This window comes from Pinus tabuliformis, chromosome Q (genome assembly GCF_031772625.1).
Source record: "Pinus tabuliformis cultivar Carrire ecotype Pingquan chromosome Q, CPIR1, whole genome shotgun sequence".
In the NCBI taxonomy this organism is placed as follows: Eukaryota; Viridiplantae; Streptophyta; class Pinopsida; order Pinales; family Pinaceae; genus Pinus; species Pinus tabuliformis.
In genome coordinates this window covers 1211518448-1212671880 of record NC_142296.1, presented here as the reverse complement: position 1 = coordinate 1212671880, position 1153433 = coordinate 1211518448, and the positions used below count along the sequence as shown (strand labels likewise).

At 39.1% G+C, this 1153433-nt stretch overlaps 1 protein-coding gene and 1 pseudogene across 3 annotated transcripts; both read left to right on the top strand.

The window, feature by feature from the left end:
• The first annotated feature begins 120881 nt into the window (after positions 1 to 120881).
• Positions 120882 to 121536, top strand: LOC149224137 (histone deacetylase HDT2-like; annotated as a pseudogene).
• A 428499-nt stretch (positions 121537 to 550035) lies between these two features.
• On the top strand, positions 550036 to 1033065 carry LOC149224136 (alpha-glucan water dikinase, chloroplastic-like). 3 transcript variants are annotated; one of them, XM_089386016.1, is made up of 31 exons: positions 550036 to 550190; positions 550330 to 550433; positions 550510 to 550594; positions 550698 to 550789; positions 550876 to 551029; positions 611343 to 611675; positions 611774 to 611884; positions 612076 to 612174; positions 612445 to 612579; positions 612923 to 613008; positions 665971 to 666105; positions 769319 to 769481; positions 769568 to 769657; positions 769769 to 769954; positions 867789 to 867851; positions 867958 to 868020; positions 868208 to 868267; positions 868420 to 868572; positions 868733 to 868816; positions 899514 to 899690; positions 899859 to 899965; positions 900202 to 900415; positions 900606 to 900709; positions 900795 to 900933; positions 901225 to 901350; positions 924855 to 924965; positions 980581 to 980679; positions 1031502 to 1031675; positions 1031756 to 1031848; positions 1032145 to 1032260; positions 1032563 to 1033065. In XM_089386016.1, exons 1-31 carry the CDS (start codon positions 550134 to 550136, stop codon positions 1032765 to 1032767), a joined length of 3918 nt encoding a protein of 1305 aa, XP_089242142.1. In that variant the 5' UTR covers positions 550036 to 550133; the 3' UTR covers positions 1032768 to 1033065. The 3 variants fall into 3 exon arrangements, with proteins under 3 accessions (XP_089242142.1, XP_089242144.1, XP_089242143.1); XM_089386018.1 differs by lacking the exon at positions 769769 to 769954; XM_089386017.1 differs by lacking the exon at positions 980581 to 980679.
• Positions 1033066 to 1153433: the final 120368 nt, after the last annotated feature.

Here is a 1153433-nt window from a genome sequence, read left to right as displayed (position 1 = left end):
ATTTGGCTAGATGCGCATGCAGATCATCCTGCCCATTGTACTTGTCTGTCAATCACATCTTAGGCTTCCCAAATCGTGCTCTCATCATCCCTCCTATATTCACGCCAATCATCAAAGCTTCCCCTGTGCGTACCCCACCATCTTGCAAGCGTAGCGCATAGTACCCAGTCCAAGGCCTGGAAGCGTTGCTTTTCTGGTACCTCCCTTTCAAATACATCCAAAAATGTATCTATCTCAGTTAGACCATCATAAGTAGGCAGATTCCTTTCCTTTGACAACACACAACACAGCGACTGGGTCACCATATTGCAATTCAACATAGTTACTTCATGTAACTGATTCTGCCAGCATTCTATTTCTTCGTCAGAATCTAGAGTGCAGGAACTCTTGCGCTCCCATGTAATCTGTCCATCTGCGGTGGGATTCACCCAGTCTTGGTCTCTTCACCTAGCATGGTCCCAACACATCTATTGATAAGTTCCTATAACCCTTTCACAGCCTTACTGTTGCGCAGTAACGTCATATAGGTTTCCAGGAAAGTAGTGAGCATAGAGAGGTCGATCTCTAGCTCTGATTTATCCTTGATTCCGGAAGCGGAGGCCTCGTCGAAGCTCTTCTTAACTTCCATGAATGCTTCGCAGGCATGCTCCAAATCGAACTCGGCCTCTTTCGCCAGGGCTTGGCGAACCCATGTGTTGTCTTCCCACTATTTTCCCTTGTCATCTCCCGTCATGATTCCACTTCGGAGCAATATATTTACGTTTGGATCTTCCTCGCGTGGCTAAGACCTCATCATCTGCAGGTTCTGAGTCGAGGGAGTCAATAGCTCCTTTTTCATGTATCCTGGCTATCAGCGTAGGACAATCTTTTGTTTCATGATCAAACAGCTTGCAATACTTGCATGACGGGCGCATTGGATTAGTACAATCGTGGGCATAGTTTCCTGGCCCTCCGAAATTGTAGAAAATCAACTATCCGCGACCTCTACCAAGTCCTCCTCCGCCTCGACCTCGTCCGCGCCCCTGAAATCTTATCTGCGCCATCCCTACATTCTGGTCAAGGGGTCGCGTTTCGGCCTGACTCTGTAGGCGAGCGTTCTATCCATCATCAATTCATAGCTCCTGCAAGTACGCTCATCATGTCCCACCGATCTACAAAAGTTGCAGAACAACTATTGCGGAGTTTGTGTATACTTCTGTAACAAGTGACAGTTGTCCATGGCATGTTTTTCGACTATTTGACAGATAGCGCACCACAAAGCAGGTGTCGCGCTAGGTCCTGCTTGAGCTTCTGGCCTTAAAGGCATCAATCCTCCTCTTGCAAGGTAATTTTTAAAGATCGGGTAGTGGTCTTTGTCATGACCTTGACTCTTGCATTTCACGCACCATACCTCTTCACATACCTCACCATACCTCTTCACATACCTCTGGCCAAACCGTCCTATCCTGTTTCAAGCTTTGCATCTCAAGGCACAGATTCTTCAGCTGTGTGTGGATCTACTGAACTCCTAGATTAGGATCTTGCATCAGGGTCTCATGTAGTCTCATGGCAATCTCCAAGGCCTCTGCCTAAGTTGTTATCTTCTGTTTCGATAGCGCACTTCTTAAGTGTGGTAGTAGTGAAGCCATAAACCACTCGCGATGTTGTCCATCAATCAAATTCATGTTGGCTTCGCCGATCATACATTTCAGCCTCTGATATAGTTCCCAACGCGTCTCGCCTAGTAGCATCTTGATCTCTTTGAATCCCAAAATCGACTGCGCTTCAGATTTAGGCCTATTAAATTCCCTATTCCGTGCTGCTTGGATGTCTGCTACTCTAACATTTGGGTTATAACTGGAGTACTTAATATACTAGGTTAGCATGCGATCTTGCAGAGCACTAACCAGTGTTGCCTTCTTTATTTGATCATCTATTAGACCTTGGGCTTCCCATACAACCCTCACAACGAACCAGAATTGGTCCAGGTCCTCATTTCCCAAGCCTTTGAACAAAGACAACTTCACTGTGTTTGCCATACTGAATCGCGGTGGAGGTGGACGTGGTACGGGTGAAGTTGGAGGCGATGGTGGTGAAGATGGAGGTGGTGTGGGTGGAGGTGGTATTCACGGAAATCCTTGTCTTATCAACTGAATAGCACTTCACAGAGAGACCTTCACTATCCCTTCTTCATCCCTTTGTGGTGGTGAAATCAAGGGGCTATACTCTGGACCCTTATTTCCTTCGTTTCTATAAATTTTTCCACTTCGCATAGTTCCAAACATCAAGGTAGCTACATAACTCGTTTTTCGCACAACAACATTTTAATCCAAGTATTCAAAGATTTTACGTACTTACCTCGCGGTCCTTTGAAAAAGCGTCACTCTGCCTCGCTATAGCTGACTGAGGTGTCGACCATGAACTCAATAACAAATCCTCCTACAATTCGATTGAGCCAATGATCGACAGCGTGCGCGATCTTATCCTTTGATGCTTCCAACCTTCGCACTAGCTTTGAGGTCCACACAATAGGGCTATCAAGTTTCCACCTTCCTTGGCTATCTGCTAACTTCTGATCCACTCGTATAGCTCATTAGGGAAGGACGTGAAAAAGATTTCGTGGATCTCCGTATACATGTATCAGTCCAACCACTGTTCTTTTGACAGTCGCAGGTTTCTGTTTTCTTGTGCCGCAAACTTGTGAATCCTTCTTTCCAACCAGCCTTCGATTTCTTTCTTAGTTGGATTCCAGTGATACAACATCACACGTCTCTATGTAGATTCCAGTCCCGACAACGAGACCATTTGTTAGCTTGTGGGGGCCTGACCCAAGTTTAGTGTTAGTTAACCAAACAAATCCCTACACTACTGGCCCTTTCGGCATCAGCCCGCGGAGCGCGGACTGAAGTCTCACCCGAAGCAGTATGGGCGGATGCTGAAACCAAGTTTCCGCACCCTTGAGATGGTCATGATATCAGTTTATTTCAGCTATACTTTCTCGCACACAGGTTTCTTAGCCCTCTATTCCACCCTTCAGTACCTTCACGAAAGGATACAATCAGCTTTCGTGTAGCCCTAACCAGGGGCTGATATACTTTCATGCTGCTAGGGCAGCGAACTGTGATATTTCCCAAACTAGGCTAAGTGTCTTACTTATCTTATTAACAAATCTTAGTTAGCTTTGCGTAAACGAATGTTCTTACTTGCGTTCACTTAACCAATATATTTACATACATTCGCGCATCATATAAGCATTATAAGTAAAATTCATACCCAATATAACAGATGCATAAACATGAAATAAAGACACAGAAATTGTAGAATACTTCTCTTTATTGATAATTCTGAACAATTACAGACTCGACCCGGCCTGCGCACTCAGTTGCATGGGTCTGCGCACTCAGCTGCAGACTTCTAGGCCTCTGCACACTCAGTTGTAGAGCCTCTACCTACGCTATGACCCAAAACTTAGACTTCCACTTCAAACCTATCTCTAATACATGTTTGGTCTTAATTACTTTTTCCTCTAACTACTTACAGCTTAGCTCTATTTATACAATCCATGGTACGTGGACCATGGGTAGATTTTCTACAGTCGACATTACATTTCCAAAATAAGGGTGGACAACCCTATGAATCTTTAACAACTACGCACTCTGCGACCACAAAATGCAGAGTCTTTACATTTGGATTACAAAATTGAACCAAAATATGGGCTTTGAGCCCCAAAACTGCCCTTGGGGGATCCCACGCCCAACAGTCCCTACATAATGAGGAACTATGGATATTAGGTGGAGACTTTAACCTTATTAAATATATCAAAGAGAAGAAGGGGGCATCATAAGATTAGAACCAGGACCTATACTTTAATGACCTCCTACATCAACTTCATGTGGCAGACGTGACCACTATAATTGGGATTTATAATTGGAATAATCATAGAGAAGGTAAACATCAAGTGGCCAGTAGATTGAACCAATTTATAGTGTCAGAATATTTGTTAGAAAGTGATATCTTTGTTGAAGAAACCATTCTCCAATCATCCACTCAAACCATTGGCCAATCCATTTGGAAGTAGACCTTAAAGTGGCTCCTCATAATCGACATTTTAGATTTGAAAGCTTCTAGCTTCAGGAGCATGATTTTCTTCCAAAATCCGAAGGCTATTGGGAGGAAATACAAGTCCAAGGTAGAAATAGCATGCATACCTTCCAAATTAAGCTTAAATAATTTAAATCTAATCTCAAATAATGGAATAGGAATGAATTTGGACATATTCTTAAAGAGAAATGGGTCTTGGAATCCCATATGCAACAGGGTCAACATTAGATTATCCTAGGAGGACATATGGATTCCCTGGTAATGGAAGAGGGATAGTTAATTAATCAAATAGAGTAGAGAAGAAAGAAAAAGAATCTTTGAAAGAAGAACTCCCAAGTGTGGTGGCTGAAAGAAGGAAAACTCAAAATTATTCCTTAAAGAAATTGTGAAACAAAGACATAACAATAGAATATTTTTTTTTGGTAGGTAAGCACCCACGGGAGATTTGAACCAATGACCTATTGCAAGGAGTGCCTTAACATTGCACCCATTCACCATCAATCCAAAGCCCCATGGGCATAACAACAGAATATTTCCCTCTCCTCTGAGGATGGGAAACATTTGGTGCAACATGTAGAGTTGCCACAAGAAATTGTCTCCTACTAATGTTCCCTATTAATGGAACCCACTCCAAATAGAATCGTAGACATCCAAAGAATTAGATATTAGATTCCAAAATTAATCCATCTAACCCAGAATGAAGGTGAGAAGTCGTATTTCCAAATGTGGAGGATGCAGTGATGGCGATGCCAAAGAATAAAGCCCTAGGACCATACAACTTCACAATGGACTTCTTCCAAGTTTGTTTGTATTTTCTAGGCTAGGAGATTCATGCTCCGGTTAAAGAATGTCGTAACTCACAAAAGGTATGGATAGGGCTCAATGCTACTCTTATTATATTTATTCTCCAAATCTGATAGAGTTGACTATGCCATTGGTTTCAAACCAATATCCCTTTGTAATATTGTCTATAAGATTATATCGACTGTCATTGTTAATAGTCTTAAACCTCTGCTTAGTACTAGCATATCACCAAAGTAGATAGGTTTTGTAGAAGGATGCCAAATCTTGGATGGGATAGTGGTAGCTCATGAGGTCATCCACTTCCTAAATAAATCCAACGAGTAGGAATGTTGATAAAACTATATCCCTTAAAATCCTCTGACTAGTTTCCTTTGTGGCAAACTATGTAACTATGACTAGAGGTTACTCAAACAATGATATCTGATTTCGTATAAAGTCTTTTTAAAACAATATAATTTCAAAATAGCAAAAAATAAATCCATAAAAATCATAAATTTCATATATAAATCCATAAAAATATATTACATTTTTAATAAATTTTATTATATATATATATATATATATATATATATATATATATATATTATAAAATTGCAAAAAAAAAAAAAAAAAAATCATTAAAATGAGATATAGATCTATAAAAACGTACCCTTTGAATAAATTTTAGCTGATTCAATATTTATATATTACCTATATTAGTTAATATTTATATATTACATATATTAGTTATATGAAGTTATAATGTTGATATGATTATTTGGACTATGATTTGTTTTTTTTTAAAGTAAATAACTGGATACAATTTTTTTGTGATAGTGCATTGTGTTTACTTCAACCTCATAACAATGTTCTAAGCTCACAATGTTACAAAACATTTCTCTGATTAAGGGGATTGAAATTTCAAATCTATTTTACCCTGACGTTTATAGCCAAACTGTTAAATATTTTAATTTTTTCAAACTTTTGTTTTTGGTTTTGGTTTTGGGTATGGGTATGGGTATGGGTATGGGTATGGTATGGTATGGTATGGTATGGTATGGTATGGTATGGTAGGGTATGGGTATGGGTATGGGTATGGGTATGGGTATGGGTATGGGTAGGGTAGGGTAGGTTGGAGTGTTGGTTTTGTATGGGGATTAAAATTTTAAATTAGAGTTTTTGAAATTTCATATTATGAAAAAATTAGTGGGGCTTTTAGATTGTGGAGAGTTGGTAACTTAAATTTATGATTCTAACAAATTTCTACTAAATTTTGAGTAAATTAAACGGAAAAAAACTTATAAAACTTTCAAAACTTCTGAGAAACAGAATACCACCTATTAAATTGCTTTGTGATTAACAATTTACACATTAACAAAATATTCAATACAACACGGGTAGGTGCATAATGCTGCACTGACCTATAACCATCGTCTTCCTAAACTTATATTTATTATAGATTCCAAAAATATCTTCCTAAACTTAATATTATTATAGATTCCAAAAATATTCCAGAATCTAACTGTCAAGAAAAGGATCAAGAAACTCTTCTACCTCTCTTTAGGGTTAGATTCTGAAATATTTTTAGAACATTAATTTACACTTCTCATGACAACCAGATTCTGAAATATTCTCCAAATCTGCAATCACATAAGCATGACCACCCAATTCTGAAATATTCTCCGAATCTGTAATCATCATAAGCACGACATACTGATACCCCATTTTCCAGGCAACCTTCGTTTTAAAGGTCGGAACGGTTACGAATAGAACGTAAATGACGATTATTGGCAGACACAGTCTGCTTCTAATTAGACGAAGCTACATTCTTGTGGTTTTTAACATATTGACACCTGAATGAATTCGATAGGCAGTAGCATGGCAGGCATGTATTTTCAGAATTACCTGTTAGCAGGAAAACGAAAACAACGATTAGCAAGGGATACCTAACATCTCAAAAACTAGTTTTCCTTCTTCGTAGCTGCTCCCAACTTCTCTCTTCACTATAATATCTTCCGCCAAACGGCCGAAATGCTCGCCCACCTCAATTTCCGCAGTTCCACTCCCCACCTACACACTTCTCTTCCACTGATGTATAATATATTTTGCATTTTCGATCATGTACAATACTGGTCCCCGCACTCCCATAATTTTCATCAAATTAGACTGAGAAAAACAACCTAAACAATCATCCAAAACTTCTACATCCCCCTTGAAATCTAATAAATTTAAGCTAATAGATCCCGGTTGATAGCTACAAAAATTTGTTTTTTTTTAGCTTATGGCTGAAATTTTTAGATCCCGGTTGATAGCTACAAAAATTTGTTTTTTAGCTTATGGCTGAAATTTTTAGATAACGGTTGGTATCTGCAAAAATTTGTTTTTTAGCTTAGGGTTGAAATTTGCTTTGGCTTAATTTATCCGTTTTAAGTTTGGGAGGCTTTTCAGGCATATTTTCTTTTTTTTGAGGAAATTTGGTTTATGGAAGCCGTATATAAAACTTTTTTCAAGATTTTTCAACATAGTTATGTTATTGTACTAGAACCAGATAGCGAATTATCATTAAACCTTCCCAACCACCCAGATATAATCATTGACTTTTTCAGACATATTTTATTACTTGTCTATTTGCCCTTAATCTGATTAGAATTTATTAAAACGTCAATTAACTAGTTGGAATGTGAATTTTGCATAATTCAAATGTTTCAATATATTTTTTTTAAACTGAATCATTTATATCTTAAAAAACCAATTTTAAATTAAAAAAACCAAGTCTTATGTAACCAAAAAAATGTTTGCCCAAATTCTAAATTTTATCATTTTTTCCACCACTTAGATTTTTTGACATATCTAATTTCGCTAGTTAATATTCCCACTTCATAAATCTATAGTTGCATAGAGAACTATGGTTGTAATTGCAATGAGAATACCTTGAGGTTCTCTTGGTGAAAGGCAGGAACTATGACTCGCCGTTGATTTGCGAAGCTTTGCCCACCATCCATCAACCGACCATTTCCAATGAAACCCCTTCACACCTTTTTGTTGCAACTGAGATCCTCCCTATGAAATATGGCAGTGCGAGCTTTGCATAGAGAAGTTCTTTTATTAGCTCAGGCTCTGTAAGCTTTGCATAGAGAAGTTCTTTTATTAGCTCAGGCTCTGTAAGCCGGTGTTCAACGCCGTCAGCCAGTCAGCCAGTGTTCAACGCCGCCAGCCAGTGTTCAACGCTGCCACCAGAATACGAAGCGCCCGTCTGTTAAAACACATCCATTGAAACATGGATTCAATAAAAATATATACATGTCACTCCTAGGTATCAAACTTTCTAGAGTGCCAACTTTAATGTTTTTAATTCAAATGGTAAATGGTCACAGACAATACACATTCTCTAGCACAAATTCCATGGAGATGAAAACAGGCCGATCAGAATGATTGCGCGAGGCACAAATTTCAAAGTGATAAGAGCGAATCTTATCACAATGATTTACCTATTATTTCTTTAATGATTTCATTTAAGTAAGCACAAATGCCAAAGTGATAATGAATAAACATTTACCGACCTTATCTTAGGGAATGTTTTAGGGTGTATTTTTCTTATAATTAATTAATATATAAAATATAAAATATATTTTAAATAACAAAAAATCATATAATTTTACCAAAAAATTGTTTAGTTAAGTTATTATTTAAAAAAATATAAAATTTATAATAAAATTCATAAATTTATGAGTATTATATAGTTGAAAAAAAATTGTTTACGTAATATTGTATAAGTTACACTAGCAAACTAAAGTCTGATTTAGTATTGGAATGTATTTCTAACATTCATAACATTTATCAATTGGATATGTTTTTAATTTTTTTTAAGGAATTGGTAGCTTTATATTTATCAAATTGGAATTAGCCTAAGTCTTTTATATTGAGAGATTGCTCCATTTCGAGTATTTTCCAAAACTGTTCAAAATAGGTCCTATAGCTACCTTGTATGTTCATTGTTATTCTCTTTACTGTATTTAATCAAGTTCACCAAAGTACACCACAAATTTTAACAAAACAATATGTTAAAAAACCATCTCACAAAAAGATAGAAAAGATAGATCAACGACTTCGGAATCAGCCTCTTCGAGGGGGCAACCTCCTTTATATTGCACAAATGAACAATTCTTGGGATGATACAAATGACAAAACCTCCTTTCTATATATAGGAGTCTAAGGGGTCACAATATAATCAAAGCCGACATAACAATAATAATGTAAGGGCACAACAATAACAATAGTGGGCTTCTATGGGGCATATTAATAACAATATGGGGACAATAGGGACACAACAATAACAATAAGGGCTACAACGACAATAGTAATGAGGGAATCACTAGTATTATAGGGACCTAACAAGCTACCTTGTATGTCCATTTTTATTCTCCTTACTGTATTTAATCTATAAGTTCACCAAAGTACACCACATATTTTAATAAAACAATAAAACATTACATATGAATATATATAAAAACTTCTACCCGCCATCTCCTCGAAAAGACTAGCTTCCTGAGCCACTAATTTGTTGATCCTCATAGTGGGGATCACCGCTTCCTTACTGTGCTTTTCATCTACTTACTTGGCAGACTGAACATCGAATGAAGACACATTTTCGAGCCCAAAGACTTCCTTCAGGATGCCTACCATTGTTGATTTCACCTTAACTTCCAAACTATCCACTTTGAGGTTCAAGTTGATTAGTTTAGTGGCCAGAAGATCCACATACTTTCGAAGATGTTCGAAATCCTCTTGAATCCCAGTGAATTAATTGGATATCACTGAGAATTGGGAGCGACCTCCCTAAATGATTTTCTCCCTTGTTTTTTTCAATCAACGTTGCAATTTCCTCCTTGAACAAAGCCATTTGTTCCTTCAAGAGAGCACTAATACCATTGTTTTGGATGAAGCCATTTTGAAGGCTATCCCCTAAATTTGTATCACTTTCATGTTTAAATGTTGTATAAGACTCCTTATATTCCCAATCTATTCCTTGCAACTTGTTGTAGGCATCCTTTTGCATTGACTGCAAACATCTCTTCTCTTACCACAATCAATGTGAACCTCCATTCCTATTGTCGTCATTCCACCCACAAATTTGCTTAAGATTAATTTTCACTGCTTGATTAAGGTATAGTCTATCCATTTGTTGGAGAGATTATTAAATGTTGTTCCAAATCTCATCCACTTATCCCTTATCATGGACTTAATCCCATACTGCTTCCATCTGGTGTAATGACATTCCCATATATTATCTCACCACCCTAGAAAATCCTGTCATGTTTTGAATTGAATAAGGTGTATTGGTGGGTTGTGAGAGATTACTTCTAGTTCATTCGACTCCTTAGGAGTATTCAAACTTTGTTTTCAGATTTCATGGTATATAACATATGGCCGATTATGCTTGATCCAACAACATTATCTCTTATTCTAGGGTGACTCCTCTGTTAGCCTATTTGTCAGTTGACTTGTTATTTTCCCTTTTGACATGATAGAAATCATAGGAAGCAGATTTATTTAGAAGCATCCTTATTCGATGGAATATATGGGGAATATTTGCTTCCTTTTGTTTTCTTAATTTGACACATCTTTGAATGATGATCATTGAGTCTCGAATCAAACTTATTTGATGCAATCCCTTTACAGAAGCAACCTTTAGCCCTTGCGAGAGGGCTAAGGCTTCGGTTTGATTGTTCGAGGTTATTCCCACTCCCGATGTGATCTTTGTCTCTCTTTCTCCATCAGGGTTATACAACACTCTCTATCCCCTGCGTCCCTTAGGTTTCCTTTCAAATCCCCATCAAAGAAAAGTTGATGATTGCCTAAGTACCAATGCCAATTTTTGAACCTTTCCCCTATCATCATTATATAATAGGAGGGGATTGGGTTGTAGGACATGAAGCTACTAGAATGATCTAATGGTTTTTTTAGGTTGAGCCACTCTTTTTCTTCGATCGTGATATTATCTAGATGAGATACATCATACCCCCTAGAGGTTATAGCTTCAAAGAAATTACAATCCTTCATAGTTATTGACACTGAGGATGATCTGATGCCTTTGAAGATAGTCTGATTTCAGGAGAGCGATATAAACCAACATAGATATTTGGGAATGGCTATATAACATCTAATTATAATTTAATCATTATTGCAGATGTGAAGGAAATGAGATCTCCAATTTACAAACATTTCATAACAATCAGGGGGGTGTTTTGAACTTGAGCAAGCGGTTGTAATGCAATTTTCCAGAATTCCAAAATGAAAAAGCATTGACAAAAGACATGATTGATATCTTCCTCAACCTTTCCACATAGAACATAATGAGAAGGACCTTTTATCTTCCATTTTTTAAGGTTTTATACCATTAGGATTTTCCCATGAACCATCTCCCAACATAAAGTATTAATCTTTGGTAAACCATCCTTGTTCCAAATCTTTCCCATACTCGAGAGTGAGGAGGGGAAGGGAGACTTTTAAGAAGATGATTATATCCTTCATTAAAAATGTAATGGGGTTGCTTACCACTTGTCCAAATATGCCTATAAAATTGATGCGAGGCTACTAGATCGAATCCCTTGATCGATTTTATCACTTATTTCCAATGCTGATGGAGATTGGGGGGCAGGGAGGGAGGGGGGCGGGGTGAAGCATGGAAACACCATCTTCTCCACGTCCCATTTTCATCCCATATAGAAATACTGCTAGTCGATTCATGCATTGCTCTTCTGTTCATCTTTCTAACTCTCGACCACCTTGATACACGGAGGTCAGAGAGGCAAGAGGGGTTCTATATTTCCTTAGATTAATATGTTTTCGATTTCTTGGCTACCATCCTAATTTCTCTAACAAAAAGGGGGGCAACATTTTTGCATAACTTCCAAATTTTGGTCCCATGTCCTTCCCAAGACTCATTCTCTAGTCTAAGTAGTCTATTCTAATGAGAATATTTTTGGATGAAGGCCTTCTTCCACCAATCAATTGAATTTGATAATAATCTCTAGATCAACTTTACCCCTAATACTAGATTCATATATTTAAGGTATTTTATGGCTATTCCTACCAGTATTTTTGGCAATCTTACAATATTCCACTTCACTAAATGAAACCATTTCTCATCATTTTTACCTCCATGCCATAAGAATTTTCTGATCATGTAGCCAATGCTATGAATTACATTCTTCGTTGTTAAAAGCACAAACTTGATGTACACAGGTAAAGATGACAATATTGACTTGAGAATTGTTCTCCCTGCTACATTTAGCCATTGAGCTCCTCATGATTGGACTTTTTTTTTTCTTTCTAAAGGATTACTTCCCAATCATCCCCATTTCATTTACTTAAAGAGATTGGGATACCTAGGTATGTAAATGATTTCCAATCCTTATTTACTAGGAAACCCAAGCTTTGTAAGAATTTCTTGCAAAGTGGTTTCAGAGAAGTTCCAACTTATCAACTCACTCTTCATTCTATTGACCAATCCTTTGGACAATTGCAAGTAGGAATCTAGAATTATTTTAAAGCGAGAAGCTATGATCCTAGAGGCTCCTCCCAGTAAAAGAGTGTCATCCTCAAACTAGGAATGATTTACCTCTTTGACATCCCTTACTATACTTAATCCAGGGAGACTCCCATCTTGTCTTTTTACTTCCATATTTCGGCTAAGAGTTTCTGCCATAACAATGTAAAGTAAAGGGGATAGAGGGAAGCCTTGTCAAATTCCTCATGAGCCCGAGAAGAAGGCTGTCGGTATATCATTTACTAGAGGGGAGATCCATGGATATCCAATGCAAGCCTTCACCCAATGAATAAATTCATGACAGAAACCCAACTTTTCTAATACGAGGAAAAGGAAGGAATGATTTACCTGATCAAATGCATTGGCCATGTCCAATTTTATGAACATACCATCTTCTCCCGCTTCCTTTCTTGGGTGGATCGCTTCGTGAACCAGAATGATATATTCCAGAATGTTCCGTTGCTACATGAAACCACCTTGATTTGCAGAGATAAAGGAGGGAAGAAAGGGTTTTAGATGATTGGCTATGATTTTTGTCAAGATTTTATAGGAAGCGATGAAAAGAGAAATAGGTCAGAATATGGAGAAGTTAACAAGATTCACCTCCTTTGGGATGAGAGTTAAGAAGGAGCAATTCGTTCCATCTCCCGACTTCTTTTTAATTCTTGTATGATTCAACATACCAAGGAGATCATTTGTAATCATTAGCCAAAACAAGTAGAAGAAGCTTATAGAGAAGCCATCACGACGAGGGGCCTTTTCCAGATCTAACAACCAATTTTCCTCCTTTGCTTCATCCTCTTTAATATCAGCAATCAGTTTTTGATTTGATGAATGTGTGATCACATTAAGAATAACTCAAAGAAATTCATTTACCTGTTCAAAAGGAATCTGGTCTGCATTGTACAGAGTTTTGTAGTAAGTATATGCCTTCGTCTTGATGTCTTCAAAAGAGCTAACCCTCGGTCTGCCTTCTGGAGCAATTCATTTGACTCTATTTCAGGATTCCCTAGCCTTTGCGTACATGTGGAAGAAGGAAGTGTTCAAACCTCTGCCCTTCAACCATAGACTCTGCGGCTTTAATCACCAGAGATTTTCTTCTTGCCTACTTACAGAAAAAAGTTGGTGAGTGAGTTCCTTTTCTTTTTGCATGTGTCTTTCTTCAACCTTGACCTCCTCAATCGATCTGTAATGCTCCTCCAGCTATTTACTTTTCTGGCTTGGAGGCTGACATGTGTCTTTTAACCATTTTCTAAGAGTTTGTTTTACATTTTTAAGGTTTGACTCCCATGTGAACATTGGGGATCCTTGAATTGGAAGGTGCCAAGCTTGCTTGACCAATTCCGCCACCCCCTTAGCTTGCACCCAATAAGCATTGAATCGAAAAGGGAACGGGCCGAGATTTTTTGTCTTTTCCAAATGTAGCACAATTAGGTGATGATCGGATTCTCCTTGAGCCCTCATTGTTGAGAAACATTCAAGCCCTTTAATGAGCCAATTACTATGAATAAAAAAAATCCATCCTAGCCGCTATATATTGTCCCCTCAGACTCCGATTCGACCAGTTGTACTTTCCTTCCTTTGGGACTATATGAGCAAGATCCCAATCAACTATTAAATCTTCCATTCTATCCCTAAAAGGATATCACATGACACTTCCTCCTTTTTTCCATTGGACTCAAGATGGTGTTGAAGTCACCACATATAACACTATTCAGATGCATCCCTTTGCTTTTGAGATCCTCGATTAAATCCCGAAACTTTGTCTTTTCGCTATATATTATTGGGCCATAAATGTATTTACCAATTAGATATGTTACACAAGCATAAGAAAATATATTTTAGCTTTGGAATGTATTTTGAATATCCAATTAGAAACTATTTTAAGTATTCACTCATTAGAAAGTATTTTCAGGATTCCCATTTAGATTTTTAGTGTTTTATTTTTAATAAAAATTTAAATTATAAATATAACTTTTTATATTTAAATAATAAAATTTAAATATTTTAAATTATATAGTAATTAGGTTTTTTATTTTTCTTTTAATCTATTTAGCTAATGAAATTCAATACTATTAAATATTTATTATATTATATTAGTATTTTAAGAGCTTTGATGGATAAACTTTTAAAAAGATTCAAAAGAAAATTAACTATATGAACAATTGGTATGATCTAGCCTAACAGCAACAACAATAACAATTACTTTGAAATAAAATATCTGAACCCTGGAATGTGGTGTCAGTGTCTTGGGAAAAAAATTATAGTGACCGCGCTGTCGTGCTTGCTTGTAAATTGTAGAGGCATTTGTGCTGGACTACATGGGCCTGGATAGAGTTATTAGGACCGTAATTGAAGTGGACGTCGATGGGAGAGCTACTGTGTTTGTTGGCCAATTCAGAGTTCTTGTGGGGTTAACGAGATGCTTGTTGGATAGTCATTAGGACTGTAATTGAAGTGGACGTCGATGGGAGAGCTACTGGGTTTGTTGGCAAATTCAGAGTTCTTGTGAAGTTAACCAGAAAGTTTGCTGAAAATTTCATGGTGTAAGTGAGTGGGAAAATATAAGTTTATTCAGTAATTTTGTTTTTTTGAGTTTTTATTAGTATAATTTTTTAGATTTTCTGATGCCGTGGAAAATATTGAAGTGAAATTTTGATTTGTGTTATTTAAATTAGTTTTTTGACTATATATATATATAAATAACACCCTGAAAAACCTTAGAGAACTTCTATTACACAAGATTAAGTGATTTTAATAAATTTGTGCAATATTTTAAAAAAATTAAACCAAAAAACCCACTGTAAATATTTGCAAAAAAATCACAGTAACTAACGCAATCTTTCCATCATGATTTGATCGACCAGGAAAACATACATTCAGCAAAATATAGTTTCGGGAAAAAAAAATAAAAAATTTTGAAATCGTCAAACTCAATCCCATTTATCTGTCCTTAAAATGGTATCGAAGTACTAGGATAACGGAACGTTACAGTTATTTTAATATTTGTTGATATGATTTAGCTATTCCATTTCGTGGGTTCAAAATGATTTTGAAATCCAATGAAAACGGAGAGTCAGTGTTTTACACTTTGAAAAAAATACTTTAAACAAAATATCTAGTATATTTTAATTAGGTAGATTTTTAGTGGTTAAAAAATATTTATTTAATTTTTGAGTTCAGATATGCTGTTATAAGGTTATACGAGAATGAAATTGCCAAGCTAAAAATCAATGATGGGTAGTTGAAAGATATTAAATGTAATATTGGAGTTAAACAAGGTTGCCCCCTCTCCTCTACCCTATTTGGCATTTACATCGACAAGTTTGAAGGTTATTTAGAGGAAGCAGGATGCACTGGCATGATCTTAGCTGGGATAGTCATCATCCGTCTTCTCTATGCTCACGATATTGTTCTTCTCGCAAGGTGCCCATCTGATCTTGATAAGCAACTTAGGCTTCTTAAGGATTTCTGCTCTACCATGGGTATGATTGTTAACACTGATAAAAAAAAAGTTATGATTATCAAATCCAAGAAAGACACTTACGCTAATTTTATGTATGACAATACTAACTTGGAGGAAGTGTATTCTTACAAGTATCTAGGAATTGATATTCATCACAAGCTCAACTGGAACTATAGCATTGAGAAAAAGATTAATGGGGGTGGAAAGCTTATTTTGGTCTTCAAAATATTTGTAAAACGGCAAACCTCGTAATGTGGGATAAAAAGTTCCTCTTTGAAACTTTAGTCATTCTTGTTATCTTATATGGACGTGAGGTCTGGGGTTGCAACATCTCTAGAGAATTCTAGAGAAAGATTGAGCAAATCCAGAAGCATTTTATAACATATAAGCTAAAAATTAAAATCAATACACCCTATCCTATTCTCCTTATAGAAGTAGGTCTTTCCCCTATCGAGAGCCTAGCTATGACTAGGCTTCTGTTGTACAAGCACAAACTCAATAACATAGGAGATCATAGACTTCCTAAGCTAGCTTTAAATTCCAGCCAAAACCACCTAAAGCTCAAGCGGGGGTGGCATAAAGACACAGGGCCTGGTTAAACCGTTGGGAGATCAACGAGAATGATGCATTGCAAAACATTAATAACATTAAAAATATTGTTACTTCTAAGTTCAAAGAGAAAATGTGGCGTGAGAAATATTTAGCAGCCAAAAGAAAACTAAGTTATTATAAGAAGGTCATCAACCCCACCCTAGAAGATCAAAAGTATCTCTCTGTTTTAACTAACTCAAAGAAGAAAATTAATATAGTGAAGATTAGAACGACTCTTATGAGCTCCATAGTGAAACAGGTTGTTGGGCAGTGCCTAAAACACCATGGATGGAAAGGATCTGCCATCTCTGCGAGAATAGGAACATCGAGGATGAAAACCACTTCCTCTTAGAGTGCCCCGCGTACAACCACATTAGATCTTAGTTTCATAATCTCTATCGCAATACTGACCTTCTTAGCCTTTTACAATGTCAAAATTATAGTGAGCTCGGGAGGCTTCTCTCCAAGTTTTTTGAGCATAAGAATAAAATCTTCAATCAAATTAAATTATTTGTTTCTTTAGATCCCATAGATCAAAGTTTGATCTAACCACCACCACCACCATTATCATCATCATCATCAAATTTTTCGCTGTTAAAAAAAATCCACTCTATTTAGAATATTTAGATAGCACCATTACATTACTAAATATTGTTGGTATAAGTCTAATAACTATTATGAGTATAAAAGTGGAAAATAATATTAATTATATATGGTAATTTCTATGATTATGTTAGTTGACAATTTATTTCGATAAAAATTATAATGGATTATTATTAACTATAATAAATTTTGTTTAAATAATAGTTAACAAAAATTGTATTGTAATTAATTATAATAAATTAAAATTTATTACAATTAATCAAACATTTTAATTTAAATTTTAAATATAGTTATTTAAAAATATCTTCATTGAAATTAGATTAATTATGCACATTTTTAATATTTTGTCTTGGGTTTTAAATAGAGATTTAACTCTTAATTCATTCAATTTACACAGATTTCAAGTTACTTCTTTCACCAATTAAGCTATCACAAAATATGTGTTTTTATATCTAAAATGTAATAACAATAAAATTGACTGGTTAATATTTTCGCTAGTTTAAAAATTCGAAAATTAGTTGCTTTCACAGTGGGTAGGGTTTACTCGAATCTAGCGCAGGAGAACGCCATGGCGTTGCTCAAGGCGGCCGAGAAGCATTACCAAGAAGCCAAGGAGACCACCAACGAGAAATTACAGCAGGTCAGAGATGCCGCCGCGGATCGATCCGTCGTCGCTAGGGAGTACATCGATAAACTCGAAGGCTATTTAGAGGAAGCAGGATGTGATGGCACGATCTTAGCTGGGATAGTCGTCATCCTTCTTCTTTATGCTGACGATATTGTTCTTTTGGCAAGGTGCCCATCTGATCTTAATAAGCAACTCAGGCTTCTTAAGGATTTATGCTCTACCAAGGGTATGACTGTTAACACTGACAAAACAAAAGTTATGATTATCAAATCCAAGAAGGACACTTACGCTAATTTTATGTATGACAATAATAACTTGGAGGAAGTGTATTCTTACAAGTACCTAGGAATTGATATTCATCACAAGCTCAACTGGAACCATAGCATTGAGAAAAGGATTAATGGGGGGTGGAAAGCTTACTTTGGTCTTGAAAATAATTGTAAAATAGCAAACCTTGTAATGTGGGATAAAAAGAAGTTCCTCTTTGAAACTTTAGTCACTCCTGTTATCTTATATGGCTGTGAGGTTTGGGGTTGCAGCATCTCCAGAGAATCATGGAGAAAGATTGAGCAAATCCAGAAGCGTTTTATAACTTATAACCTGAAAATTAAAAGTAATACACCCTATCCTATTCTCCTTATAGAAGCAGGTCTTTCCCCTATTGAGAGCCTAGCTATGCTTAGGTTTTTGTTGTACAAGCACAAAATCAGTAACATAGATGATCATAGACTTCCTAAGCTAGCTTTAAATTCTAGCCAAAACCACCTAAGGCTCAATCGAGGGTGGCATAAAGACACAAGGGCCTGGTTAAACTATTGGGAGATCAATGAAAATGATGCATTGCAAAACATAAATAACATTAAAGATATTGTTACTTCTAAGTTCAAAGAAAAAATGTGGTGTGAGAAAGACTTAGCGGCTAAAAGAAAATTAAGTTATTATAAGAAGGTCATCAACCCCACCCTAGAAGATCAAAAGTATCTCTCTATTTTAACTAGCTCAAAGAAGAAAATTAATATAGCAAAGATTAGAACGAATTCTCATGAGCTCCATAGTGAAACAGGTCGTTGGGCAGTTCCTAAAATGCCATGGACGGAAAGGATCTGCCATATATGTGAGAATAGGAACATCGAGGATGAAAACCACTTCCTCTTAGAGTGCCCCGCGTATAACCACATTAGATCTTAGTTTCACAATCTTTGTTACAATACTGACCTTCCTAGCCTTTTACAATGTCAAAATTATAGTGAACTCGGGAGGCTTCTCTCCAAGCTTTTTGAGCATAGGAATAAAATCTTAAATCAAAATAGATAATTTGTTTCTTTAGGTCCGATAGACCATTATTTGGTCTCAGCGGACATTAACCATCATCGTCATCATCACATATCCGAGAAAGCCCCTACCGCCAAGGACCACGCCGCCGAAAGGATGAAGCAGGCGAAGGATGCGGCGGCGGAGCTCACCAGTGCCGCCAAGGATTATACTGCTAAGAAGACCCGGGTTGCTAAAGATTGCACGATTTCGGGACTGCAACAAGGGAAGGACGTTGTTGTAGACCGCGGGCATGGGGTTTTGAGTTATACTGTGGAGAAGAGCAAGGAGGCCAAGGATACGTGGTCAAACAGTTACAAAAGGGTACTTCGTTGAGTACACCAGGAAAAAGAGTAGGGATGCCTATGATGTTGTTGCAGAAAAATTGTTACCAGGCAAAGAAGCTGCTGCCAATACTAAAAATGTTAAAAATATTATCCCACCTATTACGATGCAACAATATGCAACCACCGAATGATACAAAGGCAATAAAGTCAATTCATATACTTCTTGAATATATACTAATTTAACATTTGCATAATTTTCATTGTCTATATTTCATTCACCAATAATTTGCATAACATCAAGGGCCTTAGTGTGAATACCAGAGTCTTTAATAGACAACAGCATGACATGTTATGTGAACAATTATTTGCACAACATAGATGTTATTACCTCGCAAATGATTCAATCTACAAATAGATGACATAATATGTCATTCTCCCAAAATTATATTGCAGTCTTCAGCAAGGGTCAATTGCAAATTAATTCACATGCAAAAGGAAGGGGAGCTCTTTCCACTGCTTACATGCATATAGAGTCATGCTATGTTTCTAAATTTAGTAGCCGAACAAAGAGTGATTTTTTCCGGATCTTTCATTGCGTGCATGGTTAAATCATATTTTTTAAAATAAATCAAAATTCTTTAAAACAAAATATTATAAATAAAATTTCAGCATTCATTACAACTTCTCTAAGCTTATCTGGATTGTTAATTCGCCCATAATTGACTCAGCCATCTCCGTCTAATTACCAAATATTCAACAAATTAACAATCTAGCCCGATGAACATTAACTACAACTTCCAAAAACTATTTTTATTCCCACACTATGTAATACAAATTTTATTTACTACCCGTACTAAAAAAACTATTTGACCTTTTATAAATCGATACATACTCTAGCCGTAGGGAAAAAATTGTAATTTACTTTTTATAAATCCATGCAATAAATTATATAGTGGGGAAAACTGAAGGTTAAATTCGATGATAAATCAATGGTTTCTTGGCCTCGTGACGAAGGTAATCTTGACCATGTATTACATTGTTCAGATGCTCAACTTCACCTTCCATATTGCAGAAACGAAATCGTTCAGAAATAGGGAGTGAATACACAACCTTTCACACACTTTCTCCTTAGAACTACAGTGACCTTCAGTAAATCCCAAGTTTGTAAACCGCAAGAAAACAGAAATTCTTCCTTTAATATCATATAGCAGTTGTATTAATAGTAATCACGATACTAAGAATTATTCTAACAATTATTAGAGTTAGTGAAAAAATCCTTCTCGACCTTGAATTCTCCGCAAGATGTACATTAGTTTCTCTTTTTTAAAATTTATAATCATGGCAGGGTGTACTAATGATAAAGACGAAATAACTTAATAATCCAAAAACGATGGCCCGAATTTGGTGCGAGTTTGAACCATAACGTCGAATTAAGGCAAAGTTGACATGTTCAGTTCTAGATGCCCACCTAATCACTTTGACATTGTGCGTAAAAATGTTGTGCGCAGGAACTTCCGCACAAAGACCTATGCACAAAGAACTTCCCCATGGTTTTTTTAATATGAAGTTCTGCTTCACAACTCAAAAGTCTTACTACCACACATTAATAACTTCAATTAACTTAAGGGACTTGTGCCATTAATTTATGCCTCTACTGCAACTAAATCAACCCGACCAACATAATTCAAGTGAGCATCCTTTTTCATGTTTTTTTAAGAGGGAACTTGCTTGAATTGTAGCCAATAATGGTAAACAAATCCCACGCCGGGGACTTCATATCAGGGTGCCTATCCTCCCCAATTCCAAGTGGCAGAAAGCAATGTGAGAGCTATGAGATTGCACGTCTTGTTCCTCAACATCATGACGTTGTCCTTGCTCAGGGAAGACGTGCACCTATTGATATCCAACAATGATTTGATAGTCAAGAAATTGAAAAATCCCCAGCGCTACATAGATTATAGCCACTGGTGTCTGCCTAGGCTTCCTGATATCTGGAACGAGCTCCTTTATTTGGCTCTTTTCTACCTCTGATCTCCAGCTCCTTTCTTTAGCTCTCTTTTGCACCTGATCTCATAATTTTATTATTGTAAGCTCCTTTATTCGATTCTCTTCTGCCCTTGATCTTATCATTTGTGGTACACTTGGAGTTGTGAATACATTTCCTAAGCTTAAAGCTTAAAACAAAATTAAACACAAGTTGGGACCAACTCTCACACCATATGACGCTTTCATGGTAGCCAAGCCAATGATATGGTGTTTGGCTAGCTACCGAGGTAGCAAATGACCACATCCACACATCACTCAAGTATCAAATTTAATTAAAAGCATTGACATATAAAAATTCTCGCCCTTAACTCATATCATCGACTTGGTAGCCCATCCAACGTTACAATGCTTCGTTAGCTAGCAAGCTAAGAAATAAATGTAATATCATTTGACTTATATCTAAATATTTCGCATCAAAAAAATCCTTAATCGCGTGACAGGACCTGCTAGCTAAGCCATTAACGTAACGCTACAGTGTCAGGCTAATAGCCAAACCTGTAGCATGCCACCAAGTCAGGAGGAGGCTAAACAACCATTGAAGCTTGTAAAACCAACCACTAAATAAATAACCTGTTGGTTAGGCTATTAATAACAGATGAATGTAGGATAATAGTTTCCTTGTGAAGCTATTAACGTTGGAATATTAATTTTTTCTTGGGTACCTGTTGCCCCACTCTTTTCAAACGGCTTTCCTCCTTGCAATTCTCGTTCTCATTCTAATGTTCACCCAACTACCCTAATTTTAATGCATTATCCTCCTTGTCACAACGAACGACCTAATTCTACTCCACCCCAACATTGTCATTGCCATTGCCACACTTGAATCCATTACTGCTATTCATCTACATCTTCAACCTCCATCACTACCTCGGAACCCTCAGTGGTTACGGCCTAGTATCCGCCACAGGTTGAGAAATATTTCATCCACAATTTTCCTATTTTTTGGATTAATAAACAGTCTTTTAACAATTGAATTAGTACCTGTATAAACTTGATTTAGTTTATTGAAACAATAGATAACGAGTGCTTATAAGTTACATGATTATGATAGTTATTTTGTTTTTTTTAATGTGAGATGTTTTAAATTGATGTCCATCGTGTGTTAGCGTTGGTCTCGCCCCGGAATTGGTTTGAGTCGAAGGTTGAAATAATAGCTAGAAAAGACACTTAATTCCTTCCCTTGGTGCTATTATATATGTAATCTAAAGGCCACATGATTTCGTAGGATTTGTTCAATCTGAAATAACTATAGAGATGTGAGCAAATTCCGATCCTTGTATCGGATCCTGACCAACCTTATTCTTTTTACAAAATATTCTCTATGGATTTCACTTACGCCAAAACATCTGTGGGTTCGACTCATCACCAAACTTGTAATTACCCAGCCTTACGTGGTGGGAAATCGATGTCTAGCGAAAGCTTTTAGGAATATGTGTGCGGCAGGGTAGGCCAGTCTAGACTCTACCTTACCGTCTAAGTCCGTGTGGGATTGCTTGTAAGACCATTCATGCTCTAGAAAATGTGAAATATCAAAGCCAATGTTCCATGTGTCAAGCAATCAAATCAATGACAAACAATCCCGCACATAGATTAGCGGTCCTTCCTACTATTCGTTAACATGGGTATCCAGAACAAATGGTCGTACACATAATAACGGTATATATTTCTTTCATATATCATTCGTACCTCAAATTTTATGTTAGTTGTTCTTGTACAAATAATCCTACGCATAGATTAGCATTTTGAGGTATGCCAACAGAGTTATGTTAACTCGGAATAGAGTTATGTTAACTCGGAAACTCATTCATTCGTATCGATGTTGCAAAATAATAATCCGAACCACCCTAATAAACATAATCTCATAATCCCAACCACCTTAATAAACACTATGACAGTAGCCATACTTGTCAGAAGTGTTTTCGCAGGTTGAGTCTCTATTTAAAGATGAAAGGAAGGACTAAATCGAGGCGGTAACCATTCCAGGTTGTGTCTCTATTTGAAGATGGAAGTACCAGGCGCGAACCATTCCGAAACACAACAATGAATTTAAAGCATTTAAGGTATTTGTTGAATAGATATGGACAAGACTTAATTCATCTATTATTTCCCACACTCTACCAACATGTATGAACCATTCCAAAACAAAACAAGGAATTTAAAGCATTTAACATATTTTGCTAAATAGATATGGATAAGCATTCATTCAGTGACTATTTCTCACACTCCACAAATACTTGCACGATTTTGATCACACTCAACAACAACATCATATTAATTGATCATATTAATTATTTTGTTCGGTCATGAATTAAATGTAAATTTGTATGTTGAATTCATATTAATTGATCATATTAATTATTTTCCTCTGTCATGAATTAAATGTAAATTTGTATGTTGAATTAAATATGAATGTAAAAGTCATAAATATAAATGTAAAAGTCATTTTGTAGAAAAGATAGTACGAGTTATAGATTCCAAAAATATTCCAAAAATAAAAATATTCCAAAAATATTACAGAATCTAACTGTCAAGAAAAAGATCGAGCAACTTTTCTACCTTTACCATTAGATTCTGAAATATTCTCAAAATCTACAATCACATAAGCATGACCACCAAATTCTGAAATATTTTTAGAATCTACAATCACATAAATACGACATACTGATACCCCATTTTCCAGACAACCTTCGTTTTAAAGGTCAGAAAGGTTACGAATAGAACGTAAATGACGATTATTGGCAGACACAGTCTGCTTCTAATTAGACGAGGCTACATTCTTGTAGTTTTAACATATTGACACCTGAATGAATTCGATAGGCAGTAGCATGGCAGGCATGTATTTTCAGAATTACCTGTTAGCAGGAAAACGAAAACAACGATTAGCAAGGGATACCAGTTCTTGCAAGAGACCTAACATTTCAAAAACTAGTCTTCCTTCTTCGTAGCTGCACCCAACATCTCTCTTCACTATAATATCTTCCGCCAAACGGCCGAAATGCTCGCCCACCTCAATTTCCGCAGTTCCACTCCCCACCTCCACACTTCTCTTCCACTGATGTATAATATATTTTGCATTTTCGATCATGTACAATACTGGTCCCCTCACTCCCATAATTTTCGTCAAATTGGACTGAGAAAAACAACCTAAACAATCATCCAAAATTTCTACATCCCCCTTAAAATCTAATAAATTTAAGCTAATAGATCCCGGTTAATCTAAAAAATTTGTTTTTTTAGCTTATGGCTGAAATTTTTAGATCCCGGTTGATAGCTACAAACATTTGTTTTTTAGCTTATGGCTGAAATTTTTAGCTAACGGTTGGTATCTGCAAAAAATTGTTTTTTTAAGCTTAGGGTTGAAATTTGCTTTGGCTTAGTTTATCCGTTTTAAGTTTGGCAGGCTTTTCAGGCATTTTTTTTTCAGTAAGAGGAAACTTGGTCTATGAAATTTTTAGCTAACGGTTGGTATCTGCAAAAATTTGTTTTTTAGCTTAGGGTTGAAATTTGCTTTGGCTTAGTTTATCAGTTTTAAGTTTGGGAGGCTTTACAGGAATTTTTTTTCAGTAAGAGGAAACTTGGTCTATGGAAGGCGTACATAAATTTTTTTTCAAAGATTTTTCAACATAGTTATGTTATGCTACTAGAATTAGATAGGGAATTATCATTAAACCTTCCCAACCACCAAGATATAATCATTGATTTTTTCAAACATATTTTATTACTTATCATTAAACCTTCCCAACCACCAAGATATAATCATTGACTTTTTCAGACATATTTTATTACTTGTCTATTTGCCAGTAATCTAATTAGAATTTATTGAAATGTAAATTCTTAGTTTATCCGTTTTAAGTTTGGGAGGCTTTTCAGGCATATTTTTTCAGTAATGAGGAAACTTGGTTTATGGAAGGCGTACATAAATTTTTTTTCAAGAATTTTCAACATATTTATGTTATGCTACTAGAATCAGATAGGGAATTATCATTAAACCTTCCCATCACCAAGATATAATCATTGATTTTTTCAGACATATTTTATTACTTATCATTAAACTTTCCCAACCACCAAAATATAATCATTGACTTTTTCAAACATATTTTATTACTTGTCTATTTGTCAGTAATCTAATTAGAATTTATTGAAATGTAAATTCTACAAATTTATTTTTTATTTCTCTATTTACCCTTAATCTGATTAGAATTTATTAAAACGTTAATTTTACAAAAACTAGTTAGAATGTGAATTTTGCATGATTCAAGTGTTTCAATATTTTTTTTAAAACTGAATCATTTATATCTTAAAAAACCAATTTTAAATTAAAAAAACCAAGTCTTATGTAACCAAAAAAATGTTTGCCCAAATTCTCAATTTTATCATTTTTTCCACCGCTTAGATTTTTTGACATATCTAATTTTGCTAGTTAATATTCCCACTTCATAAATCTATAGTTGCATAGAGAACTATGGTTGTAATTGCAATGAGAGTACCTTGAGGTTCTCTTGGTGAAAGGCAGGAGCTATGACTCGCCGTTGATTTGCGAAGCTTTGCCCACCATCCATCAACCGACCATTTGCAATGAAGCCCCTTCACACCTTTTTGTTGCAACTCAGATCTTCCCTATGAAATATGGCAGTGCGTGCTTTGCATAGAGAAGTTCTTTTATTAGCTCAGGCTCTGTAAGCCGGTGTTCAACGCCGCCAGCCAGTCTACAACGCTGCCACCAGAGTACGAAGCGCCCGTCTGTTAAAAAATAACGGCTCAACAAAATACAAGATTATATTCCATTGAAACATGGATTCAATAAAAATATGTACATGTCACTCCTAGGTATCAAACTTTTTAGAGTGCCAACTTTAATGTTTTTAATTCAAATGGTAAATGGTCACATACAATACACATTCTCTAGCACAAATCCCATGGAGATGAAAACAGGCGGATCAGAATAATTGCACGAGGCACAAATTTCAAAGTGATAAGAACGAGTCCTATCACAATGATTTACCTACCATTTCTTTAATGATTTCATTTAAGTAATCACAAATTCCAAAGTGATAATGAATAAACATTTACCTACCTTATCTCATGGAATGTTTTAGGGTGTATTTTTCTTATAATTAATTAGTATATATATACTTTAAATAACAAAAAATCATATAAGTTTACCAAAAAATTGTTTAGTTAAATTATTATTTAAAAAAAATATAAAATTTATAATAAAATTAATAAATTTATGAGTATTATATAGTTTAAAAAAAGTTGTTTACATAATATTAAATGTATAGGTTACACTAGCAAACTAAAGTCTGATTTAGTATTGGAATGCATTTCTAACATTCATAACATTTATCAATTGGATATGTTTTTAAATTTTTTTTAAGGAATAGGTAGCTTTATATTTATCAAATTGGAATTAGCCTAAGTCTTTTATATTGAGAGATTGCTCCATTTCGAGTATTTTCTAAAACTGTTCAAAATAGGTCCTATAGCTACCTTGTATGTTCATTGTTATTCTCTTTATTGTATTTAATCTATAAGTTCACCAAAGTACACCACAAATTTTAACAAAAAATATGTTAAGAAACCATCTCACAAAAAGATAGAAAAGATAGATCAACGACTTCGGAATCAGCCTCTTCGAGGGGGCAAACTCCTTTATATTGCACAAATGAACAATTGTTGGGATGATACAAATGACAAAACCTCCTTTCTATATATAAGAGTCTAAGGGGTCACAATATAATCAAAGCCGGCATAACAATAATAATATAAGGGCACAACAATAACAATAGTGGGCTTCTATGGGACACAATAATAACAATATGGGGACAATAGGGGCACAACAATAACAATAAGGGCTACAATGACAATAGTAATGGGGGAATCACTAGTATTATGGGGACCTAACAAGCTACCTTGTATGTCCATTGTTATTCTCCTTACTGTATTTAACCTATAAGTTCACCAAAGTACACCACATATTTTAATAAAACAATAAAACATTATGTATGAATATATATAAAAACTGCTACCCGCCATCTCCTCGAAAAAACTAGCTTCCTAAGCCGCTGATTTGTTGATCCTCATAGTGGGGATCACCGCTTCCTTACTGTGCTTTTCATCTACTTACTTGGCAGACTGAACATCGAATGAAGACACATCTTCGAGCCCAAAGACTTCCTTCAGGATGCCTACCATTGTTGATTTCACCTTAACTTCCACACTATCCACTTTGAGGTTCAAGTTGATCAATTTAGTGGCCAAAAGATCCACATACTTTTGACGATGTTCGAAATCCTCTTGAATCCTAGTGAGTTAATTGGATATCACTGAGAATTGGGAGCGACCTCCCTAAATGATTTTCTCCCTTGTTTTTTTCAATCAACGTTGCAATTTCCTCCTTGAACAAAGCCATTTGTTCCTTCGAGAGAGCACTAATACCATTGTTTTGGATGAGGCTTTTTTGAAGGCTGTCCCCTAAATTTGTATCACTTTCATGTTTAAATGTTGTATAAGACTCCTTATATTCCCAATCTATTCCTTGCAATTTGTTGTAGGCATCCTTTTGCATTGAATGCGAACATCTCTTCTCTTACCACAATCGATGTGAACCTCCATTCCTATTGTCGTCATTCCACCCACAAATTTGCTTAAGATTAATTGTCACTGCTTGATTAAGGTATAGTCTATCCATTTGTTGGAGAGATTATTAAATGTTGTTCCAAATATCATCCACTTATCCCTTATCATGGACATAATCCCATACTGCTTCCATTTGGTGTAATGACATTCCCACATATTATCTCACCACCCTAGAAAATCCTGTCATGTTTTGAATTGAATAAGGTGTATTGGTGGGTTGTGAGAGATTACTTCTAGTTCATTCGACTCCTTAGGAGTATTCAAACTTTGTTTTCATATTTCATGGTATATAACATATGGCCGATTATGCTTGATCCAACAACATTATCTCTTATTCTAGGGTGGCTCCTCTGTTAGCCTATTCATCAGCTGACTTGTTATTTTCCCTTTTGACATGATAGAAATAATAGGAAATAGATTTATTTAGAAGCATCCTTATTCGATGGAATATATGGGGAATATCTGCTTCCTTTTGTTTTCTTAATTTGATACATCTTTGAATGATGATCATTGAGTCTCGAATCAAACTTATTTGACGCAATCCCTTTACAGAAGCAACCTTTAGCCCTTGCGAGAGGTCTAAGGCTTCGGTTTGATTGTTCGAGGTTATTCCCACTCCCGATGTGATCTTCGTCTCTCTTTCTCCATCAGGGTTATACAACACCCTCCAGCTCCTACCTCCCTTGGGTTTCCTTTCGAATCCCCATCAAAGAAAAGTTGATGATTGCCTAATACCAATGCCAATTTTTGAACCTTTCCCCTATCATTGTTATATAATAGGAGGGGATTGGGTTGTAGGACATGAAGCTACTAGAATGATCTAATGGTTTTTCTAGGTTGAGCCACTCTTTTTCTTCGATCGTGATATTATCTAGATTAGATACATCATACCCCCTAGAGGTTATAGCTTCAAAGAAATTACAATCCTTCATAGTTATTGACACTGAGGATGATCTGATGCCTTTGAAGATAGTCTGATTTCAGGAGAGCGATATGAACCAACATAGATATTTGGGAATGGCTATATAACATCTAATTATAATTTAATCATTGTTGCAGATGTGAGGGAAATGAGATCTCCAATTTACAAACATTTCATAACAATCAGGTGGCGTTTTGAACTTGAGCAAGTGGTTGTAATGCAATTTTCCAGAATTCCAAATGAAAAATCATTGACAAAAGACATGATTGATATCTTCCTCAACCTTTCCACATAGAACACAATGAGAAGGACCTTGTATCTTCCATTTTTTTAGGTTTTCTACCATTAGGATTTTCCCATGAACCATCTCCCAACATAAAGTACTAATCTTTGGTAAACCATCCTTGTTCCAAATCTTTCCCATAGTCGAGAGTGAGGAGGGGAAGGGAGACTTTTAAGAATATGATTATATCCTTCATCAACAGTGTAATGGGGTTGCTTACCACTTGTCCAAATATGCCTATAGAATCGATGCGAGGCTACTAGATCGAATCCCTTGATTGATTTTATCACTTATTTCCAATACTGATGGAGATTGTAGAAATTTTGAATAATTTAACACATATTCAACAGAGATTATCCTGATCATGTACTATTGCGGAATACATACACAATACATAAGCTCCTCTACGTTGATCATCAATATAGCAGCATCAATAACAATAAAACATCAAGAGCATTCACACATTAACACAGTATGTAACCCGGGGAAAGCATCTCGCTAAAAACCCCAACTATTTGTATATTAATGATTGAGACCATGTAACATTACAAAGTACAATGCTTATCACAAGCAATCCAGTACCAGCTCCACCTGTTACACACAATACAGCTAAGATCTGATCTCCAAATCTATTCCACTGCTTTCCTGCCTCCACTGCTCAATACCTGCTCAAGAAATGAATGAGAATGGTTTACCAAACTCGTATTTCACCTCCAAAGAATCACTCACACTGTGTTAGACGTGAGCAGAGGCTATAATACTGGACAAATACATGAGCAAACTCATTGGCATACTCAATCCCATGATTGTGCAAATCCTCATGCACAACTATAGTCACAACTGATAGCAATCTGATTCTCTAACACCTGTCCCTATTGAACTGAACATGCACTGACATGCAACTGAGTTAACTGATGTATTATATAGTTGCATTATGAGTTAATAATTAGTTTAACAACTCATCATTAGTCTATTTTCAATTAGACTAACTACAACTAGTTGTTAAAAAATATTTATTTAAATTTTTCGAGTTGAGATATGTCGTTATAAGATTATATGAGAATGAAATTGCCAAGCTAAAAATCAAGGAGGGGTGGTTGAAAGATATTAAATGTAATTGGAGTCAAACAAGGTTGCCTCCTATCCTCTACTTTATTTTGCATTTACATCGACAAGCTTGAAGGTTATTTAGAGGAAGCAGGATGCACTGGCACAATCTTAGCTTGGATAGTCTTCTTGTCTATGCTCACGATATTGTTCTTCTCGCAAGGTGTCATCTGATCTTGATAAGCAACTTAGGCTTCTTAAGGATTTCTGCTCTACCATGGGTATGATTGTTAACACTGAGAAAACCAAAGTTATGATTATCAAATCCAAGGACACTTACGCTAATTTTATGTATGACAATAATAACTTGGAGGAAGTGTATTCTTACAAGTATCTAGGAATTGATATTCATCACAAGCTCAACTGGAACTATAGCATTGAGAAAAGGATTAATGGGGGCTGGAAAGCTTATTTTGGTCTTCAAAATAATTGTAAAACGACAAACCTCGTAATGTGGGATAAAAAGAAGTTCCTCTTTGAAACTTTAGTCATTCATGTTATCTTATATGGACGTGAGGTCTGGGGTTGCAGCATCTCTAGAGAATCCTGGAGAAAGATTGAGCAAATCCATAAGCGTTTTATAACATATAACCTGAAAATTAAAAGCAATACACCCTATCTTATTCTCCTTATAGAAGTAGGTCTTTCCCCTATCGAGAGCCTAGCTATGACTAGGCTTATGTTGTACAAGCATAAACTCAATAACATCAAAGATCATAGACTTCCTAAGCTAGCTTTAAATTCCAACCAAAACCACCTAAAGCTCAAGTGAGGATGGTATAAAAACATGAGGGCCTAGTTAAACCATTGGGAGATCAACGAGAATGATGCATTGCAAAACATTAATAACATTAAAAATATTGTTACTTCTAAGTTCAAAGAGAAAATGTGGTGTGAGAAATATTTAGCAGCCAAAAGAAAACTAAGTTATTATAAGAAGGTCATCAACCCCACCCTAGAAGATCAAAAGTATCTCTCTATTTTAACTAACTCAAAGAAGAAAATTAATATAGCTAAGATTAGAACGACTCTTATGAGCTCCATAGTGAAACATGTCGTTGGACAGTTCTTAAAACACCATGGATGGAAAGGATCTGCCATCTTTGCGAAAATAGGAACATCGAGGATGAAAACCAATTCCTCATAGAGTGCCCCCCGTACAACCACATTAGATCTTAGTTTCATAACCTCTGTAGCAATACTGACCTTCCTAGCCTTTTACGATGTCAAAATTATAGTGAGCTCGGGAGGCTTCTCTCCAAGTTTTTTGAGCATAGGAATAAAATCTTCAATCAAACTAAATAATTTGTTTCTTTAGGTTTGATAGATCAAAGTTTGATCTCAGTGGACGTTAACCACCGCCACCACCATTATCATCATCATCATCAAATTTTAGGTTGTTAAAAAAATCCACTCTATTTAGAATATTTAGATAGCACCATTACCTTACTAAATATTGTTGGTATAAGTCTAATAACTATTATGAGTATAAAAGTGGAAAATAATATTAATTGTATAGGGTAATTTCTATGACTATGTTAGTTGACAATTTATTTCGATAAAAATTATAATGGATCATTATTAACTATAATAAATTTTGTTTAAATAATAGTTTAAAAAATTGTATTGTAATTAATAATAATAAATTAAAATTTGCTATAGTTAATCAAACATTTTAATTCAAATTTTAAATATAGAGTTATTTAAAAATATCTTCATTGAAATTAGATTAATTATGCACATTTTTAATATTTTGTCTTTGGGTTTTGAATACGGAGCTATCACAAAATATGTGTTTTTATATATAAAATTTAATAACAATAAAATTGAATGGTTAGTATTTTCGCCAGTTTAAAAATTCGAAAATTAGTTGCTTTCACTGTGGGTAGGGTTTACTCGAATCTAGCGCAGGAGAACGCCATGGCGTTGCTCAAGGCGGCCGAGAAGCATTACCAAGAAGCCAAGGAGACCGCCAGCGAGAAATTACAGCAGGTCAGAGATGCCGCCGCGGATCGATCCGTCGTCGCTAGGGAGTACATATCCGAGAAAGCGCCTACCGCCAAGGACCACGCCGCCGAAAGGATGAAGCAGGCGAAGGATGCGGCGGCGGAGCTCACCAGCGCCGCCAAGGATTATACTACTAAGAAGACCCGGGTTGCTAAAGATTACACGATTTCGGTACTGCAACAAGGGAAGGACGTTGTTGTGGACCGCGGGCATGGGGTTCTGAGTTATACTGCGGAGAAGAGCAAGGAGGCCAAGGATACGTGGTCAAACAGGTACAAAAGGGCACTTCGTTGAGTACACCAGGAAAAAGAGCAGGGATGCCTATGATGTTGTTGCAGAAAAATTGTTACCAGGGAAAGAAGCTGCTGCCAATACTAAAAATGTTAAAAATATTATCCCACCTATTACGATGCAACAATATGCAACCACCGAATCATACAAAGGCAATAAAGTCAATTCATGTACTTCTTGAATATATACTAATTTAACATCTGGATAGTTTTCATTGTCTATATTTCATTCACCAATAATTTGCATAACATCAAGGGCCTTAGTGTGAATACCAGAGTCTTCAGTAGACAACAGCATGACATGTTATGTGAACAATTATTTGCACAACATAGATGTTATTACCTCGCAAATGATTCAATCTACAAATAGATGACATAATATGTCATTCTTCCAAAATTATATTGCAGTCTTCAGCAAGGGTCAATTGCAAATTAATTCACATGCAAAAGGAAGGGGAGCTCTTTCAACTCCTTACATGGATATAGAGTCATGCTATGTTTCTAAACAAAGAGTGATTTTTTCCAGATATTTCATTGCTTGCATGGTTAAATCATATTTTTTAAAATAAATTAAAATTCTTTAAAACAAAATATTATAGAATTTCAGTATTAATTACAACTTCTATAAGTTTATTTAGATAGCTAATTTGTTTCTAATTGACTGCACCCCGTTTAATCACCAAATATTTAACAAATTAACAATCTAGCCCGATGAATATTAACTACAAATTCCAAAAACTATTTTTATTTCCACACTATGTAATACAAATTTTATTTACTACCCGTACTAAAAAAACTATTTGACCTTTTATAAATCGATACATACTCTAGCCGTAGGGAAAAAATTGTAATTTACTTTTTATAAATCCATGCAATAAATTATATAGTGGGGAAAACTGAAGGTTAAATTCGATGATAAATCAATGGTTTCTTGGCGTCGTGACGAAGGTAATCTTGACCATGTATTACATTGTTCAGATGCTCAACTTCAACTTCCATGTTGCAGAAACGAAATCGTTCAGAAATAGGGAGTGAATACACAACGTTTCACACACTTTCTCCTTAGAACTACAGTGGCCTTCAGTAAATCCCAAGTTCGTAAACCGCAAGAAAACAGAAATTCTTCCTTTAATATCATATAGCAGTTGTATTAATAGTAATCACGATACTAAGAATTATTGTAACAATTATTAGATTTAGTGAAAAAATCCTTCTCGACCTTGAATTCTCCGCAAGATGTACATTAGTTTCTCTTTTTTAAAAGTTATAATCATGGCAGGGTGTACTAATGATAAAGACGAAATAACTTAATAATCCAAAAACGATGGCCCGAATTTGGTGCGAGTTTGAACCATAACGTCGAATTAAGGCAAAGTTGACGTGTTCAGTTCTAGATGCCCACATAATCACTTTGACATTGTGTGTAAAAATGTTGTGCGGAGGAACTTCCGCACAAAGACCTATGCACAAAGAACTTCCCCATGGTTTTTTTAATATGAAGTTCTGCTTCACAACTCAAAAGTCTTACTACCACAAATTAATAACTTCAATTAACTTAAGGGACTTGTGCCATTAATTTATGCCTCTACTGCAACTAAATCAACCCGACCAACATAATTCAAGTGAGCATCCTTTTTCATGTTTTTTTAAGAGGGAACTTGCTTGAATTGTAGCCAATAATGGTAGAACAAATCCCACGCCGGGGACTTCATATCAGGGTGCCTATCCTCCCCAATTCCAAGTGGCAGAAAGCAATGTGAGAGCTATGAGATTGCACGTCTTGTTCCTCAACATCATGACGTTGTCCTTGCTCAGGCAAGACGTGCACCTATTGATATACAACAATGATTTGATAGTCAAGAAATGGAAAAATCCCTAGCCCTACATAGATTATAGCCACTGGTGTCTGCCTAGGCTTCCTGATATGTGGAACAAGCTCCTTTAGTTGGCTCTTTTCTACCTCTGATCTCCAGCTCCTTTCTTTAGCTCTCTTTTGCACCTGATTTCATAATTTTATTGTTGTAAGCTCCTTTATTCGATTCTCTTCTGCCCTTGATCTTATCATTTGTGGTACACTTGGAGTTGTGAATACATTTCCTAAGCTTAAAGCTTAAAACAAAATTAAACACAAGTTGGGACCAACACTCACACCATATGACGCTTTCATGGTAGCCAAGCCAATGATATGGTGCTTGGCTAGCTACCGAGGTAGCAAATGACCACATCCACACATCACTCAAGTATCAAATTTAATTAAAAGCATTGACATATAAAAATTCTCGCCCTTAACTCATATCATCGACTTGGTAGCCAATCCAACGTTACAATGCTTCGTTAGCTAGCAAGCTAAGAAATAGATGTAATATCTTTTGACTTATATCTAAATATTTCACATCAAAAAAATCCTTAATCGCGTGACAGGACCTGCTAGCTAAGCCATTAACGTAACGCTACAGTGTCAGGCTAATAGCCAAACCTGTAGCATGCCACCAAGTCAGGAGGAGGCTAAACAACCATTGAAGCTTGTAACCAACCACTAAATAAATAACCTGTTGGTTAGGCTATTAATAATAGATGAATGTAGGATAAGAGTTTCCTTGTCAAGCTATTAACGTTGGAATATTAATTTTTTCTTGGGTACCTGTTGCCCCACTCTTTTCAAACCGCTTTCCTCCTTGCAATTCTCGTTCTCATTCTAATGTTCACCCAACTACCCTAATTTTAATGCATTATCCTCCTTGTCACAACGAACGACCTAATTCTACTCCACCCCAACATTGTCATTGCCATTGCCACACTTGAATCCATTACTGCTATTCATCTACGTCTTCAACCTCCATCACTACCTCGGAACCCTCAATGGGTACGGCCTAGTATCCGCCACAGGTTGAGAAATATTTCATCCACAATTTTCTTGATTTTTTGGATTAATAATCATAGTCTTTTAACAATTGGATTATTACCTGTATAAACCTGATTTAGTTTATTGAATACAATAGATAACGAGTGCTTATAAGCTACATGATTATGATAGTTATTTTGTTGTTTTAATGTGAGATATTTTAAATTGATGTCCATAGTGTGTTAGCGTTGGTCTCGCCCCGGAATTGGTTTCAGTCGAAGGTTGAAAGAATAGCTAGAAAAGACACTTAATTCCTTCCCTTGGTGCTATTATATATGTAATCTAAAGGCCACATGATTTCGTAGGATTTGTTCAATCTGAAATAACTATAGAGATGTGAGCAAATTCCGATCCTTGTATCGGATCCTGACCAACCTTATTCTTTTTACAAAATATTCTCTATGGATTTCACTTACGCCAAAACATCTGACATTTGGGTTCGACTCATCACCAAACTTGTAATTACCCAGGCCCTACGTGGTGGGAAATCGATGTCTAGCGGAAGCTTCTAGGAATATGAGTGCGGCAGGGTAGGCCAGTCTAGACTCTACCTCACCGTCTAAGTCCGTGTGGGATTGCTTGTAAGACCATTCATGCTCTACAGAATGTGAGCCAATGTTCCATGTGTCAAGCAATCAAATCAATGACAAACAATCCCGCGCATAGATTAGCGGTCCTTCCTACAATTCGTTAACATGGGTATCCAAGCAAATGGTCGTACACATAGTATCAAATTCTTTCATATATCATTCATACCCCAAATTTTATGTTAATTGTTCCGGTACAAATAATCCTACACATAGATTAGCATTTTGAGGTATGCTAACAGAGTTATGTTAACTCGGAAACTCATTCATGGTATCGATGTTGGAAATAATAATCCCAACCACCGCAATAAACATAATCTCATGATCTCAACCACCGTAATAAACACTCTCACAGCCGCGATACTTGTTAGCCATACTTGTCAGAGGTATTTTTACAGGTTGTGTCTCTATTCTCTATTTGAAGATGAAAGGAAGAACTGAATCGAGGCAGTAACCATTCCAAGTTGCGTCTCTATTTGAAGATGAAAGGAAGGACTGAATCGAGGAGGGAATCATTGGAGGTTGCGTTTCTATTGGAAGATGGAAGCACTGAAGCCATGCGCGAACCATTCGAAATGCAACAAGGAATTTAAAGCATTTAAGTTATTTTGTTAAACGTGCCAACCATTCCGAAAAGCAACAAGGAATTTAAAGCAACATTTAAGTTATTTTGTTAAATAGATATTGACAAACATTCATTCGCCTACTATTTCCCACACTCCACAAACACGTGCCAACCATTCCGAAACGCAACAAGGAATTTAAAGCATTTAACGTATTTTGCTAAATAGATATGGACAAGCTTTAAAGTATTTAACGTATTTTGCTAAATAGATAAGGACAAGCTTTAAAGAATTTAACGTATTTTACTAAATAGATATGGACAAGCATTCATTCAGCGACTGTTTCCCACACTCCACAAACACATGCGTGATTCTGAGCACACTCAACAACAACATCTTTCCCACACTTTGATCACACTCAACAACAACATCTTTCTCACATTCCACAAACACAGATATGGACAAGCATTCATTCACCGACTATTTCCCACACTCTGATCACACTCAACAACAACATCTTTCCCACACTCCACAAACACTTGCGCGTGATCACACTCAACAACAACATCATATTAATTATTTTGTTCTGTCATGAATTAAATGTAAATTTGAATGTTGAGTTAAATATGAATGTAAAATTCATTTATGTTGAGTTAAATATGAATGTAAAATTCATTTTGTAGAAGAGAGGGTAAGAGAGTTAAAGAGAAAAAAAGAGCGAGAGTCTCTAAGGAGAAAATGGTGGAACAAATTTTGGTGGGCGCGTGAAAACAATAGTGTTTTACTATGTGATCTTGCGTAAGTGTAAATCACTGTAAAACCTTTGTTTTACTTGGTGCATGACCCGCAGTCTCATGTAAATGTATTTTCATGTTTTAGAATTCAATACTAAGTTTTTAGTGTGTTGTTCCAAACCTACTTTGTTCTATTTTTGGCGTGAGTGAATATTTTTCTTAACTCTTTGTATAGCTTTGCAAAGAGTCATATTTTTCTTAACTCTTTGTATAGCTTCGCAGAGTCATAGAGCTGCGCAAAATTACCTCCGTGAAATTATCTCCGCGGTGCACGAAAGAAGCTTTGCAAAAGTCATAGCCCTATGCCTCTCGAAGTAATTCTCTGCTGGTAAATTCTATCAATTTTTCTAACATGGTATCAAAGCATGTTAAATATTGTTGGTGTAAAAACAAGTGTTTTTACTAGCAGTAATAATTGTTTTGAGGGCAGATTGTTTTTAGCATATTTACCAGTAGGTAGAAAGTTTTTTTTTTTTTTTTTTCACCCAGAAATGGCAACATCAACCACAAGCTCAAGACATTTGGGATTTGGTGGAGAATGGTTTTCAAGAACCAACAGATGCAACAACATACAATGCCTTATCTCAACAGGAAAGAGATTTGTTAAGAGACAACAGGAATAAGGATTCAAAATCCCTGTTTTATATTCATGAAAGTATTTCTCCAAGAGTTTTAGTAGCAACGAAGTCCAAGCAAGCATGGGACACCCTCTAGATAGCCTACCAAGGCCTGGAAATAGTCAAGACAACAAAACTGCAAATGTTGAGGGGAGATTTTGAAACACTTTGTATGAAAGAGTCTGAGAATGTAGACTCATTTTTTACACACGTAAGTGGGTTGGTTACTCAAATCATGTCTCATGGTGAGACACTTGAGGAAAGAATAATAGTTGAGAAAGTTTTGAGAATTTTGCCAACAAGGTTTGATGCCATTGTTTTGGCCATAAAAGAGACAAAGGATTTCTCACAGTTCTCAGTGGATGAGCTTAATGCATCATTGATTTCTCATGAACATAGATTGAATAGAGCAACAAGCTCCTCATTGGAGCATGCCTTCAAGAAACAAGTATCATTTGGTCAAGGTCGAGGCAGAGGAAGATCATATACTAGAGGAAGAGGAAGAATCCCACACAGAGATGGAAGAAGCAGCCCTTCAAGCTCAAATGGAAGAGGCAGCATTCAAAATCCAAGTTAAGGCCCAAGCCAAAATCAAGCACAAGGTCAAAGGTATGATAAATATCAAGTTCAATGTCATTACTATAAGAAGTATGGTCATTATGCAAATGAATGTAGAAAGAAGCAATATGACATTAGTAACAAACCAAGTGTAAATTTCACAAAAGAAAATCAGAACCATGATATGATGTTTTTAGCTTGTAATGTAGCACAGGAAAAACAGAGTGATATATGGTATCTAGATTCAGGGTGTAGCAACCACATGTTAGGAAACATAGAAATATTTTCAAATCTAGATGAAAGTGTGAAATCTGAAGTGACATTAGGGATTGATAGAAAAGTCTTTGTCATGGGAAAGGAAGAGTTAATATCCTAACAAAGAGGGGGGAGAAGAAGTACATCTCATATGTTTACTTTTTCCCTGGTTTGAAACATAACCTCATAACCATTGGATAGCTCATACAAAAGGGCTACAATGTCTTTTTCAAGAATGATGTATGCACAATTTGGATAGGCCTCCAAGCAGAAAGTTGAGTGCAAAGGTTCAAATGACAAACAATAGAATGTTTCCATTAAAATTAAAATCAGATTTGTAGAAAGAAGATGCACACGCACAAGTATCTATGAACTCACAAGAAGTTGCGCGAAAAGAGGCAGTTGTCATACAAGTAAACTTTCAAGTAGAGGTAAAAGATGAAAACTAGTTATGGCATTTGAGATTTGGACATCTCAACTTTGGAGGTTTGAATTTACTGCATAGGAAAGGCATGGTGAAGGGTTTACCACTCATAGGAAAACCAGACACCCTATGTGAAGGATGTATCTTGGGAAAGCAACATAGAGAGACATTTCCAATAGGAAAGTCAGTAAGGGCAAAGGCACCTTTGGAGATTGTCCACTCAGATTTATGTGGACCAATGTAGATACCATCAATTGGTGGTAGCCACTATGTATTGACCTTCATAGATGACTACACAAGGAAGACATGGGTCTTTCTCCTAAAACAGAAAAGTGAAGTGTTTGAGCGCTTTCGCCAATACAAGGCTCTTGTTGAGATGCAAAATGAACACTACATCAAATTCCTCAAGACTGACAGAGGTGGCGAATATATCTCAAATGATTTCCTTCGATTTTGCAGGGAGCATGGAATTCACAAGAAATTTACAACAAGGTATACACCTCAGCAAAATGGTGTGGCAAAAAGGAAGAATAGGACCATTATGGAAATGGCAAGGAGTATGTTGAAGGCAAAGCATTTTCCAAATGATTATTGGGTTGAATTTGTTGCTTGTGTAGCATATATCTTGAATAGATGTCCAACCAAAAGCGTCTAGAACATAGTTCCTGAAGAGGCATGGAGTGGAAGAAAGCATAGTGTCACTCACATGAGAGTTTTTGGATGTGTGGCATATGCACATGTCCCAGATGAGTTGAGGAAGAAGTTGGACAGTAAGGGGGAGAAATGTATATTTGTTGGATATAGTGATGAATCCAAAGCATGCAAACTCTACAATCCATCAACCAAGAAAGTCATAATCAGAAGAGGTGTACAGTTCATAGAAGAGGAAGCATGGGATGGAAGTTTAGAAAAGACAGTCAATGTCAAAGCGTGCATACCACATGAGGACAAAGAGGAATTAACAATAGCAATTAATTCCTCAACAATGACTCCCTCTACTCATATTCAAGCGCAACAAAGCAGGCAACAAGCAACACCATCAACAAATAATAGGACAGTTTCGCGCAACCAAGAAAGTGCTTCTCCAAGCACACCGCGAAGCACGACACCAAGTGACATGTCAAGCCCATCTTCAGCAAGCACAAGAATACCAAAATTCAGAAATTTAAAATAAATTTATGAGCAGGATGAAGTTGATAGTAGCGTTGGTCTGAATTCTTTATTTGCCTTGTTTTGTCATGTAGATGACCCAATCCATTTTGAAGATGCAGTCAAAGAAGAAAAGTGGGTTGCGGCAATGGAGGAAGAAATAGAAGCAATATAAAGGAATGACACATGGGAGTTAATGAGCCTTCCGAAAGGAAAACATGTCATTGGAGTGAAGTGGGTCTATAAGACCAAAAGCAACATTGAGGGAAAGATTGAAAGGCACAAAGCAAGACTAGTTGTCAAAGGATACAAGCAGTAACATGGAAGAGATTACACAGAGACGTTCACGCCAGTCGCGCGGATGGAGATAGTGCGCACAGTTGTGGCGATTTTCGTGCAACATAAATGGAAAGTGTATCAGATGGACGTAAAATCAACGTTCTTGAATGGAGTGCTGAAAGAGGAAGTGTATGTTGTGAAACTGCCTGGTTATGAGGTTGAAGGCCAAGAAGACAAAGTGTATCGGTTGAGGAAAACTCTCTATGGGTTAAAGCAAGCACTGTGCGCATGGTACAACAGGATAGATGCCTACATGTTGGACAATGGTTTCGACAAATGTGACGGTGAACCCACTCTCTACATAAAAAAGAGAGAAGGTAAGATTCTCATTGTCGTCTTATATGTAGATGATTTAATTTTTACAGATAATGATGATTTCCTCATCGCTGATTTCAAACAAGTCATGAAGAGTGAATTTGAAATGACTGATTTGGGATTGCTAAGATATTTTTTGGGCATAGAAGTGAAGCAAACAGAAAATGGCATTTTTTTCTCTTAAGCGAAGTATGTGGTAGAAGTTTTGGAGAGGTTTAAAATGCAGAACAACAAGTCCGCACAACTCCAACTGTCACAGGGTTGAAGTTGAGCAAAGAAGATTGCAGCAGCAATGTCAATCTGACATTATACAAAAGCATGATAGGCAGATTGATGTATTTGACCGCTACTAGGCCAGATATAATGTATGCAGTAAGTTTGGTGTCAAGGTTCATGGATACACCCAAGGAGACACATTGGCAAGAAGGGAAAAGGATTTTAAGGTATGTCAATGGGACAAAACAGTATGGCGTTTTGTACACAACAAAAAGTGATTTCAAGATAGTTGGTTACATTGACAGTGATTGGGCAGGCAATGTCGATTACAGAAAGAGCACGTCAGGATATGTTTTTCATTTGGGTTCCGGAGCCATTTCATGGGCCTCCAAGAAGCAGCCAATAGTGTCACTGTCAATAGAAGAAGCTAAATATGTCGCAACAACAATAGCAATGTGTCAGGCAGTTTGGATGAGAAGGATGTTGAGGGATCTTCGTCATGAGCACCTCAGCAATTTCATTATCAAAGAATTATGTCTTCCACAAGAGGACCAAGCATATTGATGTTAAATATCATTTTGTTATAGAGTTGATTAACAATGATGAAATTGTGTTGCAGCACTGCAGGTCACAGGAATAATTTGTTGATATCTTCACAAAGCCATTGGCATGTGAAAGTTTTGTTTATCTCAGAAACTGTTTGGGAATTGTCAATGGTGGGAATTGTGATTAAGGGGGAGTGTTGGAAATAATAATCCCAACCACCACAATAAACACTCTGACAGCAGCCATACTTGTCAAAAGTATTTTTGCAGGTTGCATCTTTGTTTGAAGATGGAAGGATTGGAGCCAGGCGCGAACCATTCTGAAACACAACAAGGAATTTAAAGAATTTAATGTATTTTGCTAAATAGATATGGGCAAGCATTCATTCAGCGACTATTGCCCACACTCCACAAACACGTGTGTGATTTTGATCACACTCAACAATAAAATCATATTAAATATTTTTCTCTCTCATGAATTAAATGTAAAATCGTATGTTGAGTTAAATATGAAACGGTGGAGAAAATTTTGGTGGCCATGTGAAAACAACAGTTACTGTGTTTTACTGTGTGTTATTTTGTGTAAGTGTAAATCACTGTAAAACCTTTGTTTTACTTGGTGAATGAGACGTAGTCTCATGTAAATGTATTTTCATGTTTTAGAATTCAATACTAAGTTTTTAGTGTGTTGCTCCAAACCTACTTTGTTCTATTTTTGCAGTGAGTGAATATTTTTCTTAAGTCTCTGTATAGCTTCGTGAAGAGTCATAGAGCTGCGCAAAATTACCTCTGCAGTGCACGAAGGTGATTTGCGCGAAAGAAGCTTCGTGAAAGTCATAGCCCTATGCCTCTCTGCGTAAATTCTCTGCACGTAAATTCTGTCAATTTTTCTAACAATCGAGCCTTGATTCCACATGTCAAGTGTGATTTTCATTGTGACCAATCCATTGTGCAAAGCTTTCCGCACAGTGAAAGCAATGCACGAGGCAAAACGAGACATTTTTCGCGATCGATATTTCACAAGGTAAAATGAGACATTTTTGTCATGTTCTGAGGGAGTGCCAATCCAGTGTTTGAACTTACAGTATATAGCCTAAGATTAAAGCTCAAAACAAATTTAAACACAAGCCTATACCAACACTCACACCATATGACAGTTTCTTGGTAGCCAAGCCAGTGATATGGTGCTTGGCTAGTTGTCGAGGTAGCAACTAACCACAACCATACATCACTCAAGTGTCAAGTTTAATTGAAACCATTAATACATAAAAATCCTTGACCTTAAGTCATATCATTAACTCTGTATCCAAGCCAACTTTATAATGCCTAGCAAGCTCACAATTCAATGTAATATCATTTGACTTATATCTAAATAATTCACATAAAAAATTTCCTTAATCATGACAGGACATGCAAGCTAAGCCATTAGTCTAACACTATTGTGCCAAGCTAATAGCCAAACTTATAACAACTAAACAAGCATTGAAGCTTGTAACCAACCATTGAATAAATAACTTGTTGGTTAGGCTATTAGCCTAGCACTACACTACATGGTCACGGTATCATCAACTGTCAATAGTGTTTTGTTTTCTTACCTGTAAAAGTGGAGTTGGTTGTTGTCTTATGTTGTCTTGAGTTGACGAAAATACCAGTTCATATATGCATTTTCGATGTCGAATGTAAATGTAATTATATGAGTAAATTCAAAGTAATAACAAAAAATTAAATATCATGTCAATAGACAAACCCAATGCAAACGCCACATAGAAAGCAATGCCAAAAATTTCATACAAATTGCACGTTAGAAAATGCCATGCTCAGTGCTCCTGCTAGATGGTACAGTTTAGAAATTTCAATATGAGTTGCATGCTAGAAAATGTCATGCTTAATGCTCCTACTTGATTATAGTGTTTCTAACATTTTGTCACGATAGCTGGTATGGACGGTGCCTTGGTATTTTGTGTTCAATTTATCGATAAGTTATCGAATCAAAATCATTTTTTGGTCAATCCTTACATAAAATTTTGTACACATATAAAACCAATGAATTAGGGCTAATTCTAAGGTCTCACACATTATAATTCTTTAGTTCACATTAAATTGTGAAAAGATGTCTTTTAGAGGATGTGCGGAGGAAATGAGTGTAGAGGTGGTTGTGCAAAGGAAGCATGTGCCGAGGAAGGTGTGCAAAGGAAACTTGCACAAAGGAAGTTGTGTGGAGGTAATGTGTGTGGGTGAATTTGTATGGAACAAGCGTGTGAGAAGGAAATGTGTGTGAAGGTGATTGTGGAGAGGAAGCGATGTAGAGGTGGTTTTGCATGTAACAAACCTCGTGAAAATTCCATGTAATAAAAGTAATAAAGGAAAAAATAATAACCACGATTGACGAGACACTTATTCCAAGCTAGATGTTGGGCAAGACATCCTAGTGTGGGTGTTCATTGGTTTATTACGGCGAAGGAAATTGGAAAAGGCAATGGCTAAGGGTAGTTTTGGCACATTTATTTATGAAAATAATGGATATTAGTAGAAAAGGAAGGTGAAAGGTCACAAGTTTCATGTGAGGATAAAAATGAAGGAAAATAATGGAAAATGAAAAAAATATAGGCTTAACTGATAAAAAGGCTTCTGAGGATCAGTTGGTACCTTTTGTCAGTTCAGTTTTCGAGCTCTCTCATTATTCTCTCTCTCTCTCTCACTCTTGGACATTTAGAGTTTTCTTGGAGCACTTTGTCATTGGATCAAGAAAGGAAAAGAAGGAAAGAGGAAGGACAGAGCAAGCAAGGAAGAGAAGGATCAAGCAGCTACAACAATATTCTTTGCAGGTATCAATTTGCATGTGTATTTTCCTTTCTAGATTTGGCATGAATGGTATTGCATGTGGTTCTTTGTTGTTATGACATGGGTTTTTGTAGGTGTGATTATTTTTAACTTAGCCTTTCCATTTTCGGATAGCCATGGTGTGATATGGCTCTCATGTTTTGGTTGAGATGGATTGTCGGATGGATTTGAAGCTGAGAGAGGTGGATATCTGAATAATAGAATGCATGGCCTAGTAACCCCTGAACTATACTGTGGGTTGCGCTAAAGCCGGATTTTTTGTTGCCTCGGTGGGCCTAGGAATCCTCCACCGGTGAATGGCAGGATATACAATAAAGCCTAGAGGTGGTTGCCCTTGATTAGGCCTAGGAATCCTTGTTAGTGAATGGCGGGATATACGATAAAGCCTAGAGGGTGGAATTTTGGTGTAGGGCCTAGTGATCCCTCGATCAGAATGTGGATTACGGTAAAGCCTAAGAGACTAGGAGATAGTGGCATCCATGCTTGTTTTGGCCTAATGATCTCGTGGAAATCATGGTAAATCCTGTTATTACATGTTTATTGTTTGGGCCTAGTGATCCAGTGTGGATTGTGGTAAAGCTTGGCTTCTATTGATGAGGGTGAAGTGGTTTAGCCTTGGGATGCCCTAGTTGGTTCTTTTGGTTTGAGTCCCACATTCATGCTTAGAATATGGCATGGGGGTGAATGGTTGAAGAGAGAATTGGCTCAGCCATTCAATGGTCGGGTGGAACATGGTAGTCCCATCCCAGGTTGGCTTTTGCATTCATCATAAGAGGTTATTTCCTTGAAATATTATGTGTAAATGTATTTGTGTATATGTGGATTCTATGGTTGATGTATCCTTGATATTTTTGTTGTTATTATGTTAGTTATAAGCATGTTTTATGACAGTGATGATGTATGGCTCTCCTCATGTTTTGATTCACAAATGAATGAATAATGTATTTATGACCTAATAGATGATAATGCAGCTAATGGTATAAGGGAACAATGCTTCTTAGTGATTCTCAGATAAATATGAGACCCCTATGCTCAGATCTATTGTTTACACCTGTAGATTACATATTTGTGACATGTTTGATGAAATGCCTGCCATGGGCACTAGGGTTCCAATCTAGACCTTGTCCTTGTTTTTACAAATGCATCATTGTTATGTTGTGTAAATTCATATCTGAAAGTGCCATTGAGTTCTGGGCTTTGGGCCTAAAAAGTAGCTCAAATCTTAGAGACGTAGGCATATCACTGGGCAGAAAAGTCCCTGGACTCATGCATACCCATGTTGTGGGAGCGTCCGGAGCCTCCTGGACGCATGTTTTCCCATATCAAGGGATCGTCTAGGGGTTTAGTGGTCTAAAACCTCAGTTGGTCTGAGGGGTTGGGTACCTGAGTGGTTGGGTTGGCTCTTGGGAGTCTTGTTGCTGATGTGGAGGGTTGTTGTGGTATGTTTCCATCGATTCCACTTCCTTAAGGTCACCTAGGAGGTTGAATCTCATTATAATGGCCTCTCGTCGCATATTTACTCCAATTGATCGATTACTTGGGTAGATGTGGGATGAGGATGCTACAAAGTGGTATCAGAGCATGGTTCACACCTTGGACTGGATGGGCGATGTGTGATGGTCATGCATGCATGTCAGTTGTGTGTGTGTTAATCATCCTGGTGGTCTATATGTTTGTTGCATATGCATGGTGTCGGTAATGGTTGTAGTGATTTCATCATGTGAAAGAGGATGTTGTTGTCGTGAAGCATGTCATCATGAGTGTATGATTGGTTACATTTTGTTTATGCTTGTGTATTGTCAGTATACATTAGTATGGTTGTTGTTTTCATGCATGAGGTCATGGTATGTGTAGTTGATATGGTCATGCATTGGTGACTAATCTCTAGCTAGAATGATGGTTACATGGTTATATGCTTATGTATTAAATGTATAGATGTTCTCATGATTATTTTATACATGTACAACATTGATTGGTTGGTATTTCAGACGAGATATCATCCCGAAATTTTGCTAAGGTACGTTGGTTTATTGTGATTTGGTTTAGCTAGCATAGTACGCCTTGCAGGAAAGAGATAAAAAATGACCAGAAAGATGGTAGACTACAAAGATTCTCCCTATTAATCAAATGAGCAACGTGGTGTTGGGAACCCTTCTGATTTAACAAACACATTGAGAAGATTGAAGGAAGAAATAAGGAGTTGAAAGGTGGACAATGACAAAATAATGCAGGCCCAAGAGAAACAAGCAGGGGTTAATGCAATACTCCTTCAGATTTTTTAAGAATTGCAGTGACAAGGGCCACTTCGGATCAGCCATGGGCAAGAGGACAAAACTAATGGAGAATATGGTAGTAGGTCTCATGGTGAGTACATGTCGGGTAGAGATGACATATTATTCGATACACTGGATAGGAGAGGTGATGGATATAGGTATTATTTTAGTTTTGGTTTTGAAAGGCATCATGATCGTCATCGCTATCATCCTTACAGGAGGAGTGATAGGGGATACTTTCCAGATGAATTTAAGAAAGAAAAGTTGCCTACTTTTGATGGAGACTTGAAGAAACTAGAAGATGCAAAGGCTTGGATACTTGGGATGAACAATTTCTTTGAGTTTCATGAGTACACAGAAAACATGAAGGCTAGAATTGTTATCTTCAGCCTAAAGGGTAAAGAAAATATATGGTGGGAAGATGTGAAGCGGGCCAGAGACATCAGGACAGAGGACTTGACTTGGCATGAATTCAAGAGGTTTTCCAGGAAGAAGTACTTGTGACAAAGGTACTACAGCAGTAAGGCCAAAGAATTCTATGAGCTAAATATCAGATCAATAACAGATGAAGAGTACATGACTAAGTTCCTGGATCTATTGAAGTATGTACCATATCTTAAATATGATAATGCTAAAGTTCAACGATTTGTCAGTGGGTTTCCATTAGAATTTAGAGATCGGATTGAGTATGATGAGCCTTGGTCACTTGAGAAAGTTATTGGGAAATTGAAGCATTGCTATGAACATTCAAAGCGTAAGAATGAATCTCTTCAAGGATGGAAAGGGAAGGATAAGGATAAAGGTAAGTGTAAACGGAAGCTAAAAAGAACAAGGCCTCTGAATGTAGAAGAGAAAGAAAATGTGGCACCACAAAAGAATTTCAATGCAGTTAGACAGGGACATGGGTCACAACAGCAGCATAGAGGTGATGGTAGTGGATGGTTGGAGTGTTGGACATGCGGTAAGGAACACCTTAAGAGATATTTTCCACAAAATCAGGGTGGTAAGCCTCATATCTATAATGCATAGGAAGCGTAGAATGTTGGGGATGTTAGTCAGAGAATTCATCACATCTATGCAGCACAGGACAACAAACAGGGAGACCATTAGGAATCTATAATTGAGATGGAAGGTAAGTTTTGTGATCAAGTTGTTTCTATTTTAATTGACCTTGGATATAATTATAGTTATGTTGGTCCTGACTTGGTGGATAAGTGTGGTTTTAATAAAGAATTACATGCAAAATCTTGGTTAGTGCAGTTGGCTACACGTACAAAGAAAGGAGTTCATCATTGGGTAAGAGCTTGTGCATTTGATTTTAATGGTATGCCTGCTGCAGCACATTTGAATGTATTACCATTGGGATCATATAGTATGTTATTGGGTATGGACTGGATATACCTTCACAGGACCAAGGTGGAATTTTATGACAAATCCAATTAGCGTTTGGATGACAAATCCATTACTAAGAGTCTTAGAGGGAAAGCCACATCGGTTAGGACAGTGACAACTATGCAGGAAAAGCGCAGTTGTAGAAAAGGGCATGTGTTATTAGCAGAGAATATTTCTAGAGACAAAGGTAAGTAAGTTGAGGATGTAGATGTTTTGAGTAGGTACTTAGTTCTACAACAATTTCAGGATGTGTTTCCTATAGAGATTTCAGAGTTGCTACCTCACAGGGAAGTATACTTTTATATTGAGTTAGTGACAGGGGCAACTCCAGTGTCAAAATCACCTTACAGAATGAGCACACCTAAGTTGGTAGAGGTAAAGTTGCAGCTGAAAGAGATGCTTGACAAGGGATACATTAGGCCAAGTGTATCACCTTAGGGCACACCGATATTGTTTGTGAAGAAGAAGGATAGTACTCTCAGACTATGCATTGACTATAAGTAGTTGAACAAAGTGACCATCAAGAACATGTATCCATTGCTGAGGATTTATGACTTGTTTGATCATTTAAAGGGAGCAACAGTGTTCTCGAAGATTGAACTGTGATATGGATATCATCAGGTACGCATTAAAGAGGAGGACATTTACAAGACATCTTTATGAACTAGGTATGGGAATTATGAGTTTGTTGTAGTTCCATTCGGTTTGACTAATGCTCCAACTACCTTTATGTGTTTGATGAATAGTGTGTTGCATCCTTATTTGGACAAGTTTTTTATTGTGTTCATTGATGACATATTGGTATATTCTAAAAATGAGGAAGAGCATGTTGAGAATTTGGCAGCAGTGTTGAGGTTGTTGAGAGAGCATCAGTTGTATGCTAAGCTTAGCAAGTGTAGTTTCTTTCATAATAATGTACATTACTTGGGACATGTTGTCTCTAAGTAGGGCATAACAATGGATCCAAAAAAGGCAAGAGCTATCATGGAGTGGGAAGCACCTAAAAATGTAGATGAGGTGAGATCCTTCATGGGATTGGGAGGTTATTACAAGAGGTTCATTGGGAAATTCTCACAGATTGCTTATCCTATTACATTGTTGTGGAGGAAAGGTAAGAAGTTTGAATGGACAGAGGAGTGTGAGGCCAGTTTTGAGCAGCTCAAGTGGTTTTTGACACATGCACCAATATTAAATATCACAGATCCAGACAAAGAATTTGTAGTATGTACATATGCTCACAAGAGAGGACTTGGTGGAGTCCTTATGCAAGAAGGACAAGTAGTGTGATATGAGTCACATAAACTAAATGAACATGAGAAGAACTATCTGACGCATGATCTTGAGCTAGCAATGATGATACATGCATTGAATATGTGGAGGAACTATCTAGTTGGCAAGAGGTTTGTATTGATGACTGATCACAATGGGCTGAGATACTTTTTAACTAGCCGAATCTGAATGTCAGGTAAGCTAGATGGCTGGCCACAATCTGTGAGTTTGATTTTGAGATCAGATACATCAAAGAAAAGGAGAATAAGGTCACAGATGCTCTTAGAGGGCAGATATAGGTAAATCACAAAGCAGTTATGAGTTTTAATGGGATAGATCTACAGGATAGGATCTTATAGGCATGCCATTAGGATGTCAAGTATATGGAGATTATGCACAAGTTGCAACAGAGTACAAGCAGTGGTATAGGTACAGGTACATGTAGTAGTACTGGTACAGGTACATGTAGTGGTACAAGTATAGGTACAGGTGCAGGTGCATAGGATGTGGACTATTGTCTTACAACGAATGATTGGTCAGGTTTAGAGACAGGATATATGTGCTAGATAGTAGTGAGCTCAAGAAGGTGATATTGATAAAGGTTCATGTGAAACCATATTCAAGTCACCTAGGCTATTAGAATATGATAAAAATAGTGAATAAATTATATTATTGGCCGAATCTGAAGAAAGATGTAGTAAAGTTTGTTGCTGGATGTTGGGATTTTTTAGCAAGGAAAGGCAGAGTGTAGGCATCCAAGTGAAATTGTTATAACCAATTGTGATTCCAGAGTGGAAATTGGAGGTCATTTCCATGGAATTTATCATAGGTTTGTCGAGGAAAGTGAGACAACACAATTCTATCATGGTTGTTATGGACAGGTTGATAAAGGTTGTGCACTTCATTCTAGTGAAGTCTACATTCTTAGCGAGCAATGTAGCTTAGGGATTCATTAGAGATGTGGTTAGATTGCATGGTGTTCCAAAGAATATTGTCTCAGAAAGGGATGCAAAGTTCACTGTTAAGTTTTGGAAGGAGTTATTTGCAGGTTTGGGCACATAGTTGGCCTTCAGCACAACTTATCATCCACAGATAGATGGATAGATAGAGAGGGTCAACATGATCACTCCAACTGATAGGAGTATTTCATGGGGTTCCCATGTTTTGGTTGAGATGGATCTTCAGATGGATTCAAATTTAAGTGAGGTGGATCTATGAATAATAGAACACATGGCCTAATAACCCCTGAACCAGACTGTGGGTTGCGATAAAGCTAGATTTTGTGTTGCCTCGGTGTTCCTAGGAATCCTGGACTGGTGAATGACGGGATATATGGTAAAGCCTAGAGGTGGTTGCCTTTGATTATACCTAGGAATCCTTGTCGGTGAATGGTGGGATATATGGTAAATACTAGAGGGTGGAGTCTCAGTTTAGGGCCTAGTGATCCCTGGATCAGATTGTGGATTATGATAAAGCTTGAGAGACTTGGAGACAAGAAAATTCCTCATGGTGTAGGTGGAGAAATCCGGTGGCATCCATGCTTTTTTTGGCCTAGTGATTTGGTGGAGATCATGGTAAAGCATGTTATTACATTTTTATTGTTTGGCACGGCTTAGTGATCTGATGTGGATTGCGGTAAAGCCCGTATTCTATTGATGAGGGTGGGGTGGTTTAGCCTCAGGATGCCCTAGTTGGTTCTTTCGGTTTGAGTCCCACATCCATGCTTGGAATATGGCACAAGAGTAAATGGATGAAGGGAGAATTGGCTCAGCCATTCTATAGTCGGGTGGAACGTGGTAGTCCCATCCTGGGTTGGCTTTTGCATTCATTAATAAGAGTTTCTTTCCTTAACATCTTATGTATAAATCTACTGGTGTATATGTGGATTCTATGACTAATGTATCCTTGATATTTTTGTTGTTATTATTATGGTTATAAGCATGTTTTATGACAATGATGATGTATGGCTCTTCTTATGTTTTGATTCGCAAATGAATGAATAATATATCTCTGGCCTAATATATGATAATGCAACTAATGGTACAAGGGAACAATGCTTCTTAGCGATTCTTAGATAAGTATGATACCTCTATGTTCAGATCCATTGTTTACACTTGTAGATTACATATTTGTGACATGTTTGACGAAATGTCTGTCGTGGCTAGTAGGGGTCCAGTCTAGATCTTGTCCTTGTTTTTGTAAATGCATCATTTTTATGTTGTGTAAATTCATTTCCGAAAGTGTCATTGAGTTCTGGGCAGTGACCTAGGCTTTGGACCTGAAAAGTGACACAAATCCCAGAGACACGGGCACACCATTGGCTAGAAAAGTCCCTAGACACATGCATACCCATGTTGTGGGAGTCTTTGGAGCCTCCTAGACGCATGCTTTCCCATATCAAGGGAGCGTACGGAGGTTTAGTGGTCTAAAACCTTCGTTGGTCTCAGGAGCTGTGTACCTCAGTGGTTGGGTTGGCTCCTAGTGGTCTCGTTGTTGATGTGGAGGATCTATGTGGTATGTTTCCGTCGATTCCACTTCCTTCAGGTTACCTAGGAGGTTGAATCTCATTATAGTAGCCTCTTGTCGCATATTTACCCCGGTTGGCCGGTTACTTGGGTAGATGTGGGATGAGTGTGTTACAGTGTAAAGGAAGTGTGTGTGGAGGAAACGTGTGAAGAGGTGGTTGTGCGGAGGAAATGTGTTCAGAGGAAGTCGTGCGGAGGTGGCTTAATCAATTAATTAGCAATAACGGTAGAATCAAGGACTATATTGCATTGCAGCTATTACCCTTATTGGCACTGACAATGGTTTATATGAGAACCACTTTGATGACTCCCCTTATAAATTATTTCTTCGCTTATAAAAAATAGTTACAATAAGTGAAGACATGAACTAAATAGCTTTGATTCATAAGGGGATCCAACAATATTGTCATCAAGAATTGTAAGCAAGCATCTAATCACAATATAAAGATTGGTTAGATTATAATATTATAATTAAGATATATCTATGGGTGGGGAAAATTGAAATAACATATTTGTATCTTTAACCAAAGTGGTTATATATAGTGATTATTGTAATTAGTTATTTAAGTGTCTTGAGTTATGGCAGGGTAGAGTCGTGGTAGTTTTCCACTACTAAGATGCTTCATTAAATAATATGCCACCCACTCATAATGCAAATGAATCAATATTGCTTACACTTGGTCATAAAAAAGAAAAAATAAATATAATTGTACTTTGACTATTTAAGATAAGATATATTTTCTTTTTTTATAAGTCATATGCAACCAAAAATATAATTTTATTTTGAGTATATATATATATATCTATATAACCAATTTTTTTGCTTAGTTTTTATTCATCCATAAAAGCTTCAAATTGATCAACAATATATTAAGGAGGTTACAAACTCCATGCTCCTCAAGTCCACCTTTAGTGAAGAATCACTATCTACTATAAAATGGGCTTATTTAAGATAAGGCTATATTCAAGCTACGTATGGAAGAGACTAAAATTTATCTGTATCACTTAAAAATTACTCACAAGTAGTACAAATGATCACCAGAGATGTCATTGAATCATTGAAGCAAAGGTTCCTTAAGGACATTAGAGAGTAGTAAAAAAACAGCTCACAAAATTTTACGAAGTGGATTTTTTTCTCATCTATGCAAAAGTGCAGTTTAGGTTTTGCATCGATCTGCGTGACTAATCCTTTGATAGTTGTGTGTATCCATAGAAACAACATTCCCACATCAAAAAATTTATTAAATCGCTAAGATGCATGTATAGATTGTGGATTGAGCAGTCATGTTCCCAGGAGAGTTTATGATACCTTGAAATACTTGATAACAATAGCCTCCACTCAACACGGTCAGCCACCAAAAATCCATATAAAAGCAGGCCTTGGGGTAGCAGGTCAACAAAGATCAAATAGGCTAAGGTTACGCTGCAAAAATCACTGTGGATTCCGCATAGAAATCTAAGAGCTTGAATTACTTGCCTTCAGTGAGCATCTTGCGTCAGAGTGCGTTTAATGTTTCTCACATGGAGAGAGATCATGCAAAGGGAGAAAAAGGGGACCTTTCATTGGGAGATTGCAGAAAGTTCTTTGCGCGTCACATCCTCCTTTATGTCTCTTTCATCATCGACACATGTGTCTCATTTCATCTACAATAAAGGATTCTTGCTTTCTATTTGTTTCTTATGTTCATTGACGATTGTTTGTTATCTCTTAATTAATTTAGTTGTGTTATGCTTTCTTGAAATTTTACATTATGTTTCTCTAACCATGTCTGTGTACTGATGTAGGTTGCAACAATTTACTATCTACTTGGGTTTTGCTCACTAATCTAACAAAAACCAACACAAAATTACAAGAAAAACAAATATTACCACTATTTTAAATTTAATAGATTAAAGAGAAAATAAAAGCTTTCGTTGTTTTTTTCCTTAAAACTAAGAAATAACGATTGCATTGACCCAATTGTGAACATCTAGTGTCTTTAAACAGTGACCTTCAAGAAAACCGAGAAAACATTTCCGAATAAGTGGTTGCAGAACAAAACTAAGAAGTAACGATTGCATTGACCCAATTGTGAACGGCTAGTGTCTTTTAACAGTGTCCTTCAAGAAAACCGAGAAAACATTTCCGAATAAGTGGTTGCAGAACAAGAACAAGTGTTAGAAAAAATTTACGGGGTAGATGAGAGGAGTCTCACTCAGAATTCGGTTGTGGCAATGTAATTCTTATGAGAAGAAGAGAGGAGTTTCACTCAGAATTCCGTTGCGGCAAGGTAATTCTTATGAGAATTCCGTTGCGGCAAGGTAATTTTTATGAGAATTCACTTGCGTCGAGGTAAGTCTTATGTTGTGGTATGGACATCACAATTACATAAAGGTTTAATAAAACGCCAGAAAAAATTCACGGCAAAATAGAGTAAAAGCAAAAAGGGTTGTGGTAAATTTACTCATGAATGTTTAAGACCACATCATAACATGACATACTTTTTATTATATTTTAAACATATGAAAATACATTCGGTGATAAATGGAGGTTGTAGCTCCAAGTGAAAATACAAAAGACTTAGTGCGATTTAGGCATCACTAGGGTTGCGGAGTAAATGTCTGTAAAACTCAGTAAAGTGGTTTTCACGCACCCACCAATATTTCCTCCACGATTTTCTACTCACTACCTCATAGACTCTCGCTCTATAACTTGCCCAACATATAAAATGACTTTTACAACCATATCTATCACAACATACAAATTTGACATTAATACATGACAGAGAAAATAATTAATACGCAACATGGGCGATTTTATATAGTAATTGGTTTTCTGATCTTGCAGGTGTTGTGGAGTGTGGGCAACACTCGCAAAGTAAATGTTTTCCCATATCTATTTACCAAAATTTATTAAATGCCTTAAACTCTCTGCTGTGTTGCGGAATGGTCAGGTTGTACTTCTGCTCTAACTTTAATCCTTTCACCTACAAACAAAATCGCAACTGTGAAGTAGTTGACTGGGGAAACATGGTGTTTGTCAGTGTGTTTAAGACAACACTTGAGATTAATATTTCCAACACTCCTCCTTAATCACAATTGTCGCCATTGACAATTCCCAAACAATCTCTGAGATAAACAAAGCTTTCACATGCCAATGGCTTTGTGAAAATATTAGCAAATTGTTCCTCTGACCTGCAGTACTGCAACACAATTTCATCATTGTTAATCAAATCTATGATAAAATGATATTTAGCATAAATATGCTTGGTGCTCTTGTGAAAAATAGAATTCTTTGATAATGCAATTGCTGAGGTGTTGTCGCAAAAATAGTTTTCGTTCCGTCTTGGTCGTGGCGAAGATCCCTTAACATCCTTCTCATCCAAACTGCCTGACACGTCGTTGTTGTTGCAACAACATATTCAACTTCTGTTGTTGACAGTGATACTAGTGGCTGCTTCTTAGAGGCCCATGAAATGGCTCTGGAACCCAAATGAAAAACATATCCTGACGTATTCTTTTTGTCATCGACACTTCCTGCTCAATCACTATCAGTGTAACCAACCAGCCTGAAATCACTTGTTGCAGTGTACAAAATGCCATACTGTTTTGTTCCATTAACATACCTTAGAATCCTTTTCATTGCTTGCCAATGTGTTTCCTTGGGTGTATCCATGAACCTCGACACCAAGCTCATTGCATACATTACATCCGGCCTAGTGGCGGTCAAATACATCAAGCTGCCTATCATACTTTTGTATAATGTCGGATTGACATTACTGCTGCAATCTTCTTTGCTCAACTTCAAACCCATGATAGTTGGAGTTGGCGCGGGCTTGATGTTCTGCATTTTAAACCTCTCCAAAATGTTTGCTACATACTTTTCTTTAGAGATAAAAATGCCATTCTCTGTTTGCTTTACTTCTATGCCCAAAAAATATCTTAACAACCCTAAGTCAGTCATTTCAAATTCATTCTTCATGACTTGTTTGAAATCAAAAATTAGGAAATCATCACTGCCTGTAAAAATCAAATCATCTACATATAAGACGACAATAAGAATCTCACCATCACTCTCTTTGATGTAAAGGGTAGGCTCTTCATCACATTTGTCGAAACCATTTTCCAACAAGTAAGCATCTATCCTACTATACCATGCACGCGGTGCTTGCTTCATCCCATAAAGAGCTTTCCTCAATCGATACACTTTGTCTTCTTGGCCTTCTACCTCATAACTAGGTGGTTGCGTAACATACACTTCATCTTTTAGCACTCCATTCAAGAGCGCTGATTTTATTTCCATTTGATACACTTTCCATTTATGTTGCACGACAACACCACAACTGTGCGCACTATTTCCATCATCGCGACTGGCACAAACGTCTCCGCATAATCTCTTCCAAGTCGTTGCTTGTATCCTTTGACAACTAGCTTTTAATATTTCTGTCGATATTTCTCTTGGTCTTATAGACCCACTCACTCCAATGACTTGTTTTTCTTGCGGAAAGTCCATAACTCCCATGTGCCATTGTTTTCTATTGCGTCTATTTCTTCCTCCATTGTCGCAACACATTTTTCATCTTTCACTGCATCTTCAAAATGGATTGGGTCATCGACATGAAAAAATAATGCAAATAAGGAATTCAAACCAGTGCTACTATTAACTTCATCTTTCTCATAAATTTCATTTAAATTTATGAAGTATAGTCTTCTTATGCTTGCTGAAGATGGGCTTGACATGTCACTTGGTGTTGCGCTTTGCGGTGTGTTTGGAGAAGCACTTGCTTGACTGCACGATGTTGTCCTATTATTTGTTGATGGTGTTATTTGCTGCCTACTTTGTTGCACTTGAATAGGAGTAGAGGAAGTCACTGTTGAGGAATTACTTGCTCCTGTCAATTCCCCTTTGTTCTCATGCAGTATACAAGCTTTGACATTGATTGTCTTCTCTAAACTTCCATCCCATGCTTCCTCTTCTATGAACTGCACATCTCTGCTGATTATGACCTTCTTGGTTGATGGATTGTAGAGCTTGTATGCCTTGGATTCATCACTGTATCCAAGAAATATACATTTCTCCCCCTTGCTATCCAACTTCTTCCTCAACTCATCCGGGACATGTGCATATGCCACACATCCAAAGACTCTCATGTGAGTGACACTATGCTTTCTTCCACTCCACGCTGTAGAAATTTCTCTATAGATCAGCTAGCTCTGATACCATGTAGAAATTCTCACTGTAGATTAATCTGATTATGCAATGTACTAAAGTAAAATACTTAATCTACTTCTACTATCAAACTTGCAGAAGCTTAATCGATTTGAGCAAGATCAAACAGAACACATATAACAGAGAAGAAGAATCAATACACATGAAACATAGAAGAATACTATGGGGAAAGCCTCAACTAGAAACCCCACTATCTATATTATCATACAAGTGGAAATATCTCAGGATTACAAAAAGCTTTAGCTCACAAGCTATCTAGCTCTCAGTACAATCCCTCACTGCTGCTCATAGACAGAATAGACAACACATATGCCTTCCTTCAGTCCTCTAAGCCTCATATTTCCTTGTGCGGTTTCTCTTGGGTCCTCCAGTTGCCACCTGTGTGATTCTCACCTCACACAATGCTCTGACCTATGTAGTAACTATGCAATCCTAAAGGAATTAATTCCTTCTGCATGGATGAGTTTCCTTTATAGGAAAATTCCTCCAACTGATAGTACAATGTCTCTGTTTTTAATCTCAATTGGGTCTCTATCTGAATTGACATGCATGAGTTATTTATGAGAGAATATTCAATTATCTGAAGTACACTAGTTGCATGCATGCATGCATTAACTGACTGAACTCACAGTTAGTTCCTCCAACTGTTTGGAACTAATATAACTGGACTAAACTTAGTTAACTGAGCTAACTAATTACAACTCAAATACAACTCATCCTTATCTCCTTAATTAAGGGATAACTTCCTCAATCAGAGGGATAATTGTTGCATGTCTTCACAAAGACTTCATGTTTGAATTTTTCCAACTAATTAACTCAAAATGAATTAATTAATTATTTTTCAAACAACTAGTGAGACAAAATTCAAATTTTAATTCTCAATTTTGATTCAAGGACAAATAAAAATTGGAATATATCTCGAAATGCTATTTATAGCAATGCTATTTTTAGCATTTCTATTTTTTCTATTTCCAATAGAGTTGGAGTATATCTTGAAATGCTATTTATAGCAATGCTATTTTTAACATTTCTTGTTGCTATTTTAAACATTCTCTCTCAACAAGAAAAACATTCAAGTTGAACCCAATCCTGAACCTTTGGAATGTTCTGCATGCAACACTTCCCTCAAGTGTTTTTGCTCCAGCAACTCCAGAAACAAAAAATATCCAACCTAAATCAGAATGATGCCTCTGTTATCAAAGTCTCTAACTGCTATTGCCTCTGTCGACTGAAAAGCTATGTGCCTCTGTGCTCTTTAGTATCTGACTGCTCTAGCCTCTATCACTTTGATCTTTGACTGCATCAATCACACTGATTCCTCCCACTGCATCTGTGTTGCTGCTGGTTCTATCTCCCAGCACTGCATCCGCACTGCACCTCCTCTCATCATGTTGCATCGTGTTGCCCACTGCTACACAACAACTCAGTTACTAAGAAGTAAGTAACTAATCTACCAACTGACCTCCCTGTTGGGCTAGAAACACCCTCTGATGCTGAAGCTCCCTCTGCCACTCCATCTGCTTCTGTCTCTACCCACTTAGCTAGTCTTGCTACTCCTCGTTGGGGCTCCCGTAGCAAGATTTAATCAAAGAGACTGGGTACCTCAAGGATCCTGCCCCTATTTCAGCCTTCTTGGGACTATCTCTTCACATTGCCCCACCTCACACCTGGAGGTATGACTGCATGTGATCCCTCTACCCACTTGGCTTGAAATTTTCCCCTATTGGAGGTCTCTACATGAGTGGATGCCTCCACTTGATCTCCTCTCAGCTTCTCTAGTTGTGGCTGCTCCACAACCTCCTGAAACTGCTTCACCAATTGTGGCTCCTCCACAATTGTCTGAGATTGCTTCTGGCACTTCATGTTAAGAGGTAGTGTACTCTCCCTCTCAACCACCAAGTCTCTAACAGTTTCCTTGCTCCTCAAGGCCTTGCATGCATCTTGAACCTCAAGTGCATACAGGTTCTGCATCCGTGAACTGATCTATTTCACCTGACCTGTGGTGATGTGTCTGAGGAAAACCTTTCCCTTACTGAAGGCAACATCATAGCCTTTGTCCTCCAACTTCGCGAATCGATACCAAGTTCTTCTTTAGTCTTGGCACATACTTCACATCAGTCAAGGTGATAGGAGCTCCATGCTCCCTCTGAAACACAACCATACCTTCACCTGAAACATGGTACTTTCCATCATCGCCCATATCTATGCGCATCTGGAGGTCCTTCTCCTCCAAGGTACTGAATAAACTCTTATAGCCGGTCATGTGGAATGAGGCTCCACAATCAAGAAACCAACCACAACCCATCATCGATGAAACCATGCATGCGATGAGGGTGAAGTCCATCTCGAACTGAGAGGCCAATGCCTCACCTTCAGATCCTTCCGAAGATCCCTTCTTGGACTTCTTCGACAGGAAATTAGTCGCATAATGACCCATCTCATGACAATTAAAGCATATCACTTTAAATTTGTCACCCTTCTTCCCTCCATGAGAAGAACTCAATTTGGGATGAGAATCCTTCTTCTTCCCTTTCCTTGCCTTATAAGCTAAGGCTAGATTTTCTTCATCCTCTTTGGATGAAGAACCATCTTTAGTGCTCCTCTTGATCTCCTCCTGCATCAGATCCGACCACAGTCGTTCCCAATCTGGCAGTTTCTCTCTTCCATTCACTAAGTCCTGGTAGCTATGCCAACTCTTAGGAAGACTGAGGAGAGAAATACTCATCATGTCATCATCGGTTGTCGTGATTCCTACACTTCCATGCTCATCTCTGCAGGTGGTGAGCTTATTCAGATATGTAGAGATTGTGTCTCCCTTTCACACTTGATTTTTCGAATCTTATCCTTTAGCGCCAGCTTCCTCTGGTTGCTGATGTTCTGATATAGATCCTTCAATGTCTTCCACATTGAAAATAAATTCTCCTTCCCATGGAGACTCGAGACAATATGGTCTCGAACTCCCTCTAGAAGAATTCTCCTCGTTCTTGCCACACATTTCTTCCATTCCACCAATTCTTGGGCATTAGCTACTGCTAGCTTGGGGAATTCTTGATTAATGAAGTCCTTCAAACCGTTGTCCTCTAATATCGCTTCCATGCAATCCTTCCAGGCTATGTAATTCAAGCTGCTATCCAGGGCATACTCGAGTCTCAAGCCGTTGAACGCCATTGGTGAATTTTGAGATGTGATAAGAGATCGATTCTATACCTACAATCAAGAACTTTGAACTTTGAACTTCTCCCTTCTTTGTATATTGTTCTCCGCTTTGATAACCTTTGCTCCGATACCATGTAGAAACTTCTCTATAGATAAGTTATCTCTGATACCATGTAGAAATTCTCACTGTAGATTAATTTGATTATGCAATGTACTAAAGCAAAATACTTAATCTACTTCTACTATCAAACTTGCAGAAGCTTAATCAATTTGAGCAAGATCAAACAGAACACATATAACAAAGAAGAAGAATCAATACACATGAAACACAGAATAATACTCTGGGGAAAGCCTTAGTTAAAAACCCTGCTATCTATATTATCATACAAGTGGAAATATCTCAAGATTACACAAAGCTTTAGCTCACAAGCTATCCAGCTCTCAGTACAATCCCCCACTGCTGCTCATAGACAAAATAGACAACACATATGTCTTCCTTCAGTCCTCCAAGCCTCCTATTTCCTTGCACAGTTTCTCTTGGGTCCTCCAGCTGCCACCTGTGTGCTTCTCACCTCACGCACTTCTCTGACCTCTGTAGTAACTGTGCAATCCAAAAGGAATTAATTCCTTCTGCATGGATGAGTTTCATTTATAGGAAAATTCCTCCAACTGATAGTACAGTGTCCCTGTCTTTAATCTCAACTGGGTCTTTTTTTGAACTGACATGCATGAGTTATTTAAGAGAGAATATTCAGTTATCTGAAGTACACTAGTTGCATGCATGCTTGCATTAACTGATTGAACTCACAATTAGTTCCTCCAACTATTTGGAACTAATTTAACTGGACTTAACTCAGTTAACTGAGCTAACTAATTACATCTCAAATACAACTCATCCTTATCTCCTTAATTAAGGGATAACTTCCTAAATCAAAGGGATAATTGTTGCATGTCTTTACAAAGACTTCATGTTTGAATTTCTCCAACTAATTAACTCAAGATGAATTAATTAATTATTTTTCAAGCAACTAGTGAGACTAAATTCGAATTTTAATTCTCAATTTTGATTCAAGGAAAAATCAAAATTGGAATATATCCCGAAATGCTATTTATGGCAATGTTATTTTTAGCATTTCTATTTTTTGCTATTTCCAACAGAGTTGGAGTATATCCTGAAATGCTATTTATAGTAATGCTATTTTTATAATTTCTATTGTTATCATTTCTTGTTGCTATTTTCAACACATGCCTCTTCAGGAACTATTTTCTGGACGCTTTTGGTTGGACATCTATTCAAGATATATGCTGCACATGCGACAACTTCAGCCCAATAATCACTTGGCAACTATTTTTCCTTCAACATACTCCTTGCCATTTCCATAATGGTCCTATTCTTCCTTTCTGCCACACCATTTTGTTGAGGTGTATATCTTGTTGTAAATTTCTTGTGAATTCCATGCTCCCTCCAAAATTGAAGAAAATCATTTGAGATGTATTCGCCACCTCTGTTAGTCTTGAGGACTTTGATGTAGTGTCCACTTTGCCTCTCAACAAGAGCTTTGTATTGGCTAAAGCACTCAAACACTTCACTTTTATGTTTTAGGAGATAGACCCATGCCTTCCTTGTGTAGTCATCTATGAAGGTCAATAGATAGTGGCTACCACCAATTGATGGTGTCTGCATTGGTCCACATAAATCTGAGTGGACAATCTCCAAGGATGATTTTGCCCTTACTGACTTTCCTGCTGGAAATGTCTCTCTATGTTGCTTACCCAGGATACATCCTCCACATAGGCTGTCCGGTTTTTCTATGAGTTGAAATTCCTTCACCATGCCTTTCTTATGCAGCAAATTCAAACCTCCAAAGTTGACATGTTCAAATCTCAAATGCCATAACCAATTTTCATCTTTAACTTCTGCTTGAAAGTTTACTTGTGTGACCGCTGCATCTTTTCTTTCATCCTCTTGTGATTTCATTGATAGTTATGCTTGTGCACATTCTTCTTTCAAATCTGATCTTATCTTTAGGGGAAACATTCTATTATTTGTCATTTGAACCTTTGCAATCATCTGTCTTCTTAGAGGCCTATCCAAAATTGTGCACACATCATTTTTGAAGAAGACAGTGTAGCCCTTTTGCATGAATTGTCCAATGCTTCTGAGGTTATGCCTCAGACCGGGGACAAAGTAAACATCTAAGATGTACTTCTTCTCCCCGTCTTTGTTAGGATATTAACTATTCCTTTTCCCATGACAGAGACTTTGCTATCAGTCCCTAATGTCACTTCAGATTTCACACTTTCATCTAGATTGGAAAACATTTCTATGTTCCCTGACATGTGGTTACTACACCCTGAATCTAGATACCATATATCACTTTGTTTTTCTTGTGCTACATTACAAGCTAAAAACATGCTATCATGGTTCTGATTTTCTTTTGTGAAATTTACACTTGGTTTGTTACTAATGTCATATTGCTTCTTTCTACATTCATTTGCATAATGACCATACTTCTTATAGTAATGACATTGGACTTGAGATTTATCATACCTTTGACCTTGTGCTTGATTTTGGCTTGGGCCTTGACTTGGAATTTGATTTTTGCCCCTTCCACTTGAGCTTGAAGGGTTTCTTCTTCCACCTCTATGTGGGCTTCTTCCTCTTCCTCTAGCATATGATCTTCCTTTGCCTCAACCTTAACCAAATGAAACTTGTGTCTTGAAGGCATGCTCCAATGAGGGGCTTGTTGCTCTATTCAGTCTATGTTCATGAGAAATCAGTGATGCATGAAGTTCATCCACTGAGAACTGTGAGAGATCCTTTGTCTCTTCTATGGCCACAAAAATGGCATCAAACCTTGCTAGCAAATTTCTCAAAACTTTCTCAACTATTCTCCTTTCTTCAAGTGCATCACCATGAGACCTTATTTGAGTAACCAACCCAATTACATGTGTAAAAAAATAGTCTACATTCACAGAATCTTTCATACGAAGTGTTTCAAAATCTCTTCTCATCATTTGTAGTTTTGTTGTCTTGACTTTTGCCATGCTTTGGTAGGATGTTTGGAGGGTGTCCCATGCTTGCTTGGACTTTGTTGTTGCTGCAACCCTTGGGAAAATACTTTCATGAACTGCTTGAAAAGTGTATAAGAGGGCTTTTGAATCCTTCTTGTTGTTGTCTCTCAATAGATCCCTTTCTACTTGAGACAAGGCATCGTGTTTTGCTGCATCTGTTGGTTCTTGGAAACCATCCTCCACCAAATCCCAAATGTCTTGAGAAGAAAACATGTTCTTCATTGTAATAGCTCAATAATCATAATTTTTTCCATTAAACTGAGGTATTTGAGGATTATTGAAGCTTTTGCTTGATGTTGCCATTTCTGAGTGTAAAGAAAAACTTTCTACCTGTTGGTAAATATACTAAAAAATAATCTGCCCTCAAAGAAATTTTAACTGCTAGTAAAAACACTTATTTTTACACTAACAGAGTTTAACCCACTTTGATACCATGTTAGAAAAAATTTACGGGGGCAGAGGAGAGGAGTCTCACTCAGAATTCATTCGTGGCAAGGTAAGTCTTATGAGAATTCACTTGCGTCGAGGTAAGTCTTATGTTGCGGAATGGAAATCGCAACTACAGAGGCTTAATAAAATGCAGGAAATAACTCACAGAAAAATAGAGTAAAATAAAAAAAGGGTTGCGGTAAATTTACTCATGAATGTTTAAGACCACATCGCAACATAACATACTTTGTATTATATTTCAAACATAGGAAAACAAATTCACGTGATAAATGGAGGTTGCAGCTCCAAGTGAAAATACAAAAGACTTACTACGATTTATGCATCACTGCAATTGTGGAGTAAATGCCTGTAAAACTCCGTAAAATTGGTTTTCACGCGCCCACCAATATTTCCCCCATGATTTTCTCCTCACTACCTCACAAAATCTCGCTCTCTAACTTGCCCAACATACAAAATGACTTTTACATCCATATTTATCTCAACATATAAATTTGACACTAATACATGACAAATCAAATAATTAATACACAACATGGGCGATTTTATGTAGTAATTGGTTTTATGATATTGCAGGTGTTGAGTGTGGGAAGCAGTCACAGAGTAAATGTTTGCCCATATCTATTTACCAAAATTTATTAAATTCCTTAAACTCTTTGTTGTGTTGTGGAATGGTCAGCGTTGTACTTCTACTCTGACTTCAGTCCTTTTGCCTGCAAACAAAATCGCAACGGTGCAGTAGTTGACTCGGAAATCATGGTGTTTGTCAGTGTGTTTAAGGCAACAATCGAGATTAATATTTCCAACAACAAGTAGCAGGAAAGTAGACATACCATAACCATTGTTCCATTGCACATAGTGGGGCAAGAGTCCCTCCATAATGTCGTGACTGATATGGTCCATACCTTTACCGGTCTTGATCTCTCTTAACTTTGTCATGTTTGTTAAATTTCCAATCATGGGCCTCTAATACCTTGCCTTTCCACAATCTTCCTAATAGTGTGAGTCTTCAACTAGTATGTGTAGACAAAACTGTGAAGTTTCCTCCAAAAGATAATATGGAAGCTTAACAGCGGTAGTATAACTTTTATCAAAACTATTTTGACGATACTTTTTTCAAAGCAGCAACTCCTCCTTCATTTGATTGATACATATTGTCTAGATGATTAAGAAACTCTATCTGTCTGTCTTGGTAGAGGAGACATAGTTTATAGATATAGAAACTATCTTTCTCAAAACCTCTGTGTATGTAGACCTCATCTTTATAGCCTGAATATCGCCAGTGGAACCCTCTCGCATTTTACATCCAAAATGTGCTTTTAACTACAACCACTGCTATGCTGCAGAATGTCCTGGGATAAGCCTATCATATTTGAGGCATTTTATATGCACCATAGATGTTTCTGACTATATATTGATTGCTTTTAAATATTAAGATGTATTATTGATTTCTTTTAACTATTAAGATAAAGACATCTTAATAGTACCAGGTTTATTTAAGGCTTTTTTTGATGGAGTTGGTCCGAAGGTATGTTTGTAGTGGGGATATAGTCATTTTATTTTCCCAAAATTTGATGTTTAAATGTAAACTAGGTATTGCCCAAGGCACAAATTTTACTACTGGATTTTTTGTTATATGATGTGTCACGAGGATTTCCCTTTCAAAGCAAGTAAAAGTACTCAGAATGTTGAGCTTACTTAAGAGTTCTTCATTTACAACCATGGAAAAAGAAATACGATGATGTGCAAGTTCTTCATACATACAGAAAAATAATGTCATGGCATATATGTTATCGAAAGAAACTCTACTATTAGATGTCAAATTAGTTTCTAATAGCACAACAACAACATGTATTCAAACCTCCTATTGCAACAAAAACCCTATGATTAAAAGAAGGGAGTTCCCTCAGTCTTCTCACTCCATGTTTTTTCTATGAGAAAACTCATTCGCTTCTCTAACCTTAACCTACAAAACCAAACTTATGATATTTCATTTCTCATTTCACTGCACAAGGGATTTCCTTCAGACTTTTTTTCTTCCTTATTTGAGCATCAAATCAATGTTTAAAGGGGTGGCCCATGCACAACTCCAAAATTTACACGCTCTCCGAGATGGTATGGGTTTATTATCTCCTAGTTCACCAAATAGGCCGCTCCTGACTATGGTCGGGCCCGACTGGGGTAGGAGTTTGTATTTCCTTATTCTGCTAAGTCTATGTCGATGAATCCTCCCAATTGACGAACTAAGTGACATATTACACCCGGTCCATGTTGCGTTGGAATGAGTTGGCACTTGTGAAGAATTTGGAGGTTTGACCTTCGAATAATGGTCTACCACTGTAACCCTTTTATAAATAAAACAAGAAGCTCCTTTTTCAAGGCATTAGGGGCCTTTGTCAGGGATGTGCTTTATCCCCCTTACTATTTGTTTTGGTTATGGATGGGTTAATTTGGAAGATCACAAAAGCAAGGAACAAGGGTTTGAGAAAAGGGATTAATATTACGGGGAACATTCAAATCTCCCATATGATCTTTGTAGATGATTTGCTTATGGGCGGTGTGAGTAACATTGAGGAATGGAATCATATGCAATCAATCCTATCAGCATTTGGGAATTCTATAGGCCTATTCATGAACAAAGGAAAATCAACTCTTATTGTAGATTCCGGGGATGATTTGGTATGTCTGGACATTTGTCACATGTTTGAGATTCTATTGATTCGTATTGACATTGGATTTAGTTACTTGGTTATACTCTGAAATCGAACAAGTATGGGAATTGGGACTAGGAGTAGTTGCTATATAAATTTGAGAGGAAATTGGCATTTTGGCAATACAGGTGGATTTCTCTTAGAGGTAGACTGATACTTATCAAATCATTCCTACAAAATATGGTTGTATATTGGATGTATTTTTACATGCTTCCCAAGGAAATTACTCATAAAATTGATAATATTATGGCTTGATGGCTTGGTTGTCTTGTGACAGAATGAAAGGAGTAAGGCTTATTGGTTAAATCAATGTGGTGCTTTTCTTTCTGATACAAAGGATAAAATGAGTTGGGTGGGCCTATATGAAAAGGAACACATAGCACTCACAGACATATACTCCAAATTTTCCATGGAATCGACCACTGACAGATTCCCGTGGTATCAAAAGGGATTTTCCAATGAAACTAAAATGTTTCTTTTGGTTGGTTCTCAACAACAAAGTACTCAGTTGGGATAATTTAATCCATAGGGGATTTTATGGTTCAAGCATCTGCATATTATGTATGACATCACCTTTTTTGCTATGAACATTTGCAATTGTAGTGTGGGAAGGGGTATTTAATCTGGCCAACGTTAATGGAAATTGAAAGCAAGGCTCGATTGATGAATGTCTTTCATTATGGTTTATCTTACAAAAGATGCATGCAACCTTACCCTTTTACATATTTTTGGGTATCTGGAGGTGTAGGAATCGAAAGATCTTTGAGCAAAAAGTTCCAGATATTAGGGAAATTGACTTTAAGATTGTTGCTTATTTTGGGGAGATTGGACCAAAAAATATGAAATATCGCAGCATGAAAATTCAACTAAAATACATCTAGAAGGATTTCCTTGTTGAATTTTTCGATGGGCCGTGTGATCAAAGAATGTGTGGGTGTGGGCCTTATATTTTCATACAACCCAACAAATTTTATCACTTTTGGTGGGAAGGAAGGAGGGGCACAAATAGTCGGGTTGAACTAATTTCCTTGTGCGAGACCTTATTATGTGCTAAATGGTTGAGCATCAAGGCTATAAAGGTTTTTGGGGACTCAAAATAAATCATAGAATGGGAAAAGGGGGCTACAGTATTCAATCCATTCATTATGTCTATGTGGATGAGATGCATTTGCATTCTTGAGTGGATTTTTCTTCGAATCTCCTATATGCATTTGTACCAGGAACATAAATGGGTTGCAGACTCCCTCTCAAAAACAAGAGTAACAATGGAGGCAGGTAAGATTTACTTTGTTGCATTTGAACAAGGTACTTTAATCAATGAAGGGCATATAGATATCATGTAGTATTGAACAATACTTTATAATAAGTTAATGGTTTATCTATTTTTGGTATGACGACTCTTACTGTGGAGATGGAATAGGTCCTTTTTTATCAGATGGGTTGTCACAACAGATTTTCACCTATAAGAAGTCTTTGGTATTTCTGGATGCAATATCTGTAATAGGTTTTTAATATTTGGTGGTCCATTGTATTTGGCCACTGCTTAGTTTTGATGTGGAAGTATAACTTAAACAAGTTGCTGTAATCACTTTTTATCTATTGAAAATTAATGTTTTTTTTCAACTGAAAAAAATAAAATAAAAGAATAAAAGAATAAATCTATCTAATATTAAATGAAACTGTCCTTTATTAATAATCATAACCAGCATGGAAATTGAGTTAATAATAGCTAGCATACAACATTTTCCAAAAAAAGCTCTAAATTATATCTCTGTGTAAGTTCAATTTCATTCCATATCTATTATGAGACACCCTCAAACTTATGTGATCTATTGATAAGACCCATCTAAGAGTGAGAAGCTTTCTCTTACCTAACTTGAATAGGATCCACCCTGTAGGAAGTTAAGGAAAAAATTCGTTCACTACCATCAGAGTTATTGTAGGAGATTCTAGATATATTCATATTTGAACCTAAGAGATTCTAGTAGCAGTGGACGAATAGTTGGTTTGGATGTCTTGTTGAGAAAAATAAACTATAAATTTGATTTTTTCAAAGCAAATTAATTTCAACCTCATTAAGAAGAAATCTCTTGGAAAATTTCCCTCGAAACCTTAATATCTTTTTCCTTATCCAAACCATGGCTATCCTCATTAACCATATCTAAAATAAATTAAAATTTTAATGAAATACCTTTGATCGAGAAGAGGATCCAACTCCATTTTCTTGAGGGGATGTAAGAGAGTATCTAACACCATTTTCTTGAGGGGATGTAAGAGAGTGTCTAACAATAATATAGAGGGGGTTAGATTATAATGAGGAAAAATTAATGAAAAAAATGCAAAAATAAAGAAACATATTCATATCTTTAAAAGAAATGATTATGTAATAGTCACTATTGTAATTAGATATTTAAGTTATCTAGGTCTATCAAGATGTATTACAAATCAATGGGCCACCCACTCACAATATATAAAAATCAATATATCTTACATTCAAAAAAATAAATAAATATAATTATATTTTGATTATGTATTTACACTCATCACCAAAAATAAAAATATATATAATTCTATTTTGATTATTTAAAATGTAATACAATATTTTCTTCTTCTTATGCAACCAAATCTGTTAATTATAATCTTGCTTCCTTCAAAATTTCTTTGGATTCATGTGCACTTGAGGAGTTTTCAAGCTTCTTGTTTCTCATCTCCACCTCTAGTGAGGAAACATTATCTTTAATATAATGAGCTTAAGTGAGTTTAGTTTCAATTTATGCCATCCATTAGAGAGATTACGAGTCACAACACTATTTGATTAAACACTTGGGAGAGGATGAGAATATGATGAGTATTCCTCATCTATCTTCGGTTGCTAAATATATTTGTAATAGCAAGTATTATACAATATGGAAATTTAATGACAATATATGTGTACATCTTCATTCTTCTATCTCTACTCAATGTATATATGAGCATAAACTACCATTAATATTAATTTGCTACCGAGTGCTTATTTCTTAACTATAGAAAAAACCACAAGCTTATGTAAAGCCTTCACCAAGTTCCCACTTTACTAATTCTTTCATAATTTATTAACAAGTAAATATATTTACTTAATTAAAAACCTTCCTCTCACACCATTTTTTCTAATCTTCCTCACACCTGCCTTAGCTGGAACACCAATATGATGGAAGCATTAACATTAATAACCATGAAATCTAAACAATTTTCTCTTGTTAGCATTAAATTAACTACGACCTTTATTCAAATGATACTCAACTCTATTTATCCTCTAAGTTGAGGATCACCCTTGTTCAAATGATATTTCCAGTCTTTAAGAGATCTAACATGCGAAATGATTTTCACTTTACCAAAACAAAGATTGTTCTTGTAAATTGTACTTAATTTGGAGATTTAGTTAATAGTAGTTAACTTGCCACACTCATCCAAAACAAAGTTGCATTCATTGAGAATAATGATTTTGCATGAGTTGTTTCTCACGCTTTTATTAAGGTCATGGATTTTTCATTTATAAAATTTCTAATTTCAACTTTAATCAATAATAATATCTACTTAGTTATTAGTTTAACTATAGCAATTGATTGTGACCTTGATCTAAACCATCATTAAAATTAACAATAGTTGATATAGGAATTTATTAGCTGTCATTTTTATTAAGAGTATATCATTTAGAAATTTAATATTAACTTTAACTTCAACTTCAACTTCAACTTCAACTTCAACTTCAACTAACAATAGCAATAGTGAACCTCATAACAATTACTAATGTAAAAATTGACTAACACCCTCTTCCAAAAAAATACTCATCCCTACTAATCCTCATCAAAATTACTTTTAAAATTACTTGTCATCTTTATCCATTAATAATACATAACTTTTAAATTTACAATGACCCTTATATTACAATAATGACAAGAATGATAGCTACCACACAACATAGTGGTTGCCTTTATGACTAATTAATTGATTAAGGCTATGCATCTTTGTGTGAGGTTCACATTTTGTTGTTATTCGAGAATGCCTGAATTTCTGCAATCCGTCATTATTTACACATCGAAACCTCTGTATTCCACACAATGAAATCCACTTTCGCATAGCTTTCCTCTCCACCTTCGTACTTTGCATTATGAAAGCCATATTTGCATAGCTCCGTCCTCACTTCTGCACTCCATAGAATATTGTAGTGTGCACAATGAAAGCTTTATCTGCATCTCTGCATTCTGCAAAATGTGTTATTAAGGTTATGCCTCTTTGTACGGGGCCCGCATTTTTTGGTTATTTGAGAATGCATGCATTTTCGTAATTTGTAGTTATTTCATCCTCCGTACCTCTGTATCCTGCACAATGAAATCTACCTACGCATAGATTTTCTCCACGCCTCCATACTCCACACAATGAAAGTCATCTTCAAATAGCTTCATCCACACTTCTGCAATCTGTATAATTTCCACAGTTTTCACAATGAAAGCTTTATCCGCATCTCCACATTTTGCACAGTGTGTCGTTATTTGAGAACATTGTGTTTCTATATTTTTCATTGTGCACCATCCACATTTTGCATAATGAAATTAATTCAATTAAAAATAAAATTAATTAACTCAATTAAAATTCATATTAGGAGCAAGTTCATACATAGAAATTTAAGTCCCATAAAATTAATATATCAACTTCATTTCAAGGATTTAACATTATGTGAAGTGCAGAGGGTCAACGAACGTTTTCAATGTACGAAGTGCAGAGGTGGAGAGGAATCTTTCATTGTGCACAATACGAAGTGTGGAGGGCACTTTTATTGTGCTAAATGTTGAGAAAGCACTATGTATAGTTAATAGTTATGGGTTAATCTAGAATGTATCCGAAGATGCAGAAAATTATAAATTAAATTTTTTGTTACTTGCTTCGCAAGCATAGTACCTTCCTGATTAAGGCTATTCCTCTTTGTGTGAGGTGCTTGTTTTGTGGTTATTTTAGAATGCCTAAATTTTCACAATCCGTTGTTATTTAAAATTAGGAGAAATTAATTCAATTAAAATTCATATTAGGAGAAAATTCATATGCACAAATTTAAGTCCCACAAAATTAATATATCAATTTAATTTTGAGGATTTAACATTTTACAAGGACAACCACAAAGAAATATTGCGTGGAAATGTGCGCAGTTATCTCTATTACGAAGTGAGTTAATAGTTGGGTTGGTACCCAGTACTATGTCGATGTCGGTTGGATCTATTTGATAGAAACAATTTTTTCTTTGTGGCAACATTTCCCAGTTTTGTTTTGATTGTTGTATGTGAAATGTGGAGGGTTTTCCTTGTGCATAGTTTTCTCTGCACCTCTGCATTCTGCACAATGAGAAATATGTTGCACAAAATAACGACATAACATGTATAGGGTAATATTGATTATCAAAATTACATAAGCTATGAAAAAACATAAATTTGACTATTAGTTGTTTTTCAAATTCACGATTTCTTAAAAAATAAAAACATATAGCTTCTTTCGTTCTTTATCAAGTAAACATAGAATGGGCACAAAGAAAACACTTAGAAATATTATATATCAAGCAATTTCATATCTGGAATGTTAAAATTAATACATCAATTTCACTTTGAGATACAAAAGAAGCTTTCATTGTATAGAGTGCAAATGTGTGAAAGTGAAAAAGTACGCAAGATGTGCAATGAAATCTTACTCCGCACCTCATAATTCTAAGAAAAGATATTTTGTATTGCTTATGAAATATATTTTGTAGAATACTAACCAAAGTTGTAATACAAATATGTATAAATATCAACATGGAATATAAACTATGGTGTTTTTCAATAGACCTCTAGGGCTTCATTTATGGAATTGCTTTGTAAGTGATCTTTTAATCGTGAAGATCTCAGAAGAAAATGTATTAGTATACTATGAAATATACTCTAGTTGTCTCACTACCATTGTTACTATATCAAGTGATTGATCTATCGTTTATTCCATAACATCATTTACTAGATTTATTAGTCACTAAACTAGAGAACTACCAATAATTCTCAGAGGTGAAAAGTCATTATATCTATTTTAGTAGATGTATATTGCTTATTGGAAACCAAAAATTTTAAAACGAGATCATGGATTGTGTTTTTCCATGGCACAAGTATTGCTTATTGGAAACCAAAAATTTTAAAACGAGATCATGGATTGTGTTCGTCCATGGCACAAGTATTTTATAGAAAGGAAATGTTTTATTTGTTGTGAAGTTGAGGAAATGATTTTCTTAGAGAATACATTCGTAATGTTTCTAAAACCCAAAAAGAGATTAGGATATTGATTGGTAGGAAATACTTGCAAAGAGACAGATATGCCTAGGATTTAAATAATAATATATGCGACAAAACTCACCTATATTTTTAAAATCAAAATCTGGATTTTGAATATATGAATTTCAATTTTGACCAAAGTACAAATTAACTTGACAATATAAATGTTGATGCAAAATATTTCAAATAAGCATCATGTACAGTGGTGGAAACTTTGATTGTGCGTAGTGTGGGAGTATGAAGGAAGCATAATGAAATCTTCCTCCACGCTTCAATACTCCACAAAATGAAATTGATTCAATAATAAATCGATAACATGTTTCAAGCTTCAAGACATTAAAATACATAACATATTTATTGTGTTAGCATTGTATTCTTGAGAGATGTGTTGGAAAATCGAAAAGGCAGAAATATTTTCTTTATGTTGATAATTACTTGTGATATTCTTATTAATTTTCGTATTTCTTCTTTTATCTTAGTTCATAAAGAAATTACCAACATCATAACACGAAGATCAAAGACACCATATGTAGGCGGACAACTAGGGAAAAACCCCTATCCAAGGGAAAACCCAGTCAACAACTCTTCCTTTAATAGTTTCACGAGATGATCAAAGGCTCCTTGACCTAGACACATACTTCCCGATCATCAAGCCAGCCCTTCCTTTCTTCTACAAATGATAACCTTCCAGCAACAACTTCAACCTAGCACTTTGATCTTGTAGCAGCAGACTTTCGACTTCCCCAAAAATAGAACTTCGACCCAAAGGCAAAACTTTGAACTATAGTAGAATCCAGGACTTTGACCCCAACAATAGCCCAGTAAATTTACATGTGTGAGAGAGATGACCCAAAAACTTCGATATTCCTTCTCCAACAAATCTCCTTCTATTTCTTCTGCAATTTTGTTTTCTTCTTCTTCTCTCTCTTGAATATCGAACGTGTGATTGACTCACCATATGAATTGAACTACTCTTCTATATATACCCTTTTATATGGGTCAAATTACCCTCATGTAGGCTAACCTTATCAAGTAATGGATGACTTGGTGTGGAGGTAACAAATGACTTATTTTACTCAATAATAATTATTTTTACATGATTCAAAATCCCAACAAGGGTCTCATTAAAAGGACAATGAATCTAATGACTTAATATAAAACCTATAAGTCCCCAATGGGGACTTTGACCTAAAACATGATGACCCAAGCATGAAACCCATGCTTTAATAATTCATAATAAAAATAAAAATAAAATAATAATAATAATAATAAATTCATTTTCTTTCATTTGAAAAGTACATTTCATTATGACTCAAATACAATTATGAAGACCGAACCTAGTTACATTCTTCAACACTCCCTCTTAACTAGGGAGGTGTTCATATATATACAAGTGCATGGAAGATCTCAAAACACATGAACCATGAAGATTTTAGGCACATACAATGCCACAAACTAGATTCCTGACCAGGGAAATATATTTGGGTGGGACTAAGATGGACTAAAGCTTTTAGCCTCTCTAGGTACCATTAGGCTTACTTACTAACCATCAACCCAGGGAACTAGGTGTGTGATGCAAGGTCATAGCTCTATGACCAACGTTGCCCTCCTTACTTTGGGAACTACACATCAACACATAGGTCGGCTAGATGTCCTCCCAGGGAATGTGTATTAAACACAAAGCCTCAACACATCAAGTCTCTCCCGATCAAACAAATCGGTAACATCAAGAATACTTCCAAAACATCGATATATTTACCTAAAAAATCACAACCCCAATGAGTAACAACCTTTCAAATAGAACCTGCGGGGTCTTTAAACATCCTAATGTTGCTTCACAATTTATCATAGCAGGAATTGAATCTTGACAGAGGTTTCCTCAACCATATAGCTTCCTTTCCTACTTTACATGAAGCAACATATTCTACGATCATATCCTTATTTCCTTCTTTCGGCAGTATCCTAATATACATTCTCCAATTTCTTCTTCAAAGTATCCATCATGACTATAATATGCCCTCCCTTTCAACTTGGGAGATATACTCTTTTTTATTATCTATGATACCTGTTAACTTAGGCCAATTAACTTCTTTTCCATAGCATCGGAGAATCTTTCATGGCTTTAATCCTTCTTATCAAATTCATCTTGGTCATCATCATTTGTTAAATTCCTTTATCATGCTTATAAATCAAATCAAATTTACTTATAAATGTCTTCAACATCTTGAAGATTATGCACCTACACAACTTAAACAACAAGTACAACCAAATTACACATATAGAAGCATGAATTTAACTATATCAAAATCATGGAAGCAATAGACTTTAGACAACAAATATCTAAACTTAGTTAGGTTCATAATCAACAAGAGACACATACTTCTATACTTCAACTGCTTGCTCAGGTTTCTTTACAAACCCTAGATCACATCAGTAACTTAATCAAGATATCAATCTCATTATTTCTAGGGCCTCAATATTTCTTCCAGAGCTATGACATATTCTACTATAATATATTGAAAACCCTAGAAGAAATTCAAATAAATATAGTTCTACAATTCATCCAACAACTTTAGAATTCATATGTTATACTTCTACTAGGATTTAATGCAAACCCTAGATTACATATTTGAGACACAGCCTTAGATGTGTTGTAAAATGTAACTAGGTTTGGTCTTCATTAATGTATTTGAGTCATTATAAAATGTACTTGTTAAAAGAATATATAAAATAACTTGTATTATTGTATCAATGACTTATTAAAGCATGGGTTTCATGCTCGGGTCATCATTATATTAGTCAAACTACCCATTGTCGACTCCTAGGATTACTATTGAGTTTATGGAGTCATTTTACATTCAAAGAGACCCTTCTTGGACTTTTGAATCATGTAAAAAGGTTTACTATTAAGTCAAATAAAATTTATGTAACCTCCACACCAAGTCGGCCTAAGGACTTCAATTCGACCTCACTTGGAGCCTATAAATAGAATGAAGTTGAATTCATTTGGAGCATCTCATCTCAAGCTAGTTAGATATCCCTAAGGAAGCTAGAGAAGTTTGAAGTGGATCTAAGGAAGAAAAAGTAAGTGTGAGTTGGGTCAAGTCTAAGGAGAAAAAGAAAATCAAAATTTTGGAGCCTCTCTCTCTTTATTTCGTACCCTAGTTTGAGAGATCAAAATCTTCCAAGTTTTGTTGTTGCCTGATGTCAGAAGTTGCTACATAGTCGAAGTTGCTAAGAAAGGAAGTGTTGCTGGAAATAGGTCAAAGATATGGGAGGTTGACTTGGCGTGGAGGGAAGGTTTGGTCTTTGTCTAGGGTGAAGAGTCTAAAAGAATACTATTGAAAGGAAGAGAATTTTTTACTGGGTTTTCCCCTCGAGGGGGTTTTTCCCTGGGATAGTGCCTACATTTTGTGTCTCTTGTTTTATGATCTTCATACACACATAATATGGTAATTTATTGATGAAATGTAAGATAATAAATAAGTAAAATAATCCAACATAAATCACAAGTAATTATCAAGAAAGGAGAATCAAACCCTAATCTATTTTCATTGATTTTCCAATATGGTATCAGAGCTAAGGTAAGGAAAATTTGAAGATCACTTTGTTGGCATGGATTCTCCCTCTTTGATGAAATACATAAGAATGTGTATCAACACTACTGGAAGTTGGAACAAGAAGGTCATCCATTACTTATTCAACAAGGTCAAAAGTTGAGGATTCTTGGCTACTCTTATAGGTTCTCTTAATGATGACAATGCATGGATCATTGATAGTGGAGCGTTAAGACACATGACAGGAGAAATTAAACAAATTCATATATAATCAAAGGAGCCATCTTCTCATGCAGTGGAATTGGGTGAAAACAAAAGCTATGATGTTAGAGGCCTAAGATAAACATCGTTGACACTAGAAAATGGATCGAAGTTGCACCTCAACAACATTCTATATGTTCCAGGTTTGAAAAAGAATTTTCTTTCTATTTATTGTTTACAATATAAATGAGAAATATTTTATTTTGTTGATGAAAAAGTATTGGTTTGGGGAAAATCCTCTAGAATTGATAAAGCTAGGGTTATTGGAGTTCATGAAGGAAGCTTTTATAGAGTCATCACACCACTCCCTCAAGCTTTGGTTCATATGGAAATCAATCCCATTGAGATATGGCATGGGAGGTATGGTCATATACATTGTAATTTCATCCCTACTCTTAGTCAATCGGTTCATGGTATCCCCAATATGAAGTTAGATCATGAAGGTGTGTGCAAGGGATTCTCTTTGGTAAAAAATACAAGAAATCCATTTTTGAATAGTGAAACTAGATCTAAAGAGATATTAGACATCATCCACTCTGATGTGTGTGGGCATGTGTCTGACAAATCACTTGGAGGTCATCTCTACTATGTGAAATTCATTAATGACCATTCTAGATAGACATGGCTCTACCTTCTCAAAATAAAAGATGAAGTATTTGATAAATTCAAGGAGCTTAGGTCTGAAGTGGAAACCCTAATTGAAAGAAAGATAAAAAAATCTAAGGTTCGACAATGGTGTGGAGTACACTTCTAAGGAATTGATTTCATATTGTAAGGAAGCAGGTATTAAGAAGGAGATAATTGTTCCCTATTATCTTGGAAAAAATGGATTGGCCAAAAGGAAGAATAGATCAATTGAAGAAGGAATTCAAACTATGATCCTTGATCAACACCTACCAAAATTCCTATGGGGAGAAGCAACAATGACAATTGTGTACATTCAAAATAGAAGTCCTCATAAAAGTCTTAATAATATAACACTCGAATAAATATTCACAAGAAAGAAGTCAGGTGTGGATCACCTTCAAATCTTTGGAAGTCTAGCATACATCCATATTCCAAAGGACAAGCGAAAGAATTTGGACTCTACAAGTATCAAAGGAATATCCATTAGATATTGTCTCTCCTCAAAAGCATATAAAATCTACATTAAGGAAGGAAGACATATCGAAGCAAGTAGGAATGTCATATTTGATGAAAATAAAGCATACAAGAAATCAAAGGATATTCCTATTGATTCTGATGACGAAGAAGTTCCCATATTTGAAGAAGAAGAAGTTCATCATGAAAACCCTACTACAAATCAAGAAGAAGAAGAAGGACCAAGGAGCCCATTCAATTGGTGGTCATCCCAACCACAAGGAAAAGGCCAAATTAGTTAAAAGTTACATTAGAAGATGTTGAAGGACATGAAGCTGCAAAAGGAACCTTCAGGGAAAGCAAGAAACTGAAAATATATTATGGTTATGTTGCATACATGACAGATTTAATTGAATATGAACCATCTACAGTCAACGAAGTTGCTCATAAAGAGGTTTGGAAGAAAGCAATGCAGGAATAATATCAATCCATCATGAAGAATGGGGTTTGGGAAATTGTTCTTAGACCTAGTGACAAATCAATTGTCACCTCCAAATGGATCTATAAGGTCAAACATGTTGTTTATGGAAGTATAGACAAGTACAAAATAAGATTCATTGCAAGGGGTTTTTTTCAAAAGGAATGCATTGATTATGAAGAAACCTTTGCTTCCACAACAAGGTACACTACCATTGGACCTTTGGTTTCATTGGTTGCTACAATGGGTTGGAATATCCATCAAATGGATGTGAAGATCACATTTCTGAATGGAACCATTGATGAGGAAGTGTATATCAAACAACCCAAAGGCTTTGAAGTTAATAGCAGGGACACTCATGTTTGCAGACTTAAGAAGGCCCTATATGGTTTGAAGCAAGCACCTAGGGAATGGTATGCAAGGGTGGGTGAATATCTACTTAGAATTGGGTTCGAGAAGAGCTTTTCTTATCTAAATCTCTACATCAAGGTTGTGAATAATGAGCCTGTCATTATTCTACTATATGTGGATGATCTATTCATCACAGGTGTGGAGTGAAGAATTCAATAATGCAAGAAAACGTTGGCACATGAATTTGAAATTAAAGATCTAGGATTGATGCAATATTACCTGGGTCTAAAAGTATGGCAGAGACCTAGGGAGATATATTTGGGGCAAGGAAAGTACATCATCAAGTTGTTGCAGAAATTTGAGATGATGGATTCCAAGCCGATGACTACTCCTATGATCACCAATATCAATAAATTGAGGGAATTTGACTCTAGTTTCATGGATCCTACCTCCTATCAACAGTTGGTGGGTTCCCTAATGTATCTGGTAAATATTAGGTCAGATATATGTTTTGCAGTAAACATTCTTAGTCAGTTTTAGTTGGAGCCTCGTCATGATCATTGGATAGCTGCCAAACATTAATTGAGGTGTCTTCGTGGCACTATACATCACTGCCTAAAGTATGATAGTAAGGAAGTCAAACTAATTGGCTTCATAGGTTTCGATTGGGGTAGCAGAGAGACCGAGTGAAGTAGCACTACCAGAGTATGTTTAAGTCTCGAAGTTGCTATGATCTCATGGATGAGTAGGAATCAAGATCTCATTTCTTTAAGTAGTTTTAAGGCAGAATATGTGGCTACATGTGAAGTAGGAAAGGAGGTTGTTTGGTTAAGGAAGCTTTTGACATATTTGTTCGAAAAGTATCTGGGTCCTACTGTGATTAATTGTGACAATCAAAATTGTATCAAGATGTATGGAGATCCTATGTTTCATGCTAGAAATACGCATATCAAAAATAAGTTCTACTTTATTACGAACTTAATGCAAGACGGGATTGTGAAGATGGAGTATGTCTCGACAGATGAATAGGTAGAAGTCATACTAACAAAGGCTCTTCCTAATAGGAAGTTTGAATATCTAAGGAACATGCTTGGTTTAGTATATATTGTTGATTGTATTGATGATAAGAAATCGGAAGATATTTGTTGAGGCTTTGTGAGTGAAGCATTTACTGGGAAGACATCTGGCTAGCACTTTATGTTGATGTCTAGGTCCCAAAGTAGGGAAGGTGGCGCGGGTCATAGAGATTTGACCATAAATACACACCTAGGTCCCTGGTTTGGTGGTTAGCAAGTAAGCTTGATGGTACCTAGAGAGGTTGAAAGCTTGAGTCCACCTTATTCCCACTTGGATAGATTTCCCTAGTTAGGAATCTAGTTTGTGGCATTGCGGTACGTAATTGATGAGAGACCAATGGATAGATTTCCTTGTTTAGGAATCTAGTCCATGGCATTGTAGTGCCTAAAGTTCTTCATTGTTCATATAGTTTGGGATCTTCTATTGTACTTGTATATTATGAATACCTCCCTAGTTAAGAGGGAGTGTTGGAAAATGTAACTAGGTTCAGTCTTCATTAAAGTATTTGAGTCATTATAAAATGTACTTGCCAAAAGAATAAATAATTTTTATTATTATTGTATCAATGACTTATTAAATCATGGGTTTCATGCTTGGTTCATCATTATATTATTCAAAGTCCCCATTGTGGACTCCTAGAATTAATATTGAGTTTATAGAGTCATTGTACATTCAAAGAGACCCTTCTTGGGCTTTTGAATCATGTAAAAATGTTTACTATTGAGTCAAATATAATTTATGTAACCTCCACACCAAGTTGACCTAGAAGAGATCAAGTCAGCCTAAGGACATCAATTCGACCTCTCTTGAATCCTATAAAGAGAAGGAATTTGAATTCATTTGGAGCATCTCATATCAAGCTAGTTCAATATCCCTAAGGAAGTTGGAGAAGTGTGAAGTGGGTATAAGGAAGCAAAAGGAAGTGCGAGTTGAGTCAAGTTTAAGGAGAAGAAGAAAATCAAAATTTTGGAGCCTCTCTCTCTCTGTTTCATGCCCTAGTTTGGGAGATCAAAGTCTTCCAAGTTTTTTTGTTCCCTGATACCGGAAGTTGTTGCCTAGTCGAAGTTGTTGGGAAGGAAGTGTTGCTAGAAAGAGGTTGAAGGTCTGGGAGGTTGATTTGGTGTGGATGGAAGGTTTTGCCTTTGTCTAGGGTGAAGAGTCTCAAAGAATACTATAGAAAGGAAAATAATTTTTAGCGAGTTTTCCCCTTGAGGGGTTTTTTCCATGGAATAGTGCCTACATCTTGTGTCTCTTGTTTTGTGATCTTCATACACATATAATATGGTAATTTCTTGATGAAATATAAGATAATAAAGAAGTAAAATAAGACAACATAACTCACAAGTAATTATCAAAAAGGAGAATCAAACCCTAATCTATATGTGTTGATTTTGCAACAAGATGTCAAAAATTGAACCAATCACAACATAGTCTAATATGATAAAATTCTACTAGGGTTTGTATTGAACCCTATATTTATCATAATGGAATCAATATCACCATATCCTAGAATAGAAAACTTCTACTAGGGCTTAGTTACAAACACTAGAATTTACACACTATGAGAATTAACAATTAGGTTAGCACATATACACATCTAGGATTTCATAATCATGCACAAGCATATCAATATCCATTAGGTAAGCCCAAGACACAAATAAAATTCAGACATAGAACGATCTTGATTCTGATAGGGTTTTGATCATACTCCTAGGTTTTCATTCCTATGAGCTTACTCTAAATATTATAAGTTTTTTACTCATAATCCCTAATTTACCAAATCCTCAAGGTCTAGGAATACATTACCATCCAGCCCTAAAGTACTAGGGTTTCCACAAAAATACTAAAGCTGCAAACATGACATTACCATCAAAACCCCAAAAATCAAAAGAATATTATTTTCTATATTTCATCAGTAACCCTAACTAGGTTAGGGTTTTTCACATTAACATTGACATACCCTTAGGTTAGGTTTTTATAGAGAACCTTTTAGGGTTCCACAAACATCATCATTTTAATGAGATTAGATTCAATCTAATGATTAATCACCTAAACAAGAATCTTTATTATTAAGAGGTATTAGACATAAAATTTGTTAGTAATGTAAAGCAGATTTATTAGAATGAATGAATGTAGCTTTATCACAAAGAGAAAAAGGCTTATGGTCTAAAACATACCTTTGAGTTGTTTAGACAAACCTTACAGGACATCAATTCCAATAAAACTTATATCATGCTTTGTCTTGTGAGATCTTCTCCATAGCCCTTAAGCATATCAGTGAGCTTTTCCTAAACAAGGAAAATATGAAAAGAAAAGTTATTAGCATCTAATACAAACATATCTAGATAAGAAAAGGAAAACCAAATATAAAAGATAATACAAGGAGTAAGATACTTATCTTTCGTAAAAAGGTGAGGACTCCCTCTTAATCCAATCTCGAGGGATACCTATAACTTCAACAAAACAATTCAAAAAAGTTTTTCCAAAGCATGGTAAGCCTATAAGTACTAAAAATCAAAGTACAAAGGAAAAAATTCAAAAGCTTAGAGTAGAGAGACTTAGTAGTATAATTTCTTTATTTCTGATTCTTCGATCTTGTTCTTCTTTAGAGATCCTTCTTTGGCAACATTTGCTTGACCCCTTTTTCTGTTTTTATTCCTCGGATTGTCAGGACAATCATTTCTATAGTGACCTATCTTGTGGCAATTGTAGAATTCTATCTTGGATAGGTCTACCTTCCTTCTAGACCCTTTAGACTTCTTGAAGGTTCATTTTTTCTTGTGATGGGTGGAATAGGCATTTGAAATTTTCTCCTCTTCATTATGTTTGTTGCTTACGAATGAAATTCTGACTTCTTTTTTACTACATGCATTCCATAATTGTTCGAATGTAGGAGTTTCCTTCCAACTATTAATACTTGATGAAAAGGCAGTCCAAGATGTTGGTAATCCTACAAGAGTAGTGATTACAAGCTCTTTTTCAGGTACTATCTCATCTATTGCATGGAGTTCATCTCTGATTCTAGTTATCCTTACAAAGAAGGATGTCACAGTGTCCTCCTTTGTCATATTCATAGTTCTTATTTCATTCTTAAGACTTGCAATTTGACCAAGATTCTTGATTGTGAATAATTTGGATAAGGCCTCATACATATCTTGAGCAAAATCTATGTTGGATATATATGCGATGAGGTTATCCTTTACTCCATCCTCCATTAGGGTCATGGCCAATATATCTATTTCTCTGAAAATTTCCTTTTCTACATCACTTGATTCATTTGTAGGCTTCTTTACTTTTCCTTTGACTAGATCCAATACTTTATTCTTCTCAAGGATGAGATCTATCCTCTTTTTCCATGCCCTGTAATTGGATGCTCATTCTAATTTTTTTTCTCCCTTCATTAAGTTAGACATTGTTCTTGAAGATGGTAGGCTTGATTTTTTATATGATCCTTTTCATTGATGACCCTTATTCAAACTTCTTACAACTCCTTATTCTCCTTTCAATAGATCTTCAGGTTGCCTTTTTCCTTCTTCATCACCTTAGCTCTGATACCATGTTGGAAAATCAGAAATACATAAACATTTTTTTATGTTGATAATTACATGTGATATTCTTATGTTCTTATTTTATCTTAGTTCATCAAGAAACTACCAAAATCATAACACAAAGATCAAGGGCACCAGATGTTTCACAACCAAAAACTATTCCTTTAATAGTTTCACGAGATGATCCAAGACTCCTTGACCTAGACATAAACTTCCTCCAATCACTAAGTCATCCCTTCCTTTCTTCTATAGATAATAACCTTTCAGAAACAACTTCGACCTAGAACTTTGATCTTGCAGCAGCAGACTTTCGACTTCCACATCTATAGAACTTCGATCCAACAGAACTTCAACCCAACAATAGAAATTCGACCTTTAGTAGAATCCAGAACTTTGACCCCAGCAGTAGCCTAGTATATTCACATGTGTGAGAGATATGACACAAAAACTTTGATCTTCCTTCTTCAGTAAGTCTCCTTCTATTTCTTATGCAATTTTGTTTTCTTCTGCTTCTCTCTCTTGAATATTGAACTTGTGAGTGATTCACCAAATGAATCCAAATACACTTCTATATATACCATTTTTTGTGGTTCTAATTACCCTCATGTAGGATGACTTGATCATGTAATGGCCGACTTATTTTACTCAATAATAATTCTTCTTACATGATTCATAAGCCCAAGAAGGGTCTCATTAAATGGACAATGACTCTAATGACTTAATATAAAACCAAGAAGTCCTAAATGGGGACTTTGACCTAAAACATGATGACACAAGCATGAAACCCATGCTTTAATAATAATAATAATAGTAATTTATTTTTATTTATTTTAATAAGTACATTTCATTATGACTCGAATAAAATTATGTAGACCAGACCTAGTTAAATTTTTCAACAAGATGTATGTCTGAGATACAAAACTATTGTTAAATGTTCATATTTGCTTCAATCAATAACACGATATTAGATATAATACAAAGTATCAAAGCCTATGTTTGAAAATCTATACAAAACATTATAACATAATTGGAACAGGCTTAGAATTAAAACACAATTTTAGTCTTTGTGCTTGAGAAGTATTGAAAATAAGCAATACAATTACAGTAACAAGAATTATAAGTAGATTGAAATGGAAATTACCATAACTATAATTGAAATATATACAAAATCATATTCAAAACATTATGTCAGGATTGTCACAAAATTGGTGAATAAAGTCAAAAATAGAACAATCAGAATTGAAAATCTTGATATTTAAGTGCATTTGTTCCAATGGCGACTGGATTAGGCTCCCGTGAATTGCGATATGAAAAGGGCATCTATAAAGAAAAATAATAATTTGTAAACAAGAATTATCTTAGGTCACGGTAACACAACCAACAAAGCTAAATAATTTAATACTAGTAAAGATAAAAATGAATGTTGAAGGATTTGAGAACACTCACACTATGTAAAAGTGTAAATCGTGATTGCTTATTTGTTATTTATTTATCAGGTTCATGATTTATTCAATAAATTTTTCCACCATATTTTTAATGAAATCTTTGATAGGAGCGACTATAATCTCTATTTTGACATTTTCATTGAATATCTATTTCTCAGTTTTCTAGTCTCTTCTTGCAATTGTGCAGCCAAGATAAATTTATGTTCATTGATACTAACAAAAGTAATTATCCATTTTCTAATTTCTTCTATAGTAAAATCAATTATGTCATCAAAATATGTTTCCTTTCACTATTTTAGCTTGTCCAATTCAACTATTAGCATGTCCCTTGAAATTAATTCAGAATTGTGTATGATGTGTGGATAATTTAGGTCTTGAATAATCTTTATTGCCTTGATAAAGGCATCACCTCTTCTAACATTTATTTTTTCACATTCAGAAATGATTTTCTCTAGTGTCCTAATTCTCTCAGACCATCCAACTTCCACTTGCTCCATTCGATTAGCATTTGTGAGTCCTTTGTTTTCTTTCTCTAAATCAAAGAGTAATTCAATCCTATGACTAAATATAAGTAACTCATTGTCAACAAATTTCCTATCTAGATTAACATTGCTCTTAACCAAATTGAAAAATGACTTAATTTCCTATGTTAAATGTAGTAAATTGAAAGTTTCTTGTCGTGCATGATCAATAGTTTCCAATCTTTGGCATATATTATTGATGATATACGATTTCACTGAATTAAGGAGTTTAATGGTTTTATTAGATCTATGTGTTGTAGTAGGGGTATAAATTGGCAATGGTGGTGCCCATATTTCTAGTGGAGTCATTATCAAAGGAACTGGATTCAGAGTGTCTTCTAGCACTTTTATTCTTCCTTTTTTTAGTCTTAGGTTCTTTACTTCCTAGTCGCCAATAAATTGTGCACGTGCCTCACTAGTAGATTGATGAAATATCATGAACCTCGTGGCTCCAATTCCAGACACATCAATATCCATTTATTCTTTATCAATAACCCTTTTATTATGAACTTTTACTTTTTCAATTCTCAATTTTTTACTACCCTTGTCATAATTTGCATTTTGCAATGTGATAGGGTGATCATCGAAAATAGTGACTTATTCTACAATTTGTTACATTATTCTCTATTTTTCTGCTAAAAATGAACTAAACCAATCAGGTGGTGCAATGTTATCAACTTCCACATTTATAGCTTGTTCAATGCTCTCCCTTTTGGAGGGATTTTTGGATTTAGTTGTTTTAACCATATGCACTGTCTATGGAGTGAACCTATGAGGAGGCTCTTCTTCATCTATGCCATTTGATAACTCACCATGAACCAGTTTTCCAATCGCAATATCCTTTTGCTTCCTTTGACTAGAGGATGAAGTCACACCAGTACTGGGTGTGGAAGTTGCAAATTCTTGTGTAGGATTTACGCCTCTTAGCTTGTATTTTGCTTCCCTATTAACATTGATTTCTTAGACAATTTTTCTAATATCCTTTACTGGTTCTTTATTTTTGGTTTGAGCACTCTGAGTCTCGTCACTTTCCTCTATAAATCTTGTAAACAAGTTTCCATATTTAACAATATATAGGTGTATCATAAATAATTTTGTTGGATCAAAGCCTCAATCGGCTTCAACTTCTCTTAAGTTAAAAGTATCCAAAGAATTTGTAAGATATGCAACATAAACTGGATTCTTCACAATGACTTGTCGAGAAGTAAATGGCAAATGAATACATTATTTTGATTTTTTGCATTTAAATATAACCAACGAATTACGATATTGCTTACAAACTTCAGCAAGAAAATGCCTATCTATAACAAGTTTTGACTGCCTCAGTGGATTACCTTTAAATATGTAATTTGGAATGATCATATTATTTTATTTTTCTTCGTGCATTACTTTGCCCCATAGGAAAACATGGCCTCGCACAAATATTTGATGTTCCTTTTGTCGTGTTATCTTGTAAATGATCTACTTTACAAAGACATCTTGGAATAATCAAAGATTTAAATAATTTTCTTCTTTAACATTATGGAATACAAGAATTACATTGGTTCCTCGTTAGGATTCAATTTAGGTTAATTGGGTAAGTCATAAAAGGCATGGCATCATAAAGAATATATTGTTGTTGGACAAATTGACTAACTAAAAAGATAATTCAATCGAAACTAGATTAGCTCAATCAAATATAAAATTTGTTCTATATCAGTTATAAAAAAAATAGAGAATGGATTTTGGAACATTTGTTGTAGTTCTTGAGCCCATCAAGTGAGCAAATAGCCAATAGAAATCCCTATATGACTATGTAAAATAATAAATATATAGGAGAGAAATATGGGAAGGAACCTGAGAAGTTGGGGAAATGAATTATCGAATGATGTGAACCATGTCTGCTTCTGACCATAGGAAATTATTTTCTTTGGAAAATTTTAAGCACTTGTTCTTTACTAGCATAATTGTTATTGTGCTTGAATTAAAATTGTTAAATGATTTGTTTGAAATCAAAGATTTCTAGAACACATGTCGCATTCGTCAATTCACTACTCCAAGTCGTATTTCTATTCTTCTCCTCTATTGACGGGTTCACATATTTCCTATACACGGTTGAAAAGTCGAATTTCCCATGGATAAGAGCAAGTGAGTTAATCGTATCAGTGCAAATAGCTTATTTCGTTCCTCTTCTATCCATTTAATGTTCTCAATGTCATTTAACTATAGATTTTGGGATATGTTATATAATCACCAATGGTTGCTATTTGGTATGTGAAATATGTTACATAGGAAATTATCAATAAATAGTACTTGAAAATACCAAATCTGAAGTTTACGAGAAGTAGTGGAAATAAATCTCAAAATTACAAAACCATCTTGTTCATTTACATAACACTTTGTTATTTCTTTAATATCATCAATATGTGTGTATTAAGTAGCATAAATTTACGAACTGAAATAAATATAAACTATTTGTCACCATGACACTTAGCATACACGATGTCAATACAACCACAAAGAAATATTCTGTGGAGGTGCGGTCAGCTAGTTCTACCACAAAATGACTTGATGGTCGAGCTGGTATCCACCACTATGTCGATATCAGCATGTTCCATTTGATAAAATCAATTGTTTGTATGTGGCATCATCTCCCGTTCTTACAATCTACTTTGACAGATACTCGACATGGAGCACACAGTGGACTGATTACATGTTCAATGGCCGAAAAAATGTCAAAATATTTTACATTTAATTTTTTAATACTAGGTGTAGAGTCCTCTGCATGTTCTTGCATTATTTACGAGCACTAATCATTACAAAATGCATCAAAATAAATGTTATTAAGCACTTGAACGATGTCTTGATTATGTGTTGATTAAGTACTACTTGCACTATCACATCTCTTGTATTATCTCTATATACATTTAAGAAGTATATTTACATTTATGGACCATGTAGCTTTTGGTATTCATATAATTAAGCTTTTACTAGACATTAATGCATGCCTCCCAAGATTTGTTAAGTTTATGTGACATTTCACGTGTGTCAAAAAATCGTGAAAATTAATGCCTTGGGGACATGCACAGAAAAAGAGAGAAGAGGCATATCACTCTAATATCATTGATCCAAGTTTATTAAAAGAATGAAATGAAATACAGATTACTAACCCAAGACAGAGGAATATGAAATGGAATTATGTAAAAGAAATGTTGTGTGACATTGATTTGTGTGGGCAGGAAACCATGCGGAGATGCGAAAAATGCATCGTAAAGGTTCTCCCACACATAACCCTCTTTTGCACATTCATTATTCCACACACTAAAAACATCTTAATTTTCACATTTGATAAGAAAACACATATTTTGTACCATTAAAATGAAAATAACAAAAAATATTTTCATTCTCCTAAATATATTACAATATCAAAAATTAAAATGGTAGTTTGTTTCATGTGAACAAATGTCCATTGAATTACCATTTTGTAGTATAACTATATAACACATTACTTTAGCTTACATTGGATTTCGATGTATATAGAAATAATTAGTGTTACTTTTTCATTGTGCGGAGTGTGAATGTGCTGAAGAAGTTTTCATTCTGTGGAGTACAAGAAGCACAATGAAAGCTTCGTCCACATTTCCGCACTCAACACAATGAAATTAACTCAATTAGAAATAAAGGATTTAAATATATAACATTTGTCAAATTTTTAAAAATTAAAACATATAACTACAAGGTTTCAATAATAAAAATAATAAAACTTTTCCTACATAATATGTTTTCATTGGATTTTTATTGAATAGTGTGGGAATTTGCAGTGTATATAATGAGTGTGGTGCAGAGGGCTCTGCACCCAGTATTAAAAAACTAATTATGGTTTACCCACATCTTTGCATAGGTTAGAATCATTTTCAAATCCACTTGGGTGAGGGGTAATTGGAGGTTAACTTCTCTCTATACTATTCTAACTACTTGTATAGAAACATGGCATATAGACCTATTCAAAAAGTGTTTGGAGGCGAAAATGTCTATGGATAATTGTATTTATATTTCCAATTCCATTTACATATATTAACAAAAATGAACAATGATAGTTTTTCTCATTTTCTAATGTCTTACTAATGCAAGACATAGGCACATGCATTAGAAATGTGTAGAAGAAATGTTGTACAACATCAATTTTTGTGGAGGGGAAATGTTTGTGCAGACGTGAAAAGCACAGTGTAAAGGTTCTCCCACACATAACCCTTTTACACACATTCATTATTATGTACTGTTATAGCTCCAAATCTCACTCTTGATGTTTGTGATGCTACACTCATGGCCTAGGGCAACCCCTCCTTCTAGACTTGGTCCAAATACTTAAAAAACAGTGTTTTACTCCCTATACGTGACATTGCCCTAAGCTAAACGCCTGTGTACGCGGGTATGTGTATACCCAACCCGCTTATATGTCTTAAAACAGTTAAAAAAAGTAAATCTCCTTAATTTCGGGCGAAGATCACAGGTTTTACCTGTTGATTACCTATTAGTGCCCATGGCACAACTATTCCCAACGAATTCCCAACTAAAAAACTACTTTGGGAGAAGTATAAAAAGGCTTCAATGGGAAGGCCTAAAGGAGGAGAGAAGAGAGAGAAAGATCACTCTGCTGAGATTATCCCTGACCAGGTCTGAAGATCCTTGTGCTTCCAGCACTTCCCCCATTTACAGGAAACCCTTGTTTCCTTGTGTTATGATGTCTTTCTAATACTTGAGATATCATGGAGTAAGTCATGGAAGGAGTTTGTTGAAGGCTCGAGACTGGACAAATTCGGAGGACGGTTCCACTTGGAGCTTGCGAAAGGACGACTCAGGTGAAATCATTCTTTTCTGTACTTTAGTTATCTATAATAAAAGAAACACTTGTCTTGTTCCTGATATAATTCTTCTTCATGTTTATGATATCAATGTTATGATTCACATATGAATGGTTGTTTTAATTGTATAACTAACTACCTTTCAATATGCCATGAAGATGATTTCTTTATGATGCTTGGTCCATATACTGTTGTGCTTTCTTGAATTGATTGTTTTGCAGGTTGAAGGAGCAAAAGGAACTCCAAGAGGGTTTGGACCCTGGCTAGATCTTCCCAAATGAAGGACCCCCAAGTGCATCTCTCTTCATTTAGTTTGTTTATATTAGCATCATGGCTGTGTGGAATGTGTGTTTCTCTGTGTAGATAACCTCCGATCTACTAGGGTATCAACCCAAGACCCTAAGGGAATTTATCCCATAACAGAATTGGCGACTCCATTGGGGACAACAGTATTGTTGTTCCTAGTTTGGGTTTATTCAAGCCAATCAGGGCTCAGCTATCTATTTTCTTACTATTACTATGTAGTTTGTTCCTGTAGGAACTTGAATTATAAGTTTGATCAGTTTCTTCAAACTGTTCTTTTGATTTTTCTTATAATCTTTTATATACGTTGTTTTCCCAGTTTACAGAAGCGTATATATGCATGTTTCCTTAAGTAAACCTACGTATACGCATGTTTCCTTAGGCTAAATTGCGTATACACGCAGCTGTGCACTAACACAGTCGCGTATACCCTAAAATTTTCAAGATTTTTCAAATATTTTTGTTTCTGAAGACCTGACTGCTGGTCTGAATCAGTCCTGAATAGTTACTTTTTTTTGTCAGTCTTTATTTCTACAGCAAGTTCATGATCTCAAACTCTCTCAGGTTGTGGAAAGCGTTGGTCTTGTTTTGTTTTGTTGCAAGCATCATCTTTTTTTTTTAAGCACACATTGATCTCAATCTTTGTGTTAAATCTTGTTTTGGTGACTTTTTTGTTTGCATGTCAAAACTACACCTTTATGACCATTTGCTTTTCTTACTTTCCGAAAGTTGTTGATTCACACTTTCTTGAAAGTTGTCTTTTCAATCTTTTGGTCTTTATTGCCAACCTCTTGTTGCTGATTTTTGATTGATAAGAGCATCTTGAAACACATTTTTGTTGAGTTTTCACTTTCTTTGTGTTGTCAACTTGGAAAGTGTTTTGTTGCCTATTCTTCGATCATAAAGTTTCAGTCTTGTTTAGAGCACTTTTGAAAAGTCATTTTTGTTTTGCTTTTGAAGAAAACTTCTTGAAAACTTGGTTTTGCTTTCTTGAACTTTGTTTTGATTTAGTTTCTTTTTGCGAGTGAAAGTGCATTTTTGTTTGTCTTGAAACTTGCTTTTAGTGTTTGGACGAAAATGAGCATTAGCAACTTATATTCTATCTAAACATTTTAAGTGGCAAATTAGAATTGATAAACAAGTTACTTTCATTTCTTGATTTAGAGTAGTCTTAAGTTTTGCATCAGCATGTACTCATTGCATTAGGATAAATTTGTGCATCCTTTAGGGCATCCATAGTTTTGTTAATTTTTGTGAGTGTGAAGCTTGAGTAAAAGAAAAGAAAAGAAAAATTTGTTGCTTTCTTTGAAGTTCCTCTGAACCTAGTAGAAATTTCTTTCATCGAAGAACAAAATGAGTGCATTTGCATATAGTTTGGTTTTTATTAATTTCTTTTGCGTCAAAACACTACAAGTTTCATTTCTGCTTATCCCTTGACTTAAGAACAGCCCATTTAAAAACAAGCGCTAATTAAAATATACTAGAACTTTTCATAATTGTCAAGTTAGACACACCAACAAGTTTTAGGATATTTTAGGGCCGTGGATTAGACGAGTGGAGAGAAAACTCTCTAAGGCCATTTAAACTGTCAAACATGGGAGTCTGAATAGTGAGTGCAAATCCAATAGCGTTAGGGAGACCAGGAAAGCTCTAGATCTGGGAGTTAAGCACGAGGATTTTTTAAGATAAGGAAGAGAGATACCCACTCTCCTACTTGTCGGATCTTACCTCAAGACTGTTCTGCCTGGCTTCTGACACGAGTTGGTAACCTTAGTTGCTACTCCTAGGGATCTACATAGGTGGCTGCAGAGGGGAATCCCGTGGCACCTGAGGTCGACATTGTATCACTCTCAACAGTACTACTGGAGGGAACCCTTGCGAATCTTGGGGGCTTGCACCAGCGTAGGTTGTTGTTAGGAGGTCAGTGTAACTTCCTCTGTTACCTTCGTTGGTAGGATTGGGTCGTCATTATCCCAGACTATCTTCGGAAGGCCCCTTACCTCACTTTCTTGTATTTTGGTGTCTGGTCCTCATCACCCGGAGCGGAAATACTTGAAAGTTGTTTGACTGGCTGATATCTTTTAGGGACTTTTTAGTGTGTGCTTTGTGCTCTTAGTTGGCCTAGCTTTCTTTTTGTCTTGAGTCTTTAATTAGATCTTAATAAAAAATTCAAAGTGGCTGACCGATCACCTAGAGGGTCTCGAAGACTTCGTGGTCTTTCACCACCAAGTTTAGAGCCTTCTCGTAGAAGGCGCAGAGGTAATACTACCGGTGGGTTTCATCCTGTGGCAGCTGACACATCGGGGATTGATCCTCTTCTCAGGGGCATTAGTGTTCAGCATAGGTTTGGTACTTCCACAGAATTAGAGAGGAACACTCTAGTTCTTTCTCGAGTTCTCTTTCAATCGGAAGATAACATTGAGGTAGAAGAATTCTCAGAGTCATTAGCGGCTCCAAATTCTCCACTACCATCTAGCTATCTAGAATTATTACAATACGTTGGGACTCCAACGCATAGACCGTCAAGTCCAGGTCATATTACGCACTTACCATCGATGACCACTACTGGAAGCATGGCTTCTACTACAAGTGCTACAACTATGCAGACTCCAACATCAGTACAAGGGGGAGGAACCATTTCCATCCCCTTTGCATCTTTATTCTGGTCTTTTGCTAGCACATCCTTAGTTGGGTCTACCTCAATGCCTTCTACAAGTGGAAATTCCCAAGCCAATGCTTTTAGTTCTGGATTCTTCCCATTCGGCACCCATTCACAGGGTATTCCGTCAGTTCCATTTAGTGCCTCCACATCCATGATGGGTGGATCGACTTCATTTTAGGGTTTTCCTTTTGGAAGCGGTCATATACCACATTCCAACCCAACAATAGGATCTATGCCTTTTTCTTCTACAAGACAAAGCAACAATCCTTTTCAAGGTTGGACTAAACCTGCGGTTAATGGCATGGGAACTGGGAATCCGTTTTTCGGCCAACAAGGGAATAGGCTATACTCCACAGTTAGTTCGTTTCAAAGTATTCCTCCCTTAGCTTTTTCTTGGAATCCTTATCAAGGGTTATCGACTCCATATAAACCTTTAGGAGGGAGCTTCACCGGTTATGTATGTTTTTCAGCCGAAGTTGGTCAAATTTCGAGTTTTTCCGGATCACAATGTTCATCTTTTAGTTCAGTTGGTTTGGTTGGTTACTTCAAGCAGCCTGGTGCCTTCCAAAATCCAGGCTAGTCGTTTCAGAACTTTGGGAGCTCCGCCCAGTCTGGATGGAATTCCCAAGGTCCTCCTAGGCTTCCTTTTCTGGCAACATTGAACTTGCCAGATCTCACGAAATTAACAAATGATCCAACAAAATACAATCCCGCCTGGCCTCCAGTCCCAACCAAACTCCCTTCGGACATTCCGAAATTCGAGGGGAAGGGCGGTGAAGACCCGGGTGACCATGTAACCACATTCCATTTGTGGTGCTCATCAAACTCCCTTATTGATGACTCGATTAGGTTGAGACTTTTTCAACGCACCTTGACTGGTAATGTTGCCAAGTGGTATATAGAGTTGTCAGGGGGCAGCTTTACATCTTTCACCGACTTAGCTAATATTTTCTTAAATCATTTCCAGTTTCCTGTCCATTATGATGTTGGAATTGAACTTCTGACCACTTTTCGTCAGGACACACCAACTCACATTTCTGATCATATTCAGGAATGGAGACGGAGAGGGGTTCATTAAATCCAAAATTCCTCCGGAATACCATCTCGAATGGTTTTTGAAATCTTTACAACCTGAAATCTCTAAGGATGTCTCCTTGTCTGGAGTTTATTCTGAGGAGCAAGCTATTCTTAGGGCCCAACAATTAGAATTGATTTATTCTCAGTCTGGGATTCTACAAAAAATCTTGCCTGATGCTCTCGGGACTAAGGTTGAAATAGACAAGTCAAAGCTAGGTCCCCATGTGGATGGTATCGTTGGATCGGTAGACACAAATGCTGTGAACCTGTTGAGCCAATTGCAGCAGTTGTCTTTTCAAATTGCTCCTAACAACTAGGTCACATCGTCTAACCCTTCGTCTTCCCAACCCTCTTCGATTAATGCCGTCCAATCTGACAACCCCAAAGGAAATCAAAATTCCAATGGGAAAAAGAAAGGACGAGGTAAGAAAAAGAGTCAAGATGGGAAGGCTGACACAAATAAATTCGGCAATAACGCTGGTGGTGGTAGAAATGAGTCTAGAAAGAAAGTCAAGTTTCCGTGCAAGTTATGCAGTGGAGACCATTTAACTCATCTCTGCCCAAAGATTCAAGATGCTTAGCGCTTGTTAGGGCAGCAAGGGACTTCTAGCTCTCAAGTTGTGTTAACCAACCCTTTTCCCCAAGGGCAGCAAATGCTTGCTGGCGCGAGTTCAAATCTTGGTACCTCTGCAGGGGGCAACCAAGAAGGGGAGAAATCATCAAATGTTTTCATGATGGGTTCTAATGTCCATGTGGCCACTCGGTTGCATGATTACGGTGAAGCTGAAACTTCCAAGGACAAAAATGCTCCCGGAAATGCCGACCTTCATATTGAGCGACCCCCTGTCGAGACTATACCACGGATACCGAAAGGTTCGTCTAAACGCACAACTATTAATCCTAATGCTAGGGTCACCCAAAATTACTCCATTGTTGAGGATCTAGCTCAGAGTCCATGCACCATGTCCACTTTAGAGGTTCTCTAGTCGTGTCCAGCTCAATGAAGTGCTTTACTTTCAGCGATTGGGGCAGTTGATCCAACTAACTCTTTAGTGATCACTTTCGACATGTTAAATGTCAAAAAGAAACTCCCTCATCATATGGCTTTTCAAATAAAGTCTACATATTGGAAAATTAACATTTTTCATACCGTTATTGATGAAGGAGCTTCCACGTGTGTCATGTTGATGTCATTTGGAAGGCCATTGGATCGCCTTCGGCTCTTCCTTCACCTACCCTGCTGACTGCATTTGATGGGCATTCTCATAATCTGCAGGGGATTATCCCGACCTTTCCCATATGTGTTGGGGGGAAGGTCGTCAATATTGAAGTAGAAGTCATTGATGCTAACCTAGACTACAATCTCCTCTTAGGAAGGAACTGGGTATACGAAATGGACGCCATTGTTTTGACTCTGTTTCATGTCATTTGCTTTCCTCATGAAGGGAAAATCATTAAGGTTGATCAATTGGATTATTGTTCACTCGATCCTCAAGCAACTTCCAACTCTACTGTTCCTTTAGTAGATAACCCTCGTCCGCCTACTGAGAATCTAGGAGTTGGGATGTATTCTTCATTGATGGGTACCATTGATTTTCCCTCTCCTATCGCTAGAATCAATGTTGTTTCATCAACCAAGGAATCTTCATGAGAAAGGTTCTTTCGAACTCATTATTTTTCAGATCCTTGGACCTTGCCTTCACCTACGACCACATTAGTTGAAGGACAAGTCGGTGGAATGACATTCCCTATGTCTGCAACAGAGCTTAGATATCAGTCTATAGTCAACTCTACAGACAACCATGCTACTCCTTTCTCTGAGGAGAAGCTAGATGGTCATGTGGCCCCGACCTGGACCCTCGATTCTACCTCCGCCATGGACTGCTTAGATACGGTTATACTTCTGAAGAAGCAATCCTAAAAGTGATGATGGGTGTAGATCGACCTTGGGAAGATTTACACCATCGTTCATATTTTCTTCCTCTGTTGCAGGAAGTATAATCTAGGTTCTTCAAGTTCTTTACTAGTGATGTTTGTAGGGTATCAAATCCTTTGGCTCCAGCACACTTTCGTACCGAAGGTAATATGTCGATGATTTCAAAAACAATATCTATAAACATCTCTAGGAACCCTAACGTGATCGAGAATCTCTTCATCGAAGTCGAATGTTCCCCTGAAGAAATTCAAGTTTACACAGAACTTTTCAAGGAATTTTGAGATGTATTCGCTTGGTCTTATGAATAAATTCCTGGATCCTTCTATAGTTCAACATGAGATCAAGACATATGAAAACGCCAAACCGGTTCGTCAAAGGCTTTGACCGGTTAATCCTAGGAAAGAAACAACCATTAAAGCTGAAGTAGAGAAGTTGCTCAAAGCGGGTTTTATATACCCTGCTCCTCTTACCGATTGGGTTTCTAATCTAGTCCCTGTGGATAAAAAGCAAGGAACAATCCGAGTATGCATTGACTTTAGAGACCTAAACAAGGCTTGCCCCAAAGATAATTACCCCACGCCATTTATTGATCAGATTGTTAATGAGTGTGTAGGTAATGAGATTTTCTCCTTCATGGACGATTTTTCCGGTTATAATCAGATCTCTATCCATCCTGAAGATCAGCATAAGACAACTTTTATATGTCCCTGGGGTACCTTTGCATACAGAAAGATGCCTTTTGGTCTTAAAAATGTTGGAGCTACTTTCCAGCGGGCCATGTCATATGCTTTCCATGACATTAAACATATCATCGAAGCATACTTGGATGATCTAGCTGCTCGTTTTCGAAGGAGAACTGATCACCCTAGTCACCTTTGATTGGTTTTTGAGCGATGTCGTTTTTACAAGATCCAGTTGAATCCCAATAAGTGCATTTTCGTGGTTACATCTGGTCGGTTATTAGGTTTCATTGTGTCAAATGAAGGGATTAGGGTTGATCCCTTCAAGGTAGAGGCAATAATTCAGTTGCCTCCCCCGTCCTCAATTCGACAACTTCAAAGTCTTCAAGGGAAGGCTAATTTCTTAAGACAGTTCATAGCAAATTATGCTGAGAACACTAAAGGGTTTGTGTGTTTGCTACGGAAACAAGTTCCATTTGTATGGGACGACTTTGCACAGCGGTCATTCGATGCCTTGAAAAAGGCATTAGTCTCTACCCCGCTTTGAGTCCACCGGATTATGGTAGGGACTTCCTTTTATATCTCGCTGCAGCAGAATCAACCATAGGTATGGTTCTCATTCAGGAGGATGATGCTCTCACAGAGCATGTGATTTATTATTTGAGTTGAGGCTTGATAGGTCTTGAACTTCGGTATACTCTAGTTGAGAAGTTGGCCTTGGCAGCTGTCCACGCTGTCGAGCGGCTCCGCCATTATATCTTGCTACGCAAAACTTTTGTCTTCGCAGCGGTCAATCCATTTCAATTTGTCCTCAATAGGCGAGTGATTGGGGGCAAATATAATCAATGGATAGTCATTTTACAAGAATTTGATCTCGAGTTCTTGTCCGTCAAGTCTAAGAAATCTATGGTTTTTCAGAGTTAATTTCCGAGCTGCCTTGTGGAGAGGATACTATTTATGAGGAAAGTTTTCGCGACAAACATTTATTCCTCATCTCTTCACTTGACCCTTGGTATGGAGATATCATTGTCTATCTCCAAACTTCGAAGTTTCCCTCTACTTTCTCTAAGGATGAATGCCAAAAATTACGTCACCTGGCTAAAAATTATGTTATCATTGGTGATACATTATATCGTCAAGGGGTTGATTCAATTCTTCGGTGCTGTTCAACCCTAGAGGAAGTAGAGTCAATGCTCAATTACTGCCACAATGGAGCTTGTGGTGGTCATCTTTCAGGGCTTGCTACAGCTCAGCGTCTCTTGCGTGCCGGCTATTTTTGGCCTTTGCTCTTCAAAGATTATGTTGAAGTGGTCAAACAATGTCACCCCTGTCAAATATATACTCGGAAGATGCGCGCACATCCAGCTCCTCTTTTTCATGTTGTCACTGTCGGTCCTTTTACTAAGTGGGGTATTGATTTTACAACTTGTAATCCGCCTTCGGTAGCAAATCACAAGTACATTATCATGGCCGTAGACTACTTCACCAAGTGGGCTGAGGCCATGCCCACTTATAAAAATGATAGTGAAATCGTGACATTGTTCCTTTTTAATCAGATCATCTCAAGGTTTGGTATCCCAAGAGAGATTGTCACTGACCATGGCAGTCATTTCCAGAATCAACTAATGTCTGAATTGGCTCTCAAATTGGGTTTCCGGTAGGAACATTCATCTCCTTATTATCCTCAGGCCAATGGATAGGTTGAGGCAGTGAGCAAAACCCTTAAGACGATCCTGCAAATGACGATTGACAAAAATCGGTCTAATTGGCATCTTATGTTGTATCCAGCTCTTTGGGCATACTAAACCTCCGTAAACACTACTACAGGTTTTACACCTTTTCAGTTAGTTTATGGGATGGAATCTGTCTTTCCTATTGAATGTGAAATTCCATCTCTTAAGTTAGCTATTGAGCTCCTTCCAGAGACTTCTAGTCTCGAAGGGCACCTCCTTCATTCGGAACATCTCGATGAGAAGCATCAAGATGCCGCCACAATTAATGAGGCTCATAAGAAAAGGGTTAAAACTCAATACGATAAAGCTGTCCGTCCTTGAGTCTTTCTGAAGGCAGCCTTTTCTTGGTCTATGACCAGGATAAGGATGCCTTGGGGGCAGGCAAGTTCAAGCCTATGTGGTACGGTCCCTTCATAATTAAACGAGTTTTAGAAAAAGGGTCATATGAGTTAATCGATTTTGAAGGAAACAAGTTGGCGGAGCCCCGAAACGGGCTCTACCTCAAGAAGTACTTTGCTTAAGTAGCAGCTAGGCAATGGCTTCTTTGTACATTTTGTATATTTGTACATATCTCATCAAGAGTTTTTTGATATCAACACTTTTTGGTCTGCTGTGGCAGGTGTTGATGGATGACTTGGTCTATTTTGGATTCGCCGATGGTGCTAGTCGGCACACTTGGAACCTCGCTTCTGCAGCTTGGGTACTCTACTATCCAACTGGTCAGTTGATAGTGTCAAGGGGAGTATGCATTGGTCCCGCTTCAAATAATATGGCTGAGTATACTACCGTCATTAATTTACTATGTGAAGCAATTTCTTATGAAATCAATTCATTGGTAGTTTATCTTGATTCACAATTGATAGTGTCACAATTGAATAACATTTATCGGGTAAGGGATCCATGTTTATATCGCTACTATTTAAGGGTGAGGTTGTTGCAAAGATCATTTACTTATATTAATTATTTTCACATTCCAAGATCCCATAATTGGTTAGCTGATTCTATCACTAATCAAGCATTAGACTAGCACATCAATCATTCATCACAATAAATCAAAAAGTTGAACTTTATATATATATCATAAAACATCCCGAATGTACATAAGTGTGTCCAAAATAATATACAAAATTGGGACTCAAATGCCCATAATCATGTCCAATACATCTAATGCCCCAGCTCAGGATGAGTGGCTAAGTACGCAACTACTGCATTGGCCACATGCCTAAGAGTGCAAACCCAGTCTCGTGGCATGCCAACCACATGATGCTACATCTCTATAGGGAGACCCTCTATGGCTTCCAGCGGTACTCGATGAGTTAGTCTCACCAAGTGCCATTGAACTGTGTGTAGAAGTTGCTCTGTGTCTGCATCCACCTCTTCGGCCCCTCAGCCGCGACGTCTATGCTGTGGGAACCCACCTCGTCGTACCGGCCCAATATCTGGAACATGATCATCATATTATTCATTTGAATCCTATCAAAAATATTTTTCAAAATTCATTATTATATTTGAAAAAAAAATCATAAAATCAAAAACACTTACCTATGTCACCCCATGCTGTGGTCAGTGGTAATACTAGATCGGGATCTCCTCGGAAGTCCAACCCAGCATAAGGGTAGTCATCTATGACAATGATCTAATGCTCCCACCAGGAGAAGAAGTCATCGTCGAATGTAGTCCGTGGGATTTCCCCACCTTCTAGGCATTTCATCAGGTCATCCCACCTGCCCATGCATGGATCTCGCGGGGTGTTGATTGAAACCGGTACTCTAGGATGAAGTGCAGGGACCCTCTCAAAGAAGAAAGAGCACAAAATGGTTCCATAGCCGAATTTTTTGGTCTGCCCTTTCTTGATAGAGGTAAGTTGGCTTTTCAGGTTGGCCAGAAGAGGAGTACACCCGTCAAATACGGTGGTCAAACAGTCTACCGCCAAGCTCATGGCTAGCTGTGATGCCTGGTGCAAAGAAATTGATCTGTTCATTCTAGCTATGGTGAACAAGATTATCCTTAGCAATAAACTCTCCACGTGTTTGATTGGAATTTGACTTCCAATCTTTTCTGGATGTCCCGGGCAGTATATATGTACGTAGTCCTCAATCAAGAGACTGCCTCGTGATCTGCCCGTCGAATGTACCACCTCTCCCCTCCGGGAAAGGCTTATGATGAAATAAATGTCTTCAACCTCTATCTTGAGTGGCATCTAGTCAATCATAAACGCGTCATCCTCGATGCTCCAATAGTGAATGAGCATTTCCATCAGGCGAGTGTTTTCTTTCATATTTGGCATTTTAAAGAACTTTAGCAAACCACATCCCCGTAAGGCATCGAAAGCATCAGGATCGTTCATAACCTCATCATCCACTACGGCATGCTCTCTTTCTCTTCAAGTGACTAGCATCCTGAAGAAAAAATGAATTTATACCATTAGTTTTTTTTGTTTAAAAATTTCGTGGCGTATACGCAGGTTTGTTTTACACACAGTCATGTGTAGGGCCTGCTTATACGTGGGTTTCATATATCCAACCCGCGTATACGCCGCGAGGAAATTTTTTACAAAAATTCAATGGTAAAACTTAAATTAAAAATTCTAAAACTAGTCACAATTGGATACAAGACAAGTCTAAGGGTTACCTGGTGAATTTGGAAGAATCTGAACGGTTGAATTCGGTGTATGGAAAATTTTGCTCCTTTTGCTCCACTCCTTTGCTCTCAAACTCAAATGGTGAAAATGGTGAGTCCAAAAACTATTTTATAGGCTTTGAAAATGCAATTTTTTTTCAAAACTTGATTTTGTTTTGTCTCATGTAACTTTTAACTTAGGAGCTTGGAATGTCGAGAATGGTTTGATTTTCAGGACCTTTTGGACATTTTTTCCACAGTTTCGAGACGGTTTCATGACTGCTGACCCGTCATGGCAGGTATCGTTTTCTCACTAGCATATAGGTTAGGGTAGCCATTTTTCTGTTGCATTATGCATACTAGCCTCCATTTGTCGATACACTTGCTATAGGGTCGATCCCATCATGTTATGGTTCGTAAACCACCTTCACTCATCGATTTTTAATCATGACACGATGGTAGAGCCATCCTTTTCATGGGCATCGTAGTTAGCACCTCACTGACATTTGTTGCCTATGCTGCTTTCATCTGCGTAGGCTCAGAAGTCCTCTATAATTCCGCCATGACTTATGCGATGGAGACTCATTCCTCTTTGCTTCTTCGCTTCGTTCTGGCCTTATATCCTAGAGGCTCCTTTGTGTTGAGTTGTACTACTGCATTGCATTTTGACCATTTCCACCTTTTGGCCTTGAGCTGGCTTCACTTGGACTCGTGTTTAAGCAAACTTTTGACCATGACGACTGCAAAATTAAACTTGCATGCCCTTGAATTTTGCAACTTGACACACGTTGACCTGTGGAAGGAACATACCTTTGAGTGTCTTTGACTAGTTTTCACCTCCCTGCATTGAGCATAGGAATGTTCCAATCCTAGGAACTAGATCATCTGTTTCACCGACACTCATTCTTTCCACTGTATTATAACATTCTTTTATTCTTTTTCCAGCTTAAAGAAAAAGACAAAAAAATTATATATTCCAAAAAGAGTGGGAACGAGACAATATTTCCACTTATTGTCGGCAGCTAGAGTCAGTTGTGTCCCCCTTGAACAAAGAACTCAAAACAAAGTCTCCTCCATTTGGGTGGGATTTAGTTTGACTTAGGTACGCCTTAACCTTGTTATTGAGTCAGTTATCCCCCAATTGGTTATCTCTTCCAATCATATGGAGGGTTTGTTCGTGCCTTCTGCACGACGAACTTATACAGAGTCATCATATGCTGCCACATAGTCACATTGAGTCGTGCTTTTGTTCAAGGGAAGTTAGCCTGAGTCGGCCTCTCTACGGTGTCTCTTGACTCATTTTTCAGTCGGACATCCCTAGTTTTCAATGTCTTGTCTATCATCACATCAACTATATTGGTCCTTTACTCAAGCTGGTTTGACAAGGTCCCCATTGACTTCTTGTTGACAGGTCTTGTCCTTATCGACGACGACATCTTTCTCTGAGGACAGACCTAGAGCTACACCTTGGCCCTATTTTCATTATTGATAGGTCACCTTGTGCTCAACATTGATCAGTATCATCTGTCTTTGACTGAGTGGTTTCCCTTGTGTTCAACATCATCTTACATTATCACACATTGGGATTTATGAAGTACCTTGGTTTCCATTTGACCCTATTGGTGGATACCTCACCTTTGTGTCAGCTTTCATTATTGGTTGGTTCAGAGGGTTTCTGTTGTGCACTAGCCACATCTTGTGTACAGCGGAAACGTGCTTTGGTCAGGTTACTACATCTTTTTCGTCTGATTCCTTCCATATTATTGGCCTACGGGTTACACTCGCGCTAGATTGATGAAGGATGCCTTAGTGCTTTCCTTCTAATGGGTCTTTCCCTATCGACCACGACTCATTGCTCTGGAGCAAAGATATAGAGTCCATTTGGCAGTACCTTGGGGTTTGCAGTCCTTAGTGGCAGATCCTTCGCTATCGACAGTGGGAAACCATCATTGTCTCCTGATTGATAGATTCTTACAGGTGTTCAACTTCAACTCATCTATTCACACTTGTTAGATTGTACTGGGTACCTTGACGCTCATTATCATCATCAGTGAGTAGTCTTGCGTTTGTTAACGGTATACATCAATGACCGGTAATCAAACGATTTCTCACATGGTCGCCTTCAGATCATTTATTCCCATGGTGTAGAAATGTACCACAGTGGTCAATGAAGACCTCAGGTTGTATTGGCATTCATTGGTTCACTTGACACTTGCTCCAGTTGCTGCTAGTTGATACCATTCCACCTTATATGTTGCAGTCATTCATGGCGACATTCTATATGCTGGCACCTGAGTTTGCAGTGTAGTACCATTTTACTCCTTCATGTTCATTTGGTACTTTTTGGGATCAGTCATTGATATCAGTGATCCGGTTCATCCTTCAGCATCATTGACATCCTTATATGTGATATTCAGACATGTACTTGTTCGATCATGATCAGATGATCCATTATGTATTTTCCAGTCTTTTATACTTGTATACTTAGTGGATCCGCTTGTACTTAATATGCAGACATGCTTTACTTTCTCTGAGCATGGGTATGCCTGCCTCAGACAGTGTTTCTTTCTGATCTCCTTTTGTGGCTTGGCAGGCTAAACTCCGGTGAAGTCCTTCTTAGTTTTTGACAGATTTCCTTTCCATGTACTTACATAATATATTTCGGCCATCATGTACCCCTTCTGACCTCATATATTAGGGGGCATCTGTTATAGCTCCAAATCTCACTATTGATGTTTGTGATGCTGCAGTCATGGCCTAGGGCAACCCCTCTGTCACACGGAATAAGTCGATCTTGCGGACAAGATAGACCTTCCTAGAATCTAAAGAAGACCTAATGACAAGCAAACCAACCAGACACTATATTTCTCTAAATATTCTTTTATAAACAATGGCAAACAAGTGTTTTTAGGGCCTACCTTAGGTCCAACGCAAGCTTGTGGATGCCCTCGCTCCTTCGATCCAAATGAGATCCTTTTCGCGAATATGCAAACACAAACAAGGCAAACAAATTAAATAGCACCTGAAAAACCAATTGCATAAAACATATTTAACATGAAAGTCAAGGATTCCATGAAAAAAATAACATGAGATACTTGTTGAGAAAAATGAGTTTGATTGTATTAATTCAAAAGAAGAAGAACTTTACAACCTTTGCCTTGACACTGTACAAGCTCCTCCCAGGGTCCAGCAAGAAGTCTCCTCTACTTTGACAAGTTTCACTCACTCCCCAATGAAGCCAAAAAGGTATGTGATCTCTCCTCTTAAGCTCAACTAGGAAGTCTTGATTTCACCAGCATTTACCCTAAAAAATGTTCAGCTTCTAACCTCCCTAGCAACCAGCCCAATGCCTGTATTTATAGTGCAATGGAGGGAGGTTACTAGGTCCTCCTTCAAAGGGATAAAGCCCTCCTTCAAAGGGATAGCTCCTCTCATTAAGGGATTAGCTCCTTCTCTTTTGGGATGCATGAACCACCTCAGAGCGAACAATCCACGTCAAAATTCCTTCTAGAAACCTCTAGAATTAACCTAAAGTGAGTTTTTCAAGATAAAACTTGCGCCTTTTGACTTTCATAGGGGTCCGCACCTACACCGTTAGGGACAGAGCGGTCAGGTTCGCAATTTTTGTACACAGAAGGTGCGGGACCACAGGTGACAGTGAGAGAAAGTGCAGAATCAGAGTTACATTGATTTTTAATGTCTTTCTCCCATTTCCAAAGCTTTATTTGAAGAGTTGAGGTCTGAGACTTGCTTAGGAGGACAGTACAAGTGATGATAAACCCATACTGACTGCAAATAATCATGGTGACGATATTTTTGTGTAACAGATTGCCCCCTAAAGTGCGAAGTCTGTAGTAGATGAGGATTTCTTATCATTTAGGAAGAGTGAAGTACTTTATCATTTCGAGGATCATCTTGTGGAGAGCCTGGTTGGAACCTGTAAAAACATTCAATGCAAGATATATATATGAGATCATATCATCGCTGAGGGAGGCATTCCCATACTCAGATCAAAACTGACTAGAAAAACTAACTACTGCTCTGATATAGGAATGATATTGTAAAACATCACAAGTAAAGACTCATGTGGACACAGTATGGACGCAACCATCTGTTTATGAATAGTCCATTATATAATGAATACAAAATTCCTCGCAGCCTGGATTGTGGAAACTAGATCCAGGGTCTTCATTTCTACTTCCCGAAACAGTACGATTCTATCCATGCGAATGAATGTGTTGATGTCGAACATGGTAGAAACCACTTGATTACCAGTCAATGATGTAAACTGTTAACAAGTGTGAGAGAAACCACCAATGATGTCAATGGCTCTCAAAGTACCCAGTACAATCCATGAGATGCGAATAAATGTGTTGATGTCGAACATGTCACGGAATCCTTTGATCGAAAGTCAATGATGTAAACTGTCGTCAAAGGCGAAAAACCTACCATTGAGGCATGCAGATCCCAAGGTACTGACGATTCCTAGATCATCTTTCTAGATAATGAGTTGATGTCAATAGAAAGCGATCCGTCGTAGGCAAGCCCACAACACGAAATCATAGATCAAGTTGAAGAAATTTAGATGCAAGGACTGACTCAAGGATGGTCAAGATGGATGACAGATATTTTGCAGATGAATGGCTTATTGGAAGTGATCTCTTGAACACATAACGACACGACATATGGCTTGGTGACAATTGACCCAAAGTTAATAGCCAGAAACCGACTGAAGACTTTCAATGTGGTTTGATCAACTGTTAGGCAAAGGATTTCCCAACCTAGGTGAATAAAAGTGTCATGTTCAAGAGTGGTTACAAAGTATGACAAACAGGCTCATTTTTCTTTCTTTTCCCCCACCATTTCTGGCAAGTACCTCTTTATTTTTGACAAGCTTGAGGAGGATAACATTTTCTTGATTATAAGCTCATCCTTCGGATGAGTCCAACTTAGTTTAAATTCAAACCCTAAGAAGGAGTGGTTCATTCCTGTTTGTAGTTGAACAGGTCCTTTACTGTGAAATTTTAACGAGTTCAGTATAGGAGAAACTCGGCGTTTTTCAATTTTAGAGAGTTTGAAAAACTTAAGAAGACTCCAGGGTTGACCTTTTTCGTAAATTTGTGTCTCCCAAGCCCGAAAAAGTATAAAATAATACTTGAGAGAACCGCTTGATCTTTTACGACCAAGGAGTACTTTTCGTCATTAGTTCCTTTGACCCGAAAAAGTAAAAAAGCGATCAACGACACGTCGTTTTATGACTGATATCCAATTTGAAACGACAAAAATTCGGCAATCTTTTCATGTTTTTTACGGTCAGAAAAGAGCTGTAAGTGGATTGTCTTTTAATTATGTTTTAACGAGTTTAAAAGAAACACTCGGCAATCTTTTCATGTTTTAGGAGTCAGAAAAGAGCTTAAAGATGACTCTACATGTTTTTTCGTCGAAAATGATAGATTTCGCCTGAATAATCCTTTATTCTGCACAAAAACACAAACATTACTCATACCTGTTTGAAATAGATAAAAATGTTGCAAAAATACCTTTTCAAAGTGAAACATAAACAAATTTGCAATTTATTTACTCAAAAAACTTATAAAAAGGGTCTTTGTCAATTAATTTTTACCGTTTGAGTTTGGGTGAGAAAATAGTGCTTTTGCTTAGAAAACTTCCTGTGAAGATTGCAGAAAATCCAATCGTCGGAATCGAACGTCGTCTTCTCCAGGTAATCCACATCATCCCACTCTTCATTTTTAACCGTTTAATTTCTTGTTTTAGTCATTTATTTCATTTTTGGGAGGGTTTTTAGGCACAAAACCCACGCGCGGGGGCCCGCAGGTTTACCATTGCGGGCCTGCGGACCCTGACTTTTTATCCATTGGGAAAAAGCTCCGGGTCCGCACCTTCCATGTAGACAAAGTGCAGTCCCACGCACTGTGTCTAACCCGGAGGGTGCAGTCCCCGTCGCAAGGGTTTTTAACCCAAAAATTCTCAAAAATGGACCACACAAAATAATTTCTAGCATTTTAATTTGTCTTTATACTTGATGCAGAGAGTACATCATGCTAGATTGGCGTGAACGAGAGCATGAGGACATGGATACTGCCGCATGGAATCATCAGCCTTCACTTGATGCTTTGAGGGCATGCGGATTGTACAAATACTGGGCCATTCCTGGCATGAGGGCTCACGTGAATTTCTTACAGTGGTTGGTTGACAGATGGAGCATACAGGACCAGTGTTTCTTCATTGGTGGCCACCAGCTCAAAATCGAGCCGACGGACATATATTTATTGACTGGTTTGCCTAAGAGAGGCGAAGACTTGACTCTATTTGGGGCTAGGCCAGGTGGCCAGTCTGTCGATAGCCTCAGGCTAGAGTACTGCAACAGCTAGGCTAGAGACAAAGGGATAGACATAAAGACCATATCCCGTCCTGAGCTCATGGTGATTGCGTTCACTGTCACCAGACTTTGCGGAGCTGCCACATTACATATTGCGACTAGATCCCAGATGCGTATGGCAGTTGATTGCTTTCGAGGCACCATCTTCAACTGGTGCGATGCCGTGTTGGCCAATATGAAAGGCCAACTGACCAGGGCCAAAAATGGACAACTAAAGACCTTTGGTTATGGGGCTTTGGTTGTGATTTTTGGCCCGGAGAGGGTTCCTATGCTGATCCCACAATACCTTACTGTTGGAGCTGGGCTTCCTCGAGAGCCCAAACTGATGCGATGGGTCGCAGTTATGGCCCGTCACCCGGACGAGAGGACAGAGGTTGCTCGATTCAAACTTGAGTATTTCCAATGGCTGGAAAACCAGGTCTTTTCCATTCAGGACTTCCCTTATGCTGGGATAGATTTTCGTGGTGACCCAGACATGTTTCTTCCACCAGGAGAGCAGTGGGACGAGCAAGGTAAAAGCCTTTCCAACATTTTTTATATTTTAATTTTTTATTATTTTTTCATCATCTCAAAACTGATAGTAAAAATTTCAAATGAAGATGTGGGTCCACAGCGACCAGCCGCTCTCTGGCCTTACGAGAGGAAGCAACCAGTTGCACCCGTGCCAGCTCCACAGGACGAATCAACAGAGGTTTTGGCCGCGTTGGAGGGTCATCTCAAGCGCTTGACAGGAGATATTCCTGAGACCACTATAGACGACATTCCTCGTCGACTTCAGCACTATGTGATTGGGGTTCCGGGACCTTTTAGGAGGTTCCTTTGCAAGGTGGCCCATGCAGTGGTTTCTTATAGAGATCATCACCAGTGATGGGATGATCGCCTATTGTGGGCACATGTGACATTTTTGTTTTTTGTACTTATCATTTTTGCTGATCATAAGGTGTTTTTCAACCTATGATCGAGGACGATGTATTTTTTGACACACTCCTATATATATATATCACTATTACTGGCTTATCTTGTAAATCATGTTATGGAATGGTTTTAAATTTACATGTATGATTATTGCAAATGTCTATTTAACATTCAAGAAGCAATTGCATCTGCTAATGTATTTAAAGATCTTGGAATATGCTGATATTCAATATAATCAAATTCACATTCCAAGAGACGCACTCTCAAAAATAATCCCAATAACACTGGATTTCTAATGGCATACACTCTATTAAGCTATAATACAATGAGTTCAGAATCTAACCTCACTATCAAATTCCAAATCCCAAATGAAATAAATTCAGATAATAACTCAATCACTGCACTATACTCGACAATGTTGTTCGTTGTTTGACCGAGGCTTACCCCATGCATAGATACTAACTCATCAGAGGGCGAATAGATAACCCAAGCTGCGGAAGAGATGTTCCGTGTATTACGACAAGCACCATCAGCGAAACTAATGTATGTTTGGAGAGGCATCGACATCTGCAATATCAAGAGTAAAACCAAGATAAGCAGGAATAATGATGAAAAACACTCTCTAAGCTAAGCACATTGTTTTAAACTAAAACACACCAGCTAGAAAGAAAAAACTATCCTAACTAAAAATCTCCATACCCATTCTTTTAAGCATAATACCTCTTCAAGTAAAGGCCATTTCTGGGTTTACCCAAAGAGTCCCCGTCAAAGTCTACCAATTCATAGGCCCCTTTGGCTAGCTTTCGCTTGACAACGTAGCGACCATGCCATATAAGAACGAATTTTCCAGCACCTAATTTATCTTTAGCTTGATCATAAACTAAGACTAGATCTCCTTCCGAAAAATTTCGAGGGGTCACATTCCGATCATATTGAGCTTTCATTCGTTTTGCGTGAGTCTCGATTGCCAATGCAGCATCACGTCGATTCTCATATAATTGAGCCAAGTATAACAAACGATTTTCCTCTTCGGAAGTGGCTGGAAGTAACTCGATGGCCATTTGCAGTGATGGGATTTCGCATTCAACGGGTAACACCGCTTCCAAACCGTAGACTAGTTGGAAAGGAGTGAACCCTGTTGATGTTTTTACTAAAGTTCGGTATGCCCAAAGCGCTGAAAATAGCATGTTGTGCCAATTCGATTGATGAATCCTAATGATTCGTCGGATCATGATGGCTAAAACTTTTTTGATGGATTCAACTAGACCATTCGCTTGTGGATAATAAGGGGTTGAACTATCGTGACGTAAACCAAGCTGGCCTGTAAGTTCAGTCATCAAAACGTTTCGAAAATGGCGCCCATGATCAGTGATTATCGGTTGTGGGACACCAAACCTAGCAATTACATGATTGAACACGAAAATTGCAGCTGTCTTTCCGTCTACCTCAAATGTAGGCATCGCCTCGGCCCACTTAGTAAAATAATCTACCGCAAGGATGATATACGCATGCCCCCCGGCCGAGTGAGGGTTACATGTAATAAAATCGATACCCCATTTGGCAAAAGGACCAACGGCAATTAGAGGGTGGAGAGGAGCAGGTGGAGCGCGCATCTTACGATAAAAAATCTGGCAGTTGTGGCATTTTCGGACTACCGTAATACAATCTTTAAATAAAGATGGCCAGAAGTAGCCAGCGCGCAATATCTTTTGGGCTGTGGCAAACCCAGACATATGACCGCCACACGCTCCAGAGTGACAATCATTTAGAACCGTTTGAGCTTCCTCGTAAGTTAAGCAACGTCGAAAAACAGAATCCGCCCCACGGCGATAAAGAGTATCTCCAATAATCTTGAATTGTTGGGACTGGAAATGAATCTTTCAACGTTCTGACCATGAAATTTCTGGCTAAAAGGATTGGGTCTGGAGATAAACGATGATATCCCCATACCACGGATCTAAAGTGCTGATTAGAAACAAGGATTCGTCCGCAATGGGCTCCTCTGCCACAATTTCCGTGTCAGCACGCGGGAAGTCACACATTAACTCTGCAAAAACTAAAGATATCTTAGACTTAGATTTCTCAAATTCCAAGTCGAACTCCTGCAGGATAACGATCCATTTAGAGTACTTGCCCCCTAGCAATTGCTTGGTCAAAATGTAGATCATAGGGTTGCAATCCGAAATTACCGTAGTTTTACGTAGTAGAATGTAGTGACGAAAACGTTGGATAGCTTGAATAGCTGCCAATTCCAATTTCTCCACATGTGAGTATTTTAGCTCAGTTGGATTTAAAGTTCGACTAAGGTAATATATCACATGTTCAGTTTCGAATTCATCTTCCTGAACTAAAACCATTCCAATGGTGGAATGAGAGGCGGCGAGATACAAGAAGTAATCCTAGTTGTAGTTGGGAGGATGCAACAACGGTGCATGGGTCAACACGTGCTTGAGTGCATCAAAAGATTTCTGAGCTATCTCATCCCAATAGAATGGAGTATTTTGATTCAACAATCGAGTAAAACCCTTTGTGACCTCAGTGTAGTTAGGAATGAATCGTCATAAAAAGTTTTCTTTCCTGTTATAGACAATTTTGTGCCTTACAGCAACAAGCATGAATTGTCAATAATCCAAGGGATCCAAAGTTCCCTAAACATGATGTTCCTACCCCTAGAGGAACAAGGTCAGCAAACCAACAGCTCTCAGATCAGTTCTCCACCTGAAAACACTCAAAAACAAGCAATCCTAAAATCAAAGCAGGTGCTCCACTAGGCTTCTGCGCTGAAACACAACTGCTCCATGGTGTACCTGCGTTGCAAAGCAGGCAGAACAAAGCCCACCTGCGTTGGGCGAGTTTGGACATGTGGCACAGTGAGTCATTGCTTTGGAATCTTCCAAAAATGACACTTGGATCAGGTATTTCGCCTTGTGATGAGTCAGAGGCTCTGTTTCTCCAAGTGGAAGCAAGGTTCACCAAGTGGACTCAAGAACTGAAGATCAACTAAAGATTAACTGAAGAGGGAGAGGACACAAGGCAGCTACACATCAGTTGCAAGCTGACTCATCCTTTCTCAATTCATCTATATATTGAGCTCTCTCCTATGAGCTCATGAGGCTGGAATTTTGTGCAAAGTAATGATATGTTGTTGGTTTCATTCTTGAGTTATTGGGTGATTGTTTGAGAGAGGTGAAGAAGAGCAATTCTTTCTGTTGGGAGGTGTTGCTGGGTTGGAGCCTGCAATGGTTGTAATCCTCTCAGAACCTTTATTTCTTCATTAATAAAAGATATTGAGGTTCTTCTATGTGCTCTTGTTTCAATTATGTATTGTGATGATTGCATGTTTGGTTTACACTAATCCATGAACCAGTTATGATTGCATGCCTCTTGTAGTTTCCTTCTTTGTTATTGTGCAGGATCTCATTGTAGCTGGGTGAGCAGAACAACAAAGAGCTAGGAGCAAGCGGCCAAAGAGGGGAGTTTGGATTCGACATTAAGCGCAAGGCAACGGTTAGTGCTTTCTCCATCCTCTTTTGCTTTCATAAAGAAGTAAACCTTCAGTAGTTTGTTTTACAGTTGTTGCTAAGGAACTGTCACCCTTAGAGTGGGTTAGGGTCATCCGAGTCGGATACTTTTCCCTACAACATTTCCCCTGCAAACTTTGGAGTTGGCGAAGACTCGAAGGAGGAGGCAATTTGATGATAGCTTCGACCTTCGAGGGATCAACGCGAATGCTGGCTTTCGAAACTACAAACCCCAGCAATCGACCCGTTTCTATACAGAAGACACATTTGTGTGGGTTCAACCGAATACGATAATGCCTACACCTCATAAAGGTTGCTCGTAAATGGACGAGGTGATCATCTCGATGTAATGAATGAGCAGGCAAGTCATCGAGATAGGGTTGCACAATGTGCTTGATGTCATGAAACGCATAAGACATCGCCCTTTGAAAAGTTGCTCCGGCATTCTTAAGCCCAAAAGATAACTTGCAATAAGCAAATGTCCCCCATGGACAAATGAAAACAGTTTTTGGTTGATCGGCAAGTAGAATATTGATTTGATTGTATCTGGAAAAACCATCCATGAAGGAGAATATTTCTCTGCCGGCACAATCATCAATGATTTGATCAATATAGGGAGTTGGGTAATTTCCCTTTGGACAGGCTCGATTAATATCCCTATAGTCGATGCATATTCTTATTGTTCCCTGCTTTTTGTTAACCAGAACAATATTTGATACCCAATCCATTAACGGGATCGGATAAATGAAACCTGCTTTTAATAATTTTTCAACTTCTGCTTTAATTGCAGTAGCTTTTCGTGGGTGAATCTGACGCAAATGTTGCCAGACGGGTTTAGCGTTTGGGTAAGTCTTGATCTCATGAACAACAATCGCGGGATCAATTCCTGGCATTTCCTCATAGGACCAGGCAAACACGTCACGGAATTCTTGAAATAGGGCCTTATATAATTGAATTTCGTCATCTGTACACGAGGCAACTATATGAATGTTCTCAACAATTCCGGGCTTAACCGAAATGTCAATAGGAATAGTTCGAGAGATGTTTCCCAAATTTAACTCTGAATCAGGATGTTTCATTGGATTCTGAGGTTCCTTGACATATTCAGTTGTAAAAATTGATGAGAAATCATTTTCAAAACGATCATCGTCAGGTAAATACGAAGATCTGTGATGGAGATCTTCCCATGGTAAATCATCTACACATAGGATTTCACGAATTTGCTCATCAGAGTGAACAAGTTTAGAAAACATAGTTAAATCCAAGGTTGATGTGAAAGGTGATTCCTCACGGACCACATTCATTAAGTCATTTTCGGTTGAACATGGGTCTGCAAACGACTGCACCGCTTCATAGGCAATTTCATATGGACTCAAAGGCATGGCATTACCAAATGAGTCTATCTCAGATTCAGAAGGGACAATCCAAGGATCATCATAAATAATGGTGTCTGATGTAATCATATGAATGGTTGCAAATGAAGATGATGCGTTGATTGGAGGAAAAAGAAAAGTTCCCAGTAAACCGACATCTTTAACTAATCCTACTCCAACATCCTTATATGGGATAGTCGTTTTACCGACATGCTAAATACTCTCCGAAGAGGCTGGGTCGGATGAAAAGTAAGCCAACTGGTCTATTGTTACGATCTTTCCATTATGTGGAAACTTTATTACTCGAAAGACCGATGAAACGACTGCTATCATAGCGTAAGACCAACTTCGACCCAAGAGAAGGTTGTAATCTAGAGGGGCATCAACCACCTCCACATCTAGACTAACGGATTTTCCTTCAACCCCTATAGGCAAATCCTATAGAATTCCAAAAGGATGAAACCCACGGCCATCAAAGGCCTTTAGAATCGTCGGGGATTGATTTAGCGAAGGAGAACCAAGCGATCTCCAACATTGTATCGACATAATACAGGTTGAGGCTCCCTCATCAATTACGGTCCAATGAATAGGCCTGTTTTTGACTATCACTGGTATCTGGAAAGCCATTTGATGAGGCAAACACGGTTTACTATTTTCTAGATCGAAAATTATCAGGTTCGGGTCTTGAACGTCAACAGCTCCTATAGCCGACAAAAGTAATTTACGTTGTGCTGGACATGATTGCAGCACTTCCAAAGCCGACATTGCTGAGGGTTAAACAGCTAAATCCTCAACAATTCTATAATTCTGAGCTGCTCTCGCATGTGGATTGAAAGCTGACTTTTGAAGTATACCCTTGGCGGGTGGTTTGATTACCAAGTCTGGATTAGGTTTCTCGATCTGTAGTGGATCGGAAATGGGAGCTGAGGTTGATGGATTAGAATGAGAAGATTCTGCTTCTTTACCATCAACAGTACTTTTACTACCATAATCTTGCGATCGAGTCGCAATCCTAACATGGGACATCATCAGTATGGGTTCTTCATTGGCATTCAAGGATGAACCTATCATCTTACTGTCTTGAGCCGGAAAAGGATCCTTCAAAACAACAGGAGTTTGGGAACCCTTGACAATCTTCGCAACCTCTGCATGATGAGGGCAGTCTCTTGTAAAATGTTCATCATCACAAATGAGACAAGGATAACGAGGTTTGCGCTTTTAATCATTGGATTCCGCCTTTTCAGGTTTCTCCTTTGAACTTTTGTCCATTTTATTCTTCTTCTTTCCTTTCTTCTTCCCACTGGATTTTGATTTGGCTGTAGATGACTCTACAACGTGAATATCGGCGAAGATCTCTGCAGAAGAATCTCCTGTTGGGGAATCAGGCAAGGTTATGATAGGGGAAGAATTCTTGGAAGACTTCTTCTTACTTTTAGTGTTAACCGTGCCAATCATACCATCGGCGGCATGAGATCCCGAAGGAGCTGCAATGATTTGATTTTGCTTGGGAAGATCAGATATTTTTTCATGTAACGTACCTGACTGAGTATAGACCAGGTCAAGGTACTATGCTTGAGAAATTACTTGCTCCTCAGTAACAACTCTGGCTTTAGCAACATCTTCAGTGATCTTTGGCAACAAAGATTTTACAAACCACTCAGCCAAGATTTGATCCGGAATAAATACCTTCACTAAACGTCATCGACGTCTCCACTCATGAATATGATCTGAAATGTAAGTGGATGTCGATTGTTTTAGCGAAGTTAACAATTCCGTGCCATTGTCATATCGGACTGGCAACTGAAAATGAGTTAAAAACGAGGTAGCTAACTGACTAAAATTATAAAAAGTGCCTCGCGGTAACTCAATGTACCACTTGGCCGCGAGACCAATTAGAATGCGCTGGAAAAGTCTAAGATGGATTGAATAATCTGTAATGGAGTTAGATGCACACCAGAGGTGGTAAGTCATCACATGGTTCGATGGGTCCTCTCCTGATTTACCTTCGAACTTGGGAATGTCACTGGGCAACTTATTCGACATTGGCGGTCAAAACGGAAGATAATTAATGGGATCGTTTGTTAGGCACGACAAGTTAGGTAAGTCCAAAGTTGCGATAAACGGTACCTGCCGATTAGGATCCCTAAAACTCTGGGTCATGAGACCAGCCCCAGGAGGAGGATATCCAGGATAACTAGGAATAGGAATCGCGTTCGGGATATTGTATCCTCCCGGAAAACCAGGATTAACCGGACCGTACTGGGGTTGTTGAGGTTGTTGATAAGTGTACCCACGATACGATTGATACTGATAGACTGGCTGCTGCACAGCAGGACCGAATTGGTACTATCGCTGGTACGGTTGATAGGTGAATTGTGGTTGACTTGTGACAACCGTACTTAAACCAGATTGTCCTACAGGCATCTGAACCGAAGTTTGAATCGTAGATCCAGACGGTGGTAAAGATGTCTGAGGAGTAGATACAGGAACAGTAGAAACCGGAGTTGTCGATACTCCAGAAGTAGGTGGGGTAGATTGAACAGATGTTGCAGCAGTTGTAGCAGTCGTTTGAGGCGGAGTACGAGGTGTACTAGGCCCAGGCTGAGAAACTACTGAAGGCACAGAAGTTTGAATGTTAGACTGGACTGGTTGCTGGGGTGAACCAGAAACTAAGGGTTGTCTAGTTTGAGATGACAGCTATACACTTGGCTGCAATACCTGTTGAGCTTGCGATGGATCCCACACTATATTCATTCCGGGGTACTGACCCATAACTGGTTGAGAATATTGAGGACCATAACCAGATTGAGGGTAGGATTGTTAATTGAAAGGTACATTTCCCGTTCCTTGAACATACGTTTGACCGGAGGGTGGTTGGAAACCTTGGTTCGAGTATTGACCTTGGGGTTGGTACCCTTGAGGCACATACTGATACTGGGGTTGACCTTGAGGTATAAATTGATATTGGGGTTGACCTTGGGGTACATATTGAGTCTGGAGTTGACCTTGAGGAATGTACTGTCCCATAGGTATGTATTGTCCTTGAGGTTGCCCCCCAGATGCAAATTGTTTACCTTGAGGTTGCCCCCCAGGTGTTAATTGAGGCTGCCCCCCAGGCGGTAACTGACCACCTTGAGGTTGAGGATTGGGAATAGAACCTGACATCTTGAGAATGTCTTCTACACTCAACGGCTTAGTACCATTGTTTCCAGTTAATAACCCTTTCTCAATGGGTTGAGGAGATGCTCCCGAAAAAGTACCAGAAAGTGACTGATACCCGGAGGGAACAGAAGGACCACCGTACAAAAAAGATTCGGGCGATTGAGTAAACATGGATGACTGTCCTGCCATATTGACGGGAGTATAAAAACATCTAGGTGTTGGGTGATAAGGAGCACGAGGTGGTGAAAAATTTAACCCTGAGTTTTCTAGAAGATTAGTCAAAGAAAGATACCAAGAACTACTCCTAGGTGGATTGTAAAAAATTGATTCACGCTCCCTTAGTTCAATAACAGGTTGATTTTCAGGGATAGGGATGCCTACTTCTTCTTCCAGAGCAAGTTCTTCAATAGCAATAAGTCCAGAAGGAAGATCTTGGGTGATTACTCTTTCTACCCTAGGTGAACCAGGACCACTAGAAGTTGGAGAAACAAACCCCGATGTCGGAGTAGCAGCAAATTCACTTTCAGGCTCGGATATTTCAGGTTCTTCACCTATATCACTAGTAGATGAAAAGCTACCAACAATTTCGGAAACAACCACTGACTGTGGATTATAATCTGCTACTAATAGTTGAAAATCAGGATGTACTATCAAAGAAGATTCTCCTTCCTCATGTGACCCAACTCTACTATCTCTAGGAGTTACGAGGACTTTCAAGCCTTCAAGCTGGCTCAGTACTTCCTCAGGAGGTTGGCCCCGAAGTCTACGGGACTTCCTCAGTAACTCAGCCACGTTTACAAACTCATGAGACTGGCCCCGAAGTCTACGGGACTGTCTTGGTAATTCAGCCACAGTTGAAAACTTTTAACTACTTCACACGCAAACAAAGTAAAATCTCAATGAAAAGCACCTAAAGTCTCTAAAGAACCAAACAAATTTGAATCAAATGCCTAAAGAATCTAGGAGATCAAACACACACAAATAGTAACTTTCCGGACTGAAAACACTAGTTAGTGATGAAATCCAACGTCGCAGAGTTCAATACAGAAATGGCGGTTGGAACAGTTACCCCGGCAACCTGCTTAATGAATAGACTGGCGCAAGTTCCTCCACTTAACCGTCTCGAGTGAAGTGAACCCCCTAGAAAATCCAAGTGAGTCTAGCCGACGTCTGCTCCAGGTACAGTGGGATCTTCCCACCACTGTCACCTCAGGAAGAGTCCTAAAGAATATGACCACTAAGGTTACCAACTGAGACAAATATACCTGGGGGAATAGTCTACGATCCGATACACACGCAAGGGCAAAGTAGTAAGCTCAATCCCCTTGAAGGCTCCTTGACATAATCCAAGGTTTACCAACAAGTGACCCCAGGCTCCTCGACAATGGTCAATCCGACGTTTACTGTTTTTAATACGTGAATATCTGGCGTCGTTCCTAATGAGGAAGGATTGATTCCCACACTGGTTCCGACACGATCTCATGCTTCTCCTTTAAGAGGAGCTTTCCCAGAGCATAAATGCAACAATTGGATTTCTTCCCTACCACAAGATATAACTACTTGTTTGTTTTTACTGTCTTGGAGAGTTAATTACTCTCCTACTCCAAGGCACTAGCCTAAGCTAAGTTGGTGTATCAGAGCCCTAGAAATAAAAATGTTACTAGGTGAATTTTACTTTAAGCGTTAATTTTAGTGGTTTTTGTTTAAGTCCAAAGGTGTGGAGATGAAACTCGTGGTATGAAGACTCGACTCAAAATCACTAAAAATGCACCTAAGATGATCTAAACAATATTTTTCTCTTCGATGAACTTCTAACTAAGAAAGAGTTTGAGAATGTAAATACTTTGTAAACACAAATCTTTCTCAATTCAACAAATTAAAATAAGAGTTTTTTCCTTTCCAAAGCACTCAAAACGAGACTAGTTATTTCACAAAAATTTCCCTTTTTCGTTTCAAAGCATTCAATCACTACAAAACAAACTTTTTCCAAAAGAGATTTTTATATTTTTTAAATAAAACACTCAAAACTATGAAAATGACTAACTTTAAGATCTACAAATTATAAAAACCTATTTGAAGTCAAAGCCTACTAAAAGTCTTTTTTAAGGATGTTTTACTTAGCTAGATGTAAGCTAAGGACCAATTTATGCAGAATCACAAATAAGTCAAGAACAACCAATTTTGTTTTCTTTTTTAAAATGAAAATCCAAACTCTCAAACACAAGCTTTTCAAATTTTTGTAAAGTGAAAACTCAAAGCAGATTCCTCAAACAAGGGGAGATTTCATAAATGGTCAGACTCATAAGAAGGTTGGTAGACATTAAGATGATCTGGAGTCCCTACAGCTTCTAAGCTCAGAGCCACTACACAACCAAAATGAAAAACAAACCCAACAAGCAAAACTCCTAGGAATTTCACTTAAAACCCTAACACTAATGAAATCAATCTAAGGAAAGCTTCTGACAAGTTATATGCAGGTCTGGGCAGTGGATAACAATTTCTAAACAAACACTAAGCTGAGTAACAGAGGAAATCTTAGGGTTTTTCAAAATTTTGACAGGGTCCGCAGGCCCACAGTTGACACAGGTGCGGTCCCGCTCTGTGCTAAAAGCCAAGCTGCAGGTAGGTACACACTGTGTCAAACAGCTAGGGTGTGGTCCTCTCCCAAAGCTATGAAAAACAAAAAATAACCCTGGATCTACAAACTCTACCAAATTTTACACACAACAAGCCAAAAACAAAAACAAAAACACAGTTTCTCAGGTCAAAGTAAAAACAAGGAAAACAATCAAGTCCCCAGCGGAGTCGCCATTTTGTCACATGGAATAAGTCGATCTTGTGGACAAGATAGACCTTCCTAGAATCTAAAGAAGACCTAATGACAAGCAAACCAACCAGACACTATCTTTCTCTAAATATGCTTTTATAAACAATGGCAAACAAGTGTTTTTAGGGCCTACCTTAGGTCCAACGCAAGCATGTGGATGCCCTCGCTCCTTCGATCCAAATGAGCTCCTTTTTGTGAATCTGCAAACAAAAATAAGGCAAAAAAATTAAATAGCACTTGAAAAACCAATTGCATAAAACATATTTAACATGAAAGTCAAGGAGTCCATGAAACAAATAACATGAGATACTTGTTGAGAAAAATGAGTTTGATTGTATTAATTCAAAAGAAGAAGAACTTTACAACCTTTGCCTTGACGCTGTACAAGCTCCTCCTAGGGTCCAGCAAGAAGTCTCCTCTACTTTGACAAGTTTCACTCACTCCCCAATGAAGCCAAAAAGGTATGTGATCTCTCCTCTTAAGCTCAACTAGGAAGTCTTGATTTCACCAACATTTACCCTAAAAAATGTTCAGCTTCTAACCTCCCTAGCAACCAGCCCAATGCCTGTATTTATAGCGCAATGGAGGGAGGTTACTAGGTCCTCCTGCAAAGGAATAAAGCCCTCCTTCAAAGGGATAGCTCCTCTCATCAAGGGATTAGCTCCTTCTCTTTTGGGATGTATGAACCACCTCAGAGCGAACAATCCACGTCAAAATTCCTTCTAGAAACCTCTAGAATTAACCCAAAGTGAGTTTTTCAAGATAAAACTTGCGCCTTTTGACTTTCACAGGGGTCCGCACCTACACCGTTAGGGACAGAGCGGGCAGGTCCGCTGTTTTTGTACACAAATGGTGCGGGACCGTAGGTGACAGTGAGAGAAAGTGCGAAACCAAAGTTACATTGATTTTTAATGTCTTTCTCCCATTTCCAAAGCTTGATTTGAAGAGCTGAGGTCTGAGACTTGCTTAGGAGGAAAGTACAAGTGATGATAGACCCATACTAACTGCAAATAATCATGGTGATGATATTTTTGTGTAACACCCTCCTTCCAGACTTGGTCCAAATACTTAAAAAACAGTGTTTTACTCCCTATACGCGACATTGCCCTGAGCTAAACACGTGCGTATGTGGGTTTGTGTATACCCAACCCACGGATATGTCTTAAAACACTTAAAAAAATTAAATCTCCTTAATTTCAGGCGAAGATCATGAGTTTTCCTGTTGATTACCTATTAGTGCTTGTGGCCCAACTGTTCCCAACGAATTCCCAACTAAAAAACTGTGGGACATGGATTTTCATTGATGTCAATATGGCAATATTCAAGGAGTAGACAGAGCCACCAGATGAGCAGATGGAGACGAGAGAAGCAGACAGAGTTATAATAGAGTTCCTCGTTTGTTAGGAGTTGAACCGAAACAATCGAGCGGAGGGTTTCAGATCAAATGGAGTTTTGGGGTGTGGAGGTAAAACCTGGGGAGGTTCAGAGCTGTGATCCTGGAGATGGTAAATATCTCCACTTATCGCAGGCAGCCCTGGGTGAGATTCAAAATGCAAAGGAAAGTGAGAGAGCTCTCCTCAATGTTCATGTTGATAACAAGAAAGTTGTGCTTGGTGCGCTTACATATGGGAAATGTGACTAGTTTTCGTTGGATATTATGTTTTCTAAACCTTTCAAGCTTTCACACAGTTGCACCATAGGAAGCATCTTCTTCATTGGTTATACCACAGTTGTAGAAGAAATAGATGGTGGAATGGGAGGATATGATGACTCAGACTCTGATTCTAATGATGATTGACAAGCTCAGGCTCTGATGCATCGTGTTAAGTGAAATGGCCAAAGAGAAGCAAGACTTGCCAAGCCTGAGTTAATGAAAGATGGTGCGAAACAAGTGAAGCCTGAACCTGTGATAATTGATAAAGCAGCTGCAAAGGCTAAGCTGGGGGAAAGAATATCACTTCCTGGCAAGAAACTAGTGGAAAAATAAGAATACACTGATGATGAATGTGAGCCGTTGAATCAAAGAGCAGCAGATCCAACGGTCATCGCACGCAAAAGATGTGCGGACAATAATGCGCGGGAGACGTATAGGTAGGCGGTAAGCGGTATTCCCTGCACCGCCCACCGGGGTTCGGTGGTATCCGTATATGGCCGCGCGATCCAGTCACAATATGACGGGTGGCGGATGAAAACTGTTGCCCCCGTAGGTTAACACGTATGCAGTTTGTGAGATCGGGGCTTGCGACTGCTGTCCGATCGTGCGACAAACGATCAGATGGCGAGGAATATGCACGATGTTTAACGTGCGGGAAAAAGGACTGTGACCGTTGGATCACGATGATCAATAGTTGTGATTGTGAATGCAGCAGAGGCTAATATGGGTGCGATTACATGGGTTTTTGGAATAAAACAAGAACGAGCAAAGAGAGAGTTGTCTTCAAGTGTGGAGGCCATTGTTGAAGTACCCTGTCTTCATGAAACCCAAGACCTTCATTCGAAAATAAGAAGAGCAAAGTTTGAGCAGATGAACATTGATCTGTTTGAAAAATGCATAGAAATCGTAAAGAAATGCATCAACGACGCTGGAATGACGAAAGCCCAAATTGACAAAGTTGTGTTGGTAGGAGGTTCTACGCGAATACACAAAGTGCAGGAGATGCTTCAAGATTTCTTCGTTGGCCCAAACAGTATTTTACTTCCTCTGTAATTTATATTTGTCAGCTATCATTTTATTTTGATTAACACTAAAATCAAGCAATTCAGAGGAAATGACAATGACTGAGGAGGAAGCCTAAGAGACGGTGTAAGCGGAAACGAATGGAAAAAGGCGGTGGAAAGTGGAAATGATCAGTCAGAGGTGCTTGAAACACATAAAAACAGAAACACAAGGTGAAGTAATGTGAAGGCATGCATAATCTTTAAGAGAGGAAGCCGAAGAATAGGCTAGAGGCAGGAGAGACCAAAGAATCAGGAGAACTAGAGAAAGGCAAAAGCTCAGCAAGGTTGGGTGCAGAAAACTGCAGCAAAGTAGTTGATACTAGGATTGGGTTGGAGCCTCAAAACTGAACAGGACTATAGTCATTAGAGGTAGGTGCTCCTAAGTGCAAAACCACTGCGAAACAGAGTTGGTGCTCTGGAGGTTGGAGCCTCACTGAAGTCCAAGTTTGAGCTTGGAAACTATTCACAGTCAGATATATACTTATATTGTATTTATTTCATTTTACTGTCTTGAGTTTTAATAAAAACATTTATTCCAGTTGTTGGTTTCTGTGTTCTGTGTATACATATACATATCTATATATGCTTTGGCAATCCATAGAATAAAAAAATAATAAGAAATACTGATTCACCCCCCTCTCAGTATTTCCAACAAAAACTACTTTGGGAGAAGTATAAAAAGGCTTCAATGGGAAGGCCTAAAGGAGGAGAGAAGAGAGAGAAAGATCACTCTGCTGAGATTATCCCTGACCAGGTCTGAAGATCCTTGTTCTTCCTGGTGGGCTCCAGTATTGTAGCAATAATGCTACAACTCCTGGAGCTTCCTATCTCTAATTTTATCAACCTGGTAGTTCGTACAAACTTGGAAGCGACGGTGCTGTATGCACAAGTACTAGCTCTTGTCGCAGCTGTCACTTGGTCAGCTGGCACAAGTCCGCTAGGGCTCAAGCCAACTTCTATATGCTCTCAGAAGAAGCTTTCTAAATGATGGACGAAGGCTATCTCGAAGGAAATTAATCTATTTTGCAAAAATGAACTGAAAGCCAAAAAGAAACACAAACCCTAGGAAACCCTAGCAAACCCTAATTCTACCAGCTAGTCCTACTGATGCAAAGGAAAGAATGCAAACAACGAAAAGAGATGCCATTACTTCTAGGAAGGTAAAATGCATGTGTCTACGTTATCACTATCTGAAGAAAACATCTTTTTGTATTTTTGATTAAGTTGTTGAAATTATCATGCATGTGCTTCTAACTAGTTTTCCACTGTGCAGGGATGGATCAAGGGATGAAATGCTTTGGGAAAGGTTGGGATGGTACAGAGAGAGTCTAAGGGATCTCCAGTATCCTTTCTGAGAGTTTCACAAAGTCTGGATGACATGCAACCGTGTTCATGAACTTCTACAGGAAGTCTGCAGGGGCTTCTACAGGAAGTTTCTACAGGATGTTTACGAATTGGATTTTTGAGGATGGATGGTTGAGGGGAGATGCATGGATGGTTATGGAGGTAGGATGGGGGTCTGAAGTGACCCAGGAACTGATGGATGGAGTGGTGAGATGATGTGGAAAGCTGACTTGGCTTGAAGGTAGTTGAGACAACAATGGGGAAGAAGGTAAGGTTACTTGGCAAAAGAGAAGATGGGAGATGAGGGAACAGACTTGGTGATGGAGGAGCTGATCTGAACGAGGCTCAAATGAACGAGGAGGTGATGAAGATGCCCTGCATAGTGGTTGCTTGATCAAACCAACTACATCTTGCATGCAATCGAAATATCATGTGATCTATCTAACAAGTTAGTGAAATCGGTGGACAACAACCTTATTCATGAAAAGAATCACGTACAACCTGTGAACAAAACATTATCAAAGAGATATAAACGCATGAATAACTCCTACCAATCTATCTTAAACATAAGAACTACTTTAACCATCGAAAGCAACCTAAGTAACACAGCATGAATTAAATCTAAAGAGCAGATTTTTTCTCAAGAACGCAGCAAACACACATAAAGAGAAACAAGGGAGGTACTGGGCGCTTGAGATGGGCCCAACCCCAAGAGCTACAACCTCCCATGAAAGATTTAGAGCTGGTGCAAAGCTGGATCCATCTTTATTAATCAAGAAATGAAAAGTACATCAAAACTGTCCACAAGGAGAACTTGAACATGAGCTGAAAGCAAAGCTAATCTATTGCATAAAAATCGAACTACAAACTAGCTAACTAATGGCTAAAACAAAATGACTAACTAGCTACAAAATGACTAACCACTAGCTAACCCAAATGAGGCCCCAAGCCTTCTTATTTATACAATTTTGAGGACCCAACAGTCCTCCTAAAAGTTAGGGACTTGGCTGCCCAAGACTTGGAGTTAACAGCAATCCAACTTGACTTGCTTGGCTGCCCTTGAGCTGATTGATTCGGTGGCCCTTGAACTCCGAGCTGATGGTGGAGAATTCGAGGTAAGGGCCCATAAATGAGGGGGACACCTTCCTACAAATCCTCTAGCTTGTTCTCCCACGAATTTGGCTGCCAAGTGCTCATTAAGACCTTCAAATTTGTCTCCAAGTTGACCAAAAAGGCTACACAAAGCACCCATTAGACTTGTTGGCATAATGACTAACCAAATTCACTCTATTAACATAAAAATAATCAAAAACATGCAATAAACAAATGAGAATGGTGGACTAAGCCAAATTAGGAGGTTGAATGAGCCCAAATAATTGTACATTTTTGGGGCTCATCATCACCCCCCTACTGAAAGTGTTGCTCATCCTCTGAGCAACCAAATCTCTCCCCTTGTCTTTGATGGCCCTGGTGACTTCCTTGGCTAGCATCTCGGCCAATTTCTCCTTTGGCTTCCCGCTTTTCAAACTTTCCTGTAGAAACTCTTCGCTGGCTTCCTGTAGAAACAGTCTGCTAGCTTCCTGTAGAACGAATTTTCTCTGATTTTGCCTGCGGTATTGTCTCAACTTGTTCTGTTTTAGTGGCTTGTTGAAGGCTTACATTCACAGGTACACTGATAGTTTCACCAGATGGATTGGACTCGGACACTGCATCATTCAAATTTGAAACTTCTTTTTCCTCTTCTCTGAAAATCTACTTGCTCTGCAATGCTGTTTGTTAATACATCCTTTGTCTCAGAAGCTTCAAAATTTTCAGTCTCCTTTAGATATGCAGAATCATTTGCCAAGACATCCTCCATTTCTGCTGCTTTTCTTAGTGCCCTCAGCCTTGGTATGAATGTGCAAGTATATTCTTGTAGAAGGCTGAACCATGATCAGATTATGTCCAAATCTTGAAATTTAAACGGCCCCTCTGAAAAATGGTAGCTGCATGCAGAGCCTCAGTCAATCTTCACTGATAAGTACATTGTCCGCACAAACCAAAGGCATGCATAGAAATCTATTATACCGGTCAGAACAACAAATGAGTATGACATGATGGGCATGTAGCCAAAATATGAAATTCTAGAAACAAGTTTTGTCATCTCCAGCTTGGTGAATAAATAGAATGTGGCATAGAGAAACAAGTAGAATGCGGAGGAGCCTGCAGTCAAATAAGATCTCCACCACCGGTTGTAATCTTCACTGCACATTTCAACGTAGCACAAGATAACAGTGATTTCTGCACATGTAACCATGAGGATCACAAAGATAATGAACAGGAACCCAAATATACAGTAAGACTGATGCAGCCATATTGAAGTTAATCTGAAGAACAATCCAATGGATACAATTCCAAACCATAAAAGGACTGAGGCAAACATAGTCTCGAAAGGAACTATACCAACTGATTTTTTTCCATAGCAGTGCATTGAGAATAAAGAAAATGCAAAAGGAAATGCATGGAAACAAGAATGTGGCCTTCAGCATATTCCTCCTTTCTCCTCGTTTGGAGCTTGAACTTTTCTAAAAATCCCGTGGTCAGCCAACAGAAGCATCAACCCACAGAAGCTCCTCATGTTTTCTTTCTGCAGGGTTGTTTTCTGCCTTTCCTGTAGACGACATCCTGTAGAAACGCCTGTAGAGCATGATTAGGCCTTTGAGTGAGCCCGCTGCACTAGAGAAATTTGAAAATAGGTAGGAAACTCAGCGGAGGACGATAGATTAAGCCGATTGTGGAAGCAGAGGATGTATACTCTGAGTTAAACATGAGGCAAGTGCAAGTTGGCAACCATCTGTGAGTTTCAGCTGAGCGTTGATTAATGTTTGCGTGATTTGTGGTGAAGGAGTGCAGTGGCCAAGCGTGCGTGGCTTTCTAGAACTGCAGTAATGTCATGAATTGCTGTTGTTATTTATTTGTTCTCTGCTTGTATTCAATTCCATTAGTTGCACTTAGAGTTTAGAATATCCCCAACTGATTGTGTTTTGTTTTTGAACTTCACGTGAATGGCTGATCCATGCATGCGTGATTTTTGCCTTGCTGAGTGCAATTGAACGTGGCTCCCTTCTTGGCTGAACCCACTCATCTTATTCATTCATGCATTTCTTTAGATTAGATTCATGCAAACAGAGGAACAAGTTTAGTCACGTACCTGCAAGTTAAACGGCTGATTGTGAAGCGTGTTGCTGCATGCATGTGTTGATCTTCATTTGCTGCATGTATGGTGGCTTGACTGATGATTTATGGCTATTTTTTCTTGTGCAGGTGCCCTCTGGACGGATCTAAGCTGCACGCGTTCATTTCCACGTTCAACTCTGCCCGCTCAAGCTGCTGCTGCTGCATGGTCACAACCAGAACTTCTTTTTGCCATTTCTCCCAAACGGTAGATCGGTTTGATCTGAAACTCGGTGAGCATGTTCCTACCATCATTATGCATCTCCCATAGCAAATTCGTGATCAATGGATGCACGGATTTCGAGAAAAATGGAAAATGGCTGAAGATTTCAGAGCTCGATTTCTCGGAAACCGTGCATCGGAATCGGCTGAAACTGCTTGGGTAGGCTACTATCACCCACGTGCATCTCCCCATGAAACAAGTTTTAAAACGGATGCACGGATATGGAGAAAATGCAAAAATGGCTGATGGTGATGGAGGCTGATTTCTTGGAAACCGTGCACCGGAATTGCATGAAAACTGCTCAGGCATGTTGTCATCGACCTTGTACAATCCCCCATAAGATGGTTTGTCAAATGGATGCATGGTTCTCAAGTTATGGCAAAAACAAATTCTGCTCTATGGATTTTTGCTTCAAGGCACTTTGCATGTGTTTGCATGGTATGACAAAATGAATTTTGGCTGTGATGCAGGTATGGAGATGATGGAGGAGGAGTTGGAAGATTGCATGAGGGCTTCTGAACCCTTGAGGGAGCTACCATGCTTGCCAAACCACTTTTTGAAATGCATGCCTAGTTTCCCACAATTTCTACAGGAAGTTCCTGTAGAAGCACAATGAGAAGCACAATGAGGGGGACGAATGATGGAGAAAGGAAAGGGATGGACACACAAGTGATTTTAGGCCTAATCAACAGATTCCCACCATTAGATTCACTTCTGAAATTGTATTTGGCTCGTCCAAAGGTTCTACAGGATGTTTCCTGTAGAAATACAGAGCTTCCTGTAGAAGACACAGTTTTGAGGAAAGTAGCATAATGACATGAAAAAAATGATGGAAAAGGGGTGAGGAATGGAAACATGGATGTGGGTAGGCCTCATGGACATATTCCAAGCCTTCAGGTCCTCCTCGGAGATCAAGTTGGCTTTTTTGTAAGCTTCCTGTAGAAGATACGAAACTTCCTGTAGAAGGCACGAAAACTCCTTTGTCTTTGTTTTGAGTGATCCACCTGACCTACAATGTCCTTCTTGCAACCTGCAATGTCATTGCTGCAACATGAAATTATTCAATGGTGATTAGCTTTTTCTTTTTCTTTTTCTTTTTTCGCTTTTTTTTTTTAAAAACAACTAGGGCGCCTCATGGAGGTTTTCACCCTAATTGCCTGCCTTGGGCGCCTCCAAGGGAGGTTTTCACCCAAAGATCTTATTCTCTTTTTCTCTTTTTTTTTCCAACCCATTGACCGCCTCATGGAGTTTTTCAATCAATGAGCCAATCTAAGGCGCCTCCGAGGAGGTTTTCACCTTAGATTTCTATTTTCCTTTTTTCTCTTTTTTTTTCTTTTTTTCTTTTTTTTTCTTCTACCCTACCCTACTTGAAAAACAAAATCATTTTCAAGTATAAGAATACTTCCAATGGAGCCATGTGCACATCGAGATTAGAGAAAAAATGATGTGAAGGCTCGAAATGCATGCTCTGATAGGTAACCAGATCTCAGAGACCAAATGATCTGATCTTGAAGGGATCAAACATAGCTGAGGAAGAGAGTACTGCTGCAACTTAGTGACTATCTGGAACCATGTCTCAATATGGCTTTGATATTCTTGGTCCTTTTGCTGATCTGGATCATTCTTCATGTCACCTTCTATCATGATTTCCTCATCTTCCTCTTTTTGCTGATCTTTCTCTTGAGTACATGGAGGATTTGATGGTAACCATGAAGGAACTCTCTCGATCTCTGATTCTGATCTCTGCTCTTCATCAAGTGCAATCAATGGTTCTTTGATCTCCTCTTTTGAATCTTCTTTTGCTGGATGTGATCCTTCAATGCTTTCAAGATGATCTCTTTTTTGCAATGCTTTTCCTGAGCTATGGTGAAGATCATTGAGCTCAAAAGGAGTCATTTGCACATGTTGTGCTTCAGCTTTGCAATTGGGTTGAGCTGCTCCATTGCAGGGTTTTGGAAATGGAGGTGCGGGTGGTTGAGTGGAGGTGTGAAATTGAGATGGAGATGGATGGCATTGTGGTTGGGTAGGCATTTGAGGTTGCCTTGGTGGAGGAGGAGGCGATGGTTGTGGATGAGCAGGTGGTGGAGAAAAATGAGCAGGATGAGAGTTGTACTGGGGCCTCCACTCCTGATAAGGTACATTCCACTGAGGCTGTGGCTGAGCATAAGAGTGAAATGAATGAGAAACTGGTTGGGTATAATATGGATCTGTGAAGGAACAAGGAGGATATGACCAAGGAGGAGGTGTAGACCAGGAAGGATGAGCAGGGGGACCCCAAGAAGGCATGAAGGTGGCTTGGTAAGGGTCATAATAGGTCTCGGGTGTCCCTTGTAGTTCCTGCTGGTAGGGTATGGGTCCATGTGGCCTCCTTTGGTTCGTATAACGGAGTGATTCAGTGGCTCCCTTGGCTCTTTGATATGTAGCTTTGATTCTGGGCAAGGAAGGGCACTGATCTGTAGGATGGTATTCTTCACAGATGAAACACACTTCTAGAGAGTGCATTGGACATTCGTTCCTAGGATGCTTTCTAGTGCACCTAGGACAAAAAATGGCCAAAGCCCTCTTGGCTTCCTCTTGCTTCTTTTGGATCCGCAAGGTATCCAGTTGCATGGCAAGGAACTGCCTCATATCACTCTTGAAACCTTCGATCTGGTTTTCAAATTCATCTTTGGACAAGGGACTGCTCCAATCATTTCTGCTTGTAGCCATTTGCTTCAGAGGAGTGTTTCTTTCTTCTTCTCCCCTAGAGGTTCTTCAGATATGTCTTGATGTCCACCCAGGGGTTCTTTCATCACAGCCATCGAAGAAGAACGTTGGCTGTGTGAAGCAGTGGGGGGGTTGTGCAATCATTTTTCTAACTTATCTCTACTCCTACAAAGCATGAAATGAAATTTTTTTGGTTGTTTTTTCTTTTTTCTACTTCTACTTGCAAAACTGAAATAGATTGAACTGCAACTAACTATCTTGCTGAAATGAAAATGCGGAATTGAAATGAAAGCAAGAAAGGACTAATCTATTTTTCTCAAATGAAATTGCAGGAATGAAATGCTAGGCTACGCTTGCGAAATTGAAATGCTAATCTACGCTTGCAGAAATGAAATTGTGGAATTGAAATGCTAATCTACGCTTGCAGAAACGAAATTGCGGAATTGAAATTCTAATCTATGAAAGCAGGAAATGTCTATGCTACTTTTGCAGAATGGAAATGAAGTAAACTACTTAGCAGAAGGTTGTAGTAGAAAATAGAAGAATAGCAACAATCACCAATACTCTGCCGCTTCCCCGGCAACGACGCCAAAAAGATGGTGGGCTCCAGTATTGTAGCAATAATGCTACAACTCCTGGAGCTTCCTATCTCTAATTTTATCAACCCGGTAGTTCTTACAAACTTGGAAGCGACGGTGCTGTATGCACAAGTACTAGCTCTTGTCGCAGCTGTCACTTGGTCAGCTGGCACAAGTCCGCTAGGGCTCAAGCCAACTTCTATATGCTCTCAGAAGAAGCTTTCTAAATGATGGACGAAGGCTATCTCGAAGGAAATTAATCTATTTTGCAAAAATGAACTGAAAGCCAAAAAGAAACACAAACCCTAGGAAACCCTAGCAAACCCTAATTCTACCAGCTAGTCCTACTGATGCAAAGGAAAGAATACAAACAACGAAAAGAGATGCCATTACTTCTAGGAAGGTAAAATGCATGTGTCTACGTTATCACTATCTGAAGAAAACATCTTTTTGTATTTTTGATTAAGTTGTTGAAATTATCATGCATGTGCTTCTAACTAGTTTTCCACTGTGCAGGGATGGATCAAGGGATGAAATGATTTGGGAAAGGTTGGGATGGTACAAAGAGAGTCTAAGGGATCCCCAGTATCCTTTCTGAGAGTTTCACAAAGTCTGGATGACATGCAACCGTGTTCATGAACTTCTATAGGAATTCTGCAGGGGCTTCTACAGGAAGTTTCTACAGGATATTCTGTAATTCTTCTACAGGATGTTTACGAATTGGATTTTTAAGGATGGATGGTTGAGGGGAGATGCATGGATGGTTATGGAGGTAGGATGGGGGTCTGAAGTGACCCAGGAACTGATGGATGGAGTGGTGAGATGATGTGGAAAGCTGACTTGGCTTGAAGGTAGTTGACACAACAATGGGGAAGAAGGTAAGGTTACTTGGCAAAAGAGAAGATGGGAGATGAGGGAACAGACTTGGTGATGGAGGAGCTGATCTGAACGAGGCTCAAATGAATGAGGAGGTGATGAAGATGCCCTGCATAGTGGTTGCTTGATCAAACCAACTACATCTTGCATGCAATCGAAATATCATGTGATCTATCTAACAAGTTAGTGAAATCGGTGGACAGCAACCTTATTCATGAAAAGAATCACGTACAACCTGTGAACAAAACATTATCAAAGAGATATAAATGCATGAATAACTCCTACCAATCTATCTTAAACATAAGAAACTACTTTAACCATCGAAAGCAACCTAAGTAACACAGCATGAATTAAATCTAAAGAGCAGATTTTTTCTCAAGAACGCATCAAACACACATAAAGAGAAACAAGGGAGGTACTGGGTGCTTGAGATGGGCCCGACCCCAAGAGCTACAGCCTCCCATGAAAGATTTAGAGCTGGTGCAAAGCTGGATCCATCTTTATTAATCAAGAAATGAAAAGTACATCAAAACTGTCCACAAGGAGAACTTGAACATGAGCTGAAAGCAAAGCTAATCTATTGCATAAAAATCGAACTACAAACTAGCTAACTAATGGCTAAAACAAAATGACTAACTAGCTACAAAATGACTAACCACTAGCTAACCCAAATGAGGCCCCAAGCCTTCTTATTTATACAATTTTGAGGACCCAACAGTCCTCCTAAAAGTTAGGGACTTGGCTGCCCAAGACTTGGAGTTAACAGCAGTCCAACTTGACTTGCTTGGCTGCCCTTGAGCTGATTGATTCGGTGGCCCTTGAACTCCGAGCTGATGGTGGAGAATTCGAGGTAAGGGCCCATAAATGAGGGGGACACCTTCCTACAAATCCTCTAGCTTGTTCTCCCACGAATTTGGCTGCCAAGTGCTCATTAAGACCTTCAAATTTGTCTCCAAGTTGACCAAAAAGGCTACACAAAGCACCCATTAGACTTGTTGGCATAATGACTAACCAAATTCACTCTATTAACATAAAAATAATCAAAAACATGCAATAAACAAATGAGAATGGTGGACTAAGCCAAATTAGGAGGTTGAATGAGCCCAAATAATTGTACATTTTTGGGGCTCATCACTTCCAGCACTTCCCCCATTTATAGGAAACCCTTGTTTCCTTGTGTTATGGTGTCTTTCTACTACTTGAGATATCATGGAGTAAGTCATGGGAGGAGTTTGTTGAAGGCTTGAGACTGGACGAATCCGGAGGACGGTTCCACTTGGAGCCTGCAAAAGGACGACTCGGGTGAAATCATTCCTTTCTATAATTTAGTTATCTATAATAAAAGAAACACTTGTCTTATTCTTGATATAAATCTTCTTCATGTTTATGATATCAATGTTATGATTCACATATGAATGGTTGTTTTAATTGTATAACTAACTACCTTTCAATATGTCATGAAGATGATTTCTTTATGATGTTTGGTCCATATACTGTTGTGCTTTCTTGAATGGATTGTTTTGCAGGTTGAAGGAGCAAAAGGAACTCCAAGAGGGTTTGGGCCCTGGCTAGATCTTCCCAAACGAAGGACCCACGGGTGCATCTCTCTTCGTTTAGTTTGTTTATATTAGCATCATGGCTGTGTGGAATGCGTGTTTCTTTGTGTAGATAACCTCTGATCTGCTAGGGTATCAACCCAAGACCCTAGGAGAATTTATCCCTTAACATGTACCCTAAAAACATCTGACCTTTCATACTTTATAATAAAACACATATTTTGCACCATTAAAATGCAAATAATAAAAATTGTTTACATTTTCCTAAATTTATTACAATATCAAAAATTAAAACGGTAATTCGCTTGGTGTGAATGAGTGTCCATTGAATTAATATTTTTTAGTGTAACTATATAACACAGTACTTAGCAATGGATTTCGATGTACAACGCAATAATTAGCGTTACACTTTCATTGCACATGTTGCAAAGGTGCGGAAAAAGCTTTTGGTGTGCAGAGTACAAAATAAGCACAATGAAAGCTTCATACACATTTATCACTCTGCGCAACAAAATTAGATCAATTAAAAACAAAGGATTTAAATATACAACATTTATCAATTTTAAAAATTTACAACATATAATTACAAGGTTTCGATAATCAAAATAATAAAACTTTCCCTACATTATATGTTTTCATTTGATTTTTTTATTGACTAGTGTTGGAACCTAAGTGACGAATATAGATTGTGGTACAGAGGGCTCTGCACCAAGTACTCAAAAATTCATTATAGCTTACCACGCATACTCCATATATTAGAATAATTTTGAAATCCACTTCTGCAGAAGGTAATTGGAGGTTAAATTCTCTCTGTACTATTCTAACTACTGATATAGAAACATGGAAAAATAAACACAACATATAGATATATGCAACAAGTGTGTGGAGGTTAAAATGTTTACAGATAATTGTATTTAGATTTACAATTCCATTTACATATAAATAAAATGAAAAATGATAGTATTACTCATTTTCTAATGTCTATGGACCTATGTTGCAAGTGCCTCCGCTCAAAAAAAATCTTGCTAGCACTAAAATTGGAAAAAGTAAGGGATCTTCACAAAAAGACATGTGTAAAGCTAATTCATCTATGAGTTAAAGTTTATGCAGATGGGAAAATGTGAATCGATGTTTTTTGGAATTCAAGTAAATATTTTACAGAAATGCAGTTGATTATTGACCCAACTACCTAGAGTCTCTTGTTGGTTACAATATGGAAATATTATTACACTTGTTTCTCAACTAAGAGAGGTGTGAAATAAGACATGTGTGAAGCTAAATCATATATGAATTAAAGTTTGTCAAGCCAGGAAGTGTTCAGAGCTAAACAAGATATGTAAACAATGCATATTACATCTGCGAAGCGAAAATTGTAAGTTTAATATCTTTGCAGAAGCTAGAATTAATATGGAAATGATCAATTTATTATCGAGTTCTATAAATGTGTTGTATGGGATCAGAATGTGTGAAACAAATTTGTGAATGAAATAATGTGTACTGAAGTACAAAAATTGTGTGAATTTGTAATAACTGCTTTACAGAAAATAGGTGTATGGGGATGAAAAAGTGTGTGAACATGCAAAACTATATATGTGTAATGAAGGGAAAAAGTTGAGGCGCATAAGAATGTGTTGAGCCAATTACTATGTCGAAGCAATTCATGTCAGAGACTAAAGTATGAGAGAAAGAAAACAATGTATATAGGTAAAAGCACAAAGCATATCCTCGCAAACGTATGCAAAAACATCATCTCAGAAAACTTCACAAAATTGGTAAATAGATTCAGAATTAGAATAGAGTAATTAGTGTTTTTTCTTGAAAAGTCTTCAATAGTAACCAAAATAGTTATAGTAACAAGAATTGTACCTAGATTCAAATGTTAATTACCATAACTATGATTAAAATAAACACCAAATATGTAATAGATATTTTATAGCCATCATTGTTGGTTGGGGCCCAATAGTCACACTATGTCGTGCTATAGTGCAGATCTTGGGACCATCTAAATTTGATCTAATTTGTTGTTGTTGATTTGTTTTCATATTAAAATTATGCGTGTGAAATAATCCATGTCTATTCAATCTTGTTGAAGATGTCTCTATTTTCATTAGGTTTGAATGTTTGTGTATTTATTCTTAGTTTCAAGCTTCAACAAGAAAAAAAGAAATGATGAAAAATTGTAGCAAATTGAATCAGAGGTTAATGTTTGTTTGGTGTGAATTTTTTTCTATTAAGTGACTGTGGATTCAATCTTAAATTCTATTGATATTCTTTGTGTTTGTTTTAGCCTTAAGTTTCATGCACTTTACTTTCCCCATAAAATTTGTCACAAGAAAATAAAGGAACATGATGAACCATTTTCATCCATTTAATTCAAATTCTTGATCTTTTTTAATATGTCTCTATATATGTAGGAATGTCATGAATTACTCATAATCAGCAAACATTTGTTGCACATTTAAATTCTAATATTCATCGTAGGTTTTCTTAAAAAAGGTAAAAAAATATAATGAGTGAATTTTATTCAAGAAAAATTTCTATTTCTATTTTAAATTTTAGATTTCTTCTAAGAATCTGGGTAAAGGAAAGCTATCAACCGCTAAAAATAATTATGTTGGGAAGGATTTCCACTCATTTTTATTTGGAACATTTTATGAGCTTTGGGTTTGACATAAAGCACTAAAATGGTTTGAAGAAGGGGAAGAATGGAGAATAGGCCTTAACAAATTCAAAAGACTAATTAAGAATTCCTTTAAACTTTTTAAAATCGAATGGGTAGTTGAGAAATTAAGAATCCAGCAACAATAAAACATAATGTTTTGAGTTTTGCAATTTCATTGAAAACCCATGTAAGAATCATCAAAGTAGCTAAGATATTCTTCAACAACCTTGATAAATTTTGTAGAAATTAAAGAAAACAATCATACTGATTACAAAATTTACGTTCATTAACAACCCAATTTCATCTTCATAACAAAATAGGTTTACAACATAAGTTTCCATGAAAAATCCTTGAAATTGTATTTATTTTATACAAAAAATCAAAATACAAGGTGGTTTTTTAGAATCACACGCATGACAAGCACTGACAGCCCAAAAATCACTTCATAATTCCTCCCTAGAAAGCTTAAAAACTCCCAGTGGATATTGAAAAAAATAATTGACAGAGTTTCCCCTACACCAAAAAGTTTCTTCCTTAATTACATCAAAATGAGGCCTATATATAGGAACTCAAGACTCAATACCCTAGCCATAAAGCACTAGTGGTATCAATAAAACCACTAGGAATCATTTACAAGTGACAGTTGTCTTAGAACAAAATTCTTATAGAAGTTCCTTGAAAACAATTTCAGCTATAGGGTGGGTCCCTCTTGATTTTCCTATGGTGGCTTGTCTCTCTCTCTCCCTAGCCTCTACACTGGGTTTCCTCTCTCCCTAGCCTGGGCATTGGCTGGGTTGTGTGCTACCTTGGTTGGGTTTTCAATGGTGTCTATTGCGTCGATGCTAGTGCCAAATATTGAGATCATGCCTATTATTGTGCTGGAGGTGTTGAACTGGAACATGTCTTTGTTGATGCCACTTGTGACAGTGGTGCATACCCACTCTGAATGGCCAACTTATACAAATCCAACATACCTTTCCATTCCTTTCCCAAAGGGATGTCACACAATTATGCATCCAAAAATATCCCTTACAAGGTTATGATTGGTTCATAGTCTACTTTACCTTGTTCCTTGAAATACTCTTCAACATGAACACAATTTCAAAATAGTATTTATATAAGTTTACAATGTCCTTCTCCTATAATGGCTAATCCTCCTCCCCAAATCCTTTCAGCCCTTCCTTGATATCATTTAGGATTTTCATAATGGATTCCTTTAGATCATGCTTGTGATTCACTCAATCCTTATATTTTCTAAATTCATAGATGATATTTTGTGGATCATACCTATAGGCTCCAACTTGTGGGAAATTTAAGCCTTCCAACACCTTCTCCACAAGATCCAAATCATTCCTTGAATTCACTGTCAAAATCGTCCCACGTTATGAGGAAGGTGGAAAGTGATTGTTTCTTTCCTTGAGGTGAAATGTACATTATCACATCTGAATCTTTTTCAAATGTACTCCAATGAAAAAATGTGTGGAGTTAAGAATGTCGATAGCTAGTATGGTTGGCCTTCAAACCCATAAATTTTGATGATTGTGTAGTCCTTGAAATGGTACCAATAATCAACTCTAGTATCTAAAGTGAATTGTATGAGGGATGAATTGCAGCTTTTTCTTAAGGAAAGGAGTAAGCGTTGGTTGACCGTGCAAAATATTGTACACAACTGAAATGAAAGAAGAAATATACTCAAAGAAACCATGGTTGTTTTTAGATTCTGAACCATTGGTAACCACTCATAAACTGTTAATATGGAATTGTGTGTTAAAATTATGAAACTTTAGTCAAAATCCACTTTGGATAGCTCACATGATGGAGATAATGATTGAACTAAATTCCTCTTTTCGAGAGGACCAAAAGAGACCTAAAGGTCACCTCATTTGGACAAGCAGAAGTTGGCTTTTGAATTTATGTTCCCACTCATGTATATTGGATCAGGTCGGCCCTATGCATACGTACAATTGGGTAGGTCGGTCTCAACATCAAGTGTAACCTCATGGAAGCCTATAAATAGAATATACCTCAAGCTCATTTGGACACATTGATTAATCCATCATCTCTTCTCTTCTATTTTCTTGGTTCACACAGGTCTGACAGAGAATGTTCACACAAGGGTCTAAAACTACAGGGTTGAAGCTTGCACGGATCTAGGGTTTCTGTGTCTTGGACACTTGCATGTAACTGAGTATTTTTGACTCCAGATGCATGCACATAGTGGTAAAGGGTGTGCCTGGGAAGTCTCAGACACTCACAAAAAATCCTAAAGGGAGTGTTTAGGGTTCTCAAGAAGATCGAGCAGTTTGGTCCCCATGCACACACACAGAGTGGTCAAGGGTGCATCTAGGTAGCCTCAATCACTCGTGCAATAGCCTGAAGGGTGCGTCTAGGGGTTTGAGGCAGATCTGAGTGTATTTTTTCCCTAAACACACACATACAGTTTACCAGGGAGCATCCAGGATTGTCATAGTCGCTCGCACACCTTCTCCTCCATGCGTCCGGGACTAAAAGATGAAATTTCAATATTTCGAAGACTCTGCTCAGTGAAAAGAATGTTTAGTAGTTGATTACAGACTGTTGCAGTACATTACAGTCCTCAGAATCAATGTTTTGAGAATAAGCATGATTAGGTTCATTTCATGGATGTCATAGTTGTTTTACTGGTTACTTGCATAGCCGAAGACATGGATCATTGTACTCTTTTTTCTGAATCATTTGATGATGATAAGAAAAAGAATTTGCAAGGGTTTCCCCATAGTGGGTTTTTCCCTGGTCTCCAACCTATCCTGGTGTCTCTATTTGTGCATGCTTTTCTTGTATTGTTCCTTTATGTTCCACTGCATTGATGATGATGGTATTTTTCTTTCTACATAGTTTCATATGTTAATTAATAATGATGTAAATATGAATAATGTCGTGATGTTAAGGGGTGAACTTAATGGTTTAATGAAGAAATGCAATTATCAAAGCAAAGAATAATATATCCCTGAGAAAATTTAACATGGTGTCGGAGTTGGGCTAAAGAAACATCATGAAGATCGCCCCAATGATGACACCTTTGATGAAAGAAAGAAGAGGATGGTGGAGACCTAAAATAATTCTAGTGTTTGAAGAAAACCCTAGGAAACTTGGTTATTAGGGTTAGGGTTTGAGATAAACCTTGGTTTATGGAAAAAATATGAGATATGAAACCTAGTATGGTTAATGTGAAGATGCTGAGGCACTTGTGAAAGATTTGATGAAGCCCTAGATGGGATAGTCCCTACTAGGCATGGTTGCTTATTTTAAGGCAACATTGATATATGGACAATGGACGTTTATGGCTCTTAAAGATTGGTTCAAGAGGGAGATGATCACCTCTCATTGAAGATAAGCATCTCTTGACTTATGATGCCTCTTACTTTTGTTTTATACTTATGGATCTGATTATTATTTTTATTGTTTATACTTCCTACATATGTATTTGAGTATATGGATGTTTCTAACCTCCTCGATGAGATGTGATGAGTGGATCCTTCTTGAGGATCATTTGAGATGTAGGAGGGATGGATAGAGCTAGAAAAGGTAAAGAGGAACTATATGAAAAGGTGAACAGGTATTTGAACACTACAAGGTATTGTTTCAATGTTTTGTTTCATCTATTAAGCCCCTAAGGTATGTCTCCTTCTCAAATGGGCCATGCATATGAAAGTCACTTGGATTTATGTTTTCTATGATGAAATGGTGCACTTGGTGTTGAACATATTTTATCTTCTTGAATTCTATGAGGCTACCTAATTTTGATACATTGATATACTTGATGTTTGGCTAACATATATATGTTGGATATCTTGATCCCATAAAGAAGGCTAGCACCTTGACTCTAGTGGATGATACTCTTGATACTTCTGATGCATAAGTCATGATGGATTTCACATAGAAGGATAACTAATTGAATCTTATACATGACACTATTGATAATGCTTTTGATAAGCATGATGAAATCATATGGAAAGAGATATTGACATCTTTTTGTTTTGGTAAAGTTTTATTAAATGAACTTACTTGATCATATTGATAATGATAAGCATGGTAACCTTGATGATAGAGGTATAACTATGAGGTTCATATTCTAGATCTCTTTACTAACTAAGTTCATGTCTAAATGTGATGAGTATCCATGGAATATGGTAAAAATAATTGTCCTAACTTAATGTATTGACTTGATATTGTTACATATGTCTGATACCCTAATCACTCGACTCTAGTCACTTGATGAAATATTGATGTCATGATGTCATGATGTAGTAGACAACGTGAGCATGTTATGAACATGATGGATATATGTTTGATTTTATGATCTAACAAATCTATTATTGCATGGCTCTAGTATAGACAAGTTGATGACATGAAAGAAGATGAATGAAGTGAATTCCCATTTAGAGGGAGAATATATCCTCAATATTATTACTCATATTACTATTTGCATTATATGTATATTTTTTACTATTTAAGTATGATTTATGGGTATCTGATATTATTGATCTAAAACAGAGGTATGAAGTAAGGTAAGATGGTTTTATCCCACTCAAATCCTCAGTCGCACAGAAGAAAGGATACAGGTGCAACTATAGCCTCCCAATCGGATGAATGTAAGCTCAAGGGTGTGACTAAGTCACTGAAGATAAGTTCTGGGTTGGTCTGACCATAGTCTCTTTCATATCATCTTGAAGAGTGTGAATGTAGGTCCTAGTCACACAGAGGAATGAATATGGGTGTGACTATGCCTGCAGATCACAGAAAAATGAAGTTATGTGCATGAAATTAGATGTTCACTTGGAGGATGCCAGTTCTACAGATGTGTAGCAGATAATAGAAAGATATGAGAGCATGGAAGTTTGAATGTTTACCTTAATATGAATATGTAGATTGAACTTGTGTTTGTAGGTGGCCAGGATACAAATACGTCATTATGTTTGAAGTTTTTATTACAAGAGTTTGACATGATTTGGATGATTGATATAAATGAGCAGTGTTGGGAGTTATGACATGACTTATATTGGTATTTGATAATGGTTTTGTACTGGCCTTCTCATTCTTAGCACGTTGGTTGAAGTATTGACATTTGTATTCTTTGAACATGCATGATCTATCCTTGGTATATGCTTTTGCATCTAGTAACAGAAATTACTTGTACTATGATCATGAGAATGACTTAATGAAGTTTGATATTGCGTCATAATAGATGAAGTCAAGACTTAATATGAGATCTACCTGTCACATGGTCTAAATAACTTGATAATATGATATTCAGATGATTTTGATATTAATTATGATCTACATTGAGTTATGAAAAGCTGAGCAAGTTGGTTTGGTAAAGTGTTATGTTTGTAGAGAGAATTGCATGAAGCAAGCTTCCCAATCCAAATATGTTTGCATTGACTGTTATCTGGTGAAGCCAGGATGATGTGTTGATCCAAACCTCTACTTCAGAAATGTTCCAAGGTATGACTTTGGTTTTGGTTTTATATACTGATGGTATAGACTTGATAGGTGATGAGCCTATGATGATCTAAATAAGAGGGAGATGGCTTATGAAGCTCTAAATAATAAAGCATGGCATGATGAATCGATTTCTGAAATTGGGAAAAGATCATCTATATTGTGAAGCTATTGAAGAAGTATTGGAAAGAGGAAATTAAAATCCTTGGACACTCCAATTAAATTGAAAAGCAATAGTTGATTAAAGAATATTAAACATCCATTTGTGTATATACATGATATGCATAGAACTTTATTTGATTCGTTATTGAAATGTTTCATACTCATTGAGTTGTCGCCAAGAATCCTTCGATATGTTTGCATGAGATGATTTATTCTTGGTTTGAGATATTCTTCCTATGATATATGACTGTATGGATATGATGATTGTTATTGGGATCATTATTGTTGATATTTGCACATATGAATGTTTCCTTAGTATGAGATCTACCATGATGAGAGGTCTGTAGCATGACCAAGGTTGAGTATGATGTTGCTAGCATGGCTAGCTTTGAAGCAGGATGAAGAAGTGTTTGAATAGATGTTTGAGAAAGTTCTGAATATGACATGGATACATTGCGATGACATAGAGCAGCAGAGAATCCCATATATATATTTGGGATTGAGATACTTTCATATGCTAAGACGGTGCAGTTGTACGAGATAAGCCTTGGTTTGTGTTTGACACCTCCATGAGAGGGAGGATGATTATGGTATCCTTTTTGTGTTTTATATGATTAATTTTGTTTTAACATGATATTTGATTTGATGTCCTATATGAACAGGAGATACATACTACTGATACATGATGATTACCTAATACAAGTATGGTGAAATGAGTATGAGGAGAGAAGCGTTGATTGAGGACATTGAGCCAAGCTCTTCCTCCCCTGTTTGAGCTCCCAGGGTATGGAATTGAGATAGAGGGCTCCTAGGGTTGAGGGAACTCTAGACAATAGGGTCTGTTACCCATAGGGTTGGATTAGTAGCTCACCCTATCTTGGTCTTTACAGAGTATACCCCAGTTGGCATCATACCCACAAGATGGGCTTGTTGGGATTATCCCTCCCCATTTGGCCAACAGTTGAGGAGGCTTGGGGGCATGAGATACTTACATTTGGTAAGTTTGGTATCTATCCTAAGATAGTATTATGATGCAAATGTTCTACCACATGACTAGTGAGGGTCATTGTTGGGAATATTGGTAGGCAATAGGATGGGTTGAGTAGTAGCTCCCCTATATCACCTATTGCACGATATCGGGTCGTAGTAGCAACTCCCCCATGATATTTCAGGTTGAGTAGTAGCTCCCTGATGTGGTTCCAGGTTCAGATATGTTCCCTAATGATATGCTCTTCAATGATGATATGGGTAATATCTCGTCGATAAATATTCTGAGTAGTAGCTAGCTGATAGATATTCTGAGTAGTAGCTCGCTGACTGATATTCCGAGTAGTAGCCTGCTGGCTAATATTTCGAGTAGTAGCTCGTTGACATATATTTCGGGTAGTAGCCCATTGATATATATTACGGGTAGTATCTCATTGATAGATATTTTAGGTAGTAGCCCGCTAACATATATTTCAGGTATTATCTCGTTGAAAGATATTATGGGTTGTAACCTAATGAATAGAGGGTGGTAACAAATTCTTCATATTTTAGATTCGAGAATATTCAGCATATGAGCTAGAAAAATCAAGAGACAAGAAGGAATAAGAATGATATGTACATTGATTATTCGATATGATGAGATACTTGAGATGGGACATATGATGACAGGAAGTCATGTTGATCGATGGTTAGATATTTGCAGGTGGAATTCTCCCTAGTTGAGAGGGAGAGTTAAAATTATGAAATTGTTGTAAACTTCCACTTTATACAGCTCACATGATGGAGATAATGATTGAATTTGATTCCTCTTTTCGAGAGGACCAAAATTGATCTAAATATCACCTCATTTGGACAAGCAGAAGCTGGTTTTTGAATTTATGTTCCCACTCATGTATATTGGATGAAGTCGGCCCTATGCATATGTACAATTGGACAGGTCGGCCTCAACATCAAGTGGACCCTCATGGAAGCCTATAAATAGAAGATACCTCAAGCTCATTTGGACACATTTATTAAGCCATCATATCTTCTCTTCTGTTGTCTTGGTTTGCATAGGTCTGACGGAGAATGTTTGCACAAGGGTCCGAAACTACAGAGATGAAGCTCGCATGGATCTAGGGTTTCTATTTCTTAGATGCTCACATGTAACTGATTATTTTTTACCCTGGAAGCATGCGTAGAGTGATGAAGGGTGCATTCATGATGTCTCAAACTCTCGCACATAAGCCTGAAGGGAGCATCTAGGGTTTCTGAAGCAGATTAGGTAGTTTTTTCCTGGGACACACGCACAGAGTGGTCAAGGATGTGTCTAGGAAGCCTCAGTCACTCGCAAAGTAACTTGAAGGGTGAGTCTAGGATTTTGAGGTAGATCTGAGTGTATTTTTCCCCAAACGCATGCATAGATTTCACCAAGGAACATCTAGGACTGCCATAGTCACTTACACAACTCCTCCATGCGTTTAGGGCTAAAAGATGAAATTTCAGTATTCTAAAGACTTTGCTCAGAGACAACATTTTTATCAGTTGACTACAGACTGTGACAATACATTACAATCCTCATAATCAGGTTTTTAAGTATAAGCATGATTAGGTTCATTTCATGGATGTAATAGTTGTTTTACTCGTTAGTTGCATAGACAAAGACATGGATCATCGTACTCTCTTTTGCTGAATCATTTGATGATGATATAAGAAAAAAAAAAATTGCAAGGGTTTTTGCCACAGTGAGTTTTTCCCTTGTCTCAACCCAATCTTGGTGTCTCTATGTGTGCATGCTTTTCTTCTATTGTTCCTTTATGTTCCACTGCATTGATGATGATGATATTTTTTTTCTACATAGTTGCATATGCTAATGAATAATGATGTAAATATGAATAATGTCATGATGTTAAGGGGTGAACTTAATGTGTTAATGAAGAAATTAAATTATCAAAGCAAAGAACAATATAACCCTAAGAAAATTTAATATTGTGTTCATTTACCATTTTAGGCTTCAAATGCTCTAGATAAGGATATTACTGATGAATGAACATATGGACTAGAAAGGCTTGGTAGAAAAAGTATTTTCCCTCTCCAAACTCTATCATTTGAGAGTGAATTTCATTAGACAAGAATTGTGGAAAATCGAATTGGGTGCAAGCCTTGGTGGTTGGATGACACAAGGATGCCAAGAGACCTAGAATTGTCTTTGTTATGTAGATATCAATATCAAGACTTGGAACCTAGGTGACCATGGAGAAAGACAATTTTTTCATGGAATCAAAATATGTGATGTGGTATGGGGGATGACCAGAAGGAGGGACTACTCCTTCCTTGAAAAAACTGGAAACCATTTGTTGATGGACCTATGGTGTAAGACTGATCCACTTTTCCTCAATTTCCTATTTATTCAACCTTTGTAGTCTTGTCTCGTTAGGAAATGACAACATGTCTACTATTTCATCAGGTGTTATTTCTATTATTCCCTTGCCTTTCGAAGTTGAGAAAAATACCCTTTTCTTTGGAAAATGCCTTCTTGCACATCACATCACCATTTTCAGAAAGTGGAACATTTGTGGGAGAATGACAGAGACAAAATTTGATGCATGAATTTTGCTATGGTTCCCTATTAATTCATTGGTACTCAACATGATCTAAACGGTTGTCTTCATATTGTATGTGGTTAACATTGGGTCCCAAAAATATTCCTCTTCATCATAAAAATAAGGTTCTTTGGCTTTCCCTTTCATCTGGAAATATGTGGAACTTTTAGCAAATGAGGAGGCCATTGAAGAAAGAAAACTTGTTGAGAATATTTGGCTGACTAAAGAGGAATAATAGGAAAAAAGGAATATTCTCAAGGATTATGATGCCCAATAAGGATGTGCCACATTGAAAAAGGAGAATGGACAAAGTTGGAGGGAGAATCATTTGAATTTTAAAATATTTACATAGTAACACTAGACAATGTGCATGAGGTCATTGAACTTGGGGTTTCCTAAGAAAATGAGCTCAATTTTAGCAAATTTTAGTGATAATTTAGCTCGTGATTGTATATAGATGATTAATTTGGCTTGAAATGAGTGTGAGGGTTTGACCTCGAATTTCAAATTTCCACAACTTTTCACAAGAGGGAGGGCTTTAACAGCAGGAATTCTTAAGAAGGAAGTGTGCCACTAGTTTAAATTGTAAAGGTTATGCTTAAAATTCATTGAATTTGGTAATTTAGCCCCACAGGTGCACGCAAGTTGAGTTTTAGGCTGACATGTGAAAAATGAAAAATGAATGGGTCTATTGGAATTTTTATAAAATAAATTGGATGACATCATGATGAAATCAGCATGACATGGGGCGTTCCACATGGGAAGGTAACATGGTAGGTTAACTGGGCATGGTTACGTTGGTGGCGAGATAGAAATGAAGAGGCATACGTGGGTAGTGTCTAGTGATGATGTACTATGGTGTGTAGGAATCCTATGTGGATGGCCACACAACTTCCTTTCACACAACCTATGAGTCATGATTTGAAAAGTTTAGAGCAGTGTGGATGACACGAGAGGGTTCCATGTGGCCACCTCTACACCACTTTACATGGTTAACGGTCGAGCCGATTTGTGGTGTAGAGTGCCCAAGGTCATTAGATGGCCTGTGGCTCCTGTCGTTAGATTATGGTGGAGTGTGACTCCATGCCCGTGATCCTCTGGAGGTCATGACGCTATGTGCCTACTCATCATGTTGAAACCATTTCCCACTAGTTCCTACCTAACAAGGCCTTTTTCCTTTCAATATATTTTTTTTCTTTGCCTTTGAACTGTGAATCATGGACCTTCCTTTTTGCATCTCGAACTTAGGAGTCCCCTTCTTAGGTCCTGAAAGGTATTAGAGGAAAATTTTCAAGGGTGGTGGATTATAACACCAACATTATTATTGAATATTCATTTTCATTGTGATCAATAAAAAACATTAGATATAGTATAAAATCTCAAAGCATATCTTGGAAAACTTATGCAAAACATTTTATCAAAATTGTCCACAAAATTGGTGAACAATCTTAGAATTGGCGCAGAGTAATCAACCTTTATCACTAAGAAGTCTTGAAGAGTAATGAACATAATTGCAGTAACAAGAAATGTATCCATATTCAAATGTCAATCATCATATTTATGATTAAAATAAACTCCAAATATGCAATAGATTTCTAACAGCCAAAACAATTGTTGAACATTCATTTTCATTCTTATCAATAAAAGAACATTAGGTATAATATAAAAGCGCAAATCATATGCTCTAAAACTTGTGTTCAATCAATGTTTTTGAAAAAAGATAGAGAATTCAGACCTAGACAATATGTTTTGCAAACATTACCTCAAAATTCATCTCCGTTCCATTCAATTACAAATCAATTGGATATAGTATAAAATCTCAAAGCAATTCCTCCAAAACTTATGTTCAATTAATGTTTTTGGACAATGCCACAAAATTCAGACCTATAAAATATCTAATTAAAAATATTTCTTGAGGACTTTCACAAATTTGGTAAACAGAATCAGAATTGGAATAGAGTAATCAAAATTGCAACTAGAATTGATTACATTCTTTGTAGGTCCTAATTTATCATGATCAATACTTTTTTATCATGGAGGTGTCATATATTGATAATGAGACTTTTATGATACCTGAGCTCAATAACTTATTAACTATCGTGATCTCGCATTTTCTCTCTTTAACTTTCCACCCTTGCATTTTGAAAAATAGCAACAATTGTTCTATAATAAATTAAATCCACGTAATAAATGATAATTTAAATCTAAAACAAAGTTATCTGGAAAATGGAAGGAATGGAAAAATGGAATGCGTTATGTATTTGGGCTTAAATTTAGATATTAAACCACTTCAAAAGTTTTTGGTGCATATAATAATGTTTTTTTTATAAGCTTGGTAGGAATACATCTTCATCATGTCCAACTTCTCACCCCAATCAGGGGGGGAAGCACAAGATTTGGACCCAAGACTTCTGGTTCGGTGAGACTTCATTTCCACAACCATTGCCAATTGAGCTACCCTGAGAAGACGTGCAAAGAATAATGTTTGATTCCTAAAGCACTTATCAAAATATTTATACTTAATCATAAAACTAAATTTATTTCTCTCAATGGGGACTAGGATTAAGCTCCCATGAACGATAATAAGAAAACGGTACCTGCAAGGAAAAGCAAGAAGTTGCATTCAAAAATTAGCTTAGTTCATTATAACATATCCAACAAAACTAAACAATTAACCATTAGTAAATAGGAAAATGAACTTTCCAAGATTTAAGAACATGCATAATATGTAAAATCATAAATCGTGATTGTTTGATTATCAAATGTTTTTTGGATTCATGATTTTTCAAGCAATTTCTTGAGCTTGGCATGGATGTAATCTTTCATTGGGGTGATTGTAATCTCCTATTTGACACGTTGGTTGAATTTCTCCTTCTCAATTGTGGCTACCTTCTTCTTGGAATTGCACAGCCAAAGAAAAGTTATATTCGTTAACATTAACAAAAGCAATTAGCCATTTACTAATTTCCTATGTGGTAAAATCAGTTATACTGTCAAAATATGCTACCTTTTACTATTTTAGCTTATTCAATGTATCCATCATCTTGTGTCTCAAAATTAGTCTAGTCACATGTGATGCATGGACCATTTAGATCCTATACAAGCTATATGACCTTGACATAGGCATCGAATCTTCTACTATCTATGTTTTCACATTCAAAAATAATTGTCTCGAGTCTTTTCATTCTATAAGACCATGCAACTTTGATTTGCTTCATTTGGTTAGCATTCAAGAGTCATTACTTTTTATCTCTAGATAAAAAAGTTAATCAAGCTTCTTGATAAAATTATATAAGTCATTATTTACAAAATATTTGTCTTCGTTAAGATCACATTCGATGCACATGATAAATGAGTTAGTTATTTATACTAAATGTTACAAATCGAAAGGTGATTGCCATGCATGTTCAAATAATTTGAAATCTTTTGGATATATTACTAATAATATATGTTTTCATCGTATTAAGGAGATTGGCGGGTTTATCAAATCTATGTGGTGTCTTGGGGGTAGAAATTTCCAATGGCAATGCCCATATTTCTAGTGGAGTCATCAATAAAGGACCCATATTTAAAGCATTTTCTAGCTCTTTTATTCTTAATTTTAATCTTATCTTTTCTACTTTGAAGCAGGAGCATTCAGCCCAACAATATCATTGTATTTTAGTAGACATAGGGGGTCTTGTGTTTCAAGGAAGTTGGTTTCCTAAGTATTGAATTAATGTAAATATTTAGGCCTTGAGTGATTTTAATGAGAATAGGAATTAATCAGATATTGTGAGACATATTTGTAAATGTTCTCAAATGTAGGAGAACATGAGAGGATTAAGATTAGTTGGGAATTAGTTTGAAGAAACTGTTGAACAATTGAAAAGTAACTGAGGAACAGTTCCTCAACTGTAAATAAATTGCTAATGATGTATTGAAAAGAAAAAAAGAGAAAGGTAGGAGGAGTTTGCCAAGCAAATCCAGGCTAGCCAGAGTGAGAGTGTGACTGTAAGCCTACGGACAAGAGAGGAACAAAGGGCCACCGATATTAGAAGATCAGGTTGAGAGACAAAGTCTCAATATGTAGTCATTTTTTTATATATTTATATGCAGAGAATTCAATCCTAAGTGTAAGTGTGTGAGTCGAGTATTGATTGGTGTATTTAGAGATCTGCCAGAGGTTCATAATGGATCTTTGAATCCATTGAAGGATCAAGAAATGATCTGTGATGATATCGATCAAAGGAGCATGAGAGGTTAAGCCAAGAGGAGTCGCGCAGTGGAAGTAGCGAAGAATGGGAACCCTTGAAGAAAAACTTGGAAACCATGGAAACCTAAAGAAATGCATAAAATCCAAGTAAAGAAGGAGAGTGGAGAAATGAAGTATCGGCGATCCGTAGCCATTGGATGTTTGTGATCAATGGGTAGGATTAAATTGCGCAACGCAAAATCAAAGTAGTGAACGGCAGAGATCAAAAAGCAACGTAGCTGTTGATGGTATGACATCTACGGTCATCGGGCGTAAACTGACCAAACATTAATCAAAAGGCGTGGACCCAAACGTTATTAGGTTGGGAGTTTATAACTCCCATCGGGTTCGCAAAGTTGTTAAGTGTCGCGTAACTTGTATACTTGAAACAAATGTGAACTGTCGGATCTACTAAGAGTAGATCAACAATGGAGGTTTAATATGCAAGTTGGTTGATCAGGGATTGGTGAAGGGAAGCGAATTCCGATAACGTGAAGGGCCGATGGGCGCAGACCCGACAGGGTTATATGGGCATATTTGTTATGTTTGAAGTCTGAAAGGAATACTAATCACATATTGGATGCGATAAAACCAATGTTAAAGAAACCCCGTGGAGGAGCGATGCCTGACTACGATAAGTCGAAAATGTAAACTTCAAGAATCGTGCCAAGACCGTACCAAGGCAGAAAAGTTATGTTTTGCAAGGTTTTCCTTTGTAAATGGTTTACAAAGGAGTAAAGTGCCGATAGAAGGGTTTTACGGTTAAGTCCAGTTATAACCCAAAGTTTAAAAGGGGGTTTTGTATATATATGCAGTTAAAGGGTCTTATAAAGGTTTTGAAGGGTTTTAAAAGTCTCGATAAGAGATATTTGAGGAAGGCTTTAATAAAAGGGTTAATGAAGGCTTGAGGGTTGATTTAATTCCTGATATGTGGATTTTGCCTAAGAGTTAGGCTATGTTGGGTTTTAGCAAATCATTCAACATTAAAACTGATAAAGGGGCCTTAACCACTGATGGTTGAAGATTTGACTCCTTAGAGAGTTAAATTCCTGGGGAAAATGTGATTATGCATTTGTATATGCATATTGTGGGTAAAGCAGGGGTAACCCTGCATTATGCTTCCTCTTAGATAATAGGCTTTGCAAGTACGTCATTGGTAGCTTGATGCAATTTCATGAGTCTCGTGGTTCCAACCAGAGACAAATCAACATGCATTTCTTCTTAATCAATAACTTATTTGTTACAAAACTTTATTTTCAATTTTTTACCGCCCCTATCATAGTTTGCATTTTTCAATGTGACAATATTCTCATCTAAAGTAGTGACTTCTTCAACAATTTGCTCCATTATTTTTTGATTTTCTGTTAAACAAGCATTAACCCAATTAGGTGGCACAACATTGTCAACTTCCATGTCCATATCTTGTTCAATGCTTCATGTTTTGAGGTAACTTATGGATTTTGTTGATTCAACCATATGTGTTTTTTTTGGAGTGAATCTTCAAAGAATCTCTTCAACATTTCCACTACCTGATATCCCATTATGAACTAGTTTTTCACTTAAAATAGATTTTCTCTTTCTTTTGGCTTGAAGATGAACTCGGACCAGTATCAGCTACAAAAGGTATAGATTGTTTTGCATAATTTGTGCCTCTTTTCTTGTTTTTACCTTCTGTACCTGATGCTTTATCCTTCAACAATTTCTTCCGTATCTATTACTAGTCCTTGATTTTTTGTTGATGCATTTTTGTTCTCCTTTCTTTTCACTCTAACTCATGGAAACAAATCTTATACCTAATATTTTCCAACAAAATATACCTAAATAGACCTTCTTTATCAAAGGATTTAATGGCTTCAAATTCACTTAAGTTAAAAGAATATAAAGTCTTTATGAGCCCTACAATGTGAGCCACATTCTTCACTATGATTTCTCCAATAGTAAATGGAAAAGAAATAAATTTCCTTTTCTATTTATTTTCAAATATAACTAGTTAGTCACAGTATTTCTTGCAGACATTAGCAACAAAATACCTATCTATAAAAAAATTGGCAGTAGGAATGGCATACCTTCAAACCTATAAATTCGAATAAGGGTATTACTTTCTCTTTCTTCATGCATACCTTTGACCAATAGGAAAACCTAGGCTTGCATAGATATTCAACGAGGCTCTTGTCCAATTATCATGTAATTGAATTTCTTTACAAAGACATATTGAATTAGAAAAAAAATAAAGAAGAATTATGCTTCCACAGTATGGGATATCATAACCGCATTGGCTCTTTGTCGACATTGAATTTAAGATTATAAGGTAAGTCACGAAAGACTTGGTTGGAAATGAGGAGTGTTATTAGATGTGCCATTATGAAGAATCTATTGCTCCTAGACAAATTGACTAACTAAAACACTAATTCACTGGAAATGATATCAACCCAGTTGAATATATAATATTTTTTATTTGATTAATAAAGCATATAGTGAATGCATTTTGGAACATTTGTTGTAGTTTCTCGACCCATCACATGAGATTAGAGAAAGCATAAGTCCCTAAATGGTGGTTTAAGTAAATTATATAGGACATAAAAATCGAAAGGAACCTGGGAAGTTGGGTAAATGAATTGTCCTATAATGTTGGCCTCGCCTTCCTGTGACTTCAAGAAACTAGTTGTTTATAACAATTTTAAGCAATTATTAGGTTCCATTAGCTTGAATATCCATCTAAATTCCTTAAGATTCATAGGAATCTTTTTTGTTGGTGGCATAATTTTTCTTGTTCTTGAATCAAAATTGTTTGCACACAAATGAACAATTTCTCTAAACTCAAATAATTATGGAACTCATGCAGCATTCACCAATTTTCTAGTCCAAATCTTAGTATTGTTCTTCTCTTATGTTGGCATATTCACATATCAATGATATGCAGTTGAGTTGTGAAAGTTCTCATTGATACGAGCGAGTTAATAATATCAATGAAAATCTCTTATCTCCTTCCTATACTAGATTTCTTTTTTGTACATGAAATACTCTTTCAACCAATAATGTTCTCAATGTAGACTAACTACAAAAAAAATCAGTTCCTTATATAATCATCGATTGTTACTATTACAAGTGCGAAATGTGTTTTATAAGAAATTTTCGATAAATATAAATTGAAGATACCAAAGCTAAAATTTATAGAAAATAGTAGAAATATATCTCGAAATTCCAAAACCATCTCGTCCATTTACTACGCATCTTGATCCTACTTTAATGTTGTTGATATTATTGTCCTATGTGACAGAAGTTTATGATGTAAAATAAATATGAATTATCTGTGATGATAACAATTAGCTTACAAGTTGTCAATAATAACTCTCAATCCAAAACCATATAAGGACAATTGCAAATAAAAATTGTGTGGAGATGTGGTTAGTTACCTCTACTACTAAGCAACTTAATCGATTGGTTGGTCCCAACTACTATGTCATTACATACACACTCTTACATACACACTGTGCACAGAAATGACAACAGAATTAACTATTCTCAAGTAGTGCAAAGGACATCGCTAAACCATACAAAATTTGAAGAAAACAATGGAAGAATTATTGAGCAGCTGGGTTTGAATTGGCTTGAGGCTTTTGTCCAACCATTGAGCAGCGTAGTGAGTAGTGCGCGCAGTGTGGTCAGCAGTATGAGCAGAGCAGAGCGGTGTGGGCAGTAGTGAGAGCAGTGATCAATGAACAGTGAGCAGTGAGCAGTGTGAGAGTAGGGAGTTTTTATGTAGCAGAAGTATCGAGCAATGAGCAAGTAGCAACAAATGCATTCAAACATGACAAAGGAACTAGAAATTTCAGAACATGTGGAGACAAATGATTTAGGACAAGTGAAAATTGCCTCATCCGCCAAAGCTGGGAAGTGGGTTTGGGTCAATGCCAAACAATATTGGGGTATTTTAAAATGAAGAATAGCCCATCTAAAATGGGAGCAAGCAAGGAAGAAATGGTCTCAAAAGAAAAGTAATCGAGCCCTTCTCAAAAAGCACTCAAATAAGTCTCCTCCATAAGCACATGGCAACAAGAAGTCCAAAGGAAAATTCATTGATGATTTTTCCTTATATAGTCCCACATCAACACCTCTCACCTGGTCATCTGATCTTTATGTGAAAGAATTGTTAAATGCAAAACAAAGGTTGGAGGTTTTAGAAGCTAAAGGGTAGGAAAGAGATCATAAAATTCATATATTAATGGCTAAGAACAATGCGTTAGCAGAAAGCAATAAAATTTTAAAAGAACAAGTGGCATTGCTACAGGAAGCTCTCTTGATAGGGAAGACAGAATGACAACGCATGAAGGTGGATGTGAAAAACATAAAGAAATCTATAGTGGAAAGTACAGAGGTGGTGAATGTGAAATCATCCCAGGATAAAGGGAAAATGATTGCCCAAATAGACAACCATGAAGAGAATGCAAGAGAAGAAACAAAAGGAGATTCCACGAAAGTTTCCAAAACTTGGGCTCAAGATATTAGCAATTTTGCTAATAAGGAAGGAGAAACAAATATTAAGGTTGACAACATGCAAGATAGTGAAGGCAAGGAAAGACAAAATAGGGAAGCAAACATAATTATTAAAGGGGTGAAAGACTATGGGAAAAATGAACGTACTCTTGACCTTGCAAGAGACTTCTTGAAAGACAAGTTGCTATGGTAAGGACAAATATGTCAAGCATGGAGGGTGGGTAAGTTTAACGGGGAGAGAGCTAGACCCGTAAAAGTCATTATGCCTAGCTTGCGTGATAAATATATTATTCTAAGCAAGAAACATCTCTTGAGGAGTTCTCATTTTTTCCTAGAAGAAGATTTAACTGTAAAACAACAGGAGGAAAGAAGGGAGTAAATTTTAAAGGTTAGGGCAGCAAGAGATAAAGGAAAGAGAGCATGGATTTATAAAGGCAAAGCTGCGATAGTGCAATTTGGACCTCCTTCCAGAACAGAGCAGCAAGATGGTAATAAAGAAGAGGCAAAAAACTCTTAAACAGGAAATTAGAAAGCAACGTCAGTATGGGAAAACAGGGACAAAGACTCAAATGTGAGTCTTGCATGTCAAAATAAATAGCAATCAAGTGATACCCAGGTTTCCTTAATATTAATTTGTTGGAACTGCAGAGGTTACACATGGAGATGAGGACCTGGGTTAGGGCCTATTACAGAAAATAGAGACATAGTTTGCCTCATAAAAACACATGAGAAGTGTGGAAAAAGGCAGCAGGGAATGGCAAAGGGCAGGGGTGTATCAGGGTTTTAGTAAGAGAGAAAGAAGGTTGTCTTATTCAGTTAGAAAAAGAAGACTCAAATAAACAATTCATTTGGTTTAAAATATCAGAAAATGGAAACCACATCAGAATTGCAGCATGCTATTTTGCGCCACAAGTTTCAAAAATCTACAAAGGTAGAGGGCTTGGCCACAAAGATCCATTTGCAGCTTTAAAAGTAGATATTGCAACATATTCGCAGCTAGGTGAAGTCCTTATAGTGGGTGATTTCAATTCTAGGACTACAAGTGAGCAAGCTAGCATTCTTTGTTGTAAAGATGATTGTGACCCTATTTGGCTTACAGAAGAAAGTAATCATCAGTGGGAAAGAATTTTAGAGGACAAGGGATGCAATCTCTTTTGTGAACAATTGCTTACTCTATGTGGGGCCTTTGATTTAGTCATTTGTAATGGCTTGACTAGATGGGCAATGTCTGGTAATTTCACTTGCAATACTTTCAATGGAGCAATTGTGGTAGATTATGTAATTTGCTCGCATGGTTTGTGTGAGAAAATGGAAGAAGTTTTGGTTGGAGATCAGCTGTGGGATTTGAAATAAGATCACAAGCCAATTTTTTTATGTTTCTCTTGGATTGGAAAAAAACAATTAGAGTTAAAAATTCAGCATGTCCAATAAAATCTCCCATAGGGTAGAATTATTTTGACGCCAGAAAATTGTAATACCTTCAAAATGACACTAGAGAGGCTCTTTAAGAATGAGAAAATTACAATTAACAACCTTCATAGTCATGAATTAACACATTTAATTCAATGCGCACTTGCAAAGTGAAAAAGAACAAAAATTAAGAAGTCTGAAACAAATTGCTTTCTGATTAATGCTTGGTTTGATGAGGAGTGCAAAAAGGCAAGGAGAATGTGGAAAGAGTCAAACAAGGATAACATAAAGCTCAAATCTTACAAGCAGTTATTAAGTAAGAAAAAGGCCGATTTCATGGTTTCAAGGAGGGAAGAACTAATCTTCCTTGGGAAAAATAATCCCAAATTATTTTGGAAGGAGCTCCAACCAAAAAAGATACAAATTGGAAATAATATTATAGCTTCTAAATGGTTTGATTATGCAAGACAACTCTATGAGCAGGTTCCCAAGGTTGACCCTCCCCCCTTGGTCAACATTGATACTGAACTCTTCATGGTACAAGATGTAGAGACGGGTATCAAGAAGTTGGGCGTTGGAAAAGCAAAAGACTTAGCTGAACTCCAAGCAGAATATCTAAAGTGGGGCTCAAAGATTCTTGCACCTCACATTACAAAAATCTTCAACAACGTCATACAATAAGGGCTCCCCATAGATTGGTCAATTAGTCCAGCAATACCTCTTTTCAAGAGCGGCGATGTCAATAATCCCTCCAATTATAGGACCATCATGATAAACCCTTTGTTTGCAAAGCTATTTAGAAGCATGCTAGAAAACAAAATTAGCAAGTGGGTAGAAGAAAGAGATAAGCGTGCTAAAGGACAAGCAGGTTTTAGACCTAAACATTCCATAGTTGATCATTGAATAACTTTAAGGCACATCATTGAAAAATTTTGGGAGAAAAAGGAAGAAGCCTTTTGTTGCTTTGTTGATTTCAGAAAAGTGTTTGACTCAGTTCCTAAAGATAAACTTTGGCAGAGAATGGAGGAACTTGGGGTTCCTAAACGTTTGAGAGCAGTTGTGCATAGGTTGTATGAAGATGTGAAAGTCAAAATTAGAACTTCAGCAGGCATTTTCGAAAGTTTTAGAAGTGATATCGGGGTAAAGAAAGGTTTCCCACTATCTCCTACCCTTTTTGGTTTATATATCAACAAGCTTGAGGAGTGGTTAAATTCACAAGGGGGTGATGGTATCTAGTGCAAGTTTGTTGTAAGGCTTCTTTTGTATGCAGATGACCTTATTCTAATTGCTAAATTAGCTCTTGGTTTGCAAGAGCACTTACTATCCCTTGAGCATTTTTGTAGAAGTGTGGGGATGTAAGTCAATATCAGCAAAACGAAAGTAGTGGTCTTCTATAAGAAAAGAAAACATAACCAACATTAGTTCTACTTTGGAGGAAACATTCTGGAAGAAGTTTCGGATTACAAATACCTCGAGATTGACTTCAACAAAAATCTAAGCTAGAATGGTTGTAGAAAGAAAAGAACTTTGGGGGGTTGGAAAGAATTTTATGCTTTTCAAAATAGGTGTAGAGAGGTAGAGTTATGGGACTGGAAGACCACTCAAACTCTTTTTGGGCTTCTAGTGATTCTAGTGATTCTCTATCGTTGTGAATTGTGGGCTAGCAGTACCTCCGACATGTAATGGAGACAAATTGAGAAAATTTAGAAGCGTTTGATTACAAACAAATTTAAGATGGAAAGTACAGTTCCTTATGATATCTTGTTAAGTGAAACAGAGACTACTCCTATTGAAGCAATTGCTATGGTGCGAGTCATAAGGTATTTAAAAAAAATTGAGCAAATGGAAGATGGTAGATGGCCTAAGGTTGTCTTTAATGATAGATTGTACAAGAGAAAAAAAACTTGGATGCAACAAAATAACAAATGGTTTAGTAAATGGGGTATTTGCTTGAACACGTGTCCCATAAACAACAAAGAGATAAAAGCTTTTGTTATGGAAAATTTCCACAAACATACTTGGGATAAGGAGCTAGGAAGAAAGAAAAATTACTATATTGAAGTGTTTAATCCCACTAATAATCATCAACCAAAAGCATACATAGAGGTCAATATCTCTTGGAGAGCCAAAATTCTTATTGCTCAGTCAAGGACTAATTATCATCAACTCTGTTGTGAAACAGGGCGTTGGAAAAGGCCAAAGGAAGAGTGGGAGGAAATGGTATGCATTTTTTGTTCTTCCGGAAAAGTGGAAACAGAAAAACATTTCATTTTAGAATGTGAGGCCTTCAAAGACAACAGGGAAAGTTATGCAGATATGCTGGCAACGAGCTCTTGGGATAATCTATTTAGTGAGGGGTTTGTCAAGAACCTGGGAGCATTTATTGTGAAGCTTCACATAAAAAGGCCGAATACATCAAGCAGATGAAGAAGCAATTTGTCTCATAGGCTATCTTTAGCCTCGTGGATGTTAAAATAATTTCTTTCTTCTTTCTTTCAATTTTGATTTAAGAATAACTTGACACACGGTTTTCAAAAACTCTAGATATTCATACATCTTTCACCAATCATTGAAAATGATTTTCTCTCATACTTTTCAACCACAATTCGTCTATGTTTGGAAATACATAATCTACTATGAAGTTTCTCAAGACTAGTTACTCCTAAATAAAGTTTAGTTGAAATATTAATCCCATTAAAAAAGAGTTCATGAATGTATGAAATAAGTGTCGCATCATATGGAAATGTGTTAAAGAAATGTGTGAAGTGTTGAATATGTATGGAGGAAGGAAGATGTAGAAAAGACACCTGCAATTCTTCATATTCCACACAACACTTGTGCATGTTTCACATCTACCATTGAGTGCTCTGCACTCGATAGATTGTAACTAGAAATAATCCTAAATCATGGTATCACAATAAAAAAACCTGCATTATAAAATGTTAAATATGAGAGGAAAAAAATCTTCAATGTTTAAGTAGCCTCACAGCAAACAAAAGAAAGAACCTTCTTGGAAAGTGCATCCTCGATTTGAAAATGAGCCTAAGTTACATCTCCAACAAGTCTTAGATATTGGTAATAAGGAACATCATATGCAACGAACCAAAGACCCAAATTTTTTAACATAGACAATAACTACCACTGATCAAAATACAAAATAATAAACAAAAAATTATTGTGAAACGATCAAACATTCATTGAGTACATTTGCTATTGAAAATCTTGAACCTTAGTTTGTATCTATCTCTTAGCACTTGCATAATGGTTTTCCATCAAAAATAAAATAACAACTTATGCCAATAGCTTCATGTTTATTGAGAAGTGCAGCAAGAAAGTCTCATTTTGACTTTGCCTTAGTCAAATTGAGAAAATTTGAATTTCCACATTAGCAAAAAACTTGGATGCAGTTAACATGTGTCACATCAGCCTTGTCACTCAATTATCTCAGTAAATTAGAGTTAGAGGGCTTGGAGTTCAGTTAAGCATGTGTGATTACTAAATTTTAGTAATTGAGTTCAGTTATATCCAATTGAGTTCAGTTATATCCAATTGAGTTCAATAAAATTAGTTCTAACAGTTGGAGGAACTAGTGGAAGGTCAGTTGTGCAATGGGACATCAGTCTAACTCAGTGATCATCTAGTTAACTGATCAATCAGCCTAAAATAACTAGTTCACGCAGAGAATTTGAGTTCCCAATTGTGGTGGAGATTTCAAGGCAATGTAACAAGAAATTGTAAACTAGTTTGAGTGTACTGGTGTTGCATGCAGTCAGATGATCAAAAATTGGGAATTGTGCAATCAATTGGAGGAAAATTCCTAAGAAATAAGGGTTGCTTCTCTAGGATTTGTGCAAGGAAATAGGGGCTCCTGCAAAGGTAGAAACTAACTAAGTATGGGTCAAAGCTTCTCATTGGGTAGAGAGATAGGTTATTCACTTGTAGGTTGTGCTCAGAGTAGGAAATCAATTGTAATACATCTATATTCATATGATTAATGCAAAGAGGCTTGAGGAGTTTTTCCTAGTTGGGTTTCCCTAAAAAAAATATTATGCATGTGTGCTATTTCTTATTGCATGTAGGAGATTTTTGTTCTAAATTGTGCGTTGAATTCTGTAAATCACTAGAGTAGAATTGTGTCTCTTGATTTAGATTAAAATTTCTTGAGCAGTTGCAATTCTATCACCATATTTATAAATGGTATCAGAGCATGATTCACATTAGAGAAGGAGTTTTTAAGTTGTTTCTTACGAAATTCTAATTTGTAGTTTCAGTGTAGCAGGATCTCTTCAGAGTTGGGAGAATGACCTTCAACGAACTAAGATTAGATTATGCCTTGGAAGGCAGCTCAAATTTCATTGCATGGAAGGATCACTTGGAGGCAGTGCTTGATGACAAATTTTTTTTGGAATATGTCAAGAAATAAATTATAAAAGCAACGGAATATGATGCCCATAACCTAACTCATTGGAAGAAATATGTAGCCAAGGTAAGGAGAATAATCTTGGAGGGAGTGCCAGACCACATTGTCTTAAATCTCCATGGGAGAGAAACTCTTTTCACAATGTGGAAGGCACTGATAAAGCTATTCAAGAATAACATTGATCATAGAAAATTGTCCCTCAAAGACAAACTTTGAAACATTAAGATGTAGAAGAATGACACTATTCTGTAGTATCTCAGCAGATTTACACAAGTTCGTGACGAGATTGGAGGGGTTGGTGTGAATGTGACAAAAGATAACCTGTTGAGCCTAGCTCTTCTAGGCCTTCCCAAAAGTTGGCATATCTACTAGGACTCGGTGAATGTGATGGATAAATTATCGAATTGGAAACACTTGTGGTCTAATTTGGTACAAGAAGAGATCAGGCATAATACTAGAAATGAAAACTTATCCAAGGGAGAGGATGAAGAAAAAGTTACATTAGTTAGAAAGGGAAAGAAGGGTAAAGGGGAGAAATCTCAAACTAAACCAGAATCTAGCCAAGGGGGCAAGAAGAAAGACATGTCCAAAATAAAATGCTTCAATTATCGTGAATTTGAGCACTATGCTACAAAGTGTCCACACAAAAATTCTGGCAACAATAACTCAGGAGGAGCATTAAGTGAGGCATTGGTTTCATAGTTTGAGGTAGACTTCATCCTTATTGCATGCATGGTCAGCATTGTGATGGGGAGTGTGTGGTACTTGGACTCAGATGCCTCGTTCCACATGACAGGGTGTAGAGATTTTTTCAATGTCCTGGAGGAGAAAGATCTCCATATGCATATTGAGCTTGGGGACGACGAAGGTAAAAAGTGCTACTAGGATTGGTATAGTAACCTTTTAGAGCGAGTCGGGACCCCCTCTTCACCTCAAATATGTCATTTTTTTCTATGCCGAAAGAAGAATCTCGTCTCTATAGCAGTTTTCAAAGATCGTGGTTATGATATGATCTTCAATAAAGGGAAAGCATTCCTAACACACATAGCCACTAGACAAGTGAAGAAGATAGGGGTTTGGGTGAAGAAATTGTACAAGTTGGATGTGGAAGATTGTGTTGCATTAAGTATTAAGGCAGAGAAATTTTAGAGTTGCGATGTCGATGAAATTTGGCATATGAGATTGGGCCATTTGCATCATGGCACCCTAAAAATTATGCAGCAAATAACCACGAGCCTCCCCAAAGGATAACTTGAGCAACATGATGTCTGCAAAGATTGTATCTTGGGGAAGTATGTAAAATTCACATTCCATGACTGAGACAACAAAGCACATGCAGTCTTAGAAAGAGTCCACTCTGATTTTTGCGGATATTTCTCGACAGCCTCCACTTCCATACATAAATATTTCATTATTTTTATTGATGATTTCTCAAGGAAGCGCCGGATCTTCTTCATGCGGAAAAACGATGAGGCATTCTCAAAGTTTGTAGAATTCAAGGCATTAGTTGAGAAAGAGATCGAAAAGAAGGTGAAGTCCCACAGGAGCGATAATGAAGGTGAGTATGTTTCGAATGACTTCAAGGAGTTTTGTGTGAAAAAAAACATTCGAAGAGAGTTGACATCACTCCACAACCCACATTAGAATGGGGTAGATGAGAGAAAGAACCAGAGCATTGTTGGAGCTACGAGAGCTATGTTACATGACCATGGCCTACCACTGCATTTTTGGGAAGATTCATGTAACACAATAGTCTACTTGCAGAACTAGAGTCCTCATTGCATTCTTGGTATGATTACACCGGAGGAGGATTTCTCTTGAAGAAATTTGGATGTGTCTCACTTTAGGATTTTTGGAGCCTCTGTTTACTGCAATGACTCCAAATATTCGAGGAAGAAGTTGAGTTGAAAGAAGAGTTGGGATTTTTTGTGGGCTACATCAAAACTCCACACAATTACCATGTGTACTTACCTTCACTCAGAATGATAGTTGTGTGAAGGGATGTAACGTTGAGGAGAAAGTGATGTGGTTCTCTCTTAAGAGGGAGCCTCGGAAACCACCAAAAGAGGAGATTTTAGCTCCAAAGGATGAGCCTCATGAAGTTATGTACTAACCATAAATAGAGGAGAAGAGAGCGGAGACATGCACTCAAGTAAAACCATCCAAAGAAGGGAGAAAAAGAACTAGGTAAGCTGATATATTAGTGCAGGATGTGAGGGAAAATGTGAGAGCTCCTTAAAATTTGTGTAGGCAAAGGAGGTCACTTGAGAGGTACATTGGCTAAATTTCTCTAATGATTGAGAGAGTAGAGATTGAGCCATCCTATTTCGAGGAAGAAGTTGAGAAACCAATTTTGGTTGATGCAATGATGGAAGATTATGAATCTGTTATGAAGAACATTGTTTGGGAAGTGGTCTCAAGACCTGCAAATAAATCATTTATGGATTTGAGATGGATCTTCAAGGTTAAGAATGTAGAAGATGAAAGCATGGAAAAGTATAAGGCCATATTTATGGCCAAAGGATTCTCTCAAGTTGATGGAATTGACTATCAGGAAACATTTTCTCCTGTAGCAAGGTTTTCATCCATTAGATCAATTCTTGCACTCGTTAAACATATGGGGTGGAATATCCACTAGATGGGTGTAAAACAACATTTCTCAATGGTGTTATTGAGGAGGAGGTGTAAATTGATCAACCAGAATGTTTTGAGACATTTGAATGGGAGTCTCATATGTGCAAACTCAAGCGAGCATTGTACGGTTTCAAACAGGCACCTCGTGCTTGTTACACTAGGATTGATAGTTATCTCACTAGTTTGGGCTTCACCAAAAGTCAAGAAGATGTGAACCTATATCATATTTTGGTAGAAAGTAAATTTCTTATCAATTTTTTATATGTTGATTATTTAATATTGACTAGTTATGAACAACTGATTAGCTCTTGCAAGGAGGACCTTGCAAGGGAATTTGAAATGAAGTACATGGGTCTCATGCACTACTTCATCGGGATGGAAGTATAGGAAAGTGATGGAGAATTGTTTGTGTCTCAAGGAAATTATGCCAACAAGAAACTACATAGATTCCATATGGAGAGTTGTAAACCCATGGAGACACCTCTAGCAACCAACTAGAGGAAGGAGAATGCCACTTTAGGTAAAGAGGTGGATGCTACAATTTATTGATAAATAGTTGGTTCACTAATGTATATTTTAAACACACGACTAGATATGTGCCATGCATTCAACCAGCCGAGCCAAGTTATGGTTAGGTCAACCAAATTGTATTGGAGGGCAGATAAACATGTCTTATGGTACCTCAAAGGCACTACCCAGTATGGATTATGGTACAAAGGCATAGAGGGATGAATTTGTGTGGCTTCACAGATGCAGATTAGACATGGATTCCATCATAATGAAAGAGTACATCAAGTGGAATTTTTAGTGTTGGGTCGACGATGATTTCATGTACATCAAGGAGAAAAGATCTATGGTGCTTAGCTCAACAAAAGAAGAATACATGGTTGCAAGTCAAGCAACATGTGAGGCGATCTGGATGAGAAAGATACTTGTGGGAATATTTTTCCATATGATAGATCCAACTGTGATCTATTGTGATAATCAAAGTTGAATTAAGATCTCTGAGAATTTGGTATTTCACGATCGATCCAATCATATAGATACCTAGTATCATCATTTACAGAACTATGTGCAAAGGCATATAATGTTGCTACAATACATTCCAACAAAGGAATAAGATGTTGACATCTTGGCAAAGGCTTTGTCAAGAGGTAATTTTGAGTTCCACAGGTGCAGGACAAGGGGTGGTTGATAATATCTTTCTTATTGAGAGGGAGTGTTAAGAAGTGTAGCAAGAAAGTCTCAATTTGAATTTGCCTTAGTCAATTTAAGAAAATTAGAATTTCCACATCAACAGACAACTTGGATGCAATTAACTTGTGTGACCCAGCTCTTGTCACTTAGTTAGCTTAGCAAATTCAATTTAGAGGGCTTGGAGTTCATTTAAGTATGTGTGATTGTTATATTTTAGTAATTCAGTTTAGTTATATCTATTTGAGTTCAGTTAAACTAGTTCTAACAGTTGGAGGAACTAGTGGAAGGTTAGTTGTGTAGTGAGACAACAATCTAACTAGGTGATCATCCAGTTAACTGATCAATCAGCCTAAAATAACTAGTGCATACAGAGAATTCAAGTTTCCATTTGTGGTGGAGATTCCAAGGCAGTGTAACAAGCAGTTGTAAACTAGTTTGAGTGTATTGGTGTTGCATGCAGTCACATGATAAAACTTTGGGAATTGCACAATCAATTGGAGGAAAATTCCTAAAAAATAGGGGCTAATTCTCTAGGTTTTTTGCAAGGAAATAAGGGCTCATGGAGAGGAATAAATTGACTAAGTCTAGGTTAGATATTTTCATTGAGAAGAGAGATAGAATATTCACTTGTAGGTTGTGCTCAGGGAAGGCAAGCAATTGCAATACATCTCTATTCATATGATTAATGCAAAGAGGCTTGAGGGGTTCTTCCTAGTTGGGTTCCCCTAGAAACAATGTTGTGCATGTGTGTTATTTCTTATTGCATGTCTGATATTTTTTTCTAAATTGTGAATTGAATTCCGTAGATTAGTAAAGTAGAATTGTGTCTCTTGATTTAGATGAAAATTTCTTGAGAAATTTCAATTCTATCACCATATCTCTACAATGTTAAACATTTTGTACTCCGTAATAGAAATGCTAAAATTGTACATACTGGAAAGTTTAGAAATTCCATTGTAAATAGAAATATCATAGACACATATATCATTCATCAATTATTGCAAATTTCTTCCTTCTCTTGTCTCTGAAGAGAAATGGAAGTCATCAGAATACAAAATGTTGAACAAAAATTTATCATCATATGTTGAAGAATTCCCTGATTACATTTATTATTGACTCTAATTTATCTTTACCTCCCTGCATCTACATAATGATTTGTCATCAACAACGAATAAATATTTTATCCCGATAGCTTCATGTTCATCATTTTATATGCTGATAAGTGCTAGTTCACCTATATTTTCATAAATTCACAGAGTCTTTGAAAATATTCAAGAGGTTAGAGCATGAGTACATAGAGAACAAAATAATAGAATTATGAATCTCATTTACAGCTACAATTCTTATTGATAATTTCAAAAACTGGTCATCATTTGATAATGTTTCACAATAAATGCAATTTAACACTCGATATATATGAACAATCTTCATAATCATGACCTAATCTTGCATCAATTCGTTGAATTAAATTTTGAGAATACTTTTATTTCCTCTCAAAAGTGTTTCTTTTTATTGTATGACTGTACTTTAATTCATACTTACTATATATTAATACATTATTTAACTTTAATCATACCCTAAGTGGAAGAAATTTACAAAGTAAAATAAACCTAAAATCTTTGTGATCATGACACTTCACTAATAGACTACTAATAATAACTCTATCTCGAAAATTTTGTAAGAAAAACTAGAAAGAAAATCTTTATTGGATATGCTATACACCAAATAAAATATTTCTAGAAATATGGGAATTTAGTTGGGAAAATGAAGAGTTTGGATGGAACCTTGAACAAGCGAAATGGGTTCCAAATTTTGCTAACAGAAATCCTAAGATTTTATACAGTTCATAATTCAGAAATTTCTTTGCTCTCTTATTTGTCAACCATATTCCACTCTTGCTTATAAATACATAATTTACTACTGACCTGTTCAACATTACTTACTCCTATATAAAGTTTGCTAGGAAAAATTGATCACACTAAAAAAAGATTAGTGAATGTGTGGAATAAGTGTTATAAGAGATGGAAGTGTATGATAGGAATGTTTGAAGCAATGAGTATGTGCGGATGGAGCAAGATGCAAAAGAGACACATGTATTTGTGTATCTTTCACACGACACTTCCACATTTTCTACATCTTTTGGCAATGTCACAAGGAAGGTGCCCTGCACTCGTTAGACTACAACAAAGAAGTAGCTTAAGTTATGATAATAACACAACTAACAAATATAAATCATCAAACATTGAAAAAAAACACCAAATTCCTATATATTTAATAATATTCATACCTAAAAAATATACATGATTCCTACAATCTACGGTCCTTATCGCATTTTAACAATTAAATTAATTACTTATCCATTCTAGACTCTAGATCAAAACAAACAAAAAAATGTATCATTCCATCCTATACGAAACATATATTTTTTACAAAAAATTCTTGTATTACATTAATAATTACCAATGAAGCTCATCGATTCAAAATAAAATGCATAGCTTATGCAATATCAGAATCACATAAAGTGTATCAAAGCATGAATTTCATCATGATCACTCCAGTATTATTGTTAAATATGAACATGACATTGTTGAACAGGAAAATTTGTGCAAATGTGATCAATAATTATTTTATTCTTGAAAATAAAATTTGTTTTTACTTCTTGTAATCATTCTAAGTGCATGTACCCTAATAATTGTATACTTCGTTTTCTATTTGAGTTGATGTCAGTATTGAAATCTCCAATAATTATAAAAATGTAATAACTATGCATGAATTGCTCCTTTGTTGTTGCAATTGCCTCAATAATTGTTGAAACAAACACAAGCGGTGAAACATATACATTTATTATGCATATTTGGCATTGAAAATAGATTTTTGACCAAACAAGTTTGATTATGTTATTTCAGATGTTCTTGGTTGATATGAACTCTATGTTTTCTTCAATGCAAGTAATTACTCCATGAATACAATTTGATATGTTGAAATTGAATTTGTAAAATCCATTATTTGATAGTGGAAAGTTTCGATATGTTTCTTGGGTACAAAGCATTATATAACTCATCAGACATTCATCACATACATTGTCATTGACATGAGCATCTAGACTTTGTGTATTTAAAGTTGCAACATTAATTTATTAGCATTTTCTATTGACTTGTGTATGTATTATGGTTTCCATGATGCTTGAGTTCTTAAGCATTTTGTTTCTTCTATTATTTTCTTATTCACACAAAAATTCTTTTGTGTTAGTTTCTAAACAAGATACAATGCTTCCATGGTTCTCACATATGGAAATGTTGTGTGCATGAGTCTGTGAGTCGAAATACCACTTGGATCAAATGCAAGTCCATCCAATCTTAAACCTTATGATCGATGAATTGTTCTAACGCATGCTAACTGTATCAGAAATTGTTTCCACACTATAGTTTTAAATTTCCTTTTATAACATGGTAATGGTTTTGAAACACATAATACTGGATTCCAATTTGATGAAATTTTTTCGTCATATAGTTCATGATACTTTTTCTTTGCAGTTTACCAATCTGTGGATTTACAAAATCTATCCATATTACATCAACATTTTTTGTTTTTTGTTTTGTATATTTTTTGCACATTCCATAGACACCATAACAAGGCCATCATATGAATTATAATTTCCTACATATAGCTCAACGATAACAATGCATTTGATAAGGATTCTTGATGGTAATATCATTGTTTTCTCATATGGTACATAACCTATTTCCTTACTGTCATATTCATAAATCGCATCGAGAAGTATTAGTTCTTCCTTTACATGTAACAACATTTTCTCGTTATGTTTTTATACATCCTTATTCTTATAAAATAGATATGGAAATAATGGATCTAATGGAGTAGGTCCATATCACTTATTGTTTATATATTCTATGTCTTCATAAAATTGTTGATTCACTCACATTTTGTTGAGTATTTCAATGAATTTTTTGTCTTTTTGACACATTGTGGTATGTAATTCATAGCATTTTACTTTTTCCTTCCAAAAACTGTATGTTATTTTTTCCTTTGCTAAAATTGGTTGCTCAAAAGTTAGAGATTATTTGATCGGTTGTGCTGTGAAAACGTAACTTGAAAATATCATATCAATATTTCCAAAATAAGCTAATGACTGTGTTTTATTTCTCGTAAATGTTTTTCAAATTGGTATAATAATGTTGCACCTATCAAAGATTCTTCATAAATAAGCATCACATGAAGTTGTTTGCATTGTTTTTTCATATTTTCTAACTTTTCACCTATAAACGAAAGATATTCTTATTTGTTAAATGGAAAATGAAATGTAGAATGCAATTTTATACCACCTGGATTGAAAGCTTCCTTCCCTATATATGTTGTTACAATTCCTTTTAGTCGAGTTGGTTCATATTCCAATATGTTGTTGTACATGTGAATTAGATATTGGAATAATGATAGTAGAGTAAAGTTTTCCAATGCTTACACCAGCTTTTACAAATATGTACAATGGTCAATTTGGATTTTTTTTGCCAAAATTTATTTCACTATTTTTCCTTGCTTTGTATTGAGCATTCTCATGATTTTATAGGATTATGTTTCTTGTAGTATATGTGGTTGTTTTACAACTTGATAAGGTCTCTCAACTATTGATTTTTCATTTCTGACCTTTTGCAAATATTCGAAATCCGGTTCGATATCGTATTCTCAATAACATTTTCTTGATATGTAGGTATATATTTTTTAAACAATTCGCTCTCTTTGTTTTCAATCTCAATTCATATGTTGTCAATATTAGTCCATATTGTTATAGTTTCATTCGTGAACTTTCATTCATTGCATTTTATGATTTCTTTAAGTAATAGATATGCATTTTTCCAAGTCAAATATTGTTCTTTAATATTGTTCTCGAAAATACGATATGGGACATGTAATATAAATCACTCTCTGTAATAGTTATCAAGATCAATATGTTTATTATACCTTGCTTTTGTTATAATGTATGGCCTCTCAGTGCCTCCTCTTTTCTTTCCTTGTAGTGTATATTAAGATGCAAATTCCGCTAAGCATACTGTTGTGCATGGAATCCCCCAAAGGCATGTTTTGGGGCTTAAGGCCCAAGTTTTGACTAAGTCCATTGTAAAGACTCCGCGAATTATGGGCGCAAAGCGTGAAGTCATAATAGAGTCATAGGGTTTCTGCCCCTGTTTTGGTAATGTAATGTCGGTTTGAAAGATCTACCCATGGTCTGCGGACCATGGGATTATATAAATAGAGCAAGGCTCTAAGTGTAGAGAGAAGCTAATAAGAGAAGCATTGAGTCGAAGTGTAAGTCATGTCTTTGGGTCGTAGAGTAGGAGAAGGCTCTATCGCTGAGTGCGCAGAGGCCTAGTAGTTTGAAGCTGAGTGAGCAGACCCCTGCAGCTGAGTGCATAGGGCAGGTTGAGTCTGTAACCGTTGGAAGAATTAACAAAATAGAAACTATGTGTATCTTTTCCTGTCTTATGCATTATTGGGTATGAATTGCAAGTTTACTATTTATTTACTGCACGACTTATATAAATGTGTCGAGTAAGGGAATATAATACAAGGTATCTGTTTATGCGAAGATAACTAACTGTTATAAGAAGATAATCAAGATCTTAGGTGTGACTTAGTGAAATAGTGTAGATCGCTACTCCAGCAGCGCGAAAGCCCCATAGCCCCTGGTGAGGGCTATGCGAAGGTGAACATATTAGGGCGTGAAGGCCAGAGAAGTGCGCGAAGTAACCTGCACGAAGGGATTCACAGTTGGACCAAATCAACCTCTGAGACATCTCAAGGGTACGGAAACCTGGTTCCAGCACACCCCCCCCCCATACTACTTCGGGTGAGACCTCAGTCCACACTCCGCAGACTGTTTCCGAAAGGGCTAGTAGTACAGGTATTTGTTTGGCTAATTAACTCTGAATCTAGTTCAGGCCCTAACAAGCCAACAAATGGTTCTGTTGCCGAGACCGGGATCTACATACAGATGCCTGATGTCGTATTATTGGAATCCAACTAAGAAAGAAATTGAAGATTGGTTGGATAGGAGAATTCATGAGTTTGCGACGCAGGAGAACAGGAACCCACAGCTATCAAGAGAAGAGTGGTTAGACTGTTACCTATACACATAGATCCACAAAAATTTCTTTGCATCTTTCCCTATTGAGTTGTACGAGTGGATCACGAAGCTAGCAAATAGCCAAGGAAGTTGCAAGCTCGACAGTCCTATTATGTGGACCCCAAAGTTGGTGCACAGATTGGAAGCATCAGAGGATAAGATCGTGCGTGCTGTTGATCACTTGCTCGACCAAATTATAGGAGGATTCATTAATGAGTTCGCGGTCGATACTTCAGTTAGTTATAGCGAGGCAAAGTGACGCTTCCTCAAAGGACTGCAAGGTAAGTACATTAATTCTCTGAACACTTGGATTAAAATGCTACTATGTGAATACATTGATGTTTGGGGCTATGCGAAGTGGGAGGATTTACAAAAACGAAGGTAGTGTAGAACTAGAAACTAGCCCCTTGATTTCACCTCCGCAAGGGAACGAGGAAGAGCTTGCGAAGGTCTCACCAAGAAGCGCAATCAATTTGATAAGGTAGAGGATTCTGTGCATACCACCCCCGCCCACACCCCCGCAAGTTTCACCGTCTTCACCCCCATCTTCTCCCATTCCACCTCTGCCACCTCCACAAGTCAATATGGCAAGCGCGATCAAGTTGACAGTGTTCAACGAAGTAGGAAATGAAGATCCGGACCAGTTTTTGTTTGTGATAAAAGTTGTATGGGAAGTATAGGGAGTTATGGATGACAATATAAATAATAAATGTTGGTCAGCGCTTTGCAGGATCAAGCACTGACCTGGTACATTAAGCATTCTAATGACAATCCGAATGCAGGGATCGCAGACATCTAAACTGCACTAAATAGAGAATTTAGCAAGCCGAAGTCAAAGGTGTAGTCGATCATTGGGTTCAAGGAGATCGTGATGCCACCAAGCGAGACCCCCTATGAATTAGATCAAAGACTGAAGTGCACAATTCATGAAGCTAATATGACTTTGATGGATGGACAACACCGCGAATGGTTTGTAGCATCGCTAACACCGCATTTAAGGAACGCACTGTCACAACAGAAGCTAACAACTCAGGCAGAGGCCTTAGAGATCATGATGAGGCTACATGAAATCCTGATACAGGATCCTAACCTGGGAGTTCAATAGATCCATGCCTAGTTGAAAAACATGTGCCTTGAGATGCAGAGTCTGAAACAAGAGAGGACAGGTCGCCCGGAAGTGTGTGACGAGGTATGGTGTGTTAAATGTAAGAGTTAGGTTCATGACAAGGACCACTGCCCAGTGTTCACGAATTACCTTACGGGAGGAGGACCGACGTCGCTAAGACTAGAGGCACAACTAGGACCTAACGTGGTGCTTGCTTGTGGTGCGCGATTTGTCAAATAGGAGGAAGGCATGCTACAAACAACTGCCATTTATTGTAGAGGTATATGCAGAATTCACAATAGTTGTTCTGTAATTTCTGTAGATCAATGGGACATGATAAGTGCACCTGTAGAAGTTATGAACTGATGATGGATAGGACTCCCACCTAAAGAGTTCAGGCCAAAATGCGACCCCTTGACCAGAATGTAGGAGTGGTGTGAACCAGATATTAGGGGCGCAAACGAGGCTGAGGTGGAGGAGGAGGACCTAGAAGAGGTCGTGGATAGCTGATATGTTATAATTGTGGAGGTTCAGGACATTATGCCCATGATTGTACGAATCCAGCACGTCCATCATGTCTGTATTGTACCTTGTTTGATCATGATATGGAGGATTGTCCCACATTGATAGCTAGGCTGCGCGACAAAGGAGCGCTCCAACCTCCCTCGACTCAGAACCTGCAAATGATGAGGTCTGAGCCATGCTAGGAAGACCTTAACGTGTACATTGTGCTCCGAAGTGGAATTACGATAGGGGATGATAAAGGCAAGCAGCCTGAAGATAGTACTTGGGTTCGCAAGGCTCCGACAAAAGAATCAGAGTTTGGTTTGGAGTGCGCTAAGGAAACCTTCATGGAAGCTAGGAAGAGCTTCGCCGATGCCTCCACTTCAGGAAGCAAAGATAGATCAGAGCCTTAAATGGGCCTATCGATGCTCACGACATTCCTGGAAACATGCATGAAACTGATGCATGACAGCAATGCTGTAAAGGGACTGCAGGAACTCATAAATCGATGTGTTGGGACCACGCCAGGAGAACTGCATGTAGTCTAGAAGATTGGAAAGCATGCGACGAGGATGGGAAGAGAAATGAGGTTGATCATGCAAATTGGAGAATATGAGATGGACCAAGTGATTCTAGACCTAGGATTGGATGTGAACGTTCTGCCGAAGCAGACATGGGAGCACATGAGGAGGCCTATGCTGCAATGGTCTCCTATCCAACTGCGAATGGTGAACCCGCAAAAGATAATACCTATGGGGAGATTGTAGGGAATCACTGTAGATATCGAAGGGGCAAGTGCGCTAGCAGAATTTGAAGTGATAGAGATTGTTGATGACAACAATCCCTACCCGGCGCTATTAGGAATCGATTGGGCCACTGACATGAATGGGGTGATAAAACTTGTTATGAAACCAGCTCAAAAAAGGATATAAAAGATAGATCAACGCCTTAGAAATAAGCCTCTTCGAGGGGGCAAGCTCCTTTACATTACACAAATGAACAATTCTTGGATGATTCAAATGACAAAAGCTCCATTCTATATATAGGAGTCTAAGGGGTCACAATATAACCAAGCCGACCTAACAATAATAATATAAAGGAACAAAAATAACAATAGAGGGATTATATGGGGCACAATAATAACAATATGGGGACAATAGGGGCACAACAATAATAATAAGGGATACAAAGATAATAGTAATGGGGGAATCACTAGTATTATATGGACCTAACATGCCCCTCTCCTTCAAAAAAGTGTTGTCCTCAATGCTTGAGTAGTTTTGGATGCTTCTGTATAAAATTCTCATCCTCCAATGTGGAATCTTCGGTAAGTTCTTCCACTTGATGAGATACTCTAAAATTGATTGATTTCGTAGCTGTCGAGTTCTTGTTTCTTTGACTTCTTCGGGTTCCAATATGATTTTTCTTTCCTCATCAAGTTCTGGAAATATTGTTTGAACTGGAAGCTTGTCACCTATAACCTTCTTTAAGCATGAAACATGGAAAACTAGGTGCACTCGGGAAGATGCAGGAAGCTCCAATTTGTACACCATAGTACCTATCTTTTGCAACACCTTGTACGGACCATAATACTTTGGTGATAATTTATTATCCTTCTTAGCTTGCTTGAGGGACATTTGTTTATATGGTTGTAGTCGTAGGAATACCCAATCACCTACATCAAAACTTCTTTCACTGCGATGTTGATATTCCTGTTGTTTCATTCTATTATGCGCTAAGGTGAGCTTATCTTTTAAGTTTTAGAGAACTTGTTGTTGATTCTCGATGTGATCTTCCACTGCTTGAACCCTAGAATTTAATCTTAAATATGATGTGATGGATGGTGGATGATATCCATAAAGTGCCATAAATGGGATCATTTTTGTTGCAGTATGGAAGGAAGTGTTATACCACCATTCATCCAGAGGCATCCATTTGATCCATTGTCTCTGTTTATCAGATAAAAAGGAATGAATATATCCTTCCAAACATTTGTTTACTATCTCAGTTTGCCCATCAGATTGAGGATGATAAGATGAGCTATGAGTTAACTGAGTACCAAGACAAGAAAATAATTTTGTCCAAAAATTTCCAGTGAAAATGGGATCTATGTCACTTACAATAATCTTTGGGTTTCCATGTAGCTTTTGAATTGTTTCCATAAATGCAGTAGAAATTGTACTCGCTTTAAATGGATGAGATAATGAACAAAAGTGTGCATACTTAGTAAGTCTGTCAACTACCACCATGATAACACTCTTTCCTTCGGACTTGGGTAAACCTGTGATAAAATCCATTGAAACCTCCTCCCAACGTTGGCTTGGAATGGATAAAGGTTGTAATAGTCCTGGGGTCTTAATTGTTTCAACTTTATTTTGTTGGCAAACCAAACATTCCGCCACAAACTTTTGAATATCTGATTTAAGGCCATCCCAAAAAAAATCCTTCTTAACCCTGTGGTAGGTTTTTAGAAATCCTGAGTACCCTCCTAAGGGAGAGGTGTGCAATTCCCTAAGAATCTTTTGTTTGAGTTGGGAATTCTTACATAGGTATAACTGATCCTTGTACCATAACGAATCATTTTTCCAGCTAAATGTATCAAATGTACTGGGATCTTATTGTATCTTTTGAATGAGTGCCCACACTTCCTTCTCATTCTTCCATTCATCCCTTATTTCGTTTATCCAATCTGGTTGGATAATAGAAATGGCACAAATAAATGCTTCCACATCCTCATCCTTTCTTGAGAGTGCATCTGCCACAACATTTTGATTCCCTTTTTTGTAGACGATTTCAAAGTCATAACCCAACATATTTGTGACCCATTTTTGTTGCTCTTCTGAAGATAATCTTTGTTCTAAGAAGTATTTAAGACTATCATGATCTGTTTTTACCTTGAAGTTTCTTCCCATTAGGTAGGTTCGCCATTTCTTAAGTGCATGTAGTATTGCCAACATTTCCTTCTCATAAATAGCTTTGTGTAAATACTTTCCTTTGATTGGACGACTTTCGAAAGCAATGGGTCTTTCTTCTTGCATTAAAACAGCATCAATTCCATTTCCTGAGGCATCACATTCCACAATAAAGGTTTTTGTGAAGTCCGGTGTAGCTAAGACTGGTGCTTGGCGCTTTGCCTCTTTAAGATGTTCAAAGGCCTTCGTTTCTTCTAGAGTCCATGAAAATGCATCTTTCTTCAATAACGTTGTTATAGGCAATACTATTCTCCCATAATTCTTAACAAACTTGCGACAATACCCTGTCAACCCGAGAAATCCTCGTAGATGTTTTATGGATGTGGGGATTTTCCTTTCCTTAATGGTTTTAATTTTGCTAGGGTCTACCTTAACACCTTCATGAGATACAAGATGACCCAGATATTCCACCTCTTGTACTCCAAAGAAACATTTGGAGATTTTTTCATATAATTGTTTCTCCTCCAATAGTTTGAGCGCCATTTCAACATGTTGGACATGATCCTTCCAAGACTTGCTGTTGATTAGTATATCATCAAAAAATACTAACACAAATTTTCTAAGGAAGGGTTTGAAAATGGAATTCATCAAACCTTGAAATGTAGAAGGTGCATTAGTAAGGCCAAAAGGCATGACCAAAAATTCATAATGACCCTCATGAGTTTTAAATGTTGTTTTTGGAATGTCTTCAGTATTCATTCTGATTTTATGATATCCTGAATGAAGATCCAACTTGGTGAAGTAAATTGATCCATGCAATTCATCCAATAATTCATCAATGACAGGAATGGGAAATTTATCTTTAATAGTGAGCTTGTTGAGCTCCCTATAATCTGGACACATGTGCCATGATCCATCCTTCTTGTGAACCAATACTACTAGGGCAGAGAAAGAACTTTGACTAGGTTGAATTATACCAGCCTCTAGCATTTCTACAACCATACGTTCAATTTCACTCTTTTGGACATAGGGTTATATATAAGGCCTGATGTTTGGAGGAACACTTCCTGGAATCAAATTAATAGCATGATCATGATCACGAATAGGTGGGAGGCCTTTGGGAGTCTCAAATAACTTGGAATGATTGTCAAAGAATTTTTGGAGATCTAGAGAAATGGATGATTTTGATGTGGGAACCTCTAGTGAACATAATTGTGCAATTATGCATCATTTTTATTTCTTTAGAAGCTTTTTCATTCCATTAGAGATGATTATCTTTCTTGGTTTCCCTATGATACCCCTTAATTCAACTTCCTTTCCTTCTGAAGAGAATTTCATGAAAAGTTCTTGAAAATTAAAAGTTATTTTACCCAAGGATTGTAGCCATTAGACTCCTAGTACAACATCAGCACCACCCATTTGAATGGAAACCATTGGGCTATTCAATACATATTCTCCCATGGATAGCTTGATATTATGGAACTTTCCTGAGCAACTTATGGTTCCTCCACTTGCAACCATCACTTGACACTCTGGTGCTGGATATAGGAAACAATTCAATTCCTTGGCTATCTTACAATGAATATAATTATGGGTACTTCCCGAATCAATCAACACTATTACCTTTTTCTTCTTGATATCCCCTTCTATCTTGATATTTTTAGGAGTGGTAATTCTAGCCAATGCATTACAAGATATGGTAAAATTCATTTCTTCTTTTTCAAAGGTTTTTTCTTGGTGTATATCCTCTTCTTTTGACGTTTCTTGTTCCTTTTCTTCCTCCTCTTCACAATCTATGTAAAATAATTTCTTCTCGGCACACTTATGACCTTTAGTGTATTTTCTATCACAACTGTAACAAAGCCCTTTTGATCTTTTTTCTTCCAATTGTTGTGGTGTCAACCTTGTAGGTTGTGGATGGCTAGGGGCAGTAACACTTCCATCTTTATGATTGTGAGTGGTAGGCTTCCTTGTTGCCATAATTTTGCTTTCCATTTTTCTTGTCAACCGGAATGCCTTCTCCAATGAATCTAGTTCCCAAAGGCGAACCTCATGTTGGATGTTATCTTTTAAAGTCCCTATGAACACATCAATCATGTGCTCCTCTAAAATATATTTTACCCTTATATTCAATTTTTGGAAGTCCTCAATGTGCTCCATCATTGAACCCTTTTGTTTGAGATTTATCAATTGGCTAAAAAAAGTGCTTTTTGTATCCTCATAATGTGCTATCATTTCATCCATAAAAATAGCTCAAGTGACAATTTGTTTACGAGCAAATCCATCGATACCATACAAACTGATTTGGTTCCAAATATAAAGTTGCAATGCGTACCTTTTGTGTGTTTTGCACATTATGGAGATCGAAAAATTGCTCCATTTGTAGTATCCATGTTCCAGGATCCTTACCATCAAACTTCCTCATATCGATCTTTGGAAAATGGTGGTTCTTCAATCCAAAGTTAGAGTCTTCAAATCATGTTTAACATTTATTTTGTTCTCATCATGAGTTTCCTTTACTACCCTTTCGACATTAGTAAGCATTTCTTGTAGAAACTTTGTCAAATTTGTCTTCAAATCTTCCATGCCTGTCTTCAAATCTGTCTTCAAATTTTCCATCTTAGCTTCCACGCCTTCCATCTTAGCTTCCACGTCATTCATCTTAGCTTCTACGCCTTTCTTTAAATCATCCATCTTAGCTTCCATGCCTTTCTTTAAACCATCCATCTTAGCTTCTATGTCTTTCTTTAAACCATCCATCTTAGATTTTGTTACTTTTTGTGCGAGTGACATTTGTTGCACTTGGTCTTGTAATTTTGATATATCATGTTGCATTTCTTCCTCTTCTTCATGAGTCATGCTAGAGCTTTCAGGTTGCTTACTAGGTGTTTCCATTTTCTTCGGGGCATCAATTACCGATAATAATGCTTCACTATTCCCTTTGAATTCCTTCAAACTAAATTTTCAAACCAAGCTTATGCAAAAAAAAAAAAAAACTACACACTTTTTTTTTCACTTTGTAGGAGCTTGATATTGAATCTGATGTATTTCTGTAATTTTAGATCTCCAAGGTATAAAATTTCTTCATGCAGTAATCCTCTGAGTAATATTTCTAACTCTGCAAGTCTTATCAAGATTGGATTCTCCAATGAAGAGTTATTCCAAATCTCCCACAATGACTTGAGTATAGACTTGTTCAGTAGAGCAAACTTGTATGACGTGCTGTGGGTCACTGTTTCAACCTTAGGATCTGAACATGGTACCAAAAACACTACAATTTGTCCTCTTTCTATAACTTCTTACGAAAATTCAATATGATGCTCAAATAGAAGGTTATGACGATTTTCCCAAGGTGATCTATTTGGAATGTAATTCGAGGGTCTCCAAAAACCCTAACTTCCTCAGATTATATCTCCAAAACTGTAGCGAGACAAGATCTGAAATTTGGAGCCACGGTTTAGACCAATTTCTTCTCAAATGGGTTTTTGTTTTAGATTCTGAAACTTTGTTGCAAAAGAGTTACAACACAAATTCTACGATGACATTTTTTAGATGAAATTCTGGAGCTTGGAAAAGCCCTAACTTCCTCAAATCATATCTCTGAAAATATAGCGATATAAGATATGAAATTTGAACCTGAGGTTCAGCGAGATTTCTTCTCAAATGGGTTTTTCTTTTAGCTTCTGAAACATCATAGAAAAAAATTTATAGCGAAAATTCCACGATGACCTGTTTGGAACAACGAAACCCTAGAATCCAAACTCTAATACCAAATGGTATGAAACTAGCTCACAAAAAGATAGAAAATATAGATCAACTCCTTAGAAATAAGCCTCTTCAACGGGGTAACCTCCTTTACATTACACAAATGAACAATTCTTGAATGATTCAAATGACAAAACCTCCCTTCTATATATAAGAGTCTAAGGGGTCACAATATAACCAAGTCAACCTAACAATAATAATATAAAGGCACAAAAGTAACAATAGAGGGATTCTATGGGGCACAATAATAACAATATGGGGACAATAGGGGCACAATAATAACAATAAGGGACACAACGACAATAGTAATGGGGGAATCACTAGTATTATAGGGACCTAACAAACCTAAAGAAGCGCAAGATGATTTTTGATAAAATGTCCCTGCGCATAGTAGTACCTTTGTACCCTGCAGAAGGATCGCACTACATGGAGCCAATGTGCGACTATGAAAGTGACGACGACTTAGACTGCATCTACAAGATAATCACGCGAGAGAAAGACTGGGTAAATCCCACCGTGGATGGACAGATCTCATGGGAGCGCGAAAGCTCTTGTACATCAGATTCTGACAAGGAGATAGAGCGATGGCAGAATCGGTTACACGAGGTAACCACGCTAAAATATAACATGATGACGAGATTATTGCGTTGCGTATCGATAGAGGTAAGGGATCTACCTACTTATGATGGGTTAAGTGAGGTAGATGCTTTCTCGAATAGATTTGGAAGGGAGGTGCCAGAACAACAACGTTTCGAGGCTTTGAAATGGGTACTGCGCCCTACGCCCATGAGGTGGTGGGGTGCACACCAAGGAAGCTTTGAGGACTGGCGAAAATGAAGGAGAATGATGCGCATGCATTTTTGGAAGCCTCAGATTTGATTAACAGACAAGATTTCTAGACAGAATGATCCACATGCGCAGCTGTCCAAATGGATACAGGAATATGTTAAAAAACTTGTGTGGATGCACACAGACTTCACGTTAGGAGACACAATCAGTAAGCATGTGCGGGTGAGTAAATTACGTGAACAACCCCTCTGGTTAGAACAATGAAGTATGGAAAGAATGAGCGTACAGAAGGTTATCCACACAACAGCCTTTAACAAAGTGTGCGAAATGTTGAACAATATGCGCAACGGACTGATTGGGACCTGCGCATACCAGCGGTTTTGTGGGATTATAGGAAAAAGTACAAGAAACTAACGAAGCAAACGCCTCCGAGGCTAGAGTATGGAGCAAATGTTGTAATCCCCATAGAGTATAAAATGCCTAGTCTGCGCATAGCAACGCCGGTATATATGACAGCTCGCGGAGTCTTGGAAGAATGGATCATGCAGCTAAACGAAGCAGAACGCTTGGGACCTGAGGAAGAAATCCGATAGGGTGATCTTAGGCTCCAAGAACTTATGAAAGAAAGGGTATGACTAAGGGAGAATAGCGCTCTGGTGGAAGCGAAATTCAAGAAGTAGGAGGACAAAATAAAGAAGGATTTTCTCAATAAGAAAACCAGGGTGATAAAACAGGGTGTGCACGATTATGCTGACAAATTTTGGGACAACCACCAAGAGTTGATCAGCCTGATGCCTTGGATTGGACCCCATATTACTAAAGGGATCATCCATGGGGGCACGCTGCAGATGATAAAGTGTGCGACGCAACCAATAAAAATCGAAGGTGGATGTTTTATAGCAAAAGTGATGGATGACCAGTTGAAACCCTATAAAGTTGGTGTGGCCACCTGACTAGCCATGGGAAGTACAGTATTAGTGCTCTAGGAAGTTTAAAGGAAGCGCGAGACTATAAACTACTTTTCCCAGGAGCTGAGCAATGTCGAGGTTGCGTGCAAGAGCAAAGTGTCACAAGGTCTATGACTGTTATGAAACTAGCTCAAGAAAAGATAGAAAAGATAGATCAACGCCTTAGAATTCAGCCTCTTCGAGGGGGAAACCTCCTTTACATTACATAAATGAACAATTCTTAGATGATAAAAATGAAAAGACCTCCTTTCTATATATAGGAGTCTAAGGGGTCATAACATAATCAGAGCCGACATAACAATAATAATGTAAGGGCACAATAATAACAATAGTGGACTTCTATGGGGCACAATAGTAACAATATGGGCACTACATGGGTACATCAATATAATAAGTGGGTTGTACTAATAACAATAAGGGATTACACTAGTAGTATAGGGGCCTAACATGCCCCTCTCCTTCAAAAAGTGTTGTCCTCAATGCTTGAGTAGTTCTTGATGCTTCTAAATAAATTCTTGTCCTCCCATGTGGAATCTTCAGTGGGTGAGTTCTTCCACTTGATGAGATACTCTGAAATTGATCGATTTCGTAGCTGTTGGGTTCTTGTTTCTATGACTGCTCCACGTTCCAATATAATTTTTCCTTCCTCTTTAATTTCTGGCAATATTGTTTGAATTGGGATCTTTTGCAACTTTTGAATAAGTGGCCATACTTCTTCATCCTTCTTCCATTCATCCCTTGCTTCGTTTATCCATTCTGGTTGGATAATAGAAATAGAACAAAACAATGCTTCCACATCCTCATCCTTGAAGAGTCTTCCCATTCGGTAAGGTTGCAATTTTTTAAGTGCATGTAGTATTGCCAACATTTCCTTCTCATAAATAACTTGCTTGAGATGTAGCAGTAAAAATACCCAATCACATACATCAAAACACTTTTCACTACGATGTTGATCTACCTGTTGTTTCGTTTGATTTTGCACCGAAGTGGCGTTATCCTTTAAAATTTGGAGAACTTGTCGTTGATGCTCGATGTGATCTTTCACTGCTTGAACCTTTTTCTTCTTGATATGTTCTTCTATCTCTAGAGTTTGAGGAGTGGTAATTTCTTCCAATCCTTTACAAGATATGGTCGGATTCATTTCTTGATGCTCGATGTGATATTTCACTTCTTGAACATTTTTCTTCTTGATATGTCCTTCTATCTTGATAGTTTGAGGAGTGGTAATTTCGACTAATGAATTACAAGATATGGTTGGATTCATTTCTTCTTTCTCGATGTGATATTTAACTTCTTGCACCTTTTTATTCTTGATATGTCCTTCTATCTTGAGAGTTTTAGGAGTGGTAATTCTTGTCAATGCTTTACAAGATATGGTCTGATTCATTTCTTCTTTCTCTAGGGTGGGGTCCTGGTGTATATCGTCTTATTTTCATGTTTCTTGATTCTTTTCTTCCTCCTCTTCATATTCTATGTAAAATAATTTCTTCTCAGCACACTTATGACCTTTAGTGCATTTTCTATCACAATTGTAACAAAGCCCTTTTTCTCTTTTTTCTTCCAATTGTTGTGGTGTAACCCTTGTAGGTTGTGGAAGGCTAGGAGAAAAAACACTTCCATCTTTATAATTGTGAGGGGTATGCTTCCTGGTTTCCATAATTTTTCTTTCCACTTTGTCACAAAGCCCTTTTACTCTTTCTAATTGTTGTGGTGTTGCTCTAAAGAAGGTGTTGCTCTTTGTATCCTCATAATGTGCTATCATTTCCTCCATGAAAATTGACCATGTAACAAGTTGTTTACGAGAACAAAGCCCTTCATACCATAAAAATTGATCTGTTTCTAAATATGAAGATGCAATACATACCTTTTGTAACAGTGCTACACCATGTAGATCAAAATATTTCTCCATTTGAAGTATCCAATTTACCGGATCCTTGCCATCAAACTTCCTCATCTTGCTTTTTCTTGATTTTAGGAGCTCGATCTTGAAACGACTGTAACTCTGTACTTTCAGATCTTTAAGTTCTAAAATTGCGATCTGTGGTAGCCCTCTGTGTTCTCTTTCCAATGCCACTAGTCTGATCCAAATTGGATTCTCCAAGAAAGAGTTATGCACAATCTCCCAAGATGACCTGATTATAGACCTTTCCAGAAGAGCGAACTTGTATGAAGTGCCACGTGTCATTGTTTTGACCTTTGGCTCTAAAACATATCTACAAGAAACTACAGTCCGTCCTCTCTGTGTACCTTCTTACGAAATTTCAACCGATTCTCAGAGAGAAAGTTATGACGATTTTCTCCAGGTCACCTATTTGGAATGTAATTCAGGAGTCTCCAAAAATACCAAATTCCTCAGATCATATCTCCGCAAATATAGTGCGAAAAGCTCTGAAATTCGGACCCGAGCTTCAATACGATCTCGTCTCAAATGGATTTTTTTTTAAGCTTCTGAAACGTCGCAGAAAAAAAAGTTATAGTGAAAATGCCACGATGACCTGTTTGGAGCAGCGAAACCCTAGAATCCAAAGCTCTGATACCAAATGTTATGAAACCAGCTCAAGAAAAGATAGAAAAGATAGATCAACGCCTTAGAATTCAGCCTCTTCGAGGGGGCAACCTCCTTTACATTACATAAATGAAAAATTCTTGGATGATATAAATGAAAAGACCTCCTTTCTATATATAGGAGTCTAAGGGGTCATAACATAATCAGAGCCGACATAACAATAGTGGGCTTCTATGGGGCACAATAGTAACAATATGGGCACTACATGGGTACACCAATATAATAAGTTGGTTGTACTAATAACAATAAGGGGTTACACTAGTAGTATAGGGGCCTAACAATGACTGCGTGAAGGAGGATGCGCTACCACGCGGGTTGGCTAGAAAGTGACTGTTGTAGTCACTATTCACAATGAGATGCTTGACTTGAGACCAAATGGAGTGGGTGGTAGGCATTTAAGATGCACTTTATGGGCAAGATTTGGGAAAATCTGTTGCCAAGGGAGCATTAATGGACCGGATTTGGGGGGAACAACCGAATTCAAATTCAAAAAGCGCTATAAATTACAAAGGGCTACCCAAAAAATTGAACACTTGGTCATTTACGAATTGAGTTGTCATAGGCCTCGCATATTCTGAGCCGAGACCTGGTTACCCTGTGCAGAGCGTTAATTGAGCCCCTGATTGAGCGATTGAAAGATTTCTAGATGACCAAGGTGGCAGTGTCTGAAGAAGCTAGGGAAATTGCAGAGATCACCGCCAAAGAGGTTGTGTATGCCCTGACCGTAGAAGATGCCCCTGAAGGCATCGGGATTGTTGTAGAAATCCCTAAATCACTGCGCACATCGAGACCAAAGAAAGACAAACAGCCAATGATTCTGGTGCGTGTGTCCCCTCAAAACCCACTGTGCACTAGATTAACGATGGAGGAAAAAGGGAAAGCAGTTAACCTGGAAACCAACGAGGAGGAAGAAGACCTGGAGGACCTCATAATTGAAGAAGATGAGGATGAGGGCATGGAGGAAGAAACCGAGCCTATGCACCCTCCAACAAAGCTACCCGCATATATCCCTCGTGGAAGGGGAAGGCAAAAGTGCCCAAGGACCTTGACGAGAGCAAGGGCTCTCTCCAGACTCCACTCATCCCGAAAGACATCATCTTTGAGGGCACGCACCTGGGATGCATGCTGAACTTGAAGTTTGAAGATTGGGATCTCGCTGACCACGAGAAATTCCCTCACCTAGAGACCGCGTGGCTCATGAAGCCCAAGCAGAACACCGTGAAAGGAGTTATAGAATTGGAGCCACGAAAGTGGTTATGCGGATTTGAAAAGGCAAGGTTGCTAAAACTGCTCTGTGTGACGCATTACCATAGCACCCTAGTAATCATCTTTGTCATCAGGCATCTACTCTACCTGGTGCATGGTGGGTATTTGTGGTTGGAGGAGCCCATCCCCATCACGGACCACTTAATCCATCGCATTACCCAACTCCCATGTAAAGGAGAGGACCCCGCAGACATTTTGGAAGGAAAGAGCAGCGATTTGGCCATCGCAAAGGCCATGAAAAAGAAATACAAACTGGAGAAGAAGAAAAGGGGCTACGCCATATCCAGCATCAACAAAAAATTAGTCAAAGTTGCAACCCAAATACTGGTAGGTAAGCTCATGTGGAAGTGTTGTGTAGATGAGGTACCCGCGCCAGTGGTGGAACTTGTTGAACAGTGCGTAGAAGTGGTCCAGTTTAACTGGTCCAAATTCTTGTGCAAAGAGTTCCTAGAGAATTGCCGCGAGGCACAGGAACAAGGAAAAAAGTTCCACTATGCATGGCTTCTGCTGTCCATAGTGTTGGTGGTGGTGGAATTACCGAAGGATAGCCAGTTCTCCACGATTGCAAGGGATCTGCCGGCTGCCGCAAAGTACGCTTTGTTATGGGCCACTAAGGACGTGAACTGGATTCGCGATAGTAAGATATTTTTGGTGTTCATGGAGATGAACATTAGAATGGGGATTAAACACAAGCCACGGTTATCACCCACTGTCTACAACAACCTACAAAGTTTTGCAGAATTTAAAGCAGAATTTCATCACATCTACCTCAGGGCGTGCAAGGACCCTGCCAAGAGGTGGAGTGAGTTACCCTTGATAGCCACCGATGATGTGATTTTTGATGTACTAGAGACGTGGCCACCAGAATGACGCGCCCCAAACATCGCCGCGATGGAAACACCTGTAGCATAGAAGAAGAAGGAGGAGGCCAGACTACTCATGGCACAGTTGGCAAAGAAGAAAAGGTAAGAAGCAGTGGTAGCAAAAGCGCAGGAAGCACGGGATGCTGTGCAGGTAGCAACAAAACAAAAAAAGGTCGCAGTAGCAGCAGAACAGAAGGTAGTAGAGAAGGTGCATGAGGGCCAAAAGTCGCCTCCACCTGAGGAGGAGAAAGAGATGGAAATAGAGGAAGAAGAGGGCGGCGCAGACCCACAAACAATGTCAACATAATTGAAGCCCCAGCGCTCGAGTGAGCGGACAGGGCCGCGCAAAAAGGTAAAATGTCTAAGCTATCTATCGACCCGATCACCCTTACTAAGGGGGGTCTGCATGACATAGGTGAAACGGTGCACAACGTCACCACATAGGCCCTCCAGAGCTTCGCGAAGGAGAATTATCTTATGTTGGGGGCCCTCCAAGCACAGATTCAGGAGTTACAGGTGCGCACTCCTCAGATTGGTACTCTTTCGACCAGCCTCGTAGTAGGGACAGCTACAGCCGAGGAAATGCTACGCGCTCGGACAACCAACAGAATAGTGCTGCCAGAAGGGGCACTGGTTACAACAGATGAGGCTGGCTAGCCTACGGTTATTGCACTAAAATGGATAGGGATCAACATGGCTGCACTCTCGTGGGAGACACTCTATGTTCTGCAGGATGGGATTACTGCAGAACTGTGGGCTAGGGAGAGCCGCACATTGCAGGTGTTGAGCGAGCAGAAGATCAACATGGAGCAGTTGAGCTTGTAGCGCGATGAGGTCGTGTCGCGGAATAGGCAGATGGTACAGGTACTGGAAGAATCCTACCAGATGGCCTATGAGCTAGCCATCCTAGCAAAAGCACCAACAGAGGCACACATCCAAAGATTAGCAGCAAGGGTGCACAAGGCACGAGAAGAAATGGCCAAAGTTCAGCTGGAGCTAAACCTCTATATAGTAGAGCTGCAGTTGAAGGCGTAACCATCCACTCCTCTAGAAGTAAGGGAACAGTGCGCCAGCGCTATTACATCAGGGATGGAGGAGATCAGGAGTGTAGTAAGGGACTACACCAGAATGTTGGAAGAGTCATTCGAGGTCCTCACCAATCTATAGTAGGACCCTAACATCCAGTGCTTAGAGACAGAGGTGCATGATCTCTAGTAGCAGTATGATAGCGTCAAAGGGACCATGTAGATGGTGGCTCTCACTTAGAGACTCACACGAATGCAATAGGCCAAAGCGCTTAAAGAGCAAGTAGACGCAGCGTGACACGGAGAAGTAGTTTTGAAGGCGTGCGTTTAGCCTTGGATCGATGAGGCCTTCATCATCATAGTAACAATTGAAGGCAAGCTCAGACAGATGCAAGGGACGTAGGAACAAATCCAGGGACGCAGTTTCGACACCGTGGCCTCAAAACAATGAGTACATGAGATTCAGCAGGTAGCCGCTCAGTGCACTACCGACCTTGCAGACATCCGAGCAAAGTTGGAGGGTCTCCATGCAAAGATCTCTACACCGAAAAAGTGACTCGAGGGAGAGTCACGATGTTTACGTTGGGGCCCTGTTGGGCATGGAATCCCCCCAAGGCATGTTTTGGGGCTTAAAGCCCAAGTTTTGACTAAGTCCATTGTAAAGACTCCGCAAATTATGGGCGTGGAGCGTGAAGTCATAATAGAGTCATAGGGTTATCCACCCTTGTTTTGGTAATGTAATGTCAGTTTGAAATATCTACCCATGGTCCGAGGACCATGGGATTGTATAAATAAAGTGGGGTTCTAAGTGTAGAGAGAAACTAATAAGAGAAGCATTGAGTCGAAGTGTAAGTCGTGTCTTTGGGTCGTAGAGTAGGAGAAGGCTCTATAGCTGAGTGCACAGAGGCCTAGTAGTTCGCAGCAGAGTGCACAGACCCTTGTAGTTGAGTGCGCAGGGTAGGTCGAGTCTATAACCATTGGAAGAATTAATAAAGGAGAAATTTTGTGTATCTTTTCCTGTCTTATGAATTATTGTGTATGAATTGCAAGTTTACTATTTATTCACTGTGCGACTTATATAAATGTGCTAAGTAAGGGAATATAATACAAGGTATCTTTTTATTCGAAGATAACTAACTGTTATAAGAAGATAAGCAAGATATAAGGTGTGACTTAGGGAAATAGTGCAGATCGCTGCTCCAACGCGAAAGCCCTACAGCCCCTGGTGAGGGCTGCGCGAAGGTGAACATATTAGGGCACGAAGTCCATAGAAGTGCACGAAGTAACCTGCGCAAAGGGATTCACAGTTGGACCAAATCAATCCCTCAGACATCTCAAGGGTTCGGAAACCTGGTTCCAGCACCCCCCCCGGCATACTACTTCGAGTGAGACCTCAGTCTGCGCTCCACGGATTGTTGCCGAAAGGGCCAGTAGTACAGGGATTTGTTTGGATAATTAACTTTGAACCTAGGTTAGGCCCCAACAAGCCAACACATACATGATTCAATGTTTTTTTTCGTTGTACATAGTAGTCAATAAATGATATGCATGCTATGTTTTCTTGAATCAGCTACTTCATGCTCTAGCTCTTTTGTTTTTCTTAGTAAAAATGTTTAATCATATATTGTTAAATATCAATAAATATACATTTTCTTGAACTAGTATTTAGTGGCAATGACAAAACTATATATACAGCTTGTTGTGCATACATCTCTTGCAACTTCAATAAATATTTTCCAAATCTTGTAATGTTTTCTATGATATCACCATCATTTTTTTGGCATTAATTTCATATACGTTTAAACGTCGACATCATTGTTTTATCTAGCTTGTCATATATGAACTACAACAAGTAGTTGTAGCATGTAAGTTACGTACAAATTGAGCATTAGTATTTGCACCCCAGATGAATGGAATATGTTGAGAAAAACTATTAGTCCATGTGTTTATTGGCTCTCTTTTCAATATAATTTTTCTTCATTTCAGGGTACATTGAATTGCATGGATGTAGTCACATTCGTTTATAACTAATTTTTCAAGAAAACTAACATATGTATATGTCTCATCATGTTCCATATTTTCTAGTGCATCAAATATAATCCTAGCATTCACTTTTTTTCTTTCATTTTCGAATTCCATAGGCTCAAGTATTTGTGTCTTCCACATTGGTGGAATTGGAAAATTGAACCTACAATGCATATGTTTTACTTTCCTACAATTTTTTGTATGATAATGGTGTTGAATATTTTTTAGAATTGTAGGTAGTTTACTTGAATCAAAACACAAGAACTTGCCAATAAAACTTTCAATTTCAATGTTTGTACTTGTTCCATATATAGGATCATTTTTTATGCATAGCAATCCATGTTCATGTTGGCTTCCCCAATTTTGGAATTTTGTTATAAATAAATAGTCAACAATGTCACCAAAGTACTTGGAATCATGTAAAATTAACTAGCGTAGACCATTCATTCTACTTCTATAATATTGCATGCAAGCAACAAGGCATTTCTAATCAAGGTATCAATATCACCTTCCTCTACTTGGTTTTCAGTCGATAGTTTTTTTCTATCGATTTATTTGACGCAAAGCCTTTACTAAAGGCTCTATATATGTTTAGAAGTGATAAAAAAACAAAGAAATCTAGTGGACTAAATTTTCAGATCATTGCATTTAATTTCTAGAGCAAATGCAAAAAATAGTCTCGCAATGTCTGTATTCGTCTAAGATCCATATACACAATGTTCGATGCTAGAATGTGTTTGAAGCTTGCTTTTGTTCTAGCATATTTTGCTGTTACTTTTTTCATTTTAAATATCATTTTATTATTTGAATCCAAATACAGCTGAATACTTGACTGAGGGTAATTCACACTATTTTGTAAAAACAAATTGGTTATATGATAAGCAAAATCATGATCTTGATGCAAACTTCCCATCGAGCAACATCATGATATGTAAACAAATTTGTAACACTGCCTAGTCACTTTTTCCCGGAAAACAATATTGGAAAGCTCATCTCTTCCAAATATCTATCTCTAAATATGCCCAAAGGCCTATATCCTTCACTAGGAACAATTTTTATTTGATTGTTACAAAGATCATAAATACCATATGAATCGCTAAATCCACATAATAGTGTTTTTGTGACTGGATCTTCATCATAGTCATCATTATCATCATTTTTTTTGTGTCTATCTCACTTGCATATGCATCCTTGTTCTGATCAAAGACTTGTTTCTATTCTTTTCTTATTCTAACATTCTATAGTTTATAAAGTGGAGTTTTACACAATCATTTCAATGCCGTCATGACTTTATGAACATATATTTTCCCAACAACAAATATGTTTTTAAACACTAAATGTATTTTAATTTCCACAACCACTATACTAGATTCAATTATGTCATGTGATGTGTCGACAGGTACATTGATTGATCCACTAGTCAATGACAATTGTGGTTTTCTAAAACGCTACCCAAGTTCCCGTATTTGCAAAAAATGGAAATCTTAGTGATATTTGTCTTTATTCCAATTCATAGAGTTATTTCATTGTGATATTTGTTTATTCTGCCTAATCTGCTCTGGAAAGACAAATTTGATAGTTTTCTCATTGTCGAATGTTTTTTTTGCATATTTTCACAACCCTTATTTTTGGACACAATGGTCAACTGTTTTTTTATGACATATTTTGTAAACGAACAGTTTGATTGCATATTGCACAATCATAAACAAGAACATCTTGTTTTTTTAAATATTATTGTTCGGCTAGTATTTTGAACGTATAATCGAATATATGTAAGGATTCCTTATGCTTATTTGAAAATATCATATTTTGTCTTGATTTTGCTTGTTTGGAAGGTTTTCTAATTAGACTTACTTCGAAAACATCATTTTTTCTTATATGTTTTTTAAGTTGATACAATGGCAAACATGATATCTAGTTTCCATTGATAGGCTATGTATTAATTTCCATGATATCTTCATACATGTTGATGATTTTAAAGGTATTCGCATTATGCCCATTATGATTTTTATAGGGTTCTTATACACATTGATTTTCTTAAGTTGTTTCAATATCACATAAAAAAACAAATTCCTCTTTTTGTTTCTTTCAAAGATTTAGAATGCAAATGATTAATATTCATATGAAAATTTGATCACTTCTCTAGCTTTCTAACTAGACATGTTTCAACATCTTTGCTTCTTATATGTTTTTTGAGTTGATGAAATGATAATCATGATCTCTTATTTGCATTGATAATCTTTGTATTAAGTTCTATGTTATATTCATCTATGTTCATGTTTTTAAAGTCATTCACGTTATCCCCATTATTTTTTTATAACATTATTCTATATATTGTTCTTCATTAACTATTTCAATACCATGTAAAATGTTTCTCTTATACTATTTCTTTCATAGGTTCACAATGAAAATGACTTATATTCATTTGAAATTGCATAATATGAAATACCATTGCATCTTCCTTGAATGAGTAAAATTTAGCCATAGCAGTCAACATATAAGCAGACCATATGTATATAGTTATATTCAAGATATAGCATATCCAATCATAAACAGAAAGGCCACCATCTATCTTCCATTTTTCATATGGCACTGCCAATTGTATAATGTATCCTTGCCAATCTACTATTCTAGGAAATTGCATAATTGCATTTTTGTTCATGTATTTTTGTATGCATTTTAATGCAAACGAATCATTATGCATAATTACATTGCAAAAATTATGTGCAATTATGTGTCATAAATAGGAAACATCATATTAATTTAGTGTCAATTGACATATTATTTCAAAAAATATTTCATTGTAAATACTCTTGAACCCAAACAATCTCTCAAACCTATGTCTCCTCATGATTTCCTCTATTTGCATCCATTTATGTTATGTTTCTTTGTACTCTGTTACATTCATCATGTGTTCATGATCAGTTATTTTTAAATATTTTTTCTTGTACATAAGTGGTTCAAAATGTCTAGCAATTGGATTTTGTTCATGGAACAATGTGTTGTAACTTTATTCGCATAAAGTTGTGTTAAATGAAAACAACTTTTCATTCTATTCTTTGACCAAAGTCTTATCATAATTTTTAGCCAAATTGACAACCAATGTATACAAAATATGCCCCCCATAGTCCTCATTCTTCCACAATCATAGAAGTTGAAGTTGATTTTGTCATCCTTTCCAAATAAACAATTGGGCTATTTATACCACACATCTCTATCAATGCATCTATGTTTAATTCATCTTGATAAGGTAATATTGCTTCAGTGTCCCATATTTCCTTCTCGTAATTCTATTGATGTGTATCTAAAATGTAATAGAATCTGCATAGAATAAAAATGCAATCTCCTACAACACATGAAAAATTGTTTAAACGAAATAGATTATGCTAGTTTAGAATTTCATCCATACACTCTATTTTTATAGCAAACAAATGTGTATCCATTGATTAGAAATCACACTTCAAACATGTTCTAAATTTACTATGAGTTATTGCTCCACAATAAGCACAACATAAATAACATTCAAGGAAATGAACAACATGATGTAGATATACATGATAAAGCCATAAGATAACAAAGAATATACACATTAATATCATATGCATATATCCACATTGACGATGCAAATTTACTTGGAAAATGGTGGTAAAACTCTTCTATAACAACTAGATTTGGAAGTTAATTGTAATAAAGTTGTGGATATGGTCAACCCCACTTACTCTTACATATACTGTGGAAATTCTCTAAAGACTGGCATTCAGAACAAAGGAGCCACAATGTACCTAATAAAGATATAGTAAAATTTTTCCATGTTTTCAAAAATATCTTCTTTGCGTATTTCTTTTGCTAACAACCAAGGTGCACAGCACAACAAACCATTGCTTACTGGTCATTCTGAAAAGTAGCAAAACAACAATCTAGTAGAGAATGTAGCAAAGAACTTTGGAGAAAACTATCTGTAACAAACCCCCTCAAGAACTAATCGAGTATGTGTTGCTAACATGCATGCAAAAAAAATGCATGATGAACACCTGGACAATGAAACTACAAACACGTTACTTTTTAAAATTTCATTAGGTTATCTACACTATTTTGGATTTATGTTCATCCATAATAAATATAGTTGTTTTTTAATGCTATAGCAATCATGCATATAATTATTGATACATAAAACTTATGTTTCTTTGAGAATTTGTGAATTGAAAACTTATTGTCCAATATTAAATGAAATGTGTTTTCAATCCCTGTGAGAAAGAAATGTTCTATGGTAGAACAAAAGTGTGAAATAACAAACAAAATCTTTCTCCCGCAATGTTCCATACTTCCGAATGCATTCTCCCTCAGCGTAGTTCTTCCATACATATTTTAAATTATCAAAGCATAATTTCACATTAGATCATTGACACAACAAGACTTCCACAACTCCTTTGCATCTTGATATCAAATAAAATGAGCCCACCCTTATTTTTCACCCGATATATCCCTGAGTGAATGCAGGGGTACAAGTCCATAAAATGGTGTATGTATTAACCTTTTAAAGTTATGTAAAGTGCGGAGATACAAAACAAGATTTCAATGTTCTTCATCTACACCTCTTTAAATAGAGCCATTGAACATAGTTTTGATAATTGGACATGATACCACCCACAAATAAATTTCGCCAAAACTCTTTTACATCCCGATATCAAATAAAATGAGCCCACGTCGACATAGTAGTGCACACATTTACTATAAATTTTGAAAGATGTTATATGTTATAATCATTTAAAGTTATGTGGAGTGGAGAGGTGCGAATTTTTTTTTTCATTATGCTTCTTTTGGACCTGCGCACAAGTGCACCTCCACAATCAGAGTAATTTCTAAGCACAATTTATTGCCCACCTTTATTTTGAAAGAACTATGAATGGGGGGGGGGGGGGAATTTATGTGAAGGTATGAACATTGTGGATAAATATTTTATTGTTTCTTTTCACATATCTATTCTCCCACACAATACTTATTCCTCACATGCATCCACCCACCCTTATTTCGCACCTGACATACAAGTATCCCAAACTTTTCATTGATCTGAACTTAAACAGGAACGCAAAAAATCATAGATATAACCATAAATACAGAGATGCAGTAGAAATAACACTTCATTTCATTAATATCAAATACTAAAATATGCTTACAAACATAATGGAAATAAACTAGCTCGGGTGATGGTAGCTTATCTCTGAGAAGAGATGTGGCGGCCACATCCCTCTAAAATAGTTTGAAATGAGTCTCAAAGGCCTCTTTATTATTGAGAAATAATGGAAAACCCTAAACATCCAAAAACCTAACCCTAGGAGATGAAGCGTCAAAACTATGGGCCCCGTTTGGGTAAATTGGTACATTAACTTCTCGGGGTCGTAACTTTTGCATATGATCTCTCTTTGACGTGCACAATACCCCGTTAGAAAGATATATCCGAGGACTACAAATTTCAAGAAGAAAAAATGACTTATGAACCCTATTTTTCCCAAAAAGTGTCGCTTAGGGCCTCAAAACAAATGTGGAAGTTTGGGACCTAAAAAAATTCCAAAAATAGTAAATTGTGCTACAATTAAGGAAACTGAAAAATTGAAAGAGACAGTGTTGGGGGACCAAGTGGAATAGGTGGGTGGCCACCAATATCCACTTGGATTAGGATTCCCCCCCTTAGGAATAAATGGTCCCCATTGCATTGAGTGCCCCCATGAGATGGGGAAACCTCTGCTGAACTTGGTCCCTGGTGAGCCACTTGCCTTGGTGCAGGAGTTGGCCAGCTTTGACAACTCGATATAGTTGGATCTTTGGTTGGTGAGTGTTCTTGATCTGTGTTTCCATGATCCAATCATTTGTGGCATGTTCCATGTAGTCTGGGTTTAGGCCTATTGGTGTGATTTGTTCTGCAATGTCGGATGTGTCCAACAATGGTGGAAATTATTGTCGAAGGCGGTCTACATTGAACACTGGGTGCAGACCAAGGAATAGTGGAATGTTGAGCTTCAAGGCATTGTCTCCTACAGCCTTGGTGATCATGTATATCCCATATCAGAGTGGGCAAAACTTGTGGTGGGGTCCAGCGAAGCGCTCCTTCTGTAAATGTAGCCAAACTTTGTCACCCACCTGGAACTTGTGCAGCACCTGATGTTGATCATGGAATTGATTCTACTTAGCATTGGCTCTGTCCAATATATCATGGAAATGTTGGCGAATGTGTTGAATTCCCTCAGTGAAGTTGTTAGCCCTATCGGATTCGGACTGGACATGAGCCGAATCAGCCTAAGTAGCTACAAATGGTATGGCCACATCAATGAGACATAATGGCTGAAATCCCAACCCTACTTGAAAGGGGTTGTGGCCCATTGAGTTGTGGAGAGGTTTCTTGTAGCTATCCTAGACATAAGGGAGGCATTCATCCCATGTTTGTGGGTGCTTCGAGTTATACATACAAAAATGTGCATGATCATCTTGTTGACGACCTCTTTTTGGACATCATTTTGGGGATGGAAAGTCATGGACTTAGTGATTTTGGTTTCCAACATCGACCATAGACTTGACCAAAATGCACTTAGGAATCTTCTATCCTGATCTGAGACAATGTAATGTGGGATCCCAAGTTGTACCCACACTCACTCAAAGAAGATATTAGCAGTGGCCTCTGCTATGATACTCTTCTTGGAGGCTGCCATAATGGCCATTTTAGAGAATTTGTTGACGACCATGAAAATGAAGTCAAACATGTAATCCATGGAGATGGATTCCCAAGGTTGACTAGGAGTAGGTAGAGGAGTATATAAGCCTTACTTCTTAATGGTTTCTTTGGAAATAGTGTAGGCAGTGCAGGATTTAATGTACCTCCCAACATCTTGATGAAGGTTCGACCAATAAAAATGCTTATGCAGTACCGACACTATTTTCTCTAATATAAAATTTCGAGCAACCCAAATGTAGTGCACCTCCCAAATCATCTTGGTTGCGCTTGAAGGAACACATATATGTCCTAGGTGGCACATAGTGCATCTTAGAGGTAAAAATTTGGAAATTTTTTACCTTCTAGGAGTGTGTAGTATGTGCTGTAGAACTCTGGATCTCTCTCATAAAGATGCGGCCACCCCAAAGTCTCGTGCCCACAGGAGTTGAGCACAGTGACCAGCGCCATGACTGGTGGTCCGGTGAGGAAATATATAACATTATTGGTGAGTCCCTTCTTATACTTAATGTTCAAATGGAATTTTGTAGGTATGTGGACGTTTCTGATGGCGTTTGTTCTACAACTTCCCTTGTGTCTGTATGAACTGCATGGGTTGGTGGTCTATGTGGATGACCGTTTCCTTCCCAAGAATGTAATGCTTCTATTGACAGTAGGCATACACAATGGAATACATTTCTTTTTCATAGGTGAGATACTTTCGGACTGTGTTTGAAAGTGTCTCCTTGTGGTAAGCCACTAGATGCCCCTGTTAAGTAAGAACTACACCAATAGCATAGTCAAAGGCATATGTCTCAATCTCAAATGGTTGTTGCAAGTCTGGTAATGTGAGAACTGGTGCAGAGCAGAGGTGTTTCTTCAGCATGGAAAATGCCTTCTCTTCGGTTTCATACCAAAAGAACCTTGTCACTCCACCCTTGGTGACTTGACTTAAAGGGAAAGTGATATGAGAGAACCCTAACACAAGCCTGCGGTAGAAATTGGCAAGGCCTAGAAAGCTACAGAGCTCTGTTAGAGTGGTTGGGGTTGGCCAATCCTGAATGAGATGTATCTTGGTTGGGTCCACATGCAATGCTTCTCATCAATGATGTACCCCAGATATTGAACCTGGATCATGCCAAAAGTGCATTTGTCCAGATTGGCACACAAATTGTGTTGTTGTAGGGTTTGGAGGACCTATCGAATATGGTGGAGGTGCTCTTCCCAACTCTGGCTAAAGATCAAGATGTCATTTAAATACACCACTGTGATGTCTTCCATCAATCTAATGAAGGTTGTGGGGGCATTCGTCAACCCAAAAGTCATGACAAACCATTTGAAAAGGCCCTCCTTGGATTTGAAGGCAGTATTCCACACATCGGAAGTTTCGATAGGCACCTGGTGATAACAGAGCTTCAAGTCAATCTTGCTAAAATATTTGGCCCCCTTGATCTAGTCCAGAAGTTCATCAATCTGTGGGATTGGGTACCTATTCGGGATAGTGATCTTGTTCAATTCCCGATAGTCAATACATAGTCTCCAGGTCCTGTCCTTCTTCTGTACCAATACAATTGGCCTCCCACAGGGTGACGAGCTTGGCCTAATGTTCCCTTTCTGCAACATCCCCTGAATCTACCTGTTGATCTCATCATTCTCCAGAACATAGCATCGATAGATCAATCCTTTAGATAGCGGCATGCCTAGGGTCAAATTGATGGAGTACTTGACCTGACAATGCAGAGGTACCCTCGTAGCTGAGGCGAAAATGTCGTTGTATTCCTCCACGAGCATATCTATCTTTTGTTGTTGTGTAGAGGAACCTTGTTTGGAAATTATGGCCACAATCTTCTTCTTTCCCTGAGGGAAAATCATAAGGAAAACAAATTTCTTGTTCTGTGAAATGATCTTACTAGATTTCTTTACAAAGATCAAAGAGATGGCGATAGGTGGGGCTACCTCTAGTATCCTATAAAAATTATTACCCAAAGTAATAATTACAGAGTGAGGTTAAGACTCATATACAACATGTTGCTTCCATAAGTATGGTTTTCCTACAATACATCACAAACTTCAAGAGGAGAAACATCACACAGTACCTTATCTTGGAAGGGCTTGATGTTGTAGGGAAGACAGCACCACTGGCTGACGCAGAGATCTAGTCCTTGGTGAAGCCACCCAATGGTGTATGACTACGGATGTGATGTAGTCGATAGACCTAGCGTTTCGCGACCTCTGCTGAAATGAGGTTTTTTTGGATCCTTTTGTCGATAATGAACTATAGTAGAGAACCCTTCACCCACATCTGTGAGTGGAACAGGTGTTCCCCCTCCTCTGGATCTTCAGGCTCATTCTTTTGGATCTTATTGGTGGCCACAGTGGCACTGGGCTCCGTGTCAATGATCTTCTTCCCTTTATCATTCCCCTTGTCAGTTTTTGACTCAAAGTTGGAACATGCGTCTGATTCGGAAGCCTTTAGTTCAGCCACCAGTGACTGCTTGGCCCAACACTCACTTGTGTTGTGAGTGGACCTCTTATGGAACTCACACCATTTTCTCATTTATTTCCTTTCCTTCGAGGTGTTTTTCTTTGTTTGCAACTTCGAAAGGCTGTCCTGGGTCACCCTGCCTTAGATTTTTCCTTTACTTTGTGATTTTGGGGAACCTTTCCCTTGCTTTAGATTCACGGATCCAAATTCTTCCTTCTTCTGTTTAAACTTCTGCTATCTTGACAGTGTATCGTTACGTCATGCAGAGCAAGGAGATGTCCAGGAACTCCATCTTGTTTTGGATATATTAGTGTAGAAATTCATGGTACTTGAGTACCAAATGATGCTCAAAATCCTTGATACCCAACTTTGTGCGAATGGTATGAAAAAAATTGGTAAATTGTGGCACATCTTGGTCCCTTCCCTATGGCAGTATGGTCCACTTTATGTATTTATCCTCATAGCTCTCGACATGGTAGTACTGCTCCTTGATGGCATCCTAGAATGAATTCCAAGTGGGTGTGGTGAAAAATAATGAGGGTTTACTTTCATCCTTCTTCTTACAGTAGGTTTCCCACTAGTCCTTGATGTGGGGGGTGGCTTTGAGAAGTGCAAAAGTAATATTTTCCCGACTGGAAAAATCATGAACAAAAAAATATCCTTCTAGCAGATTTAACCATTTATCTACAGTGTCCACATCTATCTGACCTTCAAATATGGGGATGTGAAAGTTAACTTGTACCTTAAAGGGTGTGGTGCTTCCAGAGTGGCCGCTGGAATAATATGTGTCGCCTTTGGGTAGCGCTAAAGGATCTGGGCAAAGTTGTCCATCATCACATTCCTCTCTCACTCGAGGGATTCTTAGAGAAATATTTTGAAAGGATCTCTTGCCCCTTTGTGTTTCTTCTCTTTCGCCATGGGAGGATGTCGAGATTTACGAGGCTTCTCTTGCAAAGTTTCAACCAATTCAAGCCCTAACTCCTTATATCCTAACCTCATTTGGGACATGTAAAGAAAAATAGAGAAAGAGAAGATTGCTCTGATACCATTGATTTGAACTTAAACAAGAACACAAAAAATCACATATATAACCTTAAATACAAAGATGCAGTAGAAATAACACTTCATTTCATTAATATCAAATACTAAAATATGCTTACAAATAGAATGGAAATAAACTAGCTCGAGCAATGGTAGTTTATCTCTGAGAAAATATGTGGTGGCTACATTCCTCTGAACTATGTTACAATGAGGCTCAAAGGCCTATTTATTATTGATAAATAATGGAAAACCCTAAACATCCAAAAACCTAACCCTAGGAGATGAAGCACCAAAACTATGGGCCCTGTTTGGGTAAATTGTTACATTAACTTCTCGTGGTCGTAACTTTGGAATACGATCTTTGTTTGATGTGCACAATACCCCGTTAGAAATATATATCCAAGGACTACAACTTCTAAGTGGAAAACATGATTAAAATACTCATTTTTTCCTCATTTTTCTCAAAATTCGTCGTTTAGGGCCTCAAAACGACTCCAAAGTTCAGGACCCGAAAAACTGCCAAAAATAGTAAATTGTGCTACAATTAAGGAAACTGAAAAACTGAAAGAGACAGTGTTGGGGGTCCAAGTGGAATAGGCAGGTGGCCACCAATATCCACTTATATCATTCATGCCCCAAAATTTTGTAGTTCTTTTTACTATTAAGTTCAAAATATGTTATATGTTTTAATTGTTTAAATTTATGTGCAGTATGGAGATGTGGAAAAAGCTCTCAATGTGCTTCTTTTGCACCTTTTCACTCAGAGCCACCTAACATAGTTTTGAGAACTAGACATAGAACCAAACCAAAAATTACATGCCCCAAACATCAATAAGCTTTGGAACCCCTGAGCATAGTGAAATGATAGTAGAGCCAACTTATAGTATTTAAAGTATTAAAGCTTTGAAGTTCTTTTTACTAGTGTTCGTTCATCGATGAGTGCTCTAATACTGACACTAGCACTACTATGCTATTTCTCTACCAATGATGCCAGAATTGTTGTGGTTTTAGGCCCCTTATGTAAGTGAAGGGGGGGCGATGGGAATACAAGTAACTTAGATCTCCATAAAGTTGATACACTATGCAGAGTGTGGAGGTGCGGACGAAGAAAGGAGGGAGTGGGAGGCCGCATATTCAATGCTTCCTATTGGTAGAAATAATTATTTTCAATCATGAAATCAATATGAAGCTAACCATAATTGTTCAAAATTGATGATCAGATACGCTTGATTGTCTGAATGAAAACGAAAAAATATTGCAATTAAGACTTCCTGACGTCATTCATGTCTTTTACAACTTAAAACCCTCTTTTCTATAGTTGACGTAGGGTAAATTTCATCGAAATAAAATGGTATGTGAATTCCTAACAAATGAATGTGTATGCCTAAATTATATTCATATTCATATTAAGATTTATATGCATGTTGATGTTGATGACTATATAACGCGAAACTAGAGTTTGGAAAAGAATTAATATGTGAAGTTCAAAAAGCATGATTATATCTTCTGGAATTCATGCAATTCCACCAATTGCACCAAATGGTAATATTGTTGAGACATTGAGATGATGAAGATTTGTGAAGACACCATAGCAATAGATGGGAGTCTAGCATTGCAATTTTAAAAATCTGGCAATAGATCGGCAGCAAGCGTAACAATTTTCTAACCTAGAAATGAAATCAGAAGGAAAAAACTTACCCATTAGTACTGATCAAGGGAATGAGCATCACCAAATCAATAACGAAAACTAAAGATATACATGTAACCCAAAATTTTCATGCCCCAAACATTTGTAGTTCTTTTGCTATAAAATTTGAAAGATGTTATATGTTTTAATCATTTAAAGTTATGTGGAGTACGGAGGTGTGGAAGAAGCTTTCATTGTGCCTTTACACTCAGAGCCACTTGCAAAATAATTTCGCCAAAGCTCATTTGCATCCCAATATCTAATAAAATTCACCCATGCCGACATACTAGTGCACACAGTTGATCGCTCACCCTTATTTCAGAGGTACGAACTTAATTCACAAATGTGAAATCTTAGTTAGTATTTGAGAAGATAAAATAAAACGAGTGATAGTTAATTGTCTAGCCTTAAACTTTACGTGTCTCAATCTTCAATAAGAAAAAAATTGCTAATTATTAATTGATTAATATGTAATGTTGTATATAAGGATGTAGGTGGAAATGTATGCAGAGATACGAAACATTGAAAAACAATGTTTATGTTCCCTTTTCCACACAACCTCTCTTCCACACAAAAAAAGACACATCGCTTAATATTGCATAATAAGTATTTAATTCATAAATATATGTAGAGATGCATAAAATTGTGAATGAAAAAACCACCATTCCTCCCTTGCCAAACATTGATTTCATGTTCATGTAGGGGCTTAGCTTCCATCCTTTAGGGACTAAATATAGCCTTGTGAAACTCTTGTTCATACACAAGCTGCAATATAAACCTCTCCTGAACAATTATCCACGAGTACCTCATCCTTTGAAAGTCTTGCCACTCCATACTTACCCTGTCTCCTTTGAACCTGTTATATCCACTTGGTATGTATATATAAAACAAAATAGGGAAGTGATTAAAGTAAATAAATTACAAATTCTCACATATTCTCATATAATCCCTGTGTAGGTGTGGACATGCTTCTCTACACTTCCTTACCTCAACACATAACCCCTCTCTTGCACATATTTCATTCCACACAGATTCATGGCTCCATGCACCTATTCTCCCACATAACTAAATCTGTAAAAGCTTAAGATGAAAAAAAAATGAAATAAGAGGAAAATGCACTAGCAATACTTGCGATATTGCCAATTGTTGGCATTATGATATAGGGTTTGTCCTTGATGGAAACTCACATAGATGACAGTTCATAGTGCAAGAGGTTAACAACAAAGGATTACAGATCAAACTCGAGATATTGAAGAAAGAGAGGTATATGTTGGTTCACTTTTTCAAAGTAGCGTATACACACGGGCACATAGAACAAAAAGAGCATATACGTATAGACACACTCCCACAGGAGGAAAAGAGTGTACACATTGAAAAACCAAGGTTTTGGTCTGAGGTATTTGGTCCAAAGTATTGACCCTAGGTATTTGGTCCAAGGTATTGGTCCTAAGTGGTTTTGGTCAGAGGTATTGACAAAGGGCCTAAATATATATATAAGGAGGAGAAGATCATTAGGCCAAGGTGTGCAAGTATTGAATATCTTATGAAGTGTTAGATCAAATATGCAGGTTATGGGTTTCTAATGCTTTACTTGATCTAAACTAAGGATTCACCTATGTGGTTGAGGATGGATAATGGATTAGGCTTATAAGACCTAAAATGAATTATCATTATGTCGTTTGATCATGGATAGTCTATATCTGAATATTGACACGTGTTTTATTCTGTAAATGTTATGATCTAGGTATGACTAAAGTCTCAAATAGCTGTGAAGTTTTTAGGTTAGTATTTGTAGATCTATACATTGGTTCGCTTTGATAAAAGCGTGTATACACACTAGTTTAGCACATCAAAGTAGCATATACAATATGAAATTGGTTTTGGTTGTTGATGCAGAGTTCTAGGTTCTGCTTTGTGTTCTGGTGACTGTGTTCTAGTGGCAGTGTTATGAATGTTCAGATTGATTGATTGTGATTTGCTTCAATGATGATGGGTTTTTAAGTGATTGATTGATTTAGTTGTGGTTGATTCAAAGATTGATGATTGAGTTTCAGTGATTGGTTGATGCATATGTATTTGATGGTTGTATTGTAGTGGTGATTGATTTAGAGCTTCAATGTCATTGATGGGTCCAGTGTGAAAATTGGATGAAATGTGGCCTTTAGATTGTGGTGTTGTGTTCCAGGAGTATCTAGTTTGAAAAATTATAAAACGTGGTCCCTAGAGGAAGATATAAGGTCGTAGCCTTTTGTATGCCAGCGCCTACGTACTGGTAAACATATCAGCCAGTACAAGGGCTAGGTGGTTGGAGCTTCCTTCCAATAGAAACAGGAAAATGAGTGAAGGTTAGAGCCTTCTATAGGCTGGCACCTACGTACTAGTAAATGGATCGGCTAGTACAAGAGCCAGGGGGTTGGAGCTCCCTTCAAGTGGCAGCTGGAAAATGAGTGAAGGTTGGAGCCTTCTGTAGGCTGGTGCCTACATACTAGTAAACGGATTGGATAGTACAAGAGCTAGGGGGTTGTAGCTCCCTTCTAGTAGAAGCCAGAGAACGAGAGAATTTTGTAGCCTTCTGCAGGTGGGTGCCTGCGTACTAGTATGAGTCTGCACCAGTACAAGATTGTAAACAGGTTTTTCTTATATTAAAATAAGATAGAAGTGGGTGGTTTTTGTCCCGCATTTGGTTTCCACCTTAAATCTTGGTGTTCATGTGTGTTTCTTATGTGTGATGGTTTGTTCTGTTATTACTGCACATGGTTAATGTTTATATGGTTAATGAAGTACTGATGCACTGATTAAAGATCAACATATGATGAATTAACTGAATCATAAGTTTGTTGGATATACTTTGGTTGCCTTAAATATAGTTGCATGTACACGTGAGTTACCTTCATTAAAGTATCGTATATAAATCAGAGTATGAAAAGAAAAAATTTATTGATTTGACTAATACTGATTCACCCCCCCCCCCCCTCTTAGTATTATTTCCAACAATTGGTATTGGAGCAAGTCCTTTGGCATAAGCTTGATCACTTGAAGGAGATCCATAGAAACAATGGGAAAGAAGCTAAAGAAGAAAGTGCTTCAGAAAAAGAAGACATCCCAAAGGAACAATGACAGTAGGAGAGACAATTGGCCGTTAGGTGGAAGCAACTATTCAGATTCATAATCACCTCAGATTGAAGATGAACAAGCAAATGAAGTATCAAGTACAAATTTTTGGTCTTTTGGTGATACTTTTCTTTGTTCATGCAATATTGAAGATATTGGAAGTGATCATGAAATAAACATAGAGGAAAAAGTTAAAAGATTCACAAATAAAATCAGAGATCAACAAGATCTATTTAACAAAAGGGAGTGTGCTTTCAAAGAAGAAGTTACCATATGAAAAGCTCAACTAGAGGAAGGAGACAAAGTAAGGAAGCAGTACAAGGAAAAGGAAGATCAATGTCAAAAGCTGCAGGATCAAGTGACATCATTAAGAAATGAAGTAAATGAAGAGAGTACAACAATAAAGAGACTTAAAGATAGATCCAGTTACTATGAAAGTCTTGAAGCTAAGATCCTCTCTCTAAAAGAAGATCTTGAAAATAAGCAGAATGAAGAACTACCTCAAGTAGATGAAGAACAAGAAAATGAGATTCTCAAATTAAGGCAACAAGTGTAAGAAGGAAGTAAGGTTGAAGAAATCTTGAAGAATCAATATCTAGAAAAGGAACAGCAATATCAGGTTGAGGTAAATATCTTAAAAGGTAAATTAGAAGAAAAGGATAAACTATTATGATTTCAAGACAGTAGTAAGATTTTGGATAATATTCTTAGTAGTCAAAGGTCTCCTATCATCAAAACTGGTCTTGGTTTTCATGAATCTGTTGAAGGTGAATCCGGCTCACAAGATGAGGCAAGGAACTCTAATGCAAAATCTAAAATGTGCAACAAGGAGATGAGAGGTCAACCCCATCAACAACCAAGGAAAGAAAGTCTTCAAAGAAAATCTTTTACTCCTAACTATGGAAGTGATAGCCAGTTATTTCCTCTGATGAATAATGTTGAATGTTTTATATGTCATAATTTTGGACATGTTGCAGCGAGATGCAAAAGTAGAATGGTTCAAGATCGTCACAAAGGAAGATCATCAGCGTCCAGGTACTTTAAGGGATATTTTTTTTCTTGCAATATGTTTGGTCATAGAGCCATTGAATGCTATAACAGGAATATGAAACATGTAAGATGTTATTCATGTAACAAGTTTGGACATATAGCAAAGGAATGCAGGAGAAAATTTTGGGCACCACACAAAAAGGAGAAAACATCATCAAACTTGAAGATATGGAAGAAGAAGGAAGTACAGTCAGAAAGATGTGGCATAACACAGTGTATAGACATAATAGACTCAGGGGAAGATGAAAGTGTGAAACTTCAGTGTTCTAAATCTCATACACAATTTTCATGAAGACAAGTTGCATAAATACATGAGTTCCAAGCTGCACAGTCGCGTATTTGTTGGTTTGAGGAAAAAGCAGTGGGACAGACTCAAGGAAAGGGGTCTGATATGGTTTTGTCAATTATCTGCTCCATTTGATGATGGTTACAATCTGCTAATGATATGTGGAAATTTGTTGGTCCTCATAAGCTGTTAAAAAGTTTATGTATATATGATTGATGATGATGCCTTGATGATTCTTATTGATATTTGCAATGATTAGATTTGACAATGAACAGTTGACACAGGTTCATGGGGAGCATATGCTTCTAATAATGCATTATTGGCATTATGTTAGAAGATCTTGGTACATGAGGATGCTTATATTGCTTGATCCACATAGTTGTTTTGATTCAGGTGACTCTTTTGATTATGGACATATACAGGCTATTGATATTGATGTTGTTGGAAGATGCTGATAGTGCAGATCATATATGGTGTATGATAGTTGTTGATGACTATCATGGTCTTGTTTAGATTGTTGGTCCTTGTTATAAATGACATGTCTATAATTTGATGTAAAGATCATGAAAAGACCTAATTTGTAACCCCACTATGCATGGGAAGGATGATGTAATAATTTCTATTTCAAGCATGTATAAACATTTGGTATATCCCCACTTGGTTGGGAGATTGACGTATGTATGATTCATTGGTGATAGGAAGGTCATACTCACTTAGTTGAGTTATAGAGTCATGTTATTCTTTTGAAAATTATTCTTGCAGATTCTGCATGTGCTCAGGGGGAGCATGGACAGTTTAGTGTATCTTAGCATGTACAAAGGGGGAGCTTAATCAGAGAATTCAGCATGTACTCAGGGGGAGCATGGACAACATAATGTATATCAAAGGGAGAGAATATCTTGGTCCGCCCTTTGCCCTTAATGTCAAAGGGGGAGAGTGTCTTGGTGTTGTTGTTGCCATCAAGTTCAAAGGGGGAGATTGTTGGCTTTATGATACAGGTGTTGTTCTTGATGGCAACTCACACAGATGACAGTTCATAGTGCAAGAGGTTAACAACAAAGGATTACAGATCAGACTCCAGAGATTGGAGAAACAGAGGTATATGCTAGTTCACTTTGTCAAAGTATCTTATACACGTGGGAACACAGAACAAAAAGAGCGTATATGTATACACACACTCCCACAAGAGGAAAAGAGCATACATGTTGGAAAACCAAGGTTTTAGTCCGAGGTATTTGATCCAAGGTATTTTGGGTCCGAGGTATTGCTCCAAGGTATTTGATCCGAAGTATTGACCCTAGTTATTTGGTCCTAAGTGGTTTTGGTCCAAGTTATTGACAAAGGGACTAAAGCTATATAAGGAGGAGGAGGTCATTAGGCCAAGGTGTGCAAGTATTAAATATCTTATGAAGTGTTAGATCAAATATGCAGGTTATGGGTTTTTGATGCTTTGTTTGATCTGAACTAAGGATGCACCTATGTGGTTGAAGATGGATGATGGATTGGGATCATAAGACCTAAAATGAATTATCATTATGTGGTTTGATCATGGATAGTCTAGATCTGAATATTGATGCATGTTTTATTTTGTAAATGTTATGATTTGGTTATGACTAAAGTCTGGAATAGCTGTGAAGTTTTTTAAGTTAGTATTTGCATATATGTACACTGGTTCGCTTTGATAAAAGCGTGTATACACACTGGTTTGGCACATTGAAGTAGCATATACAGTATGAAATATGATGTTTGAAGTTGTAGTTGGTTCTGGTTATTAATGCAGAGTTTTGAGTTCTGCTTTGTGTTGTGGTGATAGTGTTCTGAATGTTCAGATTGATTGATTGTGATTTTCTTCAGTGATGATGGGTTTTTCAGTGATTGATTGATATGGTTATGGTTGATTCAGAGATTGATGTTGAGTTTCAATGATTGGTTGATGCATATGTATTTGATGGTTGTATTGTAGTGGTGATTGATTTAGAGCTTCAATGTCACTGATGGGTCCAGTGTGAAAATTGGATGAAACATGGCCTTCAGATTGTGGTGTTGTGTTCCAGGAGTATCTAATCTGAAAATTTATGAAACGTGGTCCCTATAGGAAAAAAGAAGGTCGTAGCCTTCTATAGGCCAGTGCCTACATACTGGTAAACATATCATCTAGTACAAGAGCCAGGGGGTTGGATTTTCCTTCCAGTAGTAGCTGGAAAACGAGTGAAGGTTGGATCCTTCTGTAGGTTGGAGCCTACATACTAGTAAATGGATCGTCTAGTACAAGAGCCAGGGGGTTGGAGCTCCCTTCCAGTGGCAGCTGGAAAACGAGTAAAGGTTGGAGCCTTCTGTAGACTAGCGCCTACATACTAGTAAATGGATTGGCTAGTACAAGAGCTAGGGGGTTGTAGCTCCCTTCCAGTAGAATATGGAGAACGAGAGAAGGTTGTAGCCTTCTGCAGGTGGGTGCCTACGTACTGGTATGATTTTGCACCAGTACAAGATTGTAAACAGGTTTTTCTTATATTAAAAGAAGATATTAGTAGGTGGTTTTTGTCCCGCATTGGGTTTCCACCTTAATTCTTGGCGTTCATGTGTGTTTCTTATGTGTGATGGTTTGTTCTGTTATTACTACACATGGTTACTGTTTATATGGTTAATGAAGTACTGATGCACTGATTAAAGATCAACATATGATGAATTAACTGAATCATAAGTTTGTTGGATATACGTTGGTTGCCTTAAATACAGTTGTGTGTACACGCAAGTTACCTTCATTGAAGTAGCATATATAAATCAAAGTATGAAAATAAAAAAGTTATTGATTTGACTAATACTGATTCACCCCCCCTCTTAGTATTATTTCCAACACCAATATCAATGTCAATGTCAGATCCCTCACCAATGAACCCCCCCCCCCCCCCCCCCCCCCCCCCAAGTAAAGGACCTATTAAGAGAACAATGTAAATGTTAGTGTCAAAGCATTCACCGATGGAATGGAAACTCACAAAATTAGCCTTTTTTATTTTAAAATGATTTGTCAGATATTGACAAATACCGAAAATAAAATGCCCTCCACCAAGGGAATTATGTCACATCAAGGCTCGCTTAGCCAATGGAAAAATAGAAATAAGATTTCCAAAAATTAGAAAATTATTTTTCAATTTACGAGAAAATAGAAATATTCAACATTTTCCTAAAATTTGTGTTAGAATTACAAAAACTCAGCAAAATAATGGAGAGTCAATGCACTTTGAGTGCAAAGAAAGTGCTATACTCCTTGGCGAAGCAGGGACTAAAAATAGATGATTCTTTAATAATATCTTTGGAATTGATTATTATCCTTCTCAATTAATTCTCACCACCTTCCAAATTGATTATCAATTTTATCTATTAATAGTAAATAACTTTTAAATTCATGATAATGTTCATGTACAGTTGTGACAAGGAATCATCATACCTTAAAAATTAACCATCAACTTTATTCATTAATGATAAATAATCTGCAAATTGATAACAACCCTTACCATATTATAATAAAAAGTGTGATACGCAGTGTTGCTACTTAGTACCTATCTCTTATGCAAAAAATAATTAATATATCATTTCAAATTATATATATATATACAATTTAATATAATTTTAAAATAATATAATACTAAAAAATAATATAAAAATTTAACATAATAAGAGCTAAAGAAAAACTCTTCTGAATAAATCACATCAAATTTTAGGATCGATGTGTTTCGAGACCTGCTAAAGTTCATCATCAGGAAAAATATGGATGGTGAGATCAACATATCACATAATTATAGTAGGGCTGCAACGGTAAACTCCAAACAGTTATGAAGTTAAATAATATTATAATATATAATAAATGCCAAGAATTGAAAAAGCGTTGCGCTTCTCCTACCTTGGCTATTTCAAACTCTGAGCGCGCCTCCTTCCCTCAGCTCCCGAGGCCCCCTGCTCTCGGGGCTTTTTGCCTTCGACTAGACTGGGCTCATATGGAGCCTCCTCCTGTGGGTGCATTGATTCCTGCCTTAACTCATGAAACTACAGTGCAGTTGGGAGAAAATGCGGAATCTTTTTCCTATCTGATCTCCTCCCTTGGACCATCACGACCTAGGCCATCAATATCAAAGTTTGTTAAGAAGATCGATGAAATACCTGAAATAATCCTCCCTCCCTACCTCCCTCCCTCCCTCATAACTCAACTCTGTCTCTCTCTGAATGAGGATTTGTTGGACAATTTACTGTACTTTGGCCCTCCCCCCAAGAAACTGGGCCTCCTTTATCGTGGGGAAAATCTCCATCAGGTTTTGTGGAAGAGGCTATTTCACCTTCCACTTTGAAACGAAATAAGATAGAGACTTAATCTTTAAAAACATACCATATTTCATGGACTCAATAGGGCTCTATCTCAATAGATGGACTCCGGACTTCGATCCTGAGTTGGATGTGCCAAATGTAGTGCCAGTGTGGGTGAGGCTTCCTCGTCTTCCTCTACACTTCTGGGGAGATGAATCTATTAAAGCAATAGGAAACGCAGTGGGGAAATATATCGATAGAAGTGAGCCAAAGAAAAACATGCATGTCTGCGCAAGAATATGTGTGGAAGTATACCTGGGGAAAGGACTATCGGAAGCAGTCAAGATCAAATTTGATAGCTGGGTTCACATTCAATAGCTATATTATGAAAAAATTCCATTCAAATGCAAGGTATGTCATGAATATGGTCATTTTGCTAATAGATGTGCTAAAAAACAGGAACCAAAAGAAATAGAAAACCAGGAACCAAAATGGGAGCAAGTCAAGAAGAAAAAGTCTGCATCCAAATCCTCTTTCCATCCTTCTTCTGTCTCCATTCTCCCCTCTTCGACCCTTCCTCACCTCTCCCCTTCCTCCTCGGCTCCTTTTCCTATTCCTTCCAAAGATCCCCCCTCTCCTTCCTCGTCTTTACCTCCTTCTACTATCGCCCCCCCCCCCCCCCCCCCCCTCCCTCTTCGGATCTTTTGGCTTCTAACCCCTTTGGCTCTCTTGGGGACCCTGATCTTCCTTCCTCCCCTCCTCTCCTTCCCTTCCCCTCTAATCCCTCCCCTTCCTCTCCCATTCTCTCCCATAGCCCTCCTCACTCCACTTTCGACCGAATAATCACTCGAACCCTCTCCAAAGATCTACTCTCCTCCCTCGACCACCCTAAACAGGCAAGCAGAAAATCCAATCAAGAAATCAGAGATGAAGCTGTGGAAAAGGAAATGGCTCTGGGCACCCAACAACCACTGGACACTTTTCTAGAAAAAAGCAAGGAGAAAAACACTCATCCCATCAGAGGGAAAGGTCCCTCTACCCATAATTCTAAGTGATAATGAATATAGTCTCCTGGAACTGCAGAGGAATGGGAAGTATGCCAAAAATCAAGGCAATGAAAGACTTAATAACATTAGAGAAGCCTGATACTTTTATGATTTATGAGACAAAGATAAATGAAAAGGAAATGGAAACAATGACCCAAAAAATAAAAAACTACTAAGGAACATCAATTTCAGCGAACGGAGCTTCAGGAGGTATTTTTACATAATGGAAAATAGAGAATTGGGAGTTGATTAAGCAAAAAAAAGAGTTGCATTGGATAAAAATAGATCTGAAAAACAAAAATTCAAAAGAGATATATTGCATTGTTAATATTTATTCCCCAAATCACTATAGGGATAAGGAAGTCTGTTGGACCACCTTAAAAAATCACCTTTTGTAGTCCAAAACAGAGGCATAATATTAGAAGGGGATCTCAACTTGGTATTGAATGTAGAGGAGAATTTTGGTGGGAAATATAGTGTTGATCCATTAAGGGAAATGGTAGAATCTATTATGGAAACTTTAAAATTAATGGACATGCCTCCTAGCAATGGGAAGTATACATGGAGCAACAAAAGAGTTGGTAAAAATAATATAAAGGAAAGGCTAGACAAATTTCTAATCCAAGACAAAATAGCCACCTCCTTCAGTGAAATAAAATCCAAAATCATTCACAACATAGCATCGGATCACGAACCAGTGGCACTTTCACTTGGGTTGTTAGAGAACTTTGGCCTTGTTCCTTTTGTTAGCACTTAGAATGAACCTTAAGGCTGAGAAAAGGCAATTCCGAGGTATCCACAGACCAAGCTTCGATCTGGCATCTAGCCCTGCCAGACCAGAGAGGGATCTCTCTTTTCCAACACAACGTGGCTGCAATAAATGAAATCTTAGGCTAGCTATGGAGTATGGGAATTTGTTTGAAAAGTTTTGGGTCGAAACAGCAAGAGAAAGGACGATTGGGCTACGGAGTTGATGCCAGTTTCTGCCAGAAAACATGGGGCAAAGTAAGTGCCATGTTTAGCCAGATAAACATTGTGAATGTGAGAAGAATATGGTAGAAATCCCGTTGCCCTGCAGGCATCAAACAAGGGATGGATCTACAGCAGCAAATTTAGACAAAAGAGCATCTAGCAAAGGATGAATTCTGCAAAGACAACCATTACATCTAACAGCAAAATCATCATGAAAGGAGCATCATAGGGGATGAATTCCTAACACATCTCTTAGATGATGCTGTAAAAAGGTAGAAAAAACAAAATTTGTAAGTGAGTTACATGAAAAACATACTGAACAATAACATCGTGATGGATCCCAGGTCCAAAGGGCAGAAAACTGCTTTATTAAAATGATATTCAGGAAAAATTTACACAATGCCAAGTAGCCTCTATTTTTCCGAAATCGAACCATTACACTCTGAAATTCATAAAATAGATACATTTTCTCATCCTTGTACTAAGGGAATTGAACTCAACCATCTTATTCAAAATAGAATCAGTGACATTAAATTTGGACCGAATTTATGAAATTAGGTGTCAAAGATGAACTCGTATATCCTAAACCATAGCACCTGTTACAAAAATGAAAGAGGTTTCTGTATATAAGGTAATTTTTGAGAAAAACCTCTCTCAAAGTTTGGAAATTCATTTCCAGTTGCTTGGAATCTGTGCCACAAAATCATCTCTAAAACAGAAAATCGTTAAAAATTTAAATGTGTAAAAATGAGCTGTAAAGATCTAGTCAAGTATTCCAATTCACAACACCTGTGAATAAACTGAAAGAGGTTTTTGTTATATGGCTCATGGTTAAAAAAAACCTCTTTGGGTTTCTCAAAATTACTTTCCATATGTTGTAAAATGGCACCGTACTAAAATGACTAAAACAGTAAAATAACTGCAAAATTTGTTTTGTTTTAATGTAGGCTTCAAATATCATTTCATATCCCCCACATAGTAACACTTGTGCATAAACTGAAGGAGGTTTTTGTTATTTAGTATGTGATGGACAAAATCCTCTTTCACTTTGGTAAAATTACTGTCCCAACTGATTTTGTAGTAAACTTGTCCCTATGTGCAGCAACTGACCTCAAAACATGCATAAATCAATCATTAATTTCGATCATATCTTCTGATCCGAGAGCCAGTTACAAGAGTGTGATATACCATTGGAAATATTTTTCCGACCTCCTTTTGATGAACATACTTAGGATATGATTTGCACTGAAATTCATGTGCAAAACATCTCTGAAAACTAGACATAGTAAGAGCCCATTTTGATCTCTGGTGACAGGTTGCGAAGACTGGAACTAACATTGCCCTTATTGGGGATGGCAGCTCCTTGGAGGTGTCAAGAACACTATAGATCAAGTGCCTCATCCATTTGTAAATACGGTCAAACAGCTACAAACCCAAAACAAGTTATACCAATCCATAAAACATACACATACTGCAACCTGTACATAAACAAATACCAGAAATTGAAATGCTACCTTGGGCAGCTTATTTATTGACAAATCTACCCTACTTTGTAGCAAAATCAATAGATCAAGTGATATTGTAATGCCAGATCAACCAATCAAGTAACTGTGACAAGGATGCTGCTTGGAAGTGATTCAACTAGGACACAACTGGAAAGGTTGATAGCCATACATGCACATAATGAGTTTGGTTGTGTGAAAGGCAATCTGATCTATCATTCAAACTGAAAAAATTTCCATGTACGATGCAATAGGATCGAAGAAACCAGACTCTGTTTTCTTCTCTAACTCCTCAACGTAGACCTCCAACTCCAAACTGTCAATGCAAACATCCACGTGCAGCACTATTGTTTCTTGTTTTGAAGTAGGGAGAGTTTTCAAGAACTTTTTGGATCTCAGAATTCATATGATTGGATCTGATCATTTAAATATTGAATCTCCTTCTCAAATTTTTCAACAACTAACTCAAAGAAACCAGTTTTAGCTTTAGGAGGAAACTTCGGAGATCTCGAACATTGAAGATCGGTAATGAAAAATACTTCATCAATTTCAATATCCACTAATAGATATCTAACTTCTTTTAAAACTTCACAAAATACAGGGTTTGCCACATACCCTACCATCTTATTTTAGTGCATGAACAGATTAGTGAACACTAGAATCTCTAGATTGAGTTGGAGTCACCAGGTGAATGTTTCAACCTTCATATGTGTCTAACTGTTGTCCACCATCAGCAACCAGATCTGCAACTTGAATGATCTTTCTCGGAGAAGATCTGTCACCTCGTCCCCAGTATGGTCGCCACTATGTTAGAGCCTAGATTGACCTCAGGCTGAAGGAAGGCAATCCTAGGATAACCACAAAACAAGCTTAACCTGGTAGCTAGCCCTTCCAAGTCGGGAGAGGGCTCTCTCCTTGTGAATCTCAGTCAAGATGACTCGATCAGATATGGGTTTTAGGCTAGGTATAGTAGCTCTAGGGTTTTTGATTGATTTTGTTGGGTTTTTTGCTGGATCAAATGGAACCAGGCAGTTTTGGGTCTGGGAAATTAAGTCAAGGTGCAGGGTGTTCTATGGGGCGAGGTAGGTAGGTGGTTCAGCACTTGAAATTGAGTGAGATGATAGGTCTAAGACTAGTGAGGAGCTAAGGAGGGCATGCAAAGATCATGTATCCTTCTCAAACAGTAGAAAACATAGAAAACTTAATGGCTTCCCAAGGCAGAGCACTGTAAACAATGAATTCTACCTATCTATCTTGCTAACATTCATCTAGAAGTAATGAATGACATACATAAAGCATGTGAAAAACTAATAACAGAAGAAGAAACTATGAAAAAACACCATACCACAAGTATCCCATAAAAATAGCTGCAAATCCTGGTTTATTTCCTTGCCAAATTGTTGATAAAGGTGTACAATGTAGCTCATAGTATCCAAGAGAGTCCAACCTTTGCTAATGATAGAAATAATACATAATATAGACATCAAGCAACCTATGCTAGCCATCAGGGGTCGAAACCAAGAGAAAAGGAGTTGTTACAACCATTTTCAAACAGGGAGCAGGAATATAGGCAGTGGAACAACTTGCCTCTATAAGCATGGAAACTGATTCATTGACCCCAAAACCACCTCAAACTGATGAATCTACCCTCTAAGATCATTTCACGATTATATTTACATGCCAATTCATTAATTACAATCATACAGTCATCCATGAATAGAGAGAAATTGAAAATTTTGAGGTGAATTGGCAATTTGGGAACAATTTGGACTTGGTTGTGCAAAAACGTAGCGCCTCACACAAGTGCGTAGCGCCACTCTGAAAGCGCAGCGCCCTCCTCAAAAGCGCAACGCCCTCCTCAAAAGCGCAGCACCGCTCAATTTTTTCCAAAAACACAGCGACTAACTTGCATTTGCCCAATTTTTCTTGAAATCGATCCTTAGCTCTCCTTTTGGCACTTTGAACCTCAACACTAGCATAATGAAATGAAAAATAGAAGGATGGCTTTATATAGCTTTCACTTTTTTATTTTTTGTTGGTGAAAACCCACTTTTATAATGTCTATCTGTTTTTTCCAATACTCTGTTTTTTTATGCTTGGTTTCTTTGCTTTGATAGGTGGACTGATGCTCAAATTCTTTGACTTTTTGCAGTGGCAGTACTTTGGCAACATCAAAAAATGTCCAGGAGTAGCATGGAACCATTATTACATATGAGAACATTAAAATTACATCAAAATTAAAAATAAAATACAAATGCTCTGTTTTCACCTCAAAACTAGTTTTGAGGTGAGAACTTCATTAAGCTTACAAATTAAAAAATTATGACTTTCTGATCATGATTGACCTCCTCATGTCTTTTCTAACCATTATTAGCAATAATCACTGAATTTTGACCATGGTGGAAACCCTAAGACCTAATGAGACCGAAACCCTATGTAATTGATGAAATGAACTGAAAATGAGCATGAATCATGACTGAAAGGTATGAAAGGAGGTTAGCAAGTACATATCATGAGGGAAAAACTGAAGTAAACCCTACCATCAGTAGATCCATGACCTAATGGAATGCAACCTCATCAGAATGAGACTCCTAGTATGAAATGCAAAAGAGTAAATTTTGATCACTGATGGCAGTGTGAAAACACTGACACTAACATTGGCTCCAATGGGGATGGTAGCTCCTTAGAGGTGCCAAGAACCATAGATCTCCGGGAACATGTAGACTAGTGCCTCATCCATTGGGCAATGGGGTCAAGACGCTTCAAAGACTGAAACTGACACTATGAAAACTGACTCAAGACTCAAACTGTGACTAGAAACTAAAGTAAACACACCAACGGACACAAATCACTCAACTTTATATCCTTCACCTTGGGCCCCAAGCTGAAATGACTATGTATCTTTGAAATCTTACAATGAAAAGGAAAATGGTATATACAATGATCACATCATGATTTCAGAAATCACCTTAGAAGAAGTAGCGCTTCAAGAACCTATCATTGACTGGCCCTCCTGAACAATCTTGTCCATCCATTTCCTTTAGCAGGAATGAATTTTTTCCTCTGTATGTAGCAATCTTATAGGGTCCTTTCCATAAGTTTTCAAACTTACCATGCTTGCCCTTATCTTCATTCCTAGCATCCCACTGCAACACTACATCCTCAAGCTGGAATTTTTCTGCTCTTTTTTTTTCTCTGGTCATAGATCATTTTGATTTTTTCCTACAATCTGAAGGTGTTTTGGAAAACTTCCTCCCTTGTTTGCTGTAAATGGATCATCTGATTTATTCTTCTCTGAAAATCATCTTCCTCACTCCCATCCTCCTGTAAAATTTTTACAACTGGAACCACAAGAGATGTTGGAAAAACTGTGTCAATGCCATGAACTAATTCAAATGGAGACATACCTATGGACTTCTTCTAGCTTACTCTGTCAGCCCACAAGGCATTAACTAACTTTTTGTGCCAACCTTTCTTATTTGTTTCCAGCATCTTCTTGATGATGTTCACCAATGACTTATTGGATGATTCAGCCAGACCATTTCCCTACGGGTAATATGTTGTAGAATGACCCAAAGTAATCTTATACTTGCTGCAAAAATTGATCATCTTCTTGGATTTGAATGCAGCTGCATTATCTGTGATGATTTTACTAGGACAACTGAAACGAGATAAAATATTTGATTCCAAGAATTGAATGATTACTGTATCTATGGCTTGTCTGGTTGGAATTGCTTCAATCCACTTGGTAAAATAGTCGGTTGTTGTTAGGATCCATTTGTGTTGTGCCGACGATGTTGGATGGATTTCCCCGATAAAATCGAGTCCCCACTGCTGAAATGGTGCATTGACTTCAACCGGTTTCAGAGGAAGAGGCAACAATTTTCTTTTACCTTGAAACACCTAACATTCATGACAGCTCATGACTGTTTTGTACACATCTAAAAATAAGGTTGGCCAGTAATAGCCTGCTCTCAATATTTTGTTTGTTGTTGTCTTCCAGAACAAGTGACCACCACAATCACCCTTGTGAAAGTCACTCATCACCTGCTGAGCTTCATCTTCAATTAAAATTCAGCAAAACCCCTCATGGATCCTTCCAATAAATGGAATTATTCAAAATGAAGAATTTGGCAGCTTTAAGTTTAAGAGATCTACCTTTTTTCTTTGTCATCCCCGGAGGTGGTGAGAGGTGCTGAAGTACATACACTATATCTGAATACCATGGTGACTGAAGGAACATTTTAGACACTTGAATCAGGGAGCTTTCTTCTTAATCTTCCGACATGGTTGTGATAATATTTATATCTAAAGCATGCAGATTTGATTCCGCCATTAACCTTTCCATGCCTTGTCCTTTGATCAGCGTTGTAGGCTTGATCTCCAAATCGTATTCTAAAATTGCTGCAATCCATTTTCCCCGCCTTCCTTCTGGATCGATTTGTATCAGCACATCCTTTAACGTTGTGTTAGGAACATATGCTATGATGTGTGAGTGCAAAATATGCACTCTAAAGTCCTTCAAAGCTTTGAGAAGATCAAGCGCCTATTTTTCAATTATGTTGTACCGCAAAGCAACATCTCTAATGGTCCTGTTGAAAAATGCAATGGGATTTTCTAGCTGATCTCTCCTTTGCATTAATATTGTTGTCATGGTATGCTCAGATGCAAATGAGAATAAAATGAAATCTTGTGTATAATCGGGACTAATCAAAATCGGGGCTGTAGATAAAGCATACTTTACCAGATTAAAGGACTTCATAGCATCCTCCATCCATTTTACCACGCTTTCCTTCTTTAACATATTTGTAATTTCTCTCAAATGCTCAGCTAGATTTGGTACAAATCTATGTAAGAAATTCATCTTACCATTAATGCGAATTCCTTCCTTTCAGATAATATGACCAAGCAGCTTCCCTTCATCCATGGCAAAGAGACTTTTCTTTGTATTGAATGATATCCCAAATTTATTACATCGTTGAAACACAATCCTTAAATGGTGAAGATGCTCATCATCTTAACATGAAAACACTGTCAAATCATCTAAATATACAACCAAAAATACATCCTTTTCATTGGAAAAAGTGATGTCCATTGCACGCTAAAATGTGGCTCCAACATTTTTCAAACCAAATGGCATTTTAGCATAATAAAAAGTTCCCAAGGGGTGGTAAATGATGTCTTATCTCGGTCATCTTCATGCACTAGAATTTGATTATACCCTGAATATCCATCAAGCAGTGACATACACGATGCTCCAACCACTCTCTGGAGGATATGATCCATCTTCGGCAGTGGGTAATTGTCCTTCAATGATACTTTATTTAGATTCTAGAAATCGATACACAATCTGATTTCCACAGTCTTCCTGCGTACATAATCTGTTCACTTCTTTTTCAATGGAAGGCAGCAACTTGGGATTGATTCTTCTCAGCTTCTGTCTAAACAGCTTTTGATTTGGCTTGATGGGAATGGTGTGCTGAATTATGTCTTTGTTATAAACCTTTAGATCTGAATAATCCCAAGCAAACACATCAGAAAATTCAGATAACAATCTAACATATTTAGACTTTATCTCAGGAGACAATTTTTTGGACAATTTCACAAACTTGAGCTTATCTACTGTTCCAAGATTAACATCCTCAACACCTTTGTCCGTAGGCACCAAGCTTGGCTTTCTAGCCACATCATCTTGATCTAAAAGTTCTTCTAGAGTTATGAGACCTTTAGGAATAATATTGTCTTTCAGCTACAATATTTCCATTTGATTCACCTCAATTTCTAGTTCATTGGTATCATAGTCAACATCTATGGAAGCACCCTTGTAGTTTCCTTCATTCTGTAAAAAGGTATTGATCTCCTTATCATCCCAAAACACTTTCTAATACCTTAAATTGTTTGGAACAGCAGGGCGGTGTCTGACATGGATCTCAAACTCGTTGTTGGAATTCATCGAAATCTTCAAATTACTTGCAACCGTGGCAAGTGAATCTGCAATAACATTTTGAGCATGAGGTAATGTTGTCAAAGTATATTCTTGAAACATACGTAAGATATCTAAAACTACATTTCGGTAGGCTCTCATCCACGAGTGTTTAGCTTGATATTCTCCATTGACTTGCTTGATTATCAGCTCCGAATCTCCATAGATTGATATGCACCTCTCGTTCTGCCTCAGAATCTGGATGATATGCCCACTGATTACCAAAGTAAGATACCTCTTTTTGATGCCACTCAAAGTATTATAGCGCAGCAACATGTTGATAGGATGAATGACTTCTTTGACCTTCATGAGGTAGATGCAGAAAATGTGTCCATGAGATTATTTGTATAGAGTTTTGGAGGCGAGGTTCGAAAGTGTTCCTGAGCATTACCAGCGGCCTCTATCAATACTTTACCAATTTTGCATAGACAATTCTTGGATCTGTGAGAGGTAAAGAAAAACCCACTTCAAATTCTACCTGAGTATGAAAATATCAAAAGGAATGTGGGTGAAAGTGTGCAAGATTACAGTGTCAGGTTCAATGCAGTTTATAATGCTATTCCGACTGACATTAAACCACCGATGGGGTTAGAATTGATCAAATTTCCAGATGGTTTTGATGCTGATATGGCATATCAGTTGCGGGAAAGAGATCCTACTACACTTGAGGATATGCAGAAGAACGCTGTGAATGTAGAGGCAAATCTACTGGCCAAAAGAGCAAGGATGAAAACTAAAAAGAAAGTGACTATAAAGGAAGAAACATCTTCCTCAGATGTTATGGCAGATAATATTCTCCGGAAAATTGAGAAAATGTTTGGCTGGTTGATAGTTGCAGACAAGCCTAAAACCACAATCAGAAACCCAAACTTCAGAGGATAGCAACAACCCCAATTCAGGATTAAACAAAGGGAGCAAAAGGCACAAGATCAGTCATCACAACAGCAGCAGGTCAAAAATCCTTTGCAGCAAAACTATGTGCACGGAATAGAGGATGAAGATGATGATGATATGGTGGTAGAGGCGAATCATTTCTTTACTGCTAATGATTTTCCCATCTTTCTCACGGAAGATGAAGAATATTCGAAGGTCCCAGATGTCCAAAGGGATGAAGACTACATACTAGAAAATGAGGCAGTTTTGGAGGATTAGTCGGATGATTATCAGCGAGGATATATGAATGCATTGACAACACAACAGAAACAATATTCATTGAGAAGCAGAGATGTACTAGTTAGTCTAATTCAAAAGAGAAAGGAAGAACAACCCAAAAATGACTCTTCAAACATTCAGAAGAAAGGGAAAAATCCTGTTGATTCAACTTCCAGCAAAGGACCATCTACAAATAGAATTGCAAACGAGAAGAATAATCAACAAAGTGCAGCAAAAGGAAAAGTCGAAAAGAAGAACCTTCCAGTCAAAGAGGTAGATAAAGTTACAGCGTTTAGTTTAGAAAATGAGATTTCTTAATTAAAAGTTTCAATTCCTTTGACTGAATTAATTAAGAACAACAACTATAAACACCAGGTGTTTTGCACATGGATCCTTTATTTGATATGGTCAATGTAGAAGATGATCACCTTGAGCTCATTTTTTGCCCTGCCTTAGAAGGTCAGTCTGAGGATAGTGAAGTTCCTCCATTCTATATAAGCCTTAGACTACACGAGTATGTCCTCCACAATGCCATGTTTGATTCCGGAGCTTCCCATAATCTGATGCCAAAAGCCATTATGGAGAAATTGGGCCTTGACATTACTCAAAAATATCATGACCTGTATTCTTTTGATTCTGGTAGAGTCTGTTGTATTGGTCTTATCAAAGACTTGGTGGTATCTTTAGACCAAATCCCGGCCAAGAATGTTCTGATGGATGTGGTTGTCACGGACATTCCACCACTGTTTGGTACGCTTTTTTCTAGATCGTGGGGTGCAAATCTTAAAGGGACTTTACAACTAGTTTTCTCCTATGCTACCATTCACGTGTTTGGCCAATTTAGAAAACTATACAGGGAGAAGAAAATGAAATACATGATTACAAGCAAGGAGAAACCGCTTAATCATCCAATTAATGTTGTACATAAATATTTAGAGTCATTTGTACTATATTTAGATAGTGGTTTGAATGATGTTAATAGTCAGTTAGTTGAAGTAGAAGATGTTCCAGATATTTCAGAAAATTTTAGAGCAACCCTTGATCAAGAAAGACATAAAATTGCAAGTACTTCTGAGTAGTCTACATACTGGCAACATCAAAAAGACAATGAACAGCAGAAAATGAAGAGATCAATCAAAGTAAGAAAGAGAATGAAACAAATTTCAGCATTTAGAAGAAGAAGCAGGCCTATGGAGCATGGATTTTGATGGAGTCGTGGGTAAGGATGGTGCCGACATAGGGATTTGGATTCGTAGCCCCACTTTCTAGCCAAATAAAGTTCCTAGTAATGTTCGTATATGATCATATAAATTGGCCTTTGACTGTTCTAACAATGCAGCTGAGTATGAAGCATTGATTGCAGGTTTGAAAATTCTAAAAAAGCTCAATGCAAAAAAGATATCAGTCTATGGAGATTTGGAGCTGATAATCAAGCAAGTCAAGGGAGAATATCAAGCTAAACACCCACGAATGAGAGCCTACCAAAATGCAGTTTTGGATATCTTACGTATGTTTCTGGAGTATACTTTGACATCAGTACCTCGTGCTCAAAATATTATTGCAGATTCACTTGTCACAGCTGCAAGTAATTTGAAGATTCTGATGAATTCCAACAACAAGTTTGAGATCCATGTCAAACACCGCCCTGCTGTTCCAGACAATTTAAGGTATTGGCAAGTGCTTTGGGATGATAAGGAGATCAATACCTTTTTGCAGAAAGAAGGAAACTACAAGGATGCTTCCATAGATGTTGACTATGCTACTGATGAACCAGAAATTGAGGTGAATCAAATGGAAATATTGCAACTGAAAGACAATATTTAAAGGCAACTGAGAAGACAGATGATTATGTTGAGGATGTTAATCTTGGAACAACAAATAAGCCCAAGTTTGTGAAATTGTCCAAAACATTGTCTCCAGAGGTAAAGTCTAAATATGTTAGATTGTTATCTGAATTTGTTGATGTGTTTGCTTGGGATTATTCAGATCTAAAGGTGTACGACAAAGACATAATTCAGCACACTATTCCCATCAAACCAAATCAGAAGCTGTTCAGACAGAAATTGAGAAGAATCAATCCCAAGTTGTTGCCTTCCATTGAAAAAGAGGTGAACAGATTATATAAGGCCGGTATAATTGTCCCAATCAGATTTTCTGATTGCATTTCGAATCTTGTTCCAGTAAGAAAGAAGACCGGGGAAATCAGATTCTGTATCGATTTCTAGAATCTAAATAAAGTATCATTGAAGGACAATTACCCACTGGCGAAGATGGATCATATCCTCCAGAGAGTGGTTGGAGCATTGCGTATGTCACTGCTTGATGGATATTCAGGGTATAATCAAATTCTTATGCATGAAGATGACCGAGATAAGGCTGCATTTACCACCCCTTGGGGAACTTTTCATTATGCTAAAATTCCACTTGGTTTGAAAAATGTTGGAGCCACATTTCAGCGTGCAATGGACATTGCTTTTGCCAATGAAAAGGATGTATTTCTGGTTGTATATTTAGATGATTTGACAGTGTTTTCAGGTTCACATGATGAGCATCTTCACCATTTAAGGATTGTGTTTTAGCCATGTAGGAAATTTGGGATATCACTCAATCCAAAGAAAAGTCTTTTTACCATGGATGAAGGGAAGTTGCTTGGTCATATTATCTCAAAGGAAGGAATTCGCATTGATCCTTCAAGGGTAGAAGCAATTCAGCAGATAGATTTTCCTAGGAACAAAAAGGAGATACAAGCTTTTAATGGTAAGATGAATTTCTTATGTAGATTTGTACCCAATCTAGCTGAGCATTTGAGAGAAATTACTAATATGTTAAAGAAGGACAGCATGGTAAAATGGACGGAGGATGCTATGAAGTCATTTAATCTGGTAAATTATGCTTTATCTACAGCCTCTGTTTTGATTAGTCCCAATTATACACAAGATTTCATTTTATTCTCATTTGCATTTGAGCATACCATGGCAACAGTTTTAATGCAAAAGAGAGATCAGCTGGAAAAGCCCATTGAATTTTTTAGTAGAACCATTAGATATGTTGCCTTGCATTACAACATAATTGAAAAACAAGCTCTTGCTCTTGTCAAAGCTCTGAAGGACTTCAGAGTATATATTTTGCACTCACACATCATAGCATACGTTCCTAATGCAGTGGTTAAAGATGTTCTGATAAAAACGAATCCAGAAGGAAGGCGGGGAAAATGGATTGCAACAATGTTAGAATATGATCTAGAGATCAAGCCTACAAAGCTGATCAAAGGACAAGGCCTGGAAAGGTTAATGACGAAATCAAATCTGCATGCTTTAGATATAAATCTTATCACAACCATGTTGGAAGATGAAGAAGAAAGCTCCCAGATTCAAGTGTCTGAAATGTTCCTTCAGTCACCATGGCATTCAGATATAATGTATGTACTTCATCACCTCTCACCATATCCAGGGATGACAAAGAACAAAGGTAGATCTCTCAAACTTAAAGCTGCCAAATTTTGCATTTTGAATAATGCCCTTTATTGGAAGGATCTAGGAGGGGTTTTGCTGACTTGTTTAATTGAAGATGAAGCCCAACAGGTTATGAGTGACTTTCATAAGGGTGATTATGGTGGTCACTTGTTCTAGAAGACAACAACAAACAAAATATTGAGAGCAGGCTATTACTGGCCAACCTTATTTTCAGATGTGTACAAAACAGTCTTGAGCTGTCATGAATGTCAGGTGTTTCAAGGTGAAAGAAAATTGTTGCCTCTTCCTATGAAACCGGTTGAAGTCAATGCACCATTTCAGCAATGGGGGCTCGAGGAAATCCATCCAACATCATCGGCACAACACAAATGGATCCTAACAACAACTGACTATTTTACCAAGTGGATTGAAGCAATTCCAACCAGACAAGCCACATATATGGTAATCATTCAATTTTTGGAATCAAATATTTTATCTCGTTTCGGTTGTCCTAGTAAAATCATCACAGATAATGCAGCTGCATTCAAATCCAAGAAGATGATCGATTTTTGCAGCAAGTATAAGATTACTTTGGGTCATTCTACAACATATTACCCGCAGGGAAATGGTCTGGCTGAATCATCCAATAAGTCATTAGTGAACATCATCAAGAAGATGTTGGAAACAAATAAGAAAGGTTGGCACAAAAAGTTAGTTAATGCCTTGTGGGCTGACAGAGTAAGCCAAAAGAAGTCTATAGGTATGTCTCCATTTGAATTAGTTTATGACATTGACACAGTTTTTCCAACATCTCTTGCGGTTCCGGTTGTAAAACTTTTATAGGAGGCTGGCAGTGAGGAAGATGATTTTCAGAGAAGAATAAATCAGATGATCCATTTACAACAAACAAGGGAGGAAGTTTTCCAAAACACCTTCAAATTGCAGGAAAAAATCAAAAAGATCTATGACCAGAAAACAAAAGCAGAAAAATTCCAGCTTGAGGATGTAGTGTTGCGGTGGGATGCTAGGAATGAAGATAAGGGCAAGCATGGTAAGTTTGAAAACTTATGGAAAGGACCCTATAAGATTGCTGCATACAGAGGAAAAAATGCATTCCTGCTAAAGGAAATGGATGGACAAGATTGTTCAGGAGGGCCAGTCAATGGTAGGCTCTTGAAGCACTACTTCTTCTAAGGTGATTTCTGAAATCATGATGTGATCATTGTATATACCATTTTCCTTTTCATTGCAAGATTTCAAAGGTACACAATCATTTCAGCTTGGGGCCCAAGGTGAAGGCTATAAAGTTGAGTGATGTGTGTCTGTTGGTGTGTTTAATTCAGTTTCTAGTCACAGTTTGAGTCTTGATCCAGTTTTCATAGTGTCAATTTCAGTGTTTGAAGTGTCTTGATCCCATTGCCTAATGGATGAGGCACTAGTCTACATGTTCCCAGATATCTATGGTTCTTTGGACCTCCAATGAGCTACCATCCCCATTGGAGCCAATGTTAGTGTCAGTGTTTTCACACTGCCATCAGTGATCAAAATTTACTCTTTTGCATTTCATACTAGGAGTCCCATTTTGATGAGGTTTCATTCCATTAGGTCATGGATCTACTGATGGTAGGGTTTACTTCAGTTTTTGCCTCATGATATGTACTTGATGACCTCCTTTCATACCTTTTAGTCATGATTCATGCTCATTTTCAGTTCATTGCATCAATTACATAGGGTTTCAATCTCATTAGGTCTTAGGGTTTCCACCATAGTCAAAATTCAGTGATTATTGCTAATAATGGTCAGCAAAGACGTGAGGAGGTCAATAATGATCAAAAAGTCATAATTTGTTAATTTGTAAGCTTAATGAAGATCATTTGTATTTTATTGTTAAATTTGATGTAATTTTAATGTTCTCATATGTAATAATGGTTCCATGGTGCTCTTGGACATCTGGTGATGTTGCCAAAGTACTACCACTGCAAAAATTCAAAAGAATTTGAGCATCAATCCACCTATCAAAACAAAGAAACCAAGCATCAAAAACAAAGTATTGGAAAAAGCAGATAGACATTATAAAAGTGGGTTTCACCAACAAAGAATCAAAAAGTGAAATCTATATAAATCCATCCTTCTATTTGTCATTTCATTATGCTAGTGTTGAGGTTCAAAGTGCTAAAAGGAGAGCTAAGGATCGATTTCAAGCAAAATTGGGCAAATGCAAGTTAGTCGCTGCGTTTTTGGAAAAAATTGAGCGGCGTTGTGCTTTTGAGGAGGGCGCTGTGTTTTTGAGTTGGCGTTGTGCACCTGGCAACGTTTTCCTGTGTAATTTTACACAGGCGCTGCGCTTTCAGAGTGGCACTGTGCACCTGTGTGAGGTGCTGCGTTTTTGTACAGCCAAGCCCAAATCGTTCCCAAATTGCCAATTCACCTCAAAATTTTCAATTTCTCCCTCTTCATGGATGATTTTATGATTGTAATTAATGACTTGGCATGTAAATGTAATAGTGAAATGATCTTAGAGGGTAGATTCATCAATTTGAGGTGGTTTTGGGATCAATGAATCAGTTTCCATGCTTATAGAGGCAAGTTGTTCCACTGCCTATATTCCTGCTCCCTGTTTGAAAATGGTTGTAACAACTCCTTTTCTCTTGGTTTCGACCCCTGATGGATAGCATAGGTTGCTTGATGTCTATATTATGTATTATTTCTATCATTAGCAAAGGTTGGACTCTCTTGGATACTATGAGCTACATTGTACACCTTTATCAACAGTTTGGTAAGGAAATAAACCAGGATTTGCAGCTATTTTTATGGGATACTTGTGGTATGGTGTTTTTGCATAGTTTCTTCTTTTGTTATTAGTTTTTCACATGTTTTATGTATGCCACAATCTAATTCATTGCTTCTAGCTGAATGATATCAAGATAGATAGGTAGAATTCATTGTTTACAATGCTCTGCCTTGGGAAGCCATTCAGTTTTCTATGTTTTCTATTGTTTGAGAAGGATACATGATCTTTGCATGCCCTCCTCAGCTCCTCACCAGTCTTAGACCTATCATCTCACTCAATTTCAAGTGCCAAAGCACCTACCTACCTCGCCCCATAGAACACCCTGCATCCTGACTTAATTTCCCAGACCCAAAACTGCCTGGCTCCATTTGATCCAGCAAAAAACCCAACAAAATCAATCAAAACCCTAGAGCTACTATACCTAGCCTAAAATCCATATCTGATCTAGTCATCTTGAGTGAGATTCACAAGGAGAGAGCCCTCTCCCGACCTGGTAGGGCTAGCTACCTGGTTAAGCTTGGTTTGTGGTTATCCTAGGATTGCCTTCCTTTAGCTCAAGGTCAATCTAGGCTCTAACACCTTTGAGATTCAGTTCCATCTCAAATGATAGTGAAGAAGTTAAAAAAATTATAGCATAATTATGGGCAAATAAAATTATAGGCTCTCCTAGTTACGTATGGTAATCTAAACTTAAAGCATTGAGGAAAGAGCTAAAACATTGGGCAAGGAGCAAACAATTATAAACACAAAAAAGAAAGCTAGAAATAACAGAAAAAAATAGAGAGAATTCAAGCGGAAAAATAGCATCAAGAGGAAACACAGGAGAGTCTATGGCAGGAAAATAAATTGTATTGGGAATTGTATAGGCAAAACAGAATGGAAGAAGAAGAGTGGAGACTAAAGTCTCGAAGCCTATGGCTCAATGAAGGAGACATGAATACAACTTTTTTCCATAATAGTGCTAGGATAAGGAGAATACAAAATCAAATAGACAGTATTAAGGATACTGAAGGCAAAGAAGTGAGAGGACAAGAGGAATAAAAGAAGGAGGCTTTTAGATATTACAAAAATCTGTTATCATCCTCAGCAACAAATAATGAGTATGAAGAATTTTTACAGCATACCCAAAAAAAAATCAACGATGGAGAAAAAAACGAATTTACAAAAGAAGTTGAAGAAAAGGAAGTGGCTACTACCATTTGGGATTCACATCTGGATAAGGCCCCAGGTTGGATGGGTTCCCTATCTCCTTCTATAAAAATAAATGGAGTATCATCAAAAAATATTTGATAAGAATGATCATAAATGTTTTTGGGAAATTCAAGATAGGAGGATTCACAAATTCCTACTTCCTCGCTCTAGTTCCAAAAGAATTGAATGCAAATACTTTTAGCAGGTTCAAGACGATCTCTCTATGTAACTCCTCCTACAAAATTATTACCAATATTCTGGAAAATAGAATAAAAGCAGTGCTCCCATAAATTATCTTAAAAAATCAAGGAGGATTTGTTCCAAAAATTGACAATATACTAATAGTTCAAGAATCATTGCACTCTAGCCTTCTGAAAAAGGAAAAAGGAATGATAATCAAGCTTGACATGGAAAACTCTTTTGACATGGTCAATCTAGGCTTCCTGGTGGTTGTCCTTCAGAGGTTTGGTTTCTCAAAAAAGGCAATAGACATAATTAAGGCATGTATAGTGGGTCCTTGGATTGCATCATTGATCAATGGAAGATCAAGTGAATTTTTCCAAAGTTCAAGAGGGCTTCGACAGGGTTTCCCCTATCTCCCTTCCTATATATTATAATGGCGGAATCTCTGAGCTGAAATCTCGAGAAATTTAGACAATATCGGTCTATCACTAGTCTCTCAATCTCTCTGGAAGTAAAAATCATAAACCACTCTTTATTCACAGACGATACCTTGGTTATGGGAGGGGCCTCTTGTATAATGGCAAGAAGAATAAAAAAGGTGTTGAACAATTTTATGGAAGTCTCTGAAGGGCTTCTAAATAATAAAAAATGTAGAATTTTTGGATGGAACACTCCTCTTTGCTCTCTCCAAAAAATCTCAGAAATTATGGAAATCCCTTTACAAGAAAAATGGAGCCACTTTCATTACCTTGGTCTCCCTATATCCAAAGAAAATCTGAAGACCGAGATATGGAATAAGTACATTGAAAAAATGAAAAACAAATGGTGCAAAATTGGGGAATGAACTGGCTAAACATGGTAGGAAGGGTGGTACTAATCAAGGCATTACTAATAGCACTCCCAATTTATCAGTACGCAACAATTCTAGCTCTGGAAAGCATACACAAACAAATCGAGCTAGTAATCAAGGGGTTCCTATGGCAAGGAGTTAAAGTAGAGATAAAGAAGCTCACCCTGGTGAAATGGGATGAAGTAACACAGCCTTATGAGAAAGGTGGTATGGCTATAAGACAACCTGGGATAATTAATTTGACATTGGGGGTAAAAATAACATGGAGATTTATAACTAGAGAGAGCAGCTGGTGGAAGCAAATCTAGGAAGAAAAATATATAAATCATAAAAGAATTCTTCTATTAGGTAAATGTTTCCCAATAAGTCCATGCACCTAGGTCTAGAGTCTGATTAAAAATGCACTTTCCCTAATCAAAGAAAACTCCTCCATGATCCCTGGGAATGGTAAACTCATCAAAATCTGGAAGGACAGAATAATGGGAAATCAACCTATAGCTTTCCAAGAAAATCTACAAGATCTGAGAAGGTGGATGAAAACCAAAGGAATCAGTACTCTGGAAGACATCTCTCTTTGGAGAGATGGAGATTGGGAGGACTGGAGGATCCTCAATCTACCCCAAGGCCTTGTCCCTCAATGGAAGACACTAATATCTCATCTTAAAGGGGTTGCACCATTTAGTATGGACACAAAGGATACTCTCCGTTGGGACCTTGACGGAGGGGATTTTTCAGTCAAATCTGGATATGCCACCTTACATCATCAAGGAAATAGTGATTGGGAACACCAGAGGGAGGCATGGAAAATAGCATCCTTGCCAAAAATCAAAGTGTTCACGTGGGCACTACTCAAAGGCAAGATTATTACTGCTGATAATCTTAAAAAAAAAGGTTATGAAGGCCCTTCACGCTACGAAATGTGTCAAAAGAGTGAAGAAAACATCTGACATCTCTTCGTTGGATGTCCTTTTTCTCATGTCTATTGGCAAGAGCTAGTAAGACCACTGGGGGAAAGTATACTGCATTCACTACCTCTGCATACGCTCCTAACAACTTGGAAACAAAAGTATCCATATACTTTTAAAAATTAAGAAATAGTTAAAATAATTTGGTTGAGTTTGTCCTCATTTATGTGTTGGCAAATCTAGTTAGCAAGAAACCAAAGGATCTTCAAAGACTGCACTCCAAGAAACATAATAGTTATGGCTAAAACTTGGAGCATGAAAACCAAATTCATCAACTCCAAAGGAGCCAAAGCAATAGATGTCAAATATATGCAGCACGAGGAAAGAACCTGGTTAGAATTTGCGATGAGCAAGCAACAAAAAAACAAACATCAGTAATACAACTATCAGTAGATTTGTTATTAGCACTTAGAACTAGAAAATCAAAATTAAAAAAGAGGATTTCAAAGCATGGTCAGAAAATTTAAATAGGCCTTGTTTATTGTTTGATGGAGCTTCTAAGTCTAATCCAAGCAAGGTTGGAGCTGGAGGTCTCATTTTCGATCCAGGAGGAATCAATCCCATCACTTATGAATGGGGATTAGGAGAATTATCCAACAATAGGGCAGAAGCATACGGACTCCTCTTGGGAACGGAAATATTAAGGTAGCACGGTATCAAGAATCTAGTCATATTGGGGGACTCTACAATAATTATTCAATCAACGGTTGAAAGAAGAAGCCTCAAGAACCATATGTTGAGTAAAATAACCAAGAGTGTGGAAAAAATAATTCAGTATCTTGGAGAAGTCACCTTTAATCATATCCTAAGAGAAAATAATTATACTGTTGATATGCAAGCCAATTTGGCTGTCAATCGTCCTATGGGAGAATCCAGACTTGACAATGATATTTCTCAAAAATCAATCCCATAGGACCTTAATCCTTCAACTGCAGAGATTCGCATCCAATCCAAGGCATCAAGGTGGGCAATAGTCGCTTCAGCATGAAAAACTAGAATTCAGAAGCTCACAAAAATCAGGAAAATCACAATGTATAGACAGCATTGTCAGACTTTGTCTATCAAGCGAATAATAGCTACCCAGGCTCCCCATGAAATGATCAAGTTCTATATCCTGAAGTGGCCCTCCGCGCAGCTATATAACCTTCCTCTCCCAGCAATTGTTCTCAACTCTTTGCTGCTCATTCTCTTTGGTTTTTTCTTGTCCCCGGGCTTAGTTCCCTGCGCTCTCCTTTATTTTCCACCTAGTCACTGAAGTAGCCCTCAATCTTCCTGTAACTGTCACTGCGCTCCTTTGGTGACTGAGCTAACCCACTCTACTTTAGTCTGGCCCCTCCCCTTCGTGCAGCTCTGGTGGCATTTGTTTCTCCCCTTCACACTGCTCTGGTGGTATTTTCTTCTCTTTGTTGCATAGCTCTGGTGGTTTGTGCCTCTCCCCTTTGCGCAGCTCTGGTGGTTCGTGTTTCTCCCCTTCGCACAGCTCTATTGTCTTATCTTCAGCTTCGACACTTGGCTTATTTGATTATTTCCAAAGACAGTCTCTTTAGCCTGTGAATCTTTGTTCTCCTCTCAATGGAAGCTATTGGTCACCATTGCCATGTCTTGTGGAAAATTTAGCATCTACTCTTGACTTCTTATCGCCTCTTCTTCTCCCTGTAGGAAAGGATGCATGAATCCCTCAGGAAAAATGGAGTGGAATATTCTGGAAAATGTCCTAAAGTGTTAGATTTGCGCTGTGTGTAGATCCAACAAATTCATGATCAATCAAATTAGGGAAATAGTCAAGGACTATAAATTTGAAGCAAAGTCTAAGAACTCCTTCCTTAAGAGACAGTTGGAAGAGCAGAGGAAGGAAAATGCAGCTCTAAAGCACAAATGTAAGCACATGGATGAAACGATCAACTATTTTAAGAGTTTACTAATCAATCAAATGGGAGAGAACTCTAACTATCAAAGCAGCAAGAACCGACCTCCGTCTCATCATGAACCTTCAGTCAACAAAAATTAGATTCTACATTTCTTCTCTTCTCCCCTCTTCAAAGTTCTTCCTCTAGTATTTTATTATGTTATGTAAATGAAAATTATCATTGAAACAGTTCGTATGTATTTATAAGGATAGTGCAATTGGTATTTTCAGAACCAAATAGAAAAGAACATGGAAGATAGCGATTGTTTGCCCTATGTTTTTCTTCCTGGATGCCTCTCTCCATTTTTCACCGACTCTATTAAAATAATAATAATAATAATATAATAAATAGAATGTAAAAATATAAATATTATAAAAAGAAGAAACATTTAGAAAGAGTTTCTAATATGATTAATAGTTTTAGCTAAATAATGAATAAACTAATATTATTTTAATATAATAAGAAATTATAATATTATTATTTATTTTAATAAATTTTATTAGACAATTAAGAAATTAAAAGATGATGTTTCAAAAATTATTAATTTAATAATAACATAATATATAAAAAGGAAAATTAGAGGATGAATAAATCATAAAAAGCTAAATAATAAAAAGAAAGTTAAAGGGTGATATATATATATATATATATATATATATATATTTTAAAATGAGTTATGGTTTTTGGGCAAGTGCTATTAATAAGCCATGGTATTGTAACAAAGCCTACTTGCAAGTTAATAATATTAATGGTAAAATGGGGTAAATATCCATGGTTAAGAATCTTTACACATTAAGTTATGGTTTTATAAAATATTTTACTGAGGTTATAAAATAATTTGATTTTGAAATGAGTTATGGTTTTTTGGACATGTGGTATTGATAGATCATGATATTGACTAATGGTATTGTAACAAAGCCTAAATTATTATGACACTTTGGCGAATAGAAACTGTTTTTAGATTTTTTTAATATAATTTTTATATGTGATAATTCAACTTAAAACCACATAAAAATAATCATCAACCAATTAGAAAAATCAATTTACATTTTAAAAAATTAAAAATTAATTGTTGAATTGAGGCTTCTGTGATCCATATCAATTTTATGAGAGATTTTTCGGCATAAATCACATGAAATTTCATTTGTCGACGCGTTTTGAACCCACCAGTGTGGTTCATCGTTAGGACAAGTTGAAGAATCAGATCCATCATGCATGTTAAGCAGAATATCCAAAGGCTATAATCTAATGGCTATATTGACTAACGACTAAATTTGACTGGGAAACAACTAGTTACACAGGACCTGGGGTATAACTATATTAAATTAAAAAATAAGTCAATTAAAGGGACGTATGAATTTACATAAAAGTTTTAGTAATTTTATAATTAATTTAATTTTTATTATAAATATATATACAAATATATAAATATTAAATTAAATGATTATTAAATTAACATTTATTTATACATAAGAGGTATTAACTATTTTATATTTATTTTAATTTTTATTCCTATAAATATTAAAATAAAATAATTTAAGTATTATATAGAATAAAACTATAATATATTAAATTCATAGATTTATTGACTAACGACTATATTGACTAACCGCTAACTTTGAAACGGCTAGTTAGACAAGACCCGGGGTATAACTATATTAAATTAAAAATTAAAATAGGGACGTATGGATTTACATAAAAGTTTTAATAATTTTATAATTAATTTAATACAAATATATAAATATTAAATTAAATCAAATGATTATTAAATTAATAGTTAGTTATACATAAGAGGTATTAATTATTTTATATTTATTTTATATATAAGTATTATATAGAATAAAACTATAATATATTAAATTCATAGATTTATTTAGTTGTTTAATTAATAGATAAATTGCTAAATTATTTTAATTATAAATTAATAAAAATATTATCTTAGATTGATTTCAAAAGTAATAAATTTTGTTTTTATTAATTAAGTTAAAATTATTAGAATATAACTAATACAATATCTCATATTATATAACCAACTCATCAAAGACTAAAGGCCAATGAGAGAAGGATACGAGATAACTAGGGGAAACTAACTTATACTAAACCAAGAACAAGCTAAAAAAGAGGGAGGGGAGGAAGGGAAGAAAATGACTAGGAAGAGAGGGCTGGGATCCAACAACTACTAATCTTCCATCTATCCTCTTTATTGAGATTACTCGGTCTTTTTTCAATCTCAAGTGCTTCCCTAAATTTGCGGTGATGGAACTGCGAAACTTTAGCAATAACACTGGCCTCCTCAATACAAACATGATGTTTGGTATTCTCTGCATGCTCTACTAAAGCGGAAGACTTGGTTCTCCTATGCTTGAGGTTAGCTACATGCTCACTAATCCTTTGATTAATGGAGCGTCCAGTCTCACCAATATAGGGGGTCCCACAAGAACAAGGAATAATATATACCCCTTTCATGTCCTTAGGGTCGATAGGATCCTTCACATATCTGAGTGACTTACGAATGGTGTTCAGGGGTCTAAAGGTCGAGGGGACATTATGCTTCTTAAGAATCCTTGCAATCTTATCAGTAGTCCCCTACACAAATGGAAGATGGACACCTGGGACCTGCTCTTTCGGTTCACTTTTAGTTAATGAATTTTTGGCAGCTTTGAGGAAAGCTTTCTGACCCAGGTATCTATTATAACCATTCTCAACAAAGACATTAAGGAGATTGGATTTCTCTTTCTCGAAGCTCTTTTCATCAGAGATCCTTAGGAAATCAGTAGCAAGGGTGTTGAGAACACCCAACTTCTAAGCCAGGAAATGGTGGGAACTGGCACGAAGATATTGCTCCGTATAAGTTTTCTTTTAAAACACCTGGTGGTAGAGGGAACCGTCACTATTCTTAGAAATAAGAATATCAAGGAATGGGAGGCAACCCTCGACTTCTTGTTCCTTGGTGAACTTAATGGCCAAGGATTGATTGTTGAGATGCTCGAAGAAGAGATCTAACTCCTCTTGGCCATGAGACCAGATGACATCAGTGTCATCTACATATCTTTTCCAAAGCTTACGTAGGATGCGGGCCGAGTTTAGAGCCTTGGATTCAAAATATTCCATAAAAAGATTCGCTACGATAGGGGATAGAGGGGAGCCCATAGAAACACCATAGGTTTTCTCAAAGAACTCCCCTTCAAAACTGAAAAAGGTGGAAGTGAGGCAAATCTCAACTAATTGAGCAGTATCAGGATCTATTAGGTGGTTGATCACTTCCATGGCCTCATTTATAGGGATGCAAGTGTACAAGGAAACTACATCAAAACCAACAAGAATGTCCTCAGGGTCAAGCTTAATGTCCTTGAGCTCCTTAATAAAGGAAGCAGAGTCTTTGACGAAGGACTCAATATGGCCAACTAAGGGCTTAAGCTTTAAGGCAAGGAACTTAGTAAGAAGATAGGTAGGACCCCCAATGGTGTTGACAATGGGCCTTAGGGGAGCTCCTTCCTTGTGAATATTAGGGAGCCCATAGATCCTAGGAGCGATGGGATTGCTCTCAAAGAGTTTATGATGCAAGGAACTCACTGATTTACAGGATTTAATGGCAAGGGCCACACTCCTAGAAATCTTCTTTAAAGGGTTTTTGGGAAGCTTCTTATAGCTTCCACTATTATGAAGATGATCCAACATCTTATTGTGGTAATCAAACTTGTTGAGAATGACAGCAGCCCCACCTTTGTCGGCTTTCAGAACAACGATATCATTATTCTCGTTTAATGATCTAAGGGCTACAAATTCTTCCATGCTAAGGTTTCTCTTAGAGGGCTTTTCCTTCCTCGGGACCACGGCACAATCCTGCTTAATAGTGTTTTTAATACTATCAGGTAAACCTCTAATCCCAAACTCTATGTCACAAATAATGTCGTCCACAGGGATCTTCTTAGGGGCTAAGGCAAAATTTAACCCTTTACTTAAAACATTAAAAACCGAAGGGGGTAAGGAGAAACTAAATAAATTGATAGCCTTATTATTAATATGAGATGGAGGGGGAAGATTATTATTAATACTATGATTCTTCCTAAGCCTAAAATTATCGTTTATGTGCATGTTAAGAACTTTTAACTTTTTATTATTATTAATATTCCTATTATCATTAATAAAATTAATAATGTTATTATTCATAGAATTATAATTGTTTGTAAATGATGCATCATCATCCTGCTTATTGTTATTATTATTGTTGTTGTTGTTGTTGTTGTTGTTGTTGTTATTATTATTATTATTATTATTATTATTATTATTACTACATACATTATTTAAATTATTATTATGAAAATCATGTTGGGGGAGGTTTGAGCTCTTCCCATCACTGCATTGCAGGCCAATTATATCATTAATTGGAACCAAGCCATATTTCTGCACCGATTCCGTCGATATTTGGTCAAACACTAGATACAATATACCAACCGGATTAGAACCGCAGAGGGAAGAACCCTGCATTGGACAACCTGTAGTGGATATCGTCAAAACATCTCCACGCCCTGAAGAAGAGCTGCACACTGCGTTGTCCTCCAATTCATCGATCGGAGCTTGCAAACCCATATTGAGAATATCTTCACACAGTCCGCAGATGGAATAACCCTGTGTTGGACAACTAGTAGTGGATACTGGCAAATCACATCCACGCCCTGAAGAAAAGCAGCACACTGCGTTGTCTTGCAGTTCAACGTTTGGAACCTGCAGACCCATATTGAGATTATCTTCACGTAGTGGTACATCTGAGATAAGAGAAGAACAAACCCTAACACTGGGCTTGAAGGAAACCAGGTCACTTGCTAGGTAGAGATCAAACTGTTTACCATTCTCAGCCAAGCCGGAATGACAGAGATCTGAAGAAAGGAGCGGATTAAGGGGACCAAAGGAACTGGCTCTCAATGTTAGCGATTGCAGAGCTTTCTTTAACCTTGAGCCAAGGAAACAAATTAGAAACCCCTCAAAATAACCAATCCTTGAGCGCAGACTTTTGTTCAGTCGAGACAAGGCTATGGGAAACTCCTCCCGTGGAGTTAACTGACCCCGAAGATTTTAGGGCTAATTTTTGAAGCTTAGAAGCCTGCTCTTACTTCCAAATCTCTTCTAATCATAGAGATTTTAAGGCCAAACAAGCATCTATCCTGGCCCAAAGGGAGGCGGAAATTAAGTTTGCAAGATCTAGATGTAATCTCACAAGATTATAAGAGAGCAGATCCAGGGATCTTCTAACCTTGCTGATTTCAGCCCTTAATAAAGCTAAACTAGCCTTAAGGAAAACTCGATGGTTCTACGGAGTGTGAAGGCGATGATTAATTTGAGTGAAGACTGGGATGACGGAGGAGTCTCTGCATCTTTTAAGAAATGCCAGATCTGACTTAAAATTTGAAACCTGCAAGCATGCCCATTCAAATTGATGAACCTTGGTTGCAATGGATTTTCCATGCAGGGATTCAATTGTTGAATTGAGGCTTCTGTGATCCATATTTTTTTTAATATTTTTTTTTAATTGTAATAAACTTCATAGAATTTGTTTAATATTTCAAAACTTAAACAAGCCCAGTGTATGAGTAAAGGGAATCTGAAGGAAAGAATATGACATTCGGTTGGGTTGGTTGGGTCCATTGGGGTGAATGGATAGTGGCAAGATAGCCATGAGAAAGGTAAAGTAAATGGATTTGAGGCATCAGATGTCTTAGCTGAGTTGGGAACCATTGTTCTCACTATGGTGCATGTTGTGCACAAATAAAGGAAGTTCTCTTAACCTTGACATTATGAACACTGGTAATTATGTTGTGATCGTGATTATGTTTATTTTTATATGTATATATGTATGTATGAATGTCATTGTCTAACAAGGTCATCAATGATCATTCTTGTGGAAGAATGATTATCTATGGAAGGGAATGGCATGAAAAGGTTCCTAGCTTATGAGGAATCGAGTGGGTAGAGCAACCTTGAAAGGTCTATGAGGTTAGTATCATGTGGATATGATTTTTATTTTATGTGCTTATACTATGCCTATGTTTTATGTTATGTAGATACAATGTTGAAGGATACATCAGTTGAATTAAAGTAGTGTTATATGCGACATGTTGGGACAAGCATGGATAGTAGAAAGAGCCATAGAGTCAGGACTTGGGTTATGGATGCATGCAGTAAGGCATGGGAAATACACTAGAGGAAATGTTTCCTCGTAGAGACAGTGTGATCTCTAGATGTGCAGTATTGTTGTTGTGTACTTGTTGTACATGTTGTGTGGTTCACCTGTGGTATTGTGTTATGTGTATTGTGTATTCGTTGTATCATGACATGTGTATTCATTGTGTTGTACCATGTGTACGTATATGTATTGTGTTGTACACTAGGTGTAGGTGTATGTGTTGTGTTGTACATTGAGTCTAGGCATATGTGTGGTGTTTTACACCATGTGTGGGTGTATGTGTTTTGATGTACACTATGTGTATGTGTACGTGTTGGGAATTGGTTCTCTGGATCCCTGGAAGTTGTGGGCTAGAGCCCTTAAACAACTTGGGTGCCTTGGTGGCTGAGGGTTGAGTTACTAGTCCTTGGAGCATGTGGGTTGGGACAAATTCTTTGGAGCCCTATAATAGCTTGGGTGCCCTAAAGGATGTGGGTGAGATACTAGTCCCTAGACCCTGAGGGTTGGGATTTATCTAGTTCCATGGATATCTTGGGATGAGACCAACCTTGAGTTGCTAATATTGAGGGAAGAGGCGGTATAGTCTCTAGATTCCCTTCTTGCTTTGAAGAGAAGAGAAGGCATTGGGTGCTTGCCGGTATTGGAAACCAAACTAATGTGTGTACGTGATTAAATAGAAGAGAAGGCTTTTGGTGCTTTCTGGGTTGGAAACCGATCCAATGTGTGTACATGGTCAAAGAGAAAAGAAGGAACTGGATTCTTGCAGGGATTGGAAACCAAACCAGTTTGTGTACATGATTGAAGAGAATAGAAGGCATTGGGTGCTTGCTAGGTTTGCAACCGATCTAGTGTGTGAAAGTGGTCAAAGAGAAGAGAAGGCACTGGGTGCTTACTAGGTTTGGAAATCGATTCAGTGTGTGTGTAGAATGGACAAAGAACAAAGGCAGAAGCAAAGAATCATTGAAAGATAAGTATCGGTATTTTATTTTAGTTTTTAACTATGCACATATCCTATGATTTTGATTCATGATGGTTTAGTTTTGAGCTAATCGGATGTTATATGTTTATACATGATGATTTTATCAAAGAGCTAGTTTGACTTACTATGACATGAAGTAAACATGATTGCAAGTGTACCTTATTGACGGGCCACCAATGAGGTATGATATGAACTTATTCAAATTCCTTTTGAGTCTAATGGAAATTATGTGCTTGGTACAGGAAAGCATGGAAATTCCCAGTTTGGGTGGTTGGAATTGGCTTCTAGAGTGTTAGTAGCAGCAACAAAGGAAATTGGAACAGGAAGTAGTATGTTGGTAAAGCATTTAGGAGCAAGGCCATTGTGGGACACTGGTACCCAATAGTGTCCATTGATTTCCATGAGCATGCTATGACTGGTGTGATGGCTTTGAGGTAGGGATATGCCTTGATTTTTAGACCTTCTGATGTGAGATTTCCAAGGGATGGACCACCAAAGATGGGGATGTCGGTGGAACTTGGAAGGTGTGTGACTGCAAGGAAGGGGGTGACTAGATTTTGCCAAGGGACTATGTAGTAGAGAACGGAAGGTTGAGTAATACATATTTTTTGGGGCATTAGCATTTCTGGATAGAATTGGAAGCACATTGGTAGTGTGCCCTTGAATAATGAGTCAATAATTATTCACTTAGAGGACAAGTAGTACAAGGATTGTAGAACTCGGCATGGGATGTGAATTTGATTTTGGCAGTGGATTCTAGACTTCCTAGGAAGGAGGTTAATCTTGGTACTACTTTTTTGGGTGAAGGTGTGAGACCCTAGACTCCCTTGTTGCGTATGCAGACATCGTATCCTTTTATTGACTGGTTAGAAAATGTGCATATGAGTATATGTGTATATTATTGTAAATGATGTATCAAGCTGGATTTATAAATATCCATAGACAGTATGTGTATTTCTTGGTTGAAGCAAATGTGTATGAGTATATATGTGGTTGTTATTGTAAATACTACATCGAGTTGGGTTTATAAAGCTCCATAAGCAGTTGCTCATTGTAAAAATTTCATCGAGATGTGTTATAAAGCTCCATAAGAAGTATGTTTTGTTGGTTATAAGCGTCATTGAATGTCGAGGACAGTGTTCCCCCAAGGGGGATGGGTTTCTAACAACACTTGGTTGATTTTCCATGTAAATAAAATAAGACCAAGGTCATGGGACACGTATTCCAAGTTGAATGGTGCACAGACATCATAGTGGGAATCACTTGTGATTAATAATGGTTATGGGAATTCACAAAAGCATTGGCAAAGGAAAAGAGGCAATAATTGGCATTTAATTATAAAAATAAAGGAAAAAAGGAGAAAAGGAAGGTGAAGAGACACAAATTTTTATGCAAGGGAAATTAGAGGAAAAATGAAGGAAAATGAAGAAAATGAAGGCATCAATGATAAAAAGGATTCAAAGAAATAGTTGCTAGCCTTTTGTCAGTTTTATCTTTTTGACAACTTTGGGATGGAGCTCTAGTTCATTCTCCCACACTCTTACTTTCTCATACTCTTGCACACTTAGAGCATGCTTGGAGAACTCTAGTATTCACTTGGATTAGATAAAGAAAGCAAGGGAGTGCAAGGGAACAATTGGATGAGCATCTACATTAGGGATACTTTATAGGCAACAGATTGCATGTGTGATTTCCTTATTGATTTGTGCATGCATGGTATATGCATGTGATTCTTTGGTTATGTGTTGTTATTGGCATGGATATTTGGTTGGATTAACAGTCGTTTCAACCTTGCCTTTCCATTTCTTGGATAGCCATGTTGTTGTGGGTGTTCCACTTATTTCTCTGATTGGTGCTCAGGTTCCCTATGGTTGTGGGTTGGAACGAATTCTCTCGAAGCCCTAGAACAATTTGGGTTGAGTTACTAGTTCTTGGAGTCATAGGTTGGGACAAATGCTTTGGAGCCCTTGGTGTGTTGAGTTACTAGTCCTTGGAACCACTATTGGAAAAAATACTCTAGAGCCCTAAAATGTTGTGGGTTGAGTTACTAGTTCCTGGAGCCCTAGACAACTTGGGTAGAGACTGATATGGTTGATGTTAGTGATTTCTGGACTGTAGAGGTAGAATCACTGTGGTTGAGGATTGAGTTGGTTTGGCCTCTCGAAGCCCTAGTTAGTTTTTTCTTGGTTTATTCCATGATATCCCACATTCATGCTTGAAATATGGTGTGGGGGTGACTGGCTGAAAGGGAGATTTGGTTCAACCCAATCTATGGTCGGGTGGTACATGGAAGTCCCTAACTTGGTTGGATTTTTCATATGTTAATAAGAGTTATTTTCCTATTGTGATTTATGAGAACTTGTACTGATTATCATGTTGAAATTATGGATGATTTGCCATGGTTTCTATTTTGGTTATTTGTTGGTCATATGTTGATTATATGATGTATGTATCTATGGCTCTCGTCATGTTTTGGTAAGTTAATGAATGGTTGATTAACACAATGGATAAAGCGCGTATATGTTGGAGAACTTACCTTTGGTCCATGGTAGTTAGTCCTTGGTATTTGAACCTATGGTTTTGGACCATGGTACGCACTTTCATGCAAGGAAAAGCACGCATATGTTGGAGAACTTACCTTTGGTCCATGGTAGTTAGTCCTTGGTATTTGAACCTATGGTTTTGGACCATGGTACCTTGTCAAAAGTGTTGATCTCGCGCAATTCATGGTTGGTTCATGGTATTAGTCCGACAGTTTTTTGATCTTATGGTTTTGGCCCGTGGTATTGTGAAAGGCCTAAGACTATAAAAGAGGAAGGAGATCATTTGGCAAAGCATCTTCTGAATTATCGAATATCTGATAAAGTGCTAGATCTGGAATCTTTTGATTGGGTTTTGGTGCAGATCTGGATCTGAATGAAGAAGGAACCTGAGCGTAAGGAGAAGGATAAGTTCTATTGATGGGTCAAAATCTTAAGGCTGGAATAGTGGTATCTCTATATGATTTTGATCTGTGATATGTGGCATATGCTTGATCTATAAATCTAATAATCTGGGTCTGAATTATTGATGCATGTTTTATTTTACACATGTTATGATCTGGGTATGTCTGATGTAACAACTGCAAAGTTATAAGGAAATATTTGCAGATCTGTATGCGGGTTGGCTTTGGTGAAATCAGAGATTGATGATGCAAGTGTAGTTGATGGGTTTTTGATGTTCTTGGATCCAGTTTGAAAATTTATGAAAAGTGGTCCTTGAAAGAAAAGAAGTAGGGGGTTGTAGCTCCCTTCCAGGAGAGACTGGAAAATGAGAGAGAGTTGTAGCTCTCTGCAGGTTGCAGCCTACGTACTGGTAAAGGACTGCACCAGTACAAAACCATTGTAAAAGGAGTTTCTAATTTGAAAGAAGATAGAGACATATTGCAGCAGGTGGTTTTCACCCGCATTGGGTTTCCACCTTACATCTTGTGTTCTTTGGTGTGACTATCTGTTTTCTTTGTTCGTGCTCATTATTTTATGGTACTGACATGCAAAAATAATTCAAAGAATAAATAAGGAATATTTATTAAAAGAACTTGATAATACTGATTCACCCCCCCTCTCAGTATTATTTACAACAATTGGTATCAGAGCAGGTCCTTCAGAGAAGCTTGATCACTTGAAGGAAGATCATTCATCATGAGCAACTACGAGAGGGAAGCATCAATCAGGCCACCAATTTTTGATGGGACAAACTTTAATTATTGGAAGGTAAGAGTTATTGCCTATCTTCAATCTCTTGGTACAGAAGTTTGGGATATCATAGATACAGGCTACACTTTTCCTTCAGCTACTCCTACAGATACGGCCGAAAAGAAGAAATATGAAACAAATGCTAAAGCAGTCAATACTCTGCTGGGATGCTTATCTCAAACAGAATTCGTGAAGGTTATGCAATATAAATCCGCAAAATAAATATGGGACAAGATTGTCTTGAGCTACGAAGAAGATGAACAGGTAAAGCGTGCTAAACTTCAAACCCTCAGGATTCAGTATGAGAATCTCAGAATGTATAATGATGAAAGTGTGGCTAACTATTTCCTTCGGGTAGATGAGATTGTTAATTGCATGAAAAACTTGGGTGAAGAAATAAAAGAGGCTATTGTGGTTGAAAAAGTTCTAAGATCATTGTCCCCCAAGTTTGAATCTAAAGTGTTTGCAATAGAAGAAAAGGAAAATCTACGAATTCTTACTATGTCTCAGCTACATGGAATTCTAACTGCTTATGAAATGAGAAAGGGAGGTCCATCAAACAGAAGAGAAGTTGCTTTCAAGGCTTCAGGCAAAGGATACTATTATGAAGCAAGTCACGTGCCAGAAGAAGAAGAAGAAGAATCAAATTTTGTCAGAAATGTTCAAAGGGGAACTGGAAGGTTCAGAGGTAAGTTACCTTTTAAATGCTTTGCTTGTGGAAGAGTAGGTCATTATGCTGCAAAATGTCCTCATAAGGATAAAGGAAAGGAACCTGCTAGATGGAACAAGAAACAAATTGCAAATAAGAAAAGCTACTACACTCATGAAGATGGTGATGGTCTATCAAATAGTGACGAAGATGAACGAGGTAATGACTATAAACTCTTAATGGCATTTGAAGATGATGATTACATGGATGCTATAGATGTGGATAGCTTTTGTGAAGAAATTTCTAGACTCAAGACATGTATAGAAGAAAAGAATAGGATCATTGATACTCTACAACTTCAAATTGATGAAAAAGAAAAATATCTTGAAAAGTTAGAAGGCGAAATTGTTGGTCTTAGAAAAGAGATTGAGAAAACAAAGGCTATTAATATTAAGTTTGTCAAAGGATCTGAAACTCTGGATGAGATCATCAATGTACAGCGCTCTCCTCTAAACAAGACAGGTCTGGGCTATAATGGAGAAACTTCTCAAGCATCCACCTCAAAGAGTTATCTTGATGCAGCAAGAAGGAATGAGCAAAAGCACAATGGAGATCACCAAGTAAAGCAGGGACCAATTACAAACAAAGACTATCAGGCAAATCAGGGGCAATCTGTCTTAAGGATGAACAAAAGCTACAACCAGCCACAGGTAAAATCCTCTCAATTTGCTTCAAGAATGAATGACAATAGAAATTACAATCGTTTGGCCGGAAGATTTGATAACCGCAGAAATTTCTTCAATGGACAATGCTTTTCTTTCCATAACTTTGGTCACGAAGCAGCTCAATGTGTTGCATATAAAACGATCATGACTAGAGAAGCTCAAAAACAAAGAAGTATGACCGGGATTACAAAAAGGACCTATAACAACTTTTCGGTTCTTGAAAATGAAGTTGAATGTTCTATTTGCAATAACTTTGGTCATGAAGATTCTGAATGCAGGAGCAGGTTTCAGTAGACAAAGGAACAAGCCTCAAGCACCAAAACATGGAGAATAAAGGAACCACAAACAGAAAGATGTGGGATAGCATTTTATGCAGAGGGACAGGAAAATCTATGGTACATTGACAGTGGATGTTCGAAGCATATGACAGGTGATAAAGAAAAACTTGAATCATATTCTGCTCTAGAAAAAGGAAAGAAAGTTTCTTATGGAAATGATACTCCTGCAACTATAAAAGGAAAAGGCACTGCTCAGTTAAAAGAAAAGGTCAAAGCTAGAAATGTTTTGTATGTTGATGGATTGAAACATAATCTTCTAAGTGTCAGCCAGATGTGTGATCAAAGAACCGAGGTGATATTCAGATCAAATGGATGTCTTGTTCGTGATCTTTATACAGGTAAAACAGTGATCAAAGGTAAAAGAACTCCAAATAATCTATACATATTTGAAGAAGGACAACAACAATGCTATCTGAGCAAGGATGATGAGCACTGGTTATGGCACTGGAGGTTGGGGCATCTAAGCTTTTCACAAATAAGGAAAGCATGCAAATATCAGGTAGTTCGTGGTCTTCCAGATATCAAAGTTCCAGACAACACCATATGCAAATCATGTCAGTTTGGAAAGCAAACCAGAACTACCTTTCCGGAAAGGGAAGGATCAGCTAGCATGCCTCTTGAGCTAGTACATACAGATACATGTGGTCCATTCAGGAAAAGGACACCTCGAGGAGAAGAATACTTGATATTATTCATTGACGATTTCTCCAGGTTTGTCTGGTTAGGACTTATGAAGCACAAAGATGAAGCATTCGAAAAATTCAAATCCTTTAAAGCCTTGGTTGAAAATGAATCAGGATACAAAATTAAGTGTCTTAGATCCGAAAGAGGTGGGGAGTTTACCTCAAATGAATTTTTCGATTTCTGTGAAGAACATGGGATAAGAAGAGAATTCTCTACAGCTAGAACTCCTGAGCAAAATGGAGTGGTGGAAAGAATGAACAGAACTGTCCAACAAATGGCTCGTGCTATGCTTGATGAATCTGGAACTCCCGTAACTTTCTGGGGTGAAGCAGCACATGCTGCGGTTATTATTCTCAACAAAACAAATGTCCGAGTGAACAGCACTCAAACCCCTCATGAGATCTGGTATGGTGAGACTCCTTCGGTAAAGCACTTCAAAATCTTTGGGAGCAAATGCTATATTAAAAATACTGATGAGCAACTTGGAAAACTTGAACCTAGAGCAGATGAAGGCATCCTTCTTGGTTATTCTCCACACAGCAAAGCATACAAGTGCTATAATAAAAGACTTGGAAGAATTGTTGACAGCATTGATGTAGTGGTTGATGAGAAGGGATACATTCCTAGGCAAGTAAATCATGAAGATATCGAAGAAGATGAAGGCCATCCTCAAAGACAAAATGATGAAGAAGAAGAACCTCAAGAAGAACCAGAGGAGCAGATAAGGATAGAAGAGAAGACTCCATCCAGATATGTTTAGAAGAATCATCCAGAATCTCAGATTTTGGGACAGAAAGAAGCAGGTGTATAAACAAGAATAACAATTGCAGAAGCTTCAAGCTATTTGGCATTACTCTCTTCCACTGAACCACAAAATGTGAAAGAGGCATGCAAAGATGAATGTTGGGTCAAAGCAATGGATGAAGAACTTGAGCAGATCGAAAAGAACAACACTTGGGAGTTGGTTCCTAGACCAAAGGATAAGAATGTTATAGGAACAAAATGGGTCTTCAAAAATAAATTGAATGAAAATGGAGAAGTAATTAGAAACAAGGCCATACTTGTTTGTAAAGGGTATGCGCAGCAAGAAGGAATAGATTTTGAAGAAACTTTTGCTCCTGTTGCAAGACTTGAGGCCATCCAAATGTTCCTTGCTCTCTCAAGCTTTCAAAACTTCAAAGTATCTCAAATGGATGTGAAATCAGCCTTTCTGAATGGAGACTTGGAAGAAGAAGTATACATTGAGTAGCCAGATGGTTTCATTCTTGGAAATGATCCAAATCTTGTATGCAGATTGAAAAAGGCTCTCTATGGCCTCAAACAAGCTCCAAGGGCTTGGTACTATCATTTGGACAAATATCTTCATCAACAAGGTTTTTCAAAAGGATCAGCAGACAGCAATCTTTATATAAAAGTTGAAAATGACAAATTGCTGATACTTGTTGTGTATGTAGATGACATTATCTTTGGCAGCAATGAAGAAGCTATGAGTCAAAGCTTTGCCTTGGTGATGCAGAAAGAATTCGAAATGTCCTTGCTGGGAGAACTGACATATTTTCTTGGTTTGCAAATCCAACAAAATGAAGGAGGGATCTTCTTGTCTCAAACCAAGTATCTCAAGCAGATTTTGAAGAAATATGGTATGGAAGAAGCAAAACCAGTATGTACACCCATGGTCACAGGATGTAACCTCAGTGCAAATGATGAATCAGCAGCAGTGCATCAACCAACTTACAGATCTATGATTGGAAGTCTACTTTATTTGACAGGTACCCAACCAGACATCATGCATGCAGTGGGAATAGTTGGAAGATTTCAAGCAAATCCAAAGGAAACTCATCTTCAGGCAGTAAAGAGAATCTTCAAATATCTTCAAGGGACTCAAAACTATGGCTTATGGTATACTATAGATACAGATCTCACATTTCATGCTTATACAGATGCAGATTGGGCCGGAAGCGTGGATGACAAGAAAAGCACAAGTGGTGGTGCATTCTTTATGGGTTCCAGATTAGTATCTTGGTTCAGCAAGAAATAGAGTTCGATTGCCTTGTCTACAGCTGAAGCAGAATATGTTGCTGCTGCATCTTGCTGCACTCAACTCCTTTGGATGATGCAGACCTTGCAAGATTTTCAAATCACTTGTACACCACCCATCTCCATCTTATGTGATAATACAAGTGCAATCAGCATTTCAAAGAACCCAGTCATGCATTCAAAAACCAAGCACATACCAATCAAGTATCACTTTCTCCGGGAACAAGTGCTTGAACAAAAGGTCAAGTTGGAGTATGTTCCTTCTAAGGAACAGGTTGCTGATATACTCACCAAACCATTGCCTAGGGAGACCTTTGAATACCTCAGGCAAAAGCTGGGGGTTGTTGATGCATCATCTTGTTGTTGAATCTCTTCTGATTTTTGGTTGTACGCAAGGTTCATATGAAGTATATGCGTACATGTGCTGGGTTGCAGATTGGTCAAAGATCGAATGGCACAGGTTTAGGGGGAGCATATCATGCATTGTTGGCATTATGGAGGAAGTACAGAAGGAGATCATGGATGTTGGTCTGAATATTGCTGCAATACGTCTCTATCTCTTTCATGGTCATGGATTATGGTTCTTCTTTGCAGATCTGGTTTATAGTCAGGGGGAGCATGTTCTTAGGAGGAGCATAACCCTTTGCCCTTGATGTCAAAGGGGGAGAGTGATTGGTTGTTGTTGCCATCAAGTCCAAAGGGGGAGATTGTTGGCATTATGATACATATGTTGTACTTGATGGCAACCCACTCATCTCAGATAATAAATTATAGTTCACGCACTTATATGCAGAGAAAAGTTTATTTCATGTAGAGAAAAGTTCACGCACTTTTATGCAGAGAAAAGTTTATTTCATGTAAAGAAAAAGTTCACGCACTTTCATGCAAGGAAAAGCGTGTATATGTTGGAGAACTTACCTTTGGTCCATGGTAGTTAGTCCTTGGTATTTGAACCTATGAGGAAAAGCGTGTATATGTTGGAGAACTTACCTTTGGTCCATGGTAGTTAGTCCTTGGTATTTGAACCTATGGTTTTGGACCATGGTACGCACTTTCATGCAAGGAAAAGCGCGTATATGTTGGAGAACTTACCTTTGGTCCATGGTAGTTAGTCCTTGGTATTTGAACCTATGGTTTTGGACCATGGTACCTCGTCAAAAGTGTTGATCTCACGCAATTTCATGGTTGGTTCATGGTATTAGTCCGACAGTTTTTTGATCCTATGGTTTTGGCCCGTGGTATTGTGAAAGGCCTAAGACTATAAAAGAGGAAGGAGATCATTTGGCAAAGCATCTTCTGAATTATCGAATATCTGATAAAGTGATAGATCTGGAATATTGTGATTGGGTTTTGGTGCAGATCTGGATCTGAATGAAGAAGGAACCTGAGCGTAAGGAGAAGGATAAGTTCTATTGATGGGTCAAAATCTTAAGGCTGGAATAGTGGTATCTCTATATGATTTTGATCTGTGATATGTGGCATACGCTTGATCTATAAATCTAATAATCTGGGTCTGAATTATTGATGCATGCTTTATTTTACACATGTTATGATCTGGGTATGTCTGATGTAACAACTGCAAAGTTATAAGGAAATATTTGCAGATCTGTATGCGGGTTGGCTTTGGTGAAATCAGAGATTGATGATGCAAGTGTAGTTGATGGGTTTTTGATGTTCTTGGATCCAGTTTGAAAATTTATGAAAAGTGGTCCTTGAAAGAAAAGAAGTAGGGGGTTGTAGCTCCCTTCCAGGAGAGACTGGAAAACGAGAGAGAGTTGTAGCTCTCTGCAGGTTGCAGCCTACGTACTGGTAAAGGACTGCACCAGTACAAAACCATTGTAAAAGGAGTTTCTAATTTGAAAGAAGATAGAGACATATTGCAGCAGGTGGTTTTCACCCACATTGGGTTTCCACCTTACATCTTGTGTTCTTTGGTGTGACTATATGTTTTCTTTGTTCATGCTCATTATTTTATGGTACTGACATGCAAAAATAATTCAAAGAATAAATAAGGAAGATTTATTAAAAGAACTTGATAATACTGATTCACCCCCCCTCTCAGTATTATTTCCAACAAATAAATCTCCATTATTCAATGGAAAAAACTATGCCTTCTTGAATATAAGGATGTGGACATATATAATTTCTCTTGGCTTTGATTTTTTGCAATCTGTATTGGATGGCCATATAGCTCCACCAACTCCTCCATCTAATCAAGATAGTAAGAAGGCTTGTGTGAATAATGTAAAAGCCATGAATTGCATATTTTGTGGTTTAACAAAACCATTATTTTTCAAAGTAATTCATTGTGAGTTTGTAAAATACATTTGAGACAAACTTCACAATTGTTATGAAGGAGATGATAAACTGAAGAAGGAAAAGGTTCAAACTCATAGAAGATAGTTTGAGAGCTTGAAGATGAAAGATGAAGAAAGTATTGTAGCCTACTTTCTTCATGTGGAAGAAATTATCAATGCCATTAGAGGACTTGTTGAGGAGGTTAATGGACCAATGGTTGTGCAAAAGGTGTTGATATCACTCCCCTTAAGAATTGATGCAAACGTATCATCTATTGAAGAAATGAAGGATCTAGAAAATTTGAAGATGGATGAGTTGCATGGCATCCTCATTGTATATGAAATGAGGACATAAAAAGAAAATATATTGAATAAATAAGCCTTCGAAGCATTAAATAAGATAAAAGGAAACAAAGGATGTGATTATTCCATGTATGAATTAGATGCAAAAGAATCACAATTTGCGAGAAATCTAAAAAGCGTTTGGTAAATACAAAGGTAAGATACCATTTAAATATTTTAATTGTGGTATAATTGGACATTTTTCTACTAAATTTACATACAAAAAATGGAAAAAAGTGATTATGAATAAGAATATAAAAATAAAATTAGATCTTATAGCGGAAAAGAGGAAAATACCCCAAGAACAAAGGTTTTTACTCCAAAGAAGATAGTAGCTCTTTAGAATAAAGTGACATATATTCTTCTAAAGTTGAAAATCAAGCATTTCTCTTCATATCCATGTAACAAATACTATTGATAAAGAAAATTAAGAAAACCAAAAAGAGAAAATAGATTCAAAGGAAGAATACATTAATGGTAAAGTAAATCTTAAAGTGGAACTTGTTAGTTCCTTAGAAGAAATAGATAGACTCAAAGGTAATATTAAAAAGTAGAGGGAGATATTAAATAAATATGAGAAGAAGGATCATGATCTTGATGAAACATTAGTTACCATCCTAAAGACACAATTAGAAGAGGAAAATAGGATATAAGAAGTGGTGAGAATATAGATGAATGAAAAGGAATAAAATTGTGACAAGTTAGAAGCAAAAGTTATTTCTTTGAGAAAGGAACTAGAGAAGAAAACTTTTCAGTTGAATCAAATCCAGAAGTTTAGAAAGAGTATTGAAATTTTAGATGATATTATAAGTTTCCAAAGGTCATATTTTGTCAAGACAAGTCTTGGATACAAACAAAATCATAAGGTCTCTGCGGGAGAAGTAAGCACAAAGTCATCAAAAAAAGTAAATGACAAAAATTGTAAAATATATGCTAATGCTCTCAAGGGATTGTAGAAAATTCTTGAAACCTTGTAACTGATAATGAGATAAATTTGATCACAAAATAAACAAGATTTCTCTACAAAAATTTGTGGAAAGAAAACAATGAATAGAAACACAATCACAAATAGAACACAAGATATATGTAGGGAACCCAACTAGGAAAAACCACCCTTGCGTGTATTAAATAAACTAAGCAATTTATTTGTAATATCCCTTCGTTTATTTCCTATGTAAATAAAAATAAAGATAAAATAATTCCAAGGTCATGGGACACGTATTCCAAGTTGAATGTTGGGAAAAAACATAGTGACGGATTAATGGCTATGGAAATTGGCAAAGGAAAAGAGGAATTAATTGGAATTTTGTTTATGAAATAGAGGAAAATAGGAGAAAAGGAAGGTGAAAGGTCAAATATTTTCAAGAGAGGGAAATTGAAGGAAAAAGAAGAAAATAGAGGCCTCAATGATCAAAAAGATTTTGAGGGTTAGTTCACGGCTTTTGTCAATTAATTCTTTGGCTCTCTCATTCATTCTCTCATACTCTTGCACACTTAGAGAAATCTTGGAGCATTCTTGGAGCATGCTTAGAGCACTCTAGTTTCACTTGGGTTGGAGAAAAAGGCAAGGGAAATTAGGAAAGCAAAAGGGGACAATGGGATCAACGGCTTTAGCTGGATTACTTTGCAGGTAATAGGTTGCATGTATGATATCCTTGTTGATTTATGGATGCATGGTATATGCATGTGATTATCTGGTTATGTTATGTCATTGGAATAGAGGATTTTAGGGATTGACAATGGTTTTAGACTTTCCTTGTCATTTCCTAGATAGTCATAGTGTTGTGGGTTTTTCCATTTGATTGTTTTTTTATTGGTGCTCATAATTCCTTATGGTTGTGGGTTGGAACAAATGCTCTGGAGCCCTGGAATATCTTGGGTTGAGTTACTAGTCCTGGAGCCTAGGTTGGACAAAAAATTTGGAGCCTTTGGTGGGTTGAGTTACTCGTCCTGTAACCGAATTGGAAAAACGCTCTGGAACCTTGGAAGTTTGTGGGTTGAGTTACTAGTTCCTGGAGCCCTCGATATCTTGGGTGGAGATTGATCTAGTTTGTGTTAGTGATGTACGACCATGAGGTGGAATCACTAGTTGAGGGTTGAAGTGGTTTGTCCTCTAGAAGCCTTGGTTTGGTTTTGTTGGTTTGTTCCATGAGATCCTGTAACATGGCTCCTCTCATATCTACCCACTTTCACTGGCCTTTCTGAGGTAAATATGAGATGAGGGGCTACTATGATAAGTCTCAACCTCCTATATGATCTTGAGGAAATGGAGTCAACGCAACTAGACCTTACTGACCTCTTCGTGATGCCATAGGGCCCCCAAGGGCTGACACGCCCTTCCTGGACCTCTGTCCTTGAGACAACTCACCTTTTTGTTGAACTTGAGCCCTAGTCGCTCCCATGAGCCAACATAAGTGCGACTATATCCTTTTTCTGCTAGTGTTATGACAACGACTACGAGATTAAAGGCTATTTTCCAGGGTTGGGGCTTAACCTCTGCCTAGAACTCTATGAAACTTTCATAACTCATAAAAGATATGAAGACAATTTTTTTATAACAAACTTAATCAAAGACTTGACCATCCTTGGTCCAATCATGACTAATATTCCATCAAACACTTAGTAAATATGCAACCTACAGGTCATGAATGCAATTCTGAACAAAGGGACTGGAAACTTATCTGAGGTTTAACAAGAAAGGTCACTACCTTGTCACATTAGTTGTTATAACACAAATTAGATCTTGCATTCATTATTCATTCAGTTTCAAATAAAAACATGAAAAGAATCATGACTGAAAATTGTCATATAACCATGTTTATAACCAGATAAACAATAATGAGAGAATGAGAATTAAAGCCACATAATAACAAGTACATTTACTCATCAAAGGAAATAGAAACTTATCTCTTATTAAACTTAGGAAAAATCCAACCAGGTTCGGGACTTCCACATACCACACGACCATAGATTGTCTGAACCAAATCTTTCTTTCATCCATTCATCCCTGTGCCATATTCCAAGCATGAATGTGGGATCTCATGGGATAAACCAATCCATAAACAACCAAGGGAATCGAGAGGTTAAACCACCTCCACCCTCACCATACCATGACCTCACCTAAACTGGTGTCGAGATCACAAAACCAAACCGAGTTTGGATGCCTCAGAATTATTCTCTAATACCTTGAGGAATTTTCTCATCTCCACCCTCAGTGTTTACCATGTATCCCGCCATTACTGTTACGCAGTATTTTGTCACCGACCCCACATTCCTTGATCCCAGACACTACTGGTCCGTGTTATTGACTTCTGCTTTGTGTCACGTTTCAAAATATGTGTTAGTGTCTTCCTTGTCATCTCACGAAGAATACCTAAATTCATTATTCCTGGAGTAGACCCTTTTTTACCTATGTTTTTGGGTCGTCATGGGTCATTAGTTATCCTACTCGTGAAGATGGCCAAGACTGAACTAAGCCTAGCGACGTCGTCGCTCTGTCTTCACGTTTCACTTGCAACAATCTACTTTTGGCAAGTTTGTTTTAACAAATATCAATGAGCAGTCTTGGGGTTGGTTGTTGGATCAGATGAGCTTGACTCCATCCTTTGGGATGGTTGTTCCATGCTTTGTGCAACCTCCCAAAGGGATAAGCTCTTTCTCCCATCTCTTATGGAGGCCCCTCCTCTTATAAATATTTCCTTCATGGCTGAGTTCAAGCTAGTAGTGAAGAATTAGTGTCAAGTGGAATTTGAAGTTGGTAGCTTTTAGAGTTTGGAAGTAGCCTCTTATGTAACTTAGCCTAGGATGGTTTTGAGTGGAGTTGGCTTGATTGTATGAGTGTCCTAGCATCATAATTTTTCCTTTTTGGTAGAAGATAGAGTTATTCATCCTCTTGGGAGACACTTCATAAGTGAATGCTTGCGGAAACATGTTGACAAGACCCTTCAAGGAGACCTACAACGTCAAGGCTGTTGAAAAGTGTGCAACAAGAAATGCTTGTTGAGAGTGCAACAAGATGATGGAGCTTAGTGAAAAGAGTCGCCTTCACTAAGTGAGCCCGCAGGCTATTTTTGGCGCAAGTCTATTTTTTAGACTATGTCTATTTTTAGACATATGGATCATGTCTATGGATGATTGATCAAGTTGGGAAAAATAGATGGACTTCTATTTTTGATGAAAGTGTGAGTGATCACAGTGTGAGTGATTATAGTGTGAGTGATCACAGTGTGAGTGATCAAAGTCAAAAATAGAAAAGTCAAATATTATTATCTCACAATAATATTTGGACTATAAACTTAATCTTATTCTCTTGGAGCACTTCAGTTTGAGCTACGGAAGTGGCACATGCAGCTGTCAGAAGGAAATTCGTTTTTCTTATGAGTCAGTTGAGTTGTTGCATGCATGACTTCAGTTAGAACTCAAGTGAGTTGAGTTTAGTGGACTGGAGGTACAGTTGATGGAGTTGTGTTCAGTTTAGCTTTGTTAAACTGGTTGTATTTAGTCTAACTGATCAATAGACTAAAGATGAGTTGGGTGAATTAGTTATTAATTAATTCACAAGTTATTAACTCATAATGCAACTATAGAATACATCAGTTAACTCAGTTGCATGTCAGTGCATGTTCAGTTCAGCAGGGACAGGTGTTAGAGGATCAGATTGCTATCAGTTGTGACTATAGCTGTTCATGATGATTTGCACAATCAAAGGATTGAGTATGCCAATGAGTTTGCTCACGTATCTTCATGATATTATAGCTGTTGCTCACGTCCAACATAGTGTGGGTGACTATTTTGCAGTGTAAAATCGAGTTTGGGAAGCTATTCTCATTAGTTCTCGAGCAGGTTTGAGCAGTGGAGGCAGGCAAGCAGCGGGAGAGATTTGGAGATCAAATCTGAGCTGTATTGTGTGTAACAGGTGGAGATACTTGTGAGAAGTATTATGCTTTGTATTGTTACATGATTCAATCAATATAATATACAGATAGTGTGGGGTTTTTAGCGAGATGCTTTCCCCGGGATACATACTGTGTTTATGAGTTTGATTGATGCTTCTATGTGTGCCTGTGAATGTTTCTGCTTCTGTAAATTGATGATCAACGTAGAGGAGATTATGTATTATACATGTTCCGCTTAAATTGTATGATCGGGATAATCTCTGTTGAATATGTGTCATATTATTCAAAATTTCTACATGGTATCGGAGCTGCTTGATTTGTAGAAGAGATTTTTACAGGATATCAAGCGAGGATTGATCATCAAATCTACTATTCAGAAAGTGTTTACAATTTATTTCTTCAGGCAGAGTCTGTAATCGGGCCAGGTAGCCTCTGGATTCATCCTTCTTTTGGAAGGTGAGATATCCGGTGAATGCCCATACAGTCGATCTCTGTACAAGAAATACTTTGTTCTCACGAATTCTAGATCGGAAGCAGTTGAGTTTTTGTGCTGGTGGAATTCGAATTTAATTCCAAAGCAAGAGATAAAACTCAGAAACATTCAGTTCGAGAATGGAGATAGTATGCCCCAGTATCTCACGAGGTTCACTCAGTGTCGAGATGAGCTGGGAAGTGTGGGGGTTACTGTTGATGATGAGGATGGTGAGTCTAGGACTCCTTGACCTTCCTAAGAGTTGGCATAGCTACCAGGACTCGGTGAATGGAAGGGAGAAACTGCCAAATTGGGAACGACCATGGTCAGATTTGATGCAGGAGGAGATTAGACGGAGCACCAGAGATGGTTCTTCATCCATGCAGGATGAGGAGAACCGTGCCTTAGCGAGTAAGGCGAAGAAGGGGAAGGAGAAGGTTTCTCTTTTCGAATCTTGTTCTTCCAGTGATGGGAAGAATGTTGACAAGTTGAAGGTGAGATGCTTTCGTTGTCATGAGATTGGTTCACGGGTCAGGAACCTGTATGCTCTTGAGGTTCAAGATGCATGCAAAGCCTTGAGCAGCAAGGCAACTGATGGAGACTTGGTGGTTGAGAGGGAGCGTATATTACCTCTCAACATGCAGAGCCAGAATAAGTCTCAGACGATTGTGGAGGAGCCACGATTGGTGCAGCAGCTTCAGGAGGTTGTGGAGCAGCCACAACAAGGGAAGCTGAGAGGAGATCGAGTAGAGACATCTACTCATCCAGAGACCTCCAGTAGGGGGAAACTTCAAGCCAGGTGGGCTGAGGGATCGCATGCATCCATACCTCCAGGTAGGAGGTGGGGTGATGTGGATTGATTGTCCCAAGGAGGAGGGGCAAGATCCTTGAGGTACCCAACCTCTTGGATGAGACCTTGCTATGGGAGCCCCGATGTGTAGTAGCAGGAACTGACTGATTGGGTAGAGACAGATGCGGATGGAGCGGCAGAGAGAGCGACAGTGCAGGGAATCCCAGGACAGCGCATAGCTAGCAGGCTGTAGCAATGCGAGAGGCACAAGTGTTTTGCACAGTGTTAGGTGGCACAGAGAGGTGTGCAATGGTGCGAGATGCATGGAGATGTTGCAGTAGCGCAGATGTCAGAGAGGGAGCACTTGTCAGCAGCAGGTAGAGCTTCAGCATCAGAGGATGTTTCTATCCCAACAGGGAGGTCAGTTGGGAGGTGCAGTGCGGATGCAATGCTGGGAGATAGAACCAGCAGCAGCACGGATGCAGTCAGAGATCCAAGTGACAGAGGCTAGAGCAGTCAGATACTGAAGAGCACAGAGATGCAGAGTTTCAGTTGACAGAGGCAATAGCAGTCAGAGACTTTGATGACAGAGCAAGTGGACCGGCCAAATGTGTTGCATGGAGAACATTCCAGAGTTACAGGATCGGGTTTGAGAGGAAGCCTTTCTTGTTGAGAGGGAGTGTTGAAAAGTGTGCAACAAGAAATGCTTGTTGAGAGTGCAACAAGATGATGGAGCTTAGTGAAAAGAGTCGCCTTCACTAAGTGAGCCCGCAGGCTATTTTTGGCGCAAGTCTATTTTTAGACTATGTCTATTTTTAGACATATGGATCATGTCTATGGATGATTGATCAAGTTGGGAAAAATAGATGGACTTCTATTTTTGATGAAAGTGTGAGTGATCACAGTGTGAGTGATTACAGTGTGAGTGATCACAGTGTGAGTGATCAAAGTCAAAAATAGAAAAGTCAAATATTATTATCTCACAATAATATTTGAACTATAAACTTAATCTTATTCTCTTGGAGCACTTCAGTTTGAGCTACGGAAGTGGCACATGCAGCTGTCAGAAGGAAATTCGTTTTTCTTATGAGTCAGTTGAGTTGTTGCATGCATGACTTCAGTTAGAACTCAAGTGAGTTGAGTTTAGTGGACTGGAGGTACAGTTGATGGAGTTGTGTTCAGTTTAGCTTTGTTAAACTGGTTGTATTTAGCCTAACTGATCAATAGACTAAAGATGAGTTGGGTGAATTAGTTATTAATTAATTCACAAGTTATTAACTCATAATGCAACTATAGAATACATCAGTTAACTCAGTTGCATGTCAGTGCATGTTCAGTTCAGCAGGGACAGGTGTTAGAGGATCAGATTGCTATCAGTTGTGACTATAGCTGTGCATGATGATTTGCACAATCAAAGGATTGAGTATGCCAATGAGTTTGCTCACGTATCTTCATGATATTATAGCTGTTGCTCACGTCCAACATAGTGTGGGTGACTATTTTGCAGTGTAAAATCGAGTTTGGGAAGCTATTCTCATTAGTTCTCGAGCAGGTTTGAGCAGTGGAGGCAGGCAAGCAGCGGGAGAGATTTGGAGATCAAATCTGAGCTGTATTGTGTGTAACAGGTGGAGATACTTGTGAGAAGTATTATGCTTTGTATTGTTACATGATTCAATCAATATAATATACAGATAGTGTGGGGTTTTTAGCGAGATGCTTTCCCCGGGATACATACTGTGTTTATGAGTTTGATTGATGCTTCTATGTGTGCCTGTGAATGTTTCTGCTTCTGTAAATTGATGATCAACGTAGAGGAGATTATGTATTATACATGTTCCGCTTAAATTGTATGATCGGGATAATCTCTGTTGAATATGTGTCATATTATTCAAAATTTCTACAAAGGCATGGTTGTAAGTTTTACTTCAGTTCATATTAATACAAATCAATGGTTTATTTCCTATATCTTATGTCAAATTTCATATTGATAGCTTGAAGTTCCTTGACCCTTTAAGTAGATCATTTTTGTCGTATTCTATTATGTTTGTTGTTGTTCTCTGTATGTTGTTTTCAGGTACAGAAGTGATTAGAAGAATGAGAGCTGGAGCAACACAACGAGAAATTCATCAAACGAGGATTTGAAGGTAGGCCTTCATGACATCAACTATCTAAGGAAATTTGCTTTGGTATTGTCTTTGCTATGACTAGACCCACTCTAGGGCTAGAGGGGTTGCCTCTGTCCGTAGAGGGAACTTTCCTGCATCACAAGTTGGCGACCATACTGGGGACCTTTGTCTTTTGTCTCTTGATTTGATTTTTCTTTGCTTGTTTATTGTCTCCTTTACTTTCTGGGTAGAACTCTCCATATTGTGGGTGGTTTGACTACTCCTGGTAGTCTTCCCTATATCATAAGTGATAGTTCTGGCCTTTTCTCAACTGAATTTTTTATTTTTTCCTTTGATTTGGGGTCTTCGCCTTTTATTTTATGACAGTCTCGAAGATAGTCGCATCTGCACTATCTAATTAGTTGTGCCTGACACTATTTGGCGTGATTAAATCGCCTCACAGTCGCGAAGGGCTCTGAAATAGGCTTGGCACTATTGTCTGATGTACTCTTGCGACGACATCGCAAAGTAGCTAGTTAGGGGGGTGCGACTTTTCATTGTCGACGCATCTTGTCAGTTTGACGCTCACGAAGATTCTTGTAGGTTTTTATTTTGAAGTTCTATTTGCTGATTGGCCATTGTGTCCTATCCTTCTGAGCTTGTCTTTTGCATATTTGTTGTCTGTCAAATTGTTGTTTGCTAGAATACTTAACTCTTGGTTTCAATCCCTTTAGATTTCTTCTTTTGAACTATGTGACATGTTCACCTTAGGGTTTCTTGAAGCATTAGCTGTCTCTTGGGTTACTTATTCGTTTGTACCTTTGAGTTGTGTTTGAAATGATCCCTTGCTTTGTTTGAGGCTTCTCCTTATTAATTGTTCTTTCATCTTTCTGACTGGTATGTGACATTTGGTTATCAAAATTTTCAAGTCTTATGAGAAAATTTTCGGCGTAAATCACATGATATTTCATTTGTCGATCGTTTCAAACCAACCAGTGTGGTTCATCGTCAGGACAAGTTGAAGAAACAAAACTAGCTTAGCATATTAAATAGTTAGAGCAGAGCATCCAACAACTATATTTCTTGACCAGGTAACAGCTATATTGTCTAACGACTAAATTTGACCGGAAAATGGTTAGATGGACTAGATTAGGGGTAAAACCTATATATAAATAAATAAGTTAATTCAATTAGTTATATATATATATATATATATATATATTAATTTTTTTTTAATTTTTTTTTTATAATAAAAATAAGGGGACCATTTTATAAACTTATAGTTATAAATATATATTAAAATAAATTAATAGTTAATTATAAAAGTTATTACCTATATAAATATTAGAGTAATTAATAGTTAGTTACAAAAGTTGTGAAATATAACTATATTAGAGTAATATAGTTAGTTATATTCTTATTAAGATACGAGTTAAAGGGACTTTTTAAATAAATAAAATAAAATAAAATAAATAAATAACTATTTATAAAAGTTATTAAATATGTAAGTATTAGAGTAACTTAAGGGTCAGAAAAAATATTTTAATATTTAAAATTAATTAATATTTTATTTAAGGGTTAAAAATAGCATCTTATCATAGATTAATTTCAAGATTATTTTTATTGTTAATTAAAATTAATAGAATAAACCTAATAGCATAAATTAAGGGTTACTAAAATACCTCAAATCTTAAAGAATAAAGGCCACAGGATACGGGAAATAAGGGGAATTTACTTAAAAGACAACAAGATCAAGCTAAACCTGGGGAGGGGAAGAAAGGAAGAAAACGACTAGGAGGAGAGGGTTGGGACCCAACAACTACTGATCTTCCAGCCATCCTCTCTATTGAGATTGATCAGCCTTTTTTCAATCTCAAGGGCTTCCCTAAATTTCTAGTGATGGAAATGCGAAACTTTAGCAATAACACTAGCCTCCTCGATACACGCATGATGATTGGTTTTCTCCACGTGCTCCACTAAAGCAGAAGACTTGGTTCTCCTATTCTTAAGGTCAGCTATGTGCTCACTAATCCTTTGATTAATGGAGTGACCCATCTCACCAATATAGGGGGTCCCACAGGAACAAGGAATAATATAAGCCCCTTTCATGTCCTTCGGGTTGATAGGATCATTCACAAACTTGAGGGACTTATGAATGGTGTTAAGGGGTCTAAAGGACTAGGGGATATTATGTTTCCTAAGAATCCTTGCAATTCTATCAGTGGTTCCCTGAACAAACGGAAGATGGACACTTGGAATCCGTTCCTTCAATTCTTTTTTAGTTAACGAAATCTTGGCCGCTTTGAGGAAAGCCTTCTGTCCCAGGTATCTACTATAACTATTTTCAACAAAGAAATGAAGGAGATGGGATTTCTCCTCCTCGAAGCTCTTTTCATCAAAGATCCTTAAGGCACGAGTAGCAAGGGTGTAGAGAACCCCCAATTTCTGAGCCAAGAAATGGTGGGAACTAGGATGAAGATATTGCCCCGTATGAGTTTTCTTACGAAACACTCGGTGGGAGAGGGAACCATCACTATTTTTCAAAATAAGAATATCAAGGAAAGGGAGGCAACCGTCGAATTCTTGTTCCTTGGTGAACTTAATTACCAAGGATTGACTATTGAGATGATCGAAGAAGAGATCTAAATCCTCTTGGCTATGAGACCAGATGACATTAGTGTCATCTACATATCTCTTCCAAAGCTTAGCCAAGAGGCAGGCTGAGTTAAGAGCCTTGGATTCAAAATCCTCAATAAAAAGATTTGCAACAACAGGGGATAGGGGAGAGCCCATGGCAACTCCACAAGTTTGCTCAAAGAACTCACCTTCAAAACTAAAAAAGGTTGAAGTGAGGTAGATCTCCACTAACCGAGCGGTATCAGGATTCGTTAAGCAATTGATCACTTCCATGGCCTCATTAATAGGGATGCAAGTATATAGGGAAACAACATCAAAACTGATAAGAATGTCTCCAGAGTTCAGCTTAAAGTCCTTGAGTTCTTTAATAAAGGAAGTAGAGTCTTTAACGAAGGACTCTGTACGACCAACTAAGGGTTTAAGCTTTAAGGCAAGAAACTTAGCAAGAAGATAGGTAGGACCTCCAATGCTGTTGACTATGGGCCTAAGGGGAGCTCCTTCCTTATGAATTTTAGGGAGCCCATAGATTCTAGGCGTGATAGGGTTGCTCTCAATGAGTTTATGTTGCAGGGGATTCACTGAGTTACAGGATCTAATGGCAAGGGCCACATTCCTGGAAATCTTCTTTAGCGGGTTTTTGGGAAGCTTCTTATAGCTTCCACTATTATGAAGGTGATCCAACATCTTACTGTGGTAGTCTTCCTTGTTAAGAATGACAGCAGCCCCCCCTTTGTCAGCTTTTAGAACAACAATATCGTTGTTTGTTTGGTTTCCTTCCATCACTTTGGCATAGATCATATTGCTTCCCAGTCAGTTAGCGAGCTTTCAAGTTTTTGCAAAAAGAAACATATTTTTTGTTTTGAGTCTTTGATTAGTTTCTGAGTGGAATGTTTCTCTTTACTTATTGAATGATTTAGTTTGGAAATGACTTAAATCTAGCATTGTTTTGAGTTTTGCATTTGGTTTCTTGTCATCTATTTGAAAAATCAATATATCGCATGAATTTTGCATTAGGAAATGAGAACAATCTTTTGCATTAAGTAAATTCTTGACATTTAGACGTTGAAAAGCAAAAGATGTATTTTTCATTTTCTTAATTAGATTGCTTGCAAGTTAGTGAAAGATAGAAGAATTTCTCTTTCCTCTTGATTGGTTTGCTTGTGAAATAATGAAAAGTACCATTCTTGCATTTGCTTGCTTGTTGCTTTGGTTGCTTTGAAATGAACCTCTCACTTTTCTTTAGTTAGTTGTTCATTGAAAAGAAATGGTTTCTTTACTCATTTAGTTGCATTCTAGGAGCTTTTGAAGATACATTCGGTAGGGCCTTGGAACTAAATTTTAATTCAAGATAAAATGCAAAAATTTATCAAATTAATCTAAAAATGAATTGGAACTTAATGCTCATATATCTAGAGGTCTAGGCTAGAGATGTGTTCCGGCATCTTTAAACCTAGTGGTTGTTGTTTTCACTAAGGTTGGGTGATTCCTCATTTTGTGATTCGATAAGTACTAGTACGAACTTGTGTTACCTGTACCATCACGTATATGATGGGAGACCCCACTAGGTTGCAATCCTGTTATCCATAGGAAGCCGAATCCGCCGCCTTACGAATCGTAACACACCAAAAACAACATTTGGGAAGATTAGTTGTCGTACAGGAAGTCCTTGGTCATTTCTCTTTCATTTTACTACCAAGGTGTATATGCAGTTTTACGATTTTTCTGGTAAACCTTTTTCCTAGAGTTCTAGAGCAATCACTTTTGTTCCTTTTTGACTCCTTAAAAGTAAAAGGACCTTCTGAGCACTTGTCCTTTCAGGCTCATTAAACTTTGAAGGAGACTAGAGTTGTCTTTTTCCCTTTTTCTTGACTCTCTAAACATGAAAAGGCAAAGTTTCGTTCCAGCGTCATAAAATTTATTTGCCCATGATAAAATCCTACCTATTAATTTTGGCCACATCATAAGTAATATCCTTGAAAAGAATTTATAGCCCTCTTAATTAATCTTCTCTCCTGGCCTTTTGAGTTTAGGCCATCCTGGCGGACTCATCTGTTCCGACTTTACCAAGTGGCGAAGAGACTTCTTCCCCTGTCTCTTCTGAAGTATCATCTGTCAGTGGCGCTCTTTCTATTGTTCCAAGTGTTCAGCCTCTTGCCTCTCGAGCTCTGAGTGAGGAACCTTTTGATATCAATTGGACTCCTCCCAATGTTTGGGGATTTTTAGACGAGGATCCTCCTTCTACTCCCCGTGGTGCTTCGATTCATATGGCCTCTTCTGATATGGATGAGTTGAGTCCTATTAGCAGTCAAGAGAGCCCTGTGTCGACTAGTGAATATTAGTTTCCTCCAGAAGGTTTTCCTTTCCACACCTCTCAAGATGTTTCATTACCGCTTGGCTATCGCACTCTGGCTGAAATGCTTGGTGCTACATCTCTACACCAGAGCTCTGTATGGTCTCGTACAACAGTTTCGACTTCAAGGCCATTCATGTCTACTCAGTCATCCATGACTTCCATTCCTCGGATGCAGGTTACATATGTTCCATCAATGCCCACCATTTGTGTGGCATATTCGGCTCCTCTTGTTAGTGTGGTTACCGCATCCTCGGTGGTCACTACTTTTACTGGGATATCTTCTGGACCCGTTGGCAGTGTTCCTTCACCTCTGGCATCTGGAGTTAGTCAACCTATGGGTAATGCACCTATCTCCTCAAATCCCATTCCGGGGGGATTGTCATATGATAAATATCTATTTTCTTTTCAAAATACGACTTATAACCCTCTAGGTTCTCAGCAGATGTTCGTTCCGCATAACCCTCCACACTATTACGATCATCGTGGAGCTCATATTTATTATGTTGGACCTCTTCCTCAGATGGCTCCCATCGATAGTCAAGTTCCACCTTCGGTTTCCTGGAATCAAAATTCTTACCATGGCTCGCAAGGGCAAACCTTTTAGGGACAACCTTTAGCCCAAACAGGTTCATCCTTTGTTTATTCAGGACAACCTCCTTTATCTCAAGGACAACCTTCTAGTCAGTTAGGTCAGCCTTAGTTCCAACAAGGCCAACCTGCTGCTCAGCAACGACAACCTTCTGGTCCATTAGGTCAGCCTCAGTTCCAACAGGGCCAACCTGCTGCTCAGTAAGGACAAACTTAAGGTCAGTTAGGCCAGCCCCAGTTCCAACAAGGCCAACCTACTACTCAACAAGGAAAACCTTTTGGTCAGGTCAATCCAGCTATTAGTTAACCTGGTGTTCAAATGCAACCTGAACCTCAAGCTCAAGCTGGTCCCCAAACTCAACCCAGTCCCTAGGCTCAGTTTGGATTCCAAGCTCAACCTGTTTATCAGGTACAACCTGGGCCCCTAGCGTAGTTTGGGTCTCAGTTTCAGTTCGGTCCTTAGGTACCTCAACAACCCCAAGGGAAACCTCAGGGTAATCCATATCAGAACTATCAACAACCTCAAGTAATCCTTATCAGAATTTATAGCAGCCATATGCTGCCCCTGTTGGTCAAGCTGGTAATCAATGGTTTACTGGAGGTCAAAATCCAGGTCAATAAACAGGGTATGGTTTAAATCCATCAAACTATAACCCATATGGAAAAAATCCTTCGGGACAAGATCCATGGGGGAAACAAGGCCCTGGTTGGAACCCTAATGCTGGTCCTTATCAAAGACCCATGATGTCTTTCAATCCTCAGTTACCTTTTCTTGCGACTTTGGAATTGCCTGATGTGTTGAAGTTGACAAATGATCCTATACTTCATAATCCATATTGGCCACCTGTTCCAACCAAGATCCATAGTGACTATCCTAAGTTTGAAGGCAAGCCTGGAGAAGACCCCCAGGCACATGTCATGACTTATCACCTTTGATGTTCATCCAATTCCTGGCTTGACAATTCTATTCGTCTCTGTCTTTTCCAAAGGACTCTTACTGGTTCCACTGCAAAGTGGTACATTGAACTCGCTCATGGGACTTTCCAAGATTTTAACTCTCTTGCGATGGCATTCCTTATGCATTTTTAGTTACCGATTTGCTACAAAACGGGAACACATCTTCTTACCTCTCTTAAACACGACATGGCTACCCACATCTCTGATCATATTCATGAATGGAGAAGGCATCATCGTCTGATCAAGTTCTGGATTCTTGATCAGCTATTGACAGATTGGTTCACTACCTATTTTTTCGATCCAATAGCCAGAGATATTGCTATAGGGGCATGCGTTACTGAAGAGCAAGCCATCACATGTGCTCAATATCTTGATTTGGTATATTCCCAATCTGGCACGCTTAATGATGTCTTGCCCGATGCTCCACAACCTGGAACTTCTAAATCTCCGCTGACATCTTCTGTCGATGGTGTTATTGGTTCCATTGCTCAGTCTTCTTGAAAGTCTTCCACGACTCCTGCAAAGCAGAAATCCACTGCTCCTACTGAAACTGCTTCTCAGTCTCCATCCAATCCTAGGAAAACCTCAGAAGTTAATGTCGTCCAGTCCACCATAGTAGAGAAAAATTCAAAGGGTAAGAGGAAAGGGAAATGTAAAAATAAGTCTTACACGCCAAAGAAAAAACCTCCTAAGACTCCTACCGATGATGGTTCTAAATGCAAACCTAAGTATCCTTTTCTTATCTATGATGATGATCACTTCACTAAGGACTGTCCTCGATGGTCTGAGGTAAGTCATTTGCTTAAGGGGACTTCAGGGATTCCTGTTGTGCTTAAAGAACCTTTTCCTTCTTAGCAAACTCAAATGGTGGACTAGCCTCAATCCTCTTCCTCATCTGGTTCGCAGGTCTTTATGGTTGGGACTATTCCTATTCACGTGTCTACTCGATCGAAAGATTATGCTCCATCATCTAGGAAAGAACCTGAAGTCCCTTCTAGTGTTCCCCCGTCCAGCTCTGGGCCTCTTCATATTGAAAGGCCTAGTAATGAGGCCATCATTAGATCACCTACTAAAGGAATTATCCAGAAATCCTCCTATGATCCCAATGCTCGTACTGCACAGTACTATAGTATTGTCGAAGATCTAGCCCAAGCTCCTTCGACAATGTCTACATTGGAGGTTCTCCAGAGTTGTCCTCCCCAATGGAAGTCATTATTATCCGCCGTCGGTGGAATTGATCTAGCTGACTCTGAGTTGATTACTTTCAATCTTGAAAATCATGTGCCACCATTTGCCTCACCAGATTGCTTTTCTCATTCAGGTTGTTATTAACTCAAAGATTATTCATCGTATTGTTATCGATGAAGGAGCCTCGACTTGCATCATGTTTGTTTCTTCTTGGAAAGCCATTGGTTCTCCCTCTTTGAGTCAATCTTTTAATACCCTGGAGGCATTTGATGGAAGAGATTCTCATCCGTTTGGTATTCTCCCGCGCTTGCCTATCACCTTGGAAGGCAAGACGATCAACGTCGAAGTAGAGGTTGTCCAAGCCAATCTAACTTACAACCTTCTACTAGGTCGAAGTTGGACATACGTTATGCATGTTGTTGCTTCTTCACTGTTCCGCGTACTCCATTTTCCTCATCATGGGAAAATTGTTACAGTCGATCAGTTTTCCTTCTTTTCTTCCTCTTCCTCGGAAGGAAATGTTCCATATGTGGAGGATACCAGTATTCCTTATGATATTGTGGGTGTCGAGCTCTTTAAACCTCCTGCCCTCATGGGCGTTTTTCTGCTCCCACCTCCTAATGTCGCCTCCATCAATATGATCTTTGTTAACCCTAATCCTTGGGTGATTCCTCCCCTCGATCAGGTAGATTCTTGGGGTGATGTTATGCCATTAAGCCCTGCTGAACTTAACTATGTTGAAATCATCTCGACTTCGACTTCTTCTTCTGACTCTACTCCTTCGAGTAGATCTCTTGACACGTATGTGCAATCCCCTTGGCTTGGAGATATTGCTTCTCCTAATCCTTTGCAAGAGATGTTTCCTTCTGATGAGGCTATTCTTGAAACTTTGTCTTTTGAGGATCCTCCTTGGGTCGATAGTCATCATCATTCCTCATTTCTTCCTGGCTTTGGGGCAATGACTGCGTGTCTCGATAATTTTTCTTACCATGTTCTTTCTCAACTACTTCAGATGCCCATCTTAACTCATGAGGTCTTTTTTGAAGGGAATATGGGAAATATCACGCAAACCATGCCTATCAACATCTATGTTAAACCAGGGGTTGTTGAAAATATTCATATTGGAGTAACTTGTTCTCCCAAGGAGATCAAGATTTACACTAGTCTCTTCCGAGATTTTCGCAACGTGTTCTCCTGGTCGTATGAAGAAATGCCTAGTATAGATCTAAGTATTGTGTTGCATGAGATACCTACGTATCCTGATACGAAACTAGTTCATCAACGTTTACATCCCGTGCACCCAAGAAAGGCAGCTGCCATTAAGGGAGAGGTTGAAAAACTTCTCAAGGCTAGGTTCATTTATCCTATTCCATTAACAGACTAGGTCTTTAACATTGTCCCCGTGACTAAAAAGCAGGGTACTATTAGAGTTTGTGTTGATTATCGTGATATCAGTCGCGCATGTCCAAAAGATAACTACCCCACTCCCTTTATTGACAAGCTTATTGATGACTATGCTGGGAGTGAAATATTCTCTTTTATGGACGGCTTCTTTGGCTATAACCACATCAATATTTTACCTACTGATAAGCACAAGACTACCTTTATCTGTCTATGGGGTACTTTTGCTTATAAAAATCTCCCTTTTGGTCTGAAGAATGCTGATGCAACTTTCCAAAGAGCAATGTCCTATGCTTTTCATGATATTAGACACATTGTTTAGCCTTATCTGGATGATCTTCCTGCTCATTCAGCTAAACGCACAGACCATCCGGACCACCTCCGTTAGATTTTTCTTCGTTGTAGACATTATAATATTCATCTTAATCTATACAAATGTGTCTTCTGCGTTGAGTTTGGAAGACTCCTTGGGTTTGTTGTTTCTAAGGAGGGTATTCATCTCGATCCACTCAAGGTTGAAGCTATTTTGACTCTCCTGCCTCCTGTTACTTTGCACCAGTTGCAAAGTTTGCAAGGGAAGGCTAATTTCTTGCGTCGTTTCATCCCTAACTACGCCGAGGTCGCTAAAGGTTATACGCGTCTACTTAAGCATGAAATTCCATTCATTTGGGATGAAATTGCCCAAAAGTCATTTGAGCAACTCAAGACCCTTCTTGTTTCTGCTCCCTTGTTGAATCCACCTAACTATCACCGTGATTAATTGCTTTATCTAGCTACCATTGATAGTACCATTGGCAAGGTTCTGGTACAGGAGGACGATGATGGTTCTGAGCATGTCATATATTATCTTAGCTGCAACCTTCTTGACACTGAGACTTGATGTGCTTATGTCGAAAAGTTGGCCTTGGCAGCCGTTCAGGCTATTCAACATTTTTGTCATTACATTTTGTTGCGTACCACAACCATGATTTCAGATTGCAACCCAATGACATATATTTTGTCACGTCAATTGTTGGGGGGAAAATACTCCAAGTGGATCTTTATCCTCCAGGAGTTTGATTTTGAGTTCACTAGTGCCAAATCTAAGAAGTCACTGGTTTTCACTGAGTTGATTTGCTCCTTACCATATGCTTTCGCTCCCTCTCAGATATAGGACCACATTCCAGACAATATTCTCTTCTTGATTAGCACCCTCGATCCCTGGTACGGTGACATCATTATTTACCTCCAACATCTTCATTTCACTCTAACTTATCTAAGGATACTCGGCGACACATTCGCCATCATTCTCAGCCATATCGTATTATTGGAGACACGTTATATTGTGTCGGAGTTGATTCTATTCTCCACCGTTGTTTAACCCTCGAGGAAGCTGAGAAAGTATTAAATGAATGTCACTCTAGCGCCTATGGAGGTCATATGTGTGGTTATGTTACTGCTCAAAAAATTCTTCGTGCTAGTTATTTTTGGCTATCCATTTCCAAGGATTTCATTCTTGACGTCCGTTCATGTCACGCATGTCAAATTTACTAGCGCAAGATGTGTGTGTTGCCTTCTCTCTTACATCCTATCATTACTATTGGCTCTTTTGCAAAGTGGGGAATTGATTTTATGACCTGTAACCTTCGCTTGGTTGGGGGGCATGGGTATGTCATCATTATCATTGATTACTTTACAAAATGGGCTGAAGAGATGCCTACATTGACTAACGATGGTAAGACAACTGCTCAATTTCTATTCAATCATGTGATTGTCAGGTTTAGAGTCCCTCAAGCCATCGTCATAGATCATGGTTCTCATTTTTGTAATTACATGATGGCTAAGTTTACAACTCAGTTGGGCTTGCGTCACAATAGTTCGATGCCATATTACCCCTAGTCCAGTGGTCAAGTTGAAGCAGTGAACAAAGTGTTGGTCACCATGCTTCAGCGTAGCATTGGAATGCATAAGTCCAATTGGTATTTGATGTTGTCTTTAGCTCTATGGGCCTACTGAACCTCGGTTACGGATGTTATTGGATTTACACCATTTCATCTTGTTTATGGTCTCGAAGCTACCCTTCCGATTGAATATGAAATTCATTCTCTTAAATTAGCTATCGAATTACTTCCAAATATCACTCCGATGGAGGAGCGTCTTCTTTATTTAGAATGGCTTGATGAGACTCCTTGACTTGCTTCATTGGTCATTGAGGCACAGAAGAAGCGAGTGAAAGCTCACTTCGATCAGACGGTCAACCCACGTTCCTTCATTGAAGGGGATTTACTCCTATTGTATGATCAAGCTCATGATAAGCTAGGGGCAGGAAAATTCGAACCTTTGTGGCATGGGCCCTATATTGTAAAACGTGTTTTACAAAAAGGTGCCTATGAGTTGATTTATTATGAAGTCAATCCTTTAGATAAGCCCCGAAACAACCTTTATCTCAAGAAGTATTATGCATGAGTCTTTCATGCATTTCTGTGTACATAAGTGTGTTTCATTATTCTACATGTCTGACTTGGTGTGTAAGCGTTGTTTCTTATTGTGTCCTTTTGCTTCTTATGCAGATTTTTGTCACACCTTATGTCAGTTTCGCTGATGGTGCATGTCGCAGTACTCGGAATCTTTCCTTTGCAGCATGGGTTATCTATGATCCTCACGATGAGTTGGTAGATATTCAAGGTGTTTGTATAGGATGTAATACGAACAATGTCATTGAATATAGTGCAGTTATTGAGTTATTGACTGAGGTTGTTGCCCTCAATATTCCCGCCTTGATCATAAATCTAGATTCACAACTTGTTGTTCTTCAGCTCAATGGGCATTATTCTATCAGAAACCCTCAGATTTTAAGGTTGTATTTACGTGTTCATTTACTCGAAAGGAATTTTGATTACATTACATATCAACATATTCCTAGAAGACTAAATACATTAATAGACACATTGGCAAATCATGTGTTAGATAGACATTCGCGGAATTTGTAAAAGTAAACATTGAGACATAATAAGTTGATACAACAAAACATAGGTATGTATATATATCATGAGTCGCATATCATAGTGCCCAAAAAATATGTGTTTAGATTACATCATGAGACACAGGTCTCTCAAAATTGCAAAAAATAAACCTAGGGGTCTAATCTGCATGATGCTCTCTATAGCACACCACTTCTCGGACAACACGTCTCAGCAGTCGATGGATCCTGTTCGACACCCCTGTTGTGTGTCGTTGGTACTGTCGAGGGACATCCTCGAATCTTGCACAATCCAGAATCCCCTCTATCAAGCCCTCCAGGTCACGGGCGATCTCATCCTCCACGTCTCCGCTAGGAGGGGGAATCTCGAACTCCCTCTTGACTCTCTGAGCGATGGGAGATAGGCCTGCAGGTCTTTCAAGACCAACTTCTACAATATTGAAAAGTAATGATCATAACATATATAAAAAACAAAAAATTACAACACTCTTTAAAAATCAAAAAATAATTTTGTTACCTCTATCATCCCAGTGTTCCCTAGGAGGGAGTATTAGGTCTGGATCACCTTCGAAGTTAGTCACGGCATATGGCCAGTCCTCTACCACAATGAGATGGCAATTTAGCCACTTGAAGAACTCTGGTCTCCACGACATGTGTTGACCGTCGCCTCCTCGAGGCATCAGCATAGCCTAGCAAGTGATCTGTGGCTCCCGTGGTGGTGGCCTAGCCATGGCCACTTCTTGCCTCTGAAAGATAGGGAGTTGTTCTAGGATGAATGGTATGAGGATCGAACCATACCCAAATTGTTGGGTATCACCTCGTTGGAATTTTGTCAATTTCCTTTTGAGGTTGTCTGATACCACCTTTTCCCAGTTGAATACAGTGGGGTTTAAGCAGTCTACTGCCATCCGGAGTTGGGTCTTTGTGGCTTCATATGGGGCTTGCGAACCAGCTACCCTGGTGATGGTGGATAGGAGGACTCGTAGTGACAGGCCAGCTACTATTATGATCTTCAGCTTGCCTCCTTTGTCTAATTTCCGAGCCTCAGGACACATTCTTCTGATGAGCATGTACATCGTCTCTCCTGTGATGTGGGTCCCTGTCATTCGGGGTATTTCTCCCCTTCATGATAGCCTTTTCAAGAAGTAGATATCAGTGGCATTCATCTCTAGTTCCTGTCTCCAGATGTCAAATCTCCCTTCATTTGGATCCCACGCTCCAACGAGGTATTGGAGTAGATCCAGTTGTGCTCTTAGGCATGACACCATGAAGAACTTTAGGAGCCTGCAATTCTTGAGCACATCCAAATAGTTTGGATCCCCCAGGGCTAACTCATCATCATTTCTATGTTCTCGCCCTTTCCATTAGATCACCATGATTTTCTCCCTGCAAACACATAAAAATTTAATTATAAATTTCATGATTGTGTTTAAAACCCCTTGAAATTCCTTAAACTATGGAGAATTTTTGTTCTCGGCGCTCATCGCACCTGTTTCTAAAACAGGTGTGATGAGACAGAATCTGCGTTCGAAAATTTTGGGCTCTTCGTGACCGTTTGGTGTACAGTCGCGACGAGCTTATTTTCCCATCGTTGGAAATTCCAGCTCTTCGCAATCCCAAGCTGAGAACCTGCGACGACCATTGTAGACATTTCCGTACAAAAAATCCTCCTAAATTACGGCTAAAAAAAAAAAAACAAGATATATTGTCTCTAAAATGCAGGATAAAAGGTGTGGTGCCTACCTAGAACAAATGGATTTGCAACTGAGCTCCTGAATCTCTTCCAATCGCTCTCCAAAAATCGCAAGTGCACAAGGGTAAAATTTCTTCACTCCAAGGTAAAAGTAAAAAGTGAATTGTTTTTTACCAATTGGCCCTTTTATAAAGTCTTTTTGGAAAATTAGGGTTTTAGGTTAGGGTTTTAGGTCTATTTTTTGAATATTTTATGCATATTTATGTCAAAAATAGATCTTACGCTTGTTTTTTTGCAGCAATAGGCTCCAAATGCTCCGGTGATGATGATTTACGAGTTGTATTTTATACTTTTTTGGACTCGGTAAAAACACGAAAAAGTCATTGTTGGAGTCATATTTAAGCTCTTTTCTAACTCTCGAAACATGAAAAGATTGCCAAGCTCTTGTCACTTTGAACTCGTTAAAGGCTGGGAAGCATCATCTACCCAGTATAAGTTTACCCCTTTTACAGACTGGGATAGATTATTTATGAAAAAGGTATACATTGAACTATCATGGTCAATAGGTTCCCTTGGGTATTGTTTTCTGCCTTTTCAGATTAGAGGGAAAATTTTGCGAAAAGGGACCTTTGGAGTTTTATTTTCCATGTCTTTTCCAAACTCTCTAAATATGAAAAAGGCTCCGAGTTTTACCTATGTTAGACTCATTAAACCCTGACGACATTGGACTTGTCGTCATGATGAGACCGAGCTTCTCCTTCCTAAGGCTCGTTAAAATTTACTAGGTTGGATTTGTCTGAAGGAAAACTTATATTTCAAGCATATGTTATCCCCTTCAAGCTTGTGTTTCAAAAATAATTAGGGTACTCGCTAGAAATGGTGGGGGAAAAGTTGGAAGTATTATGTTGGTTGTATTAATTATTACGGCAGCTTGTCACTCTTGAACATCGACACTCTTTCTACTTCGTGTCGAGTTTGGATATCCTCACTTAATCGTTGGCCTTCTGGGTTTTGGGTTATCCATTTTTCCTCATTCCACCTGCTCCTTGCTGCATCATCCTGACCTTTGATCCCTTGGTACCAAAATGCTGCCAAAATCTGGAGTCGTGTCGCCGATATGTTCAAGAGCTTAATCCTTCTACAGTTGTATCCTTACACACCTTCCTCAGATTCTCTATCTCATCCACATTCATATTGTTCCTTTGTCTTGTGTCTATGATGTGGTAAACATTATGGCCCTCCTTTTACCGATCACTTCCTGTCGACTTCAGCTCATTATCCAGGAAGTTGATCTAAAGACTCCTTTCTGGTAACTTGGAGCTTGCATGCCTTAATGGCAAGTTCTTCGCATTCGATGACAGGCTTTGCCTTCGATTGGGTGATTTCACGAGTGTTCGGCTTCAACTCATTCTTCACACTTTGTGGATTGTACTAGCAGTACCTTCAGAACCATTGACATTATTGGTGGTCTCTCTCGCGCTTGTTAACGGTTTACATCATTAACTAGTAATCAATTGATTTTATCGTATGCTCGACTTCAACACATTTATTCGCATATTAGAATTTGTACCTTGATCGGGTTGGGATTCAAGACATTGGGCTTAGATTACACAAGTCCAGGTTGTGTGGATTGGTTCATGATTGTATACATGACTCTTTTGATTGGATGGATGTGACCATACCTGAGTCTTTTATATGGTCCATTTGATTGGATGGCTGTGTCCATACCACAAATCATTTATGTTTATCTTCCAGATGGCTGCGCCCATGCCTTATGCACATGTATTTCCTTTCACTATGTACTCATGTATCAGAGATATCAGTTGTACTTGAATTTGCAGGTTCTTTACAATGGTGTTCTATTTCAGTTATGGATTCGTAAAGCATTTCACCCCTCTCACTCTCTCGGCCTTCATGCTTTAGGGGGCATTTGTTACATAGTATTTTGTCACTAACCCTACATTCCCTACTCCCAGACACTGTTGGTCCATGTTATTGACATCTGCATTGTGCCATGTTTCAAAATATGTGTCGGTGTCTTCCTTGTCATCTCACGAAGAATACCTCAGTTCATTACTCTTGGAGCAGACCCTTTTTTAACTATGTTTTTGGGTCGTCGCGGGTCATCAGTTATCCTACCCGCGAAGATGGCCAAGATTGAACTAAGCCTAGCGACGTTGTTGCTCTGTCTCCGTATTTCACTCGTGACGATCTACTTTTGGCATGTTTATTTTAATAAATTATTAATGAGCGATCCTGGGGTTGGTTGTTGGATCAGTTGAGCTCGGCTCCCTCCTTTGGGATGGTTGTTCCGCCCTTTGTGCAACCTCCCAAAGGGATAAGATCTTTCTCCCATCTCTTATGGAGGCCCCTCCTCTTATAAATATCTCCTTCATGGCTGAGTTCAAGCTAGTAGCGAATAATTAGTGGCAAGTGGAATTTGAAGTTGGTAGCTTTTAGAGTTTGGAAGTAGCCCCTTGTGTAACTTAGCCTGGGATGGTTTTGAGTGGATTTGGCTTGATTGTATGAGTGTCCTAGAATCATAATTTTTCCTTTTGGGTAGGAGAGAGAGTTATTCATCCTCTTGGGAGACACTTTATAAGTGAATGCTTGCGGAGACATGCTGATAGCTTGAAGTTCCTTGACCCTTTAAGTAGATCATTTTTGTCGTATTCTATTATGTTCGTTCATGTTCTCTATATGTTGTTTTCAGGTACAAAAGTGATTAGAAGAATGAGATCTAGAGCAATACAACAAGAACTTCATCAAACAAGGATTTGAAGGTAGGACTTCATGACATCAACTATCTAAGGAAATTTGTTTTGGTATTGTCTTTGTTGTGACTAGACCCACTCTAGGGCTAGAGGGGTTTCCTCTGTCAGTAGAGGGAACTTGCATGCATCACAATTACCAGTCGGGGAATTCTTAGGCCTTTGTGTTATAGACATTTTTGTGCCTTACAGCTCTAAGCATGAAATGTCCATAAACCAAGGGATCCTAAGTCCCTAAAAGTGTTGTTCCGACCCCTAAAGGAACAAGGTCAACAAATTACAACTTCTCCCAGAAGTTCTCCACCAGAAACTGCTCAGAATCAGTCAAATCAGGATCATTTCAGCTGCTCCACTGGCTAGCTGCATTGCATAGCACCCAAATACACTAGCTAGGTGCGTTGAAATGCACCTAAATGCACTACCATGGTGCGTTGAGAGGGAAATGACAAATGGCAGTGCCATTCCGCGAGGTGGAAAGACAATGGAAGCTTCCAGAATCTTCTCCAATGACACTTGCCTCACAGAGTTCGACCAAGGATGAGTAAGAAGCTCTCAGTCTCCAAGTGGAAGCAAGAACTGACAGAGAGAAACCACTAGTCAAATCATAAGCTGACTCATCCTCCTTGCATACATCTATATATGGATCCCTCATCCCAGAGATCCGGAGGCTGGAATTTTGTACATTGCAGAGAATTGTTGTTGGTTTTGAGATAGATATCAGAGTATTGGGTGATTTATGCTTTGTTGGAGGTGAAGAGGGGCTTCTTTGCTAGGAGGTTGATGCTGGATCAGGAATCATCAGTTGTAACTCCTCCTGGATCTTCTTGTTATATCAATAAAACTATTTGAGTTTCTCCTACATGCTTGTGTATCATTGATGTTTGTTACATTTGTATGTTTAGCTTAAATCTGATCCTAAGCTTTTTATGAATATAAACCCATGTCTTTGTGTAGTTTTCTTCTTCTGTGATCTTACAGGAACTTGGTGAAGCTGGGCAAGTAAGGAAGCAGGTAGCTGGAAGCTGTCAAAGAAGAGAGAGATTGGATCAAAGGACTAGCACAAGACACAGGTTGGTTCATCCTACTCCTCTTTGTTTGTAGTTCATAAAGAAGAATACAAAAGTAGTTTTCTCTGTTTGTTTCTAAGGTCACTGTCACACCTTAGTGGGATAGGGTTGTTCTGAATAGACACTTTTCCCGCTAACAAAATGGCGACTCCGCTAGGGATCGTGTCTAGTTAGTTTGTTTGGGTTTCTCTTGTTGTTTATTTCATAAACTTAGAAGTAGCAATCGAACTGCATTTTCCATTAACAAATGCAAAGTAAACATCTGCTACTTCAATCCATTCACTAGATCTGTTTATGATTTGAATAGCTGATTCACAAATGATCTGATTGCCCTTTGTGATAACTCTTAGACCTTCTTTAAATCTACCCTCTGATTGTGCATTACTGATTGCTTTTACTCGGCCAAAAACCATAGATTAAACTGCAAATCGTGACCCAAAACCCGGATAGAATTCTCATTTCTGCCCCAGCGCAGGCTCTGTGAAGAGGTTTTGCATTTCAATGCACTTCCTGAGAGGGCTACCTGCGCTGAAATGCAGTTTCTCTATGTAACAGGTGCGCTGATCAGCCTAGCCTTGTGCAGCTAAGGTTCTTTGCTTCATTTTTTCAGTTTTGTCTTTGATTTTTGCAGCCTGTGATCAGTGTATGTGTCTGTTGAAAAACCCCTTTTCTTTGCCGTAATTCCGCCTCCTTTGTACAAAAAGACTGTAGATGTTTTTGTGTGTGTGTGGCGTCATTTACAGTTTTCCATTGCAAGAAGTAGAATAGTCATACTGTCGTCCTTTGATTTAGATCTGTCGCAAGTGTCGATTTTGATCATAGGAGAAAGTTTATTTGCTGTTGACAGTCGATTATGCTTTTACTTTTGCCTTTGGTTTGAATTTGTGACTTTCTAGTGTCGAAACGAGTATTTATTTCAAAATCATAAAGTGTCGTAATCATCTCTACCTTTTTGATTTCGAAAAGAAGCTTGTTTGTGTTGGTCACTTGAAAGAAAATTTAGATTTGTACATCAACTTTCTTTTTAGGCATAAATATTAAGAAAGTGAGAAACAAATACATGCACATGTGCATTTGCATATTGACAGTCTGTTTGGCTTGATTTAGGAAAGTGCATTTACAGTGTGCTCTTTGCTCTTTGTGAAAAGATTGTGTCTTTCTTTTCCCCTTGTAGCTAGGATTTTCGTTGCTGAAAAGAGATAAAAGTTTGCTTATCATCTTTAGATTGCATTTTAGGAATTACATATACATCTCGTGGTGAACCCAAAAGGCAAACTTCATAAGAAAGATCAACTTAAAATAAATCCAATGAACTTAACAACGCTCTGGAACTTAACGCACAACATTTGGAGGTCTAGGCTAGAGACGTATTTCGGTGTCGTAAAGCCTGGTAACTGTTGTCCTCACTGATGGTTGGGTGATTCCTCCACTTTGAGACGATAAGTGCCAGTACGGACTTGTGCTCCCACGTACCGTCGAGTATATATTGGGAGACCCCTATAGGCTTAAAACCTTTTATCCATATGTTATAGACATTTTTGTGCCTTACAGCTTTGAGCATGAAATGTCCATAATCCAAGGGATCCAAAGTCCCTAAAAGTGTTGTTCCTGCCCCTAAAGGAACAAGGTCAACCAATGACAGCTTCTCCCAGAAGTTCTCCACCAAAAACTACTCAGAACTAGTCAAATCAGGATCAATTCAGATGCTCTACTAGCTGCCTGCGTTGCAAAGCACCCTAGTACACTAGCTAGGTGTGTTGTAACGCACCTAAATGCACTACCAGGGTGCGCTGAGCGAGAAATTCCAAATGGCAGTGTCATTCCGCGAGGTGTACAGACAATGGAAGCTTCCAGAATCTTCCTCAATGACACTTGCCTCACTGAGTTCGACCAAGGATGAGTAAGAGGCTCTCAGCCTCCAAGTGGAAGCAAGAACTGACAGAGAGAAGCCACAAGTCAAAACATAAGCTGACTCATCCTCTCTGCTTACATCTATATATGGATCCCTCATCCCAGAGATCCAGGGGCTGGAATTTTGTACTTTGCAGAGAATTGTTGTTGGTTTGAGATTGAGATTAGTGCATTGGGTGATTTATGCTTTGTTGGAGTTGAGGAAGGGATTCCTTTGCTGGGAGGTAGATGCTGGATCGGGACTTACTTGGTTGTATCTCCTCTTGGACTTTCTTATCATATCAATAAAACTATTTGAGTTTCTCCTACATGCTGTGTATCAATGATGTTTTGTTATATTTGCATGTTTAGCTTAAATCTGATCCTAAGCTAGTTATGAATGTAAATCTATGTTTTTTGTGTAGTTTTCCTCTTCTGTGATCTTGCAGGAACTTGGTGAAGCTGGACCAGTAAGGGAGCAGGCAGCGAGAAGAAAGCAAAAGAGGAGATCGATTGGATCGAAAAACTAGCGAAAGACACAGGTTAGTTACATCCTTCCTCTCCGTTTACATTTCATAAAGAAGAATACGAAAACAGTTTTCCTTGTTTGTTGCTAAGGCACTATCACACCTTAGAGTGGGATAGGGGCGTTCTGAATAGATACTTTTCCCAACAACAAAATGGCGACTCCGCTGGGGATCGTATCTTTTAGTTTATTTGTGTTTCTATTGTTGTTCTTCTCATAAACTTAGGAGTGGCGAATCGAACTGCATTTGCCATTTACAAATGCAAAGTAGAGATCTGCTACTCTAGTCCATTCACTGGGCCCGTTTATGATCTGAACATCTGATCCACAAATGCTCTAATTGCCCTTTGTGATAGCTCTTAGTCCTCCTTTAAATCATCCCTCTAATTGTACCTTATTGATATCTTTTATCCGGCCAAAAACCATAGATTAAACTGCAAACCGTGACCCAAAACCCGGAGACAATTCTCATTTCTGCTTCAGCGCAGGCTCTTTGAAGAGACTCTGCATTTCAACGCAGGTCCCGAGAGGGCTATCTGCACTGCAATTCAGTTTCTCTGTGCAACAGGTGCGCTGATCAGCCTTTGCCCTGTGCAGCTGTGGTTCTTTGCTTCTTTTTGTTCAGTTTTATCTCTGATTTTTGTAGCCTGTTATCAGTGTGTGTACCTATCTGAAAGCCCCTTTTCTTTGCCTTAATTCCGCCTCAGTTGTATAAAAGAAGCTGTATTTGTTACATCATTTGCAGTTTCCCATTACAAAAGTAAACTAGTCATACTGTCGCCTTTAGATCTAGACCTGTCGTAAGTGTCGTTTTGATCTTAGGAGTAAGTTTGTTTGCTGTTGACAGTTGATTATGCTTTTAATTTTGTCTTTTGGTTTGAATTTATGAATTTCTAGTGTCGAAACAAGTGTTTATTTCAAAATCATAAAGTGTTGTAATCGTATCTACTTTGTTGATTTCGAAAAAGAAGCTTGTTTGTGTTTTCACTTGAAATCGAATTCAAATTTGTACAAATTTCTTTTTAGGCATCAATATTAAGAAAGTGAAAACAAATACATGCACAAGTGCATTTGCATTTTGAAAGTTTGTATGATTTGATTTAGGAAAAGTGCATTTACAGTGTGCTCTATGCTCTTTGAGAAAAGATTGTGTCTTTCTTTTCCCCTTGTAGCTAGGATTTTCATTGTTGAAAAGAGATAAAAGCTTGCTTATCATCTTTAGACTGCATTTAGGAATTGTATCTACATCTCGTGGTGATCCAAAAAGGAAAACTTCTAAGAAAGATCAACCTAAAATAAATTGAATGAACTTAACAACGCTTTGTAACTTAACGCACAACATAGAGGTCTAGGCTAGAGACGTGTTCCGGCGTCGTAAAACCTGGTAACTGTTGGCCTCACTGATGGTTGGGTGATTCCTCCTGAGAGACGATAAGTGCCAGTACGGATTGTGCTCCCACGTACCGTCGAGTATATATTGGGAGACCCCTATAGGCTCAAAACCTTTATCCATAGGAAGCCGTGTCGGCCGCCCTACTGATCGCAATGCACTGAACACAGCATTCGGGAAGATTGACCGCCCATACCCTAAAAAGTATTCTGCGGTTTTGCGATTGGTTTGGCACACCCTCTACCTAGAACTCCAGATCAGTCCCTTTCATTCCTTTTCAGACTCCTTAACAGAAAAGGTCCATCTGAGCACTTGTCACTTCAGGCTCATTAAAAATCGAAGGAGACTAGAGTCATCTTTTGCTTTTTCTCGACTCTTTAAAATTGAAAAAGCAAGTTGTGTCTAAAGCGTCTAAAATTCATTTAATTCGGAAACATATTTCCCCTTTTTGTATTTTAGTTGATCGAGTAATCCGCAATCGTGGAAGAAATTCAATTGAAACCCCGTCGTTCGCGGAGGCTTACGAGTCAACCGTCTTTGTCTCCGGAATCGAAAACAGTACGGACAAAGCGAACTCGTTTAACCGGTTTGAAATCTCCTATTAAAGTTAGAACAAGTGTTCCAACAACATCCGAGATTCTGGTTACTCCAAACATTTCTGGAAACCCTGCCTCTACAGAAGAAGTTCGACAGCCACAGAGGGACAGTGATACTGATCCTAGTCTGAGAGTAAACACTTGTGTGACTGAACCAGTTCCATCAGCAACCGGTTCGGAGAGTCTTGCTCCTCAAACATCTGTCGCTGTCGATTCAACCCCTTCTTCGGCACCAGAAATATTTTACGGACCTGACGGTCTTCCCCTTCCACCTGGATTGATTGCGATAGAGGAAATTGTAGAAGATCCGCAAGCAAGTACTCCAACACATTTTGGAGTTGGGGTCACTCTATTTCCTTCGGCATCAGAAGTTGGTCCACCACCAGCGGAGGTTCCTGTAGAATTGCTAGGTAATCTTTTTGATAGACTCAAAATGTCTGAACAACCGTCAACATCTAGGATTGTGTCGACTGAGACAGCGATAGCAGAACTCCCTGTCGTCACTCCGACAATGTTTGCCGGCGTACCATCTGTCCCGACTAGCTCGCAACCGCTAGAAGGAGTCCATCCAGGGGCTATTTCGACAGTATGGTCCGTTCCTATTTGTTCCTCCAGAATAATATCCGGCAACTCTTATGTTGAGACTCGACAAATTGATCCATTTGGAGGTCAATTTGGGCAATCCAGTCCCCAAGGGCAGACAATCCCCTTGAGTTCCGGGTTACCACCGTATGGGGGGCAGTATGCCCTTTCATTACCCTCTCCAGGAGGATATCCATACAGGAGTTCACAATAGTATTCAGGTTATACTGGAGTTACATCAAGTGGTTGGGTACCTATACTACCCCAACAACCAAGGGTTGTATATTCGATGCAACAATGCGTACCTGTGTCGAATATACCTACTACACCGGCTATTGTGACAGTGTCACAAGTTCAAACGCTGCCTGTTGTATGTCAACCTCAGATTTCTCAGGTTGTAATGCAACAGCCCCTTGACCCTGTGACTCAACCACAATCGCCAACTGGTGGGACGACACAGGTCCAAACGGGTACAATTACCCCACACCTTGGTCCAACGGTTAGCATAGCGCAATAGAACATGGCTTCACAACCGTGGCTGGTGCAATACCAACAACCACAATTCCAACAAATATACCAAGGTTCTGAGCAGCAGATCTTTGCGAACAATGGACAGCCGTACATTCAAAACGGTCAAAATCAACCACTTTACAGTGGTCATGTCCACCAACCGTATCAGTCGTACCAGCATCAACTACATTATGTTGGTATGCAAAGGCCAACTGCTCAAGCAATTCCATCGTATTCTGGGTATGCTTCACCTAACCTGAATCAACAGTTACCATTCGTGGCAACTTTAGAGTTACCCGATTTACACCGGTTAACAAACGATCCAATTGCTTACGCCCCTTGGTGGCCAGCGATTCCTCATAAACTTCCATCAGATATTCCTAAATTTAATGGAAATCCAGGTGAAGACCCATCGAATCACGTGATGACATTTCATCTATGGTGTTCATCAAACACCCTAAATGATGATTTGATAAGGCTTCGCCTTTTTCAAAGGACGTTAATGGGTCCAGTGGCAAAATGGTATATTGAATTGCCTAGAGCTTCGTTCGACAACTTCAGTACCTTAGCCACGACCTTTTTAACCCATTTTCAATTACCGATAAGGTATGAAACGGGAACGGAAATCCTAACCAACTTCAAACAGACAACGGCCACTCACATATCTGATCATATACATGAGTGGCGACGTCGTCGTAGGATGGTAAAAACGTACGTTCCCGATCAGCTATTAGCTGAATGGTTTATCAAGTCATTACTTCCTGCCATCACGGAAGATGTGGCAAAGGGGGGAGTCGTAACGGAAGAGCAAGTTATCGCTCGTGCGCAATATCTGGACTTGGTCTATACTCAGTCTGACACGCTCTACGACAAAATACCTGACGCCCCTAGACCGGAATTCTCAATTCCTCCTCCTCCTAAATCAAACAATGACTCTCATGCCGGCGATGGTGTGATTGGCACGACAAACGCGAAATCGACAAAGGCCACATCCAAGAAGGCCCGTAAGATTTCAGATCAAAATGCAAAAGATGAAATTCTTGCTTCGGAAGTAAATGTCGTATCGGCAGATAAGGGCAAAGAAACCAAACAACCAGGAAGCAAGAAGAAACAAAGCAAAGGGAAGAAGAAGAAACAAAATGAATCATCTCCTGAAAAAACTTCTTTAAACCCTCCTGGAAATAGGAAACCACCCCCCTCAGGGTGTCAGATATGTGATGAGGATCATTGGACGAAAGAATGTCCATACAAAGCTGAGCTTAAAAGATTCTTTAAAAGTTTGAAAACCTCAGCAGTGTTAACTGATCCGTTTCCAAATCCAGGAACGAATTTGGTTGATAGTGGAAATGCTTCCCCGTCTCAAGTGCTAATGTTGTCGATCTCAAAGCAACAAAATGATGCTTTGATTTCGACAAGGAACAAAGATTACGAGAATCCGCAGCTGTCGAATGACAAGGACAAAGATCAACCAAGTAGTTCGACAACAACTTCGACAGAAGTTGTACCACCCATCATTCCTGAATTAACAATAAAACCGCCAAAGGGAGTAGTACACAAGTCGACATTTAATCCTCGCGCCAGAGCAGCGCAGTATTATAACATAGTGGAAGATTTGGCCCAATCGCCATCTGCTATGTCGACTCTTGAAGTACTACAAAATTGCCCATCCCAAAGGCAGGCTTTGTTATCAGCCATTGGTGGGGTTGATCCTAAGGATTCCAATCTTGTGTCCTTTGACCACAAAGGATACGATCCTCAGTTACCAGCCCAACTAGCTTTCCTTATTCAAGTGAAAGCCCTCAACAAAACTGTTCATCGAACAATTATTGATGAGGGGGCATCTACATGTATTATGTCGATGAGTTGTTGGAAAACTTTAGGATCTCCAACCTTGTCGCGATCTTCGACGACATTAAAAGCATTCGACGGAAGGACATATACCCCATGTGGTATCCTAAATAACTTGAAGGTTGAACTAGGGGGAAAAACAGTAGAAATAGATGTTGAAGTCATCGATGGGAATCTTGATTACAACATCCTACTAGGAAGACCATGGATATATGCCATGGCAGCTGTGGTGTCGACCTATTTTAGAAAGATTGCATTTCCCTTTCAAGGGGGAATTACAATCGTCGACCAACAAAACTTCCTCCCCAATGGCTCACAAGTTACAGGAAGCATTCCCATGATCCATGGAAGCCCCCATTCGCTTCAGAATATCGGAGTAGGCCTACTAAAAGATCCTATACTAATGGGAACTTTCGCTCTTCCACCTCCAATCAACTTGGCGGAAGTAGCGTCGATAGGAACCTGCAATATGATATCTTCCACGAAGATCTCAGAAGACGATATCAACATGGATCATGCAATGGTTTTGCCCCCAAGCCCAATAGAAATATTGTAGCAATCAATGTTTCTAGCATGAGAGGCGAACCCAAATCAACGCTCATCAAGCGTTTGGGTAGATAGGTCTAGAGAATATTGTACCCCTTCAGATCCTTGGTCGCGAGTGCATGGAACCGACGAAGGAATTGTACAATCAATGTTGATTGAAGGGGCACCATGGAATGATTACCACCATCGTTCCCTTCTTCCAGATTATGAAGAAGATACTCAAGATGACCTTTATCACCCTTTAGTTTTTGAATTCCTATCAAATACTGTAAATACGGTGGATTCCGAGCGAAACTTATCCAACATTGAAGAGACTATAGCCATAAATATCTCGACTAAAACGAATGTTGTAGAGAATATTTATGTCGGCAAATGTTGTTCTCCTTCAGAACTGGAAATATATAACGCTCTTTTTCGCGAGTTCAGAGATGTCTTTGCTTGGTCATATGATGAAATGCCAGGCATTGACTCGAGTACCGTTGAACACGAAATTAAGATGTATCCAGATGTCAAACCAGTACAACAACGGCTCAGGCAGGTGCACCCCAAGAAAGCCGCTGCCATTAAGGCAGAAGTTGAAAAACTTCTCCATGCTGGTTTCATCTACCCGGTTCCTCTAACCGATTGGGTATCGAACATTGTCCCTGTTATGAAGAAACAAGGGACGATTAGAGTGTGTGTTGATTATAGGGATGTAAATCAAGCTTGTCCGAAAGACAACTACCCTACACCCTTCATCGACCAGATAATTGATGAATGCTCCGGATGTGAAATGTTTTCATTCATGGATGGATTTTCTGGGTATAATCAAATAAATATCCGCCCACAGGACCAGTCAAAGACTGCATTCATTTGTCCGTGGGGCACATTCGCATATCGAAAATTACCCTTTGGTTTAAAGAATGCAGGGGTGACCTTTCAGAGGGCAATGAATTATGCCTTCCATGACATCAAGAACATCGTTCAACCATACCTCAACGACCTCCCGGCTCATTCGCGAAAGCGGACTGATCATCCGCAACATTTAAGAGCGATATTTCTACGTTGCCGACACTACAAGATACGACTCAATCCGCACAAATGTGTATTTTGCGTCAGTTCTGGTCGTTTACTTGGCTTTGTAGTCTCCAAGGATGGGATTCGTCTAAACCCGTGCAAGGTCCAGGCAATCATAAATTTACCTCCACCTTCAAATTTGCTTCAGATTCAGAAACTCCAAGGGAAAGCAAACTTTCTGAGGAGATTCATTCCAAATTATGCCGAACTTGCTAAAGGTTATACACATCTTTTGAAAAACGAGATACCCTTCGTCTGGGATCATGTTTTGCAAGCTTCCTTTGATGCTTTAAAAAATTCCTTAATAAAAGCATCATTAATGTACGCCCCTGATTATCAAAGAGATTTTAACCTGTATCTGGCAGCAGCAGATACAACCATCGCAATGGTTTTAGTTCAAGAAGTCGATGGAATTGAACACCCTATATATTATTTAAGTAAAAACTTAAATGATACAGAAAGCAAATATTCTTATGTTGAAAAACTAGCGCTTGCAGCTGTTCAAGCGATACAAAGATTTCGACACTATGTCCTCTTTCGGAAAACTACCATTCTGTCAGATTGCAACCCCATGACTTATATATTGTCGCGACAGTTGCTGGGGGGCAAATATTCAAAATGGATAGCAATCCTTCAAGAGTTTGATCTGGAATTTGTAAAATCCAAATCAAAGAAATCTCTAGTTTTTGCAGAACTATTATGCGATCTCCCATCGTCGTCCAACGATGAAACATCCGAAGAATCAATCATGGATGAGAATTTGTTTCTGATGTCTACAAGCAATGAGTGGTATGGAGATATAATAATTTATCTCCAGACTCAAAAATTTAGGCCAAATACCTCTCACTCTGAACAAAAATGTATACGATACCAAGCAAAAGACTACATGATCGTCGGTGATACGCTTTACCGTCGTGGTATCGATACAGTTCTGAGAAGGTGCCTCACCCATGAGGAGGCCGAAAAAGCCCTGAATGAGTTTCATTCAGGCGCGTGTGGGGGGAATCAATCTGGATATGCTACAGCACAAAAAATCTTACGAGCAAGATACTTCTGGCCAACAATGTTCAAGGATTGCATAACCGCAGTCAGAAGTTGCCATGCTTGTCAAATTTTTGACAGCAAAACCAGAAGACCACCCGCACCATTACAGCCGATAGTTGCTGTTGGGCCTTTCGCCAAATGGGGCATCGATTTCATGACATGTAACCCCACCTCGACCGGGGGGCATGGGTATATTATAGTCGCCGTGGACTATTTTACCAAATGGGCCGAGGCGATGCCTACATTAGATAACACTGGTGAAACAGCTGCCCTTTTCTTTTTCAATCATGTAGTCGCCAGATTCGGCATACCACAAGCTATAGTCACGGATCATGGATCGCATTTTCGCAATCACATGATGCTCGAATTAGCTGCCAAACTAGGATTGTCTCACGACAGCTCTACTCCGTATTATCCGCAAGCCAACGGACAAGTTGAAGCGATCAACAAGGTCCTGAAGCGTATGTTGCAAAGGATGATCGGAGTTCACAAAAGAAGGTGGCACCTAATCCTGTACTCAGCCTTGTGGGCTTACCGAACATCGGTAAGGAATGCGACCGGGTTCACACCCTTCCAACTGGTATATGGCCTGGAAGCAGTCCTACCAGTCCAGTGTGAAATCTCGTCTCTTAAACTCGCAATCGATCTCCTCCCCGGAACTTCAGAAGAAGAGGCCCATTTCTTGGAATTAATCCAATTGGATGAAACCCGTCGTGATGCCGCTTTGGCTAACGAAGCCCATAAGAAATGAGTCAAGGCGCAGTTCGACAAAAATGTCAAACCCCGTGTCTTCTCAGAAGGTGACTTGGTATTGCTTTACGACCAAGAATCCGATAAATTGGGAGCAGGTAAATTTAATTCTTTATGGATGGGCCCCTATATTGTTAAACGAGTGTTAGCAAAAGGAGCCTACGAGTTAATGGATTATGACGGAATTCCACTGGCGCAACCTCGTAATGGGTTGTACCTCAAGCGTTACTATGCTTAAATAGTAACCAATATGCTTTTGTTGTATTTTTTTTTCGCTAAAATGTTCGTTTTGGTCGAGTAATCCACCTTTTTACATTTATTGCAGATGTCAAACCTTTTGGGAGACATGTGTTGGATATGCCGACGGAGCGAGTCGTAGTACGCGGAACCTGTCCTCCGCAGCCTGGGCCATTTTTTATCCAAGCGGCGAGTTAGTAAGTTTCAGAGGTGTATGTATTGGTCAATCAACGAATAACATCGCTGAGTATAGCGCGTTGATAGAACTTCTCTCTGATGCCATCACCCATGGTATACGCCGACTAATCGTCAGGCTAGACTCACAACTCGTAATACTACAACTCAATGGTATATATTCCGTCCGAAACCCGGCCATTTATCGCATGTTCCTAAGGGTTAATATTTTGGAAAGACAATTTGATTTGATTCAATACCAACATATTTCCAGAAACTTAAACACATTAACTGACTCATTAGCAAACTATGTGTTAGATAGACATTTGCGACATTTATAAAAAGAAACACATCATCAATGTTTTACATGTGGATCATATAACTCAACCAGAATAAAACCCTGAAAATCAAAATATATATATATAGCTGTTTATGGTTTACATATAATGTTCTGTAACCAAGACAAAATCAGTCACATGACCCAAAAACTCAAAATGCTAGGGGGCACCCTAGTCTAATGATGCTCGTGATAGCAAGTCACAGCCTGTGCGATCATGCGTAAGAGACGAGTCCATTGTCTAGGCACACCAGTAGTATGTCGCTGTAACTGCAAAGGTAGCTCGTCGATCCTCACATCTGGAATACCGAGAGTAAGGCTCTCAACCTGCTCCTGCACAGTTGTGAGAGTCTCGGCCACATCAAGGTCACGAAGGATAACCCTCCCGACAGCCTCTCCTGCTGGGGCAGCGGCTGGCACTCTCAGGCGAACTACTGGACGAACAGGACCAACATCTGCATGCACACATGAGTTTGATTAAAGTCTTGATAGAATAAAGCACAAGGACATTATAAATAAAAATAGTAAACAGTGATATGGTCGAAGATTTTACCAATAGCACCCCACTGCTCGCCATCCGGCAGTACTAAATCCGGATCACCCTGGAAGTCCATGCCAACATATGGATACTCGGAATAGACCATCTCTTGACAGTCGAACCACCTGAAAAAGGTATCAGAAAAAGAAATCTGGGATTGACCATCATGCCTAGACATATGGTCAACCCACCTCTGCATGCGTGGTTCAGTAGGAGAAGGTAAGTCAAGTGCAATGTACTGCGGCTGCATAAGTGGTATCTTCTCCAAGGCAAAGGCGGTCAAAATAGAACCGAACCCAAAGTTCTTCAACCTCCCGTCCTTTATCTTGGTCAACTGACTTTTCATCACAAGAAGTACTGCATCACACCAGTTGAATATTTTCGGTTGGAGGCATTCCAAGGCATGCTGCATATAGGATCTGTTGGCTACATGAAGAGACGCACTACCGGCCATCCTACCAAAAGTAAACAGGATAGACCTAAGGGACCTGTCAGTGACATCACGGATGATGATCTTGCCGTCTTTACTCGGCTGAGATCCTTCCCTGCAATACTGGCGGACATAATCTCTCACAGAGTCACTCCCTCGGGCCGAACCTGACAAAGAGATGGGGGCACCCCGCCTCGACAAACCAGTCAAGAAGTAAATTTCTACTGCGGTCAAAGGGATAGATTTTCCCCTAATCTGGAAAACTTGATTGATAGGATCCCAAGCATCGAGCAAATACTGCAGTAGGTTGATCTGCTGTCTCATGCTAGAGATGCGGAAGAACTTCAGCAAACCACAGTTCCGCAGCGCGTTCACCGTAACCGGATCATGTAGGGCAATCATGTCCTCTTCTTCATGTTCTCGTTCTCACCATGTAAGGGTCATTTTGCTCCAAGATCTCTGAAAAACAAACAAGAGGGGAGTTAGATCCTGGTTTTGATGAGAAACAGGCAAAAATTTTCATCAAAAATTGTGCAACAAAATCCTTTTCTGCGCCCAACGCACCTGCACAGTGTTCCACCTGCATTGAATGTCAAACTGCCTTCACAATGGTCAACATTCAGCGCAGGTTTCGAGTGCCCAAGGTGCGCTGATGGCAGAACGAACCCATCAAACCCTAGGGGCTCAGAAAATCAGGGAATGAAGCACAGAATGCAGAAAGGAAACCATGAAATGAAAGAGCTCAGGTTTAGCTCCTACCTGGTCCAGACGGCGCCGAGAATCGTCCACAGAATCTCCCGAAATCAGCTGATGAAAATCAAGGGGGAAGAGGCACCTCCAAAGCTCCAACAAACCAAGTTCAAATGAAATGGTAAAATGAGAGGTAAAAATACTTTTTAATTTCTTTTTACGTAGTTCAAAGTAAAATATTAGCGTTTTAATCTCATTTTCAAGCAAATGTTGTTCATTTCTAACTAGTTTGATGAAGCAATTGAAAGAATAGTACTATCTTTGAAAAGGCAAAGCTATTTATGGTAAAAATCAAAACTAGACCATGTTAATCGAGCAGTTTTAGCACATAGTTCATGCTCGTTAAAAAATAAACATAAGATCGAGCAGTTTTAGCACATAGTTCATGCTCGTTAAAAAATAAACATAAGACCAAGCAAGTGTTTCAATCCGTGTTTAAGCGCGTTAAAAAATGAACTATCCTCCGGTAAATAACCACCGTGAATGTAACATTATCAGCCATTAAAGCCTTGGTCGTGTTTGCACCGTCACCTCCACTTTTCATTGGCCGATCATTCACCTCCATTTGATTTTTTACCCATTTTGAGGAACAGCTGCGAAGAGTGATTTCACTAGCCATCCTTGTGACACTACCGTGATTGGAAAATTCCAACCCTTACCTGGAATCAGCTGCTACCCATTTTATCACTCGTTCCTCAAAAGATGAGTCTTCTTTAAGCTCTTTTCATCTGACTCATAAAATATGAAAAGATTGCCGAGTTTTGGCCTTCCAGCTCGTTAAAGTGATCGGAAGTGCTATCCCTCCTCTAGATTTTAATCTTTTTGGACCTGAGGGAATATTGCACAAAAAGATCGAGCGCTTGTTTTGTTCGGCTCGTTAAAACTATCGAAAATTCATCCCTTCTGTATTGTTTTATACTTTTTCGGACTTAAGGGATTAGATGACGAAAAAGGACTTCCGGAGTTATCTTTACGCACCTTTTCAGACTCCCTAAAAAGGAAAAGGACCGAGTTATCTTTGTCGTTAAACTCGTTAAAAAACATTAATAGCGACAAACTTGTCTTTAGACGAGAACGAGTTTCACTATCGCTAGGCTCATTAAAACATAGCGATGGGTTTGCCCGAAGGGCAAATTATAGAACAAGCATATGTTATCCTCCTCAAGCTTGACAAAAATAAAGAGGTACTGGTCAGCAATGACTGGGGAAAAATTGGGAAGAAACTCAAAGAACTTTTATTGGTAGCAAGTCGCTCTTGAACATGACACTTCCACTCCGTGCCTGAGTCGGGTTGGGTTGTTTCATTCACCGGTCACATCACCATGGTCTCGCCATACCATCCACCTTTGGGGTAAATGCTACCAATCCATCATATAAGTGTCGCCGATATGTTCAAGAGAAGTCATCCAGAGAAGTCACCCGTGTCCCATCCACTACCATACATTATACTTCATTCTTTCATGACCGCCACCCTGAACCATATATCATCAGATCGTTTTCACCTCCATCAAAATCATTTGCTCCGTTCCGTGTCACTGATGTGCGATACATCAAGGCCCTCCTTTGACGGATCACTTCTTGTCGACATCAACTCATTATCCAAGAAGTTGATCTAGGGACACCCCTTCAGTACTTTGAAGCTTGCATGCCTCAATGGCAAGTTTCTCACTTCCGGCGACAGGTATACATCAATGACCTTCGACTGAAAGATTTTGCGTGGTGTTCGACGCCGAGTCCTTTATTCACACCACATGAATTGTACTGCAGTACCTTGATGGTCATTATCATTATCGGTGATTCCTCTCGCACTTGTTAACAGTTTACATCATTGACTGGTAATCAAGCGATGTCTTTCCATGTTCGACTTCAGAACATTTCTCACATGGATCGACTTGTACTTAGAGTGAAGATCGGACGAGATTGAAGACCCCGAATCTAGTTTCATCCATTCGGGCTGCAATATATATTCAGGAAAAATAAATACATTGACATGTACGGCATTGCAGCACAGATAATCATCCTACCAAAAGGATGACAATTTCATCAAGATCATCAGTCTACATCAGACGGTTGTCTGTCCTATGTACATAAAAATGAATTTATAAAGCTGAGCATGGGAATGCCCGCCTCAGCTAGATCATGAAAATAGTATGAAAAATAATGTATTGTATTGTATCTTATTACAGGTCTCCTCCCAGCATTGAAAGAACTTCGGATCCTCCTAATAAAGCATTTCACCCGATAAACGGCCTCATACTTTAGGGGGCAACTGTTATAGACATTTTTGTGCCTTACAGCTTTGAGCATGAAATGTCCATAATCCAAGGGATCCAAAGTCCCTAAAAGTGTTGTTCCTACCCCTAAAGGAACAAGGTCAACCAATGACAGCTTCTCCCAGAATTTCTCCACCAAAAACTACTCAGAACTAGTCAAATCAGGACCAATTCAGATGCTCTACTAGCTGCCTGCGTTGCAAAGCATCCCAGTACACTAGCTAGGTGCATTGCAATGCACCTAAATGCACTACCAGGGTGCGCTGAGCGAGAAATGCCAAATGGCAGTGTCATTCCGCGAGGTTTACAGACAATGGAAGCTTCCAGAATCTTCCTCAATGACACTTGCCTCACTGAGTTCGACCAAGGATGAGTAAGAGGCTCTCAGCCTCCAAGTGGAAGCAAGAACTGACAGAGAGAAGCCACAAGTCAAAACATAAGCTGACTCATCCTCTCTGCTTACATCTATATATGGATCCGTCATCCCAGAGATCCAGGGGCTGGAATTTTGTACTTTGCAGAGAATTGCTGTTGGTTTGAGATTGAGATTAGTGCATTGGGTGATTTATGCTTTGTTGGAGGTGAGGAAGGGATTCCTTTGCTGGGAGGTAGATGCTGGATCAGGACTCACTTGGTTGTATCTCCTCTTGGACTTTCTTATCATATCAATAAAACTATTTGAGTTTCTCCTACATGCTGTGTATCAATGATGTTTTGTTATATTTGCATGTTTAGCTTAAATCTTATCCTAAGCTAGTTATGAATGTAAATCTATGTTTTTTGTGTAGTTTTCCTCTTCTGTGATCTTGCAGGAACTTGGTGAAGCTGGACCAGTAAGGGAGCAGGCAACAGGAAGCAAGCAAAAGAGGAGAGCGATTGGATCGACAAACTAGCGAAAGACACAGGTTAGTTACATCCTTCCTCTCTGTTTACATTTCATAAAGAAGAATATGAAAATAGTTTTCCTTGTTTGTTGCTAAGGCACTATCACACCTTAGAGTGGGATAGGGGCGTTCTGAATAGATACTTTTCCCAACAACACCATAGGAAGCCATGTCGGCCGCCCTACTGATCGCAATGCACCAAACACAGCATTCGGGAAGATTGACTGCCGTACCGTAAAAAGTATTCTGCAGTTTTGCGATTGGTTTGGTACTCCCTCTACCTAGATCTCCAGAGTAGTGCCTTTCGTTCCTTTTCAGACTCCTTAACGGAAAAGGTCCATCTGAGCACTTTTCACTTCAGACTCATTAAAAATCGAAGGAGACTAGAGTCATCTTTTGTTTTTTCTCGACTCTTAAAAACTGAAAAAACAAGTTGTGTCAAAGCGTCTAAAAATTTATTTTAAATGGAATATTCATTACCCCTTTCCTACATTGATATTAGGTTGAGAAAATGGAGTCTACCAACCAAGGAATTCCCCTTGGTGGAAATCCTAGTCCCTTCTCCTCTTGGGGAGATGTTGGTGCACCCCATATGGCCACCTTGTCGCTTCCAGGACTGACAATTGGCTTGCTGGTATGGCTCTTCTCAACCAATTTCGTTCAGAACACCACTATTCCTGAACAATCGAAACAACAATTAGACGAGTCCAGAGTTTCCCACCAACCTTCTACTTCCTCTAATTCTTCCTCTCCTCCTTCCTCTTCGCTTGATGGGGCTGGCAAAGCCAAAAGTCAAGTTCCTAAGGAGAAGAAGGAAAAGAAGAAGAAGGAGCCAAAGGCGAATGGGGGAAAACGAGTGTCGTCTAACGAAAATCCACACACTGCACCGACCAGGCCTAAATCGCCATGTGTCATTTGCAAAGGAGACCACTTTCACAGAGATTGTCCTTGCATCCCTCGGATACTAAGGGACTGGTCTCCTCGTTTGCACAATCCGGTGTCATCAACCTCTGATGATCATGTTGAAAGCACACCGTCAACTAGCGAAAGTGAAGCCCCGGGACAAAAAGGGAAAGCTAGGTTTCCTTGTAAATTGTGCGAAGGCAATCATGCCATCCACCGTTGTCCCTTCTTAGACGAAGCTAAAAGAGTTTTGGATGATCGTCCGGTTTCACCGTTACGACTTCCTCCTGGATATAAAAAACTATTGCCGAGTCCATCGCTAGTTTAGAATCCAGCTGGCCCGCTCAAGTGGTCGGCTGAAGCACCTATCATTGAAGATAAACCATCTGGATCCATACCAGACGAAAGTCAAAAGGTCGAGGCGGCAGTTGACCCAGTCTTGCCTTAAGAGGTTTCATCTTCAGATGATACAGTCACTGAAGAGAACAAGGATGACACCGTCCAAATTCTCTTCATAAACACAGACTCCGACGAACATGGGGGCAATTTACCCATTCCTTTACCGCAGGAAGGAAGTTCGTCAGAGCCATACCCAGCCGTCTACTCGGTCCCACCTCCAAGCAACCTAGTTGTCTCCTTCGACTGGAATCAACTAGGCAGACCCCGTTTACCAGCAAGCATACCATTCCGAATTATCATTCAAATATATAGAATGGTTATGGCTAGTACCATCATAGATGAGGGGGCTTCTATGAGTATCCTTTCCTCTATTGCTTGGAAAGCACTTGGTTCACCATCGCTTTTGCCTGAGATGAGAAATCTGACAGGCTTTGATAAAGGAACCAGTCGACCTTTAGGGATCCTTCCCGATGTGCCCATAACATTGAGAGGGAAGACAGTTCGCATGAACGTAATGGTAGTTCAAGGACCCTAGGATTATAACCTACTCCTTGGACGAGACTATATTTATTGCATGGGAGCCATCGTCTCCTCACTCTTTAGAGTAATGTGTTTTCCGCACGAAGGAAGAGTGGTCAAGCTCGTGGACCAGCTTTCATTTCCCAGATCACGCATAGCAAATAGTCATATACCATCCCTAAATGGTCTCTTCACACAAGAAATGTCTCAATCCCCAGTCCGTCCTCCCGATGAGCGCGAGTAATTCGGAGGGATATGACTGAAACCCAGGGGGCATGCGTCCTGGTCTGCTTCGGCAGGAAAACTTCGGGTATAGGGTAGGTTTCCGCGGGAGAATATGACTAGTCTGTACCCCGTCCGTCAGTGGAAGAGGGGTTATTCTAGAATAAGATTCTCTTGTCAAAGTTATGTGAGTTGGTGGGCATCGTCGCTCACCTTTTTTTATCTCGATAGACATCGCCGAAGAAATGTTTCATTCGCAACGCGAATAAGATAATCTTTGCTAACCTGTAAGAGGTAGGCCTCTCCTGATAGAACAAATGTTTTGTCTACAAATTGAGGGGTAACCTTGAAGCCATATTTTATACCTGGGGGCATGCAAACCTTTTGGAGTGCAAGCGAGGGGCGGCTATTTATTTTTTAAATTTTTAGGACCTCTAACCCTTTAAACTCGTAGGATTAGTCGTCACCTAACTTGCATAAAGAAAGGATGTGGGGCAAAAATCTAAAAATTGCCATTTTTATATGAGACATTCTTATCATATGACTGGATTAATCGAGCAGTTTTAGCACATAGTTCAAGCTCGTTAAAAAATAAACATAAGACATGAGCAAATGTTTCCACCTGCATTTAAGCTCGTTAAAAAATGAACTATTCCTCGGTAAATAACCACCGTGAATGTAGTACTTCAGCCATTAAAGCCTTGGTCGTGTTTGCAACGCCACCTCCACTTTTCCATTGGCCGATCATTCACCTCCATTTGATTGTTTACCCATTTTGAGGAACAGCTGTGAAGAGTGATTTCACTAGCCATCCTTGTGACACTGCCGTGATTGGAAAATTCCAAACCTTACCTGGAATTAGCTGCTACCCATTTTATCACTCGTTCCTCAAAAGACGAGTCTTCTTTAAGCTCTTTTCAACTGACTCGTAAAATATGAAAAGATTGCCGAGTTTTGGCCTTCCAGCTCGATTAAAGCGACGGAAAGTGCTATCCCTCCTCTAGATTTTAATCTTTTTGGACCTGAGGGATTATTGCACAAAAAGATCGAGCGCTTGTTTTGTTCGGCTCGTTAAAACTATCGAAAATTCATCCCTTCTGTATTGTTTTATACTTTTTCGGACTTAAGGGATTAGATGACGAAAAAGGAATTTTGGAGTTACCTTTACGTACCTTTTCAGACTCTCTAAAAATGAAAAGGACCGAGTTATCTTTGTCGTTAGACTCGTTAAAAAGATTAATAGCGACAAACTTGTCTTTAGACGAGAACGAGTTTCACTATCGCTAGGCTCGTTAAAACATAGCGATGGGTTTGCCCGAAGGGAAAATTATAGAACAAGCATATGTTATCCTCCTCAAGCTTGACAAAAATAAAGAGGTACTGGTCAGCAATGACTGGGGAAAAATTGGGAAGAAAACTCAAAGAATCTTTATTGGTAGCAAGTCGCTCTTGAACATGACACTTCCACTCCGTGTCCGAGTCGGGTTGGGTTGTTTCGTTCACCGGTCACATCACCATGGTCACGCCATACCATCCACATTTGGGGTAAATGCTACCAATCCATCACATAAGTGTCGCCGACATGTTCAAGAGAAGTCATCCAGAAAAGTCACCTGTGTCCCATCCACTACCATACATTATACTTCATTCTTTCATGACCGCCATCCTGAACCGTATATCATTAGATTGTTTTCACCTCCATCAAAATCATTTGCTCCGTTCCATGTCATTGATGTGGGATTCATTAAGGCCCTCCTTTGACGGATCGCTTCTTGTCGACATCAGCTCATTATCCAAGAAGTTGATCTAGGAACACCCCATTCAGTACTTTGAAGCTCGCATGCCTCAATGGCAAGTTTCTCACTTCCGGCGACAGGTATACATCAATGACCTTCGACCGAAAGATTTTGTGTGGTGTTCGACGCCAAGTCCTTTATTCACACCACGTGAATTGTACTGCAGTACCTTGAGGATCATCATCATTATCGGTGATTCTTCTCGCGCTTGTTAACAGTTTACATCATTGACTGGTAATCAAGCGATGTCTTTCCATGTTCAACTTCAAAACATTTCTCACATGGATCGACTTGTACTTTGAGTGAAGATCGGACGAGATTGAAGACCCCGGATCTAGTTTCATCCATCCGGGCTACGATATATATTCAGGAAAATAAAGACATTGAAATGTACAGCATTGCAGCACAGATAATCATCCTACCAAAAGGATGATGGCTCTATCAGAATCATCAGTCTACCATCAGACGATTGTCTGTCCTATGTACATGAAAATGAATTTATAAAGCTGAGCATGGGAATGCCTGCCTCAGCTAGATCATGAAAACAGTATGAAGATAATGTATTGTATTGTATCTTATTACAGGTCTCCTCCCAGCATTGAAAGAACTTCGGATCCTCCTAATAAATCATTTCACCCGATAAACGGCCTCATACTTTAGGGGGCAACTGTTATAGAAATTTTTGTGCCTTACAGCTCTAAGCATGAAATGTCCATAAACCAAGGGATCCTAAGTCCCTAAAAGTGTTGTTCCGACCCCTAAAGGAACAAGGTCAACAAATTACAACTTCTCCCAGAAGTTCTCCACCAGAAACTGCTCAGAATCAGTCAAATCAGGATCATTTCAGCTGCTCCACTGGCTAGCTGCGTTGCATAGCACCCAAATACACTAGCTAGGTGCGTTGCAACGCACCTAAATGCACTACCAGGGTGCGTTGAGTGGGAAATGACAAATGGCAGTGCCATTCCGCGAGGTGGAAAGAATATGGAAGCTTCCAGAATCTTCTCCAATGACACTTGCCTCACTGAGTTCGACCAAGGATGAGTAAGAGGCTCTCAGTCTCCAAGTGGAAGCAAGAACTGACAGAGAGAAGCCACTAGTCAAATCATAAGCTGACTCATCCTCCTTGCATACATCTATATATGGATCCCTCATCCCAGAGATCCGGAGGCTGGAATTTTGTACATTGCAGAGAATTGTTGTTGGTTTTGAGATAGATATCAGAGTATTGGGTGATTTATGCTTTGTTGGAGGTGAAGAGGGGATTCTTTGTTGGGAGGTTGATGCTGGATCAGGAATCATCGGTTGTAACTCCTCCTGGATCTTCTTGTTATATCAATAGAACTATTTGAGTTTCTCCTACATGCTTGTGTATCATTGATGTTTGTTACATTTGTATGTTTAGCTTAAATCTGATCCTAAGCTTTTTATGAATATAAACCCATGTCTTTGTGTAGTTTTCTTCTTCTGTGATCTTACAGGAACTTGGTGAAGCTGGGCAAGTAAGGAAGCAGGTAGCTGGAAGCTGTCAAAGAAGAGAGGGATTGGATCAAAGGACTAGCGCAAGACACAGGTTGGTTCATCCTACTCCTCTTTGTTTATAGTTCATAAAGAAGAATACAAAAGTAGTTTTCTCTGTTTGTTTCTAAGGTCACTGTCACACCTTAGTGGGATAGGGTCGTTCTGAATAGACACTTTTCCCGTTAACACTTTGGGAATTTTTTCCTAAGACCACCTCACCCGGATCTAAAATATTTCAGCAATCCAAAGCTCAAACCAAGAAAAGTCCCACCACACCATGGCTATCCAGAAATGGCAAGGTTAGTCTAAAATCCATTGTCAAAACCTAGAAAAATCCATGTCAATGACAATAAAAGAACCAAATACCAACATGCACATACCATGCATGTCAAAACCAGCTAGGAAATCATACATGCAACCTATTACTTGCATGTATTCTTGTTGAAGTTGTTTTATCCAACTTTTCCTTACTTGGTCATTGCTTTCCTTTGATTTCCTTTTTCTTCCTTTGCTTTCCTTATCCTTCCTTTGCTTGCTTTCTTTCCTTCTCCTATTGGTGCTCTTCTCCTCTCTGAGACTAATTCCAAAATTGAACTGACCAAAAGCTTACCAATTGATGCTCTGATGTCTTTTTATTAGTGACGCCTTTAATTTCTTCAATTTTCCATTATTTTCCTTCATTTTCCTCCTCACATACAACATGTGACCTTTCACCTCCCTTTTCTCCTAATTTCCCTTATTTTCATCAAATAAATACCAATTCATACCTTTTTCATTTCCAAAGCCTTTTCCATTGTCTTTTCCATAAACGCATCAAGTGATGCCCACTAGGATATTTTTCCCAACATCTAGCTTGGAATAAGTGTCCCTTAACCATGGACTTATTTTTCCTTTATTAACTTTTATTACATAAACTTTTAACCTGGGTCTGTTACAGATCCCATATTCATGCTTGGAATATGGCGCAAGGTTGATTGGTTGAAAGAGATATTTGGTTCAACCCAATATATGGTCGAGTGGTACATGGAAGTCCCTGACTTGGTTGCAATTTTCATATATTAATAAGAGTTATTTATATACTTTGATTCATGTATATTTGTAGCAATTACGTTGGCGATATTATGGTTGAGTTTCCATGGTTTATATGTTGGTTATTTTCTGGTTATATGTTGTTCATATGATGTGTACCCTCTATGGATCTTGTCATGAATTTTTTAGCTATTGATGAGTTGATGAATGTATCGACTAATAAGTCTCGGTGATTCTCATATTAATCTCAGACTGTTATGATCATATATGCATTCATGACCTGTAGCTTACATGTTTGCCATGTATTTGACGAAATGTATATTTTGTTCTAGGAAGTCTAGGTCAAGTGATACATTAAAATTTGTATGTTTAGCATTTTTTTCATGTAATTATTGATTCTAGTAAGTTTCAAGAAGTTCTGGGAAGTGGTTTGGAGGTTGACCTAGAATCTAGGCTCAGATCTTGGGACCGCACCCTCTGAACTAGACAATTTGGGTCACTACTACACCCAGGCAGGCTTGCGCATGTACTTGGAGGCCTATAACCACTTGGAGTCCTTGTAATGTAGGTGTTTGGGGATTAAATTGTGAGAAATGTAGCCCCACATTAGGGTTTGGTCACCTAGGGTGGTTCTTTGGCCCCTAAGTGTCCATGTAGCCCTGTGGAATGTGGTGAGTTGTCAGTTTGTTGTTAGTTGTCGGCCCTATTTTCATAACTGAAGCTTAGAGGTCAAGTCATGTAATAGAAATTTCTTCATCTCATGTTTAACCTAGAAGGTTGGTGAATCTAGGTAAATGTGGGAGGGATGGTTATAGATTGGTATCAGAGATCCTAGGTTCAACACATGGATTGGTTTGGCAGAATGTGTTTGTCATGCATGCATGTTAGTGTCTATGTGGTAGTTATGAAGGCATTATCATTTTTATGGTTGTCGTGCATGAGGTCATTGTATGCAATTGGTCTTATCATGCATGATGTCTATATATTAATATGATTATGTATATACATTTATCATGCTAATCCAGATTGATTTTGCAGACAAGATAACCTCCCCTGAACTTAACTAAGGTATGTTGATTATGTTTATGTTTGGTTTATTTTACATGGTATGTTTGCAGCAAGAAGAATATATAACGTGACAAGAAAAAATGGTGGACTATAGTTCACGTTATTCTCCCTACAGATCAGATGAATAGCATGGTGATGAGTACTCCCCTGACATAGCATACACATTGACAAGTTTGAAAGAAAATATCAGAAGTTCTAAGATGGATAATGATAGGATCATTTAGTTACAGGAAAGACTTTCCAGGGCATAGAAGAAGCAAGAGAAATTTAATGAAGTCATCGTTCAGAGTCTGCCATATTTTCAGAGACATGGACTACTTAGGATCATTCATGGATAGGAGGAAATGACCAATGGGTCATATGGAATCACGTCTCAATCAGGATATAGGTTTGACAGGGATGACACAATCGGAGCCGGTAGGTTATTGGATACACCTGACAAGAGGGGTAATGATCGTGGGTTCTATTCTAGTTGTGGTTTAGAGAGACAACATCGTCATCACTGTCATCATCTATATAGGAGGAGTGAGAAGAAGTACTTTCCAGAGTAACTCAAGAAAGGAACACCTCCTACATTTGAAATGAATAAGTCACAAGATGTCGAAGCTTGATTGCTTGGGATGAATACTTTTTTCAGATGCATGATTACTTAGATAATATAAATGCTAATATAGCTACTTCCAGTCTTAAAGGAAAAGAACAAATTTGGTGGGAATATCTAAAGAATGTCTGAGGCATTCGAGAAGAGTAGCTGACTTGGAGTGAGTTCGAGAGACTTTTTAGGAAGAAGTATCTATCTAAAAGATACTATGATGATAAGGAAAATGACTTCTATGAGTTGAAGAATGGATCTATGACCAATGAGGAGCATACTAGCAGATTATTGGAGTTGTTTAGATGTGTGCCTTGTCCTAAGGAGGTGAAAGAAAATATTCAAATTCATGAGTGGGTTGTAGGTGTTATTCAAAGACAAAATTGAGTTTGATGAGCCTAGATCGCTAGAGGAAGCCATCACAAAGTTAAAGCACTATTATGAGCAATCAAATCACAAAGCTAAGTATAAGAAATATTGGATAGGTAATGATAAGAATAAAGGAAAGTGGGCTAAGAAGAGAGGAAAACCTTAGGATACAGATGACAAGGAGAATGTGGCACCATACAAGAAGTTTAATGCAGTTGAGAAGGGACATGGGTCACATCCTAGAGAGAAGAAAAACAGAGGTAGTGGGCCTTGTGAGTTGGATATGTGGCAAGGATCATATCAAGAAGGATTTTCCATTGTATCATGATGGTAGGCCTCATATATATAGTTCTTAGGAGGCAAAGAAAGTTGGGGATGTGGGCCAGAGCATTCCTCGGATCTATGCAGCATTTGATAACAAGCAGGAGTATTACTAGGATCCATTATCAAGAGGGAAGGTAAGCTTTGTGATTGATTTTTTTCCATTTTGATTAACCCTAGATCTAATTATATTTATGTTAATATTGAACTAGTGGATAAGTATGCTTTGAGAAAATAAGTGCATGCAAAGTCTTGGTTGGTGCAGTTGGCTACAGGTAATAAGAAAAGTGTTCATCATTGGGTAACATCTTTTGCATTTAAGTTAAACGGTATATCTACATCAACATATCTAAATGTGCTCCCATTAGGATCATACATTATGCTATTGGGTATGTATTGGTTGTACATTCATAGGACTATGGTAGATTGCTATGACAAGGCTATGGAGTTCATGGATGATGATGGAAAAAAAAGGAATCTTGCATGGTAAGAAGAATCCTACATCAGTGAGAATGGCTACAACTATGCAGGCAAAGAGCAGTAGCAAGAAAGGGTGTGTATTATTTTCAATTCATATTTCAAGTGACAAAGAAAAGGATGTCAAGGATGTTGAAGTCTTGAAAAGGTATCTAGTTATGTAGCAGTTTTAAGATGTATTTCCAGCAAAGATCTCAGAGTTACCACCTCATAGGGAAGTGGAATTTTCTATTGAGTTGATGTCGAGAGAAACACCAGCATTGAAGGCACTATACAGGATGAGCACTCTAGAGTTAGTGGAATTAAATTTGTAGCTTAAGGAGATGCTTGATAACATATACATTATGCCAAGTGTATCGCCTTGGGGTGCACCAGTAATGTTTCAGAAGAAAAAGGATGGTACTCTCAGGTTTTGTATTAGTTACAGGAAGTTGAGTAAGGTGATTATTAAGAACAGATACCATTTTCCATGGATTGATGACTTGTTTGATCAGTTGAAGGGAGCAGTAGTGTTCTCGAATATTGATTTGAGATCAAGGTATCATCAGGTATGCATTAAATAAGAGGACATCTTCAAGACTTCTTTCTGGACCATGTATGGGAATTATGACTTTGTTTTGGTTCCTTTTGGTTTGACTAATTCTCCAGCTACTTTCATTTATTTGATGAATAGTGTGTTGCATCTTTATCTAGAAAAAAAAATTGATAGTATTCATTGATGATATTGATATATTCTAAGAATGAGGAAGAGCATGTCGAACACTTAGCAATAGCATTGAGATTTCTAAGAAAGCATCAATTGTATGCTAAGCTTAGTAAATGCAGTTTCTTTCAGACAAAGGTACATTACTTGGGACATGTTGTTTCCAAGGAAGGCATAGTAGTGGATCCAGAAAAGATTAGAGCTATCATGGAGTGGAAAACTCCTAGGAATGTGGATGATGTCAGATCATTCATGGGGCTAGCAGGTTATTATAGGCAGTTCATCAAGAAATTCTCATAGATTTTATATCCTATTACATCTTTGTAGAGAAAAGGAAAGAAATTTGAATGGATAGAGGAATGTGCAGCTAGTTTTGAGCAACTGAAGAAGTTTTTTAAAAATACTTCAATTCTAAAGATTGGGTATACAGATAAAGAGTTTGTGGTATATACATATGCTTGTAAAAGAGGACTTGGTTGAGTCCTAATGTGGGAAGGACATGTAGTATTCTATGAGTCAAGGAAATTGAATGAGCATGAGCAGAACTGATCTGTAAACTGTCGTGGATATTCCATTGGACAATTTGTCACAACAGATCTTATAGTAAAATATTAAAATGTGGAATTTATAGATTATTATAGTTTTATTAAAACTTTAATATCTATATATTTAACTATAATTAGTTCATGCATGAGAATGAAAATTATGCAGAAAAGTAGAGAATGATAAAATAATATCACATACACACATAAGACACAAGATATGCTCTAGGAAACCCTTTCGGGAGAAAACCCAGTTGGAAGGTGAGTTCGATTCGCTCTCTTTCTTTGTCTGGAAAATATGGCTACAAGTACAAAGAAGTAATGCATGTGGCATGTGGGATACTATAGTGCACAGAACCTCTTTGTTTGTTCTACCTCCTATCTCTCCTGGCTATCTTTGCTTATCTATGGAACAAAATGCTCTCAAAAGAATGTAATGCCTCTTCCTCCTACTGGCCCGGTTATAACACAACCCGATAGCCTACTAGTGGTTAATTGTGATTACATCAACTCTTAACTAGAGTTATAATATAAAATATTATAGAGTATTTTACATCTAATCGTGTGGTTATCCCCTTTTCCATGAATAATGGGGATTGACACGGCATCCTCCTGAACTATAGGAGTGAAGGTCAACTTCTAAGTGGCATAAATTTTGCATATAGACTCAGATTTGTGCGCTTCTTGTGTCATTGTAAAGATATTTGTGTATAAAATAACATGAAATTTTGCGGCTCTAAATCGATAAATTTTTCCCCAAAAAAAATGTCATTTGATTCCTGAAAACACTCCCGGAAGGTTTCAGAACCCGTTTTGCCAAACTACGTCCCGCTAGTAAAAACGGTCCCATGAGTTGATTACTCCACGTTTTCCACTCCAAATGCATCGAGATGGATGAAAAACAATATAATGATCCAATATATATCACACCGCCCCATTTTGGGAGGCTTTTGGTCCCCAAATTCTTTTACTGAATGAGGTGAGGAAATTTGTCCTCCACCTTCTCTCTAGTGTACCATTTAGCTTTGCCCAGAAATTGCCCCTTCAACCCAATCTTCCAAAGTTCATGTTGCCCCTATCTTGTAGTTATGGATCTCTTCTGAAAAACTGTGGCTTTTGTCAACTCTGTCGAACAATCTGGTGCCAAATCCTCCACTAAAGGTAGGACATGTTCTTGTTCCTAATCTAGCATGGAAAGCTCATAGAGTTTCAAATTCTCCACAATAACAACTTAGTAAATGCACATAAATGGTGGTAAACTGAGTAGATAGGCATAATCACCCACCTTTTCTATTATCTCAAAGGGACCATACCTCAAAGCCTTAATTTTCTTACCGGGCCCTTGCAGCCTCTCCTTGTTCAACTATATCCATACTATATCTCCCACCTTGAACAATTTCTTTGTTCGATGTTGATCATGCCTATCCTTATGCTTCTCCTGCAACTTCTACAGTGTATCTTGTACCTGTAGATGAATCTACTTGATCTTCTCTATAAATTTTTCAGCCCTCAAATCATCTGTTGTAAGATCTTGCCTCACTCCTCCTTGTTGCCCATATGCAATATCCAAAGGTGAAGGTGGAAAATATCCAAAATAAGTCTCAAATGGGGACTTTCTTGTAGAAGTGTGGACTTCTCTATTGTAATAATGTTGTATATACACTAAATTTTCATCCCAGTTCTTCGGATGCTTCTAGTTGTATCCCCTCAGAAGTTGCACCAAAGTCTTGTTGACTACTTTTGTCTACCCATCTTTCTGTGGATGGAATGTTGTATATCTCTTCAAATTTGTGTACATATTCTTCCGCAATGTAGTCCAGAATCACTAATAAATCTTGTATTCATGTCTAAAATGATGCTCCTTAGTATCCCAAAGTGTACCCAGACCTATCCAAAGAACAATTTTGTTGCTTCTTTCCCATTGATGGTATTTTTACAGGGCATTAGCACACATATATTGCTGAACCTTTCAACTACCACGAATAGGTAGTCATGTCCCTTCATGGTTGTTGATAAACATCCCACAAATTCCATGTAAATTCTTTCCCAATGATGATTAGGTACATGTATGGGATGATATAGACCTTGTTTCTTGTCACTAGGCTTGATGGCACAACAAAGAATGCATCCTCTTATGAACCTAGCTACTTGCTCTTGCATCTTGGGCCAATACACATACCTTTGCAAGTTAGCCATTGTCTTACCTACACAAAAATGCCCTGCAACCTTGGAGGTGTGAGACTCTCTGATCATCTACAAATGCTCACCTTTAGGAACACACAGCTTATCCAACATGTAGAGCAACCCATCCTGGAAATGGTAGTCAATGGTGGTGTATCCATCATGCACATGATTCTGACTTTTCAACTATTGATACACCTCCTTAAAGTCCTCATCTTCTGAATATGCATCTGTGTATGCATCATGGGTGAATGGCTCCATGTGTATAAGAGTCCCAAAAGCTGTAATATTTGATGTGGGTGACCTTGAAAGCATGCTGGCCAACATGCTTGTGTTTCCCTTCTTATACTTGATCACCAAATGAAACTATTGTAAAAATCCCATCCAATTGTAATGTCTAGTTTGTAGCTTATTTTGGGCCTATAAGTACTGTAACAACTGGTGATCTGTGTGGATTATCACTCCTTTCCCTTTAGATAATACTTTCACTTCTTCGCATCTTGCACCATGGCATAGAGCTCCTTGTCGCAAGTAGGGTAGTTAAGAATTGCCCCCATGAAATACTTTAGAATGGTAGCATATAGGCCTTCCTCCCTGCATCAAGACAACTCCCATTGCATATCCACTCACATTTGCCTCCACTTCAAAGGATTTCTGCAAGTTTGGTAACGCTAGAACTGGTGTGTGACTGATCTTCTTCTTTAGCTCTTCGAAATACTTCTGTTGACCTTTTCCCCACTAGAAATTCTTACCACTTCTTGTTATGGTGTGGAGCAGTATTACCACCATTGAAAATTAGGCTATGAATTTCCTCATATAATGTGTTGCCTCAATGAAACTCCTGACCTCAGAAACATTAGTAGGCACCGGCCATTTCATGATGGCCTCTGTTGGGCCTCCAAAATGTCTTCAAAATGACATCCACTTTCACCTTTATCACCACCATTTCACCCACATGTCACATCTCCATAACCATATAACCTTTCATTAGCCACTATTTTCATAAATATATGGGTTAGGATCCTTATTTACCAAAGTTATTTATTTTATGTGTTTAAAGTGAATTTATGATTAAAAACTAAGAAATTAACATGGTTTCATGTATCTATATATGTGGCTTGAGTTTCATGACATGTGTAAAGTTGGGGAAATGCTCATGTTTTGAATATAGAATTTGAATTTGGCACCATGCTCATGAGTGATGTTTACTTTGATTTGGTTATGCTTGTATTTGGAGCCTCTCAACTTTCCATCCCTCATGCTTTTGGATTGGCCATCTATAATGTGTGATATTTATTGGTTTTCATAGATTAAGATTTATTGTTTTCATAGATTAAGATTTATTTATTTTATATCTTTTCCTATGTGAGAGGTTAAGAGTTATTGTTTTTGCTTTCATTTCATATCATGTGTTTTTGATTATTCATTTCATAGGATCCTAATTTGATAATGCACACATGATCCCTTAGAGTAGATTTCATTTCATGCAATTTCATTTTTGAAAGAGTGGTGTGTTTTTCAATTCCCGCAAGTGTGGTAGATTAAGACTTCAATTCCTACAAATGTGGTAGATTAAGATTTCAATTCCTACAAGTGTGATCGATCAAGATTTCAATTCCAAACACTGTACTATAATTTCCTTTGAATTGATTGTTGAATTAGAATAGGTGAATTTGGTTTATCGTTATTTGGTTTAGTAGTTAGATTGATCTAAATTGGAAGTTAATTTCTAGCATATATAGTGCATGCACGCTTCGCAAGTTTTACGAAACCCCCGGGTTGAAAATTAAATGATAGGCAATCACTTTGCCCCAACATTTTGGCGTCATTGCCGGGGAAGTGTGCATAGGAACTAGCTTTCAGTCTAGAGTTCATATTTTTCATTTTTTCTAGATGCATGATTAAAGCATGTAGATGCATAAATCCTTTAGCTGCATATCATTTTTATAAAAATATATATATATATATATATATATATATATATATATATATATATATATATATATATATATATATATATATATAAATGCGATATTAACCATTTATGGACAAAGGATCTAGAATGTAGCCCAAAGAATACATTGAGGAATGGTATCAAGAAGAAATTATGCCACAATATTCATCAATTCTTCAAGAGATCCTTGCGGCAAATCGAAAGGTCAAGTCGATTTTGCATATCCTTACAAACAATCAGGTATATTTTTCAAGTTGGGATATGAGCATTTCAAAAATTCTAATCCGTAAATGGCTTCATTGGAAGCATGAATATACTTAAAAAAAAAAAATAGTTTTCAGATAGATAGGAAAAATAAAAATAAATTTTTAGAGTTTTTAGGATAAATTTGATGTTTTTTTGGTACAGTAAGAACCACCCATCTACTAACCCTTTGTAGGAAAATTTGCAATAAAACAAATGGTTGAGAACAAGGAGCGCAAGTGAAGATCATAAATGATAATTTAAGATATGAGATCAAGCCTTTTCATTTTATTTTTGCAAAATTTACAGAAGAATCGATTGATAAAATCTTGACTATGCTAACAAAATAAATCTCTCAAGTATGCTCTCCTTCTACACTTCGTGTGACCTGAAGGATCAGAAAAAGAAATTGTTTTGTTAGTATATCATAAAAATTATTTAGTTACTGTAAGACTTGCAAATCCATGTGCAAAAATCCTTACATCTGTAATGAAAGAATTATATCTTCTCTTTTCCTTTGCTAGAAAACGTCCATGAAGCCACAAGCCCAACCTTCAAAACCTGCAAATCAAAAATCATGGGAACATTTCTAGAAAACGCAGCGGCGTAGACAGCTGGTTTTAAAACGAATTTTCTGAATAAACCAGGCTGAATTAGCAAAATCTAAAACATGGGTTTATGGGGGAAATTAAGTAACCTAAGAATGATTTCCTGAATTTTGAAACCGTTTAGGAGAAATCCGAAATTGATTTTTGCAGAAAACGTAATTGCCAGAAAACGTAAACTGCCTTGACACCCGATTTTAAAACGAAGTTTCTGAGCAAACGAGGGTGAATATGGAAAAACGGGGACATGGGTGTTTTCAAGAACAGGATGAATTTAATAGCTAAAAAACCATTTCCTCAGATTCCTAACCATTTGGGATAAATTCAGGGTTCTTTAGAGCTCTATTTTGCAGATTGTGTGAGGGAAAAATGATTTGTTTTGAACTGTTTTAACATGGCAAGTTAAAAGAAAAAAAATCCAAGTGAATAACAAACTCTGCTCCACATGGCATATGGTCTAAGAGTCCAATTAAATTTAATAAATTTGATTTTAAAAGAATCCAAGTGAATAACAAACTCTGCTCCACATGACATGAGGTCTAAGAGTCCACTCTGATTTAATAAAGTTGATTTTAGACACATGTGTCTCATTCCCTAAGTGTCTCATGATTAAAAACAACAAAAAAACAAAAACAAAAACAAAACAAAACAAAAATCGTTTTCTTTATTATACTTTCTTTTTGATAAAGAAAATTAAAAAAAAAAAAATTAATTAAAAAAATCATTTTCTTTATTATAGTTTCTTTTTAATAAAGAAAATTAAAAAAAAATGTTAATTTTTCTGAAAAAGGCATTGCAATTATCACTGGATTTTGGCTCGAGTAAACCACAACATTGTTTCTTGCTCTTTGAATTCATTTTTGGTTATTTACTAACTTGGGTTGTTTGTTCAGGATTTTAGCTACAGAAACTGTGTGCATTCTACATTTAACTCAATGATTTATTCGTCAAACAATGCATTCTAACCAGAAATTCATGATCAACATGCCATTTCATCTGCTTACATCATCTTTCACTATAGCATCATGTTCCCATGCCACATTTTGCATAACAATTTTTATTATTTCATAAAAATTTCAAAGCAGTCTAACTTTCTCATACGACATCAGAATTCGATGATTCAAGCGTCGATAGAAATATCTCGATGAGATCTACAAAATGAGGAAGTTATTATCAGATTTTGAAATAGTAAACAATGAAAAAAATTGCTAAAAAGAAACAATATGTAACTTGAGGCACTACTTTCAACACAGGTATAAACTCTCTTGCTTTTCTTTCATGAACTTGTTTAATAGTACCGATTCTTATTTTTTATGTAAATGTCATTAATATAGAAATTGATCACCTCTCTATTTTGATAACTTTACAATCCATTGGAGAAGAAGTACTAGTTTTTTTGCAGGTTCCGGGAGGAAGAACAGATGACCATAAGCAAATAGTGTCTCTCAAAGACCACATTTATTTCATAGGAAAATGATCAAAACAGTAATAGAGATGAAACTTCAATGCATGAGCACATGCTAATGCATATCAGATCCAGCAATTGCAAGCCTTTCAGATGTCAATGTTTCCATTGCATCCATACTCCTTCAATCAATAAAACCTTCATCTCATTTCCTTTGCAGTCGCATAGAATTTCACTTAGTCAGTCAATAAAATTATCATCTCATTTTCCTTCACTGCTCACTTTTTTCGTAAAAACTATATTTTCCCGCCTTGCTTTCACTAACTCATAACCCATTTTCATAAAGAAATTCAGCTCGCTTACATGCTGATTTGTCCTTTTACTTTCCATTCACTTGTCATTTTCCTTTCTGTTAAATAAACCTTGATCCACTGCAAAATTTTCCATTCATAGTCCTTCAAAATCATTGTTTCATACTCGCGTTAGATGATGGAGGATTCCTTAAGACCTTCCTTCTAACAAGCCTTGGCCTATTGACGTCAACACATTATCTAGGTCCAAGGCTAGAGTCCGCATTAGTACCTTGAGGCTTGTATGCCTTAATGACAGGCTCTCTCACCAACAATCGTGGGAATACATCAATGTCCCTTGATCGTTGGATCTTGCAAGTGGCTCGACATCGGCTCATTTATTCGCCCTTCGCAGGATGTACTTAGGTACCTTGGCACTTGTTGACATTAATGGCGAGTTTTCCTCGCATTGGTTAACAACAATCATCAATGGTCGGTAATCCAATGATCTCTCTTCATGCTTGACACCAACACATTTATTAGCATGACTAGAGTTGTACCATCGGTTTTATAGCAATTGAAGGCTACATCATTTCAACATTTTGCAGTAGATACAACAGATTTAGCAGCAGAAATAAAGAATCCACTTCACAACCTCATCCACCATTTACGCAATCAAGAAGCAGATGAATTCTACATTTCATTCCATGATCCAGAAGCAGCCACACTCTTCAATTTCCATAACTCATGCACATTGAAGGTAAGTGAAGGTATGTGGTTTTCTAATTTTTAGTCATGCAATTCCTTAAAATACTAAAATGTAACTTTGGGAAATTCCTCACTTCCTCTTTCACATTGTCATATCTTTAGTTGGGAGGAAGGGACATCATTTCATATTCATATATCATACACTATCACAAATTTTCATTTCATCCTAACATACTTGTCCTAATCAATTATGATTGCATTATGGTTCAAAAAGTTGTATGATTTGCAAATAATGTCTAAATTAAGAGCACACTATATGGCTGATATTAAAGATGCATTCTTAAATATGTTCAATGAATCTTGTTGCAACAAAAAGAAACAAGGTATTGAAACACAAGAACCAATACCAATTAGAATTTGGTTGAAACACAAGAACAACCAAATATGTTGCAATTCAATGTATGACAATGAATACTTTGCAAAAATAAATAAAATTGTCAAATGCAAAGTTAAAGGACATATGATATAAGCCAAGCTCATTCAAAAGCAAAGACGTTGCAAGCAAATCAAAGAAATTAATGCAATATTTGCATGAGGACATGCAATTGCTCTAGTTGAGGGGTATGTTGGGCCTCCAAAATGTCTTCAAAATGACATCCACTTTCACCTTTATCACCAGCATTTCACTCACATGTCACATCTCCATAACCATATAACCTTTCATTAGCCACCATTTTCATAAATATATGGGTTAGGATCCCTGTTTACCAAAGTTATTTATTTTATGTGTTTAAAGTGAATTTATGATTAAAAACTAGGAAATTAACATGGTTTCATGTATCTATATATGTGGCTTGAGTTTCATGACATGTGTAAAGTTGGGGAAATGCTCATGTTTTGAATATAGAATTGGATTTGGCACCATGCTCATCAGTGATGTTCACTTTGATTTGGTTATGCTTGTATTTGGAGCCTCTCAACTTTCCATCCCTCATGCTTTTGGATTGGCCATCTATAATCTATGAGATTTATTGTTTTTCATAGATTAAGATTTATTGCTTTCATAGATTAAGATTTATTTATTTCATATCTTTTGCTGTGAGAGAGGTTAAGAATGATTGTTTTTATTTGTTTTCATATCTAGAGGTTAAGAATTATTGTTTTTGCTTTCATTTCATATCATGTGGTTTTGATTATTCATTTCATAGGATCCTAATTTGATAATGCACACATGATCCCTTAAAGTAGATTTCCTTTCATGCAACTTCATTTTTGAAAGAGTGGTGTGCTTTTCAATTCTCGCAAGTGTGGTAGATTAAGACTTCAATTCCTGCAAGTGTGGTAGATTAAGATTTCAATTCCTGCAAGTGTGATAAATTAAGATTTCAATTCCAAACACTGTACTATAATTTCCTTTGAATTGATTGTTGAATTAGAATAGGTGAATTTAGTTTATCATTATTTGGTTTAGTAGTTAGATTGATCTAAATTGGAAGTTAATTTCTAGCATATATAGTGCATGCATGCTTCACAAGTTTTACGAAACCCCCAGGTTGACAATTAAATGATAGGTAATCGCTTTGCCACAATAGCCTCCATCTTGGAAATATCTATCTTCAGTTATCCTCCATTGATCACATACCCTAGATACACCAAAGACTGTTGCACAAACTCGTACATCTTGAGATTTTCTAGCAGCTAGTGCTTCTTCAATTTTTCTAGCACCTGCGTCAAATGTGACATATGCTCCTCCAAGGTAGCACTATATAGGTCCATTATATTATCCAAATAGACAATAAAAAAATTAATCTATAAATGGGTGCAGTACAACATTCATTAATCTCATAAATGTAGTCGATGTATTACATAGGCCAAATGGCATAACTAACCACTCATACAAACCTTGCAAAGTTTTGAAGGCGGTCTTCGATGTATCTTCTTCTACTCAAACCTAGTGATATCTAGACTTCAAGTCCAGCTTGGTGAAGTAATTTGTTTGCTGCAACTAATCTAGAAAATCATATATCCTAGGTAGGGGGTATCTATTCTTGAGCGTGATTTTTTTCAACGCCTTGTAATCTATACACATCCGCCAAGTCCCATCCTTCTTCAGCACAATGATGATGGGTGACCCACATGGTGATATGCTCAGTCAAATGACAACTTGTTCCAGTAGTTGTTGCAATTGTTTCTTCAGCTCACTTGTTTCTATAACAAACTTCCTGTACAACTCAATACTTGGCAATGGGAATTCTAGCAATAGTTGGATCTCGTGCTCCACTTCTCTCTTAGGTGGTAACCCTTTAGGCTCTCGAAACACATCCCTGTATTCCTATAACAAGTTCTCCAATTTTTGTTTATGTTTATTAATACACCCCTCTATGGATGTCTTGCCTCTTATTGACTCCTCTTTAGACTGACTTTCTCTTAAAAACAATAAAGCATACTTCTTGCTGGAATTGATCAATTTCTTGGCATGGTTGGCACATACCAATGATATTTTCAACTTTCCTTTGTGCACATTGATGATGAATGATTTTCCATCCTTGACAAGCAAATATTGGTTGGCTTTCTCATGAATATTGCATCACACATGTACATGTATGGACTCCCAAACATGACTCCACATACGTCAAGGGGGACCACATCTAGACCTACTTCATCAATAAAATCAACACTAATAACAAATCTAATTTTACATTGTTTTGTTACCTTCGGCTATACATCCTTATTTACCCATCCCAATGGATATGGGTTTATATGATCATGAACTTCCAGTCCCAATTTCTTGACCAGCTCTACTGCAATGAGATTCGCATGTGATCTTGAGTCAAATTGAGCATCATTATTTGTCTTCTTGACTTGTATATTTATATGGAAGAGCTTGGAAATTTCTATCTCTTCCTGATGTTGAAGGCTACTCAAATTCACCTATTTTTGCACTTACATATAGATGATCTTCTCATCCACATCCAAGCTTCTTTCAACTTGGTTTTTTAAATCAATGGTTGTGTGATTATTCTTCTTATTATCTTTCTTCTTGTTCTTCGGGTTTGGCTCTGGATGCAACTTCTAGCACTTCTCCTTTGTATGGACATCAATGTTACAGTGGTTGTAGTGGTTGTTAGGATCTTTGCACTGGTGTGTTGTGGCTCTCATATTTTTATGTTTTCCCCCCTTTTTATTTTTCTTCCCCTCTGTTAGCACTCAGAATGAACCTCAAGGCTGAGAAGAGGCAATTCCGAGGTAACCACAGACCAAGCTTTTGATCTGGCATCTAGCCCTACCAAACCACAGAGGGCTCTCTCTTTGCCAACAAAACATGGCTGCGATAACTGAATCTTAGGCTAGCTATGAAGAATAAGGATTTGGTTGAAATTTGCGGGTTGAAAAAAACAAGAGTAGGGACTATTGGGCTATGGATTTGGGGCTAGCTTCTGCCGGCAAACTTGGGGCAAAGTAAGTGCAATGTATAGCCAGATTAAAGATATAATGAGAGAAGAAAAGCGGGAAAATACCACTGCCCTACAGGCATCAATCAGGAGATGGATATACAATGGCAACTTTAGAAGAAAGAGAAGCACAGGGTTACTCAACAAAGCATCTAACAGAGGATGGATTCTGAAAAGATAACCACTACATCAAACAACATAATTGTTTTGAAAGGAGCATCGTGCATGGATGGATTCCTAACACTTCCCTTAGAGAATGTTGCAACCAAATTAGTAGAAAAAACAAAGCATGGAAATGAATTTACAAGAAAAACATGCTGCACATTAAACACTATGATGAATCCCAAATTTAAAGAGCAGAAAAAGCTTCATTAAAATAATATTTAAGGAAAAATTTACACAATCCAATGGCAGTCTCACTCTGCTACAAAAATCAAACCCTTACACTCTGAAAGTCATAAAATATATACAATTTTCTCATCCATGTACTAAGGGAAGTGAGCTCAACCATCTTCTTCAAAATAGAATCAGTTACATTAAATTTGGACCAAATTTCTGAAATTAGGTGTCAAATATGAACTCATATCTCCTGAACCATAGCACTTGTTACAAAACGGAAAGAGGTTTTTATAGATAAGGTCATTTTGGAGAAAAACCTCTCTCAAATTTTGGAAATTTGTTTCCAGTTGCTCGAAATTTGTGCCACAAAATCATCTCTAAAACAGAAAATCATTAAAATTTTAAATCTATAAAAATGAGCTGTAAAGATCTAGTCAAATATTCCAATTCACAACACCTGTGAATAAACTGAAATACATTTTTTTGATATAGCTCGTGGTTAGCAAAAACCTCTTTGGGTTTCTCAAAATTACTTTCCATCTGTTGTAAAATGGCACCGCACTAAAATGACTAAAACAGTAAAATAACTGCAAAATTTGTTTTGTTTTAATGTAGGCTTCAAATATCACTACATATATCCCACATAGTAACACGTTTGCATAAAACGAAGAACATTTTTGTTATTTGGTATGTGATGTACAAAAACCTCTTTCACTTTTGTAAAATTCTTGTCCAAACTGATTTTGTAGTAAACGTTTCCTTGTGTGCAGCAACTGACCTCAAAACATGCATAACCAAGATTCAATCATTCATTTCAATCATATCTTCTGATCCAGAAAATGGTTACGAGAGTGTGACATACCATTGGAAGGATTTTTCTGAGCTCCTTCTGATGGGCATACTTAGGATATGATTTGCACTGAAACTCATGTGCAAAACATCTAACAAAACTAGACATAGTAAGAGCTCATGTTGATTCCTGGTGACAAACTGCGAAGACTGGACTAACATCGGCCTTATTGGGGATGGCTGCTCCTTGGAGGTGTCAAGAACACCATAGACCAAGTGACTCATCCATTGGGAAATACGGTCAAATAGCTTCAAACCCAAAACAACTTATACCAATCCATAAAACATACACATACTGCAACCTGTACCCAAACAAATATCAGAAACTGAAATGTTGCCTTAGGTAGCGTATTTATACACAAACCTACTCTACTTTGCAGCAAAATTAATTGATGTTGTAATGCCAAATTAACCAATCAAGCAATTGTAGCAATGATGATGCTTGGTAGTGCTTGAAACAGAACATAAATGTAAATGCTGATAACCATACATGCATAAAATGAGTGTGGCTGTGTAAAAGGAAATATGGCTTGTTATTCAAACTGAATTTTTTTTCCATATATGCCACAACAGGATCAAAGAAACCAGACTCTGTTTGCTGCCCCAACTCCTCAATACATGCTTCCAGCTGCAAATTATTGATTCAAACATCCAAGGGCAGCCTTACCTTTCCTTCCTTCTACTAGAAAAAGTCCCCAAAGAATGGGACTTGACAGTCCAGATCCTAGGACTGTATTTGGGTCTCCAATTCAATTAGATCTTCTTCAATTTTGATGGCAAAATCTTGCAAAAAATTGAGCTTAACTTCATGGCTACATCGAAAAGACTTCAAATAAGAAGAAAGAGATGAAGCAAAGTTCTCATCTACCTCATCATCCGTGCACATATCTTCCCATTATCTAAAGCCTTGAATAGAGGCCACCTCTATTTTGAATTCTTCCTCTTTCTCCATCCATGTTTCAATAAAGATATGCCAAAAATATGCAAATGACTTAATAGATCTGATAGGAAATCTTTTGATCCATTGTCTACATTTCCCTTGAAACGAATCATAGAACAATCTGATAAAAATATCCTCTTTTTTGACTCTAAGAGATTCTATAAATGTTTTGAAATTTGCTACATGTTCAAGAGTCAAAGTCAGATCTTCCCCATTGAATTTAGGGCCATTGCTCAAAAAATATGCATCTTTCAGTAATTGTTTAGGAAAACCAAGAATATTAGAAAAATCGATACATAAATACCTTGAACAAATAGAAACAACATCTAAGTCCTTCATTTAGCCAGTGAAGCCACCATCAACACTTTGAAACTTGGGATTTCGAACAATGGAGTCGTCAGGTAGATGATTTCAGCCTTCATATGTGTCTGACTGTTGTCCACCATCAACAATCAAATCTGCAACTTGGATGATCTTTCCTAGAGAAGATCTGTCACCTCGTCCCCGGCAACGACGCCAATATGCTACCACTTAGAATTAACCTCGAGGCTGAGAAGAGGCAATTGCTAGGTAACCAGAGACCAAGCTTTTGATCTGGCATCTAGCCCTACCAAACCACAGAGGGCTTTCTCTTTGCCAACAAAACTTGGTTGCGATAACTGAATCTTAGGCTAGCTATGAAGAATAAGGATTTGGTTGAAAATTGCGGGTTGAAAACAACAAGAGTAGGGACTATTGGGCTATGGATTTGGGGCTAGCTTCTGCCGGAAAACTTGGGGCAAAGTAAGTGCAATGTATAGCCAGATTAAAGATATAATGAGAGAAGAAAAGCAGGAAAATACCACTTCCCTACAGGCATCAATCAGGAGATGGATCTACAGTGGCAACTTTAGAAGAAAGAGAAGTGCAGGGTTACTCAACAGAGCATCTAACAGAGGATGGATTCTGAAAAGATAACCACTACATCAAACAACATAATCATTGTGAAAGGAGCATCGTGCATGGATGGATTCCTAACACTTCCCTTAGAGAATGTTGTAACCAAATTAGCAGAAAAAACAAAGCATGGAAATGAATTTACAAGAAAAACATGCTGCACATTAAACACTGTGATGAATCCCAAATTTAAAGAGCAGAAAAAGCTTCATTAAAATAATATTCAAGGAAAACTTTACACAGTCCAATGGCAGCCTCACTCTGCTGCAAAAATCCAACCCTTACACTCTGAAATTCATAAAATATATACAATTTTCTCATCCATGTACTAAGGGAATTGAGCTCAACCATCTTCTTCAAAATAGAATCAGTTACATTAAATTTGGACCGAATTTCTGAAATTAGGTTTCAAATATGAACTCATATCTCCTGAACCATAGCACTTGTTACAAAACTGAAAGATGGTTTTGTAGAGAAGGTCATTTTGGAGAAAGACCTCTCTCAAATTTTTGAAATTCGTTTCCATTTTCTCGGAATCTGTGCCACAAAATAATCTCTAAAACAGAAAATCATTAAAAATTTAAATCTGTAAAAATGAGCTGTAAAGATCTAGTCAAATATTCCAATCCACGACACCTGTGAATAAACTGAAAGAGGTTTTTGTTATATGGCTCGTGGTTAGAAACACATCTTTGGATTTCTCAAAATTACTTTCCATCTGTTTTAAAATGGCACCGCACTAAAATGACTAAAACAGTAAAAACAACTGCAAAATTCGTTTTGTTTTAATGTAGGCTTCAAATATCACTGCATATCTCCCACATAGTAACACTTATGCATAAACTGAAGAAGTTTTTTGTTGTTTGGTATGTGATGGACAAAAACCTCTTTCACTTTTGTAAAATTCCTATCCAAACTGATTTTGTAGTAAACTTGTCCCTGTGTGCAACAACTGACCTCAAAACATGCATAACCAAGAATCAATCATTCATTTTGATCATATCTTCTAATCCAAAAACTAGTTATGGGAGTGTGATATATCGTTGGAAAGATTTTTCCGAGCTCCTTATAATGGAAATACTTAGGATATGATTTTCACTAAAACTCATGTGCAAAACATCTAACAAAACTAAACATAGTAAGAGCTCATGTTGATCCCTGGTGACAGACTGCGAAGACTGGACTAACACCCTCCTTAGAAGTGTCGTGTTTCTCCTTCTGGTTCAACCCACTTGATTGTGCTCTCTTTAGGCCAATGTTTTCTAGGTATTGTGCATGTACAGAAGCCTCATCCACTGATTTGGGCTTGAAAAACATCATTTTCTCATGCAAATGGCAGTGCAGACCCCCCAAATACTTGAGGAGTACATCTGGGTTCTTTGGAGAGATAAAACATTATAACCATCTTTTTGAATTCCATGGTGTAATCTTGCACACTTTCGCTTGGCTTTTTCCTGAAATAATGCGACTGGATCCATTGGTCCTCCACGTACCCAATGGGATAAAACTATTACTTAATGAGGGCTTTCAAATCATCCGACTTAGTCATTGTATGTTCTCCTATGAACCTCAAGGTTTCTGTGTGGATTTCCCACCAAGTTAGTGCATGGCCCTCTAACTTCAGTTGTGCGAATAAGATATTTTTCCCTTCCTTGATCTAATCGACACTAAAATAAACTTCTAGTTGTTGCAATCAGTGGTTCAGATTCAAAGTGTCGATATCATCATGGTACGACATTATATTAACTTTTACTTCCATTTTAAATAGGGACTATGATTGGTTCATGGTACTCAAACTGGGTTGATCTTTTTCGGGTCCTTTCTTCGACTGGTTCTTTGTTTCTCCCCGATCTTCTGGTCCCCATTCGGATTTTTCCTCTGCATTTGAACCCCCATATTCTCCAAATATCCCCAGCTTTTTATTCAAGGCCACCATGAGGAGACTTACATTGTGGTTGATATCTACAACTTCTTGTTACAACTTTGTAAACCTCACCTTTGCAGGATCACGACATTCATTTACACATTCATGGGCCATGATTAGGGTTTTATGATTTTTCATCCCTGCTAATCTAGATCCCCACAATATCCAAAAAATACCCAAAGAAACCTGGATCTAATTCCAAATGATCCATAAACTGCCACGGATTTTCCATTGGATAGTTCGTCACAACAAATCTGATAATAAAATATTAAAATGTGGAATTTTTACATTATTACAGTTTTAATAAAACTTTAAGATCTGTATATTTAACTATAATTAGTGAAATAAAGTCAATGAAAATTATGCAAAAAATAAGAGAACGACAAAATAATCACACACACACATAGATAAGACACAAGATATGCTCTGGGAAACCCTTTTGAGTGAAAAAACAGCTGGAAGGTGAGGTTGCTTCTCTCTCTTTATTTTTTTAGAAAATATGGCTAAATGTAAAAATAAGTAATGTTTGTGGCCCATGGGATGCTATAGTGCACATATCCTCTCTGTGTTCTCTACCTCCTATTTCTCCTAGGTATCTTTTCTTAGTTGTGGAACAAAATTCTCTCGAAACAATGGAATGCCTCTTCCTCATAGTGCCTCGATTATAACATAGACCAATAGCCTACCAGTGGTTACTTTTGACTACATCAACTCTTAACTAGAGTTACAATATAGACTCTTCTAGAGTATTTTACATCATAATCACGTGGCTATCCCCTTTTCCATGAATAATGGGTGCTGACCCGGCATCCTCCCGAACTATAGGTGTGAAGGTCGACTTCTGAGTGGCATAACTTTTGCATACGAACTTTGATTGACGTGATTCTTACATTGTTGGAAATATATTTGTGTGTAGAAGAGCATTAAATGGTGCATAATTAACACAGTAAATTCTAACCCCCCAAAAAAGTCATTTGATACCTCAAAACCCTCCTGGAAGGTTTCAGACCATATTTTTCCAAACCGGGTCCCGCTGGTAAAAATGGTCCTGTGAGTTGATTCCTCCACTTTTTCCACACTAATTGCATCGAGATGGATGACAAACATTATAATGATCCAATACGGATCAAGAAATATGTGACTCGTGATCTTGATTTGGCAGCGATCATTCATGCGTTGAAGATGTAGAGACATTATCTTCTTGGCAGGAGGTTCATATTGATGAGTGATCACAGTGGGCTGAGGTACTTGTTTGACCAACCTAATTGGAGTGCCATGAAAGCTAGGTATTTCGCTACACTCAGTGAGTTTCACTTTGAGATCAAGTACATTAAGGGTAAAGAGAACATGGTTGCAGATGATATTAGCAAAAGAGTACAGGTAAATCACATTGCAACTATGAGTTCATATGGGACAGACTTACAAGAGAGGATCCTGCAAGGAGGACAGCTAAATGAAAGGTACCAGTAGCTTAAGCACAAGTTACAGTAGTAAGGTAAAAGTGAACATGATGTGGATTATCATCTCACAGCAGATGGTTTGGTCAGATTTAGGGACAGGATTTATGTGTCGGACAACAGTGAACTCAAGAAGCTTATCATGCGGAATTTCATGTTAAGTCATATTCAGGTCACCTAGGATATTAGAAGACATTGAAAACAGTTAATAAGTTCTACCATTGGCAAAATTTGAAGAGGTGGTTGAGTTTGTTGTGAGATGTTTAGATTGTCAATAGGTAAAAGTAGAGTGTAAACATCCAGGTGGTTTATTGTTGTCAATTCTAATTCCAGAGTGGAAATGGGAGGTTATTTCCATGGACTTCATTATAGGTTTGTTGAGGACATTTAGACAACATGATTCTATTATGGTTGTGGTTGACAGGTTGACTAAGGTAGCTCACTTCATTCTAGTTAAGTCTACAGATTCAACTAGTGAGGTATCGCAGGTCTTCATTAGGGAGATAATGAGGTTACATGGTATTCCTAAGAAGATTGTGTTAGATAGAGATGTTAAGTTCACTTCCCGGTTTTTGAAGGAGTTGTTTGCAGGTTTGGGGATAAATTTTTCCTTCAATACAACTTATCATCCTCAAACATATGGATAAGAAGAGATGGTCAAAAGGATTTTTTAGGGCATGTTGAGGATGTACATTTCAGTAGCGAAAGTGGGAAGTTTATCTTCCACTGGTAGAGTTTGCGTACAATAATAGGTATATGGAATCTTTGAAGATGAGTTCGTTTGAGGCACTTTATTGGTAGAGTTGTAATACTCCTATTAGTTGGAGTGATCTAATGAACATGGTATTGATTGGATCGGATATGTTGGTATAGATGGAATAGGAAATGCAGGCTATCAAGAAGAATCTAAAGGTAGCACAGGATAGGCAGAAGAGTTATGCAAATCAACATAGGGTTCAAGGAGTTTTAGGTTAGGGAACATGTGTACTTGCACATCAATCCCAAGAGGAGTTCCTTGAGGATTGGATCATGTCCCAAGCTAGAACCTTCGTATCGTGGACCTTTCAAGATTCTTGAGAGGATTGGACCAGTGGCTTATCGACTTGTATTGCCTCTAGTAGTGAAATTCCATGATGTTTTCCATGTGTCATTGCTTAAAAAGTATGTGAACGATGATGATCATGTGATTGACTGGTTTGTATTGGAGGTGGAACTAGAAGGAGAATTCCAGTTGGAACCTTAATACATTTTGCAGCAAAAGATGTTCATGGTCTGAAATCAAGCAATTGAGAAAGTTAAAGTGCAATGGAAGTACTTTGGGCTCGATGAAGATACATGGGAGATGGTTGATCAGACGTGGTCTATGTATCCATATTTATTCGATGGTTGAGCATATGTGCTTTGACATATGTTTTGATGTTGTGTGTTGGTTATGTTTGTATATGTGTATGTATGTAAATATTGAATCGAGTTATGTTATAAATCCCCAATAAGTAGTATGATGTTCATGATATGTTGGTTATGTCTTCAACAGAATGATATGATGTAAATTTTGCATCAAGTTGTGTTATAAAGCTTCATGGGAAACATGTGTTTTGTTGTTTATAAGTATCATTAAACATCGAGGATGGTGTTCCTCCAAGGGGAGGGGTTTGTAACATGCCTTGGTTGATTTCCTATGTAAATAAAAAATAATAATAAGACCAAGGTCATGAGACACTATTCCAAGTTAAATGTTGGTAAAAACATAGTGATGGGGTTCACTTGTGATTAATTAATGGCTATGGAAATTGGCAAAGGCAAAGAGGCATTAATTGGCATTTTATTTATGAAATAAGGGGGAATAGGAGAAAAGGAAGGTGAAAGGTCACAAATTTTCATGAGAGAGAAATTGAAGGGAAAATGAAGAAAATATAGGCCTCAATGATAAAAAGGCTTCTGAGAATCAGTTCACAGCTTTGGTCAATTCAGTCTTTGTCTCTCTAATTCATTCTCTCATACTCTTGCACACTTAGAGAAATCTTGGAGCTATCTTGGATCATGCTTGGAGCACTCTAGTTTCACTTGTCTTAGAAAAATCAAGCAAGAGAAAGTAGGAAATCACAAGGGGACATCGGGATGAGTAGCTACAGTTGAATTGCTTTGTAGGTAACAAGTTGCATGTATGATCTCCTTGTTGATTTAGGATGCATGATATATGCATGTGATTATCTGGTTATGTTTTGTCATTGGCATATAGGATTTCCTGAATTGACAGTGGTTTTATCGTTTCCTTACCATTTCCTAAATAGCCATGGTGTTGTGGGTTTTTCCATTTGATTGTTTTTTATTGGTTCTCATAATTCCTTATGGTTGTGGGTTGGAACAAACACTCTAATGCCCTAGAGCAGCTTGGGTTGAGTTACTAGTCCTGGAGCTTAGGTTGGAAAAATGCTCTTGAGCACTTGGTGGGTTGAGTTACTATTCCTAGAGCCAGGTTGGAAAAATGCTTTGGAGCCCTCGAAGTTTGTGGGTTGATTTACTAGTTCCTGGAGCCCTAGACATCTTTGATAAAGACTAATATGGTTGGTGTTTGTGATGTCTAACTGTGAGGTGGAATCATTGGTTGAGGGTTGAGGTGGTTTGGCCTATGGAAGCCCTAGTTTTGTTTCATTGGTTGTTTCCATGGGATCCCACATTCATGCTTGGAATATGGCATGGGGGTAACTTGTTGAAAGAGAGATTTGGTTCAGCCCAATCTACGGTTAGGTGGTATGTGGAAGTCCCTAACATGGTTGGAATTTTCATATATTAATAAGAGTCATTTCTCTGCTTTGATTCATGTACATTTATAGCAATTATGTTGGCGAAATTATGGTTGAGTTTCCATGGTTTATATGTTGGTTATTTTTTGGTTATATGTTGTTCATATGATGTTTACCCTCTATGGATCTTGTCATGAATTGTTTAAATATTGATTATTTGATTAATTTATGGACTAATAAGTGTCTTTGTATCCATGTGGAGAGGTAATAGTACCTTCTCGATGATTCTCAGATGAATCTTAGACTTTTATGACTAGATATGAATTCATGACCTGTATCTTACATGTTTTCCATGTGTTTGACGAAATTCATGTTATGTTCTAGGTAGCCTAGGTCAAGTGTTGCCTTCAAAATTGTATGTTTAGAATTATTGCCATGTAATTATTGATTATAAGAAGTTTCAGGAAGTTGTATGGAGGTTGACCTAGAATCTAAGCTTAGATCTTGGGACCGCACCCTCTCAACTGGAAAATTTGGCTCACAACTGCAACCTGGCATGCTTGTGCATGCGGTCAGAGACCTATAATTGCATGGAGGCCTTGTCATGCAGGCAATTGGGGGTTAAAATATGAGATATGTAGCCACATCTCAGGGTTTCCTCACCTAGGGTGGTTCTTTTGCCCCTGAGTGTCCCTATACCCATATGGAATGTGGTGAGTTATCAATTTGTCATTAATTTTTGGCCCCACTTTCATAATTGAAGCTTGGAGGTCGGGTCATCTCATAGTAATATCTTTGTCTCATGTCTACCCTGGAAGGTCAGTGAATCTGGGTAAATGTTGGAGGCGTGGTTACATTGATCTATTACATATAATCTACTTCAACCCTGAAGCTCCCTGCAATATTGATCAACTCTCTATAAGACTTGCCCAACACTTAGACAAATAAGGCCTACTAGGAGCTCCTATTTCCTAATGCAAATTTTCCCCTAAAAATAGGAATTTCTCCTATTTCATTGTGCAATTCCCAAGAGAATTTCTATGCTTTCTTCTTAAGCTTTTCCCACAAAAACTTTTGTATCATAATAAATAAAATTTGTTCTTTCATTCAATCTCAATAGGTAATTCTAATTGCATGACCTACTAGGGATAATTTTAGTTGTTTTTGCAATTAACTAAGAGTGCATTGAGTTAAAATAAAGTTAACTACTCAACTAAACTCAAATCCATCGTTATTCTAAAACTAGAGATTAGTTAACTAATAAACACTAGATCTAACTCCACTAGATATTTAATTTTAGCCGTCAACTAGTCCACAACTCATTGAAAGCCATATAACTTGAATTAACTCACAATGACTCAGTGATATGCCACATCACACATGTTAATTGATAACTAACTCAAGTATCTATGATACTGAATTTAAATTAGCATCTTTGACTAAGGCACAAGTCAAATAATCCATTCCTTGTTACATTTTCAACACTCCCTCTTAGCAAGGAAGGGCTTCTTGGAAGAACCTCGTCCACCTGGATTTGTATTCAGCTCTACTAAGTTCTATGTTGTTGCAGTTACTCCCTCTGAAATAGAAAGAGCCATGTACCCTATCTATCTAAGTATCTTCTTCTTGGTGCTGTGAGACTCAACTCTCTTATGAGCTCCCTTAACCAAATCCTCTACCCACTTGGCTTGAAATTTCCGTATACTAGAATTTTATGACTGAGTGGTTTCCTCCACTCACCCTGGGTTATGGTCCTCATCATCATCATCATGTTGGTTAGCCCAACTACCAACTATCTTAGACTGAAACTGAGATACTGGCTAAGGCTCTATCTTGAGAGCTCTATCCTGCTCTCACTCAACCTCCACATCTTTGTTTTGAGAACTCTATACCTTGTTGCTCAAGGTTGCACATACATCAACCTCCAATTTGTAGAGGCTCTTGATCCTGGCCCCAGTATTCTTGACTTGTCCTAAAGAATAATGCTTGAGATAGGCCTTCCCTTTGTTGAATAAAACATCATACCCTTTGTATTCAATGGTTTCTACTGAGATAAGTTTTTTCTTCAATCTTGGAACATACATCACATTCTTGAGATGGAGAAGGGAACCAGACTCCCTCTTAAAGCTCATTGTACCAACCCCTTTGGTCAAGTATCTTCCATCATCTCCAAGATTGATATGGAATTGTATGTCTTTCTCCTCCAAATTGCTGAATAGATCTTTGTTCCCTGTCCTATGGAATGAATACCCTGAGTCAATGTATCACTCATTAGCTCGTATTGAGATTTACATGCAAGCTATCAAGGATAAATCCAATTCGAATTGAAAAGAGAGTGCTTCTCCTCCTGCCCCTGCTGCAACATGCTTGTTGAACTTCTTGTTTGGACATTTTGTAGCATAATTTCCAAACTCATGACAATGAAAACACTTGATCTTGCTAAGATCCTTCTTTTCCTTGCCTCCATTCTCACTAAACTCAGTTTTTCCTTGGGCCTTATTTCCCTTGGCTTTATTCCCTTTTATAGCTAAATCAAAGTTCTCCTCATCTACTATCCTAGATGAGACTCCATCCGTCATGTTCCTCCTTATATTTTACTACAGAAGATCTTACCAAAATCCCTCCCAATCAGGGATTTTATCTCTGCCATTCACAACATCTTGGAAACTATGCCAAGATTTGTCAAGCCTAAGAAGATCAAGGGTCACAGGCTCTATTGGTGGAACTGCCTCTCCAACACCTCCATGTTCATCCCTCACTTGAGAAAAACTGCATAGATATGTAACAATGGGCTCATCCTTACCCATTTGAATGTTCCTCAATTTTTTCTTCAAAGCAAGTGTTTTGGCATCACTACTTCTTTCAAACAAATCAATAAGGGCCTTCCACATTTGGAATGGAGTTTCCTTCCCATGCAAGTTTGGAACAATTTGGTCTCTAACTCCTTCTAGGATCATCCTCCTAGCTTTAGAAGTGTCCTTCCTACATTGATTCAGCTATTGTGCATCTAATTCAGCAAGTTTAGGAATATCATTCTTGATGTATTCCAAAACCCCTTTATCATCTAACACAGCCTCCATTTTATCCTTCCATGCATAAAAATTTGAATTCCCTTCTAGGGCATGTTCTACCTCAAGCCATAGGATGACATGATTACTGCACTTGTAGAATTACTGCACTAATTGATCTCCTCTTCAATGCGCTTTGAATCTAATCAAGGAACTCAGTTTCTATCTTATTTTCTGGCAATGATACCATGTAGAAAATCCTTGAAACATTGCAACTTCTAATGAGACCAAACTGATCACAAAAGACACAAGATTTATCTACCAAAATTTTGTGGAAATAAAACAATGAATAGAAACACAATCACACATAAAACACAAAATATATCTAGGGAACCAAACTGGGGAAAACCCCTCTTTCTTGTATTAAATCAAATGAGCAATCTAATTTATTACATAGAATTTTCTTCAATCCTAAAGCTCCCTACAATATTGATCAACTTTATACAAGATTTTCCCAACACTTAGGCAAATAAGGCTTGCTAGGAGCTCCTATTTCCTAGGGAAAATATGCCCCTAAAAAATAGGAATTTCTCTTATTTCCTTACACAATTCCCAAGAGAATTGCTCCACTTTCTTCTCAAGCTCCTTTTACAAAAACATGTGTATCATAACAAATACAATTTGTGCCTTCATTCAATCTCAATAGGAAATTCAAATTGTGTGATCTACTAGGGCTAATTTTAGCAGTTGTTGTAGTTAACTGAGAGTAAGTTTAGTTAATAGAAATTAAACTACTCAACTATATCTCTATTATAGAACTAGAGATCAGTTAATTGATAAACACTAGATTTAACTCCACTAGATAGCTAATTTTAGCCATTAACTAGTCCACAACTCACTGAAAGCCATCTAACTAGAATTAACTAACAATAACTTAGTGATAGGCCACATAACACATGTTAGCTAACAACTAACTCAAGTATCTATGAGACTAAATTCGAATTAGGTTCTTTGAGTAAGGCACAAGTCAAAGAATCCATTCCTTATTACATTTTCAACAGAGATATATCAACATTGAAAGTAGAACTAGGAAAGTAGATGAGGATGAATAAAAACTTTAATTTCTCACAAGAGAAATAAGACTGATAGGATACAGAAATTAGAAAAAGGATTGACTGAGAGGATACAGAAGTTAGAAAAAGGATTGACATTGAAAGAACCACTTGCCCAACAAAAGAAGCAGTTGTGGCCCAATATCATTAACTCTGTTAATGATATTTGGCCATCTATCCAAGTCATCTTTGAGCGGAAGGATTTAATCAAGGAAGCTGTTAGTGTCAGTCTTTACAGCCTTCCTCCAGTGATCAAACATGCTCTTACAAAATGATTTTAAGGTGTCAAGGTCAAATTTTGTCATTTCAGTGAGTCTTCAAACAAAATTTGGTCATTAGGTATTAGGTCTAGGGTTTGCTTTTAATCCTTTCAAAGTTGTCCAAATTTCGGTCCATGTCACCATTCAGCTGAGTGTACCATCATTCAGAGGGTTTTCATCATCATGTCAAGTTCCACTGGGTCATTTTACACCTTGTTCAGGCTTCAGTTGCGCCTAGATAAGGTTCATTTCCCTCTCCTAGGGTTTTGAGGGTAATTTCTCTTGGATGGTCCAATCATTAGAAAAACTTGTATCCTAATGTTCATACACCTTCCCCTATCCTTAATGTACCTTATTAAACACTTCTCATCACTGAGATCCCCCAAATTCCTCATTTTTCCACAAACCCTAGTTTCTTGCTACAACTTGACAATTTTCTAGGTTGGGCCTGTGTTTAGCCATTTTGGACCTCTTCCCCTCACTCAATATCTGAAATTCCACTTTTCCATGCTTCCTAACATTCCTCCCTACTTCCCAAAATTTTCTCAAGAATTAGAAGCCCCTTATCCCCTTCATTTCGCTTCATTTCAACAAATCCCCTATTCCACACATCGAGGTATATTTTACTCAAATGATGTTTCTGAGCAATAAAAGTTGAATTTGGGAAAAATTAGAGAGTTTTTTGTCCAAAATAGGCCAAGGAAGAAAAACCTCCTTCATTTTTTACACAGGTGTCATGGTTTTATATAAATCTCAAAAATATAGTTGCCTCGGGAGAATTGATGCACCTCTTAAGTGACCTTGGAAAAATCAAGTTTTCGCCTAGCGTGGTTGGCCAAATGACTTGCTTGATGAGTCAAATGATAACTAGACACAAAGATATTTCCAATGAGCTATCATGAGCTCAATTTGGAGTTGAGGAAGGCCTTCAACAGTTGATTGCAACAGCACTCTGCCTTTAGGTAGCCTCATTTGGAACATTTTTACCAGTCTTGGGAGATTTGATTTTTGACAAGGCAAATGAACTCCAAATTGAAAAATTCTAGTTGATTGGAAAGTAGACTCAAATACCTTTCCAACAAGCTATCCTTTTCCCAATTTTGACACCGAGAAGACCTCCAAAAGTCTCCTGTAAAAAGGTGCTACGCATAGAAATGGCGCTACGCATTGGGCAACCCTCTGCAGTGTAAAAAATGAACTAGCGTGGCGCATTGAGATGGTGCGGCGCATTGGGCTAAAAAGCCTAAAATCAATTCAAATCTTCCTCCAAATTGCAAATTTTTCATTCCACAAGTAAGTTCACACCTCCATATTTCCAATGTATGAGTTTCCATCAGTGTTTATGGTGTTTCAATAGGTTAAAAACAAAACCCTAGTTCCTTGCAAAGTTGTGTTGAAAAACTTGTCTAGGGTTTGCAAAATTGCAGTTTTGCTCTTGTATCCCCATTTTCATTTTTCTCTCACTACACTTCACTCATATAACTCTCCCTCCCTTTTCATTCTTATTTACCCACTTTCTAATCCCCATATCCCTAAAACTATTAATCCTAAAACCCAAATACAAACCACAAAATTCCCTAAACCCTAATTGTTTTCCCAAAATCTAAATATCATTCCCTAAAACCCCCTGATTCCCTCAAAAGCCCTACAAACAATCTACCCAACCTCTCATACACATTTCTTCCACATTCCCTCCACAACCCCTCATACAAACATACCTTTGGCAGCAAAAACCTAATCACCATAAATCTCATCAAGAAACCTCACACATTAGCAAGCATCGGGAGTCTTGGCTTGAAAGAGCCAACATCCACTTACAGAGACTGTTGGCGAAGGCAAACAAGGACAAGAACATGCTCAGGCACATGACAAACTATTGTTGGGCACGAACTCATGTTTGCAAAGCGAAGATCAAAATCCTGAAGGCAAGACTAAGAGGGCACTAAAAAAACGCAAAAGGCATAATAGGCTCTAAATCATGGCTAAAGCTTCTTTGGCTGAGCATGATATGTGATGATGGACCTTCAGTCAAAATTTCAGCAAATTTGGAGAAAATTTTGTCAATTTTGAATCTTTCGGCTTCAAAACAGATTTCCTACCCAACGCGTAGCGCCACTTGGCGCGCGCTTATAATTTGGAGATCCTCTGGAGGAAAACTTTGCATTTCTGGATTCGTTATGAAACGTTATGCATTCTCGTGAATTACATAAATATTTCATCAAGTTGTGGGTTTCCTAAAGGGTCAAAAACACACAAAAAATGACCTCTCTGCCACCTTTTGCACCCACAGGAAGCAGTGTTGGGAGATTGGATTTTTGGAGGGGCAAATGGACACCAAATCCAGAAATTCTACTTGGGTTGGAAATTAAACAGGTAGGGCTTTCCAACAAGCTATCATGAGCTTAATTTGGGCTTCGGGAAGGCCCTCAAAAACAGCCTCAAATTTGTGCTACGCATACAGGTTTCAGGCACGGCGCATAGGGAAATTTGGCCTATTTTTCACTCAATGGCTCAGAATTTCGCCTAGTTTTGACTAGTTTCACTTTTTCATGTAACTCTTGATTTATCTTGATGTAAATTCATAATTTTGATGTAATTTTGGCACATTTTTACTCATCCATGTAGATTCATTCACTAAAAGGTGAAAAGATAGTGAATGAATCAGTTTCCTTTTATTTAGAGGCAAGTTGTTTCATTGCCTATTTTTCAGTTCCTTGTTTAGATATGGTTGAAACAGCTCCTAGAATGATGAGATCGACCCCTAGAGGCATGGGAAGGAGTTAGGCTTGTCTATATCATGTAATTTCTCAGTCATTTTCAGGGTTGGACACTTAGGATTGCTTGGCACTCCATTGTACATTTGATTTCTGCATTTTTGGCAAAGGAAAGACCTGGGTTTGCAACACTTTTTGGGATCCCTGTGGCTCTGTGTTTTGATGGTGTTCTTCTCTATATAATTTGTGAGTTAACTGATATTTATGTGCATCATTTCCTTTTCTCTTTGCTTCTGAAATTAAACAACTGAGTGATAAAGGTAGAATTCATTAGCTTGATGTGCTCTTCCTGTTAGTTTTGTTTAATTTCAATGTTTTCTTCAATTTGAGGAGGATTCTTGATACCCTCTTGCCCTCTTCAGCTTCTCACCAGTCTGAATCCTCCATCTTTACAAATCAAAGCATCAAAACAATTGCCTTTCTTTCCCCAATCAGAACTCTACAATACTGGCCTTCATCCCTGGACCCAAATTTGCCTTTCCCTTGATTCCAACAAAACCCCCAAAAAATCAAATCAAATCCTTAAACTTCATACCTAGCCTAAGATCAGAAGACATTTCAGTCATCTCAAGCCCCCATAGATCATAATTTGCTGAGATTGACCTGGAGAGAGCCCTCTCCTGACCTGGTAGGGCTAGCTACCAGGCTGAGCGTGGTTTGATGTTGGCCCTGGATCCTACCTTTTCAGCCTGAGGTAAATCTAGGCACTAACATAGTGGCGACCATACTGGGGAAGAAATTATTTGTTTGTTAGTGTTCTTCATTTCATAAACTACAGATGGAGCCTGAAGTTATGCCAGGTAGCCTTCGAAATGCTCTTGCTTTGCATTAGCGAAAGTAGATAAACACTGCTTCAGTCAATCTCCGATCTAGTCTTATAAATGGAAACATCTGACTTGCAAATTTCCTCAATAACATGTATCAAGTTCAGATCTGATTGTTGATGGTGGACAACGATCAAACACTGGAAAGGATTAAATCATTCACCTGGTGATTCCAAAACATTTTTGAGATCAGATCCAAAGACTCTACTGGAGGATGAACCTGACCAGCAAAAACATGAAAGGACAATATGGCAAGATCAGATATTCAAGTTGGAATTTCATCCAAGACATTTTGTTCTTTGTTGTAAATTATTTCTTCTCTTTTCCCGAGAATGTCAAGAAGGTTTTGCAAAGTATATTGTATTTGAAAAAAGATCCTCTGCCTGCATTTGATTCCTTCCCTTTGAAGTTTGTGAATACCAAGGAATTGCATGCCTTTGAGCTTGATCAAGACCCATCTTTTGAATTTTGTGATGATCATCTTCAAAATGATGAACCTAAAGAGACCAAGACTGATTCTCCAGCTTTTGTACATACCCCACTACCTTGTAAAATTCCAGATCGATACAAGCCTCTGATTTTACCTCCTATATCCCATGCTTTCCCTAAAAATCATGATCTATATCTACCAAGATTTGATGGTGAATGCGACAACATCACTGCTGAGAGACATGTTCTGAATTTTGAGTCTTTTCTCGACCTTTTTGAAGTTGATGAAGAAGATGTCAGTATCAGGATTTTTTCTCTTTCGTTGCAAGGCAAAGTCAAGAGTTGGTTCAAAACCTTACCTGATGTGAGCATCTCAGATTTACAGCAGTTTGTCACAGTTTTCCTCGATAGGTGGGTGGTCAGACAAAACTCTTTCTTGATTATAGAAGAGTATAACCGGCTGAAAAGATTGCCAGGAGAGACAGTACAACAATTTTCTACCAGATTTAACCAAGTTTATTATTCGATGCCAGCTAATATAAGACCTCCTCCTGGATCTACTCTCTTGCACTACCCGAGTGCCTTTGATTTGGAAATGGAGTTCCAGCTGAGAGAAAGGAATCTTGCAACACTTGAAGAGATGCAAAACAATGCAGTAGATGTAGAGGCTCATTTTTTGATCCGAAGGGCAAAATTGAAGGAAGAAGAGATGAAAAACACAGATCCGGAGGAATAGACATCTCTAGAGGTAAAGCTTGACATTTTGGTAAGTGCAGTGGAAGAGATGATGTAAAGGATCATCACAAGGAATGAGTATAGTGTTCAAGCCCATCGCTCGCTGATTGAAGAAGAACAACTGGCTACTCCAAAACATTTTGTTTCTTATCCTAGTTGTCATAGATCTGATAATGATTGTTTTGTAGATCACCTTAGAGGAGAGAGATCTGTTGATATGACATGTATGCTTGATGATGTGTTTTATACTAATGATTTGCCTTAGTTTGATCAGTATGACGATGATTATGTTCTCCAAAGAGAAGCTAATCTTGCAAACAAATCAGCAACTAGTTTGTGGGCGGAAGAAGTTCACTTACAACAGCTCGAATACAGTGATCAGGCGATGCATATCAGCTATGCAAGTGAGGAGGAAAGTGAAGAAAATTTTGAAGTAAGTGAAGGGTCTTTGCCTTTTTGTTTTGCTTCATTTCAGTTCATCAGAGACAACATTCATGCACTCAGAAATCAATTGTCGACAAGTCTTGATCTGGACTACCTTAAGAGGAATGAAAACCGTGTTCAAGACTTTTCATATCCAGCGTTGTAGCCCCGAATCCCATTGATTGTCAAGTTGCAGATGAAGACTTGGAAGCTGGAACATATGATCAAATAATGCAAGATGATTCTGTACCATTCTGTTTTGAATCATTTCAGTTTTTGAAGGGTAAATTGCATAGTATATCTTCAAATGAGCAGCCTGTAGGAAATCATGTAATCTCATTTGAAATAATAGAAAATGGGTTGCAGCAGTCTTTTCATGTTTTTCACGATCCAATAGCTTATGTGTTGGATGATGTCTGTAGTCAAAGTCCTTCTCCTATCTGTGAGCTTGACAAAAGTATTGATACAAACTTGATCTGGCAACCGGTTTCTTTGTCATTTTCAGCAGGAGTCTCGTTAGAAAGTTCAAATCAAAGTTTTCATTCATGGTATGAGGAGAAGAGAAGTAATTCATTGGATGAGCTAAGTCCCAGTGTGCATGAATTTCAAGATCCTTATGCAGTGTTTTTGGAGGTGGATAGAGAATCTATAGTATTCAACGGATCTATTCACAAGTTTTCATGGGAGTTGCCTTTCAGTAGTTCTCTCTTGTTGTTCATAAGCAAGCACTTGCGGAGAATTCAAACAGCAGCTGGAATACTTACTTGGTTGCATTGGTTGTTTCATTTCACTTGATCAGGTGATGAATGGAACAACTAGAGTAGGTTGTATTGAATAAGCTCTACTTTGAGCATCATTTCCAGTTTGTCGGTTGTGTTTAAGTATCGAGTCAGTTTTTAGTTGAGTGAGAGTCAGTTTGTGTCGTCAAGTCGTCAGTTTTCAATCATGCATTTCAGCTTGCGTTTTTGACTCCATTGCCCAATGGATGAAGGCACTATCTGCTTTCCAAAGATCTATAGTTCTTGGCACCTCAAAGGAGCTACCATCCCCATTGGAGCCAATGTTAGTGTCAGTCTTTACAGCCTTCCTCCAGTGATCAAACATGCTCTTACAAAATGATTTTAAGGTGTCAAGATCAAATTTTGTCATTTCAGTGAGTCTTCAAACAAAATTTGATCATTAGGTATTAGGTTTAGGGTTTGATTTTACTCCTTTCAAAGTTGTCCAAATTTCGGTCCATGTCACCATTCAGCTGAGTGTACCATCATTCAGAGGGTTGTCATCATCATGTCAAGTTCCACTAGGTCATTTTACACCTTGTTCACGCTTCAGTTGCGCCTAGGTAAGGTTCATTTCCCTCTCCTAGGGTTTTGAGGGTAATTTCTCTTAGATGGTCAAATCATCAGCAAAAATTGTATCCTAATGTTCCTACACCTTTCCCCTATCCTTAATGTACCTTATTAAACACTTCCCATCACTGAGATCCCCCAAATTCCTCATTTTTCCACAAACCCTAGTTTCTTGCTACAACTTGACAATTTTCTAGGTTGGGCCTGTGTTTAGCCATTTTGGACCTCTTCCCCTCAATCAATCTCTGAAATTCCACTTTCCCCTGTTTTCAAACATCCCTCCCTACTTCTCAAAATTTTCTCAAGAATTAGAAGCCCCTTATCCCCTTCATTTCGCTTCATTTCAACAAATCCCCTGTTCCACACATCGGGGTAGATTTTACTCAAATGATGTTTCTGAGCAATAAAAGATGAATTCGGGTAAACTTAGAGAGTTTTTTGTCCAAAATAGGCCACGAAAGAAAAACCTCCTTCACTTTTTACCCAGGTGTCATGGTTTTAGAGAAATGTCAAAAATATAGTTGCCTCGGGAGAATTGATGCACCTCTAAAGTGACCTTGGGAAAATAAAGTTTTCTCCTAGCTTGGTTGGCCAAATGACTTGCTAGATGAGTCAAATGATAACTAGACACAAATAGATTTCCAATGAGATATCATGAGCTCAATTTGGAGTTGAGGAAGACCTTCACAAGTTGACTGCAACAACACTCTGCCTTTAGGCAGCCTCATTTGGCACATTTTTACCAGTCTTGGGAGATTTGATTTTTGACAGGGCAAATGAACTCCAAATTGAAAAATTCTAGTTTGGTTGGAAATTAGACTCAGATACCTTTCCAAAAAGCTATCCTGTGCCCAATTTATACACCGGGAAGGCCTCCAAAAGTCTCCTATAAAAAGGTGCTACGCATAGAAATGGCACTACGCATTGGGCAACCCTCTGCAGTGTAAAAAATGAACTGGCACGGTGCATTGGGCTAAAAAGCCTGAAATCCATTCAAATATTCCTCCAAATTGCAAATTTTTCATTCCACAAGTAAGTTCACACCTCCATATTTCCAATGTATGAGTTTCCATCAGTGTTGATGGTGTTTCAATAGGTTAAAAACAAAACCCTAGTTCCTTGCAAAGTTGTGTTGAAAAACTTGCCTAAGGTTTGCAAAATTGCAGTTTTGCTCTTGTATCCCCATTTTTATTTCTCTATCACTACACTTCACTCATATAACTCTACCTCCCTTTTCATTCTTATTTACCCACTTCCTAATCCCCATATCCCTAAAACTACTAATCCTAAAACCCAAATACAAACCACAAAATTCCCTAAACCCTAATTGTTTTCCCAAAATATAAATATCATTCCCTAAAACCCCCTCATTCCCTCAAAATCCCTACAAACAATCTACCCAACCTCTCATACACATTTCTTCCACATTCCCTCCACAACCCCTCATACAAACATACCTTTGGAAGCAAAAACCTAATCACCATAAATCTCATCAAGAAACCTCACACATTAGAAAGCATCGGGATTCTTGGCTTGAAAGAGCCAAAATCCACTTAGAGAGACTATTGGCGAAGGCAAACAAGGACAAGGACATGCTCAGGCACATGAAAAACCATTGTTGGGCAGGAACTCATGTTTGCAAAGCGAAGATCAAAATCCTGAAGGCAAGACTAAGGAGGGCACTAAAATGGTGCAAAAGGCATAATAGGCTCTGAATCTTTGCCGAAGCTTCTTTGGCTGAGCATGATATGTGATGATGGACCTTCAGTCCAAATTTCAGCAAATTTGGAGAAAATTGTCAATTTTGAATTTTTCGGCTTCAAAACAAATTTTCCTACCCAACGCGTAGCGCCAATTGGCGAGCGCTTATAATTGGGAGATCCTCTAGAGGAAAACTTTTCATTTCTGGATTTTTTATGAAAATTTATGCATTCTCATGAATTACCTAAAATTTTATCAAGTTCTGGGTTGCCTAAAGGGTCAAAAAGACACAAAAAATGACCTCTCTGCCACCTTTTGCACCCACAGGAAGCACTGTTGGGAGATCGGATTTTTGGAGGGGAAAATGGACACCAAATCCAGAAATTCCACTTGGGATGGGAAGTAAAGAGACAGGGCATTCCAACGCACTATCATGAGCTTAATTTGGACTTCAGGAAGGCCCTCAAAATCAGCCTCAAATTTGTGATATGCATACAGGTTTCAGGCGCGGCGCATAGGGAAATTTGGCCTATTTTTCACTCAGCAGCTCAGAATTTCGCCTAGTTTTGACTAGTTTCACTTTTTCATGTAACTATTGATTTATCTTGATGTAAATTCATAATTTTGATGTAATTTTGGCACATTATTACTCATCCATGTAGATTCATTCACTAAAAGGTGAAAAGATAGTGAATGAATCAGTTTCCTTTTATTTAGAAGCAAGTTGTTTCATTGCCTATTTTTCAGTTCCTTGTTTAGATATGGTTGAAACAGCTCCTAGAATGATGAGCTCGACCCCTAGAGGCATGGGAAGGAGTTATGCTTGTCTATATCATGTAATTTCTCAGTCATTTTTAGGGTTGGACACTTGGGATTGCTTGGCACTCCATTGTACATTTGATTTCTGCATTTTTGGCAAAGGAAATACCTGGGTTTGCAGCACTTTTTGCGATCCCTGTGGCTCTGTGTTTTGATGGTGTTCTTCTCTATGTAATTTGTGAGTTAACTGATATTTATGTGCATCATTTCCTTTTCTCTTTGCTTCTGAAATTAAACAAATGAATGATAAAGGTAGAATTCATTAGCTTGATGTGTTATGCCTGTTAGTTTTGTTTAATTTTCAATGTTTTCTTCAGTTTGAGGAGGATTCTTGGTACCCTCTTACCCTCTTCAGCTTCTTACCAGTCTGAACCCTCCATCTTTACAAATCAAAGCATCAAAACGATTGCCTTTCTTGCCCCAATCAGAACTCTACAAAACTGGCCTTCATCCCCGGACCCAAATTTCCCTTTCCCTTGATTCCAACAAAACCCCCAAAAGATTAAATCAAATCCTTACACTTCATACCTAGCCTAAGATCAGAAGATATTTCAGTCATCTCAAGCCCCCATAGATCATAATTTGCTGAGATTGACCCGGAGAGAGCCCTCTCCTGACCTGGTAGGGCTAGCTACCAGGTTGAGCGTGGTTTGATGTTGGCCCTGGATCCTACCTTTTCAGCCTGAGGTAAATCTAGGCGCTAACAGAAGCAACTGAAGCTATTCAAAAGGTTAAAGAAGAACTTGTTATCAAACCAGAAGAGGCCAATGAAATCATTAAATTTCTTAATTCCAAGAACAAATAGGAATTGGAAGAGATTGGCATAAGTTATAGGACTGAAACAATTCTAGAAGTAAAGAGAGTAATCATCAAAAGGAATCTGATGATGCAAATTGAAGGCAAGTGTCAAAACATGGAGCTTGCAATAACCAGATTTATGGTGAAATTTGATGTTTTAAGGAAAAAAGTTCTACCTAATCCATTGGTTATCAATGACAGATTGATGAAGCATGAAGACTATGATAAGAAAATCAAAGAAGTGGCAAAGGAACAAGCAAACAATTCAGCCATGAAAGGGATTCCAATAGGGAAAGTGCTATATCAAACTTTTGAGAATCTCTTTTACCTCCAGCATGAGGTAAAATATCTCTTTATCAATAAACCTACATTTGCTAAATACACAGAGGCTGATGAAATCTTCAAAAGAATGGTAAAGATCAAATTACTAGATGCAGAGACTTGGGAAAAGTTGAATGATTTACTGTGAAAATGAAAGGTAAAACAGTGAAAACAGAGCAGTCAAGAGCAGTCAAGGTAAAACAACAAAGAGTAATAGATCATCTAAGTCAAAGAGTATCAGATGAAAGACAGAGTTTAAAATTCAAAGGCAGAGTAAAGGGACAGCCAGCGTAGAGCAATAGCAAAAGAGAGAAAGCAACAAAAGATCAAAACAGAAAACAACATAATTAGTAAAAGAAGGGACAGTTAACCTTTTAGTCTCCTAGGTGTCTTTATCTTCTTGCATGAAGATATTTCATTTTCCTTGAATAATTTCTAAATCAGTTTTAGGATATTTTGTAATAGTTTTTGTATAAACACTTCACAATTCAAAGTATAGGGGTGGATTGCTGAACCTTTCTATGGTTGTACTGATCTGAAACCTAAGGGTTTATTGCAACATTTTCAAGTCAGTAGACTGGACAAGTAATAAAGGCATTGCATTATAGGATTCATGTGTTGGGCAACTTCAATGAAGTATCTTTAAATTGTTCAAATTGTTATTTTCCTAAGTATTGCATAAACTTGTATGTTTTCCAAATTTAAATGTTATAACAGGAATATTATTGCAGAATATGTTTAATTACACTTTGTTTTAAACTGTTATTCATTTTGATGTTTTCTTCTGATATCTAGAGTAGGGAATTCTTCATTGCTCCCTAGTTTCGATTGACCTCTTTCATTTCCCTCATTATCTGGTTTGAGGAATCCTTAACTGTTTCTTGATCCCGATTGAAAACCACTTCAGCCTAAAAGATCTAAATTTGGTCAACTACCTTTCCCTATGGACACTTCCTTTAGAACTTGATTTAGTCCTGTTTTCTCAACATTTTGACTCCATAGCCCAATGGTAAAAATACATTTATCTATCCCTTGAAATTAGTGATTCCACCACAAAATCAAATCAAAACCCAATCAAGCTTAAATAACTAGCCTAAAATCAATCAATTCAACAAAGTTAAATTATTAAGAGAGAGCCCTATCTTATCATTAGGAAGGCTAGATCCTGATCTCAAAAGTAGGTTTGTGGTTACCTCTATTATTTCTTTAAGCACAACATGACAACCCTAGGGAAATTTTAGAGTGATAACATAGTGGTGACCATACTGCGGACTCAGTCCTCAATTTAATAAACCTTAAAAGAAATCCTAAATCTCATCTTTTCACCTTAAGGCTATTTTAGGGTTGTAAAAGATTTCATTAAAAAATTAAAAATTAAAAAATTGGCTTCCAAAAGAACATACTATACCAAGGCACATCCAGATCCAAACCCTGCTATAATTGTTGATAATCTAGACAAAATATTAAGAAAAAAACAATAAAGTAGAAAGTCAAGAAAGCATTAGTCAGCTAATCAATGCCAATTCACTTCCTAAAGAGTTATCAAACTTTAGAGGATCTTCAATTTGATTTATCATTTGAGCATTCATTGTTTCATACCAAATTTGAAAATTCAATCCATGATATTGTAATAGACCCTACTTGTATTCAATTTATTGAATCAAAGAAGAATACTATACATCCTAATTTAGATCAACATGTTCTAGACACTTCTGACAAACTTGATGCTTTCACCTCAAATTTGATAAGACACATAAACGAAGCCTATTTTCAACAATCAGTTGAATTAGTTTCCCTAATTGTTGCTACTCCTAAGCCTTCTACCATTCCTTCAAATTTTGTAAATTCATATTTATTTAGTACCACCTCATCTATTATTTCCACTACACTTAATTCCACAAAATCATTCATCCCCAAGCTTCCTCTTCAGCCCAAAGTTTTATTTCCATCTCCAAATACTTCAAGTTCATCTTCTAGCACTTCTGCTACATTTTCTAGCACTTCAAGCTCATATGTAAGCCCTTCAAGTTCATCTTCAAGCACTACCACTTTACCTCCTAGCCAAGCTAGAATCTTAGCCATGGCTGTCAAATATGCTCCTTTGACCTTACCAGCTCAAGTACATGCCATGCCCCAAGACTACCAGAGTAAAATCTTTCAGTTCGATGGCACTGGTCAATATATTGCACAACAACATGTAAATAAAATGAATGATTATTTTGAATTACATTTAATTGATGAAGAAGATGTACGGATGAGATTATTTGCACAAACACTAGCATGAGATGTCAAGAAATGGTTTAAATATTTACTTTTTGGTCATATTGTTGATTTAATTTTTTTCCATATATTGTTTATCAATAGATGGGAAAGAAAGAAAAATCCTTTACAAATATTGTCTCAATATGAAAAGATTAGAAGAGCTCCTAATGAATCTGTTCAGGAATATTGTACTAGGTTTAACAATATTTATAATGCAATCCCTGCAAATATCAAACCTCCACCAGACTTGGCACTAATCAAATTTCCTGATGGTTTTGAAATTGATATGTCTTACCAATTGAGAGAAAGAAACCCTCCAACTTTAGAACAGATGCAGAGTGATGCAGATAGTGTAGAAGCCTACTTGTTGGCTAAAAGAGCTAGAATGAGGAATGAGAGGAGAGTTACCATTAAGGAAGAACCATCCACTTCATATGTTAAGATAGATGCTTTGGCTAAAAGTTTAGAAAAGTTAATGGATAGATTAGAGAATATGGAAAGAAAACCTCAGTGGGAAAATCAACAAGGACCTCAAATCAGAAACCCTGACTTCAGGAAGAATCCTAACACTGGAAAATCAAAAGAAAGTACACCTGATCAACAAATTAGGCCACTTTTCTAGGAGCATTATGCTGAAGGTTCACAATAGCTTGAAGAAGACCAGGACACCCAGATAAACTTGATGGGAGTAAACAATGAAGATGCCATTTTTCTTACTCAGGAAGAACAGGTATTGTACATGTTACAACAACTACAATTAGAATCCGAAGAATCCTTTGACTACAAACAAGGCTATGAATCTACTATCTATGAAGTTCACAAACAATATAGCCTTAGAAGAAAAAAGAACACAGAAGTTCCTACTAAGAAATCAGTCCAAACCCAAACTAAGAAAATAGCAGAAGCTCCTGTGACCAAAATTCTACAAATTCTACCTAGAGGAACTCAGGAGGCTTCCAACCCAAAAATTGTAGACATAACTTCAGTTGAAACTCAAACTTAAACTACTACTCAAACTATTCCAAACAAGAAAATTGAAAGCAAAATTGTTGATACACAAATTGAATTACCAAGTTCTGGTAAAGAAGACAAAAACACACAAACCCAAATTGCTAAAAATGAAATCATTCAACTAGGCAAAACTCAAATTCCATTCAATATCAAAATTGAGATAGCCAAATTGAAAATACGAGTTCCTCTAACAGAGCTGGTGAAAAATGAATCATACAAAGCACAAATTAGTGAAACACTTGACATAAGTGAAGGTGAAGATGTTGTAAACCTTAATGATGATCAACCTGAGCTATTATTTGGTCCAAAAGTGAATGGAAAACATCAACAATGGGGTATTCCTCCATTCTACATTAGCTTAAACGTTCATGATAAAATCCTACATAATTCTATGTTAGATTCAGGAGCATCTCATAACCTTATGCCTAAAGTAGTCATGGAAAGATTAAACTTAGACATCACTAAACCCTGCAAGGACCTGTTTTCCTTTGATTCTAGTCAAGTCAAATGCCTAGGCTTGATAAAGATCTGTGTGTAACTCTAGTCCAATGTCCAGCAAAAAGTATTTTTATGGACATAGTAGTTGTTTATATTCCACCTAAATATGGTATGTTGTTATCTCGCTCATGGGGAGCAAAGTTACAAGGATATATGCAATTAGACATGTCATATGCTACCATTTATGTATTTGGACAACGAAGAAAGCTTTACAGAGAAACCTTGATGAAATACATGGTAAGTAGTTTAGAAAGACCATAGAATTACCCTATTTATTCCATGCATTGTGATTTGGACTCATTTATCTTGCATAATTCAGATAATGGCAAAGGTGAAATCACGACTTTAGAAGAAAAACATAAAGAACCTGACAGTGATAATATATTTCATGAATCTAGGTGGCACCTAGATTTTGATGGTTCAGTGAACAGATTTGGAGTAGGTGCGGGAGTTTGGATTCATAACATGGAAAATAATCATTCTGAAGGTCATGCCTTCATATTAAACTTCAAATGCACTAACAACATGGCAGAGTATGAAGCTTTAACCTTAGGATTGCAAATTGTAAGAAACCTTGGAGCCAAGAGAATTTCTATCATGGGAGACTCAGAATTGATCTTAAAACAAATTAAAGGACAGAATTCTATAAATAATCCTAGACTTAGCCAATACATAGAAACTATTCTCGATCTGATTAAAGAACTTTTTGAAATTGATTTTGCTGTTATTCCTAGAAAACAGAACATGTAAGCTCACAGTTTGGCTACTTTTACTAGCACTTGCATATTACCTTTTTAGCTCAATCACCAGTACACTGCAGAGGTAAGACACAGGCCTGTTATACCTGATAATCTGAAATATTGGCAAATTTTTTCACAAGATTTTCAAATCTATGATTTTATGAATGCTGAGCGAGAGTTCCAAAACTGTAACATAGATACTGATTGTACAGTAGATGACATCATAAATAGTGAGATAGATATAAATGTTGTAGATATAAATAAACCCACTAAATTCACTAAATTAGAAATAGATAACTTAGAAAAAGTAGAAATAGAAGAAATAGTCAATGATGATTATGAGATTTTAAACCTTAAAAATAATTTTTTCCTAAGGGATTAGCCCCATTAGAAGATTTGTTTGATTCAAATTATGTAGCTAGAAAATAAAAAATGGGGCCTTTAAGATCAGACATAGAAGAATGTAATATAGGAACAGAAGAAAAACCTAAGCTTATTAAATTATCCAAAGCATTACCTCCAGCTAAAAAGCTGAAATACATAAGTTTGTTTAAAGAATTTCAAGATGTCTTTGCCTGGAGTTATGAAGACCTCAAATCTGATGACACCAACATTATTCAACATAAAATACTCATCAAAGAAGATCAGAAACCCTTTAAACAAAAGCTTAGGAGGATTAATCCAGTTCTTATGCCATTAATAGAAAAATAAGTAAAAAGGATGTATGAGGTGCAAATCATAGCACCAATTAGATGTTCAGATTAGGTCTCTAATTTAGTCACCGCTAGAAAGAAAACAGGAGAAATTAGACTCTGTGTTGAGTTCAGAAACTTGAACAAAGTATCACTGAAGGATAACTATCCCCTCCCTAAAATGGACAACATTCTCTAGAGGGTAGAAGGGTCATCTAGAATTTCATTACTTGATGGATTCCCTGGATACAATAAAATCCTAGTCTAACCCGGAGATCAAGCAAAGAATCCATGACTATTTAGTTGTTTACCAAGACAATATCACAATGTTTTCCAAATCAGATAATGAACATCTAGATCATTTGAGAAGAGTTTTTATTAAATGTAGAAAATTTGGCATTTCTTTTAATCCCAAAAAGACACTCTTTAGGCTAGAAGAAGGTAAAATATTAGGACACATAATTTCAAAATATGGCATTAGAATTGATCCAGCTATAATAGAAGCAATCCTAAACATCAGTCATCCTAGGAACATTAAAGAATTGCAATCATTTTTAGGTAAAATAAATTTTCTTAGAAGATTCATTTCTAACTTAGCATAACTAATTAGATATTTGAATAACATGTTGAAAAAGGATTCAACACTTAAGTGGACAGTAGAGGCTAAGTAGTCTTTTGAGGCAATCAAAGAAGCCCTTACTAAAACACATGTCCTCATAAGTCCTAATTTCAACAAAGACTTCATAATTTTTTCATTTTCTTCAGAACACACTATTGCAACAGTCTTGTTGCAAAAGAATGATGAGGGTTATGAACAACCCATCGCCTTCTTCAGTAAATCTTTGAGAGATGCTACACTAAAGTATAATATAATGGACAAACAAGCTCTTGCTTTAGTAAAAGCCATAAGGGATTTCAAAGTATATGTTCTATACTCTCACATAATAGCATATGTTCCAAACTTAGTTCTAAGGACATTCTAACTCACAATGGGCCTGATGGGAAAAAAAGCAAATGGATTTCCACCATATTAGAATATGACATTGAGACCAAGCCTACAAAGTTGATTAAAGGCCAAGGTTTAGCCAAACTCATGGCTGAATCGAACTGTCGAGCCTTACACATAAATTTCATTGCTGCTATAGATGATCAGGAAGAGACGGCGACTCCACAAATCAATGAAGATTTCATAGATTTACCCTGGTATGCAGACATTATTTTCGTTTTACTCAACTTACAAACTCCTCCTGGCTTATCTAGAACCAAAAGTAGATTCCTAAAGATGAAAGCAATGAAATATTGTATCTTAGGCAATGTTTTATTTTGGAAAGATAATGGTGGCATTTTGTTAAATTGTTTATTAAAAGATGAAGTTGACAAGTTCGTGCAGGAATTTCATGCAGGGGATTGTGGGGGACACCTATATTGGAAAAAAACTACTGATAAGATTTTAAGGGCGGGTTTTTATTGGCCCACCCATTTTGCAGATGTCAGAAAATATGCGACCTCCTGTCACAAATGCCTAATATTTGAAGGCAAGAAGAAACTCTTACCATTACCCCTCAAACCCATCTCCATAGAAATGCCATTTCAACAATGGTGTCTAGACTTAATTGGTGAAATTCGCCCATCCTCCTCAGTCAAACATAAATGGATTTTGAGAGCCACTAATTACTTTACTAAATGGATAGAAGCCATCCCTTCTAGACAAGCCACATATTTTGTCATCATTTCATTCCTTGAAAACAACATCCTTTCTAGATTTTGATGCCCAAAAAAGCTCATCATTGATAATGTTGTTGCCTTCAAATCCAAGAAAATGGTAGACTTTTGTAACTGATACCACATTACCCTTGGCCATTCCATGACCTATTACCCTCAAGGTAATGGACTTGCAGAATCCTCAAACAAAAGCCTGGTTAATATCATCAAGAAATTGTTAGAAGACAATAAGAAGACCTGGAACAAAAAGTTGGTTAATGCCTTATGGGCAAACAGACTAACTACAAAAAATTCCATTGGTACATCTCCTTATCAGCTAGTATATGGAATGGACGTTGTTTTTCCATCTTCTTTAGGAGTACCAGTAATGAAGTTGATCCATGAACTGCAAGTAGAATCCAATGATATCCAAAGGAGGATAAATCAAAAAATGAATTTGCAGCAAACCAAGGAAGAAGTCTATGACAAATCCCAAGTGATCCAAGATAAAATCAAAAATATTTTTGATAAGAAAACCAAAGCTGATGATTTTTACATAGGTGACAAAGTACTCAAATGGGATTCTAGAAGAGAAGAAAAAGGTAAACATGGGAAATTTGATTTCCTATGGCAAGGCCCTTACATCATTTATGGTTACAGAGGTAATAATGCATTTGTCTTGAAACAGTAAGATGGAACAGATCTACCAGGTGGACCAGTCAATGGTAGAATGATGAAGCATTATCCTTCCCCAGATTAACATTAGTTCATTTGTTTATTTTGCTCACTATACATAACATTGAAAAGTTTAGATTGGATTTGATGATTTCATTTTGAGGTTAAAGCCCGAAGAGAAGGACCTAAGCTTTGAAAGGTGTACCATCATAGATATGAGTAAAGCAGATCACAGAAAAACAGTTACAAGGCAAGCACAGTCAAAATTTCAAAGGCTACTGATCTTAAAGTTCTTGACATTTCACCAGGAAATGCCATCCCCATGTGGAGCCACTGTTAGGGTCCTATAATAATAGGATTCATAATTTTGAATTGACTATGATTAGTCTTGTAATATTGTACATACTTTTGCTTTCTGCAAAAATTTTCCCATATTAAAAATAAAAAAATGTAAAGAGGGTGAAGTCCTAAAAGAAAAATCAATGGACTAATAAAAGAAAAGTGTTGAGGGACAAAGTCCCCTAGGGTCTTGGGTCAATACCCTAGCAGAGCGGGGGTTATCTACAAAGAAAAACAAGCATTCGATACAGCCATGATACTAATATAAACAAACTACGCAAAGAGAGGTGCACCTGGGGGTCCTTCATTTGGGTAGATCAAACGAGGGTCCAAACCCTCTCGGAGTTCCTTTCGATCCTTCAACTTGTAAGGCAATCAATTCAAGGAAGCATAGCAGTATATGGACCAAGCATCATAAGGAAATCAACTTCATAGCATATTGAAAGGTAGTTAGTTATACAATTGAAACAACTATTCATTTGTAAATCATAACATTGATATCATAAGCATGAAGAAGATTAATATCAGGAACAAGACAAGTGTTTCTTTTATTATATATAACTAAAATAAGTAAGGAATGATTTCACCTAAGTCTTCCTTTCGCAGGCTCCAAGCGGAAACGTCCTCCGGATTCGTCCAGTCTCAAGCCTTCAACAAACTCCTTCCATGACTCACTCAAGGATATATCAACTAATGGAAAGACATCATAACTCAAGGAAACAAGGGTTTCCTGTAATGGGGGAAGTGTTGGAAGCACAAGGATCTTCAAATCTGATCAGGGGTAATCTCAGTAGAATGATTTTTCTCTCTATTCTCTCCTCCCTTAAGCCTTCCCATCGAAGCCTTTTTATACTTCTCCCAAAGTAGTTTTTTAGTTGGGAATTCGTTGAGAACAATTGGGCCACAGGCACTAATAGGCAATCAACAGGTAAAACCCATGATCTTCGCCCGAAATTAAGGAGATTTAATTTTTTAAAGTGTTTTAAGACATATACGCGGGTTGGGTATACACAGACTCGCATACACACGTGTTTAGCTCAGGGCAATGTTGTGTATAGGGAGTAAAACACTATTTTTTAAGTATTTGGACCAAGTCTGGAAGGAGGGGTTTCCCTAGGCCATGAGTGCAGCATCACAAACATCAAGAGTGAGATTTGGAGCTATAACAAAAAGGATAAAAAAGAAAATAAAATATGAACCCCACAAAAAAGAGATAACAAAAAAAATATAGATTCTGAAAGTGATGCAAATTCAAATACCACTACTTTTACTTTGCTTTGCAAAATAAGATTTTGTGCAGCTTGTCAAAAATGCCACAATCCATGATGGTAAAAAAGTTTAATATTGATTCATTCATGCTTCAAATTTCATGTTGATAGATAGAGAATAAAGATCTAGCCAAACTATTTTAATCTTGGCAAATCAATAGTTAGGTAGAGAATAATAATGAGATCAATAGTTTAATCTGAGCCATTGGAAAGTCATAAGGTTGGAATTAGATAGTTTGCTTACAAAAGAAAAAAAATAAAGGGTCAGCAAACTCAAATGCACCCAGCAAATGAAGAAAAAATGTTAGGGTAAATGATGGGTAGGCAGAAGTAGTTTTCACAAGGCATGGAGAGCATCAATTGGCTCATTTTATATTACTAACTTCCTTCCAAACTCATTTTCCCTTGTAAGTAAACCCCTTCCCTATTCATTTTCCCTTATTCTAACACATTCCCCTTCCTGATTTTCCCCTTATTCTAACCCTTTCCCTTTCCTAAAATCCTTTCCCTAGCTTAAAAACCCATTCCCATCATTAAAGCCCTTCCCTTGAGGTAATCAGGCCCCATGTAAAAATACCCCCATTATTATTTAACTCATCCCTAATGTGTTTATAACACTCGGTCTCATATTTCCTCAAAAACCCCTTTATATTATTTTAACCTATAGTTTTGATATCTTTATTCCCCGCCATATAATCCTAACCCCCACTATATTAAACCTTCGTAATATATATTATACCCCTCTGCATACAATATCCCTAGGTCCTACTTCATTTAAACTCCTGCTATCATTTAAACCTTCGCCTATCTATAACCCAACCCCACACCCCGACTCATCCCTCATAACTCTGCCACGCAATAACCCTCTAATCACCCACCTCCAGATCCAACGGCCCTCATCCCATATCACATGCTCCGATGTTTGACCTTTAACATCCCAAAAGCACGTGAGATTAGCAGTTTCCCCACTCACTTTTTTGCTACGTGGCAACCCCATGTTATATCGCGTCCTCTAAAAAAATACCACCCTACCACTCAAAAGTTGTGCAATAAACCACCTTACCGCCTCCTCGCATCAGATGAAACCACCCTACTACTTAGACTTAACCTCGCGCCCAAAGATTAACCATTGTTGGTTAAAACCCAAAGAAGCCGCCATTTCCAAACTTTTCAGTATTATTCTGTTAGCGGTTGCCGAACGAACCTTTTCCAGCCTATTCTAAAGCCCAGAAGATCTTTTGAACTATTTTAAGCCATTTATGAGCAGAAGACGTCGCAGACTCTGATTTGAAGTAGGATAAAGACCATTGAAGCCTCAAAAAGCCTATGTTGCTCCCAGAGAACCCTTCCGCATACCAAAGCTTCATTTTCCAGGTATTCCTAAAGTACCAAAGGCCTGTACTTAAGCTTTGCACAACATTTCTAATAGGTTAATCAATTGAACCAATTTAAAGCCTTGCCAACCTAAAGAAAGCCACTGTTGCATCCAAAACCCTTTTTGCAGACTATATTCATCTTTTCAAACTATCCCAGAGCTCCTAAGCCTACTTCTGAAGCTAGATAGTGATAAATTGAATAAAATAAATGAATCTATGGCTTCCTAAAGCATTCTGGATGAAAAACCCCTGCAAACTCCTCATCTAGATATTGGCCACCTCCCATTGGTCGATAGATATTTCCAGATCAAAAATACAACCTCCCCTAGCAATCTGTTAAAACTCCACTACTAGAGCAAAGTTAAATTCCTCAACCAGAATGATTATATTCAGTTATGGGAGTCAAATTTACCCAAATACTTGTTCCCACAAGTATACAAGTTCCCTGAAATCATCCACCTATGCCAACTCTGCTATATCCCAAGTCAAAGAGCCATAGTCTCTCCTAGACAGCAAATTTTGTTCACAATCACTACAGGATTAATAAATGAAATGTTGTAGATCCAACAAAAGCCTAATGAAGCCCCATTTTCTTTTGAAAACCTTATTTATCTGTACCTAAAGCTGGACCTTCCCAAGAGATCCCAAATTTTTCAGACTTTCCTCCTAGAAAAGGTCCAAGTTGCTATAGACAGCCATCCATATTTTGCCACTGTTTTCTCTAAGAAAGCCAGACAGATTGTAACCATGTTGTCATGTATTCTAGGATATACCACTGATGAACATGTAGATGAGCCTATACTTGGTTTCCTTTCTATTTTTTTCCTAGGCAACCCTCCAGCTACAGTTTTCAATTTTGCCCAATTCTTAGCAGATGAATCCATGATCAACTAATCAAATTACTAGATGAAAGAGTATTCAAATACTCTTAAGTATTATTCCATATGTTTCTATACTTCCATTCAGAAAGGTTTACAGTTAACATCCAAAAATTGGACACTAAGGACCATCCTAGATCTGTTATCTTTTGGACACCCTTATTCCAAAAATATTCCACTATTTTCGGCTACAAGGAGTTCATTGATTCATTTGTTCACCTAGTGGTTAACATGCTAAGCAATAGCAATCAACCCAGGGTCAGTGATGAAATAAAGGAAGTTTTACAGTTGTCAAAACAAATCAGAACAGAAGACTGGTATTTATACCAAAACCACACTTAAATTAGGGTGTATGGATGTCAACTCACTCCATATAAGTTGCCCAAATATCTGCCCATGAGGATATTTTCACTCGAATATATCAGGCAGATCATAAATTCATATGATGTTAATTTTCTATCAGCCAAGAAGAAAACACAGTTTAAAATCAAGAACTAGCTTGGTCCTTTTATCTGCAATAATAGGGATGTTGGAGAGGACGCAGAAATATGTTTACAGGAGATGAAGTTCAGTGATAGTTTCAAATGGCAGTATGATCCTTTAGGTGTCATAAACAAACTGAGACTCAAGTTTAAATTGAGCCCTTTTATGCATGAGTCTCGGCCAGAGATTGAAATATATGCCAACCAGTCAGAGTGGTTGGAAAACATCTTACTAGATATGGAGGAGCAGATAGTGTTGGAAATAATACTGAGAGGGGGGGGGGGTGAATCAGTATTATCAAATCAATATAACTTTTTCATTTCCAAATTTAGATTCATATACGCTCCTTCAGTTAAGGAAAACTGTGTGTATACACAACTGTGTGTAATGCAACAAGCGTATATCTAGTAAACTTATAATTCAGTTAGTTGATTCTTAATGAGTGCAACAGAACATTATTAACCATATGAACAATAAACAAGAATAGTAAAGCAAAACAAATCATCACACATAAGCAACACACATGAACACCAAGATCTAAGGTAGAAACCCAATGTGGGTGAAAACCACCTACTGCAATTCGTCTCTATCTTCTTTTAATTAGAAACTTCTTTTTACAATGATTTTGTTCTAGTGCAGTCTTATACCAGTACGCAAGCTGCTATCTGCAGAAGGCTACAACCTTCTCTCATTCTCCAACTTCTCCTGGAAGGGAGCTACAACCCCCTTAGCTCTTGTACTAGCTGAGGTACTAGTACGTAGGTGCTGACCTAAAGAAAGCTACAACCTTCTCTTTTCTTTCATGGACCATGTTTCATAAATTTTCAGACTGGATCCATGAATAAAATCAAGTATATCTGCATCAACTGATCTCCTTTGCACCAAACAAAACTGAATCAAATAGTCACTTCTCTGAATGTTGTACCCAGAAAACAGTAACAGTAACCAGACACCAATTCTGAACCCAGAACACTGCAACAATAAACAGAAGTATCTAAAACATATTTCAAGAGACGTATGCTACTTCAATGTGTACAACCTGCGTACATACGCTTTTGAATCAAGGCCAACCTACATATACGCTATTTTGAAGTACAAAACCAGCGTGTATTCGCGTCTTTGCTTCACTGAACCTGCGTACAGATCTATAAAAGATAATTCATTCTTTCAAATATTCAAACATCAGTTATACCCTGATTATCAGATTTATAGATCAAGTCATGCGCCAAATATAACAGATCAAAATCACACAAAGATACTACTATTCAAGTCTTGAGTTTTGACCCATCAATAGAACGTATCCATCTTATTGTGCTCAGGTTCCTCCTTGATTCAGATTCAGCTATGCACCATAAACCAATCACCAATATTCCAGATCTTTCTCTTCATCAGATATTCAATACTTGAGTCAATACCTTTGCCAAATGACCTCCTCCTTTTTATAGTCTTAGGCCTTACTCAAAACATGGTCCAAAACCATATAGAACCAATACCTTGGAACAAATACCTGGTTTCAACACTTTAGACGAGATACCATGGTCCAAAACCATAGGTCCACATACCATGGATCTAAAAATAAGCTTACCCACATGTACGCGCTTTTCTCTGCATGAAAGTGCGTGCATACGCATACGCGACTTTTGGTCGGCAATACCGCGTGTATACGCGACTTCGTCAGAGGAAACCTACGTATACCTCTCTTTCTTTCATTGAACAGTGATCTGCCATCTGAGTGGGTTTCCATCAAGGACAACACCTGTGTCATAGCGCCTAATCTATGTCATAATGCCAACAATCTCCCCCTTTGGACTTGATGGCAACCCCAAGTCACTCAAAGTCATTCTCCCCCTTTGACATCAAGGGCAAAGGGTTATGCTCCCCCTGAGTTCATGCTGAAATCTCTATTTTGCTATGTTTTTCATGCTCCCCCTGAATGTAGGCAAGGTCTACAAGAAGATACATAACTTTATACATCATAAGTGACCTTCCTACCACCAAAGACTCATACATACATCCATCTCCCAACCAAGTGGGGATACACCAAAAATTTACACAAGATAAAACAAGAACATTACATTATCCATCCCAGGCATAGAGGGGAAATCAAAGAAGGCCGTTACATGACCTTGATAAGAAAATAAATACATGACATAGAGACGAAATATCTACAACCAGACTATGATAGTTATCAACAAGCAGCATCTGTCAATCATCATTCAGACCAGCAACCATGTTCTCCTTCTACACATGTTCCTCCTGAAACCAAAACATTGTGATCTTGAACCAAGATCTTCTTGGATAATGCCAACAATGCATTATTAGAAGAATATATATGCTCCCCCTGAACCTGTGCCAGATGGTCTCTGTCAGACCCATATCATACTCCTTTCATCCTGAGCCTGGCCCACTGTTTGTCTTCAAACCAACATATACGCGACTGTACCCACATAAACCGGTGTATGTACGCGGATCCTCCTCATGAAACTCGCATACACCCACTTTTCTCTGAAACAGACAAGTTTCAACAGCAAGATGATGCATCAACTACTCCCAGCTTCTGTCTGAGGTATTCAAATGTTTCCCTGGGCAGTGGTTTGGTGATTATATCAACAACTTTTTCCTTGGAGGGAACATACTCTAATTTAATCTTTTGTTCAAGCACTTGTTCCCAGAGAAAATGATAGGTATGTGCTTGGTCTTTGAATGCATGACAGGATTAATTGAAATATTGATTGCATTTGTATTATCACAAAAAATGGAAATAGGTGGAGTACAAGTGATTTACATGTCTTGCAATGTTTGCTTCATCCAAAGGAGTTGTGTGCAACAAGATGCAACAGCTACATATTCTTCTTCAGCTGTAGATAATGCAATTGAACTCTGTTTCTTGCTAAACCAAGATACTAATCTAGGACCCATGAAGAATGCACCACCACTAGTGCTTTTTCTGTCATCCACGCTTCCTGCCCAATCTACATCTGTATATGCATGAAGTGTGAGATCTATACCTCTAGGATACCATAAGCCATAATTTTGAGTTCCTTGAAGATACTTGAAAATTCTCTTAACTTCTTGAAGATGAGTTTCCTTTGGATTTGCCTAAAACCTTCCAACTATTCCCACTGCATGCATAATGTCTGGTCGGGTACCTGTTAGATAGAGCAGACTACCAATCATGGATCTATAGGTTGGTTGATGCACTGCTGTTGATTCATCATTTGCACTGAGGCTACATCCTGTTACCATAGGGGTACATACTGGATTCGAATCCTCCATACCATATTTCTTCAAGATCTGCTTGAGATACTTGTTTGTGATAGAAAAATACCGTCTTTGTTTTGTTGGACTTGTAAACCAAGAAAATATGTGAGCTTACCAAGTAGGGACATTTCAAATTCTTTTTGCATCATCAAGGCAAAGTTTTGACTCATGTCTTCTTCACTGCTACCAAATATGATATCATCAACATATACAACAAGTATTAGCTGCTTATCATTGTCAATTTTTATATATAGATCGCTTTCTGTTGATCCTTTTATAAAACCTTGTTGATGGAGATACTTATCCAAACGATAATACCAAGCCCTTGGAGCTTGTTTAAGGCCATAGAGAGCCTTTTTGAGTTTGCATACAATTTTTGGATCATTTCCGAGGATAAACCCATCTGGTTGCTCAATGTACACTTCTTCATCCAAGTCTCCATTCAGAAAGGCAGATTTCACGTCCATTTGAAATAATTTGAACTTCTGAAAGCTAGAAAGAGTAAGGAACATTCTTATGGCCTCAAGTCTGGCAACTGGTGAAAAATTTTCTTCAAAGTCTATACCTTCTTGTTTCACATATCCATTACAAACAATTCTAGCCTTGTTTCTAATAACATCTCCATTTTCATTCAGCTTGTTTTTGAATATCCATTTTGTCCCTATGACATCCTTATCTTTTGGTCTAGGGACCAACTCCCAAGTGTTATTAGTTTCAATCTGCTCCAGTTCTTCATTCATGGCCTTGACCCAGCATTCATCTTTGCATGCCTCACTTACATTTTTTGGTTCAGTGGAGGAGAGCAATGCTAGATAGCTTGAAGCTTCTGAAATTGTTCTTCTTGTTTGTACACCTGCCTCTTTCTGCCCCAAAATTTGAGTTTCTGGATTATTCTTCTGAACGTACCTGGATGGAGTCTTTTCTTCTATCCTTATCTGTTCTTCTGGTGCCTCACAAGTTTCTTCTTCATCATAAGTCTGATTTGATGTTGAATGATAGTCCTCATTATCTTTGAAATCTTCTAATTTTACCTGCCAAAGAATGTTTCCTTCTTCATCAACCACTACATCAATACTTTCAACAATTTTTCCAAGTCTTTTATTGTAACACTTATATGCTTTGCTGTGAGGAGAGTATCCAAGGAGAATTCCTTCATCTGCTCTAGGTTCAAATTTTCCAAGGTTTTCATCAATCTTTTTGATGTAGCATTTGCTTCCAAAAATTTTGAATTATTTTACTGTGGGAGTCTTACCATACCAGAGTTCATGAGGAATTTGAGTGTTGTTTACCCAGACGTTTGTCTTATTGAGAATAGTAACTGCAGCAAATGCAACTTCACCCCAGAAGGTTGCGGGAGTTCTAGACTCATCTAGCATAGCACGAGCCATTTGTTGAACCGTTCTGTTCATCCTTTCCACTACTCCATTTTGCTGAGGAGTCCTTGCAGTAGAGAATTCCCTTCTTATTCCATGTTCTTCACAAAAATCGAAAAATTCATCTGAGGTAAATTCCCCTCCTCGATTAGACCTGAGGCATTTGATTCTATGATTTGATTCATTTTCAACCAAGGCTTTGAATGCTTTGAACTTTTCGAAGGCTTCATCTTTATGCTTTAAAAGTCTTATCCAACACATCCTAGAAAAATCGTCAATGAACAATATGAAGTATTCTTCTCCTCTAGTTGACCTTTTCCTAGATGGACCACATACATCAGTATGGAAAAGTTCAAGTGGCATGCTAGCTGATCCTTCCTTCTTAGGGAAATTAGTTCTGGTTTGCTTACCAAACTGACATGATTTGCATATTGTATTGTCTAGAATTCTGATGTCAGGGAGATCACGAACTGCCTAATATTTGCATGCTTTCCTTATCTGAGAGAAGCTTAGATGCCCCAATATTATGTGCCATAGCCAGTGTTCATCATTCTTGCTTAGATAGCATTGTTGTTGTCCTCCCTTGAGTATGTATAGATTATTGGGAGTTCTTATGCCTTTGATCACTACTTCTCTTGTTTCAATCTCACGAACAATACATCCATTTGATCGAAATATTACTTCATTTCCTTGATCACACATCTGACTGACACTCAATAGATTATGCTTTAGGCCATCAACATACATAACATTTCCAACTTTGACCTTTTCTTTCAAAAGAACAGAACCTTTACCTTTTATGAGTGCAGGGGTGTCATTTCCAAATGAGACCTTCCTTTCCTTTTCTAAGGCATTATATGACTGAAGTTTTTCTTTATCACCTGTCATATGTTTCAAGCATCCACTTTTGATGTACCACTGATTTTCCTGTCCTTCTGCATATAAGGCTATCCCACATCTTTCTCGTTGCAGTTCTTTCTTTCTCCATGTTTTGGGACTCAATGAAGCTTGCTCCTTCTGAGTTGTTTGTTGAAACCTACTCCTGCATTCAGAATCTTCATGACCAAATTTGTTACAAATAGAACGTTCTATTTCATTCTCAAGAGCAGAAAAGTTATTGTAGGTCCTTTTCATGATCCCAGTCATACTCCTTTGTTTTTGAGCTTCTCTAATCATAATGGTCTTGTAGGCAACACATTGAGCAGCTTTGTGACCAAAGTTATGACAAGAGAAACATTGGCCATTGAAGAAATTCCTTCAATTATCAAACCTACCGACCAAATGATTGTAGTTTCCATTAACATCCATTCTTGAGGCATATTGAGAATGATTTACCTTGGGTTGGTTGTAGCTTATGTTCATCCTTGAAGTAGATTGCCCCCGATTTACTTGGTAATCTTTGTTCATTCTTGAAGTAAATTGTCCCAGATTTACCTGGTGATCTGCATTATTCTTTTGTTGTTGATTGTCAACCTGTTCACTTCTCCTTGCTGCATCAAGATAACTTTTGGAGGTGGATGGCTTTTGTGCTTGAGATGCTTCTTCAGTATATCCAAGACCTGTCTTGATTAGAGGAGAACGCTGCACTTTGATAATCTCATCTAAAGTTTCAGATCCTTTAGCAAATTTAAGATTAAGAGCTTTTGATTTCTCAATATCTTTTCTAAGTCCCACAATTTCACATTCTAACTTTTCATTGTGTTTTTCTCTTTCAGCAAGTTGGAATGTCAAAGTATCTATAATCATATTCTTTTCCTCTAAACAAATTTTAAGTTTAGAAATTTCTTCATAAAGACCTTCTTCATCTATAGCATCCAAGAAATCATCATCTTCAAAGGCCATCAAAAGTCTATAATCATTACATTGTTCATCTTCATCACTATTTGAAAATCCATCACTGTCTTCATGTGTGTAATAGCTCTTCTTACTTACATTCTATTTTCTATTCCATCTAACTGGTTCCTTACCTTTGTCAAGCTTATCTTTATGAGGACACTTGGCAGCATAGTGACCGACTCTTCCACAAGCAAAACATTTGAAAGGTAGCTTACCTATGAATCTTCCAGAACCCCGTTGAAGGTTCTTGACAAAATTTGATTCTTCATCTTCTTCTGACATATGTCCTGAGTCATTGTAATCTCCTTTTCCTGAGGCTTTTAAAGCGGCTTCTCTCTTGTCTGATGGTCCCCCTTTTCTCATTTCGTAAGCAGTTAGGATTCGATGCAGCTGTGACATGGTAATGCTCTTAGATTCTATTTTTATTCTATGGCAAAAACTTTTGATTCAAACTTAGAAGACAAAGATCTTATAACCTTTTCAACCAAAACAACTTCTTTTATTTCTTCACCCAAGTTTTTCATACAATTAACAATCTCATCTATATGTAGGAAATAGTTAGCCACACTTTCATCATTGTGCATTCTGAGATTTTCATATTGATTCTGAGAGTTTGTAGTTTTGCTCGTTTTACCTGATCATCTCCTTCATAGCTCAAAACGATATTTTCCCATATTTCTTTTGCGGTTTTGAGCTACATAACCTTGACGAATTTTGATTGAGATAGACTCCCTAATAGAGTATTGACAGCCTTTGCATTTGTTTCATACTGCTTCTTACCAGCCTTATCTGTAGGAGTTTCTGATGGAAATGTGTATCCTATTTCCACGATATCCCAGACTTCTGTACTAAGAAATTGAAGATAGGTTGTGATTCTTACCTTCCAATAGACGAAGTTGCTCCCACCAAAAATTGGTGGCCTGATCGATACCTCTTTCTCGTAGTTGCTCATGATGATAGATCTTCCTTCAAGCGATCAAGCTTCTTCTGAAGGACCTACTCTAATACCAATTGTTGGAAATAATACTGAGAGGGTGGGTGAATCAGTATTATCAAATCAATATAACTTTTTCATTTCCAAATTTAGATTCATATACACTCCTTCAGTTAAGGAAAACCGCGTGTATACGCAACTGTGTGTAATGCAACAAGCATATATCTAGTAAACTTATAATTCAGTTAGTTGCTTCTTAATGAGTGCATCAAAACATTATTAACCATATGAACAGTAAACAGGAGTAGTAAAGCAGAAAAAATCATCACACATAAGCAACACACATGAACACCAAGATGTAAGGTGGAAACCCAATGTGGGTGAAAACCACCTGCTGCAATTCATCTATATCTTCTTTTAATTAGAAACTTCTTTTTATAATGATTTTGTACTGGTGTAGTCTTATACCAGTACTCAGGCTGCTACTTGTAGAAGGCTACAACCTTCTCTCGTTCTCCAACTTCTCCTGGAAGGGAGCTACAACCCCCTTAGCTCTTGTACTAGCTGAGGTACTAGTACATAGGTGCTGACCTACAGAAGGCTATAACCTTCTCTTTTCTTTCAGGGACCACATTTCATAAATTTTCAGACTGGCTCCATGAATAACATCAAGTATATCTGCATCAACAAATCTCCTTTTCACCAAACAAAAATGAATCAAATAGTCACTTCTCTGAATGTTGTACCTAGAAAACAGTAACAGTAACTAGACACCAATTCTGAACCCAAAACACTGCAACAATAAACAGAAGTATCTAAAACATATTTCAAGAGACGTACGCTACTTCAATGTGTACAACTTGCGTACATACGCTTTTGAATCAAGGCCAACCTACGTATACGCTATTTTGAAGTACAGAACCAACGTGTATACGCGCCTTTGCTTCGCTGAACCTGCGTACAGATCTATAAAAGATAATTCATTCTTTCAAATATTCAGACATCAGTTATACCCAGATTATCATATTTATAGATCAAGTCATGTGCCAAACATAACAGATCAAAATCACACAAAGATACTACTATTCAAGTCTTGAGTTTTGACCCATCAATAGAACTTATCCATCTTCTTGTGCTCAGGTTCCTCCTTGATTCAGATTCATTTATGCACCATAAACCAATCACCAATATTCCAGATCTTTCTCTTCATCAGATATTCAATACTTGAGTCAATACCTTTGCCAAATGATCTCCTCCTTTTTATAGTCTTAGGCCTTACTCAAACCATGGTCCAAAACCATAGAGAACCAATACCTTGGACCAAATACCTGGGTTCAACACTTTAGACGAGATACCATAGGTCCAAATACCATGGATTTAAAAATAAGCTTTCCCACATGTACGCGCTTTTTCGTGCATGAAAGTGCGTGCATACGCATACACGACTTTTGGTCGACAATACCGCGTGTATACGCGACTTCATCAGAGGAAATCTGCGTATACCTCTCTTTCTTTCATTGAACAGTGATCTGCCATCTGAGTGGGTTGCCATCAAGGACAACGCCTATGTCATAGCGCCAAACCTATGTCATAATGCCAACAGATAGATACTAGTTCCATTATACATACTCCAGCCGTACAGGACAGAAATGTGAAAAGGACTAGAGAAGAAGGTTCTTGCTCAAACAAAGATACAACAGATAACAAATTTGAAATAATGTACAGAAAAAGAACAAAGTTGAATCCTATAGATGAGCAAGAAGAAGAAATTGATACAATTGAGATCATTGATATTAACACTGTCATTAAACAAAATGCACCTCCTTCAGTTTCAAAGGAAAATCATCAACCTTCAGCTTTTAGTGCTCAGATCATCCAAAAGCAGCATAGTGTTGAAGTCTCTTCATCAAGTGAACCAAAGAACAGAGAAATGGACATCAAAGAAAGATACAAAGATATTAAGGCCAAAAATGAAGAAATAAAAGCTGAAATATATTCACAGTACTTGAAGCAAACTCCTGGAGGCCATAACAGATTACTTTCTACACTTGATTATAAGATAGGAAAAATGTAGATGACCTTTTTGCAGCCCATAGTATAGCATCCTAAGTCAACAGCAGATTACAAAAAGACAGATTATGAGATTTCTGCCAAAGATGTTCATCCTATAGACCAAATAGAATTTCGTAAGCAAGCAGGAGAAATGTTGTACTCAACTATGACTGACAAAGCTATGAGTGCCCAAAAGCTTCACAATTCTTTGGAAAATGTAAAAATACAGTTGAAACTAGAAAAGCATCCTCACGGGCTAAAGATAACATAATTAAATCCCTTGTAGATTTGGTTATTGAAATGGGATATGATCCAAAGAATGTTAAAGGTGTAGAAGAACTCATTAAGAAAAAGAATGCAGACATTACTGCATTGAAGAAATAGCTTAAATTTCCTCCTACTGAACATCCACATACCAAGGAAGTTCTAGAGAATCAAAACCAAAAGGATGAAATGATGAACCTCATTCTTCAGTTAACTGCTCAATTAACAGAAATGGAAAATGAGATGGATAAGTTAGTACATGAGAAAAAGGCCAGCATGGAAGTAGTTGCTGTCACTACCATTCATAATTTTACTACAATAGTTCCTTCCACTTCAACAGTTCGAGTAGCTACAACACTTCCCACTACATCAGTTACAGGATCATCTACAACAGCAGCTCATCCTAGTGATGAAGCAGGAAAATTAATCAAAGCTATGTAGGATATGTCCATCCAAACAAATGAAATAAATAGACTTAAAGATCAAATAAAAATTCTAAAGGATGAAAAGAAGCTAGTTCAAATCTTGCATAAGGATGAAACACAGATGTCAAACAGATTGACTTAGAGGATACAGAAGTTAGAAAAAGAATTGGCATTGAAAGAACCACTTGCCCAAGCAAAGCTGCAGCTGTGGGCCAATATCATTAACTCTATTAATGATATTTGGTCATCCATCCAAGTCATCTTTGAGCAAAAGTATTTAATCAAGGAAGCAATTGAAGCTATTCAAAAGGTTAAGGAAGAACTTGGTAGCAAACTAGAAGAGGCCAATGAAATCATTAAATTTATTTATTCCAAGAACAAACAGGAATTGGAAGAGATTGGCATAACTGACATGACTGAAACAATTCTATAAGTAAAGAAAGTAATCACCAAAAAGAATCTGATGATGCAACTTGAGGACAAGTGTCAAAACATGGAGCTTGCAATAACCAGATTTATGGTGAAATTTGATGTTTTGAGGAAAAAAATTCTACCTAATCCATTGGTTATCAATGACAGATTGATGAATCATGAAGACTATGATAAGAAAATCAAAGAAGTGGCAAGGGAACAAGCAAACAATTCAGAAATGAAAGGGATTCCAACACGGAAAATTCTATATCAAACTTTTGAGAATCTCTTTTATCTCCAGCATGAGGTAAAATATCTCTTTATCAACAAACCTACATTTGCTAAATACACAAAGGCTGATGAAATCTTCAGAAGAATGGTAAAGATCAAATTACCAAATGTAGAGACTTGGGAAAAGTTGAATTATTTACTGTGAAAATGAAAGGTAAAACAATGAAAGCAGAGCAGTCAAGAGTAGTCAAGGTAAAACAGCAAAGAGTAACAAATCAGCTAAGTCAAAGAGTATCAGATGAAAGAAAAAGTTTAAAAGTCAAAGGCAAAGTAAAGAGACAGCCAGCGTAGAGCAACAACAAAAGAGAGAAAGCAACAAAAGATCAAAACAACAAACAACAAAATCTGTAAAAGAAGGGAGAGCTAGCCTTTTAGTCTCCTAGGTGTCTCTATCTTCTTGCATGAAGATATTTCATTTTCCTTGAATAATTTCTAAATCAGTTTTAGGATATTTTTTAATAGTTTTTGTATAAATACTTCACAATTCGAAGTATAGCGGGTGGATTTTTGAACCTTTCTATGGTTTTACTGATCTAAAACCTAAGGGTTTATTGTAACATTTTCAAGTTAGTAGACTGGACAAGTAATAAAGGCATTGCATTACAGGATTCATGTGTTGGGCAACTTCATTGAAGTATCTTTCAATTGTTCAAATTGTTATTTTCTTAAGTATTCCATAAACTTGTATGTTTTCCAAATTTAAATGTTATAACAGGAATATTATTGCAGAATATGTTTAATTACACTCTGTTCTGAACTGTTATTCATTTTGATGTTTTCTTCTGATATCTAGAGTAGGGAATTCTTCATTGCTCCCTAGTTTCGATTGACCTCTTTCATTTCCCTCATTATCTGTTTTGAGGAATCCTTAACTGCTCCTTGATCCCGATTGAAAACCACTTCACCCTTCAGCCTAAAAGATCTGAATTTGCTCAGCTACCTTGCCCTGTGGACACTTCCTTTAGAACTTGATTCAACCCTGTTTTCTCAAAATTTTGACACCATAGCCCAATGGTAAAAATAAATTTATCTATCCATCGAAATAAGTGATTCTACCACCAAATCAAATCAAAACCCGATCAAGATTAAATAACTAGCCTAAAATCAATCAATTCAACAAAGTTAAATTATTAAGAGAGAGACCTCTCTAAGCATTAGGAAGGCTAGATCCTGATCTCAAAAGTAGGTTTGTGTTTACCTTTATTATTTCTTTAGACACAACATGACAACCCTAGGTAAATTTTAGAGTGATAACAGAATCTAGGATATATACCCCTCTCAAATCATCAGTAAAGAGAAGCAAAAGCTAAGGGGGAATGGCCCTTTTCCACTGATCTCAAAAGGGGCTAAATTGCAGATAGGGGGAGAAGTTGCAGATTGGGGGGGGGGGGGAGGACATTCTACAACAACAATGCTTAAATATATAGGGTTTACATCAATGAAAAGGGGGAATATTGTTGAATACAATGTTTTCATTAATGCCAAGTTAGGGGGAGAGCTGATTTTGGTGTTAGCCCAATTGTTTTTTAACATGACTAAGTTTTTTTTAGTTGTCATAGCAAGGATAGGTGATTGTTGAACCTTTAAAAATAAGGTATAGGTGAATTCATTTAAAAAGTATCACTCACAAAAGATGAGAAAAGTGTGAAAATAGGAGATCCAAGACATGCCAAGGAGAAAAGGAATTTTATTAGAGAGTAAAATCATGAAGAGGTCGGATTCTCTTGGTTTATAAAAGAAAAAAAAATCAAGTTTCTAGCATGGAGTACTTATACTAGAACAAAGAAAATATGCATAAAACCAATATTCCATTTCTTTGAGGTTATTTCAACTAACAAGAGAGTTTTTATGTGAAAACAATTTGTTAGAAGAAGTCAATCCTTCTGAGACAAGACCATTATAAGAGTTTTATTAAACTGGATGTTGCAGTTTTCCTAATATTTTGATAATTGATCTATCAATTAATTGATATTTTTTATAGGAATTTATCCATCAAGTATTGTATGTAATACCGAGATAGAATAACACCATGTATTATAACCATTTTTTGCCACTTTATGTCAATTATAGGAACCTAATGTCAACCTCCTTCAGTTTCTAGCTTGAATGTAAACCTTCTCCTTCTTGCATGTGTTTAGTGAGTAGCCCATCGCTCTGATAGCCTTGGAATCTCGTGTACCCATCGTTTCATGAGTGTGTGAATCCTATAATGTGGTATACAACATGCCTTCTTCTTGTGAGTGGAGGTAAAAATTTCAGAAGTGGTCCTTCCCAAGGAGATCAACTCAACCTGTCTTATCCTAAGTTGGTTGAAGGTCAATAATTGAAGATATTTTCTAACTTATCATGGCCTTAGGTTTCAAAATACATCATCTCATATCTTTTAAAAAACTATTTGTAGAAGTATCTCAAAATTTGCAGATGCTAATGAATTCAGACTGAAAACAATAGACACAAATTTCTTCTACTCAATTTGCAGAAGAGAAAACATACAATAAAAACATGTGCAATCATTCAATCACAACGAACACAGTATTTTTCTTGGGGAACATAACTGGAAAAAATCCCTCCTCTGTTTTGTATTATATCAGATGAAACAATGATCAATAACAATGAAAACCTCAATCTTTGAAGCTCAACCTACACTTCAATATTGATCTCCTGATCTTCCTGCTCTAACCAACACTTAGCCAAAATAGGCCTCAAACTTCCTCTTATTTCTTTATGTAATTCCTAAGAAAATCCAAGAGAAATTTCTCACATGATCCAATGCAAAACCTATACACTCAATAGTATACATTGATAATTACAATGATGCCTTTTTCCTCCACTCAACTAAGAAATTTGAATTGCATGCATAACTAGGGATATTTTTAGTAAATTTGTTGGACACCTAATCCTTTATGGGTAAATTTGTAGAATGTGAATAGCCATGAGAGTCCAAGAAACCTTGGTATGTGGGACCCAATGGTCACACGAATGTACTATAAATGTATATCATTGTCAAATAATAGATACAATCTCATGCTTATATTTCCTATTTTGTCTCTGCCATGTGTGTGTTTAACGTGGTGCCAGAGCCATGATGTGTGGCCTTCTCCCACCATTAGTTGTGTGGTCTTCTTCAAACTAGGTGCTCTGCCATTGTGCACTATTTTAGTTGTCCTCTCTGCCTTTTGCACTATCCTTCCTGTAGAAATGTTACATTTACCTCATAGTGAATCCTGTCAGCTATATTGTAGTCGTGATTTTCTACCCATGTTCTGCATTTCTATAGCCTGACACATCTGCCTTCTACCAGCACAAATTCCTCAACCTCTCATCAATGAACCAAACCTTTCTTCCTTAACACTTCAAGCTTCAGCTAGATTCCTCTCACCCGCCCTTTTTTGAATATGTTTCATTGAATGCGACGATTTTGTTTCTGAGAAGTTTGGAGGGAATAATGGCAACTTCCTCAACAATTATCTTGTTGGTATGGAAGTCGAGTGTCATACGAGAGTAGTACCTCTCTATTATCTGTCGAGAGGATTTCTTAATGTTGCATATGGTTGAGAGCACAGTGAGGCACAACTACTAGTGGGAACGCAACCTCAAGCTGCATTTCTCACTATATCAGAGTCCTGCGCAGATTCCTTGGTGTTGGAGGAGGTGTCTGTGATCGTCGTTCACCACCAATCCCCAATGGAGAGCAGCCGCTACAACAATTTTACGAATTGACTGACTGCAAAAGAGTGGAGCAGAGTACACTGTCTATGTTGTGGTATCGTATAGCAGTGCTATGATACCAGAAGGGGGGTTGTTTATTATCATTCGACCCTATTGGTATATAATCTTCACTACTAGTACCAGGTGTGTCAGAAGCTATCGTTGTGAGGAGCTCATCAACATTAGAGCTAGGCTTGCAGCGTCTCATGGACAAGTGCTAATAGAAAGGCAACGTTTCTACCTGTAAACGTTGCTGGCAATGTTACTGCTTGTAAAAGCTGCTCCATACCTCCCACGCTGGAAGCTGCTCGGCTCGACCCCTCCTCTACACATATATCTGGCCCATTTCACTCCACACTGCCTGTAAACGCTCAGTATCAATGCAGTATTATCAGTGTGTTATTACGTTGATTGTGTTAATAGAATTATTGTGATATATATGTCATATGTTGCCCTCCTCTCTGCTCCTCACACCACTCCTCACCAAAAAATATAACACATTCCACTTGGTTGTATTTCTACTCCTGGTTGGAAGCTGACTTACATCGGACTGTTGAATGGTATATCCCATACTGCCTTCCTCGTAAGCCATTGCTCTTCCCATACCACCAGTCTTCCCATATCTCTGATTCTCAAACAATTATACTCTGTATCTCCGATGTGTTTGATACGTGGCTCTCGTGGCGCTATCCTCCACGGCATCGCTTCAGATCCTCCGCTGTGTTTGATATGTTGGCGTATTGGCCCGACATGTGCCACTCTAAGTAGGTGATGAACCTACATTTCGTATGCCTTCGCAGTCAAGGGAGGCCTCACATTTGGTTGCCTCCTCATTGCTGGTTACTTGAATATAAAGAAGCTTAGAGACCTAAAGCACCTTAGATGAGATGTGCAAGTGCTCCTGAGAAAGGATATTTCTGCAAGCCAGAGATCCGCACAAACCAAGATTGATTGCATAATGCTATCTCTAGTGAAGAATTCAAGCATGTGTTGTATGATGCATTGTTCCACCGACAACTTGGTTTATTTACTAATTGGAATATTTATATACGCATTGGCTTATACATATATGTGAGTTGGTCTTATACGCACTGTGCACTGAAGGTGTTATGATGTAGTTTCTACCTCCTCCATACATGTAAAATCTTGATTAGATTGATGCGTGAATGGCATGACTGTTTGATATGTGGAATGCTTGAATTTAAATGCCCATCATCCACCGAAGCATCGGAGTTTGTATGTTGAAGGCATTGTAGCCTCAAATCCTTGTAACATAAAATCGAGATATTGCGATACAACGACGGCATCAGCATCGACATCAGGACACAGAGGGCCTGTTTCTCAAAATGAAGGCCTACCTGCAAGTGGACCTATAAGGTATCTGCACTCTGGTCCTATCTATAACAAATCTCCAAATACAAGGACACGGTTTGGTTCTAAATGTAAGAAGCTAATTCATGCACCGTCGTCTACTCTTGGAGGTTCTGCTCTTGCTTTACATTATGCCAATGTGATTATCCTTATTGAGAAGTTGGTTTCTCAATAATTTATATGTGAGTTGAGATCGAGAGCCTCTCGTAGGTTGTGCTAAAACCAAAATACTTTGGTAATAATAGCATCCACACTCTGTCAATATTTGAGGTCGAAAGCAAAACAAAAAATTGAGGTCGAAATAAAGAGTGATTATGAGGCACTAACATATTTTTGCATGGGCACACAAAGGGAGACAACTTGAGGACCAAGATAGTAACCTTCGTTTTAGTTTTTTTTCTTCCTCAATTTTTATTATTTAAATATTCGAAAGTGACTGGAATGGAATGAGCTACATTTGTTCTTGTAAAATAAAACTCTCCTTGAATTGGTAGTCATAGTCATCAATGGTTTGATTTTGAGTGATTTATTAATTAGTTGAGATATTAAGTGAAATAATGTGGGTGCTGAAAACTTTTAACTCATAGTGGAGTATCCAGTTGTAGGTGTACATTTTTTTCACCTCCTTATTGTGACTGGGTGTTGCTTCTTCTTCATTGATCGGTAGTTGTAATTAGTTTTTTAAACTGTAAGTTTGACATTGGAGAAAATAACTCTACTATTGATGACACATTCCAAATCAGAAAAGACTCTCTCTCAGAAATTCAGACATGTCTACAATATGCACAAGAACATATTGATTTTTTGCAGCTAGAATCACAAAAACAACAAGAGGAGTTACATAAATATAGTCAAGATTCTGAACTTGTTTCTGTTTAGAACAATTCTACTTTTGAATCAGAAATTGACTCCCATCAACATGGAGAAACTAATCAAGACAATAAAGTTGACGCCGATTCAAGAGCAGATGTGAATGCAGATTTAGAAGTCCATCCTACACTTCCCAAGCCAATCATCAGACCTTGGGAAGAGCTTGTCCATAACAAGCACAAAACCGAACATGGATATGATAAGGAGGTTTCCTTTCACATTCCAGATTACTCAAAGCCCATTCAGTTTCAGAGTGCTAGATTCCTTCATGACAATTCACCTTCAACTGTTCTAGATTCTGCCCCTCTTCCATAGCAACAGCAACAGATTGTGAAATGCCAACATTGTGCCCAAGTTGGCCACATGAAATATCATTGTTTTGATCTTCATCCATGTAAGCACTATCATAAAACCAGTCATTCTTCAAATAGATGCTTCAGAAGCAAACCTCCTGCAAGAACAAAGATTCATCTTGGATGGATCGCTTCTTGGCAATGGACTTCAACAACCAAGAAGATATTTCGCTCATACAACAGGATTTGTTCTCGAATATTGAACAGTCTTGCAGTTGAGTTTTCTCCATCATCTCAACTTGTATCTGATAGGGGGGGAATGATGGTCATCTACAAGCTTCAAAGCCACATCAAGCAAGCCTGAGCCACAACCTGCCATACTAGATTCAGAGTTGTAGCCACAGACAAAGATGCCCCTGAGCATGCCTTTAGTTGATGAAACCTCTTCAAAGAATTGGGGACACTTCCTCTAGCAGAATACTTCAGATTCTTGCCAGTTTTGAAAAAGTTCCAGGAATTGCATTAAGCATTCCAGAGTTGTTGGTCATCCTTAAACCATCACAAGTTGAGACCTACCTTTTCAGGTTGAGGTTCTCCCTTTTATGCGGTGTGAGACCTCCCTTTCATGGTTGAAGGTTTCCCTCTTCAAAAAATTAGGAGCACTTCCTCTAGCAGAAGACCTCAGCTTCATGCCAGACTTGGAAGAGTTTTGGGAACTACACTAAGCGTTCCAGTGCTAGTGGTCATCCTTAAACCACCCCCCTTATACCAACATTTCAAAGAGCACATTCAGCCTAGTGCTGCAATGCGTGTTTTTGCACATTTTGTATTATAGCTCTCTTCTTGGACTCATACATACCCCTTCGGATTAAGGGGGGGGATGTTGGACACCTAATCCTCTATGGGTTGGTGTAGAATGTGAACAGCCATGAGAGTCCAAGAGACCTTGGTATGTGGAACCCAACGGTCACACGTATGTACTATAAATGTATATCATTGTCAAATAATAGCTACAATATCATGCTTATCTTTCCTATTTTGTCTCTGCCATGTGTGTGTTTAAAAAAATTGACTAGTTAACTGAGAGATCAGTGAGTTAACAATAGTTACAACTACTCAAATGAACTCCTATTAACTCTATTCATGACTAGAGCTCAAATAATTGAGTTTCACTAACTATAACTCCACTATATTGCTAGATCTTAGCAATCAAATCATGAACAACTCTACTTATATCCCATAAACTCTCATTAACTAATTTAACTAAGTGAATCAACCATGTCACTCCTACTAACTGCAATGCAAGTGATCCTGCAAATGTGGAAATTTTAATTTCTCTGTTTGACTAAGGCACAATTCAAATGATGCCTTTTTCTTGATACAATTTAACACTCCCTCTTAGAAAGAAAAGGGTTTTGAACAAACCCAAATACTGCTCCTGTGGAACTCAAAATTGCCTCTTAACAAAGCCTTTGTCAATATGTCTTCATCTTGCTCCTCTGTAGGAATGTACTGTAACATAACAATTATCCTCTGCACACAATCTCTCAGGTGATGGTACCTAATGTCTATATGCTTGGACCTATCATGAAACACTGGATTTTTAGAGAGTTTTATACAACTATAATTGTTACAGTGGATCAATGTAGGCTCCATCCCTTGCTGAAGAGACAACCAGGATCTTCCTCATCCAAATAGCCTTACATGATACTTGAATGGAAACCATATACTCAGCCTCTACTGAGTTGAGTGCTACAGATATATGTTTCCTATGATAGCAAGAAATTGTTGTTGACCCAACACTGAAGACTAATCTCGATGTGTTCTTCCTATCTGAGGGGCTCCCTGCCCAATCTGCATCTGTGAAGCCTTGGAACTTCACTCCATCAATCTTCCTATAACACAAAACAAAATATATTGTTCCTCTTGGTATTTAAGAACATGTTTTTCTAATTTGCAATGAAGCTTGGTAGGCTCCACCATAAACTGACTAAGTTGATTAAATGCAAAACAAATATTGGGCCTTATGTTCACCAAGTACATCAAGGACCCTACCAACTGTCTATAGATAGTGGCATCTACTGCCTCTCTTATAGAAGCATCCTCTTTCCTCCAGTTAGTATCTATAGGAGTGTCCATGGGCTTGCAATCCTACATATGGAATCTCTGAAGGATTTCAGAGGTGTACTTTCCCTAACCAACAAATAACTCTCCATCTCCCTACCACACCTTTAAGCCATGGAAGTAGTGCATCAAACCCATATCCTTCATCTCGAATTCTCTTGCAAGGTCTTCCTTGTAATACTAGATCATCCTCTCATCTCACGTCAGTATGAAATCATCTACATACAACACTAAGATGAGTAGGCAACCATCTACCATAATTTAGTATAGATTGGCATCTTCTTTACTCTTAGTGAAGCCCAATCCATTGAGATAAGAATATATGTGAGAGTACCAAGAACACGGTGCCTCCTTGAGACCACAGAGGGCTCTCATGAGTCTACACACATGTGTCTCCCTATTAAATGTCTAAAACCCCTCAGGTTTCTCAATGTAGATCTCTTCCTCAACCACTCCATTGAGGAAAGAATTCTTGACATCCATTTGATGGATCTTCCACACCATCTATGTTTCCAATGCAATTATGGTCTTGGTAGATAAGTATCTTGCCACAAGGGAAAATGTCTCCTCATAATCAATCCCCTCCACCTGTGAGAAGCCTTTGGCCAAAAATCTGGCCTTGTACGTATCAACACTACCATCTGCTGCATGTTTCACCTTATATGCCCACCTAGAACCAATAAAAAAAGTGTCCTTAGGTCTAGGAACAACCTCCCAAACATCATTCTTCATGATGGAGTCATACTCCTCCACCATGGCATGTACCCACACCTGCTAGGGAATTTCTTTGTTAAATGAAGAAGGCTCAAAATCAATCAGTTTTGTCATGAGTGCCACATTTCTGGTATATTTTTCAGGTGATCCCCTATATCTTTGCAAGGAGATAGGATCTCTAACCTACTCCTAAGCTTCTTGCACCAATACATCTACCTCCCTTGTCCTCTTCCTCCCTTCTATGGAAGGCTCTATGTGAGTGGGTGTCTTCACTAGGCCTTCTCTCTGCTCCTCCACATCTGGCTACTCCATAACATCTTGTGGATCTGACTAAGGCTCCTCCTTTAGTGGTATGCTCAACTCTTGCTCTAGAGATCTCCTCATGGATTTATCCTCATTAAATATCACATCCCTCCTCATAACAATCATCCTAAGTGAGGGAATATACACCCAGTACATATGAGGTGTCTCTGTGTAACCTACAAGTATCCCCCTCTCTACAATAGGCTCTAACTTTTTCCTATTAACTTTGTATATATGACAATAGACCATGGATCCAAAAATGCGAAAGTGGGATACATATGGCTTCCTCATAGAGAAGGCCTCTTCAGGTGTAATCTTTCCAATAATTTTGTGAGGGTTCATGTTCTGCAAATAAATAGTTGTATTGCATGCTTCTGCCCATAGGTATAGGGGAAATCCCTAGTCATGCAACATTGCTCTAGTAGCTCCTACAATGCTTCTATTTTTCTTCTCTGTAACCCCATTTTGTTGTGGGTTGTGGGGTGCAGTCAGCTCCCTTCTAATACCCTCCTTGGCACATAATTATTTGAAGGCATTAGACACATACTCTCCTCCATAATCAATTCTCGGGTGTTATGAAACCAGCTCAAGAAAAGATAGAAAAGATAGATCAACGGCTTAGAATTCAGCCTCTTCGAGGGGACAACCTCCTTTACATTACATAAATGAACAATTCTTGGATGATTCAAATGAAAAAACCTCCTTTCTATATATAGGAGTCTAAGGAGTCACAATATAATCCAGCCGACCTAACAATAATAATATAAAGCCACAAAAATAACAATAGAGGGATTCTATGGGGCACAGTAATAACAATATGGGGGCAATAGGGGCACAACAATATTAATAAGGGGTATAACTACAATATTAATGGGGTAATCACTAGTATTATGGGGACCCAACATGCCCCTCTCCTTCAAAAAAGTGTTGTCCTCAACGCTTGAGTAGTTCTGGATACTTCTGCATAAAATTCTCATCCTCCCATGTGGAATCTTCAGTGGATAAGTTCTTCCACTTGATAAGATACTCTGAAATTGATTGATTTCGTAGTTGTCGAGTTCTTGTTTCTGTGACTGCTTCCGGTTCCAATATAATTTTTCCTTCCTCGTCAAGTTCTCGAAATATTTTTTGAACTGGGAGCTTGTCGCCTATAACCTTCTTTAAACATGAAACATGGAAAACTGGGTGCAATAGAGAAGCTGCAGGAAGCTCCAATTTGTATGCCATAGTACCAATCTTTTGCAACACCTTGTACGGACCATAATACTTTGGTGATAATTTATTATCCTTCTTAGCTTGCTTGAGGGCCATTTGCTTATATGGTTGTAGCCGTAGGAATACCCAATCACTTACGTCAAAACTTATTTCACTGCGATGTTGATCTGCCTATTGTTTCATTCTATTCTGTGCCAACACGAGGTTATCCTTTAAGAGTTGGAGGACTTGTTGTTGATGTTCAATGTGATGTTCCACTGCCTGAACCTTAGAATTTTCTCTTAAATATGATGTGATGGATGGTGGTTGATACCCATAAAGTGCCATAAATGGGGTCATTTTTGTTGTTGTATGGAAGGAAGTGTTATACCACCATTCAGCCAGAGGCAACCATTTGACCCATTGTGTCTGTTTATCAGATACAAAGCAACGAAGATATCCTTCCAAACATTTGTTTACTATCTCAGTTTTCCCATCAGATTGAGGATGATAAGATGAGCTATGAGTTAACTGAGTACCAAGACAAGAAAATAATTTTGTCCAAAAATTTCCAGTGAAAATGGGATCTCTGTCACTTACAATAATCTTTGGGTTTCCATGTAGCTTTTGAATTGTTTCCATAAATGCAGTAGAAATTGTACTGGCTTTAAATGGATGTGATAATGCACAAAAGTGTGCATACTTGGTAAGCCTGTCAACTACCACCATGATGACACTCTTTCCCTCAGACTTGGGTAAACCTGTGATAAAATCCATTGAAACCTCCTCCCAACGTTGGCTTGGAATGGATAAAGGTTGTAATAGACCCGGTGTCTTAATTGTTTCAACTTTATTTTGTTGGCAAACCAAACATTCCGCCACAAACTTTTGAATATCTGATTTAAGGCCATCCCAAAAAAAATTCTTCTTAACCCTGTGGTAAGTTTTTAAAAATCTTGAGTGCCCTCCTAAGGGAGAAGTGTGCAATTCCATAAGAATCTTTTGTTTTAGCTGGGAATTCTTACAAAGGTATAAGCGGTCTTTGTACCATAATGAATCATTTTTCCAGCTAAATGTATCAGACGTACTGGAATCTTGTTGTAACTTTCGAATAAGTGCCCACACTTCTTCGTCATTCTTCCACTCATCCCTTGCTTCATTTATCCAATCTGGTTGGATAATAGAAATGGCGCACAACAATGCTTCCACATCCTCATCCTTTCTTGAGAGTGCATCTGCCACCACATTTTGCTTCCCTTTTTTGTAGATGATTTCAAAGTCATAACCCAACATCTTTGTGACCCACTTTTGTTGCTCTTCAGAGGATAATCTTTGTTCTAAAAAGTATTTAAGGCTATCATGATCTGTTTTTACCTTGAATTGTCTTCCCATTAGGTAGGGTTGCCATTTCTTAAGTGCATGGAGTATTGCCAACATTTCCTTCTCATAAATAGCTTTTCTTAAAAACTTTCCCTTGATTGGACGACTTTCAAAAGCAATGGGTCTTTCATCTTGCATTAGAACAGCACCAATTCCATTTCCTGAAGCATCACATTCCACAATAAAGGTTTTTGTGAAGTCCGGTGTAGCTAAGACCGGTGCTTGGCACATTGCGTCTTTAAGATGTTCAAAGGCCTTTGTTGCTTCCAGAGTCCATGAAAATGAATATTTCTTCAATAATGTTGTTAGAGGTGCTGCTATTCTCCCATAATTCTTAACAAACTTGTGATAATACCCTGTCAACCCGAGAAATCCTCGCAGATGCTTTATGGATGTGGGGATTTTCCATTCCTTAATGGCTTTAATTTTGCTACGGTCTACCTTAACTCCTTCATGAGATACAATATGACCCAGATATTCCACCTCTTGGACTCCAAAGAAACATTTGGATCTTTTTGCATATAATTGTTTCTCCTCCAATAGTTGTAGCACCTTATCAACATGTTCAACATGATCCTTCCAAGACTTGCTGTAGATTAGTATATCATCAAAAAATACTAACACAAATTTTCTAAGGAATGGTTTTAAAATTGAATTCATCAAACCTTGAAATGTTGAAGGTGCATTGGTAAGGCCAAAAGGCATGACCAAAAATTCATAATGACCCTCATGAGTTCTAAATGTTGTTTTCAGAATTTCTTCAATCTTCATTCTGATTTGATGATATCCTGAACGAAGATCCAACTTGGTGAAGTAATTTGATCCATGCAATTCATCCAGTAATTCATCAATGACAGGAATGAGGAACTTATCTTTAATAGTGAGCTTGTTGATCTCCCTATAATCCGGACACATGCGCCATGATCCATCCTTCTTGTGCACCAATACTACTGGAGCAGAGAAAGAACTTTGCTTCGGTTGAATTATACCAGCCTCTAGCATTTCTGCAACCATACGTTCAATTTCACTCTTTTGGACATAGGGATATTTGTACGACCTAATCTTTGGAGGAACACTTCCTGGAATCAGATGAATAGCATGATCATGATCACACATAGGTGGGAGACCTTTGGGAGTCTCAAATACCTTGGAATGATTGTCCAGGACTTTTTGGAGATCTGGAGAAATAGATGATTCTGATGTGGAAACATCTAGCGAACATAATTGTGCAATTACACCTCTTTGCTCCTTTTTTAGAAGTTTTTTCATACCATTAGAGCTGATTATCTTTCCTGGTTTCCCTGCAATACCCCTTAATTCAACTTCCTTTCCTTCCGTAGAAAATTTGATGAAAAGTTCTTGAAAATTAAAAGCTATTGTACCCAAGGATTGTAGCCATTGGACTCCTAGTACAACATCAACACCTCCCATTGGAATGGAAAGCATTGGACTATTCAATACATATCCTCCCATGGATAGCTTGATATTATGGCACTTTCCAGAGAAATTTATTGTTCCTCCATTTGCAATCATCACTTGACACTCTGGTGCTGGATATAGGAAGCAATTCAATTCTTTTGCTACCTTACAATGAATAAAATTGTGGGTGCTTCCTGAATCAATCAACACTATTACCTTTTTCTTCTTAATTTGTCCTTTTATCTTGATGGTTTGAGGAGTGGTAATTCCTGCCAATGCATTACAAGATATGGTCGGATTTATTTGTTCTTCATCTAGGCTTTGTTCCTGGAGTATATCCTCTTCTTTTAACCTTTCTTGCTCATTTTCTTCTTCCTCTTCACAATCTATGTAGAATAATTTCTTCTCAACACACTTATGACCTTTAGTGTATTTACTATCACAACTGTAACAAAGACCTTTAGCTCTTTTTTCTTCCAATTGTTGTGGTGTCAACCTTATAGGTTGTGGAAGACTAGGGGCAACAACACTTCCGTCTTTATAGTTGTGAGTGGTATGCTTCCTGGTTGTCATAATTTTTCTTTCCATTTTTCTTGCTAACCTGAATGCCTTCTCTAATGAATCAGGTTCCCAAAGGCGAACATCATGTTGGATATTATCCTTTAAAGACCCTATGAACACGTCAATCCTATGCTCCTGGAATATCTTTTACCCTTATGTTCAATTTTTGGAACTCCTCAATGTGCTCCATTATTGAACCCTTTTGTTTGAGACTTATCAATTGGTTAAAAAAAGTGTTGCTTTTTGTATCCTCATAATGTGCCATCAATTCTTCTGTGAAAATTGCCCAAGTGATAAATTGTTTACGAGAGCAAAGCCATTGATACCATACAAACTAATTTGGTTCCAAATATAAAGTTGCCATACGTACCTTTTGTGTGTTTTTCACATTACTGAGATCGAAGAATTGCTCCATCTGTAATATCCATGTTGTGGGATCCTTGCCATCAAACTTCCTCATATCTATTTTTGGAATATGGTGGGTCTTCGATCCAACATTAGATTCTATGGAATCATGATTAACATTTCTTTTGTTCTCATCATGAGTTTCCTTTACTACCCTTTCACCATTAGTGACCCTTTCTTGTAGCAACTTCTTTAATTCTTCCATGTCTGTCTTCAAATTTATATTCAAATCATCCATATTAGCTTCTACACCTTTCTTTAAACCATCCATCTTAGCTTCTACATCTTTCTTTAAACCATCCATCTTAGATTTTGTTCCTTTTTGTGCAAGTGACACTTGTTGCACTTGGTCTCGTAATTTTGCTATATCATGTTGCATTGCTTCCTCTTCTTCATAAGTCATGCTAGAGCTTTCAGGTTGCTTACTAGGTGTTTGAATTTTCTTTCCTCGGGGCATCAATTACCGATAATAATGCTTTACTATGCCCTTTGAATTCCTTCAAACCAAGCTTACGCAAAAAATTTAAAAAAAAACTACACACCTTTTTTCACTTTGTAGAAGCCTGATATTGAATCGGATGTATCTCTGTAATTTTGAATCATCTAGTTCTGAAATTGTGACCTGTAGTATTTTCTGTGTCCTCTTTCCAATGCCACTAGTCTGATCCAAATTGGATTCTCCAAGAAAGAGCTATGCACAATCTCCCGCAGTGACCTGATTGTATACTAGTTCAGTAGAGCGAACTTGTATGAAGTGCCACGTGTCACTGTTTCGACCTTTGACTCTGAAAAATATATACAAGAAAAATAAAGTCCATACTCTTTCTGTATCTTCTTGTGAAATTTCAATCCGATGCTCAGAAAGAAAGTTATGACGATTTTCCCCAGGTCACGTGTTTGGAATGTAATTCAGGAGTCTGCAAAAAGTCCAACTTCCTCATATCATATCTCCGCAAATAAATCTCTGAAATTCGGACCTGAGGTTCAGCGCGATTTCTTCTCAAATGGGTTTTTTTTGCAACTTCTGAAACATCACAAAAAAAAAGTTATAGCGAAAATTCCACGATGACCTGTTTGGAGCAGCAAAACCCTAGAATCCAAAGCTCTGATACCAAATGTTATGAAACCAGCTCAAGAAAAGATAGAAAAGATAGATCAACGCCTTAGAATTCAGCCTCTTCGAGGGGACAACCTCCTTTACATTACATAAATGAAAAATTCTTGGATGATTCAAATGACAAAACCTCCTTTCTATATATAGGAGTCTAAGGAGTCACAATATAATCCAGCCGACCTAACAATAATAATATAAAGCCACAAAAATAACAATAGAGGGATTCTATGGGGCACAGTAATAACAATATGGGGGCAATAGGGGCACAACAATATTAATAAGGGGTATAACTACAATAGTAATGGGGTAATCACTAGTATTATGGGGACCCAACATCGAGGATTTAATTTTCTTTCCAATATCATTTTCAACTAAGGCTTTAAATTCAACAAACTTTGAATAAACCTCATTTTTCTTCTTCATAAAATAGATCCAACATTTGTGGGAAAAATCATCTATGAAGATCACATATTACATGTACTTTGTAACTGATACTATAGAAAATGGTACACACACATCTAAGTGAACTCCCTCCAAGATGGCTTCAGCTATGCTATCTTAGCCTTGGAACGAGGATTTAACATATTTTCCAAGAGTGCATCCCTTGCACACATCATGTTGATCAAGGGTGCATTATTTTCAAGGATCTGGTGCATTATTTTCAAGGCTCTATGGTGTAGGTGTCCCATCCTCCTATGCTAGAGTTCTCGAACATCTCAGCCCTGAACATGTTTTTCCTTGCTGCTTAATGCAGTGCATGCATCCAACTCTAGCTTATAGATATTTTTAACCTAAACAACAATTTTTTTACTTGTCCAGTAACAACATGCTTAAGATAAGATTTCCCTTTACTGAACACCACATCATATCCTTCATCTTCAAGTACAGCTACAAAAAATCATTTTTCCTTTAGACTAGGCACATACATTACATTTTGTAGGTGAAGATGGGAGCATGACAGCACTCCTTACTTTCGGTAATCTGAAATGAAGCACCAAAATCTAAGTACCATAAACTGCCTCGTACAGTAATTTCCATGCATGTAATGCGAGTGAAATCTAACTCGATTTGTGATGTGAGAGCATCTCCTCCTACTGCTCCTATAGGCTTCTTACTGGATTTCTTATGTGGACACTTGGTTGCATAATTTCCATATTCATGGAAGTGAAAGCATTTAATTTTATTGAGGTATTTCTTCTTCCCATGGTTTTATATGGGTTATGCCTTACCTTGGGCCTTCTTTCCCTTAGCTTTCTATCCTTTGTATGCCAAATAAAAGTTTTATTCCTCATTAGTTTTGGATTTGACATCATCTCTAGTGTTTCTTTTGATCTCCTCTTGCGCCAAGTCAGACCAAAGTCTATCCCAACCTAGCAGCTTGTCTCTTCCATTAATTTAATCTGGATAGTTGTGCCAAGACATTGGTAGACCAAGGAGTGCTAATCTCACAAGTTCAAATGATGGCACATTTTCTCCAACTCCTCCAAGATCATCTCTAACCTGAGTGAATTTGGATAAGTATTGAACAACATATTCATTTTTTCCCGTTCGAATATTCCTAAGATTATCTCTCGATGCCAATTTCTTAGCATCATTGTTGCTTCAGAATAGATCTATGAGAGTTTTCCACATTACAAAATAAATCTCATTTCCATGATAGTTTGAAACCACATGATCTATGACTCCCTCCAGAATAATCATCCTGGCTTTTGTTGTGTCTTTCTTCCACTGAGCAAGTTGTTGTGCATATGATGCTATTCATTTTGGAATATATGTTTTTGTGTGCTCTAATACTCCATTGTCATCTAGCACAACTTAAATCTTGTATTTCCAAGCACAAACATTTGAGGTTCCCTCTAATGCATACTCAAGCCTCAATCCATTGAAATACATTGTTCCTACACTCGAATTCTTGCACCACAAATATGTTATTCGAAATTTGTTGAGAGATTGATATGGAACCTGGTTTCTATGTATTTTTTAATAGCTCTGATACCATGTAGAAATAACTCAAAATTTGTAGTTTCTAATGAATTCAAATTCAACACAATATAAACAAATTTCTTCTACTCAATCTATGGAATAGAAAACATACAATAGAAACACATGCAATTATTCAATCACAATGAACGTAGTATTTTTCTTGGGGAAACCAACTAGGAAAAACCCCTCCTCTATTTTGTATTATATCAAATGAGAATATGATCAATTACAATAGCTTCAATCCTTTAAGCTCGACCTGCACTACAATATTGATCTCCATCTTTGCCTGCTTTGACCAACACTTAGTCAGAATAGGCCTCCAGCTTCCTCCTATTTCCTTGCGCAATTCATGAAGAAATTAGCTCCTAAAAAATATGGAAATCTCTTATTTCATTGCACAAATCCAAGAGAAATTTCTCACCTAATCCAATGAAAACATTTTAACTCAATAGTATACATCGATAATTACAATGATGCCTTTTTCCTCCAATCAACTAGGCGATTCGAATTGCATGCATGACTAGGGATATTTTTAGTAAATTGACTAGTTAACTGAAAGATCAGTGAGTTAACAATATTCACAACTACTCCACTGAACTCCTATTGACTCTATTCATGACTAGAGCTCAGATAACTGAGTTTCACTAACTATAACTCCACTAGATTACTAGATCTTAACAATCAACTCATGCACAACTCCACTTCTAGCCCACAAACTCAAATTGACTAATTTAATTAAGTGACTTGGCCATGTCACTCATGTTAACTATAACTCAAGTCATCCAGCTAATGTGGAAATTCAAATTTGTCCATTTGACTAAGGAGCAAGTCAAATGAAGCCTTTTATTGCTACAATTTAACAAGTGAGACCCTCTTAAGGGTGAGAGAAAAATAATTCAAAGAGTTAGCTCAATAATGTTGATGCAATCTTGCCAGAACAATATTCTCTTGTATTTCAAATGAGCTTGGTTTGTTTATAAGTCGAGGGAAGAGGATAATTGAGGCATCAAAGAATATCGCATGCTACATTTCAGGTATAAATCCTTACATACTTTTCTATGATATGAATGCAAGCTAGTTTCCTTCTCCATTCAAGGTCTATGTATGTGAGAAATATGATTGATTTATTGTATTGAGTTTATATTACATGCTAAATTTTCTTCCGCAAAGGAAAATCTCATCCTTGTTTGTTAATGCTTGCACGTAGGGGTTTAAATCAAGGATATGGATTGGGATCTATGGATAGGAGTAGGTTTTCCAGATACAAAATAGGTAATCAAACTACATCATCCTACAATGGTTTGAGATATGATCATTCATCCACTTCCCTCTTTTATTTGTATGGTTGTTTGTTTTTTCTTGTGTGTTGGGATTCAAATCAAAGATCTGGAGTGGGATCTATGGATAGGACTAGGTTTTCCACTACAATATGGGTATACAAAATAAATCATCCTATGATGGTTTGAGGTACAATCTTTCATCCATTTGTCTCTTTTATTTGTATGGTTAGCTATGGAATTGTTGCTATGACATTAGCTTGGTGATTCTACCCATTATCTAGAAGATCATGAGGTGAGATCTATGGAGAAATAACTCATTTTTCTCTTCTTAATTTTAGGGTTAATAAAACTAGCAAGTCCATTGGGGAAAAATCCCTAGTGAGCTTGTACTCCTTCCTTCTTTGTGATCCCTATTTCTATACTGTTTTTTAGACTTTGTCTCTTGATTTGAACCTTTGTTGACCCTATTACATGCTAAATTTTCTTTGTATTGTTCATATTTTAGTGTTTATTTTTCTTAAATTTTTATTTTGAACGGAATTCTGCTTCAAAATGTCTATGATTGATTAGATCTAGTCTATATATGATTTGTAGCTTTCCTCATTTGTGATTTCTAGTTCTTTTTTGCAACTTTTCTTCGTTTCTACAAGGTTGGGTTTTATAATTTATTACTTCCAGTATTGATTAATATTTCTATTCTTTTTTGACATTGAGAACCTAAAATTAGTTGTCCCATTGCTATTTGTGACCTATTTTAATTGTTTCAACTGTGAAGAAACCACAATTTTATGGCATTTTAGGTCTTCTTACTCTATCTAGGAATTGGATTGTTTTCCCTTGTAGGTAACTGTAGGTGTGCATTTTAGGGCTACCTCAATTGAGCTACAAATTAAAACTTTATTTTTGTGTGAGCTTGCTACTTTTTTAGTGTGATAAGACATGGTTCATGCATCTTTTATTCAAAACCTTAGTTTCGAGCTTTTGAGTGCTTTTTGGTGCTTTTTCTTTGGCATATTTAGAGTCTTTCATTTTATTTGTAAGTTGTTTAATGGATTAGAGATTTATGTGAATTTTTTGAATATAAAAAGATAATTGAGAGATATTGTAAGGTTTATTCTTGTCACTAGGAAAAAGAAAGAAAATATCTACCCTTCCTTGGCTAGTTTTCATTGAATTGGAAAAGAGATTGCACTCTTCATTTAGTTTTCATATTGGATTGGTATTGAGTCTCTTTACACACCATCTCAGTTGCACTCCATACCCTTGAGTAGTCAAAAACCTTAAAATAAATCATTAATAAAATTAAATAGACATTTTTTATTATAGCACACCAACACTAGCCTAGGGTTGTAAATCCTTGAAATAAGTTGGAGACGACACTCTTCAAGGTTGTAAAACTGAAACTAGCATCACTAGTGAGTGTAAGTTCATTTTCACATCAGAATATTTTCAAAATTCTTCTCTCACACAAGAGTTAAGCACACAATCATATCGGGAACTAGTGGAGTGACATCCCCACTTGTGGCTACTAGTGTTTAATGGAATGTGCAGGTTAACAAGGATCTATTTTAGAGGTATATGGCTCACTTTGAGTAATCTCTTGAGAATTTATAGGCTTAGATACCCTACCTACACAAATGGTTCCAATCATGTGTCTCATCGATCATTTGATTGTGAGGTGGTACCATAATGGCCTATCTTTTAGGGCTCTTATCTTATTGCTTGTGGGTGGGAATTACCAACGATACTTAAGGCATACATCAATCACCATATTCGTTCTCCTTGGGGGTGAAACTTTTCTCCATATAGGTCACTTGGACCAGTCAAGGCTAGTATAGGGAGGTTGGGGTAACTACTTTCCATTCCTTCATTATTCTAGGGTCCTTAGGGGATTGACCTCCTAAAGCATATTGGCTTTCAATAGGTACCATTTTTAGTTAGTTTTCTTCTTGTATATCTCGAGACTTTTAAACTTTTTGTTGTTTTCTTTGAGTCTATTTGGCCATAAGAGTTCCTTAATCAACTAATTAAACTTATTTATTCAACATGGCTAACCAAATTGGCCATTGTTCTCACCGATTGAGAAACATTTTTCCTAAAGAGGGGGGTCCACCACCATAGAGATGTAGGATAATGCCATTATAGAAGGGCTTTAAAAAAACCAATGTTGGGAGAGTTGTATTTGGTTCAAATAAGGAAGACTAAGTCACGATTGAAGTTCTAGAAGAGAATCCACAACTAATATATTGTGTGGATATATTGACATAAAATTAAATCATGAACTAATAAAAGACACACCTTTAGTTGCAACCATTCCAATTATATAGGTGTAGGGAATGACCCTTACATTAACAAAACTTGAAGCATATACTTCATGGGTCCTAGTGGTAAGTGTTGCACTCCCTTCTCTTGTCACAATTCCCCCATTATAAGTGAATCCCATGGGAAAACAAGTTATGGTTAGCCTCACTAAAGAGGAGTGACCCCCATATCACATGGATAGCATAGACATATATATGGACCCATATGTCACACAAGAGGGTTAGAAAACACAAGGAAAAAAAGAGTATTAAAAGGGTTGTGACCAAGACTAAGGTCGCAATTAAGAAATGTAAATGCAAAACAGAATCTATTCCCAAATACAAGAGAAACAAATAATTGTAGGGGATATTATCAAAACCCAAGGAAATACATATTTGATAGGGTGAATTAGAAATCATAATAATGGGAGTGAAAATAGGAGGAACAAGAGAAGCAAGATGAATACCAATGATAACAACAACCAAAGTATTAATAAGAAATAGTGTAAGATCACTAAGATGAATTTATGGAGGATGCACCATTAAAAATTGGCACAACTCATGCACTCAACATTTCATCTACCTTAATCCTAATGATATACCTAGATTAACAAACTACCATGTAGTTGATTGCAAAGATAGCATAGGACAAACACTATTAGTCACAATCATGTAGGAGTGCCAAAATAATTTTGACGTGATGCCATATGTTGATGTTAATGTCTAAGAAAGAATCATAAACACAATTATTCACCTTAGTCATAATATGAATCCTACCAATAATTATTCAAGTGGAAATCCTTACACAATGACAACAGTCGTATAACCACTAGCATAGACAGACACAATAATGCAACTGCATTTGTAGGAATCATAACTATCCAATATAAACCAAGTTCCCATGGAGGATTTAATTAGGAAACAATTCATTTCTAGAAATGAAATTGGACACCACCTACTACAAGAAAAGAGAGATTAAATCCAAATAAAGATAGAAAATAGTTAGCTATATGTTGTTGACGAGTGAAGTTTCTTATGCTTCGCTGCCAACTTTCTTCAATCTCACTAGGAGGGTGAGGTTATGGGACTATGCCTAGGGTTTAATGCCATGATTAAACTACTATAATTAGATATATCATATTTGAATATTGAAATAAAAGAAAATTATTTACAGTAAATAAACAAATGAAAAGGAGATGATATAAATAGTAAGGTACATTATGTAAAGTAAATACGTTAAAATTTGAACAAAATGACAATAAACTAGTAAATGAAATTACTAGCAGATTTTTTATGATGATACCCTATTAGCCATAAAAACACATAGGTATGTCTTGAAATCTTGCATAAATTAATTGATAATTTATGACACTAATATCATAAAAATGTGCTCATAAAATGTAACAATATAAAGTAATTTTTTTGGAGAAATATCCCAAAAAGATATAGGTTGTCAATTGGTGATTTTATTAATAAAAAGATGAGTACAACATAATGTTTTGGCTAATTCTTGCCATAATCTAGACCAAGGATCAACTTTAAAACATCTAAGGTAAAAAAATACTCATACATAGACACACAATGCTAAAAAATAAGTCAAAAGGACGCGCAACTTGGACTCTTTCGGTAAGATTGGATCAACAATATGTTCTGCAAAAAGTGCACCACTTAGCACTAATATAACAAATATCAAACCTTCTAACAATGAAAAATAATTCAAGAAATAAACAACCTTAATAAAAGAACCGAAAATTGATGAGATCGCTTTCTTTTTGTCACTCCTTGAAGGATTTATGTTGTCACCAAAATAGGTAAGCTCTTATACTCTAGAATAAATTAATCAGAGGAAAAATGACAACTTTAAAACTTATGCATACGTCTCCTCACTATGATTTTCTATCCTCTCTTCTATTCCTTATGTTTGTTTTTATATTCTTCTTGGATAGTTGGAGGGAAAAACTATCTTATAGCTAATATTTGTATTATGTTAAATCATTTTTCTTTTAATTTTGGAGAAGCCATTTAGAAGGGGCCTTTCAATTAATTAAATTTATATTAGTAGGTGGGTCCCTACATGTCCATGAAATATTTTCATTAGCCTTGTAACTCCTATGTAACAAAACATATATAAATATGGCATCATCAAGGATACCATCACCATAGAAATCATATATATGAAGCATCCCAATATCCATAAACATATATAAACAAGCATGTCGAACAACCCTTGTGTCTCCCATTAACCATTATGTCATCAAAACTATAGCATAGTCAAAATATAATATGTTGTCCAAAAACATGATAATGTCATAATATGAAATATGTCCAAGTAAAATGAAGTAAAAACACATCATGTCAAAGAAATAATTCATGTTAGCTCGGGAGTTTTGTTAGGGTCTTCCATGTGGAATGGTATTTCTCCTCCTATTTTTCTCCTTGTACCTTTGGATGCATGTCTTGGAAGGATATTTTCTCCTCCCCACTCCTTCAACTATGGGAATGTCAATATGTGTATCTAATGAAGTGACCTCAGAGAGAGAATGTATAAGCATGGATAACATATGAAACCTTCCCAATGCAATATGTGTAGAGGAATTAGGGGGTTGTTGAGCATGAAAAGGAGTTTCCTGAGATAATGCAAAAGCTACCTGAGGAGCAATTATCATAGGGTGATTTGAGTGATGAGAAATAGTAGACCAATGTGCAAAGTCAGATGTGGGCTTACCTAGATTGGTTCATTATATTGTTTTCCATACATATTGATGATTTTAGAATGGAAAAAGAGAAGGAATCAACTCACGGGACCTTTTTTACTAGCGGGACCTAGTTTGGCAAAATGGGGTCTGAAACCTTCTAGGAGCATTTTGAGGAATCAAATGATGTTTTTGGGGGGTAAATTTCTTATGATTTAGTGTAGATCCTCCTCATAGTTTTCTACACATAGATATATTTCTAATGGCGCAAGAAGTGCGTCAATTGGAGTCTGTATGCAAAAGTTATGCCACATAGACGTTGACATTCCTATTTTCACACCTATAATTTGGGAGGATGCTGCATCAACCCCCATCTTCTTCTTCTTCTTCTTTCCTTCCTTCCAACATTCCTAAAAGCAATGGTGGACTGAGCCTCAAGCCAATCCAATTGACTTTGAGTCTTTGTAGAGCCTACTTATACATGGGACTTCTATTTAGTGCCTCTCTCATTCTGTCAGGAGAATGGAATTCTCTTATTTTTACGTTGTAAGGCAAGGTGTTCCATCTCCTTTGGCAAGCTTGCATGTTGTCATCTCCTAGAAATCTGAACATGTCTTCAAAATGTGTGACTACTTGTTCTTGTGCAGCAAGGTACCTAGGTGCAAGCTTGGGATCATTTGCAATGAGGTTGTGGGTGTTGATGACAACCATTGGGTTAGATTGTTCAGCTCTGATCATAAGGGATTTTGTCTCTTCTTTTGCCATTACCTTTTTCATCTCTGTAGCTCTTTCCTCCTCATGATTCATCCATGATGCTAAGGCCATCAATTGCAAGTCTCCCAGTTTTGAATTTGGGTCCCACACATTTAAATCTGTGAAGACCAAGTTGTGTAGGTAAAACTTCAGATATTTTTTCTCTCTTCCAAGGTGCTTTGATAACAGAAATCAATGAATTGTCTATAGTCCTAGAAGGGCATAGTTCCTCTTTGTGCTAGAATCTTGATTTGGAATTGTAGCCATTGTTCCTTGAGATACAAGGCATAAGACTTTGCTGGCATCCTGCATTGGATTGCCTCCAAGGATAAACTGGCCATAGTTGCCAACTGGCTTTCCCTTTCTTGTAGTTGTCCCCTTAGCCATGAATTCTCTGCTTCTAACTGAGATTTCATCATTTCTTCTATGTCCCTTATGTTACTTAGTTCTCTGCCCATGTCCTTCAATTTCTCCTCCATGTGGCCTACATCCTCCACCCCTTTTGATTTGGAAATTTTCATCCACCTATGTGTCCTTTCCCTCTCTTTTTCAAGTTCAAAGAATATGGGAATGGAAAAATTCCGTGGGATTACTCTACCTCCTTCAATGAAACTATAGTAGGAGTTGAGGTTTGGATGTGGATTAGGTTCTCTCAATTTTTGGTCTTCTTTCTTTGTTTCTTGTTGAGTAATACCTTCTTGGTACCTTTTCTGTGTTTCCTGTAGGTTTGATAGAGTTTCCTGTAGGATGGCCTATTATGAAACCAGCTCACAAAAAGATAGAAAAGAAAGATAAACTCCTTAGAATTCAGCCTCTTCGAGGGGGCAACCTCCTTTACATTACACAAATGAACAATTCTTGGATGATACAAATGACAAGACCTCCTTTCTATATATAGGAGCCTAAGGGGTCATAATATAATCAAAGCCGACATAACAATAATAATGTAACGGCACAATAATAATAATAATGGGCTTCTATGGGGCACAATAATAACAATATGGGGACTACATGGGCACAAAAATATAATAAGGGGGTTGTACTAATAACAATAAGGGGTTACACTAGTAGTATAGGGACTTAACATGCCCCTCTCCTTCAAAACGTGTTGTCCTCAACGCTTGAGTAGTTCTTGATGCTTTTGTATAAAATTCTTGTCCTCCCATGTGGAATCTTCAGCGGGTAAGTTCTTCCACTTGATGAGATAATCTAAAATTGATCGATTTTGTAGCTATTGGGTTCTTGTTTCTATGATTGCTCCAGGTTCCAATATGATTTTTCCTTCCTCGTCAAGTTCCGACAATATTGTTTGAACTGGGATCTTCTGAAACTTTTGAATGAGTGGCCACACTTCTTCGTCCTTCTACCATTCATCCCTTTCTTCATTTATCCAATCTAGTTGGATAATAGAAATAGCATAAAACAATGCTTCCACATCCTCATCCTTTCTTGAGAGTGCATCTGCAACAACATTTTGCTTCCTTTTTTTGTAGATGATTTCAAAGCAATAACCCAACATATTTGTGACCCATTTTTTTTGTTCTTCTAAAGATATTATTTTTTCTAAAAAGTATTTAAGACTATCATGATCCATTTTTACATTGAAGTGTCTTCCCATTAGGTAAGGTTTCCATTTCTTAAGTGCATGTAGTATTGCCAACATTTCCTTCTCATAAATAGCTTGCTTGAGATGTAGCCATAAAAATACCCAATCGCCTACATCAAAACTTGTTTCGCTGTGATTTTGATATACCTGTTGTTTCATTCGATTCCGCACCAAAGTAGCGTTATCCTTTAAAATTTGGAGAACTTGTCATTGATACTCGATGTGATATTTTACTTCTTGAATATTTTTCTTCTTGATATGTCCTTCTATCTTGAGAGTTTGAGGAGTGGTAATTTCTTCCAATGCATTACAAGATATGGTCAGATTCATTTCTTGATGCTTGATGTGATCTTTCACTTCTTGAACATTTTTCTTCTTGATATGTCCTTCTATCTTGATAGTTTGAGGAGTGGTAATTCCAGCCAATGCATTACAAGATATGGTCGGATTCGTTTCTTCTTTCTCGATGTGATCCTTCACTTCTTGAACATTTTTATTCTTGATATGTCCTTCTATCTTGAGAGTTTGAGGAGTGGTAATTCTTGCCAATGCTTTACAAGATATGGTCGGATTCATTTCTTCTTTCTCTGGGGTTGGTTCCTGGTGTATATCCTCTTCTTTTGATGTTTCTTGATCCTTTTCTTCCTCCTCTTCACAATCAATGTAAAATAATTTCTTCTCAGCACACTTATGACCTTTAACATATTTGTTATCACAATTGTAACAAAGCCCTTTTGCTCTTTTTTCTTCCAATTGTTGTGGTGTCAACCTTGTAGGTTGTGGAAGGCTAGGAGAAACAACACTTCCATCTTTATAGTTGTGAGGAGACTTCCTTGTTGCCATAATTTTTCTTTCCCCTTTTCATGCGAACCTTATGCCTTATCCAATGAATCAGGTTCCCAAAGACAAACCTCATGTTGAATGTTATCCTTTAAAGTCCCTATGGAGACATCAATCCTTTGCTTCTCTGGAATATCATTTTCCCTTATATTCAATTTTTGAAATTCCTCAATGTGCTTTGCCATTGAACACTTTTGTTTGATATTTATCAATTGGCTAAAGAAGGTGTTTCTCTTTGTATCCTCATAATGTGCTATCATTTCCTCCGTGAAAATTGACCACGTAACAAGTGGTTTACGAGAACAAAGACCTTTATACCATAAAAATTGATCTGGTTCTAAATATGAAGATGCAATATGTACCTTTTGTTATAGTTGCACCTCATGTAGATCAAAATATTTTCCCATCTGTATGTATGTTTTAACCCCGTATAGAAATTACCTGCATACGAATTCTAAAACACATAAAATAAACAATGCAAGAGCATAACACATAAAACACATATACACAAAGATTTTCCCCTGGATCCCAAAAACAGGACTACCAGCTTGATTTTTCATTATTTTCCTTTCAATGTTACAATACATATTTATACATGTTGAAGCATGCAATACCATGGACCGAAAAACCATTGCGTCCAAAACCATGGACCGAAAACCATTGTGTCCAAAACTATGTGCGAAAATCATGCACAAAAACATAGGTGGGTCCACCCAACCTAACATAGGTTCCAAAACCAAAATTTTCCGGGGCGCTGCCCTGGACCCCATAAAGTGGGGTTATGGGTACGCCTCAAACCCCCTGTGACCTCCCCCCTCTAAACCCCAGTTAACTATGTGGGCTAGTCATGGAAAGAATATAACACAACCCAACATTCTCTTACTTGTTGTTTTCTTTACACAGGGGGCCACAAGAGAGCTTAGTCATTTTTCCAGCCCTGAAATGCCCATTGTCTCTCTACACCAAGAGAACTTCTCAGAGCTCACAAATTTTGTCAATGCATATGCAGTATTCTTCAAAGTGTCCACCATTACCAGCAACACCTTTTTGTCTTCTATCATATCCCTCACAAAGTGATACTGAACATCAATGTGCTTTGTCTTTGAATGATATGCGGGGTTCTTTGCCAAGAAAATTTCACTTTGGCTGTCATAGTCTATCCTTATAGCTTCCTGTACTAATCCCATACTTGAACACAATCTCTACAAGCAAATTGCTTCCTTGCTTGCATGAGTGGCTACCATGTATTCTGCCTCTGTAGTTTATAGTGCCACTACAAATTGTTTCTTACTCATCCAATTGATTGCACCTCCAAATAGGTTAAACACATACCCACTTGTAGATCTTCTCTGATCTAGATCTCCAGCCCAGTCTAGATCAACAAAGCCACGAATATCCAACACTCTGTCGAATCCTGTTCTTCCTTGGTAGCACAAACCATAATCACTAGTGCCACGCAAATACCTGAAAACCCTCTTCACTGTTGTCCAGTGCTCCTTCCCTGGTTTTGACATAAACCTGCACAATACTCCCACTTCATGTGCAATGTCTGGTCTAGTACAGACCATTCCATACATCAGGCTACCGACTGCACTTGCATATGGAACATGGGACATGTCCTCTTCCTCTTCTTGTGTCTTGGGACATTGTTCATCAGATAACCTCACACCTACAGGAATAGGAACCTTCACCAGTTTACTATCTTGCATATTAAACCTCTGTAGTATTGTCTCTAGATACTTCCTTTGGTTTAACCAGAGCTTCCTCTTTGCCCAATCTCTTTTAATTTCCATGCCCAAAATATAGTTTGCAGCGCCAAGATCTTTCATTTTGAATTTGGAGGACAATTGGGTCTTCAAATCCTGGATAATTTCTTTGTCATTTCCACACAGCAACATATCATCCACATACAAGACCAGATAAATAACACGGTCACCAATTAATTTAAAATACACCCAATGATGTGCTTTGCTTCTGGTGAAGCCAAGTCCCCGTATAAATGTATCAAATTTCTGATACCACATCCTTGGTGACTGTTATAACCCATACAAAGACCTCTTTAACTTGCATACCAGTTCTTTCTTACCATTCACCACAAAGCCTTCAGGTTGCTTCATGTATATTTCCTCTTCCGGATCCCCGCGAAGAAATTATATCTTCGCATCCATCTGTTCTACCTCAAAATCAAAATCAGCAGCAATAGATAAAAGTAATCTAATAGAAGTTACCTTGGCAACAGGATAGAAGTTCCCGGCATCTGGGAATAACCTTTTGCTACCAACCTAGCTTTGTATTTATCCACCTTTCCTTTTGCATTTTTCTTCTTCTTCAACACCCATTTGTTGCCAATGGGTTTCCTTCCAGCCAGCAACTCCACCAGATCCCAAGCCTCATTTTTGTGCAAAGATGCCAATTCATCAACCATGGCCTCTTTCCAAAGTTTGCCATCCTCTGAATCTACTGCTTCCTTCACAGTTCTGGGATCATCATCAATAACAGACGAAGCAAATTGAACAGAAAGTAGATGGACTATACCTTTCTGGCTGCCTTCTTTCTCGAACTGATCTTCTCACAGCCGGAGTTTGTGGCTCTTCATCTTTTGATTCCTCCTCTACTATAGAGTCTGTTTCTTCCTCCTTTAGCTCAAACTCTATCTTCTCAGGTTCCTTTGGTTGGACTTCATGTTTAATAACATATTTTACCTCTCTAAACACCACATCTCTATTGTACACAACCTTCCTTGATACTGGGTTCCAAAGCTTATAACCATTTAAACCATCCTTATATCCAATAAAAATTCACTTTTCAGATTTACTATCCAACTTGGTTCGTTTCTCCTTTGGAACATGTACATATGCATCACATCCAAATACGCTCAGATGTGAAAGAGAGGGTTTCTTACCAGTCCATACCTCTTGTGGAGTCTTATCCTCCAACGCTGATGAAGGTGACCTGTTGGCCAGGTAACATGCAGTATCCACCACCTCTGCCCAGAATTCCTATCCTAACCCGGCACCACTGAGCATGCTTCTTGCCCTTTCCATCACCATCTTATTCATTCTTTCTGCAACTCCATTTTGCTGAGGTGTATATGGAGTAGTCTTCTGTCATGCTATACCACACCTCTTACAGAATTCTTCAAATTCCTTACTGCAAAACTCTCCACCGTTATCTATCCTCAACACCTTTATCTTCTTCTCTGTCTGGTTTTCCACCAGAACCTTAAATTCTTTAAACCTATCAAAGACTTCAGATTTCTTCTTAAGGAAATATATTCATGTATTCCTTGAGAAGTCATCTATAAATGATATATAGTACATAGACTTACCCAGTGATGGAACCTTCACAGGTCCAAACACATCACTATGCACAAGCTCTAATATCTGTTTCACCTTCTTACCACCAAAGGGGAAACTCACCCGATTCTGCTTCCCATATACACAATTTTCACAGAAATCAAAATCCAGAGAGCTATTACACATAAATTCTACCATACCTTTACCATGAAGTATTCGAAGACCCTTCTCTCCAATATGTCCAAGCCTTTGATGCCACAACATGGTCTTCTCTCCAGAGACCACTAGATTTTCTGCTCCACTTTCAGGAACCACATAACTGTTGCACCCATCAATAATAGTGCTACCTTGCAGCTTGTACAGAGTTCCAATTCGAACTCCCTACATCAATACCAGTGCTCCCCAAAACATTTTGCAGGTATCCTTCTCGAACACTGTTTTTACACCTGCATCATCTAGCTTGCTTACAGAAATCAGATTTTTGGCCAATGCAGGAATATGTAGAACACCTGGAAGTGTTCTAACCCTTCCACCTTGCAACTTCAACTTTACTTTTCCATGACCAATGATTATAGCCTTCCTATCATCCCCTAAAAATACATCACCACCATCGTATTTCTCATACTCACAGAACCACTCTCTATGGGGAGTGAAGTGAAAGGATGCACATGAGTCAATCAACCATGCCTCATGATCTACATGTGTACTTGAAGAAGCCAAGTACACATCCCCACCTTCATCTGAGGTGGTTTTCGCCTCTGCAGAAGGAGCATCATCATATCCCTTTCCTTTATCAGGAGCTTTAGATTTACAATCCCTTTTGTAGTGCCCTTCCTTTCCGCATTTCCAGCACACCACCTTTACAGGTTTTCCTGGAGATTTAGATCTCCCTCTAGATTTAGATCTCCCACTCGATGACTTATTTTTGTTTATGTTCTGAGACCGTCCTCGTACAGACAAGGCATCACCATTCTGGCTCTCCATATTTTTCCGTCTCATCTCCTCCATCAGCAAGGATGAGACTATTTCATCAAACTGCAAGGTAGTTGCATTACTACCTATTGCAATAACTAGAGTATCCCACGAATCTGGTAGAGAACACAACAAACTGATGCACTAATCTTCATCTAAAATTTTAATATCAATAGATGCTAACTTACTTACCACAGTATTAAATGCATTCAGATGCTCTATCACCGAGTCTCCATCTTTCATCCTTAGGTTATACAGCTTTTTCCACAGGAATAGTTTATTCACCAAAGACTTAGATTGGTACAAAGTCCCTAACTTGTCCCACAAAGCCTTCACCGTAGCTTCCCCTGATACATTCAACAATACTGAATCTGAGACACACAATTTTATTGTGCTCTTTGCCTTCTGATCCAACTTCTTCCATTCTTCATCAGACGCTCTCGTTGGTTTAGTACCCGGATCTACCATGATCCATTGATCTTTATCCACCAATAGATCCTCCATCTTGAGTTTCCACAACTCAAAACTCTGAGCATTAAATTTCTTGATCTCTATTTTTCCACTGCTCGCCATCTTCTTTCACCACTAGAATCGATCTCACAGATCTCCCACTGAACAGGGTCTACCATAGGCCCGAGCGAAACCCCTCAGCAACAAAGGAATCCCCTTGAAGCCAAAACTGCTCCAATACCAAATGTAGGTTTTAACCCCGTACAGAAATTACCTGCATAAGAATTCTAAAACACATAAAATAAACAATGCGAGAGCATAACACATATACACAAAGATTTTCCCCTGGATCCCAAAACCAGGACTACGAACTTGATTTTTCATTATTTTCCTTTCAATGTTACAATACATATTTATACATGTCGAAGCATCCAATACCATGGACCAAAAAACCATCGCGTCCAAAACGATGGACCGAAAACCATCGCGTCCAAAACCATGTGCGAAAATCATGCACAAAAACATAGGTGGGTCCGCCTAACCTAACATACCAAAATCAAAATTTTCCTGGGCGTTGCCCCGGACCCTATAAAGTGGGGTTACAGGTACGCCTCAAACCCCCTATGACCTCCCCCCTTCTAACCCCCAGTTAACTACATGGGCTAGTCGTGGAAAGAATATAACACAACCCAACACTATAGTATCCAATTTACCGGGTCCTTGCCATCAAACTTCCTCATATCGTTTTTCCTTTATCTTAGGAGCTCGATCTTGAATCTGCTATATCTCTATAATTTTAGATCTCCAAGGTCTCAAATTTCGTTCTATAGTAGCTCTCTAAGTCCTCTTTCTAAACCTGCAAGTATGATCAAGATTGGATTCTGCAAGGAAGAGTTATGTTAAATCTCCCACGATGACCGGATTATATACTGGTTTAGTAGAGCGACATTGTACGAAGTGTCACGTGTCCCTATTTCAACCTTAGGACCTGAAACCGATATTAAAAAACGATATTATGTCCTCTTTCTGTAACTTCTTACGAAATTTCAATCTGATGCTGAGAGAGAATGTTATGACGATTTTCCCAAGGTCACCTATTTGGGATGTAATTTAGGTGCCTGTAGAACCCTAAATTTCTTGGATTGTATCTCTATAAATATAGCGAAACAAGATCTGAAATTCGGGCCCGAGCTTCACCACATTTTTGGCTCAAATGGGTTTTAATTTCAAAATCTAAAACTTCATAGAAAAGAAATTATAGCGAAAATTCCACGATGACCTATCTGAGATGGAATTCTGGAGCTTGCAAAAACCTTAATGTCCTCAGATCATATCTCTGAAAATATAGCGAGACAAGCTCTGAAATTTGGACCCGAGGTTTAGACCGATTTCAGCTAAAATGGGTTTTTCATTTAGCTTCTGAAATATCGTAGAGAGAAATTTATAGTGAAAATGCCACGATGACCTGTTTGGAGTAGTGAAACCCTAGAATCCAAAGCTTTGATACCAAATGTTATGAAACCAGCTCACAAAAAGATAGAAAAGAAAGATAAAAACCTTAGAATTTAGCCTCTTCGAGGGGAAACATCCTTTACATTACACAAATGAATAATTCTTGGATGATACAAATGACAAGACCTCCTTTCTATATATAGGAGTCTAAGGGGTCATAATATAATTAGAGCCGACATAACAATAATAATGTAAGGGCACAATAATAATAATAGTGGGCTTCTATGGAGTAAAATAATAACAATATGGGGACTACATGGGCACAAAAATATAATAAGGGGGTTGTACTAATAACAATAAGGGGTTACACTAGTAGTATAGGGACCTAACATGGCCTCTGCTTCCTATAGGTCTGTCTGTATCTCCTGTAAGAGACCTTTTCCCTTTGATAAGGCTGACCTTGTGACAGGCCTCCTAACATAAGTGATGGAAAATTTGGGAGAGGCTTGTTCTGATGATCCTTCTCCTTGATTTTTCTCTAGAGGGGCTTCCTTTTCTTGCTACTTTGGTGGATCCTCAATAACAATGGGAGTTTTGGTGGGGGTTTGAGGTCTCCCTTGTCTAATCCTAGTGCTCTTTCTTGTCCTGAAGTACAGTGGGGTTTGTCGTTGCCTCTTCCCATTTGATTTGATAGGTGTACTTAGGGCAGTAAGAGCAGTTGCTTCCTCTTTCTTTATGGGCTCTAGAGACACCTTCAATGATTCTTCTCCTTCTCTGCCTTGATCTGTAAACTTTGGCTCATCCTTTTGTCCTTTTCCCTTTGTTCAATCTTCCTTCTTGTTTTCTTCTTTGTCTCCACCTTCCTCTTCTTCTTCTTCCTCTATTTCTTCACTCTGCCCATCTGTCTATTCTTTTGTTTCTTCCCCTATCTCTTCTTTTGTTTCTTCCTCTATCTCTTCTTCATTCTCCTCCTCTATTTCTTCTTCTTTTTCCTCCTCTATTTCTTCTCCCTTCTCACTAGCAGTGGGGCTTTTTTCATATTCAAGAGCTTGAATTTCTCCTCCTACCTACATGTCTCTGAAGGTTGTCCATGTAATAGGGAGTCTTAGGTTTTGTAGAGCATCTTCAAGGATGATTTTGATCAACCCATGATGGGCTAGTTGTTGATTTTTTCCCTCCTACACTTTGATGCTCATGTCTATCATTGACTGTAGAAGGAAATAGGGTATACTCAATCTGTTTTGAGGAGGTTTATTCTCTCCAAACCTCAGTTCTTGGAGGATTCTGAAGTGGTTTCCATACACCACATTGTATCTGCCTTCACATGATATGTATTTAATGAGGTGGTAACTGACTTCATTCCAAGGGTATGGAATTCTTTCCCTTCTAACCCCATTTTTGTCCTCCATTGGCTCCTTCCCTTCCAGAAAGAATCTTTTCTTTGCAAGGGTGTTATTGCCTTTGTCCTCTTTTCTCCATGGTAACCCTAAAGGGAGTGTAGTGATTATGCTTATAACTTCAGGGGTAATCACTACTGATAAACCTTTCACCATAGCAGTGGCATTGGTCCTAGTGAGGGGTATGATTGAGAAGGAAAATTCGTTGGCCACATCATCATCGTATCCTCTCATCCTCTCAAAAACCCCATCCATTGGTGCCTTGTGAAAATTTCCACTACATGAGGATGTTGGTGGATCTTTGTTGTGTTTGTGGATTCTCTCTTGTTGAAACCTCCTGTCATCTTTCCCTGGTAATTATGGAGGCTTGTGAGGATACAATTTAAGAATTTTGGTAGGTGAGGGAGGTATGAATGTTAACTTTTAGTGACATGCAATACAACTCTCCTATACTGCAATTTCCTTAATCAAATTGAGGTTTTTCTCTTCTTTCAAATGAAAACTACGGAAGGTATAGCTCCTACCCCACTTTTTACGTTCTGGTGAGGATAAGCTTTGATTTCTCCTCCCTTAGTTCCCACAGACAGTCCTGTAGGTTGATTCCTCTGTATCCTGTAGGTTTCCTACAATGTAGATGCTAACTGTCTCCTATAGGTGTTGCTTTAGGAAGGCCGAGAGCAACCTCTTTGTTCGATGAATTCTTGAAAAAAAAATTCTCTCTTTGTGTGGGAATCAGTGTTTTATTTCCATATATGGATGATCGTGTGGGGTGGTGTGCTTGGTTGTCCAAGTACGAGCACCTCCTTTTGGACCATTGGTCCCACTATTAGTCCATCATTCCACCTCACCTCGTAATCATCTCCCACTCCTTTCCTCCGTAACTTAACCATTTTTTGATTTATTCCCTCTTTCTCTTGATTTGACTTTTGCCACGTGTGGAGTGGTCTAACTGTTTTCTTCTCATTGACTGGCCAAAGGTGGCCAAGTTAACTGGCCACCTTTACTTATAAAATCAACTCTCACATAATCCTACAGTTTTGATCATATCGTACTAACGAGAGAGCATGAGTAAGATGACATACCTGTGGGTAAGATGCTTTGATGATGATGCATGTTGGAGAGTGATGCCTTTTTGTTGTGTTTTTGTTGCATATTCTTCTGTGTATGTCTCTTTTGATACTTGTTTATTTTGATGTGCATGTGCTGGAGAGTGATACTGGAGATATTTTTTCTACTACTGAGCTCTAAAGGAGATTCTTGATCCCTAGAGTTCTTTTGCTGAATATGGCTACAAACTGTGAGGTTTCCTTTGTGGGATAGGCTGCTACAAGATTTCCTACAAGATACCTACAGGATGTCCTGTAGCTACCTTTCCCCTAAACTTTCATACTTTTTCTCAACTCTGAAGCATGAGGGATGTGGAAATGAGTGGAGAAGGGTGAAAGGGAATGGTAGGTGAGAGATGTTGTCTCTAGGTATTGTTCCTCTTTCCCTCTTCTCTCTCTCTTCTGTTTGTTTTTTTTCTTTTTGTAATCTGTATTTTTTTTTAATTGATTTCTTTAATGGATGTAGGGGTGACATGGTGATGAAAGGAATGGATATGATATGGTGGAGTAAATTGTTTTTTTTTTTACGCAGGCTTGTCATCCCCTTGCTATCGGGCTACCTTTCTTAGGATTTTCAAGGCCACTGTAATTCATATAGGAAACTCTTGTAGGTTACAGGGAATCATATAGGATTAAAGAGAATCCTATAGAAAACACAGATTTTGTGTAAGATGAGCTGGAGGGGTTTATAAGTAGAAGAATAGGTGAATAGTGGAAGATATGAGATGGGTGGATTGAAACATGGCTCTTGTAGGTCCTTCTATCCCTCTCATGTTGTGCTTATCCTCCTCTTGCTGACTTGCAATACAAAATTTCCAACAACAAAAAAAATTGTATATTTTTTCTCTTTTTTTCTTTTGTAAAACAACTAGTATGCCTCCAAGGAGGTTTTCATCCTAGTTTCCTACCGTGGGTGCCTCAAAAGTGGTCTTCACCCAGAGATCTTTTTAGTTTCTTCTTTTTATTTTTCTTAAAACACCCTTGGACCGCCTCAAGAGGTTTTCAACCCAACAGTGGGACTCAAGTGCCTCATGAAGGTTTTCACCTAAGTCTCTTTTTTTTCTTTTCTTTTTTTCTTTTCTTTTTTTTTTTTCTTTTCTTTTTTTTCTTTTCTTTTTTTCTTTTCTTTTCTTCTTTTCTTTCTTTTTTCTTTTTTTTTTTTTTTTTTTTTTTTTTTTTCTTTTCTTTTCTTTTCTTCTTCTTCTTTTTTTTTTTTAAACACAGGCTTTTCATCCCCTTGCTCTCGGACTACCTTTCTTGGGATTTTCAAGGCCACTGTAATTCCTATAAGAAAATCAGGTACGTTTACAGGGAATCCTGTAGAAAACACAGAGTTTGTGTAAGATGAGCTGGAGGGGTTTATAAGTGGAAGAATAGGTGAATAGTGGAAGATATGAGATGGGTGGATTGAAACATGGCTCTTGTAGGTCCTTCTGTCCCTCTCATGTTGTGCTTATCCTCCTCTTGCTGACCTGAAACACAAAATTTCCAATTTTATTTATTTTTTTGTATCTTTTTTCTCTTTTTTTTCTTTTGTAAAACAACTAGTCTGCCTCCAAGGAGGTTTACATCTTAGTTGCCTCCCCTGGGTGCCTCAAAATAGCTCTTCACCCAAAGATCTTTTTATTTTCTTCTTTTTTCTTTTTTTTTAAAACACCCTTGGGCCACCTCAAGAGGTTTTCAACCCAACAGTGGGACTCAAGTGCCTCATGGAGGTTTTCACCTGAGTCTCTTTTTTTTTTTTCTTCTTTTTTTCAGGGACTTGGTGGGATGGAAGCTGAGACTTGCTCTACCACCATCACTGTCTTTCTGATGCTATTGATGAATTCTTGCTTTGACAAGGGCTTCTTGTAGATATTTAATATATACTCGTTGACAAGCAAAGGGATAGCCTCTACATCAATGGTTCTTATTTGTACAACACCATTATCATGACATTTTTCTATGACATAGGGCCCTAACCATCTAGTCCTTAACTTTCCTTTAAAATCCTTATACCAGGAATCATACAACAAAGCCCAATCACCTTCTTGAAACTGTTTTTCCTTTATATTCTTTCATGCCAAATTTTCCTTTGAACTTGAGTTGCCTCTGTGTGCAGGAGGGCTTGCATCCTAAATTCATCTAACCCATTCAGCTAGAGCAATATTTCTTGTTGTGCCCCGGTGAGATCTAGATCTAGTTGTGTTGTCATTCTTAATGTGTTGTATTCAAATTCAATGGACAACAGGGCTTTCCTCCCATAGACCAGCTCATAAGGGGTGAACCCAGTGGTGGTCTTCCAGGTTGTATTGTAGGTCCAGGTGGCCTCAACTAATCTGTCTACCCAATCCTTTCCGTTGTTGCTAATCATTTTGGTCAGAATTCCTTCCAATGCTCTGTTGGTTACCTCCACTTGCCCATTATCCTATGGGTGGGAAGGAGTGGATATTCTGTGCTTAATCTTGCGTTGGCTTAACAAATTCTTAATCATGTAAGATGTAAATTGACTGCCTTGATCAGTAACCAATTATCTAGGGTACCCAAACTTATAAAACACATTTTCCCTTAACAATTAAGCCACCTTTTCTTCTGTTGATGCTTTGATGGCCTTGGCTTCATCCCACTTGGTTAAATAGTCAGTGTAGACAATTATGTACTGCTTCTTTCTGAATGGAGGGTCAATGGGCCCAATGAAATCCATGCCCCACTTGTCAAATGGCTCAAAAGTCACTTGAGGTTGCAAAGGCATTTCATCCCTTGGGGTAGGTTTTCCCATCCTTTGGCACCGATCACACTAACTAGTATACCACCTCACATCCTGGTGAAGAGTGGGCCAATAATAACCAATTTGTAGTACCTTGAATGTTGTTCTTTTTGCTACAAAGTGACCTCCACAAGGCCCATCATGACAGGTCAAAAGGATGTCAAAGACTTCCTCCTCCCTGACACATCTTCTTAGAATTTGATCCATGCCTAGCTTGAAGAGAATGCCCCCAATCCAAGTGAATGGGGCGCTCTTACTTACGATCTTGCTCTTTTCCTCAGTGGACAAGTTTTGTGGAAACTGTGCAGACACCAAGTAATTTTCTATGCCAGCAAACCATGGAGAGAGAATTGAAATGGCGAATAAGTGTTCATCTGGTAATTGATCATCAACCATTCCTTCCTCCCCTGCAGACAAGGTCATTCTCGATAAAAAATCTGCAACAACATTCTCCTTGCCAGGCTTATCAGTAATTGTTAAATCAAATTGTTGCAATAAAAGTAACCATCTAATAATCTAGGCATTTACATCAAGTTTATTCATCAATTATTTAATTGCAACATGGTTAGTATGTACAAATGTTTGGTAACCAGTAATGTAATGCCTAAATTTATTCAATGAATTCACAACAACTAGGAGCTCTTTTTCAACCACTGTGTAGTTCAGCTCGGCTTTTGACAAATCCTTATTGATGAAGTAAATTGCATAAGGTAGCTTGTCATATATTTGGCCTAGAGATGCTCCTATGGCTTTGTGTGAGGCATCGACATGTATATGGAAAGGAGGAGCCCAATTTGGGCCTTAGAGAATAGGTGCAGTAGTCAACTTGTCCTTTAGGGTGTCCAAGGCTTCTTGACAACTTTCTAACCATAATAATTCAGAGCCTTTGGCCAATAACCCAAATAAAGGAGAAGATAACTTGTTGAAATCTTTTATAAATCTCCTATAGTATCTGGATAAACCTAAAAATATTCTAACATCCCTCTGTTTTTGCAGAGTTAGGACACTTTTGATGATGTCTATCTTATTTGGGTCTACCTGCAGCCCTTCCTGGGATATTGAGTAACCTAGAATAGTCCCTGCAAGTCATCAAGAACTCACATTTTTGGAACTAAGGGATAAGCTCACTTCAATGCATTTGTTCAGCACCTTACCCAGGTTAGAGAGAGCCTCTTGGAAATCATACCCACAGGGCGTAAAGTCATCCATATAAATTTCTACTTCATCATCGACTAGCTCGGCAAAGATACTCAGGATTGCCCTCTGGAAAGTGGTAGGGCCATTGCATAGACCAAAAGCAAGGACCCTATAAGCGAAAGTACCCCACGAATAGGTGAAGTTGGTTTTATCCTGGTCCTCTGGGCTAATCTAGATTTGATTGTACTTGCTGAACCCATCTAGGAAAAACTCTTTCCCTGTCAGGCCATCTAACACTTGGTCAATGAAAGGTAGAGGGAAATGGACCTTCTTCATTGCTTTGTTTAACTCTCTATAATCAACACAGATCCTCCACTTCCCATTTTGCTTTGGGACCAGTACCAAAGGAGACACCCACTCACTGTCCGAGATAGGGTAAATGAATCTTGTATCCAGCAACTTTTGCAATTCTTCTTTGACTATATCCTTGAGAGCTAGATTCATTCTCCTTTGGGGTTGTCAGACTAGTTTGCAACCATCTTTGATATAAATGTGGTGAGTACACACCGAGGGGTGCACTCCCTTCATCTCTTTGAAATTCCAAGAAAAGGCATCCAAATGCTTCCTTAGCATGTTACATAACTCTTCTCCTTGGTGTACAGAAAAAGAGGGGTTGATTTTCAGAGTTCTTTCAGGACTGAATTATATTGTCTTGACACGAGTAGGGTTTGAATCAGCCAAGCATCGATAAATCTGATGGTTTCTCTTGGTTTCCTTCACTAATTACTCTAGAGACAAGGTGTTGGGAGTTGGATTTTGGAGGATGTGTTCAATCAAATCACCTTCATCGGGTTGTCCTCCTCCCATGGCAGTTTCTAAGGTATAGAGTTGGGCGGAGTATAATTCATCTTCTTCCTCCTCTTCTAGCCATAAAGGTAAATTATGTTCTAAAGATGGCTGAGCAATAATGCTATAGCTCCAATTACCACCCTTGGTACTTGTGATGCTTGGTTTATGGCCTAGGGCAACCCCTCCTTCCAGAGTTGGTCCAAATATTTTAAAAAACAATGTTTTATTCCCTGTACGCTACTTTTCCTTGAGATAAAAGTGTGTACATGCGGGTTAGTCAATACCCAACCCGCGTATATGTGTTAAAACACTTAAAAAAAAAAATATTCCTTAACTATGGCTGGAGTTCACAGGTTTTACCTGTTGATTACCTCCTAGTGCCCGTGGCCCAACTGTTTCCCAACTAAATAACTAATTGGGAGAAGTATAAATAGACTTATATGGGAAGGCCTTAAGGAGGAGAAAAGAAAGAATTACTATACTGAGATTATCCCTGATTGAGTCTAAAGTATCCTTGTGCTTCAAGCACTTCCCCAAGTTTCAGGAAACCCTTGTTTCCTTGAGTGTTGATATTCTCCCACTTGCTTGAGATATCATGGTATTGGTTATGGAAGGAGGTTGTTGAAGACTGGGACTAGACGGATCTGGAGGATGGTTCCACTTGGAGCCGGAAGAAGAAGACTCAGGTGAATTCTCTCCGTGTTAATTATAACTTTCTACAATAAAAAGAAACGTTGTCTTGTTCCTGATATTGACTTGTTTATGCATTAGATTCTATTGTAATTCATGTATGAATGTTATTTTAATGTATAACTAATCATCTTGCTTATACGATATAAAGTTAGTTTCATTAAAATTCTTTATCTATATGTTGCTATGTATGTTCGAATTGGTTTATTTTCATATTCGAAGATCATCAGGAGTTGCAGAGGCTCTGAACCCTGGTGGAACTACCCAAACGAAGGACATCTGGGTATGGTCGCTATCGCATAGTTTGTTTATCTAAGCATGTTTCCTGAGTTGTATGATTGTTTCTTACTGTAGTTTGCTCTTGCTCTATTGGGGTTTCAACCCAAAGCCCTAGGGTACTTATTCCCGTAATAAAATTGGCAACTCCACTAGGGATAACAATATTTTTATTCCTAGTTTGGGTTGTTCAGTGTCAATTAGGGCTCAATTCTTGGTTTGCTTTCTATGACAGTATTATTTGTTCCAATAGAATCTCATACCTTAAGTCTAATCTTTTTGATCTGGCTTCATTCTTTATTTTTCTTGCAAAACTCAGTATACGCACTTTTGTTTGTTTACAGTAGCGTACACACGCTTGTTTCTGTGAAGTGAACCCACGTATACGAAAGTTTCCTTTATCAAAAGCACATGTACATGCCTCTGTGCTTGAACACAATCGCATATACCATTCTTTGCATGCTTTTTTCAAATCTCTCTACCCAGAAAGATTTGTTTCTTGGTCTGTTTGGTTTCTGAATGGTCAATTTCTGTCTTTAGAATTTTATTATTCAGTGAGCTTACTATTTTGAATTCTCTTCCGCTTTGAAAATTTTTGGCCTAGGTTTGCTTTTGAGTGAGTTTATGATTTGTGTTTTGACACACAAGACTTCTTATAGAGGTTCTTGATTGTTATGGTTCTCTGGAACAGCAGATTGTTTTCAATATTTGAGTCAAGCTTGATTATTGGTCTAGTTGCCTTGCTTTCCGCCATTTTGTGGCCTTACATCTTTTCTTGCTTTTTGAAAGTTTCTTTTGACGAATTTGAAAGTGTTTCTTTCCTGACTTCTTGGTCAATTTCTCAAAGATCTTTTGTTGCTGTTTGGGTCGTTTAGTGCAAGTTGAAACCTTTTTGTTCAAGTTTTCATTCGTTGTCGAATTGGTAACTTGCAAAGTTTCCTTGTGCTTTTCTTTCGGTCTTTGAGTCTTTGGTGGCATTTTGAATGCTTTCGAAAAGTTATTTTCATTGCTTCTTGAAAAAGAAAAGTCCTTAAAAAAACACTTTTTTTGCTTTCTTTCGCCAAGTTTGATTTTGGTTTCTTTTCATTTTTTGAAAGCAAATTGTGATCTTTTGCGATCTTTCCTTCTTGTTTGGATATAATTTTTGTATTAAAAATTTATATTATCTTAAATACTTAAGTTGGCTTATTAATCGTTATAAACAATTTCTTTCCTTTTTTAGAGTGATTTAGAATCTTGCATCTTCATTACACCTTGCATTAAGATAGTTTGCATTGTTAAAGCACTAGTAGTCTTTTTGGTTTTTTCATGTGTGGAGTATGTTGCAAGAAAAGAAAAGAAAAAGTATTTTGCTTTATAGAAGTTTCGTAGAACCCACGTAGAGATCTCTTTTCATCGAAGAAAAAGTGATTGCATTCATGTCGTTACTTTTTCATTGATTTTGGTTGAGTCATACACACATCATTGGTTTCACTCCCATCTATACCCTTGACTTAAAAGAACAACCATTTAAAATCAAGCGCTAATTCAAATAAACTAGAACTTTTGTATTGTCATCAACATACACCAACAAGTTTAGGTTTGTTGGGGCCTTGGATTAGGCGAGAGGAAAGTTAACTCTCCAAGGCTGCTCTAAATTGTAAAACATAGAAATTTGATTAAAGAACGAAATCCGATAGCGTTAGGGAGACCGAGAAAGCTCCGTGACTGGGAGTAAAGCACGAGGGTTAGTGAAGATAAGGACGAGAGATACCCCCTCTCTTACTTGTCGGATCCTACCTCACAACTCTTCTGCCCGACTTCTGATACAAGTTGGTGACCATATTTTCCTATCCTAGGAATCCACACAGGTGGCTGCGGAGGGGAATCCCATGGCACCTAAGGTTGACATTGTATCACATTCAACAGTACTTCTGGAGGGCACCCTTGTGAAGCTTGGGGGCTTGCACCAGAAAAGGCTGTTGTCTGGAGATCAGTGTAACTACCTCTGATACCTTCGCTGGTAGGCCTGGGCCGTCATTATCCCAGACTATCTTCGAAAGGTCCCTTACTTCACTTTCTTGTATTTTTATGTCCGAACTCATCACTTGAAGCGGAAGTACTTGGAAGTTGCTTGATTGGTTGTATCTTTAGGGACTTTATAGTCGAGTGCGCTTTTCTCCTTGTATATTGTAGGCTTTAGATATTTTTGTCTAGTCACTTTTGGACTTTAGATTCTGAGTGACTGACCTACCACTCCGCATATCTTGAAAGGATTTTGATCTTTCTTTTGAAAATTGTGGAGTTGCGTTCTCAAGGGAAAAGGTTTTGATTGTGCATCTATCTTCCTTGAAAAGTCATTTGTACATTCCCGTAAGGGAAAGATTTGTGAATAAGTTAGAAATGGCCAATATTCCACTGGAAACCAACCAAGGTACCCTCCCAAAAGGGGATCCTTGTGCTTTTCCTTTCTTTGGAAACATTGGTACTCCCTTGATGGCCAATTTGAATATTCCTGGATTGAATGTTGGACTACCAGTTTGGTTGTGGTCCACTCTGAATATTCCACATGTTCTTGAATATTCTCGGATGAATGCTTTATTTCAGGGGCATCACATGGATGTTAATTTTTCATCTTCTTTCAAAGAGAAATATAGGATTCCTCTCCTTGTAATAAGAGATCTAAAAAGAGGAGAAAGAGGAAAATGAAGAAGAGAATAATGCTATCCATTCATTATCAACCTCTGCTAGTCATGTTGAAGATGAGCCTTCAGCTGCTGCAAGTCATGTTGAGGGCACAAATCTAGTCATTGCAAGTCATACTAGCAATTCACCATCAACCTCTGCAAGTCATGTTAAATATGAGCCTTCAGCCACAACAATTCATGCTGGGGGCACAAGTCTAGTCACTACAAGTCATACTAGCAAAGAGTCACTGACCTCTGCAAGTCATGTGCGAGACTCTCCACAAGCCACTACTAGTCATGTTGGCAGAATGGATGTTGATAAGAAACCTGGGCATCGAAGTTTTAAACCTAAGTTCCCTTGTAAGATATGCAAGGGAGACCATCTTACTCATTTGTGCCCTAGTATTGTAGAGGTACAAAGGATATGGTTCGAGTCTAAAAGTTCTTCTACTCCTGGATCTGATATGGTTTCTCAATAGTCCCATCAACCATTGGTTGATAATGTGGTTGAGCCAGTGCAATCTTTGGCTGATTAAACTCCTCTTTTGGGGGGTGAAGTGCCTAACAACAGAGTTTGTTTGATTTCTAGTACAGAGTCTTCTGGTATAGAAGGCATTCCGGTTTCTTCGAATCTTCCCCCTCCAAGTTCTAGGAGTGTCTCCTTTGTTGGGATAGCCTTGTTGAGCCTCGTCTTCCTTCCACTGCACCTTTCCAAATAAAGGTCAGAGTTAATTCCACAAATGTCTATCGATGTATGGTGGATGAAGGATCCTCTGAAAGTATTATATCCTCTTTGACTTGGAAAGCTTTGGGTTCCCCAAAGTTGTTGACAGCTCAGAGTCAGTTGTTAGCCTATGATAGAAGACCTGGTGAATCTATGGGTGTTCTTCCTCAATTGCCTATTAATTTAGGTGGGAAGACTATCTTAATCGATATGATGGTGGTTGATAGCCCTTTAGACTTTAATATGCTATGTGGGCGTGATTATGTCTATGATATGAATATTGTGGTGTCTTCACTCTTTCGAGTGATGTGTTTTCCTCATAAAGGGAATATTGTCACTATTGATCAGCTTGCATCTGATAATCACCACCCTAATTCGAATTTACTGCAAAATACCCCTTGGTTTGTTCCAAGTGTTCAAGTAGACTCTACCCCCGCCACGGGTGAATTATGTGGTATTGAATCGTCAATGTTCAATCGCTTCTGAGAAGGATACTTTGACCTATTATTCTCCTTCTTGGGATTTGGTCCCAGTAGTTGACTGACAGATTCTTCCTATAGGGACATGGGACCCATTAATGCCCTCTTTTGATCCTTGTAGTTCTCATGATTTCTTGGAATTTGATTTGCCTTCACAGGAGGAAATCTTCAAAGCCATGAGTTTTGAATACCAAAGGAGTCCTTAGCCTGAGCCCTGCAAGGGGTTTGTCTAAAAGAACTATTATGTGTAAGACACAAGGCTGCATAGTTCCTTGTACCATGTTGTACATATAAGGTACACATTTTCAAGTTTTGTATTCTATAACACAAGATTTTATCTGAAGTTTATATGTGGGATGTATTAACTTCTTATCTAGTGTTCCTATTTATGTCTACAGAGCTTGAAAGATTTATCCTTTCGAAATTTTTGTGGTTGATCCATTCTGACAAGTATTGGTTCTCGAAACTGGCATATAGGTTAGGTTTTTCACCTGCATTGTGCACTCATCAGTTTCCTTTCCCATTTTTGCCTTAGGATCGACACCACCAAGTTATGGTGTAGAACCTTCTCATTGCTTAGAAGTATCATGACTTGTGTGGTAGAGCCTACCTTATCATGGGTGCCCTAGATAGTACCTTATTGTCACTTGGCACTGATGCTAAATTTTTGTTTGTAGGCTCGGGAGTCCTCTTTAGTCCCACCATGACTCATGCGTTGAAGACACATTCTCCTTGCTTCTACGCTTATTTTTGGCCTTATACCCTAAAGGCTTCTTTGTGTTGAGTTTTACTTCTGCATTGCATTTTGACTATTTGCACCTTTTGGCCTTGAGCCGGCTTCACTTGGACTCGTGTCTAAGCCACTTGTTTGACCATGTCTTCTGCAAAATTAGCCATGCAATCACTTAGCTTCTGCAACTTGACACACCCTTTGATATGTGGAAGGAACATCCCTTTGAGTGTCCTTGACCAGTTTTGCCTCCCTGCATTGAGCATAGGATTGTTCCCATCCTAGGAACTAGATCATCTGTTTCTCTGGCACTCATTCTTTCCATTGTACTATAGCATTCTTTATTATTTTTCCAGCTTAAAGAAAAAGACAAAAAAAATTATATATTCCAAAAAGAGTGGGAATGGGACAACATTTCCATATATTGTTGTCAGCTAGAGTCAGTCGTGTCGCCCTTGAACAAAGCACTCAAAAGAAAGTCTCTCCTCCATTTTGGGCGGGATTTATTTTGACTTAGGTATGCCTTAACCTTGTTATTGAGTCAGTTCTCCTCCGATTGGTTACCTCTTCCAATCATATGGAGAGTTTGCTCGTGCCTCCTACATGACGAACTTATGTAGAGTTATCATATGCTACCATGTAGTCATCATTGAGTCATGCTTTTGCTCAAGGGAAGTAAGCCTGAGTCAGCCTCTCTGCGGTGTCTCTTGACCTATTTTTCAGTCGGCCATCCCTGGTTGTCAGTGTCATGTTTCTCATCACATCAATTATATTGGTCCTTTTCAAGTGCCAGTTTGAGAAGTTCTCCATTGACTTCTTGCTGGCAGGTCTTGTCCTTATCGACGACGACATATTGCTCTAAGGGCAGGCCTAGAGCAACACCCTGGCCCTATTTTCATTATTGATAGGTCACCTTGTGCTCAGCATCGATCAGTATCATGGGTCTTTGACTTGGTGGTTTCCCTTGTGTTCAACATCAGCTTTCATTATCACACATTGGGATTCGTGTAGTGCCTTGGTTTCCATTTGACCCTATTGGTGGATTCCTCACCTCTCTGTCAACTTTCATTATTGGTTGGTTCAGAGGGTTTCTATCGTGCACTAGCTACATCTTGTGTAACTCGAAAACATGATTCGGTTGGGTTACAACATCTTTTTCGTCTGATTCCTTCCACATTATTGGCCTATGGGTTACACTCATGCTAGATTGATGAAGGATGCCTTAATGCCTTCCTTCTAACGAATCTTTTCCTATCGACTACAACTCATTGCTCTGGGACAAAGATCTAGAGTCCATTTGGCAGTACCTTGAGGTTTGCAGTCATCAGTGGCAGATTCCTTCGCTATCGATAGTGGGAAACCATCATTGTCCCCTGATTGATAGATTCTTCCAAGTGTTTGACTTCAGCTCATTCATTCGCACTTGTTAGATTGTACTGGGTACCTTGACTCTCATTATCGTTATTGGTGAGTAGTCTCTCGTTTGTTAACGGTATACATCAATGACCAGTAATCAAACGATTTCTCACGTGGTCGACCTTAGATTATTTATTCCCATTGTGTAGAAATGTACCACGGCGGTCGGTGAAGACCTCGGGTTGCATCAACATATTTTGGTTCACTTGTTAGTTGCTCCCGTTACTGCTAGTTGACGCCATCCACCTTATATGTAGCAGTCCTTCACAACGACATCTTATATGCTGGCATACGAGTTGCGATGTAGTATCATTTTATTCCATCATGTTCATTTGGTACTATTGGGATCGGTTTTTTATCAGTGACCAGCTTCATCTTTCACCTTATTGAGCATCTTCTTATATGTGATATTTAGACATGTACTTTTTCGATCACGATCAGATGATCCATTATGTACTTTCAGTCCTTTATACTTTTATACATAGTGGATTCGCTTGTACTTGATAGGCAGACATGCTTTAATTTATCTGAGCATGGGTATGCCTGCCTCAGACAACAGTTTCTTTCTGATCTCTTTTTGATGGATTGGTAGGCTGAATTCTGGTGAAGTCCTTCTCAGTTTCAACAGGTTTCCTTTCCATATAATTAATACATTTCGGCCATCATGTACCCCTTTTGACCTCATATATTAGGGGGCATCTATTATAGCTCCAATTACCACCCTTGGTACTTGTGATGCTTGGCTTAAGGCCTAGGGCAACCCCTCCTTCCAGAGTTGGTCCAAATATTTTAAAAATAGTGTTTTATCCCCCTTACACTACTTTTACCTGAGATAAAAGCGTGTACACGTGGGTTATTCAATACCCAACCCACGTATATGTGTTAAAACACTTTAAAAAAATAAATTTCCTTAACTATGGGCAGAGTTCACTGGTTTTACCTATTGATTACCTCCTAGTGCCCGTGGCCCAATTGTTTCCCAACTAAAAAACTAATTGGGAGAAGTATAAATAGACTTCTAAGGGAAGGCCTTAAGGAGGAGAAGAGATAGAATTACTATAGAGAGATTATCCCTGACTGAGTCTGAAGTATCCCTTTGCTTCAAGCACTTCCCCAAGTTTTAGGAAACCCTGGTTTCCTTGAGTGTTGATATTCTCCCACTTGCTTGAGATATCATGGTATTGGTTATGGAAGGAGGTTGTTGAAGATTGGGACTGGATGGATCTGGAGGACGGTTCCACTTGGAGCCAGAAGAAGAAGACTCAGGTGAATTCTCTCTGTGTTAGTTATAGCTTTCTACAATAAAAAGAAACACTGTCTTTTTCCTGAGATTGACTTTGTTTATGCATCAAACTCTATTGTAATTTATGTATGAATTTTATTTTGATGTATAACTAATCATCTTGCTTATACGATATAAAGTTAGTTTCATTAAAATGCTTTATCTATATGCTGCTATGTATGTTCGAATTGGTTGATTTGCATATTTGAATATCATCAAGAGTTGCAGAGGGTCTGAAACCTGGTGGAACTACCCAAACAAAGGACATCCAAGTACGGTTGCTATCGCATAGTTTGTTTATATAAGCATGTTGCCTGAGTTGTATGAGTGTTTCTTACTGTAGTTTGTTGTTTCTCTGTTGTGGTTTCAGCCCAAAGCCCTAGGGTACTTATTCCCGTAACAAAGAGGGTACAAGACCAACTGCTTGGATAGATGCCCATTTTTATAGTCATGTTTCCAGCCCTGCAGTTGATGTAGGCATCAATAGTGGCTAACCAAGGTCTCCCAAGTATGAGAGGATAACCATTAAATTTGGTCTTAGGCTGGAGAACTAGGAAGTCTGCAGGGTACTCCCAGGAGTCAATGGAGACCATCACATCCTCAACAATCCCCTCAAGGGCTACTTTGGATCAGTCTGCAAGCTGCAAGACTGTAGTGGTCTTTCTTAACGAGCCTTGGAGATTTAGCTTCAGCATGGTTTCCTTAGTCATTACATTAATGGCAGCCCCAAGATAAATCAAGGTATGTGGGACAATGGTGCCATTGATGTGCACATCTACTATAGGGCTTCTAGGGTCTAAATACTTTGGGAAAATTACCTGCCCCAACATTAAGTTAGATAGCTATCCAATTACATTAATGGTAGGGGTGTTTCTTTTTCACCTCCCTGGATGTTTGAAACAATTCTCTTTAATAAATTTGTTTTAGATAGGTACATCCTTAATGGCTTGGAGAAGTGGAATTTTGACACATAGATTTTTCAATTCACCCAGAAGTTCATTCTCTTTTGGGGTAGGCTAGACTAGATGAGTTAATCTTTCAAGAAAGGGTGGTGGATTCAATCTAGGCATACTTTCCTCTCTTTCCTCCTCACTCTCCCTAGGTGGAGATGGAGGTTGGTTGTCTACGAGTACTCTCCCAGACCTGAAGTTGATTTCCTAAATTCCCAGAGCATAAGCAGGGTAGGATGTCTCTCCACTATAGACTTGTTGTGCATGTCTATTGTTCATGTTCAGATTTAGTTGGGCAGGCATCTAAGGTTGTTTAGGTGGAGCAGTGTGTAAAAGTTGTGGTTGAGTAGGAGGTGAAGGAAATAGAGCTAGAGCATTGTTGTATGGGGGCCTCCACCCCTGGGGTGGTGTATTCCACTGATGTTTTTGAGGAGTATGTGGCTGAAATGGCTGGTTGGTCGGTTGGGAATGGTACTGAGGTGAAAAAGACCAGGGAGAAAGTGTAGACCAGGAGGGATGAGCAGGGGGGGCCAAGAGGGAATGGATGTGTTTTGGTTAGGGTTGTAATATGCATAGGATGACCCTTGCATGCCCTGCTGGTATAGTCGAGGCCCATTAGGCCTTCTTTGATTTATGTATCAGAGATGTTCAGTCACCCCTTCAGTTCCCTGATACACAACTTTTGGTCCAAGTAGATAAGGGCACTTTTTTTTTGGAGTGTTTTTATTCATAGACCGAGCATATTTATATAAGGTTTAATGGACATTCATTCCTAGGGTGCCTCCTTGTGCATATGGGGCAGAAGATGGCTAATGCTCTTTGTGCTTCCTCCTGCTTCCTCTTGATGTGCATAGTGTCCATATGTAGGGCAAGGGTTTGCAACATTTCACTCTTAAAATATTTCAACATGTTTCCAATTTCACCTTTTATAGATTTGTTGGAAGAGGATGGGCTGGCCATTGGTTGACTACCCCTACCCTTTTTTCTAGCTGCCTAGAATGGTTCTTAAAGACGGTCTTGATATCCTCATAGGGTAGCTAGTAGATTTCCCGTCCTGATAGCAAGTTTAGGGTATCCAAAAGATCTTCCCTGACCCCCCTGAGTAGGACTAACTTCAGTGACTCAGGATCAAGTGTGCACCTAGCCCTTTTGTAGCTAAGCTGGAATCTTTCCTCATAATCCTCTAAGGACTCATCATGCCCTAAGGTCATTCTAAAAATTCCCTCTTTAGTGTCTTTGGGCCTGCAGTAGTTGATGCCCCAAAAATGGATAATTATATGGGCTCATTCGACCTCCTAATTTGACTTAATCCACCATTATCATTAGTTTATTGCATGTTTTTTATTATATTTATGCTAATAGAGTGAATTGGGTTAGTCATTATGCTAACAAGTCTAATGGGTGCTTTGTGCAGATTTTTAGTCAGTTTTGAGACAAAATCAAAGGTTTTAATGAGCACTTGGCAGCCAAATTCGTGGAATAATAAGGGAGAGGATTTATAGGAAGGTGTCCCCTTCATTTATGGGCCCTTACCTCGAATTCTCCACCATCAGCTTGGAGTTCAAGGGCCACCAAATCAATTATCACAAGGGCAGTCGAGCAAGTGCTAGTAAAAGTGATGTTAACTACAAGTTTTGGCAGCCGAGTTCCTAAAGTTTAGGAGGGCTGTTAGGGTCCTCAATTTGTATCAATAAGAGGGCTTAGGGCCTCATTTCAGTTAGTCACTTTGTAGGTAGAAGTTAGCTAGTTTGTAGTTCGATTTTAGTCAGTAGATTAGCTTTGCATTTCAGCACATTTTCAAGCTTTCCCTTGTGGACAGTTTTTTATGTAACTCTTCTTTTCTTGCTCAATAAAGATGAATCCAGCTTTGCACTAGCTCTAAATCTCTCTTAGGAGGCTATAGCTCTTGGGGTTGGTCCCATCTCAAGTGCCCAGTACCTCCTTTGTTTACTTTCTTGTGTCTTTGCTACATTCTTAGAATAAAATCTGCTACTTAGATTTCAATCTTGTTTTGTTATTTAGGTTGTTTTTGATGATTAAAATAGCTTTTCATGTTCAAAGTGATTTGATAGGTTCTTAACAGGGAAGATCTTCAGAAAAAAGGCCTCAAGCACCTCTGATCTCACCTCTCCCTCAGTGGGATCATGAGCTGGGACAAAGGTGACATTGCTGCCAACAAAAACATTGTTTTTGCTTTGTTATGCAATCATTAGTGTTGGAATTATCATTTGCAGACGTTGATATTAGTTGTGTTTAAATGCTCCAGTTTATGATTGCTTAGTTGCATAGTTATTTCACATATTTCATTGCGAATAAACTTCTGTCCATTTCCTTTTGTTGTTACTTAGGTCAGATTAGAGTGGAGTAACTAGGTCATTGGTTTTCCAAGTGTTTGTTTGTTCAGTTTGAAAAATAACTTGTAGAACGCCTATCATACTTCTCCACCTACCTGCTCCACCCTCTACTTCAGATCCTTGCCTTACCATTGCCACGTCCTCACTTTGACCTAATTTCCATCTTTTCATGCAACATTGCTCTACCTCTCCTTGAACAAATACAACCATCCTCGCCACTTCTCAACTCCATTCCCCAAGTCCTAGACCTCCTCAAACCCTTATCTCACCTCCATACCACTCCTTCATCTTTCTTCTCCATCCATTCTCCAAAATCCCATTTCTGAACATCCTGTAGAAATTCCAAAGCATCATGTAGAATCCCTGCAGACTTCCTGTAGAAGTTCATGAATGAGGTTTCTTGATAGAAAAACTCTGTGAAACTCTTTGGAATGGTGTTAGGGACCCTTTCGGCCCTCTCTGAACCTTCCCAACCTCCTGCAAGCATTTCCTCTCGCCGATCCACCTCTGCACAGTCAAAAACAGTTAAATCGCATGCATGATAATTTTGACAACTTATTCAAAAATACAAAAAGATGTTTTTTTTTAGATGTTACTGTAGAAGTAGCTTAGATACATGTATTTACCTTCCTAGAAGTCAATGGCATTTCTTTTAGTAGCTTGCATCCTCTTTCTTGCATCAGTAGGGCTAGCTGGTAAAATTAGGGTTTGCTAGGGTTTACGTTTCCTTTCAGCTTTCCAGTTTCTTTCTGCAAGTAGATCAACCTTCTTTGAGTTAGCTTTCATCCATCAGTTAAAAAGCTTCTTCTTAGAGCTCATAGAAGTTGGCTTAAGCTCCTAGCGGACTTGTGCCAGCTAACCAAGTGACAGCTACGGCAAGAGCTAGTACTTGTGCATACAGCACCGTCGCTTCCAAGTTTGTTACGAACTACCAGGTTGATCAAATTAAAGAAGGGAGTCCTAGGAGTTGCAGCATTATTGCTGCAATACTGGGGCCCACCACTCTTTTTGGCGCCATTGCCGGGGAAGCGTCAGAGTATTGGTGATTGCTGCTTTTCTTCTATTTACTACTACAACCTTCTGCTAAGTAATTTATTTCATTTCCATTCTGCAATTTCATTTCCGCAAAAGTAGAGTAGATATTTCCTGCTTTCATGGATTAGCATTTCAATTCCACAATTTCATTTCTGCAAGCGTAGATTAGCATTTCAATTCCGCAATCGTAGCCTAGCATTTCATTCCTGCAATTTCATTCGAGCAAGATAGATTAATCCTTTCCTGCTTTCATTTCAATTCCGCATTTTCATTTCAGCAAGATAGTTAGTTGCAGTTCAATTTATTTTAGTTTTGTAGGTACAAGCAGAAAAAAGCAAAAATCAACCAAAAATATTTCCTTTCATGCCTTGTAGGAGTAGAGATAATTCAGAAAAATGATTGCACAACACCCCCACTACTTCACACAGCCAACCTTCTCTCTTCTTTGATGGCTATGAGTAAAGAACCGTTAGGTGGAAAGCAAGACATATTTGAAGAACCTCAAGGGAAGAAGAAGAAGAAAACATTCCTCTGGAGCAAATGGCTACCAGCAGAAATGTTGGGAGCGGTACCTTATCCAAAAACGAATTCTCAAATCAGATGGAAGATTTCAAGAGCGAGATGAGGCAGTTTCTTGCCATGCAACTGAATACCTTGCAGATCCAAATGAATCAAGAGGAAGCCAAGAGGGCTTTGGACATCTTTTGTCCTAGGTTCACTAGAAAGCATCCTAGGGACGAATGTCCAATGCACTCCCTAGAAGTGTGTTTCATCTGTGAAGAATACCATCCTACGAATCAGTGCCCTTCCTTTCCTAGACTTAAAGCTGCATATCAGAAAGCCAAAGGAGCCACTGAATCACTCTATTATATGAACCAAAGGAGGCCACATGGACCCATACCCTACCAGCAGGGAATGCAAGGGACATCCCAGACATATTACGACCCCTATCAAGCCACTTCCATGCCTTCTTGGGGTCCCCCTACTCATCCATCCTGGTCCACACCCCCTCCTTGGTCGTATCCTTCTCAATACCATGCTTCTCCAGTTGCTCATTCGTTTCACTCTTATGCTCAGCCACAGCCTCAGTGGAATGCACCTCATCAGGGGTGGAGGCCCCAGTACAACTCTCATCCCACCCCTTTGCCTCCACCACCTGCCCAACCACAACCCCATCCACATCCATCTCAAATATACATCCCCACTCAGCTACCCGTACCACCATTCCCAAAACAATACAATGGAGTAGCTCAATCCAATTACAATGCTGAAGCACAACATGTCCAAATGACTCCTCTTGAGCTCGATGATCTTCACCATAGCTCAGGAAGAGTATTGCAAAATAGAGATTATATTGACAAGATTGAAGGACCAAAGGCAAAAGAAGATTCAAAAGAAAGGATCTGTTATAGCTCTGATACCACTTGTTGTAGCTCTGATACCAATTGTTGTAGATCTGATCCAAAAGATATAAGAAATAACAAATATACCCAATAAGAACAAGATCAAAAGAGATAGAATGCTTCTTTATTATCAAAACCCTTATGGTAGGGCAACACCATACGTTCACTCCTTAAGGAAGGAGAACACTCCATAAGCCATATGCCTGTTCATACAAGAATACTTCTCTTCATCTTCATATTCTCTCCATGTGGAGTCTCTAGCCTCTATATAGGCCTCATACATACAATACCATGCATCATTACCATGGTTTCCTCATACCATCCACTAATACCATGGGCCCATTACATTATTATTAACTACTTGTGGTCCCTTACATGACATGGGTTAACCACCTTATTTATTACTATGGCCCATCCCATTATTACCTTGGGTACCTCCCTTGGTACCCCATATTATCCCCCCTAGGTATATAACAGGATCAAAGAACCATGGGCTGCTCTTGATGAAGAGAAGAGATTAGAATCAGAGATCAAGAAAGCTCCCTTATGGTTACCATCAAATCTTCCATGTATTCAAGAGAAAGATCAGCAAAAAGAGGAAGATGAGAAAGTCATGGTAGAAGATGACATGAAACATGATCCAAATCAGCAAAAGGACCAAGGATATCAGAGCTATATTGAGATATGGTTTCAGATCGTCACTAAGTTGCAGCGGTACTCTCTTCCTCAGCTATGTTTGATCCCTTCAAAGTCAGATCATTTGGTCTCTGAAATCCGGATAGCTATCAAAGCATGCATTTCAAGCCTCCACATCATTTTGTCTCTAATCTCGATGTGCACATGGATCCATTGGAAGTATTCTTACACTTGAAAATGATTTTGTTTTTCAAGTAGGGTAGGGTAGGAAAAAAAAAAAAAAGAAAAATGAAAATAAGAGAAAAATAAAAATCTAAGGTGAAAACCTCCTCGGAGGCGCCTCAGATTGGCTCACTGATCGAAAACCTCCATGAGGCGGTCAATGGGTTGGAAAGAAGAGGAAATAAAAAGAGAATAAGATCCCTGGGTGAAAACCTCCCTTGGAGGCACCCAGGGCAGGAAATTAGGGTGAAAACCTCCATGAGGCACCGTAGTTGTTTTCAAAAAAAAAAAAAAAAAAAAAAGAGAAAAAAGAAAGAAAAAAGAAAGCAGGACTAATCTCTGTGAAAAATTGCAGGTTGTAGTGAATACTTTGCAGGAAAAGAGGGGCGCGCAAAATGAGGAAATAAGTCCATACCAGGCTCCAGGACATCCCTTCGGACACTCCCTCCATGGCCACTCACCTCTCCTAGGATTTGGTCACATTCAAGTCAAGATTAGGCTTTCTACAGGAAGTTCTGGGCTTTCTACAGGAAGTTCCAGGCGTTTCTACAGGAAGTTTTGAATTTCTACAGGAAACATCCTGTAGAACCTTCGGATGAGCTAAATTCAATTTTGAAAGGGAATCTGATGGTTGGGATCAGTTTTTTAGGCCTACAGCCACACCTTTATGCAATCCAACACCATGTGGCACCCTGTTCCATCTCTTTCCACCTCCATTGCACCCACCTGGTTATGTGTTCCTGCATAGTCATACAAGAAACCCTGTTTGCCTCAGATTGACAGCAAGAATTCTTAAGTGACAAGTCAAGCAACGAAGTCTCGCACGCTCTACCTGTCCAAGCTCCATCTAGACTCTGCATCAATGAATTCCAAGTCTGCATTATAGCCCGAGCTCATTTTTCTTACCATGCAACAAAACTGCAGAATGCCTTGAAGCAAAAATACCTAGTGCTGAAATTTGTTTTTCCCCTAGCTTGAAAACCGTGCATCCATTTGCAAAACCATTTCACAGGGAGTTGTACAGGGATGATGGCAACATGCCTGAGCAGTTTCAGCCAATTCTGGTGCACGGTTTCCAAGAAATTAGCCTCCATCACCTTTATCCATTTTTGCATTTTCTCCATATCCATGCATCCATTTCAAAACCTGCTTCATGGGGAGATGCACATGGGTGATAGTAGCCTACCCAAGTAGTTTCAGCCGATTCCGATGCACGGTTTTCAAGAAATTGATCTCTAAAATCTTCAGCCATTTTCTGTTTTTCTTGAAGTTTGTGCATCCATTGATCATAATTTTGCTATGGGAGGTTCATAATGATGATAGGAACATGCTCAGCAAGTTTCAGATCGATCCGATCTATCGTTCGAGAGCAATGGCGAAAACAAGTTTCGGTCCTATGAAAATTCGACATCAGCAGCTTGAATGTGCAGATCTGAATGTGAAGCCAGTTCCTACAGCATGGATATGGCCAGAGGATACCTGAACAAGAAAAAAATATCCATGAATCAGCAGCCAAGCCATCATTCAACCATCGAAAAAAATGCATGCAGCAGCAAAAATCACCTCACAACAGCCACATTCGACTTCCAGGTATGTGACTAAAACTCGTTCCTCTGATTGCATGAATGTAATTTGAAAGCTGCATGAACGAATTAGATGGTGAGATTCAGCCAGAAAGCTAGCCAGTTTTGATTGCACTCATCCAGGAACCACGTAGCATACATGTATAGTCATTCACGTGAAATTTGAAAAACACAGGTAGTGGTAGACGTGTTGAACTCCAGCGCACAAGACATCAAATGATTAACAGATAAAAGAGAACATACAGTTCATAACATCACTGTAGTTCGAATAAAGACAACACACATTTTTCCACCTCATCCCCTCGCCACGAATTGCGCCATAATTCAAAATGCTCGACTGAAGACTCACGTTAACTATTGTTCATTTACACTTGCAAACCTCTTCGGCTGAAGTACGCATCCTCTGCCTCTGAATTCTATTAAACTGATGTGCTTCGCCAAGTTTTTCGTCCTGTTCAAAATTCTCCCGCATACCAAGATTGTTCAGAGGCGCAAAGACATCCTACAGAAACCGGCCAGCATTCTATAGGAAGACGTTCTACAGGAAAGTACAGCAAAGCCTTCCAGAGCAGAAAAGCCTGGATTTTTCTTCGACAAATTGGGAGCTTGAAATGAGGTAGGCTTGGGGAAATCTATCTGCATATGACTTATTTGAATGATTAAACACACGGCAGTGGATTGAAAAAAGAGTGAAGTTTAAAAGTCTGTATGCATATTTTCCCTGAGTTCTACACAGTTATCTGTTTGCTTCTCTGCACTCAAAGTCTATCTCCTTCTTTCTCAAATTCTACTGTAAAGAAAATACATGCAACCATAGAAACCAGCCTGTGTGAAAAGAAAAGAAACGAATTTGCATATCTGCCTACTCTCTGAAAAGAACCTGTGCTATTTATCCACTATTCTGTCAAAAAAAAAAAAAAAAAATTTCAAAAGCAGAGAGTCAAATTCGGGATAAAAGCAGTTTAAAACAAAGGGAAATATTGCAATTTGATGTTGTAAGGAGAGGCACATGGGAAATTCCTTATTTGGTTTCAGAAAAAGATGAAAATTCAGTTATCCCTCTGTTTTCAGTTCTACCTGCTTTCTCACCTAAGCATTTTGATTGGAAAAAAACACTCGACACCACATGGAGGACAAGTTAAAGGAATTAAGAGGAAAGTTGGCCATGATGAGACACAATGAAAGCATTAAAAAAAAAAAAAAAAAACCCAGCTACAGGAGGAAAATGCACTGCTGAAAAGTTAGTCACAGCAACAGGAAACTCAAGGGGCAGACATAACATAGATTTCTGAAGAGCAGCAACTACGGGAAGGTCCCCTAGTAGGTCAGGAAATAGCAGAGGAGAAATACAAGGGTAAGGAAACCCAGGACAGACCACCACAGAAAAAGCAAGAGGAGAAACAAGAGAAAGGCCAAGCTGCTGAGCCCAAAACTGTGGGTGGAATAAAGGCACAAACGCCAAGGGAGAAACGGTTGCAAATCAGGGCAGAGAGGACTGAAAAAGTTCAAGCAGGTGAGGGCACACCCAAGGCAACCATAGAAAAATCAAAAGAGAAGGCACCCCCAGCCAAGCAGGCCAAAACAGTGAAAACCGTTTCTACAGGAAGCCAGAAGACCGTTTCTACAGGAAGACAGAAAACAGTCAGCACAGGACTTTCTACAGGAAGTCTAGAAACAGAGGAACAAAAAGGGAAAATCGCCTAAGATTTTGGCCAGGGAGGCAGCAGCCATGCTTGCCACCATTAGCACACCTCCAAGACCAAAAAGGAAGAGAAAGAGGCAAACCTCCATGTACTTTAAAGTGAAAAAGGAGCACATGGATAAAAGTAGGCAGACCCAAACCACGGTCAAAGGAGCAAATTGTCATTAAGGACACAAAAGCTAAACAAAAGAAGGAGCCTTCTTCAAAGATATCCATCAGCTATGAACGGGGAAGCCCGAAGACATCCACCTAGAGAGAAAGAATGAAAATGTTGGACACAAAGGCCTCTCTACAGAATGCAGAGATAGTTCTACAGGAAGCTGAGAATTCTCTAGGAAAAGGAGCACAAGCAGTGGGAAGAAGCAGAGAGAAAATAATGGTTTCATGACCGAGAAGAGGACATCACTTCAAAAGCTTGGCATGACAGGGAGGCCACCAAGGCCATCAAAGATGAGGAGATAGATTGGTTGCTCAGAGGATGAGCAACACTTTCAGTAGGGGGGTGATGATGAGCCCCAAAAATGGATAATTATATGGCTCATTCAACCTCCTAATTCGACTTAATCCACCATTCTCATTAGTTTATTGCATGTTTTTATTATATTTATGCTAATAGAGTGAATTGGGTTAGTCATTATGCCAACAAGTCTAATGGGTGCTTTGTGCATATTTTTAGTCAATTTTGAGACAAAATCAAAGGTTTTAATGAGCACTTGGCAGCCAAATTCGTGGAAGAACAAGGGAGAGGATTTGTAGGAAGGTGTCCCCTTCATTTATGGGCCCTTACCTCGAATTCTCCACCATCATCTCGGAGTTCAAGGGCCACCAAATCAATTATCACAAGGGCAGCCGAGCAAGTGCTAGTAAAAGTGTTGTTAACTACAAGTTTTGGCAGCCGAGTTCCTAAAGTTTAGGAGGGTTGTTGGGGTCCTCAATTTGTATAAATAAGAGGGCTTAGGGCCTCATTTTAGTTAGTCACTTTGTAGGCAGAAGTTAACTAGTTTGTAGTTCAATTTTAGTCAGTAGATTAGCTTTTCATTTCAGCACATTTTCAAGCTTTCCCTTGTGGACAGTTTTTTATGTAACTCTTCTTTTCTTGCTCAATAAAGATGAATCCAGCTTTGCACCAGCTCTAAATCTCTCTTAGGAGGCTATAGCTCTTGGGTTTGGGCCCATCTCAACGGCCCAGTACCTCCTTTGTTTACTTTCTTGTGTATTTGCTGCATTCTTAGAATAAAATCTGCTACTTAGATTTCAATCTTGTTTTGTTATTTAGGTTGTTTTTGATGATTAAAATAGCTTTTCATGTTCAAAGTGATTTGATAGGTTCTTAACAGGGAAGATATTCAGAAAAAAGGCCATCAAGAACCTCTGATCTCACCTCTCCCTCAGTGAGATCATGAGCTGGGACAAAGGTGACTTTGCTGCCAACAAAAACATTGTTTTTGCTTTGTTATGCAATCATTAGTGTTGGAATTCTCATTTGCAGACATTGATATTAGTTGTGTTTAAATGCTCCAGTTTATGATTGCTTAGTTGCATAGTTATTTCACGTATTTCATTGCGAATAAACTTCTATCCATTTCCTTTTGTTGTTACTTAGGTTAGATTAGAGTAGAGTAACTAGGTCATTGGTTTTCCAAGTGTTTGTTTGTTCAGTTTGAAAAATAACTTGCAGAGAGCCTATCATACTTCTCCACCTACCTGCTCCACCCTCTACTTCAGATCCTTGCCTTACCATTGCCACGTCCTCACTTTGACCTAATTTCCATCTTTTCATGCAACATTGCTCTACCTCTCCTTGAACAAATCCAACCATCCTCGCCACTTCTCAGCTCCATTCCCCAAGTCCTGGACCTCCTCACACCCTTATCTCACCTCCATACCCACTCCTTCATCTTTCTTCCTCCATCCATCCTCCAAAATCCCATTTCTGAACATCCTGTAGAAAATTACAGAACATCCTGTAGAAATTCCAGAACATCCTATAGAACCCCTGCAAACTTCCTGTAGAAGCTCACGAATGAGGTTTCTTGATAGCCAAACTCTGTGAAACTCTCTGGAAGGGTGTTAGGGACCCCTTCAGCCCTCTCTGAACCTTCCCAACCTCCTGCAAGCATTTCCTCTCACCGATACACCTCTGCACAGTCAAAAACAGTTAAATCGCATGCATGATAATTCTGACAACTTATTCAAAAATACAAAAAGATGTTTTTTTTTTCAGATGTTACTGTAGAAGTAGCTTATATACATGTATTTACCTTCCTAGAAGTCAATGGAATTTCTTTTAGTAGCTTGCATCCTCTTTCTTGCATCAGTAGGGCTAGCTGGTAAAATTAGGGTTTGCTAGGGTTTACGTTTCCTTTCAGCTTTCCAGTTTCTTTCTGCAAGTAGATCAACCTTCTTTGAGTTAGCTTTCATCCATCAGTTAAAAAGCTTCTTCTCAGAGCTCATAGAAGTTGGCTTAAGCTCCTAGCGGACTTGTGCCAGCTAACCAAGTGACAGCTGCGGCAAGAGCTAGTACTTGTGCATACAGCAACGTCGCTTCCAAGTTTGTTACGAACTACCGGGTTGATAAAATTAAAGAAGGGAGTCCTAGGAGTTGCAGCATTATCGTTGTAATACTGGGGCCCACCAGTACGCCTGATACTTGTTTTTGAAAGCTTGTTGTATCTGAGCCCAGGTGGTGATGTTATCCCTAGGTAAACCCATGAACCAGTGCAGAGCTGCATCCTTGATGGGAATAATTTCAACTTCTGATCATCAATGGTGTAATCATAATTTCTACATATGACAGTGAATTCAAACAAGAAAGTGTCTGGATCTTCTAAGATCGGGCCATGGAAGTGAGGAAGAGCAGAGGGGCTTATGTTTTTCATCTTGGCATCCCCATTGGTTTCTCTAATGGGAAAATCACCCTAAAATATTTCTCTATCTCCTCTATAATTTCTATTTTTAGCCATTAGGTCAGTTGGAATGGGTTCTTCTTCTCCTTCCCCTATAGGCTCTTCGAAAATCTCTAGTTGCTCGCCTAAGGGGTCCTCTAATTCATAGCCACCAAGGAAGAGGGAAGGTTGGTTGTTTGAAGTGGTGGGGGTATTTGGTAGAAAATTTCCTAAGTTATCCCTATTCCTATGAGGCATGAAAGAATTGTTTTTGTTTTGTTTTGTTTTTCAAGCTTTAAGACTAATTGCAGAATTGAAAAGACAAACTGAATGGAAACTAACTGTTGAATGAAATCTCTTGCAGAATGGAAAGGAAAGCAAACCAACTTACAACTATCTTGGAAAAAATGAAATTAATAGCAGAATGGATGAGATAAGAGATGGAAGAAAGAAAGCAGAAATCACATCTACTCAAACACCTCCCTGACAACGATGCCAAAAAGTGATGAGCACCAGTATTGCAACAAGAATGCTGCAACTCCTAGGGCTACTAGATTTACTTTATCAAACCGAGGTTCGTACAAACTTGGAGGTGACAGTGATGTATACACAAATAGATGCAATGGATCCACTCTTTGTCACTGTTGAGCTAGCGATATACCACTAGGGTTTCTCAAACCAACCTTCTATTGATTTAGAAGAAGTTTGATTACCAATGGAGAAAGAGGAATTTTACCCTAATTGAGAGAATTGAAATATTATCTACTGCAGTAATGAAATAATGAGATGAATGCTTAAAACACACCAATCATATAACTATATCTTAAGAGATATTGCTTCAGAAGAATTCTAAGCTAACACATGTGGAACCCTAACTATCCTAAGCATGCAATCTGATCTAATCAAACACTTTACTGTTGTGCATATGAATGAACACAACAACCTTTTCTTTTTGTCCTTTTTGTGAAAACATGAATATTAATTCTTCTTTATTGTATGGCAGGTGGGTTAGGTGTCAAGAGAGGTGGTTGTGAAGGTTCATATGACTTGAGAGGCAAGTAGGGGTCTTCACCTATCTTTCTTGTGCATTTTTCATAAATCGGGTCATCCTACAAGATGTCTACAGGATGTCCTAATGCACCTATAGGATCCCCTACATTCCTACAGGATTGGGCCGAAAGCATAAGGAGTGATTTAGACAGTGGTATACGGCTTAGGGAAGGTGAGTGATGGAAGGAATAAGGCAAGCAAGTGGCTAGGACTTCCTCATAACTCAAACCAAAGTTAGTAGGATCGTTGGATTTGCTCAACACGCATGGTAAGTTGTTCTTATGAAATGATAACTCGATTTATGGACTTAGTGGATTTTGGCGATTATGGATGGATGAGGTTAGGTTGGGAATTCTGACATGATATGTTCTTGCACTATTAAAACTCTTGCAATACACACATCACTGGAATTTACCCATAAATCATGTCAAAACAAGAAAGATCTCCAACAACATAAGAAAATAGAATTTCATAATTCATTTGCCTAGTTCATGCATGGAAGTACTTGCATCCTATTTTGAAACACCATGAAATATAATACAAAGCTGGAGATATCAGAAATAACAACTACAACCTATCCTTGAAAACTGAAAGATGTTGGCCTAATTAGCAGAAAACCCTAAATTTCATAAGAAATCAAAATTCTATCTTTTTGGGGCTGAATGGGAGTTTTTCCTTCAAACCATGGTCCCTGAAGGGAGGAGTGAGGCAAGATCCACCTTTTATCAGCCTTTTTGGTATTCCTTTATCTCTCTAAAGCTACTGCTAAAGCTATGCACAAATGGAAGCAAACTAATCAAATTCACTAATACTTGCAATGAAACAATGCCAAAATTAATTCAACAAGTAACACGTGTGAAACAACCTAATAATAAAAGTAAAGTAAGAGGAATCTCTGCTACTAGGTTTGGGCCCTAACCCAAGAGCTTCATCCCTCTGAGTCAACTCAGTCCTGGATCAAGGAAATGCTCATTTTCATTAACATATCAAAAAATACATAAGAGTGTTTTGCCACAATCCTTCAACTCTATAGTGCTTAGTTATCTTGCATAAAAAATCTGAATCCTAATGATGCTTTAGGCCTCCTTAGTTATACAAGTGAAGTTTCCAAAAACTTCCTTAAATCTAGGGAGGCTTGGCTCCCAATCTCAAGATGAACTGGTTCTTAACTATCACTGGCTTGGCTGCCAATGATCTTCATGACTTGGTTGCCTGCAACTCCAAGCTAGTGTGATTTGATTGAAGGATATTCGAATGAGTGAGGATTTAATGAGGAAGATCCATCTCCTATAATATCTCCTTCTTGTCTCATTCGAGTTCCTGCACCTTAATTAGCCATAATTGCCATAATTTTCTCCCAAAAACCTGCAATCAATGCACATTAGACCACTAGACATAACATCTTACTTTTACTCATCTCATTAAGCAAAATATAATTAAAACATGTAAGGAATTATGAGAAGAGTTGAATTTAGTAATCTTGAAGGTGTATTAAGGTCCATATATTTACCTAATTATGAGCCTCATCATTGGTACAATGTATATGATAGGAGAAATGAGATATTTTTTGTACCCACATAGCATGTTTACTAATACATCATGAAATTGTGTGCAAAGAGCCAAACAAAAGGCATTGTAGTGTGTTAATAAAGGAAATCAATCCTAAAATATTTCCCATTATTTACATTTCAAATCAAGTCATGGTAGGTGTATATATAAAATATAACATGCAGAAGATATATGTGACAGAATTTAATGGAAAATATTTAAAATATTTGTAGGTAGGTAAAGGTCAAGACAATATTCTAAGTTTTATTTTGCTTCATAATGATGGCCATAGATATCATCATTAAGAGCATGTATATACAAGATTGTGCAAATAAAATGAACAAAGATATGACTTGGATGAACTAATGACTGAGCTTTTTTCCCAAATTGATTTTCAAGCTATGGATAGACTCATAAAATGCCCGACACTTTATTTTGAGTGTGGTTATGAAAATGGTTGAAGGTAGGGGGGTGTTGCCTCAATGTGGGAGGTGCCAAGTGATAAGTATGGAATTTATGTGTGCTTGTTGTGCATAAATGCTAAATTTTAACTTTCATGGGTGGCAATTTTTTAAATTAATTTAATTATCCAAATGAGGATCAAGGTAAACGAGCCTCAAAAAATTATGCATGGAACATGTAAGGCTTTGAAACCAAAAAATGACCAAAAAACTTTTTTTTCTTGCATGATGTACCCAGCTGCCATGGTGCACACTAAAAATATAAGCTCAAGCAAGTCAGTGTGGCATGGACCAAGAGTATGAGATGGGAGAATGAAGCACAATCTATAAATGCAAGCCAAAATCACATAATACAACCTCCATTATGTACGCAGGCTACGATAGTCATATAACGTGGCATAATTATAAAGATAAAAGTGGCAACATATGAACCAGATATATTTTGAGTCAGATATGAAAAAAATAATTTTATGTCAACCTGTGCGTGGTGAAACTTGACCAAGAGGGGTAACATATCTCACATCGTTTTTTTCAAACCATGGCATGGGCTTTGTATTTCATGTGCAAGTCCAGACAACATATGGGGTGGACCAAATGCAAAGCAACAAAAAAAACCTTTATGAATTTGTAGTGATGGGCTAAGATGAGTTGATCTGGTTTGCATATGTATGTTGAAGTTAGACATTGTAACGCCCTCCTCCCACATCTACCCAATTAACCGACCAATCAGGGTAAACATGTGATGAAAAGTTACTATGATATGATTCGACCTCCTAAGTCACCTTAAGGAAATTGAATCGACAGAAACACACCATACAGATCTTCCACATCAACAACAGGACTCCTAGGAACCATCCCAACCACTCAGGTAACTAGCCCTTGGGTCCCACTGAATTTTTAAACCATTAAACCTATGGACGCTCCCTTGATATGGACAAGCATGTGTCTAGAAGGCTCCAGATGCTCCCAGAACATGGGTATGCATGTGTATAGGGACATTTATGCCCATTGTTGTGCCGGTGTATCCGATATTTGAGCCACTTTCTCATGCCCAGAGCCCAAGTCACTTCCCATAATTCAATGACACTTTAATAATTCATAAATTACATGACCAAGGCAATTACAAATCAAAAACTGACTCCAAGACTAGGCCTGACCATCCCCAACCAGGACTGACATTCTATCAAACACTTGTCATCAATGCAATCTACAAGAAATGAATACAGGATAGAGCATAAAATATTGATAACTCATATGAGACTTGATAAGAAGGATCACCACCTTCTTCCCTTAATTGTTTAACATCAATTAGGTCTTGCATCCATTATCCTTTCAATTACAAGTAAATACATCAAGTAACCATGAAAATAACCAGTCATATAACCATGCTTCTAACCAACATTAAACTGTGAAAATAACATTGAGATAACAGCCATTAAAGCCACATATTAATAAGTACAAAATCAAGTGAACTTAGCTCTCATTAAACATAGGAAAAGTTGACCAAGTTTGGGACTTCCACGTAACACCTGACCATAGACATGGCTAAACCCAATCTTTCTTTCAGCCAGTCACCACCTTGCCATATTTCAAGCATGAATGTGGGAACTCGTGGATAAACCAATCCAAAAAATACCAAGGGAATCCAGAGGTTAAACCACCTCCACCCTCACCAAACCGTGATCTCACCAAAACTGGCATCGAGATCACAAAACCAAACCAAGCTTAGAATGCCTCCTGACTCCATCACTATCCTTAAGGAATTTTTTGTCTCCTTGTTCTCAGGATTTACCACAATCCACACTGGATCACTAGGCCCTAAACAGAGACACCAGTCTCTCAGGCTTTACTGCAATCCACACCGGATCACTAGGCCCTAAACTAAGACTCCACCTTCAGGCTTTACCATGTACCCTGCCAAAACTGGTCAAGGGATTCTTAGGCCTTTCGTTTTTTCCTAAGACCACCTCTGCCCCAGGATTTTGAAAGCCATCCAGCGATTCCAAAGCTCAAAACCGAGAAAGAAATCCCATCAGACCATGGATATCAGGAAAAAGGCAAGGCTAGGCTGAAAGCCATTATCATAAACCGGAAAAACCATGCCACCAACAGTAAGAGAACCATATACCAACATGAAAATCTGTTCATGTCAAAACTAGCTAGGAAATCACACATGCAATATGTTACCTACAAGTATTCCTGTTGAAGCTACTTCATCCTACTCTTCCTTGCTTGATCCTTACTTTCCTTCATTTCCTTTTCTTGTTTTTTCCTTCCTTGCTCCAAAGCTAAAATGCTCCAAGAAAACTCTAAGTGTCCAAGAGTGTGAGAGAGAGAAAGAATAATGAGAGAGATCCAAAACTAAACTAACAAAAGGTTACACTGAAAAAAGGTTACAAACTGATCCTCATAAACCTTTTTATCAAGTATGCCTCCATTTTCTTCATTTTCCATTATTTCCCTTCAATTTCTTCCTCACATGCAACTTGTGACCTTCCACCTTCCTTTTCTCCTATTTTCCTTTATTTTCATAAATAAATGTGCCAAATTTTCATTTTTGCCTTTTTAATGCCTTTATCAATTTACTTAGCCATAAACACATCCAGTGATGCCCACTAGGATATATTTGCCCAACATTCAACTTGGAATAAGTGTCTCTTAACTATGGTCTTACTTTTCCTTTATTAACTTTTATTACATGAACTTTTAACCAGGGGATGTTACAGAACCATCCCCCTTGGGAAAACACCATCCCCTGTGTTAAACCACACCAAGACCTCAACAAAACCACTAAAAAGGAAACATACTTCCCATGGAGCTTTATAACTTAGCTTGTTGCAGTATTTACAATGAATGACTTGCTCAAAGAAAAAACATCATGACAACATGACAAGATAACAACCATACCACTTATTGGAGCTTTATAGCTTAGCTCATGGTGGTATTTACATCCATATACATATTTACATATACCAAAACATATGCCAAACCTATACTAAACATCATACTAAAATTGCTTTTCCCCCACCAGAAAACAAAGAAGGATACATGGCCTGCATATGATCCACCATCTCCCATGTAGCTTCTTTGGGCCCAAAGTGCTTCCACTGCACTTTAACTTGATCTATGGCTTTGTTCCTCAGCATGAGATGTTTTCACTGCAATATGCATTGAGGCTCCGGCTGGAATAATCCTTCTTGCTCCACCTACAATACAAACCAATCAATAACATGACCAACATCCTTTATATACCTTTGAAGCAACGAAACATGGAAAACATCATGGAATTTCATTGTTGGAGGCAATTCAATTCAATAGGCCATTGGTCCAATCCTCTCAAGGATCTCAAAAGGCCCACAATGCCATGGTACCAACTTGGCACGTGATCCAATCCTCAAAGAGCTCTTCTTGGTCTTGATGCGCAAATAGGCATGCTCTCGAACCTGAAACTCTTTGAATGCCCTATGCTGGTCCACATAACTCTTCTATCTATCCTGTGATGCCTTTAGATTATTCTTTATAACCTACATTTCCTGCTCCATATTTGCTAACATATTTGGTCCAATAAGTGCCCTTTTCACTGGATCACTCCAGTTGGTGGGAGTATTATAACTCCACCCATACAATGCCTCGAAAGGACTCATCCTCAATTACTCATGATAACCATTGTTGTATGCAAACTCAACCAATGGAAGATATTCCTCACATCTTCTCTGTTGGTGCATCACGTACATCCTCAGCATATCCTTCAAGATCTTGTTGACCCTCTTTGTCTGTCCATCTATCTACGGATGATAAGCTATAGTGACGGCCAACTCTGTACCCAAACCTACAAATAGATTCTTCCAAAACTTGGACATGAACTTTTCATCCCTTTCTGACACAATATTCTTTAAAACACCATGTAATATTATGTTCTCCTTAATAAAAACTTGTTCCACCTCACTAGCTGAATATGTAGTCTTCACTAGAATGAAGTGAGCTACCTTGCTCAACTTTCGACCACGACCATAATAGAATCATGTTGTCTCAATGTCCTCAGAAGAACTGTAATTAAATCCATGGAAATAACCTCCCATTTCTATTCGGGAATTGAAATAGGATGTAGTAGACCACTCGAATGCTTACATTCCACCTTTACCTGCTGACAATCCAAACATCTAGCCATGAACTCTACCACTTCCTTCTTCAAATTCATCCAATAGTAGAATTTATTTTCCACCATCAATGTCTTTTGATATCTTGGGTGACCCGACTATGGCTTCATGTGAAACTCCCTCAAGATAAGCTTCTTGAGCTCACTACAATTTGGCATATAGATCATGTCCTTGAATCTCACCAAACCATCTTCCCTAAGATGATAGTTTGCATCCTGATCACCTATACCTATACATATACATGTACTTATATATGTACTTGTACTTTGTTGTAACATGTGCATCCCATTGTCCTACTTGCAAGATCCTATCTTGTAACTCTATCCCATAAGAGCTCCTAGTTGCTATATGATTCACCTATACTTTCCTACTAAGAGCATTTGCAACCCAGTTCTCCTTTCCCTTAATGTATCTAATCTTGAAGTCAAACTCACTAAGGGTATCCAACCATCTAGCTTGCCTGGTATTTAAATTCATCTCATCGAACAAGTATCTCAACCCACTGTGATCGCTCATCAATACAAATATCCTGCCAAGAAGATAATGTCTCCACATCTTCAAGGCATGAATAATAGCTTCCAACTCAAGATCATGAGTCACATAGTTCTACTCGTGCTCATTCAACTTACTAGACTCATATCTATTGTGAGTGGAAGCACCCTAGGGTCTTGGGTTGAAAACCCCAACAGAGCAGAGGGCATACAGCATAAAGGAATATGCAAACAAGCAGTCTAAATGCTTAAACTATTGAGGTAGGAAGAGGAGGTATTACACGTAGGTCCTACGTTAGAGGTCGATCCCGCAGGGTCCAAACCCTCTGCTCCTTCGATGCCTTTAGAACCTGTAACTTATCCAAGCAAAGCATATACAACAGTAGTAATAGAAAGCATGTTCATGATATAGGTGTTAAATCATATAAGTAGGTGAGAAAATGAGCATTAACATAAGATTCATAAGCAAATCATAACATAGATTAATGCATAAACACAATAAATATCAGGAATAGAACAGCATTTCTTTATTGATGTAAGCTAAATGAAATGTGGAAAACTACAACATGAGTCTTCCTCCAGCTCCAAGCGGAACCGTCCTCCGGATCCATCCTTCCCAGGCCTCAGAAATCTTCCTTCATCAATACACACAAGAATGTCATAAAAGGGATGAAGGACATCTCAAATAAGGAAACAAAGGTTTCCTATAACTTGGGAGTGCAGGAGGCATAGGGATTTCTTCAGACTTGATCAGGGATGTAATCAACTATAATATCAATATCTCATCTCTCCTCCCCTTAGGCCTTCCCATGGAGGTTTATTTATACTTCTCCAAATTAGTTTTTTCAGTTGGGAAACAGTTGGGCCACGGGCTATAGTAGGTGAGTAACAGGTAAAACCCATAAACTCTACCCAAATTTAAGGAGATTATATATTTTTTAGTGTTTTAACACATATACACAGGTTGGGTATAGACTGGCCCGCATGTACATGCTTTTTATACAGGGAAAAATAGCATATAGGAAGTAAAACACTATTTTTTAGAATTTGGACCAAGTCTAGAAAGGAAGGGTTTCTCTAGGCCATAACCAAAGCATCAAATCTACCAAGAGTGGTAAATGGTGCTATAATAGATGCCCCCTAATATATGAGGTCGGAAGGGGTACATGATGGCAGAAATGTATTAAGTGTATAGAAGGAATCATACCGAGACCTGAGAGGAGTTCACCAGAATTTAGCCTGCCAAGCCAGTGAAAGAGATTAGAAAGAAACTTGTTGTCTGAGAAGGGAATACCCATGCTCAGAGATAATAAATCATGCCTGCTTGTCAAATAAAAAAGTGGATCCAATATGTATACAAGTATAAAAATACTGAAAATACATAGTGGATCATCTAATCATATCTATAGAAGTACATGTCTCAATATCGCATATAAAGAACTGATCAATGATGTTGAAGTAGAAAGCTGATCACTGAAGTCATAAAGTTGATCCAAAAAGTACCAAGTCAAATGGTGGAACAAATGGTACTACACGCAACTTGGGTGCCAACATATAGGATGTCATTGTAATGAACTGCAACATATAAGGTCGATGGTGTCAACTAGCAGAAATAGGAGCAACTGAAAAGTGAACCAAGAAATGTTGATGCAAACCCAAGGTCTTCACCGACCTCCATGGTACATTTCTACACAATGGGAATAAATGATCTGAAGTCGACCATGTGAGAAATTATTTGATATCGGTCACCACTCACCGATAATGATGATGAGAGCCAAGGTACCCAGTACTATCTAACAAGTGTGAATAAATGAGCTGAAGTTGAACACTTGGAGGAATCTATCAATCAGGAGACAACGATGTTTTCCCACTATCGATAGTGAAGGAATCTACCACTAATGACTGCAAACCCTAAGGCACTACCAAATGGACTCTAGACCTTGTTCCCATATCAATGAGTTGAATTTGATGGGAAACGATTTGCTAGAAGGAAGGAATTAAGTCATCCTTCATCAATCCAGCGCGAGTGTAACCCGTAGGCCAATAATGTGGAAGGAATTGAATGAAGAAAGATGTAGTAATCCAACCAAAGCACATTTCCGGTGTACATAAGATGTAGCTAGCGCATGATAGAAACCCTCTAAACCAACCAATAACGAAAGCTAACACAAAGGCGAGGAATCCACCAATAAGGTTAAATGGAAACCAAGGTAGTACACAAATCCCAATGTGTGATAATGAAAGATGACATCGAACACAAGGGAAACCAATCAGTCAAAGACCCATGATATTGATCAATTTTGAGCACAAGGTGACCTATCAATAATGAAAATAGGACCAGGGTGAGGCTCTAGATCCACTCTCAGAGCAATTTTTCATAGTCGATAAGAGCAAGACCCGCTAACAAGAAGTCAATGGAGACCTTCTCAAACCAGCACGAGAAAAGGACCAAATAGTTCATGTGATAATGAACATGATTCTGAAAACCAGGGATGATCGAATGAAAAATAGTTCAAGAGACACCGTAGAAAGGTCGACTCAAGTTTAATTCCCTTGAACAATACCACGACTCAAATGTGACTACATGGCAGCATATAATAGCTTTGTATAAGTTTGTCATGAAAGAGGCATAAGCAAACTCTCCATATGATTGGAAGAGATAACCAATCGGAGGAGTATTGACTCAATAATAAGGTTAAGGCTCTCCTAAGTCAAACTAAAGCCCATCCCAATGGAGGAAAGACTTATTTTTGAGTGCTTTGTTCAAGGGCGACACGATTGACTCTAGCTGCCATCAATTATGGAAATAACATCACGTTCCCGCTCTTTTGGAACATATAATTTATTTTGTTTTTTTTTGTATCTACGAAGCCTGAAAAAAGAATAAAGAATGCTATAGTACAGTGGAAAGAACGAGTGTCCAAATACAGATGCGCTAGTTCATGGGAGGGGAACATTCCTATGCTCAATGCAAGGTGACGAAATTGGTCAATTACACTCAAAGGAATGTTCTTTCCATAGGTAAGAGGGTGTCAAGTTGCAAAGGCTAAATGACTACAAGGTTGATTTTGTAAAAGACGGTCAAAAGGTGGCTTAAACACGATTCCAAGTGAAGTCGAATTAAGGCCAAAAGGTAAAAATGGTCAACATGCAATGCAGCAGTACAACTCAACACAAAGGAGCCTCTAGGGTATAAAGCCAGAAAAATAGTGAAGAAGTAAGAGAATGCGTCTTCATCGCACAAGTCATCGCAGGGCCAAAGAGGACTCCTGAGCCTACACAATATAGAAGCATGGGAAACATATGCTAGCAAGGATCTAAATAAGATGCCCATGTAAAGGTTGGCTCTACCATCATATCATGATTTTACAAGTTGGCGAGTGAAAATGGTTTTATAACCAAGACATGATGGGGTCGACCCCATGGCAAAAATATTGCAATATGGAGGCTAGTATGCAAAATGCAGCGGAAAATGACATCCCTAGTCTATATTCCAGTGAAAAAATTATACCTTCCATGATAGGTCTGCAGTCATGGAACCAAAGAAATCTCTCAAAAAATCTTCAAAGTATCCTGTAAAAACAACCCATCCCAACACTCCAAACCAAAAGGTCAAAAAGTCCACAAAAAAAATAAACTTTAGAAAAAGTAATTTTCATATGTCAACTTATAAAAGGACTTTTTGACTCACAATTTCTCATTTTTGTTTTGAGCAATTGGGTGAAGGAGTTGTGGAGAAAAAACCAAGCAAGCTTCCTCCATCAAATTCATCCATTCAAATAGCCTCCAATCTTCCAGGTAACCTTCTAACTGAGCTTTTAATAAGTTTTAATGATTTTTAAATTTTTTGTCACAAATTTCACTGTGAGAATTTATTTTTTAAAATTTTGCTTTGCGTACATGCGGGTTGAATACATGTGAACCGCGTATAGGAAATCCCTATACGCGACTGTGTTAATAACGAACACGCGTGTGCACGAATTCAAAATTTAAAAACACGGTTTTAATGATTCAAAACATCATTTTTTGTAGGATGTTGATTACTTGGCATGAAACAGAGCATAGTGCAATTGATAATCAAGTAATGGAGGATCAAAATGCATTAGATGCCTTACGAGGATGAGGATTGTTAAAATTTTTCAAAATGACGAATATGAAGGCAAATACCAGGTTGCTTGAGATGTTAATCCACTACTAGAGTCGACAAGAAGATGATTTTGTTATTGATTAGATGCCCCCGAGGATTGAAATAGAGGATATCTATTTCATCACAGGTCTTTCCCGGAGGGGAGAGGGACTCCACTCAACAGAAAGAAGAAGAGGTAGTCTTAGTGTGGAAGACTACGTACACATATATTGTCCAGGAAACACCAAGAAGATTGGAACCCAAATTCCAATCAAACATGTAGAGAGTCTATCACTGAGAATCCTTCTTTTTACCATTTCCAAGGTAAACGTTTATGCTTCTTTACATCAGGCCTCTCATGTTTCAATGAGTCTTGTAGTGGATTGTCTCACTATAGTCTTTGATTGGTGCACACCCTTGTTAGCCAATATGAAAAAGCAACATACTTCTATCCAGTAGGGTCAGACAAAGAACTTTGGATATGGAACCATCTTGTATTCCTTCTTCTTTGAGAGAGTACCTGGGCTTCGTCCCAAGGTATTATACACCATCATCAGCCCAAGAGATCCACGGATAGGCAAGTGGGATGACTTAATGAAACAACTAGGGGGTGGTGAGGTCCCTAGGAATACATTTGATGACAAGTTTTTCCTTTAGTGGGAACAACAGGCCATTGTGGTCGAAGACTACCATTATGCTAGAATGGACTTCAGAGGACATCCAGATCTGGTTTTTCCACCAGATGCAGCATGGGGCACCATAGGTACAAATGTTTTTTAATTTTTTAATTTTAAGTTTTTTTTTTGGATTTTAAGTATAAATGAAAAAATATTTTTGATGAGACAAAATACTTACAAAATTATTGATCATGACATAGATGTTGGACTAGTAAGACTTGATGGTCTACCTCAACATAGGCATCATGGAAGAGATGTCGAAGGAGATGCGGCAGAGACTAAGAGGATCCTCCATGCAATCCAGAGAAACTTGATGAGGTTAACTCACCAAGTACCTATGGTGGCTATAGAGCACCTACCAGAGGAGATCCAACAACGCATGGTAGGAGTACCACGGGATTGGGTGTGGCTATTCCGGCAGGTGGAAAATGCCATCATTTTCTTCCTTTCCGCTCATCCTGAGCAGGATCGCTAGATAGATGATTAGATCTTTTTTTATTAGACATGATGATGGGCATAAGCCCTAATTTTGTAGGACATTTTTTTCCTGATTTTGTATATTGTTTTGGACACAAAACCCCAATGGACAGGAGGGCATAAAGCATAAAGAAATACACAAACAAGCAATCTAAATGCTTAAACTACTAAAGTAGGAAGAGGAGGTATTACCCGGAGGTCCTACATTCGAGGTCGATCCCGTAGGGTCCAAACCCTCTACTCCTTCTAATGCCTTTAGAATCTGTAACTTATCCAAGAAAAGCATATACAACAACAGTAATAGAAAGAATTTTCATGATATATGTGTTAAATCATATAAGCAGGTGAGCAAATGAGAATTAACATAAGATTCATAAGCAAATCATAACATATATTAATGCATAAACACAATAAATATCAGGAACTTAACAACAGTTCTTTATTGATGTAAGATAAATGAAATGTGGAAAACTACAACTTGAGTCTTCCTCTAGATCCAAGCGGAACCATCCTTTGGATCTGTCCTATCCAGGCCTCAGCAATCTTCCTCCATCAGTACACACAAGGATGTCATAAAAGGGATGAAGGACATCTCAAGGAAGTAAACAAAAGTTTCCTATAACTTGGGAGTGCAAGAGTCACAGGGATTTCTTCAGACTTGATCAGGGATGTAATCAACTATAATACCAATATCTCATCTCTCCTCCCCTTAGACCTTCCCATTGAGGTTTATTTATACCTCTCCAAATTAGTTTTTTTTTTTCAGTTGGGAAACAGTTGGGCCATGGGAAATAATAAGTGAATAACAGGTAAAACCTATAAAATCCACCCGAATTTAAGGAGATTATATATATTTTTAGTGTTTTAACACATATACACGGGTTGGGTATAGACTGACCCACGTGTACACGCTTTTTATACAAGGAAAAATAGTGTATGGGAAGTAAAACATTGTTTTTTAGAATTTGGACCAAGTCTGGAAAGGAAGGGTTGCCCTAGGCCATAACCAGAGCATCAAATCTACCAAGAGTGGTAAATGGTGCTACAAAAATATCACACCACTTGTCCCTTGTGCGTAAGGACTCCACCAAGTCCTCTCTTGCAAGCATATGTACATACTACAAACTCTTTTTCTGGATCTGCAATATTTAACACTGGTGCATGTGTCAACAACTTCTTGAGCTGCTCAAAACTAGTTGCACATTCTTCTGTCCATTTGAAATTCTTATCTTTCCTCTGCAAGGATGTCATAGGATATGAAATGCATGAGAATTTCCTAATAAACCTCCTATAGTTACCTGTCAATCCCATGAATTATCTCACCTCATCCACATTCTTAGGAGCTTCGCACTCCATGATGGCCCTTATCTTTTTTGGATCTACTGGAGCTTCGCACTCCATAATGGCCCTTATCTTTTTTGGATCTATTGTTATTCCTTCCTTGGAAACAACATGTCACAAGTAATGCACCTTTGTCTGAAAGAAGTTGCACTTTCTAATCTTGGCATACAACTAATGCTCTCTTAGTAATCTCGACATTGCTGCTAAATTCTTGGCATGCTTTTCTTCATTCTTGGAGTATATCAATATGTCATCAACGAATACAATATCAAACTTGTCCAGATAAGGACACAACACTATATCCATCAAACACATAAATGTAGCTGGGGAATTAGTCAAACCGAATGGAACTACAACAAACTCATAATGCCCATACTTGGTCCTGAACACAGTCTTGTAGATATCCTCTTCCTTGATGTGTACCTGATGGTATCCAGATCTCAAGTCGATCTTAGAGAACATTGTTGCTCCCTTCAACTGATCAAACAAATCATCAATCCTCGACAATGGGTACCTATTCTTGATCGTTACCTTGTTCAACTGCCTATAATAAATGCACAATCTGAGAGTACCATCTTTATTCTTTATGAACAACATTGGTGCACCCCAAGGTGATACACTTGGCCTAATGTACCCCTTTTTAAGCATCTCCTTTAAATTCAATTTCAACTCTACTAGCTCTAGAGTACTCATCTTGTAAGGTGCATTTGATGCTGGTGTTGCCCCTGACACCAACTCAATAGAGAAATCTACTTCCCTGTGAGGAGGTAACTCTAGAATCTCTGCTTGAAGCACATCCTGATATTATTGCAATACAGGGTATCTCTTGAATATTTATGCATCCTCAACATATTTACCCTTGTCACTATATATATGCACTGCAAACATCACACAACCTTTTATGCAACTATGCTTAGCCTCCATAGCGATAACCATCCTCACTAATGTAGGATTCTTCTTTCCCTGCAAAATTCTCTTTTCCCCACTACCATCCAAGCACTCAATGGCCTTGTCGAAGCAATCCACTTTGGTCATGTAAATGTACAACCAATCCATACCCAAAATCATACTACATGATCACATGGCAGTACATTCAAATGTGTTGTTGTAGGCAAACCATTTAACTCAAATGCATAAGCTCTTACCCAATGGTGAACTCTCTTCTTTGTACTTGTAGCCAATTGTACCAACCAAGATTTTGCATTCACTTCTTTTCTCAAACCACACTTATCCACCAAGTCAGGATTAATATAACGATAATTAGATCCAAGATAAATGAAAATAGAAACAACTTGATGACAAAGATTACCGTCCATCTCAGGGACAGATTGCTGATGATCCACCTACCTATTCTCAACAACTGCATAAATCCGAGGAATGCTATGACCAACATCCCCAATTGTATGTGCCTCATGAGCACTGTAGATCTAGGGTCTACCACTCTGATACTGCGGAAAATCCCTCTTATGATGATCCTTGCCACATGTCCAAAATTTCAACGGTACTCTACCATCACCTATAGTCTACTGCTCTCCATGTCCCTTCTCAACTGGATTGAACTTCTTGTAAGGGACTAAATTTTCTTTCTCACCTGTGCCTTGAGGTCTTCCTCACTTTGGTGTCCATTTTCCTTTAACTTTCTCGTTTCCTTTCAAGTCACACTTATGCTCAACTTTGCACTTCAACTGCTCATAACAATGTTTCAGCTTTCGGATGGCCTCCTCCAATGATCTAGGCTCATCAAACTCAATCTGGTCTTTGTATGCTACTGGCAGTCCACTGATGAATCTCTGAACCTTGGCCTTCTCCTCCTTGAGGTAAGGCACATATCTCAATAGCTCCAAGAAACTTCTAGTATACTCATCATCTGTCATTGAACCCATCTGCAACTCATAAAAATCCTTACCTCTGTAATCATAGTACCTTTCTGACAAATAATTATTCTTGAAGATCCTCTCAAACTCATTCCAAGTCAAGTCATCCTCATGAATACATTTAAAATTCTTCGCATATTCCCACCAGATATCTGCTTTCCCTTTAAGACTGAAATTGGTTATCTTTGCTTTCATGTTTTCTGAATAATCATGCAATCTGAAGAACTTCCTCATACCAAGAAACCATGCCTCTACATCCTGTGATTTCTTCATCTCTCCATTGAATGTAGGTGGCTTTTCTTTCTTAAACTCATCTGGAAAGTATCCCTTATCACTCCTCCTGTAAGGATGATAACGATGACGATCATAATGCCTGTCAGAACCAGAACTAGAATAGTACCTATGTATATCACCCCTCCTATCTGGAGTATCCAAGTACCTTCCATATCTGATCGTGTCATTTCCATCCAACCTATACTCACCATGAGGCCTACTGCCATACGCCCCATTAGTTCTATCCTCTGCTCATGGCTGATCTGAAGTGGTCCCTGTCACTGCAACTTTGATAAACTCTGAAGTACACTGCATTTACCTCTACTTGTTTCTCATGTTCTTGTATGATTCTATCATTGTCTGCCTTACAACTCCTTATTTCTAACTTTAATCTTCTCAATGTGTCTACCAAGTTAGAAGAGTGCCCAACACTATGTTTCTCATCTAATACATAGGGAGAGTCTCGAGAACTGTAGTCTACCATCTTTCTAGTCATCTTTAATATTCTTCCTGTTAGCGCTTGAAATTTCACCTCAGGCTGAGAAAGGTAAACCTCAAGGCAACATCAAACCATTTAGCCTCGTAGCTAGCCCTATGGGGCAGGAGAAGGCTCTCTCCGGTCTATCTCGATAAAATCTTCAATAGATGAGATGACCAATAAGGTAACACTGATATTAGGCTAGTAAACTGATCAAAGAGTTTGATTTGGGGTTTTTAGGGTTTTTGGTGGCAAATTGAGGAGAGGGCAATTTTGGGTGTGGGGATTGGACACAGTTTCTGCAGGGGGTTCTTTGGGGCGAGGTAGGAGACAGTATTGATGCCTTTAACTGAGGTGGATGGTCAAGAATGAAAGGTGAGGATCTAAAGAGAGCAAACAATCACTTTGAATTCTCTTTAGACAGTAGAAAACATTGAAATTAAACAAACTTAAAAGCAGAGCATGGCAAGCATGAATTCTTACTTTAACACTTCATTTGTTTAATGTGCAGAAGTAAAAGAAAGGAAATGAGTCACATAACAAGATTACAAGTACATTGAGAAACACACCATCAACACATGAGTCCACAAGAATCCCAAAGAGGACTGCAAAACCCTGGTCTTCCTTAGCCAAAAATTGCAGAGATACAGTGAATAATACAATGATAGCTTCTCCCTCAAGAGTCCAACCATGAAAATGAGCAAGAAAGTACATAATATAGATGATCTAACCTCTTTCCCTGCCTCCATGGGTCGAGCTCACTATCCTAGGAGCTGTTTCAACCACTTCTAGACTAAGCACTACAAACTAGGCAGTCAAAACAACTTGCCTCTGTAAGCTAGGAAACCAATTCATTCATTTAATATTTACCCTCTTCATGAATAAATCTTCTAGAAGTGTTACATAAGAGTAAAAGTGTCTTAAAAGTACAATAATTACATCAAAGAGAATCATAATTCACCCCAAAAAGTCAAACTGGGTCAAATTGCGTTTTTCTGAGCTGTACGGTGCATTTTGGAAAAATCTGCCTCACGGGTCGCGCGCCCCTGCCTGACGGGTCGCGCGCCTTTGGAGCCACTTTTGGGGCACTTTCAGGTGTCCAAATTGGGCAAGAGTAGGCTTGCTGGAAAGTTCTATGAGTCTACTTTCCAACCCAACTAGAATTTTTGAATTTGGAGTTCATTTTCCCTGTCAAAAATCAATCTCCCAAGACTGCTTTCTGCAATTCAAAAAAGTGGCAGAAAGTCATTTTTTGCTAGTTTTTTGACTTTCTGGAGGCCCAAAACTTCACCAAATCTCAATTCCATCCATGAGAATGTGTAAATTTGCATGAAAAATCTGGAAATGCTGAGTTTTTGCAAAATGGAGTTGTCGGGATGAAGGGTCGCGCGGGGGGTGAGACCCATTAATGGACAAAACCTGTAAATGGCACAAAAAATTCACAAATGACAAAATTTTCTCCAAATTTCTTGAAATTTGGGCTGGGAGTCCCCAATCAAGTACCATGCTCATTCAAAGAGGCTTTGACCAAAATTTGGAGTGGATCGGGCCTTTTCCGTCGTTTTAGTGCCTTGGCCAACCGCCTTGGATCCGGCGATTGTAATTTCGACATTTCTCTAAAACCATGACACCTGTGAAAAAAGTGAAGGAGTTTTTTCTTCTTTGGCATGTTATGGACAAAAACCTCTCTCATTTTTCCAAAATTCATCTTTTATTGCTCTGGAACATCATTTGAGTGCGACTTGTCCCGATGTGTGAAACAAGGAATTTTGTCGAAATGGAGCGAAATGAAGGGGATAGGGGGCTTCTAAATTCTTGAGGAAATTTTTGGGAGTGGGGAGGGATGTTAGGAAGTAGGGGAAAGTGGAATCTCAGAGATTGAGCGAGGGGAAGGGGTCCAAAAGGGCAAAACACAGGCCAAACCTAGAAAATTGCCAGGTTGTAGCTAGAAACTAGGGTTTGTGCAAAAATGAGGAATTTGGGGGATCTCAGTGATGGGAAGCATTTGGTAATGTACTTTAAGGATAGGGGAAGGTTTATGAACATCTGGATACAAGTTTTGCCGATGATTTGGCCGCCCAAGAGAAATTGCCTTCAAAACCCTAGGAGAGGGAAATGAACTTACCTAGGCACAACTGAAGCATGAACAAGGTGCACAATGACTCATTAGACACTGAGATGATAATGACAACCCTATGAATGATGATAAACTCAGCTGAATGGTGACATGGATGGGAATTTGGGCAACTTTGATATTTTCAAGCAAAAGCACATGGAGTCTTTACTTGCAAATGAAGGCTCTTAAAATATTATCATGATCTTCTCAAGCTTTAGCAAACCATAATTTATATGATTGAAGGCCTACCGGACAAGCTTGAACAATTTTTGGTCGCTTGGCAGCTTGCTGGTAATTTTCTGTGGAGGAAACCCTGATGGGTCGCGCGCACTGCCCAACGGGTCGCGCGCCTCTGACGGGTCGCGCCTGTGTAATTTTTACACTGCTGGAGGTGCCCTGACGGGTCGCGCGCCTCTGACGGGTCGCGCGCCTAGTCTGACGGGTCGCGCGCCTTCCCAACTCACAAACTTCACTCAAACTCTCTTGCAATCAGTTTCTCTATCATTTGGATGCACAATGGAGCTTGATGGAGGGAAATAGAGCCTTTATAGCCTTGCTTTGAATAAATTTCATGTCACAACCCACTTTCTAATGTTTTTCCATGACACTTTTTAAACTTTGAATGTTGTTGTCTTTTTGGTTTCCTTTTGTCCTGAAATTGATTGATTTGATGTTTTCCTTGATAATATTTTGCAGGGATAGCTTCTGAGGGATCTTGGCAAGGGAGCCAGGGTTACATGCTGTCCTTTGAATCATTTTGAATTTTTACAAAATTTTGTGAAATGACCTTGGCTTTAAAAACAAGGTTTTTAAATCCAAGGTAAAAATTAGCTGTACAAGATGAAATCTTTTAAAGAAACACTTTGAAAATCATCCCTCTGGCTAGCTGGGCACTTATTGACCTTCAGAGACGTGACCTTGAAAACAAACTGGACCTAAACCCTAGACCTAAGACTTTGACCTCAAGACAAGACAAACAACTTTGAAATATTTTAATGACTAAAACAACCTGATCCAGCAGTGCCAAGAGGGGAATAAAATACCAGCTCCTCCATCAGGGTTATGGCATGCCTAATGGAATGCAATACACTGATGAGACACCTACTTATGCAAATGCAAAGAGCTTTGATCGCTGATGGAGGGCTACTAGACCGACTCTAACACTTCCTGTAAGGCATATCATGTCAGCTAAACCAAATCAAAAATAACCAATGTACCTTAGTATAATTCAAGGAGGATACCTTGTCTACAAGATCAACAAATCAATTTAATACATGTATAACATAATCATGACATCATATAGAAATATAACACATAAGCATGTAACCATATATCCATCATTCTTACTAGAGTCCATTCATCAATGCATGACCATATCAATTACACATACCATGACCTCATGCATGACAACAACTACCATATCAATGCACATTTGACAACATGTAAGAATTGACAGGCATAGAAATGCATAACCAATCATACACTCATTATGACACACTCCACAACAAAAACATCCTCTTTCACATGGCGACATCACTACAACCATGACAGACACCATGCATATGCAACAAGCATTCAAGGATGATTAACACATGTGCAATCGACATGAATGCATGACCAACACACAACCCATCCAATCTAAGGGGTGAACCATGCTCTAATACCAATCTGTAATGCCCTCCTCCCACATATACCCAAGTAACCATCCAACTGGGATAAACATGTGACGAGAAGTTACTATGATATGATTCGACCTCCTAAGTCACCTTAATGAAGTAGAACCAATGGAAACACATCATACAGGCCTTCCACACTAGAAAAAAGACTCCCATGAACCATCCCAACCACCCAGGTAACCAAACCTAGGTCCCACTGTGTTTTTAGACCATTAAACCCTCGGATGCTCCCTTTATATGGACAAGCATGCGTCAAGAAGACTCCAGACGCTCCCACGGCATGGGTATGCATGCGTCCAGGGACTTTTCTGCCAGTGTTGTGCCTACATCTCCGAGATTTGAGTGACTTTTCAGGCCCAGATCCCATGTCACTACCTATAACTCAATGACACTTTCAGAATTCATAAATTACATGACCACAATAATTACAAATAAAAAACTGACTCCAAGACTAGACCTGACCATCCCCAACCGGGACTAACATTCTATCAAACATTTGGTATCAATGAAATCTACAGGAAATGAATACAGAACAGAGCATAAAATATTGATAACTCATATGAGACGATAAGAAGGATCACCACCCTCTTCCATTATGTTCTTTGACATCAATTAGGTATTGCATCCATTATCCTTTCAGTTACAAGTAAATACATTAAGTAACCATGAAAATAACCAGTGAATATAACCATGCTTCTAACCAGCATTAAACCATGAAAATAAAAATGAGATAACAACCATTAAAGACGCATGTTAACACATACGAAAGAAAGAGAACTTATCTTTCATTAAACATAGGCAAATCCAACCAGATTTGGGACTTCCACGTACCACCTGACCGTAGACATCGCTGAACTAAATCTTTCTTTCAACCAATCACCCCCGTGCCATATTCCAAGCATGAATGTGGGATCTCATGGATAAACCAATCCAAAAACAACCAAGGGAATCCACAGGTTAAACCACCTCCACCCTCACCAAACCGTGATCTCACCATAACTGATGTCGAGATCACAAAACCAAACCGAGCTTGGAATGCCTCCGAACTCCATCACTATCCTTGAGGAATTTTTCGTCTCCTTGTCTCTCAATATTTACCACAATCCATACTAGATCACTAGGCCCTAAACCAAGACACCAGTCTCTCAAGATTTACCACAATCCACAGGCCCTAAACTGAGACTCCATCCTCAAGTTTTACCGTGTATCCCTCCAAAACCGGTCAAGGAGTTCCTAAGCCTTTGGGTTTTTCCTAAGACCACCTTCGCCCCAGATTCTGAAAACCATCCAAGAATTTCAAAGCTCAAAACTGAGAAAACAATCCCATCACACTATGGCTATCTAGACAAAGGAAAGGCTAGGCTGAAAACCATTGTCATAGCCCAGTAAAACCATGCCACCGACAACAAGAGAACCATATACCAACATGCAAATCCATGCATGTCAAAACCAACTAGGAAATTACACATGCAATATGTTACCTGCAAGTATTCATGTTGAAGTTGCTTGATCATGCTCTTCCTTGCTTGATCATTGTTTTCCTTCCTTTCCTTTTCTTGTTTTTTCCTTCCTTACTCCAAAGCTAAAATTCTCCAAGAAAACTCTAAGTGTCGAAGAGTGTGAGAGAGAGAGAGAGAATAATGAGAGATATCCAAAACTGAACTAACAAAAGGTTACAGTGGAAAAAGGTTATAAACTAATCATAATAAGCCTTTTTATTAATTAGGCCTCCATTTTCTTCATTTTCCATTATTTTCCTTCAATTTCCTCCTCACATGCAACCTATGACCTTCCACCTTCCTTTTCTCCTATTTTCCATTATTTTCATAAATAAATGTGCCAAAAATTCCTTTTTTCCTTTTTAATGCCTTAACCATTGCGTTTGCCAGTTTCCTTAGCCATAAACACATCCAGTGATGCCCACTAGGATATATTTTCCCAACATTCAGCTTGGAATAAGTGTCCCTTAACCGTGGTGTTATTTTTCCTTTATTAACTTTTATTACATGAAATTTCAACCAGGGGTTGTTACAGACATCATAACTTTATTGCAAGGGTGAGGTTGCCTGTGTATGGGCTAAGATAGTATAAGCCTTGGCAGAATATAATGAGACCAAATATAGGTTGGGGGATTGACTATTGGGATTTGCCCATTTTTTATTTGTCATGGTTAGGGTTATATGCACCATACGTAAGACAAAAATAAAGACACATATGGTGACAAATCCCTTTGTAACTTACTCGACAGGCTGCCAAGATGGTAGGGCATAGACAACATTTACAAACCATGTTGTATTGCACATAAAAAAGAGAGAATAACACTCTGAGTGGTCAATTATGTCCATGATTTTATATTGTTATCACACAGTTAAGGACTTCACCAACAAATTTGGGTTCATGGGTCATGTTGTGGCTAGCCCCACTGTATACATGAATTATTTTTTTGAAAAATTAGGAATCAAGCTCGGGCCATGAGGGAAGATTTTAAGATATGGGCAACTTGGACAATAGAGAAGGGTAGCTTGATTGGGTTGTTTACATACTGAATATTTTGGGACAAAAACATTGAATATCCTACATGCAAGACAATTAAATGACAAAGAAAGAAATGAAAGGGAAAAACATGAATATGATTAGCTCCTGCACCATGTTTAACAGACCAAACAAAATCACTATTTTCAAAAGAACCATTAACCAGTTGGAGTTGAGACAAAATTCTTCTCATACCTATTTCCAATATGCATTATCTGCCCCAGAATCGATTTCGTGTGGTTCCTCTCTACGGTTGTGGGAGAAAATCTAAAATTCCAGTGAGCTCCAAAACTTAGCCTCTCTACAGGAGAAAAGGTGCACGAGGTTAGGTCAGTGGGCTCAATTTCCTACTTCCTTTCTGAATCCCTATGTGCTCCTTAGGCTACAATACAGTAAACACACGTCATATCCCATAAATTTTCCAAATCTCAACGATGATTCACATATCACTCTATTTACAGGCGAAAAAATTCCACATACAATAGGGAGTTACCACCTAATCAAGGTCCCAATTAGATCCCTATTAGTTTGGGTTGGTAGTACTCACTAGAATATAGGCCCAATTTCCTATACTATTCTAACCTAAAAACATATACATAAAAACTAATCAAAAAAATAAAATATATTACCTAACGTTGATCTAAACTTATTATCCTGAATATTTACAAGTAAATATTACTTAATCTAATCAAATTTTTGGTGTTTGATATACTTTCTATAATCAGCACCAAGGATGGAAAGATTAACCAAATATACACCTATAAGATTTATGTATTTTTTGGGATAATAATTATTCTAACTTATATGTGGGCTCACTTAGCCACTTGAAAAGTGTGGGCTCTTAAAAGAGCTTAAAAAATCATATTTTTATGTTTTTTTAGATTAATTTGGATCTAATCTAATCTAATTTGCAGAAATTAAAATATCTTGAAAATGAGAGAAAGTCTCGAAACTAATAGGGTGAATATATGAGCCAATAGATTAATATATTACAGGTTTAGAAATAGTCTAGAAATATTTAAATGATTCATTAAATCATCTACAAATATCGTTTTAAAGAAAATACGCAATGCAATCAAATTTTCAGTTTCAAGGAGCAATTCAATAAATATGAACTCGTGTAGATGGAAAATAAAAATGTATATAAGAAATTAAATTACACGCACTCCATAGCACAGAGAAATGTTTTCAAATGAATCCCAGGTCTTCCAAAAAATAACCTCAACCTATGATAAAAACACATCAATCTTAATTGGTATACAATAATTGTCGACCCGTATTCATTCTACAAAACTCTTGTTTATAATCATATTGTTCAATTCAAAAATAGAAGTTTTTTTCATGATAGCTTCATTGACATTTGTTTTCTGATTTTTTGGGAACTGAAGAACCCCCTTTTTCTATCTGAAATTCCAATCCATGAATATTGAGACTCCAACTTGCAATTAGCCTCCAAAATCTCAACAAAAAATATTCACAAAATTGTCATTAAAAATATATTAAACTCAAAGCAAAACCCAAATCTAAAATATTCAAAACGAATCACTCTAAGAAAAACTTGATTCCTGTAAATTAGCAACAAACTCCAAAATCTAAGCCAAATTGATTTTTAATGTTGTAACTATAATAAATAAACAACATGTTGATGAGATAAAAGAAGAAAAATATTTTGGCATTAAGATTTATTTCCAAAATTAATTCGGAAATCTTGGTTTGATCAAATTTCATAGCCATTTTTCTATTGAACTTTTGGGATGTTTGGCTTGCAAATTTGTTGAAATAAATGTTTCCATATTGTTCTCCTCAATCTCCTATTTCAAATAAGGTATCATGGGCCTAATTTCGTGCCCTTTAGCACGAGATATGGCCTCTAAAAATCAGTGACTTAGTAATCGTTGATCAATTCATGGGTGAATTCTCTCCATTGAGTGAAATTCCAAAATAATTATACCACATCCACAAGGTAGAAGAAACTTAAAGTGTTTATATAATTTGTTGGAATTATGACTAATTTGTTGTCCTTGATGGAAACTTACTTGTCAAATATGTCCTTGATGTCAACTTGATGATTATAGAATTGTTGCAGATGACATGACTAATGGTTCATGTATTATGGTATAGGCATTACAGAAGATATGGAAAAGAAATGGTAGTTCAGTTACATATGGATGAAAAATATGAAGTTTCAAAAGTATACGCGATCCCTCTGAAGAATAGTCGCATATATACGCAGGTTCTGTGAAAAAAATTTGCGTACATAATTTGAACCATGGAAAACTCGATACCTGGGGCCATTACCATGGTAATTTCCCATAGTAATTATGACAACAATGTCTATTTGATCCCATCAACGTATACCAACAACATTACCAAAGGATTTTCCTAAGGTATTGGCAAAGACAAAAGCTATATAAGGAGATGGAGATCAAGGACTTACGTGTGTAATGTAATGAATCATTCACGTGTGATCTTATTTGCAATAGGTGTGCTCCAGGGAGCAAGGAAAAGGTTCAAGATCTGAAAGATCTAAAGTTGTATTGAATATATGCTTGATTGATTTACTTGTTTGAATGACTAAAAAATGCAAGATTTGTGATTATGGTAGAATTATGATCATGAATATATATCTATTGAGATTTGTATCCTTTGATAGTATGTGTAGAATTCTAGGTTTGACAGGTGATTCACAACAAAGTTATATTTCAGTAATTTAAAGATCTGTACACAATTTTGGTTCTATATAGACACGTACATACACGGATATGCCTCACAGTAGTCGCATATATATTCTGAAATAATTTGTTTTCGATTACTCCCTGGTTTGGGTTTTGGTATTCAGTATGTTGAAAGATATGCGCAGGTTTTATGCATGATAAGCACATATATATGCAGATATGGTTAAAGATAATAGAGTGTACATTCTAAGTTGAATTTGATTAGGGTTTGAATTGTTTCTTGATGATGATAGTTGATGATGTATGTTCTATTTGTTGTTGTCTAGCAATGATCTCTTGACCAGGATGGTATGTGTTTGGCATTGTTGATTGGCTTGATTTGGTTGTGGCTTGGTATATTGATCAGTGATGATATTTCATTGAGTGAGTCAGTATTGATATATCTATGATTAGTTTCTATTGTGACTCAGTATTTTAGTGATTTAGTGATTTATACAGTGACTCAGTTTGACATTGTTTCAGTATTCAGTGAGTTGAGATTTGTAAGTAGTTGTTATGCATAGGAAGCACTTATATACGTGGGTATTCTTTAGAATAGTCGCATATATATTCTGAAGTTAATTTTGATCAGGGTTTGCAAGAGTATGTGCTTTGTTTCTGTGATGACTAATAGTGTGATTTATCAATGAATGGTTGAGTATTAGCTTAAATGGTTGATTGGTCTTGATTTGATCATTTATTGATTCAGTTGCTTCAGTGATTCAACTTATTGATGATTGGTGGTGATTCAATGATTATATTCAGATTCTGTGATTCAATTTGGTACTATTGTTGGTTTGAGTCCAGTGTGAAAAATTGATGAAAGGTGGCCTGCATATTTTTATGATTGATTGACATGTGGATCCAGTATGAAATATTGTGAAATGTAACAGCCCTCGTGAAAATTCCATGTAAAAATATATAAGGCCACGGTGATGGGACATGTATTCCAAGATGAATTGGTGGGTCAAACATCGAAAACAATGGCTAAGGAAATGGCTAAAGCTTTGGAAAGGCATGAGGCATTAATTGGCATTTATTTGTGAAAATAATGGAAATTATGAGAAAAGGTAGGTGAAAGGTCACAAGTTGCATGTGAGGAGGAAAATGAGGAATATAATGGAAAATGAAGAAAATAGAGGCCTCATCAATAAAAAGGCTTCTGAGGATTAGTGAGCAAGACTTGATCAATTCAATTTTGGAGCTCCCTCATTATTCTCTCTCTCTCTCTCTCTCTCTCTCTCTCTCTCATACTCTTGGATACTTAGAGTTTTCTTCGAGCACCCTTGGTGGGTGTAGCATACTTGGATTATTTGAGAAAGAAGGCAAAGGAAGAGCAGGAAAGCGCAAGAAGGCATTGGGATCAGCAGCTACAACATTTTTTTCTTGCATGTACCAAGTTGCATGTATTATTTCTTCATTATTTTTGGAATGCATGGCGCATGCATGTGGATTCTTGGTCATTATCTGTCATTGGCATGGAGGGTTACCTAGATTGATAGTGTGTTGCCTAGCCTTGTCATTTCATGGATACCCATGGAGATTGTGGGTTTATTTCCTTAATTGTTTTGGTTTGTTCTCATGTTTCCTCAGCTTGGGTTGAGTTATTAGTTCTTGGAAGCCTTGGTTGGACAAATGCTATGGAAGCCCTGTAACAGCTTGGTTTGAGTCACTAGTCCTAGAAGCCTTGGTTGGACAAATGCTCTCGAAACGTTGTAACAACTTGGGTTGAGTTACTAGTCCTGGAAACCTTGGTTGGACAAACACTCTGGAAGCCCGACAGTAGTTGTGGGTTGAGTTACTAGTCCTAGAAGCCTTGGTTGGACAAATTATCTAGAGTCTGGCGACAACCGTGGGTTGAGCTACTAGTCCTGGGAGTCGGGTTGTAAAAAAAGCTCTAGAGCCCTAGAAGGCTAAGATAGAGACCGATCTGATGATGGTTTTGTGATGTCCGACCATGAGGTGGAATCATTGTTTGATGGGTTGAGGTGGATGGCCTATGGAAGCCCTAGATGAGTTTTGATTGATTTTTTCTATTAGATATGACATTCATGCTTGGAATATGGCACGCGGGTGAATGGATGAAGAGAGATTTGGCTCAGCTATTCTACAGTCGGGTGGAACGTGGAAGTCCCATCTCGGGTTTGGATTTTTTCATCATTAATAAAAGGTGATATTCTCCTTGTATTTCTATGAGTATTATGATGGATTATATGTGGTGTATATGGTTGTGATTTTATTGATATATTTGTCCCTATTATGTTGGTTATATGTATATTTTATGACAGCATCTATATATGGCTCTCAGCATGTTTTTACTTGTATGTGAATGGATAATGTGTCTATGACCTAATAGATGAATATGCAGTGAATGACATCAGGAATCAGTGGTTCATAAAGATCCTTATATAAGTATGATATCCCTACACTTAATTCTATTGTTTACGCATGTAGATTACATGTTCACGTTATGTTTGATGAAATGCATGCCACGGCTAGTAGGGGTCTAGCTAAGGTCTTGATCATCTCATTGCTTTTGCATCATTTTTTCCCTATAATTTTCATGATTCTAAGCAATCATTCCATTCTAGGTAGTGGCCTAGGCTCTGGGCCTGAAAGTGGCTTAAATTCTGAGGTCGTTGGCATAGAACTGGCAATTTTGGTCCACATTCACTAGTAGGCAGGCTATGAGAGTGACTTTTGGTTTTTTTTTCAATCCCTTGCCCATAGCATGAGAGTGATTATGGTCTAAGAGGTCTAGAACAACAGTAGGACCCAGGGACAAGCTGTCTAAGTGGCCGACTTGTCTTCTGAGAGTTTTTTTGATGATGTTGGATGACTTTGTATGATTTTTAGTGAAATCCATTTACTTAAGGTTACCTAGGAGGTCAAATCATATCATAGTGGCCTCTCGTTGCATGTTTACCCCTATTAGCTGGTTACTTGGGTAGATGTGGGAGGAGGGTGTTACAGAGTGGTACCATAGCATGGTTCACCCCTCAGACTGGATGGGCAGTGTGCCTTGGTCATGCATGCATGGAAGTTGCATGCGTATCTCTTACACTTTCATTTCATGTACTTGTTGCATTTGCTTGACAATTGATTATGGTTGTAGTAAGGTTGTCATGAGGAACTTGATGTTGATTTTGTGGAATGTATATGTCATGAGTATGTGACTGGTTTCATATGGTTATATGTCGTGTACATGATTTATTTTATGTCACCTACTTAAATCCTTTTATGTTAGGTTACATTCTTGAATATTTTGATTACATGCATCAGTCTTGTAGGTTGATTACAAGAATTGATCGCTTATGCTCAACTACATACGTTTATGCGTATGTGCAGTTGACTAGGCATTGTTTATGGCATTATGCATATTGTTGGTTGCATGTGCCAATGTGTACAATGGAGTAATGGTTGTTGTCATGCATGAGGTCATGGTTTGTGAAGCTGATATGGTCATGCATTGATGACTGGACTCTAGCTAGAATGATGTGTATATGGTTTGGTACTCAAGTGTTATATGTATATATGTGGTTGTTATGCATGCATGGTCTTGGTTATAGTTATGCATGAGATGTAGTTCAAACATGCCTTACAAAGTCATTGTATGCAAATTAGGTCATCATGATGTTATTGTATGTTATGATTCTAATATGTTCAATGAGGTAAAGCAGGAGATGCAGATCATCAAAGTGAAGTTGCAGCATTAGACTTCAAGATAAGATTAGATTGTCATACAGGTATTGTATGTTGGGCATGCAAATATGAAAGTTAAGGATTATTATATGCATTAGGTTTATGTACATATCTTTTGATGTTATTATTACATTCATAATAGATGGTAGTTGATTAGTGTAGTCATATGCACATGTGTCGGATAGTCATGAATGGTAGTAACCTATGGTTGTATGCATTGCTATTTTTGTTTTAGGTTAGATAACTTTAATAATTATGTTATATGTTGTCGATGAAGTATCTTATAGGTTAACTTGTTGTTTATATACGACAGTTAGCTTGATGATTAGGGTTATTTCATTAAGATATTGATGTTATAAATTGGATTGGTCATATGCATGATGGTTATGTTCATTTCATTGAAGATCTTGATGTTATATATACTTTGTTAACCTGGTTTGACCTATGCAGATGGTTATGGTTACGATATTCAAATATGAATCGACATATTTTTGATATGATGTCATACTAATATAGAATGATCGTACAAATGTGATTGTTATGCATGAACAACAAATTATTATGAGCTTATGATGTGAACATGTTAGTTAGTTACCGTTATGGATATCATGATTTATGTTTGAATTGATATGTTGTGAATTTGTATCATGTTAACCCGGATTGAGTGTGCAGACAAGATCACCTCCCCTGAGATACATTAAGGTATGAGTCACTTAGGTCGTATATTTGGTACTTGATTGTTTGATTATGTTGTCTAGTTGATTTATTGAACATGGTATGGTTGCAAGTTGGTTGAATGTGTGATGAATTGCATAATATGAGTATGTGTTCAAATTATTTTGTTTTAAGATGATTGTACTAACATATATGTGTTGAGACAGTTGATATGTACTTGAATGTAGTTGATAGCATTATGTCTAATGACTATGAGTTGACTATGGATTATGATATGATTGTTTATAAAAGTTGATTTCAAATTGATAGCTATGATTGTCTTGATATTTGGAACATGTGGTTGACATGTGTGAGCAGTTGCAGGAAACATGCTTGGTATTAGCGTGACGAGGTAATAATTGATGTGTTTATATAACTAATAGTTGGGTGACATGACAGTATATAGTAAGACTCAGTTGCAGTAGGGTAAAGGTAAAAGAAAGGAATCAGGTAATAATTCCTTTGGCTATGTTTGGAAACCCTAATTCCAAACGAATGAGTGCTTTGCATACAGGAAGTCTTCTTAACCTTGACTTTGTCTGACATTATGGGGATATATGTTATATTCAAGAACATGTACTTGGCAAGTATATTAGCTAGTCGTTAGTTATAGGGGGATCTGACAAAGGATTAGAGTCCCTTGAGAGATGGTGTGGATGTGTTCAGTTGCAAGCAATGTGCTTGGCACAAAATGATACGGTAACCAATGTATTATTATGTTTAATTATGCACTGACAGTTATTTGTTGATGGTAGTATATTGCAGGGAGTTGGATGGCAAGAGAGGTTTCCATGAAATCTTGAAGAAGGATCTAGTTGAGCTTTCCTTGGGAACCATGGGGATTGAGTCATGGTGCTTGTTGTTAGTCTTGTGCTTTTGGTCTTTTGCGATTGTTGTGCTTGATTTGTGATTTTGATTGTGTCTGGTGCATATTTATGCCACTTCGTTTGCGGAGTCATGCTGTTCTTGGTTTTCATGGTTTTCTTCTTGTTGTTCCCATTCTTTCCTTATATGTTTTGAGTCTGTGGAATTGGTTAGGAAAGAGGAAAATTTGATGGAGCTTGCGAATATTTGTGTGGTACCCAACAAGTAATGTAAGACACAGATGAAGCTCGGTGTATGAGTAAGCGCAACGGAAGGTAATACTATGACAATCGGTTGGACTAGTTGGGTCCATCGTGGTAAATGGACGATGACATAATAGTCATGGGAAAGGTAATCAAGAAAAGGTAAAGTAAATGGATCTGAGGTGTGTCTTGGTTATGTTGGGATTGTTGTTCTCAATATTGCACATGTATTGGATGAATAAAGGAAGTTCTCTTAACCTTGACCTTATAATATATGGAAATTTTGTTGTGATCATGATTATTTTATATATGTATACATGTAAGCGTGTATGTATGTCATGTTTGACAAGGTCATCAGGAATCATTCTTGTGGAGGAATGATTGTTTACACAAGAAAATGACGTGAAGAGGTTCTTGGCTATGAGGAATCAAGTGGGAAGAGTATTCATGACAAACATATGAGGTCAGTATCACGTGAATATGAATTTATATTATATGCTTGCATTATTCCTATGCTTATGTTATGGACAGGTTATACCGAGGGATACATCAACTGAAAGCATTGTGGTCTACGGCATGTTGGGACAAGCATGGATAATAGACTGGAAGCAAGGTTTCTTGGTAAAGAGTTAGTGTGGTTTTGGATGTGTGGTATGACTATTATGCATATGTCGTATATGTTGTACTTGTAGCACCTATGATGTTGTGTGCATGCTGTGTGGTGTATATTTAGTGTGTGCACATGTTGATTATGTAAGGTTATGTACATAGTGTATTACAGATAGTGTTGTATGAATGTTGCGTATTCAGTGCTAGGAATAGATGGTGCTATGTACATGTTGGATATGCGGTATCGTGTACATATTGTACTGTGTGCATGATGGATATGCAATGTTGTGTGCATATGGTGTTGTGCACATGTTGGATATGCAATGTTGTGTACATACAATGCTATGTACATGTTGACAATTGAGTGTTATGTACAAGTGGTGTTGCATGAATGTTGTACATGTGGTGCTATCTACATATGGTGTGGTGTTCATGATTGTACAAGTGGTATTGTGTGCATGTGGCACTATGTACATGTTGTACAAGTGGCAATGTGTGCAGGTAGTGTTGTGTACATGTCTTGCATGTCGCGTTGGGTACAAGTGGTGTCGCGTAGATGTTGTGCATGTGGTCCTGTGTAAATGTGGTATTAGTACACGTTGTACATGTGGTGTGGTGTACATGAGGCGTTGTGTACACATTGTGCGAGTGGTGCTTTGTACATGTGGTACTGGTGTACATGGGGCATTGAGTGCATGTCATACATGATGTGTTGTGGGCATGTGGTACTATGTATGTGCATTCTGTAGTCATGGTATCATGACATATGCAATTCATTGTGCTTCAATCTAGACACATATTTGTGTTATGTTGTACATCAGGTGTAGGTGCATGTATTGTGTTGTACACTGGATGTAGGCGTATGTATTGTATTGTGTCATACACTGGTTGTAGGTGTATGTGTTGTATGTAGGGTATACGTGCATGCATTTCATGGTGTTGTATGGCGTGTGTGGTTGTATGTGTGTGATGCACACTATGCGTATCTACACCTAGTGGAGGAGAAGGCACTAGGTGTTTGTTGAGTGTGGCAACCGATCCGATGTGTGTACAAAAGAACAAAAGCAGAAGTAAGGATCGATGAAGGATAAGTATCAGTATTGTATTTCAGTTTTACTATGCATATGATTTATGATTCTGGTCTATGATGATTACATGTGATCTATGATTATGGTTTATGATGGTTATGTCTGATTTATGATTTTGATGGTTATGTTTTGAGCTAACTTTATGTGATCTTTTCGTACATGTTGATTTGGTCAAATATGCTAGTTTGACTTGTTGTGACAGGAAGTGAACAGGATTGCAAATGTACCTTATTGACGAGCTACCAATGAGGTATGATGTGAATTTATTTCAGTTTATTCTAAATCTAATGGAAGTTATGTGCTTGGTGCAAGAATGCATGAAACACCCAGTTGGATGATTGAAATCGACTACAAGAATTAGCAGCGCCAAAAAAAGGAATTGGAAAATGCAGCAGTATGCTCGTAAACAATTTCAGGAGCAGGGCCATTGTGGGACACTGGTACCCAATAGTGTCCATTGATTTCCATGAGCATGCTATGACCGGTATGATGGTTTTGAGGTAGGGATATGCCTTGGTTTTTGTATCTTCTGATGCGAGGAAGCCTTGCCAAGGGATGAACTGCCCGAGATGGAGGTGCCAGTGGAACTTGGAAGGTTAGTGACTGCATGGAAGGGGTGACCATATTTCCCAATGGACTATGTAGCAGAGAATGGAAGGTCACGGATGGATTTGTTTTCGTCATTAGCATTGCTAGATGGAATCATATGCACATTGGGAGTGCGCCCTAGAACAATGAGTTGGTAATTGTTCAGTGACAGGACAAGTGGCACAAGATTATAGCGCTGGATATTGGATGCAGTTTGACTGTGGCAGTGGATTCTGGACTTCCTGGGAAGGAGGTGAATCCTGGTATTACTTGAGGGTGGAGGTGTGAGCCTCTGGATTCCCTTGTTGCGGATGCAGGCATTGTATATTTTTATTTGTTGGTTGAGAAAATGTGTATATGCGTATATTATTGTAAATATTGTATCGAGCTGGATTTATAAAGCTCCATAGATAGTATGGTTATTTTCTGGTTGAAGAAAATGTGTATGTGTATATGTGGTTATTGTAAATACCGTAATGAGTTGTGTTATAAAGCTCTAGTAAATGGTATGTTTGTCATGTTTCAGCAGTGGTCATTGTAAATACTGCAACGAGATGTGTTATAAAGCTCCATGGGCATTATGTTTTATTTTCAGTAGTCTTGTTAGTAATAGGTGTCGTTGAACACCAAGGATGGTGTTCCCCCAAGGGGGAGGGTTCTGTAACATCCCTGGTGAAAATTCCATGTAAAAAATATATAAGGCCACGGTGATGGGACACTTATTCCAAGCTAAATGGTGGGGGAAACATCCTAATGGATGTTGATTTGATTTATTATGGCTAAAGGAAACTGAGAAATGAAATGACTAAGGCTTTGGAAAGGCATGAGGCATTAATTGGCATTTATTTATGAAAATAATGGAAATTAGGAGAAAAGGAAGGTGAAAGGTCACAGATTGCATGTGAGGAGGAAAATGAAGGAAACTAATGGAAAATGAAGAAAATAGAGGCCTCATTAAATAAAAGGCTTCTGAGGATCAGTGGGCAAGACTTGATCAGTTCAATTTTGAATCTCTCTCATTATTCTCTCTCTCTCATACTCTTGGATACTTAGATATTTCTTGGAGCACTCTTGGTGGGTGTGGCATACTTGGATTATTGAAGCAACAAGGCAAAGGAAGAGCAGGAAAGCGAAAGAAGGCATCGATATTAGCAACTACAACAGTTTTTCTTGCAGGTACCGAGTTGCATGTATGATTTCTTCACTAGTTTTGGCATGCATGTGGATTCTTGGTCATGATCTATCACTGGCATGGAGGATTGTCTAGATTGACAGTGGATTGTCTAGCCTTGTCATTTCCTGGATAGCCATGGAGATTGTGGGATTATTTCCTTGTTTGTTTTGATTGGTTCTCATGATTCCTTAGTGTGGGTTAAGTTATTTCCTTGTTTGTTTTGATTGGTTGAGTTACTAGTCCTAGAACCCTTGGTTGGACAAATTCTCTGGAAGCCCAGTAACAACTTGGTTTGAGTTACTAGTCCTGGAAGCCTTGGTTGGGAAAATGCTCTAGAAGCCCTATAATGGCTTGGGTTGAGTTACTAGTCCTAGAATCCTTGGTTGGACAAATTCTCTGGAAGCCCAGGAACAACTTGGTTTGAGTTACTAGTCCTGGAAGCCTTGGTTGGACAAACGCTCTGAAATCCCTTGGTGGGTTGAGTTACTAGTCCTAGAATCCTTGGTTGGACAAACGCTCTAGAAGCCCGACAACAGTTGTGGGTTGAGTTACTAGTCCTGGAAGCCTTGGTCAAACAAATGCTCTGGAGCCTGGCAGTAGTTGTGGGTTGAGTTACTAGTCCTAGGAGCCGGGTCGGAACAAACACTTTGGATCCCTCGAAGGGTGGGATAGAGACGAATATGATGATGGTTTTGTGATGTCCAACCATGAGGTTGAATCACTGTTTGATGGTTGAGGTGGATGGCCTTTGGAAGCCCTAGATGAGTTTTGATGGATGTGTTCTATGATATCTCACATTCATGCTTGGAATATGGCACGGGGGTGAATGGCTAAAGAGAGATTTGGCTCAGTGATTCTACAGTCGGGTGGAACGTGGAAGTCCCATCCCGGGTTTGGATTTTGTATCATTAATGAAAGGTGATATCTCCTGGTATTTCTATGAGTATTATGATGGATTATATGTGGTGTATATGGCTATGATTTTATTGATACTTCTTCCCCTATTATGTTGTTAAATGTATATTTTATGACATCAGCTATGTATGGCTCTCAATATTTCTTTACTTGTATGTGAATGGATAATGTGTCTATGACCTAATAGATGAATATGCAGTGAATGACATGAGGAATCAATGGTTCATAGCGATTCTCAGATAAGCATTAGATCCATACACTTAATTATATTGTTTACTCCTGTAGGTTACATGTTCACGATATGTTTGATGAAATGCCTGTCATGGCTAGTAGAGGTCTAGCTAAGGTCTTGATCATCTAATTACTTTTGTGTCATTGTTTCCCTGTAATTTTCTTGATTCTAAGCATACATTCCATTCGCGGCAGTGGCATAGGCTTTGGGCCTGAAAAAGTAGCTTAAATCTTAGGGTCGCTAGCACAGAACTGGCAATTTTGTTCCACAGTCACTGGCAAGCATGCCTATGAGAGTGACTTTGGGTTTCTGGTCTCTCCCTTGCCCATAGCATGAGAGATACTATGGCCTAAGAGGTCTAGAGCAGTAGTAGGACCCAGGGACAGGTTATCTGAGTAGTTGACTTGTCTTCTGAGGGTTTTGTTGATGATGTTGGATGATTGTGTGTGATGTTCCATCAATTCCATTTCTTTAAGGTTACCTAAGAGGTCGAATCATATCATAGTGGCCTATCGTCGCATGTTTACCCCGCCTATCCAGTTGCTTGGTAGATGTGGGAGGAGGGTGTTACATGAAACATGGTCCAAAAATTATTGAGGGTTGCAGCCTTTGGTGAGGGGGTATGAGCTCCCTCTCGGTAGGAGCTGGTAAACGAGATCAGGGGGTTTTAACTCCCTTCCAGTGGATGCTAGAGAATGAGTGGAGGTTGTAGCCTCCTATAGGTGGGTGACTTTGTGTTGGTAAGAGCTTGTGCCAGCACAAGATGTAATGAATATTTTCTTTATAATAAAATAAGAAGACATAAACAACAACAATGGTGATTTTCTCCCACATTGGGTTTCCACCTAAAATCTTAGTGTTCTTATGTGTTGCCTATATGTTTTGATTTATCTGCTCTTTACTACATACTTAATGACTAATGAATTAATAATGTAATGGTAAAGTTAAATATCTAATGGAAAGTATGAAAATTGAGTAAACTAGATATATTCGATTTTATTTTGTTGAAGTTGTTTGGTCAATTTAGTGATGTCTAAATTGCAACTTTTAAATGTCAACCCGGGGCTCGTAAGCTGATGAAGTGATGTGTACTGTATGTACTTAGGCAATTGTTTCTTACGTTTTTGTCGTTTTTAACTTTTTAAGTTTGTTTTCAAATATATTTCTCCTACAATGATGTGATGGAAATGAAATAAAGTGAGTGAAGTGTGTGTGATTGTGATGAGTTCTAAATGATTTCTTAAAACTTAAAAGTAATCTACAAGAAAGCTTTGAACAACAACTGAAATGAAATCAACTCTTAAAGTAAAATGAAGGCATCAAATAAAAGACCAATGGCATCGGCCCAGTACCTCTACTGCTGATGAAAATAAAATTGAAAATGACATCTTCATTAACTCAATTAAAAAACAAGAACAACTACTTTAACTCTTTAATTAAATCTTAAGCAATGTAAAATCTAGGTGACAAATCACACTACTTAATTTTCCCTTAACCTTTCTGCCTTCAGCTGGATTGATCATATAAGAAAGATTTATGAGCAAGTTAGCAATGTGAGTCTTAAAACAAAATAAACCAAGCTGCACTAAGTGATATTCTGGCTCCAATAAAGTTAGTTGATTATGACAAAAAGAGCCATCAAAAGATGAACAACTTGATAAGCTATGAGCAGAAAGTAAAGTGTAAACTAAAGCAATGATACTAATGAAAATCAAAAATAAAGATCAGCAGTCTAGATAAGACGATCACAAATGCCACTAGTTGTAAAAAGAGAAGAAAGAAAATTGTCCCGGGCTCCTAAGAAATCTGCAAAAACACACTGATCAGTCATGAACAAAAGTGCAGAAATATAAATGAACAGAATTCAGAGTTTATATACAGCTATTGTACATGATCAAAATACAGCAATCAAAAGCATTCTGTACAACTATTATACATAAAATGATAAAAAGAAATGCAGGAAATTGAAAGCACTGTACAGGCCTTAAGTAAACAGGGGCCCTCTGCCTACTCCAGCCAGCTCAAAAGATCAGTTACACGCTTAGAAACAGAACGGTCTTCTCATATATTATGTAGCAAAATAGAAAGTACAGTGGGGTTCAAAATTACATATCAGCAGCTAACTATCCAGCGTTCAAAGACGCTTTATTTATAACAGAGAAAGCAAACTAACTTAACGCAAATTAGGCTATTCTATCAGCTGTGTAAAAACACGTAATCTGGCAGCGTCCTCGGATTTAGGCAACGGTCGTGGTGGGCATTAAATCTTCTGTTGGATTCGTGTTTCCCACCGTCTTCGTGGCTGAGGAAGAGGCCAGCTGTTCTTCACGTGCTCTAAAACAGAACACGCAGAGCCGTGCCACCGCCAATGACCTCTGTTGACCGTAGTTGCCTCCTCGTTGACCATGGGTTTTTATGACTGGTTTGGCTGAGCTGGAAGGACACACACCATGTCCTTGGTTCCACGAACTTGCCCATGTGGCTCTTCTTCCCGGAGGACACCTGGAACATACCGTTTAGTAAAACAGCTGCGAAATCCGGGGTTGGCTGCAGAAACCGGGATCAGCTGCGGAAACCCTGTGTGAGCTGCGGAAACGCAGCACTTGAACCAAAATTCTAAACCAACAACACAGTCATTAGCATAATTAACAAACCATGTAAAAAGTCCTAAAATACAATGATTTGAGCAATTTGATGAAGGGAATGAGTGGAAAAAGAAGGAAATGAATAGGAAATGGAGGCTGAGAGGATGTGTAAAGAAGTGCAGGTTTGAGGCTCAACATACCCCCACTGTGAAGGTGTTGCATGTCCTCATGCAACCAAAACTTTGTTATTGCTTTTCAATCCATGTGCTCAGATGCTTCTGCCAAAACATCTAGCCTTCTTTTCTTTCTTCTTGCTGCCAAAATTGTTCTTGGTTTCTTGATTAAACACCTGAATTTCAAATTGATCAAGGCCCTACTCAGTTTCTTACATTTTCTCTTCAATTTTCTGTTCTTCTTCTGCCAGAGTCCTAAGTGAATCATGGTATTGTCATGGACAATTTTTTCCACCTTGCTTTGTTCTTTCAATGCTTCGTTTTCTTGTTTAATATGCCGGTTCAGGACTTCTAGCTCAAACACCTCTTGTTTTAAAGATTGGACCTGTTCATTAAGAGGCAATATAGTGCTTGGACCTGCAACTGATTGCTCCAAGGTCTCCAAATAATTGTATACCTCCTGCTGGTCAGGGTCAATTTCAGGTGTTCTTCTTGGGCTATGTTCAAAATCAAACTCTGTTTGAGGTTCTGGCTAAAAGGGGCTCTCTTCCCGTGGAGGAGTGGACTCAAGGTCAAGCTGAGTTGGACCCTTTTCAAGTGTTCCTTCTACCAAATCAATGAAATGTGATTGTTTTTCTTTAGTCACACTCATTCTTTCTTTAAGTCTACTGCTTCTTCTCACTTGTGTACTAGTGCTCTTTTGCTGGGCACTCTGTTTTTCTTTCTGTTTCTTCTTTGAGAGGGCAGCAGCTTGAAGTTGTGAGAGTCTATCAGCCAAGGTTTGAGAGTCTTCTTCTACTGAAGGTTCAGGTGATGGATATGATTCTTGAACAATTGTTTTCCCTTTATCCTTTTTCTATTTCTTAGTTTTATCTCTCTCTTCCTCTTCTTCTTGAGTAGTTTCCTGAGTTTCTACAGTAGGAGGATCTTGGGCTGCAACATCTCTTTTCCTTCTCCTACTTCTTTTTGGGACTCTAGGAGAACTGCTAGCGGAAGCTTCAGTTACTTCTTGAAAATGATTCCTGACTAAGAACTTTTCCCATGTATCATTATTATTTTTCAATTGGTCCTCTATGAGAATTCTAATGAACCCGTGATGATACAAGTGAGGTTCAATATGGCCTATATTCTTTTGGACAGTGGAACTCATTTTCTTTAGGCTTCTTAACAGAAAGTAGGGTAAATTGATGGCATGGCCTTCCATGAAGTTCATCATAATTCTTGCATGGTACATATACATAGTGCCAAAGCGGCCCTCACATGTAACAAACTTTTGAACAAGTAATAACAATGCAGTCCATTCTTCCTTAATCACATGTACAGGAATCCCTTTGGTGAATATTGAAGTGTCCATACCTGGGTTCTTAAGCATATCTTTCCATCCCTGATCTTCCACTCCTCTGTTCTTAAACCATCGGTCTCCCACCTGAGGTAGACTGGTTGCTGTTGCTATGGAGTTCTCTGTAATTGTGAATTTCAGGTCCCCTACTTCCACAGTGTGTCCATTGAAGGATCGAGCAAACGCTTTCATTACCTCCTTATCATATCCTCTGAATTTTTTAATAAACTTCAGCCATTGTGCTTTCTTTAATGCTTCCTTCGTCTGTGGGTACCCTTCTAAATACTTCGGACCCTCAGGTTCTTCTCTAAGCAGCTTCCCCATCTTCGGCTTTTCAACTTCGGCTGAAGCTTTGACTGCGTGAGAATGGTCAAGGATGATGCTCACAGGAAAAACAAATGGATTACGGCTGTAAGTGGAATAGCCGCAACGTAATGCAAGGCAATATGGGTTTGAAAACAGAACTGTGGAGTTTGAAGCGAAAATGAGAGTGGAAATGGTGTGAGTGCGAGGGAGTAGAAGACAAACACGAGAATGAGTTCAAATGCGTGCGGAAATGGGGTGATAAGAGGATGGAATAACGGCCGAATCCCTTGGAGTCGGGTGGCTTACGCACACGTTTCAGCATTGGCTGCGGAGATCGTGGTGGAGAAGAGACGTAGTACGATAGGTCTCTTCTTCCTTGTACGGCTAATAAATGAAAGCGCAGTCTCAATTTGAGTTTGAACTAAGAGTGATTATGAGACCGTTAGGAGGGTATGAGGTGGATGAAGTGTTATCGTGGAGGAGAAGTGGGATGATCTTGCCGAATCATTGCATTTAGTGGCTCTGTCCACGATTTAATAATTATGCATAAAATGACATTTAAATGGTTGTTTGGAAAAGATTTTGATCATACCTTCATGGGTTTGCCATTTGTTGATTAAGGTTGTTGATCCATGATTTCTTTTTGATCCTGCAGGTGCCTCATATCCTTTTTGCCTTTGGTGATGATGATGATGTTAATCTTTTTGAAACAGAGTGTTGCTAGCTGTAGAGACAGAGTGGTGCTGGCTGCGGAAATCGTTTCTGGCTGCGGAAACTGGTGCGAGCTGCGGAAACGGTTTCCAGCTGCGGAAACTAAAACATCTCCCTTTTAACTGCACAAAGTTAGTTAGAAAAAGACTAACTGAATGGAAATAGTCCTGAAAGAGACTTTTATTAATGGAATGAGATGGAGTGAATGGAGTGAAGTGAAAAAATGAAATGGAATGAAGTGAAATGGAGATGAAAAATGATGAAGGTGAAGTGAGGATGGAGAGAGAGAGAGATTTTTTTTTTGGAAAATATAGAGTGTCAGGTGTCCCTGATTTTCACTCCATATTTTCTGTATAAGACCGCCAATCTGAGATTGGTTTTCAGGCTTATACACATATTATTTTTTTTTTTTTTTTCTTTTTTTTCTTTTTTTTTTTTTTTCAATTCTGAAAGAAACAAAGATTAGGCTGATGGAGGAGAAGAATTCTTCTCCACTAGCCTCATTGCAGAATTTCCTTGAAATACTTTGACAAAGTCCTCTTTTGAGAGTGGCTTATGATAAATTTTCAATCGGTGGCCATTCACAATGAGAGGAGTTTGAAACTCATCAATAGTCTTGATTCGAACTGCTCCATTACTAAAGACTTCATCAATCTCATATGGCCCAAGCCAATGAGTTTGAAATTTCCCTTTGAAGTCTTTAAACTTTGAATTAAACAGTAACGCCCAATCTCCCTTTTGAAACTTCTTCTCTTTGATATATCGGTCATGCCACTTAGTTCTTTGGTGCTGAACTAGATCGGTCCTTAAAATCGCGTCTTGTCTTATTTCATCTAGCTCATTAAGCTGCTCCATTCTGTGCTTTTGGGCTTCTGATAGACTCATCCCCAACTGAACTGCCATCTTGAAGGTCTTGATTTGAAACTCAATGGGGAGCAGGACTTCTTTCCCATAAACAAGTTCATAGGGAGAATGTCCTGTTGTGTTCCTCCATGTAGTTCTATAGGCCCATAAGGCTTCAGGAAGCCTTTCTGCCCAATCTCTTCTGTGGAGATGAACAGTCTTGGTGATGATGCTCTCAAGAACTTTATTTGTAGATTCCACTTGACCATTTGCTTGCGGATGGTATGGAGTAGATTTTTTATGCTTGATTTTGTATTCCTCCATCAGCTTCTCCATCAATTTAGATGTAAATTGACTTCCCTGATCTGTCACAATTTCTCTTGGGACACCAAAACGAGTAAAAATATCCTCAAAAAGAAATTGAACAACTGAATTTTCAGTGGCAAAAGGCAATGCCTTGGCTTCTACCCATTTAGTAACATAATCAGTGCAAACCAATATATACTTCTTTTGTTTAGATGGTGGATTAATAGGTCCAACGAAATCTAAAGCCCATTTCTCAAAGGGTTCGATGAGTACCTGTGGCTGTAGTGGCATTTCATTTGAAGGAGTTGGTCTCCCAACTCTTTGGCAGCTGTCACACCTTCTAACATATTGCTTTGCATCTTTGAAGAGAGAAGGCCAATAATATCCTAAAGAAAGGATTTTATAGGCCGTCCTCTTGTCAGCAAAGTGTCCACCACACGGTTCATCATGACATGCCTTAAGGATGTCAGGCATTTCATCTTCCCGAACACATCTTCTGATCACACAATCTAGCCCTGTTTTGAACAATTCATTAGAAATCCAAGAATACTTTGAGCTCTCCTGAATGATTTTCCTTTTCTCATTAGGAAATAAGTGTGGAGGTAGCTTCCCTGTAACCAAATAGTTAGCAATATCTGCATACCAAGGAGTTTTAGTAGTTACTGCAAACAGATATTCATCTGGAAACTTATCCTCTACGGGAGAATCTTTGTTAGTATTTTGGATTCTAGACAAGAAATCAGCTACTGTATTTTGTTTTCCTGGTCTATCCAACACAGTAATATTGAATTCTTGTAGAAGTAAAATCCATCTTGTAACTCTGCCATTAGTAACAGGTTTGTTCATGAGATATCTAATTGCAGAATGATCAGTATGGACAAAAGTTTCATAGCCTGTTATATAGTGTCTAAACTTGTTGATTGCATGAACAACGACTAAGAACTCTTTTTCAGTCACAATATAATTTAACTCAGTGGGAGTCAAATTTTTACTGGTGTAATAAATGGCATAAGGAACTAAATCCTTTTGACCCAACACAGCTCCTAGAGTTGTATCTGAAGCATCTGTAGAAATGTGGAAAGGAAGTTTCCAATTTGGCCCCCTCAAAATGGGTGCTTCAGATATTCTAGTTTTTAAAGTTTCAAATGCAGATTGACAGTCAGGATCCCACTTGAATTCACAGTCTTTGGTAAGTAATTTGAAGAGTGGAGATGCTATCTTGGTGAAGTTTTCAATAAATCTTCTATAATACCCAGTAAATCCAAGAAAACTTCTAACATCTTTTTGACAATTTGGAATATGTAACTTGGAGATGACTTCGACTTTTGATCTATCAACTTTGATTCCATCTCCTGAAATATGATGTCCTAAAACAATCCCTTCAGTAAACATCATAAAACATTTTTCATGACTTAATGAAAGATTTGTTTCTTTACATCTTACAAGGACTTTTTCCAAATTTTCTAAAGCCTCTTCAAATGAATTACCCTAAACTGTAAAATCATCCATATAGACCTCTACACAATCATGAATTAGATCAGAAAAGATTCCTAGTACTGCCCTTTGGAATGTTGCAGGTGCATTACATAATCCAAAAGGAAGTACTCGGTAAGCAAAAGTTCCCCATGGACAGGTAAATGTGGTCTTGTCCTGGCCTTCAGGTGCTACCTGAATTTGATTGTAACCACTAAAACCATCCAAAAATGAGAAATACTTTTTACCTGCTAGAGTATCTAATACTTGATCAATAAAGGGTAAAGGAAAGTGATCCTTCAAGGTTGCTTTGTTCAATTCTCTGTAATCAATGCAAACCCTCCATTTACCATTCTTTTTAGGTACTATAACCAAAGGGGAAACCCACCGGCTATCTGAAATAGGGTAAATGAAGTTTACATTAAGTAACTTTTGGAGCTCTTCTTTCACTATCTCCCTAAGATTTGGATTCATCCTTCTTTGAGGTTGTCTGATTGGTCTACTGTTTTCCTCAATGTAGATGTGATGAATGCAAGTCTTAGGATCAATACCTTTCATATCAGTATACTCCCATGCAAATGCAGTAGAATGTCTTTGCAAGATTTTGGTTAGCTCCCCCTGTTGTGATTTTTCCAAGTTTCTGTTGATGTTTAATGTTTTTCCTGGAAAGATCTCAATGGCAGAACTACCAAACTCTTCCATAGAGAAAAGAGACATTTGTCTAGATGATAGACACTCTATGTCAGAATCCAACTGAAATTGTGTGGAGTCATATTCTGAAGATGGTTCAAAATTTTCTAATGTGTTCAGAATTTGACTATCTTCACTAATCTCAGAAATGGTAAAGACAGGTTGTATAGTATCTTCATCATCAACCCACTCGTTATCTCCTATTTCTGTGATTGCTTTTGCTGGAGGATACAGATTGAACTTCTTTGTCGAATTACCATCAGAAATATACATATCCCCAGACCTACAACTTATGAAAGCATCAGCTGTGGCTAGCCAAGGTCTTCCTAAAATAAGAGGATGTCCTCCTAAATTACTCTTGGGAGTTAGAATCATGAAATCCACTAGATATTCCCAAGAGTCTAAGGAGACTGGAATGTCTTCTAATACACCATCTGGTTTAATAATGGATCGATCTGCAAGTTGCAACAAGGTGGGTGTAAAAAGAAGATTAGGAAGTTTTAGTTGTTCCATAGTCTGTCTACTCATAATGTTGATAGCAGCCCCTAAATCAATCAAAGTATTTGGTATTTCTACCCCATTGATATGTGTTTTCACAATTGGACTACCGGGATCTACATATTTCTGCATAGTAATTTTTCCCATCATGATATCTGCAATTTTCCCTACCAGGTGGATCCTTCTGGTATCTCTTGGTTTCCTTCCTGGTCTTTTAAGACTCAACTCCTTTATTGTTTTTGCTAGAATAGGAATCTCTTTAATGGCTTGTAACAAGGGAATCTTGATACAGACATTCTTCAATTCATCTAGAAAATTATAGTCAGGCAACCAAATTTGTTTTTCCACTCCTTTGTCAATTTGTAATCTTTCAGGAAAAGGAGGTGTGGATAAAGATGTAGGTTGCTCAACTATGGGAGTTGTGGGGGTTGATTCTTTTTCTTTTTCTTTTTGAGTGTTTGGGTTTTGAAGAGATGCTTCAGAACCCTTATTGGCTTCAAGAGACTCTTTCTCAGAAATGCTTTGCTGTTGAGCATTTATAGAAGGTTTATCTAGAACTCTACCTGATCTGAGTTGTACTTCATTGAGAGGAACAATCATATAGGTAGGAAATGGTTGACCTTCCAACATGTAAGCATTTTGAGGATTTTTATTGTTGGGGTTTGGCAATGGCTGAGAAGGGATTTGATTTGACTTCTGTTGGAATGGAAGCAAGAGTTGAGAATTGGGATTCTGTTGAGAAGGTTGTTGTTGTTGTGGAAATGGCAATGATAGTTGTGGATTTTGATTTAGAAGTTGTGGAACTTGTTGGTTTTGAAAAGATGGAGGATATTGGTAGAACTGAGCAAATCTCCCATAAGGATTCTGCATACCTTGTACCCATGCTTGAAAAGGATTTTGAGTTTGGGGCCAAGGTTGTTGCCAAGGGTTCCAATTTGGTGGAGGTTGAAAATTCATAGAGTTGTTAAACCCTTGATTTTGTTGCCCCTGCCAAGGTCTCCTTGCAACAAAACAGAGAGATTCGAGTGTACTTGGATCTTCTTGAAAAACAGCTTTGAGCCCAGGGATTGAAGGACAATCCTTGGTCTCATGATTCTCTGAGCAAATTACACATGTCTCTACAACTTTTGCTTCCAAGGGACATTCCCTTAGAGCATGTTTCTTTCTACATTTTGGGCAAAAGATGGCCAAAGCCTCAGCTTCTGCTTTCTGTTTATTGTGAATCTTAAGAGTGTCTAGTTGTTCACTAAGACTCCCTAAGATGTCAGTTTTAAATTCATCAAGCATACTGCCCATCTCAGCCCTACTTACTGATCCAGTTGCAGATTTGTTTGCTCTGAGGAGAGAAGGATCTCTAGGCCCTTTTTGAGTTTTAGATTTCCCCCTTGAGAGATGGACACATAGTTCTGCTATATCATTGAGTGAAAGTTGAGATATATCTCCCTTCCCCATCATGTTCAAAATGTCTATCCATTCATCTCTAATGGCTTTTGACAAAAGGGCTTTCAAGATCTCCTCATCTAAGTTGTTCATTTTTGCTCTTTTCAAATTGTATTGAAATCTTTCAAGCAAATCCTCCAAATTTTCATCTTCCTTTTGTACCATTTTGAATACTTCATCCTTATGATTGGTGGGCATACAATAGTCCAGGTACCTATCCAAAAATGTTTGTTTCATATCATTCCAAGACCTAATGGATTGAGTGAGTAATCCCATGAACCACTTCAAAGCTTGTCCTTTCAATGTTGAACGAAACAGTTTGAGTTTTTGAGAGTCATCCAGATAATCATAAGTTCGACATACAACTTCAAACTCAAATAGAAATGTTTCAGGGTTCTCATTCCTTAACCCATGGAAGTTTGGGAGGACAGATGGTGAGATGTTTTTCATGGTGGCTCGGGAGTCCTCATCGACTATAGGAAACCCGAATGAGTTATCTCCATCCCTATTTCCCCCAATGTTACCTCTACCTCCTCCATTGTTTCCTCCTCCTCCTCCTCTACCTCTACCTCTACCAGCTCCTTCCTCTGTCATAGTAGTTTCCCTAGAGACTTCAGAGTCTTCTGGTTCTTCTACAAAGGGTGAATGAGAAGGAATTTCTCCCTCTTCTTCAGATGATTCAACTTCTTCAATTACAATTTGTCCTTCTGTAGAAGGAAGGAAAGGATCTCTTTCTAATTCAAATTCAATAGAAGGTGTGGGAGAGTCAATTCTTGCCTCTTGAATTCCAGGAATCCTAGGGCTAGGAGTGTCAGTTGGAGATGAGGGAGGTGTCTCTTGTCTATTCCTTGAAGTAGATGGACTTGTAAAAATCGAACTCTTGGCTCTAGCTAAAAACCTTCCCCTAGAATCTCTTGCTCTATGCATGTCATTTTTTTTATTTTTTCTTCAAGTCAGGCTAATAATTCTCTTTCTGATCCTCCAGATCACTCTAGGTGCAAGAAGAGAGCATACTCAAGAAACTATTAAACCAATAACTTTCTCTTTTCTGATCCTCCAGATCACTCTAGGTGCAAGAGGAGAGCATACTTTGAGAGGTTATCAATTTCCCTTCCTTGAAATTTTCTTAATTTTTTTTAGAAATTGGCTACCTAATTTCACTTCCCCGGAAACGGCGCCAAAATGTTTGGTCAATTTAGTGATGTCTAAATTGCAACTTTTAAATGTCAACCCGGGGCTCGTAAGCTGATGAAGTGATGTGTACTGTATGTACTTAGGCAACTGTTTCTTACGTTTTTGTCGTTTTTAACTTTTTAAGTTTGTTTTCAAATATATTTCTCCTACAATGATGTGATGGAAATGAAATAAAGTGAGTGAAGTGTGTGTGATTGTGATGAGTTCTAAATGATTTCTTAAAACTTAAAAGTAATCTACAAGAAAGCTTTGAACAACAACTGAAATGAAATCAACTCTTAAAGGAAAATGAAGGCATCAAATAAAAGACCAATGGCATCGGCCCAGTACCTCTACTGCTGATGAAAATAAAATTGAAAATGACATCTACATTAACTCAATTAAAAAACAAGAACAACTACTTTAACTCTTCAATTAAATCTTAAGCAATGTAAAATCTAGGTGACAAATCACACTACTTAATTTTCCCTTAACCTTTCTGCCTTCAGCTGGATTGATCATATAAGAAAGAGTTATGAGCAAGTTAGCAATGTGAGTCTTAAAACAAAATAAACCAAGCTGCACTAAGTGATATTCTGGCTCCACTAAAGTTAGTTGATTATGACAAAAAGAGCCATCAAAAGATGAACAACTTGATAAGCTATGAGCAGAAAGTAAAGTGTAAACTAAAGCAATGATACTAATGAAAATCAAAAATAAAGATCAGCAGTCTAGATAAGACGATCACAAATGCCACTAGTTGTAAAAAGAGAAGAAAGAAAACTGTCCCAGGCTCCTAAGAAATCTGCAAAAACACACTGATCAGTCATGAACAAAAGTGCAGAAATATAAATGAACAGAATTCAGAGTTTATATACAGCTATTGTACATGATCAAAATACAGCAATCAAAATCATTCTGTACAACTATTATACATAAAATGATAAAAGGAAATGCAGGAAATTGAAAGCACTGTACAGGCCTTAAGTAAACAGGGGCCCTCTGCCTACTCCAGCCAGCGCAAAAGATCAGTTACACGCTTAGAAATAGAACGGTCTTCTCATATATTATGTAGCAAAATAGAAAGTACAGTGGGGTTCAAAATTACATATCAGCAACTAGCTATCCAGTGTTCAAAGACGCTTTATTTATAACAGAGAAAGCAAACTAACTTAACGCAAATTAGGCTATTCTATCAGCTGTGTAAAAACACGTAATCTGGCAGCGTCCTCGGATTTAGGCAACAGTCATGGTGGGCATTAAATCTTCTGTTGGATTCGTGTTTCCCACCGTCTTCGTGGCTGAGGAAGAGGCCAGTTGTTCTTCACGTGCTCTAAAACAGAACACGCAGAGCCGTGCCACCGCCAATGACCTCTGTTGACCGTAGTTGCCTCCTCGTTGACCATGGGTTTTTATGACTGGTTTGGCTAAGCTGGAAGGACACACACCATGTCCTTGGTTCCACGAACTTGCCCATGTGGCTCTTCTTCCCGGAGGACACCTGGAACATACCGTTTAGTAAAACAGCTGCGGAATCCGGGGTTGGCTGCGGAAACCGGGATCAGCTGCGGAAACCCTGTGTGAGCTGCGGAAACGCAGCACTTGAACCAAAATTCTAAACCAACAACACAGTCATTAGCATAATTAACAAACCATGTAAAAAGTCCTAAAATACAATGATTTGAGCAATTTGATGAAGGGAATGAGTGGCAAAAGAAGGAAATTAATAGGAAATGGAGGCTGAGAGGATGTGTAAAGAAGTGCAGGTTTGAGGATCAACAGAAGTCGCGTACACACGTGGGTTGCATGAATAAAAATAGCGAACATAATTCTAAATGTGAAATTGAAAGTTAAAGTGAATTGCAAATATTGATTCACCCCCCCTCCTCTCAGTATTTTTCCTAACAATTGGTATGAGATCAGGTCCCTCATAATAAGCTTGATCACTTAAATGGAGTTCTAAAGGGAGAAGCAAAATGGAAGAAATATTTTCTTTAAAGCCACATTTGTTTAATGGCACTAAATTTATGTATTGGAAGGTAATAATGAGAGTGTATTTGTAGTCCCTAGGAACTAATGTATGGGTAGATTTTGGAGGTGGATATCAATACCCAGCCTCCTTTCCCACAGACAATGCAAAAGAGAAATAGTATGAGAACAATGAAAAGGAAGTAAATGCTATCTTAGGTGGATTAGCTTAATCGGAGTTCATGAAAGTCATGCACTTGAGCGCCGTAAAGGAAATATGGGATAAAATGATCTAGAGCTATGAGGGTGACACTAAGTTAGAAAGTGCCAAACTTCAATCATATAGAATACAATACAAATATCTTAGAATACATAATGATGAGAGTATTGATATATTTTTCCTTGGAGTATATGAGATTGTTAACACAATAAAAGGTATTGGTGACGAAATAAAGGAATTTGTTGTTTCTGAAAATATTTTAAGATCTCTAACCTCAAAGTTCGATGCCAAAGTCTCCTCCATTGAAGAAATGTGGGATTTGAATAATATTATCATTGAAAAACTCTATGGGATCCTGATAGATTATGAGATGATAAAAGGGGATACATAAGGTATTAGAGAAATAACCTTCAAAGCCACATACAAAGGGAAAGAAAAGGAAAGGCCTAAAGATACAAGCTACATCTGAGATGAGGAAGAAGCAAGTTTCATAAGAAATTTACAAGTTGAAACTGGTAAATTCAAAGGTAAGATTCCCTTTAAATGTTTTTCTTGTGGAAGAGTAGGTCATTATGCATCCAAATTTCCATATAAATAAAATCATAATAAGAAAGAAAAGGAAAAGGATGTTGTCAAGAAAATTTCAAAAAAGAAGTTTTCTTCCAAGAAATTTTTTTCTCTAATGAAGATAGTCAAAGCACATAGGATGATCAGGAAGACTTAGATATATATTCTAACACTAGTGACAAATTAACTATGGCTCTTGAATATCAATCAACTAATGAATTGAATAGTTGTGAAGAACATGGCTTAATGAAAGCATTGAAAGAAATTGATAGACTTGGGAATGAAAATAAAGAACTAGAAACAAAAGAAAGTAGCATTGTCAAGGAAATGAACTTGCTAAAGTCTCAATTATAAGCTACCAATAAAAGAATAGAATACTTAGCAAAACAACTTCATGAAAAGGAAAGGCATTGTGAAAAGTTAGAAACAGAAATTGTGACTCTAAGGGAAAATTATGAGAAAACAAACAAATGGGTACAGGCATCTGAATCACTAGAAAAGATCATTAATGAAAAAGGATACAAACACAAGGTTTTAGATCCACAAGATGATAAGGAACCACAAAAGAATGAATCAAGTCACTCATCAGATGTGAAAACATCAAGATCAAGGAAAATTGTATCAAGTCCTTCAAGATTGATCCCCAGGTAAAGAAGATGGTTTTATGGATATTGTTTCACTTGTAACTCATTTGGGAATAAGGTCACTAATTTTAGGTCAAGCGGTTGGAATGGAACCTCACAAGCTTCTGGATACATGAGATGGTTTAAACAACACAATCTTGAACACATGATCAAAAAATGAAAACAAATTTGGAGGAAGAAGGAGAAACAGTCAAATATGTAGGGAAGATTGTCTCTATTGCAGTCCATTGTTCTTAAAGCATACTTTTGTTAATGACTGCATAAGTAAATGTGAGTTTGAAAACCTCATAGAAAGTAGATGATGACTGACAGGTCCACAGGATCAATGGTATATGATATTAGGGGGAGATACGCATATGTATCTTGATGATGATTCCATATGTTGTTATGTAATTATTTTGATGATGTTTATATTACTGATGTTGCATCCAATGCAGTGACAGTGATCAGGAACACACATGACATGTTTAGGGGGAGTTGTGATTATGAAAATTCAGCATTTTACATTTTCTACGTGTTTCTCATGAAGGATAGTCATGTATGCACGCAGTTTCTGACTTATACAATCGTGTATGCTTCTTTGTGGTGATTAAGAAGTCGCACAAATTCAGGGGACTCTTCTCATATGCTTCCATCAATTCATTTTTGACATTTTGGCTCTGATATTGATTTGTTGCAATCTGATAATAATGCCCATATGCTGCTTAGGAATGGTGTTGGTTCATGATGAGTCTATGAGTTGTACAAAATCATATATTGATGTTGTTGTTGTTGATTTGGTTCTATGGTGCATTTGTTATTGGTAAGAAGGATAATGTGATTAGAATTGATGATGAAAAGTTGGCACAGGTTTAGGGGGAGCATATTCTATGCTTCTAATGGTTCATTTTTGGCATTATGGACTTTTGAGCACTCCTCATTGCATGATGTTTCCTATGATGAATTCATCGTTATTGTTTTTTTCATCAGTATTACTCACTACTAGAAAATATATGTTATTGTCACTATGTCATGGGTTATCGATGATGCATATATGTTGTTTGAGTTGTACTTAGTGAAGCTGTTGATGGTATCTTATTCTTGTTGTTGTTAAAACTTGATACACTTGATAAGGAAAATATGTATGTTATTGTTATCACCAAAAAATGATCATAGCCATTTCTAACTAGGTGGATCGAAATACAACATGTAGATTTAATTTTACCATAGTAAAATCACTTTCAATGTCGAAAATAATTTAGTAAACCACTTTTATTAAATTATTTTCTGATTAAAAAAAAATCATGAGAATAATTAGATAAATCATTATTTATTGAATTTTCTCTAGGATTAATTATTAAATCACTATTTAAAAATTATTTCAATTTTCACACCATTCTTAATTCTCGCGAAATAATTAATAAATAATTCTATTTGTTAATTATTTCTAAATAAAGATATTTAACCATTTTAAATATCTTTTCCCTCTCCAATAAATATAATAAAGTATTCCAAGTGGTTAAACCTTGATTTGGTTAATATTATTTTATTATTCTCCATTTTCGAGATTAACCCAATACTTTTTTATAAATAGGAGGGTTTTCCATTCATTCTTCACCATGATCATAAGCATCATCACTATTATCGTCTTTTTTATTTTGAGATCCCATTCGATTTCTCCACATTTTTCTAGGTTTCTCACATATTGAGAGAGAAGATCATTTTCTAAAGCATTAAGGACATCAAAGGACCCATCCCACGTAGGGGGACTTACAGACCCATTTGTAAATATCTTTCACCAAGTGTTTTTAATAAAATATTTATTCAATTAAAGTATTTCCATTTGTGTTATTGCATCGGATATTTTTATTGTTACTTTCTATTATGGATCGTCTATACTTTTGTTGCAGGTTTTCCATTTTTATTGCAGATCTGAATCACAAGCAGTCATTGACTTGTTGTTAGGGTCACTTGTCACCTAGTGACTTAAGTGAAATGTTTTTAGTACACCTTCCAAGAAATTTCACACTAACAATTATGTTCACTGAAGATGTTGGTTATGCTACTAATCAGTTCTATTCTACTTAATGGCTTGTGATGTTGTAGGTACTCTTATCTTTCACAAATGTTGTTGATGCATGGAGAAAATATGTATGTGATACCTATGGTGTTGTGGTCCAAGAGATTGATATGTTTTTGTTGCTTGAGGATTGTGGTTCTTATTATATGTGGACCTTGATGGCATGAGGTCAAGGGATGATTTGTTGTGTATTATTGATATTGAAGAGTCTGATGCTACACTGTCTTATCTTCTTGATGATATATTGCCTCTTGATGATGAGGATGCTCATGCTGCTATTATTATATAATTTTTTTGTTGTCGTCATATGATTATGCTACAGATTCGTATATGGTGCATAGTGGTTGTTGCTAATTATCATGGTTGTGCTACAAAGATACTTCATTGTTGAAATCCTTGTTTATGGTTATGGATGTCATGTATGTCTCTTGATGTAAAGGTCATGAAAAGACCCATATTGTAATCATTGTAAAATTTAGTCATGTATGGGTTTTTGGGATCAAGCCATGTCATGTATATGTTGGGTCATTAATGTAAAACCTAGGTCCAATATGTAACCCCATTATGTTAGGTGATTAAGAATAGATTCATTGGTTATAAGAGAATTCATGGATAGCCATGTATTTCAGTTGTAAAGTCTTTTACTCATCTTGCATATCTTTAAAGGACCAGCATATGCTCAGGGGGGGCATGGTCAACATGCAGATTTCATTATTCATATCAGCAGATCATACTTACATTGATGAGTGCTACAAACAAAAGTACTTCATTCATCCTGGTTCAACCCTTCTCCCTTGATGTCAAAGGGGGAGAGAAGACTTGGTTTTTGTAGGTGGTTTCCAAACACCAAAGTGGTTGTCATCAAGTCCAAAGGGGGAGATTGTTAGCATTATGGCTAATGTGTTGTCCTTGATGGAAACATGCTTGTAAAATATGTCCTTGATGTCAACTTGATGATTATAGAACTGTTGCAAATTATGTGGCTAATGGTATAGGCATTACATAAGATATGGAAAAGAAATGGTAGTTTAGTTACAGATGGATGAAAAATGTGAAGTTTGAAAAGTATATGCGACCCCTATGAAGAATAATTTCATACATATAAAGATTTTTTGAACAAAAGTCACATACATAATTCGAACCTTGGAAAACGAGATGTCAAGGGCCGTTACTATGGTAATTTCCCATAGTACTTGTGATAAAAACATCTATTTAATTGCATTAATGAATACCAACAACATTATCAAAGGATTTTCCTAGGGTATTAGCAAAGGAAAAAACTATATAAGGCGATGGAGATCAAGGAGTTAGGTGTGCAATGTAATGAATCATTCATGTGTGATCTGATTTGGAGCAGGTGTGCACCAGGGAGGAGGGAAAAGGTTCAAGGTCTGAAAGACCTGAAGTTTTATTGAATATATACTTGATTGATTTTCTTGTTTGAATGACTAACAATGCAAGATCTATGACTATGGTAGAAGTATGATCATGAATATATATTTTCTTGGATCTATAGCCTTTGATAGTATGTGCAAAGATCTGGGTTTGACAAGTGATTTGCAACGACGTTTTGTTTAAGTAATTTAAAGATCTATATGAATTTTTGGTTCTATATAGTCACGTACATACGTGGATATGCCTCATAGTAGTCACGTATATTATTCTAAAATAATTTGTTTTAGATTATTGCCTGATTTCGGTTTTGGTATTCAATATGTTGAAAGATATATGCGGGTTTTATGCATGATAAGTGTGTATATACGTAGATATGGTTAATGACGACCGCGTATACATTCTAAGTTGAATTTGATCAGAGTTTGAATTGTTGTTTGATGATGACAGTTGATGATGTATGTTTTATTTTTTATTGTTTGTCAATGATGTCTTAATCAAGATGGTTTGTGTTTGGAAGTGTTGATTGGCTTGATTTGATTGTGGCTTGGTATATTGATCAGTGATGATATTGCATTTAGTGATTCAGTATTAATATATTTGTGGTTAGTTGTTGTTGTGACTCGATATTTCAGTGATTCAGCTTGACAATGTTTCAGTATTCATTGAATTGAAATATGTCTGTAGGTGTTCTGCATAGGAAGCACTTATATACGCGGGTATGCTTTATAATAGTCGCGTATATATTCTAAAGTTAATTTTGATCGAGGTTTGCAATGATTTCACTTTGTTTCTATGGTGACTAACAATGTGATTTATCAGTGAATGGTTGATTATTAGCTTAAATGGTTCATTGGTCTTGATTGGATCAGTTATTGGTTGATTGGTAACTTGGGATTGGTTAAATATTCAGTGATTCAGCTTATTGATGATTGCTTTTCAGTGGTGATTCAGTGATTATATTCAGATTTTGTGATTCAGTTTGGTATTATTGTTGGTGTGGATCCAGTGTAAAAATTTGGTGAAAGGTGGCCTGCATGTTTTTATGATTGATTGATGAGTGGATCCAGTATGAAATATTGTGAAACTTGGTCCACAAATTACTAAGAGTTGCATCCTTCAAAGATGGAGTAGGATATCTCTTCCAGTAGGAGTTAGTAAACGAGATCAGGGAGTTGTAGCTCCATTCCAGTGGGTTTTGGAGAACGAGTCGAGGTTGTAGCCTCTTGCAGGTGGGTTCTTGCATGTTGGTAAGAGTCTGCGCTAGTACAAGATGTAATGAATATTTTCACTATAATAAAAGAAAAATACAAAGACGAAAACAACAATGGTTTTCTCCCACATTGGGTTTCCACCTAAAATCTTGGTGTTATTATGTGTTATGATTTATCTACTCTTTGTCGCATACTAAATGACTAATGAATTAATAATGCAATGGTAAAGTTAAAAATTTGATGGAAAGTAGGAAAATTAAGTAAACTGGATATACATGGTTTTATTTCACTGAAGTCACATACACACGTGATTTGCATGAATAACAGTAGCATACAGAATCATGAATGTGAAATTGAAAGTTAAAATGAATTAAAAATATTGATTCAGCCCCCTCCCCCTCTCAGTATTTTTCCTAACATAATTTAGTGGGTTTATAATAATGTGTATTAAAATAAAAAGAGGCTACGGAGAAGGGACTCATGAGTTATATTTTAACATGGAATATATTACGTTAAACTTAATTAAAAAAATATAAACAAACATTCGTGTTAGAAAAAATGAGGCAAGAAGGGGTGGTAGGAGAGGGAGGGATTCTCATCACTCCAGAAGGAAAATTTGTCACCAATTACTCTTGGGAGCTGGGAAAGAAGGCCAACAATCAACTAGAAATGTATGGTCTATTATTAGACTTAATTCTAGCCCAAGATATGGGAATCCTAAACTAACAATCTTGGATGACTCTATGATTACTATAAAACATTTGAACAATGGCTCCTCTCTGAAATTGAATCACCTCAAGATCCTCATCAAAAGAATAGATCATTCTCTAGAACACTTTCTCTTGAAGTATTTCCTTCATATCCTTAGATGCCATAATGCAGAAATAGATTGTCAAGCTAATCTAGCCTACCTCCTCAATGTGGGTCAAACTCAAATAAATGGCATCAAATATTAAAAAATTATACTTTAAGTTATATTAATGACTTTCATAAACCATATACTAATCTCATCACATGGCATGCTTAATGAAATAATAAGGGGAAACATAATTTTTGGAAATAATTTGCAATGGGCTAGGCTAGCTGGTGTCATGGTTGTAGCCAAGTGTCTGATCCATACATGGGAGGCCTACTTAAATTCAAGCACTCCATCCTACCTCATTTAGATGCCCATGCCTCGTATAAAATAACCAACTCACTATATGATGAATCCATAGAAGTTGAGCATTATGGTTTTTATTGGCAATTCGATGGTCTTTGCATGTGAAGGTCGTCACTCCTATGTTAAATTCAAGGTTTATATCAGGTTCTTTCACAATTATGCCCGGGAATAATCTCTACAAGGGATCCCTTCTAGTCAATACCATACGAATTTTGTGCCCATTCATTACGAAATTTTCATTGCATTTTCTATTATCAGTGACGAGAGGCTCTGTAATGAGTTCCCTGTGCATGCTCGCTCCTTTAGTATCAATGGGTAGAGGAATTGGCATCCCAATTCCTATAGTTTCGTCAATTTGAGTAACTCTCTTTTACTAGCCCAATTTTTGTAGAAAGTTGATATTCGTAGGGCTCATTTTTGCCTCAGCAATTTGGGCATCGATAACAATGAGTGATTTTCTTAGGTTAGTCTTAATTGTCTGAGCTCTTTCAATCTATGGTCTCTTATACCTATTAGGGTGTATTCCTCTTCTTTCCTTGATCTCAATAGATTTTGGTTATTTATCATCCTTCTCTAGATATTATCTTTGCCCTGGGTTTTTTCAACTAACCCAACTACTACCCCCCTATTGGTGATTGTTGTGTCAACTTTGTACCCACCAACATCTTCTGCAACCTTCCCACCATCGTTTGTTTTCTTTCTCTGAGCAGCAACGAACCATCTTTCCTGAATATTCTTCCACCTCTTGATCTCACCCTTCATGTCAACGTATCACTAACATCTCTAAGACCATTGGTGACTTTTGTAGCCCTTGTGACACCTCTTACATCCTCTTCTTGTATGTAGATCCCTACTTCTTCAATCACCTGCCCCCCACCCGGTACTATGTTAACCATGTCAACTAGTAACAATAACTCAACTACCACTAGAAGCACTAGGGTCTATAACACATGTAGCAAGAAAATTGAGGCTTTACAGATGGAGAATTTGGACATTAAATGACAAGTTCACCAATAAGAAAATTTTCTTATCTTCCTCATTGAAGAAATTTAATCACTTAATAATAGTATCTCCCATCAAGATGATGATTTGAATGCTTTATGGAGACAGATAAAGGACCTGAATCACACACCCCAAGTTCCAAGGAACCAAGAAATTGCAAGCATTGATTCAAGCCCCCACGCTAGCAACATGAAATTTGATCTAAACAGGCTTACAGATGAGGCTTTATTATTCCTTTTCTGATGGATTAATTATCCAAATATGTCTTTCTGTCAGTATAATTTTGTAGTATTTATTCATTTTGGCCTACTTCTATAGTTTATTTCTATTATAGTTTTTTGTTCTATCAATTCGTAACTCAGTGCAGGGTCCCATGGAATAAAATGCAATGTACTAAATTCCCCACATATTTGTTGTGACCACATGCATATTTAATATAATCAGTACTCGTTTGTGTTAAAAAAAATGAGGTGACTGGAGTACTACCAACATGGACACAAATAAAATTCAATGTCAAGACATAGGTAAAAACTAAAGGGTCATACGGTGGACTGTTTTGGGGTTTGGTCGGTTACCATGGTAGAGGAGGACCTCGTGGACTACGAGGAGGACCCCATGCCTGAACAAGAAATCTGGGCGCATCAAAGAAACCTAGCTATGGACCCTTGGGGGAAGAGACCGATTAGCTCGATAGCTGCTACTCATCTGACGCCACACTCGTCACGCACCAGAAAAAAGCAGCATACGGCTGTTAACATTGAGGATTTTCCAGTTTTGGAGTGTCCCCCTCTATCGCCGGCCACGCTGCACCTTCTGGGATCTTACATGCAGTCTTCCCCCTCTTTCGACTCTCCCCTCCCAAACCCATCGCAACATCCCCCGACCCCCCCCCCCTCGCGGGTCTCCCAGCCCTATCTTACCTCCTCCATATCCATGGCTCCGGAAGGTCCCTCCAATATTCAGCACCCTACTCTGTCTTTCATTCAACCTGCCTCCTGCAGTTTGAACCCTCACTCTGCTATTCGCTTGGGCTACTTCAGTTCTCCACTTCTGTCTGCTCGCCCGGCCAGATCTGCCCAGCACAGCACCTCTGATCCGTGTCGAAATCTTCTCAAAGAAATCCCTACTAGCAGGTGCTACAACAAGTAGAAAAAAGGCCGGTCTGTTAGGGCCATTGACTCAAACATTAACTTGACCTTTGGAGAAGACGTCCAAATGGCCGATGCACTGGATACAGCGAGGAAAGTTCTGGTAGGACGTGTGTGAGGTCGTATCTATTCGGTGGAAAGATTGCGACAATGGACTGAGGAGATTTGGGGTACCCTCCTGAAGGAATTGCCAGCTATAAAGGTATTAGCCAGGGGATGGTTCGCTCTACACTTTCATAGAGCAGAATACACAGAATGGATATTGTCGCAATTCTAGCATATTGAGCTTGCTCCAGTCCTACTGAAGCGTTGGGATCCCCTTCTTGATCCAGAGTGAGAACAGCTCGGAGCTGGGCCTATTTGGGTCAGACTGCCAGGGTTACCTATGCAATTTTGGACCCCGCAGGTCTTCAAACGTATAGGCGATGCGCTGGGATCCTATCTTGAGCACGATAAGTCTTTCGAAAGAATAGGAATTATGACTGTGGCAAGGATATTAGTTCATCTTGATACCAGAGCTGGGTTGGAAGAGAAAATCACATTACACCGCTGACACTTCTCGTGAAAACAGCTACTGGACTACGAAGGTGTCCCTTTTCGGTGTAGACGGTGCCACAAAGTAGGAAATCTGTACAAGGACTATCCATTGCTCTCAGGGGTGACCTCGGAGAATTCGAAGGGGACAAAACAACCTTCGGCTGAGCAGAACAAAGGAGACAAGCAGCATGGTGAGGGTGTCAAGAACCAAGGTGAGAACCCATCGGAGGAGGGGATAGATGCTTCAATCAAGGAAAATAATAGGCGGAAAGCAGCGTCCTCACCGCCTCGTACCCGCTCCATGACTGTTGAGGAAGCTATCTCTCCACCGGGTAATGTATCATTTCCCATAACCTCTGCAATTATTTCAGATGTTATGTTCTCTGTTATGCATTCATCTCTGCATCCTCCTTCCTCAACCCTAGATCCTATCCCCTCCATTCCATGTTCCATTGCCTCCCCCCCCCCACTTTCTCCACTACTCCAACCTCTCTTAAGGAGCCTTCCACCCCATATGCTCTCTCTGACTCCATCTCTGGATCGGGATCTCATCCATACAACTTGCGTTCTCGTGCCCATCCAAAATTTTTGGGACTGGGACTCTCCCCCAGGCGATCCTCTAAATATAAACCTCCTAGAGGCCACCCATCCAATATCAAATCATCCATTAAGTCAGCTATGGCTGATATTGCGCAAGGCCGACAATGCATCATTGAGAGGGTGCTTAAAGCATTTGAGCCCTCTGCCCCTGGTTCCCCATGATTTGGCTCTCCTACAACTGTAGGGGATTAGCCAACCCCAAAAAGAGATTGGCTCTCAAGAGGATGGCAATGGACTCTAGATGTGACATCCTCTTCCTACATAAAACTCTCTGCACTTCAGACATCTCCATGAAAACCCTACAATCCATCCTACCGGGTTGGGTATGTCAGGGTATGGATGCAAATGGAAAATGGGGTGGTCTCGCTATTGGTATCAACCCCAGGACTGTCAAGATAATATCATCCTGGGGAGGATGGGGCTTTATTGGCATGGACATCTTCGTGGGGGAACTCGGACTCCCATTAAAATTTATCAACATCTATGCCCCAAACCAGAACAGAATGGATTTTTGGCTCAATTTCTTGGATAATAATCTTGTCACTACTTCCACCATCATTGGGGGAGATTTAAATTTTTCGTTGGGTATGGAGGAATCCTGGGGACATCATGCACAATTGGATCCTATATTGAAGTAGATGGGTATGCTACTGGACACCTACAAGTTGGTTGATGTTCCCATGAACAAGAAAGTCCCCACTTGGCATAACAGGTGAATGGGGGAAGCTGCTTTGGGACGGAGATTGGATAGATTCCTGATCCATGAAGACCTCCTCCGTAATCTCCCCCTGTACATACAATGGGTCGGCACTGGTGGGCTATCCGACCATCTCCCCATATTCCTTCAATTCAGTGGACCTACCAAGAAACCCCGTTCTCCTTTCAAATTCTTTTCCGGCTACCTACAAGAACCGGATTTCATCAATCTCGTGATTGATTTCTGGAGATCGCAACCTCCGCTGAGGGCTCGGAGGATGGCGGTGGATTTTTGTGAAAGACTCAAAATTCTCAAGAGCAGGACTGAGGAATGGTCAAAGAGGAAGAAACTGAGAGATGATCAACATCTCATTGATATTGAGATACAGATTGCACAGCTAACGGATGAACGGGGGCTTGGATTCATATCAGAGGATTCAAAAGTGTTGTTGAATAACCTGGAGAAGCAAAAATCCAAACTGCTACTAGACAAAGAAGAATAGTGGAGGATGAAAAGCAGAGCCACCTGGCTGCAAGCAGGAGATGGCAATACAAAGTTCTTCCACAACTTTGCAAATGGCAGGAAGGCATCGAATACTATCTGGCAGCTGCCTTTTGGACCTGATGGATGGGCCTCATCACACCAACAATTAGCTAGGTTGGGTACATCACATTTTAAAAGACAATTTACTGCGCCGACAGCTATTAATCTCCCGAATATCATTAACCTGGCTGGGCACTTCCCAAGGTTTGTGGAACCTAATGCAGTTGAGGACTTGATACAACCAGTCACTATGGAGGAACTAGAAGTAACATTAAAGTGGTTCAAAAAAGACACAAGTCCGGGTCCGGAAGGCTAGCCAGTGGAGTTCTACCTGGCTTTCCTGGAACTATTGGGGGAGGATCTGCTGGCAGTCACTGAAGAGAGAAGAATCAATGGTCATATACACCCTCCCATGAACTTCACCTATATTGCATTAATTCCTAAGTCTAACTCCCCCACCTCGTTCAATGACTTCATGCCCATATCCCTTTGCAACTGTCTATACAAAATCATTTCTAAAATTATTGCTAACCGCATCAAGCCCTTTCTATCTAACCACATCTCCCAGGTGCAATTCGCCTTCCTTGATCATCGTCATATTCAGGATGCCATTGAAACAGCCCAGGAAGCCCTTCATTCCATTAAATACAAAAACTAAAAGGCATCTCTCTCAAAATCGACCTATCGAAGGCCTTTGACAAAGTGAATTGGCTTTATTTGAAAATGATCCTCTTGCATCTGGGTTTCCCCCCCGTCATTATTTCCTGGATCATGGGTTGTATCTCTTCTGTCTCTTTCACTATTCTAATTAATGTATCAGCCACTTCATCTTTCAATATAGACAGAGGAATCAGGCAAGGCTGCCCTCTATCACCACTCCTTTTCTTGCTAGTCATGGAAGGATTGAGCAGACTTATAGCTACTACAAAAAGGAGCGGGGGTATCAGTGGGCTAAAGATCATGGAGCATTTTTATCTTACACATTTACTTTTCGTAGATGACATACTGATATTCTTGAATGGGAGTGTCCGGGACACCACCTCCCTGAATGAAATTCTGAGTCTTTTCTGTAGAGCTACAGGGATGGAAATAAACAGAGAAAAATCAATGATCTCCCTATCTGATTGCACTCCACAGGAATCTCTCCTTGCCAATCAAAAATTTATCTTCCAAGAAACAAACCTGTTGGAGGGAATCAAATACCTAGGATTCAGGCTCAAACCTGATGGATTCAAGATTGCAAACTGGACCTGGCTTATCACAAAAGTGGAAAAAAGAATCAGCTGCTGGTGTCATAGACTACTTTCTAGAGCGGGCAGACTCATACTGATTAAATCGGTTCTTGAAGCCACCCTGGTGTACTGGATGTCACTAGCCTGGATACCAAGAGGTATCCTCCACAGAATCCAACAAATCTGCTGCAAGTTCTTATGGAATGGAAAGAAGGAGGGCAAGACTTTTGCCTGGGTCAAATGGACCAAAATTGCTACTCCAAAGAAATGGGGAGGATGGGGACTTAAATTACTCCCAGCATTTGCACAAGCCTTGGCTGCCAAACAAGCATGGCTCCTTATAAAGCAAAACAGTATATGGGCGGAGGTTATTCATCACAAATATATCTGGCCATTGACCATCACTGATTGGATCAGAAAACCGAACTGGAGTAGAAAAGGTATATCGGGGATATGGAGAGCCATACTTAATTCTATGTCCATTATAAAAGAAGGCTTACTTTGGCAAATTGGAAATGGCGCATCTGTTCGCATTGGTATCGACCCATGGTCGGGCTGTGGAAACTCACATTTGTTACCAGAGGGGTTGGTACATCATCTAAATAATAGAGGCATAAAGTTTCTTGCTCAAATTGGAGACCAACAGAATTCTAACCTTTTTTCACAAGCCTGGTTGAGTGAACAACACTTGAATATCCCAGTTGAATGGAGTGGAGCTTGGCAGAACTACATACAGGGCCTTACAAAATCACATGTCAGATTAAGGATGGCAGAAGACGAACTTATATGGGCACTTTCTAAATCTAGACAATACACACCGAAATTGGGTTATGACAAAATTATTGAAGATAAAAAACCTGTGGTCATCAAAGACTGGTGGGTGTCTCTATGGAAATTAAAAGCCCCTCCACGCACTAGATTACTGATGTGGAACATTTTGGCAAAAATGATCCCTACCGCTTCCTATCTTAAAAAAAGGGCTTTCTCTGGACCATCCCGTTGTGTGCTTTGCCTACAGGACGAGGAATCGACCCATCATCTCTTCCTCTCTTGTCCCACCACCAGGAATATCTCGTCACAGGTCATTCAATCTTTAAACTTGAATACAAACTGGTAGGGGGAGGATATCATCACAGCTTTGGAACTCTGGTGGCGCACCTCGACGGTGGAAAGACCCCGAAACCTTCCAGTCCTTATCTCATGGCACATATGGATCAAGAGGAATTCTATCATATTTGAAGATAGATAAGTCAACTTGAATCTACTCCATCCTATCATCTGTGTGGCCTATGCGAAACTTCCAATTGAAAACAGACAGGACAAGCTTAAAATCATTCGACATGAGCATATAAACAAGGAATTGCCATGGTCCTATTTTGATGGACCCGCCCAACAGCAGGGCTGTGGGGGTGGCATTCTCTTCCACCTATCAAAATCCCATTTCTTTCAGATTAGCATGGGTCTAGGACTGGGTACAAAAAACCATGCGGAGCTGATATCACTTCGACATCTCTTATACTTTGCGATTATCAAAAACTGCCAAAATTTGCAAATATTTGGCGACTCAAAGAATGTTATTGATTGGTTTAACAACAATGTTGTCTGTTCTGCATACTCATTGAAGAATATCTTGGAAGAAATTGTTTTTTTCAAAACATTTTTTGATCAGATAACTATTTCCCACATCTACAGGGAAAGGAATGGAACTACTGACCGGCTATTGAAGGAAGCGACGCATCGCCCTCTAGGCGAGTGGATGATCACTGAATTCTCCCCAGCAGGGACATACCAGTATTTTCACAGGCCCTACATTGATGGGGCAATCCAGTGAGGATACAACCTCAAATGCATAGTTTTTTATCATGATCTTTTTGCTTATGTTTATTGTATATAAACAGTCATTTTGCTTATTTTAGGACATCTTCTGTATATAGCCGATACTATCTGAACTCTTATATATCTTTTGATGGTCTCTGCACCAAAACTGTACACCCTCTGGGTTATTTTCTGCAACAGGCTTCTAAACAGTGGACGAGTGCCACAGTTATCGCATATGCCTTCATGCATCTACAGCATGTAATTTCTCCTTGAAATTATGAATTTTCTATTTTGGAAAAAGGTAAAAACTAATGGTTAAACCTTAGTAAAATAAATAATCCAACCCCCACATATATCCAACATCTAGGAGTCATAAGTTATAATGCATATGAATGATCCCCAAGACCTCCAGTCAAAGGACCAGGACCAAGTTATTCCATATAGATATTAGAATTAAAAAAATAATAATATATTAATTAATGAAACCATAGATCCAGGATCCAAGAGAACCTAAGGAGTGTTGAACCGAGTTGTTCCGGACTTCCAGATGGCCAAATTGCCACATAGACGATCCAAGTCATCACCACATTAGTTGACACGCATGCAAGTATAATTGTGAGGTTTTTCATGTGGCATTGATGACATATCATATACCACATAGGATGACATGGCATGTCATCATGCCATGTCAACAATTCCATCTCCTCAAACCAATAAAAAAACACAAAAATTCAATCAGCCATAACTTTTACTCTGAGAGTTGACATAAGTCAAACTTTATATCATTGGAAAGGTATCGATGAGATGGAGACAATGGAAATATAAAAAATGGAAAAGTAAGCAAACAAAAAATCACTCAAAACAAAAAACCAAATACAAACCAAGGTGATATTTCCAAAATTATATGGGACCCCTTTATTTTTGATAAAAAAATAAGGGGAATTGTTGAGGCCTCAACACACTCCCATAGGCATAACACTTACGACTTCATAAAATTATTCGATATTTATGTTGTGAACTCGTGGGGGATTCACTGGGGTAGCAACACCATACCACATGCATTCATATTGGTGGATATATATTGAGGAAAAAATGACATAATATAATAGGGGGTAAAGAATTTTTATATTAGCAGGTATAAAAAAATGGAGCTCAATGTTAGTGAAAAAATATAAAGGGGTATAAAAAATGTTAATGAAAAAATGGATACCTACAATATCTAGTGAAATTAAGGATTTTTTAAATTGGGAAGGTGTATTGGGTTCATATTGGTAGGGGGTTAAATAATGTGATTTTTTGAGATATTTTCCAATATAGTCAAATTAAGGGTATTGTTTAGTATGCCGCGAAAGCACACGCTATGTCATAGGTTCATTGAGTGAAGCATCAATGCATGAAATTTACAAAATTAATTCAACGTTCATGTTGTGAATGGTTACAATGGTGTAATTAACACCATTCAATAATATAGTATATGTCTCAACAATGTTGGCAGGGTGCATAAAGCTTAACAATCATAGTATTGAGTAAGACTTGGCAATAGTTTACACCACTCCCCACATTGTATGTGTTAACACTCACCACTTTCAATAGTTCGAATGAAATAAATTTGAATCATGTGTACATGCTCACAATGACCATGGCGCTTATGAACTGTAATGTGATTATTTATGTTTAATATTTAAACAACCAAGTTTTATAACCATGCCCTCATTCCTTTTATGCCATTCAACCTCATACTTTTTATGCCATTATATTTTGAGTTTGATATTTTGAGCAATAATTTTGATAATTGTGCTTTTATACCCTCTACACCATTCATAGTTTTTCAAGAGATTGTCATTTTGAAGCTTTATTTTATACAATGTCATTTTCTGGTCAAAGATATAACCATGTTGTAAAGAATATTTGTTCAGTGAAGGAAGTATTTATTTTACTATCATGTCAAAGACTGATCAAGGAATTTTGATAATAGTATGTTGATAATGATGTTGTAGCTATCAACTTTGTGAATGTATCAATACTATTAGTATAATTGAAACATTCAAACCACATATGAAATGTATATACAAGCATATATAAAAATATACAATCCCTTGTAACACCATATGTTGGCATGAAAATATGAAACTAATAAATGATGCCATTTAAGCACTCCTTATTTCTCTAGGGGACCCCACCTACTAAGGCTTAAAATTTTAGCTATTTTAGGGGAATTATTTTTAAGCCTTTTTAGGAGGAGGCATGAAGAAGTGCAATGGCTTGCACATTTTTTTATGAAAGTGGCTCAACATAAGTGTAGCTCGATGACACACTTGACAAAGTAGCTAACTTATAGAGGGAGTATCACTCACTAGAATACCATGCTAAATTAATATCTGATAGGCTCATCATCACATGGAGAACCATCACAGAGGAAGATTTGAATATTGTTGAGCTAGCACCGAAGACTCTCCTCATTGAGATCATAGGGTAACTACAACATGTAGCTGAGAAGATAAACAAAATACAACAAAATATCAAGGAAAAGTAGCATACTGAATGGATAATAGAGTGTGTTGTAGCGACTACAACCACCCTCCAAAATTTTTCCTTTGCTTCGTTTTGGAGCCTCCCTTCTAAACTACAGCAGCTCATCTTGCACTGACCTAGGTACTTGTGCTTTGATTGAGCTTCATCCTTTACATTCTCGCTTGTGTTTTCTTACTTAGTTTATTGTCTAACCCACAAGCCAATCTCTTGACCTGATTTCCACCCAGTTCTGGGCTTGCCTTAGAGAACTGTGCAATCCTTGAGGGAAACCAACCTTGTTCTCGGGAATTGCACAGTTCAACATGACACTAAGCCTTTAGTTCCAAAATTGCACAAAGCTAGTGGAAAGCCAGCCTTCAGCTAGGAAATTACACAGAACATGAGAGGTATCCCAGAGCCACTCAGCCCAGAAATTGCGCAATATCTCACTATGCTCAGAAACTGCTTAATGCATGAGCCAGAGAGTTGCCTATTCCTTCCCAAAAATGTGCGATCTTTACGAGCAATTCATGGCAGGTTCCCCACCCCCTAGGACAAGAAAGAAAACTAAAGGGAAAGAAGAATCCCTAGGAAGTAGGGATCTATTATTAGTTTCTCGAAGGTGGAACATTGCTATCTTTAGGAGTTTTTGCCAAGTGTCGCTTTTGTCCTTAATCTCAGGCATACACATCATAAATTCCATTTTGCTCAAATATATGTAATGGACACCTCTAGAGCTCATTTTCACATTCGAACATAAAGCTCTAGCATTCCTAAGGATATCAAGGAACCTTCAGACCATTGTCATTGCTTTTCTGAGTGAAAAACTTTATTGTCTTTTGCCTCTTTTTCTGTTGCTTTTTGTTGTTTAGCTTATGAGAGTGTTGTTTCACTTGTTTCTTTGAATAAATGTTGGAGTTTTAACTCTTTTTAGCTTGTAGAAGTGTTTTTTCAAGTTATAGATTTCCTTTCACAAGTGTCATATGAGTTTTCCCATTTTTGCACCAATGGTCCTTGTTGTGGTGACTCTCTTCACATGCTTTGTTGTCCTTCATTTTTATCAATTGTTGCACTTGTTTCACATTCATGCATCAACCATTATTCATATATGAACCCATAATCACATCATCCTTCAGATCTTCTTGATTTTCACACTCCCTATGGGCATATATGGATCCTCTTGCCTGGATCTCACATTTCGCTGCATGCACTGAGCAATATGGAAGCTCAAGGCCTCTGCCTTGGCTTCTGGTATTGCACAGAATCTGTCCTAAGCTGGCTCTAACTACACTGTGAAGTTCCAAGAGTCAATCTCCCAGCTTGGCCACTGAGACTGCGTAATGTGTAGTCTCTCCCAGGCCCTGGCTCAGACTGAACTACGCATTGTGCAGTTCTAGTCATCAAACTTCCACACTAACTACTGAGATTGCGCAACATGTAGTTCCCACAGTCATTCAATCACCCGCGTCAATCAAAATTGCACAATACCTCTCATCGTATGCCATGATTGCTTCTTGATCATGTTGTGAAGTTAGATTTGTAAGAGCTAATATTTGTTTGCCCTAAGTGACCTCTATGTCCCATAGGTACCACACACTTGAAGCACTTCTCTCCAGCAGTCATTGTACCATGGCATCAAAAGAAATTTGCTTCAAGAGAGGCCAATGAAAGCAGTACTAGGGAAGCAGTTGAGCAAGCACCAGCTAACTTTCCAATATATGAAAACACTCAATTGTTCATAGAAAATGAGTCAAAACTAACATGGTAGTAAGTCTAGCAGTAGTAGTAGAAGGCAACAATCCAGTACAAGATCAAGGAAAGAGGAATTTTTTGACGTAATACAGCGAGAAAAAATTCATAGAGTGAATGAAGATTCAATATTCGTGTAGGAAGCTTTGCCATCAAAAGCAAAAGGAAGCAGAAGATACAGACAGCAGAGCTGAGGGAGAAAGAAAAGGTAGAGATTGTAGGTAGTAGAACTTAGATCGCAGCAAGCTGAACAAGAACTAAAGGAAGAATGGGAGTTGAGGAGGAAAGAACATGAAGAGAAGTAGAAAGAGGAAGAATAAAAAAGTTAAGTTATGCTGACAAAGGAAACAATGCCCATACAGGTTGAAGAGTTGGAACAACCAACAACAAAGGAGGAGAGTGAAGATATTCATCAAGGAAAGGGTGACAATGTCACACACCAGGAAACATCCAACTTCTATGGCCCAAACTAGATCGGCCTATGCAGGAAAATAAAACTCAAATGTTCAATACCCAACAGTCGGTAATGAGCAATTGGTAAAGAACTTGCAGGCTACCACGCAAGAGCCATAACAACTCAGAGATCATAACGCATTTTCCTCAATGGCATAGATGAGGAAAACGATACTAGATTAAGTATCAACACTTGAGACTACCATGCGTAAGCTCTATGACGGATTCATCACAGTGCATAAATCAGTTTTCCATGTGCATGGCTTACAACAATGAGCAAAGAGTTTGTTCAAACTCTCAGTAACATACATGCTGTCATCGCCCATGTGAAAGAGTGTACAATACGGTACAAAGGGGCCCTACTTCACTTGCCAAAGATGATGAAACCTCAAGAAGAGCTGGAGAAAACAAGGGTATGGACGTTGATCCAAAACTATGAGCAGCAGTTATAGATTGCCTTAGCCAAGTGTCGCATGAGTTTTCTTGTTTTTGCACCAACGATCATTGTTGTGGAGACTCTCTCCACATGCTTTGTTGTCCTTCAGTTTTATCAATTGCTACACTTGTTTCACATTAATGCATCAACATTTATTCATATCTGCACCCATCATCACATCATCCTTCAGATCTGCTTGATTTTTAGTCTCCCCATGGGCATATCTCGGTCCCCTTGCCCAGATCTCACATTTCACTACGTGCACTGCGTAATATAGGAGCTCAAGGCGTCTTCCTTTCTTTTCTAGAATTTCACAAAGCCTATCCTGGGCTAGCTCCAACTTTGCACTGCATAGTTCTAGGAGCCAGTCTCCTAGCTTGGCCATTGAGACTGTGCAATGTGCAATATCTCCCAGGCCATGGCCCAGATTGAACTGCACATTACATAGTTCCAGTCATCAAGATTCCACACTGACTGTTGGGAATGCACAGTGTGCAGTTCCCACAGTCATTCAGTCACCCCTATCAGTCAAAATTACGCAATCCCTCTCATCAAATGCCTTAATTGTTGCTTGATCATGCTGTGAAGTTATATTTGTAAGAGCTAATGTTTTCGTTCCATGAGTGTCATTTCTGTCCCACAGGTACCACACTCATGAAACATTTCTCTCTAGTAGTCATTGTACCATGGCACCAAAAGAGAGTTGCTTCGAGAGAGACCACTGAAAGAAGTATTGGGGAAGCAGTTGAGAAATTTCCAGTTAACTTTCCAATAAATGCGGACACTCATCTGTTCATAGAAAAGGAGTCAACACTAACATGGCAGCAAGTCCAACAACAGTAGTAGAAGGCAGCAATCCAGTACAAGATCAAGGAAAGAGGAAGTTGTTGACATAATACAGGGAGAACAAAGTTGCAGAGTGAAAGTGGATTCAATCTTCATGCAGGTATTTTTGGTAGCAGAAGCAAAAGGAAGCATAAGATATAGACAACAGAGCTGAGGAAGAAAGAAAAAGCAGATATTGCAAATAGCATAACTAAGATCGCAGCAAGCAGAACAAGAACTGAAGGAATAATGGGAGATGTGGAGAAAAGAACAAGAAGATAAGTAAAAATAGGAAGAAGAACAAATGCAACTCATGATGACAGAGGAAACAGTGCACATACAAGTCGAAGAGTTGGAACATCCAGCAGTAGAGGAGGAGATTGAAGAAATTCATCAAGGAAAGAGTGACAAGTTCGGACACCATGAAACACCAAAATGCCATGGCCCAAGCTAGAATGGCCTATGCAGGAACAAAAAACTCAAATGTTCAATACCTGACAGTCGAGAATGAACAATTGGAAAATAACTTGCAGGCTGCCAGGCAAGAGGTAGAACAACTCAGAGAGAATAATTCACTTTCCGCAATGACAGAGATGAGGAAAGTGATACCCACTGAAGTATCAATGCTTGAGACTACCATACGAAAGCACTATGAAATTTTCCATGTGCATGGCTTACGACAGCAGAGCAAAGAGTTTGTTCAAACTCTCAATAACATACATGTTTCCATCGCCCATATGCAAGAGTGGACAATGTGGTACAAAGGGGCCTTGCTTCACTTGCCAAAGATGATGAAGCCTCAGGCAGAGTTGTAGAAATCAAGGGCCTGGATATTGATCCAAAACTATGAGCAGCTCGCCCCATTCTCCACCACAATACAGGCCTCATATGCATGGTTGTACAAGAGTTTGGATGTCATGGTGAGAATGCACAGGATCCCCTCAATCCTTTCCCTCACCAAGTCTAAACACAATAACCAAGTTCGGCAAGAGATAGACAAGTACATGGAGAAGCTAAGGCGAGAGGCCACTAGGGATGACTTGGAGCTCGGTGAATTTAACATGTAGAAGTTCATTGGTGGTCTCATCATGGTCAACACCATGTTGCACATGCTTCCGGGTGAGTTGGAAAAAGATTCCAAGACCATATACCCAGAAGCTATGGAGGTAAGAGTCCACTATCAAAAAGACATCATCAAGCAGTTTGGGGACACCATAGCACAGTACCAAGCTTGGTATTAGTACGTCACCAAGAATCATCAAGTGGAGGTTTCTGATTTGGTATTTCCCCAAACTTCTCAGTCATAGTGTTTTGTCTTGTTAGGGTGTCTCTAGCCTATTTTATCTCACATTGGTACATGTGGAAAATGTATATTATTGTAAATAATTTTTCAGTGAAATTCCAAGTGTCATTAGTGGAATGTGAACAGTCACTATGTAATGTAATGAGTTATTTGTAAAGAATTTGAAGTGTCATGAGGGTATTCAAAGAGTCACAAAGGGGAATGTCAAGGGTCACCCCACCCTTTGTGATGATCCTTGGCTTCTGCACAATGTAGAGCGAGTATACTTCTTTGGAGGAGTTGGTGTTCTTGAATGTAATGTTCCACTATTGGGGTTAGTGGTTATCTATGGTGTATGTATGGATGGAACTTTCACTTATAATAATAATAACTGAGCCAACACACTTTCATGCATATTTTTTTATTGTAGATGAACTATTATGGTTGCTTTATCAATGTATGTTGTTTAAATTACACATTTTCTTATGAACTACTTTGAATGAAATTGTATGAATCTTGTTTAATGTGTGTTGTTGGATTAACCCGTCACTTTGTTTTTTGGACTATTCCGCATTTCAGCCTGTGATGTCATTTCGCTCGTGTGTTCCTTTCAGGCTGCGTATTATTACAGGCTTCTAAGGGAAACACTTCCTTTCCCCTCCGTGTGTTAGAACCTTTATTCATCTCACTTGACTCACTGCAAGGTCACACAATTTCTTCAATCCAAAGTTATCATACTTATCTCTACGCATTATCGTGGTCAAGGCACTACATTAGCAGCCACTACTGGGACTCCCACTCCAAACGGTCTCAGGTCTAGTTGGGACTTCTTACCAGGGAGATCCCCTAAATGTTGGCGAGTCCAACACCGTCAACATTTATGGCTCTAGAAGGAGGGCCAGATGACAAGCTGAGCCCTTGAAGTATGTTTTGAATTTCTAAACATCATTCATGACTTATATCACAACCTCAACTCCGGCATGTTTTGCTCATGCTCATGATTTCAATGTGCCTGTGGATGTTATAGATGACTAGTCACAACTCAAATTTGATGGTGAAAGTGGAGAATCCCTGTTAATTCACACAGTTTCCTTTATGGTTTTTTGTGATAGGAATGAAGTCCCCTCAGACGATATTTCCTATGGGTTGTTCATTTTCATGTTCGAAGGGCATGTTAAGAAGTGGTTTCACGCTTTGCCCGCAACCTCTATACACTCTTTCAACCACATGATCAGAGAGTTAGGTCGTGATTTCGTCTTTTATGACCGTAAAGCACTTAATCACAAATTCTAAAATTGCGAAAAGAACTTGATGAATCTATTGCGCACTTTTATGATCGTTTTTGTCATTATTGTTTTGAATTTCCAGAAGATGAAGTTAACTGGAAATTTTTCACTGAAATATTTCAGTATCTTGTTCACATCTCTGAGAATCCACATGAGTTATAATCTTTCAAACCCCTCCCAACATACCTTGGTGTTATAGCTTCTAAATATGAGATGGACAAGGTTTTTATCCCAAGTGACCCTCCATCCCCTTCTCATCAAACAGCTCTAGCTTTGCAGGACGAGGTGGGAGAAGTTGTGAACCTACCTATTGAACTATCACCATATCCCCCTTCCCCACCTGCTCTAGATTTCTACGTAGATTTGGACTACAGGCCTTATTGTTGTCACATGGTATCATCTTCTCAACCTCCATCCAATGGTCCCTTTGGTCCTTCGAGTTTTGGCTTGTTGTGTTCACCTGTTCTGGAATTCACATGTGATTTTCAAGAGGATCAAGTTGTGGATGGATTTGGTGTTGAACAACCAACCTGCACTATCATTTTTTATAAGTATATGTGATATTTTGAACAAGAAGTTGCGGTGAAGGATGACCTCCTTATGTCCACACCTTGTCTACTTTATCCTAACATCTTATGTGATTATGCCATTTCTATTCCCTCTTGTGAAAACTCATGTATGGATTTTTCCACTTCCGATCATTCACAGAACGAACAGGATGTTAGTTTTTCATTTTATTGCGGAGAGGACAAATCTTTCTTCCTGAATCCACTCGATCTCTCATCTTTCATTTCTAGAAACTTAGAGGGTGAAAATTTTTGTTTTTCATCACCCCCTCTATATGATTCGTCACATCATGAGGATGAAGATGTCCATCCTGAATTTTCTGATTATAGTTGCCGTGATATTTTCACTCATTCATTTGATCAAATTCCTGATTCACCTACTATTTATCTTTCTAAGACACCGGCCTCTGATGATCCATCTTCTGATGTAGTGGAAACTCCTCAAGTTTTCGAGGCACTTCAGTCCAAGTTGATGGCTATGTAAGATTCTCGTAGACTTGAGGTCAATTCCACTTCTGATAAGAAATCTATTGCATCTCCCAAGGCTCCTCATCACTCTCTTGTTCACATTGAAAATCAATCCAATTAGAACTTTCGCATCCTCCACCAAAATTAGACGATCCTATCGCTCATGCATTAGAGGAGTCATACATAGCAAGCACTGTTGCGAAACAAAAAATTTCTTCTTTCTTCATGTTTTCTTGTTTTTCAAGTTCGAATGAGAGTACATGCTTGTCTTCCACGTGCAATGTGACAAAACACCATGATACATCTGCAGAGTGCATTTCATGTGCTTTTAATTTTTTATTTTCTGTGGATGTATTCAAACTTTGAATGTTTTGGTTTCCATCTCTTTATCTTTCTTGTCCATTGGTATGATTGAATATCTTTATCGTCAACCATGCCATCACTTACATGGGTCAATGGTGGATGGTTGCATTGGAAATATCACTTCACATGAGTTGGCCCATGCTCTATTTAGCTTAGGAGTAGGAGTAGTGTTTGCTTTCCTGTTTTGTTTTGCTTACTCTGTTTTTCTTTGTCTTACTTCGTTCCTTTTCTTCTTTGCTTGTGCAGTCGTAGGATTAGTTTCCACATGAAACCATGTTTGGCTTCTTGAGACAAGCAAGGTAAAATACAAGAGGACTTGTACATCTATCAACACTTGGTTATCTTTCTATTACCTCTCTTTACAAATAACTTTCATTTATTCTAGTCGATGATACCCTAATGGAAAATACGTTCCTCTCAGACTGAGTCTTGGTGAAATCACAATGCTTGCACTTTTAACTATTACCACATACTCTAATCAACTTTCTATATTCAGTTAACCCTTTTCAACTAAATCAAGTAAAGTAAGGAGAGGGGGGAAACCTTAAAAAGTATGCCATAGGTTTATATAAACATATTTTTTTGAAGGGACAACCTCTTATGCTCTCAATAAGTTGGGATCACTCTTCCGTCTCATGAAATAAATAAGTACCTATGCATAGTTCTTTGGAAAATGAAAAATTAAATGAAAAAAATAAAATAAAGTAGAAAGAAGAGAAAGGATTCCTGTGTAGAGAGGTGAAGCAAGTAACTTCGTCGGGTACTGTCCAAGCACGTTGGCAGCGGAGCAATGCTTGTGTTCTTGAAGTGATTCTATCGGTGTACTGTCTAGGCCTATTGACAGTGGAGAAAAACCAGAGATGAAACTAAAAACCTGACAATCTATATTACTTGTGCATTTATATACCCCCGATCCTCAATCGAAACAACTCATTTGACTTGGCTTGGTATGTGTGTTATCGATAAAGAGAATGGTAGGGACTACATCTTTAACTCAAGCTAGTGAAGAAGTTGTGACAATTGAATAATCGAACAATACTTCCGAAAGAGTTAGACTCACTTTATACGAGACAAGGTCCATACAGAGAGCTAGATTTATACCAGTGTGTCGCCAATGTTGTAGCGGCTACAACCACCCTTCTAAACTAGATTTCATTTTGGAGCCTCCCTTCTAAACTACAGCAGCTCATCTTGCACTCACCCAGGTAATTGTGCTTTGATTGAGCTTCCTCCTCTATATTATGGCTTGTGTTTTCTTACTTGGTTTACTGTCTAACCCACAAGTCAATCTCTTGACTTGGTTTCCACCCAGTTCTGGGCTTGCCTTAGAGAACTGCGTAATCCTTGAGGTAAATCAGCCTTGCTCTCGGGAATTGCATAGTTCAAGCTTATAGTGAGCCTTCAGCTCCAAAATTACACAGAGCTATTGGAAAGCCAGCCTTCAGCTGGGAAATTGTGTAGAACATGAGAGGCAGCCTAGAGCTACTCAGCCCAAAAATTGTGCAGGACCTCACTATGCTCAGAAACTCCGCAGTGCATGAGCCAGAGAGTTGCTCAGTCATTCCCAAAACTATGCAATGTTTTCGAGCAATGCATGGAAGGTCCCCCCTAGAAAAGAAATAAAAATAAAGGGCAAGAAGCATCCCTAGGAATCAGGGATCTATTATTAGTTTCCTAAAGGTGGCACTTTTCTATCTTTAGAAGTTTCTGCCAAGTGTCGCTTTTGTCCTTGATATGAGCCATACGCATCATAAATTCAAATTGGCTCAATTCTATATAATGGACACCTCTAAAGCTCATTTTTACATTTGATCATCAAGCTCTAACATTCCCCGGGAGATCAAGGAAACGTTAGAGCATTATTGTCGCTTTTCCAGGTGAGTTTTGCTTTTATTGTCTTTTGTCGCTTTTTCTATCGCCTTTTTTTGTTTATCTTGTGAGAGTGTTGTTTCACTTTTTTCTTTCAACGAGTACTAGCATTTTAAATTGTTTTAGCTCGTAGAAGTGTTGTTTCAATTTATAGATTGCCTTTCCCAAGTGTCGCATGAGTTTTCCCATTTTTTCACCAACGGTCGTTGTTGTGGCGACTCTCTTCACATGCTTCATTGTCCTTCAGTTTTATCAATTGATGCACTTGTTTCACCTTCATGCATCAACACTTAGTCAGATCTATACAAATCATCACTTCATCCTTGAGATCTGCTTGATTTTCACACTCCCCATGGGAAGATCTAGGTCCCCTTTCCCAGATCTTATATTTCACTGCATGCACTGTGAAATCTAGGAGCTTAAGGCATTTTCCTTGGCTTCTGGAATTGCACAGAACCTGTCCTGTGTTGGCTCCAACTGTGCACTCTGCAGTTCGAGGAGCTAGTCTCCCATCTTTGCCACTAATACTGCGCAATGCACAATATCTCCCAGGGCCTGCCAAGATTAAAATGTGCATTGCATAGTTCTTGTCATCAATATTACACATTGATTGTTGGGACTGCATAGTGTGCAGTTCCCACATTCATTCAATCACTCATGTTAGTCAAAATTGTGTAATCCCTCTCATCATATACCTTGATTGCTACTTGATCATGCTGTGAAGTTATATTTGTAAGAGCTAATGTTTGCTTTCCATGAGTGTCCTTTCTATCCCACAGGTACCACACTTGTGAAACACTTCTCTCCAGTAGTCATTGTACAAGATTTTGGGAGCCAATATTTTGGCTAGGCTTAGGATTAGAAAAGACTTAGGAATATTGTGATGAGCCTTGGCTTCTCCACAATGTAGAGCGGGTATATTTCTTTAGAGGAGCAGGTTTTCTTGACTATAATGTTCCACTATTAGGGTTAGTCGTTGTCAATGGTGTATAAATGGATGGAAATTTCACTTATAATAATAATAACTGAGCCAGCACGATTTCATGCATATGTTGTTATTGTAGTTGGACTATTCTGGTTGCTTTAGAAATCTATGTTATTTAACTTACACATTTTCTTATGAACTACTTTGTATGCAATTGTATGAATCTTGTTTAATGTTTGGTTTTGGATTAACCCATCACTTTGTTTTGTGGAATATTCTGCATTTCATCTTGTGATGTCATTCCACTCATGTGTTCCTTTCAGGTTGCGTACTATTACAGGCTTCTAAGGGACACACTTCCTTTCCCCCTCCCTGTGTTAGAACCCCCATGCATCTCACTTGACTCGTTTCAAGGTCACACACTTTCTTCAGTCTAAAGTTATCATGTGATGTCATTCCGCTCGTGTGTTCCTTTCAGGTTGCATACTATTACAGGCTTCTAAGGGACACACTTACACATTTTCTTATGAACTACTTTGTATGAAATTGTATGAATCTTGTTTAATGTGTGGTTTTGGATTAACATGTCACTTTGTTTTTTGGACTATTCTGCATTTCATCCTGTGATGTCATTCCGCTCGTGCGTTCCTTTCAGGTTGCATACTATTACAGGCTTCTAAGGGACACACTTCCTTTCCCCCTCCATGTGTTAGAACCCCCATACATCTCACTTGACTCGTTGCAATGTCACACACTTTCTTGAGTCTAAATTTATCTCTACGTGCTACCACGATCAAGGCAATACATTACCACCCACTGTTGGGACTCCTACTCCAAATGGTTTGAGGTCTAGTTGGGACTTCTTACCAGGGAGATCCTCTTAATGTTGACAGGTCCAACACCGTCAACGTTTTTGGTGCTATAAGGAGGGCCAGATGACAAGTTGAACCCTTTAAGTCTGTTTTGAATTTTTGAACATCATTCATGACTTATAACACAATATAAACCCTGGCATGTTTTTCTCATGCTCATGCTTTCAATGCACCGGTGGATGTTATAGATGACTTGTCACAACTCAAATTGTATGGTGAAGGTGGAGAATACCTGTTAATTCACGCAGTTTCATTTCTATGTTTCTATGACATGAATGAAGTCCCCTCAGACAACATTGCATGTGGATTGTTCACTTTCACAATAAAAGGGCGCATTACGCAATGGTGTCACACATTTCTCGTTGCCTCTATACACTCTTTCAACCACATTATCATAGAGTTAGGTCGTAATTTCGTCTTTTATGACTGTAAAGAACTTAATCGCAAAATTCTAAAATTGCGAAAAGCACCTAATGAATATATTTCACACTTTTATGGTTGTTTCTATCATTACTATTTTGAATTTCTAGAAGATGTAGTTGACTATAATTTTTTTACTAAAATATTTCAGTATCTTGTTCACATCTCTGAGAATCCACATGAGTTAGAATCTTTCGAACCCCTCCCAACATACCTCAGTGTTAGAGCTTCTAATTATTAGACGGACAAGGTCATTTTCCCAAGTGACCTTCCTTCCCCTTCTCATCCAATAGCTATAGCTCCTCAAGATGAGGTGGGAGAATTTGTGAACCTACCTATTCAATTGTCACCATCTCCCCCTTCCCCACCTGCTCTGGATTTCTGCATATATTTGGACTACAAACCTCATGGTTGTCACGTGGTCTCATATTATGAACCTCCATCCACTGGACCATTTGTTCCTCTCGATTTTGGCGTGTTTTGTTCATCCATTCTGGACTTCACATGTGATGTTCACGAGGATCAAGTTGTGGACAGAGTTGGTGTTGAACAGACAACCTGCACTATCATTTTTTATGAGTATGTGTGGGAGTCTGAAAAAGAATTCGCAGTGAAGGATGATCTCCTTATGTCCGCACCTTGTTTGATTTATCCTGACATATTCTATGATTCTGTCATTTTTTTTCCCTCTTATGAAAATTCATGTCCGGATGTTTCCACTTTCGATCATTCACAGAACGCAAGGGATTTCATCCTGTCATTTGATTGTAGTGAGGACAAATCTTTCTTCCCAGATCCATTCAACCTCTCATCTTTCATTTATGGAAACTCAAAGGGTGAATTTTTTTGTTTTTCATCACCCTCTTAGTATGATTCGTTAGATCATAAGGATGATGATGCCTGTCTTGAATTTTCAGATTGTGGTTGTCGTGATATTTTCACTCATTCATTTGATCATGATCCCGATTCACCTACTGTTGATGTTTCTCAGCCACTAGTGTTTGATGATCCATCTTCTGATGAAGTGGAAACTCCTAAATTTGTCAAGGCACTTTAGCCCAAGTTGATGGTTATGTTAGGTTTTTGTAGCCTTGAGATCAGTTCCACTTCCGATTAAAAATCTATTAAATCTCACCAGGCACCTCATCACTCTCATGTTCACATTGAAAATCAATCCAATTCACATGTTTCACCTCCTCCACCAGAATCACATGATCTTATCGATAATACATTGGAGGAGTCATACGTAGCAAGCACTATTGTGAAACGAAAATTTTATTCTTTCTTCATGTTTGCTGGTTTGTCAAGTTCTAAGGAGTGTACATGCTTGTCTTCCACGCCCAATGTGACACAATACCACGATACCTCTGCAAAGTGCCTTTCATGTGATTTTAATTTTTTCTTTTATGTGGATGTATTCAAACTTCGAACGTTTTGGTTTCCATTTCTTTATCTTTCTTGTCTGTTGGTATGCTCAAATATCTTTCTCATCAACCATGCCATCACTTACATGGGTCAACCAATGCGTCGGTCGCTGCATTGGAAATATCACTTCACGTGAGTTAGCCCATGATCTATTTAGCTTAGGAGTAGGAGTAGTGTTTGCTTTCCTGTTTTGTTTTTCTTACTCTATTTTTCTTTGTCTTACTTATTTCCTTTGCTTCTTTGCTTGTGCACCCATAGAATTAGTTTCCGTATGAAACTTTGTTTTTGTTCTTGAGACAAGCAGGGTGAAATACAAGAGGACTTGTACAACTATCAACACTTGGTTATCTATCTATTCCCTCTCTTTATGAAGATCTTTCATTTCTTCTAGTTGATGATACCCTAATGGAAAATACATTCCTTTCAGAGTGAGTCTTGGTGAAATCACAACACTTTCACTTTTAACTAGTACTGCCCACAGTAATCGGCTTTCTATATTCAGTTAACCCTTGTCAACTCAGTCAAGTAAAGTAAGGAGAGGGGAGAAACCTTAACAAGTATGTTAGAGGTATATATAAACATCCTTCTCTAAAGGGACAACCTCTTCTACTCTCAATAAGTCGAGATCACTCTTCCACCTCATGAAAGAAATAAGTGCATATGCACAGATCTTTGAAAAATAAAAAATGAAATGAAAAAAATAAAATAAAGGCAAAAGAAGAGAAAGGATTCCTGTGCAAAGAGGTGAAGAAATTAACTCCGTCGGGGAACTGTCTAGTCTCACTAGTAGCAAAGAAATGTTTGTGTTACTAAAGTGACTCCGTCGGGGTATTGTCCAAGCCTAATAGTAGCGGAACAACACCACAGATGAAACTAAAACTTTGAAAATCTATATTACTTGTCCATTTATATACCCCTCATCCCCAATCGAAAAAACTCAGCTGACTTGACTTGATATGTGTGCTGCCGATAAAGAGAATGGTAGGGACTACATCTTTAACTCAAGCTACTGAAGAAGCTGTGAAAATCAAAGAATTGAACAATACTTCCAGAAGAGTTAGACTTGCTTTATACAAGACAGGGTCCATACATAGAGCTAGAGTTCTACCAGTGTGTCACCAATGTTGTAGTGGCTACAACCACTCTCTAAAATTTTGCCTTTGCTTTGTTTTGGAGCCTCCCTTCTAAACTACAACAACTCATCTTGCATTTACCCAGGTACTTTTTTCTTTGATTGAGCTTCATCCTTTTCATTCTGGCTTGTGTTTTCTTACTTGGTTTACTGTCTAAACCACAAGCTGATCTCTTGACATGGTTTCCACCCAGTTTTGGGCTTTCCTTATAGAATTGTGCAATCCTTAGGGGAAACTAGCCTTGCTCTCGGGAATTACATAGTTCAAGCTAACAGTGAGCCTTCAGCTCCAAAATTGCGCAAAGCTAGTGGACAACCAGCATTCAGCTGGGACATTGCACAAAAAATGAGAGGCATCCCAAAGCCACTCAGCCCAGAAATTGCGCAAAACCTCACTATGCTCAGAAACTACGCAGTCAACGAGCCAGAGAGTTACCCATTCCTTCCCAGAAATGTGCAATATTTCTAAGAAATACATGGTAGGTTTCACCCCCTAGAAAAGAAACAAAACTAAAGGGAAAGAAGCATCCCTAGGAAGTAAGGATCTATTATTAGTTTCTCGAAGGTGGAAAATTGTTATCTTTAGAAATTTCCACCAGGTGTTGCTTTTGTCCTTGATCTCAGGCATACGCATTATAAATTCCAATTGGCTCAATTCTATGTAATTGATGCCTCTACAGCTCATTTTTACATTCGATCATCAAGCTCTAACATTCTCGAGGAGATCAAGGAACCTTCGAACCATTGTCATCGCTTTTCCGAGTGAGTTTTGCTTTTATTGTCTTTTATCGCTATGTTTGTCGCTTTTTGTTGGTTAGCTTGTGAGAGTGTTGTTTCACTTGTTTATTTGAATGAATGCTAGCATTTTAACTTGTTTTAGCTTGTATAAGTGTTGTTTCAAGTTATAGATTACCTTTCCAAGTGTCGCATGAATTTTCTCGTTTTTTCACCAACAGTTATTGTTATGCCCACTCTCTTCACATGATTCGTTGTCCTTTAGTTTTATCAATTGTTGCACTTGTTTTACATTCATTCATAAACAATTATTCAGATCTACACCCATCATCACATCATCCTTCATATCTTCTCTATTTTCACACTCCCCATGGCAAAATATGGGTCCCCTTGCCCGGATCTCACATTTCACTACATGCACTGTGAAATCTAGGATCTCAATGGCTCTGTCTTGGCTTCTGGAATTGTACAAAGCCTATCTTGAGCTAGCTCCATTTGCGCACTGCGCATTACTAGGATCCAATCTCCTAGCTTGGCCACTGAGACTGTGAAATGCGTAGTCTCTCTGAAGCCCTGGCCTAGACCGAACTGCACATTTCGCAGTTCTAGTCATCAAGCTTCCACACTGACTGTTGGGACTATGTAGTGCATAGTTCCCACACTCATTCAGTCACCCCTGTTACTCAAAAATGCACAATCCCTCTCATCAAGTGCCCTGATTGCTGCTTGATAATGCTGTGAAGTTTTGATTTTTAAGAGCTAATGTTTGCTTTCCATGAGTGTCCTTTGTGTCCCACAGGTACCACACTCATGAAGCACTTCTCTCCAACAGTCATTGTACCATGGCACAAAAATAGAACTACTTCGAGAGAGACCATTGAAAGCATTACTAGGGAAGCAGTTGAGAAAGCGAGAATTAACTTTAAAATATATGTGGACATTCAATTGTTCATAGAAAAGGAGTCAACACTAACATGGCAACAAGTCCAGCAGTAGTAGCAAAAAGCATTAATCTAGCACAAGATTAGGGAAAGAGGAAAGTTTTGACATAATACAGGAAGAAAAAAGTTGTAGAGTGAAAGCAGATTCAATATTCATGCGGGAAACTTTGGTAGCAGAAGCAAAAGGAATCATAAGATATAGACAACAGAGCTGAGGAAGAAAGAAAAGGAAGAGATTACAGCTAGTATAACTGATATCATAGAAAGAAAAACAAGAGCTGAAGGAATAATTGGAGTTGAGGAGGAAAGAACAAGAAGAGAAGCAAAAAAAAGAAGAATAACAAAGGCAAGGTGTGATGACGGAGGAAACAACACACATACAGGTCGAAGAGTTGGAACAACCAGCAACAGAGGAGGAGAGTGAATAGATTCATCAAGGAAAGGGTGACAGTGTCGGACACCAACAAACATCCAACTACCATGGCCCAAGCCAGCTTGGCCTATGCAGGAACAACAAACTCAAATGTTCAATACCTGACAGCCAAGAATGAACAATTGGAAAAGAACCTGCAGGCTAGCAAGAAAGAGGCAGAACAACTCATAGAGAAGAACACAGTTTCCATAATGGCAGATATGAGGAAATTGATACTAGCTGAAGTTTCAACACTTAAGACTACCATGCAGAAGCTCTATGGCAGATTCGTCACTGTGGATAATGCAATTTTCATTACATGTCTTAAAGCAGTGAGGCATAGAGTTTGTTTAAACTCTCAAGAACATACATGTTTCCATCGCCCATGTGAAAGAGTGGACAATGCGGCACAAAGGGGCCCTACTTCACTTACCAAAGATCATGAAGCCTTAGGCAAAGCTGGAGAAAGAAAGGGAGCAAATGTTGATGCAAAACTATGAGAAGGTCACCCCATTCATCACCAGCATACATGCCTCATATGCATGGTTGTACAAGAGTTTGGATGTCATCGTGAGAACGCATAGGATCCCCTTAATTGGTTCCCTCCCCGAGGCTAAACACAAGAATAAACTCTAACTAGAGATTGATAGGTACATGGAGTAGCTAAGGCAAGAGGTCACCAGGGATGACGTGGAGCTCAGCGCACATAACATGCAAAAGTTCATTGGTCGTCCCGTCATGGTAAACACCATGTTGCACATGATTCAGGATGAGTTGGACAAAGGTTCCAAGACCATATACCCAGAAGCTATGGAGTCAAGGGTAGGGTATCAGAAAGACACCATCAAGAATTTTGGGGACACCATAGCATGGTACCAAGCTTGGTATAAGTACATCGCCAAGAAGCATCAAGTGGAGGTTGTCGAGTTGATCTTTCCCCAAACTTCTAAGTCATAGTGTTTTGTCTTGTTAGGTTGGCTCTAGCCTATTTTGTCTCACATGGGTACATGTGGAAAATGTATATTGTTTTTAAATAAGTTGTAAGTGAAATTCCAAGTGTCATTAGTGGAATGTGAACAGTCACTATGTAATTTAATGAGTTATTTGTAAAGAAGTCTAAGAGTCATGAGGGTAGTCAAAGAGTCACAAAGGATAATGTCAAGGGTCACCCCACCCTTTGTTATAAACAAAACCTCATAACTCATAGAATAGGCTTTTGGGAGCCAAGCTTTTGGCTAGGCTTAGGCTTAGAAAAGGCTTGGGAGTATTGTGACTATCCTTGGCTTCTCCACATCATAGAGCGCGTATACTTATTTGGAGGAGCAGGTTATCTTGACTGTAATGTTCCACTATTGGGGTTAGTGGTTGTCAATGGTTTATGTATGGATGGAACTTTCACTTATAATAATAACAACTGAGGCAACACATTTTCATGCATATGTTGTTATTGTAGTTGGAATATTCTAGTTATTTTAGCAATTTTTTTTTTTTTTAACTTACGCATTTTCTTATGAACTACTTTGTATGCAATTGTATGAATCTTGTTGAATGTGTGTTGTTGGATTAACCCGTCACTTTTTTTTGTGGACTATTCCTCATTTCAGCCTGTGATGTCATTCCGCTCGTGTGTTCCTTTCAGGCTGTGAACTATTACATGATTCTAAGGGACACACTTCATTTCCCCCTCCATGTGTTAGAACCCCCATGCATCTCACTTGACTTGCTGCAAGATCACACACTTGTTTCAATCCAAAGTTATCATACTTATCTATGCATGCTACCACGGTGAATGCATTATATTACCACCCATTGTTGGGACTATTACTCCAAACAATCTGAGGTCTAGTTGGGAATTCTTACCGGGGATATCCCCTGAATGTTGACGGGTCCAGCACCGTCAACAGAGTGGTAGAAGATTGTGTATATACTGCATAATTTGGATCCCACAACATGGTTTGAATAACAAGTGAAGGGAAAGATCCAAGATGTGGCATGACAACATAAAAGAATCCTTTTGGTCACCCATAATTTATTTTATATTGTAAAGAAATGAAAGCAACCATATGAGGAAATCTAGAAAAGGATCAAATAGTTACAACAAAAATGTTAAAAAAATAGAAGACCTAATGGCTAGGGATGAGTAGATTAAGTAGATACAAAAATTAGATGATGAATTGAATCAAATGTTCCAAAAAAATTGATCCTAATTAAGACAACTTCAACCAATCACACTCAACCATTACAATATGATACAACAAACAAACAATTTTATAGAGATCGATTGGTCTTTCCTGTAAGATCTATGACCACAAACACCTAGCCTAGACAAAGAAACTGTATACTTGGTGGGTGTGAACATTTTAAGTGAACCAAGGAATTAGAAAGTTTCCTTGAATTCAGAAGCAAAGTTTTGGAGGTGGTATTAGATTTCAGCCCTTCATTTAGAAAGGATGTGGAGGATGATAAATCAAGTAAATGTGGTGGGATTGGATTAAGGACAAGTCAATAGGTGTGGTTGAGGCTTGTCAAGATCCTCAATTTAAATTTTGAATACAACTACATCGTAGCAATAGGAAGGATGACTGGAATCGTCTAAGAAAATAAAATAGATAAAAGTTTCACTATATAGAGTAGAGGCCATTAGTAGAACTAATGAACCTCGACACTAAAGAAAGAACAAAATTGTAGTAGTAAGAAAGATCCTAGGTAACCAAGGATAGAGTGGGAAAATGTGGAAGTAACCTTGCTAGAACATAAGGAGATAACAAATAGTTCATAAAGCCAAGAAGAAAAGAATAACGATATATATCTAGGGTTTTGAGTACACCTTATCTCACTAGGGAACAACTATATAATGTAAAGGCTTAGGCCTAAAAAGTGTTGGCCCAAAGTTCACACTTAAAGAGGGGGTGAATCAATGTGAAGCCAATTTTACAATTTCACAACCATTCTTAATCATAAAAACATAAAGTTGTGAACCATAAGCATTATGTGAACAATTACAACAATGCATCATCATATCAGTAATATATCAAGAAGTTAAAAAAAAAAATAAGAAGCCAACACATCACAAAGAGACTCAAGTTTTTAGGTGGAAACCCATATGGGATAAAACCACCAATCTTCTTCTTCTTTATCTTTAGTTCATTACATCAATTTCCAGGCTCCAACCTATTGGAGGTAACTAACCCCAAGAAATACAAGTTGCCACTTGTGTTAGGCTACAACCTAATTGAGGCACCAACCTTGAAAGATGCAAGTAGTTGCTCATTATAGACTACAACCTATTTGAGGCTCCAACCTCGATGATGAACGAGCTCCAACTTTCTATAGGCTCCAACCCACTCTTGGTTGCAACCTGATTGAGGCTCCAACGTCAATAGAGGCATTGACCTCCTTCTTCAACTTCCTTGTGGACCTCTATTTCATCTCATTTTCAAACTAGATCCAAATTTTCATCATATATTATTTATTTATAAGGAATATCATAATCTACAATCTGTTGTCATCATCACAACTGTTTGTGGGAAAAGTTCCCTAAGGTAAGGGTTGACACCCTCAACAAAGCAGAAAAATATAATCAACAAAGAGAAATCAAGAAAGCATGTCAAACATATGAATTATTATATGTGGACTTGGAAACATACCTAGAGGTCCTATGTTTGATGATGTTCTCGTAGGTTTCAAACCCTCTGCTTCCTTTAGAACGAGCAGGCCTGTATGTCAATTCACAGAAGCATATACACATTAGATAATTCAATGTGCATACATAAACGATATGTTAGATAATCATATATAAGCATACAAATTACAATTCATGTGACAATAACATATTAGGAATGAGACATGAGCTTCTTTATTGATTAACAACAATAGGTACAGGAAAGGTACAACATGATCCAAGCCAAAGCACCAACGAAGCTTTCCTTTGGATCCGTCTGGCCCGAGCCACAAAGACAACCTCTCTAACAAATGCAAGGATATTCTATAAACATTATGAACATCTCTGCAAAGGAAACCAAGGTTTGCATAGAGACTGGGAGTGCAGGAAGCACGGGAAAATTAGACTTGATCTAGGAGAAAAATGGGTATAATGTCGATAGCCTTCTCTTATGTCTTTTAGGTCTACCCAAGGGGTGTATATATACCACCTGAAATTAGTTAATTCAGTTGTTCTATGGGCTCCTGCAGGTGGGATCTCGGTAAAACCTGTAAACCTCACTCAAAAAATAGCATATTATTTTATTTCATCATATTTTATAAAGGTATACATGGGTATAGATTTATAAAAGCCGCGTATGTACGCGTTTTAGTGTGGGCAGAGTCGCGTATGGAATTTTTTTATTTTATTTTAAATATAAGATCAAGTTTGCATGTGAAAAGGCTTCCCAAGGCTGTATAAGAGCTTCAAGCCTACAAGAGTGCCAAATGATGCTATAACATGTACCATCATCTTAACCTACACAAAGTATCACTGCCACCATCATTATTACTGCAACCGATAAACGCTATCATTACCACAATGATTGTCACTCCAACCTACAAACGTTGTCACTTCCATAATCATTGTCACTGCAAATAGAACCTACAACCATTATACTACCACAAAATTCATATAAATCACTACTACTAGCTGGCTGTCAAACTACAAACCATACTCTACTTCAATCAGTTCATTAATCTGGTCACTCAAACATTTTCTTGGGTCTTCTTTTCATCATGTATCCAAGACAACTGAAACATGCACATACATCCTCCAAGCACATATAAGAGATTCCAATCATCAAACAAGATTCAAAAGAGCATCATACCCCTTCAGTTGCATTGATCTCTGATCCTTGATTGTTGACTTCTTCTGGAATCGAATTTTGACCAATATTGACCCTAAAAATCCAAAACAACCATATAAAACTTTATATGAACTGAAATTTTGTACATAAAACCATTTTCCAGGTGACATTCAATAGTTCTCCGGATTTTGGTGTCGACCTCCAATAATTATTAAAGAAGTGACAAAGTGGAGGTATATATAAAATAAAATTAAAAAATAATCGAAGTTGTTAATTGGAGGAGATCATGCCCATTACCTTGACTTTACAATCCTCACCACTTACCAGCTCTGTTATACGTTGTGTATTGTTAAACCATCCACCTGCCTTCCCTTTACTTTGAGTATTATAGCTACAGTGGAGCTGAGGACATGGACTACCCCCGTGGACTATCCTCATGCCAATATGATGCATCACCAATCATACTCCATTAACTCCTACCAATGAGGCGCTATCATGATCATACAACTTGGTTGGTGGTGTTGAAAATGTAGAAGGGAATGGATGCTTTGACTTGTTCCTTAGTCAAATATTCCAATTTGAATTAAATCTCATAATTGCTTGAGCTAGATTTCTGTTAACATGTGTGATGTGGCCTATCACTGAGTTATTGTTACTTAATTTGAGTGAGATGGCTTTCAGTGAGTTGTTGACTAGTTGATGGCTAAAATTAGTTATCTAGTGGATTTAACTATATTTTCTATCAGTTAACTATCTCTAGTTCTAGAATAAAGATATTTTTGAGTTTAGTTGAGTAGTTGACTTTCTCTTAGCTCAACTTACTCAGAGTTAACTAGTTTCAACTACTAAAATTAGCCCTAGTAGTTCATGAAATCTGAATTTCCTATTGAGATTGAATGAAGGCACAAATTGTATTTATTATGGTACATAGGTTTTTGTGTGGAGTTCTTGAGAAGAAAGTATAGAAATTGTTTTGGGAATTGTGCAAGGAAATAGGATAAATTCCTATTTTTTAAGGAGGATTTGCACTAGGAAATAGGAGCTTCCTAGCATACCTTATTTGCCTAAGTGTTGGGAAAGCCTTTTGTAGAGAGTTGATCAGTATTGCAAAGAGCTTCAAGATTGAAGCAGATTTTATGTAATAGATCAGATTGCTCATTTGATTTAATACAAGCAAGAGGGTTTTTTCCCAGTTAGGTTCCCCGGATATATTTTGTGTTCTATGTGATTGTATTTCTATTCATTTTTCTCTTTCCACAATCTTTTTGGTAGAGAAATTGTGTGTATTTTGTGATCAATTTGATCTCATTAGAAGTTGTGAGGTTTCAAGGATTTTCTACATGGTATCAGAGGAGAAAAAAATATAAAGACAAAGTTCCTTGATCAAATTCAAAGTGCATAGGAGAGAAGATCAATTGGTGCAGGAATTCTACAAATGCAAGAATCATGTCATCCTATGGTTTGAGGATAGAGAATGCATTGGAAGGGACTTCGAATTTCTATGCATATAGAATGGAGGTTGTGTTAGATGATAATGGGTTTTTGGAATAAATCAAGACTAATATTCCTAAACCTATTGCATCATATGCTTGACAGCTGTCTCAATGGAAGAAGGACACTACCAAAACTAGGAGGATGATCCTAGAAAGAGTCAAAGACCATATTTTTCCAAATTTGAATGGGAAGGAAAATCCATTCCAGATGTGGAAGGACCTTACTAATCTATTTGAAAGTAATAGTGATGCTAGAAAATTGCTTTGAAGAAAAAAATGAGGAGGATTCAAATAGGCAAGGATGAGCCCATTGTTACAGATCTATCTAGGTTTTCTCAAGTGAGGGATGAACTTGGAGGTATTGGAGAGATAGTTCCACTAGCAGAGCTTGTGAGCCTTGCTCTTCTTGGGCTTCACAAATCTTGGCATAGTTTCCAAGATGAAGTGAATGGCAGAGATAATCTCCCTGATTGGGAGAGACTGTGGTCAAATATTGTGGAGGAAGATATAAGGAGGAATATAAGGAATGGAGTCTCATCTAGGACAAAAGATGAGGATAACTTTACTTTAGTTGGAAAAGGGAAGAAAGCCAAGGGTGAGAAGGCCCAAGGCAAAACCGAGTATAATCATAATGGAGGCAAGGAAAAGAAGGATCTTAGAGCGATCAAGTGTTTTCATTGTCATGAGGTTGGAAATTATGCTACAAAATGTCTAAACAAGAAATCTAGAAAACATGTTGTAGCAGTAGCATCAGGAGAAGCACTCTCTTCTCAGTTCAAATTGGATTTGTCCTTCATATCTTGCATGGAAAGCTTAGTATGAGGTAATGTGTGGTACATTGACTTGGGGGCTTCATTCCATATGGCAGGAGCACATATCTCTTCAGTAGTTTGGAGTACAAAGACATGTAATTTCATATTGAGCTCGGAGATGATGGCAGATTCTTGACCAAAGGAGTTGGTACAATGAGCTTTAAGAGGGAGTTTGGTTCCTTTCTCCATCTCAAGAATGTGATGTATGTTCCAAGATTGAAGAAAATCCTTGTCTCAGTAGCAGCCATTGAAGACAAAGGGTATGATGTGGTATTCAGAAAAGGGAAGGCCTACCTCAAGCATTTCACTTTAGAACAAGCCAAGTAGATTGGGGTCAGGATTGATATCATCTACAAATTGGAGTTGGATGCATGTGTAGCCTTGAGCAACAAGGTAGAGATTTATCATAATAGAGATGTGGTAGTTGAACGAGAGCGGGATAGAACTCTCAATATGTAGCCTCAACTAGTGTCTCAGTTTCAGTCTAAGCTAGTTGGCAGTTGGGCTAACTAGCAGGAGGATGAGGACCATAGCCTAGGGTGAGTGGAGGTAGCCAATCAGTCAGAAACTTCTAGTATAGGGAAATTTTGATCCAAGTGGGCATAGGATTTGGTTAAGGCAACTCATAAGAGAGTTGAGTCTCCCAACGCCAAGAAGAAAAAACCCATATACATAGGGTACATGGCTCTTTCAAGTTCAGAGGGAGAAGCTGTAGTAGCAGAGAACTTGGTAGAGTTGAAGATAGATCCAGGTGGACTAGGTTCTTCCAAGAAGCCTTTCCTTGCTAGTAGGTATGTTGAAAATGTAACAAGGAATGGCTTCCTTGACTTGTGCCTTAGTCAAAGATGCCAATTCAAATTCAATCTCATAGTTTCTTGAGTTAGCTTTCATTTAACATGTGCGATGTGTCTATCACTGAGTTATTTGTAACAACCCTGGTGAAAATTTCACGTAATAAAAGTTAATAAAGGAAACATAAGACCACAGTTAATGGAAACTTATTCCAAGCTGAATGTTGGGCAAAGATATCCTAGTGGGCATCACTGGATGTGTGTTTTGACTAAGGAAAATTGGCAAAGGAATTAAAAGGAAAAAAGTCATTTTGGCACATTTATTTATGAAAATAAAGGAAATTAGCAGTAAATTAAGGTGAAAGGTTGCAGGTTGCATGTGAGGAGAAAATTGAAGGAAAATAATGGAAAATGAAGAAAATAGAGGCCTCATTAATAAAAGGCTTCTGAGGATCAGTTGGTAACCTTTTGTATTTCAAGTTTAGAGCTCTCTCATTATTCTCCCTCTCTCTCTCACACTTTTGGTCACTTAGAGTCTTCTTGGAGCACTCTAGCTTTGGAGCAAGGAGGTGGAGCAAGGAGGGAAAAGCAAGAAAAGGGAAAGGAAGGAAATGAAAGCAAGATCAGGTAGCTTCAGCAAGAATACTTGCAGGTAAACTTTTACATGTGTGATTTCCTAGCTGGTTTGGACATGCATGGCTTTGCATGTTGGTGTATGATTCTCTTGTTGTCGATGACATGGTTTTCCTGGGTTATGACAATGGTTTTCCGCCTAGCCTTTCCTTTTTTCGAATGTCGTGGTATGTTGGTATGTTTATCTCGGTTTTGAACTTTGGTTTTCCGAAAGGATTTTGGAATATGGGGCGAAGGTGGTCTCAAGTTTCATTCCCAAAGGCCTAGGAATCCCTTGACCGATTTTGGCAAGATGCACGGTAAACCCTGAGGGAGGAGTCTTGGTTAGGCTTAGTGATTTGGGTTTGGATTACGGTAAATCCTGAGAGACAAGGAGACAGAAAAATCCTCAAGGATAGTGATGGATTCCAGATGGAATTCCAAGTTCGGTTCGATAGTGATCGGAGCACTAGTTTTGGTGTGATCACAGTTTGGTGAGGGTGGAGGTGGTTTAACCTCTGGATTCCCTTGGTTGTTCTATGAGATCCCACATTCATGCTTGGAATATGGCACATGGGTGACTGGCTGAAAGAGAGATTTGGTTTAGACATGTATACGGTCGGGTGGTATGTGGAATTCTTGTACCTGGTCGGATTTGCCTATGATTAATAAAAGCTAAGTTACAGGATAAGATCTTACACATAGGACAACGGGATGACAAATGCATGGAGATTATGCACAGATTACAACAGAGCATAGGTACATGTATAGGTGTAGGTACAGGTACTGGTGATTGGGGTGCATACTATCGTCTCACAAGATATGGTTTGGTGAGATTTAGAGATAGGATCTATATATCGAATTACAGTGAGCTCAAGAACCTTATCTTGAGGGAGTTTCACGCCAAGCCATACTTAGGTCATCCAGGATATCATAAGACATTGGCGACAGTAAAGAAGTTATACTATTGGCTGAATTTGAAGAAGGAAGTGGCAAAGTTCATGGCTGGATGTTTAGATTGTGAGTAGGTCAAGACGGAATGTAAGCATCCAGGTGGTTTACTATAGCCTATAGCAATTCCGGAATGGAAATGGGAGGTCATTACCATGGATTTCATTATAGGTCTTCTAAGGAAATTGAGGCAACATGACTCTATTTTGGTCGTGGTTGACAGGCTGAGCGAGGTAGCTCACTTCATTCCAATAAAGAATACATATTCGGCTACTGAGGTAGCACAGGTCTTCATCAGAGAGATAGTGAGAATGCATGGTTTTCCAAAGAGGATTTTGTCTGACAGGGATGCAAAGGTCACTTCCAAGTTTTGGAAGGATCTATTTGTATGCTTAGTTACAGAGTTGGCCTTCAGTACATGTTATCATCCACAAATAGATGGACAGACAGAGAGGGCCAACAGGATCTTGGAGGATATGCAAAAGCAGAATAAATGGGAGGAGTATCTTCCACTGGTTGAGTTCACATACAACAATGGTTATCAAGATTCAATGAAGATGAGTCCTTTTGAGGCATTGTATGGGTGGAATTGTAACACTCCCATTAGTTGGAGTGATCCACTAAACAGGGTACTTATTGGACCAGGTATGTTGGCAAACATGGAGAAAGAAATGCAGGTTATAAGGAAGAATATAAAGGAAACACATGATAGAAAGAAGATTTATGCAGATCAGCATAGGGTATTCAAGGAGTTTCAGGTTGGGGAGTATGTGTATTTGCGCATCAAGCCCAAGAAAATATCTTTGAGGATTGGTTCATGTGCCAAGTTGGCACCACAGTATTGCGAGCCTTTTGAGATCCTTGAGAGGATTGGACCATAGGCATATCAACTTGCATTGCCTCCAACAGTGAAATTCCATGATTTTTTCCATATTTCATTACTTAAGAAGTATATAAAGGATGTTGATCATGTTATTTATTGGTCTATATTACAGGTCGAGCAAGAAGGAGAGTTCCAACCGTAGCCTCAGTGCATATTACAATGGAAACATCTCACGCTCAGGAATAGAGCCATAGAGCAAGTTAAAGTGCAGTGGAAGAACTTTGGGCCTGAAGAAGCTACATGGGAGGTGGAGGATTAGATGTAGGCCATGTATCCTTCATTATTTGTAGGTTGAGGCAAAGCGGTTTTGGTTTGATGTTGGTATACATTTGGCATATGTTTTCCTGATGCTTTAGTATATGTATGTATATGTATATGGATGTAACTACCGCCATGAGATAAGTTATAAGGCTCCAATAAGCAGTATGGGTGTTATGGTATTATGATTGTTATCTTTTCATGTTGTCATGATGTTTTGGTTTTGAGCGGGTCTTTCATTGTAAATATTGCATCGAGCTAAGTTATAAACTCCATGGGCAGTATGTTTTCTTTTCAGCGGTTTTGTTGAGGTCACGGTGTGGTTTAACAACAAGGACGATGTTCCCCAAGGGGGAGGGTTCTGTAACAGCCCTAGTGAAAATTTCTTGTAATAAAAGTTAATAAAGACAAAATAAAACCACAATTAAGGGACACTTATTCCAATCTTAATGTTGGGCAAAGATATCCTAGTGGGCATCACTAGATGTGTGTTTTGCCTAAGGAAAATTGGAAAAGGCTAAGGCAAAGGCATCAAAAGGAAAAAAGGAATTTTGGCACATTATTTATGAAAATAAAGGAAATTAGGAGAACATTAACGTGAAAGGTCACAGGTTGCATGTGAGGAGGAAATTGAAGGAAAATAATGGGAAATGAAGAAAATAGAGGCCTCATTAATAAAAAGGCTTTTGAGGATCATTTGGTAACCTTTTTTCAGTTCAAGTTTGGAGCTCTCTCATTTTTCTCTCTCTCTCTCTCACTCTTGGCCACTTAGAGTTTTCTTGGAGCACTCTAACTTTGGAGCAAGGAGGAAAAAGAAAGCAAAGGGAAAGGAAGGAAAGAAAGGATCAAGGAAAGGAAAGCAAGATCATACAGCTTCAGTAAGAATATTTGTAGGTAACCTTTTGCATGTGTGATTTCCTAGCTATTTTGGACATGCATGGCTTTGCATGTTGGTGTATGGTTCTCTTGTTGTCAATGGCATGGTTTTGTCAAGTTATGACAATGTTTTTTAGCCTAGCCTTGAATTTTTCTGGATGCCATGGTATGTTGGGAAGTTTATCTCAGTTCTAAGCTTTGGTTTGCTGGATGGATTTCAGAATCCGGGGCAGAGGTGGTATCAAGTTTGATTCCCAAAGGCATAGGAATCCATTGACTGATTTTGGTAGGATACACGGTAAAGCTTGAGGGAGGAGTCTAGGTTTAGGGCCTTTTGATCTGGGTTTGGATTGCGGTAAAGCCTGAGAGACAAGTCTTGATTTAGAGCCTAGTGATCTGGGTTTGGATTGCGGTAAAGCCTAAGAGACAAGGAGACGAAAAATTCCTCAAGGATAGTGATGGATTTCAGATGTCATTCCAAGTTTGGTTCAATTGTGATCAGAGCACTGGTTTTACTATGATCACAGTTTGGTGAGGGTGGAGGTGGTTTAACCTTTAGATTCCCTTGGTTTTTATATGAGATCCCACATTCATTCTTGGAATATGGCATGGGGGTGACTTGCTAAAAGAGATATTTGGTTCAACAATGTTTACGTTCAGGTGGTACGTGGAAGTCCCGAACCTGGTTGAATTTGCCTATGATTAATAAAAGCTAAGTTCTCTTACTTTTTCACCGGTTTATATGTGGATTTAATGGTTATCATATCTTTGATATTTATATGGTTTGATGATGGTTATAACCAAGGTTAAATAACTGGTTCATGTCATGGTTATTTCATGTATTTACTTGTAATTGTTAAATGGATGGATGCAAGACCTAATTTATGTTATAACAGTTCAATGGAGAAGGTGGTAATCCTTCGAGTTATGTTCCATAAGTTATTTCAGTCGTTCATGCTATGACTTGTATCCTAGACCTGCAGATTGCATTGATGCCAAGTGTTTGATAGAATGTCAGCCCCGGTTGGGGATGCTCGGGAGGAGTCTTGAGGTTAATTTTTTATTTTTTTATATTTTCATCATGTCTTTGATGTATTCTGAAGGTTATAACAAGTTCTAGGCAAAGGTCGGGATTCTGTCTAGAAAAGTGGCACAAATATCGGGGATGTTGGCACAGGTCTACTGGAAAAAGTCTAGGGATGCTGGCACACAGGCCTGTGAGAGTGACTTTGGCTTCTGGTCGCTATCTTTCCTATAGTATGAGAGCGACCAAGGGTTAAAAGGATTAAATAATTAGTGGGACTCAGGGACAGGATGTCTGAGTGGCTGACATGTATCCTAAGGGTGTTGTTGCTGATGTGGATGGGTTTGTATGATATGCTCCGTCGGTTCCATTTCCTTAAGGTCACCAAGGAAGTTGAATCCATTATAGTAGCCTCTCTCGTCGCATGTTTACCTCAGCTGGTCAATCGCTTGGGTGGTCTTAGGAGGAGGGCATGTTAAATTATTGTCACTTAATTTGAGTTAGATGAATTCCAGTGAGTTGTGGAATAGTTGATGGATAAAATTATATATCTAGTAGAGTTAAATCTAGTGTCTATCAGTTAATTGATCTCTATTTCTATAATAGAGATGTTTTTGAGTTTAGTTGAGTAGTTGGCTTTTTGTTAACTCAACTGACTCACAGTTAACTAGTTGCAACTGCTAAAATTAGCCCTAGTAGGTCATGAAATTTAAATTTCCTATTGAGATTAAATGAAGGCACAAAGTGTATTAATTATGGTACACATGTTTTTTATGTGGAGTGCTTGAGAAGAAAGCAGAGAAATTCTCTTGGGAATTGCAGAAGGAAATAGAAGAAACTCCTATTTTTTAGGGAGGATTTGCACTAGGAAATAGGAGCTTCCTAGCAGGCCTTATTTGCCTGAGTGTTGGGCAAGTCTTGTGTACAGAGTTGATCAGTATTGCAGAGAGCTTTAGGCTTGAAGTAGTTTCTATGTAATAGATAAGATTTATTAATTGATTTAATACAAGCAAGAGAGGATTTTCCCAGTTGGGTTCCCCATATATATTTTGTGCTATATGTGTGATTGTGATTTTATTCATTGTTTTTTTTTTCCGCAATTTTTTTGGTAAATAAATTTTGTGTATTTTCTAATCAATTTTCTCTCATTATAAGTTGTAAGGTTTCAAGGATTTTCTACAAGTGATCCCAGAACTTATGTGACCAACCCTGAGCAGTCTTAAACTTGTCTTTATAATCAGTTGACCAACAAATTATAACCCAAGTCTTGTTGAAGTTTGTGCCATGGCTCCATGTGGTCATGCCATATGACCAAGGTCGGTGAATATCCAGAATTCCATGACCATTCTGCCATGCCCATACAACCGAGACCCAAGGGTCACTAGTCATTTCCTTAATGATGTCATCGATCCATGTGGTAACCTATGAGAGGTGCCATGTGCCACCCTGTTTTATAATTTTCACCAAGAAAAGTGTGCCAAATCACCATGCCACATGGTAGCCTTTGGTGGTGCCATGTCATCACATTGACATCATTTGGCTGATGTGTCACGCTAAATTTGTGAGAGTGCCACGTGACATTCATCGATAGGTCCACATCATCATTAAATAGAATACTACCACATGTCATCATCTAGTTGGTTCTATGGGACTAATTAAACATCATGCGTATTCAAATCCATTAGGTCATTGACTTTTTAGGATTGTCGTTGATTGACTCAAGACATGAAATCCACGTGGTCGTTGATTTCTTTGTCCAATGGTGGATCCACCGTGAACCCTTTCTTCTTCTTTTTCGGCTGATAAGACATATTTGGGGGGGTTGAACTTTTGATCACTTGGATACACAAAGGCTTTCCAACATGTTTTTTCCCAAATTGTGCTACCACCCATGGACGGATCCACCATGATATTGCTCATTGTTTACACATTAAATTTTTGGGTTTTATCCCTAAATTTTATTCCCTTAATTAATACTGAAAATTCAATTGGTCATAATTTCTCATATGGGAGGATTTTTTCTAAGCATATACCATTGGAAAGGTATCAACGAGCTCTACGAAACCATGTTGTTTGTAGAATCTTTTTTAGCATCATAAATTCATTCAAAACTCAAATAAATTCAACCACCCAATTCTAATTGTCATATCACTTTATAAATATTCTTACAAATTCTTGGGTCGTCAAAGATGGTATTGTTGCTATTATATCATACATTAATGACCACACCAAGTGAAACTAAAATTTCTTTTGTTGGTTAGTTGTTGATACAGATATGATTATTGTTAAGTTTTGTAATAGGTTGAGGGTTGAGGAAGTGATATGGTTCTTTGGAATGCATTTTGAGTGGTTAAAACTTTGAGACACTCCTGTAAATGTATTGGTTCATCCCGGATATTAAGTTTTGTAATAGGTTGAGGGTTGAGGAAGTGATATGGTTCTTTGGAATGTATTTTGAGTGGTTACTATTGGTGGAATTATATGTATTCTACTTCCAACATTTAATTATCAATATGGAGTCGTAAGACTTAGAGATGCAAGCATAATAAATGTAGGATTAGAGCCTAAGTTAATCTAGTTGAGAATACAAAACGAACTTTAAAAGCTTGAAAGGAAATTTTATTCGAAGTCTATTAAATAATAAATTAACTAAGCACTAATCACATTCTTAGAAGTAAAATAGGTTCAAAGGTAAATTCTTCAATCACAGTAGAAACTAAAATCTCCCTATTCTATTCTTCACACACCCTTCAAAACTAAATAACACTACTCAAGGAAAGAAATCCAATGAATAACATACAATCTAGAAACTACTCTCTTTCTGCAAATTAACTAAATCACTTCAAGACTTTCCATTTACTAGCTCATGAAGTACGAAAGATGGAACCTTGAATTGCTCAAGTAGAAAAACACTTGAAACATAAATCTCAAAGCGATCTTGCAAGGGATTGGAAAGGAAACAATTCTAGAAATTTAATAAACAAATCTCAATAATTCTATAAAACTACCCTGAAGCAAGCTGCTTGTAATGGCATAAAAACCTAGTGCACCACACACCTATTAAATTCACACAAGATCAATCATAAGAGAATCACTTCATCACATATATACAAATCTAATTAACCATACACATTCAACGCTTTGCTTGCACTATATGAACTTGACTATAACATAAGTACCAAAGTAGAAAACTATATTAGCATACATAATAAAACAAGTACAAAAGCAAGAAATCTAAACTAATCATGTACAATAGCTTACCAAGCTGGATTAGTGGGCCCTTTATGACACCAACAAGGTAGCTAAGAAATCACAAGATTAAATGCTTCAGAAACTCAGTGAATCATCAACTGTGACTTTTATTAACCTTCAACAAAAATACAATTTACAAAGAATTCCAAATGATGATTTCTCTCCCTCACAAAATATTCAATTACAAACTCATGATCCCCTTCCTTAGACATGTGAGGTATTATTTATACACTAAAACTAGTGGGTAAGGATAAGATCTAATCCCATAAACTCAGAAAACAAATTTACAACTTTAGAGGAAAATCTCAGAAATCTGGTTTTTTTGGTAATTTTGTACAAATTGGTGTTAAAGAACCAACCATATCTTCTCGACCATGATGTATTTTGGAAATATGTTTCTATGGAGTCTAATTTTCCATATTATGAACAAAAACCTCTCTTGGAATTTCCATATTTGATTCCATGGCCTCATAAATCGTGCATGAAGTTGACTGTTTAGATATTTTTTCCAATCTAGGTTTTGCAGAAATTTTGTACAAAACTACTTCAAAGAACCAGTTGTAACTTTTAAATGGTATTGAATTTGGGAAACAGTTTGAGGTACAAGTAAACTAATATGTTTTGAAAAAACCCATTTCTCGGATTCTTGAGATTCTCCACCATATGCACGTAAATCGAGGCAAAAGATGGCAGTTTCAAAACTATTACCTATTTTTTATTGTAGCTTAAATCATGTGCTAGGATCCCACACGTGTGAGCTGGGTATATTCCAAGGCTTGTACCAGCATATTAGGACCATGTGGCACCTAATTTACCGTGCTATAGAAAAAAAAAACATAGTTTATAATTTTTATTTTTTTCCCTCCATTCGTGCAAGTGTAGAATTAAGTACTGAACTGTTGAACTGGTACCGAACCAAGTGAACTACCAAATTGTTACTGAGCTAGTAGAGAAATAGAAATTTTTATATTCGAACATGCTTCTTGGCCACATAACCACATTAGTAAACCGTCATTGATAAAACCATTAAAAAGATAAGAAATCCATCATAATTAACCACAAGGTGAAAGAGGTACATTTAGCGAAATTTGGTGGTATAATTGTTACGGAAAGTGTCATAAATGTGAGAATACAAATTATGAATGGAGACTTTATATACTAAATGATATGACATATTCATAGCCCAACAATTACTTTGAGACACTCCTGTAAATGTATTGGTTAAAATTTTAGCTTTCTGCTTTCTATATAGTGATGGTGTGTTTCAAAAATAGAGTCTTATACATGTGCTTTTAGAAAGAGCAATACAATCTAGAAAAGCAAGATTTTCTAGTGGATCTGGTATAGGCTCATCTCGTCTTGCTCCTTAGGGATTTTTGGGATGAGTAAATCCTATAACGGATCAAAAACACAATTGGGATGTTTGTTAAGATCTCAGAAGTGACCAAATGAAGCTATTATACCTCATATGCATGAATATGTGTCTACATGGACATCTTAAAACCCTTACCAACTTCTATTCACATATACTACCATGATGAGTTATGGAAGAAAGTTATGGACTATGATCATGTCCCTTTTAGGTGTAGAACGTGCTATGAATATGGCCATCTATTTCAAGACTACCTTGTACATCAAATATGAATAGGGATTCGAAAAATTGGCACCATGGAGAAGAAACTAGAAGTCCTTGCCTAAAGGAGAACCTTCAATACAAAAAAATATTTGCATCTTTGGAAGAAGACACTGAAATGATAAAGAATATAGATTAGGCTTCCAACCCACTAGATCCCAACACAGAGTGGGTGGCCCCCAAAAGAAAAGCATTGGAAGTAGATCTAGAAAATTTGCAAGAAAGCACCATGGTTGCATAGGAGGTATCATAATACATGGAAATGGAGGAAGAAACACTAACAAACATGATATTAGAGTTAAAAGTTAAAGATATGAAGACAATATTGGAGCAACAAGTCCAAATACTTCATCAAGCATACTTAAATTTTAACAATAGTAAAGATGCTTCACCCCAAGACATGGGATCATCCAACTATGAAATCTAGACACAAAAATTTAAGAAAACCTTGAGAAAGAATAAGGGGGACAAGAAGAAAGGAATAAAAAGAAATAAATATCTCATCCAAGAAGAAAAAGAGACGTTGGCCAATTCAGGTGAGGTGACTATTATGAGGGATCTATTGTCCTCCATTCCCTGTCCTTCTTAATGAAATTAATTACATGGAATATTAGGGGCCTCAATTTCAAGGGAAAATAAAGTCTCTTCAAAGAAATAATTTGTATGGAAAAGTCCACAGTGATCATGCTCCAATAAACCAAGTGTTCAGTAAAATGACTAAGTGAGATAGCATCAAAGTATTGGAGAGGAATTTCTTTAGTGGCATTGGATTCTATGGGACATGCAAACATATTAGCCCTTATCTAGAACCATACAAAAATTAATATTTCCAATTTGGTTGTGGCACCCCAAATCTTATAAGGAATTTTTCAAATCATAAGCACTAACAATATAGAACAGCCAACAACCAAAATAGGCCAACTCTCATTATTGAGAAAGTAAAGTTCCTCCAAGACATCTCTTTTTCTCCTGAAGGACTCTAGATACTAGGATGGAATTTCAACATCATAAAATCATTAAGTGAGAAAAATGGTAGATTATAGAAGCTAGATGTTGATGAGCAGCTCTTTATAGATCTAATGAGAGACCTCAAAATCACAAATGTGGATACTACTAATGGATTGTTCACATGAAACAACCAAGAGGGGGATACCATCCAATTTCCTTAAGTTGAGACAAATTTATGGTCTCAAAACATTATGGTACAAGAACATCTTTGTAGAAGCCATCGTCCTCCCTTGTGTAGGCTCAAGCCATAGGTATTTTTTCTTGGAAGCAAACATCAAAGCTAACCCACATAATAGGTCCTTCATAATTGAGAATTTCTAGCTTTGGGATTCCTCCTTTATGGAGAAATCCCGACAATGGTGGAAGGAAGAAGAACCAGCAAATAGATCTACAATGTATCAATTTCACCAAAAGGTCAATATTCTCGAAGCAAAAACTAAAAATTGGAATAGGGAAGGATTTGGGATTATCATTCAAGTGAAGCATGAACATGAGGAATAGATGAAGCAAATCCAACAACACATCATAATGGAAGGCATAACTAAAGAAATAACAATGAAAGAGAGTGAAATTATCTCAAAGCTAGAGGAGTGATAGGTGCAAGAGGAAGTCCTATGGAAGAAAAAATATTGCATCCAATGGTTAATGGAAGGAGAGAAAAGCAATAAGTTTTTCCATAATTCAATGGTAAAGAATCATCACCGCAACAAGATTTTTCCCTGTTAAATATAGCTGATCAAAAACTCGCAGATCATGCAGACATGGAAAAGGAACTAGTCATGTTCTATAACTCGTTAATGAATGAGCCTCAAGGCAGTAGGTAGCCATCCATTAGGAGAAACATAGGGTCAATTCCCAAATAATTCAAGGAGGACCACAATGACGCTCTAATGAGGGAAATATCCATGGAGGAAGTTGAATAAGCCATCATGAGCATGCCTAAGAACAAAGCCCCGGGTCCGGATGATTTTACCAAAGACCTCTTCCAAGCCTATTCAAATTTCATGCTCTAGTGCAAGAATCAAGAGCCACTGCCTCAATTCTTCCTGCTCTTAATGTTGCCTTTCTTATCTTGGGTTCAAATTAAAGCAATTCAATGAACCATTAGGATTTCATCTAATTGTACTATGCAATGTTGTCCACAAGATCATCACAAAAGTCATACCCATTCAATTGAAGCCCCTCCTCTGATATCTGATTTCTCTGGAGCAAATTGGTTATGTCAAAGGGAGAAAAATCTTGTATGGCATTGTAATAGCTCATGAAATCATTCACTCTGAAGAAATCCAAAAATAATGTATGCTAATAAAACTTAATCTTTCTAAATCTTTTGACAATCTTAGTTGGTCATATCTATATCAAGTATTGGAAGCCTTTTGGTTTTCTAAAAATTGGATCAACTGGGTGGGATCTCTATTCTCCTCTCTTGGCTTCTCAATTTTGCTTAATGGATCCCCTTTATTTACCTTTAAGTATTCTCACAACATTCACTAAGGGGATCCTCTATCTCCATTTCTTTCATTATAGTTGCAAAAATTTTAGGACCCTCCATAAATACCCCCATATATCAAGGGTTTTGAAAAGGCTTAAGAATTATAGGAGATGATCTTCCTGTATCTCAACAACAATTTGTGGATGATATCATGCTAATGGGATTTCCCACAGTGAGAGAGACCACAATGTTGAAGAAAATTCTTGATGAATTTATGCAAGATTTTGGAACCTCTGTAAATATATCCAAATCAAAAATATTCTTCTTCAATATGTACCCAGTTATCCAAAGACACATAGCTCACATTCTGGGATATCAAAGCAGTTCATTTCTTGATAAATACTTGGGTTCCCCTTTGGTTGAATAATCAATGAAAGACAAATATTTGAGGGAACTCCTATAAAAATTTAAACATAAGCTCAATTGTTGGACCTCCTACTCACTCAATATAATAGGTCACCTAACTCTTCATAAGTTATTTCTTAAAGCCTTGCCTATATACTTATTCTTTACTTTGGCTGCACCGAAGTGATTTTTGGCTCAATCAAAGGCATCCAATGAACCTTTTTATGGGGTTGCACATAAATGGAAAAAAAATTATCTTTGACCTCATGGGAGAAACTCTACCTTCATGAATTAAAAGGAGGGTTGGGATTATGAGACCCTAAAATCCTCAACAAAGTTTTTGGAACAAGAATATGGTGGCACTAGATTCAAGGAGGTAAGGATCTCTAGAGATAGATTTAAAATAAAAAATAGTGTCACAACATCTCCTCCCGACAACAGGTGAGATCTATCACTCTTATTCAAGGCTCTTATACAAAATCACGCTCATGCCAATAACGAAATAATACATAAGCACAAATTTTGGGAAATATGAGATGGAAAAATGCCCCTTTTTTGGGAAGACTCATGGCAGAAAATTACAAATTTAAACAACAATTCCACCTTATTAATGATGAAATACACTATGCAAGAAAAATAATTGATCAGTGTGTTTAATTATTGGCAAACAAATCCCTCTTCTTCCCCTTGGAAAGAATGGAAGAAAAAATATTTATGGCCACCAATTGATGATCTTGCTATCTTGGATAGATTTTGGGAAGATATGCAAACAAGAAAAGTCTCCATTTAGGAAATCCTAAACAAACATAGATGGGGTCACAAGACCAATGGAACATTTTTTTGTCAAATAAGATTATTATATGATAGCAAGGCATCAATAACTTCTTAAAAAATATGGAAACATACTTGAACCCAAAATATGTGGCTAAAATTTGCCCTCTTCCTTTGGCTACTAGCTATAAAGTTCATTCTCAGATTGGATAGGAAAATTAGGCATGGCTTCTAGGAACCATCCTTTTTTCACATGCTACAATAACATGGAAGATGTTGAATACTTTTTCAACTCTTGATTCTTTTCTAAAGAGGCATGGAGTTAAGTTGCTATCATTTTTAGGAAATTAGACAAACATATGAGCCACCTAGAAAACACCATTGTCATTTGGTGTTCCTCTCCTTTCAAAATCCAATCATCAATTGAGGATATTCTCCTAGGTTTTCTAATGTAGTTCATATAGTAGGAACTTAATTGTCATAGTTTCCATAAATCGAGCTTTGTTGAGCATGTATCTGGTCCAAAGTTCTAACTGCTATCTAGGAAACTAATGTCCTCCACTCTTGGTATATTGAGGATTGATCCTCTCCCTCCTTTTAGTTGCACATACTTCAAAGCATCTTCCCCTCCTCAACCTTTTTTCTCATGTTCCCTCCTCTCCTGCTCGAATGAGCCCTTCACCCTCCTCTTTGTCCCCCTGCCTTCCTCCTTTATGAAATTGAACTTTGATGGGGGCTCTAAAGGAAACCCAAGGCAAGATGGTTATGGAGTCATAATTAAAGATGAAAAAGGGAATGATCTCTACTACTTATTTAGTGCAATTGGGCTTAACAAAAATAGTGCAACTACACTTTTCACCCTGGAAATGGGTTTGACCTATGCATCACAACTAGTCTTCACCAAATTGGTCATTGAGGGGGACACCTATTTGATCATCCAAAAGCTTACGAATATAATACATGGAGGACTTCCAAGAAAATTTCAATCAGTTGGCATCTAAAAAACTATTTGATGTGAATAAAATCTATTATGCCTCAAATATCTGTAATCCTCACTTCCCATCTTTGCAAATCCACCAACAAGATAACAAATAATTCAGACAATGAAGGATGCATAGACTTGAAAAACCACATAACAAAACAATGGACTTCAAATTCAATTTCCCAACTACAGAAGGATTTCCAAATCCTTCTTGACCAAAATCACCGACCCCTGGATGGGATGATATGAGATGTGCATGAGGAATGGGAAACTCGAGGTGGATTAGTTAGTGACATGGAAAAATCTTCGCCCCCAATGAATATGTAGCAAGTGAAATGATATCCATTGTATATTTAAATGTGTTGGAAGGAACTAGAGGGAGGTCGGATATGTTAATGCAACATGAATAAAACAAGGAAAATGGAGGTTTCCATTGATAGTTGTGATCAACCCGAGGACTCCAATAGAATTATGGCGTACTAAGGAAAATCACATATGATTTCACCATCACCTCAATCAGAACACATTTGGACTTTTTTGAAGGAGAGTTGGATATATAACTCTTTGTGGATTATGGAGTTTCCCCTTTTGGCTATTCATGCTTATCTGAAGGAAGGACCAAGCCCTCCTAGCTTGGTTGCTCTTTCTTGCAATTATTTGAAACAAGCCATCACGTAGAGGAACCCTTAGTTGTTGGTAGCGAGAACATGTATCTCCCTAGTATGGTTAACAAATATTTCTTGGATATAGGATTTCTTTATGAGTCATGAGAGTGGAATTCTTAGTTCATTTCAAAAGGAACTTGCTACACAGGGCTCCAAGTATTTTTCATCTCTCTCCTCCTTTTTCCTTTTTAAGTCAAAGTTGGGCTACCTTTTCATCTACTCAGTTTCATCTTTCTATAAAGGCCTCTCCCTTACTGCTCTCCTCCTCTTGGATTTCACTAGACAAATCCTATGATCTGTTCTGTATTTTGGTTTTTAGTCCCACTCAATCTTCTCTATATTCTTCTCATCTGATTCAATAATAAATTAGTTAGTTAGGCAAGAAGTCTTTTCTCCCTTTTTATATTACAAATTTTCTCAGGAAGGCCACATGCCCCACCAATGATCTATCTCCAAGAGGGGATCTGGTGGTTAGGTAGATTACAAAAATACTTAAGCTCGTTCCAGAGCTCACTACTATGCCAAGATATTTTATCAATAGACCCCATTGGACATCCAAAATGAAATTGAAGATGTCGAATAGGAAATAATTTGAGAGGGAAAAACACATAAACTCTGAAGTTATGGCTATAGTTTTATATTATTTTCTAGACCTGGGAAACTCACATGGTGGGAAAAAATAACACCTGCGCACCATTGACCTTTACTGGCGCATCAAGAACCTATTAGAAAAAGTTATATTTGAAAGGAACGAGAACCATCATGAATTACTTGTCTACATGGAGGGAATTCACTTAAAATTTTGGGATATGGAAAAGTGCATGGAGCGTATGGAGGTTGATATTCACCATGAAAAGGATCTTACTCCATTAGGAAATCCTAAATAGATAAAGCCCATTACTATCTAATAATTTTCTTACGATATATGCATGTTATTAGCAATGTTACTTTACCTCATTTTAATTTAGGTTTTACATTTTAGGGTTTACATATTTAAGTGTTATGGTTACCACACACTCATATGAAAAATCGATATTTTTGTACTCATGCTATCTACCCTATGATAATTGTTTATTTCATTTTGAAATAATGGCTCAAGACCCTCAAATTTCACCTTTACTCTAGTTTCGTTCTAGTAATCCAAGTTAATCTATGAAGGGAAACATATGTATATGTGATGTAAATGTTTTCACGACTAATAGAATATTTTGAACTTACAAAAAAATCCATCTTAAATTCATATTTATCATGCATAAAGAAGGATCAAACCCTTCAAGGTGAAAACTTTTTTCTAATTCAAAAAAAAACTTGAGGAAAGATTTGCAACTCAGGGTATTTTATCCCTCTCAACGCATGATAGATTTGAAGTTAAGATGAATTTTGGTTAATATTTTAATGTTTTGTTACTTAATATGATGGAGATGTGTAATTACTTTTTGTTAGACTATGAGTCCCTAGATAATATTAAAGCCTAAGGCCACATAGACATGAGTTGTAAACCTTATCCTTGATGAGGTGTTGTCATGATCCATTAATGTGTGGTTAGTGAGATCTGGATCTAGAATGGTCTTCTCATGTATTATAAATTCATACCTTGAGATCAATACAATGTGTAAGAAAATGTCATTAATTATTTTTTGTCACTTTACTTTTCTTTTTTTTCTTATGTCAATTTTTAACATGGTATTAAAGCCATGGTGATCTAATTTTGGATGGTTGGTTAAGGAGTCTATTGAAGCGTTATTCATGAAGCTACTCCATGGAATATGAGGTGTGAGAGAAGAAAAAATCAAGACATGGATTAAATTCTAGCATGTAATTGTTCTCAATTGTGTGATGTTATTGCTATTGTTGTCCTTTGTAGACGAATTATGGATAAATAATTGTCAAAACATCTCAAGTAAAGGATATGTTTTAAATACGGTTACTTTTAGTATTAAAACCATTGATTTAATGTAAATGGAATCTTCCTTTCTAAATTATAACCAAAGTGTCGAGATCCAACAATAATAGTATAACAATCTAGAAATATGTTGATATAAGACTTAAGATCATATTAGGCAACACACATACTCATTATGAATAATGATGTAGTTTAATAAGAATAGAAAGTGTATAGAAGGTTCTTCATTGGCTTAAACATTAGTACATATAGGATTTTTCTGGAAGGAAACGTCCTATAAATGAAGAGGAACTAATACAAACAAATTGTTCATTTATTTTACTCAGTATTGAAAATAACTTTGCCAGGATTTAAGGGTGGCTAATCCTTAGCCAAACCTCTCCCAATGATCCATGCAATATTAAATTTACGAATAAAATAAACGATGTAACGTTAGAAATCACTTACACATGAAACAATATTGTTATAAGATGAAACCAATACTCCTCGATTAACTTTTGAAATATTGAGGTATCAAAAAGTATCAAACTTTTGGTCTAAGAATTAACCCCTATGATGTCAAAATTTACAATATTTATAGTCTTACAATATTTGATTTCTACATGATTTAAGGAAATACATTGATAAAAAATAACAACTCAATCTTTCTTGAAAATCTTCAGACTGAAACTCTAGAACAACTTTGAATGTTGAATCCATCCCAAAAAAATCTAGATAGACCCTAATTTTTCACCTGAATGTAGCATGTCCATTAGGATGTTGTTTTTGTAGTTGAGATATCTGTGGTAGAATCCCAATGAGCTTATTCCAATCTTCTCCAATTGGATAGGTAAATAAATTAACTTTCTATATGCTTCATCCAGTTTAGTATACTTTTGAAAAGTTGGTTTGACTATGAAAATATATTTGATTTCATAACATAAAAATAGATCATTAGATAACTTTTCAAGAAGAGTTTGGCCACTTAAAGCTCCTGTCAAACTAGTAAACTTTGTTTTATCATTTTCACAGTCATTAAGTAACTTCTGATATTATTTTTTTTGTATACAAGTTTACCTTGTGAGTTTATGAATGATGGTAATCCTCTATGTTGCAAAAGATTGAATTCTTGTTAAATCTATCAACCTGATTATGCATGAATACACATGCATATTTCACCTATCTTGTGAAATTTCTTTTAGTTAGAAATATTTTGGTTTCTATGATTTCCTTATTTCTATAATATATACCAATTTCTTTAAGCTCTGATTTTTTTCATGTATTCAATAATATTACAATATTTCCAGCCAAAACTAGTTTATTACTCAGTTCTCTTTCAATTTCCTCCACTTCTCTTTTATCAAGGTCTAATAATTCCTCTTCCTCGATAATACGTTTAATTGATGGCAAAATTTCAAACACTAAAGACATAATATCCATCCATATTCTATCCTTAGCTCGAACTAGACATTGAGTGCTATTAGCTTGACTATTGTACCATTCAATATGTTTCTTCAAAGTAGCATTTTCCTAGAGTTGAGCAAATAATAAATCGTCTTTTTTTAGTGCATCTTGTTGAGCCTTGCTCAATGCTTTCTTTAAATCATCTATTTCTTGATTTTTTAGAGAAAGGGATAAAAGAGCTTATACTAATTGCTCTAATGAATCTTCCTCTACTATACTGGCATGAGATGATGGAACAATTACACTCTCTTGTTGATTTCTTTCTTTAAGTAATTTCTCTACTTGTGATTCAAGATTGTCCATTGATTTGTTCTACTCAATAATTACTGAGAGTAGAAACTACTCATCTTTTTGTATCTCTACAATTTCCTGTGTTTGTGGATGCTCTGATACTGGCAATTTAGGTTTTTTGTGAAGATATTGTATATATGCATTCCTTCTTTTAATTAATTCATAAACATCATTAGCATCATTGGGATCAATTCCCAATCTAATAATTATGTCTTTTAAAGATTTTATTCTTGTATCTTTGGCTAGGGAAGACATTTTATCTCTCTTTAATTCATTAATTATTTTCCTCAAAGAGTTTTGTAGAGTAGAAAGACTAATAGATGAACTTGTTAGGGTAGAATATAACATCTCTCCTATTTGTCTATGAAGATCAATATGGTCTATTGGACGAATTTGTTTTGTATTAAAAGAAAATATAGAAGGTTTGTAATCCTCGACTGATTTGACTCCCTAGACTTTTGGTTCAATAAATGATAACTGGAATTTCCCTTTTTCAACATTTAAGGCATAGATAAATATATTTTTTGTGATAGAAATTTTCTTTCAGTAGTCGCTATAAGTTACAAAATTCAAAGCTTCATTTCTCTTTTTGATCTTCATAAACTGAGAAAAAATATTTCGATTACTAGCAATAGATGAAGAAGATTGTTCTGCAGTTGATTCTACCTACTTAAGAGTAAACACTGGCTTGCCTGATATGGTGACCTTGCAAGATGTAGCAACTTCTATTGACATTGTATCTGATGTTGACCCCTCCATTTCTATGATCCTTTGTCTTTTATATACCTTTACTTCTAACCCTTTTTAATATGGTGTTGATCATTGAATATATTCACTCCTTTTATTTTTGTTGGGGAGTAGAAAAAACATTAAATCTAATGTGTTATTGTGTTTCCTGCTCCTCTAGAGTATCTATTAAAGTACCTTCTTCCCATATTTATCTATTATAATATCTTTCAATTAATGGTTTTGAAAAATTCCCATAAGCAGAATAACCTTGTTTAATTCTCAGAGAAGAAATTTTTCCAATAGGATCATAATTCCAACTCTATCCCTTTGTTAGTTCCATCTCCTGCAATAATGCTTCTATCTCACAATCAATTTCTCTAGTATTTGTAATGAAAAGTCCAATATGCGCCTTAAGCTTGGAAAGAGTTGGCTTCTTTCTTGATAAGAAATGAATCTGATCAACATTCAAGCTTTGCCTTATAAATTCAAGGGGAAAAAGACTTATAGGAAGAAACATGGGCAATCTATAAGGAGGAAGCTCACAACCATACATTCTTATCTCTATTAAATTTGGATATAAGTACTAATCTCCTAAATTCATTTCGTTAGTTAATTGCGGGATGTGTTTAACTTCTGGAAAAATTCAACTGATAAGAATTGAATTACAAAACTTGAAAAGAAGAATTCTTCAGAATGCTTTTTGACAAAAGGTGTCTAGTGGATTACAAACCATAAATTGCCTTCTGGATTCCACTTCTGAAATTTTATCTAAAGAAACTTGTATGATTGATAAAATGGGAACATGTATATATACCAATATTGACTAATATTTAAAAGATCCCATGACATTAAAATTCATGAATTGCTCATGAATGGCATATGCTAGATAATGATTGAAATTGAAACAAATGGAAGGTTTTTTTGCCCAAAGAGGGAGTATATATATATATATATATATATATATATATATATATATATAACTTCATCCAATGTTTCTTCATTGTCATAACCTAATAGGAAACAAACCGTGGATATAATTTGTATAGAAATATCATGAAATATGCTTGAGGATAAGGGGGATGACTTTGAGGAACATTGGATTTCTCTAATAGAAATGTTTTTATAAGGGTATTTCTTTCCAAAGGGGTTAATATCTGAAACATTGTTTACAAAAATTGGCTGGAAAGTGTAGAAAATTAATGTGTAGATTCAATATTGCTCATGAAATTTGCTAAATCACAAGACTTGAAGCTACTCTACAGATATGCGGAAGTTATTTCACCATCTAAAACAAGAATCATAGACATGCAAAAGGAAACATCACACATGCACAAAGATTTATCTGGGGGAAAGAAACTACTCAAAACCCCTTACAATCTATATTGCATCAATCAAAGAATAAAGAAGAAATATAATGCTTGTTGAAGCCTGAGCACACACTACAAGTGTATAGTCTATCTATTTGCTTGACTGACTAAACCTGGCCCAACACTTAGCCAATTTAAAGCCTTCCCAAGCTCATATTTCCTTGATTGTTCCCTTGGGAAATTTCCCCTATTTTTTAGGAATTTTACACCAAGGAATTGTGCAATAGCCTTAGGTCAATATTTGAATGTATGCACCATCTACACACATGGGAATATGCTACAATTGATAGTACACTGCCTTGGAATCTCCATCTCAACTGGGTAACTCAAATTATTTGCATGAAAAAATTATTTTGGGTTGATTGATTAGTTAATTGGTTGATCACCGAGTGTAGTTGAAGTTCCACATCCATAACTTGACCTCCACTAGTTCTTATGATAGTTAGAACTAGTTAAAATAACAACAACTCAAATGAACTGAAATAGATTACTACAAATTAGAAATCAATCATGTAGAACTGAACTCAAGAGTCTACAAATTGAATTTACTGAGTTAATTGGGTGACAACAGCCATGTCACCTCAGTTAACTACCTCCAAGTATTCTGCTGAAATAGAATTTTAATCTAGTTTGACCAAGGCAAAGTAAAACTAGATTTTATTGCTGCATTTTTAACACTCTCTCTTAGCAAGAAAGGGATTATCAGGTACTCCAATCCTGATTCTATGGAAATCAAATTTCCTCTTGATAAGGCCTTTATCAAAATATCTTCATCTTGTTCCTCTGTTGGAATGTACTGCAATGACATAATCCGACGTTGCACACAATCTCGTAGATGGTGATACCAGATGTCAATATGCTTGGATCAATCATGAAATATTGGATTCTCATAGATTTTGATACAACCTTGATTGTCACAGTAAATCGCAGTAGGATCCATCTTCTGACCAACTAACCCAACAAGAATATTTCTCATCTAGATAGACTCACATGTTGCTTGACTTGCAGCCATGTACTATGCTTCTACTGAGATGAGTGCCACATATCTCTGCTTCTTTCTATACCAAGAAATTGTTGTTGACCCAACACTTAAAATTCCTCTTGATGTGATCTTCATGTCTGATGGGCTCTCCACCCAATCTGCATCTATGGAGCCTTGCAACTTCACTCCCTTTGTCTGTCTGTACCAAACACCAAATTGAGTAGTGCCTCTGAGGTATCTCAACACATGCTTTGTTGTCTTCCAATACATTTTGGTTGGCTTAACCATTGCTTGACTAAGTTGGTTAACAACATAACACATGTTTGGTCATGTGTTCACCAAATACATAACTCAACCCACAACTTGCTTGTAAATGGTAACCTCCACTACTTCACCTGAAGTAGCATTCTCTTTCCTCCAATTTCCTGCTAGAGGAGTCTCCATGGGTATGCACCTGTCCATGCGGAACCTTTGAAGTATCTCATTGGAATACTTTCCCTGAGAGAAAAATAGTTCCCCATCTCCTTTCCATACTACAAATCCAAGGAAGTTGTGCATGAGGCCCATGTCCTTCATCTCGAACTTTATTGCAAGGTCCTTCGTGCTAGATCTGAATCAGCTGCTCATCACAAATAAGGATCAAGTCATCGACATATAAAACAATAATTAATAATTTACCTTCTACCACAATGTGATAAAGGTTTGCATCTGCTTCACTTTTGGTGAAGCCCAAACCGGTGAGATAGCTATCGATCCCGATATACCAAGCATGGGGTGCTTGCTTGAGTCCATACAATCCTCGCTTGAGTTTGCACACATACGACTCTCTGTTAAAGGTCTCAAACCCATTTGGCTGCTCAATATACACCTCCTCCTTAATAACTCTATTGTACTTGTTTCTCGTAGCCAATTCTTGGCTACAAAACTACGCCGAGAAACCAACTTGACCAATCCCTAGGTTCAAGTTGGCCCTTGAACCAGAGGGGGTTCCCTCAAATGTCACGAGACCTTTTTAATGATGTTCGTTGTCACTGAACAACAACCTATGGAGCACAATGGAAATATCTACAATTTATTTTGGGTGGTTGTTGATGATTGTCCAGTATATGTTCATAAATAAATCCATCTCTTGCAAAGTCCTTGGTCAAAGTGCCAGCATCCAGTTTGACAGAATAACATGATTTTTAGATAATTTGACAGAAGAATATAAGAGAATTCATGATAATTACGCAGTCATACTGAATACTTAATCAACGAGACAAAGTGGATGCGTGTAGAAATTTTCTACAACCAAATAAAACACATTCAATATATGAGAAAAGGAAATAATTAACATATGTAGAGGAATTAACCAAGACAGACAGTTTAGTTAATTAATCTCTTTAAATGATTATAACTTTGTAAGGGGCTTTTAGAGAGATTGACACTCAATCTATTCTTACCCAGATATCCTATGCTACCCTGAACATATGCAAGAATAAGATATGAAAGTACTAGAAAAACAACACAAAAAACAAATTATGTTATGAACTAGAGCTAAATTAATTCAATTAGGAATTTTGTAATAAATTTTTTACAAAGAAATAGGGTTTTGGCATCAAAAGACAACCACTTTACATTTGCAATTGAAACAATATATAGAACATTACATTAAGTTGACTGTGTCTAGATTTTTGGAATAAAAATCTAAACCATAAACTAAAACTAAAGGAATCTCTGAAAAACTGCAAGAAACTTGGAGTTGTTTGCAAGTCTTCTGCCTTGAACTCTTGAGCTGCTTACTGTATATTGGAAAGCTGCACTTTGAACCCAGTTTGTTGATCTTCTACTTCTAGGTGTCCTTTGAATGCTGATATGTCTGCCTCTAAATCTGAATAAGAACGACTACTGATCTTCCTCCTTCAAATGTTAAAATCATGTTTATAATCTCGTTGATTGATCTTTTTTTCTAGGTGTCCTTTGAATCTTCAATGCTTGAATTGACCAATGATTTTATGTCTGTTTTTAAAGTGCTTCACCATTGTCGTAAAATATTTGGGAAGAAAATATTTTGATAAATGTTTTCCAAATATTTTGCTTAAAGCTGTAAATTCATATTTCTCTATTTTTATCAATTCTATAAATGAAACCTCAAACTATTTCCTCAAATAATTTCATCCTGTAAATCCATCCATTGTTTGAAATCCATGTCTTGTTTTGAAATCTATGTCTTGTTCTGCCCTGAATTTATATATTTATGAATAAATAAAACTCATAAATAGATTTCATAAAACCCTCCACAGATTTCCTTCCCATGGTTTTGAAAACCATGAGTTGTTTTGCCATGATTGGTAAAATATCTCTTAGCTTCCATTTTTTACTCCTATAAAATATTTGGATAAGAATTTATCCAAATCTTATGTTCCCATACATTTTCTCTTCATAATTTCTTTTCCTCCTTATCATTGTAAAGCTGTTGTTGGTTTTGCTCCCATGGTTTTGATTTTAAAATTAATTAAAATTATTTTTAGTTTCAAAGCTATATGCATAATTTATATAAAGTTTTTCAAAATCAAAACTTTTTTAAATATTCCTTTGTGCCAACATACAAGAAAATAAATGAACATAAGTGACTTTTCCTCCTGGCTCAATTCCTTCTGTCAATTTTTTGCTTGAATTTCATTTTTACCTCTGTATAATTATCCCATAAGGAAGAAATCTCTTTCTAGCATTGGAAACTTCATCCTCCTCTTTACTTCATTTTACTCAGCCTCCCCTTACCTCAATTTTTTACCCAGATGACTGTAAAAATGCTTCATCCATTATCTCCTTTCATACATACTTTATAGTATATAAGCTTGCTTGCATACCTCATAGACTTCTCGCCTCAAATTTTTAAATTTAAACCAATGTAAAAATGGTTTTACAACTGTCTTTCGAGGGAGTAGTTGGTAAATGGTTTTGGAGACAGCGGGGGGCTAGGTTAAAATTCGAAAAGGTAGCCCCCTCCCCGAAAACCATTGATTTGCCATTGATTTGACATTTCACAAATCTCGATGCATTTAGATTAGGGTGGTTTAATGATTAAGTGCGGGGTGGGGACACAAATTTAATTTGACTTTTTGACTTGGCTGATGTATATAATATGATAATAAATGTGGTTCCTATAGTTTAGAGATTGGGTTTGTTATTTTTAAACTAAGTTTTAATATTTTAAATAAATAATTTTATAAAAAATATAATTATATATATTTTATAAAATTGAATTTCATTTAAAATAAAAACTATTAAAAATAACTCGGAGATATTTAAAAAAAAACTCATACATTCACGCTTTAGCAATGGAAAGGGTTAGATGGAATGATATTTAAAATAAGGTATTTCAGGGTGTCAAAATAAGTTACAACATAGGCTCCAACTGGGGATTGCTTCCCCTGTGGGATGTAGAGAACTTAGTAGACCAACTGCCTTGAATATGTTGGGCATGTAGTTAGTTCATAAACCTGTAATCTGCAAATATGAAACCATATTGCCTGCACTAATCCAAAGACTATTTCATTTAAAACGAATCCCTCTTCTAAGCGTTAGCAATCATGGCATAATGCCTTTTGGGGAGGTGGCCACTTGTTCTGCAACGAATGAGTGCGTCGGGCCTTTAAAATCCCTGAAACGGCCATTCTCTATTTACACAGAGAAATGCGTTTAAACACAGGAAAAGTCCGCCAAACACTGTTTATCAGACTTCAAACATTCTGAATTCGCCTTATAACTCCTATTGGATCCGCCTGTATGTTGATATAACATCTCCACCGTTGATCTGGGAGATCCAGATCCAACGGTCGTGGTTCATTTTGGGCGCCTCTTTCATATGAGGGTTAACCACCCGATGAGGGTGGTTTTCTCTCTCCTCAGCTTGGACACATGGCAACCATTGTATGGGATCGGGTAGAGCCCGGCCCAAACCACTTACCGCCTTTGACCCGCCCGAAATCCTGCTTATATCGTGATTTCCCTTTGTATTAAAAACACTGTAAAATCCCACAAAACAGCCCATATCAGACCTGAAATATTATACACATGCATTCATAAACCCTTTTCGGGTCCAGTTTCATCGCATCGGCCTAGTTCCTTTGTATTTTATTTATTTGGCGGAAAACGCAAATACAAAGGAAAATGCAGTTTTCCGGACTTCAAAATATATACAATATCACCTATATTTCCATTGGGTCTGACTATCGTGAGTTATGTTTAGATCGGCCCCGCTCCATTAGGCTACTCTGATGCGATGTTGTGATGCGATTGATCGCAATCGCACATCGCACATACCCCCGAGCTATTTTTTAAGCACTCCACTAACAATTGTTGATGAGATATGGCGATGCAACTTGGGCCATTAATCTACGCGCTTGATCGATGGTCCTCATTGATCATGTTGATCGCTATCGCAATTGTTATATGATATGCGCCGATATCCTCCGCCTGCCACTGCCGATTGCAATTTTCCGATCGGATCTGGATCGTTGATTGGTCAGATCAGACGGCTCCTGTTCATTCACTGTTCAAGGCTCTGATAAGCCTATTTTCCACTGTTTCTTGGTGTTTTTGGCTGCCAATAGTGTTTTCCGATGTTTCTAAGGGTTCTTCCCATGCAATTGTTTTGATCTTTTGAATGATTTTTAAAGACTTAGAGAGTATTCTAGGATCCATTTGGATCATGCCTTCCCACTGAAAAGGCTTTTGGACCACCAAAAGTTGGTTTTTAAGCATCAATCAAGTGAGTATATAGCTTCCTCACTTGTCCAATTTCTATCCATCTTGCATTGCTTGGTTTTGAACCTTTGAGTCTGATTCTAAGGTACTCAACATCCCCTCTGCGCGTAGTTCTCACCTTCCTATCCAAAACTGTATCTTCCTACAACTCATTGAGATATTCAGGCAACAGATCATCAATAGAAGGCCACTGAATTTTCTCTTCGGGATCTTCAATCAAAGAAGGTTCAAATAGTCTCAATTTCTCTGCATTAACTACTGAATAGATGTGCATGTAGGCTGGAAAATCAAGGCGAAAAGCATTCTAACCAACTTTCTCAAGTATCTTTAAAGGCCCATACCTTATTGGCTTTAGCTTCTTTCCCTCACCTTGCATTATGTCTTTGCTGATGTACAGCTAGACTTGATCACCAACTTGGAAGCTATGCTCAATTCGATGCTTATCATGCCTTGCCTTGTACTTGGCCTGACTCAGTTTGAGCTGTTCCTGCACTGCCTGGTGAATTTCTTGGATCTGTTCAATGAACTTGGTTGCATTTTCCACATCACTATGTCCATCAACTGCTATGTCTTTACTAAAGACAAAATCCAAGGGAGACTTTGGTGTAAAACCATAACTAGTCTCAAAAGGAGATCTTTGTGTAGAAGAATGCTTAGCACGGTTGTAAGCATGTTGCACATAACATAAATGTTCATCCCAAAGCTTAGGATGCTTGCTGTAATAGCCCCTGAGCAACTGGATCACTGCCCTGTTGACCAGCTCTGTTTGGCCATCTATTTGTGGATGAAAGGTTGTGCTCTTCTTCAGTCTGGTGTCCATCAGTTCCCACAGACTTGACCAAAATTTCCCAACAAATCGAGAATCTTGATCAGATACAATGGAAGTGGGTAAACCAAAATGGACCCAGACATGCTGAAAGAACAACTTTGTTGTTTGTTCAGCTATAATCTGCTTGTTACAAGGTATTAAAATACACATTTTGCTGAACCTGTCCACAATAACATATAAATAGTCATGACCTTTTCTAGATTTTGGCAATCCCCCAACAAAGTCCATGGAAACACTTTCTTAAGGACGAGAAGGAACTGTTAGTGGAGTGTACAAGCCGAGTTTTCTATTGCTGGGCTTGCTTTTAGCACACATGGTACACCCTTTAATATATCTAGAAACTGTTTCATGCATTCTTGGCCAATAGAAAAATCTTTGCAGCTGTGTAACTGTTTTACTTACACCAAAATGACCTAATATTAGAGAAGTATGTGCTTCTCGGATAATGTTAACTCTTTCAGTTTGTGGAATGCATAAATTTCCCAAATGATACAAGAGTTGTTCCTTAACATGATAATCCAATTCTTCTACTTGTTTTCCATGACTTAAAGTTGCATATACATCTTTAAAATCTACATCTTGAGCATATTGTTCAATGCAGCTTTCATGCAATACTGAATTATGCTTAATTATAGTAGATGCATTTATGATTGGTCTGGACAACATATCTGCAACTTTATTGTGTATGTCTTTCTTATATCTAATGACTAGATGAAATTGTTGTAGGAAACCCATCCACCTATAGTGTCTTGATTGCTGCAATTTAGTTTGTGAGTGCAAATACTGAAGTGGCTGATGATCAGTGTGTATAAATGTTTCTTTGCCCATTAAGTAATGTTTCCATTTTTTCACACTCTGTACTAATGCACACAATTCTTTATCATATGTGGGATAATTAACTACTGCAAAATTAAATGTCTTAGAACGATAACATATGGGTTTACTGCGATGCATCAACACTGTTCCCATGGCATAGTCACTGGCATCTGTTTCAATCTCAAATGGTCTTTGAAGATCTGGCAATGCTAGTACTGGTGTTGTACTAATTTTTTCTTTCAAGGTGTCGAAGGCTTTCTACTGTTTGCCTCCCCAATGAAACACCTTGTTCAATCCCGTTAAAGCATGTAAGGGAGCTGCAATCAAGGAAAAGTTAGCAATAAACTTTCTCCAATATTGTGTTGCTCCTAGGAAGCTTCTAACTTCTGTAGTAGATTTGGGTTTAGGCCAGTTTACAATGACTTCAACCTTAGAGGGATCTATCTTCATTTCACTGCCCCCTTCGCCCCCTACAATATGACACAAATAATTCAAAGATTTTTTTCCAAATTCACATTTTGATAACTTAACATAGAGATTTTCTTTTTTCAAAACATCTAGAGTCAGCTTTACATGCTTTAAATGTTCTTCTCATGTTTTACTGAAAACAAGAATGTCATCTAAATATACAATTACAAAATCATCAATAAAAGGCCTGAGTACATCATTCATAACTCTCATGAAAGTGGCAGGAGCATTAGTTAAGCCAAAAGGCATAACTAGCCATTCATACAACCCTTGCTTTGTTTTGAAAACAGTCTTCCATGCATCTTGTTCTGCTACTCTAACCTGATGGTAGCCACTACGCAAGTCCAACTTGGAAAATTAAACATCTTCTTTCAATTGATCTAATAGATCATCAATGCAAGGAAGGGGATAACGATTTTTTATTGTTATTCTATTCAGTGTTCTGTAGTCAATGCACATCCTCCACGAACCATCTTTCTTTCTCACCAACACGATTGGAGATCCGCATGGTGATGTGCTTAGTCTTATGAACCCTTTCTCGAGCAGCTCCTATACCTGCTTCTTGATCTCTGCATTCTCTAAAGTGGATAACTTGTACATTCCGATGTGAGGCAATGGAGCATCTTGCTACAAATGAATATTATGTACAACTTCCCTTTTGGGTGGCAGACCTTTAGGTTCTTGAAATAGGATATCATATTCTGAAACAACTTTTTCTAAATCAGCTTTCTTTTTAGCATCACAGCCTTCAAATATATTGGTTTTATCAGGGTTCTTTTCCTTTACAACCATCAGTAAAAATTGCTTGCATGAATTTAAAATTCTTTTCATCTGCCCTGAGTTTATGAAAGTGTAATTATTTTTGAGTTTATGAGCTCTTACAATATATTCTATTCCACCCTTAGTAAGTTGATACTTATTTTCAGCCCTATAGAAAATAGCTTTTCTATCATACAAGTAAGGACTTCCTAAAACAATTCCACATATATTCAAGGGAACGATATCTAACTCAACCTCATCTACAAATGCCGACCCAAAAGAAAACCTAAGTTTACATTGTCTAGTCACTTGTAGCTTTGCTTTATCACATACCCAACCTAATGGATATGGTTTCTTGTGAGGTGTAGTTAGTAATCCCAGCTTCTTTACAATTTCTTCAGAAATCAAGTTTACTTGTGATCCACTATCAAATAAAGTATCAATCATTTGATGCTTGGAAATAACTCTAATATGAAAAATCTCATGTATTTTCCTCTCATTTCTTCATTATCAATAGCTTATGCAAAATTACTAGTAAATGCTTCAGAATTTTTACCTTTTATACCTGTAGCTGTGATTGTAGTTTCATCACCTGAGTCTGACCCCAAATCTTTCTGTATAGCAGCAACAATCTTCTTCTTCTTACCATCGAACTTCTTGGGTTTCAGCTCTGGATGCAAAGACCAACAATGTTCATCATCATGTCCATCCTTAGCAACCTAAAGATTTGGTACCACTTGATCTAAAAATGAGATCTAAGACAATTATTAAGGTATTACAGACTCATGTGTGTGGATATGTCTATCTTAATTTATGCAATGGATCAATAAGATTGCGAAATACATAGATAATGAAGCAGTAAAAGATCATAATAGACAAACACATATAAACACAACAAGTTTAATAAGGAGTTCACCCAATACTCCTGGGCTACATCTTCTAGTCCAGCCTTCAATGGTGACCTCTCTATTATGTCTTCAGAAGCAGAGTTTTACAACAGTGTGAGCTCAATTTGAGTCTCAACACACAATAGATACGACAGCAAGAGCTTTGCTTGAACCCCTCAAGCCTCTCTGAGTACACAGACTCTCTCTATCACTCTCTGTCTATGTCTTTTCTCTGTCTCAGCATTGCCTACAATACCGCCTCTCTCTGTTTGCTCTCTGTCTGTGGCTTTAAAGCCAATTTGCACTGTCTCTTCGTTTCACCTTCTCGACTCTTTGTCTCCCGGCCTTTGTTCGCTCGAATCCCTCTTCTAAGCGTTAGCAATCATGGCATAACGCCTTTTGGGGAGGTGGCCACCTGTTCTGCAACAGATGAGTGCGTTGGGCCTTTGAAATCCTTGAAACGACCATTCTCTATTTACACAGAGAAATGCATTCAAACACAGGAAAAGTCCACCAAACACTGTTTATCGAACTTCAAACATTATGAATTCGCCTTATAACTCCTAACGAATCCGCCTGTATGTCAATATAGCATCTCCACTGTTGATCTGGGAGATCCAGATCCAACGATCGTGGTTCATTTCAGGCGGCTCTTTCGTACGAGGGTTAACTGCCCGATGAGGGTGGTTTTCTCTCTCCTCAGCCTGGACATGTGGCAGCCATTGTATGGGATCGGGCGGAGCCTGGCTCAAACCACTTATCGCCTTTAGCCCGCCCGAAATCCTGCTTATATCGTGATTTCCCTTTGTATTAAAAACACTGTAAAATCCCACAAAACGGCCCATATCGGACCTGAAATATTATACACATGCATTCATAAACCCTTTTCGGGTCTGGTTTCATCGCATTGGCCTAGTTCCTTTGTATTTTATTTATTTGGCGGAAAACGCAAATACAAAGGAAAATGCAGTTTTCCGGACTTCAAAATATATACAATATCACCTATATTTCCATCGAGTCCAGCTATCGCGAGTTATGTTTAGATTGGCCCCACTCCGTTAGGCTGCTCCGATGCGATGTTGCGATGCGATTTATCGCAATCGCACATCGCACATACCCCCGAGCTGTTTGGTAAGCACTCCACTGACAATTGCCGATGCGATATGGCGATGCAACTTGGGCCATCGATCTGCACACTTGATCGACGGTCCTCGTTGATCTTACTGATTGCTATTGCAATTTTTATATGATATGCGCCCATATCCTCCGCCTGCCACCGCCGATTGCGATTTTCCGATCGGATTTGGACTGTTGATCGGCCAGATCCGACGGCTCCTGTGCATTCACTGTTCAAGCCTCCGAGGAGCCCGTTTTCCACTGTTTCTTGGTGTTTTTGGTTGCCGATAGTGTTTTCCGATGTTTCTAAGGGTTCTTACCATGTGATTGTTTTGATCTTTTGAATGATTTATAAAGACTTAGAGAGTATTCTAGGATCCATTTGGATCACTAATGTACACCCTTTGCATGTATCTCTCTACACTAGTGCCCCTTTGGGGAGGCCTGTAGAAATCTGCTACATGATCTTCAAATTTCCATGATGCAAATGGGCAAGTATTATATGCCATAATTCACCAACATATTGAATCTGCACCTTCTCTTCTTTTGTGCTCAATGTTGCACAGTCTTCCACATCTAATTCATAGAGGTTCTTCACTTCAACCCCGATCTACTTCACTTGTCTTGTGGTGATGTGTCTCGAGCAATCCTTTCCTTTTCTAAATATCACATCGCAGCCACGGTCTTCCAACACATCTACAAAAACTAGATTCTTCTTTAGATCCGGTATAAACATCACATCCTTGAGCCTGAGAGGGGAGCCAGACTCCCTCTGAAAAGTAAGTATACCAATACCGTTCATGATATACCTTCCATCATCTCCCATCTCAATGTGCATCTGGAGATCCTTCCCCTCAAAGTTGCTAAAAGATTATTTGTTCCCCGTCATGTGGAATGAGGAACCGTTGTTGAGATACCACACACTACCCATCACTGTGCTTTCCATGTATGAAATGAGGGCAAAATAAAGTTCGAACTGTGAATCCAAGGCTTCACTCGTTGCTCCTTCTACGATCTTCTTGATTTCCTTCTTGTGTGGACACTTAGTTGCATAGTGCCTAAATTCATGATAATGAAAGCACTTGATTCAGGACAAGTTTTTCTTCTTGCCCCCTTGACTCGAATCTACTTTGGATTGGGATTTCTTCCCCTTCCTTTTATTTTCCTTTCCATCCAAGGCACAATTCTCCTCATCCTCACCCTTGGATGAGCTTTCGTATTTGGTGTTCCGCCTTATTTTTTCCTGCACTAGATTAGACCATAACCGCTCCCAACTAGGTAGTTTCTCTCTACCATTTATTGAATCTTGATAGCTATGCTAGCTCTTGGGAAGGCCCAAAAGGGCTATAACTACCAAATCTTCTTCAGGAACATTAACACTTACCCCACTAAGTTCATCATGACAATGTGTAAACCTGCAAAGGTACTGTGGAATTGTGTTGTTCTTTTGCATCTTGATACTTCGAAGCTTGTCCTTGAGTGCCAGCTTCTTATGGTCACTATTTTTCTTGAAAAATTCAGTCAATGCTTTCCACATCGTGGATGGAGTATCTTTTCCATGGATATTTGAGATAATATGATCCTGAACTCCCTCCAATATGATTCTCCTCACTTTAGCCACATCCTTCTTTCACTGAGTAAGATTTTAGGCATCAGATACTTGGGGTTTTTCAACATCTATCTTGATGTATTCTAGCAACCCATTATCATCCAATACTGCCTCCATTTGGTCCTTCCATGCAACAAAGTTTGAGGTTCCTTCCAAGGCATACTTGATCTTAAGTCCATTGAAATATATCTTCTCAGTCTTGAAGAAAAATTACAACATTGATCTTCAAATTCATATATTATGCAATGACAACTTCAAAATGTCTTCACTACAATGATTACATCTCTGATACCATGTAGAAAATTAATGTGTAGATTCAATAATGCTCATGAAATTTTCTAAATCACAAGACTTGAAACTACTCTATTGATCTGCGCAAGTTAATTCACCATCTAAAACAAGAATCATAGACATGCAAAAGGAAACATCACACATGCATAAAGATTTTTCTAGGGGAAAGAAACTATTCAAAACCCCTTACTATCTATATTGCAGTAATCAGAGAACAGAGAATAAATACAATGTTTGCTCAAGCCTAAGCACACCCTGCAAGTGTATAGTCTATCTCTCTGCCTAAGTAACTGATCCTGGCCCAACACTTAGCCAATTTCAATCCTTCCGAAGCTTATATTTCCTTGCATTTTTTCCTTTGTAAATTGCCCCTATTTTTTAGGAATTTTACACCAAGGAATTTTGCAATAGCCTTAGGTCAATCTCTGACTATATGCACCACTTGTACACATGGGAATAGGCTACAACTGATAGTACACTGCCTTGGAACCTCCACCTCAATTGGGTTTCTCGAATTCTCTGCATGAAACAATTATTTTGGGTTGATTTATTAGTTAATTGGTTAATCATTGAGTGTGGTTGAAGTTCCACATCCACATCTTGACCTCCACTAGTTCTTCTCACAGTTAGAACTAGTTAAACTGACAATACCTCAAATTAACTGAGATAGATTGCTACAAATTAGAAATCAATAATGTAGAACTAAACTTAAGTGTCTCCAACTTGAATTTACTGAGTTAATTGAGTGACAAGAGCCATGCCACCATAGATAACTACCTCCAAGTATTCTGCTGAAATAAAAATTCGAATTTTAATATAGTTTGACCAACGCAAAGTCAAAAACTAGATTTTCTTGTTGCATTTTCAACAGGAAGAAGTTGAACTTGATTAGGAAAAGAAACCTAAAAGGTTTCAAGAATTGACCCTAGTGCGATATAGAATAGTGGAGTTTCCTTTTTTGAAATGATATCTCTTTTACTTGTTAGGTATCTTTCTGAGCAGTAGACTACGAACTCGAGGAAATGGCAAGTTTCAGGGAAAATAGGTTGAGGAAGTAATTATTCCTAAAAAAAACCATCATTATGGTCTTGAAACCTCTGGAAAGCACAACTTCTTAATTCATATAAATCAAATTCACACTGGGTTTCAAGAATTGGTTCATCCCTATCGGTTAGTGGCATTTTATCTATTTTTATAGAGGTTGCAGGTTTGGATTGAAATCTATTAGTCTTTCTTGTTTGCTGACTCATACTTAAAAATGAAAAGAATTGAGAAAGATAGTAAAAATTAACCATAAATGCTACACTGATTTGCTGATATAGAATTCCTTGATTTATTGTTGATGCTAGTATCCTCTTCTTCTTGTGTAAGTGAGAATTAACCCTAAAAAATATTCTATTTAAATATCCAAAATCAAACAATTGAAATGGTGGCAAATTTACATATGACATCAAATTTTGTTGGATGAAACCAAAGGTGGAATAGAGAGGGGGGTGGGGGTGGTTGTATCTGGCTTAATGGAAGGGGGTGTCTACTTTTCATCAGGCGCTTCCATATACATTTTGATGGTTTATTCAAAACAATGAATCATGGACCCATCCCCCCATGTTAAACATCGAATGAGCTGGGGGGGTCGCTTTTCACTAATAGTCATTGATTCTTGAATGCACATCAAGATTGTTGAAAAGATCATGTGCTTCAAACAAAAGCACTTTATTAATTTTTTGATCATAAACTTTAGAAAATGCGCTTTATGATACATATATTTATTTTTATATATATTGCTTTATTTATTAGCAAACTATATATAAAAACTTTACAAAGTGAAATAAAATAAAAATATTTTTGAATAATTTTTAGAAAAAAATCAATAAGGAAATGTTATGACAACTACCAAACGTAGGAGTCGATCTAGTGTTGATAAAACAACAAAACTATGGAAGAGGAATTATCTTGTTCTAGGTCCTTCACTGTGAGGACTGATAATGACACAACCCCTTCATTTTTAGAATACAGTGGTGTTGTTGATGGAACTAGCCGCATTGTGCTAGATATTGCACCAGAAAAGAGCAATATGTTAAATTGTTTAATCTTTATTAGCCAATACCATCAATGTTAAATACCATCATTGTTATGCAGAATTAGGACTTCTCTATAATCTTGAGATAAAAGGACTTGACTATTACTACCACCAATGCCTGATACAATGTTGGAAAATCGATTTAGGTTTTTATATTAAAACACACTTAGTTTTTGGGGTTTTCTATCTTTAAGGGTTTTTCTAGGATTGAAAATTGTACTGGAGAGACCCTGTGGTGCAAAGACTAGACTATATGATTTTTAATTGTAGATTTATTCTTCTAAATTCATTGATGGACAAGAAACATTCTCATAGTTGAAGCTAGCAAGCACAATGAGAGGATTGTTGACATCCAAACACATTTTTGATCCGTAGCGCCTTGCTGCAAGAATTCATGGGCAATAAGACCACGCCAAGGAATAATATTTTTCTGTAATTTCATAACTGGGAATCTTGAGAAGATTTAACTGAGTGAGCATGGACGAGGGAAATATGAAAATGAATAATGAGAATATGCCTATGTAGATTTTTTTTCAGACCGTCGACAAGCGATGAGAGGAAGAACACCCATTTCCCTAAAGCTCATCAATTTTGATAGTGAAATGGAAATAAATGCTGGCTGATTGTGAATGGAAATATATTTGTGCAACTTAGAGTGAAAATTAATCCATAAAAATTCATCACTAAGGCCATCATAAGGTCCAAAACTAAGAAGAGCACACTTTGACATTGGAAAAATTCCAAAATTGAAGTTCACCCATCCCCATTGCATACAAATGGTATTAAAAAAACCTACCTTTTCATTTAAGAGTCTTATTAATTAGTTTTTTATGAACAACTTTTGCAATAATCTTTTATACTTCTTAATAGAAGTAATTAAAAAAAATGCTTCTTAAAAATTTTTATTCTTTTAGAAATCCATATTTGACATGCAGATTTTTTAAAGATAAATTATGAGATATAAGGATGAATTTTAAATAAATGGATCTCCTTATTATGGTTATTCGTATGATTTTGTAATGAAATGTGAAGACCCATCATAAAAATTTCATGTGCTTATGGTTAAACTTGGAGACAAATATTGTAATTGAAAACATAATTTCGTTTAGGTATAAGACATACTTGTATCAAGAGTAATAAAATTCCATGTCCTAGATCCTCTTGAAATTGAATAAGGGGGTCTAAGGTGCTTTGTACTTCCTATTTCAAATTAATTACAAGAAGGTTTTTTGTAAAGTGACTTACCTAAAATTGAATAAGGAGCTCAAGTGAGTTAATCATTGTAATCACACTTTATGGTGCATGATCAGTGGTACCCTACACCCTAAGGTGACATAAAATCAAGCAAGCTTGATACAACAAAAACAAGTGGAAGTAAGCATTACACATAAGCATATAATCAAGCGAACATAACAAGTGAGTGTGAGAAAAATGGATAAAGGAGGAAAGCATTTACAAAATGCATCTCAAGAAATCAAGGATTTGCAAGAATACAACCATGAATTGCAAAATCAAATTAAAGCACTTGAGTAAAACTTAAAACATAAAGAAAACATCATTGATCACATGGTCGATACTTTACAATTGGCAAATAATCTTGAAAGTGATCTAGATATGAAAGATAATTGATTGATGAACTTAATATAAAATTAAGAGAATACAAATATCAACTTGATTATATAACATCTACAACTAAGATAGATGTAATTTGTGACATAGAGGACCTCATACAAAAAGCTAATGCAATTTGTGATACATATGAACTCATCTAGAATGTTGATGTAGGTTTTGATACAAAGGAGCTACTAGAGAAGATTAATGCAACATATGATATAGAAGCTCTTATCCAAAAATTTGATATAACATGTGAAACATATGAAATCTTGCAAATGGTTGATGCTCACTGTGATATGGAAAACATGATGGAATCACACAATGAATTGATAAAGGAAATAATGAATGAATATGAGTCGCAAGAAAAATCATTGAATGACAACAACATTAGCAGCAACAAATGTGCATTAGTAAAGGAATAGCCAAATGATATTTCTGAGAATTTTTTTTTTTAGACCTTGGGAAGAGATATCATTAAAAAAAAATCGACATGGCTTGGGTTGTGACAAAGGAAATAGCTTGTATGTTCCAGATGACTCCAAACCAATTTATAGTATGAGCGCATCATTTCTCGAAGATGTCTAGAATCGTAAACACAAATGCCAACATTGTTAAAGAGGAAAACCAATATTTTATCTCCATCCTTGTCCTAATTATGGGGAGACAAATCACTATCAGGAAAATGTCAAAAGCAGAAGTAGGATAAGAAGATAGTTAATTATGGATGGATAAATTCTTGGAGATGGAATTCTACAAGTAAATAAGTTGCATCAGTGTTATCGCGTAGTTAAGACATAGGTACAAACACTTAAAATAGAATAAAAGGAAAAAGGAAAAAACTATCAAGCAAGTATTCCATATGATTTTAGGAGTGACTAGATCTAATTCTATATATTCTCTGAAGTCAAAGATGGTACTCTCCACACCTCACAATGATAAAAGGATCTCTCCATACACCTTTAAGAAGGGAAGTAACTCAATAAAATGGAAGATGGTTAGTTGTAAACAAGAAACCACCACATTATTCAAATCAATTTGGTTAGTGGTCATCCAAAACCACCTCATTGTTCAAGTCAAAATGACTAGTGGTAAATCAGAAACCGTCACATTATTCAAAACAGATTGGTTAGTGGTCATATAGAAATCACAACATTATTTAAAGTATATTCATTAGTGGTCATATAGAAATCACAACATTATTTAAAGTATATTCATTAGTGGTCATCCACAAACCACCATACTGGTTAGTGTTCAACCATAAACTAAGGCCCCATAGATAAGAGTTGTAAACATTATCCTTGGTGAGGTATCATCATGATCCATTGATGAGTTCTTAAGGAGATTTAGATCTAGAATGACCTTCTCATGTTGTCAATATTTTGAGATCAATACAATGTGTAAGAGATTGACATTAAGCATTTTCCACCACTAACGCTTTCATGCTCAATATAGAGTGTGTGTATGTATAACAAAGATTCGTGTTAACTACAAATCTATCATACATCGGATGAGATCAAATCCCTTGAGTTACAAATTTATTTTAGAATGCAGAACTTAAAAAAGCGCATGATAAATTTGAAATTAAGATGAATCTTAGTTAAAACATTTTAATCTCGTGATTCATAATATGAGGAAAACGTGTATTTCCTTTCGTGCTCAACATAGAATGTGTATATATATAACACAAATTCATGTTAACCATAAATCTATCATAATAAAAAAAAATAAAAAATAAAATAAATAAATAAATAAAAAATTTACAAATCTTTTTTGCAAAACTCTAAAATATACGAAACTAAAATAAATCTAAGCTAATTTATAAAATTTCCAAATTACCTTAAAAAAATATTATCTTCAAAACCTAAGATCATGGATTAGATCCTTTTAATTTATTTATGCAAACATGGCCAATTAATCACAGGCAAAATAAAATGAATAATCAAATCTCGTCATGTTATAATTTAAGAAACGTGGCAAAAATAATAGGCTTCCAAAATTCATCTAGATAAATAAGCCTTATTACAATCAATAATTATACATTTAATGGTTATTAAAAATCATACATTTAATAGCTTAAGGCTTTGACTCACTTGATTAGAGTATTTTTATAAATATTCTCTATTTAAAAAGGCAACGCCTTTATACCCATATTTATGCTTATTCCTTTCATAGAGCACTGAATATCGCACGTGAAGGGCTAGCATATTTACTTTAAAGTGTATTTTTGATTACGAATATGTCTCAGCAGATATTTTTTTTTTATTGATTTTATTTATATTTATATATACTTTTATTTATAAGAATAATATTAATTAATTTTATCCCTAAAACTATAATAAGATATTAATATTATTTAATTTATTATTTTACAAATATTTATTAAATATTAAATTATTATTAAAATATAATTTATTTTATTATTAAATTATATATTAAAAATATAATATTAAATATAATATTAAATATATATTTATGAATAATTAAGTGCCAAATATTTATTAAATATTAAATATTAAATTATTATTAAAATATAATTTAATTTATTATTAAATTATATATTAAAAAATATAATATTAAATAAAATTTAAATATATATTTATGAATAATTAAGTGTTTATTTAATAATTTTTTAAAATATTTAATTTTTCAAATTAATAAAAAGGACATATATCACAATTTAGGCAATTATTATTAATTTATATCCATAAAATAGAACATATATATCTTTATAAATTTTTGTATGGAAATAGAGTTTTATTTTATAGATAAAAAAAATTCATATATCAATTTGATATCAATTTTATATTGAATGTTTGGTTTAGTTGCGATATTAAAATTATATATATATATATATATATATATATATATATTTATTCTAATTTTTTGAACATAAACAATTAAAAACAATAAAATTGATTAAAATATGTTATAGAACATTTCTCTAAACAAAATTTAGAGAATTCAAAAATTATGTTAATTAAAAAATCAATACATATTTTATTAAAAATTATATATAACTCAAAATTTGTATTAATTATATAAACATTTTGTTGCAAAAAATCATTCAAATTATAAATAATTATATAATTGTATTTTTAAATAATTAAGAATATATTTCTTTGAAAAGAAAATTGTAATCTAAATAAAAAAAAATAGAATAGGTACATATATTTACCCTTATCCCATAAACAATGAGAAATCTCACTCTTATCCCCATTAACAAAAAAAATCTCATGTCCTTATGATATAACCTTAAAATTGATATATATTTATAAACTAGAAACCTTTTTTAACACATTAAATATAACATACACTTTCTTATTAAAAAAGTTCTTCAAACAAATACAGGTGCCACTCTGCAATCTTTATTAATGATATAAATACAGGTTTAGTAAGTCTAATAAAAAAATACCTCCGCTAAAAGATGCTGCGGTTAAAGGTCTGATTTGGACTGTTGACACGCGGAGTCGTACGATATATATTTCGAGTGGGAATCCACTTTTGGGCTCATTTTACCTTTATACTCTTTTGTAATCTGATTCTCATTCCTCCGCAAGAGTTTAAATTTGCTGACACTCCACAAAAGCGTTGTTGTTGTTGGGAGTACTAGCGAAAAAATGGCGAACAACCAGACCAGTCACAACTTCCAGCTTGATGGGGGCTTGCAGCTGCAGGTGCGTATGCAAACCAGTCAATAAATTGTTTAGCCACCCTTCAGAATTCCATCAACAAGCATGCTTTCTAAAGCGATCAAACATATTTTGAACAATATGATCAATGTCTGGTTCCGATTAATTCGTTTGTTTGGTACAGGTGAAGGTTTCGAGTGGGCACCCAGTCCGCATAGATTTTCAAGTTCCAAATGCCTCGCGTTCCTTAATTCTTCATTGGGGTGGTCTTCTCCATCCGAGTCACAAGTAAGCCTCTCGTCGCCTTTCACCATCCCCATCATACTGTTAATTGTTGATATCTTATATTGTGAATTCTTTGTAGGAATTGGGTCATTCCAGCTCAATCACAGTGGCCTACTGGAACAACTACCTACAATAAGATAGCACTGCGAACTCCTTTTGAAAAGGTATTTCAAAATAAATGCCCACTAGTTATTGTTTTTAACTAGCTAAATTCAGGGCTCAAACCTAACTCCATGCTTGTCTACCCTCTACTCCCATGGTTTGCAGTCTAGGGACGTCTTGTCATTGAATATGGAAATTTGGGATCCCAAAATATCTTCAATTGAATTCACCTTGAAAGATAAAACCACAGACAAATGGTATGGATAATATTATCTTCTCTTATCTTGATTATCTATGGGAAGGGAAGAGAAAGATATGAAAATAAAACTCTCTTTCTTGTCAGGTTTAAATTGAATGGTCAGAACATTCACATTGACATACCAAGAGATGATATAAACATTCCTGCAATCTCTGCACCCGAGGACCTTGTAAAAATCAAGGCTTATTTACGATGGGAAAGCCGAGGCAAGCAAAGATATACACCGGAACAAGAAAAGGTACCACAATAGTAGCTGTCTAAGAATACATATGTTGTGTATCCTTAAATAAATTTGCTTCTACCTTATACAGTCTGTCTCATATGTTATTTTGTTCACTTCTGTCGGTGTTATATAATAGATTCTAATGAGGATTTACACTACAGAGCATTCCTTTCCATAAAAGCAATGTTAAGCTTCCTTTTTTGTAACTTCAGTTTCTACTACAAATCTTGTAGACTTGAAGTAGCAGCAAATGAATCAATGGAACCGTGATTATTGGCTACCCTGGATACAAAATAATTTTTCCTATGTCGGCTTTATTATTTGGGAAACATATTACAATTTTTCTTTTGTGTTTTAGTTGGCAACTTGTACCCCCTATAACATAGCCTCTCAATAGGCACATATCAAGGTGGTATCATGTTCTTGTTGTGAGGTTATCACTTGGCACCACTAGGTGTCATTATGAAACTATCTAGTGGCCATTGTCAGGTGTAATTGCAACAATGTCCATTAGCTAAGTAAATGATAGTATGCACCCAAGCATAAAATCACCGGTGATGCATTTAACAAATTCTCAACTTATGATTTGGTTTGTACAAGGAATGAAAGGAAATGCAACAAAGGAAATGGAATACATGCAGATGAATACATTGGATATTATAATAATATGGTGGAAACCCAACTTTTATTAATAAATGAAATAACATAATATTATAGAACACAAACTGGCTAGAATGGTGGTAGCTATCTTTGAATGGAGAGAGATGGTGACTATGTGCATTCACAAAAGCTATTACAAGAGGTCAACTGAATGACCTTTTAACATAAAGAAAAGAACCCTCTAGGTCCAAAAACCTAACCCTAGAAGATGAAACACCAAAACGTTTGCGGGCCTCGATGGCGTTAGTTGGTATGTTAACCTATCGTGGTCATAACTTTTACATATGATCTCTGTTTAGGGCGTTCGGTAGCCCATTGGAAAGGTCTAGCCGAGAATTACACATTCTGGCTGGGGCCGAGGTTAGATCCTACTACTATTGCCTGGGTCTCGGTCACATCAGAAAAATATTGTTTAGCGCCTCAAAACAACCCCAAAATTTTGGTATCCAAAAATCAGAAAAATGTCGTTTAGGGCCTCAAAATGGCCGCAAAAGTTTGTGACCCAAAAATCATAAACAAACTATCAAGAAGATAGAGAACCATTGAGACAGTGGAAGAGGTGGGTGGCCATCGATATCCACCTAGGTCAATCCTCCCCCCTTAGGAAGCAATGGTCTCCATTTCGTCGAGTTCCCTCATCAGATGGGGAAACTTCTATTGAATTTGGTTCTTGGTGAGCCATTTGCCTTGGTGAAGAAGCTGCTCTGCGTTGACAACCCGATCAAGTTTTATGTGTTGCTAGCTGGTATATTTTGTCTTGGTCTCCATGATCCGATCCATTGTAGCTTGTTCAATGTAGTCAAGGTTGAGTTTTTTGGGGGCCAAATGCTCGGCTACCTCCAAGGTGTCCAATAGAGGTGGAAAATATGGTTGAAGTAGCTCCACATTTAACACTTGGTGCAAGCCAAGGAAAGGGGAAATGCTTAATTCAAAAGAATTTTTTCCCATAGCCTTTTTGATTGTGTAAGGCCCATATCAGAGTGGTCTAAGCTTCCTATGGGGGCCTGTGAGGCTCTATTTCTGTCAATGTAGCCATCGCTTATCACACACCTGAAACTTACGTGTAACTTTGTGCTGGTTATGTCACTGCTTGTACTTGGCATTGGTTTTTTGCAACATATCATGGACTTGCTACTGGAGTTGTTGGATCTATGCAACAAATTTGACTGCCCTATCTGCCTTGACCTGAGGATGGGAGGAATTTGTTGGTGAAGATGTAATGGTAATAGTTACATCAATTGGGGCTAATGGTTGGAACCCAAAGCACACTTGAAAAAGACTGTGGCCAATAGAGCTTTGGAGGGCTCTATTATAACTATGTTGAACATATGGAAGGCTTTTGTCCCATGTACGTGGATGCTTAGAGTTATACATGTGCGTGTAATCATCTTGTTGACCAATTATGTTTGTCTATTTGATTAGGGATGAAAGGAAGTTGATTTGGTTAACATGGTATCTGTGAGATACCATAGACTAGACCAAAAGGTGTTAAGGAACTTGTTGTACCTATCTAAAATAATGGTCTAAGGTAGCCCAAAGTGAACCCAAACACAGTCAAATATTTTCGCAGCGGATTTAGTTGTGATACTCTTCTTGCATGGTGCCAAAATGGTCATATTAGAGAATCGAATGACAACCACAAACACACAATCATTACCATGCTTGGTGGATGGCAAACCAGACATGTAATCCATGGAGACTGACTCCCCGGGCTTGTTTGGGGTAGGTAGAGGAGTATACAACCGCTACGCCGTGATGGTTGGTTTAGACTTATTGTTGAAGCTTTGGCCAGTAGAAATACTTTTGAAGTATTGTTGTTGTCTTCTCCTGACCAAAGTGCCCTACCACCTGACTATAATGTGCTTTCCATATCAACTTGGAATGCTTGCTTGAAGGAATACAAAGGTGGCCCAAGTAGCATAAGGGAACATCTTGGAGGTGGAAGTCTAAAACTTGCTTACCTACCATCAACATCTAGTATGTGGCAGCAGAGTCAGAGTCATTGTTGTATAATTGTGGCCCCCCAGAGGTCTTTTTCCCATAAGAGTTATGAATTGTGGTCAGTGCCACAATTGGGGGTTGACTGAGGCAGTTTATGACACGATTGGTGTTGCCCTTCTTGTATTTGATGTTCAAATGGAACTGTTGTAGGTGTGTTGACCATTTTTATGGTGGTTGTTCTACAATTTTCCTTGTGTCTCCATAAATTGTAGAGGCTTGTGATCAGTGTGGATGATCATCTCCTTCCTTAGAATATAATTCTTCCATTATAGGCAAGCCTACACAATGGAGTACATCTTGTCATAGGTGGAGTATCTCCGGACAATATCAAAGAGTGTTTCACTGTGATAGGCCTCCAGATGTCCTTGCTGAGTGAGGATTGCACCAATGGCATAGTTAGAAGCATTTGTCTCAATCTCAAATGGCTATTGTAGGTCTGGTAGGGTGAGGATTGGTGCATAGCAAAGGTGGTGTTTCATATCCTCGAATGCATTTTGCTGTGACTCAAACTAGTAAAACTTTGCTTTTTTTCCACCTTTGGTCACTTGACTTAAGGGCCAAGCATGAACCTTAGGTAGAAGTTAGCAATGCCTAAGAACCTACAGATATCTGTTAGAGTTGTCAGGGCTGGCCAATCTCGAATGATTTAGATCTTGGTTGGGCCCACATGCACCCCATCTTCATTGCTAATGTTTCCCAAGTATTGAATTCTCTGCATGCCAAATGAAAACCTAGGGTTTCCCCCCTTACTCTGTTCAAGGTTTTGATATTTCCATAGGAAAAATCCTTAAAAATCCATCTCCCAAATAGACAGAAGGCATTGGCATCCATCTTGGTGATAAAAAAAACTATAAAAAATTGTCCTTTCCCCCCTTCCTAGAATTTTGGCCTTGCAAGGCAAGTGGTTAGGGTTAGTGTTTCAATGAAAATTCAATTAGGGCTTGGATGTTGAGCTAATTCGAAGTCATTTCACCTTAAAGCATCAAAATCTAGCAAATTGCATGGTTGAAAATACTTCCCTAGGGCTGATGTCATCAACCCTAGGCAATTCTAGGGTTTGTAAAACCCTAATTCTACATTAAGGCTTCAACTTGGGTCATTTGAAGGTTTTTTGTTCTTTTTGTTGACATACCTTTCAAACAAACCTTTTCCCCTCTCTTCTATGCCTAGATGTGCCATGGTTGAGCCATATCTTGAAAACCCTAGGTGTCACATACCCAATTCCCCTAATGACTTACAAAGGTTACGAGGTACCCAAAATTTTCTTTTTTCTTTACTAGCTTGACAATAAGCTCTAATACCATTGTATCAAACCAACCCCATAGTCCTTCATTAGGTCTGTTTGGCATCATATTTTTCTCCCTTTGTCACATACCCCTACTAAATTTATCCTAACCACACTTGCAAAAACTTGATTTTCATCTCTCATATATTTTGTCAAACACTTTACATGTAAACCTTTCTTCAAATACTTTGTATACAACCAAGTAGTTTTTTTGTTGTAGATACTTTGTCAAACATTTTGTATGAAATCAAATAAGAAACATTGCTTTGATTCCACTTGTAACATACTAACTGAAATATACCACTCAATCATGCAACTTTTGATTTCTTTCTTTGAGATATTTTATCAAATAGTTTGTATGCAAATTGTAATAAAATACCTTTATCAAAACAACATTTTTTTTGGGTATTTCATCAAACAATTTTTTTGCATGAATTATTAAACCATTTAGGCATTTCTTCAAACACTTTACATGCAAAATAATATAGCAACTTCCTAAGGGTATATCTTCTAATTATAGCAGTCTAAATTCTAAAATTGAACCTGATGATCAATGGGAGTTCCCCTCACTATGGTCCAAGTTTAAGCCTTTGGAACCTCCTAGATGAAAAGTTCTAGCATAAATGCCAACATGACCTATTTGATGTATGATTTTAGGAGCATACATGAAACTCAACTTTGTTTGATCATAACTCCCAAAATATCGCAACCCAATATCTGAAAGTTGGACTTAGATGATCAATGTGATTTTACCCTCACTATGACCCAAATTTCAGCTTCTGGAACCTCCCAGAAGAAAAGTTATAATAGAAATGCCAACATGATTTGTTTGATCCATGCTTTTAGGAACATCCAAGAAACTCAACTTCTTGTAATAATATCTCCTAAAATATCGTAACTCAAGATTTGAAAGTTAGACTAGATGATCAGTGGGATATAACCTCATTATGTTCCAAGTTTCAATTTTTGGAACCTCTTAGAAGAAAAGCTATTGCAAAAATGCCAACATGACCTATTTAAATATGCATTTAGGAAGCCCAAATTCCTTTGATCATATTTCCAAAAATATTGAGACCCAAGCTTTGAAAAGTGAATAGGAGTATCAACAAGATTTCCCCTTATTATTGCCCAAGTTTCAGCTTCTGGAACCTCCTAGAAGAAAATTGATAGTAGATATTCCAACATGGCTTGTTTACAGAATAATTTAGGAAGGCTATCTTTCTCAACCAATGTTTTTACAAAATTTAATACATATAAAAATCTACAACCAAATAATAGCTACAACCATGATAAATTTGCTAAAGGATAAATGCGTGTGCATATAAAGTTGTTGAAAAGAGCAATTAAATAATCATCCATAAGAGATACTTATCTTGAGTCAAATATTTTTCAATCTAGAACTGAAAAAGGGTGAGCCACTCTCCACCCAACCATAGGCTCAACTATGTTGCAGTCTTTCTCATAGCTGGCTACCTTAGAGCCAAATCTTGATTCCTTGACAAAAAACTAAACTCAGGGATATAGCACGCAATTTTTAGACCAAATTTAACACAAAAAGTGAAGGCCACTCTTCTCCAAACATAGGAAAGAGTCTCAGTGTTCAACCTTTCCATTCCTTGACCAGGCCCATAGACATTCACATAGAAAGAAAGAAAGAAATTATTTTGACGTCCACGAGGCTAAAAATAGCCTATGATAGTGTAGGTATGCAAAACACAAGGGAGTCTTTCCTTGATCTCTGTAGTTCCTTGGCCCTCCCTTTCTTTAGTGCTCTCTATGCCACCCACAAACAACATCTGCTAGTCCTCAGAGACATTTAGTCCATGGAAAAATCACTTCAACACATTCAATTCTTGTTACACAAGTTGTCACCAATTCTCATGCCAATTCGAATTTTTGAGTGAGAGAGGGAAAAAATGAGTATATGAGAAGAATAATAGAGTAATGCTTAGAAAAAAAAGGCAAAAAGAAAAATCTCCTCAATGGATTTTCTCTTTCATTTTTATAAACACACCTTGACCCTTCATCTTCCCAACCATCACATTAAGGGAATTATTAACTCAAGGTATGTATTTTTTTCTCAAGTCAAATTTTCCCCCTCCCCAAGGCATCATATTTTTTTGGTTGTCCCCTTTCTTTAGCTCTATTTTTTTTATTAATAAAGATAAACATTATATCATATAATAGAGTTTGACATCATAGCATCAATGCTATCACCGCAACATTATATGTTCTTAATTACATTACGAAAATTGGGGTACTCCAAGGGGTGTCACACTAGGCTACAAGCTTTACCTCATAGGCCTCTCCATATTGTGCGCTATTCATTATTGCAAAGAATTGAGCCTTGTACCTAATATGAGTACCTTGATTGAGCCTATCAAAGTGTCACCTTGATCCTTTTAACGTATAATACCATATAGGTGACCTATACTAGGAAGCCTCCCATGTGATTAATTCCACTAGAGAGCAATGTTGATTTTCTAGGTACAATATAGGTTAGCACAATATTCTGAAATTTTGATAATAACTTTTGATTTAGATATTCCTTTAAATTACTCCAATATATCATTCAACAATTATACTTTAGAAATTCAACCATAAAAAACAATAGAGCAATAGAGATCACAATGTACAAAAAGAAGACAAGATTTACCCTAGGAAAACCCACCAAGGGGAAAAAACCAACAACCTTTTTCAATAGAGAAATTATTCTAGTTCAATGAGAGACAGACCTAGACTTATGTTCAAACCTGGTCTTCTCCTCCGAGTCAAGTCACCCAATCTGATCCAAAAACTCATTTTGTCCGTCTGATCTAGAATTTCGGCCCTCCTACAATTACCAGTTGCCTCAGAAATTTTGGCCCTGCAAGAGTTGCCCAATTACCCAGAAAATTTTGCCCCCTTGCAATATAATGCTTAGAAAAATGTGAACCACAAAGAGAGTAGCCAATCCACGCGTGCGAGTTGCAAGAGAGAGAAGAGAGAGAATTTTTCCTTCTATTCATCCTATTCATCCTTATGATTTGCTTGCTTGCCCAGAAATTGTCTTGTGTGAGAGAATGTGAATGCCCCAATGGAGTAGGTTGAGCTGCCTTTATATAGTAGTTGGTCTTGATCAAATGGGTGTGTCTCTTGGCCAGGGCCGACTTGACTTGGAGGGAAGTTGACTTGTCACTTTTGGAGCCAAAAATTATATTTCAAAAATTCAAATTTTCATCTTTAAAAAGTCATAATGGGACTTTGACTCAAAATAGATTTTCCTTTGACTCTAGCATTTATAAATATCAATATGCTTTACAATGATAAATACAATTTCATAAAGTGACCAAATATACATTGTGAAGACTGACCATAGTTACAAATTCAACAAGTAGGAGGTGGAACTAGATTTCCTTTTTGAAGGTCAAAAATTAGAAATTAAGGTAAGTATAATAAGAATGCTCTCAAATTTGAAAATGTTAGGTGTCTCTTGGTATCCCAAAGATTAGCCTCCAATGGTGGACGAAATCTTGCACAAGAAAATGAGTTAGTCTTCTTTGTCTGTGGCCTTTCCAAGTGAGAGATCCTCTTCAAATGCCCACAGCATAGCTAAATGGCAACCCTCCTCAAATGCCCACGGCCTCCTAAAAGATGAACTTTGAAGGCTTGAGAGGTCCTACAAGAAAATAGTTAGAGTTTTCCTTAAGTATCTTTTTATCAACACTCCAATTATGGGCCGCAAAACAAAGACACAATTAGTGTAGAGAGAGCATGTAAAACAAATAAATATCATACAAATAATGTACAAGAAACCAGATCAAGTGATGGTGAGAGTGAACCCTATCGCTTGTTTTAGTTTAGGAAATACTCTCAAGTAGCTAATATAAAATCAATGAAACACTATTTAAAACTATTTAAAATAGAAACACTATTTGAAAATATTTAAAATATGAAATATTTGCTTGTATACAAGCTATGTCCAAACAAATCCCTGTAAGAACACTTCTTCATAAGATGAACTATGAAAATCCAAATAACAAATGAGAGTTTTTTTGAAGATGCTTCAAGGGTGGGTTGGTCTTCCAAAGACTTCCTCACGCTTGATCCAACAAAAATAATTCTTCTACCATACTCCACACATTAGTCCGTATAGATTTAGAGAAACAAACAATGCATTGAAACTTTTAGAAATTTATTTGAAAATAAACTAGAACTTTCAACATCTAAAGCCTACTCACAAATCAAATGTTAATGCAAGATAGCTTTGCACTAGAAAGTCTATAAAAGTATATGGAAAATGAAATAACTCAAAGCATAAATAGAAGAGATTATACCAATATCTCACAATGCACCATGCTTCAAAGAAAAAACACCCATGAATGGACCCCTAAAGTCTTTCTATTGCAATTCTTGAAAATTGTACAAAGTAACAACGCTTCCGTAAACACAATAGCTAGTAAACAATTGATACATAGTGAGATCCCATGGCTCTATTATATAGAAGTTTGGGAGCCAATCAAAGGCAAATGGTGACAATCCCAAAGAAAATGGGTGACAATCCCAATGATCCTTCATGCAAATTCGAATTTCCCAAGTGGCATCAAGAATCCTTGAAGCAAAATCGAATTCCATGATGAAATGACAAGTGTAGATGGGTGGGAGCCCATGTGGGGACAAATTTCCACAAAATTCTCCACCAAATATGTAATATCCCGTTTCAGAGATATTCCCCAAACCCTAGCAAAACTCCAACCAGATATGTATAAATGATGTAATAACCGAGAATAAAAATGATAGTGGTGCAACATATAATAATGTAAACATGAAATATAAGCAGATACTCAAGAAATGCTAAGCCATTTTATTATACTGAGTAATAGAATGAGTACAGGAGGTGATCAGAAAGATGGCACCTCGACTTGCACAAGGCAAGTGAAGAAATACACTCAGAATAGCAAAGGAATGGCTTTTCTCTGAACTGCGTCCAAGCTGCTGAAGAACTGTCGTGCTGTTGTTGTTACTGGAAAACAAATGAGGATTTGGGGCTGTTCTCCTCCTCAGAAAAAGCTGAAACTCTGGAATCGGACTCTACTCAAGAAACCCAGAAAACCCAGAAAGCTTTTTTGAAATGGCTGACCCCCGAAAATCGCCCCCTTGAGGATCCACGCAGTCCCTCAAGGCTCCGCACTACTACTGAAATAAACCCACTAAAACTTTGCTTGAAACTCAGCCAAAATCCTCCAATGTGCAAGGGTTGATCCCCTGCTCAATCCCCCAGCACAAATCCCTCTGCAAACCTCAATCCAGAACTCCTGCCAGAAAGAACTGTGTCATCCCTCTAAAGACTGCGTAGTCATCCCAGATGCTCAATCCTCCTGCCGAAATGCTGATGAAACTACTGCAAAAATATTGATGGAAATACCTTGCCTGAGCAGGCATTCGTAGTCCCCCAGGGCTAAGTGTGAGATCTCCGAACGGAGACACTCAATGCACTAAACAGTGCTACAGACTAGCTAAATAGCTAGTGTGCTCTAAGTCGAAGTGACTAGCTCAAATGCATATAATCCAATGCCAAAATGAGGAGGCTCCTCTCTCCTTTATAGCATTTTCCTCTCTCAATCCCAAGGCCCACCTCCTCCAACGCAATTCCTCTCTTGCCACGTGTTTCTCTCCTTCTGCGCAGTCCCTCCAAGTGTTTGCGTGGGCTCCATCTCTGCGTCCCCCTATGGCCCCCCTTGGCTCACCTTTAAGTCACAACATTGTGCTACTAGGGAGTGACTTTATTCTAAAAGTGAGTTATGTCACCCTTTACTCACCTTTTTATTCATAACTAACTATAGAAGGAAAAATTGAGCAAAATCGAATATTCCAATTAACCATGGCTAATTAGGGATATTACAGTCTCCCCTGGCAAAGTGTTGCTTGTCCTAAAGCAACTGAAGTGATGGATGCTGCAAAATTTTCTCGCTCTCCCAAGTGGCATCCTCATCCGGTAAATTCTTCCACCTCACCAAGAATTCCCGGACTGGCCTGCTCCGCAACTGCCTCTCCCTGGTATCAATAATAGCCTCTAGCTGCAACACCAAATGCCCCTTATCATCTATGGGTGGTAGCTCATCTGTCACTGTCACCTGCTGCCCCAATGCCTTCTTCAGGCATGATACATGAAAAAAAATATGAATCTTGCTGCCTTGGGGCAGCTCCAAGTCATATGCAACTTGTCCAATCCTGCGTATCACCCTGTATGGTCCATAAAAGTGGGGCTTGAGCTTCTTAGCCCCCTTCTGCTTCAGTGACGACTGTCGGTATGGCTGTAACCGCAGGTAGACCAAGTCCCCTACCTCAAATTGTCTCTCCACCCGACCCTTGTCAGCATATAGTTTTTGCTGGTTCTGCACTGTAGCCATATTGTCCTTGAGAGCTCAGAGAATATCCTGACTCTCTTGGATCCAAATCTTGGCTCTCGGAGTCTTGCTATCACCAAACATCACGTCAGCAAAAGACAAAGGATGATATCCATACAAAGCATAGAATGGTGACATAGCAATGGACATGTGATGTGTGTAGTGTTGTAGCAGTACTCCCCCAGATGCAACCATCTCAGCCATGCTCGTTGCTGCCCACTGACATAGTTACGCAAGTAGCCCTCCAACCACTTGTTAACTATCTCTGTCTGCCTGTCCATCTGTGGGTGATAACTGGTACTCGGCGTCAACTCTGTCCCCACCAATCAGAAAAGCTCCTGCCAAAACCCGCCCATGAAATGGTTGTCCCTGTCATTGACGATGGTCTTAGGAAGACCATGTAGCCTGAAGACCTCTCTGAAGAACAACTCAGCCACCTGTGCTGCTGTGTAGTGTGCGGATATGGCAAAAAAATGTGCATACTTTGTCAGTCGATCAACGACGACAAAGATACAATCCTTGCCCTGTACCGTGGGCAACCCTATGATGAAGTCCATCGAAATACTCTCCCATTTCCCCTCTGGAATGGGAAGAGGCTGCAATAAACCTGCAGGATGGCTCATCTCCCCCTTGTTCCTCTGGCAAACATCGCACTCCCGGATATGCTGGAGTACGTCCTCCTTGAGGCCCTTCCATGAGAACCTCTCTCAAATGGCCCTGTAGGTTTTGGTAAACCCCTGATGGCCGGCCAGAGGTGAATCATGTGAAGCCTGGAGCATCTTCTTCTTGAGCTGAGATCCCTTAGTCAAGAAGATCCTGTCCCTGTAGTAGATGATCTCATCGACCACCCTGTACCTGTCATCCGCCACCTGCCCATCTAGAACCTCACACGCAAACATGTCCTTGTAGTACTCTAGTAAAAGTCGAGCCCTCTAGTCTGTGTCCAAGCTCATAAGAGACAACGTGGCTGGTCTATGTGAAAGGGCATCTGCTACCACGTTGTTCTTACCCTTGACATAATGTCAAAGTCATATGCTTGGATATTACTGATCCACTTCTGCTGCCTCTCCTGTAGCTGCTTCTTCTCCAAAAAGAACCTGAGGCTGTTGTGATCAGTCCTCACCCTGAACCTGTTACCCACTAAATACTGCCGGAACTTGGCCAATGCATGCATGATGGCCAACATCTCCTTGTCGTATATAGGATACAACCTCTCGCGCGGAAGGAGCTTTCGGCTCTCATAGGCTATAGGGTGACCTTCCTGCATCAATACTACGCCTATCCCCTCTCCTGACGCATCACACTCCAAAACAAATGGCTGCGTGAAATCTGGCAATGCAAGCACTGGGCAGCTGTTCATAACCTCCTTGAGCCTGTCAAAGGCTCGCTGCGCTGTATCCGACCAGCTGAATGCCCCCTTCCTCGTCAGATCTGTTAGGGGTGCAGCAAGCTGTGAGAAACTCTTGACAAACTTCCTGTAGTAAGTGCAAATGCCAATGAATCCCCGAAGTTCTGTCACGTTCCTCGGCTCCAGCCATTCTCTGATGGCCCTGATCTTCTCCTCATGGACTCTCACTTCGTCCACCCCTATGATGTGTCCCAAGTACAACATCTCCGTCAACCCAAACTCACACTTGGAGAGCTTGGCATAGAACTGCTGCTCCTGCAAGATACGCAACACTGTTTCAATGTGCTGGAGATGCTCCTCCCAAGTCCTGCTGTAAACTTCCTCAAGTGACTACGGAAGATGGGATTCATGCAGGACTGAAATGTAGCGGGGGCGTTGGTTAGCCCAAAGGGCATCACCAAGAACTCAAAGTGCCCATAGTGACACCTGAAGGCGGTCTTGGGAATGTCTTGCTCCCTTACGCGAATCTGATGGTATCCAGTTCTCAAATCAATCTTTGAGAAGAATCGTGCTCTTCTCAACTCATCCATCAACTCATCGATCCTGGGTATGGGGTACCTATTCTTCAGTGTCTTCTTGTTCAGGGCCCTGTAGTCAATGCACATCCTCAATGTGCCGTCCTTTTTTTCACCAATACCACAGAAGAAGCAAAAGGACTTGTGCTCGGCCGAATGTGACCAAGAGCTAGCAACTCCTGAATGGCCCGCTCAATCTCATCCCGATAGGCCTTGGGATGCCTATAGGGGGTAGTAATCACTGCCTATATGCCCTGCTCAAGCTCAATGGTGTGCTCAAACCCCCGGTCTGGTGGCTGTCCCAGCGGAATCTCCCCAAACACTATGGCATACCGGTCAAGGATGGATTGTATCTCTGGATGTACCGTCTGCCCTGTAGTCCCTGCCTCTGATGCACGCAGCTCCACTGTCCACTCCATGTCTCCCTTCTAGAAAACCGCCTCCATCCGATGAGCCAAAACAGTCTGAGGCAGATATGTGTGTTGTTCCCGTATCTTCTGACGCCTCCCTGTCTTCTCGTCATCCCACTCCGTCTCTAGGGTCTTCTAATCTGTCGTGACCTTCCCTAGAGTGATAAGCCACTGAACACCCAGTATCATGTTGGTGTCCAGAATATCGACCACGAAAAAGTGGTTAGTCAGTGTATAGGTGCCCATCGTCACTGATAGCTCTGGAACATAATGAGCACACATCATGGTCTGATCTGCTGGGACCAAAACTGAAAACCCATCGAAGCTCTCTATCTGTATACCTCTCCGCTCAACCATCTGTGCATCGATGAAGTTGTGGGTTTCCCCATTGTCAACCAAAACCGATACTCGCTGGCCACGTACCGTCCCCCGTACGCGCAGCGTCAAATACTTGGGAACTCCTCGCAATGCTGCAAGGGCCCCTGCGGTAGGTGCAAAAGCTGCACCACCTGCTGCTGGCGGTGGAGGTGGCAAAGGACCCTGCACGACATGACTATCTCCTGCGTCCACATCATCCTCCTCATCTTCTTCCCCGCTGCTCTCGGAGAAGACCTCAATAAAATGTGCCTTGCCAGCAGCACATCTATGTCCTGGTGCCCATGACCCCTGACAGGTAAAGCACAACCGCTTCTTCTTCAACTCCCTCCTGGCATCATCTTCAATCTGTGCTCGTCTTGGATTCCCCTCTGGAGGTGGAACCCTCACATCCTTCCCCTTAGACTGGAAACTCTGTCTCTGGGGGTAAGGTGTCCGGGTCCTGGGTAAGACATCCTGTAAATCCCGGGTCCTGCTGATAGCATCCTGGAGTGTGGCTAGTCTAGTGGATTTGACTAAAACCCGAAGCGGCTCTGCTAACCCCTCAACGTACATGTAGATATTCCATGCCGTGGATAGATCTGGCACCATCACTGAAACCCTCAAGAAATCTGCAATGTAGGTCTCTGGGTTCCCAGTCTGTTTGAGCCTCGCCAGCACAACAAAGTGCTGCTCTGGATCCCTCCGGTCGAACCTCTCTATTAATCTCCTGGTGAACTCGGCATATGTCGTCATTGTGGAGTGTCTGAGTGTAACCATCCCATGGAACCACCAATCCTGGGCCTCACCATCCAAATGTAATGTCGCCACCTTGATGGCCTCTGCCTCTGACATCTGGTTAAGCTAGAAGTAAATGTCCAGCTTCTCCACCCAAGACTTTGCCGAACTGTTTGATGAGCCATCAAACGTAAGCAAGTGGAATCTACTAGCTGCACGGTGGGTGTCAACATCATGATTATGCCGGTATCCTCTGTGATGGTCATGGGGTCTACTATCCCGTTGGAGCTGAACAAAGTCTCTGAATGAGAGAGCCTCCTTGAACTCCTGCCCATAGGCCTGGTACTCTGCAAAATAATCGCCCATATGACCGAGCTCTGCCTCCTGCTGGGCTCCGGCCCCCGTGTCTGCTCCTAAGAAAGTGGGCATGGTAGAGCGTGTAGGGGCATGTGAGGCCACCTGCTGAGTAGTATCACGCTGCTCTGGCAAATGGTGGGATGCACCCGATCCCTCACCAACCTGGAAAACCCGTGGGCTCTCACGCTGTCTAGCCTCTACTGCTGTGAATCTCTGCCCCATCACCTCAATCTGCCTCGACAGATCCTGCACTGATTTGAGGAGCATATCCACAAATCTCTTCCCGTCCTCATCTGCCATCTGCTCTGCGTCCACCACAGGCTCTTTCTGTTCTGTGTCCACCACAGGCTCCTCCTGTTCTGCGTCCACCACAAGAACACAGTCTCCCTCCCCGTAGGTATTCTCCAACCTACGTCCAGTGTCTCTGTATCTCCTACCTCTGTAACAAATGTAGGGCTTTTCCCCCGGTGTCATAGATTGCTAGCTCCACAGGCTGAGCCAGATCTATGCTCTGATACCACTGTAATATCCCGTTTCAGAGATATTCCCCAAACCCCAGCAAAACTCCAACCAGATATGTATAAATGATGTAATAACCGGGAATAAAAATAACAATGGTGCAACATATAATAATGTAAACATGAAATATAAGTAGATACTCAAGAAATGCAGCAAGAAATGCTAAGCCATTTTATTATACTGAGTAATAGAATGAGTAAAGGAGGTGATCAGAAAGATGCCACCTCGACTTGCACAAGGCAAGTGAAGAATTACACTTAGAATAGCAAAGGAATGGCTTTTCTCTGAACTGCGTCCAAGCTGCTGGAGAACTGCCGTGCTGCTGCTACTGCTAGAAAACAAATGAGGATTTGGGGTTGTTCCCCTCCTCAGAAAAAACTGAAACTTTGGAATCAGACTCTACTCAAGAAACCCAGAAAACCCGGAAAGCTTTTCTGAAATGGCCGACCCCCGAAAATCGCCCCCTTGAGGACCCACGCAGTCCCTCAAGGCTCTGCGCTGCCACTGAAATAAACCCACTAAAACTCTGCCTGAAACTCAGCCAAAATTCTCCAATGTGCAAGGGCTAATCCCCTGCTCAATCCGCCAGCACAAATCCCTCTGCAAACCTGAATCCAGAACTCCTGCCAGAAAGAACTGCGTCATCTCTCTCAAGACTACGCAGTCATCCCAGATGCTCAATCCTCCTGCCAAAACGCTGATGAAACTACTGCAAAAATACTGATGGAAATACCTTGCTCGAGCAGACACTCGTGTTCCCCCGGGGCTAAGGGTGAGATCTCCGAACGGAGACACTCAATGCACTAAACAGTGCTGCAGACTAGCTAAACAGCCAGCGTGCTCTAAGTCGAAGTGACTAGCTCAAATGCACATAATCCAATGCCAAAATGAGGAGGCTTCTCTCTCCTTTATAGCGTTTGCCTCTCTCAATCCCAAGGCCCACCTCCTCCAATGCAATTCCTCTCTTGCCACGTGTTTCTTTCTTTTTGTGCAGCCCCTCCAAGTGTCTGTGTGGGCTCCATCTCTGCGTCCTCCTTTGGCCCCCCTTGGCTCACCTTTAAGTCACAATGTTGTGCTACTAGGGAGTGACTTTATTCTAAAAGTGAGTTACGTCACCCTTTACTCACCTTTTTATTCATAACTAACTATAGAAGGAAAAATTGAGCAAAATCGAATATTCCAATTAGCCATGGCTAATTAGGAATATTACAAAATATTCTTCCAAATCTTCCCAAATGTGCATTTACTTCTCAAATTCAAATTTCCAAGTAAGTAGCTTCCTCGTTTAATGCCAGAAATTCGATTTCCTTGAGTGGGCCATGTATTTATGATGCAAGGTGCCAAATCACCCTCCACTTGTCCTTTGACTCATTCCTTTGACTTGAGATAATTTCCAAGTCATTTCCATGCCATTTTGTCACATGGAGCTATTTATTTTCTCCGTTTATTTAATTGTTGGGCTAATTTATTGCCACATTTTCCACAAAACTTAGGAAAAAGTGGGTTTTGAGGGTCTAGAATTTATTTTTACAAAGTGTGTCCTAGTAGAAAGTCGAGGGTGAGAGGTGTAATTTTTAGCACACATACCCCATACAACTTCTCTAGACATCATTTATTACAATTTATTTTCAAAATTTAGTCAAATTTTTGCTCCGCGGGAAATTAAAAAATTAAAAAATTGAACCCGAGACCTAATAAAATTCCACGAAATTTTTTGTGGGGTCTAATATGGTAATATAAATTACCCTAAACATTAGGACTCATCCAAGACCTCACCATCGAGCCGCACTCCGGATTTGGGGTCATGCTTGGAGGAAAAAACTCAATTAATTATTAAGTTCTCGTAAATATATGATAATTAACGAAGTGAAAAAAAACCTCCTAGAGTAAACTCACTTGATGACAAAGTCCCAAGTTACCTAGGCATGTTACATGAATTGACTCTTCATACTAATATCACTTTTACATTGTGCCCATAGGATTTGTGGAATTTGAGTACAACAAGAAAGATGAGAAGTAGAGTTGAAAAAATCTGATGACATGATGAGCTTTGATGGTAATTGAAGCTTTTGATACACCCTTGGGCATGGAGTCTTCAAAAATTCTTCAGGTGCCACTCCAGTGGTCAACAGGTCCTAGGAGGGTACCTATGGGACTACTACTAGACTAGTGACAACAATGGGACAAAGATCCATTGTCATCTCAGTCAGTGTCCCTTGCTCTTTACGGGCTTTCACCAACGGGTGGAGTTCCAAGAGGATGCAAATCACTAGAATGATGTGATCAATGATAGGATATGAACTGATTTCCAAGTCCCATTCAAGGAGAGACACAATATAAGGCTCACTTGCTTCAAAGAAGCTTAAGGGCTCTCTAAGAAAGACCTGAGGTGGAAGTCAACGTAGGGTTTGAGAATAGACAATGGGGATAGGAATGCCTATAATCAAGATTTCCACAATGTGGTAGGACCTCTCAAGAAGGTTTACAAGGTTATGTATTACTTCCAAAATGTGCTCTTCCTATACTCGAGAGACCTAGAATGGGACCACACAAGACCTAGGGTTTACGATTAATCATGGGAGAAGAAGCTACTAATCAAACACTAGGTCACGATGGTTTAGGGAAAGGATTTCAAATGATCTACTCCATTGAATACTATGTGCAAAACTCTCAATAAGGCCTCTTACCAAGATGTTTTTCAGGAATGCAACTAGGGTTTGGGTTTTCTCACAATCCAATTGTAGGAATTGTCTCAAATTTGGAGGAGAGCTAGAAGAAACACCAACACAGTAGGTTGTCCAAGTGGTTTTACAATATCTCCTTTCCAATGCAATTCACATCAAGCTCTAGCAAGTTGTCTAGGAAAGGGGTTGAAAAACCTAGGAAGGTGAAAAAGAGTAGGGAAATGAAGGTGATCACCAACTTTACTTGGATTAGTGCCTTACTCTTGGGCCATGGAGTTTATGTGCTCTGAAAATTTTTGTCGAAATTGATAGAGGTGCAACGCAGATTTCATCTGAAGTTGCTGGTGGGGTGCTGATTCTGTTGGTGCAGAACAATACCTAGTGGGGCAGAAGCAAAGTAGAGGGAATCAGTTCCTCAGAAGATTTCTTGCCAAGAAATCTAGATCCAGTGTTGAGCAGCAACAAAGAGAGATCAGAGAGGGGTGATTCGACAGTGGTTGGCAGAAGGATTTCCGTGAAGGAAATCGAAATTCAGAGGGAGCTTGTTCCTTAGAGGATTTCTAGCACCAAAGAAATCCAGATCCGAGTTTTGCTGGGGCAACAACGAAAGAGGGAGAAGAGAACCAGTTCGACATTCATTTGAGCAGAGATGGCCGTTAACGGATTGAGGGATCAGGACAGGTTGGATGGAGCATCCAACTTCGTCATCTGGAAGGCCAGGATCCTGGTAGTTTTGGATAAAAATCGCATCAAGGATTATGCCTTGAGGACGGTTGTTGTTCTGATTGATGTTGATCCTCTCAAGAAGTACGAGGAGACTCAAGAAAAAGCTAAGTGCATGATCTTGGACGGGGTCAAGGATCATGTGATCCCACATACTGCTGACAAGGACACAATAAGGGAAATGTGGGAGGCCTTGACCACATTATACGAGGGAACTTTCGTTCAACGAAAGGTGTTGCTTGAGAGTTAGCTGAGATAGTTTTAGATGCAGAAGGGAGAAGAAATCGATCCCTTCCTTCTCAGGTTGCAAAGGATTCGTGACCAACTAACTTTCGTAGGGGCTACACCAGATCCTAAATTTATGGTCAAGACTGCCCTGAATGAAGTCACTGAAGATTGGTAGAACTTTGTCCAAAGCATCTTAGGCAGGGCTTCTCTTCCCAGTTGGGAGGAGATGTGGGCAACTCTTCGACAACAAGAGATCAGACGATTGACCAAGGCGGGAAGTAGCAACAAAGGGATCAGAGTCAAGAAGGAGGAAGAGGAGGATGCGACTCTCGCATCAACAGGACAACAAGGGCACCAGAAGAGAAAGAAAGAGGACATATCCAAAGTCAGATGCTTCAAATGTGGAGAAATGGATCATTTCGCCACGCAGTGCCATCGGAAGAAGGGCAATGAAGAGAATTTTGACTCAAAAGGTTGCTCCAGTGAAAGATGACGGAGAGGACGATGATGATTATGCCATGAGTGCTCATGCACCTCTAGAGAAGCGATGGGGCAATATTGAGCTGTAGTCAGGAGGACTACCGAAAGGGGCAGGATCCTTGAGGTGCCCAAACTCTTGGATCACATACAGCTATAGGAGCCCTTAATGACAGTAGCAGAATGACGAGAGTTAATTGGTGTGAGGGATGATGAAGCAACAGTAGCTACAGTGCCAGAGTTTGAAGCAGCGCAATGGATTGTTGCGACAGTGCGGGAGGCATAGAGCAGAGACAACAGCATGGCAGTAGCATCATAGGGTCAACACAGATTAGTAGTAGAGTTAGCTTCAGCGTCACGGGGCATCCAAACTGACGAGCATGTCAAATTTTGGGTGACTTTTCAGTTGCTTACTTCTCAGCAACTAAGTTGCAGTGCAGCAGTTAGCACTGGCAGTGCTATGGGCAACATGATGTAACATATTTAGAGGGAGATGCAGTGCAGATGCAGCAGTGACAAGGCAGTGTCATGGGCAGTAGTACAGATTGCAGTAGCGCAGTGGATGAAGGGCAGTAGGCTGAGCATTAGCAGTGCAGAGGATCGATGTCGTGGATCGGTGTGATACTTCTACTGGGAAGTATTACTAGAGCACATTCCTCGCTAAGAGGGAGTGTTGATTTTTGGGTAGCATTAGATGTGCTCTAGCTCCAAAATTTTGTGGAGGGGCTAGAACACATGAGATATCCAAGACCCATAAATTGTTTGGAGAAATTCCACCTGGATTGTATTTTATTAAAATAATTAATATTTTTAATGAGGTTCCTAAGTCTAAACTTAGGAAAATTAAAATATTAATGGGTATTAATGAAAATATGGGTGAGAAGCTTTCTAAGAGACAAGGATCAAGTCTAATTTAATCTTAGCCGTTGATTAGAGATTATATCACGATCGTTGATTTCTCAACAAAGAGAAGTATAAATGGAGACTTGGGGTCAGTTGGAGAAGACACACAGAGAGATTGAGGAAATCGATTTTCTGAGGTGAGAAGTTCTCAGGAGGAAAATCAATTGGGGATATCTTGCAGCTGAGGGGCAGGGATTGTTTGGGAACACTGACAGAGAGGCAGAGAGAATCTTGTGGAGGCAGCGTAGTAGTTAGGAGAGCTGACGCTCGACCAGTTTGGGCCCACGTAGCCTTGACGCATAGCCAGAAGGGCCAATGCAGAGGGAGAAAGCTGCCTTCCACGCAAAGAGCTGGAACTGTTGGAACAACCAAGAAAGTAGACGCAATGAGCAGAAGATCTGACGCAGAGCCTCAGAGAGCTCCACGCAGGCCCACACAGTTACTGCGAAGGGGCAGCGTAGTTATAGCCGGGGCTAGCCAGTTTTGCTACCGGATCAGCTGGAATCTGCGAGGTGAAGTGAGGTAAAACTCACTCAGGTTTTCCTCCATTGTATTTCTCTTTCACTGGCTTGTCAAGAGGGAAACCAACATTTGTCTTCAAAACTACTGTTTAATAATAAAAAACCCTCAGAGCTGCTGCACCGGTTTTCCCGCATTGGGTTTTTTTGGGGATGTTTAGTCAAAAAATAAGCGTGTCCTTTGTATGGTTGTCTCATTTATTTTTTAGTACTTGATCTGTATGTTTGTGTAGGCTGCAGTGTATTTGCATTAGTGTTTTATGAATATTTCTTAAAATTATTTGGTAAAATGAAGAACACAAGTAGGTAATGCAAATCAGTTTACTACAGTAGGATTTCTGGTTTGTAAGATTCAAAAATTTTCACAGTTGGCACTACTTCTGCCAACCATCTCTGCACTGCATCCTGCTGTTGCTACTAAAACAAATTTTCAACAATACCCAACTGCTCTTTGAATTGAGTAAACTTAGCTCTTCTGAGAGCCTTTGTGAGTATATTGGCCACCTGCTCTCCTGTGGGAACATATTGTAGTTGTACTGCCCCACGCTGAACACAGTCTTTGATAAAGTGACCACTGACAACGGATATCTATATATTTCGACCGATCATGAAATACTGGATTCTCAGAGAGTTTGATGCAACTCTGATTATCTTAGTAAACCTTGGTCGCCTCCATCCTTTTTCTGAATAGGCTAACAAACAATTTTCTAAGCCATGAGTAAACTTAGCTCTTCCGAGAGCCTTTGTGAGTATATGGGCCACCTGCTCTCCTGTGGGAACATATTGTAGTTGTACTACCCCACGCTGAACACAGTCTTTGATAAAGTGACCACTGAGAATGGATATCTATATGTTTCGACCGATCATGAAATATTGGATTCTCAGAGAGTTTGATGCAACTCTGATTATCGTAGTAAACCTTGGTCGCCTCCATCCTTTTTCTGAATAGGCTAACAAACAATTGTCTAAGCCATATGGCTTCACACGTAGCTGTGCTAGTTGCCATATATTCAGCCTCTGCTAAACTTAGTGCTACTAATTTCTGTGTCCTGCTGCACCAAGACATCATCCTTGATCCAACACTGAAGCAGTATCCCGACACAATCTCTGCCTTCTCTGTTTCTCTGTACTCAATGCCCCTCAGCTGCTCTCCCGATCACTGATTCTATCTCTCTTAGCAAAGCCCGCTCTAGAGAATAGAATGATCGCTCTGGTGTACTCTCCAAGTGACCCTCAAGCCTCCTCTTATACTTTTTCTGTTGACATCTCAACGACTGAGATTAAGTCCCTAATCAACAGCTAAGATTAGATCTTGCTTGATTCATGTCTTTTGGACCATTCTAATACAGATTCAAATTAATGCACATTAATATTTTATTTTCCCTAAGTTTAGACTTAGGGACTCCATTAAAAATATTAATTATTTTAATATCTCCCGATCTGTTTAGAATCTCCCCAAACCCTTTCTGGGTATTGGAGATCTCATGTGCCCCAACCTCTCCACTAAATTTCGTGGCTAGAGTACATCCGATGCTACCCCAGATCAACACTCCCTCTTAGTGAGGACTATGCTCTAGCAATACTCCTCACTGAGTATCACCCTGATCACCTAGCATCAGTCCCTGTGCTGATGCTAGGCCTTCCTGCCCACCATCCTCTGCACTGCTACCTCCTGTACTGCTGCCCATGGTTCTGCCATTGCCACTACTGCATTTGTACGACAACTCCCTCTGCATCCGTGCTGCTGTTGGTCTTTTCTCCTAGACTGCATCCACATTGCACCTCCTCTCATCATGCTACATTGTGTTTCCCACTGTTGCACTGCAACTTAGTTACTGAGAAGTAAGTCATTGATCTCCCAATTGACCTCCCTGTTAGGCTAGAAACACCCACTGATGTTGAAGCTCCCTCTGTTGCTGACAAGTGCTCCCTCTCTGACCTCTGCGCTTGTTAAGTTTTGTAGATGTTCTATGCTAAGAGCAATTTCACTTTTCTCACAGCAATCATACAAGTAGATAAGCAAAATGCAGATAGAACATATAAGCAGATCTTACAGAAGACAAATCAGAAACAAGAAAAATGTATGTGATCGTTTCGGCGGTCAACAGGATGCTTCAACCAGCAAAGTCTCCTTTGGTCAGCCAGCCCAGCATGTGTCACAACAACCCTAAGATGTGAGTTTTGTTGTGATAAAATTCTCTCCAACTTTTCCTGTATATATATCCATCAATGAGGGTGTGTGACACATCTGTTGGGCATGTGAGCCTACATTACAAAACTGGCTGACCTTGCACATATAATTTATTAAGAATAATAAATTCAAAATATAAGTTCTGCTCATCGGATTAAGACTATTTTTATATGGATTTTACACCTCTCAGAAAGAGGAATCCAACAAAAATATTAGCCTCTTAATCTGAGCATCAGAACATGGAGTTTGGACCTAGTTGTCCAAATTTAACACTCCCTCTCAACTAGGGAGAACTCCATCTATTAGTGCAATTAACATCGTGAGTCATCCCGCCGAAACTTGCTTTGCTGGCTTCTTTATTTCAGAACAGAAGTGGGTCAGTCACAAAGACATCATTCCCCGACTGACATAATCAGTCCAGAGGTCCCAGACCTCACAAATCTTGATCCCAGATCAAGTGGTTGGACCATGCCATCCTAGATAGAGAGTACGGCAATCTCTGATGCGTCCATCAGTCTTTGCTAATAGTCTCTAGCTTTTCCACACCTCATTGGCCAAATGAGAGGTACTTCCCATGAGCCCTGAACTCAATGGGTAGGATGCATACGGGGCACAGATTAAATGAGTGGCGAACCAGCTCAATAATCACAAGGGTGGGGCAGAAGCATTATGAGTGCTTATAGCTCTGAGAAGCTATCCCCAAAGCCCCCCAGAGCTCCCAGAGCTCATCGTCCAACAGGACCCACATCATAGGGTCTTTCCACGACACCAAGACTCTCACGGAAGGTTAGGAACTTGACCTTCCCCAGGGGCTTAGTGAGAATATCCGCGACCTGCTCATCAGTTCCTATATGATCGAGCCTTACGGCGCCTCGCTGTACCATATCCCGGATAAAGTGGTACCTGATATCAATATGCTTGGATTGGTCGTGGAACACAGGATTCTCAGTCATACGAATCCCACTCTGATTATCACAGAGTATTACAGTGGTATCTAGCACATGTTGGAACAGCTCACTAAAGAGCTTCCTCAACCAAACTGCTTCACAACAGGCCATACTAGCAGCAATGTATTCGGCCTCCGCGGTGCTCAAAGCCACCGACTTCTGCTTCCTGCTCATCCATGAGATCGAAGCAGAACCAAGATTGAAACAGCATCCAGATGTGCTCTTACGATCCACCACACTGCCAGCCCAATCGGCATCAGTATACCCCCGGAGTATCACACTCCCGGCAGTGTATCTCAGCCCATGGTTTATCGTGCCCCGAAGATATCTCAAAAGATTCTTGGCACCAACCCAGTGAAAATGATGAGGCTCAACCATCTGTTGACTCAAAGTATTCACTGCAAAACATATGTCCGGACGGGTGTTCACTAAGAACATCAAAGCTCCTATGAGTTGACGATACTCAGTAGGATTGGCCAAGATAGGCCCTGCAGCGCTGCCACTCAACTTCTTAAAGTTGAGTTCCATTGGTGTCGACACGGACTTACAGTCCACCATCCCAAATCTTTCCAGAAGCTTCACAATATACTTTCCTTGAGAAAGGAAAATCTCTCCAGGTCTCTGCCAGACCTCCAGGCCTAGGAAATAGTGCATCAGTCCTAGGTCTTTCATCTCGAACTCAGCAGCAAGCTCCCTCTTACATTGATGAATGAGAGGGTCATCACCTGTCAGGAAGAGGTCGTCCACATACAGCACTAGAATGAGAGGCTTTCCTTCCACAACCTTAAAGTAAAGGTTTGGATCAGCATTGCTTCGAGTGAAGCCCAGCTTCATCAAGTAACTATCCATCCTCTCATACCAAGCTCTGGGTGCTTGCTTTAACCCATAGAGGGCTTTCTTCAACCTGCAGACATAAGTGTCTCGATCTTGAACTTCAAATCCCAGAGGTTGTTCTACATACACCTCTTCCTTTATTGCATCATGCAGAAAAGCGGTCTTGACATCCATCTGATGAAGACTCCATCCTTGCGTAGCAGCAAGGGCTATGATGGATCGGATGGTGGTATATCGAGCCACAGGTGCAAATATATCGTCATAGTCAATTTCTTCCTTTTGAGGGAAGCCACGGGCAACAAATCTTGCCTTAAACTTTTTAGCACTCCCATCAGATCCATGTTTAATCTTGTAGAGCCATTTAGCGGTGACAACAGATTTGTCCTTCGGTCTCGGGACCACATCCCAGACATCATTCTTCATAATAGCCTCATATTCTTCATGCATAGCATCCTTCCAGACTTGATGCTTGATGGCTTCCTCAAAAGATCCAGGTTCAGATTGTATAATAGTACTCATGGCAGCTAGATACCCTTGGTATCTACACGGCTTCTTGCTTTCTCGGAATGTTCCCCTTGGGGCAGCATGACCCTCAGCATCTTCGAGGGTGACCCTGAGCCATGATGGCCTCTTTCCTAGAGAAGGGGAAGGATCAATAGGATCCATTGGCCCTTCAACATCAGGCATAGTCTCATCCTGGGGTTCTTCCAGATTTCCAGGTCTTTCTTCATGGTTTTCTTCAGATCTAGGAAGATCTACTACTTTCTTCAGGGAAGCATCTTCGTCAAAAGTGACATCATGGCTTATCTCTACTTCCCTTTGACCAGGTACATAGACTCTATATGCCTTAGAAGTCTCACTGTAGCCCACAAACATTCCTTTCTTCCCAGTAGCATCCAGCTTACTTCTCTTTTCTTTCGGCACATGAAAATAGACAGGACATCCAAAAATTTTAAAATGTGAGACATCAGGTTTCTTACCAGAGAAAACCTCTTCGGGAGTTTTGGAGTCCAAAGCGGAATGAGGGCATCGATTTTGAATGTACACAGCAGTATTTGCAGCTTCTCCCCACAGAAACTTTGGAAGACCCTGGTCACATAGCATGGCACGGGCAGCTTCCACAATAGTCCTATTCTTGCGTTCAGCAACACCATTCTGCTCAGGAGTATATGCAGTGGTAGTCTCCCTCTTAATGCCAGCTTCTCTGCAAAAGTCTTTGAACTTATTTCTTTTATCAACAACATTAGACTCCTCATACCTGGTATTTCTGGTCCTGGTATTAATAACCATGACAAGTGTATATATAATCATGACTGCCCGGTGTATATACATGTCCAGCATATATATATAACTTATGTACTATAGCGTATATTGTCCAGCGATTACTGCCCATCGTCAGTACAGTCTACCGTATATATAAAGACCATACACATCAAGACCAGATACATATTAAGACCCTATATACTGCTGGAGCAAGATCATATATATCGAGACCCTGTCATATAACGCTGATGCCATACATCTTGTATCAATTTTCACACCAGAGCAATATCACATATCATCACAGTATCGCGATCATATCATTTGCCATTATAACCAGGGATATTATGCGAATGTCATACCACATCAAAGAGACGAATGTGAGACCATATACCAATGCAATTGTATGAAACCTCCGCAGCCTCGGCGAATATACATAAGGGACATTTGCATACTCTGTTTGTATATATAAGTCTTTGGCATCTTCTGCGTGTATATATAACCTCAGCGATGTGTACAGGAACATTGTATAAAACCTCCGCAGCTAATATCACTCCCCTGCGATGCATACAAGACTTCTGCGACGTGTACAGGACCTCTGTGACCTATATAATATTGTATAAAACTTCTGCGGCTGATATAACTCCTCTGCAATGCGTACAAGACTTTTGCGACGTGTACAGGATCTCTGCGTGCATATATATATCCTCATGTGATGTGTACAGGACTGTCCAGCGAATGTATATAACCATAACTGCAATGTATGACATGACTGCCCAGCGTATAATTGCACAGCGTATACATAACTCCAGCTACACCTCAGGACTGTGGAATTTAGATTGCGGTTGACTGTGTCCTTTTATTACTGCGTCCACTATATCATGTCACTAGGGAGACTACCCTGTCATGGATACTATGTTTGCCATGTCATATATATGTATATATATATATATATATTGTTAGCCATACCAAAATCCTGTCAGCCATACCGTGTATATATATGTTGTTCACTGTCTGCCATGTCAAAGCACTGTTTGCCATATCATGTTTCAACATGATGTTTGCCATACCATGAGAGAACTGTCTGCCATATCATGTTTCAGCATGATGTTTGCCATACCATGAAAGAACTGTCTGCCATATCATGTTTCAGCATGATGTTTTCCATACCATGACATTGTCTGCCATGTCAAAGAACTGTTTGCCATATCATGTTTCAACATGATGTTTGCCATACCATGAAAGAACTGTCTGCCATATCATGTTTCAACATGATGTTTTCCATACCATGACATTGTCTGCCATGTCAAAGAACTGTCTGCCATATCATGTTTCAACATGATGTTTTCCATACCATGACATTGTCTGCCATGTCAAAGAACTGTTTGCCATATCATGTTTCAACATGATGTTTTCCATACCATGACATTGTCTGCCATGTCAAAGAAACATTGTCTGCCATACGTTGTTTGCCATACCCTGCCATACACAATGTGGTGATAATATATAATGCAATTTGATAACGTGACTGTGTTTTTCAGCGAGTCATCGGTTATTCCATATGCGGGCCAGAGATTGTGACATACACGGGTATACCTTATGCGAAAAGGGATTGCGGTCATATCATATGTGAGACAGTCTTGCGAACTTATATATTCCACGAACAAGTAGATATGCAAACCAATCAACGGAACATTAGACCTGTGTTTAGGTCACTCCCTTGCTGCGCTATGAAACCTTCCTCCCTGACCGCGTATTAGTTAGGGCATCCTTTAGGATAGCGTATCCCTTTTGATCTCTCACACCACCAAAACCCAAAGACAAGTGGAGAGAGATCACAAGAGATGATTGTTATAGATAGAGTTTGTCTTCAACTTGGCTCCGATACCATGTTAAGTTTTGTAGATGTTCTATGCTAAGAGCAATTTCACTTTTCTCACAGCAATCATACAAGTAGATAAGCAAAATGCAGATAGAACATATAAGCAGATCTTACAGAAGACAAATCAGAAACAAGAAAAATGTATGTGATCGTTTCGGCGGTCAACAGGATGCTTCAACCAGCAAAGTCTCCTTTGGTCAGCCAGCCCAGCATGTGTCACAACAACCCTAAGATGTGAGTTTTGTTGTGATAAAATTCTCTCCAACTTTTCCTGTATATATATCCATCAATGAGGGTGTGTGACACATCTGTTGGGCATGTGAGCCTACATTACAAAACTGGCTGACCTTGCACATATAATTTATTAAGAATAATAAATTCAAAATATAAGTTCTGCTCATCGGATTAAGACTATTTTTATATGGATTTTACACCTCTCAGAAAGAGGAATCCAACAAAAATATTAGCCTCTTAATCTGAGCATCAGAACATGGAGTTTGGACCTAGTTGTCCAAATTTAACAGCGCTGCTGCAACAACTCCTTGCATATCGCACTGTTGCACTCCTCTTTGTGCCTTCCTGCACTGGTGCAACACTTTTGTGCCTCTGGCACTGTTGCAGCCTGCTAGCTCTGCGCTGTCTCGGGACTCCTGCACTGTAGCTCTCTCTGCCGCTCCATCCGCATCCGTCCTACCTACATCAGCCAGTCCTGCTACTCCTCGTCGGGGCTCTCGTAGCAAGATCTAATCCAAGAGGCTGGGTACCTCGAGGATCCTGCCCCTCATTGCATGTAGTCCCCCTGACTACAACTCAATGTCTCCCCACTTCTTCTCAAGTGGTGCTCGTGCACTCATGGCACAATCATCGTCTGTCAAAACTTCCTTCTCTGCCCATGCTGGCGCTGCCTTAGTCTCGAAAGACTCTCCCTTACTCGTCTTCCTTGGGACTGGGTCGCATAATGACCCATCTCCCCATAGTGGAAGCACTTGATCTTGTAGAGATCTTTCTTCTTCCGCTTCTCCTGTTTTCCCTCAGATGCTAGGGCCACATCCTCCTCCTCCTGCTGAGCTTTGATCCCTTTGCTGCTGCTCCCTGTTTTCGACTGCCGTCTGATCTCTTCCTGGCGAAGAGCCGCCCACATCTCGTCCCAAGGTAGGAGAGTCCCTTTGCCCAGGATACTCTAGACAAACACTTCCCAATCTTCTGAGACAACATTCAGGGCTGTCCTCATCATAAGCTCCTGATCTGATGTCGCTCCTATAGCAGTCAATTGGTCTCGGATCTCATTCAGTCCTCCGAGGAAGGTGTCAATCGATTGACCCTTCTTCATCTGATACGACCTCATCTAGTTCTCAAGTAACATTCTTCTCTGCACAGAAGTATGCTGGTATAGGTTCTTAAGAGCCTCCCACATCTCAACTGTCGTTTCCTTCTCGGCTATATGTGGTACCACATGATCCTTGACCCTGTCAAGGATAATGCACTTGGCCCTCGCCATCGTCTCTTTGTACTTGTTGTTATCATTGGGGTCGACTGGGATAGCTATAACCTTCAAGGCGAAGTTCTTGACACGATTCCTGTCAAGCACTGATAAGATTCTGGCCTTCCATACTACGAAGTTCGATGCTCTGTCCAGTCTATCCTGGTCTCTTACCCCGAGTAGTGCCATGACGCTCATTTACTTCCTTCTTGGAAGTTTCTGTTCGACTCCTTTGAGTCTCTACTTCCCGTTTGGAAGTTCTCTTTTGGACTCCCTCTGAGTCCTGATTTCCCTCCTGGAAATCCTTCTGCCGCTTGTCGAGATGCTCCCTACTCTGATCGTCTTGTGCAACTGCACTGTTGATCTGGGTTCCTCGACTGGAAACCCTTGGTAACAACTCCTCTGGCCCTGCTTTATCAGGTACTGTTCTGACTATAGTACCTCACGAGCTCCACTCTGCAATATTCCTGCAGCCTTCTAGACCTCAGCAACTGCCTCTCTGTGAACTCTGCGTCAACCCCTCTCTGCCTCATGCTGGCTCTGCATCACCGCAGATGGGTCTGTGTCAGCCCTTGGCCCTCTGCATCGGCAACGCTGGCCTCTCTGAGGCTCTGCGCAGTTCCCGACTTCTTTTGCGTGGCTCTGTGTCACACTTCCTTGGCTTCTGTGCTGCTAGAAACAACTTCTGTCACCTCGGGACCACTGTTTTCTACTGCTATTGCTCTGCTCGGCTGATGTCTTTTAGTCCTCTTGTGATTTGCAATCACGCTCCGATACCATGTTGAAGTTTCTAATTTTCCTTAGTTAGAAACCCTTTATGCACTTTTTCTGATTTATTCCTACCTACTTGTTATTTTTTCTTTAACAAGTTATTTACAAGGTAAACACCAGTGCATGCTCAACATGTTATAGATCAGCAACTAAAAGAAACAAGAACAAACACACCACATAACACCATTATTTTTGGACCAATGTCCCCGGAAAAACCCAATGCGGAAAAACCGGTGCAACTATCTGAGAGTTTTCTTATTAAGCAATATCAGAGTAGAATCTGGGTGCCGAAATTGGCCTACCCAACAGAGAATTTCCTTAGCAGCTATACCTCACAGTTTGAGTGAAATCTCCTGGCTGAAACCCCGGAAAATCCTTCCGACAGTTCCTCAGCACAAAACTGCTTTGCAACCCCAGCGTTTGTCGAATCTGGACTGCGTCAGCCGCTCTATGTCTCACGCTGGCCCTCCGTCAGCCTATTTTGGCCCGCGTTAGCGCTAGGAGGCCCTGTGTCAGCTCTCTGGGCCTCTACGTTAGACACGCTGGCCTCTCTGGTGCTCTACGCAGTACTTGGTTGCCTTTGCGTGGCCCTATGTGAGCCCTTCCTGGCTCTGCGTCACTCTCCTTGGTTGCTGCGCTGCTCTCCCGGCACAATCTCTGCCTTCTCTGTTTCTCTGTACTCAATGCCTCTGAGTTGCTCTCCCGATCACTGATTCTATCTCTCTTAACAAACCCTGCTCTAGAGAATAGTTATAGAATCACTGATCACTTTGGTGTACTCTCCAAGTGACCCTCAAGCCTCCTCTTATACTTTTCCCGTTGACATCTCAATGACCGAGATTAAGTCCCTAATCAACGGCTAAGATTAAATCTGGCTTGATTCATGTCTTTTGGACCATTCTAATAGAGATTCAAATTAATACACATTAATATTTTATTTTCCCTAAGTTTAGAATTAGGGACTCCATTAAAAATATTAATTATTTTAATATCTCCTCATCTGTTTAGAATCTGCCCAAACCCTTTCTAGGTATTGGAGATCTCATGTGCCCCAACCTCTCCACCAATTTCGTGGCTAGAGCACATCCGATGCTAGCTCAAATCAACAACATGCCATATATCAATAGAAACATTTCGACAAGTAGAATCTATCTAGAAGATCCTTGACTCAAAATAGAGTAAGTTGTGTTAATTTTTGGTATGTTCTATGCTAGAGCAATTTATTTATATTTTCACAGTTAGCAATCACATCAGCATTAAGATAAATTGTAGATAGAACACAAATATAAATCGCAGAAGACAAGCCAAGACAAGAGGACACAAGATGTGGCACTAGCCAGGGACAAACCCCACAATGTGTGGGGAAACCCTTTGATCAAGTCTTCTTTTATCTTCAAAGTTCAGCAAAGAAAGAGAGAGAGAGAGAGAGATAATACATTTACAACAGAAGTCAACACTTTGACTTATCTGGATCTGAGCATAAATCATTTCCTATAATGATGAGATCAGTTGAAGACATTCTCCTTCAACTAAATCTCCTAGGTGACAACTTCGCCTATCCATTTCGTTCATCTGCTGTACCTTACCGTGTAGCACCATCATGCTAGATCATGCATCTTCATGCTGCTCATGATCACTGTGCTGCCCATACATCAAGTTGTCCATGACTTCATACTTCATGCTGCTCATGCATCATCATGCTTCATGCTTCCCATGCTAATATGAATCATCGTCATCATGCTGCCTTTGCATCATCATGTTGCAACACTATAACACTGTCATCAGCCTTAGCTTCTTGCAACCTAGCAAAGAAACTAGGCTATAGTTACAAAATCTTACACAATCATGCTATCATCTACAATAGTCCGTTTTCTTTTCTGACCTCTTTATAAGAGATTTATATCAAGGTAACATGCCTATAGTTCTGGTTCCCCACTGCCCACGAATATCTGCGTATATATTCATGTATATATATATATTGACTGTGTATATATATATTCTTGCATATAGATAGTGATGCGTGTAAATATATAGACTGCATGATATATATTCATATGCGCCGAGTGACTGCGTTGAGTATATATATGCCTGAGTTATATATACTGCCTGCGTATATGTATCTATATCTGCGTTGACATACATATGAACTGTGTGGCATATTGACCTGCATGGCATATTATCCTGCATTCCATTATATATATATTACGTTGACTTACATATAATTTTGCGTGGCTTATTAACTTGCGTGTGGGTGCTTCAGCGTATCCAAGTCTTCCATGGACTGCGTATGGGATAACTGCTCCATTGATTGCAGTGCTCCCTTTGACTGCGTTGCTCCGCGTGTTCTCTTACTGCCTCATCATGTGAATGCGTTTACATATATTACCTGCGTTTCAATATATATATGTGACAACCGTTATTATGACTGTGCCAACTTATGAGATTGCGTTGATTGTCCAGCGTTTACAAGCCAGTTTTTGTCTAGCGTTTACAACCCTAACTGTGCTGATTGTCCAGCTTTTACAATCCAGTAACTGTCCAGCATTTACAATCAAGTGACTGTCCAGCATTTACAATTACTGTCCAGCGTTTACCATCTAGTGACTGTCCAACGTTTACAAACTAGCGTACAAACCAACGTTTACAACCATGATTGTCCTCGTTGTATAGATTCTATAACTGTGTATGGTTTCCATTGCGTATAGATTCATGAATGTCCATGCTCAACGTATCTGGATTAACAATGGATCATGTTCCAGCGGATAGATGTCTTCTCGAATTAGGGCATCATTTGCAGCTAGGGCTCCAGTGTATTCTTAGTGATTCTCCTTCTCCAAAAACCCAAGATGTGGAGAGGAGATCACCCTTGAGTGTGTCCAAATGACATTAACTCCTCTTATATTTATACTAAAACGTATAGGTTGAATAGACATGACGTTTGGACTTCTTGAGCCTACATCAAATGTTGGTCGGATAGATAATAAATCCATAATCAAAATAAATTCATATCTCCATAAATACTTATCGGAATCGAATGATCTTTGGATCAATGCTACACCTCTCGACGAGAGGGATCCAATAAAAATATCAGCTGCCATAAATAAACTGAGCCACTTGGAGTTTGGCCCTAGTTGCCAATTTAACACTCCCTCTCAACTACGGAGAACTCCATCCGCTAACCCATAATTCTGACTATACTATCTCTGCCATCAGTGCCCTGCACTGCTCGGCCCAGCTCTGCTAGCTCTGCTCATCTCTGCTGGCTCTGCTCTGCTCTGCTTAGCTCTGCTGGCTTTGTTGTGCTCTACTCAGCTTTGTTGTCTCTGCTGGTTCTGCTCTGCTCTGCTCAACTTAGCTCTGTTGAACTATGAAGAAGAAGAATTGATCGAGAATGTCTCATACCATTCTCCATTGACCTGAAGTCAGTCTCAGAGTGCGTACCACTGGTCCCAAACCAGTCTCAGCCAACCCGAAGTCAGCTTCATAGTAAGTACCACTCCTACCACTGGTCCTAGACCAGTATCGCAGTCTCAGAGAGTGTACCATTGGTCCCAGACCAGTCTCAACCGACTCGAAGTGAGTGTCATAGTATGTACCACTCTCACTGGTCCCAGACCGGTACTGCACTGACACGAAGTTAGTCTTAGAGTATGTACCACTGGTCCCAGACCAGTCTCAACCGACCCAAAGTCAGTGTCACAGTATGGTACAACTCCTACCACTGGTCCCAGACCAGTATCATTGATCCCAGATCAATGGAGGTCATCCTAGCATAGGGAGTACGGTAGATACAACGATGCGTCCATTGGTACTACTATGGTCCCTAACTTCATTTCCCTGCTCATTGATCAGATGAGAGGTACTTCCCATGAGTCCCAGACTGCATGGGTAGCCTCGACAGGAGAACTAATCAATCCTGTCCTCACAGGAAAACACATCAATCCTGCTACAATCGCCATGGAGAACACATCAATCCAGGCCTCACAGGAGAACACATCAATCCTGCTACAGTCGCCATGGAGAACACATCAATCCAAGCCTCACATGAGAACACATAAATCCTGCTACAATCGCCATGGAGAACACATCAATCCAGGCCTCACAGGAGAACTAGTCATCCTGTTCCACAAGAGAGCGAATCATCTTGTCCCACAAGAGAGCGAATCATCTTGTTTCAGTATGCACCACCAGGGGAGGGTGAGTCACCCTGTGGTCGTATGTTGCTCCAGTAAGAACCGCAAGCCCTCAGAGCTCCCAAAGCTCAATGTATGCAACATGCAAGACCCTTGTACAAGGGTTTCTTGACGACTACAAATCGTTTAGGAAAATCATAAATTTGATCTTTCCCTCGGGGTTTTAGCGACCTGTACATCATCTCAGTGCAATGGAGCCTCCTTGCTCATCGACTTACCATATCCTAGATAAGGTAGTATCTAATGTCTATCAGCTGGAGTAATTGTCGAATACAGGATTCCTCAATAATTGAATCCCATCTCTGGTTGTTACAGAGAATCATAGTGGTATGTGATCAAAACAGCTCACTGAAGAGCTTCCCCAACCAGGTAGCTTCATACGAGATCATACTCGTAGATATGTATCCAGTCTCGGCGGTGCTTATGGCAACTAACTTCTAATTTCTGCTCATCCATTATATCGAAGCAAAATCCAAAGAGAAATAGCACTAAGAAGTGCTCCAGTGATCCTCCATAGTACCTGCCTAATCAGCATTCGAATGATCATGCAATTTCATATCTCCAGCAGTGTATCTCAATCCATGAGAGATTGTGCCCCGAAGATGTCTTAGAGGATTCTTGGCACCAATCCAGTGAGGCTCAACCAAATATGAGCTCACCATGCTAACTGCAAAACATATGTCCGGACGAAAGTTCACCAAGAACATCAACGTGATAGAGTTTATGAAACTCAGAGGCATTTCCGAAATCTGGTCCGACATCGCTACCATATAGCTTCTGAAATTTAATATCCTTCAGGTAGTCACAGGCATGCAGTTTATGATTCCACATACGGAATCCAATTCCCTCTGTCTCCTACAAATGAGAGGGTCTGCACTTATCAGACATAGGTGCCGGTATGAGAGGTCTATTGTAACGACCCATCTATAAAAATAAAAAACACAAGTATAATAGCAGGTATACGGTACATGCATATGATAGCTACATATGCATGTGTCGCATACATTGCACTAGTATTTTATACTAAATTGAGTATAAGTGCTAAATACCATGACACTTCTTGGAATAGAGGTTCTACTCATTCATCAATATTGCTTAAGGTATGGGTAGATCTTAAAAGAGAACTATATATATTATATATTCCAGATTATTGATAAAATTATATTAATAAATTAATAAAATAAATGTTAAATATTAATAAATTAATAAAATAAATGTTAATATATATATATATATATATATATATATATATATATATGTAATTAATTTAAAAAAAGGGGATTCAAGTATAAAGTTTATAATGTTATATTAAAACAAATATATACTAAAACAAGGTGATATGTTAAAAATAATGTTTATAATGTTTTAATGATATATTAAATCCTAATGTGGTATATACGATATATAAGATATATTAAAAGAATATTTAATAAAATATCATAAGGTTTCAAAACATAAAATATATTCATTCACGACATTAAATGAGACAAGGGAGGGATACGTAAGACAGGGCGTGTCATCAACAGGTTGAGCAGTGGCTGCAGATGGAAGGGCGGCCACCGCCAAACAAGAGAATAAAACCACGGGACATGGATTTGGGAAGGGGACACAAAAACGAGAGGGAAGAATTCTGAAGGAGAAGGGATTCAGCCACAGGAAGAGCTTGATAGTTCTGAGGTTCTGGGCACGGGGGAACAGTCGGCTTCTGTTAAGAAGCTTACTGGATTGAGCAGCCAGGTCCTACTTAGTTTGGCTGGGTGGAATCGGTCTTTTGGAAACTGTAGCAGCGCAGCCGGAAGCATCTTCAACCGCAACGACATAGGTAGGTACCTCAGCAGTGCTATTAATTTATTTTGTAAGATCTCAGGAAATCTGTTTACAGGTTCATGATATAAATCAGGAATTGTGTTTTCGGTCTTTACACTTGGTATCAGAGGCAGGTTGAAACCCTTTGACCTTACAGGCCTTACACCCACCTGCGTTTTCCTGAATTTTGACTTGAATACTGTCTGTAAATTCTTCACTGCCCTGCCCTGCCTGTATTCGAATTATAGAAAGTAAGTTAATCCTCTAAAAATACAAAGCATTAGGAGGTCCAGAATCAAAATTGAAGAACAGTTTCTCAAAAATTATCTATCTGGCAAGTATATAGCTGTAAAAAAAAAACTGTCTTAGCAAAATAACAATTTAAAAAACATTGCATAATTCAAAATCTAGTGATGTTCAGGCTCACTGTCGGCTTTTAGATTGTCATTGGACTAGGTTGACTGAACAAACAGAGGATTGTTTCAGTGCTTAGACTGATGGCTGCTGCATCTTACCGAGAAAAGAAATCCTACGGCTGTTAACAATTGTACATTTAAATTTGTATTGGAAAATCAGAAATTAGCCAGATCTTCATACATAATAAAGACGTTGTGTTTATATATATATATATATATACCAAGAAATGGCATCAGCGTCTCTGTAAATCTCCCTATCAACATCAAAGTGCTTCACGTAGGGCTCCAGCTTGGGTACTTTCACGCTGCCCTCCAACAATCGTCAAGATGCCAATCTCTGTCCAACCACGCACTACCATTAAACTAGCATCCAAAACTACACAAATACATACCTCTGCAAACTCAAGGGCTGGTACTTTTCTCTACAATTCTGGTCACTGGTTAGGGCTTGCTAGCAGCCTGCTACAGTCCTCTTTTCTCCACTTCCAGACCTCCCAATCAGTGCGGCCTTCTCCCAAACCTGTTCTCTCTCCTTTGCTGCCGTTCGGGCCACCTTCTAGGCCTCAAAATGCTGCCCTACAACCCCCTGTTCACTCAATACCTGACCTGCGGCCTACTGCTGCTCCTCGGCCTCCTGAACAGGTCACTTTAGGCCTGCGGCCTAACTGTAGGTGCTCCTCCTAGCTGCGGCTGACCTGTAGAAGAAAGATACCATAAAAATCAAGCCAAAACACCACCCAGAACTGCCCTTAAGCAATGCGGCTGCCTCTGTGATGACTTGAAGCTGCATTCAGAAGATAAAGATGCCCAGAATAGCCCTCTCTTCCAGGCCTTGTCCTCAAATCAAACTCGCTGACTCAGAGATGTGTTATCACAAGAATGGATGCACAAAGATGATGAGAAAATGGCTGACAACTCTTCTTAGATGACTTGGAGCTGCATTCAGAACTGACAGCCATTGATAAAACGTGTTTACTACCCAGTTTTCCCCAGCAGCGGCCGTGACTAGAACTGTCGGACGAGATCCATCTTTCCTGCGCTGTGAGCTACCTCGAGCAATCGCACAGTTAAATTCATTTCCATAACCTGAATATATAATAGGTGGAACGCGCGGAACCTAGGAACAGTTGGTTGAATTTCCGGATATAAATCGAACTAAGAACCTTCGGTCTAACTTCTCCAAAGTCCACGAATCTTCGCCCTTCCGTCTTGGTGGCAGCATCAAGGCTACGTGGAAGGTGGATAGAGTAAATACCGTGTAGTATGTGACACAAGGATTTATTTTTAATGCTTTCGAATGTGGCTAGGAAACGCGTTAGGGTTACAAACACTCCTTGCGTGGATTGAACCTGTGTGGATAGAGCCCACATGTTTTCGGCATTGATGGTGTTTTATTTTTCAAAATGGCTCTCCGATCTTAGGTAAAATAATTTAATATACAATAAGAAATGTAAATTGGTTTTATATAAATTGAATAAAATTTTGACTAGTTCAAAGTAAATGATATTGTTTAATTAATTATAAATCAAAATTTGATAAGAAGTATAAAATAATGTAAATACTTAGTTGTATATATATATATAAATGATATTTTGTTTAAATTGGTACCAAGTTTGACCTTATATATATATATATAAATGTAAATAATTAGGTAAATAAATATGATATTTGTTTAAATTAGTACCACTTAAGTTACTTGGTTCTATTAAAATTTGACCCTTATATTTAAAAGAAAAAAGAAAAAAAAAAGAAAAACGTTATAATTGATATTCCAGTAGCATACATTTAAGTAATTGATGTTGATGTTGTTCATTATAAAGAGATAATTAATATTTAAAATATTTAATTTTGCGAATGTTACTTAGTCATTACTTTTGGATGATCTACCCTAGGCGTTAATAGCCATACCCTTCTGCATTATTTCATATTAGGATAGAATACCCTGCATTAGGACAAGGAGGTCGCGAGACCACCCTCCTTGACCTCGGTACCAGTAAGATTTGCCTAGCAGATAAAAATAGCAAAAAAAACTATACCTGTTTATGAATGTGAAATGGCAAAAAGAAAACTATATGTTAAATTCGATTGTCTACCTCAAATTTTTTATAGAATATTATTATGTACACAGGAAACATTACAATGGTAAAGACATATGAGTGACGACGACGTGATCGGGCAGCATCTCCGTCATTAATGCCGCCACCGTCGCCATCATCATCCCCATCGTCACCACCAAGACCATTATCAACATTAATCGCTCCAGCACCAGAGTTGACCGTAATAATGAACTCATTGGAAGCCTTATAAGTTATTGGAGACATTAAAAGAATCAACTAAGGCTAAGACCAAAGAAGAACTTCGACCTTTAGCTACCAGTTCAGTGGAACCAAATAATTTTGAACACAAAAGATCAAAAGAAGATATTTTTAGGGAGCTTCAGAAAATTAAACTCCCATAATTTTCAGGACGTCGAGCAGGTGAACGCGCTGAGGCATGGTTAGAAGGAATGAACAGATGCTTTAGATTAAGAGAATATTCTTCTTCGGCAAAAACAAAAATTGATGTATTTCAATTAAAGGAAAGTGCCTTGATTTGGTGGGGAAATCTGGAAAAGCAGCTACACCTTACATTGGATAATGTCCCTTGGAACTATTTGAGGAAAGATTCTGCGCAAAGTATTTACCTCCATACTTTCAACAACAACAAGCTAGAGCCTTCCATACCTTAGTACATGGTAATAAAACAGTGGAAGAGTACGAGATAAGGTTTATGGAGCTTGTAAAATACATCCACTACTTAGATTCTGATGAACGTCAAGCTGAACGCTTCATATTTGGGTTAAATCCTCACATCAGAGCCTTGGTAAGCATGTGGGAACCATCATCAGTAGCTGAGGTGGTTGAATGTGGTCGTTATGCAGAAGAACACTTTGGAATCAAAAAAGATATAGGGCCAGCAGAACCTTTACAATCAGGATTTCCAGGAAAGATTCCCCGAAATTTCTTCAGAGGAGGTAGCTCGAGGCCACCTTACGATAACAGATTTACCCCACGAAATTTAGGAACAAGAGTTCCCATGGCAGTAAACACTATAGCCGCGGAATCATCAAACACCAATTCATGGACATCTCGTGGAACTGCCGGTAGAGGAAGAAATTCGAGAGGGATCAGCATGAGAGGACGAAGCTCTTTATCTAGAAATTCACACCCTGATTCAAGAGGATCAGCGCAGCTTAATTGTTGGGGATGTGGAGGACCGCATTTTCAACGCAATTGCCCAGAAGCTTCGTCAAATATATTGCACAGGACTGGAAAGGAACCAATATCAAACAATCAAGGTAATCATAGAATTCATGCAGTAGTCAGCAACGACCAAGCAGCACATCAATCCACTGTAGTGGAGTTTTCAGGTATTATCAATGGTATAAAACTCAAAATCTTATTTGATACTCGTGCCACAGATAGTTTCATTTCGTCATATGCATTAAACAAATGTGGGTTGGCAGCTCGCAGACAAAATGATTTCAAACAGGTGGAAATGGCCTCAGGGGAACTCCAATCCGTGGGCTTAAGTGTGGATCAATGCAAAATTGACTTAGGGGTCTGTACGACTAAACTGAAAGTTTATGTCACAGCCTTAGGAACTTATGATCTTACCATAGATATGGATTGGCTAGCAGCTCATCAAGCTTGAGTAGACTGTTATGGGAAAAGAATTCTAGGTATAAATGATGAAGGAAAAGCAATCCAAATTCAAGGAATCAAGAGAAAGGTATCTTTACGCTACATATCAGCAATGAAAATGAAGCGTTGTTTAAGGAAAGGTTGTTAGGCTTATGTAATTCAAGAAGTAAGCGAAGAAAAAGGACCATCCTTAGGACAATATCCGGTGTTAGCCGAATTTTCGAATATATTTCCAAAAGAACTACCAGGATTACCTCCTATAAGAAAGCTGGATCTCACTATTGAATTAAAACCAGGTACCCAACCGATCTCTAAAACGCCTTATAGAATGACAGCTCCAGAACTTCAAGAATTGCAAATTCAATTGAAGGAACTACTGGATATAGGACATATTCGACTCAGTATATCACCTTGGGGCGCTCCTGTAATTTTTGTGAAGAAGAAAGATGGATCTTTAAGATTATGCATAGATTATCGAGACTTGAATCGAGCTACAGTAAAGAATCAATATCCTATGCCTCGAATCGATGATCTTTTCGATCAAATGAAAGGAGTTGCTGTCTTTTCAAAAATTGATCTTCGATCAGGCTATCATCAGCTAAGGATTTCTGAAAATGATATTTCTAAGACTGCATTCCGGACACGTTTTGGACATTATGAATTTACTATGGTACCATTTGGATTAACAAATGCACCAACAGTATTCATGAATCTTATGAACAGTCTTTTCCGCGAATATCTTGATCAATTTGTACAAGTCTTTTTAGATGTTATTCTCATCTATTCCAAGAATAAGAAAGAGCACGAAGATCAATTACGGATAGTATTGTCCTGCCTTAGAAAACATCAGTTGTATGGAAAATTATCCAAGTGTTCATTCTTTCAGGAAAAGATTCATTACTTAGGCCATATCATATCAGGTGAAGGGATTTCAATAGACCTTGAGTAGGTAAAAGCAATCATGGAATGGTCAATACCAAAAAACGCACATGAATTACGAAGCTTTATGGATTTATCTGGTTATTACCGAAGATTTGTGGAGGGATTCTCCGAAATTGCAAAGCCGATTACAACCCTTTAGCGTAAAGGTGTTAAGTATGAATGGACTGAGGAATGTGATAAAGCATTCTCCAAACTCAAAAGACTACTCACCAGTGCACCAATCCTAAGAGTCCTTGATATGGACAAAGATTTTACGGTATGTACTGATGCATCCAAACAAGAGCTGGGTGCAGTGTTGATGCAAGATAGAGGAGTGATAGCGTATGCTTCCAGAAAGTTAAAACCTCATGAAGAACTCTATGCTAATCACAATTTAGAGTTAGCCGCTGTAGTACTAGCTTTAAAGATCTGGAAACATTATCTAGTGGAGCGAAGTTTTACACTTAAAAGCGACCATCAAAGTCTACAATATTTGTTCACCCAAAGAGACTTAAATGCCAGACAAAGGCGATGGAGTGAATTCCTAAGTGAATATGACTTTGGAATATCATACATTAAGGGAAAAGAAAACATAGTAGCAGATGCTTTAAGCAGAAGACCTCGGATCTTTTCTCTCATACCTATTAAAGTAGACTTAAGACAACGGGTACTGGAATATCTCATAAAAGATAGCTGGTATTTAAAAGTGAGATCTAGTCTTGAGGGTAAAAAGCCAAAAGAATCTAAATTTGAAAGATATGAGCTAGAAAATGATGAAATCTTACGATTCCATGAGAGGATGTATATTCTTGATAATAAGGATCTTTGAGACACTATCCTTAGCGAAGCCCATAGAGCAGTATATTGTGCACATCCTGGAGTAGGGAAGATGTATGTGGATACCAAGAAACTCTTCTTCTAGTCAGGCATGAAACGTGATATCGCTCAATTTGTTGCAAAATGTTTGGAATGTCAACAAGTCAAAGCAGATCATTGTCACCCAGCAGGTCTCTTGCAACCTCACAACATTTCAATGTCTAAATGGGAGATCATTTCTATGGATTTTATCACTGGGCTACCTCTTACTTCTCAAAGACACAATGCCATTTTGGTAGTAGTGGATAAATTAACAAAAAGCACCCATTTCATTCCCGTAAGAGATACTTACGATGTTGCTGACGTAGCTCGAATATTCATAAATGAAGTTATCAGATTTCATGGAGTACCTAAGAAGATTATATCCGATAGAGATTCACTATTCACTTCTAGATTCTGGACTTGCATGCAGTCAGCCTTAGGAACTCAACTAAATTTAAGCACTGCTTACCATCCTGAGACTGATGGGCAAACAGAAAGGGTAAATCAAGTACTTGAAGATGTTGAGAATGTATGTTATGGATCAGCAATCACACTGGGAAAAGTACTTACCCTTAGTCGAATTCGCATACAATAACAGTTACCACAGTTCGATTGGAATGCCTCCATTCGAAGCATTATACTGCAGACCTTGCAGAACACCGTTAAGTTGGGACAGGTTAGAAGATCAAGAGATGATAGGACCAGAACTAATCCAAGAAATGGAAGAGCAGGTAAGACAAATTAGACAATGATTAAAGGAAGCACAAGATAAACAAAAGAGTTATGCTGATGCTCATCGAACTGATAGGAGGTATGAAGTAGGGGATGAGGTTTTCATCCGCATCAAACCAAATAAAAGTACTATTTGATTCAGAAAAGGGACAAAGTTGTCACCCCGATTTATTGGACCATTTAAAGTCCTGGAAAGAGTTGGACCTATTGCCTATCGTCTTGCCCTGCCACCTCACCTGCATAGAATTCATAATGTATTTCATGTATATGTATTAAGACATTATATAGCTGATCAATCTCATAACCTCTAATGGAAGGAATTGTAGGTATCGGACGAGGGAGTCGTATCGGTCGAACCATTACGTATACTGGAACAAAGGGTTCGACAGCTCAGGAATCCCCTGGTGGACCAAGTTAAGGTCCAATGGGACAAGTATAGTCCTAGATCAGCTACTTGGGAAGATACAGAGGACATATGTCAAAGATACCCTAATCTATGTCAATTTTGAAGAACTTTAAACTATGTTTAGTATATATTTACTTCACTGCAAATCAGAGACTTAGAACCATTTTGAATGATTATATATAAATGTGAAATTTTGTGACATAATATATGTTTAAATTCTTCTGGTAAATGGATACTAAAACGATATATGTTGTTGATCTTACTAAATTATAGTTGTCAAAGTAAAGTTTAAGACAGTTAAATGATTTTACTTCTGATAGGAATTAAGATATTATAAATCTGTTTTATTTACACATGTCAATATGATCGATGGAATAGAAATCAAGGAATAATTACATTTTAAATGAAAGTCAATGACATGAATAGAATATGGCAAAATATGTTATACTGTAGTTGACATATGTGAATTATACATAAGTTATTTTGAATATGTTAATGCACATTTTACAAATGCATGGATAAGTGTATGATTGCAGATAATAAACAGTTACCAGAATGACCACGTGATGACAGAACCTCAGAACAATTAAAGCTCAAAAAGATTCTATGATAGGGTATTAAGCCTAATTCTACTGGGAGGGGTTGAGGTATTACCCACTGTTTATCCTCCGAACCCTAGAGTCATGGGAGGACTGTGCGAATCACGCTCCCTTAGACGTGTGATGATGACTGCCGGATGCCTACTGGGAATCAGGTCGGTATAACCGACGTTGTCACCTTAGAGTTTATGAATGGTTAGGTCAGTAAAACTAACGCCATGGCATACTCTAGTAGAGGACAAATAGGATAGGAGTGGAAGAGATTAGGAAGGATAGGATGATTTTAGAATAGCTTGGGAACCTGGATAAGGCAAGGCATGATCTTTAAAATCATAAACCTAAAACACTAATTTTATAGTCCTTATATTAAAATAAGAATTTTAAACCTCGGTTTACAAACCTAAGAAGGATGTACTAATTGCTATCATAAGTAATCAAATAAGATAAAAACTCTAACTTCGGGACGAAGTTTTCTGAAGGGGGAGTGTATGTAACGACCCATCTATAAAAATAAAGAACGCAAGCATAATAGCAGGTATACGGTACATGCATATGATAGCTACATATGCATGTGTCGCATACACCGCACTAGTATTTTATACTAAATTGATTATAAGTGCTAAATACCATGACACTTCTTGGAATAGAGGTTCTACTCATTCATCAATATTGCTTAAGGTATGGGTAGATCTTAAAAGAGGACTATATATATTATATATTCAGATTATTGATAAAATTATATTAATAAATTAATAAAATAAATGTTAATATATATATATATATATATATATAATTTAAAAAAAGGGGATCCAAGTATAAAGTTTATAATGTTATATTAAAACAAATATATACTAAAACAAGGTGATATGTTAAAAATAATGTTTATAATGTTTTAATATATATTAAATCCTAATTTGGTATATACGATATATAAGCTATATTAAAAGAATATTTAATAAAATATCATAAGGTTTCAAAACACAAAATATATTCATTCACAACATTAAATGAGACAAGGGAGGGATACGTAAGACATGGCGTGTCATCAACAGGTTGAGCGGTGGCTGCAGATGGAAGGGCGGCCACCTCCAAACAAGAGAATAAAACCTTGGGACATGGATTTGGGAAGGGGACACAAAAACGAGAGGGAAGAATTCTGAAGGAGAAGGGATTCAGCCACAGGAAGAGCTTGATAGTTTTGAGGTTCTGGGCACGGGGGAACAGTCGGCTTCTGTTAAGAAGCTTATTGGATTGAGCAGCCAGGTCCTGCTCAGTTTGGTTGGGTGGAATCGGTCTTCTGGAAACTGTAGCAGCGCAGCCAGAGGCATCTTCAACCGCAGCGGCACAGGTAGGTACCTCAACAGTGCTATTAATTTATTTTGTAAGATCTCAAGAAATCTGTTTACAGGTTCATGATATAAATCAGGAACTGTGTTTTCGGTCTTTACATCTATCATCCACAACCTTCGAGTAATGGTTTGGATCAATTTCACTCATACTGAATCTCGGCTTCATCATATAGTTGTTGATCCTCTCATACTATGCTCGGGGTGATTTGCTTCAAACCATAGAGGGCTTTTTTTCCACCTGCCTGCATGAGATTCCCGTTCATGAATCTCAAAACTCCACGGGTTGTTTCAAACCTGTGGACCTGCTACTTGAGGGGAATGATCCCCTTGTAATATTTTCCTTCTGTACATCTCAAACATGTAGTTTCATGCACTTTTTGAATTCAGGCATCTCTGTCACCATTTGATTCACAGACCTCCGGTGCTGTGTCAATGGACACGGTCCCCAGTAGACTTCCTGCAACTTGATAGAACCTTGAACTCAAAAGCATCTTGGAAAATTCTATTTTTAAACACGTACCTTTCCATCGACGAATGCTACCATAAAACCTTTGAATTCCATTCCTTTTTCAGGATAGGTGGCATCGGCTCTAGGTGTAATCCCACGATTGTTTACATTTCTATCAAATTAGAGAGTGCACCCTTCTATCCGATGAAGTGCCTTGAAGCACTACAGTCAATATGCCAGATTCCCAAAGAATCTGAAGGAGAGGGCCAATACAAGATAACACTTCTTTATTAGAAACAATATTTGATTCTTCTTACCTGGGGTTCCTTGCTTCCTTGAAGAGTTGGCCATGTCTTTGATGACCTGCATCTCTGTCATTCAGACACTCCTTCGCATAAGGGCCGAACTCATAACCAAGACATCTACCTTTCCTTCCACCCTTAGATCCGAACTTCCCAATGAAGTGATCCTTAGGTATGCCATCAGAAGTTCTTCTACGCCATTATGATAATATGCTCTGCTTCGACTTCACCCTAAGTGAATTGTGAAGAACCCATTGATCCTTTTGTCTTGTCCCAACTGTCTTTGGTGATTGCTCTTTCACTCTTGCTTGGGCATTGTCTTCACCTCAGCTCTCATACCATGTTAATTTTTGGTATGTTTTATGCTAGAGAAATTTATTTAGATTTTCACAGTTAGCAATCACATCAACATTAAGATAAACTGTAGATAGAACACAAATATAAATCGCAGAAGACAAGCCAAGACAAGAGGACACAAGATGTGGCGCTAGCCAGGGACAAACCCCACAATGTGTGGGGAAACCCTTTGATCAAATCTTCTTTTATCTTCAAAGTTCAGCAGAGAAAGAGAGAGAGAGAGATAATACATTTACAACAGAAGTCAACACTTTGACTTATCTGGATCTGAGCATAGATCATTTCCTATAATGATGAGATCAGTTGAAGACATTCTGCTTCAACTGAATCTCCTAGGTGACGACTTCACCTATCCATTTCGTTCATCTGTTGCACCTTACCGTGTAGCACCATCATGCATCTTCATGCTGCTCATGATCACTGTGCTGCCCATACATCAAGTTGTCCATGACTTCATACTTCATGCTGCTCATGCATCATCATGCTTCATGCTGCCCATGCTAATATGAATCATCGTCATCATGCTGCCCTTGCATCATCATGTTGCAACACTATAATGCTGTCATCAGCCTTGGCTGCTTGCTATGGTTTGCAGCCTAGCAAAGTAGCTAGGCTATAGTTCCGAAATCTTACACAATCATGCTATCATCTACAGTAGTCCGTTTTCTTTTCTGACCTCTTTATAAGAGATTTATATCAAGGTAACATGCCTGCGGTTCTGGTTCCCTACTGCCCACGAATGTCTGCGTATATATTCATGTATATATATATTGACTGTGTATATATATATTCCTGCATATATATAGTGATGCGTGTAAATATATAGACTGCATGATATATATTCATATGTGCTTGAGTGACTGCGTTGAGTATTTATATATACTGGCTATGTATATGTATCTATATCTGCGTTGACATACATATGAACTGTGTGGCACATTGACCTACGTGGCATATTATCCTGCGTTCCATTATATATATTATGTTGACTTACATATGATTCTGCATGGCATATTAACCTGCGTGTGGGTGCTTCAGCGTATCCAAGTCTTCCATGGACTGCGTATGGGATAACTGCTCCATTGATTGCGGTGCTCCCTTTGACTGCATTGCTCAGTGTTTCTCTTGTTGCCTCATCATGTGACTGCGTTTACATATATTACCCGTGTTTCAATATATATATGTGACAACCATTATTATGACTGTCCCAACTTATGAGACTGCGTTGATTTTCCAGTGTTTATGAACTAGTGTCTGTCCAGCGTTTACAACCCTAACTGTGTTGACTGTCTAGCGTTTACAATCCAGTAACTGTCCAGCATTTACAATCTAGTGACTATCCAGCGTTTACAATCTAGTAATTGTCCAACATTTACAATCTAGTGACTGTCCACCGTTTACAATGACTGTCCAGCGTTTACAAACTAGCGTACAAACCAACGTTTATAACTATGACTATCCTTGTTGTATAGATTCTATAACTGCGTATGGTTTCCATTGCGTATAGATACATGATTGTCCATGCTCAACGTATTTGGATTAACAACGGATCATGTTCCAGCGGATAGATGTCTTCTCGAATTAGGGCATCATTTGCAGCTAGGGCTCCAGCGTATTCTTAGTGATTCTCCTTCTCCAAAAACCCAAGAGGTGGAGAGGAGATCACCCTTGAGTGTGTCCAAATGAAATTAACTATTATACTTATACTAAAACGTATAGGTTGAATAGACATGACGTTTGGGCTTCTTGAGCCTACATCAGATGCTGGTCGGCTAGATAAGAAATCCATAATCAAAATAAATTCATATCTCCATAAATACTTATGGGAATCGGATGATCTTTGGATCAATCCTACACCTCTCGACGAGAGGGATCCAATAAAAATATCAGCTGCCATAAATAAGCTGATCCACATGGAGTTTGGCCCTAGTTGCCAATTTAACAAGTTGTCAAGTCAAAATTCCCTTGCAAGATCAGGGTAGCCCCTGGTGCTTCTTGGGTTGACATCAATGACAACCTCGGATCATCTTTAGATCCACAGATTCTAGCAATTACAAACATATATCAAATTTCTAAGTATATCAATAAACATAAAACATTTAGAAGATAAAATCATCAAACATTCAAGTAACTTATCTAGCAAGTGAGAAACTGTCAACATGAGTCATGTACAAGATTCAAATAATAATGTTTAGAAAATAGGCCACTTGGCCACCACCAAGACTCAAGTACAAAGGAAGAGTAAGACAAAAAAGTTCAAATTCACAACAAGCCTACAAGCCAATGATTAATCTATGACAAAAGTAATAAATTGTGAATATATTTACTAATCTCTCCTCCTTTGACCACGAATAGGACGTGGCGGTGGGCCTGCATGTGGTGGCAATGAAGAAGATGGTGCATGTGGAAGTTGTGGCACTAAAACTGCTGAAGATGAAACTGTTGTTGTTGGTGTTGAAACATGGAACCTGGGAACCAAGGTACTGTTGATTTCAGGTAGCATTGGATGTGATCTAGCCTCAAGATCTTGCAGGAAGACTAGGACACATGCATTCGACAATACCCAAAAATCGTTTTGGGAAATTCCACCCGGAGGAGGTTTAATTAAATTATTAATTATTTTTAATGGATGCCTAAGTCTAAACATAGGAAATTAAAATAATTAAAGTGTATTAATTAAACTAAGTGTGAATGTTCTAGATAAAGACGAGGATCAAGTCAAGATGATCTGAGCCATTGATTAGAATCTAATCTGGGTCGTTGATTGATCAACGAGAAGATTATAAGAAGAGGTTTGATGGGCATCTGGCAAGACACATCGAGTGAGATCAAGAGATCAATTTCTCAAGATAGCAGCACAGTGGTTGCAGGAGAAGTCATCGAGGAGATTTCTTGCAGTGAGTGTTGATCAGTGGTTGTCATTGATGTCAACCCAAGCAGCACTAGGGGTTGCCCCGATCTTGCATGGTCATTTTGACTTGACAACTTACTCTATTCTGAGTCAAGGATCTCCTATATAGATTCTACTCATCAAGATGTTTCCGTTGATATATGGCACGCCAAGTAATTCTTCATGGTTTGAGAGATATTCATGTTTGAAGTTAGTAACCCCAGTTAGTGGGCTAAAACCCTATGGGGTTGTGGCATGGCACTCATAATTGGTTGTGTTCATTGAATAGTCAATAATTAATAATAAAAAAAAATTCTCCTAAAATCCCTCCAACGTTCACTTGTTGAGGACCCTTTCAACTCAAGACATTCATATAAATAATGACCCTAATATCCTCCTCTAGTAGGGATTTTGTGGTTTCAAACAGGTCATCGTTGCATTTTCGCTATAACTCTTTTTATGCGAAGCTTTAGAAGCTGAAATTAAAACCCATTTGAGCTGAAATCTTGATGAACCTTGTGACCAAATTTCAGATCTTGTTTCGCTATATTTTCAGAGATATGATCTGAGGAAGTTAGGGTTTTTGCAGGTTCCCAAATTCCATGTCAAACAGGTGACATTGGGAAAATCGTCATAACATTCTCTCTGAGCATTGGATTCAAATTTCGTAAATAGTCATAGAAATAGGACGCACTGTAGTTTGTTGAGTAGCATTTTCAGGGCTGAAGGTCGCAACAGTGACACGTGGCACTTCGTACAAGTTCTCTCTACTGAACCAGTCTATAATCAGGTCATCGTGGGAGATTGGGCATAACTCTTTCTTGAAGAATCCAATCTTGATCAGACTTATGGGGTTGGAAAGAGGACTTAGAGGGATACCACAGGACGAAATTTCAGACCCTGGAGATCCGAAATTACATAGATACAACATATTCAATATCGAGCTCCTAGAAGGCAAGAAAAAGCATGCATTCAAGGATCACTGCAGTAAGGACCACACATCAACAGTCAAGGGTAAGTATCCTACAGCAAGGTATGTATGATTAGTGTTTACATTTGAAATATGAGTATCATCTCTAACATATGTTTTTGCAGGACAATGTAAGTACATACATGGTCTCGGTTATATCTCTATGTCTCTATATGTCACAACTAGTTTTGATACCACATTTTGGATGTCCTATTCTTGATACTACACATTTGATGCTACATATTCTTGATGTTACACTAAGTCTGCTAAATCTATATGATGTTGTAAGTTCATGTTACTTGTCTTGTCATAGTTGATAGAATGGTCTCTGTTGTACTCAGAACTTGGTCCATCACAGAGTATGGGAATCAATTGTTTCTGGAGACACAGCTACCAACGAAGCTAAAAGGTGCAATTCAAAGGCCATGAATGTAATTTTGAATGTTTTGCCAAATTCTGTGAAAACAAAAGTTGGTCAATGTTCAACAGCTAAAGCTCTTTGGGAAAAGCTTCATAATCTCTTTTCAACAAAGCAATTAGGTCAAGATGTTATAGAAAATTCGGATCCATCTGATTATGATGAAGAAATAGGAGAAATGAGTAACAGAGTTTCAAAATCAAGTGATCAAGGTGATAAAGGAACTCAAAAGTCAAAAGGAAAAGACAAGACTTTTGGAAGCAGAATTGAAGATAACAAAAGAACTCATCAAAGAAAATTAAGAGTCTGAGAAGATGATTAGTAGTCTTAGAACTCAATTCGAATAAATCAAGAATACAATGACATGAGACCTCAAGAGAGAAGTCCAACAGAATCAACAAGAACTTGACACAACGTTTGCAGAGATTAGCAAGTTCACACAACAGATGCAGGAAGCAAAAAATGAAAGGAAGGAATTTGATCAAATATACATATCCGTTGTTGACCAAAAGTAAAAGGAATTAGAAACATCTTTAGTAGAACTAAGCAGGCTCAGGATTGAAAATGAGAAGCATAATGAACAGATACAGGTTCTCAACAGAGAAGTAGAGAAGACCACTCTTCTCAAGCTACAGGTTGAGGAGGCAGAAAAAAGAAGGAAGATCTTGAAAAGATGGATTCAAGAAGATCTTGCTCAAACAAACTCAAGGGATCGCAAAAATAACATTTACAAGATAAGACAGATGAAGAAGAAAAAATGAAGGCAATTAAAGATGGTAAAGCTCCAGTTGATGAAGGTACAAGCTCCACATCTTCGCAGGATGATTCTAAGAAGGAAGTTGATCAAAATGAAAAGCCAAAGAAGAATGTTGCAACTCCAAAGAACAAGACCAAAGCAATCAAGAATAAAGGACCACAACAAACTACAACACCACCTCCAAAGAAGAATGAAAAATCTTCCAGGTATGTTCGTTTATTTAATGGTTATTGTTTTTCATGCGCTAACTATGGACATATGGCCAAGGATTGTAAAGTTATTGACAGGTATAACTATCAAGGACCATCACATCCGAATGAACCATTCAAGTACGCACATTTATTTAATGGTTATTGCTTTTTATGTGCTAACTATGGACATATGGCTAGGGATTGTGAAGTTTTTGACAGGTACAATCATTATCTGTAAAACCCTAGAAGCAAGTTTGCAGGATCATGAGACAAGTTCCACGATGATTTTGTCAGAAGAGAATATGTGCTAGATGGGCCAAACATTGAATGTTTCAAATGCCATAACTATGGCCATAGTGCTCGCGGTTGCATATATCAGATGGAATCACCTATGGACAACATTGAATGCTTCAAGTGTCATAACTATGGGCACATGACTCGAGATTGCAAGAATAAGTCTGGAAAAGGAAATAGGTACAGGAAGACAAAGCAGATAACAAGGTTTCAGCAGTTATGCTTTCAGGATTTGTAAAAGAAAAAGGTCATGAGGAATTAGCAGTTGCTTCAGATAATGACTCAAGTCAAGATGGCCTGTTAGGTGACTCACTATTTTGAACAATTTGGCTTGTTGACTCCTTAATGTTTGTAGAGGAGGAGTCTATGCAGCAGGATATGGCACAAGTCTACAATTAATAGGAAGGTAGGTTGAACAAGATAGTAGTTTCATTACAGGTTCAGGGGGAGCAAAACAGTTGAAGGATTACTGGTTACTAGGAATAAGGCAAGATTAGTCTGCAAAGGATATGCACAGGTTGAAGGAATCGATTTTGAAGAAACATTTGCTCCCGTTGCCAGAATGGAAGCTATTAGGATGTTTCTCGCTTATGCTTGCTCGAGAAAAATCAAGGTCTACCAAATGGATGTTAAGTTAGTTGTTTTAAATGGTGAATTAGAGGAAGAAGTTTACATTGAACAACTCGAAGGTTTTCTACTCTTTGTAGATTAAATAAGGCTTTATATGGTCTCAAGCAAGCTCCTAGGGCTTGGTATGCTCGTCTTGACGGATATCTACATCAACAGGGATTCAAGAAAGGAAGTGCTGACAACAATCTTTATGTGAAAGTGGATCAAGATAACCTAACAATTATCGAAGTATATGTGGATGATATAATCTTTGGAAGCAGTGATGACAGATTAAGTAAAGACTTTGCCACAAAAATGCAAAGTGAGTTTGAAATGTCTGATTGGAAAACTGACATACTTTTTAGGGCTTTAAGATTTCCCAGCAGGATAAAGGAATATTCATATATCAAACCAAGTACATCAAAGAAATGCTCAAGAAATTCCAGATGGAAGATTGCAAGCCAGTCCTTACCCCCATGGTAACATGTTGCAAGTTAAGCTTAGAAAATTCGTCAAAGGATGTGGACCAAAGGTTGTATAGATCCATGATTAGTAGTCTCTTATATGTTACAGCCTCCTGGCCGTAGTTGGACAAGTAGCAAGATTCCAAGCAGCACCAAAAGAATCTCATATTATTGTTGTCAAAAGAATTCTTCGGTATCTTAAGGGCACAACGGAATATGGTCTATAGTATCCCAAAGGAAATGATCTGGTCATCCAAGCTTATACAGATGCAGATTGGGAAGGAAGTGTTGATGATTGTAAGAGTACCAATGGAGCAGCATTCTATCTAGTTGGTTTTCTTGTTTCATGGTTAGGTAAAAAACAGTGTTCAATCTCGTTATCCACAACAGAAGCATAATATGTCACAGCAACAACTTGTTGTACTCATGTTCTTTGGATGAAGCAAACTTTGCAAGATCTTCAAGTCAAGTTCGATGAGCCTATTCCCATATTTTGCGATAACACCAGCGCCATCAGTATCTCTAGGAATCCTACGATGCATTCCAAAATGAAGCACATTCCGTTTAAATATCATTTCGTTAGAGGGCAGGTCGCTGAAAAGAATATCAAGCTTGAATATGTTGGCACAAAGGAACGAATTGTTGACATCTTTACCAAACCATTACCTTGTGAATCATTTGAGTATCTTCGCTAAAAGATTGGGATTCTCCCAAGTTTTCAGTAGACTCTTTTTCTTATTTACTCGAGTAGAAAGGGGGAGTGGAGGTGTGTACAGGTCCGCAGGATGGCTGTTTGTTAGGGGGAGTTACCCTAAGCTATTGATGACAAAGGGGGAGAGAAGGCAAGAGGATGAGGTGTCATGATCGCAGGGGGAGTACTCGTGTTTTTATCAATGCCAAAGGGGGAGAGTGTTGATCAGTGGTTGTCATTGATGTCAACCCAAGCAGCACCAGGGGCTACCTCGATCTTGCATGGGAATTTTTGACTTGAAAACTTACTCTATTCTGAGTCAAGGATCTTCTATATGGACTCTACTCATCAAGATGTTTTCGTTTATATATGGCATGCCAAGTAATTGTTCACGGTTTGAGAGATATTCATGTTTGAAGTTAGTAACCCTAGTTAGTGGGCTAAAGCCTAAAACCCTATGGGGTTGTGGCATGGCACTCATAATTGGTTATGGTCATTGAATAGTCAATAACTAATAATAATAAAAATTCTCCTAAAATCCCTCCAACGTTCACTTGTTGAGGACCCTCTCAACTCAAGACATTCATATAAATAATGACCCTCATATCCTCCTCTAGTAGGGATTTTGTGGCTTCAAACAGGTCATCGTGGAATTTTCGCTATAACTTTTTTTATGGGAAGCTTCAGAAGCTGAAATTAAAACCCATTTGAGCCGAACTCTTGGTGAACCTCGTGACCCAATTTCAGATCTTGTTTGGCTATTTTTTCGGAGATATGATCTGAGGAAGTTAGGGTTTTTGTAGGCTCCCAAATTCCCTGTCAAACAGAAGACGTTGGGAAAATCGTCATAACTTTCTCTTTGAGCATTGGATTCAAATTTTGTAAATAGTCACAGAAAGAGGACGCACTGTAGTTTGTTGAGTAGCGTTTTCAGGGCCGAAGGTTGCAACAATAACACGTCGCATTTCGTACAAGTTCACTCTACTGAACCAGTTTATAATCAGGTCATCGTGGGAGATTGGGCATAACTCTTTCTTGAAGAATCCAATCTTGATTAGACTTGCGGGGTTGGAAAGAGGACTCAGAGAGCTACCACAAGACGAAATTTCAGACCCTGGAGATCCGAAATTATATAGATACAACAGATTCAATATTGAGCTCCTAGAAGGCAAGAAAAAGCATGCATTCAAGGATCACTGCAGTAAGGACCACACATCAACAGTCAAGGGTAAGTCTCCTACAACAAGGTATGTATGATTAGTGTTTACATTTGAAATATGAGTATCATCTCTGACATATGTTTTTGTAGGACAACGTAAGTACGTATAGGGTCCCGGTTATGTCTCTATGTCTCTATATGTCACAATTAGTTTTGATACCACATTTTGGATGTCCTATTCTTGATACTACACATTTGATGCTACATATTATTGATGCTACACCAAGTCTGCTAAATCTATATGATGTAAGTTCATGTTACTTGTCTTGTCATATTGATAGAATGTTCTCTGTTGCTATACTTAGAACTTGGTCCATCAGAAGTCTAGGGTCTGTCATCAGTTTTTATTGTATATATCTTTAGGTCAGTTTTGGATATAATCTTGCATAGAGTCCAGGCCTATATCAAGAGTGAGAGTCTTTGTCTACTGCTGCAACAAGTCAACAACAAAAGCTACAACCACACTTTAGGTATGCATTGTAATTTTAATTTGTATTTATTCATTATTATGCACTTACATGTGTTTTGCAAGTAGAGGTAAGTTGAAGGGTATTTTCTTTTGTTTTGGGATTGGTTTCGTTGGGAAAATTTCGCATGCAGGTTGAAGAAGATTCAAGTATAACTTCAAGCAAGAATTCAAGAGTAGAAGTATCAAATCAAAGGAAGCATTGTAGCGGGACATCCTTTGAAGACATGACAACCAACCGTATATTGTGAAGAAGTGTCAAGGCCAAGAGTCATCATTGTAAAGTTGTAAAAGAGTCATTTGTAAAAGTGTCATCATTGGAATAGTCATTATTGTAAAAGAGTCAATCTGCGTAGAGTCGAAAATGCATTATTGGGAGGTATAGGAGTCTTTGTTGGGATGATGTCATGGTTGGGTTGCAGGTCATAGTGTGATTGGGTGTTCGGTCAAAATCATTGTAAATCATATGGTATCGTGGATTGTTGTCCCTGGTATGGGAATCCACACTCTTGTCTCATTTTAGTCATTATAGGGTGGCAGGGAGGTGCTAGGCCGGTGCATGAAGGCTTATAGGTTGGAGACCGTGAACACTTCAGGTTAGTAGGTTGGTCTAGGATGTTGGGGCATCCATTCAGTTAACTACTAAAGAAACTAGGGCGTTGGGGCATCCTTCCAGTGGGAGCTGGAGAAGAGTGCTTTTCTAGAATTCTAGGAATTTGTTGCTTTCATTTCATTTGGGGCTGAAAATTAAAGAATTTATTAGAAAAATGTTCGGTGGTTTTTGACTCGGAGGGGGTTTTCCACCTAAAATACTTGTGTCTGCCATGTTCTTTTATTCACTGTTATTACTGCATAAACATTAATAATAATTGAATATTAACTAATGCTCTGAAAATATTTAAAAGTGATAATAACTAAGGAATACTGATTCACCCCCCTGAGTATTTCCAACAGTGAGGGGCAGGGATAGTTTTCCGGTTGGAGAGTTTCCTGATCTGGGCATATGTTGCAGAGGAGGCAGAGAGAGATCTAGAAGAGGTAGCGTAGAGCCACGCTGAGGCAGAGCAGAGCCCTTGAGGAGATTCGTAAATTTGCTGAGCAATAGATCAGATCTAGTGCTAGGAACCGGGGTGTGAGACTGGAGGGCTAGAGGATCGAGAATTTAGCTAGCAGATTGATCAACCAGAGGGAGTGACGCAGTCCCTATCAGTTGTGACATAGAGCAGTGCAGTGGATGTGCAGAGGCAGCTTGGGGCTAGCTATTTAGTGGCTGGATCAGTGTCAAATTTCCAGTGATAGTGTGAGGTATTTCTCACTAATTTCTCTGCCATCCAGATTCTCTATATCGGATAGTCAGTAAGGCATCCATAGATTGTATTCACAAACTACTGCATAATAACTAAAACCCTCAGCTGCTGCACCGGTTTTCCTACATTGGGTTTTTACGGGGACATTGTCCAAAAACAACGGTGTCAATTGTGTGTGTTATTTCCTTCCTACTCAATACTTGTTTCTGCAATATTTTATGTTTTGAAGGCTGCATTAGATTTTATTTCAATGTTTACTGTGTAACACTGTAAATAACTTGATTTAGAAATTAAAAAGTAGGAGAAATTTGATTAGTTGTTGTAGTAGGGAATCGGGTAACTGATGGGGGCGGCATCTCAAATCGATCATCATCATCCTCGATAATAGCATCATCTAATTTCTCTAATCGCAACACTCCATCCTCCAAATTGGGCTGCTTTGGAATTTTGTCCCAAACCTTAAGGTCTTTATTAGTCTTTGCATCATCACAGTAATGGGACAACAATCACAATTTGTAGTGAACATAAACCAAGCTCTCTGCCTGGTCTAAACTCAACCTGTTCCTTTTAACACTGTGGATGAAAGAATAAGAGCTCCAACACCTCTCTACAGAAGAAGTGTTTACCACCTATGATAGCACCCGCAATGCCAAAGTCTCTAGAAGTGGAGTATCACCTCCATGCATGTTCCATCACTCAAGAGAAGAAAAATTCTCTTGATCTAGGTGTGGTTTTCTCCTGCGCCCCCCCAGGCAATGGTGTTGAAATCCATAATGGATGATAGTATTAGGTGTCAAAACATATGCTAAGGCATGCAATGGAATGTTTAGCATATCCCATTGGTTTTCCACCTCTGCAAAAATATAATTTTACCAGGTGATATCTCTAGGCTCAACAATGTCTTTAATCTGCCCCAACATGCTATCCATTTTCTCATACACCTCCCCAATTATTGGTCGATCTGAATCTGCAAACTTGATCATGTAATAAACTGGTTTGGTGAATTTCAAAACATATTTAATCTGTGACCAAAAAAACATGTCAAGAATAGTGTCCTTGGCTACATTAGTCCCATCTCTATCATTGTTAATTTCCTTCCATGATTAAGAGGTAACCATATTAGTTAAAGCTTGTCTCACCTTCACTAGCCACCTAAAGGTAAGGTAATAACTTGCAAATCTTGTTTTTGCAAGTTTAAGAAACTGCAACTTGGAGTAAGTGCCTTAAAGGTAGTTTACCCTTGAATGCCCTGTGATAAATTTAATGAGTTGCCTCCCTATCTTGTGAAGCTCATCAATCCATCCACATTCTTTATGCTTCACAATAACATGCATCAAAAGGTTCAATGTGTGCACCAAGCACCCAGACCAAAAGATGTGTGGATGAGTACGCTCAATAAATTTTCCTGTTGCCTTACAATCTGCTGCATTATTAGTGATCACTTGAACCACATTATTAGGACAAACATCTCTAATTGATTGCAATAGGAGATCTACAATGTTTTGGGAAGTTTCACTGATGGAGGAGTTATGACATGTAATAAACACTGCACCACTAGAAGAAACACCAAGAACATTTATCAAATGTTGGTTTCTATTATTTGTCCACCCATCTGATACAATGGATACCCCACAATCCACCCACTCATTTGTAAAATGTGTCAAAGCTCTTTGAACCTTTGCTTTTTCTCTTTCTAATAACATTGTTCTAGCTTTTTGATAGTTGGGGCTTTTGTATCCTTTTGGGGCTTCATTGATGGCCTTAACCATATCATGCCAATAGGGAGAATGAAGCACATTGAATGGTACATTGTAAGCACAATGAAATCGGACTATCTTTCCATCCACATCATCCCTCCCAGCAACATTAAGGAAATTCCCTATTGTTCTACCTCCATAGCTTGCAGAAGTACCATGAGGAGATGAGCTACCAAATCTAGAAGTTGCTCTTGATTTAGACTGGGTTTTTTGTTTCTTGCTTTTTTTTTGTGCAACCTCCTCTGTTTGGATGTATTTTCTTCTTTGTTCAGTTGAAATGTTTGGGCAAATTTGTATCCCCACAACACCCTTTTTCTCATAACTGTCCATCACCCCACAAAGATGCCTCCTCACATGGGTGTATGAACCACTAAATGGTTTTCCTCCATGACAACCATGAGGGAACAAAAATTTGTAGCTTCCACCACCTTTTCCCCCTTCAATTTTGGTCACATGGTTCCCACAAGGGTGTTAATGCAGCATTCCCCTCTAATGTTTCAGTGTTCCCTTCAAGTTCATCCCCTTACTCTTCAAACCATTCTTCCTCATCATACATTGGGTCACTCATATGGAGACCACTATCTTGTTGTTGTTCTTCCCTTCTATTCCTATTCCCCCTTGCCATCATGAAAACCAAAAGTGGAATGATACATAAAAGCCAAAAGAACACCATCTTGGAATATGAATATAGGTGGTGGACAACCTGCAATTAAATGAGAAAGAAGAAAGAATGGGAAAGAGTAGGAAAGGGAGGAGAAAAATACAAAAAGCAATGAAAAAAATGAGGGAGTTTGCACTTACCTCTTTAACTCTTGTAGATGGAAGCCTTTCTTCACTCCTCCAAGCTCCTCCTCTTTCTCCTAGCTCCTCGTTTTTCACTCCTCCAAGTTCTCCTCAAGTCTCTCCTCTCTTTCTCCTCTCTTCTCTAAGCTCTCCCAAAATACAAGTGAGCAAATGAGAGGTGAAAGAGCCTTTTAATCCCTTCATTCCCTTCCCTACACCAACTTAACAAAAAAAAAAAAATCGCATTAGTGGGGCCGCACAGTGGAACCAGCTAGTTACCCATAGAGTTGGTCATGATCCGTATGAAAGCGACCCTGATCCACGACGTTTCGACTGGGTGACCCGCCCCCTGAAACACATCCCAACAATTCTGAAACGCAGATCGGGCCGGACAGTTCCCACAGGCCAGGAAGCGGCTTTTTTGGCCCGATCCACATTTTGAATTTTTTGGGACGCATTTTGGGGGGCGGATTACCCATGAATTTGTATGGGTCGCGTTTTATGGTTTTGATCTGGGGGGGTTTCGGGCAACATTGTCCTAGACATACTCCATCATCATTAGCTTGAACCTCAGGCATTCCAGAAACCATTTTCCTTACTTTAGGCACTTCTTCATAGTGAATATGAGCAAACCTTCGGTACCATAGCTCACTTTGATGACTGCTATCATGTCCCATTGCTCGCATTGTGAAAATTCCTTGATTGCAATTAACTGGAAATTTATCTCTTAACTATTTATTAGTTTATTTGTTATTATGAAAAATATCGATAAACTGACAATTGATATCTTCACCAAAAATAAAATACAATGCGGAAAATAATGCACACAATAAAATCGACGTAATAATTTTTGGACTAATAGTCCCTAGAAAAATCACGAACGGAAAATCGGTGCAACAGATGAGGGTTTATTTTTTTATTTAGCAACAAAAATTCTGAGTACGATGCCCAATTGGAAATCCTCCAGAAAATAATCTCGCCAAAATAATATGGTGAAAAATTCTCCCTTCTATAAAATCATTGAGCCTCCCTCTAGCTTGCTCGCACTCTAGGCCTGCGCAGTTCGTACAGCCTCTGGAACTATGCCCCTCCATTACAAGTCTTACTTGCAAAACCTAGCCCTTGAAATCCCCTTGGCCCTCTTAGAGAGCCTTTCCCCTTGCTTTTCAAGCAAACAAACCACAATTTGAGTCTCTCTTGTGAATAGGCCTTAGGAATCACTCTCTCTCCCTTTATTGATTCATTCATCTAGCGTTTCCCTTCATACCAGGTCTCCTCCCTTCAGTGAAAGTCTGTAAAGAGTAGGGAGCTTTAGTTGAGGTGACAGTGGGCTATTGCTCCATTGTTGCCCTTGACCTAGCAGTTTCCCCTTTAGGATCCCCTTCTAGGACCCCTGCTAGTTTGAGTGGTAATAGGGTCCACAATAATGACTAGGTTTTCCTTAACCATAAACCTAGTTTATAACAAAATATATGAGTGTTTGACTAGGTTGGCCTTAACAAACCCTTAGAAACATAGGAAATGAATATAATATGGTCTTTTACATGATTACAACCATGTTAATGATGAATCGGCTGTGGCACGTGTACATATGAAAAGAGTATTCCAACACCTTCCCTTATTTGAATGGGAGGCACCACTAGTAATAGCCTATAGGGCACATGAGCTCGATTGCTTGGATGAATAATTTTTTGTATCAAAGCCTAAATAGGGGTTCTAGGCTCACACTCATACATACAGATATATATCTCAAACATTTTACTTGTTTCAACAAAATATTATACGGTGTATATCGTTTTTGAAAAGGGTTTAATTCTTATCTTGAACTGTCAAAGATTTCTCTGATTTTGAGTAGAAGAAACTATGCTCTTTTTATAGACAAATCTGACTTTTTGACATATGGTGATTCAGAGAGAATTTGAAGAAGCTAGAAAGGAGCTAGAGATGGAGTTATCAAAAGGCATTTCCTTGGCTGAACTTCGCAAGAAATTACAATCAGGAGGTACTCAAGCAAAGGCTGATGCTAGACAACAGAATATACAGACTTCTAAACATATTCTACACAAGAGGCGGGATCCATCATACCTACTCAATAAATTTCCTGAAAGAATGGCAGAATCCAAGGATTCTGTTAAATTAAGAAATTCTAGTGCAATACATTTAGCTGCAAATGTTATGGAAGGGTCCAATGGTGGAGGCTTTTTTCAAAAGAGCATATTTAACCTCGGGGATGGAATGCTACTGGTGAGCCTTATGACAATATCAATGTTAAGTCTCACTTTTAAACTCTTTGGATTTGTGTTTAAGGTCACACTTTTTACGGTACTTTTGTCGTGAGATAGGTGCTTCTGAAGAGTTGTGGCGATGATATACAAGTGATGCTGGCTACAGATATGAAAGAGCCCATCACACTTCATTGGGGATTATCATTGAATTCAGCTAGGGAGTGGCTGGTATGCCATCTGTTGTATTTTTAATAGACTTCGTTTGTTGTTTCTTGCACAATGGTTTGTGGAATAAATCCAGGAGTTAAAAGTGTAGACTCTAGTTTGCAGTTCAATATGTTCGTTGAACATTTGAATCAAATGGAAGAGAGGGGTACAACTAACTTTATATTTGAACTAAAATCCTGATAATGACACAGGTGCCTCCATTGAGCATTATACCAAAGGCATCAAATGTCGTGGATGGAGCCTGCGATACACCATTTGTAAAGGGATTTGCTGGAGATACATCTCTTCAGGTACTGTCTTTTACTAGTATAATACTATTCCATCCCATATTGTTTATGAAACTATTTTGTGCACAAGAGATGAATTTTTTAATCATGTATTTTTTTACCTTAAGATATTGGTGGGCATCCTTTTGTAGTTCAACTAACCTGTTAAAGTGTTGCTTAAAAATGAATAAGACATGAAAGCCATTTGTCTGAAAAATTTGAAGAACATTGCAATGTTGAAGGCCCTTGTTCATTGTCCACTAAAACACTTGTTTTTGTTTGTGACTGAAACAGTCCCTGGAGATTAACCTTGGAAAAAGCAATTTCATTGGAATGCCCTTTGTTCTTCGGTCTGGTGGACGATGGATAAAAAATAATGGGTCTGACTTCTTTATAAGCCTGAAAGCCAAAGATAAAAAAACCCTAAAGGTTGTATTGATTATTACAATGGAAGTTCTTTATATATAGTTTTCTGCATTTTGATGTGTGCGAAGGCTCACAGTTAATTTGTGCTCTGTTATTTACAATTATGTCAACTTACACGTGCTTTCATTTTGTTTCCATGACATTTAAAATACTACAAAAATAATTTATCTATGCAGGTGGAAGATAGATAATCCCTCGACCAAACTTTTGATTTTGCTACTGATAAATCTATTAATGCTCATAACTGAAATAACTATTTTTGTTTTAGATTTCAAATTCATTGTTAAAATAAACCTCATCACAGCCTGTTTGTTCTATTTATGTTTACATTTTGTCTGTTGAGCAGAGTGCGGATGGAAAAGGTACTGTCAAATCTTTGCTGGATGCAATAGCTGAAAAGGAGAGTGATGCAGAGCGGTCACTAATGCATAGGTGAGCTTAGTTTTTTCCTATAACAGGGCTAGACGTTTTTACATTTTTTCTTGAAGAGGGAAGTGCGACAACCTAAAATTTTCAACGACACAGATTTCTCAAACATAAATTGATCAGAAATAACAATTTATTAGTCACAAGTCCACATCCACCTAACCATCAAGATATCATAAGTATGAACCATAATTCCAAGACACCCATAGACAAATGGGCTCACTTGGGATCGTATTTCAGATTATTCATGTTAAATCTCTATTAATAACAATCAAATACAAAATCTAACATTGAAAACCACAACTCTTGAACATCTTCCAATGACCTTTTACTTTGATCTTTTGTGTGATGAATAGAAAAGAAAGAGGTATGACCATTTGTGTCCTTGACCTTTCTTGCGCAATAATTTCCTTGTTCAACCAGCAATGTTTCTGACTTGACCTCTTGGTGTTATAAATGTCTATATAGATTTGGCTTGAAGATCACACCCATCTATTGGCCCCTAGAATGTCTAATTACATTCTTTCAAAATTACTTTCCAAGCATCCGAATTGTTTGAAGAATTATTGAACTGATGTCATCATCCTAGATAGCTCTGAAGAACTCATCTTAACTAGGGGGTTGTGAAAGGAGGCCTTTTTGGAATTGAGAGACTAACAAGGGTACTAACTACTGTGTTCTTCAATGTTTCTTTGTTAGTTTTTGTAGCATCGGATGTGTTCTAACCACAAAATTTGGTGGAGAGGCTAGAATACATGAGATATCCAAAACTCAGAAATCATTTATGGAAATCCTGCCTAGAAATGACTTAATTAGAGTATTAACTAGTTTTTAGATATTTCCTGAGTTAAGGTGAGAATCATCTAGAAACTCACACGGATCTATTCCAAGATGATCCTAGCCATCGATTAAGTTTTAATCTTCGCCGTTGGTGCTCCAATAGTGGATTATAAGAGGAAGTCGATGGGCACTTGGAGAATACACTGGAGAGCACTAGAAGTTCGATTTCTTGGCAGATTGATTTCCAGAGTAGCAATAGTCAGTTGCCGGAGAGAGAGCTAGAGATCGAAGCAGTGTGAAAGGGGCAGAGATAGTAAGGCTGGAGGAGGCATTCCAGATCCAGCATGTGCATTTGCACAAAGGAAAAAGAGCCACAGAGAGGCTGACGGTGGGGCAGCACAACAACCTCTAGAGGCAAGATTGATTTTCTGAGAGGGGGAGATGTCTTCAGTTCTAGAGGTCAGGAAGGAGTCCCAGAGTGTTGGAGAAGCATATTTCTAGGCAGCAGAAGGCAAAACGACTTCATCAGATAGTAGTCAGAGGCTTGATGTCAAGCTAAGTTACCAGGATTCGGATACGGATACGGATACGGATCCGGATCCGGATTCGCTAGTTTTTTGAAAATCCAGGATCCGGATACGGCAAGGATACGGCAAGTACAAAAAATATAATAATATTAAAAATATAATAAAATTAATAATAGACACAAAATCATCCATTTATATATATATATTAAAGCTAAATCATTGTCATTCATTTTGTGCTTTTACCATATATTCAAGTTCATCTTTAATTATCTCTTCAAATTAACAAATTGTTGTTTTTTAAGTTTGCATTCATAAAACACCATCATTAGTTTATGCCCACACACCATACAAGAGCCATTAAATTCAAATATATATATATAATTATAATTATTAAATTTGTAATTTATATTTAACATAAAATTTAATTGAACTTAATATGCATATTAATATGATATTTTTTAATATATATAAATAAAGAAAATAAATTATTTATAAAACAATTTTAATGAGAAAATATATTCAAATAAAATTTAATATATAATTCGTTATTATGAATATATTATTGTTTTTAATATGTATAAAAGAATATGTATCTCAAAGAAAATTATAAAACCATATGAATTAAAAGAAAATTATAAAACCATATGAATTCAAATTAAAAAAAAGGGGTAAAAATGAAAAAGTTAAAAGCTTGTTGACTGAATTACCATCGTGTCTTTCGAGGGCATAACCTACCGAAGTTTGCAGTGGCGTCTCTATGCGACTGTAGTTCCGTCAATCATAGTTTTTACATTTTTGATCTACAAATCGTCAAAGGCCAATACATTGAAGGCTCTCTTATGATAGCCAGCATTTTTTGGGAAAACCGCCCGATGGCTTCTGAAACTGCCGGAGTTTTTTGGGAAAACCGCCCGATGGCTTCTGAAAACCGCCCGATGGCTTCTGAAACTGGCTTAGATGTATGCGCACATTTTACGCGGATTCGAATGACGCGGATATATGCGATGTATGCGCACATGTTCCCGGTTCTTGGGCGTATTTACGCGGATCCGGATCCGAATCCGGATCAGATCCGTGGATCCTGTACCCCAGAGGGCGGATCCGGTAACTTAGATGTCAAGTAGGCGGCGTAGAGCAGCGTAGAGGCTGATGTAGAGGGTTAGAGGGCCGAGTTTGTGAAGGCAAGTTGTCCCGAGGATTGCCGGTGGGGTGAGGAAATTCATCACTAGATTTTTCCCAGTATTTTTCTTTGTAGGATTCCTAGATTTCAGCGTCCAATTGTACTTAGAATTTCTCATTGCTGCATAATAACAAAACCCTCCTCTATTGCACCGATTTCCCAAGTTGGGTTTTTCTGGGTACTTTTGTCCAAAAATAATTGTGTTATTTTTATGTGTGTGCTAGCATTTCTTAGCTTCCAACATTTTATTTTCTTCCACAGTATTTTAATTGTGAAGGTTGCAGTGTGATTTATTTAGTATTTGTCGTAGCAAACAACAAATAAATTGTTAAATAAAATTAATAATTAGGAGAATAATTTCCAGTTGTTGCAATAGGGTTCCAATTTGTGGAATTTTCACATGGTATCAAAGCGCAGTTGATCATCCAGAGAGCTCAAGAAAACGAAGGAAAGGAATTTCGCTGCTCAGTAAGGGCAGCAGGCTGAAATTCCCAAGGGCAACACAGTCATTCTTCCAGGAGGACGAGTTACTAGTGGGGATTCGATTTTTTTGAGTGGGGCAGAAAAATTCAATCTCCTGATCGAGTGATTCTAGAGGCAAAGGGAGCAACTCAGTACTTTCATTGGGTAGATCTCTAGTCGGATGCACAGGGTTTTACAGTAGTTGGCTAGAGTAGAGCCAGTGTCGGGGTCAAGGTTGCGGGTGAGCGCACCTCCCTCTTGTTCCCACTTCCAATTCACGCTCCGGGCGGGAGCGACTCTGGAGCACGCTCCAGATAACGCTCCCGAGGAGGGAGTGTTTTCGGGAGCGTGCTCCCTAAAAAAAACGCTCCCTGCCTTTTCGGGAGCGTTTAGTCTTTTTTGAAAAAAACAATTTGCAGTAATATTCCAAATGAATTTTTTTTCAAAGAAACAAATAAGTTTTGAGTGGGCCAACCTAATGATCAAGCCTATGGCCGTAATATTGATATGCGATTCATGGTAATGTTAAATTCTTAAATTAAAAGTGACACTTCTTAATCTTCATTTTCATCCTTTTACTTTTAACATTACCATGAAATGACTCAGGATGTTTGAGTGGTTCCAACCTCATTGGATTTCATATGGAGAAAGTAGAATTTTAGATTTCATTCAAAATCCAACAGACTTATCAGTTTTTCAAGATTTCAGGATTGGGGGATCGCAATGTTTCCATTGAATTTTGTCATGTATTAGGGTATGGAACTCGTATTTAATCAAGAGCACCAATCCCTCTATGTACCTTGATGTTAGTGACTATCTCATGTTAATGCTTAGAGGGTGATATTAATGACAAAGATCCCTATACAGATCCAGAGGTAATGACAAAGATACCTCTGGATATTAATGCTTAGAGGGTGATATTAATGACAAAGATCCTGATTTTCCAACAAGACTAAAAAATTAGACATTTCTCGTGGTGGCAAGAGGCCCAAGCATAAGCAATAGATAATAGATTTACTTGTCTTTTCTAGTTTCTAGTAGTTTTTATAACTATTGACTCTTTCATATTTATTATGATATTTTTTTAAACAATATATGACAATTTAAGTTTGAAGTTTGAAGTTGGCAATTATAACTCATTAGTAATGAATTATGAATATGATGCTTCATGAAAGTTGAAAGTTGTTTCATTTCATTTCATTTTATAACATTTCATTTCATGTTAGATATTATTTGTTGTAATGGTTACACTTAGCTTACAAGTACAACTTTGGTGATCAATGATGATAAATGTTATATATTGAATTTTGAAAGCTTGAAACTTTAAGATTGATGAATCATGAGACTCAATATGTTGTATGTTACTATGTTACTAACTAGTGGACGTGGTTGATGAAGACTATAACTTCTAGATGATTGTTGTTATATGGTTCAATCTATGTTTTTTGTATCTAATTCATCATTCTACATGTTTTTGTTGACATATATGCATCAAAATATAAAAAATATAAAAAAATATATTTTATATAAAAAACGCTCGGGGATTCGCTCCCAAACCGAGAGCTTTTGAAAATTTCGTTCTCGCTGCCGTTTTCACTCCCGCTCCCAAGTAACCTTGGTCGTCGTGGAAGAGAGAAGAGCACACATAGAAGGAAAATTTTCCTTAGGGAACTTCTAGTCTCAAGAAGTTTGATTTTCCTTGCAGATCGACAATAGTTGTGATCATACCTTCTCACTCTAGAATGGGGAGTGAATAGCAGAGTAGCAACCGAGCAGAAAGAAAGAGGATTTTTTTCGACAATTCGTTGAGATGGCCACTGCTGGGCTTCGTGATTAGGACAGGTTGGATGGAGCTTCCAACTACATCATCTGGAAGGCAAGTATGTCCTTCCTTCTAGATGAATATAGCCTGAAATCCTATATTGATGCAGTGGTGGCAGCTCCTCAGGATACAGATCAACTAAAAGAGTACATAAAGGAGATGGCGTGGGCGAAGCAGTTGATCCTAGACGGAGTCCGGGATCATATAGTATCGCATATAGTTGGCAAAGATACAGCCGAACAAATGTGGGATGCTCTCGCCACATTATATCAGGGTACTTCCGAGCAACAGAAGATGTACCTCGAGGAGAAGCTGAGGCTCATCCGGATGTAGAAAGGGGAAGGCATAGACCCCTTCCTCACTAGGATTCAGGAGGTTCGGGACCAATTTTCAGCTATTGGGGCTGCGCCTCAACCCACAGAGCTAGTGAGATTGGCACTCAACAGTGTCTTCGAGGACTAGAAAGTCTTTGTCCAAAGCATATTAGGCAGAGACAAGTTACCAGAGTGGCACAGGATGTGGGATGACTTGCAGTGGGAGGAATTGAGGCGAGCTCATCTAAAGAGCTCCATCAGTGGCAGCAGCGACAACGGATCGAAGACGGTGAAGGAGAAGGAGAATGTGGACCTCGCATCAAGGGTCCCAGTCAGGGACAAGGGGAGCAGAGGAAGAAGAAGGACCTATCAAAGGTCAAATGCTTCAGGTGTGGTGAGCTCGGCCACTACAGTACCCAGTGTCCTCTCAGGAAGAAGGACAAGAAGGAGAAGCAGGACCAGTAGGCAGCTTTAGCAGAGATTGATTGGCTTTCCTCTAGGCTGGAGGAATAATTCGCTATGTTCGCCGATATACCTCCAAGAGTGAGGTGGGGTGACTTGGTGTTGTAGCATCAGAGCGCTACAGTTGGGCGGGATCCTTGAGGAGGCCCACCTCATGGATCATTACCTGGCTACTGGGGCCTGTTGACCACTGGAGTGGCACTTGATGATTATATGAAAGAATCCATGCCCAAGGATGATCTACAGGACATTTGTACCATCAGATATCATCAGTCAACAGAGTTTTTTTTAACTCTACTTCTATTTTCTCATCATCTTTCTTGTACCCAGATTCCATGCCCTGCGGGGAATTGTAATAAGTGATACTAGTAATGACGAGTTTTGAGTCTGTAATAGGCCTAGGATGTTGGGACTCGATCAACAAACGAGTACACCTTAAAGTGTTTTTTTATTTGGTTAATTATCTCTTCTTTTTCAGAGGCAGATAATTTTATGGGTTTTTTCACTCACTTTTTACCCCAAAACCGGGGTGAAGGTTTGAAGGTTGAGCCCCTAACACATATTAATGTCTAGAGTCGATGTATATTATCATATTAGATCACACAAAAAATTTCGTGGAATTTGGTTAGGTCTATGTAGTCATTTTTAAAATTTTTAGATTTTCCGCACTGCAGAAATTGCTAATAAAATTGTATTTGTAATGTAATAAGTGACATCTAGAGAAGTTGTATGGGGTATGAGTAATGAAATTTGCATCTCTCACCCTCAAATTTCTACTGTGGCACACTTTGAGGGGTTAAAAATGTGTTTTGAACCTTGAAAAACCACTTTTCCTAAGTTTAGTGAGAAATCCGACAATTAATTAATCAATAAATTAAATAAATGGAGAAAAATAAATATCCACACATGCTAAATGTTGTGGAAATGAGGTGGAAAATTATGGGGGAGTTAAATTGAAGTCCCAAGGTGATGTGGACAGAGTTGTCTTTAGTGGACTTTTTGGACTTTCTGGTGCCAGAATTTGGCAGAAAATTTTGAGGTGAAATTTTGATTTATGTTATTTAAATTGATTTTTTGACTGTATATATGGATTCAACACCCTGAAAAACCCCTATGGCACTTGGATTGTGCACGATTACCCATCAAATTTGTGATTTGAATAAATTCTTGCTGGATTTTAGAGAAATTAGACCAGAAAACCCACCGGAAAAGCTTCCAAAAAGTCGCACTAAAGACAACTCGGATGTGGACTCCTAAAATCAAGGAAATGACATGTGCTCAAATAAAATTGAATTTCTGGCATTAATGAGAAAGTTGCTCACTTGGAAATTCGAATTTGTGAAGTTAATGCACATTTGGGAGGATCTGGGAGAATATTTGGTGGAGATTTTTGTGGGAAATTGTTCCCATATGGGTTACCACCCATGTACACTTGTCATTCCATCATAAAATTTGAATTTGGCACATAAGGGAAGAAGAAAATGATGTGCACTTTCCAAAATTCGATTTTTACACTTGGCATTGGAGCTCCATTCAACAAATTCGAATTTCTCTTTGGGATTGTCACCTCATGCTACTTGTTTAATCACTTCTAAATTGGGATTGGCTCCCATAGTTCTATATAATAGAGTCTTGAGCTCTCATCTATATCAATTGAAAACGAGCTATTGTGCTTGGGGAATCATTGCTCTCATGTACTCTTATGTTATATTGCAATAAAAGACTTTGGGATTTCACATATGAGGTATTCTTCTTCTTGAGTAAGGTAATATCTTGATCATTGTGTTTCATTTTCTACTTATGCTATTGTGTTCATTAGTTTCCATTATGTTTTTAGAGATTTGTTAATGTGCAGCTATCTCACATTGGCATTTGGTTTTTGAGAGTTTTCTCTAGATAAAATTTTAGTTGATTTTCCAATAAATCTCTAAGATCTCTTTATCATTGTATTTCTTTTAACCCATGTGGATCTAATGTTTATTCGAAGTTGTGTAGAGACATCTCTTGGATCAAGCCTCAAGTGTGAGGGGAAATTCTTGGAGGAATCATCCCACTCTTGAGCAAGTGCATTGAAGAACCCGCATGTGTCATCTCCCAAGGCCTCATCTTACGGTTTTGTGTTGCAAGGATCCTTGGCTTTTAGCCTGTGTTTCAAAATCCAATTTCAATTAAAATCATTTGTCTTGACTTCCTGTGCTAATAACGATTTTATTTCGCTATTGAAGAGCATGTTGAAAATTAGCAAGGATTGGAGTTTTGCTCCAATTCCTTAGTCTAAATTTTGTAAAATATTTGTAGATTATATTTGCTAACTTTTCTCTTTGTTTTACACTAAGTTTGAGTGTGGGTTTTGCAAAAAATTCAGATCTATTTATGGACTATGCTCACCTTTTGTGTTGACAGGATTGAGGAAGCTAAAGTTTGAAACTCTAACTATTTGTTGTAGGACCCCAAGAGCACTTGAGGATCAAATTTAGGGAGGTCGTGAGCAATCTTGGATAGCAACAAATTAGCTTGGTTGTGGGCCTTTGTGCACTTGTAATTTTCAGATTTCAAGAGTTGTTTCTTGGCCATTGTAGTTGCCACTTCTTGGAAGAAGATCTTGGTTCCTATAGACTCCTATTTAGTAATTGTCTCTTCCATCTTTTGTGCAGCCCAATAATGAGTGGAAAGGGAGTGATATATGTGAATTGGGGAGCAGGACCACGCATCCAAAATCAGGGTTTCCCATGTAATATCATCGTAGAAACCCAAAGGCCAGTAAAAGAGATCCCACGGGACTAGGGTTCAAGGTTAACATCCGAAAAGAGACCTAGGGGACAAGAGCAAAAACCTAGTCCACTCATTTCGCCAAATCCCCCCGTTATTCCATGCCCAAGAGTTTCCATGATAGGTAAACTAAAATATTCAGTTACCAAATGACAAGGCATACCTTTAAGAGGCTAGGAAGGCCCACCTTCAAACATACGATCATGACAGATGGGTGAGGGACCACATGGCTTGCTCAGGTGGCAGAGAAATGGCACAACAAGCTAGTTGGTGGCTGCAAGGGGCTGTTGGCCGCTTGCTGAGGACTATCATGGTGAATTTTTTTCTCTTAGGGATATCACCCACAAAGTGGTGGGTAACATCTGGCTCAAACTGGGACATGATCTCTCAGAAAAGTGGGCAAAGCTACTCAAACGTGAGGTCGTGAGATCACCAACAATCTCTTGGTTACCGTAGACTTGTTACCTGCACATATCAAAGACTAAACCCACGGGGCAACATGTTTCTATGGTATCTTATGATCACCCATGCTTAGTGTTAGGCTGTGAAATCAATAAAAATTAAAATATGCAAATTTTAATCTAAATGCAGCTAATCTACCATGAGAAATAACATGTGATGTTAGTTCTAATGTGGAAATCAGCATGCAAGGGTCCTTCTCTACCATGCACATAGTATAATGTCAAATATCAAGGAAAGGGATGATACAACTTAACTTGACCGGTTGTGGCCATAGTTTGTCATTGAGTTTAGCAATGTAATAATGGTCTTCCCCAACTTTCCCATGAATCTTGACAGGCATTGGGTCTTTATCGACCAAGATCAAGTCCCCGACCTTATACTCCTTTTTAGGCTTCCTCCTTTTGCTTGTTTTTTGATTTCGTCGTTTGAGAATGCATACCTCTTGTGAAGGGAGAATAGGAGAAGGGTTCTCGATCTCATGTGTCTCATAGTACTGGATTGGTCGAGGATCGATCATATGAGAAGGGTAGGTAGGCTCCCTATAGAGGACAAAAGGGGTTCCAGCATTTTGCGGGATAGTAGAGTATGATAAGTCCATTTGGACATGACCTCCAACAGTGGCTCCCCATTTCCTAGATAAGAGAATCCCCCATACATCAGGAATGACTATGACCACAACATCCGTGAGAGACGATATATTGGGATTCCTAGCCAAAGAGACCTTAAGATCTTTTGTGAGACCTTCCACCTCCACAGGCTTAGATTTAAAATCACACACCTTTCTATATGGCCATGTGATGTTGAGACCCAATTGCTTCATGACTTTCAAAGGAATGTTGTTTGCGGAAGCCCCCGAGTCTAACATACAATTACGTAATAGGAGGTTTTTCACAGCCAAATTGAGCATAAATAGTTCACACCCAGGGTTTCGATCAGGAATATGAATGTTTTGCAAGTCTTTAGGAAATTCTTCCTCTTCAAAGTCTAGGGATTTCTTAATTTGGTGTTGATCAAGAAGTTTCACAATCTCTTTCAAAGGAACCGGTATAATTATTTTCCCTACAGTAGTCTCTATGTCAATGTTAACTCTAGCTTCTTTGCCCTTCTCTTGCTTCTTGAGGCTTTCTTTCCTTGGGGGATCCTTTTCTAGATTGGATTAAGTTTTGGGAGCCTTTTTAGGAGGAATTTTAGGGAGAGTTTCTTTAGGAGGGGATTGCTTGGGAAATGAGTCATCTTTATCGGGTTCCTTAGAGGTTGTGGGGTTCTTATTGTTGTCTTTTCGTGAATATTGAACTCCTTTAAATCTTCCATTATCATTAGCATTAAGAATGGGCTCCTCCTTTTCCTATTTAATAGCGACCTCGCTAATGGGAGGACGCGTGTATGAACTTCCCAACAAAATGTTGAAGACATCAGATTCTACGAGGTTAGCCTGCTCATCTACTTCTTCATCATCACTCTCACCCTTTTCACTTTGCTCATCTTCATATGATGAATCTTGCTCCATTGAATCGTTGATTTCTGGTAGCATTGGATGTGCTCTAAGTCTCAAATTTTGTAGGGAGACTTAGACACATGTATTCTCCAATACCCAGAAATTGTTTTGGGAAATTCCACTCGGAGACAATTTTATTAAAATAATTAATTATTTTTAATGGGACCCTAAGTCTAAACTTAGAAAATTAAAATAACTAAAGGGCATTAATCTAAACTGTGGGTGAAACTTCTAGAAGAAGGTGGAGATCAAGTCAATATGATCCTAGCCATTGTTTAGAATCTAATTTGGGTCGTTGATTGATTAACGAGAGGATTACAAGAGAAGGTTTGATGGGCACTTAGAGAACACACATAGAGAGAGTTTAGAAGATCGAATTTCTGAAGCAGAGCAATTGCCGGTGAGAAATTCAAAGTGAGTTTTTGCAGTGAGGGGCAGGGATAGTATCCGAAGGGAAATCTTTCCCGGTCGAAGAATACTCAACTGAGAAGACAGAAGAAGATCTAGCAGTGGCAGCGTAGAGTTAGAGGGGTTGACGTAGAGCCACGCAGAGGCAGCGCAGAAGTCAAGAGGAAGTCTGAAAATTTGCAGAAGGAATCGATTGCAGAAACTGGGAGCCGGGGTGTGAGATTAGGAGGAAATCGAAGTTACTGGGCAACAAATCGATGAGCTGGAGGAGTGACACTGTCCCAGAGAGTTTGACGTTGTGTTGATGCAGAGACTACGCAGAGGCAGCTAGGGGCAGTCATTTAGGGGTTGGATCAGCCAGGATTTCTAGTGATAGTGTGAGGTAATCTCACAGATCTCTATGTCAGTGATATTCTCTGTAACTCGATTGCCGGGAAGGCATCCAGAAGTTGTATTTAGAAATTACTATTGCATAATAATAAAACCCTCAGAGCTGTTGCATCGGTTTTCCCGCATTGGGTTTTTCCGGGGACATTTGTCGAAAAATAATTGTGTAGATGTGTGTTGTATCTCTTTCTTGTTCAGTTTCTTGTTTCAACGTATTATTTTTAAAATAGTGAATGCTGCAGCTGCATTTACTTTGATATTTACCGTAAAACACAGTAAATAACTCCTATGGATTAACAAGTAGGAGAAGTAACATCAGTTTGCTGCAGTAGGGATTCCGGGTTTAGGAATTTTCACATGGTATCAGCGCTGCAGGTGAAGCAAGAAGAGCAGAGCCAGAAGATTCAACGCTGAAGGAAGAAGGGAATTTGAAATTCCTGCAGAGGCAACAATTCGAATCTCTAGAGGGTTTGCGCAATTCAGGCCAGGAAGGCTAGATTTTCATGGTAAATCTCTCTCTGATTGAGTCGACAGAGAGGTAAGATTTCCAGATTGAAATCAGTCAGCGGCAAAGGGAGCAGTGCAACAAAAGCTACAACAAAGAGGGGTTTTCCGTTGAGACAAAATTTTTTGCAGGCAGTTTCTAGGCAGAAAGACGTCAGAGAGAAGAGAGAGACATGGTTGAGGGAATTCTTCCTCAGAGGACTTCCAGCCAAGGAGTTTGAATTCTCACTAGCTGAGCAACAACGGAGAGGGGTAGATCTACAAGCTCTAGAAGGGAGTGCGTAGGCCAGTGCAGTGCTATGCAAAGGAGAGAGGAAGCTTTTGATTTTTCGATTGGTAAAGATGGCAGCGAGTGGACTGAGAGATTAGGATAGGTTGGATGGGGCATCCAACTATGTGATCTGGAAGGCAAGGATGTCGTGCCTTCTGGATGAGCATTTTCTCAAAGTCTATATCGATAGCGTGGTAGCTGAGCCCACAAATCCAGATCAGCTCAAGAAGTATAAGGGAGAAGTGGCGAAGACAAAAAGAATGATCCTCGATGGAGTGAAGGATCATAGTCTTTCAAATAGCTGGCAAAAACACTGCCAAAGAGATGTGGGATGCCTTGTCGATGCTGTATCAAGGATCTTCCGAGCAGTGAACTATGTACTTGGAGTAGAAGATGAGATCTATGCAGATGTAGAAGGGGGAACACATTGGTCCGTTCCTCACGAAACTTCAGGAGACTCGAGATGAATTGGCAGTTGTGGGGTCAACACCTCAAGGTTCCGATATGGTAAGACTGGCCCTAAATTCAGTTTCTAAGGAGTGACAAGTCTTTGTACTAGGCATCCTAGGCAAGGCAACTTTGCCAAACTGGGATGAATGTGGGAAGCTCTTAAGCAAGAGGAGATGAGGAGGGACTTTGTCAAGTATAAACTTGATGGAAGCAGCAACAGTAGGTCGAAGCCCAAGGAGCAGGAAGAGAATGCAACCCTCGCATCTAAGGGGCAGTAGGAGCAACGAAAGAAGAAGAAAGATGTTTCGAAGATCAAATGCTTCGGGTGTGGTGAATTCCGTCTGTTGTCGCACAAAGTGTCTAGGCACTACGACAACACTCAGAGTAAGGGTTGTCACTCTAATCCTTACTCATTCCGTTTAGACTCTCTCCTAGATAAGTCAAGGGGGGTAGTATGTGGAACACGGGCTCTAGGAGATTTTAAGGATGAACAACTTGATGAATTTAGAATAAGTCTCAGTCAATTGAGATAGATAGACACAATCACAAGATAAAAATGACTACAGACTAGTGCCTTTAATTTGAGTTAACCAAAGACTAAATAAATGACAAGTCACCCAGAGCAATTTACAATGCGGCAAAGCGACGATCATGAATAATTAAATGTAAAATGCTCAAAACTTTAACATGCAGGATAATCTAGCAAAATAATATTTCTCCAACAGTCAATATGATTTAAAACATTTATCACACCTTGACCATAGAGAAATCATGAAAATGCATTTAATCACCAAATAACACCAAGGAAATTTAAATTAATATTTTAATTATTCCTTAGGCAATTAGTTGAATGAAGAAATCAAATTCTTTTAATGTGACGGAATTAAAATGAATCGAAGGGTTAAAAATTAAAAATTTTAATGGGCCATTGGCCACATTAAAATTTTTAATGTGAAAGCGCAAATCCCTTTTGTAGTTTGATTCCTTAGCCACCAAAATTTAATTTTTTTTAATATATATTTTTTTAAATTTTTAGATTTTTTTAAATTTTAGGATTTTTTAGATTTTAGAAATTTTTAGATTTTAGAAATTTTTTAATTTTTTGAATCACAATCAAAATCATAAATTAAAAATAAAAGAAAAAGTGAAATGAAATGAAATCGAAATATTAAAAAATAAAAACCAAAGCAAAATCGAATCTCAAATAAAAAAATGAAAAAATATTCTAACGTTAACCCTAATGCATATACAAATAACAAAAAATTCGAAAGAATAGAAAAATAAAAAGAAACTAACTAAAATAAATAAAGCAGATAAGAATCAAACCCAAATTTCAAATGAAGAAAATAAAAATTCAAATGAAGAAAATAAAAACTATGCTAATCCTAAAAAGTCGATGCATAAGAAATCAAATAAAAAAAAAGACGAAAGTGTTTGTTCTTTTTTTGCAGGACGGCGGCAGACAACACTTGGAGAGGAGCTCGATGGGCGGGGACGGAGCAGCGAGGGGAGGTGGAATGGAGAGGTGACGGAAATTGAAGAGCTTGCAGGCAGAGCAGAGGAGAAAGGGACGCGGGCAGGCAGCAGAAAATGGACGCCGCGTTGGGAGCCAGATGATGCAGCTGCAAAGGGAGGACGGGTTGAGTGAGAGCAGAGGGAGTAGATGTGGGCAACATAGGGAGAAGCTGGACGAAGTTGTAGCTGCGGGTATGGAGGATGTGTAGGATGGCAGGGAGCTGACAGAACAACAGATGAGGGACGCAAAATTTTCAGTTTGTTGTGTGCGTTTGCAGGTAGAGCAAAGGAGTATGAATGATGGGAGGAGAGAGCTCGCAGGATGGAGAGGGATCCGCAGGTCGAGGAGCAAAAGGATGGCTGCGGGTTGGATGGAGGGTTAAGGAGTGCGTGAAGAAGAGGGTGACGCTTGAAGGAATGACGCAGCAAAAAGGTGGAAAGAGCAGCGGTGGGAGAAGCTGTGGACAGGGATGAGTTGCACACAGATGGAAAATGCGGATGGGTGATAACAGGGGATGAGGGTTTTGAGGGTTGCGGATTTGTGTGGTTGGGAGAGCAATGGAAGGACACAGAGATGAGGGGAAATCCTCAAAATGTGGACAGAAAGAAACCCAACAGAAAACACAACATAAAATGGTAGCCTAACAACCCAAAAAATTTCCAGAAAACCTTGATTAAAATGTTATACTTCTGCTCCAGATTTATCAGTGAAACCCTTAAAAAAAATTCTAGATTAAAAAATAAATTTAAATTCTAGACCGTAAAATCTTCTGAATAATCTCCTTGCAAAATTATGCAAATAAAACCCCATAGATCCAAATCTTACCCTCCAGGGCTTAGATCTGGACTCTACTTGGATTTTTTCCTCAGATCTGTAGCTACATGACAATAAGAAAACACCCAAACGATATATACAATGATAAAAACTAAAACCCAAAAAAAGCCAAGTTAGAAAAGTAGAAATAATTTACAGATCTATGTACAAGAATGGTAGATCTATCAGATTTGAAGAGTGTGAGTCCAACTCTGCTTTCAAACCTGATAATCTAAGGCTCTCAACTACCAATTATATCAATTTCCCACATAAAAAAATTTAAATTTTTAAATTTTAAAGGAGGTACTTAACTCAAAACCGTTCATGCATCACTAATAAAATTCTTATGATAAGCCTGAGATCAAATTAAGCTGGGCTCTTCAGAAAACACGGATCGGGAGTTGGCTGGTCCAACTAAAAACTTCCCCAAACGCCCGGTGATCTAAAAATCAAGATTCTTTTACAAAACTTAATCCAGCGATCAAAATAGAGTGAGAAAATGACAATAAAATTCAGATAAATAGAGATATCTGCTATTACATTCAAAATTTAAATTATCACTTAAACCTCAACGACTGAGCAAGATACATGTACTCAAATCACTCTTTAAAAGTTATTATCAATGGCTAAAAAAAAATTACTCATGAAAAACGACACATCTTACAGTATTTCCATGAAGAGTAACACCGACGAAGATTAACCCCAAAGTCTTCCTTTATTATTCAAAAAAGATTACACGAGAGCCTTTCGCTTAACACACAACTCAAAGGTCGGATCAATGGATTGACAAATGACTTCCTATTTAAAGATAAATCTTCCAACGGCTAGTTCAAGTGATCCTCGTCAAAGAAATCTCGACCATTGATGAAGATTAAAATTTATTTTAATCTCATCCGTCGAAATATTTAAATATTTGGGGAAATTCGAAATTTTCAATTAAATGCATTTTAATTAATTCAAAAATTAAAATTTTGAATTAATTTCTCCAAAATTATGACTTTTAACTTAACCCCAAGGATCAAAGGCTTAAAATTTATCAAAATAATTAATTTACCTTAGTCCCTGGACCTCTTAAATTTAATTTTTAAGGACTGACGAATTTTGCCTTTGGAGAATTTAAATTTACCTAGGACCTAGAATTAATTAAATTTCTGGCTTAGGATTTTAATTAATTTTTGGCTAAAAAATTTAATTAATTAACCTATGAGGGGATAAATTATTTTTCCAACCGTCGAGACACTTTACATAATGATTTTCATATTTTTTACATCTCAAGGGGGAAGACCCATTTGTAAAAGGCCCTCATAGACTACCCATTTTTGCGACACAAATATAATCCAGTAGACCAAACAATTTGTAATAAAATAACCTAACCAAATAGTTAGGATTATTCCCAAATCACTTTTACATAGACCCGATTTAGAACACTAGGACTCGCCTAAGATTCCAGTTACAAAATCCATTTCGGCTTTGGGGTAAGACTGAAGGAAAACTCTGCAGACCATCCGAGAATGGATCAGTGAGACAAAAAACCTCCCGGAATGTAGATCGTCACCTGAAAAGTAGATTTACCTAGGCAATTACATACATTGTCAGGCCAGGCAGTAACTCCTCAAAGCAAAATTGATTTGTATGTTTCATTCCTTCAGGTTGGTCTTTATTATATACATGAGGGAGACTGTTCACTTCATCTCCCAATGACTGTTCATGTCTCTTATTATTTATTTACATTGATTTTATTTATTCACCCAATCTTGATGATTAGGTGTCAACATTCCCCCCCTTAATCTGAAGGGATGTTGGTGAGTCCAAGCATCATTTTGAATCGTTCAAGCTTTTCTCTTCCAAGTGCTTTAGTGAAGATGTCAGCAATTTGCTCATTGGTGGAACAATGATGGAGATGGATAGTTTTGGCCTCAACATGATGTCGAATCAGATGATATTTGGTATTGATGTGCTTCGTTCGATCATGGAACTTTGGGTTCTTGGCCAACTTTATTGCAGAGGTATTGTCAATCATGAGTGGAGTTGATTGTACTTGTTTTACCTGCAAATCTTCAATAATTTTCCTGAGCCACACAATTTCTTTTGTTGCTTCAGCTGCTGCCACATATTCTACTTCTGTTGTGGAATCTGCTGGAACTGATTGTTTGCGTGATCTCTAGGAGACAACTCCTGATCCAAGACTCATAGCATATCCTGAAGTAGATACCCCAGTTTCTTTGTCTCCATCGAAGTCTGAATCAGAGTATCCAATCAAGCTGAAGTCATCCACCTGTGTATACTTGATTCCAAAGTCTTGAGTTCCCTTCAAGTACCTTAGAACTCTTTTTGCAGTAGACCAATGTCCCTCACAAGGCTTTTGCATAAACCTGGAGAGGATTCCAACAACAAACGAAATGTCTGGTCTGGTAGTAGTTAGGTAGTTGAGACTTCCTACAAGCTGTCTATACTTTGTTGCATCCTCAAATTCTTTTTCTTCAATAGATGTGAGCTTTAAGTTTTGTTCCATTGGAGTAGTAAGAGGATTTCATTATGTCATGCCAAACCTGTTCAACAGATCTCCAATGTATTTATTTTGAGAAAGAAATATGGATTTCGGATGTTGGGTTACTTCAATACCAAGATAGTAATGAACATAGCCCAAATCAGTGATTTCAAAACTTTCCCCAATTCCTTCTTTATGGATGCAATGTAGCTTTCATTATTCCCTGTCATCAAAATATCATCTACATATACCACAAGATATACAACTGTTTTGCCAACTTTCTTGACAAATAAAGTTGCATCATCAAGATCATAATGTTTGAAATTGAGTTTCAGAAGATGCTCAGTTAGATTTTCATACCAGGCTCGCGGTGCTTGTTTGAGGCCATACAAGGACTTCACAAGTTTGCATACTTTATGTTCATGTCCTTTCATAGCAAATTCTTCAGGCTGGGACATAAAAACATTCTCTTTTAGATCTTCATTCAAGAAAGCAGTTTTTACATCCATTTGATGAACTTTCCAACCGTTCTGAGCTACTAGAGAAAAGAGTGTCCGGATGGTAGCCCATTTTGCTTTGGGGGGCAAAAGTCTCCTCATAATCGACCCCTTCTGTGCAAAACCTTTTGCCACAAGTCTAGCTTTGTGCTTGTCAAGTGAGCTATCAGCTTTATACTTGTTCTTGTAGACCCACTTGCAGCCAATTGGTTTGGTTTCTAATGGAGGATCAACCAGCTTCCAAGTGCCATTCTTTATGAGGGCATCATACCCCTTTTGCATCGCTTCTTTCCATTCACCATGAGAAGCAACTTCTTTGAAGGAAGTTGGTTCAAAATCTGTAGACAATTTCAATTCACAATCATAAGAAACATCCATATCAACAGGTGAATTAGAGTCATCTACATCACCTCCATTTTGCCGGTTTGAATTTCTAGTTCCTGTCTTTCCAACCTCATCAGGATGAACACTTTCAAGTGTCTTTGTTAGCCACTTTAGGGGACCTTTCTCAGATGGTCTAGGCTGCTCCGCTGATTGAGTTGGGACTGAATCAAGGTTGTCTCCCAATTTTGTCAATCACATCACTTAAATCATCATCTGTTGTTGGAGTTTCATGCAAAGGAGAGTGTTCTTCAGAAGAAGATTCCACATGTTGATCTAGTATAGGAATCCCCCCTTCAAGATGTGGAATCTGATTATCAAATTCTTGAAATGATTTTACTTTTGCGAATCTATCCAAGCGATCAAGTTGCCGCTCAACAACATTGTCAGTTTGGACGATTCAAGAAAAATTACCTCTCTAGATACAACAAACTTTTTATTTATTTCATCATAGATACGGTATGCTTTGGAGGAGTTTGAATACCCCAGGAAGATACATTTACGACTTCTAGCACCAAGTTTGTTTCTATGTACCTTTGGTATCAAGGCATAACAGGTGGAACCAAAGACCCTGAGATGCTTTACCGAAGGAACATGTCCATACCACATTTCATATGGAGTCTTGTTTCTGATAGCATTAGATGGACATCTATTCTTTATATATGCAACACATAGAACAACATCGACCCAAAACATTATCTTTACATTTTTGAAGAAGAGCATGGATCGTACCATATTTAAGATTGTCCTATTCATTCTTTCAACTACACCATTCTGTTGGGGATTATAAGGCATAGTTGTTTGATGTTTGATCCCATGTTTGCGAAGATAGTTTTCAAATTCATTTGATGTGTATTCTTTTCCATTATCAGTACGAATAGACCCAATATGAGATTGTGCATCATTTTCAATCCATTTATGAAAGTTCTTGAATGTTTGAAAAGCATCAGATTTGTTCTTCAATAAATAAACCCAACACATTCTGGTGTAGTCATCAATAAATGTCATCATATATTTATTTCCATTTGCAAAAGGAACAGGCATTGGATCACATAAATTTGAATGAATGAGTTCAAGTTTTCTATGTGCTCTTGAATGTGAATCATGAAAAGACTGTTTGCTATGCTTTCCTAGAATGCAAGCATCACATTGCTTAAGTTTCCTAGGAACTGTAGGCAAATCAGCAACACCATTTTTTTCAACAAGCGGAGGCTGTCATAGTTCAAATATCCAAATATAGCATGCCATAATAAACTTGATGGAAGTGTACCTTCTTCATAATGAGAATTGTATGAGAAATGTTGTGCAGCGCAAAGGTTCCTTGCAGCTTGAGAAGCCTTTCTTCTTCTATTCCCCTCCTGACAAGTGAGTGGTCAGATGCTTTTCTTACCTCAAGCTTGCCATCAAACATATGAATGGAGTGACCTTGCTGGCGGATGTGGACCAAGGATAGCAAGTTTCTCTTGAGCTGTGGGAGATATAGAACATGATGCAGAAGAAAGTCTGGAAGACCAGGAAATTTAAGCCTGATTGTGCCAAGCCCTGATGGCTTGATTTTTGATTGGTCTGCAAAGTATACTGCTCCATCAACATTGTCAGTAAATTCTTCAATTGTTTTTTTCTATGAGTCATGTGGCAGGTTGCTCCTGAATCAAGCAACCAATCATTTTTCCAAGAAGCAAGTGAAGCATTAAATAAATCTTCATTTACTCCAATATTACATTGTGCCACAACATAGTGAGCGGATTCAGGTGCTTTACCTTTGTCTGTATCATCAGTTTTACCTTTCTGTTGGTTTCTTTGCTGCTCAATTTTGTCCCATGGTAACTTGCATGTAGAGGCACCATGTGATCCATTTCTCTTGCAGCGTATGGAGTGCAAATATGCCCTTTCTCCTTGAGAGTGTCTGCCCCCCTGCCTCTGAAATATCTTCCTCTTCCTCTTCGACCACCTCTTCCTCTTGAAGAATCTTGAGTAGGATGCTTTTCTTTATGAGCAAGGCACACAGCCTCTTCAGAAGATTCAAGGGCTGTTTTCTTTCCAAAAGCTTTCTCTCTTTCAGCAAACTTTTTCACAAGAGAGTCAAAGGTGATATCTTTGAGATTTCCATTTGCTTGCAATGACTCAAGATAATTGGAGTAAGTAGGATAAAGTGCCTTGAGAAAAGCGATAAGAGGAATATCCAATTCAACCTTAGTGGATTTGATATCATGCATTATAGACTTTACTTCAGATGCAAGAGCAAGAGGATCATTATTTTGCAGTTCAAGAGTGAAGAGTTTAATCATGAGTTGAACAACTTCAAGTGCAGAATGTGAGTCATAGAGTTCTTTCAGCTTTCGTAAGGTTTCAAAAGCAGTTGAAAATGGCGAAATATGGCGACTCACCTCTTCATTTACAGATGTTGCAATTAATGCATAAGCTTTGCTATTCTTTTTTTCCCAAATGACAAGCTCTTTCTCTGAGATAGGCTGTTTTGGCTCTTTGTCTCCGTCTCCAACACACACTCCTTTCCACAACTCATTGAAAATGAGCGTGTGTTTTATCATCCAGGACCACTCAGGATAGTTCTCCTTGCCAGTGAGAATTATTCCCACGATGGATATGATTGAATGCATACTATAACAAAGAAACTTCTGCTGCAAAACTTTTACTCTTAATGGGAAAAAAATATAGTTCTGATATGACTGGACAACAAACTCAACTTGACAGCGAATGTCAATACCCAAGACATATATATCGGCACTTCAAAATATATATCGGCTTCTTTTTACATTGATAACCCAGTGCAGCCCTTCAAAAAATTTTAACAGACAAAGGCGATTTTAAAACATGCACAAAATCAAGGCTCAGCTCACATATACATTATAGGACAGCATACCAAAAATAGTTTAACACATGCCATGTATATTCAACGCATTTAACTTCAACGCATGCCATGTATATTCAACGCATTTAACTTCATAAACCAGTGAACAGTCTCTTGTATACCACGCTTGTATACCAACGTATGGCAAAAAAAAAACTTCAACGTATAGCCAAAAAACCAACGTTACCAACTTTATATGCCAAGAACAACGTTACCAATGTTACCAACGTTATATGCCAAGAACAACGTTAATACAATGCTATGAACAACGTTAATAAGACTGCGTTAATACAATGCTATGAACAACGTTAATAATACTGCATTAATACAATGCTATGAACAACGTTAATAACACTGCGTTAAGGTATCAGTTCTCTCCAGCGTTATAGTATTAGTTCTCTCTAGCGTGGTTCGGAGGCGAGGCTCTACCAGAAACCCCAAGGCTTATTTCAAATCCTCATACAAAGGCTCCATGTATCAAGCAGGCAGCTCGCCACCAAGGCTGCTCTCAAGTTTGCAGCTACGCAGTAAACTTTCGTAGCAGTACGACCTCGAGGATGAACACTTTTGCAACAGCGATTCAGAAGGTTTTCAGGTCTGAGGCTGTCAGGTCAGAGGATTCAGAATTGATTATGGCGAACAGAGCACACAGGGGCAGTGGACAGAGAGCAATAGGCAGAAGGGAGTTACAACTATTTTGGGAGCTGGCTCTGATACCATGTTAGGCCAGGCAGTAACTCCTCAAAGAAAAATTGATTCGTATGTTTCATTCCTTTAGGTTGGTCTTTATTATATACACGAGGGAGACTGTTCACTTCATCTCCCGATGACTATTCATGTCTCTTATTATTTATTTACATTGATTCTATTTATTCACCCAATCCTGATGATTAGGTGTCAACATACATGACATAGATCTGCTGAGATTATTTACATCATATACATGCAGAATGGGTTTACATTATAATATGATCATCAGGCTGATGATGATAGCTGGATGGCATGGACAAATTGATTAGGCGCTATCCCTTTTGCGAAAAAAGGGGGTGTACTGCTATGGGTCGTTGACACGTAGTGGTCAACATCTGGCTCTACTTGGGAACACATTGCTGCACCAGAGGAATGTGAGAATCCAGAATCTGCATCCACGCAACACACACATAACATAAGTAGCGTCCATCCAAAAATCATTATATAAGGTTAAGCACATGAAAGATATAAGCTCTTCATTTATTAACTATCCTAATAACATGAAAGACATAAATCTAACTACAAAATGAAATACTCTAATAATAGGGCATAAGGTTAGAAATACAATACAAAGATGAACCATGGCATCAAATGCGTTCAATATAGTGCATACTGAGCATCTGCCTGCTTTCAGGCAAATCTGTCGGCTATTTCTCAAATGTGCCATGTCCAATCCTGCATGTGGTAGGACTTTTTCCTATCCGAAAATCAAGTTTCTCGCGGCCATCAGATACATCAAACCACTTTCTCATTCTCTTTCTCACACTTTTTCTTTGTGGCAGGCTGTATCACTGATGATGTGGAACATTCTGCTTCAAAAGTCTCAGATGAAGTATGTAAGATATGCATGGCAAGTCTTTTTTTATTCTGCATTTGCGCTGTCAAGAATGATGGATCAGTCTCACAGGCGTCATGAGTTATAACTTGATTTTTTATGAGTGGTGGATTAACCATGTGAGCATCAACCTGATTCTTACTAATTTCCATTTTATCGGGGTCACTTTCAATTAGCCACTTTTCATTGGAACAAATGACCTGTTCATAGTAAGATGGAGCTTGCTACAACAGACAAGGAAGCTTATGATCTGTTGACGTTTCCTTGTTTCTTTCATCCTCTGACCAATGCTGAAATTTCTGTACCTATATTGTTATGGCATCCATCTGGCTAGAGTGTTCAACCTTCATAGCACTGACTTCCTTGGCATGGTTTTCCTCCATGATCAATAACTTATTCTGAAGACATATCTGACCAACTTCCATATCTTTTATTACTTTGTCATTATCTGCCTTTATGGTTATCAAGCAATTTTGCATAGAGCTCATTTCTCTATCATGATTAGCTTTCATGGTTTCCATTTCCTTAGCATGTTTTTCTCTCATGACAAGTAAATAGTTTTGCATGGTGTTGATTTGGGGTAGCATCGGATGTGCTCTAGCCATGAAAATTGGTTGAGAGGCTAAAGCACATGAGATCTCCAATACCCAGAATTGGTTTGGGAAGATTCAAAACAGTTTGGGAGATATTAAAATAATTAATATTTTTAATGGAGTCCCTAAGTATAAACTTAGGGAAAATAAAATATTAATGTGAATTAATATAAAACTATGTTAGAAGGGTTCAAAAGTCATGGATCAAGCCAGAGTTAATCTTCGCTGTTGATTAGGGACTTAATCGCGGCCGTTGAATTGTCAACAAGAAAAGTGTAAGAGGAGGCTTGAGGGTCACTTAGAGAACACACCGAGTTGATCAAGATTTCAATTTTATGGCTCAGGGTTTGCTGAGGAAGTCGAATGAGTGATCAGAGTTGCAGTTGAGGGGCGGTGAATATAGAAGCAGAGAGGCAGAGAGTACCAGGAGGATCAGCAAGAAGCCAGGAGGGAGGGACGCAGAGCCAGCCAGAGGTTCACGCAGAGGCAGCCAGGAGCTGCGCAGTGCCTCAGAGAGCCAGTGTGGGTGACACAGAGGCTCTAAGGGTTGACGCAGTGCCTCTAGAGGCTGATGCAGAGCGAGCTAGGGTGGCGCTGGGCATACGCTGGGCCAGAAAGGGCTGACACAGTCCCTAGAGGGTGACATTGGGTTTTTCGTGGGGCAAATTGGAGCTGGGAGCTGTCGGAGTGTTATCTGGGGTTTCAGCCGGAACATCTGTCTCCGACTGAGAGGTACTACTGCCGATATTATTCTCTGTTGGGTGAGCCGGTTTTGGCACCTAGATTGTATTCTAAAACTGCTTAATAATTAAAACCATCAGATAGCTGCATTGATTTTCCCGCATTGAGTTTTTCCGGGGACATTGGTTCAAAAACAACAGTGTCACTTGTGTGCTTGTTTTGTTTCCTTCAGTTGATGATCTGTAATGTGTTGAGCATGCACTTGTATTTATTTTCAGTGTTTACATAGTAAATAACTTGTTAATTAATCAAAACAAGTAGGAAGAAATAAATCAGAAAACTACATGAAGGGTTTATAACAGTTAGACTTAGAAATTCCAACACATGGAAGTCCTTTCTTTGTCATGACCTGCTTCCATGGCCTCCATCATTGTGTTATGATTAACTTGAATAATACTCATTCCTTTCTCATGATGACTCTGCATGTTGGTCCTCATAGCCTTCATATTCTGAGCAAACTTTTATACTACTGCGGCTACGTGATCGGAGTGTTTATTTTTCATGATTTCCATCTCCTCATCACGTTTTTCCAGCTGGGTGTACAAAGTTCTCATATCCTTGGTGTAATCGACCATACATTTTCTTGATTAAGCTCCATATTTTTATCAGTTGCGTTTGACTGAACTGCATGTTTTTAACCAACTGCTTGAGTTCTTTTATAAGATGCTTATCATTTTCCCTTTCATCGTCAACACTGATTTGACAACCTGTTCCTATTTTTCCACTATCATGGATTCGTGTTGCAACGGTACAAGTGGATGGCACATTTTGATAAAGAGAATTTTCTTGAAATATTTCATTGACAGTTGGATCCTTTACAAGATTATTTTCATCCTGTTGCATAGTACTAGGGGCACAAGGCGAGCCACCTTGATCTCCATATCTATCTGTAAAAGCATTGATGATGTCTTGTAAAGAAGCGAAAGAATCTTCAGGACAATTATGAAACCAATTCAAAGCATCACCCTCTAAATAAAAGGCAAATAGACGCATCTTGACATCTTCATGTTTATATTGTGAAGAATGACAATATCTGATAATTGTATGAGTGACCCTAGATAGATGCTTTCTAGCAGCATTTGAATCACCACTTGAGAACAAAGGTAATTTATGAATGGCCTCTTCCGGCATATCATGGAGAAAGTTAGTAAAATGACACGGGGTAAACAAATCATCCATGATGACTTGCTTAAAGGGATAAGGAGGGACCAAATGGATTCTAGAGAGAGACCCCTGCTCAAAAAAATCAAGAGATGCACAAGAAGTGAGCTTCTAGTAGAAATTCTTGGAGTTGCCACTTGAACATGAATCTAGCTCTAGGATCCAAAAGGCAAAAACAACTGGATATAAGGGAGGCTTCTTGTTTGAGAAATAATGGATGAATACGTGGAGTCGCCACCCAAACAAGAAACAAACCGAAATTTTCAGGTGCTAAAAGTGTAGATGAAGCGATTAATGAGATTTCAAAAGATAAGGCGATGAAAAGATCCAAATGACGCAAAGAAATTGTTGATTAGTGATTGTCATTGATGTCAACCCAAGCAGCACTAGGGGCTACCCCGATCTTGCATGAGAATTTTGACTTGAAAACTTACGCTATTCTGAGTCAAGGATCTTCGAGATGTATTCTACTCGTCAATACGTTTCTGTTGATATATGGCACACTAAGTAATTCTTCACGGTTTGAGAGATATTCATGTTTGAAGTTAGTAACCCCGGTTAGTGGGCTAAAATCTTATGGAGTTGTGGGATGTCACTCATAATTGGTTGTGGTCATTGAGATCGGGAGAGTAGAAGTCAGAATCTCAGAGGCAAATCGATCAACTGGGAGGAGTGACACAAACCCTTGACAGTGTGACGCTAGGCTGATGTAGTGATTGCGTAGAGGTAGTCAGGTGCTAGTCATTCAATGGCTGGATTAGCCAGGATTTCCAATGATAGTGTGAGGTAATCTCACTTATCTCTCTGTTAGTGATATTTTCTGTACTGGATAGCCAGGAGGCCATCTAGATATTGTATTCAAAAATTACTGCTGAATAATAATAAAACCCTCTGCTGCTACACAGGTTTTCCCGCATTGGGTTTTTCCGGGGACATTTGTCCAAAAATAATTGTGTAATGTGTTGTGTATTTCTTTCTTGTTCAGTGTCTTGTTTCTGCATTTTATTTTAATGGTGAAGGCTGCAATGTATTAGTTTCGGTGTTTACTATAGGAAACAGTAAATAATTTTTTTCGATAATTCACAAATAAAAGAAACGTAATTATTTGCTGGAGTAGAAATTTGGGCATCCAAATTTTCACATGGTATCAGAGTTGCAGGTTAAACAAGAAATCAGCGTCGGAAGAGCCCAGCGTTGAAGGAACAAGGGAGTTCAAAATTCCTATAGGGGCAACAATTCGAATCCCTAGAGGGATTGCGCAGTGCTGGCCAGGAGGGCAAGATTTTCGTGGTAAATCTATCTCTGAACGAGTTGACGGAGAGGTAGGATTTCCAAATCGAAATTTGTCAGCGGCAGAGGGAGCATCGCAGCAAAAGCTTTAGTGAAGAGGGGTTTCTGGTGTGACACAATTTTATGTAGGCAGTTGCTGGGCAGAAAGACGTCAAGAGGAAGAAGAGAGACACTTGAGGGAATTTCTTCCTCAGAGATTTCCTAGCTAGGGAATTCAAATTCTCATTTGCTAAGGAGTAGCAAGAGAGAGGAGGCCATTTGAAACTTTCGTTTGGCAGAGATGGCATCCAGTGGGTTGAGAGATCAGGATCGTTTGGATGGTGCATCAGCTATGTGACCTGGAAGGCAAGGATGTCATGCCTTCTGGATGAGCATTTTCTCAAGAGCTACGTCGACGACGTGGTAGCTGAGCCCTTGGATCCATATCCGCTCAAGAAGTACAAGGGAGAAATGGGGAAGACCAAGAGAATGATCCTCGACGGAGTGAAGGATCATGTAGTTTGTCATATCGCTGGCAGAGACATTGCCAAGGAGATGTGGGATGCCTTGTCGACATTATATCAGGGATCTTCCTAGCAACAGAAGATGTACTTGGGGTAGAAGATGAGATATTTGCAGATGCAGAAGTGGGAGCACATTGATCCATTCCTTATTAAGCTTCAGGAGACCCGAGACGAGTTGGCAGCTGTGGGGTCAACACCTCAAGGTTCCGAGATGGTAAGACTGGCCCTGAATTCAGTTTCTGAGGAGTGGCAAGTTTTTGTCCAGAGCATCCTGGGCAGGGCGACTTTGCCAGACTGGGATGGAATGTGGGCAGCTCTTAAGCAAGAGGAGCTGAGGAGAGACTTGGTCAAGTGTAAACTTGACGGAAGCAATAGCAGTGGGTCGAAGCCCAAGGAGGAGGAAGAGAATGCAACCCTCGCATCCAAGGGGCAGCAGGAGCAACGAAAGAAGAAGAAATATGTTTCGAAGATCAAATGCTTCAGGTGTGGTGAATTCGGTCACTACGCAACACAATGTCCTCTCAGGAAGAAGGATAAAGATGAGAAGCATGATTCGAAGGTTGCATCTGTGAAGATTGAGGAGGAGAAGTTTGCCATGACAGCCTAGGCATCTCCAGGAAGGAGGTTGGGAGATCTAAAGCTGTAGTTCGAAAGGACTGCAGTTGGGTAGGATCCTTGAGGAGTCCACCTCTTGGATAAATACCTTGCTACGGAAGACCAGATCAGAAGTAGCAGGATGAACTAGGTCAGTTGATGCGGAGGAGTGTCAGAGTGACAACTATAGTGGCTACGAGCGCCATAGACTGAGCAACGCAGAGCTACAGTTGACAGCAGTGCAGTTGGCACAAAGAAGAGTCAACAACAGTGTAGAGGCTTCAGAGGGTTAGCGTAGAGACTAATAGCAGTTGGACTCAAGCAAAGAGATGCATTGAAGCATAAAAACTATGGCTGAAGCAAGAAAACTGATAGCTTGGAAACTTGAATATAAAAATACACACAGGTATTTAAAATAATAATTTATTAATATATATAAAATGTATAAGTGATATGAATGTTACAACGAGACCCTGCTTTTATACCTCAGCAGGTGGCGTTTCATAATTAGGCATGTCTTTTAGACATGCCTTTTCACTTAACTTAATATCTATTTGACATAATCAATTTTTGATTAATTAATATTTACCTTTATTTTATTTATTTACGTGTTATGAATTATATTCATAACATAGCCCCTTCCTTCGGAAACTTTGTCCTCAAAGCTTTAATGTTGTGGATTTTGTTCACTTAGTCTAACCATCCTTTCGTCTTATAACTCATCAGAAATATTCCCGTGGATTTTTTTTTTTTTGAATTATTATTATTTATTTTTTTAATAAGTCTATTTTTTTTCTTTTTTTTTTTAAAACTCTCAGTTTTTTTTTTATGACTCATTTTTTTTTAATAACTCTCACTTTTTTTTAACAACTCAAGTAATTTTTTTTTTCTTACACTGAATATATATATATATATATATTTAAATAATTATAACTATAAATTATATAATATATAATTATAATTATTATATAATTTATATACTTATAAACCAAGAATTAATTCATCGGTTAATATGTGTAGCCAAAGGTTGCGACTTGGGAAATATGGTGGTTGACCCCTGAATTAAGTGTTGACATGAGTGCATGTTATGAACGATATGGTGGGCAGGGAATTGCTTGGTGAAAAGGTAATGTCGTAATTAGGGTTTTTCAAATGCGTGAGACATAACCTGGTCATATATGTTGAGCGGTGGTCCAATTTAAATAGCAATTCTCTCCAACAAGACAGTGTGACGACCATCCTCGAGAAGTCATCGTGCAATCTGGCGATTCTTAGCAATCGGACGCTGCCCATCTCGATGAAACGAGCTGCTCTGATAGGGTTGTCCATTAGGTCTTTGAATATGTGGGCGACTAGTGGTGCAAACTCTGGGTTGTGTTGAACATCGAACGAGACAAAGAGATCCGTGACTAGCTCCAGCCCTCCCTGCCAGAAAATGCCACACATGATGGATTCTTCACACGTATGGTCAGATAGTTCCTTTAATGCCAGAGGGTGAAGGGCCGAGAACGCATACTTTTGTTCATATTCATTGGCTGCTTTCTCAACATATTCTGTTATCCTTTTCTCCTCCTCCTCCTTGGTGAGGGGTTTGCAGGCCTCTTGATCCAGATCAAGCGTGGAGGGAGCCGTAGTGACAGAACCCCCAACAGTGGTAGGAACCCTAGACTTAGAAGGAACCCTAGAGTTGGAAGGAACCCCAGAGTTGGAAGAACGATAAGAAGCCGAAGAACGCCGAGAAGAATGCTTAGAAGAAGCTGGAACAGACTTTTCTCTGGAGCCGACATTTATAGCAGGACTATTTTCATCTTTTCCTAATGATGGAAAAATCACGGTCTCATCAATTTCAATAAATTCTTCCTCAAGCACCAACTCTACCACAACTTTTGTAAATGCTTTTATCTTGTCGCCCTCCTGATACTCTCGGTTGGTTCCGAAATCGGTGACCTTGAATTTGGGTTCGATAAAATTACTATCTTTTGTGATTTCCTTTTTAAGATCACTCAACAGCATGCCGACTTCTTCATCCTTTGCTGGAATTTGTATATGTCGAAAGTTTTGCCAGTGTCTGAACTTGTATGAAATGTTCTGCCGCTCTGCCATGTTTTCTATTACAGATGAACTCAATTGATACCTATACACAAATTCAACTAGCAACGAAGAGAATATCTCTGTTTGAAGATCCAAAGGCAATTCGTTCCACCATGTGGCAGCAACCAGAGCCGCTATTTCCGTTTCCATATTTTTCTCTTCATTATCAGAATTAGCCATTTTCACTTCACTTTTATCATCAAAATCAGAAGTAGTAATCATCACATCTTCAAAAACTTGTTTTTTCTCAAGAGCCACCGATGGAAGATTTTCATTAACATCTTCTTTCAACCAGGATAAATCTAATATCCTTTCATTGCCAATATCTACAACAGCCTGCTCTTGTTCCGGGGTCATGGATGATAGTTTCTCATTGACAACATCTTCTTCATTGTTATGATATTGTACCTCTCCTTGTTTCTCAATATAATCCTCATCTTGATTTCTATCAGCTTCATCAGAATCATCATTTTGATCATTTTCTGCAACATCTTCATCTTCAACATTATAATAATCTAATGCTTCATCTTCTTTTCCTGCTTCACCTTGTTTTGTCTCTTCACTGTCACTATCATCTCCCTTAATATCGATTTCCTTTCGACATGCTTTAACTTTTGCACATGAGTTTTCTAAACGCTGAAATGCTTCTTGAATTTTACTAAACTGCTTAATGCATTCACGACGTGAACGTAATGGCACATTGTGCAGCGAGCAACATTTAAAGACCCGCATGATTATATTGTGTGCCATGGCTCTGATACCACTGAAGCAAGAAAACTGATAGCTTGGAAATTTGAATATAAAAATACACACAGGTATTTAAAATAATAATTTATTAATATATATAAAATGTATAAGTGATATGAATGTTACAATGAGGCCCTGCTTTTATACCTCAGTAGGTGGCCTTTCATGATTAGGCTTGCCTTTTAGACATGCCTTTTCACTTAACTTAATATCTATTTGACATAATCAATTTTTGATTAATTAATATTTACATTTATTTTATTTATTTACGTGTTATGAATTATATTCATAACATGCATCATACTAAATGCTTGTTCAGTAATCTGGGATTTTTTTCCGTTGTTGATGCAGTAACAGCAACAGTTGGAGAAGGTTGCAGTTCAGATGCAGTGTTGGCAATAGTAGTGTCAGCAGCACGAATGCATAATTGAAAGGGAGTTGTAGTACGGATGCAGTGTTGATAGTGGCAGGGTCAGCAATAGTGTAGATGTATCATTTGCGCATTAGTTGGTGGATAGGATGTTAGATATTGCAGCGCAGAAGGAGATGTTACATAACAGAGTCATGCTTCAGCAGGTTGCATTGCTAGAGCACATTCCTCGCTAAGAGGGAGTGTTGATTTCTGGTAACATCGGATGTGCTCTAAGTCTCAAAATTTGCAGGGAGGCTTAAACACGTGCATTCTCCAATACCCAGAAATCGTTTTGGGAAATTCCACCAGGAGATAGTTTTATTAAAATAATTAATTATTTTTAATGGGATCTTAAGTCCAAACTGAGGAAATTAAAATAATTAATGGGTATTAATCTAAACTGTGGGTGTAACTTCTAGAAGAAGACGAGGATCAAGCCAAAATGATCTAAGCCATTGATTAGAAGTTAATCTGGGTCGTTGGTTGTCGAACAAAAAGATATAAGAAGTGGCTTGAGGGGCACCTGGAGAACACATCGAATAGAGTTCAGAAAATCGAATTTCTGAAGCAGAGCAACTGCCGGTGAGAAATTCAAAGTGATATTTCGCAGTGAGAGGCAGGGATCGTTCCGATTGGAGATTTCTCCTGATCCGAGAATACTCAGCAGAGCAGGTAGAGAGAGATCTGGGAGAGGCAGCGTAGACCCAGAAGAGGCTGACGTAGTGCTTCACAGAGGCAGTGTAGAGCCTTGAGGAGATCCAAAATTTGTTGGAGGGATCGATTTTTGTAGCTGGAAACCGGGGTGTGACACCGGGAGAGAAGAAGTCAGAATATCAGAGGCAAATCAATTAGCCTGGAGGAGTGACGCAGAGCCCTGAAAATGTGACGCTGGGTTGATGTAGTGACTGCGCAAAGGCAGCTAAGGGCTAGTCATTCAGTGGTTGGATCAGTCAGGATTTCCAGTGATAGTGTGAGGTAATCTCACTTATCTCTTTGTTAGTGACATTCTCTGTACTGGATAGCCAGGAGGGCATCCAGAGATTGTATTCAAAAATTACTTCTACATAATAATAAAACCATGAGTTGCTGCACCGGTTTTCCTGCATTGGGTTTTTTCGGGGAAATTTGTCCAAAAATAATTGTGTAATGTGTTGTTTATTTCCTTCTTGTTCATTTTCTTGTTTTTGCATTTTATTTTAATGGTGAAGGCTGCAGTGTATTAGTTTTTGTGTTTACTGTAGGAAAAAGTAAATAATTTTATTCAGTAATTTACAAATAGAAGAAACATAATTATTTGCTACAGTAAAAATTTGGGCATCCAAATTTTCACACCATAATGTGAAACAAGACTCCCAAAAGTAGTGGACAAGGGGTTGGCCCCTTGCTCTCCAAGTAGTAAACCTGTGGTGCTCCAAAGTGGGTGTGGGGCACACAAGTGTCCTCATGGGTCTCCAAAAAAATCGAAGATGCCTGTAGAACATCCGCAAGGGCTCGAATGATAGTATAAATGATTCCACACCATCATACAAGTCTTGGGTCATCTTCCAAGTGCATAGTGTAACAGTGGGGCTGGCTGGGCATGGTGAACCAGGTGCATCTTCTTCATCAAATAGGTGAACCATAGGCGATCTTTGAATGACTCTAGGGATCCATCAAATGGTGCCTGCTACTGTGGAGGCCCATGTCTCTCTACACACACCCTACATGTGCCAATGTAGCCCTCTGGAAGGTTAGGACCTTGTATAGGGAGACCAAACCCTTAATGGAGACCATCTGCAATCTTGCATAAGATCTAATACATCCCCGTACCCTCCAACATATCAATTCATTAAAGCAATCAAGTAAAAGAATTTACAAACCATGGAAAACAAGTGGGCACTTCATAATGGCATGCGCTTCCATAATGGACTTTAGTATGTGCTAATGTCTCTAAGCTCCAAGGGGGGTTAACCAATCATCCTATTATGTGGTTTCTGTTTCTAAAGGGGGTGATATGTTCATGGTACATCGTTCAAATGGTGGTGGCATGTGATACAATGATGGTACGGAGAAGGAGGTGATGGGGAACAACCCGGGTCACATGCCATGGCACAAGGGTAGCTAATAAAAGAGAAGCCCACACTTGGGTAAATAATGTGTAGGAGAGAGCAATTGTGGTATATGAGTTACCCCGACCTTGATTTTTCAACCCTTATTTGTATGCCTTTTTCCTTTTATGATTTTTTTTGGTTAACTGCTCGGGGCTCAAAGGAATGAGAGCATGATGTGCAAAGTATAGCAGTGGATACCCCTCTTAAAGGTGGGGCGGTTTATCGCCCACCAGGGGTTTGGACAATCATGGGTTCCTGAATGATAAAGGAGATTCATCTAGGGCCTCTATGAACCAGGGTGATGTCCATGGAAGGGGTAGAGCTCATGTAATGGGTTTTGCCAACGTGCTAAATGTGTTTGTCTCAGCCATCTTTTGCATTTTGTGGTACAATTTCCTGTTGAATGTGGCCAATTATTCCTTTTCTTTTCTTTTTATCTTCATCAACCTCTGGGGCATTGTTCCAAGCCTGATCCAAGATGTGGGCAAGTTGAGGTGGTTGCTGACCCTATGTGGATTCAGGAGAGGAATGTGGACCTAGGTGGGAGAAGTGATGAAAGGGGTTATAATGAGTGGAAGGGTATTGATATTTTTGAATTGGGGAGAGGGACCATGCATCTAAAATCATGGTTTCCCATGTAATATCATCCCAAAAACCCAAAATCGAGTAAAATAGATCCCACGGGACTAGGGTTCAAGGTTAATATCCCAAAAGAGATCTAGGGGACAAGATCACAGATCTACTCCACTCTTTCCGTCGAATCCCCCATTATTACATGCCCAAGAGTTTCCATGATAAGTAAACCATGAAAATTTGGTGACCCTGAATCCTACTGCAACAAATGATAATGTTTCTTCTATTTGTTAAATTAATCAAACAAATTACTTGCTCTTTCTTAGGGAAAATATCGAAACATATACACAACAACCTTCATAAATACAATACTGCAGAAGAAATAAAAACACTGGAAGAATAGATGTGCACACACAATAAACACTGTTATTTTTGGACCAATGTCCTCAGAAAAAACCCAACTTGTGAAAACTGGTGCTGTAGATGAGGGTTTTATTATTATGTAGTAGTAAATCTGAGTACAAATCTATGGAAGCTCAAATCTAGCTTTCCATACAAAGAAAATGACTGAAAAATGTTTAGTGATTCGACACAGACCTTAGCTCAAGATGAGCTGCCCCATGTTGCCTTTGCGCTACCTCTGCGTCAGCCTGCTGGGACAAATGTCTCTCTCACTTTGTTGATCAGCTGTTGCTCTGGAAACTCGATCTTATGGCCTTCGAGCTTCCACTCCGGCTTCGGCCTCTGAATCTTGACTTCTCCTCAACAAAATATGGATCTCCCTCTTAAGTTTTGCACTGCCTCTCTGCACTGCGCCAGCCTCTCTGTGGAGTACGCTGTCTCTCTGTTATGCACTCACTGGACTGGAAAAACTTCCTAGCAGCCTTACTATCCCTGCCCCTATCTCACTACTTCGAAACTACTAAATCACCACCGGCAACTGACTGCTGCTACTCTGGAGTTCGATTTCCCAACAATATTGAATTCTTGGTAGTTCCAAGTCTGTTCTCCAACCCCCATCGAATTTCTTCTTATAATCTCTTGTTGAGACATCAATGACCAAGATTAAAACATAATTGATGACTAAGATTAACTATAACTCGATCCATGTCTTCTTCTAGAAGATTCTCATCACCATGACTTAATTAGTACCCTTTAATTAATCAGTTTTCATAAGTTTAGACTTAGTCACCCTTAAAAAAGATAATTATTTTAATTAAGTCATCTCTAGGTGGAATTTCTAGAAACAATTTATGGGTTTTCGAGATCTCATGTATTCTAGCCTCTCCACAAAATCATGTGGCTAGAACACATTCAATACTACAAAAACTAACACTCCCTCTTAACGATGAACGTGTTCTAGTGTTGCAACCCACTGAAACAACACCCTGTTTCTGCATCATCTCCTATCATGCTACTAATGTCTGGCTGCAGTTTCCCACCAACCACTGCGCAACTCTGATATGTGTTGCATCTATGCTGCTGCTGACTTTGCTGAACTACTTCCAAAACTACAACTCCCTCTCCATTTGTTGTTGCTGCAACTGCATCATCTACAATTGAAAAACATCCAAAATACAAAATCAACTGTGATCAGTATGATACATCTGCCACTCGAGTCTCTAACTATTGATGGTATTTATGCTGTCGCTGAGGCATCTGCGCTGCTACTGACTTTGCACTGTGCCAACTGCACTGCTGCCAACTTTGCACTGTGCTTCCCAACATCTGACATGCAACTAGACTCTGCATATGTGACTTTGGCATCTGACTGCATCTACTGCCACTGATCCATCTTGCTACTGAAATACTGTGGGTTCCCGTAGCAAGTTTCTGATTCAAGAGGTGGACCTCGTCAAGAATCCTGCCCATCTGTAGCACTCTGAGGCTACAACACCAAGTTACCCCATTTGACTCCTGGGGGTTTGGCCGTCATCATTGCGAAATTTGATTTACTCATACTACTGTTGTCACTGCTTTGTTGATGCTTCTGCAACTACTGTAATAATGAGTTTGATCTCCCCAGACCCTGAAGTACTAGATTCCATAGGGATGCTCCCTCTGAAACTAGACTCCCTCCGAGTCTCAATCTCCCTATTGACCACTATTTGTCAACGACCTATAGCAGTACACCCTTTTTTTTCACAAAAGGGATAGTGCCTAATCGATGTGTCTTTTCCGTTCAGCTATCATCATCGACATGATTATCATGTTACAATGTAAACCCATTCTGCATGTATATGATGTAAATAATCTCAGCAGATCTGTGTCATGTATGTAATTGCCTAAGTAAACCTATTTTTCTGGTAACGATCTACATTCTGGGAGGTTTTTTGTCTCATCGATCCATTCTCGGATTGTCAGCAGAGTTTTCCTTCAATCTTACCCCAAAGCCGGAATGTATTTTGTCACTAGGATCTTAGGCGAGTCCTAGTGTTATAGATCGAGTCTATGTAAAAGTGATTTGGGAATAATCCTAACTATTTGGTTAGGTTATTTTATTACAAATTTCTTGGTCTGCTGAATTATATTTGTGTTGCTGAAATGGGTAGTATGTGAGGGTCTATTTCAGATGGGTTTTCCCTTTTATGATGTAAAAGATATGAAAATTATGATGTAAAGTGTCTTGAGGGTTAGAAAATAATTTATCCCCTCATAGGTTAATTAATTAAATTTTCTGGCAAAAAATTAATTAAAATCCTTAGCTAGAAATTTATTTAATTCTAGGTCCTAGGTAAATTTAAATTTTTCAAAGGAAAAATTCGTTGGTCCTTAAAATTCAAATTTTAAAAGGTCCCGGGACTAAGGTAAATTAATTATTTTGCTAAATTTTAAGCCTTTGATCCCTGGGGTTTAAGTCAAAGTTAAATTTTTGAGGAAATTAACCCAAAATTTTTATTTTTGAGTTAATTAAAATGCATTAAAATGCATTTAAATGAAAAATTCGAATTTCCTCAAGAATTTAAAATTTAAATGGATGAGATTAAAAGAAAATTTAATCTTCATCAACGGTTGAGATTGATTTGACAAGGATCTCTCGAACTAGCCGTTGGAAGGTTTCTCTTTAAATAGGAGGTCATTTGTTAGTTGATCCAATCCAACCTTTGAGTCGTGTACTAAGATCTCAAGCTCTCTTGTATACTTTTTTGAATTAATGCAAAGTCTTTGGGGTTTCAACGTGTTGTAGTGTTCCTCTTCATAAATTTATGGTAACATTGTTTTAATTTTTGCTTAATATTATGTGAAAACTAGCAATCAATAGCTCTCTTAGAATAATTTGAATACAGGTACTTATTCAGTTTGTTGGATCTAGGGTAACATTTTTAATTTTGATTGATGTAGCAGGTATCTCTATTTCTTCAAAATTTTATTGTTGTTCTATTTCTCTACTTGATTTGATAGTTGATCTAGTGTTTTCAGAAGATCTCTTAGGTTCTCATTGAGTGTTTGGGGATAGTCTTCGGTTAGACCAGCCAACTCTCAACACATATTTTCTGAAGAGCCTACTTCATATAAGCGTCAGGATTTATCTAACGATAATCTTTTTTCTACAGGGTGTTTTTGGGCTAGTACTTCTCTAAAATTTCAAAATCTTTTAAATATTTTGTGGAAATTTGGATAGATCTGGCTATTGAGAGCCTTAGATTATTAGATCTAGGAGCGGAGTTGGATTCATACTCCTCAGATTTGATAGAACTATAAATTATTTGTATAGATTTGTTATTTACTTGTGTAAATGTGAAATTTTGTCACATAATTTTGAATTCTAACACTTGGGTTTTTGGGATTTTCTTTATTTTTGTACGTATTAGGTTTTTCTCTTTTCACTTGTGCAGGAATAGATATGAGAAATCAACCAAGAAAATCTTCAGATCTGAGTTAGATCTAGACCCTGGAGGGCAAGATTTGGGCTCAAAGATTGTTTGCAAGAATAGATTTGGGAAATCAGTCAAGTAAATCTTTAGATTTGAGATTTTTCAAGCAAATCTGGGGGTTTTGAGACAGATCTAGTCCCTGGAAAGCAATATCTTGTCCCAAATATTTTTGCAAGGCTAACCATTAAAGATTTTGCAATAAATCTGAAGATCTGAAGCAAAATAATTTTTTTCAGAACAAGGGTTTCAATTTTTGGGGCTCCTAAGCCCAGATCTGCCTTCTCCTAGCCCAACGCTAGTTTTATTGGGCCTAATGCTAGCTCTCATTCACCCTAGATTCCCCTTGCTTCATTTTTTATTTGAATATTTGATTTTCTGAAGCTAATCATTGGTGGGTTTTTGCAGAAAATTTGGTAAAAATTTGTGTTTCAGGTATTGAAATTTTTTGGGCAACTTGGGCAAGTGATTTTCAAGGCCTAGGGCCTGAGGGTTTGATCTCTAAACCATCTTTTTTCTCACTGTTTGCTACAACAGTCATATACCTTTCTAATAGCGGTGAAAAACACATCTAAGTGGTTTGAAATTAACTAAAAAAATTGCTAAATACATTGATAAGTCATTTATGTTTGATGTGCATAAAAAATTTGGCCTAGATCTTCATTTTGAGTGATTGTTATCTCTGAATAATTCTGTTTCTGAAGTCTGAAATATAACAGTGGCAAAATTTCATGTGGGTTAACCTAAAATCAGTTCGTAAGTTGTCTAATACATTAAGGAATTAATTTCTTGAGTTGGGCATTCATCATTAGGCTTATTTCATGTTTTAATTGATGGTTGTAATAAGTATATCAGATCTGATATAATTCTGGAAATCACATCATAACAGGCTGATAATTTTTTATAATTCATGTGGGCAAGTTTGAGAAAATTTCGGTAAATTTTTGGCATAAAGATATCATTGATAGCTTATTGTTTTCATTGTCATATTGCTGTTGTCATAAAGTTTTTCTTACTGTTATCCTAAAAACTAATTTCTGAAAATTAAGTACTCTGTCATGGAATTGTGATAAAATGCATATCTTTTGTTTCATAAACTTAGTATTTTTCGAGCATCTATATTAATTTGTGAAGACGATTTTGTTTTCTTTGAGCTATAATTGCATTTGAAAGAATCTAGAAGATTTGAAGTAAGTTTCTGGTCTAATTATGATATTGCTAAGAAGTTTATCTTTCAATCTGTGTCTAGTGAAGTGAACATTCATTTTGACAATTAAGGGCTTTGATATATAATTCTGAATCAGATCGTAGCATAATATAATATTCCTAATTAGCTATGGCTAATTGGAATATTCGATTTTGTTCAATTTTTGCCTTCTATAGTTATCTGTAAATAAAAAGTGAAGAAGGGGGAACATAACTCACTTTAGAAAAAAAAGTCACTTCCTAAGTAGCACAACGTTGTGACTTAAAGGGGAGCCAAGGGGGCCAAAGGGGGACGCAGAAATGGAGCCCACGCAGACACATGTAGGAACTGTGCAGAAGGAAAAGCACACGTGGCAAGAGGGGAATGACGCAGGAGGAGGTGAGCCTAGGGATTGTGAGAGGCAGAGGCTATAAAATAGACAGGAGCCCCCTCATTTTGGATCATTCAGTTATGTGCATTTTGAGCTAGTCGTTTCGACTTCTGAGCACGCTGGCTGTTTAGCTGGTCTGCAACATTGTTTAGTGCATTGAGTGTCTCCGTTCGGAGATCTCACCCTTAGCCCCGGGGGACTTCGAGTGCCTGCTCGGGCAAGGTATTTCCATCAGTATTTCAGCAGTGGTTTTATTATCATTTCAGTAGCAGTTTCATCAGCTTTTTGGAGGACTGCGCAGCACTTGGAGAGGGACGCAGTTCTTTTTGTTGTAGTGCTGGATTGGGGTTTGCAGGTGGATTTATGCTGGGAGATTGAGCAGGGGTTCAACGCTTGTCTCATTGGAGCTTTTTGGCAGGGTTTCTGGTAGTGTTTCAAGCAGAGTTTAGAGGGGTTTCCTTCAGTGGCAGCGCAGGGCATTGAGGAACTGCGCAGAACCCCAAGAGGGTGTTTTTCGGGGGTTGGCCATTCCAGGAAAGCTGTCTGGGTTTTTCTGGGTTTCTTGAGTAGAGCCCGAATTCAGAGCTTCAACTTTTTCCGAGGAGGGGAGTAGCCCCAAATCATCATTTGTTTTATAGCAGCAGCAACATCACAGCAGTAGAGAGGCCATTCTTGTCATTCTGAGAGTATTTCTTCACTTGCCTTGTGCAAGTTGAGGTGCCATATGTCTGATCACCTCTTGTACTCATTTTATTGCTCAGTATAATAAAATGGCTTAGCCTTTCTTGCTGCATTTCTTGTGTATCTGCTTATATTTCTGGTTTACATTATTATATGTTGTTCCACTGTTATTTTATCACTTCTGGGTTATTATATCATTTGCACATATTTGGTTGGGATTTTTGCTGGGGTTTGAGGAATATTCTAGGCTAGGGATATTACAGTGGTATCAGAGCATAGATCTGGCTCAGCCTGTGGAGCTAGCAATCTATGACACCCGGGGAAAAACCCTACATTTGTTACAGAGATAGGAGATACAGAGACACTGGACGTAGGTTGGAGAATACCTACGGAGAGGGAGACTGTGTTCCTGTTTTGGACGCAGAACAGGAGGACCTTGTGGCAGACGCAGAACAGGGACAGCCAATAGTGGACGCAGAACAGATGGTCGACGAGGACAGGAAGAGATTTGCAGATATGCTCCTCAAATCAGTGCAGGATCTGTCGAGGCAGATTGAGGTGATGGGGTAGAGATTCACGGCAGTAGAGGCCAGACAGCATGAGAGCCCACGAGTTTTTCAGATTGGTGAGGGATCAAGTGCATCCCATCACTTGCCAGAGCAGCGTGATACTGCGCAGCAGGTGGCCTCACATGCCCCTACACGCTCTACCATGCCCACTTTCTTAGGAGCAGACACGGGGGCCGTAGCCCAGCAGGAGGCAGAGCCCGGACATATGGGCGATTATTTTGCAGAGTACCAGGCCTATGGGTAGGAGTTCAGGGAAGCCCTCTCATTCAGAGATTTTGTTCAGCTCCAGCGGGATAGTAGACCCCGCGACCATCACAGAGGATACCGACATTACCATGATGGCGATACCCACCGTGTAGCGAGTAGATTCCACTTGCCTACGTTTGATGTCTCATCAAACAGTTTAGCAATGTCTTGGGTGGAGAAGCTGGACATTTATTTCTAGCTTAACCAGATGTCGGACGCAGAGGCCATCAAGGTGGCAACATTGCATTTGGATGTCGAGGCCCAGGATTGGTGGTTTCATGGGATGGTTATACTGGGGCACTCCACAGTGACGACCTATGCCGAGTTTACCAGGAGACTGATGGAACGATTTGATCGGAGGGACCCAGAGCAACATTTTGTTGAGTTGACGAGGCTCAAGCAGATAGGGAGCCTAGAGACCTACATTGCAGATTTCTTGAGGGTCTTCGTGATGGTGCCAGACCTATCCAGGACGCTATCAGCAGGACCCGGGACTTACAGGATGTCTTACCCAGGACCCAAACACCTTACCCCCAGAGACAGACTTTCCAGTCTAAGGGGAAGGATGTGAGGATTCCTCCTCCCAAGGGGAATCCAGGACGAGTACGTTTTGACGACGATGCCAGGCGGGAGCTGAAGAAGAAGCAGTTGTTCTTCACCTGTCAGGAGCCATGGGCACCAGGACATAGATGTGCTGCTGGCAAAGCACATTTTATTAAGGTCTTCTTCGAGAGTAGTGGAGAAGAGGATAATGAGGAGGATGTGGAGGCAGGAGATAGCCATACCATACAGGGACCTTTGCCACCTCCACCACCTGCAGTAGGTGGTGCATCTTTTGCACCCACCGGAGGGGCCCTTGCAGCGTTGCCTGGAGTTCCCAAGTATTTGACGCTACGCGTACGAGGGACAGTACGTGGCCAATGCGTATAAGTTTTGGTTGATAGTGGGGCAACCCACAACTTCATCGATGCACAGATGGTTCAGTGGAGAGGTATTCAAACAAAGAGCTTCGATGGGTTTTCAGTATTGGTCTCACGAGATCAGACGATGGGCACCTATACATTGACTGACCACTTTTTCGTGGTCGATATTCCGGACACCAACATGATACTGGGTGTCTAGTGACTTATTACTCTAGGGAAGGTCACGACGGATTGGAAGACCCTAGAGATGGAGTGGGATGATGAGAAGACCGGGAGGCATGAGAAGATACGGGGACAACACACATATCCGCCCCAAACTGTGTCGGCTCATCGGATGGAGGCAGCCTTCCGGAAGGGAGACATAGAGTGGGTAGTGGAGTTGCGTGCATTAGAGGCAGGGACTACAGGACAGATAGTACATCCAGAGATCCAGTCCATCCTTGATCGGTATGCCATAGTGTTTGGAGAGATTCCACCAGGACAGCCACCGCATCGGGGGTTTGAGCACACTATCGAGCTTGATCAGGGCATACAGGCAGTGATCACCACCCCCTATAGGCACCCCAAGGCCTATCGAGACGAGATTGAGCGGGCTATCCAGGAGTTGCTGGCACTTGGGCACATTCGTCCGAGCACGAGTCCTTTTGCTTCTTCTGTGGTGTTGGTGAAGAATAAGGACGGTGCATTGAGGATGTGTATTGACTACAGGGCCCTGAACAAGAAGACCCTGAAGAACAGGTACCCCATACCCAGGATCGATGAGTTGATGGACGAGTTTAGGGGAGCACGATTCTTCTCAAAGATTGATTTGAGATCTAGGTACCATCAGATTCGCGTGAGGGAGCAGGATATTCCCAAGACCGTCTTCAGGTGTCACTACGGGCACTTTGAGTTCTTGGTGATGCCTTTTGGGCTAACCAACGCCCCAGCTACATTTCAGTCCTACATGAATCACATCTTCCGTAGTCATTTGAGGAAGTTTGTGTTGGTATTCTTCGATGATATTCTCATTTACAGCAGGACTTGGGAGGAGCATCTCCAGCACATTAAGACAGTATTGCGTATCTTACAGGAGTAGCAGTTCTATGCCAAACTCTCCAAGTGTGTGAGTTTGGGTTGACGAAGATGTTGTATCTAGGACACATCATAGGGGTGGACGGAGTGAGGGTCCACAAGGAGAAGATCAGGGCCATCAAGGAATGGCCGGAGCCGAGAAACGTGACGGAACTTCGAGGATTCATTGGCATTTGCACTTACTACCGGAAGTTCGTCAAAGTTTTCTCACAGCTTTCTACACCCCTGATAGATTTGACGAAGAAGGGGGCATTCAGTTGGCCAGATACAGCGTAGCGAGCCTTTGACAGGCTCAAGGAGGTTATGAGCAGCTGCTCAGTGGTTGCGTTGCCAGATTTTACGCAACCATTTGTCTTGGAGTGTGATGCGTCGGGAGAGGGGATCGACGCAGTATTGATGCAGGGAGGTCACCCTATAGCATTTGAGAGCCGGAAGCTTCTTCCGCACAAGAGGTTGTATTCTATATACGACAAGGAGATGTTGGCCGTCATGCATGCATTGGCTAAGTACCAGCAGTATTTGGTAGGCAACAGGTTCAGGGTGAGGACTGATCACAACAGCCTCATGCTCTTTTTGGAGCAGAAGCAGCTACAGGAGAGGCAGCAGAAGTGGATCAGTAAGATCCAAGCATATGACTTTGACATTGAGTATGTCAATGGTAAGAACAACGTGGTAGCAGATGTCCTTTCACGTAGATCAGCCACGTTGTCTCTTATGAGCTTGGATACAGATTGGAGGGCTCAACTCTTAGTAGAGTACTCCAAGGACAGGTTTGCATGCGAGGTTTTGGATGGGCAGGTGGCAGATGACAGGTACAGGGTGGTCGATGAGATCATCTATTATAGGGAACGGATCTTCTTGACTGAGGGGTCTCAGCTCAAGAAGATGGTACTCCAGGCATCACACGATTCACCTTTGGCAGGACATTAGGGGTTTACCAAAACCTACAGGGCCATTAGGGAGAGGTTCTCATGGAAGGGCCTCAAGGAGGACGTGCTCCAGCACATCCGGGAGTGCGATGTTTGCCAGAGGAATAAGGGAGAGATGAGCCATCCCGCGGGTTTATTACAGCCTCTTCCCATTCCGGAGGGGAAATGGGAGAGCATTTCGATGGACTTCATCACAGGGTTGCCCACGGTACAGGGCAAGGATTGTATCTTTGTCGTCGTTGATCGACTGACAAAGTACGCGCATTTCTTTGCCATATCCGCATACTATATAGCAACACAAGTGGCCGAGTTGTTCTTCAGGGAGATCTTCAGGCTACATGGTCTTCCTAAGACCATCGTCAGTGACAGGGACAGCCGTTTCATGGGTGGGTTTTGGCAGGAGCTTTTCCAATTGGTGGGGACGGAGTTGACACCGAGTACCATCGATCACCCACAGGCGGATGGGTAGATGGAGATAGTTAACAAGTGGTTGGAAGGCTACTTGCGTAACTATATCAGTGGGCAACAGCGAGCATGGCTGAAGTGGCTGCATCTGGGGGAGTACTGCTACAATACTTCACATCACATGTCCATTAGTATGTCACCATTCTATGCGTTATATGTGTATCATCCTTTATCTTTTGTCGACAGATGTTTGGTGATAGCAGGGCTCCTAGAGCCAAGATTTGGATCCAAGAGAGTCAGGATATCCTCTGAGCTCTCAAGGATAACATGGCTACAGCGCAGAGCCAACAGAAGTTGTATGCCGACAGGGGTTGGGTGGAGAAGCAGTTCGAGGTGGGAGACATGGTCTACCTATAATTATAGCCATACCAACAGTCATCCCTGAAGCAAAAGGGGGCTGAGAAGCTCAAGCCCCGCTTTTATGGGCCATACAGGGTGATACGCAGGATTGGACAGGTTGCATATGAGTTGGAGCTGCCCCAAGGCAACAAGATTCATAACATTTTTCATGTATCATGCTTGAAGAAGGCATTGGGGCAGCAGGTGACCGTGACAGATGAGCTACCACCCATGGATGATGAGGGGCATTTGGTATTGCAACTGGAGGCTATCATTGACACTAGGGAGAGGCAGCTGTGGAGCAGGACGGTCCGGGAATTCTTGGTGAGGTGGAAGAATTTGCCGGATGAGGATGCCACTTGGGAGAGTGAGAAGATCTTACAACATCCATCACTTTAGTTGCTTGAGGACAAGCAACATTTTGCCGGGGGAGACTGTAATATTCCTAATTAGCTATGGCTAATTGGAATATTCGATTTTGTTCAATTTTTGCCTTCTATAGTTATTTGTAAATAAAAAGTGAGGAAGGGGGAACATAACTCACTTTAGAATAAAAAGTCACTTCCTAGGTAGCACAACGTTGTGACTTAAAGGGGAGCCAAGGGGGCCAAAGGGGGACGCAGAAATGGAGCCCACACAGACACATGGAGGAACTGCGGAGGAGGAAAAGCACACATGGCAAGAGGGGAATCACGCAGGAGGAGGTGAGCCTAGGGATTGTGAGAGGCAGAGGCTATAAAATAGACAGGAGCCCCCTCATTTTGGATCATTTAGTTATGTCCATTTTGAGCTATTCGATTCGACTTCTGAGAACGCTGGTTGTTTAGCTGGTCTGCAACACTGTTTAGTGCATTGAGTGTCTCCGTTTGGAGATCTGACCCTTAGCCCCGGGGGACTTCGAGTGCCTGCTCGGGCAAGGTATTTCCATCAGTATTTCAGCAGTGGTTTTGTTATCATTTCAGCAGCAGTTTCATTAGATTTTTGGAGGACTGCGCAGCACTTGGAGAGGGACGCAGTTCTTTTTTGTTGCAGTGATGGATTGGGGTTTGCAGGTGGATTTATGCTGGGAGATTGAGAAGGGGTTCAGCTCTTGTCTCATTGGAGGTTTTTGGTAGGGTTTCTGGCAGTGTTTCAGGCAGAGTTTAGAGGGGTTTCCTTCAGTGGCAGCGCAGGGCATTGAGGAACTGCGTAGAATCCCAAGAGGGTGTTTTTCCAGGGTCGACCATTCTAGGAAAGCTTTCTGGGTTTTTCTGGGTTTCTTGAGTAGAGCCCGAATCCATAGTTTCAGCTTTTTCCGAGGAGGGGAGCAACCCCAAATCATCATGTGTTTTCTAGCAGCAGCAACATCCACGCAGAGAGGCCATTCTTGTCATTCTGAGAGTATTTCTTCACTTGCCTTGTGCAAGTCGAGGTGCCATATGTCTTATCACATCTTGTACTCATTTTATTGCTCAATGTAATAAAATGGCTTAGCCTCTCTTGTTGCATTTCTTGTGTATCTGCTTATATTTCTGGTTTACATTATTATATGTTGTTCCACTGTTATTTTATCACTTCTGGGTTATTATATCATTTGCACATATTTGGTTGGGATTTTTGCTGGGGTTTGAGGAATATTCCAGGCTAGGGATATTACACATAAACACTTTTCATCCTTGAACCTAACTTCATTTCATCTCCTAATCATCTTGTGCGTTTGCATATTAAGTTAGTTTTGCATAACTAAAATTTACTTCCAAGCATAAGCTTGGTCGATAGAGAGATAAGTATCCACCCATCTTTGCTTGAGAAGCCTGCTTTTAATAGTACTTAAAACAGTGACCTTGTAGTCGTCAAAGCCACAACTCTCTGCAGCGCCGGAGGCACCGGGTATGTTAAATTTTCAGGAGAGGTATCGTTAATCACACCTTAGTGTGCTTCACCTTAGTTTCTTTTTGTCAATTACTACGAAATCGGGCATTTAACTAAAATTAACCAAGATTCTTGCATCTCATATTAGCTTTAGGATCTGCACTTCAGGTAAGATAGTCATTCATCCAAGCAGCAGTTGCAAATCAATTACTTGGTCCTAAATTTCCTAGCAAGATAGTTGACTCCATAAGGCACTAGCATCAAGTGCTTAAAATCTAATCAAATCCTATAAGTCTTGCTAAATCTCAATCAAGTACTTGATCGCTTGACTGTGTCTCCTGAACTGCTTGGTTCCCAACTAGTTCTTCTTCATTCCATTTTTCCATAGGGTCTACCCCCCTTAGCCTGCTGTAGGGGGACAACTTAAACAGAGAGATTAGGGATTAGGGTGACATCCCCTGATCTAAGCCGTTGTCACGGTGCCTAGACATTCTGAATAACAACACTCCCTATGGGAAATCTCTCTGCTCCCTATTGGAAACTAGACTGCATAGCTCTGCGCTAGGAATCTCCTGGCTGGAACATCACCTGCATACTGCAACTGGGAAATTCACACTATCTGTTTCACTGCAACTAGTTCTGCAACTATCATCAAAATGACTGACTGCACCTGCTGACATTGTGATCCTCCTGCTACTAATTTTGTTGGGCTCCCGTAGCAAGGATATTGATCCATGTGAGAAATCTGCAGCAACTGGATCTAATCTGCTGCTCTTCCATGGTTTCTACCCATTTGTGGCCATCTCAAAGAATGTCGAAAATATCCTCTTCCCTTTTTGCTCAGTTGTTACTCAACTATTCGCACTCCCTTTTGGAGTGAGAAACTCTGCACACAATTACTGCTGCTCTGCTAGGAAAATTCGAACTTCTGTGCTAGAAGTCCTCTGAGGAAAGAAATTCCCTCAGTGTGTGTTATTCCTTCCTCCTGACGCTATTTTGCACTAGCAAACTGGTGCAAAATATTTGCTTCCCAACTGAAGATCTGCTCCGCAAGGAAATTGTTGCTACTTCCTCTGCCTCTGTCAATCTTCGATCTGGAAAATTTAGTTTCTCTGTCAACTCTCCCAGAGAAATAAATTTCCTCAAAAACTGACCCTCTTGGCCTAAGGGATTGCACTGCCTTAGAGGGTTTTGAACTGTTGCCTCTGCAGAGATTCGAACTGCCTCCTTCCTTCTGTGCTAAGTTCTATGGCTTACAATCTATGCTCTGATACCATGTGAAAATTCGGTGACCCTGAATCCTACTACAGCAACTGATAATGTTTCTTCTATTTGTTAAATTAATCAAACAAATTACTTGCAGTTTCCTATGACAAATATTGAAACATATACATTGTAGCCTTCACAAATATGCGGAAGAAATAAAAACACTGGAGGAATAGATGCACACACAATAAACACCATTATTTTTGGATCAATGTCCCTGGAAAAAACCCAACTTAGGAAAACCTGTGCAACAGTTGAGGGTTTTAGTATTATGCAGTAGTAAATCTGAGTGAAAATCTATGGAAACTCAAATCTTTCTTTCCATATAGAGAAAATGATTGACAAACGTTTAGTGAGAAAAATATCACTTCCATCCGATGATTCGACACTGACCTTAGCTCAATATGAGTTGCCCCTTATTGCCTCTGCGCTGCGCGTAAGCCTGTTGGGACCAGTGTCTGACTCTGCTGATCAACTGCTACTTTGGAAACTCGATCTTCTGGCCTCTGGGCTCCCACTCCAGCTCCTGCCTCTGAATCTCGACTTCTCCTCAGCAAAATACAAATCTCCCTTTGAAGCTTTGCGTTGCCTCTCTGCATTGCGTCAACCTCTCTATGGAGTACGTTGTCTCTCTGCTATGAACTCACCGGACTGGAAAAAATTCCTTCTGGCTTTACTATCCCTGCCCCTCTCTCATTGCTTTGAAACTACTAAATTGCCTTCGGCAACTGACTGTTGCTACTTTGGAGTTTGATTTCCCAGCAATATCGAATTCCTGGTGGCCCCAAGTGTGTTCTCCAACCCGCATCAAATTTCTTCTTATAATCTCTCGTTGAGACATCAACGACCAAGATTAAAACATAATCGATGGCTAAGATTAACTAGAACTCGATCCATGTCTTCTTTTAGAATATTCTCACAATGACTTAATTAATACCCTTTAATTAATTAGTTTTCCTAAGTTTAGACTTAGGCGCCATTAAAAAAGATTAATTATTTTTGTTAAGTTGTATCTACGTGGAATTTCCAGAAACGATTTATGGGTTTTTGAGATCTCATATATTCTAGCCTTTCCACAAAATCTTGTTGATAGAACGCATATGATACTACAAAAACTAACACTCCCTCTTAGCGAGGAACGTGATCTAGTGCTGCAACCCACTAAAACAACACCCTGTTTCTGCGTCATCTCATGTCGCATTTTTGATGTTTGGCTGCAGCTGCCCACCAACGACTGCGCAACTCTGATATGTGTTGCATCTATGTTGTTGCTAACTGTGCAGAAATGTTGCCAACACTGCATCTGCACTGCAACTCCATCTCCATATACTGTTGCTGCAACTGCAACATCTGCAACTAAAAAGCATCCAAAATATTAAATCAACTGTGATCGGTATGATACATCTGTCACCCGAGTCTTTGATTGCTGCTAGTATCTGGGCTGTGACTAAGGCATCTGTGTTGTGCCAACTGCACTACTGCCAACTTTGCAATGCGCTTCCCAACATTTGACCTACAACCAGACTCTGCAGAAATCACTCTAACAGCTGGCTGCATCTACTACCACTGATCCATCCTGCTACTGCAATACTTTGGGCTCCCGTAGAAAGGTTCTGATTCAAGAGGTGGACCTCGTCAAGAAACCTGCCCATTTGTAGCACTTTGAGGCTACAGCACCAAGTCGCCCCATTTGACTTCTAGGGGTATGGCCGTCATCATTGCGAAATCTGATCTACTCATACTGTTGTTATTACTGCTCTGCTGATGCTTCTGTAGTGACGCTGCAAGTACTACAATAATGAGTCTGATCTCCCCAGATCTTGAAGTACTAGATTCCATAGGGCTGCTCCCTCTAAAACTAGACTCCCTCTGAGTCTCGATCTCCCTATGGGGAATCTCTTTACTCCCTCTTGGCAACTCGCACTATCCTCCTACGTTGGAAACTGGACTGCATAGCTCTACGCTGGGAATCCCTTGGTTGGAACTACACCTGCATACTGCAATTGGGCAATTCACATTACCTATGTCACTGCAACTAGTTCTGCAACTGTCATCAAAATGACTGACTACACCTGCTGACACTTTGATCCTCCTGCTACTAATTCTGTTGAGCTCCTGTAGCAAGGATATTGATCCATGTGAGAAATCTGCAGCAACTAGATCTAATATGTTGCTCTTCCATGGTTCCTGCCCATCTGTGGCCATCTCAACGAATGTCGAAAATCTCCTCTTCCCTTTCTACTCAGCTGCTGCTCAACTATTTGCACTCCCTTGCAGAGTGAGAAACTCTGGACACAACTGCTGCTGCTATGCTAGGAAAATTAGAAATTTTGTGCTAGAAGTCCCCTGAGGAAAGAAATTCCCTCAATGTGTGCTCTTCCTTCTTCCTGGCGCTATTTTGCACTAGCAAATTGCTGCAAAATATCTGCATCCCAGCTAAAGATCTACTTTGCAAGGAAATTGCTGCTACTCCCTCTGTCTCTAGTCAATCTTCGATTTCGAAAATTTAGTTTCTTTGTCGACTCTCTTAGAGAAATAAATTTCCTCAAAAACTGACCCTCTTGGCCCAAGGGACTGCGCTGCCTTAGAGGGTTTTGAACTACCGCCTTTGCAGATATTCGAACTGCCTCCTTCCTTCTGCGCTGAGCTCTTTCGCTTACAATCTATGCTCTAATACCTTTTGAAAATTCGGTGACCCCGAATCCTACTGCAACAACTGATAATGTTTCTTCTATTTGTTAAATTAATCAAACAAATTACTTGCAGTTCCCTAGGGAAAATATCTAAACATATACACTGCAGCTTTCACAAATACAATACGGTTGAAGAAATAAAAACACTAGAAGAATAGATCCACACACCAAATAAACATTGTTATATTTGGATAATTGTCCCCGAAAAGAAACCCAACATGGGAAAATCGGTGCAGCAACTGAGGATTTTATTATTATGTAGTAGTAAATCTGAGTACAAATCTATGGAAGCTCAAATCTAGCTTTCCATACAAAGAGAATGGCTGACAAACGTTTAGTGAGAAAAATCTCACTTCCACTGGTGATCCGACACTGACGTTAGCTCAAGATGAGTTGCCCCTTGCTGCCTTTGCGTTAGCCTGTTGTGACCAATGTCTCTCTCATTCTGCTGATCATTTTCTTCTCTGGAAACTCGATCTTTTGGCCTCTGGGCTCCCACTTCGGCGCCTACCTCTGAATCTCGACTTCTCCTCAGAAAAATACGCATCTCCCTCTGAATCTCTGCGCTGCCTCTCTGCACTGTGTCAACCTCTCTGTGGAGTATGTTGTCTCTCTGTTATGCACTCAGTGGACTGGAAAAACTCCCTTCCAACCTTACTATCCTTGGTCCTCTCTCACTGCTTCGAAACTACTGAATCACATCTGACAACTAACTGCTGCTACTTTGGAGTTCGATTTCCCATAAATATCGAATTCCTGGTGGCTCCAAGTGTGTTGTCCAACTCCTATCAAATTTATTCTTATAATCTCTCGTTGAGACATCAACGGCCAAGATTAAAACATAATCGATGGCTAAGATTAACTAGAACGCGATCCATGTCTTCTTCTAGAAGATTCTCACCATGACTTAATTAATAACCATTAATTAATTAGTTTTCCTAAGTTTAGAATTCGACACCATTAAAAAAGATTAATTATTTTAATTAAGTCATCTCTAGGTGGAATTTCCAGATACGATTTATGGGTTTTAGAGATCTCATGTATTCAAGTCTCTCCACAAAATTTGGTGGCTAGAACACATCCAATGCTACAAAAACTAACATAAAATAAAATATTCAATTACCAAATGACAAGGCATACCTTTAGGCTAGCGAGGCCCACCTTCAAACATACGATCATGACAGATAGGTGAGGGACCACATGGCCGAATCAGGTGGCGTAGAAATGGAACAACGAGCTAGTTGGTGGCTGCAAGGGGCTGCCCACTGAGGAACATCATGGAGAAATTTTTTCTCCTAGGGATATCACCCACAAAGTGGTGGGTAACAAGACTCACTTAGAATAGGCATTTTTTCTAAAAATAACCAAGAGTTTTGCATTTCGCTTAGTTCTAGGTGTCACATCTCATATAGGACAATTTTCATCCTAGCAACAACTGTTCATCTGATAACTTGGAAATTAATTCATATTGTGCAAGTAATTTGACTACTAAGGCACTAGTCTCTCAATAATCTAATTAGATTGTGCTAATAATTAAACTTGCCAATCATCATTAACCAAGTTGCTAGGCTATTCAGTTGTGTCTCCCGAACTTGTCGGTTCCCAACAAGTCTTTTATCCTCACATTTCATAGGGACTACCCCCCATGGTCTGCCTTAGGGAGACAACTAGAACAAAGAGGGCGGGGACAAAAGTGACAACCCCTGCCCTGAGTCATTTTTGCATTCACCTGTACAATTTGGGCGACAACAGGTTCAACGTTGACTTAAATAATGGTGTATTTAGCCTTTGGAGACACACGTTTGGCTTTATGAGGCCAATGATCCTCCTTTGTTCACATATGAACCTCAATATTTGGCCTTTTGACCATGATTTGACTTGGACCATACTTATCACATTTATCACTTCCATGTGCTAGGTTGATTTGATTGGGGAGACCAACATTGGGCTACTTTTGAGCTTAAGTACATATGCATGGATGAAAGAAAAACTTTTAGTCCACATGCCACATAAAAAACGAGACATGCAATGTAAAACATATCTTCCACCTTTTTACTCATGTGCATGTCCCTTTTGCAAGTTGGATTGTGCGTAAAATTCTTTTTTTTTGGACAAAGTTTCAACATGGCATGTCAAGTAGGACGTATGACAATGATTTTGAGCCATTGTTGAATTTTTGTCCTAGGAGCCTTGTGCGTTGGGATTTGTATAGTGCCCCATAAAACATGGAATGCTGTGAACTACAAGACTACCATGTGGCAAAACTGAATTATATTGTACCCTGGCCAAAGAGATGCATACAGATTCTATGACACATGAACATGTGGAAAAGACATAGTTGCGCCCAAGATACAGGATGTATTGGCCCACATCATGTGATAACCCCTACAAAATCAATGATTCCGCTAAACCATGTGTCCAAGTTGATCCATCCTAAGGCCTCCAGTCCTATCTAGGATGAAAGGACCTGAGAGTTGAGGTTAAAAGGATCGGGCATGGATGACCATTAGCACATGGCCTACAAGGACTTTGACCTGCATCACTTTGTAGTTACAATGGTGTTGTCATGAAAAGTACCAGGGTACCTCCCATGGAGGTAACATGAAATTTCTATCTTTCAAAAGATTATTAAAATCTACTTTCAAATTTCAAGAAAGTTAAAATTTCTAAAATAGATATTTTCCAAGATTGTGAATTTTGAAGCTATGAAGATACCGATGTAAAGAACTAAATATTGGGTCCATCACAATGTTATATGTTGCTGAATAAGATTCAGTTTCCAAAAATAGAAACTACTAAAAATAGCAGAATTAATATTATGAAATTGGCCATCTGACCGTCATCATACTCCCATACATCCTCCAAAATTTGAATGTCAATCAGCATGGAGAAAACTTACTAAAATTTGATCTAGAAGGCTACATTAGATGCCTACTAAAAATAGCACATGATGTGCTGCCCCAATGGAATACTAAATTTTTGATAATCTCCAAACACATACAATGCGACATCTCTAACAAGGTCTAGCTGGAATAAAGATTTACAACAATGTATGGATATGGCCATGGTACTTCCCAACTGTTGATTTTCCCAACAGTGAGCTTTGTAGTGTTGAGCTCATCCCATATAAAATCCATGAACATATGCTGGGTTTAACACCTAAATTTGTGAACCTACACTTAAGGAGCCTACCTTTTCTTTTCAAGTTATTTAGATTGATAATTATTTGTCTCTACCATCATGCAGGTTTAATATTGCAACAGAGTTGACAGAAACAGCTAAATTTGAAGGGGAGTTGGGTCTGGTCGGCATCCTTGTCTGGATGAGATTCATGGCAACTAGACAGCTTACATGGAATAGAAATTACAATGTGAAGCCACGGTATAGTTGAAATACATTACTGCTTCTCTTTTATGATTGTAATTTATTTTGTTACATTTGAACTCAAAATACATTTACAAGTGTAACTGATTCACAAACACTGCTGATCTCCAGCCTAAGTTAGCCCATATTTCCGTTGTCCTTTTCCTGTATAAAGTGTTCCCTTACCTGAATCTTATGCAATTCTCTCTAAAAAGGAAAGTTACTCATTGGTTGCGTTTTTCCTTGGTATAGTCTTCTAGATGTAATCTCAATAAAATGCATACAGTCTACATTTACTTGTTGAAATATTCATATAATTTCTGATGCAAATTGTTAGAAATTGGAATGAACCAATCTGGTTCATACTCTAAATATCCAAAATAAAAAGGACAGCAATGAGAAATCCATAAAATAATACATTGACTATGATTGAATTGAATGATTGATAAAGTTAGCTTTGTGATGATCTGCTCATATGCATTGACTAGTCATGGAAGTGAATTGAATGATTGATAAAGTTAGTTTTGTGATGATATACTCATATGCATTGACTAGTCACGGAAGTGAAGGGCTGTCCTTAGTTAGGTTGTATTATTTAGATTATTTAGTCAATCTTACTAGTATTGCTTATTTATGTTTATAATATTATATTCATTACATTTCATGTCTTGTCCTCAAAGCATAAAAGGTAGTCTTCGTTCTTGCTTGTAATGCTTTCACATGATAATATTTTCTTGATGTTGTCATAGTTGAAGAAACAAGGCAATATGATCTTTGAAATACTGAACAGAATTGTTATACGCTAATATCTTTTCTTTGAATGGTCTCATTTACTTATGAAATTGCTGAAATAAATTTTCCTAAAGTACTAGCCTATTAACTAATCTTCCCCTTTTCTTAACACTAAGATTCATTTTGTTTTCATTGAAACCTCCTTCAAATAATACCATGATTACGAAACTTATTTCTTTGATAATATGTGGGCACATATAGTGTGAGGGTCCTATTACTCCTCGTTTTAGTAGGGGTACCTATAGCCATTATTCTTTTTTGGCAACACCATTGTGAGCCCAAAAAATGCAAGTCATAGCATTGTAGGCTTTTGATGTATGTATTTTGGTATCCTAGTCCTATTATGGTCAGCCATGCCTGGTCCTCTTAGACTCCACTCTTAGGTCCTCTTGTCCTGTATAATATTGGAGGGCTTAGGATGGGCCTACTTGGACACATGGTTTAGAGGAGCCATTTGTTTTGTAGGGGTGGTTGCACTATGTAGGACTGGTGTAGCCCATGTCTTGAGCATATCTATGTCCTATCCTATGTCCTATCCACATGGTTATGTGTCATAGAGTCTATATGCATTCTATCGCCTTGGTGCATTTTCATAGTTCCTGGCATGGCAGTCTCACAGTTTATAGCATTTCATGTTTCTCAAGGTAGTTCATGGGTTCCAATGCATAGGATCCCAGGGTCAAAAGTCAACTAGGGTTGAGATTGCCCAGCATAATGTGTATTTTGTGAAAATTTCATCTAGTGTAGCAACTGGGAATTATTCTCTTAATTGTAAATTAAATTGTGCTATTTATTTGCTACAAAAAACAATGATTAAAATCACAACTGCAATTTTCACCATAAATAATACTGCAGAAAATATTGGAAACTAAGAAATTCGAGCACACATAAGAATTTTGACACATTTATTTTTGGACAATTGTCCCCGGAAAAACCCAATGTGGGAAAACCGATGCAGCAGATGAGGGTTTTATTATTATTCTTCAACAACAATTCTGAGTACAATGATTTAGATACTCTATTGGCAATCTAATGAGGAAAATACTGGCAAAATTATTGTGAGAATTTTCTCTCACGCCACAGCTAATTTCTGCCACCGAAACTGCCTCCCTAGCCTTATGCTGAGCCGTTTGTGTCACGCTCTGCGCAGTGCTTGTGTAATATTCCTAATTGGAAAATAATAGTAAATACCAAAAACATGAACTAGGAATGACAATTAAAATTAAAGTCCAAGCACCCAAATCAGAATGCCATAGGAAATAAGTAGAATAACTGAGCTATTTTATTAATCAATGGGAATCTGAGTACATAATGAATAAGAACAATGGAACTTGGGCTTGCTATGCAAGCTATGCAAACCCTAGGTAAAATATCGCTAACCCAGCTACTAAAATGGATCCAAACTGATAATGCACACTGCCCAGAAAATCTGCTATGGGCTGCCAAATGGAACTGGACGTCCTTCTCAAAATGATACACAGAAGGCTCTAAAATTGTAGCCGCAAGCTCCTCTCCTCAAACCCAAAAATACCCAGAAAGGTTTGGCTTATCTCCAACCCAAAGTGGAACCCACAAAATGGTGAAAATTCCCCAGCTGACCAACAATGACCCTGCTATAAGAATGAGGATTTCGGGCCTGTTACCCACCACTTCGTGGGTGATATCCCCAGGAGAAATTTTTCTCCATGATGAACCTCAGCTGGCAGCCAACAACCTCTCGCAGCCTCCTACTGGCTCGTTGTGCCATTTCTTTGCCACTTGAGCCAACCATGTGGTCCCTCGCCCACCTGTATTGATTGTATGTTTGAAGGTGGGCCTCCCAAATCTAAAGGTATGTCTTGTCATTTGGTAATTGAGTATTGGGTTTACTTATCATGGATACTTCTGGGTATGGATTGATGGGGGGATTTGATGGAAAGAGTGGGTTTAGTTTGTGCTCTTGTCCCTTTGATCTCTTTTGGATGTTACCCTTAGATCTTAGTGTCACGGGATCTCCTTTATTGACCATTTGGTTCTAGGGTGCTACTACTTGGGAAACCCCAACTTTGGGTGCGTGGTCCCGCTCCTTTATCCGCATATATTATTCCCTTTCCACTCACTATACCCATTCATCGTTTCTCCCACATGCGCCCACATTTCCATTTTGGGTCCTGTTGTCGCATAGAGTGTCTAGGCACCGTGACAACGCTTAGATTGGGGGCTATCACCCTGATCCCCAATCTCTCTGTTTAAGTTGTCTCCCTATAGCAGGCTAAGGGGGGTAGACCCTATGGAAAAATGGAATGAAGAAGAACTAGTTGGGAACCAACTAGTTCGGGAGACACAACAAGGCGATCAAGTACTTGATTAAGATTCAACAAAACCTAAGATTTGATTAGATTTTAAATGGTTAATACCAGTGCCTTATGGAGTCAACGACCTTGCTATGGAAATGGAGACCAAGTAATCGATTAGCAATTGCTGCTTAGGAATGAAATCTATTTATAATTTCACGATAAAACTCTTTAACAATCGCTTGAAAATATTTGCAAAATGTCTAACATGTAACACGCATTAAATAATTCAAGCAATGACGATCAATTTCAGTAGATGCGCAATGTTCTAGCAATTAAATTTCAAGAGATACAAATACTTTAATCAACCACGAGATTTAAACGCTAACCAGTTCAGATCCTAAAATTTAAATGATTATGCTTAGTGACCCAAATCTAGGAAATTTACCACTTTCAAATAGTTAATCTTCAGACATAAAAATTTAAGCACATTTAACTATAGAGAAATGGCAAATACTAATACCACAAAAATTTACTTTTAGATTTTACCCTTAGCACCAAAGACACCAAGAAGGAATTAAAAATTGACAAATTTAGCTAGTCCTTTAGGAAATCTTTTTCAATGTGCTAAATAAGATTAAATGTGGTAAATGATCAATAAAAGTTTTTCATTTTTAAAAGTGACCAAAACATATCGAACTTGCTTAGTAATTTTTTTTAAATTTTTTAATGGGCCAGAGGCCACATAAAAAAAAGTTAAATCTTTAAGTGTGAAAATTTATTTCGATTTATTTTCTAGCCACACAAAATAAAATGTTTAGTTTTTTTTTAAGTTTTTATTTTTATTTTTTATTTTAATGTTTATAAAATTTTTAATGTTTTTAACTTTTAGGATTTATGATTTTTTTTTGAAATTTTATTATCAAAGTAAAAAAAAATAAAAAAAATATAAATGAAAACAAAAATCGATTTTGAATTTTTAATTAATGAAATCAAAACAAGACACACTTCATATAACAAAAAATATACGCTACCTATCTAACCTAAGCTATCCTGTCTAACTATGAATACATAAGTTTTTTAAAAAAAAAAGAAGGGAAAACTCAAATAGGATTGAAGGGTATAGGTCTGACGGTGGAGATGATGGGTAGGACGGCGGCAACAAGGAGTGATTTGCAGGTCTACGGCAGCATGGAAGCGTTATGATGGAGGGTTTAGCAGGTTAAGAATACTACATGAGGAGGGCAAGGGAGAAAGGATGCAGGTTAGAAATGCTAAGGGGGAGGACACAAGTAAAGGGAAGGAACACATGTAGACAAAGAAACGCATGGAGGAGACTGCGATGGGATCTATTTGCATTTGCAAGTGTGAGATTGGAAAGGACAGCACGCGAATGGAGCTGGAAGCAACGGCTGAGCAATGGGCAACGATGGAGCTGCGATCGATGGAGTAAGGTAGTAGCAAAGGGTTGGCAAGTATGCAGAGAAGAAAAACCCCAGAGAGGAGAGAGTGTAGTGAATGGAGTTGCGTGAGGGTATGGCAGCGAAGTTAAACGCAACAATCAAAACGCGTGGACAATGGAGCAGCGTGAAGACTGAGGGTATGGCAGCGGATTAGGGTGAGGGATTGCCACAGGGTTTGAAGCTATAGCTGTGGGCTTGAAGGAGTTTGTTGCGGATAGTATGCAGCAAAAAATTGATGGAGGATGGAATGCAAGGAGAGGGCAGCATAAAGAATGCAGTTTTGGAGCAGAGAATGCATAGAAGGGAGGGTTGAACGGAGCTGAGGGGATAACACATGGATGGGCAGGTTAGAAAAATCGAAGAAACCTGCTGGTGAATAGTTGACAGTAAAAAAATTTCGGAAATCTCTTAAAGAAGAGGAAAAACCTAGCAAGAATAATACCAAAGCAATAGGACAAATCCAAAATTTTCTGATAACTCCATGTAGAAGAATTTTTTTTGAAGGCCTTAAGAAGGTAGCCCAAGCTCAAGACAAAACCAGAAAAACAAATTTCACACTTGTGCTTCAGATTTATCAATAAAACCCTCGAATGACTGTTCCCAGATTTAAAATAATTCCAAAACCCTTGGACTGCAAAAATAATGCCCTTGCAGAAAATGGTTTTGAGGCCATATCTTACCCTCCAGGGCCTAGATCTGGCTTCAAAATCAAACTTCGCCTTCAAGTTTGCAACCTATTCCTAAGAACACAAACACCGAGAACCCAAATATAAATGAAACCCTAGAAAACCTAGTCAGAAAAATAAAATAAAAATTGCAGATCTATACACATGGACAACAGATCTATCAGATCTGGCGAGTGTGAGTACATCTCCGCTCCCAGATCTGATAATCTAGGGCTCTTAAAAGCCAGATTTATCAATTTAGCATAGAATTTTTTTTAAAATTTTAATTTAAATGGAGATGCTTCACCTTCATGCATCAACAATAAAATTTCTTATGATAAGCCTGGGATTCAATCAAGCTGGGCTCCTCAGAAAATACTAATCAGGAGTTGGCTGGTCCAACTGAAAACTTCCTCGAATGCTCGATGATCTAAAAATCAAGAATTTCCTGCACAAGTCAATTCAACCATCAACGTAGAGCGAAAAAACCATAATAAAATTCAGATTTAATAGAGATACCTGCTATTATATTCATAACTTAAACTACCATTCAAACTCTAGTGTTTGAACAAAATACTTGCGCTCAAATCACTCTTCAGAAAGCTATCATCAATGGCTAAAAGGAAATCTATGCATGAAAATAACACATCTTACAACATTTCCACGAAGAGTAACACCAGCGGAAACTAACCCCAAAGTCTTTCTTTATTGCTCATAAAAAGATTACAAGAGAGCTTTCACTTAGCACATGACTCAAAGATCGAATGATCTCAACTAACAACTGACCTCCTATTTAAAGATATATCTTCCAACGGCTAGTTCAAGTGATCCTTGCCAAAATGATATCGACCGTTTATGAGGATCAAAATTTCTTTTAATCTCATCCGTCGAATTTTTAAATATTGAGGAATTTCGAATTTTTCAATTAAATGCATTTTAATTAATTCAAAAATTAAAATTTTGAATTAATTTCCTCAAAATTTTGACTTTGACTTAACCCCATGGACCAAAGGCATAAAATTTAGCAAAATAATCAATTAACCTTAGTCCCTGGACCTCTTAAAATTAATTTTTTAAAGGACCCATGAATTTTGCCTTCGGAAAATTTAAATTTACCTAGGACCTATGATTAATTAAATTTCTGGCTTATGATTTTAATTAATTTTGTCCAGAAAATTTAATTAATTAACCTATGAGGGGATAAATTATTTTTCTAACCCTCAAGACACTTTACATCATGATTTTTACATTTTTTACATCTCAAGGGGGAAAACCCATCTGAAATAGACCCTCACAAACTACCCATTTCTGCAACACAAATAATCCAGCAAACTAAGCAACTTGTAATAAAATAACCTACTCAAATAGTTAGGATTATTCCCAAATCACTATTACACAGACTCGATCTATAACATTAGGACTCTCCTAAGATCCTGGTGACAAAATTCATTCCGGCTTCGGGGGAAGGCTGAAGGAAAACTCTGCCGACCATTTGAGAATGGATCGGTGAGACAAAAAACCTCTCAGAATGTAGGTTGTTACCAGAAAAATAGGTTTACCTAGGCAATTACATAGATGACACAGATCTGCTGAGATTATTTACATCACATATATGCCGAATGGGTTTACATTATAACATGACAATCAGGTTGATGATGATAGCTGGACGACACGGACACATCGATCAGGCGCTATCCCTTTTGCGAAAAAGGGGGTGTATTGCTATGGGTCGTTGAAATGTAGTGGTCAATATCTGGCTCTACTTGGGGACACGTTGCTGCACTGTAGGAATTCGAGAATCCAGAATCTGCATCCATGCAACCCACAATATAACAGAAGTAGCGTCCATTCAAAATCATCATATAACATTAAGCATAGGAAATATATAAGCTCTTCATTTATTAACTATCTAGTAACATGAAAAGTAAATCTAATCCTAAAACAAAAATGAAATGTTGAAATGACAAGGTGTAGGGTTAGAAATACAATACAGAGGATGCCCCATGGCATTAGATGTCACCTTTGAAGAATAGCTTGAGCATTTGGCCATTCACAGGTAGGTCAAGTGGTTCACCATCCAATCTACTCAAGTGGAATGAATTTGGCCCAGCAATGTCTCGGATAATGTATGGTCCCAGCCACAAACTGTCAAATTTCTTATGTTTTCCCGGTTTTTCATTCTTGTGGTCCCAAAGGAGTACCATATGTCCAACCTGTAAAGATCTAGATCGAGATGATTTATCAAAGCTTTTCTTAATGTTAGATTGACTTTTACATATATTATCAAAAGCTGTCCTACGAATTTCATCCAACTCCACAATTTGATCAATTCTATTTTGAACAACATCTTTATTAGTGGAAAAATGTTGGAGGAGTTGATAAGCTGGCAATTCTAGGTGCACAGGTAAAGTTACATCCAAGCCATAAACTAATTCAAAGGGATTTTTACCAGTAGCTTTCTTTTTAGTAATCCTATCTGCCCATAAAGCATAATTGATCTTGCTATCCCAAAATCACTTATTATCTCCTACTATATTTTTGATAATGGTTATGAGATTTTTATTACTTGATTCAGCAAGTCCATTACCCCGAGGATAGTAATTTGATGAATGAGATAAAACGATGCCATACTTGAAACAAAAAGATGAAAATTCTGAATAACTAAAAGCCTTCTTTGGCATTATCAGTAGTAATCTTAGCAGGGACACCAAATCTAGTAATGATATTATTTTCAATGAAATCCATAATGACCTTTTCAGTGGCATTTTTAGCAGGGATGGCTTCAACCCATTTAGTGAAATAATCAGTAGCAGTCAAAATCCATGAGCAGCCATTGCTAAAATTTTCATGAAACTTCCTGATGAAGTCTAGACCCCAATGCTGAAAAGGTGCCTCCACAACGACAGGTTGTAAGGGCAGGGGTAGCAAGCTTCTGTTTCCCAGTGAATAGTTGGCAGGCTTGACAACTTATAACAAACTTATGCACATCAGAAAAAATCAAAGGCCAATAATAACCAATTCTCAGAATTTTGTGGGCAGTAGTTCTAGCAGCATAATGACCACAACAAAACCGTGAATGAAACTCAAAAACTAACTTCCTGGACTCAATTTCGTCAACACACCTAAGTACTATGCCCTTAGGATTTCTCCATCCAAGGCCATCCTTCATGAGGCAGTACTTAGTGGCTTTTAATCTAAGAGCCCTTCCCTTATGATCAACTAAATGGTTAGGACATGTAAGATCTAACAAGTAATAAATAATGTCCTTGTACCACTCATGCTCTCCTAATCTTTGCAGCTCAGGTGAAGATGAATCGTTAAGACAAATCAAACCAAGAGCTCTCTCATTACCTTTGGTCATCATTTGAGCCAAGCCTTGGCCTTTGACTAACTTGGTGGGCCTAATCTCTAAATCATATTTTTGTATTTTAGTAACCCACCTAGCACGAGTCCCTAAGCAATCAGATTGAGTTAAGAGTTAATTTTGCTCTAGAGACTTCCGAAAAAACAGTGTGGAAAAAGTCTGCAAAAAATCCTGATTTAATCCTAAAAACGCGATTTTTTGAACTAAACGATTTAATCCCCCGACTTTTTGGCGACTTTTTCACAAAGGAAAAAATCGCGATTTTTTCCTTATACTCCCGATTTAATCGGGAGTCGACCCAAAAAGTCTTCCTCCCTTCCCAGGTCGCGGATAAAGAGGCCGCAAAGGTGAAAACTATAAATTGAAGCTTCCATCCATGCATTTTCAAGTTATTGCATTGTATTGTTTGTCATACTTCTTGCGAGCATAGCAGTCTCATTTGCAATCTGTTAGTTTTGAGGTTAAGATATGTTTTTGTTTTCCAAGGAAAAACAAATCTTTATACTTCATATTTCTAGTTAGAAAGCAAAGTATACATTGGCTAAGCCTCCAAGCTTTCAGTGATCCAGAATCTAACAGCCATTGCCCCTTCAAAAGATTACAAAAGTACCATAAGGATAGGCATACAACAGTCTTTCGTAGAAAGAACCCCACACCATCAAAAACATTGTTATAGTTGTTGAATGCTTCCAGGAGAAACAACAAAGAGGAGGCCATGAAGATCAAATTGCAACAACCTGTCCAGAAAAAACAAAACCAGTGCCTCAAAAAAGAACCCATTTTTCAGACAGGAACAAATTACCTATGAAATCTTGTGATAGCAAAGATCCTTCCTGCAATGAGAGCACATTTTGAAAGGGAATCTTCTTTAGTGGTGAATTCCCTGTAAATGTGGGGAAAGGTTATGTATTAGAAGTGGATTTTACCTCCAAGAGTTTTTGAATAATAGATGCCAAGGCTAGGTTAATAATCTGACATCTACTGTTTTTTCAGAAAATAAGTAGCTTGGATTCACCAAGCATTAATTTTCACATCTACTGTGATAATCACTGTTAATTTTCATTGGACCTACCACCTGACACCTTATTACCCAAGCAGATTACAATCTACTGAATAAATGCATGGCTTATTTCTTAATACAATTAGCGGAAACAAAAATTAAAAGGGGAAGAGGATCTCAGTGACTGATTACTTGATGACTTTTAGATGACTCATGATATACATTTATTATATTTTTTGTTGATATTTTGACTCTTGAGAGTTGAGACTCGGACAGGACTCAAAATTCAGGAGTTGATTCACTATTTTGATATGTGATGTAGCATTAGACTTCATATACATATTATATATTAGCTTTCTTTACATGTTTATGTGGAAATGCATTTATTTGACGTTGTGGATACTTTATATGTTAAAAAATTAAAAAAAAAAGAATAATTTTGTGTTTTTTTAATTTTGCCGACTTTTTCAAAAAACTCCCGACTTTGACGAGTTTTTCAAATTTTGGACCCTTGCCGAATTAATCCCGACTTCGACTTTTTCCACATTGGTTAATATATCTTTAACGTAGAATGTGGGACAAAAGCAATGATTTTGGAATAACCCACATAAGTCTTGAAATGCTTAAGAGATTTGACTAAGGCATAGGCTTGCTTTTCCATGGTATTGTATTTTAATTCAGAGTTTTGAAGCAGTATACTCATGAAAGCAATAGGCTGCTCATGACCATCCTTATTTTTCTGCAATAAGACACTAGCAATGGTATCTTCAAAAGCGAAAGAGAAAATCATGAAATCCTTAGAGTAATTAGGACTAACTAAAACAGGGGCTTTTGCAATAGCACCTTTGATTTCCTGAAAAGCCTTTTTGCCATCTTCTTTCCAAACAAATTTTACATCTTTTTTCAGAAGACTTTGAATAGGCTTAGCTACTTCCGTGTAATTTGGAATAAATCTTCTAAGAAAATTTGTTTTTCCAAGAAAAGACTGAAGGGATTTAAGATTATGGGGAAGAGGAATCTTTTGGATTGCCTCAACTCTTTCAGGATCAATCTTGATTCCATCTTTAGAAATGATGTGACCAAGTAATTTCCCTTCAGTTACTCCAAAAACAGACTTAGCCGGATTTAAAGAAATCCCGTACTCTCTACATTTATCAAAAACTTGCCTAAGATGACTTATATGACTAATACCATCCTTAGAAAAAATAGTAAGATCATCCTGATAAATTTCGATAAACTTCCCAATTAAACCTTTGAAGGCATAATCCATAGCCCTTTGAAATGTAGCCCCAACATTGGTTAAACCAAACGGCATTCTAATATATTCGAAAGTACCCCATGTTGTGGTGAATGTGGTTTTGTGACGATCCTCCTTCTTAACCCATACCTGATTATACCCAGAAAAACCATCTAGAAATGACATCATTCCAGAACTAGTTACTCTTTGCAACATAGTTTCCATGTTTGGCAAAGGGTAATTATCTTTCTTACATGCTAGATTAAGGTTTCGAAAATCGACACAAAGTCTTATCGTACCGTTCTTTTTTCTAACAATCACTAGGTTAGAACACCATGTTGAATGCCTCGTTTGAGCATAATTCTTGCTGCAAGCATCTTTGAAAGCTCCTTTTGAACCTAAGGGGCTAACTTAGGATTTATCTGCCTAAGCTTTTGACGAGAGGGTTTAGCATTTTCATCTTTCAAAGGGATAGTGTGTTCCATGACATCTTCCCTATAACCTTTTAATTCATCATAAGAAAATGCTAAAACATCCTGATATTCACGAAGTAAATAGGTTAACTTTTTTCTTTCTTCAACATTATTACCCTCACCAATTTTGATAATCTTTGGATCCCTAGAAGTTCCAATGTTTACCTCGATGTATTCGCCTGGATCCATTTTATTTTCCTCTTTCATCTTTGTGGCATCATGTCGATCAAAGTGCTGTTCTAAAGAAACCGCATTCCTAGGAGTAGGATTTATGATATCCTCATGATCATCAAACGCATCCTCCTTAGAATCTATCCGAAAATGTTCAAACTCATCCAAATTATCAAGAAAATGAATCACTTGTTTATCGTCATCAAAAACTTGCTAATGCTCTGAGTTATTTGGAACAGAAAGCCTAAATATAACTTCCATTTTTATTCTATCCTTAATCAATCCATTAGATAACAACAAAGTAGAAGTAGCTACGGCGAGCTCATCTATCGAACTATTCTGCTCTCTTGGGATAGCATTAAAGTCAAGGGCATCAAAGTATTCCATAGTATCCCATACAACATTTCGATAATTCCTTAACCTTTGATTTTTACATGTAAATTTATTTTTAATTTGCATGATAATCAAGTCAGAATCCCCCTTGATGCTAAGCAACTTAACTCTTAAAGCCTTTGCCAACTCAAGACCCACCAACAAAGCTTCATATTTAGCAACGTTGTTGGTTGCTTCAAATTCCAATTGATAGGCAAACTTGAAAATATGACCAAGTGGAGATTTTAACACTATCCCTGCACCTTTACCATGCCTAGACGATGCACTATCAAAATACATGTACCAAACTTTATCCTTGAGATCCCCAATCTTTTTATCAACCTTATCATCGGGAAGAACTATGGAATTAGACAGGATAGCATAATTCTCAATGTCAGATTGTTCTTTAATTATCTCATTATGAGGTCTCTTAGGATCTTCAACATGGAATCTTCTCTCAGGCTCTCTATTAAGTCTCACAAAACCATCACCTCTAGGAGAAGGAATCATAGCATATGACCAATTCATTTGAATACTCCCTCCTAGATCAGAGGCCCATTTTCTAGATAAAATCATACCCCAAGCATCAGGCACATCAACAACAACAATGTCCATAACAATCATATTGTTAGGGTAAACTGATAAATGAACTTGTAAATCCTTGATGAGTCCGTGAACTTCAATCTTCTTAGAATCCATGGCACATATATTGTAGTAAGGCCTAGAAACTCTTAAATTAAGCTGTTCCATGACCCTCTTGGTCATGACACAAGCTGACGCACCAAAATCTAGCATGCAATTATTCAATTTATACCCATTAACCATCAAAGTAATAAAGAATGGCTGATGATCCTTGTTATCTGAATCTAAACATTGCAAATATATAGGAGCATCCTGATAATCAACCTCCGGTGCCTTCTGTTGAGAAACATTCACTTGAGGAGCTTCAATAGCTTTTAGTAACTTAGCCCTTTGGGAAGGAATCTTCGCAATCTCGGAGACAAGAACCCAAATTTTTGCATTATTAAACCAATTTCCTAGATCGACATCTAATCCAGAGTTTGAACCTGGGTTAAAAATTCGAGGGGGGATTTGATTCCCGCTTTGATCTTTATCCCTTCTTTGATAAGTTAAACCCTTATCTTTAGCAATTTCCATGATTTGTTCTGGAGAAGGCTTTTCACCATATAATTTAGCCATCATATCATCTTCATTCTCAAAATTATTAAAAGCTGACATAGGAGTCATAACATCTTGACTATTTTCCTTAACTTCCATCCATTCTTTCATAGACAAAGCAAACTCTTTACCCACTACATTTATTTGATTACTTGCCCCAAACATTCCATTATCCAAAATCCTTCTAACTATGGGGCAAGTAGCCTCCTCATGAAGAGCATCACAAGCCCGACAATAAGGCGGAGCGTCATCAACCAAATTAGTATGTTCAAGCGGATTAGGTGGTCTCTCCTCACTAGATTGACTTTTCTTCTGCCAATTATTATTTCGAGGTTGGAAATTTTGTGTTTGAGCTCTTTCCATTTGAACCAACATATTCTGCAAAGTAGTTATTTCCTTAGCATGGTTAGGGTTAATTTTGCATGGTTAATCTCCATGCTTTCAATTTTTTGCAGTAATTTTTGAACAAGGTCGTTATCAGATTCTTGAACCTCTTTTCCTTTAGGTTCTTTCAATTTCGTTGAATCCCTATCAAAACCTGGGATTTCAAACTTCCTAGATGTTGCCTTATACTTTTCAAGCTCTACTGCTAAAGCTTGACAGTCCCTATAATCAGGAAGTTTAGCACGTCTTAACTCATAAGAAGGTTTAGGGCTAAAGGCGTCAATATAAAAGTCCCGAAGAGATTTATCAGTAGGTTTATAATCTTGAGGTAACTCCTTAATGATATCATTGAACCTCTTGTTAAGTTCTTCTGCAGTCTCATTTTCCCTCTTTTTAATGATACTGATAGCTTTTACGAGATGCCTTCCTTCTCTCTTATCTCCATACTTTTCCTTAAAGGCATTAACAATTGATTGCAAAGAATCAAATGAATTTTGAGGCTTTTCCATAAAACAATCTAAAGCACCCCCCTCCAAGGTAAGAACCAAAAGAGTCATTTTTACATCTTCATGATTAAAATCAATAGCCCTTGCATACTTACCCAGCCATGAACTAAAAGATTTTAGATGAGAGTTAGCACTAACTGCATTATTGCCCTTGATGATAGGCAATTTATCCATCCCATGCTTTGGAATATCATTGGGATAACCTTGAATGTTAGCAAAGGTGCAAGGGGCGAATATGTCCATGATGTCGTGCTCGACTGGGTTAGAAAAAAGCAAACGGATATCAGAGAGGGCTTCTTGTCCAAGATTAATAAGAAGGTATGAGAAGAGAGTTTGTGTAATCGTACTCTGAGAGCCCTTTCAAGATCAGGAGCAGGATTAACCAAACTGCTTGGATGTCTTCTAGTATAAACTCTTGCAGAAGATAGATGAAGTGGAGTCGCCACCCGGACAAAAGGTCTAACTTGGAATAACCCGAAAGGAAGGAGTCAAGGACAAGAAACTTATCCTGGCAAGAGATGAAAGGATGAGAGAAAAAAAATGAGATGAATGTTGAAGAAACCAAGGACAGAAAAAACTCTATCCCCGGCAATGGCGCCAAAAAATGTTGTCGCATAGAGTGTCTAGGCACTACGACAACGCTCAGATTGAGGGTTGTCACCCTGATCCCCAATCTTTCTGTTTAAGTTGTCTCCCTATAGCAAGCTAAGGGGGGTAGACCCTATGGAAAAATGGAATGAAAAAGAACTAGTTGGAAACCAACTAGTTCGGGAGACACAGCGAGGCGATCAAGTACTTGATTAAGATTCAACAATACCTAAGATTTGATTAGATTTTAAATGGTTAATACCAGTGCCTTATGGAGTCAACGACCTTGCTAGGGAAATGGAGACCAAGTAATTGATTAGCAACTGCTGCTTAGGAATGAAATCTATTTATAATTTAACGATAAAACTCTTTAACAATCGCTTGAAAAGATTTGCAAAATGTTTTAACATGTAATGAGCATTAAATAATTCAATCAATGGCGATCAATTTCAGTAGATGCGCAATGTTCTAGCAATTAAATTTCAAGAGATACAAATACTTTAATCAACCACGAGATTTAGATGCTAACCAGTTCAGATCCTAAAATTTAAATGATTATGCTTAGTGATCCAAATCTAAGAAATTTACCACTTTCAAATAGTTAATCTTCAGACATAAAAATTTGAGCACATTTAACTATAGAGAAATGGCAAATACTAATACAACAAAAATTTACTTTTACATTTTACCCTTGGCATCAAAGACATCAAGAAGGAATTAAAAATTGACAAATTTAGCTAGTCTTTTAGGGAATCTTTTTCAATGTGCTAAATAAGATTAAATGCGGTAAATGATCAATAAAAGTTTTTCATTTTTAAAAGTGACCAAAACATATCGAACTAGCTTAATAATTTTTATTTTTTTATTTTTTTTAATTTTTTAATGGGCCAGAGGCCACATAAAAAAAATTTAAATCCTAGTGTGAAAATTTATTTCGATTTATTTTCTAGCCACACAAAATAAAATTTTTAGCTTTTTTAAGTTTTTATTTTTTTTATTTTTAATGTTTTTTAGATTTTTTTAACTTTTAGGATTTATGAATTTTTTTTGTTGTTGAAATTTTATTATCAAAGTCAAAATAAAAATAAATAAATAAAATAAAATCTAAATGAAAACAAAAATCGATTTTGAGTTTTTAATTAATGAAATCAAAACAAAACACACTTCATATAACAAAAAATATATGCTACCTATCTAACTATGAATCCGTAAGTTTTTCTAAAAAAAAGAAGGGAAAACTCAGATAGGATTGAAGGGTGCAGGTCTGACGTCGGAGATGGAGAGCAGGATGGCGACAGCAAGGACTGATTTGCAGGTCTAGGGCAACGTGGAAGGGTTATGATGGACGGTTTAGCAGGTTAAGAATACCACGTGAGGAGGGCAAGGGAGAAACGATGCAGGTCAGAAACGCTGAGGGGGAGGACGTAGGTAAAGGGAAGGAATGCAGGAGACGAAGAAACGTGTGGAGGAGACTACGATGGCATCTATTTGCGTTTGCAGGTGTGAGCTTGGAAAGGACAGCACGCGGATGGAGCTGGAAGAAACGGCTGAGCAATGGGCAACGATGGAGCTGCGGATCGATGGAGTAAGGTAGTAGCAAAGGGTTGGCAAGTATGCAGAGAAGGAAAACTGCAGAGAGGAGAGAGTGCAGTGAATGGAGCTGCGTGAGGGTATGGCAGCGAAGTCAAACGCAACAATAAAAAATGCGTGGACAATGGAGCAGAGTGAAGACTGAGGGTATGGCAGTGGATTAGGGTGAGGGATTGCAACAGGGTTTGAAGCTACAACTGTGGGCTTGAAGGAGTTTGCTGCGGATAGTATGCAACAAAAAATCGATGGGGGATGGAATGCAAGGAAAGGGCAGCAGAAAGAATGTAGTTTTAGAGTAGAGAATGCGTAGAAGGGAGGGATGGATGGAGCTGAGGGGATAGCACGCAGATGGGCAGGTTAGAAAAATCGAATAAACCTGTCGGTGAATCATTGACAGTAAATTTTTTCTAAAATCTCTTAAAGAAGAAGAGGAAAAACCCAGCAAGAATAATATCAAGGCAATAGGACAAATCCAAAATTTTCTGATAACTCCAGGCAGAAGAAATTTTTTTGAAGGCCTCAAGAAGGCAACCCAAGCTCAAGACAACCAAAAAAACAAATTTCACACTTGTGCTTCAAATTTATCAATAAAACCCTGGAATGATTGTTCCCAGATTTAAAAAAATTTCGAAACCCTTGGACTGCGAAAATAATGCCCTTGCAGAAAATGGTTTTGAGGCCAGATCTTACCCTCTAGGGCCTAGATCTGGCTTCAAAATCAAACTTCGCCTTCAAGTCTGCAACCTATTCCTGAGAACAAAAAAACGCAGAACCCAAATATAATTGAAACCCCAGAAAACCTAGTCAGAAAAATAAAATAAAAATTACAGACTTATGCACAGGGATAGCAGATCTATCAGATCTCACGAGTGTGAGCCCAACTCTTCTCCCAGATCTGATAATCTAGGGCTCTTAAAAGCCAGATTTATCAATTTAGCACATAATTTTTTTTAAAATTTTAATTTAAATGGAGGTGCTTCGCCCAAAACCCTTCATGCATCAACAATAAAATTTCTTATGATAAGCTCAGGATCCAATCAAGCTGGGCTCTTCAGAAAATACTAATCGGGAGTTGGCTGGTCCAATTGAAAACTTCCTCGAACGCCCGATGATCTAAAAATCAAGAATTTCCTGCACAAGTCAATTCAACCATCAACGTAGAGCGAGAAAATGATAATAAAATTCAGATTTAATAGAGATACCTGCTATTATATTCAGAACTTAAATTACCATTCAAACCCCAGTGTTTGAACAAGATCCCTGTGCTCAAATTACTCTTAAGAAAGCTATCATCAATGGCTAAAAGGAAATCTATGCATGAAAATAACACATCTTACAACATTTCCACGAAGAGTAACACCAGGAGAAATTAACCCCAAAGTCTTTCTTTATTGCTCATAAAAAGATTACAAGAGAGCTTTTACTTAGCACATGACTCAAGGATCGAATGATCTCAACTGACCACTGACCTTCTATTTAAAGATAAATCTTCCACTGGCTAGTTTGAGTGATCCTTGTCAAAGTGATCTCGACCGTTGATGAGGATCAAAATTTCTTTTAATCTCATCCGTCAAAATTTTGAATATTGAGGAATTTTGAATTTTTCAATTAAATGCATTTTAATTAATTCAAAAATTAATTTTTGAATTAATTTCCTCAAAATTTTGACTTTGATTTAACCCCAGGGACCAAAGGCATAAAATTTAGCAAAATAATCAATTAACCTTAGTCCCTGGACCATTAAAATTTATTTTTTTAAAGGACCCACGAATTTTTCCTTCAGAAAATTTAAATTTACGTAGGACCTATAATTAATTAAATTTCTGGCTTATGATTTTAATTACTTTGTCCGGGGATAAATTATTTTTCTAACCCTCAAGACACTTTACATCATGATTTTTACATCTTTTACATCTCAAGTGGGAAAACTCACTGAAATAGACCCTCACAGACTACCCATTTCTGCGACACAAATATAATCTAACAGACTAAGCAACTTGTAATAAAATAACCTAACCAAATAGTTAGGATTATTCCCAAATCACTTCTACACAGACTCGATCTATAACATTAGGACTCCCTTAAGATCTTGGTGACAAAATTCATTCCGGCTTTGGGGTAAGGCTAAAGGAAAACTGTGCCGACCATCCGAGAATGGATTGGTGAGACAAAAAACCTCCCGGAATGTAGATCGTTACCAGAAAAATAGGTTTACCTGGGAAATTACATACATGACACAGATCTGCTGAGATTATTTACATCACATATATGCCGAATGGGTTTACATTATAACATGACAATCAGGGTGATGATGATAGTTGGACGACACAGACACATCGATCAGGCGCTATCCCTTTTGCGAGAAAGGGGGTGTACTGCTATGGGTCGTTGACACGTAGTGGTCAATAGGTCCACATAGGGCCAGCCACCTTATTCCTTTACCTGTGAAAATCTATCACTGCAACAATTGATTTATTTTACCTACTTATTTGCAAATAAGTTATTTACGAAAAACCCTTCCGTAAACTTTAAAATAAATTATGCTGCAGATATCACACCATAATACAGAAACAAATATATGCACAAGAATCAACACATCAACACAGATATTTTGGACAAATGTCCTCGGAAAAACCTACTGCAGGAAAACCGGTGCAGCAGAGGAGGATTTTCTTATTCAGCAATTCTTCATTAAAACTGGGTGCCAAACTAGCTTACCTAACAAAGAACAAATTCTCCAGCACTTCTCCCAACCTCAGCGTCTGGCTTACTGCCCTCTACGCAGTTCCCAAACCTACTGCGTTAGCTCCCGCCTCTCTGTGTCAGCACTGGGCCTCTTTGCATCACCCACGCAGGCCTTCCAGTGACTGCGTAGTCTGTTGCCTCTCCAACCTTTGCACTGGTCTTCTGGTGTTGATCCCGACTCTCTGTTCCGTACCCGCTGTCTCCTGCTGCGCCCCAGACTACTAGTTCGAATTTCTCAGCTAACCCCACTCTAGAAATCGAACTGACTGGTCTCCCTCAATACCTTCTCCAACTGACCCTCAAGCCTCTTCTTATACTTTTCTTGTTGGTCCTTCAATGGCCGAGATTAAATCTCTAATCAACGGCTAAGATTAGATTTGGTTTGATCCATGACTTTTGGAACCTTCTAACCCAGTTTTATATTAATACCCATTAATATTTTATTTTTCCTAAGTTTAGACTTAGGAACTCCATTAAAAATATTAATTATTTTAATATCTCCCAAACAGTTAGAATTTTCCCAAACCATTTTCGGGTCAACATTCTTGTCTTCTGATGCATCAATCTTCTTCCAGTTGGTGATCATTGGAGTAGGCATGGGTCTACAGTCCTCCATCCTGAATCTCTTCAAGATTTCTGTAGCATATCTCCCTTGCCCAAGGAAGCTCTCCCCCTTTTGCTGCCAAAATTCCAATCCTAGGAAATAATGCATTCGTCCCAAATCCTTCATATCGAATTCTGTGGCTAGATTCTTCTTGCAGTCCCTGATGAACTTGGATGATCCTATCAGAAAGAGATCATCCACATATAATACTAATATTAGATGCTCATTCTCTACAACCAGATAGTAGAGATTTGGATCTACGTCACTCTTGACAAATCCCATTTTTTGCAAGTAACCATCGATTCGACCATACCATGCTCTAGGTGCATGTTTCAGCCCATACAAGGCTTTCTTCAATCTACATACATGAGACTTCTTCTCATGTGTCTCAAAGCCCTCTGGTTGTTCAATATATACCTCTTCTTCTATCACCCCGTTCGGAAATGCCGTTTTGACATCCATCTGATGAATCTCCCACCCCATCTGTGCTGCAAGAGATATCACGGTTCTAATAGATGTATACCTCGCTACCGGGGTGAAGGTCTCTTCGTAGTCAATTCCTTTCTTTTGAGCATACCCCTTAGCCACAAATTTGGCTTTGTATTTCTCAACACTACCATCTGTAGCGTATTTAATCTTGTAGATCCATCTTGAACCTACCACTGATCTGTCTTGAGGCCTTGGCACTACCTCCAAGACATCGTTCACCATTATGGAGTTGTACTCCTCTACCATCGCATCCAGCCAAACTTGATGTCGAGCTGCCCTCTGAAAACTGGCAGGCTCCCCATCCTGAGCTACTAATGCTTGATATCTATCTGGTTGTTTTCGCTCCCTCTTATTGTTCCTTGGCGCACCGATGAAGTCCTTTACATCTTGCAAAATATGATGAAGTTCCCTACTCGTCCTTCCTCTGCCAGCATGTGCTTCTGTTATCTCCTCCTCATCCTGTGATTCTTCCTGATCCGAGGAAGAATTCTTTACTTTCGTTGGTTGAAGAGGTTTGACCAACAACTCCTCTTTTGACTGCTCCTCGAAAGGCATTTCTCGAGATTTTCTCAAAGTCCTGTCCTCCATGAACTTCACATCTCTTCGAACTATTACCTTCCTGCTCCCTGGAAGATAGATTCTATATGCCTTAGCGTTTTCGCTATATCCCACTAGATATCCTTTCTCTGCAGTTTGATCCAGCTTCTTCCTCTTTTCCTCGGGTACGCGACAATATGCTAAGCTCCCAAATATCCTGAAATACTTACTTCAGGCGTCTTCCTTGTGAAAACTTTCTCGGGAGTAATCTTGCCCACTGCCCGAGGAGGATTTATGTTCTGAACATAGACTGCTGTGTTGCATGCTTATGCCCACAGGAATTTTGGGATATCCTAATCATACATCATAGCCCTAGCTGCTTCTACAATAGTCTTGTTCTTCCTTTCTGCTATTCCATTCTGCTCCGGATTGTAAGGAGATGTCCACTCCCTTCTGATGCCCTCCTTAGCACAAAAATCAGTGAAGTCCTTATCGACATACTCTCCATCATTATTTGAGCGCAAAACTTTTATTTTCTTCCCAGTCAGATTCTCCACCAGTGCATTGAACTCTTTGAATCGACAGAAAACCTCGTCCTTGGTTTTCAGAATATAAATCCAAGTTTTCCTTGAGTGGTCAATAAGGAAGTACTTGGCACCACAAAGAGATTTAGTGGACATAGGTCTGCAAATATCTGAGTGTATCAATCCTAGTACACTCTTAGCCCTGTTCTTACTTCTAGGAAATGCTGCTTTAGCATATTTTCCCAGAGCACATCCTTTGCATACATCATCTTGTTCCCTACTAAGATCCAGAACTCCTGTTATAGTGTTTCTGAGAATTCTCAGAGTCGCATGGTGCAAATGTCCCATTCTTTTGTGGCATAGTTCATTCAAATCATTGTCTCCATGACTGCCTATTAGTGCCATTGGTGATTCTAGTTGTAGTCTGTGCAACTTGTTACTTTTGATTCCGATCTGCACTTTCTTTTTCTAGCTTGGGTGTTTGACGTATACTTTCTCCTTGATGAAGAAAACGTCATAGCCTTTGCCTTGAAGTTGCGATACAGAAAGTAAATTCATCCCCAATCATGGTACATGCAACACATTGGTAGCACGGAACCGGTCTCTCGTTTCTGTTTGAAAAACTATGGTACCCCTCCCTACTGGAGTACACTTTGCCTTTAACCCCATGGTGATCTAAAAGTATATCCTTTCCTCCTGATAATCTGAGAAACATTCCCGAATTCTCGTCATATGCTAAGAGGCTCCACTGTCTATATACCATACTTCTGTTGATGCAGAGCTAATCACACAAGCGACTTCTTCTTCCAGCGTGGAAGCCAACATAGAGAAATCAAAGTCATTGTCTCTTGTGCAATTTTCTGAAAATCTGTGCGAGTCTCCTGATGTAGATGCCTCTGCATCATGGTCTCGACACATAATTGATTTTCCCTTCCTATCTCTGATTACTTGCTTTGATACCATGTGAAAATTCTATCGCTGCAACAACTGATTTATTTTACCTACTTATTTGCCAATAAGTTATTTACAAAAAACCTTTCAGTAAACATTAAAATAAATTTTGCTGCAGATATCACACCATAATATAGAAACAAACACATGCACAAGAATCAACACATCAACACAGATATTTTGGACAAATGTCCCCGGAAAAAGCCAATGTGGGAACACTGGTGCAGGAGAGGAGGATTTTATTATTCAGCAATTCTTCAGTACAATGGGGTGCCAAACTGGCTTACTCAACAGAGAACAAATTCTCCAACACTTCTCCCAACCTGAACATCTGACTTATTGGCCTCTCCGCAGTTCCCAGACCTACTGTGTCAGCTTCTGCCCCTCTGCGTTAGCACTGGGCCTCTCTGTGTTACCCACGCAGTTCTTCCAGTGATTGTGCAGTCCGTTGCCTCTATGTCTGCCTAAGAGGCTTGTTAGCCTCACTCTCATGTGTTTAAAACAATTATAAGTCCAAAATAATTAAATTAGTTAAAATTAAGAAAGTTGGATTTAATCCTACCTTTCTAGATTGAGTTTCTTCCTCATGGTTAGGAGTCAGTTTAGGCTTAGTTGTTTGAGAGATTCTCTCCAACTAGTTAGGCTCCTAGATTAGTGTTTGGTTGAGAGATTTGCTCAACAATAGTGTCCAAGATAGGCGTACTATCTTGAGACAAACTTCCTCATGTATTTATTTGTACTATTATCATTGTTTGTATATTGAGATTGTGAGGAATATAATACAGTGAGGCTCTCAGGCCTTTTCCGCCATGTCTGGTTTGGGTATATTTCTGTTGTTTATTTTATTAATTGTTTATTAAATTTATTTATGTGCTATCGGAGCCTTGGTGATTGTGTGTTGTGTTAGAGTATTGGCTTACATTCCTATTGAAGCAACGTGGGGAAGAAACTATCTGACTGCACTTGGTGGAGGCTAATTCTTAATATTGAGCTTGGCATATTGAAGTAGACCGAATGAGATGAAGAGCTACGGGCTGTTGAATAGCATGTGCAGATTTTGGAGTGTTTGAAAGCTTGGAGCTATCAAGAACGATGCGTTCTAGAAACGAAGTTTCCACGGCTATTATTAGATCCTGGCTGAGAGCTCCTCTTTTCTTGTCTCGCAAGGCACAGCTTGTCAATCATTCGTTTCAGTTTGGAGTTGAAACTCAACCTTTTAGATGGCTGACTTTCAAGCAGATCGGCCGTAATGTGCCACGCGGTATCCAATCGTGAGTGATAGATTTTCAAGATTCAAGATCGATTGTCAAATCCTTTCACCAAAAAGATGCTTGTCGTGCAAACTCACAATCCCCAATCTGTCTATGCTTCTTGAATTGCATCACGCGCTGCGTAACCAGGAGGAGGGACAATATCTGAGATTTGATTCTCTGTACATAAAAATTACTATAGATGTGTGTCGTATTTTTGTGGATCTGTAGATTTGTTCTTTTTTGTTCGTTTGTGCATTGGTTTGGTGTGTGTAAGTCTATTGTAGTTGAATATAGAACCTTCATATTAAAGCATTGTAGCCGTTGTTTATCTTGATAATAGTGTCTGATTTGCTAGTGTAAGAGTCATCACGAGGAAATCTGCGCTGGAGACACTGACTGGTGCGTATAGTGGAGGCTTACGCTGTGGAGATAGAACTCCATTTATGCACATTTTGCGTTTTGACTTCAGCGTTGTGAGCAGAGCAGTAATCGAGGTTGCAAGCCTGATGTTTTTCGTCTATTGTTCTCCATTTCATGCCATTTGCTGAAAGAATTTACAGTGATTGCCAGTGAGCTCGATTTGGTGGAAGATGTAAAGGAAAATCCACGGAGTGTTGGATCTTTGTTCTGTGCATTTGTGACTGTTGAGAGAAGTTGTCGTGTGTCCATCCCAGATTAGAGCTGGGTTCTTTGGGGATCTGCAACTGGAGGAAGCATATAAATATAATTTGAGGGCATATTGAGCGTGAAATGATAAGGATCAATGGAAACAAAATCAGCTTAGAATTCCTGAACTTGCTGCACAACTTCATGTTCATCAGAATCTCCAAGAATCTGAAGGCAGTGAGTCTTCAAAATATTAGAAAAATATAAGTGATATTCACCAAACCATGGATTACTTATGTGCCGTTTTAGATGTTGAATATTCTCTACTGTTGGGCGTAGAAAGCAAACTGCTTTTAGGTGTGTCATTACTTCTTTTGAAAGAGAATCCACTGTTTCTACAAGAAATACTTCCTTCTGAAGCAATTCTGACCGCGAGAAAACCACACTTGTAATGCTGATCGTATTTGCATCCAGAACAAGGAATTTCATTCCTGAAATGTCGCGAAGCATTCTATTGACATAGTCCCTCACTGCAGTGATGACCACCATATTTTCTCTGCATCAGATGATCAAATGCTTCGAACTTTTTATCAACAGGATCCATCATAATCCATGGTAGTTCCTGACCAAGGTTTTGGAGAAGGCTTGTGTAAGTTTAATGGCTTATTTCCATCTTCTGATGAGATATATTTTGTCAAAGGAGGCTGCTTGACAGCTATTGCTTCATTCTCTACCATAGTTTTCCTTCCCATTTCCACCTTACCATGTTCAAGGCTACGAAACATCAAATTGTGTTTGACTTTAGATTCAGGGTATTTTCCCGCAAGCTCTGTTGATATGGTCTTTGATAGAAGAGGGATGGAAACCCCTATGCCGTTAGGTTGTTCATTTATCTTGACCTTAGTGGCATGGCTTAAAGCTTTTAACGTGGAGCCCTTCTTTACATAATATAAAACAAAACCATTACTTTTGGTTCACAAAAAGGGAGACATAAGTAAATTAAAAAGTGTATTTTTTTAATTATGAGTGTTTTTGGGAAGAGATGAGTGGATAAAATAATTTTTTATTTGGGAGTCATAAGGGTGAATAAGGTTGATAATTTGTATTTGGAGTGATAAGGTGAAAGTATTTTGAAATTTGGAGCGATAAGGTGTGATTTATAAATCCTTGGAGTGATAAGGTTGTGAATTGTGGTTTGAAAAGTTCCTTTTATTTTTGAAGACAAGTTGCTTCAAGAATTTGTTAGCATGGCATTCTCACTATTTGAGAAATTTCAATCACAATGTTGTGAAAGTGAAGGTTGATATACTTCAATATTTAATAAAGACATATTTTTTGTGGTGTTAATGTGTCCTAGATCTGCCTGAAATTGAATAAGGGAATTTGAGGTACACCATGTGTAAGTTTGTGATGGCGCATGCTTCTTGATGTAGCTTATTTTTTTGTGTCTAGTTTTGACACTTTCTAATATGGTACACATGAAGTACACAACAAATTAAGGCAATGCATGCACATAATCAATTCCATTCAAGCTTATGTAATCAAGCAAACTGCAACCAATAAAGAAGGAGCAATACATAATCAAGTTGTCAAAGACATTTCTACATCAACATCCAATCAAGTTAATGAAGTTGTCATCCACATCAACACAATTCAATCGCAATTTTTTGGAAAATGCGCTTGCACCATTTTTTTTAATAAGCTCATACAAAACTATAACTTGCAAATGACTGGATTGTAATCAAAGTCACATTGAGTTGAATTGTATGGGTGCATTCTCGGTTGAAACCGACACCCAGGCTTTGAATGGATAGGGAATCAATTAAACCAAGTGAATCCATTGTTCTTAACTGAGTCATTCAAATCATTGCAAGTGTTTCTCTTGGGTCCATTTTCGATAGTATTCAACACCCTTCTTTTGATCAATCAAGAGTGTGAGTTCAAGTAAGCAAGCTCAAGCATTCAAGCGAGCGAGTTCTAAAAATCCAAAAAAGTATTAAAAGCAAGCGAGCATGAGTTCCAGCAGGTTCACATGGCGAAAATCATTCAGTTATTAAAGATTCTTAACAATTTGATCCTCTCAACTGCTAAAGACATGGTACAAATCAGCAAAGCAACTCTTGTTGATATTTCAATGATTCTACAGCAAGCACATGAAACAATTGAGTTCCTTCAACTAGAGTCGCAACTACAAAGAGATGAGTTGCAACTGAAGAGTGATGCTTCCAAGTCATTCAACCATACAGGTGAAGATAAAGATGTTGATTCCAAATCACTCATTCAAACAACTTCAAGTGTAGAAGTTGTTCATGATCAAATTGAACTTGCTTCTTCCACACTAATTATCAAGCTGTGGGAAGAACTCCAAAGTCACAAAAATCGACGAGGATTGGGATATGACAAAGATGAAAACAACTTGCATATCCCAGATTATTCTAAGCCGATCAAGTTCATTAGTGTAGGATTTCTTGATTAAATAACATCAACAATCCATGAGAAAGTGGATGACAAACCCACATGCAAACATTGTCAAAGAAATGGTCACATGGGAGATCATTGTTTTGATCTCCATCCTTGTCACCATTGTGGCAAGAAGAATTATTCATCAAATAAATGCTGCAAACAAGACCAGCCTGCCAGATTAAAAATCAATTATGCATGGATTGATCCTTGGGAGTGGTCGTCAACAGTGAAATGATTGTATATGTTTTAGAACATAATTAAATCTCAACTATTACAGCCAACAGTCAATTGAAGATGGTACTCTCATGCACCTGAAAGCGGGAGTACAACAGTGAAACTCTCCTACACTTGAAGGGGGGAGTTCAGAATTCAGAAATCAAGTGCAGATGATTGTCTCTCTTTTCAGTTGACAAAAGGGGGAAATGATAATGGAATTAAGGGTCGTTGTCAGACTGAAAGTCTCGACAACATCATCAAAAGAAGCCAGTGGGCATCTTCAAAGAAGCCAGTGGGCATCATCAACAAATCATCCAGTGGGCATCGTCAAAGAAGCTAGTGGGTGTTCATCAACATCAAAGTAGCTAGTTGGTTTCTCAATATTTTGTCAGTGGACAAAGGACGCTGATTGCAAGCAAAGGACAGATGGATCCTTTTGCAGCTTGGCACATGATGGAGTTGTCAAGCAAAATTTCAGAGATGACTCAGACTTGCAGCTGACTCATGTTCTCTTTGGATTGGAGTTTTTCAGCATCCAGGTTTGGCAGTTTTCCAGGAACTGTTTTTGAGGATCAGCAGTTTCAGCATGAGAACTTGGAAGATGGTTCCTAGTTCTTATTTTGGACTTATCATTGGGGGGGGGGGGGGGTGAATGTTAGACTCACTTTCATGTGTTTAAAACAATTTAAGTCCAAAATAATTAGATTAATTAAAATTAAGAAAGTTGGATTTAATCCTACCTTTCTAGATTGAGTTTGTTCCTCATGGTTAGGAGTCAGTTTAGGCTTAGTTGGTTGAGAGATTCTCTCCAACTAGTTAGGCTCCTAGATTAGTGTTTGGTTGAGAGATTTGCTCAACCATAGTGTCCAAGATAGACGTACTATCTTGAGACAAACTTCCTCATGTATTTATTTGTATTATTATCATTATTTGTACATTGAGAGTGTGAGGAATATAATACAGTGAGGCTCTCAGGCCTTTTCCGCCATGTCTGGTTTGGGTATATTTCTGTTGTTTATTTTGTTAATGTTTTATTAGTTGTTTATTAAATTTCTTTCATCAGCTTCTCCAACCTCTGCGCTGTTCTTCTGGTGCTGATCCTGACTCTCTGTTCCATACCCGTTGCCTCCTTTTTCTCCCCAGACCACTAGTTCGAATTTCTCATCTAAACTCGCTCCAGAAATCGAACTAACTGGTCTCCCTTAGTACCTTCTCCAACTGACTCTCAAGCCTCTTCTTATACTTTTCTTGTTGGTCCTTCAACAGCGAAGATTAAATCTCTAATCAACGGCTAAGATTAGATTTGGCTTGATCCATGAATTTTGGAACCTTCTAACCCGTTTTATATTAATACCCATTAATATTTTATTTTTCCTAAGTTTAGACTTAGGAACTCCATTAAAAATATTAATTATTTTCATATCTCCCAAACTGGTTAGAATCTGCCCAAACCATTTCTGGGTCTTGGATATCTCATGTGCTTTAGCCTCTCCACCAATTTTCATGGCTAGAGGACATTCAGTGCTACCCAAAATCAACATTTCCCCCCCACCTTGGGCAGGCCTAGAATGATGCCCAGGAGGTTGAAGCAGCTAAAAGAAAAAGAAAAGCATAATTGGCCACATTTAATAGGAAATTGTACCACAAAATGCAAAAGATGACCGGGATAAAATAATTAGCACATGGGCAAAAGCCAATGCATGAGCTCTACCCCAATCCATGGCCATCACCCTGGTTCCATAGGCCCTAGATGCTCCTCCTTTATCATTCAGGAACCCATGATTGTCCCAACCCCTAGAGGGAAATGAACCGCCCTACCTTAAAAGGGGTAATCACTGTTATTTCTTAGACATCATGCTCCTGTCCTGTGAGCCCCGAGTAGTTAATGAAAGAAAATTCATAAAAGGCAAAAGGCATTTAAAGAAGGGTGGAAAAATCAAGGTCGGGGCATCTCATGTACCACGATTTCTCCCTCCTACACATTACATACCCAGGTGTGGGCTTCTCCTTATACAACTACCCCTATGCCTCAATATGTGGCCCAGGGTTGCGCTTCTGATTCCCTATTCCATTCCACTTATTTATCACTTGCCACCCCCATTAGAGGGATGTACCTTGGACATACGGTCCCCTTTAAGGACTGAAACCACCTAATAAGGTACTTGTTTAACCTCCTTTGGAGATTGGAGACACTAGCACATGCCAAAGCCCACTACGGAAGGGTATGCCTTTATGAAGTGCCCACTTTATTATCCATGATTTGTAAACTATTTTACCTGATTATTTTAATGACTGGTTGTACTGGAAGCCTAGGGGACGCATTGGATCTTATGCAGGATTACTGGTGTCTTCCATTTGGGTTTGGTCTCCCTATACAGCATCCTAACCCCAAGAGGTCTATATCGACACATATAGGGTGTGCATAGAGAGCCATTGGCCTCCACAGCAACAGACAACACTCCATAGATCTTCATCGATGCTCAGAGACTACTAGCGATCCACTTTTGGGATGATGGTGAACCGTGATACACTTGGTACATTATGCCCAACAGACCCCCACAAGAGCCCCACACTCTTGGCAGGTGTCCCAGAACATGTACGTGTTGATTCTGGGTAGCATCGGATACGCTCTAGCTCCGAAATTTTTTGGAGGGGATAGAACACATGAGATCTCCAGAACCCAAAAACCGTTTTGGAGAAATTCCACCCGGATGAGGAGTTATTAAAATAATTAATATTTTTAATGGGTTCCTAAGTCAAAACTTATGAAAATAAAAATATTAATGGGTATTAATAAGAATATGGGTGAGAAACTTCTAAGTGATGAGGATCAAGTTTGTTTTAATCTTAGTCGTTGATTAGGGACTTAATCTCGACTATTCATTCATCAATAGGAAAAGTATAAGAGGAGGCATGAGGTTTAGTTGGAGATACACTGAAGAGATCAAAGAGTTTGATTTTTCTGGGGCATGGTTTGCTGACAAAATCGAGCTAGTGATCTGAGTTGTAGTGAGGGGAAATTTGGTAGAGGGACTTCAGTCCAAGGGCGAAGAATACATAGCAGAGAGGCAGAACAGCACCAAGAGAGATAATGCAGCTCTAGAGAGGGTGACGCAGAGGCCAGAGAGGTTGACACAGGTGATGCAGAAGCTGGAGGGGCTTATGCATGCCCTTAGAGGCAATGCTGGGGTTTGTATGGGGGGCAGAGAGAGAGCAGTTCAGTATATCGACTTTCTGAGCAATGGAGGCTCATTGAGAGGGTGGCGCAATTTGGCGCAGAGCTTGGCTAAGCCATCGCTACCCAACACTGGGGACAACATTTGTCATCTATGGGGTTGATCATCTAGTTGCTGGATTTGCCGAAATATCTGTCTCCAGATAGAGTTACTTCTGCCAAGTTTATTCTCTGTTGGGTGAGCCACATTTGGAACCCTAGTTGTATTCAAGAATATGCTTAATAATACAAACCCTCCATATGCTGCATCGGTTTTTCCAAATTGGATTTTTCCGGGGATGATTATCCAAAAATAACGGTGTCCATTGTGTGATTGTCTCATTTTATTTCATTTCATGATCTGTATGTATGTGTAGGCTGCAAAAGTGTTTTTCAACAATTTTTATGTAATTAAATAACTTGTTAAATGCAAAGAACAAGTAGGAGATGATAAACCAGTGATTGCAGTAGGGGTTTTTGATGTGTGGATTCAGAAATTTTCACATGGTATTAGAGCATTGCAGATCATAGGAGATTGAGGACACTAGCCAAGAAATCTGGAGAATTTGCTGCAAAAAAGCAGTTATCTCGAGAGACAACGTTGTTCCAGAGTCAGAGATGTAGAAGGAGTGATGCAATGCAGACAATGTTACCAGACTTGGAATCGGCAATAAATCGGCGAGGCAAAAAAGTGTAAGAGTTTTAATCGGATTGGGAAAAAATGGGGAAAAAATCGGCAAATTCATTAAATAAAAATATACACATATATTGAATTAAAAAAACCATTTTTCATTAATATTGGGTAAAGGTATGTCCAAACAATGCATAATATCAATAGATGTCCAAAATATCATGAATAAATAAGTATTTCATATATGTTATGAGTCCACACATGATCCAAAGCACTGAGTCTTGAGTCCTTAGAAGCATATGCTTCTAAAAGTTTACAAAAAAGTTAAAAACTGCATACTAATCAGAAAAAAATCAGCAACTAAGAGTCTAAGACTCTTAAGAGTGAGAACTAGAAGCGATTCCTTCCACTCCTTCGCTTGCTTGACTCTCAAAGTTCTCCAAGTCATGAAGGCTGAAAAGAGGAGGCTCATCTAATTGAATCCATTCTGCCGCATTTGTAGCTTGCAAATCTATCTCTTCAAGGTCGATTGGTGAATGATCCATACCTGTCATTATCATGAGACATTGAAATGTGAATTAAAATTTCACTTTGAAGTTTGAACTTTAAACTTTTAAAGTACGAACTAGATTATGAAACCTTCAAATTCAAGCTCTCGAATCTCATCTTGTATTTGTTTGTTGCGAAGTCGTAGATTGTAATGGACAAATACAAGGTCATTCAAGCGTTTTTGTGTCAATCGGTTGCGCTTCTTAGAATGTATTTTCTCAAACATGCTCCAGTTGCGTTCACAACCTGAAGCACTGCATGCTTGGTTTAAGATTCGAATGGCAAATCTTTTCAAATCTGGCGTATCACTACCAAAGTTTTGCCACCAAAGACCTAGCAAGTGGTAAGGGTTTGTGAGTAGAAGACTAGAAGTACCAAATTAGTAAATAGTAAAAACTTAAAAAGAAAAGAAAATTTAATAAAACATTTAGCATACAAAATAAAGTTTAAACAAATTTAATGAATTGATGAAGCCTTCAAGCTGGGTACTTGGCAACATTTTTGACCTTTGTCTTATAGCACTGGTATAGGCAAACAATTTAGATGGTGCCCTATAATCTTGTAGTTGGGAAAAGACACGACTTTGTTGTTCTGGATCAGGGAAGCACCTTTCCACGCATGTCATAAGTCCTCTGCCAACCTCCCCATCCTCATTAAATTTGCTCTTATCATAAAAATATTGTGGGTTTAAGAAGTACCCAGCAGCATGTAAGGGGGAATGCAATTGCCTATCCCAACGTGCATCTATAATGTCCCAAAGAGGCATATACTTTGTCTCATCATCCCCATATCTTCTTTTGATGGCCTCCTTTGCGAGATCCATCGCCTCATAAATGTAACCCATAGCGGGTTTGTCACCATCAGCCATCCTGAAAGTTCAAGCATTCAAATTTAAAGAAATATGAAACACTGTAAATAAAAAGAAGCTTGAAATGAAATTTAAAAAATGAAAAAGTTAAAATACTAAAAGTACCTGAGAACTCTAACAAGGGACTCCGTCACAGCAATAATCTCTTCGGCATCTTTCTAGAAGCCATCATTAAACACAAGTGCAGCAATTTCGATGCCTTCAGGGGTCTTGGAATGTTTAGATCCCATCAACTCAGGTCCCAAGAACATCCTCTTCATATTTATCTTTTGCTCAACCACAGATTGCAAAGATATGAAATTTGTTGCAAATCTAGTCACTGCAGGTCGAACAAAATCTTTACCTTCAGTGTATATTCTCATAGTGTTTAGGACAATAGTGTGGTTGTATAGGTATTTGGTTATGGATTTTGCCTTCTCCACAACCTCATGTATCCAATGAAGCTTACCAATGTCCTCAAGCATTAAACCTATGCAATGGGCAGCACAAGAGGTCCAAAAAATAGTGGGGTGCCTCATCTCAAAAAGTCTACCAGCAGCCATATAATTCGCTGCATTATCGGTGACAATTTGTACAACATTTTCTTCTCCCACTTCTTGAACGACTTCCTCCATCATTTCACAGATAAGTTGGGCAGTCTTAACCTTATCTGAAGCATCCACTGACTTGAGAAACATTGTGCCTGCGGGACAAGATACAAGGAAATTTATTAAAGTTCTATTCCTCTGATCTGTCCATCCATTACTCATGATGGTGCACCCTGTTTCTACCCATGATGAACGAAACTCAGCTAGCACAAGCATGACATCTTCAACACTCTCTAACAACATATCTGTCCTAAGGCTCTCTGATGTAGGGGCTTTGAACCCTGGACCTGCAGCAACAATTGCATCAATCATAGCTTGCCAATAAGGACTTCTGGCACAGTGGAAAGGTATGTCAGAATAGTACCAAAAGTTAGCAATGGCCTTCCTTGCCTGACTATAGATATTTTTTTTCCAACCAGTGCCATCCAAGGTAGGTTGGGAACATAGTTTTAAAAACCGCTCAGAAAAACCGGTAACCGGTCAAACCAGCCGATTAGCTAGCTGGCTGGTCCGAACCGGCCTAAAAACCCGGTCAGACCCTTCATTTGCCCGATTTTTGGCCCTAACTGGTGAAAACTGGCCGGTTTGTATCAAACCGGCTGGTTCCGTCCTAAACCGGCCGGTTTATGGCATGCCCACCGAATCTTGGAAAAAGGCGTTGGTGGTTTGTGGCAGTGTGGAAAAAGTCCCGAAAAAATCGGGATTTATTCCTAAAATTGCGATTTTTTGGGCAAAAGGATTAAATCGGCCGATTTTTTGGCGATTTTTTCATAAACGAAAAAATCGCGATTTTATCGAAATAATCCCGATTAAATCGCGAGTCGATGGAAAAAATCGGCATGAAATTTTTTTGGTGGATAAAGAGCCGCAAAGGGTTATTTCAGTTTAGTTTTTGCTGTGCGTTTTCATTGCTCGCTGTTTTGGCTGCTGTGGAGAACCGAGAGAACGAGGGTTACATTCCAAATTGGCAAATCCACCTTCCGTTTGCAACTGCCATTGCGTGGAGAGGAGCCGGCAAGGTATGTAAATTGTGACCTCGTTGATAGCATTTGCCAAGTATTCAACTGTTCAACATTGCCAGTAGTAACACCTGCCATACTGTTTTAAGTTCAAATGACATGTACGTAACCCAAAAAGATTGAAATCAAATGTAAATCCTTTTCTATTTATTGCTTTTCATTTCCCTTTACATTTAAGTTACTTACTGCTGACAAGCTTCAGGTCTATTCGTGTTCAAGTTTCAAAATATTCCTGTCAACATAGTCGCTTTCAGCTACATGTCAATGTATCCATTGTTTTTCACATAAATGTTTTTTATATTACAATGTCAGACAACAGAACTACATTAAATAGGACATCAGTGGGCTAAGCTCTCATGTTGACCACCTCAGTCAGCATATGCAAGAAGAGTTGACATGTCAAACTTGGCACTGATCTCTAGTGAATCTATATCTGAACTGAAAATATCTAGTATAGCAGGCACCTGGTGTGCTAATTCAGCCTTCAAACCTGCGATTTCTTCTACATTAAGATTGGAAGAGTCACTATCAAGTTATCAACTCTACATTTTCATTTCCATAAAAACAAAAGTCCTGCATGAATTGGTTCTACACACGTTAAAGGATTCTGGTGGTTGATTTCTCAATTTTGTGGGTTTGAATTCATCAAAAGGAAACCTGCTGATGCCTGTTCCATGGTAGCTTTCCTCACTTGCACTATGCTAATTTTTTAACAGATTCATGGAGTCACATTAATGCCTATGAATCTGTTAGTGGGCAGTGTAGAGTAGCACAGTTGCAGAAAGGGCATCAAATCACTGTGACTGGTCACTGAACAACATTTAATATTTCCATATTTTGGGAAAAATATGATCAAATTTTATGTGATGTATTATTACCTATGGATTCTTGTCATATATTATTGAGAAGTCCTTGGCAGCATCACAAGCATAACGGTGCATGATGACAAGTAAAATACCATTTCACCAGAAAAGGATGGTAGGAAGTTCAGAATCAGAATCCATGATAGACTACAGTTGTAAAGAAAATTTTAACTTTTAAAAAGAAGCCAGTTAAAAACATTTTCGCTGTAACAAGAGGCAACATATTAACTATTAAGCATAACTTATATGATAACTTATATTCTTATGATGTACATTTATTATATTTTTTGTTGATATTTTGACTCTTGAGAGTTGAGACTCAGACAGGACTCAAAATTCAGGAGTTGATTCACTATTTTGATATGTGATGTAGCACTAGACTTCATATACATATTATATATTAGCTTTCTTTACATGTTTATGTGGAAATGCATTTATTTGATGTTGTGAATATTCTAGATGCCAAAAAAAATTTAAAAAAATGAATAATTTTGTGTTTTTTTAATTTTGCCGACTTTTTCGAAAAACTCCTGACTTTGCCGAGTTTTTCAACTTTTGGACCCTTGCCGAATTAATCCCGACTTTGACTTTTTCCACATTGGTTTGTGGTTTAGGGGGGGAGGTAAAGGTATTTTCCCTCCAAAAACACCCTCTCCAAGCTATAAGAGACCCCTCTCACTCTCATTTGTCTCACACAACTTATTTGGAGTGTTTGTGAGTTTGTTTGTGAGCTTGGAGAGTGTGGAGTTTTTGTTGAAGTAGTCATCTTGGAGTTGGAGTTGGAGCTATTTTGGAGATAGTGTGTAGTTGTCAGTGGAGTTGCCATCTTCAAGAGGAGGCTAAGGGAGCTAGTTTGCATTTCCAAGTAAGGATTTGCACTTGATAATTCCTCATTTGAGTCTGCTGTCCATGATTTTTTTTTTAATGTGTTATACTTATAAACTTCTCACTTCTATGATCTATCATGTATGCTATAAACTCTCTAGCTCTATGCTATCAAATTTTGTAGCTTGAGCTTTGCATGTGCATTTGTTTTCCTACATTTATCTTTGGTTTTCCATTTTGCTTAGCTGCAATTTTTTTTTTAAATGGCAGATTTCTTTGTTATTATTTCAAGCAAACATGGCTCCAAAAGGAAAGGACAGTGCATGGGCTCATTGTGATGTTATTGATGGAAAAATGATATGCAAATTATGCCATAAATCTATTGGAGGTGGGGGTATTCTTAGGTTGAAACAACACTTGGCTGGGATAAGAGGCCAAGTAAAGCCATGTGATGCACCAAATGCACTGTTAGGTCCTATTAGGGCAGAATACATTGCCAAGCTTGAAAAATTTTATGAGGATAAGGCTAGGGAGAAGGCCATCCAAGATGAAATTGCAAGGAAGAGGGAATTATTAGAAGCCATGAAAGAGAGTGGGTATGATGATTATGAGATTCAAGACTCCACTTCTATCCCTTCCACCAATGACCCCTTTCACTATGTTCATCCTTCTGTTGGACTTGGCCAACCATCAAAAGGAACAAAGAGAGCAAACATCCAAAGTTATTTCTCATCTTCTGCCAACATTGCCTCTTCTAAATCTAATCCCACTTCTTCCCAGCCAAGTTCTCAACCCACTTTGGATCAACATTGGAAAAAACAATGCAAAGAAACTTCTCACCAATACATTGCTAGATGGTGGTATGATTCAGATATCCCATTTAATGTTGCTCGCTCACCTTATTACCAAGCTATGTGGGACTCTGTTATAGCTGCAGGAAAGGGCTTCAAAGGCCCTAGTATGCATGACTTGAGGGGAGCTCTTTTGCAAAAAGAGATATCTTCCATTGATGAGTATTTGGTTGAGTTTAAAGAGTCATGGCTCAAAACAGGTTGTTCCATTATGTCAGATGGATGGACCGATGGAAAGAACCGCACTATCATTAATTTCCTTGTTTCTTGCCCTCAAGGAACCATGTTTTTGAAATCAGTTGATGCATCTGATAAGGTAAAGGATGCAATCCTTCTATTTGAGCTTTTGGATAACGTTATTCAGGAAGTTGGGGAGTAGCATGTTGTGCAGGTCATCACTGATAATGCCTCAAACTATGTTCTTGCTGGAAAGATGTTTGAGGCCAAATATAAGACCATATTTTGGACTCCATGTGCTGCACATTTCATAGACCTCATGCTTGAGGATATAGGCAAAGTGGAGTGGGTAAAAAACACTGTAGAGCATGCCAAGTGCATTACAAAATACATTTACAACCACTCATGGGTATTGAACCTAATGAGGAAACACACTGGAGGCAAAGAGCTTGTTAGGCCTGCAATTACGAGATTTGCAACTCACTTCCTCATGTTGCAATGTCTCAATGGTCAACATAAAAACTTGCAGAAAATGTTTTCCTCTGAAGAATGGTCTGAATCTCGGTGGGCTCGTAGACCAGATGGAAAAGACACCAAAAAGAAAGTGTTAGACACTTATTTTTGGAAAAGGTCTGTAGAGCTTGTGAAAATTACCGAGCCCCGTGTTAAGGTGCTAAGGTTGGTGGATGGGGAAAGATTGGCCATGGGCTACATTTATGAAGCTATGGATTAGGCAAAGGAGCAGATACGGGCAGCTTACAAGGACAGGTTAGCTAAATATGGCCGTATATGGGAGATCATTGATAACAGATGGAACAATCAACTCCATCGTCCTATACATGCAGCCGGGTATTTTTTGAACCCAAGGTATCACTATAAAAATCGGCTAGGAGATCAGCATGATGGGGAGGTCAGAGCTGGATTGATTGATTGCTTGGAGCGCATGGTCCCTAACCATGTAGACCAGTTGGAAATACATAGACAGCTTACTATTTTCAATATGGCAAGTGGTACTTTTGGCAAAAACTTGGCAAAGATGGCAAGAGATGTGGACCAACCAGGTAAGCAATTCCAATTTCCATTTTGTTTTTCATTTCAAGTTAAAATTGTTTACGTTCTTTACAATTCAAATTATAAACTAAGTTACTAATTATTGTCTTTTTCTTTGCAGCACATTGGTGGGAGTCATTTGGTGGCCAGTGTCCTCAATTGCAAAGGTTTGCAATTAGAGTCCTCAGTCAAACTTGCAGTGCTTCAGGTTGTGAGCGCAATTGGTCTGTTTTTGAGCGCATACACACGAAGAAGAGAAACCGTTTGGAACAAAAACGGTTAAATGATCTTGTTTTTGTGCAATACAACCTTCGACTGAGGAGGAACCAAATGATGAGCAAATCACCTGATCTAGATCCCATTGTGTTGGACGATATTGATCCAACATCAGAATGGGTGGAGGAGACTGAAGATCCTGTGTTTGAGGCTGATTTTGATATCGACATGGCTTTAGCGGGGGATGAGGCAGATTATGTGGCGGCATCAGAACCAGGATCAGTAGAGGCATCAAGGAAAGGCAAGGAACCAATGGAAGGCACTAGTCGTGCAGGTCGACAAACTCGTGCTTCCATTAGGTCCACTTCTATTGTCATTGGTGGCATTGATACTGATGTTGCAGATCAGGCTGAGGCATCCTCAGACTCTGAACCAGATGATGTCTATGTAGCTCCTGATGATGATCCTGTGTCTAGTAGTGGTGATGGACTTGATGATTGATTATGTGTACACTGTAGACTTGTAGTAGGCCAATGGCCTCATAGCTTGCAGCATTGTTTTTGGACTTTATAGGCCATTTAGAGCCTCATTTCTTATGTATTTTGCTATTTTGTCGATGATCTGTATTGCACTCGGTGCCATTTTGATATATTCACCTTTGCATGGTATATAAATGAGCAAACTTTGCATATTTTGTCTCTATTGGCTTGGAATCATGGTTTTACATCTTAAAAATAGTTTTGTTTCATTAAAAATTAATTATTTAATGTATTTTTTAAAACCGGTTCGTTTAGACCAAACCAGTCCCGGTTAGACCGGTTCCGGTCGGTAAACCGGTTCATTAGGTGGACCGGTCCGGTCACCGGTTCCGGTTTTAAAAACATTGGTTGGGAACCGGGTTTTGTGCGGGGAGAAAAAAGGTGTTTATGTTTCCACCTCCAGTGTTGAAGGAAGGAGTTGAAGGACTGGCATGGCTATGAGTTTGACTTGGCCTTGGAGGCATGTGTGGAAAACTTGGGAATGGCATTGAGGATTCAACAGATTGAGGTGACATGGGGCTAGTGGCAGAAAAAGTATCAACTCCAACATTTCCTATTTCAGCATTTTGCTTTGCTTTCTTGGCATTATGCTGCTCTAACATATCAAGGGCCAAGGCTGCTTGGTATTGGACATTGTCGTCAACCTTGCCGCAAATACCTATATCATGGCCAGGTATTTTTGCAAGGTGGAACTTGAATCTATAAATGCCTCCACTGCATTCCTCTTTGCAAAATTTACAAAGGAGCAAGGATTTTCCGGGAATCTTGTCACAATAAGCCCAAGCAAAGTCCCGCTCTCTCGGCATTGTTGTTGCTTTGAACTTGTGTTTAATTTGTGGCTTCTGTTAAGATTTGGAGTCTGGCTTCTATTTAATTTGTGGCTCCTGTGAAAGACAACAAAAAATCAAATTTAAAAATGATCCAAAAATTTAAAATATACTAGAAATTAAAAAAATTAAATGAAGACAGAATCACAGATGTCAATAAAGTTGTAAACTTGTAAACATATAGAAATGTTGCTTTTCAATGGTGGTGAACAGGTTATGTTCCATGATCCTGTTAGCACACCAACAGAAAAGTGAAAACACAGCTCCAGCTAGATTGCACAAATTCATGTGATTTTGATATGAATCGAGTGAATATCAACATTAATAAAACACTCTGTATGTTGTAATTACATGTCAAAACCTACTCTTATGAGCTATATCTGGAACCTTGGCAGTTTGCTTCAAGGATAAAGAGATGACTTGCTGTACACTTATTTTTTTGTGCCATTTGTCATGCATACACTTACCGTATAAGGAGAATCTGCTTATATGTGGCTAGAATAAATCTACTGATATGTGGTTCATCAACTTAATAGCAATAATGGGTGACAACAGAAAATGCAATTGGCACATGCTCGACATTTGTCTATCTTGTGCTTAAAGAGCCTTGAACCCTTGTGGCTTTGCACCATGGAATGCTCATGATTCCATGATATACGTGCATGAGAAGGAAATCGGTGATTTAGAAAAACATATTTGGATGAAAATGTACCTAGCTGTCTGCTGAGAACAAGCAATCCCGATTCCCAGGGATAAGCCCACAGAAATAACCTATGTCTAACAATAAAGTTATAAACTTATAAAGGAAGCCATATTTGTGTTTCATAAACCATTGGTACCAGCGCACCCAACCTTGCCATATAACCTATATAGTATTGGACCGAGTAGTCACGACTCACAAGCCATACATGTCCCACTGCACAAGACACCACATTTCTCGGGAAACGATGACTGATACAGGACAATGCTCCGTAGCATCTAGCTTAATTTTATTTTACCATACACTACACGTAAATTTCAGAAGAATCCTCAGCGAGTAAAGGCTAATAAAAAACTTTGCTTTCACACGACTTACTGTACCAGTGAACCAGAAAATGGAATTCATAAAAAATGTGATAGCCTCGGAGGTCCTGAACAGAGAGTGTTACTTCATACTTCAGTAATCCGGCTCGGGCTCACGCGTGACGCAGGTTCAGTTACCAGTAATCGGTCCTCAAGGCTGAAGGCGGCTCAAGCCTCACGCAGTTTCTTAGCAATCTGGCAGGTACTCAGCAATCCGGCGGCGTCGAATGCAGCTTTGCGGACTCAGCCAATCGATGATTCGATAGTGATAAACTTCTAACGCCTTACCGCCATAAAGTATAAACCGAAACCCGATAAAAAAACTGGCGGGACTCACAAAAAAAAACGTTGAACCGGCTAAATCGCCAGACTCGCGAGTCAAACTCGCGTTGACCACGAGTCAAACTCGGTCAATGCGAGTTGACTCGCAGAGTTTCCAGTCGAATCGTTTCGCCGCCGAGCAGATTTTAACTCGCGATTAATCGCCAAAGTCGGCGATTCCTGTTTCGCTGAGTGCAGAAAAGGTGACACGGAGGCTCACGCAATGCTTGTGTCAGCACTCTGAGCCAGGTGAGGGTGATGCAGTCACTGGGAGGAGCCCATGCAGTAGCTACGTCAGCTATCTAGACCAGTGCAGAAGCAGAAGAGGGGGTAGATTAGGCTCAAGAAGTGCCACATCAGCCAGGAAGGATTGATGCAGTGGCCAGGAGGAGCTGATCTAGATCATGCAGTGATTGCGTAGAGCCAGAGGGGCTCAAATCCTTCAGTTGTCGGGGCTAAGGGAGCAGAGAAGATTTCGTTTTGAGGAGTTGGTGGGACGCTATTTTCGTTGGTGCAGAATAGTGTCTGTGGAGACAGAGCCAAGGTAGAGGGAGTCATTGCCTTGACAGATTCCTAGCCAAAGAAATCTAGAGCTGGCTTGCAGCAGAAAGGAGGATTGGAGAGGAAGTGATTCGATAGTTGGCCAGAGGATTTCCGAGAGGGAAATTAGGACTCAGAGGCCGTCTAAAGAGGAGCTTGTTCCCTGGAGGGTTTCTTGTGCCCAAGTTATCCAGATCCAAGTCCTGCTAGATTGACGGCAGGAGAGGGAGAAGAGAACCAGTTTATTTTTTCACAGAGATGGCAATGAATGGATTGAGGGATCACGACAGATTGGACAAAGCATCCAATTTTTTCATTTGGAAGTTCAGGATCTTGGAAATCCTATATAAACATCGCATCAAGGACTATGCCTTGAAAGTGGTTGTTGTTCTTGTTGAAGTTGATGTGGCAAAGAAGTACGAGGAGGCCTAGGCAAAGGCAAAGTGCATGATTCTAGACAGGTTCAAAGATCATGTAGTACCACACATTCTTGAGAAGGAAACAACAAGGGAGATGTGGGAGACCCTAACCACCTTGTACTAGGGCTTGTTGTCGCGCGAATTGGCACGACAACGCTCAGACCGGGGGCTGTCACTCTGATCCCCGGTCCCTCCGTTTAAGCCTGTCTCCCGCGGCTAAGGGGGGTAGACCCTGTGAGATGATGTGACCAACTGTCGACCAGTTGGTTGGGAGACACGAGATACGATGTAAAAAAGCACGCGATGATTTGATTAACTTAGCAGACCAGTGCCTTGTGGAGTTAATGTTTAAATGATTACTTTTTAAATGATATAGAAACATGGACCATGAACAGCAATCATCTATCATTAGCGAAATTACAATGCTCTTAGAATGACCAAAACGATATCCAGCAACTGAAAATTTTAACAGATAAATGCCTTAAAATACCACGAGAATTATAAACCATTAACCAGATATCAATTTCGCAACTCGGCTTGAAAACTTAGATCCCAGCATGAAAGATATAACATGAAAACCTGAGACTGGCAAAAATAATTTTCCACAAAAAATTACTTATTTATTTATATTTATTTTTATTTTTTAAATCTTTTTTTTTTTTTTTTTTTAATATTTTGAAAATGAAATTAAAAAAAAAAAAAAAAATCTAAAAAAAAATAAATAATAATAATTTAAAAGAATTAAAATCTATTCTAAAACAAAAATATAACTCTAAGTCTAAAACTAAATTTTTTTTATTTTTTTTTATTGCTATTTCTTTTTCACAAATAAAAAATCTAATCTAAAAGAAACTAAATTATAAAAAACTAAACAAGAACTACGATTTAAAATCTAACAAAATCTAACTATACAAAAATACATACATATCATAAACTTAAGACTGGAATTTAAAATTTAGATCGTGGCTTATATTCAAAACTAAATCAAAAGGAACTAAAATGAATATACGACAAAAAAACCTAACCTACGCTTACGCCCAAACATTTACGCAGATGTGTAACACCATTCACCATGCGTATTGTCAAATTTGATATAGCACTACGTTTCGACAGCGTAAAGGAAAATGCGTAGGACGAGATCTTCAATGGCAGCGATGGACAGAAGGGAACTCACCTGAAACGCGGAATTTTTACCTGTTGCCGCTCCTGCGTGAGAACGAGTGGGCTTGAAGCTGATGGCGGAGCGTGTTCTGATTTGGCACCCACGTTGAAAAACCCACTATTCGTTTGAGCGCTGAACGATTGCCACAATCGTTTCCGATTTTACGCCGAGAACTAAGCAACGTCCCTTCTTTGGTTTTCTTGATACCAACCGGATGGCAGGATGACGGTTAATGATAATCGTTCGAGGGTTTGAGGTTTCCAGTGTTCGGACGACAACGTGTTGACAGGAAACAGCGCAGAGATTTTAAGGAATAACGCATGGGAAAACAAAAATATGAGGAACGACCTTGCTTTTACATGATCACACTGAATTCTGGGCTTATGTTTAACGCTTGCTGGTGCAATAGGAAAGAGATGAAGATGACAACAGTTCAAAAAAAAAAAAAATTTGAATCTCTTGAAGTGCAGTTTGATGAGGATAGGGACACAGAAAACAGTGTGGAAAATTTCAGAGGGGTACGGGAAGGGTAGCCGCATGCAAGGATTTGGTAAGGCCTGAGCAGCTTTGAATCCCTTCAGAAAAGGTCGCTCCTGACGAAGATCCCGCAGAAGGACTGTATTTGTTTCTGCCGCTGCAAAAACTTTTGGGAGACCAACACGGTGACTTGGAGAAATTTGACGAGGGTTTCCAACACCAGACAGCAGCAAAACAGACGCCTTTGCAGTCACTTTCTCTCCAGTGGTGATTAAAATGCGTGCTATGCCTATTATGTTAATCCTTGAAACGCTGTGTCGCATATATAATTGCCTCAAGACGTCAGGATCCTTTGTAACCTGCAAGATACACAACAAAGCCCACAGATATATGCAAAATTTTGGAGTAAAGCCCTTCAAAAATTACCCTAATCAAATCTTCAGAAGAAACCCTAATGAAAACTGCCAAAAAAAAATAAACTTGAAACCCTAGAACAGCTAATTAATGTACAGATTTTGGCCCCTACACAGCCAGATTTAACAATAATTGCAGTAATGGTTTTCAATATATCCGAAATTTTGAACTTCACTGTGAACATAAAGAAAATCTCTCAATGTAAAACACGCAATAAAATTTAAAAGATTAACCCAGGGCACAATCAGCTGGGCTCTGCACAGAAAGTGCTTGCGGGAGTTGGCTGGTTCAGCCGAGAACTTCCCCGAACGCCCACAAAATTTCCTTCAATGATGTTTTCCTGCACATCTCAAGCAACCATCAGCAAAGAGAGAGAGAAAGCTGCTAGATCTCAGGAAATAATGGAGATACCTGCCATTATTTCAGAAACCCTAGCAGCCTTCAAACCCTAGCAGGTGAACAAGATACCTGTGCTCACACTACTTTAAAAAAAACAAGCTATGCTTAATGACTGAAAACTGAAATGTGCAGAAAATTAAAGATCTCACAGCAATTCCAGAGAGTAACACCAACACGATTTGAACCCCAAAGTCTTTTTATTAACCAGAAAATCAGATTACAAGAGAGCTTTTCAGTACAGACTCACAGATCAGATGATCTCAAATGACTCCCTAAGACCCTATATAAAGGAAATGATCCTAACGGCTAGTTCGAGTGATCCATGTAGAAATGATCTCGACCGTTGATGAGGATCAAGACATCTCTTGATCTCATCTGTCGATTTATTAACTTAAAATATTATTATTTTATTAGTTAGGGTTTTTGCTCCATTTTATAATTTTTTTTATTTTTTATTATTTTATTATTTTTATTCATTTTTTAATTTTTTAATTCATTTTAAAATGGATCACTGAACTAAGCCTTCGGAAACATCACCTAGGACCTAGGACTTAGGACTCATGAGGGGATTTAAAACATTTCTCGACCCTCAGGACACATTACATCATGACTTTTACAAAATTACATCTTAAGGGACAAACCCATTTAATACAGACCCTCACAAAACACCCAGTTCTGCGACACAACTATAATCTAGCAGATTAACTCACTAGGATTCTCCTAAAGTTCTAATGACAAAATCCATCCCGGCTTTGGGGTCAGGTTTGAAGGAAAACTCTGCCGATCCATGGATCGGTGAGACGAAAAACCTCCCGAGACGCAGATCATCGTTAGAAAGTTAGGTCCACCTAGGCAACTTTACATACATGACTCTGATCTGCTTAGATTATTTACAACTTATACATGCAAACTGGGTTTACAACAAAAATGATCAAGCTGTCGATGACTGTAGGCTGGCACGGACATGTCGCTCAGGAGCTACCCCTCTCTGCCAACAGAAAGGAGGTGTACTGCATGGGCAGTTGACCAGTAGGGGTCAACATCTGGCTCTACTTGGGGACACGTTGCTGCTTGCAGGAATGTGAGAATCCAGAATCTGCATCCATACAACACACAGATAAAAATAAGTAGCGTCCATTCCAAAATCATCATATACATTAAGCACAGGAAAGAGAAAAGCTCTTCATTTATTAACTATCTAAAGCAGAAATGAAAATGCGGAAAAAACAAGGAAGTAGGGTTAGAAATACGATACAAAGGATGCCCTACGGCATCAGATGTGTTCAATATAGTGCATACTGAGCATTTGCCTGCTTTCAGGCAAATCTGTCGGCTGCTTGTCGGATGTGCCATGTCCAATTTTGCATATGGTAGGACTCCTTCCTATCCGAAAATCAAGCTGCTCACGGCCGTCTGATGCATCAAATCTTCGTCTAATCTTCTTCCTCTTGCGCTTCTTCTTTCTGGCAGGATGAATTACTGATGATCTGGAACTTTCTGTTTCGAAACTATCAGATGAAGTGTGTAAGATATGCATGCTAAGTCCGTTTGTGTCTTGCATCTGATTTTTATCGTTTTTAAGCTTATCTGGATCACCTTCAATTATCCACCTAATGACCTCCTCATAGTAAGATGGAACTTGTTGCGGCAAATGAGAAGGCTCCTGGTTTCTCTTATCATCTGACCATTGTTGAATCTTTTGAACTTGTATTCTAATGGCATCCGTCTGACTAGAGCATTCATCCCTTATAGCGCTGATTTGCATGGTATGGTGTTCTTGCATGTGTTTTATTACTTTATCATTCTTTTCCTCTATGTCCATCAAGCAATGTTGCATGAAATTTATTTCTTCTTTATGATTCGCTTGCATGTCAGCCAACTGATTGTTATGATTAAATGTCATAGAGTCAATTTCCCTTTCATGATCAGCTTTCATGGTCACCATATTTTCCTCTAAGACTGACATCTTGCTTTGCATGCTTCTAATTTCTGTTTCATATCTAATTTTCATGGCCTCAATTTCCTTAGCATGCTGATTTTGCGTGTCTTCAATCTCCTTATTACGTTTTTCCAGATGGGTGCGTAAAGTTTTAACATCATTGATAAGATTAGTTTGGTTGCTTTCCAGGTTTTTCACCAGCATCTTTAAATCTTGTATTATTTGCTTTTGCTCCTCCTTTTCATTGTCATTTATCCCTGATTTTTCACTATGATGATCTGCAATATTTCCGGTGGATGACACATTCTGACCTTGAAATCTTTCTTCAACAGCTGAATTACTTTCTTTCTGTTCAACAATTTTAGAAGTAGAAGGCAAGCTGTTTGGACTATCATATCTATCTTTAAAAGCATTGAGAATGTCTTGTAAAGAAGTGAAAAAATCATTAGGAAAGTTATTAAACCAATTCAAGGCATCACCCTCTAAAGAACGGACAAATAGACGCATCTTGAAATCTTCATTATTATATTGAGGAAATCTACAGTATAAGATCATTACACAAGTAAACATGTTTAAATGCCTTTTAACAGCGACCGAATCATCACCCGAGAACTTAAGTAATTTACCAATGGCCTCTTTCGGAAGATCATGAAGATTATCAGTAAAATGACATGGTTTAAATGAATAATCCATGATGAACAATAAGGGATGATAGAACTAGATCTTTGCTCAAGAAAATCAAAAGATGAACGAAGTGGAGTCGCCACTTGAACAACAAATCTGATCCTAAGATCCGAGAAGCAATCAACAAACAGATATGCGGTAGGCTTCTTGTCTGGGAAAAAATAAGAAAATGGAGTCGCCACCCAAACAAGAAACACACCGAAGAGATGCTGCTGATATGTGATGAAAAGATGCCAAAATATTGAATCTGCCAGCTCAAGTGAGAGATGAGAAGATGAGAAGATGCATGAAAAGTCGTTGAAACACCGAGAAAAGGTATCCCCGGCAACGGCGCCAAAAATGTTGTCGCGCGAATTGGCACGACAACGCTCAGACCGGGGGCTGTCACTCTGATCCCCGGTCCCTCCGTTTAAGCCTGTCTCCCGCGGCTAAGGGGGGTAGACCCTGTGAGATGATGTGACCAACTGTCGACCAGTTGGTTGGGAGACACGAGATACGATGTAAAAAAGCACGCGATGATTTGATTAACTTAGCAGACCAGTGCCTTGTGGAGTTAATGTTTAAATGATTACTTTTTAAATGATATAGAAATATGGACCATGAACAGCAATCATCTATCATCAGCGAAATTACAATGCTCTTAGAATGACCAAAACGATATCCAGCAACTGAAAATTTTAACAGATAAATGCCTTAAAATACCACGAGAATTATAAACCATTAACCAGATATCAATTTCGCAACTCGGCTTGAAAACTTAGATCCCAGCATGAAAGATATAACATGAAAACTTGAGACTGGCAAAAATAATTTTCCACAAAAAATTACTTATTTATTTATTTTTATTTTTATTTTTTAAATCTTTTTTTTTTTTTTTTTTTTTTTTTTTAATATTTTGAAAATGAAATTTAAAAAAAAAAAAAAAAAATCTAAAAAAAAATAAATAATAATAATTTAAAAGAATTAAAATCTATTCTAAAACAAAAATATAACTCTAAGTCTAAAACTAATTTTTTTTTTTTTTTTTTTTTATTGCTATTTCTTTTTCATAAATAAAAAATCTAATCTAAAAGAAACTAAATTATAAAAAACTAAACAAGAACTACGATTTAAAATCTAACAAAATCTAACTATACAAAAATACATACATATCATAAACTTAAGACTGGAATTTAAAATTTAGATCGTGGCTTATATTCAAAACTAAATCAAAAGGAACTAAAATGAATATACGACAAAAAAAACTAACCTACGCTTACGCCCAAACATTTACGCAGATGTGTAACACCATTCACCATGCGTATTGTCAAATTTGATATAGCACTACGTTTCGACAGCGTAAAGGAAAATGCGTAGGACGAGATCTTCAATGGCAGCGATGGACAGAAGGGAACTCACCTGAAACGCGGAATTTTTACCTGTTGCCGCTCCTGCGTGAGAACGAGTGGGCTTGAAGCTGATGGCGGAGCGTGTTCTGATTTGGCACCCACGTTGAAAAACCCACTATTCGTTTGAGCGCTGAACGATTGCCACAATCGTTTCCGATTTTACGCCGAGAACTAAGCAACGTCCCTTCTTTGGTTTTCTTGATACCAACCGGATGGCAGGATGACGGTTAATGATAATCATTCGAGGGTTTGAGGTTTCCAGTGTTCGGACGACAATGTGTTGACAGGAAACAGCGCAGAGATTTTAAGGAATAACGCATGGGAAAACAGAAATATGAGGAACGACCTTGCTTTTACATGATCACACTGAATTCTGGGCTTACGTTTAACGCTTGCTGGTGCAATAGGAAAGAGATGAAGATGACAACAGTTCAAAAAAAAATAAAATTTGAATCTCTTGAAGTGCAGTTTGATGAGGATAGGGACACAGAAAACAGTGTGGAAAATTTCAGAGGGGTACGGGAAGGGTAGCCGCATGCAAGGATTTGGTAAGGCCTGAGCAGCTTTGAATCCCTTCAGAAAAGGTCGCTCCTGACGAAGATCCCGCAGAAGGACTGTATTTGTTTCTGCTGCTGCAAAAACTTTTGGGAGACCAACACGGTGACTTGGAGAAATTTGACGAGGGTTTCCAACACCAGACAGCAGCAAAACAGACGCCTTTGCAGTCACTTTCTCTCCAGTGGTGATTAAAATGCGTGCTATGCCTATTATGTTAATCCTTGAAACGCTGTGTCGCATATATAATTGCCTCAAGACGTCAGGATCCTTTGTAACCTGCAAGATACACAACAAAGCCCACAGATATATGCAAAATTTTGGAGTAAAGCCCTTCAAAAATTACCCTAATCAAATCTTCAGAAGAAACCCTAATGAAAACTGCCAAAAAAAAATAAACTTGAAACCCTAGAACAGCTAATTAATGTACAGATTTTGGCCCCTACACAGCCAGATTTAACAATAATTGCAGTAATGGTTTTCAATATATCCGAAATTTTGAACTTCACTGTGAACATAAAGAAAATCTCTCAATGTAAAACACGCAATAAAATTTAAAAGATTAACCCAGGGCACAATCAGCTGGGCTCTGCACAGAAAGTGCTTGCGGGAGTTGGCTGGTTCAGCCGAGAACTTCCCCGAACGCCCACAAAATTTCCTTCAATGATGTTTTCCTGCACATCTCAAGCAACCATCAGCAAAGAGAGAGAGAAAGCTGCTAGATCTCAGGAAATAATGGAGATACCTGCCATTATTTCAGAAACCCTAGCAGCCTTCAAACTCTAGCAGGTGAACAAGATACCTGTGCTCACACTACTTTAAAATAAACAAGCTATGCTTAATGACTGAAAACTGAAATGTGCAGAAAATTAAAGATCTCACAGCAATTCCAGAGAGTAACACCAACACGATTTGAACCCCAAAGTCTTTTTATTAACCAGAAAATCAGATTACAAGAGAGCTTTTCAGTACAGACTCACAGATCAGATGATCTCAAATGACTCCCTAAGACCCTATATAAAGGAAATGATCCTAACGGCTAGTTCGAGTGATCCATGTAGAAATGATCTCGACCGTTGATGAGGATCAAGACATCTCTTGATCTCATCCGTCGATTTATTAACTTAAAATATTATTATTTTATTAGTTAGGGTTTTTGCTCCATTTTATAATTTTTATTTATTTTTTATTATTTTATTATTTTTATTCATTTTTTAATTTTTTAATTCATTTTAAAATGGATCACTGAACTAAGCCTTCGGAAACATCACCTAGGACCTAGGACTTAGGACTCATGAGGGGATTTAAAACATTTCTCGACCCTCAGGACACATTACATCATGACTTTTACAAAATTACATCTTAAGGGACAAACCCATTTAATACAGACCCTCACAAAACACCCAGTTCTGTGACACAACTATAATCTAGCAGATTAACTCACTAGGATTCTCCTAAAGTTCTAATGACAAAATCCATCCCGGCTTTGGGGTCAGGTTTGAAGGAAAACTCTGCCGATCCATGGATCGGTGAGACGAAAAACCTCCCGAGACGCAGATCATCGTTAGAAAGTTAGGTCCACCTAGGCAACTTTACATACATGACTCTGATCTGCTTAGATTATTTACAACTTATACATGCAAACTGGGTTTACAACAAAAATGATCAAGCTGTCGATGACTGTAGGCTGGCACGGACATGTCGCTCAGGAGCTACCCCTCTCTGCCAACAGAAAGGAGGTGTACCGCATGGGCAGTTGACCAGTAGGGGTCAACAGGGCTCTTCCGTGCAATGAAAGGTGCTATTAGAAAATCAGCTGAGACAGTACTAGATGCAGAAAGGAGAGGAGATAGATTCCCTCCTCAAGTTGCAAGGGATTCACGACCAGTTGACTTCCGTGGGGTCTACACTAGATCCTGATTTCATGGCCAGGACTGCCTTGAATGTAGTCACCAAGGACTTGGAGACATTTGTCCAAAGTATTTTGGGGAGAGCGACTCTACTCAGTTGGGAGGAGATGTGGGCAACTCTTCGTCAAGAAGAGCTCAGGAGGTTGACCAAGGCAGGGGGTAGCAGCAAGGGAGCCCGAGTTAAGAAGGAGGAGGAGGAGGAGGATGCAACTCTCGCATAATCAGGACAACATAAGAGAAAGAAGGACATTACCAAGGTTAGATGCTTCAACTATGGGGAGCTGGGACATTATGCCACTCAGTGCCCTCAGAAGAAGGGCAAGGGGGAAGCTTCTGAATCAAAGACTGCTCTAGCAAAAGCGGACAAGGAAGGCGAGGATGACGATTGTGCCATGAGTGCTCATGCGCCTGTGGAGAAGAGGTGGGGCGACATGGAGTTGTAGTCGAGAGGACTACATGGAGGGCAGGATCCTTGAGGTGCCCAAACTCTTGGATCAATATGGCTACTGGAGCCCTTAATGACACTAGCAAAATGACGGTGGTCGGTTGGAGTGAGGTGTGATGGAGCGACAGTGGCAGAGCTAGAGTCCCAAAGTCTGAGGTAGCGCAGTGGATGTTGTAGCAGTGTGAGAGGCATAGAGCAGTTTGCAACAACGCAGTAGCAGCAGAGGGTCAACACAAATTAGCAACAGAGGTAGCTTCAGCATCATGAGGCATCCATACTGACCATCATGTTAGTGTTTGGGTGAGTTTTCAGTTTCTTACTTCTCAGCAACTGAGTTGCAGTGCTGCAATTAGTAGTGGCAGTGCTATGGGCAACATGAGACAACATTTTGAGAGGGAGTTGTGGTACAGACGCAGCATTGGCGGTGGTAGAGTCATGGGAAACAGTACAGGAAGCAACAATGCAGTGGACGAAGGGCATCAGGCCAAGCATTAGCAGCATAGAGGACCGATGCAGTGGATCAATGTAGTACTTCTGTTGAGAAGTATTACTAGAACACATTCCTCACTAAGAGGGAGTGTTGATTTTGGGTAGCTTTGGATGTTCTCTAGCTACAAAATTTTGTGAAGCAGCTAGAACACATGAGATCTCCGAACCTAGAAATCGTTTCGCGAAATTCCACCCGGATGAGGAGTTATTAAAATAATTAATGTTTTTGATGGGTTCCTAAGTAAAAACTTAGCAAAATAAAAATATTAATGGGTATTAATAAGAATATGGGTGAGAAACTTCTAAGTGACGAGGATCAAGTCTGTTTTAATTTTAGCCATTGATTAGGGACTTAATCTCGGCCGTTGATTCATCAATAGGAAAAGTATAAGAGGAGGCTTGAGGGTCAGTTAGTGACAGTGGGCTAAGCCTCCACCGTTGCCCTTAACCTAGTATTTTCCCTCTTAGGAACCCCTTTTAGATCCGCTGTTGGTTTGAGTGGTAACATTTCTGGCGTCGTTGCCGGGGACACGAGACGTGTGTTTTGTTCCCCATACGACATATTCACATATCATTATTGGCGACTCTATTGGAAGAACGAAGCCCAAGATCTTCATTGACATTTAAAGTCAACGCTTGTAAGGTGAAGCGAGCATTTTTCTAGGCATCTTTAATTTCAACCCGGTGAATCCTACATATGTTTCATGTATACCTCAAATAAGTTGTCATTCTTTCGTAAATTTCCCGCTTTGGACATTGCTAGCATCCCTAGACATCCCAATCATGTCACAGAAAGGATGGTACGTGGTGTCCCCGTGTTTGATGGTGATCCATTCTCCACGATTGACCACGTAGAAATATTTAATGCACATGCTTCAAGACAGAAGGTTGTCCACCAAGATGTCGTCATAATATTGTTCATGGGATCTCTCGGTGGTCATAACTCATGGCTGCATGATCATGAACCTAGGAGCATCTCATCTATTGACGAGTTCATTGAGGGCTTTCTTAAACATTTTCAAGTACACCCACATTAAGCATCCAAGAGGAAGCTTTCATCGAGCATCATCAAAACATTGGGAGTCTAGGTAATGAGCAAGAAGACGAGTCCTCCTTGGGTCCACTTGATGAAGATCGTGATTTTGAGGACACGTGCTGGGAAGGATGAGTTTATGGAAATTGAAACTGAGACCAACCCTACCTCGCTCAAGGATATTCGCTTTGATGAATCCTCTTTTGAAAACCTTGAGAGAGATGACTTCCTCTGCGTTGGCCTCCTTAGCCTCTGCGTCAACCCTTGCTGCCTCTTTGTCAGCCTTCCTAAGCTCTGCACTGCCTCTTCTAGCACTCTGCTGCCTCTCTGATATGTATTCTTTGGCCTCTTGCCGAACTGCCCCTCACTGCAACTGATCACTTGTTCGATTTCCTCAACAAACCTCGCCCTAGAAAATCGAACTAACTGATCTCTCTTGGTGTCTTGGTGTATCTCCAACTGACCCTCAAGCCTCCTCTTATACTTTTCCTGTTGACGATTCAACAACCGAGATTAAGTCCCTAATCAACAACTAAGATTAGATCTGCCTTGATCCTCGTTATTTAGAACTTTCTCACCCATTTTATATTAATACACATTAATATTTTAGTTTTCCTAAGTTTAGACTTAGGAACCCCATTAAAAATATTAATTATTTTAATATCTCTTCATTCAGATAGAATTTCTCCAAACAATTTCTGGGTCTTGGAGATCTCATGTGCCTTAGCCTCTCCACCAATTTTGATGTCTAGAGCACATCCGATGCTACCAAAAATCAACGCTCACTCTTAGTGAGGAATGCTTCACCATAGAAACATCACATTGATCTTCCACATCGGTACCTGTGCTGATGCTTGGCTTGTTGCCTCACATTCTTTGCATTGTTGCTCCCCGTACTGCTGCCCATGACACTGCCACTTCTACATTTGTACTGCAGCTCCCTCTCAACATGCTGCATCATGCTGCCCATAACACTGCCACTGCTAACTACTGCACTGCAACTCAGTTACCGAGAAGTAAGTAACTGACTTCTCCCAACCACTAACATCCCGGTCAGTCTGGAAGCCTTGTGATGCTGAAGTTGCCTTTGCTGCTAACATGTGCTCCCTCTGCTCCCACTGTGCTGCTGCAACCTCTTATGTGCCTCTTGCACTGCTGCAACCTCTACTGCGCTGCTACAGAACTCTGCACTGTAGCCTTGCCTTGCTGCTCCACCAGACTTTGCTCCACCCAACACCTCTCATCATGCTACTGTCGTTAAGGGCTCCCGTAGTCGGATGTGATCGAAGAGTTTGGGCACCTCAAGGATCCTTGCCCTACATGTAGTCCTCTCGACTACAACTCTATGTCTCCCGACCTCTTCTCTGGAGGTGCATGAGAACTCATGGCAAAATCGTCATTAGTCTCGACATCCTTCTCTGCCTTTGCTGGAGCTGCCTTTGAGTCAGAAACTTCTCCCTTGCCTTTCTTCATGGGGCATTGAGATGCATAATGTCCCAGCTCCCCACAATTGAAGCACTTGACCTTGGAGATGTCCTTCTTTTTCCTCTTCCCTTGCTGTTCCGCAGATGCTAGAGCCGCATTCTCCTCCTCCTCTTTCTTGACTCAAACTCCCTTACCACTACTCCTTGCCTTGGTTAACCTCCTGATCTCTTCCTGTCGAAGAGCTACCCACATCTCTTCCCAACTGGGGAGAGTCACTTTGCCCAAAATGCTTTGGACAAACGTCTCCCAGTCCTCGGAGACTGCATTCAGAGCAATCCTGACCATAAACTCTGGATCCGGTGTAGACCCCACAAAAGTAAGTTGGTCGCGAATTCCTTGCAACCTGAGGAGGAAGTGATCTATCTCCTCTCCTTTCTGCATCTAATATGACCTCAACTGATTTTCCAATAACATCTTCTGCTGCACGAAAGAGCCCTGGTATAAGGTGGTCAGTGCCTCCCACATCTCCCTTGTTGTGTTCTTCTCAGCAATATGTGGTATGACATGATCTTTGACCCCGTCTAGGATCATGCATTTCGCCTTTGCCTCGGCCTCCTCATACTTCTCATTAGCATTCGGGTCAACTGGGACAGCTACAGTTTTCAAGGCATAGTCCTTGATGCGATGTTTATCCAGGATTGTCAGGATCCTGGCCTTCCAGATGACAAAATTGGAAGCCCTGTCCAATCTATCCTGATCCCTCAACCTGTTCGCTGCCATCTCTGCTCCTCTTCTAGACTCCCTCTGAGTCTTGACTTCCCTCCTGGAAATTGGCCAACTGTCGAATCATTCCTCTCCAATCCCCCTTTGCTGCTGCAACTCGAATATGGATTTCTTGAATAGAAACCCGTCGAGGTAGTGCTTCCATCTACCTTGGTTTTGTCTCCTTAGACACTGTTATGCTTAGACAAAAACAACGCCCCACCAACTCCTCAAATCACAATCTGCACAACTCCCTTAGCTCTGACAACTGAAGAATTTGAGCCCTTTAGGCTCTGCGCAATCAGAGTGAGAGCTGGATCAGCTCCTCCTGTCCTCAACGTCAATCCTCCTTGGCTGAGATCCCTGATACAATGTGGCCAAGGCATCCCACATCTCCTTAGCAGTCCATTTGCTAGAAACGTGGCATATCACGTGATCCTTGACTCCATCCAGGATCATCCTCTTCGCCTTTGACATCTCATCCTTGTACTTCTTTAGCAAATCTGCATCCGCAGGGTCAACTACTACATTATCAACATACGTCTTGAGGGCATGCTCATCTAGAAGGAAAGAAGTTCTACCCTTCCAGATGGCATAGTTGGAAGCCCCGTCCAACCTGTCTTGATCCCTCAAGCCACTAGTTAACATATCCTCCTAAAGAAAATAAATTGTCGAACAACTCTCTCTTTATCCCTACTGCGTAGCTCCTAGGATGACTTACACACTCCCTGATGGAGCTGGTAAATCTGTTGCTCCTCTGCTGCTCATCAAATGAGAAATATTGATTTCCTCCGCAAGAAATCACTAAGGAAGTATTCCCTCACTATGTGATCTGCTTCTTCCGTCTGACGTCTTTTCTGCCCAGCGCCCAGCTTGCAGAAACTGCATCCCTCTATCTTTGTGTGCCTCTAGGTAGCTCCCTCTGGTTCGGCAAATTCTCGATTTGGTAGTCTTACCTCTCTGTCGGCTCACTTAGAGAGAGACACCCACAAAAATATAGCCCTCCTAGGTAGAACTGCGCAATCCCTTGGGGGTTCGAACTATTGCTTTCTACAGCAAGTTGGCCCTTGCTTCAGTGCTAGATTTGTTCTTCCCTGTTTCACATCAACATCTATGATACCATGTCAAAATTCCTAGATCTAACAATCTCAGGAATTCTACTGCAACCAATTGAATCTACTTCACCTAGATTGTAAATTCTGTTACAAGCTTATTTAAGATTTCTTCATGAAACATTGAAGTAAATTACTGAAGCAACCTACACCAATCAAATATGATTCTGAAACATATAAACTGAGCAAGGAAATTAGAAACACATAGGACATAGTTATTTTTGGACAAAAGTCCCCAGAAAAACCCAATGCAAGAAAACGGTGCAACAACTCTGTGGGTTTATTTTTATGAAGCAGTAGCAAATTCTGAATACATCACTGAATACCTCACAGGTTTCAATTTCAAAGAGAAATATTGACAAAAGCTTTGTGAGTTTACCTCACACAATCACTGAGAAAAAGTCCTGGCTGATCCAACTGTTGGATGAAGTGCCCCTGGCAGGCACTGTGCTATATTTGCGTTGCCTCTACGCTGTCCCAGCATCAACCCTTCCAGGAACTGCATCACTCAGCTGGGGGTTCGATCAGTAGCCCAAAATCATTGCTCTCAGCCTCTCGGTCTCACACCCCGGCTTCCTACTGCTGCCACTGGCCCTTTGCTCTGATTTTTGACTTTCTCCCTCTACCTATGTGTCACTTTTGCATGGCCCTTCTGGCCCTGCGTCAGCCTCTGTGTCAAGGCTTTTGGATCACTTATTGCCTCTCTCTATTGATGTATCTACGACTGAGAATCTCTCTCCGGAAGTTGCTATCCTTGCCCCTCAATTGCAACAGATTTCTTCAATCAATTTTTCCTCCTGAGAACTTCTCTCTTTAGAAAATTGATTTTCTCTATCTCTCTGTGTGTTTTCCAAATGACCCTCAAGCCCTTTTTATATCTTCCTGTTGGACAACCAACGGCCTAGATCACATCTTAATCAAAGGCTCAGATCGTTTTGGCTTGATCCGTGGATTTTTCTAGAAGTTTCACCCATGATTAAGTTAATCCCCATTAATATTTCATAAGTTTAGACTTAGGAACCCCATTAAAAATATTAATTATTTTAATAACATCACTTTTGGATGGAATTTCCCAAAACTCTTTTTGGGTTCTTTGGCATATCTGTGCCCAAGCCTCCCTGCAAAATTTGAGGTTGAGAGCACATCCGGTGCTACCCAAAATCAACATTACATACCCAGGTGTGGGCTTCCCCTTATCCAACTACCCCTATGCCCCAATATGTGGCCCGAGGTTGCCCCTCTCATTCGCTATTCCATTCCACTTATTTATCACTTGCTACCCCGATTAGAGGGATGTACCTTGGACATACTATCCCCTTTAAGGGTTGAAACCACCTAAGGTACTTGGTTAACCTCCTTTGGAGCTTGGAGACACTAGCACATGCCAAAGCCCACTACGGAAGAGTATGCCATTATGAAGTGCCTACTTTGTTATCCATGATTTGTAAACTCTTTTACTTGATTATTTTAATGACTGATTATACTGGAAGCCTAGGGGGCGCATTGGATCTAACGCAGGATTACAAGTGGTTTCCATTTGGGTTTGGTCTCCCTATATAGGATCCTAACCCCCAGAGGTCTACATCGACACATATAGGGTGTGCATAGAGAGCCATTGGTCTCCACAACAATAGACAACACTCCATGGATCTTTATCGATACTCAGAGACTACTAGCGATCCACTTTTGGGATGATGGTGATATGCTTGGTACATTATGCCCAACAGACCCCTATAGGAGCCCCACACTCTTGGTAGGTGTCCTAGGACTTGTACAATGTCATGGCAGCACTCATTCTACCACTTGGACTTTTGTAGAGGATCTACATGCATCTCCGATTCATATGGAGACCCATGGGGTCATTTATGTGCCCTCGGACCCATTGGGAGCACCACAGGTCTACTACTTGGAGAACAAGCGGCCACCCCCTTGTCCATCATATTCTGAGGAATATATTCCTTAGTATGGAACTTTAGGACATTATTAGGCCTTTGGAGGGCCCCATGACATGTACATATTATTATTTGGCCCCTTGTGAGGCTTATTTTTCCACTTATGAGCTAGCTTGGTGGGCTCGTCACCAATAGGGGTTTTATTTGCACATTATTTTATCATTAGGGGCTAATGTAGGCCCTTAGGCTAATTCGAATTCCTCGGGAGGCTATATATTGTTGTTGGATACATTCATTTGGATCATCACTTGACGTGGGATCTCTTTAATCATAGAGAACTTCACATTTTTTCTTGGAGGATATTTTCGGGAGATGGATGAATTTTGACATATGGATTTGGCCTATTTATCTTGTCTTGGAGCTTTGTCTTGTAAACGAAATACTGGTTGGATATACTCTATAATGCTGTAAGTAAGTTTTGATGTTATTATTCTTATTGCTGCATACTACTAAAATAGTTGCTGCATAATCGAAATGTGGAATTGAGCATGTTTTAGCTAATTTAATGTATGGGTCAATGTTATATGAATGAAATGTCCTAGAGATTATTTGTCTCGATAAGCTTGCATCGTTTATTTGAAGTATAAATGCTTGAAGGTCTCTTTTCTTTTCTTTCTCTCAACATTGGATGAAGTTGACTTTCTGGGCCTCCTTGATCAAGAAATCAGGTTCTTACTCGTGATCATCCTTGACTCCATATCCTCAAGTGAATTAGGCACTGATCCCTCAAAAAGGGTGATAATTTTAACCCTCTTTTTACCCTTTTCCCCTTTTTCCCTAGGTCTGCCCCATTAGGTCACCTAGAGCATCAATTTCCCGGGAATTGACCCAAGGAAAAATTTCGATCTCCTACGGGCTATTGCGGTGGTGGGTCACCTCCCTCTCCTCCAAATTTGAGGCAATTTTAATGGTGGAATCTCCGGGAATCCCAAGCCCTAACTCTAGGATCGAATTTTGCCTAGGCATCCCCAAGGCTAGACCTCAACAGGATCAATTCAACCTTTTGAAGTAAATATTCATGTTTGGTCCTTTCCTTTCACCTTGTCTAGGATAGGAACATCATTGGTTGCTACATTCCATCCCCGAACCTAGACTGGGTCCACTTGGCCTCGTGTGGTCCCACTTCTCAATAGAGATTATTTGTCAAGGACCATTTGGGAATCCAAGTTTCCCTAGGATTATAGGGATTGCAGGGATTGAGAACCTTGTCTATAAGCATATTCCTGCTCCCTTAACCCTCCAATCCTCACCCCTTACCCCTGGAGGACCAAGTCCCTTGCTTAAAGAGCAAGCGAGTTCCATTCTTCACTCCATATGTGGGAAAGGCTTTCTAGGGTCATTTTCCACCTATCCATTGACAAATACTTTACAAGTGATCCCTACATTACCGAGACTCCTCCCATCAGTGAAAATCCGTAAAGAGTAGGGAGACTTAGTTGTGGTGACAGTGGGCTAAGCTTCCACCGTTGCCCTTAACCTAGTATTTGCCCTCTTAGGAACCCCTTTTAGGTCCCCTGCTGGTTTGAGTGGTAATAGGGCCCAAATATTGCCCAGAAAATTATGTAAAATTAGTCGGAGACTCCTCTCAATAAACCCACAGAAACCCAGAAAGGTTTTGGGTTGAATTGACTGACCCCTGGTGACCCCCAACAAGTGTGAATTGCCCAATCTGGCTAGAAAAAACCCCACAATTTTGATACTACTGAATTATGCCCAAATCTACCATGAGAAATTTCTCCCAACTCCAGCTAAATTCTCCATTGAGAAATACCTCCTTCCTCCAACTCTTATCTCTCTCGACTCCACTTCTCTAAACCCCTGCGCAACACTTAGTTAATAGCCTTCAATCTAGTTAATAGCCTTCAATCCAGCTCAGAAAATCACTATCCAAAGTTCGGTCTAACACAATAAGAAAAATACCTGCAAAATCTCAGAGCCTTTAACCCATGCATGCTCCCACAATGTGCACCACAAAATACCTTCGCGCCCAAGAAAAATTCACCGCTAAATAAACGACTGCAATGATGTCCAAAGGAAGCTTTGAATTTAGCTCTCCAAATTGCCTCACTAGGGATATACTCAAAGTTCTCCGAAATGAGGGTGGAATTCCGCTTGGAATTGTTGGTGCTGAACAACACTCTAGCCCTTGTGCCAAACACCTCCAAGAGAAGATGAAATATGTATTATAATATCCAAAAGATGATCCCCAAAAGGAGTCCCTCCTTTTATATTTTCTCTCCATCCTTCTAGACTCTTTTTAATATTATTTTATTGGTGGAAGCCATTTTCCACTTAGTTACTTTTTCCACCATTTTAATAAAATAATAATTTTTTGCCAATTTGCAATAAAATAATACTTGTCACCTTTCTCCAAAATACTAGTTGCCCCTTTTAATTAATATTACCAAAATTGGGAAACATTCCCATGCTCACAAAATTGGGGATATTACAGTCCTCCTCGCCAAAATTTGCTTTACCTCAAGCAATGCTCGAATAAGCACTCTCTCTATAAACTGACCCAAATGGCTACTGCAAATGATACCGGGGTCCCAAATGTGCCACTGAGTCATCCCTATCCCCAACACTATCCTATCATGAAGGAGTCCCTCAATACCAGGGTCCCAAGCCATCCTGATCAACGTGAAGCACCCCTTGCTCCACTCATTGTCCAACTTGGTACAAGCACCTGAAGCCCTCTGCATACTGTCAGTGGGTAGAGTATCATGATAATATAAAGTCTTGATCAACTCATCATGCAAATGCTCTACTGAGTCATCCATTTCATGAACTTCAAGGGTGGACTCCTGATGATACAGTACAACCCCAGTGGAGATGAATCCTCGCCCGCATGAGCTTCACCTAATCTCCTCCTGCTAATCATCCCTCCATGCTAGTGAAATGCCCCATGTCAACAGCAAATCACTAAAATCCAATGGAAGATTGGAATGATCTCCCCCTTTTGGAACCAACTCATCCCTAAGGGTAGTTGAATTGTCAAGTATTGTGACGCCAAGGTTCTATGCCCATTGCAAGAAGCAACTGTCCTGCTGACCCTGCAACACTGTGGTCATGACTGACTGCCCAACATGCTCGTACTAGAGCCTTATGTCCTGTAACTCTCGGCCATAATATATGTGATGATCGAGGTTATGCCCAACTTGTCCAAGTGACTCAGCAATGCCAGAGCCTATCACTCCATTGTTGGCCCAAATCCTCAGCAACAACCTACCTCACCATATGATGAAGACCTCGGTGATTCCCCACTTGTTAGTCTAAGAATGAACTAGATCAGCGACTATCCTGACTGTACTCACTAAGAAATGGAGTGTCCCACCAATCAACTGGATCCCTAGATCCCATAGCCATACTAGAGGTTCACAACTCCCAATCCTCACTGCCTGCTATAGTAACATGCAACTTGTTGAAATTTCCTAGTCTGACTTGTCAGAAATTCCTACTGCATTATCTGGTTTATTTCACCTACTTGTTTATTTCTTAACAAGTTATTTAACCATATAAATATTGAAAATAAACACAAATGCAGTCTCAACTCAAATACAGATTATCAACTGAAAACACACAAGGGACACCATTATTTTTGGACAATCGTCCTTGGAAAAACCCAACTTGGGAAAACCAATGTAGCAATTATGAGGGTTTTATTATTAAGCAGCTTTCTTGAGTACAACTAGGGTGCCAAACTGGCTCACCCAACAGAGATTTCTACATGGCAGTAATACCTCTTCTCGGAAGCAGATATTCAACTTCTTAGCACTAGTCTGCCACACGAAAATCCTTCTGGCGCTTCTCCAAGGCTTTGCGTCAGCCCTACGAGCCTCTGCATAGCTCTGAAACCCTCCGCGTCAGCCTTTTGCCTCTCTGTGTCAGCGCTCTGGCCTTCTCCGTCACCCACATAGGCCCCTTAGCCTTTGCGCAGTCTCTAGCTACCTCTGCACAGTCTCCTGCTGCCTTCCCGTGGCTCCTGCTTCCTCTGCATAGCCTCCTCAATCACTGCGCTGGCCCTCTGGCACTATCTCTGCCTCTTTGCTATGTACTCACTTCCCCTCGCTGCAACTCAGATCACTTGTTCGAATTTTCCAAGCAAACCCCGCTCTAGAAAATCGAACTGACTGATCAATCTTGGTGTATCTCCAATTGACCCTCAAGCCTCGTGTTATACTTTTTCTGTTGAGTCTTCAACGGCCGAGATTAAGTCTCTAATCAATGGCTAAGATTAGATTTGGCTTGATCCATGTCATTTAGAACATTCTCACCTAGTTTTATATTAATACCCATTAATATTTTAATTTTCTGAGTTTAGACTTAGGAACTACATTAAAAATATTAATTATTTTGATATCTCTCTAACCGAGTGGAATTTTCCAAAACCATTTCTGGGTCTTGGAGATATCATGTGCTTTAGCCTTTCCACCAATTTGCATGGCTAGATAACATCCGATGTTATCACAAGTCAACACTCCTTCTTAGCGAGGAATGTGCTCTAGTAATGTTCCACCACTTAACATCACACTGATCCTCCAGCACCGGTACCTGTGCTGATGTGGGCCTGCTGCCATACATCCACTACATTGTTGCCTCTTGTACTGCTACCCATGGCTCTACCACTGCCACTGCTACATCTGTACTGCAGCTCCCTCTGCATCCGTGCTACTACTGGTCCTTCCCCAACACTGCATCTGCACTGCAACTCTCTCTCAAACGCTGCCCATGCTGCCCATAGCACTGCCACTTCTAACCGCTACACTGCAACTCAGTTACCGAGAAGTAAGTAATTGATCTACCCAATTTTTGATATCCTTGTCAGGCTGGAAGCCCCCTGATGTTGAAGCTACCTCTGCTGCTATTTTGTGCTCCCTCTGCTGCCTCTGTGCTACTACAAACACCTCTATGCCTCTCGCACTGCTGCAACCTCCAGTGTGCCTCTCGCACTGCTGAAACACCTTTGTGCCACTCGCACTGCTGCAACCTCCACTGCGCTACTACAGACCTTTGCACTCTAGCAATGCCTTGTTGCTCCATCTGCGTCTTGCTTCTACTGACATCCTTCATCCTGTTACTGTCATTCGGGGCTCCCATAGCCGGATATGATCCAAGAGTATTGCTACCTCAAGGATCCTGCCCCTCATATTTTGTAGTCCTCCTGACTACAACTCGATGTCACCCCACCTCTTCTCTAGAGGTGCATGAGCACTCATGGCACAGTTGTCATCACTCTCGACTTCTTTCTCCGCCTTAGCCAGAGCTGCCTTAGAGTCAAAAGCCTCTCCCTTATTCTTCTTCCTGGGACACTGGGTTGCATAATGACCCAACTCCCCACAATGGAAGCACTTTACCTTGGAGATGTCCTTCTTCTTCCTCTTCCCTTGCTGTCCCATAGATGCCAGAGCCGCATCCTCCTCCTCCTCTTTCTAGATTCGACCTCCTTTGTTGCTACTTCCTGCCTTGGTCAACCGTCTGATCTCTTCTTCGCGAATCGCTGCCCACATCTCTTCCCATCCTGGAAGAATAGCTCTGCCCAAAATGCCTTGGACAAATGTCTCCCACTCCTTGGAGACTGCATTTAGGGCAATCCTCACCATGAACTCCTGATCCGGTGTGGCTCCTATGGAAGTAAGTTGGTCCCAAATCTCTTGCAGCCTACTAAGGTATAGATTTATCTGCTCCCCCTTCTGCATCTGATACGACCGCAGTTGATTCTCCAACATCTTCCTCTGCACGGAAGTGCATTCATACAATGTCGTCAAGGTATCCCACATCTCCTTTGCTGTGTTCTTCTCGGCAATATGTTGTATTACATGATCCTTGACCCATCAAGGATTATGAACTTTGCCTTCACCATTGCATCCTCATACTTTCATTATTAGCTGGGTCGTTTAGAATAGCCATCATCCTCAAGGCGAATCCCTTGATGCAATGTCTATCTAGAACAGATAGGATCCTGGCCTTCCAGATGACAAAGTTGGAGGCCCCGTCCAACCTGTCCTAATCCCTCAGTCCGTTCATTGCCATCTCCGCTCCTTCTCTTGACTCTTTCTGAGTCTCAACTTCCCACCTGGAAGTTCTCTCCTAGACTTCCTTTGAGTCTCGATTTCCCTACTGGAAATATTCCCGCCAACTATCGATCTGCTCCTCTTCGATCCTCTTTGCAACTGCAACTCGAATCTAGATTTTTTGGCTAGAAATCTGCTAAGGCAGTGACTCCCTCTACCTTGGTTCTGTCTCGTTAAGTACTGTTCTGCTTCAACAGCAATAACACCCCCCAGCTTCCTAATCCACAATCTTCCCACAGCTTCCTAGGCCCTAGCAACTAAAGAAATTGAGCCTCTCAGCGCTGCACAATCCTGGCAAGGCTGAGTCGCTCCTCTGGCCAACTGCGTCAAGCCTACCTGGCTGAGTAGGATGACGTGGCTCTTTGTGATCCTCTCTCTGCCTCTCTCTCCCTCTGCGCTGACCCTCTCTCTGGCTTGAAATGATGACGCAGGCCCTCTGCATCACTCCTCTGTCGCCTTCTGCTTAGGAGTAGATTTGTATCTCGGAAGCGCTGCTACTGCTGCAAATACTTCTGATTACACTGGTTCCTTCAGTCCTCCTGTGATCTGCAATGCTCTGATACCATGTTGAAATTTCCAAGTCTAACTTGTCAGAAATTCTTACTGCATTATCTGGTTTATTTCACCTACTTGTTTATTTCTTAACAAGTTATTTAACCATATAAATACTGAAAATAAACACAAATGCAGTCTCAACTCATATATAGATCATCAACTGAAATAATAAACAAATACACAAGGGACACCATTATTTTTGGACAATCGTCCCCGAAAAACCCAACTTGGGAAAACCGGTGCAGCAATTTTGAGCGTTTTATTATTAAGAATCTTTCTTGAGTACAACTAGGGTGCCAAACTGGCTCACCCAACAGAGATTGCTACACAGTAGTAATACCTCTTCTCGGAAGCAGATATTTAGCTTCTCAGCGCTAGTCTGCCCCATGGAAATCCTTTTGGCGTATCTCCAAGGCTCTATGTCAGCCCTGCTAGCCTCTGCGTAGTTCTAAAACCCTCTGCATTAGCCTTTTGCCTCTCTGCGTATGATCTTTGGCATTTTGCGTCACCCACGTAGGCCCTTCAACCATTGCGCAGTCTCTAGTAGCCTCTGCGTGGCTCCTGCTGCATCTGCATAGCCTCCTAAATCACTGCGTTGGCCCTCTGACACTATCTCTGCCTCTCTGCTATGTACGCACTACCCCTTCGCTGCAACTCAGATCACTTGTTCGAATTTTCTCAGCAAACCCCGCTCCAGAAAATCGAACTAACTGATCAATCTTGGTGTATCTCCAATTGATCCTCAAGCCTCGTCGTATACTTTTTCTGTTGAGTCTTCAACAGCTGAGATTAAGTCTCTAATCAATGGCTAAGATTAGATTTGGCTTGATCCATGTCATTCAGAACATTCTCACTCAGTTTTATATTAATACCCATTAATATTTTAATTTTCCTAAGTTTAAACTTAGGAGCTACATTAAAAATATTAATTATTTTAATATCTCTCTAATCGGGTGGAATTTCCCCAAACCGTTTCTGGGTTTGGAGATCTCATGTGCTTTAGCCTCTCCACCAATTTTCATGGCTAAAGCACATCTGATGCTACCACAAATCAACACAACTCGCTACTGGGACTACTTTGTGCCTCGTCTCTGACCCCTATATGTATCCAATAGATGGGCACCAAGCATCAAGAATTTGTCCTGTGTATGACAAACTGCTCTGCTTCTGCCAGATCACACAGCGAAACCTGCTATCCAGCTCCTGATGATGTACTTAGATATTGCCTGGAGCGTATGCATCCTCCTGCCAATGCGGACTACCATCCCATGTACCTCATGCTCACATAACACCTTGAGTCGTCCTGCCGATAGTGCACCCTGCGGCTCCCTCACGATCACCTCCCTAAACCTGCACCCGTCAGCTCGTACTTTGACCAAATGCCTGTGAAAATTCCAAATTGGTATCCTCTTGCAGCAACTGGTACTATATCTCTTAATTGATAAATTAAGAATTCAGTTTATTGTTATGGCAACATCGAAATAAACACACTGCAACCTTCACAAATAAAACTGTGGAAAATAAATAGCGCTGGAAGCTGAAAAATTCTAACACACATACATAAAAATAACACAATTATTTTGGGACAAAAATCTCGGGAAAAACCCAACTGGGAAAACTGTGCAATAGCATAGGGTTTTATTATTATGTAGAAATGAGAAAATCTTAGAACAACTACCGAAATTCGACAGTCCTACAAAGAAAAATATTGGCAAGAATCTAGCGAGAAATTTCCCTCACCCCACTAGAAAACTCTCGGCACGACTTGCCTTTAGAAATGCCTCCCTCTAACCCTCTACTTCTAGCTAGAGAAATATTCTCTAACCCCTTTCATATCAGCTCATGCTCCACTGTCTATATGCCAAACACTCTGTGATGCTGACTCGCTAAAGCCCAATGGAAGATCTCTATGATCTCCCCCTGTAGTAGCCGACGCATCCCTAAAGATTATTGAGCTATGATGCCCTAGTTCCTTGCTAGTCCCAAAGTGGTGCCACCATGCTGACGTTGCACTACTCTGACTATGTCATACTCCCCATTGTGCGCAGACAATATCCTCCTCTCCTAGAACTCAATGGTGGAATACTGAAAGAGGCGACACACATCCTGCCTAGGCATCTCCATGGTGCCAAGGCCTACCCATTCAAATCTAACTCTGAACCTATGCAACAATAGAGAATGTCTGCCTTCCCATATGATGAGACCCTCTGTGAACCCCCATGTGTCATACCCAGAGTAAACTCTATCACTCTGCCATGACTTTGCTCACCATGAGTGATCTATCGATCAACTGAATCCTTGCATCCTATAGCCAGACCTGCTGCGGCATAACCTTGACAACTGATGGAATCCCTCTGGCCCTTATCTCTAGTCCTTGCATGCCACCCATATATATGCTCCATACATCATGAACTAATCCGAGGCATGCTAAATTGCCCCGTGCTTGCCACTGTGTAGTACTGATGACCACTGGAAACCATGTATGCCAAGTAGCCACCCCTTGAATGCAATCAATAGATGGGTATCTGATACGCGCAATCGAATCAGTGTATGCAGATCCATCTTGCTCCTACCAACCATCGCCACTGGTTCGGTTACCCGCCTTTTGGAGAATGTACCGATACCAATGTTTTTAAAACCGGAACCGGTGACCGGACCGGTCCACCTAATGAACCGGTTTACCGACTGGAACCGGTCTAACCGGGACTGGTTTGGTCTAAACGAACCGGTTTTAAAAAAATACTTTAAATAATTAATTTTTAATGAGACAAAACTATTTTTAAGATGTAAAACCATGATTCCAAGCCAATAGAGACAAAATATGCAAAGTTTGCTCATTTATATACCATGTAAAGGTGAATATATCAAAATGGCACTGAGTGCAATACATATCATCAACAAAATAGCAAAATACATAAGAAATGAGGCTCTAAATGGCCTATAAAGTCCAAAAACAATGCTGCAAGCTATGAGGCCATTGGCCTACTACAAGTCTACAGTGTACACATGATCAATCATCAAGTTCATCACCACTACTAGACACAAGATCATCATCAGGAGCTACATAGACATCATCTGGTTCAGAGTCTGAGGATGCCTCAGCCTGATCTGCAACCTCAGTATCAATGCCACCAATGACAATAGAAGTGGACCTAATGGAAGCACAAGTTTGTCGACCTGCATGACTAGTGCCTTCCATTGGTTCTTTGCCTTTCCTTGATGCCGCTATTGATCCTGGTTCTGATGCCACCACATAATCTGCTTCATCCCCTGCCAAAGCCATGTCGATATCAAAATCAGCCTCAAACACAGGTTCTTCAGTCTCCTCCACCCATTCTGATGTTGGATCAATCGTTCAACACAATGGGATCTAGATCAGGAGTTTTTCTCATCATTCGGAGCTCTAATTGCATTTATTGTTTACCCCCAAACCATGAAATCCTGAAAACCATTAAGTCTACTCAATTTTGAGTGAAATCTAAAATTCTAGTTTCTCCATATGAATTCCAATGAGGTCGAAACCACTCTCAAACATCCTGAGTCATTTCATGGTAATGTTAAAAATTTAAGTAAAAGGATGAAAATAAAAATTAAAGGAAATGTCACTTTTACTTTAAGAATTTAACATTACCATTAATTGCCAACATTGTTAGGGTTGAAACACCCTTAGTTCCCCCCCAAAACCCCTCAAACACAGTCAAAAATATGTTTTTTTAACTTTATGGTGGGTGTGCCTAAAACCGGCCGGTTTTCACCGGTTAGGGCAAAAAAATGGAGAAATCAGCATTTAAACCGGGTTTTTTGGCCGGTTTAGACCGGCGGGCTTGCTAACCGGCTGGTTAGACCGGTAACCGGTTTTTAAAACACTGACCGATACAATATATGGAATCCAGATACATATTGCACCACTATCTCAGTCGTACAAGGTATCCTCTGCTCATGCATGGTCCAAACATGCCCTGTGGAAAGAGTGGAACATGCCCCCCTTGTGACCAGTGCCCCAGGGATAGGATTAGTGATGAACGATATGCCATCCATGTTGGTGATCACCTCATCCCTCGAATTGTGGCTGTCAACTCGTGCATCAACCCGATTCCCTCGCTGAGAAGCCCCTCCTCTATCGCACCAAGTTTCATCCAAATATCTCGGGTGAGCTCCCTGCCCCATGCTGCTCGTGCCCAGAGTGTCAAGGGACAACAACCAGATCGCCGCGATGTGAGTCCCCGCGGATACTATCAAGTATCGCTCATCTGTGTCCCCATTGATCCTGGGTGAACTACACCCAGGGGTATGTCGGATGTCTCCGTCCATGGGTGTCCCTAGAGGCAACACTCGAAGACCTCGCTGCGCAGCACCATATGCCCTCGCATACCACCGATCATCCCATTACTCCTGGACATGCCACTGTACATCACGACCTACCCCTGTACACTGCTGGATACTCGCGGCTACAACTATGTCGTCCTGTACCGTCTTGCTCCTCGCCTGTGTCGCTACACCTGTCACTCCCCGCATGTACTCAATGCGATTTGAGGCACTCCCACTCCACAACGCAGTCCAACACACTACAACACACCACCATGCATCTCCATGCCCAACTGTAGACCATCCCTCAACACTAGATGCTCCCACACATCCCTGAATGTGATGGCCTAGAGCTATGTCTCTACATGTCAAGCCACACCTGATCAGTATCATCACCTCCATCGTCGCATCATCATACCCTATGGTGAATGAATCTTCACTCCACATCCTCCCTAAGGGATCCGAGAAGTGAGTCTCCCTATGTGTCAGTAGTGATGCTACCCCTGCGCTGCTTCTCTATGCCCCCTATGCCCCACACAAAAGTGAATTTTCCTAAGTTTAGACTTAGGAACTCCATTCGAAATATTAATTATTTTAATATCTCCTTAACAGGATAGAATTTGCCCAAACCATTTCTGGGTCTTGGAGATCTCATGTGCTTTAGCCTCTCCACCAATTTTCATGGCTAGAGCACATCCGATGCTACCCCAAATCAACACCAGATGGCGCCTTGTATGGAGTTGGGGACACACCTGATCAGTATCATCACCTCCATCGTCGCATCATCATACCCTATGGTGAATGAATCTTCACTCCACATCCTCCCTGAGGGATCCGAGAAGTGAGTCTCCCTATGTGTCAATAGTGATGCTACCCCTGTGCTGCTTCTCTATGCCCCCTATGCCCCACACAAAAGTGAAGAATCCCCAACTCCATACAAGGCGCCATCTGGTGTTGATTTGGGGTAGCATCGGATGTGCTCTAGACATGAAAATTGGTGGAGAGGCTAAAGCACATGAGATCTCCAAGACTCAAAAATGGTTTGGGCAAATTCTATCCGGTTAAGGAGATATTAAAATAATTAATATTTCGAATGGAGTTCCAAAGTCTAAACTTAGGAAAAATAAAATTTTAATGGGTATTAATATAAAACTAGGTTAGAAGGTTCTAAAGGACATGGATCAAGCCAAATCTAATCTTAGCAGTTGATTAGAGACGTAATCTCAGCGGTTGAAGACTCAACAGAAAAAGTATATGAGGAGGCTTGAGGGTCAGGTGGAGAACACACCAGAGTGATCAGTCATTCGATTTTCTAGAGTGGGGTTTGCTTAGAGAAATCGAATCAATGATCAAAGTTGTCGTGAGGGGCAGTGAGTATGAAGCAAAGAGGCAGAGATAATGCTGAAAGACCAGCACAAAAGCAGAGAGGCAGACGCAGAGCCAGAGGGAGGCACACAGAGGCTAGCAGGGATTGCGTAGAGGCCAGAAGGGCCTGCATCATCCAAGCAGAGGCTGCAGGAGTGACGTAGAGAGCTAGAGAGGCTATGCAGAGCCCTAGGAGGGCTGATGCAGTGCTTTAGATTGTGCTGGAGAGGGTTTCGTGGGGAAGACTTTCAAAATATCTACCTCCGTAGAGAGGTATTACTGCCGGTTTGTTTTATCTCTGTTGGGTGAGCTAGTTTGGCACCCAGTATACTCAGAAAAGCTGCTTAATAATAAAAACCCTCAGAACTGCTGCACTGGTTTTCCCAAGTTGGGTTTTTCTGGGGACGATTGTCCAAAAATAACAGTGTCACTTATGTGTTTTTCTATTTCTTTCAGCTATTGATCTGTAGATGGTTGAGACTGTATTGTGTTTATTTCAATGTTTATAACTTAAATAACTTGTTAGTGATTAAACAAGTAAGCGAAATAAACCAGAGAATACAAATAAAATTTCTAACGGGTAATTCTTAGAAATTTCAACATGGTATTAGAGTGTTGCAGATCATAGGAGAGCTGAAGGCTCCGGCTGAATCAGAGAATTTGCAACAAAGACAACTGTCTTGAGTGACCGAAGTTTTTCCTGGGCAGAAAGCAGCAGAGAAGGGTTAACGCAGAGAGCTTGCGTCATTAGTTCGAGCCAGAGAGGCCAGTGCAGAGGCAGGGGAAGGCAGAAGGGTCTCATGAAGAGCCACGCAGAGACTAGGAGGGTTGACGCAGTTGGTCAAGGGAGAAAATCAGCCTTCTCGGGATTGCGTAGAGCCTAGAGGGTCATGCCTTGAGTTGTTGGGGCATAGGAAGCTGTGGGCAGATTGCGAGGAGTGAAGTTGGTGGGGTGTTGTTGCTGCCGAGACAGAACAATACCTAACGGGGCAAAACCGAGGCAGAGGGAGTCACTACCTAGGCGGGTTTCTATCCAAGGAATCTAGGTCAGTGTTGCAGGAGCATAGGAGATCGGAGAGGTGCGACTCGATGGTTGGAAAGCAGATTTCAAGGAGGGAAATCGAGACTAAGAGGGAGTCTAGCAAAGAACTTCCAGGAGGGAAGTAGCAACTTAGAGGGAGTCGAAGAGAGAACTTCTAGGAGGGAAATAGAGACTTAGAGGAGTCGATAAGAAGAGAAGAGAGATGGCCATGAATGGACTGAGGGATCAGGACAGGCTGGACAAGGTGTCCAACTTTGTCATCTGGAAGGCCAGGATTCTGTTCGTTCTAGATAGACATCGCATCAAGGCCTTTGCCTTGAGAACTGTGGCTATCCCAGTCGACCCAGTTGACAATGAAAAGTATGAGGATGCGATGGCCAAGGCGAAATGCATAATCCTTGATGGGGTCAAGGATCATGTGGTCCAACATATTACCGAGAAGGAGACAACTAAGGAAATGCGGGCTACCTTGAAGACATTGTATCAAGGCACTTCTGTGCAAAGGAAGATGCTACTGGAGAATTAGCTGCGGTTGTACCAGATGCAGAAGGGGGAGCAGATAGATCACTTCCTCGGTAGGTTGCAGGAGATCCGGGACCAACTGACCTCCACAGGGGCCACGTCGGATCAAGAGTTAATGGTGAGGACCGCCCTAAATGCTGTCTCCGAGGAGTGGGAGACATTTGTCCAAAGCATTTTGGGCAGAGCGAATCTTCTAGGATGGGAAGAATTATGGGCAGCTCTTCGCCAATAAGAGATTAGACAGCTGAGCAAGATGGGAAGTAGCAGCAAAGGACCCCGGGTCAAGAAAGAGGAGGAAGAGGATGCAACTCTAGCATCAGAGGGGAAGAAGGAGAAGAGGAAGAAAAATGACCTCTCCAAGATAAAGTGCTTCAACTGTGGGGAACTGGGCCATTATGCAAACCAATGTCCAAGGAAAAAGAATAAGGGAGAGGCTTTTGACTCCAAGGCAGTGCCAGCGAAGGCAGAAAAGGAGGTAGAAGATGATGACGATTGTGTCATGAGTGCTCATGTACCTCTAGAGAAGAGGTGGGGAGACATCAAGCTGTAGTCAGGAAGACCACATGCGATGAGGGGCAGGATCCTTGAGGTACCCAAACTCTTGGATCATACCTGGCTACGGGAGCCCCGAAGTGAGAGTAGCAGGATGGCGGATGTCGGTAGAGACAATTGCAAATGAAGCGACAGAAAGTGCTAAAAGTGCAGTAGGCCTAGCCAACGAGAGAGGCTTGCAGCAGTGTGAGATGCACAAAGTAGGTTGCAGCAGTGCAGTATGGCGCAGAGAGGTTTGCAATGGTGCGAGAGGCACAAAGGTGTTGCAGTATCGCAGAGGCAGTAGAGGGAGCACAATATAGCAACAAAGAGAGCTTTAGCATCGGGAGGGTTTCTAGCCTTACACAGATGTCAGTAGTTGGGTGGATCAGTTACTTACTTCTCAGTAACTGAGTTGTAGTGCAATAGTAGTAGCAGTAGCACGATGCAGCATGATGAGAGAGAACTGCAATGCAAATGTAGTGTTGGGAGAAAGGACCAGCCGCAGCATGGATGTAGAGGGAGCTGCTATACAAATGTAGTAGTGGCAGTGGTAGGGACATGGGCAAAAGTATAGGATGCAGCAGTGAAGAGGATCTTGGGTGGGGAGGCCTAGCATCAACACACGTACCGGTGTCCTATAATCAGGGTGATGCTCAGTGTCGAGTATTACTAGAGCATAGTCCTTGCTGAGAGGGAGTGTTGATTTGAGGTAGCATCGGATATGCTCTAGCCATGAAAATTGGTGGAGAGGCTAAAGCACATGAGATCTATAAGACCCAGAAATGGTTTGGGCAAATTCTACCCGGTTGAGGAGATATTAAAATAATTAATATTTTTAATGGAGTTCCTAAGTCTAAACTTAGGAAAAATAAAATATTAATGGGTATTAATATAAAACTAGGTTAGAAGGTTCTAAAGGACATGGATCAAGCCAAATCTAATCTTAGCCGTTGATTAGAGATGTAATCTCAGCCATTGAAGACTCAACATAAGAAGTATAAGAGGAGGCTTAAGGGTCAGTTGGAGAACACACCAGAGTGATCAGTCATTTGATTTTCTATATCGGGGTTTGCTAAAAGAAATTAAATCAGTGATCAGAGTTGTAGCGAGGGGCAGTGAGTACAAGGCAGAGAGGCGGAGATAGTGTCAAAAAGACCAGCGCAGAAGCAGAGAGGCAGAGATAGTGCCAGAAGACCAACGCAGAAGCAGAGAGGCAGAAGCAGAGCCAGAGGGAGCCACGCAGAGGCTATCAGGGACTGCGTAGAGGCCAGAAGGGCTTGTGTCATCCACGCAGGGGTTGCATGAGTGATGCAGAGAGCAAGAGAGGTTGTGCAGAGCCACAGGAGGGCTGACGCAATGCTTCAAATTGTGCTGGAGAGGGTTTCGTGGGGCAGACTTTCAGAATATCTGCCTCCGAAGAGAGGTATTATTTCTAGATTGTTTTATCTCTATCATGTGAGCCAGTTTGGCATCCAGTGTACTCAGAAAAGCTGCTTAATAATAAAGACCCTCAAAACTACTACATCAGTTTTCCCAAGTTGGGTTTTTCTGTGGACAATTGTCCGAAAATAACGGTGTCACTTGTGTGTTTGTCTATTTCTTTCAACTGTTGATCTATAGATGGTTGAGATTGTATTGTGTTTATTTCAGTGTTTATATGGTTAAATAACTTGTTAGTGATTAAACAAGTAGTTGAAATAAACCAAATAATATAGATAAAATTTCTAATGGGTAATACATAGAAATTTCAACATCTGGTGGCTTGCCAATGCCACCTTCTACGACAAACTCTTGCTAGGATATGTTGATCACCCAGTGGTCCTGTGTACAAATGCAATACCAAGAAAACCAAAAGAATCTATCCAAAAATTGGTCGGCCACTAGTGTTGACCGAGACTCCCCTTACGAATGTACACGCTCAATTGCTAGGCTCACTGTACCATCTCGGTTGTAGTCAAGCGGCATACCTGGGAAATGATAGGTAGTCCCACCTGGAACCCAATGCCCGTTGGTGCTGCCGGTATTCCCAGTGTCTGGAAGCTCCTGCTGAGCTACACCCAGGTCCACCACCATCTCCATAGCCCACTCCACAGGGTACCAACTCAAAATCTCTCGCCATCGAACCCCAAGAGATGGATCGAATGCACGAACTCCCACATATAGAACCACCCCGACATGCGGGTGCTGCACCTTGTGCAACTCAGGTTGTCTCATCTCGCTATCCTGGTCAACACATGAAATTTGACTAGGTAGCTCTGTCTCTCTCTGTCCAATGGGAAAATGTAACCTAACAGTGTTGCCAACCCCGTCTATGTATGTTGAAGAGGGCTGCTCTCAAGCCCCAATGTATACTCTAGCTACACGAGTAGGGAATCCAACTACTCCCCAACGCGAGTCAATTTGGTCGTGGACTCGACACAAACCGCTCTCATGCACTCCAACTCCTCGTTCTGCAGCAGAATAGCCTCTCGCACTGATGCGACCTTCCATTTTAATGTTAGAAGGTCAATCTGAAATTGATGGAATCGTCGTGGGCATCTATCACTTGTAAACTCAGTCACGGCTCCAGATACCTCAGTGGCTATTGGCATCTCGTCCATGGGTGGCACCCCCTCAACAAATGGTTCTATGTGTGTAGGCTCTATCCTCTCCATCAAGGTGTCAACTAGGGCCATCAAAGAGGTCTCTAATAAAGGTGACTCCTGCGCCACATCGAGTATATCGATGTGCTCCTCACCATCCTGTGGGCTCTCAACATCATGCTCAAGTTTCAACCTCCTTCTTAGGCTCCTGATATTTAAAGCCAGGTCTCCACCAGCAAAACCGCCCCCTTGTCTCACCCTCTAACTGTCTTTGTCCTGCCTGCTCCCTTTTAGGAGATCTGGTGCCTTGATCTAGTCGACTTTCCCAACATGACGTAGATGGTTGCACCCCCAGGACCTGCACACCTCTAACATCTCTGTTGTAAGGGTGAGGATAGGTTTGGTCTGTCACCCTCCTCAACTGGGCCAATCTCTCATCGTCCCAATGAATTCTACTCCAGAATTTCTGCATACTGGGTTTCCCTTGAGCCATGGGTTTGTCTCTATCACTGTGCACTCATACCCAAAGCTTCCTTGATCTTTTGGCTAATTTTCCCACAGCTAGGACAAGATCATGCTCTGATACCACTGTAATGTTCCAAACTAGGAAAAATAGTGCTATGCAAAGCAAACAATAAAAACAATACCATAAAATTGAAGCGTTCAATGCACACCCATAAAAAGTCCAGGAATAACCAATAATTGAGCCATTTTATTATGAGGAAAGTAGAATAATGTGGAAGTGGTGTACTTGGCCTTACCTCAATGGCAAGCTACAAGCACTAGGTGATGAATACTAGAAAGCCCAATGGCTGCAATGACCAGTTCCTCTATAACACTGCATTGCTGCCCCAAAACTACATTGTTGCCTAACTTCGCCCCCTGATTTACCCACTCGAGAGTGCCCAAAAAAATTCCATAAAATTAAGAGTGTACTCCCTGCGAAAACCCCAGAAAAACCCAGAAAGGGTTTCCCTTGGTTCCAACCTTCAAAAATTGACCCTTCACAACGTGGCCCTCCTCCAAATACGAATTTTGTTGCTGTGACTGCTCTGTCGAGGTAGGGACTCCCTCTACCTTGGTCCCTCCTCCTTAGACACTATTCTGTTTCGATAGAAACAACGTCCCACCAGCTCCTCAAATCACAATCTGCCGACAGCTCCCCAAACTCCGACAACTAAAGAAACTGAGCCTTTCAGGCTCTGTGCAATCTCGATAAAGGCTGAATCTGCTCCTCTTGGCCACAGTGTCGATCCTCCTTCGCAGAGAAAGATGATCAGGCTCTGCGTAGGTCTGATCTGCCTCTCTCTGCCTCTTCGCTGACCCTCCTCCTAGCTTGAAATGGTGATGCAGGCTTTGCATCACTTCCTCTCTTGCTGCTTCTGCTTTGGAACAACGCTGTGTCTCGGGAGTTGGGACAACTTCTTCTGCTGCAAATTCTTCAGATTAAGACGAGAAGTGGTTTGGTTGAGGAAGCTATTGTATGACCTATTTGAAGGACCAATGGCCCCTACAATGATACATTGTGATAACACCAATTGTTTACGATTATCTAAAGACCCAGTGTTTCATGGAAAGACGAAGCATATCAACAACAAGTATCACTACATTCGAAGGCTAGTACAAGATGGTGTGGTGTAGCTACAATATATCTCCACCGATGATTAGGTAGCTAACATATTGACAAAATCTCTTCCTGATAAGAAGCTTGTATATTTGAGAGACGAGCTTGGTTTGGTTGATGTATATTCCTTGGTTGAGAGGGAGAGATAGGCACATCATTCTTGTCTTTACTTGGGAAGAAAAAATGGAGGATTGGGTAAGCATCTGGCATCCTATACTCTTTGAGGATGCGGTAGGGCATACAAGATAAGAGTAGTCGTGGACCAATATTCTTTCAGGACTAGCTATCCAAAATAAGAATAGTCCAAGGAAGGTTATATTCTGTGAACACCCAGGTGGGGTATGTACCTTGAGAGACAATGATGATGGTGTCTATAAATCATTGGTCTCGCCAGCGTTGTGCTCTGATCTTGTGGAGAGATAGAGTTGTTAGTCAAGGCCTTGCTATATGACAATGCTAGTTGATATGATGTTATACAGATGGGTTACCGATCTGACTCTTCTTATGAGATCTCTTCAGATTGAGAATATCCATGTACCATTTATGAATACCTCCTTAGTTAAGAGTGAGTGTTGAAAAATGTGTAACTAGGTTTGGTCTTCATAAATATGAAATGTAGTTTTGATTTTTGTATATTGTAAAATGAAAGAAAATTATTATTATTATTTTTGGAGCATGGATTTCATGCTCAAGGTCTTTTATTTTATAGGTCAAGCAGTCATTGAGTGCTTTTAGGGTTTGTCCTAGGTCAAGATATTAAAAGAGTCATTTTCACGAGTTGAAGACTCCATTAAGCACATTATAACTTGTAAAGAACATTAATTTTGTCCTTAAAAGTGTCAAAATACCCTTCAAGACCAATTCAGCCTGGCAGTTGGCAAGTTGGCCTATTTGTAGGAGCCACGTCAACCTTGAAAAGCATATATAAAGGAGGGAACTCGACCTCCTTAAGACGCATTCATCACTCTCTCATCCAAGCGAAGGAGGAATAAGAAGAAGGAAACGAAGAAGGAAGAAGACAAAGGAAACTTGGTTTTGGGATACTTCTCTTTCACACGTGCGAAGAAAGGCTAGGGTTTCTGCAACAGATCTAGGGTTTTCTTCTATAAGTTCGATCTTGAAGAAAGGAAGGAAAGAAGGTCAAGTGAAGGTCACAAGAAGCCATACTCAAGCTCTAGAAGGAAGAGAAAGCCAAGCAAAGGCGTGAGGAAGGCTTAGAAGGAAAAACGAAACTCACACGTGTGGTAGTAGCAATTGTAGGAAGGCCGAAAATTTCAAGTTTCCTGTAATACCTTGACTTTGCAATTTTGACCAAACAATTTAAAGCTCTAATTGTGCAATTTTAATTAGACAATGTAAAGCCCTAATTGTGCAATTTTAACCAGACAATATAAAGTCCTAATTGTGCAATTTTAACCAGACAGTAATTGGAATTTAAAATTTAAAGTTGCAAAAGAATACCTGGAATCAGTTGAAGGTGTCTTGGACTGTGGTTGTTCCTGCTACTGCAATTACCAAACCGCCCTTTACCTCCCATCCTATTCGAGGTCTACTTGTACAGTCCCCAGATCCAGAAGACAAATCTTCTGGCCCTTATCCCCAAAATTCCAAGAACAATAAAGCTCAATATCTGTGACTGTTAGAAATTCCCGCTTCTCTGTAAAACTCCCCAAAATATCCTCTCTGTTATGGTTTTCTCCACTCCCTTATATGCTCAACTCTATTGCCTCCCTACCTCCTCGATGTCGGCCTCCTTCCTCTATCGTTTCCCCTTTCTTCTTATTGTTACCCCCAATTTTCTCGACCCATCTCTTCCTTTTGGATAGAGGCGGTGGTCCTGTTGACCACTAGAATGGCACCTGATGATTATATGAAGACTCCATGGCCAAAGATGATACAAAGGACACTTGTACTATCAGATATCATCACTGAACAGAGTTTATTAACTCTACTTATATTTTCTCATTATCTTTCTTGTACCCAAATTCCACACCCTGCGGGGAATTGTAATAAGTGATATTAGTAATGATGAGTTTTGAGTATATAACAGACCTAGGATGTTGGGACTCGATCAACAAACGAGTACACCTTGGAGTGTTTTTTATATTTGGTCAATTATCCCTTCTTTTTTAGAGGCAGATAATTTTCTGGGTTTTTTCACTCACTTTTTACCTCAAAGTCGGGGTGAGGTTTGAAAGTTGAGTGTCTAACACATCTTAGTGTCTAGAGTTGATGTATATTACCATACTAGATCACACAAAAAAGTTAGTGGAATTTGGTTAGGTCTAGGTAATCATTTTTTAATTTTTAGATTTTCCACACTACGGAAATTGTTAATAAAATTGTATTTGTAATGTAATAAGTGATTTCTAGAGAAGTTGTATGAGGTATGAGTAATGAAATTTGCATCTCTTACCCTCAACTTTCTACTATGACACACTTTGAGGGGTTGAAAATGTGTTTTGAATCTTGAAAACCCACTTTTCCTAAGTTTAGTGGGAAATCTAATAATTAATTAAGCCAGAAATTAAATAAATGGAGAAAAATAAATATCCACACATGCTAAATGTTGTGGAAATGAGGTAGAAAATTATGGGGGAGTTAAAGTGAAGTCTGAAGGTGATGTGGACTCCTAAAATCAAGGAAAGGATATATGCTAAAATAAAATCGAATCTTTGGCATTAAATGAGAAAGTTGTTTACTTGGAAATTCGAATTTGTGAAGTTAATGCACATTTGGAAGGATTTGGGAGGAATATTTGGTGGAGATTTTTGTGGTAAATTGTCCTCACATGGGTTACCACCCATATACAATTGTCATTCCATCATAAAATTCGAATTTGGCACATAAAGGAAGAAGAAAATGATGTCCACTTGCCAGAATTCAACTTTTACACTTGGCATTGGAGCTCCATTCAAAAAATTCGAATTTCTCTTTGGGATTGTCACCTCATGCCACTTGTTTAATCAATTCTACATTGGGATTGGCTCCCATAGTTCTATATAATAGAGCCTTGAGTTCTAATTTGTATCATATTGTTACTAGCTATTGTGTTTGCGGAAGCGTTGGTGCCTTGTACACTTTCAAAAATATCAATAAAGACATTGGATTTTCATTATGAGGTGTTCCTCCTTTGGGAGTGTGATGAATTGTTGATCATTGGTATAATTTTTTTTACTCATGTTTTGATCTAATTTGTTTCCATATGCTCTTGTAGATTTGTTAATGTAGAGCTATCTTGCATTGACATTTGATTTAGAAGTATGCTCTAGGTATAGAGTGTTCTAGTTGGTTTTAAATAAATATCTAGAATTTTTTATCATTGTTTATTGCTAAATCTATATGGAACTAATTATTGATTGAAGCTTTGTAGAGGGAACATCTTGTTGGGATCACAGAATCAGGCATGAGGGGAAGTCTTTATAGAGAGCAACCCAATGTTGATACATTCTTAAAGGAGCTCTCATTTGTTCTTTTAGCCTTTATAGTCTTATCCTACAAAGTGGTTTTGTAGGGGTTTTGGGACATAGCTTGTACACAGCGAGGCACATCTAAATTTAAATCTCTTTTAAAAAACATTTTGTATATTACATATCTTGTGCTAACAATTTTTGTTGACATTTTAGGGTTACTTTGCTTTTTCTTTTGAGAGCATTGCATTTTTTACTTTGAGAAAATATATCCTTACATTAAACAAAGTCTTTCAGTAGAAATCACATGAGAGAATTTTTGGCTGACACGTTTCGAACCAACAAGTGTGGTTCATCATTAGGACCAGATGAAGAGGTAGACCATGGCAAAGGCTTAAATAGAGAGCAATGTAGAGACATAATTTCAAGTAACGGCTATATTTGAACAATAATGTTTAAATTATAATATTAATTTATTAATATATTAAAAACAAATATTATTAAGTAACGGCTATATTAAATGGCTAGTTTTTGAAAAATATTTAAATAATGATATTATTTCACTAATTTTTTAAAAATATTAATAGGTAACGGCTATATTAAACGGCTAGTTTTAGAAGAATAATATATAAATTAATTTATTAAAACCAAATATTACTAGTTCTTGAAAAATAATATTTAAATAATGATATTAGTTTATTAATTTATTAAAATATTAATATGTAATGGTTATATTAAACGCCTAGTTTTTGAAAAAATATTTAAATAATGATATTATTTCATTAACCTATTAAAAATATTAATAGGTAACGGCTATGTTAAAACCAAATTTTACTAGTTCTTGAAAAATAATATTTAAATAATGATATTAGTTTATTAATTTATTAAAATATTAATATGTAACGGCTATATTAAACGGCTAGTTTTTGAAGAAATATTTAAATAATGATATTATTTCATTAACCTATTAAAAATATTAATAGGTAACGACTATATTAAACAACTAGTTAATATTTAAATAATGATATTATTTCATTAACCTATTAAAAACATTAATAGGTAACGACTATAATATTTAAATAATGATATTATTTCATTAACCTATTAAAAATATTAATAGGTAACGGCTATATTAAATGACTATATCAAAACTAGCCATTTAATATAGCCGTTACCTATTAATATTTTTAATAGGTTAATGAAATAATATCATTATTTAAATATTTCTTCAAAAACTAACCATTTAATATAGCCGTTACATATTATTATTTTAATAAGTTAATAAATTAATATCATTATTTAAATATTATTTATCAAGAACTAGTAATATTTGGTTTTAATAAATTAATTTATATATTATTTTTCAAAAACTAGCCGTTAAATATAGTCGTTACCTATTAATATTTTTAATAAATTAATGAAATAATATCATTATTTAAATATTTTTAAACTAGCCATTTAATATAGTCGTTGCATAATAATATTTGTTTTTAAAATATTAATAAATCAATATTATAATTTAAACATTATTGTTCAAATATAGCCGTTACTTGAAATTATATCTCTACATTGCTCTCTATTTAAGCCTTTGCCATGGTCTGCCTCTTCATCTGGTCCTGATGATGAACCACACTTGTTGGTTCGAAATGTGTCGGCCAAAAATTCTCTCATGTGATTTCTACTGAAAGACTTTGTTTAATTCATTTTGGATCACAGAAGCTTTAATACAGAAATATCATTAAATTGTTGAGAAAATTCCTTATAAGGCACTGGTTTTATGGTTTTTGTTATATTAATGATGACATTGTTATCTCGAGTTGCTCACTTCATATTTGCTCATAAGTCCTTAAAAGTAATCCATTTTCACTATAACGCACTCCTAGAGACTCACATCTTTTAACATAAATTTTCATTAGGGACCACCCCCCTTATCTAACCTAGGAGATAGCTCAAATAGAGAGAGTTAGGATTAGTGTGACAATCCCTTCTCTGAGTTCCCTGCCACCAACCACACCTTGTGGGGTTGAAGTCTTTTTTCACTAACTTGTAGGTAGGTGTAGGCGGCAGGGTCAACAGGACCATTTATTGAGTTTAGGTTTTGATAATATTTTATTAAATTAATTTCCAATTAATTAAATTGATTTATCTATAGTTTTAACAAAGATTGATTTATTTTAATATTTAAATAAATGATTTTATTTATTTTAATTAAATATAAATTAAATAAATTTCATATATATTTCATTATCTTTATCATATATATTAGATATATTTAATTTAAAGGATTAATCATGTATATAGGTATTTAAGGGTGATATACATATCAAGGCCCTACTCGATATATTTATTATATTCCGATGAAATAGGAATTAATTTCAATAATCAATTGATTATCCTAAACATTTTCCATATTAGCCAGTATGTATACTAGTGCAATACATGCGGTTCATGCATATGTAGTTATCATATGCATGCCTCATATGCTTTCTAATATTCTTATGTTCCCTATAATTTGATGGGTCATTACATCTACAGTGGAGGCTGAAATTTTGCAGTTGGGGGTCGAAGTTGTGCTACAGGAAGAGATTTCACTGGGTTTGACTTGGACAAGGAAATCACGTCATTCGGAAATGTTGGACTTGGTCTTGGAGGGTATTGTGTGAAAATTTCATCTATTGCAGCAACTAGAAATTATTTTTCTAATTGTAAATTTAATTATGCAGTTTCACCATAAAAATAGTGTAGAATGTTGGAATTTTTAAGTCTAACCCGTTAGAAACCCTTCATGTACATAATGATTTATTTCTGCCTACTTGTTCTGATTAATTAACAAGTTATTTACCATGTAAATACTGAAAATAAATACAAGTACATGCTCAACACATTACAGATCATCAACTAAAGGAAACAAAACATGCGCACAGGTGACACCGTTGTTTTTGGACCAATGTCCCCAGAAAAACCCAATGCGGGAAAATCGGTGCAGCTATCTGAGGGTTTTAATTATTAAGCAATTTTAGAATACAATTTGGGTGCCAAAACGGGCTCACCCAACAGAGAATAATCTCGGTAGTAGTATCTCTTAGTTGGAGACAGACGTTCTGGCTGAAACCCCGGATAAACGCTTCGACAACTCCCAGCTCTAATCTTCCCCACGAAAACCCCAGTGTTAACCTCTAGGCACTGAGTTAGCCCTTTTTGGCCCAATGTCTGCCCAACATCACCCTAGCTCGCCCTGCGCCAGCCCTTAGAGCCTCTGCATCACCCACGCTAGCTCTCTGAGGCACTACGCAGCTCCTGGCCAGCTCTGCGTGAACCTCTGGCTGGCTCTGCGTGAACCTCTAGCTGCCTCTATGTCCCTCTCTCCCGGATTCTACGTTGATCCTTTTGGTACTATCTCTGCCTGTCTGCTTCTGTATTCACTGCCCCTCAGCTGCAACTCTGATCACTCTTTCGACTTCCTCAGCAAACCTTGCTCCAGAAAATCGAAATCTTGATCAACTTGGTGTGTTCTCCAAGTGACTCTCAAGCCTCCTTTTATACTTTTCTCGTTGACAATTCAACGGCCGAGATTAAGTCCCTAATCTACGACTAAGATTAATTATGGCTTGATCCATGACTTTTGGACCATTCTAACATAGTTTTATATTAATACACATTAATATTTTATTTTCCCTAAGTTTAGACTTAGGGACTCCATTAAAAATATTAATTATTTTAATATCTCTCAAACTGTTTAGAATTTGACCAAACCATTTCTGGGTATTGGAGATCTCATGTGCTTTAGCCTCTCCACCAATTTTCGTGGCTAGAGCATATCCGATGTGACCCCAAATCAACACTCCCTCTTAGCGAGGATTGTGCTCTAGTAATACTCCTCTCTGAGCATCACTCTGATCATCTGGCATCGGTCCCTATGCTAATGCTAGGTTTGTTGCCCAACATCATCTGCATTGCTACATCATGTACTGCTACCCATGGCCCTTCTACTGCTACTACTGCATCTGTACAACAACTCCCTCTGCATCCGTGCTGCTGCCCATGGCCCTGCCACTGCCACTGCTGCATCTGCATTGCAACCCCTCTCATCATGTTGCATCATGCTGCCCATAGCACTGCCACTGCTAACTGCCACACTGCAACTCAGTTATTGAGAAGTAAGTAACTGATCTCCCAACTCTAACATCTTCGTCAGGCTAGAAACACTCCCAATACTGAAGCTCCCTCTGTCACTGACAAGTGCTCCCTCTTTGACCTTTGCACCGCTGCATCAACTCTGTGCATCTCACACTGCTGCCTCACGCTGACCTGGGACTCTTGCACTGTAGCTCCCTTTGTCGCTCCATCTGCATCTGTCTCTACCGACACCCGCCAGCACTGCTATTCCTCTTCGGGGCTCCCATAACTAGGTCTAATTTGAGAGGTTGGGTACCTCAAGGATCCTGCCCCTCATCGCCTGTAGTCTATCTCAATACAACTCGATGTCTCCCCACTTTCTCCCAAGTGGTGTGTGAGCACTCATGGCACAGTCATCATTTGTCTCCACTTCCTTCTCTGCCCTTGATAGCACTGCCTTGGTCTCGGAAGCCTCTCCTTTGTTCTTCTTCCTCGTACACTGGTTCACATAGTGACCTAGTTCTCCATAGTTGAAGCATTTGACCTTGGAGAGGTCCTTCTTCTTTCGTTTCTCCTGCTTTCACTCAGATGCTAGGGCAACATCATCCTCTTCCTCCTTTATTCTGATCCCCTTACCGCTACCTCCTGCCTTGTTCAGCCTTCTAATCTCTTCTTGGCGAAGAGCCACCCACATTTCCTCCCAATTTCGAAGGGTTGCACTGCCCAGTATGCTCTGGACGAACACCTCCCTGTCTCAGAGACTCTGTTCAGGGCTGTTTTCATCATCAATTCTTGATCCGGCGTGGCCCCTATGGAAGTCAGCTGATCCTGTATCTCCTTCAATCGACCGAGGAAGGTGTCAATCTGTTCTTCCTTCTGCATCTGGTATGACAGCCACTGATTTTCTACTAGCATCTTCTTCTGCACGGAAGTATGATGATACAACTTCTTTAGGGCCTCCCACATCTCATTTGTCGTGTCCTTTTCGACAGTATGTGGTACTACATGGTCCTTGACCCCGTCAAGGATGATGCTCTTGGCCCTTGCCATTGCCTCCTCGTACTTGTTGTTCTCAGCTAGGTCAACTGGGATCACTATAGTCTTCAAGGCGAAGTGCTTGACACGATTCCTGTCTAGAACGGACAAGATTCTGGCCTTCCAGACTACGAAGTTTGAGGCTCTGTCCAGTCTGTCCTGGTCTCTTACCCCATTCATTGCCATCTCGCTGCTCCTCTACTTCCCTCCTGGAATTTCTTGGTGTGACTCCCTTTGAGCCTTGATTTCCCTCCTGGAAACCTTTCTGCCAATGTTGAGATGCTCCCACTCTGATCATTAGTGCAGCCGCACCATGATCTGAATTTCTTGGCTAGAAATCCTCGGTAGCAACTCCCTCCTCCTTGGTCTTTCCCTGTTAGGTATTGTTCTGACTATAGTACCCCACCAGCTTCTCTCTGTAACTTACCCACAGCCTCCTAAGCTCCAACAAACAGAAGGTTAGAGCTTCTAGGCTCTGCGCAATCCCAGCACCAACAAAATCTGCACCTCCTGGCCACAGGCGTCAATCCTTCCTGACTGAGAAAGATGATCGGGCACTGCATAGGTCGAGTCTGCTCCCCTCTACCACTGCGTTGATCCTCTTCCTGGCTCAAACTTAATGACACAGGCACTGCGTCACCCCTTCCTTCCTACTTCTCTGCTAGGAACAACTTCTGTCACTCGGGATAGCTGTTTTCTGCTGCTCTGCTCAGATGATGTCCTCAGTTCTCCTGTGATTTGCAACCACGCTCTAATACCATGTTGGAATTTCTAAGTCTAACCCATTAGAAACCCCTCATGTACTTTTTGATTTATTTCTGCCTACTTGTTCTGATTAATTAACAAGTTATTTACCATGTAAATACTGAAAATAAATACAAGTACATGCTCAACACATTACAGATCATCAATTGAAGGAAACAAAACAAGCGCACAAGTGACACCATTGTTTTTAGACCAATGTCCTCGAAAAAACCCAATGCGGGAAAACCGATGCAGCTATCTGAGGGTTTTAATTATTAAGCGCTTTCAGAATACAATCTGGGTGCCAAAACGGGCTCACCCAACAGAGAATAATCTCGACAGTAGTACCTCTCAGTCGGAGACAGATGTTCTAGCTGAAACCCCGGATAAAGCCTCCAACAACTCCCAGCTCCAATTTGCCCCACGAAAACCCTAGCGTCAGCCTCTAGGGACCACATTAGCCCTTTCTAACCCAGCATCTGCCTAGCGTCACCCTAGCTTGCCCTGCGTCAGCCTCTGGAGGCACTACGTCCCTTAGAGCCTCTGCATCACCCACACTGGCTCTCTGAGGCACTACACAGCTCTTGGCTGGCTCTGCGTGAACCTCTGGTTGGCTCTGCATCCCTCTCTCCCGGCTTCTGCGCTGATCCTCTTGGTACTATCTCTGCCTCTCTGGTTCTGTATTCACTGCCCCTCAGCTGCAACTCTGATCACTCTTTCGACTTCCTCAGAAAACCCTGCCCCAGAAAATCGAAATCTTGATCAACTTGGTGTGTTCTCCAAGTGACCCTCAAGCCTCCTTTTATACTTTTCTCGTTGACAATTCAACAGTCGAGATTAAGTCCCTAATCAACGGCTAAGATTAATTTTGGCTTGATCCATGACTTTTGGACCATTCTAACACAATTTTATATTAATATACATTAATATTTTATTTTCCCTAAGTTTAGACTTAGGGACTCCATCAAAAATATTAATTATTTTAGTATCTCTCAAACTGTTTAGAATCCACCCAAACCATTTCTGGGTATTGGGATCTCATGTGCTTTAGTCTCTCCACCAATTTTCGTGGCTAGAGCACATCCGATGCTACCCCAAATCAACACGGAAAATTGCAAATTGGAAACAAAGAGATTTTAGCGCACAGATAAAATTTTGAAAATGTTATTTTTAGACAATTGTCCCTGCAAAGACCCAGTGCGGGAAAAAACGGTGCAGCAGATGAGGGTTTTATTATTATTATGCAACATAAATTCCGAGTACAATAAAATGATGCCAAACTGGTGTTTCTATCTGAAAGAAATACTGGCCAAAATATCTGAGGGAATTTTACCCTCCTTTCCAAGCAATCTTGGCTCAGTCTGGGCTCAAAAACTGACCCCCAGAATGATCTGCGTCAACCTCTACGCAGTCCCTTGGATGCTCAGCCCAGAACTCCCTTTGAAGCAAACATCTTACTTGTCTCTGCTGCTAGAAGTCTCTATCCAGGCCTTATGGAAATTTTCCCAACCTCCAACACCTAAAACAACCGACTCCACAACTAAATTGAACTACCCTTGTTGAAGCACTTAGAAACTCCTTGTGTAGCCTCTTGGAAAATAATTATGGCCTCCTCTTTTGACTCCTTTGGAACTGGAAACTCCTCTGTAAAATCACTATGCTTTCCCTATGCACTTGCTACTCAATCATTGGTTTGATCTCACTATTGAATCATCTGCCACTGGGAAATTGAACTATGTAGATCACTGAGTATCTGCAACTGGTGTGTCCTCTCCAAGTGCCCATCAAATTCTTCTTATAATCCTCTATTAGGACTCCAACGGGAAGATTAAATCTTAATAAAGGGATAGGATCATCTTGAAATCCATCTGTGTGAGTTTCTAGATGATTGACACCTTGACTTAATTAATTCTAATTAATTAACCATATTCCCTAAGTTTAGACTTAGGAAATATTTAAAAATCGGTTAGTAATCTAATTAAGTCGTTTCTAGGTGGAATTTTCAGAAATGATTTCTGGGTTTTGGAGATCTCATGTATTATAGCATCTCCACCAAATTTCGTGGCTATAACACATTCGATGTTACAGAAACTAACACTCCCTCTTAGCGAGGACTGTGTTCTCTCTATAGTGTTGCACATCCTGCCACAACACCCTGTCTCTGTATCACCTTTGTCACATTGCTGATGTCTCGATGCTACTGCTACGCAACTTTCATGGTGCATCTGTGCTGCTGCTGACACTGCCATACTGCTACCAACTCTGCATCTGCACTACACAGTGCAACTCCCTCTCACTTGTTGTTGTTGCAACTGCAACTACTACAACTGAGAAGCATCCTAAGTAATCTGTCCTTGCTACTGAAACAAGTTTTGCATCGTACCCATCTATTCTCTGAAAGAGGCGACCTTAGCTATCCCTAGAGCTTTTGTGAGTATATCTCCAACTAGCTCTTTTGTGGGAACATATAGTAGTTGGACTGCTCCATGCTATACACAATCTCTCTGATGAAATGACATAGAATATTTGTGTTTTGACTTGTCATGAAACATTGGATTCTCAGAGATCTTTATGCAACTCTGATTATCACAGTAGACACTGGTTGCCTCCAACCTCTGCCTGAATAAGCTTACTAGTAGCTTTCGAAGCCATATAGCTTCGCACGTAGCTATGCAGGCTGCCATATACTCTACTTATGCAGAGCTCAGTGCTACTAACTTATGCTTCGTGCTACCCCAAGAAACCATCCCTGATCCAACATTGAAGTAGTACCCAGAGGTACTTTTCCTGTCCATTGAACTCCCTGCCCAATCTGCATCTGTGAATCCACATAGTCTGACGTCATCCCCTCGGGTATATCTCAACCCGTACTCGACTATTCCATGCACATATCTCAAAATATGCCTCGTTGTTGTCCAATGTACCTTCTTCAGTTCTACCATAAACTGACTGAGGGTAATGACCGCGAAGAAATTATCTGGCCTAGTGTTGACCACATACATGAGAGACCCAATAAGCTATCTATACAAGGTGGGGTCGACATCCTTGTTATCTGATGCATCTATCTTCGTTTAGTTTGTGATCATGGGCGTAGACATGGGTCTACAATTCTGCATTCTGAATCTCTTCAGAATATTTGTAGCGTATCTTCTTTGCCCAAGGAAAATCTCCCCATCCTTCTGGCACACTTCAAATCCTAGGAAATAGTGCATCAACCCCAAATCCTTCATATCAAACTTTGCTGCCATGTTCCTCTTGCAATCTTCTATGAGCCCTGATGATCCTGTCAAGAAGAGATCATCCACGTACAATACTAGGATGAGTGGCTCACCCTCTACCATCAAATAGTAAAGGTTTGGATCTGCATCACTCTTGACAAATCCCGTCTACTGCAAGTAGTTGTCAATTCGACCATACCATGCCCTGGGAGCCTGTTTGAGCTCGTATAAAGCTTTCTTCAACTGCACACATGAGTGCATCTCTCATGAGTTTCGAAGCCCTCTGGCTGTTCAATGTACACCTCTTCCTCTAACACCCGTTCAAGAATGTTGTCTTGACGTGCATCTAGTGAATCTGCCATCCTATCTGAGATGCTAGGGACATAGTTGACCGAATAGTGGTGTATATGGCAATTGGGGCGAAGGTCTCCTCATAATTTATCCCTTATTTCTATGCATACCTCGTAGCCATGAACCTAGCATTGTACATCTCTACGCTTCCATTTGCAGCATACTTGATCTTGTAGATCCATCGAGAACCTACAACTGACTTGTCCTCAAGTCTCGGCACCACCTCCCAGACATCATTCGTCATGATAGAGCTTTACTCTTCTACCATCGCATCTACCCACACCTGATGTTGTGTGACTTCTTGAAAGATGGAAGGTTCTGCAACATGAGATACCTACACTGTATTTTGTTCGTCCTAGGAGCTCCAACAAACTCCTCTGCATCTTTCAATGCCCGACGAACCTTTCTACTGGCTCAACCACTAGTAGTGGGAGGTTCTACCAGTGCCTCCTCATCCACCCCCTATTGTTCTGTGTCCTGAGATCTCATTTGATTCCCTGCTCTAGAGGAAATAATAGAACTGGTTACCATATTGGATCCCTGTGACTGTCGCACTGGTGGTCCCATTGGCTGCCCTTGTTGCTGAACCAATGGAGCTTCAGCTGACTAATCCTGATCACTTGCAGGCCTCTCACGCAATGTTGCACGAAGCGGAAGCCTTTTTTGGAAGCGGGGACGCCGAAGCGTCATTTTCCAAAAATCTAGGAAGCGAAGCGTCTGCGGAAGCGTCATTTTCCAAAAATCTAGGAAGCGAAGCGTCTGCGGAAGTGTCTGCTATATATATATATTTTATATTTTTTTGCATTTATACTCAAAACAAACATCCCAAATACCAAATTAATTGTAGAAGACATGAAAACATGCATATTTTTGCATAAATCAAGATAGATATAACATCCATTGTACATTAATGATCTAGAATCTAGATTCTTCTCCTCTTGTCTAGCCTTTGCCTCTACCTCGATTGTCTAGGGATATTAGTCAACATTGCCCAATTTTGACCAAACTACCTAATTCAAAACTTAAAATATGGTAGAAAAAGCTTAACATGTTTGATCGATGATTTTGACTTGATTGAAAGGTAATTTTTTGCTAAGGGCGTGCCGCGTGACAAAGGAGTTCAACAATTAACACCACCAACACTAGGGTACATATAGGGCTTGGTGCTCTTGATTAAATGCTAATCGCATACCTTCATACTTGATATAATCTAATGAAATGCCACAATCCCATTGATCCTGAATTCCTGAAAACTATTAAGTCTGCTAAATTTTGAATAGGATATGAAATTCTATTTTCTCCATATGAAGTCCAATGAGGATGGAACCACTCTCAAACATCCTAAGTCATTTCATGGTAATGTTAAAAATTTAAGTAAAAGGATGAAAATGAAAAATAAAGGAGAATGCCACTTTTACTTTAAGAATTTAACATTACCATGAGGGAGCATCTGCTATATTTATATTTTTTTTTGCCTTCATTCGTCACCCTAACCCAAGGTGGGCCCACCCCCAACAAGCAAACTCACCTAAAATTAAAAAAAAAATTGAAAAAAAACAATTTTCTAAACGCTTTTCCAGAAGCTTTTCTGGAAGCGTACGCTTCCTCCTCCGAAGCACCACGCTTCCGACGCTCGAAGCGCCTTATGAAGCGCGCTTCGGCGCTTCGGAAGCGGCGCTTCTATACAAAGCTTCCAAATTTCCAGGAAGCGGCTAAAAAAGCCGAAGCGGCGCTTCCGAATTCGGAAGCGCCGCTTCCGGCCAAGCTTCCTAGGCGCTTCCATACGAGACGCGCTTCGGGGCTTGGAACCGGGGGGGGGGGGCGCTTCGTGCAACACTGCTCTCACGAGATCTCTTGAGAGCTCGATTTTCTATGAAATTTACGTCCCATATGACTAGAATCTTCATATTACTAGGAATGTAGATCCTGTATGCCTTGGAGGTCTCACTATACCCAACAAGAAACCCCCTCTCTACAGTCTGATCCAATTTGGCGCGCTTCTCATCTTGCATGTGGCAATAAGTAATGTTGCCAAAGATCCTGAAGTGACTAACTTCTGGCTTCTTCTCTATGGGGACCCCTTTTGGCGTTTTCTTCCCCAGTGCTCTATGAGTCCAGTTCTAAATGTATAATGCCATGTTATATGCCTCTTATGATAGAAACATGGGCCTATCCTGGTCATATAACATTGCTTTTGCAGCCCCAACTATGGTTTTGTTTTTTCGCTCTGCTAGCCCATTTTGTTGTGGATTATAGGGAGTTGTCCATTCCCTTTTGATGCATTCCTTCACAAAAATATGTGAAGTCTTTATCCATGTACTCTCCACTATTATCTGAGCAAAGCACCTTGATCTTCTTCCCTGTCGCATTCTCCACGAGGGCCTTGAACTCCCTGAAATGATCAAACACCTCATCTTTGGTCTTAAAGAAGTAGATCCAAGTTTTCCTTGAATGTTCATCAACAAAGGTGACAAAGTATTTGACATAACTGAGAGCTCTAGTGGACATCAGGCCACAAATATCTGAATGTATAGGTCCTAACATGCGATCTGCTTTGCTGTCACTTCTTGGGAATGTTGCCTTAGCATAATTCCCAAGTACACATCTTTTGCGCACATCATCATGTTTCGTGCCAAGTTTTGGAACCCTTGTTATTGTTTCCTTAAGCATATTGACTGCTCGATGGTGTAGACGTCCCCTTCTCGTATGCCATAACTCATTCAGCTCCTTCCCACTGCTACTATCACTGCCTATTAGTGCCATTGGAGAGTTGAACTGCAACTTGTACAATTTGTTGCTTCAAACTCCAATCCGTCTTACCTTCTTCCATCTTGAGTGTTTGAAAAACACCTTCTTCCCTACGAAGTGGATATCATATCCCTTATCGTGTAACTGGAATACTGAAATCGGGTTCATACCCAATCCTGGCACATGCAATACATTTATAGCACTGGTGCTTGCTCCTGACTTCCTTTGAAAATCGATGGTACCTCTCCTTACTGGAGTACACTTCGTTCTGTTTCCCATAGTAATCTAGAAGTCTATCTGCTCCTCCTTGTAGCTAGAGAAATATTCTCTAAACCTTGTCTTAAGAGTTGATGCTCCAATGTCTATATACCACACACCCTATGAAGCTAATCCTGAGAAGCAAGCAAATTCGTGTGAAAATTTCTGAATCTACACATCAAAAATCCTACTGCAATCACTGGTTTACCATCTTCTACTTGTTTTTTACATTCAACAAGTTATTTAATTATTTAAATAGTGATGAAAATATTATTGCAAACTACACATACATATAGATCATGAATTGAAATAAAATGAGACAAATACATAGGGGACACCATTATTTTTGGACAATCGTCCCCGTAAAAACCCAATTTGGGAAAACCGGTGTAGCATATAGAGGGTTTGTATCAGTGTGGAAAAAGTCTGCAAAAAATCCCGATTTAATCCTAAAAACACGATTTTTTGAACTAAACGATTTAATCCCCCGACTTTTTGGCGACTTTTTCACAAAGGAAAAAATCGCGATTTTTTCTTTATACTCCCGATTTAATCGGGAGTCGACCCAAAAAATCTTCGTCCCTTCCTAGGCCGGGGATAAAGAGGCCGCAAAGGTGAAAAAACTGTAAATTGAAGCTTCCATCCATGCATTTTCAAGTTATTGCATTGTATTGTTTGTCATACTTCTTGCAAGCATAGCAGTCTCATTTGTAATCTGTTAGTTTTGAGGTTAAGATATGTTTTTGTTTTCCAAGGAAAAACAAATCTTTATACTTCATATTTCTAGTTAGAAAACAAAGTGTACATTAGCTAAGCCTCCAGGCTTTCAGTGATCCAGACTCTAACAGCCATTGCCCCTTCTAAAGATTACAAAAGTACCAAAAGGATAGGCATACAACAGTCTTCTGTAGAAAGAACCCCACACCATCAAAAACATTGTTATAGTTGTTGAATGCTTCCAGGAGAAACAACAAAGAGGAGGCCATGAAGATCAAATAGCAACAACCTGTCCAGAAAAAACAAAACCAGTGCCTCAAAAAAGAACCCATTTTTCAGACAGGAACAAAGTACCTATGAAATCTTGTGATAGCAAAGATCCTGCAATGAGAGCACGTTTTGAAAGGGAATCTTCTTTAGTGGTGAATTCCCTGTAAATGTGGGGAAAGGTTATGTATTAGAAGTGGATTTTACCTCCAAGAGTTTTTGAATAATAGATGCCAAGGCTAGGTTAATAATCTGACATCTACTCTTTTCTTAGAAAATAAGCAGCTTGGATTCACCAAGCATTAATTTTCACATCTATTGTGATACTCACTGTTAATTTTCATTGGACCTACCACCTGACACCTTATTACCCAAGCAGATTACAATCTACTGAATAAATGCATGACTTATTTCTTAATACAATTAGCGGAAACAAAAATTAAAAGGGGAAGAGGATCTCAGTGACTGATTACTTGATGATTTTTAGATGACTCATGATATACATTTATTATATTTTTTGTTGATATTTTGACTCTTGAGAGTTGAGACTCGGACAGGACTCAAAATTGAGGAGTTGATTCACTATTTTGATATGTGATGTAGCATTAGACTTCATATACATATTATATATTAGCTTTCTTTACATGTTTATGTGGAACTGCATTTATTTGATGTTGTGGATACTCTAGATGTTAAAAAAAATTAAAAAAATGAATAATTTTGTGTTTTTTTTAATTTTGCCGACTTTTTGCCGACTTTTTCAAAAAACTCCCGACTTTGACGAGTTTTTCAACTTTTGGACCCTTGCCGAATTAATCCCGACTTCGACTTTTTCCACATTGGTTTGTATTATTAAGCAGATTTCTGAATACAACTAGGGTGGCAAATCCGGCTCACCCAACAGAGAATAAACTCGACAGAAGTACCTCTATCCAGAGACAGATTAACAAACCCCACAGGTGACTGCGTTGTTCTCAGTGTTGGGCAGCGATGGCTGCTCCAAGCTCTGCGTTGGAACTGTGTCACCTCCTCTAGTAGTTGCGTCACTGCGACACTGCATTAGAGCTCTCCCTCTATGTCACTACGACACTGCGTTACTGCGTCAGAGCTCTCCCTCTATGTCACTATGTCAGAGCTCTCCCTCTGCGTCATTGCGACACTGTGACATTGCATCTGAGCTCTCCCTCTGCGTACTATGTCAGAGCTCTCCTGGTGCTTCTCTGCCTCTGTGCTATGTGTTGTCGCATAGATTGTCACGACAACGCTCAGATCGGGCGCTGTCACCCTAATCCCCGATCTCTCCGTTTAAGCCGTCTCCCGAGTCTAAGGGGGGTAGACCCTATTGGATAAAGGATGACCAACTGTGGACCAGTTGGGTTGGGAGACACAACAAGGCAAATTAGCACTTGATTGATTTTAGAAGTTAAGGTACTAGTGCCTTATGGAGTTAATGGTTAAATGATTATTTGTAGAAATATGAACCTTGTAAAGCGATCATTTATCATCAAATAACCCAAGCAAAGATTAATTTTACCAAATGCGAGATAATCAATAAATGCACAATGCCTTAACAATACTCTAGTAATTAAAATTCAAAAGATGAAATGCTTTAAATAACCATGCAATTTTAAATGCTAGTCAATTACCACCTTCATATAGCTAATCTTCAAATAAACATTTAAGCATGTTTAACTATATAAAAATGATAATATAAATCCCACATCAAAATTTTAGCCTTAGCAAAAAAGATATACCAAATTCGTAAATATGATCAATCCTTGAGCCTAGACTAAATTTGACAAAATATTTCATTTTTTTATCTTTTATTTTATTTTATTTTATATAAAATAAAACTCTAAAATGAGAACAAACCAAAAGTACTAAAAACAAAATTTTTAATGATTTTATGTTTTTTTTTTAATATTATTTTTAAACTTAAACATAAAACAAAACAAAACAAAATTAAAAAATAAAGATTAAACTAAACTAAACTAAAAGCTAAACCTAAAATAAAGCTCAACTCTAATCTAAATCTAATGCTAACTTTATAAAATTTAAAACTGAATTAAAAAAAAGGAAATCGAAATTAGTAATTTTTTTTTTTTTTTTTTTGTATTTTTTATATTTTTATAAAATTTCTAAGCTAAAAATCAAAATAAAACAAAATTAAAATCCTAATAAAACTAAAATCTAATCTAAACTTTTTGTTTTTTATTTTTTATCAAAAATTAAAACTAAAACCTTTTATGATTTTTTTGTATTTTTTTTTTGAAAATAAAAAATGAAACAAAATAAATCTAACCCTTTTTTTTTTAATTTTTTATTATTTTATTAATTTTTAGATTTTATGACTGGTTCGAAATAAAACACAATGAAATTTAAATCTAATTCTAGAACTAAAGCCTAAATTAAATTCATAAACTAAATATCTATATCTATATATATATATAACCTAAGTAAGACAAATAAAATGAAAATTGAAATATATTCAAACCCAAACCTAATAAGAACTAACGAATATACAATGAAGTCGAATGTTTTGCTGCTGCAGGTACAACGTTTGGAACAAAAAAGTTTGATGGCAGCTACATAAATTTGAGCGATGGTGAAACAATACGCTGCGGAAATGAATGGCTGAGCAGATTGCGTGAGGAGAACAAAACTGAAAACCCTAAATCAACTAAATAATTACAGTATTTACAGATTCACGACTCTAAGCAGCCAGATTTATCAATAATCCACAGAAATTCTAAATTTAATGTGGGATGCTTCAGAAAACCCTTCATGCACTCATAAAAAAAAATTCAAATGATAAGCCCGGGTTCAAAACTTGCTGGGCTCTTTCAGAAAATGCAATCCGGGAGTAGGCTGGTTCAGCCAAGAACTTCTCGGAACACCTGGTAATCTAAAAAAAAGGATTTCCTGCACAACTTAAAATCAACCATTAACATAGAGGGAGAAAACAACAGTGAAATTCAGATCAAATGGAGATATCTGACATTATATTTCAGAAATTAAACTATCATTCAAACCCCAGAGATCAGAAAAGATATTTGTGCCTAAATCAATCTTCATCAAGCTATTATCAATGGCTGAAAATATAATTATGCTGAAAAATAAAACATCTTACAGCATTTCCAGAAGAGTAACACCAACAAGATTTTCAACCCCAAAGTCTTTTTTATTGCACAAAAAATGACTACAAAAGAGTTTTCTTTAGCACAAGACTCACAGATCAAATGATCTCAAATGACCCCTGACACCCTAAATAAAGGAAAAATTCCCAACGGCTAGTTTGAGTGATCCATGTCAAACTAATCTCGACCGTCGATGAGGATCAAAATCTCTTTTAATCTCATCCGTCGAAATTTTAAATGCATTTTAATATATTAAAATAAAATCTTGTATTTATTTTCTCAAAATTTTGACTTTTTATTATTTTATTTTATTTTTCAAATTTTTTATTTTTATTTTTTATTTTTAGTTGTTTTTTAATTTTTTTTTTTTTTTTTTTAGTTTTTTTTTAATTTATTATTATTATTTATATCTTTTATTTTTTAATTGTTTTTTATTTTCTATTTTTGGATCCTCGAACTTAGCCTTTGGAAAAATCACCTAGGACCTAGGACTTAGGACTTATGAGGGGATTAAAACATTTTCTAACCCTCAAGACACTTTACATCATGACTTTTACAATTTTACATCTCAAGGGGGAAAACCCATTTGACAGACCCTCATAGACTACCCAGTGCCGCGACACAAACATAATCTAGCAGATCAAGCAATTTGCAATAAAATAGCCTAACCATAGTTAGGTCTATTCCCAAATTACTTTTACATAGACACGACCTAGCGCACTAGGATTCCCCTAAGATTCTAATGGCAAAATCCATTCCGGCTTTGGGGTTAGGCTGAAGGAAAACTTTGCCGATCATGGATCGGTGAGATAAAAAACCTTCCGGAATGTAGATTATCACTAGAAAATTAGGTTTGCCTAGTCAGTTTACATACATGACTCAGATCTGCTAAGATTATTTACAATTTACACATGCAGACGAAGTTTACAACATAACATGATCGGGCTGATGATGACTGGCACGGGCACGTTGCTCAAGCGCTATCCCTTTTGCGGAAAAGGGGGTGTACTGCTATGGGTAGTTGACATGTAGTGGTCAACACTATGTATTCTCGACCTTGGACTGAAGTCCCTCTACTGAACTGCCCCTCATTGCAACAGATCACTTGTTCGATTTTCTCAGTAAACCTCGCCCCAGAAAAATTGAACTCTTTGATCTCTCAAGTGTATCTCCAACTGACCCTCAAGCCTCCTCTTATACTTTTCCTGTTGATGTATCAACGACTAAGATTAAGTCCCTAATCGACGGCTAAGATTAAAACAGACTTGATCCTCGTACTTAGAAGTTTCTCACCCATATTCCGACTAATACCCATTAATATTTTTATTTTCTTAAGTTTAAACTTAGGAACCCATTAAAAATATTAATTATTTTAATACCTCCTCATTCGAGTGGAATTTCTCCAAACAATTTCTGGGTTTTGGAGATCTAATGTGTTCTAGCCCCTCCACCAAATTTCGGACCTAGAGCACATCCGATGCTACCCAAAATCAACACTCCCTCTTAGCGAGGAATGTGCTCTAGTAATACTTCTCAAAAAAGTATTATACTAATCCACTGCATCGGTCCTCTATGCTGCTGATGCTTGGTTTGATGCCCTTCATCCACTGCACTGTTGCTTCCTGTACTGCTTCCCATGACTTTGCCACTGCCATTGCTACATCTGTATTACAACTCCCTCTCAAAATGTAGCCTCATACTACCCATAGCACTGCCACTGCTAACTGCTGCATTGCAACTCAATTATTGAGAAGTAAGTAACTAAAACTTCACCCAAAAACTGACATGCTGGTCAGTATGGATGCCTCGCAATGCTGAGGCTACCTCTGCTGTTAATCTGTGCTGACTCTCTGCTGCCACTGTGCTACTGTAAACTACTCTGTGCCTCTCGCATTGCTATAACATCCACTGCACTGTCTCAGACTTTGGCACTCTAGCTCTGCAATTGTCGCTCCATCACACCTCGCTCCAACCGACACTCGTCATTTTTCTACTGTCGTTAAGGGCTCCCATAACTGTATGTGATCCAAGAGTTTGGGCACCTCAAGGATCCTACACCGTCCATGCAGTCCTCTCGACTACAATGTCGCCCCACTTCTTCTCCAGAGGCGCATGAGCACTCATGGCACAATTATCATTGACGGCCATGTCTTCCCAATTGAATGTTGAACTGGTTCTCTTCTCCCTTTTTCGTTGTTGCCCTAACAAAACTCGAATCTCGATTTCTTTGGCGGTAGAAATCCTCTAAGGAACAAGCTCCTCTAGACTCCCTCTAAGTCCTGATTTCCTTCACGGAAATCCTCCAGCCAAATGTCGAATCACTCCTCTCCAATCCTCCTTTGCTGCTGCAACCCGGATCTAGATTTCTTTGGCTAGAAATTTGTCAAGGCAGTGACTCCCACTACCTCAGCTTTGTCTCCACAAACACTGTTCTACACCAACAACAAAAACATCCCACCAACTCCTCAGATCGAATTTGCTTTGCTCCCCCAACCCTGACAACTGAAGAATTTGTGCTCCTCTGGCTCTGCGCAATCATTGTGTGAGTTAGATCAGCTCCTCCTAGCCACTGCGTCACTCCTTCCTGGTCTAGAAATATGACGTGGCTCTGCGTGAGCTTGATCTGCCCCTCTCTGCTTCTGCGCTGGCCTAGACAGCTGATGCAGTTACTGCGTGGGCTCCTCCCAGCTACTGCGTCACCCTCACTTGGCTCAGAATGCTGACCTAGGCACTGCGTGAGCCTCTGTGTCACCTCTTTTGCACTGCGTCACTCTCCCTTGTTGAAGTTTCTAAGTTTACTTAGTTAGAAACCCTCCATGTACTTTATCTGATTTATTCCTACCTACTTGTTATTTTCCTTAACAAGTTATTTACAATGTAAATATTGAAAATAAACACTAGTGCATGCTCAACATATTACAGATCAACAACTAAAAGAAACAGAAACATACACACCATATGGCACCATTATTTTTGGAGTAATGTCCCCGCAAAAACCAAATGCGGGAAAACCGGTGCAGCTATCTGAGGGTTTTCTTATTAAGCAATATCATAGTACAATCTGGGTGCTAAAACTGGCCTACCCAACAGAGAATTCCCTTGGCAGTAATACCTCTCAGTTTCTGACAAATCTTCTAGTTGAAACCCTGGATAATCCTTCCGGCAGCTACTCAACAAAAATCTTCCTCGGAAACCCCAGCGTCAGCCTCTATCTAGACTGCGTCAGCCCTTGGAGGCCCTGTGTCAGCTCTCTGGCCCTCTGCGTCAGCAACACTGGCCTCTCTGAGGCTTTGTGCAGCTCTCGACTGCCTCTGCGTGGCCTTGCGTGAGCCCTTGTTAGCTCTGTGTCACTCTCCTTGGCTACTGTGCTGCTCTCCCGACACTATCTCTGCCTCTTTGTCTCTCTGTACTCAAATGCCCCTCAACTGCATCTCCCGATCACTAATTCTATCTTTCTTAGCAAACCCCACTCTAGAGAATGGAATGACTAATCACTCTGGTGTACTCTCCAAGTGACCCTCAAGCCTCCTCCTATACTTTTCCGTTGACATATCAACGGCCGAGATTAAGTCCCTAATCAACGGCTAAGATTAGATCTAGCTTGATCCATATCTTTTGGACCATTCTAACACAGTTTCATATTAATCCACATTAATATTTTATTATCCCTAAGTTTAGACCTAGGGACTCCATTAAAAATATTAATTATTTTAATATCTCCTGAACTGTTTTGAATTTGCCCAAACCCTTTCTGGGTATTGGAGATCTCATGTGTCCCAACCTCTCCAATAATAGGGTTTTATTATTATTATGCAACAAAAATTATGAGTACAATAAACTGACGACAAACTAGCGTTTCTATCTGAAAGAAACACTGGGAAAAATATCCGAGGGAATTTTACCCTCCTTTCCAAGCATTGTCGGCTCAGTCTAGGGTCAGAAACTGACCCCCGAAATGTTCTTTGTCAACCTTTGCGTTGGCTCTGCGCAGTCCCTTGTACGCTCAGCCCAGAACTTCCTCTAAAATAGATGTCCTTCTTGTCTCTACTGCTGGAAGTCTCTGTCCAGGCCTTCTAAAAATTTTCCTAGCCTTCGGCACTTGAAACAACCTACTCCACAACTAAATCGAACTGCCCTTGTTGAGGTGCTGCATAGCCCCTTACGTAGCCTCCTGGAAAATAATTATGGCCTCCTCTTCTTACTCCTCCAGAACTAGAAACTCCTTTGGAAAATCACTATGCTACCCCTTTGCCACCTGTGATTTGATCACTGGCTCGATCTCACCGCTGAATCATCTGCCACTGGGAAATCGAACTACCTAGATCACTGAGTATATGCAACTGGTGTGTCGTCTCCAAGTGCCCATCGACTTCTTCTTATAATCCTCTGTTGGGACTCCAACAACCAAGATTAAATCTTAATCAAGGGATAGGATCATCTTGAAGTCGATCCATGTGAGTTTCTAGTTGATTTGCACCTTGACTTAATTAATTTTGATTAATTAACCATATTCCCTAAGTTTAGACTAAGGAAATATTTAAAAATGGTTAATAATCTAATTAGGTCATTTCTAGGTGGAATTTCCAGAAACGATTTGTGGGTTTTGGAGATCTTATGTATTCTAGCCTCTCCACCAAATTTCGTGGCTAGAACACATTTGATGCTACATAAAATAACATATTGGTCTTAGTCTAGAGGTCTTGGAATTCGTCAATTAAAGGATCTATAAGGAAGAGAAGATATCTGCGGGTTTTCCTCTCAAGTGGAGAGGTTTTTTCCCTAGTTTGCAACTTATATTCTGTGTTCTTGTTCTTCTTGTTTTTTGTAGTTGTTTGATGATATACAAACATAAAAATGAGTGAAGAAGCTAATAAGTAAAAAAGGTAAAATTACATCACAAGCCGTTATCAAAGAAAGAGAAATCACTCTAATTATTGCCCTATAGATTTCTCAACAAATTTACCCTGCAAAATTTTGACCCTCCTTAGGAGTGGCATAGCTTTAGCGTCTTCGACCTCTATTCTCTATGTCCAATGAAATGCAAAATCCTTGGAATAATGAAGCCTTCCTTCGAATCAGTCCAAAACCCTTGGATTGATTCACTTGCAAGTAGGATCAAACAAGTAGAAGAAACCCTAGTCGCTTGTCTCCACATAGTATATTAGCTCTTCGATGGCAAAGATTATTAGTTTTCTTATATGCAGAAATAAATTAGAATTTTTATAAATCATGCCCAATAACCATAACAAGAAAAAGAACAAAGACAAAAACCATCCCACAATTATAAATAATTACAAGAGTTTGCAATAAATGAGCTCTTTATTTGTGATAGCATTTGTCTCAAATGATCAACAATCATTACAATGGAAGAGAGTCTAGGCCTATATAGAAAAAAAATTAATGGCTAGTTGACTTCTCATTAAAATATTGTTAGTCTTCCACAATCCGGGACTTAACAATTTTTTATTTTCTTAAAATATTACAAAATAGCATGGATTTCCCTAGGGGGGTTGAATTTGTCCACACAACGCAAAATAATTCAGTCTCCATTTAAAATGGTCTTCAATGGTAAAAAAATGAAGTAGCATCATGACTCCCCCCAGTGTCTAGCATTTTTGGTCCATGAGTAAGTTGATTTGTCCACATAAAAGAGTGTAAATTGACCAAAAGAAAACTTTGTCCCTTCAGAAAAAATTAGTTGTAACAGGTAGTTAAAACTTAATAGGTCCATATTCCAACTTCTCAGTCCAATTTGGTTACAATGGCTAGTAGACTTCTCTCCAATAGGTAGATTTGACCCAACAACTATTTTTTGACTTTAAATTGGCATTTAATATTCCCTTAGCAATTCAACTTGGGTCCACAGTGGTATATCTCCAATGCTTTAGCCCTCTTGGAAAAACTGGAACCTAGGTTTTGCTTAGCATGTCCTGACTCCTGATCTGTACGGGCTCTGTCTCTGTTTCCTCATATCTGCTAGGAGACTGCAACATCATCACTTTGACTGCCAAATCATACTTCCACTATGCCTGCTCTCCAACACTCTGGCTGATCTCAAAATTTTGACGCCTGGGTTTTCTTCATCTTGTCGAGCTGATCAATTTTGACATAATGTGTGCATGATTTTGCCCAACTCTCTACCTAAAAATCCCTTGAAAACATTTCTTGTAATATTGACCAAGTTTGATTGGACTGTAACTAGACACCAGATGCTTTGATTGAAAAATTTTCACGTAGCATGGACTCCTCTAGTCATGGTCTATAATTTGAAGCCGGGTTGACTTTTTGAACACTTGGACCATTTTGCTTTGGGAGATGTGACCTTGGGAAACATGAAAGTTGAAAAATAAGACTACTATGCTGTGAGAGGTATAATGAGCAATATTGCACCAAGGCCAAGGTCACCTATAGACTCTATAGACACGAAACCATGTGGAACGACATAGGTGCACCTTGACACAGGCCTGGACTGGTCCATACACTAGTGATCACCCCTACAAAGACAAGGCTCCCATAGAACCATGAATCCTCATGAAAAAGCTCCCAAGGTCCTCCAATCTGGTTAGGAACAAGATCGCCAAGATGAAGCTCTCAAGGGACAAGGCATAGTTCGACCAATCATAGTGAATACAAACTCAAAAGACAAGAGACCAGGTCGAGGATGGTTAATACATGGACTCTCATGGTTTTTTATAAGGCTTTGACTTGTGACTTTTGGTTTACAATTGTGGTGAATGATCTGCTTGAAAAAATCTATGTACCCCCACTGATAGAGGGGTAACACTACCACTGGTCTCCATATCTGGGAGGCACCAAGAGAGAAATTGAGGTTTCCTCCAATAATTTCCATTCCTTCCTGAAGACAAGGATTGTTAAATAAATCTTCTGAGAAATCCAATGTCAAAGGGTAATTAACTTTATGCTAATTTGTTTTTCTATCTATGATTGTTAAAGGGTAGTTACTTTTTATAATGGATGTTATATACAAGCAGCGTGCTTCATAAGATCTGACATGGACATCTTGAGTTGTGAGTAAAAGAATCACATTAGCATATAGAGTAAAGAATATATCTAAAAAAGAAAACTGTCAAATGTTATATAGGGCCTTTGGCCATACAAAAGTCTTTTTTCTGATTGGTGAAGTTTCAACAGCAAAAATTAATTAATTAGTGACAAATATCAATATGATTTCTTGATGCTCAATAATAGAATGTAGAGCATACTGGAACAAACTAATGTGTTAAATGCAAAGTGTTAATTTATTTGTTTCTTGTTTTTTTTTCTGTTTGTATTATAGATAAATATATATTATTTATTTATTTTGTGTAAACTATTTTTTGGGTGTACATTGTTTTGCAACTTTTTCTAAATTAGAGGAGGATTTTTGACATTAGGAATTGTACATTGCACTAGGTTCATGTTCTTAAATAAACACAGGTGCAGTATCGTTAAATTCTGTCCTTATGTTTTCACTTTTGTAGGGAGATTAGCACAGCTCAAGACAAGCTTACAGACCTATTACGAAGAATCTATCAAGATCAACCAAATAATCGAGAAGTTGTACGACTTATTATGTCGACAATTGGTCGTGGGGGTCAAGGCGATGTTGGACAACGCATACGAGATGAAATCCTTGTGATCCAGGTAATGCCTAAGAATATTTTTCTAGTCTTATTAGAGAGAAATTTTCTATCAAAACAATCTGATGTCAATGCTACTGAATTGTGCAGCGAAACAATGACTGTAAAGGGGCGATGATGGAGGAATGGCACCAAAAACTGCATAATAATACCAGTCCGGATGATGTGGTAATCTGCCAGGTGAGTTAGCATTAAACATTATATGTATTGCACGAGTTATAATTTTGTAGTTATTTTGATTGATGCAATAATATTCTCAAGATAAATAGTCTAAGCATTGTATAATTACAGGCTCTTCTTGATTATATCAAAAACAACTTCAAAATTGATATGTATTGGAAGACATTAAACATGAATGGTGTGACAAAAGAGCGGCTTGCTAGTTATGATCGTCCAATTATCTCTGAGCCATCTTTCAGAAGTGATCAAAAGGAAGGCCTTATCCGTGATTTGACAACATATATGAGAACGTTGAAGGTCAGTTTCAAGTTTTTAATACAATAGATCTCTGACCCATTCTCTTATTATGGCACATAATTCTTAATATATTATTAGAATAATATATTTTTGAGACCTCATGCATTAAGGATAACAATAAACATAATATTATCTGTAATTAGTGGTTTAACACATTCGCCTACTTTCATTAAATCTTACCTTGTAATGTTCCAAAATAGGGAAAATAATGATATGCAGGCAAATAACAATTTTTCACCACAAAAATTTCAAAACAATTAGAACACACCCATAACAATCAGAAATATGGAAGCAACTGAGCCATTTTATTATAAAACTGGTGCAAGAGTACAAAATATGGAAGGAATGCACCTGGGCTTGCTTAAAAGGCAAGCAGAGCAAAGCCCAGGTGAAGCAATGACAATTCAGAGCTACAATCAACTGACCAATTGTTGCACTGCGCAGTCCCCATCAATTCTGCAAAATTATTTCTAGGCTCCTCAGGCAAAATCCACAAAAATCTAGAAATAGTTTGGCCTAGTTTTGGCCTTCCAAAATCAACCCCCAAAAGGCCCTACACCCTCCAAACTGCTGAAGCACACTAACTGTCAATACACCAACAAAATCCTCCTCAAACACTTTGGAAAAGTAGTAATAACCTCCACTAAGACTTCCCTTAACTCTCCCGGAAATGAACAACTCCAACGACTAAGTCTCCGCTACCCAGTGTGCCCAATCTCTCCCTTCTGCACTGACCCCAGGAAGTGTGAATTCCCCACTGAAGAAAGCTCCTAGCCCAAAAACTCACCCAAATGGCAGCAAATCACCAGAGCTTCTTTCATAGAATTTCTCCTGACAATAGCTCCCGTGAAGAATGCACAAGATCTCAACTCGGTTTCTCCAATTGCGTCCTCCAGAAATACGCACCACCTAAAGACATTGAATACAAATGCTGGAAACCACACTGAAAATCACCTTTGGAAGAATATGGAAGAACCTCTCTAGGGTGGCACTTGAAGTCCCCCGAAGAAGGGGTTAGTTTTCCACTCAGAAAACTCGTGCTAAACAACAAGTGAGCTGACTAAGCAACTTGAGCAATTGAAAAGAAATTCAATATGCCAAAGATGATGAAATGAGGAGTGTTGCCTTTTATAGATTTCGTGGATCCTTTTTCCCTCCTTCATGGGTCCCTCACTAAGCTTTCGATTTTCCCTCTCATGCAATTCGAACTATTGGCTTAGGGAGTGCGTGTTTCCTTGTGTGAGTGGCCCCCACATGCTACTAACAAAACAAAAATAACTTACCTCTAACTCCTAAGACTTCTAATAAAATCGAATGGGCCCCATCTCCTCCAAAATTGGCCCCGAAAGGTAGAAATTAATCTTGTTCCAAAATAACTTAGGAAGGGACATTACAGTCCTCCCCTCCCAAATGTTGCTTGTCCCCAAACAACTTCAATGCTGGATGGTCAAGTATAAGCTCTATTGAAATTTCTAAGTTTGACACGTCAGAAATCCCTATTGCATTATCTGGTATATTTTTTCCTACTTTTTCTTTTCATTAACAAGTTATTTATAAATATAAATACCGAAATTAAACACAAAAGCAACCTTAACACATATACAAGTCAACCACTGAAATAACTGAGATAAACACACAAGGGACACCGTTATTTTTGGACAATCGTCCCCAGAAAAACCCAATGCAGGAAAAACCGGTGCAACAGATATGAGGGTTTTATTATTATGCAATTTCTGAATACAACTAGGGTGCCAGAAATGGCTCACCCAACAGAGAATTCCCTTGGAAAAAGTACTTCTCCTCGGAGACAGATATTCCCGCTGATTAGTCACCGGATGATCGATCCCATAGCAACTATGGCATCTCCTTAGCTGGACACTGTAAGCTGCTCCAAGCTTCTCCACTGCGCTACGTCACTCTGATAAGGACTGCATCACCCTCTTAGCTCACCAGTGCTCAGTCTGCCCCTCGAAAATCACCTAGCATTGCCTCTTGGCCTTGCGTCAGCTCTGGTAGCCTCTGTGCAGCTACTAATGCCTCTGTGTCAGCCCCTTGGCTCTTTGCGTCAGCGCTCTGGCCCTTTGTGTCACCCATGCTGGCCTCCTTTGCCTCTACGTAATTCCTAGCTGCCTCTGTGTCAGCCTCCCTAGGCTCTTCGTTGTCTCTCTGGCACTATCTCTGTGATATTCCTAATTAGCTATGGCTAATTGGAATATTCGATTTTGTTCGATTTTTTCCTTCTATAGTTATTTGTAAATAGAAGTGAGGAAGGGGGAACATAACTCAGAATAAAAAGTAACTTCCTAGGTAGCACAATGTTGTGACTTAAGGGGGAACCAAGGGGGCCAAACGGGGATGCAAAAATGGGCCCCACGCAGACACATGGAGGGACTGCGCAGGAGGGAAGGAACACATGGCAAGAAGGGGATCACGCAGGAGAAGGTGAGCCTAGGGATTGTGAGAGGCAGAGGCTATAAAATAGAGAGGAACCCCCTCATTTGGTATCATTCAGTTATGTGCATTTCGAGCTAGTCGTTTCGACTTCTGAGCACGCTGGCTGTTTAGCTAGTATGCAGCACTGTTTAGTGCTTCGAGTATCTCCGTTCAGAGATCTCACCCTTAGCCCCGGGGGACTCCGAGTGCCTGCTCGGGCAAGGTATTTCCATCAGTATTTCGACAGTATTTTTATCATCATTTCAGCAGCAGTTTTATCAGCTTTTTGGAGGACTGCGCAGCACTTGGAGAGGGACGCAGTTCTTTTGGTTACAGTGCTAGATTGGGGTTTGCAGGTGGATTTATGTTAGGAGATTGAGCAGGGGTCCAGCTCTTGTGTCATTGGAGGATTTTTGGCAGGGTTTCAGGCAGTGTTTCAGACAGAGTTTAGAGGGGTTTTCTTCAGTGGCAGCGCAGGGCATTGAGAAATTGCACAAAACCCCAAGAGGGTGTTTTCTAGGGGTCGGCCATTCCAGGAAATCTTTCTAGGTTTTTCTAGGTTTCTTGAGTAGAGCCCGAATCCAGAGTTTCAGCTTTTTCCGAGGAGGGGAACAACCCCAAATCATCATCTGTTTTCTAGCAGCAACATCCACACAGAGAGGCCATTCTTGTCATTCTGAAAGTATTTCTTCACTTGCCTTGTGCAAGTCGAGGTGCCATATGTCTGATCACTTTTTGTACTCATTTTATTGCTCAGTATAATAAAATGGCTTAGCATTTCTCGCTGCATTTTTGTGTATCTGCTTATATTTCCGGTTTACATTATTATATATTGTTCCACTGTTCTTTTATCACTTGTGGGTTATTATATAATTTGCACATATTTGGTTGGAGTTTTTGCTGGGGTTTTGAGGAATATTCCGGGTTAGGAATATTACAGTGGTATCAGAGCATAGATCTGGCTCAACCTGTGGAGCTAGCAATCTATGACACCGGGAGAAAACCATACATTTGTTACAGAGGTATGAGGTATAGAGATACTGGACGTAGGTTGGAGAATACCTACGAAGAGGGAGATTGTGTTCCTGTGGCAGACACAGAACAAGAGGAACCTGTGGTAGACGCAGAACAGAGAGAGCCAGTAGTGGACGCAGAGCAGATGGCAGACGAGGACGGGAAGAGATTTGTGGATATGCTCCTCAAATCAGTGCAGGATTTGTCGAGGCAGATTGAGGTGATGGGGCAGAGATTCATGGCAGTAGAGGCCAGACAGCGTGAGAGCCCACGAGTTTTTCAGATTGGTGAGGGATCAGGTGCATCCCATCACTTGCCAGAGCAGCGTGATACTGCGCAGTAGGTGGCCTCACATGCCCCTACACGCTCTACCATGCCCACTTTCTTAGGAGCAGACACGGGGCCGTAGCCCAGCAGGAGGCAGAGCCCGGACATATGGGTGATTATTTTGCAGAGTACCAGGCCTATGGGCAGGAGTTCAGGGAAGCCCTCTCATTCAGAGATTTTGTTCAGCTCCAGCGGGATAGCAGACCCCGCGACCATCACAGAGGGTACCGGCATTACCATGATGGCGACACCCACCGTGCAGCGAGCAAATTCCACTTGCCCACGTTTAATGGCTCATCAAACAGTTCGGCAAAGTCTTGGGTAGAGAAGCTGGACATTTATTTCCACCTTAACCAGATGTCAGAGGCAAAGGCCATCAAGGTGGCAACATTGCATTTGGATGGCGAGGCCCAGGATTGGTGGTTTCATGGGATGGTTACACTGGGGCACTCCACAGTGACGACATATACTGAGTTTACCAGGAGACTGATGGAGCGGTTTGATCGGAGGGATCCGGAGCAGCATTTCGTTGAGCTAACAAGGCTCAAACAGACAGGGAGCCCAAAGACCTACATTGTAGATTTCTTGAGGGTCTCCGTGATGGTGCCAAACCTCTCCAAGGCATGGAGGGTCTATATGTATGTTAAGGGGTTAGCAGAGCCACTTCAAGGTCTAGTCCAATCCACTAGACCAGCTACACTCCAGGATGCTATCAGCAGGACCCGAGACTTACAGGATGTTTTACCCAAGACCCGGACACCTTACCACCGAAGACCTTTTCAGTCTAAGGGGAAGGACGTGAGGGTTCCACCTCCAAAGGGGAATCCAGGGCGAGTACAGATTGAGGACGATGTCAAGAGGGAGTTGAAGAAGAAGCGGTTGTGCTTCACGTCAGGAGCCGTGGGCACGAGGACATAGATGTGCTGCTGGCAAAGCACATTTTATTGAGGTCTTCTCCAATAGCAATGGAGAAGAGGATGACGAGGAGGATGTGGAGGCAGGAGATAGCCACGCCATACAGGGACCTTTGCCACCTCCACCACCAGCAGCAGGGGGTGCATCTTTTGCACCCACCGGAGGGGCCCTTGCAGCGTTGCGAGGAGTTCCCAAGTATCTGACGCTATGCGTACGAGGGACAGTACGTGGCTAGCGCGTATCAATTTTGGTTGACAGTGGGGCAACCCACAACTTCATCCATGCACAGATGGTTGAGCGGAGAGGCATTCAGACAGAGAGCTTCGATGGATTTTCAGTATTGGTCCCAGGAGATCAGACCATGACATGTGCTCGTTATGTTCCGAGCTTTCAGTGACGATGGGCACCCACACATTGATTGACCACTTTTTCGTGGTCGATATTCCAGACACCAACATGATATTGGGTGTTCAATGGCTTATTACTCTAGGGAAGGTCACGACGGATTGGAAGACCCTAGAGATGGAGTGGGATGATGAGAAGACAGGGAGGCATGAGAAGATACAGGGACAACACACATGTCCTCCTCAGACTGTGTCGGCTCATCGGATGGAGGCAGTCTTCCGAAAGGGAGACATAGAGTGGGCAGTGGAGCTGCATGCATCAGAGGTAGGGACTACAGGGCAGACAGTACATCTAGAGATCCAGTCCATCCTTGATCGATATGCCATAGTGTTTGGAGAGATTCCACCAGGATAGCCACCGAATCGGGGGTTTGAGCACACTATCGAGCTTGAACAGGGCATCTAGGCAGTGATCACCACCCCCTATAGGCACCCCAAGGCCTATCGGGACAAGATCGAGCGGGCTATCCAAGAGTTGCTGGCTCTTGGGCACATTCGACCGAGCACGAGTCCTTTTGCTTCTTTTGTGGTGTTGGTGAGAAGAAGGACGGTACATTGAGGATGTGCGTTGACTACAGGGCCTTGAACAAGAAGACCCTGAAGAACAGGTACCCTATACCTAGGATCGATGAGTTGATGGACGAGTTGAGGGGAGCACGATTCTTCTCAAAGATTGATTTGAGATCTGGGTACCATCAGATTCGCATGAGGGAGCAGGATATTCCCAAGACCGCCTTAAGGTGTCACTATGGGCACTTTTAGTTCTTGTAGAAATTTCTGTTTTCCCACCCCAGTTTTCAGTTTCACCTTATTTCTCCCATGTAGTTAAATGCCCTTTCCCATAACCATACATTTAACAAGCTGAAAAAATAAATATTGCTGAAAACACAAATTCTGGAAATTTTGCATAATGCTGGAAATTGCAGAAATAAAAATCAGCAATAATAAATAGCCTTTAAAACACATTTAAACACTGAGATTTTTGGTCAACTTGACCCTGGAAAAACCCCCTACAACTCTTGGGGAAAACCAGTTTGAGAGCTCTTATTTATTTCTGGAAAATGCCTTTTTACAGTGAGAAAATTTTCAGCAAAAAATCAGCAAAACAAATTTTTCCAGCAAGCAAACTTATCTGTTTTTCAGCTAACAGACAATCTGAAAAATGCGCTGTACGAGTTGTACGGACCGTACGGATGTACGGACTGTACAGACAGACCTCGAAATTTGTGCAGAAAATCGCCTCCTCGATATTCATGCCTGAAAATAAGTTTTTCCCTGTTTGCTCACAAAAATATGCCTTTTTTTCTGCTTGTTATTTGAGCTGTACGGATTTGCTGAAGTGCTGCCTTGGTATGTGTGCCAAACTGCTGCCTCTTTCTCCTCCTTGTCCAGAAATCTCCCTTGCTCTCTTGCTTTCCTTCTCCCAATCTGCTCATGAAAGAATGAATGATCTTTTCCTCCCTTAACCCAACCCTAAGTGACTTTTGGGTGATCCCTAAATCCAATGGCTGAAATAGATTTAGATCAATGGCTGAGATTGAATGCTCATTTAAATCTCACTTTCTATTTTTTAATTCACCCCACTTTAATAAAGACCCACTTAGTCATTTATCTCCAAAGTCACTTTTCCTTTCTAATTTTTCATTGACTTTATAAAAGTCACTTTAAAATTAGACTTAGTAACTTTATCACTTAAAGTCACTTTTAAATTAGATTTAACTTTATAAAAAATTATAAAGTTACTTTAGGAGAAAAATTAAATTCTTTTGGACACTTTTTCCTAGGCCAATGATCAAAGCCTAAGGGAACCACCTGTCCTCCGGTACCAAATTTCAACACTCCCTCTTACCGAGGAAGGTGTTCCTCACCACACCCATCTTGTCTCTGAAGTAGACATGCTTGCCCCGTGGTAAGGCTTTGGTAAGAATATTTGCAACCTGCTCATCAGTGGAAATATACTCAAGCTTCACAGCTCCCTTCTGAACATAGTCTCTGATGAAATGATATCTGATCCCGATATGCTTTGACCTGTCATGAAATACTGGATTCTCCGTGAGTTTAATGCAACTCTGATTATCACAGTAAATCACTGAAGGTCTCAACGGCTGACCAAATAAGCCAAACAACATCTTGCGAAGCCAGATGGCCTCACAACTAGCTAGACTGGCTGCCATATACTCTGCTTCTGCTGAACTCAGTGCTACGGACTGCTGCTTCCGGCTGAACCATGACACTACTGCTGAACCCAACCCAAAACAACACCCTGAAGTGCTCTTCCTATCAGAAGCACAACCTGCCCAATCAGAATCAGTGTATCCTGCCAATCTCACTCCATCTCCTTGCCTGTAGTCCAGACCATAATCCACTGTCCCCTGCAAGTACCGCAAAATGTGTTTTGCAGCCACCTAGTGAACCTTCCTAGGCTCACACATAAACTGACTCATCGTGTTGACTGCAAAACAGATATCTGGTCTAGTGTTGACCAAATACATCAAGGAACCAATCAGCTGCCTGTACAATGTGGGATCCACCAACTCGGAATCCGAAGCATGAAGCTTCTTCCAGTTGGTGATCATCGGTGTTGACATGGGTCTACAATCCTCCATGTGGAATCTGCTAAGGATGTCTACAATATACTTCCCCTGCCCCAGGAAGAAATGCCCCTCCTCCTGCCACACCTCCAAACCCAAAAAGTAATGCATCAAGCCGATGTCCTTCATCTCAAACTCCGCCGCAAGATCTCTCTTGCAGTGCTCTATGAGTCTCTCTGCACCTGTAATGACCAAGTCATCCACATACAGCACCAGAATGAGAGGCTCCTCACCAATCACAATAAAGTAAAGGTTCGGATCTGCCTCACTCTTTGTGAAACCCATCCCCTGCAAATATGTATCTATCCTGGAGTACCAAGCTCTGGGAGCTTGCTTTAGGCCATAAAGGGCCTTCTTCAGTCTGCACACATGGGATTCCTTCCCATGCACCTCAAAGCCCTGTGGCTGCTCAATGTACACCTCCTCCTGTATGAAGCCATTGAGAAATGCGGTCTTCACATCCATCTGGTGGATCTTCCAACCCATCTTTGCTACTATCGATATAATGGGGCGTATCGAAGTATATCGAGCCACGGGAGCGAAGGTTTCCTCATAATCAACTCCCTCTACCTGGGAGAACCCTTTAGCAACAAACCTTGCTTTGAATTTCTCAATGCTGCCATCTGCAGCATGCTTTACCTTGTAAAGCCATCTGGAAGTAACCACGGATTTGCCCTCAGGCCTTGGCACCACCTCCCAAACATCATTCTTCATGATAGAAGAATACTCCTCCTGCATGGCCTCTCTCCAGACCTGCTGGCTAGCTGCCTCCTCATAGCTAGAAGGCTCAGAGTCAAGGATGCTGGTAACCATCGCCATATAACTACAAAACCTCTCAGGTGGTCTACTCTCTCTGACCGGCCTCTTCGGCTCAGCAACAGATGTGGCATCTCTCAAGGTTTCCTGAAGCCACTTGGGCTTCCTCTTCCCTGAGCATGCTTCTCCCATAGGAGAATGAAACTCCTCCTCCTCATCACCATCAGTAGCCTGAACTCCTGACTGTCTGTCTGTTGTCCTCTTGCTTGCACCTGAACCTGTAGAAGCTGAGGTACCGTGTGAACTGTCCATCAGTGGACTCCCTAGTGAACTGCTCTGCATGCTGCCCGGAGCACCACCCCTCTGGCTCGGCGAGCCATTGCTCACTGATGGACCTGACATCCTCATAGATGTACCTCCGGATCCTCCTGATCCCTGCCCACTGGATCCCTGCGACTGACTCAAGTGCTGCTGAGGGTCTGGCTGATCCAGATACTCTAACTCCCGTGACCTCCTAAAGGCCCTGTCCTCCTCGAACTTCACATCCCGTCTGACAACAACTCTCCTCTGTGCAGGAATGTAAATCCGAAAGGCCTTTGAGGTCTCACTGTAGCCCACAAAGATACCCTTCTCTGCGGTGGGCTCTGGTTTGGTCCTCTTCTCCTTGGGTATATAGGAGTATGTAATGCATCCAAAGATATGAAGATGACCAATATCAGGCTTCTTCCTAGAGAAAGCCTCCTCCGGAGTCATGTGCCCCAAGGCACGATGCGGACTCCTTTTCTGCAAGTAAACAGCTGTGTTGCAGGCCTCTGCCCACAAGAACAATGGCAACCCCTGATCATGTAACATGGCTTTGGCAGCCCCTATGATGGATCTGTTCTTCCTCTCCACAACCCCGTTCTACTGGGGGTTGTAAGGAACAGTGAACTCCCTCCTAATGCCTGCCTCCGCACAATAGTCAACAAACTCTCCAAGGGTGTACTCTCCTCCATTGTCCGACCTCAGGGACTTGATCTTCCGACCTGTCTGTGTCTCCACAAGAGCTCTAAACTCCTGAAACCGCTTGAAGACCTCACTCTTGGTCTTCAAGAAATAAATCCAGGTCCTCCTGGAGTGATCATCAATGAATAAAACATAGTACTCATATCCACTCAAGGAAACATGAGACATCCGACCGCTCACATCGGAATGAATCAAATCAAGTATCTCAGTCGCTCTGCTGTCACTGCTGGGAAAAGGGGATTTGGCAAACTTGCCCATCGCACAACCTCTGCAAGTATCAAAGTGATCAGTACTGAAATCTGGCACACCTGTAGTGATCTCCCGCAATGTCCTCAAGGCTCCATGATACATGTGTCCCATCCTGTGGTGCCAAATCTCACACAGCTCAAAACTGCTAGCTCTGCTGTCAGTACTACTGCTCAATGCCAACAGGGGCTGGAATGCAAACTTGTACACCTTTGCATGGCGTACACCTATCACTCTAGCTGAATCAGCTGGAGCGCCCCTGGGATACATCAACACCTGTCCTCCCCTGAACAGTACCTCATATCCTCTGTCGTCCAAAGCTGAGACGGATATGAGGTTCTTCCTCATCCCTAGCACATAAAGAACATCTGACACTTTCAAGGGAGGTTTGGACTCCCTCTGAAATGTCAGTGTCCCCACCCCGACTGCTCTAACAACTCTGTCATCACCGAGTACTACTTCTATGTCAGTGCCACTCTCTGAAATCTCTGAGAAGTACTCACGGACTCCTGTCATATGACGTGAAGCCCCACTGTCCACATACCAGATACCTGAAGATGCTCCGCTAATCGAGGGAAAAGCATGCTCCCTCTGAACCTGTGTGGCAGGTGATCCTGCACTAGAGGACTCACATGTAGTGAACGCAAACTCCCGGTCAAAACGACCTGCAAAGTCCTCAATCTCTGCTGAAGCTGCCACGTCCTGGTTCTTCCCCTTCTTCTTCTTCTTCTTCTCCGGACACACAACTGCATAGTGTCCCATCTTCTGACAATTCCAACACTTTACCTTGGAATAGTCCTTCTGTGTGTTCCCCTGTTTACCTTTACCTTTGCCTTTGCCCCCACCACCGCTTGTGGAAGCCTGCTTCTTCCCTTTGCCTTTCTTGCCTCCTGCCACCAGTGCTACGTCCTCATCCTGCTCAACTGGCTTGGCTGCCCCAAGCTGTCCTTTCCTGATCTCTGTCTGAATGCAATCATCCCAAAACCTCTCCCATGTGGGAAGGGTCTCACGTGCACAAACCCCATCAGCAAAGTTCAACCATGAACGGGGGAGACCATTCACTGCAATCTGCACCAACTCAGTGGGTGGAATGGCCTCTCCAATCGCTGCCAACTCATCTCTCACATTAGTAATCTTTGTGAGATATCCAGCTGTACTATCATTAGCCATCTTAATGTTCTTCAGCTTCTTCTTCAGGACCATTTTTCGGTTCTCATTGGTACTCTGGTAGAGATTGGACAATGCTGTCCATATCTCATGGGCATTGCTCTTTCCTCTCACATGAGGAATGCAATGGTCTTTGATTCCGTCTAGAATCAGCATCTTACCCTTGTTGTTCTTTTTATTATAAGCGGTCAACTGAGTAGTATCAGTAGGCACAACAACAGGGTTCTGTGTGGTATGCACCATGATATCCCAAACTTCTGCCTCCTCAAAGATACTCTGCATTCTCTCCTTCCAAACGCTGTAATTTGTATGCCCATTCAGCCTATCCTCTACCCTCAATCCCAATGACATCTTGCTGTCGTAAAACTGAAAAATAGCACTGCTGTGGTAAAGATAAAACTGCTGTTTATGAAAAATCAGCTTGCTGGAATTTTCTGAGTGAAAAATCAGCAGCTGTAATTTTTCCTTTTGTTGTCCCAAACTGCCCTTCAGCACTCAAGCTCCGATACCATGTAGAAATTTCTGTTTTCCCACCCCGGTTTTCAGTTTCACCTTATTTCTCCCATGTAGTTAAATGCCCTTTCCCATAACCATACATTTAACAAGCTGAAAAAATAAATATTGCTGAAAACACAAATTCTGGAAATTTTACAGAATGCTGGAAATTGCAGAGATAAAAATCAGCAATAATAAACAGCCTTTAAAACACATTTAAACACTGAGATTTTTGGTCAACTTGACCCTGGAAAAACCCCCTACAACTCTTGGGGAAAACCAGTTTGAGAGCTCTTCTTTATTTCTGGAAAATGCCTTTTTACAGTGAGAAAATTTTCAGCAAAAAATCAGCAAAACAAATTTTTCCAGCAAGCAAACTTATCTGTTTTTCAGCTAACAGACAATCTGAAAAATGCGCTGTACGAGCTGTACGGACCGTACGGACGTACGTACCGTACAGACTGTACGAACGTACGGATGTACGTACCGTACAGACTGTACGAACGACCGTACGGACTGTACGGACAGACCTCGAAATTTGTGCAGAAAATCGCCTCCTCGATATTCGTGCCTGAAAATCAGTTTTTCCCTGTTTGCTCACAAAAATCTGCCTTTTTCTGCTTGTTCTTTGAGCTGTACGGATTTGCTGAAGTGCTGCCTTGGTATGTGTGCCAAACTGCTGCCTCTTTCTCCTCTTTGTCCAGAAATCTCCCTTGCTCTCTTGCTCTCCTTCTCCCAATCTGCTCATGAAAGAATGAATGATCTTTTCCTCATTTTCCTCCCTTAACCCAACCCTAAGTGACTTTTGGGTGATCCCTAAATCCAATGGCTGAAATAGATTTAGATCAATGGCTGAGATTGAATGCTCATTTAAATCTCACTTTTTATTTTTTAATTCACCCCACTTTAATAAAGACCCACTTAGTCATTTATTTCCAAAGTCACTTTTCCTTTCTAATTTTTCATTGACTTTATAAAAGTCACTTTAAAATTAGACTTAGTAACTTTATCACTTAAAGTCACTTTTAAATTAGATTTAACTTTATAAAAAATTATAAAGTTACTTTAGGAGAAAAATTAAATTCTTTTGGACACTTTTCCCTAGGCCAAAGATCAAAGCCTAAGGGAACCACCTGTCCTCCGGTACCAAATTTCAATAGTTCTTTGTGATGCCTTTTGGGCTAACGAACGCCCCAGCTACATTTCAGTCCTGCATGAATCACATCTTCCGTAGTCATTTGAGGGACTTTGTGTTGGCATTCTTTGATGATATTCTCATTTACAGCAGGACTTGAGAGGAGCATCTCCAGCACATTGAGACAGTATTGCGTATCTTACAGGAGCAACAGTTCTATGCCAAACTCTCCAAGTGTGAGTTTGGGTTGACGGAGATGTTGTATCTGGGACACATCATAGGGGTGGACGGAGTGAGGGTCCACGAGGAGAAGATCAGGGCCATCAGGGAATGGCCAGAGCCGAGAAACGTGACGGAACTTCGAGGATTCATTGGCATTTGCACTTATTATCGGAAGTTTGTCAAGGGTTTCTCACAGCTTGCTGCACCCCTGACAAATTTGACGAAGAGGGGGCATTTAGTTGGTCAGATACAGCGCAGCGAGGCTTTGACAGGCTCAAGGAGGTTATGTGCAGCTGCCCAGTGCTTGCATTATCAAATTTTATGCAGCCATTTGTCTTGGAGTGTGATGTGTCAGGAGAGGGGATCGACGCAGTATTGATGCAGGGAGGTCACCCTATAGAATTTGAGAGCCGGAAGCTCCTTCCACACGAGAGGTTGTATTCCATATACGACAAGGAGATGCTGGCTATCATGCATGCATTGGCTAAGTACCGACAGTATTTGTTAGGCAACAGGTTCAGGGTGAGGACTGATCACAACAGCCTCAAGTTCTTTTTTTGAGCAGAAGCAACTACAGGAGAGGCAGCAGAAGTGGATTAGTAAGATCCAAGCATATGACTTTGACATTGAGTATGTCAAAGGTAAGAACAACGTGGTAGCAGATGCCTTTTCACGTAGACCAGCCACATTGTCTCTTATGAGCTTGGGTACAGATTGGAGGGCTCGACTCTTAGTAGAGTACTCCAAGGACAGGTTTGCATGTGAGGTTCTGGATGGGCAGGTGGCAGATGATCTGGAAAATTTCTGGCAAATGAATTTCTTAGGTTTCATCTTTTCTGCTGAGGCTAAAATTTTGATGTGGGAATTAATGTTTAAACATGCTTTAATGTTCATTTGAAGATTAACTACATGAATGTGATCTCTGGTTAGCTTTTTTACGTGGTTGAAGCACTTTATATTTCGAAATTTTAATTGCTGGAGTATCATTAAGTCATTAAGCATCTATTGATTATCTCGCATGTGGTTAAAGTTAATCTCTGTTGTTTGATGGTAAAACGATTGTTAATGAGTTCATATCTCTGCAGCATTTGATAAGTAATCGTTTAATCATTTATTTTATAAGGCACTGGTCTTTAAAAACAAAATCAATTTAGTGCTTGTTTCTTCATGTCTCCCAACTCAACTGGTCCACAGTTGGTCTTCATCATCTCATAGGGTCTACCCCCCTTAGCTGCGGAAGACAAGCTTAAACGGAGAGATCGGGGATCAGGGTGGCAGCCCCCGGTCTGAGCATTGTCGTGACAATCTGTGCGACAACAGGGTCTCAGCTCAAGAAGAAGATACTCCAGGCATCACATGATTCCCCATTGCCAGGACATCAGGGTTTTACCAAAACCTACAGGGACATTAGGGAGAGGTTCTCATGGAAGGGCCTCAAGGAGGACATACTCCAACACATCTGGGAATGCGATGTTTGCCAGAGGAACAAGGGAGAGATGAGCCATCCTGCAGGATTATTGCAGCCTCTTCCCATTCCGGAGGGGAAATGGGAGAGTATTTCGATGGATTGCATCACAGGGTTGCCCATGGTACAGGGAAAGGATTGTATCTTTGTCGTCATTGATCGACTGACGAAATATGCACATTTATTTGCCATATCCGCACATTATACAACAGCACAAGTGGCTGAGCTGTTCTTCAGGGAGATCTTCAGGCTACATGGTCTTCCTAAGACCATCGTCAGTGACAGGGACAGTCGTTTCATGGGCGGGTTTTGGCAGGAGCTTTTCTGATTGGTGAGGATGGAGTTGACACCGAGTACCAGTTATCACCCACAGACGGATGGATAGACGGAGATAGTTAACAAGTGGCTGGAGGGCTACTTGCGTAACTATGTCAGTGGGCAGCAGCGAGCATGGCTGAAGTGGCTGCATTTGGGGGAGTACTGCTACAATACTTCACATCACATGTCCATTGGTATGTCACCATTCTATGCCTTATATGGGTATCATCCTTTATCTTTTGTCGACGTGATGTTTGGTGATAGCAGGGCTCCTAGAGCCAAGATTTGGATCCAAGAGAGTCAGGATATCCTCCGAGCTCTCAAGGATAACATGGCTACAACGCAGAACCAGCAGAAGCTGTATGCCGATAGGGGTTTGGTGGAGAGGCAGTTCGAGGTGGGAGACATGGTCTACCTACGATTACAGCCATACCGACAGTCATCACTGAAGTAGAAGGGGGCTGAGAAGCTCAAGCCCCGCTTTTATGGGCCATACAGGGTGATATGCAGGATTGGATAGGTTGCATATGAGTTGGAGCTGCCCCAAGGCAGCAAGATTCATAACATTTTTCATGTATCATGCCTGAAGAAGGCATTGGGGTAGCAGGGGACTGTGACGGATGAGTTACCACCCATGGATGATGAGGGGCATTTGGTATTGCAGCCAGAGGCTATCATTGACACTAGGGAGAGGCGGTTGCGGAGCAGGACAGTCTGGGAATTCTTGGTGAGGTGGAAGAATTTGCTGGATGAGGATGCCACTTGGGAGAGTGAGAAGATCTTACAACATCCATCACTTCAGTTGGTTGAGGACAAGAAACATTTTGCCGAGGGAGACTGTAATATTCCTAATTAGCTATGGCTAATTGGAATATTCGATTTTGTTCGATTTTTGCCTTCTATAGTTATTTTTAAATAAAAGTGAGGAAGGGGGAACATAACTCACTTAGAATAAAAAGTCACTTCCTAGGTAGCACAACGTTGTGACATAAGGGGGAACCACGGGGGCCAAAGGGGGACACAGAAATGGGGCCCATGCAGACACATGGAGGGACTGCGCAGGAGGGAAGGAACACATGGCAAGAAGGGGATCACGCAGGAGAAGGTGAGCCTAGGGATTGTGAGAGGCAGAGGCTATAAAATAGAGAGGAACCCCCTCATTTGGGATCATTCAATTATGTGCATTTCGAGCTAGTCGTTTCAACTTCTGAGGATGCTGGCTGTTTAGCTAGTCTGCAACACTGTTTAGTGCTTCGAGTGTTTCCGTTCGAAGATCTCACCCTTAGCCCCGGGGGACTTCGAGTGCCTGCTCGGGCAAGGTATTTCCATCAGTATTTTGGCAATATTTTTTTCATCATTTCAGCAGTAGTTTTATCAGCTTTTTGGAGGACTGCGCAACACTTGGAGAGGGACACAGTTCTTTTGGTTGCAGTGCTAGATTGGGGTTTGCAGGTGGATTTATGCTAGGAGATTGAGCAGGGGTCCAGCTCTTGTGTCATTGGAGGATTTTTGGTAGGGTTTCAGGAAGTGTTTTAGACAGAGTTTAGAGGGGTTTTCTTCAGTGGCAGTGCAGGGCAATTGAAAAACTGCGCAGAACCCCAAGAGGGTGTTTTTCGGAGGTCGACCATTCCAGGAAAGCTTTCTGGGTATTTCTGGATTTCTTGAGTAGAGCCCAAATCTAGAGTTTCAGCTTTTCCCGAGGAGGGGAACAACCCCAAATCACATCGGTTTTCTAGCAGTAGCAGTAGCACAGCAGCAACATCCACGCAGAGAGGCCATTCGTGTCATTCTGAGAGTATTTCTTTACTTGCCTTGTGCAAGTCGAGGTGCCATATGTCTGATCACCTCTTGTACTCATTTTATTGCTCAGTATAATAAAATGGCTTAGCATTTCTCGCTGCATTTTTGTGTATCTGCTTATATTTCTGGTTTACATTATTATATATTGTTCCACTGTTATTTTATCACTTGTGGGTTATTATATCATTTGCACATATTTGGTTGGAGTTTTTGCTGGGGTTTTGAGGAATATTCCGGGTTAGGAATATTACAATCTCTGCCTCTCTGCTATGTGTTCTCGGCCTCGTGCCAAACTGCTCCTCGCTGCAACAGATCACTAGCTCGATTCTTTCAGCAAAACCCCGCTCCATAAAATCGAACTAACTGATCAATTTTGGTGTGTCTCCAATTGAACCTCAAGCCTCCTCTTATACTTTTGCTATTGAGTTTTCAACGACTGAGATTAAATCCCTAATCAATGGCTAAGATTAGATTTGGCTTGATCCATGTCATTTAGAACATTCTCACCTAGTTTTATATTAATACCCATTAATATTTAAAAATTTCCTAAATTTAGAGTTAGGAACCCCATTAAAAATATTAATTATTTTAATATCTCTCCAACCGGGTGGAATTTCCCCAAACAATTTCTGGGTCTTGGAGTCTTATCTGCCTTAGCCTCTCCACCAATTTTCATGGTTATATCACATTCGATGTTACCACAAATCAACATGCTCGCCCTCCCAAGTAGCATCCTCATCCGGCAAGCTCTTCCAACGCACCAAGTATTCTCTGATTATCCTGCTTCTGAGCTTCCTTTCCCTGGTCTCCATGATGGCTTCCGGTTCCAAAACAGATTCCCCTCATCAAGTGTAGGCAACTCCACAGCTGTTGTAACCTGTTGCCCCAACACCCTCTTGAGGCATGAAACATGGAAAATATTGTGGATCTTTCTCCCTGGCGGTAGCTCCAACTCATAAGCTACCTCTCCAACCCTCCTGATCACCCTGTAGGGCCCATAAAATCGTGGTTGTAGCTTTTCAACCACATTCTATTTCAGAGTGGACTTTCGGTACGGCTGCAATTGAAGGTACACCAAGTCCCCTTCGTCAAAATGCCTCTCAACCTGATGTCTGTCAGCATATATGTTCTGTTGATTCTGAGTTGTCTGCAAATTATCCTTAAGAGCCTTGAGGATATCTTGGCTCTCTAGGATCCAATCTTTGGCCTTTGGGACCCGGCTGTCTCCAAAAACAATGTCAACAAAAGATAAAGCATCATAACCATATAGAGCATGGAAAGGAGTCATACCAATGGACATATGATATGTAGTGTTGTAGAAGTACTCTCCCATGTGCAGCCATTGAATCCATTCCCTTTTCTGCCTTGTCACATAGTTCCTGAGATAACCCTCTTGCCATTTGTTTACCCTTTCTATCTGGTCGTCAGTCATGGATGGTAACTGGTGCCCAGGATGATCTCGGTGCCTACTAGCCTGAAAAGCTCTTTCTTGACTCCCCCCATAAATCGGTTGTCCCGATCATTGACTATAGTCTTAGGGAGTCTGTGCAGGCGAAAGACGTCCCTAAAGAACAATTCTGCCACTTGTGAAGCTGAATACCATCTAGGAATGGCAAAGAAATGTGCGAACTTGGTCAGCCGGTTGACCACCACAAAAATGAAATCCTTCCCCTATGCCGAGGGAAGCCCCGTGATGAAGTCCATAGAGATACTCTCCCATTTCCCCTCGGGAATGGGGAGAGGTTACAACAATCCTGCTGGATGGGTCAAATGCCCCATGTTCCTCTGATAAGCCTCACACTCCTGCACATATCTCAATACGTGCCCCTTGAGGCCCTTCCAAGTGAAGTGCTCTCTCACTTCCATGTAGGTCTTTCTGAATCCCTGGTGCCCAGACAAAGGGGAATCATGAGCTGCACGAAGGATATGCCCCATCAACTGTGTCCCCGAAACCAAAAATATGCGTCCCTTGTAGTATATAACCTCGTCCATCACCCTGTAGAATTCATTTGTATAACTGCCCTCCAAGATCTTGCATGACGGACCATCCTTGGAGTACTCCACTAATAGTTGTGCCTTCCAGTCATGGCAGATGCTCATGAGTGAAAGTCCTATGGGCCTCCTAGATAGTGCATCAACTACCACATTGTGCTTCCCCCGCACATACTCAATATAAAAATTGTAGGCCTGCACCTTACTGACCCATAATCTGTTGTGTATCGTTGAGGCCCTGTTGCCCCATGAAGTGGGGAAGACTATTGTGATCTATCTTCACCTAAAATTAGTTACCCACCAAATACTATCGGAACTTGGCCAATCCATGCATTATGGCCAACATCTCCTTGTCATATATGGAATACGACCTCTCATGTGGTAGTAGCTTCCGACTCTCGAAAGCAATGGGGTGCCCAACTTGGGACAAGACTGCCCTGATCCCCTCACCTGATGCATCACACTTCAATGTGAAGGGCTGTGTAAATTCCGGGAGTGCTAATACTGGGAAACAACTCATCACCTCCTTGAGGCAATCGAATGTTGTTTGAGCTCCATCTGTCCATGCAAAATCCCCCTTCTTAGTCAGATCAGTAAGGGGTGCTACCAATTGTGAGAAGCCCTTAATGAACTTCCAGTAATCAGTATAGATGCCTAAGAATCCTCTCACCGTTGTCACATCTCTAGTCATTGGCCAATTCCGAATGGCCTTGATCTTCTCCTCGTGCACCTTGACCCCATCTGTGCCTATGATGTATCCCATGTAGAACATCTCCGTCAACCCAAACTCGCACTTGGACATCTTGGTGTAGAACTGTTGCTCCTCCAAGATACGTAACACCGCCTCTAGATGCTGCAAGTGCTCCTCCCACTTCCTGTTGTAGATCAAGATATCATCAAAGAATACCAGCACAAATCTCCTTAGTTGACCTTTGAACACGTGGTTCATGCATTACTGAAAGGTAGCAGGTTTGTTAGTCAACCTAAAGGGCCTGACCAAGAACTTGAAATGCCCATAATGACATCTGAAAGTTGTCTTCAGAATATCCTACTCCCTCACCCGAATTTGTTGTTACCCAGACCGCAAATCTATCTTAGAGAAGTATTTGGCTCCTCTAAGCTCATCCATCAACTCATCAATACACGGAATGGGATACCGGTTCTTCAATGTCTTCTTGTTGAGTGCCCTGTAGTCAATGCACATACGTAGAGTCCCATCCTTTTCCTTCACTAGCACGATTGAAGAAGCGAATGGACTGGAACTCGGTATGATGTGGCCCAATGCCAATAGCTCCCTGATGGCTCTCTCAATCTCATCCTTATAGGCTTTGGAATGCCTATGTGAAAATTCCTACCCTCAAGGAACCCTTACTGCAACAAATCTAAACACCTACTTGATTTTAATATACATTATCAAGTTCTTTTCTGAATAACACTGAAGAAAATTACTTCTGCAGCCTATACTACTTTAAATTTGATTACATGAAACAAAAATCTGAGCAAAGAACAAGATACACATGACACAGCTATTTTGGACAAAATAGTTCCCAGAAAAACACAATGCGGGAAAACCGGTGTAGCAACTTTGAGGATTTTCTATTATTAAGCAGTAATTCTGAATACAAATGTCGGATGCCTGTCTGGAAATCTAGTGACAGAGAAATACAATGGCAGAAAAACTAATTGAGTTTTACCTCACTTCACCCAGCAGATTCTGGCTGATCTGGCAGCAAAACTGGCTAACCTCGACTACTTCTGCATTGACCCTGCGTTAGCTTTGTTGTCTCTTCTGCCCACTGCATCAACTTTCCCGACAGTTCCGACTTTCTACGTGGAAGGCAGCTTCTGCTTCTGCACTAGTACTTCTGGCTTTGTGTCAGGCCTGAGTGGGCCCAGATTGGCCCAACGTCAGTCCTCGTAGCTGCTACGCTGTCTCCAGCAGCTTCTCTTCGCCTCTCTGTCAGTACTCCCAAACTATCCCTGCCCCTTTGCTGCAATTGATCACCTAGTTCAAATTTCCCAGCTTCCTAGCCCCAGAAATCAAACTCCAGATCAATATGTTCCCTCCGTGTGCGTTTCTAAATGAATCCCAAGTCTCCTTCTTATTCTTTTCTCATTGAGACTTCAACGACCGAGATTAATTCTCTAATCAACGGCTAAGATTAAAACTTGACTTGATCTGCCTTCTAGATCATTCTCACCCATATTTTGATTAATACCCATTAATATTTTAATTTTCCTAAGTTTAGACTTAGGAACCCCACTAAAAATATTAATTATTTTAATAATATACAATCTAGGTGGAATTTCACCAAATGGTTTCTAGGTTGTTTAGAACTCATGTGCCTTAGCCTCTCCACCAATTTTCATGGCTAGATCACATCCGATGCTACCAAAAACTATCACTCCCTCTTATCGAGGAAAGTGCTCTAACAACAATGTCTAATTGCATGCTGCTCTGCATCTGAAGCACCTCCTTTCCGCACTGTTGTTGCCACCAACACTGTGTCGCTGCTACAACTATATTGCTACCCATGACACTGCCACTGCCACTACTGCATTTGTACTACACTCCCTCTCAAATGCTGCATCTACTATGCTGCTAGCACTGCCACTGCTAACATTGCATTCGTATTGCAATTCAGTTGCTGAGAGAAGCAACTAAAAAACATCCAAAATTAACTAAACTTAACTGTGTTCAGCATAATACCATGAATGTTGGAATCTGATTGCTCTAGTCTCTGGCCCTCTAATTCTTTTGCGCTGTTGTTGACTTCTCACTGCTACCAACCTTGCTTTGCGCTGATCAGTCTTTGGTCTTCAGCTACTGCATTTGTCTCTCCAAACAATCCATTGCATCATCTGACACTAAGTCCATCTCGCCACTGCTGAATTTTGGGCTCTTGTAGCAAGGAATTGATCCAAGAGGTGGACTCCTCAAGGATCCTGCCCACATGTAGTCTTCCCGACTACAGCTCAATATCGCCCCATTTCCCCCCTGGAGATGCGTGGGCACCCATGGCAAACTCATCTTCGTCAATCTTTGCTGGAACAACCTTAGGATCATGTTTCTCATCCTTATCCTTTTGCTTCAAAGGACACTAGGATGCAAAGTGGCCCATCTCGCCACATCTGGAAAATTTCACCTTCGAAATGTCCTTGTTCCACTTCTGCTTCTACTATACCTTTGATGCTAGACCAGCATTCTCCTCCTCCTCCTTGGTCGTTGTGCCACTCCTACTATTGCCATTGAGGTTGACCTTTAGCAGGTCTCTCCTTAATTCCTCCTGTTGAAGGGCTACCCACATCTCCTCCCATGAAGGTAGTCTTTCCTTGCCTAATATACTTTGGAAGAAGACTTGCCATTCATTTGAGACTCCATTCAGGGTCGTCCTTACCATTGTGGTAGACTGAGGAGTAGACCCCATTGTAGCAAGCTGGTCTCTGGTGTCCTGAAGACGTTGAAGATAGGAGTTAAACCCTTCTCCCTTCTGCATCAATGTCCGCTGTAATTTTTGTTCTAGGTACATCTTCCGTTGTTCGGAAGAGCCTGCGTATAGTGAAGACAAAGCTTCACACATCTCTTGGGTTGTATGTTTGCCTTGCAAGTGTGAGACCACGTGATCTCGAACTCCATCGAGTATGAACCTCTTTGCCTTCCTCTTCTCGGCCTTGTACTTCTTCTTCTTATCATTGTCAGCAAGAACAACCACAACACTCTTGATGTAGGCTTCGAGATTGTACTCCTCCAGAACAACTAAGATTCTGGTCTTCCATATGACATAGTTGGAAGCCCCTTCCAACCTGTCCTGATCTCTGAGCCCATACGATGTCATCTCACCCGAACTGTCATATTGACTCCTCTAGTCACTGCTCAACATCGCTAAGCTACCCAGCAAGTGAGAAATTTGAACTTTTTTTGGCAAAAAAAGTTCTCTAAGGAGAAAATTCCCCTTCTATGTGTCTTCGCTCTTTTTCGACAGATTTCTGCCCGACAAAAACTACATCCTTCAAGCACTGCGCTGAGGCTCTGCGTGACTCCCTCTGCTTCTGCAAACTCACGAGCTGGAAATTGTACCTCTCTATCGACTCTCTTGGAGAGAGATATCTTCGGAATCTCTGCTTCCCGGCAAGGACTACGCAATCCTTCAAGGGGATTCGAATTAATGCCAAGTGCAGCTTTCGGCCTCTCTGCTCAGTGCTGGATTTGCTCTTCCTGTTTCAAAATCAATGCTCTGATACCATGTGAAAATTCCTACCCTCAAGGAACCGCTATTGCAGCAAAACTAAATCTACTTCACCTACTTGATTTTACTATACATTATCAAGTTGTTTTCTAAATAACACTGAAGCAAATTACTTATGTAGCCTACACTACTTTAAATTTGATTACATGAAACAAAAAACTAAGCAAATAACAAGATACATAGGACATAGTTATTTTTGGACAAAATAGTCCTCGGAAAAACCCAATGTGGGAAAACCAGTGCAACAACACTAAGGGTTTCTTATTATTAAGCAATAATTCTGAATACAAATGTTGGATTCCCTTCTGGCAATCTAGTGACAGAGAAATACAATGGCAGAAAAACTGAGTGACTTTTACCTCACTTCACCCGGCAGATTCTGGCTGATTCGGCAATAAAATTGGCTAATCCCGACTACTTCTGCGCTGGCCTTGCGTCAGCTCTGCATTGTCTCTTCTACCCACTGTGTCAGCTTTCTCGACTGTTCCGACAGTTCCCTGATAGTTACGACTTTCTGCATGGAGGGCAGATCTGCTTCCACGCTAGCCGTTCTGACTCTACATCAGGCCTGCGTGGGCCCAGATTGGCCCAACATCAGTCCTCTTAGTTGTTGCGCTGCCTCCAATAGCTTCTCTCCGCCTCTCTATCAGTAGGAGTGGCACGAAGACGAAGGAGGAGGAGAACGCAGCTCTAGCATCAAAGGTATAACAGTAGGAGTAGCAAGAAGACCAAGGAGGAGGAGGAGGAGGAGAAGTCTACTCTAGCATCAAAGGTATAGCAATAGGTTCCTAGCCCCAAAAATTGAACTCCAGATCAATCTATTCTCTCTGTGCGTGTTTGTAAATGAACCCCAAGCCTCCTTATACTTTTCTTGTTGAGACTTCAACGACCGAGATTAAGTCTCTAATGAACGACTAAGATTGAAACTTGACTTAATCCGCCTTCTAGATCATTCCCACCCATATTTTGATTAACACCCATTAATATTTTAATTTCCAAAGTTTAGACGTAAGAACTCCATTAAATATATTAATTATTCTAATAAAATACAATCTAGGTGGAATTTCACCAAATGGTTTCTGGGTTCTTTATAACTCATGTGCCTTAGCCTCTGCACCAGTTTTCATGGCTAGAGCACATCCGATGCTACAAAAAACTAATAGCCTATAGGGTGTAGTAATGACTGTCTGCACAGGAGGCTCCAGCACTATAGTGTGCTCAAACCCCCTGTCACGGTGCTACCCTGGGGTATATCTCCAAAAACTACCGAATATTTGTCCATTATTACTTGTATGTTTGGATGTGGTGGCTTGATCCGTCCCCCAGCCTCTAAAATCCTCAGCTCTACTTCCCATGCTATGTCCCCATGCCTCAAATCACCTCCATCCTGTGGGCCAAAACTCTTTGTGGAGGATATGAATGCATGCCCCGAAGAACCACTAGCTTACCATCTGGCCTGGTAAACTCCATCTCTAGTTTCCTCCAGTCGGTGGTAACTCGGCCAAGGGAATACAACCATTGGACACCCATCACCACATTGGTGTTTGGTACGTCCACCACGAAGAAATGGTCTGTCATCGAATAGTTCCCCATGGTCACTGTCAAAGCGGGAACATATCGAGTGCACTGCATAGTTCTGTCTCCTGGTACCAGAACTGAAAACCCCTCAAACTCTGCAGTGGTGATGCCTCTCCTTTGGACCATCTGAGCATCAATAAAATTGTGGGTGGCCCCACTGTCTACTAAGACTGAGACATGCTGCCCCTGCACTGTGCCTCTGATCCTCATGGTAAAAATTTGGGAACCCCGCACAAAGAGGCTAGGACTCCCCCGGATGGTGCAAAAGATGCTCCCCCATGTGGTGGTGGTGGTGGTGGTCCCCTCTCTACTGAACCCTCACTGTCTCCCCCACCAAGCTCCAACTCCACCTCATCCTCTTGATCGTTGTCCAAGAATACCTCGATGTTATGGTCCTTGCCCACTATGCACTAATGGCCTGGCGCCCATGGATCCTGACATGTAAAACACTTTCCCCTTCTAAGGTCTCTCCTGGTCTCATCGTCTAGTTGCCCTTGCCCTTGGGTTTCTCTCTGCGCTAAGGGTGCTCTAGTGCCATTCCCCTTCTGAGGGTAGGGAGTGTGTGGTGGAAAGGGTGCCTGAGTCTTTAGGATGCCCCCTACAAGTCTCTCGTACATGTCACAACCTCGAGTATAGTAGAGGGCCTGTGTGACATCACCAGTCCACACACTGGCTCTGTCAACCCCTCTACAAATGTGTATACTCGCCTAGCATCTGACAAGTCCGGCACCATGACTAAGACCCTTAGGAACTTTGAAATATAATGCTCTAGATGTCTTGTCTGCCTGAGCTAGGTCAACTCCTTGAAGTGAGCCTCTGGATCCCTCCGATCAAAACGCTCCACTACTCTCCATGTGAAATCCTCATAGGAGGTCACATTGGCATGCCCCATAGTGGACAAGCAATGAAACCACCAGTCGTGTGCCTCCCCCTCCAAATGCAAAGTGGCCATTTTAATGGCCTCTACCTCTGTCATCCTGATAGCTAGAAATAGGTGTCCAACTTCTCCACCCAAGCACGATCTATGCACTTGGTAGTGCCATCGTAAGTGGGGAAGTACATCTTCCCAATGGTATCCTGCCACTCGTAGTTTTGCCAGCCATGGCATCCATAGCTCTTTCCCTTCTCATGTTGCTTGAGTTGGCAAAGATCTCTGAAAGATAGTGCTTCTTTGAAGTCTGCTCCCATGGACTACCACTCCCTAAAATGCTCCCCCATAGGCGATTGATCATCAACTCCTCTTCGGTTCACTTGGTGCCAAAGGTAGGAAAGAAGGTAGCGTGGCTCTAGTTGGCCCACTAGAGGATGGTGGTTGCGTAGTACGTGAAGGGTGATCAAACTATTGAGAAGCTCCTGAAGTCTCTCCAAATAGAAAATCCCAATGAGTGCTTCGTTCCCAGTTCTACTTTTTGATTTCACCTAACATCTCCTTCTGCCCCTTTGCCAAATTACTCAGAGCCTTCAAGAGACTGCCAAAGGCCACCTCTTCTCTGCTCTTGGTTTCCCCCATGTCTTCTTCTATCACTGCCTTCCCATGATCTTCAGTATCTGGAGTGATCTCTAACCCCCTCCCCTTACTCGGGTACCTTTGCCTCTTGTAGGGAATATTCTGTTCGTCCTCCTCACATATAGGAAAGTCCCCCACGTTGAGCCAAGATTTGAGCTTTGATACCACTGTAATGTTCCAAAATAGGAAAAAATAGTGATATGCAAACAAATAACAATTTTTCACCAGAGAAATTTCAAAACAATTAGAACACACCCATAACAATCAGAAATATGGAAGCAGCTGAGCCATTTTATTATAAGATTGGTGCAAGAGTACAAAATATGGAAGGAATGCACCTGGGCTTGCCTAAAAGGCAAGCCGAGCAAAGCCAAGTGAAGCAATAACAATCTAGAGCTACAATCAACTAACCAACTGCTGGACTGCTCAGTCCCCAACAATTCTTCACTTCCTGCTGCAAAGATATGGCTGAAATCCCCACCTCTGGTGCTTAGAAAATATTTCAAAATTATTTCTAGGCTCCTTAGGCAAAACACACAAAAACCCAGAAATGGTTTGGCCTGGTTTTGACCTTCCAAGATTGACTCCCAAAAGGCCCTATGCCCTCCAAACTGCTGAAGCACACTGACTGTCAATGCACCAGCAAAATCCTCCTCAAACACTTCCGAAAAGTAGCAATGACCTCCACTAACACTTCCCTTAACTCTCCTGGCAATGAACAACTCCAATAGTTGAGTCTCCAAAACCCACGTTTGCCCAATCTCTCCCTTTTGCTCTGACCCTAGGAAGTGTGAATTCCCCATCGAAGAAAGCTCTTTCCTCTAGCCAAAAAACTCCCCCAAATGGCAACAAATCACCAGAGTTTCTTTCTCGGAATTTCTCCCGACAATAGTTCCCCTAAAGAATGCACAAGATCTCAACTCAGTTTCTCCCACTGCGTCCTCCAGAAATACACACCATCTGGAGAAACTGAATACAGATGCTGGAAACCACACTAAAAATCACCTTCGAAAGAATATGGATGAACCTCTCTAGGGTGGCACTCGTAGTCCCCCGAAGAAAGGGTGAGTTCTCCGCTCGGAAAACTCTTGCTAAACAATAAGTGATCCGGCTAAGCAACTCGAGCAACTAACAAGAAATTTGATATTCCAAAGATCATGAAATGAGTAGTGTTTCCTTCCTTTTATATATTTCGTGGAGCATTTTTTCCTTCATTTTCCCTACTTCGTGGGTCGCTCACTAAGCCTTCGATTTTCCCTCTCATGCAATTCGAACTATTGGCTTAGGGAGCACATATTTCCTTGTGTGGGTGGCCCCCACATGCTACTAACAAACCATAATAACTTACTTCTAACTCCTAAGTCTTCTAATAAAATCGAATGGGCCCCATCTCCTCCAAAATTGGCCCCAAAATATAGAAATTAATCTTGTTCCAAAATAATTTAGGAAGGGACATTACATATCTTCAAAAGGCGCCTGAAGGTGAAGTAATAGCTAGCAAATCTAGTCTTCGCAATCTTCAATAGCTCTAATCTTGAGTGATTGCGGGAAAGCCCATGGTTATTGCTATTGTGAAAATTTATGAATCTAACAAACCAAAAATCCTACTGCGGTAAACTGATTTGCATTACCTACTTGTGTTCTTCATTTTAACAAGTTATTTTCAGAAATATTCAAAAAATATTAATGCAAATACACTGTAGCCTACATCACTATACAAATCAAGCACTGAAAAATAAATGAGACAACCACATAGAGGACACACTTATTTTTGGACTAAACCTCCCAAGAAAAACTCAATGCGGGAAAACCGGTGCAGCAGATATTAGGGCTTTATTATTAAGCAGATTTCTGAATACAACTAGGGTGCCAAATCCGGCTCACCCAACAGAGAATAAACCCAGTAGAAGTACCTCTATCCGAAGACAGATATTTTGGCGAATCCAGCAACTGGATGAACAAACCCCACAGGTGACTGCGCTGTCCCCAGTGCTATGCAGCGATCGCTGCTCCCAACTCTGCGCTGGAACTGCGTCACCTCCTCTAGGAGCTGCGTCACCCTCCCAGTGATACTTCCCGGCTCAAAAATCGATCTGCTGAACTGATGCCTGATCTGCCTCACAGAAACCCCAGCTCTGCCTCTAAGTGATTGCGTCAGCCTTCCAGCCTTTGCATCACACTTTCTGGAGCTGCGTTGTTTCTTGTGGGTGCGGTGCTACCTCTCTGCTATGTATTCTTAGCCTTGGACGGAAGTCCCTTTGCCGAACTACCCCTCTCTGCGCTAGAAGATTACTCCGAAATTCTCAGCAAACCATGCCCCATAATTTCGATCTAGCTCAAGTGTTGCTCTCACTGTGTGTGTTCTCCAACTGACCCCAAGCGTTCCTTTATACTTTTCCCGTTGAGAATTCAATGGTCATGATCTAATCTCTAATCAACAACTAAGATTAAATTAGACTTGATCCTTGTCACTTAGAAGCTTCTCACTCATATTTACATTAATTCACTTTAATTATTTTAATTTCTGAAGTTTTAACTAAGACACCATTAAAAATAATTAATTATTTGAATAACATGCACTCCAGGTGGAATTTCTCAAAATGATTTCTGGGTCTTGGAGATCTCATGTGTTCTATCCCCTCACAAAATTTCGGAGCTAGATCACATCCGATTCTACTAAAAAATCAACACTGCCTTTGAGCGAGGAATGTGCTCTAGCAATACTTCCCAGAAGAAGTATCACACTGATCCATGACATCGGTTCGCTACGCTGCCAATGCTCGGCTTGCTGCCCATCATCCACTATGCTGCTACAATTTGTATTGCTTCCCATGACACTGCCAGTGTCACTGCTGCATCTGTACTGCAACTCCCTCTCAATTTGCTACCTCATGTTGCCCATAGCACTGCCACTGCTAACTGTTGCACTGCAACTCAGTTGCTGAGAAGTAAGCAACTAAAAAGCCACCCAAAAGTTGACATGTTGGTCAGTCTAAATGCCCCTTGATGCTGAAGCTATCTCTGCTGCTAATCTGTGCTGACCCTCTAATGCTACTGCGTTGCTGTTGTATCTTCTTTGTGCCTCCCTCACTACTGCAACATTCCACTGCACTACTTCAGACTTGGGCACTCTAGCTCTGCCAGTGTTGCTCCATCATCCCTCACACCCACTGACTCTTGTCATTCTGCTTCTGTCATTAAGGGCTCCCGTAGCCGTATGTTATCCAAGAGTTTGGGCACCTCGAGGATCTTGCCCTCTATGTAGTCCTCCCGACTACAGCTCAATATCGCCCCACCTCTTCTCTAGAGGTGCATGAGTACTCATGGCGCAATCATCATCATCCTCTTTGTCAACTTGCACTGGAGCAGCCTTTTAGTCAAACTTCTCTTCTTTGCCCTTCTTCTTCTGAGGGCACTGCATGGTGAAATGACCCATTTCTCCACATCTGAAGCATCTGACTTTGGATATGTCCTTCTTCTTTTGTTTCTACTGCCCTTGTTGTCCCGCTGATGCGAGAGCCACATCCTTCTCTTCCTCCTTCATTCGGATCCCTTTGTTGTTGCTTCCTGCCTTGATCAATCTTCTGATCTCTTTCTGTCAATGAGCTGCGCACATCTCTTCCCAACTAGGAAGGGAAGCCTTTCCCAAGAAACTTTGGACAAAGGTTTCCCAATCTTTAGTGACTGCATTTAGGGCAGTCCTGATCATAAATTCAGCATCTGGTGTAGACCCTACGAAAGTTAGCTAGTCATGGATCTTTTGCAACCTGAGAAGGAAGGGATCAATTTCTTCTCCGTTCTGCATCTGAAACTGTCTCAGTTGACTTTCAAGAAACATCTTTCGCTGAATGAAAGTTCCCTTGTACAATGTGGTCAAGGCCTCCCACATTTCCCTTGCTGTGTCTTTCTTAGCAATATGTGGGATCACATGATCCTTGACCCCGCCCATGATCATGCACTTTGCTTTTGCCTGAGCCTCCTCGTACTTCTTGAGAGGATCAACATCAACCGGAACAACAATCGTCCTCAAGGCATAATTCTTGATGCGACTTTTGTCCAAAACTGCTAGGATCATGGCCTTCCAGATGACAAAGTTGGATGCTCCATCCAACCTGTCCCGATCCCTCAGTCAGTTAATGATCGTCTTTGCCCAAAGGAATGTCTAACTGGTTCTCTTCTACCTCTTTCACTGCTACCCCAACAAAAATCGGATCTGGATTTCTTTAGCGCTAGAAATCCTCTAAGGAACAAGCTCCATCGGAATTTTGATTTCCTTCACGGAAATCCTTCTGCCAACCACTGTTGAACCATCCCTCTCTGATCTCTCTTTGTTGCTGCTTAACATTGGATCTAGATTTCTTGGTAAGAAATCTTATGAGGAACTGATTCCCTCTACTTTGCTTCTACCCCACTAGGTATTGTTATGCACCAACAAAATCAGCACCCCACCAGCAACTACAAATGTAATCTGTGCTGCACTTATATCCACGGCAACCGGAAAAATGAGACTCAATAGTCTCCGCGTTGGCCCAATAACCACTGCGCTGCCTTCTGTAGCAACAACGCCACCCAATCAGGCTAACGCAGGCTCTGCGTGAACCTCCCTTGGTGACTACGTCACCCCTCCTCTGTTCTCTTGTCTTGGAACTGCATTGTCTCTCAGGACAACAGTCTTCACACACAGATTTTCCCTCTGTCCTTTCGTTGATGGCTTCAGTCCTTTTTGATCTGCAATTGCTCTGATACCATGTGAAAATTTCTGAATCTAACAAACCAGAAATCCTATTGCAGTAAACTGATTTGCATTACCTACTTGTGTTCTTCATTTTAACAAGTTATTTTCAGAAATATTTAGAAAATATTAATGCAAATACACTGTAGCCTACACCACTATACAGATCAAGTACTGAAAAGTAAATGAGACAACCACACAAAAGACACTTATTTTTGGACTAAACGTCCCCGGAAAAACCAAATGCGGGAAAACTGGTGCAGTAGATATGAAGCTTTTATTATTAAGTAGATTTTTTAATACAACTAAGGTGCCAAATTTGGCTCACCCTCTGCGTGACCCTCCCAGTGAGCCTTCTCGACTCAGAAATCGATCTGTTGGACTGATGCCTGATCTGCTTCACAGAAACCCCAGCGCTGCCTTTAAGTGATTGCGTTAGCCCTCCAACCTCTGCGTCACCCTTCTAGAGCTGTGTTTCCTCTCTGCTTTGTACTCTCGGCCTTGGATGGAAACCCCTTTGCCGAATTGCCCCTCTTTTCACTAGAAGCTTACTTCGAAATTCTCAGTGAACCACGCCCCAGAAGTTCGATCTAGCTCAAGTGTTGTTCTCACTATGTGTGTTCTCCCACTGACCCCAAGGCTTCCTTTATGCTTTTTCTGTTGAGAAATCAACGGTCGTGATCTAATCTCTAACCAACAACTAAGATGAAATTAGACTTGATCCTTGTCACTTAGAAACTTCTCACCCATATTTACCTTAATTCACTTTAATTATTTTAATTTCCTAAGTTTTAACTTAGGCACCATTAAAAATAATTAACTATTTGAATAACATGCACTCTGGGTGGAATTTCTCCAAACAATTTCTGGCTCTTGGAGATCTCATGTGTTCTAGTCCCTCTACAAAATTTCGGAGCTAGAGCACATCCGATGCTACCCAAAAATCAATAGTTATGATTTGTAATAAATTTGATCATTTGTTTGTCTCTCTTGTACAAATCGCCAATCCATTTGTATTGTTGGTTTTTGTTCTTAATAATATCATGCATGAAAAGGTTCATTGTGTGAACCAAATACCCAGACCAAAATATGTTCGGGTATTTATCCTCAATAATTGCTTCCATTGCCTTACAATTAGCAGCATTATTAGTGATGACTTGGATAACATTGCATGGCCCAATACGTTCAATTGTTTCAAGTAATGGTTTTGCAATGTTGATGGCAGTCTTGAACTTCTCTGAGTAATCAAATGTTGAAAGGAAGATGGCACCACTAACAGACACAACAAAAACACTTATCAATGACTTTCCTTTTGCATTTTTCCATCCATCAGATACAACGAACACCCCATGCTCAGTCCAAGAATTTGTCATTCTACTCAAAGAATGTGATTTTTTTTTGCGTTTTCATGATCAAGTCCAACGGTTATAACCTTGTCATACCCATGGCTCTTGTATCCTTTGGGGGCATCATTTATGGCAGAAACCATTTCATGCTAATAAGGTGAGCGAAGAACATTGAATGGTATCCCACACAGTGTTGCAGGAAGCACCCCCCCCCACGGTTCCAAGCCCCGAAGCGCGTCCCGTACGGAAGTGCCTAGGAAGCTTGGCCGGAAGCGGCGCTTCCGAATTTGGAAGCGCCGCTTCGGCATTTTTAGACGCTTCCTGGAAATTTGGAAGCGTTGTACGGAAGCGCCGCTTCCGAAGCGCCGAAGCGCGCTTCGTACGGCGCTTCGGGCATCGGAAGCGTGGCGCTTCGGAGGAGGAAGCGTACGCTTCCCGTACGCTTCCAGAAAAGCGTTTAGAAAATCGTTTTTTTTCAATTTTTTTTTTAATTTTAGGTGAGTTTGCTTGTTGGGGGTGGGTCCACCTTGGGTTAGGGTGATGAATGAAGGCAAAAAAAATATAAATATAGCAGATGCTCCCTCATGGTAATGTTAAATTCTTAAAGCAAAAGTGACATTCTCCTTTATTTTTCATTTTCATCCTTTTACTTAAATTTTTAACATTACCATGAAATGACTCAGGATGTTTGAGAGTGGTTCCAGCTTCATTGGACTTCATATGGAGAAAATAGAATTTCATATCCTATTCAAAATTCAACAGACTTAACAGTTTTCAGGAATTCAGGATCAATGGGATTGTGGCATTTCATTAGATTATATCAAGTATGAAGGTATGCGATTAACATTTAATCAAGAGCACAAAGCCCTATATGTACCCTAGTGTTGGTGGTGTTATTGTTGAACTCCTTTGTCACGCGGCACGCCCTTAGCAAAAAATTACCTTTCAATCAAGTCAAAATCATCGATCAAGCATTTTAAGCTTTTTCTACCATATTTTAAGTCTTGAATTAGGTAGTTTGATCAAAATTGGGCAATGTTGACTAATATCCCTAGACAATCGAGGTAGAGGCAAAGGCTAGATAAGAGGAGAAGAATCTAGATTCTAGATGGTTGATGCATCTAAATGGTTGATGCTCGAATAATTAATCATTAATGTACAATGGATGTTATATCTATCTTGATTTATGCAAAAATATGCATGTTTTCATGTCTTCTACAATTAATTTGGTATTTGGGATGTTTGTTTTGAGTATAAATGCAAAAAAATATAAATATAAATATATATATATATATATATATATATATAGTAGACGCTTCTGCGGACGCTTCACTTCCTAGATTTTTGGAAAATGACGCTTCGGCGTCCCCGCTTCCAAAACACGCTTCCGCTTCGTGCAACATTGATCCCACATACATAGAGAAACCGGTAAATTTTTTAATCCACGTCATTCCTACACCCTTTGTCATGGAAATCCGATATACGCCTTAAAGAGATGTTTGTTCCCGTGCCTGCATATCCACTTCCATGGGAGATGCTGAAGGAGTTCTTTGTGCATGTGATTGGGCTTGGATCTATCTGTTGCTGGCACACTTACACAAGATTTGATTCCTATTGGTTTATCTCCATCCCATGGCCTTTTCCCACAAAGGTGCCTTCTCGCATGGGTGTATGAACCTGTGTAAGTTTTGTTGCAATGGTTGCATGTAAATTTAGTGGTTCCACCCCCTTTCCCTGCTTCAGACCTAGTAACATATCTCCACAATGGGGTTTGATCTTGTTTAGTTTGTGGGGCCTCATTATGTCCACTCTCTTCCTCCTCACCAAGGTACTCCTCTCCAGGGTTTTCATAAAATCCACTACAACCCACTTCTTCATCCTCTTCTTCATCATGATCAACCCTCCTTCTACTCTCCAACACCATAATAACCAAAAATAGAACTAACAAGAAGAAAATGCCAAGCCATATAGTGATGATGTTTGAAGTTTTGAGTCTGCAAAAAAATGGAGGAATGGGAATGGGAAATAGAGAATATTATTTTTTTATTTAGCAATGAACATAAAAAACAAAAATACTAGATTAGAGTGTAGATCCTACCTATTTGGCCTACAATCCCAAGCTCCAATCTCCCTTACCAACTCGTCAAGCTCCTCCAAGCTCCTCTCTCTTGCTCTCTCCAAGCTCCAAACTCTCTTTTGCTCTCTCCAACTTAGACAAATGAGTGAATAATGGTAGGGGAGAGGCTCTTTTTAACCTTTTCCCCCTCCCCTTCCGTCCCTTTCTTCTCCCTCTTCGTCTACCGGCCGTCGCCTCCCTCTATCGGCTACACGACCTTTTTTGGCGCTGAAGGGAGCACTTTTTTAAGAGGGGGAATGATTAAGAGTGATCGCTCCCCGACCGCTCCGCCTCTTAGAATTTCAGGAGTGCGCTCCCAAGGTAGCTCCCGAGCGGAGTGCGAATTGGGAACAGATTTGTGGGGGGGGTGGGTGGACTCTTCCACAACCCTGCTACAGACCACTGCTCAATGCTAGGTGCTCCTATACATCCCTAGATGTGATGGCCTAAAGTTGTGTCAGTACACGTCGGCCCGCACCTGACTGATATCATCACCTCCATCATCACATCACCATACCCTCTGATGAATAGATCTCCCCTCCAAATCCTCCCTGAGGGACCCAAGAAGTGAATCTCCCTCGGTATCAATAGCGATGCCACCACTGCTCTGCTCCTCTATGCCCCACACAAATGTGAAGAATCCCCAACAATTATATTAATAAAATGGCTCAACACAATGTAGTTTATGGAGATTTTGGTTGTTTGATTTGCTATAAATTTTTGTATATGTTTTTACTATGTTTGCTTTGTTTATCATTGTAAATTTCCATTAGGAATATTGCAGTGGTATCAAAACCATAATCTTGGCTCAACCTGTGGGAAACCCTTCGTTCTATGACAAGACTAGAATGAAAGCTAAGAAATCATGGGATCCAAAGAAAGGTTAGAATCAAATAACATGGAAGTAACTTTGAATGAGGTGATTAGGATGCAACAAATGATGATTGATGTGGGGGAGAAGTTGATTCATTCCACAATTGGGAATTTGGACATGATTGCAACTGATGTGGAGTTATTGGGAGAAAATGGGGGGGGCATACCAATCATTGGGTCATGGCATTCAGGCATCCCTCTTTTTGGGAGTTTTGTGAACTAAAAGGCATGCACAAACCAATGGAGATTCATTGGGATTTTGTTGGGATGATGAGGATGATTAAGGAAGAAGACAAGAGAGTAGTTCAAGGGGCCATGGTTGGCAAGGAGATAGTTGAGCATACACTCGTTGATGAGATGCCATCCGTTGTTGAGGTATCCTCTGATGAGGTATCCTGGGTTGTGACCGAGATCTTAGGTGATAGTAGCACACCACAGGTTGATGAGGTGCCGAAAGACATCTCCACTATTTATGAGGAGCCAATAGGTACAGAGGCATCCAAATCTATGATATATTTGTCGAACGATAGTCACCTACAGTTGACTGGTGAGCATGTCTTGTATTTTGGGTTGTCTATAGAGGAGCAATTGAAGGCTCATGTCGAGTCCATGATGGAGGAGGATGTGCAACCATCCTTTGGGATAGCCATTGATGAGGGGAAGCATAGGGACCACATGTTAGGATTTCAACACAGTTCACTTCAGAGGCGCAATGACAGGATCTACAATGTTATTAGCCCATCCCTATGCGTTGGATTGAGAGAGCCAGAGTTGTCTAGACATGCCAAAGGGGATGACCAGGTTAGCAGCACTGTTGGGTCACCTTTTCCCATTGGAGAGAGAGAGACAGAGCTACCTAGTCAGATCTCATGTGTTAACCTGGGTAGTGGGATGAGACAATCGGAGTTGCACAGGGTGCAACATCCACATGTTGGGGTTGTTCTATGTGCAGGAGTTCGTGCATTCGATCCCTCTCTTGGGGTTGGATGGCGAGAGATTCTGAGTTGGTACCCTATGGAGTGGGCTATGGAGATGGTGGTGGACCCGAGTTAAGCTCAGAAAGAGCTTCTAGGCACTCGGGATACCAGAAGCCCAAATTGGTGTTGGTATTCGAGTGGGACTACCTATCATTTCTTAGGTATGCTAGTTGACTATGACCTGGATGGTACAATTGACCTAGCAGTTGAGTGTGCACATTCGCTAGGAGAGTCTCAGTCAACACCAGTGGTCGACTAGTTTATGGCATATTCCTTTGGTTGTCTTGGTATGACGATTGTACATAGGATCACAAGTTGATCAACATACTCTGGCAGGAGTTTATCGGAGGAGGTGGCATTGGCAGGCCACCAGACAGTGCCTTGTATGGAGATGGGGACTCTTCACTTTTGTGCGGGGCACAAAGGACGCAGAGGAATAAAGCAGTGGTGGCATCACTGTTGACACATGGGGAGATTCACTTCTCAGATCCCTCAGGGAGGATTTGGAGGGAAGATCCATTCATCGGCGGGTATAGTGATGTGATGGTGGAGGTGATGATACTGATCAGGTGTGGGCCGACATGTAGAGACAGCTCTATGCCATCACATCCAGGGATGTGGGGGAGCATCTAGCATTGAGCAGTGGACTACAGGTGGACATGGAGTTGCATGGTGGTGTACCATAGTGTGTCAGATTGCGTTGTGGAGTAGGAGTTCCTTACATTACATTGAGTACACATGGGGAGTGATCGGTGCCTTGACACATACAGGACGTAGGATGGTACAGGATGGTATAGCGGTAGCCAAGGGTATTTAGTGGTGTATAGGGACAGGTTGCAGCATACAATGGCATGTCAAGGAGTACGGTGATACTTGGTGGTATGCAGTGACACACGATGCAGCGCAACGTGCTCTTGGAGCGTTGCCGCCAAGGAGACTTATGGACTACGGCATTGGGTGTACCATTGGATGAAGCTCACCTAGGATTGATGAGGACAATGTTTAGCATCTGGGGACACCATGTTTAGTAGAGACAGGGCTTCGAGGGGGTTATTAGCAGATCTGAGGCAGAGAGAGTGTCGTCTGTAGGATTACTCTTGAGCATTCCGACAGACTTTTGATCATACCCTTTGGGACATACCCGCCCATCATCCTCCAGTGTTTCTTACAGTCACAGAGTGTTTAGTTGTTTCCCCTTCACACTCTCCATTCAGGTAGTGGGACATGGGAGGCTCACCCTAGACAGTTGGATGAGACACCGCGTGTCATGAGCTAGGAGGAGACTCTCCAGTTGAGACACTTGGTAGGTGCATAAGTTGTCGGATACAGGCTTAGGGATGGCGTGGTTGATGGCTGAGGTAGCATATGTTCCACCCCTCGGCTCACACTTGAGGGATGGTGGATGGTAGACTTCGTCTACAAAAGGGTACCCAAACTCGAAGTAGTGTCTAGTTGTATCATCAGGAGTTGGGATAGCGGATTTCACTGTGTGGTCTAGCAAGAGCAGGGCACGTTCGCATGCGTGGGACATACTCTTGATACTTGGGGTCCACCAAGGGGATACTTACAGGGGTCAGAGATGAGGGCCAAATGGGTTCTAGCAGGTAACATTGTTATGCAGCGACATCCTGTGAGGAGTGGGAGTTATGAGTTCCTCGTATGTTTGGGGGATCTAGGGATCTGGTTGGTGGGTGGATCACTCCACTTTGTGATGAGCAGGTTCATGGTAGAGGATGATCTAGTTCACTTTGTGTTTGACACATGGGGAATCACAGAGACCTCTATTGCATGGCGAGGCAAACTTTTCCTATTATGGCTCAGGGTTGAGATTGGCAGTGGAGGAGTAGATATCGGCATCATGAAGATGCTTGGGCAGGATGAGCTTGGCTCTCACAGATTTTTCACCACTAGGCCTCAGGAGGGGAGGATACAGTCCATGCACGATGGGGAATATGTCATAGTCAAAGTAGCGCAACGTCAGCATGGTGGCACCATTCTGGGACTAGTAGGGAATTGAAGCATCACAACTCTTCACAGCTCAATAACCTTTAGGGATGAATTGGCTAGTACATGCGAAGATCATGTAGATCTTCCATTGAGCTTTAGCGAATCATTGATGGAGCAGGGGACTTCTAGTCCTTGCATTGGGCAGGATAGTGAGTGGAGCGAGGTGAGGAAAGAATGGCCTGGGATCTTGGTATTGAAAGATTCTTTCATGTCAGGACAGTGCAGAGGTCAGGGACGATTCAGTGGCACATTTGGGACCTTGGCACATTTTTCACTGATAGTGGGGAGCAGCAGCTAGAGAGGATGCTTCTTCAGGCATTGCTTGAGGATAAGCATTTTTTGGCGGGGAGAACTGTGATATTCCCACTTAGCAACATTGCTAAGGGAAATATAAATTTTTGACCAGTTTTGAATTAATTCACATTAGCACTTAGGAAGTGTAGGTTTAGAGGCCCCACATGTATTTTTGATCAAATGTGACCGCAAACATTAGAGGATGGAGGAGAAAATCAAGCCACTTGTGGTACGTGGGGGCCAATCAAAGAAAATTGCGGCTCACATGGGCAACACATTCTCATTAGAGCGAAGTTGGTGGGGGAAAGTCGAGCTGGGCCCACATGGGAATCTTGGAGGCTCTTTGATAAATAGATCAAGAAGCACTCATTTTGGTCATTCATTCATCTTTAAGAAAATTGTCTTTGATATAGCACACTTGAGCGGAAGCCAAGTCTACAATTGTTGTTTAATACACGAGTGTTTCCGAGCGGAAATCTCAACCCTTGCTTCGGTGGACTTAGAGTGCCAGCCCAAGGAGAGAGTTCCATCTGTTCTGGTTTGTACCAGAAGGAGGGAGTGCGAGTTTGTGGAGTGGCTCAGCAGCAATAGTGCAGGGATTGCGCAGTTCTTGGAGGAGGCACGCAAGGAGGTTGAGGAGTAAAGTGATTTTGGGTTTGAGACTTGAGGTGGAGTCCAAGGAAGTAATTTGCTGGGGTTTGCAACTATTTTGGGGGATTTTTCAGCACTTGGGAGGAGCAGCAAACACCGATTCTGTTGCAGGTTACATCTTCTGCGTGTGGAGGAGGGCCAATCATTTGGGGTCAATTTTGGAGCGTTAAAACTAGGACAAACCCTTTCTGGGTATTTCTGGGTTTTTGACAAGGATTTATGAAATAATTTAGAAGAATTTTCTGAGCAGATTTGAGGGGTCAAACAGGGGGTTCCAATTCAGCGAGCATCTAGAGGAGCTAGTGGAAATTTGGGCCAAAATTTCGAGGTCAACATTTGGTCAATTCCTTCATGGGTTTTTGTGGGTTATTGGTGGAGAGCCCATGGTTAATTTCCCGGATTTTTCTAAGCACCAAAGGAGGCCCTAACAACTATTATTTGCAGCCAGAAGTGTAGTTTTCTGGGATAGCGATATTGCATGTTAGAGCAGTTGATTTCATCACCTAGATATTGTTAGCTTTCCTTGAGCAAGCCCAGGTGCATGCTTTCTGATTTTACCTTTGTACCCAACAATTATATTAATAAAATGGCTCAACACAATGCAATTTATGGAGATTTCTGGTTGTTTGATGTGCTATAAATTTTTGTATATGTTTTTACTATGTTTGCTTTGTTTATCATTGTAAATTTCCATTAGGAACATTACAACATTGATTTTTGGTGGCAATAGGATCTAGGAGGATTTTTTGATGGCAGGTTCAGTCAGAAATTGGTCTGGGATTCGGGCATTGAGGGGTCCGTTCATGGTGGATTGACATAGAGGCATAGTATCACTTAGTGGTTTGTATGGGATTTGGGCATTGGGCCTCAGTTGCATTGGGCCACTAGATTGGTCCACAGGTTTGGATTGCTTAAGGGCAAGCAATCTTGGGGCGAGAGGATTTGTGATGTTCCTTTTTTTGGTGTTCCTTATGACATGGTTAGAATGGACTTTTACGTTTGGAGGTAGGCAGGTCACAGGTGCAGGTTTACTTCATCAGCAGGCCTAGGCTTTTGGAGATGTTTCATGGGGTTTTGAGGAGTTTCTATGGGATTTTATGGCATTCACTTGGCATATTCTATCATCTGCACAACTTGCCTTTCGTTCCGTTGCATTCTGACAACTTTTGAAAAACAGGGTTATTATTGGGCCTAAATTAATTACGCTTAAGGTGGCATTATGAGAGGAATAATTGATGGGACATTTTACTGTAATAGCTCATCGGAACTAGAACGAGAAGATCTACAGGATGGGATGGTTAGAAGTGATTTTTAGTGACCGCAGGAGGCATGGTGGCCAATTTTTCATTTTCCCACATTAAAAAAACATTTCAATTAAAATAAAAAGAGGGAAATGTGCTCAATGATTAAAATAATAATAAAATAAGAGGCTCTAGAGGGGTCCATCAGGTTAATAAAAGAGGAGGAGGAGGCCATTGGAGGACATCTTGGATTCTTGATATTTTCTATTGATGAGGTTTGGAGAACCTAGTTCCGAACTTCTCTAGCTCCAAGACGAAAACCCTCGGGTATTCTATTGAGTGTTGGATGAAAACCCTATTCTCCTTGTGGAGACTTCATCTAGGAGTTTCATATATATTCAGTGATATAGGAGTGAGGATCATTCAGGTCCTCAATAGGTGCTTCATCGTCTAATCCAGGATGGATCTTGTTAAGTCTAGTCGTAGTTTGCTATGTAATGATTGAAGACCAAGATGTTCATAGATAGCAACAGTTCTCGACATGCTTAGAATTTTACAATTTCATATGCTGGCAAAACCAGTGCCAAGTCAAAGAGCTCGTCATGCTGATTCCGATGGTATGTTCGATTTCGAAAATGGCCTCCGTATGAAGGAGAAAACACACTCTGAAGTTCATGGCAAATAGGTAAAAAAATGGGCCTTGCAGGTCAAGTGGTAGTCTCTCTGTGTGATAAGTGGAAGGTCGAAGTCAATGCAGGTACAAGTCAACAAAGGTCGAATTGGCATGGGTCAGAGGCGAACCCTTGACCTCCGTTGTGTTAATGCAAAACCTTACCAATACACCATGTGTTTGATTTATTAGAACATTGGCGCAGAATGGTATTTATGTTTTTAAAACATGGCAAGTGGGGGTAGGGTTGGTGGAGACGGGCACATCCGGCGGCCCCGCCAACCCAAAGCTATTGTGGTTATTGAATTTGACACTCCACAGTTGGCAATGGTTACGCGGCTCCACAGATCGACACTAACAACAATTCAAACGATGGGTCAAATATGGCGCGCAGGGAGTTATATCCGTCGGTTGATGTTAACATATATGTCACTGGTCAAAGTTGATATATAACCGCCGGAGAATAGGTAACTAGCGGACCAGTCATATGCCGTGGATACCAACCACCTGTCACGAGGTTTATCACCGCCCAATCCAGTTCAAACCATGCCATGGGTATGCGACTATTGGGGTTATATACTATGTTAAAAGTTTGGTTAATACGAAACTCCAAAGTAATAACACCTATCGGATGGCGCGGAGCATTAATAAAATGTGATGTGGCAACGAAGGTGGCACCAAAACATGGCATGGAGTTGTTATACATATTCCATGTCACCGCCACGGGTTTTAACACCAATTTCACTGCTGATTATGACTACGAATTATGCCATATATAAAATATGCCAAACCATAACAATTGAAACCATATGCCAAATGTATTGCACACAGTGGCAACAGATATCCATATGTCGAACCTTTTGAGCGGAGTCACATTGGATAAGGTCACTGCCAGAGTATTTATGCTAACTTTAAACATTTGCACCATGGGGGTTGAAATCATACGATGGTTTATTCGTATACGCCACGTGGGTTTCATATTTATCAACGTTGATTCAAAAGTTCCAACCATGTACTATATTGTAGAAGTATTGTTAAAACGATATTTAAATATGGTGCAGATTTGTTAATTCGATATGTTGTTAACAACTTTGGATATGCCCCATGGCGCGGATGCATTCCACCAATTCTTATGTTTGCAATATTGTTGCAACAAAACTCTAAACTTAGAGTTTTAAAAACGTTATAAATGTAATGTCAATGCACCAAAGGAGAAGAAGCAATTCGAAAGGAGAGGCAAGTCAAGCTTAGAGGTGGTGTTGAGAGCCATTTTGGAGTATAGTTGGTTTTTGGCATTCCAGAGTCATATGGAAGCCAAATTGGGCATTTGAAGAATCGAAACAGGGGTTTTGGTCACTGTTTTAAAAACCAGCCGTTTACTCGGCCTTTGAACCGAACCGGTCGGCTCGGTAACAACCGGTCGGCTTGGTTGTTACCGAGCCGACCGAGTTGGCTAACGACTTGGTCGGATCGGTAACAACTCGGCCGGCTCGGCCAAGTCTGAGCCAACTCGGCCGGCTCGGTAGCAACAGCCGGTCAAGTCACTTCAGCGACATTTTTTTTTGAAATTTCATTTTTGGGGACTCCCTGGGCTTCCCTATCTGACTCATGGGTTTCCATGTTTGACTCTGATCCAGAGGTTGAGCCAGATAATGTTGACAACTCTAGCAGTAGCCAGTAGTTCTGGTCACAGACTTTTGTTGTAGAGGCCATTTCTAGCCTCCTTGGTTATGTGTTTTTGTTTTGATCTCTATATCATCATCATGTATGTATTGGACAATGCACTGGGTGCCATTTTGATATAATGGATATATTCATGAGGCTACTTTGATCATATGTTGTCTTCTATCTATATTCTGATGCTATGTGTTTGGAAACATGAATGAAAATCTTTAAAATTATGTGTTTTTATAAAAAAATAAATATTTAATGTATTTTTTACAATGACCGAGTCATTGAAATCGAGCCAGCCGAGTTGATACTGAGTCGGAGTTGGAGTCGGAGTCAGAGTCAACCCTCGGCCGAGTCGGAGTTTTAAAACATTGGTTTTGGTGCGCTTCTGACTCATTGGCAGACCCTGTTCAACAGTTGCAGTAGCTAATTCTTCAGAAGTCAGTACATGAATTGTTGTCTCTCCAAGTCAAGTTGAGACAGGTAACTGAATGATATATTGTTGATGCATGATTGCTTAATTTCAGTTGAGGTTTAGAGTTCTTGCAGGAGACTCTTTGTTTTGCTGTAGATGACATGTTGATTGTAGATTGTCAAGTATATTGTGAGAGTTCTTTATAGGAAAACATTTCCTTGCAGAGGAAATAGCCACAATTGTAAACAATGAATTGATGTACGTCTTTTTAAACACTGAAATATGAGCGGCCTAGCCTTTTGAGCAGGGCTCGGAGATGTAGCCTAGGAGGGGTGAACTCCGTCATCATTCTTGGTGTCATTGTGTTTGGTCAATTTAGTGTGTTCTAAATTGCTAATTAAAATGTCAATCCGGGATTCGTAAACTGACGAAGTGAGGTGTACTATATGTACAAGATAACTATTTTCTTAGTCTTTTGTCGTTTTTGAGTTTTTTAGTTTGTTTTTGGATTTATCTTTTATGGATTCCCTAGTGTGTGATGACGAAATTGAAAGTTAAGTATGGATGGTAATGGTGATTTCTACAGTGATTTTCCAAACTTAAAAGTTTTCAAAAAGAAAGCTCTAAACTGACTGTAATGAAATCAATTCTCAAGAGAAAGTAAATGAACCAAACAGTGAACTATTGACAATGGCCCAGTATCCTTACTGCTACATGAAAAAGAAAGTAAAAACTGAACTTAAAGCAACTCAAAGACTGAAAGCAAAGCAACTAAATCACACTACTTCAACCCCTGTTCTGATCCTTTACCCTTCAACTCAATCTGCCTATGGGGAGTAATCATAAACAAGCTGAGTAATATGATATCTAAATTGCAGGAAATTAAATTGCATAAAAGGAAACTAAGATTTAACTAATCACACTACTTCAACCCCTATTCTGATCCTTTACCCTTCAACTCAATCTGCCTATGGGAAGTAATCATAAACAAGCTGAGTAACATGATATCTAAATTGCAGGAAAGCAAACTAAATCATACTACAATAAGTAATATTCTGATTCCTTACTAATAGAGTCACTTGACTATAGAAAGGAAATCATAAACAGATGAGTAATATGATGTCTAAGTAGCAGAAAAATAAATAAGCAAAACGCAATTTGAAAAATGACAGTGCTGGAATTAAACTTCAGGAAATGAAAATCAGCAGGAAGGACAAGATGATCTCATGTTAGTAGTTATCAAAAAAATATGTAAATCTGCCCGGGCTACCTACAACAAAACCTGTAAAAGAAGAATTGATCAGCTAACAGTTATAAAAGAAACATAAAGGAAATGTAGACAGCAAATGAACATCAGAACAACACAATATATATACAAACAATGATTTAAAAAACAGTAAATGAAAGCAAGTAAGAAACTATACAAAGCTCTGGTTTACAGGGAACCTCTGCAACCTCGGCCAGTCAATCACTTAGTCACAAATCAGATTCAGAAAAAATGTCTTCTCATGTATTTAAAGCAAAGTAAAATGCAGTATAGTGGGCGACAACAGTTAAGATTACAATATATGAGCTAAGCTATTCAGCGTATATCAACGCGTTATTTATAAGAAAAAGGTGCTGCAACTAATTCCTAGATTTATGCTGCCAAGAGACACGTAAATCTCCTTGACTCGAGATCTAGCGTGATGGTCATGAATTCATGGAGTGGTGGTTGCTTGGTTCCGTTCATGGGCTGTCTCCAGGTGTGCCAGTACCTCCGGAAACTAAGGATCGTGCCACGCAAACTTTCACGAGGGCAAAACAGAGCCGTGCCACCGCAAAATTCTTCATTTGGCCCTTCCTTTGACCATCGTTGACCGCGACTGTTTATGAGTGATTCTGATCTGAGGGGACACACTCCATGTACATATCACTTGCAGCTTACCCATGTGGCTGGTTTCTCCATTGGACACCTGTAGCATAGCCTTTAACAAAATGGCTGCGGAAACTTGGGCTGGTTGCGGAAAGTGACAAGTTTCCTCAGCTGCTTGAACAAAAATCTAAATCAAACAACAGTCATAAACATAGTTAGGAAACCATTTCATAAGCTCTTTTTAGACTATTATGCAACGATTTGACAACTTGGTGGATGAAGTAAATGGAAAAAGAAGGTTGAAAGGGTATATAGGGAAGTGCAGGTTTGGGACTCAACATACCCCCACTGTGAAGGTGTTGCATGTCCTCATGCAACCAAAATTTAGTCACCCCTTTCTAATCCATATGTTCTGATGCTTCTGCTAGGACATCTAGCCCTCTTTTCTTCTTCTTTGGTGCTACCACCATTCTTGGTTTCCTTATTAGACATCTGAACTTGAGATTAATCAATGCTCTGCTCAACTTTTTGCACTTTTTCTTCAGTTTCTTGTTTTTCTTTTGCCATAGTCCTAAATGGAGCATGGTGTTATCATGAATAATTTTATCTACTTTGCTCTGCTCTTTGAGTGCTTCATTTTCCTGCTTGATATGCCTGTTTAGGACTTCTAATTCAAATACCTCCTGTTTTAAGGACTGAACTTGTGCATCTAGTGGCAGAGTGGTACTTGGACCTGCAGCTGATTTTTCCAATGATTCCAAGTAATCATATACTTCCTGTTGATTGGGGTCTACTTCAGGTGTCTTTCTTGGACTGAGTTCAAAATCTGGTGGAGGAGGAGGACTGCTCTCTAACTCTGGCCGAGAAGGGCTTTCATCATATGGAGGGCTGATTTCAATGCTTGGCTGAGGATGAGGTGGACTACGGCCAGCTGGAGTTTTCTCAGGTGTCTCTCCACCCAAGTCAATGAAGTGGGGCCGTTTTGTTTGCGTTTTACTCCCTTTTCCTCTTAACCTTGTGCTTCTCCTTAAGTATGGTGGACTAGTACTCTTTTCTTGTATACTTTGTTTTCCTTTTGCCTTTTTCTTTGCTATAGCAGCAGCCTGAAGATGTACTAATCTTTCTGATAGTGGTTGATAATCCTCCTCTATGGATTGCTCAGGGGATTGGTAGACTTCTTGGATGGTCTTTTTGCCTTTTTCTTTCTTCTGTTTCTTGTCTTTAGCTCTATCTTCTTCTTCTTTTTGACCGGTTTCTTGAGTTTCTATAGTAGGGGAGTCTTGGACTGTAGTGCTCTTTTCTCCTCCTACTTTTTCTTGGTGTCTTTGGTGTGCTACTTTCAGAGGCCTTAGATGGCTCTTGGAAGTAGTTTCTTATCAAAAATTGCTCCCATGCATCTTTTTTTTTCTTAAGTGGTCTTCAATAAGAATTTTTATAAGTCCATGATGGTATAGATGAGGGAGTATATTGCCTATATGTTTTTGGACTGTAATGCTCATCTTCTTCAAACTCAAGAGTAAGAAATAAGGCAAATTAAGAGTCTGATTTTCTAAGAAATTCATCAACAATCTAGCATGGTACATATACATCGAACCGAAGCGTCCTTCACAGGTGACAAATTTTTGGATAACTAATAGCAGACTAGCCCATTCTTCCTTCAATGCATGAACAGGAATTCCTTTAGTAAACACGGTGGTGTCCATACCTGGGTTTCTTAGCATGATTCTCCATGCCTGTTCATCCACGCTTTTATTTTTGAACCATCTCTCACCCTCCTGAGGTAAGCCTGTGGCAGCTACTACTGTTGTTTCGGTCGCCGTGAGCTTCAATTCTCCAATCTCCACTTTCTGACCATCAAATGACCATGCAAAAGCCTTGGTTACTTCTTTGTTATAACCTTTAAACCTTTGAATGAACCGTAACCATTTAGCTTTCTTCAGTAAATCCTTGGCTTGAGGGTAGCCTTCTAGATATTTCGGTCCTTTTGGCTCTGCCCTTAGTAGTTTTCCCATTCCTTTCCTTGTTTTAAATTTCAACTGAGGATGCAATTGCGTATGAGGATTTTAGCAGAGGAAAGTAGCTCGGTTGCAGGGTCTATGGTAAAAGGCAATGGCTGCAATCGATAGCAGGTAACGGGAATGCTTCGGATTACAGGCGAAACAGAGGATAAACAGTAGTGAATGGGTTTACAAATTGAAGTGCGTGTGTATGAAAGGAAGGTCTTAAATGAAATGGTAAGTGACCGGTAGTGGAGGCGAGATCTTTTTTTGAATTAACGGCTGCGTATGGGAGATCACACGTTTTAATAGGTGGCTGTGGAAAATACGGTGAAGAAGAGCCGTAAAGAGATTGGTCACATCTTATGAGCGCAGGTGGCAAATGAAAGTGCAGTTAACTTGAGTTTAAACCCGAAAAACCCATCATGAGACCGTTAAGAAATGAATGCATGGTGTATGGAGTAATATCGTGGGATAGGAGTGGGTAATGGAGCTATCATATCGAATCATTGCACATTGTAGAACTTTTCATGGTTTGATAACTATGCATAATCATGACTTTAATTGCTATTTGATAAAAAAATTTGCTCATACCTTTGGAAACTTTGTCATTTCTTGCCCATAGCTTTTAACCAACTATTTTTTCTTAATGTCTTGGAGATGCTCCATGTCTTCATGGCATTTGCTCACTTACACCTGCATTTTCATGTTTTTTGTACTAACATTTTGACTGTGAATTTGAAAAACAGAGTGGTGGTGGCTGCAAAAATCGTTTCTGGCTGCGGAAACTGGGACAACACCCACTTAGCTGAACAAATATGGTTAGAAAATAACTAATTGAGTGAAAATAGTCTTGAAAGGAACTTTTATTAATGAAATGAAAATGAAATGAGTGGAATGGAATGAAAATGAAGCAGAGTGAAGTGAAGAGAAAATGTGAATGAGATGGAGATGGAGTGGAATGGCGAATGAGGTGGAGTGAAGATGGAAAGAGAAGGAGGGGATTTTTTTTTTTGGAAAATATAGAGTGTCAAGTGTCCTTGATTTTCACTCTATATTTTCTGTATAAGATTGCCAATCTATGATTGGTTTTCAGGCTTATACAATTTTTTTTTTAACTGAAAGAATCAAAGGCTAGGCTGGTGGGGAAGAAGGATTCTTCTCCACCAGTCTTATTATAGAATTCTCTTGGAACATCTTGACAAATTCTTCTTTTGAGAGCGGCTTATGATAAATTTTCAATCGGTGGCCATTCACAAGAAAAGAAATCTGAAATTTATCAATGGTCTTGATTCTTACTGCTCCATTATTAAAGACTTTGTCAATTTCATATGGCCCAAGCCAATGGGTTTGAAATTTACCTTTAAAGTCTTTGAACTTGGAATTAAACAGCAATGCCCAATCTCCCTTTTGAAACTTTCTCTCTTTGATGTATCTGTCATGCCATTTAGCTCTTTGATGCTGAACTAGATCAGTCTTTAAAATTGCTTCTTGTCTGATCTCATCTAGCTCGTTCAGCGGCTCCATTCTGTGCTTTTGGGCTTCTGATAGATTCATCCCCAACTGGACTGCCATCTTGAAAGTCTTGACTTGAAACTCAATGGGGACCAGGACTTCTTTCCCATAAACAAGTTCATAGGGAGAATGTTCTGTTGTATTCCTCCATGTAGTTCTGTAGGCCCATAAGGCTTCAGGAAGCCTTTCTGCCCAATCTTTTCTGTGTAGATGAACAGTTTTGGTGATGATGCTCTCAAGAACTTTGTTTGTAGACTCCACTTGGCCATTTGCTTGCGAATGGTAAGGAGTAGATTTTCTGTGCTTGATTTTGTATTCTTCCATCAGCTTCTCCATCAAGTTAGATGTAAATTGATTTCCTTGATCTGTCACAATTTCTCTTGGGACACCAAAACGAGTAAAAATATCCTCAAAAAGAAAATGAACAACTGAATTTTCAGTGGCAAAAGGCAATGCTTTGGCTTCTACCCATTTAGTGACATAATCAGTGCATACCAATATATACTTTTTCTGTTTAGATGGTGGATTAATAGGTCCAATGAAATCTAAAGCCCATTTTTCAAAGGGTTCGATGAGTACCTGTGGTTGTAATGGCATTTCATTTGAAAGAGTCAGTCTCCCAACTCTTTAGCCGCTGTCACACCTTCTGACATATTGTTTTGCATCTTTGAAAAGGGAAGGCCAATAATATCCTAAAGAAAGGATTTTATAGGCCGTCCTTTTGTCAGCAAAGTGTCCACCGCATGGTTCATCATGACATGCCTTGAGGATGTCAGGCATTTCATCTTCCCGAACACATCTTCTGATCACACAATCTAGCCCTGTTTTAAACAATTCATTAGAAATCCATGAATAACTTGAACTCTCCTAAATAATTCTTCTTTTTTCACCAGGAAATAAATGTGGAGGTAGCTTTCCTGTAACCAAATAGTTAGCAATATCTGCATACCAAGGAGTCTTAGTAGTTTTTGCAAATAAATACTCATCTGGAAACTTATCCTGTACAGGAGAATCTTCATTAGTATTTTGGATTCTAGACAAGAAATCAGCTACTGTATTTTGTTTCCTTGGTCTATCCAACACAGTAATATTGAATTCTTGTAAAAGTAAGAGCCATCTTGTAACTCTGCCATTAGTAACAGGTTTATCCATGAGATATCTAATTGCAGAATGATCAATATGGACAAAAGTTTCATAGCCAGTTATATAATGTCTAAACTTATTGATTGCATGAAAAACAGCTAAGAACTCTTTTTCAGTCACAGTATAGTTTAACTCGGTGGGAGTCAAATTTTTACTAGTGTAGTAAATGGCATAAGGAACTAAATCCTTTTGTCCCAACACAGCTCCTAGAGCTGTATCTAAAGCATCTGTGGAAATATGGAAAGGAAGTTTCCAATTTGGCCCTCTCAAAATGGGTGCTTCAGATATTCTTGTTTTCAAAGTTTCAAATGCAGATTGACAATCAGGATCCCATTTGAATTCACAGTCTTTTGTAAGTAATTTGAAGAGTGGAGATGCTATTTTGGTGAAGTTTTCAATAAATCTTCTATAGTATCCAGTAAATCCAAGAAAACTTCTAACATCTTTTTGACAATTTGGAGATGAGTTCAACTTTTGATCTATCAACTTTAATCCCATCCCCTGAAATATGATGTCCTAAAACAATCCCTTCAGTAAACATCATAAAGCATTTTTCATGACTCAATGATAGGTTTGTTTCTTTACATCTTATAAGGACTTTTTCCAAATTCTTTAATGCCTCTTCAAACGAATTACCATAAACTGTAAAATCATCCATATAAACCTCTACACAATCATGGATTAGATCGGAAAAGATTCCTAGTACCGCCCTTTGAAATGTTGCGGGTGCATTACATAATCCAAAAGGAAGTACTCGGTAAGCAAAAGTTCCCCATGGACAGGTAAATGTGGTCTTGTCCTGATCTTCAAGTGCTACCTGAATCTGATTATGGCCACTAAAACCATCCAAAAATGAAAAATACTTTTTGTCTGCTAAAGTATCTAATACCTGATTAATAAAGGGTAAAGGAAAGTGATCCTTCAAAGTTGCTTTGTTCAATTCCATATAATCAATGCATACCCTCCATTTACCATTCTTTTTAGGTACTATAACTAAAGGAGAAACCCGTCGGCTATTTGAAATTGGATAAATGAAGTTTACATTAAGTAGTTTTTGGAGCTCTTCTTTCACTATCTCCCTAAGGTTTGGATTCATCCTTCTCTGAGGTTGTCTGATTGGTCTACTGTTTTCCTCAATGTAGATGTGATGAATGCAAGTCTTAGGGTCAATACCTTTCATATCAGTATATTCCCATGCAAATGCAGTAGAATGTTTTTGCAAGATTTTGGTTAGTTCTTCCTGTTGTGATCTTTCCAAATTTTTGTTGATATTCAATGCTTTACCTGGAAAGATCTCAATGGCGGAACTACCAAACTCTTCCATAGAGAAAAGAGTCATTTGTCTAGATGATAGATACTCAATGTCATAATCTAACCGAAATTGTGTGTGGTCATATTCTGAAGATGTTTTAAAGTTTTCTAATGTGTTCAGAATTTGACTATCTTCACTAACTTCAGAAATGGTAAAGACAGGTTGTATAGCATCTTCATCATCAATCCACTCATTATCTCCTATTTCTGTAATTGCTTTTGCTGGAGGATACAGATTGAATTTCTTTGTCGAATTACCATCAGAAATATACATATCCCCAGACCTACAACTGATGAAAGCATCGGCTGTGGCTAGCCAAGGTCTTCCTAAGATAAGAGGGTGTCCTCCTAAATTACTCTTGGGGGTTAAAATCATGAAATCTACTGGATATTCCCAAGACTCTAAGGAGACCGAAATGTCTTCTAATCACCATCTGGTTTGATAATTGATCAATCTGCAAGTTGCAGTAAAGTAGGTGTAAAAAGAAGATTATGAAGTTTCAGTTGTTCCATAGTCTGTCTACTCATAATGTTGATAGCAGCCCCTAAATCAATCAAAGTATTTGGAATTTCTACCCCATTGATGTGTGTTTTGACACTTGGACTACCGGGATCTACATACTTCTGCATAGTAATTTTTCCCATCATGATGTCTGCAATTTTTCCTACCAGGTGGATTCTTTTTGTATCTCTAGGTTTCCTTCCTAGTCTTTTAAGACTCAACTCCTTTATTGTTTTTGCTAAAATAGGAATCTCTCTAATGGCTTGTAACAAGGGAATCTTGATACAGACATTCTTCAATTCATCTAGAAAATCATAGTCAGGCAACAAGATTTGTTTTTCTACCCCTTTGTTAATTTTTAATCTTTCAGGAAAAGGAGGTGTGGATAAAGATGCAAGTTGCTCAACTATAGGAGTTGTGGGGGTTAGCTCTTTTTCTTTTTCTTTTTCTTTCTGAGTGCTTGGGTTTTGAAGAGATGCTTCAGAACCCTTATTGGCTTCAAGAGAATCTTCCTCAAAAATGCTTTGCTTTTGGGCATCTATAGAAGGTTTATCTAAAACTCTACCAGATCTGAGTTGTACATCATTGAGAGGAACAATCATATAGGTAGGAAATTGTTGACCTTCTACCATGTAAACATTTTGAGGGTTTTTATTATTGGGGTTCAACAATGGCTGGGAAGGAAGTTGATTTGACTTCTGTTGGAATGGAAGCAAGAGTTGAGAATTTGGGTTCTGTTGAGAAGGTTGTTGTTGTTGAAATGGCAATGATAGTTGTAGATTTTGATTTGGAAGTTGTGGAGCTTGTTGGTTTTGAAAAGATGGAGGATATTGATAAAATTGAGCAAATCTCCCATAAGGATTCTGCATGCCTTGTACCCATGATTGAAAAGGATTTTGAGGTTGGGACCAAGGTTGTTGCCAAGGATTCCAATTTGGTGGGGTTTGAAAGTTCATAGAGTTGTTAAACCCTTGGTTTTGTTGCCCCTGCCAAGGTCTCCTTGCAACAAAACAGAGAGACTCAATTGTATTTGGATCTTCTTGGAAGACAGCTTTGAGCCCGGGGATTGAAGGACAATCCTTGGTCTCATGATTCTCTGAACAAATCGCACTTGTTTCTACAACTTTTGCATCCAAGGGACATTCCCTGAGAGCATGTTTCTTTCTACATTTTGGGCAAAAGATGGCTAAAGCTTCAGCTTCTTCTTTCTGCTTATTGTGGATCTTAAGAGTGTCTAGTTGCTCACTAAGACTCCCTAAGATATCAGTTTTGAATTCATCAAGCATATTGCCAATCTCAGCCCTACTTACTGATCCAGTTGCAGATTTGTTTGCTCTGATGAGAGAAGGATCTCTAGGCCCCTTTCCAGTTTTAGATTTTCCTCTTGAGAGATGGACACACAGCTCTGCTATATTATGAAGTGGAAGTTGAGATATGTTTCCTTTTCCCATGTTCAAAATATCTATCCATTCATCTTTAATGGCTTTTAATAGAAGGGCTTTCAAGGTTTCCTCATCTAAGTTACTCATTTTTGCTCTTTTCAGATTGTATTGGAATCTTTCAAGTAAATCCTCCAAGTTTTCATCTTCTCTTTGTACCATTTTAAATACTTCATCTTTGTGGTTGGTGGGCATACAATAGTCCAGGTATCTATCCAAAAATGTTTGTTTCATATCATTCCAAGTCCTAATGGATTGAGTGAGTAATCCCATGAACCATTTCAAAGCAGCTCCTTTCAATGTTGAAGGAAACAATTTGAGTTTTTGAGAGTCTTCCAGATAATCATAAGTTCGACACACGACCTCAAACTCAAATAGAAATGTTTCAGGATCCTCATTTCTTAACCCATGAAAGTTTGGGAGGACAGATGGTGAAATATTTTTCATTGTTGCTCGGGAATCCTCATCGACTATAGGAAATCCAAATGAGTTATCTCCATCCCTATTTACCCCATTGTTACCTCTACCTCCTCCATTATTTCCTCCTCCCCCTCCTCTACCTCTACCAAATCCGTTAACTCCCTCCTCTGTCATGGTAGCTTCCTCAGAGATTTCAGAGTCCTCTGGTTCCTCTACTAATGGTGAACGAGGAGGAATTTCTCCCTCTTCTTCCTCGGGTGATTCTACTTCTTCAATTACAATGTGTCTCCCTGTAGAAGGAAAGAAAGGATCTTTTCCTAATTCAGATTCGATGGATGGTGTGGAAGAGTCTCCTAACTAAACTACTGCCCCTTGAATTCCAGGAATCCTAGGACTAGGAGTGTGGGTTGAAGATGATGGAGGTGTCTCTTGCCTATTCCTTGAAGTAGATGGAGTTGTGAAAATCGAACTCTTGGCTCTAGCTAAAAACCTTCCCCTAGAATCTCTTGCTCTATGCATATCATTTTTATTTTTCTTCAAGTCAGGCTAATAATTCTCTTTCTGATCTTCCAGGTCACTCTAGGTGCAAGAAGAGAACATACTCAAGAAACTATTAAACCAATAACTTTATCTTTTCTGATCCTCCAGATCACGCTAAGTGCAAGATGAGAGCATACTTTGAGAGGTTATCAATTTTCCTTCCTTGAAATTTTATTTATTTATTATTATTATTATTTTTTTTAAGAAATTGGCTACCTAGTTTCACTTCCCCGGCAACGGCGCCAAAATGTTTGGTCAATTTAGTGTGTTCTAAATTGCTAATTAAAATGTCAATCCGGGATTCGTAAACTAACGAAGTGAGGTGTACTATATGTACAAGCTAACCATTTTCTTAGTCTTTTGTCGTTTTTGAGTTTTTTAGTTTGTTTTTGGATTTATATTTTATGGATTCCTTAGTGTGTGATGGCGAAATTGAAAGTTAAGTATGGATGGTAATGGTGATTTCTACAGTGATTTTCCAAACTTAAAAGTTTTCAAAAAGAAAGCTCTAAACTGACTGTAATGGAATCAATTCTTAAGAGAAAGTAAATGAACCAAACAGTGAACTATTGACAATGGCCCAGTATCCTTACTGCTGCATGAAAAAGAAAGTAAAAACTGAACTTAAAGCAACTCAAAGACTGAAAGCAAAGCAACTAAATCACACTATTTCAACCCTTGTTCTGATCCTTTACCCTTCAACTCAATCTGCCTATGGGGAGTAATCATAAACAAGCTGAGTAATATGATATCTAAATTGTAGGAAATTAAATTGCATAAAAGGAAACTAAGATTTAACTAATCACACTACTTCAACCCCTGTTCTGATCCTTTACCCTTCAACTCAATCTGCCTATAAGAAGTAATCATAAACAAGCTGAGTAACATGATATCTAAATTGCAGGAAAGCAAACTAAATCATACTACAATAAGTAATATTCTGATTCCTTACTAATAGAGTCACTTGATTATAGAAAGGAAATCATAAACAGATGAGTAATATGATGTCTAAGTAGCAGAAAAATAAATAAGCAAAACGCAATTTGAAAAATGACAGTGCTGGAATTAAACTTCAGGAAATGAAAATCAGCAGGAAGGACAAGATGATCTCATGTCAGTAGTTATCAAAAAAATATGTAAATCTGCCCGGGCTACCTACCACAAAACCTGTAAAAGAAGCACTCATCAGCTAACAGTTATAAAAGAAACATAAAGGAAATGTAGATAGCAAATGAACATCAGAACAACACAATATATATACAAACAATGATTTAAAAAAAGGTAAATGAAAGCAAGTAAGAAACTATACAAAGCTTTGGTGTACAGGGGCCCTCTGCAACCTCTGCCAGTCAATCACTTAGTCACAAATCAGATTCAGAAAAACTGTCTTCTCATGTATTTAAAGCAAAGTAAAATGCAGTACAGTGGGCGACAACAGTCAAGATTACAATATATGAGCTAAGCTATTCAGCGTATATCAACGCGTTATTTATAAGAAAAAGGTGCTGCAACTAATTCCTAGATTTATGCTGCCAAGAGACACGTAAATCTCCTTGACCCGAGATCTAGCGTGATGGTCATGAATTCATGGAGTGGTGGCTGCTTGGTTCCGTTCACGGGTTGTTCTCCAGGTGTGCCAGTACCTCCGGAAACTAAGGATCGTGCCACGCAAACCTTCACGTGGGCAAAACAGAGCCGTGCCACCGCAAAATTCTTCATTTGGCCCTTCCTTTGACCATCGTTGACCGCGACTGTTTATGAGTGATTTGGCTGATCTGAGGGGACACACTCCATGTACACGTCACTTGCAGCTTACCCATGTGGCTGGTTTCTCCATTGGACACCTGTAGCATAGCCTTTAACAAAATGGCTGCGGAAACTTGGGCTGGCTGCGGAAAGTGACAAGTTTCCGCAGCTGCTTGAACAAAAATCTAAATCAAACAACAGTCATAAACATAGTTAGGAAACCATTTCATAAGCTCTTTTTAGACTATTATGCAATGATTTGACAGCTTGGTGGATGAAGTAAATGGAAAAAGAAGGCTGAAAGGGTTATAGGGAAGTGCAGGTTTGGGACTCAACACGTTGTTTCTGATATTTGTGTGATTATTTGTTTCATGTTCTTAATAGTTAACTTTCACATGTGAACTAATTCGTGCTTAAGGGAACACCAAATTAACATGATGTTTTAAAGACCCATTTTCAATCTTGTCGAGTGTCAGAGAACGATCTTCTTCCGCATTTTCAGATCATCGTATTTCAGCGGATTCAGTGGCAATTGTTGTTGGAGGGAGAGTGCAGTCATTGTGGAGTTTGAGAGATTTGGATCAGCATAGCAGAAAAATATTTGGACGTCCACTCAGCTATCATCTTTTCTATTTTGTCTCAGTCCAGTTGTACTCTACATGCTATATTATAATAAATGAAGTTGAGTCATTCCTTGTGTTGCATTTTCTGATGTTATTTGAGTTTCTGGGTTTACTTCTGCAAATTGTCATTGCATTTGCCGTGCTTGTATAATTTATGGGTTCCTATTTATTGGCTCATTTTGGTATAATTTCGTGGATTTTGGGTGAAAATGCTGACATAAAATTTTATAAAGAAAATTCTTAGAAAAATACCACGAAATTCTCGAAAGGGATATTACATTACCTGTGATTCCACCTTTCTCCTTATTGTTTATGCTCTAGTGATTTTTAGGGGAACCCCCCTTGAAACCAGAGGAAAGCTGACCTAAAGAGGAAAAGGTAGGTTACTGAGGTGATAGTGGATGGCATACGAGATTCCACTTGGATTGTATGATGCAAGTTGGAGCTTTCACCATTCTAACATACAATTTGAGCGGTAGCAGATCCATCTCATTGTTATCACCCCAAGAAACTCTCCTAGGTTGTAGCTCGGAGATGCTCGGGAACATTACATACTCAACTCAATGTTGGAAATGGATGAATGGAAGGAATGATGCTTGTTCAAGCCAGATAACCACTTCTACTTTGCTTGACTTCAGACATGCGTGAACACCCCAGACTACAAGGCTTTAGACCACCAATTACTCACAGTTTAAGGATTGGGTGAATATGGAGAATATTGACCACACTAGCAGATGCACAAGACCATGTGATGGCCGGCTGCAACCAGTAAAAAGGTCTGCAAATCTAACTCCCTAGTGTATAGACAGGATGACAGTTCTCTGTCACTAAGTGAAAATAAACCTGATTAACACATTCACTGATACATGCAAGAATATAACACAGAGGTAGGATGACAACGCCTCTAATGCTACACATCAAGAGTTCAGGAAAACTGCAATATCAAGCACAACCTAGAACAAATAGAAATGGAAAGTGAGCAATTAACCACAAAAGAAGCTTGTATTAGCTGAAAATGAAGACGAGACGCTGCAAGTATCAAAGTAGTTACAGTCTTGTTAAATTTTGGTATGTTCTATGCTAGAGCAATTTATTTAAATTTTCACAGTTAGCAATCACATCAGCATTACGATAAACTGCAGATAGAACATAAATATAATATGCAGAAGACAAGCCAAGACAAGAGGACACAAGATATGGCACAAGCCAGGGACAAACCCCACAATGTGTGGGGAAACCCTTTGATCAAATCTTCTTTTATCTTCAAAGTTCAGCAGAGAAAGAGAGAGAGAAAGAGAGTACAATTACAACAGAAGTCAACACTTTGACTTGTCTAGATCTAAGCATAGATCATCTTCTATAACAATGAGATCAGTTGAAGACATTCTGCTTCAACTGATTCTCCAAGGTGACGGCTTCACCTATCCATTTCGTCCATTTGCTACATCTTACCGTGGAGCACCATCTCATCTGTTTTCATCATCATGCAACCTCATCCATCATCATGCTGTCTCATAAATCAACACGCTGCCTCATACATTAGCATGCAATCTCATTGCCAATTATGCTGCCCCTTTACATTATCATGATCATGTTTATCTTCATAGTCCCATTACTAATCATACTCATATACATATATATTTATTGATCACCAATTATAAGTCATACCCTTACAGATCTGATTGGGAGAATGCCAAGATATATTATGAAATCATAGTGATCTTCTATACTATAATAGTTCTGCAGAGAACGTATCCCTTCTGATTCAAACCCTAACCATCGTTGACCATTATGCTGAGATTGCTACAGGAATACCACCTGGATCTACTTCATCAATGGTAAGGTGTTACATCATATAAGGTTTCCATGAACAGCGTTGAGAAGTCTCCATGACTGCGTATGGTCTTCCATAATTATATAGACAGCTCTTCCTCCAATCGAGATCCTTACAAGTGTGCCATGACATGAACAATGTATAGGTTTCCTTTCCATATATAGCGGTTCTTCTATCCCAGTGGCTTCATACATCTCCATTGCACGGATTCATAACAGCGTTGGATTATTGCCTGCGTATATATATATGTGTGTGTGTGTGTGTCCTGCGTATATATATATCTGATTGTCCTGCGTATATGTATATCCGACTGTCCTGCGTATATGTATATATCTGACTGTCCTGCGTATATATGGCTATTGCATTCATGATCAGCGTTCTGACTGCGGCCTTTTTATTTTACAGCGGCTACATTTATGTTGGACAGTGTATAAGTGCTCCAAGCTGTGCGTATATATATATATATATATATGCTGTGTGTAGACTACGTTTAGGCTGCTACAGGCAGCGTATGAGGGCCTCCGTGTAATGCCTCCATTTTAGACTTCTGGACAATGTATTTAGTGCATCACTTGACTGTGTAATGGAGCTTCTTTAGTTAGTGGATAGGAGCCTTTCCTTGTCTGCGGCTGAGGCACGTCTGAACTGTGGCTAGGGCACAGTTGAACTGCGTCTAGATCATCACTCCACAATGTACAACAGCTAGGGCATCATCCAATGCCAACGTATTCTTCTTAGTGTCTCTCCTTCACCAATAACCCAAGACGTGGAGAGGAGAAGATCACTTGAAGAATATGTTATGTTAATGATTCCAAATCCTATCTTATTTATACTAAAAGTGGATGTTTGAATAGACATGACGTTGGGGCTTCTAGAGCCTACATAAGAGCTGGTCGGCTTGATAATAGTTACATAAACAAAATAAATTCATATCTTCATAAATACTTATCGGAATCGGATGATCTTTGGATCAATCCTACACCTCTCAACGAGAGGGATCCAATAAAATTATCAGCTGCCATAAATAAGCTGACCCACATGGAGTTTTGCCCTAGTTGCCAATTTAACAAGTCTCCAGAAGTTGAACCTTACATCAAAACAACAACCATCAACCCTGATTACATCTTGTTTCTGGGTATATAAAGAGTTTCATTACAGAGGCACTCGACCATTCTAGGTGTGGAGGGGTCATAATTGACCACCAACCGCTTTAACTGCCTAATGGAGTCTCTGGTGCAACCTGCCTGCTTCAGTGAACGAATTTGATCTTCTTGGGTGCTCTGTTGTCCTTCTTGGTCAGGTGGAGTGTCAAATGGATGAAATTCGATAACTGTTAAATGCATTTATCTGCTTGAGGCTTGTCCTTTTCCTTCTCGTCCATCCTCCCTGATGAATGCGGTTGTTGAGGAGCTACTGCACCGAGTACAGGTAACTGGCCACCTTCATCCTTCGGGCACATGGGACAGTTCCAGGATGTGGATAGTCAGGACGAATGGAGGAAGAAGATCAGCCATTAGATTGGGCAGATTGACGACGGGGAGTGCTTGGTAAGGAGTACCGGGAGGTATGGAAGCGGGGTGGGCGAAGGTTGTTGGATCACGGGTAGACGGATCCAATGGTTATTGGGCATCAAAGGTGCCCGGAGGTTATCGGGCGGGAAAAGCGGTTTTGGCGGTGGTCGGTATTTATCACACCGCCTCGAAGCATAAGGTGGTAAATTTACAATGGCGTGCGATACCGATTATCGTGCGACACGTGGCGGACGGGGGAGATGAAACCGCTTTCCATCACAAGTTAACGTCCGGGCGGTTTTAAGGCGCGAGGGAAGCGATTGCCGTCCGATCGCAGAGGGGATGATCGGACGGTGTAGACTTAATTGCACGAGTTTTCAACTGGCGCGACAGGGAAGCGTTGGATTAGCGGGGAAAGTGAATGGCCATGGTTTAAAGATGAGGAAGGGTCACGGGAGCACAGAGTCACGTGGACAGGGTCATATGACGGTTTGAGCTCCGTGCTCGGGGGCCTGAGGGAACATGGGTTTATGCAGGGTTTTAGAGAAAAATGGAGATAGCGGGGGTTATGAGAGTGTAAGCGGCGTGAAGGAGGAGGAGGAAGATGACCAGTGCCAGTCCTCTTTGAGTGTAAACAACACGGCCAGGCCTGTATTTGACCCTTAAAATATCAGAGTTTGTAGTAGGGCTAACACTGGCTCCTTCTGGGCATGAGATCCTCCCTGTGAGGTCCCAAGAACTGCAAATTATTGCCTTTCCTGTGAAATCCAAATTAGCAAAATTTCGTAGTGTTCCATTGGGCATGGAGTCTAACTGAGCTTACACTAAACTGATAAAACAACATATTTACATTTTAAGGCCAAAAGACCTTAAATAACATAAATTTTCAGAAAACGCCCATTCACTGGGCCATCAAAAACTGTTTCTCCTTCCATACTTTGCAGTATGAAGGTATTGTTCCATTGAATCTGAGAAATGATAAAAGGCCCTGTCCAAAAAGCTTCAAACTTCCCATGTTGGCCTTTCTTCTCCTTCAATGCATCCCACTTCAGAACCAAGTCTCCCACCTGAAGGTTATTTGATTTTGTCCTCCTGTCGAAAGCATCTTTGATCTTCTTTTGATGTGTTGCAGACTTTTCAACCAATTGTTCTATGATTTTGTGTACCTCTGCTAAATCAGTGATCGTTGTCGCCATGTCTTCTTCCCCATTCTGCTTTTCTTATAAGAATTTTGCCACAGGGAGGGTTAATTGAATTGGGAATACAGCCTCAGTGCCATATACCAACTTGAATGGAGAGTTCCCAGTGGATTTCTTGGTGGTCACTCTGTCAACCCACAGTGCATACTTGAGCTTCGAATCCCAATTATTTTTGTTGTCTTCTAGTAGCTTTTTAATTATCCTTATCAGGCTTTTGTTAGAAGATTCTGCTAGACCATTGCCTTGAGGATAGTATGAGGTGGAATGAACCAGCTTAATGCCCATTGAGTCACACATGTCCACCAATTCTTTTGCCTGGAAGGTTGTTGCATTGTCTGTGACTAATTTATGTGGACAACCAAATCTGGTTAAGATATTCTCTGTCAAGGACTTCATGACCACCTGGTGATCAGCCTTTCTAGTAGGGATGGCCTCAATTCATTTAGTGAAATAATCATTGGCAACTAAGATCCATCTGTGCTGGGCATTGGAATGTGGATTGATTTCTCCAATGAAATTCAAGCCCCATTGCTGGAAAGGGCCATTTGCATGTATTGGCTTTAGGGGCAAGGACTTCAATTGCTGCTTCCCTTCAAATCTTTGGCACCTGTCACATGATTTAACAAATGAAAAGACATCAGCAAACAAGGTGGGCCAATAGTACCTAGTTTTGAGGATTTTGTGGGCTGTAGTTTTCCAGTAATGATGTCCCCCACACATGCTGGAATGGAACTGCTGCTTGACTTCAATGGATTGTCCTTTGTCCAGACACCTCAACAACATTCCAGAGGGGTCCCTCCAATAGAGCAGATTTTCATGGATGCAATATTTTGCTGCCCTAAGCTTAACAGTTCTGGCTTGGCTTGTACTAAAGCCTGGAGGGGTTTCTAGCTTCAGCAAAAATTGGGCTATCGCAGAGTACCAATCACAAGAAGCTAGATTTTCTGCCAATGATTGATTTTTTCCCAGTTCAGCCGCTTCTTCTGTTTGACCATTTTCTGCATCTGTGCTCATGAGATTTATGTCCAGTGTTCTGCAATTTTCTTCTGCCATTAGTCTGGCAAGGCCTTGACCTCTGACAAGCTTGGTGGGCTTTAGTTCTATATTAAATTCAATAAGCTTTGCAATCCATTTAGCCCTTCTTCCATCAGCATCAGGCTGCATTAGAACATATTTTATTGAAGCAGAGAGTACATATGCAATTATCTTGGAATGCAGAATGTAGATTCTGAAAGCTTTCAAAGACTTTATAAGAGCATATGCCTGTTTCTCAATGCTATTATACTTTAGCTCAGCATCTCTTAAAGTTCTGCTGAAGAATGCCACTGGATACTTTGAGCCTTCTTCATCTGCTTGTAATAAAACTGCTGCAAGGGTGTCTTCAAAGGCAAATGAAAATGTATGGAACTCCTTGCTGTAATCTAGACTGCTTAACGTAGGAGCTTCCATAATAGCTTTCTTAATGGACTCAAAGGATTTTCTTGCTAAATCAGTCCACTTAATCTCTGACCCCTTTTTCAACATGGAGGTAATATGCTTTACAAGTTCTGCAAAATTTGGGATAAATCTCCTTACAAAATTTATCTTGCCCAGAAAACACTGAATGTCTTTCTTTGATCTTGGAACAGACAAGGTCTGTATTTCTCTTACTCTTTCTGGGTCAATTTTTACACCTCCGACAGAAACAACATGTCCTAATAGCTTGCCCTCCTCTAAAGCAAACTGTGACTTTTTAGGATTAACTGAAATTCCAAACCTTCTGTACTGTAGGAACGCTTTTTTCAAATGCTGTAAATGGTCATGATGGCTGCTGGAGTATATTGTTATATCATCTAGGTAGATAAGGACAAACTTATCCTTCTCTCCCACAAATGCTATATCCATAGCTCTCTGAAAGGTGGCTCCAGCATTCATCAGCCCAAAAGGCATCTTAGAGTACATAAAAGTGCCCCAAGGAGTGGTAAATGCAGTCTTTTCTTGGTCATCTGGATGTACAACAACCTGATTATACCCTGGAAATCCATCCAAAAAAGACATCACTTTGGCCCTTGAGACCTTCTGCAGCAAATGCTCCATCTTGGGCAGAGGATAATTGTCTTTCTTGGAGCATTTGTTCAAGTTTCTGAAATCAACACAGAGTCTGATTTCTCCACTTTTCTTCCTCACCACTACTAAGTTGGCTACCCATTTTGAATATCTGAGAGGGACTATGATTTTGGCAGCCAGTAACTTCTTTATTTCTTTTTCAATCAAAGGGAGGAGCAAAGGATTTATTGGTCTCAGCTTCTGCTTAAAAGGGATGGTGTCTTTCTCTAAAGGGATTTTATGCTGGATGATCTTCTTGTCATAAGTTTTCAGGTCACTATATTCCCAGGCAAAGACATCAGCAAATTGCTTCATCAAATTGCAGTATTCAGAATTGTGGGCAGCAGACAAACGTGTAGACAGATTTATATATCTTGGTCATCCTGGACTCCATATATTATGCTTACAGATTGCAGATTGGTCTTGTTGACCACTACGTGTCAACTTCCCAGCAGTACACCCCATTTTCTTCGCAAAAAAGGGATAGCGCTTGATCGACATGTCCGTGCCATTCGACAGTCATCGACAGCTTGATCAATTTATATTGTAAACCCAGGTTGCATGTGTGAATTGTAAATAATCTTAGCAGATATGAGTCATGTATATATATTGCCTAGATGGACCTAATTTCCTAGTGATAATCTACGTTCCGGAAGGTTTTTTGTCTCACCGATCTATGATCGGCAGTGTTTTCCTTCAGCCTAACCCCAAAGCCGGAATGGATTTTGTCATTAGAATCTTAGGAGAATCCTAGTGTGTTAATCTGCTAGATTATAGTTGTGTCGCAAAACTGGGTGGTTTATGAGGGTTTATGTCAAATGGGTTCTCCTCCTTGAGATGTAAAGTTGTAAAAGTCATAATGTAAAGTGTCTTGAGGGTTAGAAAATGTTTTAATCCCCTCATAAGTCCTAAGTCCTAGGTCCTAGGTGATTTTTCCAAAGGCTAAGTTCGAGGATCCATTTAAAAAAATAAATTAAAAAATTAAAAAATTAAAAAAATAACTGAAAAATAAAAATTTAAAAAAAAAAAAAAATAAAGAAATAAAAAAAAAAAAAAAATAATAATAAAATAATAAAATAAAGTTAAAACCTAAAAATAATAATATTTTTGAGTAAATAAATGCAGAATTTCAATTTTTAATGCATTAAAAAATTCGACGGATGAGATTAAGAGATGTCTTGATCCTCATCGACGGTCGAGATCATTTTGACGTGGATCACTTGAACTAGCCGTTGGGAATTCTTCCTTTAAATAGGGTGCTAGGGGTCATTTGAGAGAAGATTCGATCTGAGAGTCTGGTGCTAAAGAAAGCTCTCTTGTAGTCATTTTTGTGCAATAAAGAAGACTTTGGGGTTAAAAATCTTGCTGGTGTTACTCTTCTGAAAATGTGTAAGATTGTTTTATTTTTTTCTGCATAATTTTATTTTCAGCCATTGATGATAGCTTAATGAAGATTGATCTAGGCACAGGTATCTTGTCTGATCATTGGGGTTTGAATGATAGTTTAGATTATGAAATATAGTGGCAGGTATCTCCATTTGATCGAGGTTTCACTATTGTTTTCTCCTTTTATGTTAATGGTTGATTTTAAGCTGTGCAAGGAATCCTTCTTTTAGATTACCGGGCATTAGGGGAAGTTCTCGGCTGAACCAGCCAACTCCCGGGTTGTGTTTTCTGAAAGAGCCCAGCCAGTTCTTGGTCCCGGGCTTATCATTCGAAATATTTTTTATGATGCATGCAGGGTTTTCTGAAGCGTTTTACATTAAAATTAAATTCTGATAATATTACTGTGATTATTGATAAATCTGGCTTCTTAAGAGCTTTCAGTTTGTAAATACTGTAAATTTTTTTCGCTGATCTAGGGTTTTAATTTTGTTTTATGCACATATCATTTTTTTGGGTGATTTTTTCATTCCAATTTGCAGGGTTTCTGAAGAATTTCGAGGGTTCATCAAAACTGTTTTACTGCTCAAGATTTGTTCTCATTTGGAAAGAGATTCTCGAAATCACGCGGGCATTTTCCTCCTCATCACACGCAGCTGCTGTCTCTGTTACTTACTCATTTCCTCACTCTCCACACATCATTTCCCTATCTGCTCAGGCGTCCTTCAGCAGCTTTCATTCTTTGCAGTCTGTTTGCAATCAAATCCGCTCAGGAACCTCCGTCCAAATCCTCATTCTGTGTATCCACCTCTGTCCTCACGCGCAGCAAGACAACAAATTCAAAACGCTCATAAAAAATCGATTTGTTTCCGCATAGTCCTCACACTGTTCGTTGTTCACATTAGCGTGGCCACCATCCGCTCAAATCTTCATTATGCAAAGTCGTATCTCTATGCAATTTCCGTACGCATACCCTTCCGTATCCGCAAGCTAGCTGATCCCTGTAAGCATACGCAGCAGCATTCAAAAAACGCAGTCACTTCTCAGGGTTAATGCAGTTTATTTGAATCAAAGGGCCACCTGCAAATCGATTTTTTCTTGACGGGCCGCCTGCAAGCTTGCCTGGGCCTCTTCTTTTCATGCTGCACAATCTTCTGCTGCCCGCATATCATCTCCACGTTGCCCAGCCTTCCCTTCCGCCGTCGAGCAAAATCCCGCCGTCAAGCTCCTATAGACCTGCAAGCTCATCGACTTTCATTGCAGGTTTCGTTCTATGCGTGGTTCAAATTTTTTTTGATTAAAGTTTTAGTTGTAGTTTAGGCATAAACTTTTATGTATCGCATTTTTTCTTGCTGTTCGATTTTAGTATTAGGATTATAGTTTTGTTTGTTTTGGTTTTATAAAAAATTAAAATAAAAAATGCGATTTTGCTGTTAGATTGTATATATTAAATTTCATTTTTATGTTTTTTGACTTAGGTTATATATGTATATATATTTCAGGTCTGAGATTTTTTTTATTAGCTTTTGATATTAGAATAGATTTTAGTTTTGTTTTAGTTTAGGAATTAAATCTTTAATTCAGCTTAGTTTGACAGTTTTAAATTTATTAAATTTTAAGCTTTAGATTTGGTTAAATAGATTTAACTTTGTTAGATTTTAATAATTAAAATCAATAAAATATAAAAATTATAAAAAATTAAAAAATCAAAAGCAATAAAAGTTTTAGTCCTTAGTTTTTTTTTTTACTTTGATTTTATGAAGTTTAGAATTTAGTGTTTACATTAGATTTTAATTATTTCAAATTTTGTTTACTTTAGTTTTAGTCTAGATTTGAACTTTAAATTTTGTTTTAAAAATATAACAAATAAAAAAATCATTAAAAAAAAAATAATAATTAAATTATAAAACTTTAAAAAAGCAAAAAGAATAATTTTAAGTTTTTTTTTTTTTTTTTTTGTTCTATAGTTTAGATTTTAGATTTAAAGCTTCATTTTTAGTTTCAAATTTTGTTTTCTTTGAAAAATATAAAAATATTTTGGGAAAATTTTTGCCAATTTCAGTCTTGGCTCGAGAATTTTTTAGGTTTCATCTTTTATGCTGAGGCTAAAATTTTGATGTGGAATTTAATGTTTAATATGATTTAATGTTCATATGAAGATTAACTGCATGAATGTGATCTCTGGTTGATATCTTTACGTGATTGTTCAAAGCACTTTATCTTTCGAAATTTCAATTGCTGGAGTATCATTTAAGCATTTTCTCGCATTTGATAAAAATTAATTTTTGTTTGAATGGTTGCTCTACATGGTATCTATTTCTGCAGCATTTGAATTAATCGTTTAATCATTAAATCCGCGAGGCACTGGTCTATTAAACTTAACAAAATCAATTTAGTGCTTGTTTCTTCGTGTCTCCCAACCCAACTGGTCGACAGTTGGTCTTCATCACCTCCTAGGGTCTACCCCCTTTAGCCGCCAGAGACAGGCTTAAACGGAGAGATTGGGGATCAGAGTGACAACCCCCGGTTTGAGCGTTGTCGTGTCAATCTGTGCGACAACAGGTCTTCTTTTTGGGCAGCGTTGTAAGGCACATCATTCTGGTCAAACAACTTTTCTAATGGAACCAGACCCTTAGGTATATGATTGCTGGGCAGTTGGACAATGCTATCTTTGCCGATACTGTTTCTAAGCTGGGATTGGGGATTTTCTTCCAGGGCTTCATTCTCTTGGTCAATTTGCATTTCGGAAAATTCATCAATGACTTGCAGAAACCTATTCACTTCATCATCATCTTCAAAAACTTTCCAATGCCGGACATTATCAGGCAATGATGGTCTATATTTCATTTAAACTTCATAAACTAGTCTGGGAGGCATGGGAGGGATAAACATGCTAGCAGACACAGCCAGGGAATCAGTGAGCTGATTTTTTACTCTAGGGATTATGAGATACAAAAACTGTCAAAAGAATCTTTGAGCCTCCATACCTCATCTCTGTATGCTTTCAACCTTGGGTGCTTTGCTTGGAATGTTTTATTCACTTGTTGAATGATAAGATCAGCATCTCCAAACACCTTTATGTTCTTGATTCCTCTGTCTTTGGCTGTATTGAGACCCAATATCAGAGCCTCATATTCTGCTATATTGTTGGTAACTTGAAAGGCCAGCTTAAAAGACAGATGTATGCTTTCTTGTTTTGGAGTTATCAGCACCACCCCTGCTCCTGCAGTGTCCCTAGAACATGATCTATCAAAGAACATCTCCCAAACCTGACTTTCTTGCTCTCCCTCGACTTGATTCACTGGTTTCTTGATCTGCATTGAGGCCTTTTGGGATTCTTCAATTTGGAGATACAAGCTCCAAAGTTAGTGTCCACGGCATATATGGGATGATTAGAAGGATTCTTCTCATCACTGATGACGTAGGCCATCTGTGCTTCTGTGTACAATCTCCTGCTTTCCCCTCCAAAGACTGGGACAGTGGCATAAGATAGATCATTCTGTAATGTCCCACCTAGTCTCTTAATCCATCCCCTGGACAACAACATGCCAAACTTGGGAGGGACATCTGCTACCACAATATCCATGATCATGCTCTTCATGGGCAGCTGAGTTAGGGTAATGGCTAAATCTTTGATCAATCCCAGACATTTCACTTTCTTGAATCAAATGAAAATAAATCATGATATGGTCTGGTGATATCAAGGCGTGACTCCTCCATGACAGCTTTAGGCATCAAATTGTGGTTGGCCCCTGTGTCTAGCAGGCAATTGTGGAGGATTTTGTCATGAATGGTCAAGGAGACATAAAATGATGGAGAATTATCATCAGCAGGTTCAGTCATTGGGCTAAGCACCACTAAAGGCTTATCATCTTGCAAATTGACATAGTCAGTGGAGGTTTGTGTGGCTTTCAGCTCAAGAGCCTCAAGGATAGGCTTTCTAAAAACTTCGCTCTTTACTAGTTCTATCAAAGGCACATATATTTTTAACTTCTGGACTTCTGACTCAAAACTGAAAGGGGAAGGGGACTTATTAGGACCTCTTACCTCTTGAGTTGGTGCTTTAAGGATGACTGAGTCCGCTGCTGGTCTCTTCTGTCTGATATTCTGTTGCTTTGTGTGGACAACAGCTCTTTGGGCAGGATTCTTCTTGACATTGTCTACTTTTGACCTCAGGTTGTATCTTTGCTGTTCACCAGTCTGCAGAACAACCTCTTTGTCCCATTCTTGACTGGTTTGGTCCTACAACAATGATTCTTCATATGCAGCCAATGTCAAAAAGGCAGCACTACCTTTATCTTCCATGCAATGAATTTCATCCTATTCTTCACACTGCTCCTCCTCCATGACTACATTCTGGAAAGGAGCTCTCACTCTTTGTTCCTCATTTGCTTCTTTACCCCTTTGAATGATTTGTAATTGTTCATTTGCTCTTCTGAATGGATTTGGATTTCTTGGAGCAAATGTGTTCGGAAGCCTTATCTTTCCAGAGTTCTGCTCAACTTTCAGCTTAGATGTCTCAACAGCCAATGACTCTATCATCTTAGTCATTATATCTAATTTGGGTTTTGAAGATGAAGCAGAGGAAGAAGAAGCCTCACCTCTCTGCCTCCTTCTATCAGCATGATTTTTAAGTTTTTCTGCAGCCATGATATTAGATTCCACCTCTAGGGCTGCATCCTGCATGTCAGCTAGAGTGGCACATCTTCTTTCTCTCAAAAGCAGGCAGAAATCAGAGTCAAAAGCATTGTGTTGGGTCCCTATAATACTAGTGATTACCCCATTACTATTGTAGTTATACCCCTTATTTATATTGTTGTGCCCCTATTACCCCCATATTGTTATTTCTGTGCCCCATAGAATCCCTCTATTGTTATTTTTGTGGCTTTATATTATTATTGTTAGGTCGGCTGGATTATATTATGACTCCTTAGACTCCTATATATAGAAAGAAGGTTTTGTCATTTGTATCATCCAAAAATTGTTCATTTATGTAATGTAAAGGAGGTTGCCCCCTCGAAGAGGCTGAATTCTAAGGCGTTGATCTATCTTTTCTTGAGCTGGTTTCATAACATTTGGTATCAAAGCTTTGGATTCTAGGGTTTCGTTGCTCCAAACAGGTCATTGTGGCATTTTCGCTATAACTTTTTTCTGCGGCGTTTCAGAAGTTGCAAAAAAAACCCATTTGAGAAGAAAGCGCGCTAAAGCTTGGGTCCGAATTTCAGATATTTTCGCGCTATATTTGTGGAGATATGATCTGAGAAAGTTGGTCTTTTTGCAGACTCCTGAATTACATTCAAAACAGGTGACCTAGGGAAAATTGTCATAACTTTCTTTCTGGGGATCGGATTGAAATTTCGTAAGAAGGTACAGAAAGAGGACGGACTGTAGTTTCTTGTATGTGTGTTTCAGATTCAAAGGTTGAAACAGTGACTCGTGGCACGTCGTACAAGTTCGCTCTACTGAACCAGTCTAAGAGCAAGTCACTGTGGGAGATTTCACATAACTCTTCTTTGGAGAATCCAATTTGGCTCAGACTTGTGGCATTGGAAAGAGGACGCAGAAGGCTACTACAGGTAGCAATTTCAGAACTAGATGATCCGAAATTACAGAGATACATCAGATTCAATATCATGCTTCTATAAAGTGAAAAAAAGTTGTGCAGTTTTTTTTTAAATTTTTGTGTAAGCTTGGTTTAACGGAATTCAAAGGGCATAGTAAAGCATTATTATCGGTAACTGATGCCCCGAGGAAAGAAAATGCAAACACCTAGTAAGGAACCTGAAAGCTCTAGCATGACTCATGAAGAAGAGGAAGAAATGCTACATGATATATCAAAATTACAAGAACAAGTGTAACAAATGTCACGCTCACAAAAGCTAACAGAAGCTAAGATAAGTGGCGTGGAATCTAAGATAAATGGCGTGGAATCTAAGATAAAGGGCATGGAAGCTAAGATGGATGATTTGAAGACAGATTTGAAGAGAGACATGGCAGATTTGAAGATAGATTTGAAGACAGACATAGAAGAATTGAAGAAGTTGCTACAAAAAAGGTCACTAATGGTGAAAAGGTAGTAAAGGAAACTCATGATGAGAACAAAAGAAATTTTAATCATGATTCCATAGACGCTAATGTTGGATCGAAGAATCACCATATTCCAAAAATCGATATGAGGAAGTTTGATGGCAAGGATCCCGCCACATGGATATTACAGATGGAGCAATTCTTCGATCTCAATAATGTGCAAAACGCACAAAAGGTACGTATGGCAACTGTATATTTGGAACCAAATCAGTTTGTATGGTATCAATGGCTTTGCTCTCGTAAACAATTTATCACTTGGGCAATTTTTACAGAAGAATTGATAGCACATTATGAAGATACAAAAAGCAACACTTTTTTTAGCCAATTGATAAGTCTCAAACAAAAGGGTTCAGTAATGGAGCACATTGAGGAGTTCCAAAAATTGAACATAAGGGTAAAAGATATTCCAGAGGAGCATAGAATTGATGTGTTCATAGGGTCTTTAAAGGATAATATCCAACATGATGTTTGCCTTTGGGAACCTGATTCATTAGAGAAGGCATTCAGGTTAGCAAGAAAAATGGAAAGCAAAATTATGGCAACCAGAAAGCATACCACTCACAACTATAAAGACGGAAGTGTTGTTGCCCCTAGTCTTCCACAACCTATAAGGTTGACACCACAACAATTGGAAGAAAAAAGAGCAAAAGGGCTTTGTTACAGTTGTGATAGCAAATACACTAAAGGTCATAAGTGTGCTGAGAAGAAATTATTCTACATAGATTGTGAAGAGGAAGAAGAAAAGGAGCAAGAAAGCTCAAAAGAAGAAGATATACTCCAGGAACAAAGCCTAGATGAAGAACAAATAAATCCGACCATGTCTTGTAATGCATTGGCGGGAATTACCACTCCTCAAACCATCAAGATAGAAGGACAAATCAAGAAGAAAAAGGTTATAGTGTTGATTGATTCAGGAAGCACCCACAATTTTATTCATTGTAGGGTAGCAAAAGAATTGAATTGCTTCCTATATCCAGCACCATAGTGTCAAGTGATGATTGCAAATGGAGGAACAATAAATTGCTCTGGAAAGTGCCATAATATCAAGCTATCCATGGGAGAATATGTATTGACTAGCCCAATGCTTTCCATTCCAATGGGAGGTGCGGATGTTGTACTAGGAGTCCAATGGCTACAATCCTTGGGTACAATAGCTTTTAATTTTCAAGAATTTTTCATCAAATTTTCTATGGAGGGAAAGGAAGTTGAATTAAGGGGTATTGTAGGGAAACCAGGAAAGATAATCAGCGCTCATGATATGACAAAGCTTCTAAAAAAGGAGCAAAGAGGTGTAATTGCACAATTATGCTCGCTAGATGTTTCCACATTGGAATCATCTATTTCTCCAGATCTCCAAAAAGTCCTGGACACTCATTCCAAGGTATTTGAGACTCCCAAGGGTCTCCCACCTAATCATGCTATTCATCTGATTCCAGGAAGTGTTCCTCCAAACATCAGGCCGTACAGATATCCCTATGTCCAAAAAAGTGAAATTGAATGTATGGTTGCAGAAATGCTAGAGGCTGGTATAATTCAATCGAGTCAAAGTTCTTTCTCAGCTCCAGTAGTATTGGTGCAGAAGAAGGATGGATCATGGCGCATGTGTCCGGATTATAGGAAGCTCAACAAGCTCACTATTAAAGATAAGTTCTCCATTCATGTTATTGATGAATTACTGGATGAATTGCATGGATCAATTTACTTCACCAAGTTGGATCTTCGTTCGGGATATCATCAAATCAGAATGAAGATTGAAGACATTCCGAAAACGGCATTTAGAACTCATGAGGGTCATTATGAATTTTTGGTCATACCTTTTGGCCTTACCAATGCACCTTCAACATTTCAAGGTTTGATGAATTCAATTTTCAAACCATTCCTTAGAAAATTTGTGTTAGTATTTTTTGATGATATACTAATCTACAGCAAGTCTTGGAAGGATCATGTTGAAAATGTTGACAGGGTGCTACAACTATTGGAGGAGAAACAATTATATGCAAAAAGATCCAAATGTTTCTTTGGAGTCTAGGAGGTGGGATATTTGGGTCATATTGTATCTCATGAAGGAGTTAAGGTAGACCCTAGCAAAATTAAAGCCATTAAGGAATGGAAAATCCCCACATCCATAAAGCATCTGCGAGGATTTCTTGGGTTGACAAGGTATTATCGCAAGTTTGTTAAGAATTATGGGAGAATAGCAGCACCTCTAACAACATTATTGAAGAAAGATTCATTTTCATGGACTCCGGAAGCAACAAAGGCCTTTGAACATCTTAAAGAGGCAATGTGCCAAGCACCGGTCTTAGCTACACCAGACTTCACAAAAACCTTTATTGTGGAATGTGATGCTTCAGGAAATGGAATTGGTGCTGTTCTAATGCAAGATGAAAGACCCATTGCTTTTGAAAGTCGTCCAATCAAGGGAAAGTTTTTAAGCAAAGCTATTTATGAGAAGGAAATGTTGGCAATACTCCATGCACTTAAGAAATGGCGACCCTACCTAATGGGAAGACACTTCAAGGTAAAAACAGATCATGATAGCCTTAAATACTTTTTAGAACAAAGATTATCCTCTGAAGAGCAACAAAAGTGGGTCACAAAGATGTTGGGTTATGACTTTGAAATCATCTACAAAAAAGGGAAGCAAAATGTGGTGGCAGATGCACTCTCAAGAAAGGATGAGGATGTGGAAGCATTATTGTGTGCCATTTCTATTATCCAACCAGATTGGATAAATGAAGCAAGGGAGGAATGGAAGAATGACGAAGAAGTGTGGGCACTTATTCGAAAGCTACAACAAGATTCCAGTACTTCTGAGAATCTGATATATTTAGCTGGAAAAATGATTCGTTATGGTACAAAGATCGCTTATACCTCTGTAAGAATTCCCAGCTAAAACAAAAGATTCTTATGGAATTGCACACTTCTCCCTTAGGAGGGCACTCAGGATTTTTAAAAACGTACCACAGGGTTAAGAAGGAATTTTTTTGGGATGACCTTAAATCAGATATTCAAAAGTTTGTGGCGGAATGTTTGGTTTGCCAGCAAAATAAAGTTGAAACAATTAAGACACCGGGTCTATTACAACCTTTATCCATTCCAAGCCAACATTGGGAGGAGGTTTCAATGGATTTTATCACAGGTTTACCCAAGTTTGAGGGAAAGAGTGTCATCATGGTGGTAGTTGACAAACTTACCAAGTATGCACACTTTTGTGCATTATCACATCCATTTAAAGCCAGTTCTACTGCATTTATGGAAACAATTCAAAAGCTACATGGAAACCCAAAGATTATTGTAAGTGACAGAGATCCCATTTTCACTGGAAATTTTTGGACAGAATTATTTTCTTGCCTTGGTACTCAGTTAGCTCATAGCTCATCTTATCATCCTCAATCTGATGGGAAAACTGAGATAGTAAACAAATGTTTGGAAGGATATCTTTGTTGCTTTGTATCTGATAAACAAACACAATGGGTCAAATGGTTGCCTCTGGTTGAATGGTGGTATAACACTTCCTTCTATACAGCAACAAAAATGACCCCATTTATGGCACTTTATGGGTATCAACCACCATCCATCACATCATATTTAAGAGAAAATTCTAAGGTTTAGGTAGTGGAACATCACATCGAACATCAACAACAAGTCCTCCAACTCTTAAAGGATAACCTCGTGTTGGCACAAAATAGAATGAAACAACAGGCAGATCAACATCGCAGTGAAAGAAGTTTTGATGTAGGTGATTGGGTATTCCTTCGGCTACAACCATATAAGCAAATGTCCCTAAAGCAAGCTAAGAAGGATAATAAATTATCACCAAAGTATTATGGTCCGTACAAGGTGTTGCAAAAGATTGGTACTATGGCATACAAATTGGAGCTTCCTGCAGCTTCTCGATTGCACCCAGTTTTCGATGTTTCATGTTTAAAGAAGGTTATAGGTGACAAGCTCCCAATTCAAACAATATTGCCAGAACTTGACGAGGAAGGAAAAATTATATTGGAACCGGAAGCAGTCACAGAAACAAGAACTCGACAGCTACGAAATCGATCAATTTCAGAGTATCTTATCAAGTGGAAGAACTTATCCGCTGAAGATTCCACATGGGAGGATGAGAATTTTATGCAGAAGTATCCAGAACTACTCAAGCGTTGAGGACAACACTTTTTTGAAGGAGAGGGGCATGTTGGGTCCCTATAATACTAGTGATTACCCCATTACTATTGTAGTTATACCCCTTATTTATATTGTTGTGCCCCTATTACCCCCATATTGTTATTTCTGTGCCCCATGGAATCCCTCTATTGTTATTTTTGTGGCTTTATATTATTATTGTTAGGTCGACTGGATTATATTATGACTCCTTAGACTCCTATATATAGAAAGGAGGTTTTTTCATTTGTATCATCCAAGAATTGTTCATTTATTTAATGTAAAGGAAGTTGCCCCCTCGAAGAGGCTGAATTCTAAGGCGTTGATCTATCTTTTCTTGAGCTGGTTTCATAACACATTGGCATAAGTGAGTTTGGCAGAGATGGGGGTAGGCTTTACTTCAACTGGTATCTTACAATACATATGGTTAAATCTTTTATTAAAATCAGGCAATGATTCCCCATTCTCCCTCTTTAAGTTTCCAAACTCTGTATGGTAATAGAGCAGATCTTTCCTATCCCCCCATTGTTTGAGGAATGCATCATCCAATGCCTCAATGTCTGCTATGGACCTATGGGGCAGTTCTCTGAACCACTTTCTAGCCTCTCCATCAAGGCTCTGGACAAACACTCTCATCCACACACAATCTTCATTGATATCTAGGTTATCAGCATAGCTATAAAAAGACTCAAGGTGTTCTTCAGCTGTTACTCCCTCTGTACCATTGAACTTGGGCATATATTTCCGATATTCTCCTGCAGACATGGCATTCAAAGGAACAGGCAGGACCAGGGGTCCATACCTAGCAACTATGATTCTTTCCATCTTTGTGGGAGCTTGTTGACCTGCCATGACTGGGGTAGGTGGAAGGATACTGGCAGATTGAATGGTAGGAGATAATGAAATTGATGACAGACACAAAGGAATATGATGGACTGTATGGGAGGCTTTCTTTGGATTGAGATTCGAAGGGGAACTAACTGAACAAGGAGCTCTATGAATCTCTGAAGGTATTTCTTTACTAACAATGCTAGGCTCTAAATCTTCAAACTGTATATCCTTAGCTATAATCTTCTCTTTGAGAGATGCTTAAGATTTCTTAAGCTTACCTGATCCTGATGCTTCTTTCTGTGATGTTTTCCTTTGCTTAGCAATCTTCTCAGGGTCAGGCACTGGGTCAGCTGGTGATTTCTGAGGATTTCTCCGGGTATGCCTCACAAACTGAGCCAGAACTGTAATGTGGTGTCGCCACTAGGTTGGTTCTCCAGTAGAGTTGCCAGATAGATGATTACAACCATAAATGTGTCCAGACTTTGTCTATCATCAAAGCATGGAACTGTGTTGTTCTTCCCAGGGAAGTTGAGCTTCAATCTCCTCTCCCCGGCAACGGCGCCAATAAATGTTATCACCCCAATAAAGTCTCCTAGGTTGTAGCTCGGAGATGCTCGGGAACATTATAGACTCAACTCAATGTTGGAAATGGATGAATGGAAGGTGTTGTCGCACAGATTGTCACGACAACGCTCAGACCGGGGGCTGTCACCCTAATCCCCGATCTCTCTGTTTAAGCCTATCTCCTGCGGCTAAGGGGGGTACGCCCTATGGGAAAATGGATGACCAACTGTGAAACAGTTGGGTTGGGAGACACGAGGGGAAACAAGCACTTAATTGATTTTATTAAGTTAATAGACCAGTGCCTTATGAAATAAATGATTAAATGATTATTTATCAAATGTTGCAGAAATATGGACACATTAACAATCGTTTACCATCAAACAACTCAAACAAAGTTTAACTTTTACCAAATGCGAGATAATCAATAAATGCTCAATGGCTTAATGATACTTCAACAATTAAAATTTCGAAAAACAACCACGTAAAATGCTAACTAGAGATCACATTCATGTAGGTAATCTTCAAATGAACATTTAAGCATGTTTAACCCTAAGTTGCACGAAACGGGGAAACGGAAACGAGTTTCCGAAACGGGAAGCGATATGAAACGCGACCTCCCCAAAATTTGGAAACGGGGAAACGCGAATATATATATATATTAAAAATATTTAAAAATTATTAGTATATATATGTGCAATCATAAAGCATTAATGATACATTTACATTATATGATTATAATTTATTACATTTAAACATTAAGATTAAATTTACATCACATTTACTCATGAGTCATGAATGATCACATAATGAAAATAAAAATATAGGAAAATCCAAAATCAGCCTTTATTTATATTAGTATATGAGGCTACAAGTACAATAAAGACTATAAGGCTACAAGAACTATAGAGACAAGTCACAAAAGACTAATCCTCATCAAAAATAGAAGCAGCACAATGCTCAACAGTGGATGGTAGTGCTGAAGAAGATGATGGACCAATTCCACGTCCAGATTCGGCCTCAATATTCAGGGCAGCAAGAGAGAGATCCAAATCAGGATTTTCTGCATCCACATCCCATTCTTTAGAAGGACCACTGTTGTATTCTGGACCCCTACGAGATGCAAGCCGAAGGTTGGAGTGCACATAAACAAGATCCTCTGCTTTCTATGAGCCCAACCTATTGCGCTTCACAGAATGAATAAAACCATAAGTGCTCCAATTCCTTTCTGCTGATGAAGAGCTTGCCACTTGTGAAAGAATACGAATGGCAAGGTTTTGCAAATGTACACCATTTGCTCCATGACAAATCCACCACCTAACTGGATTCATGGTGCTTCTCTCCTCCAAAGCTGATATATCTGCATAATCATCTATTCCTGCAGCAAAACTGGCAAATTCCTCCTTTACTTCCCTATGTAGATGAGAAGGAAACATTCTCATAAGGGCTTTTTTCACTCCAGTAGCCACCTCTCTATCCTTATGGGGTGCCTTCCTCTTCCCATTGCTTTTAGCAATAAGCTCCTCATCATAAAATTTGGGGTTCAAAGCATGTGCTAAAGTGTGCAATGGTGTATTGAAATTGTTCCACCTATCAACAATGATTTTCTTGATCAAACCAGCAAAATGATCATCAACAAACAAAAGTTGTGGAGACTCCTGCGAAATGATTTCCATAGTTTTCTCAACCATGGAATCCATGCCATCATATACCTCTCCCAAGAAAGGTTGGTCAGTGTCAGCACTCCGGAGAAGCTCAAATGCAGGGGTTGTGAACTTTAGGAAGAAATCTACCTTGCTCCACCAATCCTCATCAAGGCACAATCTACGCACCATAGATCCCCGCTCTGAATCTGCTTGTCTCCACTCAATCCAAAGTTGACTCACCACCATAGAAACTAATGCATGCTTAACCTCAACAAGGCGGCGCAACATCACGAAGTTTGAGGCATATCTCGTCTCAGCAACTTTTAACAACTCCAATTTGGAGTACTCTCGAAATAGGCCTGACACTGGTGGTGGTTGGTGATGAATTTGATAATCTCCCTTGCTTCCCCTGTGAGTTTCTTTATCCAGGAAACTTTGTTGTCGATTTCCTCTAAGATCAGATTCAGATTATGGACAACGCATGGTGTCCAAAAGATGTGGTCATACCTCACCTCAATAATTAAACCTGCAGCTTTGCAAACCGGTGCATTATCCGTGATAACTTGCACCACCTTGTTAGGCCCTATTTGTTCAATAGCTTTTATAATAACATCAGCAATGTACTGTGCATCTTTCACCTCTCCTGAGTAGTCTTCTGCCTTGATAAACATTGCTCCTTTGGGGGAAGTGGCAATGATATTTATCAATGGTCTACGCCTCATATCTGTCCAACCATCTGAGACTATGGTAACCCCAGAGCTACTCCAGGAAGAACGAATTGGAGATAAAATGTCCTCCACAAAGTCCTTCTCATTTTTGAGAAGCTGGGTTCTGACTTTCTCATAGTTGGGCCCCTTGTACCCTTGAGGAGCTTTGTTAACTGCCCTTATCATATCTTGCTAGTAAGGAGAGCGAACAACATTGAATGGGATACCACATGCATAAATGCACCTAGCCAATCTGGAATCAGTTTCTTCTCTTGCTTGCACATTCACCAATCTAGCAATTCTGCTATCCTAAACTGAAGGGGATGTCCCTGGGCCTCTAGTATTTTTGGGTGCTGGTTGTTCATGTTGTTGAGTGTGACCAGCTCTCCTCTTTCTTGCTTCAACTACAATCCTTGTCTCAATGTTAGATGGAGCTTGAGTAAGCTCATCATGCCTTCTCTTAGTACCATCCGCCTCATCTTGCTCTCTTTGATATGCCCTCCTTGCCAATGGGTCTGATGTTTTTGTGCAACTTGAAATCCCCTGTCCTCCTCCATGCAATAGATGCGCCTTCACTCTTGGGTAGGAGCCCTTGTACGTATTATTGCAAAGATTGCATCGCCATTCCCATGAGCCACCACCTCCACATCTTTGAAGCTTCGTCACATGCCTCCAAAGAGGATAATATTCAGCCCTTGGGTTGGCCTTAGGGCTTGAACTTGTAGCTGCACTTTGGCTGGAAGCCATTGTTGCAAAAATAAATTAAAAAACAAATCTGTAAATAAAAAAGTTAAATAATAAAAACGTTTTTCATATTTCTGGCTGTATAAACCCTAGAAAAATTGAAGAAATAGTAAGAAAAAACTAAGAAATGAATGTGGTTTACCCAAATTAATTTTCTGTGGTTGAAACTACCCTAAAATGCCAGAAAAGAGGAGAAATATGGCTGTAGCTGAGCCAAATCTGTTGCAAAATAAATTTAAAAAACAAATCTATAAATAAAAAACGTTTTTCATATTTTTGGCTGCCTAAACCCTAGAAAAATTGAAGAAATAGTAAGAAACTAAAAAAATGAATGTGGCTTTACCCAAATTAATTTTCTGTGGATGAAACTATTCCGAAATGCCAGAAAAGAGAAGAGAAATATGGCTGTAGCTGAGCCAAATCTGCTGCTACTGAAATCTCCTGCTGAAATCTCTTTCTCTTGCTGCTGAAATCTCTTTCTCCTACTGCTGAAATCTACTTTGCTCACTGCTCAAAACACCCTAGCTGAAACAACTGCCACTCTCCAAGAGAAACGACTTGCTGAATAGTGTGATGAGAGAATGAGACAAACTGCTCTTTTATAAGTTTAGAATAGGCTTTAGAATTTACCGGAAACCTAAAAAAAATTAAAAAAATAAAAAATAAAAATAAAAAACAATACATTACAACTGGGAAACGTGGCTTGTACGACCTGCAAACGCATTTCCGGCCGTACTGCCACGTTTCTGTTTCTGGAAACGTGGCAGTACGGTTGGAAACGCGTTTCCAGGCCGTACCGTACGCGTTTCCCAGTTTCGTTTCCGTTTCCTGCCTGAAACAACCCCTCACCCCACGTTTCCTGCAACTTAGGTTTAACCATATAAAGAAATGATAAATATTATTCCTATATCAAAAATTTTAGCTTCAGCAGAAAAGATAAAATATAATAAATCCCTGAGCCAAGACTGAAACTGACAAAAGATTTTCAAAATATTTTTATATTTTTTAAACAAAACTAAAGACTAAATGAAACTTTAAATCAAAGATCTAAACTAAAAGAAAAGAGAAACTCTTTTTTTTTTTTATGAAATAAAACTAAAATTAGAATCTAAATTAAAGCCTAACTAAAATATACCTAACCTATATAAAATGAAACGATATAAGATCTAATTTTATTTTTTATTTTTTTATTTTTATGATTTTTTAATTCTTTTATTTTTTATTTGATATAAAGTCAAAGTGAAAAGAAATAAAAATAAGCTAACTCAAAAACCCTAAATTCTGAAATTTGTTTATGATAAAAGCTAACATTAAAATCTTCTAAGCCTGAAGCTAAACTTTTAATCGATGAAACAAAAAATAAAACTATCCAAAACTAAAACCACACATGGAAAATCAGAACGTTCAACTCACGCATATAAAAAATTTAACCTATCCACGCATGTAATAACACCAAAACACAGATACCTGGCCGTGTATTGAAACTTTTTGACTGATTTGTATGTATGCAGTGTAGGTGCAGTCGACAGCAAGGAAGGAAGCTGAAGCGAAGGCCGAGGGGAGGAAACGCGGGTTTCTGATGTAGGTTTGAGATCGAGGAGCGGATTCGATGGCAGAAAGTGCAGGAAGAAACAAGGTTGCCGCAAGCTGGAGGTTAGACGGACAGGCAGCGAGGTAATGGGCAGCGAAAAGATTGCGTGCGGAGGCAGTGAGCTTGGCTGCAGTGGGGAAGAATTGCAGGAGTGTATTGAGTAGCACGACAGATCATAGATGGACTGCAGAGAATGAAAGCTGCGGAAGAATGCTTGAGCAGATTCGTTGAAGATAGGGAAATGGTGCATAGAATATGGAGGTCACTTTGACGTACGGAAGAAGGATCAATGAAGAGAAAAACGCGCGCAGGCAAGGGGATGAAGAAACTGCTGCGTTTTTGAGTGCCTGATAGTAGCAAGAGCAACGTTGACAGCTGGATGATAGGGAATAGGCACAGCTGAGGCAGCGTGGAACTGAAAGGAGCCGCGACAACGTTTTAAATTTTGTTTGCAGGTGATGATACACAGTACAAACGAGGGAGAGCAGGACAACGATTTATTTCTTGCAGCTATGGCAGCGTACAGGCAGCTGGCAAAGCAGCAAGGGTTTTACCCAGTTCACAAATTTTTTTTCGAGAAACTTTCTTCCTGCAATACAATCGAAACCCTCCAGATCTGAAAACAACTGAAATTGAAACCCTTGGACAACAAAACAGCTTAGATAAACCCTCGGAAACCTTCAGGAATCCCTGCAACATGTAATGAAAAGACAAACACCCAAAAATAATATGTGTAGAAAATGAAACTAAAACCCTAAATCAGTTAAACAATTACAACATTTACAACTTTTCGACTCTTAAACAGCCAGATTTATCAATAATCAACAGTAATATTCTCAAAATTTCAGATTTACTATGAGATACTTTAGAAAAACTCTCATGCATTCATGAAATAAACTTAAATGATAAACCCAGGATCGAAACTGGCTGAGCTCTGTAAGAGAATGCTTGTGGAATTGGCTGGTTCAGCCGAGAACTTCCCCAAACGCCCACTGATCTTCTCAATAAGGGTTTCCTGCACAGCTCACTTCAACCATCAATAAAGAGGGAAAAAAAACAATACTAGATTCCAGATACAATGGAGATACCTGCCATCATTTTAGAAATCTTATTACCATTCAAACCCTAGTAAGTGAACAAGATACATGTGTTCAACAATACTCTACATCAAGCTATTACTAATGGCTAAAAATAAAAATATGCAGAAAATAAAACAGCGCACAGCACTTCAAGAGAGTAACACTAGCAAGATTTCAACCCCAAAGTCTTTCTTTATTAGCACCATAAAAAAGTTTACAAGAGAGCTTTCTTCAGCACAAGACTCACAGATCGAATGATCTCAAATGACCCTTAGCACCCTATTTAAAGGAAAAATTCCCAACGGCTAGTTCGAGTGATCCATGTCAAAATGATCTCGACCGTCGATGAGGATCAAGATATCTCTTAATCTCATCCGTCGAATTTTTAATTCATTAAAAAATTGATATTCCACATTTATTTACTCAAAAATATTATTATTTTATTATTTTTAAGTTTTTATTTTATTTTATTATTTTTTATTTTTTTTACTTATATCTTTTATATATATATATATATTCTTTTTTATTGTTTTTTTATCTTTTCAATTTTTTAATTTTTAATTTTTATTTATTTTTAAATGGATCCTCGAACTTAGCCTTTGGAAAAATCACCTTGGACCTAGGACTTAGGACTTATGAGGGGATTAAAACATTTTCTAACGCTCAAGACACTTTACATCATGAATTTTACAATTTTACATCTAAAGGGGGAAAACCCATTTGACATAGACCCTCATAGACCACCCAGTTCTGCAACACAACCATAATCTAGCAGATCAACGCATTAGGATTCCCCTAAGATTCTAATGACAAATTCGTTTCGGCTTTGGGGTTAGGCTGAAGGAAAACTTTGCCAATCGTGGATCGGTGAGACAAAAAACCTTCCGGAACGTAGATTATCACTAGAAAATTAGGTCCACCAAGGCAATTTACATACATGACTCATATCTACTAAGATTATTTACAATTCACACATGCAGACTGGGTTTACAACATAATATGATCAAGTCGACGATGACTGTCGAATGGCACGGACATGTCAATCAAGCGCTATCCCTTTTGAAAAGAAAAGGGGGTGTACTTGCTATGGGAAGTTGACACGTAGTGGTCAACATCTGGCTCTACCTGGAGACACGTTGCTACATTACAGGAATGTGAGAATTCAGAATCTGCATCCACGCAACACACAACAGAAATAAGTAGCGTCCATTCAAAAATCATCATATAACATTTAAGCACATGAAAGATAGAAGCTCTTCATTCATTAACAAGGAAAGTAAATCTAATCCTAAATCAGAAATAAAATGTTGAAATAACAAGGAGTAGGGTTAGAAATACAATACAAAGGATGCCCTATGGCATCAGATATCATCTTTGAAGAACAGCTTGAGCATTTGGCCATTCGCAGGTAGATCAAGTGGTTCGCCATCCAATCTGCTCAAGTGGAATGAGTTTGGTCCAGCTATATCTCGAATGATGTACGGTCCCAGCCACAAACTGTTGAACTTATGTTTTCCTGGTTTCTCATTCTTGCGATCCCAAAGAAGTACCACATCTCCCACCTGCAAAGATCTAGATCGAGAGAATTTATCAAAGCTTTTCTTAATGTTAGATTGATTTTTACATATAGCATCAAAAGCTGTCCTACAAGCTTCATCTAACTCCACAATCTGATCTATTCTATTCTGAACAACATCTTTATTAGTAGAGAAATCCTGAAGGAGTTGATAAGCTGGCAATTTCAGGTGCACAGGTAAGGTTACATCCAAGCCATAAACTAATTCAAAGGGAGATTTACCAGTAGCTTTCTTCTTAGTGATTCTATCTGCCCATAAAGCATACTTGATTTTGTTATCCCATGATCTCTTATTATCTCCTACTATCTTCTTGATAATGGTTATGAGATTTTTGTTACTTGATTCGGCCAGACCATTACCCTGAGGATTGTAATTTGACGAATGAGATAAGACAATGCCATACTTGAAACAAAAAGATGAAAACTCTGAGGAACTAAAAGCTTTGGCATTGTCAGTAGTGATCTTAGCAGGGACACCAAATCTAGTAATGATGTTATTTTCAATGAAATCCATAATAACCTTTTCAGTGGCATTCTTAGCAGGAATGGCCTCAACCCATTTAGTGAAATAATCCGTAGTAGTCAAAATCCATGAGTAGCCATTGCTAGAATTTTCATGGAACTTCCGTATGAAGTCCAGACCCCAATGCTAAAAAGGTGCCTCTACAATGACAGGTTGTAGGGGCAGGGCAGCAAGCTTTTGTTTCCCAGTGAATAGTTGACAAGCTTGACAAGTTCTAACAAACTTATGCACATCAGAAAAAATTGAAGGCCAATAATAACCAGCTCTCAGGATTTTGTGGGCAGTAGTTCTAGCAGCATAATGACCACCACAAAATCCTGAATGAAACTCAGAGATTAATTTCTTGGACTCATTGTCATCAACACACCTAAGCACTATGCCCTCAGGATTTCTCCATCCAAGGCCATCCTTCATAAGGCAATACTTAGTGGCTTTTAGTCTAAGAGCCCTTCTCTTATGAGCAGCTAAATGGTTAGGACATGCAAGATTCATCAAGTAATAAACTTTGTCCTTGTACCACTCATGCTCTCCTAATCTTTGCAACTCCGGCAAAGATAGATCGCTAAGACAAAACAAACCAAGAGTCTTTTCGTTACCTTCAGTCAACATTTGAGCCAAACCTTGGCCTTTGACTAGCTTGGTGGGTCTGATCTCTAAATCATATTCTTGTATTTTAGTAACCCACCTAGCACGAGTCCCTAAGCAATCGGTTTGAGTTAATATATCTTTAACAATAGAATGTGGGACGAAAACAATGATTTTAGAATAACCCACATAAGTTTTGAAGTGCTTAAGAGACTTGACCAGGGCATTAGCTTGCTTTTCCATGGTATTGTACTTCAATTCAGAATTTTGAAGCGCTCTACTCATGAAAGCAATAGGTTGCTCCTGACCATCTTTATTCTTTTGTAACAGGACACCAGCAATGGTATCTTTGGAAGCGAAAGAAAAAATCATGAAATCCTTGGAATAATCGGGACTAACTAAGACAGGAGCTCTTGCAATAGCACATTTGATTTCTTGAAAATCCTTTTTGCCTTCTTCTTGCCAAACAAATTTTGCATCTTTCTTTAGAAGACTTTGAATAGGCTTAGCTATTTCTGCGTAATTTGGAATAAACCTTCTAAGAAAATTTGTCTTTCCAAGGAAAGACTGAAGGGATTTAAGATTACGAGGGAGGGGAATCTTTTGGATTGCTTCAATTCTTTCGGGATCAATCTTGATTCCATCCTTAGAAATAATATGGCCAAGTAATTTCCCTTCCGTTACTCCAAAAACAGACTTAGCTGGATTCAAAGAAATATCGTATTCTTTACATCTATCGAAAACCTGCCTAAGATGATTTACATCACTGATACCATCTTTACAAAATACAGTAAGATCATCTTGGTAAATCTCAATAAATTTCTCGATTAACCCCTTGAAGGCATAATCCATAGCCCTTTGGAATGTAGCCCTAGCGTTGGTTAATCCAAACGACATTCTGATGTATTCAAAGGTACCCCATGGCATGGTGAATGTGGTTTTATGACGATCTTACTTTTTAACCCATACCTGATTGTACTCAGAAAAACCATCTAGCAGTGACATCATTCCAGAACCGATTACTCTTTGCAACAAAGTCTCCATGTTTGGCAAAGGGTAATTATCTTTCTTGCATGCTAGATTAAGGTTTCGAAAATGGACACAAAGCTTTATCGTACCATTTTTTTTCCTAACAATCCCCAGATTTGAACACCATGTCGAATGCTTGGTTTGAGCGATAATTCCTGTTGCAAGCATTTTCGCAAGCTCTTTCTGAACCAAAGGGGCTAATTTAGGATTAATTTTCCTAAGTTTCTGGCGAAAGGGTTTAGCATTTTCATCTTTTAAGGGGATAGTATGTTCCATGACATCTTCCCTATAGCCCTTTAATTCATCATAAGAAAAAGCTAAAACATCTTGATATTCACGAAGTAAATTAGTTAGCTTTTTTCTTTCCTCCACACTAGTACCTCTACCAATTTTAACAATCTTTGGGTTTTCAGAAGTACCAATGTTTATCTCGAGATATTCGCCTGGGTCCATCTTATTTTCTTCTCTCAACTTCGTGGCATCATGCCGATCAAAATGTTGCTCTAAGGCAACCACATTCCTAGGAGTAGGATTTATGATATGTTCATAATTTAAAGATCCATCCTCCTGAGAATCTATCCGGAAATCTTCAAACTCATCCAGACTATTAAGAAAATGAATGACCTGTTTTTCATCATTAAAGACTTGCCAATGCTCTGAGTTCTCTGGAACAGATGGTCTAAATATTACTTCCATTTTGATCTTATCCTTAATTAGCTCATCAGATAATTGGAAAGTAGTAGCAGCTACGGAAAGTTCATCTGCCAAACTATTTTTCTCTCTTGGGATAGCTTTGAGGTGAAGGGCATCAAAGTGCTCCATAGTATCCCACACAGCATTTCGATAATTTCTTAATCTTTGGTTTTTACATTTGAATTTATTCTTACGCTGCATGATAATTAAATCAGAATCCCCCTTAATGCTAAGCAACTTAATCTTCAAATATTTTGCCAATTCAAAACCCAACAATATAGCCTCATATTCGGCGACATTGTTGGTTGCTTCAAATTCTAATCGATAGGCAAACTTGAAAATGTGATCAAGAGGAGATTTAAGCACTATTCCAGCCCCTTTACTATGCCTAGACGATGCACCATCGAAGTACATGTACCAAACTCTATCATTGATATCCTTAATCTTATCATCAGGAGGAATTATGAAATTAGACATAATGGCATAGTTCCCAATGTCAGACTGCTCTTTAATTATCTCGTTGTGAGGTCTCTTAGGATCTTCGACATGGAATTTTCTTTTGGGCTCTCTATTAAGTCTTACAAAACCATCACCCCTAGGAGAAGGAATCATAGCATATGACCAATTCATTTGAATACTTCCTCCTAGATCAAAGGCCCACTTTCTGGATAAAAGCATTCCCCAGGCATCAGGCACATCAAAAACAACAATATCCATAACAATCATGATGTCAGGGTACACTGATAGATGAACTTGCAAATCTTTGATCAAACTATGCACTTCAATTTTCTTAGAATCCATGGCACATATATTATAGTAGGGTCTAGAAACTCTTAAGTTAAGCTGTTCCATGACCCTTTTAGTCATTACACAAGCTGATGCACCAGAATCCAACATGCAATTATTCAATTTATATTCATTAACTAACAAGGTGATAAAGAAAGGTTGGTGATCTTTGTTATCTGCATCTAATCTTTGCAAATATATGGGAGCATCGTGATAGTCAACTTCCCGAGTCTTCTGTTGAGAAGTATTTATTTGAGGACCTTGGATATCTTTTAGTAACTTATCTCTTTGGGAAGGGATTTTAGCAATCTCGGAGACAAGAACCCAGATTTTTGCATTGTTAAACCAACTTCCCAAATCGACATCTAATCCAGAGTTTAAACCAGGGTTAAAAGTTCGAAGGGGAATTTGATTCCCGCTTTGATCTTTATCCCTTCTCTGATAGGTCAAACCTTTATCTCTAGCAATTTCCAAGATTTGCTCGGGAGAGGGTTTTTCACCGTATAACCTAGCCAAAATGTCATCTTCATTTTCAACGTTATTTATACTAAAAGCTGATGAAGGATTCATAACATCATGACTATTTTCCTTGACCTCTATCCAAGCATCCATAGACAAAGGAAACTTGCTACCTACCACATTTATTTGATCTCCTGCCCCAAACATCCCGTTATCTAAGATCCTTCTAATGATGGGGCAAGTGGCCTGTTCATGAAGAGCATCACAAACCCGACAATAAGGAGGAGCATTATCAACCAAATTAGTTATCGGATTAGGAGGTCTCTGCTCACTAGATTGACCCTTCTTTTGCCAATTGTTATTTCTATTATTGTTATTTCGAGGTTGGAAATTTTTCGTTTGCGCTCTTTCCATTTGGATCAACCTATTCTGCAAAGTAGCTATCTCCTTATTATGATTAATTTCCATCGTTTCAATCTTTTGGAGCAATTTGAGAACACGTTCGCTTTCAGGCTCTTGAACTACTTTTCCTTTAGGTTCTTTTAGTTTCGTAGCAGCCCTATCAAAACCTGGGATCTCAGACTTCCCAGATGTTGCCTTGTCCTTTTCAAGCTCGATAGCTAAAACTTGGCACTCCCTATAAACATTAAGTCTAGCATGCCTCAATTCATAAGATGGCTCAGGACTAAGGCATCAATGTAAAAATCTCGAAGAGATTTGTCGGTAGGTCTATACTCTTGAGGTAATTCTTTAATAATATCATTAAACCTTTTATTAAATTCTTCAGCGGTTTCATTTTCTCTCTTTTTGATTATGCTGATAGCTTTTACAAGGTGTCTTCCTTCTCTCTTATCTCCATACCTTTCCTTAAAGGCACTAACAACCGATTGTAAGGAATCAAATGAATTTTGAGGCTTTTCCGTAAACCAATCTAAAGCATCAACCTCCAAGGTCAGAACAAAAATGGTCATTTTAACATCTTCATGATTAAAATCAGCGGCCCTTGCGTACTTCCCCAACCATGAACTAAAAGCTTTCAAATGTGAATTAGCACTGATTGCGTTATCTCCCTGAAAGATAGGCAATTTATCCATTCCATGTTTTGCAATATCATTGGGATAACCCTGAATGTTAGCAAAGTTACATGGGGCGAATATGTCCATGATGTTGTGCTCAACTGGACTAGTAAAAAGTAAATGGATATCAGAGAGGGCTTCTTGTCCGAGGTTAACAAGAAGTGTACGAGAAGAGAGTTTGTGTAATCGTACCCTGAGGGCCCTTTTAGGATCAGGAGCAGGATTGCACAGACTGCTTGGATGTCTTCTAGTATACACTCTTGTAGATAATATATGAAGTGGAGTCGCCACCCGGATAGGAAGTGAAACACAGAAAAGCTCGAAATGAAAGGACCAAGGACAAAAAAAACTCTATCCCCGGCAACGGCGCCAAAAAATGTTGTCGCACAGATTGTCACGACAACGCTCAGACCGGGGGCTGTCACCCTGATCCCCGATCTCTCCGTTTAAGCCTGTCTCCCGCGGCTAAGGGGGGTAGACCCTATGGGAAAATGGATGACCAACTGTGAAACAGTTGGGTTGGGAGACACGAGGGGAAACAAGCACTTAATTGATTTTATTAAGTTAATAGACCAGTGCCTTATGAAATAAATGATTAAACGATTATTTATCAAATGTTGTAGAAATATGGACTCATTAACAATCGTTTACCATCAAAGTTTCAAACAACTCAAACAAAGTTTAACTTTTACCAAATGCGAGATAATCAATAAATGCTCAATGGCTTAATGATACTTCAACGATTAAAATTTCGAAAAACAACCACGTAAAATGCTAACTAGAGATCACATTCATGTAGTTAATCTTCAAATGAACATTTAAGTGTGTTTAACCATATAAAGAAATGATAAATATTATTCCTACATCAAAAATTTTAGCCTCAGTAGAAAAGATAAAACATAATAAATCCCTGAGCCAAGACTGAAACTGACAAAAGATTTCCAAAATATTTTTATTTTTTTTAAACAAAACTAAAGACTAAATGAAACTTTAAATCAAAAATCTAAACTAAAAGAAAAGAGAAACTCTTTATGATTTTTTTTTTTAATGAAATAAAACTAAAATTAGAATCTAAATTAAAGCCTAACTAAAATATACCTAACCTATATAAAATGAAACGATATAAGATCTAATTTTTATTTTTATTTTTTATTTATTTATTTTTTATGATTTTTTAATTCTTTTATTTTTTATTTGATATAAAGTCAAAGTGAAAAGAAATAAAAATAAGCTAACTCAAAAACCCTAAATTCTGAAATTTGCATATGATAAAAGCTAACATTAAAATCTTCTAAGCTTGAAGCTAAACTTTTAATCGATGAAACAAAAAATAAAACTATCCAAAACTAAAACCACACATGGAAAATCAAAACGTTCAACTCACGCATATAAAAAATTTAACCTGTCCACGCACGTAATAACACCAAAACGCAGATACTTGGCCCGTGTATTGAAATTTTTTGACTGATTTGTATGTATGCAGTGCAGGTGCAGTTGACGGCAAGGAAGGAAGCTGAAGCGAAGGCCGAGGGGAGGAAACGCGGGTTTTTGATGCAGGTTTGAGATCGAGGAGCGAATTCAATGGCAGACAGTGCAGGAAGAAACAATCTTGCTGTAGGCTGGAGGTTAGACGGACAGGCAACGAGGTAATGGGCAGCGAAAAGACTGCGTGCAGAGGCAGTGAGCCTGGCTGTAGTGGGGAAGAATGGCAGGAGTGTATTGAGCAGCACGACAGATCATAGACGGATTGCAGAGAATGAAAGTTGTGGAAGAATGCTTGAGCAGATTCGTTGAAGATAGGGAAATGGTGCGTAGAGTGTGGAGGTCACTTTGACGTACGGAAGAAGGATCAATGAAGAGAAAAACGCGTGCAGGCAAGGGGATGAAGGAACTGCTGCGTTTTTGAGTGTCTGATCGCAGCAAGAGCAACATTGGCAGCGAGATGATACGGAATAGGCACAACTGAGGCAACGTGGAACTGAAAGAAGCCGCGGCAACGTTTTAAATTTTGTTTGCAGGTGATGATACACAGTACAGACGAGGGAGAGCAGGACAATGATTTATTTCTTGTAGCTATGGCAGCGTACAGGTAGCTGGCAAAGCGGCAAGGGTTTTACCCAGTTCACAAATTTTTTTTCGAGAAAATTTCTTCCTGCAATACAATCGAAACCCTCCAGATCTGAAAACAACTGAAATTGAAACCCTTGGACAGCAAAACAACTTAGATAAACCCTCAGAAACCTTCAGAAATCCCTGCAACCTGTAATGGAAAGACAAACACCCAAAAATAATATGTGCAGAAAATGAAACTAAAACCCTAAATCAGCTAAACAATTACAGCATTTACAACTTTCGACTCTTAAACAGCCAGATTTATCAATAATCAACAGTAATATTCTCAAAATTTCAGATTTACTATGAGATACTTTAGAAAAACTCTCATGCATTCATAAAATAAACTTAAATGATAAACTCAGGATCGAAACTGGCTGGGCTCTGCAAGAGAATGCTTGTGGGAATTGGCTGGTTCAGTCGAGGATTTCCCCAAACGCCCACTGATTTTCTCAATAAGGGTTTCCTGCACAACTCACTTCAACCATCAATAAAGAGGGAAAAAAAACAATACTAGATTCCAGATACAATGGAGATACCTGCCATCATTTCAGAAATCTTATTACCATTCAAACCCTAGTAAGTGAACAAGATACCTGTGTTCAACAATACTCTACATCAAGCTATTACTAATGGCTGAAAATAAAAATATGCAGAAAATAAAACAGCTCACAGCACTTCAGGAGAGTAACACCAGCAAGATTTCAATCCCAAAGTCTTTCTTTATTAGCACCAGAGAAAAGTTTACAAGAGAGCTTTCTTCAGCACAAGACTCACAGATCGAATGATCTCAAATGACCCCTAGCACCCTATTTAAAGGAAAAATTCCCAACGGCTAGTTCGAGTGATCCATGTGAAAATGATCTCGACTGTCGATGAGGATTAAGATATCTCTTAATCTCATCCGTCGAATTTTTAATGCATTAAAAAATTGATATTCTGCATTTATTTACTCAAAATTATTATTATTTTATTATTTTTAAGTTTTTATTTTATTTTATTATCTTATTATTTATTTTATTTTATTTATTTATTTATTATTATTATTATTTTTTTTACTTATATCTTTTATATATATATATTCTTTTTTATTGTTTTTTATCTTTTCAATTTTTTAATTTTTAATTTTTATTTATTTTTAAATGGATCCTCGAACTTAGCCTTTGGAAAAATCACCTAGGACCTAAGACTTAGGACTTATGAGGGGATTAAAACATTTTCTAACCCTCAAGACACTTTACATCATGACTTTTACAATTTTATATCTAAAGGGGGAAAACCCATTTGACATAGACCCTCATAGACCACCCAGTTCTGCGACACAACCATAATCTAGCAGATCAATGCACTAGGATTCCCCTAAGATTCTAATGACAAAATTTGTTCCGGCTTTGGGGTTAGGCTGAAGGAAAACTCTGCCGATCATGGATCGGTGAGACAAAAAACCTTCCGGAACGTAGATTATCACTAGAAAATTAGGTCCACCTAGGCAATTTACATACATGACTCATATCTGCTAAGATTATTTACAATTCACACATGTAGACTGGGTTTACAACATAATATGATCAAGTCGACGATGACTGTCGAATGGCACGGACATGTCAATCAAGCGCTATCCCTTTTGCAAAGAAAAGCGGGTGTACTTGCTATGGGAAGTTGACACGTAGTGGTCAACAGAAGGAATGATGCTTGTTCAAGCCAGATAACCACTTCTATTTTGCTTGACTTCAGACATGCGTGTACACCCCCAGACTACAAGACTTTAGACCACCAATTACTCACAGTTTAAGGATTGGGTGATTATGTAGAATACTGACCACACTAGCAGATGCACAAGACCATGTGATGGCCGGCTGCAACCAGTAAAAGGGTCTGCAACCCTAACTCCCTAGTGTATAGACATGATGACAGCTCTCTGTCACTTAGTGAAAAGAAACCTGATTAACACATTCACTGATACATGCAAGATTATAACACAGAGGTAGGATGACAGCTCCTCTAATGCTACACATCAAGAGTTCAGGAAAACTGCAATATCAAGCACAACCTAGAACAAATAGAAATGGAAAATGAGTAATTAACAACAAAAGAAGCTTGTATTAGCTGAAAATGAAGACGAGACGCTGCAAGTATCAAAGTAGTTACAGTCTCCAGAAGTTGAACCTTACATCAAAACAACAAGCATCAACCCTGATTACATCTTGTTTCTGGATATATAAAGAGTTTCATTACAGAGGCACTCGGCCATTCTAGGTGTGGAGGGGTCATAATTGACCACCAACCGCTTTAACTGCCTGATGGAGTCTCTGGTGCAATCTGCCTGCTTCAGTGAACGAATTTGATCTTCTCAGGTGCTCTGTTGTCCTTCTCGGGCAGGTGGAGTGTCGTATGGATGAAATTCCATAACTGTTAAATGCATTTATTTGCTCGAGGCTTGTCCTTTTCCTTCTCGTCCATCCTCCCTGATGAATGCGGTTGTTGAGGAGCTACTGCGCCGAGTATAGGTAACTGGCCACCTTCGTCCTTCGGGCACATGGGACAGTTCCAGGACGTGGATAGTCGGGACGAATGGAGGAGGAAGATCAGCTGTTAGATTGGGCAGATCGACAGCGGGGAGTGCTTGGCAAGGAGTACCGGAGGTATGGAAGCGGAGTGGGCGAAGGCCGTTGGATCACGGGCAGACGGATCCAACGGTCATCGGGCGTCGAAGGTGCGCGGAGGTTATCGGGCAGGAAAAGCGGTTTTGGCGGTGATCGGTATTGATCGCACCGCCTCGGGGCATAAGGTGGTAAATGTACAATGGCGTGCGATACCGATCATCGTGCGACACGTGGCGGATGGGGGAAATGAAACCACTTTCCATCGCGAGTTAACGTCCGGGTGGTTTGAAGGCGCGGGGGAAGCGATTGTCGTCCGATCGCAGAGGGGATGATCGGACGGTGTAGACTTGATCGCACGGGTTTCCAACTGGTGTGATAGGGAAGCGTTGGATTAGCGGGGAAATTGAATGGCCACAGTTTAAAGATGAGGAAGGGTCACGGGAGCGCGGAGTCACGTGGACAGGGTCATATGACGGTTTGAGCTCTGCGCTTGGGGGCCTGAGGGAACATGGGTTTATGCAGGGTTTTAGAGAAAAATGGAGGTAGCGAGGGTTATGAGAGTGTAAGCGGCGTGAAGGAGAAGGAGGAAGATGACCGGTGCGAGTCCTCTTTGAGCGTAAACAACACGGCCATGCCTGTATTTGACCCTTAAAATGTCAGAGTTTGTAGCAGGGCTAACACTCACCACACTATTTTATTTCATTTCTTGGAGAGTCTTGTTAATAGGTACCACTAGAGATTTGGGGTTCCCATGCACTTTTCTTCAAAGAACAAATGTCCCCAATTTGGAGCCAATTGTTACCTGTCATATTTCATGAGAGGTAAATCTGTGATTTTCATCACACAACAAGGTTTTCATTGGTGACATATTGAAATGATGATGGACTCGAGTTATAAACCTATTTTTGCTTGAGAATTTGTATGGATCATCTTACTTCATCATGGTGGTGCATGAGATGCTACACATTGGTTTAGTGGCTTATAGGGTGGATTATCTTGGTGCCTATCTCTCTTCATGGTTGTGCTTTCTCATATGGGTAGTGGTGACATTTGCTTTGGTGCTATGATACTGGTGGATGGCCCATTTATTGATTCTATTCTCTTTATATTGGATTACCTGGTTCTACTCCAGTCCACTATTTCTAATTGTTTTCTCTATTCCTGGAACTGAATTAATTACTTTATAAATCCTTTAAATGGGGACACTTCCACAAAGGATTGTTATGATAGTCAATCATGGCACATGCTATCAAGCTAGTGTGAAAATTCCTCCACGTGAATTCCTATTGCAGCAAATTGATGTTACTTCTCCTACTTGTTAATTCATACAAGTTATTTACTGTGTGCTACGGTATATATTGAAGTAAATACTTCTGCAACCTTCACTTAATTAAATTATATGTGGAAACAAGAGACTGAGCAAGAGAGAAAAGACAATACAAATGACATCATTATTTTTGGAAAAATGTCCCTGGAAAAACCCAATGCGGGAAAATCGGTGCAGCAAATCTAAGGGTTTTATTATTATGCAGTAGTAAATCTGAGTACAATTCCTTGAATGCTCAACTAGCAATCCAATACAGAGATAAACTAGACAAGACAAATGGTGAAGTGCTCTGACCCTATCACTGGGAAAATTTGAGTTTGGTCACGTTGAACTGATGCCTCTACGTACCCTCTGCGTAGAATTGCGTCACTCCCATGCAGTTCCTGCGTCACCGTTGCTGGGTATCACGTTGGTCCTTCTCTTGACCCTCTGCTAGTTGGAAAATCTGAATATCTGCCTCCCGTTCTCACACCCCAGCTCCCGGCTACTGAAACTCGATTTCCTTAGCAGGAATTTGATTTCCCTCTAAGGCCTACGCTGCCACTGCGTCAGCTCTGCATGGGCCAGTGTCTGCCTCTCTCTGGACGTCGTTCTGCCCTCTCTCTGCCTCGTACTCTCCGGCCTAGGAAAACTTCCTTCTTTCGGATACTCACTGCCCCTCATTGCAAGAAATATCCTCGATCAGAATTTCCTCCTGAGAACTTCTCACTTCAGAAATTTGATCTCTTGATCTCTCAGTGTGTTTTCCAAATGACCCTCAAGCTCCCTTAAATAATCTTCTTGTTGACATTCAACGACCTAGATTAAAAGCTAATCAATGGCTAAGATCATTTTAGCTTGATTCTCATCTTCTTCTAGAAGTTACACCCACAATTAGATTAATACCCTCTAATATTTTTAATTTCCTAAGTTTAGACTTAGGGTCCTATTAAAAAATATTAATTATTTTAATAAAATTGTCTCTAGATGGAATTTCCCAAAAAGCTTTCTGGGTTCTTTGGAATACATGTGCCCAAGCCTCCCTGCAAAGTTTGAGTCCTAGAGCACATCCGATGCTACCCCAAATCAACACTCCCTCTTAGCGAGGAATGTGCTCTAGCAATATACACTGTTGCATATTGCTCCAACTCTAAAGCATCGTCTTCTGCGCTGCTGATGTCTGACATGCTGTCCACCAACTACTGCGCTGCTGCTGTAACTGTACTGCTGCTGACACTACCACTATCAACACTGCATTCGTACTACAACTCCCTCTCAGGTGCTGCATCTGTGCTATTGCTAGCACTGCCATTGCCAACTGCTACTGCACTGCAAACTGTTGTTGCTACTCCATCAACAATAGAAAAAAATCCAAAATTACTGAACTAACTGTGTTCATTATGATACCATGTGAATGTTGGAGCCTGACTGTTGCTAGTATCTGCGCTAACCCTCCAAATCTACTGTGCTGCTGCTGACCTCTGCTCTGTGCCATTTGCACTGTTGCTAACTCTGCTCTGCGTTGTTCAGTCTTTGGCGCTCCTAGCCACTACAACTATCTCTCCAACACTCCTCGGCAACGTCCAACACTAGTCCATCCTGCTACTTCTGATTTGGGCTCCCATAGCATGGAATTGATCTGAGAGGTGGGTTCCTCAAGGATCCTGCCCATCTGTAGCTCTTTTGAACTACAACTCTAAATCTCCGCACCTCCCTCCTAGAGATGTGGTCGCCATCTCTGCCAAACGAAAATGTTGAACTGCTCCTCTTTGTTTCTTACTGTTGCGGCTCAGCTAATAAGAAAACGGACTTCTTGGCGAGAAGTCTACTGAGGAAAGATTCCCTCAATGTGGTTCTCCTTTCCCTTATGACGATTTTCCGCCCAACAAAATGGCCTGCAGAAAAACTGTCCCATGAGCTTTTCCTCGTGCTGAGGCTTCAACGCTGCTCCTTTTGGCATGGCAAAATTTCGATCTGGAAGCCCTTCTCTCTGTCGACTCACTCAGAGAGGAATTGCCTCAAAATTCAGCCCTCTAGCTAGGACTAACTAAACCCATTTGGGGATTCGAACTGCTGCCTCCTACAAGTTTTTTGAGCTCCTCTCCCGCTCAGCGCTGGGTTCTATACCATGTGAAAATTCCTCCACAGGAATTCCTATTGCATGTTACTTCTCCTACTTGTTAATTCATACAAGTTATTTACTGTGTGCTACGGTAAATATTGAAGTAAATACTTCTGTGACCTTCACTAAATTAAGCTATATGGGGAAACAAGAGACTGAGCAAGGAAGAAAATACAACACAAATGACACCGCTATTTTTGGACAAATGTACCCGGAAAACCCAGTGCGGGAAAACTGGTGCAGCAGATCTGAGGGTTTTATTATTATGTAGCAGTAAATCTGAGTACAATTCCTTGGATGCTCAACTAACAATCCGATACAAAGAGAAATTGGACAAGACGAATGGTGAAGTGCTCTGACCCTGTCACTAGGAAAATCTGAGTCTGATCATGCTAAATTGGAGCCTCTGCATTGCCTCTGCGCAGAACTGCGTCACTTTCATGCAGTTCCTGCATCACCCTTGTTCGGTATCACACTACTCCTTCTCTTGACCCTCTGCTAGCTGGAAAATCCGAATCTCTGCCTCTCAGTCTCACACCCCGGCTCCCGGCTACTTAAACTCGATTTCCTTAGCAGGAATTTGATTTCCCTCTAAGGCCTGCACTGCCACTGCGTCAGCTCTGCGTGGACCAACGTCTACCTCTCTTTGGACATCGCTTTGCCCTCTCTCTGGCTCGTACTCTTCGACCCTGGAAAAATTCCTTCTTCCGGATACTCACCGCCCCTCACTGCAAGAAAACTCCTCGATCAGAATTTCCTCCTGAGAACTTCTCACTTCATAAATTCAATCTCCTGATCTCTTCGTGTGTTTTCCAAATGACCCTCAAGCTCCTTTAAATAATCTTCTCGTTGACATTCAACGACCCAGATTAAAAGCTAATCAATGGATAAGATCATTTTAGCTTGATCATCATTTTCTTCTAGAAGTTACACCCACAATTAGATTAATACCCATTAATATTTTTAATCTCCTAAGTTTAGACTTAGCGTCCCATTAAAAAATATTAATTATTTTAATAAAATTGTCTCTGGGTGGAATTTCCCAAAATGCTTTCTGGGTTCTTTGGAATACATGTCCCCAAGCCTCCCTACAAAATTTGAGGCCTAGAGCACATCCGATGCTACCCCAAATCAACAGCTAGGATCATGTCTTGAGAAAGAAAGAGGCTATATGATGAGCCCTGTTCACAATATCCCAATTTTCAGGATCTAATGATTAATTTCACTTGGCTACCTTGATAAGTACTCAATTTTTAAGTTTATAGAGGAAAACTGAGTTCCATTAATTCTAGGAAAAGGAAAATTGTAATGAGAAGGAAAGTAATTTGGATCAAAGAAGTAACTGCTAGAAGATCTGTTATAAAGTTTCTAATGTTTAAATTTACTAGATCCTAGTGGAAATATGTTTGAAACAACCTTTGAATATGTTTTCAATGCAACAAAACAAGAGATCGTTTCAGATGAAAAGATATTATGGATTTTGGATGACAACAAAAAAATTGCATTCTAGTGTTGTTTTTGATAAAAATATAAATTTTCTTTTCTCCTCTACTTTTCACCAAATAGGTGATGATAACTCTTCTATTGGGAACACTTATATTGGAGATAATCAGTATTAAAAATAAAGAGTTTATTTTAGCTAACTTTCTCCTATGTCATGATACATATTTGTAAGGTGGTTAGAAATGCTATACTTGTAAATTGAACATATCATCAAAGCTAATGCCAATATGTTGTATTTTTTGCATGAATATGTGAATTTATTTGTATCTTCATAATAATAACATACTTAGAATGTTTGAGTTGGAATATGTTTTCTTAAGACTGATACATGACAATAACATTTTCAGGCTGTCCATTCAGGAGCAGATCTTGAGTCTGCAATTGCAACTTGCTTGGGTTATAATGCACAGGTTATACTCAAAATGCGAATTCCCACTTTAATATATCTCTCTATTTTGATGTCTCTTTTGAGTATGGAATATCGGAGTAGTGAAAACATAGGACATTTTACTGCAGGGTGATGGTTTTATGGGAGGATTTCAACTTTGTCCTATCAGAGGGTTAACACCTGAATTGGCGGTGATATTTCTATTTCTTTATATGTTAGATTTATATATTTTCCTTATTGAAGACTTCTGTTTCTTCTAATTTTTGGTTTACTTTATGGGCCATGATCTAATTCGGTAAAAGATTGTGTATGATCTTCTCATTAGATTGATTTTTTCTCTCATAGAGTAGTAACATTGATATTTAAACATAATTTTAGGGACTACTAAAAGCTGTTTTAGAGCATGTTGAAGACAAGAATGTTGGTCCACTTCTTGAGGTGAGTTGTGTCCTCGTTATTTAAATCTTCAAATTTAGGATTTTCCTCATACAATGTCTAGTAAATTTCAGTCTTTTCCATTTATGAATTCTTAATCAACAATTGATCTTTGAAAACACGACTGCCTCACTTGATTTTGAATCTTATTACAGTTGCTTGTAGAATCACGACTTGAACTTCGTCCTCTCCTCCTTGGACAACATGAACGACTTAAAGATCTTATTTTCTTGGATCTTGCTCTAGACTCGACCGTTAGAACTGCTATAGAAAGGGGATATGAAGGATTAAACAATGCAGACCCATTGGTATATCCCTGATTTTATATTCTTCCCAATTGGGAGAATACCATTTGAATTTAAAGATGATCTTTCTCCTCAAGAAAGGATTGTATTTTATAATGTTAGTTCAATACTAGGATAGTTTCATGTAATATTTGTCTGATGTATTATCTCTTTCTTTCTGCAGGATATTATATATTTCATTGTGTTGGTGCTTGAAAACTTGTCTCTATCCTCAGATAATAATGATGACCTCATTTGTTGCTTAAAGGTATTTCTCTTTGTGCTAAATGCGAAAAAGATAGGTGAATAAAGATGTATAACGTCCATTTCCTATACCATGATGTTGTATTATTTATCTCACTTGATCTAATATACAAGAATGTGATTGGTGTCTTCTACTTTGATTTACATGGTTGTAGTTCAGGGCGTGTTTCATCCTATTGCGTGAGATCCTTTATACTTCCAGAAGTCTATATTTTCTTGAAAATCCCCTTTTGGTCTTAATCATTCCTTGGATTTGAAACATTTAAAAACAATTTATATTAGAAAAGCTTTGACCTATTTGCGTTGGGTATGGGATGTTAGTTTTTGTAGCATCAGATGTGTTCTAGCCTTGAAACTTTGTGGAGAGGCTAGGATACATGAGATCTCCAAAACCCAAAAATCATTTTTGGAAATTCTGCCTAAAAATGACTTAATTAGATTATTAATCAATTTTTAAATATTTCCTAAGTCTAGACTCTAAACTTAGGGAATATGACTAATTAATTAAAATTAATTAAGGCGCGAATCATCTAGAAACTCACATGGACCAACTTCTAGTTAATCCTAGCCATTGATTAAGATCTAGTCTTGGTCGTTGAAGTCTCAATAGAAGATTATAAAAAGAAGTTGATGGGCACTTGGAGAATACACTTCGGGAAAACTCAATTTGGGAAACCCAGTGCAGAATATAGAGGGTTTGTATTATTAAGCAGATTTTGTGAATACAACTAGGGTGTCAGAAATGGCTCACCCAATAGAGAATATCCTCGGCAGTGGTACCTCTCTTCGGAGACAGATATTTTGGGAAATTAGCAAACAGATGATCAACCCCACAGCGACTCCGGTTGTTCCTTATGCTGGACAACAAATTTTGCTCCAAGCACTGCTTAGGAACTGCGTCACTCCTCCAGGACCTGTGTCATTGTCTCCCGGCTCAGAATCTGTTGATCTGCTCCCAGTCTGCCCCAAAAAATATCTCTAGCGCTGCCTCTGAGGCCCAGCATCAGCCTCTGCTGCTTTTGTGTCTCACTGCGTCAGCCCTTTGCATCCTTTACATCAGCTTTATGGCCTCTGCGTCAGCGCTTCTAGGGCCTGCGTTGTTTCTCCCGGCACTGCGCTCTCTCTCTGAAATGTATTCTTCAGCCTCGGATGAAAATCCCTCGCTGAACTACCCCTCACTGCAACTTTGATCACTAACTTGATTTCCTTAGCAACCCTTGCCCCAGAAATCAAATACTTTGATCACTTGGTGTGTCTTCAACTGACCCTCAAGCCTCCTCTTATACTTTTCCTATTGACGAATCAACTATTGATTTGGGGTACATCAGATGTGCTCTATGCATGAAAATTGGTGGAGAGGCTAAATCACATGAGATCTCCAAGACCAAAAATGGTTTGGACAGATTGTACCCGATTTGGGAGATATTAAAATAATTAATATTTTTAATGGAGTCCTAAGTCTAAACTTAGGAAAAATAAAATATTAATGTGTATTAATATAAAACTGGGTTAGAAGGTTCCAAAAGTCATGGATCGAGCCAAACCTAATCTTAGTCGTTGATTAGAGATTTAATCTCGGTCGTTGATGGACCAACGAGAAAAGTATAAGAAGAGGCTTGAGGGTCAGTTGGAGAACACACCTGTAATATTCCCAACCCGGAATATTCCTCAAAACCCCAGCAAAAACTCCAACCAAATATGTGCAAATGATATAATAACCCAGAAGTGATAAAATAACAGTGGAACAGTATATAATAATGTAAACTGGAAATATAAGCAGATACACAAAAATGCAGCGAGAAATGCTAAGCCACTTTATTATACTGAGCAATAAAATGAGTACAAGAGGTGATCAAACATATGGAACCTCGACTTGCACAAGGCAAGTGAGGAAATACTCTCAGAATGACAAGAATGGCCTCTCTGTGTGGATGCTGCTGTTGTGCTGCTGCTGCTGCTGCTAGAAACCAGATGATGATTTGGGGCTATTCCCCTCCTTGGAAAAAGCTGAAACTCTGGATTCGGGCTCTACTCAAGAAACCCAGAAAAACCCAGAAAGCTTTCCTGGAATGGCCGACCCCCGAAAAACACCCTCTTGGGGTTCTGCGCAGTTTCTCAATGCCCTGCGCTGCCACTAAAGAAAGCCCTTCTGAACTCTGCCTGAAGCACTACCCAAAACCCTGCCAAAAATCCTCCAATGAGACAAGAGCTGGACCCCTGCTCAATCTCCCAGCATAAATCCACCTCAAACCCCAATCCAGCACTGCAACCAAAAGAACTGTGTCCCTCTCCCAGTGCTGCGCAGTCTTCCAAAAAGCTGATAAAATTGTTGTTGAAATAATGATAAAAATAGTGCCGAAATACTGATGGAAATACCTTGCCCGAGCAGGCATTCGAAGTCCCCAATGCTAAGGGTGAGATCTCCGAATGGAGACACTCAATGCACTAAACAGTGCTGCAGACTAGATAAACAGCTAGCGTGCTCAGAAGTCGAAACGACTAGCTCGAAATGCACATAACTGAATGATCCCAAATGAGGGGGTTCCTCTCTATTTTATAGCCTCTGCCTCTCACAATCCCTAGGCTCACCTTCTCTTGCATGATCCCCTTCTTGCCATGTGTTCCTTCCCTCCTGCACAGTCCCTCCATGTGTCTGCGTGGGCCCCATTTCTGCGTCCCCCTTTGGCCCCCTTGGTTCCCCCTTCAGTCACAACATTGTGCTACCTAGGAAGTGACTTTTTATTCTAAGTGAGTTATGTTCCCCCTTCCTCACTTTTATTTACAAATAACTATAGAAGGCAAAAATCGAACAAAATTGAATATTACAATTAGCCATAGCTAATTAGGAATATTACAGTCTCCCCCAGCAAAATGTTACTTGTCCTCAAGCAACTGAAGTGATGGACGTTGTAAGATCTTCTCACTCTCCCAAGTGGCATCCTCATCCGACAAATTCTTCCACCTCACCAAGAATTCCCGGACTGTCCTGCTCTGCAACCGCCTCTCCCTAGTGTCAATGATAGCCTCCGGCTGCAATACCAAATGCCCCTCATCATCCATGGGTGGTAGCTCATCCGTCACGGTCACCTGCTGCCCCAATGCCTTCTTTAGGCATGTTACATGAAAAATGTTATGAATCTTGCTGCCTTGGGGCAGCTCCAACTCATATGCAACCTGTCCAATCCTGCGTATCACCCTGTATGGCCCATAAAAGCGGGGCTTGAGCTTTTCAGCCCCCTTTTGCTTCAGTGATGACTGTCGGTATGGCTGTAATCGTAGGTAGACCATGTCCCCTACCTTGAACTGCCTCTCCACCTGACCCCTGTCGGCATACAGCTTCTGCTGGTTCTGCGTTGTAGCCATATTATCCTTGAGAGCTCGGAGGATATCTTGACTCTCTTGGATCCAAATCTTGGCTCTAGGAGCTCTGCTATCACCAAACATCACGTCGACAAAAGATAAACGATGATACCCATATAAGGCATAGAATGGTGACATACCAATGGACATGTGATGTGAAGTATTGTAGCAGTACTCCCCCAGATGCAGCCACTTCAACCATGCTCGCTGCTGCCCACTGACATAGTTATGCAAGTAGCCCTCCAACCACCTGTTAACTATCTTCGTCTGTCCGTCCATCTGTGGGTGATAACTGGTACTCGGTGTCAACTCCGTCCCCACCAATCGGGAAAGCTCCTTCCAAAACCTGCCCATGAAACCGCTGTCCCTGTCACTAATGATGGTCTTAGGAAGACCATGTAGCCTGAAGATCTCCCCAAAGAACAGCTCGGCCACCTGTGCTACTATATAGTGTGCAGATATGGCAAAGAAATGTGCGTATTTCATCAGTCGATCAATGACGACAAAGATACAATCCTTGCCCTGTACCATGGGCAACCCTGTGATGAAATCCATCGAAATACTCTCCCATTTCCCCTCCGGAATGGGAAGACGCTGCAATAATCCTACGGGATGGCTCATCTCTCCCTTGTTCTTGTTGCAAACATCGCACTCTCGGATGTGTTGGAGTACGTCCTCCTTGCGGCCCTTCCATGAGAACCTCTCCCTAATGGCCCTGTAGGTTTTGGTAAAACCCTGATGTCTTGCCAATGGGGAATCATGTGATGCCTGGAGTATCTTCTTCTTGTGCTGAGACCCCTCAGTCAAGAAGATCCAGTCCCTGTAGTAGATGATCTCATCGACTACCCTGTACGCAATATTGTCTCAATGTGCTGGAGATGCTACTCCCAAGTCCTGTTGTAAATGAGAATATCATCGAAGAATACCAACACAAACTTCCTCAAATGACTACAGAAGATGTGATTCATGCAGGACTGAAATGTAGCTGGGGCATTGGTTAGCCCAAAAGGCATCACTAAGAACTCAAAGTGCCCATAGTGACACCTGAAGGCAGTGTTGGGAATATCCTGCTCCCTCACGCTAATCTAATGGTACCCAGATCTCAAATCAATCTTTGAGAAGAATTGTGCTCCCCTCAACTCGTCCATCAACTCATCGATCCTGGGTATAGGGTACCTGTTCTTCAGGGTCTTCTTGTTCAGGGCCCTGTAGTCAATGCACATCCTCGATGTACCGTCCTTCTTCTTCACCAACACCACAGAAGAAGCAAAAGGACTCGTGCTCGGTCGAATGTGCCCAAGAGCCAGCAACTCTTGGATAGCCTGCTTGATCTTGTCTCGATAGGCCTTGGGGTGCCTATAGGGGATGGTGATCACTGCTTGGATGCTCTGCTCAAGCTCGATAGTGTGCTCAAACCCCCGATCCGGTGGCTGTCTTGGTGGAATCTCTCCAAACACTATGGCATATCGATCAAGGATGGACTGGATCTCTAGATGTATTGTCTGCCCTGTAGTCCCTGCCTCTGATGCACGCAGCTCCACTGCCACTCTATGTCTCCCTTTCGGAAGACTACCTCCATCCGATGAGCCGACATAGTCTGAGGTGGATATGTGTGCTGTCGTCGTATCTTCTCATGCCTCCCTGTCTTCTCATCATCCCACTCCATCTCTAGGGTCTTCCAATCCGTCGTGACCTTCCCTAGAGTAATAAGGCATTGAACACCCAATATCATGCTGGTGTCCGGAATATCGACCACGAAAAAGTGTCAGTCAATTTGTAGGTGCCCATCGTCATTGAAAGCTCTGGAACATAACGAGCACATGTCATGGTCTGATCTCCTCGGACCAATACTGAAAATCCATCGAAGCTCTGTGTCTGAATGCCTCTCCGCTCAACCATCTGTGCATTGATGAAGTTGTGGGTTGCCCCACTGTCAACCAAAACTGATATGCACTGGCTACGTACTGTCCCTCGTACACGTAGCGTCAGATACTTGGGAACTCCTCGCAACACTGCAAGGGCCCCTCCGGTGGGTGCAAAAGATGCACCCCCTACTGCTGGTGGTGGAGGTGGCAAAGGTCCCTGTATGGCGTGGCTATCTCCTGCCTCCACATCCTCCTCGTCATCCTCTTCTCCACTGCTCTCAGAGAAGACCTCAATAAAATTTTCTTTGCCAGTAGCACATCTATGTCCTGGTGCCTTCGGCTCCTGACATGTGAAGCACAACCGCTTCTTCTTCAGCTCCCTCTTGACATCGTCCTCAATCTGTACTCGTCTTGGATTCCCCTTTGGAGGTGGAACCCTCACGTCCTTCCCCTTAGACTGAAAAGGCTGTCTTTCGGGGTAAGGTGTTCGGGTCCTGGGTAAAACATCCTGTAAGTCCCAGGTCCTGCTGATAACGTCCTAGAGCGTAGCTAGTCTAGTGGATCGGACTAGACCCCGAAGTGGTTCTGCTAACCCGTCAACATACATATAGACCCTTCGTGTCATGGAGAGGTTTGGCACCATCACGGAGACCCTCAAGAAATCTGCAATGTAGGTCTATGGGCTCCTTGTTTGTTTGAGCCTCGTCAGCTTAACGAAATGCTGCTCCGGATCCCTCCGATCAAATCGCTCCATCAGTCTCCTGGTAAACTCGGCATATGTTGTCACTGTGTAGTGTGGAGTGCCCCAGTGCAACCATCCCATGAAACCACCAATCCTGGGCCTCGCCATCCAAATGCAATGTTGCCACCTTGATGGCCTCTGCCTCCGACATCTGGTTAAGGTGGAAATAAATGTCCAGCTTCTCTACCCAAGACTTTGCTGAACTGTTTGATGAGCCATCAAACGCAGGCAAGTGGAATCTGCTTGCTGCACGGTGGGTGTCGCCATCATGGTAATGCTGGTACCCTCTGTGATGGTCGCGGGGTCTACTATCTCGCTGGAGCTGAACAAAATCTCTGAATGAGAGGGCCTCCCTGAACTCCTGCCCATAGGCCTGGTACTCTGAAAAATAATTTCCCATATGTCCGAGCTCTGCCTCCTGCTGGGCTACGGCCCCTGTGTCTGCTCTTAAGAAAGTGGGCATGGTAGAGCATGTAGGGGCATGTCAGGTCACCTGCTACGCAGTATCACGCTGCTCTGGCAAGTGATGGGATGCACCTGATCCCTCACCAATCTGAAAAACTCGTGGGCTCTCTCGCTGTCTGGCCTCTACTGCCGTGAATCTTTGCCCCATCACCTCAATCTGCCTCGACAAATCCTGCACTGATTTGAGGAGCATATCCGCAAATCTCTTCCCGTCCTCATCTGCCATCTGCTCTGCGTCCACTATTGGCTCTCTCTGTTCTGCGTCTACAACAGGTTCCTCTTGTTCTGCGTCTGCCACAGGAATACAATCTCCCTCTCCATAGGTATTCTCCAACCTACGTCCAGTATCTCTGTACCTCCTACCCTTGTAACAATTGTATGGTTTTTCTCCCGGTGTCATAGATTGCCAGCTCCACAGGCTGAGCCAGATCTATGCTCAGATACCACTGTAATATTCTCAACTCGGAATATTCCTCAAAACCCCAGCAAAAACTCCAACCAAATATGTGCAAATGATATAATAACCCACAAGTGATAAAATAACAGTGGAACAGTATATAATAATGTAAACTAGAAATATAAGCAGATACACAAAAATGCAGCGAGAAATGCTAAGCCATTTTATTATACTGAGCAATAAAATGAGTGCAAGAGGTGATCAGACATATGGCACCTCGACTTGCACAAGGCAAGTGAAGAAATACTCTCAGAATGACAAGAATGGCCTCTCCGCGTGGATGCTGCTGTTGTGCTGCTGCTGCTGCTAGAAAACAGATGATGATTTGGGGCTGTTCCTCTCCTTGGAAAAAGCTGAAACTCTGGATTCGGGCTCTACTCAAGAAACCTAGAAAAACCTAGAAAGCTTTCCTGGAATGGCCGACCCTCGAAAAACACCCTCTTGGGGTTCCGCGCAGTTTCTCAATGCCCTGCGCTGCCACTGAAGAAAACCCCTCTGAAATCTTCCTGAAACACTGCTTGAAACCCTGCCAAAATTCCTCTAATGAGACAAGAGCTGGACCCTTGCTCAATCTCCCAGCATAAATCCACCTGCAAACCCCATCCAGCATTGCAACCAAAAGAATTGCGTCCCTCTCCCAGTGCTGCGCAGTCTTCCAAAAAGCTGATAAAACTGCTGCTGAAATGATGATAAAAATACTACCGAAATACTGATGGAAATACCTTGCCCGATCAGGCACGCGAAGTCCACCGAGGCTAAGGGTGAGATCTCCGAACGGAGACACTCAATGCACTAAACAGTACTGCAGACTAGTTAAACATCTAGCATGCTCAGAAGTTGAAAGGACTAGCTCGAAATGCACATAACTGAATGATCCCAAATGAGGGGGTTTCTCTCTATTTTATAGCCTCTGCCTCTCACAATCCCTAGGCTCACCTTCTCCTGCATGATCCCCTTCTTGCCATGTGTTCCTTCCCTCGTGCGCAGCCCCTACATGTGTCTGCGTGGGCCCCATTTCTGCGTCCCCCTTTGGCCCCCTTGGTTCCCCCTTAAGTCACAACGTTGTGCTACCTAGGAAGTGACTTTTTGTTCTAAGTGAGTTATGTTCCCCCTTCCTCACTTTTATTTACAAATAACTATAGAAGGCAAAAATCGAACAAAATCGAATATTCCAATTAGCCATGGCTAATTAGGAATATTACAACACCAGAGTGATCAGCCATTCATTTTGCTAGAGCGAGGTTGCTAAGCAAAGTTGAATCAGTGATCAGTAGCGAGGGGCAGTGAGTACGAGGCAGAGAAGCAAAGTCAGTATTGAGAGACCAGCGCAGAAGCAGAGAGATTGAGAGCAACATCTAGTCTAGGCTACGCAAAGCCCAGCAGAGACAACACAGAGGCCAGAGGGACTGTGTCATCCACACAGAGGCTGTTGGAGTGACGCAGAGGGTCCGAGAAGCTGCGTAGTGCCTCAGAGGGTCAGAGGGTTGATGCAGGTCAGCAGGAGGCTGACGCAGAGGCAAAAAGGGCTAGCGCTAAGCTTTAGTTGTGCCAGAGAGGGTTTCTTGGAATAGGTTTTCTGAATACCTATTTTTGAATATAGAGGTATTGCTTCCGTGTATTTTTCTTTGTCGGGTGAGTCGGTTAGGCACCCAATTTTACTCAGATAGACTGCATAATAATATAACCCTCTAAATAGCTGCATCGGTTTTCCCGCGTTGGGTTTTTTCGGGGACATTTGTCCAAAAATAACGGTGTTACTTGTGTGCTTATTTTCTTTCAGTTTATGATTTGTAGATGTTGTGACTGTATTGTGTCTATTTTGTTATTTAAATGTATTAAATAACTTGTTCGAATTTAAACATGTAGAAGAAATAAACCAGCAGAATACAGATTAATTTTCTAACGGATAGACTTAGAAAATTCAACATGGTATCAAAGCGTGGTTGCAGATCACAGGAAAACTGAAGGCATTAGCTTAGCAGAGAATTTGCAACAGATTCAGGTGTCCCGAGTGACATAGTTGATCCTTGTAGAAAGCAATAGAGGAAGGAGTGACGTAGAGGGATTGTGTCATCGGTCTGAGCCAGAGAGAGGCAACGCAGAGGCTGAGGACGGCAGAAACAGGATCACGCAGAGCCCAGGTGAGCTGACGCAGTTGGTTGAGGGAGCTATTTTTCCAGTGCCGGGATTACGCAGAGCCAAGAGGCTCAATCCTTCAGTTGCTGGGGCACAGGAGGCTATGGGTAGTTTACGGAGTGACGCTGGTGGGGTACTGTGGTTAGAACAATACCTAACAGGGCAAGACCAAGGTAGAGGGAGTTGCTGTCGAGGCAGCCAAGGAATCCAGATTAGTGTTGCAGTTGCACAGACGATCGGAAAGGAGCAACTTGACAGTTGGAAGAAGGATTTCCAGGAGGGAAATCGGGACTCAGAGGGAGTCCAGAAGAGAACTTCCAGACGAGAAGTATAGAGACTCAACAGGAGTCGAACCGAGAACTTCCAGGTGGGAAGTAGAGAGACTCGGAGGATTCGATAGAAAAGCAGCGAGATGGCCCTAAATGGGCTGAGAAATCAGGACAAGCTAAACGAAGCGTCCAACTTTGTGGTCTAGAAGGCCAGGATCTTGTCCATTCTAGACAAACATCATAACAAGGGCTTCGCCTTGAGAGTGATGGCTATCCTAGTTGACCCGGTAGCTAATGAAAGGTACGAGGAGGCAATGGCTAAGGCAAAGTGCATCATCCTTGATGGGGTCAAGGATCATTTGGTACCACATATTGCTGAGAAGGAAACGACAAAGGAGATGTGGAACACTTTGAAGACATTGTACCAGCATACTTCCGTGTAGAGGAAAATGCTCTTGGAGAATCAGCTAAGGTCATACCAGATGCAGAAGGGAGAGCAGATAGATGTCTTCCTCGGCCAGGTGAAGGAGATCCGTGATTAGCTAACTTCCATAGGGGCCACGTTGGATCAGGAGTTGATGGTGAGGACCACACTTAACACAGTCTCTGAGGATTGGGAGACATTTGTCCAGAGCATACTGGGCAAGATGAGTCTTCCGGATTGGGAAGAACTGTGGATGAATCTTCGTCAAGAAGATATCAGACGACTGACCAAGGCGGGGAGTAGTGGCAAAGGGGTCAGGATCAAGAAGGAAGAGGAAGAGGATGCAGCTCTAACATTTGTGGGAAAGCAGGAGAAGAGGAAGAAGAAATACCTCTCCAAGGTCAAGTGCTTCCATTGTAGGGATGGATCACTATGCGAACCATTGTCCAAGGAAGAAGAGTAAGGGAGAGGCTCGAAGGCAGTGACAGCGAGGGCGGAGAAAGAAGTCAAGGAGGATGACGATTGTGCCATGAGTGCTCATGTGTCACTCAAGAAGAAGTGGGGAGACATCAAGTTGTAGTTAGGAGGACTACAAGCGATGAGGGGCAGGATCCTTGAGGTACCCAACCTCTTGTATTATACCTTGCTACGAGAGCCCCGAAGAGAGAGTAGCAAGACTGGTAGATGTCGCTAGAAATAGATGCGGATGAAGCAGCGAAGAGTGCTACAGTGCAGGAGTCCCCTGGCAGTGCAAGGCTAGCAGGCTGCAACAGTGCGAGAGGCACGAGAGTGTTGTACCAGTGCAAGATGGAATAGAGAGGTCTGCAACGGTGCGAGATGCAGGGAGTTGTTGCAACAGCGCAAAGGCTAGTAGAGGGAGCACTTGTTAGCAGCAGAGGGAGCTTCAGCATCGGGAGTGCTTCTAACCTGATAGGGATGTCAGAAGTTGGGTGGATCATTTATTTAATTACTATAACTGAGTTGTAGTGCAGTAGCAGTAAGAAGTAGCACGATGTAGCATGATGAGAGGGGGTTGTAGTGTAGATGCAGCGTTGGGAGTATGGACCAACAACAACACAGATGTAGAGGGAGTTGCCGTACGGATGCAGCAGTGGCAGTGGCAGGGCCATGGGTAGCAGTACAGGGTGCAGCAGTGCAAAGGATGTTGGTTGGGAGGCCTAGCATCAGCACAGGTATTGGTGCTGGATAATCAATGTGATGCTCAGTGAGGAGTATTACTAGAGCACAGTCCTTGCTAAGAGGGAGTGTTGATTTGGGGTAGCATCGGATGTGCTCTAACCATGAAAATTGATGGGGAGGCTAAAGCACATGAGATCTCCAAGACCCAGGAATGGTTTGGATAGATTGTACCTGGTTTGTGAGATATTAAAATAATTAATATTTTTAATGGAGCTCCTAAGTCTAAACTTGGGAAAAATAAAATATTAATGTGTATTAATATAAAACTGGGTTAGAAGGTTCCAAAAGTCACGGATCAAGCCAAATATAATCTTAGCTGTTGATTAGAGATTTAATCTCGGTCGTTGATGGACCTATGAGAAAAGTATAAGAAGAGGCTTCAGGGTCAGTTGGAGAACACACCAGAGTGATTAGTCATTCATTTTTCTAGAGCGGGGTTGCTAAGAAAAGTTGAATCAGTGATCAATAGCAAGGGGCAGTGAGTACGAGGCAAAGACAATACTGAGAGACCAACGTAGAAGCAGAGAGAGCGAGAGTAGCAGCCAATCCATCCTACGCAGAGCCCAACAGAGACAGTGCAGAGGCTAGAGGGACTGCGTCATCCACGCAGAGGTTGCTGGAGTGATGCAAAGGGTCCCAGAGGTTGCGCAATGCCTCAGAGGGCTGTTGCAAAGGGTCATAGGGTTGACGCAGGTTAGCAGGAGGCTGACGTAGAGACCAGAAGGGTCATCGCTGAGCTTTAGTTGCATCAGAGAGGTTTTCCTGGAACAGGTTTTTTGAATACCTGTTTCCAAATATAGAGGTACTAATGTCATGTATTTTTTTCTGTCGGGTGAGCCAGTTAGGCACCCAGTTTTACTCAGATAGACTATATAATAATATAACCCTCTGAATAGCTTCAGCGGTTTTTCCGCATTGGGTTTTTTCGAGGACATTTGTCCAAAAATAACGTTCTCACTTGTGTGCTTGTTTTCCTTCAGTTGATGATCTGTAGATGTTGTGACTGTATTGTGTTTATTTCGGTATTTAAATGTATTAAATAACTTGTTCGAATTTAAACAAGTAGAAGAAATAAACCAGCAAAATACAGATTAATTTTCTAATGGATAGACTTAGAAAATTCAACATCAACGGCTGAGATTAAGTTCCTAATCAACGACTAAGATTGGAACTAGCTTGATCCTCATCACTTAGAACTTTCTCACCCATATTTTATTAATACACATTAATATTTTTATTTTCCAAAGTTTAGACTTAGGAACTCATTAAAAATATTAATTATTTTAATAAATCTTCATCTGGGTGGAATTTCTCCAAACGATTTCTGGGTCTGGGAGACCTCATGTGCTTTAGCCTCTCCACCAAATTTCTTGGCTAGAGCACATTCGATGCTACCCAAAATCAACAGTTGGAAAGCCAGTGCAGCAGATGAGGGTTTCTTTATTATTCTTCTGCAAAAATCTCATGTACAAGTTACAACAAGAGGATTCTCTATGATAAAATTTACAGACGCTTCTTGACAAGTTTCTAATCCAGGAGAAGTGCTTCTCTTCGCTTTGCATCTCACTGTGTCCCAACGTCAACCTTCCAACGTTGTCCCAACGCCAAACTGCCCACGCAGTGCTAGCGTCAAACTGCCCCTGCGCTGTCTCTCCCTGCGTCATAGCTTTTGCGTTGTCCTCCCTCTGCTCTGCGTCTTCTTCCCTTGCACTCCCGACTGATGCTGATTATCCTCACTCTCTTCTCCACTTGCAACTCTCTCTCTGATACGATTTTCTCTTGCCAAATTTCGACTAGTGAGAAAATTGATCTTACTCGGGTAATTTAGTATCTGTCTCTGGCGTGTTCTCCAAGTACCCATCAAGCCTCCTCTTATAATCCTCTTGTTGATCAATCAACGACCTAGATTAGATCCTAATCAATGGGTAGGATCATATTGACTTGATCTCCGCCATCTTCTAGAAGTTTCACCCATAGTTTAGATTAATAACCATTAAATATTTTAATTTCCAAAGTTTACACTTAGGGACCCATTAAAAATAATTAATTATTTTATAAAATTGACTCTGGGTGGAATTTCTCAAAACGATTTCTGGGTATTGGAGAATGCATGTGTCCAAGCCTCCCTGTAAAATTTGAGAGTTAGAGCACATCTGATGCTACCAAAAATTAACATTCTTGAATTTTTCTGACAAATTTATGCACATCTGAAAAAATGGTGGGCCAATAATATCCCACACGCAGAATCTTGTGGGCCGTTGTTTTTCCTACAAAGTGCACTCCACAAAATCTTGCATGGGACAATGTGATAAGATTCTTAGCTTCATCCTCATCAATGTATCTGAGTATCATCCCATCCGGATTTCTCCATCCAAGGCCATCCTTTAAGATAGAATATTTGGATGCCTTTAATCTGAGAGCCCTCCTCTTATGGGCTACCAAGTGACCAAGGCACGTAAGATTTGTCAAATAATACATAGTTTCTTTATACCACTCTATCCTTTCCAATTTCTGAAGCTTAGGGGAGATAGAAGGTTTAGCTATTTCATTTTGGCAAACCATCTCTAAAGCTTTCTCATTACTTTATGTTAACATCTGAGCTACCTTAACCTTTGACAAGCTTGGTTGGTCTACTCTCAATATCATATTCTTGAATTTTGGTTACCCATCTGGCATGAGTTCCCAAGCAATCAGTTTGAGTTAATATATCTTTAATAGCTGAGTGCAGAACGTGCAGAACAAATGCAATAATTTTTTAATAGCCCACATATGTTTTGAAATGCTCAAGGGATTTGACCAATGCATAGGCCTGTTTTTCCATAATGTTGTACTTTAACTCTAAATTCTGTAAGGATTTTCTCATGAAAATAATTGGTTTCTCATAGCCATCTTTGTTTCTCTGCAAGAGAACACCTGCTATAGTGTCTTCGGAAGCAAATGAGAAGACCATAAAATCCTTTAACTAATCTCGGTTGACCAAGATAGGAGATTTAGCTATAGTATCTTTAATGTCCTGAAACCCCCTTTTTCCCTCATCTTTCCATACAAACTTTGCATATTTCTTTAGAAAACATTGTATGGGTTTAGTAATTCTAGCGTAATTCAGAATGAATCTCCTGAGAAAATTTGTCTTACCAAGGAAAGACTACGGGGACTTAAATTTATGAGGTAATGGAATTTGCTGAATAGTGTTAAAATTGGCAACTAGGCCCAAACTCCATGTGCGTCATCTTATTTATGGCAATTGATATTTTTATTGGATCCCTCTCATCGAGAGGTGTAGGATTGATTTAAAGATCATCCGATTCCATCAAGTATTCATGGAGTTATGAATTTATTTGTGTTATAAGACAAATTGTCAAGTCGGCCAGCATCTTATGTAGGCTCAGAAGCCCAATAGTCATGTCTATTCATCATATATGTTTTAGTATAAATAGAAGAGGATTTGAAGTCATTTGTGATACACATATACTCGTTAGGTGATCTCTTCCTCTCCACGTCTTGGGTTTTTGGTGAAGGAGAGACACCAAGAGTATACGCTGGCTTAAGATGATGCCCTAGCTACAGTACGATGCCCTAGCCACAGTGAATCTAACCGCAGAGAGGATGATGCTCTAGCCGCAAATTGAAGGAGATCTATTTGTTGTCTTGAGGAGCTCCAATACGCAGTCTAAAGAAGCCTTAATCCGTTGACTAAAGGAGGCCCTAACTGCAGTTGAGAGGAGCCTAATCCATAGCACGGAGGAGGGCCTTATACACAAGTCAAGAGGAGACTTAGAAACAAGTCCTAGCCGTCTAAAGAGATATCTAGCTGCAGTCAAGAAGGCCCTAATCCACTGCAAGAGAAGGAGCCTTAAAGCAAGAAGAAGGGAAACTGTTTTAGGGCCACAGGTTAGGGTAACTTCAGCAAAGAAGGGAAGGATGTTAGGGTCATTCTCATGATTGTTTTGAAATGCAAATGAACATCGTTAAGGCCACATTACAAGAGTCTATTTCTAGGCTGTTTGTAACGGTATTTGTGGCAAGGTTCATCTCTGTCTTGGGCAGCGGATTGCACAGAAAACATTGCGGATGGACTGAGCTTTTTTAGTGGGCTTTTGGGTGAGTATAGGGGCTGGTTCTAGCCTTATATTCCAGCATCTGACAATAGCTAGGAAGGGAGATAATACCGCTGTCTATTATGCCTGATCAAGAGGCTGTGTTGAATCTGATGGGTGTAAATAGGGTGCTGTAGCAGACCGAGTTTGTGCAGTGATGAGGCTGTCCATGAAGACAGTTTAAGGTGACCTCTCTAATAAGCAGTCATAGCTAGAGCAACAGCATGATGCGGGTAGCATGATGATTAAGAGCAACAAGTTGTGTATAGCATACAACTCAACAGTGAAGCAACATGGTGCAACCCAGGAACATGGTATGATGTTGCAATATGATGAGGTGCAGCATATGGACGAGATGCAACACAATGACAGGTGAAGGAGTCACCTTGGAGAATCAATTGAAGCAGCATGTCTTCAACTGATCTCATGTAGAGATGATCTATTCTCTTATCTAAGTCAAAGTGTTGACTTATGTTGTAAATGTATTTTCTCTCTCTCTCTCTCTCTGTTGAACTATTGAAGAACATAAAAGAAGAATTGATGAAGGGTTTCCCCACATTGGGGTTTGTCCCTGGCTAGCACCACCTCTTGTGTCCTCTTGTCTTGGCTTGTCTTTCGCGATTTATGTTTATGTTCTATCTGTAGTTTACTTTAATGCTGATGTGATTGCCAATCTGGAAAAGATATTGAGCTAATTGTGAAAATTGAAATAAATTGCTCTAAGCATAGAACATACGTAAAATTAACAAATAGCCTCAAATATTCAGGATAAATCTTGATGCTATCCTTGGAAATGGTATGTCCCAATAATTTCCCTTCAGTCACCCCAATAACAAACTTGGTCGCGTTTAATGATATGCCAAATTCACGACATTGTCAAAAACCTGCCTTAGATGGTTGATATGAGCTTTACCATCCTTATAGAAAACAGTGAGGTCATCCTGATAGTTCTCAATGATTTTTCCAGTTAATCCCTTGAAATCATAATCCATAGCCCTTTGAAAGTAGCCCCTACATTTGTTAACCCGAAAGGAATTATGAGATATTCAAAAATACCGAAAAGGTGTGGTGAAGGTGGTCTTATGACGATCTTCATCTTTAACCGAAACTTGGTTATGACCAGAAAAACAATCTAATAATGACATCATACCGGACCCAGTTGTGAAAATTTGGCTACCTCGAATCCTATTGCAGCAACTAATGTTATTTCTTCTATTTGTTCATTTAATTAAACAAATAACTTCTTGTGTGCTATGATAAATATCAAAACAAATACATTGAAACCTTCACAAAACAAATACTACGGAAGAAATAAAAATGTTGGAAGAAATAGATGCACACACATAATATGACACAGTTATTTTTTTACTAAGTCCCTGGAAAAAGCCAACTTGGGAAAACCGATACACCGGTCGAGGATTTTAATATTACGTAGTAGTGAAAATTTGAGTACAAACTATGGATGCTTAAACTAGCAATCCAAACAAAGAAATAACTGGAAAATATAACTAGTGAGGAAAATTCCTCACTCCACACATGATCCGACACTGACCTCAGCTCGAAACTGAGTTGTCCCTTGCTACCTCTGTGCAGTCTCTGCGTCAGCCTATGCAGTCACCTCTCACTGTCTCGTCTGCTCTTGTCTGGGAAACTGATTCTCTCAGCCTTTGGAGCCTCTCTCTAGATTTTGGCACTGAGTCTCGACTTCTCCCTAACAAAACGGAAATCTCCTTTGTTGATTTGCGGTAGCATCGGATGTGCTCTAGCCACGAAATTTGGTGGAGAGGTTGGGGCACATGAGATCTCCAATACTTAGAAAGGGTTTGGGCAGATTCTAAACAGATCAGGAGATATTAAAATAATTAATATTTTTAATGGAGTCCCTAAGTCTAAACTTAGGGAAAATAAAATATTAATGTGTATTAATATGAATCTGTGTTAGAATGGTCCAAAAGACATGGATCAAGCCAGATCTAATCTTAGTCATTGATTAGGGACATAATCTCGGCCGTTGATATGTCAACAGGAAAAGTATAAGAGGAGGCTTGAGGATCACTTGGAGAATACACCAGAGTGATCAGTCATTCTATTCTCTAGAGCGAGGTTTGCTAAGAGAGATAGAATCAGTGATTGGGAGAGCAACTGAGGGGCATTGAGTATAGAGAGACAGAGAGGCAGAGATAGTGCCGAGATAGCAGCAGAGCAGCCAGAGAGAGAGATGCAGGAGCAGCCAGTGCCCATGCAGAGGCACGCAGAGGTAGCTAAGTGCTGCGCAGAGCACCAGAGGGGCCAACATAGCTGATACAGAGGTTTAGAGAGCTGACGCAGGGTCTCCTGGGGCTGACGCAGTGCCAGCGCTGGGCTAGGAGATGCTGACATAGTCCAGATTGGGCAGACGCTGGGGTTTCTGGGGCATAATGGTGCTAAGTAGCTGCCGGAAGGATTATCCAGGATTTCAGCCAATAGATTTGTCAGAAATCGAGAGGTATTACTGCTAAGGAAATTCTCTGTTGGGTAGGCCAGTTTCAGCACCTAGATTGTACTCTGATATTGCTTAATAAGAAAGCCCTCAGATAGTTGCACTGGTTTTCCCACATTAGGATTTTCGGGGACATTAGTCCAAAAATAATGGTGTCATGTGGTGTGTTTGTTCTTGTTTCTTTTAGTTGTTGATGTGTAATATTTTGAGCATGCACTGGTGTTTATTTTCAATATTTATATTGTAAATAACTTGTTAAGGAAAAATAACTAGTAGGTAGGAATAAATCAGATAAATTGAATGAAGGGTTTCTAACTAAGTAAAATTAGAAACTTCAAAATCCTCTAGAGGGCTCTGCGCTACCTCTTTGTGGCAATCACTGCCTCTCTCCAATCACTGCCTCTCTCCAATGTACTTGCTGGAACTGGAAAATCTTCCTCTAGTGTTTCTATCTCTACTCCTCTCACTACTTCGATCTCACTGAATCACCTCCGACAACTGAATGTTGCTACTCTAGAGATTGATTTCCTAGCAAAATTGAATGCTCAACTGATTTGGTGTGTCTTCTCCAAACCCCATCGACTTCTTTTAATCCTCCTTTGAGACTTCAACGACCACAATCAAATCTTAATTAATGGCTAGGATTAACTAGAAATTGATCCATGCACTTGTTTAGAATATTCTCACCATGACTAAATTAATTCTGATTAATTAGTCATATTCTCTAAGTTTAGACATAGGAAATATTTAAAAAACGACTAATAGTCTAATTAAGTCGTCTCTAGGTGGAATTTCCAGAAACAATTTATGGCTTTTGGATATCTCATATATTCTAGCCTCTCCACAAAATTTCGTGGCTAGAACACATCCGATGCTACAAAAACTAACACCGGTTATCGTTTGCAGCATATTCTCCATGTTGGGTAGTGGATAATTATCTTTTTTACATGCTAAGTTAAGGTTTTGGAAATCCACACATAGCCTAATAGTACCATTCTTCTTTCTAACAATTACCATGTTCGAGCACCATGAGGAATGCCGAATTTGTCGAATGATACCAGCAACAAACATTTTCTACAACTCTTTCTGAACGAGAGGGGCCAACTTAGGATTGATTTTCCTAAGTTTCTGCTTAAAAGGTTTGGCCTCTTCATATTTTAAAGGAATTGTATGTTGAATAACATCCTTTTGATAACCTTTGAGATCATCATAAGAAAAGGCCAAGACATCTCGATATTCAATGCGCAGATCAATTAAATCCTCCCTCTCTTCTTCAGAAGTTCCTCTGCCAATTTTAAACATTTTTGGGTTTTCAGGAAAACCAATATTTACTTCGATGAATTCTCTAGTAACCATCTTCTTTTTGTTAGTCTTCTTGGTGGCATCATTTCTATTGAAGAGTTGTTCCATGGCCACCATATTCTTGATGGTGGGGTTTACCATATCTTTCCCTTTGATTTTAGACCCTTCTTCCTTGGAACAAGTTTGGAAATTTTCAGCATGTACTTAGTGGGAGCACAACCCTTTGCCCTTGATGACAAAGGGGGAGAATGACTTTGAGGATCTTGGGGTTGCCATCAAGTCCAAAGGGGGAGATTGTTAGCATTATGGCACAGGTTTGGAACTATGGCATAGGTGTTGTCCTTGATGGCAACTCTCTTTGATAACAGATCTCAGTTCAGGCTTTCAGAATGAAGGAAAAGACATATACACAGGTTCATCTAGACGAAGATTACACGCGGGTTAGACGTTACAAATGCACGTATCCGTATACACGCACTTTCACGCAAGGAAAAGCACGTATATGTTGGAAAACTTACCTTTGGTCCGTGGTAGTTAGTCCTTGGTATTTGAACCTATGGTTTTGGACCATGGTATCTCGTCAGAAGGGTTGATCCCAAAGTATTGGGCCTGTGGTATTGTGTTATTTTGGTTTTGGACCGTGGTATTGAGAAAGGCCCAAGACTATAAAAGAGGAAGGAGATCATTTGGCAAAGAATCTTTGGAATCAATTGAATATCTAACATGTGCTAGATATGAAACTTTTGTGATTGGGGTTATGGTGTAGATTTGGATCTGAATGAAGGACGAACCTAAGTGCATAAGATCTATTGATGGGTCATAATCTTTAAGGCTTGAATGATAGTATCTTTGTATGATTTTGATCTGTTCTGTGAGGCGCACGCTTGATGTATAAATCTGATAATCTGGGTTAATTAGTATCTAACTGTTTGAAAGAGTGAATTATCCTTTATAGATCTGTACGCAGGTTCAGTGAAGCGAAGGCGCGTATACACGCAGGTTCAGTAAAGGCAAACTGCGTATACGCAGGTTGCTCCACACACAAGAGCGTATGCACGCAGGTTTCAGGTTGTTTAAGTAGCGTATATGTATTTTATTGTGATCTAGCTGCCTCTGTTTGTTGCTGCAGTGTTCTGGGTTCAGAATTTGGTATATGGTTACTGTCACTGTGTTCTGGGTACAACTATCAGAGAAGTGTTTATTGTGATTCAGTTTTTGTTCGGTGAAAAGGAGATTGGTTGAAGCAGAAATTTTTGATGATTGATTGATGTTCATGGATCCAGTCTGAAAATTTATGAAACGTGATCCCTGGAAGAAAGAGAAGGTTGTAGCCTTTAGTAGGCCAGCACCTACGTACTAGTATCTTGGCTAGTACAAGAGCTAAGGGGGTTGTAGCTCCCTTCCAAGAGAAGCTGGAGAACGAGAGAGGGTTGTAGCTCTCTGCAGGTTGCACCCTGCGTACTGGTAAAGGACTGCACCAGTACATTGTAAAAGGAAGTTTCTAATTAAAAGAAGATAGAGACAAATTGTAGCAGGTGGTTTTCACCCACATTGGGTTTCCACCTTTATCTTGTGTTCTTGTGTGTGATTGTCCTCTGCTCTGTTTTACTGTTTTTGGTTACCGGTTACTTGATTCTGATACACAGATTAATAATTATCATCTGAAAGATAAAGTAAATTATTAGTTTGCATTGTATACGCGGGTTTCCTTCTACATAGTTGCGTATATATGCGGTTTTAATTAACTGAAGTAGCGTATATCATCTAGATTTAAAAAGGGAATATTTGACTTGATAATACTGATTCACCTCCCTCTCAGTATTATTTCCAACAGAGGAGTGTCTTCCTCCCTTGCTGGATCTATTTGTGCCACTGGCGCAAAAGGTAGTGTAGCTCGAGTCGGCACATTGACTGAAGGGCGCTGCGATGTTGGTGAGGGGTGATCGAAAGGCTGAGAGGCCTTGGAAGTTTCTCCACATAGGAACCCTCTAACCATGGCCTTGTCTCTGTTCTGTGACTTGATCTCCTCCAGCATGTCTTTCTGCCCCTTGGCCAAGTCACTCAAGGCCCTCAGGAGGCTGTCGAAAGGCATTTCCTCCCTGCTCTTGGGCTCTGTCATTTCCTCCTCTCCGGCCACTGCTTTTCCTCTTTCCTCTGGATCTAGCATAATTTCTAACTCCCTTTCTCTGCTCCTATACCTTTGCTTACGGTAGGTGATGTTCTGTTGGTTCCTTTCTCTCATAGGAAGCAATCCCCACAGCTGAGCCAAGAGCTAGGCTCTGATATCACTGTAATGTTCTTATGTAGGAATGTAAGTGATATTAAGCAAATAGATAATAAGGCAGCATGTAAAAGTAAAAACATACATTAGACATCCATGAAAATGCTGCCAATCAGGAACTGTTGAGCCATATTATTAAAAGGTAGAGGGATAGATGCAATTTGAAATGGAATGGTCCACTTGGGCTTGTCCCAATGAACAAGCAAGACCAACCTTAGGTGGGAAAATAGTTGAGTTGAAGGCTGCCCAGCTGTTGTGCCACTCTGCACTGCACTGCCCTAGTAAACTACTGCCCTGCTGAACTTTGACTTGCTGGAAGGTGCCCAAAAAATGCCTAGAAAATTATATCCTTTCAACCCTAGATTCCTTGGACAAAACCCAGAAGGGAATTTTGTTGGTTTTGACTTTTGGATTTTCAACTTCCTTGAAGCCACTCCCCAATTTCGACTGCCAAATTTTACCTACAGGAAACAACTTGCAAATCCCTCTACAAACACCTTTGAAATATTGGTTTTACCTGTGTTGTCCAACTCTTTGTTCCCGAGATGGCTCTTGGCCAAGATTGACTGCTCTTCCAAGTCCCCATGAATTGCTGCTATAGGCCTCTGCGCAATCCCTCTACCCAGAAATTTGAATAACTGATGCGTTGGTCTAGCTTGCTAACAAACTCCAGCAAAAATGTCCTCAACAGGCAGCCCCCTCAGTTCTCGGAACTCCCAACAAGCAATGAATCTCTTTGCTGGCTTCCAAATCCTCCTGTGTGTTTCTGGTTACCCAGGAAGTACACAGTTCCCTCTCTACGTTGATGTCTGAAGTGTCTCACTGTACCAAACTCCTTGAAACTCTTGTGGAATGACCTCCCTAGGGCGAGCATGGATGGTCCCCCGAAGAAGAGGTTGAATCTCCTGCGTAATAGATTCGTGGCTAAATAGCCGGTAGACTCACTAAGCAGCAAAGCGTACAAAAGAGTGTTTGTTTGCAAATGTTCAAGATGGTTGAAAATGAGAGTTGATCCTCCTTTTTATTACCTTGGGCCTCCTTAGCCTCATGTGGACCCCTCCATCCACCCACTCAATTTCCTTCCAAGCTCATCGAATGGCCAAGTTCGAATTCCTCGTGTGGTTAGCCCCCACATTCCACTAGCTACAAAATAAAGTCGAATTTCCCCCATAGTTCCTATGTCTAAGTGTGGAGTCCTCCTTCTAAGTCAAAATTGTGCCAAAAATGTGTAACTGCACCCTGTGACTAATGTCCATGAGAAGGGACATGACACACATGTATTCCAAAGAACCTAGAAAACGTTTTGGGAAATTCCACCCAGAAACAGTTTTATTAAAATAATTAATTATTTTTAATGGGACCCTAAGTCTAAACTTAGGAAAATAAAATAATTAATGGGTATTAATCTAACTGTGGGTGTAACTTCCAGAAGAAGACGAGGATCAAGCAGAAATGATCTTAGCCATTGATTAGCTTCTAATCTGGGCCATTGAATGTCAACGAGAAGATCATTTAAGGAAGCTTGAGGGTCATTTGGAAGACACAGAGAGTTCAGAAATTCGATTTCTGAAGCAGAGCAACTGCCAAGAGAATTTCGATAGTGAGCTGTTGTAAAGAGGGGCAGAGAGAGTTTTGGCTAGAGGATCTTCTCCAGAGCCAAGAATACTAAGCAGAGAGGTAGAAAGACACACAAAGGAGGCAGTGCAGAGGGCAAGGAGGGTGACACAGAGCCAGGAAGGGCTCACGCAGGTCCCACGCAGAGCAACTCAGAGGTCCAAATTTGCTGAAGGAGCTGACGTTTCTAAGCTAGGAGGGTTGGAAAAGGCTACCGAAGGAAGATCAATTCTCAGTTGGATTGACGCAGGGCCCACGCAGGGGCAACACAGAAGTAGCCAGGGAACTTGTAGTGCAGTGGTCGGATCAGCCGAGATCAACAGTGTTGATTGAGATAATCTCACCAGTCTTTCTTGCCAAATGATTTTCTCTGTAACTAGATTGTTGGGAGGGCATCCAAAGTTGTATTCAGAATACTTCTGCATAATAATAAAAACCCTTAGATCTGTTGCACCAATTTTCCTGCATTGGGTTTTTCCGAGAATATTTGTCCAAAACATACTATGTTACTTGTGTGTATCTTCTCTATTATTTTGTTCTTGTTTTGGGAAAATTAATTAATTAAGTGAAGGCGTCAGTTGTATTAGCTTCGATATTTGCTGTAGGAAGAAGTAAATAATTTGTTTCAGTAATTAACAAATAGGAGAAGTTTAATCAATTGTTGCAGTAGTAGATTCAGTTAGGATTCTCGAATTTTCACAGATCCAAGGGTCCAATTTTTATTGAAATTTCCAATATCCCCTTGCTGGTGGGGGCCTCCAAAAATAAATTATTTTGATACCTGTTGTCGCACAGATTGACACGACAACGCTTAGACCGGGGGCTGTCACTCTGATCCTCGATCTCTCCTTAAGCCTGTCTCCCACAGCTAAGGGGGGTAGACCTTATGAGGTGATGAAGACCAACTGTCGACCAGTTGGGTTGGGAGACACGAAGAAACGAGCACTAAATTTATTTTGTTAATGTAAAAGACCAGTGCCTTGTGCGTTTGATGTTTAAACAATTATTTACTAGATGTTGCAGAGATGTAAACCATGTACAACAATCATTTATCATCAAACAACCTGAATGATGCAAGATATCCAGTAAAACCACAATGTTCTTACAATGATTAAGGCTCAATAATGATACTCCGGCGATTAAAAATTTCGAAAGATAAATGCTTTAAAAAACCATGCAATTATGAACATTAACTAGATATCATATTCATGCAGCTGATCTTCAAAATGATCATTCATGTGCAGACTCGCATAAAACAATAAACATTCATTCCACATCAAAAATTTTAGTCCTTAGCAGAAAAGATAAAATTTGATAAAATCCCGAGCCAAGACTGAAATTGGCAAAAAATTTTCCCAAAATATTTTTACGCTTTCAAAAAAAAAAAAAAAAAGGCTAGGCTAACTAAAGTCTAAATGAATGAGACTATAGAAAAAGAAAAATTTTATATCTTTTTCAAAAAATTTATAATTTTTATGATTTCTGATTTATATATATATATATATATATTTTTTTTTTTTTTATAAAAATAAAACTTAAACTGAATTAAAATCTAGAACTTTTTGTTTTTTATGATTTTTAAAACAAAACTAAAAAAAATAAAATCTAAACAAAACTTGAAATTAAAATTAATCTAATCTTAAAACTAAACTATAAAAATTAAATCTACATAAAAGCTTTAAATCTATTTAAAAAAAATAAAAATAATGCTAAATCAAAGTTCTAACAAAATTCTACGTTAACTAAAAAAAAAAATAGGAAATAAAAAAACGATTTGAAAATTTGATTAAGTCTAAATAATAAAAAAGGGAAAACGTGAACTAAAAACGATTTATTTAAATCTAAAACCTAAAAAATAAAACTATAACTAAAATCTAAACGAAAATTTTTTATGATTTTTTTTTTATTTTTTATATATATATATTTTTAGAACAAAACTTTACACTAAAGTCTAATCACAAGCTAGAAACGTAAATCTAATGAAAAATCAACTTACGCATATGAAAAATCAACTTACGCATTCATATCAATTAGAATTTGCAATATGCAACCAAAAGGAAATCGATAACCTGGTTTGATGCTACGTAGGTCGACTGAAGCTTGACGGCAGCGGTGATTGCTGAGGCATAACAGAAAATCGTGGACGGAGATGGGACAACGGAGCTCGATCGACGCAGCACGCAGGTGGGCAAGTCTGATGAATTCAATGGTAGCGCAGGAAGACGGATCTTGCCCCAGGCTGGAGGTCACTCCGACGTACAGAATGAAGAAGAGAATGCGCGCAGGCAGGGGGGATGAAGCCGCAGTGGGCACGTCTTGACTGCAAGCGTTATATATACCCTCTTTTTTTTGGGGGTTGCAGCTGCAGGTTGGATGGGCGTGAAGATACACGTAGCCGCGACAACTCAAAAAAAATTTCGACTTTCACTGTAGGTTGGTGGAATGGAGTGAAGTATTTTGCAGGCTTGGACGCTGGAGAATGAATGCGCAGAGAAGGAGAAGGAAAGGCTCACAACAAAGAGCAGATGGGTGAAGGGAAGAATGTGTAAAGGGTAGTAAAACACACCAATTGGATAGCAGCAATGGATGTATGTGGCAGGGTGAGATTGTTGCGTTTGCGTGAAGAGCAGAATGACTGCGTGAGAGATGTGTTGAGATAGCAAGAGACTGTGCGGGTTTTCTCTATAATGCCACCAAGCAGCCAATATAGAATGCTTTCCAGGGAGAAATTATCTGATCCACTTATCTTAAGTTTTTTGCAGATGAAACCCTCGCAATAGAATTCCAGATCTGAAGGCAACAAAAATTTAGAACCCTTGAAAAGCCAGAACAGAGACCCTGCAACAGAAAAAACTGATTTTCCACAAGAATTTATCTCAGACCTGCAACCTGCAAATGGAAAACCCAAAAATCTGGAAAGTATATGCAAAGATTAAAAATGAAACCCTACAAACCGGTTCAAAATTTCAAAATTTTAGCTCTACAACAGCCAGATTTGTCAGTTATGATCTACAATATTTTAGAAATTCAGATTTACTTATGAAAATACTTAAGAAATCTCTCATGCAAATCAGAAAACAAACTAAATGATTAACCCAGGATCAAAACTAGCTGGGCTCTGCAAGAAATGCTTGCGGGAGCTGGCTGGTTCAGCTGAGAACTTCCCCAAATGCCCACTGGTCTTCTTTAATAAGGGTTTCCTGCACAACTCATTTCAACCGTCAATAAAGAGAGAAAAAACAATACTAGATCTCAACAAAAATGGAGATACCTGCCATTACTTCAGAAAACCTAATACCATTCAAACCCTAGCATGTGAACAAGATACCTGTGCTCAACAACACTCTATAATAAGCTGTTACTAATGGCTGAAAATCAAAATATGTAGAAAATAAAATTGCTCACAGCACTTCTAGAGAGTAACACCAGCAAGATTTGAACCCCAAAGTCTTTCTTTATTAGCACCAGAAAAGTTTACAAGAGAGCTTCTTCAGCACAAGACTCCAAGATCAAATGATCTCAAATGACCCCTAGCACCCTATTTAAAGGAAAAGATCCCAACAGCTAGTTCAAGTGATCCATGTCAAAATGATCTCGATCGTCGATGAGGATCAAGATATCTCTTGATCTCATCCGTCGAATTTTTAAAGTATTAAAAAATTGAAATTCTGCATTTATTTACTCAAAATATTATTATTTTATTATTTTCAGGTTTTTATTATTTTTTTATTATTTTTTAATTTATTTTTAAATGGATCCTTGAACTTAGCTTTTGGGAAAATTACCTAGGACCTAGGACATAGGACTTATGAGGGGATTAAAACATTTCTTAACCCTCAAGATACTTTGCATCATGACTTTTACAACTTTACATCCCAAGGGGGAAAACCCATTTGACATAGACCCTCATAAATCACCCAGTTCTGCGACACAACTATAATCTAGCAGATTAACACACTCGGATTCTCCTAAGATTCTAATGACAAAATCCATCCTGGCTTTGTGGTTAGGCTGAAGGAAAACTCTGCTGATCATGGATCGATGAGACGAAAAACCTTCCGGAACGTAGATTATCATTTAGAAAATTAGGTCCACCTAGGCAATTTACAGACATGACCCATATCTACTAAGATTATTTACAATTTATACATGCAGACTGAGTTTACAACATAAATTGATCAAGCTGTCGATGACTGTAGAATGGCACGGACATGTCGATCATGCGCTACCCTTTTTGCAAAGAAAAAAGGGGGTGTACTGCTATGGGCAGTGGACCGGTAGTGGTCAACAATACCCACAAATTCTTCCACTTGGAGAATTTAATTTCTCTAGACATTTTAATTTTGACTCTAATGAATTAAATTTCTAGCTTAGGATTTTGATTTATTTTTGCCAGAAAATTTAATTAATTGACACTTGAGGGGATTAAATATTTTTTCCACCCTCTAATATTTTTGCCATGGTGTCTAAGTATGAGGGTCCATGAATTAAAATATTTTTTACATAAGATTTTTCACAAATTCATTCCTCAAAGGGGGAATCCCTGTTCGGCTTAGACCCTCAAATTACAGACCCAATTCTGCGACACAATATGATCTAGTAGACCAAGTGATTTGTAATAAAATAATTTAGCTAATTAGCTTAAATTATTCCCAAATCACTTTTACATAAGAATCGACTAGAACACTAGGACTCACCTAAGACTTTGAGGAAGAATTCCACCCTAGCTTTGGGGTGAGGTTGGAATGAAAATCTCTGCCGACCATTTGTGTTTAGAAACACAAATTAGTCAGTGAGACAAAAAACCTCCTAGGATGAAATTATCGCCAAAATAATAGGCTGCCCTAGGTTGTTACATACATTCATGGGCTTACTAGGATCATTTACATTAAAAATTTGCAAAATGGATTTACATTAACATAGTGTTGACAGCTAATGATCTCGATCCTTTGAAGAAAAATATGGTACATTTGCCTCCTCGAAACTTTGACAAAATGAGTGCAACGCCGCTCTTTGCCTTTTCCAATTAAACGTTGACCATATGAAAAGTCACCAAAAAAAGAAATCAATTTTATTCTTAGGAAAGGTGATATTAACGGTATTTTTAATAATTATTTAAGAGCATGGGATAAACAGAAATATCTCCAATTGGACCTGGTCTTTGATCACTCCAGAGTCCAGCAACATTTAATGTTTGATTTATAAAATCCTTTTTATTAGTATTTAATATAAAGTTCTATTTCATTCTTTTCTCCCATACTTATTTTCAGTTCTTGGCATTTTCCAATTATCGTGAGAACTCACAAATTAAAAAAAATTAAAAGGAATAACGATGATAATGTTATTAATTAATATGTATAGGGGATTAAAATAGTTAAAAAAAAAGAATTATTAAATTCTATTAAAGTTTTATTTTAAGTGGAAAAGCATTGAGAATAAGGTTTCAAAATCATCATAATTATGATCACTTGGAAGATGAGGAAGGTATTTAAATAGATTTTTGAAGTTGAGATGTAATTTGAATATAGTAAGAATGCTTTAAAAAAAAACTCTTTTATATTTATATACTAAGAGGATTAAATATAAGAGGATTAGATATATAAGTGCTGACTTAAGCTAGATGCTACTTTTATGTTGATAACCAATTCTGCAAATATTAAATAAAATGTAATTTTGTAACCATAGTGAAAAGTAAATCATCCAGTAAGTAAATCTCAAAAGTCAGCAATACCTTCCATAAACCAAATTATATGGTAGGAAGTGTCACAACATGATATGACAAACTATAAAGACCTATGTAGTATAATAAGTAGTAATGCACATTTTTACATATCAAACCCGATTACCCTTTAATTTAGGACAAGGAGGTAATGATACCACCCTCCTTGAACTCAATATCAGTAACACCTACCTGTAGGTATTAATAACAGAAAACCTATACCCGCATGCATGTTCGAACTTATGAAGTTGTATTTGCTAATCCAAAATTTACCTCAGATACTCATAACCATATTTTGTGACCAAGAAAAAACTGCAATGGTAAAAACATATCGACGACGGGGCAGACCGGCAGTAGCATCACTGCCACCATAACCACCAACACCGCCATCAACACCAACTTCTTTGGCAGTTGCACTGACCATTATAATGTGCTCGTTGGAAGTCATCTTGGAAACATTAAAAGGGTCGTCGATACCCAATACCAAGGAAGAGCGACCTCACCTTGAGGAAAGAAACCCGAAGGGGTCTAGAGGGTTAGATTATAGAGAACTGTAGGAGGATATTTCTAGGAAGCTACAAAATATTAGGCTTCCAAAATTTTCATGAGGACAAGCCAGAGAGTGTGTTGAAGCATGGTTGGAAGGAATGACAAGGTGTTTTCGGCTAAAAGATTATTCTTTTACCTCTAAGACAAAGATTGCTATATTTCAGCTAAGAGAGAGTGCTTTGATTTGGTGGGGAAATCTAGAAATGTAATTGCATTTCACATCAGACAACGTTCCCTAGGAGTTGTTCGTGGAAAGCTTCTGTGCAAAGTACTGGTCACCCTACTTTCAAGAGCAGCAAGCTGAAGCTTTTCACATGTTAGTCCAAGGAAACAAAATAGTGGAAGAATATGAGATGAGGTTTATGGAACTCTTAAAATACATTGTTAGTTTTTGTAGCATCGAATGGTGTTCTAGTCTCAAAACTTTGTCGACAGGATAATACACAAGGGTTCTCCAAAATCCAGAAATCGTTTTCTGGAAATTCCACCTAGAGATGACTCGTTAAAATTAATTGACTATAATTAAAAATTGCCTAAGTCTAACTTTGGAAAAGTGGTTATTTAATAGTGTGAATCATCTAGAAACTCACACAGATTGACTTGGAGATGGTCCCAGTCATTGATTAAGTTTTAATCTTAGCAGTTGGAGTCCCAATTAGAGATTATAAGAAGAGGTCGATGGGTAGATGGAGAACACACAAGTGCAAATACTCAGTTGCCCAGGATGTTTGAATTCCTAGTTGTAGGAGTGATTCAGCAGTGGAGATCGAGCCAGAAGGCGAGTAGCAGGCGGCAGAAGAGGTCAGCAGTGATCTAGAGGAAGTTTTCCAGTTCCGAAGAGTCAGGAAGAGGAGGCTGAAATTTTTTCAACCCTCAAAGTGTGTCCATAATAAAATAATTTCACCATGATGTCTAAATATGAGTAACCATGCACTAAATTATTCTTAAGCACACTTTTTCATCGAATATTACATTATCTGTCCTTAGAAAGGAAAATACACATTTAGACATAGACCCTCAAGACATTACCCAATTTTGCAACAAGACACATGATCTAGTATGAAAAATACATAGACTCGATAAACACTAGGACTCACCTAAGACCTTGTCAATGAATTCCACCCTAGCTTTGGGGTATATCTAGGAGAAAAACTTTGCCGATTATCCGTGTTTACAAACACACATAATTCAGGGAGGTTAAAAAACTCCCTAGGATGAAATCCTTTGACAAAAATCATAGGCTTACCTAGGTGTTATTACATGGCTTAATAGTCATACTAGAATCATTTATAATAAACTTGCAGAATTTGGGTTTACAATGACAAAATTGATGCTGAATGATGAGAATGGTCTTCGAAAAAATTTGTCCACTGCTTTCTACTCTGCTTCTTGGACTGTTGACAAAATGTGGTCAAAAGGCAGCATCATTGATTTTCATCCTCTTACTTGTCCCTCAAACACACTGTTTTTTTGGGCTCTTTTGCTTTGAATGGTATTTGTTTTACTGTTTCATTTCATTCTCGGTTCTTACGGAGATACCTTAGTTCCCCCAATGCTTACTCATCATTGTACTTTTAAAATGTCCCATTGATCATTTGTGGCCGCCAGTGGACTTTAATATTTATATTAAATTTTATGGGCTTTGGTACAGTTTCTTTATGTTTTTGTTATTTGTTTATTGTGCAAATCCATATACTTTTAATGTCTCTAGTCTTGAGACATTTAGTGTATTTCTGTTACAGGGCTGGTATCATACACATGATCTATGCAAATCAAACAGTGATCAGTGGGCATTATATGCAAAAGCTATTGTTGATCGAACTCGACTTTCACTTACAGATAGAGTTGAACACTACCAGGAATTGCTGCAACCAAGTGCAGAGTACTTGGGTGCTTTGCTTGGAGTCGAGCAGTGGGCAGTATGTATTGGTTCTTTCTTAGCATCACTCCAGAAATTTTCTTGATATTAGATTGAATGAATAATAGCTTGGCAGTAAAGCATTAATGTCTGAAATTATTTTAGATTGATGTTTTAGTTTGTTCTCTTTCAAATAAAACAATCCACATCAGCAAATCTGTTCCTGCAGATCAAAATATTCACAGAAGAAATTATACGGGCTGGATCTGCTGCTTCTCTTTCGTTGCTTCTAAATCGTCTCGATCCAATCCTTCGGAACATTGCCAACCTTGGACAGTAATTTTCAAACATTTTCATACTGATGCTACTATATCAATTTTTTTTTTAAATTGTTATTGTAATGACCTCAATCATTTAAAAGTGAGAGGGATAAAAATGTTTGATATTATGGCATGTATTTCCATTATTGATCCTATCTCTGAGTTTGACCTGCTAATTACAATTCATTCAATCTAGATGTAAGAAAATATTTTATAGCAAGCTTTTGATATTTACTCAAAATCTGTGAACAGCTGGCAAATAATCAGTCCAGTAGAAGTGCGTGGCTTTGTCACTATAATAGATGATTTACTTAGGGTTCAAAACAAGGTCTATGATAGACCAACAATCTTAGTTGCAAAAAGAGTAAAGGGAGAGGAAGAAATTCCAGATGGTGTTGTTGCTGTTCTGACAGCTGATATGCCAGATGTTCTATCCCATGTTTCAGTGCGAGCAAGAACCTGCAAGGTACATTGTTGGTCCATATTATCTGTCATTCTCTAGAATAAGTGTAACATATTTTTCATAAAAGTAAAACATAGCCAGATATGATGTTGGTTAGATTATAGGATTTCTTACAGCAACGATTCTAGAAATGCAGTTTTGTGTTGTTTGCTTAAACTTAAAGTGCATTATGACTTTAACCATCTGTATGCAGGTATGTTTTGCTACATGTTTTGACCAGAAGATTCTCAATGATTTCCGAGCAAAAGAAGGGAAGGCATTGCTGATACGGCCTTCTTCATCGGGCTTGACTTATTCGTGAGTTTTTGCTCTTTAGTGTGTTTTTTTGTTTCAAGCAGAAGACTTGCTCATTCCTCTAATGCTTGATTCAAATTGGTGGCAGTGAAATCGATGGGACTGATGTGCTGGGAGGTTGTGCAATATTGTCATCTTCAAATGAGCAGACCCCAAGAATCATTTTAAAGAAGAAGCATTTTGCTGGAACATATGCAGTGTCAGCTGATGAATTTAATGGTGAACTGGTATGCATCTCTTCAACCTAATGAGAGTATAAAACTTTTAATGAGTCCCAAGAGAAATGTAGTACTTTATTTGTGATACAATTAACTGGATAAAGTGATTCATAATTTTAAATTAGCTCTATATTTGTCAGAAGAATTGTTTTACTGCTGCAAAATGATGTTTTAACTCATCTTATTACAAAATAGTGTAAAATAATTTACAAAATATCATACTAAATGACCTTTCTTCATTGTATAGATTATACCATTCATTCTTTCATATCAAGATATTTATCTGTTTCTTTTCTCCAGGTGGGATCTAAATCTTTTAATATTGCATATTTGAGAGGGAAAGTACCTTCATGGGTCAAAGTTCCAATGTCAGTTGCTCTACCATTTGGAGTGTTTGAGAATGTCCTATCACAAGACATCAACAAGGTGCATTCACTGTTTACTGAAAGAGTATGGATTGAATGGATTCATTTTCATGAAACTGTAGTGGTTGCATTGGCAATTCAAATAATGAAAAATATTAAAAGATAAATCAATAATGGTTCTAGACTCTATGTATGCCTGTTAGCCCTCTTTTTAAAGAAACCTGCTTGCATGCTTTTGATAAAAATGCTACAAGTCAATCAAAGAGGAGAGTCATACTCAACTGGAATGATCCTTGTGATGTTTTTCCTTTCCAGAACAAAGATTCTGCTAAGCATATTTTCTAGCTTAATTATCGCAGGCAAGGTCTTTCAGTTTTTTCCAGGGAGTAGGTGTACGAGTTTGTAATTATATAACTAAATCAGCATAGCTGCTGCAATTGTTTTATATTACAAAATGAATAGACTGAAGTAATCCCCATGTTTACAATTGATAGATTGGGGTGATATTGATGCGCACAAGAAATTTTCTTGTTCTTTTTTGATATAAGAGTGTGTCTAGGTACTTAAAGATAGATCTAACACCTATAATTACATGTATTTATTGCAAGGAAGGGAATTCTCCATGCATGTGTTGGAAGGAGACACTACCCGTAAGTTGTTTACTCAGTACTCTATGTAAAAATTTCAAGAATTGAGCATTGACGCAATTCTGAAATTTGACTGCATTTACTTGAGGTTTCCCAGATCTAATCCCTCTGAACTTCCATTTCTAGGGCTGATCTGAACTATTAAATTAGCAGTAATATTTCACTTCCCTCAACCCAATTTTCCATGACAGACCAATATAATAAATACCATATGAGTGCGTACTGCAATACCTATTAAAGCCTAGATTTTCCCTCTTGCAAATCGGGAGGGTTAATGACCAGAACATTTCATTAGGCTGGAGGTTCAGAGACATATTCAGATACAGCTTAACTTGAGCCAGAGTTGGTTCTCATGGAGTTTAGTCACAGTATGGATTCAGTGATGTTATGGTTGTTCAGGTACAATTTTTGCACAGATTGTCATCAGATTGTGGAGAGTTGCTATTTTTAGCAGTTTTCGTACTTCAGAGGTTCACATGGAAGTATTGATTATATATTCAGAGTCCTCACAGGCTCAGGATTTCAATGACCCTTTCCTATATGTCATGCATAATACTTGTTGTGGCAGCTCTAGTCAGAGACTCCCATGTCAATTATGATGGTATATTTGAGAACCTTGTGAGCTCATTATTTCGGTGAGTCACTTTCAGGCAACATGCTAGACATCTAACTTTAGTAGGTTTTACATGCCAAATCTAGTCACATATTGGGACTCGGGTGGTTTCATCAACATGTGAGTTATTTCTATTTTTAGCAGATTTTGCATAGTGTATTCAAACTCCTCATTGAAAACTAAGCTTAATGAGTATGGTCTTAAGGAGATGCAGACAATTTTCCATTTTTAGTAGTGGGCTTTGTGAAATTTCCACTAACTGCGGCAACTGGAAATTATTCTCGTAATTTATGCAGTTTATTTGTCTTATGTTAATTATTAATGTCAAATATCAAATAACTCACAATGCAATTCTTCACAAATAAAAATATGTTGCAGAATATAAAATACTGGAACTGAGAAAATAATGCATACACAATAAATTTGATATTGTATTTGGACTACCATCCCTGGAAAAACCCCAAAGGGAAAACTAGTGCAGCAGATGAAGGTTTTATTATTATTCAGCTATTTGAAAAGTTACAACTAGTTGCACCATGAAATGGCAAACATCCGGCAAATCCTGATCTCCACTGTCAAAAAAAAAAGTGGCGGCTTACTATCTCCCTTTGCAACTCGATCTGGCCTTTGCTAGCCAACTCGTACTCCTCTGGCTATTCGCACTGATTGGCTGGAATGCACACTGCTAGCTCCGAAATAATTCTCACATCCTCTGGGAACCCTTCCCTGCGAGTTGTTCTGCGTACAACACTAATCCTGGTCAACTCGCTCTGCCTTAGGGTGACAGATACAAATCCGACACTAAAATGAGCTCCTATCATCCTATCGCACTCACACTGTCAAATTGGCTACTCACACTGACTGAACACGGCCTCCTTTGTAGATAATTCAACCTCCCTTTCATGTCTCTCAGACACTAGAAACTTTCTAGAAATCTCCTTTGAAATCCTACTACCAAATCTTTGTTGAAACCCCGATGCTGACTCTCTCGCTAGCTTCAACTGCGCCCTTGCTAAATCACTACAATTGGGTAGTCTAATTTCTCAACTCTGTGTCTTGAATCTTGATTGTATCTCTCCTATTGATTTATGGTAGCATTGGATGTGCTCTAGCCATGAAAATTGGTGGAGAGGCTAAAGCACATGAGATCTCCAAGACCCAGAAAGGGTTTGGGAAGATTCTAACCGGTTTGGGAGATATTAAAATAATTAATATTTTTAATGGAGTTTTTAAGTCTAAACTTAAGAAAAATAAAATATTAATGGGTATTAATATAAAATTGGGTTAGAATGTTCCAAAAGTCATGGATCAAGCCAAATCTAATCTTAGCTGTTGATTAGAGATGTAATCTCGGCCATTGATAGACCAACGAGAAATGCATAAGAGGAGGCTTGAGGGTTAGTTGGAGAACTCAACAGAGTGATCAGTCATTCATTTTGCTAGAGCGGGGTTGCTAAGAAAAGTTGAATCAGTGATCAACAACGAGAGGCAGTGAACACATAGCAGAGAGGCAGAGTTAGTATCAAAGAGACAATGCAGAGCTCGGAGAGGTTGACGCAGAGGGAGCTGGGAGCTACACAGAGCCAGGAGAGGCCAGTGCGGGTGACACAGAGGGTCCGAGGGATGATGCAGAGGCTTCAATAGCTGCACAGAGGCTAGCAGAGTTGACGCAGGGCCAAGAGGCAGGGCTGGGAGGATTTTCGTGTGGCAGACTAGGTGCTGGTGAGTCGGGAAGGGTGACTCAGTCCCTATCAGAGTGACGCATAGCAGTGGAAGTTGCAATTGTTGCTGTGGGATCGTTCATCTAGTGATTAATCAGCTGGAATATCTGTCTCCTAGGAGAGGTACTACTTCCGAGGGCATTCTCTGTTGGGTGAGCCATTTCTGGCACCCTAATTGTATTCTAAAAACTGCATAATAATAAAACCTTTTGAATAGCTGCACTGGTTTTCTCGCATTGGGTTTTTCCGGGGACATTGGTCCAAAAATAACAGTGTCACTTGTGTGCTTGTTTTCTTTCAGTTGATGATCTGTAGATGTTGATACTGTACTTGTGTTTACTTTCAGTATTTACATGGTAAATAACTTGTTAAGTAATTAAACAAGTAGGTGAAATAAACCAAATAGTACAGGAAGAATTTCTAACGAGTTAAACTTAGAAATTCCAACATCTCCAACCCCATCAACCCTGCTCTTATAATCATTTGTTGGGAAACCACTGACCATGATCACATCCCAATTGATGGCTATGATCATCTTGACTCCATCAATTCAATTTTTTCGGAAGTCTCTAGAGCAAAATTAACCTCCCTCTACTAATATGATTTAGTTAACCAATTTTCCTAAGTTAGAGTTAGGGAATATTTAATTATTGGCTAATTAATCTAATTGAGGTGTTTCTAAGGCTTTTCTTGCGAAACCTTTTTTGGGTTTTGGAGATCTTGGGTTTCTTAGACTCTTAGACACCATAGAAGCTATAATACATGAGATCTCCAAAACCCATAAACTGTTTCAGGAAATTCCACCTAGAGATGACTTAATTAAATTTATTAGTAAGTTTTTAATATAACCTAAGTCTAAACTTAGGAAGTAGGATTAATTAATCATAATTAATTAAGTCATGGGTAGAATGTTCTACAAAAGTACATGGATTGATTTATAGTTAATCCTAACCATCGATTGAGATTTAATTGTGGTTGTTGAAGTCTCAACAAAGGATTATAAGAAGAAGTCGATGGGGCTTGGAGAAGATACACCAAATTAGTTGAGCATTTGATTTTGCTAGGAAATCAATCTCCAAAGTAGCAACATTCAGTTGCCGGAGGTGATTTAGTGAGAGAGTGGTAGAGATAGTGAGGCCAGAGGAAGCTTTTCCAGTTCCGACGAGTACATTGCAGAGAGGTAGTTGAGACTCATTACCAGAAGCTTGATAGAGGTTCCAGAGGCTGGGAGGATCAATTTCCCAGACAACAGATGACGAGACAATGAGAGGTGATGCAGTTCCGATCTAGAGGGACACAATGACTGTGTAGGCTGACGTAGAGACCGCGTAGAGGTAGCAAGGGACGACACAATTTTGAGTTGAGGTCAGTGTCAGATTGCCTATGGAGTGAGGAATTTTCCTCACTAGTTATTTTTGCCAATTTTCCTTTTTTTGGATAGCCCATTTAGGCATCCATAGTTTTTACTCAGATTTTCACTATCGCATGGTATCAAAACCCTCAGTTGCTGTACCAGTTTTCCCAAGTTGGGTTTCTACGGGGACTTAGTCCAAAAGTAACGGTGTCATATTGCGTGTGCGCATCTATTTCTTCCAACGTTTTTTATTTCTTCCGTAATATTTTATTTGTGAAGTATGCAGTGTATTTAATTCGATATTTGTTGTAGCACACAATAAGTAAATTGTTTAATTGAATTAACAATTAGAAGAATTAATATCAATTACTGCAATAGGATTCGGGGTTAGCCGAATTTTCACATGGTATCAGAGCGAAGATTGTAAGCCGGTGAGCTCAGTAGCAGAAGGGAAGACGAATTTCGTAGCTCTGCGTAAGCAGCAGTTTGAAACCCTCAGAAGCAGCACAGTTTCTTGGCCAGGAGGGTCAATTTCTTGTGAAAAATTGATTTCTCTGAGAGAGCGACAGAGAAATCAGATTTCTCCAGTTTGTGTTGATTTTGGGTAGCATCGGATGTGCTCTAGCCACCAAAATTGGTGGAGAGGCTAAAGCACATGAGGTATCCAATACCCAGAAATGGTTTGGGAAGATTCTAAACAGTTTGGGAGATATTATAATAATTAATATTTTTAATGGAGTCCTAAGCCTAAACTTAGGGAAAATAAAATATTAACGTGAATTAATATAAAACTGTGTTAGAAGGGTCCAAAATTCATGGATCAAGCCAGAGTTAATCTTAGCCATTGATCTCAGTCGTTGAATTGTCAACGAGAAAAGTATAAGAGCAGGCTGGAGGGTCACTTGGAGAACACATTGAGTTGATCAAGAATTCGATTTTCTACGGCAGGGCTTGCTGAGGAAATCAAAGGAGTGATTAGAGTTGCAACTGAGGGGCAGTGAATACAGAAGCAGAGAGGCAGAGAGGGTACCGGGAGCATTAGCGCAGAAGCCGGGAGAGAGGGATGCAGAGCCAGCTAGAGGCCACGCAGAGCCAGTCAGGGCCCACGCAGAGGCAGCCAGGAGCTGCGCAGTGCCAGAGAGAGCCAACATGGGTGATACAGAGGTTCTAGAGGTTGATGCATGGCCTCCAGAGGCTGACGTAGGGCGAGTTGGGGTGACGCTCAACTGATGCTAGGCCAGAGAAGGTTGACACAATCCCTAGAGGCAGACACTGGAGATTTCGTGGGGCAGATTGGAGTTGAGAGCTGTGGGATTGTTCAATTAGGGTTTTAGTCGAAATATCTATCTTCGACTCAGAGGTACTACTGTCGAGATCATTCTCTGTTGGGTAAACCGGTTTGGCACCTAGATTGTATTCTGAAACTGCTTAATATTAAAACACTCAGATAGCTGCACCGATTTTCCCGCATTGGGTTTTTTTGACGACATTATTCCAAAAACAACGGTGTCACTTGTGCGCTTTTTTCCTTCAGTTGATGATCTCTAATGTGTTGAGCATGTACTTGTATTTATTGTTAGTATTTAGATGGTAAATAACTTGTTAATTAAATAGAACAAGTAGGCAGAAATAAATTAGAAAGTACATGAAGGATTTCTAACAGTTAAACTTAGAAATTCCAACATGGTATCAGAGGGTGGTTGTAGATCATAGGACAACTGAGGGCATCAGCCGCGCAGAGTAGCAGCAGCAGAAATAACTGTCCTGAGTGACGAAAGTTGTTCCTAGCAGAGAAGCAACAAGGAAGGGGTGACGTAGTGCCTGTGTCATCAAGTTTGAGCCAGGAGGAGGATCAGCGTAGTGGAAGAGGGGAGCAGACCTAACCTATGCAGTGCTCGGTCATCTTTCTCAGTTAGGAAGGATTGACGCCCGTGGCGAGGAGGTGCAGATTTTGCTAGTGCCGGGATTGCGCAGAGCCTAGAAGCTCTAACCTTCAGTTTGCTGAGGCATAGGAGGCTATGGGTAAGTTGCAGAGTGAAGTTGGTGGGGTACTGTGGTCAGAACAGTACCTAACAGGGCAAGACCAAGGAGGAGGGAGTTGTTGTTGAGGATTTCTAGCTAAGAAATCTGGATCAGTGGTGCAGTTGCACTAACAATCGGAGTGGGGGCATCTTGACATTGGCAGAGGGGTTTCCAAGAGGGAAATCGAGGCTCAGAGGGAGTCACACCGAGGACTTCCAGGAGGGAAGTAGAGGAGCAGCGGAATGACAGTGAACAGGGTAAGAGACCAGGACAGACTGGACAGAGCCTCAAACTTCGTAGTTTGGAAGGCCAGAATCTTGTCCGTTCTAGACAAGAATCATCCCAAGCACTTCGCCTTGAGGACGATAGCGATCCCAATTGACCCAGCTCAAAACGATAAGTACGAGGAAGCAATGGCGAGGGCTAAGAGCATCATCCTTGACGGGGTCAAGGACCATGTAGTACCACAATTACTGAAAAGGAAACGCCAAATGCGATGTGGGACGCCCTGATGAAATTGTATCAACCTACTTCCGTGCAGAGGAAGATGTTACTAGAAAATCAGCTGTGGTCTTACCAGATGCAGAATAGAGAATGGATCGACACCTTCCTCGGTCGATTAAAGGAGATTCGGGATCAACTGACTTCCATTGGAGCCACACCGGATCAAGAATTAATGGTGAGGACAGGCCTGAACGTAGTCCCAGAAGACTGGGAGGTGTTTGTCCAGAGTATACTGGGCAAGTCGACCCTTCTAGATTGGGAGGAACTATGGGTGACTCTTTGCTAAGAAGAGATCAGAAGTCTGACCAAGGCGAGAAGCAGTGGCAAGGGGGTCAGAATCAACGAGGAAGAGGAGGATGCTGCCCTAGTATCTGAGGGAAAGCAGGAGAAACAGAAGAAGAAGGACCTCTCCAAGGTCAAATGCTTCCACTATGGGGAACTGGGTCACTATGCGAGCCAGTGTCCGAGGAAGAAGAGCAAGGGAGAGGCTTTCGGGACCAAGGCTGCGCTAGCAAGGGTGGAGACAGATGATGACTGTGCCACGAGTGCTCACACGCCACTTGAGAGAAAGTGGGGAGACATCGAGTTGTAGTCAAATGGATTGCAGGCAATGAGGGGCAAGATCCTCGAGGTACCCAACCTCTTGGATTATACCTTGCTATAGGAGCCTTGAAGAGGAGTAGCAGTATTGGCAGATGTCAGTAGAGATAGATGTGTATGGAGTGACAGAGGGAGCTACAGTGCATGAGTCCCAAGACAATGTGAGGCAGCAGTGCGAGATGCATGGAGTCTTTGCAGCAGTGCAGATGTGAGAGAGGGAGCACTTGTCAGCGACATAAGGAGTTTCAGCATCGTGGGTGTCTCTAGTCTAACAAAGATGTTAGAGTTTGGAGATCAGTTACTTACATCTTAGTAACTGAGTTGCAGTACAACAATTAGCAGTGGTAGTGCTATGGGCAGAACGATGCAGCATGATGAGAGGGGTTTTTGTACGGATGTAGCAGTGGCAGTGCCAGGGCCATGGGTAGCAGTACATGATGCAACAGTACAGAGGATGTTGGGTAGCAGGCCTAGCATCAGCACTAGGACTGATGCCAGATGATCAGGGTGATGCTCAGGGAAAAGTATTACTAGAGCATAGTCCTCACTAAGAGGGAGTGCTGATTTGGGGTAGCATCATATGTTCCCTAGCCACGAAAATTGGTGGAGAGGCTAAAGCACATGAGATCTCCAATACCCAGAAATGGTTTGGGTAGATTCTAAACAGTTTGGGAGAAATTATAATAATTAATATTTTTAATGGAGTCGACTTAGGGAAAATAAAATATTAATGTGAATTAATATAAAATTGTGTTAGAAGGGTCCAAAAGTCATGGATCAATCCAGAGTTAATCTTAGCCATTGATTTGGGACTTAATCTCAGCCGTTGAATTGTCAACGAGAAAAGTATAAGAGGAGGCTTGAGGGTTAGTTGGGGAACACACCGAGTTGATCAAGAATTCGATTTTCTGGGGCAGGGCTTACTGAGGAAATCGAAGGAGTGATCAAATTTGCAGCTCAGTGGCAGTGAATACAGAAGCAGAGACCCAGAGAGGGTACTAGGAGCATCGACACAGAAGTTGGGAGAGAGGGACCTAGAGCCAGCTAGAGGCCACACAGAGCCAGTCAGGGCCCACGCAAAGGCAGCTAGGAGCTGCGCAGTGCCAGAGAGAACCAACGTGGGTGACGTAGGTCCTCCAAAGGCTGACGCAAGGTGAGTTGGGCTGATGCTGGGCCAGAGAAGGCTGACGCAATCCTTAGAGGCAGACGCTGGAGATTTCGTGGGGCAGATTGGAGCTGAGAGCTGTGGGATTGTTCATCCAGGGTTTTAGCAGGAATATCTGTCTCCGACTGAGAGGTATTACTACCGAGATCATTCTCTATTGGGTGAGCCGGTTTGGCACCCAGATTGTATTCTGAAACTGCTTAATAATAAAACCCTTAGATAGCTGCACCGGTTTTCCCACATTGGGTTTTTCCGGGGACATTAGTCCAAAAACAACGGTGTCACTTGTGTGCATGTTTTTCCTTCAGTTGATGATTTGTAATGTGCTAAGCATGTACTTGTGTTTATTTTTAGTATTTACATGGTAAATAACTTGTTAATTAAACAGAATAAGTAGGCAGAAATAAATCAGAAAGTACATGAAGGATTTCTAACAGTTAGACTTAGAAATTCCAACAGTTCAAGGATTACTTGAGGTAGAGAGAGTAGCCAGTATTTGCCTTGCAGATCAGATCTCTAGCTGGATGCAGTATTTTGCGACAGTTGCTAGCACAAAATAGTGTCAAGAGGAAGAAAGAACACACACTGAGGAAATTTTTTCTTAGGCGACTTCTAGCTTCAGAAGTTCAATTTTCTCTTGCAGGTCAATAGTCGTTGTCAGCATATTTACTCACTCCAGCAGGGAGTGCGTAGAGCCTAATAGCAGCTAAGTAGACAAGAAGAGGAGGATTTCGATTTATTTTGCTAAGATGCCCACTGCCGGCTACGAGATCAGGGCAGGTTGGACGGTGCTTCCAACTATATCATCTGGAAGGAAAGGATGTACTTCCTTTTGGATGAATATGGCTTGAAGCCATTCATAGATGTAGTGGTAGTTATCCCCACAGATGTAGATCAGTTGAAGGAATATCGAAAGGAGATGGTGAGGGCAAAGAGGTTGATTCTTGACGGTGTTCGAGATCACATTGTATCACGCATAGCGAGCTAGGGAACAACCAAGGAGATGTAGGATACACTTTCCACACTATACCAAGGCACTTCCGAATAGCGGAAGATGTACTTGGAGGGAAAGTTGAGATGCACCAGGATGCAGAAGGGGGAACGCATAGACCAGTACCTCACCAAGATTCAGGAGATCTGGGATTAGCTGTTAGCTGTTGGAGCAACACCTCAAGCCATAGAGCTAGTATGATTGGCACTAAAGAGTGTCTCCGAGGAGTGGTAGGTACTCATCCAAAGCATTTTGGGAATAGAATCCTTTCCAAAGTGGGAGAGGATGTGGGCCGATTTGCAGTAGGAGTTGAGGTGAGACTTAGTGAAGAGCTCCATCAGTGGCAACAGCAGTGGGTCGAAGCAGGTGAAGGAGGAGGAGAACGTGGCCCTCACATCAAAGGGTCCCAGTCAAGGACAGGGGGAGCAGCGAAAGAGGAATAAGTACCTGTCAAAGGTCAAGTGCTTCGAACGTGGTGATCTTAGCTACAATACCTAGTGTCCTCTCAAGAAGAAGGACAAGGAGGAGAAGCAGGACCAAGCGGAAGCTCATGCTGAGATTGATAGGCTGTCCTCCAGGCTCGAGGAAGACTTCACCATGTTTGTTGACATACCCCAGGAGTCAAATAGGGTGACTTGGTATTGTATCCCCAGAGTGCTACAGATGGGTAGGATTCTTGAGGAGGTTCACCTCTTGAATCATAAGCTTGCTAAGGGAGCCCACAGTATTTCAGTAACAAGATGGATCAGTGCCAATAGATGTAATTAGACGCTAGAGTGACTGATGCTAGTCTAGTTGCATGCCAAATGTTGGGGAGCACAATGCAAAGTTGGCAGTTGTGTAGTTAGCGTAGTGCAAAGTTAGTAGCAACGCAAATGCCTCAGTGACAGTGCAAAAACTAGAAGCAGATAGAGACTCGGGTGATAGATGTATCATACTGATCACAGTTGATTCAGTATTTTGGATGCTTTTTAGTTGCAGATGGAGAGGTGGTTTCAGTGCAAATGTAGCGTTGGCAACAATAATATAGATGCAATTTTAGTTTTTGGTAGCATTGGAAGTGCTCTAACCTTGAAAATTGGTGGAGAGGCTAAGGCACATGAGTTCTAAGTCCGACATGTCAGAAATTCCTACTGCATTAACTGGTTTACCTCACCTACTTGTTTATTCCATTAACAAGTTATTTATACATATAAATACTGCAAATAAACACAAATGCAACCTTAACTCATATACAAATTAACAACTGAAATACTAGACAAACACACAAGGCATACCATTATTTTTGGACAATCGTACCTGGAAAAACCCAGTGTGGGAAAATTGGTGCAACAATTCTGAGGGTTTTATTATTATGCAAATTTTTTGAGTACAACTAGGGTGCTAAACTGGCTCACCTAACAGAGATTTTTATCTGGCAGTAATACCTTTCTTTGGAAGCAGATATTCAACAAGTCTGCCCCACAAAAATCCTTCCAGCACTTCTCCAAGGCTCTGTGTCAGCCTTGCTAGCTTCTGCATCACTCTGAAGCCCCTTGCGTCAACCTTTTGCTGCTCTGCACTAGCTCTCTGGCCTTATGCGTCACCCACATAGGCCCTGCTAGCCTCTGCGCAGTCACTCTGGCCCTCTGCGTGGCTACTTCTAGCTCTGCGTAGACTCCTTTACCTCTGCGTTGGTCCTTCGGCACTATCTCTACCTCTCTGCTATGCATTCAGTGCGCCTCGTTGCAACTCTGATTAGTTGTTCGAATTTTCTCAGCAAGCCCCCCTCCAGAAAATCAAATTGACTGATCAATCTTGGTGTATCTCTAATTGACCCTCAAGCCTCTTATACTTTTCCTGTTGAGTCTTCAATGGCCGAGATTAAGCCCCTAATCAATGGATAAGATTAGATTTGGCTTGATCCATGTCATTTAGAACATTCTCACCCAGTTTTATATTAATACCCATTAATATTTTAATTTTCCTAAGTTTAGACTTAGGAACTCCATTAAAAATATTAATTATTTTAATCTCTCTAATCGAGTGGAATTTCCCCAAACCATTTTTGGGCTTTGGAGATCTCATGTGATTTAGCTGCTCCACCAATTTTCATGGTTAGAGCACATCCAATGCTACCACAAATCAACACTCCCTTTTAGCGAGGAATGTGCTTTAGTAATTCTCCACCACTGAACATCACACTGATCCTTCCACACCGGTACCTGTGCTGATGCTGGGCCTATTGCTCAACATCCACTGCACTGCTGCTTTTTGTACTACTGGCCATGGCTCTGCCACTACCACTGCTACATCTGTACTACAGCTCCCTCTCAACATGCTGCCCCTACTGCCCATAGCACTGCCACTGCTAACTGCTGCGTCTACAACTCAGTTACGGAGAAGTAAGTAACTGATCTTCCCAAACACTAACATCCTTGTTAGTTCAGAAGCCTCCTGATGTTGAAGCTACCTTTGTTGCATTCCTGTGCTCCCTCTGCTGCCTCTGCACTGCTACAAACACCTATGTGCCTCTTGCACTGCTGTAAGCTCCTCTGTGCATCTCACACTGCTGCAAACACCTCTGTGCCTCTCGCACTACTGCAACCCCCACTGCCCTTCTACAGACCTTTGCACTCTAGTACTGCCTTGTCGCTCCATCGCATCTTGCTTCTACTGACATCTGTCATCCTGTTATTGTCATTCAGGGCTCCCGTAGCCTGATATGATCCAAGAGTTTGGGCACCTCAAGAATCCTTCTCCTCATCTTTTGTAGTCCTCCCGACTACAACTCGATGTCACCCCACCTCTTCTCTAGAGGTGCATGAGCACTCATGGCATAGCCATCATCAGTCTCGACTTCTTTCTCCCCCCTTGTCGGAGCTGCCTTGGAGTTAGAATCCTCTCCCTTATTATTCTTTCTGGGACACTGGGTTGCATAATGACCCAGCTCCCCACAATGGAAGCACTTCACCTTGAAGATATCCTTCTTCTTCCTCTTCCCTTATTGTCCCGCAGATGCCAGAGCCACATCCTCCTCCTCCTCTTTGTTGATTCAACCTCCTTTGCTGCTACTCCCCACTTTGGCCAACCGTGTGATCTCTTCTTGGCGAAGAGTTGCCTTGGACAAATGTCTCCCACTCCTCGGAGATTGCATTCAGGGCGGTCCTCACCATGAACTACTAATCTGGCGTGGCCACTATGGAAGTAAGTTGGTCCCGAATCTCCTGCAATCTAAGGAGGTATAGATCTATCTACTCCCCCTTTTGCATCTGATATGACCACAGTTGATTCTCTAGTAACATCTTCCACTGCACGCCATGGAAGTGCCCTGATACAATGTCGTCAAATTATCCCACATCTCCTTTGTCGTGTTCTTTTTGACAATATGCGGCATGACATGATCCTTGACCCCATCAAGGATTATGCACTTTGCCTTCACCATTGCATCCTCATACTTCTCATTATCAGTTGGGTCTACTAGAATAGCCATGGTTCTCAAGGCGAAGCCCTTGATGCAATGTCTATCCAAGACTGACAAGATTTTGGCCTTCCAAATAACAAAGTTGGAGACCCCGTCCAACCTGTCCCGATCCCTCAATCTGTTCAATTCCATCTTTGCTCCTCTTCTCGACTCCCCTCCTGGAAATCTCCCTCTAAGTCCTGATTTTCTAGCTGGAAATATTCTCGCCAAATGACGTACTGCTCCTCTCCAATCCTCTTTGCAACTGCAACTTGGATCTGGATTTCTTGGCTAGAAATCCATCAAGGCAGGGACTCCCTCTATTCTGTCCTGTTAGTTACTGTTATGCTCCGACAGAAACAACACCCCACCAACTCCACAATCTGCCCACAGCTCCCTGGGTCCCAACAACTGAAGAAACTGAGCCTTCCAGCTCTGCGCAATCTTGGCAAAGGTTGATTCACTCCTCTGGCCAACTGCGTCAAGCCTATCTGGTTGAGTAGGATGATGTGGTTCTTCGTGAGCCTCTTCTGCTTTTCTTCACCTCTGCATTGGCCCTCAATCTGGCTCAAAATGATGACATAGGCCCTCTGCGTCACTACTCCTCTGCTACCTTCTGCTTAGGAGCCTTTGTCTTTGTACCTATCCTAAAATGCCTAGATAAAGTGCAAATTGTGTTAATTCCCCAAATTAAACTAATGCAAATGCAACTGCATCAGAGAGAAGTAGTTTGCAAAACTGGAGAGCGTATGCATGTGCGAATTTAAATACAAGGTTAGTAAAAATTTGTATGTGTAGTGAAATGTATTGATTTTAAGCATGCACAATATGAAATTTAAAAGCTAGAAAGCTAAGAAAAATAACTAAAAGAAATATTAGGCCACTCACAAGAATCCCTCTTCTAAATGAAGGGGGATGCCATGGGAAAAACCCCAAGCTTCCTCCAACAAAATATTTTATCTTTTATTAGTGCTTAAAATGGGTAAAAATGCCTCTGAGAGGGAAGCCCACAATAGGAGAGAGATCTTTACAAAGATGAGACTCTAACAAAGCTAAACTCTCTCCCCAAAAAGTATAACAACAACAAACTTGAAGATGGAAAAAACTCTCCAAAAGAGATTCACAAGGCTCAAAAGCCCACGGCCTCGATGAGTTTGCAACGCTCTCCCAGGTGCTTATGCCCTCCCTAGAAATCAGTCTTTGGATAGCGTGAGGGGGTTCTGCATACACACGAGTGAGTAGTTTTCCAAAGCTTCTCCTCAAGCTCCTTTTGCTTGCCTATGGGCTACAAAACACAAAAAAATACCAATTGTCAGTGTGAAATTAAGAAAAAGAAACCAAAACTAAACTTAGAATTTAATTTACAAAGTACTAACTCAAGTAATGGGAGTGAACCCCCTTACTTGCCTAGATTTAGAAATGACTCTTGAATATGAGATATAACTTTGAAAGAACTAGAATCAAAGAAGTATTTTTGAATTTAAATGGATGATCAAGTAGCTATAAACTAAGAAAACTCCCTTTTTCTCTTCGTTGGATGGAAAACTTGGAGTGAAAAAATGGCTGAGTCTTGGATCGCTGTGACTCTAAGAGCGATTTAATCTAATTGAGATTTCTCCCACTTCCAGATGGATTCCTACACACAATACAAAAGATCTTTCCTACACACAATACAAAAGATCTTTCCTACACACTTGAACACGTATTTGTTTGCACAATATTAGAGCAATATAATGAATAAGATCAACCAAGTATTACTCTTGAAATGAATTGGCAAGCTTATCCCTAGAATACTACTCTAAATCAATGATATGTGCAAGATAGCTTGCACACATCAATCCAAGCAAGATGGAAAGCATAAACTAAATTAATTCAACATAAGAAAGAAATTAAACACAATAGCAGTAGTATGAAAGGACATCACCTCATAACGCCAAGAGAACACTAGCCAGATAGCCCCAAATTCTTGATTATATTAAGAAAGTATGAAAGTACAGACTGACAGAGTTTCCTCAAGCCCAATAGCTTATTACATGATACAATATGAGAGCCGATGGCTCTATTATATAGAGAGTTGGGAGAAAACCCCAATAAAGAATGACAATGACAGATGGCATTGGAGCCAATCCCAATGTAGAAGTGATTAAACATGTGGCATGAGGTGACAATCGCAAAGAGAAATTTGAATTTGTTGAATGGAGCTCCAATGCCAAGTGTAATAATCGAATTCTGGCAAGTGGACATCATTTTATTCTTCCCTTATGTGCCAAATTCAAATTTTATGATAGAATGACAAGTGTATATGGGTGGTAACCCATGTGGGGACAATTTCCCACAAACATATCCACCAAATATTCTCCCAAATGTGCATTAACTTCACGAATTCAAATTTCCAAGTAAACAGTTTTCTCATTTAACGTTAGAAATTTGATTTTATTTGAGCACATGTCATTTCTTTGATTTTAGGAGTCCACATCACCTTGGGACTTCACTTTAACTCCCCCATAATTTTCCACTTCATTTCCACAACATTTAGCATGTGTGGATATTTATTTTTCGCCAGTTATTTAATTTCTGGCTTAATTAATTTCCAAATTTCCCACTAAACCCAGGAAAAGTGGGTTTTGAGGGTTCAAAACACATTTTTAACCCATCAAAGTGTGTCATAGCAGAAATTTGAGAGTGAGAGGTGCAAATTTCATTACTCATACTCCATACAACTTCTCTGGACATCACTTATTACATTACATATACAATTTTATTAGCAATTTTCGTAGTGCGAAAAATCTAAAAAATTAAAAAATGACTACCTAGACCTAACTAAATTCCACGAAATCTTTTTTGTGATCTAGTATGGTAATATACATAGACTCTAGACACTAATATGTGTTAGAGGCTCAACCTTCAAACCGTCACCCCGGCTTTGGGGTAAAAGTTTAAAATGAGTGAAAAAACCCATAAAATTATCCAATAGAAATACTTCTGCAATACTGCCACCATTTTCTCAACCCCAAAATGCCTAGTGGCTCGACTGTAGTGTGCTTCCCAAATCATCTTGGCACGCTCGCTTGAAGGAACACAAAGGTCTCCCAGGTGGCATAATAGGGCATCCTGGAGGTGAAAATCTGGAACTTGCTGACCCTCCAAGAGCATCTGGTATGTGTGGCCGAATTCCGGGTCGCTTTTGTAAAGAAGTGGCCAATTAGAAGTCTCGTGCCCATAGGAGTTGAGCACGGTGGTTAACGTCATGATCGGTGGTCAGCTGAGGCAATCTGCAACATTATTGGTGTTGCCCTTCTTATACTTGATATTCAAATGGAACTCTTGCAGGTATGTGGATCACTTCTGATGGTGATCATTCTGCAACTTCCCTTGTGTCTGTATGAACTGTAGGGGTCGGTGCTCTGTGTGGATGACCGTTTCCTTCCCCAAAATATAATGCTTCCATTTTTGGTAGGTTTGCACAATGGAATACATCTCTTTGTCATAAGTGGAATACTTCCACACTGTGTCTAAAAGTGTCTCATTATGATTTGCCACTGGATGCCCCTGTTGAGTAAGGCCTGCCCCAATAGCATAGTCAAAGGCATCTGTCTCGATCTCAAATGGTTGTTGCAAGTCTGGTAATGTGAGCATTGGTGCAAAGCAGAGGCGATGTTTCAACTCTGTGAATGCTTTTTGTTGAGATTCAGACCAAAATAATTTTGCTTTCGCTCCTCCCTTGGTGACTTGACTCAAGGGCCAAGTGATATGAGAGAATCCCAACACGAACCTGTGGTAGAAATTGGCAAGACCCAGAAAGCTGCGGAGCTCTGTTAGAGTGGTTGGAGTTGGCCAATCCCGAATGACTTGGATCTTGGCTGGATCCACATGCACCCCTCGTTCATCAATAATGTATCCCAGATACTGAACCTGGGTCATGCAAAAATTGCATTTCTCCAAATTGGCACATAGCTTGTGTTGTCGCAGTGTTTGGAGAACCTGTCGGATGTGGTGGAGGTGCTCTTCCCAACTCTCGCTGAAGATTAGGATGTCATCCAAGTATACCACTACAAATGAGTTGGTGAATGGCCGCAAGATGTCATCCATTAGCCTCATGAAGGTTGCAAGAGCATTTGTCAACCCGAAAGGCATAACCAACCATTCGAAAAGGCCCTCCTTGGCTTTGAAGGTAGTCTTCCACACATCGGAGGGTTCGATTGGTACCTAGTGATACCCTGATTTCAAGTCAATCTTGCTAAAATATTCTCCCCCCTTTAGTTGGTCCTAAAGGTCATCAATCCGTGGGATAGGATCGGGTACCTATTTCGGACAGTGATCTTGTTCAACGCTCGATAGTCAATACAGAGTCTCCAAGTCCCATCCTTCTTGTGTGCCAACACGATCGGGCTCCCACAGGGAAATGAACTCGGACGGATGTGACCTTTTTGCAGCAACTCCTAAATCTGCCTCTTGATTTTGTGGTTCTCCAAAATGGAGCGTCAATAGATTGGTCCATTGGGCAGTGGTGCACCTGGGTCAGATCGATGGAGTGCTTGACTTGACAGTGTAGAGGCACCCCTGCGGGGGAGGGGAAGATGTCCTTGTACTCCTCCATGACCTTGTCCATCTGTTTTTGTCATGCGGAAGGGCCCTGTTTGGAGGTTGTGGCCATCGTCTTCTTCTTTCCCTGAGGGCATATCATCAAGAAAACAAATTTCCCGATTTTGGAAATGAGCTTACTGCATTGTTTTGTAGTAACCAAAGAGATTGCAATAGGCGGTGCTACCTCTGGTATCCTGTACAACTTATTTCCCAAAGAAATAATAACAACACGAGGCCTTGACTCATACACAACATGTTGCTTCCATAAATATGGTTGGCCTAATAATACATCACAAACATCAAGGGGAGCTACCTCATTCGTGAAGGGCTTGATGTTGTATGGAAGGTGGCACTACTGGATCACATGAAGATCTCGTCCTTGGTGAAGCCACCCGATGGTGTACGATTGTGGGTGTGTTGTGGTCGGTAAGCCCAGCCGCTTCACGATCTCTGCCGAAATGAGGTTCTTTGCCTCCCGCTGTCGACAATGAACTGTAGCGGGGAACCTTTTACCCACATTTGGAAGTGGAAGAGGCGCTCCTCCTCCTTTGGATCTTCCGGTTCCTGCTTTTGGATCTTCGTGGTGGCAATGGTGGCGTTGGGCTCCGCATCGATAATCTGCTTGCCTTTGTCATTCCCCTTGTCGGGTTCTGACTCAAAGTCAGAACATGCATTTGATTCCGAGGCCTTTAGCTCGGCCACCAGTGACTGCTTGGCCCGACACTAACTTGTGTTGTGAATGGAGCTCTTATGAAACTCACACCACTTTCCCGTGTTCTTCTTTGGCTTCACGGTGTTGTTCTTTGCTTGCGGCTTTAGCGCGTTGTCCTGCGTTGCCCCGCCTTGGCTTTGTCCTTTGTTCTGCGGTTTCGGGGTACCCTTCCCTTGCTCTGGATTTGCAAATCCAAAGTCTTGCTTCTTCTGTTTAAACTTTTGCTCGATCTTGATGGCATATCAGTATGTCGTGTCGAGTGAGGAGATGTCTAGGAATTCCATCTCATCCTGGATGTACCTGTGCAGGCAGTCGCGGTACTTGAGAACCAAATGCTTCTCAGAATCCTTGATACCCAAATTCGTGTGAAGGGTATGAAAAACATTGGTAAACTCTGGCACATCTTGGTCCCTTCCCTATCACAGCGTTGTCCACTTTATGTATTTATCCTCATAGCTCCCAACAGGGTAGTACTGCTCCTTGATGGCATCCCAGAACGAGTTCCAAGTGGGTGCGGCTGAAAACAATGAGTTCGCACTTTCATCCTTCTGCTCACAGTAGGTTTCCCACCAGTCTTTGACGTGGGGGGCTGCTTTGAGAAGTGCAAAAGTGATCTTTTCCCGGCTGGAAAAATCATGAATGGAAAAATATCCTTCTAGTAGATTTAACCATTTATCTATAGTGTCTGCATCTATTTGACCCTCAAATATGGGAATGTCAAAGTTAACTTGTATCTTAAAGGGTGTTGTGCTTCCAAAGTAGCTACCAGAAGTAGATGCATCGCCCTTCGGTAGCCACTGAAGGATCTAGGCAAAGTTGTCCATCATCGCGTTCCTTTTTCCCTTGAGGGCTTCTTCGAGCAAGATTTGGATAGGATCTCTAGCCCCCTCGTCTTTTTTTCCATCCGCCATGGGAGGTCGTCGGGATTTGTGAGGTTGGTCTTGCAAAGGTTCGACTAGTTTGAGCCCTAACTTCTTATATCCCGACCTCGTTGGGGAAATGCAAATAAAAACAAAGAAAGAGCAGACCGCTCTGATACCATTGATCTAGATTTAAACAGGAATGCAACAAATTACAGATATAACCATAAATACAAAGATGCAATAGAAATAACACTTCATTTCATTAATATCAAATACTGAAATATGCTTACAAACAGAATGGAAATAAGACTAGCTCAGGCGATGGTAGCTTATCTCTGAGAAGAGATGTGGTGGCTACATGCCTCTGAACTGTGTTACAATGAGGCTCAAGGGCCTTTTTATTATTGAACAATAAGAGAAAACCCTAAACAACCAAAACCCTAACTCGAGGAGATGTAACGCCAAGAGTTTATGGGCCCCATTGGGGTTAGTTGGACAACCAACTTCTTGGGCTCGCGACTTGGTCATATTATCTCCGTTTGACGTGCATGATACCCCGTTAGAAAGATCTCTATGAGGAATATGACAAAAAAGATGATTTTAACAAAAAAACGATGGCGGTAGATTGCTAGAAAAACGTCGTTTAGGGCCTCAAAACTGCTCCAAAATTTTAGGACCTGAAAAACTGCTAAAAATAGTAAAATGTGCTACAATTAAGGAAACTGAAAAACTGAAAGAAACAATGGTGGGGGTCCAAGTGGAATTGGCAGGTGGCCACCAATATCCACCTAGATCACATAACCAAAATAACATCGAGTGCAATCCATCTCTAAACCAAAAATACATTAAGAAATAGGCTCTAGATGGCCTCTAACATCCAAAAAAATAATTCTATAACAAATAGCTACATATCATCAAAATAATTTCCTATCTTGGGATCTTTGTCTTTAATATCACCCTCTAAGCAATTAAAATAACATAGAAAGTAGCTTGTCAAGTCAATATTTTGTTTGAGTGATGGGTACATCTTAATTTTTTAGTATTGTTATGATAGAGGAGTTTGATAACCAATGTCACTAACATCAAGGTACATAGAGGGCTTCGTGCTCTTCATTATATATGAGTCCCATACCCTAGCACATGACAAAGTCCAATTGAAACATTGCAATCCCCCGAATCCTAAAAAAATGATAAGTCTGCTGGATTTTGAGTGAGATATAAAATTCTACTTTCTCCATATGAAATCCAATGAGGTTGAAACCACTCTCAAACATCCCGAGTCATTTCATGGTAATGTTAAAAATTTAAGTAAAAGGATGAAAATGAAAGATAAAGGAGAATGTCACATTACCATGAATTGCATATCAATACTAGGGCCATAGGCTTGAATATTAGGCTGCCCTACTCAAAAACTCTTGTTTCTTTGAAAAAAATTGTGTTTGGAACATCTTTGTGACAAAAATTTTGTGAAAAAACCAAGGAGCAATTTTTTTTTGTGGGAGTGCGTTCTCGATTCACTCCCGCTCGAAGTGTATTCTTGGAGTAATTTGAAGGGGGGGCGCTCCCTCACAACCTTGGCCCAAATAGGGGTTTGGATACGTTTTGCAGCATAATGAGGGTAGCACCCTCTTCATCATGATTTTTGAGGCAGTCTCTCACATTTTTTAGCACAAGAGGCCTCAACGCTACCAATCTAAGCTTCCACGCATGCATGATGTCAGCCTTGCGTGGGCTTAGGAGGGAAATTCGATTTAATTTTGAAGCTATCATGGTTTTCTTGTAACCATGGGTGGGTTAGCACATTAGACATGTTAGAAGGGTGTTATGTTTTGTTATTTGACATTATAGACCTTGTATAAATAGATGAGACATATTCTCATCTAAATCATCACTTGGGATTTTCGCATACCTCTTTAGAGGCTTCAGACCTACAATTTGTAGATTGTTTTGGATGTATATGGATGAATTATGATGTTTGGATCATTTCACTATCTCTCTTGGAACCTATAATGTCTTGTTGATGAATGGATATACTTTAGATTATCTTGTAAGTGATATTTAACGTTGTATTTCTGATTTTGCTAATGTCTAATGCATGGAATATTGTCTCTTGATGAAATTATGTGCCCTAATTATTCAATATTTAGCTAGCATTGTAATGATTGAGAAATTTTTCATTTGTTATTCATTGACGATGTGAAATGATGATTCTAGGGGAGGCTAATTACATATAATCCATGAAACTTCATTAACTTGAATTAAGGAAGCTAAATGCTTGAAGGCGTAGTTAGGGCTTCCTCTTTAGGCCTCCTTGAAGGATGATTTAATCAAATCAAGTTTCCCATGATTCCAACCTACCAACTGTCTGGGCACTACTCGAGTCCCTTATTGGTCAAGCTTGGATTTAATCCATAAATTTCCCTTCATTCTCCTTATATTTCATCCCTTTAAGGATAAGGAGGCTCCCCTAGGGCTTGGTGCGAATTCCAATAGAGAAAGGCATTTTGAATTTCGCTTGGATGAGATTTTTCCTTAGTTTCTCCTCTAGTGATCTTCAAGTTTTGGTGGAATTCCCACTATGTATTCTCCATAAATTTATTGCCCTAGTTCTCGCATCAAGAGAGAACCCTAGAAGCTAATCCTTCAACTTGGTGATTTTTTGAAGGCATTTTCTTTAGTACTTGTTGAAGTAAATCATTCGTTTCCTTTTTCTCTTGTCTATCGAGACCATGGATGTGCTCATATCTCATCATATATTTCATCCCTAGATCTTGTGTAGCCATCTTTCAAAGGGGTTTTTCGTGAAAAGTATTGCTAGCTTTTCCCAAAGCTCATACCTTTGTTGAACCTTTCCATTGAATGATTCACTTTTCCTCACTTCAAGCCTATCATAGATACACATCTATCACAAGTGAGTTATATTGGGACTCCTATCGTCGGTGAAAATCCGAGAAGAGTAGGGGACTTAGGTTATGGTGACAGTGGGTTGTTGTCCTAGTTGTCATTGTGCCCTCTAGATTTTGCCACTTTACAAGGCCTACTAGTTTGTGTAGCAACACGACCAAAAAAAGTCAATTATCCAACTCAACTTGTGATCCATACTATAATGCCCATAAACATTAAATGAAAGCGCTTGAAAACAAAAATGGTTAATGTACATAGGTGATCCACTTTCATTTGATGATTAAGCTAGGTGAAATAAAACACTGACTAGAACATGGATGGAAGGCCTTTGAGGCAAGCTAACTATTGATCATCATAGGGATGCTGCATGGTAAGCTAAACAAATAGGATAAGTTGTTTTCTCCTAGAGGTGACCAACCCCTTGGGCGGGTAACACTAACCATCAAGTTTAATAAATAACATTTATTGTAGAAGGTTTTCTTCAAATGGAAATATTTTACTCTTTTCTTAGGCTAATTTAAATTATATTACATCTTTTTTTGAAAGAATGTTTTCCTTGATAAAATCAATGTTACATTTATTATCTAAAATAAGTTATCTCTAAAGGTTTGGAATAGAATTTATCGGCAATGTCAGGGAAATTATTGAAAAATATTGGGGGACTTGAAAAAAAGGAAAAATTAATCAGTTTTTTAAACATATAAATCAACAACATCAAAGAAACGCATCACTACCTAAAAATGAAAATAAAACTGATATATCAGATGTATAATATGTTGAGTGGTACATCATGTATTGATAGTGAAGTATTATATCTGTCTATAGTCATAAGTCCTAACGGGGTGATACAAAATCACATAAAAATAAATAAATGTACATGATGAAATGTATCATGGCAATGAAAACAATGGATTTCCCTTTGTTTGCTTGATGGAAATGGTTAAAAGAATTTTTCTCCCTTTGATAGTGAACCCTTTGCAAAATTATGGTTAACTCACCCTTGCAAAATTATGGTTAAAAGACCAATACTTGGTTATAATGTGAGATTGATGCAGCAGGGTGCTAATTTCCATTGACTTGTGATTATTACTGAATTTATTGCAATAATCACAAAAGATGAAATTATTGTGATAATTATGGCCGATATTATCAGCTTGGGAATTTATTCACAGTATATTGTGATACATGCAATATATTGCTGAAAAATGTAACATTAGATAAAATAAGTAATAAACAATCCGATATCAACCATAAAGGATATGCATATGGAATCTATTATTCAGACTATGGTTGAATTGACTGGTCCCATGCACACACACAAACGACTGAAGTAAATGCAAGAAACAATAAATGAAATATGTTTTATGTCTAGTTCTTAATTTTAGCATTTTGAATTCTGTATAGATCTGAGGATTATTCTAAGATTCTTTTGTGGATCTGCAGGATGTTGCCAATAAAATAACAGCTCTGAACAGCCTTGTAGCTAAAGGAGATTTCAGCAAACTTGGTGATATTCGAGAAACTGTTTTGCAGCTTAGGGCACCTCTCCAATTGGTATGTTCGTAAAATATATATGGACAAAACCTGTAGTTTCATATAAGAGTGAAGTTACTTCATGTGAAATTGAAGTAAGTATTCACTGTTTGCTTGTGCCAAAAGGTAAACACAATAAATGTCAATCACATGAACATAAATGTTATAATTCATGTAATATCAAGGATTGAATTCTCTCTGTCTCTTACTGTTGTCTTTTGTCCTCCTCTGTCTTACTACAAGCATGAGTATGTAATCAAATCAAGTCATGAAGTTTTATTATACCTTCTATGACAATCTGCAATTATTTTTTTCCTACCATGGTGAATCAATAACTCGTTGGAGTAATCTGAGCGAGGCCCAAGATCAAACTGATTAGCTGTCACTATAACACCAAGAGTATATCCAACAACTCGTAAGCCAGATATATCAGGAATTTATGACTTAGCAAGTGCTGAGACTCCATGAGGGTGGGGGAGCCTACTTCTCGAGCCTTATCACAATGGGCCAAAGATGTTCCCTCATGGGATTTGAAACTGGGTAGAAGGGATAACATGTTGTTACCCACCAAAAGTGGGTGAACCCTTTGAAGAACTTTTCTCCAAGACATCTCTTCAGCCGACAACCAGCAGCAATTGGGTGCTTATGCTTATTTTTGATTGGGCATTTTGGGCATGGATTATTGGGTGACCTGGAAGAAGAAAGGGTTTTGACCAGGGTCTTATTCCTTCACCTTGAATGGGGAGTTAATCCTTAACCCTTGTCCCGTGGGATCTCCCCTATTGGCTTATCGCTTCAGGAAGGGCACTACTCAGGAAACCCCAATTTTGGTAGTGCAGTCCCCTTTTCCTATTTGACATTTTCACTTCCCTCCATACATTACAAGCCCCTTTTCATCATCTTCTCTCTATGGGTCCACAAGGCACTGGCACACTCCCTCCCATTGTCCACATATCTAGGTCGGGCCTGGAAACGTTGCCCTGAAGGTTGATGTAGATAAAAGAAAGTTAAATGCATATCATGACGACAAGCAAGAAACAAAAGAAAAGAATATTATAAAATGCAAAAATTGGTCTAGACATTAAAATAGCATGTGGGAAAAAGCCAAACATGACCTCTACCCATAAGTGCTCCCACATCATTAAGGAACCCATGCACATCCCATATGGGCGATGAATTTCCCCAACTTAAGGGGGTAATAATCACATATATCATACACAATATTCTCTCATTTCTGGCAGTTACTTTCCAGCCAGTACTGTATTTTTCTGGGCAGCAGAGAGCATTAGAGGAGCAATCATTTCCAGAATATGAGATCATTGTCTTATCACCTGGGTTCTGTCACGCTTGCCATTGAGGCAAGCCCAGGTGCATTCCTCCATACTATTGTACTTGCTCCATTGATTAGCTCAGCTGGTTCTTACTTTTGGAGTTTTCATGAGCATTTGTTGATTGTTTAAAATTTCTTTGTTGTAAATCATTTTTGCTTTGCATATCACTATTTATTTAAGTTTGGAAGATTACAGATTACATACATGCTGAAATTCTTCTTCCTAGGCCAATGTAGAAGTGGTTTGGCACAACCATTAGAGGAGTACGTTGATTATGGAGGCTTGAACTGGAGTTGGGGCTGTAGAAATACAAGGGGACATAAGGATAATTCTTGAATGGTAATTCTCAGCAAATTTTGGAGGGCTTTAGTAGCTATTCTTCGGGTAGTATGAATTACCCCGCTATTGAGGGTGCTCACATTATTTGGGGGTCAATTTTGGAAGGTTGGAATTAGGCCGAACCCTTTCTGGGTTTTTCTGAGTTTATTGAGGAGAGGCCAAGATTAATATAGTTGAATTTTATGAGCACACTAGCGGGCTGAAATAGGTGTCTCTTTCAAGCCAACAGTTGTTGGTAATTTACTCCATTTTGTGGGTTTTTTGGTTTTGAAGGATTGGGACCAATTCCTTTTTGGGTCCTGTGGGGAAAATTAAGAGGAAGCTACAACAACAATTTCAATGCAAACCAGGCATTCCAGTAGGGGATTCAAACCATTTTCACATAGCAACAATGGAACAATTTATGGGCAACGCAGAGGTAGTTTGGGGGCCGAAATTTCTACTCCTGGGAGCATCTTTCTCACCTTGGGTTTGCTTCAACTTGCTTACACAAGCCCAAGTGCACTTGTTCCTTATTATTGTACTCCCATTTATACTAGAATTAATAAAATGGCTCAGCTTATTCGCCCAGTTTCTTGGTGTTTTTGATGGTGCATGCTTAATTGTGATTTTATTTGCTATAGCCTAGTTCATGTGTATGTTATTAGTTGTAAATTCCAATTTGGAACATTACAGTGGTATCAAAACCTTGATCTTGGTCCAGTTGTGGACAGTCAATTGGAACATGGGAGAATTGGGTATGAATGCACAGTGATCGCTGAAACCGTAGACAAACCCATGGCTCAAGGGAAATTCAATATGCTTAAATTCTGGGGTGGAATCCGTTGGGACAATGAGAGGTTGGCCCAGTTGAGGAGGGTGATAGACCAGACCCATCATCACCCTTCCAGCAAAGACACTAGAGGTGCGCAGGCCGTGGGGGTGCAACCATGTACATCATGTGGGGAAAGTCCATAGAATCAAGGATAGTTAGAGGGTGAGACTAGGGGGCACTTTTGCTGGTGGAGACCTGGCTTTAGACATCAAGATCTTAAGGAGGAGGTTGAGCCTAATGTTGAAAGCCCACATGATGTTGAGGAGCACATCGATATACCCGGTGTGGCACAGGAGTCACCATTATTAGAGACCTCTTTGATAACCCGAGTTGACACCTTGGTGGAGAGGATAGAGCCTACACTCATAGAGCCATCTGTTGAGGAGGTGCCACCGATGGATGAGATGTCGACAATTGTTGAGGTATCCAGAGCTATGACCGATTCTGCAGGTGATAGATTCCCACAGTAATTTCATCAGTTTCAAGTCGAACTTTTAGCATTGAGAGAGAAGGCCATGATAGTACGAGAGGCCATTTTGTAGCAAAACGAGGGGTTGGAGGGCGTGAGAGTAGTTTGTGCCGAGTCAGTGGCCAAAATGACTCGCGTTGGGAAACGGTTGGATTCCCCTAATGGTCTAGCTAGAGTGCACATTAGAGCATCGAAGTAGCCCTCTTAAGACATACATAGATGGGGCTGGTAGCACTAGTAGGTTGCCTCTGCACATTGGAGAGGGAGAGGCAGAGTCACCTCGACATATTTTATGTGTTGACCAAGATGATGAGATGGGGTGACATGAGCTACGCAAGATACAACATCTGCAGGCTGGGGGGCTTGTTCTGTGTACAGGAGTTCGTACATTCGATCACTCTCTTGGGGTTGGATGGCGAGAGATTATGAGTTTGTACCCAGTGGAGTGGGCTATGGAGACGATAGTGGACCCGGGTGAAGCTCAGCGGGAGCTTCCAAGAACTGGGGATACCGGAAGCCTAGAATGGCATTGGGATCTAGGTGGGACTACCTATCATTTCCTAGATATGTTGATTGACTATGACCTTGGCGGTATAGTTGACCTAGTGGTTGAGCGCACGCATATGCTAGGGGAGTTTCAGTCAGCACCCATCGTCAACCAATTTATGGGCAGACTCCTTGGGTTGTCTTGGTATGACGGTAGTACATGGGATCATAGGATGATCAACATACTTTGGCAGGAGTTTCTCGGAGGAGGTGGCATTGGTAGGCCACAAAATGGTGCCTTGTATGGATGTGGGGATTCTTCACATTTGTGTGGGGCACAAGGGACACAAAGGCGCAGAGTAGTGGTGTCATCGCTACTGATACTAGGGAAATTCACTTCTTGGGTTCCTCAGGGAGGATGTGGAGGGAAGATCCAATCATGGGGGAGTATGGTGATGCGACGGGGAGATGATGATACTGGGTGGGTGCAGGCCGACGCATATGGACACAGCTTTAGGCCATCACATCTAGGGATGTGTAAGAGCATCTAGAGTTGAGTTGTGGTCTGCAGATGGGCATGGAGATGCATGGGGGTGTGTCGTAGTATGTTGGATTGGGTGGTGGAGTAGGACGCCTCACATCGTAGTGAGTACACGCGGGGAATGACAGGTTCAGTGACATAGGCGGGACACAGGATAGTACAGGATGGTATAGCCGTAGTTGGGGGTCTCCAGTGGTGTACAGGGATAGGTTGCGGAGTATAGTGGCATGTAGAGGAGTGCGGTAATATTGGGTGGTATGCAGTGGCAGATGATGCAACACAGCGGGCTCTTGGAGCGTTGCCTCCAAGGAGACTTATGGATAGGGGTAGTAGGTGTACCATTGGATGCAACTCACCTAGGATCAATGAGGATGTGGTTGAGCATCTGGGAACACCATGTTTAGTAGAGACAAGGCTTTGAGGAGGTTGTTAGCATATCTAAGGCAAAGAGAGGGTCATCCATAGGGTTACTCTCCTATATCCTTGCGGACTCTCGATCATACCCTTGGGGACCTACCCAACCATCATCCTCTAGTGTTTCTTACATTCACAGATTGTTTTGTTGTTGCCCCATTATGCTCTTTATTCAGGCAGCAAGACATGGGAGGCCCACCCTAGGAAGTTGGGTGAGACCCCACGGGTCATGGGCGGAGAGGAGACTCTCCAGTTGAGACATTTAATGGATACACGAGCTGGTGGATACATGCTTAGGGATCAAGTGGTTGGTTGCCGAGGTGGCATATGTTCCACCCTTGGGCTCATGCTTGGGGAGGTGATTGTGAGGGTGTCGCATGATGCACTTTTGGCGTGAGAGTATGAGGCACTACAAGAGCCCGAGGGACGGTGGATGGTAGAATTCGTCTACAGGAGGGTGCCTAGACTCTGAGTTGTGTCTAGGCATATCATAAGGAGTTGGGATAGCGAATTTCAATGTATGGGCTGACAGGAGCAGGGCAGATTAGCATGCTTGGGACAAATTCTTAGCACTTGGGGTCCACCTATTGGAGACATAGAAGGCTCAAAGATGACGTTTGGATGGGTTCTGGAAGGTAGCAATGCTGCACAGTGGAAACCCACGGGGAGTGGGGTTGTAAGACTCCAGTATGGTTAGGGGATCCATGGATCCGATTGGCGAGAGGATCCCTCCACTTATCGATGGGTAGGGTTTCGATGAAGTATCATCCAACTTTTTTCTAGGCTGACACATGGAGAGTGACTGAGACCTTCATCATATGGTGAGATGATTTCCGCTCAGGATCGAGGCTATTCGTGGAGTGGTGGGCTCGGGCATTGCAGAGTTTCCCTAGCAAGTTGGTCATAGCGCTGATTGGGACGGATATAGTGGACGAGCATTACCAGAGCGGAGGGTCCGGTACAAGCATGTAGAGAAGTCGGGCATGATCAGGGTGACACGATGTCAGCAAGATAGGTTCCTTTTGCGACGGGCAAGGGATTCTGGAATAGCAGGGCTAAGCAGTTCAACTACCCGTAGAGGTGAGCTAGTTTCTATAGGGGAAGGTCATCCAAATCTTCCATTTGGTTTTAGTGATTCGTTGATGGTGTGGGTAACTTCACCAGTGTGGTAGGGTGATCGGTAGGACGGATATAGTGGACAAGCATTACCAGAGCGGAGGGTCCGGTACAAGCATGTTGAGAAGTCGGGCATGATCAGGGTGACACGATGTCAGCAAGATAGGTTCCTTTTGTGACGGGCAAGGGATTCTGGAATAGCAGGGCTAAGTAGTTCAACTACCCATAGAGGTGAGCTAGTTTCTATAGGGGAAGGTCGTCTAGATCTTCCATTTGGTTTTAGTGATTCGTTGATGGTGTGGGTAACTTCACCGGTGTGGTAGGGTGATCGGTAGGAGGAGATCAGAGGAGGCTCAGGCAGACGAGGGTTCAATCCCACAAGGATTGGATTGCATCTTTAGGAATCCACCCTTGAGGTGCACGATAGGGACTGTTCGATAGAGCATTTTCATGAGGAGATGATCAGGATATTATACTACCATGATGCTCTACTTAGTGGCAGCATGCAGAGGGCGCTGGGAGCCTATGATGAGCTCGACTACAAGTGGAGCAAGGGGTGCTTCACGCTGATTAGGCTGGCTTGGGATCCTGGCAAGACAGGGCAGAGGTCAGAGATGACTCGGTGGCACATTTGGGACCTCGGTAATGTTTTCAGTGACTACCTGGGTTGGCTGATATAGGGGGGTGCTTGTTCAGACATTGCTTGAGGGCAAGTAATTTTTGGGTGGGGAGGACTGTAATGTCCCCAATTAATTAATATGGTTAAGAATAAATTCCATTTTTGCAATTTTGACCATTGGGAGATAATTTGGCTTTAGAACTTAGGAAAGGTGGATTAGGAGGACACCACTTGGCTTTTTAGGAAAAGAAGACCTCCAAACTTTAGAAAACGTAATAAATTAAAGTGCAAGTGGAATGTGGGGGCCACTCCAAAGGGAATTCATACCCCCTTAGGAGAGTTCGAACTTGTGGGGAGAAAGAGGAGAGGGAACTCGAATTGTGGGGGGCACATGAAGGAATAGAGGGGGAAGCTAGATAAATAGAGGTGGAGGGCCTCATTTTGGGCATCTTTTTGCTCATTTGATATCTGAATTGTTGTTTGCTCAAGTTGTTAGCTAGTACAACTAACACACAAGATTTTTGAGGGGAAATCTCAACTCCTACTTTGGTGTACTTCGAGTGCCACCCTAGGGGATCTTTTCTACATTATTGGAGTTGTTACGAGGGGTTTAACAAGGATATTCGAGTTGTTGAGGAGCACGCTAGGCACAGTAAGGGACCACGCATTCTTGTTGGGAGTGAGCTTCATAACAACGTAATTTCTGGGAATTTAGAGTCATATTCTCTTGGTACCTAGTAGAAATTTTGTAGTGGGTTGAAGGGTTGTCTGAGTGGATTACAGGTCAAAATTCTTCTTCCTGGGCCAATGTAGAAGTGGTTTCGCTAGGCCTGTGGAGCCATTAGAGGAGTACGTTGATTGTGGAGGCTTGGACCGGAGTTGGGGATGTAGAATTACAATGGGGCATAAGGATTATTATTGGAGGTAATTCTCAACTAATTTTGGAGGGCTTTAGTAACTATTCTTTAGGCAGTACGAATTACCCAGTTGTTGAGGGTGCTCACATTATTTGGGGGTCAATTTTGGAAGGTTGGAATTAGGCCGAACCCTTTCTCGGTTTTTATGGGTTTATTGAGGAGAGACCAAGATTAATTTTGTTGAATTTTATGAGCAGACTAGTGGGCTCAAACAGGTGTCTCTTTCAAGCCAGCAATTGTTGGTAATTTGCTCCATTTTGTGGGTTTTTCTGGTTTGAAGGATTGGAACCAATTCCTTTTTGGGTCCTTTAGGGAAAATTAAGAGGAAGCTACAACAACAGTTTCAAGGCAAACTAGGCATTCCAGCAGGGGATTCGAACCATTTTCACGTAGCAACAATGGCACAATTTATGGGCAATGCAAAGGTAGTTTGGGGGCTGAAATTTCTACTCCTGGGAGCATCTTTCTCACCTTGGGTTTGATTCAACTTGCTTACGCAAGCCCAAGTTCACTTTTTGCTTATTATTGTACCCCCATTTATACCAGAATTAATAAAATGGCTCAGTTTATTCTGTAATGTCCATTCTTAAAATAATTTACCTTAAGTTTATTCCCACAATTTTGGCATTTTTAGTGACTATGGGGCCCACAAATTTTTGGGGAAAGACTTAGAAGGAAGGGGGAGGCTGAAATATTTTTTCTAGTGGAGCGTGGGGGCCACATGCATGGGTAAAATGTACTTTCCTAGGAGGGAATTCGAATTGCCAAGGAAAGGGGTTGAAAAGCTTGTTGGAGGGACCAACATGGGAAAGGCAACTCACAAATTATAAATAAAAGAAGCTCAGCCAATTTTGGGGTGTTTTGCTAATCGAACTTTCTTTTGTTGCTCGAGCTGCTTAGCCAGGTCACACTGCTGTTCAACACCGAGTTTTCCAAAGGGAGAGCTCACCCTTCATTCGGTAGACTATGAGTGCCACCCTAGGGAGGTCAGATTGTACCAAGTTGGAAGAAAAGTTTGGAGGGATTCAGAACTATTCACGCAACCTTTCTCTCAGCCAGCACGTATTCTAGGAGGATGCAGGAGAGGCTCACGCTTGACTCATTTCAACTGTCTTCCGGGTGGTGATTTCCAGGAGAGATTTGGCATAGGAGCTTCAGGGAAAGATTAGGCTAATTGAGGAGTTTTGAGGCAGGAGGTTGCTGATTGAAGGTAGGACAAATTTGCACATCTAGGGCCTACACAGTAGCCATTTTTTGGGCACACATGGGAGTTGGAGGGAAGTGATTTGGAGCTGGGTTTTGCCAGGAGAAATAAGGAGAACTTTGAGATAGTGTGACTCATCATTTTGGGAGTGATTGGGGGCTTTTTTAGGGAGTTTGCAGATGGGCTATATTTTCCAGAAATTGGAGGATGTGGAAATTAGGGCCGAATTTCCGGGGTCAGAACCAGGCGAAACCATTTTTGGGTTTTGGTGGGTTATTTGAGAGGAGCTTGGGCTAATTTTACATAATTTTCTGCACACTAGTGGTGGGTTTTCCAATAATATATTTCCAGCAGACAGCGCAGTTTTCTGGGGCAGCGCAGGGTATCATTGGAGAAGCTCATCCTCTCATCTGGGCATTCTATTTTATCACCTGGGTCTTGTCAAGCTTGCCATTGAGGCAAGCCCAAATGCACTCCTTCCATAACATTATACTCTTGCTCCAATTATTTAATAAAATAGCTCAGCGAGATGATATTTCTGGACATTTATGGGTGTTCACTGAATTTCCTGAATTTTTGTGTTGCATGTATTGTTTCGCTTTGCATACCATTGTTTTTCCTAATTAGTAACATTACAGAGGTATCAGAGCTCCGATCTTGGCTCAGCCGTGAGGAGACTTTCCTATGAATGAGGAGGATAGGCAGAACGTTACTTACTGAAGGTAAAGGTATCGGGGCATGGAGAGGGAGTTAGAGATTACACCTAATATTGAGCCACGTGGGAAGGCAGTAATAGTAACAAATATGGGGGAGCCAAAGAGTAAGGAGGAGGCAGTGTTTGATAGTCTCTCGAAGGCCCTAAATGATTTATCCAAGGGACAGAAGGAGATGTTGGAGGAGATCAAGCAACAACATAGGGACAAGAGCATCCATCGTGAGTTCCTATTTGGAGAGACTTCAGGGGACTCCCAACAGTATGACTGCCCATCACCAGCCACTCACCCAACAACTTTCAGTGGACCAACCAGGACCACGCTGCCTACTTTTCTACCTTCAGCACCAAGTGAGCAAGGTGGACTAGATGATCAGATGCCCTTGGGAAATTACTTTAGGGAGTGGCAATCCATGGGGGAAGATTTCAAGGCAGCCTTGTCCTTCAGAGATTATTTCCAGCTTAGGCAGAATGAGAAGGGTAGGTATAGTGGGGGATTGAGTACACAAAGTTCAAAGTTGCAACATACTATTGGGAGCATGTATTTTCCCACGTATGATGGATCTACCAAGTGCACAGCTCGAGCTTGGATGGAGAAGTTGGATACCTATTTCCAGCTTAATCGGATGACAGAGGTGGAAGCCATCAAAATGGCTACCTTGCACTTGGAGGGGGAGGCACACGATTGGTGGTTCCATGGCTTTTCCACACTAGGGCATGCCAACATGATCTCTTATGAGGAATTCACACGAAGAGTGGTGGAGCGTTTTGGTAGGAGGGACCCAGACGCTCACTTTAGGGAGTTGACCCAGCTTAGGCGGACTGGCCACCCAGAGCACTACATATCGAATTTTTTTGAGGGTATCAATCATGGCACCAGATTTTTTTGATGCCAAGAGGGTGTACAAATTTATCGAGGGGTTGCTTGAGCCATTGCGTGGACTAGTGAAGTCCCACAGACCCTCTACTTTGCAAGAGGTTGTGGCTTGTGCCAAGGATTTGCAGGGGGTAATCTCCAAGACTAGAGCACCCATTCCATCACAGGCACCCTACCCACAGGAGGGGAATGACACTAGGTCCCCACCACAGCGAGCAGCCAGGGGTGTGGGTAGTTAGATGAGGAGACCAGGAGAGACCTCTAGAGTAGGAAACTATGTTTTAATTGTCATCGTGGGCACCAAGCCATAGATGCATAGCGGGCAAGGCCCACTACATCGAGGTCTTCTCGGATAGCGACCAAGAGGATGATGTGGAGTTGGAGATAGGTAGGGAAGATAGCGAGGTTCAGGAAGAGAGAGGACCACCACCACCTGGGGGAGCACCTTTTGCACCATATGGGGGATTCCTTGCTTCTTTGCAGGGGATTCCCAAATTCTTGAACTGAGGATCAGAGGCACAACGCAAGGACAACATGTCTCAGTATTGGTAGAGAGTAGGGCCACCCACAATTTCATTGATGCCTGGATGGTTCAAGGGCGGGGCATCACTACGGAGGAGTTCGAGGCATTCTCAGTTCTAGGGTCTGGGGATAGGACTATGTTGTGTACCCAATACGTCCCCGCTTTGACGGTGACGATGGGGAACTACTCGGTGACTAATCATTTCTTTGTTGTGGATGTGTCGAACAACAATGTGGTGATGGGTGTCCAGTGGCTCTACTCCCTTGGCCAGGTCACCACTGATTGGAGGAAACTGGAGATGGAGTTCACCGGGTCTGATGACAAGCTGGTCATTCTTTAGGGTATGCATTCATATCCTCCATAGACAGTTTCAACACACAGGATGGAGGCTGAATTGAGGCATGGGACATAGCATGGGCAGTGGAGTTGAGGATTTCGAATGTTGGGGGATAGCCCAAGCCACCACACCCCGACATACAGAGCATCTTGGACAGGTACCCTGTAGTGTTTGGGGACATACCACCCAGGCAGCCACCTGACAAAGGATTTGAGCACACGATTGAGCTAGAGCGGGGGGAACATGCATTTATCACCACTCCTTATAGGCATCCCAAGGCCTACAAGGATGAGACTGAGCATGCCATTAAGGAGTTGTTGGCATTGGAGCACATTAGGCTGAGCTCTAGTCCCTTTGCTTCATCAGTTGTTCTGGTGAAGAAGAAGGATGGGACTTTGTGCATGTGCATTGACTATAGAGCGCTCAACAAGAAGAATTTGAAGAACCACTACCCCATTTCGTGCATTGATGAGTTGATGGATGAGCTTAGAGGATCCAAGTACTTCTGTAAGATAGACTTGCACTCGGGGTAACACCAGATCAGGGTGAGGAATCAGGACATCCCCAAGACGGCTTTCAGGTGCCACAATGGACATTTTGAGTTTTTGGTTATGCCCTTTGGGCTGACCAACGCACCTGCCACTTTTCAGTCATGCATGAATCATGTATTCCATGGGCAGTTGCGGAAGTTTGTACTTGTGTTTTTCGACGACATTTTGATTGAAAGTCGGACATGGTAGGAGCATTTGCAACACCTGGAGATGGGATTGCACATTTTAGAGGAGCAACAATTTTATGCCAAGTTGTCCAAGTGTGAGTTTGGGCTGACAGAGATGCTCTACTTGGGGCACATCATTGGTGCAGATGGAGTGAGGGTGCATGAGGAGAAGATCAGGGCCATCTGGGATTGGCCAGAGCCCTAAAATGTGACTGAGTTGAGGGGGTTTGTAGGCATATGCACCTATTATAGGAAGTTCGTAAAGGGCTTCTCACAGTTAGTAGCTCCCCTCACAGATCTAACAAAGAAGGGGGATTTTGCATGGACAGATAGAGCGCAATCAACATTTGATTGCCTCAAGGAGGTGATGAGTAGTTGCCCAGTTTTGGCACTCCCGAATTTCACTTAGCCATTCACCTTGGAGTGCGATGCATCAGGTGAGTGGGTTGGCACAGTTTTATCTCAGGAGGGAAACCCCATCAATTTTCAGAGTCAAAAGCTCCTTCTGCATGAGAGGTCATATTCTATTTACGACAAGGAGATGTTGGCCATCATGCATGCGTTGGTAAAATTCTGGCAATATCTAGTGGGCAACAAAGTTCAGGTGAAGGCTGATCACAATATTTTTTGCCATTTTATGGGGCAGCGCGCTTCAGTGATAGGCAATGGAGGTGGGTCAGCAAGGTGCAAGCTTACGACTTTGATGTTGAGTACGTCACGGGCAAACACAATGTGGTAGCAGATGCATTATCCAAGATGCTAGTGACACTTTCACTCATGAGCATCTGCCATGATTGGAAGGCGTAGTTGTTGGTGGAGTACTCCAAAGATCGGTGGGCATGTGAGATTCTGGAGGGTACTCACACTAATGAGCACTGTTGATAATATCGGCGATATATTGGCGATATTCGAAAATATCGCGATATTTTCGGCAAAACGATATATCGCCGAGAAAATATCGCGATATTTTCTGTTTTGAAAATATCGCGATATTTTCAAAATATCGGCAAATATCGGAAAATATCGGCAAAATATCGCGATATTTTGAAAATATCGGCAAAATATCGGCTATATTTAAAAATCTGAAAAAATTATTTTTTATGCTTGCCGATATTTGCCGATATTTTGCCGATATTTTCGCCGATATTGCCGATAAGATATTTTCTGGACCCTCGCCGATATTTTCCCGATACCGATATTATCAACACTGCTAATGAGCATTATAGGGTGATGTCTGACATCATATACTACAAAGGGTGCATATTTTTGGTGTCGGGTTCACAGTTGAGGGAGAGGATTCTCCATGCAGCTCATGACTCTCCATTATTAGGGCACCAGGGGTTCTAGAAGACATATATGACAGTCAGAGAGCGTTTCACATGGAAAGGCCTCAAGGGGGATGTATTGAGATATGTGCAGGAGTGTGAGGCTTGCCAGAGGAATAAGGGGGAGTTGACCCATCCAACTGGGTTGTTGCAGCCACTTCCCATCCCTGAGGGGAAGTGGGAGAGTATCTCCATGGATTTTATCACAGGGCTCCCTATGGTGCAGGGAAAAGATTGTATTTATGTGGTGGTGGATTGATTGACCAAATATGCTCATTTCTTCGCCATTCCAACATGGTATTCAACATCACAGGTGGCCGAGTTATTCTTTAGGGAGGTCTTTTGCTTGCATGGACTCCCTAAGACCATAGTCAGTGATAGAGATAGTCAGTTCATGGGGGGCATTCTAGCAGGAGCTTTTCAAATTAGTGGGCACTGAGCTCACCCCCAACACTAGCTACCACCCGCAGACGGACGGTCAAACTAAGAGGGTCAACAAATGGTTGGAGGGATATCTACGGAACTATGTGATTGGGCAGTAGAGAGCATGGATTTGGTGGTTGCATTTGGGCGAGTACTGCTACAACACCACCCACCACATGTCCATTGGTATGTCATCTTTTCGTGCCTTGTATGGTTATGATGCTTTATCTTTTACTAACATTGTTTTTGGAGACAGTCGAGCCCCAAAGGCCAAAGATTGGATCCAAGAGCCAAGATATCCTCAAGGCTCTCAATGATAACTTATTGATAGCCCAGAATCAGCAGAATATGCATGCAAATAGGCACAGGATTGAGAGACAGTTTGAGGAGGGGGTCTTGGTCTTCCCGCGGCTACAGCCATATCGTCAGTCTACATTGACACAGAAGGGGGCCAAGAATCTACAGCGACGTTTCTATGGGCCATACAGCGTGACTAGGAGAGTTGGAAAGGTGGCCTATGAGTTGGAGCTTCCACCAAGGAGTGAGATCCATAACGTCTTTCATGTCCCATGCCTCAAGAAGGTGTTGGGACTGTAGGTGAGAGAAACTATGAAGTTGCCTCCACTCGATGATGAGGGGCATCTGGTTTTCGAATCGAAAGCCATTTTGGAGACTAGGGAGAGGACGCTAAGGAGCAGAACCATCAGGGAGTACTTATTATGCTGGAGTAGCTTTTCGAATGAGGATGCTACTTGGGAGGGTGAGCACATACTTGAGCATCCAACACTGAAGTTGCTTGGGGACAACCAACATTTGGGAGGGGAGGATTGTAATGTCCCTTCCTAAAATAATTTAGCTTAAGTTTATTCCCACAATCTTGGAATTTATGGTGACTATGGGGCCCACGAATTTTTGGAGAAAGACTTAGGAGGAAAGTGGAGGCTGAAATATTTTTTCTAGTCGAGCGTGGGGGCCACACACATGGGTAAAATGCACTTGCCTAGGAGAGAATTCGAATTGCCAAGGAAGGGGGTCGAAAAGCTTGTTGGAGAGACCCACATGGGAAAGGCAACTCACAAATTATAAATAGAAGACGCTCAACCACTTTTGGGCTATTTTGTCAATCGAACTTTATTTTGTTGCTCGAGCTGCTTACCTGAGTCACACTGATGTTCAACACCGAGTTTTCCAAAGGGAGATCTAACCCTTCTTTTGGTGGACTACGAGTGCCACCTTAGGGAGGTCAGATTGTACCAAGTTGGAGGAGAGTTTGGAGGGATTTAGAACTATTCACACAACCTCTCTCTTAGCCAGTGCGTATTCTAGGAGGACTCGGGAGAGGATCACGCTTGACTCATTTCAGCTGTGTTCTAGCTGGTGATTGCCGGGAGAGATTTGGAATAGGAGCTTCAGGGGAAGATCAGGCTAATTGAGGAGTTTTGAGGCAGGAGGTTGCTGATTGAAGGTAGGACGAATTTGCACTTCCAGGGCCTATGCAGTAGCCATTTTCTGAGCACACGTGGGAGTTGGAGGGAAGTGATTTGGATCTGGGTTTTGCCAGGAGAAATAAGGAGAACTTTGAGGCAGTGAGACTCAGCATTTTGGGGGTGATAGGAGGGATTTTTTAAGGAGTTTGCAGACAAGCCATATTTTCTAGCCATTGGAAGAGGAGGTGGTTATTGGTGCCAAATTTCTGGGGTCAGAACCAGGCCAAACCCTTTTTGGGTTTTAGTGGGTTATTTGAGAGGAGCTTGAGGCTAATTTTACATAATTTTTTGCATACTAGAGGTGGGTTTTCCAGCAGTATCTTTCCAACAGACAGTGCAGTTTTCTGGGGCAGCGTAGGGCATCATTGGAGCAACTCATCCTCTCATTTAGGCTTTCTATTTTATCACCTGGGATTGGTCAAGCTTGCCATTGAGGCAAGCCTAGGTACACTCCTTCCATACTCCAATTATTTAATAAAATGGCTCAATTGGATGACATTTATGGAGTTTTTATGGGTGTTCACTAAATTTTCTGAATTTTTGTGTTGCATGTACCGTTTCGCTTTGCATATCACTATTTTTCCTAATTAGGAACATTACATATTCACCCAGTTTCTTGGTGTTTTTGATGGTGCATGCTTAATTGTGATTTTATTTTCTATAGCCTAGTTCATGTGTCTATTATTAGTTGTAAATTCCAATTTTGAACATTACATGGTTATTGTAAGACAGAACAGCTAGGGACACGGTGGTGTTGTTAACAATACTCTTCCCCCCAATCTTACGAGCCATCATGTGCCTTCGTTCCTACAAGGGGACAAGCCACCTCCATAACTGCAGGGTCACACACTCTTTACCTTACTTTGTACCAATCGAAAGAATTTTCCAAGATTTTCTTTTTAGTATAATGTTTATCAACCAAGCTTATGCTTGGAGGTAAATTAGAAATTCAAGCTAATCTAAAATGCCTAAATGAGATGCAAGTAAGTTCTACCAAAGAAATATTAAATTTGCAATGCTTCAAAGTAAGAAAATGGTGCTCAACAATACATTGTAAATATAACTTTCAAATGGAGATTAGCTTGTAATTAAACTAGAAATGATGCAATCAATTTGCTTGAGAAACAAAGTTGTTTCGTGTAGACAATAGAATGCTCCAATACTCAAAATACATGAAACAAATTTGTCAAACTAAATGGAAATGAATTAGTAAACAAAATTAAACTTTGCTTAGAAATTGAAATGCTTGCATGTGAAGAGTAGATTGCTCAAAGTAAAGTGCTTGTAGCTCAAATAAATACATAAAATAGAGAATTCAAATCCTTAAGTTGAGTTGTAGCAAAATGTAAACAAAATAAAAATGTGATAAGTGAGGTTGTGTAAATTTTAAGCATGCAATTAAAATGGAAACCAAGAAAATGCAAAAGTTAATCCACCCACATGTCTCTCCTTAAATGGAGAGAAGGGATGCCATGGGTAACACCGAAGCTCCCACAAGAAAAATAGATTTTTTATTAGCTTTTTACAATGAGTATGAGGCCCTTTAGTGGTCTACCCAAAAGATGGAAGGGTAAATTACAAAATAGGATTCTATAGGAACCAAGATCTCCTTCCAAGAAATGGCAACCACAATAGCCAATGGACAGCATTTGATATCTGAAAATTACAAGGACCAAAAGGCCCACTGCCAAGCTAATTTTTTGTTGTCCAAAATTTCCCACAGCCTCCCTAAAGTTGATGCTCAAGTACTCTTGGGGTCCTACAACAAATAGTTAGAGTTTCAAGCTTTAGTTTCCTCAAATCCTGTCAACACAAAGGGTGAGCATAGTCCATAAATAAATCTCAATTTTCTGCAAAACCACACTCAAACTTAGTGTAAAGCAAAGAGGAATGTTAGCAAATATAATGTACAAATACTCTACAAAATTTAGACTAAGTAATTGGAGCAAAACTCCATTTCTTGCCTAATTTTCCACATGCTCTTCAATAGCGAAATAAAATTGTTATTAGCACAAGAAATTGAGACATGATTTTAATTGAAATTGGATTTTGAAACACAAGATAAAAAGCCAAGGATCCATGCAACACAAAATCATAAGATGAAGGCCTGGGAGATGACAAATGCAGGTTCTTCAATGAACTTGCTCAAGAATGAGATGATTCCTCTAAAAATTTCCCCTCAAACTTGAGGCTTGATCCAAGAGATGTCTCTACACTACTTAAAATACACATTAGATCCACATGGGTTAAACACAATACAATGATAAAGAGATCTTAGAGATTTTTTAGAAAATCAACTAAAATTTTCTCTATCTAGAGAAAATTCTCAAAATCAAATGCCAATTTGAGATACCTACACATTAAAAAATCTCTAAAAGCAATATGGAAATCATGGACATAATAACATAAGTAGAAACATGAAGCACAATGATCAAGATATTACCATGCTCAAGAAGAAGAACACCTCATAAGTGTACTCCAAAGTCTTTTATCAGAATAGAACATAAGTATACATAATAGCAAAGATTCCCCAAGCACAATAGCTCGTTTTCAATGGATACATAGTGAGATCCCGTGGCTCTATTATATAGAAGTTTGGGAGCGAATCCCAAGGAAAATGGTGACAATCCCAAAGCAAATGGGTGACAATCCCAATGCTCCTTCATGCAAATTTGAATTTCCCAAATGGCATCAGGAATCCCTCAAGCAAAATTGAATTCCATGATTGAATGATAAGTGTAGAAAGGTATGGACCCATGTGGGGATAGTTTCCCACAAAAAACTCCACCAAATATTCTCCCAAATCCTCCCAAATGTGCATTAACTTCCCAAATTCGAATTTCCAGAAAAGGATTTCTCTGTTAGTTCAAAGGGACTTAGATCTATACTTAGAACCCTCAAGATCTAGAGATACCTGCTAGATCAAGTGAGCAATACGTATGTATCCAAGATCCAACACCTAAGGCAAGATACATGTGCCCAATGGATGCTCCTACTACTAACTATTGAAATAACAATACTCAATAATATTTTAGAGCATGAAGCACAAAAAAATACCAGCACATACCACAGATCAGAGAGATAGAAACACCTTGAATTGAACCCCAAAGTCTTTATTAATTGCAAAATTCAGCAAAGCTTAGCTCAATACAAAATATTTTCAACACAGTTAAAGTTTGAATGAGAGTCCTAAAAGATTCCTTATATAGAAAAGCAGAGGGATCAACCTCTCCAAGTGGAAAATAACAACTAGTTGCTCGATCCATGGCTTGATCCTCGTCCAAAAAATTTGAACCCTTGATTAGCTGGCACAAATCTCCTAAATAATTTGACTTTCCTTGTTCACCGTGCTGGAGAGGTCAAACCTTGACATTTGGACCATGGAGGACCTCCAAAAAATAGAATTATCATTACTTATGCAAAATAGTTCTCTTCTTGGCCCAAAAAATTCAAATTGCTAGGAAAATAGTCTTTTTTGCCCCATTGAATTTCTAGGCATGGCCTGACTACCTTGGAAATGAGGCATTTTATCTTTGACTTTTACATCAAAATATTTCAATACCAACCCTTAGAAGGGGAAACACACATAGACACTCTTGAGACTCAACCAAATTCTATGACAAGACATATGATCTAGTATGAAAAATACATAGACTCGATAAACACTAGAACTCACCTAAGACCTTGTCAAAGAGCTCCGCCCTAGCTTTGGGGTATATTTGGGAGAAAAACTATGCCAATTATCCGTGTTTACAAACACACATAATCTGGGAATTTATAAAACTCCCTAGGATGGAAATCTTTGAGAAGAATCATTGGCTTACCTAGTTGTTGTTACATGGCATAATAGTCATACTAGAATCATTTTGCATAATTTGGGATTACAATGATGAAATTGACTCAAAAATTTTTGTCTGCTGCTATACACCTTGCTTCTTGTATTGTTGACATGTACATGGTCAACAGTACCCTAACTATTTGAAAAAATTCATAAGGCGATTTGGTATAATAGATAAATTTCCATAAATTATTATTATTATTATTATTATTATTTTCCAATTTTAAGGTCATGACCAAGCCAAACACCAAATTGGTGTATGAGACCTCCTTGTTTATGGGACAAGGGACCCACCTCCATGCAACGATTTCACTTCATAGTCTACACTGCTAAATGGAAGTGAGATTAGAAATGAATGATGGAGTTAATGAAGTAGTCAACACTCTTCCTGCATCAGTACTACAATATGCAAGATTGGTTTCTTGAAAAAACTGCTATCATGGAGAAAGGAACAATCCAAATCAACAAACCTTTCTCAAAGGGAGTCCATGTTATTCTTCAGCACAGGCAGCTGCAGGATCTACAGAAAGAAAAGGAAGTGGGAAATTGGTTGTTCATACAAGGGTCAAATATTAAGTTCATTAGGATAGGGGTTGTCCTCCCTAAATTGGACAAGTTTGACACATTCTTTTCCAAAGTAGACCAATCTAATTGGAGGATATTAAGTTGACCATTAAAGCCATCAATGCTTTCCTTGATCTAGTATAGGTTTATGGAACACCCTTGTAAGGAGGTAAGACTTGCAGTTTCTTCTTGCCTCAGTGAGATCATAAGGATAATTGCCCCTGTTCCCCCCTACAACGATGACATTCTAAGAAGGGTGTTACACCTAATTGTGGAGATCTTTCGAGGATTGCATGATATTGAGGACCTTACCTTCAGTAAGAAACTCGAGATCTTAGATATGGTGGCCATATCCAACTTGTGTACTGTTATCGCTCAAACTAGCAGGGGTTCTAGGAGGGGATCCTATAGAGCAACTACTGGGGCAAGTAGCAACAATGGAGCAATAGCTCACTGTCACCTCAGCTATAGCTCCCTGATCTTTATGGACTTTCACTAATAGGAGACCCGATATAAGAGGAATCACAATAATTAATAGATCAATGAATGGATGGAGGGTGATTCCTAGAGTCTATTCACAAATGAGACTCAATTATATGGCTTGCTTACTTTGGAAGCAAGGTGATGGGCTCTCTAGGAAGGGCTAAGAGGATACTTAAGCCTAGGTTTTGGGAATATCCCTTGACAGGAAGTTTCCTAGTTCTAAGAATCCTTGTGGAGAAATGGCTTCTATGCAATCCTTGTGAAATTTGAGTTCTAAAGTTGTGGGACCACCAAGAGCCAAAGCGGACCCAAACCAGGTCAAGGATGTGGAGTTGACCAACACTAGAGGGGCTTGACCTATTTAGGGAGGAGAATAGGATCAAAGGACAAATTTTCTTTTGAAATACAAATGCAATGACCCAAGTGAGGATACTAACCCAAATCAACCTATGTAAAGAGATGGTCTTGTGTCTAGGGCTTGCTATATCTCAAGATTCCACTGTTGGATTTGCTTCAAACTTGGTCGACCTCTTGAGAAAACTCCAACACAGTAGTGGACAAAAATTCAAGAGGTTTGGATGGATACAAGGAATTTTGCATGATACCCTAGGTGACCCTTTAGGGTTAGGCCTAGAATTGGGAGGAGTGATGAAAAGAGAGGTAAATTTGACCACCAAGGGGATGTGAGGATCAGTACCTTGCTTCTTGGGGTTACTGTAGTCAAGATACACCTAGAGTGAGAATTGTCATCTAAGGGGCCCTAATTTACCTTCGCTAGCCTTTCCAAGTGTAGCAAATAGGTTATTAGGGATTTATACTTCAAACTTGCAAAGGAGATGAAGTTTTGAGGTCTTTCAACCTAAGATATGCCTCTAGGAACATTAACCCAATCCCTCAAAGAGAAACGCAATCATTAAATCAATTATTCAAGGTTTCTAGAAGAATTTCGCATTACTTTAACCCATGCAAAAATAATGATAACAATAACATGCATTATACTGTGAAAATTCGGAATCCGAAATCCTATTGCAGCAATTGGAAATAATTCTCCTAATTGTTAAATTAATTCTTAACAATTTATTTACTGTTTACTACAGCGAATACTGAATCAATCACACTGCAACCTACACTAATAAATTGCAGAAGAAATAGACACTAAAAGAAATTCTAGCACACACACATAAAATGACAATTATTTTTGGACTAATGTCCCCGGAAAACCCAACTCAGGAAAACCGGTGCAACAGTTGAGGGTTTTATTATTATGCAGCAATGAAATAATCTGAGTACATTTGGATGCCAAAACTGGCAATCGTACAGAGAAATACTAGCAAGAAAATCTAGTGAAGAGAGATTCCTCACTTCACAGGCAAATCCCGGCATTGACGTTAGCTCAAATTGAGTTGTCCAAACTGCCTCTGCGCAATCACTACATCACCCTAGCGCAGTTGTTGCTGCTCTCAGCTTGGAACAAGTTCTCCTCAAGATGTTTGACCAACTGCTTTTTGGAGAAACGTCTATCCTGGCCTATGGAACCTCTGCCCATCTTCTGGCACTGAATTTTTGCTTCCCCTCAGCAATTTGACTTTGCCTCTCAAGGCTACTGCACTACTCTATGTCAGCCTCACTGTGGATCCTCTGCCTCTCTGCAAATGCACTCACTGGATCTAGAAATCTTCCTTCGACTTCATTGTCTCTGCCCCTCTCTCACTGCTTCGATTTCTCTGGCTCTCTCTCTAGCAACTGAATGCTGCTACTCAGGAAATCGATCTGCTCATGAAATTGAACTGCACAAGTGATTTCTCCAAGCCCCGTCGACTTCTTATAATTGTTTGTTGAGACTCAATGACCAAGAATAGATCTTAATTTATGGCTAGGATTAACTTGAAGTCGATCCGTGTGAGTTTTTAGAACATTCAGACCATAACTTAATTAATTTTGATTAATTAGTCATATTCCCTAAGTTTAGACTTAGGAAATATTTAAAAAATGAATATTAATCTAATTAAGTGATTTCTAGGCAGAATTTCCAGAAATGATTTTTGGGTTTTGGAGATCTCATGCATTCTAGCCTCTCCACAAAATTTCAAGGCTCTAACACATCCGATGCTACAAAAACTAACATAGACAAATAAGATAACAAGAATAGCATTTAAAATTTCACTTACCTAAGAGAGAGAGAATATATCCATTCACCAACTTCGCATTAGAAATAAGCTCCAAAGACAATAGAGAAAATCCAAACATTATAGTGCATCAAGAAACTCCAAAAATTTCATCCCAAAAACAAGTGCGGAAATCTCTCAAGAGATACTAATCCAATCCAAGTGATGATGAGAGGAATGAATGAGCCTCTCATCAATTTATATCCTCCCTAAAGAGTTTGATTTTCCTTGTTATTCCTAATTAAGCCCCAACTAATAAAGATATGTGCAATAATAACATCCCTTGGTGATAAGCACTTCAAGATAGCTCCAAAATAGAAAGATAAGCCTCTCAAGAGGGTAAAATAGTAAACATAATGAATCATTGGGCCATTGAAAAGGCCTAGTGGAGTCCAAAGTGTGCCAAGGTGAGAGAATAGACTCCAAATATAGTGAATAAAGGGTTTGACCCTTGATATCCAACCAAGTCACATGTGGTGTCCCCAAGTGTGTGTGGGGGCACAATGACATCCTCATGGGTCTCCAAGTGGATCGATAATGCATGTAAACCATCTGAAGGGCTAGGATGATGACATAACCCTCCCTTTGTCTCCCACGGTGAGACACATCCTCATATGGACCCTGGAACCTCTGGGAAGTGTGTGGTGTTAATTTTTGGTAGCATCGTATGTGCTCTAGCCTTGAAATTTGGAAGAGAGGCTAAGGCGCATGAGATCTCCAAGACCCAAAAATCATTTTGAGAAATTCCATCTGGATAGGGAGTTATTAAAATAATTAATATTTTTAATGGGTTCATAAGTCTAAACTTAGGAAAATAAAAATATTAATGGGTATTAATTAAGATAAGGATGAGAAGCTTCTAAGAGACGAGGATCAAGTCTGTTTTAATCTTAGCCATTAATTAGGGACTTAATCTCGGTCGTTGATTTGTCAACAGGAAAAGTATAAGAGAAGACTTGAGGGTCATTTGGACACATACTAATAGATACTCAGTATCTCAAGGAAAATTGATTCTGAAGGAAGAGAAGATCGATTTCAGAGCGAGAGTTGTAGGGTGGAGGAAGAGGAGGGCATTAACAGCAGGAAGTGACTAAGGAGGAGGTGACGCACGGACAATGGAAGACAACGTAGAGAGAGAGACGTAGTACAAAGGAGAGACGCAGAGGTTATGCAGGCTGACGCAGAGGGACGCAAAGCCACTTAGAGCCACGCTGGGTCAATCAGAGTGACCCAGGGGTGACACGGAAGTGGGAGTAGGGTCTCCAAAGTGTCAGATGGTCTCAAAGGGAAAGTCTTAGGTGTTTTCTTTCAGATTCTCTGTAAAATTGTTCCTTGTAAAAGCAATTGTTGCTGAAGATTAATAAAGGCCTCATCTGTTGCACCGTTTTCCCACATTGGGTTTTTCCGGGGACAATTGTCCAAAAATAACTATGTTGATGTCATTGGTTCTTGTGCATCTTTTTTTTTCTATGGGTAATTGTGTGATCATTGCAGTAGAATTGGTTTTAGTATTTGCTAAAGGAATTTCGTAAATAACTTATTGTGAATAATAAGTTGGTGAAATAAATCAGTTGTTGCAAAAGTAGAATTTCAGTTTAGAAATCTTCACATGGTATCGGAGCAGAGATCTAGCAACAGGGAAGGAAAATCGATTATGGGTCAAGAGCATGATGCATAGGCATCCACTCAAGGGGACTCATACAGATTTCTAGAATAATGCACAAGGGACATAAATTACGATTATCCTATGTTAGCTTCTAGATTGGAAGAAGAAGTTGCTTGCCTTGCAAGCTCTACCTCCTTGGAGGTTTGGTATATAGATAGTGGAGCTTCCTGACATATGACAGGAATCCGAGAATGTTTTTCAGATTATGAGGAAGAAAGAATGAATTTTCAGATCACCATGGGGAATAAGGCAAAGTGTACTCTAGTAGGAAGAGGTACTATAGTTTTTCAAACCGAAGCAGGAGAGCAACTTCGGGCAACAAATGTGTTTCATGTGCGAGGATTGGGGATGAACTTACTTTTTGTATCTCAACTTCAAAACAAGGGCTATGATGATTTCTTCATTAAGGAGAAAGTATATGTCAAACACCCAACTTGGAAAAAGAAGGCTCGGATTGGAATTAGAAGTAACAAGTTGTACAGGTTACAGCTAGAATCACCAATGGCATTGATCGGTAGTAATGGAGACAAAGATTGAATGAGCTACGACACGGGAGGATGGTACACTTACACCATGGTGCTCTAAGAATTCTCAGGAAAGCAGTATCAGGAGTTCTAGAACTAAGTACTGAACAGGATGATGTATGCAAAGGGTGCGCTCTAGGAAAGTATGCGAAAGAAACATTTTCCAGAAGGAACAATAGGGCGAAGAATGTGCTAGGATTGATACACTCAGATATCTGCAGACTGATTTCCACAAAAGCTCTTAGTGGTGCCGAATACTTCGTCACCTTCATCGATGACCATTCTAGGAAGACTTGGATCTACTTTCTAAAAACCAAGGATGAGGTTTTCGGTCGATTCAAAGAGTTCAAGGCTCTAGTGGAGAATCTGACAGGAAATAAGATAAAAGTGTTGCGGTCAGACAATGGTAGAGGGTATGTTGACAAGGACTTCACCGATTTTTGCGCTAAGGAAGGCATCAGAATAGAGTGGACAACTCCCGACAATTTGGAGCAGAATGGAGTAGCAGAAAGGATAAACAGGACTATTGTGGAAGCATCTAGGGCAATGCTATATGATCAAGATATGTCTAAATTCCTATGGGCAAAAGCATGCAACACGACAGCTTATGTCCAGAACAGGGCTCCGCATAGGGCATTGGGAAAAATCACTCCAGAGAAGGTCTTCACTAGGAAGACACCTGAAGTCATTCATTTAAGGATATTTGAGAGTTTAGCGTATTGTCGTATACCCGAAGAGAAGAGAAAGAAATTAGATCAAACTGCTGAGAAAGGATATCTTATGGGATATAGCGAGAATGCTAAGGCATATAGAGTCTATCTTCCAGGGAGTAGGAAGGTAGTAGTTTTGCGGGATGTAAAGTTCATGCAGGATAGAGCTTTTAGGAAATCTCAAGAAATGTCTTCCGAGGAGCAGTAGAAAGATGAGTCGTTGGTCAGACAAATTCAACCAGTGAAAACTAGTACCAGAAATTCTCCTGAAGACAAAACTTCAGAACAGGAGAAATCTCAGGAAGAGGAAGAGCTGATAGATGTGCCTACTACTAATGGAAGGAGCCAGGAACTCCAACAAATTCTACAGGATGCAGAAGACTTCATTGGTGCACCCAAGAATAGTAAAAGGGAGTGAAGATAGTAGACAGATACCAGGTCTTAGTAGGTCAGGTTGGGGAACATTCTAGTTTTCAGGAGGCCGTTCAGCATCAAGTATGGGTGGATGCTATGGTGGAGGAATACAACTCTATAATGGTCAATGATATCTAGGAAGTGGTACCTAGGCCTCAGGACAGATCAATGGTAGGTTCGAGATGGATCTACAAGGTCAAATATGCTGCAGACGACAGTGCGAAAAAATACAAAGCCATGTTTGTGGCTAAGGGGTATGCTCAGAAGGAAGGGACAGACTACGAAGAAACCTTCACCCCATTAGCCAGGTATACTTCTATTAGAACCGTGATTTCTCTTGTAGTGCAGATGGGGTGGGAGATTCATCAGATGGATGTCAAGATGACATTCTTGAACGGGGTAATAGAAGAGGAAGTATACATTGAACAATTAGAAGGTTTTGAGGCACATGAGAAAAATCTCATGTATGCAGATTAAATAAAGCCTTGTATGGGCTTAAACCGGCACCTAGGGCATGGTACAGTCGAATTGATGGCTACTTGCAGAAGATGGGGTTCATCAAGAGTGACACAGACCCTAATCTCTACTATCTAGTTGTAGAGAATGGGCCTCTAATCCTAGTGTTATATGTGGATGATCTCTTCTTGACAAGATCATCCAGGATCATCAAAGACTGCAAGAAGAACCCAGCCATAGAATTCAACATGAAGGATTTGGGACAAATGCATTATTACCTAGGGTTGGAAGTTTGGCAGCAGAAGGGTGACATCTTCTTGGGACAAAGAAGATATGCTACAGAAATCATGAAGAGATTCAGGATGCAGGACTGTAGACCTATGGCTACTCCAATGATCACCAACTGGAAGAAGATTGATGCATCAGAAGATAAAGACATTGATCCCACCTTGTACAGGCAACTTACAGGGTCCCTAATGTATCAAGTCAATACCAGGCTAGACATTTGTTACGTTGTCAACACCCTTAGTCAGTTCATGGTGGAACCTAAGAGGGTGCACTGGGAAGTAGCCAAACATGTTCTCAGGTATATACAAGGAACAGTTGAGCATGGACTATTGTACACTAGAGGCAATGACATCAGGCTAAGTGGGTTCACTGACACAGATTGGGCTGTGTTGACCACTATGCGTCAACTACCAATAGCAGTACATCCCCTTTTTCGCAAAAGGGATAGCGCTTGATCGACATGTCCGTGCCATTTGACTATCATCATCACACTGATCATGTTATTTTTTAAACCCAGTCTACATGTGTAAATTGTAAATAATCCTAGCAGATCTGTGTCATGTATGTAATTGCCTAGGTAAACCTAATTTTCTAGTGATGATCTACGTTCCGGAAGGTTTTTGTCTCACCGATCCATGATCAGCAGAATTTTCCTTCAGCCTAACCCTAAAGCCGGAATGGATTTTGTCATTAGAATCTTAGGGGAGTCCTAGTGTGCTAAATTGAGTCTATGTAAAAGTGATTTGGGAATAATCCTAACTATTTGGTTAGGTTATTTTATTATAAATTGCTTGATCTGTTGGATTATATTTGTGTCACAAGACTGGGTAGTCTATGAGGGTCTATGTCAAATGAGTTTCCCCCCTTGAGATGTAAAACTATAAAAGTCATGATGTAAAGTGTCTTGAGAGTTAGAAAATAATTAATCCCCTCATAGGTACTAGGTCCTAGGTAAAATTCCCAAAGGCTAAGTTCGAGGGTCCAAAAATAAAAAAAAGTAAAAATAAAATAAAAAAAATTAATAATATAATAATAAATAATAATAAAAAATATAAAATTAAAAATATATAAATTAAAAATATATAAATTAAAAAATTAAAAAATTAAAAATAATAAATAATAAATAATAAAAAATAAAAATAAAATAAAATAACAAAATAATAATAAGTCAAAAGTTTTGAGGAAATAAATGCAAAATTTTAATTTTTTAATATATTAAAATGCATTTAAAATTTCGAAGGATGAGATTAAAAGAGATTTTGATCCTCATCGACGGTCGAGATCACTTTGACATAGATCACTCGAACTAGTTGTTGGGAAATTTATCTTTAAATAAGGTGTCAGGGGTCATTTGAGATCATTCGATCTCTGAGTCTTGTGCTGAAGAAAGCTCTCTTGCAGTGATTTTTCATGTGCAATAAAGAAAGACTTTGGGGTTGAAATCTTGCTGGTGTTACTCTTCTGGAAATGCTGTAAGATGTTTTATTTTTCTGCATAAATTTAATTTCAGCCATTGATGATAGCTTGATGAAGAGTGATTTTAAACACAGGTATCTTGTTTAGTCACTAGGGTTTGAATGGTAGTTAAATTTCTAAATATGATGGCAGGTATCTCCATTAGATCTGGATTTTAGTATCGTTTTCCCCCTCTTTGTTAATGGTTGAATTAAGCTGTGCAGGATATCCTTGATTTTGAGTTTACCGGGTGTTCAACAAAGTTCTTGACTGAACCAGCCAACTCCCGGATTGTGTTTTCTGAAGAGGCCAGCTGGTTTTGATCCCAGGCTTATCATTAGAATTTTTGTTGCGGATGCATGAAGGGTTTTCTGAAGCACCTCATATCGAACTTAGAATCTTAAAAAAATAATTATTTTTGTGACATACTGACAAATCTAGCTATTTAGAGCCTTTAAACTGTGAATACTATAATTATTTAGCTGGGTTTAGGGTTTTTATTTTTTTTTCTTGCACATTTTATCTCTGTGTGTTCGGTTTTTGTTATTGCAGGTTGTAGATCGAAAGAAAACATTTTGTCCGAAGCTAGATCTAGGCCCTAGAGGGTAAGATCTGGCCTCAAGATCACAGCTCTGGCAGGAATATTTACTTCAGCTCTGGAAATTTCTTGTGGGGTTTTCATCAAGGAAAATCTGAAGCAAAAGGATCTGAAATTTTTTATCAGTTTTTCTGGATAATTTTGTCATCTGTTTGCTGCTGCTTGCGGTTTCATTTTCATTTTGGTTGAAGAGAAATTTCAATTTTTTTTTGCTGCTACCATACATCTGTGCTTTCTCTTCACGTGGGTTCATTCTCTGTATTTCCTTTTTCTTTCAACTCTCCCATCAAACTCTCTGTCTAATGCAGCAAGTTCCTACCTCTTCTTTCTTCGCTATCCCCGCAGCCATCTGCATGCATCCACGCTGCCACAAAACCTCGATCTTCCTTCACCGCTGCCACTGCATAACCCTCAACAAATTAACATGCAGCTGTCCCATTTCTCTTGTTCTCCCTCGCTGTCAGTTCACACCTGCGTGGGTCTCTTCTCCCTTGAGCTCGTCGATTCTCTCCTTGACATCGCTAACCTGCCGCTGCTACAATTAAACCTGCAATTAAGAAAAAAGGGACATGCTGCCTGTCCGCAGCCCATTCAACCTTCTCCTTACGCCACTATTTCTCTCCACACTTTCCGCAGCTCCCACAACCTTCAACGTTGGCTGCAAAGCCTGCGAAATCCTCACGTAGCGTGTTGCCCACCTCTCCTCTGCGGCATCTCCATACACAGTGAATCCGCAGCCATAGCACCAACGCCACACAAGCTTCCCTCTGTAGACCTCCATTTTCTCTTCCGCCGTCATCGTATACCTGCAGTCACACAACCAAAGCATTCGAAATTTTTTATTTTTACTTTCTATGCTATGCGGTTAGGGTTTTTGGCATGTTCAATTTTAATTTGGTTTATTTTGTTTAGATTTTCATTTGGTTATTATGTTTAGAGTTAATGTTATTTTTTTTATGGAGTATGTTTTAATATATAAAAAAAAATATTCAATTTTCATTATTGTACATTTGATATGATCAGGTCTTAGTTTAGGAATTAGATTTTGATTTTCTTTTAGTTTATTTTCTATTTTATTTAATTAGGTTTCATAAAAAATTTCAAATTTTTGTTTTCTTTTAGATTTAGATTATTTTGATTTTAATACAATTAAATAAAATCAAAAATCTTAAAAATCAAAAATAAAATAAAAAATCCTAAAACTAAAAAGTTATAAAAGACTCATAAAACCCTAAAACTAAACGTTTTAAAAATAAAATTAAAAATTAAAAAGATTAAAGAAAATTTTATGAAAATTAATAATAAAAAAAATCAAGGTTCCATTTTTGGTTTTCATTACTTTCTGACTTTAATTTTATTTGTTTTAAAAAAGTAAAAATTAGATTTTGGTTTTATTTAGATTTTGACTTTGATGAAAAACTCTAAAATTAAAAATCTTAAACATTTATAATTTTGGTGCTAAAGCTAAAAATTTGAAAGAAAAATTTTCGTGGTCTTCGACATAGTTAAATCTGCTTAGATTCATATATTTAAAAAGTTTAGCCACTCGAAAGTGGTGAATCATTTTCTGAGGTTGGTTAGCTTTTAAATTTCGTGGTTATTTGAAGAATTTGATCTTTTGAAGTTTAATTGCTAAAGCTTTGTGCATCTATTGCATATCTTGCATCTGGTGAAATCAATCATTTCTTGGATTATATAATGCTCGTTATATGTTGGAAATTTTGTAAATATTTTCAAGCAATCATTAAATTACTTCATAAGTAGCAGTAGCTAATTAATTACTTGGTTTTCATTGACTCCATAAGGCACTGGTCTTAAGCATTTAAAGATCTAATCAAATTCTAAAATAAATCAAGTGCTGGTTTTCCCCTACTGTGTCTCCCAAGCCCGTTGATTCCCAGTTGGTCTTCATTTATCCCATAGGGTCTACCCCCCTTAGCCTACTATTGGGAGACGGCTTAAATGGAGAGATCGGGGATCAGGGTAACATCCCCCGGTCTGAGCGTTGTCGCGGTGCCTAGACACTCTGCGCGACAACAGGCTGGAAGTTCAGTAGATCGGAAAAGTACAACTGGGTATTGTTTCAACATTGGATCAGGAATGACCTCCTAGTGCAGTAGGAAACATAAATTCGTGGCTTTGAGCTCAGTTGAAGCAAAATATATGGCAGCTAGCACAACTTCGTGTGAAGCCATATGGCTTAGGAAATAGCTTATGAATCTATTCAGTAGAAGGATGGAAGCAACCAAGATCATGTGTGATAATCAGAGTTGCATCAAGCTCTTTGAGAATCCAGTGTTTCATGATCGGTCGAAGCACATTGATATCAGGTGTCACTTTATTAGAGACTGTGTCCAACAAGGGGCAATATAGTTGAGGTACACTCCTACAACAGAATAGGTGGCAGACATCCTCACCAAAGCTTTAGGAAGAACAATGTTTGTTCATTTCAAGGAGAAGATGGGGATGGTTAAGAATCCATTTCATTAGCAGAAATGGATAAGTGTCAGAAGTTGCAATGTAGCAGTTAGCAATGGCAATGCTATGGGCAATATGATGCAGCATGTTGAGAGGGAGCTACAGTACAGGAGCAGTAGTGGCAGTGGTAGTGTCTGGGCAGTAGTATAGGAAGCAACAGTGTAGGGGATGTGAGGCAACAATCCAAGCATCAACACAGGTATCGATGCAAAAGATCAATGTGATGTTTCTACAGTGAAATATTGCTAGAGCACATTCCTTGCTAAGAGGGAGTGTTGATTTTTGGTAGCATCAGATGTGATCTAGCCTTGAAATTTGGAGGAGAGGCTAAGGCACATGAGATCTCCAAGGCCCAGAAATCGTTTCAAGAAATTCCATCCGGATAAGGAGTTATTAAAATAATTAATATTTTAATGGGTTCCTAAGTGTAAACTTAGGAAAATAAAAATATTAGTGGGTATTAATAAAGATAAGGATGAGAAGCTTCTAAGAGACAAGGATCAAGTTTTTTTTAATCTTAGCCGTTGATTAGGGACTTAATCTCAGTCATTGATTTGTCAACAAGAAAAGTATAAGAGAAGACTTGAGGGTCATTTGGAGACATACCTAAAGATACTTAGTATCTCAAGGAAAATTGATTCTCAAGGAAGAGAAGATCGATTTCAGAGGGAGAGTTGCAGGGTGGAGGAAGAGGAGGGCATTAACAGTAGGTAGTGAATGAGGAGGAGGTGACGCAGGGACAGTGGAAGACAGTGCAGAGAGAGAGAGACGCAGTCCAGAGGAGAGACGCAAATCATACGCAGGTTGACACAGAGGGATGCAAAGCCACTCAGAGCCACGCTAGGTCAATCAGAGTGATGTAGGGGTAACGCAGAAGTGGGCGCAGGGTCTCCAAAGTGTCAAATGGTCTCAAAGGGAACACGTGTTTTCTTTCAGTTTCTCTGTAAAATCATTCCTTGTAAAAGCAATTGTTGCTGAAGATTAATAAAGCCCTCATCTGCTGCACCGGTTTTCCCACATTGGGTTTTTCTGGGGACAATTGTCCAAAAATAACTATGTTGATGTCATTGGTTCTTGTACATATTTCTTTTTTTCTGGGTAATTGTGTGATAACTGTGGTAGAATTTATTTTAATATTTGCTGAAGGAATTTCGTAAATAACTTATTGTGAATAATAAGTAGGTGAAATAAATCAGTTATTGCAGTCGTAGAACTTCAATTTAGAAATGTTCACACTTGGTACAAGTGTGAAGCTGGTTGGACATGGTGATCTAGGTGCGTCATCCTCACCCAAAAGGGCGGAACAACAAGCAATAACTAAATGGTTTTGCAGATCCGTGAAGTGCTCTTTGCTATGGTGGAGGCCCATGGATCTCTATGCTCACCCTACAAGTGCCAATGTGGCTGTCTGGAGGGCTTGGACCCCATATAGGGAGACAAAACCCAAGATAGAGACCCATTTGCAATCCGTCATAAGATCCAATGCATCCCCTTGTCCTCTAATACAACAAATCATTAGATTAATCAAGTAAAATAACTTACAAATCATGGAATCAAATAAGCACTTCATGGTGGCATGCCCAGTATAATGGGATTTGGCATGTACAGGTATTTCCAAGCTCAATAAGGGGCTTAACCAAGGAACTTATTAGGTGGTTTCAGCCTTTAAAGGGGGTGGCATGTCCATGGCACATTGATCAAGTGGTAGGTGGCATGTGATATAATGATGGAATGAAGTGGGGATCAGGGGAAGGCTCCAAGCCACATGCCATAGCAAAAGGGTAGCTATAATAGGAGAAGCCCACACTTGGGTATATGATTGTAGGAGGGAGAAATCATGGTACATGAGTTACCCTGCCCTTTGTTTTTCACCTTTCTTCATATTCCTTTTCTCTTTGATTGATTTTTCTTCATAACTCCTCAGGGCTCCATGGGATGAGAGCATGATGTGTAGGATATTGTAGTAGATACCCCCTTTGAGGTGGGGCAGTTCATTGCCCACCAGAGATTGGGACAATCATGGGTTCCTAATGTGGCGGGGGCTCATTTAGAGCCCATAGGAACCAGGGTGACGGCCATAGATAAGGGGTAGAGCTCATGTTTGGATTTTGCCCACGTGCTAAATTTGTATGACCCGGCCATCTTTTGCATTTTGTGGTACATTTCCTATTGAAGGTGGCCAAATTATGTTTTTTTCTTTTTAGCTGCATCAACTTCCGAGGCATTGTTCCAAGCCCGACCCAAAATGTGGACAAGGGGAGGGGGAGGCTAAACCTTTGATTTTCTTCTATCGTACATTGCATTTACTATTCTATCTACAATTACTATTTATCATTGGAAGATTATATTTGATTGCTAATTGAAGAAAAGATTGGGCTACGTGATTGTATTGGCATAGAACAACGAAAAGTTAACAAATCCAAGTCACTTTTCATAAATTTACAACAAAAGCCCTAAAAGTTTGCTTGGAGTGTTCAACTAGGCCTAAAGGTCGCAAGCCAGCCTTAAGATAGATCAACAAAATGATAAAACATGAAAAACACATCAATATTCTCCCACGTGTCGGCATAAATGCTCTCCAACATGACTATAGGGTGCCAATCCGCATGACCAATGACAATTTGTAAGGCCTGTAAATAATTAAATAGCTATTTTCCCCTGAACAGATTATGAAATCTACCAAATCTAAAGCCTTTAAATAATTAAACAACTATTTTCCCTTAACAGATTATGAAATCTTCATGAACCTGTTATAAAATTTAACAAAATTTCATGTATCAAATTGATTGATTTGATGAGAAAGACGTACTTGGTTTCCTGCGGATGACGAGGCTTTAGATTGTTCCAGCGTTCGCTCTCATTACCAAAAGACCATAACCACCCAGCCAAACTAAGTACAACCTAGGTACTCAGTCTAGATTGCTTCTCAATTGCTGCAATCTGTTCCCCCGTGCCCAAAAACTTCAGAACAAACAAGGCTCCATCCTTACTGTTGATCACTTTGTGTTACTATACTTCCTCCAACTGCCCTTTCAATATTCGTTTCTTTTTGCCCCCCATTCTCAAGATAACCTACCTTCTTTTAAATCTCCATTCACCGCCTCCCTCCATCTCCGTGTCCAAATTTTTGATACATGTTGATTTTATAAAACAAAATCTAATTTGATTTGATGATTTTATTTGAATATCTAAATTTAATTTTATAAAGTTCATTTATTATTTTAATGATTTAATCTAATTTAGTTAATTTATAATTTATAATTTTATTAATTTTATTTAATTTCATAAATTTTAATTTACAAATCAAAATTTTAACATTAAAACTAACATTTTTTGTTCATTTGAGGGTTTATTATATATATAGTGCATTACATACGGGTCCATGCATACCTAGCTATCGTATGGAGGCCTTGTATGTATGCTAATACTTGTATTTTATTTATAGCTATAGGTGGGTCATTACATACATCCCTCCTTCCAGAAAACTTCATCCCGAAGTTAGGGTTTCTAAAATATATTAATGATTATTATGAGTATATAAGTCTTTACATTTACAAAATTGAATTTGTTTTCTTTAATATTTTTAAAATTTTACAATTATAATATCCATGTTCTGCCCCAATTGGTTTCCAAGCTATTTTGTAATCACCCTATCCTTCCTAATCTCTTTCGCTTTCATCCTATCCATCCTCTATTAGAGTATGCCATGGCATCAGCTATACTGACTAACCATTCATAATTTTTAAGGGTATCAGCGTCGATTATATCAACCTGATTGCCCAGTAGGCATCTAGCAGTCATCATCACACGTCTAGAGGAGCATGATTTGCACTGTCCTCCCATGACTCTAGGTTTCGAAGGATAAACGGTGGGTAAACGTCCACCCCTCCTAGTGGGACCAGGGTTAACACCATATCAATGGAATCTCTTTGAGCCTTAATTATTTTGAAGTTTTTGTCATCACGTGGTCATCTTGGTAACAATATTATCTGCAACATAAACACTTGTCCATATATTTATAAAATATGCATCAACATATTCAAAACAAATAATTTATGTATAATTCATGCATGTTGACTATAGTATAACATACTTGGCCATATTCTACTCATGTTATTAGCTTTCATATTAAAATGTAATCATTCTTTTATTTATATCTCATCAATCATATTGATATGCATAAATGAAACAAAATTATATTATTTTAATTCCTATCAGAAGAAAAATTACTCAAATAATTAAACTTTACTTTGATAACTATAATTCAGTAAGATCAATAACATATTCCGTCTTGGTATCCACGTACCAGTGTAATTAAATAGATAACATATTATAAAAATTCATGTTTATATGTGTTCATTCCAAAATGGTTTTGAGTTTCTGATTAAAGCAAAGTGAATATATACAAAATATGGTTTAAAGTTCATAAAAATTGACACAAGTTGGGGTATTTTTGACATGTTGTCGCACAGATTGTCACGACAACACTCAGACCGGGGGCTGTCACCCTGATCCTCGATCTCTCCGTTTAAGTTGTCTCCCGCAGCTAAGGGGGGTAGACCCTATGGGATGAATGAAGACCAACTGTGGACCAGTTGAGTTGGGAGACAGAACAAGGCGATTTAGCATTTGATTGATTTAGAAATTAATGTACCAGTGCCTTATGGAGTTAATGATTAAATGATCATTTATTAAATGCTGCAAAAATATGAACTTTATAATTCCTTGATTAACAACCATTTATCATCAAATAACCCACGCAGAAAGCAAGATATTCAACAAACGCACAACGCCTTAATGATGATCCAGCAATTAAACTTCAAGAAAAATTAAATGCTGACCAGTTACTACTTTCACATAGTTAACTTCAAAATAAACATTAATTGCGTTTAACTATAGAGAAATGGAACATAGAGACACCAAATGTGAAATTTTCAATTTTTTGTTAAGCTTTTTCAAAATATTTTTAAAATTTTTTAATTTTTATATAAATAAAACAAAATTAAACTAAACCAAACGAAACGAAACTCTAGATATATATATATATATATATATATATATCAACCCATTAAAATCTAAAAATTAAAACTTTTATGATTTTTTGTTTATTTTTTATTTTTATTTTTTTATTTTTATGATTAAAATAAAAATCAAAAGCTAAATTATTAAATAAGACTGAACCAAAACCTTTATATGATTTTTTAGTTTTTATTTTAGGATTTTTATATTTTCATATTTTTTTAATATTATTTATTTATTTATTTAAACAAAATTTAAATCTAAATTAAAACTGCAAAGAAATAAATCTAAAACTAAAAATTGATTAAAAAAAAAATCTAATTCTAAAAACTAAACCCTTTTAACTTTTTTGTTTTTATGAAATTTTTTAATTTTTCATATAAAATTCTAAGTTAAATATACATATAATCTAAATAAACAAAATGAAAACTAACATCTAAACCCTAACTTACGTCTAATGCTAATCTTTATAAAATTAGAAACTAAATAAAAAAAAGAAAATCGAATATATATATTAACTTTTTTATATTTTTGATAAAAAAAATAGACTTAAATTAAAATTTTGATAAATCTAAAACTAAACAAAAATTTAATAAACCTAAATGAGCTAACACATATATAGACAACTAAAGGAAAATCAAAATTATTTACTGTTTAAAAAAACGCAGGTTTGCTGCAGGGTATGACAGTGGAGGAATTTCGAAGCTTGGGGAAATCACAGAAGGACGCAGTTGCAGTTGTTTGATAATGGAACGATGGACAAGGATGCGTTGGGTTTGTAGGCAACTCGGGCCAAAACTGCGTGAGCTTTTTTCTTTTGTTTGCTGGCTACGGGCATTTGCATGAAGTGAATGGAGCCTATGTGAAAGAGAAAATCGAGTGTTGTGCGTGTTGCAATTATGGGACAGCGGAAGCAGGGTGAAGAGGTAAGGAAAGTTCAATGGCAGGTGCGGGAAAGCAGTGTTGATAATATCGCCGAAATATCGGCGATATTCGCAAATATCGCGATATTTTCGGCGAGCCGAAATATCGCCCCGAAAAAATCGCGATATTTGCAGGTTTTGAATTTCGCGCGATATTTGCGAGATTTCGGCGATATTTTCGTATATAGCGCGAGACGATGGTAAATATCGCCGGCGGCCTTTATAAATTGGGTTTTTGGTTTTTGATGCGTCATTTCGTTTTCCGATTTCGGGAGAGCTGGAGACGCTGCGAAGGAGGGTTTACAGGTATGCTCCAACGTTAATATGTATTATGGAGTCCCTTGTGAATCGTGATCACTTGGTATTGCAGATTGTAGCATTGATATTGCAGAATCGCAGATTGTAGCGTTGATAAATCATAATAGATATTGTGAGGGTGGCAGCGTTACATGTTTTTCCAGCACCAATGTTAATGTATTAAATTATTAATGCCCAACATTATTGTTGAAAAATGCAACGCTCATCTTGCAATCACTCATCGGTAATGGGCACAAGTTACAACTATGCATGGAGCTTGGAACCTTTACATGGTTCTGCGGCCTGCCTATTTCTAAAGTTTAAACTTTAAACAGATATCATTACACGGCTGCATGGTGTTTTTTGGGGCAAGCTATCATGTAAAAGTTTTAACTTAAAACTAGTACTAATATGATCGTCCTTCTCCATATGATTTGGCCTTTGATAAATATCCAAGGTCTGGACAAGGCTGAAACCAAATCTATCCCCGTCTTCAAGGTGTAACTTCAAATATTTGTCCTCAAAATCATTCTTCAAACCAAGTTTTGTCCCTTTTGGTGGTTGCTCTAAGAACATACTTTGTATCCCCAGAAGTTTTCTGTTTCTCTTAGTTGCATCACCATTTGCACCCAATACCTCAAAACGAGCATCATTTCTGCATATAAGTTCATGGTTTATGACTGATGAATACATTGAAAGATTCACATCTTCTTGATGGGCTGGATAACTCCATTCCTGAGCAGAGGAAAAACTGGTATGGTTGCTGGCATAAATAACAAAGGATCTTGAATTTTTTGGCTGGTAAAATCTAGAAGCAGTAGCAATTTATCACCACATGACTTCTATCTAGACAATTTGGATCTCCATACACAACAGTACGACCAGTTCTGTCTCTCCAAGAGTTGTAGACTTTGCTTTGACCATGTCAGTGTGATACTATTATTGGAATTATCTCCAAATCTAAAACTATGCAGAAAGCCATCTTCAGGGAACATTGCAATATTTGTCCCAAAAGCATAATGACTTCTTTATCCAACTAGAGGATATGGACCATTTAATATATGTGATGTTGTTTTGTTTGAGTCCTTGATTGGACAATTATCACTATCAGGGATCAACAGGATATGTGTTGTTATTTTGTTTGAGTCCTTGATTGGACAATTATCAATTTATCACTATCAGGGATCAGCAGGATTTGGTATCGCCTTTGAAGTTTGATGTATCATTTCTATTTGACATCATATATATCAGTGTTTTCTTCATATTTATGTGCCAATGTGTTTAGTTCATGTTGTTATTGCTTTATATGTTTAGAAATCTGAAAAAAATGAATATATTATGCATTTTTTATGCTTGCTGATATTTGCCTATATTTTGCCGATATTTTCGCCGATATTTCCGATAAGATATTTTCTGGACCCTCGCCGATATTTTCCCGATACCGATATTATCAACACTGCGGGAAAGGGTTAGCACACAGAGGAAGGAGGTTAGACGTGTGAATTAAGCCATTGGGTGGAGCAGCAATTGCAATACAATGTAAGGTTGAGGAGAAAACAAATTTGAAGCAGTGAATACGTAGAGGATAGTAGGCTGATTTGATGGCGTGAGGCGTGGAGGAAGGAGAAGGGATGAACTAATAGCAGGCTAAATGCGGGCATGGACAGGCAATACGCAGCTGAAGAAGGGACTATGGTGAGGATGAGGGAGTCGCAGTTGGGGTTCTCTGTGGGAGAAACGTAAGAACAACAGCGTGGGAAAGACCAGTGTTTGACAAAAGCGAATCAAGGATAGAATTAAGGGATCTGCTGATGATAAGAGAGCTGGGCAGATTTCGAGAGGGTTGGAATAGTGGGAAAGTAGCCCAGAAATTTTCCGGATCTTGTAAAAATTTTAAAATCCACACCCAGACACTAAAAATTCCAAAAAGCTTTTGAGAAAAACAACAATGAACATAAAATCAAAATTTTCCTGCAACAAAGATGAAACCCCAGTAGCAGCTAAATAGATCAGAAAACCCTCTTAAGATTTATCGGGGCTCTTAAAATTTTGAATCCGCTGCCTATCTAATGAAAACCCGACAAAAATTTTAAAATCTGTACTTGCAACCTGCAATGGCAAAAAACAAAACACCCAAAAATAATATATGCAGGAAACAAAACTGAAAACCCTAAATCAGCGAAATAATTACAGTATTTACAAACTGAAGGCTCTAGATAGCCAGATTTATCGTTATGTCATAAAAATATTTTCAGAATTTAAATTTAATGTGAGATGCTTCAGAAAAACCCTGCATGCATTCATAAAAAATTTTAGATGATAAGCCCGAGATTAAAACTGGCTGGGCTCTTTCAGAAAACGCAACCCGGGAATTGGCTGGTTCAACTGAGAACTTCCCCTAACGCTCGGTAAACTCAAAACTAAGATTTCCTGCATAGGTTAAAATCAACCATTAACATAGAGGGAGAAAACAATAGTGAAATCCAGATCAAATGGAGATACCTGCCATTATATTTCAGAATCTAAACTATCATTCAAACCTCAGAGATCAGACAAGATACATGTCCCTGAATCAATCTTCATCAAGCTAAAATCAATAGCTGAAAATAAAATTATGCAGAAAAATAAAACATCTTACAGCGTTTCCAGAAGAGTAACACCAACAAGATTTCAACCCCAAAGTCTTTCTTTATTGCATAAAAATGACTACAAGAGAGCTTTCTTTAGCACCAGACTCTCAGATCCAATCTGATCTCAAATGACCCCTAGCACCCTATTTAAAGGAAAAATTCCCAACGGCCAGTTCAAGTGATCCATGTAAAAATGATCTCGACCATCGATGAGAATCAAGATATCTTTTAATCTCATCCGTCGAAATTTTAATAAATAAAAAATTATAACTTTGCTTTTGTTTTCTCAAAATTTCAAACTTATTTTATTATTTTATTTTTAAATATTTATTTATTTATTTATTTTTAAATTTTTTATCTTTATTTTTAAATTTTTTATTTTTATTTTTATTAATTTTTTAATTAATTTTTTATATCTTTTATCTTTTATTGTTTTTTATTTTTTCAATTTTTTGGAATCCTCGAACTTAGCCTTTGGAAAAATCACCTAGGACTTAGGACTTAGGACTTATGAGGGGATTAAAACATTTTCTAACCTTCAAGACACTTTACATCATGACTTTTTTACATCTCAAGGGGGAAAACCCATTTGACATAGACCTTCATAGACCACCTAGTTCTGCGACCAAATATAATCTAGCAGATCAACGCACTAGGATTCCCCTAAGACTTTAATGACAAAATTCATTCTAGCTTTGGGGTTAGGCTGAAGGAAAACTCTGCTGATCATGGATCGGTGAGACAAAAAACCTTCCAGAACGTAGATTATCACTAGAAAATTAGGTCCACCTAGGCAATTTACATACATGACTCAGATCTGCTAAGATTATTTACAATTTACACATGCAGACTGGGTTTACAACATAACATGATCAGGTCGACGATGACTATCAAATGGCGCGCACACGTCGATCAAGCGCTATCCCTTTTGCGAAGAAAAGGGGGTGTATTGCTAAGGGTAGTTGACATGTAGTGGTCAACATCTGGCTCCACTTGGGGACACGTTGCTGCACTGTATGAATGTGAGAATCCAGAATCTGCATCCATGCAACACACAACAAAATATAAGTAGCGTCCATCCAAAAAATCATTATATAACATAAAGCGCATGAAAGATATAATCTCTTCATTTATTAACTATCTAAAAAAGTAAATCTAATCCTAAAATAGAAATGAAAATGCTGAAAAAACAAGGAGTAAGGTTAGAAATACAGAGGATGCCCCATGGCATCAGATGTGTTCAATATAGTGAATACTGAGCATTTGCCTACTTTCAGGCAAATCTGTCGGCTGCTTGTTGGATGTGCCATGTCCAATTTTGCATATGATGGGACTTTTTCCTATCCGAAAATCAAGCTGCTCGCGACTGTCTGATGCATCAAATCTTCTTCTCATTTTCTTTCTCTTGCGCTTTTTCTTCTTGGCAGGTTGTATTACTAATGACATGGAACTTTCTGCTTCAAAACTCTCAGATGAAGTATGTAAGATATGCGTGACATGTATTTCTTCATTCTGCATCTGCCCTGCTAAGGATGATGGACCAATCTCACAGGTGCCATGAGTTATAACTTGATCTTCAGTGACTGGTGGATTAACCGTGTGAGCATCAATCTGATTATTAATTTCCCTTTTATCCAGGTCACCTTCAATTATCCACTTTTCAGTGGAACAAAGGACCTCATAAAATGATGGAGCTTGCTGTAACAGATAAGGAGGCTCCTGATCTATTGACGTTCCCTGGTTTCTCTCATCCTCTGACCATTGTTGAAACTTCTGAGCTTGTATTTTAATGGCATCTATCTGACTAGAGTGTTCAACCTTCATAGCATTGATTTCCCTGGCATGGTCTTCTTCCATGGTCAATAACTTATTTTGCATAATATTAATTTCCCTATCATGATTAGCTTTCATGGTCGTCATATTTTCCTCTAAGCTTGATAACTTTCTTTGCATAAAACTAATTTCTGTGTCATGATTAGTCTTCATGGCCTCAATTTCCTTAGCATGTTGATTTTGCATGATCTCCATCTCCTTATTGCATTTTTCCAGGTGGGTGCATAAAGTTCTCACATCATTGGCATAATTAGTTTGATTGATCTCCATATTTTTTACCAGCCACATTAGTTCTTGTATAATTTGCTTCTGATCTTCCTTTTCATTGTCAACACTGTTTTTACAATCTGTCCCTGCTTTTCCACTGTCATGGATTTGATCTGCAATGGTACAGGTGGATGGCACATTCTGATATAAACAATTGTCTTGAAATCTTTCATCGACAGCTGGACCTTTTACAAGATTACTTTCATTCTGTTGCACAATTTTAGGGGCACAAGGCGAGCTATCTGGATCACCATATTTATCTTTAAAAGCATCGACAATGTCTTGTAAAGAAGTGAAAGAATCTTCAGGACAATTATTAAACTAGTTCAAAGCATCACCCTTTAAAGAATGGAAAAATAGACGCATTTTGACATCTTCATGATTATATTGAGGAAGTCTACAATATATGATCATTACACAAGTAAACCTGTTTAAATGCTTTCTAACAGTGACTGAATCACCACCTGAGAACAAAAATAATTTAGAAATGGCCTCTTCCGGAAAATCATGGAGATTATTAGTAAAATGACATGGTTTAAACGAATAATCCATGATGAATAATGAGGGACCAAATGGATGATAGAACGATATCTCTGCTCAAGAAAATCAATAGGTGAAAGAAGTGGAGTCGCCACTTGAACAATGAATCTGATTCTAGGATCCAAAAAAGCAACCAACAAGCAGATATGAGGGAGCCTTATTGTCTGGGAAAAATAAATGAAGTGAAGTTGCCACCCAAACAAGAAACGAACTGAAGAGAAGTTGTTGATATGAAAAGATCCAAATGATGCCAAAAAATGTTGAATCTGCTAGCTCAAATGAGATATGAGAAATGAGAAGATGAATGTCGTTGAAAAGCCAGGGACAGAAAAACTCTATCCCCGGCAACGACGCCAAAAAATGTTGTCGCACAAATTGTCAGGACAACACTTAGACCGGGGGTTGTCACCCTGATCCCCGATCTCTCCGTTTAAGCTATATCCCGCGGCTAAGGGGGGTAGACCCTATGGGATGAATGAAGACCAACTGTGGACCAGTTGGGTTGGGAGACAGACAAGGCGATTTAGCACTTGATTGATTTAGAAATTAATGTACCAGTGCCTTATGGAGTTAATGATTAAATGATTATTTATTAAATGCTACAGAAATATGAACTTTATAATTCCATGATTAACAACCATTTATCATCAAATAACCCACGCAGAAAGCAAGATATTCAACAAACGCACAACGCCTTAATGATGGTCCAGCAATTAAACTTCAAGAAGAATCAAATGCTTTAAATGATCAATAAAATTTAAATGCTGACCAGTTACCACTTTCACATAGCTAACTTCAAAATAAACATTAAGTGCGTTTAACTATAGAGAAATGGAACATAGAGACACCAAATGTGAGATTTTCAATTTTTTGTTAAGCTTTTTCAAAATATTTTTTAAATATTTATATTTTTATATAAATAAAACAAAATTAAACTTCACTAAACGAAACGAAACTCAAAATTATTAAATCCTATATATATATATATATATATATATATATATATATATATATCAACCCATTAAAATCTAAAAATTAAAACTTTTATGATTTTTTTTTTTTTAATTTTTTTTAATTTTTATGATTAAAATCAAAATCAAAAGCTAAATTATTAAATAAGACTGAACCAAAACCTTTATATGATTTTTTAGTTTTTATTTTAGGATATATATATATATATATATATATATTATTTAAACAAAATTTAAATCTAAATTAAAACTGCAAAGAAATAAATCTAAAACTAAAAACTTATTAAAAAAAAAATCTAATTCTAAAAAATAAACCCTTTTAACTTTTTTGTTTTTATGAAATTTTTTAATTTTTCATATAAAATTCTAAGTTAAATATACATATAATCTAAATAAACAAAATGAAAACTAACATCTAAACCCTAACTCACATCTAATGCTAATCTTATAAAATTAGAAACTAAATAAAAAAAAGAAAATCGATATATATATATATATATATATATATATATATATATATATTTTTACTTTTTTATATTTTTGATAAACAAAACAGACTTAAATTAAAATTTTGATAAATCTAAAACTAAAAAAAAATTAATAAACCTAAATGAGCTAACGCATATATAGACAACTAAAGGAAAATCAAAATTATTTACTGTTTAAAAAAAACGCAGGTTTGTTGCAGGGTATGACAGCAGAGGAATTTCGAAGCTTGGGGAAATCGCAGAAGGACGCAGTTGCAGCTGTTTGATAATGGAGCGATGGACAAGGATGCATTGGGTTTGCAGGCAACTCGGGCTAGAACTGTGTGGGCTTTTTTTTTGCTGGTTGCGAGAATTTGCATGAAGGGAATGGAGCCTGTGTGAAAGAGAAAATTGAGTGTTGTGCGTGTTGCAATTGTGGGACAGCAAAAGCAGGGTGAAGAGGTAAGGAGAGTTCAATGGCAGGTGCAGGGAAGGGATAACACGCAGAGGAAGGAGGTTAGATGTGTGAATTAAGCCACTGGGCGGAGCAACAATTGGAATACAATGTAAGGTTGAGGAGAAAACAAATTTGAAGCAGTGAATACATAGAGGATAGTAGGCTGATTTGATGGCGTGAGGCGTGGAGGAAGGAGAAGGGATGAACTGACAGCAGGCTAAATGCGGGCACGGACAGGAAATACGCAGCTGAAGAAGGGACTGCGGTGAGCACGAGGGAGCGTAGTTGGAGTTCTTTGTGGGAGAAACGTAAGAACAACAACGTGGGAATGACCAATGTTTGACAAAAGCGAATCAAGGATAGAATTAAGGGATCTGCTGATGATAAGAGAGCTGGGCAGATTTCGAGAGGGTTGGAATAGTGGGAAAATAGCCTAGAAATTTTCCAGATCTTGTAAAAATTTTAAAATCCACACCTAGATGTTAAAAATTCCAAAAAGCTTTTGAGAAAAACAACAATGAACACAAAATCAAAATTTTCCTGCAACGAAGATGAAACCCCAGCAGCAGCTAAATAGATCGGAAAACCCTCTTAAGATTTATCGGGGCTCTTAAAATTTTGAATCCGCTGCTTCAAACTGTTTAATGAAAACCCAACAAAATTTTTAAAATCTGTACCTGCAACCTGCAATGGCAAAAAATAGAACACCCAAAAATAATATATGCAGGAAACAAAACTGAAAATCCTAAATCAACTAAATAATTACAGTATTTACAAACTGAAGGCTCTAGATAACCAGATTTATCGTTATGTCACAAAAATATTTTCAGAATTTAAATTTAATGTGAGATGCTTCAGAAAAACCCTGCATGCATTCATAAAAAAAATTAGATGATAAGCCCGGGATTAAAACTGGCTGGGCTCTTTCAAAAAACGCGACTCAGGAGTTGGCTGGTTCAGCTGAAAACTTCCCCTAACGCCCGGTAAACTCAACACTAAGATTTCCTGCACAGGTTAAAATCAACCATTAACATAGAGGGAGAAAACAATAGTGAAATCCAGATCAAATGGAGATACCTGCCATTATATTTCGGAATCTAAACTATCATTCAAGCCTCAGAGATCAGACAAGATACTTGTGCCCGAATCAATCTTCATCAAGCTAAAATCAATAGCTGAAAATAAAATTATGCAGAAAAATAAAACATCTTACAGCATTTCCAGAAGAGTAACACCAGCAAGATTTCAACCCCAAAGTCTTTCTTTATTGCACAAAAATGACTACATGAGAGCTTTCTTTAGCACTAGACTCGCAGATCCAATCTGATTTCAAATGACCCCTAGCACCCTATTTAAAGGAAAAATTTCCAATGGTCAATTCGAGTGATCCATGTCAAAATGATCTCGACTGTCGATGAGGATCAAGATATCTTTTAATCTCATCTGTTGAAATTTTAATAAATTAAAAATTAAAACTTTGCATTTGTTTTCTCAAAATTTCAGACTTATTTTATTATTTTATTTTATTTTTCAAATTTTTATTTATTTTTTAATTTATGTTTAATTTATTTTTAAATTTTTTATTTTAAATTTTAAATTTTTATCAATTTTTTAATTAGTTATTTATATCTTTTATTTTTTTATTGTTTTTTATTTTTTCAATATTTTGGATCCTCGAACTTAGCCTTTGGAAAAATCACCTAGGACCTAGGACTTAAGACTTATGAGGGGATTAAAACATTTTCTAACCCTCAAGACACTTTACATCATGACTTTTTTACATCTCAAGGGGGAAAACCCATTTGACGTAGACCTTCATAGACCACCTAGTTCTGCGACCAAATATAATCTAGCAGATCAACGCACTAGGACTCCCCTAAGATTTTAATGACAAAATTCATTCCGGCTTTGGGGTTAGGCTGAAGGAAAACTCTGTCGATCATGGATCGGTGAGACAAAAAACCTTCTGGAACATAGATTATCACTAGAAAATTAGGTCCACCTAGGCAATTTACATACATGACTCAGATATGCTAAGATTATTTACAATTTACACATGCAGACCGGGTTTACAACATAGCATGATCAGGTCGACGATGACTGTCAAATGGCGCGGACACGTCGATCAAGTGTTATCCCTTTTGCGAAGAAAAGGGGGTGTACTGCTAAGGGTAGTTGACACGTAGTGGTCAACATGACATATGATGTTCGTATCTTCCCAAGTAGCCGATCCAGGACTATACTTGTCCCACTGGACCTTAATTTGGTCTACCAGACGATTCCTGAGCTGTCGAACTCTACGTTTCAGTATACGTAATGGTTCGAACGATATGATTCCTTCGTTCGATACTTGCAATTCCTTCCATTGTGATTGAAGGTTATGAGATTGATCAACTATGTAATGTCTTAATACAAATACATGAAATACATTATGAACTTTATGCAAGTGAGGTGGCAGTGCAAGACGATAGGCGACAGGTCCAACTCTTTCCATGACTTTAAATGGTCCAATAAATTGAGGTGACATCTTTGTCCCTTTTCCGAATCGAATAGTGCTTTTATTCGGTTTGATGCAGATGAAAACTTTATCCCTTATTTCATACTGCCTATCAGTTCTATGAACATCAACATAACTCTTTTGTATATCCCGTGCTTCTTTTAACCGTTGCCTAATTTGTTTTATCTACTCCTCCATTTCTTGGATTAATTTTGGTCCTACTATCACCCGATCTTCTAACCTGTCCCAACTTAATGGTGTTCTGCAAGGTCTACCATATAATGCTTCAAATGGAGGCATTCCGATTGAGCTGTGGTAACTGTTATTGTATGCAAATTCGACTAAGGATAAGTACTTTTCCTAGTGCGATTGCTGATCCATAACATACATCCTCAACATATCTTCAAGTACTTGATTTACCCTTTTTGTTTGCCCATCAGTTTCAAGATGATAAGCTGTACTTAAATTTAATTAAGTTCCTAAGGCTGTCTGCATGCAAGTCCAGAATCTTGAAGTGAATCATGAATCTTTATTTGATATGATCTTCTCAGCTACTCCATGAAATCTGATAATTTCATTTATGAATACTCTAGCTATGTCAGCAACTTCGTAAGTATCTCTTACGGGAACGAAATGGGCACCTTTTGTTAATTTATCCACTACCATCACAATAGCATTGTGTCTTTGAGAAGTAAGAGGTAGCCCAATGATAAAATCCATAGAAATGATCTCCCATTTGGTCATAGGAATGTCGTGAGGTTGTAAGAGACCTGCTGGATGACAATGATTAGCTTTTACTTGTTGACATTCTAAACATCTTGCAACGAATTGAACGATATCACGTTTCATGCCTGACCAGAAGAAAATTTTCTTGGTATCAGTATACATTTTCTTTACTCCAGGATGTGCACAATATATTGCTCTATGGGCTTCCTTAAGGATGGTGTCTCGAAGATCCCTATTATCAGGAATATACATCCCTCCATGAAATCGTAAGATTCCATCATCTTCTAGTTTATATCCTTCAAACTTAGATTCTTTTAGCTTTTTTACTTTCAAGACTAGATCTTAGCTTTAAATACCAGCTATCTTTTATGAGATGTTCTAGTACTCGTTGCCTTACGTGCACTTTGATAGGTATGAGAGAGAATATCCGGGGTCTTCTGCTTAAAGCATCTACCACTACATTTTCTTTTCCTTTAATATATGATATTCCAAAGTCATATTCACTTAGGAATTCACTCCATCGTCTTTGTATAGCATTCAAGTCTCTTTGGGTGAACAAATATTGTAGACTTTTATGGTTGCTTTTAAGTGTAAAACTTTGCCCCACTGATAGTGTCTCCAAATCTTTAAAGCTAGTACTACAACAGATAACTCTAAGTCGTGAGTAGTGTAGAGTTCTTCATGAGGCTTTAACTTTCTTGAGACATACGCTATTACTCCTCTATCCTGCATTAATACTACACCTAACCCATGTTTGGATGCATCAGTACATACCGTAAAATCTTTGTTCATATCAGGGACTCTTAAGATTGGTGCACTGGTCAATAGTCTTTTGAGTTCAGAGAATGCTTTATTACATTCCTCAGTCCATTCATACTTAACACCTTTACGTTGAAGAGTTGTAATCGACTTTGCAATTTTGGAGAATCCTTCCACAAATCTTCGATAGTAACCGGCTAAACCCATAAAGCTTCGTACTTCATGTGCGTTTTTCGGTATTGGCCATTCTATGATTGCTTTTACCTTCTCAAGGTCTACTAAGATCCCTTCACCTGATATGATATGACCTAAGTAATGAATCTTTTCCTGAAAGAACGAACACTTGGATAACTTTCCATATAACTGGTGTTTTCTGAGGTAGGATAATACTATACGTAAATGGTCTTCATGCTTTTTCTCATTCTTGGAGTAGATGAGTATATCATCTAAAAAGACTTGTACAAATTGATCAAGATATTTGCGGAAAACACTGTTCATAAGATTCATGAATACTGCTGGTTCATTAGTTAATCCAAATGGTACCACAGTAAATTCATAATGCTCGAAGCGTGTTCGGAATGCAATCTTAGAAATATCGCTTTCGGAAATCCTTAGTTGATGATAGCCTGATCAAAGATCAATGTTTGAAAAGATAGCAGCTCCTTTCATTTGTTCGAAGAGGTCATCAATTCGAGGCATAGGATATCGATTCTTTATTGTAGCTCGATTCAAGTCTCGATAATCTATGCATAGTCTTAAGGATCCATCATTCTTCTTGAAAAAAAATACAGGAGCAACCCAAGGTGATATACTGGGTCGAATATGTCCTATATCCAATAGTTCCTTTAATTGAATTTGTAATTCTTGAAGTTCTGGAGCTATCATTCTATAAGGTGTTTTAGAGATTCGTTGAGTACCAGGTTTCAATTCTATTGTGAGGTCTTGCTGTCTTTTAGGGGGTAATCCTAGTAGTTCCTTTGGAAATACATCTAGAAATTTGGCTAACACTGGATATTGTTTTAAGGATGGTCCTTTTTCTTTACTTACTTCTTGAATTACATATGCTTAACAACCTTTCCTTAAGTAACGTTTCATTTTCATTGTTGATACTTAGTGTAAAGATACTTTTCTCTTGATACCTTGAATTTGGATTGCCTCTCCTTCATTATTTATACCGAGAATTCTTTTCCCATAACAGTCTACCCAAGATTGATGAGCTTCTAACCAATCCATACCTATGACGAGATCATAAGTTCCTAGAGTTGTAACATAAACTTTCAATGTAGTCGAGCAGACTCGTAGAATTTTGCATTGATCCACACTTCAGTCTATGGATTGGAGTTCTCTTGAGGCCATTTTTACCTGTCTGAAATCATTTTGCCTGCGAGCTGCCAGCCCACATTTATTTAATGCATATGACGAAATGAAACTATCTGTGGCACCAGTATCAAATAAAATTTTGAATTTTATACCATTGATAATACTTGAGGATTCCACTACAGTGGACTGGTGTGCTGCTTGATTGTTGTTGACTACTGCATGGATTCTATGATTGCCTTGAGTATTTGATATTGGTTCTTTTTCTGCCCTTCAAAATATACTTGATGAAGCTTCTGGACAATCACATTGAAAATGTGGTCCTCCACATCCCCAACAATTTACCTGGGTCAGTCCTCTTGAATCATATTGTGAGTTTCTAGATAAAGAGCTTCGCCCTCTCATACCGATTCCTCTCGAATTTCTTCCTCTATTAGCAGTTCCACGAGATTTCCATGGACTTGTGTTTGATGATTCAACGGCTATAGTATTAACTGCCATGGGAGCTCTTGCTCCTACATTTCTTACGTAAATCTATTACCATAAGGTGGTTTTGAGCTACCTCCCCTGAAGAAATTTCGGGGAGTCTTTCGTGAAAACCCAAATTGTAGAGGTTCTGCTGGTATGACATCCTTTTTAGTTCCTAGATGATCTTCTGCATAACGACCACATTCTACCGCCTCAGCTACTGATGATGGTTTCCACATCCTAACCAAGGCCCTGATGCGAGGATTTAACCCAAATATGAAGCGTTCAACTTGATGTTCATCAGAATCTAAGTAGTGAATTATTTCACAAGCTCCATAAACCTTATTTCATGTTTTTCCACTGATTTATTACCTTGAATTAATGTATGAAAGGCTCCGCTTGTTGTTCTTGAAAATATGGAGGTAAATACTTAGCACGGAATCTTTCCTCAAACAATTCCCAAGGGACATTATCCATTGTGAGGTGTAGTTGTTTTTCCGGATTTCCCCACCAAATCAAGGCCCAAATCAAGGCACTTTCCTTTAATTGAAATATAACAATTTTTGTTTTTGCAGAAGAAGGGTACTCTCTTAATTTAAAACATCTGTTCATTCCTTCTAACCATGCCTCCGCACGTTCTCCAGCTCGACCTCCTGAAAATTCTGGGAGTTTAATTTTCTAAAACTCCATATAAATATCTTCCTTTTATCTTTTATACTCAAAATTCTTTGGTTCTACTGAATTGGTTGCTAAGGGTTGAGGTTCTTCTTTGGTCTTAGCCATTGTTAACCCTTTTATTGTTTCCAATAAGGCTTCTAATGAGTGCATTATCACGGTCAACTCTCGTGCTGGAGCGATTGGTGTTGAAGATGGTCTCGATGGAGGCGATGATGATGGTGGTGGTGATGGAGATGGTGATGACGACGGTGGTGGCATTAATGACGGTGATGCTACCCAATCACATCGTTGTCGCTCATATGTCCTTACCATTGTAATGTTTCCTGTATACATAATAAAATTTGTAAAAATTTGAGGTATACTTTCAGATTTAACAAATAGTTTTGCAATTTTACATTTACAAATGGTTATAGTTTTTTTGCGATTTTTACCTGCTAGGCAAATCTTACTGGTACCGAGGTCAAGGAGGGTGGTCTCGCAACCTCCTTGTCCTAATGCAGGGAATCCTATCCTAATGCGTAATAATACTTTTCTAATGCATGAGCTTTTTTTTTTTTACTGATTAATTAAACAGTATTCTTCTTCATTATTATAAATGAATAATCTTCGCAAATGGGATGTGGCCCGTCCAAAAATATGATATTAAATTATAATTCATCAAATTTATTAAGTCCAAAGGCCCTATCTAAATAATGTATAGTATAATAACCATTTCTTTGTCTCCGTAATGTTTTCTTTAATTAATTACCTTGTAGCTTAAATTGATATCATCATTTAATCTAGTTGTTTTGGACTCTTACTGAATTTGTAATGACAACCTAAAAAAAAAAAATTTAAAATATAATTATTTTCAATTCCATCCAAATCATAGAATTTATTTAATAAATTCGCTATGGTAAGGTCGGCGGTTCAAAACCCCGGCCCAATACTTTCATATTTTATATCGCATACATTCTTAGTTGTGTTATGTTGGCATAAGGCATGAACATGCGTGTGAATGCATTTTTCTTCCTGTGTAACTGGGGGTTGATTATATGGCCAAGTGGTGGGTTTGTTATATCCAACGAACCATCATTTTATTACATTTTCTTTAGTATAACCGACGCTCCAACATTCAGTATCATTATATATAAAAAGGTTGAACATCTCGGCACGTAAATTGGAATCAAATTCCAGGCCCAAATATGTCTTTAAAATATGGCCTGTAGCTGCCCGCTTGTTGCCACAATGATGCCGGTGCTCAATTATATGAGTATTACAATTGCAGGGTATTCAAAACACTCTAATGCAAACAACGCCATTCCTGCGCAAAGTAGGGTTCCAGGGAGAATCTTCACATGAGTTTGACGTCCAATACGGCAGTGGAATGCTATCATTCATAAAATCGTTATGAGTGCGAAGTTTGAAATGTTGCTTGCCGAGGACGACCCGCACCCACATTAAGATATCATTCATATAATCGTATAATCATATATAATTGTATATCATATATTTTAAATGACCTGCACACGCATTAAGATATTTAAGGACTGTAATTAATTTAATATATGCTTACAATATGAATTAAGGTTCGACTCCGGCGGTTTACACATTTGACACCTGATTCATTGCTTGACATCTTAATTCATCGCTTAACACCTTGATTCATGGCTTGACACCTTAATTCAAAATAAAATTATTTCCTTGGCCATGATAACCAAGTTTGGTACGTGCATCTGCATGATGCGGTGTGGGTATATTCAATAAGTTAATTGCCTTTCAAATTTGCTTGCCATTATTTAGAATGGCAGGGATATCGTGTGCGGCTTTCAGAGCTTAGGTGGCATTTCAAATTGGATTTTGTATTCCGCAATCACACGGTGCAACGGGACTCTCTAGCAGCCAAGCTTGCAGTTAAAAGCTCTCAGAGAAATAGACCTATTGCTACTCAGAGGTCGAGGTTGATGAAGGTGCGAAGGAATTTAAATTCATCCAAGGGTAATCTGCCGCCTTTACTGGTAAATTATTTCATAGCAAGAATAGCTTGGGGTTGAAAAATGCGAATACAATCCTTTCAGTCAAATTCAATACGGGGTCCAATCAGATATTACTTCAAGCACAATATGAACCAAATATCAAGTGCTTCTGCGTCGTTTTCCAGTGCATTTGGGAGAATATTGGTAACCAAGGATTTAAGCTGGTGCAGAATGACTATCTAAAGCCATTTGCAAAGAATGGCTCTGCTAACAGAATGATGATGAGGAGTTGGGCAACCAAATACGTAGCTGGAATCCTTTTGTCGGAAAATCTGGGAGTGGTTCAAGTGTTGCAGCCAATTATGATCTGAGATTGTTCTTCGAGCTAAACAAGTAGTCCTCAGTTGGCTGAGCAAAGGAATTTAATGAAAACTCAAAGTAGACTTTTAACTGAATCACAGTATAAGGATTCAATTCTCAGTGGATGGGTTAAGCTTAGATATTTCCTCAGTAACTAATTTATTTAGAGCTTCCACTAATTTAAAAGTGACACTGATAGAATGCTTCTTTAGCAACCTGTGTAATTGTGATTAGCATAAAGGATTTGGCTAGATTTGGACTTGTTTTACAAGACAAGAAAGTGCAACCATACTTTAGATCTGGAGATATCATGGCCATTTAAGTGAATAATATAATTGTGTATCTCTTCTGTAATTTTTTTTTTTTTATTTGCAAATCTTGTCCTATATTAACCTACATAATGCAGGTGGACATTTATATGGTTAAGCCTTTTCATGTTTTACACTGTTTTAATGTGAGAAATTTGTCCTGTTTATCCAGAAGATTCATGAAGCATCTTGAGGTGTGAAATCACATACTGTATATTGTTTCTTCTGATGCTATTGATGTTGTGTATCTCAAGCTTTGTGAGGTTGATTAATTGTGGTTCTCATTCTTTGCTTCCATATTTACTGTACAGACTTTTGGCTCTGAAATCCGGACTTAACAAATCCGAGAGTTTGAACTTGGCTCTGATACCAAATGTAAAGCCTGTAAATAATTAAACAACTATTTTCCCCTGAACAGATTATGAAATCTACCAAATGTAAAGCCTGTAAATAATTAAATAGCTATTTTCCCTAAACAGATTATGAAATCTTCATGAACCTATTATAAAATTTAACAAAATTTCATGTATCAAATTGATTGATTTGATGAGAAGGGCCTACCTAGTTTCCTGCGTATGAAGAGGCTTCAGTTTCTTGTGGATGAAGAGGCTTCAGATTGTTCCAGCTTTCGCTCCTGTTACCAAAAGACCATAACCACCCAGCCAAACTAAGTACAACCTAGGTACTCAGTCCAGATTGCTTCTCAATAGCTGTAATCTATTCCCCCATGTCCAAAAACTTAAGAACAAACAAGGCTCCATCTTTACTGTTGATCACTTCGTGTTACTGTACTTCCTCCAACCACCCTTTCAAAATTCGTTTCTTTTCACCCCTATTCTCAAGATAACCTACCTTCTTTTAAATCTCCATTCACCACCTCCCTCCATCTCTGTGTCCAAATTATTGATACGTGTTGATTTTATAAAACAAAATCTAATTTGATTTGGTGATTTTATTTGAATATCTAAATTTGATTTAATAAAGTTCATTTATTATTTTAATGATTTAATTTAATTTATAATTTTAATTTAATTAACTCTATTTAATTTCATAAATTTTAATTTACAAATTAAAATTTTAACATTAAAACTAACATTTTTTGTTCGTTTGAGGGTTTATTATATATATATAGTGCATTACATATGGGTCCATGCATATGTAGCTATCGTATGGAGGCCTTGTTTGTATGCTAATACTTGTATTTTATTTATAGCTATAGGTGGGTCATTACACAATCAATCCAACAAATGGATGTGGATAATAGGGGAAACATGGAAGGTGGAAAGTATGGATTACCTTGGGCATGCTATATCAATAAGAGTCTCCTATTAGTGCCCCTCCTGAAGGAAAGACCTCAGGGGAGGTCACACTAGACTAAGGGAAAAGGATAACCTCTTAGGTGAAGCATGGGAACAAGGATACAATTTGCAATTCCTAGAGGTATGGTAGTTGCAACTGGGTGTAAGCATCTAAAAAATACCCTCAAAACCAAGTGAGATCACCATCATAGGTAAAATAACCATAAGAGTATCACAATGGTCCATATCTAATGCAAAAGGCACAAAAGTACTTCACACAAGCATCATCTTCACATGTATTCCTAGCTTATAATTTGTAAACAAGTTACCATGCTTATATGTGGGAGGGTTATCAAAAGGCCCTATTAGGTACTTCCAACAATAAAAGGATGAACAATTCCTAGGTTGACCCATTAATCAATAGGTGCAAGTGGTTAGTGATATGGTAGGGGTTTACTTCATGGAGGATGCCACAGTCTTTGTATTGACTATCAATTTCCATCATCATGGAGCAATCATGGGACCTAATTTTCCCCTTTCGTTGGTCCATTTTCACCACCCGTCTTGTGCACCTTTTCCTTTATTGATTTCCTTATTTTGCATAGCTTGGGTTATGTTAACTCATGTATCGCCCCTTTACTATAAGGTTTGCAAAGTGTTGCAAATCCTATATCCTTGTGTTAATAAAAAAAAATTAAAGTAGGTGGGGTGCCCTAGGAAAAGTCATCGCTAACACCACACACATAAGACCACACTCATGTAGCATAACGGGTAACACTCCATACCAAGAGTCAACCCTCCTTTGCACAATGCAACCATCCTTTTAACTAATTAAAGAAGGTAGATTCCATTGGTTGTTTCACACTCAATAGTGCTTGTGCTTCTACCTTTCAACATCTAAAACCATCTGATTGTTTTCAAAATAATTCTTTTCTCACTAAAGAAATGACATATTGTTCTACATCCAAGGTTATTGACATCAAGGATCATGTTCTATTTATGTCCAACATGTTGATTTCTACAAGAAAGGTATAACTACAAAAAGTATCTTTGGAAATCTCCAATAAATCCTATATACCAAAAGAATGTATTAATTTACTATCATCGCCATAATTTTATATGACCATTCACAAACCTAGCTTTCCCACTATTCTCTTTGTTGGTGCCACACTTTTGTCCCTTCTTTTGAGAATGCAAGTTTGAGGTATACATTTTTTTCTAGTTTTGGGTACACCATTTATAATGATCCATTAACATTGTACATGCACAAGCTTGTAGTTTTCAATGGCTTGTTGGGATTGTCTCCATGGTATTAAATTTTTTGATTTTTTTTTCTAGCATTGCCTTGAACAATATCAACCATGTTTTCCTTTAAATTAATTCTACATGTTGTATTGTGAAAGAATATTTTTCTCTGTGATTTGGAATTCCCTTGTATTATCATGGTCCACCTTTCATTAACACTCTAAAACACTAGAACTTCTAATGCTTGTATTCTAATGGTATCTGTGCAGTAGTGGTATTCTAATTAAAAAAACATTATATTTTAGCCACTAACAAATTTTTATCTAGCAGATCAATGGATTGAAGACCAAAATGCAAAATGCAAAAATGCCATGGCCAGGTGATGAGGGTGAAAAGCGATGGCAACAAGCTTGGATGGCAATAAAGAAGGTAATAACTTGATAAAGAAATCATTTATTGTGAATGTAGTATGTACCTTAGATTTGTTGTACAATGATGTTCCAACTAGCCTTCAAAAGAAATAGAGTGAAAAAAAAAAAACACTTTTTGTGAATTTATATATATAAACTAACAATTCAAGGAAACATAAAAAACACATGGGAATTAATTTTATAGATTTTATTACTACACTTGTTAAATTTTCTTAGGGAAACATTGTTCTTTGCTTTGATAATTTCATTTCATCATTAATACATTAAGTTCGCCCCATATCATCATTACATTATTCAGATCTACACCATTATACATCATCATATGCAATTACATAGAAAGAAACAACATCACCATCATCATCAATGCAACAGAACATAAAAGGAACAGTAGAAAAATCATGCACACACATAGATGTTGAAATTTCTAAGTCTGACACGTCAGAAATTCCTACTGCATTATCTGGTTTATTATCTCCTACTTGTTATTTCCATTAACAAGTTATTTATAAATATAAATACCAAAATAAACACAAATGCAGCCTCAACACATATACAGATCAACAACTGAAATAACTGAGACAATCACACAAGGGACACTGTTATTTTTGGACAATCGTCCCCGAAAAAACCCAATGCGGGAAAACCGGTGCAACAGATATGAGGGTTTTATTATTATGTAGTTTCTGAATACAACTAGGGTGCCAGAAATGGCTCACCCTTCAGAAAATTTCCTTGGCAGAAGTACCTCTCCTTGGAGACAGTTATTCTGGTTGATCACCCAACGGATGATCGATCCCACCGCAACTACGACAGCTCCTTAGCTAGACAGTGAAAGCTGCTCCAAGCTTATCCACTGCTTTGCGTCACTTTTGAGGGACTGCATCACCCTCTCAGCCCCAGTCTGCCACATGAAAATATCTAGCATTGCCTCTTGGCCATGCGTCAACTCTGCTAGCCTCTGCGCAGCCACTGCTGCCTCTGCATCAACCACTTGGCTCTCTGCATCAACGCTTTGCGTCACCCACGCTGGCCTCCTTAGCCTCTGCATTAGCCTTCCCAGGCTTTGCGCTATCTCTCTGGTACTATCTTTACTCTCTGCTATGTATTCCTACCCCTCGCTGCAACAGATCACTGGTTCAATTCTCTCAGCAAACCCTGCTCCAGAAAATCAAACTAACTGATCAATTTGGTGTATCTCCAACTGACCCTCAAGCCTCCTCTTATACTTTTCCTGTTGAGTCTTCAACAGCCGAGATTAAGTCCCTAATCAATGACTAAGATTAGATTTGGCTTGATCCTCGTCTCTTGGAACCTTCTAACCCAAAATTATATTAATACACATTAATATTTTAATTTTCCTAAGTTTATACTTAGGACCCCATTAAAAATATTAATTATTTTAATATCTCCTCATCCGGGTAGAATTTCTCCAAACGATTTCTAGGTTTTGGAGGTCTCATGTGCTTTAGCCTCTCCACCAATTTTCATGGCTAGAGCATAGTCGATGCTACCAAAATCAACACTGCCTCTTAGAAAGGAATGTGCTCTAGTAATGTTTCACCATGGAAACATCACACTGATCCTTCACACCGGTACCTGTGTTTATGCTTGGGATGCTGCCTCACATCATCTGCACTGCTGCTTCCTATACTGCTTCCCATGACACTGCCACTGCCACTGCTACATCTGTACTGCAGCTCCCTCTCAATATGATTCCCATGATGCCCCTAACATTGCCACTACTAACAGCTGCACTGCAACTTAGTCACTGAGAAGTAGGGAACTAACTTCTCCCAAATACTGACGTCCCAGTCAGTCTAGAAGCCTCGTGAAATTGAAGCTGCCTCTGCTGCTATCTTGTGCTCCCTCTGCTACCACTGCGCTGCTGCATACACCTTTGTGCCTCTCGCACTGCTGCAACCTCTACTGCGCTACCTCATATTTTGCACCCAAGCACTGCCTTGCTGCTCCACTACACTTTGCCCCACTCGACCCCTGTCATCCTACTACTGTCGTTAAGGGCTCCTGTAGCCAGATATGATCCAAGAGTTTGGGCACCTAAAGGATCCTGCCCCTAGTATGTATTCCTCCTGACTACTACTTGATGTCTTCCCACCTCTTCTCAGAGACCTCTTTCTCCACCTTAGCTGGAGCTGCCTTTGAATCGGAAGCCTCTCCCTTGTTTTTCTTCCTGGGACATTGGTACGCATAATGTCCCATCTCCCCATAATGGAAGAACTTCACCTTCGAGATGTCCTTCTTCTTCCTCTTCCCTTGTTGTCCCGCAAATGCTAGAGCTGCATCCTCCTCCTCCTCTTTCTTCATTCGACCTCCCTTGCTACTACTCCCCGCCTTAGTCATCCTCCTGATCTCTTCCTGGCGAAGAGCTACCCACATCTCCTCCCAACTGGGAAGAGTAGCCCTGCCCAAAATACTTTGGACAAATGTCTCCCACTCCTCAGAGACTGCATTCAAGGCAGTCTTGACCATAAATTCTGGATCCAGTGTAGACCCCACGAAAGTAAGTTGGTCGTGAATCTCCTGCAACCTGAGAAGGAATGGATCTATCTGCTCTCCCTTTTGCATCTAATATGACCACAGTTGATTCTCCAATAGCATCTTCTGCTGCACGGAAGAGCCCTGATATAAGGTGGTCAGGGTGTCCCACATCTCCTTTGCTGTGTTCTTTTCAGCAATATGTGGTATGACATGATCTTTGACCCCGTCTAGGATCATGCACTTCGCCCTCGCCATTGCATCCCCATACTTCTCATTCTCAGTTGGGTCAACTTGGATAGCCATGGTTCTCAAGGCAAAGTCCTTGATGCGATGTCGATCTAGGACGGCCAAGATCCTGGCCTTCCAGATGACAAAGTTGGAAGCCCTGTCCAACCTGTCTTGATCCCTTAGTCTGTTCACTTCCATTTTAGCTCCTCTTTTGGACTCCCTCTGAGTCTTGACTTCCTGTTAAAATTGGCAACTAGGGCTAAACTCCATGTGGGTCATCTTATTTATGGCAGCTGATATTTTTATTGGATCCCTCTCATCGAGAGGTGTAGGATTGATCTAAAGATCATCCGATTTCGACAAGTATTCATGGAGTTATGAATTTAATTATGTTATAAGTCAAATTGTCAAGTCGGCCAGCAACTTGAGTAGGCTCAGAAGCCCAATAGACATGCCTATTCATCATCTACTTTTTAGTATAAATAGAAGAGGACTTGACGTCATTTGTCACACACACACTCACTCTTGTGATCTCACTTCATCCTGTTTTGGGTTTGATGAAGATGAGAGCTAGAGGGAGTGCCCTAGGGTATACACTGCCCTAGATAACATGCCTTAGATCTAAATGCAGTCATGGGAGAATAAGTTCTACGTTGCTCAAAAAGTCGGGAAAGTCGGGAAAGCTAGAACTGCCGGAAAAGCTGGAAAAGCCAGAAAAGCTGGAAAAGCCGGAATTACCGAAAAAGCCGGAATTTTCAGAAAAGCCGGAAAAGCTGGAACTGCTAGAACTGTTGGAAAAGTTGGAACTGCCAGGAGAGCCGGAAAAGCCGAAAAAGACGGAAAAGCCGAAAAATTCGGAACTGCCGGAAGAGCCGGAACTGCTAGAAGAGCCATAAAAGTCGGAGCTGTCAGAAAAACCAGAAAAGCCGGAAAAGTCGGAACTGTCAGGAAAACCAGAAAAGCCGGAAAAGTCGGAACTGTCGGAAAAGCCGGAAAAGCTAGAATTGCCAGAACTGCTGGAAATGCCGGAATAGCCAGAATTGCTGGAACAGCAGGAGCATCTATCTCCGAAGGAGAGCAACATGCAAGGGACAACTAACTAACATTGGGACAATTGTATGGTACTTAGCAACAAGCTAAGGACAATAAGCATGCTAGGGACAACAAGCAAGCAAGGTGCAGCCAACACATAGGTCAGGATGGCAACATGGTGCAACAATGGCACATAATGCAGTACAGTGATGGGTACAGTCATGATTAATGAAGCGTGATGAGATGCAACATAGTCATGATGGGTGCAGCATGGTGTAGTGCGTTGAGATGCAGCGTGATGATGAAATGCAGCACAACGATAGGTGAAGGAGTCACCTTGGAGAATCAGTTGAAGCAACATGTCTTCAACTGATCTCATGTATCATCTTCTTAGAGATGATCTATGCTCTTATCTAGATAAGTCAAAGTGTTGACTTCTATTGTAAACGTACTCTCTCTCTCTCTCTCTCTCTCTCTTTGTTGAACTATTGAAGAACATATAAGAAGAATTGATCAAGGGTTTCCCCACATTGGGGTTTGTCCCTGGCTAGCGCAACATCTTGTGTCCTCTTGTCTTGGCTTGTCTTCTGCGATTTATGTTTATGTTCTATCTGCAATTTACTTTAATGTTGATGTGATTGCTGACTGTAAAAATTAAATAAATTGCTCTGGCATAGAACATACCTAAAATTAACACTTCCCTTATGGAAATCTCCCTCTAAGTCCTGATTTCCCTCTTGGAAATCCTTTGGCCAGCTGTCAAACCGCTCCTCTCCAATCCTCCTTGCAACTGCAACTCAGATATGGATTTCTTGGCTGGAAATCCGTCAAGGTGGAGACTCCCTATACCTTGGTTCCATCTCCGTAGACACTGTTCTGCTTAAACAGAAACAACATCCGACCAACTCCTCAAATCACAATGTGCCCATAGTGCCCTAAGCCCCAGTATCTGAAGAAACTGAGCCTTTCAGGCTCTACGCAATCTCGACAACAGTTGAATCTGCACCTCCTGGCCACAGCATCGATCCTTCCTGGCTGAGAAAGATGACCGGGCACTGCGTAGGTTTGATCTGCCCCTCTTTGCCTCTGTGCTAATCCTCCTCCTGGCTTGAAATGATGACGCAGGCTCTGCGTCACTTCCTCTCTAGTTGCTTCTGCTCCGGAACAATGTTGTCTCTCGGGACCGCTATTACTACTCCAAATTATTTAGATTCTTGCTGGTGCCTTCAATTCTCCTGTGATTTGCAATGCTCTAATACCATGTTGAAATTTCTAAGTTTGACATGTCAGAAATTCCTACTGAATTATCTGGTTTATTATCTCCTACTTGTTCTTTCCATTAACAAGTTATTTATAAATATAAATACTGAAATAAACAAAAATGCAGCCTCAACGCATATACAGATCAACCACTGAAATAACTGAGACAATCACACAAGGGACACCATTATTTTTAGACAATCATCCCCAGAAAAACCCAATGTGTGAAAACCGGTGCAACAGATATGAGGATTTTATTATTATGCAATTTCTAAATACAACTAGGGTGGCAGAAATGGCTCGCCCTTTAGAGAACTTCCTTGGCAAAAGTATCTCTCCTTGGAGACATTTATTCTGGCTGATCACCCACTGGATGATCGATCCCACAGCAACTATGGTAGTGCCTTAGCTGCACAACGAAAGCTGCTCCAAGATTCTCCACTGATCTACATCACTTTCCAGGGATTGCATCACCCTATCAGCTCTAGTCTACCCCACAAAAATCTCCAGCGCTGCCTCTTGGCCCTGCATCAACTCTGCTAGCCTCTGCGCAACTATTGTTGCCTCTGCGTCACCCACGCTAGCCTCCTCAGCCTCTGCACCAGTCCCAGCTACCTCTGCGTCAGCCTTCCCAGGCTTTGCGTTGTCTCTCTGGTACTATCTTTGCCTCTCTGCTATGTATTCCTACCCCTCACTGCAATAGATCACTGGTTCGATTCTCTCAGCAAACTCGGCTCCAGACAATCGAACTGACTAATCGATTTGGTGTATCTCTAACTAACCCTCAAGCTTCCTCTTATACTTTTCTTGTTGAGTCTTCAATGATCAAGATTAAGTCCCTAATCAATGGCTAAGATTAGATTTGGCTTGATCCTCGTCTCTTGGAATCTTCTAACCCAAAATTATATTAATACACATTAATAGTTTAATTTTCCTAAGTTTATACTTAGGACCCCATTAAAAATATTAATTATTTTAATATCTCATCATCTGGGTAGAATATCTCCAAATGATTTTTGGGTTTTGGAGATCTCATGTTCTTTATCCCCTCCACCAATTTTCATGGCTAGAGAACATCCAATGCTACCACAAATCAACAATAGAGACACCTAGATTGGTCCAAGACCAGGGCAAAACCCACTATGGGGACAACCCTTGCAAATCTTCTTCTTAGGTCGTCATGAAATGATGCAGAAAAAGAGAGTACAATGATCCTTAAATTTATCTATGCAACAAAACAATAATGATATCCATGAAATAGATCTAATCATACTAGGAATCAAAATCCTCATACTAATGACTGTAATGTGCTGTCACAAACTGATGTCAATTGTTGTATACTGTTGTCATTGTGTCGAATGCTGTTGAGCATTGTTGTCACTATCAATGAGCCCAATACATATGTTTATAGTGGATACTAACAAATCAGATCTACAGATCTGTATAACAACAGAGAGAAACCCAGATATACTAGATCACTGAAGCCAAGATGTCAAACCCTAGATCTGAACTCTGGTCACTCTCATAAACACTGTTTGTGTGCAACCGAAACTCCCTAGTCGCTCTCTCGGATACTGTGTGAGGGAGACTGTGACTGCTCGGTCACTCTCAGGAAGACTCCGTCCGTGCAAGTGGGGTGCAACACACATAAAACCCTTGGTCGCTCCCTTGAAGTTACTTTGCATGCTTCCAAGATGGCATGGTCAAACTCAGGACCATTCTCTGTGAGTGACCGGGAACCGATACCTCCAAATCTGTCTCTGAAGCCCAATTCGCTACCTTAAGCCTTTGTGCTAGCATCTATGGGTCTTTGGTCACTCTCATAGGCTTGTGTGCCAAGGTCCATGGTCTAAAATACTCAGTTCTGTGCCAGCGTCCGAGATCCAGAAAACCCTAACCCAGAGTGAACATTTCGCCTGTGATTTCGGATCCTTGTGTGTACTCCTGTGCAAACCAAGACAAAAGAGAAGAGAAGATGTGTCCAAAAGATCTTGAGGTCTCTTATATTTATAGGTTGTTAAGTTATGGTATGTTCTATGCTTAGAGCAGTTTACTTATCTTTCTTATTATTATCCATAGATTAGCAATCACATGTACATTAAGTAAAGTGCAGATAGAACATTTAAACGATCAACAGAAAACAAGCCAAGACAAGAGACACAAGTTGTGGCGGCTAGCTAGGGACGAACCCCAATATGGGGAAACCCTTTGATCAAATCTTTTTTTATCTTCAATAATTCAGCAGAGAGAAATAGTACAAAGATCTGATTTATATCAGCAGCAACAAACCCTAGATCAAACTCGTCAAGTTTCCACCGGTGAGTCGTTCACCGTGCACCAGTCCAAGACTTCGTCGTGCACTAGTCCAAGACTTCGCCGTGCATCAGTCCAAGACTTCGCCGTGCACCAGTCCAAGACTTCGCCGCGCATCAGTCCAAGACTTCGCCGTGCACCAGTCCAAGACTTCGAACGACCTGTTTTGGTTCGGGTGAGAGGAGAGAGAAGAGACTGCGCAGGAGAGAGAAGAGACTCTTTTTCTACACAGGAGAGAGAGAGATATGATGAGAAGTGAGTGACCAAATGAGGAGGAGTCATCCTGTATTTATATCCAAACGTTGAAGGTGAATAGATATGTCTGTTGGGCGTCTAAGCCTACATAAGTTGTTGGTGAGATCTCCGAATGGAGACACTCAATGCACTAAATAGTGCTGCAGACTAGCTAAACAGCCAACGTGCTTCTAAGTCGAAGTGACTATCTCAAATGCACATAATCGAATACCAAAATGAGGAAGCTCCTCTCTCCTTCATAGCCTTTGCCTCTCTCAATCCCAAGGCTCACCTTCTCCAGCGTAATCCCTCTCTTGCCACGTGTTTCTTCCCTTCTGCGCAGTCCCTCCAAGTGTCTGCGTGGGCTCCATTTCTGCGTCCCCCTTCTGGCCCTCTTGGCTCCCCTTTAAGTCACAACGTTGTGCTACTAGGAAGTGACTTTTATTCTAAAAGTGAGTCATGTCCCTTTTCCCTCACTTTTTTATTCATAAATAACTATAGAAGATAAAATTAAGCAAAATTGAATATTCCAATTAGCTATGGCTAATTAGGAATATTACAGTCTCCCCTAGCAAAATGTTGCTTGTCCTCAAGCAACTGAAATGATGGATGTTGCAAGATTTTCTCACTCTCCCAAGTGGCATCCTCATCTGGCAAATTCTTCCACCTCACCAAGAATTTTTGGACCGTCCTGCTCCGCAGCTGCCTCTCCCTGGTATCAATAATAGCCTCTAGCTGCAACACCAAATGCCCCTCATCATCCATGGGTGGTAGCTCATCTGTCACTGTCACCTGCTGCCCCAATGCCTTCTTCAGGATGATACATGAAAAAAGTTATGAATCTTGCTGCCTTGGGGCAGCTCCAACTCATATGCAATCTGTCCAATCCTGTGTATCACCCTGTATGGCACATAAAAGCGGGACTTGAGCTTTTCAACCCCCTTCTGCTTCAGTGACGACTGTCGGTATGGCTGTAATCGTAGGTAGACCATGTCCCCTACCTCAAACTGTCTCTCCACCCGACCCCTGTCAGCATACAGCTTCTGCTGGTCCTGTGCTGTAGCCATGTTATCCTTGAGAGCTCGGAGGATATCCTGACTCTCTTGGATCCAAATCTTGGCTCTCAGAGCCTTGCTATCACCAAACATCATGTCAACAAAAGATAAAAGATGATACCCATACAAAGCATAGAATGGTGACATACCAATGGACATGTGATGTGTAGTGTTGTAGCAGTACTCCCCTAGATGCAACCACTTCAGCCATGCTCTCTGCTGCCCATTGATGTAGTTATGCAAGTAGCCCTCTAGCCACTTGTTAACTATCTCTGTCTGTCCGTCTCTCTGTGGGGTGATAATTGGTGCTCGGTGTCAACTCCATCCCCACTAGCCGAAAAAGCTCCTGCCAAAACCTGCCCATGAAACGGTTGTCTCTGTCACTGACAATGGTCTTAGGAAGACCATGTAGCCTGAAGACCTCTCTAAAGAACAACTCGACTACCTGTGCTGTTGTGTAGTGTGCGAATATAGCAAAGAAATGTGCGTACTTCGTTAGCCGGTCAACGACGACAAAGATACAATCCTTGCTCTGTACCATGTGTAACCCCGTGATGAAGTCCATCGAAATACTCTCCCATTTTCCCTTCGGAATGGGAAGAGGCTGCAATAAACCTGCGGGATGGCTCATCTCCCCCTTGTTCCTCTGGCAAACGTCGCACTCCCGGATATGTTGGAGTACATCCCCCTTGAGACCCTTCCATGAGAACCTCTCTCTGATGGCCCTGTAGGTTTTGGTAAACCCCTGATGGTCGGCCAATGGTGAATCATGTGATGCCTGGAGTATCTTCTTCTTGAGCTGAGATCCCTCAGTCAAGAAGATCTGATCCCTGTAGTAGATGATCTCATCGACGACCTTGTACCTGTCATCCACCACCTGCCCATCCAAAACCTCAAATGCAAACCTGTCCTTGGAGTACTCTACTAAGAGTCGAGCCCTCCAGTCTGTGTCCAAGCTCACAAGAGACAACGTGGCTAGTCTACGTGAAAGAGCATCTGCTACCACGTTGTTTTTACCCTTGACATACTCAATGTCAAAGTCATATGCTTGGATCTTGTTGATCCACTTCTGCTGCCTCTCTTGTAGCTGCTTTTGCTCCAAAAAGAATCTGAGGCTGTTGTGATCAGTCCTCACCCTAAAGCTGTTACTTACTAAATATTGCCGAAACTTGGCCAACGCATGCATGATGGCCAGCATCTCCTTGTCGTATATAGAATACAACCTCTCGTGCGGAAGGAACTTCCAGCTCTCATAGGCTATAGGGTGACCTCCCTGCATCAATACTGCGCCGATCCCCTCTCCCGACGCGTCACACTCCAAAACAAATGGCTGCGTGAAATCTAGCAATGCAAGTACTGGGCAGCTGCTCATAACCTCCTTGAGCCTATAAAAGGCTTGCTGCGCTGTATCCGACCAACTGAAAGCCCCCTTCCTCGTCAAATCTGTCAGGGGTGCAGCAAGCTATGAGAAACTCTTGATGAACTTCCGGTAGTAAGTACAAATGCCAATGAAGCCCCGTAGTTCTGTCACGTTCCTTGGCTCTGGCCACTCTCTAATGGCCCTGATCTTTTCCTCGTGGACTCTCACTCCGTCCACCCCTATGATGTGCCCCAAATACAACATATCTGTCAACCCAAACTCACACTTGGAGAGTTTGGCACAGAACTGCTACTCCTGCAAGATACGCAGCATTGTCTCAATGTGCTGGAGATGCTCCTCCCAAGTCTTGTTGTAAATGAGAATGTCATCAAAGAATACCAACACAAACTTCCTCAAGTGACTGTGGAAGATTTGATTCATGCAGGACTAAAATGTGGCAGGGGCATTGGTTAGCCCAAAGGGCATCACCAAGAACTCAAAGTGCCCATGATGACACTTGCAGGCGGTCTTGGGAATGTCTTGCTCCCTCACGCGAATCTGATGGTACCCAGATCCCAAATCAATCTTTGAGAAGAACCGCGCTCCTCTCAACTCATCCATCAACTTGTCGATCCTAGGTATGGGCTACCTGTTCTTCAATGTCTTCTTGTTCAGGGCCCTATAGTCAATGCACATCCTCAATGTGTCGTCCTTCTTCTTCACCAACACCACGGAAGAAGCGAAAGGACTCGTGCTCGGCCGAATGTGCCCAAGAGTTAGCAACTCCTGGATAGCCCGCTCAATCTCATCCCGATAGGCCTTGGGGTGCCTATAGGGGGTGGTAATCACTGCCTGTATGCCCTGCTCAAGCTCGATGGTGTGCTCAAACCCCTGGTCCGATGGCTGTCTTGGCGGAATCTCCCCAAACACTATGGCATACCGGTCAAGGATGGACTGTATCTCCGGATGTACCGTCTACCCTGTAGTCCCTGCCTCTGATGCACGCAACTCTACTGCCCACTCTATGTCTCCCCTTTGGAATACTGCCTCCATCCGATGAGCCAAAACAGTCTGAGGCGGATATGTGTGCTGACCCTGTATCTTCTCATGCCTCCTTATCTTCTCATCATCCCACTCCATCTCTAGGGTCTTCCAATATGTCGTGACCTTCCCTAGAGTGATAAGCCACTGAACACCCAATATCCCTTTGGTGTCCGGAATATCGACCACGAAAAAGTGGTTAGTCAGTTTGTAAGTGCGGCGTCACTGATAGCTCTGTAACATAACGAGCACACATCATGGTCTGATCTCCTGGGACCAAAACCGAAAACCCATCAAAGCTCTCTGTCTGTATACCTCTCCGCTCAACCATCTATGGGTCGCCCCACTGTCAACCAAAACGGATACTCGCTGGCCACGTATTGTCCCCCTTACGCGTAGCATCAGATACTTGGAAACTCCTCGCAATGCTATAAGGGCCCCTCTGGTAGGTGCAAAAGATGCACCACCTGCTGCTGGTGGAGGTGGCAAGGTCCCTGCACGGCATGACTATCTCCTGCTTCCACATCATCCTTATCATCCTCTTCCCCACTGCTCTCGGAGAAGACCTCAATAAAATGTGCTTTGCCAGCAGCACATGTATGCACTGGTGCCCACGGCTCCTAACAGGTGAAGCACAATCGCTTCTTCTTCAGCTCCATCCTGGCATCATCGTCAATCTGTGCTCGTCCTGGATTCCCCTTTGGAGGTGGAATCCTCACATCCTTCCCCTTAGACTGGAGAGTCTATCTCTGGGGGTAAGGTGTCTGGGTCCTAGGTAAGACATTCTGTAAATCCCGGGCCTTGCTGATAGCATCCTGGAGTGTGGCTGGTCTAGTGGATTTGACTAAACCCCGAAGTGGCTCTGCTAACCCCTCAACGTACATGTAGATCCTCCGTGTCGTGGATAGATCTAGCACCATCACTGAAACCCTCAAGAAATCTGCAATGTAGGCCTCTGGGCTCCTGGTCTGTTTGAGCCTCGTCAGCTCAACAAGGTGCTGCTCTGGATCCCTCTGGTCGAACCTCTCTATCAATCTCTTGGTGAACTTGGCATATGTCGTCACTGTGGAGTGTCCGAGTGTAACCATCCCATGGAACCACCAATCCTGGGCCTCACCATCCAAATGTAATGTCGCCACCTTGATGGCCTCTGTCTCCGACATCTGGCTAAGCTGGAAGTAAATGTCCAACTTCTCCACCCAAGACTTTATTGAACTATTTGATGAGCCATCAAACGTAGGCAAGTGGAATCTACTAGTTGCACGGTGGGTGTCACCATCATGATAATGCCGGTATCCTCTGTGATGGTCGCGGGATCTACTATCCCGCTAGAGTTGAACATAGTCTCTGAATGAGAGAGCCTCCCTGAACTCCTACCCATAGGCCTGGTACTCTACAAAATAATCACCCATATGACCGGGCTCTGCCTCTTGCTGCGCTCCAACCCCCGTGTCTGCTCCTAAGAAAGTGGGCATGGTAGAGCATGTAGGGGCGTGTGAGGCCACCTGCTGAGTAGTATCACGCTGCTTTGGCAAATGGTGGGATGCACCTGATCCCTCACCAACCTGGAAAACCCGTGGGCTCTCACGCTGTCTAGCCTCTACTGCTGTGAATCTCTGCCCCATCACCTCAATCTGCCTCGATAGATCCTGCACTGATTTGAGGAGCATATCCGCAAATCTCTTCCCGTCCTTGTCTGCCATCTGCTTTGCGTCCGCCATAGGGTCTTTCTGTTCTGCGTCCACCACAAGCTCCTCCTGTTCTGCGTCCACTACCAGAACACAGTCTCCCTCTCCGTAGGTATTTTCCAACCTATGCCCAGTGTCTCTGTATCTCCTACCTCTGTAACAGATGTAGGGTTTTTCCCCCGATGTCATAGATTGCTAGCTCCACAAGCTGAGCCAGAACTATGCTCTAATACCACTGTAATATCCCTTCCCAGGAATATTTCTCAAATACCAGAAAACCCCAACCAGAAAAAAGTACAAGTTTTATAATAGCCAGAAAACTCAGAGAGATGAAATAACGATAGTGCAGCAAACAACAATGTATACCTGAAATGTAAACAAATACTCAAGAAATGCTAAGCCATTTTATTATACTGAGCAATAAAATGAGTATAGGAGATGATAAAAAAGATGGCACCTCGACTTGCACAAGGCAAGTGAAGAAATGCACTCAGAATAGCAAAGGAATGGCCTCACACTGATCTGCGTCCTAGCTGTTCGAAAATTGTCGTGCTGTTGTTGTCGCTGGAATTCGAATGAGGATTTGGGGCTGTTCCCCTCCTCAAGAAAGGCTGAAACTCTGGAATCGGACTCTACTCAAGAAACCTAGAAAAACCCAGAAAGCTTTCCTAGAATGGCCGACCCCCGAAAATCACCCCTTTGGGGTTCTGCAGTCTCTCAAGGCTCTACGTTGCTACTGAATGAAACCCTCCAGAAATCTGCCTGAAACCCCTACCAAAGCCATCCAATATGCAAGGGTTGATCCCTTGCTCAATCTCCCAGCACAAATCCTACTGCAAACCCTCAAGCCAGAACTCCTGCCAGAAAGAACTGCGTCATCCCTCTCAGTGCTACGTAGTCCTCCAAGATGCTCAATCCTCCTACCAGAAATGCTGATGAAACTACTACCAAAATGTTGATGGAAACACCTTGCCCGAGTAAGCACTCGAAGTCCCCCGGGGCTAAGGGTGAGATCTCCGAACGGAGACGCTCAATGCACTAAACAATATTGCAGACTAGCTAAACAGCCAGCGTGCTTCTAAGTCGAAGTGACTAGCTCAAATGCACATAACCGAATGCCAAAATGAGGAAGCTCCTCTCTCCTTTATAGCCTTTGCCTCTCTCAATCCCAAGGCTCACCTTCTCCAGTGTAATCCCTCTCTTGCCACGTGTTTCTTCCCTTTTGCGCAGTCCCTCCAAGTGTCTACGTGGGCTCCATTTCTGCGTCCCCCTTCGGGCCCCCTTGGCTCCCCTTTAAGTCACAATGTTGTGCTACTAGGAAGTGACTTTTATTCTAAAAGTGAGTCATGTCCCCTTTCCCTCACTTTTTTATTCATAAATAACTATAGAAGGCAAAATTAAGCAAAATCGAATATTCCAATTAGCCATGGCTAATTAGAAATATTACATTGGCTCTCAATACTCACCCTAGAAGTGCTAATGTGGCCCTCTGGAGGGCTAGGACCCCGTGTAGAGAGACCAAGCCCCAAATGGAACCCACCTGTAACCCTTCATAATATTCAATGCGTCCCCTTTCCCTCCAATACAACAAATCATTAGAATAATCGAGTAAAAGAGCTCACAAAGCATGGAATCAATGGGTTACTTTATGGTGGCATGCTCTTCCAAAGTGGGATTCGGCATGTAAAAGTGTCTCCAAGCTCAATAGGGGGTTAATCAAGGACCCTATTAGGTGGTTTCAACCTCTAAAGGGGGTGACATGTCCATGGTACATCCCTCAAATAGTAGGTGGCAAATGATATAGTAATAGAACGGAGTGGGGATCAGGGGATTCATCCAAACCACATGTCATGATACAAGGGTAGCTATAATAAGGGAAACCCACACCTGCGTTACGAGTGTAGGAGGGAGCAAATTGTGGTACATGAGTTACCCTGACCTTTGTTTTTCCACCCTTCTTCATATGTCTTTTGCCTTTGATTGATTTTTTTCTTAATTTCTCGGGGCTCCACGGGATGAGAGCATGTTGTGTAATATATAATAGTAGATACCCCCTTGAGGTGGGGCAATTCATCAACATCCAGGGATTGGGGCAATCATGGGTTCCTTAATGATGGAGGGGGATCATCTAGGGCTCATAGGAACCAAGGTGATGGCCATGGATAAGGAGTAGAGCTCATGTTTGTCTTTTGCCCACGTGCTAAATTTGTATGTCCCAGCCATCTTTTGCATTTTGTAGTACATTTCCTGTTGAGAGTGGTGAAATTATGCTTTTTCTTTTCTTTTTTGCTACATCAACCTCTGGGCATCGTTTTAGGCCCGACCCAAGGTGTGGACAAGGGGAGGGAGAGGCTAACCCTATGTGGACACATGTGGACATGGATGGGAAAAGAGATGAATTGGGCTAAATTGAGTCGAAGGGAGTGATGTACATGGTATCAGGAAGCGGGACTATGCAACCAAAATCGTGATTTCCCATGTAGTTCCATCCCTAAGCCTAATGGCCAATAAAGAAGATCCCATGAGATTAGGATACAAGGCTAACAACGAAATCGGTCAATGGAGACAAGTACAAACCTAGCCCACTCTTTCCGCCGAATCCCCCCACCAATCCAGGACCCAAAGTGCCCATGACAAGTAAGGAAAATTACTCAATTACACCAATGAAATTCATACCTTTGGGGTCGGGAGGCCCACCTTCAAACATACAATCATAACAAGTGGGCAAGGGATCACATGGTTGGCTTAGGGGGCAGAGATGATGGCACATTGAGCTATTTGGTGGATGCAAGGGGTTGTTGGCTACTGACTGAGGACCATCTAGGAGAAAAAAATTCTCCTATATACACTACCCACAGGTTGTGGGTAATAGGACCATTGTCTCAATCTCAGATATTTACCTCAGAATTTTATCTAGATACAACAGAGTTTGGATCAAGCCATGTTTTTATACTTTAGATGTCACGTCCATAGAGAAGGAGGATTTCCTCAGAAAATTTTATAGAAAAATATAGTCTTCAGAGAATTTGCATTTCATAGTGTTATCTTGCTTCAAGTGGTTTGCATTCTCTGAGAAGATATTATAGAGACTTAGACTTCTCTTATAGCCTTCTAATTCTGGTCTTCATCCTTCTTGTAGTCTTGTATATGGAGATGGAACACTATCTTTGTTTTGAACCTTCTTGACATACCTTAGATGCTGCAAATTTTGAACCATTGCCACAAAATTTTAAATTGATGTTTCAAACATTCATGTTGATTTTCTTGCTTCTTAGATCTTCTTTTGCAAACCAGACTCAGTCCTGATTAGGGCTTCCTCAATAGTGTTCCTGTCTTCACCATAGCTGTAATACCACGTTGAAATTCATATGGCTGATAAAATTTCTTATCATGGTATTTTCTTGTTACTGATATGCATTATTTTCTTATTATTTACTTGTATAGTTATGTTCAATCAATTACACATTAGCAAAATATAGAGCACTGAATGCACAAGAGACGAGAGACACCAGTAATTAGGCTCCAAGATAAGGCAGAACCCCACAAGGGGGAAAACCCAACGAATCCTTCTCTTATAGAATCAAATCAAAATGAGATATACAAGACCCAAGACCAAGACCAAAACTACCACAAAGATCCCAAGTCAACCCTCCTCCAAGTCTCATCCAATCAAGTCAAAGTCAATGTCAATTGATCTGGTCAATTCCTGAAATTTCAGCCCTGCAATAGTACATAAATTGCTTCAAAAAATCCGTACGTGTGAGTAGAACTAGGGCAAAAAAACTTGTCTCCTCTCTCTCCTTTGACTTCCTTCTCTTTCCTTTGACTTTGGTTGTCCTTTCTTCTTGTTTGGCACAAAAGTCAATATGATGTGTGTATGAATGAATGAGCTTCCAAGAGGTCGAGGTTACTTGTATATATAGCTGTCTTGGTGGGTTTGTTGACACCTAATCTTTGGGATTAGGTAAATCCATGTAAAATAGTGTAAATAGAAAATAAGGAGAATTGGAATATGAAGAGACACTAGGAGATGAAGCCCAAGAGTCTCTCACTCCATGTATATATCTATGATCAATCTTAATGCAAAAGCACAATTCGCTTTGAGGAGTTACCACCTAGTCTGACATGGTATCAGAGCATAGGTCCCAACCTCTATTTTTTGCTTCCTTTCTACCCTTGTAACTCCCTCCTGCCTTTGTTCTGCATATTTTTGCAGAACTGACACCTTTGGCTTTGTTTCTTCATGCAAGGCAATTGCCTTCTCCTCTTGCCTTCACCTTCCCCTCACTCATGCACTCAACAGGTCTGGTCGCAATATCACCCAAACCATCAAACAATGCTCTGCGGTAATGTGCGTCCTCTCCACTCAACGATTCTAAGCTCAGATTCAACCGAATGTGTATCCTCTGTAATATCCCTAATTTTGATTATTTACTTGAGGGGATTAATGGAGTTTATTGGGGAGGTGTTAAGCATAGTACAATTTTGTAATTTGGGCATTGGAGGCATTTTTAGCGTATGGGACTTAGGAGAAATAGAAAATTATAGCTCTAGTGGAATGTGGGGGCCACAAGAGAAGGAAATTCGACCCAATGGAGCAATTTGCACTAGTGATAAGAGATAGAAAAGAAAGGGTGCAAATTAGTGGAAGGTGGGGACCACCAAGGGAGAGAGGGCCAACAATTATAAATAGATCTTGGAGGTCTCCATGTTGATTTTTGGTAGCATCGGATGTGCTCTAGCTATAAAAATTGGTGGAGAGGCTAAAGCACATGAGATCTCCAAGACCCAGAAATTGTTTGGAGAAATTCCACTCGAATGAAGAGATATTAAAATAATTAATATTTTTAATGAGGTTCCTAAGTCTAAACTTAAGAAAATTAAAATATTAATGTGTATTAATATAAAATGGGTGAGAAAGCTCTAAATAACGAGGATCAAGCCAAATCGAATCTTAGCTGTTGATTAGGAACTTAATCTTGGCCGTTGAATCGTCAACAGGGAAAGTATAAGAGGAGGTTTGAGGGTCAATTGGAGATATACCAAGAAAGATCAAGAATTCGATTTTATGGGGCAGGGTTTGCTGAGGAAATCGAGTGAGTGATCATTTGCAACGAAGGGCAGTTAAGTAAGAGGATTTCAATCCAAGACTGAAGGATACACATCAGAGAGGCAACAGAGTACCGGAAGAGGCAGCGCAGAGCCTAGGAGGGCTGACGCAAAGGTAACAATGGTTGACACAGAGGCTAAGGAGGCCAGCGCAGACGACGTAGAGGGCCAAAGAAGCTAACGCAGAGGCCGTAGAAGCTGACGCAGAGGACGCAGTGAGCTTTGGAGGCTGCGCTGAGGTGATTCAGTGGGACAGACTGAGATCTGGTTGGCTGACGCAGAGCTAGAGAGGGTGACGCAGTTCTAGAGGAGTGCGTGGAGCAGCTTTCGCTATCCAGCACAAGGAACAGCCAGAGTCACTATGGGATTGGTCATCTGGTTGCTCATCAGCCATAATATTTGTCTCCAGATAGAGGTATTGCTACCAAGGATATTCTCTAAAGGGTGAGCCATTTCTGGCACCCTAGTTGTATTCAGACTCTGCTTATTAATAAAACCCTCTATATGTTGCACCGGTTTTCCCGCATTGGGTTTTTTTGGGGACGATTGTCCAAAAATAACGGTGTCCCTTGTGTTGTCTTAGTTTATTTCATTTGTTGATCTGTATATTTGTGAAGGCTGCAATTGTGTTTACTTCGATGTTTATGCTATTAAATAACTTGTTAATGTAGAGAACAAGTAGGAGATAGTAAACCAGATATTGTGGTAGGGGTTTCTGATGTGTTAGATTCAAAAATTTTCACATGGTATAAGAGTGATTGTAGATCAAGGAGGACTGAAGACACGAGCATAAGAAATCTGAGGATTTGCAATAGAGAAGCAGCGATCCTGAGAGACAGCGTTGTTCCAGAGCTAAAGAGGCAAGAGGAGTGACACAGTGCAAAGAGGGTGACACAGAGGTTCACGCAGAGCCTACGTCAGTATTCTGAGCGAGAAGGGGAAGACACAGTAGCTGGGAGGAGCCCACGCAGTAGCTGCGTCAATAGTGTAGACCAGCACAAAGGCAAAAGGGGGGCAGATTAGGCCTACGCAGTACCCGATAATCTTTCTCAGCTAGGAAGGATCAACGCTGAGGCCAGTAGGAGCTGATCAAGCTCGCACTGTGATTGCGCAGAGCCAGAAGGGCTTAGATTCTTCAGTTGACGGGGCTAAGGGAGTTGTGCAGATTTTGATTAGAGGAGATGGTGGGCGCTATTTTTGTCTGTGCATAATAGTGTCTAAGGAGATAAAACCAAGGTAGAGGGAAGCACTACCTCGACGAATTTCTAGCCAAAAAATCCAAATCCGAGTTGCAGTCGAAAAAGGGGATTGGAGAGGATTGATTCAACAGTTGGTGGATTTCTAGGAGGGAAGTCGAGACTCAGATGGAGTCTAGAAGAGGTGCAAAGATGACAGTGAACAAATTGAGGGATCAGGACAGATTGGATGGGGCTTCCAATTTTGTCATCTGGAAGGCCAGGATCCTGGTAATCCTGGATAAACATCGCATCGAGGACTATGCCTTGAAAACTTTAGTTGTCCCAGTTGACCCGAATGCAAATGAGAAGTATGAGGAGGCCATGGCAAAGGTGAAATGCATGATCCTAGACGCGGTCAAGGATCATGTCACACCACATATTGCTAAGAAGAACACAACAAACGACATGTGGCAGACGCTAACCACATTATACCAGGGCTCTTCCATTTAGCGAAAGATGTTATTGGAGAATCAACTGAGGTCATATCAGATGCAGAAAGGAGAGGAGATAGATCACTTCCTACTCAGTTTGCAAGGAATTCGCGACTAGCTTACTTTCGTGGGGTCTACACCAGATCCAAAGTTTATGGTCAGGATTGCTCTAAATGCAGTCTTTGAGAACTGGGAAACGTTTGTCCAAAGAATTTTGGGCAGAGAAACTCTCCGCAGTTGGGAAGAGATGTAGGTAGCTCTTCGACAAGAAGAGATTAGAAGGTTAACTAAGGCAGCAAGTAGTGGTAAGGGAGTCCAAGTCAACAAAGAGGAGGAGGATGTGACTCTAGTATCTGTGGGAGAACAAGGGAAGAGGAAGAAGAAAGACATCTCCAAGGTCAAGTGCTTCAACTGTGGGGAGTTGGGACATTATGTATTTCAGTGCCCCATGAAGAAAGGCAAGGGAGAAGCTTTCGACTCAAAGGCAGCTCTAGCAAAGGCATAGAAGGATGTCGAGACTGATAACGATCGTGCCATGAGTGCTCATGCACCTCTAGGGAAGAGGTGGGGAGACATAGAGTTGTAGTCGAGAGGACTACATGCAGGGGCAGGATCCTTGATGTGCCCAAACTCTTGGATAACATACGGCTACTGTAATAGCCCCAAAATAAATATCTAATTAGGTTTCTAATTAACATTAAATTTAAATCAAAGTGGCACTTACCTAGCCAAATAAACATGTAATTAATTAACTAAATTCAAACTATGAATAGTGTTTACCTGTGCTTACCGGCGGTAGAAGTAGGCTTACCGCAACAAGGTTTTGGGGATGACTCTCCACCCAACCGTAGGCTCAATTGTGCAAGGATTCTGCTACAACTGGTCACCCCCAAGCCCTCAATCAACGTACTACTGCCAGTGACTCCTAAGTCTTAGAACACCATTCTCCCAAGAGAATAAAAGATATAATCTCAAAATGATGGAATGCAGGAATGCCTCTCATCTTCCTCACCATCTATTAAATAGAACAAACATTGGATGGGAACAACATGCACACACTCCATGTGTCTACATGTGACTTTGATTTTTAGCTTTCTTGTTTTATTTCTTTACTTTTCTTTTGATTTTTAGCGTTCTTGTTTTATTTTCTTCTTTTTCATAGCTTTACTGATTTTTTTTATTGTTTTCTTTGTTTTATTTCTTTTTATTCTTATTTAGAGCTTTAGTATAGTTATTACTATTTTTATTTTTATTTATTTTCTTGTATTTTTAAGTATTATTTATTATTTAACATTTATGATTGATTATTTTTATTATTTATTATTAATGGATTTATTATTTATTATTTATATTATTATTATTTATTTTGTATTATTTATTATTTATTATTTATTATTTTATTTACTTCATGTTGCCAACACCCTCTGTTGGACTAGTATAACCAGCAGACATCGAAAGTCCCCAACACCCCGGGAAATCTCAAGGAATTTCTGTCCTTTTTCCCACTTTCGGCACCAGGCTAAGCCTAACCCGGTCTTTATCTTAGTCCAAGCCTTGCCCTAAGGCTCGCGCCTGACTCAGACCTCATCTGCCCCAAGGCAGGCATCTGGTCCGGTACTCAATGACCCCGGGCATCTCGCAAGGCTGGCCCACTCCCTCCACAACTACTAAGGCGCATAGCCCCAGGCATCGAATTCCTTTACATCCCTTCCAGACTTCGGCATCCCAATCCAATAACAGGCACCTAGCCTAGAACATCAGGCACTTGGCCTCCTCAAGATGGTCCCATAGCTCTTCAAGAGCTATCCATCAAGAGCTATACACAAGACAAAGGAACCACTGGCATATGTAGTGTTGATTGAGTTTGTCCCCAGCCCATATGGTGTTACTTATTCTCCCTCGTGCGTATGGGCTCGCATGAGATCATCAAATAAACCGGCCCTCTCTGCCCATTTGTGGAGTCCTGTGAATCATCACACCTCAACATGCATCCAATGCATTAACCCTACTATCTTAGTATCATAGAAAATAATCCGCATGCCAAGTCATGTATGTCATCATAAGAACATTTATTATTGTTAATCGCAACATTAGGAGTAATAATGCATTGCATGCTTATGCATGTCATAAATTAGTACGCAACTATCACATGCTTCAGTTATACCATTAACATAGTTATATCAAAGACATATCATGACTTCATATGTCAATAATCCTCATATTATAGCATCATAATTCCTATGCCACGTTATGCATATCATATCCCTCATGAGTATTGAACATTAAATACCTACTTAAGAAATGAATATGTCAATATATCTTGACATAACGTCATAATACCTATGCATATCGCTATTATTATATGGATACATTATCACTATAAGAACCATATGTATATCATTATCTTCCTGCCATGATATCATGAAACATCATCAATATGTTTTCCTCAAGTTGTCAACTACTTTTCAATAATCAATTCCACTTCTTTCTACTAGGTAGCTGATCATTTACTCCCATCGGTATAATCATCTAAGTGCATGAGGCTCATCATCATGAGTCTTAATGTCTTGTTATACAATCATTATTTAAATCGAAATTAAAATCCCTTAGTACTCATCATGATTTAATTTTATATCATGCTTAATTTACTTGCACAAGGATTTGTTGATTGATGTTGACTTATTTAACAATTAGCACTTCGTCCAAAGAAATATTTTCCCTTCTCGTCGAGTTCGTCAAGTTCATATCTCGATACCACTTGATTGCTTTATCATAAATTGACCCCTTCCTCAAGTTGGGCAAAAGACTCTTTCTTATTAAATAGTATCATTATTTTAGATTTTGAAACAGTTGGAAACACTACTACCATCATTGTCCATGAAAACTTAAATGTGTGAGGTGTTATGTGGAAAAAACCTCTTTTAATGTTATGGAAAGTCCTAGTCAATACAACCTCTTTTACTTCTTTGTCACTATGTACACAATCCTTCTCATGGTATCCTTATAAAATTTCTAGCAACATTTCTTTCTGTGTCTTCCAAGTTTATCATCACTTGGTCATCATGCAACTTCATACATTACTCTTTCCCAACTTGGGTAATACCTGAAAAATAAATTCATTAATATAGCTACCAAATGTAATCTGCTTATCAACATAATAAAATTACCTGATCATACGCCTTGTTATCCATAATTCCTTCATATAGTTAGTCACCTATGGAAAACTTTACAATGTGGCTCTCCCATTAGAGGGAAAATTGTTATAGATGTTGTCTTACACACAACTTATCTTTTCCAATCATTCTAACAAACCATCCAAGTTCTGTAAAATTATTACCATAATTATTCAACTCCATTGGTTGAGTGCCAATATTTTCTTCTTTAGGTGCATCATCCTTAGATAGACCTTATAGTGATACCTTTAGAGTACCAAGTTATGTTTATACCAAATTCTTCCATTATGTTCCAAAATTCCACAATACTCTTCTTTTATGTTCCAAAATAGGTTGTCTCTTCTTACTGATTTATTATCTTTGTTGTGATACTTCTTCTCTACCATCTTAATTATCCGATCCAAGCTGGTCATCATCACATGAACTATCATTAGTTATCATCCTTAAAAAAAAAATTGCAAGTTTCTCCTTTCCATTTCTCTTTAGACAACTTTAACCATTATATGTAATTAACCTTGAATCACAAACCTCATGTAACATTATACTCAATCTCTGAGCTTTAATCCAAATCTGTACGATTTGCCACTGAGACTAAAATATACCATCTTGTAGCTTGATGATAAATGATATGAGTAGTAAATGAGCAAATACATGTAATTTGAATGGCAATTGCAATGCAAAATTAGAAGATCATATTGAGAGAGTTGTGTTCTTGCAATAATGGACCAGAGAAATGCCAAGCAATTGCTATCGCTAAAGGACAGTAATCCAACAAATAATTAGTGAATAATATGATCAACATTCACAGAATGTTATTTCTGTGTTTTTAGATCAGATTGAACCATAAAATAATGAACAGATGCAAGTGAACAACGATCAGCTAAAGGTAATAAGATATCAGAGTTTATCCCTTGTGAATTGGAACAGATTTCACTATTTTAGAGCACTTTAATTGGTGACAATTTCAACTTCAGTTATCCAATTACTTCAAATGCTATGTAAACTATGTTGTAAAATGAACCGGTGGTGAGTAGTTACACCAGCATGCCAGTATACCATATCAATAGTGCGATCTTTCAGAGAATTATATATCGTCAATTATGGGTAGATTATCACCATCAAGATTATAAGATTATATACTTTTCCAATGAATCATTGAGTCATAATAAAACTATATCTTAATTATGTGACTCATTTAGAATTTCGCTTTGTGAATTGTAACAAGAAAAGAAGGTTGATATAGAGACCTTGTATGAGAAATAAAACACTACTGTAACTCAATATCAAGATTCATCACTTGAAGAAGCATAAAATAAGAACCAATATACTCAATAATAATTATTATCAGAATCTAATAATAATAAGGTTAATAAGTTATCCTTATTATCAAAGTTTATGAGTTTTAATAAGATATATTTTATCATAATTTATCAACAATCACAATATTTAAACCATAAATTATCAACAATCACAAATTTTGTAGTATAAAACCATTGAAAACATGAGTTAGAAGGTAATAATGATGTCAGAATAAAACTTAGAGAATTGTCTCAACCCATATTCAAATGACTAAAGCTTAAGAATATTTGTGGCATTATTGTGTTAAAAGGTACTTGAATTTCGAAAGAATATTTATTCATTATTATATATCACACCAAGATTCATGATTTTTAAGAATAAAGATAAATTGAAATTTTGTGCTGTAGAGTGAAATATTTAAGTATCTGTTTAAGCAATCATAACTTATGTTAGAAGAATTAAATGCACTGCTTTTAACAAAATAAATCGTCAAAATAAATGTATTGAATGTATCTTGAGATTCTTATGGCTATTAAATGATTACTCTAAGGAAATTTAAGAAATCAAACAACCCAATAAATATTCCACACCATAAAGAAGAGACACTGCCACCCGACCCAGAACCCGATTGGATGACTGGGAAGGTTATTCCTCCCCAACACAAAATAAAATCATTTTATTAATTATTTGGCCTGCCTGCAAGCGCACCTGCGAAGGCAACACCATTTCGAATCCCTTAAATTACAATACATTTAGCCATAGCATTGCCTGCAGAAGACAGAAGATTGTAAGCTTGCGGCCATGGATATGCGTGTTCCTGCAAATTCCATTGTTCCTTTCAATAACCATGTCGAGAAATCTGCACACACTATAAGATCAATAGTACCATTTACATAATCAATAGTACCATTTCCTCATCCAAGGTAGGTAATTGTTCCTTCAACAAATTATATAGAACTGGTATTTGTTTATACTCGTTTATCCAAGTATTCACACTACTAGTACCGGAAGAAGAAATTATATAACAATACTCTTTTTCACGGGTTGTTTTATTGAGGGGCAGAGATGGCAACAAAATTAGTCAAGATCAGATTGCTTCCAGAGAGCAAAAAAGTGACTAGAGGTCAATGAAACACGCTGGTTAATATATATATGAAAATACATATATGATTAGTAAAAATAAAAATAAATACGAAGAAAATCATTGGCATGTAATACATATATGATTAATATGCACATACAAATAATGACATGCAATAAGTTTTTAATTAACATAGTGTTAATTGCAATTTTTCTCATAATCTATGAAATATATTCAACGAATCATGCGAATTTTGGTTCACTTTAAGTTATTCAAAATTGATGGCACACTCTTCTTTTGAAAATAAAATATAAGTTGTGCCAAATGCCTTGAAAGCGATCAAGTATTCCTTTCCGGTCTTGAAAAGTTGTGATTCTTATAAAACTTACCTTTATCTCGGGAAAATCAGAATGTGCATATTTTAATTTTTTTGGATTGTAACATATATAAATAAATAACTATATATATTGAAAATCAAATCGTGTATTTTTGAATGGATGAAGTTTCTAAAAAATAAATCATGAGAGGTAAAGCCCATATTCCGAGTGTGCGAATCTTAGAGAAATCGAGAAGAGGAAAATGTGTAAATAAGGAAGCTCTAAATTGAGAAAGAGGAAAATGTAAAATAAAAAAGGTATCTATGCTGGACTGAACATTAATCTTAACCGTTAATCTCCAAAGGTTCAGTTCCATTTATTTATTTCAGTGGTAGTCACTAGTCCTAAGGCATTGAAAATTGGAATCTCCGGAATTTAAAGCGAATTTCCCGAGTCGATACATAAGATTCTGCCTTCCTCTTCGGTGCACAATTTCTGACCGTTCATAAGCAGTCAATTCTTTTATATTTCTACAGGTCAACAGTTCGATCCGCATAAAATTATAATATGCAGTCAAGCGCGCTGTCGCGGCATTTGCCATTCATACTAAGCAACCGGCCTGATCCAAATCTTACTGCTGCTCTTAAATTTTGATTGATTCTCAACAGTCTAACTCCGGCAAGAAGCTGCTCATCTTTCTCTCTTCCCATGGATTTTCACAATGGTACCAAAGGGGCTGGGCTTGAGGACGATGTTGATTCTGGACATGTACGCCTACAGCAGCTCGGCTACAAGCAAGAGCTTAAGCGTGATCTCTCGTACTATTATTTGCCTTCTCCAGCGCTTGAATCGCAATAATTTTCTACATAGAACTTTTCGACCTAAGGCTTTATTCCCAAGATCTGTAAAAATTGTTTTTTTTTCTAATGAATTTTAGCCTCAAAATTCTTGAAGGCAAGGCCGTATTTTATCTCTCAGAAATGTCAACATAGAATTGCTTCGAGCCCAGGGTTCATCTTATCATCTTTGAAGTTCTTCATTTCTTTCTTAATTCTTAAACTTTTCAATTGTCTCCCAATTATTTTTTTGACAATAAATAGTACATCAGAGGCTTTATCTCCAAAATGTTTGAAATTTTTATTTATTATAATTTTAAACCAAGAACTCTTCTAGCTAAGGCTTTCTGTACAAAATCTTTAAAATGGTTAGTAATTTAATTCAAACAATTATTGAATTGCGGGTACGTTTTGGAATTGATGAAAGCGTTTGGATTTGTGTAACAATTTTCTAAAATTATTCTCCATTAAGTCAGAATAGACCAATTTATCTTATGCAACCTTATGGATTGTGTTTCTTGTTGAATGTACAAAGAATTTAATAAAATTAAAAATAGATACGTTGATATTAAAACAACATATATTTAAACAATTGTTAAAAATGACTAACGATTTAATGAAAACAAATCAAAATTGCGGAAATCTAGAAACCCCAATTCCAAAGTTTAGTTACTGTAGAAATTAACTTGTAGGAAAATAAGCATCCTGTAACTTCAAAAACAAGTCAAGTTAAATATTCCGACAAAATAAATTTTTATTTTTATTTTTAGATGCCCATAGGCCCTAAGGGTTGAGCCCTGCTCTGATACCATATGTAACAGTCCAAAATAAATATCTAATTAGCTTATTAACATTAAATTTAAATCAAAGTGGCACTTACCTAGCCAAATAAACATGTAATTAATTAACTAAATTCAAACTATGAATAGTGTTTACCTGTGCTTACCGGTGGTAGAAGTAGGCTTACCGCAACAAGGTTTTGGGGACGACTCTCCACCCAACCGTAGGCTCAATTGTGCAAGGATTCTGCTACAACTGGCCACCCCCGAGCCCTCAATCAACGTACTACTGCCAGTGACTCCTAAGTCTTAGAACACCATTCTCCCAAGAGAATGAAAGATAGAATCTCGGAATGATGGAATGCAGGAATGCCTCTCATCTTCCTCACCATCTATTAAATAGAACAAACATTGGATGGGAACAACATGCACACACTCCATGTGTCTACATGTGACTTTGATTTTTAGCTTTCTTGTTTTATTTCTTTACTTTTCTTTTGATTTTTAGCTTTCTTGTTTTATTTTCTTCTTTTTCATAGCTCTACTGATTTTTTTTATTGTTTTCTTTGTTTTATTTCTTTTTATTCTTATTTAGAGCTTTAGTATAGTTATTACTATTTTTTTTTATTTATTTATTTATTTTCTTGTATTTTTAAATATCATTTATTATTTAACATTTATGATTTATGATTTATTATTTGTATTATTTATTATTAAATGATTTATTATTTATTATTTATATTATTATTATTTATTCTTGTATTATTTATTATTATTATATTATTTATTATTTTTATTATTTATTATTTATTATTAAGGGGAGGGATATTACAGTTATGAGAGCCCTTAACGACAGTAGCATGATGACAGGTATCAGGTGGAGCATGGTGTGATGGAGCGACAAGGCAAGGCTTGAGTGCAGCAGTGCGAGAGGCACATAAGAGGTTGTTGCAGCGCAGTGGCAACAGAGGGAGCACAGGATAGCAGCAGAGGTGGCTTCAGTATCACAAGGCTTCCATACTGACCATGACATCAGTGTTTGGGTGAAGTAAGTTACTTACTTCTCGGTAACTGAACTGCAGTGCAGCAGTCAGCAGTGGTAGTGCTATGGAAAGCATGTTGAGAGGGAGCTACAGTACAAATGTAGCAGTGACAGTAGCAGTGTCATGGGCAACAGTACAAGAAGCAACAGTGCAGGGGATGTGAGGCAATAGGCCAAGCATCAACGCCTATGCTGATGTGCAAGATCAGTGTGATGTTTCTATGGTGAAGCATTACTAGAGCACATTCCTTGCTAAAGGGAATGTTGATTTTTGCTAGCATCAGATGTGCTCTAGCCATGAAAATTGGTGGAGAGGCTAAGGCACATGAGATCTCCAAGACCCAGAAATCGTTTGGATAAATTCCACCCGGATGAAGAGATATTAAAATAATTAATATTTTAATGGGGTTCCTAAGTCTAAACTTAGGAAAATTAAAATAATAATGTGTATTAATATAAAATGGGTGATAAAGTTCTAAATAATGAGGATCAAACAAGATCTAACCTTAGCCGTTGATTAGGGACTTAATCTCCACCATTGAATCATCAACAGGAAAAGTATAAGAGGAGGCTTGAGGGTCAGTTGGAGATATACCAAGAGAGATTAAGAATTCGATTTTCTGGAGCAGGGTTTGCTGAGGAAATCGAGTGAGGGATCAGTTGCAGCGAGGGGCAGTTCACCAAGAGGATTTCGATCCAAGGCTGAAGGATACATATAAGAGAGGGAGTAGAGTGTCGGAAGAGGCAGCGCAAAGACTAGAAGGGTTGACGTAGAGGCTAAGGAGGTCAGCACAGAGGATGCAGAGGGCCAAAGAAGCTGATGCAGAGGACGCAGTGAGCTTCAAAGGCTACGTTGAGGTGATTCAGTGGGACAGACTGAGAGCTGGTTGGTTGACGCAGAGCCAGAGAAGGTGACACAGTTCCAGAGGAGTGCATGGAGCAACTTCCCTGTCCAACACAAGGAACAATGAAAGTCATTGTGGGATTGTTCATCCGGTTGCTGATCAGCCGGAATATCTGTCTCCAGATAGAAGTATTGCTGCCAAGGTGAAGGTTGAGCCATTTCTGGCACCCTAGTTGTATTCAAATACTACTTAATAATAAAACCCTCTATATGTTGCACTAGTTTTCCCGCATTGGGTTTTTTTGGGGACGATTGTCCAAAAATAACGGTGTCCCTTGTGTTGTCTTCGTTTATTTCAGTTGTTGATCTATATATTTGTGAAGGCTGCAATTGTGTTTATTTCGATGTTTATGTTATTAAATAACTTGTTAATGTAAAGAACAAGTATGAGATAGTAAACTAGTTATTGCAGTAGGGTTTTTTGATGTTGTGTTAGATTCAGAAATTTTCACATGGCATAAGAGTGATTGCAGATCAAGGAAGACTGAAGACACGAGCAGAAGAAGTCTGAGGATTTGCAACAGAGAAGCAATTGTCCCGAGAGACAGCGTTGTTCCAGAGTTGAAGAGGCAAGAGGAATGATGCAGAGGCTCACGCAGAGCCTGCCTCAGCATTCTGAGCCAGGAGGGGAAGACGCAATAGCTAGGAGGAGCCCATGCAGTAGTTACATCAGCAGTCCAGGCCAGCGCAGAGGCAGAAGGAGGGCAGATCAATCCTACGCAGTGCCCGGTCATCTTTCTCAGCCAGGAAAGATCAATGTTGAGGCCAAGAGGATCTGGTCGAGCTCTCACTGTGATTGCGCAAAACCAGAGCGGCTCAAATTCTTTAGTTGTAGGGGCTAAGGGAGTTGTGCAGATTGTGATTTGAGGAGTTGGTGGGACGATGTTTCTGTCCGTGCAGAACAGTGTCTAAGGAGATGGAACCAAGGTAGAGTGAAGCACTACCTCGATAGATTTCTAGCCAAGAAATCCAGATTTGAGTTGCAGTAGCAACGGGGGGTCGAAGAGGAGTGATTCGACAGTTGGCAGATTTCTAGGAGGTAAGCTAAGACTCAAGGGGAGGCTAGAAGAGAGGCAGACATGATAGTGAACGGATTGAGGAATAAGGACAGATTGGACGAGGCTTCCAATTTTGTCATCTGGAAGGCGAAGATCTTGACAATCTTGGATAAACAGTAGCTATCCTAGTTGACCCGAATGAAAATGAGAAGTATGAGGAGGCCATGGCAAAGGCAAAATGCATGATCCCTGTTGACCCGAATTCATATGAGAAATATGAGGAGGCCATGGCAAAGGTGAAATGCATGATCCTAGATGGGGTCAACGATCATGTCATACCACATATTGCTGAGAAGAACACAACAAATGAGATGTGGCAGACACTGACCACCTTATACCAAGGCTCTTCCGTGCAACGAAAGATGTTATTGGAGAATCAACTGAGGTCATATCAGATGCAGAAAGGAGAGGAGATAGATCACTTCCTCCTTGGGTTGCAAGGAATTTGCGAGCAACTTACTTCCGTGGGGTCTACAATGGATCCAAATTTTATGGTCAAGACTGCTCAAAATTCAGTCTCCGAGGACTGGGAGATGTTTGTCCAAATCATTTTGGGCAGAGCGACTCTCCCTAGTTGGGAAGCGACGTGGGAAGCTCTTCGACAGGAAGAGATCGGGAGGTTAACCAAGGCAGAGAGTAGTGGTAAGGTAGTTCGAGTCAAGAAAGAGGAGGAGGAGGATGCAGCTCTAGCATCTGTGGGACAACAACGAAAGAGGAAGAAGAAGGACATCTCCAAGGTCAAGTGCTTCAATTGTGGGGAGTCGGGACATTATGCATCTCAGTGCCTTAGGAAGAAAGGTTAGGGAAAAGCTTCTGACTCAAAGGCAGCTCCAGCAAAGGCTGAGAAAGATGTCGAGACTGATGATGATTGTGCCATGAGTGCTCATGCACCTCTAGAGAAGAGGGGGGGAGACATAGAGTTGTAGTCAAGAGGACTACATGCAGGGGCAGGATCCTTGAGATGCCCAAACTCTTTGATCACATACGGCTACGGGAGTCCCTAATAACAATAGCATGATGACAGGTGTTGGGTGGAGCATGGTGTGATGGAACGACAAGGCAAGGCTAGAGTGCAGAAATCTGTAGTAGCGTAGTGGAGGTTGCAGCAGTGCGAGAGGCACGGAAGAGGTTGCAGCAACGCAGTGGCAGTAGAGGGAGGACAGGATAGCAGCTGAGGTAGCTTCAGCATCACAAGGCTTCCAGACTAACCAGGATGTCAATGTTTTGGTGAAGTACATTACTTCTTGGTAACTGAGTTGCAGTGCAATAGTTAGTAGTGGCAGTGCTATGGGCAGCATGTTGAGAGGGGGCTGCAATAGAGATGTAGAAGTGATAGTGGGAGTGGGAGTGTCATGGGCAGCAGTACAGGAAGCAATAGTGCAGGGGATGTGAGGCAGCAGGCCAAGCATCAGCGCAGGTACCGATGCGAAAGATCAATGTGATGTTTCTGTAGTGAAGCATTACTAGAGCACATTCCTCGCTAAGAGGAAGTGTTGCTTTTTGGTAGCATCATATGTGATCTAGCCATGAAAATTGGTGGAGAGGCTAAGGCACATGAGATATCCAAGACCCATAAGTTGTTTGGAGAAATTCCACTCGGATGAAGAGGTATTAAAATAATCAATATTTTTAATGGGGTTCCTAAGTCTAAACTTAGGAAAATTAAAATATTAATGTGTATTAATATAAAACGGGTGAGAATGTTCTAAATAATGAGGATCAATCCAGATATATTCTTAGCCATTAATTAGGGACTTAATCTCAATCATTGAATCGTCAACAGGAAAAGTATAAGAGGAGGCTTGAGGGTCAGTTGGAGATATACCAAGAGAGATCAATAATTCGATTTTATGGGGCAGGGTTTGTTGAGGAAATTGAGTGAATGCTCAGTTGCAGCAAGGGGAAGTTCAGCAAGATGATTTCGATCCAAAGCTAAAGGACACATATCAGAGAGGCAATAGAGTGTCGGAAGAGGCAGTGCAGAGCCTAGGACGGTTGACGCAGAGGCAACAAGGGTTGACGCATAGGACACAGAGGGCCAAAGAAGCTGACGCAGAGGACGCAGTGAGCTTCAGTGTCTGCGCTGAGGTGATTCAGTGGGACAGACTGAGAATTGGTTGGCTGACACCGAGCCAGAGAGGATGACGCAGTTCCAGAGGAGTGCGTGGAGCAGCTTTCGCTTTCTAGCACAAGGAACAACCGGAGTCACTTTGGGATTGTTCATCCGATTGCTGATTAGCAGGAATAGCTGTCTCTGAATAGAGGTATTGCTGCCAAGGATATTCTCTGAAGGGTGAGTCATTTCTGGTACCCTAGTTGTATTCAAAATCTGCTTAATAATAAAACCCTCTATATGTTGCACCGGTTTTCCCGCATTGGGTTTTTCCGGGGACGATTGTCCAAAAATAACGGTGTCCCTTGTGTTGTCTCAGTTTATTTCAGTTGTTGATCTGTAGATTTGTGAAGGTTGCAATTGTGTTTACTTCGATGTTTACGTTATTAAATAACTTGTTAATGTAAAGAACAAGTAGGATATAGTAAACCAGATATTGTAGTAGGGGTTTCAGATGTGTTAGATTCATAAATTTTCACACTTCATTTGGTACTTTTGATAATTTGACAATTTAACATTAGTTCTCTTAAGCTGTTTAGCCAAGACAACCATGTTGTTCAGCACAAGGAATTCCCGAGCAGAAATTCCACACTCATTTCGGAGAACTTCAAGTGTCTCCCTAGTGAGGCAATTGGGGAGCTTAGTTCAGAGTCTCCACTGGGCACATTTACAACCATTTCCTTCAACTGGAGCAATTTCCCTTGGATGCAGAAGAGAAATTGTGGCTCTTGGGAGGGCCAAAAAAAAAGGGGATTTTGGGCCAGCCAATTAGCAAAGAATCCTTCCACAAAGAGGGCTAGAGTTTCTTGTCAATATGCAGGTCTATTGGTGAGGCGTTTGGGAGAGCTGCTCCAATTCTTGGCCTGCATAGGGGCTCACTGGTCATTGTTATGAAATCACTTGGGCAAGGAGATTCTATGGTGTGGCTACAGTGGAATAAGAAAAAATTTATAAAGGATATTTTCTAGGAGAGATTTGGAGCATTTTGTAGCAGATTTCATCTACAACCAGTTTTCTAGCCAGGTAGAGATCCACGCACAAATTGGGGTCACAGGGGCATGTTGGACTCTACCCAAACCCTTTCTGGGTTTTATGAGAGGAGGATAGGATTAATTTTGCAGAATTTTCTAAGCACTCCCAAGGGCAGAATTCCTAGTTGCATTCAACAGTCAGCAACAGAAATTATTGGAGGACATAGTTATTTCAGGGACCATTTCCACCACTTGGGTTCACGAGATATTTCTGGGTTTTGTTGAGCAATTGGAGTAGTGCCTGTGTCTAATTTCTCAGAATTTTTGGAGCAGTTTGGAGGGATAAATCAGTAGTTCCTTTCCAGCAGCAACAACAGTTTTCTTGGTGGACAAAAATTTGGTAGTAGAGCCATTTCTAGCATTTGGGTACCATCATATTCACCTAGAATATTTCCTTGCTTGCTATAGAAATCCCAGGTTCTTATGTTCCTACTCATTGTACTCCATCTGATTTATTTTAATAAAAAGGCTCAGTGTTTTGGGTGTTATTTCTGGCGTAATCTGGTATTTCGGCATGTGTATACAATTTTTATTGCATGTTTATGATTTCACAACTGGTATCACTTAATATTTCAATTAGGAATATTACATCTCCACCAGCTTGCTCTGCAACTCATTTCATCTTCTCTCTCAACTAGATGGGACCACTGGAAACATAACAGCAAAGACAATCACCATAGAAAGGTCACCAACCCCGAGATAGGCTTTGAATTCCATATCAATCTTGTTTTCCATCCCAATACACAATATAACATCAAATTTGTCGTTTACCTATAACCCACTCTTCAATTCCGAATTTTCTTATCACCTAATAGTCTTTGCCTAGTACCTGTAACCTACTCATGATTGTAGGCATTTACTGATAACCTGCTCTTGAATTCTGAATTGGGTTCGGCGCAGTGGAAGTGTAGTCTCCCAACCTTGCAATCGCAATTTGTCCGCATAGATGGTGTCTGATGTGCCACCATCCGTCGTTTCACTCATGAATCGTAGTTTTCAATCAGAGTCTATGGTGGAGGCGGTGCATAGCTGCGACGGTGTCGGAGTGACTGTGGGCAGAGTGTTTGAATGTGGTGGAGTAAACAACGACAACATCATTCCATTCCCAAACATCTGATGACATCGTTCCATTCCCAAACATCTGACGACATCATTCCATGCCCAAACATCCCACCCTTCATGATAGAGTAATACGTTCTATTGAGCAGATTGGTGAGGGCATTTTTTTTCCAAATAAATTTTGTCAAAGTATTTTGTAGAGAAGTGTTAGTTGCTCAATACTCCTTTTTTCTTGAAGATTGGTCGATATATTAATGACAAACGTGTAAAATTGCTATAGTGTGAATGTGCATTGGATGGTATATATATATATATATATATATATATATATATATATATATATATATATATATATATATATTACATGATCTTTGAGGACCAGATGCTCCGTTATGTGTTGGTTTTTTAAAAGAGGCCATATTGTGCTGATGATGTTTTGAAGACTTCGCCACTGAATTTATTATAAATACATCAATTTCTTTTTGTGCAACCACTGAAATTTTTTGAGTCCAAATTAGTTTTTATGATGCATTCACTAATTTCCATTTTGAGAGTAGTTCTCTGTGGCGAAGAGAACTATCCTAACTGGTCCCGGAAGATTAAACACACCCTCACTTTCAATGAGTTGTGGAAAGGTATTTGTGAGAAAGAAGGAGACAATGCAGCTGCAAATCCCACTTTAGACAAGGAGCTTCCTATTTGGGAAAACAAGAACAACAAGGCCTATGCCTAGATTGCAGCATTAATAAATAAAGAGGTGAGTCACCGTATTTCACCATTTTCAAATGATTTTTAAGCCTTAAAGAAGTTGAAGGAATTGTATGACTCACACTCTGAACTTGAAATTGTCCAATCGATGATTAAATTGTTCAGTCATGAATTAAAAATTGATGACCCTCTTTCCTTAGTATGAAAAGTAAGATCCATTATGCATGATATAAAAACTACTGTTGTTGAAATAGACATTCCTCTCATCGCTTATGTCAAGGCTCTATATCCCACCTATTCACATTATCTTGAGTCATTGCAAGGAAGTGGAAACCTTAAGGAGATTACCTGTGACTCCCTTGAGAAAAAATTTGCAGAGAGAGAAGTCTTTTGGGAAGAAGACAGCTCCTCAGTCTTCTGAAGAAGTTGTATCTCTTGCACATAGAGAGAAGAATCATGCACAAGATTCTTCTGGAGGAAGAGGTGTTTGAAGAGGAAGAGGAAGGAGGAATTTTAGAGGTGGGGGGGCAGACAGTTCCAAGGAGAAAAGTCTGATATTCATTGCATACGATGCAATAGAGATGGACATGATGCATCCACATGTAAGATGCCTTGGGACAGAATTGAGCAGGAAAGAAATGAAAGCAAAGGTAAAACCAATGACAAGGGGAAAGGTAAAGAACCCAAATTCGCTCACTATGTTGTGGCACATTGCAACATTGGAGTAATTGAAGACTTATTCAATGCTTCACTTGCTTCATGGAAAGATGATTGGTTGCTTGATTCGGAAGCAACTTGCCACATGAGTTTTAAAAGAGATTTTTTTGAAGAATTCACTGACAGTTTTGCTGGAGCAATATATTTTGTAGATAAGTCAAAACTCAAGCCATCAAGGCTTGGCACCATCGGGCTCAAATTGCCTGGTCTTGCAAACTTTGTGATCACTCCACTTTGTGATGAGCAGGGTCATGGCAGAGGATGATCCAGTTCACTTTAGGTTTGACACATGGGGGATTACTGAAACCTCCACTGCATGGCGAGGCAGACTTGTCCTGTTATGGCTCAGGGTTGAGATTAGCAGTGGAGGGATAGGTATAGGCATCATGGAGATGTCGGGCAGGATGAGCTTGGCTCTCACAAATTTTTCACCACTATGCCTCAGGAGGGGAGGGTACAATCCGTGCACTATGGGGAGTATGTCATAATCAGAGTAGCGCAACGTCAACATGGTGGCACCACTCTAGGATTAGCAGGGAACTGGGGCATCACAACTCTTCACAACTCAATAACCTTTAGGGATGTGTTGGCTACTATAGGGGGAGATCATACAGATCTCCCATTGGGCTTTAGTGAGTCACAGATGGAGCAGGGGACTTCTGGTACTTGCACCAGGCAAGATAGTGAGTGGAGTGAGGGGAGCTTCATGTTGGATAGGATGGCTTGGGATCCTAGTATCGAAGGATTATTTCATATCAGGACAGTGCAAAGGTCAGGGATGATTCAATGGCACATTTGGGACCTTGGCACATTTTGCAGTGACAGTGGGGAGCAACAGTTAGAGAGGATGCTTGCTCAGGGATTGCTTGAGGACAAGTGATTTTTGGTGCATTGGAGGAACTTGACGAATGAGGATGCCACCTAGGAGGGTGAGCACATACGTGAGCATCCAGTGCTGAAGTTGGTTGGGGACAAACAAAATTTGGGAGGGGAGGACTGTAATGTCCCTTCCAAAATTAAATTGTTACAGGTTTATCTATTCTACAATTTTGACAATTTTGGAGGCCATGGGACCCATGTGTTTTTTGGAAAAGACTTAGGAAGGAAAAAGGGGTTGAAATGTTTTGTTGGCATAGTGTTGATTTGGGGTAGCATTGGATGTGCTCTATCCATGAAAATTGGTGGAGAGGCTAAAGCACATGAAATCTCCAAGACCTAGAAATAGTTTGAACAGATTGTACCCGGTTTGGGAGATATTAAAATAAATAATATTTCTAATGGAGTTCCTAAGTCTAAACTTAAGAAAACTAAAATATTAATGGGTATTAATATAAAACTGGGTTAGAAGGTTCCAAATGTCATGCATCAAGCCAAATTTAATCTTAGCCGTTGATTAGAGATTTAATCTCGACTGTTGATGGACCAAGGAGAAAAGTATAAGAGGAGGCTTGAAGGTCAGTTGGAGAATACACCAAGAGAGATCAAAAACTCGATTTTATGGGGCAGGGTTTGCTGAGGAAATTGAGTGAGTGATCTGAGTTGCAGCTGAGGGGCAGTGAATACATAGCAGAGAGACAGAGTTAGTACCGGGAGGATCAGCACAGAAGCCGGGAGAGGTTGACATAGAACCAGTTAGAGGCCTTGCAAAGCCAGCCAGAGGCAACTAGGAGTTGTGCAGAGCAAGAGAGGGCCAGAGTGTGAGACGCAGAGGCTAATGTAGAGCCCCGAAAGGCTGACACTGAGCCAGAGAGGATGATGCAAGGCCTAGAGGCAGCGCTGGGAGAATTTCGTGGGACATATTGGGAGTTGGAGAGCCGGATAGGGTGACGCAGTCCCTATCAAAGTGACGTAGAGCAGCAGAAGCTGAATTGTTGTTGTTGGATCATTCATCCGGTGATTTAGCCGCAATATCTGTCTCTGACTGAGAGGTACTACTGCCGAGGGCATTCTCTGTTGGGTGAGCCATTTCTGGCACCCAAGTTGTATTCTGAAAACTGCATAATAATAAAACCCTCTGAATAGTTGCACTGGTTTTCCCGCATTGGGTTTTTCCGAGGACATTAGTCCAAAAAAAATGGTGTCACTTGTGTGCTTGTTTACTTTCAGTTGATGATCTATATGTGTTGATACTGTACTTGTATTTATTTTTTGTATTTACATGGTAAATAACTTGTTAAGTAATTGAACAAGTAGGAAGAAATAAATCAGATAGTACAGGAAGAATTTCTCACGGGTTAAACTTAGAAATTCCAACATGGTATTAGAGGTTGGTTGCAAATAACAGGAAAATTGAAGGCATTAACCAAGCAGAGCATTTGCAACAGATTCAGTGGTCCCCAGTGACAGAGCTGATCCTTGCAGAAGGCGACAGAGAAAGGAGTGGTGCAGAGGCACTCTGTCATTGTTCTAGGCCAGAGAAAGGCAACGCAGAGGCTAAGGGAGGCAGAATCAATCTCACGCAGAGCCTAGGAGGGTTAACGCAGTTGGCTAGGGGAGTTGATTTGATGGTGTCGAGATTGCGCAGAGTCAAGTGGATTAATCCTTCACTTATTGGGGCATAGGAGGCTGTGGGTAATTTGTGGAGCGAAACTGGTGGGGTACTGTGGTCAGAACCAGTGTTGATAATATTGGTATCGGGAAAATATCGGCGAGGGTCCAGAAAATATCTTATCGGCAATATCGGCGAAAATATCGGCAAAATATCGGCAAGCATAAAAAATGCATAATATATTCATTTTTTTCAGATTTTTAAACATATAAAGCAATAACAACATGAAATAAACACATTGGCACAGAAATATGAAGAAAACACTAATATATATGATGTCAAATAGAAATGATACATCAAAGGCGATACCAAATCCTGCTGATCCCTGATAATTGTCCATTCAAGGACTCAAATGTGGAGAACCAATACAAAATAACATCACATATATACAAGTATCTCATCATCATGAGTTATATGTAGCACAACAAATAAAACTAGCAGCTATCTATCTGAAATCACTGCCCTCTCCCCTTTTACGGGAAAACATGATGGGCTGTTTGCCAGGCCTGCCCCTAGTAGTAGGAGGCCCTGACCCTGCCTCTGCACCTAATGTCAAATAATGAGTGCTAGGTATGGGGCTATGCTCTCCTATATCTATAGCAGATGGTGTTGATGTTGATCTTCCCGCAGTGTCCTCCTCCTCCTCCTCCTCCTGCTCCTCCTCTGAGTGTTGCTGCTCCTCTGACTCCGAGTCCTCCTCTTGCTGCCCCTGCTCTAATGGATCATCTGCCACTAGCTCTAACCATGAAGGTGACTCCTCCAAGAGGTTCTCCTCAAACTCCACCCTCCATGGAGACAATACATCAATATTGTCTAAGCTAATTCACATGACACGAGGACACGAGACACGGAGGACACGTAAATACGAGTATTCAATACGAAACACAACGACCTGGAAACAAGACATGGGGGACACGTTTTATATATATATATATATATATACCAAAATATAGTTTTTTATCCATATTAAATTGCAGGTTGCAGCATATCTAATCAAATTAAAATATAATTACTTCTCAAAGTTCATAGTTCACTTTAAAAAAATAAATAGAATCAAAAGTTACTATTTAGAAATTAGAATGTGATATGCTTGGTCTTGATTCTTGAATATTCAATGTTCATTGTTCATGTACAACTTATAAGCACATAAGAAAATAACTAAAGTCTAATCCTATTGATTTCCTCTGCCCCTCTTGCAAGAAAATGCCACAGCTTTCCCTTTCCCTCTAGATGTAGATGTTGGTGCTGGTGGAGTTGGCAGTGGAGTTTGCTATGCTCTAGAAGCTGAAGAACTAGAAGTAGGAGCTATAGGAGGTAGACCACGTCCTCTACTGGTGGCAGGGGTAGCCCAGGCAGGTGGTGTCACCTGGAAACATTACAATCTCCCAATCCTGAAATCCTAAAAAACTGATAAGTCTGCTGCATTTTGAATGAAATCTAAAACTCTACTTTCTCCATATGAAATCCAATGAGGTCGGAACCACTCTCAAACATCCTAAGTCATTTCATGGTAATGTTAAAAATTTAAGTAAAAGGATGAAAATGAAGATTAAGGAGAATGTCACTTTTACTTTAAGAATTTAACATTACCATGAATAGCATATCAATACTAGGGCCTAGAACGCTCAAACCCTCTTTGGCAGCAACCACATAGCTCTCCCCTTCTCCAGCAATCAGAAATGAAAATGATATAAAAAAAAACCAAAATCGGATTTTTATAGGCCGTGCAGAAATTTTTTACGGTCACCGGGCGATATTTTCAATTGTCGCGCGATATTTTCCGAAATATCAGCGATATTTCGGAAATCGCGCGATATTTTCAAAAGCCGAAAATATTGCGATATTTTGTCGGCGATATATCGGCTCGCCGAAAATATCGCGATATTTCCGAATATCGCTGATATCTCGGCGATATTATCAACACTGGTCAGAACAGTACCTAACAGGGCAAGACCACGGGGAGGGAGTTTCTGCTAAGGCGGATTTCTAGCCAAGGAATCTGGATCAGTGGTGCAGTTGCACAGACGATCGGAGTGGGGCAACTTGACATTGGTAGAAGGATTTCCAAGAGGGAAATCGAGACACAGAGGGAGTCAGAAGAGAACTTCCAAACGGGAAGTAGAGAGACTCGGAGGAGTCGAAAGAAGAGCAGCGAGATGGATGTGAATGGGCTGAGAGATCAGGATAGGCTGGACGGAGCGTCCAACTTTGTGGTCTGGAAGGCCAAGATCTTGTCCATTCTAGACAGACATCGCCTCAAGGGCTTCGTCATGAGAGTGATAGTTGTCCTAGTTGACCCGATAGCTAATGAACGGTACGAGGAGGCAATGGCGAAGGCTAGGTACATCATCCTTGATGGGATCAGGGATCATGTGGTACCACATATTGCCGAGAAGGAAACCGCAAAGGAGATGTGGGATTCCTTGAAAACATTGTACCAGCATACTTCCGTGCAGAGGAAGATGCTCCTGGAGAATCAGCTAAGGGGGCATACCAGCTGCAGAAGGGAGAGAAGATAGATGTCTTCCCTGGTTGCTTGAAGGAGATCTGTGACCAGCTAACTTACATAAGGGCCATGCTGGATGAGGAATTGATGGTGAGGACCACATTGAACGCAGTTTCTGAGGATTGGGAGGTATTTGTCCAGAGCATACTAGGCAGGACGAGCCTTCCAGATTGGGAAGAACTGTGGGCGACTCTTCGTCAAGAAGAGATCAGACAGCTGACCAAGGCAGGGAGTAGCAAAAAAGGGGTCAGGATCAAGGAGGAAGAAGAGGATGCGGCTCTAGCATTTGCGGGAAAGCAGGAGAAGAGGAAGAAGAAGGACCTCTCCAAGATCAAGTGCTTCCATTGTGGGGAATTGGGTCATTTTGCGAACTAGTGTCCGAGGAAGAAGAGTAAGGGAGAGGCTTCTGACTCGAAGGCAGCGCCAGTGAAGGCGGAGAAAGAAGTCGAGGAGGATGACGATTGTGCCATGAGTTTTCATGTGCCACTTAAGAAGAAGTGGGGAGACATCGTGCTATAGTCAGGACTACAGGTGATGAGCGGCAGGATCCTTGAGGTACCCAACCTCTTGGATTATACCTTGTTACTAGATCCCCAAAGAGGAGTTGGAGGACTGGTGGATGTCAGTAGAGACGAGTGCGGATGGCGTGACAAAGAGTGCTATAGTGCAGGAATCCCCACGCTGCGCGAGGCTAACAGGCTGCAATAGTGCGAGAGGCACAAGAGTGTTGCACCAACGCGAGATGGCACAGAGAGGTGTGCAACGGTGCAAGATGCAGGGAGTTGTTGCAGCAACACAGAGGCCAGTAGAGGGAGCACTTGTTAGCAGCAGGGAGAACTTCAACATCGGGAGTGTTTCTAGCCTGACAGGGATGTCAAAAGTTGGGTGGATTAGTTACTTACTTCTTAGTAACTGAGTTGCAGTGCAGTAGCATGATGCAACATGATGAGAGGGGGATGCAATGCAGATGCGTTGTTGGGAGAATGGACCAACAACAGCACGGATGCAGAGGGAGTTGTCGTACGGATGCAGCAGTGGCAGTGGAAGAGCCATGGGCAGCAGTACAGGATGCATCAATGCAGAGGATGTTGGGCGGGGAGGCCTAGCATCAGCGCAGGTACCAGTGCCGGATGATCAGAGTGATGCTTAGTGGGGAGTATTACTAGAGCACAGTCCTCCCGAAGAGGGAGTGTTGATTTGGGGTAGCATCGGATGTGCCCTAGTTATGAAAATTGGAGGAGAGGATAAAGCGCATGAGATCTCCAAGACCCAGAAATGGTTTGGACAGATTGTACCCAGTTTGGGAGATATTGAAATAATTAATATTTTTAATGGAGTTCCTAAGTCTAAACTTAGGAAAAATAAAATATTAATGGGTATTAATATAAAATTGAGTTAAAAGGTTCCAAAAGTCATGGATCAAGCCAAATCTAATCTTTAGACGTTGATTAGAGATTTAATCTCATTCGTTGATGGACCAACGAGAAAATTATAATAGGAGGCTTGAGGGTCAGTTGGAGAATACACCAAGAGATCAAGAACTCGATTTTTTGGGGCAGGGTTTGCTGAGGAAATTGAGTGAGTGTTTTAAGTTGCAGCTAAGGGGCAGTGAATACATAGCAGAGAGGCAGAGTTAGTACCAGGAGGATCAGCGCAGAAGCCGGGAGAGGTTGACGCTGAGCCAGCTAGAAGCCACGCAAAGCCAGCCAGAGGCCACGCAGAGCCAGCCAGGAGCTGCGCAGAGCAAGAGAGGGCCAACGTGTGAGACGCAGAGGCTCCAGAAGCTGACACAGAGCCCCGAGAGGCTGACGCAGGGCCTAGAGGCAGTGCTGGGAGAATTTCGTGGGACAGACTAGGAGCTGGAGAGCCGAATAGGGTGACGCAGTCCCTATCAGAGTGGCGCAGAGGAGCAGAAGCTGCATTGTTGTTGTGGGATCGTTCATCTGGTGATTTAGCCAGAATATCTGTCTTTGAATGAGAGGTACTACTGCCGAGGGCATTCTTTGTTAGGTGAGCCATTTCTGGCACCCAGGTTTTATTCTGAAAGCTGCATAATAATAAAACCCTCTGAATAGCTACACCGGTTTTCCCGCATTTGGCTTTTCCGGGGGACGTTAGTTCAAAAACAACGGTGTCACTTGCGTGCTTGTTTACTTTCAGTTGATGTTATGTATGTGTTGCTACTATGCTTGTATTTATTTTCGATATTTACATGGTAAATAACTTGTTAAGTAATTGAACAAGTAGGAAGAAATAAATCAGATAGTACAGGAAGAATTTCTCACAGGTTAAACTTAGAAATTCCAACACATATCGTGAAGGCCACCGACATGAGAAATATGCACCACCTTAGAGGGTAGTTCGAATGACTAAGGAGGGAAAGTTGAATTGCTATTTGGAGGGAGCCCACATGGGAAAAGAGGCCCATGAATTATAAATAGAGGAGGCTCAATCTCATTTGGGATCTTTTGACATATTGAACTCAATCTTAGTTGCTCGAGCTACTTAGCTGGGTTACTGTGTTGTTTAGCACACGAGTGTCTCCGAGCGGAGATCTCAACCCTTGCTTCGGTGGACTTCGAGTGCCAGCCCTAGGAGGGAGTTCTTCTTCATCTCAGTTTGTAGCAGCAGCAAGGAGACGAGTTACAACAGCTATAGTCGAGTTCCAGTAGCAGGGGAAGTAAAAGCAAGGAGGCTAAGTTCCATCAGTAGGGAGAATAGAAGCAGTGCAGAGCAGGGAGAGTAACAACAACGCAGAACAAGGAGAGTAACAACAGCACAGGGACTGTGCAGCCATTGGAGTGAGATTCGTTGGGGCAACATTATCCCAGGGATTTTGGAGCTAGGGAGATGGGAGATCATTTGGAGGGACATTTGAGGAGGATTGTTGGAGTGGGGAGTGCAAATATTGGCAGGTTCAGTCACAACAACAAAATTCGTATTTGGAGGAGGGCCAAGTTGTTAAGGGTCAATTTTTTAAGGTTGGAACCAAGGGAATTTCTGGGTTTTCTGGGTTTTTGGCAGGGATTAAGCTCCTAATTTTATATCATTTTCTGGGTAGATTTGAGGGGTCAAACAGGGGTCCCAACTTAGCTAGTAGTTAGAGGAGCTAGGGGAAATTGGGCCGAAATTCTGAAGTCAACATTTGGCTAATTCCTTCGTGGGTTATTCTAGGTTTCTTGCATAGAGGTTGGTATTAATTTCCCAAAACTCTCCGAGCAACAAGGAAGGCTCTAACAACAGATCATTTCACGTAGTAGCACCTTTCTAGGTAGTAACATCGCAACTCTCGGGTCGGATTACTAGCAGATTTGAGGAGGGTGTTCCATTGTTCATTTTGGGCTTTTTCTAGCTTACTTAGAGCAAGCCCAGGTGCACACATTCCAACACCTTGTTGTACACCTCTTCCCGTTTAATAAAATGAGTAGACAATGCAGTTTGGTTGCCAATTTTGTGGTATGATGGTCTGATTTAATTTTATGATGTTGTCTTTAGTGTTTGCTCTGCTTAGCACTATTTTATCTAGTTTTCAACATTACAGTGGTATCAGAGCATGATCTTGGCCCAATTGTGGGTAGCCAAAAGATGATGGAAGATTCAGGTATGAGTGCACAGTGAGGGGTGAAACAGGAAACAAACCCATGGCTCAAAGGAAATCTAGTATGCATAAATTTTGGTGTGGAATCCGTTGGGACGATGAGAGGTTGGCCCAATTGAGGAGGGTGACAAACCAAACCCATCCTCACCCTTACAACAAAGACACTAGAGGTGAGCAGGTCGTGGGGGTGCAGCGATCTACCTCATGTGGGGAAGGTCAATAGAATCAGGACACTAGATCTCCTAAGAAGCAGGAAGGACAGGGACAGTTAGAGGGTGAGACCCAAGGATGCTTTTGCTGGTGGAGACCTGGATTTAGATATTAGGAGCCTGAGGGGGAGGTTGAGCATGATGCTGAGAGCCCACAGGATGGTGATGAGCACATCAATCTACCCGGTGTGGCGCAGGAGTCACCATTATTTGATACCTCTTTGATAACCCTACTTGACACCTTGGTGGAGAGGATAGAGCCTACACACATAGGGCCATCTGTTGAGGAGGTGCCACTCATGGTTGAGATGTCGATATTTGTTGAGGTGTCTAGAGCTGTGACCGAGTCAGCAGGTGATAGATACCCACAACAGTTTCATCAGTTCCAGGCCAACCTTATAGCATTGAGAGAGAAGTCCATGACAGTATGAGAGGCCATTCTACGGCAAAGCGAGGAGTTGGCGGGCATGAGAGTCGTTTGTGGGGAGTCATCAGCCAAACTGAATCGCGTTGGGGTACGATTTGATTCCCTAGTAGTACAACTAGAGTGCACTTTAGAGCATTAGAGCAGCCCTCTTTAGACATACGTAAGTGGGTCATGTAGTGTCAGTAGTTTACCTTTGCACTTTGTAGAGAGAGAGGCAGAGCCACCTCGACATATTTTATGTGTTGACCAGGCTGTTGAGGTGAGGCAACATGAGCAGTGCAGGGTGCAACATTCGCAGGATGGAGGGCTTTTCCTTCTTATGAGAGTTCGTACATTCAATCCCTCTCTTGGGATTGGATGGCGAGAGATTTTGAGTTGGTACTCGGTGGAGTGGGCTCTGGAGATGGTAGTGGACCCAAGTGGAGCTCAACAGGAGTTTCCAGGCACTGGGGAAGCTGGAAGCCCCGACTAGCATTGGGATCTAGGAGGGACCACCTATCATTTCCCAGGTATACCAGTTGACTACAACCTGGATGGTATAGCTGACCTAGTAGTTGAGCACGTGCATTCATTAGGAGATTTTTGGTCAGCACCAGTGGCCAACCAGCTTATGGGCAGACTCGCGCTATCTTGGTATGATGGTTGTGCATGGGATCACAAGATGATCGGCCTACTATGGCAGGAGTTTGTCGGAGGAGGTGGCATCGGCAGGCCACCAGACATTGCCTTGTACGGAGTTGGGGATTCCTCACACTTGCATAGGGTACGGAGGACACAGAGGAGTCAAGCAGTGGTGGCATCACTACTAGTACCTAGAGAGTTTCACTTCTTGGGCCGTTCAAGGAGGACTTGGAGGGGAGGTCCCCTCATCGGAGAGCATAGTGATGCGATGGTGGAGGTGATGATACCAATCAGGTGTGGGCCGACACATAGAGGCACAACTCTATGCCATCACATCCAAGGGTATGTGGGAGCATCTAGTATGGAGCAGTGGTCTGCAGATGGGCATGGAGACGCATGGGGGTGTGTCATAGTATGTTGGACTGTGCTGTGGAGTGGGAGTGCCTCACATCGCATTGAGTACACGCGGGGAGTGACATAGGCGGGACACAAGATGGTACAAGATGGCATAGTCGTAGTCGGGGGTATCCAGTGGTGTACAGGGACAGGTTGTGGCATGTCGAGGAATGTGGTGTTGCTTGGTGGTATGCAGTGATGCATGGTGTGGCACAGTGGGCTCTTAGAGCATTGCCTCTAAGGAGGCCTATGGAAAGGTGCATTGGGTGTACCATTGGATGCAACTCACCTAGGATCGATTAGGACATTGCTGAGCATCTGGGGACACCATGTTTAGCAGAGACAGGGCTTCGTGGGGGTTATCAGCAGATCCGAGGCAGAGAGAGTGTCCTCCGTAGGATCACTCTTGAGCATTCCAATAGACTTTTGATCATACCCTTTGGGACATACTCGCTCGTCATCCTCTAGTGCTTCTTACATTCACAAAGTGTTTCGTTGTTGCCCCTTGACACTCTCCATTCAGGTAGCGGGACATAGGAGGCTCACCCTAGACAGTTGGATGAGACACCGCGTGTCATGAGCTGGGAGGGGACTCTCCAATTGAGACACTTGGTAGATGCACCAGTTGTCAAATACTGGCTTAGGGATGGCGTGGTTGATGGCCAAGGTAGCATATGTTCCACCCTTGGGCTCACATTTGAGGGATGGTGGATGGTAGAATTCGTCTACAGGAGGGTGCCCAGACTTCGAGAAGTGTCCAAATGTATCATCAGGAGTTGGGATAGCGGATTTCACTGCGTGGTCTAGCAGGAGCAGGGCAGGTTTGCATGCTAGAGACATACTCTTGATACTTGGGACCCACCCAAGGGATACGTACAAGGATTAGAGATGAGGGCCAGATGGGTTCTAGCAGGTGACAACATTACGTAGCAACATCCTATGAGGAGTGGGAGTTATGAGCTACTCATATGTTTGGGGGACCCAAGGATTCGGTTGGCGGATAAATCACTCCACTTTGTGATGAGAAGGGTCATGGAAGAGGATGATCCAGTTCACTTTGGGTTTGACACATGGGGGATCACTGAGACCTCCACTGCATGGCAAGGCAGACTTGTCCTGTTATGGCTCAGGGTCGAGATTGGTAGTGGAGGGGTAGGTACTGACATCATGGAGATGCCCGGGCAGGATAAGCTTGGCTCTCACAGATTTTTTTCCACTATGCTTCAGGAGGGGAGGATAGAGTCCGCACATGTTGGGGAGTATGTCATAATCAGAGTAGCGCAGCGTCAACATGGTGGCACCACTCTGGGACTAGCAGGGAACTGGGGCATCACAACTCTTCATAGCTCAATAACCTTTAGGGATGTGTTGGATACTACAGGGGGATATCATACAAATCTTCCATTGGGCTTTACCGAGTCACTGATGGAGCAGGGGACTTCATGTTGGACAGGATGGCTTGGGATCCTAGTATCGAAGGATTATTTCATATCAGGACAGTGCAGAGGTAAGGGACGATTCAGTGGCACATTTGGGACCCTAGCACATTTTTCAGTGACAGTGGCGAGCAACAGTTAAAGAGGATGCTTGCTCAGGCATTGCTTGAGGACAAGCAACTTTTTGTGCATTGGAGGAACTTGCCATATGAGGATGCAACCTGGGAGGTTGGACACATATGTGAGCATCCAATGTTGAAGTTTCTTGGGGACAAACAATATTTGCGAGGGGAGGATTGTAATGTCCCTTCCGAAATTAAACTATTACAGGTTTATCTATTCTGTAATTTTGACAATTTTGGAGGCCATGGGACCTGTGTGATTTTTGGAAGACTTAGGAAGGAAAAAGGGGTCGAAATGTTTTGTTGGCATAGCGTGGGGGCCACCCACATGAGGAAATACACACCACCTTAGAGGGAAATTCGAATGACTAAGGAGGGAAATTCGAATTGCTAGTTGGAGGGGGCCCACATGGGAAAAGAGACCCATGAATTAAAAATAGAGGAGGCTTGGCCTCAACTGGGATCTTTTGACATATTGAACACAAGCTTAGTTGTTCGATCTGATTAGCCGGGTTACTATGTTGTTTAGCACACAAGTGTCTCTGAGCGGAGATCTCAACCCTTGCTTTAGTGGACTTCAAGTGCCAGCCCTAGGAGGGAGTTCTTCTTCATCTCAGTTTGTAGTAGCAGTAGGGAGACGAGTTACAACAACTATAGTTGAGTTCCAGTAGCAGGGGAAGTAACAGCAAGGAGGCTGAGTTCTAGCAGCAAGGAGAATAGCAGCAGTGCAAAGCAGGGAGAGTAACAGCAGCGCAAGGACTCCGCAGCCATTGGAGTGAGATTCGTTTGGGCAACATTATCCCGGGGATTTTGGAGCTGGGGAGCTGGGAGATCATTTGGAGGGCCATTTGAGAAGGATTTTTGGAGTGGGGAGTGCAAATGTTGGCAAGATCAGTCACAACAACAAAATTCGTATTTGGAGGAGGGCCAAGCTGTGAAGGGTCAATTTTTGAAGGTTGGAACCAAGGAAAACCCTTTATGGGTTTTTGGTAGGGAGTAAGCTCCTAATATTATAGAATTTTTTGGGCATATCTAGGGGGTCAAATAGGGGTCCGAACTTAGCCAGCAGTTAGAGGAGATAGGGAGAAATTGGGCCGAAATTCCGAAGTCAACATTTGGCCAATTCCTTCGTGGGTTATTCTGGGTTTCTTGCGTAGAGGTTGGGATTAATTTCTCAGAACTTTCCGAGCAATAGGGATGGCTCTAACAGTAGATCAGTTCAGGCAACAACACTTTTATGGGCACTAACAGCGCAACTCTCGGGTCGGATTGAGGAGGGTGTTCCATTGTTCATTTTGGGATTTTGCTAGCTTGCCTAGAGCAAGCCTAGTTGCACACATTCCAACACCTTGTTGTACATCTCTTCCCATTTAATAAAATGAGTAGACAACGTAGTTTGGTTGCCAATTTTGTGGTATGATTGTCTGATTTAATTTTGTGATGTTGTTTTTAGTGTTTGCTCTGCTTAGCACTATTTTTCCTAGTTTGGAACATTACACCAGTATAGATCTATCTTAACCACAAATCTAGCAAGTGCCTAGAGGGATCAAATTTCTTAACATGCAAACCCCTTTTAAGTGCAAAATTTGAAAAAATGTTTGTACTTTGAGAGATTTGATCCCTGGTGTGTGTGTGTAATTTTTCATTATTTAAATTACATTTTTGAATACATAAATGGATTGAACAAATTTAAAATCCTATTGAACACTTGGATTGTGTTGACTACACAATTTAAATTACAACTGTAACAAATATTTACTGCACTTTATATAAAATTAACTAAAAATTGTACCTGAAAAAGGGTCAAAATGTAGGAGTAAGACTACTCGAAATGTTTTAACCATAAGGATTTATTTTTTCCAGCCTTTTTTAAACCATATATAATATACATACTTGAGATTCAAACATATTAATTTTATATTAGGAATTGAATGAACTGCAAATGTTTGTCTTCAAACTTGTATTACAAAGTAATTTTTTACTTTCAATTACTTCTTCTCATTGAGCATTAAAATATTTTATTATTATTACCATATATATATATATATATATATATATATAATGATGATGATGTTGATGATTCATGTCCACTAAAACCAATATGGTCTATTGGACCTTAAGAAAGTAAGAGATTAATTGAGATTATTTAACATTTTGTTTCTATGATCGAAAAGAAGGGAGAGAAGCATTTCCAGATCACCGTAGTTTTGCTAACTTAATAAGTCAAGAAGGTTGGTAGTGGCAAAGATTTTGAGAATTAAAATGGATGTGAGCAAGAGCAGGGCAATCTAAACAGAAGTGCTTTTGATATTGAAATAAATTAGTTAACATGGATATTCAAATAGTTTATATAAGTTTTACATTGAAATATTTTTAAGAAATATAAGAAATATGCATCTTCCTCACACTACAAAGTAAAATATAAAGTGTTTTTTTTTTTTTTTTTTCTCACTATTTTATCTTTCTCTATGGTTGATATAAGATTAAGTTACTTCACATGGACATTGAAATATTTTGTTTATTGTAGAGAGTGAGGGTGAAATATTTTTACCACGTCTCCTTCAAACTTTGTTGTCATATCAATAATGAGTTGACAGTGAAATATTTTTACCACATCTCCTTCATACCAGATTTCCATATCAATATTGAATGAATCGAGAGTGAAATATTCTTACCACATCTCCTTCATACTGGATTATAATATTTTAATGAACTATCTAAACATATGTATCTATTTTTGTTTTTTATTATAGTCAATGTCTTCTTCTTTTTTAAATCTTATCTTAGAAGGGACACATGTCAACTCCAAGTTGAGCACAGATGAAATCACACATCACCCTTATACTGGGTTATAGAATGTGTCTCTCTGCACAACAATCACTCACCAGTGAAATGTTTCAAAAACTAGTTTTTAAATGTTTAAGAAATAACAATAAAGTCAAATCAACAACTGCCAGCTTGAGTACTGTGTCATTTTGATGTAGGTGGAAGTTTACAAACTCAATCGACAGTGTCCCATACAGACCTACAATCTTCTGTTTTATAAGTTTTTCTTGATCCTCCTCTGTACATACTACATAGTATGTTAATAATTTTTCATTATCGATTTATTTGATTATTGAAATCTTTAGGATTGCAATTTGCAATGGTAGTTTAACCTTTTTGTATGGATCTAATAACGATGAGTCGTAGGTGGAATACATCACCATGTAAGTTTGCGTGTATTCATATATTATGTTGTCAATGGAATCAATTATTTTCTTGCAATTAATTTTTCTATATAGCAATCTTTTAAGGATGGTTTATGTGTAGTTTTGTTATTAACGGGCATAGTCTATTGTGCTTTTTTTAGGTTTGGGCTTCAAAGTGGAATGAAAGGGCATACTTTAGTGCTCGGAAAGTAAAAGTAGAACACAATGACCTTTGTATGGCTGTGCTGGTTCAAGAAATAATCAATGCAGATTATGCATTTGTCATTCATACAACCAATCCATTGTCAGGAAACACATCAGAGATTTATGCTGAGGTAAAAACGATTTTTACCATTCATTATGTGAATCGTGCAATGCTGGCATATACTTATTTGGGTTATGTTGTTCCTAACAGATTGTGAAAGGTTTAGGAGAAACATTGGTGGGTGCTTACCCTGGTCGAGCAATGAGTTTTGTTACAAATAAGTCCGCCTTACAGTCTCCCAAGGTGAGGTGCACATTAACTACATTTATATTTCAGTAATTATATTGGCATTCCTATTTGTTCTGAACGTCTTTTAAATGATGCAAAACAACCAGCGAAGTTGGAAGTTACAATGTATATAAAAGCAGGGGGATACCTAAGGCATCTCTAATTTAGTGTAATCTAAGTCTATGCTCAAATCATAGTCATAATTTCTGAAAACAACAGTATAAATGATTGTATGAGCTAGCATCTCTTTGGAATCTGGACCAATGAAGTGTCTACTAAGCATTAAATTGTTCTGTTTGGTGGATGTTCAGATACTTGGTTACCCAAGTAAGAAGGTGGGTCTCTTCATAAAACAGTCAATAATATTCCGGTCAGACTCAAATGGTGAAGACTTGGAAGGCTATGCAGGCGCTGGGCTTTATGACAGGCAAACATTTGATATATAGATAGATAGATAGATAGATAGATATGCACATAGATAGACTTGTGTGTATGTTTGTATTCATGTTCTTTTTGCTGTGAGTCAAATAATTTCTCTATTAATGGCACAAAAGAGTCACAAAAGGTTATAGTTATTGCGGAGATGTCTCTAATAACTGGCCCTTCTATTTATGTCTGCAATGTGGACACTTAGTAGACTTCAAAATACATCACCAAAGCAGTTAGGCCTTTGAATTTTGCATTCAGCTACCTTCGAACTTGGTAAATTAACTTTTAATAATGTTGCAGTGTACCTATGGACCAAGAGGAGAAGCGCTTGATTGATTACTCTACAGACAAACTAATAGCAGACCGGGACTTCCAATACTCAATTCTGTCAAAGATAGGAACAGCTGGCAATGTAATTGAAAAGCTCTATAAACGTGCCCAGGACATTGAAGGTGTAATTAAAGATGGTGAATTATACATTGTTCAAACAAGACCGCAGATGTAAACAACCACTTATTCAGATATCATATCGATTTCTCTAAAAATGAAGGGCTATTTCGACGATTGTAGCGGTCATCAGAGAGTCAATGCATATGCAGTCAGGTAGTTTGAGTGTAGCTTTTGGAAGGATTTAATTGAGTTTGTTAAACTACATATTCATTAATGACCTGTAAACTTCGTGTTGCACTCGGACAAAATGGAGTGGGCACAGCCGGTTTCTATTTCAAACTAATTTTTATGACTGAATATTGGTTCTACAAGTGCATGCTTTTGCATAATATTGACAATATGATTTTCCTTTAGCCTTGTTTTCCTTGGGAAATGAATCATATAATTCTCATATGATAAAGTAAGTACATGTCGTTACAACAGTCATGGTAATTCCTTAAAATATATGGCCACCTGACAACCTCTACACCATAAAAAATCATAAAGAATGACCAATACACAAAAAAGGATAATTGGAGACTAGAGAGAGCATAGACAAGACAATTAGACTATGAAAATGATGACTGGTAGAGTACAAGAGATTGGAAAATAAAGGCCCACACAAAGTAGCTTGCATCACTGGAAAGAATAAGTGTCCCTTGCTCTAGCAGATGCAGAAATGCAGCCTGGTATCATTGGACATAACAAGTTGCAGAAAAGTTGCCCACCTATAGTACAGGCAGAAATGCAGTGGGGAACAACTAGTGTCATGAATGGCAGATTGAGCATGATGACCATTGTTACCTCCTAAACCTTCACTTTAAGTGATAAAGCCCTAAAACACAAGTGCAACCCTAGCAGAACACAGGAAGGTTGTCCATTGTCACAACAACAACCCTTCCTCTCTCTTTAGGCCAATCCCTATGTAGAGTATAAGATAAACTTATGAAGAAGATGGGATGGTGGGCCAAGATCAATGCCAATCCTATTGATTTTTCAAGTGCAATAGATATAAGCACTAATTTCTGAAAAACTGATAATTACTTCTGATGATGTATATATTTTTTAGCACTTCCAGTTTATCATTAAGCAACTACACTTCAGAAATTCAACCATAAATGCACAGGGACATTAGAGATCACAATGCAAAAGGAGAACAAAAGATATACCCTAGGAAAACCCACTTGGGGGGAAATCCCAGCAACCTTTTCCTTGGAGAAATTATTCAGTTCAACAAGTGATACACCTAATTCTACTAGTCAATATGATGGTCAAATTGACCTACAATACAATGGTCAAACCTGTTCAAACTTCCCTCTTGTCAATCCCAACAAACTCGGTCCTGTCTGATCTGCATAGGACAAATTTCAGCCTCCCAGAAACTGCCGAGAAATTCAGCCCTTCTGCCCAGAATATGCTACCCAGAATTTTGGCCCTGCTGCTCAGAATATGTGTAGAAAGTTACACGTGCAAAGTCAAAGAGAGAGAAAGAGAGTGATACTTGAGATAAATTCACCCTTCTTCTTCCTACTTCGTCGTTCTTCTTCGCTTGGATGCCCAGAATATATCTTGATGTGTGAGATAAAATGGTGTCTTATGGAGGAGATTGAGTGCCTTATATATAGAGTTCTCCCTGTCTAAATGGGTGTCTTTTCACTAGGGCCAACTTGACTTGAAGGAGAGCCAACTTGACAAGTTTGAAGCCAAAAATTCAAAATTCAAAATTCAAAATTGTCTCATTTGAAACCAACATGAAGAACATGTCTTATATTAATCATTTCAAGGGCTAATCAATAAGATGACATGAAGAACATGTCTTACATTTTCATTATATATTTCAAGGGCTAAAATAAAAATTATGAAGACCGACCATAGCTACAAAATTCAACACTCCCATTTAGCTAGGGAGGCATTCATAATGATTGTCTAAATGTTCTCATGTTGACAAATTTATCTAAGAAAAGGTTACAACAATTCATCATTAGCATCATCATCATTCATTTACCATAATCTTGGTCAGCAACTTTGACACATGGTAAATCAACAACATCAATAAGCTACCATAATTTTGGCTGGTACCTTTGACCTATGGTCTATCCTCAACATGGTCCTGATTGTACTCCTGACACATGGTACATCGTTAGCATCAACTAGTCACCATGATTCTAGTCGGTGCCTATGACCCATGGTATTCTGACTAGTCCTAGTTCACCATCATCCTAGTCAATCTCTTTGACTTGTGGTGAAACCCTAGGGACTCGTTCAATCCATTTTATTAGTCTGATCCAAATCCAAAGGCCTTACTCTACATGAGTAATTCTAGGCCATGATGTTAATTGGACTCACTCAACCTATCTGGAGAGTATTTTGAGCCCGATGCTAAGAGGCACCTACTCAATTGAGTAATTATGGACTTCTAGGACCATTCTTCCTAATTCTGGTCAACATACTTGACACAGGATGAATTATTGTCCTCTACCAGATATTCTTGGTCATCCTGATCTAGGGAGAATGTTTATCCCTGATGCTATCATATTAGCAGTCCCTCTCATTGAGGGAGACATTTTCAACAACTCCAATCTTGTCCTTGAAGTATACAAACTTTGCTCTGGATAGAGGCTTTGTAAGAATATCATCCATTTGCTCATCAGTATAGATGTACTGGAGCTTCACTGCTCCCTTCTGCACCATGTCACGAATGAAGTGGTACTTAATATCGACGTTCTTCCACCAGTCATGGAAAATTGGATTTTCCATAAGCTTCACACAATTTTGATTGTCACAATATATCACGGTCGGTTCCAACACCTGATTAAATAGTCCTGAGAGTAACTTCTAAAGCCATATTGCTTCATAACTTGCTAAACTGGTTGTAATGTACTCTATCTCGACAATGTTGTGTGCAACAATTGTCTACTTCCTACTCATCAACAAAATCATAGTGGATCCCAAACTGAAGCAACTTCTGGATGTACTCTTTCTATCTTTCGCACTTCTTTCCCAATCTGAATTCATATATCCCTACAGTTGTATATCACCGTTTGAGACATACCTCAAGCCATAATCAAGTGTACCATGTAAATACATCAATACATGATTTGTTGCAATCTAATGACCATGTCTTGGTTCCACATGGAACTAACTCAAAGTGTTCACTGCAAAGAAAATGTTCGACTGGGTATTAACCAAATACATCAAGGAATCAGTCAACTTTTGGTGCATAGGTGGATCTACCAAATCTAACTCGGAGTCTCTCAACTTCCATAGATTAGTCACCGTAGGAGTTTCCATAGATATACAATCCATCATTACAAACTTCTATAGGATCTTGATAATATACTTTCCTTGACCAAGGAAGATTTCACTAGGATTTTTCCATACTTCTAGCCCCAAATAGAAGTGCATCAACCCAAGATCCTTCATATCGAATTTAGAGGCCAACTTCCTCTTACACTGAATAATGAGATGCTCTACACTTGTCAAAAATAAGTCATCAACATATAATAATAAAATCACAGGTTCATTCTTCTCAACCTTGATATATAAGTTTGGATCAACATCACTTTTGGAGAAACCAAGTCTTGTCAAGTAGCCATTAATTTGAGAATATCAGGCTCTAGGTGCTTACTTAAGTCCATACAAGGCTTTCTTCAATTTGCAAATGTGAGACTCTTTCCCATGAACCTCAAAACCTTTAGGTTGTTCTATGTACACTTCTTCCTCAATCACACCATTGAGGAAATCAGTATTTACATCAATTTGATGTAAATTCCAACCCATAGAAGAAGAAATAAAAATAATGTATCTAATAATATTGTACCTGGAAATTGGAGCAAAGTTCTCATCGTAATCCTCCACCTCTTTCAAGGAGAATCCTCTGGCCACAAATCTCACCTTGTATTTGTCAATACTGCCATCCATTGCATGCTTAATCTTATATATCCATTTGGAAGTCACCACTGACTTCCCTTCAAGTCTAGGTGCAATTTCTCATACATCATTCTTCATTATAGATTGGTATCTTCCATCATTGCATCCTTGCAAACTTGTTGGCTAGTTGTCTTTTCACAGGTGGAAAGTTCATAATCAATGAGATTAGTCATCAATGTTGCATATCCAAGATACCTCTTTGGTCTCTTTCTTTCCCTAAAGGTGCAACATGGCACTACATATCCTTTTGCTTCTGGAAAAGTAGACCTAAGCCAAGATGGCCTCTTCCTAATTCCAAGGACAACAACTGGATCCATTGGTTCACTAGGCCCTTCTAGCTTGTCCCGATGATCTACAAGATGTTTTGAAGGACTGGATGGGCCTAAATCCTCTTCCTTGGGAGCTTTATGTTCTTCATCATCATCAGAGTCTGTGGGAACTTCTTTAGACTTCCAGTAGGCAACATTCTCATCAAAGGTAATGTCTCTGCTAACATCAACTTGTCGCTTTCCAAAAACATAGATTTTATAGGCCTTTGATGACTTGCTGTATCCAACGAACATTACTTTATTTCCTGAAGGCTCTAGTTTCTTCCTCTTATCTTTAGGTACATGAATATAAACTAGACAACGAAAGATTCTCAAATTTCCAACCTTTGGTTTCTATTCGATGAACGGTTCTTTAGGAGTCTTATCTTCCAAGATTTGATGAGGACTTCTATTTTGAATATTGACTACTATCATGGATGCTTCGCTTCATAAAAACATCGGCAAGTCTTGATCATGCATCATTTCCTTAATAAATTCTTCAATGGACATTCATTCTTTCAGCAACTCCATTTTGTTGTGGATTGTAAGGTACTATCAACTCCCTCTTAATCCCAACTTCTTTACAAAAGGCAAAAAGTTCCTTAGAAGTGTATTCTCCTCCATTATATGTAATATTCCTAATGGAAAATTTGCAATGATAACAAAGACATGTTGTGAAAATTCCTACTACTGAAGGAACCCCTAATGCAGCAAATCTGAATCTACTTCACCTACTTGATTTTGAAATTACATTCATCAAGTTATTCTTCTGAATACTGAATAAAATTACTTCTGCAACCTACACTAATTCAATGTTTGATCTCATGAAATAGAAAACAAAGCAAAGAACAAGATACATAGGACACACTTATTTTTGGACACAATAGTCCCCGGAAAAATCCAATGCGGGAAAATCGGTGCAACAATTCTGAGGGTTTATAATTATGCAGGAGAAATATCTAAATACAAATCTAGGATGTTCATCTAGTAATCCTTTACAGATGGAAAATCTAAGTGAGTTTTACCTCACTTCACCTTACAAAATTCTGGTTGATCCGGCGCAAGACTAGCTAACCCCGGTTATTTTTGCATAGGCTCTGCATCACATCTTCTGCCTTCTGCATCAGCTATCCCGAATGTTCCGGCAATTCCAGTTGTTTCATCAGTTCCATCTTCTACGTGACAAACAGTGTTTCTGCTCTGCGTTGGCCCTTCTGGCTCTATGTCAGGGCTGCGTGGGCCCATACTAGCCCAGCTTTAGCTCTCTTGGCTACTATGTTGCCTCTCTGCAATCTCTCTCTGCCTCTCTGTCAGTGTTCTCCAGAAAGTCCTCCTCCCAGATTTTCACTACCCCTCTACTGCTGAATGATCACTTAGTTTGAATTTCTCAGCTTCCTAGCCCAAAAATCGAACTCTAGATCAATTCTCTCTCTCTCTCTCCGTGTTTCCAAATGAACCCCAAGCATCCATTTTATATTTTTCTTGTTGAGTATTCAATGGTTGAGATTAAGTCTCTAATCAACGACTAAGATTAAAACATGACTTGATCCGCCTTCTAGATCATTCTCACCCATATTTTGATTAATACCCATTAATATTTTAATTTCTCTAGGTTTAGACTTAGGAACCCCATTAAAAATATTAATTATTTTAATAAAATAGTATCCAGGTGTAATTTCACCAAATGGTTTCTGGGTTCTTTAGAACTCATGTGCCTTAGCCTCTCCACTAATTTTCAAGGCTAGAGAAATTTCGATGCTACCAAAAGCTAACACTCCCTCTTAGCAAGGAAAGTGTTCTAGCAACAATGTCCACCTGCATGTTGCTCTGTTTCTAAAGCACCTCCTTTCTGCACTGTTGTTGCCACCAACACTCTATTGTTACTGCTACTGTACTGCTACCCATGACACTGCCACTGCCACTACTGCATTTGTACTACAACTCCCTCTCAAACGCTGCATTTTCTATGCTGCTAGCACTGCCATTGCGTCTGTACTGCAACTTTGTTGCTAAGAGAAGCAACTGAAAAACATCCAAAATTTGCTAAACTTAATTGTGTTCAACATAATACAATGAATGTTGGAATTTAACTGCTATTGACCCTCTGAATCTTCTGCACTACTGCTGACCTCTATATTGTGCCATCTGGATTGCTGCCAACGTTGCTTTTCGCTGATCAGTTTCTGGTTGCAAGCCACTGCATCTGTTCACCAAATACTCCACTACATCATCTGACACTAAGTCCATCTCGCTACTGCTGAATCTTGGGCTCTCGTAGCAAGGAATTGATCCAAGAGGTGGACTCCTCAAGGATCCTGCCCACATGTAGTCCTCCCGACTACAGCTCAATATCACCCCATCTCTCTTGGAGATGTGTGGGCACTCATGGAAAACTTATCCTTGTCAATCTTTGTTGAAGCGGCCTTAGGATCATGTTTCTCATCCTTATCCTTTTTCTTCAAAGGACATTGGGATGCATAGTGGCCAATATCGTCACAACTGAAACATTTCACCTTCGAAATGTCCTTTCGTTTCTACTTTTGTTGTCCCTTCGATGCTAGAGTTGTGTTCTCCTCCTCCTTTGCCTTTGTGCCACTCCCACTACTACCATTGAGGTTGAACTTCACTAGGTCCCTCCTTAACTGTTGAAGAGCCGCCCACATATCCTCCCATGAAGGTAGTTTTTCCCTGCCCAATATGCTTTGGATGAAAACTTGCCATTCATCCAAGACTCCATTCAAGGATATCCTCACCATCGTGGTTGGCTGAGGAGTGGACCCCATTGAATCAAGCTGGTCTCTGGTGTCCTGAAAACATTGAAGATAAGGTTAACCCCTTCTCCTCTCTGCATCAAGGCCCACTGCAACTTTTGCTCTAAATACATCTTCCATTATTCGGAAGAGCCTTCATACAGAGAAGACAAGGCTTCCCACATCTCTTGGGCTGTATCCTTGCCCTACAAGTGTGAGACCACATTATCTTGAACTCCTTCGAGAATGATCCTCTTTTCCTTCCCCTGCTCGGCCTTGTACTTCTTCTTTTGATCATTGTCAGTAGGAACAACTACAACACATTTGACGTAGGCCTCGAGATCATATTCCTCCAGAACAACTAAGATTTTGGTCTTCCATATGACCTAGTTAGAGGCTTCGTCTAACCTGTCCTGATTTCTAAGCCCATGCAATGCCATCTCACCCAACTGTCGAACTGACTCCTCTAGTCATTACTTAGCACTGCTCAGCTACTCAGCAAGTGAGAAATTTGAACTTTCTGGCGGAAAGTTCTCTGAGGAGAAAATTCCCCTTCTACGTGTCTTCGTTCTTTTCTAGTGGTCTTCTGCCCCGACAGAAACTGCACCCTTCAAGCACTGCATTGAGGCTTTGCGTCAATCCCTCTGCCTTTGCAAGCTCACGAACTGGAAATCTTACCTCTTTGTCGTCTCACTCAGAGAGAGATTTCCTTGGATCTTATTCTCGGCAAGGATTGCACAATCCCTTCAAGGGGATTTGAATTGCTACCAAGTGCATCTTTCGGCCTCACTACTCAGCGCTTGATCTGCTCTTCCTGTTTCAAAATCAATGCTCTGATACCATGTGAAAATTCCTACTACTGAAGGAACCCCTAATGCAGCAAATCTGAATCTACTTCACCTACTTGATTTTTAAATTACATTCATCAAGTTATTCTTTTGAATACTAAAGAAAATTACTTCTGCAACCTACACTAATTAAATGTTTGATCTCATGAAACAAAAAACAGAACAAAGAACAAGGTATATGGGACACACTTATTTTCGGATACAATAGTCCCCGAAAAAACCCAATGCGGGAAAACCGGTGCAACAGTCCTGAGGGTTTATTATTATGCAGGAGAAATATCTGAATACAAATCTCAGATGCTCATCTAGCAATCCTTTATAGAGAAAATACTGGCGGAAAATCTGAGTGAGTTTTACCTCACTTCACCCTGCAAACTTTCAGTTGATCCGGCACAAGATTGGCTAACCCCAGCTAGTTCTGCATTGGCCCTGCGTAGGCTCTATGTCAGCCATGCATCACCTCTTATGCCCTTTGCATCAGCTATCCCAGCAGTTCTTGGCAGTTTTGGTTGTTCCGACAATTCCGACTTCTGCTTTGTGCTGGCCCTTCTAGCTCTACGTCAGGGCTGCGTGGGCCCAGACTGGCTCAGCGTCAGCTCTTCCAACTACAGTGTTGCCTCTCTGAAAGCTCTCTCTACCTCTCTGTCAGTATTTTCCAAAAAGTCCTTCTCCCAGATTCTCACTACCCCTCTACTGTTGAATGATCACTTAGTTCGAATTTCTCAGCTTCCTAGCCCTGGAAATCAAAATCTAGATCAATTCTCTCTATGTGTGTGTTTTTCCAAATGAACCCCAAGCCTCCATTTTATACTTTTCCTATTGAGTCTTTAACAGCCGAGATTAAGTCTCTAATCAATGAATAAGATTAAAACATGACTTGATCTGCCTTCTAGATCATTCTCATGCATATTTTGATTAATACCCATTAATATTTTAATTTCCCTAAGTTTAGACTTAGGAACCCCATTAAAAATATTAATTATCTTAATAAAATACAATCAGGGTGGAATTTCACCAAACGGTTTCTAGGTTCTTTAGAACTCATGTGCCTTATCCTCACCACCAATTTTCAAGGCTAGAGCACTTCCGATACTACCAAAAACTAACACATGTAATAAATTTCAAAACAAAATCTGTTCAACAATTTATGCACATAACAAAAATTTCTCCTCAAACACTAAACTGACCATTTTCATTAATATAATGGCTAGAGTAATATAGAATATGGAAGAGTTGCACCTGGGCTTGCACAAGGCAAGCTACAAGCCTCAAGTGATCAGTACAAAATGCCCAACTATTGTAGAAATGCTACTCTCCAGAAAACTGCATTGGCCCTCTAATTCTTTACTGCTAGTTGGATTCAGGCTCTGATTTACCCCCTCAAAACAGCCCAAAAAATTCTACAAAACTAGGAGTGTGCTCCTTACCGAAAACCCGGAGAAATCCATAAAGGGTTTTCTTAGTTTTGAACCTCTAAATTTGGCCTCCTACAGCTTGGCCCTCCAAACCAGAGATTTGCACCTGTAGCGGAAACTGTTGTTTCTTGCTCCCAAAATTCCAACAAATCCCTTTAGGTAGGCCTCCCAACATAATACTAGCAACCCAACTCCTCAATCCTCCGGGCAAGACTCCCTCCAAACATCCCACACTATAGACTACACAATCCTAGGTGAAAATGACTGTTGATTTCTGGTAGCACCGGATGTGCTCTAAGTCTTAAATTTTGTAGGGAGGTTTGGGAAAATGTATTCCAGAGAACGCAGAAAGAGTTTTGGTAAATTCTGCACAAAAAGAGTTTTATTAAAATAATTAATTATTTTTAAATGGACCCTAAGTCTAAACTTAGGAAAATAAAATAATTAAAGGGTATTAATATAAACGGTGGGTGTAACTTCTAGAAGAAAATGAGGATCAAGTAGAAATGACCTTAGCCATTGATTAGCTTCTAATCCGAACCATTGAATGTCAACGAGGAGATTATTTAAGGAGGCTTGAGGGTCACTTGGAAAAACACACAGAGAGTTTAGAAGTTCGATTTTCTGAAGTAGAGCAGATGAGCTACCGGGAGAATTTTGATAGTAAGCTTTTGCAGTGAGGGGCAGGGATAGTTGGGTTGGAGTATCTTCTCAAGAGCCCTGGATACACAGCAGAGAGGCAGAGAGACACCAAGAGGAGGCAGCACATACCCGAGAGGGGTTGACGCTGGGCTAGAAGGACCCACGCAGAGCTTGATGCTGAACTAGGAGGGCTCACGCAGAAGCTGTGTAGTCTTTAGCACAAAAGTCCGAGTTTATAGAGGGAGCTAACATTTCTGAGCTAGGAGGGCCGAAAACAGCTCCAAAGGACAAACGCTTCCCAGTTGAGCTGACATAGAGCCTTTTGAGGCTGACATAGGGCCAGCGCAGAGACAGCGGGGGATAGTTGGTTCAGTTGCTGGAACACTCGGGATTTGTCGGGTACGGTGAGGTAATCTCACTAAGTTTTTCTACCAGATTATTTTCTCTATAATTGGATTGCCAGAAGGGCATCCAGAGTTGTATTCAGAAACTACTACTTAATAATATAAAATCCTCAAAGCTGCAGCACCGGTTTTCCTACATTGGGTTTTTCCAGGGACATTTGTCCAAAAAACAATGTGTCACTTGTGTGGATTTTTCTCTATTGTTTTGTTCTTGTTTTGGGCAAATTAATTAATTAAGTGAAGGCTCCAATTGCATTAGCTTCGATATTTGTTGTAGGAAACAGTAGATAATTTGTCTCAGTAATTAACAAATAGGAGAAGTTTAATCAGTTGTTCCAGTAGCAGATTCGGGTGGGACTCTCGAATTTTCACATGGTATCAGAGCATTGCAAGTGAATCAAGAAAAACAGTGCCAGAGAACCCAACACTGAGCAAAAGTGCAAGATCGAAAAAGTTGTAGGAGGCAGCAGTTCGAAACCCCAGAGAGTTTGCGCAGTTCTAGCTGGAGGGCTGATTCTCGAGGTAGTCTCTCTCTGAGTGAGTCGATAGAGGGGAAGGACTCCCAATTTGAAATTTTGCCGAGGCAGAGGGAGCAGCGATGAAGCCTCAGCGTGAGGAGAAGCTGGTGAGTCACAATCTTTTCTACAGGTCATTTTGCTGGGCAGAGGGAGTAGCGATGAAGCATCAACGTGAGGAGAAGCTAGTGGGACACAGTCTTTTCTGCGGGTCGTTTTGTTGGGCAAAAAGGCATTAGAAGAGAAGGCAGAAGCATGATTGAGGGGAAATTTTCCTCAGTAAGACTTCCTGCCAAGAAGTTTGCTTTCTTATTGGCTGAGCAACAGTAGTAAGAACCAGAGAGGAGATTTTCGACATTTTTCAGTGGTAGAGATGGAAACCAGTGGCTTCAGGGATCAGAATAGGTTGGATGGAGCATCCAACTATGTCATATGGAAGGCTAGGATGGCATTCCTTCTAGATGAGCATGCCTTCAAGACATATGTCGACAACATGGTGGTTGTGCCTGTAGATGTAGATTCGTTGAAGAAGTACCGAGCTGAGATGGCGAAGGAGAAAAGAATGATCCTCGACAGAGTGAAGGATTATGTGATCTATCACATCGCTAGCAGAGGGACTGCTAAGGATATGTGGGATGCATTGTCTACATTGTATCAAGGATCTTCTGAGCAACGGAAGATGTACTTGGAGCAGAAGCTGAGATCTGCTCAGATGCAAAAGGGGTAGTGTGTGGATCCATTCCTCACGAAGCTTTAGGAGACCCGTGATGAGTTATCTGTTGTGGGGTCCACACCTCAAGACTCAGAGTTGGTTAAACTGGCCCTCAATTTTGTCTTAAATGAGTGGCAAGCTAAGTAACCGGATTCATCCTAAACCCCCTACGAATCCCGAATCCAGCAAATCCGACACGATTCGGTCTGGATTCGTGTCCAAATCATATGACACGTCGCGTCCTTTTCTGACACGTTGAATCCGAGGTCGTGTCACGATTTTCAAAAGCGTGTCGCGATTTTGGGAAACATGTCCTGTTTCCAGGACTCGCTAAGCTCAGCACGGGTATGAAAAGGGTGTGTTTGCTCATTAATATTTTCATTTGGCAAGTGATTTGTGCTGTTGGCAAGTGATTTGTGTTGTTGCAGCAAGGAGTAGAGCATTCAGCAAGGAGAATCGACCACCGGTCCACCAGGTAAGTGCATTTGCAGCATTTCTGATCTCACTGTTCAGTGTTTACAGTTTACGTTGAGCAGCTCCATGCCACAGACTTTTCTGACCTCGGATTACCAGTCAAGCCCTTTGACAATCCTCGGTCTCCATCTACAGGTCTGTGGCCTATATTTCTTCACTTGTTGGGAATCTGAGGGTATTCGGGTTCCCAGGCAGCAGTCCCAAAACATGTCATGTCCCTTTTGAACTCCCGTCGTTGTACTGTAATGAGAACACTGATTAGATTCAATCCTCTTTGAAATTGCTTAATGCCATTCTTGTTGAGGGAATGAACACCTAACTGCAGCATGGTGTTTCAGAAACATTCCCTTCGTTGTTGTCTGGGAATGCATTATGAAAACATTTTCAAAAGGAAGCCTTTTTCTTTGTCAACTTGTCAAGGCATTTCTTCCACTCCATTCATTCTCAAGGGCCTCAACTTACTTGGATCCACTCCAATCACACTATTATTCAACCACTCCACACCATAGATAACGAAACTTCCTTGGATTCTTTCCTTTAGATATCAACTTGGAGTCCATATCTCGGTCTTAAAAGGCCTTCTCACCTGGGTTGTGTATTGAGGTAACTCAGGCTTCTATTCTACTAGCAACCAAGATTTATGGCCTCCTTTCCATGGTGAACAGAAGCTTGGCCCTCCTCCACAGAATTGTGGCCATTCTCTCATAGATCGGAGAATATAATGCCTATTCTCGGCCTCTCCTTCCACAGGATCAAACTGCAATCTTGGAGAAAACTTGGCTGCCCAAATACACTGAAATCCTGTACGAGCTTGGCAAGATCAAAACCCTTCTTTGTTGCGAGTCCTGGACAGTGGAATCTTGTCCTTCTTTGCTGCAAGTCCTAGACTTTATATCTGGACAGTGGAATCTATTTAATTATAATTTATGTGTATTGTAACCTTGAATTTCTCAGAATACTCTGGCAAGTTGCAACCTTGAATTTTCAAAAGACATGCTAAAACTGTCTCTGTTCTAAGACTGGCATTTCACCTCCATTTTTTTTGCATTTTTTACAGCAGATTGTATATGATTTTCATTTTTTATTTACAAATTTGTGCATGCTTTGTAAGTTTTTTCATTTTTTTTACAGTAACAGTGTTCATGGCTCAATCAAAGGTAGCAGTTAGGGGGCAAAGGAAGGGCAAGAATGTCATGGGTAGAGATGCCCCTCCTCCCCCAATATCATCAGAGTCTGCTGCAAGTAATGTTGATGGAAGAGAACTTAAAGACAATGATAAATATCCATTGTGGAAATATGTCACAAGAGAGGATGGGCCAGACAACAAGGGAAAGGGAGGAGGCAATGTGCAATGGAAATGCAATTTTTGTAACATTTCTTTCAAAAGCACATATTACCGTGTGAAATCACATTTGTTGGCTTTACCTGGTTGTGGGATTGGATCTTGTAGAGCTATTGCTTCACAAAAGAGAAAAGAATTGGAAAAGGAGGCCAATGTTGGTATGCAACATGTGGCACTGGCTTCAAAATAAATAAAATAACCCAAGAATGAAGAACCCCTTCCATTTTTTAGGAAAGCCAACACCAAATTTCCATTTGAGAGTTCTACTTCTACTGGGGGACAAGCATGAAAAAGAAGAGCAGTTGGTCCAATGGACAAGATTTTCCAAAAAGAGAGACGGGAAGAGCTTGATCTCACCATTTCCTTCTTCTTCTATCAAAACTTCATATCATTTAATGTTGCACGTTCACCTTTATTTGTTGAGATGTGTCGAGCTCTAACTCAAGGGGCTCCAACAAGGTATGTGCCTCCTTGGTCAGAGAAGCTGAGAACCACATTGTTGACGAAGGCAAAAAAAGAGGTGCAAAAAATGCTTGAGCCTATTGTGGCATCATGGCCAACATCTGGGGTTAGCATTGTTTCTGATGGATGGACAGATCCAACACGACACCCAATCATCAACTTCATTGGTGTCTTCCTTGAATGGTCCAGTTTTCATGAAAGCAGTTGATACACTTGGCGAATACATGGATGCACAATTTATGGGTGAGTTATTTATTAAAGTTGTTGAAGATGTAGGTGTTGATTCTTGTGTGCAAATCATTACAGATAATGCACTTGTTTGCAAGGCTGCTGGCATGATTGTGGAAGCTAAATATTCACAAGTGTTTTGGACACCTTGCATTGTCCATTCATTGAACTTAGCACTGAAATCCATTGCTTCTGATGTGCTTTGGATTGGAAGCATTATTGAGGATGCAAGACATATCCGTAACTTTGTGCCAAATCATACAAATGCCCTCACTATCTACAAGGAGTACAACAATTTATCATTGTTGAAGATTGCTGATACACGGTTTGCATCTTCATTCATGATGTTGAAGAGGTTAAGGGAGGTCAAGACCGCTCTTGGGTCCATGGTTATTTCTGAGTTTTGGTCTTTTTGGAGAAAACAGATCAGGCAGCCTCTAAAAGAGTGACGGACACAGTGCTAGATGATGCTTCGTGGGAGAGGGTAGATCTAATTATTCGGATCATGGACCCTATCATTTCTTTGCTTCGAGTTGCAGATACAGACAAACCCATCCTAGGAGAGGTTTATGAGGGATGGGATTCCAATATTCAGTCTGTGAGGAGCATTATTCTACAGAGTGAGTGCCCCAAGTATGAGACATCAACAGAGGCCTTCTGCGATACCATACATGATATTCTTGTCAGCAGATGGGACAAGAATTGTAAACCTTTACATTGTTTGGCTCACTCATTGAACCCCAAATACTACAGCCATGAGTGGCTGAATGGTGGACCTTCCTGCAGATTCCCTCCTCACATGGATGGTGAAATCTCATAGGGGAGGAAAGAGGCATTCAGGCGGATTTATCAGGATAGTGCATTGCTTGTTGAGGTGGAGGATGCCTTTGCAGAGTTTTCCACTGGCAGTGGTCAATTTGGAGGTTATGATGTGATTAGAGACAGGGGGGCTAAGAAGCCCTATTCTTGGTGGGCAAATCATGGGGCAACAAGCCCTCCTCTTCAGCAGTTAGCCATGAGGCTCCTCTCTCAAGTGACTTTATCCTCTTGTTGCGAGAGGAATTGGAGCACATATGGGAATTTTTGTAGTGTGAAGAAGAGTAGGCTTGAGCAGTCCAGGGCAAAGACAATGGTGTATGTGCACACCAACCTTCGTCTTATTTACAGGCAGAGGGAAGAGTGGTTGAGGGGAAAGACAAAGATGTGGGATGTCTTTCCTGATGATATGGGTCTGGACACCACTGTTGAGATGGCATTGGCCAACATGGATCTCAATGATCCAGTACTAGAGCCTGTTAGATTTGATGACTTAGAGGGGTCAACCTCCATACCAGCAGATGCAGAGGCGACTATGGATACAGGGGAGGAGGAGGATGCAGAGGAGAGCAGTGGGGACCATGATGATGGGGACAGTGATACTGATTTTGATGTTGATTGATGCCTTGAGGCTTGTATACCTGTAGTTGTTTTATATTTTATATTTCTATTTGCCATTGGCATTGCACCAACACTACCTATGTAACACATTTTGATTTGATGACTTAATGAGAAAACTACAGTTGTCAGTGTGTTTATCTTACTATCTTGTAGTTGTAAGTTGTCTTTCAATTATGAATTATGAATCATGATTTAAATTTTTAATAGATTTATCATTTATGTGACCAATACCACTGACATTTATTTGAATTTTGTATGTACTATGCATGCTAATAGCTATAGATGAAGATCTATGTTTGAAATCAATAAATTTGTATCATTAATTAAAATTTGTGTAAGAAATATCTAATTTTCAGGTGTGGTGAGATGGGTCACTGCACAACTCAATGTCCTCTCAGGAAGAAGGACAAAGATGAGAAGCACGATTCGAAGATTGCGCCCGAAAAGATCGAGAAGTTCAACATGACAACTGAGATGCCTCTAGGAGGGAGGTGGGTTGATTTGGAGTTGTAGTTCGAAAGAGCTACAGATGGGCAGAATCCTTGAGGAGCCCACCTCTCAGATCAATTCCATGCTACAGAGCCTTGATTAGAAATAACAAGATGGACTAATGTCGGATGGTGCAAAGGAGTGTCGAAGAGACAGTTGCAGTGGTTAGGAATGCTAGAGATTGAACAAGATAGAGAAGAGTTGGCAGCAGTGCAGATGACATAGAACAAAAGTCAGCAATATCGTAGTGGATTCAGAGGATCAACGTAGAGACTAGCGACAATCAAGTTCCAACATTCACATGGTATCATACTGAACACAGTTAGTTCAGTAATTTGGGATGTTTCTCCATTACTGATAGAGTAGCAGCCACAGTTTGCAATCCAGTGGTAGTTGGCATTGGCAGTGCTAGCAGCAACATGGGTGCAGAATTTGAGAGGGAGTTGCAGTACAGATGCAGTGTTGACAGTGGTAAGGTCAGCGATATTACAAATGTAGTGTTGACAGTGGCAAGGTTAGCGACATTACAGATGCAATGTTGATAGTGGCAAGGTCAACGACATTACAGATGCATCATTTGCACAATGGTTGGTGGACAGCATGTCAAACATTAGCAGTGCAGGGGGAGATGTTATAGAACAGAGTGATGCTTCAGCAAGTTGCATTACTAGAGCACATTCCTCGCTAAGAGGGAGTGTGCATGTTATAAAACTATATATTACAGAGCAATGGAACACAAAATATTGCAGAAATATAAACATAGAAAACACATAAAACAAGAGAGACACAGATATACATGGTTCACCCAATTTGGGCTACATCAACGAAGAAACAACCTATCCTTCCTTTTATATTATCCAGCAAAATGAAGAGATAAAACCTACAACAAATTTGTTGTAATTCCCTCTTTGCTCTGACACAATCTCCTCTCTCCTTCTCGTTCAGAATACACATCTACATAGCCGCAATACAATTCCCTCATATATAGCGAGGGGTTGCCTTCTAGGGAAAAACACCCTAAATTAAACATAAATTCTACCGTCGAATTTCCGCCTAATGAACGGACTGGATGGACTATGAAATTACAACATTTTACAAGGAAATTTTACATCTATTTTTAGCTTTGGGGGGGGGGGGGCACTGTCCCCTATCCCCCGTCAAGAGGGGGCTCTAAATAATCTTCGTCGCCAACCCTGGCGGCACACATAAACAGGCAGCGTTTCCGCCACATTATGAAATGGGGTCCAATGCGGCGATACCTCTGAATAAAGAAGATAATCAAGCTCCACACCCAACAATGCATTTCTAGTAGCATCGGATGTGCTCTAAGTCTCAAATTTTGTAGGGAGGCTTGGGCATATGTATTCCAAAGAACCAAGAAAATGTTTTGGGAAATTCCACCCAGAAATAGTTTTAATAAAATAATTAATTATTTTTAAAGGGAACCTATGTCTAAACTTAGGAAAATAAAATAATTAAAAGGTATTAATATAAACTTTGGGTGTAACTTCTAGAATCAGACGAGGATTAAAAAGAAATGATCTTAGCCATTGATTAGCTTGTAATCTAGGCCACTGAATGTCAATGAGGAGATTATTTAAGGAGGCTTGAGGGTCACTTGGAAAAACACACAGAGTTCAAAAGTTTGATTTTCTTAAGCAGAGCAAAGGAGTTGCTAGGAGAATTTCGATAGTGAAGGGCAGAGATAGTTGGGTTGGAGTATCTTCTCTAGAGCCCAGGATATGCAGCAGAGAGGCAGAGAGACACTAGGAGGAGGTAGCGCAGACCTGAGAGGGGTTGACACTGGGCCAGAAGGGCCCACGCAGAGCTTGACGCTGAACCAGGAGGGCTCACGCAGAAGCTATGCAATCTTTAGCGCAGAAGTCTGAGTTTGCAGAGGGAGCTGACATTTCTGAGCTGAGATAGCTAGAAACTATTCCAAAGGGAAAATGCATGCTAGTTGAGATGATGCAGAGCCTTTTGAGGCTGCCACAGGGCTTACGCAAGGCCAGTGCGGAGATAGTTGGGGACAGTTGGTTCAACTGCTGGAACAGTCGGGATTTGCTAGGTAGAGTGAGGTAATCTCACTAAGTTTTCCTAGCTAGTTTATTTTCTCTGTAACTAGATTGTCAGAAGGGCATCCAGAGTTGTATTCAGAAATTGCTGCTTAATAATATAAAACCCTCAGAGTTTCTGCACGGATTTTCTTGCATTGGGTTCTTCCAAGGACATTTTTCCAAAAAATACTATGTCACTTGTGTGGATTTTTCTCTGTTGTTTTGGGCAAATTAATTAATTAAGTGAAGGCTGCAGTTGTATTAGATTCGATATTTGTTGTAGGAAGTAGTAGATAATTTTTTTCAGGAATTAACAAATAGGAGAAGTTTAATTAGTTGCTGCAGTAGCATATTCGGGTGGGATTCTTGAATTTTACAATGATGCAACCCCTTGAACCAGAAATTCGACCTGAGTGCTAGGCTCCTCCTCCTAGTGAAATATCGCTCCTCAAAGCTGGAAACTGGACAAGAATCACTTCGACAAAACTTCTCACCCAATTGCTGGCATGTCTACTCCACCAAAACAGTGTAGCCTCCTCCACTACGTCCCTGCTGAGCCAAGGCAGCATAATTCTCTAAAGGATGTAACTCTCTCTGTCTTTAAATAAAAGGGAATACCTTCCTAGGGTGGCATTCGAGGTCCACCGAAGAAAGGGTGAACTTCACTCCTTGGGAAGCTCTTGTGCTAAACAACATGTTGTATCTTAGATGAACAACCAAAGCAACAATGAATTCTCAAATCATCAAAAGGCCCCAAATCATGCTCTTCTTCTCCTATTTATGCTTGTTCCCTTGAGTCTCATGTGGGTTCCATCAATAATTTTGACCCCACTTAGGAAAATCAAACTGGCTTCAAGGGGTGCGTATTATTTGTGGGTGAGTGGCCCCAACGTTCCACCAAAATGCACATCGACCCCCCCTTTTTCCTAAGTTTCTTCACCAAAATTGCATTAAGCCAAAAATGAAAAAGTTGACCAAAATTGTTTTTCTCACCTTAGGGAAAATAATAGGAAGGGACATTATAGTCCTCCCCTCCCAGATGTTGCTTGTCCCCAAGTAACTGCAAAACTGGACGCGTCAAAATTTGTTCACTCTCCCACGTGGCATCCTGTTCTGGCAAATCCTTCCATTTGACCAAGTGCTCCTTGATCATCTTGTTTCTCAACCTCCTCTCCCAAGTCTCCAACATGAACTTAGGTGTCAAAACTAAGTGCCCCTCATCATCCAAGGGAGGCAACTCAATTTCTACTATAACATGCTTCCCCAACGCCTTTTTTAGGCATGAGACATGGAACATGTTGTGGATCCGACTCTCTGAAGGTAGCTCCAACTCATAGGCCACCTCTCCAACCCTCCTAACCACCTTATACAACCCATAAAACCGAGGTCGAATATTTTCTGCCCCCTTTTGCTTGAGTGAAGACTGTCTATGTGGCTGCAAGCGTAGTAGACCATGTCCCCTACCCCAAAATGTCTCTCCACCCTATGCTTATCAGTATACATCTTTTGTTGATTTTGGGCCACCTGCAAGTTGTTCTTGAGAGCTCGGAGAATCTCTTGGCTCTCTTTAACCCAATCCTTTGCCCCCAGGGCCCTGCTATCTCCAAACACCATGTCAGAAAAAGAAAGTGCATCATACCCATAAAGTGCTCGGAAAGGAGACATACTAATTGACATATGATAAGTGGTATTGTAGCATAAATCTCCTAGATGAAGCCACTTACCCACGCTCTATGTTGGTTTGTCACATAGTTGTGTAGGTACCCCTCCAACCACTTGTTCACGATCTCAGTGTGCCCATCTGTCTAGGGGTGATAGCTAGTACTGGGTGTAAGCTTTGTCCCCACCAGCCGAAATAATTCCTGCCAGAAAGCCCCCATAAAGTTGTTGTCCCCGTCACTAATGATAGTCTTGGGTTGACCATGTAATGGGAAGACCTCCCAAAGGAATAACTCGACCACCTAGGAGGTTGAAGATCTTGACGAGATGATTAAGAAATGGGCAAACTTGGTCAACCTGTTGACCACCACATAAATGCAATCTTGCCCTTGCGCCGCTGAGAGCCCAGTGATGTAATCCATGGACATACTCTCCCACTTCCTCTCTAGAATGCGAAGTGGCTATAATAAATCAGCGAGATGTGACAACTCCACCTTGTTCCTCTGACAATCTACGCACTCCCATGCATGCCTCAACACATCTCCTTTGAGCCCCCGCCATGAAAATATCTCTCTGATAGCACAATATGTCTTGAGGAAGCCCAAGTGTCCTTCTAGGGGGAATTGTGAGAGGCCTACAAAATCCTCTCCTTAAGCTGAGATCCTGGCACCAAATATATCCGATCTTTGTAGTAGATCACATCATCCATCACCTAGAACCTGTCATCCCTGTGGGTACCATCCAAAATCTCACAAGCCTATCTTTCCTTGGAGTACTCAACCAAGAGTTGAGCCTTCCAATCATGCATAAGGTCCATCAGAGATAGTGTTGCGGGCCTCCTAGAGAGGGCATCTTCCACCATGTTGTTCTTTCCCTTCACATACTCAATCTCAAAATCGTAATCGTGAAGCTTACTCACCCATTCTTTTTGTCTCTCCTCTAAAGATTGTTGCTCCAAGAAAAACTGAAGACTGTTGTGATCAGTCTTTACCTTGAACCAATTGCCCACCAAATACTGCCTGAATTTGGCCAGTGCATGCATCACGACCAACATCCCCTTGTCGTACACTGAGTACAACTGCTCATGTGGTCATAGCTTCCTACTCTCAAATGCAATAGGATGGCCTCCTTGTGTCAACATGGCCCCAACTCCCTCGCCTGAGGCATCACACTCCAACACAAAAGACCTCGCGAAGTTCGATAAAGCGAAAATAAGATAACTGCTCATAACCCTCTTAAGGTGCTCAAAGGCCTTCTCCACCACCTTCATCCAATCAAAAGCTCCCTTTTTTGTCAAATCGGTGAGGGGTGTTGCCAACAGTGAGAATTCCCTCACAAATTTCCTATAATATGTGCAAATTCCCAGGAACCACCTTAGCTCTGTCACGTTCCTAGGTGTCGACCAATCCAATATGGCCCTAATCTTCTCTTGGTGTACCTTTACTTCGTCCTTACCAATCACATGCCCCAGGTACAACAACTTTTTTAGCCCAAATTCACGTTTGGACATCTTCACATACACTTGTTGCTCCTCTAGTATGTGAAGCACTACCTCCAAGTGCTGAAGTTGCTCCTCCCAAGTCTGGCTATAGATGAGTATGTCATCAAAGAAAACCATGACTAAATGCCTCAACTGCCCATGAAACACGTGGTTCATACAAGACTAGAATGTAGCCAGAGCGTTGGTTAGCCCAAAGGGCATCACCAAGAACTCGAAATTTCCATAGTGGCAACAGAAGGCAATATTTGGGATATCTTGTTCTCTCACCTAGATCTGATGATATCCCAAACACAGATCTATCTTAGAGAAGTATTTCGCCCCTCTATGCTCATCCATCAGCTCATCAATGCGTGGAATGGTATATATGTTCTTTAATGTTTTCTTTTTGAGGGCCCTGTAGTCAATAGACATGTGTAGTGTCCCATCCTTCTTCTTCACGAATACCACGGAAGAAGCGAAGCGACTCGAACTCGGCGTGATGTGACCCAACCTTAGCAACTCCTGGATGGCCCTCTCTATCTCATCCTTATAGGTATTTGGGTGCCCATATGGGGTGGTGATGATTGTGTTCACTCCATCCTCCAACTCAATGGTGTGCTTGAAACCACAATATGGTGGTCTTCCTGGTGGGATCTCCCCAAAAACCCCATGTGCCTCTCCAACAAGGCCAATATATCTGGATGCACAGCATGTTTCGGAGCCCCTGTCTCGTAAATCCTCAACTCGACTGCCCACTCTATTTCACCATGTCATAGATCTATCTCCATCCGTGAGCTGAAACTGTCTGTGGAGGGTAAGAGTGCATTCCCCTCAATAACACCATCTCCCCATCTGGCCCCAAAAACTCCATCTCCAGCTTCTGCCAATCAGTGGTGACCCTCCTCAATGAATACAACCACTGGACACTGAACACCACATTGGTGTTTGGGACATCAACTATAAAAAAGTGATCAGTGAGCGAGTAGTTCCCCATCCTCACAGTTAGCTTGGGAATATACTGTGTACACCACATGGTCCGATCTCCGGCACCAGCGCAGAGAACCCCTCAAATGTCTCTGTCTAGATGTCGCTGCGCTCCACCATTTGAGCATCAATAAAGTTGTGGGTAGCCCCACTGTCCACTAGGACCAACACTCGTTGCTCCTGTATTGTCCCCCTAATCATGAGTGTCAAGTACTTCGACACTCCCTAAGGTGAAGTGAGGACTCCCCTGGATGGGGAAAATGGTCCACCTCTCGGTGGTGGTGGTGGCCCTCCTGATGTCTATCCTGCCTTCTCTCCCTACTCAGCTCCCATCTCAGCCTCCTCATCAGGCTCACTATCTGAATACACCTGAATGAAATGGGCCTTGCCCTTAGTGCACTTGTGCCCAGGTGCCCAAGGCTCCTATCACGTGAAGCACAACCTCCTATTTCAAAGGTCTCTCCAGGTCTTATCATCTAGCTGCCACATTCTCCATCTCTCTGCAATGGCTTGGTGTCTCAGTTCCCTTGTGGTGCTGTGGGTCTAAAGGGAACAAAATCCCGGGTCTTGTGCGTTGCATCAATCATATCTCGAATACTGGAGATAGCATCCGAAAGTGATGTGGGTTTGTAAGCCCTCACCCAACCACACAAAGGCTCAATAAGCCCCTCCACAAATAGCATAATCAGTGAAGCCTCTAAGATTTCTGTCACCATCACTGCCAATCTATGGAACTCTGTAATGTAAGCCTCTGCGTTGCCAGTCTACCTCAGATGGGCTAACTCCTTGAAATGCAACTCTGGGTCTTTCCTCTCGAACCTCTCCAATAGCCTCCGAGTGAACTTTGTGTAAGTGGTGATATGGATGTGTCCCAACGTGATCAACCCATGATACCACCACTCCTGGGCATCCCCCTCTAAGTGAAGAGTATGAAATCATATAGCATCAGCTTCCTGCATCGGGTTCAAGTGGAAATATGTGTCTAGCTTTTGGATCCTTGCACTGGCCGAACTCTTTGCTGACCCATCAAAGTTAAAAGGTGTGACCTTCCCTGCTAGCTTCTACACATCTTGGTTAGATGTTCCCCCCTTTGTAGTGGGCTCCAGCCCCTGTAGTGCGCCTCTCCTTGAGGTGGATGTACTCCCCAAAAGACATTGCCTGCTTAATTCGGGCATCCAACCCCTCATACTCATCAATTCCATACACAACTGAGTGGACCAAATTTGCAACTAGGTCTGGCTCCCTCTCTAGCTCGGCCTCCTCCACGAAGTGAGGTAAAGTAGGGGAGTATGTGGGAGCTAATAAGTATGATTGCCTCCTCCTACTCTGGAGCCCCCATCACCTTGAGGCTCTCCCTCGGGCCTTCCACCCATCTGCAACCCCATCACCTGCTGCATCATGTCCATCATGAGCTGCCCTTGCCTCATCATCTATTGATTAGTCCTCAACAGCTCCTCCAAAACTTGGTTCTGACCCATTGGCCTAGGCTGCTTGTTGTCCTCCTGATTGTCCATCCCTCCTCTACAGTTCTCCACCTCGGTTTTTGAAAATGGGTTTGGGCCTTCGTCTCTACCTCGACCCCTGCCTCTACCTCTACCACGGCCTCTCTGGAAGACTACCCCTTGGTATCATGGTGGCATCACATGCTTCTATTCCACACCCTGGCCAAGAACATGCTCTAATACCCCTGTAATATTCCTAATGGAAATTTTGCAATGGTAAAAAAGACATGTAATAAATTTCAAAACGAAATTTGTTCAACAATTTACATACATAACAGAAAGTTCTCCTCAAAAACCAAATTGGCCAATTTTCATTAATATAATGGTTGGAGTACAATAGAAGATGGAAGAGGTGCACCTAGGCTTGCACAAGGAAAGCTACAAGCCTCAGGTGATCAATACAAAAATGCCCAATTGTTGTAGAAATGTTGCTCTCCAGAAAACTGTACTGGCCCTCTAATTCTACACTGTTGGCTGACTTCATTCTTTGATTTATCCCCTCAAAACAACCCAAAAATTTCTACAAAATTAAGAGTGTGCTCCTTGCCAAAAACCCAAAAAGGGTTTTCCTTAGTTTTGACCTTCCAAATTCAGCCTCCTAGAGCTTGGCCCTCCTCCAAACCAAAAATCGACACATGTAGCGGGAACTGTTGTTTCTTGCTCCCAAAATGCCAAGAAACCCTCCAAGTAGGCCTCCCAACAAAATCCCAACAACCCAACTCCTTAATCATCCAGGTAAGACTCCCTCCAAAAAACCCACACTATAGACTGCGCATTCCTGGGTGAAAATGACGCAGTCCCTTGAGCCAGAAATTTGACTGGAGTGTTAGGTTCTTCCTCCTATTAAAATATCACTCCTCTAAGCTGGAAACTAGACAAGAATCACCCCAGCAACACTTCTCACCTGTGTTGCAAACATCTCGATAACATCTTGATTTTATCTCGAAATCACGATTTTTTGGCTTAGCCGATGTTTGCCGATTTTTAAAGATATTTTTATGGTATTTTGATTTTGTCAATGTTTACTTATGTTTTCCGATTTTTACTTATTTTTACAATTTTTTTGTTTTCCGGATCCTTGTCGATTTTGTCCCGATGTCGATGTTCGCAACATTGCTTCTCACCCAATTCCCAACACCTCTACTCCACCAAAACAACATAGCCTCGTCCATTGCATCCCTATTGAGCCAAGGCAACATAATTCTCTAAAGGATGTAACTCTCTCTGTCTCCAAATAAAAGGGAATACCTTCCTAGCGTGGCACTCGAGGTCCACTGAAGAAAGGGTGAGCTTCAGTCCTTGGGAAGCTCTTGTGTTAAACAACACGTTGTAGCTTAATTGTACAACGAAAGCAACAGTGAATTCTCAAATCATCAAAAGGCCTCAAATGTTGCTCCTCTTCTCCTATGTATGCTTGCTCCCTTGAGTCTCATGTGGGTCCCATCAGTACTTTTGACCCCCACTTAGGAAAATTGAACTGCCTTTAAGGGGTGTGTATTATTTGTGTGTGAGTTGTCCCCACATTGCACTAAAATGCACATCGATCCCCCATTTTTCCTAAGTTTCTTCACCAAAATTGCATTAAGCCAAAAATGACAAAATTGACAAAAATTGTTTTTCTCACTGTAGGGAAAATAATTAGGAAGGGACATTGCATTATCTGATCTTAGAATCATGATTGTCTTTCCTGTCAAGTTCTCTACTTCAGCCTTGAACTCTTGAAATTTGTTAAAGACTTCGCCCTTGGTCTTCATGAAGTAAATCCACATCTTGCAAGAGAAGTCATTAATAAAGGTTACATAGTACAAAGAGCCTCCAAAAGATTTCACTGGCATTGGACCGCATACATTAGAATGAAACAGATCCAAGATTTCCTTGGACTTACTTTTGCTACTTGGAAAAGGATTTTTGACATTGTTTCCAAGTGCAGAAGCTTTACATACACCTTCATGCTCCATATGCAATTCTGGAACATCTGAAACCATCTGATTTGAGGCTAACAAAATTCTATAGTGAAGCTAAGCATATATTCTATGCAATAGTTCACATGGATTGATATCATTATGTACTAATGCTTGAGCTAGTTGTTTCAAGAGTCTATACAACCTTCCTTCATGATCCCCAATTACTCTCGAGAGTCTATACTTGATCCCTTGGACCATACAAGGGCTTTCCATTCGACAAATGCTACTCTATCTCCTTTATATTATAAACATGAAATAGAAACCAAACTCTTTTTCAAACTTGGTACATATAATACGTTGCTAAGATGAACTTTTTCACTTGATTCCAACTCAATGGAAGTTTTCCCAACGCCTTTGACTGCATAACTATTGTTATCTCCAAGCTCTATGTTTCGAAATAATCTCTTTTCCATTAGACTTGTGATATTGTCTTGATATCGTGCCATGCGTCTTGAGGAACCACTATCTACTAGCCATAAACCATCGCTATTTGCAACAAAGCCTGTAAGAGAAGAAAAATAGAAGAAATCTTTGTCACTTGAATCTAGGTTCTTTAGATGTTCATCAATTTTTGTTGTTGTAGCATGTTTCTTTCCCTTTCTCTTTCTATCATTCGATCCTTTAGGACATTGGCTTTTAAAATCACCATATTTGTGACAACGATAAAATTGAATCTTCGACATATCTTTCTTTCCTTGAGGAGTAGGTCTCTTTCTTGAGATCTTCTACCTTCATTATTCTTTGGAAGCCAAACTTATTTCTTCCTCTGGCCTTCTTGGAATGTGCTGCAAATGCTTGAGAGTCGCCTTCTTCAGATATCTAGACCCTTCCTTTTGATATAAGTATAGTTTCTTCTTGATTACATGAGATCCATAGTTCTTCAAAACTTGGAATCTCCTTCTTGCCATAAATACTAGATGCAAATGAATCCCATGAGTCAGGGAAACCATTAATTGTTGTAGTCATAAGTTCTCTATCAGAAATGATTTCATCAATTAATTGAAGTTGATCTCTTAGTAGAGAGATCCTCATGAAATATGAGGCTATAGTGTCATTTCTTGACATTTTGACGTCATGAAGTGTTGAAATATGGCCACAAGAATATTCCAATTTAATTTGTCCTTGAATTAAATTGTGAATTAAAATTGAATTTAGTCTTAACAGCAGCTTGGAAATAATTAATTACTTCATTATGGATTAATTAGTTGGAGAAATTCAAGTTAGAAGTCTTTCTGAAGTCATGCAATAGTTATCCCTTAAATTAAGGAGATAAGATTGAGTTATATTTGAGTTGTAATTAGTTAACTTAGTTTACTGAGTTAAGTCCAGTTAAATTAGTTCCAAACTGTTTGAGGAACTAATAGAGAGTTAACAGTTAGTTGATGCATGCATGCATCCAACTAGTGTACTCCAGTTAACTGAGGATTCTCTCATCACTCATGCATGTCTATTCTGAGGAAGACCCTGTTGAGATTAAAGTCAAGGACAATGTACTGTCAGTTTCATGTTTTCTCTTATAAAGAAAACTCATGCATGCAAGAAGGAATAATTCCTTGAGGATTGCGCAATTCTGACAGTGTGTTAGAGCAGTGTGTGAGATTGGTTTCCACTTGGTAAAGGAGAATCATCCCAGAGGAATAGCGCAAGGAAATAGGAGCTTGGAGGGCAGAGAGAACGGCTTATGAGAAGCCAAGATTGTCTGTGAGCATCTGTGAGGATTGTACTGAGAGCTAGCTAGCTGTGAGAGCTAAGGCTTTGTATAATTCCTATGTATTTCTACATTGTATGATAATACAAATAGTGGGGTTTTTCGTTGAGGCTTTTCCCGAAGTATTTTCATGTGTATTGTGCATTGATTATTCTTCTTCTGGTTATATATGTTCAGCTCGATCTTTAAGCTTCCGCAAACTTTGATAGTAGAAGTAGGTTATAGTATTCTTCTTTGATTTATATTGCATTATCGGGTTAACCTACAACAGATTTTCTACAGTGTAGCAGAGAGCTAGATCTGTAGGAAAATTTCTACATGGTATTGGAGATGTGAACAGTATACTGAGAAAAGAATTCGAAGTTTGAAGTTCAGGGTTGCAGGTACAAATCGAATTCATATCATACTTCAAGGTTGGCCAATGACGTTCTATGGCTTGAGAGTCGAGTATGCCTTTGAAGGTAGCTCGAATTACATAGCATGGAAAGATAGAATGGAGGCTATATTAGAAGACAATGGCTTGAAGGAATTCATTGATCAAGAAATCCCAATGTCAGCTTCAACTAATGCGCAAGAGTTGGTTGAGTGGAAGAAGTGTGTGGCGAAGGTGAGACGGATCATCCTTGAGGGAGTTCGAGACCATATTGTCTCGAGTCTCCATGGGAAGGATACTCTATTTTCAATGTGGAATACATTGAAGGACATCTACCAAAATAGTGGCGACCAGAGGAAATTGGTGCTCAGGGATAAGCTTCGAAGAATCAAGATGGAGAATGGTGATACTATTTCCACATATCTGAACAAGCTCACCACCTGTAGAGATGAGCTTGGCTGTGTGGGAATAACTATTGTCGATGATGATATGGTGAGCCTCACTCTCGTTGGCCTTCCAAAGAGTTGGAATAGATACCAAGACTCTGTGAATGGAAGGGAGAAACTACCAGATTGGGAACGAATGTGGTCGGATCTTATGCAGGAGGAGATCAGGAGGAGCACACGAGATGGTTCTTCATCCAAGGATGATGATGAAGAAAATTTGGCCTTATTAAGTAAGGCAAGGAAAGGAAAGGGGAAGGATTTCCATTCCAAATCGAATTATTCTCATGGAGGGAAGAAGGGTGACATGCCTAAAGTGAGATGCTTTAATTGTCATGAGATGGGACATTATGCGACTAAATTCCCATCGAAGAAGTCCAAGAAGGGATCCTCAGTAGGATCGGAAGGTGAGGCATTAGCCTCTCAATTCGAAATGGACTTTACCCTCATCGCATGCATGGTGTCATCGATGATGGGTTGTGTTTGGTATCTTGACAGTGGAGCCTCATTCCACATGACCAGTGATAAACGTTTATTCAGTACCTTAGAGGAGAAAGACCTCAAGATGCACATAGAGATGGGGGGCGATGGAAAGTATAGTGTTTCAGGAGTGGGCACGGTTGCTTTTCAGAGGGAGCATGGAGCTCCTCTCATCTTGACAGATGTGAAATATGTGCTTGGACTGAAGAAGAACTTGGTATCGGTCGCGATATTGGAGGAAAAATGCTATGATGTTGTCTTAAGTAAAGGAAAGGTGTTCCGAAGACACATAGCCACAAGTGAGACCAAGAGGATAGGGATTCGGGTGAAGAATATTTATAAACTAGAGGTAGATGAATGTGCAACATTGAGTACGAAAGCAGAATTGGTGCAAAGCCAAAACATTAGCGAGTTGTGGCACAGGCGGTTAGGCCATTTTCATCATGGGGCTTTGAAGATAATGCAACAGATATCTATAGGACTTCCCAAAGGTAAACTTGAGCAAGTTGACACATGCAAAGGTTGTACCTTGGGAAAGTACACCAAGTCATTTCGCAAGCATGCCCTTAGCAAGTCATGTTTGGGACATGGTTCTGAGATTGGAGAACAAGTCAGTTGTGAGTTCCTGTTGGCTTTACAAGGTAAAGCAAGTTGCAGACTGTATAGCGAGGAGAATCATGTTGCTGCAGTATATTTCGACAAAGGAGCAAGATGCTGACATTTCGACAAAGGCATTGTCAAAGTGTAAATTCGAGTTCCATAGAGACAGGATCGGGGTGGCAGATAATCCCTTTCTTGTTGAGAGGGAGTGTTGAAATATGGCAACAATAATATTCCAATTTAATTGTTCCTTGAATTAAATTATGAATTAAAATCGAATTTAGTCTTAACAACTGCTTGGAAATACTTAATTAATTCATTATGGATTAATTAGTTGGAGAAATTCAAGTTAGAAGTATTTCTGAAGTCATGCATTAGTTATCCCTTAAACTAAGGAGACAAGATTGAGTTATATTTGAGTTGTAATTAGTTAACTCAGTTTACTGAGTGAAGTCCTGTTAAATTAGTTCCAAACTATTTGAGGAACTAATAGAGAGTTAACAATTAGTTGATGCATGCATGCATCCAACTAGTGTACTCCAGTTAACTGAATATTCTCTCATGAGAAACTCATGCATGTCTATTCTGAGAAAGACCCAATTGAGATGAAATTCAAGGATAGTGTACTATGAGTTGCATGTTTTTTATTATAAAGAAAACTCATGCATGTAGGAAGTAATTATTCCTTGAGGATTGCGTAGTTTTGACAGTGTGTTAGAGTAGTGCGTGAGATTGGTTTTCCACTTGGTAAATGAGAATCATCCCAGAGGAAAAGCGCAAGGAAATAGGAGCTTGGAGGGCAAAGAGGAAGGCTTGTGAAAAGCCAAGATTGCCTGTGAGCATCTGTGAGGATTGTACTGAGAGATGGCTAGTTGTGAGAGCTAAGGCTTTGTATCATTCCTATGTATTTCCACACCGTATGATAATATACATAGTGGGGTTTTTAGTTGAGGCTTTTCCCAAAGTATTTTCATGTGTACTGTGCATTGATTATTCTTCTTCTGGTTATATGTGTTCATCTCGATCTTTAAGCTTCCACAAACTTTGATAGTAGAAGTAGGTTATAGTATTATGCTTTGATTTATATTGCATTATTGGGTTAACCTACAACAGATTTTCTATAGTGTAGTAGAGAGCTAGATCTGTAGGGAAATTTCTACACGAAGCTCATTCTTCAAATTCATCGCTTAACCAATGTTGTTGATGGTGTATAATCCAATTAGGGAATCATACATCTTCTTTGAATTGTCAAGATTTGTGACATACAGAATCAAATGATCTCTAATAGAGTCTAAAATGATACTTTTGGTTGTGATGTATTCCTTCTCAAATTTAGATTTTCCTTCATTATCTAAAGGTTTAGTAACCTTTCCCTTTACAATATCCAAAACATCATTATTTGCAAGGATGAGGCCAATCCTTGTTTTCCAACTCTTGAAATTTGAATCTCCTTCCAACTTGTTCTCTGACTCCATATAGGAACCTATAGTTATAGATAAGCAATCAAATTGTAGATGTAAGTCTCTTCAATTCTCTTTCCTTTACCAAAGCTCTTCAAGAGTGATATCAATGTCCTTTCCTTCACCAAAGCTCTGAACCATGTTGATTTTGCAAGTACAATAGATACAAGCACTAATTTCGGAATAACTAATAATTGCTTCTAATTATGTAGATATTCTTTTAGCGCTCCAGTTTATCATTAAATAATTACAATTCATAAATTCAACCATAAATGCACAAGGATAGTATAGATCACAATGTAAAAGGAGAACACAAGATTTACCCTGGGAAAACGCACTTGAGGGGAAAACCCAACAAGCTTTTCCTTACATAAATTCTTTAGCTCAACAAGACATACACCTAATTCTGCTAGTCAATATGATGGTCACACTAACCTATAATACAGTGGAAAAAACCTTGCCAAACTTCCCTCTTGTCAAGCCTAACAAACTCGGCCCTATCTAATCTGCACAGGACAATTTTTTGCCTCCCAGAAATTCGGCTCTTCTACCCAGAAACTACTGCCCATAAGTTTGACTTGTTGCCTAGAATATTCCTAAAAAGTCACACTAGCAAAGTCAAAGAGAGAAAGAGAGAGAGAGAGAGAGAGATACTTGAGATGAATTTGTCCTTACTTGCCCTACTTCCTCCTTCTTCTTCTTTACTTAGATGCCCAAAATATATCTTGATGTTTGAGAGATCAAATGGTGTCTTGTGGAGGAGGTCGAGTGCCTTATATATGGAGTTATGCCTGTTTGAATGGGTGTATCTTCACTGGAATTGACTTGACTTGAAGGAGGGCTGACTTGACAAGTTTGGAGTGAAAAATTCAAAATTTTCTCTTTTGAAACCAACATGAAGAACATGTCTTACATTTTCATTATATATTTCAAGGGCTAAAATATAAATTATGAAGACCAACCATAGCTACAAAATTCAACAAATCCAATGGGTATGGAATCAAGGTGAAATTCAAGTGGGTGCAAACAAGGTGGATAATATTTAGTAATGTTGTTACAGACACGCTTAGGCTAATCAAAATTATTACTTCTATATGATTAAAATTATAAGAGGTATCTTCCAAATATGCTCCTACAAACAATTATAAATTGCCTATGCAATAATGTGATATAACCATGCATAAATATGGGGCAACCACAAATGAAACCATTACATTACGTAGAAATGAGTGGGATTCCTTCTATTGGAAATGAACATACAACAATATATTTGTCCTCAATTAAAATTCCACCACAAGGTCAAAAGGGTCCAGATGTGCCACATGTAAACTTGAAACCCCAACTAGTGAAGCCCCAATTGTGATATTATAGTAGAAAGAACCTCATTCTAACTCGAAGATTACAAAAAAATAAAGGAAGGGTTTCACCTCAACCCTATTGTTGAGCTGACAATAACTCCAATTTTTGCCTCTTTATACAAGACCTAAGTAGAAATTGGTGACTGTTTTTTCTGTTTATGGTGCTTGGAGTATTGATCTTAGTTGAATTTTTAACTTTGATTGAATGATTATGTTTCGAACTGTCTTGCAGCTACTTTGCTTGCTCACAAGTTCCTTGATTTCATTTAACGTTTAGCTTGGATCATATTTGTTATCCTAGGTCTTATGTCTTTGAAAGTTTTACTAGGTCTAGATTCTCTTATTTGCAACCTTCTTTTATTAAGAGTTTGAGTTTTTGGAGTTTTCAAAAGATTTTTCATTCCCTTGAGGTTTTCTTTAATGTGGCATTGCACACATCATTCAAATTTCAAACTTGTTGGCGTCTAAAACATTACACATCTTTACTAATTTTCCATCTTTCAACTATTGGCTTCATCATTGAAAATTTTCTTATCATATCCATTATAACTTTATAACGTTGCAACATTTATGTCATGTCGCATGTTGGCCAAACTTCAAACGTGGAAAAGGTTGTCACAACAAATCTCTGGAGCATTTTGCAAAAGGGTAAAGGTTGAAATGTATGTGAAGTGTGGTATTTTGTAGAGTTTCAAAAGGTTGCAAGATTAACAACCTATTGACAAGGCACAAAATTTGAAACCTTGGAAAGTAAAATATATCAAAAAGAAGAAAACAAACATATAAATGGTCGAAATTTGAATGCTCACATAAATGTCATGAATGGTTGCAAAATTTGAAAAATCCAAGCCTAGAAACGCAATGAAACAAAGAAAGGTTGGGATTTATGATACATTGCACAAGAATAGAAATTTAAAGATTGTTCATCATGCGACTAAGGTCTAGGAGACAAGGATGAGGCACATGCCTTGTCACACTAAACTAAGCTTTGAAAAATTTCAGCCTCATGAAAAAACACAATTGGAAAAAGTTCAAGCTTACAACATGCTTCATTAGATGGGAACTTATATAGCCGACTACCTTGCAATAAAATGTCTATAAAAGGATCTCTAAAGGTGTTGCAAACTGTGAAAGGCCCAAAAGAGTTTAGTAAAAGTTTCCATAAGGTTAAAATGGGAAGAGTGAATATAAATATGCAAGGTAAAATTGAAAGGGACTAAGTAGCTTTTATGCTAACATTCACCTGTTAATCCACAGTCACCCTAAAATATACTTGAGGCCATCTATCAAGGGGCAAACAAGCTCTAGTTTACTTCAAAATCTAATTACCTATTGACATCTAGCTAGGTACACCCTATAAAAAATGATCATATTTCCAAGTTTCAATTTAGCATCGGTTTTATTCTCCTAAGCTTAATTGGTTCCTTTCATTTGAAAAATTGACATGTACCTCTTTTGCTGCTTCCCATTTTCCCATTGTTTTTCAACTTGTCCCTACTCCTACTATGGCTTAGTGTTGATATCACCCCAAATGATAGGAAATTTGAAATACTTGAGAAAATATTTACCTTAATATTGGCACAAGAAAATGGAACTCCATAGGAATGGTGTCCACACTGTGATTATTTGCTACCCAATGCTTGGTTCTTGGACCCTATCACACATTTGACTTGGTACCATTTTCTTCCACTCTCAATATTTCATCTAACTTATCCAATCCAAGTAACAATGTTAGCCCCCTAATTCAAAATGGAAAAATGGATCGTTTAGAAAATGAATGAACTCACAACAATGTTATCTTTGATTGTAAGATACCTCCCTTGGAATATCTCAAAATTCCACTAAAATTTCTAAGTTTTCTTGGGTTTGTCACTGAGATGCTTTGTCAAACAATTTACATGTGTATGATTATAGGTGTATTCTTTTACATTTTTTTTAAAATCATACATTGTGCCAAATAGATTCTCGAATGTACTCCAAACAATAGTATATAATTTGTATTAAGTTCAAAAATTACACATACTACTAATAGAAGCTCTCTACAATAGTATTAGATAAAATATAATGATAAATATCAATAGACTTTGCACAAAGAGTTAGGCTATAAGGTAACCACTCAGAGGATAAATATGGAAACTCAACCCACAAGGATAAGATGGTCTAATGAATTAAAATATCTTCAGCCATTTCGCAAGCATGCCCTTAGCAAGTGATGATTAATTTCTATAGCAACTCGAATGGATCCAAGATAAGGAACTCAACGTTCAAATCAGCAGCTCGACCTCTATGGAATGTCTAAAAATCGACCTCTAAATAGAGGAAACTCGGCCTATAGTGGCTAACCATCCAATGACATGATCTCGACCTCTCTACAACACCAGAGCTTTGGCCTGCAAAGAGAAAGACTCTCGGCCAATTTAAATAATACTCTCAACATGATATAAGAAGTGGATTTCAACCTCTTTGCAAGGTATAGACTTAGCCCCCAATGTAGTTCAAAACTCAGCTTGTATAGAGAGTAAGGAAAGAAAAATTATAAAATAAATTGATAAGACCTTCATATTTGCTCCATTTCTGTCAATGTCTTCTTCTTCATCAACAATGAAGTCCAATGTCCGAATCTTAGTGATTCCACTCCAATACTAGCTATGGTGTATAGTTTCAACACCGAAACTAACAACCAGAATAAGGATTTTCCAAACCATAGATTCTCTTCTCAAGAGCTCTCCAAAAATATATTTTTCAAGTGAGTGAATGCAAGAATGAGAAGAGACTTTTCATTTGCCATTTTTATAACTCACTTGACCCTTTTGTCACCCTTTTACCTTTTATTTTTAAAAAGTTACTTTAGCAGGTTTTCTCACTTTATAACTTGAAGGTGAATTTTCGTTAGCCTAGGAACCATGTCCCATTTTATCCACTTTAGATTTTATAAAGTTTTCTCCTAGGTGAATTGTGTTCCCTTAATTAATTTTTCCCATCCTAACCTACGAGAACTTGATTAGGCTAGCATAATCATTCCCTTATGTCCCCTAAGCAGATGGGGACATTACATTGATGAATAAATCCACACATTATAGGGTTGAAGGAATTATTTAGGATCCTTTTAGATATGGGTGGGGTCCTTATTTCACAATCAATATGCGAGAATGGTAGGATAGTAACTAGATTTCCCAATGACCCCCTTAGATATATTACCAGTCATCTTTGACAAAATGGGCTTACCTACATGCATGACACAGTTGAGTTAGTGGAAAGCTAGACAAGAGACCTCCAAGTCCTCTCATAAGGCATCTCTTCTCAAGAGATCCCTCCAATTTTTTCTGTCAAAGAAGCAAATAAGGAAATGAACATAGACATTGTATTATAGTTTTTCCTAACATTGCTAACGTGCATTTTTGTTGATGTGGATGAGCCATTGATCCAGGTGGATATTGGTGGCCACCCGCCTATTCCACTTGAACCCCCAACATTTTTTCCTTTTAGTTTCCTAATTTCCAAGATAGTTTCATATTTAAGTAATTTTCTATTTTTGGCAGTTCTTTGGGTCCTAAACTTCCAAAGTTGTTTTGAGGCCATAAACGATTTTTTTGAGGAAACAGGAAAACGTGATCTAAAGGCTACATTTGTATTTGAAAGTTATTTTCCTCAGATAGACCTTTATAACGGGCTAACGTGCCAAACGAAGATTTTCTGCCAAAGTTACATCCCCAGGAAGTTGACGTTCCAACTAACCCTAACAGGGCCACAAGCTTTTAACACTTCATCTCCTAGGTTTGATTTTTTGGATGTTGAGGGTTTCTTATTGTTTCTTCATGATAAAAAGGCCTCAGAGCCTCATTGTAAGGAATGTATCCATTACATATCTTCTCAGAGATAAGCTACCATCGCCAAAGCTAGTTTGTTTCCTTTCCGCATGTAAACAATTTATAGCAATTTTTGAAGCTATGTTTCGTTGTATCTCTATGTTTTTGTTTAAATATGCATTTCATTTCATTCCTTCATAAATTTGGATTAGTGGTATCATAGTTGTCTACTCTTTCTCTGTTTTTCTATGCATGTCCCCAATGAGGTCGGGGTATAAGAAGTGAGACTTGAACTAGTTAAACCCCTGCAAGATCGGCCTCGTTGACCCCAACAACCTCCCATGGAAAAAGAAAATAAAGACGAGGAAACAAGAGATCCTTTCAAATTGTTGCTCAAAGAGACCCTCGAGCGATAAAGGAACGAGATGATGGATCATTCTTCCCAAATCCTTCATCGGGTATTAGTGGGAAAAGCATCTTCATCCAGCAACCACTTTAGAGGTGTCGCCCCATTTAAGGTGCATGTTAACTTTGAAATTCCTATATTTGAAATCTAGATAGACATAGATGCTCTAGATAAATGGTTGAATCTGCTAGAAGGATATTTTTCAGTGCATAATTTTTCTAGTATGGAAAAGTTTACTTTTGCAAGGACTGGTGGGAAACTTACTATGAGCAGAGGGATGAGGAGGAACCCTCACTACTTTCAGCTACACCTTCTTGGAATTTTTTCTTAGATGTCATCAAATAATAATATTACCTCATCGGGAGCTGTGAAGATAAGTACATAAAATATACCACACTATAACAAGATAGGGACCAAGATGTGCTGAAGTTAACGAATATTTTTCATTCCCTACGCACAAAGTTGGGTACCAAGGATTCTGAGTGGTTGGTACTCAAGTTTCGTGGTTTTTGCACAAATACATATAGAAAAAGATGAAGTTCCTGGACATCTCCTTGCTTGGGGAAACATACCGATATGATGTCAAGATCAAGCAAAAATTTAAACAGAAGAAGCAATAATTTAGATATGCAAATCTAAAGAAGGGAAAAGGAACCTCTAAATTGAAAAACATAGGACAAAGTCAAAGTGGAGTGACCCAGGGTAACTCATCAAAGTCACAAGAAAATAATAGCACTACAAGACGAGGAAGGACATAGGAAAGTGGTGTGAGTTCCACAAGAGTCCCACCCACAACAAAAATGAGTGTTGTGCCAAGCAGTCACTGATGGTCGAGTTAAAAGCTTTAGATTCATATGCATGTTTTGACTTTGAGTCAGAACTCAACAAGAGGAAAAAATTTATTGATGCAAAACCTAGTGCCACCGTTGCCACCACCAAGGTCCAGAAGATTGAACCCAAAGATCCAGAGGAGGGGGAGCATCTCTTCCACTCACAGATGTGAGTGAAGGGTGCTCCACTGCAGTTCATTATCGACAGAGGGAGCCAAAAGAACCTCATCTTAGTGGAGTTCATTAAGAAGTTGGGACTGCCAACAACACCACACTTGCATCCATACACCATTGGGTGGCTCCATCAAGGGAGAGATCTCTGCGCCAATCAATAATGTTGCCTTCCTTACAACATCAAGCCCTTCATGGATGAGGTATTGTATGATTTTTCTCCCCTTGATGTTTGTGATGTTTTATTAGGAAAGCCATAATTATGGAAGTGTCATTTTACATATGAGACCATACCTCGTATTCTTATTATCACTTTGGGTAGAAAACTATACAGGATATCGGAGGTAGCCTGACCTACCACCATTTCTTTGATCTCTGCTAAGAAATGTAGTAAGATCATCTCCCATACTGGGAAATTTGTTTTATTTCTTATTCACTCTCAAAGTAAGTGGAAGATCATGGCCACATCCATGGCCCCTAGAAAAGGCTCATCTGCACAACAAAAGAAAGTTGATAAGGTTGTAGAAGAGTATAGGGACATCTTCTCCCACAGGGGTACCCTTGCATTGTCAGGTCAAACATTTGATTGATCTGACTATATACCTCCACTTTCTTATGGAAAACGAGGAAATCAAATGGCATATCCAAGAGTTGCTACAAAATTGGCACATCTGACCAAGTTCCTCACCTTGTGGGAGCACAATTGTACTCATATAGAAGAAAGATGGACTTGGAGACTCTCCATTGATTATCAAGAACTGAATAAAATCACTATCATGGACATATACTTGATCCCATGGATTGATGACCTTCTTGAACATCTCAAGGGGGCCAAGTACTTCATCAAGATTGATTTGAAGTCTGGCTATCACCAAGTTCCAATAGAACCCACAAATGTATGGAAGATCTCCTTGAAATCCAAGGAGGGTCTCTTTGATTGGTTGGTCATGCCTTTCGGGTTGAAAAATTCCCCTACAACTTTTATGAGGTTGATGGATGACATCTTGTGGTCTTTCACCAACTTGTTTTTCATTGTGTATTTGGATGACATCCTCATCTTTACCAAGAGTTGGGCATAGCACTTGCAACATATTCAACAGGGCCTTCCAACCTCGGGACAACACAAACTATATGCCAACTTGGAGAAATGCTCCTTTGGCATGAACTAGGTCCAATATTTGGGCTACATAATTAATGAACAAGGCATGCATGTGGATCTAGCTAAAGATCCAAGTCATTTAGGATTGGGCAACCTCGAACGACTCTAACAAAGCTTCACAACTTTTTGGGTCTTGCCAATTTTTTTCAAAGGTTTGTGTTGGGATTCTTTCATATCACTTGGCCTCTAAGTCAAGTTACCAAGGGCAAAGTGAAAGAATTTTTTTTTGGTCAGAGTCACAACATAAGGCATTTATTGAGCTGAAACATTGCCTTTGCTCCATGCTAGTACTTATGTTGCCATGCCATACCAACAACAACCATTTGAAATTAAAACATATATCTCTCACTATGCTATTGTGCATTTCTAACCCAACAAGGACATCAAGTGGCCTATCAAAGTGAGAAAATCTTTGATACTATTCAGAAATACCCCACCTACAATAAGGAGATGAATTCCATTGTGCAGATTTTCCGATAGTGGAAACATTACATTTTATGGAAGGAGACGATCATCCACACAAAATACTGACTTCTCCAATTTTTGCAGACATAAGGAAAGTTGCAGAATGATCGCCATCAGAGATGGTCCACATATATGCAACAATTCAATTCGAACATTAGATACAATAAGGGAAACAACAATAACATTGCAGATTGCCTCACCCACCCCCCAATTGTGGCACTAACCATTTTTCTCAATTCTTGTGTGCACAAGACTTCTAGTTGTCCAAATCTATACAAAAATGATCCATGATTCTCCAACACATACCAGATGTTGATGGATGGCAAGCAAGCTCAAGACTTCTTCCTCCAGGATGCACGATTATGCTACTTGGGACACTTTTTGGTTCCTTCGAGTGAGTGTACCAAGATGATTTCGAAGGTGCACTGCAATCGGGTCGCAAGACACTTTGATTTGGAGAAAATAGTGGCTATACTGTAGAAGTATTTATATTGGCCAAAACTTCGATATGATGTTGGAAAATATATGAGATCCCGCACTACCTATGCCATTTCCAAGCCAACCATTAAGAAGCAAGACCTGTATACTCCTCTGCCTACTCATAGCTGCATTTTGGAATCCATCTCCATGGATCATATGTGTGGACTTCCTTCTACCAAGCGTGGTAATGAATTTGTATTTGTGGTCATTGATACATTTTCTAAGATGGCCATATTGGTTTCCTGCAAAAAGAGGATTATAGCAGAAGACACAATTGAACTCTTCTTTGAACGAGTGTGGGCACATTTTGGGATCCTATAGACCATTATATTATATCGGGATAACAAGTTCCTAAGTGCATTCTGGTCGAGCTTCTGGTCATTGTTGTTGTTAATTTTCCACTGTTTTATGTTGTTACAATCACTTTAGCCCAATTCTTAACTTCAATTAGAAATCAAATCAATCTCCCAGTAATATATATAGAAATTGTAGATAAAAAAATAAATGCAATAGATAATCCAAAGAAATAACAAGAGACACCAGGATTGGTCAAAGACGAGGGAAAAACCCATGACAAGGAAAATCCTTTCAAATTCTTTTTCTTATTAGTCATAAAATGTTCAGCAAAGAGATTACAATGTTCCAATTCATCAATCAATAGTCAAAGTCAATCCTTTGACTATCCGCCAAAACCAACCAAATAATATCTAAGAGATGAACTCAATAGACAAATATGATCAAATTCAAAGTCTCCAAAACTTATCCAAATTTGCAGTCAACGATCAACTATATCTTAGGTCACAACTACAAGTACACATTGACCATCAGTGTGGTTGTAGCCCTCGAGTCGCAGGGAGCACCCTATCAACCGAGCGACCGTGGTCGATATTTCTTTGATCCAACCCTATAGCTCTACATCAATTTCTCCTCCCCGCATGTGTGAACTCCAACCCTACAATTTCAAACCTATAAGAACCAATTTTGGACCTGTAAGAACCAATCTAAAGAATAGAGAGAAGAAGATGCTTACTGATAATTTCCAAATGAGTTTGACTTGTCTTCTATTTATATGCTTCCAAGGGGTGTCCAATTTCTCTTTAAATCCAACCTGAACTTTTTGTGCACTTGTGGGTTTTCACTTTAAAAACACATTTTCCCTTAACCAAATTAAATTCTTCCAAGTTCTAGGAGGCGTCTTTCTTGATGAGGAAGGTTTTCCAAATGAGGGAAATTTCCCCTACACTGCAAAATTAACACTCCCTCTCAACTAGGGAGAAATTATCAACTGCAATATATTTCCCATCTCAAATATGTCATTACCACTCATCTCTGCTCATTTCTACTCATCTGTATTGAACACTCTCGAATCTAAAATAAGAAGAATTTGACATCATAGAGGAGCTGAAGCTACCACCCTCTATTAATAGGCGAGATCTACCTGCTGCAAGGGCAAGGATCGCATTTTGTCCTATTGACTTGGGACAATATGTGAGATCTACTCAAGGATCACACTCTATCTTATTGTTTAGTGACAATAAGTGAGATCGACTGAAGGATCACACTATGTCCTATTTTTCGTTGATCCTCCATTGATACCCTTAAGAGTCAAGTGGTAGAACACATACATCCAAGACTTAGGCGAGATTGACTTACCACATCAGTTGTTGAAAATAGCAACAAGAAACGATAAAAGTAGAATCCATAATATTCCAATTTTAATTTGTCCTTGAATTAAAATTCGAATTTAGTCTCACCAGCTGCTTGAAAAATAATTAATTAATTCATCTTGGATTAATTAGTTGGAGAAATTCAAGTTAGAAGTCTTTGTGAAGTCATACAACAGTTATCCCTTAAATTAAGGAGATTATCCCTTAATTAAGGAGAAATGATTGAGTTATATTTGAGTTGTAGTTAGTTAGCTCAGTTTACTGAGTTAAGTCTAGTTAAATTAGTTTCAAATTGTTTGAGGAACTAATTGTGAGTTCAATCAGTTAATGCATGCATGCATCCAACTAGTGTACTCCAGATAACTGAAGATTCTCTCATCAGAAACTTATGCATGTATGTTCTGAGAAAGACCCAGTTGAGCTAAATGTCAAGGACAGTGTACTATTAGTTGCATTTTTTCTCCTATAAATGAAACTCGTGCATGTAGTCAAGGTAAGGTTCCTTGAGGATTGCGCAGTTTTACAGGGTGTGAGATCAGTGTGAGTGATCAGTGTTACACTTGGTAACAGGAGGATCACCTAGGAAAAAATATGCAAGGAAATAGGAGGATTGGAGGGCAGAGGAGAAGGCTTGTGAGAAGCTTTGTTTTCCTATGAGCATCCAGGAGGATTGTATTGAGAGCTAGCTAGCTGTGAGAGCTAAGGCTTTGTGTAATTCTGAGATATTTCCACCTTGTATGATAATACAAATAATGGGGTTTTTATATGAGGCTTTCCCCTGAGTATTTTTTGTGTTTCATGTGCATTGATTTTTCTTTTTATAGTTATATGTGTTTAGCTCTGATTCAACTAGATCTTTAAGCTTCCGCAAAGAAAACTGATAGTAGAAGTAGATTATAGTATTTTGTTTTAGTTATATTGCATTATCGGGTTAATCTACAGTCAGATTTTCTACATGATCCTAGAGGTATATTTGTAGAGAATTTGTAGAATTTCTACATGGTATTAGAGCTGAGTTTATCAGAGCTATGAATAGTATACAGAGAAGAGAATTCAAAGTTTGAAGTTCGGGGTTGCAGGTGCAAATCGAATTCATCTCATACTTCAAGGTTGGGCAATGGCGTTCTATGGCTTGAGACTCGAGTATGCCTTGGAAGGAAGCTCAAATTACATAGCATGGAAAGATCACATGGAGGCTGTATTAGAAGACAATGGCTTGAAGGATTTCATTGATCAAGAAATCCCAAAACCAGCTTCAACTAATGCACAAGAGTTGGTTGAGTGGAAGAAGTGTGTGGTGAGGGCGAGACAAATCATCCTTGAGGGAGTTCGACCATATTTTCTAGAGTCTCCATGGGAAGGATATTCCATATTCAATGTGGAAGACATTGAAGGACCTCTACCAGAACAGTAGCGAACATAGGAAATTGGCGCTCAAGGATAAGATTCGAAGAATCAAGATGGAGAATGGTGATACTGTTTCCACATATCTGAACAAGCTCACCACTTGCAGAGACGAGCTTAGCAGTGTGGGAATAACTACAGCCAATGATGATATGGTGAGCCTCGCTCTCCTTGGCCTTCCAAAGAGTTGGAATAGCTACCAGGACTCTATGAATGGAAGGGAAAAACTGCCAGATTGGGAACGATTGTGGTCAGATCTCATGCAGAAGGAGATTAGGAGGAGCACTCGAGATGGTTCTTCATCCAAGGATGATGATGAAGAAAATTTGGCCTTAGCAAGTAAGGAAAGGAAAGGGAAGGAGAAGGCTTCCCATTCCAAATCAAATTCTTCTCATGGAGGGAAGAAGGTTGACAAGTCTAAAGTGAGATGCTTTAATTGTCACAAGATGGGACATTATGTGACTAATTGGCCATCAAAGAAGTCCAAGAAGGGATCCTCGGAAGGATCAGAAGGTGAGGCATTAGCCTCTTAGTTCGAAATGGACTTCACCCTCATCACATGCATGGTGTCATCGATGATGGGTTGTGGTTGGTATCTTGACAGTGGAGCCTCATTCCACATGACCGGCGAAAAACGTTTATTCAATACCTTGGAGGAGAAAGACCTCAAGATGCACATAGAGATGGGTGACGATGAAAGGTATAGTGTTTCAGGAGCGGGTACAGTTGCTTTTCAGAGGGAGACCTCAAGATGCACATAGAGATGGGTGACAATGAAAGGTACAGTGTTTCAGGAGTGGGTACAGTTGCTTTTCAGAGGGAGCATGGAGCTCTTATCACCTTGACAGATGTGAAGTATGTGCCTAGACTGAATAATAATTTGGTATTGATCGTGATGTTGGAGGACAAAGGCTATGATGTTGTCTTTAGTAAGGGAAAGGTTTTCCTTAGATAGATCACCACGAGACAGGTGAAACAGATCGGTTCACGAGTTAAGAACTTGTATGCTCTTGAGGTTCAAGATGCATGCAAAGCCTTGAGGAGCAAGGAAAAAGTTAGAGACTTGGTGGTTGAGAGGGAGAGTAAATTGCCTCTCTACATGCAGCCCCAGAAAAAGTATCAAACAATTGCGGAGGGGCCACAATTGGAGTGGGCAGAGGGATCACATGCAACCATACCTCCAGGTGTGAGGTGGGGCAATGTGAAGTGATAGTCCCAAGAAGGCTGAAATTGGGCAGGGTCCATTGAGAGGTTTTATCTCATGGACCGTACCTTGCTACGAGAACCCAAAGTACATAGTAGTGGGAGAAATTAGTGGGATTGATGCAGTCAGAGATCAAAGTGACAAAGGCTAGAGCAGTTAGATACTGAAGAGTGCAGAGAAGGATTGACAACAGTGCAGAAAGGTAGAGTCAACAGAAGTGCAAAGTTTTTAGTTGACAGAGGCAATAATAGTTAGAGACTTTGATGACAGATGCATCATACTGATTTAGGTTGGATGTTTTTTTCGTTTCTGGAGTTGCTGGAGCAACAAAACTAGAGAGAGGTGTTGCATGCAGAACATTCCAAAGGTTCAGGATCGGGATCGAGTTGAATTCCTTTCTTGTTGAGAGGGAGTGTTGAAAATAACAACAAGAAATGATAAAAATAGAATCCATAATATTCCAATTTTAATTTGTCCTTGAATTAAAATTCGAATTTAGTCTCACCAGCTGCTTGAAAAATAATTAATTAATCCATCTTGGATTAGTTAGTTGGAGAAATTCAAGTTAAAAGTCTTTGTGAAGTCATGCAACAATTATCCCTTAAATTAAGGAGATTATCCCTTAATTAAGGAGATAATATTGAGTTATATTTGAGTTGTAATTAGTTAGCTCAATTTACTAAGTTATGTCCAGTTAAATAATTTCCAAACTGTTTGAGGAACTAATTGTGAATTCAGTGAGTTAATGCATGCATGCATCCAACTAGTGTACTCTAGATAACTAAAGATTCTCTCATCAGAAACTCATGCATTTCTATTTTGAAAAAGACCCAGTTGAGCTAAATGTCAAGGACAGTGTACTATCAGTTGCATGTTTTCTCCTATAAAGGAAACTCATGCATGCAGTCAAGGTAAGTTTCCTTGAGGATTGCGCAGTTTTATAGGGTGTGAGATTAGTGTTACACTTGGTAACAAGAGGATCACCTAGGAGAAACTGCGCAAGGAAATAAGAGGCTTGGAGGGCAGAGGATAAGGATCGTGAGAAGCTTTGTTTGCCTGTGAGCATCCATGAGGATTGTACTAAGAGTTGGCTGGCTGTGAGAGCTAAGGCTTTGTGTAATTCTGAGATATTTCCACTTTGTATAATAATACAGATAGTGGGGTTTTTAGCTGAGGCTTTCCCCTGAGTATTTTCTGTGTTTCATGTGCATTGATTCTTCTTCTTATGGTTATATGTGTTCAGATCTGATTCAACTAGATCTTTAGGCTTCCGCAAAGCAAATTGACAATAGAAGTAGATTATAGTATTTTTCTTTAGTTATATTGCATTATCGGGTGAATCTACAGTTAGATTTTCTACATGATCCTAGAGGTAGGTTTGTAGAGAATTTGCAGAATTTCTACATGGGTAAGGATACACACCCTATTTCAGTTCACTTCAACCCATTTTCCAAATGGGGAGGTCCAATCCCAATAAGCTCAGCTTGTGGGTAGGGTTCCACCTGGGTTATAGTCTATCAAAACAACAATAGGCGAGATCGAATTATGACAAGGGTAAGGGATACACACCCTATCCTATTGTCCAGAGGTCCCTTAACCCCAGGAACCCTGACTGCTACATTCCCACCCTAGGAGCTCAAAAAGGAGGAAGAGCACACACAATGTTCTCGATCAGTTGGGGCCCTTACCTAGGAAGGTCACATCCATTAGTCCAAGCTTCTCTTTGAAGACAAAGAACTTCCCTTTCAACAAAGCCTTGGTGAGTATATCCATTATTTTCACATCAATCGAAATATGATGGAGCCTCACTGCTCGTCTCTATACCATGTCTCATATATAATTATACTCGATCTTAATATGCTTGGACATGTCACGAAATATGAGATTATTTTACAATCGGATCACAATCTTTTTGTCGTAGTATGTCACGGTCGTATCAAGGACTTGCTCAAACATCTCTCCAAAGAGCTCCCTCAACCAAACTACCTCATAGCTAGCCATGCTAGCATAAATGTACTCTACCTCATTCGTGCTTAAAGCTACAAAAATTTGTTTCTTTCTCATCCAAGAAAAATCGCAAATCCCAAACTAAAGGAACAACCTGATGTACTCTTTCTATCAATAACATTTCCATCCCAGTCAATAACAGTCTAACCATGAATTCATACATCTCCAATAATATGTCTCAGACCAAGATTAATCGTCCCATGTAAATATCTCAGTACGAGCTTAGAAGCAACCCAATGTGCAAGAAGGGGCTCAGTCATGAATGGACTCAAAGTGTTCACTGCAAAGCATAAATCCAACAATTGTTCACAAGGAACATCAATGCCCCAATCAATTGTTGATACTTAGAATGATTCTTTGAATTAGGTCCAACAACATCTCCATATAGCTTCTTGATGTTCATCTCCATCGGTGTGGTCAAGGACTTGCATTATACCATTCCAAAGCTCTCCAATAACTTTACGACATATTTTCCTTGAGAAAGGAAAATCTCTCTGGGCCTCTGCCACACCTCTAGTCCCATAAAGTAATGCATCATACAAAGATCCTTCATTTCGAACTTAGAGGCTAGCTCCCTCTTAGATTCGAGCATCAAGGGCTCACTACCTATCAATAATAAATCATCAACATATAAAACCAAAATAAAAGGCATACCTTGGACCACTTTGATGTAGAGGTTTGGAACGACGATGCTTCTACTGAATCCAAGCTTCACTAAGTAACTATCAATGCGAGCATACTACGCTTTGGGGGCTTGCTTCAAACCATATACTACTTTCTTCAACCTACAAACGTGAGTCTTCTTGTCCTTCACTTCAATCCCTAAGTCTTCTCAACTTATACTTCTTCTTGTAGTATGCCATGAAGAAATATCATCTTTACATCAATCTGGTGAAGAGTCCATCCTCGACTAGTAGCATGGGCGATAATTGATCTAATGGTAGTGTAACGGGAAATGAGAGAAAATATATCATCATAGTCTTCTCCCCTTTATGGGATAAACCTCTCGCCACAAACCTTGCTTTGTACCTCTAAATGATTCCATCAGCTCCATGCTTGATCTTGTATATCACTTCAAAGTTTTGAAAAACTTCCCTTTAGGTTTCAGAACAACATCCCATACATCATTCTTCATAATCGATTCACACTCCTCAACCATGGAATCCTTTTAAACCTGTTCTTTCACGACTTCTTCAAAAGTGGGAGGCTCAACCTATATGATGGTTCTCATAACTACAATGTATCCTTGGTACCGACATGGCTCCTTGCTTTCTCTAAAGGACCTTTTGGTAGGAATATGTCTCTTAGCATCATGTAATGTATCACAAAGCCAAAATGATCTTTTCTTGGTAGGGAGACCACTTGGAGGAGCATCCAATGGGTCCATAGGCTCCATGGGGTCATCAACAATATCTTTGTCAAATTATGGCACAGAAGGACCTTCTAGTAGGTCCATTTCATCATCTTTATTTTCAACAAGAGGCAAAGGAACGTATCCTTCTTTTTCAAGGGAAACATCTTCATCAAAAGTTACATCCCTGCTAAACTAGATCTTCCTTTGACTAGATATATATATTATAAATTATTTTCTCACAATATCCAACAAACGTACATTTCTTTCCAATGACTTCCAACTTGTTCGTCTTATCTTTTGGCACATGAAAGTATATGGGACAACCAAATATCCTTAGATGTCCAATATAAGGCTTCACACCTGTGAATACTTCTTTGGGAGTCTTGTTTTCCAAACCTTGTTTTGAACATAGACCATTGTATTTGTAGCTTCTCCCTAGAGTAACTTTGATAGCTTTTTATCATGTAGCATAGCTTGGGCATCTTCCACAATGGGCCTGTTCTTTCTTTCAACCACACCATTTTTCTTAGGTTTGTAAGGTACAATAGTTTCCTTCTTGATTCCAACATGCTTGCCAAAGTCAACAGACTCATTTCACGTTTACTCTCCACCATTTTCAAAACTAAAGACCTTGATCTTCTTCCCTGTTTAATTCTCTATTAGCACTTTGAAGTCCTTGAACATATAGAAAGCCTCATCCTTGTGCTTCAAGTAGTATATCCATTTCTTCCCAGAGAAGTCATCAATAAAAATTATGTAGTAGAGATGTCCACTAATAGAGTGCACTGTCATGGGTCCAAATAGATAAAAATGAATGAGTTTAAGAATACCATCAGTCTTGTTCTTGCTGGAGGGGAATGGTCCCCTTGTCTTATTTCCACTAAAACATTCCGGACATACTCCATCATGACTAGCTTGAACATCAAGCATCCCAGAGACTAACTTATTCAATTTAGGTAGGGCTTCATAATGTAGATGTCCCAACCTTTGGTGTCATAGCTTACTTTGATGATTGTTGTCATGAACCATTGCTAATATAGGTCTTACATTGACTCTATAGAGTCCTTCAATTCTAGATCCCAAGGTAAAAGAATACCTTATGTGGGATTCCATAGGCCATGTGAGGACTTTTCCCTTGATGAAAGCTACTCTCATGCCTTTGTCTTCCAAGGCAGATATGGATACCAAGTTCTTCTTTGGTCCCAGAACATACATAACATCATGAAGAAGAATGGATTCACTAGAGTCAAAATGAAATTTGATGAAACCAAAACCCTTCACAGGATGAGTAGTATTGTCTTCAAGGATGATTTTCAAACTTGTCTCCCTCTCAAACATGTTTGAGAGGACTTCCCGATATCCAAATAAATGTCTACAAGCCCCACTATCCACCAACCAACTACCATATAAATCTAGAGGGGAAGAGCTAAAAAGAGCAAAAATGAGAATATATTCAATTTGACTAGAAGCTACATTATTTTCATACCTAGAGTTCCTTGACCTCTTTTGAGGACGATGGCCTTCTTCTTGATCATCTCGAGTATCTATTCTTCTTTTATCATCCCTTCTTCTTCTATTATCTCTTCTTTGATCATCTCCTCCTCTTCGATAATTGAACTTGTGGTTGTTGAAGCCTTGATTGTTAGTGTAGTTGGATCTTGAATCATTTCTATTTTTCGGATAATCTCAAACATACTGGACATTCTTGTGGCAAATAAAGCATTCAATTCTACTTCCTCTTCTCTTGGAGTCCTTTGATTCAGGGGGAGGCCTTCTTGAACCAGATGGTCTCCCTCTTCCTTTACTCTTCTTGTCTTGAGCAACAAATGCAGAGGGCTCTCCTTCTTCATGCTTTTGAATTCTTCCTTTAGTAATCATCCTAGCCTCCTCTTGAGTGAATTTACCAATGAGCTCATCAAATGTCAGAAGAACATTATTGTTGCTTAGAGTAGCAATGAAGGTTTTCCAAATAGGAGGAAATCCTTGAAGAGTCACCACCATAAGCTCTCTTTCAGATATTTGTTCACTAGCAGATTGCAATTGATCCCTTAGGTGGGATAATCTCATGATGTAGGATTGCACAGGTTCCCCCTTATTCATCTTCATCTCTTTGAGTTGATTTTCAAAGAGAGGCAGTGATTCATGTTATTGTCCTCATACATACTGACCAAATTGTCATAAATATCCTTATATTTCTTCAAGCTACCAACATAAAAAATTAAATGATGTTGCAGACCACCAATGAGAATTTTTTTGGCTTTGAGCTCACCTTTCCTGTTCTTGGATTTGGTAGCAGCAATAAGGTTTTTTGGAAGTATAGGAGCTTTTCCTTCCACATATTCCAAAACATCATTTTCATCCAATATCACTTCCAACCTGATCTACTAAGCAACAAAGTTTGATGAGTCACCTAACTTTTCAGGATCCTTGAAGAGGTAGATATCTTGACCAAATCAAATAGGCTCCTTTAGTTTCTTTCAAGAATGATAGCTCTTGTCTCTTGTCTCCTTGGTTTTGTCTTCACCTTACCTCTGATACCATGTTAATTTTCCATTGTTCTATGTTGTTACAATCACCTTAGCCCAATTCTTAACTTCAATTAGCAATCAAGTCAATCTTCCAGTAATATATATAAAAATTTTAGATAGAACAGTAAATGCAATAGATAATCAAGACCAATAACAAGAGACACCGGGATTGGTTAAAGACTAGGGAATAACCCACAATGGGGAAAACCCATTCAAATTCTTCTTATTAGATTGTCATAAAATGTTCAACAAAGAGAGTGCAATATTCCAATTCATTAATCAACAGTCAAATTCAATCCTTTGACTATTTAGCAAAACCAACCAAAAAATATACAATAGATGAGCCAAAAAAACAAATTGATCAAAGTCAAAGTCTCCAAAATTGATCCAATTCTGCAGTCAACGATCAACTATATCTTAGGTCACAGTCACAAGGACCAATCCAATGAAGAGAGAGAAGAAGATGCTTGATGATAATGTCCATTTGGGGTTGACTTGTCTTGTATTTGTATGCTTCCAAGGGGTGCCCGATTTCCTTTAAGGTCAACCTGAATTTTTTGTGCACAAGTGGGTTTTCACTTTAAAAATACATTTTTCCTTAAGAAAATTAAATTCTTCCAAGGGCTAGGAGGGGTATTTCTTGATGAGAAACATTGTCCAAAGGAGGGAATTTGTCTCTGAGCTGCCAAATTAACAGTTGGACACCAAGCTCGCCAAGTCAACTGCATTTCATCCTGTGATTGATGGCCAAACAGAGGCTGTCAACAGGATGATAGTGCACATAATACACATGTACAACTATAAGCATCCACGAACATGGGAAGAGAGTCTTCCCTATATGCAACACAACTCTAATAGAGCTCTCCATAGATTGACTGGCTATAACCCCTTTGAAGTGGGCCTCATATTTCAACCATTGTGTCCCATTGATGTTGCAAGGCCTCTTGTAACTACACAGGTAGAATCTATATGTGTTGAGTCCAAAGATGATAAAGCCACCAAGTTCATTGAACGCATTTAGCACATCCTCCATCAGGTTCATGATATCCTAGATAAATCCAACACCAAGAATAAACAATGTCATGATCTGCATTGTGTGCCATATAAGTTTCAAGTGGGCGACAAGGTTTAGTTGCATTTGCATAAGGAACACCTTGCTGGAGTCCATCAGAAGCTTTGACCACTTCGATACAAGCCTTACACCATCACCAAGGTTGTGGGTGAAAATTCTTTCGAGCTAAGTATCCCCCCATTCCTTTGTCTACTCCTAGTATTCAATGTGGACCACCTTTGGCCATACTTTCCACCATTGTTGGACACATCGCACATTGTTAAGCAACTGACACCAACATAGCTCAATCTAGATTGCATTGAACATGTCACGACTGATCAGATCACAGACACACATATTAAAAAGACTTTCCAATAGAGGATCCATCTATATTGGGTTTTCAAATCTGGATAGTTCCTTCATCAAGGAAAGTGGCTCACCAGGGACCAAGTTCAGCAGAAGTTTCCCCATCTCATGGAGGCACTCGACGCAATGGGGATCATTGCTTCCTAAGGGGGGAGCATTGATCCAAGTGGATATTGGTAGCCACCCACCTATTCCACTTGGACCTCCAACATTTTTTCCTTTCAGTTTCCTAATTTCCAGCACAATTTCCTATTTCGGAAATTTTCTATTTTTGAGAGTTATTTTGGCCATGAACTTTTGGAGCCGTTTTGAGGCCCTACACAACGTTTTTTAGGAAAACATGCAAACAATGGTTTTTTTTTTTGTTTCCTTGGATAAGCCTTTCTAATGGGCTATTGTGCATGCCAAAGGAAGATCATATTCCAAAGTTACGACACTGGGAAGTTGATGTTACAACTAACCCTAGCGAGGCCATAAGCTTTTGGTACTTCATCTCCCAGGGTTAGGTTTTTGGATGGTAGGGTTTCTCATTGTTTCTTCATGATAAAAATACCTCATATACTCATTTTAACTCAATTCATAAGGCATGTAGCTGTCACATCTCTTGTTAGAGATAAGCTACCATCTCTAAAGATAGTTTGTTTCCTTTTTGCATGTAAATAGTTTTCAACAATTACTATTTATTAATTGAAGTTATGTTTCATTGTATCTCTATATTTTTTTAAAATATGTATTTCATTTATTTTCTTCATAAATTTGGATCAGCCATGGACATAGAGATGGCTTACAATAGAATATGTAAACAAAAGGAAACAATTCACGAAGTTGAATTAGATAGAGAAACATTAGAAGAGCCAAAAGTAGAGAAGGAAATAGGGCCATTCTAAGGGAGCATAGTTTCTAGAGTTAATAAAGGAACCAATTACTAATGGTGTGATATATATCAAATGTTTGGAGAAAAGGCATTCCAAAAACTCCAACCATTACAAAGAGAGAAGAACCTAGACTCTGATATATACCAAACTATTGGAATATCTAGTATTCAAAGGGTTGCAACTATCCTAGTTGAGATACCTTATGTCATGGACATATCATGGTTGATTACCCACATAGACATCAATAGAAGTATTGTTAAAAATAGAGATGGAGAAGATATTACATCTTTCCATCCTTTATGCATAGATATTTGTTATGAGTTTCTTGGGCTAGTGGTTGATCTCACAAATGGATGGGTTCTTCAATTCACCTTGAACTATCATCAACCATTGAAGGGTTATGGATTACTAAAATGAAATTTAAAACACAATGGGAAGGAATGTACTGTTGGCATTATGTTTCAGGAATGGCTATATATGTTACAGATGTTGTACTTGATGGCAACTCCCCTGGCAAGGCTCTCTTTTTATTAAAAATAAAGAAGGACGCAGGAAATCAGTTCAGAAGATGCGTACCCGCAGGTACACCATGCAGAGGCCGCGTCCAGAGACGCAGGCCAGCCGTTCAGGAGGTGCGTCCACCCAGTGCACACATTTCAAGGTCACGTGGGGGTTTCTTGTGTTTTACTCTTGGTATCTAGCCGACGGTATTGTGTTATTATGGTGTCGGCTCGTGGTATTGTTCCATGATTTGAGGAGGAGCTTGCCTATATAAAGCAAAGGAGATCATTTGGTTTGAGCAAGTCTTTGGTTGAATATCTTATGAGGCTAGATCTGGTCTAGATCTAAAAAGGCGAATCTTCTGAAAGACTGAGATCTCTTTGGCGCATGATCAGATCTGTAGATCTGACTGTTTGGGTTACTCTTAAAGTCTTGAAATCTTTCATACCCGAAGGTACGTAGGTCCAGTGAAAGGCAAGTGCGCCGGGACGCAGTGCAGTAAAAAGAGACCTGCGTGGGGACGCAGGGCAAAGCAAGATTCAGGTGCATCTGGGACGCAGTACAGTAACAGGCGCACTGCGTGGGGACGCGGAGCATAATAAGGATCAGGTGCGTCTCGGAGCAAAAAGACGCGGCGCGATAGTATTTCTGGGTGCGTCCCTGCAGCAAAAGACGCGGCGCGATAGTATTTCTGGGTGCGTCCCTGCAGCAAAAGAACGCGGCGCGACAGTGTTTCTGGGTGCGTCCCTGCAGCAACAGGATGCAGTTCAGTTGAAGGAACAGTGCGTGGGAACGCGGCGCAGCAGAAGGATCTCTGCGTGTGGACGCAGGGGAGCAGAAGGTTAACTGCGTCTGGTCGCAGGCCACAGAAGGGAAAACTGCGTCTCTGTCTTAAGATGTTCTGTTGATTGAATTTCTCTGTTGATAAGGTGTTCTGGGTTAGTTCTGTTATTACTGATCTGATAACTGTAGTGGACTGTAACTGTTATGTACTTGATGATCATTTGATGCTTTATGAAAAGAAGTAGGGGGTTGTAGCTCCCTTCCAGGAGAAGACTGGAAAACGAGAGAGAGTTGTAGCTCTCTGCAGGTTGCAGCCTGCGTACTGGTAAAGGACTGCACCAGTACAAAATCATTGTAAAAGGAGTTTCTAATTTGAAAGAAGATAGAGACATATTGCAGCAGGTGGTTTTCACCCACATTGGGTTTCCACCTTACATCTTGTGTTCTTTGGTGTGACTATCTGTTTTCCTTGTTCATGCTCATTATTTTATGGTACTGACATGCAAAAATAATTCAAAGATCAAATAAGGAAGATTTATTAAATTGCTAGATAATACTGATTCACCCCCCCTCTCAGTATTATTTCCAACATGTACCCCATACAAAACCATCATAACACCTTTGAAGCTAACAATAGATTTGATCATCAAGTTGTATGGTGAAGAAGTTGCATCTCAATTCAAAGAAGCATGAGCTTTAATATATCAACTAATGTCATCACAATCTTCAACTAGGCCTCTATCATATCAACTAGGTTAAATAAAGCTAATTCTAAGACTAATTGCCTTGTTACCTAGTGAGAAATAGTAAATGTTTACTCTCATGTGCTATTGGAACATAAATACAAATTTTAATAAACCGAGAGATATGAAATTTTCATTGCTCTTTTGAATACACTGACTTTTTGTAAACCTAAGAAATGCATGACAGGAAAGGCCATATATATGATCATTGTCATTGGTGATTAGTATGTGATGCCAAAAGGAATGAAGTTGAGAATATTTGGAACTTCTTAACCTCCAAACTTGTTGCCAAAATTGTTTCCAGATAAACTAGTCCTTCAAGAGGTAGCATATTAGACATACTTGAACAATGTTGGAGTAGTCGTTACACAATATAAGAAATATTCTAGCCCCATTTACTATTGGGTATAGATTCACACAAAAAAGATAGTGCAAAGGAATATAAAGAAGAAAGTGATTCAAAAGGCATGACTCTCTTAATGTGGCATTCCAAAATTTCTTGGATGGCATGTACATATGACTTTATTAAAATGAAGTGTAGCAAGAGCAAGAAAATACCATAGATCTACATATTTTAATGTAATAGAAATGAGGATCAAAAGGAAAGGAAAAGGTTTCAAAGATGATAATAAAACATGGGAGAAAAAATAAAAAACTAAGAAAGAAGAAAGAGAAAGTAGTTTAAGAAGAATGAAAAAGGAGAGAAATTAAAGAGGCTAAAGATGAGTGAGGCTCATAATAAAGAAGAATTGGTCAAATCATGAGAAGCAGAAAGAATGAAACAAAAGGAGATTGAAGAATGAAAATCCAAAGGGAAAAAAAATCTAAAACGAAGGAAGAAGTAGAGAATAATAAAGAACAAATAGACATAACATAACCTATGGATTAAGGGTCATCATACCTCGAAACTTTAGTGACATTTTAGGGAAATACATCATTGGAGGACACTTCCCACTCCCTATGGTAGAATTAGGTCATTTTACCCTGTCAAATTTGAAATTAGTGCCAATGTTGGACTCATTTTTCTTTAGTAAGAAAATGATGCAAATAGTAAAGCAAACAAACAAAAATTTGAGTTGCCTTTGGAGTCCCAAAGTTAATATTCACATCAAAGACTCTTGTCCTTATGAACATAGATAAGGATCCAATAGTTGTAGCTTCCACAAGTATTGATTGTATGCAAGCTATTGAGTCTAACATTCTCAATATGGTCATAGAATTAGAAGGATATAAGAAAGAGATGTCATTCTTCTAAGAAAACAAGCAATGCATCACAAAGGGGACGTGGCGAGCTTGTCAAAGTTCAAGGCTTGTGATTTTTCTCTATAAGATGAGCTAAACACTATATATAGGCTTCTATATGCCAACCTATAAGAATTCCATGAGCATTCATCTCACTTCTTCTCTTTTTTGAATCACATTAGAGATAATATTTCGATTCTATAAGGAGTTTGACTAGGGTTATATGCTTAAGAAGTGGCAAATTGAAGAAATTTATGGCATAGGAAAACCTTCTCATAATGACAGAAAAGGACATTCAATAAAACTATGTAGCATTTTATAATAAGAGAGTTGAATAGATTGTGCTCTAGTATGCATATCTCCGAAAAAGAGATACACTTACTAGTTCAGTTTCTAATGATCCTTCCAATGGTATCGGCCATTTCTCTTACTCCCTTTCACATTTTCTTAAGTGGTCATTCTCGGGACATAAACAGTCATAGCATAGATAATTATTGGAAATTTTTCAATCTACAAGCCCATTATTCAATAAAGGTGTCATTGCCTTAGTTCATTCGGGGGATTTTGAGGTCTAAAATGAGCCTCCTAATGAAATAATAAAATAATAGTTAAAATAATAAAATAAGAATTATGATTAATAGTTAAGAAAGAAAATGTTTTTTAATTTTATTTTCATGTTAATGGCTTATATGTTTACTCAAATTTCTAGTGTAGGCACTCATTGGATGTGCAATTAAATTTTGCATACAACGAGAACCAAATTTGATTACTTTTCTTAGACCCACATGATAAAAAAATTTGAAAAATCATGAAATGTGTTAATCCCCATGTTAACCCAAAAACCCCTTATTAAGCCCTAGATATTGAGTGATTACATTTCTATTGTTATTTTGTTATGTAGGTTAGAACCCCTCATAGTCTCATTTTATTATAATTGTACCCTTTATTAATTTTTCTTAGGGATATATTGTTCTTTGATTTGATAATTTCATTTCTTCATTAACACATTAAGTTCACCCCATAAAATCATAACATTATTCATATTTACATCGTTATTTAGTAGCATATGCAATTATATAGAAAGAACAATATCATCATCATCATCAATGCAGTGGAACATAAGGAACAATAGAAGAAAAAAATTCACACATAGAGACACCAATATTGGTCGGAGACCAAGGCAAAACCCATATGGGGAAAACCATTTCAAATTCTTCTTCTTCTTAGATTTTCATCAAATGATTCAGAAAAAGATAGTACAATGATCCATATCTTCATCTATACAACTAACCAACAAAAACAACTACAACATCCATAAATGAACCCAACAAAACTTATACTCAAAAATATGATTATGAAGTCTGTAAGGAATTGGCACCGTCTGCAGTTAACTATCGAACCCTATGGTCATTGAGAAAAATCTTCGAACAATTGAGACTCCATAATTGAAGTCCCAATCGCATAGAGGAGGAGTCATGTAAGCGACTATAGCAGCCCATACACACCCTTAAGCCTGACATGCAAGCGACTGAGGTCAGATTTGGTATGAGGGAAGCGAACAACTGCAATTCTAAAAACCCAACTCCCAGTTGCATGGATGGAGAATTGTATGTTTGATTGGAAGGCTCCATTCGAACAGATGATCTTTTGTGTGAGTGACTGTGGTTGAATTCATCTCGTGTTTTGTTTGCAACTCTGACCCAAAGCCCTAAAACAGAGATGCAAGTTTCAAACCCTGTAATTTCACCTCATAGCAAAATTGTTCCTCCACAAACGAGCCTCGGAGTTGTGCGAGCCAAAAACCAAGATAGAAGAGTGTCTCATGATGGTTTCCAAATGAGTTATAGACCACTTGTATTTATAACCTTCCAAGGGTGTCCACTTTGCTTTAGGGCCTACCTTGTCAAATGTGCACATGTGGGATTTTCTTCATAAGTACACTTTCCCTTATCCATTTTAAGTGCTCTTTAAGTCGATTTTGGTCCTATCGAAAAGAGGAATTCAATGCAATCATTATCTCCATCAGATGATTTGTCAAAAGTGGAATTTCATGGCAATTGCATCTTTTAACACTCCCTCTCAACTAGGGAGAATTCCACCGGCATCATGTCATGTGTATCCTGCCATCAAATCATATCCAATCTCAAGTATCTCATCATTTCGTATGATCACTCATCATCTCAATTCATCTCTTTATCATTCCTTCTCATCTCTTGACTACCCCTTCTCATATACTGAATGTTCTTGAATCTAAAAGAAGAATAATTTGTCATCATAGGGGAGCCTAAGCTACCACCCTCTATTCATCGGGCTACTACCCAAATATATCAACGGGGAGTAAAATCTATGACCCGCATCATCATCAGAGAGCATATCATTAGGGAGCACGTCTCAACCTAGAACCACATCAGGGAGCATATCTCAACCTGAAATCTCATGGGGGAGATACTACTATGACCCCATATCGAGCAATAGGATATCCAAACACACAATAGAGGACATATTAAACCTGAAATCATATCAGGGGAGCTCATTCTCAACTTGGAACAACATAGGGGAGAAAATATCAACCCAATCCTATTGTTTGTTGATCTTCCCATCGATGACTCTAAGCAGTCATTTGGTAGAACACCTACATCATAATTCGAGCTTGGACAAGATACCTGACTTACCAAGAGGTAAGGATCACACGCATCTAAGCCTTTTCAACCCATTGGTCAGACAGGGAGGGACAATCCCAACAAACCCTGCTTGTCGTTATGATGCCAACTAGGGTATGCTCTGCAACGAACTAAGGTGGGGGAGATACCTAACTTGTCAAAATGGAAAAGGATCACACACATCGCATGGGTGACAGATAGGGGAGCGACATCTACTACCCTATTATCTAGAGATCCCTTAACCCCAGGTGCCATCCACCTCAATTCCACACCCTAGGAGCTCAAACAGGGGAGGAGGATTTGGCTCAGTGTCCTTGATCATCGATGCCCTCTATAGATCAGAAATATATCATCATACTCATATATGGTAATCATCATGTCTCAATAGTAGTTGCCTCATGTTCATGCAAGACATCAAATCAAATATCATATTAGAACATAAACAATCATATATATATCACAAAAATGATACCATATTCATCCTCCCTTTCAAGGAGGTGTCAACCACAAGCCTGAGCTTGTCTTGTACAACAACATTTTCTCAATATATGAAGGTAACTCAGTCCCAACTATATGTAGGATTCTTTGACAATCAGTTCCCACTCTTTGTCATCATAATGTATCCATGTCATATCCAGATACTACTCAGATGACTCTATAAGGATGCTCAACGACAACTCAATGTGTATGAAGTGGTTCAGTCATGAATTCACTTAAGTTATATGCACATAATATATATATGGGCGAGTGTTCAAAACGGAACATCAATGCTTCAATCAACTATTGGTTGCCAAGTCGGTTTCAACAATATCTCTTCACAACTTCTTGAAATTCAATTGGAGTGTCCATGGATTTTCATTTCCACTTTCCAAAAACTCTTCAATCACTTCGCAATATAGATTTTCTTTTCCCAGCTTCAGAAATTGTTTCATCATGCCATGATTCTTCATTTTTCACTTCAGAGACCATCTCCATCTTACTTTTATCATCATAGGCTCATTACCTGTCAATAGTAGACCATCAACATATAAAACCAAATTCAAAATCAAAGTCATATCTTGGACCACTTAGAGGTTTGGATCGACACATCTTCTTGGCTTCACCAGATAACTATCAATGTGGACATATCTAGATCGGGGATCTTGCTTCATACAAATATTTTTGTAAACATAACACTTTACCAAAGAAATATTCTTAGCCTTACACAAATCAATGATGTTAGATCAAAAACTAATATCAAACTCATCAATATCATTTGTATCAAAATCTTTAGACCAAGTGACATGTAGAGCTCTCATCAAGTCAGGACTTCATCTATTATCACGCCAACAAGTTGTCATAGATCAATCCAAACTTCATCAAGTCATTCTCATGATCATAATATAAACCATTTATGTCACTAGATACACCAAGGATAAGTCATGTAGGTTCCATCCATTGTGAGATAGCTTCATACTGAATCAAAATTGTTTATACTTCAACCAATGTGCTAACAATGAGGAGGCCAATACAAAACCATTATCAAATACTGATATCAGTCACTGAAAGTCACTATGTCCACATAGCATTATCGTCAAGGAAAATCATCAATCGTCAAATCAAATCATCAGGTAAAATCCAAAATTTTCTATCATAGAGATATCTACAGTCCAAAACATATCTCAACATCAAGTCAAAGTTCTAAGTCATTATCAGACATCATGTCAAAAATCCAAATACTTCTCATCTATATCAATCTACCAAATCTAGTCAAACTCTTGTAGAAAAAACTTCAATGGTTAAATCATAATGATATATCTATATGCATATCCTAGTCACCTGAAAACACAAGTTCAGGGAACATATTCAAATTATAGTCATTCAAACTTCCCTGCTCATAGTTTTTTCTGTTCTCTGCTTCATGTCTTTTGGACTGATGTCCTTTAGATGAACATCTAATTTCATGCACAAAACTTCATTTTTGTGTCCTGCAGGCATAGTCGCACTCGTAGACCTTCCTCTACATGGTTGGGAGACTACAATCGCACCCTTGAACTTACTTTCATGCGGCTGAAAGGATATAGTCACACTTGTAACCCTGCTTTCGTGCAACTGAGGCTTAGAGTAAGGGAAAACCCTCTCTTCTCAGATCATAACTTTGTTGCATATCAACAATGTCATATATTTGTCTATTCATACCCATAAATCATACTTCAATAGTAAAGAATATACATATAATGCCAATGGTAATAGGAGTAAGGATCTTATGGAGAGATTATCCCTCTGAATGGGAAGCCACTTCAGTCATCTTCATTCAAGTCATCAACCTGACTATAATACTGTCATGCATCAGCAGATCTGTTAGATCATAAAGTCAAACTATATCCACATATTCATCATGGTCATATATGTTAGCATCAACTACTTCACCATGACATCATGACATCAATATTTCATCAAGGGTTAGTGTCAAATAGCTAATAGGAGCATACTTCAAGAATCATGATCACAACATTACTTCTTTGTCACATAACTCAATCCATCAAGTCAGGGCATTCAATTTTACCATATGCCATAATTACTAAGCACATCAAAGCATAACCATGGTCAACAAAAGATCTTGAATATCAATCTCATTGTTACACTTCTATCATCATGGTTATCATGCTCAATATCAATAATATCAAGTTACCATTTATTAGAATAAAGGTGCTAGCCTTCTTCATGGGCTCAAGATATAAAAAATGATATATGTTAGCCAAAAATAAAGCATACCAATATATCAAAGATCAACATTAAGTAGCCTTATAGAATCAAGAAGTTCATCATTTTCAAGAAGTAAGATACTTGTTCAACACCAGTTGCACCATTTCATCATAAGAACCATAAATCCAAATCACTTTCATATGTATGATTCATTTGTGAAAGAGACATTCGGATCGTACCTTAGGGCTTACCTTTCCATCCAATTTTGCAGCTGAAACAGAACATTGAAACAATATACCATGCATACCTTGTAGTATTCAAATACCTTTGCACCTTCTTATTTTACATAGGTAGCTTGTAATGCTTTGTCATATTTTCATCAGATGCCTCTTCTTGCACTAACCATGATCCTCAGGAAGGATCCAATTATCATATCTCATCAAGAAGTTAGAAGTATCCAAATACTCAAATATACATGCAGGAAGTATAAGCAATAATCAAATCCATAAGTCTAAACAAAAGTAAAGACATAAAGAAGCATCATAATTAAAAATTACTTATCTTCAATGAGGGGTGATCATATCCCTCTTGAACCAACCTTCAAGAGCCATCACTATCCAATGTCCATATAACAATGTTTCCTTCAATATTTCAACCAACTCTATCAGCAACCAAGCCTAGTAGAGACTATCCCATGTAGGGCTTCATCAAATATGTCACAAGTTCTTGAGCATCTTCACATTGACCATGCTAGGGTTTCTAGATTTCATATCTCAAATCTTTGCCATAAACTAGGGTTTCTCCCAAACCCTAACCTCATAATATCCATCAAACCCTAACACACAAATTGCCTAAGCTTTTCTTCAAACCCTAGAATTCTTTTAGGTCTCTGCCATCCTCTTTTTGCTTCCATCAATTGTGTCATCATAGCAGTGATATCCATGACTTTTATTTAGCTTAGCTCTGATACCATGTTAATTTTTCTTAGGGCTATATTGTTCTGTGCATTGATAATTGAATTTCTTCATTAACACGTTAAGTTCACCCCATAAAATCATAACACTATTAAGATTTGCATCATTATTCAACAACATATGCAAGTATATAGAAATAACAATATGATGATCATCAATGCAATGGAACATAAGGAACAATAGAAGAAAATAATTCACACACAGAGACACTAGGATTGGTCAAAGACCACGGAAAAACGCACTATGGGGAAAACCCTTTCAAATTCTTCTTATTCTTAGATTGTCATCAAATGATTTAGAAAAAGAGAGTAAAATGATCCATATATTCATCTATGCAACTAACCAGCAAAAACAAATACACCATCCATAAATGAACCCAACAAAGCTTATACTCAAAAATCTGATTCTGAAGTTTGTAATGAACTGTCACTCTTTGCAGTCAACTGACAAACCCTACGGTCATTGAAAAAAATATCTGGACAAATGAGATTCCATCATTTAAGTCTCGTTCGCACAAAGGAGGAGTCCTGCAAGCGACTATAACAACCTAATCGCACCCTTAAGCTTGGCATGCGAGCGACTAGGGTCAGATTTGCTCTGAGGGAAGCGAGCGACTATGATTCTAAAACCCTAATTCCTAGTCGCATTGATCAAGAGTTGTTTGTGCAACTAGAAGGCTCCAGTCGCACATATGAGATTTTGTGCAAGCGACTATGGCCGACTTCATCTTGTGTTGTGCCTACGACTGTGGCCCAAAACCCTAAAACTAAGATGTGAGCTTCGGACCTTGCAATTTCACCTCAGAGCAAATATGTTCCTCCACAGACGAGCCTCAAAGTTGTGTGAGACAAAAAAAAATATATAGAAGAGTGTCTCATGGTGTCCAAATGAGGTAATGGTCACTTATATTTATAGCCTTCCAAGGGTGTCCACTTTTCTTTAGGGTCGACCTTGTCAAATGTGCACACGTGGGATTTTCTTCATAGGTACACTTTCCCTTATCCATTTTGAGTGATCTTTAGGTTGATTTTGGTCCTCTAGAAAAGAGGAATTCAATTCAATAATTATCTCCATCAGGTGAAATTTCCAAAGTGGAATTTGACTACAATTTCATATTTTAACACCCTTTATCTCCTACATATACACTAAGGAATCCTAGTCTTAGGATCATGAAAATATTGTCTTTTATATTGCATTCTTTGTAAAAGAGGGTTTCGCCTCGAAGAGGTATGTAATTATTGGTTTCTTATCATTTTAAGGTGCAAGGATCATATCATTTGGTATAAGAGCTCATGATCTTAGGGTTTTACTGCTTCAAACAGATCATTGTATTCTCATTGGAAATTTTTTTTCTGGGAGGTTTCAAACAATGAAACATGGAGAAGATTGAGGAGACATAATGGGAAATATCTAGTTTAATTTTTAGATCTTGGTTTGTTATATTTTTGGAGATATATTTCAAGGAAGTTAGGGTTTTTGAATGCTCCTAAAATCTATCTCAAACAAGTCAGTTCACCATTTTCACTATAACCTTTTTTTTTAGCCTTCAAGCTGTGAAACTTGTATCACATTCAACAAAAATTATGGTAAAAATCTGCTTCAATTTATAGATATTGGTTCGCTATATTTTCAAAAATATTTTCCAAGGAAGTTAGGTTTCTATATGCTCCAGAGATTAATCAAAAACATGTTAGTTTGGAATTCTTGCTATAAATTTTTTCTATAAGGCTTTAGAAAGTGAAACTTGGAGAATATCAAGGATAATTTTTAGGTAATAATTTATTCAACTTTCATAATTTGGTTCACTATACTTTCAAAGTTATACCCTATGGAAGTTACAGCTTGTGAACAATCATTAAATAGGCCGGCTTGATATTTTTTCTATATCTTCTTGTCTGAGAATTTTTAGACTGTGAAATATTCAAGGATTTTAGGAGACATACAACAATATCTTAGTACAAGTTTCATAATTATATTTGGAGAATTGGACACATATCACACTTTACAAGTTTGTTTGTGGGAAGAGGCCATAAAATCAACATGTTTCGGGAAAATTACCATAATTTTACTTGACACATTAAATTCAGTTCACACCTATGGAATTGTAGAAAAGGAATATTTCAGTATTATAGGAAAAACAAAATTCATATCTATAAGGGCTCAAATCTTAAAAATATATCAACAAAATCCCAACCATTCTGATTTTCTCCAAATTATGGTACATAACTTGCTAGTAACCTAAATGTTGATTAGAATATCCTTTTTTTGTGACCAAAATTTGTAATAAAGAGGATTTATATTATTAGTTTTTGTAATGTCCCCATTTTCTTGAGCATGAAGTCATCTTCCTCGCTTTCCTGACTATCTCCTTTAGGTTAAAGAGGGGAAATTTTCTAAAGAGTTTTGATTAACCCTCTTTGATATTATTATTATTTTAAATAAAGGGGGGAAATTATTACTAACAAAAAGGGGAAAATTATTTTATTGAATAAAAGTGGTAAACTTCACTTAGAAAATGAGTTATTTAATCAATTAAATAATTAAAAGGGGAATATAGCTAGAAGGTTGAAGAAGGTCTAGAAAAAGCTTATAAAAGGAGGGAGGAAACCATTTCGGAGTATTCTATCTTGTGATCTCCCAGTATCATTTGGATTGGAGCTCAAGCGAATTTCAACTTGAGGGTTTCAAGTGAAATAATCACACTAGTTTCGATGGATTTCATTACCACCCTATCTAGTTTCATCCAATTTTAATGGATACCTTTCCCATCCTAGTTGGAATTTCATATATTTCTCAGATTAATTGCTAATCTTATTACAAGTGATTGGAACAATTTTATTTGCAAGAGGAGACTTTATTTTAATAAGTTTGAAATTCTTCAGCTACTACCATTTTCTTAGGAGGCCATATTCATATTGTGGTTGTGGGAATTTATCATTATTGGAAGCAAAGGATCATCCTATTTTAGGTCCAAACTGCTACTCACCAAATAGGATGAATTTACTATATGAAGGGAGTTGAACTCCGAAGTTGAGTATCATTAGTCCCTTCTTCGTGAGGGTCGAAACTCAATTATTTAACTAGGTTGAGAGCTCATTTCTCCATGGGGATGAAAGCATAAGATTTGGAGGGATGATATATACTTCTTGGGATCAATCTATTGAGTTTGTAGGTAAAATTTATTATTCAAGGGTGCCACTATGAAGGAAGAGTGATCCAGATCTCCTTGAGGTTCAAGAAATTCTCTTATGAGGCCATATGCACCATAATTGTGGAGGAAAAGTATACTTGTTTTTAAATCTAACTGCTAAGTTATTGGGGGACAAGATCCTTGATTTTCTAGGTGTACTTATCATCAGTTGGAAATTTAAGCTCATTGGTGCTTTTGGGAAGAAAATGACAAGTTATTGTGGGTAGGTTGAGAGTCCATTCTTTACAGACCAAGGGCACACTTGAATAAGGCTGAGACACTCTTAATTTCCCAAGCCAAGAGAAAAAACATCCATTTTATTATAGGGGAAAATTTTGCTGATATTGGGGACATAATATTGTAATCAATGAGCCAGAGTTGCTCTTGTAATTTCTAGACCAAGTTAACATTTGAATTCTATCTTCTTCTAGGTCCAAGTTGCCTCAGGTTTAGTTGTTAAATTATCTATCCATTAGGTTTTAAATATCTAATTGATCATTATATTAAAAGGGTCGAGGTTGTTGGGTTATGAAGAGGTATCTAGATTTCCATTACATTGTTGGGGTAAACTATTATCATTCTGAATTCATTGTTGGATCTATATTCTGAAGATTGCACCATTGGAGCTGCTTGGAAAGACAATGTTATTCTGAGGACTATATTGTATTGTACTAGGTTTCTCAATTCCATTGTGCATTATAATTCTTCTACTGAAGTTCATAATAATATTTTTTTCCCTCTAAATATATTCTTGTAGAAAATATATCTAATTTGTTTATGATATGTTTGAAAAAATCATCATGCACTAACTTTGTGATAAAATCCATTAATGAGAACATTTGCAATTGCTGAAAAATTATTGCACATTTTAGGTCTGGTAAATTACATTTTCCAATATGCCTCCAAAGAAAGCTAATAAACTAATTAAATATACTGAGGGTTCATCATTAACTCAAGAAGAAAGTAAAGAGTTAGGATTTAGGCTATCTCAATTAGAGAGGAAAGTTAATGAAATGGATGTTAGTATGTTGAAAAAGGTTGATTTCTCAGGTTCTTCAGAAAAGAATAGAAAAGAAGATGGATGAAAATAAGGAAGGAATAGAAAATAAGATGAATGAAAATAAAGAAGAAATACAAAAATTCATGATTGTCGTGGAAAATATTGTATTGGAGAGACGTACTAAAAGGGATGTGGAGATACAAGGAAATCATGAATCACTATCACAATTAGACAACACAAATTTAGAATCGTAGAAGCATAAAAATGAATTTTCAATCCCAGATCCAAATTATCATGGCTTTAAGTCAAAACCAAGGAAATACTATATTTTGAAGATTGATATGAGAAAATTTGATGGTAATTATCCTTTAATATGGATATTTCAAATGGAGAAATGCGTTGATCTACACCAATTGACACAATTACAAAAGGTAAATATTGCATCAATGTTTTTAGAACAAGACCAACACGTATGATATCAATGGATTTGTGAAAGAAAAAAGGATTATTTTATATCTTGGTCCATTTTTGTAGAAGAATTGATAACAAATTATGGGGATATTAAGACACATTCTTTAGTCAATTGGTAAATCTTCGACAAAAAGGTCCAATTATCGAGCATATTCAACATTTCCAAAAGTTGAGTCTCAAATTAAAAAATATTTCAAAATATTATTTGTTAGACCTATTTATGGGAATTTTAAAGGAAAACATTCAACATGAGGTATGTCTCTTTGAACCTAAATCTCTAAAGCATGCTTGTAATCTAGTAGGGAAAGTTGAAAGTAAAAATATGGCCACTAGAAAATTGGTCACTAATAACTATATAGAAAATCATGCTCCCTTTCCTAAGCCAACAAGGTTTACCCTTCCAAAAATGGATGAAAGAAGAACAAAGGACTATGTTTCAACTGTGATAACAAGTATAGTAAAGGGTATAAATTCAATGAGAAGAAATTATTCTACATAGACTTTGAAGATGAAGATCAGGAAGTGGAAACTTCACAAGATTAAGAGCTAGAAGATAACGCTCCAATAATCTCTTATCATGCATTTGTTGGCATCAACATTGCACAAACCCTCAATATAGAAGGATATATAAAAAAGGAAAAGGTGAAATTATTGATTGATTCAGGTAGTATCCAAAACATTATCAATTACAAATTGGTAAACTTCTTATTTGTTTTGTATTTCCAGCACTAGAATTTCAAGTAATGATTGCAAATGGAGGTACCATAAATTGTTCAGGGAAGTACCATAATATTAAGCTAAATATGGGGGTTTATTTATTGGTTAGTCCCATGATTTCAATACAAATGGTTGGTGCTAATGTTGTATCAGGGGTCCAGTGGTTACAATCATTGGGAACAATGGCCCTTAATTTTCAATATCTTTTCATAAAAAATTGCTCAAAAGGAAAGGAAACTTAGCTTAGAGGTATCTAAGGGAAACTCAGTAAATTGCTCAAATCTAATATATTACAAAAATACTAAAAAATGGACACCAAGATGTAGTTGCACAATTGTTTTCATTATATGTTCGAACATCTATATCCTTTGCTCTAGTGGATCTCCAAAATGTTATCAACAATCATGCTAAGGTATTTGGAGAAATGCCTAATGGTCTTACACCAATCCAAGATCATGACCATGCTATTCATTTGTAACCTGAAGTGTACCACCTAACATTAGGCCCGACAAATATCCACATGCACAAAAGAGTGAGATTGAGCGTGTGGTTTGAGAAATGTTAGAGGCGGAAATCATTCAACCTAGCTGGAGTGATTTCTCTTCGCTAGTGGTGATGGTTATTAAAAAGGATAGTTCATGGTGTATGTGTCCATATTATAGGCAACTTGAAAAAATTGCAATCAAAGGTAAGTTTCTTATTCTCGTCGTTGATGAATTATTAGATGAATTGCATGGAGCAATTTTCTTTAGTAAATTGGATATTCGTTATGGATATCATCAAATCAGAATGAGGAAAGATGGAATTCCCAAAATAACATTTAGAACACATGAAGGTTATTATGAATTTTTTGTTATGTCATTTGGACTTATAAATGCACCTTCAACATTTCAAATTTTTTTCAAACCCTTCCTTGGAAAATTTGTGCTAGTATTTTTCTGATGACTATTTTTGAGAAAAATCCCTAGGGATAGGGTTGGAATCCCCAACAGAACATAACATAAAATTTAATAGAGAAACTCAATCAAGCATGCATGCAACTTCAAATTCACAAAGTATAAGGTACTCATTCATAGGTCCTATGGTTGATGAAGATCCCATAAGGTCCAAACCTTAACTTCTCCTTCCAAGGTTTCAAACCTACAAGATAGGCAAGAAGCGAAGAGCGGATCACAAAATTCAAAGCATGTAAAAATGTAAATCAAATTAGTTCAAAATTATATCCATTAGAAATTCAAATTCATGAAATATAAACAATGGAAATATGAATGGAATACGAGTCTCTTTATTGAAAATAAGCAACATAAAAGTAGTTATGATACAACCTCTTCTTGGTTGTAGGCACTGATGGAACCCCCCTCCAAATTCTTCCTACCTAGGCCCTCAAGACCTCCAATAGTAGCAATGGGATGTGAGATAAGAGTGCTCATCATCAAAGCAAGGAAATTAGGGTTTCTTAGAGACAGGGGAGTGCTTAAAAGCATGAGATAAGCAAACCTAATCTAGGGAATATTTAGCAGAGCATGGATTCCAAGTACTAGGATGCAAATGAGGGAAACAAAAGGTGTATTATACCACTAGAAATTAGTTAGGTTGGTTATGCCATGAGCTCCTATATGTGAGTTTCCATTCTAACACATAAATCCTTCCCAAAAGATAGTTGAATTATATATTTTTTCAAATTTTAAAAAGTTGTACGGGGGAAGCTTTAAGAATAACTACATACATATGTTCTTTTACAATGGATATGTCATCTATTTTTAAATTTTATTTTTTAATATAATGATAGGTATGCATGGGAAAGGGATTCTTCCCAGGTCCACATAAGCATGTGATTAAAAAGTGTGGCAAAAAATGTTATAATGGATGCCCCCTAATGTATGAGGTCAGGAGAAGGTCTAATGTCCAAAATACATTATGTATACAAAGGAGAACTCATCAGGAGGACCCAAGAGGAGATTACCAAATTCAAGCCCCATTAGTACCTGAAAAAGAAATCAGAAAGAAAAATCATACATGAGGTGAGCATACCCATGCTCAGAGGAAGGGTAGCATGGTCTATTGAGAAAAGTGTTGTCATTACTGTCAAAGGAGTAGTCATTGATGTCAAGGAACATCAAGTTTGGGGGGAGCTTGTTGGAGATTGTCATGACTGTCATTAATGGTAAGTAATGTGTTTTTGGTTTTTTTGGAGTCTTGTGGTGCTTTCAAGTTGTTGATGAAGGGTATAATGGCCTATCTTTTAAGAGAATTTGTCTATAGGTGAATTGATCAAGTGTCTTTGAAAAGTGTATAGTTGGATAGTCATCTTAGAGTCCCTTACAACAATATATGGCACTTTGGAAAATTCCTAAGGGACCAGAAGTTATGAAGCTTTGAAGTTTGGTAAGGATCCATACCTGCAACGTTCCACAAGTTGGAAAAAGGTGTGGGAGAGACATTTTCCCATTATCTTACTATTAATCTGATGTTTTTCTACAAAGGTTTTGGTCAAAGAAGTCATGGAGGCATAAATAAGGGAGCCATGATTGATAGAGACCATAGGAAAAGAAATCTCTCGTCAATTGACATCTATCACGCTGCACCAATTTAAGTTGAGTATCAGTGAAGTTCTTGTTGCATCTGATAGAAGCTGTTGGACTAACAAATGATGGAAACCAATTTCCATGTGGTTAAAATTTAACAAAGTATTTTGTCAAAAAACATATAAGACCCTGGCCCTCCTCCATACATGATGAGGTAGCACAAATATGTTTATTTTTGGTAGCATCGGATGTGATCTAGCTTGAAATTTGGAGGAGAGGCTAAGGCATATGAGATCTCCAAGACCTAGAAATCGTTTTGAGAAATTCCACATAGATGAGAAGTTTTTAAAATAATTAATATTTTTAATGGGTTCCTAAGTCTAAACTTAGGAAAATAAAAATATTAATGGGCATTAATAAAGATAAGGGCCAGAAAATTCTAAGAGATGAGGATCAAGTATATCTTAATATTAGCCGTTGATTAGAGAATTAATATCAGCCATTGATTAATCAACAAGAAATGTATAAGAGAAGACTTGAGGATATTTTGGAGACACAATGGAAGATACTCAGTATCTCAAGGAAAATTGATTCTCAAGAGAAGGAGATCGATTTTAGAGGGAGATTTGTAGGGTTGAGGAAGAGGAGGGCTTCAATAGCAGTCTGTGACTGAGGAGGAGGTGACGCAGGGACAGTGAGAAAAAATGCAGAAAGAGACACAGTCTAGAGGAGAGACGTAGCCATCACACCGGCTGATGCAAAGCGACGCAGAGCCACTCAGAGCCACGCTGAGCCATGCAGAGTGATGCATAGGTGACGCAGGAGTGAGAGAAGGTTTGCCAAAGTGTCAGAAGGTTAAAAAGTGAAAGTATCAGGTGTTTTCTTTCAGTTTCTTTGTAAAATCATTCCTTGTAAAAGCAATTGTTGTTGAAGATTAATAAAACCCTCATCTGCTGCATTGGTTTTCCCGCATTAGGTTTTTCTGGGGACAATTGTCCATTGGGTTCTTGTGCATGCATTTTCTCTGTGTAATTATGTGATTACTGCAGTAGAATTTATTTTAATATTTGCTAAAGGGATTTCGTATACAAATTATTATGAATAATAAGTAGGTGAAATAAATCAGTTGTTGCAGTAGAATTTCATATTAGAAATTTTCACATGGTATCAGAGCAGAGATCTGACAACATAAGAGAAAAATCAACTATGGGTCAAGAGCATGATGCAGAGGCATCAACTCAAAGGGACTCATGCCGATTTCCAGAAGAATGCACAAGGGACATGGATCATGATTATTCTATGTTAGCTTCTAGATTGGAAGAAGAAGTCGCTTGCCTAGAAAGCTCTGCCTCCTTTGAGGTTTGCTATATAGACAATGGAGCTTCTTGGAATATGACATGAATTCGAGAATGTTTTTCATATTATTAGGAAGAGAGAATGAATTTTTAGATCACCATAGGAAATAAGGAAAAGTGTACCCTAGTAGGAAGAGGTATTGTAGTCTTTCAAACTGAAGTAGGAGATCGACTTCGAGCAACCAATGTGCTGCATGTGCCAGGATTAGGGATGAACTTACTATCCATATCTTAACTTCAAAACAAGGGCTATGAAGTTTTCTTCATTAAGGAGAAAGTATATGTAAAACACCCGAGTTGGAAAAAGAAGGCCCAGATTGGAATCAGAAGTAACAGGATGTACATGTTACAACTAGAATCACTAATGGCACTAAGAGGCAACAATGGAGGCAAATATTTGAATGAACTATGGCACAGAAGGATGGGACACTTACACCATAGGGCTCTGAGAATTCTCAGGAAAACAACATCAAGAGTTCTAGAACTAAGTACCGAACGAGATGATGTATGCAGAGGGTGCACTCTAGGAAAGTATGCCAAACAAGCATTTTCCAGAAGTAACAATAGAGATAATAGTGTGCTAGGGTTGATACACTCAGACATCTGCGGACCGATGTCCACAAAATCTCTTAGTGGTGCTGAATACTTCGCCACCTTCATCGATGACCATTCCAGGAAGACTTGGATCTACTTTCTGAAAACCAAGGATGAGGATTTTGGTCGATTCAAAGAGTTCAAGGCTCAAGTGGAGAATCTGACATGAAAGAAGATAAAAGTGTTGCACTCAGACAATGGTGGAGAGTATGTTGACAAGGGCTTCACCGGTTTTTGTGCGAAGGAATGCATCAGAAGGGAGTGGACAACTCCCTACAATCTAGAGCAAAATGGGGTAGCAGAAAGGAAAAACAAGACTATTATGGAAGCAACATGGGAAATGTTGTATGATCGGGATATGCTCAATTTTTTGTGGGAAGAAGCATGCAACATGACAGTTTATGTCCAAAATAAGACTCCTCACAGTGCATTGGGAAAAATCACTCCAGAAAGGGTCTTCACTGGGAAGACACCTGAAGTTAATGACTTTAGGATATTTGGGAGTTTAGCATATTGTCGTATACCCGAAGAAAATAGAAAGAAATTAGATCAAACAACTGAAAAAAGGATATCTTGTGGGATATAATGAGAATGCTAAGGAATATAGAGTCTATCTTCCAAGGAGTAGGAAGGTATTTGTTTGGTGAGATGTAAAGTTCATGGAGGACAGAGTTTCCAAGAAATCCCGAGAAATGCCTTCCAAGGAGCAGACAAAAGATGAACCGTTGGTCCAACCACTTCGACCAGAAGATACTAGTACCATAAATTATCCTAAAGACAAAGCTTCAAAACAGGAGGAATCTCAGGAAGAGGAAGAGCTGATGAATGTGAGCACTACTAGTGGAAGAATGAGTTAGGAACTCTAACAGATTCTATATGATGCAAAGGACTTCATTGGTGCACCTAGGAATAATAAAAGGGAGTGAAGACAACCAGACAGATACTAGACCCTAGTAGCGCAGGTTGGGGAACCTTCTAGTTTTTAGGAGGCCATTCATCATCAATTATGGGTATATGATATGGTGGAGGAATATAGTTCTATAATGGTCAATGATATCTAGGAAGTGGCACCAAGGCCTCAGGACAGGTCAGTGGTAGGTTCGAGGTGGATCTACAAGGTCAAATATGCTGCAGACGATAGTGTGGAGAAATACAAAGCCAAGTTTGTGGCTAAGGGGTATACTCAAAAGGAAGGGATAGACTACGAAGAAACCTTTACCCTAGTAGCCAAGTATACTTCTATTAGAATCATGATATCTCTTGCAGCACAGATGGGGTGGGAGATTCACCAGATGGATGTCAAGATGACATTCTTGAACTGGGTAATAGAAGAGAAAGTATACATTGAACATCGGAGGGTTTTGAGACACATGAGAAGAAATCTCATGTGTGTAGATTAAAGAAATCCTTGTATGAGCTTAAACATGCGCCTAGAGTGTGGTACAGTCAAATTTATGGCTACTTGCAGAAGATGGGGCACCTCAAGAGTGACGTGGACCCTAATCTATACTATCTTGTCGTAGAGAATGAGCCTCTAGTCCTAGTGTTATATGTGGATGATATTTTCTTGATAGGATCATCCAGGCTCATCAAAGACTGCAAGAAGAACCTATCCACAGGATTCGACATGAAGGATTTGGGACAGATGCATTATTTCTTGGGGTTGGAAGTTTGGCAACAAAAGGGTGATATTTTCCTTGGACAAGGGAGATATGCTACAGATATCTTGAAGAGATCCAGGATGTAGGACTGTAGACCTATGGATACTCCAATGATCACCAACTGGAAGAAGATTGATGCATCAGAAGATAAAGACATTGATCCCACCTTGTATAGGAAGCTTATAGGGTCCCTGATGTATCTAGTCAACACAAGGCCAGAAATTTGTTATACTGTCAACACCCTCAATCAGTTCATGGCGGAACCCAAGAGGACGCATTGGGCAACAACCAAACATGTTCTCAGATATATTCAAGGAACGGTCGAGCATGGACTATTGTGCACCCAAGGCAATAACATCAGGATGAGTGGGTTCACTGACACAAATTGAGATGGAAGTTCAGTAGATCAGAAAAGTACAACTAGGTATTGTTTCAACATTGGATCGGGAATGACCTCCTGGTGTAGTAGGAAACAAAAATTTGTGGCACTGAGCTCAACTGAAGTAGAATATATGGTAGCTAGCATAGCTTCGTGCGAAGCCATATGGCTTAGGAAATTTCTTGTGAATATATTCATGAGAAGGATGGAAGCGACCGGGATTTTGTGTGATAATCCAAGTTGCATCAAGCTCTCTGAGAATCCGTTATTTCATGATCGGCCGAAGCACATTGATATCAGGTGTCACTTTGTCAGAAACTATGTCCAACGAGGAGCAGTACATTTGAGGTACACTCCTACAGGAGAACAGGTGGTAGACATCCTCACCAAAGCTCTAGGAAGAACAAAGTTTGTTTATTTTAGGGAGAAGATGGGGATGGTGAAGAATCCATTTCAGTAGAAGAAATGTATAATTGTCAGAGTTGCAGTGTAGTTGTTAGTAGTGGTAGTGCTATGGACAGCATGATGCAAAATATTGAGAGGGAGATGCAGTACAGATGTAGCAGTGGCAATGCCATGGGTAGCAGTATAGGAAGCAACAGTGCAAGGGATGTGAGGCAGCAGGCCAAGCATCAACATAGGTACCAATGCAGAAGATCAGTGTGATGTTTTTTTGGTGAAGCATTACTAGAGCACATTCCTTGCTAAGAGGGAGTGTTGATTTTTGGTAGCATAGGATGTGCTCTAGCCTTGAAATTTGGAGGAGAGGCTAAGGCACATGAGATATCCAAGACCCAATTTTTTTTTTGAGAAATTCTACCCAGATGAGGAGTTATTAAAATAATTAATATTTTTAATGGGTTCCTAAGTATAAACTTAGGAAAATAAAGATATTAATGGGCTTTAATAAAGATAAGGGTAAGAAACTTCTAAGAGACAAGGATCAAGTTTATATTAATCTTAGTTGTTGATTATAGACTTAATCTCGGTTGTTGATTCATCAACATGAATGGTATAAGAAAAGACTTGAGGATCATTTGGAGACACACTGACAAGATACTCAGTATCTCAAGGAAAATTGATTCTCAAGATAACGAGATCAATTTGAGAGGGAGAGTTGCAGGGTGGAGGAAGAGGAGGGCATCAATAGCAGTCCATGACTAAGGAGGAGTTGACACAGGGACAGTGAGAGACAACGCAGAGAGAGACATAGCCCTCACGTAGGGGGCGTAGAGCCACTCAAAGCCACGTTGAGACACACAGAGTGACGCGGGAGTGAAAAAAGGGTCTCTAAAGTGTCAAAAAGTCAGAAAGGGAAAGTCTCGGGTGTTTTCTTTTAGTTTCTCTATAAAATCATTCCTTGTAAAAGCGTTTGTTGCTAAAGATTAATAAAAATCTCATCTCTTGCACCAGGTTTCCCGCATTGGGTTTTTTCGTGGACAATTATCCAAAAACCACTGTGTTTATATGATTAGTTCTTGTGCATGTATTTTGTCTGTGTAATTATGTGATAACTGCAGTAGAATTTATTTTAATATTTGTTGAAGGGATTTTGTAAATAACCTATTGTGAAGAATAATTAGGCGAAATAAATTAGTTGTTGCAGTAGAATTTCATATTAGAAATTTTCACAAGAGATAGATAGCGAAATATGATTGGATAATGAGGATGATTTTGCAGATGATGTGGCATCTATACTGTTGTGATTTCAACAAGATGATGATGTGGCAAGGACACATGGCATGCATATTTGGCACTTTTGGGTGCCTAAGTGGCCCTTTTATAGGTGACATATGGCACAACTCATAGGGTGACACATGGCATAGGCATGAAAACTGGAAAGATACATTAGCATGCCATGCAAATTTCTAAGTTGAAGAAGTTATAAAGCTTGGCGCATTGGTGCAGAGGCACAATAGGAAGAATCTAAGTGACAGGAAGGTAACTGATGAAATTTGTTTTGTTAATTGACAGACAACACATCACATAGGTTTAGATTCAGAGTTTGTCATGGTTGATAGTCTTTAGGGCTCATGAATAGTTCTATTAGTTGACTTAATCTTTGACGTCACACCGCAAAAGTTTTTGTTAGAAGCGTGAACAATACTGGGAGGGGGGTGTTGAGGAATGTGTAGCTATGGCCGATCTTCATAATTATCATTGTATTTGAAAAGAACAAAATTATAATTGTTTGTAGCATATTCTTCATGCTTTTGATGTATTATTATTTTATTTATATTTTCAAGTGGATCCACAAGTGTTAAGTTTGATCAAATTATGGCTATATGGAAAGGTTAATTCGCTCTCCTTTTCATGCTATTGGAACACACATACCTTACTCATCGTCTCTACTATGTGATGTGATCTAAGATCTGTAGATTTAGTCATTACATTTATGATATGAAATTAGTGATTAGAGATCTTCTCATTATAATTATGATCTAAAGTAAGAGGTTCGAGATCCGCTCATTATACTTATGATCTAAAGGTAGAGGTTCGAGATCTGCTCATTATACTCATGATCTAAATTCATAAGCTCGAGATTTGCTTATTATCATTGAGATATAAAGTATGGTATTTGAGATCTGCTTATTATCATTGAGATCTGAAGTCTGGTATTCAAGATCTACTTATTATCATTAAGATCTGAAATATGGTATTTGAGCTCTACTTATTATCATTGAGATCTGAAATATGGTATTTGAGATCTTCTTATTATCATCGAGATATGAAGTCTGTTATTTGAGATTTTCTTATTATCATTGATATCTGAAGTCTAGTATTTGAGATCTACTTATTATCATTGATATTTGAAGTCTGGTATTCGAGATCTTCTTATTATCATCAATATTTGAAGTTTTGTATTCAAGATATGCTTATTATCATTTAGATCTGAAGTCTAGTATTCAGTATCTGCTTATTATCATTGAGATTTGAAGTTTGGTATTTGAGATCTGCTTATTATCATCGAGATTTGAATTTTGGCATTCGAGATTTACTTATTATCATTGAGATCTAAATTCTGGTATTTGAGATATGCCTCTTATCATTATGATCTAAAGTCTGGTGTCTGAGATCTACTTATTATTATAGTGATATAAATTTTGGGTCTGACATCTGAGCCTAGATCTGAGTTCTAATATGACTTTCTTCTGTTATATGATGAGAGGATTAGCTTATCCTTGGTGATATTTTTTGACATTCAATTATTGAGACTTGGCACTTGTGGAAGCCTTCTTGTGTCAGTATAATATTTTTCTTAATGTATTTCTAAAGGATATCTCTAAGAAAGATTTGGTTGGGTTTTTCCCTTGTGGGGTTTTGCTATGGTATTTGACCTAATTTTGGTGTCTCTTTTTCTTATGCATTATGATCTCTTATTTCTCCTTATTTTTCATTTAATTTCTGAAGTGTAATTGCTTTATGAGGTGAATTAAATTGTAAATAATGTGTAATAGATTCACAAGTAATTCCTAGTAGTTTAGAAATTATCTTCCACTTGGTTTTCCAACATGGAATTAGAGCAAGAGTAAGCACAAAAAGTTGTGGATCACCTCTTAGGAGATACCCTTGAAATAATCTCCTGGAAAGTCCTTGAGAAAAGCCTGAAAGATATGATTTCTACCCTAGCTTGAGGATGCTTTCATTATACAACTAACTACTGGAGAGTCAAATCTCCATCCATATCTATTGACGAAGGTTATTGTCTTCAAGATTAAGCATTCTATTCTCAAAGGTCTACTATATGAAAATTTGAATATTTGAAATGTATCTACATCACTTTATGCAAGTTTGTATCTGCTTGAATCTTGCATTAACATATTAACAAATCCCTTGAGAAAAATGTGGTGATTTATTCATTATCACTATCTAGTACTTGGCTAAAGGAATCATGTATTCGAATATGTGTCCATACTTAAAAGGTAACCTTTGTTGAATTCCAAGCATGTTTAAGGACTTATTCAAATTATGTTTCGAAGAAGGAAATGAAATAAACAAGCTTCTAGTCTGAATCCAATGCCAAAGTCAATCTCAATTGCATCAATGACAATTTTTTTGGGAGAAATACTTTGTTGGGGGGGGAATCAGTATTTCAAAACTCATTAAAAACTTTCAATTTCTTATTCACATTTTTTTACGCGACTTTAACAAAGTAAAGTTGCATATGTACGTGACTGTGATGCAGACAACTAGTGTATATCCAGTTAACTTAACTTTTCAGTTAATTCATCATCTGTTTAACTTGAACCAATGCATCAGTACTTCTTTATACATTAATTAAATAATAACCATGTGCAGTAAGAACAAAATAAACCATCACACATAAGAAATACATCAACACACATGAACACCAAGATTTTTTAGGTGGAAACCCAATGTGGGAAAAAATCATCATTGTTGTCGTCTCCGTCTTTATCTTTTATTATAAATAAAAAAAACATTACAATATTTTACTGACGAAAACTCATACTAGCATACAGACACCCAACTACAAAAATATAACCTTCTCTCATTCTCCAACACCTACTGGAAGGGAGCTCCAACACCCTAATCAAATCTACCATCTACCACTAGAAGGAAGCTTCGAATTCCTCATTGAAATCTCCAACCCTCAACACCTCTATGGACCACGTTTCATAAATTTTCACATTGAATCCACCTTATACAAAATGAATCCACCTTATACAAAACATCACAACTTGTAGGCCACTTTTCATCAAATTTTCATACAGGACCCACTACCACCATGTAAGCCAAATACCAAATATCAAAACCAAAATTGATCATTGCAAAAAATCACTCAAACAGTGAACCAACTGAATCAACTAATCACTGAACCAACAGAGACCCAAATCAATCAACTTATTCTCAAACAACCAAAGAAGTTATATCACTGTAACCACAATACCAATGTTGAACCCAAACATTGCATCAACTTACTGAACCAACTAAAAACCCTGATCAATAAAATGTCTGAATATATACACTACTCTACTTTAGCAAATCCGCGTGTATATGTGAATTCCTTGAAACATACCTACGTATATATCTCAAAACACCCTAAAACTGAATCACTGTCATTCTGAAATAAACACTGAGTTACACCCTGAACCACTAAATTACTCTGAAATAATTACAGAACCATCATAGATCTTAAATCACATATAGCTAGTAGCATCATCACTCTTCAATCAATCAATTCAACTTCAATCATCACTATTAAACCGGATCATCAAGTAAGACTTCATTGATAGACAACAGAAACACAGTAAGACTGATTAGACTAATCAAACATCTTATTTAGCAAAGCCCTAGTTTATATATGTGCTTTCCACAAAACACTTCCACGTGTATATGCTCTCTTCATGAATCAAACCCACGTACAAATCTGACCAAAGTGCAGAATTGACACGTGACTTACCATCATTAAACCTGCGTATGTACGCACCTTTCAGTTGATCAAGCCTGCGTACATATCTATAACTATTGACTTATAGCTTCACTGCACATCAAACCTTCAGAGCAACACATCTCTCGACATACATAATAAAACATGTGTCAGACATAAATATTACGGATCAAATCAATCCATTATCAATATAGTCATTTTAGATCTATTGGATTTGATCCATCATCAAATTCTCATATGCATACTTAGTTTCAGATCAAACAATTCATTAATAGCCCATTACATACACACTTGCTTCAGATCTAACTATGAAATTTACATCACTTGCAAACACAAACACTTTGATCTTAATCTCCTTATATAGATTAGGCCTTATCCAATACCACAAGTCAAATCCTTAGTAATGCAAAGGGTTTTTTTAGATGGGATCAAACACCCTTTGCCAGACTCATTACTATGAGTCAATACCATGGTAAAGATCTTGGGTATTTAGGATACCATGGTGTGGAAACAGTACGCGAATTCGCTTCACAAAACCTGCGTATGTACATGGATTTTCTTCATAGAACCTGTATATACTTCTTCAAATTTCATCTTTATCATTCCTCTGTCTCTGAACTAATAATACTTTTCTATCACATTTATATTGGCCTAAATACTCATGCTACTACCATCATGTTGGCATCTTTATTAAGTAGTTTGTCATCATTCATCTATCTCTAACTTGATATTCCTTTGTCCAAATTTTATGTCACATATGTATTGACCTGAATATTCATCCTACTACCATCATGTTGGCATCCTTATTAAGTAGGTTTCCATCAAGGACAACACATTTATCCTAATGCCAACAATCTCCCCCTTTGGACTTGATGGAAACCACTTTGGTGTTTGATCACCACCACTTGTAGATACCTGTAAACATGTATGTAGATATACCAAGTTTCTCTCCCAAGTCACCAAGTATTCTTCAAACTCAAATATTCTCTCCTCCTTTGACATCAAGGGCAAAGGGTTGACCAATCTTGAATGAAGGCTTCTCTCCCTTTGTTGACATGAGCATTGTAGATTTGATCTGCTGAGTATGAACACAAAATACTGACCATGCTCCCCCTGAGAACATGTTGAATTTTCGAAGATATACAAATAAGTACATGACTCTATGACTCAACTATACGTGACCTTTCCTATCAAAAATATATCATGCATACATTGATCACCCAACACAGCGGGGTTATAAATTACATGACTTGATCACAATAGTCCATACATGACTGAATTTTACAATGATTTATAACATAGGTCTTTACATGACCTTTACATCAAAAGACCAAAACAAAAGACCTAAATAATACCATTTTAGTCATCAACAACTATCATACACCATATAGGATCTGTACCATAAGCATTTGTCAGCAGCAACATGCACATTTTCATCAACAATTTGTGCGATAAGAAAATATAGCTTTAATATCATCAACCTGTGACCAAGTATGCAACATAATATTTTCCATAGAGATCTGCTATCAACTCATCCTCTTTACCTCATCAAGGTCAACTTGATATTTCCCTTGGTAGGAAGAACCTCGATCCATGTTCATAAAAACATAGAAACATATCTTTTCATGCATCAACCAACATATGTGAGAACCAATCATATCATCATAAAGTACGATAGGGAAAAGTAGAATCATTCCTTAAGATCATCAATATGTGACTAAGTATGTTATGTCTTCAAGTACCATTTAGAAAATGTCTTCATGAAACCTATACTAACATCATTCTCTTGGCCCATTTTCTTCATGCAAGGAAAACTATCACACCAACATCACTTCATCAACATGTAATTTAAGTAATCATCCATAATATCCTTATATGTAATTCACCCATCAATGATATCCCATGACATAGATATAGAAGTATGTATCTAGGTTCTCATCAATGAGAAAAGTCATCAATAGCAAACCATGCGATCACCATAATTTATCAAACTTTATTAGTAACCCATATCCTTTATACCATCAAGAGATACAATCCTCAAACAATATACGATATGTAGCATATCATGTACATGTGAGAGCCAAGCAATATAGGAATCATCAACCATAACTGAACCATATGCAACTTACGCATCTTTGAAGGCATAATGACAGTAACATAAAAGTAATGTGTGACACTTATCATCATCAAATAATGAGGTTGTATACTCAAGCTATGTTTATCTCCTTGAACTCATGTAAGAAACATAGCATATATATGATATGCATCATCATAATCTAATCAGTAGCATCATAAAAACTATGTGGCTCAAGCAATATATAAGTATCATCCATGATTTCATCATAGACAACCCATGACCACAACATAGCATGATGCATCATTCAAAAACTTCAGCAATATGAGCATCATTAATATAAGCATCATTATGTAACAATAAATTTTCAAGAAATCATAATGCCAACAATGCATTATTAGAAGCATAGCAAATGCTCCCCTTGAACCTGTGCCAACTGTTGACTATCAGGCCTGATCACATCAACTCATCCATCAGTAAGATCATCAAAGCAACTTCATCAATCAATCAATCCATGTCATCAATTGCATATTTCAACAATTCATAAACCATCATTAGCCAATACCACTTCTAAGTAGCATCCACAGATTATAACCATCAAAATTAGAACAAGAAAGCCAAATAATAACTGTCTGAAGCATATCATAGCCTTTCCCTAAGTCTTTCCTTTCGCCTCTTCACCATAGGAAATCATATGTGACTTTCTATATCAGAACTCACATATATACGCAACTGTCCTTCATAATATCCATGTACAGAAAGTAAAATGCTGAAATTTCATAACCACGACTCCCCTTGAGCTTGTACTGTATGTAAATGTTCATTGTTACTACATCAGATGCACTATTAGTAATGTAAGAAATATGAATATCAAAACAACCATGAGAGTCATCATCTAGACAACATATGTATTACTCCCCCTGAGATTACACATCACTAATCTTGAGGACCTGATAAACATCTTCTGTTCTCATGAGGTCATGTACCTCACATCAGTTTTGCAGTCACTATTAAAAGTATTCTTTTAAGAATAATGGATTGCAATAGGTACCATATTATTTTACTCTGAGTTTGAATCCTCCTCATATCTATGAGAATTCAGTTCTTTAAGCACATATAATTTGTCTGGGTTTTTATATCCTCTTTCTATGACCTTTCCAGATTCTTCATCTATAGCTTTTCATTTGGTTGATGTAAACACAATGTTGGGTCCCTATAATACTAGTGATTACCCCATTACTATTGTAGTTATACCCCTTATTTATATTGTTGTGCCCCTATTACCCCCATATTGTTATTTCTGTGCCCCATAGAATCCCTCTATTGTTATTTTTGTGGCTTTATATTATTATTGTTAGGTCAGCTGGATTATATTGTGACTCCCTAGACTCCTATATATAGAAAGGAGGTTTTGTCATTTGTATCATCCAAGAATTGTTCATTTATGTAATGTAAAGGAGGTTTCCCCCTCGAAGAGGCTGAATTATAAGGCGTGGATCTCTCTTTTCTATCTTTTTGTGAGCTGGTTTCATAACATTTGGTATCAGAGCTTTGGATTCTAGGGTTTCGCTGCTCCAAACAGGTCATCATGGCATTTTCACTATAACTTTTTTTCTGTGACGTTTCAGAAGTCGCAAAAAAAACCCATTTGAGAAGAATTGGCGCTGAACCTTGGGTCCGAATTTCAGAGCTTTTCTCGTGATATTTTCGGAGATATGATCTGAGGAAGTTGGTCTTTTTGCAGACTCCTGAATTACATTCAAAACAGGTGACCTGGGGAAAATCGTCATAACTCTCTCTCTGAGGATCGGATTGAAATTTCGTAAAAAGGTACAGAAAGAGGACGGACTGTAGTTTCTTTTATGTGTGTTTCAGATTCAAAGGTTGAAACAGTGACTCGTGGCACGTCGTACAAGTTCGCTCTACTGAACCAGTCTAAAAGCAAGTCACGGTGGGAGATTTCACATAACTCTTCCTGGGAGAATCCAATTTGGCTCAGACTTGTGGCATTGGAAAGAGGACGCAGAAGGCTACTACAGGTAGCAATTTCAGAATTGGAGGATCCGAAATTACAGAGATACATCAGATTCAATATCAGGCTTCTATAAAGTGAAAAAAGGTGTGTAGTTTTTATTTTTATTTTTGTGTAAGCTTGGTTTAACGGAATTCAAAGGGCATAGTAAAACTTTATTATCGGTAACTGATGCCCCGAGGAAAGAAAATGCAAACACCTAGTAAGGAGCCTGAAAGCTCTAGCATGACTCATGAAGAAGAGGAAGAAATGCTACATGATATATCAAAATTACAAGAACAAGTGCAACAAATGTCACGCTCACAAAAGCTAACAGAAGCTAAGATAAGTGGCGTGGAATCTAAGGTAAATGGCATGGAATCTAAGATAAAGGGAATGGAAGCTAAGATGGATGGCATGGAAGCTAAGATTGACGCTAAAATTGATGGCATGGACGCTAAAATTGATGGCATGGATGATAAGATGGATGAATTGAAGAAGTTGCTACAAGAAAGGGTCACTAATGGTGAAAAGGTAGTAAAGGAAACTCATGATGAGAATAAAAGAAATGTTAATCATGATTCCATAGACTCTAATGTTGGATCGAAGACTCACCATGTTCCAAAAATTGATGTGAGGAAGTTTGATGGCAAGGATCCCGCCACATGGATATTACAGATGGAGCAATTCTTCGATCTCAATAATGTGCAAAACACACAAAAGGTACGTATGGCAACTTTATATTTGGAACCAAATCAGTTTGTATGGTATCAATGGCTTTGTTCTCGTAAACAATTTATCACTTGGGCAATTTTTACGGAAGAATTGATAGCACATTATGAGGATACAAAAAGCAACACTTTTTTTAGCCAATTGATAAGTCTCAAACAAAAGGGTTCAATAATGGAGCACATTGATGAGTTCCAAAAATTGAACATAAGGGTAAAAGATATTCCAGAGGAGCATAGGATTGATGTGTTCATAGGGTCTTTAAAGGATAATATCCAACATGATGTGCGCCTTTGGGAACCTGATTCATTAGAGAAGGCATTCAGGTTAGCAAGAAAAATGGAAAGCAAAATTATGGCAACTAGGAAGCATACCGTTCACAACTATAAAGACGGAAGTGTTGTTGCCCATAGTCTTCCACAACCTACAAGGTTGACACCACAACAATTGGAAGAAAAAAGAGCAAAAGGGCTTTGTTACAATTGTGATAGCAAATACACAAAAGGTCATAAGTGTGCTGAGAAGAAATTATTCTACATAGATTGTGAAGAGGAAGAAGAAAAGGAGCAAGAAAGGTCAAAAGAAGAGGATATATTCCAGGAACAAAGCCTAGATGAAGAACAAATAAATCCGACCATATCTTGTAATGCATTGGCAGGAATTACCACTCCTCAAACCATCAAGATAGTAGGACAAATCAAGAAGAAAAAGGTAATAGTGTTGATTGATTCAGGAAGCACCCACAATTTTATTCATTGTAGGGTAGCAAAAGAATTGAATTGCTTCCTATATCCAGCACCAGAGTGTCAAGTGATGATTGCAAATGGAGGAACAATAAATTGTTCTGGAAAGTGCCATAATATCAAGCTATCCATGGGAGAATATGTATTGACTAGCCCAATGCTTTCCATTCCAATGGGAGGTGCTGATGTTGTACTAGGAGTCCAATGGCTACAATCCTTGGGTACAATAGCTTTTAATTTTCAAGAACTTTTCATGAAATTTTCTGTGGAAGGAAAGGAAGTTGAATTAAGGGGTATTGCAGGGAAACCAGGAAAGATAATCAGCTCTAATGGCATGACAAAGCTTCTAAAAAAGGAGCAAAGAGGTGTAATTGCACAATTATGTTCGCTAGATGTTTCCACATTGGAATCATCTATTTCTCCAGATCTCCAAAAAGTCCTGGACAATCATTCCAAGGTATTTGAGACTCCCAAAGGTCTCCCACCTATGCGTGATCATGATCATGCTATTCATCTGATTCCAGGAAGTGTTCCTCCAAACATCAGGCCGTACAGATATCCCTATGTCCAAAAAAGTGAAATTGAATGTATGGTTGCAGAAATGCTAGAGGCTGGTATAATTCAACCGAGTCAAAGTTCTTTCTCAGCTCCAGTAGTATTGGTGCACAAGAAGGATGGATCATGGCGCATGTGTCCGGATTATAGGGAGCTCAACAAGCTCACTATTAAAGATAAGTTCCCCATTCCTGTTATTGATGAATTACTGGATGAATTGCATGGATCAATTTACTTCACCAAGTTGGATCTTCGTTCGGGATATCATCAAATCAGAATGAAGGTTGAAGACATTCCGAAAACGGCATTTAGAACTCATGAGGGTCATTATGAATTTTTGGTCATGCCTTTTGGCCTTACCAATGCACCTTCAACATTTCAAGGTTTGATGAATTCAATTTTCAAACCATTCCTTAGAAAATTTGTGTTAGTATTTTTTGATGATATACTAATCTACAGCAAGTCTTGGAAGGATCATGTTGAACATGTTGACAGGGTGCTACAACTATTGGAGGAGAAACAATTATATGCAAAAAGATCCAAATGTTTCTTTGGAGTCCAGGAGGTGGAATATTTGGGTCATATTGTATCTCATGAAGGAGTTAAGGTAGACCCTAACAAAATTAAAGCCATTAAGGAATGGAAAATCCCCACATCCATAAAGCATCTGCGAGGATTTCTTGGGTTGACAGGGTATTATCGCAAGTTTGTTAAGAATTATGGGAGAATAGCAGCACCTCTAACAACATTATTGAAGAAAGATTCATTTTCATGGACTCCGGAAGCAACAAAGGCCTTTGAACATCTTAAAGAGGCAATGTGCCAAGCACCGGTCTTAGCTACACCGGACTTCACAAAAACCTTTATTGTGGAATGTGATGCTTCAGGAAATGGAATTGGTGCTGTTCTAATGCAAGATGAAAGACCCATTGCTTTTGAAAGTCGTCCAATCAAGGGAAAGTTTTTAAGCAAAGCTATTTATGAGAAGGAAATGTTGGCAATACTCCATGCACTTAAGAAATGGCGACCCTACCTAATGGGAAGACACTTCAAGGTAAAAACGGATCATGATAGCCTTAAATACTTTTTAGAACAAAGATTATCCTCTGAAGAGCAACAAAAGTGGGTCACAAAGATGTTGGGTTATGACTTTGAAATCATCTACAAAAAAGGGAAGCAAAATGTTGTGGCAGATGCACTCTCAAGAAAGGATGAGGATGTGGAAGCATTGTTGTGTGCCATTTCTATTATCCAACCAGATTGGATAAACGAAGCAAGGGAGGAATGGAAGAATGACGAAGAAGTGTGGGCACTTATTCGAAAGTTACAACAAGATTCCAGTACTTCTGATACATTTAGCTGGAAAAATGATTCGTTATGGTACAAAGATCGCTTATACCTCTGTAAGGATTCCCAGCTAAAACAAAAGATTCTTATGGAATTGCACACTTCTCCCTTAGGAGGGCACTCAGGATTTTTAAAAACTTACCACAGGGTTATGAAGGAATTTTTTTGGGATGGCCTTAAATCAGATATTCAAAAGTTTGTGGCGGAATGTTTGGTTTGCCAGCAAAATAAAGTTGAAACAATTAAGACACCGGGTCTATTACAACCTTTATCCATTCCAAGCCAACGTTGGGAGGAGGTTTCAATGGATTTTATCACAGGTTTACCCAGGTCTGAGGGAAAGAGTGTCATCATGGTGGTAGTTGACAGACTTACCAAGTATGCACACTTTTGTGCATTATCACATCCATTTAAAGCCAGTACAGTTTCTACTGCATTTATGGAAACAGTTCAAAAGCTACATGGAAACCCAAAGATTATTGTAAGTGACAGAGATCCCATTTTCACTGGAAATTTTTGGACAGAATTATTTTCTTGTCTTGGTACTCAGTTAGCTCATAGCTCATCTTATCATCCTCAATCTGATGGGAAAACTGAGATAGTAAACAAATGTTTGGAAGGATATCTTCGTTGCTTTGTATCTGATAAGCAGACACAATGGGTCAAATGGTTGCCTCTGGCTAAATGGTGGTATAACACTTCCTTCCATACAGCAACAAAAATGACCCCATTTATGGCACTTTATGGGTATCAACCACCATCCATCACATCATATTTAAGAGAAAATTCTAAGGTTCAGGCAGTGGAACATCACATCGAACATCAACAACAAGTCCTCCAACTCTTAAAGGATAACCTAGTGTTGGCACAAAATAGAATGAAACAACAGGCAGATCAACATCGCAGTGAAAGAAGTTTTGATGTAGGTGATTGGGTATTCCTACGACTACAACCATATAAGCAAATATCCCTAAAGCAAGCTAAGAAGGATAATAAATTATCACCAAAGTATTATGGTCCGTACAAGGTGTTGCAAAAGATTGGTACTATGGCATACAAATTGGAGCTTCCGGCAGCTTCTCGATTGCACCCAGTTTTCCATGTTTCATGTTTAAAGAAGGTTATAGGTGACAAGCTCCCAATTCAAACAATATTGCCAGAACTTGACGAGGAAGGAAAAATTATATTGGAACCGGAAGCAGTCACAGAAACAAGAACTCGACAGCTACGAAATCGATCAATTTCAGAGTATCTTATCAAGTGGAAGAACTTATCCGCTGAAGATTCCACATGGGAGGATGAGAATTTTATGCAGAAGTATCCAGAACTACTCAAGCGTTGAGGACAACACTTTTTTGAAGGAGAGGGGCATGTTGGGTCCCTATAATACTAGTGATTACCCCATTACTATTGTAGTTATACCCCTTATTTATATTGTTGTGCCCCTATTACCCCCATATTGTTATTTCTGTGCCCCATAGAATCCCTCTATTGTTATTTTTGTGGCTTTATATTATTATTGTTAGGTCGGCTGGATTATATTGTGACTCCCTAGACTCCTATATATAGAAAGGAGGTTTTGTCATTTGTATCATCCAAGAATTGTTCATTTATGTAATGTAAAGGAGGTTGCCCCCTCGAAGAGGCTGAATTCTAAGGCGTGGATCTCTCTTTTCTATCTTTTTGTGAGCTGGTTTCATAACACACAATTACATTTCCTTTATCTTCCATTTGACATACACTTGGAATATTCTGCTTAAGCCCTTGAACTAATAAAGTATCAGCTGCTCTTCTATGTTTATTAATTATGGCTCTACCCTTTCCCAGAACTTTTGTTGGAGAATTATTTCCAAGAATAACCTTACCATATTTGTTTTGCTTGAGAGACTTCATCTTACTCTTATCTCTAGACATGTGATGAGAGCATCCACTATCTATTTACCATTCATCTTCTTCTTCAAATGAACAGAGAGAAAGACCACACCTTATGTTGGATTGAGGGGGTCTGACCCAGGTTCAACATTAATTAGCCAAACAAATCCCTAAACTACTGGCCCTTTCGACATCAGCCCGCGGAGCGTGGACTGAAGTCTCACTCGAAGTAGTATGGGGGGGATGCTAGAACCAAGTTTCCACACCCTGAGATGGTTGTGATGTCGTTTGATTCCCTCTATCCCTGCCTTAGGGTAGGATGCTTCGCTCTAGGTCTTGCAAGACAAACTCTCTATTTCGGCCTTCAATACCTTCGCGAAAGTATACGATCGATCTTCGCGCAGCCCCAGCCTACTTCTCAGGTAATTTCACACTACTAGAGCAGCGTGTCATACAAGTTCCCCAATTAATCTAAGTGACTTGCTTATCTTATCAAATAGTTATAGTTAACACCACGTAACCAGATATTCGTAAATGCGTCCAATTAATTAATGTAATTGCGATATTTCGCGCATCATATAAGAACAATAAAGGAAATTCATACATAAAATATCCAGATGTATCAACAGAACAAAGACAAAGAAATTGCAGAATATCTCTCTTTATTAATATCTTCCAAGTGTTTATAAACTCTGTCCACCCTGCGCACATAGCAGTAGGGGTCCACGCACTCAGCTGCGGACTTTTACCCTAGGCCTCTGCGCACTCAGCTGCAGAGCCTCTACCTACGCTACGACCCAAGACTTAGATTTTTTCTTCAAAGCTATCACTCTATTACATGATCTGCCATTGTATATCTCCTTAAACTACTTGGAGCTTATCTCTTTTTATACAATCCCATGGTCCGTGGACCATCGGTAGGTCTCTTACAGCCAACTTTACTTTACAAAACTAAGGGAGGACTACCCTTTTTGACCCATAATACCTTCGCGCTCTGCGACCACAAAATGCAGTGTCTTTACAATAATATTACAAAAATTGACTTAAACATGGGCTTTTAGCCCCAAAACTGCCCTTGGGGGATCCCGCTCCCAACAGGACCCCAACAAAAATATCGTGACTCACCCTCAAGTCACTCGGTAGGCGCAGAGATCTTTGTGTGAAGCCTGTCCAGCTCAATTCGGATGACAACAACTTCTGCTGTGCACTGAGTTGCTACCTGCTCGTATCTTCAACTATCTTTTTGGTTACTACTCCTGCGCTATCAGCGTGAAGTTTTTGTTGCATCGCTTGCAGAGTCACAAGCATACCTTCAATGTTTCTTTTGACTACATAAGCTTCCTCCAACTAGGATTTTAGTCACGCCTTCAGCACTGCTTCCTTGTGCAGCACGGTGTCCACCTGTTCCTTCAGCTGCTTGGCTAACCTTTGTGTCAGCGTGATAGTTTGTGATGTGCCCTTAACTTCGTCATAGCATTTTTGGAGTTCATGCGCTTCCATCTCTAGCCTCTAGATGTTTGGGTCCTCCTGCAAGCTGGACAGGACCTCAAACGATTGCTCGAATAACTATGTGCGGTCTGCTACTGCACTCGCCATTGTTGCGACTGCTTCTGTGATAGTGGCCACCTACTTTTTCTTTACCTCTGGTGATGTTGAAGGCTGGGTCCTCAACTGGAGCTCTGTAATCTATAGGTTTATCTCCAACTGAACCCGTGCCATCTCTGTCCAAGTATTGCACACCCTTGTGGCCAATTTGTGGATGCGGACCTCGACTGGATCCTCCTTTAGAATGACCAACTCTAGGACCATTCTACATGCCTCCTCCACGACCTGCATGATCTTCTTGCTTTGGTTGGTCTCCTTGACCTCAACGGAGATGTCAACATTTCTTTGTAGGGCCATCTGTTCGTTGTTTATCCTTTGTTCGCTGATCACTTGGAGGGCGCGGTGCTCACGGTCCCTCAGCTTTGCAATTACTCCATCCTACAAGAGGTGGAGTGCTTCATGCGGAAGCGCTACCAGGTTTAGTCCAACTCCCTTCAAGGCACTAAAAGTGGGCCTGTCAGCCTCATTTTCTGTGGTTAGTGCTCCATCTGGTAGCACTATTGCACTGGAAGCCTTCGTTCGCAACATATCGGTAGCCTTTGACATGTCGATAGCCAAGCTGGTAGACACCTTACGATCTTGCGACGCGCGGGTCTACAACTCCCGCAGCCCAATCTAGATGGCCCCTACGATGATCTACTGTTTCTTTTCAAATTGTTGCAGGGCCTCCATGGTGACATCTCTGACTATGTCACTGATGCCATATAAGTCACCCTCCGTCAATGTGATAGAGTCCAGCGAGGTCTTGGTGGCTTTGGATTTCTTTCTGGATCCTCCCTTCTCTAGCTCTTTCGGGTGCTTAATGCGGGCGGACGTCTCCTGCAGGTCCGTGTTGTGCTACTATGTGTCCTCCTCTTCGATCTCAGGTGAAGGTGACCTCGCGCCTTTGTTAGAGCCCCGCTCTCTACCACCTATCTATTTTCCTGCCTCCTTTCCTGCCTGTTCTACCTGGGTCTTCTCAATAGCCTCCTTTTTCCTCTTTTCGACCAGCTGTGCCATCTTCAGCTTGGCCTCTTCCTTCTTCTTCTGTGCGGTGGACTTGCTTCCACCCACCGCCAAGTCCGTGGTAGTGCGCCACTCCGTCGGCCATTTATCAAGCACTACATCGATGGCATCATCTGTGGCCAGGTATGGCAAATCATACCACTTCTGCACAGGGTACTTCCATGCCCTGATTGATATTCAATGGAAATCATCTTTAAACTCAACCTAGATCTACAGGTTAGCGTGTATTGTGGGTGGAAATCACGGCTTGCAATTGATGGCCATTCAAATATTCATTTCCATCAAGATCCATAAGATATTGTTGTCTCAAACTTGCTCCACATCCTTGGTCACCCATAGTGAAGTGTACTTCGCTACTTCAGGAAGGTTTGGCACGACCGAAGGGAACTGGCTCTCCTCTGGTAGCTCCCATGCTACTAGCGCAATCAATAGCAAGATCCACGCATAGTGGAATGTCTTTCTTTTCTCTTGCGCTTTGCGGCAGTTCGCCAGGAACTCTCCACAAAGGTAGTCTGACCAGTTAAACTAGACTCCTTCTGCGCACTACTATGCGAGTGCGACGACAGGCATTGAAACCTCATCGACGCGGCACTTGCGCATCACCTTCCCTACAATGATCTACGTTGCCACCTTCACAGCGGGGTTGCAGATGCTGTAGATAGTTTACCCGCACGACTTCTTCACTAGCTTGAATTTCTCCTTCATTGACTCTGCGAGCGCCTACTTGCCACCCTTGATGCCAAAGATCATAGCTGGATTTTTGCCTGTATAAGGCAGGCATGTTATGCGGTGAATCAACATATTTGTGATGGGTATCGGCTCCTCCAGCCACAGACACCCATCATGCACCAAGCATAGCATTTGCTTGATGACCAAAACTGTCACGGGGGTGTTGTTATAGTGCGGTGCCTAGAGCAGGTTCAACAATCCTGCCTTCTCTACCCCCTTGAGCCACCTTCGCGGCTCCAATGCGGTAATTCCAGTATTTGTGTCTATGATGTGTTGCATCGGCTGCTCAGTCGCTAGGTGTGGGAACTTCTCATGGTCTGCCAAGTCCCAGTCCTCAAGCTTCAATATCGGCACTCGGGCCAAGCGCGGACTGTCGAAAGTAATTTCATCTGGTAGAAGAGGGGTTTGCAGGGGAGTCTTACTCTCATCAATGTCCTTTGGGACCTTGGACTTAGGCTTGCGTGGAGGGACATACTTCGGTAATTGTGTAATAAGGTCCGCACCCTGGGCTTCAACCTCCTCTACTTCCACTCCTACATCCTCATCATCCATTAGGATGTCTTTGATATCCTTCTCCTCTGCTTCTAGGTTTATAGCCTTGCCTTTCTCTTGGGCAGTGGGCTTTGGTGGGTTTCTCCTTGGAGATCCACGCACCGGTATGGGAAGCTTCTTGCCCTTCTTGTCCTTCACGATCTCCTTTGTTGGGGTTGGCTTTGGTCTCAGTGTTCTCGATGATTTAGGGACCTCCACCAATACATTAGGTACTTTTGGAGTAGCTACTTCTGCCTCTCTCTCCATTTCCTGTGCCAACTCCTCTACTACTTGTTGTGTATTGATAACTTTTAGGGGCGCTGACATGATCTTTCGCAATAATTCCTATGTGTCTGCCAGTAAAGTCGCAAATACCCTAGAAACTATCAGAAGCTCATATTGCTGACGATTCAAACGCGCTTGAGAGATCAGCAGCTGAATAATCAAATTGCCAAGTGTTTTTCGCTGGGTGGCTACTTGTAATTTATAGGGCATTTTGAATTCAAACCCGACCGTTCCCCCAAAAATTGGTTCATTAATGCTGGATTGGCAGTAGATTTTCAAGGATATAAGCCATAAATTTAATCTTAAATACTGGCCGCCCACTCCATTTGGCCTCACTTCTGCCATCTTTTCATGAATAGTGGCTTGAATAGTCACTTTCCGGCCGGCCTGCGCGATTTATCCTTGGGTAGCATAGCTCCCTCCATGCTTCCGCGGACCCAGTCACACGTCCTTGCTTCTCACCATCTTCCAATCACGTAGCTCCCCAACTCGTGAAGTGTAGTTTATAGTCTCACGCCTCCTTTCAGCTACCTGGAGTGCTAAGACTGTGCTACCTTCATTTAGTCACATGGTCGAACCACTGGTGTATGGCTTCAAGTGAATGCCATTCACCTTTCTTGGGAAGGGTTCTCCATTTAATTTGACCAGTTGTACCGCTTCTCCGTCGGTAATCTCCTTAATAACATAAGGCCCTAACCAGTGCATCCTGAACTTCCCTGGAAATTTATCAAACTTACTATCATATAACAAAACCAGGTCATTTACCTTAAATATGTGCAACTTGATGTGTCGATCATGCCATGCCTTTTTGCGCTGCTTTTGGACCTACTGGTGAAATCCAACCAAAAATATTTCCTCCTCCAGTTCATCCAGTTGTGCGAGCCTCTCCTCCAGGGCTCCGCAATCTGTCATTCCTATGAGTGTTGTTATGCATAGACTAGGTACGATGTTTTCCATAGGCATTACCACTTCTACACCATAGACAAGCTTAAAAGGGGTTTGTCCATGTTATCACTCAGGTTGTCCCTTGGCTCCTTAAGGGATACGGCCGAGGTAACCACAAACCAATCTTTGGGCTGCAGTTCCTAGCCTACCAGCAGTCAGAAAGGGCTCTCTCTTTAGAATTTAGCTTTGTTTTGGGTTGATTTTAGGCTAGTTATGGTGTACATGGGTTTTGTTTTGATTTTGGTGGGAAGGATGATGTTTTCAAGCAGAGTTGGGATGCATGGTGTGAGAAGTTCAAACCATTGGGCATGGAGTCATTGATTAGGGCTTACTGTTGCGTTTTCTTGGTCACAAGAGGAATACAGAGCAGGATAGCTACACATAGAACAATATCAAGCTGGAATAAAGATGGAATGAAGGTCAGAGATGAAAAGCAACTAAGAATATTTCATTAGCTAACAAAGAGGGAAGGTGAATGAAAGTTTGTCTAGGAGCAGTCAAGAATTCCTAAATAATAGTCATATGTGAAAGAAACAGGGTAAACATGATCATTTAAGTATGCATATTCGTTTCTGAAGGAAACATACAGAAATAGCAAGAACTGAGCATAGAGTGTAGTCAAGCAAAGCCTAAGCTATTCTTCTTTCTTGCTATTTAGATGGTAACTCAATGGCAGTGTAAACATATATAAACTATAAACAGAGGTAAGAAAACACTTATTGAGCCATGTAGTAGCACAGGAATTCCACAGTCACTCTTTGGCCATTAAATAACACAACAGACAATTCTTCATCCAAAGCATTCCAACAGTCTTTGATTATAGGGCTCTCAAAGTATACAACGCAAGTCTAGAATGAGGATTATCAACCAACCAACCCTTTAAACAATGAATTAGGGTGGTTTGTATAGAGAAAATATCCAAAAATATCTATTACAACAGATTTTAAATAGATCTGAGGGAAATGAGTTCTTTAATCTAATCTTGTCCTGAAATTAATGCAAGAAGATATCTATTTGAGCTACGCTGGAGGCAGCTGCATCAAAATGAGTTAATATGGTGTCCTTGGTGGCTCGGTGTAGTGTTTCTCTATAACTGTGCCTTTAATCTCTTATCTGCACCTCTAAGGCGGTTCTGCTGCTTTTTAGGTGGCTTTAATGTGCACTAATCTCGATCTGATGAGCTTTGGATGGCCTTTACTGCTTCTTTGACTTGGATGGAGGCCTTTAATGTTCACCTGCTTTGATATTGCCGATCTGATACTCTTTGTCACTTCACTGATACTTTTTAATTGAATCTGGGCTTTATCTTTCCTCTGATACTCTTTTACACTTGAATTGGGCCACTTTCTCTCCCTTGATATGCTTGAAACTATCAAATCGCCCCTTTTCTTCGCTTTCAAGGCAAAAATAACTGCTGCAAATGCTTTTCGTGGCCTCTAGAATGCTATCGGCACTGGCCGATTGAATATGAACATACATGAAGAAATCCTGTCAAATAATGGCGGAGGAATGCAACCTGATAACTGTGCTAGGTTGAGGCTAGCTTTTAATTCCATTTTTTGGGCCTGCTGTCTTTTCTTTAGTTCTTTGTTTCCAGCGTTGCCTCTTGCAAATTTTTTGGGTCTTGCGGGTAGCTGAGCAATAGGAGGTTCTCCATTTTGAGTAATTTTTCATAGCGATGTGCGATTAGCGCTAGTGCTTCGAAAACTGCCTCTGTTTCTTGTTTCAGGCCTTCTTCGACGCGATTTTCGCCCTTTGCGCCTTTTCTGTGATGACGTCAGCATGATGTCAGCGACGGGTCCCGGATACGGCAAGGTGATGTGGCAGTGACATCAGTGGAGGACATGTGGTGGATGACATGGCAGTACGACAGAGTGACGTGGCAGAGGATAGAAGGCGGGGTAGGGATGCGGAGGTGACGTGAGCGGTGACGTGGCGCTGACGTCAGGGGCAGAGAGACAGAAGGCAGTTTGTGGTTTTATCGGACCGCCTTCTGTATGGGGGCGGTATTTGTTAGAGCCCTCCCGATGCAATAAAACACAGACACCTGTTTTCTATACGACGGCAAAACCATCGTGCCATCGAACGCTAACTGTCGCACGTCGGGGTGGCTCTGAAATTGCCAAGGGCCATCGGATGGGGAGGGCTCGATCCGACGGTGGATGGAACTGTGAGCTGGCGGGATGTTACCATACGGGCTCATTGCGACTCAGGGGCCCGCCCGAATATTAAATTAATATTGTGCAACGGGGGCTTTCGAACTTTGGTTAACACAGAATTGTGGGTTTTTGCGCAGACATAGAAAAATAATTTAATGTCTAACAAAGCCTTTAGACACCAATTATATAAAACGAAAGGGGAGGGATAAAATGGGAAAAATACAAGGGTAGAGGGGTAGATATAGGCTATTAACCTAACCAGAGGTCAGGTTAATTCCAGGGTTAGGACGTGGATGGGTTCATAATAGTCCCAGATGGACTACTATTTCCCAAGACTGCATTATAAGGATATAGTGCCATGGGGTGGGAATATTTATTATTTTTTGGAATTTTATATAGTTTTTTGTATAATAGGGGATAAGGAAATGCTCTAGGGAGCTAGATAATAGAGTTATGAGTTAATATGACCTTGTGAAGTGAAAGTGTAGGGGCATGAAGCTAAGTTTACGAAATGGAACTTAGGCATAGTATTGAATGGAATGTGGAGAAAGGATTTTTACACAAGAAATGTGGCTTCTTTTCATTGAAGAAAGTCAAAACTTGACTTGATACTTTACAAAAATGAACTGAAAGCAGGACTTGTTGGGCAGATCCCAAGGTCCTTCAGGAGTGTTAGTAAGAAACTTTGGAGGGGGGGGGGGGGGTGAAAGGGAGTTAGACATGCTTCCATTGTTCTGCCATCAAACAGCTACTTTGGCATTTCTTTCATTGATGAGACAAGCTGTAATTGACAATACATCAGGAGATCAAAACCTTGCTTTCTGCAACCTCAAACTACCTACCCAGCCTAATACACCTAACATTTTTTCTTCCTTTTGAATGGGTGCACTTAGACTTGTAGACCCTGATTATTCTCTTTTCTTTTGACTGCCCTCCTATCTAAATGTACCCTTATCTCTTCCAAGGGCCCAAATTAAACAGTTGGGCTCCTTCATTTCTCTACTTAGCTACTCATCTGCCAAGCTTAAGCTGTTTGGACAGATATTCATTCTCTATCTTCTAAAACAAGCAATTTAAACCTAGGGAAGCCAAGATTAAGCTGTTTGGCTTTCCCTTAACTGTAACTCTTCAAAAATGGTATGATTCTTCAAAATGGAACTTCTTGGAAATATGGAACCTTGCAGCATGAAAATATGACATATTTGGCATGTAAAATAGTCAATCATGAAATATGAAACCTATTGCAATAGGAGGCTAACAGTGGCTCCACTTGGGGATGGTTTTTCAAGATGAAAAGCCAAGAACAACAGGTCAGAATGCCTTGATCTTCAATTGTTACTGTAAACTGAATTTCTCCTTCTTCTCAATGCCTTTGACTGAATTCTTAGAAGCTGATATGCAGTATCCTTTTGAGCTAAATTGCAGAAAAATTACAGCTTTGCTTCTTTCCCTTTGGGTGATTGTAAACATATTGAAATCTGCTTGAGCACTTCTTTGGAATTATTTCAAAAAACAGAGATCTGAAATAGAGCTTTCTTTGATCTTCCCTTCAAAATTTGCTGCGTTGTTCCTTCTTATTGGCCTGCTATAAGAAAAAGTGCTGAAAATACAAATATTAATGTACAGATAGTATACAGAGCTGTGTTGCGTTCAACAAAAGGGATCATGATAGTGCTTTAGCATTCAGCCATTGACAGGGCCTTCTTCAGCTGTGCTGCCATCCAAACTCTTCAGAAAATATGTGTTGTTGCCTTGAACAACAGAAATAATAAAGGGGACTTTCCACAGGAAATCAAACTTGCCATGCTTTCCTTTGCCCTCTTTTCTTGAATCCCATCTTAAGACTTTGTTGCCTATGTAGAAATCTCCAGCCTTGGTTCTTTTGTCAAACATTTTCTTGAGCTTCTCTTGTAAAATCTGAGCTTTGTCGTACACTTTCTCTCTCATTTGCTGCAAATGCATGGTTTGGTTTATTCTTCTTTGGATATCACTTGGCTTTGTCTGAATCTCTTGCAGCAATTTGACAACAGGGATTCCCAAAGAAGAGGGGAACTTGGCCTCCATGCCATAGACTAACTCATATGGGCTCATCCCAATGGATCTCTTGGTTGACAATCTGTTTGCCCGTAGGGCATTTACAAGCTTTTTGTGCCAGTTCTTCTTGTTCTCCTCCAAGAGTTTCTTAATGATGTTAATCAGACTCTTGTTGGATGATTCGGCCAAGCCATTATCTTGAGGGTAATAGGCTGTGGAGTGACCTAAGGTAATGTGGAATTTGTGGCAAAAACTGATCATTTTCTTGGATTTGAAGGCAGTAGCGTTATCTGTAATGATCTTCTTAGGAAAACCAAATCTGGACAAAATGTTGGTTTCAAGGAATTGGATGATGGTGGAGTCATTGGCTTGCCTACATGGGATGGCTTCAATCCACTTGGTAAAGTAATCTGTGGCTGTTAGAATCCACTTATGCTGGCCAGAAGAGGATGGATGGATTTCTCCAATGAAGTCAAGACCCCATTGTTGAAAAGCCTTTTCGGTTGAAATGGGCTTAAGGGGCAAGGGCATAAGCTTTCTTTTGCCTTCAAAGATTTGGCATTTGTGGCATGAAACAACAAACTTTCTCACATCAACAAACAAAGAGGGCCAATAGAAACCATCTATTAGTATCTTATCAGCAGTGGACTTCCAATATAAGTGCCCTCCATAGTCCCCTGCATGAAATTCTTTCATGACACTATCCGTTTCGTTCATAGTTAGAAAATTTAGTAATATTCCTTCATGATTTTTCCAAAACAGGGCACTATCTAAGACACAAAAATTTGATGCTTTCATATTTAAAAATCTCTTTTTGGTTCTGGACAACCCTGGATGAGCACACAGGTTTAACAATATAAAACATATATGAGCATACCATGGGGGTTGCAAAAAAGCTTGACTGATCTGTGGAGTCGCCAACTCCTGTTCATTGTCTAGTTGATTAATGTCTAAGGCTTGAAAATTGGTTTCAGACATCAGTTTGGCTAAACCTTGTCCCTTTATCAGCTTGGTGGGTTTTATCTCAATGTCATACTCAAGGATATTGGCAATCCATTTACCTCTTTTTCCTTCTATGCCCTCTTGAGTTAATATGTCTTTTACAACAACATTTGGTACATAAGTAATCACATGTGCATATAAAATGTAAATTCTGAAATCTTTGATTGCTTTAACAAGGGCATATGCTTGCTTTTCCATGATTTGGTACTTCAAGGGTGCATCTCTAAGGGCTCGGCTGAAAAATGCAATTGGCTTTTCATTTCCCTGATCATCTTTCTGCAAAAGGATAGCAGCAATGGTGTGTTCAGATGCAAATGAGAAAATGATGAAATCCTTATCAAATTGAGGACTTTTGAGGACTGGGGCTTGGGTTAAGGCAGATTTTATGCCCTCAAAGGCTTGCTTGGCCTCTAAAGTCCATTTTACCTTGGAATCCTTCTTTAACATGTTATTTATCATTCTTATCAGCTCAGCCAAGTTTGGGATAAATCTCCTTAGGAAATTGATCTTTCCTAGGAATGCTTGCAATTCTTTGATATTTCTCGGACAAGGGATTTGCAAAATGGCTTGGATTCTTTCCGGATCTATTCTAATTCCATCTTTTGAAATGATATGGCCTAGCAATTTGCCTTCTTCTCGGCCGAAGAGAGATTTCTTAGGATTTAAGGAAATGCCATATTTCCTACAGGTTAGGAACACTTGCCTTAGGTGTTTAAGGTGCTCTAGATCAGATTTTGAGAAAGGAGTAAGGTCATCTAGGTAAACCACTAGGAAATCATGGATTTCCTTGGCAAATGCAATGTCCATGGCCCTTTGAAAGGTAGCACCTGCATTCTTTAGTCCAAAAGGCATTTTCACATATTTAAAGGTTCCCCACGGTGTTGTAAAGGCTGTCTTGTCTTGTTCATCCGGGGGAACAAGTATTTGATTAAAACCTGAAAAGCCATCTAGCAAAGAAATTCTTGAAGACCCCACTACTCTTTGTAGAATGTGGTCCATTTTTGGCAGTGGGTAGTGATCTTTAAGGGAGACTTGGTTCAGATTTCTTAAGTCCACACATAGTCTAATCTCCCCTGTTTTCTTCCTTGTGGGAACAAGATTGGATACCCATTCTAAAAATCTAATGGGTGCTATGATACCAACCTCAAACATTCTTTTCACTTCTTTCTCAATCAAAGGGAGAAGCACAGGATTGATTCTCCTTAGTTTCTGTTTGAAGGGATTTTGATTTGGCTTTAAGGGAATGGTATGTTGAATAATAGAGGTGTCATAGGACTTAAGGTCCTCATAACTCCAGGCAAATACATCTTGAAACTCTTTAAATAAATCAACGTATTTTGTTTTTTGATCGGGAGGCAAAGACTTGGATAGTTTAATAATTTTGGGCTTCTCTGCTGTCCCAATATTACAGTCTTCCACAGCAGCATTTAAGGGCTGCATCTTTGGCTTTTTGGGGACATCGTTTGAATTAAATATGTCTTCTAATGGAGTGAGGCCAGCGGGTAGAAAATTGTCTTTTAAATCAATCACTTCAGCCTCTGCTTCAGCTATTTCATCTAAATGCATTTGTTTCAGCTCTTGCATGTTTTTCTTATCAAAAATGGTTGGGTGCAGCATTTGATTTGCTGCTTTAGCTATTATAGTTTGCTCATTTTGGCTTATTTGCTATTGTGTGTCATCCATGGCATCTTCATCAATGTTTAAGCCTGAGAATTCTTGTTGTAAGGTAAGAAAATTGTTGATTTGAGCATCATCCTCAAACACTTGCCAATCTTTGATATTGTTAGGGACAGTAGGCCTGTGCTTTATCTCAGCAGTAAAGTGGTGATTGGGCTCAAAGGGCAGCTTGCAAGTGCTAGCAAAAATAGCTAGACTATGAGCATGCATGTTATGGCTTCTAGAAATCTTAGCAAGCTTGGATTCGGTGAAGGAATTGAGTATTTCTGTGGCAGCAGAGCTATAAGCTCTTAACCTATTGTCATTAGTAACAAAGTTACCTTTCATCTGTTGAATGATCAAATTGGAGTCACCTAGTGTTATGAAACCAGCTCAAGAAAAGATAGAAAAGATAGATCAACGCCTTAGAATTCAGCCTCTTCGAGGGGGAAACCTCCTTTACATTACATAAATGAACAATTCTTGGATGATACAAATGATAAAACCTCCTTTCTATATATAGGAGTCTAAGGAGTCACAATATAATCCAGCCGACCTAACAATAATAATATAAAGCCACAAAAATAACAATAGAGGGATTCTATGGGGCACAGAAATAACAATATGGGGGTAATAGGGGCACAACAATATAAATAAGGGTATAACTACAATAGTAATGGGGTAATCACTAGTATTATAGGGACCCAACATGCCCCTCTCCTTCAAAAAAGTGTTTTCCTCAACGCTTGAGCAGTTCTGGATACTTCTGCATAAAATTCTCATCCTCCCATGTGGAATCTTCAGCGGATAAGTTCTTCCACTTGATAAGATACTCTGAAATTGATCGATTTCGTAGCTGTCGAGTTCTTGTTTCTGTGACTGCTTCCGGTTCCAATATAATTTTTCCTTCCTCGTCAAGTTCTGGCAATATTGTTTGAACTGGGAGCTTGTCGCCTATAACCTTCTTTAAACATGAAACATGGAAAACTGGGTGCAATCGAGAAGCTGCAGGAAGCTCCAATTTGTATGCCATAGTACCAATCTTTTCCAACACCTTGTATGGACCATAATACTTTGGTGATAATTTATTATCCTTCTTAGCTTGCTTTAGGGACATTTGCTTATATGGTTGTAGCCGTAGGAATACCCAATCACCTACATCAAAACTTCTTTCACTGCGATGTTGATCTGCCTGTTGTTTCATTCTATTTTGTGCCAACACGAGGTTATCCTTTAAGAGTTGGAGGACTTGTTGTTGATGTTCGATGTGATGTTCCACTGCCTGAACCTTAGAATTTTCTCTTAAATATGATGTGATTGATGGTGGTTGATACCCATAAAGTGCCATAAATGGGGTCATTTTTGTTGCTGTATGGAAGGAAGTGTTATACCACCATTCAGCCAGAGGCAACCATTTGACCCATTGTGTCTGTTTATCAGATACAAAGCAACGAAGATATCCTTCCAAACATTTGTTTACTATCTCAGTTTGCCCATCAGATTGAGGATGATAAGATGAGCTATGAGCTAACTGAGTACCAAGACAAGAAAATAATTTTGTCCAAAAATTTCCAGTGAAAATGGGATCTCTGTCACTTACAATAATCTTTGGGTTTCCATGTAGCTTTTGAACTGTTTCCATAAATGCAGTAGAAACTGTACTGGCTTTAAATGGATGTGATAATGCACAAAAGTGTGCATACTTGGTAAGTCTGTCAACTACCACCATGATGACACTCTTTCCCTCAGACTTGGGTAAACCTGTGATAAAATCCATTGAAACCTCCTCCCAACGTTGGCTTGGAATGGATAAAGGTTGTAATAGACCCGGTGTCTTAATTGTTTCAACTTTATTTTGTTGGCAAACCAAACATTCCGCCACAAACTTTTGAATATCTGATTTAAGGCCATCCCAAAAAAATTCCTTCTTAACCCTGTGGTAAGTTTTTAAAAATCCTGAGTGCCCTCCTAAGGGAGAAGTGTGCAATTCCATAAGAATCTTTTGTTTTAGCTGGGAATTCTTACAGAGGTATAAGCGATCTTTGTACCATAACGAATCATTTTTCCAGCTAAATGTATCAGAAGTACTGGAATCTTGTTGTAGCTTTCGAATAAGTGCCCACACTTCTTCGTCATTCTTCCATTCCTCCTTTGCTTCGTTTATCCAATCTGGTTGGATAATAGAAATGGCACACAACAATGCTTCCACATCCTCATCCTTTCTTGAGAGTGCATCTGCCACCACATTTTGCTTCCCTTTTTTGTAGATGATTTCAAAGTCATAACCCAACATCTTTGTGACCCACTTTTGTTGCTCTTCAGAGGATAATCTTTGTTCTAAAAAGTATTTAAGGCTATCATGATCCGTTTTTACCTTGAAGTGTCTTCCCATTAGGTAGGGTCGCCATTTCTTAAGTGCATGGAGTATTGCCAACATTTCCTTCTCATAAATAGCTTTGCTTAAAAACTTTCCCTTGATTGGACGACTTTCAAAAGCAATGGGTCTTTCATCTTGCATTAGAACAGCACCAATTCCATTTCCTGAAGCATCACATTCCACAATAAAGGTTTTTGTGAAGTCCGGTGTAGCTAAGACCGGTGCTTGGCACATTGCCTCTTTAAGATGTTTAAAGGCCTTTGTTGCTTCCGGAGTCCATGAAAATGAATCTTTCTTCAATAATGTTGTTAGAGGTGCTGCTATTCTCCCATAATTCTTAACAAACTTGCGATAATACCCTGTCAACCCAAGAAATCCTCGCAGATGCTTTATGGATGTGGGGATTTTCCATTCCTTAATGGCTTTAATTTTGCTAGGGTCTACCTTAACTCCTTCATGAGATACAATATGACCCAAATATTCCACCTCCTGGACTCCAAAGAAACATTTGGATCTTTTTGCATATAATTGTTTCTCCTCCAATAGTTGTAGCACCTTGTCAACATGTTCAACATGATCCTTCCAAGACTTGTTGTAGATTAGTATATCATCAAAAAATACTAACACAAATTTTCTAAGGAATGGTTTGAAAATTGAATTCATCAAACCTTGAAATGTTGAAGGTGCATTGGTAAGGCCAAAAGGCATGACCAAAAATTCATAATGACCCTCATGAGTTCTAAATGCCTTTTTCGGAATGTCTTCAATCTTCATTCTGATTTGATGATATCCCGAACGAAGATCCAACTTGGTGAAGTAAATTGATCCATGCAATTCATCCAGTAATTCATCAATGACAGGAATGGGGAACTTATCTTTAATAGTGAGCTTGTTGAGCTCCCTATAATCTGGACACATGCGCCATGATCCATCCTTCTTGTGCACCAATACTACTGGAGCTGAGAAAGAACTTTGACTCGGTTGAATTATACCAGCCTCTAGCATTTCTGCAACCATACGTTCAATTTCACTTTTTTGGACATATGGATATCTGTACGGCCTGATGTTTGGAGGAACACTTCCTGGAATCAGATGAATAGCATGATCATGATCACGCATAGGTGGGAGACCTTTGGGAGTCTCAAATACCTTGGAATGATTGTCCAGGACTTTTTGGAGATCTGGAGAAATAGATGATTCCAATGTGGAAACATCTAGCGAACATAATTGTGCAATTACACCTCTTTGCTCCTTTTTTAGAAGCTTTGTCATGCCATTAGAGCTGATTATCTTTCCTGGTTTCCCTGCAATACCCCTTAATTCAACTTCCTTTCCTTCCACAGAAAATTTTATGAAAAGTTCTTGAAAATTAAAAGCTATTGTACCCAAGGATTGTAGCCATTGGACTCCTAGTACAACATCAGCACCTCCCATTGGAATGGAAAGCATTGGGCTAGTCAATACATATTCTCCCATGGATAGCTTGATATTATGGCACTTTCCAGAACAATTTATTGTTCCTCCATTTGCAATCATCACTTGACACTCTGGTGCTGGATATAGGAAGCAATTCAATTCTTTTGCTACCCTACAATGAATAAAATTGTGGGTGCTTCCTGAATCAATCAACACTATTACCTTTTTCTTCTTGATTTGTCCTTCTATCTTGATGGTTTGAGGAGTGGTAATTCCTGCCAATGCATTACAAGATATGGTCGGATTTATTTGTTCTTCATCTAGGCTTTGTTCCTGGAATATATCCTCTTCTTTTGACCTTTCTTGCTCCTTTTCTTCTTCCTCTTCACAATCTATGTAGAATAATTTCTTCTCAGCACACTTATGACCTTTTGTGTATTTGCTATCACAATTGTAACAAAGCCCTTTTGCTCTTTTTTCTTCCAATTGTTGTGGTGTCAACCTTGTAGGTTGTGGAAGACTATGGGCAACAACACTTCCATCTTTATAGTTGTGAATGGTATGCTTCCTAGTTGCCATAATTTTGCTTTCCATTTTTCTTGCTAACCTGAATGCCTTCTCTAATGAATCAGGTTCCCAAAGGCACACATCATGTTGGATATTATCCTTTAAAGACCCTATGAACACATCAATCCTATGCTCCTCTGGAATATCTTTTACCCTTATGTTCAATTTTTGGAACTCCTCAATGTGCTCCATTATTGAACCCTTTTGTTTGAGACTTATCAATTGGCTAAAAAAAGTGTTGCTTTTTGTATCCTCATAATGTGCTATCAATTCTTCCGTAAAAATTGCCCAAGTGATAAATTGTTTACGAGAACAAAGCCATTGATACCATACAAACTGATTTGGTTCCAAATATAAAGTTGCCATACGTACCTTTTGTGTGTTTTGCACATTATTGAGATCGAAGAATTGCTCCATCTGTAATATCCATGTGGCGGGATCCTTGCCATCAAACTTTTTCATATCGATTTTTGGAACATGGTGAGTCTTCGATCCAACATTAGCATCTATGGTATCATGATTAACATTTCTTTTGTTCTCATCATGAGTTTCCTTTACTACCTTTTCACCATTAGTGACCCTTTCTTGTAGCAACTTCTTCAATTCTTCCATATCTGTCTTCAAATCTGCCATGTCTCTCTTCAAATCTGTCTTCGAATCATCCATCTTAGCTTCCATGCCCTTTATCTTAGATTCCACGCCACTTATCTTAGCTTCTGTTAGCTTTTGTGAGCGTGACATTTGTTGCACTTGTTCTTGTAATTTTGATATATCATGTAGCATTTCTTCTTCTTCTTCATGAGTCATGCTAGAGTTTTCAGGTTCCTTACTAGGTGTTTGCATTTTCTTTCCTCGGGGCATCCATTACCGATAATAATGCTTTACTATGCCCTTTGAATTCCGTTAAACCAAGCTTACACAAAAATTTAAAAAAAAACTACACACCTTTTTTCACTTTATAGAAGCCTGATATTGAATCTGATGTATCTCTGTAATTTCGGATCATCCAGTTCTGAAATTGCTACCTGCAGTAGCCTTCTGCGTCCTCTTTCCAATGCCACAAGTCTGAGCCAAATTGGATTCTCCAAGGAAGCGTTATGTGAAATCTCCCACAGTGACTTTCTTTCAGACTGGTTCCGTAGAGCGAACTTGTACGACGTGCCACGAGTCACTGTTTCAACCTTTGAATCTGAAACACACATACAAGAAACTACAGTCCGTCCTCTTTCTGTACCTTTTTACGAAATTTCAATCCGATCCTCAGAGAGAGAGTTATGACGATTTTCCCTAGGTCACCTGTTTTGAATGTAATTCAGGAGTCTGCAAAAAGTCCAACTTCCTCAGATCATATCTTCGAAAATATTGCGCAAAAAGCTCTAAAATTCGGACCCAAGGTTCAGCGCCAATTCTTCTCAAATGGGTTTTTTTTGCGACTTCTGAAACATCACAGAAAAAAAGTTATAGCGAAAATTCAACGATGACCTGTTTGGAGCAGCGAAACCCTAGAATCCAAAGCTCTGATACCAAATGTTATGAAACCAGCTCAAGAAAAGATAGAAAAGATAGATCAACGCCTTAGAATTCAGCCTCTTCGAGGGGGAAACCTCCTTTACATTACATGAATGAACAATTCTTGGATGATACAAATGATAAAACCTCCTTTCTATATATAGGAGTCTAAGGAGTCACAATATAATCCAGCCGACCTAACAATAATAATATAAAGCCACAAAAATAACAATAGAGGGATTCTATGGGGCACAGAAATAACAATATGGGGGTAATAGGGGCACAACAATATAAATAAGGGTATAACTACAATAGTAATGGGGTAATCACTAGTATTATAGGGACCCAACACCTAGAATGGACACTTTTGCAGCTCCTAGAGCTTTGAGGAGTTTAAGGCCTAAAAGAAGAGCCTCATACTCTGCCATGTTGTTGGTGCATTTGAATTTTAGTCTATAGGCATGACCCTCTACATGGCTGTTATGTGTATTGTGAATCCATATTCCTGCCCCTACTCCTAGCTTATTAACAGAACCATCAAACTCTAAATACCATGTGATTTCTTGCTTGTGGTTAGTATTAAGAGTTTCAGCCATTTTAGGATTGGGTGGACCTAGGTTTTGTGCTTCATGTGGTTCTTCTTGTATGCTGGTTGCACTAATTGTTTTAACAGTTTCACGGGTATGGGCAACCGACTCTTGATTGATGCATGTTTCTTGTTCTAAAGGCAAAGGCTTCTCATCAGTGGGAGGGCAGCTATCATCATTGAACAATATAAAGGAATCCATATTAGAATGGATTGAGTAAATGGGAAAGTTTTGGGTTTTTCCTCACTACTTACCACATACTTCATCAATGTTTCTCTATACAGTCTCTTTGGTTGCCCAAAGACTAAAATAGTGGCATAAGAGAGGTCTAGTTGGAGAGATCCTTGGAGTTTTGCTCCCCAAGATCTTGATAAGAGCATGCCATATTTTGGTGGAATATCAGCAACCACCACGTCCATTAGGATTGTTTTGTTGGGAAATTTGACTAAAGACACACAAAGGTCTTTGATTAAGCCTAAACACTTGACCTGACTAGAATCAAATGAGAATAAGTCTTTGTAGGGTCTAGTGACATCAAGGTTTAGCTTCTCCATTACAGCTTTGGGCACTAGATTGTGTGAAGCACCTGAATCAAACATAGCATTGTGCAACACTTTATCATGAATGTGCAAACTGACATAAAAGGGTAGAACAGATCCATGTCCTGATTTACCATTGACTTCAGGACCAAAAAATAATTCAGGTTGATTATCTAATACATTAACATCATCCCTGTTCTCTGGCATTTGCAGTGATCTTTTGATTTGCTGTCTTTACACATCATGTTTGGCAAGCTCAGAGAGAGGAATAGATATCTTTAATTTACCAATTTCTGCTTCTAAATCAAAAGGTTTTTCTGACTGTGTTTTAGTATTGTGACTGGCAGATTTTCCCTTTTCAATTGTATCTTCAGTGATCTTCTCTTGGTTATCAGTGATTTCTTGAGATTGTTCTATTTTGGGAAGGCTTCGAGGAGTGCTATTTACATTGTCTTTTGAGGGAAAGGATACAAAAGGCTGGTTATTAGAGGGATGCATGTCAGATACATCCTCTATGGTCACTTCTTTTAATTTTTGGTCTGTTTTATCAGCAGGTTCTGTGATAGCGGCCTTGTCTTTTACTTTCTTAGGCTGCTTAGCATCCTTTGGCTTGATGGGATCAGACACATCAATGGTTCGTGTTCTCAATTTGTATTTTTTATGGACTTCGTAGATAGCTGAATCATAGCCTTGTTTGAAGTCAAATGACTCTCCAGACTTGGTATGAAATTGATTTATATCATGGTCATCTTGGGTTAGAAATACTTGTTGTTCACTCTTCAAACCCATCAAGTTTATGTGAGTGTCCTCTATCTGCTCACTAGATGTGGATGCTTCAGCATAGTTTTCATGAAAAGGAGGTCTTATATCATGGTCAGGACTTGCCCTTCCAACGTTTGGGTTCTGATTTTTTCTAAAGTTTGGATTTCTGATAGGATTGTTTTGCTGTCCTTCCATGAGGCTTTTCTTTCAATAGTTCCCATTCTATTTTCAAAGTTGTCCATACCTTTGATGATTGTGTCCAATTTTTGCTCAAAGGCTGAAGGTTCATCTTTAAAAGTGGTTCTTCTCTTAGTTCTTGCTCTATTTCGCTTGGCAATCAGATTTGCCTCCACACTAACAGCTACATTCTGCATGTCTGCTAAGGTTTGAGGGGCTCTTTACCTTAACTGATAAGCCATGTCTGAATCAAATCCATCAGGGAATTTGTATAAAGCAAGATCAGGAGGAGGTCTAAGGTTTTGTGGAATAGCGTTGTAAGAATTGTTAAACCTGGCACAATAGTCTAAGATAGCTTCTTGAGGGCCTCTTTTGATAGTGTCATACTCGGATAATATGTGCAGAGGGTCCTTCTTCTTCTACCATCTGTTAGAAATGTTTGGTAAAGGGCCTCTGGGTCAGCTATGGAATTTGCAGGAAGAGCTCTAAACCAAGGCCTTACATCTCCTGTTAAACTTTGGACAAAAATCTTCATTCTTACACTATCATCATCTATTTCATAACTCTCAAAATAGTCCTGCATTTTCTTGGTATGTTGCAGGGCTGTGCCAGAACCAGTACTATCAAAATATGTGATTTTGGTTTGATAATCCTGAGGCATAGCCCCTGGATTTGCAGGTAACTGTAAAGATGCATATTTGTTAGCCATATTTACAGGGATAAGTGGAACGACTAGAACAGCTGGAACAACTGTAATAATAGTGGTGGTAGTAGTAGTATGCGCAGTAAATGGAGGTGTGGAAAAGGTGCTTGGAGAGGTGGATGACGAACAAGGGGAAGTAGGGGTTGAACGAAAAAAAACTTTAACAGGGGTTGGAAAACAGCTTGGCTGAACTGTTTCAAGACTAGAATCAGCAAACTCTTCTTGTTTTTGTTTGCTAAGGGTTCTAGAGATTAAATTGGGATTTTCAAAAACAGCTGGTGGATTTGGGTCTGGATTTGACCTAGTATTACGTGTTTTCTTCTTGGGAGCCAGCTTCTAACTTATTTTTTGCAATTTTCTGAATAGTCCCCAGTGGAGTTGCCAATGATGTTATCACTCAGGTTGTCCCTTGGCTACTAAAGGGATACGGTCGAGGTAACCACAAACCAATCGTTGGGCTGCAGGTCCTAGCCTACCTGCAACCAGAGAGGGCTCTCTCTTTAGAATTTAGCTTTGTTTTGGGTTGATTTTAGGCTAGTTATGGTGTACATGGGTTTTGTTTTGATTTTGGTGGGAAGGATAATCTTTTCAAGCAGAGTTGGGATGCATGGTGTGAGAAGTTCAAACCATTGGGCATGGAGTCATGGATTAGGGCTTGCTGTTGCGTTTTCTTGGTCACAAGAGGAATACAGATCATGATAGCTATACATAGAACAATATCAGGCTGGAATAAAGATGGAATGAAGGTCAGAGATGAAAGGCAAATAAGAATCTTTCATTAGCTAACAGAGAGGGAAGGTGAATGAAAGTTTGTCTAGGAGCAGTCAAGAATTCCTGAATAAAAGTCATATGTGAAAGAAACAGGGTAAACATGATCATTTAAGTATGCATATTCATAACCGTTTCTGAAGAAAACATATAGAAATAACAAGAATTGAGCATAGAGTGCAGTCAAGCAAAGCCTAAGCTATTCTTCTTTCTTACTATTTAGATGGTAACTCAATGGCGGTGTAAACATATATAAACTATAAACAGAGGTAAGAAAACACTTATTGAGCCATATAGTAGCATAGGAATTCCACAATCACTCTTTGGCCATTAAATACCACAACAGACATTTCTTCATCCAAAACATTCCAGCAGTCTTTGATTATAGAGCTCTCAAAGTATACAGCGCAAGTCTAGAATGAGGATTATCAAACAACCAACCCTTTAAACAATGAATTAGGGTGGTTTATATAGAGAAAATATCCAAAAATATCTATTACGGTAGATTTTAAACAGATCTGAGGGAAATGAGTTCTTTAATCTAATCTTGTCCTGAAATTAATGCAAGAAGATATCTATTTGAGCTGCGCTGGAGGCAGCTGCATCAAAATGAGTTAATATGGTGTCCTTGGTGGCTCGGTGCAGTGTTTCTCTATAACTGTGCCTTTAATCTCTTATCTGCACCTCTAAGGCAGTTCTGCTGCTTTTTAGGTGGCTTTAATGTGCACTAATCTCGATCTGATGAGCTTTGAATGGCCTTTACTGCTTCTTTGACTTGGATGGAGGCCTTTAATGTTCACCTGCTTTGATATTGCCGATTTGATACTCTTTGTCGCTTCACTGATACTTTTTAATTGAATATGGGCTTTATCTTTCCTCTGATACTCTTTTACACTTGAATCGGGCCACTTTCTCTCCCTTGATATGCTTGAAACTGTCAAATCGCCCCTTTTCTGCCCTTTCAAGGCAAAAATAACTGTTGCAAATGCTTTTCGTGGCCTCTAGAATGCTATCGGCGCTGGCCGATTGAATATGAACATACATGAAGAAATCCTGTCAAATAATGGCGGAGGAATGCAACCTGATAACTATGCTGGGCTGAGGCTAGCTTTTAATTGCATTTTTTGGGCCTACTGTCTTTTCTTTAGTTCTTTGTTTCCAATGTTGCCTCTTGCGATTTTTTTGGGTCTTGTGGGTAGCTGAGCAATAGGAGGCTCTCCATTTTGAGTAATTTTTCATAGCGATGCGCGATTAGCGCTAGTGCTTCGAAAATTGCCTTTGTTTCTTGTTTCAGGCCTTCTTCGACGCGATTTTCACCCTTTGCGCCTTTGTGATGACGTCAGCGGCGGGTCCCTGGTACGGTAGGGTGACGCAACAATGACGTCAGTGGAGGACATGTGGTGGATGACATGGAAGTACGACAGAGTGACATGGTAGAGGACAGAAGGCAGGGTAGGGATGCAGAGGTGACGTAAGCGGCGACGTGGCACTGACGTCAGGGGCGGAGAGACAGAAGGCGGTTTGTGGTTTTATCGGACAACCTTCTGTATGGGGGCGGTATTTGTCAGAGCCCTCCCGATACAATAAAAGACAGACACCTGTCTTCTGTACGATGGCAAAACCGCCGTGCCATCAGACGCTAATTGTCGGACGTCGGGGTGGCTCTGAAATTGCCGAGGGCCGTCGGATGGGGAGGGCCCGATCCGATGGTGGACGGAACTGTGAGCTGGCGGGATGTTACCATACGGGCTCATTGCGACTTGTGGGCCCACCCGAATATTAAATTAATATTGCGCGACAGAGGCTTTCGAACTTTGGTTAACGCAGAATTGTGGGTTTCTGCGCGGACATAGAAAAATAATTTAATTTCTAACAAAGCCTTTAGACACCAATTATATAAAACAAATGGGGAGGGATAAAATGGGAAAAATACAAGGGTAGAGGGGTAGATATAGGATATTAACCTAACCAGAGGTCAGGTTAATTCCAGGGTTAGGACGTGGATGGGTTCATAATAGTCCCAGATGGACTACTATTTCGCAAGACTGCATTATAAGGCTATAGTGCCATGGGGTTGGAATATTTATTATTTTTTGGAATTTTATATAGTTTTTTGTATAATAGGGGATAAGGAAATGATCTAGGGAGCTATATAATAGAGTTAGGAGTTAATATGACCTTGTGAAGTGAAAGTTTAGGGGCATAAAGCTAAGTTTACGAAATGGAACTTAGGCATAGTACTGAATGGAATGTGGAGAAAGGATTTTTACACAAGAAATGTGGCTTCTTTTCATTGAAGAAAGTCAAAAATTGACTTGATACTTTACAAAAATGAACTGAAAGCAGGACTTGTTGGGCAGATCCCAAGGTCCTTCAGGAGTGTTAGTAAGAAACTTTGGGGGGGGTGAAAGGGATTTAGACATGCTTCCATCATTTTGCCATCAAACAGCTACTTTGGCATTTCTTTCATTGATGAGACAAGCTGTAATTGACAATACATCAGGAGATCAAAACCTTGCTTTCTGCAACCTCAAACTACCTACCCAGCCTAATACACCTAACATTTTTTCTTCCTTTTGAATGGGTACACTTAGACTTGCAGACCCTGATTATTCTCTTTTCTTTTGACTGCCCTCCTATCTAAATGTACCCTTATCTCTTCCAAGGGCCCATATTAAGCAATTGGGCTCCTTCATTTCTCTACCTAGCTACTCATCTGCCAAGCTTAAGCTGTTTGGATAGATATTCATTCTCTATCTTCTAAAACAAGCAATTTAAACCTAGGGAAGCCAATATTAAGTTGTTTTGCTTTCCCTTAATTGTAAAACTCTTCAAAAATGGTATGATTCTTCAAAATGGAACTTCTTGGAAATATGGAACCTTGCAGCATGAAAATATGACATATCTGGCATGTAAAACAGTCAATCATGAAATATGAAACCTATTGCAATAGGAGGCTAATAGTCCAGTCAACTTCTTGCATGTCATTTGATAAGCCCACAGTACTGCAGGTATGCGTAGGTCCCAATCACTTCGTTGAGAATTGTAAACCTTGGTTAGTGCATTTTAGAGCACTTTGTTGAATGCCTCCACTGTCCCGTTAGCCTGTTGGTGATAAGGTGTGCTCTTCCGGTGGTATACCTAAAATTCCTCTATTAGTGCGCTGATCATCTCATTCAGGAAGTGCATACCACGATCACTCATCAAGATCTTTGGACATCCAAATTGCGTTAGTACATGCTCAAATAGGAACTTCACGGCAATTGCGCCCGTGCAATCCTTCATCGGCTACGCTTCTGCTGAATGAGACAAATACTTTGTCGCAATGATAATGTCCCTTGCTCCTGTCTTTCCTTGCGGCTGAATGGGTCCTACAAAATCTATCACCCACTTTTCAAAGGGTTGCAACGTCATCTACGGATTCAAAGGCATTTCATCCCTCCACGATGGCCTGCTAGTTCTTTGACATACATCGCATACCTTGCAATATTCTTTTGAATCCCGATGAAGGGTTGGCCACCACAGCCTTGCGCATAAAATCTTCTACACGATTGCTCTCCTTGCATAATGTCCTCCGGTGACACCCCATGGAGCATCCGCGAGGATGATGCTTCTTTTGAACTTAGGTACATATCATCTCAATATCTCATTAGTCCCCATCTTGTACAAATGCCTAGCAATGATAGAGAAATCTGCCGCATGCACCACTAATTCCTTCTTTTGCTAGAAAGTGTATCCTTCCGGAGCAGTTCCTATTGTTAAGGAGTGTATTATATCCTCGAAATGACCATCCGCGACACGCACTACAAATAGCTACGCGTCAAGCACTCCTTCTTCCAAGTTAGTAGGTTCCTCCCCTGTTTTGATGTACGACAGATGGTCTGATCCTGTGTTCAATTGTCTAGGCTTCACAACGACTTCAAAATCATACTCCTAAAACAATAAGAGCCACTTGCAGATTCTCCCCCCAACACAGGCTTATTGACTAGGTACTTCAGTGCGGAGGTATATTAAAATGGCCTCCCAGCAAGTAGTGCCTATACTTCTGAAGTGCATACACCATAGCTAGCCCCTCGCACTCGGTGGTGGAATAATTCTTCTTCGATTTGGCAAAACGCGTGCGCAGATCATCCTGCCTATCATACTTCTCTGTCATTCGCATATTAGGCTTCCCGAAGCAAGTTCTTATCATTCTCCTACATTTGCGCCAATCATCAAAGATTCCCTTATGTGTACCCCACCATCTTGCGAGCGTAGCGCGCAGTGCCCAGTCCAACACCTGGAAGCGCTGCTTTTCTGGTACCTCCCTTTCAAACGCATCCAAAAACATATCTACCTCATTCAGACCATCATAAGTAGGCGGATTTCTTACCTCTGACAACACACAGCACAACGATTGGGTCATCATGTTGCAATTCAACGTAGTTACTTCATGTAACCGATTCTGCCAGTGTCCTATCTCTTTATTGGAGTATGAAGTGCAGGAACTCTCACAATCCTATGTAATTCATCCATCTGTAGTGGGATTCACCCAATCTTGGTCTCGCATTGTTATCTTATAGATACAGTCCAGGTCATCATCACTCTTAGAATCACGGACTGGTTTAGTATAGCGCGATCCTTCAGTAGGATCGAGGGGTACTATCACACGTAGTGATTTCTTCTCAAATATCATCTTTTGGTTCTTTAGATTGATTACCCCGTTCATATCGGTAGCCCAGTCAATTCCTAGGAGCGTAGGATAGGGATTGTTATCATCCACTATCTCTATTACTTCAAAATCAGCCAATGTGCTCGCTCCCTCAATATCCACGGTCACCCCCTACAACCGCCCCATGGGGATGATCTCTGCTGATTCGCCATCCTTAGCTGAATTGGAGACAATTACAGCACTGGTCTCCCCATTCATTCCCAAGTCTGAATCGATAGGACGTTCACGTATGACCCCAGGTCCAAAATAACCCTATCCATCTCATACTCTCTTATCTGCGCAGTCAGTCTCATCTCCCGTCCCATCCTTATTTTATTCTTGAAAATCTTTTGTACTACGTGTGGCTCATCTGGTGTGGTTCTAGCGCATCTATTGATGAGATCTTGTAACCCTTTCACAACCTTACTATCGCGCAGTAACTTCATACAAGTTTCCAGGAAAGTTGTGAGCATAGAGGGGTCCATCTCCTGCTTAGGCTTATCCTTGCTTCCTGAGGTGGAGGCCTTAGTGAAGCTCTTCTTAACTTCCATGAAGGTTTCACATGTGCGCTCCAAATTGAACTCAGCCTCTTTTGCTGGAGCTTTTGAGCCCATGTACTATCTTCTGGCTATTTTCCCTTTTCATATCCTGTTGCTATTCCACTTCTGAGCACTATATTTACATTTGGATCTTCCTTGCATGGCTAAGACCTCATCATCTCCAGGTTCTGAGTCGGCGGAGGTGGTATCACCCCTTTGTCACGTATTCTAGCTATCAGCATAGGAAAATCTTCTATTTCATGATCAAACAACATGCAATACTTGCATGACGAACGTGTTGGATTAGTGCAATCACGGGCATAGTGTCTTGGTCCTCCGCAATTGTAGCAAATCAACTGTCCTTGACCTCTACCAGGTCCTCCTCCGCCTCAGCATCTTCCGCGCTCCTGGAATCCTGTCTGCGCCATCCCTATGCTCTGGTCAAGGGGCCATGTTTCGGCCTGAACCCTATAGGCGGGAGTTCTATCCATCATCAACTCATAGCTCCTGCAGGGACGCTCATCATGTCCTACCGACCTATAAAAGTTACAGAACAGTTATTGCGGTGCCTGTACAAACTTCTGTAAAAAGTTACAATTATCTATGACATGTTTTCCAGCTACCTAACAAATAACGCACCATAATGCAGGTCCCGCACTAGGTCCTTCTTGAGCTTTTGGCCTTAAAGGCATCGGTCCTCCTCCTGCAATATAGTTTTCAAAGACTGGGCAATGGTCTTTGTCATGACTCAGATTCTTGCATTTAAGCACGATACCTCTTTGCGCACCTCTAGTCGAACCGTCCTGTCTTGCTTCAGATTTTGCATCTCAAGGCATAGGTTCTTTAGCTATGCATGGATCTACTAAACCCCTAGGTTTGGATCTTGCATCGGGGTTTCATGTAGCCTCATGGAAATCTCCATGGCCTCTGCTTGAGTTGTTATCTTCTGCTGTGAGAACAGAATCCTTAAGTGTGGTAGTAGCGAAGTTACAAACCACTCGCAATGTTGTCCATCTGTCAAATTCATGTTGGCTTTGCGGATTGTACACTTCAACCTCTGATCTAGTTCCCAAGGTGTCTCACCTGGTTGCATCGTGATTTCTTTGAATCCCACAATCGAATGCGCCTTAGATTTAGGCCTACTGAATTCTCTATTCATTGTTGTTTGGATGTCTGCCACTCCAGCATTCGGATTATCATTAGAGTACTTAATATACCAGGTTAGTGCGCAATCTTGTAGAGCACTAACCAGTGTTTCCTTCTTTATATGATCATTTGTAACACCTTGAGCTTCCCATACATCCCTCACAACGAACTAGAATTGGTCTTGGTCCTCATTTCCCAAGCCTTTGAACAAAGGCATCTTCACTATATTTTCCATATTGAAATGCGATGGAGGTGGAGGTGTGTTGATGCCTCTGAAATCACTACATCAACATCGGGGAAAACCACTCGGTCCGGACCTTAGTGCAGCTCCTTTTTCGTTTGGTGTGGTGGCTCTGAATGGATGTAATGGGACCAATTTCCCAGTGATATATGAGTTAATGGATAATTGGTTTATAATGTAGAATGTGGGTGATAAGTGCATTACTCTATAGTGCAAAAAATATACAAAGATAACTAATATATCCCAGGTGTTCTTCTAACAATGCGATTCTTGATTGTTTTTATTAGCAAATAACCATAAAGATGACTTATTCATAAAATAGAAATATACATTCATATGATGATTACTTTTTTTAATTAGTTAAACAAAGTAATAATAAAACATTATCACATTGATCATAATATATCACTGACATATATATTCAAAAGATAACAATTCTAGAACATTCAAAAGTGATAAGTTAAAAAATTGCTTTTAAAACATATATACATATCAATAATAGCAAAGTTGATAAATTCTCATTCACATAAAGAAATAATACAAAAGCAGAGATAATAGTACCATATGCATTTAGATTCTCCCGATGTAAACAACATTCAAATTCTTCCTTCTAATTTGGGAATGCCTTCAAAAGACGCAATAGTGCAAATCTCATAAGAGCCTCTTTGTCAAAATGCAGAACTCTGGTCCAGTCTTTTATAAAAAAATATATATCAGAAGTACAATAGTGCAACTTTCGAGTTAAGTTTTAATACAAAATTGCAGACCCTTTCTAAAAACATGAAAGGGTCTTTAAATACTAATAATGAAAATAAACTATGAATGAAAATTGCTATGCGCTGGTATAACTAAAGGCACATAAATTTGGAATTTATCCTGAAAATAGTAGCACTGTGGCGGTCAAATGGATTCAATGTATCGGCTTCCGTTCCTGTGGTTGCAGTTGACAGATGGCGAGCATAGGCTGAATTTCTGGCCGCTGACTCATTCTAGAGTGTAGCTGAGCTGTATATGTGGCATCGGAGAGTTCGGAGACCATGTAGTTGATTGCATCAAAGAGACACTTCATTGCCATTTGTTGTCTGTGTGGTTTAACAAGGAAAAACCAGAATGTTTTCCATGTTAGTCTTTGGATTCCTCCAATTAATTTTTCCGTTTGTGTCAGCTCTTCTTTCCAATGTTGTTCCAACAATTTTACCTTTGGGAGTTTTCCTGGAGAGCAGTCTGTAATCAGATTAGATATATGCAAACTGTTGTTTATCAATTCAACCATATTATTTGTTGTGGCTCTGCATCTAGATGTGGCTCTTTCAGTTCTCATTAATTGAGACTCTCATTCAGAAAACAAGATTTCCTTATGTGATTCTTGTATCCTTGGCAGATTGGAAACCTTTCCTTCTTTTGAATCTTGCCATGATAGAAAATTGGTTAATTTTTCATTTGCCTTATCTAATTCAAGCCTAACATCCACTGAATTTTCAATCATAGATGCTGAGATATCACATAAGGGGACGACCAATGAAATATTATGACATAGAATATCCAATTGTCGGGACAAAGCCTTGGTCATTTCAAGGGCTTCTGTTCTGAATTGATTTACCTGTGGATATCCTTTGAACCATTCTGTTTGGTGTTTCATTTGCATGATTTGTTCATCTTTTGATTTCCTCTCCTGCTCACTCAACAACTATAGTCTGTTCAACTCCTGAGACAACTCTTATTGTTTATGGATGGTTTGTTCGTCAATCCTCTTCTTTTCCACTTTTAACCGCTATTTTAATTGTTCATTTAGCTGCCTCTGTTCTATCAACTGCCACTCAAGTTGATCTATCTGTTGTTGCTGTCCTATTGAATTTTCTTCTAGTTGGATGATTTCCTTGTCTTTTTCCCTCATCAGGTGACTAACCTCTGAGGCCTTATCTATTGTCACTGTTGTATAAGCTCCTGCATACTGTGACAGTTTTGTTAAATCTTCAGAGGGATTGACCTCTTCTCTCCATACCACATTCATCATCTCTACCTAAGGAGTCAAAAGAGGAATGTGATCAATTTTCTTCTTCTTCCTATGTCTTTTGACTATAACCCTATGCTTAGGACTATAGAAGACATCAAGTGGTGGTATTTCTTCAATTTACAGTACAATATCCTCAATGGGATTTTCAGGTATAATCTCTATGTCTTTCTGAAACTTGGGTGGGCTGCTTGTTCCTACAATTGGAACTGTGTTGACTATTGGTTTTTGCACTGTAGACACTTCTGGTGTAGTGAAGCCTTGGGTTTTCTCGGGGTTACTGATGATTGAATCAAACTGTTCCCATTCCTTGATTAACTTGGGATCAATATTAATATCCGTATCAAGGGGTTCACTAGTTGTTACCTTCTTCTACTCCCTTTGTGGTGTCTTCTCCTTTTTAGGAATCTTTTCAATTTCGAGAGTCTTCTCAGTAATTTTCTCCTCACTGTGGCCTTGAGATTGTACCATAGAGGTTGTATTTAATAAGTCTAGAGGTAGGGTTTCCAACCTCTGTGCCCTGAGCTTATAGAATTCCTCTAGTCCTTCTGCTCCCAATTTGATTTTGGCCAAATGTTGACTTGAGAAAATACTTTTGCTGAAACAAACAAATCTTCGAAGCTATCCTTTTCATGATCAAATTTGGAAATTTTGGCTTGAGCAGTAATATTGTAGGCAATTGATCTAGGATTGTACTGCCTTTTTTGGATAGTTGCGAGCTTTAACAACTTTATTTTCTCAGCTTCCTTCTCTGCATGTTTGAAATCATGCATGGTAAAAGCACCACATTGAAGGGGAAATGTCCGCCACATGTGCTTTTTAGAATCCCTAAGCGTCATTGACATCCCTTCAACTGTTATTTGATGTGCTAATTCTTTGGCCAGCAGTTTATCTGGGATATACAGGGGAAGGACATGTGGGTTGGCAAGGCTACCAAAAAGTCATATGTAGGTGAATCTTTCTTCTCCAAACCAACTAACAATTGCAGTTAGGTCAACTGATGCTTCCTCGGATAACCTAGGAGCAGGCTTATTGAATATGGAATAATACAAGGGAAGGATAAAATCATGACAAATTCTATACAGGTGGTCTTTTAATGAGCTTTCCAAAGTTCTTTATGATAGAGGTGAATGGGGTTAGGGTCCTGCAAAGTCCATTTCCATCCTAGAATGGGGTATTCAGAATTAAAACAGATAGTGTCCATAATATAGGCACTTATGAAAAATGGAGGTATCACCCAGGTAGACATAACCCTTCTTTTTCTATATTCTAGTATCTGGTTGGCCAATTTATCAGACAAGATAGTTGCCCAGTCCATGATAAAGCCATTAATTGCAGACTCCATTAATGGTACCATCTCTATAGAAAATTTAGCAGAATCATGGACTCCGAAGAGTCTGCACATCATTGCACTAGCATAACAATAAGGAGAGGCCAAAGAATCTACGGAGTACATACCCGATGATTCATGCTTGTGATTGGTTGGAAAATGCCTCCATTGTCTGATAGGGTCAGGTTCGATGGGATTCTCCTTGGAAAAAGCCTCCAAAAATGCTTTGTTATAGCACTTCTCCGATTGAGGCAGATGGTACATTTGTCTAATATCTTCTGCTCTGAATGATCCAAACATTTTTCCATAAATTGTGAAGAAAGTTCTGTCTATGGTCACGATGCTCTCAATAACCCACCTGACCACGTCATTAAGGGTAAAAAATTTGGCACGAGCTGCTATTCTATTAAGATATGAGTAGGCCAATTCCCTAAGAGTATTCTTTGATTTACCCATGTCATCTGTTGTTGCTTCCACCTCGAGTTCTTCAGGATCCTCTGCTTCTAGCAAATTGTAGATACTCTCCCATGAGGCTCGGCCTAGACCGAGACAGGTAGTATTCTATATCAAAGCCTTCTTTGCTGGTTCTTCTTTGGCTACTACAGGAGCCTTTGGTTTCTTCACCTTCTTGGTCATTTTCTCTAGATACATCAAATCAGAGTTGCTCTGATCAAACAATGAAAGAACATAACAGAGAAATAAACCCGTTCAAAGCCAATGTGAAATGAAAAGAGTTATGGTAATTCAAGCACGATAATTGAAATATAATCAAGTATTACCACGGATGAAATCCTCGAAGGACTCAACCTTAACTACTAAATTAATGATCTCCATAATTGCTGATCGTGATAAATAAATGTAATAATGATATGTCGCATCTCACACATGCATGATGGTCCTTTAAAATGAATCATTTGGTTTTCCCGATTAGCGATCATCGATAAATCGCATATCGTAGATCAGTAGGTTCACCGGTCAAGCTTAACGCTTTCCATTGGTAGTCCTGATTGCGATAAAGGTAAGTAGTATAATAGGGCAGAAGGATAATCAACGAATCTATTGCTTTTTTTTGTTTATTATTGATTTAAAGTTTAAAACCCACCAATATACATTTAACAGTCTTTTATCGTACAGCGCACTTTCCTTTATAAGATCGCATCGACGATTTCCAAAGGGCTTCGTTATGTGTCTCATGGTATCTGCGATGGTCGATTGTGATTGTATTATTGCATCAGAGGTTTGACATAGACCTTTAGGATGCTTCGTTGTTGAGCTTGCAATTTGCGATCTCTGATTGCATTATTGCATTGGGGGTTTGCTTATGAGAGCTTAACAAAAAGATATGACATATTATATTACATTTGTTTTAACAAAAGGTTTTGGATATTATTTCTATCGGAGCGAACCATTT

What these genes read in the sequence shown, in the direction of transcription:
- LOC149224136 (XM_089386016.1), top strand. Translation starts at nt 550,134, where the DNA reads ATGGCGAACAACCAGACCAGTCACAACTTCCAGCTTGATGGGGGCTTG. An exon ending in ATGGGGGCTTGCAGCTGCAG is followed by an intron (nt 550,191 to 550,329) that starts GTGCGTATGCAA and finishes TGTTTGGTACAG; the next exon opens with GTGAAGGTTTCGAGTGGGCA. An exon ending in ATTCAGCTAGGGAGTGGCTG is followed by an intron (nt 611,885 to 612,075) that starts GTATGCCATCTG and finishes ATAATGACACAG; the next exon opens with GTGCCTCCATTGAGCATTAT.